Source organism: Sus scrofa, chromosome 18 (genome assembly GCF_000003025.6).
Source record: "Sus scrofa isolate TJ Tabasco breed Duroc chromosome 18, Sscrofa11.1, whole genome shotgun sequence".
Lineage (NCBI taxonomy): Eukaryota > Metazoa > Chordata > Mammalia > Artiodactyla > Suidae > Sus > Sus scrofa.
The window spans coordinates 16,051,059-17,007,911 of record NC_010460.4 but is presented as its reverse complement, the minus strand read 5'-3'; the positions used below and the strand labels follow the sequence as shown (position 1 = coordinate 17,007,911).

The 956,853-nt window shown below is 47.3% G+C and overlaps 3 protein-coding genes and 2 long non-coding RNA genes across 16 annotated transcripts; 3 read left to right on the top strand and 2 right to left on the bottom strand.

Annotated features, from left to right (window-relative positions):
- PLXNA4 (plexin A4) lies at positions 30,091-532,662 on the bottom strand. Of its 5 annotated transcripts, none has more exons than XM_021078938.1 (34): positions 491,928-492,470; positions 488,316-488,448; positions 488,138-488,208; positions 422,906-424,163; positions 402,116-402,298; positions 196,612-196,743; positions 146,996-147,096; positions 137,447-137,570; positions 136,652-136,805; positions 135,313-135,412; positions 132,658-132,772; positions 119,388-119,588; positions 113,122-113,218; positions 112,553-112,743; positions 108,047-108,198; positions 103,282-103,399; positions 96,977-97,113; positions 94,821-94,985; positions 91,968-92,061; positions 91,273-91,512; positions 87,435-87,581; positions 86,778-87,012; positions 83,519-83,661; positions 76,015-76,283; positions 73,179-73,245; positions 72,715-72,861; positions 67,816-67,975; positions 55,628-55,731; positions 54,985-55,084; positions 53,382-53,572; positions 52,022-52,191; positions 47,398-47,610; positions 39,442-39,592; positions 30,091-37,052 (listed from the first exon to the last, which is right to left on the bottom strand). In XM_021078938.1, exons 4-34 carry the CDS (start codon positions 424,088-424,090, stop codon positions 36,957-36,959), a joined length of 5,682 nt encoding a protein of 1,893 aa, XP_020934597.1. In that variant the 5' UTR covers positions 424,091-424,163; positions 488,138-488,208; positions 488,316-488,448; positions 491,928-492,470; the 3' UTR covers positions 30,091-36,956. The 5 variants fall into 5 exon arrangements, with proteins under 5 accessions (XP_020934597.1, XP_020934598.1, XP_020934599.1 ...); XM_021078939.1 differs by lacking the exon at positions 491,928-492,470 and adding an exon at positions 488,676-491,910; XM_021078940.1 differs by lacking the exon at positions 488,316-488,448.
- Positions 39,615-48,375, top strand: LOC110257574. 2 transcript variants are annotated; one of them, XR_002340374.1, is made up of 4 exons: positions 39,615-43,854; positions 45,815-45,890; positions 46,678-46,776; positions 47,936-48,375. It is a non-coding gene; the product is annotated as an uncharacterized LOC110257574 (long non-coding RNA). The 2 variants fall into 2 exon arrangements; XR_002340373.1 differs by having other exon boundaries at positions 45,815-46,776.
- On the top strand, positions 55,753-60,858 carry LOC110257573. Its single transcript, XM_021078942.1, has 2 exons — positions 55,753-58,158; positions 59,052-60,858. The coding sequence occupies exon 1, from the start codon at positions 56,770-56,772 to the stop codon at positions 57,673-57,675; it is 906 nt and encodes a 301-aa protein (XP_020934601.1). The 5' UTR covers positions 55,753-56,769; the 3' UTR covers positions 57,676-58,158; positions 59,052-60,858.
- On the top strand, positions 498,929-502,592 carry LOC110257575. The gene is made up of 2 exons (XR_002340375.1): positions 498,929-501,049; positions 501,496-502,592. It is a non-coding gene; the product is annotated as an uncharacterized LOC110257575 (long non-coding RNA).
- Positions 658,914-955,301, bottom strand: CHCHD3 (coiled-coil-helix-coiled-coil-helix domain containing 3). 7 transcript variants are annotated; one of them, XM_021078528.1, is made up of 9 exons: positions 955,029-955,280; positions 942,027-942,114; positions 892,767-892,848; positions 852,128-852,245; positions 773,496-773,510; positions 772,135-772,218; positions 736,836-736,906; positions 694,004-694,139; positions 658,914-658,955 (listed from the first exon to the last, which is right to left on the bottom strand). In XM_021078528.1, the coding sequence occupies exons 1-9, from the start codon at positions 955,107-955,109 to the stop codon at positions 658,929-658,931; spliced, it is 702 nt and encodes a 233-aa protein (XP_020934187.1). In that variant the 5' UTR covers positions 955,110-955,280; the 3' UTR covers positions 658,914-658,928.

Genomic DNA, 956,853 nt, shown 5'->3' with positions numbered 1-956,853 from the left:
CTGGCTTCCATCCATTCTGCCTTCTTGCTTAGGCTGCCTTTCTGCCGGTGTGCTCGCCTCTCTGTTCCTCCTCGGTCTGTGTGGAAGAGTAGAGAGTGTGGCAGTGAGCTGGAGAAATCCAGAAGGAGGGCCCGGGGAGAAAAGAGGGATCTGGGCCTTTCCAGGCCTCTTCGTTTTCTTCTGAAATCTCCCTTGGATTCACTACCCAAGTTCTGTGTGGTTTTAGACGGCCGCTTGGCTTTCACCCGAGCAAACCTGCACAGCCTCCATTCCCGAGCCCTGTCATCGTAAGAGTTCAGCCACGTGAGTGGCTTTTCCTGACACAGCAGGACCTTTCCTTACACAGTGTGATGGAGGTGAGGAGAAGCCACCGATGTAGGAGGCAGGGCACCGGGGCTGGAGCATCATGCACCCAACATCTGCTTCCCTTTTCCTGCCAACGGTCCCTTCCTCTGAAGATGCAGGAGTCGCCTAGGTGATTCCTGAGGTCCCTCCATCCCCAGTATTTCTGGATTTTTGAACTTCCTCAAGACTTGTATCGTAACCCTTGCATTTATTTGGCTTATATCTCATGACGCTCCAGGGCTGTGGCCATGTTTTGGGAATTCAGCTAGCAGCACTTCTGAACTACACACGGGCAAACCGGCATCCTGAAAATTCCCATGGACACTTTAAATTGTGTTTCCTTTGAATTGACATTGTTCCTCAAGTGCCCCCCCCCCGCCATTGATTCAACCTTCTATAATCTGTTCCTCTCTCCTTGTCACCTGGCAAATGGCTGTCTGTCCACCTCCAGGTACTGCTGCCATCATTGATATATCCAAGTCCAGCAAAGCCAGCGACTTTTTACCTGCTGATCCAATCCAATTCGATTCAATAGGCATCAAGCACCTGCAGGTGCAGTTTTCTCTGGATTGGGCTCCAGAGTTTTCACAGAGCTCACGGTCCCTGCCTTGAGGAGCTGACCATCCTCTGGGGATTGGATGGTGGCCTTGGCCATGGCCATGTGTGGGAGGGAGTCAGGCAAATGCACAGATGACTTTGATTCTAGGGTGTCAGGTTCTCTCTTTTCCACCATTCTCGTGAGTCATGCTCCCACTGGCTCTGCTGGCTGTGAGGATGGATTTTTCTGGGGACTGAGAGGGTGTGCGGATGTGACCGCTAGGACCCTCTGTCCAGAGGAGAACAGAGAAAGCTCTTCCCTCTCTTAGGGTTGGAGGCATGACTCGTCTGCCTTTTCCACTTGTCACATTGAGGGGGGCTCTGCCACCATATTTGACCGGAGCAAAACTCTGCACTGTGACCCGCCTGTGTGCTGTTGGGGAAGTGGCACCAAATGGGACGTCCAGAGGCCAGTCCCCATCCAGCCCGTGTACTCGTAACCTTCAAGCCCTGACCCCTCGGGCCGGGGGTCCTCATCTGTCGTGGAGTGGCTGGAAGAGCACATTTCTGAGGTCCCCTCTGATCTGCTGCTATGGTTCCCCAAATCCACACCCAGAGCTCCCTGTCTTCACAGACAAGGGGAGAGCCCTCCGTGAGCACCCAGGAAATCCTTCACCTGGGGGCTTGTCCTGGTCCCAGGGCGGCTCCCTGCCCTCCCTGCATACGTGTGCATGCACTCCCCTTCCCCAAACTGCATCCCCACACCACTGTGCCTCAGGGAACCAAAATTTATGTCCATGTGAAGTAAAGCATCTGCTACCAATTCCCCAGCCCTCTTTACAATCCAATTAGCTTGGGGTTTTTTTTTTGGGGGGGGTGGTGTTCTTTTTGGGACTGGATCTCCATTTGCTCCGTTAGGCTCACTCCCACTGGACTTGCTCGGGCACTGAGTTCCCAAGGTAGTGCCCAGTCATGGACTCTCTGAAAGCATCCTCCATAGACAGGTGACATTGACCAGGACAAGCAAATAGACACGTTCACTCAGACATGGTCGCACACTGAAATATTACAAATAAGTTCTTTTGTAGCTTTTTATTGGGCAGTTATCTTTTTGTGAACTGTCTCAGGTAGTGAAGCATGACTGCAGGTAATGGGACCTGTTAGGACAGTAGAACCTGGGGTGTGTGTTGGGGAATGGGGGGGTTGGAAAGGAGCTGGTTGGTTAGGGGTTCAAATGCTTGGAAGGAGGGGGAGATTTTACCTTAGCCTCCAGGCTTCTAGAAAGGCCTATGAGAAAGCATCAGCTCCCCCATTATCCCTTCTTTGGAGCTGGCCCCTCAGCATCCCCAGATGGGGGCCCCTTGTTTCCAGCCCTGGAGGCTCTGCCCTCCTGTGAGTGGCAATCTCCCTGGAGACTTAATTGGCAATGCTTCACTGAGCACAGAAACCTGGGATATGACAGTTCTTGCTCTTTAAATTGTCAAGGAAAGCAAGGTGCTTTGAACTGCACCGGCTGGGAGGGCAGGGGGACCCCGCTCAGTGTCACCTCTGCCTCCATGAATGTTCAGGGAGCATGAAATAGTGACAGAGAGACAAACAGGTAGATGGAGCAGGGTGACCAACATGAGCCTGACAGGCCATTTGATAGGCCAGGAGGCTGTGTCATCTGGGACCAGCACTTGCCAAGCTGAGGCAGGAGACCCCCTGTGGGCACCGGGGGGGCTGAGCCCTTGCTTAGCCCGCCCATTTCCCACCACTCTGCCCCTTGGGGCATGTGGCTGTGCCACCTGGCGATGCGAGCTTTGATGACTCTGGGCTCTTGCTAGGGTGGGACGCCCGCCACAGGGGTAGCTGGACAGCTGTCCCGCGGCCGGGATGGCAGGGAGTCAGGAGGTGTCCCCACTATAAAGAAATGCCTGGAGGTGCCCTGTGGGGACTTCTCCAGGCTGTCCCTGAGCTTGGGGAAGAGGTGGCCCAGGAGGAGGGAGAGTCCTGGACAAGCCTGGGGAAGGGAAGCAGTGTGATCAGGGGGCAGGTGGAGCCAGCGGAGAGGCCGTGGGAGACTTGGACCTGAGTGAGGAAAGGTGGAAACAGCTGGGGTAAGGGTGAGTCAGTTCTTAAGAAGGTTTTTCTGGAGGTTTTTCAATTTTGATGTACACTGTGGAATGCTGGGACCAGTTCTTGGCTTTGGCATTTGCTATTGGAACATGGTCCCCAACTTAGTTCCTTAGTTCCCAACTCAGATGCTACATCTGAAAAACTTTCCATTCCTCCAGTTAGTTTCATAGCCTGACCCTCGAGAGGAAGTTCCTCGAAGATGGTAACCATGTGTATTTTATTATATATCCAGAGCACCAGAAGCAGGGTGATCTCATTCTGCTTTCTCCTTCCTTGGCCTTACTTCTAAAATATTCAGGTCCCTTCTCTTTCCTATTCTTGTGTCAAGGGGTGGGGGGAAGAAATGAAGCAAGTGAGGAAGGGGGTAAACTGCTGTCCCTGAGTCAGATCATGAGCAAGAAGGACAAAGTCCTTTCTGATACAGGGACGAGGGGCCTTGTATGTTGGTGGAATGAAGCTTCCAAGGAGAACCATGGCTCAAAATTGGGATTCACATTCAGGAAGATAGAGAGAAAAATGTCTTTCTTGCTTTCCCACTGGCCCCGAGCCCCCAGGTAAAGTTGCTGGTGTTTCCTCAAAGTGCCACCTGCTGTGGACCTGTTTCACTCGCTGGCTGGGAGCTCAGACTCCGAGCCTCCCCAGCCCATTCTGAGAAGCGGGGGATTTAACGGTCTGGTTCATGCCTCCAGGACATGTGGTCCTCTAGCTTTCATGTATACCAACCCAGGACATTCCTCAGTGCATCCTGGATAATCAATTGGGCCCTAATTACCTCCATTAGCATTCCATTAGGTCCAAGCCAGAAACTCTGAACCCATGGACCCTCCCCTTTAGCCATCTCTGCACCTGCGGCCCTATTAAGGCAGGAGGATGTGGGTCATTATATGTGTGAACACTAGACTAATTCCTATTAGTCATGCCAAGGAGAGGGGATCCCTCCTCTTCTTCCTTTTCCTCCTCCTTCACTGACCACGTGGATTGACATTTACTCTTCTGTGGGTTAGCTCTGCAGAATCCTGCTGTGATTATCCAGGCTCCCCCCCCCCAAAAAAAAAACATAGGCAGAGGAAGTTCGAAAGAATCCCCACTTTACAGCCTCATTTTATATCATCACCACCACCATCATCCCATTTCCCACCTGGGCCATCCCTGTGTTCAGCACCGGACACACCGCAGCACAGTGCCGGCGCCCGAGAGAGTCATGGAAAAGCTCCCTGTGCCCGGAAGCCATGTGACTGAGGCTGATACTCTTCTGAATCTGAGTCAGAGCATCCCGCCCTGATGCGCCTGTGAGGGCTTGACACGACCGTCTGGATGCCTCTTCCCTCTCTCTAATGCTGTCATCTAGGCTAGCTGATTAGTTCCTTCCGCTCTGTTGCATCCGACGATCTCTCGCTGCAAAAACATTTCAGAGGACAGATTGCGCTGATGAGCGCATTTCAGAATTTGGTCTGTTTACTTCCCTCTGCTTCCTCTTTTGTGCTGGCGGGTGGTCTTACACCACAGGCGATGCGGATAGCTCCTTCTTTTGGCGGCTCCCTCCCAGAGAGAGCACGAGGAAAACAAGACATTTCTCCCTCGTCGCAAATTCTGCAGAGCCCTCGCAGCTTAGCTCCGATTCCAGGATCCAAGAAAGGATGTTTGCAATGACCTGTGTCAAAGAAATGAGGCATGTCAGACCAGGCTGGGTTCAGAAGGGATTGTACAGCCTGACTCCCAACTTGGGCACCCCTGCAGCCCAGCAGTCCCTTGAAGCTCCGGAAGATCCAGATGCTATAGAAGCTTCGTGAATGTTTCCCACGAGTGAGTGAAGGGCTCAGGAATCCACCCCAAGCCTCACTCAGTCTATAGAGAGCCTGTGTTGTCATGGGTCACTCCAGGTCTTGACAGTTCTGCTAAATCACTTCATCGTATGTGCAGCCATCCTCCAGCATGAGAACCGATGAGCCACAGAATCCTTGTCTTTATAAGAAATGAGCAAGGTCCCTATTTTCTACACACGTGCAAGGAAAAAATATCCAAGTTTCCCGACACTGAAGGAACTAGAGGTTAATTTATTTTGCGATTAGGGTGAAAGGGAGAATACTGCACATTTTTCATGTATATGAAGCTCTGGAACAGACTCAGCTAATCTATGGCAGAAAAAAGTCAGGATTGTTGTTGCCTTGAGGGGCCGAAGTGAGGCAGTTGATGAGGAAGGGGCATTAGTGAATTTTCTGGGGTGAAGGCACAGTTCATGCCTTGATATGGGTTAGGGTTACAGTAGGTGTATGCTTTTGTCAAAACTTGGCAAATCTTACACCTAAGATTTGTGCCTTTCCTTGTGTGTAAATTTTACCTCCAAATAAATCTAACAGATCCTGAAATCTAGTTAATGACATCCATGCTGAAGCATTTAGCATGTATTGAAGTCTGCAGTTTACTCTGAACTGCATCAAAAATAGGATAAATTAGAAGTTATTCTACAGTTGCACTTGCAAAATAAGACTTATGCTATCAGGCCTTGTGGGTTGTTTTTTTTTTTCAGTGTTTCTATTTTCTTTTTTTATCTTTTTAAAGCCTGTCATACAAAATTTCGAGTAAATTTTTGTAGGTGGTATAAGGTAGAGTAGAGGTTCGGTTTCATTTTTCTGCAAATGGTTATCCGGGTTTTCCGTCACCATTTGTTGGAGACTATCCTTTCCCTGTTGAGTTATTCTTCATTCTCTTGATGGGGATGTAAATTGTTCCAGCCACTATGGAAAACAAAAAAATTTTAAAAATGAACTACCATATGATCTAGCAAATTTATGTCTGTGTATATACCCAAAAGAAATAAATACGGGATATTGACTAGCTCTCTGTACTCCCATGTTCACTGCAGCATTATTTACCAGACCCAAGACATGGAAACAACCAAATGTCTGTTAATGGAAGAATGATAATGAAGATACAGTAATGAAGCTACATATGTGTACACAATGGAATAGTATTCAGCCATGAGAAGAAAGGAAATCCTGCCATTTGCAACAACTCGGGTAGAGCGTGTAGGCACAATGCAAAGTGAGGTAAGTCAGACAGACAAAGACAGGTACTGGATGGTATCACTTACATGTGGAATCTAAAGAAGAAAAAAAAAACTGATATAAACATCGAGTAAAAAGGTGGTTCCCAAGGGCTGGGGGCTGGGGGGGATTGGGGAGATGTTGTTTAAGGTACAGGCTTGCTACTAATAGATAAATAAGTTCTGGAAAGCTAATGCATAGCCTAGTGATTGTAGGCAGCAATATTATATTCTGAACTTCAAAGTTGCTAAGAGACTAGATCTTAAAAATATTCCCGCCACCAAGAAGAAATGATAATTACGTGATGTGATGGCGTGTTAACTAGGGTGGTAATTATATTGCAATATAAAAAATACTGAATCAAAACATTGTACACTTTAAACTGACACAGTATATCCATTATATCTCAATAAAAACAGAATAAAGGTATGTAGTAAAATAAAAAATAAGGTGGGTGGGTGGACGAACAGAGGGATGGATAGATGGACAGAAAATGGCAGTCATGTAAAATGTTAATGGAAGGATTTAATTAGCAGGGTATATATGTGTTCACTGTAAAATCCTGGCACCTTTGTATTGTGTGTGACTTTTTATTAACAAATGTTGGGGAGCTCCCATTGTGGCTCAGCAGTAATGAACCTGACTAATATCCATGAGAATGAAGGTTCCATCCCTGGCCTCGCTCAGTGGGTTAATAAGCATCCGGCATTGCCGTGAGCTGTAGTGTATGTAGGTCACAGACGTGGCTCAGATCTGGTGTTGCCGTGGCTGTGGCGTAGACCAGCAGCTGCAGTTCTGATTTGACCCCTAGCCTGGGAACTTCCATGTGCCACAGGTTCGGCCCTAAAAAAAAAAAAAACTTTCCCAAGGCAGGGAAACTTGAGGTAAGAGAGAAGTCCTTTTCTATTTTTTATTTTTGTATCTTGTGGCTGAAATTGTTTTCATTATAATTTTTTTATAATTTTAATTATTATTTTTTGGGCTGTGCCTACAGCATGTGAAAATTCCCAGGCCAGGGGTCAAACCAGCGCCACAGCAGTGACAACACCAGATCCATAACTCACTAGGCCATCAGGGAACTTCTGAAACTGTCTTTAATACATAATTATCCCATCTTTACTGGATTCAAAAGGGTCAGATACCATAATTTTATTTTAAAACATCAAGTACCAACAATAGACTCTGAAGACAAAAACTGCATCTTCATCTTCTTAAGGAATGACGGTATCCCCAGCCAGAATAAACCCCAAGGCCCCATGTGTTCATTCAGCGCAGCCTCGAAGTCAGAGGAATCAGGAAGATGATGATGCAGCCAGCGTCACCATTTGCAGGTGAATGGAGGGTTTGGGACAAAAAAAAAAGGAGTTCCCGTCGTGGCGCAGTGGTTAACGAATCCGACTAGAAACCATGAGGTTGCGGGTTCGGTCCCTGCCCTTGCTCAGTGGGTTAACGATCCCGTGTTGCCGTGAGCTGTGGTGTAGGTTGCAGACGCGGCTTGGATCCCGCGTTGCTGTGGCTCTGGTGTAGGCCGGTGGCTACAGCTCCGATTCCACCCCTAGCCTGGGAACCTCCATATGCCGCGGGAGCGGCCCAAAGAAATAGCAAAAAGACAAAAAAAAAAAAAAAAGAAGGACTCTGAGGTTCTGTGCTGGGGAAGAGGTGGGGCTAATTAGCAGGGTCTGCGTCAATGGATGACAGAGGGGCACCGGGATGGATGCTAGGTGTTTGCCAGCTCCGGCCTTTCTCTGAGGTGAGGAAGTCCCATCCCATAATCCACGTGTGCCCCGCGCGCTGTCTCAAGTCCCATACCTTAGTGGCCAGCAGGCGCGTCAGGTAGATTTCAGACACCATCTTGCTCCCCCGGTCGCCCTCCTTCTGGTCCCCGTGCTCGTGGTTCTTCACCAGGTGCCACATCTTGACTCCGCTCTCCAGGTCGGGGGTGATCATGGGTGTGCGCGAGCGGAGGCTGTCGGGGCTCCCCGTGTACCGGATCATGTTTTCTGCCAATGAAGGGATAAGTCCAGCCCACTTCCAACCCATGACTCACAACACACCTCCAGCCAAGGCCAACTCTGATCCTTCCTGCATTTGCAGGCCTGGCCACCCTGCCTCGGTTCAGTCTGAGTCCCCAAACCAGGCTGCCTTTGCCACCAACTCCGGGAAACTCTCTGGGGCTTCTCCACCCACTCAGATTCCCTTCCCTCCTAAAAGTATCAAGTGCTCACTGAACGTCTGCCTGGTACACATCACTGCTCAGGTTCCCTAGGGCTGCAAAGATACACAAGCGGGAGTGTGCGGTCCAGAGGCTGTGCGTGAGAAGGACTCGAAGGAGAATGCAGGCTTTGTTTTGCATGCACACGCTTTCCCTGGTGAGAGGTCACAGGACAGACTGGAGCAGACAGTAGGACCAAAGCAGAGGCCCAGGGGTGAGGACACACATCATTGGCCGAGCAGAAAACTGACAGCCACTCAAGCTTATGCTTCATGGAGAAGATCCTTCTAGCTATGAACTTGTAAGGTCCTTGAGGACAAAGACCCTGAAAGACTTCTGTACCCACCCTCTTATTCCTCCTGACCTTGAGAGTTAACGCATAGCAGCCAGGACAAACCACCCTGTTATCTATAAGAGGCCAGCAGGTCTGTCATATTTCATACTTTGGAGAGGCCATACGGTCTGTCACAACGACACAATTTTCCTGGGGATGGTAAAAGCGGCCATAGATGAGATGTGAATGAATGGGTGTGACTGGGTTCCAATAAAATTTTACTGACAAAAGCAGCAGTTAGGAGTTCCCGTCATGGCTCAGTGGTTAACGAATCCGACTAGGAACCATGAGGTTGCGGGTTCGGTCCCTGCCCTTGCTCAGTGGGTTAAGGATCCGGCGTTGCCGTGAGCTGTGGTGTAGGTTGCAGACGTGGCTCGGATCCCGCGTTGCTGTGGCTCTGGCGTAGGCCAGTGGCTACAGCTCCGATTCAACCCCTAGCCTGGGAACCTCCATATGCCGCGGGAGCAGCCCAAGAAATAGCAACAACAACAACAAAAGACAAAAGACAAAAAAAAAAAATCCATGATGAAACTGAGAAATTCATCTTTATTCCACCCTCAATAAATTCACTTTCCTAAGAAACTGGAATTATTTGAGAGCAGCGATCGGTGTCAGTGCCTGATCAGTGGAGAATCATTCCGGGCCACTACTCTGCCCATCGGGTTAACCCCTGACCTACCTAATCCTCTTCTCAGGGTGACTCTGGTAGCTGAGCAGGCAGGGAGGGGTCGTGCTCTGTGCTCTTTTTTTCAAGCCGTAGGATAGTTATTTGAGGGTCCGTTGAATTTTGCACCTTAGGTTCAAACTGAGTCTTGACATATACACCAAATAATCTTGTGGACCCTCATAGCTCAGTCTTTGTATGGAATTGTATTTAAAGAGGTAAGGTAGAGAGAGTTCCCATTGTGCCTCATCAGAAATGAATCCGAGTAGTATCCATGAGGATACGGGTTCGATCCCTGGCCTCGATCAGTGGGTTAAGGATCTGGCATTGCCGAGAGCTGTGGTGTAGGTTGTAGATGCAGCTCGGATCCCACATTGCTGTGGCTGTGGTGTGGGCTGACAGCTACAGAGCTCTGATTTGACCCCTAGCCTGGGAACTTCCTTGTGCCTTGGGTGTGGCCCTAAAAAGCAAAAAAAAAAAATTTAAATAAAGAGGTACAGGTAGAAATAGTCAGATGGCAAGAACTTACTGTGTAGCACGGGGCACTATATTCAATAGCTTGTAATAACGTGTGTGTGTGTGTGTGTGTATTCAGATATGTAACTGAATCATTTTGCTGTACCCCTGAAACTAGCACAATATTGTAAATCAACTATATGCCAATTTTTAAAAAAAGAGGAAATTCCTCTTATGGCTCAGCAGTAATGAGCCCAACTAGTACCCATGAGGATTTGGGTTCGATCCCTGACTTCACTCAGTACATTAAGGATCCAGTGTGTAGATCAAAGACGTGGCTTAGATCCCAGGCTGCCATGGCTGTGGTGTGGCTGTGTTGTAGGCTGGCAGCTGCAGCTCCCATTTGACTCCTAGCCAGGGAACTTCCATATGCTGCAGGTACAGCCCTAAAAAGCCGAGAAAGAGAGAGAGAGAGATCAGCCAAATGGCAACGGAAAAGGAATTCCAAACTGTACCTGCAAGTCTTGAAGAACACTAAAGAAAATGCAGTCCCAACCCCCTTGCAGCCCTTGGGAGCTCTTCTTCCTCTTCTACCCGTTCCCTTCTATCCCCTGCTTCTCCAGAACCCGCCCACGATCCACCTCTTTCTCATGAACAATCTGCGGAGCTCCTTTGGACTTTGCTCACTCACTCTGGGTTGTCCCTTCTTTTCCATTTTTTTTTTTTTAATTGCTATATGATCTTAGTCTTTTGGACTAAACCATCCTGCTTTCCCTCTGCATCCAGCCTCTTTGAGTCTAACCACCCATTCTCCTTATCACATCAAAAGGCCTGAGAATCTTTTTTTAACTTCAGTTTTTTAATTAAAGCATAGTTGATTTACAGTGTTCTGTCAATTTCTGCTGTATAGCAACGTGACCCAGTCATACATACATATATATATATATTCTTTTTCTCATGCTGTCTTCCATCATGTTCTATCCCAAGAGATAGGATGTAGTTCCCTGTGCTGTGCAGTGGGACCTCATTGCTTATCCATTCTATGGATAGTTACTAGCCATTGAATAGAATGCATATTTACTGTATTTACTACGTACTAACCCTAAACTTCCCATCCATCCCACTCCCTCTCCCTCCCCTTTGGCAACGACGCGTCTGGTCTCTATGAGACCTGAGAACCTTGATGGAAATTTCTCCTTCAGAGTTTATGTGTGTTCATGGGAGGTGGGAGGGATAAACAGAGGCAAGTCTAGATGACTGGAAGGTTGCGGGTCGAGAGAGGTGGTAAATTGGTATCCTAATATGTTTTGTTCCTATTATATTATAAATGGCCTTCCAGTGCCTTGTCCAGGGTAAACACTCAGTTGCTGCGCCTTCTTCCAGCTTCTTTCCTTGCTTCCCCTTGTTTTAGGGTGACTCTTTCTCCTAGAGTAGAGTAACCATCCCTTTTCTAGAGATCTTTTTGTTCCTTGGCTCTCCTGGGACCTTACCCTCCATCAGAACTCCTGGAGCCAGACCAGCGTGACTACAGGCACTCAGGAATCTCTCCTCCTTTTCCTAAGAAACTTCAGTCGGGAGCACAAACGTGGCTTTAGGAGAAGAGCGTCTCTCTCTGCCAGCTGTGAGCTCATCAGAGTGAGAGTAAAATTTGTTGCAAAAAAGGAAGCATTGATTTGGCTGTCAGGTAGCGAGCAAGATTAAAAAAAGAAAAAAAAAAAAGGCTACTGATTTGAGAGCCCGCCATTCTTTTGATCAGGGCTGAAATTTCCTCCATGGACCTTCCGTTCCCAGACTCAACATTCAGCACCTTCCAGCTGATGAAATAGGAAAGAGGTGGGTGGTAGGTGATGGGCAAAGCCTCTCCTTGTTTGTTCTGAGTCAAACTGTGGGCCTTAGTCTGAACGATGGTGTTCAATCTTTGGGGAAGAAAATGAAAGACCTCAGCAGCCGGGAAAAGACAAGACATTGAATGCAAATCACTAGAGTCCTGTGTTCTTCATATTGTATTTCTTTCTCATTTGCCTCTCGGCACCAGCCTCCCATCACCCATTTGCAACCCAGAGTCGTTTTGCTTTCCTTGCAGCAGAGATAGTTCATAGCTCGTTGCTGCAATGAGATAACTTAGTGCTTGAGAGGCCAAGGTAGTAGGGGTGGCAAAAATCCTCTTCCCACTCCTAAATCTAGGCAACCTGAGTCTGCATGGGACAAGGCGCCAAAGCACCGTGCTTGGTGTCAAAAAGACCATCCACATTGAAAAGACAGACATGCAGCTTGGCAGCGAACACTAAAACAGGCTGCAGTGTACCTGACAAAATACAGAGGCTTCAAGAATGGCAGATCAGGAGTTCCTGTTGTAGCTCAGTGGTAACAAACCCAACTAGCATTCATGAGAACACAGGTTCGATCCCTGGCCTCACTCTGTGAGTCAGGGATCCAGAGTTGCCATGAGCTGTGGTGTCCGTCTCAGACATGGCTCAGATCTGGTGTGGCTGTGGCTTGGGCGTAGGCCGGCAGCTGTAGTTCCGATTTGACCCCTAGCCTATAAACTTCCATATGCTGTGGGTGCGGCCATAAAAAGACAGAAAAAAAAAAAAAGAGAGAGAGAGAGAAAAAAAAATGACAGATGAGGCTAACACATCAAGCGTGTAGGTGCAATCCAGAGGCATCACTCTTTGGGGTTGGACGGATGCAAAAAGCAAAATTGTAGCCAGTGGGGCAGACTTGGAGTTCAGACAAAGGATTTCTTTTCCTCTGGAAATAGAAGAATCTTGAGGGAGAGGTTCACAGGGGTGGAGGGAAGTAGAAAAAGTAAATTGGGAAGGGGAAATGGTAAATGGCAGTAAAATCCAATTTATATGGTAATCCACGCCAGGCTAATGTGGGCACAAGCTTGGGCTGGGACCCCTGATTTACTGGTGTACAGTGCGTGTCCTGACAGCTCTACACCTGCCCTCAGAGGATGTGCCGCTGTCCAGACTGTCCCTCAGCAGAGGGCCTGAGGACGGTGTTAAGTTTTTCGAGCAAAAAGTTTTGACTGCACACGTGGAAGAACTAGAAAGTTATGGTAACCTGGAGAGAGGCGTCGGGGGGCTGCTGGGGTCTAGTTGACTCGTCTTGTTGATGAGTCTTTACCCATCAACAGCTCTCTTTATGCATGAGTGGGGTGTGGCATCTAAGGTCCCTGCCCTGCTCTGCCTTCTCTGTCTGGGTCCGAGAGTCAAGGATGCCTTGGGTGTCGAGCACCTCAGTGCCCCTCTGCCCAGGTTTTGGGGTGTCCTCGTGAAGCCTCTAGGTTAGCAGAGGTCATCAGCACCTCCTGAGTGCTGGCGCTTGGGATCTCGCTTGTGAGCCCGTGGGAGGGGCGGCTGTGAGCAAGTTTTTTTTTCTCCCTGTATATCAGGGCCCTTTTATTTTTAATAACTTGTGTCGCAAACTGTCCCCCAGAGAACCCCAGTTCCCTGTCAAGATCCCTGAGGTCAGGGTCCTGTGTGTCCCTGCGGGGCTGCAGATTTTTTGGCTCCTGGCTACCCCAGTAGCAGGAGGCTCCCCCGCCCGCACTGGTGACCCAGCTGCTCTGGCAGTGCTAGCCTGCCTCCCTGGCTTTCCCAGAGCAGGGTCCTTCCCTCTGCCTCCGGGAGGGGTTGCCCTGGGAGACGGAAGAGGGGGCGAACAGCCACCAGTGGTCCTCACCGAGCTTGGTGGAGCTTGGCTCTTCAATATTTATAAGCATCAGCTCTAATGGAGGGAGAGGAGGAAACATTCGCAGCAATTTTCTTCTGTGTCTTTGGATTTTTTTTTTTTCCTGAAAGTGAGGGGGACTGAGAAGAAAAAGGGAACAGCAAAAATAGTTTCTGCCTCTTAGCTGTGGGCAAGTGAGAAGAAGGGGAGGGCTGAGGCGCCATCAGATGGCCAAGAGGAATGGGGAGGGAAGACCCCAGATGCTCATCCTAGGGCTTTGCTAAAACCCCCGCCTGCCACCACCTCCAGGATGGCAGCCTGCCTGCCATTGCCTCTCGGGCTCCTGCAGAGGGTGGGTGACGGAGCACAACAGGCAAATGCGGGCACCCTTGGGGCACACCCAGGGAACTGGAAGGTCTACTACCTGGCCTGCGCCGACTGTTGACGTTGGGCAAGGTCTCGACTTCTCCCAGGTGCCAGGACCTGATCGTATATGGGTGGGCAGGGATGGCTTCTCTGAGCCCTGGGGCAACCGCTGATTTTCTCTGATGTGGCTCAGTCACCTTCCTCTCTTCTGTTCGCGCTGTATCCACCTGAGGGGCGGCTCAAATCTCAGCTCCTCTGAAAAGCCTTTGCTGTCAGCAGCTCCGTCCGTGGAGTTCCTGTGGTGATTAGACTTTTCCTGCTCATTTACCAATGAGTCATGAACTGTCCTCCAGCATTTCTTTCTGCCATCATCAAAGCATGGTGAAGTCATCTATTCAACTCTCTTTATGGTCTGTTTAGTTGTACTGTAAGCTCTGAAGGGCAAAGACCAGGCCTTCCATGGTTTAGAATTCTGCTCTGTGCCCAGAGCAGTGACGCCGGTTTAGTTTATGCAAAGGCTCAGCAGCGGCTGAGCCTGCCCTGGCATTGCCTCCTCAGAGAATTCCAGGCGGGAGGGGCGGGGCCAGGGGCAAACCTCCCCTCTGCGGAGTGGACCACCGGCGGTAGCGCTGGGAGCAAGATGCCCTTTCGTGGATGTCTCTAATGTCACAGGCTTTGTGAGGCGCATGTCCAGGACCGGCAGCACACGCAGGGCTGGCCTGAATCAGCCCGTCCACATGCACCTCTTGTGCCCCGTCCCCAGTTTGCACGCTTCTCTGCGACAAAACCTGGGAGGGCTGCTTCTCTCCAAATGTTCCCTGGCTTCCACGTATCCGATAATTGGAAAGGTGGCTTTCTCTGTGTCTCCCTCCCACCCCCACGCTGCCCCCATGCAGATTTTGTCTTGGTCCCAGAAGGCAGGGCTCCCCTCTCAATGAAACCATGTGGAAAGAGATTCTTGCCTATACAATAATTACATTTCAAAACTGAAGAAACTCTCAGACAAATCCAGGGTTTCCAGGAGCATGGTGTGAACAGGTAAGCGCCTCAGCAGAGAGGGAGAAGAGCCACTGAAACAGCAGAGGAGGCCCAGGCCTGAGCCCTGAGCAGGTGGCTTTCATGCATTGCCAGCCAAGGCTAGGCTGGTCCCCAGGAACCAGTGGAGCACTTAGAATCTGGAACCCTGATGCAGCGCACTGGGCAGATGGATCGCTTTATGACCCTACAGGCTCTCTCTTCCTTTCATTCCCACTCTCTGGTCTTATTTCTCTCTTTTCCCATGGTCCTGTCATTCTTTCCTTTGAGAAAATACCCACCCCACCCCCACCCTTAGAAGAAACCTCAAAACCCCTGCTTCTGGAGCTTGGACATGTGGCTAGATAGGCTTTATCTTTTTTTTTTTTTTTTTTTTTTTGGTCTTTTTGGGGCTGCACCTGAGCCATATGGAAGTTCCCAGGCTAGGGGTCAAATCAGAGCTACAGCTGCCCCCCATACCTACACCATAACCACATGGGATCTGAGCCATGTCTGAGAGCTCTACCACTGCTCGTGGCAATGCCGGATCCTTAACCCACCGAGTGGGGCCAGGGATCGAACCTGCGCCCTCATGGATGCTAGTCAGATTCGTTTCCGCTGAGCCATGACAGGGAACTTCTAGATAGGCTTCAGATACTCATGCCATTGTTTACTGAGTTCAAGCCTGTGTTCTTAGCAACCGTCAGACTGAATAACTGTATCGCAAAGTATGCACGGGCCGTTTCTGGGGAGATGGACAGAGACGCGCTGCTCCTGGGGAGGAAAGTGAGGGCTGGGGAACATGGGAAGGATGGAAGCTGTTTGGTGTCTCTTGAATTAGGTGTCATGAACATGTCTTGCCTTTTAACGACAATAATCAAAAACCAGTGGCGTCACCCCAAAAGTATGGTACAGATCAGGGCCAAGAGGGAGGTGCAGTCCTGTCTCAGCAGGAAGGCTGGGCGTGGGGCTCTCCTCCTGGGTCATCCCCAGCTCCATCATGGCCCTGAGTCAGCTCATCCCAGTGGGTCCCCCATGTCTATCTTGGCTATATATTCAGAGGTCCTGTGTTCCCTTTGCTGAGAGAGCCTCTGAGTGCAAGCCAGCCACATCCCATCTGTGAAAACATGGAAACCAATGGCAGTAATACGACGACCCCGAAATATCTGAGAAAGTTCCTATAAGAAAACGAAGAGTATCTCCATGACCTTGGAGATATGTAAACATTTCTTCAACAGTTCACAGAAACACTAGCCATAGAAGAGAACTTTTTAATTATTTTTATATCTGCTATGACAGTCGGGGAGCAGCGATCTTCAATGCTACTTTTGCAAAAAGACTATGACTTGCCGAAGGCTCAGGTGATGGTTAACATTTGTTAGCAATACAGTATTTTGATATTTATTTATTTGTTTATTTACTTTTTCTTTTTAGGGCCGCACTCGCAGCATATGGAGTTTCCCAGGCTAGGGCTCGAGTTGGAGCTGGAGTTGCCGACCTACACCACAGTCACAGCAACGCCAGATGCCAGCCACATCTGTGACCTACACCACAGCTCACAGCACTGCCAGATCCTTAACCCACTGAGCAAGACCAGGGATGGAACCCGTGTCCTCATGGATGCTAGTCAGATTCGTTTACCCTGAGCCACATTGGGAACTCCGCAATATGGTATTTTTAATTAAGGTGTGGACGTTGTGTTTTTAGACCTAATGCTACTGTGAACTTAATAGGTGGTATAAAATAAACAACTTTCATATGCCGTAGGAAACCAGAAAATGTGTGTGGCTCACTTTATTGTCATGGTCTAGAGCCAAAGCCACATTATCTCTGACATAGGCCTTTACCTATGTACCTATGATTTAAAATATGATTTTTTTAAAGAGGGTGAAAGATTAACATGTGTTTTACAAAAGAGGATATCTCGATGGCCAATAATCTTATGGAAAGGTCCTCAACACCATTATTCACTGGACAGATGCAAATTCAAACTACAATGAGACCCCATTACACACCCACCAGAATGGCTAACGTGAAAAGGGTGACAAAACCACATCTTTCAACAATGTGGAGCAACCTGAATTCTCAGGCATTTCTGATGGAGGTAAGAATTTGTTCAGTCACTTTGGAAAATGACTTGGCAGTGTCTACTGAAAATCCTGAACACCTACCTGCTCTGTGACCCAGCAATTACCCTATAAATATGTATCTGAAAACAATGAAATGTACGTGCACAGGAAAGCTGTACAAGAACGTTCGCAGCATCAAGGGAATACAATACAGCGATGAAAAAGAAGGCAATGATGCCAGGCCCCAGCGTGGATGACTCTCACAGGCATTTGAGTGAAAGGGGTAAAAAACTAAAACAGACACTTGTTTGATCCCATTTATATTAGATTCATGTAAAACTAATCTATGGTGATGAGAATTAGAATAGTAGTTAGCTCAAGAGTGTGGGGGAATGTTAGTATTTCCTAAGAAGGGGCATGAGGGAACTGTTGGGGGAGATGAATGTGTTCTAGATGCTGATCTGGTTGGTATATAAATATTCCTAGCTGTACTCTTAATATCTGTGTGCTTTACTGTATAAAAAGTATAAAAAGTGTGCCTCAATTTTTTTTCAAGGAGAAAGAAGCTCCGAGGTCATGTAGCCATGCAAACAGTAATCTCCATTCCAGTAGAAAGCAAGAAGAAAGTGCTGGGGTTTTTTGGTGAACCATAAAGCAGTGCCATATCAGTCAGATCTCTGAGTGACCCCAGGACTGTGCCATCAGATCCCCCAAGCTGGAATCCAGGGTGATGGAAAACACCCCTTGGCTGGTTAATTAAGCCCCAGTTCCTGGCTTTGAGAGAGCACTTCCTGGCATGGCAAGGCCATTGCAGCTGCTTCTCTTACCTTGCTCAAGTTCAAGGGCACACATTTCCCTGGGTTGTCGGTGTTCCTAATGAAGCCCCACCTTCCACCCTGAGGCATCCTTGGGGTAAGCTGGACGGGGTCAGCAGGCTTGGTCAGAGATGCGTCTGGACTCGGGCGGGACCCTGGGTGGCATTCTGGGCCATCTTCCTGGCGGTCCAGGCCAGGGCTGTTCCAAGAGTGGTCCGTGACTGGAGCGTGTCCACACACTGATGCGTGCCCAGGATGATATAGAATGGAAATGGAGCATGAGCACTGAGAAAATTGTATAGCAATTAGAAAGAGTACTCTTACGTCTATTGAATTTACCATTATAAAGTGGGGGCTTGTCTGTGGTATATCTTTTTTTTTTTTTTGTCTTTTCATTTTTCTAATTTGTTTTCATTGTATTTTACAAAAACATGGGACTGCAATGAAATTTTTACCAAAAAAAAAAAAAAAAAAACCCTGATCTTTCATCTCAGGTAGCTGGGGGAGCATTTTTGTAAATGCTCGGAGGGTGTGTCCCCAAAGAACATATGGAAGAGCCCGGGCAGGGTCTCTGATAACTCAGAGGCTGTTGCTGCCTGCACTTGGCAATTTTTAGAGACACTGAGCAAAACAGCCTAATTGTAGTTTCCATAGTTACCAGCCACCACCGAGGAGAACATGAGCAGATTTTAAAGAGAAAAGCCAGGCTCAGGGAGAAGTCAGGCACGCAGAGCCCCAGAAAGAATCTGGGCCAGAGAGGGTGGCCATTCCACTCCATAGCTGGGGCCATTACTTATTGTCTTGATCCCAGAGGCAGTGTCCTGGGGACCCAGTGATGGCACATTCCCCTTGTGGCTGCCTGAGTCAGGCAGGTCGACAAGAAGTCATCACAACAGCAGGCTGGAGGAGCCCTCAGGGCTCCTGCTCTCTGGCCCTGTCCCAGTGGCAGCTCCAGGACCGTCACCCTCTCTCTCCACCATGCAAAATGGACCTATGGACCTCCGCCCAAAGCAAAGTTAGCAATAAGGAGAAGAGGGGAAGCAGGGTCCTGTACCAGCCCCACCAGCCTTCGTGCTCCCTCTTGGGGCTGGGACTTAAGTCATCGATTGGGGTCAGTGCTGTAGGCAGCCAGCCGCCACGCATGTGCAATGGTTTGCTCATTCCTTCACTCATGCTTCACTCAACAAACACGTCTGGAGCACTTGCTTAGTGCCGGGCACTGTCCCAGATGCTGGAGTTACAGCACAGCCCGAACAGAGGAAGTTCTTGCCTTCACGGAGCGCCTGTTCTCCTGGGAGAGACAGATAATGAAAGCATAAACTCCAGTGCGAGGTCCTGGTGCAATGCCGTTGGCCTCCGGGTGGTGTCTTGAGCCAGAAGGAGGCTGGGATGATGGTGCATTTACACTCAGTCTTTAGTATTTGCAGGGGTGTGAAGGGCCAAAAAAACAACCACAGAAGGAAGGCTTGGCTTGGCAAAGTGACTCCTAGGGTCTGTAGAGAGTGCCACAGGAGCTGGGGCTCAATAAATGTTTGTCACCTGAATCTGTGGAGCCGCAGAATCAACGCTTTGTAAACCCCTCTTACATCTGCGTGTCCCTGAGTCCCAGAGAGGCCCTGCATTATCCACTGGGTTCCAGGCAGGACTCAGGTTTCCACAAACTCCGGAAATGTCACCCAGGAGCCCTCCTGGGCCTCCAGCCACCAGAGGGCGCTGCTGCTGCTCCTTGGCTTTGAGGCAGGCAGCTTGGAAGCCCAGAAAAGGACTGATGTGGCTTTAGGAACATATTTGGATTATGTGAAATAAGAAGCAGTCCCTCCTCAGCGTTACAGGCTTGTAAATCACTCTGGGGAGAAGAAGGGCCAGGGGGACGGGGAGACGCGGGATGTGAGTTTACGATCTCTCCAGAAGCCCTTGATGGAATTACAGCCTCATAACTCACTGGGGCCCGCTCTTTCCTCCAGCCTGGCCTTAGCTCTTACTCAGGGCCCCCCGGGAAGGTTGATCAGGGTGCCAACAATGAGAGACGTGCTTGGCAGAGGCTTTAAGTGGGCCCCTCGCGGCTCTCTGGGGAGCTTGAGGGGAGGTGGTCCTCATGACTGTTTATGCATTGGGTGCTTGCTGGCAGCAGGGCCTCAGCTCGGAGACTTTGTGGAGCTGTGTGCATGTGAGTTCCAAAGGATGGCGATGGAAGAGGCCAGCTGAGCTGCAGGACCAAACACCAGTGGAAGGAGCTCTGGGGGGCTCCAGGGGAGGCAGCCACCTCCTGCAAGATCCCCGTGGACCCACACACGAGAATACTGGATGTCTCTTTGGATGAGGTGGTGTGGCACAAGGGTGCCCTGCTGCTTCTCCCTGTCCGTGCCGTGTCTCCAGTTGGCCCTTTAACAGAATGGCCACCCCTAGCCTCTTACAGAGGAGCACAGCAGAAAAATGTGCTGAGGGAGCTGGCACTGACCTTCCTCCAGCTAGGAAGATGTACCCACGGGAGGGGGTGGGGGGTGGCTGACACCATGCCTACTGTCCCCCATCTCCAGCTGTGGCCTCTGTCACATTCAGCGTTTTGTTTTTTTTTTTTTTTTTTTTAAAGGCCACGGAAAGTATGTTTCCAATGGCAAGTCAGTGATGCACTATTAAAAATAGCTACCTTTTGAAACCCTAAAGACTCCACCAAAAAACTATTAGAAATAATAAATGAGTTTGGCAGAGTGGCAGGGTACAAAATCGATATACAGAAATCTGTTGCATTTCTATATGCTAATGAAGCTAGCAGAAAGAAAAACTAAGACGACAGTCCCGTTTACACCTGCAAGTAAAAGAATAAACTACCCAGGGATACATTTAACCAAGGAGGTGAAAGACCCGAACACAAAAAACTATAAGACCTTGTTGAAAGAAATTGAAGAAGACACAAATAAATGGAAGAATATTCTATGCTCATGACTGGAAGAATGAACATTGTCAAAATGCCCATATTACTGAAAGCAAGCTATAGATTCAGTGTGATCCCTATCAAAATCTCAAGGACATTTTTTGCAGAAATAGAATTCAAAAAAAATTCTAAAATTTATATGAAACTACAAAAGACCTCAAATAGTCAATGCAATCCTAAGAAAATACGAACAAAACTGGAGGCCTCATTGCCTGGCTTCAAACTATTTTTTAAAGCCATAGTCATCAAAACGGTTTGGTATGGGCAGAAAAGCAGATGAATAGATCAATGGAACAGAATTGAGAGTCCAGAAATAAAACCATGCATATATGGACAATTTATTTATGACAAAGGAACAAAGGAGCAAAGAACTTATACCAGAGAAAGGATTGTTTCTTCAATAAATGGTGCTGGGAAAACGGGACAGCCACATGCAAACAAAATCAAACTAGACCACTCTCTCATAGCATACACAAAAATAAACCTAAAATGGATCAAAGACTTGAATGTAAGACCTGGAACCATAAAACTTCTAGAAAAATAGTATGTTCTCTGACATCAGTCTTGGCAATATCTTTCTCATCAGGCAATGGAAACCAAACCCTGTATGTTATCACTTAAATATGGAATCTAAAAAATAATACAAATGAATGTATGTGCAAAATAAAAACAGACTCACAGGTATAGAGAACAAACTAGTGGAGTTCCCTTCATGGCTCAGTGGTTAATGAACCTGACTAGGATCCATGAGGTTGTGGGTTCGATCCCTGGCCTTGCTCAGTGGGTTAAGGATCTGGTATTGCCATGAGCTGTGGTGTAGGTCACAGATGTGGCTTGGATCTTGCATTGCTGTGGCTGTGATGTAGGCCTCAGCCGTACGTCCTATCTAGCCCCTAGCCTGGGAACTTCCGTGTGCTGCCGGTGCGGCCCTAAAAAGCCAAAACTGAAAAAAAAAGAAAAGAAAGAAAACAAACTAGTGGCTATTAAAGGGGAAAGGGAAGGGGGAGGAGCAAATAAGAATATGAGGTCAAGTGATACAAACTACTATAAAATAGATAAGTGATATGGACATGTTGTATAGCACAGGAAACTACAGCCATTGTCTTCTAATAACTTTTCTTTGACAGGGGCTCACAGGCAGAATATCGAAGGTCCCAGGCTAGGTGTTGAACTGGAGCCATATCTGGGACCCAAGCCACAGCTCACAGCAATGCTGGATGCTTAACCCACTGAGTGAGGCTGGGATCAAACCTGTATCCTCACGGATACTCGTCAGATTCTTAACATGCTGAGCCACAATGGGAACTCCTAAATAACATTTAAGAGCATAGAAGATGTAAATTATATACTATGAATCACTATGCTGTACACCTGAAGCCTAGAAACAATGTACCTCAACTGTACTTCCAAGTAAAAATACCTAATAAACACAAAAAACAAAAGAAATGAACAAACCAAACCAAACCAAACATGCAGCTGCAGAGAACAGAGCAGTGGTTATCAGAGGGGAAGGGGCAGGAGGGAGGGGGATGAATGGAAATGAAACGTTTGATGGTGAGCACATTGTAGGGTATAGGGAAGCAGAATTATAATGTGGTACACATGCAACTTATAGAAGGTTGCAGATCAATGTTGCCTCAATTTAAAAAATAGCTACAGAGTTCCCATCATGGCGCACTGGAAAGGAATCCGACTAGGAACCATGAGATTTCAGGTTCAATCCCTGGTCTCGCTCACTGGGTTAAGGATCCAGTGTTGCCATGAGCTGCGTTATAGGTCACAGATGCAGCCTGGATCTGGCATTGCTGTGGCTGTGGTGTAGGCCGGCAGCTGCAGCTCCAGTTAGACCCTTAGCCTGGGAACCTCCATGCACTGTGGGTATGGCCCTAAAAAGATGAAAAGACCCAAAAAAAAAAAAAAAAAAACCAAAACAAACCAAAAAAAAAGGCTATGGAGTTCCCATCGTGGCTCAGCAGTTAATGAACCCAACTAGCATCCATGAGGACACAGGTTCAATTCCTGGCCTTGCTCAGTGGGTTAAGGATCCAGTGTTGCCATGGGCTGTGGTGTAGGTTGCAGATGCGGCTAAGATCTAATGTGGCTGTGGCTGTGGTGTAGGACGGCAGCGGCAGCTCCAATTTGACCCCTAGCCTGGGAACCTCCATATGCCATGGGTGCGGCCCTAAAAAGACAAAAAAAAAAAAAAAAAAAAAAAAAAAAAAGCTACCTTTCTTGAGCTATGCTTACTGTGTAGCAGATAGTAAGCACATCGCATACGTAGTCATATTTTCTCACAAATTCTCTTGATTTTCTCATAAATGATTTCCATTTCACAGGTGAGGCAGGGAACATCAGTTTGTCTAAGCCACACACAGACAGCTAAGGAGGGTGTGGAAGGTTAGAGCCCAGATCCCTCTGTCCCTCTGGTGCATCCCACAGGGAGCCTGCCAGCCTCTCATCCCTGTGAATGTCATTCCCTAAATCATTTGGCTAGGTTCTCATTCAGTTGCTACTCTTTTTAGTTCACCATTGCGATCCAGCGCCTGTCCTTTCTCTTCTTCTCCGCAATGTCCTTGGCATTTCCAATGCTATGGTGACAATCAAGCCACCATCAAGAGGGAGACAGAGAGAGAGAGAAAGGCACTTTGTTCAGTGTTTGTTGTAATACAGCTCAATCAAAAGCATAAACTTTTTTTTTTTTTGGTCTTTTTAGGGCTGCCCCCTCGGCATATGGAGGTGCCCAGGCTAGGGGTCAAATTGGAAGCGGTAGCCACCGGCCTACGCCACAGCCACAGCAACGCGGGATCCGAGCTGCATCTGTGACCCACACCACAGCTCACACCAACACTGGATCCTTAACCCACTGAGCAAGGCCAGGGATTGAACCCTCATCCTCATGGATACTAAGTAGTTGGGTTCGTTAACCACTGAGCCACAATGGGAACTCCCAAAAACATAAACTTTAGAATCGGAGACACCTAGGCTCACTTTCTAGTTCCATCATCTCTATCACTTGTCATTGGTGGGACTGGAGTTGTTATTGCTTTGAGCCTCAATGTCCTTATCCATAAAATGGGTGTCGTGGGGACAACGACTGCGTGAGGCTGGATCCCACGAATTGAATGAGGTCGTGTATGTGAGTGATGTAAAGACGTCAACGCCATTTATGAAATCACCTCTTTGAGGAGGTTCTTTGGGAGCTGATGACCCTCTGTCACAGAGCATCACATCGAGGCTACGGTCCTACGCTACCCTCGTGCCCTATACTTGTATTCTGTCTTCATCTCCTCCCTGGGTTTATCAGTGCCCTATATTATGAAGGCATCTTTTTTTTTTTTTTAAATTGATGGGATAAAAACCCACTAAGATCATTTAGAAAAATCTTGTCTTCGGGATTAGTTTGGTCTCATTACACGGTCTCCTTTGGGTACCTGATCTTGTGGTCCAGTGCTTTAGAGAAAACAGTGGGCATTCCTCTCATTACTGGGTACCCAGCACTGAGTTCAGAATAACAGAAATATTAACACCCAGTCTATTACTGAGTTGAGACAGGACATAAAGCAGGTGAAATTATTAGGGAATAAAATTATCATGTGCATATCAGCATTGATTCTGTTAAAGTGCCGAGGGCTGTATTACAGGCGATTAGAGGCTGTGGCCATTCGGGAGAAGGTGCTAATTGTGCAGCGAAGGAGAGAAAGGAGGAGGTGCCCTGAAGCCCTGAAGGTGGAATAGCAACAAGTCCCTCTGAGAAGTCACCTGTGAATGTGATGAGTCACAGAGCCAGGGGGCGAATCCAACCCTCACCAGCGTCCAGCTGTCGGTGTCGCTTTGATGTCCTTGTCTCACTATGTCCAGGGTGGAACAAAAACTTGGTTTGATGATGAATAATGGAGCGGAGGATGGTGAAGGCAGAAATGTGAAGGTGAAGAGGTAGAAGAGAACAGACGGCTCTTGCCAAGACAAGACTTTGTGAAATGACTTTAATCTCGCTCGAATAGCAGTAGTAAGCGTTTTAAAGGATTATGTATTGTGCTGTGTCCTTTGTGCCCCATCTCCTACCCACCTGACCCCCCCTTTCAACCCCAGCTGTTGCTGTAGCAACCGGGTGGCCTGCATGTAGCCTGGCAGCATCTGCTTTAGGGACAGACCCTATATTCCCTTTGCCTCTGCCCCACGTACCGCTGAGGTCGCTGGGGGGGGGGAGCCACCTAGCCATTCCCATGTGCTCGCAACCTAGACGTCTGAAGGATTCGGTAGCTACTGGGCAGCCTTTGAACACTGAGGGATGGATGGGAGCCAGTGGACACATTCTGAGATGCAGGTTTCTAGAGGGTGGAAGCGGGGTTGACTCCTGCTGCCCACAGTGGAGACCAGCTTGATAGCACACCCCTGAGTTGGCTTGTCTTTCCTCCCTGAACCCCACTCCTGTTCCTCAGGGCTGTCTCCCCAAATAAACCCCCTCCTTGCTCACAAGGTGAGCTGCTTTGGGGGGAGACTCGGGCACTTGCCATTATCAGTTATCCATTTCTATACTTTCTCGGGAAGCTATGATCTATACTTGCGTTTCAGAGATTCTCGCATTGACTTGTCTTCATTCACTTAACAGACATTTTTCGAGCAACTCCTCTATGCTGGCTACTGGCCCATGATCTAGGCCCAGAGAGATAACATATGAGGTTTTTCCTTCAGGAGCCTGACATGCAATACTAAAGCCACCATCCCCTAAAAGCCTACAAGGGGTCAGTACCCGCTCTCAGTCCTGGGAAAGCCTTTTGCCACTAGATCCCCTCAACAACCCCCGGGAGGAAGGCCTCATTCGATTTGGAGACTGTGAGGAATTTGCCCCGAGGTGACAGGGCTGGACCGTGATGGGTAAGGCCTTCACCACTGCTTCTACCTGGAGAATGTGCTCAGGTCACAGAAAGGGGACCAAAGTCACAGCTGTCTGGACTGCTGAGGGGGTCTCACAGTTCACATCTGGGGCGCATCCTGCCCGTGCTGCCCACGGGAATTCACGCAGCTCGAGGGAAACCACAGAGGAAGATGGAGTGAGAAGGGCAGGCGGGATGGGGAGCAGTGCAGGCGGGCACGTGAGGCGGGCACCTTGATCTGGCCCTTTTAGTTGATGTGCTTCTAGTGAATGGGGCTGAGAGCACATCCCTGATACCTGCCGGCTTCCCCTCCCTGACAGCTTCTCGTCTTCTTGTCCCGTCTGCCACTGGAGTTGGCTGGGCTTAATCAGAGACAGTCGGGGAACTTAGCTGGTGGAGACGCAGCAGCCCGGGTCTGCGCCCCAATGTGCCACAGGGGTAAGAAGCGCCCCCCTCCCCCACCACCCGCTCTTGGGACACGAGCTCCTCCGCTGCTTGTATTTCAGAGGGATTGTCAGGCCTTTATTAGGATCAGAGAGCAGTAGGTGCTGCTGAGAGCAGCCAGCCCATGTGTGTGGACTGGCCTTTCTAGGCATCAAGAGGAGCTGTCATTTACAGCCTCCTCCGGGTGGCTGAGGACCTGGAGAGGCAGCGCCCCCAGGTCTGTGCCCTGGTAAGGATGGGTTCTCTGCCTTCCTGTTAAATTGATCACTGATCAAAATCTGTATAGGAAGCTATGGGCTTTTTAAAAAAATCTTTTTTTTTTTTTTGGTCTTTTTAGGGCTGCACCCTTGGCATAGGGGGTTTGCAGACTAGGGGTCGAATTGGAGCTGTAGCCGCCAGCCTACCCCACAGCCACAGCAACGCCGGCCTACACCACCGCTCACAGCAATGCCAGATCCTTAACCCACTGAGCAAGGCCGGGAATCGAACCTACATCCTCATGGATACTAGTTGGGTTCGTTAGCCACTGAGCCATGACAGGAACTCCTGTAGGCTCTGTTTTAAATCTCCTTGGTTGTGTTCATCTCTAGATGGTCCATTTAGCCTCTCCTGAGGGTGCTGTGGGATGTGAATACTCTGACTGCCACGTGGGGCTACACACGCTTCACCAGGGCAGGCAGCCTGTGCCAATACCTGGCAGAGAGCCTCCCGCACAGAACTGGCAAAAGACGCTGGCTTCCCCTAAGGTGCTGCTCCTACTTTCTCTCCTGACCCTTCCCCTCCCCTCCCCCTCCTTCTTTCCACTTCTCTGTGGATTTGCTGCTTCTTTGTCTGAGTCTTCCCCTTCCTCCCTCATCTGTCCAAAATCCCACTCAGGAAAACTAGGTACATTGAGTGTAAATAGGCAATAATGTCTTTTTTTTTTTAAAATGAAAGATTTAGATTAAAAGAATAATTCTCTGTAAGTGAAAGATGAGCGTCCACTCATCCACCTATCAACTAAGAGGCTATTGATCGGTCAGCTTAAAATTAACTTCTTCTACCTTGTCACAGTCAGGATAGTCTAGGTTATGCTGCAGTAACAAACAGCCCTCACACCTCAGGGACTTCAAACAACAAAGAATTATTTTCTACTCATGCTGTATGACTATTAGGGTCACCTGGTGGCTCTGCTCTGTGTCATCGTGGTCCAGGCTGAGGGAGCATTGCAGGGGACCTGCATGACTAGTGTGCAGATTTCATCGGCCTAGAGCAAGGCTTGGCCAGTCTGCCTTTATTAGGTGAGGAACTGTCATGCTCATTCAGGGAGGGAAAGTGGGTGGTGTTGACAGTGACACTCCATTTGAGGACCCAGCCCCATACACCTGCCTTCAGCTTTAGCAGACACTCCCAGCAGCCCCGCAGGCTCGGGGTCAGCATTCAAGGTGGGAGTTTGGTTTGGAGAAGGTGACAAGGTGGTGGTGATCTGCCCTCCTCGGCCAGGAGCAGCTCTACCAATCAGGGAGGGGCTCTGACCACAACGCCTGCTCTCCTCACCTGCCGGCATCACCCCCAGCCACGACTCAAGGAATTCCGTTCCTGAAGAAGAAACTTTCATGGCAGGGGCTGTGCGGCCAAATGTGAAAAATAATGGAGATCAGGAGTTCCCGTTGTGGCTCAGTGGTAACAAACCTGACTAGTGCCCATGAGGACATGGGTTCGATCCCTGGCCTCACTCAGTGGGTTGAGGATCCGGCGTTCCCATGAGCTGTGGTGTAGGTCGCAGATGTGACTTGGATCTTGCATTGCTGAGGCTAGGCTATAGGCCGGCAGCTGTAGCTCTGATTCGACCCCTAGCTGGGAACTTCCATATGCTGTGGGTGCGGCCCTAAAAAGATAAAATAATAATAACAATAATGATAATAGAGATTAGGTTAGTCACAGTTGGGGAGATAATCCAGGGACCAGCTTCGTCGCTTCCCCCAGTCCTACGGCCCTCGTCCTTTCCTCCATCCATTCGTCATTTACTGGGATTTACTCTGTACTGGACACTGTTAAACTTGGGTTCAACTGAGGTAGGGTCTCTACTTTCAGTAATTTCACAGTCTAACGATCAAAAATACACATATTTCATAGGTTTACGCTTTTGCAATGATAAATAAGGCATCTGCTATGGACTGACTTCTGTCCTTCCAAAATTCCTATGTGGAAGTTCTCACCCTCCATGTGACTGAATTCGGAGACAGGACCTTTAAGGAGGTAATTAAGGTTAAGTGAGCTCCTAAGACAGGGGCTCTCGTCTGATAGGACTGGTGTCCTTACGAGAAGAGACAGCAAAGACCTCTTTCCAGGCACACATACAGAGGAAAGACCACGTGGGGACCCAGAAGACAGCTGTTTGAAAGCCAGGAAGAAAAGTCTCACCAGAAGCCAACCCTGGCCCCTTGACCTTGGACTTTCAGCCTTCAGAAAGGTGAGAAGATAAATGTTTGAGCCACCCAGTCTGATCTTCTGTTGTGGCAGCCCGAGCTGACGAATGCAGCATCCACTCTAAGTTTGTTATTGAGGCCCAAGCCCAACCCACTCTTTTGCCTGTGCAGTAGCACTCCTATGACTATTAATAGTACCGCATGCAGGTAGGGCCCTTCCTAATGCCCTGGGTCCTTTGCGCTTTAGTTACAGGAATCCACCCTCTCCACAGTCTCCTGGGTTTCCCAGAGCAGTTAGACCTGTCCGTGGTTTGCGGATAAGGAAACAAAATCACAGAGATGTGTTCTTCTCAAGGTCACAGTGGCTGGTTATGGTAACGTACGAGACCCTATAGATAAATCTAAAGACAGGGCAGGAACTGGGTCATGGGTGGAACCCGAATCTGAACTTTCCACGGAAGCCCACCTCGCATCTCCCTATTGTTCATGAAGTATAGTTTCTGTGTGTCTTAACTACCCCCAAAAAACCAAAACCAGTCCACGAAACATCTGGTTGATGTGAGTTCTTTGGGTTTGTGCTCGATCTTGAGGTTACTCATGCCCAGGAGCCTCAGGTTTGGTGGTTGGGATACGGCAGAGAGATAGAGGAGTTTCAGATTCCTGAAGGTTCATCTGTCTGCTTGCTTCCTTTTCGATTCTCTTTTCTCATGATTTTCAATTTGAATAATAATAACATTGGGGGAGTTCCCGTTGTGGCTTAGCGGTAATGAACCTGATGAGTGTCCATGGGGTTGCGGGGTCAAGCTCTGGCCTTTCTCAGTGGCTTAAGGATCTGGTGTTGCTGTGAGCTGTGGTGTAGGTGGCAGATGCGGCTCAGATCTGGTATTGTGGTGGCTGTGGCGTAGGCTGGAAGCTACAGCTCTGATTCGACTCCTAGCCTGGGAACTTCCATATGCTGCAAGTGTGGCGCTAAAAAGCAAAAAGAAAGAAAGGGAAGGAAGGAAGGAAGGAAGAAAAGAAAGAAAGAAAGGAAGAAAAGAAAAGAAAGAAAATTGGAATTTCATGGTGACATCCAGCCCAACCCCTTCCATCCGCTGACCTGAGATTTAGGGCAGCAGAGGACACAGACTTCCTGGACCCAGGCTGGTACTTATGCTGCACCACCTGCATCTCCTTCCCTTTCCCCTCACCCACCTCTGAGCCACGGCATGGACCATAGAAGGATGTGAGCGCAGGTGGACGGGTTGTTTTCTTCCCTTCCCCCACCTCCACCGCCACCCTCTTCATTTTCTTCTCCATATACCCCATTTCTATCCCAGAGGTCCAACGGGGTTCAAGGTCTCCTCCTTCTATCAAAATGGGGGGAAGGGGACCGGTAAGATCATTTGCGCTTGGGAGTAGCTTGCCGAGAAGACTCGAAGCAGGGGAGGTAATCCTCGCCTTCCCTCCGGAGCGTGTGCCTGGAGGGCTGTGTTGAGAGAGATTCGGAGGCCGATCCGCTCTGCACTAAAGTGGTGTCTGCGGACGGCATTGACTGGGAGTGTTTGCTTTCCCCCGCTTTGCAGGGTTATCGCCTCCTGCGACCCCTGCTTTGTAGCTGAGGACAGAGCCTTTCGTAAAAGGCTGTCTCTGGTGGTGGAGTTCAGACAGCATGTAGCTGGAGGAAAAAAGTGCTTTATTTCTACACCACAGAGGCTGCCGCCGCCACCACCACCTGCTTCTGGCCCAGCCTCCCCCTCCCTGATCCCAGCCAGACACGTAAAGACTCAAATCCCAAACCTCATTTTTATTATTTTTTAATAAACTTTATTCTATATTACAAATAGGTTTTTTTTTTGTTCTGAACTGCAAAATAGGAATGCCTTATATTTACATACACAGGTATACAATTAATTATAACAAAGGTACAGAAGCTTGCCTTTACCAAGTTACAACTGGGCTCCAATTTAAACAGCATAGGTTTCCTTTTTAAAAACTTTTTTTAATCTTTTTTTTTTAAACTCTTACTCAGATACTCTTCTTTAAAAATCAAAACCAGACGACCCTCTTCCTCTCCTAGATTTCATCCACTATCTTTGAGGCTCCTTATAACACTGTTGTCTAAAGATATGGTTTGCTTTGTTTCTATCAAAGGGTCATGTTCAAGGTGGGAATGTTATGGAAACAGGAAGTGGGCGGGGGCTGGGAGTGGGTGACAGGCGCAAGAATGACCGCTCTGCCGCCTTCAGTGGCCTCTCTCTAAGACTCAGAGGCCCCTGCCTGTTCCTTAAGCCACCTATTGATCCTTTCCTGTCCCTCCTCTCCTCTCTAAGTGTTTGAGACTTAACTCTGGGTCATCTGACCCGGCCAGACTCCTCTCCCCCCACCCCTGGGCTCACTGAGCCATTATCTGTTGTGGTACCCTGGAGTTGCTGGTTGCTATGGTAACTTGGCAGGACCTTGCTGAAAGAGATAGGCTGGTCTCTACAAGCTAAAGTGGGGAGGAGGGCGGAGGCCTCCAATCCTTCCTTCCCATCTCAGGGCCTGGGGTTCTCGTTCTTGGTCAGCGCAGCCAAAACACGACTAAACCAGGGCCTCCGGCCTCAAGGACGCCAGGCCCAGGCAGGGTGTGATGAAGGAGGGCCTAAAACACAACGTCATGGTTTCCAAATGGAAACACGATTCTTTGAGGTATACTAGCTTTTCTGTTGAAAGAACGGAAGGTTTAACGAGCCAACAAGCTGGCGGGAACATCAGGGCAAGAAGAGGGAAGGAGGAGACACGAGGACGCGGACACCGTCTTGGTCAGGCTCCTGTACTGCAGTCAACAGTCCTGTGTGGTCAAGTGGCCGGGGCGTGGGGGGGGGGCTCAGTTTCTTAAGTGTCCTTTGCCTTGCTCTTCAACTGTGTCTTCTGTTCTGAATTTTACTCTTGTCAGGGAGCTTGAGTTGTAAGATCAAAGATAACCAACAAAAGTTCTCATTCCAGAGAAAGAAACTGGTGCAAGATGGGTTGCATGGACCTATGTGCCACGAGTGGCTGCCTTCTCAAGAGAGGGGCCCTCGGTGAAAAATCCCTAACGGGGTCTCCCCGCTGCCTCTAGGGGGAGGCTGTAGGATTCAGCGACCCCAGGGGCGGCCTGGGGAGACTGTGAAAGGGGGTAGAGTGGAGGGCAGGTGGGCTGGTCTGACCAAGGTCCACGGCCCTCCCCCACCTCCAGCCTACCTACAGAAGTCTTTTCATTCATAGGGATTTTGCTTGGTTTGGTTTGGTTTTGATTTAGAGTAGCCACTGGTCTATGCGAGGAATTTAAATGGGACTCTAATGAGCGTGTGTTACTTGCACAGCCAAACATCCTCTACATTTGTAAAGGTGGCTCCTCACCTTAATAAAAAATAATTTTATTGGGGAGCAAAGATTTGCAGTTGAATAGGAAGGTCGCTCCTGAATGTCTGAAATTTTTCTGCAGAGATTCTTTTCCGAATGGGAGGATGGGTCAGCGTTTCAGCACCAGGAGAAGGGGCTCCACAGCCTCGGCCTCCCCCAGGAGCAGCCTCTTCAGTCACCTCGGCCTCCCACTCTGTGAGATGACTGCTTGCTACGCAGTGGGGGTGGGGGTGGGGGTGTGAGGGGGGGGCGAAGGATGCGGGGGGGAGCTGGGGTAGCGCCCTGGGCTCCAGCCAGCAAAGGTGCAAAGGAAGCGCCCGGAATACTAGCAGCCACAGAGGGTGCTGCCCCAGCAGGGGAAGGTCACACCGAGGGTTGTCCTGACCCCTTTTTTAACAATTGGAGGACCCCCCCCCCCATCCCTCGGCCTCCAGTTTCTCCTCATCCCCTTGAAAGTCGCAGGTAAAGGGTTTCCCGCCCACCGTCCCCGCGTATTTGGACTTTACATGCCCCCCTCCACCCGGGGCTCCCTCCTCCGAACTCTTCAAATGCAAAAACAAAAAATAGCCAACTACAAACTCCAAATAAACAGCCCACCTACAGTTTAAAGACTAAGGGCAGGGCTGAGGGGACAGGGGCCCTTAGTGGTCTGTCCTAAGAGCTGATGGGGGCGGGGAGCTGACGGAAGCGTCTTGAGGACAGGAACGAGAGGGCAGGATGCCAAGTCAAATAGAGGGAAGAGGAAAGGCCAGGAAGGAGCTGGGATCTGCCTGGGGCGGGGTCCGCTGGGGTCACAGCGGGGGACGCGGGTACCTGGAGGTTTTCATCCGCGGAAACGCCTCTCAGAGACCCGCGCTGGGATTCTCGAGGGGGCGGCCCCTTCCCGGAAGGGCCGCGGTCCAGGGCCAAGAAACGAGTGTCCACAGGCCTTCTGCCGGGGGAGGGCCCCCACGGCCGCTTGCCTTCCAGGGACCTCCTCGGCTCTCTGAGGCAGGAACGTTTGTTCTTGATGAACAGTGATTAACCTTAACCTTCACTAGGTTAAGTATTTGACTTGGCATCCTGGGAAGCCAAAGGCAGCGCCCCTTGGTCCTAAGAGAGGAGACAGATGGAGAGCGGGCTTTCTTTCCCTTTAAGGTCGGAGCCAGGGGTTGTTCAGGATTCTGGAAACATCATCAAGACTTGCCTGGTAGACTGGAGGTCATTTGGGAAACGACTGCTTGTGGCTTCTCTGATGCGGGGGACCCTCCCCCCCCAGGCCCTGGAGGGACCAGGGACCCCTGAGCACTCAGCAAGACAGCTTTGGCGAGCGGGAGGGGGCGAGGGGTGGTCCAGGGCGGGACTGAGCAGCTCCTGAATTCTAGCGGATACATGGCCTTGGGGCAGAGGCTACACGTGCAGGAGGTGGGCAAGAGGGACCAGGGGTGCTTGTCCCCACTCCGCTCTGCTGGGGGAGGGGCACACTCAGGAGCCAGACATGCAAAGAGGACAAGAGCCTGAGGGCCTGGGCGTGGGAAAGGGGGTTCAGTGCTGGGATAGACGGCACATGGACATTCACCCCGGACTGGGAGGGGGCAGCAGGGACCTCACCCTTGGGCACAGTCCTGGACAGCCTGTCTCAAACGCTGGGATTTGCTTGGATTGACTTCTCTCTCAAGCATCTCTGGCCTCCTTCCCCAGCCTGCAGGCTCACGAGAAGGAAGCTCCAGGGCTGGCTCTGGGTGTGAGCCTCTGGGATACCGAGGTCATCCTGGGTCCCCAATTTCAAAACCACATTAAAACAAGAAGGCAAGAAAAAAATACTGTCCTGAGGAAGTAACCGACACGTAGCCATCGTCACTTCATGGAGCTATGTGCAGCTACCGAGAAATGTCAGCGTCTCCATGGAAGGACCAGGAATGGCAAAGCCCATTCCTGGGGAGATGTGTGCTCCTCAGGAGAGATGACCCGTCTGCAGCTCACTTCCCCAGCATCTCTCTACCCAGTCCCTTAAATCCGGGACGTTGCAAAGTTCTCCCTGCCTCTGGCCACCTCTGGCGTCGTCCCATCATCTCCTTCCAACTTTCAAGCTCCCTGCCCAGCCCAGGGCAGTTATTTGGACGATGTGATCTCCTGGTACCATTTTGGACCCACATGGCCTTGAGGGGCGAAGAGTGGAAGAGAGGGGGTGAAAGGGAGGTTGAGAAGAGAGGGCCTTTTCGCCCCTGCTCTCTGCCTAGGACTCAAGGAGTCAGATAAAGGTCCCACCTTCAACAGAACCATGACCCTGCACATGAACCGTGACCCTGCACATGAACCGTGACAGGGAGGGGTTTGCAGAGACCGCCCTCCCGCAGGACACAGCCTGCCCAGGGCCCTTCTCTGGCACATGCTGGCCAGCCTGGGTCTCTGGCCTGCCAGGAGGAGGCTGGGGACTCCAAGGAGAGGTTTGGAAAGAAGAGCTGGGGGAAAGAGCGGCTTTTTGACAATGCTGCTTTGTCTTTACTCTGAAACATTATCACACAGGCACCAAGAATCCAAAGCAAAGAAACAGAAAACAAACAGTTAAAGGAGAGACGGCTCTTATGGGGCAAATTGGGTTGGGGCTCTGGTGTGACCCTATCCCGTTTCTCCATTTCCCAGGGGCCACAGCAAAGTCCAGCCCCAACAATTAATATAAAGCCAGCCCCCCACGAGAAATGAGGAGGGCATGGAAACATCTCCAGCCTCCTCCCCTCTTTCTTCCTGACATTTCTGAGGTGTTTGACGTTTCTCTTACAACAAAAACATGGGGGGGGGGGGTAGTTTTGTACCGACAAAGAAAACAATAACAATAATAATAATACGGTAAAAAAAAAAGAAAAGTTTCAGCAGAACCGTGATGTCTTTTTCTTTTTTCTGCTCGTTCATTTTTTTCCCTCTAACTGTGCAAAACTTAAAAAATAAATCAAGACGCACTTACACACACAGCTTCCATTCAGCACATCTGTGTTAAATATGTTTGTGTCTTTCTCCTCCCCAACCCCTCACATGTGCAAAAATATTTTCACGGCCAAGGTGCCTCCACAGCCCGCCTCCCGGCCACGTGCTTCCTTCCCGGCCGGCAGGGCTTGTGGCTTCTGGGGAGAAAAGCAAACGATCCAGGGTAGAAGGTCCGTGCTTCTCCACCTGGCGCTTCGTCTGCCCAAACCTTTGGTTATGTTTTCCCCCCTGACACGCATCTTTCTCATGCTTCTCTTCCAGTTGTTGGGGTTTCTCCTCGAGGCCACCTCACGCCCTGCCCTGTGTCACCAACCGCCCAGCGCAGGCTTCCCTTGGCCAGTGACCACCCTGATTTCCTATGGACGGTGACCTCACCCCCGGCGCTCAGCACAGGAAACAAGAGTTGAAATGTCGCAAAGGTGCCGAAGGAATGGTGAGCGGGGCACAGGAGGGAGACGCTGCACATCCCTCTAGTAGGACGAGAAATCTTTCTGAGCTCTCTGCCTACTCCTGGGGCAGCAGATACACACACACAAAAACGCACCCACTCACGCACACACATGCACACACACAGGTGTGTGCACATGAGCTCACATGCACGCACGCACAGCTATGCCTATCCGACGCGGCGAGCATTCTTTGAGTTCAGGATGCTGGAAATTCTGTGCTTCCTTCCTCTTTCCACGCGGGGTCCCTTCTGAGCGGGTGGCAGGGAGGAGGTCTCGTACTTGGGGAGTGAAGGCAAGACTGTGGAACCCTCCTTCCTAGCCCCGCCTCAGACAATGCCCAAGTCGACACCGGGGCTGTCAGGAGCGAGTCTTTGGTGGAGACTGGACCACGGAGGGAGGTGGCATCTAAGGTCCCTTCAAGGTTTCAGGTTTCCGTGGCTGTCCATCGGACCATCTCTCACCAGAGCCCCTGCTCACCTAGGACGCATGTGTGAGCACACATTTGCCCGGCTGGCGAAAACGACACAGCCATAGATGGACTGATGGAGAGACAGATGCCAGGGCCAAGGTCAGTTGTATGTCCCTCTTCCCTTTCTGGCCAGGTCCTTCCTCTTGATTCTTCAGTCCTGCTCGAACATGACGAACCAGGGGCTGAGTTTGGCTGGCATTTTGGTTTGTTTCTGCGAGGCTGGGCTCGTGTGTGTGTTTCTTTCACGGACGACGGCCAAAGAGGTTAGGGAGGAGAGTGACAGGAGACAGCTGCGACGTTGATGAAATAATTCCTCTCAAGGAGGTTTGAACCGTCCAGTGACAAAGTTGTCTGCATAGCCACAGCACCAGACACTGCAGGGAGCTAGGGGCGAGGCTTCGATAGCGCCCTCAGCAAGGACGGCAGGGGTGGGGCCACGGAGACAGCTGGAGGTAGAATCTCCTGGACGCGCTCTGCATGTTACCTTGACCCCGATGAGCGAGGACTAAGGATGGAGCTGTGGCACGTGGCACTTGGGGATCTGCGATGGATCAGACCTCTGCCCGTGGCCGTGATTCGTTTGCATGTGGGGCTGCATGGAAAGCTACCAATTCTGCCTCCAGAGTGGATGCAGCTCCCTTCTCTTTTCTCCCCCTCCGGGTTACACTTCTGCCACCAGGAGCCAGACTGGGAGGTTGGGATGTAACTGCCCTTCTTTCCGTCTGGTCATTCTTTCGGTCTGGTCTTCTGCAGGCGGGAAGGAGACCGGGTAGGCTGGGCCCACTGGGCACTTGGAAGGGCTCCATGAAGATGGGAAGGGGACAAGGAGGCCTCTGGATGCCCACCCATCAAGTGAGAGGTGGCTCCACGCCTCACACCCCCACTCCAGCCACGAGCAGGAGACTTTCTTCTCCTGGCTGCAAAGGGACCAGGCCCCCAGCAGCGGAACCATGGGCCAGGCGACGTTGTCCCAGTGAAGGTGAGGCTGAGCCCCCTGCCTCTTCCCAGGCCATGGTTCAGACCAGTGTGGGGCCGTCAGCAAGCGGCAGGTGACGTAGCAGCACAGAAACGTCCTTCGTCCAGGGCTCCGGATTCAGCCCCACTGCGGATGCGCAGGGTCCGCTGGGAAAGAGCGCCCTCTGTTGTCTCCCGGCCAGGTCCCTCACTAACGGCACTTACTGAGGGTCGGTGGCTTGGTTCAATCCCGTTGGCAGAGCAACTGAAAGAGAGGGGATCCAGAAAGCAGGGGGGAGCCAGAAACAGGCGGCGGGGGGTGGGAGACAGCGCTGCTCAGGGGGGCTCCTGACGCCAGTCGGAACTTGCACTTGGTAAAGATGATAATCTAGACTGAGGCACGGCTTGGTGTGTCCCTCCCTCCAGGGGACCCTGGAAGGACGGTTCTCAGCTGTCTAAGCTCATGAGGGTTATGACTTGTTCTAGTTTGTAGGCCAGTTTCTGCTTCCCACACTGGTCATCGTGGTCCAGGGGTCCGAGGATCTGTTTGAAGAGCCAAGAATGCGGCGGTTACGAGCTTGCGGGCAAGGTCTGTGTTCTTAGGGGCCACAGAGGCGGGGGGTGTGGTCAGAGGTTTGGGGAGACGTGTGCAGGTGAGGCTGTCCATTGCTAGGGAGGTAGGCGGCCTGGGTGATGGGGCGGGGGTTCTCGGGCGTGGGGAACAAACTTGTGGGTGCCCAGGTGTCAGTGAGCCCAGGATGCCAGCCCACCCATTGGTGTGTTTGAACACACGTGTCCATTCCACTGCCCACGTAACACAGCTGAGAGTGGACGGAGCATCCCTGGGCCAAGATGCTGCAGTCACCTACAGGTGAAACGGCAGGCAGGTCCACTCCCATTGGAAAGCATGATGCTCAGTGTCTCAGGGTGAGTGGGACTTCATGATGTCAAGACATCCCACCCCACCCCCTTGTGAAAAAGGCACATTTCCCCCATCCGCAACCCAAGGCCTGAAAGTCCACATTTAGAAAGTGTTTTGGCTTTGTTTTGCCAGTTAAAAAATAAATAACCCTCGAAGAGTTATGTCTAAGCTTTATGGTCACGGGACACCTAACAACAGGGTTGACCACAGCCTCCGCGGAGATTGGCAGGTGGCTGGCAGAGGACAACGGCAGGGAGCGACTGTGGGCCCATGAAGACAAGTGTGCTGGAATTTGGCTCAGCCTCAGGAGTTGGAGGATTGAATTATGGCTCCCCCAGTTTCTAGCTGGGTGATGGGGGGCAAACATGGAAGCTCTCTGAACGCTCTCTTCCTCATCTATAAAGTGTGGGCACCATGACCCCTCCCTGGGCCGCTCCAGGAGAGGATAAAGGTGCTTATCACACGTGCGTGCTCATCACACAGTGCTTGCTCCAGGCGGGGAGGTTGAGAGACGGGGTGGTATCTGCAGGTGCTGGGGTGTCAGGGAGCAGGGAGGGGAGGGCAGGAAAGAAGAGCAGGCTGAAGGCTTGAGGAGTGGCTCCCAGAGCTTTTGGGTTTCCTGGCCCAGTTAATCTATTTTTAACTGGGTAGACCAAGATAGAGTTACTAACTTTTTTCTTTTTCTTTTTTATAGCATGTGGATGTTCCCAGGCTAGGGGTCGAGTCAGAGCTGCAGCTGCCAGCCTACACCACAGCCACAGCAACTCGGGATCCTAGCCGCATCTGTGACCTACGTTGTATCTTGAAGCCACGCCAGATCCTTAATCTACTGATTGAGGCCAGGGATCAAACCTGCATCCTCAAGGAGACAACAGTGGGTCCCCACCGCTGAGCCACAATGGGAATTCCCTAGAGTTGCTAACTTCTTAGCTGGCCAAGAACCACCAATTACCAGCCCCAGTATTCCATAAAGATGGGACATTTAAATGTCAACAGTAGATCAGTATATTTGCAGACTAAGGGACAGTCCTTTCCAAGATGAGACAGTGGCATGCAGACAATGGCCTGCTCTACGTCCTCTTTACTGCTCACGTGGCCACGGACAGATGGAAGATGCCCTGGACCAGCACTGGCCTGCAGGTGAGCTTCGGGGTCCCTCCCTTAAAGGACCCACCGCTTATTTTCCCTTCCCTGAGGTTCACAGCATCATGCTGATCACGGCTTGTGAACCCCAGTCCCCAGGGCCTGCTGGGGCTCCTTCCTTACCTTGGGGTTCCTGGACACTCCCTGGGCACAAGGCTGGGAAGAAGCTGAGGACCCAGGGCACTGGCTTCAGCTCCTGTTACTAGATGCCACTCACAGAGGGTGGCTGTGCTGCTGCTCAGACATGAGGAGTCTGGATTCTGAACCCACTTGGTCTATACCAGGATGACCAAGAAGACTCCCACAGGCACCTTTGTGCTGGCCGGAAAGAAGGCAGCGTCTGCAGGGGCAATGACCCCGGTGAGGTTTCTTAACTAGGGAAGGAAGGCAGCAACTAAAACAGGCTCCATTCTACTCTGATCTGTATTTATTCTGTCCTGATTGATTCTATCCTATCCTATCCTATCCTATCCTTATTCTGTTCTACTCCATTCCATTCCATTCCTTAGGACCTGTCTATCAGAATGGGGAGCTGCTTATTTAAAGAGAATTAGATCAGAGAGAGAAATGGAAAAAATAAAGGAGAGAGAACTGCAAGAAAGAAAAAAAAGAAAAAAGAAAGAGATACCTCATCTATGTATCTGAAAAAAACCGGGATTGATGCAGAATTTATAGACTGGCACATTTCTAGTGCCCGAGTCTTTGGAGCACAGCCCTCGAGTCCTGGGTGGTCATGAGTTTCCCTGGCGGGGGGGGGGGGGGGGGGTGTCCGGAGTGGTGCTCTTGGCACAGGGGCTGCTGTGGGCAGGGGTTTCTGGGTCTCCGGCCAGTTCCTTGCAGCGGGCCCCCGAGCAGGGCAGGGCTCACCTCCTCGCTGTACTTGCCCACGTAGGAGAAGATCTCGGAGAGCGCGCTCATGGTGTTGAACTCATTCATGTGCATCCGGGACTGCTCAGCCAGGTACGCGTTCATGTCCTGGTCGCTGATGGCCGGCATCTTCCCGATGTCTGAGTAGTACCTGCCAAAGGATGGGGGGGGGGGGGAGCCGTGTGTGTGGAGCAGGCAAGAGGCGGAACCTCCAAGCACTGGGTCTGGGCCAGCGGATGCGTGTGCGTGACCCCCTGGGGACCACGGCAGGCTCTCTCCAGGCTGGGCTTCTGGGTCCGGCCCTGGGAGCGCCTCCTGACCCAGCTACAGGAGGAAGGAGGGGCTGTGCCCTGTCCTGGTTTTGCTCCTGGCTTCCCGCAAAAGTGGTCCGGTCTGCCTCTCGCGTCCTTCTAACACCTGCTTCCACAGATGCAAGAAGTCCCCTCCACGGGGCCCGAAGGCTCTCCTAAGCACTTGCTCTGCCCTCTCTGAGGGTTCACCAGGAGCAGGGTGGGGCCGGGGGCCGCTTGCGGGGAGAGGCTGGCAGAAGGCAATCAGTCACTGTCACTTGCAGCTGTGCACTCCTGTCAACTGGCTAATGAGATGCCAACATTTACATTTTTAATTTCTGCTATTTGACATTTTATGCAGCACACCCCAGCTCCCCCACCAGAGGGGAGTTGTGTCGTTTCCTAATGAGGAACCGAAGGGCCCCCGTGTCCCTGAAGACAGCCACTCTCTCCCAGGCGTTTTAGGCTGTGGGTTACATGAAAGAGACCAGGGGAACATCAGGCCGTTAAGCAGCACGCCCAGGAGCCTTTGCGGTGTCCCAGCTCAGCCCACACTGAATGCTTGTGGCATCAATGCTGGGGAGAGCGAGCCTGATGACTTAGAATGGACGACAGTGGTGGGGACAGTCGCCAGGGTGGGGACTGGGGTGAGGCAGCTGGGGCACAAAGTTCTAGGAGAGCCACTCACTCACTCTCACCTGCACAAATGCAGGTGACAATGACAGGCTCTGGGTTTGCAGAACTCAAGGCTCGATCAGGTAAGCACAGGGGGCATTCTCAGAGGCTCTGTTTCTCACCCTGGACCCTGGCCCCGTGCCTCTCCCACCAGCACCCCTCACTGCACCAACCATGAATCCATCAGTCCTATGCCCGTTGCCCCACCTCCACCTCTCCCCACCAGTGCCCAGGAGTTGGGTGACAGGTTAGCCGACGTGGCACCTGTGTGCCTCTCCAGCCATCGCACTCAAGGGCCTGCATTGGAATGAGCTTTCAGTTTGTGCCAGATGTTCAGAGCATCTGTCCAGGCTGGCAGGGGCTGGGCTGGCTTCCCTGCTCGAGCCACAGCGAGCGCTGCGCAGAGGCCGTGCCACCCCCGCTCTCATTTGATCCGCCTTCCTTCGCAACCTTCTTTCCATGCGTGGTCCTCCCCCCTCCCCCACCTCCAGAGCCCTCAGGCCCCTCAGCTCCTTGTCCTGTTTCATGCTGGCGCCTTTGCTCCATCCCAGGAGAGCCCCTCTCTTCCAGGCCGGGATCCCACCCCAGATGTCCTGAGGCTCCTCGGGGTTCTGGGGAACGACATTCCCGATACAAAAGTTCCAGTGAGAGATTCGATTCCTGGCCACTCTTTCTGGAAGGGAGTAAGTGCAGTGTCCCATTGACAGTGGAGACCCAGGGGTGCTATCGGCGGCCCTGTCCTTGCTGCTCCCAGGGAGATTTGTGCCATTGTCCCCTCTCAAGCCCAGGCCTATGGAGCAGAATACACTCGTCAGGTAAAGGGTTATGTTCACAAGTCATAGAGGGAAAAAATGAACCAATGACCCCCCTCGCTGCCCATGACCAGCAGCCAGACAGTCCCACTCTGTCACCACGGGGGGTCAGAGCCCCTGACGGGGAGGAAAACCCCAGGCTCCCCCTGATAGGACATGATTTGTCTTCCGAAGCAGAAGCTCCTGCTGTTTCCATTAGCCACTCATAGAGCTTCACAGGTAGGTAGACGGCTCCGCCAGGCTATTTGCAGATAGCATCAGGGCTCCTACTGTGACCCTTACGGTCCCTGAGGCACCCGAAGGCCCAGGCTAGGACCCCTGTCTCCCCCCAAACAGCAGATGCCCAGCCCTCTGTCCTGGAGCAGGGCATTAAAAGCCCAGTCCATTCTGCCAAAGAGGATAGACTTTCTAGTGAGTCTGTGTGTGAGAAGGAGGAGGGGGTGGCGTGGGGCTGAGAGTGGAGTGGGACGGGCAGGGGTCTCGCCTCTCACCTCTCGTAATGGCGGTGGGTGGTCCGCCTGGATGTTCTCTGTCTGCGTTGGCCCCTCTCACAATGAGGTCAGATCCCCACCAGGCAGCCTGTCTCCCCTCTGCTGTCTGTGTGCAGAGGGAGCCAGATGGGACGGGTACACAGTGCCACTCATGAGCCCACGGGTGGCTCCACCACACGTCCTCATCTTCAGCAAGTTCTAAATGGCTGAGCTGAGTGGCCTTGGACAACTCAACCTCCTGCCTGAGTGGGGGGCTTGAGGTCTGGCTGACCTTCAGCTTGTCCTCATCCCCAGCCCTGCCCGGGACTAAGTGGGTCCGTCCTCTCTGTTGTCCTTGCTTTGACCTCTTCTCGCTCCTCTCCAGGGCTCTGTGCAACCCCTCACCCCTGTGGGACCCCTTGAGCCTGACAGGGGTCCCTGCTCTGGCATCTCTGCGCTGTGCGCCCACCTGCTTTCTCCTGAGCTCCTGGTCTGCTGGGCTTGGCACTGGGCTCTGCCGCTGAGCAGCCGCAGTGACTGTGAAGAATGCAATTACACCCCATCAGTGAACTTCACACAAGTGTTCTTATCAGCTGGCTGTGCGGTGAGGAAGGGAAAGGTCAGCCTGGGCTCCTGTACTTGAACTTGCTCCCATGGGATACCTTCCTACAGGTGAGTCCTGCTCCAGAAGGGACTAGTGCTCTGAAAGTCCATTCTGACCCACCTCGACCTGACCAAGGCCTGGCCCACTGAGGTCTGGGTCCCACCATTGGCCTCACCCAGCTGTCTTTGCTGTGCTTGCTCAGGTGGGGTGCCAGCACCACTGCGGTCCTGACACTGGTCCCCAGGAGCTGCTCTAAAGGGAAGGGCCCCCAAGGGCTGGATTCTCTGCTGCTGATCGGTCTGCGGTGTTTTACCGTCATGGGGCTTCCATGAGGTGGGCCCAGTGTGTGACGGTGAGCACCCCAGCTCTGCCTTCAGGATGGCCCTAGTGATCGAGAAGGGAGCCTCTCATGCCCTGAGCCTTCGAGAAGAACGAGGTCCTGTCGTCCCTTCGAGCACCTCAAGGATGAAGGTGCAGACATGAAAGACATCAAGAGCCTGATGCTCTGATGTGCAGATACTGGCCCTTCCAGGCCCTGCACCAAAGTCTCCTCTGTGCATCCTTCACTGACCTCCCAAGGCCCAGCAGAACCAGGCCCTCCCTCTCTGAGCTCCCCCTGGTACAGCTGATGGGCTTGCTGAGGGCCCGTCTGTGCGTCCTCCTCAGCCACGAGAGCCACAAGGGAGGGTCAAGTGTGCAGTGTGCCATGATGGACACCATAAATGCTTGGCCAATGGATTAAAGATTTTTTTCTTTTGCTTTTTTAGGACCAGACCCATAGCATATGGAGCTTCCCAGGCTAGGGGTCAAATCAGAGCTACAGCTGCCAGTCTATACCACAGCAACAGCAATGCCAGATCCGAGCCACGTCTGTGACCTACACCACAGCTCATGGCAACACCGGATCCTTAACCCACTGAGCAAGGCCAGGGATCGAATCTTTGTCCTCATGGATACTAGTCTGGTCCGTTCGTTTCCGCTGAGCCACAACAGGAGCTCCGGATTAATGAATATGTTAATGAAATGTCCAGATTTCGCCTCCAGTGTTGTTCCCGAGGTGAATTGCTACAGTTTTATATTTTGAATAGATGGCTTCCTTAGGAGGTTTTTAAAAAATATTTAAAATTCTTAACCTTTTTCATGTGTGATATGTGTGATAAATGGCATCCCAACATGTGGCATGCCCTGGTCTGATTCCCAGGGGCGCAGCTTCACTCACTCTTTCTGGAAAGCCTGTGACTGCGAGTGAGGGAGCCTAATGGTGCCATAGGGTTAATTCCAACTGAAAGGAAGCCACTACCTAAGATGAAAATGTTACTACTATTGGCAACGAAGTAGAAATGACTGCTGATCATTCCATGCAAGTCTGGTGACAACACTGTCGTGACACACCGGTCTGGTGACAACACTTGAGTTCTGCTCTATAAGGTGAGTTGGTTACTACTGGGGAACCAAGAGGTTCTCCCTCCTTTCTCTAGAGGTGGCCATGAGCAAGTGCTCTAATACTTGGATGGAGGCGGTAAAGACCAGACAGTGGGGCCACCGACTACTGGCATTGCAAGGTATTTGGAGGCAGGAATGGGATGGGAGGCTGGATGAGAGGACAAGGAGAAGGAAGGGAGGGAGGATGCATGAGAGAATGGGCGGGGGGATGGTGGGGGATGAGAAGGGGCTGGGGATGGGAGGGGGATGGTGGGGGATGAGAGGGGGCTGGGGGATGGTGGGGGATGAGAGGGGGCTGGGGGATGGTGGGGGATGAGAGGGGGCTGGGAGGGAGAGGGATGGGGATGGGAGGGGGATGGTGGGGGATGAGGGGGGGCTTGGGGATGGTGGGGGATGAGAGGGGGCTGGGAGAGAGGGTGATGGGGATGGGAGGGGGATGGTGGGGGATGAGAGGGGACTGGGAGGGAGGGGGTGGGGGATGGGAGGGGGCTGGGAGGGAGGAGGGTGGGGAATGGGAGTGGGTATGGTGGGGGATGAGAGAGGCTGGGAGGGAAGATGGTGGGGGATGAGGGGGCTGGGAGGGAGGGTGTGTGCGGGATGGGAGGGGGATGGGGGATGAGAGGGGGCTGGGAGGGAGAGGGGTGGATGGGGATGAGAGGGGGCTGGAAGAAAGGGGGGTAGGAGGGGGGATGGTGGGGGATGAGAGGGGGCTGGGGGATGGGAAGGGGGATGGTAGGGGATGAGGGTGCTGGGAGGGAAGGGGTGGGGGATGGGAGGGTGGATAGTGGGGGATGAGGGTGCTGGGAGGGAGAGGGTGGGGGATGAGAGGGGGGATGGTGGGAGATGAGAGGGGGCTGGGAGGGAGGATGGGTGGGGCATGGGTAGATGAAGAACTTCTAGGAGCTACAAGCCAGCATAGTTGTGACAACAACTTGGGCTGCTCAACCAACAACAGTTAGTGAGGCCTCCCATCCACATGCTTCCCACCCCCCTACAGAGCAGGCCAGCCAGGGGAAACCCAGTTTCTCAGCTGCGAGGACAGAAGGCCCTTCTCAGATGTGTGCAGAAGGCACTCTACAGCAGGGAGGCACAAGCTGGAGCCCTGCAGGGGCCCTCTGCATGCTCACAGCAGCCAGACAGCAAAATCAGAAGTGGGCAAGCTCTGGGAGTTCCCGTTGTGGTTCAGCAGTAATGAACCCGACTAGTATCTATGAAGATGTGGGTTGGATCCCTGGCCTCGCTCAGTGGGTTAAGGATCCGGTGTTGCTATGAACTGCAGTGTAGGTTGCAGATGTGGCTCGGATCCTGTGTGGCTGGGGCATAGGCCGGTAGCTGTAGCTCTGATTCAACCCCTAGCCTGGGAACCTCCATAAGTGCAGCACTTAAAAAAAAAAAAAAAAAAAAAAAAGTGGGCAAGCTCTGGTCACGAGAAAGGGGCGTTCTATCATTGTTCTTCTGAACTGGAGGCTGTGAGGGCCCCGGGCAGGCTGAGCTGGGAGAACAGGCTGGCCGGCGTCCCGAGCAAGTTCCGTGCTGCTGGGCTTCACTTCCCAGCAGCCAGATGAGCTGGGAGGCCAGCCTCCTCAGGGAAGGAGAGTAGAACTGATCACTCTGGGCTTGCGCTTCAGACCTGCCAAGCTCCCTCCCAGCCCCTCTGCCTTTGCGCCCACGTCCCAGAAGGCGAGGAGAAAGGAAGTGGGACTCAAGCAGGTGAAAGGACTTCCTGAGAATGCCACTGGTTGCTAAGAGACCGGTGGGCTAAGGAATGGAAGCCATCAAGGCTCTGCTAGCAATAACCACATGGACTGGGGTTACTCGTGACCTGCAGCAGCTGCATGGCACAAATCTCATTTAGCACCAAGTGAAAGGGAGACCATTAGCCTGGCAGTGCCTTACTCTCACCTCCGACTAACCGGGCTGTTCGGGGGCGTGTCCTCCATGCAGATGTTTCATACACACTCCCAGCCCCTCACATGCCTGCTTTCTCCCTCCCTGCCCGAGGTCCCTTCGCAGGGACACGGTGCCAGTGCAGGGGTCCCCAGTAGCCCAGCTGCTGCCTTTCTTCTCTCTTTGCTAAAGATCCAGCTGACCACATAGGAGAGCTGGCCACTAGCAGCTCTGTTGTCTGAATGAGCCACTGTCAACGCAGAGGGAGGTAAGACCTTCTTTGGTGACTCTGACATGATCGGATCCAGAGACAGAAGAGTTAGCGTTCTCTCTGACAGCCAAGGCTGGATGCCCACCATGTGCGCCAGCAAGAAGGGGTGGGGAGAGACCAAAGAACAGGGCAAGAAGAAAAACAAAATGCAACCCTTTTAGCAGAACCACGTTACTGACATGGCTGGGATCCCACCCCCTCTTGGTTATGCCACCTGTACAAGGGAAGGCAATTTTCAAGTCAAAAGATGGAGACTCTCTCTCTGCCATGAGCAAAACAATATTGTTCATTCTGTCTCAGTCACCAAATACAAAACAATTTCTGGTCTCTATGACTCTTCCAAAAGGCACCAAATCTGAGCTCGTATCCAAGTTTCTTAGCTTTAAGCTACTTGGAAAGAGAAAGGGCTTCTAAAATCAAGACTGCCATGGACGCTTGTGCAGGTTGTTCACTGCACAGAGGTGTTTGGTCAAGAGGGTGAATTGAGGCTGATAACCAGCCTGTCACTCAACAAACCATGCACTCTGGCTTGGGGCCACATCCCCTGGTAGGAAGGGACACCTTCCTTAATTCGCACGGACACTATATGGGTTGGCAGAGGCCCTCTCTAAAAGTATCATCAATAATAGAAAAGGGATTTTGGGAGTCAGCTGAATTGGGGGCTCTACTTTCCTTTTAGCCACTTAAGTCATCTTGGACTGATTACCCAGCCATTCTGTATGTATACTTCTTTCCCTACATGGGCACAAAATGAGGTTATAAATCCTGTCCTCTTATATTCCAGAGCTACTGTGACACATAAGCAGAGCTTCAGCTGGCTCTTCCACTCAGGTGCTTGGCGTATGGAGCTGCTGCGGTCCAGACAGACCATGACTTCTTTACCGTGAGTCAGCCTTGTACTCAGATGAACCCAGCTCTGCAGGGCACAGGTGGCCCTCCTGTCACAGGTGCTCTGTGAGCGACTGCAATTAGATCAGGGCCACCATGGCCGAGAAGACACCAAGGCCTGGGGCGGCAAGAGCGCATCATGTGAGAGTCAGGAGACTGGGACAGTGAGAAGCCATTCAGGGTGACAATGACATCCCCACAGGACCCTGGAAGAACTGCCAGATGGACAGGGGCAGATGGGGACAGGCCTCCAGCCTGTCTGTGGCAAGATGTCATTGGGTCCCTTGAAGGCTTTTTTCCCCTCTTTTTCTTCTTCTTTTTTTTTTTTGGTGGGCATTGGAGCAGGGACTGTATTTCCTTCCTGGGCCTAGAAAGTAACTCGGTCACTCAGATCCAGGCCCTCTATGCAGGGGAGCAGAGGGCAGAGGTGACTTCTAGCCACGTCCCATTCTTCTTTCAGCTGACAATACCGGGTCGGCAGGCTATGGGGGGTGGGCGTTGTCCAGGACTCGTGTGCAAGCCCCACCCACTTTGGACCCATGTACAGGCCCCCCCATACACACCCACAAGGGAAGCTGCCTGCTGCAGCAAGGGGCCTGCCTGGCCCGGCACCCACCTCTCCACCCAGTTCTTGTAGCTGGGGATGTCCTTGGCGTAGAGCAGCTTGTTAGAAGGGGAGTCCTTGCCCAGCCGGTGCTCGGACGTGGAGCACGAGTCCATGAAGGTCTGGGCCACCACGGAGAGGCAGGCGTCGGTGATGCTGTTCTTGTGGATGTCGAACACGAACTGGGGGTTCTTGATCATGTTCACCCAAAACCGCAGGGGTAGGCTGTGTGGAGGCAAGAGGCAGACGGTCAGAGGAGAGGCGGAGGGGTCTCTGGAGGAAGACAGAAGGCAAGGGGTCTGGAGGGCTTTCCCTCTGCCATCAGTTCACGTTCTGGGGAACCCCAGATCAGCAAGGATGAAGGGTCCGTTTGGACGTGCACGCTGGTGGGCCCTGGACAGAGCCAGACCGGGCTGCAGGCAGGGCTCATCCTTTGCCCTGACAGCACCAGGCTTTGGGGTCCGGGGCAGCCATGACCAGTGCGGGAAAGGGGAATTTCTTTCTTTTTCTTTTAGTGGTTTTTATTTTTTCTGTTATAATTGATTTACAGGAAAGGGGGATGTCTGATCCTGCATGCCGCTGGCTGCCCCCCTTGTGCCAGATACACAGCACATCCAGTCGGCAAACCTTAAAGAAGAGCCTGGAACCTTGGCCTCGTGTCTTCGTCTCTGCCCTCCACTGTGACCTGGAAGAATCACGCCCTTCCTCCCTGCCTGTTCGTACTGGCTTATTGCACATGGCGAGGGCCCTGGCGCTGAACAGTTCAAGTGGCGCTGCCTGATTCCCATCTCCAAGCTCGTGTGCACAACACTCCCGGCCTCTCATCTGCCCGCTGGGCTCCTCCTTCGCCTTCCTTCCAGGTAGCACCTCCTGGGTACCAGGAGCTACACTAGCAACTAGGGGTACGGTGTGAATAAGACCTTTCCTCTTCCCTTTGTAAGAAACCTGCCTTCTGGGAGTTCCTGTCGTGGGTCAGCGGTAACGAACCTGACTAGGATCCATGAGGACGCAGGGTGGATCCCTAGGGTTGATCCCTGGCCTCGCTCAGTGGGGTTAAGGGTCCGCTGTTGCCGTGAGCTCTGGTGCAGCTCACAGATGTGACTCGGATCCCGAGGTGTTGTGGCTGTGGTGTAGGCGGAAAGCTGCAGCTCTGATTTGACCCCTAGCCTGGGAACTTCCATATGCCATGGGTGTGGCCCTAAAAAGCACCCCCCCCAAAAGTCTACGCAGAGGGCCATGTCTGAAAAGTCTTCATGGGGGAAACAATGCTTAACGGCCTCAGGTTTAAAGATGCATCATTATTTCCTGGGTGGATAAGGCCTGGAGGGAGAAGCAGAGGAGGGTCCCGCCAAAGAGGAATCAGCTAAACAAAGATGTGGAGGAGACCAAAGTGCAGGGTGGTTTGGGAACCCTAAGTCATCTGTCTGTGGCTAGAAAGGGTTCCAGGGCATCGGGCGAAAGCTGCCCACCTGCCCCTTGGCTCTGTACTCCGCTGGCTCTCGGATTCTGTGGCTTCCCTCCTCCAGCCGGTGGAGATGCAGAGCAGGAAGCGGGCGGCACCCAGCAAGGGATCCTCTATTTCTCCCCCTCTGCCCTCCTGCCCTGTGCCCTGATGTGTTACTGCTGTTTTGGTTGCTGTCTCACTGTTTCTGATCGCTATAATGTACGTCCATATTTGGCTTGCCTCTGAGAACATAAGCTCTTTTGAATTACATTATCAATCCAGCAAGAACAAGATCTGTACATGAGCTGTATCTCCCAGCAGCCAGTACTTCCACACAACAAAAGCTAACGTGCAGGAAGACCTCATATTCCAGACTGCCAGTCAATCAACAAGTATTTATTAAGTTCCTACGAAGTGATCCGCACAGGCAGCACCGAGGTCTGACAATGTAAATTGTCTCATCCTGGGAAATCCAGAAGGAGGAATAAAGGGCTGGAGCAGGGAGCTGTGACCCTCCAGGGAAAGTCAAGGTCACTGCAGCTGCCCAGGGGCGACCAGGACCGCTGGGCTCCGAGCCCCGGATGAAGGACCCCCCAACCACACTGCCCAGCCGAGGCCCTCTCCAGCCCACATCTCCCTGTTTCCGGAAGTCCCACCCAGAGAGGGAAGGTGCAAGCCCATATTTGCTGCAAGGAGGTTTCTCCCCAACACTCCCCTTCCTCCAACCAGTTGTGCTGACAGGCAAATCAACCCGGGAAACCACAGCAGCTCCTGCCTAATGAAATATTAGCATATTATTAACATTAGTGGTGGCACTAATCTCCGGTTGATTGCAGCCACTCAGGCTAAATGAGCAGGAGGATTATTTAAAAGAGAAAAGGCAGGGGCGTGGGGAGGAAGGGGGTAGGGAGAGGGTGTTACCACTTTGGCCAGGAATAAAGAAACAATTTCTTTACAATCAGGGACCATTAACTCTAAGTCAATACGCAGCTCTCATAATTCCCAGACTAACTGCTTCTGGCACAGGTGGCCTTGAGCGGGTCGGGTCGGGGTGGGGGGGTGTGCTTGGGTGAGGGACCCTGAGTGGGTAGTGCTGTCTGCTGCCTAACTCCCAGCTCTCCTTCACTGGGACTGGAGGTTTTTTGGTTTTGGGTTGGGTGTTTTTTTTTTGTCTTTTTAGGGCCACACCCACGGCATGTGGAAGTCCCCAGGCTTCGGGCTGAATTGGAGCTGCAGCTGCTAGCTTACACCACAGCCATAGCAATGCCAGATCTAAGCCACATCTGCAGCGTACACCACAGCTCACGGCAACGCTGGATCCTCAACCCACTGAGTAGGGCCAGGGATCAAAGCCACGTTCTCAGGGATACTAGTCAGGTTTGTTGCCACTGAGCCACAAGGGGAACTCCGGGACTGGGGTTCTTTACCATAACACCTGGTACTTGGAAGAGCTGGTGGGAAGGAAGGTTGTGCCCTCACCCCGAGGACATGATGACATCCATGGAGGTGGCCTTACCCCAGCGGGAGGGATAGCTGAAAGCAAACGGTTTAGATCCCATTTCAGGGGATGTACCTATCAAAGGCCACCAGGGCACAGAGGGGTGTTTTGGAAATCTCAGCTCTCCCCTGCGGGACAAGGATAAGTTCTGGGCAGGGCATTCCTTGTATTCTGAAGGCTGCTGACCTTCAGCTGGGGTGAAGCGAGACTCACTGGCATAGAGAAGCAGATTGGGTAGGTCAGAGACATGCCCTCAGAAAAGTTCTGAAGAGTCATGCTCAAACAATGGGCAGAATTCAATGCACTTTTACTTAGAGGTGGGCCCTGGGAGAGACCCAGGTCCCAGGAGGGAACAGGCTTCACCTCCGGTTGCTGTGCTAGAAGGGGAATTGGGGGGTCTAAGAGTCTTGTTACACAAAAGTTGCAAGAACACCACGATGCAAGGATGTAAGATCTTCTCTTACCCAGAAAGCCTGTGGGAGCAAACCCCCCTCTCCAGCTCTGTGGTCCAAAGCGCCGTCCCTGCCTGATCTCCCAGGGTTGGTAGAGACGGCACTATTCTTCCGGTGAAAGAGAGAAGCCAGGGCATCCTGCTTTCGCTAGCGTTTCAGTGCCACAGGCTGACTTCTGCCTAAATCTGTGTTTTGGTTTGAGGCTCAGGGCTGAAGGTCAGGGAGCCTGGATGATCCCCAGCGCCGGGTCAGTCCTGGGCGCTGGCAGATGCCGGGCAGCAGCTCCCGCTACCTTGGAAGCATGATCTGGGGAAGAACACCCCGAGACAAAGGGACTGTGGAAAAGCTCCTGGGAGGCAATTCTGGAACTGAAGGGACTAAATGTAAGGCAGCTTTGCCTGCGGTAGCACTCTCAAATAGAGGCCATCTTGGCCCTGCATCTTCATCAATATTTATGGAGTCCCAGCTTTGTGCAAGACTCCGTCACAAGAGCTGCATACTGATGCCTGACCTTGCAGTCTCCCGCTGAAACACAACGCACACACAAACGAGGGGGAGGGATGACATCTGCTAGAGGAGACAGGGGACCATGGTGACACACCTGGAGTGTCAGGTAGGACTTACTCTGTGGTCTCAAAAGCGCACTAGTTATGGGAAAGTCTCTTCCCCAAAGGGAGTTTGGGAAAGGAGTTGGCAGAAAGGGAAGACCACCTCTTCTCAGAAACACTCCTTGTTCGCCTAGATGACTCCTTGGTGGGCTTCAAATTCCGCTTAAGAGCGGCTGTGAGATGCTGCCCCCTATGATCGAGCTGCACACATGCGTGTACCTCTCTGTCCAAACAGCTGCCCTTCTGTCTCGGGTCTCTGACTGGCAGCCCAGGGAGGCAGAAGCCACACCTGATGGTCTTTGTAACCTCAGTGTCTAGCAGAATGACCTGGAAGGGACAGCGATCTGGCTACGACATCTGGCACATTCGTTTTCCTTCATTTAGTTGGTACGAGGTTGAACGTTTGTTGACTGACTGATTGTTAGGAAAGAAGGATGACTGGACGGACCGGAGGGTAGAGAGGAAGGGAGCACACCAAGAGTAGGGGACAAGGCAGGGCCCAGAGAGAGCGCCTGTGCGCTGCCCTGGCGGGGAAGGTGGACCCTCCGCCCTCCAAGGCCTGAGCTGCTCACCCCAAGCCCATGGCCTCCCAGCTGGCCTCCCCTGACGCATCCTCTGCTCGCCCCTCACTCACCAGTTGCTCTTCCAGGTGTGGCGGACGTGGGGGTCATGGATGCCGTGCTTGTCAGCCTGCTCGTCCAGAAAGTCGAACATGTACTTGATGGCCAAGGGCAAGGCGGAGCCCCGGTGCGCCGTGCTGAAGATGGTCTCAAAAAGGTCATCCACGAACTTCTGCAGCGTGCCCTGCGGAGGGGGCACAAGCGCAGACGCGGCTCTGAGGACGGGTTTTAAGCACGGCCTCCCGGTTGGGGGAGGGGAGGCCAGCAGGGGGCCGGGCCTGCCTGCCGGGGTGAAGTGGGGTGACAGCAGGTCTGAAGCCGGCACGCGCCCCCGCCCGATGTCATGGATCTCCCACAGCTTTGCGTTTCCCCTGCACGTGGAAAAGAGAGCCAGCACCGATGACTGGACCTAAGTAAGCCTTCCCCTGCCAGCAACGAACGAGGTTTGGTTTCACACCCTTTGGCGGTGTTATTTTAGCACTTTTCGCAAATGCTAACCAACAACGCCCTCGGTCAGAGCAGACAAACACAATCTGCTGGTTCTGCTTAGGCATTATTCACGCCGGCTAATGAACGGTGACTCATCTGGCTCCACAGAGAGCAGAGCCCAGGCCAGGCTCAGGAAGGAGGGACTGACTGCAGGCACAAAAGGTCCCCGGAACCAGGATCGGAAATGGTGCCCAAAAATCACCGATGGAGCCCCAATTTCCACCCCTGGAGACTCCATAGTCATCCCAGAGAAAGTCATTTTTCCTGAAGGCAAAGGCAGAAGAACACGGTACATGCGGCCAGTGTCTCTAGCTAAGCAAGAGAGAAGGGATGGAATCAGGACTTCAGGCTGCATGCCGCCCCTCCTGTCTGGGTGGGGTATGCTGGGACATCGGGTTAAGAAGGACTCTGAGGGGAGTTCCCGTCATGGCGCAGTGGTTAACGAATCTGACTAGGAACCATGAGGTTGCGGGTTCGGTCCCTGCCCTTGCTCAGTGGGTTAACGATCCGGCGTTGCCGTGAGCTGTGGTGTAGGTTGCAGATGCGGCTCGGATCCCGCGTTGCTGTGGCTCCGGCGGAGGCCGGTGGCTACAGCTCCGATTCCACCCCTAGCCTGGGAACCTCCATATGCCGCGGGAGCGGCCCAAAGAAATAGCAAAAAGACAAAAAAAAAAAAAAAAAAAAAAAAAAAAAAAAAAAAAAAGAAGGACTCTGAGGTTCTGTGCTGGGGAAGAGGTGGGGCTAATTAGCAGGGTCTGCGTCAATGGATGACAGAGGGGCACCGGGATGGATGCTAGGTGTTTGCCAGCTCCGGCCTTTCTCTGAGGTGAGGAAGTCCCATCCCATAATCCACGTGTGCCCCGCACGCTGTCTCAAGTCCCATACCTTAGTGGCCAGCAGGCGCGTCAGGTAGATTTCAGACACCATCTTGCTCCCCCGGTCGCCCTCCTTCTGGTCCCCGTGCTCGTGGTTCTTCACCAGGTGCCACATCTTGACTCCGCTCTCCAGGTCGGGGGTGATCATGGGTGTGCGCGAGCGGAGGCTGTCGGGGCTCCCCGTGTACCGGATCATGTTTTCTGCCAATGCAGGGACCCCCCGTGGATAAGTCCACCCCACTTCCAACCCATGACTCACAACACACCTCCAGCCAAGGCCACCTCTGACCCTTCCTGCATTTGCAGGCCTGGCCACCCTGCCTCGGTTCAGTCCGAGTCCCCAAACCAGGCTGCCTTTGCCACCAACTCCGGGAAACTCTCTGGGGCTTCTCCACCCACTCAGATTCCCTTCCCTCCTGTACCTGCATCTCTCCAGCCCTTACTGCTCCATTCGTAAAAATAAAAGCTTGGAGTTCCCTGGTGGCCTAGGGGATTAAGGATTTAGCATTATCACTGCTGCAGCTCGGGTTCAATCCCTGGCCCTGGAATTTTGCATGCCACGGGCGTGGCCAAAAACAAAACAAAACCTACCAGCAAAACAGGGATAGAAAAAACTACCTTCTTCCTAGCAAAACAGGGAATGAAAAAACTATGAACTTCATGGGATCATTCTGGAAAATAAATATTAGACAACATAAAATGATACCCATGCACAGAGGGACTTTCCTCTTTTATATACATGTGTGTGTGTGTATACACATACATACATATATATATATATATATGCTCGTCCATTTTGACAGTCTTCCTTGTAAGAGATCTCAAGTATCAGGATGTGTTCTGTGTGGCCAATTAAGTAACCGAGAGAGCAGGGAGCCTGTCTCCCCTAATGACAGCTGACCAGCTGAGTGATCACCTTGTCGCTTGTGTACCTGCATCCTCCCTCTCGCCTGGACAAATTCTTCCCACTTCTTAGCTGAGATGTAAAGTGTGGTGAGATGAGAGTAGAGCAGGAAAAGAAAATGAACGTCCCTCTGTGCGTGGGCACCATTCTACCTTGTCTTATAATTTATTTTCCAGAACGATCCCATGAAGTGGGTAGTTTTTGCAGACCCTGTGCTGCTGGTAAGAAGCCCACCTCTGCACCCTTTCCCCCGCCCCCAAGGAGCAGAGACCCGGCTCTGCACCTTCCCTCAACTGCTTCCTGATGGGTGACCTTTACACGTCATGTAGCCTCTGTGCAACGGAGGTATAATTTGCTAATCTGCATAATAGGGGGAAATAATAATTATTTAATTCACTGATTATTATGAACCTGACGTTCAATAATGAGTATCACAAACGTGAAAGCACCTTACAGACTGTAGGATGCTCAGAAAGGTTAGACTTTTTTCTCGTTTTGGGGGGATGAAGGTCCTGCTCCTGCATCAGAGCCCCGCCCAGAACGAGGAGCTTCCTTTCTGGTCCAGCATTCCTCCCCGGTGGCTGGCCTGACTCCCCACGACCCTCCCCACTCCCCGTCCTGGGCATCCACCGCCTTCCAGCAGTGCTGCCATCATGACAAGAGCTGCTCAGGGCACCCTCTGTTCCCCAGAAGGATTCAGTGAACTCACCATATTTACTGGCCGAGGTTCTGGAGACGGTGGAGTTGTTCACTGCATTGTAGGCTGTCACCTGCTTGGACACTAAAGCCACCACAGAACCATCTGGCACCTGCAGGGAAATAGCGGGTAAGAGGCCAGGCAGGGAAACTGCCAACCCAGGGAAAAGGACAAGCCAGGATGAACGTGGTCCTCAGGGGCAATCCCTGCCCCACCAGGGGACCGAGGAGGCTGTCAACTTTCCTTTGATGAAACAGGACACGTCTAAAGACAGAATCGTGGTCTATGTCAGGACTCACTCTTCAAGAGACCCTTGCAACAGCTTCTCATTGGCACCCTCTGGTCTTATGCTTCCCTGGGAGAGCACCCAGCCTGACGCTCCAGGGATGGTCCAGGAAAGGGTTTTTCTCAGGACCTTGGCCCAAGCCCCACAGGAAGCATGTGCTGAGTGGGCATCAGATCTCCGAGGAGGCCAGGGAGTCCTGGCTGAACTTTCCCTGGTTGCTAAGGGCCCACAAAGCGCCGGTGAAGAAGTGGATTTGGGGCTTGGTAACAGCCTCAAAGCGACCCCATTATTCAAGGACTGAGACTCCCAGGCACCTGGTGCCCCCGTCAGCCAGCGCGCCCCCCCCCCCTGCTTCTACCATCACCTCACCTGGTAGTGTGCCAGGGTATTCAGTCTCTTCCAGTCGTTCTCAATCTTGGTGGTGATGTCCTCATCCTGCAGGATCATCCTCGCCCCGCTTCCCTGTCGCCACTCTGTAGGGAGAGCAGCTGCATCTCAGAGAGGTCCTCGGGCCCCTGAATGGGATGCTGAGGATGCCCAGCGCAGGCACCCACACGGTACCACTCAGGGGTGCACTGCAGACAGACAGGTGCGGGTGGATGCTCCCAGAGGAGGGGTGCAGAAGCTCTCAGCATAGGGGGATCCTGAATGCCCCTGCCGCTTCTCATTCCAGCAAACTATGTGACAGAAGTAGGAATGACATCCCCTCCGCCAGCCACCTGTCCCTGGTGAGTGGCCACATCTGCAGAAAGTAGATTATTAGCTGACAGACCAAGGCAGGCGAAGGCACCTGAGAGAATGCTAACCAAACGCAAGGTACTCCTGGGCACTCTTGGCTTGGTTGTAAGGTCTGGGAGCTAATGAGAGCAAGGCTGCAGGTTCACGCACTACGTGCCCTATTCCTATTCCAGGAGCGTGTCTTGCACCCGAAAGCTGGCAGGTGGGTCACCTTGGCAGGGAGATTGAGCACAAGTGTACAGAGAGACCAGCAAAACCTATTCTCGTGCCCAAGAACAGCCCAACGCCCCCAACGCTGATGTGGATAACAGCATCCTGGTGACCCATCCAACACCTAATCATCTGATGCCTCAGGTGTGCGTTTACAACCCCTGTTCTCCCCAAGGGCCTGGAGGCCCACAGCACCCGGGCTGCCTGATGGATCCCACATGGGGAAACGGGACTGTTTCTCATCCACCAAATCCTCATCGCCTCGCGTGGGACCAAGAGACACGCACATTCCGGTTTTGACATGTTCGCACATGGAGACCCAGGTGCACGCCAGACAAAGACTAGCTCTCGTGCGCCAGTGTGGGCACATCCACACATGCACACAGGCTCTCTCTCTCTCTCACACACACACCAGAAAGGAAAAACGGCCTTTTCAATTCAAATGCAACATGTGTTCCTGCCAGGAAGCCAGGAATCTGGTTTCCAGGCAGCCACGGTCCCTTGCCACGCCTCACAGATGCTAAAAATCCGAAACAGGCTGGAGCACTGGGTTTAGGCAGCGCATGGTTGGGGGCTGGAATGAGGGACCCGCCGTCCTTGCCGAACCCCACCTTGGACTCTTCCTACGGACCACGGATATACTTTTCAGATTCCCTCCCTCTGTTCCCCTCCTGCCAAGGTCGAGCTGGGCATCCCTGACTGGTTCCTCCCTGCCTCACGCCCTGGGCATGGCTGGTGCTATAGATGAAAATCAGGCCCAGGAAGGGAGCTGCTTGCCCTTGGGAGGAGCAGAGATGCTCCTCATAGCCAAGTCCCTGCCTCTACTCCTGGGCTTGTCTGCTGCCTGGTCGAGGGCTTCTGAGAGGGCTGGGATATCCCAGGAACGACAACACAAGGATGCCTCTGTGGTCACTGGAGTGGAGGAGCCTCAAGAGGACGCTGGGGACCGTCCATCACTTAGTGCTGGTGATGCATGGCTGGAACAGATCACGGAGATGAGGCCTCAGGGCCAGTGGGGAAGTAGACAGAAGAGGAAATGCCCTACCAGGGCACCAGGGCAGCAGTGTTTTATGCGTTGCTGCGTTGTTTTAATTGTGTTTTTGTTTTTAGTTTTAGGTAGGTTATGTGTGGATGCATGCACTTTTGAGTGGCTGGTGCAAGATAAGGGGAATATCCCCCAGCTGGTGAGGCAGCGGATGGAGGGTACAGTTGGACTCTGGCAAAGACCAGCTTGGGCCAAGGATACGGCAGTGATACGCTTTGTCCTGGTCACACAGCAGGTCCTGAGAGCTAAGGTCTCATGGGTCTCCCCTGCTTGCCTGCTCAATGGCAACAGGGCCATGAAGGCAGAGGCTGCATGGCTGCATGGTTGGGGGTCGGGGGGACGACACAGAAGACAGTCAGTGTCCTGCATTCCTTTCAAGGAAGCCAGAGAGGAAAGAGGGGACACGCTCTGGACACTAAGATAACTGGCTGGGCCCCCAAAAGAGAAGGTGTCTCCTATACTGATGAGGCCATGTGGCTTCTCAGGATTAGATGGGGAAGGTGCCAGCAAGGCCCAGCTTTCTGGTTTAGCAGCTGCACTGGCACCCTTGCTGATGGTGTTGTAACACCTCTCAGGGAGATCTGAACAAGCCATGCAGCCCGGTGGTCTGAGCAATGACAGCTAGCTGGAGCCAGATGCAGGGCTTCCCTGTTACACAAGTGCCCTGAAATTGTGCAGTGCGCAGCCTGGGCAGCCCTATTCAGCAGCCCTGGCTCTGAATCATGTCCAGTAGTTATGTAAGCAAGTGAAAGTCAGTCTGCCTCCCTGCCCCTAACAGAGAAAAAGTAGGGCAGAGTGTGGCCATGCTCCCCGCAGGGCAGTCAAGGAATGAGGACTTGTCCTTGGGAGTTTGAAAATGATGCTGCTAGATGCCTCCCAGCAGGACTGGCCCAGCATGTGGGACACAGTAAGTACTTGATGATATTTATAACATGAATAGCACATAAATGAATGAGTGAATAAATGAAGGAAGGGGAAGCCTAAGTGAGTGAGTAATGGTTCATTCCTCTAAGCAGTGGAATGATTTTCTATCGGTATGTCCATGCTCCACGGTGGGCAGGCAGGAGCTACAGTGAGAGGTGAAGTGTGAGCCGTGCTGTTTGAACCTGGGACAAAGGAAGATGTGAACTCCAGACACATCTGTTGCATTGAAGCGAAAGCTCTTGAAATTACTACTGCTCATTCTTCCAGTTTTATAACCGGGAAATGAAAGAAACAGGTTGGGAAGACAGACCTGGAGGTCATGACCACTCAGAGCTCGGCAGCACGGCACCCACCCAAGTGCCAGGAGCACGGGGGACCATGATGGCTGGACTAGAACCTGAGCTGTGGCCACACAGTGATGCTGGAAGGGAGCTGCCTCCCCCCACCTTCATCCTGTGAGCGCCAGGAATCCACGGGCGACATAGCATCTCCCCGTCCACAAAATCAAGTTGTGCCCATGGTGTGGTTGCATGCTCTTCCCCTCTGGCTGAGCTTTGCGGGCAGCGATGCTATGAGGGGGCAGCGGGACAGTCAAGGGCAGCAGGAAGCCTGCCCTCCACTGATGTCAGTGCTCAGTCACACGTTCGGGGACTGTGAGGTGTTCCAAGCCTCCAGCCCCTGCAGCCAAGCCCCTGCCTCTGATGGGGAGCCAGCGGGGCCGCAGGGAAGCAGCGACTATGGTCTTTTTGGCAATTATCTCAAAAAGCAAAGAATGTTCCTTCAAATACGAATGGGAGGTTAGCGAGCTGGTTTTAGAGCTACTCAGCCCTGCTTTTAGAGCTCTCAAGTCTGTTGTTTTTGTTTCTTCTTCTACAGAAAAATTGCTATGTGCTTCGTTTCTGAAATATCAGAAAGGAAGAAAAACATCCCATCCCTAAACCAGACTTGATGAACGAACCCTTGAGAGATGGGAGTCTGGTGTTGGCGGCTCCGTCCCCAGGACCTACTGGAAAGGTGCACGGCCGTGGGTAGCTGCCCAGTGGTCCCAGAATGGAAGCTTACGGGCGCAACCTCAGGCAAGGGACTCCCCGCACGGCGTGGTTGAAGTGGACTGATGTGGACGTGCATCCCTGCACCTCACTCTTCTCTTCTTGGGCTCCCTGAGCTCACCTGTGGCCGGAACACACTTCACTTCCCTGTCATGCCCTTTCCTTCCTTCCCGAGAACCCTCATCCAGACCAGCCGGGGCTTCTCTTTTCCCCATACTCATTGTGGGATGTCTCAAGAAAACCAGAATAGGGGTGTGGGCTCAGCTTTCTGGAGTGTTCTTCACGACCTTGACAGAGGTATGAGTCAGGGAGCGCAAGGTGGGACCACGAAAAGCCAAGGTCAAAGACCAAAATGGCTGCCTCATAACAGTTCCCCCCCCCCCACCAAATCACGGGGTTGGCTTCACGAACCCCCATCCCCACCCAGCAGTAAAGAACCAAAGCAGGTTGGCCCCAAGAAGGCGGGCCTGCCACCTTCAGATCTTGGTGCCCTTGGCAGTGATCTGGTGCCCTTGGCAGTGCGTGCAGCTGGTTAGGTCATGACGCCTCCGAGCGAGAACACATCTAATTCTGTGTTCTGGGTCTTGCTGCACATTCAACATATGCTTAGTTTTCATAACAGTAATGAAAATCAATAGAGCCCAGGTCTCCCCATCCCAAGTTCAGCATTCTCTTTACCAGATAGACTCCTTCTGCCTTGCCTATAAAAACAGCCCTAAAAATATCTCTCTATTGTGTCCACACCTCACTATGTATGAGGTGACCCTGTTAGAACAGCTGAGGGGCAATGTGACAGCTCAGCCGATGGCCAGCCTCCTCCTCCTCTGGATGCACACCCAGCCTCGGGATGCCTTGCCTGCACAGTGAGAGCCTGGAAAATGCCTCAACGCACTGAGCTCAGTGAGGGCCCCGGTGAATCCCGAGACAGAGTGACGCCGCACCACAGCCGCGGGGATCAGGACATCCGCCCTCTCTGGGTCAGGACGCAAAGAGGGGCATCTCCTACCACTGCCATGTTGAAAATCCAGACCCAGAAAGACTCAGAGCTCCATTCTCACTCCCTCAAAACTGTTTCTTGGACTGGATGAGCAAGGAACTGCTGTGTAGCCCAAGGAACTCTATCTGATCGCTTGTGATGGAACAGGATGGAGGATAAAGTGAAAAAAAGAACGTATGTATCTGTATAACTGGGTCACTTTGCTGTACAGCAGAAATGGACAGAACATTGTACATCAACGATAATAAAAAAATTAAAAAAAAAACCCTGTTTCCCAAGTGCCTACAGTGTGCCCAGCACTGTGCCAGCGGGCCATTAAATAGTTAAACAGGAAATAATGAAATAAAACAAAAGCCCTGCCCCTGAAGGGCTCTCGGTGGGGAAGCTCCACAGGAGAACCCAGGTTCCCAGGCCCAGGTGATCAGAGCTGGAAGAAGGAGCCGGGGAGGTGGAGGAGCAGCGGGGAGCCCTTCTGTGACACTCCAGGGATCTGTGGGGCGGTGTCCTTGAGGGAGACAGTGCAAAGGAGGCTGGTGAGGCACAGGCAGGTCAGGAAGTGAGTTAAGGAAGGTCTGGAATACCACACTACGGCAACCGGGTCCACCTGAGAGGCACCTAGGATGGGAGGGGTGGGGTGTGGAACAGGGGTGAGAAGGGGAGGGGGTGCCCCTCCCAAAGACGGCTGCCCCTGGCCAAGGCAGAAGGGAGGTGGGGGAGGTGGGGGGCGGGCAGGGGAGTGGGTTTCAGGGGTGTTCAGACCACAGGATGCTGCTCTGAGATTCTTGGGGCAAAGGAGGTGGGAGCACCTTGTTTGTGATGTGTCTGGGGAGATAGTGGGAAGCTGGGGTGTAGAGGAGGGAGGGGCTTATCTGCAGGCCAACCCGGGAAGGAGACACTGGCACCCAGCACATTGCTGGCCCGGCTCCTGGAAGGTCCCCTACCCGCCAGCAGGTGCCACGTGGAGAGGCAGTCCCTACCAGGAAACGACCCCTCACTAGCTCTGGCCCTCCTGCTGTGTGCATGCAGGAAGGTTGGTGCAGGGCACACACACCCGTACACACACCCATACACGCTCACACAAGTACCTCATTTCACCCCAGGCCGAGGAGCTTAAGGCATTGCAACAGCCGCCCCCTCCCCGCCGCCTCACTCTAGTCCGTCTATCAACATCTCACAGAAGATTCAGGAGGGGCTGACCTGGAGGGGGGCAAGGAAGAGCCCACCTGGCTAGTTAGAACTGGCTGAGTCAACCCTTCTGATGCACAAGCAACCAAGTTCACAGCCAGCTGTGCGTTCCCAGCCCAAGCAGCCTGTCCTCCCTGCGGGGTACTGAGCTGGTTCACACCAGGAGCACGCGCCAGCCTGCAGCCAGTCTCCCAAACCAGGGGCCAAGCAGAAGGCTGATAGGGGAGATAGGACTCTACCGCTACTCACCTGTCCGCAGGTGAGCCCCAAGGAGACACCTGGCAGACAGCCCAGATACCATGGGCACCCAGCCCCTCCCAAAGAGGAGCAGGTGGGAGAAGGGCTGGGAGAGGCCAGGACAGAATCAGTATCACAGCAAACGAGGTTAGGAAACTGACTTGGGGGCTTGGAGCACGAGTAGGGATCATCTAACTATGATTCATCTTTATTTTATTTTATTTGCTTTTTAGGGCCACACCCATGGCATATGGAGGTTCCTAGGCTAGGGGTCGAATTGGAGCTATAGCCACCAGCCTACACTACAGCCACAGCAATGCCAGATCTGAGTCATATCTGCTATCTACACCACAGCTCACGGCAACGCTGGATCCTTAACCCACTGAGAGAGGCCAGGGATTGAACCTGCGTCCCAATGGATGCTAGTCAGATTCCATCCCACTAAGCCACGACAGGACCTCCTGATTTGTCTTTTTTTTTAAAAAAAAAAGGGGGGGGGAGTAATTTATTGTGAGAGTAAGGGCTAAAATAGAACATAATTGAATTAGGAAATGCGGTATTTAAAAGAACATTCCTAAGTTGAACCGTGCTGTCTGCTTTTAAGGCGTGAGGTCTTTGCAAACTGTAAAGAGCTGTGAACCGGCTGGCTGTCGCTCTTGGGGCCAGTCTGGAGAGCTGAAGGAAAGAGCAGAAGGTGTTCTGCTGTTTGATTTAAGAAAGGTGAGCTAGCGCTTAGTGGATATTCTTGAATAAGGACCCCGGAGGCTCCAGTGGCGCTCCAGGGCTGTGTGCTGTGTCAAAGAGGAGTTTAAGAGGCAGGGGGCTGGGCAGTGGGAAGGAGGGAAGGTGACCCAGGTATTCATGTATGCAAGGCACCTGGGGGAAATTGCTGGCTCTGACCTCTCCGCAGCTCCGCCCTGTGCCCTGCTCCAGGCTCCAAGTACAAAGGACAGACACACTCACAATCCAATTTGTTACACTTCCACCTTCCAGGGAGAGAAGGAGGTGGAATAAGAAAGAAAAAAAATCCCATTATCTTTATCTGTCCTTCCCATCAGGTGCAGCGGAAAATGCAAACGGGGGCGACAGCCGCTGTGAACCCTTTATATTTCACTCAGAAGATAGTGTATCTTTTTATTGCATACAGGAATTACTTATTTGAAAAAATATACCCTTTCAGACAGAAAGGATGGCGGACTTCCAGGGCTATTGATGGGGCATTTGCATTAAACCAGAGGAATCTCTGGAGGTCGTGGACTGCGGAGGCGGCTGTGCCAGAAAGAAATGGGTGTTCTCGCCACCTCCCTGCTGTGTGACCAGGGCCCAGGCTCTGTGCCTCTCTGAGCTGCGGTCTCCTTCTGTGCAGTGAAACAGAAGGGATTCAGCTATATTTCCTCCGGGGAGTAAAGAGCAGAGGCAAATAGTCCTTTGACTCAGAAAGAAAAGTGTTCAGGAGCTCCCACTGTGGTGCCACAGGATTGGTGGCCTCTTAGGAGTGCTGGGATGCAGGTTTGATCCCCAGCCTGGCGCAGTGGGTTAAGGATCTGGTATGGCTGCAGCTGTGGCTTAGGCTGCAACTGTGGCTCAGATCTGATCCCTGGCCCAGGAGCTCCATATGCTGCAGGGCAGCCAAAAATGAAAAAATAAAAAGAGAGAACTGTTCAACCTTCTGCTACTGCACAAAGAAAGGAGGGACGCCTAGTCACGTTGGTCCCCCTGAGCCTGGCAGAGAGAGTGCCCTGAAGCAGGCTCTTATGATCTGTTGAAGTGTGGTGGTGCAAGGGGGTACCTATCCCCAATACCTGTGGGTGGAAAGGGACATCAACTTGGCAAGGACAGCCTGGCATGTAGCAAGAATGGGGAGCCCCTGGCACTGCGCTTCAAAAGTTCCCAAGGCCCACCTGTCCTGACACAGTCCCCAACTCCTGCCTGAGGTATTATCCTCTCTTCCCTAGATTCCAACAGATGGCAATAAAGGCAGGTTCTGGATCCCTCACTGTGGCTCTTGAAATGTTAATTTTATGTGTCAACGTGTCCGGGCCACAGCGCTGTGTCAAATGTTATTCTGCATGCTTCTGTGGGAGTTGTTTTTGGAGGAGATTAATGCTTAAATCGGTGGGCTTTGAGTTAAGCAAACTGCCCTCTGTAATGTAGGTGGGCCTCGTCTCATTAGGTGAAGGCCCGAAGAGAACAAAAGATTGATCTCCCCTGAGCAAGAGGGAATTCTGCAACATGGCTCTTCCCTGGGACTCCAACCTGCTGGCCTAGCCTAGAGATTTTGGACCTGCCAGCCTCCATGCTAGACAATGAACCTCTGTCTCCCCCCCAAAATTCATATGTTGAATCCTAGCCCCTACTGTAATGGCATGTGGAGGTGGCCTTTGGGTGGTAATTAGGTCATGAGGGTGGAGCCCTCATGAATGGGATTAGTGCCCTTATAAAAAGGGCCCCAGGGAGCTCCCTTGCCCTCTTTTCTGCCATAGGAGTTCCCAGCAGGAGGATGGCCATCTAAGAACCAGGAAGTGGGCTCTCACCAAGCACTGAATCTGCCGACACCTTGACCTTGGACTTCTCAGCCTCCAGAACTGGGAGAAATTAGTTTCTGTTGTTTATAAGCCGACCAGCCTCTGTTATGCAAGCCCAGACAGATTCCCCCTACTCCACTGTTAACGAAGTCCTCCGTGAATGCATAAGCCAATTCCTTCAAATACATCTTCTCTACATAAACATATCCTATGGTTCTGTTTCTCTGGAGAACCCTGAATAATACAGCTCCCCATCCTGGTTCCTTAATGCCTGGAACGGCTGGCAAAGGGGGGCAGGGGACAGTTCAGTCTGAGGAGCAATGAACAGAAGTGTCAGGAATGAGGGGCTGGGCCAGGCCGGGTGCTACAGGGATGGTGAAAGCAGGAGGAGGGGGTCGGGGCTGGGTTTACTTGGGGCAATTACAGGGGTGGCTTAAAATGTCTTTGCTTCCTACTGAGCTGACCTGGGACAGACGTCCCTGCCTTGTCAAGGGCTGGGCATCAGGAGGGGGTAGGCAGTCTTTGCCCAGGGCCCTCAGCTATGGGGGAGGGGAAGTGGAGGGGGATGCCTGGCTGTCTCGCCTCTGTCCAACGCACGTGGCTCAGGTCTTGCCCGTGCCTATGGGTGAAATGTCCCTTTGGCATGGATTAATTTTTGATAATAATCACACCTGGGGCTTGTAAACTGCTTTCAGGCTTTCAAAGCACTTCCACTCACATGATGGCAAGAACGCCTTGTCTCCCCCTGGGGGCCACGCGGCTGGGGTGAATCAGTCCAGAGGAAGAAGCGTTTGGGTGTCTGAGGAAGTCCCTTTTGCTTTGCTACGCAATCCGACATGGGTAGAAAGAAGACCAGAGCTGTGGGGGCAGCACCAGACTCTAGACTTGATAGAAAGAAGGAAATTCCTCAGAAGAGCACCCAGCATGGGAGGCCTTGGTGGTGAGAAGTCCAGTACCATCCCCTTCCCCAGGGGGACGGGCCCGAGGCTCAAACCTCCTCCTTTCTGTGGCTTCTCCCTTTTATCCTCCCTGCAAAGGTAGATTCTTTGCTCTCCTGGGACCCGGCTAGCCATGTGACACTGGAGAGCAGCCCCTTCTAGGAAGCAGGAAGCCTTCCCCAGGGGTCTAAGGAGCCTCCAGCTTGAGAGAGTGGCAGCTCTGGGGCGGGTCCTGGTTGCTGCACAGCCCTTAAGCTCCCTTCACTTGTGGTGGATGCCCGAAGTGGCCCTGGGGTCTTTGGAGGCCACTGCCCCCTCCACGCCAGCTGCTTGACTTCCCTCCATTAATGATCTGAGTTGCTGGGCTCGCTCCCAGCAAACGTGCAAAAGTTAAAAAGCAGCCTCTTCCCCTCCCAAGCTCGGGTGGGTGGACTCCAGGTGGGAGGGCTGGTCCTGAGCAGCACCCACCAGCCATGACATGGTCTCTCTCCCGCAGGGGAGGTCACCCCATTCCCAACCACCAGAAGCACACGGCTCTACAGGCACCTGCACCCATGAGCTCGTCCCGTGTTCTGCGTTCTGGTACAACCCTTCCAAACTCCCCTTTCTGCACGAAGATACAGGTTCTTTGTCCCTTCTTCCTCTTCTTTTTAGGGCTGCACCTGCAGCATATGGAAGTTCCCAGGCTAGGGTAGGGGTCGAATCGGAGCTACAGCTGCCAGCCTATGCCATAGCCACAGCCACAGCAACCCGGGATCCTAGCGACCTACACCACAGCAATGCCAGATCCTTAACACACTGAGAAATGCCAGGAATCAAACCCACACCCTCATGGATACCAGTCAGATTCGTTTCTGCTGTACCACAGGGGAGCTCCCAAGAGGTTTTATGAGCGCTCCTTCTCTTGGGCCCGCCAGCCGGGGGCTCTCTTCCCACCCATTTTGCAGATAAAGACTTTGAGAAGCCAAGGGTGGAGCCTGCATGATTCCCACAGATGAAAGAAAGGCACAGTGAGTGCTAGCTGGTTATCCTTGTGAACCCAGCTCTCCCTGGGAGACCCTCTAGGGAGGAGCCCACTTATTTACTTGGGGTAGGGAACCCAGGGGTCTCCCTTCCCTGGAGCCGTTTTCTCTCCCACTGGTTCTGTGTCAGACTCCCTCTCTTCACCAGTCCGTGGGATCACTCTTCATGGCAGCAGAATCACCCACTTGCACACACGGACGCCCACTCTGACTCAAGGGTCCAGTGCCCGCGACACACGTGGACATACTCACCCAGAACCCCCCACCCTGCAGACTCTCACACATGCTTCTTCCTTGTCCCACAAACGACACACCCAGCAACACCTCCAAAGCCAAGGGGAGCACATGCTTGCCCCCCTCCCCCAGTCCTACCCCTGGGCCGCAGAGCTCCAGGCACGGGGCCAAACCCATCCTGCCAAGAGACAACCAAGAGGCGATGGGGCGAAGGGAAGCAGTAAGAATTCAGGGGAGTGAGCAGAACTTCTGATCTCTGGGCATTAGGCTTTGGGAGGAGGTGGGGCGAGGCAGTAGGAGAGGATGAAAAATCCCTGTGGATTTTAGAACATAGCAGAGATGCCATTTGTCTTGGTTGGCTTAGCTGAAGCCAGCTTAGAGGCCAGATGGAGGGATTAGGGGCCTCTGCAGGTCCTCCCACCTCTGTGTCACCACGCATCTCCAGAGCCAACCACATACACACCTAAACACCTTCCCCTCCATGCCCAGGATCAACAAAAAGACATCTACCAGTACCATCTCCATAATTAGTAGTAGCAGCAGCCAGTACTTACTGAGTATGTACTATGGGCCCTCAGCGCATTTAAGGCTTTTACACGCATCATCTCATTTCATTCCTACAATGGGGCAGGCACTGTTGTTTACCTGTTTTATTTTATGTATCTCTCCCCCACTGGGCCACCCGGGAACTCCCTAGCTCCATTTCATCGGCAAGGCAACGAAGGCGAGAAAGGGTAAGTAACTAGAGACCAAGGTCACACGGCTAGGACCTGCTGCCACGAGGACTCCAACCCAGGCATGTCTGACAACGATCCATGATGCCACCCGGCCTCTCCTCAGCCCTGGCCTTTTTGGAGCCTCGGGCTCCCCACTAGGATTTCCCCAGGACGGTATCTTATGAAACACGCAGGCAGCCATCCCTGGATCTCGGTACAGCTGGCCCTAGGTGGCATGCCCTTGCTTATATAGGCTATGCGATCTATTCGTGGAACATTGAAATGAAATGTCATCCTGCTTCCCAGTAGGCTGTCATATCTCATTTTTCTCTCTTCTTTCTCTCCACCCTCCATCACTGCCCCAGATCCCTCTGGCCTTCGGTAGTCAGCAGAAATTACAAGCACGGAACACAGGCAAAAGGAAGGGCCTGGGGGCACAAGGAGGGTGGTGGCAAGACCTTGGGCCACACAGATTCAGACGAAATCCCCCTCGCTGCAGATGGGACACCTCTGTTCCTACCCATCAGCTACTCAAGAGACCCCAGAGGCAATCAGATCACCAGCAGGCCATGTCCCCTCTCTGCTTATCGCTCACGAAGTGCCCATGAAGGCACGCACCCCCTCCCCGGGCTCCCGGGGGCTGTGCAGGTCTGCCCCCTGCATCCTGGCTCCCGTGGTTGGAAAGAGGGGCTTCTGACCCACCACAGGACAGCCCTCTGGCTGGGCAGCCTACTCACCCAGGTCCATGTCTGCAGCCTTGGGCCGGTGGGAGCAGGGCACGTTCTTGAAGATGGCGTCCAGAATCTTCTCTTTGACCTGAGTGATGGTGTCGCAGTTGAGGATCTTCACTGGGACCTCGGGGCTGTTGGCACTGTCTGGGCTGACACAACTCAGGACCTGGGGGAGCGGGGAGAGGAGGTGAGTGCGGGGCGCAGTGTGGAGAGCCCGGGGACCACCGGCAGCATCCCAGGGTCCCATCCTGACCCGCTCTGCCTCTGCTGCTTGGACCGCAGAGGGACGGGGTGACCCCAGCCTGGACGTGTCCCTGCCAAGCCCTCTGCCCTTCCTGTCCCCACAAGCAGCAGGAAGGTGCCTTGGCTTCAGCATCACTGCAGCAGGAGAAGCTGTGCATTTACTGCCTCTTCAGAATAGACTCCATTAGGATCCTGGCATTTCAAAGGGAAGTATGTCGGGGCAGTCTGGCTGAGAATGGACACTACGGCACGCCCCTGCCCACACACACTGGGTACCCTCTCAGCAGCACAGCCTCACCCGCCTCTAAGACCGCCCCCCCATCCCTGGGCATTGGTCTGTCTTTCTCGTCACTCTGTCTCATACACACAGCCACATGGGAATCTGGCTCCTTTCTCCAAAGGTTTCCTATGCTTCAATTTCTGTGAGGCTTCTGGGCTGATCTGAGATTGGAGAATCTGTGAGAAGCTTCCTACGCGTGTGCTTTTTTCTTGCTTGTTTGTTGAAGGGCTGCACTCGAGGCATATGGACGTTCCTGTGGCAACACCAGATCCTTAACCCACTGTGAGGGCTGGGGATTGCACCTGAGGCCTCCACAGTGACATGAACTGCTGCAGTTAGATTCTTAACCCACTGCTCCACAGTGGGAACTACTAATGGGTTCTTTAAAAATAAAAAGGTGCCCTTTAAAAATTGCAGGTTCAGGCCATTTAAAGCCCTTCCTGGCTTCCAACCAGATATCCGGGTTTTGTGGATAGAGGCCACTGGCTCAGGACCCGCACTTCTTGTTTTGGAATGAGTCGGATAAGACTCTGCTTCAAGCCCCAAACTATATTTTTTCTTTTAAAAAGTTCGGGGCCGTTTCTAAAAGCTTGTCTTCTCTTGCTGTTCTCCGGGTGGGCTCTCTCTACGTGGATGAGACCATGGCATCCTTGAGTGGACCAGAGTGGGTCGGGGTGGGTGCTGTGGGTCACAGGTGCTGCCGAGGGAGCATGGCATCCTGGGCTCCTGAGGCCTCCGTCTGACCCCATCGCCCGAGGCTTCAGTGCGCTTTCTTCTGGGGACTTTCACTGCACAGGCCACCCCCCGCCAACCACTTCCCAACGGCACGTCTGGTCTGCAGATTCAGACCACGGGCTTCCTTCCACCCCCACCTCCTCCTGCTCCATGTGGTGACAATCAGAACGTGGGCCCCTGGAAGCCTGCCTTTCATTAGTGACCAGACGGCTGTGAGCTCACACGAGAACATGCTTCTTTCATTAAGAAGAAAATCTCCTAAATCTATAAAACCAAACTCTCAGCCTCACAATGTCCTAAACTGAAAACAATGGTGGGGCCAACTCTGGCCCACGTGCCCCCCACCCCGGCCCTCCCCCAGCCACTCCCTTCCAAGAGCCTTCGGGGACCCCTTCCCGGCCCCTCGGTGGCCAAGCACAGCCTGGGGCTCTGTGCCACTCTGTGCTGCCCTGCTATCCGACGTTCTGGGGCAGTGGCAGCGAGGAGACTCAGCCTCCCCCAGGCAGCATCAATCACAGCGTTCTGTGGGCTGAGAGACCATGAGGCAGAAGCTCCCCTGAGTTCACCGCCCCCAGTTCTGCTTGCTCCATGACAGCAGCTTTGCGGGGTGCTGCAGGACATCCAGAGAAGTGGCAGAGGCCCTGCTGAGGGACAAGGTTCCCTGGACACTGGCCAAGCCACCCCTCCACCCAGAAGTACCCTTCCTCAGCCAGCCCCAGGCCCATGCCCCTGGGTCATTTCAGAGCCAGCTGCCTGGCGTTTGTTCTGCCAGGTTCCTGCTTCTCAAGCTTTCACATGAACAGAATCTAACAAAACTAAAATGCGGATTCTGACTCAGGAGGTCCAGGATGGGACCTGAGAGTCTGCATTCAGGCAGGCTCCCCTGTTATGCATTGGCCACTCCCAGCGGCAGGGCCCCAGGCCACGCCAGTCCAAGTTCACTCACCACAGAGGAGGTACATCTGACTGTCAAGTGATGCTGGCCGAGCCTCTGGGCACCTGCCTCACGCTTTGTGGTCACCCTTCCTGCCTAGCACAAGGTCACCAGCAGTTAGCCGGAGCGCCCTGGGCTCCTCCAGCCAGTGCCCAATTCCATGCCACCCTGTCTTTGATCTGACCCCTTCACCTTGAAGTGTCCCTTCAGCCAGGTCTGCTGCCAACACGCGTCTTCCTTGCCCCTCCTTACCAACCACCGGGCTGCTCCCCCTTCCACAGAAATGGCCCTGCAGCCATTTCTTCTCTGGGCAGGACGACTGCGACTCCTTCCCCCTTTCCTCCCGGCGCACCTCTTCCCCAAGTGTTTGCACCTCAAAGGACACGCTTCCCTGACCCACTCCAATTTCCTCACAGTCTCTTGAAGTCAAGTCATCTGCAACCAGGCTGGGGGTGCTAACAATAGTTTGGCCTCTGGAATAAAGGATGCTGCAATTTAGGGACAGAGCGTTATTATAACTCACTGTGTTGGATTCAATATCGGGGAGCCGCTGATGAGACAGGAAAGAAAGCGAGCGGAGAGGGAGAGACCAGGCAGGAGACGGGACGGCAGTTCTAGCTCATTAAGAAATCTATTCAGGTCTCTATTTTTGGAAGAGCTTTTTTCCCCCCTTTCCCATTTTAATCAGAGCCTCTGACTCTCTCCCCTGGAGCCGACCCCGACTGCAAGGAAGCCCGGCCTACACTCACACGCTGCTGCCTGGAAGCCTCGTTAACTGAGCCAATCTGCTGAGATGCCTACCGGGACTCCTGGGGCCCTTGGAGGATGGAGTGGGACAGGTGCATCACGGTCACATCCCCCCAGCCAGCAGGACTGGCTTTGTTAAGAGTGGCAGGGATGTCTCCCCAGCTGGCCTCGGGGTCTGGGATCCATCCTCGGCTCAAGACTCCTGCCTGGGCTGATGGGATTGGGATGGCAGAGCAGAAGGATGAAGCTCGCCTTCTCTCATAAAAGCAAGAAAATTACAACCAACTGCTGAACAATCTTCAACCAAATAGACTGCAAACTATCAAAAAAGATATCCTACTCCAGAAGACAAAGAGGAGGCCACATCAAGATGAAATTGGCTAGACTTGGGAAGAGGGTAAAAATGGAGAAATGACAAGCTAGCAAAAGGTATTGTATTAATATCCCCTTCTTTATTAAATCATCTCGTTCACTTAAAAAAAAATCTTTATTATTAACTGAAACATCTTCTGTGGGTATTGTTTCCTTAATGCAAATTCCTTGAGAAAAGCCACCTTATAAAAATAAAAACCAGATTTTTTTTTTTTTTTTTTTTTTTTTTTTGTCTTTTTGCTGTTTCTTGGGCCGCTCCCGCGGCACATGGAGGTTCCCAGGCTAGGGGTCGAATCGGAGCTGTAGCCACCGGCCTACGCCAGAGCCACAGCAACACGGGATCTGAGCTGTGTCTGCAACCTACACCACAGCTCACGGCAACGCCGGATCGTTAACCCACTGAGCAAGGGCAGGGACCGAACCCGCAACCTCATGGTTCCTAGTCGGATTCGTTAACCACTGCGCCACGACAGGAACTCCTAAAAACCAGATTTTATGTTAAAAAAAAAAAAAAAGGCTCCTGCCCGGCTCTGCCGCGCCTTGGCTTGCCACATCCTTCCCCTCGCAATAAGCGCGTTTGAAATCCCATCTATCCTCGGCCCTCTTTATTGTTTTCGCTGACCTCCTGCCTCCATTCTTGGCTCCACCCATGCACCACCCCCAAGACCGATCTTTTACCGTATTTTCTCACTCCTTTCTTCTACCTCCTCTCCTCCTTCCTGGAAAAGGTCTGGTGGGAGATCACAACTCTCTCCCAAAAAAAGCCCTAGGGTGAGCTCCCTGACCTGGAGTCATGGTGGGCACCGCTGGACAGTCACGGCGGAAAAGAAGAGGCAGCGCCCACGTAAGCCAGCCTCAGGGAGCACTAATCCCACTCCCATCTTCTGGACCACTCTGGGCGGTACACACGGTCATCATCCCTGTTTTTTTCAGGTTAAGAACCCCCAGACTCAGAGAGTTTAAGAGACCTGCCCCAAGTCCCCCCCGCTGTTGGGAGTCAGGGCTCCACTCTGGTCCACCTGCTTCCAGCCTTGTGATCTTAAAGGCTGAGCTTTGCTGCCTCCCAGGATGACTTTCTAGCAGGAAAGAGAGTCTGGCCCTGACCAAGGGGATCCTCTTGTTTACTGGACAAACATCTCCAACCGCCAGGCGGCCCTTGCTCCCCATCCTACAGCCGGGGTCATGCAGCTGCGGGCATCGGGACCACGAACAACTCTTTCTGGCTGCCCCTCTTTCATGGTCTGCCCACTACCTGCTTGTGACCCTTCAGCAAAGTGTGGGTGTTGAGAAGGAGTTCATTCTCTAGGGTCAGTCAACCAGCAGCTGGCAAGGGGTTAGCACCCCACAACCTGGTGCCCTGGCCTGGAACCACATTCGCATCTGTTGCTGTTGCTCAGCCACTGGTCCCCAAACCCAGATGCCCTGGTGTCGTGGTGCAGAGGAAGTCAGGGCGACCGGCACAGGAGCAACCTGGAGTAGGGACTTGGAGAGGTGGCTTGTCAGCATTGCCCCCGTCTGCTCAGCTGGGAAGGGGCTGCAGAGGACCAGAGTCCACCCACCAGAGCCATGAGGACGAGCGGGGAGGTTGGCTTACCAGGGTTTTGTAGTCGATCTGCTGGCGGATGAGCTTGTCCTCGCTCAGGGAGTAGCGGGCCTCTCCTGTGATGGCATCGATGGGCCCCTTCTCCATCTGCTGCTTGATGGCACAGAACAGGGAGAAGAGAGGCTCCCCCGCACACTCCTGCATGCAGAGAAGCACCATGTGGGACCGACTCTGGACCACAGGGGTGCGGAGCCTCCCGCTGCCTGTCTCTCAAACGGCTGCTTACTGCTCCTCTGTTTAAAGTCTCCTCTCCTACTCCCATCCTGCTCTTTTCCCGCCACCATTCTAGAGGCCCCGGAGCTCTGGCTTCATCATCCCTGCCCCTCCCGCCCCTGCCCTGTCCCACGCCCACTCCACCCTGCTCTCCCTGCAGCCCCATCCGGAGACAGATGTCAGTCTTTGAAGGTTCACACCCAGGCTGGGGGGAGACAGGGGTGCACCGCACGCAGGTGTACCTTGAGGAACTTGTAGAGCAGGAAAGTGAACCAATTGGTCAACATCTTCTCAGCCACCGACTCAGTCCTGGCACCAGTCGCGGGGGACCCAGCAGAGCAAGACAAAGACAGAGGTAGCCGGTCAGACCTCCAGGGCTGGGAGGGCAGGGTGTCTGGCTGCTTAAAGTGCTCAGGCCAGATTTTGAGACCCTAAGGGACAGGTGAGTTCTGGGGACTCCGAGACATGCCATCATGAGACAATCTGTGCCTACCAAGCTGGGAGAGGACCTTCTGGGCACCAGCTCCCGGCTGAGTTTCTATGAGAACATGTTAGAGCATCACCGTCCAAAGGTCCGAGTCCAACAGGCCTTCTGTGCTGTCCGATACGGGAGCCAACGGCCGTGGTGCCCACTGAGCACTGCAAACGCGGGCGGCTAGTGTGTCTGAGGAGCTGAATTTTTTCTTTTATTTAACTTAGATTCAAATAGAGCTGAATTTTTTATTTTATTTACTTTAACTCAGATTCAACTAGTCACATGTGACTCATAGCTATCACATTGGATAGTGTAGCCTTGGAGAACCGCTCAGGATAGGTTTTCCTTGGAGATAAAGAAAGAAAAGGGGGAAGAAAAATCTAGGCGATACTAACTTGGCAGGGAATAGGCAAGAAGGTGGCTGGGGAAGTGGAGCATGGAAAAAGGCCAGACAGACTAGAGAGAGCACATCCCTTAAGCTAAAGACTCTCAGGGCGGGTAGCAACACAGAGCTGGATACCCAGCTCATTCCAACAGACGCCCAAATTGTTATTTATTTATTTATTTTTAGGGCTGTGCCTGTGGCACATGGGCTTTCCCTGGTCAGGATCGAATCAGAGCTGCAGCCACAGGTCAACGCCACAGCCACAGCCACACACGACCTGAGCCGCATCTGTGACCTACGCTGCAGCTCATGGCAACACCAGCTCCTTACCCCACTGAGTGAGGCCAGGGATCGAACCTGTATCCTCAGGGACACTGTGTTCTTAACCCACTGAGCTACAACAGGAGCTGCAAATTGTCCTTCATTCAAAAGGCTTCCATGTACTTTTGAACTTCCCCTGAGAACCTTCTTAGTGCTTTATCTACAATGCCAGGAAGTTCATTCTTGAGTCTAATTTGCATCTTTCATGCTGCTACCCAAACCCATTTATTCGTTTCCTTTGAAAGTGAAGACACTGCAGTAGGGCTGCCAGGCAAAGGACACCTTTGGTTGCATCTATTTAGGGAAAAACGGCATTCAAACTTGCAGTAAGTGTGTGACCAGCTCCAGAGAGACAGCGGCCCATCCAGGTATGTTTGGATAGAGTTGAAAGCGGCAGTTGCCAGAAGATACTAATAACTGAAATCCCAAGGCAGCTGAGCAGCTGCCAGCACAAAATGAAGCTGAGAAGAGAAAAGAGGGAAGACTATTGAAAGGAGCGGGGGCAGCCAAGGGCAAGAAGCAGAAGAGACAGAGGAGAGCAGAGGGAGAGAGGCCCCTGGGAGAGAGGGCGTGGAAGACGGGAGACACGGATTCTGAGCGAGACCACGCCGGGACTGGTCAGTGGGAGCTCTGGCAGGCGGTGGCAACCCTAGAGTTATGCCAGTGGGGAACCGTGTGGGGGAAGTAAAATAAACATCAAAATGCTGTACCTTGCTGTACCCAGAGTGGTACGATTGCTCCTCTATGGAGCAACCTTTTGCTGCGGTGCAGCCGAAAGCCCACTGCACCAAGAAGACACCTGAAGTAAACCCTTCTGCAAGCCAAATCCATCGCCTGGACCACACGGGAGGCCCTGCCTCGGACCCAGTGACCAGAGATGGAAAGCAGGGGACAGGCAGAGGCAGCCAGCAAATGAGACGGCCCAGGCAGAAGGCTGGAAGTAATGGCCTGATGGGGGCGTTTTCCAGCTTCAACTACATGAAGGCTCAAGACAGTGGAACAACAGCCTGGAGGGGAAACAGCCTTCACGTGCGTGGACAGTTGGAATGGCAGCAGAGAGAGAGGCAGAGTGTCTCCGCTTCCGATAAGACATATGGTTACGTCTTCACTTGTGACCAGGCAGGTGTCAACAGTGTTGAGAACGGAGCACCTCACAGTGTGGAGAGCTGGACCCTGGACCCGGGCAGCGCCCATAGCGAGCGCCAGGACATACCGGCTGTGTTGCATCAGGCAAGTCGCCACTCATGACCTCTAATTCAAACACACTCTGCACCCGGGCTTCTCAAACTCTCAAGCACATTCGGATCTCCCAGGTTTCTCGCTAAAATGCTGGTTCTGACCCAGTCGGTGTGGGGTGGGACCTGAGATTCTGCATTTCTAACAAGCTCCCGGGTGATGCTTCTGCTGCTGATCGTGAACAGCAGTGAGGGTTGTCGGGGGCTAAAGGTTCCCAACTTGAGACGATGAGGTGGATTCCCAGAGAGGCCCTGCAGTATCTCTCCTAACTCAAGTTCTGACTTAGGTGAGGCCTGGGGATGGGAAAAAATGACCTCTGAAGAGTCTACAAGAGAAGACCTCCGGTAGAGAGGGTTCAAATCAGGGGAGCGTAAGGGTGGAGGGAGGAGAATGGAGAGCCGACACGGGGCCGAGAAAACCACGGGGTGAGCAGATGTAGTGTGGTGAGTGACAGGCACCAGCACGACGGAGAGGTTCTTTTAAGAGGGCGTGGGATGCACCTGAGCCTCTGGCCAGGTCAGGGCCTAACCTCGGGGGCCTAGGCTGCTCTGGGGAGCTCCACCCTGGTCTCCCTGGGGGCGGGAGGGCCAGGTGGGTACCCTGGGCTGGATGGGGTCTGTGTGGCCTGAGCTGCCCGCACCCCCCCGGGCCGCGTCCCTACCTCCTGAGCAGCAGCTTGGGGTGGTTCTTGCTCTCCAGGTTCTTGTCGATGAGGTCGGCCAGCAGCTGCTTCAGCACGTCGGTGGCGTACTCCAGCTTGCTCTGCAGCACCGTCATGATGAGCGAGGCCACGTTGCCGCGGTCGCGCATGGAGAAGCTGCGCTGAGACTCCAGCGTGCGGATGAAGGAGAGCAGGAACACCTTGTTGTTGATGAGCTGGGCGAAGAGCTTCAGGCCTTTCTCCACGCGTTCCTGCCGGTAGCCCGGCACCTGAGCAGGAGACCCGGGGGGCGGGCGTCTTGACAGTGGCCCGTGAGAGGCGAGGCTGGCGTGGGCTGCGCTCGCTGCTGGCCCTCCCACTCCCCCACCATCCGCCGCCTAGCTAATGCCATCAAGCCCTTATCGAGAGCCAGGCCCCACGCTTGGTGTCCACCTACGGCAGGTCCCTGTCTCTAGGGTCAGGGAGAACATCAGTGTGAGTGCGGAGCTGAGGAGGGGCCCGGCAGACACCATCACAGCCACAGGTAGGGGACTCCAGGACCTCAGGGCAGCTGAGGGGTGACAGCAAGGCCGGGGGATCACCAAACCCGGGCCTCCGATCAACCTCATGCTGACCCGTCTCTGGCTCTGGGGACCCTGTTGGCAGAGCAGTGGTCTCGGCCTTGGGACTTCTGGGTCCCTGTGGGCTCTGACACTCCCACACCATATAACCTTGGACCGGTCCTTGACTTCTCTGCGGGCCCAAGTTCATTCACCTCAAAAAAGGGAACGCTTAAATCCAAGAGTCTCTCAGATGCTCCCTAACTCTAGCATCTGATGTTTTCTCAGGGACTCCTTCTGAGACCCTGTACCACGCGGGGCCGGAGGAGGAAGAAGGTTTTATCTTCCTGCCTGCGTCTCTGTTCATCAGGAGATTTGCGCAAGGTACAGGGGTGTACCATCCACTCAGCAAACGGGAGCAGGGGAACGAGCTAAGCATGGCCGCTGCATCTCTGAGCTGCATGAGGATGGCACAGCGGCACCTTGCGTCCTGTCCCAAACCTTGCCACTCACAGTAACAGGGGTGAATCTTGCAAACATATTTAAAGAAAAGAAGGTGTGAAAGAGCATACTGTATTATACCATTTCAATTAAGATTAAAAAAACTATTAGGGAATTCCCTGGTGGTCTTGCAGTTAGAGATCCAGCAGGGTCACTGCTGCGGCTCTGGTTCGATTCCTGGCCTGGGAACTTCTGCATGCTACGGGAGAGGCCAAAAAAAAACAACCCCCAAACAAACAGAAAAGAATTCATGATGGCAGAAAAAGGATCTTCTGGAGGGTGGCTGTGACTGGAACGGGGGCCAAGGGGAAGTGTGGAGACTGGTTCTGCTTCTCAGTCGGGTGCTGGCTTGGCAGCTGTGTTCACTCGGGCAAAATGCTCCGAGTGGTGTCCTGATGTGCTGTGTGTTGCTCTGTCTGTGAACTTCCATTAAAACACAAAGTTCACTGATAACATGCAGCACAGCCTCTGCCCTGGCTGGGGGCAAGGACCTCTGTGAACACAGAGCAGGGCATGTGGCTGGAGTGGAGCAGGAGGGAGCAGGCACAGCCAAAGGAGGTGCGCTGGAAGCTCATCTCTAGGGATGTGTCTCCCCGCCTCCTCCCCCGCTCCCCGCCCAGCGTGGGGAGGGCAGAGGCGCCAGGTCCTTGGCAAGGAGTGTCATGTACGGAGCAGTAAAGAACACGGTTTCAGAGACTTGCATTAACTCCATCACAGTCATTTATGAGCTGCAGGACCTTAAGGGCCTAGTTTCTCCATCAAAGACATGAAGGTACGGCAGCTAATACACTTACAGACCTTACTCTACGCCAAGCACGGCTGCGCGTGCTTTAGAAACACTGACCCGGGTAATCCACACGACAGCCTAGGAGGTACGTGCCATTAGCACCCCAGGGCCCCAGGAGGATAAGGACCTTCCCCTAGATCCCAAGGCTGAGAAGTGTCAGAGCCGGACCTTGAAACCCCGGCAGCCAGCATGCTTCCCGCCCCTTCCTGAGCACAGAACCGGACGTGTGAAAAGCCTCAGCATGGTCGCAATCCAGTTATGGAACCGCAGCCGTTTCATCCTGCTTCACCCTGGCGATTTTAAACTGGGGAAGACGGAGGCGGCCAGAGAAACCCTGTTTGCCCTGGTTGCTGGGAACTTTATGCCACTTCTTTACGCCCCCGCCCCCCCTCTGTGTTCTGGGCTCAGGCAAGGCCCTGGCTGGAGCACAGTCCAGTCAGACCCAGGCCCTGCCTCTGGAAGGTCAGCCAGGGGTCATGGGTCCCCTTCAGCGGGGCGACCCCTGTGAATCCACCCCTGAATGCTGCAGAGATGTGCCTGCCAGTCAGGTCCACGTGCATTTCCTTTGCCTTGGTGCTGGTACCTCTCCAGGGGGTTCTCGAGGGAAGGATGGGGACTCGCCAGAGCCAGGGTGGCAGTGGCTACACCCCGCTGTGTCTTATCCTGGCTCTCAGCATAGTCCTCCTGGTGACCCCCTCGCCATCTAAGGTCCCCAGCCTCTAAGATCCTCACGCCTGGCCCCCCGTTCCCGACTCCACGGGGCTCTTGAGGGAAGGACGAGGGAGATGTGACTGCCTCCCTGTGCCACCAGGTGGGGCTTCAAGCTGCCCAGCTGTCTGGCCCCTAGGACCTCCCTCTCGACTCTGTGACAGCCCCTCAGATGCATGAGCACAACTTTTACCTCCTCTGTCTTTCCAATCCCTCAGCACAGCATCTCATTTGTCCTGCTAATAAGAGTTCACGCCACTTCTTGGGCATCCGCCATGTTGGAAGCATGGCCCTGGCACATGGTACCCATCCTTCCAGCTAAGCCTTCTCATGACCTTGCAAGGGTGAGGCATGACCTCCCTTTACCAGCCTCTCAGGGAAGCTACTGTGGTTTCCCAAGGCCAGCCGGCTGGTGGAGGGCGGGGCTGGATTGCCGAACCCCAGCTTGCTTAGCTCCCGAGAGCCCCAGGCCACTGTGGCCGGATCTGTCCCACCCCTGGACCCGGGAGGTGACAGAAAGTCAACAGCCTCTGGTGCAGGGTCCCCTGGAGCTCAGGTGGCCGTCGAGGGCAGGGGAGCCACGTGCAGGTTTGGCACTGTGGCACGTAGAGAGGATGACAAGGACGGGCTCAGACTCCCGCCCTGGCTGCGCGTGCTTTCCGGGCAGCAAGGCCCGGGGGCCCTGGGAAGGGAGGTTCAGCAAAGCTTCCTGCAGGGAAAGAGCGCCCCGTCAGCAGCACGGGATTTGGAATCTGAGAAACTCACAGACTTGGACATGGAGGAAAGCTCTGTCACCCCCGGGCTCCCTCGCCTCATCTGTAGAATGAGAACCTGAGTGCCTATGTCATAATGTTTTATGAACATTAAATGAGATAATGTATGTAAAGTGCTTGGCACACACAGAACGCACTTCAACAGCAGCCGTTTTACTACCTGCTTCTCCTCCACTGGCTGTTTTCACTGATCCCCTTGCCCCGGAGTTTCCAAGATGCCTAATGCATTGGCACAGGGTCCGGGGGCAAAAGGTAGGCATTTTCTTCCCATTTTATGAAGGGGAGATGGAAGTGAAGTATCCTGGTAAAGCATATCCAGAACAATTCCCCTTTGTAAGTGGCCATCCCCACCCCCTGAGCGAATGGCGCTCTGAAACAAGACTTGTTTCGTTCACCAGATGGTTCGATCATTTAGCTGGTCTGTGAGTATAAAACTGCATAGTAAATTTTAATTGTAACCCAATAGGTTAGTGTTTAGGAGGCAAAGATAGGTTGAAACCGAGGTGTGTGGTTACCGTTTGCTCTCTGTTTTGAAAGGACTGCTGTGTGACCAGGCCCTGGGCAACCCCTTACCCAAACGCCTCGACGGCACTCAGATGGTCACAACAGAGAGTGCTTGGTGACTTACTCTCCAGGACAGGCTGAAGCCAGGGGACCCCAGCTTCTTCTTTTTTTAAAAAAAAATTCATTAAAAATTATTTATTTCTGTCCTTTCTTTTTTATTTAATTTTAATTTTCTATTGGAGTAGAGTTGATTTGCAATGATGGGTTAGTTTCAGGGGGTAGAACAACGTGATTGGGTTATATAGCTACACATAGCCATTCTTTTCAGATTCTTTTCCCAGGAAGGTTTTTATGAAATACTGAGTAGAGGTTCCTGTGCTCTACAGCAGGAAGAGAACCCCATCTTCTTCACAGGCACCTACCATCATGCCTATCCCAGCGCCCGAAAAGCTGGAAACATGGCTTTAGATTCGCCAATGGCTTCCCTGGGTATGTTTCCATACCTGGAAAACCAACAGAGAGAAACTCTGCCAGAGGCAGGGCGGGGCTGGAAACAGGTAAGAACGATCCACACACCTCGGGCTCTGGTCTAGGAGGCTGGATCTCACACAGCCCCAAGCTAATGGGAAACAGTAAAAGTCGATTTCTGTCAGCAAGCAATTAATTAACAAGCTCGATGGACATGAAAAAGTCCTATGCTCTGGGTATATACCCAAAAGATGGAAGCAGGAGCTCAAACAGCTATCTGTACCCCCGTGTTCACAGCAGCAATATTCTCAGTTGCCAAAAAGGTGGAAGAAACCCAAGAGTCCATTGACAGATGAACGGATGAACAAAATGTGGTTTATCTACATGACAGGCTATTGTTCAGCCTTAAAAGGAAAGGAATTCTGTGACATGCTACGACCTGGATGAATCTTAAAACATTCTGCAAAATGAAATAAACCAGTAATAAAAGGACAAATACTAGGTGATGCCACTCGCACGAGGTACCCAGAATAGCCAAGTTCATAGAGACTGAAAGTAGAAGGGTGGCTGCCAGGGGCTGGGGCGGTAGGGCGGGGGAGAGAAATGGGAGTTACCGTGCATCGGGTGCAGAGTTTCCATGGTTGAAGGTGAAAAAGTTCTAGAGATGGACGGTAGGGATGGTTGCACAATAATATGAGTGAAGGTAATGCCACTGAAATTAAAAGTGGTTGAAATGGCAGGGCTTCCAGGCTGCGTACCTTGCTGAGGATTAAGGCCAGGAGTTGGGCAGAAGCTTCTCTCAGAAAACTAGCCCTGGGGGAAAGGCCCAGGGTGGTGCCGCTGGGTAGGGGCGCTGGCAGCTTTCAGCAAGGAGACCGACAGAGTTCAGAAAGGCAATAGAGGTAAACAGTAGGATTCTGGTCCTGGGTGAACAGGGCTGCCATAGACAGTGAGGCAGGTTGTGCACTGCACAACTCCAAGAAGCGCCACAGATGATTGGTCCCATCTGGAACAGTGCCAAGTTCAACCTACACCCCCTGCCCCCAGCATCCGGTGGGAGAATGAGCCCTATCGAGTCTTCTCTATCACCCTGGGCAGCTCTTGGGAGCCTACCGCCCTTGGATGTATGCTATACCAGTGCCAAGCCAGGCCTGAGAATCTAAACATCCATGGACATGCAAGGGTGCGCAGGAAAGCTGTAAATGGGTTCAAATGAGGAGTAAGACCCTCTGACTGGATGGGGCATGATGTATCAGCTGGGCCACAGGAATGGTTGGGAAAGTCTGTGTGTCCAGCAAGGGAACCATGTGTGGAGAAGGCTGTCCGCCAGCCCGCTCTGAAGTATTCAGGCTGCCCTACAGGGATGCCAGCTTGGAAATGGCCTCAGAAAATCTGATTTAAAAGTTAAACACTTAAAGGGAATCCACGTGGAATTTTGAGCTAGTGAAAAAGAGAGCCTAACTTTATATACTCATCCTAGTTGAATTCTTATTTTGATGATTCTCCATCCTGCACACAGAGGCGTGTGGGGACGTTCAAACACAACTCCCCTCCTTAAACCCACCCTAATTCAGACATACATTCATTTATCCAAATGATTCAACACTCCCTGTGTCTCCCTGTGTGCCTACTATGCGCCAAGCACTCTGCTGGAAGCCAGAATGATAAAGACAAGCTATGGGCACAGTCTATACAGAAATCTCTCTCTCTCCCCACACACACATACACACACGCACGCATGCACGCACGAATGCGTGCTCACGCACTTCATCCCACAATCAAACTGGAGAAACACGTGTGGGCCCCAAGGGCTGGGGACCGAATTCCTTTCCTGCAGAGGGGCACAGCCTCTCGGGCCCCATGGATGCCCCATGCAGGCATTCCCATGGGGCCCAGTACCTGCTCAGCTGTGCAACTCTGGAGCCACAGGTCTGTTTCTATGTTAGGGACAATAGAAATTTGGAATTAGTCTTATTTTCTGTGGGTGCTTGGGCTCAAGATTTTCAATCCATTCAAAGAGGTGTCCAGAGCCGTAAAGCGTGATGCGGACACAGCACCTCAGAAACCACACGCATGACCTTGGGAGTCCACACCCTGGAGTCTAACTGTTGGACTCAAATCCAGGCCCCACTGCCTCCCAGCTGTGTGGCCTTAGTTTTAGCACCTGCGAAATGGGTGGCCCTGCTTCAGAGGGCTCTTGAGAGGTTAAATCAATGCAACCATATGAAGAACAGAAACTCGGATGGGGCCATTGGTCAGCTGTTCACGCAGCGTGATTATTCCGCATGGTTACTGTTTCGCCCTGGTTGCCTCATTTATAGTTTTTGCTTTTCTCTGTTATTTATCTTTATAAGTCATTCCAAATCCCTTTCAGAACAAAGTGCCATATGAATACATGCATAAGCCAGACACGACGCTAGACAGTAAGCGGGATAAAATGTTCGAAAGATGAAGATGAGGTCCCTGCTGGTACAAAGGCAGTTCTGTTCTTATCACTCCAGTTCCCACCTCCCTTCTGAGCACAGGACTTCGCTTTTCCACATTTACTTACTGAGCACCAACTAAGTGGTGCCGGCCCTTATTTTGTGATTTCTTTTATTTTTTTTTTTAATTTTTTTGTCCTTTTGCCTTTTCTGGGGCCGCTCCCGCGGCATATGGAGGTTCCCAGGCTAGGGGTTGAATCGGAGCTGTAGCCACCGGCCTACGCCAGAGCCACAGCAACATGGGATCCGAGCCGCATCTGCAACCCACACCACAGCTCACGGCAACGCCGGATCCTTAACCCACTGAGCAAGGCCAGGGACCGAACCCGCAACCTCATGGTTTCTAGTTGGATTTGTTAACCACTGAGCCACGACGGGAACTCCCTATTTTGAGGTTTCTTAACCAAGGGTCTGTGAACTCCCTACACTGTTGGCCAGATTCCCTGTTTCCGTGACTATGGACAGTTTTTCTGGGGAGAGGGTCTTCAGCTTGCATCCAGCTCTCAAGGTATCCATGACCCCCTAAGACCCAAAGCCCTCTGCCCACCTCTGCTCTGAGTTTCCTATCCTCCCTGGGGTCAGGCTGACACCAACAAGTTGGGGTGGGGGGACATCTTGAGAAAGTCTCGTCCCCTCCCTGGCCTCAGCCGACTCTCCTCCGCAGCTGGACGCGGTCACACGTGTCCCTGTCCTAACACTGTGATGTGAAAGGCCTTTTTAGCCCCCAGAACTGCCCCTCACCTCGAGGTCCCGGAGGACCGGGTGGTCTTCAATGCCCGGGAACAGCACCCGCATGGTGTAGGTTCTATAGTCCAGGAAGGGAATCCCGGCTCCGTCCAGGTCACTGGTCAGCTCGTGGATGTCCGTCTGCAGCTCAGCAAAGGCTGGAACAAAGAGAAGCCCACGAGACTGCTGGATGGGGCCGGCCCGAGAGTTACCTGCTTCAGAACACTCAGAACCCTCTCCCAGGCCCTTGGAGACATGCGCAGTGGACCACAGCAGTGCAGGACTAAGGAGAGGGGTGTTTTAAGTAACTGAGGTGAAGGCTATAAGAATGGGAGAAAAATGGAGTTCCTGTGGTGACTCAGTGGTAACGAACCCAACTCATATCCATGAGGACACAGGTTCGATCTCTAGTCTCGCTCAATGGGTTAAGGAACCAGCGTTGCCAAGAGCTGTGGTGTAGGCCGAAGATGCTGCTTGGATCCCTCGTTGCTGTGGCTGTGGTGTAGGCTGGCAGCTGTAGCTCTGATTGACCCCTAGCCTGGGAACTTCCACATGCCATGGGTGTGGCCCTAAAAAGACAAAAAAAAAAAAAAGAATGGGAGAAAGATGCACCACGAGGAAGCTTGTCTTGAGCCAAATTCTTTCCAAAGCATGAACGCAAGGCAGGCTGGCACGGATCTGAGCTGCTGCTAGAGCCAGGAGGGCTTCCGCCTCTGAGAGGAGGGGTTTGATTTGCAAATATGCTGGGGGATTGGTAGAATGCAGGACAGGGCAGTGAAGGTGGGGGGTTCCAGTGATGGAGGGTCTGTTCCGGATTCTGGGCTTCACATTGGGCTTCCTTAAGGGAGTTTAGAACAATTTCTTCTGAAGCCTCAGGTCTGGGCCATGCAGCTTACAGGAGCCATGAAACCAGCAAACGGAGCCAGATGAAGGCTCTGCCAAACTGCTCTATCCCTCTGGATAAAGATGCAGGGTGGACCTTGGTCCTTCCTTCCTCACGCTGATGCTGCCCAATGGAGTATGTGATCTGCATATGGGCACCATGCTCTGTGGAGGCAGCCCAGCCTCCGGATGGTCACGGAGCTGCCAGCCCACAGCCCCCAAGGCGGTTCTCCATGTGGCCCCAGGTCATTACACAGCTGTGTGATCTCACTCTGGCCTGGGCACAGCCTTCCTCCTGGGCTGCCCTCCGCCCCGGGAGGTGCCAGAGGTGCTGTGTTTGGCCCTTCCCTCCTTCACCTTTTCCCTCAGCACGTGCACATGTACACACATGCATGCACGCACAGCTGAGATGGGTTAACACGCGCCTGCAAAGAACAGTGGATGGTGGTTAAACACTTCTTTCCATTTACAGAGACAGAGACAGGGAAAAAAATACTCAGTGGGCTCACAAGGGAATCACAAGCCCAATGTGGTTCCAGGGCCCTTGAAAAGCCAGCCCTGTGCCCAGGGGGCTCTGCTAATGACTGGACCACAACACAGCCGCCCCAGGCGCTGTCAGGGAGGCCCCACTGCACCCAGCAGTGCTGACTCCTGGCCTGCAGACCCTGGCTTCCCCGGCCTTGAGGTTATCAACGTTTCTAGTTTGATAGAACAACAGGGGTGCCACCGGGACCCCTGGAGGGGGGGCTGCAGACCCCTCCATGAGGCTCTCTTTATGCACGCCCAGTCATGCTGACATGGGGTGAGGGGGGCTTGTCAAGGAAAGTGACTCTTAAGGAAGAGCAACCTTAACACATCTGAGTGGAACTTCCACCAATATGTGTGCACATGTGTGTGAAAGGGAGTCAGTAAGCCTTCTTTTAGCAGGTACTATCACCAAAATCCCTGATGAGCACTCGTGTGCGTGTGTGTGTGTGTTGAGGAACACAGGTGTGTGTGTGTGTGTGTTAGTGAGTGTGAGAGCATGAGTGACCACCTGGGTGTGAGTCGGTGAGAGTCTGCGAGTATGTGTGCACACGTCTGTGTGCTTATACATCTACAGGTCAGGGCTGTGAGGGGCCCAGGCTGGGACTCTTCTGAGTTTGCACGTGGGTGGTGGCCTGGCTCACAGTCGAGCCTTCAGGAAGTCACCTCCCCTGGACCCAAGCTGTCCTCTCGATGTTCAGGAGCCAGCCCTGGGCACCCCTGGAAAATCCTTTCAAGGCTAATCCTACATGTCCTTTGCCCTCCATCTCTTTCCTACCCATGCAGACAGCCCTCTCCCAGAGTCCCCAAGTCAGGACTCCCTGTCTGACTGCTAATTCCTCCCTCTCCAGAACATTCCGAGAGGAATCTGGCTCCACGATCCGCCCCGCCGATGCCCGCTCCCAGTTGGGGTGCTCAGCTGGTGGGGAGGAGGCAGAGGGAGTTGGCTTTTTATAGGTCTGCAGCTTTCCTTCAAATCACTGAGCGCCTCCGACATTCAAAGCCTCGCGCCTGGCACACATAAAAGAGATTCTAATCACTACACCTAATTAGAGGGAAGAGTACATTGTGGAGAAAAAAAATTAAGCAGCGTAAATATAATAAAAGGCAGTAATTAACAGTCCCACAAGGCGGATGCTGTGTTGACAGCTGAGGACATGGAGAGGGGATGCAAGGGACCCGCTTTCCCATCAGAGATCGCGGGCTCTCTGGTGGGAATTCGAGAGCCCCAGGTACAGGTCCGTTGCTCTCCGAGTGGGAACCTGCACAAAGGGCCAGCTGAGACCTTCCCGGGCGACTCGCCGATATTCTCCTGGGGGTCACAAGGCTCTGACTGCTAAGTTTCCTTCTTGGATTTAGTGCAGCGGATTTCACCTCATGGCGGTGTGGATGATTTTTAAAAATGCAAGCTGCGAAACACTCTTCTTTCTAAATCTCAGGTCTGCCCTCCAGCCTCACCTTCTTTCTGAAGCCAGGGAGCGGCAGACGTGCCTGTGTGTGTCACGGCAAGACGCCTCCAGGACTCCCGGAGCGGGGCGTGCAGAACCCACCTGGCCAGGATCCTGGGCTGGAAACTGCTCTGGTGAGGTCTAAGATGATCCCGGGCTGAGTCGGGGGAGGAGGGGAGGGGACATTTGAAGAAGAAGGAGGGGAGGCCTCAGCCTCAGGTGGCCTTGTCCGAATAGAGCCTGGAGGTGTGGGCTTGGCCTGGGCTCAGGCTCAGAGACCAGAGGTAGAGGTTCTGAAGGCAGGAGAGGCAGGCCCAGCAGTGCCCACTGCTGCTTGTATGTGAGATGCACGTGCTTGCATATGAGCACACACACATACCTGCACACCCACACGCACACATACCCCAGCCACCCCGTACCTTCTTTGCACTCCAGGGCCACACGGGACTCCAGGTTGTCCATCTGCATCTGCAAGCGCTTCAGCGTGAGGTCGCTTTCTCGGGACTTGCGCTTGTAGGCAATGAGCACGGCCACGATGAAGATGATGAGGAGGCCGCCGGCCACAGCGATGCTGACGATGGCGGGCAGGCTGAGCGGGCTGTCCGGGGCGATGTACACCATCCCCGGGGAGTACTCCATGCCACCGACGCGGGCCTGGGGGGGTCACACCAGGGGAGAGGGAGCTGGCTGGAGGCTCAGAGCATCCCAGGCAACAGCCCCAGGCCACCGGTAGGTACCCTGGGGACCGGGGCCACAGGAAGGAAAGGCACGGGAAGCTCTATTACATCCTGTCTGGGTCAACAACGGTCCTCCCTGGAAGGGCCTCTCGCCTGTGAGAGGTGATTTGGCACTGAATGCTCTTTCTCCCCGCCCCTACTGCAGCCCCAGGCAGTATGGAGAAAATGACCACAAAGAAGAAAGAAGTCAGAAGCAGGGTGGGGAGAAAGAACTGGGGGTGTTCCTTGGCCAGAACCCCTTTCCCCAAAGCCCTGGTGGCCCAGGATGGCGCCGGACTGCTCACCCTGCAGCATCCCTCGAGCCCGCCCCATCCAGGCTTGGGGTCCCGTCGTCCTCACCATCACTTTGTGCCTGCCAATAAGGTTGGGGGACTCGCAGAGCAGCTGTACGTCCGACACCGTCACCGTGCACGGCTTCTCCCCGACCAGCACGGTGTAGTTCAGCTTTACGTTACCCCCGGCCACGGGTGGGATCAGGTTCTTGCCCTGCATGGACAGGAAAGCCCAAGTTCCCAGCCCATGGTCAGGAGCACAGCTCCGGTCGGCTGCCAGGTCCTCCCACCGCCCCCGCCAGAGGTCCCATCCTTCTGGGGAGTTGGGAGAAAGGCCACCTTCTCTAGTAAGCCTCCCAAATTGGCAACACATACAGTACTAGTCCCCCTTCCTCAGTGGGAAATCAATAATTGAGGCGCTCTGTTCAGCTTATTCCAATGCAGCCTGAGACTCCTTCTCAACACAGAGCTGTAGTCACTATCAGTTAATTCAAATTGTCATATGGGGCAGGAGTTTCGGTCACAGCTTAGCAATAACGAATCCAACTAGTATCCGTGAGGACAGGGGTTTGATCACTGGCCTCGCTCAGTGGCTCAGTGGGTTAAGGATCCTGCGTTGCTGTGAGCTGTGGTGTAGGTCGCAGATGCAGCTTGGGTGTGGCATTGCACTGGCTATGGTGTAGTCCAGCAGCTGTAGCTCCAATTTGACCCTTAGCCTGGGAACTTCCATGAGCCGTGGTATGGCCCTAAAAACAAGCAAACAAACAAAAAAATTGTCATATACCATGCTCATGGATTGGAAGAGTTAATATTATCAAAATGACTATACTACCTAAGGCAATCTACAGATTCAATGCAATCCCTATTAAATTACCAAGGACATTTTTCACAGAACTTGAACAAAATATTTTAAAGTTTGTTTGGAAGCACCAAAGACCCAGAATAGCCAAAGATATCCTGAAAAAGAAAAATGGAGCTAGAGGAATCAGGCTCCCGGACTTTAGACTATACTACAAAGCAACAATCATCAAAAATGTATGGTACTGGCACAAAGACAGAAATACAGATCAGTGGAACAGGAAAGTCCAGAATTCAACCCACGCACCTATGGCCAATTCATCTATGACAAAGGAGGCAAGAACATGCAATGGAGAAAGGACAGCTTGTTCAGTAAGTGGTGCTGGGAAAACTGGACAGCCACATGGAAAAGAATGAAATTAGAACACTCCCTAACACTGTACACAAAAATAAACTCCAAATGGATTAAAGACCTAGATATAAGACCAGACACTATAAACCTCTTAGAGGAAAATATAGGCCAAACACTCTCTGACATAAACAACAACATCTTCTCGGATCCACCTCTTAGAGTATTGACAACAAAAACAAAAATGAACAAATGGGACCTAACCAAACTTCAAAGTTTCTGCACAGCAAAGGAAACCCTAAACAACACAAAAAGACAACCCACAGAATGGGAGAAAATCTTTGCAAGTGAGTCAACTGACAAGGGATTAATCTCCAAAATTTACAAACACCTTCTGTAGCTCCATACCAAAAAAACCAAACAACCCCATCCAAAAATGGGCAGAAGATCTAAACAGACAGTTCTCCAAAGAAGACATACAGATGGCCAAAAAACACATGAAAAGATGTTCAACATCACTCTTGATTAGAGAAATGCAAATCAAAACCACTGTGAGGTACCACTTTACACCAGCCAGAATGGCCATCATCCAAAAGTCTACAAACAATAAGTGCTGGAGAAGGTGTGGAGAAAAAGGAACCCTAGTACACTGTTGGTGGGACTGTAAATTGGTGCAACCACTGTGGAAAGCAGTATGGAGATTCCTCAGAAAACTAAACATAGAACTACCATTTGATCCAGCAATCCCACTCCTGGGCATCCACCCAGAGAAAACCACGACTCTCAAAGACACATGTACTCCAGTGTTCATTGCAGCACTATTTGCAATAGCCAAGACATGGAAACAACCTCAATGTCCATTGACAGAGGAGTGGATCAAGAAGATGTGGTACATATACACAATGGAATAGTACTCAGCCATTCAAAAGAACGAAACACCAGCATTTTTAGCAACATGGATGGACCTAGAAATTATCATGCTAAGTGAAGTCAGCCATACAATGAGACACCAACATCCAATGCTTTCACTGACATGTGGAATCTGAAAAAAGGACAGACGGAACTTCTTTGCAGAACAGATGCTGACTCACAGACACTGAAAAACTTATGATCTCTGGAGGAGACAGTTTGGGGGGTGGGGGGATGTGCTTGGGCTGTGGGATGGAAATCCTGAGAAATCAGATTGTTATGATCATTATACAACTACAGATGTGAAAAAAAATGTTAACAACTAAGCAATTAAAAAAAAAAAAAGAATGTTAACAGGGGAAAAAAAAAAAAAAGCGGTATCCAGTACCACTTCACGCCAGTCAGAATGGCCATCCTTGAGAACTGTACAAAGGGTAAATGCTGGAGAGCGTGGGCAAAAGAGGGCCTCCTCCTACATTGTTGGTGGGCATGTAAACTGATGCAGCCATTATGGAAAACACTATGGAGGTGCCTTAAAAAACTAAAAAGAGTTGCTGTAAGACCCCTTAATCCCACTCCTGGGCTTATATCCAGAGAAAAATCTGAATCAAAAACATGCACGTTTCATAACAGCACTATTGACAATAGCCAAGAAGACATAGAGGCAGCCTCAACATTCATCACACAGGACTGGATAAAGAAGATGTGGTAGAGAGTTCCCATTACAGCTCAGCGGGTTATGAACCTGACTAGTATCCATGAGGATGCGGGTTGGATCCCTGGCCTCGTTCAGTGGGTTGGGTGTCTAGCATTGCTGCAAGCTGTGGCATAGGTTGAAGATGTGGCTTGGATGCAGCATTGCTGTGGCTGTGGCATAGGCTGGCAGCTGCAGCTCTGATGCCACCCCCTCACTTGGAACTTCTATATGCCACAGGTGCGGCCCTAAAAAGCGAAAAAAGGGGAAAAAGAAGAAGATGTGGTAGATATACACAATAGAGTATTACTCAGTCATAAAAAAAGAATGAAATAACACCATTTACAGCAACATGGAGGAACCTAGAGATTATCATATTAAGTGAAGTAAGTCAGATGAAGACAAATATCATAAAATATCACTTACAGGTGGAATATAAAAAATGATGTAAATGAATTTATTTACAAAACAGAGATAGGCCCCCAGACTTAAAAAAACAAACTTATGGTTACCAAATACTGGGGTGAAGGAGATAAATTAAGAGTTTGGGATATAGTTCCCTGTGTTATCCCTACTGTATAGCCCTGCTGTATAGCACAGGAAACTATATTCAATATTTTGTAATAACCTATAAGGGAAAAGAATCTGAAAAAGAATATATATATATGTGTTTGTGTGTGTGTGTGCGCATATGTATATGTAGAACTGAATCATTTTGCTGCACTCTTGAAACTACAACATTGTAAATCAACTGTACGTCAATAAAAAAAAATGATTTAAAAAATCAGTAAAAAAAAAAAAAAGAATTAAAATTAATTTGCTATCCATACTCCAAAGAAGCCCTCTAGGGTGGTTTGCAAAGGATTGCTCAGGAGGAAGCAGTATGAGTCTTTGACCTCCCAGGTCCTGGCTCAGGGGACAATGCTGGGAGTCAGATGGCCTGGGTGGGTCTGGCTTCCCTGTGGCCCAGAATGAGCGCATCTCTCAGAACAGACTCAAGGAGAGCAGAGACCAGAGTCTGGGCTCTCATGCCACCTCTGCTGGCTAGTGATGCCGGTCTTGAGATCTGGCAGAAGCCCAGGACTCCGGGCCCCCTTCTGTGACTCAGAAAGCCCCCCTTGCAGGCAGCAGCCCCCTCCCCCCACCCGACTCTACCTTTAGGATGATGGGTGTGCCAGGCTTGAGCTCCAGGATTCCTGAGGGACCGAAGGCCTCAAACACAGGGTTGGGGTAGTAGGTGAAGTTGGTCTTGTTGAGGATGAGCAGGGACTGGACATTGTCCAGGATGAAGCCGAACTCCTCGGGCCTCTCTGTCAGGTCGGACTGGTGGTCGGGTCCCAGAGCCAGGGCTGGAGCCTGGCAGGTCATCTCAGTAGCACTCAGAACCTCACAAAGCTGCAGGGAAGGTGAACAGGGAGGCTGTGCAGCAGGGCTCTGCACACGCGCAGCCTCACCCACCCACCGCATCTCCCTGGGCGCTGCAGGACAGCGTGGTGTGGACATGATGGCTCCGCGGACCAGCTCTGCAGCTGGCACCTACCCGGGCTCAGCCCAGAGCGGGTGTGGCAGGGGCTGTGGGACCTCTAAGCTAGGGAGGGGCCCTGGGGGCTGGTCAGAAGGATGGAAGAAGAAGGGTCTGAAACCTTAGAAACCCAGAAGCTATGGCTTCTCCATGCCTGTACCCCAGGGTGTGGAAGTGGCCTCGGGCCTGCTCCCCGATCCTGCCATCCCCGTGTCCAGTGGCATCACGCATGGTGGCTCATCAGTGTCTGGGGTGGGCCAGCCCGAGCCCTCGGAGAGCCCGCCCCCTTTAGGGAAGCCCCCAGCCGAGTGGGCAGCCCCGGACTCACATTGATGTGCTCCTTCCCTGCGTGCTTGGCACGGACCTGGGGGTTCTGTATGAGGTCCAGGTGCGTCCCCCACACGGCGATGGGCGTGTTCCCACTGATCAGGAAGAAAAGAGGAGGCGTGTAAACACGGGGAGGGGATGAGGATAATCAATCAGGGCTCGCGGCACTGAAGACAATGATAACGGGGGCGCGATAATGTCCGCAGGGACGATGACAAGCTAACCGCATAATAATAAGGGTGAGCTCTCAGCCGCCGAGCAGAAGACAGTGATGACCAGATGTCTGCGGCCACCCTGCGCCGAGCTCATTCGGAGCTTGGACACCCCACGGAGGCGGGGGCCTGCAGCATGGCCCTCTTGGCCGCCTGAGGCCCCCTGGCCTGAGCCAGCTGCTTCTCTGCAACCCCCGTGGCATCTCTTTCCCCGCCCCTACCCCCTCCCACCACCACCACCACCACCACCAGCCTCGGGGAATTTCCTCCACACTGGCCTTGGCCTAAGGGAAGCCTCACTCCAGACCGTCCTCCACCAGACCCTCCAAAGTCGGGGCCCCCTCCCCAGGACAATCGGACCACAAATTTCCACCTAGAGGTCTCAGTTGGCTGAGACCTGACAGGCTGAGACTCAGACACTGGGGAACCTCCTGTAAGAAGGCAAACAGGCAACGTTCTGGGACCTTCGCGCCCTGGGGTGTCAGCAGGAGGAGTGCTGATGCTGAGTGATGAGGAAATTCATCTCTGGGTAGCTTTTCAGTGGAAACCTGGACGCCACTGTCTCAAGACCACTGAGAAGCCGATGTGGGATGGCGGCTATCTTCCCTGGTGGCTACTCCAAGGGAAGTGACCAGTCACTTTATCTACAGGCAAGGGAGCATCTTCGAGAGGAATCTAAGACAGCTAAGTCGTCAGAAGCTTGTGGATAAAGCGTCCTTGACCCCCGCATCCTCTCTACCCCTCCGCCCATTTCCCCACCTATACACGGTGTTACCGTCTTAAATTCCTACGTGACCCAGACAGGCTCTCTGGCCCTGGCAGTGTGGGCAAATGAGCTTCTGGTGTCCGGCCATCTCCTGATCTTCTCAATCATCACTTCACCACATGCGTACCCAGTGTCCCTAGCATCGTGCATCAGTAACCCAGTCTGTCCTGAGCGGGGTAAAGCCACGTGTTCGGCAGAGCCCATCCCATCCCAGACGACACTAACTGCAGCGAAACCGCTGGAGCCCCGCCCACCTCGGAACGTGCCGCCAGCCTCGGTGTGCCCATGACTGGGAGCGGCTGTCAAGTGGCAGGAAGGACAACCCCGCTACTGCTGTGACAGTGACACGAGGAAGAACGGAATTAAACCAGGCCATGAACGTCTTCAGTATCCGCAGAGTTTGCTGAGAATAAGGGGCCGTGCCAACTTCCTAGACTCACCAGGCCCCGGGGACAAATCCTGGAATAGCTTTTTTTTTTTTTTTTTTTTTTTGTCTTTTTGCCATTTCTAGGGCTGCTCCCGCGGCATATGGAGGTTCCCAGGCTAGGGGTCGAATCGGAGCTGGAGCCACCAGCCTACGCCAGAGCCACAGCAACGCAGGATCTGAGCCACGTCTGCAACCTACACCACAGCTCACAGCAACACTGGATCCTTAACCCACTGAGCAAGGGCAGGGATGGAACCTGCAACGTCATGGTTCCTAGTCGGATTCATTAACCACTGAGCCACGACGAGAACTCCAAATCCTCGAATAGCTTTTACAGGCTCTTTGGCCCCCTTGGCACCTTATGGTCCACTTTCAGACCACGGCTAAAGCTTGGAAGGCTGGAGCCTTAGAGAGTAACTGCCAAGGACAACCGAGGGCATCTCCTAAAGGCTGCCTTTCATTTGGGTGTGAGGCCAGGTGGCGAACTCTTTCTGTAAATGGCCGGAGAGTGAATATTTTAGGCTTCTGGGGCCACGTGGTCTGTCTCGATTACTCGCCTCTGCTGCTGTGGTGAGAAAGCAGCTGCAGACAAAACATACGATGGAGCACGGCTGTGTTCCAATAAAACTTTATTGTTGAAAGCAGGCAGTCAGCCAGATTTGGCCCCCAGGCTGGCGTTCGCTGACCCTAATTTAAAAGATTGTTCTCTGGGAGTTCCCATCGTGGCGCAGCGGAAACAAATCCGACTAGGCTGTGGTGCAGGCTGGCAACTGTACTGATTTGACCCTTAGCCTGGGAACCTCCATATGCCAGGGGTGCGGCCCTAAAAAGACCAAAAAAAAAGATTGTTCTCTGGACTGGACTCATCTCTGACCCTGTCTCAGCTTGTGGAAACTATATCTTCATGCTCTGCCCCCTCTCCTGACCCCAGAGGTCCTCCAGAGCTGACAGAGAGGAGGGCTGGGGACAGGTTAGGGAGGCCAGCAGGGGTTTGGACCTCACGTCATCCTCTCAGTGTCCTGGGAGGGACTTGGCTGCTGAGAAACCCTGGACCCAGGGAGGCTAAACAACCTTTCAGGTCACTTGGCTGCTAAGCAGTGGAGTTGGGCTGCACCCACTCCTGCTGACCCCACGTCCATTCCCTCCATGGCCCCTGATACGGCAGCATCCCAATGGTCACCGGGGCCCTGCCATCAGATGCCCTTGGCAGCACCTTCTGCCTGCCAAATCAGGGGCTGTTGGCTCTTGCTGGTCAGAGCTTGGCCTGCAAGGGCCGGGTCCCGTCAGAGATGCTCTCTGTGGAAGGAGGGAGCCCCGGCAGGAAGGTCTGAGTTGGGGGGGCCCTCAGAACGCCGCTGCCAGGTGCATCAGATCCACAGCAGGACTGGGCCGCAGAACTGGGCTTCTGAGAGTTGAAGGGGGGGACCCCGAGGTCAGGGCAGCCCCTACCTGACGATGCTCCACTCGGGCTCAATCCGCACGATGGTGGGGTCCTCCACGTACTGGAAGAACAGGTCCTGGTGGATCTTGGCCCTGTCCACCTGCACCATCACCTTCATTTCCAGCACCTCATCTGAGGACGTGGTGTTGCAGACGATGTAGGACGGAGAACGCCTGGAGGGAAGGGAGATGGGGAGCTGGGCTCCTGGGTATCGGTGGTCCCGAGTCAGGGCGCTCTCACTCCCCTCGATGTTTATCAGGCTTCTCAGAGGCAGCGGGTAGTGCTGCCCTGGATACAAAGCCTGACAACTACTGACAAAGACCCCTCCCCCTTGACTGAACTCTAGAGGGTTCCTCTGAGTCCCTTTTGTGACTAGGCTGCTTCCTGCACCCTGTCTTGGGCTTGCCCAACCCCATTTTTAGCAAGCATTCTCCTAACTTAGTTTAGCAAGAGTCCCAGCCCCAGCCGCCACCCACACACAACATACACACGCCTTGATATCTGAGGACTTGATATTTCCTCCAGTTCCTCATCCCTCACTGTTGATCACCCCATCTGCCTGCAGCAAGAGCCTCGTGCAGCCAGTTTAGCCAGAATCCTCCTAACCTCGTTTCCTCTTAGTAATTTCCCATCCACTGCCTCCCTGGCTCTGTGCCTCGGCTGTACGTCCCCAGCTGTCTGCTGTCCTGGGAGTCAAGCCATCTCGTTCCCCGTTGTGACAGTCCTGACACTATTGTGATAGTCCTGAGCACCTTTATCCCTGCGACTTGAGCAAGTGTCAGAACCAGTTTTTTCTTGAACACTCACGCAAGGCCTGGCCTGACTTCACACCCGTCCCTGCCCTCAGCACGGCTGTCTCCCAGGCAAGCGTCCCTCTGCAGAACCTTGGCTGCAGAGAGAGCAGCCCCTACATCACAGGATGCTCTGCCCGCCTCCCTCCTTACCCCCAGCCCCGCCCCCAGGTTCCTGGCTCGTGGAAAGCGTGCCCTTCTAGGAATGGATGGTGGAATCGGGGGAGGGAAAGTGGGCTGCCCCTGGAGGTTCAACCTGGGCCAGCACTCAGCAGTCCCCGTAGGCTCTGCAGCAACTGGCCAGGAGCGAACCTGAAGGAAGGGGCCCTAGGTTTCAAAGTGTGCCCTATGGGACCCTAAGGTTGGCACAGTGGGTAGTTTAAAAGGTTGTTCTCTGGGCTGGACTCATCTCTGACCCTTGTCTCAGCTTGTGGGAACCACATCTTCATGCTCTGCCCCTTCTCTTGAGCTGAGAGGTCCTCCAGAGCTGAAGTTTAACTCGTGTTAAACTGCTAGATGTGGTATATACACACAGTGGACTACAACGCAACCATAAAAGGGAACAAAATAATGCTATTTGCAGCAACACGGATGGAACTAGGGATTTTCACACTAAGTGAAGTTAGTCCGAAAGAGGACAGATACCGGAGTTCCTATCACAGCTCAGCAGAAACAAATCTGACTAGCATCCATGAGGAAACAGGTTCAATCCCTGGCCTTGCTCAGTGGGTTAAGGATCTGGTGTTGCCGTGAGCTGTGGTGTAGGTCACAGATGTGGCTTGGATCCCGCATTGCTGTGGCTCTGGCGTAGGTCAGCAGCTACAGCTCTGATTCGACCCCTAGCCTGGGAACCTCCATGTGCCGTGGGTGCCACCCTAAAAAGACAAAGAAAGAAAGAAAGAAAGAAAGAAAGAAAGAAAGAAAGAAAGAGGACAGATACCACATGATATCACTTATATGTGGAATCTAAAATATGGCACGAATGAACCTGTCCCCAGAACAGAGACAGAACATGGACATGGAGAATGGATTGTGGTGGCCGGGGGTGGGGGGGAAGGGGAGGGAGTGGGATGGACTGCAAGTTTGGGGTTGGTAGATGCCACCTACTGCATTCGGAGTGGATGGACAATGAGGTCCTGCTTCGTAGCACAGGAACTATGTGGAACATGATGGGGGAGAATGTGAAAAAAAGAATGTGCACATACAGTCACTTTCCATACAGGTCCCGGGCTAAACCCAACATCCACAGCCAAGGTGGGCCAGAGAGCCGTCTCCCAAAGAGAAGGGCCACCTTCTCAGAGCGGACGATGGTCCTGCGAAGCCCCCACCCCCGGCCCCTCTGCCGGAACCCTGGAGCCCCTAGGGCGAGTTACCTGTGGAAGAGGCAGGGCTGCTTCCCGAACGTCACCACCACGTTGCTGCCCGCGTTCAGGTTGGTGCCTGTGATGGTCACCTGTGTGCCCCCCGACATGGGCCCCCGGCTGGGCTTCAGGTCTGAGAGAGTCAGCGTCTGTGTGGGAAAGAATCTGGCCTGAGGAGGCAGCGCCCCCGTCTAAAAACTGCCTTCTACAACACTTAGGCACGGTGGCCTCCCGGAGAGCAGGGACAGTCTACTGAGGCTTGTGGGGACAGGCTAGCCTTGGCACCTCCATACCAGCAGCGGTCAAAATAACAATAGCTAAACACCTTTTAATGACGGGTTTATACCTTCATCTATCATGATATATCTATGTCTATATCCATGTCTATATCTATATCTCTCAATCCATTCTACAAGGTAGGCATGATTACCCATCTTACAGAGAAAATTCAGAGATGTTAAGTAAAGTTTCCAAGGTCACACAGCAAAAAAGTGGCCTAAGAGGTGACTCCAGAGCTGGAGTTCTCCACCACCTCTCCAGTCTCCAGGGCTGGCTGCTTTCAGAAAGGTGAGTGGCCCCTTCCACAGGCCTCTCCAAGAGCTGCCCCGAAGCACCAGCAGCCAGAGCCTCGGGGTGGGATGTGTGGGCCCCAGGGAAATAAAGGCAGGGAAAGAGGGTCTGGGGAGGAGCAGGGAAGGAGGGTCGGAGGACTGAGTGAGGAGGCAGACGGGGGATGGAGCGACCCTGCGAGCTGAGGATTTGGAGTCTCAGTTTGTACTTTCATTAGCATTTTAATGGAAAAAACTTTCTTCAGTCCCAGGTGAGAAGCCTGTATCTGCATTTAAATGAAGATTTCTCTTCCCTCAACTCCCTTGAAGAATTCTGCACCGAAAGTTGAACCCACTCAGCTCCTCGGAGCAGGCAGGCAAACTCCCCTTGGAGAGGCCTTGATCGATAACAGGAGGAGAAGAGAAGCTCCGGCAAAGCTTGCAACCTGGGTCCCCGCACCGGGCATGCGCGCGAGGACACTCAGGGACACCTGCCTACCGCTGCCCCTGGTGTCTGCCCCGTGCAGGCGTGCTCGAGGGGCCTATCCACAGATCTGGAGCCTGGCAGCCCGGTGGCACCCACCAAGATGAGGAGCGGCTTATCCTGGCTCTGGTACTGGCTCATCCCAAGGCCTGCCCGAGGGTGGGATGAGGCTGTGGAAAGAGCCTTCCTTTCTCAGCTCTGGCTAGATCATGCTGTGTGACTTGGCACAAATCTCTTACCCTCTCTGATCACAAAGAATCAAAAAGTGGCCCTCAGAGGTGCCTGAACGTTTTCTGGTTCTCACTTCCCAAAGATGGTGCCTTTGCCCTATCGTCCGGAAAGGGAGAGCTTTCAGACCTGGCTCTTGCTGACCTCCCCAGGGAGGTGAGGGAAGGTGCACAAGAGTGTGGGTGTGTGTGTGTGTGTACACACAGGGGCTTCAAGGCAGAGCAGTCTTGGAGATAAAGTCATAGCCAAGGACTTTAAGGAGTTCCCTTTGTGGCTCAGCTGTAAGGAATCTGGCTAGTATCCCTGGCTTCACTCAATGGCTTAATGATCTGGTGCTGCCATGAGCTGTGGTGTAGGTCCCAGAGGCTGCTCTAATCCAGCATTGCTGTGGCTGTGGCATATATAGCCCGTTTGACCCTAGTCTGGGAACTTCAATACGCACTGAGTGCAGCTGTAAAAAAGACTTAAAAAACAAAACAAAACAAAGCAAAACAGTTAAGATACAGATACAAAGGGGATGGAGGTGGGGCAAGGTGAAAAGGAGAAGAGGTTCCCTGGCAGCCTGGGGGTGGGGGTCCCTGAGGGGTGAGCAATCCTGCTGGCTTGGCAGTGGCACCTCTCTGTGGGGCTGCTGGGTATGGAGTTATTCTGGGGGCCGGGGGTGGGGGGGTGGTAAGGAGACGTGTTTTAAAGTTGTGAGAAACTATTAACTGTTCAAGGCTTGCTTCACGGGTCTGCGTGGGAAACCCAAGTCTGCATTACGTGCCACCACCTCATCCCCTGGCTCCGTGGATGGAGGCTGAGAGGGAAACGCGTTCCCTCCACGGAGACCTCTAGGGACAGAACTAGTGACAGTCCCAAGAGTGCTGATCTGGGCTCTATCTACTGGCCTTAGAAGCAGGGTTTTGGGCGAATACACCTCCCCATCAGAATGTGGCCTACATTGTGGAGGGAAACTGAAGCAGATTCCAACCGTGCCCCGACCTCGGCCCTGGGAGGGCCTCCCCAGCATCCCCAGGCCCTGAGAGGCAGCCCTGAAAAGGGGCCCCCCAACATGTCCCAGGTCCCCAAAGGAGCCAGGAAGGGGCTTCCTAGCTGAGTCAGGACTCCAGGGGAGCCAGGGCCTCCCGTGGGGGCACCCCCCGCAGTGCTGCCTGCAAGCTGTCCCGCCGAGTGGGAAGGCAGTGAGAGATCTGAGGTGCTGGGGGGCTTGAGAGAGGGGCTTCTGTCCTTCCTGCCTTCCTGGTGTGGCTCTCAGAGGGGATCTCTGCCCTTCATTCCCGCCCTGAGCCCCTGGGAGCTCGGGGGCGTGTGTGTGGGGGGTGGTGCTCAGAGACCAAGTGCTCAAATGAGAACTGGGGTCTGGGGAGGAGACTAGGGGCGCTGGCAGCATTCCCCCTCCCCGAAGGTCTTCCCAAGCGGACGTGTGTGGCACCAGGACAGGTCCTCAGACAGTAAAACACCACCAGTCTGAATCCCAGGACCTGTTAAACCAATGTTGTGTGTGTGTGTGTATTTTTATTTTTTGCTTTTTTAGGGCTGTACCTGCAGCATATGGAGGTTCCCAAGCTAGGGGTCAAATTGGAGCTACAGCTGCTGGCCTACACCACAGCCACAGCAACTTGGGATCCAAGCTGCATCTGCAACCTATACCCCAGCTCACAGCAACGCTGGGTCCTTAACCCACTGAGTAGGGCTGGGAATTGAACCCACGTCCTCATGGATCCGCGTCAGGTTCGTTTCTGCTGAGCCACAATGGGAACCCCCAGGCCAATTCGTTTTTGTCTTGCGGCAATGACTCACATCTTCTCTGCCCTTCTGCTCCAATCTCTCCTCCTCCCCATCAACCCCCATCTCTCCACTGCCTTGTACTCCTGTCTTTTGGTGCCTTTCCACGGTGCACCTTATGCCAGGAACAGCCTCCTGCCTCTCCAAATCCATATGGAAAACCATATTCTGCTTTAGATCCTGTCTTTCCTTCTGGTTCGTCCCATGAAGCCTTCCCTTAAAATCCTACATCCAAGTACATCCTGCTCCGGGGTAGAAATGATCATGCAGGCAAGACAGACCTTCCCTGAGAGCAGAAGGAGCTTTGGACTGTCTACCACCTACATGTGTTACGGGAATGCAGCCCAAGAGCAGAGAGCATCAGGCACATGGTTGCTGCTCAATAAACGGTGTTAGCCCAGGCTGTGGACAGAATGGCCCTGAAAGCTTTGTGTGCCACCTACAGAGTGTGATTTAGCTTTGGGGGGATGGGGGGACAGGCAGAGTATTTTGTTTAAAGCCCCTCGGGAGACAGGTGCCCTGCTGGGGCTAGCAGAGATGCTAACGCGGGCTTTATCTCCAAGGATGCGCTGGTCTGACAGAGGAGCGGGGGTACCAAGAGGCAACGCCAAGTGCAGTGCGGGAAGATGCTATGGAATCCCCAGTGAGCGTGAGCAGGGCCACTGTGGGCACTGAGTGGGGTGTATTCAGAGAAGGCTGAGGAGTGGGTTGGGGCGGGGAAGAGTGAGGAGGCACCAGCTTGGGGCAACGTGGGGAAGGAGATGGAGAGGGGAAGGGAGTGAGGCCACTCAAAGGCGTGAGGAAGGACTGGATGGGGCGCGGGGGTGGGTGGTGGGTGGCGTGCAGAACAGACCAGGGAACTTGGACAAAGTCTAGAGGCAGGGGCTACCCCGGGCTCTTCTTGAGCTGGGTGCTGTAAAGAGGAAGATGGTATTCCACAGTGTGGCTGGTTTAGAATGGGCTCAGATCAAAGGCAGGATTTAAGGGGCGCACTGCACTAGCCAAGGGGATGGGAAAGAAAGACTCTAGGACATGGTGATGGAGGGACGTACCCAGGAATTAGGCGAAGCCAAGCCACAGGCCACTGAGACTGTGGCCCGGGTGACAGGCCACTGACAGCAATGGGGAAGTGAGGGGGACGCACGGTTTGCAAGAGTTGACAGCTTGGGTGGATCATGGGAGGTGATGGCAGGACATCCAGGGGGCGGCAGCCTTTGAGTGAGTCGCAAAGGCCAGAAGCCCAGCTAGAGACACGGCAGAGACAGCTGAGGCCCCAGGGAAACATCAGCTTCATGAGGCAGCGGCTGTTCCCAGTTCTGTTCACTTTGTCACAGCCAAGAGGCCACAGGATAAAAACGGTTCCAGGTAGTTGACTGGCCAAGGAGGTCCAGCGCTTGCTTTGGCCATGCAGCAGTGTCCTCCCTTTTGCCCCAGCTGCCAGGTCATTGCAGAGCCAGATTTCATGCCCAGTTTTAGCATGCCATGCCACACCTCTCAAACATTGGTCCGCCTCTGTCTCAACCTCTCTCTCCTTCTCATTAGCTCAGCTCTGCTAGAATAACAGTACATGCACATATAAATGTATATAGCATACTATATGCATGTACATACCGTGTAAATATGCATAAACTCATCACTAATTGTCTTAAGGGGTATCGGGTTTAACTTGCAAGTTGTCCTGCTCTCTCCTAGACTGTGGGTCTCTTGAGGGAGGGGCTGTGTGGGGTCCGATTCACCACTCTAACCCCTGCAAGCCAGGCCCATCCAATTCTATCATACGGTTCCACCAATTAAGCAAATATGTATCAAATAATCTAGGACGAGGTATTGTGCAAGATGATACGGTGGCTGTCAGCTGAAGAGAGGAGGAAGAAAGGGGAGGAAGGCAGAGGAAAGAAGAGAGAAGAAGGAAGGAGGGAGGGAAGGAAGGGAGGAAGGGGAAAGAGAGGGGGCAGGGAGGAGAAAAATGGGCTCCTGTGACACATTTCAGGGCATTTGATGCCCAGGCATAAAATCCATCACTTCAGGCTTCCAGCTTCCAAAAGCAGCCCAGAATCATGAAAAAACCACCCCATCACATCTGTCATTAACTTGAGAATGGTAAAACAGTTTGGGACAGGATGTGATGACGTGGTCCTGTCTCCAGAGTCCCTGTAGTCACAAGGCTGGGAGGGTCCCAAGTCCCCTGCGTACAGAACCCTTGACCAGGGGCTGCAGGAACTGGCCAGGCAGCCCAGGGGTGGGGTGGGGGGAGGCGTCCAGGCTGGAGGGATGTGCAGATGGGGGTGAGAACTGCAGAGGCAGAAGGCCTGGGATAGGGAGGGGGATGTCGGGGGAAGGGTGTTGGGGTGGGAGGGGGTGAAAGGGGGCAGAGGAAGGTGGGGTGTGGGTGAAGGGAGGTAAAGAGGTGGGTTAAGGACGGAGTTCCCGTCGTGGCTCAGCAGAAACAAATCTGACTAGCATCCGTGAGGACGTGGGTTGGATCCCTGGCCTCGCTTAGTGGGTTAAGGATCTGGTGTTGCCGTGAGCTGTGGTATAGGTCCCAGACGTGGCCTGGATCTGGTGCTGCTGTGGCTGTGATGTAGGCCGGAAGCTGTAGCTCTGATTAGATCCCTAGCCTGGGAGCCTCCATATGCCTCAGGTATGGCAAAAAAAAAAAAAAAAAAAAAGAAAAGAAAAGAAAACACAAGAGGTGGGTTAAAGAGATCATGGGATGGGAGAAGGTGGGGTGAGTGGGGATGATGGGATGGAAACGGTGGGGTGCCCGCCCCCAGGGAAAGGGCAGGCACAGTAGTCATGGTGACAATCCCAGGAATCATAAAACCAATGACACTAGAGGTGATACATCTATTTTATCCAATTTTCACAGTACCATGGGGTAGATCCACTATTATCATGCCCAAGCTATAAACGAGACACTGAGGCCCAGAAAGCTCAAACAATTTGCCCACGTTCACCCAGGTAGTAAGTGGCAGACCCAAGGGCTCAAATCCCAGGAGTCCCGATGCACAGCCCACACTTACCCAGCGTGTCACACTGACACAGCCAGAAAGGGGCACTGGGGCCCGAGAGCCGAAACAACTCCCCGGAGCCGCAGCCCAGGCGCAGCCCAGTCAGGGTGTGAATCCAGGTCTTCCAGACTCCCGGGGCTGAGCTCTCGGGCAGGTCGGGACGTCATGGCCTTGCCCTGGGTTTGCCCACAGAGGTCTAGAAGGGCCCAGCAATCATGGAAAAGAGGTCTGGGCCGGCCACCGGGGGCAAGGACTCACCATGAAGTAGTAGAGCTGCGAGGACCTGGCCATGAACTCGGGCCGACACACAGCCACACAGATCTCCACGAAGCCGGCGTGCTGGCTGGGCTTGGCCTCCCCCATCTCACACACGATCCTGCAGGAGGGAGAGCACCGAGCCCGCGGGTCACAGGAGGGCCACCGGCCTCCCTGCCATGACCCCTGCGCCCCACACCTACCCAGGGCCCTTTCCTGCAGCAGGATCCCAGGGACAGGCTGGGCAGAAGGAGGGAAAAGACAACCCTATTCCTGGGGTGCCCCCTGGTTCTCAGGAAACAGGGGCCTGTGACCTACAGGGGTCTCCCTGGCGGGGCCGGGGGAGGGGGTGTGGGGGCAGCCAGACAGCCCCTAATTCATGCGCTGTCCACCCAACTGTGAATTAGAGGGCAGGGAAGGTTCCAGCCAAAGAACTTAGGGAATACAGCTGGCAGGGCTCAGAGAGGTATAGTGATTTACCCAAAGGGCACACAGCCATCAGACAGGGACCTGAGATTTTCAAATCCTCACCTGGGGGCTTTTTTCCCCCCAAGGCAAGGATGGCCTCAGGCAGTGCTTTCTGCGCCCAGTCCCAGCAGGGGGCCCGGCAGGGGAGGAGGCGGTCAGGCTGGGGGGAGGGGGAGGAGTCCTACATTTTTCCCTTGAAAGACTTTGTGTTCTTTCACTTACAAAACTGGTTTATACTCTGAAAATGAGATAGAACCGAAGTGTGACTGTAAACAGTCAAAGCCCCTTTCTTCACTTTTAATCTTTCTCAAGTTTGGAATATAAATCCTTGCAGACCTTTTTCTAGACCTATGCAAATATATATAAAATATATATTTATAATATATAAATATATATATCTCTCCATTCACAAATGAAGAAACCGAGGCACAGAAAAGTTAGGCAACTTGCCCAAATATATATATATTTGCACATATACACACATATGTCTCTACATATTTGTCTGACATTATGCACACACATAAACATACACATACACACACACACGTAAAGAAACGTACACTTGATTTTACAGTCAAAAGGGAAACTTAACCACCCATTATTTTGAACTGCTCCCTTTTTACTCAACAAAACACAGACGCGCCTGCCTGTTCCAGTGTTCACAGCTCCGCTTTATTCTTTTCAACAGCTTCATGCTATTTCATACCATGCCTGTGTCATCACTTATTTACATCTCTCTGTTGTTAGGCTTTTAACTTACCCGGAGTTTTCTCCTATTCCAAATAATCCTGCAAAAGGAAGCAACTGCATGCATCCTTAAGCAGTGTATACTTATTAAAATAGATGAGAAGGACTGTTGGTGCTTTTAATGTTTGACAGGAGAAGGAAATAATGGCCCAGAAGGTCCTGTGTCTATTTGTCCTTCCATCAATAGCCACCGAGTGAGATTACTTCACTCTTTGTCCGACACTAGATACTATCAGTCCCTTGAAAGCGTTGTTCTAATATAAGAGGAAAAAAATGATCTCATTTTGATTTTTATTTCCCTGATTACTACTGAGGCTGCATGTATGTGTGTGTGTGTGCGCGTGTGTGTTTAAATCTTGGATAGCCTTTCTGTGACTTGTCTAAAGCTCTCTTCATTTTGCTGATGGATTGTCTTTCTCTTGGAGCATCTGAATTACTTTTGTCTGTAATAAATCTTGCAATTATTTTCTCCCAGTTGGTCACTTGTCCTTCGACTTGGTTGATATTGTTTTTGCCACTTGAAAGTTTAAAACTATCTGTGTGTTTCAATGGTTCATTCTCTTACTTTATGACTTCCGGGTTCTGTGTTTATTTACTTATTTGTCTTTTTAGGACAGCACCCATGGCATATGGAGGTTCCCAGGCTAGAGGTCCAATCCGAGATATAGCTGCTGGCCTATGCCACAGCCACAGCAACGGGGGATCCGAGCCACATCTGTGACCTACACCACAGCTCATGGCAACGCTGGATTCTTAACCCACTGAGTGAGGCCAAGGATTGAACCCGTGTCCTCATGGATGCTGGTTGGGTTCATTGACCACTGGACTATGACAGGAACTCCCTTGGTTTTTGTTAGAAAGAACTTCTGAATGAGAGTCTTGCAAAAAGATATGCTTTTGGAGTTCCTGTCGTGGCTCAGTGGAAAAGAATCTGACTAGGAACCATGAGGTTGTGGGTTCGATCCCTGGCCTTGCTCAGTGGGTTAAGGATCCGATGTTGGCGTGAGCTGTGGTGTGGGTCGCAGATGTGGCTCGGATCCCATGTTGCTGTGGCTCTGGAGTAGGCCGGCAGCTACAGCTCTGATTCAACCCCTAGCCTGGGAACCTCCATATGCCACAGGTGCAGCTCTAAAATGACAAAAGGCAGATATATATATATATATATATATATATATATATATATAGGTCTAGATAACATAATTAATACATGTTAATTTTTTTTTTTTAAAGTACATAAAAAGCACTTGCCCATACATATACTCTCCCAGCCCAAATGCGCCACCCAGAAATATCCATTGTCAACATCTTGGTGTACATGTTTCCAGTCTTGCTTTTCTTTTCCAAAATCAATGACTAAACTCTGTATTCTGCTTGGTAACCTGTGTTCTCATTTAATATACCTTGAGTTTATGCCTGGTCATGATTCTCTTTCAATATCAAATTTAATGGCTGGGTAGTTTACTGTCCCACGTATATACAGTAATTTTTTAAATTTACGATTTCTCTATTTTTAGGCATACAATTTTTCACAGCTACAAATAAGGCCAAAAGTAAGCATCCTTGCAAATAAACATTTGTGCATCCTATTTAGGGAATGTTCTGGAAGTATTATGGCCAGACAAAAGACGTTTGACCTACATTTTCCAAATTGCCTTCCAGAAAGGTCATCCCAATTTACCCTCCTGACACGAATGTATGAATGTGCTGTTTCTTCTGCTTCTCATCTACACTGGGCATTAATTATAAAAAATTGTTCCCCGTTGTTTTCGTTTGCATTTCATTGGTTACTACTCATGTTAAGCATTTTTTACATGACTTTAGTTCTTTGTCTTGTGAATTGCACATTCTCTTCGCTCATTTTGCGATATTTGCCTTTTATCTATAGAACCTCTTCAGGTGTTAAGGAAAAGCATACTGTAATAGGGCAGAGCCATAGTATCAGCTTATCATTCATATCTTTACTTTGCTCATAATGATTTTTGGTGCACAAGTTTGAAGTCTTAAGTACTCAAATCTCCCCATCTTTTCCTTTATAGTTTTTTCTCTTGCAGTGGTACCTAGAACACCTTCCCTTTCTTGACATCAAATAAATTCTTACCTGCATTTTCTTCTAATCCTTCCACAGTTTCATTTTTTACCTTTAACTGTTTAATTCATCTGGAATTTATTTTGGCATATAATGTGAAATAAGGGTATGATATTATACTTTTTCCAGGGAGTGAAACTGTACCACTTACTGAGCAGACTTTGCTTTTCTTGCTGATTTGAAATGTCCCTTTTATCACGTACTAGATTCTTACATATCAAGATCCTTTTCTGTGTGTATTCTATCCCATTCCACAGATATAACTAATACAATAATATTTTAATCATATGGCTTTCTAGGGGTTTTTTTTTTTTGGCTGCATCCACAGAATGTGGGAGTTCCTGGGTCAGGGATTGAACCCGTGCCACAGTTGTGACCTGCACCACAGCTGTGGCAATGCTGGACCCTTAGCGCCCTGCATCACAAAAGAACTTCCTTTATGGTGGTTTTTTTGTTTTTTTGTTTTTTTTTTTTTAATATTCGACTCTTTAAGTCCAGAGTAGGGCATTTAAAATTTCCCTATCACAATATATCAGTAGCAGCGTGCTTTGGTTTTGGTTTAGGAAGGACTTGAAAAGTAGAAGGAGCCACAGAAAGGTCTGGGTAAGTAAGCGATGATGCACCAGGATGAATGCCACCAAACCTGGAGACTTCAATCATCTGACCCACTCTGAGCACCCTGGGAAGACCCGGATGGGGGTCAGGAGGAATTCGGGATGGCAGGACTGAGGGTTCCAGAATCATGAAATCCAGGTAAGACACAGCCAGCGCACAAGACCTTAGAAAGGGTCAATAACGTACGTGCCCGGGGACAAGTGGAAGGTTTCACTCCAGGCGGGGCAGCGAACAGGGTATAGAACATAGATTCTACTGTGCTGGTGAACTTTCACCGCATGCTCATGTTTGCTGGGCTGGAAAACCTGTATCCGCTTATTTACAAGGTGGTACATGACTCACAAACCTCCCCTGCCAGGTAGGTTAGAGGTCAAGGTCACTCCCTGAATGGCCCTCTTGGTGGACTTTGCAGGGAGAAAAACAGTGCAATTCCCACCGGTCTGAGAGTGGGTGTGAAGGTTCATTCTACCCCCACAGAGAGCAGCAGAGGATCAGCTTCTTTCCTAATTGGGGTGAGGACAGAAGTAAGGAGTTAGGGACAGGGGAGGGTGTCAGGGTAAAGAATTGACTCACCTTCTTCTGTAGGTTTTAACTTTGCTTTGTCTGGCTCCTACGCATCACTATAGCCCAAGGAGGTAAGAATCTCTTTCCCCTTCTCGCCCAGCCATCTCTCCTTCCTCTTTCTATATTTCTCCCAATATGGCAGTTAGTTAGTTCAGGGGCTGGGGGGTTGTAGGAGTTCCCCCACACCCTAGAACATGTTGCCCAGCAAAGACGAGTCACCACGGACCGTCTGTTTTTACGGACTTCTCTTCCCTGCACCTGCCCATGTCTCAGATGGCCTCTGCTTACTGTTCCGCAGGGATGTAGCCGTCCACCAACGGGCTGCACTCCACGCCGGCCACCTTGACATGGGAGGCAATGTCCCGGAATTCCAGGCCCAGGTTCTCCCCTCGGATGGTGACCTTGGTGCCCCCTTCCCGGGGGCCTGTCACGGGGATGATCTGCAAGGGGGGAGCACAGTCATCAGACACCAAGACAGAGCCATCACCCGTCTGCTGATGGGGCGAGGAGAGGTGGTGGGCTCCTTCCCGTCTCCACCCCGTTGGCCAAGTGGAGTCCAAGTCCACGAGGACCCCCCCCCACTTCCACCCCCACCCCCGCCCAGGGCTGGGACTGTCAAAGGCAGGAGCTTCTGGTAGAATAGTCTGTGCTTGGATGTGGCTTTTTGGAGTAGGGTCCAAAGCCCCTTGTTCCTCTTCCCATTTCACAGAAGAGGAGATAGAAAGTAATCTGCCACATTACTGGGTAATCCACAGAAAATTGGGATGGAAGCCTTCCATTAATTGCTTGTGTGGGTTCTATTCTCAGAGAAACCGAACCAGCTTCCTATCAACCACAGCCCTGCACACGATGGCACCCACCCACCTTTCAGGAGCCTTGTCAAATATCACTTCCCCATAACCAGACGCTCTCTAGGTCTCTCTCCATTGAAATTCCAAGACGCTTTCTTTGTGCTCTTTTCATGGTAACATTTGTGTCTGATCACCCATCCTGCCGCCCCTCACCCCTCCTCTTCCCACCCTGAGCCTCCGGGAGCAGGGACAGTGGCGCTTTACTGTTCCATGTGGACTTTCCAGGGACAGCACCACGTTTACTTCCTGAGTTGTGACTGTCCTGAAAACCAGCTAGCCAAGCATCTTCCTAGAGATGGAAATGCATTTGTCACAGCCCCTCCACCTTCATTGTCTGGCTTCGTTTCTAAGGAGATGGGTTTAATTTAGACTTTACCCTTACACATTTGGCCAAAATGACTGGCCTTCCCCCCTAAGACATTCCTGTTCATGTTAAAAACCCATGATTGGAACATCAGGATCCAACAGCCCAGGGCCTGCTTTGAGGTGGGGGCAGTCTGATTATGATGTCCCACAGTGGTGACCTGAGTGGCAGAAGACCTTCTGCGCCAGCCTCCCTTGGCACTTGACAGACCAGAAAAGGGCCCATATAATTCCTGGCGCCTCGGAACACTGGTGCCTGCACCTTGGTCAACGTCAGTGGGATCCTAACCGGGGGGAAACCAGATAGGCCACCTCTTAATATTTCCTACTCTTTGCATGCTGTCAGGATTACAAGCGGGGATTCCATGCTGGGGGGAGGGTGAAATATGGGGAAGGCAGTGACAGCTTTGCCGGGGAGGCTCTTCACCCACAAAGGTCAAGATACTTCCTGCCTCCTGTGGATGCAGGTGTGCACGTCTGTGAGTAAGCGTGCATGAGTGTAGGGCTTTACCCGTACACATTCCACTGCAGTGGAAAAAACAAAACAAAACAAAACAAAAAAAACGCAGGTTCTTTGGAGACACAGGCTGGTTTCTGGGTGAGGGAGGAAGAAAGATAAAGGGGTAGCAGACACGGGGAGTCCCTGTGCTCGCAGATGCCCACCCAGCTGGTCCCCAGAGCACCACTGGCACCTGGGAGTAGCATCTACATGACATTGCAGCCCCAGCTTGTGGTCCTGAAGAAAGAGCTTTATCTCTGGCCCAGGCCTTGGTTTCCCAGAAGTCCCCCAGAGCTGATGCCAGCATGGAGCCAGTCAATAGGCTCCGTTACATGGAGATGTGTTTAATTTGCCATCTCCTTGTGATTTTCATGGTCTCGGGCCAAGAAGAAAGCAAGTCCCACCATTTTCACCAGAAACACCATTAGCAGTCCTGCTTGGAGCCCCCCGGGGATGGTTTCTTGCTACGGGCTCAGGGTGGGGGGGCGGTTATGGGAAAGGAGGGGAGCATCCAGGTGTGGGGCCAGGGGCAACCACCTGCCCTCCTTCTCCAGATAATTCTGCAGGTGAAATGCAGGAGCATCTTTCCCCAGTTTGAGGACCACTGTTGAGATTCTCAAGGCAGGAGACTGAACTTGGGGCTGAATGAAACTCCCAACATCTGGAAGACCGGGAATGTGGAGGGCACAGGGCCGGGGGGTGGTGGGGGTGCATCTAGAGGGTCAGATCCAAGAGGCTGCTTTGCTGGTCGAAGCTGTTCACTCACAAGTCAAGCTCCTTCCTGCTGTTCCACACTCCTGGTGTGCTTGCATCATTTGTGAGGAGGAGCGAGGGAAGGTAAGGAGGGGCTGTCTGTGCGGGAGAAGAAAACATCCATCCAGGAGTCAGGAGCCCTGGCTTCAGGGTCCCTCTGACTTACACTTTGGTCAGAGTCAACCTGAGCATCGGTCTATTGACGCGGGAAAGGGTGATAACAGCCGTGGGCTTGGCAGGCATCGTGGGTCTAATCGTGTCCCCCTAAATCCATATGCAGAAGCCCTAGACCCCAATGGCTCAGGATTGTGACCTTCTTTGGAAAAAAGGTCAAGTCAGAGTGAGGTCATTCACGTGGGTCCTAAACCAACATGACGGTGTCCTCATAAAAAGAGGAAATTGCGGAGTTCCCATCATGGCGCAGTGGAAAAGAATCTGACTAAGAACCATGATGTTGCAGGTTCGATCCCTGGCTTCGCTCAGTGGGTTAAGGATCTGGCATTGCTGTGGCTGTGGCATAGTATCTCCGATTTGACCCCTAGCCTGGGAACCTCCATATGCTGCAGGTGAGGCCCTAAAAAAGCAAAAAAAGCGGGGAAAAAAAAAAAGAAGAAGACATTTTCCCAGAGACACGTACAGAAGGAAGACACAGGAAGAAGACGGCCACCTACAAGCCAAGGGGAGGGGACTGGACCAGACCCTTCCCCCTCAGTCCTTACAGGGAACCAACGCGCAACACCCTGATGTCAACTTCCAGCCTCCAGAACCCAGAGAGAACACGCCTTTTTGTTGTTTAAGACACTCTGTTGCAGCAGGCCTAGGAATCCACACAGCAGGATGTTGTGAGGCCGGATGACGTGAGGGATATGCAGCTATTTCACAAACTCTAAAGCACCACACAGACATTCAGCCGTTGTTCGGGTTGCAGAGGCGGGGGGTGTGTGCAACTGCACAGAGCTGGAGGCCCAGTCCACGCTCACTGCGGCCGGCAGACGGAGCTTCCTCTCCTCTGCGTGCCCCTGTCCCCCTCTGCGGCATTATTATCATCAGCACCAGCCACAGCAAAGACGCACTGAGCACCTACTATGTGCTAAGCACTGGGCCACAGGTACAGACATCATCCTGCTGCTGAGACATGCATGTCTCTTACTTACCTCTCTTACTTATTTCATGAGAGGAGCAAGGGATTCTAGCCATGGTGGTGGCGGGGGCAGGGGGTACCTTAGGGGGTCTGTCTGTCAGGAGAAGGGAGGTGAAGACACCCGGGCAGTGATGGGCTTAGATGTGCGATTTAACAGTGATTTTTTTTTTTTTTTTGCTTTTTAGGGCATATGGAAGTCCCCAGGCTAGGGGTCGAATCAGAGCTGTAGCTGCCAGCCTACACCCCAGCCACAGCAACGAGGGATTTGAACTGGGTCTGTGACCTATACCACAGCTCACAGTCACCTTGGATCCTTAACCCACTGAGCAAGGCCAGGGATCAAACCTGTGTCTTCATGGATACTAGCCGGGTATGTTACTGCTGAGCCACAGCAGGAGCTCCCAGTTTCACAACGATTGTGACAATGTGGATGATGAACGAGGAGGAGGAGGAGGAAGGTGGTGAGACCCTGGGCTGGGGTACAGCCAAGCGTTTTGCACGGATTCGCTCATATAACCCCTGTACGGCCCCCTGAGGTGGATGCTTAGACCCATGGCACAGGTGAGGAGGCTGAGGCTCAGAGACAGAGAGGAAGTAGCCCCAGGGTGCCCAGCAAGCAGTTGGGATTAGCAAATGGAGCTGGGGTTCAAACGCTCTTCTCCGTGGATGCAGCATCTGCACGTTTAGCTGTGCCCTGCCCTTCCCTGCTCCTGGCTCCATGGCCTGTGCTCCCTCCCTCCTCCTGAATGGTGCTCCTGGTCCCTCTCTGCCGTCTTGCAGCTCAGGTTGTGCTTTGTGTGAGCCTGAGGCTCTGTGTTCTTGAGCCCCACCTTGCCTCTGCTCCTGTGGGGCCTGCTTAATGAGGCTGCCACCAATGCAGCTTCATGGCCTTGTCACCGAGACTCCTGGGGACAGGGAAGAGGTGCGAGGACTTGGAGTCCTTTCCGATACAGATCACCCAGAGACCCCAACAAGGCAGCCGAGCTCTGTCTGCTCTCAACCTCCCTCAGTAAAGGAAGGGCCTCCAAACTGAGCTGACGGCATCTGCGGACTTGCAGGAACATCCAGCTGGGGCACCTGGTGGTCACTGGGGTGACAGACACCATGCCAGGCACGGCTCTCAGGGCCCAGCCCATGGCAGGGCAGGGCTCAGCAGCCCAGAGAGGGCCCAGTGGACCCTGGCTCACCTCTGTGATGCGGGGGTTCGTGCACTTGCTGTTGGCACCTGACAGCTCCAGCCACTGGCTCTCGTGGATGGGGCAGTGCTGCCGCAGGGTGCACTGCCCTTGGCCTTGGCACCAGCCGCACTCGAAGTCCGGATCCGCCTTGAGGCACAGCCCGCAGCTCTCTCGCCTGGCACCGCACTTATAGAGGTGAACTGCAGGCAAAGGGCAAGAGGGTCTTGGGGGTGGGGCCAGCGGGCTGGGAAGGGCCCCCGGGTGTGGACCAGGAGTGCAGTCCCAGTCTCAACAACAGGACACCAAGCAGGTTGTCCCCTCAGTCCTTTGGATGCAGCCAAGGCCTGAGCAGAAGAACTTGCGTGGGAGGTAGGTTCCCCCCCAGGCCCAGAGGACAGCCCTGTTCCCTCTGCTGCACGCCTGGGAGCCGCCCGAGCAGCCAGCGGTCACAGAGCAATGGGGATGCTGGAGTGGCGTGGAGGGCGGGGTTGGCTTGGGTGGGGGACCGAATGGCCCTGCCCGTAAATGGGAGCTGCCCCCTCCTTCCTCTGCCACCCGAGAGCTCGCTCCTGCTTCACCTTCGTTCTGCGCTGGGTTGTCGATGTTGAAGTGCCCGTTCCACACGACCGTCAGCTCCACCGGCAGGTTGTTGATCTCCATGCCTTCGTAGGAATACTGCAGCCGGGGGAAAGGAGGGAGCGGGCTCGCTGGGATTTCCAGGGAGGGCCCATGCCTGGCCGGGTGCCCACAAGAGTGCACAGGGCTGAGGCCAGGCCAAGACTGTGTGCGTGTGTCTCTCTCTGTGTGTGAGTGATGCACACACACACAGAGACACACGCACACAGTCTTGGCCTGGCCTCAGCCGTGTGCACTCCACCCTGTGCATCACTCACACACACACACACACACACACCTCCCCGCAGGTGGACAGGGTGGGGAAGCACATCTCAGGGGACTGGAGCAGAAGGTCAAGAAGCTAAGGCAGGAAGGGGCCGGGCCTGTGGGACACCCACTTGGAATGCGGGGTCATGGAGCAGATGTGAGTAAGTGGCTTGGCCACCTTCTCCGGACGCCTGTTCCCACCAGCCGGGCTTTCCCCCAGATGTTTCACAGAGGGAGGAGCCTCCCTTCTCCTCGGCTGCCCAGAGGACGGCCAGCCTTTAGGCTCCGCCAGGCCCCCCGAGTGATTTGTGGACTTGAATTTCCACGACATGATCGGGGAAGGTGGGTGCTTTGCCAGAGGTCTGATCGACTCGCAGGCAGGGGAGAAACGAAGGGAGTGCACCCTTCAGGGGATGAGTGTCTGCGGGTTAACCGAGAAGAGGACTGGGTGGGGCTCAGAGGTGGGGTGGGAAATCCCGTAGGGCACAGACCTGAGAATCTGGGTCAAGACCTCAAAGGCTCCAAGACCGAGGCTTGGCTCCCACGGGGGAGCTGCCTCCAGGCCTCTGGGTCCTGCTCCCCTGCCCAGCTCTCCTCAGAGTCTGATACCCCACTTACACCTGGCTGGGTCCGTCCCACGGGACTGTGATGCTAAGGGGGGCTGCTGAAGTGGGGGGCCACTTGGACCGTCTCCCAGCGTGCCAGCCCCCATCTGCCTTCTGAGAGCAGGTGCTTCTCCATCCCCAGAGATGGAGGGCAGGTGGCAAGAATGCGGAGCCTGCCCTGGGCAGCATTTCCAAGCCCTACCTGGTGATTTTCTCATTATTCCACTGGATTCTGCCCACCACGGGGGGTGGGTTAGAGGATCAGAGCTGAGACAGGTTTTCTGCAGAGGAGGGGCTGAGGGCGGGCAGTTTGCTGGAAGAGTTCAGTGCAGGGCCCTTGGCTGGAAGCTGCGTTTGCAGAGCCAGTGGGCTTTTTAAACATAGAATTTGTTTGGAGGTCCTGGGCCGTGGGATGCTCGTGGATACTGTGGCAGATGGCTGATGCCCCTCCCTCACAGGGGAAAGGACAGCACAGAAAATGCGCCAGCTGGGGAGGGTCCCAGTGCCTCTGCCTCTGTAGCTCATCCATAGCGGCTTCTAAAGGAGATGTTTGCACCCTAACCTGGGAAATGGCCCTGTGTCCCTGAGTTACAGAATGCGCTCCCTGGTGAACACGCCGTGACATGGTCCTCATGCAGAAACGTAAGTAGGATATGTGTCTAGTCGTCTTCACTCCAAAAAAATGTCACCAACTCCCTGGTGATGGCACCCTGGCCATCCCCACTCATACGATCTCCCTCGAGACTAAGGACCCCTCGGCCAGGGCCAGGGTCCAGGCTCAGCAGAATAAAGCAAAGCTCCCTACCCCTGCAGAAACAATATAGGAGAACATCTTTTTTTGACCACCCACAACTCAGCTCGTGACTCAGAAGCCTTTCGCCATGTAGCCCAGTAACCCGTTCCCCAGAGATTAAGTGGGGCATTCCAAGCCATCCTGTGTTTTCTCAAAAAAACCTCTTTTGTTCTAGACTGTGGGTCTCAGCGTGGTCTTTGGACCACCTTCACCAGATCATGGTGGTGGGCAGTTCCCGTCATGGCACAGTGGAAATGAATCCGACTAATAACCATAAGGATGTGGGTTTGCTCCCTGGCTTCATTGCCCAGTGGGTCGGGGATCCAGCATTGCGGTGAGCTGTGGTGTAGGTCAGCGACACGGCTTGGATCCTGCATGGCTGTGGCTGTGGCGTAGGCTGGCAGCTGTAGCTCTGATTCAACCTCTAGCCTGGGAACCTCCATATGCCGTGAGTTTGGCCCTAAAAAGCAAAAAAAAAAAAAAAAAAAAAATCATGCTGGGGTCGGGGTGGGGATAAGGGATGAGGTCTACTACCTGCAGATTCCAGGGCCCCCCCCAGACCTGCTGAATTAGAGTCTCCAGAGACAGGAGCATTTCAATGAGGTGCCCTCATGAGTCTGGTTGCTGCCGAAGTTAGAGATTCGCTGTTCTTTGCTGTCTGCTAACAGCAGGGAGACAGAGCACCTGCCTGGGGGGGGAGTGTGCAGGAGCAGAGGAGAGGGGGAGGGAGAGAACACTTTCCAGACCGTGCCCCCCCCCATTTCCTCCTCTAGCCAAGCTCCCACTGCCCACCCACCCCAGTCCCTCCTCAAGGCCCCAGCGAGGGAAAGGGGGTGAGGGTCAATGTCAGGCTTCTCTGGCCTCTAGAAGGGATACTGGCGGTGCCTAAATCACCAACCAGCCAGGGCCCTGCCTCGCAGGCCTGGGTCTGGCCAGGACCCAAAGTGGAAGGAAGAGGCAGCCACCAGGGGTGCGTGGGCCGAAGATGAATAGAACCTTCAAGCCCCGCTCAGGAAGGACCTGGAATCCCCCAGAGAGCAAGGCCTGTGCATGCACGGGAGGGCTTCATGCACGAGTGTGTGCAACGGGTGTTGATGTGAGAAGGGGGCTGTGCACACCTCCGCAGTATCTATGCCTTCAGACATGCGTGTGCACGCGAGCATACACGGGCACGCACGAGTACTGCCATCAAGCGGCTCCGCAGTCACCGGCTGTGCAAATGTGGGCAGACAGTCCGGGTCTCAGAATCCCCGTGTGTCGAGGGGGCATGACACACAGTGCGCACCTCGAGGGATTGCTGGGAGGGTTCGCGATAACCAGCCGATGCTCTGAGCACGGTGCCTGTCGCAGAGAATGAGCACCCAAATATTATTGTGTATTTGAATCTCTGTGTGTACACTTGGGGATGCTGCACAAAAATACACTTGTGTTCCCTGTGTTTATGTTTATAGGGAATAATAATAGCAGCACGTATTGAGTGTTTATGCACCAGACACTTGGCGCATATGGAGGTGCACGCGTACGAGAACACTCATGTGTTCAGATGTACATGTGTGTGTCTGCTTGCATTTTCTTCTTGAAGAAAATAAAAATAAAACAGGCTTTAAGGACCACATATGCTGGGCCATGCTTCCTCTTTCTCCTCCCCATTCCTGAGACCTCGATTCTGCAGAAAACATGAACCCTGGGGGTCCCCACCAGCTCCTTGGTCTCTAGGGAAGTCACTCTCCTTTCTGGAAATGCCCTCTCCCCCAGTGACCTACATCCTGCAGGAAGAGGGCAGGCAGACAGCTGGGGAGCCTGGACCAGGGGAGGGCTCCCATCCCCCATGCCTCCCCACCTCTGCTCCACTTAGCATTTATATAGCTCTCTGTAATCAGTGGGCAGTTAATCTGCACAAAGCCCAGAGCAGAGGGAAGAGTGTTTCAGGCTCCCAGGGGCCAGGAGGTTAAGTGTCTCAATCAAGGTCTGGTCCATCGGGGCCCAGCTTGTGGAGGATGCAGCGCATCCCCTGTGGAAGTGTAAACTCAGTTTCTCCACTTTCTAAAGCAAAGAGAAGCCCTCTGTATAATTTGGACATTCTTTTCTCCAACCATTCCCTTGTCTGAGCTATTTTGCTGGAAAGTTCCATCATTCTCTCATCCACATAAGAAGCCTGTGTAGGCTGTGTTCCTCTGCTGGACCCCTTCCCAGCAGTGCTCTAGTAAAACAAGAAGGGGGAAAAGGTGGGAGTTCCCTTTGTGGCTCAGTGGTTAACGAACCCAACTAGGATCCATGAGGATGCGGGTTCGACCCCTGGCTTTGCTCAGTGAGTTAAAGATCCGGCATTGCCGCAGGTGGGCTGCAGCTCCAATTCAACCCCTAGCCTGGAAACCTCCATATGCCGTCTCGGTGTGGGCCTAAAATGCAAAAAAAAAAAGAAAAAAGAAGAAGAAGGGGAAAAGGTACCTCCCCCATTGGTCTCCCCATTTTGTTTTGCACCTTTGTAAACTGGGCACCACGAAAAACTGCGAGGTCCCCTAGGTTGGGAGAAGCTGGGCCTTCGCCCCAGGGCCTCACAGTCAGGCCCATGCTGGGGGGCAGCAGCACCTTTCCTTGTTCCACAGGTACCGACCAGGGTGCCAGCACCAGGTACCCCGAGGGGGTGCCGCAGAAGAGACCTGGCCCCCTCCTGCCCCGCTGTCACCAGAAGTGTCTCCCTCTATTCAACAGTCAGCCGAAGCCCAGCACCCCTGAGGCCCAGTCTTGCGACATCCGCATCCCGCTGCTGGAGGAACCCAGAGGCCACAGACTGGGTCCTCCCCCCTGATACCTCTGGGGCCTGGAAACCTGGGGCAGCTTCTCTGAGGAAACGAGGCTGTTTTCTCCAAGGCCCCAAATCCCTACAAGTTTGCTGCTTTGCCTCACTCTCCTCATGAGACTGACTTATCTGGGGGAGAATCATTTGAGCCAGACCCCGGGCTGGTCTGCATGGCCTCAGGATTTCCCAGGAAGCAGGAGGTGTTGAATAGCCCTTTTGCTTGCAGTTTTAACCTGGGGAGCTCCAGAATCTGCACCACAGCCTGGCTGTCCGGGGAGGAGGAAGACGTGTACTTGGGAGAAGTGGGGACACATCTGGGGTTTCAGAGGTTGGGAGGTTCAGCCCCAGTTCAGTTCCTGTAATGCTGAGCAGCCCTGGACTGGTGTATGAGCCTCTCTGAGCTCCAATTACCCCTAGACTGCTTCCTGCAGGAAGAGTGGGGTGCTCCGAGGACAAGCTTTATCCGGGACCCTCCTGGTCCCACATCATGGCCCCCAACATGGTCACTGCCTATAAGTTACCCATGAGCAATGACAGGGATGAATGGCAGGCAGCCCCAGATCCAGGCCTGGCCCTGCCTGCGTGACCTTGAGCACATCACTCACCCTCTGAGTAAGAGTGGGTTACCCCAAAGCGAGTGGAGCCTCGGGGTCAGTTTCAGGGCACTCTGCACTCACCTGCACAGCCTCTCCTAAGGCCTGCCTCCTGCATATCTCATTTGCACTGATGTACTTTATTCTTTTTTTTTATTTTTGTCTTTTTAGGGCAGCACCCATGGCATATGGAGGTTCCCAGGCTAGGGGTCGAATCAGAGCTACAGCTGCCAGCCTACACCATAGTCACGGCAATGTGGGATCCAAGCCATGTCTGCGACCTACACCACAGCTCACAGCAACGCTGGATCCTTAACCCACTGAGCAGGGCCAAGGATCAAACCCACGTCGTCATGGATACTAGTCAGGTTCATTACCACTTAGCCACGACAGGACTCCAGATGTGCTTCATTCTTAAAGAAGGTCCCCTGGTTGTGTAACTCTCAGCCCCACAAACCAAGATCCGCCCTTGCTTCCGGGCCTCCAGTTTCTCTTCTGTACCACGAAGAAGAATGTACGGCTTGAAAGTGTTACAAGTCTGTAAGACTCATGTTTGTCCCTGAGCATCTGGGTGTGCAGAAGGCGCCCAGAAAGGGAGAATGGGGGAGAGCAGAGCTGGGAAGGCCAGCAGGGGGGCAGGCACTTGGTGGTGCACAGTTAGGGGTCAGGCGAAGGCCCCTGGCAGCAGGAGGCCACTGACCCATCATTGGTCCAGCATGGACCGTGCAGATTTCTAAGTCCTGAGCAGGGTTTGTGTGGATCTACGCAGTTCACCCCTGGCTACCTCCCTCCTGTTCGCAGGTGCTGGTTTGTCTCAGAAGCTGTGTGTGCTGGGAAACAGCCTTTGTGTGGGTGTGCAGGCCACGGTGGGCCTTTGAGGTCTCAGGTGAGGCCCTGGAGTCAGCCCTGGTGGGAAGGCAAGGCCCGGGGCTTGCAGAGCTGCTCTGGGGAAGGTGGGTGGGCACACCTTGCAAATATATCTGCTCACGACAGTGCTCGGTGGCCCCACGGCTCGCATCACGGCCCCTGCTGGGTCACCATGACAATGCCACACAACGGGCAGACCCTTGGTGGGCTGAGCTGGCTGGTGAGCTGGGCCGGGGGAAGGGGCTGGCAGGGAGCAGAGCTACTGGAGCAGGGAGAGCCCTGGGGGATGCGGGGTGGCACTCACAGAGCTGTTCTGGCACTGCACGCGGGAGCTGTTGAAGCGCAGGGCTGGCACCCTCTGCTCGCTGCCCTGGATGCGGAGGACGCACTCGTACCCACGCTGCCCCGACTGCGGCTGCGGGAGGTTCTTGGCCTTCAGGGTGATGGGCTTGATCACCTCCACGGGCACCAGGATCTTGTCCACTCGCAGCAGCTGGGGGCAGTCCTGGGGACAGACAGCGAGGCTCAGGCTGGGGAGCAGGAAGCCGAAGGTGCAGGAGCCCCAGATGTCACCCGGATGTTCACCGGCTCCACCCTCCCAGCGGCTCACCACGCGCAGCCTCAGGCACGGCTGCCCACCCCGCCGTCGTGGGGGAGGAGGGGGACCGAGGAATCCTGGGTCCCGGCATTGCCACCTTGAGGCCACTCTTTGTGGAGGTCGATCCCTGCCGTCTTCGGCTTCCCTATGGACCAGGAGATCCCCGTGGTCCAGACTCCTGGCGGTCCCCTCTCAGCACCCCTCCCTCCAACCCCGGAAGACTGACCCCACTGGCTGGGTGGCCCAGGTCCCACTTTGCACTGACAACCCCTTTGCTTCGGTTCTTGGCTGTCAAGAGCTGAGATGGAGGCTGGGGGTGGGGGTGGGGGTGGGGGGGCCCATGCAAGCAGCTCTGCAGGGATGCAAAGCCCTGGGCCAAGGCTCTGGAATGTGAGTCTGGACCATCGCAGGAAGGCAGGGGGAGGACCTTCCACAGGTGGGCTGATCTGTCCCTTGGGAATGTTCTGGAATGAGCCCCAGAGACTTTTTATAGCCAGGATCTTCTGACTGAGCTCTGGGGATAATCTGACTCTAAGAAAATGCCTCTCAGAGCAGATCCACACGGAGCCCCTCCTGATGGGTTCCTCCCCCAGCCAAGGGGCCCCAAGCACATTTGGGGATGGAGGAAATGAATAACTGGGATGTTTTGGGACAATCAGCTCCGTCCCGGGAGGAGTGGCAGGAGAATGAGGTCAAATGAGGAGCATGGTACTCTGCCCAGCTGAGAGGTGGGAGGTGGGGTAGCTGCTAGCTTCTCCGGAGTTAGGAGGAAGCGACCTTGGCCTGGGCAGGAGTGAGGGTCTGGGTCAGGCATGTACCTCCTCTGGGTTCCTCCCTCTGTGGCACTGTTCGGGGCATGGCGACAGAGACAGATGGCTGCTGGGCAGGGTGGCTGTCCGAAGCATGGATTATACATTCTTTGTGAAGATGCTGCCTTAAGGGCTCACTGCTGACTCTTGGGCCCCCCAGCCCCAGCCTACTAACCCAGCAAAGTAAAGCAGAAAGGAAGCAGAGGGAAGGGCAGGTGGGAGGGGCCCCAGAAAACCAGGCACCTGGCAGCTGTCCCTCCTGGGTCAGAAAACAAGCATGAGCCCGTCTGTCACTGAGAGCTGCCAGATAGGAATCAAGCACCTCACACACACATCCCCACTTTGAGACGCAACTTTTTATCCATCAATTGGGTGGGATCAAAATGAGACAGGAGGGAAGAGAGCAGGGCACAGCCCTTAAAGAATGACACAGCCCTGGAGGATACGACAAACACTGGTTGGAACCAACTAGGTCCGAGATGGCGGATGATTAACTTCCCGTGGACCCTGAGCTTCACTAGACGCTCACTGGGACACCTCGGCCGAATGACACGCCCACAGGCACCAGGAGGAGCATCAAACGCCCAGCAATGGGTGGTGGCCCAATTCTTGGAAACCCCCACCCCTTCCCTGAAATAGTTGGAATAATCCTCCTACTCATTAGCCTGTGAAATTGCCCAGCCCATGAAAACCCACCACTCCCTATCCTGCAGCCTCTGGACGTTCACCCGACTGAGAGTGGAGTGTGTTTCTCCCAGGGCCACTCTCGCCTTCTGAGACGGCGCACACTTTGTCTGTCTCTCAAGAAATCTACTTCTTACCTAGCACTTTGCCTCTCGCTGAATCCTTTCCATGCTGAGACATAAAGAACCTGAATTTCAGCCAGACTGGGACCAGGTGTGTGATTTGAATAAAAAAAGACAGTGGGTTCAAGTTCCAGTCTGGGTTTTGGCCAGGTTTGCATCCCAGCCCGTGGGTTCAGGTCCCATTCTGAGTCCTGCCCGGGTTTGAGTCCCAGCAGGTGGATTCGAGTCCCAGTCCGAGGTGTACAGTTTCATAAGGAGGCATTCGGTTCTAACTAGGGCTGATTCCATGATGTGTGTGGTCTCACTTCTGCTCTTCCTGATTATCCCATAGCCTTGTTTTAAGGGACCACTCGAGACCCACTAAATGAATCCCCTTTTCTCTTCTGGGCTGCCTACTCCTTTACCCTGAAGAGCAGCTAGACGAGGAGCAGCAGACCCAGCAATCCCACTTATGGGGCTGCATCCAAAGGAACTGAAAGCAGGGTCTCGAGGAGATCCTTGATGCCCACGCTCATGGCAGCATCCCTCGCAACAGCCAAAAGGCGGAGGCAACCGAGGTACCATCACGGATGGATACGCAAAACATGATCTCTGCAGACAATGGAATATGATCCAGCCTTTAAAAAGGAGGGGATTCTAACACACGATACATCACAGATGAATCCTGAAAATAATGGACTGAAATAAACACATGTGAAATAAGCCAGTCACTGGAGGACAAACACTACACAATTCCACCCACATGAGGTACCTGGGGTTGACAACTTCATCGAGACAGAAGGTAGAAGGCTGATTTCTGGGGGAGTTAGTGTTTAATAGGTACAGAGTTGCAGTTGGGCAAGACAAATTGAGCTCTGGAGGTGGATGGTGGGGATGGTTGTACAACAACACGCAGGTAGGTAATGCCACTAAGCTTACACATAAATTGGCAAAGATGGTAAGAGACATGTCTTTGGTCACAGTTTAAAACAAACAAATAAACAAATAAATAAAACAAAGAGGAGCAGGAGGAGGGGAGAAGGGACAGAGGCCACAGCCTGGACCCTGCCTGTGGCCTGGAGGCTCCAGAGCCCATGGGTCTCCAGGGACCTTGAGGTCCCGCATGGAGAGAGTCTTAGCGCTCCATCCTGTGCCCTTGCCTTTGCTGCCATCTCAGCCCCCTGCCCGGGCAAGATGGGGGCATGGGTCACAAAGAAGACAAGAGCGATTTGGTGGAGAAGATGAAGCTCGGGCCGGAGTGGGAGGCACGTGAGGCTGGAGACGCAGGAGAGAAGATCAAGGTCAAGTGCACGGCGGTGAGCCGGAGGGGCCAGGCCAGTCCGCGCTCCACTCCTCCCTCCACCCGAGGCCCTGGCAGCTCTCCTTCTCCTCAGTCAAGCCCAAGCCTGACCCTGCCTACATCCACATCTGCAGCGGGGAGCTGGGGCTAGGGCTGTGTTTAAAGAAAGAACGCAAGAGCTGGAATCTCTTATCTCCAAGTCCTACAGGAAAATATGGCAGCTCCTGAATGGTTCCCTGGGAGGGTGTGAATCTGAGAGTCCTCTGAACCAATCTAAGGATCCCTTCTCCTTGGCAAAGGAGAAGGCAAGGCTGGGAGGAGAAAACTAATGGGTCGGTGCCACCAGATGTGCTATCAGCTGGAGAACTCAGATGCCAACCCACCATCTTTCCTGCCCTTAATGAAGGAGGTGAGTTTCTACAGACAGGATGGGATGGTGGGTCAGAAGGGTCTCCCAGAGAGGAGCAGGACCACCTCCCGTGGTGGGCTGGAGCCTTGCCTGGGGGCTGGCCCGGTCTGGCTGGGAATCTGGAAGCGGAGCCCCTCTTCCCCTGTAAGATTCCCACTGAGGCTTGTTACCAGTGAGTTCTCTAATGAATCCTGATTGCCAGTGGCCCCATAAAGGCCTAGTTTACATATAAAAAGGTTGGTGGCTCTGAGACTAAGTTCATTAATAATAATTGCAGAGGCCCACGGCTGGGCCGGGCCCATTTTCCTCTGGTGAGGCTGCTGATTGACTCCAGTGTCCCTCCTAATTGAAATGTGAAATGGCAATTTTCCCCTCGGCAACAGGGCACGAAGGGCCCACTGCCACCGTGGGCTGCCTCCGCCTTCCATCCCAGCTCCCTAGACCCTGCCTGGCCTCATGCTGAGATCCCAGGTACGAAAGCACCTGTGAGTGGGATGCTCGTGGGGAATTTCAGAGCAGTGTCCTCATTTCTCTGTGACTCGTGGCTGACGCCGTTTCCCAGCACTTTGGCCGTGGCCCTCACGGCGGCCCTCTCTAAACTGGTTTAGGAACCCCGTAAGTATAAGTCCATCTTCACCTGCTAATTTCCGTCTTGAACGGGCTCTAAACATTGCTCGGCTTCACTAGAAATGAGATGATTAAAAGCTCGTCCTCCACAGGGTCATCGGCAAGGAGCCCACAAACTACCATGTATCATGTGCCAGGCGTGGAGGGAGCACACACTCAACTAGTTTGCTCCCTCCTCACCCTTTCAAGGCAGAATAACTGAGGCAGGCGGTGCAGGAGCGTGGGCTTCGCTGCGTTTTTTGATATGGCTATTGATTAACACGTGTGGCTTAAGGGCTCCAGGGAGTAACATCCCCACCAGCCCTGTTTCTTGCAGGGAGGGTACCTACACCCAGATGGACATTCATCTCTAACCCACTCCTCATCTGATAGAAAAGCAATGAGAGCAATGGTGACTCTGTCTACGGGAAGAGAAGGGCAAAGAAACCATGAGACTTACGGGACACTGCCACCCCTAAACCCCCTATTGGACAAGGACTGATGTAGCCAACTGGGCAATGGGAGAAAACCGCAATTTCTGGACCCCATGTTGGTACCCCCTACCCCTGTCTTTAAGGGATAAAACCCCCTATAGGACAACAGAAGGGGGGACTCTTCTTCCGCCTCCCAGCTGTCCTGGGAGCTGTTCACTTTCCTGTAATAAAGTCTTTGCTTGCTTGTTGCCTGTGTGTTCGAGAAGTTCATTTGGCTCTGTGAACAACAACCCAGATTCCGGTAGCATCTCGCTGGCATCACTTCCCCCTCAGCTCAGGCTGCATCTGGTCCCTTGATTACTCCCTTTTCCTACCTCTTCTCCCAAGGCTCCATCTCCCCTGCTGCCATCTCTGTGAGCTTTTCCATAAACACACATCACCTCCCACCATCCAGCTTATCCACCCTTCTAGGTCTCAGAGGCTGACAATTTCCACAGCTCTGAGTGCTCCAAACACAAGGGTGACAGGTAGGGAGGTCCTAGTTCTGTCCACTTTTCACCAATCTCCTTTCCTGGAAGGTTCCCTGTGCTCTGAGACGGGACCTCTGCCACCCAACCACATGGCAAGTCCCCAGACCCTCCTCATCCATGAAATGAAAAGGCTGGTTTGGATTCAGTGAATTTTCTGGCCCCGGTTCTATTATGAACCCAGTCGATGCCCTGGGACATCTCCTTACATAATCTTTCAGAAGCTCGGTTTCCCTGTCTCTAAAACGGGAGTAGCAAATGCCTGCTCAACTAGCTCAAAGCATGGTGTGCCAAGTGCCAACTACTACGTGCTGGGGGTGGGCTGGGGTGGGGGACTTTGTGGGGGAGGCTGGTCTCCTGGAAGGGCCATTTACCTACCAGGAGGAAAGCATTTTAATATTTGAATAACTGGCATATTGCAACCTGGTCGAGCCATACAGGTGGGTACAGCTCTGATGAGCAGTGTGTGCCACTTGTTCTAGCTAACACAATGAGCTTGACACGAGGGGGACGAGGATTGAACCCAGTCACATCCCACCACCTCCATCACCTTACACACGTTTGGCCTTCTGCTATCTTGTTTCATGACACAACACATAGGATCACCCCCCATCCATGAGAAAGAATTAAGGACATCAGCCCCCTCACTCAGTCCCCACCAGGATGATGGGCAAGACCCTGTCACCATTGTCTTCCGGACTTTGGTCCCCAGATGATGATCTAGCCCGCTTACAGAATTCCTCAAAAACATACTATCTTTCTCTTTTCGAGGAAGATATTTCTCTGAACAATCATGTGAAAGGGCCAGCTCTTGGAGGGTGGAAAACACCTGCATTTGACCAGACTGTTTGGAGACAAATGGACGCATAAGAACCAGATCCCCTCGGAGGCTGTTTTGCCCATGGCTCTGCAGCAGTGAGAAAGGACTGAGGGTGGGGAAAGGGGTGGCCTGAGGTGTGAGAAGATCTTTAACATCTTGGCTTTCAGGAAGGAGCTCCAGTGGGCTCCAGATCCACCATCTAGCCCTGTGCATATTTTGGTTTCCACTGAAATGCCCGCAGAAGTAGAGATGGCACCGCTCAGCCATCTCTGAGCTTACAGGGGGAACATGAATGCCAAGCCCCCCATATGGGAGCAAGAAAGATGCCTCTCCATCTACCATGTCCAGCGTGTCAGTGGCTGCTTTATACAGAGGTTTCATTGCATATTTAAATAATTGAACAAGGACATAAAGAATGCTGCCCCGCTGGGAGAGGAAAAGCTACCTTCAGGGCTGGTGCAGCCTGAGGAGGGGGTGGTAGGCTGTGGATTTACAGCCCCTGGTGTGTTTACAAGATGAGGGCTCTAATTCTCTCTGTTGTTAGACTGGGGGGCTGGGGGAGGTGAAGCTCTGGTGGGGAGCTGGGTGGGGGGCAGCAGAGGGGCAGCTAAGGAATAAGTAATTTGCCGGTCACCCCTCCCCCCATGTCACCTCAGCCCCCATCAATTCCAAAGACAAGTCAGCCCCAGTCCCAGCCCACCCCCTAAATTTATTTATACTCCCCTTCTCAGACCCATAGTGCCCAATCCAAAAATGCAATGCACCATATATTTTCCTTGCTGTTCCCCAAGTTTATAATGCCATTAGCGTGATCTACGAGGGGCTGGTTTATGGAGAGCGCGAAGTAATAATACAAAGAGGAAATACCCATAACCTTCAGCGGGGGAGGGGCAGAGGAGGTTGCTGGAGAGCGCAGGTGGGTGGAGGAATGGCAGCCCAGTGATGGAATGCCTGCAGTGGGGGTGGCGCATGGTGGAAGCACGTTCTTCAGCTGGGTTTGCCTTTGTTTGCTCCCAGGAGGGTGAAGGGCATGGCAAGGATGCTTTTGCTCCCTGGGGTTGGGTCCCAGGAATGGCTCTTCCGGAAGAAGGAGAGTTGAATGGCTAAGGTGGGCTGGCCTGATCTCCTTCAAGTCCCACTGTGGGGAAATACCCTTGGCCTGCCCTGTCTCTGGGTGTGGGGCTTATTTCAGCCGCTGCCCAGGGCCTGGACCTTCCCTGCCTTGCCAGCTTTTCAGTCCCGGGGTAGGACTGACCTTGGGATCAGCAGATTTCTAATACCCATCCTGGCTACGGATTCCTCTCAGGGGTACCGAGGTGGGAAGGGATCTGGGGAGAACCTTTCAAGTAGGTCTTGGGAAATCAAATAGAACTGCTTTGGCCTCTTCTGATCCTACAACTGTTCTCTGAAGTGGACGCTCGGGTTGAACTTCAAGAAGAAAGGGACCTTCTGCAGGAAGCTGAGCCTGTCCATGGCGGGCCAGATGTGCCTCACCTTCCTGGCAAAGCCCATCCAGGCTAAAGCCTCAAGGATGGAGCTTCAGCAGCAGCTCATTTTGTGTCTCAGTTTATTCTTATTAAAATTAAAAAAATTAAAGTATAGTCAATTTACAATGTGGGGTGCCAATTTCTGCTGAAGAGCAAAGTGTCGGAGTTACACATACACATACACTCGTTGTAATATTCTTTTCCACCAAGGTCTATCCCAGCAGCTGGGCTGAGTTCCCTGCTCTACACAGTAGCACCTTGCTGTTCATCCTTTCTAAATGTAACAGTTTGCAACTACTAACCCCAAACTCCTGGGGAGGGAGAGGGATGGATTGGGAGGTTGGGGTGGGTAGATAGTAGATGCTTTTCAGTTTAGATGAGAAGTCCCAGTGAAATAGACCATCGAGGATAAATTCTTGCTGGTGGATTTGCTTTACCACGGAAGTTCACCTCTGTTCCCCAAGAATCATTGCTATTAAGTGTGTGGGTTTGATGGGGGGCTCAGGCCACCCAGCAGAGGAGCGGGTGGTGGGGGTTCCAGAGCCATGGGGAGACCAGCGGCCCCTCCTACTTGGTGGAGATGAGGGCACGGCCATGTTCAGGGCTGCCCTCGGGAAAGGCCATCCCAGTGGGAATCAAGGAGTCCCCACTGATGCTGGGAGGGCAGGATGGAGCAGGAAGACTCTGCGGTCCCACTTTAGCTTTCCCTCGCCTTCCTCTCCCTCTTCTCTTTGGTACCCAGGGTCTGGCAGCTGATCTAAAGACCCAGGGTTGGTATCACAATGCCTTCATTAGCTGAAACAAAATCATTCCCTGTAACTGGAATATAGTGACTATAACTGACATATGTTATTGGGCGTTCTATTTCTAATAATTGTAGTTATGCGAGAATACTTGCCATTAATATCATAACAACAATGATCGACCAGTTCTCTGTTCCAGACCAATAACTTCACCTGAATGCACTCTTTGTTCAGAAAAAAAAAAAAAAAGGTAATTCAACATGCCTGGTGACAGTCAACAAAGCCAGTGTTGAAACTGGAAGACGGATGGATGAAAGCTTTTCTAGGGATACAGGATGCTGCTGGGGTGTTGAGGGGCCACCTGGCAGCCCCCTTCTTGGCTAACAAAAGGCCCCTGTCCACATCCCTACACTCAAAGGTTGAAAGCAAATGAAATTCTTCCAGAAGAGTCACTGGGCCTTTCGTTCCCAGGATGGGTCTGAGCCTGGAAGTCCAGGGCAGCTGCCAGCCTGAGGCTGTATGTGAACCCCCCTGTTGGGCTGAACTGGGGGACCTAGGCCACCCTTGGACACTCAGCCACTTCTTGAGTGTGGATTTCTCTTTGGTGCTTTCCGGATTATTTCCACTGACAGTCACAGAACTTCAGAGGTCATATGGACCAAGGGTCCCATTTCACACAACTCTAAATACAGTTACAGATCTCTCATGCACTTTTAAACCTTCCATAATGCCTCGCGTGTGGGAAATGCTGGGGAAGTGGGTAACAGGATGAGAGGTGAGCCACAGCAATGCTTCAGAGGGTCTTGCTATGAATGAGCTTTTCCCCTGGCCTGGAGAAGGATGCTTGTGGCTGGGGGCGTCTATAAAACCATCTTTCCCCTTTTTTTTTTTTTTGGTTTTTTGCATTTTCTTGGGCTGCTCCCATGGCATATGGAGGTTCCCAGGCTAGGGGTCGAATCGGAGCTGTAGCCGCCAGCCTACACCATAGCCACAGCACCTCGGGATCTGAGCTGCGTCTGCAACCTACATGACAACTCACGATCCTTAACCCAGTGAGCAAGGCCAGGAACCGAACCCACAACCTCAAGGTTCCTAGTCGGATTCGTTAATCACTGTGCCACAATGGGAACTCCCTAAAACCATCTCTCCTTATCAGCCCTTATTCCTGCTACCAGCCCTTTCCGGAAACAAAAGTATAGAAAACAAAGCTACATGAAAAAAACCCATCATATTGCCACTAGCAGCCTGGGCTTTTTTTAAAGCTCTGACTTTAATGACCCCCTTCCACGGGCCTAAAAACGGCTGCAATTGGCCAGTAGTCCACAAAATATTTAAATAAATATTTTCTCCCTTGGCACCGTCTCCAGGAAGATGCTGCTACAACAACCACCGTGAGGAGGTCAACTCTGGCCCCTCCTCTGCGTCATGTTCAAAATGGTCCATTACTGAGCTGCAACCTCCAAGCTAGGACCCAAAGCACAGCTTCAAAACTTCCTTCTCTTTGCATGGAAGAGCACCCAAGAAAAGAAAAGGCACAGTGAGCTCCATTCAGGGATGTGACGAGGGAGGCACGGGGATTCCGAGTTAGCTGGGAGCCTGCCCCTGTGATGGTTTGCCAGGCTCATCATAAAACAGCTCACATAAAATGGAAAGAGCTGGGGCCACAAAGGTGGGTTAGTCCTTTTCCATATGTCACATTCCTCCAGGCTTCTCCCTCTTCCGAGGACCCTGACACCAAATCCTCTGAGGTCCCGTAAGTCCCCAGAGACTTTTGCCACCACCAGGTACAGATGGCTGCTTGAAGACATGATACTTTCATGAAGACCCCTGAACTGCCCTGGGAAATGCAGTGGGCTCTTGCTTTATTCTTTTCTAGGTTTTTTTTTTTCCTTTTTCTGAGCAGCAGATCCCAGCTCCTTTTGTGTATTTAAAAGAAAAAAAAAAAAAAAAACTTGGGAAAAAAGGAGCAAATAAGAAAGAAAAAGCAGAAATTTGAAAAGCTCCTTCAAGGTAATTAAATGATTAGGGGACTTTAAAATCCACCAGATACCTCAATTGTCTCTGTTTCCACTTTATTCTTGGGTCTCTCCCCACATGAAATCCCTGCCAGATGCAGCAGCCCTGAAAGTCAGAGAGAGCCTGCAAACCTCTCTGTCTCTGCTCCCATCAAATGACTTGGAGGTTTCCGGATGACAGAAGAAGAGGGGGTTCCCCGGCTCTCAGCCCCTGGTTTGGGGGGCCAACCAGCCCTACTTCTGCTCCTGATCCCACACCCCCACGACAAGGGCCCAGGATTGAGGAGGCCGTACAGTCTTCCATCAGGGGCTTCCTGCCAAAGTGTGCCCCTTGGCTGTCAGACCCGTCTGGCCTATTAGCTTTTAGCTTCTTATTGTCTTAACGAAAAGCAGAGAATTGACACATAGAAATTAGATTCATATTCCGACTTAAAGTCATGAGGGAACCTCTTTTTTTCACTTTCCCTCTGAAGGTCTGGGTCGCTTTTCCACATTCTGAATTCACAGCAGCCATTTCCAGCTGTGGCAGACCCCGTCGGAAAAGGAGAAGGGCCGTCTCTGGAGACTTCTACGGCCTCTTCTTCTTACTTACGTACTGACTTACATTTATGTATGTATGTACGTATTTGCCACACTACCTACGTATGGAAGTTCCTGGGCCAGGGATTGAATCTGAGCCACAGCTGTGGCAACACCAGATCCTTTAACCCACTATGCTGGGCCAGGGGTCGAACCCGAGCCTCCCTCTGTAGCAAACAGCTGTGGCAGTTGTATTCTATTTTTTTTTCTTTCTTTTCTTAGGGCTGCACCCCGGCATATGGAAGTTCCCAGGTCAAAATGGAGCTGCAGCTCCCAGCTTATGCCATGGCCTCAGCAACGGGGGACCTAAGCCATGTCTGCGACCTACACCCCAGCTCACAGCAATGCCGGATCCTTAACCCACTGAGCAAGGCCAGGGATCGACCCCATGTCTTCATGGAGACTAGTTAGGTTTGTTACCACTGAGCCACAATGGGAACTCTGGCAGCTGGATTCTTAACCCACTGGGCCACAGCGGGAACTCCCACAGCCTCTTTTTGTTCTGGTCTGAAGCCTGCAGGTTACTTGATGGAAGCGGAGAAGAAGTTTGCAGGCTCTCTCCAGCTCTCCGGACTGTGTAATGGACAGGGGGGGTTCATGTGTGGAGAGGCCCAAGCATAAAATGCAAGCAGAGACAACTGAGCTGCCTGGTGGATTTCAAAGGCCCCCAATTGTTCCTTACCTTGAAGGAGCTTTTCGAAGTTCTGCTTTTCTGGTCTTGTTTGCTCTATTTGTCCCTCTGTGCAATCGGCTCGTTCTCTCCCCCGACAACCTCAGCATCCCTTGCCTTTCCCTCCATGATGAATTGTGCTGCTCACTCTCTGCCTGAAGAATCCCTGCTCAGACACCAGAGCCTGGAAAAATGGGCTCGGAGGCTCGGGCTTCCTCGACACTGGGCACAATTCAGGCATTTTTCCTGGGTGAGGAGAGCCCCACACAGCAGGTGCTGGTGCGGGGTGTCCGTCACCCCTCCCTTCCAGAGGCAGGACCGCTTCCCTCCTGCCACTGTGGGACTGGCCTAAGTCAGCGTTTTCAGTGGGGTGGGAGTCTAGGGGGCTGGGGCGCATGCACCGTGATGGGCCTCTCTGTTCCCACCACGTCTCTCCTTCCCCCACGCACTCCTTATACGCCCACACCTGGGCAGTTCCTTGCTCTCAGGGCGATGGGTTTGCCACATGGTCACGGTGCCTGTGTGGGTGCGTGAAGGGAGCCAGAAGGTACCCCGAGACTCGGGGGTAGGGAGACGTCGGAGCCTAAGTCCACTGCTGGCTGAGAGAGGGCCCTGTCCCCACATGCGGTGGGGTCCCCCCAGCACCATACGTATAGCACCTCCCTATATAAAGCAACCACTCTGTTGCCCATTGCTCATTGGCCCAATGTTTAGAGTCCCACAAGCACCACACTGTTTGAACAACAGACCTTTCCAAAGTGTTTTTATACCCATTATCCACGGGGTCTTTGCCCACCAACTTAGACTCTCAGAGAGGAAACAACATAGCCATAGGGTATTTCTATTACCGCGTTGAAGAGTTTTCAAAGATCAGACTAAAGATGAGGAGGGAATAGAAACAGCATCTTAGCCGTGGAGCCTGACTCCCCGCAAAATCACACAGTGCTGCCTTCACTCTGAGGCTCTCATCTGGCTGGACCAGCGGGAGACCCTGGATCTCTAACAGGTTCCCATGTCATGCTGCTAGTGCTGGTCTGGGGACCACATTTTTAAGAACCACTGCTCTGGCAGGTGAGTGAGCGACCATCCACTCATTCTTTTTTTTTTTTTTTTTCTTTTAGGACTGCACCTGCAGCATATGGAGGTTCCCAGGTGAGGGGCTGAATCAGAGCTGTAGCTGCTGGCCCACACCACAGCCACAGCAAAGCTGGATCCACGTGGCATCTGAGAGCTACACCACAGCTCATGGCAACACCGGATCCTTAACCCACTGAGCAAGATCAGGGATCGAACCTCCGTCCTCATGGATACTAGCCAGGTTCATTATCCCTGAGCCACCACAGGAACTCCATATTTTTATTCTTAAACTTCTCTCCCTGTCACTCAACTTGATCTCTTTGATCTCAGTTCTGCTCTGTGGATGGTGTTCTGAGGGACAGCTGAGGAGTCGCTACACAGTCTATTGTGTGCTTTTGATTATTTCCAGGACGCGTGCGTGCACACACACACACCCCTAATTTCTCTGGAACTGTTCTAGAACTCACCTAGTGTGTGGAGGGTCCTCCAGGCTGGAATGATCTGGAATGCATCTTTGTCTGTAACTGAGCCCCCAGGACTGACCCAGAGAGCAGAGTTCCGCTTGTTTAGTGCTTTCTCGAAATGGTGCCCTCAGAGTCAGCGTGGTGAGGAGGGCGTAGTCCTGTGGGATGTGCCCTTGCTGTCTCTCTAAAGGGAAGAAGGCCTACCCGTGGGTCCCATGCTCACAGCAAACAGCACCCACTGTGGGACCTACCTCAGGCAGCTTTACCCGGCCTTCCTGGAAGGAGCAAGTCTTGGGATCGTGGGTGCAGACGTGCCGATATTTACACCAGTGGCAGCGGTATGGGCTCTCCACGCAAGACAGGCACCTGGGCACAGAGGAGGAAGAGACACACTTCATAGAACCTGCATGAATCCAAAGCAGAAAGCCTGACTCTAGGGCCTAGCAAAACATGTTCTTAGTAGGAGGAGCAGATCTTATAAAAATCCACCTCTTTCCTCTCCAAGTCCTCAGGAAGCCAGGAGTCTCTGGCCTCCACCCCTTCACCCAGGAAGTTGACAGCCCCATCCTCCAAATTCTCATCAAACACCCTCCAAGTTTACAGGATGGCGCCCTCTTTTGGGCGCCCTCATCGGGGAAACAATGAGGTCCAGGACAGAGCAACTCATCCAGAGACCCCACAGCAGTCAGGGAAAACAGTGAAACTGACTTTTAATTCACATTGACTCCAGGGTCTTGGCTGACTGGGACCCACCCTGGCAGAGGAAGGCTGCTCCCACAGTGTGATGGGCTCTTGTAGAGTTGGCAACCCAACCTCCCCTCAATATTCCCAGGAAGCACAGGCAACTTTATAAAAGCTTCTTCTTGCTTAAAACTCAGCATGGGTCCCTTCTTCCAAAAGGTCAAACCCACACGCCTTGCCATGCAGGCTAAGCCCTCCACGGCGGCCAGGTGCACTGTTCCCATGTGTGTCTGGTGCTTCGGCCAAGAACAGGCCCTTCTCCCCACATGCTGTCCTTCCACCTGGAGTTCACTTTCCTCTACCTTTTTTGGCCAGTGGAGAGTTGGTCTCCTTGGGGCCTTTATTCCCCCAAACCCCTTGTTTACATCTCTGGGACAGTATGGTTGCATTACAGTTTACTTGTTTACCGTCCTGTTCATCCACTAGTCCACTAGGCCATGATTCTTGGAGAGTAGGAATTGAGTATTTCTTTTCTTTTTTCTTTTTTTCTTTTTTTTTTGTCTTTTTGCCATTTCTTGGGCTGCTCCTGTGGCATATGGAGGTTCCCAGGCTAGGGGTCTAATCGGAGCTGTAGCTGCCAGCCTACGCCAGAGCCACAGCAACATGGGATCCGAGCCGCGTCTGCAACCTACACCACAGCTCACAGCAAAGCCGGATCGTTAACCCACTGAGCAAGGGCAGGGATCGAACCCGCAACCTCATGATTCCTAGTCGGATTCGTTAACCACCGCGCCACGACGGGAACTCCCTGCATCTTATTCATTTCTGATCCTCTCTGTCTAATGAGTAACATCCTGTCTTGCACCAAAGATGCCTAAAATCATTTTATGGACTGAACGGAAACGTTGAGCGTGGTTTCATCTACCTGCTCTACTTTCCTAGGGGGCAGAAGGCGGGCGAGGGATTGGGCCATCAAGTGGTAAAGCCATGGGAAGCTCTGTGGGAAGAAGCAGGAGAAGAATTCCAAAGTTGAAGCAATTTGGCTGGGAGGACCGGCTGGCTCTGGACTCCCAGCTGTCATAACCAGACAGAGCCCACTGGCCTGGAGCCCCAAATATCTTTGGTTTTGTTCACTAACTTGTCCTATACGGACAGGAAAACAAAGCATTATATTAAAACAAGCAAAGCTCTTTGAGAGCTATGGTTTTCAAACTGTGCTCTGTGGAACGCTGGGGGTTCCGTGGAGCATCTTTGGAGACTGTGTGGCATGTGAGGGGTTCCAGGTCCCCTTATCCCTCAAGCATCTCCCACTTCTATCTATTCTGTATATTGGGCTTTCACACCTAAGGGTGGTGGGAGAAAGGTTTCTGTGGTGAACGAAAGGTTTGTGCCTTCTCACTGTGCTCCAAGTCCATCATTTCAGAGAGGAAATAATAATATAATAACAGAAATAGTACAGTGACTAAACTGTGGGCCAGACGTGGCTCTAACTGCTATTCTTGGTGTGGCTCGTCTGGCCCTCGGAGCCTCCTGTGGGCTGAGCAGGGCTGATGACCAGGGGCAGCAACCAGCGATGTCCCAGCCAACGGACCGTGCCCTTGCCATGGCATGGCAGCTGTTAAATATTTGGGCAACAGCCCCAGGAGGCGGACTGCTATTTCCTCATTCACAGAGGACACAGGGGCACAGAATGGCTATGTTCCCTAGCTGGTCTGCCTCCATCCTCCACACCTTCCCTTGGAAGTAGAAGCTTCAAACAGCGCCAGAGCTGGAGCCAGAGCCCCCCAGGCTGAAGCCTGCCTCTGCCCCTCGCCAGGCTGAGTCCTGACCCAGCCTCCAGCAGAACCGAGTGTTCAGATGACTCTGTGGACCATCTCCCGCCCCGCCCCCCAGATCCCTCCTCTCGCCTGGGGGGCTGGCTGCTCTGCTCTTCAGGTGATAAGCACCCCCTCCTCAACAGATGGTGGAAAGTGAATCAGGTGAGACAGATTTATGCCAGAGAAGATGTATGGCCGAGGGACTCGGAGCACCCCACCCCACGGGTTCTCACTCTGCTCATTCTGGCCTCTTCCCATTAACCCTGTCGGTGCCAGAGGAGGGCGCCCGTCTCCTTCTGGGCAGAGTCTCTAGATGGTAACTCCTTAGGAACAGGTGTGGGGTCTTCTATCTTGGGATGAACTTTGACCCCAGGAACAGGGAGCTGAATGAGGCTGGGGGGCACTTACGAATTATGGACGCTGCAGTTGTAGAAGACGAAACTGGTGCTGGCAAAGGTCATGCCTGTCTCCTTGGACTTGAGCTGCAGCTGGACGACGTGGTGGTCCCCTGTGGGCAGAGCCAGCCATGAGGTCATGGGGGCCGCCATGGCCCCATGTTGGGGTTCCACCGAAAGAAATGTGCTACAGAGGGGAGCCCACTCCCCAAGGGGTTCTCTCAGTTCTAAAGGGGGTGATTCAGCTGGCCCAAGCCCAGGACAACCTCAAGAACAGAACAGCTGCAGAGGTTCGGGCCTATTGCTCCTTCTGTACCATATACCTGGCACCCACCTCTCATATGCTCACCAGGTCCTCTCATGTCCACACACACACACACACACACTGACAGGTATTCAGAAGTGTGGCAACATGCAGGATGTCCATGCTGGCCACATAGAATTCCAAACACATTGATTCGCTAGCAGGAGAAACACGTAGACTTTTGGTGATGCTGCCACAAACTACACAAGAGGTTCTGCACACACGTGTGTGTGCACACACCAACTCATTCCCCATCTCTGTAAGGAGAGATCCTGTGCTGACACCCCCTCCTCCAGTGGGCTTGGGGCTCTGTTCGGGCGGGCGTCCCTGGAATCCTCAGCTGGCGCCAGGGAGGAGCTGGAGCCCATGTTTAATTCACAGCCCTGACCCCAGGCCCCCTGTTCTGTGCCTTCCCCAAGAGCCTCATTAATCAATCAGCTCGGAACAAATGTGACAAGCCCGAATGGGAGGGCCGACATGAAATCAGGCTGCCTAGGAGGCTTGTCCCTCCCCAGCGCTGGGCCTCTGTCCAGCCCATCCTTTCCAGTGAGCTGGCCACAAACGGGCAGCCCTGGGGAGGCGGGGGGGCAGGGGTGGAGGGCTGTGATCCAGGGTCAGAGACCAGCAGTGCAGGCAGGGGTTAAAGAGCCAGATGACCCCCGCACCCCATCCTTGCTCCTGACCAGCCTCCCCTCCTCCCGCGCCCCTTCCGGCCAGCCCTCCCACGCTCCAGCATGATCTCTGACCTTGACCGGCATGCTCTGATGCTGCGCTGGCCTTTCCCTCTCCCACCCTCTCTGCAGCTGCTGTCCTCACCTAGGGCGAGGCGGACTCCTGGATGCTCACCTGGTTTCAATTTCAAAGGCGGTGGAGGGACCCACCAACACACACCCCCTCCTCCGACCGCGACGCGACCCGACCCTCTGTGTGCTCTCTCGACTCCCCTTCCCCACCCCCCACCGCCGCCCCGTGTCTGTCCTGAGTTCTCATCATCTAGGCAGCAGGAGGAAGGCCTCGCCACCCAGCTCTGCCTCCGGGGACTGCTCACCGTTCTCCGTGATGATCCGGGGCACCTCCTTGGCTGCTGGGGAGTAGCACTGGATCTGATTGCCTACCACCAGCCCATCCATCTCTGACAGGTCCTCAAAGGTGCAGTTGACGCCCGCTGACAGCTCCGGGACATTGTATGTCTCCAGGACCAGCTGTGAACAGCCCGGCAGTGGGCGAAGGAGCAGGAGAGTGAAATGGGGAAAAAGGAGGGTATGCAAGAGAGGAGGAACGAGGGAGAGCAAGAGAGAGCAGCGAGAAGGAGAAGAGAGAGAAGCATGAGGCCATACGGACACAAAAGAGAGACCCAGTTCATCACGGGAGCAGATGGAGAGGGTGGTGGGACGTTAGGAGACAGAGACGAAAGAGACGAGAATCTGAATGGATTTGGCCCCAGGAAATGGAGTGCTTAGGGAACTGGTGGGTCCATCCCCCACTTTGGAAAATGGCAACGCCAACTACCATGTGCCCGGCAAGAACACCGAAGCCGTCTCCCTTTCCCGCCTCTGCGCGGACAGCGCCTCCATCTCACAGACAAGGACAGGGTTCACCCTCCCCTGGTCACTCTTCCGGTGGTTTTTGGTGTCTCAGTTTTCCCTGTCTTTCTATCCATGATGCATAGAGCCTCTTCCCCAATATGCATGCGCAGGTTCCCCTCCTCCTTCTCCAGGGACACCTTCTTCAACACCCCTGCCCTGCTTTGGACCAGAGCGGCTTTGAGGGGTGTTGGGCTGTGGCCCTTTTTGGAGGGGACAGAGCTCTGCCCAGGTCCCAGGATCCCGTCCCACCGCCTTACCAAGACATTGTACTGAGAAACGGAGATGTTGCTTGGATGGACGGTCAGCCGGACGCACTGCTTCATCTCGGAGGCAAACCGGCGGGGCTCCTTGGACCGTTCACAGCGCTCCTTCCGGGTGCACCTGGGAAGGACAGACAGACCGACGAGGGACTCAGGAGAAGGCCACCAGTCCAATGAGGGCCCCCGCACCAGGGGGTCAGGCATTGCCAGCAGCTCCTAGGATGTGTCCGAACTCAGCATGGCCAGGACTAAGCTTTTAGTTTCCTTCTTCCAGCCTGGTCCTCCCTCATCACGTCCGAATCAGAAGAAGATGGTCATTCTAATCACTTGTCCTTGTCACCAGTGCAAAACTCAGAGTCATCCTAAAGTGCCCCCAGGGCCCCCTCTTTCAGAAAGAGTTGAAAGTCCTGTCTTTTTCCCCTCCCCACTCCTCCTCAGCCACTCTCCCCGTAGTAACCTAGACTGTTCTTTCCACACGGCTACTCTTTCAGATTTCCTCGACTTTGCACATGCCAGTTCTTGGGTCTGGACAGCCCGCTGGCCACATCACCACCATCCAACTTCCACCACCCTTCTAGGCGGGCTCCTACTCTGATGCATCTGCTGCGGTGCCCCTCCCCGAGAAACCCACTCCCACCCCAGGCAAAGCTACGAGCACGGTGGCATTTCCCACCATCTAGAACTTCTATAGCACCAGCATTAGGCTAAGTGCAGCCATCTCCTGTCTAGTGTGAGCTTCTCAAAAGAAGAAACTACATGACTTAGTTTGGAATCCCTTACAGACCTCCTGCCCAGCAGACACAAGGTAAATGCAGGAACGAGAGGAGGGAGAGGAGGGAGAGAGGAGGGAGGGAGGAATCACGGTTGCAGGGTGTAGTGGTGGTTCAGAGCTTGCTCTGGAGCCAGGCTGCTCTGGATCCAATCCCAGCCCCGTGGCCCAGGGTTACTGCTCTAAAAGCTTTGCCATTAGTCCTCAGTGTTCTGTGCTGTTCAAAAGTGTCCCGTGTCACAGGCAGATCACATCCAGGTGACCTGCGATCTTACAGGATGGGGGCTTGTGAAAGATGCACAGAAGAGTCATGGTAGTCACCCACGTGGATGCGTCACACGCAGGGACAGGCACTTAAGCTCTTCTCTGGGGCCGGGGCCAGCCCCGCCTTCCAGTGGGAGCTTAGTGCTGGGAGGTGTCCAACCTTCAAGAAACAGTATTCAACCCAAGGATGAGCCTTGTGAACATGGAACTTTGCCGAGTGCCTATAACTTGGAATGTCTAGGCTGCTGGTTCTGCCGGGGTCCTCAGAGTGACACACTGAGATGAGATGGGACTGCAGGGAAGTCAGTCCTGAGCACTGATCTCTTCTGGTTACAGGGAAGAGACTCCACAGAGGAAGGAGGATGTCAGAGGCTGCTGCAGGCAGGAGGGAGCGCCAGGCAAGGAGTAGGGAGTGGAACAGCCAGGGAGGTGGACTCTGCGGGCAGGGGCAGGTGCTGGGAGGGAACTTCTGCCTCCAGAAGCAGCTGGGTGAGGGGTGGGATAAAAGAGGAGGGGAGAGAGGCACCTGTGAATCCTGAGCTGCTCTTAGGGTGACTCTTGGGCACAGAGGAAAGCTGTGGGGGCCTCTCTTCCCAGCCTCGGGGAAGAAAGGCACCTTGGCCTCTTTGTAGGAAGGATGACCTAATAGTGGAGGGTCTGGAGGAGAAGTTCGCTGAGAAACCTCACTGAGGGCATGGACTGAAGGAAGAAAGGGGAGGAATTCCCGCCGTAGCTCCGCAGGTTAAGAACCCGACTAGTATTCTCAAGGATGCACGTTCGATTCCCGGCCTCTCTCAGCCGTTAAGGATCCAGTGGAGCTATGGTACACCACAGCTTGTGGTACACTGTGTCAAAGAAGTGTCTTGGATCCGGTGTTGCTGTGGCTGCGGTGTATGCTGGCAGCTGCAGCTTGGATTTGCCCCCTAGCCTGGAAATTTCCATGTGCCATGGAAGCCAAAAAAAAAAAAAAAAAGGAAGAAAGGGGAGATTCAGACAAGAAGGATGACCTTGGAGTAAGCTGGATGTGCAACGCAGAAATAAAACACAGTTCTGAAAAAGATCATCACAGCTGCGAGTCACTGAGCTCTATTAGGCACTGTGATGGGGGCTTAACCGTTTACGCCGCGGAAGTCTCTCAACGATGCCAAGAGGTAGGTGCCACTGTAAACCCCACCTTACAGATCAGGAAACTGCAGAGGCATTCAGTGACTTACTCAAGGTCACTCGCTCATTAGAGAGAGTCTGTATTTGAACACAGATGAACTCTGGAGCCGTCATTCTCACCCACTGTACTCTACCTCCCAGAAGCTCCTAGCCTAAACCCACTTTCCTGCCATCCTGATGTCTCCTTATGTGCTTAGGGCAATTTTAAAATGTCCTCTTAATCTTCTTCTCTAGGCTAATCGCTGTGTGGCTGCCACTGGAAGCACTCTGAGTATTACTGAGACTTGTGGATTCTCCGGGACCCTTTTAGGAATCTCATCCCAAGAGTGAAAGGTCAGATATGAGTATGGTCGTCTCCCAGGCACCCCCGGGCTGCTCTAGCAGACCCATGGCAACAAGGGCATCTGCCTAAAAGTCTGGGGAGTTAATTTACCAGGCTAGCTCCTCTGCGAGGACTTCATTACCTCCAGCCATTAAGCTAATGTTATGGACTTTCCCAGGGTGTCTGCACTGACATCGCTATTAATAGTGCTATTACTCCCATTAACAGCAGACCCAGAGAGCTGGTACGGGCTTCAATTATTCACCGACTCCCCAACTTTGAAGTTCCTGTTTCCAAGAGCAATCAGTAGATCTGAAAAATGTCTTTGATTAAATTATGAAGAGGGGGAAAAGGAAGCTGCTTTCAGACCAAACATCACCTGGAATTACCAAATAGAGTCCAGATAGAAAAGAGGTGACTCCCTCTCTCCTCCACGGGGTACAAAGGAACTTGGCTGGGGGACCTCAAGGCAAGTTTGATCTGCATGGGTTGCTGCTTCCGGAGTTCATGAGACGACATCTTTCCATGGCTCCTGAGAGCCCACAGCTAACCTCATGTCCTCTCCCCCCAGATTTAGGTCTCACCAGGGAAGCCACCTAACACTTACAATTACATATATATATATATATCTACACACACTCACACACATATGTAAAATCTCCTTTTATTTATTTTTTTTCTTTTTACGGCCGCACCTGCAGCATATGGAAATTCCCAGGCTAGGGGTCAAATTGGAGCTGCAGGTGCCAACCTACACCACAGCCCCAGCAACTCGGGATCTGAGCTGCCTCTGTGACTTACCCTGCAGCTTGCGGCAATGCCTGATCCTTAACCCACTGAGCAAGGTCAGGGATCAAACCAGAATCCTCATGGATACTGGCCGGGTTCTTAACTCACTGAGCCACAGCAGGAACTCCATAATGCTTATGGTTTTAAACCTCCCATCTAACTAAATAACCTTGGGCAAATTAGTTAACTGTTGCCTCAGTTTTCTCATCTCTAAAATGGGAGCAAAATAATACTTACCTAATAGGGTTATCATGGGGGTTAAAAGATGATGCAAGCAAATCATTTAGAATAGGGCACAGCTTGTACATAATGAGCCCTCCATAGAAGCTAGTCTTCCTCTCCCATCCCTTCTCTGCCTTCCCCATTCAACCCCCCCCAACTGCAGCTGACCCAGGAGCACACATCTCCTCCCAGACTGGCCCATGGGGCAAATCAAAGACAAAAAGGCAGGGATGGCTGCCGTAGTTTTCCTCTTAATGATGGAGCGGGAGCCCCAGAGGGCAGGAGGGAGCAAAGAGGAAAAGAGTGGTCTGAGCTGTAGCTCTGCTTTCTTCCTAGCTGTCAAAGAGTATTGAGAACTTGGCTCTCTTTGTGGCAAGTCAAGTTTCAGGTCAGTGTCAGGGATGTTTTGACATTTCTACCATCCCTCAGGGTCCATGAGGATGGAAACTGCGAATGTCCAAAAGCACAGACGATTGACCTTCGACGTGATAGAAAAATGGAAGGGAAGGATGGATTCCTTCCGAGTTCTGAGAGGGTCTGGCAGGGCAATGGCTCTTGCTCTTCTGAGGCTGTGATTTCCCTTTAGCTCAGGCAAGAGCCAGGAAAGGCGCAAGGGGTTAATTCATGATCCCTGGGGGGCAGGGGGGTGGGGGCGGAGGCTGGCTTCGATGGTCCCTTCAAAGGAGCTCCAGGTACTTTCCTAAAGTATTTCCTTCACTTCCACTGTGGGGGCCCCTTGGACATGGAGGAAGACCCTGCTTCCTCCATGCTCCAGGGCTAGGCATGCTATCCAGCGCTGAGTTTCCAGACATTTGTCGTTGCTGCTGCCACTGCCACACCCTCCGAACCTGGACCTGAGGGTGGCCAGCAGGAAGCAGGCCCCCGGAAGATGCCCCTGCCCTGGAATTGGAGTCTGGCCCTGCTAAGCCCCACTTACTTTCCCGCCTCTCTCCACTTTCTCTGCGGTGGCTGGTCCTCCAGCCCCGGTTTGGAGGTGCTAAGAGCCCTGGGGACAAAGGCCCTGGCCCCTGGAGGGGTTATTATTCAAGTCAGTGGTTCCAATGAGATTATCCTCTCTAATGAAGCAGCTACCACCGCCTCCCCTAAGCCTGAACTTTCACTGCTGGGAAATTCCCAGCCAAGTGGAAAATTAGAAGGGAGAGGAATGGAGAAGGGAAGGGGGTGCGGGAGAGGGAAAGAGGTGGTGATTAAGTTCTAGAAATTAATTCCTAAATACAGTGAGAGAAATACTAACTCTCGGTGCCGCTGGTTGGGCAAGCACATTTCGGTTTGGAAGTGGGGCTTCCTGTGAGTCCGGCCTGGGTGAGCCTCCGAACTGCAGTGGCGGGGTGGGGGAGTCCCTGCCGGGCCGTCTCCCCAGGCCCTCCAGTATGGGTCTACCTGCCTTGGATCAGTACTGGCTCTGTGCTTCTCCCCACAGGGGACCCCCAATACTTAACATTTCATATGGGTCATGGCCTGTGCTTGAAATGCAACGTTTGGGGAATGTGCCTTTAGAACACGAGGAGGCAGGGGGAAAAATGGCGTTGGGGTCGGGCTCCCCAAAAGAGCTTTATAGGAAAGTTAAGGGGAACCTTAGCCACATTGGAGATCACGGGGGCTCTCCGATCATTGTCGCCACATCTGGGAACCCTGATGAGGGAGGAGGTTGGGTTTCTAACATCATCACGCTTGCCCTCTTCAGGAAGGGCCAGGGAAACGGGCAGGTGCATGGGGCTTGGAGGAAGGCAGACCAGATAGTAAACGGAACCTTTCTAGGAAGCTGGGTGTGTAAGGGTTTCTTATGTGAAAGGCATGGACCAGATGAGTCCTTTCAGTGCCGTGACTCTGGGACCCAGTGGCTGCCCATGGTCTCCTGCAAGTCTAAGCATTTAGGTGTGTTCTTGCATAAACCCTGAGACAGGAAGATCATGGCTGTACTATAATGTTCCCCCGCCACCGGCTGCTGGCAACTGAACCCATCACCCCTTTACCATCTCTGAAGATGAAAAGCCAACCTGAGCAGCAGATGTTGGATTTACGGTGTCTCCCGGGCCTCACGCAATGGGCGAGGTCAGGAAGCAGGAGGAGAACACGGGACTTAAAGGGAACCAGCAGGTACATGAGTCTAGTGGAGGCCCGAGAACATCTCTGGGCTGATGCAGCAGCCACGTGGTCCTGTCCCAGCACGACTGGCTCAAACACTGGCCCCGCTGCAGGCACTGAGAAGCCACGCTCTGTCCTGGCTCCAAGGCTGGAGTCTTGCCTTGGCTTTCTTTCGGCCCCTCCCCAAAGGAATGACCCAGGTGGCAGTGACAGGGACGAGGAGCGGCTCCCGCTTTCCGAGAAGAGAGGGTACATTCAGCAGTCGCCACTGAGAAGGTGGTGGGGCTGTCTCTCCTGCTCTTCGTCAGTGGGCAGTGCTGTGTGGGGACCAGTTTGTTTCTATGTGGTTGAGGAGAGGTTAGGAAAGAAAACGTGGAGAGAAGAGAAAAGGAAGAGGACAGGAGGGAGGACAAGAGAAGGAGAAAGAGGAGGAGGAGAGAGCCAGGGCGCATCACTGCAGGCTAATCCCTCCTCTTTCCAATCAAGTCAGTTACAGGAGGAGGCTGGAGACACATTCAACAATTACTCCAATTGTTTCTAATCGGCCTTCACACTACATGTCATCCAACCTCCTGGAGCTTTCACTTCCGTTAGTGTCACCAGGTCAGCAGGTTTGGTGCGGTGGAGCCACCTGCTTTGTGCAAGCTGGGCCACTCCACACAGAGTGTGCAAATGCCAGTCTATGGGGTGCATGTCTGGATTTCGAGCCTCAGAAGTAGCCCAACAACGCAGGCCTTCCCCAGGAAGCTAAGTCATTGGACTGAGGGGGACATTCAGAGCTTGCATGGACCAAAACTTTTCCTAATTCGTATAAGAAGACGCTACTGTGGATTTACCAATGCTGTGCTCATGAAGGCATGTGCTGTACATAGTGAGTATGGAGGGGGCGGGCAGAAGGCAGTGGTTAAGATGAGAAAACGCAAGTTCCTTAACCCAGCCAATCCTTGAGCAACTTTGGGGTCCACTTATACATGAGCTGTTCTTTTCAATAAATACTACAGCACTATATGACCCAAAGTTAGCTGAGTCTGTAGACCTGGAACCTCAGATAAAGTTTGTTGACTATAGCACTTGACATTCACAGATTTTGGTACCTGCCATGGGTCCTGGGACCAATTCCCCACAGATACCAAGGAACAGCCATATCTGCTGAGATGTGGAGAGAAAAAATTCAAATACACCAGTATCTCATCTGGGACTCTTTCTTCTGGACTAGAGGCTGATAAACTTCGGGCAGAGTCTGGGAAGACCATAGCATAGACTGCAAAGAGTTTGCTGGGCAGAAGTGGAAACTAACAATTCCTCATTATTGGGTAGACAGCCTGCAAACAGCCCGAGGAGAGACCATCCGCTTAGCATGAGAGTATTCAGTAACTCTTGGGTACAGGTCTAAAAAAAAGTAAAAAATAAAACCAGGCTATGGGATACGCTAAGAAGCAGCACAAAAGGACCTGCACTTGGGAATCAGTTTGCACTGGATTAAGGGGACATTTAGCATGGCCATGGGACAGACTGCTCTTTTTGCTCTTTCCCAGGTAGCCCTTGGGCAGCCACACACATGGCTGGCGAAGACTCTAAAGGGCATGGCTGGTTGGGTTGCTCAAAGCAGGAAGACTTTCCAGTGGTAGGTTTGTCCCAACCACCCAGCCACAGCCCTCAGTCCTAGGAAGGACAGAAAGGGGAAGGGGACCATGGAAATGGCTCTGGGCCTGACCCATGGCCTCTGCTTCCACAGCCACTGAAGTCAGAGCTACCTCCGGGCCCCCAGGGGGCAGCATGCATATCCGCACAGCCTCTCCCTTAATTTTCTTTTTTAATTAATTTTTTTTTTTTTCCCCTAGCAGCATCTGTGGCATATGGAAATTCCCAGGCTAGCGGTCGAATGGGAGCTGCAGCTGAGGGCTATGCCACAGCCACAGCAGCACGGGACCCGAGCTGCATCTGCATTTGCGACCTGTGCTTGTGTCAACGCTGGATCCTTAACCCACTGAGTGAGGCCAGGGATCGAACCTGTATCCTCACAGAGACAACATCGGGTCCTTAACCCATTGAGCCACAATAGGAACTCCCCTCTCCCTTAATTTTCCAGGTGAGGCTGTGTGATGGCTCTTTTCACTGCCATTTCATAGCTGAGGAACCTGAGACCAGAGCTGGTCTGTCCAGAGACAGGTTCTCAGTTTTAAGCCATCCCTTCTGCTCTGGGTCACTGCATTTTTCCTTGCCTCTCCTTCCCTTCTCTTCCTTTCCTCGCTTTTCCTTCTCTCCATCTTGGCAGAAACTATATGAAGTGGATCCTCAACAGTAACCCTTGCCAACCCATCCCAGGGAGGGCATTCTTCCAAGAGAAGAAATCTGCAAAGAGCCAGGGTCCCCAAGGGGAGAAAGAAGAGACTTTATAGAAGCTGATCTTATCTTCCCCTGTCAATGTCCTGGGTTACATGAGCCTCCCAGGAGCGAAGCTGATGACCCTTCTGAAGAAAGGGAACGTCTGGGCCAATCGATGGGGCTGGGTCTGTGGGGGATCCCGTTACCTGCTGGGACCCATAGGCTCCCTGGCCGGGGAGGGAAAGACAGAGTGGGCTAGGGACCTGGTCTTGGAGGGGTCTTTCCAGGCCCAGGACAGGTGAAGGCGGGCTGGGCTGCAGGTTTCCTTTCCTTCACCCAAGTCAGAACAGGGATTTTCGGGCCCAAGGTGGAGGCCCTGCAAACAGAGGCTTAAGATCATGGACAAAGAAATACCCGCTTTGTGGAAGCTGTTGTTGCCATTAGAAACCAGCAGGCCCGCCTGTGGGCTGGGGCCCGGGGTTGCAAGGGACGGCAACAGGGTGACCCTCCGTGCTCCTGGGTTGGCAGGTCTGTGCTTTGGGACAATTGCGGGTGAGTGACAGGAGGGAGGGTTTCAATTACACGAGCATTTCTTAAGCCTGTTCGGTCTGCAACCCACCTGTGCCTTTGCTGGTACAAACAGCCCTTTCAGCCACCTGAGCCACCTGTTCATGGGGGCTCCGCCTTGAACTGCATGCATAATCTCCTCTCTTCCCTCCCATGTCTCCTCGACCCCCCCTTACACACACACACACACACACACACACACACAACTTCTGTTGTCGTCTTCCTACAAAGCTTCCCACCCTCTGACTCCCTACAACTATGGGAAAAGTCAGCAAAAGTGACAGAGAAATGGGTGTATCCTGACACAACCAGGAACCCTCTGGTTTTCCCGGTCCTGTTGGCTGGCCAGGCAGCACTTAGCACAGGGTCTTGCCCATGGTGCAAACCTGACAAACGTGCTGATTTGAGTCCAGACTGCAACCCTCATCCCTCCCTGGACCGGAGGTCTGATTCCCAAGAACTTGCTTTAGGCCAGAATGTAGGCCCCTTGTGTGCCCTGAGCTTAGCATGTGCCCGCTATAGCAGTAACCGGAGCCCCAGCAGTGACAACGCCTAGTCCTTAACTGCTAGGCCACCAGGAAACTCCTGGTAAGTGGCTCTGAATCACTAAATGGTCAGTGGATATCTCACTTGTGATTTAGAGGCCCACAGGAGCCTGCGGAAAATAGTCCACGGCCTTTTGCAGGCTGTTTGGCCCTGCAAGGTCGGTCTGCAGTCAAATTTTGGGCAGAAATGCCCAGGGGTTGCCCTCCAGCCCTCCAGTATGGACTCATCCAGGGTGATTCCATTTCCTGACCCAGCATCATTCCCATGCTGACATTTCCATATATGTAGACGGGAATTTGACAAAATGAAGTTGGAACACAAGGAAGGAGGTAAGATTTGCAAAGGAGCCAGGGAAGGAAGAACAAGAAAAGAGAGTGAGAGAAGAAAGAGGTCAATGGGAAGAAGATGAGGACGGAGGGACTAACGGGGGGGGGGGGGGGGGAGGCAGGAGGGAGCTGCCCGTGGTACTCACGTGTTGTGGAGCACACACCAGCCACAGTGCGGATCGCCCGAGCCAAGGCACTCGCCGCAGCTCTGATACTGACCGCAGGACTCCACGGGGACTCTGGTGAGCTAGGACAGGATCACAAGGGAGACGGAGGTCAAGATCACGCACAACACCCAGCGTCTCACCAGGCAGCGGAGCTGTCCTGTCAGGTGCATCACCTAAAACCGTGTGGAAGCAGGAAGTGGCCTAGAGCCCCAGAACCAAAAGGGACCCGGAGTGGTATTGGAACAGGTGGCCACCTAAACCCCGGGGGAGACAACTAAGACTGTCATTTTCTTAGAAGTCCCTGGGAATAGGCTCCACAGAATTCTATCACGTTGTTATCAAAGATATTTCTACCATGTACATTTAAATCTTCCCACCACCACAACCCCCAAGGATCTCTACAAACGTGCAACTCATCCCATATTTGTCTCTTATCAGTGTAATAAACGCAAATGTGTCTTCTCTCTCCGTTGTTTCTCTTTTGCCTTAAAGGGTTTCACCCCCTTCCCCGTCCTCCTCCATCAGGTTGCATCAGCGGAGGTGCCAGGGAGCCTCCAACCCTAGTCCAAGACCTTTCTCTTCCTCTTTCACGGGGTGTAATCAACGCGCCTCGTGGCTGTTACTTGCCCACGCTCTCTCTCTCTCATCATGTTGGCCAACTGGCTCGGAAAGTTGTTCACTCTGGTGCTTTCAAAGAGCAGCTGTTGCTATTTCTCTCCCTACCCACACTCTTTTCATGACTAGAAGCTTCCTCTCCAACCCCAAAACTTTATCTTAGCTTTCACCAGCCGCTTGCAAGCGTAAAATGTTCTGCATGACATTTCTGCTTGGCCCAAATGCTTCCATTTCCCACACACTCCTCAAGATCTTTGGAATTTCTTTGTCCTCCGATGTCACTTTGCCCCGATGTCTTTTGACATGATTCCTCACGATGTGATACACAGAAGGTACTGAATAAGGACACACAGGAGCAAATGGAATTTTAATTTTCCTCCTATAGCCTTGGTCTCTCTTCTCCACTTTTGCCAGTTTCCTCTTTAAAATTTTTTTTTTTTTTTGGTCTTTTTTAGGGCTGCACCTGCGGCAGGCTAGAGGTGGAATCAGAGTTGCAGCTGCCGGCCTAAGCCATAGTCACAGCAATGCGGGATTCGAGCCGTGTCAGCAACCTACACCACAGCTCACGGCAACGCCGGATCCTTAACCCCCTGAGCAAGGCCAGGGATCGAACCCACATCCTCATGGACACTAGTCAGGTTCTTTATTGCTGAGCCACAATGGGAACTCCAATTTTATTTTCTAATATTCTTTTCCATTCGGGATACTTTTTTTTTTTCCTCTCCAGTGAAAGACTTCTTACTTAATCTTTCAGCTTGAGCTAAGAGAATGTGATGTGGCCGTCCTTTTTAATTTCTTGCCATCACACGATAGACCCGGAGACGTATAAATCACGCTGACCTGCCTGAGCCTCCGTGCTTCATGAGCAAGTGCAGAGGCTCTGTTTTCCCTGCTGCTTCATAGGGCATCTGCCTCCATAAAATCATGTACCACTTGGCAGGGGCTACTTGTAACTCATGCGCACAGGCGAACTGGCACCAGAGTCTGCTCAATTAATCTCAAAACTCTCTTGCAGAATTAATTAATAATTATTTTTTTAAAGCCCACATGATTTCTTTTTTCCTTTCTACCTTAATTTTCTTCTTCCCTTTATGCATCTTTTGGTTGGTTTGTTTTCTCAAGCGTATCTCGAGCAATCTTCACGACCACCCTGCACTTCCCCTTCTTCCGAGGTCCCTCTTAGCTTCCTATAGCTTTGCCCTTGGCCTGGGTGGCCCTTTCGCCACTTCCTCAGATGTCTTTTTGCACATTTGGAATTTTATCTTTCCTTTTACTACCACTCATGCAAGCAGCCTGGGCCATGCCTCGGCTCAGCCTACATACGACCTGCCCATTTTCATAATTGATCCTGCCCATCAGTTTCTTACAAATGACCTCCCTGACTCCACACACAGCAGGGAACCACCTCCCTTCCTGTTGCCTCTTTCGTGTCCTTCCTTCACCCTAAACAGGCACAGACACACATGTCACATAAGCACAGGACCAAAGGTGCCCAACCCAAAGTACCTAGATTCCTAGGAATTCCTGAATGGTAACAAGGCCCATGGCTATTTTCAATATTTCCAAAAGCCTAATGGAAATTGGATTGTTGCTGGTTTCTGCTTGTGTGCATACTCAGTGATGCATTTCCCATATTAAAAATAGGAAATATATTATGACTTAGTAAATGCAGTTTGTTTAGCAGGCAAAAATCTTACAAAATCTGATGCCTAGAGAAGAAAAAAAAGTAATAAAAGGGGCCATAGATGGTGAAAGTTGGTAGCATAAGAACATAATACTGTTTTCATAAGTTCCAGCTGCTTGTCTAGCACTCCATATTTTGCATGGGCTTAAAGAGGAAATCATGGCTTGTTCAATCAAAAGCATTTTCTTGGCCTAAACTTAATTAATATCCTCCTCTGTTTCTCCCAGTGACATGTTCTATAATCTGTCACTGACTGTGCCGTGGGGTTCTGGGGTGTACTACATAAAGAGCCAGCTGCCTTGGCCAAGCCGATCTTCTCCAAAGCCTTGGCATTCACATCTCCAAAAATACCTTGCAATTGGCATTTCATAAGGTCAGTACCTGGAACTGTAAGGCCCTTCCTCTTTCCATTTGAGACGAGTCATTTGCCTTGGGTTGGAAAGAGCGTAGGAGCCTTGCAGAGTTAAGGTCAAATTCTGGCTTTGCCGTTTTACTGGCAATGAGATCCTATTGTCTCTGCGTCCCATTTTTTCTCATCTTTCAACACGGAGATTAAATCCCCTCCGGCCCCCTCCTACCAACTCAGGGAGTTTCCCAAAGCTCAGATGACCCAAGAAGTATGAAACTGGTAAATGATCAAGTGCATTGCAAGTGACAGTTATTATTGCTGCCATCTTTGTCATGAATACCCATTCTTCACTGTACAGCCGCTTAACCTCTGCCCTTCGTTACCCCAAACTGCTCTGACAGCCTCTCTACTTGGTCAGGAGTTTAATGCCTAGAGGAACTTTTTCTTCTTTAGTATCTGGATCACATCGTTTCTTCTTTGAACTATGCTGTCTGCCCCTAAACCATTCACGGCTGCATCTTGATCCAGTTTCCCGGACTTATTCAAGGCTTTTACCACCTCCCGTAACAGAAATGTACTTTGCTTTTCACCAGGATGGATCCCTAAGGGACAAGGACATAAATCCCGGGAAGTTATGCTACTCAGCTTCCTTCATCTTTTCTTATAGGATCTAGCTGTACTTGCAGTCATTCTTTATGACTCTTCTGAACTTTGGCTAGGTTTTCTCCATTCTTTTAAAAGGGGGGATGGGAAAGCTGGGGAGCCACCAGGATTCTGACAGTCCATGTAGAAGGACTGCCGTCATTTGAGAGCTGAGTGTCACCCTTTCCAGGACTTTCCAAAGAAGGCCAGACCCAGCGAAATGTCCAAAGTGCCATCATCAGGCATTGCCATGCTCTCCCGGACTGACTCCATATCTTCTAATCCACATAACCGCTTTGCCTCATGCCACGTGTAATTCTGGGAAGCATCAGAAATTCTGACACTTTATTTATTTATTTATTTAGGGCTACACCTGTAGCATATGGAAGTTCCCAGGCTAGGGGTTGAATCGGAGCTGCAGCCGCCGGTCTACACCACAGCCACGGCAACACAGGATCCCAGCCACATCTGCGATCTACACCACAGCTCACAGCACAGTGGGATCCTTAATCTGCTGAGCAAGGCCAGGGATCAAACCCGCATCCTCATGTTTCCTGGCTGGGTTTGCAACTCGCTGAGCCATAATGGGAACTCTCCTCCTGACAGTTTGAATCACTTCTGAAAATTAGATTCAGTCCACCATTTATCTGGGTGCAATTCTGTACCCTAATGGCTCTGGCCCCCACCTTGCTAGTAAGCTGCACAGGTGGCCAGATGGCTCGGCCCTATGATTCTCCTTCCCCAGACATCTAGATTCTCCAGCACACCTTACACCAAACAAAGCCGTCCCTCCCATCCCCCCATCTCCGGCTCCTCTCTTGACCCTGGAACACAAACCACTCCAGATGCAGAGCCACAGGATTAATTAAAACCACCCCACGCTGATTAAAGTCTTCAGCTACAATGCCAGGCATGCTAATTAACTGAGTGAGGGAATTCAGACCACAGGAAGAGGTGAAAAAAGAAAGTCACCGAGGCGGCTTCTGCTTAGAGAACAAGTCAGACGTCACGTGACCTACCTGGAGAGGAATGTGTCCTAGTGATGGGTGGTCTCAGAGACCCCAAACAAGTGATCGATGTGGCTGCAATAGCTCCCTCACTGCTTTTAGAGGCAGGAGTCCCACCTCTGACCTCCATGTGCACCTACACTGTGCTGGGGGGCATGGGGCAACTTGGGTGGAGGGATGAGAGTATGGTAGTCTTCTTGGCACATTCTGTCGGTTTTGTACAGAAATCTACTGGGCATTTTGGCAGCTCTTCAAAAAGTTAAACTTAGCATTAACCATATGATCCAGTACTTCCACTTCTGAGTACCTACCCCACAGACCTGGAGGCAGGGACTTGAACTTGTACACCCAGGCTCATGGCAACATTATTCACAATAACCCAAAGGTACAAGCAACCCAGATGTCCAGGGACAGAGGAGTGGATGAATAAAATATGGGATATGCGTACGATTGAATATTACTCAGCCTTAAAAAGGAGGACGATTCTGACACGAATGGCAACACGGATGAACCTTGAAAACATCATGCTAAGTGAGATAAGCCAGTCTCGAGAAGACAGCCATGGCATGAGTCCACTTGCATGAGATACAGGACAGTCATACTCCTAGAGACAGGAAGTAGAAAGGGGCTGCTGGGAGCTGGGGGAGAGGGAATGGAGAGCTGGTGTTGAAGGGGACAGGGTGTCAGTCTGGGAAGAAGGAAAGAGATCTTGGGAAGGATGGTGGGATGGTCGCAGCACCGTGTAATGTACTTAATGCCACTGAACACCTGAAACAACTCCAATGGCAAATCCTATGGTCCGTGGATTTTACCATCATCATCATCAGAATGATACAGAAATTATTGGGCAGACGTAGGAACACCTATTCTCTGCTCAGCAGCCTAGGTCAAGGGGGAGGAGCTTTCTGTTGGTAGACTGACAATAAACCCACGTGTATGAAATATCCTGAGGTCCTCGAGTGAGTCAGTTTAATCTCAAACGGACAAAAGGGTTGGGGGTGAACGTCTCTCACTGTGTATTGTTATGTAAGTGGATCTGTCACTCTCAAGCTCTGCACCTCCATTCCCTGATTTGGAAACGTAACATCAGAGCCTTGTTCTACCCAGAACCGCTTCTCATCTCCCACCCCTTCCAAGAGGCACAGGAGAGGGACGTGGAGTTTGCACGCTTCCTGCAAGGGCAAAGGGCCCCTGGAATCAGATTCACCTATTACTGCTCAGCCCCTGCCTCGGCATTGCTCATCCCCGGTTACGACCAGGAACGCCCGTGTGGCCTTCTCCATCCACCTCTCTCCCCTTCCACTACCTTTCTGGGAACTGCACTGGTGTGCTTGGTCTTTTTGCCACCAAGGCAAACGTCCCTAAACCATACAATGTAGTTTTGTCTGGTTTTGACCTATTGCCAATAGAATCTTTGCCTCTGTTCCCTCACGCGTCCAGCCCCATAACCAAGACCATGTCGTTACAAAACAATGACCTGGGACAGGAAGACGAGGAGCGATGGACCACAGAGAAAAGGGGGCCACATGGGAGGCCTCGCAGTCCTGGTCTTGGCCCTTATAAGCTTCTGCACTTTGACTGACAGAATCCACTCCCTGGAGGGCCTGGATGCATGCACAGCAGCTGGAGGCATGTTCGACGGTTCCTTGGGTCCCGGCCCCGCCTGTCTAGTTTCCCTGATACTCTGAGGGATGCTTTCCTGCGGCAGTAGGGTCCCACTCTGCCTGTTGCTGTTAGCGTTCCAAAGGGTGTCCGCCGCTCTGCTGATTACATTCAGAAATGTCCCGTAGATGTAACGTCCAGTCTCTGTGTGTATCTCTAATTTGTTTAAGTATTTGACATTCTGGTCGAAATGCGAGTTATTACTCCATCTCTCCTCTTATAATTGGATGCTAATGCTGCCGTGGATTCACTGAGCCTGATGGTGGCAGTTAATTTAAATGTCCAAAAGGCTTCTTAAGTACCCAATTTCCTTCAAAATTGTCAAAAAAAGAAGAAAGAAAGAGGCAAGATGACGCATTTGGAAACTCCTAGAGGCGGCTGCGGAGCTGTCAAGCTGTGTGGATGCTGTGCCTGGTGTCCACCGTCCTACCCATCTCCTGTCCCCCAGCAAAGGAAGCAGAGTTGGGGAAAGTCAGTCCTAGTCTAGAAAATGATGAACCCGGCAACACACATGGATCTTAGCATCGTGATCTTGAGAAGCCTCTCAAAGCCCTGCCAGGGCCTTTCTTTCCTTAGGTGGCCTCTGGTTGCCTTTCCAGGCCTCATTTCTCCTGACCTGGGGGCCACACAGGGGTTTTGTGGAGCCCTGTCTCCCGTGATGGCCTCTAAGTCCCATGCTGCCAGAACCTGAGCTTGTGGTAGCTGAGTGCTGGTTCAGGAAGCTGTGTTTATTTCACGTCACTCCAGGTGCCTGGGACACGGTCATTCACATCCTTTGCTCAGAGGAGGTGGGTATTCCTGAACTTGGCAGACTGGCAAAAGAGGTTGAGGCCAGAAGGCTGGTCACAGGCTGGGGCAGACTGCAATGAGGCCCAACTCTTCACTACCCTAAAGCAGCCTCTTACTTTTCCATGGCCATTCCCACTCAGCCTTATGATGAACGGAGAGGTGGAGGGTACCTCCCACACCCCGACCTTGGGCTTGGCCTCAGGACTGGGTCTGGTCCATGGGATGGCAGCAAGCACAGGGCCAAGCTTTAAGATGGGTGTAAGTGCTTGGCCTTGCCCTCTGTGCTTCTGCCACTGCACAAAGATAGCTTCCCTAGGTAGCTGCTTCCTCTTCAGCCACATGAGCCCATGTGGAACAGACCTGAGCCCAACCCACAGAGAGGAGACGAACCCACTGGCACAGCAGCTTAAAGCAGAATTCTCCCTACCCCCACCCAGCCAAGCTTAACCCAGATCAGCTGACACACAATGGATCTGCAGGTCCACGAGAAGGAGAAGCAATACTTTTTACTATATGCTACTGAGTTTTGAGGTGGTTTGTTACACAGCATTTGGGGGACAATAGCTAACGAATGCACAGGTCCTGGGCAAAAGCCATATCTGGGTACAAAGGTCCTGGAAGAGGAAGGAGAGAGGCTGGACGAGGAGGGGTTGGGTTACAGTGGTGAAGTTTCTACGCTGAGGCCAAAACAGGTCTAGAAAAACACTCAGGTTCTATGTATCTGGTACCATGTTGGGGAGACTATGGAAAACCGGGTCTAACCTGACAAACGAACCTTCCTAGTATCTCCCGTGCTGACCAAACGCTCTATGACGATCGATCTCTAGATGTGAGGGAGGCCCAGGCCCTGAGCAAAGTACCAGAAAAGACTCTGGAAAGAGCCTATGGCTCTTCAGATGCAGAGAGTTAACTAGAAACGTGGATGCTCCTAGGATCCTCTGTCCTGACCTCCTGGCTGCCCCAGTGCCAGGAACATGATTTTGTCTACTTGGCAGCAATAGAAGCTCCTCAGCAATGATTTGCCTTGAACTTTGCAATTTCTCCTACTTGTGCTCTGGCCAGGGGGCTCATACAGCAGAGGTCTCCCTTGAGAGCAGATTCAAGCACAGGGGCAAGGACAGCAGCAATGCTGTCATCACTGTCCCCACCTTCTGGGGTCAAGCTGGTCGATACTGAACAGCAAGGACAGCAGCTCCAGAGCAGACGGTTTGGGAAGCTGAAGGCCTGAGCTCTAATCCATTCCGGGGGTCTAGGTGACCTTGAGCAGCTCTCTCTCCACCCTAGGCCTCCTCGGACTCCTTTTCAGATTGGAGGACTCAGACCTCCTCTGCCTGGGAGAAATTGATCACAAAATACTACTGATACAAATGGGCTGGGAAGCTCTTCGCAAATAAAAAGGAGCAGATGTTGCGGAGGGCTGCAATTTGCTGCTATTAATAAGTATAAATGCCTAATAGGAAGCCAGTTTTGCTCTGGGAACTCGGACAGCCAAGGAGTAAGCCTGACGCCGGAATCATCAACATATGTTGCTCCTCATTAGCAGGGGGCGGTAGCTGGGCCAGGAGCTCTCAGCGCAATTTCTGCAGCCTGGAGAAATCGCCCCAGCCTCACACCTCCCCGTGTGGGCTTCGCCGCCATGGCCTGCGTTCCAGTCCGCCAGACCCTCTTGCCAAGCAAGGAACAAGCCGCTTCCCTGCTGCACAGATGGAAAAGCCACAACCCAGAGAGGCTGAGCAGCTTGCCCAAGGTCACACAGCAGGGCGGTGGCAAAGGCGGAAACTGAAATGAAGCCAGGGCTGCAGCCTGCACATGGGCCAGGGGATTGAGAAACCTCTGGTCCCTCCTCCGAACCCAGGTTCCCGGGCTGAAAATTCCACAGCCTTGGAGGCTGCTTACTGTCAACCAGGAAGGTTTGGCTGAGCTCAGGGGCTGAGAGGGGTCCCTTCAGGGGCCCAAGTGGTCCATCACTGAGTAGAAGCCCTAAGGAGAGGCTGACAGCAGGTGTCAGAGAGCCCTCCTCTTCCAGGGAGACCCCCTGGCTCCCTCAAGCATGGTTGGGGTGGCAAAAAGAGTTTGGAATAGTTTCATCTCAGAGTCAGGTAGAAGCAGAGATTTTGGGGGAAAGACTTGGGTTTGAATCCCGGATCTGTGACTTCCTGTGTGACTTGGACAACTTACTTAACCGCTCTGGGCCTCCTTTCTGTTATCTAAGGATGACAGTAACTACCCTGAAGGGTCATTCTGGGGATGCCCTGAGATGGCACAGATGAACGTGTTAATGCAATGCCAAGAACAACTCTTCGTCATTCCAGCATCTTTCTCAGATGAAATGCCCTCCCCGCCCCCATGAGGGGTGGTGTGAAGCCATCTTTATCCCACCATACTTGGCACTCGGCTGAGGCACAGCAAATGGGGATTAATGAGCAAGAGAGTGAATGCTTGCATGAATGAATGAATGAATTTGGTTCCTGCCCAGCTCCTACATATTCCAAGGACCCCGTGGAGATAATCGATTTGACAGTCTTGGCTTTCCCCCCAAATCTATAACTTCTGGATTACTGCCACAAGTTCACTTCTTAGTGTAAAGGTCCCATTTTCTCCTCTCTCTGGGCTCTCGAGACCCTGCAAGGTGGGCATCTGAGAGAGGAGATGGGCAGCATGGCCACGTCCTGCCCAGAGATCCGGCAGCCCACACGTGGCTGAGCAGGAGCCCGGGACAGGAGGACTGTTCTGGCTTTCACAGAGTTAACAGCAGGAAGTGGCCTTGGAAACAGCCTGGTGGCCGGATCCCTCATTTTTCAGGATAAGCTCGGCTGCTGCAGGGTCTGTTCAAGGCCACATGGCTACTAACACTATTCTTTTGATACCTGATCCCTAGTTACAGATTCCTGCCTAAGAAGTCCGCTCGGGACCCAGCCCTAGGGTCAGGGATGAAGGAGGAGGCAGAGCCTGGGGACCCACATCCAAGGGAGATGTGAGCTCTCCCCCAACCTGAGAGCCCAGGCAGGTGGGAAAGGAGCCTTTGTCCTGGGGATCAAAGAGCTGCTCCCAGTCCAGCCGCTTTTATGGTGCGGCTGACAGATCACGGCCCCATCCAAGCTGGGACTGGGGACCTGCTAGTGTGAGTTTCCCAAACTCAGTCTGCTCAAGGGGGGCCTTTGTTCCAGCAGCCAAGAAGCGGGTGGAGGGGGGGCTGGCACAGTGACACTTCTTCCCCGGACCCAGCAGCAGAGCGAAGCCAGTTCCGAGGCATATGCCGAGACCCTCTGGCTCGCTGGCACGGCTCTTTGTGGGAAGTGGCAGGGCTGGTCTTCTCCACCCAGCGCCTGATCTTGGTCCTGACTGCCTCTGTCAAGAGCACTGCGGGCAGTGGCCCCAGCGATGGGCTGACTGTTCAAACCTAAGAGTGCTTGTGTGCAAACAGCGCACGGACATGAATGAGTGCACATTGGCCGGAAGGGGTGTGCCCAGACACGTGTGCCCAGTTACAGGGCTGGTGTCTGCCCATCTATGCGCAGAGGTGCTCTGGGCCATGGGAGCAGGTTTGCCAATCCACATGGCTTTGCTTGCAGACGTCGCTGTCTGGGGGAGGCTCCTTTGGCTGGCAGACAAGCATCTGCCCTCAGAAAGGAACCTAACCCTGGGAAAAAGCATGGTGCCCAAATACACAGAAATCGATATCCCTCCACAGGGAGCCTTCTAGATCCCACCAACACGGGGATCTACGGGCCCCCTTCTCAGGCTGCTGGCTTAGGAAGAAGAGGGACCACGGATGCCCTGAGGAAGCCCACATCCTCTTCCTCCGCCCTCGCCCTCTGCCTCAACGTAGCCAACTAACTCTCCTCTTTGGGGTCAGGGGTCAGCCTGCTGCTGGGGGAAGCACAGAGGGGTCCTCTGATGCCCGAGTCATGCTTGGATGTGGGCCATCTTTGCCCAGACGAGCAAATATGACCTTTTCATTAAGAGATGCTGCCCTGAGGGTGTTTTCCAGAGTTCTTCAAATATGAAAGGACAACATTGAAAAGGTAGCATTTTAGAAGGTTTTTTAATGCTTTAACCACTGTAGGTGGGGGTTGAGATCAGCACAACCTTTTTGAGGAGTAATTTTGTAGTTATTATTGAAATCGAAAATGACCCAGCACGTCTTCCTCTTAGACTCTTTCTTATAGAAATACTGGCACCTGGGTACAGGTGCTCGGCTGTGGATAATCACTGTCACTTTGTATGTGCTAATGGCTACTTGGAAATAGAGTGTCCCTCCTTAGGGAACTGGCTAAATAAATTGTGTGACATCTATACACTGAGATAAAGCATATCTGCATCAGTGACACGGAAAGATATTCACGACCCATTGTTGAGCTAAAAAAGGCAAGTCACATAAACAACGAGGATTTACTGTATAGCACAGGGAACTATATTCAGAATCTTATAATAAACTATAATGGAAAAGAATGGAAAAGAAATATAGACATATACATATACATGCATAACTGAATCACTGTGCTGTATACCTGAAACTAACACACTATTATAAATCAATTATACTTCAGTTTTTTAAAAAAGCAAGTTGCCAAAAAAGTATATTGACTCAATTTTTATTTTTTAAAAATCTTTTAAGGGCCGCGCCCACTGCATATGGAGGTTCCCAGGCGAGGGGTCGAATCAGAGCTGTAGCCACCGTCCTACACCACAGTCATAGCAACGCAGGATCTGAGCTGCATCTGTGACCTACACCACAGCTCACGGCAATGCCGGATCCTTAACCCACTGAGCAAGGCCAGGGACTGAACCTGTGTCCTCATGGATGCTAGTCAGATTCGTTTCCGCTGAGCCACAATGGGAACGCCTCAGTTTTTATGTTTTAAAAGACAACTCTGTAGTTACGTATTCATAATACACAGGCATAATTTTGTGCAAAGAATAACATCCGGAGTGACAGTAAAACTGCTAACAGTGGTCAACTCTGGGGAGTCTGAATTTTTTCACAGACAAGGTATAATTAAAAATAGTATTTTTTTTTGACTTGGGAAAGTAAAATAATTTTCAAAAGCTGCTTTAAACTTTAGTCCTTTCAACCAAATGAACTAGTCAGTTCCAAATATATTTTAGGGTCAAAGTTTTGAGTTTTCTTTATCCCCTAGTGATTTCTGACATCTGGGAACTGTGAAAAGGATCCACGACGGATCAGTCTGCCCATTTTGGCTGCCTGGGGATGACCAGCATCCTGGAAGCACATGTACCCTGAGGCACAGCAGAGCTTCCTGGTGGGAAAGTTCACTAGCCCAGATTGAGTGTAGGGAGGCTTTGTTCGAGAAGGTAACTGATCACACCCACTCAGAAGACCCCACAGGACAACTTCCTCATGCCACCCAGCACAGAGAGGACGCCATCCTTCCACGGGCGTACTGAGCCTTTGCTGGTGTACAGGGCTGGGGCATCTGCCCATCTATGGGCAGAGGTGCTCTGGGCCATGGGAGCAGGTTTGCCAATCAACATAGCTTTCCTTGCAGATGTCACTGTCTGGAGGGGAGGCTCCTTTGGCTGGCAGACAAACATCTGCCCTCAAAAAGGACCTGGGCCCTCGTCCTAGACCTGCCCCGAACTTGCTCCGAGACCATGGCCAAGGGTCCTCATTTCTCAGGCTCTCAGTTTTCAGACATAGCTTGATCTCTATTGTCTTTTCTAGCTGGAAGATTCCAGTGTAATTAACGGTCTAAAGGCTAGAAAAGGCTCCAGGCATTTCTTTCCAGGATTCTCCCCTGTCTTATTTCATCTTGGTGACTTAATCTGTCCGTGTAAGAGGGAGGTTTGGGGCTGCCCCTCCCCTCATTTTGGTGATCTTGAAAAAGTTAGTCCATATCACCCCCAAATATACTTGGAATTACTACAAGAAAGGAGATGACCACAGCCTGTGATCATCAACTACAAAACCACCAGTGTTTATTATTACATAGTATATAGTTTATTATTATATAGTAATAATTAACACTGGAGTGAGCAGGGGACGGCAACACTCAGGAGTGGTGGCTGCACTGAGCCCAGCCTGACGGGACAGCAAAAGCACAGGCTTTGGAATTCTGTCTTGGGTTCAAATCCTGACTCAGTCACCTGGCAAGTGTGTGACTGGAGACTGTTACTTTACACCTTTGTGCATAATGGAAATAAAAAAGGTATTTCGCTGTTAGGTGACAAACAGATCTCGGCCCATAGTAGGTGTTCTGCAATGTCCATCCTTACCAGGCCTCATGCTTTCCAGGCGGCAGAGCCGAGGAGCTAAGGGGGTGGGGGAAGGGGGTCTCCCACTCCCATCTGCCAGGGGCTGACCCCACTGGACGGCAGCCGTGGGTCAGTTGGTTTCCATTAGGAAGTTCATGGTCAAGGGGCGAGTCGGGATGGTGGGAGTAGCTCATTCATTTCAGACTGTGTGCAGCTGGGGAATCTGATCTCCATCAGCTAAGACTTGAGGAGATTTCCCCTTCTCAGAAAGCGGCTGCCCAGCCCTATATTTAGATGGGGACTCAGCGAGGTCAGATAAAATTGCCGGCCGGGGACAGGGATAGGGAAGAGGAGGCGTCTGATCCTGGCCCCTGTGTGCCCCATTCTCAGAGGACCTGCGTGGGGTGGCTGGGGGCCTTAGCTACCCTCTGCCTCTGTTGCGACGCTCAGGTCTCTGTGACAGCAACCAGCAGCCCCTAACATCAAAAGGTCATTGCCAACGACAGACAAGCTCAGCAGATGGAGAAGCTGGGAGAGCAGTCTCGGGGAAGAGAGGTCAAGGAGGGGGAGGGTCACCAGGGGACACGGTGGCCCTTAGGACCTGGGCTTCGCCATCTGACGGGCTGCCATTCAGTCTCCAGCTCTGCCACTTATCAGCTTGGTCAGGCACTTAACATTTTCCGCCTCCAAAAGGTTATGCAGATTAAATAGTATAATGCAAGCAAAACACTCCACACAGTTCCTGAAGGCTCCACACCCGAGAAGTGGCAGCTGTCATTACCATGACAAGACAATCACCCCGCTCACCGGTTTGGTTTGCTTCTCCTTCGGGGACACAGAACATTCTCCTCAATGAAAAGTTCAGCTTTAATGTAAAGTTCAACATAAAAGTTTCCAGAGGTGACCCCCCACCTCAGTGCTGGCTGGACACAAATGCCATTGGTTCCTTCATAAGCAGTGCTGGCAAAGGAGTTGGAACTTGGGCAAATGGTGCTGGGGTCTCATGATCTTTCTGATTCCTGATACCCTCCCAACTTCACTGAGTGACCCTCTGGTCCCCAGTCCCACAGCCCCTCCATATTAATATGAGTTTGGTTCTATAGCCAACACAGACTTTTTTTTTTTTTTTGTCTTTTTAGGGCCATACCTGCAGCTTATGGAAGTTCCCAGGCTAAGGGTTGAATCGGAGCTGCAGTTGCCGGCTTACACCACAGCCACAGCAACGCCAGATCTGACACACATCAGCGACCTACACCACAGGTCGCAACAATGCCAGATCCTTAACCCACGGAGCGAGGCCAGGGATGGACCCTGCATCCTCATGCATTACTAGTCAGATTCATTTCCGCTGAGCCACAATGGGAACTCCCGGCCCAGACTCTTCCAACCAGTTCCCTGCCTCCTCCTCTCCCAGCTCCGGCTTTTCTGACAGCCTTCCCCCGGCCTTTGAATAGCAGAGAGCAGGAAGAGGAGGGAAAGGGCCAGTGAACAAACTTTATTGCCCACAGCATCCAGGAAAGTGAGGCGAAGCCAGGGAGCCATTCTAACCACGAGACGAGAGGGGCGAGGCTCTGCGGCCTGCGTGTGTTCAGCGTCTCCCCCCGACCTCTGCACACCGGCCTCATCAAAACTTGGCTGCAGGTCTGGGATGGGAAAGCATGCTGGCTCCCGGCCAAACCCAAGCGGCCGTGCTGTGTGCTGGCATGTGGGTACACTGGTTGGCATGGCAGGTCTGGCAGGCCAGGGTCAGGCAGCAAGGCCCAGCGTGGTGGTGTTGGCACAGAGTCCAGCAGCCCCTGCCGTGACAGGGACACGAGAACGCAGCCTCCAGACATGAGCCAACACAGGGCGTTTGCTGAGTTTGCAAACAAACCTGCACGACACGGGACTGACACAGCAGCAAGGCAACAAAATGTGACAACTTGGGCAGGTACCACGCCAGAGGCGGAATTCATTTACAAAAGCTTTTCTCCTCTGTTAAACCTGCCTGGGATGCTGCTGTGAAGATGGCCAGACCTGGATGGGAGTCTGGGGGTGGGTGCCGGGGGCTGCTTTGCATTGTCTGACTCCTTTTGCAAGCCCCCTCCACCATGTCACCACTTGCTGAATGCGAACTACTCTCCAGAAAACCCTATAACTCAAGGGGAGAATCAGGGTGCCCAGGAAGTGCTCAGGAAGTGCTCAGGACGACGGGCAGGGAGGGAAGTGGGGTCCAGGCCAAGGGGTTCAAACTTAGCTGCACATCAGAATCAACCGTAGAGCTTTAAGAAAATGCTGATGCCCAGGCCACATCCAGACGAGCAAAATCAACATTTCTAGGAGCTGGGCATCTGTATTTTCTCTAAGCACTGTACTCCTCCCCTTATCCCCCACTGATGACCCTGACGATGGGCTTGGTTTGGGACAACTAGCTTTGGTCCTGGGAGAAGAGGAGTTGGGACCTAAGGATGCTGTATTTCTACCGTGGAGTCTGAGAGATGCAGAAGGTCAAAGGCAGAGCACAGAGACAGGTGGAACAGGCATCACGTGATACCAGACCCCTGCACTTGGCTTCACAATTCATAAAGCAATTCCACAGCCATGATTGCATGTGACCCCCACCACAACCTGGTGAGGGAGCCAGGTCAGGACTGACAGTCTCCATTTTACAGCCAAGGACCCAGGTTGGAAGAGGTTAAGTCACTTGCTCAAGGTCACGCAGCCAGCAAATGGCAGAGCCAGGCTCTTCTGAGTCCACGACCTCCAATGGCTCCAGGGCTGGTCCAGCTTCCCCTTTCCACAGGAATCCTCTTTCTTGCAGGGGCCGAGTGGCCATAACTCCCCCAGTGAGGAGCAGCAGCAACGGTCTGAACCAGCTCCAAACATCATGGAAATTGATGAAGGCAGAATTGGGTTGGAAGGTCTCATTTAAATATCTCTTAGAATCGTTCTTGGGCCAGCTCGTTTCCATGGCAAGATCTGTCTCAACGTACACCACTCACATCTCCAAATAAGGCTTCTATCATCTCAGGCTGGGCAGGATGGGAGAGCATCGTTCAGTATGGTACGATGTCACCCTGGCAGGGGCGGGGAGGGTATGGTGTGCTTGGCTTCAGGAGACTTTACCAAGTATGGAATTGTTTCACTGGCTCCAGGGGCTGCAGGCTTCAGAACTGGCCCGTGTCCTGGGGCAACGGCTCCCCGGGGGCTCAGTTCTGAATCTATGTCCTGTCTTAGGGCCTGAGGGTATGGTCTGGGGGCATGGAGCAGCCTGAGCCCACAGACTGGCCAACACATCTCGACAACTTGAACTTTGTACTGCCCGAAGCATGCTAGGACTGAGTGGGCAGCCCATTCTGACCCAGAGTCACTCTTGGTTGCTCAGCTGCGGCCCTAGAGATCTGAGGGAGTACCGTGGACTGGTTTTCCAAGAGGCTGTGCTCTGAGTGGTCTGCCTGGCTGTGCCAAGGAGCAAATCTGGCCCTGCAGGCTTTCTGTAGATGGTGAGGTCTGGGAGGGAGGGTCCATCTGGGCTTCTGTGCTGTTCAGTTGGTCCAGTCAACTCAGCTTCCCCAACAGAGGGCAGACCCAGCAAAACCACAGATACCCGCAGGCATCCTGGCCAGCACAGGCTACATCAGTCCACCTCTTTGGGGTGGAGGATACAGTTGGAGAGGAGGGCGTTTAAGGAAGAAGAGCTGAAGAGAAAGCTCCCCCATGGAGTCCTGCATAGTCTCTGCAAGAGCCCTAGTCCTCACATTCTGCTCACTTAGACTCAACAAAGCCTGGACCCCCCACCCTGGTGCTTCTCTGTCCTTGGCTTCTTCAAGGAGTGAAGGGAAAATGCAAACGGTGCAAACCAGCGCGCCACGTCAGAAAAAGGAAGGCGGGGGTTGGGTGGGGGGGCGGAGGAGGGTTGGCACCAGTAACGCCCCAGGGGACAAGGGTCAGTTCCTCCCTGTTGGCTCTTCCCACCTTAACACCCCCCACCCCATTTGATTCTCCCTCCTCTTCTCCCTTCCACTTTCAGCGAGTTTCTCAGAAACTCACTCATCCTTGGGCATGAATGAGCTTGCCCTGGTGGTGGCTGCTAAAGGCTTGGTCCTGGGAGCAGAGGGGGCACAGCAGTGAGAGCCCTGTGTTCCAACAACCTCAGGAGTGGGGACCCTGCCTGACCACAGCCTCGAAGGGAACCCACTCTTGTCCTTTTTCTCCCATCTCCTCCTCCCTTCCCCCTGTGACCAGTTTCCTGGTGGCTCTCGTGTGCATGACATGAAGTTTTGATTTCTTGAGACACTTGGAACAAGGACCCACACTCTCCCAAAGCACCCAGAGCACTCACTCCATGGAGAGAAGAGAAGGCTAACCATAAAAGCATGGCTCGGCTGCTCAAACCTAAATCAAGGAGCCAGAGTTCCATCGTTGGGCAAGCCCCTCAGGCCACCTAACCCTGCCTCTACCAGATGCAAGCACTCATCTCAGCCAATTACTCAGTGTGTTTGCCAGTTATACCCAATTCCAAGAGCAAATGATAAGAGTTGTACACATCATTAAATGTAATCAGACGTGACCTCTGAAAGAGTTTGATGCAGCATTCAATGGTGCTTAGCTGCACCCGTGCCCTAATTTGTTGCTCGTGTACTGTGATCATCTACGCATGATTACAAAGGCAAGGGACTGGGAGCATTCCAGACATTAATTGGTGCCTTAGCCTTTTAAAGGGCCCCTCCCCCATCACTAACACACAGACGTTGAGCCCCTCTTGAGTGCAGAGCGCAGGCTGGACACCTGCGGGATGAGGTGAGTTCTCCCAAGGTCCTTCTGCCAACCTGGACTTGCTGAAGTCTTTGCAACCAGGGTCCTGGGTCTTCTGCCTACAGTGGGGAGTCGTCCTGCTGGGCAGATGAAAACCTAGACCTGCCCCATGGATGTTTGCAGCAGCTTTATTCGTAATTGTTGACACTTGGAAACAACCATTCAGTAGGTGAATGGATGAAGAAGCTGTGCTAATCCAGATGATGGACCATTCAGCACTCAAAAGAAATGCGCCATCAAGCCATGAAAAGACATGGAGGAGACTTAAATGTATTTTAAGGGTATTTAAGTACGAAGTGAAAGAAGCCAGTCTGAAAAGTCTACATAGGGTCTGAATCCAACTCTCTGGCATTCTGGGAGAGGCAAAACTATGGGGGGATTAAAAAGATCAGTAGTTGCCAGGAGTTGGTGAGGGAAGAGGGATGAAGAGCTAGAGCACAGGGCATCTTTAGCGCAGTGAAAATACTTTGGATATTATACTGGTGGTTACAGGTCTTTCTACATCTGCCAAAACCTACAGAATGTACGAGAGTGAACCCTAATGTAAACTCTGGAATATGATGTGCTCTGATAATGATGTGCTAATGTAGGTTCCTTGTTGGTGGGGGATGTTGCCAGTGGGGGAGGCTGTCTGGAGGGAGTGGAGAGCAGAAGATATAAGGGAACACTCTGTTCTTTCTGCTCAGTTTTGCTGTGAACTTAGAATTGCTCTAAAAAATAGTCTATTTAAAAAAACAGACAAAACTAGGAAAAGAGGCAATATACTTCAATATTGTCTTTTTTTTTTTTTTTTTCTTTTTGGTATTTTCAGGGCCACGCCTCTGGCATATGGAAGTTCCCAGGCTAGGGGTCAAATCAGAGCGGTAGCTGCTAGCCTACGCCACAGCAATGCCAGATCTGAGCCATGTTTGCGACCTACACCACAGTTCAGGGCAACTCCGGATCCTTAACCCACTAAGTGAGGCCAGGGATGGAACCTGCATCCTCATAGGTACTAGTTGGGTTCATTACTGCTGAGTTGCAACAGGAACTCCCAATCTTCTATCATTTTAAAAAGACTATGCCTATATCTAGGTATCTGTCCCCGCCTTGCTCTCTTACACAGGCAAATATGACCTGCCAAGGGGACATGGGAGGGGGGGAACAGCAGGAGAAGTGCTGCCACCCACTCAAGCCTTGGGGAAGCCACACTGGCTGGGGGACCTGGTACTAAAAGCCAGGGAAGGGGCAGGACTCAGAGTCCTTGACTGGGATGCCCCGTGATGAGCTGGAATAGAAGACCTGTGCTAAATGGACTCTGACAATGGACATGGACTCACCTTCTCCCTCTCAATAGGCTTCACTGCAGGGGGCGGTCAGGAGTGGTGGGCACATGCAGCAATGCCAGCAGTGCCAGCCAAGACTTCCAGATGTGCCAGGTGTGTCTGTTCCTAGAGGCACCAGCCATAAATGAGTTTCTGCCATCCCCAGTGTCCCAAATTCCCTGCTGATGGATTATACTGGGCTGGACACACAGCAGCCCAGTGTGTCTCCACTCTACATCAGGGCCCTTGAGTTTTTCAATAAATAGCCCCAGTGCAGCCTCTGGGCACTGGACTGTGAGGTGAGGATCAGGTGGGCACAGCCCCAGAGGATCCAGGCAGCTGCTGGCTGGCAAGAACTGACCCCTAAGGAAGGAGTCCCAGTTGGCACCTCAATGCATCCTCTGGGTAGCAGCAGCCCTGTCCTGGTACAGGAGACATGACTGGCTTTCCATGATTCCATGACAAATACCCTCAGTTATGTGTCCTTGTGCAGTGAACAACCTACATCACGGTGCCTCCTGGTTTGAGAGAGCATACACAAACAGCCCCAGGAATGTACCTCAGGGATCTAGGACATCCAGGCTGAATCCCAGCTCTGCCTTATCTCACCATCTGAGACCGGCCAAATAGGTCAACCTCCCAGGGCGGCTGTTCTCTCACCTTCAAAAGGAGAGGTTCCTTCCTGTTCTAACAATCTAAGACCGAGGGGAAATTGAGAGCACATTTCCCATCCTCTCCCTAGATTGCTCCCCCGCCCCTTCTCCCCCTTGAACTTGACCGGTTCCTTCCAGACCAGGCTAAAACCAAAAATCAATTTTAATTATAAAAATCTGTTTACTGTACCGATCAATCATCCCGGCCCCGGCTTGGTTGTGGGAAGAAGGTTACACCTGGAGCAGGGCTAATAAGTCACTCTCTCCCTCCGCCTCACTGCACCCGGCCGCCCCCCTGTTCCTGCTCCCATATTCATCTCCGTCATTAGGCTGTGGATTATTAATGACGCCCCGGGCCGATGGATGGGAGCTGAGATGCTCTGCAACACATGGTGTTGGTTGTAACTTGATTTCTAGCCGACCGCTGACAGGGGACCCTGATGGGCTTTCTTCCCCTCCCCAGTGGGGGGTGATGCATAATGAGGGGTGGGACCATCTTTTGGGGTGGCACCACATCTGGGGTCCAAAGAGGCGGTGACATAGACAAAGCGGGAGAGACGGCACAGCGTTGTCTCTATATCAAATTCCCAGGGCCATGAGTCTTTTATATTAATTAACTGATCAATTACTATTGCCGTCAGGGTTATCTCTCATGGGCTTTAAGGAGAGAGGGACCACTTGCTTCAGACGGCCACTTGGGGGCAAGGGAGAGAGCCTCCCACCCCCATCCTGCCAAACTGACATGAACTCTATGACACACCTGAAGAGGAAGGTAAAAAGTTGCTGGGTATAAAGAAGGAGGTCAAAACATCAGGGGGCTGCTGAGCCCTAGAGGTCACTTGTCATCTGTGACTCCCTGGCTAAAGTCAAGGGTTCAAGTCCATATACCTCTCTGTGACACTGCCACCTGAGCTTGGGCAGAGATAGGGAGGGCAGCCAACAAAGAGCAGGTGGCTTTTGGAACCAAGTCCTTTCCGGAGTGGGACCAGAACCTCACCTCCTTCACGGAGAGTGGCTCATCTCCAGCCCCGGGTTCTGAGACTTCCATTCACACAACCTGCACAAGAGAACTGGTGAAAACGGTGTGTCCAGATGGGAGGGGGAGGATCTCCCCTGGGCACCCAGGGCTACTGTGTCCTCCCTGCTATATATCCAGACAATAGAAATATAAAAGAGGTAGCCAGCATGGAAGGGAAGTTCTTGTATCTGACCCACCCTCTGAGGGGCAGAGCCGTGAGAGGTTCTTAGGATGGGACCACAGGACGGACTGGGGCAAATTCACGGCCATTCTGGCACAGGTCCTCTAGGAAGTGGGCACCTATATTGTTTTCAACTGGCCAGGCGAGCAGCCACCCATCACATCACAGTGAATGGGCTGGAGCTGTTCTACCCACTGCTTACAAGATCTGTGCCCTTGGGAAAGTCCCTTAGTATTTCTGAGTCTCAGTTTCTTCACTGTAAAATGGGGGTTCTAGTCTTTGCCTTGGTTGTTACGAGAGCACTTCACATGGTAGGTCTGGTTTGGAATATTTAATCACCCATCAGCATCTCTTCCTGAAGATGGAAGGAGATAACACGTAAGACCTACCGAATTGGCCACTTGCTTGCATTGACTTTTGTGGTAGGGAAAATTAAGAGGGACTCCCAAGTGAGGATTTAAAATTGTTTATAGAATCATTGCAGAGGTATGAGATTTATAATTTTAAACTGGGTTTGAGAGTAACCGTGCCACATATCAGCTGTGTGACTTTTGAGAAGTCATTTAACCTTTCTCATCTGTTACGTAAGATAATGATGGCAACTTCAAAGCCGTGCTGGGCAGGTTCAATGAGGTGTTGTGTGGGAAGGCACTTGGGAGGTGGTAAGTACTAAACAGATCCATGATAGCATTTCATTTGCTACACTGTCCCATTAGCAAAGATAATTTAGAGTTCGCCTGTATCAAGCTTTCTAGGGAGCATAAATGATAGTAACTATTAACTTCTTGATTCAGTTCTTTCACTCCCTTCCATTAAGGCACCAGGAGAGAAGCCATTTTTCTTTTTTCATCCACTCATCATCATTTCAGACATCCTGCTATACCAAGATGCAAGGAGAGGAGACGAGAACATTATAAAAAAGAAAGAACCAAAATGAAAGAAGAAGAAAAAGCAACAAAGCTCAGACATAGATCCCCAAGCTGAAGAACTGGTTAATTAAATGGGAAGGTCTGGTGCTTGTGGTAATTGTTATTAAGGAATCTATATCCCATCAGAAGCTTCTCCCCTGAAATCTGCTTCCTGTACTTTCTATCAGTCACTAAAATTGCTTCTATCTTTGGGCGGATGCAGCCACAGAGCCCAGAGATCATTGTGGGGGTGACTGTTTAGTGTGGGGCTTGGGCTGTAGCAGTGAACAACTTTGTCCAAAACCTGACCTGGTCCTTGAATTTCTCTGACTTGGACCTCACTCTTTTCTTCTGTGAAAGGGCAGCATGTGCCCGCTGTCTCTTAGGGCCAGTTATTAGGGACACACAAAGTAGGCAATGCTTGCTTCTACGGCTCTGCTGTCGGCAAGGGGGTTGGGTGCCCAACACCACCCAAACCACTGGCCCTACCGGGATCCTGATGTCCCTGAGCCACTACCAGCAGTTTCTTGGGCACCAGTTGGCTATAAGAAATACATGGTCTGTCTGTCCCTTTCGATGACACTACAGCAGCTAGAAGTAAATACAACAGCAACTTTTAAATGATGCTTAAAACACCAAAAAATAAATAACAAGCAATCAGTGGGCGCAGCAGGGGACAGTTTAGTAAAATGGAAAAATCCCTGGAGAATTGGGTTTGGGGCCCAACTATATCATTTCAGCTTTCTAGGTTTATAACTTTGGAAAGGCCTGGGTGTTGATTCTGAATCGTGCTAGGAGTCAGCTGAGTCCTGCCTAATTCAGGCATACATACATATACATGTATATATTCTAAAGCATCTGGATCAAAATAGATGGCTGATTCCATATACTTAAAATCATATTTTGCCTATTAATTATCAAGCATTTGTTAAGTGTCCATCCCAGGCTAAGTCGTCTGCTATAATTGGTCAGGTCAGGCAAGAAGGCATCTTAAAAGTCAAGGAGAAGCCTTTGGAACCATTATTCATTCTTGGATGGTCAACTCCTCATGAATTGGGCACTTGAGAACTGAGTGGCAATATATAGGGTGCTATGGAGGAAGGATCGAATAGCTGGAAAGGAGCAATAAGCCAGGATTGGGGCCATTTTCCATTTGGAGCAAAGAAGTGACCCAGGACAGGGCGGATGAGATCCACGTGGTCCTCACTAAGAAGGTATGCACCTCGCACCCCCCAGGGTAAACATCCTGCATGGCTGCAGCAAATGTACACAGGTCCTGGCAGAGACACGTGAGCTGGACGGTCCCTAAAGAACAGGACATAGTTCCAAGTGCTGTGCACTGTGCCCCTGACAGGCCACTCACAGGGCCATGAATGTCCTGAGCAGCCATCAAAAGGCAGCGAGTCAGAGCAAGACAGGAGGCCCCAAGAGCTTGGGAAATCCATAGCTACAGGCTCATACCCTTGACAGTGAAGAGCAGGGTACATGGAGGTGTAGAGGTGTCCTGACTATAGCATGGAAAGGGATGAAGTGAGAATAAGAAAAAAAATTCCTTACAAAGAGAGGAGGTCTTGAATAGTTCAAAGTTAAGAATGACCTGATTCAGTATCAACATGGGGCTCAGTAGACCTCAAATGCCATGTGGAAGCCCTGCTTCCCAAAGTTCCCTGGGCTGGAACCCAAACTGAATCCAGCTCAAGGGAAAGAGTGTGTATGGGTGTGTGTATGTGTGTATTGGGGGGGGGGGCGCTAGATGTTTAAATTCCATCACAACCAACTATCACAACTATGTCCATTTTTTCCAGCCTGCCAGACAGGGTTAAAAACCTGTGTGCATTTGATTATCTCCAACCTTTGAAAACATTACCACGAAGTTGAAAGTTTCTGGTGTCTTTTGATTAAACATTGTGCTAGGTAATGACTGTTTTCCTTCTTATTCTTTTCGCCCCTTTAAATGACTGATTGTTGTCTGACATTAGGGCCCCATTTGCTCTTATTAAATTAGCGAGCCTGCAAAACTCTTAATGAATTGAAACCCATCAAATGCTTGGAAATGACTTAAAGTTGTTTTCTTCCGAATGTACCTCTGTGTGAAACATCTCACTTTTCCCATATACTCACTCAGGTTCAGACAGCTACATTTAGAGAATCAGGTTCTGATTTTCAGCTCATTTGAAGCAGCAGGGAGTCAGGTGCCCAATGGAAGCACAAGAACTTGTGTGCTTGAGTGGTTCCTCCAATGGGCAACATGCTGTCCTTCTGTGTAACCACTGGCTTCCTGGCTGCACCAAGTGACTCCTACTCTCCTTCTGAGGATGCCCTGGGAACTTTGACGTGTTTGAAAAGACTAGGATGCAATCTGTGGTCGTCAAATAGATTTAATTCCCTTTTTAGGTCAACCTGACTGGTCTGCAAAGGGGTTAAACTTCTATTTGGGCTATGCTGCCTGTTAGCTCATTGTGAACTGATAGGCTAGGGATCCTGGAACCCAGTGTCCCATCTTCTCTGGCCTCTTTTTTTTCTTTTCTGATGCCACCCTCATCTAGAAGCAGAGAGAGGTTCCAATTAAGATCCTCAGCTTTGCAAAGATTCCTGAAACTGTCACAGGGGTCCAGCGAATAGCATAACCCTCAATAAGGGACCATCCAGGGGCAAACTCTGTACTGACTCTTGTTCTACAAGTCAGAAAAAATAATCAGATAACTGGGCAATGATGCTCAAATTTCAGTCATCTGGTTTACCTTGGGAAATGGGGCTGCTATAAGAGTTCCACGTGTGCCTCTAGGAGGACCCTGAAGAAGGCGAAGGCATAATGAACACAGCCCTCTGGAAACACTTCCCTTTCTGGCCACCAATTACACCCTAGCTAGCCTTGGACCACCACACAGCCTCAAAGCCAGGTATCCCTGGACAGGTATGAATGGGGCAAAGAGGTAGGTCTGACTCACTGAGGCTTTGCCCTGAGAACATCTCTGCTCTTGACTCACTGTGGGTCCCACCTGCTCATGGGTCCAGAAACACAACCCAGAATGTCCCTGGCAGAGGCTTTGCAGGTTGTTCTACCTGCAGTTAGGACTACTCAGTGTAGCTAGGAACCACTTGACAGTTCTGGGGAACACAGCAAGACACTTTGTGCTGTTGTTCTATGAGCCAGTCTTCTTACTATTTAGAGCTCTGCCATTGGCTTGTTAAAGGATATAGGCATCTTAGATATCTAATATACAGGATGAGGAGAATGGCTCCTTCTATGTACCTGGAAAACAAATACGCATTGCAGAATAAAAAACACATTAATCCAAAAGGAGGCTGCTACAAATCGTCACTGTAATTGGGCAAAGGAAAGAATCTACAGGGGTTTCTGCCATGTCTGAAAGCTGAATCCTGGTCTCCCTGCTCCTGCCTACTTCTCAGCAGCACAACCCTGACCATCAAGAGTTAACTCCATCTGACTCTAAAGCGTGGACTGCCACCCCCAAGAAGGAACTGGGCAACGGAGAATCCTGCCAGGACCAGTATTGATCGGCTTGTGTGGTTAGTTGGTTAACTGAATATCACTGCTTTCTAATATAATTAAAACAAGATAAATACTAGGGCTTCGTCCCATAAGCAAGTGCCATTAGTGATCGTAGAGCACACCCTGATTAAAAATGCAATCGACTGAGAGGATAATTTATGAACTGGCCAGCTTCTAGTGCCACTCCATAGCTTGCAGGGCTTCAAGATAGGATGAGGCTGGCATGGACATTCCTAACCTGTTGTAGTTGCCCTGTTCGCTTGGGAAAAAAAATATTACACAGGGAAAAATAAGAGATGGTTTCTCCTCGCAGGTAGCACTCCTCGGTTTTTGTCATGAGCTGCGTTGTAAAGCATCAGAGAGGGATACTTACAGCACCATGGGACAATCATGACCATTTCCCCCTCATTTTCCTCAATCCCAGACACAATACTGGTTCCCAGGCCACTCTCCGTAATCTTTTGTTTGATCCTCATCAGGTTCATCATGAGTTTGAAACTATCTGAACATGAAATACTTATGAAAAATTACTTGAAGCAAAGCAAATGTGGTTAGTGAGAGGGGCACAAGACTTATTTACTTGAGGGCTGAAGGGATCCATCTACAGGCTGCTAAGAGAAGACACTAAATGTATAGAGCTTTGGCTTCATAGGCACAGTACAGGTGCCCAGGGACTAACCCACCCCAGGGGACGTCTCAGACAGCAGGTGCCTCCAGGAGAAGGCAGGCTGTCAGAATGAGCGGAGCACGGGACTCAGCCTTCGTCTCTTGGATGTCACCTGCTGCTTCCTCAGTCGACTGAGGCGTAAGTTTTGGCGTGTCAACTGCCGGCCTGGCTGGCCAATGTGTGGTAGAGGAGGGTCGTGTCCCCTTTCCTGAGTCACTCCCGTTGGTATCGCAACTGCCTCTGCTTACCACAAAGGGAGAAACCCTTCACTGAGAGTGGATGGGGGTCTCGATGAGATGCAAATGGTAAAGCACGTGGAGTACTCTACAAATACAAGGTGTCATTACCCCATTAGCTTATGTTCTTAATTTTTGAAATGTGTCCAGATGTGCTGACTGGGGAGCAAACATCACAGATTGGAAGGAGCTGAAGAATTCTGCGGCTGATGCCCAGAGCAGAATGGAACATCACCGCAGCTCTGCCTCGGTACTGGGTAGTGTTCTGATGAGGAATTAGATGTGCCTGGAAAAGCCAGGAAGATCTTACAGTGCAGATGCAGCCCTATTGTAGAAATACAAAAAGCTGACCTGGTGACGTGGCTCTGACACCTTTTTTTCTTTTTTCCTGCCCCCTTCAAGGCTTCCTCCCCCCAACTATTGTTCTTCCAAAAGCATGTCCCTTTAGTGGCTTTATTTTATTTTTATTTTTTTCTGAGAGAGTGATTTCATCTTATTGTCCTTTTCTTCTCCCTGAGATGCTGGCAGGTTTGGATGAACAGGGATGCACTGCTGGGATGTCTAATATTTCTATCACTCGAGAAAAGAGAAAAGAATGAGGCAAATAGGGAGGCCTGCAGAGGGTACTAGGAGCTGACCTTAACACATGATAGGAAGTCAGGGCTGAGTTCCACACCTTTAATGGGAATCACAAAGAACGTGCCTGAGGGGTTGACAGGAATAATCCAGAACGTCAGCACGCTCAGAGATCCATTCTGTACACTCTTAGGTTTTTCTAAAAGCTGAAATCATCTTCCTGAATGCTTATTTGGAGAAAAAACACTACACATAAAGAGATATGTATATACAGAGGAATGAGGACATATCTCTACCTACAGTTTCATTATTACCTTGCTATAAAATAAATGCTTATTAACTTCCACACCACATATGGAGGGAGCTGCCATATGTGAATTTCTTTCATCAGTAATTGCTGTGCCTGAGACTCCTTAAGTTATATGTATCACAGGGATGGCTTCCAAATAAGAGCCTGGAGAGAGGGACAGATTCACAGATGATAGCAAAAACGTCTAGAAATTATAGACCGATTGAGGTCAGCAAGAAACAAGTTATTCAATATATCCCCTGGGGTTAGAGCCAGACTTTTCCCCATGGCTCCAAAATTGCTTGGCAGTTTCATTAGGGTGAAAGGTAGAACAGCCTCAGAAGTGCAGAGTGGAGGCTGTCACTTCAAATGTAAATGGACTTGTCAACCAAACACTTAGAGGATGGCATTTGGATGGTCTGTTCTTTCCTGCTCATCAAAGAAGTTGCTCAAATTTGTGGCATAGATGAATGGGAATAAGGGGGATTTTAACTGCAATATTTGACTTTGTATATGTCTATATCTATATAAAAATTCAGGAAATCAGTACTACTGAGAAACCTGATGTCCAGGCAGAATCAATTACCATGTGAGGGAGCTGTCCTCAATATCCGGTGCTGAAATATAGACACCAATTTTATCATTTGATGTGCCTCCACAATATGAAGGAGTGTTTTCCCCTGGTTCTGAGTAGAGCTGCTGCTCAGCCAGTCATGACCAATGTAAAGCTAAGAGAGTACTTCTCCCTTAGCTAGAGGATGACGCTTTAGAGAATATTATGGAAAAATAGTCTTTGGACTTTTTTGATGCAGTAGAAATCAGTAGTTCTACTTTCCTTCCTAGGCACCTAAAAACTGAGCTTTCCAGCTTCCTTGCAGTTATGTGGGCCCATGTGACTAATTCTGGCAAGTGGGGTATGAGTCGACGTGATATATATATCTGCTGTGATAAAACAATTAAGGTGTGTAACCATCAAGCTCCCTCTTCCTTCTGCAGCAACAATGATATAGACCTTAACACATGATAGGAAGTGTGTTATTTTATATATATATATATATATAAATCATCTGATATAGCTGAGGCAAGATGGAATCAGCCTCAATCCACGAATTTCCATTTGGAAGGGATCTTCTCTGGAGAGCTGCTGGCCCCATAGTAAACTTCAAATGAATGAAAAATAAAATGTCATACATCTAATTAAGCCTCTGAAATTCTGAAGCTTATCCTGTTCTACTCTATTCCATCTTAATTGATACAGTTGGTTAATCATTTTGGTGTCCTAAAATCAAGACTGTCACAATAAACTTTATGCTAAGATAGCAAATAAATATACAGAGAAGAAAAGAAGTTTGTTCAATTGGAAGAAAAATAAGATATACTTGCCAGTATCCCCACAGTGATGATTTGTATGTTGGTTTGTTTGGGAAAGCTATGAAAAAAAAATATATCCAAAGACCGAAGTTTCTATTTGGCATAGAAGTCTATTTCTGAGCTTCCTTTTAAAATGGTGAAAGAATCTATGTTGGATTTATGATGGTCAGAGTTCTACAATGTATGAAGAAACCAAGGTCAACACACCACACTGCCGTGAAATGATGGATATAGTCAAGCAGAGGTCAAAGAGGATGAGAACTGAACAGAGACCATGGGATTTGGTCAAGAGGTGGTCACAGGCTACCTTTTTAAAAGAGTGGTTTCACTGGAAAAGTCAGCTTGCCAAAGGGTGAGAAAAGAGATTGCAGTGACAAAAATGAAAACAGAAAGTCTAAACCACAAACTCTAAGTATTTGGTAGCAAAGGAAGGAAACAGGGCTGTAGTTAAAAAGAGAAAAGCAAAACTTGAGTTTGAAGTTGGAGGTACAAGAACAACATGACAGGAAGAAACAGAAGATTAAAAACATGTAAACAGAAAATCCCTTGTATGTTTGAAGAAGGTATGACTCAGAGCACAAGCAGAAGGCGCTTATTACAAAGAAAGGGAAGACATGAGCATTTGGGAAGGTTTTCCTCCTGCATTTCTTTTCTTTTCTTTTTTTTTTTTTTTTTTTTTTTTTTTGTCTTTTTGCCTTTTCTAGGGCCGCTCCCGTGGCATATGGAGGTTCCCAGGCTAGGGGGTCTAATTGGATCTGTAGCCGCCAGCCTATGCCAGACCCATAGCAATGCCAGATCCAAGCTGCATCTGTGACCTACACCACAGCTCACAGCAACGCTGGATCCTTAACCCACTGAGCAAGGCCAGGGATTGAACCCGAAACCTCATGGTTCCTAGTCAGATTCGTTAACCACTGTGCCACGTCGGGAACTCCCCTCCTCCTGCATTTCTTATTTCTTATCTGAGTCCATGGCATCATCCTATAACTAGTTCCTGGGAACTAGCTGGTTGAGAACCCCAGGAAGCATCTTAAACTTCTTTATCTCCTTCAGTCTCCCCCACATGCTGTTATTACCAAGGCTGTTTAACCTCCCAAGCATTCCTAATTTAGATGGAACTATCCTAATCACAGCTTTACCCCTTACTAGCTGGGTGTGACCTCAGGTAAATTACAAACCTTTCAATTTCTCATCTGTAAAAGAAAAATAAAAACAACTTCTTTGTAGTACTGATGTGAAGATTAAATTAAATAAATACCTGGCACTGTAATAGCACATACTTTTTCGTTGGTCTCACTACCTCTGGATCTCCCATTTTTAAACACTTGTTCATGATGTTGCCATCAGAATAACATGTTTAACTTTTAAGTCTGTCACTGTTTCACCTGCTTAAATCATGTCAATGAACCACTACTGTTCATGGGGTAAAATCCAAGTTTATTTGCTTGTGTTTTCTTTTTTTTTTTTTTTGGTATGGCACTTAAGATGCAGTATGAGCTCATCCTTGCCGAACTCTTCAGCTTTCATCAATCTCCCATCTCTAATGATGTTCCAATAACATTAAGCTCCTTAAAACCTCCCCTAAGGCATCATAATGTGTCAAAGTCTTCCTTGACTTTGCAGTGCTATTCCTTCCTGCCTGGGATGTCCTTTTTCTCTCGGCAAATTCCTCTTTAGCATTGAAACCCAGCTCATATATGTCCTCCTTTATCACTCCCTTCTCCACACTCACTCTCTACAATGTAGTCACTTCTGCTGTCACAATTAACTCATCGAATTGTCACTTGTGTGTTTACCTGCTGGCGTGCAATACATCAGGAACTTGGCTGCGGTGGTTTCTCCACTGTCAAGTTACTATTTTCCCCTCTGTAGTTAATAAACATCTGGAACTTCAGACTATGCAACTATGTTGTTTTTCATCCAACTTTTGCCCACTAAATTTTGTATCCAACTGTGGATCTTCTCTGCAACAATGATGACTGTAGTGTAATTAAAATTGTTGTTCTCTTTCTACATACAAAATTTCTGATTTTGCTTTTTAATTCAAATTTTTTTTTGGAAATAAATACAAGTTCATGAGAAGTTGCAAAGATAGTACAGAGAGGTCACAGGTATCCCTTACCCTGTTTCCCCGGATGATTACATCTTAACAAAACTGGCATATCAAAACCAAGAAAATGACATTGCTGTAAAGTGTGCAAATATTTCTGTCATTTTATCACATGCATAGATTCACATGACCACGTCGGCAAACAGGATACAAACTATTCCCTCACCGCCCTCTAACTGCACTTGAAAAGGTAATTTTATGTTAATTATTCCTCAATAAAGCTGACAAAATGCAAAGCGCCCCCCCAATACATTAAATAACATTAAATTGTATGTAACTCCTAGCTTTCATTACTGTTGTTGTTTTATCAAAGACCATCTCCAGCCTGTTCTAGAAGATACCCAAGCAAAAGCCAGTCCAGGTAATCAAGAGAGGACAGAAGAGACCTCTCCCTTTTTTGCACAATTCACTGACTGCTGCTCTACTAGATAAGTCAGATCAAAATTAGTCACGGCCGCCTGGGGCTAGTGCTGCCTCAGCCCTGCTGGAGAGCCCAAAGTTGTCTCCTACCATCTGCCCCTGTCTCCCCTCTCCATAGTGACTACCTTTCTATTATTTGACTAGGTCAGGTGCATCCTGCTTCAGGTCTTTGCACTTGCTGTTCCCTCTGTCTAGACTGCTCGCCTCAGATATTCTGGGTCCAGCGCACATGGCATCTATTCAGAAAGAGCTTCCTGGGCCACCTGGCTGAAACTTGCCCCCATCACTCGTTCCAGCTCTTCTCTATCACATGACTCTGTTTAACTTCCACTGCAGCGCTTATCACTAGAAGAAATCTTCTTGGTTGCTTATTTGCTGTCCTGTTCATAGTCTATGCCCATCGCCTCTGGAATGTAAACTACAGAAAAGAATGGGTGTCTCCTGTTTTATCTACCACTGTATCTTTACTATTTGCCAAGTAACTAGGGTCACCCCCACCCCCACCGGCCCCAGAAGAGTTTTCCTGCCGCCTTCCTTCTCATTCTCCTTTCTTCTCTTTCCTTATTTATTTATTTATTTTCATTTTTGCTTTTTAGGCCCACACCCATGGCATATGGAAGTTCCCAGGCTAGGGGATGAATTGGAGCTGTAGCGGCCAGCCGACAGCACAGCCACAGCAACACCAGCTCTGAGCCGCATCTGCGACCTACAGCACAGCTCATGGCAATGCTGGATCCTTAACCCTCTGAGCGAGGCCAGGGATTGACCCTGCATCCTCATGGATACAGGTTGGGTTCGTTACTGCTGAGCCACAATGGGAACTCTTTTTTCTTTCCTTTAACTCTCTTTATGGCCCCTCCCCATTCCAACACATATCCATTAGATAAAAATGAAATACAAAGTATGCTATTACATTAGAGGAACCACAACGAATCCTGCAATGATTTCCTCCAGTCTTTTCTGCAGTGACTCCCTCGTTCCCAACCCTTTTCCTTGGTTCCCTGGCTGTCCTTGATGGATGCTTGCAGGAGGAATATCCTGAAAGGAGGACTTTCGCTAAATTGTCTCCAGGCTGTTTACTCGTGAACTGCATTTAAGCTAATAAGAAAGGCTTCCCAGGAAATCCGCAGGCTCCTCACCATTTTCACTCTTGCCCTTTGCCCCACTTCAGTCTAGTTAGCTCTGCTATCATTATTTCTGTGGAATGGCATATATCTGTGCCATTAACTCTACATCTTTCTAGGGGAGAAGAGATTGAGAGGAAGAAAAGACTGATTATTTATCAAATAAAAGACATTTCTCCTCCGAGTGGACAGCCAGGAGGATCTTCTGAACTCATTTCTACCCTGGAAATGGGGTAGCTGCTTCTGAAATGAGTCCCCTGTATTGGGGGTGGGCTCTGTTTTTACGGCCAGTGGGTAATAGCATTTCCTGATTTATGAATTGGCATCTAGGGGAGGTGCTGAGCCCCTGGATGGATTCATCATGGGAAGAACAGTCATATAAATAACCCTGTCACATAAAATTATTGTTCTCATTTTGATTTTTTAAAAAATTCCTTTTGTGTGGTGGTGGGATTTCAAAGACGTTAGTGGAAAAGCAGGAGAGGAATACATTATTTGGCCCCTTTTTTTCTATACGACAACAACAAAAATATACAAAAGATATTCTCTAGAAACAGTGACTTGTATAGAAGACAATCACCAACATGGATAATTAATAGGGAACCCTTGGCACTTAGCTTAAAGCCAATGCCAAGGTCTTGGCCTGAGATGACATGTAGGGAGTTTCATCTCATGAGTGTGGCTTAGGCCCTACTTGGGATATTTTTAAAAACTGGTAAAGAGAAAATCATTGCATGTAGGTGTCCCTCATCTTCTCCAAATCAGTGTGAGGATTCATCTAAAGTATCAAGTGCTCACTGAACGTCTGCCTGGTACACATCACTGCTCAGGTTCCCTAGGGCTGCAAAGATACACAAGCGGGAGTGTGCGGTCCAAAGGCTGTGCGTGAGAAAGACTCAAAGGAGAATGCAGGCTTTGTTTTGCATGCACACGCTTTCCCTGGTGAGAGGTCACAGGACAGACTGGAGCAGACAGTAGGACCAAAGCAGAGGCCCAGGGGTGAGGACACACATCATTGGCCGAGCAGAAAACTGACAGCCACTCAAGCTTATGCTTCATGGAGAAGATCCTTCTAGCTATGAACTTGTAAGGTCCTTGAGGACAAAGACCCTGAAAGACTTCTGTACCCACCTTCTTATTCCTCCTGACCTTGAGAGTTAACGCATAGCAGCCAGGACAAACCACCCTGTTATCTATAAGAGGCCAGCAGGTCTGTCATATTTCATACTTTGGAGAGGCCATACGGTCTGTCACAACGACACAATTTTCCTGGGGATGGTAAAAGCGGCCATAGATGAGATGTGAATGAATGGGTGTGACTGGGTTCCAATAAAATTTTACTGACAAAAGCAGCAGTTAGGAGTTCCCGTCATGGCTCAGTGGTTAACGAATCCAACTAGGAACCATGAGGTTGCGGGTTCGATCCCTGGCCTTGCTCAGTGGGTTAAGGATCCGGTGTTGCCATGAGCTGTGGTGTAGGTCGCAGACGCGGCTCGGATCCTGCGTTGCTGTGGCTCTGGTGTAGGCCGGTGGTTACGGCTCCGATTCGACCCCTAGCCTGGGAACCTCCATATGTTGAGGAAGCGGCAGAAGAAATGGCAAAAAGACCAAACCAAACCAAACCAAACCAAACAAAAAAGCAGCAGTCGATCAAATTTGAATTGTAGTTTGCCAACTCCTCTAGTAGGCTAATAATAAGTGCTTGTTGAATTGAGTCGAAAGGACATCATTTGATAACATGTGCATCTCACTTAAAAAAAAAAAACTTGAAGTTCCCGTCATGGCTCAGCAGTTTACAAACCTGACTAGGATCCATGAGGATGTAGGTTTGATCCCTGGCCTCGCTCAGTGGGTTAAGGATCTGGTGTTACTGTGAGCTGTAGTGTAGGTCGCAGAGGCAGCTCGGATGGCATCTGGTGTTGCTGTGGCTGTGGTGTCGGCTGGCAGTTGTAGCTCCAGTGGGATGCCTAGCCTGGGAACCTCCATGTGCCGCAGGTGCGGCCCTAAAAAGCAAAACACAAACAATAACAAAAAAACCCTCAAATGTGACCTGACAAAGTAAATAACTGCTGAACATGTTAAAAGAGTTATTTTCTATGCAGAAAGATTTCCATGGTACTCTTAACATACAATCTGTTATAGAAGCATATTTTAAAGAAGGGTCCCTTGCATAAAACCAGAATTTCTGTATCTTCTCCAATAAGCAAGATACTGCAGAGACACCATCTCTTTCCATGGCACCAGGCTCCAGAGGGCGCTAAAGGGGACAGAAATCTCTCTCTTCCTTTCACTGGTCTAGAGAAGAAGAGTGCCAGGAATCTGGAGGTGAGAACCAAGAGGACGGGGGGCAGGATTCTTTTGTTGGATGTGGCCTTGGGAGGGGACCAGCAGTGGCTGTTGAGCTGGCTCTAACCAGTGCGTCTAACCATGGAGGCCTCTGTTCATTGCTCTAATTTACTTCTTTGTTTTCATGGCAGAATAAACTCCAAATTCCAGGGGTCAACTAAGCGCCTGCCACTAGCTCCTGCGCGGCCAAAAAAAAGCTTGGTGTCATCAGTCAATGCCAACTAGTTAATAATGACCAGCCTCCTTGCTAATGGCCCGAGGCAGGGGTCCTTGGGCAGCAAAGGCTCTAGCAGAGAGACTTACAGGCAGCTGCATGGGAAGAATGGTTTGCAAGAAGCATTTCTGCTGGCCACGTTCAAGGGCGGATCCGCTCTGCTCAGCTTTTGAAGAAGGTAGTAATTAGTTTGATTCTCTTCGGTGCACATGGTGAATGCAGCAGAATCTGGCATTTGGAGGGCCACTGGAGGCTGTCCCTGTCCTCTTGACTTGCTTCAGGTTTATGTCTATAACTAAGAAATATCAAGACTGCAAGGCATTTCGGGGGGTCGTGTTCCACTCCCCCTGGGAGCAAAGAAACTTTCAAGTGTCAGGACTCCAGACAAAAAGAGGCCACCGTAGAGGAGAGCTGATAAGAATCCAGCTAGCGCTGGATCACACAGTGTCTCTTGCAAACTGCAGGTGGTGAGGACAACCACTAAACAGGAAGCTTCTGGAAGGCATCAATGTCATGCATCTTTGTATTTTCCCAGCATGGGGACCTACACACAGAGTTGCAGGGACAAAAATTTCCAGGCCTGTTTGTATGTGGTGGGCAGCGCTTCCCAACTGGTTAAATGCTGACATGCAGTGATGCTGTGGATGGGCCACAGGTGTGCTACCATTGATCCTTTCGGCCCTTGGGGCAGCCGGGAAATGCCTGGAGAAGATGTGCTTCCAGAGCCTGGTCCCCTCTGGTCAAGAAGGGACCTCCATTACCCCAGTGAGCAGAACAAATGCATTCATTTTCCATGTGTGCCTGAACAAAGTAACAAGTGAGAAAGCTTTGATCTGGGACACAAACCGAGAAAACAGCCTCAAAAGTCTGGATCTCACAACAAGCCGAGACTTGACTCCAGTTACTCTGTGTCCGGCGTCTCCCTGCCACCCTACAGCTATCACACTATACTGTCAACAAACAGCCACTGAAGCCAAATTGTTGTGATGGAGAAATCACCTGACTAAAAACTAGTGGAGAGTCAGAGGGTGTTGTCAGCACGGCTTGACAGGTGAGTGGGATGCTCAAAGCTGAAGTCACCTTAATGCCAGCAAACATAAGACGTTACCCCTAGAGCAGTGGTGTTCGTTCTGACCAGGACGTGCGGCAGGAGATATGTTTGACAGCGCAACCCAAGGCACACACGCGTGCTCATAGATAGTTTCACAGACAGTACTTATCCTTACTGTGTTTGATGGACACTGTTCGATTCGATTTTATTCTGTTCCATTAAAAAAAAAATTCTGGTCATGACCCTTTAAATTGATTTTGTGACCCACTAAATTGATTTCTCGACCCACTAATGTGTCATGACCGGCAGTTTGAAAAACACTGGCCTGACCCCATTCCAGCTCCCTCTCGCTCTGCGGAGAGGGGAACACGGAAGGTGAAGGTGAGATAAAAGAGTGGGATAAAAGCGCGGGGGACAGCGGGAGGAATGCCAAAAAGTGGACCAAGGAGTGAATGGGAGTGGAATGAGACAAAGGAGACATGGATGTCTGCGGAGTGGCTCTCAAGCTCCACATTGGCCATAGTTAGACAAGGAGCTTGCCCACCGGCTTTCATGGCCACAGCTGTGGTTACGCTAGCTGCTGGTCTGAAGATTTTCTCATCTGTCAGCACCATCTCAAATTCCTCACCATTGCTCCCACAGGGAATTTTTCACCTGCTGTTCAGGGATCTGGGCCCCAGAAAGATCTAGAAGCCATTGGGTAAATCACCCAGGAATAAAGAAACTCTCTGCAATGACTCTGCCTTTGCTGATGAACCAACACACAGTGGGCTCCATGGGCTTCTGAGCTGGGTCTAAACAAACTCTTGAGGACAAAAGAGGTGATTTCAGAAAGCATCAGGAAGGTGGAAATCGGAGATAGGAGTGAGAATAATTTATTTATTGATTTGTCTTTTTAGGGCCGCACCCACAGCATATGGAAAGTCCCAGGCTACGGGCTGAATCAGAGCTGTAGCTGCCGGCCTGCACCGCAGCCACAGCACCAGATCTGAACTGCATCTACGACCTACACCACAGCTCACAGCAACGCCAGATCCTTAACCCACTGAGCAAGGCCAGGGATCAAACCTGCATCCTCATGGATGCTGGTCAGATTCGTTTCTGCTGAGCCACGAAGGGAACTCCTGAGATGAGAATAATTTATGAAGCAGCTGCAAATTTGCACACTCCTAAGGCTAGCGGCTCTCTAAATAGTTTTGACTGCACCCCTGGTAGTGAAAATCAGTTTTTGAGCGTGCCCTACAAGCCTCGCATTTGCCAACAAAGAATATATGTGTTCTCCTTATTAACACCACTCCAGGATCAAATATATTCACAGTTAGGAAATAATGAAGATAAAGATAAAATACCATCTTAATTTTTATTTTCTATTATTTTATTATATATTACTTCTATTTTTCATTATTTATTTATTATTTTATTTTCTATTATTCATGAGTGATACAAACATTTTAGTATCACCAAGAAAATTATTATTAATGATGGAGACTATTGTATTAGGATTGGCTTCATTATTTTGGAAAATTCTTGTTTAGCAGTGAGTGATACGGGGTTCTGAGGCCTAGGGTTCAATTTATTTCAATACTTTGTTTAATGGCTGTCATAACAGGAAAAGACACCTCAGGTAGGCACAGAGAGGCAAAAAGCACACTGTTGGCTATGCTGACTAAATCAAGATATATTTTTTTTTTGGCTTCATGCACCAATTATGCGAAGATTGTTAAAATTTAGCTAGTAGATTTCCACCTTCTCTGATGTCAGTCAGGTGTTCCTTCAACTAATAAGTAGGTGCTGATTTTTTTATATTTTTTAACAAATGGGTAAAAACTCTCTGAAACTGTTTATTTCGAAGATTTTTACGCAAGGAGAAGATTCCGTTTCCAAATTTTCACAGTTTGGAGGTATGAGTTTTTGAAGTGTCACATTTCCTTATTATCAAATCTCCTAAAAGTGAAAATATTTCCAAACATCCTTTTTTTATTTCCCCAGAATGGTCTTCCCATGTTATAAATTCTCTCTGAAAGTAGTTAGTTTCTAACTCATCGTTAATACATTACCTTTATATGGAGGGGGCAGTTGAAATGTTTAATTTTTCAAAGTTATCAGCAAGGTGTCATAGTTCTGACAGCTGCTTGTCAGAACGGAAAAGGTCAGCAAATGAGGAACATTTTGCTTCTTTTTAAAGAAAAATCTTTATGTTCCCATAACCAGAAGACCTCTGTGTTGTATAAAGTTTTCATGCTCACTCCCATCTCATTACAAAATATTGTAAAGATTCTATTTAAAGGATTGTTTTTTTAAAGCAATATTGATAATACCAGTTGCATATAGATTGCAGATCTGCTGTTGTAGACTAAAGCTGAATCATCCAGCGAGCCCACTACTGTCTACGACCTGGGGACGTGGCCTTCTGCCCATGCCCTTCCTGACACCTAGATGGCTGATGTATAGACCAAGGCAGGAAAACAGTACCCAGTACCCACTGTATAGGAAACATGAGTGAAGTCTAATTTCTTCTTCCTCCCTCCCTTCTCCTTCTCTCTTTCTCTCTCTTTCTTTCTTTCCTTTGTTCCCTCCCTCCCTTCCTTCCTCCCCCCCCCCCATTCTTTCTCTTTCTGCTTTTTAGGGCCACACCTGCAGCACATGAAAGTTCCCAGGCTAGGGGGTCAAATCTGAGCTGCAGCTGCGGGCCTGCACCACAGCCACAGCAACTTGGGATCCAAGTCACATCTGCTCCCTACACCACAGCTCACAGCAATGCCAGATCCTTAACCACTGAGTGGGGCCAGGGAACGAAGCCACTTCCTCAGGCTTACTAGTCGAGTTTGCTACCACTGAACCACAACTGGAACTCTGTAATTTCTTTTTTAAAAAGAAAAAGAAATAGATGTTCTAACCACCTCTTCCCCTGCCCCATCTGATCATTCTTAATGTCAGTTAGTACTAAAAATGCATGTTAGGACCGCTGTGCTTGAGAAGCAAAAAAGGGTGCCAAGTGTCTAGAGTTTGTTCTTTGGAGATCTGGAGCAACATGATACACAAATGAATTGCCTCTTCTAAATCATTGTGCATTTAGGAATATTGGGTTATCAGCATTCATTTAATTGTTGAAGCTAGAGTAATGAAGATCTGAGAATAAACGAGGGTTTCTACATTAAGAATTAACCCGAGCAGATGCAAAGTGCTATAAGCCGTGAATCCCAGGTGAGAACCACATACATCTGAAGTGTGATGGTAGGTGAGAGGCAGAGGGTCAATGATTTTAATGAAATTAGTGACTTTCAGAGAAGGACAATGAATCGTAGATTAAGGCTGGGGCTAAGCTCAGAGCTGAAGAGGGCTCCACGTGCCTAGGAAGGATGAGAGACGGTCCTGGGAGCGAATAGGAGCTGAGCAAGCCTGAGGGCAGTGAGCTGGAGGGAGAGAACCTTGGCCCCAAAGTCCAGCTGTGACCTTGAGGCTCAGATCAAAAGAAGCCTCCTTTCCCCATCTCAGAAGCGTTGAGACCAAGAATTCAGTCTGTGCCTAGAGATGAAGCACTGAAGAAGAAACCAGGGTCAGTCTTAGAGCCAGGGAGAGCAGCTCGAGAAAAGGGAGAGAAGCTGGAAAAGCTGGCAAAGGATAAAAATGAAGTCTTTCTCAGTGGACATTGTGCTCTGGATGCTCCTGGCACAATGAATTCCATGGTCAAATGAGTCTGGGAGACATGACCTCCTAAATTTGCCACTGCACCCCCAGAGTAATCATAGGTATTAGTTAGTACACTGATGCTCTAAGAAATGCTGCTCGAGGTAACTGCTTAACTCAGATTTCCATTTCTCCAAGTACATGTGACCAAAGAAAGCCTTTTTTTTTTTTTTTTTTAATATCCTGCAAAATTTTGACTCTGAGAATCAGACCTGGCCTAACTGATGTTTAGAATGGTGCCGAGGCATACCAAGTGATTTCAATCAGACAGAAAAAGAGAAATATCATGTGATGTCACTTATAGGTGGAATCTAATTTTAAAAATGTTACAATGAACTTATTTACAAAACAGAAAGAGACTCATAGATTTCAAAAACAAATTTATGGTTACCAAAGGGGAAACGCAGGGAGAGGGAGGGATAAATTAGGGGCTTGGGATTAACGTACATACTCTGTTCTACGTAAAACAGATAACCGACAAGGACCTACGGCAGAGCACAGGGAACTCTACTCGATATTCCACAATAACCTCTAAGGGAAAAGAATCTGAAAAAGAGAGAATATGTGTACATATAACTGAAACACTTTGCTGTACACCTGAAACGAACACAACAGTGTAAATCAACTGCACTCCAACAACTTTTTTTTAAAGTGCTGTGGAGGCAGCAAGGGACACGTGGGCGGTCTCGGGTACACGTCACACTTCACATGTGTGCTTTTCGTGTCCAGAGACGTCCCCACCTTAATGAAAGTGAACATGCATCGCTACGTCCTGGGGTTTAAAGGGGGCTGCAAAGGAGTGGGGTTTTCCTTGAGGGGGTCTCTCCTTCAACCCCGAAGGTACCTACAGGTGTTCGTGGTGACTGCCTCCCAATGGAGGTATCTCAAGGGAGCGAATTGAGCACAAACAGTCCATTAGGACAGCCTCAGTGACCTTGGACTCAGGCTGGAAGGAGTCGCTGAGTGGGGAGTGTGGACTGTGGGAGCCGCCTGGGTTTGCTCTTGGCCCCAAATAACGGCCTGCCGGGTGCTGGAGGAGACAAGAGTGAGTGCATGAATGATGGAAGTAAAACTATTGTAGGTGGATTTTTTTTTCAATAAAATATAGGCACCCTTTAATAGACCAGCATACTAAAAATAATAAAGATGAACGCTAAGAGTCGTTGAGCCCTTGTTAAGTGCCGGGCACTACACTAAGAATTGTATATACATTTTCTAACTTACTCATTGTAACCGTTCAGGCAGTCAGCACCAGCCTATCCCCATGTTACTGTTGAGAAAACTTAAGTACTCAGAGATTAAATAATTTGCTCCAAGTCCTATAGGTTGAAAGTGGCAGAGCCAAGACCAGAAGCCAGGGCTGGTGGTTTCAGCTCATGCTGTGAACCCCCTCAAGTCACCCAGCAGATATTGATGCCTTCAGCACCAGCTCTGAGTCCTTTTCGAGGAGGATACACCTATTTCTATACCTGCTTCTCCACTCCTTCATTATTTTGCACAACTTTCTTTAAATATCCAGTCTCCCCCTCCACCAGCATGTACTCCCTTGTAATGATCACATTCTCTCTGAGTCAGTTTCAAATTCATGTCTCCATTGCCTACACGTAATATCTGAGATGCACTTAAGAGACTCAGATCAGATATAATTCTGCCATTTGTAATTTCTACTTTTATACCTATATTGTGTTTAGCAAAGTCATGTGACATCACTCATACCAACCAGTCATCCTGAACAATGGCACAAATTAACACACATCTATTTACTGTTGAAAACATCTCATCAATATTCAAACTGAGTACACAATTTACTTAAGCATCCAGGATTTGTCCTTTTCTGCACAACCTCAAGCACAAGACAGCCCATGGAACTTAACCACTTCCGTTCAGATGCCATCCCTGAAGGAAGGGGAGAGGGCTGGGATTGTAGGAGTTTAGCTTCTGTCCACACCCACCCTGTGTAAGGGGATGGGAAGCGCACAGAGTTGAGGCTTGTCTTGGGAAGCACCCCAAGAGCTCTGGCCTCTAGACCAGAGTCCTGGTGATATGAACCCCAACCCACGAGGAGAGTGTGCCCTTTGGACCAGCATTTGCCTTAACTGCACAAGGAGGTTGGGGTTCCAGGATAATCCCACTCTCTTTTCACTATCTTTAGACTGGAGTTTGTACCCACCTCACTCCTCCAGCTTCCAGAACTGCCTTCCTCTGCTCTTATCCATTCTGCACAGTGCCCCGCCCTGTGCTGGCCATACAGTGCGCACTTAATAAACACTCTTGGGAGGGGCCTGAAAGGTAGCAGAGACACAACCCTCCCACCCCTGCCCTCTCTGCCCGCCCTGTGGAGTCTCCGCGTGGGCTTCCATGTGCACTGTTACAGGTGGTTGTCTTTATACAGGTACTTCAAGTGCCATGAAAGTATTGCGAGACCCTGGCACCCAGTGGAGAGGAGATCTGACTGCCAGGGCAACTGTGGGAGACAGAGGCTCAGTGGACTCAGGGTCAGAAAGCTGCCTAGATGTTTCCCTAATCACCTGGCCCTTGGATTTTCTGTCTTTCCTCCCGCTCTTCCCCCGACCCCACCCTGCCTTTACGTACGAGCTTTTCTTCTCTTGTTCAGGGCACAGAGAAGAACAAGCCATTTTCCTGTTTGCCCTGGAAGTCCTGACAGGTGGGGAGCCAGAAGCTATTCAGGTGCCCAGTCTGTGATAACCTCAAGCCTAAACTAACTTCCTTCCCCAGAGCGGAAGAAGAGCTACAAAGAAACCCCACCAAGCCCTGCAGAGGGGCCCACAGCTCTGTCTGACCGGGGTCCAGCCCTCAGTCTCCTGGACTCGGCACTAACAGGTGTGAACACTCAGCCTTTTCTGGGGGATCTTGAAATGGACTGGGGGTGCCAGGGAATCCTGGGGAGCTGGAGGCCAGAGCTGAACTGGCCCTTAGCCCCCTAACAAACAGTGGTTTGTCCAGGCATCCCTACCCCGGCAGCAATCACTCCCTAAGAGAGGTGGTAGTGAGATAGTAATGATGATGCCGCCTGCACAGGGTCCTTTGCATGCACTGCCTTCAATCCTAAAAGCCCTGAGCACAGGTTATCAGCATTTGCATTTTCCACATGAAGAAACCAAAGCCTCAACTGCCTGAGTGACTTGCTCTGGGAGTCAGAGCTGGTGAGCGCCAAGGGCCGAGATGAAATCCCAAGTTCACGGCCTATTAATGACCATCCTGTAGTCTCCATTCTACTCACATTTCTGCCTCCCAGTCACTCCCATGATCGTCTGAGAAAAGTCAGGCCACTGTCACTTTTTTTTTCCTCTTCAGGAGGCTCTGAACTCGACCCCATTCAGATGTTAGAATGGTGCCTCTATGAGTGACCCTTAGAAGTCTGTTGGAGGCGTGTGGGGGTGGTGGGGTGCCTCTCTGCCTATTCCCTTTATGGGGTATCCTGGCTATGCCTGGAGTCCCATGTACCCCAAGATGTTCTAGGACAGAAGGGGGCTCTTGTCCCAACTTGCATCAGGCTGGAACTTAGGAAGAACAAGCAAAGGGCCCTCCTTCATGGGGCAGTGGGGCAATTCTGAATTCTTGTCACCCCGTTCAGCCCAGCCCACCCCACCCCCATCAAGTCCTTTCCATGCCTAAGGCTCGTTTTTGTGGCGGAGGATTGCGGTACAGACTGTCCTGCTGGGAAGACGCAGAGATGAAGCGCATCGCTCGGTCCCACGGTCCTCGCTGGAAAAGAGTCTGGAGCAGACCTTGCAGTAGGAGCCAAGCCAGTTCTGACTTGGCTCCTCTGCCAACCTGCTGTGTGACTCTGGACAAGCCAGTTACCTCTCTGAGCTTCAGTCTGCTCATCAGTCGCAGCGGGTAAAAGAGAGCAGGAGAGAATTGGGCCTGATACGCCTTGAGGACTTTCCGAGCTCTTAGGTCTTTGACGCTATGGAGAACCAGGTCCCAGCACGAAAGTGTGTAGGAAACTGGAGCAGGACCTCTTTTCCCCTATCCGAGTCCCTCCTGGGGACGACCTGCCTCTGTGAGGAGGAAGGGGAAGGGGAACGCCTCTGTCCTGACACCCAGGAACCTTCAGGATCAGCTCCAGGCACATGGGAAGGCTCCCGCCTAGGTGAAATTGGGTGAAGCGCGGCAACAGCTTTTCTCTCTTTGCGAATGCCTGAGGTGGCTTGTGTGCTGTCATTCACTCTCAGGCCTTCGCTTCAAGTCCCCTCTCCCAGGAGCTATCAGAAACAGCCCCGTCTGGTGCCGAGAGCAAATGTCCAAGTGGGCTTGTCACAGTGTCAGCCATCCGGATGGAAACTGGAACAGACAGCTGGGCTGCAGGCTGCAGGGGCTGCAGGAACGACAGGTGCTTGGGGACCCAGTGACAAGGGGGTAGAATTGTTCCTACGGGAGCCCAAACCCTTGGGCAGCAGGAACCATCTCCACGACTGCAACTCAAATGAGACCTGTGCCCACGGATCTCTGAGATGGTCAGACCTGACCCTGGCTAAACTCGGAACATCCTGGGAGGCAGGCAGGGCAGGGAGGGACGCTGAGGCACAGAGGAAAAATCTCTGTCCCCTTATCATATGGAGGGTCCTTGGCAGAGGCACCATCTAGGGAGGAGTCCAAGTTCCCAGGCACGTGAGCCTGTCTGCCTTGAACCCCAATACCACCTTCTCCTGAATTGTGATTCCCCTGAAACTCACAACGTGGTACAAATCACTCTCAAAGCATCCTCTCACTAATCCCTCCTACCCACCATGCAGACTTAGCCACGTCTCAATTTCACAACCCCAGGCAAAGAGCTTGCAAAGAATACAAGGGACAAGGAACATGCCTCTTCCCTTTGACCGCTCTGTTCAAAATTTCAAGCCTTTTCTCTTTCTTTCTCTTCCTTCCTTCAAAGGCTGCACCTGTGGCATAGGTTAGGGGTCAAATCAGAGCCATCGCCACTGGCCTATGCCACAGCCACAGCCACGCCAGATCCCAGCCATGTCAGCGACCTACACCACAGCTCAGGGCAACACCAGATCCTTAACCCACTGAGCGAGGCCAGGGATCCTCATGCACACAATGTCGGGTTCTTAACCCACTAAGCCACAATAGGAACTCCCTTTCACCCAGACCAGTTTTCCCAGTCCCCCACTACTGGCTCCATAGCATTTATCACCAGCTAACCTCCTACAGGACTTATTGAGCAGACTGCTCTTCTTGGCTGCTTCCTCTTGCTGAAACTGCAAGCTCCGAAAGCTGAGATATTTATGTTTCTTCACTGTTGAAACCCCAGTGCCTCGGCTGGTGATTGACACACAGTAGGTGCTTAGTGAATATCTGTTGCGTGAATGAATGAATTGGGCTTGGGTGATTCCTTATACAGTAAAAGGGCCCTCGTTACTTCGCTGCCGGATTAGGCTGGAGAGCCAAGCAGAGCTGCCGCTGCCTGGCCCCACTTTCCTCGGTAATGCCCACCACAGGCCTGGGAGAGACCTGTGTCCTGGTTCACAGTTGAGACTAGAGTGCCACTAGCTCATGCAGGGCACGTAAGCTATGACATCCCCAGGTAACTGGGAGCTGACCCACTTCAACATACAGCGCAGGAGAGATGGCTTTGGCCCAGACGCAATGGCAAGTCTATCTCCAAAGCAGGAATTCGTGTTTAAGGCCTCTGGCTCCTAGGCAGGGGGGAGCTGCTGCGTGGGATGCAGGGATGCTGAAAGTCACTGAGAAAGCCGCCACGTGCTCTGGGGCCTCTCAAAGAAGAGACTGGCCTTGTGGGAGGAACAGCTGCTTCTCCTACCCCCCATAGGGGGTCGCTCCAGGGCACCTGAGGACGGCCCAGGCTCTGCCGCATCATCTCATCTGTCTGCCTCGCTGACATTTCCTCTCACTTCCCTCCCATCAGTTTGGCAGGTTTTTATCACACTGGTTTCAGTGCGTATAAACCTTCCCTTGGGAGAACTGCAGTTGTAGTAAATACACACCACATACACACACGCAGATGCGAACCAAGCAAGGAACGGATGGAGACACAGACAGAGACAGACACAGGGGAAGGCATGTGAGAGTGTATGTGCGTGCTAACACGCACGCATGCATGTGTGTACACACACACACACACACTCCCTAGGGGAGATGTCCAGAGCCATGCAGAGGAAAGGAAAAGACAGAAACATAATCCGGCGCTGCAAGACACAGGCAGACCCTGATGAAATGACACTGATACCTAGCAGGGCGCCCTCAGCCACTCTGCGAAAAAGTGTACATGGGAAGCAAGCCTGCTGGATGAGAAACAGAGAGGAACTCACACAGCCACACCAACAGAAACAATATCCCACCTAGAGCATTACTCAGCTGGCCAATAATTGTACCATAGCTCCCATGGCTCTTATGACTCAGGACCTTCCTAGGATTGTGGTCGTTCTGTGCCAGAACCGAGGACGAAGGCCAAACATTTATTCTTATTATAAATCACAATATCACACCTAGGGCTATGACACATGACCAGCACATCATGTGTATGGTAGTATGAATAAGAGAGGCAAAGTGGGCTCTTTAAGGGTAACCAGCGAGTTTACATATATGAAAACACAAAGCAAAAAACAGTTCAGGACAGGGCGAATGTCACGGCGGTGCCGAACAGATGCCTGACGTTGGGGGAACACTTTCTTTTTGTAATCTTTTAATTATGTGAGTTCGGACTTGGGAAATTAAGAGAAGCAATACATCGTGTGTATCAGCCTTTCCGATTCCAATTCTGGTTCCGTGAAGACACGGGGGATGCATTCATTCACGCATCAAATGATGACCAAGGGCTTTAAGGTGAGGTTGAGGCGGGCAAAGAAGACACAGGGCTGATGACAGTCTAACTGGAGGACAAGACAAGAAAGTCATCACAACTTGGACTGAGAAGAGCCACCACAGAGGTGGAAGGAAGAGCTCCCTTTAAGGGAGAAGAAAACATTAGCCAGCTGAGAAGGTGCAGCGCCTTTCAGGCAGAGCCAACATCATTGCTGAGCGTGGACCCTCGGCCTGAAGTCTCCGCCTGCAAAGTGTTCGGATCTGTCTTGGCTGGGACTGAGCCACCAGCAGACGGGAGGATGGCAGGGGCTGGTCCTGGGTCTGGTATCTCCACATATATTTACCAGCCAGCTCTTGCCCAGGCAGAATGGCAGGCTGTGGGGTTTTGATTAGCTCTCCACTGGGACCGGATCCCTAAGGAGCCTGCTTCAGCCTTGACCTGGACTCCTGAACGCCACCCAGATAGGTCACCCAGAATCTTGATGCCACCACCTGCCCCACTCCACACGCAGCCAGTTCCAGACACTCCTGTCGCAACGTCATAAGCCTAGGAGCCTCCATTTATCAAGCCCTTGGTCTGTGCCAGGCTTTGGTCATGCCAATTACAAGCATTAGGTCACTGGAGCCTCGGAACAACACTGCTGGATTTTATGATAAACTCCATGGGCCACTTGAGACCAAAGAATCTTAAACAGGTTAGGAGCGTCCCAAGATCTCACTTAGTAAGTGGTAGAACCGAGGTTCGTGCTCAGATACCCCGACACTGAGGCCTGTTCGCTTACCCAACATGCCATATCAACACTCCCCACAAATAACCGGCATCCCAGTGGATGCCCTTGCTCGCCCAGATGTCGGGGCCTGGCACTGTGACTTGGGGGGCCGGCCACCCCTCCTCTGTGAGGAGCAGCCCCACAGTGGGTGAAGGCCCTGACTCTATCCCCTCCTGCCTCCCTCTCGACCCCCATGGGCCTGCAATCCAGCGCTCCCAGCATGCCCACTGCCACACCGGAGCAGGTCCTGACCACTGATGCTCTCAGGGAGGTGGGACACTGAGGTCAAGGTGCTCAGAATCCCAGCTCAGCTGTTAGAGGGGGCTCCCCGGAGCTTTGATACTTTCCTCTTTGGAAAGTCCCAGCTTCAGAAATTCTGGCTTTCAGGTCTCTTAAGAAATCTTGAAACCTGCAATGCCTGTGGAGGGGTCTTCTCCAAAGGATGCGTTCCACTAAGGAAAGCTGCTTCCCCTCAGCCTCTAGGGCCTTGGAGGTGGGCGGAGGGAGCGGGGAGAGGGGGGCCCCCCTGCAAAGGAATAAGAAATGAAGGCACAGGAGCTGCTTCATTCCAGTCCTGACTCCCGGCATAAATGCCCCCCTCTCGGCCCCACAGCAGGCCGTTCCCAAGTATGGCAGCCTCGACGGGGGTACCACAATGAGTCCCAGTGTGGCCGAATGGGGGGTCCCACCCCACGAGAAGATGTCATCAAGCTCTGGGGAGGGTGGGGCTGCTGCAGGCTGCCAAGACATAATGCACAAGCCCTGTGGGTGGCATAATGTGGTATTTATCTCCCCCACTATGCAGAGAGGGGGACAGGCGGAACAATCCAGACTCTGTCAGCAAGGTCCTCTGGGGAGTTCAGGCCACGCTAATGAAGATGAATAAGACCAGGGAATCTGCCTTGGCTGCTCAGAGCGAACGTATACATATTCATGGGCTGGAGGGACAGCTTCCAGAATGACCCGTCCTTCACAGAGCTGACGGACAGGGGCAGAGGTATGGCAGTGCTAAGCCACGCCTGGGGTGGGGTGTGTCTTGCAGGCTGTGAATTAGGGCACCCCACAAAATACCCTTAAATATATGGAGAGAACGCTACCCAATATTCTGTGATCATCTATGTAGGACAAGAACCTGAGAAAAAGAATGTATATGTGTATGTGCGACTGGGTCACCCTGCTGTACAGTAGAAAATTGACAACACTGTAAACCAACTATCATGGACAAAATAAAAAACATTTTAAAAAAAGAATCTTAAGGAGAACGGACACATGTACATGTATGACCGAGTCACCCTGCGGTACAGTAGCAATGATCTCAACCTTGTAAATCTACGATACTTCAACAAAACTGAAAAAATTAGAGAGTTCCTGTTGTAGCTCAGAGGGTTTACGAACCCAACTAGCATCCATGAGGATGAAGGTTCGAACCGGGGCCTCAGTCAGGGGGTTAAGGATCTGGCGTTGCTGTGAGCTGTGGGGTAGGTTGAAGATGTGGCTTGGATCTGGCATTGCAGTGGCTGTGGCAAAGGCTGGCAGTTGCAGCTCTGATTCGACCCCTAGCCTGGAAACTTCCTTATGCTGCATGTGTGGCCCTAAAACTCTAAACAAAAACAAAAACATTTTAAATGTATGACATTTCCAAGGTGAAATGTTTTCCTTTGCCTGTTGCAAACACAAGTCCTGGTCTGAACTTAGGAGCCCCCGAAGAACTTAGTTCTCAGCCGAGTTCCAGAAGCAAACGCAACCTTGCTACCTCCTACTTCACATCGGCTCACAGCAATCCCCACAGCCACCGTCTGGGTTCTGGCTGCCGTCGCCTCGTGGGATTTGCTGGGGGTCCCATGTTAGAGCACACGTGAATTCTCAGGACACACGCTACAGCTTCTCACCTCACGCATGTGGACCCTGTTGTCTTATCTTTTTTTTTTTTTTTTTTTTTTTAGGCTGCACCCACGGCATATGGAGGGTCCCAGGCTAGGGGTCAAATCGGAGCTATAGCCATTGGCTATACCACAGCCACAGCAACATGGGATCCGAGCCATGTATGTGACCTACACCACAGTTCACGGCAACCCCAGATCCTTAACCCATTGAATGAGCCCAGGGATCACACCTGCGTCCTCATGGATACTAGTCGGGTTCATTACTGCCGAGCCACAGTGGGAACTCCGACCCTGTTTTCTGGATTTCCATCCATCTGACTCTTCCTTCAACTAAGTTTTTTAGGCAACAAATCCTTTCCCACCATAGACGTCCAGGGTCCGGGCAGGTGATCTTGGTAGATTACACGGGGCGTAAGGAAATCTGGGCCATGGGCATCTGTACCACGTTTCTTCAAAAGAGCAACTGCTGGCCCCACACTAGACACACTGTCATCTGAAGTTAGTGGATTTGTTCTCGGCTCACAGACCTTTTGCTCTTTGCAATGTTTCATTCCCCGTTTCAGCGGGCTCAGCCTCCGTTCCCAGGCAGCAAATTGGGAAGGATGCACACGGAGCCAAATAAATCACATGCCTTCTCTGCGGCCGGCCTCCCGTAGGTTTCCGGAGCCACCGGCCAGTCTTCGGCTGCAAGACGAAGGTGCAGCAGAACTTGGGGAGCCTTACCTGCCTTTCCGACATGATGTAGAGCTGCTCGTGGTCCTTGGAGAAGGCCATGTCCCGGAGGACTGGGCCGGGCTCCACCACCTGCACCGTCTCATACTGCAGGGCGTTGCCCCTGGGCCCGTCTACTCGGATCTGTAGAGAAGAGGAAGAAGAGAGCCAGGGTGAGTTCAGACGGTGCTCTGCCCGCAGTCCCGCTTCAGCCCAGAGCCCTCGCGGTGGGCAAGGGAGAGGCAGCAAGCTCTGCTGCCACGGAGCCCAGACGCCAGGCCCAAAGGAGCAGGGGTGGGACATGCCCACTGTGGGGATGGCAAAGGGGCACGGTGGGGAGACCAAAGCTGGCTGCGCTGAGAATGTGGTGTTCTTCTCCTGACCCACGGTGTCTCAGGCTGGCGGCTTTGAGGCCTTGCTTGTACACCTTAGGAGAGGAGGACGGGGCTGATGTCGTGGAGAGGCATCGGGATCAGGAGCAGGGGGTAAGTGGATAAGCCTCAGGTCAGAGCATCGTCTTGTAAGAGCAAGGCCATGTGATCTTACATGTTTGTCAGCAGAAACGCATCTGGATGTGAGGATGCGGGCTGATTCTCTGAAACCGCAGCCCAGTAAGGCTGCTGCACCTTGGGGGGACTTGTCCAGGATCCAACCCCAGAAATTTCACACCAAGTGGGCTTGTTCTGACCATTAACCCAACCCACGGGCTTATGTCTCCGATTTTGGCATGGTCGTAGGGTCCTCAAACCTCCTAGAATTTCGATTCACGTCCCCAGGGGAAGGGGAGGTGGGTATTTCAGGAAAAGGTGTCTGGGGCATGAGTTATTCTCAGTCTTCCAAGGACACTTAGCAGCCTAGGTCGTCCCTGGGCCATTTATCAGTCCTTCCTTCATAGAACTGCCCGGACAATGTGGAGACAATCGGCAAAGACTTTAGTCCACACGCCCCAAGACTGAGGACGTATCTAGAAGAGACGGCGCCTTCCCAGGCCCACGTGATGCTTGTCTGGCCCTGGGGGTTGGCTCATCACGAGTCTGAGCTAGATTTGCCACGAGCACGGCGCAATGCTAATAACACCGTCCATCCAAGTCAGGCGCAAACATTACCAAGGGTGGAGAGTGAGGACAACGCCAGAGGGAGACGGGAGGAGGCACAGCCAGGGGATCGCCAGCCCTGATTGGATGTCAGTGGTATGAATGTCTGTAAGATACTGCAGTGTCATTTTAGCGATTTTAATATCAAAACTAAGGGGAAAAAAGACATATACCAAATATTCCTATTATATACTCATTTTTAATTTTCATATTTATGAGATCAGGGAGAATAGCAGAGTGATTCAGAGGAACTCAGTTATAGAAGGGAAACTGTTTTTTTTTTTTTTTTTTTTTTCTTTTTTTAGGCTGTACCTGTGGCATATGGAGGTTCCCAGGCTAGGGGTCGAATTGGAGCTTTAGCTGTCGGCCTCCACCACAGCCACAGCAACGCCGGATCTGAGCCGTGTCTGCGACCCACACCACAGCTCAGGGCAATGCCAGACCCTTAACCCACTGAGTGAGGCCAGGGATCAAACCCGAATCCTCATACACACTAGTGGGATTTGTTTCCCCCGCTCCACAGCGGGAACTCCCAGGGAGGCCACACTAATGACATGACTTTATCCGGGAAGTCTGCTGCCCCTTGTTTCTGTTGAACTCACCACACTCTGACACCAGGGGAGTTTGTGACTTCTATGTTTGATTTTAGGTTTGTGCCAGCCTGTTTGCTGGCCCTCCTCTTCAGCATGGTTTTGCAGCCCTTCCTAGATGTCAGATACTAGGAGATAATTTTGCACATAATTGCTTATTGCCATAGCCCTCTCAATCCTATGGGTTTCGAGTCATTTGTCCTGGCTGGCACAGCCCCTCCAGCACTCATTCCACCCTCTCTCACCTTTTGGGTGGGATTGGACCTACCCTCTGCTTCCTGGGGTGGTCTTCCACAGGCAGAAAGCCAATCAGTTTAATCTCACTTTCTTGAGATGGAGAGCGATGGAGAGAAAGCAGACCCAGAGAAACAGGTAGCTCTAAGAACTGTAGGCAGCCTTCATGTCATAGGGGGTGAGGTGGGGGAGGGGAGCTGGAGCCACAGAGATGGAAAAACGTTGGTCACTGGTGATGTCCCTGAGCCAAGGAATCAAAATAACCCCGAAATCTGCTACGTGTCGGGAGTTTCTAGGTATTCAGGATATTTCCTTGTTGTTAAAGCAATAAAAGGGATTTCTGCAACATCAAAAGCCCTAACTGATAGACTGAGAGACAGATGAGGAAAATGGGATGCAGTACATTAAACAAGAGGCCTGCGCTATAAAATCTGTAGACAGAATGAGAATCCAGCTGACTCTGAAATCCATGTCTTTCCAACCACTCGTTGCACGAGGGGACCGTGTTCCTTGATGGGTTTCATGGCTACCCCTTGGGGGTGCCACCGAAAGGTGGGGGGTGGGGTGGGGGGCTGAGTCGGTGTGTGCAAGCAGCCATTCCTGATTCTGAAGCTGAAACCCTTGAGCTTGACAAACGGTTATTTTAAAAATGAAGAAATAAATCAATGAAGTTCAAACTCTTCTTTGTGGATTTTCCATTAAGCTCCGGAAAACAACAACAGCAACAAAAGGAATTAAAAGGAGATATGTTTAGCCTTGAAAATCAAAATGCCTTGGATTCCAATAGCCCTCCTCCTTCTGTCCCCACCCCCAAGCCACCAGATGTCCACCCTGGCCAGGGCCCTCCTTAATCAGAATGAAACGGCAGCTCATGCAAAAACCAATTGGGATTACCACCCAAGTCTGACCGCGCGGTGATGGCCTTGGCCCCCAGCCCAGCTGGGCTTCATCCCCAGCTGTGAATCACCCCTGGAGCAGCAGCATGAGAGTGACACCATGCAGCCTGGCTGGTTTCCAGTCCCTTAAGGCCGCTGGCTGGAGCAGGCACCCCTGGGGAATCCTAGAAGACAGACCCCAATCAGTGCCCTATGGTCTGGTCCCCAGGGGAAACTGCATTCACTGCCTGGATATTCACCTTGATCATTTGGCTCCAATGTCCCTGCTCTTTAGGATGAAGTGATGTGCTGGATGCAGGTGGACCTCAAAGGAAACTTGGCAAAGTGGGCAGGGACAGAGGAGTGGACCAGGGAGCACCGACAGGGTATGTTTACCCCGGCCGGGGAGGCAGGATGGGGTGAAGGCCCCTATCCTGCCCACTCCACCAGGGCGGGAAATCAGTAACTGAATCAGTAAATGATCACCCCATCCCACCCCAATCCACCACTTGTTCCAGAAAACAGAAAGGAAAGCATCCATTCATCCACCTGCTGAAAGAATCTCACACAAGACAGAAGGAGCTCGTGGTGGGATGTGCTGTATGATGGACAGTCATAATGTTGAGGTAGGCTGGACCAGCCTCTGGCTCTCAGACCATCACACAAACAACAGCCACAAGAACTATTAGTGATTGAGTGGCTGCTGTGTGACACTGAGCAGCTGCTATGTGACAGGTGTGATGCTAGACATTCTACATGTATTTGCCTTCTAATTTAAATCCGATAACTCCTTAATATTATCCCATTTACAGGCGAGGCACAGAGAGGTGTAATACCTTGTTCATGGTCACACATCTAGCGATCGGCATGGTCTTGACCCTTACCGGGGTCTGACCACTTCCAGCGTCCGCTCTTCAGTGTACTTACTACATCGGTGCCTGCTGAGCCAGGTCCTACTGGTTATAGAAACCTGCATCTCTTCAAGGAGTGAAAGTAGTTAATGTTAAACAAGCACCACCCCGGGAGCCTGGAGGAACCATGTCTCTATCTACCGAGTCCTTCTGGGAAAGAATCATGCATATGAATGAAAAAGATGCTGTTGTAAATTTTCAAAATAACGATCCCTTATATTTTTGTTTTATACCTTGCTGAGAATGTTATTGTTAAATAACATTGTCTCATCTGATGGCTGTAAAATTTTTACGATGTTGACTGCCAGCGTGATGATTCTCACTTTACCAATGAAAAAGCTGAGATAGGAGCTGTTCAGTGCCTCGTCGAAAGTTGCGTGATAAACCAATGACAGGACTAGAACCCAGGTCTGATCCCGAGCTCAGAGCTTGCCGCTATTTAAATTTGCCAAGAAGCTTTTTGACAAGGCTCTACATGAAAAGGTATTAAAAATAATGAGTCTCCATGGGACTTTGGGCAGTTTGGCCATGGACAGAGAGCCAGCTTGGAGACAGAAAAAGACACACTTCTGCATGAAGTGGGAACAGGAGGACTCCCCAGGCACTAGTGTTAGGACTAGTCTTATTTAACATTTTTTATAAATGGTCTGGAGGTAGGAGCAGGAACATCTGCAGCTGATTCTAAGCTCTTCAGAACAGCAAGAAGACCAATGACGACAAGGAACTACAGAAAGACAGCACACCCTGTGTGGGGCAGAGAGTGGGAGAGGGGCTATAGGTGGGCAAATAGACCCCCAACTTCAAGTCTACTGGTGGCAGAGTCCATGCCTCTTGCATCCAGTGCTGTAGCCCCAAGGCCTGGCACAGTACCCAAAACATGGTTTGTGCTCCGTAGGTAGTTACCGACAAATGTTGGTGAGCGTATGGAGAAAAGGGACCCCTTGTATGGTACTGGTGGGATGTAAATTGGTACTGCCACGAAGGAAAACAGTAGGGTGGTTTTCCAAACAATTAAAAGTAGAACTGCCGTATGATCTAGCAATTCCACGCCTGGGTGTGGAACCCAAGGAAATAAAATCAGCAGCTCAAAAAGATTTCTGCATTCCCATCTCCATTGCAGCACTATTCGCAATAGCCAAGATATGGAAACAACCTAAATATCGATGGATGAATGGATAAAAAAAAAAGTGAGATATATATATAATTCAGCCTTAAAAAAGAAAGAAATCCTGCCATTTTCAACAACATGAATGAATCTGAGAACATTATGCTAATGAAATAAGACAAACACAGAAAGATAAGTACTGCATGATCTCGCTTACATGTGGAATCCAAAATAGTCAAACTCCTAGAAGCAGAGAGTAGAATGGTGGTTTCCAGGGGCCAGCGGGAGGGGAAAAGGGGGGAGATTTTGGTCAAGGGATATAAGGTTATTAGATGAATAAGTCCTAAAGACCTCATGTACCACAATGTGACTATAAAAATAACAACGATACAATACTGTATACTTGAAATTTGCTAAGAGGGCAGATTTCAAGTGTTCTGACCACATATACATGCAAAAAATGAAAATAGTAACTATGTGAGGTGATGGGTATGTGAATTATCTGATTGTAGTGATTATTTCACCACATGCATAAATCAAAATATCAAGCTGTATACCTTAAATATAGATACTTTTTGTCAGTTACACCTCACTCAAGATGGGAAAAGTAAGCACTTCCTAAATATATGATCAACTCTCTCTAAAGAAAACAACCCGTCTTCTACCGATCAGATAGCAGACTCAAGGTAAGATCAAGGTAAGAGGCAGGATCAAAAAAAGAGCTTGGTGTCACCATTTACTGCCCCCAATATTCTGCGGCAGCCGGAAAGGCCAACAAAATACCAGGCAGCATTCAAATGAAATTCCAGGGAAAAACAGGCAAACAGAAGCCACTCTCCCAGCCAAATTCACCTGGACACAGAAAATCACATTCAGTCCACCCCTGATAGAACAACCAGACGCCTGCCACTCGAGGACAGCCAAGAAAGTGTGCCCCAGGCCACAAGGACACAGGTGAGATGAAAGGAGACACGTCGGCCAGTGGCTGTGGTTCAGTCACCATCACAGGGGCCACCCTGAAGCTGGGGAGGTGACAGAACAAACAAGATTGATGATTTTATACAGCATAGATGATACTTGTGGATCACTGAAGCAGCGAGAAAGAATGAAAGTAGACACCGATTTTTTTTTTTTTTTTAAGGTAGAAAATACAAAGAAGCCCCTAGGTAAATTTGGGTGTTCAGAAGACGTTCCTCCCTGAGGCTGACACTGAGGAGGAAACCCCATTCTAACCCCTTGACACTTCTCACCCCCCCTGCTTTCCTGGGATGCACACGGACTGCTAGGCTCAGAGGTGGCTTCTAGAGAAGAATGGTGAGCCCCAGCCCTGCCCTCCAGGACGCCAGTCTGATAACGGGCTCAGAATTCACATAAATAAGGCCAAGTGACAAGTGCCACAGCAGAGGCATGTACAAAGCCCTCTTTTCCTTCTTCCCATTGTAGCACAGCAGAAACGAAACCGACCAGTACCCATGAGGATGCAGGTATGAGCCCTGGCCTTGCTCAATGGGTCGGGGATCCAGTGTTGCCATGAGCGGTGGAGTACGATGCAGACTTGGCTTGGATCCCACGTTGCTGTGGCTGTGGCTGTGGCAACAATGGTGTAGGCTGGCAGCTGTAGCTCCAATTCGACCCCTAGCTGGAACTTCCATATGCCACGGGTACAGTCCCCTCACTCCCAGAAAAGGCTAATGCAGGGCATCACCAGTCATGAGAATTTGATTAACAAAACACATAGTAGATAATATCAGATGTATTCAAACACCTCCTTCAGAGGCAAAATATCAAGTCAGTAGGAAGACTGATCTGAAGTAGCAAAATTAGTGGCCCCAAGAGATTTTATAAAGCTATGCTGGCAGAAGAGGGTAAGAGCTAAAATATGAATAAGGGGGTCAGAAGGGGGAAAAAGTGCTCGTTTTCCTGCAGCACCACGCCAAGGAGGGAGGCCCACTATGTTCTCTGAGACCCGAAGCCTTGCCCTAGGCCCCATGGAATGTTCTTCTGGACAGCACCAAATTCATTCATTCATTCATTCAATGAAAATAGAATGCTGGCCACAAATGTGGGCCACGAGGGCCATTTAAAATTTGGGGGTAGTGATTATATTAAAGAAGAAACAGCTAAAGTTAACTTCAATCATCTATTTTTACTAAGTCCATGTCCCCCAAATATTAGCATGTTAGTGTGTATATAGTGTGAAAATTTTTCATGAGATAGTGTCTATTTCTTTTGGCACACTGTGTCTTTAAAACCTAATGTGTATTCTACACTTACAGCAGAACTCAGCTTGGAGCAGCCACACTGCAGGTGCCTAACAGCCCTGTGTGGCCAGCGGCTACCACACCTGGCAGTTCATCTCTAACGTCCAGATTATTGTCATCCTTGCGTTCTGACCCTGCCCTCACCAAGTGACGCTGCTAATAACAATAAGTCGGCTTGGTGACCGTCCTCCTAGGGGAACGGGGGCTCAGTAAATGTTCTGGACTTAATGAAATGTACATGGACAATTTCTGATGTTCTTTCCTCCAATTTTCACCTGTTGAAGAGAGAAGGGGATGGCTTCGTTATGCACCCACTGGGCCCCTCAGTTCTATTCGGTCTCAGCTGAGATCCTGCCCACTGCCTCCCCTGCACAGCACCCTGTGTTGACCAGAACCTTAGATTTATAGCAAAACGAGTGTGCCGTGTCCTCTTCACTTTTTTGGAGCTCACAGGCTGGAAGCTCCAACCAGTTGTGTGGTCCCCGTGGGCCCAAGCAAGTCAAACGTGCAGCTGTGGGAGCCCAAGCTGAGCTGGGCCAGCTCTCAGCAGGCGCCTTGGACATACTCATGCTGACTCTTAGCACACCCAGGCCTCAGGCACTCTGGGTGCCTCTCTTGGGTGGCAGGGACCGCCTGCATCCTGGGTGACCGTCAAAACAACTGCTAGATGGGGAGGACCAACCAACCAGAAGAGCCACTGTGGGGGTCAGGTGGTCTTAGAGGTTCCCACCTACACCAGGTAAGCCCACTGGGGGCGAAGGGGGACCTGATGGTGTGGGGGCTCAGGGGCCTGGGGCACAGCTAACTGCAAATCACAGAGAAGTATTTCAATATTCAAATTTCAATATTGAACAACTGCTGAGTTATTTGCAAGAGCCAAGGCTTGGAAGCACCCTGAATGTCTGTTGACGGCAGCATGGATAAAGAAAATGAGACGTATATCTGACATAGTATTATACACACACACACACACACACACACACACACACACACACACAGACTGCATTTACAGATAGATATATACATACAACACACAATATGGATGAAGCCGGAGGACATCATGCTAAGTGAAAGAAGGTGGAAACAGACAGACAAATACTATGTGATCTCATTTATGTGTGGAATCTAAAATCGTCAAACTTACAGAAACAGAGCTTAGAATGGTGGTTTCAGGAACGGGGGAGGGTGAGGAGCTCGATGGGCACAAAGTTTCAGATGTGCAGGATGAGTGTGTCCTGGAGACCTAATGCACAGCAATGTGAGCAGTAATGTACACTTGAACTTTGTGAAGAGGGTGGTGTTATCACACACACACAGGAGAGAGAAAGAACACGGTAACGACGTGAAGCCATGGACACATTAATTAGCTTGACCACAGTGGCTATTTCACAATGTAGCTGTGTATCCCAACAAGTCATCCATCTCCAATACATACAGTTTTTATTGGTAGTGACATCTCAACAGGATGAGAAAAGCAACAACTGGCGAGGTCATGTCAGGACATAACAGTCTAGCAGCAGTCCTGCCTGGACCCCGCGGGACCCTCCGTCACAGTGCCCGGCCTGCAGGGCGCCATCCCCTTCACGGCTTAGCTGGCACAGGTACGCAGGTCTCCCCAGACACTAGTCTCCAGCCCGGGGTCATCCTAGGTAGCATGGGCCCCCCTCCTCTCCAGCCCATCCACCAGGCACCACTGCCACCTCTTCCATCCTTGGCACCGTGAGTGCTGGCGCTGCCAGGCAGACTGCTATTAAAACATCAGCAGGGTGGCCTCCACAAAGGTCAGCCATCCAGGGAGCTCCTGGCAGCTGCTTGTTTGTTTATTGGAACATTATCTGGGCCGGGCTGTTTATTTACATCCATTGAAGGATTGAACAATAAATATCGTCTCCCAGTAGCAGGCAGATGCTTGCACTAGAGCGTTCTGGCTGCCGTCTTGCTTGAAATAATCTCCCTAATGAGCAAACAGTGCTATTCATCCTTAAAGATGCAGGCTCCCCACCCCCCCGATTCCCCTTCTCTCCTTTCACATCCTCCCCAACCTTCCTGGTCAAGGTCTACACCGGCCAGACCTCCGGGTCAGTATGAGAAGATGAGAGTGGGTCTCACCGGGCAGGCGGGGACACGCAGCTGGCCCTGGAGAGGCGAGGGGAGCTGACGAAACCTGGAGACCAGTGTCCCAGGACACCCTCAATTCTCTACCTGGACGCTCGCACCTCCAACCCAGAGGCGAGGGGACCCAGGCTCTGCTTCTCCCCTCAGGAGCCTAGAGCTCACGTCATTGGTGCTTGTAGGTGTCCTGGCCTTGACCTGACTCCCTCAGAGGCAGAAACAGAATAGCACTGAGGATGCCCGGTGGGGAATGAGGACCTAGTCACAGAGGCTCTCAGGAGGGAAAAATAATGAACTTTTCGGATCTTAATTATGCGGTTTATTCAGCTGGTTCCCAAAGGCTCGAAATAGTGCAACCCTGGTCACTGTCACTCAGCATCTTGCCACTCAGGTGGGAAGGGGGGAATGAGCACACAGCAGCATGTCTGTCTGCATCAGGTGCATAGTCGGTCTAGCGCCTCAGTTGAATGAATGAATGAATGACTTAAGAAAGTAACTCTGGGAGTTCCCATTTCAACACAGCGGAAATGAATCTGACCAGTATCTGTGGGTTTGATCCCTGGCCTCACTCAGCGGGATGGGGATCCAGTGCTGCCAGTGGTGTTGGTCGCAGATGTGGCTTGGATCCCACATTGCTGTGGCTGTGGTGTAGGCCTCAGCAGTAGCTCTTCTTAGACCCATGGCCTGGGAACTTCCATATGTCCCATAGCCTGGGAACTTCCATATGCCTCGGCCCTAAAGAGTAAAACAAACAAACAAAAAAACCGAAAAAGAAACAAAAAGAAAAAAGGAAAAAACCCTAACTCTGGACCTAAGCTGCAGTAGTTGAGCCCTTTCGACCTGCAGACACACTCACAAACACGAACACACACGCTCTCCCTCTCTGAAGATGAGGCCACATCTCCACTCAAACACAACCTCGAGAACCTTCCATTTCAAATTCTACCGCCGAGTGATGGAGGAGGGGGAACTGGAAAGGTATGGTGGCAGCAGGAAAACAGACACAGGTGTGAGGCCTGGGTATCTTGGCCATTTGCTGGTGGGGGGCCAGCTCTCCTTAGGACGCGGGGACCCTTACGGCCTCTGCGTCCCCGAGGAAGAGCAACCCAGGTCTCAGGGTGGTAGACGGGAGGACCGCTGGGTTTCTGCCAGACTCCCAGGGACCGCAGGTCTCTCCCCTGCCAAGGGCCGCTCCCTCGGCCCCAGGCGCTCACTTATTTGTCAATATTCCTATAATACCAAACCAAGGACATCTGAAGCACAACTTACTCACAATGTCACATGAATGGTCCCCAGTGCTTTCATTCTTAAAATCATGCCCCACCCGCTCTTCTCATGCTTTCCCCACGTCTTCTCCTTGTCACCTTCTCACAAACCATACAGCTTATTCCTTTCTGATGCTTATCATTGACCTCCAGGGCTGGAAGGTAAGCTCCGCAGAGCAGAAGGCCTTATCTCTTGTGCTCACCTACATCTCCCAACCCTGGGAAACACGCCCCCTAGCAGGTGCTCAATAAATACCTGTTGGCTAAATGAATGAATGGAAACACTCCACTACTCTCCAACATCTTCATTCATCCTCATGGCGCACATTTCTCCCTGATTTTGTGTCAAGGGGACCAAACGGTTGGGGATGTCCTCCCTGGGAAGTTTGGCAGCAGGCGAGGAGCTGGAACCCAGACCCAAGGAGCCTGCGGTGCCCGTTCCGCCAGCAGAGTGGAGTCGGCCACGCACTGCACCCGCCTCCGTGCCTTGAATCCCACGCCTTGGAAAACGCCAGCAGAGCCTCAGCTTCTGCCTTCGCCCTGTCTAAGCCTTCCCCAGAAGAGCACAGTGAGGGCGTTTTGTTTTATTTTCCTGATTCCAGCCTGGACAAAGAGCATGCCGAGGGACCTGAGAGGGTGTAAACGGCAATTAATTAGACAGGCCCTGTGTGCGCACGCACCCTCCCCGGGGTGTGGAACTCTAGCCCCTTGGGTCTCTCTTCACACACACAGCACGGAATGATGAGGTCAGGTTGCCACGAAGCCTTCTTGCCCTGCATGGTCCAAATCAGAGAAGGTGGGGACCTGCCTGGGTGGTGACTCAGAGAACAGGATACAACTCCAGGAGGAAAAAAAATGCTGAATCAAAAGGAAAGACACTATGGTTGATATGGAGGAAATACCAGAAAAAGGTTCAATCCAGCATATTTCAAATGCAAAATATTTAAAATCGGCCTATCTTGCTGCATCTTTCCCAAGAGTCTCATTGGCGGGAAGGGCCTGAAAGAGTTAGTGGTTCGGAACCTTGGAGGCTCAGCTGGACTGTGACCCTAGAGTAGCCTACACCCCCACATCTTGGACGGCTTTTACCCATGTGCCTCTGGCCACTAAGGAGCCTGGGCAGACGGCTGCTGCTCCTGGAAAAAGAGAAGAGACTGTTGATCTTCGTCTGCCACTTCCTGCCGATACACCTGCTCGTTCCCTGTCTCAGACCAGAGCGCACTGGCTCCTGGGAGGCGGTGTGCAGGCAGGGGGCCAGGGGCGAGCCGACGGGCAGACAGCATGAATCCTAGCTCTGCCCTTAGGAACTGGGTGGCCTTGGACAACCTACCAAAATGTTGCACTTTGCTTTCCCCAGAAGAAAAACATTAACGCTAATGACAATACTTGTTTGTTATTCCCTTTTTTTTTTTTTTTTTTGGCCGCACCCTCAGCCTATGGAGGTTCCCAAGCTAGGGGTTGAATTGGAGCTGCAGCTGCCGGCCTACACTACAGCCACAGCAACACGGGATCCGAGCTGCATCTGTGACCTACACCACAGCTCATGGCAACGCCAGATGCTTAACCCACTGACTGAGGCCAGGGATCGAACCTGCATCCCCATGGATACTAGTAGGGTTCATCAACCACTCAGCCACAGTGATTATTCTTGGTTGGTATTCTTATTGTGGGAGTCTGATCATGTCCCAAGCCTGAAGAATACTTAGCAGAGTGAGGGGTCATAGTTAAGTTTCAATACCTGTTCAGTAAGTTTCAGTAATCACATTGATTGCCATGAAGCAGTGAATCGATCCCTGTGATCTCCCCTCATCCCCAAGGGGAGCATCGACCTTATGCGCCACAGAAGGAGAGGTTCGAGGATACGACCCAGAGATTGGTCTCCCAGATCCTGACAAGGTCACCCAAGGGCTGGAAAGAGAGGGCTTAGCCCTGGACCAACTGAGAAGTCTAGAAAATGTGCATCGCTGGACAGAGGGCAGGGAACCAGGCCTAGGGGAGTCTGTGCCCAGGATGCCAGCTAGGATGGGCATCCCGCCATTGTGGTCCAGAGACTGTCACACAGATGCCTGAAGCTGGAGGAACTGTCCAGGAAACCCCAAGCCCGGTTCAACTCAGGCATGATCCACAAAGCCAGCAACTTTATGGAGGAAGATAAAAGCAGCTTCTTGTATATGGTTTGGGCAAGCCACAGGAGGGGAAGTGGGGTACCACAGCCTGGCTCACAGAGAGAAGAGCATCTCTGAGGACCCATCAAGGGCAGGAAGCGGAGGCAGGGCCGGCAGGATGCTGAAGAGAGGCAGGGCCCGTTTCCTAAAGATGAAGCAGTGGCCCTACGTGGTATGGGGACAGAGTCACGGACCCAGAATCAGGACCCCGGTTCCTCGTCTACACTCCCCTCCTGCCTCTTCCACGACTTCGACAAGTCACTCTTTGCCCTGCTTCCCACTGTATTCCCTGGGGGCAGTGTGCCCTCCTTCCAAATGCGGGGGAGGCTATGCCCTCTCTTCCGTGCCCCCCAAAACTATTGCCATCACCAACAGGTTAATGGATGGAGGCGTATTGTGATGGCCAGGGGCTGATGCTGTCAGCATTTCTCTCCTGCTGGAAGTCAAGCCTCCTCTGGAGTGGGATCCAGCAGCTGCTTGATGCAGCTGGATCCGAACCAGGAGAAAACCCCTATCCAGCTGGAGCGCCCAAAGAAACCAAAGGGGAGCGAAGGCTGGATGGATGGCCTCTCATGAGCTGTTAGAGGAGTTCCAGGAGTTTCAGGAGGCCTGACTGGTCAGGTCCTAACTCAGAGGATGGGAATTTCTAGCACAGAGCATGGCCCAGGATAAAGACTCAGTAATTAAGTGTCGAAGAGTGAGGAAAGGGGGCTTTGTCTAGGTTTTCTCCCAGGCTCAGAAGTAGCTGCACCTCCCCCCACACCTTCATATATCGGATTTCACTGGGCCCTACACGCCTCACTCTTCCAGCTCTGGTCCCAGCCCTCCTCACATCTGGGGGTCAAGACCTGTGGTCCTCTAGCAACTTTCTCTCCTGATCCCAACTGTCTCCATCTTCAGACTGTCCTCTGCATACTGTCATACTGTCATTTTCGCCCTAGACCAGCGCCGAAGCCCCCACCCATCACCCTCCCCAACTTTAGGACCACCTCCCCATCTTCCTCCTCGTCACCTAGCAACCACCATCATTGACCGCCCATGGCACCTGTGGGTGCAGCTTTCCAGATCTGGTGCTTTCTTGTTCCCCTGAGGAATCGAGCCCATCCTCTCCCAGAGCCCTGTTCATAGCATTTCCCTCAGTTTCCTCTCTGCTTCCTTTCAACCAACCCGCACACATCGATCCCTCTGAATCTAGTCTAGGATGCTCCTCCAAAGGCTTCCTCCATAGTACCTGCCCCACTGCGATGGCCTCTTCTCACCACATCACCCTTGGCCACAGGTGCACAGCCTCCTAAGCCTGTCTCCTGCTTCAGCCCATGTGGAAGTCTATCCTTCCTTGCTCTCATGCTTTGAGTGTGTTCATTTCAGCCATGAGAGTGTCAGCACCTCGAGGGCAGGTCTGCAGCATCGGGCTTAAGCTCAGGGCTGTGTAGCCAGCTAAGCTGGCATCCTAATTCTGCCTGTTCTTAGCATTTGCAACTTCAGACAGAATTTTCAAGATCTGTTTTAACATCCTCAGCTGAATTATGGGGCTTCGAATTCTGAGCTCAAGGTTGCCAGGATTTCATCAGGTGGATTATGAGATGCTCTGACTAAGGTGCCTGGTGTGTTGGAAGTAAGGAAGGTGTGTGACTGCTAGCTGTGGGTAGTGAGTACTTACTTGGGCTCAGGGACTGAGTGTGAAGATGGAGATACGCTGGAGTTCCCATCGTGGCTCAGTGGTTAACGAACTTGACTAGCACCCATGAAGATGCAGGTTCGATCCCTGGCCTCGATCAGTGGGCTAAGGATCTGGTGCTGCAGTGGCTGTGGCTGTGGCCGGCAGCAACAGCTCCAATTTGACCCCTAGCCTGGGCACCTCCATATGCTGTGGGTGCTGCCCTAAAAAAAAAAAAAGAGAGAGAGAGAGAGACAAAGAAAAAAAGCAATAAAAAAAAAATGCAAGATGGAGATGAGCTAATACCATGATGGCGACGACACAGCAGAGCACCGCCCCCGGGCCCCCTACAGCTCCGAGAACACCAGAGGTGCTTAATAGATGTTTAGTAAATGAACAAATGAACGCATGAGTTCCAAAAACAGGGAAAAAGATCAAAAGGGTCCCAAGCGTCCTCAGAGACTCTCTCGAGTATCCATCTCTTAGACTCCCTGCCTCCAAAGCACCAGCAGTCCTCCGTCTGACAGTGAGGGCGGCATGGCAGCCAGGCCTAGATGGTTGCCCCTTGCCAGACCCCGTTCTGAGCTGTCTGCCAGAAGCCCCCTGAGACTGTGTGGCTCAACCCCTAGGCACTGTTCGGCAATTTCCTTGGCAAATAAATAACCAGAGAGCATCAGACGAGCGCATATCACCGCGACATCTGCTCTCTAATGAGCTCACTCTGGGTTCCTTCCCTGCAGCCTCGCCAGGCTTCTGGGGCATCAGCCCTTTCGCAGGGCACCATCCACGGACAGCTGTGTGTGTTTTTGTGAGTCTAAGAACAGCCTGTGTTTCTTTAGTGCACAGGGCCAAGGTGCCAGGTTTCTCGAAGGTGGAGAACACAGCTCCTCGGGCAGGGACTAGCACCCCCATCGCACGCTCACCCCACGAACCACATGCTGCCTCCCCCTGGGAGGCCCGTTGGTCAGTGGCACCACCTGGTTCCCAGCTGAACGGCTGAGGCTTCCTCTCAAATGTCAGTGGACTTGAAAAGCCCTGAAACAGGCAGAGATTCAAATTTTGCAGACTTGGGATCCATACCTGGGATCCATACCAGGATTTCAAAGCGGTCCCGGCTCCCAGGCCGCCGAGGATTATTCTTATTATTTTTGAGTGTGTGTGTGGTGAAAATGAGGGCCAGAAGTAAGTGTGTTTACTTGAGACTCAGTTCAGCCTCACTCTCCCTGACTTCTCCCCACGGTCGCCCAGGACAGATTCCTTGTGCCCCCTGCTTGTGCTCCTCTGGGCTTGTCTGGACCACAGCCCTTGGAGCATCTCACCATGGGGGGGTCCTTATGGGCACCCATCTTTTCTTTTCACCTGCCTGCGTGCTTCCTGAGCGCAGGGCTATGCCTTGTTCATCTTAGCTAAGGTCACAAAGCCAGGGAGTGGAGCCCCGGACTGGAGTTCACATTTCTGGCTCCAGATCTATGCTAGGCAACCACCGACATAAACGCAGGTGTGGCCGTGTACCACAGCGACAGTGTCATCTCTGCCTCGTACAGCATCTCTAGACCCTCTGTCAAGAGTGGACTTGAGCGCACTCTACTGCCTCGCGGACACCAAGTATGGCTGAATGCTCGCCCCCTCGCTCCCCACACATCGCCCCTGCCAGGCACGGTCTGCATTTTACATTTTTTTTTTTTTTTTTTTAACAGCAGCTACTCTGCAAATGAAACACTTGGAACTATTTCAAATGAGAACCCAGGAATTCACGAGGCCTGGGTGGGGCCTGTGAACGTTCTGAGTCAGAACGTCTGCTCTCAAAGACGCTGTGGGCAACGGCGGTCCCTAGGCCCAGAATCCTGGAGCAGAGAAGGGCGTCCCTGTGTGAGGGTGACATCAGCGGACAGGGCTGGAATGCACAGATGCGGGGAGCTGAGGGGCCTGGGGCCAGGCGGGCGTGCGGCTGTCCCCTCACAAAGGGTCTTTTGACCACCCTTCATCCCGGAGAAACCACCGAGCCCCTGCTTCCAGCCGCCCCCGCGCTCGGTGGAGGGGCCGAAGACACTCTCCTCAAATCCGACGGGTGACCTCTGATCCCCGTGAGGGAGAGCCTGGAAAAGGCAGAGCTGAAGGGCCTCGAAGAACAAAAAAATAATAATAATCAGTGCCTGTGTGGGATCCACATTCCACCAAAAGCCCATGGAGTTAATTGCAGAGAAATGCATTTTAAAATAAGATATTGGAAAACCATCCTCTCTGTCACCGGCCGCCGTTATTACAATTATTTATACGACATCACCACGGCCCGTGTGTTTCACAGCAATTAAACTATTGATCTCGCAGCTCTGAGGCACCGAGCAAAACCCACGGCCACACTCCTGCTCCCGAGGGGGGTCGTCTGTCCCCATGCTCGGACGGGAAAACTGAGACCAAGGAGAGGGTGGAAGAGCCAGCGGGTGGAACGGTAAGGATCAATATATGGCTATAATGTGCTCATGTTACATTCACATATCAACAGTAATAGGTTCATGTCTCCATCTGGCCAGTATTGAGTCTGTCATGACATTATTTTCCAGGCTTGCCTGAGAAATTATACCGTGTAGTGACGGGGTGATTCAGTGCACGGGCTCCAGACCCGGCCCAGCCCCACCGTGAGCTACAGAACCCGGGGGAGATGAGTCAAGGTCTCCAACCTCTAGTGTCCTCCTTGGTAAGGCCTGAATAACGGTACCTACCGCATCCGGCTGAGGTGAAGAACACACGAGTTAGGAGATGAAGCACATTTAGGACACGGGCTGGAACACACTCGGGACTGAAGTCGAGTTTCCCGGTATCATCCCAGCAGGCCCCAGGGTGCTCATTCCCTCAGGACACACCTCTCAGGACCCACGTTTCACAGTCTCATCCCTGGCGAGGGACAGAGGGCAGGTTTGGTCTTGACACTGAGATGTGGAGTAAGATGAGTGACCCGCATCCTTTATTACTATTGCTATTATTCTTTTTCGATGGTCTTGAGGCAGGAGCTGGACCTGAGCTCCCTTTATGGCCGACCCCCTGGGTGGAGTGGGACCGGTCCTTGGCCTTCCGCTCTCCACCCCAGGAACAGGCCGTCGCTTTTCTTCAAGCCTGGAGTCAAGATTAGCTCCTGACGGTTACACAAAGTCTTATCTATGAAATGCACTGGATGTATTATTTAATGGATTTTGAAGATTTGTTAGGGGATAAAATATATTGAATGATGGGAGTCTGGGAACACAGGGAATTCACTCCACGGCATAAACCTTCTTGTTATAGGAAGGGGCATGTTCTTAGACCAACATCCCTCATATTGGATGGTGTGCATGTGGAGAGACGAGAAACAGAGTGACGTTCATGCTGGTCCAGCCGCCAGGCCGCGGGAATCAAGGAGAGAGATGACAGGAGGAGATGACGGAGCTTGTGGATCAGTGACAGCTCTGGGTTGTCATGCCTGATGACCAAGGGGATGACGGCAGGACCAAGGGGCAAGTTAGGAGGAAAACCTGGCATGAGTGGGAAGTGAAGAGTAAGTCTGAGATCATTCCCAGAGCCAGAAGTTGGGCCGATATGCCAGGCTGCGTGTCTCTCACCTTCTCCCTGAGGCTCAAGTCTGGCACACTCCATGGATTACAGCATATAGATTGGAAAGTCAGTGGTGGAAAGGAAAACAAAGGCACACGTCCCACTTCCCTTCTTATTGCCCCGAAGCAACCACAATGGGCTCCCTCAGGTGAGCAATGGCAACATTCTCCCATTTCCCAGGCCCGTCACTTCCAGAGGCCCCATGCCTTCACCTACAGATACTTACAAATAAATGGCAGTCACACGGAGGAAGACACTGAAAGACACGCCTACCCCAGCATCTTCTCTACACAGTCACCACATCCTTGTTTTGTTTTTTTGCCATAGGTGCTACATATAGAAGTTCCCAAATTAGAGGTCGAACTGGAACTGCAGCTGCTGGCCTATCCCACAGCCACAGCAACGCCAGATCCCAGCCATGTCTGGGACCTCACGGCAATGCTGGGTCCTTAATCCACTGAGTGAGGCCAGGGATCAAACCGGCATCCTCTTGGATCCTACTTGGGTTTGTTTCTGTTAAGCCACAACGGGAACTCCTGCACCACCATCCTTGCATTCCAGCCCTGGAGGAATTTTTCTTTGCATGAAGCATCTTTTATGATATAAATATTGTGATGAAGGAGGGGAAGGTACTTTGGGGAGGGGCAGGGGAGGTAAAGGGGAAGGTTCTGGCCTGGAGGGGAGGCCAGGTCTCCCATCCCTAGGGCACCCCCAGCAGGATGGTGAGTTCAGATGCTCTCTGAGGTCCAGGTTATGCAATTACATAGGCCACATAGATATATTTTGTTCTCTCCAATTTTTCCATGACAGGAGAGAAGGGTGCCCAGTGAAAGGTTAACAAGGGGACAGCATAAACCCAGATGGCTCATCATGGAGAAATGGCAGGTTGTGGCGGGGGGGGGAATTTTGGGGGAACTAAAGAGAAATCCCATTTTGTACCACAGTTTCCACAGTTGTGTTTGGGGCTGGTTCAGGAATTCCTCTCCAAAGTCTATGTCATTTTCAAAAGCTGAATTTATCTATCATTACAAAATTAAAAACGCTCATGGTTCACCTTTTGCTCTGATGTAAGACTTGAAACCACGTGAAGTACCCTGAGGCCTGAGCCCTCTCTCCACGGAGACCCAATCCTTTGGTCGCCCTTGGTCCCCTTTGGTCAGCCTCATGCCAGTGCCCTCCAGCAGGGGTCGCTGGACCCTTCTGCTCCTTGGGGACTTTCTGCTTGTGTCCCAATTAGCAGGGAGGGGAAAGAGAGGCCATGGGAGAGGAGGGGAAGGGTCGGGGACCTGCGGGCTGGGAATTCTCGGGGAAGGAGAAGGAGACCATCCAGCTGTTACTCTCTGGGCTCCAAGAGAGGCCCCAGGGACCACCCCCACCTCACAAGGCCCCAGGGGCCTCGATCCGAAGGTCCCAACATCCTGAGTCTCCACACTGGAGTCCAGTGACTGGACTTCTGGTCGTGGTCACTGGGCAGCAAGCTTTATTTCCCATCCCTCTCAAGCTGGACCAGGGAAAAGTGGGATGGAGACAGGGCTTTGTTTCCCATTAGCCAGCAAGACTCTGCGCCGGTCAGCTTGCAGGGTTGCTCCAGCAAAAGAGAAAGCGACGGAAGCCAGCAATGAAATGGTCTCCATCACTTAATTTCCTCCTAGATTTCTAAGCAGGCAATTACGTCCTCAGCCTCCAATGGACTTGCAAGCGCTTTGGGGAGACGTTTATAATTATTATTATTATTACAGACACTGCATAAACAAAGGTGTCAGATAATTAAAAATAATCTTCTCCCCCACTCCACCCCCGAGCGTTTCCTTTATGCAGTGGAAACCCAGGCTCTTCCCCTCCCTGAGCTTTTCCTTTGGGACCTAAGGCGGCAGCTCAGAGGATCCGGGAGCAGGTGGGAACAGGGGAGATGGTTCTGTGACTGAGGCCTAGGAGACAGAGGACGTGAGCCCTCTCACACTGGCCTGCTAGGTGCGCCCTCTGGGAGTCCCTGGTTCAAGTCTGCTGTGTGATATCCCGCTGCAGAAGACTCAAAGGGAATCTTGCAAAGGAGCCAAAGGGAATCTGGCAGCCTCCCCTCCTCAAGGGCGCCTTGTCAAACAACTAAGAAGCCAAACACAATTTAGAAAGCCATTTCACATTTCGTTTCTGATTTCATTCACGCCGCACAGAGTACGTGCACAAGAAACATTTGTTGATTTAATAAATGAGCTACAGTTCCGGGGAGGTGAGGACAGCAGTTGCTTCAGTCCCATTGCGTGTGTAAATAAACTGACTCAGAGAGGACACAGCTAAAGTCAGAGAGAGCTAACAAGGGGTAGCGTCAGAATCTTCTACCGGCCAACACGACCCCACCTCTCCTGGACACCAAGCCCCTCCTGGGGGAAGTGCATGCCGGGAACAGGCTCTGTGTGGCCATGGAAAGGAAGGGCTGGCCAGGCAGGGGAGGGCTCTTCACAGAAGAGTGACAGTTGGAGCTGACTTTTAAAGGAGGAATATGGTTGCAATAGCAGGTGCTGCAAGGAAGCCCATGTCTTGGGTCAGGCTGGCATGAGGGGTGGACGCAAGGGTCAGTGTGTGCGATGGGGAGGGGCCAGCTCTGGCCAGGCCGCGTGACTGCAGAGGACACAGTGGATGCAGGTACAAGAGAAACCTGGAGGGCTCTTCAAAGCACTAGGCGTTCACCTGTAGGCAAAGGGGAAGTGTTGTGTGTTGCAGAGATGGCAACCGATACAAGCTGACTTTCGTAAAATGAAGATAATAAACCTTCCTCCACGTTCCTAACTTGGAGAATCTCTCTTGAAGAGGAGCTTTTTCATTCCTTTAACAAAGGTGAGAACCTACGTATTGGCTAAACAGCTAAATACAAAATCCTCCTCCATCACAACGGGCAGCCTCCGAGGAGCTGGGAGCGGCCTGTGTTGAATCACCCACATCCTCAGCTCGCCTCTGGCCACTTCTCGGGTTCGGGTTAAGGGAACGACGCATTTCTTTACGCCAAGCTCTTTTACTGGGGTTTTGGAAAACTTCAATATTCTCAGTATAAGTTGAATCAGCCGATGTAGAGGCGCAGAAAGTGGAGGACTTAGTCACAGCACTTCCCCAAGGGCAGAGACCCTGATCCTCCCAGGCCTCCAGGGGACAACTTGACAAAACAGATGTCACTTGTCCATAACACAGTTACTCAACTAACAACAGCTTTGGTTCAAACTTTGAAAAGGGATTTTGTGACTGTTATTTCCATGCATCCTACATGAGTGCAGTGAGCTGGGCTGGTAGGGTGGACTCAGGCCCCGCCCTCTGACAGATGGGGAGTGAGTGCCCAGGTGGTCCATGGCACTCTAGCTCACAGCGCCAGGGCAATTCCACTGGGTCTCTTCCGTCCTGAGCCCCTTGCCCTCGCCAAGCTGCCCTGGTGTCCACTTCCTTTCAACAATCCTTTGAAAGGAGGGAGGGGTGACCAGAAGAGTCCACTGCTTAGGCCCCCACCTCCCCAGTTCCATCAATGCAGAGCAAGATGAGTAAACAGAGACCTATAAAGCCACCTGTTGTTCAGGCTTAGTTATTTTATTGTGTTGTTTTGTGTCATGTTGTGTTGTTTTGTGTCATGTTTTATTGGGTTGCAGTGTGTTGGACTGGATTGTGTTGTGTTCAGTGGTATCGGTTTGGGATGTATTGTGTTGTGTTCTATTGGGTTGGGTCGTACTGTGTTGTGTTGGATTGTGCTGTGTTGTATTGCATTGGGTTGTGTTGGTGTTGTGTTGGGTTCTGTTGGGTTTGGGTTGGGTTGGTTGTGTTGTGTTATATACTGTTTTGTGTTGTGTTGGATTAGGTTGTATTGGATTGGATTGTACTGGGTTGTGTTGGATTGAGTTGGATTGAGTTGGTTGCTTTGTGTTGGTGCTGTTAGGCTGGATTGGGTTGGACTTACTGGTCTGTGATTCAGTGAAACAAGGTCCAAAGTTTGCCCGGATGCACACGACCTGTGGTAAGTGATGTCTCTCTGCTGGCCCTGCCAGGCCACAGTGGCTTCACCATGACCAAGTCCAAAGTCATGCGCAACAGAGCAAAGTGGGCACCACAAGCAGAAGTCAGCACCCACAGCCCGGACACCAGCTCCAGGGGCCTCCCAGCCTGTTCCCTCCTCAGCTGGCCCAGGTGGCAGCCAGCCAGGCAGCTTCAGAAAGGGGTAGGAAGGAAGCCAAGAGCAGGGGTGGAGGACAAGAGCTGGCAGAGAGAAGGCGGGCAGGGCAGAGTGTGCAGCAGAGAGCTTTCTGACTGGGGAGGAGCACAGAAAACTTGACTTCCTGCCAGGGCTGGGATTGGGAACTCTCTTTTCCCTGAGGGAACCCGGTCAATGAAACGCAACCTGAGTGGTTTTGACATAAGGTCATGGCCCCCAAACAAGGCAAGGTCAGAAGGTCATTCCCAAACACAGGTGGGCCCATCGGTGGTTGGACAGAAGGGCAGGTAGGCAGGGGTCAGCCCTCCTCTGAGTGGTTCCAGGGGTTCGAGAGCCAACCTAGCCATCCTGCCCTTCTGAGCCCTGGAGAGGGTCCGATGGGGCTGGGCTGAGAAGGCAGAGTATATCATTCATGCCGTAAAAGAGGAAACGGAGGGAGAAAAGACCTCAGCGCTGGCCGCAGTCAGAGCCCCAGGGAAGGCCGAGTTAGCTGCCTGTGTGCACACTAGCTCTGGATCCTGGCTCAGTGCTCACAGCCTTTGGGCTCAGTCCCTCCCACCCCGCCTGCCCTGCCCTTGCCTTGGGCTTGGAGCCTTCCCCTCCCCGACGCCTGCATCTTCCCCTCCTGTGTCCTGGAAAACAGGAAGGAAGAGGAGGAAGTCTTTTCAGAGCCTCTGCTTATCAGCCTGTACTCTGTCCTTTTCCCTTCTCTCCCCCTCCAAGCTCATCCATGTCTGAACGGAGAGATCAAATGCATCTGTACTTATGCCGACAGGTGAACCAACAGATCATGGGCCAGCGGGAGCCAGAGGGGCCCTGGTGGGTGGTGTACGAGTGTGTATGTGCGTGTGCTGTATGTGTTTTCTGAAGCTGCTCTTTAACCAGGGTGATCGCTGTGTTGAATTCTGCACCTCCTCTTACAGCCAGTAGGTGGCAGAGCTGCAACAGGCCGGTGTTTCCAGTCCTGTGGCAGCTGGCCCCGCAACACTGGTCAGAACTGGTCCAACTGTGGGAGGAAGTTGTGTCCACTGACACACCAGGATGACCGACGCAGAGGTTCTGGGAAAGGTGATTTGGGGCACAGGCTATCTAAAAATTCTTCTGAAACCCTCTCCCCTCCTCTCCTCTCTTGCATTCCTCTGTAGTTCCCCACAATTTTATCTAGAAAGGGGAGAGTCTGTTGACATTGACAAAGAATCTGCAGCAATGTTTTCCAGATTTTGTGGGAGTATGTGAAAATGCAGGCTCCCCTGTCCACTCAGGATCTGACCCAGAATGGCTGAGGCGGAGCCCACGACTTGCATTTCAAATAGGTACCACTGGTGATTCCTGCGCAGGGGCCAGGGAACCTTAAACTGGGCAACAGAAAACTAGGACACCCCAGTATCGTAAGGAGGCTTCATTCTACGATCTGTTCTCAGGCTCACGTACTTCTTCATTCTTTCCACCTGTTACTTACTCTTCAAACATATTGCTACTGCCCTTCTCCGCCATGAAATTTAAGCTCCACGTTTTTAAGAGACCGCTTTTCTTGTTCCTTATGCTAATTTCCTGGTGCTCTAAGACCATGGGACCTCTTGTTCCTTAAGAAGGTTTTCTCGGACCGCCTAGCTCTCATCCTAACCTTTGTTTCATTCTGTCTGACGTCCTGGAAAGCCTTGCGCCTTCCCCTGCCTCGATGGTCAGGGGCTCTGCTGGAATTTGTAGGACAACAGCCACACTCCATCCTTCTCCCACTCCACCACCCAACTGGATTTTCCTGGGTGACAGTTCCATTCCTTGGTGTCCTCTGAGCGGGGCTTCCAATCAAGCAACCCGAAGCCGACCAAGGATGTGCTCGAGCAACAGAGCATCTCCCGCAAGTCAGCAGACGGAAGACCCCTCACCACCAAAGCGCTCGTGCTCATGCTCCTACGTCAACACACCATCAAACGCTCCAGAGACCCCGTGGAGTCGTTTGCTAGGGCTGCCGTAAGAATTACCGCAAGCTTTTAGCTGAAAGCAGCACCCTTGTTCTCTCACAGTTCTGAGGTTAGACGTCTATCAAGGTGTGGGTGGGCCATGCTCTCTCCCGGGACTCTAGCGGGGGATCCTTCTTTGCTTCTTATGGTTGCTGGCAGAGCTTGGCATTCCTTAGCTATGGCAGCATAAGCGCAGTCTCTGCCTCTGACTTCACATGGCACCCTTCCCTGGGTCTCTCTGTCTCTGCATCCAAGTCTCCCACTCCTTTCCCTTATAAAGACACCAGTCATTGGATTTAGGGCCCACCCTAATCCAGCACGACTTGGGTTACATCTGAATAACTTCATTACGGCTGCAAGGAGGACTCTGTTTCCAAATAAGGTCGCATCGCAGGTCCTGGTGTTTAGGACTTCGACGCTTCTTTGGGGGGCATACAGTTCGAGCTACCACACCCCCTACACGGAAAGCGCTCCTTAACATGGCTTACCTTCTGATGGAAAGAGGAGAGCAGGTTTAGGGGTCCAGATCCCCCTAGCATCGCACATGTATTTCTTTGGTGGACACCGTATGAAAGCCCAGTTAACACGGCCCTTGTGACTTCCTGGGTTAGAAGCATTTAAAACCTGTCAGCTTTGGGGGTTCCCTGGTGCCATGGTTCTCGGAGTGAGGGGGGACCCCTGACTAGCAGCATCCGGGAGCTTGTTAGGAATGCAAATTCTCCAGCATCCCCGCAGGTCTCTGGAATCAGAAACTCTGAGGGCGAGGCCAGCAAACTGCATATAACAAGGCCTCTGGGGGATCTTGGTGCTCAGGAAAGGTTGAGAACAAATATGATGACTTAAGCAGAGGGGGCATGTGGCGGCCCCAGGGAGTGCCAGCAACTGGCCGTATTGCTTTTGGCCCCAGATGTCCGTGTTCCTCTGCCCTCTGGTTCTTGGCAATGCCCACCCCCGGCCGCCCAGACGCCCCACCTCCATCCTTGAGCCGTGCTGCAGGATGCCCGCACATCAACTCCTCCACACCCACTGGCCGGCACTTCCCTCCGTGTTTCCCTCTCGCCGTCTTGCCTCCCTGGCTCTCCGGCCGCCCCCTCACATGCACTCATAATGTCCTCACTTTCCTCTGGCTCTTTCTCTTGACAAAGAGAAGAACTTGGCAGGGGTTGGTTAAGTTAACTCTGATCACACACACAACAAACTGTTATTTTTCCATCTGCCAAGCTGCCGAAGACAAGCATGTCAACCCAGGATCTGCGTGAAAGTCAGACCTACAGTTACCCCAGGGAGCCTGTGTTCTAGGCAAGCCTTTTCCTTTTTTTTTTTTTTTTTTTTTTTTAAGAAAAACTATCATGGTCTAATTCCCAGTGAGATACTGGTGACAACCTCTTGGATGTTCACGGCACTGGCTGTGACAGTCACCGTACACATTCCCCGACCCCGGGAAGGAGCAACTCCCATAAACAGCAGTGGTGGGTCATCTCTGACATCTGCTCCCACATTGCTGATGCCTGGTAAGGTTTGTTCAGAGTGACGACGCACAGCTGAAGTGCTCGTGCACCACGCGTGTTTGCTGTGTCGGCCAGCTCTAGCGACAGACCTGAAGGCAGGCAGACAGGTGGCGGGGGTTGGGGGGAAGGTGTTGGAGTCTGGCGAGTGTTCAAGATGAGATTTTAAAGATACTTCTGTGGGTTGGGGGTGGGGAGGTACGGAAAGCACGTTGGCGAGAGCTAGGGTGCCAAGTCCAAGCGGAGGCCTGTGTGCAGGTGATCGACCTCCCAGCACAGTCCCGAGTCTCTGGAGAGACTGCCCAGTGGAGCACCAGGGAGGAAGGGAAGCCAGTGCCGGGGGCAAGGAGGACGCCTCAGAGCCTCACCCCAGAAGAAGGTGGCAACAAGCAGAGACTGCTATATCTGCCCATCTAGCCAAGTGTGTTGATGTCTGGGCAAATTAGCATCCGGTTTCCATGCCATTTTTCCCCCAAAGAGCCAAACTGGGCACAGTTAGAGTAGAATCGTAGTAAGGGAGGAAAAAAAAAAAATCCATGCAATCAAAATGCATACGGCAAGGGAAAGGGTTTGCAAAAGAAACATGGCAGAGAAATCTGGAAATCTTAGCAGGCAGGACCTCTAAGTGATTGGATATAGTTCCCTGTGCTACACAGCAGGATCTCATTGCTTATCCACTCCAAATACTATAGTTTGCATTTACTGAGACAGAATTTGCATTGAGGCTGGAAACCAGATAAGACCAAGGATTGAGTTCAAATCCCCCCAATGGCTGCTTTCTTCTTTCTCCTAGATGGAGCATCAGCATCCAAGAAGCTGTGGCCCCAATCTTTCTGTCCTATGACAAGAAGGCAGCATGGCAGAGTGTCAGGAACCACAGCTCTGTCCCCAGCAAGTGAGTCTGATGTGATTTCAACCTTCTGGGGCTGTTCTCCAGCCTCCAACCCCGAATGGTGCCCGGACATTTCCAAGTTGACCGCTCTCTGATTATTGCTCATTTAGTTTCAAACACTCCTCCCCTCTTGTTAAGCACATCAATTGTCATATGCATTTTTAAACTATTATGACTTATTTTGCTTTGGGGATTTAGGAGATCACTGTCACTCTTCAAAACAATCAGAGGCATCCAGGAAGAAAGGGATGTCCCAAACTAAGCTTGGTTATCGCTGTCCTGGGGCTCAACTTCCTGTGACTTATAGACGCACTCAGGCTTTAAACAGGACAGTTGATCTGTCACCTCTCGGGGGTCCCCTTTGGACAGTGTAAGCCAGAGGGTCCTTAAGGTGAGAAAGACAAGGGTCAGGGAGGGGGCATATTTATATCCATGAATTCTCCTCTGGGATCGATGAAATATACCAGGTGACATAATGGAAATTCAGGGAGGAAAGAGACCTATGGCAGGAGAGACTCATAACTCAGGTGGCCACTGAGCTGTGGTCCCCATGAGTTCACCTTGTCCATCCTGTCTTTCCGCCCGCCCGCACACCTGGCTGTAAATCTCCAGTGTGTGTACACTGCTAAGGGCTGGTGGGTGATGCATGAACCCCAACAGACTGCTGCCCTGGTGGGAACAGGACAGTGAGGGGTGGAGGAGTGCGAGGAGGAGATCCTGGGATTCTCGCACCAGAGTCTGCATGACGCCTGTCCACATGCCTCCATGCCACTGGCTCCAGAGCCTAATGAGCTGTCTTTTCAGGCTCCCGCTGCTGTGCTCAGGTGGCCTAGACTCTTGTTCTTCCAGAAGATGCATTAGCATCTCTTCCCTCTTGCCATCCAACCCTCCCGTCTCTGCCCCCTCCCTGTTCCTGTCTCAACATTTCCTTCTCTCTCATCACTCTGCCCCTGGAGTACGGAATTGCCTTAGAGTACCTATGCTGGAGGAGAAGGGGTTGGTGGTGGAAATAATTCATTCTTCTGCAGACGCAGCACTGAGGGGGTGTATTGACTATAGCAAGAAACACCATGGTACCAAGAGGTCCGCTTAGGTTCTAGCTTTACAAACTGGACTATACCTGTAGCATCTCAGCCCAGCCTCATCATGCTCTGAGGAGTCGCGTATCAGTGGCCTCAAGGTCTATGAGGGGTCAGCAAAAGCAAAGCCTTCACCCAGAGGCCTGACTACATCTGTCCGAAATCTCTTGGGACAATGCCAGGCAGGTCTTCCCTCCAGAGTAGTTCCGTCAGATCCTCCCTTCAGGCAGGGCTCTGCTGGGCGGGGGTCCCTGTACCAGGGACTCCTCTGGGCCATGGCAGGGGTTGCTGCTAGGGCACTAAGGCATGGGCCAGCCTCAGCCTCTGCCCAAAGTTCTGAACCCAGATGGAGGACTGGTCATTGCATGTATAGACACGTCCCTTTTTGGAAGACATGTAGGTTCCTTTTTTTTTTTTTTTGCCAGTTCAATATCTGGGTGGCTGTAGGAAAGACATGTCACCTTCCATGCCTCAGCTCTGTCATGTGGAAGCAAAGGCCTCCTGTCTCTCCGGTTCCTCCAAGCATAAGATGCTACGATTCTATAAGAGGTGCAAACTAATTCAGCTGCAAATAATCACAACATATGCCTGAGGACTGAGATGGAGCCGGGCTGTGCCGAGCCACGCTGGGACAATCAGAGACAGGCAAATGATGTGCCACGCGGACCCCGGAGAGATTTACGTACAAAAACCAGGCTCTCCCTCCAAAGTTACTAGGGAGCGGAGGACAAAGGCGTCAACCTGTCCCCACGCCAGGACTCCCAGATCCTCCCACGAGCAGAGTGAAGGAACGGATGGGAAGAGACAAGGGGGAAAAAAGCAGAAAGGAGAGAAAGGAGAATGGGTGAGAAAAAGATCTGCCAGGGTTGACACTAACATGAAAATGCCCTAGCAGATCTGCATTTCCTGTTAACAATCACTTCTGTTTTTATTTATTCTGGCCCAGTTTGCATGTCATGTAATCACTGTTTTAGTTCATTTCCCTCCAATGATAGATGGTGATAAGTCAAGTTGGTTGTTAATAATGCTACAATTTACCTAACAAATTTTGAGCTTGTAGTACAGCTTCATTAATATGTTTAATTTATCGTTACAATTCCTTCAGGTTAATGGTTTGAGAGTATGTTGGAGTTTAATCTGAGCAGTTATTATAAAGCGCTTGTTTCTCGTTAAAATGTAAAACTGAGATACCCAAGATTTACTTGGGATAAACTGGCCAGAATAAATCTCTTCTTTACACAGGGAAAGGAATGAGCACCGGCTATTAAGTGTTCGGCATTGGAGAGCCCTTCTGATAATTTTAAAGTCATTTTGCAGATTAAGCTGCCTTTCTCCAGGGCTAATGGAAGAGAGGCCCGAACCCGGAATTCATTCCGGCAGGATTCTCTCTGGCTGCTGCAGGGTGGCAGAGGCATCAGAAAACGGATGACAACGGAATTTTGCCCAAATATCAGCACTGTGGATCCCGTGTTCCAGGGCTGGGTAATGGTGACAAGAAACAGAGTCCAACTTCTGAGCTCTTCTTGTGTCCTCAGGAAAAAAGATGACCATCAAGAAGGCAAGCCCTCTGCAGAGAACAAAACAGGACGGCAGCCTTCTCATCGCCAGCTGCCATTCTGCTGGGGTCCTCGGCCTGGCAAGTCGCCCAAAGCGCTGTTTGGGCAGCTCGGACACCTGCCCCACCCATCTTCACGTCCAGGGCTCCCCAAACTCGTCCATGCTTCTGGATGACTTTTAGCTCAGCCCAGGAGAAGGAAAACAAAACAAAACAAAAACAAAACCATCACTCTGCCTCCTCTCTTTAACCACCCAACTTCCCTGAGAAGCTTCTGAGGTCCTAAGACTTGCCCTGGATTTGAGGTGTGGGCAAGGGTGCCCCAGAGCTTCATAAGATGCTGGCCATCCACAGTCAGGGGACTTGCGGGTGACTGAAAGCTGGCAGTGGAATTCTTGCAACTTTAATAATCTGGGCCCCTCCGAACATGTCTCTAGCTGCCCTGGAAGCTCAGGAAGACAGACCGGTTATAGGTTGAATTACGTCCTCCCGCAAAGCTACGTGAAGGTCCTGACTCCCAATATCTGTGAATGCGGTTTTATCAGGAGATAGGGGCTGTGCAGAGGTAAGCTAGATAAGACGAGGTTGTGAGCATGGGCCTTACCCCAGTATTACTGGGGTCCGTGGGAGAGAGGAAAATGCCATGGGAAGATGCGGGCAGTGATGGGAGCGAGGCGGCTGCAAGGCAAGGATGAAGGGCCACCAGCAGAAGCTGGGAAGAGGCAACCGGGGGCTCCAGCCAGAGTCTCAGAGAGAGCACGGCGCTGCCGACCCCTTCATTTTAGTTATTTTGATTTTTGATTTTTAATTTTTATAATTTTTATCATTGTTGATTTACTACGTTCTGTCAGTTTCTGCTGTACAGCAAAGTGACCCCGTCATATACATATACATACGTTCTTTTTCTCACACGATCCTCCATCCTGTGCCATCACAAGTGATTGGATAGAGTTCCCTGTGCTGCACAGCAGGACCTCATTGCTTATCCACTCCAAGGACTATAGTTTGCATCTACTAACCCCACACTCCCAGTCCGTCCCTCCAACACCTTGATTTTAGACGGCAAGCCTCCAGAACCATGAGACAATGAGTTTTTATTTCAAACGACCCAGTGTGTGGTATTTCATTAGAGCAGCCCCCAGAAATGAAGACAAGTGAGACCGGATGTTAAAGAGAGCCACAGCGACGGGAGAGACATGGGTGGGCAGAGCCCCAGGGCCTGGGCCCAACTGCCTAGACATGGCGGCCCTTCCCATCACCCTCCCCAGCCTCTCATCTCATCCACAGACCTTGTATCAAGTCCCCTTACGTGATGTTAACTTTATGAGTCAAGCTGGCTGGGTCACAGGGTCTCCACATGTTTGGTTAACCCTCTGGGTGAGTCTGTGAGGGTGTTACACCAACATCCTGCTGGGAGCCCAGCTTGCTGATGGCAGACCTTGGGCCCGCTCTGGGCCTCTGGGAGAATTTCAGGGGCCAGCTTAGGACACCTTAGGAGACAATGGCAGTCAGCCACTCATTCAAAACTCAGCCTTCAGGGCATGCTGGGCTCCAGGTCTCCAGGACACCGTGCGTCTCTGTGCGAGGAAGGTACCATCTTAACTCTGTAGGATTTATTCATCAAATTATACTAAATTTAAATCCTTTTGAAATAATGTTCATTAACACATTAACTTTTTTTTTTTTTTTTTTTTTTTTTTTTGCATTTTAGGGCCATACCCATGGCATATGGAGGTTCCCAGGCTGGGGGTCAAATCAGAGCTACTACATGACAGCCACAGCAACGCCAGATCAGAGCCTCGTCTGCAACCTACACGACAGCTCACAGCAACGCCGGATCCTTAACCCACTGAGCGAGGCCAGGGATCAAACCTGTGTCCTCATGGATGCTAGTCAGATTCATTTCCACTACGCCACAAGGGGAATCCCCAAGTTGACAAATATTAAAAAAAAAAAAAAAAAAGATTAGAGCACACGGTCCGTTTTGGCTTGCCTGTAAGGAAGGGACTAAAGTCAGTCCCTGATATGGAGAACCTCCCAGCAAGAGGGTTGCCAGAAGGGGACCAGGCTCCTCGCCCACCTGTTGGATGGGGAGAAGGTCCATTCTTCCTGTCAGGCTCTGAGCACAGGGAGACCCGTCCCTGCTGGGGACACAGGTGAGATGTCTTACCCATCTGGAAGGAAAGCAGCAGTGGGGGCAGAGACTCCCAGTCCCCGGGGAAGGGACAGGGGTGGGCAGATGGCTTCCCAGCCAGGCGCCTGGCCCTGCTGGTTGGGGTTGGGCTTCCCGTCCCCGTCTCCACGTTAAGCGAAGGGTCACTGGGGTCGGGCAGGCGCTGGCTTCTCTTCCTCCTGACAGATCCATAATTAGAAGGAGACAGAGCATTCAAAGAGGAGTGTTTGGCTCCAGGCACATCCTTGTCAGCCTGTCAAGCAGAAGCCTGTTCTCCATGAGCTATTTTGAGCCACCTTCTCAGCTGCCTTTCTGATCCTCTTGGCCCATGACACCCTCTTCCCTCAGTCTCCCTCCCCGCCGAGTCTCCGTCATGACATCACCGAGCCTTGTAGGTCTGGGGGAGGGCCGGACAAAAGGAGCATTTTGTGCAAGACGCCTGAGAATGTGCAGCACTGGGGCGGCCGCCTGGCCCTGCCCCACGCCTTCTACCTCTGGCCCAGAAGGCTGTGCGCTGGGACCTTGATCCTGGGAGCAATTGCTACCAGGAGCCATGAGGTTCAACAGAATCCTAGCCTTGGAGAGAGTAAAGGGTGACAGTTCCTTAGAGAGCACGTCACAGGAGCCAAACCAGGACGAAGAACAAGAGAGGGTGTGTCCTTTGCCCAGAATGGCCCCGTGGGATACCCAAGGATGCATCGTCCCTGAGTCCTCAGCACCTCATCAGCCAGAAGAACACCCCCGAAAAGAACAGCTCCCCTCCTCAGCCCTGAGGGGAAGCTACTCTCTCCTGGGAAGGCTGACGAGTCAGCTTGCAGGAGACGGCCATCAGGTCCCCAGGTGTCTGCCACGTGTAGCTCATCAGCGCTGGTCCCCAAATTCCCATCCATGTCACACTCCTGTCAACCTGCACCTCCAGCTCACCCAGTACAGACCATATGGGCCCCCTGCAGAGGCCCTTGGTGTGCACTCCAGGCACTCTGCGAGCAAGCTGTGGGGGAGACAGCGAGCCCCTGAGGCTGGGTTTGGGGAGGGGGTGGCCTGCAGGGACAAGGGAGCCAGCTCACAAAGAGGCACGAGCGGAGTTAAGAAGCGAAGGCTGGATGCTGAGCTCCAGGAGCGGCAGCCTCGGCCTTAGCGGGAAGACCCAACCACCTGACAACCACCCGAGTGTGGGATGAATACAGCACTTCACTCTCTTAGTCATCCAGCTGGCAGCAGCTATTGTGGGAAGGGGCCCTCAGCCCCTGCTTTCAGTGTAATAAAGCCCCTGGTGCTGCATCCCGGGGGAAGGAGGGTGCCGGATGGCTGGGGCAGAGGGCACAGCCTCTGGGGCAGAACGGCTTTCCATGGAGGGGATGCTGCCACTCTGAGAGGGCCTGGGTGGAGACACCACCTGCTCTCCTGGGCCACCCGCTGCCCATTCTTATGAGATGACTGACTCAAGTGAGGGGAGAAGAGCACGGGTCAGGACTAGGTCTTCTCTGAACAGCCAACTGACCATCTCGAATGAGCTGTGCGAGCTGATGCAGGTGATGGTCACAGGAATTACTACATGCGTGACTTCGTGTCAAGTTCACGGCAACTCTAAGAGGTGGAGACCACTGCAGATGAGGAGAGGTTGTCTTTTTTTTTTTTTTTTTTTTTTTTTGCTTTTTAGGGCTGTACCCATGGCCTATGGAGGTTGAATGCAGGATCTGAGCTGCATCTGCGACCTACACTGCAGATCACAGCAATGCCGGATCCTTAACCCATTGAGTGGGGCCAGGGATTGAACTTGCGTCCTCACGGATACTAGTGAGGTTCATTACCACTGAGCCATGATGGGAACTCCGAGGAGAGGTTGTGTTTAAGCGAGACCCAATCACAGAGGATGCCACCTTTGGCTGGAGAGTCTCCTGTCTTGTTTCCAGGGGAAGTTTGGTTTGGTTTCTCTAAGGCCATGGTTCTCCATGGGTGGTCCTGGGGCCAGCAGCTTCAGCATCACTTGGTTTATTCAAAATGCAAATTCTTGGGGTCCCCTCCCAACCAGAATCAAAAACTCTGGGGTGGAGCCAGCAAGGAGCTAGGACAAGTCCTCCAGGTGATGCTGAGGCTCGCTCAAGTCTGGGAACATCACTCAAAGGATGCCTTGCTTGTCAACCCATACAAGAAGCCTCCAGCTAGAGTCGAAATGCCCCCCTCTGCCCTCTGTGTAGGTGGAGTCGGTCCCTTGACTCTAGCTCCAACCTTACCCTTCTAACACTCACCCTAAACCCACCCTGGGGTCTCCCCTGAAATCTTCGGAAACACCACCACCATCATTTCCTGACCCCGCGCCTGACACGGACTCGTGGTGTGTTTTGAAGTTTCTGTGTGTTTCCCCTTTTGTACAAGGAAATGGTGAGCTCCTCCTGTTGGCGTCCCTACCAGATTCTGCCCAAGGGAGCTCAGCCCCTTGCCTGCCTGCCCCCTGCTGTGGGCCCCATGCCCCAAGGATCCAGTGACTGTCACACACCGCCTTGCTGGAAACCAGGGAGAATGGGTTAAGCACAAGCCTTGATCACGGCCTTACCACCTGGGAGCCTGGAGCCGACTCCAGCCGCTTCACCTGGTTTGCATTCCTGGCCCTCAGCTAGGCGGGGGTTTTAATTACCAAAATAATGACAATTCAAAACCTTTGCACCAGCCATTCTCAAAGGATGGCAGGACATGGAGATAAACCTGGGGTGGCTCCTGGCCTCTGGATGCACTCTGGAAATCTGCTGGATACGGACAGATGCATGGGGTCCCACCCAGGAACCAGATTGCCCAGGTTCCAGTCCTGCTGCCCTTGAATCTTTATTCAGTGACCTTGACCCAGCTGCTCTGAGCCTTGTGATGAAGATTTTCTGTTATCAGAATAGGGAGGAGTCCATCATTCATGGAATAGATGTTTTCTGACCTTATAGGAAGCTGGGAGCTGTCTTGGGCACTGAGTACAAATAACACATAAATGAGACCTAACTAACCCTTTCCAGGAGTGCTTTGCTTTGTGTGTTGAGAGCTATAGAGGAAACCTAGACAGGGGTTACGTGGGGAGGCAAGGGATGGATCACAGAGCAAAAGCCCTGAGCCGATTCTTAAGGAATGAGCAGGCCTTCTGCAGATGGAGAGAGGGAACAGTCTAGTTTAGGGAACAGCATATGCAAAGACAAGAGGTGGGAAGGACCTGCAGTGTTTGGGGGACAGTGTAACTGAGCAGGGGATGTTTGAGGGGGTGGTGGAAAAAAAAGGAAGGTGGGTGCAGGGGGAGGTCTCAGCAGTCCTTGCCACCTCCCATGGCGGGGGAGGGCGGGGGGATGCCCGCAGGGATTTAATCAATTGTTTCACAGTGACAGAGTAACCACAAGAACAAGCTGTCATGACTTTGCAGGAATCGCCACTCAGAGTGAAATAGAACCCGCTTACAGTGAATGCTTCAGAGGGGACAGGAACCGAGAAAGGGGAGAAAGGCCGGCAGTCCTTAAAAATAAAACACGCTGTCTGCACTGTGCAGTCCTGGGTATTTCTACAGCACACGTCCAAACGGCGAGGGTGAGGAAATTGGTAAGCCGGGGAGTCCACTGGGGGTCTTTTCCATTCCAAATTGTGCTCATGTGTGGGTATGAGGTGAGTGGCCCAAACTGTGCCCCTTTAGGTGAAGGACATAGGGGGTCGGGGGGTGAGCCGCTGAGTTGAGCTGAGGATTTGATCTGGGTCACGCAGCCACGGATGGATTCGTCCGAGGCCACGTGGCACCATGAACTCTGGCAGTCACCTTGCCAGAGACCTGGTGCATGAGGCCTCCCGACTCATCAGAAAAACAGCCCAAGACATCTGTCGTAGGGGTTGCAGGTGGTACATAAGACTGTGCGAAAGAAATTTTAAATAAAGGGGAAGGGCAATGAAGGGCAGTGACAGAGCAAAGCTCCCTTTCTTGTGATCCCCTGGCCCACAGTCCCTCTGACTTTCAAATCGCTGCCTGGGTCTCAGGATCCGTCAGTCATTTTCCAAGGTTCAAGGCTCCATGCACGTCAAGACGGAGCCGAGATGGGGATGGGATGGGGCGGGGGAGGGGAACCAACCCGGGCTGGAGCAGCAACTTCCTGGCCATGTTAATGAGAAGCTTTGTTCTGCATCACCTGGCCGTATAATAACAGCAGGAATTAATGTGGCCACAAATTAATAGCACAGAAGAGCAACCGGGAGACAGAGATACATTCCTAATGGACTCAGCTGAGAGTGCAAAGAAGATGGATATGGCAGCCTCTCCAGGCCCCGGGCCCTGATCTGGCTGCAGGGCCGTAACAACCCCGCACACACCTCCCCTTGGCCCAGGACGGCGCCTGCTTGCCTCTGCTAAGAGTCCTCAGCGGCGCAGCCTCCTGCTCCCAGCCCTCACCCCTCCCGCTCCGAGTCCCCAGGAAGGGACGAGAGGCACTGCTCAGCTGCTCGGGCACCTGGGCCATCCGTGTCCAAGCCTTGCACGTGTCACTCCCCAGAGAAGGTGAGCTCATTCCTTGCAATCACCTTCCCCAGATCCTGCGGTTATGGAGAGCTGTCAAGAGCAATTTTCTATTAGGGCCAAGCGAACTGCTCACTCAGCCATTAAATCTAATAATAACAATGATAAAAGGAATAACCTCGAGTTTACAGTATCTCTCTCATCATAATCATGCAAGACCGTCGCTCACAGGCTCTCCTTCCCAGCCTCCCTTCGGGGGCCCAAAGCACCAGCCCTTGATCCCCTCTGTCCCAGACCGTCAATGGAAGAGGTGATGGCAAAACCAGGAGGCAGCCACGTGCCTCAGACAATGCACGGCTAGGGTCCCATGGGGCCAGGAGCATTGCCTACAGGAGAAAGGGCAGTGCCACAAGGGCTGGGAGTGATGGTCAAGGAGCCTTGGGAGAGTGGGAGGAGCTCTGGGTTCCAGACTCTGCTCAGCCCGGGTTTGCAAGGCACTGAAGGGCAATGGGCAGTGGTATCTTCTATGTAAATCGACACAGACGATTCGTAACTTCCCTCCAAGTGCTCACATTTTGCTAATGATAATTTTTTTTTTTTTTTTTTTTTTTGGTCTTTTCAGGGCTGTACCCACGGCGTATAGATGTTCCCAGGCTAAGGGTCAAATCGGAGCTATAACGGCCGGCCTACACCACAGCCACAGCAACGCGGGATCCAAGCTACGTCTGCGACCTACACCACAGCTCACAGCAACACCAGATCCTTAACCCACTGAGCAAGGCCAGAGATCGAACTTGCTTCCTCATGGATACTAGCCAGGAAGGCCAACAGGAAGAGGAGACATTGTCTATGGTAAGTGTGGCCCATTTCTCATCTGAAGAGCTGAGATTTCCACACCAGAAGAATTTAGTCACAGATTATTACATGAAGGGCCATCAGATTTCTATAACCAAGTAAGAGGAATGGTGTCCACTTGTATTCAGACAGGACTGCAGGGAAGAACCTGCTAAAAGGGAGATGTGTTCAGGAAAACAAGTCAGGCTTACCGCAGCAGTCAGGTGTTTCCTCACACCAAATCTTTTCACCTGGATGGTTCCCACTGGAGGAAAATCCGAGCCGAAGGGGTGAGGCTAAGCTACCGTTGCCCTTTCTCCAGCTGCTTCTTTGAGGCGCCAGGTCCGAAACACATTTCCATCCAGGGCACACATGCTTACAGACGACGGAAGGAAAAGTTCCATTTATATAACATGCAGGCTGATATTTTCCCGTTTTTAAAAGTAAAATGCTGGCACGACTCACTAAATTGCCTTCATGACACATTAACGGGTAGCTCACCACAACGTAAAAGTCATTGGATTCAATCATCTCAAAAACACAGGACTGGTTTCCACTCCAGGTTCGAAACCAGGAAGGACAGATGTCCTCATCTGCTTGTTCCTCCCGGACCACCTTCCCTGGGCCGCGCATGGCGGGTGGGGGGCCTGTGGGGAGGGGTCTTGTTACGCGGATTCCCGGCCTGATGCTCATTAGCCAATGTGCGTGCAGAGTGCTAATGGGTTCCCCCAGCTCCTCCCCATCCTGCACCTGCTCCCAGCCCAGAGCTGGTCCTCGCCTGGATCCTCAGCGAGGAGGAAGAAGAGGGAAACCGGGGAGGCAGGAAGGTAGCGCCAAGCAGCCGCAGGGTAACCTAGGCAAGGGCAGCACCAAGGGAGGCTGTGAAGGGGAGGCGTCGGACACCCCCCCAACTCCGCGCTGGCTCCTGCTGCTAACAGCCCCACAGGGAGAGCAGGTGCGGCTGGAGCGGCACTGGGCTGTCTAATTGTGCCTGCTACTCAGCTGCGGGAGGGCCATGTCTGCGATGGAGGGGGCAGTCCTCGAAGAGGTGTCCAGGCCTGGAGGGGTGCTCCCCACCCCAGGGCGGGACTGCCCAGAAGGGAGAGGCACTGGAGGGGGCGGGGACCCTGGGAGAAAGTGCTCAGCAAAACATAACCATTATGTTTTGATGATTAATGCTTGGGATGGTTCCTCTAGCAATGCCAAAATCCTGACTGCTTCCAGGTAACTTTTTTTTTTTTAATGTTATATTCAACGTAGTTTTATTGTAAAGGAAAACGTGTTGCTTCTTTTGACTCTTTTGAAAAGTCATCACCCCTTGCCCCAGATTTGTATTTCAGTGACTCACATATTTCAAAACCCCAACCTTATTCCCTGAGCACAATCTTCGTAAAGCAGCAGTTCTCTCCAGCACCCCCACAGTGACCGTGAGCTTTATCAGCATTTAGGACTGGGGACGACACACACTAGGAATGTTTCCAGTCTGATGGGAGAACACTGCATAAACAGTGTTCCCATTTCTATAATAAGGGGGTTGGTTTACTGATGGCTAAAATCGCCCAAATCTCATTATTCTCGGATGCTGTGACTCAGACGCCCGCATTCTCCTCCGAAGGGTGTTGTTCGCTCCCAAGTCCCAGCCCCCTCTCCCCAACGGCCCAAAGCACTTGAGCTAATTCTCCTTAAATGAGTCAGCCTTATTGGGTGGTTTTCAAATACTTTCATTCTGGGGCTTCCTGGGTCAAAATAGAAACTTTTTTTTTTTTTTTTTTTTTTTTTTAAGCATTAAAGCTCAAGGCCACCCTATATTACACTGTAAATTGATGAGTTCTGACAGAATCCATGAAATGATGAGTTTCGACTCAAGAAACAACGATCTCATTGTTCTCCTCTCATCCAAACCATCAGAGAATATGAGTGTGTGGCAGCTCCACGCGCCCAGAGCTTTTCTAAGACAAGACAGGGCAAGGAGGCGTCCAGAAAACACGCTCCCAGAGGGGAGAGATGCAATCCGCGGAGGAAGGAAACTGCTGACCCTGGGAGTTTCTGCTGTGGCTCAGCCGTAATGAACCTGACTAGCATCCATGAGGATGCTGGCTCGATCCCTGGCCTCGCTCCGTGGGTTAAGGATCCGGCGTTGCTGTGAGCTGTGGTGTAAGTCACAGATGCCGCTTGGATCCCGAGTGGCTGTGGCTGTGGTGTAGGCCGGCGGTGGCAGCCCCCATTTGACCCCTAGCCCGGGAACTTCCCTATGCTGCGGGTATGGCCCTGAAAAAACCAAAACGACAACAACAACCAGAACAAAAACAAACTGCTGACCCAAACACCAGGATTGGTCAGTCTTTATCTGTGTGGTCTCCTTCTCTCAAGACTTTCCCCTCAATTCTAGGAGGGGTCAGGGGCTGCTGGTGGCATGTTCTATGCAGCACATGCTGCTTGGCAAGACCGATGGGAGTTGCCGGGCTCCTGTCTGCTGAGAACAAAGGAGTCACTGGAAGAGAGATAAACAGCCTCCCAGGCTGGGGAAGAAGTTGCCAGACCTTGGAGGAATGAGAGTGGGGCTGGCATATTCTTTGTCATCTGCTTGCCCTACCATTGGTGGCGGGATCCAAGGACCCAGCTGAGAAGAATAACAAGGAAAGCCATATTCTTGTGAAAAGCACTTCTGCTCTCCAAGTTTTCTGGTCCACACCAACTCTGTTTCGGATCTAAGATTTAATTAGCTTCATTAGTAGTATAAATAAGAATGCTAATAGCTTTGCTTCACTCAGAGTGACTGATGGCATACCTCCCAGTGAGCCAATGGCTTTCGTCATGTTCCCACCCTAGGTGCTCAGCCTCCGATCCAGGCGGCACCTATGTTTGCTGTGGAATGTCCTTTCAAAGTTCTCAGGTCGTGTGCTCTGATTTGGGGGTTCGAAGAGCACCGTGTATTCTTAATCCCTTCCCCTTTGGTACTCGGTCTGATTTCAAAACCCCAACGGCGCTGGCTTTCTCTTGTCTCCAGAGATTCTGGAACAGAGAGACTTCCTTAGCAAGAGGGGAGAAGAAGGAACATTTCCTGAGCACCTGCTAAGTTCCAGGAGCTCCTGTCCCAGGAACCCCAGAGGGTCGCCATTGCTATCCCACTTCTCAGATGAAGAAACTGAGGTCAGAGATGCAGGAGCCAGTAACTGGCAAAGCTGAGAATCGGACATCAAACATTCAGGCTGTAACGCTCTCTTCACCAAAACAGGTTTGCTTTCCATCCAAAGAGTTGAGCTCCTGGTTGTTTTCTTAGTGTTCGGTGAACTCGCCTTTTGATTCCCAGCCCAAGATACATACTCTTTGAGGGCAGCAGACAAGCCTCTGTTGACCCATTAACTAATTGCAATAAGTTATGAAAGTTAAAAGCCAATTAGAGCAGCCGCTTTGCTTCTGCGAGGACTCGGTTTCCAACCACTGCTAGCTCCCTGCTTTGACTCCCATCACACCCAGGAAATTTGGGATGTTGGCGCCAACAAAAGCTGCCTCTCTCAATCCACTCTGCTGTTGTAATAACAAACCATAAAATTAACTAAATTTCACCATGGTGTAATGTGCAGCATAAAAGCGGTGGCAATGTGTCTGCCGGGCAAGGGAACATTCCATTGAAATCGGCTTCTCTTTACTGCATTGCCAACAATGAACAATTTCTCCCCCCAAAGCAAGGGGAATAGCACGAGCTAGGAGAACGGACGTTGGCGAATGTGCTGCAGATACCTGCATGTGTATGCAGCCGTGGGTGACATGGAAAGAGAAGCCGACGAGGGTCACGTGCACATGTTCACACACACACCACCCACGCATATGCTTTCCATGTCCACACATGTCCCACACGTATGACGGTGCAATGAATACCCAGATGCATGAGGAGAAATACACAGCTGAAACAGGGCACATTCACCTGGGATGTAAACATCCCATGTGCCCAATGCACAGGTACAAGCGGATCGTCATATGCAGAGGGGTGTGTTCTATTCTCTTTTCAAAAGGTCACCAGTCACCACCTTGCAGTGTGCTGCCATCAGCGGCACCCCGGTGGTAGCAAGTTCAGCCCATTCCCGAGTAACAGCGATTAAAAGCTGGAACACTGTCTTCCCTGACCTACTGCTAAGAAAAGACAGCCAAGGCAGCTTCCATGGTTTCGGTAGGCTTGGCTTGATCCAAAATGACCCGACCAGAGCTGTTTAGCAAAGAGCAGAAAACAATGAGCCTAGGGGATACAAGCTCTGCTTAGAACGCATTTCCAGGCTGGGTAAACGTGCCTCGCCCACTAAGGGGGCTGCTCTGCTCTCGCACTCTGGGAGAAAAGAGAAAGCACTGCCAGCGGAGGTGTGAGTCGGCGGCTGATAGCATCTGCCTTTGATGAGTTCCCAGAGCCAGAGCCAGGAAGTTCTCCTGACTATCTGCCCTTAAGTCCTTCCTGGAGCAATTTAAGTCCATTTCCTCTCATGAGGAAGGAAAACAGCTGCTCATCACGCTTCCTTTTTTATTATTTTTTGAGGGCCACACCCGCTGCATATGGAAGGTCCCAGGCTAGGGGTCGAATCAGAGCCTACACCACAGCCATACCAATGCCCGATCCTTAACCCACTGAGCAGGGCCAGGGATCGAACCTGCATCCTCATGGATACCGGTCGGGTTTGTTACCTTTGAGCCACAATGGAAACTCCCCTGCTCATCACACTTCCACGTATACACTGTAGACACCTGTTATTTCTCCATCTCCCAAACGGCGGGGAGTCCTCTCTCAAATTCGCTAACACCGGCCTCCACCCATCTCCCATCCCAGCTGTGCACTGTGGGGAGGGCACGTTCTTCAAACTTCCATTATCTGCAAAGGCTGCAGGATTGAAGGCCACTGAGTATCTTGAACAAAGAGCACTGGCCTGGGAGTCAGGAAAGCAGGCTCCACGTCAGTTCTGCCACCAGCCCAGGGACCCTGACGGGTTCAAATTCCTCTCAGCCTCTAAACGAGGCAGTGACACTTCAGTGGGTCAGGAAGGCCCTCCACACACTATAATCGCTCCCAAATGTTTTGAAATTCACTTGCGCAAGGCAGATGTCAACCTCTCCTTTATGGAAAAAGAGAAAGAGAGAGAATACCTCCTGATAGTGTCAAAGCCAGCCAGCTATTAAGTCTGGATAAAGTGCAACTGGTGAGAACAACTTGCTCCATGCTTTCAGGACAAAGCGTCTTAAAAATGCTGCCGGTGCAGTAATTACTCAGATATTTACACAGTGATTAACATCTGCACCCTCGAATCACACGAGGATGTTCTATAGACAGCCACATATCCTTTCGGTCTAGCTGTGGAATGTCTTATAATGCTCAGCATTCAACAAATAATTCCTAGTGACCACACTGTAAATAGTGGGGTGCGGGGGCCGGTCAGCCTGGGAACGTAACACGAACAAGATCAGCTCTCAGATAATAACTGTGGAAATTGATGACCCCAGCCACCCACTCCCCTCGTCTGACACCCAGTCCCCATCCTCCAGACAAGAAAAGAGTCCTCTTCGTGACTATTTTCTGAGCCCCCAACAGCATCCAAAAGTGACACCTGGATGCTGGGCTGTCCATGTGCCCGATGACAGAGGAAAGACAGCGCCCATCACTGCTCTCCAGATGACACTGACCACACATCGCTGCTTGCCATGCCAGGCCCCTTCAGGGGAGGTGGTGCTTGAAGAGGCAGAATGGAAACCCAGCGATTCTTCCAGGATGAGCTGCAGCTTCTCCCAGAATGTCAAGAAGCCCCAGAAAGAAAAAGGACCCACATGGGCTCTGTTCCGGTGCAGATGATGGCTCAGCTAGTCCATACAGGGCGAGCGCCATCCTCGCCATTTCACAGACCAGACAAACTGAGACCCAGGGTGAGAAAGCAGTTAACAGCTGGAGTCACAGAACATTAGCGCTAAATTCTGATCCCCAACCTGAAGTTTTCTCCCACACCCGCCTCCAAACAACGTGAACACTTATCTCATGAGAAATAGTTTGTCAGCTTACAGTTAATACCAGCTCCCAATCATGTTCTCCACAGATCAACTTGCCATGTTTTGTCCCATGAAAAGATTTTTTTTTTTTTTTCATCTTTGGCCGCCCCGCAGCATGTGGAACCCCCGAGCCAGGAATCAGATCTGAGCCACACTCTTGACCTAAGCCAAAGCTGCAGCAATGCTGGCTCCTTAACCCAACTGTACTAGGCTGGGGATTGAACCTGTGTCCCAGCGCCCCCAAGATGCTGCCAATCCTGTTGTGCCATGGTGGGAGCACCAAGATTTGTTGTAATAGAACCACTGAACTAGAGATTCCTTCCATTCTTTCTTTCACACAAATTTATTATTTGTGAAATATTATATTGTGTATATATCATATGAGAGGCACTGATACAACTTGTGAAAAGCAGCAGTTATGAATGTATTTGCTCACACATAACGAACTAAACCTTAATACTAGAGCTCTCCTCTGCCCCTCTCTCTCCCCTCCACCCCACCCCCTTTTCAAATACAATAATTGGAATTGATGAGACCTGAGTTTTCCATTTTTTAGGTTAGGACAGAATATTCACGGGCCCCTACACTTGGTTTAGAAGCTAAATATGTATCAGGCTTGCCTTTAGGACCTATTGTGACAAGACTATAGGAAACTAGATTTTTACTGGAAGCTTCTTTGGAAGCATTGAAAAAGCCTCCAACCATTCTTATCTGAAAGGACCTAGAACAGCAGCTGAACGTTATAATAAGGACTTTCACCAACGACTCTGTAAGGTACATCCACAGCCTATGTGATAAGTAATATAGATCAGGATGGGAGATACTCAGCTTCTCTGCCTGGCAATCACAGGGGAATGGTGACAGAATGGAATTCTGGATCCCAGAGATCCCAAGTGGACTTTGTCACTTTCTAGGTCTGGTCCACAACCTTTGCCCTTAACCAGCCCCACAGTGAGTCTGTAGAATAGCCAAGACTGAGAACTCAGTTGATTCCAATCAGAGCTTTTAGTGGCCTGGTGGAGCTTGAGGCGTTGGGTACCCAAGGAACATCATATCACACGTTGCTCTCTCCTATCCGCCCCTATATGACTAACTCAAAATTAGATAAAAATGAACTTCATGGACTGGTCTGAAGGGAAGCAAGGAGAAGGAGAGGTGATGCTGAGGAGCCCGTGTGGAAAGAGCAGAGGGCCCGGTTGCTAGGCACTCAGCCTGGTCCCCAGACAGGGGTGGGGCTTGTGTCATCAGGATGTAGATGAACCTCAGTTCTGAGCATCCGCTGGTTCTTCTTCACCCTCTGTCTCCCTGTCCCTGACCCTGCAACAGGTGACCCCCTGGCCAACTATACTCCAAGGACAGCTCCGCTCAATGGAGAGAGGCAGAAAAGGGCATAAAGAAGCCTGAGAGGAGTCAGAAGAGTTGGAAGGCACAGAGGAATTGAGACATTGAAAGCAATAAAAGATCACTCCCTTAGCATCACCCCTTCAGTCCAGTGTTCTGCCCAGGTTCTTAACTCGTTCTGCAGAATCCACAGTGGTTGCAGCCAGATCCGGTCTGGGAGGAAGTAGAAGAACTTTTAAGGAGCATGAGGACAATCCATCTGTGCAAGGGATAAGACAGCAGGTGTCTGAGTGTGGGGTCTAAGTCATCTTCGGAACATAACGCACCTTTTCTCAGCAGTTTTGCTGCCTTGCCTGCACTTCTGATTGTCCACATGTGGCTCTTTGAAGAAAGACAATTCACATCAAGTGGGGACCCAACCCCAGCCAGGGCCCCTCCAACTGAGACAATGGCTGGTAAGAGTTGGGAGGACGAGCATCCTTCATCAGCACTGAATTACATCTGAGCACAATTGGGCATTTATTTACCAGCACTGAACAAGTCCCTGGAATGGAAAGGAAACAATAGCAACACGAAGCTTTCTCCAATCAGGCCTTGGGTCCTGCAGCCTTTATCACAACATATTTCATTTAATCTGAGGCACCAATTGTACAGTACACTATAATTTTGTGTACTACTAAGAAAGGAAAAAAGGCTGGCAATTAACCATGACAACGCATTGATTGTAAGATGTATTTGGTTCGGAGATGTTAAAATGGGAAGGAAAATGTGTGTCTTAGAATTGTTAAAATACAGTAACATCTAAGGCCCTTAAGATGGCATTCAAGCCCTTCCCAGAATGGTCCCCGTCAACAGTCCAGTCCCAGACTCTGCCGCCCTTGGAGGACCAGTGCCCCAGCCACAGCCTCCTTCATTCATTCACGCCCCCGCCCCTGCTGGGCTCTGGGCCCTCTGGAGGCTGCTGCCCTTGCCTGGGAGGCAGCGTCCCCGCCCAGCCTCCCCTCCCTGCCTCGCCAGGCTCACACTTAGATTCAGTCTCATCATGGCTTTGACCCCACCCCTCAGAGCAGTTTGCGTATTCCACGGTCTAGTCCTTTCTGTGGGTTATGAGCTCCCGGAGGAAGATAAACCAACCACGGTTAACACTTACTCAGTATTTCCTATGTGCCAGATCATAGAAGCGCTCACTCTATTTTATATGCAAGTGGGTACCATTGTTATCTAACGAAAGAGACGAGATATAAGCAGTAACTCTGCTAAAAGCACACAAGCTATCAACTGAATATATGACTTAGTCAAAACGGGATTCTATGAACCCAGATCTAGATGACACCATTGCCCCATTTTTAACCATTTTGGATCTTAATGGTCTAAACACCAGCATCAGGTGAGGCATGAAGTCAACCCTGCAGGAATGTGACGTCAAGGAATGCATCCATCATCGATTTTTCCCTTGGGCATTGGTGGGGCCTGGAAGACACCAGCCACTTTTTTTTTTTTTTTTTTTTTTTTCCCCGCTTTTTAGGGCCACACCTGTGGCATACGGACGTTCCCAGGCTAGGTGTCAAATTTATAGCTGCCGGCCTATGCCACAGCCACAGCAACGCAGGATCCGAGCAGCATCTGTGAACTAAACCACAGCTCATGGCAACACTGGAGCCCCGACTCACTGAGTAAGGCCAGGGATTGAACCCGCATCCTCAAGGATTCTAGTCGGATTCGTTTCCGCTGCGCCACAACGGGAACTCCGAGACCAGCTCGTTGTGCTCTGTCTCTTCCTATCCTTCTTCCCCCAAACATCAGAAAAATTATTCCTGCCATTAAGGAATTTATGATTCTAAATAAAACAAAGCCTTTAAGACGTTCCTGAAAATGGAAGAAAAAGGCAACTCGATAAAAATAATAACATGGATAAAGGTATGAATAACAATGCCGATAATAACAAGAGAATTCACAAGCCATCATAATATACTTAGGCAAAGAAAGGTTCTGTGAATATAATGTTACAAACAGATTCATCTTGGCTACAAAATAAGAAGCTTCTGTGATTGTTGATGTTATTATAAATTAAGCCCGGCTTTAAAATTCCATGCTACCATAAATGTCTTTTAATACACTTGGAAGCTCAACTCAATCCAAGAGACCCGCCTCCCGTTTCTTGGGCGCAAGGATGTGGGGGCTCAGATTGAGGCCAGCATTCCTGTCACCTCACACAACCTAGTGCCCAAGACCTGTGACTTCTGTACGTTGGCTCAAGGAAAGGGGAGCCTGGTTGAGCCTGACTGGTGCGGGCTCTGTTTTCCGTCAGAGGTTTATGAGAGCACTGAGGGAACCTGGCCTCACTCAGTGGGTTAAGGATCCGGCATTGTCACAAGCTGCGGTGTAGGTCACAGATGCGGCTTGGATCCTATATTGCTGTGGCTGTGGTGTACACCGAAGCTGAAGCTCTGACTGGACCCCTAACCTGGGAACCTTCATATGCCGAGGGTATGGCCTTTAAAAGGAAAAACAAACAAACAAACAAACAAAACGACTCTTTGGAGTCTCAGCTCCTGGACAACAAGGACTGTGCTTTGCCTCCTTTGGGAACCTGGAAATACTCAGCACTGGCCCCAGCGAGTGAGGGTCAGAGGGCAGACCCCTGACCCTCTCGCTCACTGGCAGTCCTTTTTTCCCCCTCTTTTTTTCTTTCTAGGGTCACACCCATGGCATATGGAGTTTCTCAGGCTAGGGGTCCCATCGGAGCTGCAGCTACTGGCTCACACCTTTGCAGCCACAGCAATACCAGATCTTTAACCCACGGAGGGAGGCCAGGGATCAAACCTGAATCCTCATGGATCCTAGTTGGGCTCATTAACTGCGGAGCCACCGCGGCAATGCCTCACTGCGGTCTCTAGCGTTCTCCTTCCCCTTCTCCCCTTAATGTCTTCCATCATCTACGTGATGGGTTTGATGCAGATTCCCAACAGCTGTTCATGAGATCATCTTACGTTTCCACCTCTGCCTTCAACGTGTTGTCACTTTCTATATTACAGCTTAATTATGCTTCAAGGGAGGGTGGAGATGAGAAGAACTCGCTTTTCACTGGAACTCGGGGAGGAGGATTTCTCCAAAGCATGCAAGGATCCTGGTTCTAAATACAAAACACAGTGGGGGGACCCTTCCCCTAATAAGAGAAATGAGGGACACCGTGGACTGGATGTGCCCTCGGAACATCGGACCTCAGCTTTCTCACTGGAAATGCGTGCGTGAGAAATACTTCCCCCAACAGAAGAGGTACTAGCAACGGATAAATGTTGGTGAAATGAACGAATGGAAATGCATACATAGGTCTGGATGGATCTTAGATCTTCAAAATGACTCCTTTTGGAAATGAGTGTAGGTGCGAATGTAGGTAATCCCATGGTCGAGCAGAATGTTTAATAATCAGCAAAATGGGCATTAGAGTCCAGACTCTTAACACATGAAGACTGGTTACTCTGACTAATACGCGAGGTCTAAGGGCACAGACGAACATTTGGCGTTGGTTCAGTAACTTTTCTGCCAGTTCGACACTCTGAAAGATCATCACTTATCTCTGTAAATGAACAACACCCAAGAGTTATCTGGACAGGAGCTCCTGTCCTGGCTTAGTGGAAATGAATCTGACCAGCATCCATGAGGACACAGGTTCGATCCCTGGCCTCGCTCAGTGGGTTAAGGATCTGGCCATGCCATGAGCTGTAGTGTAGGCTGCAGATGCGGCTCAGATCTGACGTGGCTGTGGCTGTGGTGTAGGCCAGCAGCTGTAGCTCCTATTTTATCCCTAGCCTGGGAACCTCCATATGCCGTGGGTGCAGCCCTAAAAAGTATTAAAAAAAAAAAAAGAGTTAGACAATGGCGAACTGTAATAATTTGTGCATCCATGGGTGCTTGTTATGTAAGCATTACAGATAAATACTTTGCTCGTGCTTATCTCTCGAGGGCAAAAAAGCTCAAATTTACCCAGTATGTTGAGCTGCCCTGTAGAAACACATGCTCGATCTCCAGTGATAACAACTACCTAGCTTGCTGTTGAATGAATGAATGAAAGAATGAGTGAACGAATGGAGGGAGTCAAGAAGCAATCTGTCAAAACTCGTGGGGAAGGAAATGATGTAACCCATGCTTCTAACACACGTGAGTTCAGGTCAGCTGGTTGCTCTGAAAACCCCACAGAGTCGTGTCCTGCAAATCTGGGCTCTGCCGGCCCCCTCCATCCGGGAACAGCCCGCCCATAACCATGACTACGCTATGCTCCTGGCAGGGCCCCAGGGACTCCAGTGTCTCACCACAAGACTAACCCTCCAGGCAGTGCCAGAACAGCCCTGGCCTTGCGAAAGAGCCCAGCTGGACCATAAATTGTCGAGACAAAGATAAAGACACACATTTTCTCTGGGCTCAAAGGCCCTCAGCATGGCACACCGCCCTCCCCTCTCCCAGGCCAGCCCGGGTGTTCACGTGGCTTCCTCTACTTTTTCTCCTCCGTACTGTCCCTTTCCCCTCTTTCCCCACAAGCCTCCTCTGCTTCCTGGTCTCTGGAGCTGCATATCATCCCCAAGCTGGTACAGCGGGCTATTTGTTGGGATGACCTTGAAATGACCCTCTCTCTGGGCTGGAGTCTCAGCACTGGTTTAACCTCCTTCCCACAGACAGCTGTGGGCTGATGAAAGGCCCTCACGTTGGCGTCAGCAGATCCTGGTCCAGGCACTGCCGCTTGCTACCTGGGTGACTCTGAGCAAGTCGTCTGATTGCTCTGGTCCTTCAACAATAATGCCAGCCTCACAGGTTGGTCCTGAGCACCAAAGGGGGTGTCTCATAGCTTTAATGAAACTTAGCATTTCTAGCACGCCTTGAAGGCAGCAAAGTATCTTCACATCTTTGGATCACCTAGAGGGAGGGAGGGAGGTATTTTAACTCAGTTTTTCAGGGGGAAAAATGTTACAAAAACAGAGTTCAAAAATATTAGGTGACTCGGACAAGTCTGCAGTGGAGGAAGCAGGATTAAAACCCAGGTTATCGAGTCCCCCATCCAGTGCTAATCCCACCCTACCCCACCTTTTTTTTTATTGTTTTTTTAGGCCCACACCTGTTGCATATGGAAGTTTCCAGGCTAGAGGTTGAATAGGAGCTACAGCTGCCAGCCTACACCACAGCCACAGTAACACAGGATCTGAGCCACATCTGTGACCTACACCACAACTCACGGCGATGCTGGATCCTTAACCCACTGAGCAAGGCCAGGGATCAGAACCTGTGTCCTCATGGATTCTAGTCAGGTTCATTCACGGCTGAGCCATGATGGGAACTCCCCCACCCCCTCTCTTTAAAGTGAGCCTTGTGGTGAGAATTTTTGCAGTAGGCCTATTTTCCAAACACAGCGGCAAGGCTACAGAACAATCAGGAAACCTAGATTGTTTTCCCTTGGGGGTCAACTGGATTTCCACATGGTTTATTCCCTGGACTCTCGGAAAAGACATGCCATCTCTGCTTTACCTTTCGTATGTCAGTTTCCCTCTCCTACTAAAAGGGGTTAGGTTATAGAAGGTACTGGCTAAAGTCCTTTGAGATGCTTAGAGATCAGTTCTGGATAAATTACACACACACATACACACTTTACTAGAATATCTGGACCAATCTAAGCTCCTGGTGGAAGTGCCCTTGCAGAGGTGAAGGTAGATATTATTGATGAGCTGTCTATTCAGAACCGTGAATGAGAAGGGGAGGTATTTTTGATGGTGATATCAATAGGTGGCAAGATTTGCTCAGCAGTAAGATGACATTAAGTGAAGGGTCAGAGGAAGAAATGAAGCTGCATCCCTCTGCTGACCTTGCCAAAGATGATAAAATATAGATAACATGGACGTTACTCGGATTCCGTTTTTTTTTTTTTTTTTTTTCCTTTTTTTTCTGATCACTGCTTGGGATAATTAGCTAACATAACAAGGCAAATAGAAAACCTCCTGGATTTTTTGCCAGCCGTTGCCCTCTCCCCGGTGGAAAGACTCGGATTAGGTAGCATCAAAGCACTCTCGGCTGAATGCCCTCCCTGCCAAGAAAGAGAAACAGAGGGCAACGCCAGATCTTTCTTTTCTAGCCCAGAAAGGTTGCTGGGAAGAGCTCAAGGGCCGATGTGGGGTGGGAAGCTGGGATGCGTCTCCATGGCAACCACCCAGGCCCAAGGCCAGTTTCATCACCTGGAAACTAAGCAAGATGCAGACAGAGGGAGTATCTGTCAGGAAGTTTGGATTCTCCTAAGCATGAGCCTGTTTGTACTCGGGGCCTGTTTGTTTGAGGGCATGTATGTGTGTGCGAGTGCTGGTGGTGAGCAGCGGGAAGAAGGGGGACAAAAGATTCAAGAGAGGGACTGATAGCAAGATCACTGGGACAAAATCAATGTCAGTCTAGTGAGGAGGTATTTCTGGAGAAAAGTTTTGATGCCTAAGAAAGAGCCATTGAGGATGGCCAAGCAGGCAGTGCTGGGCGGGTTATGGAAGGGGAGGTGGTCTGAAGGCCTAGTGTTGAGCACGTCACCCAGGGGGCAGGGGGCTCCTAGAAGAGTCTGCCAACCACGTCTGAGTTCCAGAAGGGAAGGCAGCTGCCCAGGATCACACAGGGAGCGGCCAAGCCCAGACGCCACGCCAAGCTTCCAACTCCCTGGCTGGGATCGTTTTTTCCATTGGCTTCACCCTCTCCTTCTCCCCCTTTCAGTGTCAGGCAGCATTGGACTTTCCGAGGCACTTCAATGCCACCAATGTGTTCATTTGAACCAGATTTCCCCTGCACAGAAGCGCGGACAGACGACAGACAGACACTATGATTTGGGTGCCTTCCCAGGCGTGGCTCTTCTGGGGCAGCCGTGGGAGAAAGCACGACGGGGAAAGAGGTGGAAGTTTCATTTGCCGCATGGTTCTTCCTGCAGCTGGTGCTGGAGAAGTGGTTTCTGGGCAGAAGGTGTCAGCTGTAAACCTGACCTTTCTCCCCCACCTGCCCATCACTCAGCTGGAAAGACGAGGGTGGAAGAGTGAAACTCGGGTCCTGCCACTGCTAACCGAGTCAGCCTGCCCAGGTGACCGCTGTGCCTCAGTTTCCCAATCTTGAGCACAGTCACGATGCCCATGCAGGCCAAAAATGTTCCCACCTGCCCTCCCACCTTTCCTCGAGGGAAGCTCAGCCTGAGGACACAGGTGACAAATCCAGGAGTCCGTGACAGAGGGGATAAAGGAATGCCTGTCTCCTGTTCTCATCCAAAGCTCTCTCTTCAGCAAAGAGTTTCCCAACCTTTTCGCATCATGATGCCTGCAGAAAAGTCATACCTGTCAAATATGTTGAGGTAAGCTGGAGGGCTGCTCACAGGAGCAGGAAGATGGACCAGGGGTTCTGGCTGCCCCAGGCCCCTCCTGGTGGCTCCCAGGGCTCTGTGTGTGTGTGTGGTGGGGGGAGTGTCTAGGTGCACTGGGGCCAAGAAAAGGCAAAGAAAGCACGGACCCCCAACTATGGGGGGTGGAGGGATGGAGGGGGGGCAGGAGAATTCTGGGCCCTTATTGGTTTAGGACTATCTGGACCCAACTCTGAGACAAGGCAGATAGTCTGACCCTGATAAGCTCAGGCCAGTGGGAGTCCACCTATGGTCCTGCAGGGTGGGGACAATCCTCCATCTCCTGGTCACTCTGTGGGAGGAAGGCCGGTTGATCACGGCGGAAGCCAGGACTGTGCGGGAATCCTAATGCGAGCAGCACCCAAGGGAGATGTTTCCTCTGTGATCCTAATGCTATGCCTTTCTCAAGATGCACTTTAAAAAAAAATCTACCATTTCTCATTTATTAACATGCATGTTTTTGTTCTGTTCTTTTTAGGGCCACACCTGTGGCATATGGAAGTTCCCAGGCTAGGGGTCGAATCAGAACCACAGCTGCTGGCCTATGCTCCCACCACAGCCAACACCGGATCTGAGCCGCGTCTGTGACCTATGCTGCAGCTCAGGGCAACGCCAGATCCTTAAGCCCCTGAGCGAGGCCAGGGGTCAAACCCGCATCCTCATGGATACTAGTCAGGTTCTTAACCCACTGAGCCCCCACCAGGAACTCCCCAAAAGGTACTTTGATTTGCTCATCCTTAAAACAGAAGTAGCTAGCCAAGTTCCCAAACCCAAAAGATCTGCCAACGACAATAGTGGCCACAGTGAGCCATCAATTAAAGGACCAAACATTTGAGCTTGTCTTGAAAGAGTGTGTGTGTGTGTGTGCGTGTGCGTGTGCGTGTGTGTGTGTGTTTAAATAAAAGGGTTATTTAGCTCTTTTTCTCTCTCTCTCTTAAAAGCACCATTCAACCCAGGAGCTGCCAAAGAAGTTATAAGCTGGGACTATGTATAGAAACCACATCACTCACTACTGAAGCAGAGTGAGCAGCGACTCCCCCGCAATTTAGGGCGAGAGAGCAGGCAGATTCAGCCCAAACAGGGTGGGGGAAGGGGGAAGGGAGGGAGGGGTGTTGGGGCCAGTGGCAGAAGGCCCTCACAGCACTACCCCTGCATGTGGACAGGGAAGGCGACCAAGGGTGGGCGCTGCCAGGAATGGCGGTGCTTTTGTGAGGGAAGGAAGGACCTGCCTCAGGGCATCTCATTCCTGCTCCCCCCGATGCAGTTTTTCATCCTTGGAAAAGCCTTTGGGACAGGAAATTTGATAAATTCCCATTCCAATGTTTCACGACCCTGACAGCAAAGGCGCTCCTCCTAATAACTAAGCTACAGGCTGCATCGCACAGTTGAAACGCATTTTGCCTTCTGATGGCCTTAGCGGAGATGGAGAACAGCTGGTCACCATTTGCACGTAATAACCTCTCTCTTATTGAAGATGGTTATTGTGTTACTCCTCACCTCTTGATTCTCCTTGTTAAAAAAAAAAAACAAAACAACAAAACCTTCAATTTCTTTATCTTGGCATCAAACCTTCTTTTTCTTTGTCCCAGCTCAATCCATCATCACCCTCTTTCCCTTTTTAAAGCTACAGTCTTCCTCCTGACCCTGCTGTAAAATTGGTGAATCGTGTCTAAACATCCCGCCCAGGTACCCACATGCGAGTGGACACATCCGTGTCAGGAGTGGGGGAAGGGAAGGAGCAGGTGTTGTGCTTTTTGAAGTTGGCTGCCTCCCCTCATTCTCTGTGAGTCTTCACGACCTGAGGAGGGACCTGAACCTCAAATTCACGGATCTGGAAGCTGAGATTCAGAGACACCGCTGGCTGTTGGAGATTATCTGGTTAATAAGCACCACAGCTGAGGTTTGCATTCATCACTCAAAGACCAATTTAGACCAAGAGTCCATTAAACCCCTTCAGGAAAATGCAAATCAGAGCCCCGGTGAGCTACCACTTCACCCCTGCTGGGGTGAATGTAATAAAAGACAGGCAAGAACAAGTATTGGCAAGGATGTGGAGAAATTGGAACCCTCATACATCGCTGGTGGAGATGCTCAGGATGCAGCCACCGTGGAAAACAGGCTGACAGTTCCTTACGTGGATTGCAGAGATTGACTATCCAAATCCTAAAATTCCAATCTTAGGTACATATCCAAGAGAAGTGAAGACATATACCCATGCAAAAACCTGGACACACATGTTCACAGCAACATTATTCATAATAGCCAAAGAGTGGAAGCAACCCAAAAGTCCATCACATGAGGAATGGATAAAAAAAAAAAACCTCATCTAATGGAATATAATTCAGCCATAAAAAAGGATGAGGAATCGACACATGCTCTAACATGAATGAACCTTATAATAAACACTATGCTGAGTGAAAGAAGTCAGTTGCAAAGGGCTACGTATTGGATGATTCCATTTATGGGAAACGTCTAGAAGAGGCAGAGCTGTAGAAATGAAAAGTAGCTGAGAGGTTTTCTAAGGCTGCAGGCATGGGGGTCATGGAGGGTGATGGCTAAGGGTTGTGGAGTTTCTTTTCAGAATAATAAAAATGTTCTAAAATTGATTGTGGCGATGGTTACTCAACTCTGTAATTATACTAAAAGCCGTTGAATTGTGCTTTTTAAATGGGTGAATTGTATGGAATGTGAATTATATCTCATTAAAGCTGTAAAAAAACAACAACAAAAAAAACCATGTACACTAAATCCCCAAACTCTGCCTTTTCAATGTTTAGGCATCTTTTGCTTTCCCAAGACCTGCAGCACGCTTCTACAAGGCGGGTCCTTGAATCAATTTCATGAGACGTGTCCGAAGTTACCCACCCCCATCAGTTCCAGCACTGAGGGGGCATGTGAGAATGGCCACTGGCTGTGCTGTCCTGGGAGGGAGACCCCAGGCCTGAGAAAGGAGCGATGAGGCCCCTCTCGTTACTTCGAGGAACCCCGCTTCCATCTCCCCCCCTGCCAATGGAAGGCAGCAAAGCAAAAAAGCAAGCACACCCAGGGCTGAAATGAGTCAAGCCCAGGATGGAGGAGCTGGAGACCCCGCCTGGTACCGGAACCATCTTCCATCAGGAGCAGGACCAGGAGCCTCGTGGCCAGAAGCTCTGATGGGAAGAAGCGCCCACCTCCCCCGGCCCCTGTCTGGCCCTGTCATTCCACAGAGCTCCAGAGAAAGAGAAAGAGGAGACCAAGAAAGAAGGGAAGAAAAGAGCATGCAGAGACCAGTTGGAAAATAAAAAGGGGCCAATTCCCTCTTATTAAGCCTGTTATTAGGCTGCGAATCAAATTAAACCACAGGGCTTTCCACGTACGGAGTGCTATTTTAAGGCTTATTAGACTATATTAGGATTGGCATACATTTCCACTGACATAATATCGGTCTTTAATTGGATTTAAGGGCGAGGAGGCTGCTTTCAGCTGGAGTGGGCCCTGCGAGGAGAAACTTGGCATTCTGCTCACAGCTTCCCCACTTCCCCTGCTGGCGGCCATCCGAGGGCCGAGCGGGCCTGTAACCCATTCAGACCCCAAACACAGCTGTCCCCCTCCTCCTCCGCCGCCCTCTCCTGCTCCTTTGATAAACGGCCCAGAGGCCACCGCAGGCCCCTCTGGTGCATCTCTGTGCCCATCACTGACTGGGCCTCCGGGCGTTTCAGACATGGAGTGAGCCCCAGGGAGGGAGTGGCCTCACCCTTCCCGACTCCAGGCAACCACGGACGCAAAGGCTGACCTGACCGGCGGTGGCAGGTGCTGGGGCGCTTTGTGGGTGCTGGCAAAGGGGGGCATTTGGGGCTGGAAGCCATGTTGGCCTTGGTCTTTGAATCTGCCCCAGCCCCTCCCCACTGGCTATGCTCTGGGAAACAATCCCCCCCCTCCTCCCCGGTCAAGGTCAATCCTTGGCCACCCCTTGGGCCGGTGCAGCTGGGAAGGGGAAAGTTCAGGAAGATTCACTGGGGTGGGGGTGGGGGGTCCCCACAGGAACACCTTCTTTTCTCCCCCACAGTTTCCACGAAGAGGTGTATCGAAGTAGTGAGTGTCAAGGTCAAGCCCTTGGCTTCTGGAATCAAAGCCCGTCTCTGGCACCTGGCCATGGGGGCGACATTCCGAGCTGCAGGGTCCTCCTTGGTAAAATGAGGACTGGGAGTGATACGGCTGGAGGAGGCGCAGGGGCTCGTGGAAGTTCAATGGGGGATCACAGATACAGAGGGAAACCTGGGCGACGCTGGGAGACCGTGCTAAGTTCAAGAAGACCCTCAGAACAAGGCAGCCTTGCTTACCTAGCGGAGCATTGTCTCAGGTCATCAGGCGGGGGCTGGGATGAGGCCTGCATTCAGATTCAGACCAAGGGCAGGAGTCCGAAGACCACCCTGCAGCTGATCTGAATACACAGTTTACCGGATACTGAGGAGGAGCTGCTGCTCCCAGAAAGGAAGAGGCGGGCCTTTCCGACCACCCGCGCCTCTTGGATGGTGAAACCGTGGCCCACAGGGTCCTCGGGCAGAGCTTCCTCGCCTGCCCGCATGCATCTCTTCCAGGCGTCCCATCCTCATGAATCTGTTTCTCCTCTACCGCTTTGTCTCTGGCTGAATTCCTTCTGCGCGGAGGCATAGAGAACCTAAGTGCAATCTGGTTTTTGGTTGGGTTCGAGTCCCGGCTCGTGGGTTGGAGCCCCAATCTGGGTTCTGGCTGGGTTTGTGTCCTGGCACGTGAGTTCGAGTCCAAGCCTGAGGTTCTGGGTAGGTTCGAGTCCCGGCCTGGGTTAGGGCTGTTAGTGCTGCCCGTTACAGAAACTCTTCCCTCTGGTCAGGACTATTTTGAGAAATTAATTGAGACCCTGCAGGTACACAGTGAATAAAAGGCTTAATAACACGATTTTCTTCTCCCCTTTCCTGGGCTTTAAACATTTCAAACACTTCTACTAAAAGGCATCATAACGGAAACAGACCTCACCAGTCAAGTACGTTACAAAATAACACTGGGAAGAGAAATATCTTGGTACAGGGACAAGTATGTATGAAATACCACTTCCCAAAATATTGCTCAAACATGAAAAAAGAATCCCCAATTCCTTAAGGTTTTCCACTCATACATGTGAACATCTCCTGCTCCCACTTGCCAAGATACTTCTTGGCTTTACTTTGATGTCTTCGATTTCCACACTTGTTTTCAGCTCTTCTGCCAGAGCCATGTGCTTGTTTATTTTTACTACATTTTTATGACGTTTCTGCTATAGCAATAAGTTTTGCATTATTAGTTTTATCAAATAACAGAATGTCTGGTTGGCTGGCAAAGATGATTGGCCTGGTTTTTATGGCTCCTTCCCAGAACACTTTTTGTGATTCCTTTCGAAGTTGTTCTTAGAGCCATTCTTAAACACGTGTTTATACCCTTATTAATTCACATTTAAGGGCTAATTGTTAGAGCATAAACTTAGCATCAGCGTGATGCCAATTGCTATCATCTTGCTGTTACAACTTAATCACATGTTGGTGTACTCAATTCTGTGCAAGAAGATGTATGTCAGGAAAGTTGCTTGTAAATCTCAGGGTTACAAACGGAATCTCTTTATATTCATTAGGAAGCTTCCCCCTCTCCCGCATATTATTACACCTTAACATATCTATTTGACAAGCTCAGTGTATGTGGGATATTGAATTTCCTGAAACTGGAGGGTAGCACTATTATAAATAAAGAGAAACAGAGAAGCAGCATCTTATCTCTGCAGTGTGTAGCTTCCTCTACTGTTCTTATTTGACCGAATAAGTCTGTGGGCGGCCTGGCTCTAGCTTTGAGAAGCAGAGAAATCACATACCCCCTCCGCTGATCAAGGGGGGGAGACAGGCAGGAGGACCGAGGGTTTCTTGCCTGGTCTGGCAGTGGGGTCCCAGCTGTCTTGTTCTCTGTGGGGGAGGCCCTCTGGCCTGGCATTAACCGAGTCTGCTGGGCTTCCTGAGGGCTTTGCACCTCCTGAACGTCTGTGCTTTCTTCACACCAGATCTGTTTCCCTTATGGAGTCCGAGCCCAGGTTTTTTTTTTTTTTCCTTCTTCTTTTCTCCACCCCCAACATATGTCCTTGTTGCTCACTGGCCCCCAGAGAGCTCCACATCATAAGAGAGGGGACCTCCTGGAATGTTCCCCCAAGGGAACATCAAAGGAGCAACTGTCCTGGTGGGATTGGATTAATGGCATCCGAATTATTACAGCCAGAATTGTGCATGCCTGTGAGCTGGCAGCACTGGCAGTGTGTGTGTGTGTGTGTGTGTGTGTGTGCATGCATGCGTGTGTATTGTGTACACTGAGCTTGTGCTTTAACAAGGAGTTTAAATCAGGGATGAGCTGAAATTCACAAACACCCATGACATGATTGTGGCTGCCTGGCCTGCACAATTAAGGCAGAAAGAATTTTTATTTGAAACTCACTGGGACCTCAAATCTTTTTAGGGCTTGGTTATCTGGAGTAGAAGTGCTTTATATTCACATTTTTAAACTGTTGTGCCTTTACGGCGCTTCTTTCCCCATCAGGGAATAGAATATTCTCATTGTGGAGGGTTGGTAGGCTAGTGTCTTTCATAAAGCTAACTTTTATCAGAATACACTGTCATTATCACTAGCGCTCTTTGGCTCTAAGATGTGTAGGTTACTGATGGAGGGGCAGGCTGCTCAGTGCATGGCTCCGTGGGTGTGTTTGTTTGCACACATACGTGCGTGTTCCTAATGCACCCCTGCTCTGCAGATGGTTCTAATTAATCTGGGCAAGGACAGCTCTTGGAGAGGGATTCTTTTCCTTCAAAAAGGAAGATGCTCTAGCTCCTCCCTCTGCTTAGCAACCAGCACGTACAGATGCAGCAAAGGCAGAGAATTAGAAAAATGGTCTCAAGTTCCACAAAGGCCTCCTGGGAGGCAACTTGCTGACAGCCCCAGGAAAACGTGGATAAGATGCCGGAGTTCCTTTTCAGCACCGGTGTGGCTCTAGGGTAAATGAGGCTTTGAGTGGCTTTGATTCCATGATTGGTAAAAGACCAGGCAAATGCTTGCCTTTCTCCACTGGGAAAGTAGTCTAGGATCCAGACAGCCCCTCCTTGTTGAATGCCCCTCCCCTCCATTCAGGGAGGGTTGGTGGCAGGTTAAGACCAAGTGCCTTGGCAGTTGGGGCCCTGGGCTGGTCAACCAGAGTCTTGCTTCCAAGACTTTGGATCTCCAGCAGGCAGTACACAGGAAGGATGGTTAGAGATTGTTGAGGACGGCAGTGGTGAGTCACGGCAGGGACAGCATATCCTGCAGACTGTTCTTGCTAGAAGGTGGCTGTCACACTTCCAGCAGCCAGAGTGGCCCGATTCTTGCACCTCATCCAAGCCTGCTCCTCCAGCTTCCCATCAATCTGGGAGGCCCTGATAGCCTTCCCTATAAATTCTCTTTTTGATTAAGATAACCCGAGTCAGTCTCTGTTAGTTGCAACTGAAACATCCTAACTGATAAATCCCTGAGACAGTTGACGTCAGATTTCATTAGCTGAAGGGCGAGTCCCACTGGCTATGAATGAGCAAGAAATGCACCCAACAGCAATCTCCATTTAACATCCAGACAAATGAGACCATCAAGGGCTCGGCAGACTGTTTCATTCATTCATTCGGTTAGCAGTTATCTAGCACGAACCATGTGCCTGGCACTGTTCTAGGCATAAGAGATACAGCAATGAATAAGAGAAAATCTCTGTTGTCATGTGCTTTATATCCTGGTGGCAGGGAAGACAAGCCATCACAAATAGGCAGATTAATACCTCCCATGTCAAGTGTTCATAAGTGCCATGAAAAAGAAGAAGCCTGGGAAAGGAGGGTAGACCGTTCCAAAGATGGGGGTATGGCTGCTTTACAGAGCAGGGTAAAGTGACAGCAGGACTTAAAGGAGGAAAGGAGCTAGTTAGGTTGCCACGTGGGAGAAAAGAATTCCAGGAAGGAGGAATCAAAGGTGCAGAGACTACAGGGTGGGAGTCTCTGGGGTGCCTTGGAAATAGCAAGGAGGCCAAATGTGGCTGGAGACTCACGAGCAAGGGGGTGAGTTTGGAGAGAGAGCAGGAGGCCAGCTGGTGAAGGACCTCAAGGACCACTGAGTTTTACACTGAGCGAGATGGGAAGCCACTGGAAGATTCTGAGCACAGGAGGGACATGATCCACTGATGTTTTAAAAGGTCTCCTCTGGGGGTCATACTGAGAATAGACTTTGGGGATGAAGCAAGGAAACCAGTGAGGAGACTACTGCAATAGTCTAGCGAGAGAATATTGTGAGTTGGGCTAAAGTCCCAACAGTAGAGAGGGTGAGAAGTGGTCAGAGCTGCACATATTTGGAAGACAGATCCAGGAGGCCTTTATAGGCAATTGAATATACAGTGTGAGAGAAAGAGGAGTCAAGGTAGCCCAAGTATGGCCTAAGCAACATGAGTGGAATTGCCATAAACTTACTGGAGAAGACTGGGGGCGGGTCAGGATTTTACAGAGAAATTGAGAGTTTGACTTGGGGCATGTTAAGACTGAGATCTTTATTAGGCTTCCAAGCACAAATGCAGAGCAGGCATGCAGGTATATGAGTGGAATTCAAGAGAAAGGTCTGAGTCTAGCGATGTGATTTTGTAAATCACAATGTCTAGATGGTGTTTGCAGGCAAGGAACTCAAGAGACCCCATCTCCCCACCCAGGTAGTGAGTTAGAGAAAAGAAGAGGTGTAAGGATATTGGGCCATGGCATTCTAGCTGAGGGGTATGAGAAAGAGCAACAGTGAGGCAGACAGGGAGAGAGGGAGGGAGGAAAGGAGAGAAAAAGAGAGAGGAGGAATGGGGGAGGGGGTGCCAGGATGGTTCAACATACAAAAATCCATCAATGCGACACGTCACATTAACAGCATGAAGGATTAAAATCTCAGGATTATCTCAGTAGATTCAGAAAAAGTATGTGACAAAACTCAACATTTTATCATGATAAAAACACTCCACAAACAAAGAATAGGAGGAAATTGACTCGATATAGTGGAGGTCAATATATGAACAGTCCACAGCTGACACCATATTCAACAATGCAAATCTGAAAGCTTTTCTGCTAAGATCAGGAATGAGGCAAGGATGACCACTCCTGCTATTTCTACTCAACATAGTACTAGAAGTTCTACCTAGAACAATTAGGCAAGAAGAGGAAATAAAAGGCACCCAAATTAGAAAGGATGTCAGCAGATGACACTGTCTTTTATGTAGAAAACCCTTAAGATGCCACAAAAAAAGGTTTCAACTAGTAAACAAATTGAACAAAGTTGCAGGATACAAATTAATATACCAAAATCACTTGTGTTTCTAGATTCTAAAAACAAACTGTCTGGAAGGGAATTGAAGAGAACAAGCCCATTTAGAATAGCATCCAAAAAGAATAAAATACTTTGGGATAAATGTAACCAAGGAGGCAAAAGACTTGCAAACTGAAAACTACAAAACAATCTTGGAAGAAATTGTAGAAGACCCAAATAGATAGACATTCGTGCTCATAGGCTGGAAAATTTAATAGTGCTAACATGTCCATACAACCCAAAGTGATCTACAATTTCAGTGCAACCCCTATCAAAATCCCAATGATAATTTTTTTGGAAATAGAAAAATCAATCCTAAAATTCTCATGAAAATACAAAAAACCCCAAATAGCCAAACAAGAACAAAGCTAGAGGCATTATACTGCCTGACTCTTTTTTTTCCCCATTACAAAACAACAGTAGTTTGTAATAACCTATATGGGGGGAAAAAGAATGGATATATTTATATGTATGACTGAGTCACTCTGCTGTGCACCTGAAACTAAATTTAAAAAAACTGTATGGTACTAGCATATAAACAGACATACAGAACAAAATAAAGATTCCAGAAATAAACCCTTGCATACATGTATATGGTCAAAGGATCTTCAATGGTGTGGTGCGAGACAATTCAATGGGAAAAGGACAGTCTCTTAATCAAATGGTGTGGGTGACACTGGATCTCCACATGCCAAAGGAGTAAACTAGGCCCTTGTCTTATACTACATATACAAAAATCAACAAAAAATGGATTAAAGACTTATAATACCTGAAATTATAAAACTCTAGAAGAAAACATAAGGGAAAATCTCCATTGATGTTGGCAATGATTTCCTGGATATGACACCAAAGCACAGGAAACAAAAGCAAAAATTGACAAGTAGGACTATATCAAACCAAAGGCTTCTGTGCAGCAAAGGAAACAATCAACAAAGTGAAAAGGCAATCTTACGGTTTGCAAAAACTTTTGTCATACTTATGTCTGATAAGGGATTGATATACAAGGAACTTATACAAAATACACAAGGGACCCAATAACAGAAAAACCCCCAAATAATCCAATTTAAAAATAGGCAAAGGACTTGAATAGATAATTTCTTTAAAAAAGGACATATAAATGGCCAACCAGCATATGAAAAGATGCTCAACATCACTTGCCATCAGGGAAATGCAAATCAAACCACAATGAGAAAGTCGCCTCATACCCGTTAGAAGGGCCACCATAAAATAAACTAAACAGAACAAAATAAAAAAACCCAGAAAATAACAAGTGTTGGTGAATACATGGAGAAACTGGAACCCTCGTGCTATGTTGGTAGGAATGTCAAATGGTGTAGCCACTACTGAAAACAGCATGGAGGTCACACATTAAAAAGAGAGCAACCCTAGAGTTCCCATTGTGGCTCAGTGGAAACGAATCTGACTAGCATTCATGAGGATGCAGGTTCTATCCCTGGTCTCCCTCAGTGGATTAAGGATCTGGCATTGCCATGAGCTATGGTGTACATCGCAGACACAGCTCTGATCCTGCATTGCTGTGGTGCAGGCTAGCAGCTACAACTCAGATTCAACCCCTAGCCTGGGAACCTCCATGTGCCGTGGATGCAGCCCTAAAAAGACCAAAAAAAAAAAAAAAAGCAACCCTATAATCCCGCAATCCCTCTTCTGGGTGCTTATCCAAAAGAATTAAAAGTAATATCTTGAGATGTTTTCACTCCCATGTTCACTGCACAATTATTCACAGTTTAGGCAGAATCAACCAAAGAACAGACCTAAATGTCTATCAATAGATGATAAAGAAAATGTGATGTATACACAGAATGGAATATTCAGCTTAAAAAAAAAAAAAGGAGGAAATCCTATGATATGCTACAACATGGATGAAACTTGGGGACATTATGCTAAGTGAAATAAACCAATTACAGGACAAAGGCCGCATGATTCTATGTATATGAGGTAGTGAAACGCATAAAAACAGAAAGCAGAATGGTGGTTGCCGGAAGCAAGGAGGAGGGGAAAATGGGCAGTTGCTGTTCACTGGGGATAGAATTTGGGGGGGGGGGGTTCATTTTTTTAAAAAATTCTTTTAATTAAAGCGTAGTTAATTTACAATGTTGTGAGGATTTCTGCTACCCAGCATACTGACCCAGGCATACCCAGCCATACATTCTTTTTCTCATGCTGTCTTCCATCATGTTCTATCCCAAGAGATTGGATCTAGTTCCCTGTGCGGTACAGCCAGGACCTCATTGCTCATCCATTCTAAATAGCTTGCCTCTGCTAACCCCAAACTCCCCTTCCATCCAGGCACAGAGTTTCAGTTGTGCCGATGAAAAAGTTCTAGAGCGCTGCTGGACAACACGGGGCTTATAGTTAACAGCACGGTACTCTACACTTAGAAATTTTGTTAATAGGGTCCATTTCATGGCAGGTCGTTTTTAACACACACAATTTTTTTTAAAAGGAGATAATCGTTGTGTTAAGTGGTAGAAGAGCAGAGGGGGGCACTAGGATAAGAACGGCGAAATGACCAAAACTCAGCAGCAGACAGCTGATGCAGAGGTTGACAGGAGAAGGAAGGCGAGGTTCACGGCTAAGAGAGCACGGAGGGAGGTGTTTGCCATCTGCACTAACAGAACCAGGAGGGCCAGTTCTCAAAGGACTGCCTTCGGAAGGTGCAAGCCCCTTCCCCACAGCGAGAGAAGGTATCTGGAGCTGGATCTCCTTAGACGCCCTGACAGGCAGGTGAGAACCCGGTTTTCCCTTATCCTTCCTGCCTGTGTCTCCCAGAGGGCCCGCTTTCCTGCCCCGCTGCTCCAGTGTGAACACTGACAGCTCAGAAGCGGCTGTTTGCGTAAATGGTGAAGGTAGGTTTACAGCAATTTAATCAGCAGCATTAATAATGTCACCTAAGCTTAATGATACCAATTACAACCACGGTAAACATTGCCGAACAGCTTATAAACAGTGATATGAAAGATGAACTTCCTGCATTCGGTCACTGCTGTTTTAAAAACACAAAAGTAGAGGGGTTGGCGTTTTAAATATTCCTATATTCTCACTTCTCCTCTGAACTAAGAAAGGACCTAAAGGCTGTTCCTTGCAAGGCAGCAGCCCTGTGCTTTTCCTTATCCCCCAGTGCTATTTGGGTGGTTTGGTGCGGACAGATCTAAGTCTATCGCTGTTGGCCACCGTCGCGGGAGGGAGACCCAGGTGGGGGATTACAGGACGAGTCCTTTAGGAACAAGGACGTGGCTGGGTGATTATTCTGGCCCACGAAATATTGGTTTCGTATCCTCAGCAAGTCCTGAGAAGTCCAGAGGCAAGCAGAGGGGATTTTTAAAGGTCAAACTGAGAACCTATCAAAGCTTTAACCCAAACGAAAAATTGGAGGCAGGACTGAAAGGGGACTGCTTTTCTGCACATGAGGCTCTCTGAGGAATCATGGTGACCAACTTAGTTCTTCCTCCGAACGCGTGCTAAAAAGTCAACACTGCCCCAGAGGGATTCACACTGGAGAGCAAAGAAGAGACTCAGGGAAAGAGTCCCCAGGAGAGGCTGTGCATCCACCTGTTTCCAGGGGTTTCAACACCACAGGTGACATCCCTGCTTACAGGGGATGGGCACAGCCTCCAACTGGACAGACAGGTGGCAGGGAAGGGATATTTCTCAGCCAGAAGCCCCTTCCAGACAGAAGAGCCTTGAAAGTTTACTCGTGTCCAGCCCTCCCCCCATTTTTTTTGGCCGGGTCCTGGAGCATGAGGAAGTTCCCAGGCCAGAGATCAAACCCGAGCCACAGCAGTGACAACACAGGTTCCCTTCCCCAACGCTTTTTGTTTTATGTTTTTTTTTTTTTTTTTTTTTTTCTTCTGGCTGCCCTACAGCATATGGAGTTCCTGGGCCAGGGATCAGATGCTAGCTGCATCTTTCAACTTGTAGGTTGAATCACAGCTGTGGCAATGCCAAATCCTTAACCCACTGTGCAGGACCAGGGATCGAACCTTTGCCCTAGCACTCCAGACACGCCACTGATCCCATGTCCCACAGCAGGAACTCCCCAACCCTTTTTAACACAGCCACAGGAAATGATGATCTTTGCAGAGCCCATGGTGGTACAGAGAGGAGGTGGCTGGTGAGCCGGACATGCGGGGCCAAGAGCGCCGTCAGCGAGCCGGTGATCCACCGCGGTGTGCTGGGTGCGAAGCTCATGCCCTGCACCCCTCCTCTTCTCTTCTCCACATCCTCTCACCTTTGGGATGCCCCGCTGCAAGGGCCTTCCTTCACCTTCTGGTGGTCGGGAGCAGGTGACTCAAGGAGATGGCTCTTATCCAGGATCCCGGCCAAATGGGAGCCCCCAGGCCACTGTGTGGCCTACCTCTTGGGGACACAAATCATACGTTCTTTGTAAATGACATCCCCAGGAGTTGGGTAAGAGGTTGGCTCTGAATTCACGTCCACTTTGGGGGAATGTTAAGATACCAAGGCACCAAAAGTCACGTGTGTCTCCTCCAGGTTGCTGTGTGTATGTGTGTGTGTGTGTGTGATAGTTCATCTCAGGCAGGTGGGGGAGGCTCTGGACATTTCCCAAGAAAGAATCGAGGGCTTCACATCTCCCTCTTCATTCAATTCGTAGAAAGCCGGCCTTCTCTTCGCCTCCAACACAAACCTTTTTAGTCTGAGATCCCCAGTGATGGCAGGTTCTTCGGGGGGAGTTTACTGCAGTGTTTGGAAATTGCATGGTGTGTTTTTATAGATGTGTGCATAGGCCCGGTGGTCTTAGAACTCCGCAGGCAACGCCAATAAATAAATAAGCGTGCTGGGCTGAGTTAGAGTGAAGGATTTTGTGAGGAATTACAGGGACATCTCTGCCAGAAAGTAGGAGGATGGACACACAGCACCACGTACACACACACACACACACACACACACACACACACACACACACTTATGTATACATAGAGGACAACTATATATTTATTTTCCCAGTCAGTGCACCTCAGCGCAGATCAAGATTTGTGAACAAGCTTCAAATTCTCCTGCTACACTAACTTATTTTTTAGCTATCCTAACTTATTTTTTAGACTCTGAAACAAAGTCTTTCTGTGGCATCAACCATCTGGAAAGGAATAGAGAATTTTATTTAATTATCCAGATATTCTGAAATACACAAATCCTTTTCTTTTTCCACTTCCAATGTACCCCAGATGTTCATCATCTGTAGAGAGCGTCTGCCACTCAGGTTTCTCATCTGAAAACCAGGAGGGTTTCAAGCCCAGCTGCTCCAAAGGAATGTCCTTTATGGGAACACGTGATCCCGAAGCAAGGTACCCACACGCTTGGGGCAAGAACAAAACTTGAAGAATGGGTACTGTCGGTCTAACTTGATAGAGACGGGGTCTCTAAATGCAGTAGCAATTGGCTAAAGAAATTGGAGGAAGAGTGTTGGTGGAGAAGAAAACGGAGTGAGGAAATGATTGCATTTTATTAAATTCTCTGGAAGTAATTAGCTGTACAGGATCTTCAGGGACGGTGATTTCAGAGGTTTCAGGCCATTATTTATTCACAGTTAATTCCTCAACGCACAAGTTCATTCAACAAATATTAATTCGAGGCTTGCTGTGTGACAGGAACTCTGGCAGGTGCTAGAGATAAAGGGGTAAAACAGGTTCCCCTCCCTTTACTTTTGCAAATGAGTTGTTACAACTATGGCAAGTACTGTGACAAAAACGTGAAAGGAGTTATGACAAGGGGTACTGATGGCATGTCCTCATTGGTGTGGCTAAGGCAGAGTCCTCCAGGGCACAGCAGGTAAGCCGCAGTGCAAAGAAGGCAGCGGAAGAGGCCAGGAAGGAGTGTTTGGTTTCATCATGCATGTAACTCGAATCCACTGAAGGGCTGAGCATCATACAGAGGACAAAAACACCAGAATCAGAAGAACTGGGCTGTACGCTCACTCAGGTCGACACCTTACCTAGCCGGGCAGTCCTGAGAAACTCAGTCCTCGCATCTGTAAAAGGTACTACAAAGAGACTAGAGCTGGAAGGCACCTGAGAGTTTCGTTTTGTGTTAGTCCAGCTCTCTCCTAGTTCAGAAGGAAAAAAAAAAGCAAGGCTTCCAAATATCCATTCAGTCGGCTTCATGTGCTTGTGTCCGTGATCAAAAGAAATAATGCCTGTAAATAGCTTTTGTAAAAGAAAGTGTCATATGTACCCAAGGTAGTAGGAGTATAAGTTCTGATCTCTTCCCCTCTGGCCACAGATCCACACGTCTCCGTGTCCCTAGGTGTTAAGACAGAGAAAAATGGAGTCACGCCTGCATATGTGTCTGTCTGTGTCTGTGCACCTGTGTCTTTATCTTATTATCTGGATCTAGAGAGAAAGGACGAGAGAGAATTGGGAGACGACTGCAGCTCTGTGGCATTATTTACAGGGAGGGGGGCAATCCTGAAAACCGCCGTGTCCCCTTGAGAGCAGTGACCTAATCAAGATGTATAATTATCTGCCTTATCCAAATGAAAGCATCATTTGAAAAACAGTAATGGGCCTCGGTGTGACTTCAATTGCTATATAGTTCTCAATTGCTATTGAGTTCTCATCTGCCATGGAGTTCAGCTGCTGAAGGGTAATTATAATGTTTAACAAATATATTCCCTTTAGGGACTTGATGTTAAAGACGCAACGTCCCTTTTCTCATTTTACCGAATTACGCAGCTCCCAGGACCCCAGAAGCATGGAGGCCTTCTCCTCCTAAGCTCACCTTTCTGCCGGTTCAGCTGCTCAGAACCACAGGGTGTCGGGGGCAGGAGAGAATCAAGACTAGGACTTCTGGGTGGCTCTGCCCCTCACCTCCAAAGAGCTGTGAGAGCTCCCACTATCCCACAGGCCTTTCTAATGAACTCCAAGAAGGCTTGGAAGATGTTCTGTCAATTCTTTATCCCCCTTCCCCAGGAGCCAGGCACTGTCTCTTCCCCACTACACGAGACCCTGAAGGTCAGAGCAAAGGAGGGGGCTCACCCTAAAAAGACGAGGCAAAGATACCCAGGTACTCTGAGGACTATAAGAAGACCAGAAAAATAAGGGCCCTGATATTTCCTTTCTTTAGCAGGCACAGTGTATATTCTTTTCCCTTCCTTCCTTCTTTGTCTTTTTAGGCCACAGGGGTGGCATATGGAAGTTCCCAGGCTAGGGGTCGAATCGGAGCTACAGCCACCAGCCTATGCCACCGCAACAGGGGATCCTTAACCCACTGAGCAAGGCCAGGGATCGAACCCATGTCCTCGTGGATACTAGTCGGGTTCTTAATCCATTGAGTCATGATGGGAACTCCCACATTGGATATTCTTTACAGGCTTAGCTTTCAGAGCTGAGCAATGCACCTCTCGGTAACACATGCACACATGTACACACACATACACACGCACATACACACAGAGATCTGGAAGAGGAAACCCAAACCCAGGACTGCTGCGGAGTGGCCAGCGCCTCTGTCCACACTGGAGCTTAAACTGCAGCACAGAGGTCTGCTTAGAGAGCCAGGCAGTGGGTGCGGCCCTCCCTGTCTGGCTGATTAGCATTCACAGGCCTGGCCCCCCACCGTGTCCAGCCCCCATGTCAGTCCACTGAAGGCATACGGCTTGAAGACAGAGGCCACACCTGCCATAGTCACCTTTTATCCCTGGTGGCTGGCCCTGTTCTTAAGCCTGCATAGGTGCTCAGTAAGTTTGCGGGATGAATGCAAAATGGAGCACAGAGATGAGTAAAAAGTATTACTTCAAGCTGCCTGACAGCCTGTTTCAAGATGCTAGCCTTGGCGTTCGCTTGGCTTATCAGGTTAAGGACTCAGCATTGTCTCTATGAGGATGCAGATTCGAACCCTGGCCTGGCCAGTGGGTTAAGGATCCAGCATCGCCGCAGAGGCAGATGTGGCTGGGATCTGGCATCGCTGTGGCTGTGGAGTAGGCAGCAGCTGCTCCAATTTGACCCCTAGTCTGGGAACTTCCATATGCTGCAGGTGCGGCCCTAAAAAGACTAAAACAAAAAGGATATTGGTCTTTTTTTTTTTTTTGTATTTTTGCTATTTCTTTGGGCCGCTTCCGCGGCATATGGAGGTTCCCAGGCTAGGGGTCCAATCGGAGCTGTAGCCACTGGCCTACGCCAGAGCCACAGCAACACAGGATCCGAGCCGCGTCTGCAACCTACACCACAGCTCATGGCAACGCCAGATCGTTAACCCACTGAGCAAGGGCAAGGACCGAACCCGAAACCTCATGGTTCCTAGTCGGATTCGTTAACCACTGTGCCACGACGGGAACTCCGATATTGGTCTTGATATGGATGGTTCTCAATGCCATTCCCTCTCCCCCGGAGTCAGCTGTGAGGAGCCCAGGGGCAGGGATAGGCTGCTGCTACACTAGACGTGAACTCACAGAGCACTTTCCAGGGAAGACTGGGGGCAGCTGGGGGAGAGGGGAGTATCGCAAGCAGGCATGAGGCAGAGAAGACAACCAAGGGGGCCCATGGGGGCCGTTCACTGGGTCCTCATGGGATAGAAACCAGCCCTCCAAAGGCCCCTGCAGGCCTGAGATGCCTGGTGTGCGACTCACAGCAACTCACTGTGTGGTCACTGTAGGGGCCTCGTGAGCTCCTGGAAAATGATGGATTGATTGATTTGTTTATTGGGCCTTTTATTTATTTTGCCCAGAGTGATGGATGAATTCAGTAGAGAGGGAAGGAGAGAAGGGACAATTGGGTTTGCAGGATGGTCTGTCAGTGCAGAGTGGCTGAGCCAGCAGCCCGTTATTAGCTCGGAAAATAACATTTCTCTCCGGGCCTCACTTAATCCTTCGTTGGAAGAATATTTTTTTCCAACCCACATTAATAAAAAACAATAACGAAAAATGTGGAAGGAGGAAGGGTTAGAGTAGGAAGCGTGAGTGAGGCACGGGATTCGTTTAACGGAATCATTTCTGTGCCCCTTGAACACTTTGATTAAAGCCATGGGACCTAAATCAAAGCCACTGAGAGGAAAAATAAAAAGATGTCTGAGAACAATTTCGTTTGCTGGAATTTTCCCTCCTGTATTATATTATGATCGGGCAGGGGGTGTAAAAAAAGTTCTATTTGGCCCTCCTTTGATCTTTCAAAGTAAAGAAGAACGTTAGAAAAAGAAGAATAGAAATTGACACCAATCTTGTTTTCTTGCTTTTCTTGTATTAATAACTCAACTGGATTTGAAGTGAGGCCCGACCAGCTATGGAGCCCAGGACAGGCACAAATAAAAACCAGGAGCCTGTAACCAGAGGGAGTTCAAAAAGCCACGAGGTCACCAAGGACCCTGTCTCAATCACAGGTGGTCTTCCCTCGGCTGGTCTCCACATAAGGCAGGAGACAATTTAGACAAGGTCAAGTCAGATCAAGATGAGGCGGGGAGGGGTTAAGAGGCCTTCAATTCGTGTTTCTATCCTGAGGGGATTTTCTGCGGAGCCACTTGTAGGAAGGGGTTTCCTCTATGAGACAGGGCTGCTATACCAACCTCGCAGAGGTGATGGAAGGTGGCAACATCCAAATGAGGCAAGGCTTGAAGCACTCGGCTCACTTCTGGGTCAGGAATCTGTATAACTAGCCCCATTGTTCTCCAAAGAAGGTCATGCCCCTTCTACACCAGTCTCATGCATCTTTGAAATTTCATGCAGAAATAGTAATAAATCAGGAGCAGCTATACCAAGAAACTGAAGCAAATGCAGCGTGCAGAGCGGCGAAGTAAGCTGCACCTTGCATGCTAACTCTGACTGGTTGATAGTGACTACCTGTGTTAAGAATGATTCTGAGGATGTGTTTGAATTTCATCAGAAAAAAGACAGTGATGTCTGCTTTAAGGGTATGAAGAAAGGGACCAAATGTCATGCATGTGTCATATCTGGTAATTAGAAAGAGCACTGGAGATGGAGTCAAAAGACCATGCTCTATGATCTTAGAAAAGATGAAACGTTTCTGAGTGACAGGTGCCCTATCATTAGGACTAACACTAAAAACAGGAAAATTGATATATGTAATGTATGTAAATGGACTTTGCAGTTTGTGAGACATGTTCATGCTTGTTATTTTTTTTAAGTTGTAAAATTTAAAATTAAAAACGTATGTCATAAAATTGACCATGTTAACAAAAATTTAAGGGTACAGTTTGGTGGCATTAAGTACATTCACACTGATATGCAACCATCCCCACCATTCATCTCTAGAAAATGTTCATCCTCCCAAACTGAAATTTTGCATCCATGAAACAGTAACTTCCCATTCTCCCCTCCTTGGGCCCATGGAGACCACCGCTGCACTTTTTCTGTCTCTAGGAATTTGTGGAATCATACAGTATTTAACTCTCCTGTGTCTGACTTATTTCATGTAGCCTGTCTCCAGGGTTCATCCATGTTGTAGCCGATACCAGAATTTTCTTTCTTTTTTCTTCTCTTTTCTTTCCTCTTGCTTGCTTGCTCAATCGCTCACTCACTCGCTTGCTTGCTTTTTAGGACTGCAAGTGTGGCATGTGGACGCCCCCAGTCTAGGTGTTGCATCAGAGCTACAGCTGCTGGTCAGAGCCACAGCAACTCCAGATCCAGCCTTGTCTGTGATCTATGCCGCAACTCACGGCTACGCTGGATCTTTAACCCACTGAGCGGGGTGAAGGACTGAACCTGCATCCTCATGGATACTAGTCAGGTTGTTACCACTGAGCCACAAAGGGAACTACCTCTTTTTTAGGGCTGAATAATATTCCATTATCTGTACAGACCACATTTGGTTGATCCATTCATCTGTCAATAGACATGTGGATTGTTTCCAAGTTTGGGCTCCTGTGACTAGAACTGCTGCGAACCTGAGTGAGCAAGTATCTGTTCAAGTCCCTGTTTTACATTCTTTTGGGCATATATCCCAGAGGAGGAGTTGCTGAATCATATGATAGTTCTATGTGTAATCTTTTGAGGAACCACCCTACTGGTGCCATCTCTTTTTAAATTTCAACTTGTATTGTCTGCTTGGAAAGCTTCATGGAGAAGCTAAAGGATCACAAAGAGATAAAGGTTGATGAGACTCAAACTGAAGTCAGCGTGGGCCTGGCCACGAGCAGGTGGGACCCTCCCTCCTTGGCTGCTGCCCTGGCTGTGGTTGGCTGCCATCTTGCTCCAGCGGGACACCAGGCTGGAGGAGCAACAGCTTGAGCCTGTCTGTCCTGCCACCCGCTGGTGTGCAGGGAGCACATGGTCGCTGGGCCAGGCCCAGCTCTCTCTTGGGAAAGAACATCCACCATGGGAAGCAATGTTTCCCTTGGCAGGGGGACGGCTCAGATGCCGCCTCCTGGAGCGCAGAGCCCTCTGTGGGAGGGGCGAGGGGGAGGGCAAGATGGAGAAGGATGGACAGCCAGGGTGGGGGAGGCCATTAGCATTTGGGTTGTGACATATTTATGCTTTGGCTTTGTCATGTGGAGCAAATAACAGGCCATTCTGATAGAGGCTCAGCTTTCAAATGACGGGCTGAAAAGAAAGAGATGCACTGGCTTTCTTTGTTCCACAAAGGCCTGGCAGCTGGCAAGATCTGAGCTAGCCTGCCGGGGCACAAAGCTCTGGAGTTCTTGTCCTCCCTATGATGGGGCAGGGGTCTAACGCCAGCTCAGAGCCATTAAGTGGCTGAGCTGCCTGGATGCATCCCATGCCAAGGCACCGTTGGCATCTGGGAGTGGCAACTTGCCCAATGGGCCTTTTTTTCCGCCATAAAGTTGTCTTGGAGTCATTGGACGTGAGAGGGCCCGCAGAGGGCCATTCAGCCCACACTCCTGCCCGGAGTGGACACCAGCAAAACCATTCCAGGAATTTGTCTTGCTACCAAAATTCTTGTTCTGCAGCCTGGCTCTGGGGATGTGGAGAATGGTGGTCCTTTTTCCACACTGTCTTCACAGTCAAACCCTATAGTTGAACAGAGATCCGACAAACCCCGGCTGACTCCCAGGGCTCACGTTTATCAGTTCATGAGTTTGAGGAAATGATTCCAATCCCTACATTGCTCAATCCTGACATTCCTCATTTGTAAGCCGGAGATAAACAAGAATGCCTGTGTTATCTCATAGAATGACACACAGTCCCTGGCACCAAGGAGCACAATGTCAGCCATTAGCGCTACCTCTCTCCCCTCGGAAGGGTCCCCCTTGCGGAATATACCCAAAGCCATTCGGGGGATGTCCATCTGCATGGATGCCCTCCCACCAGTGCCCCCAAGAGCTGGATTTGGGCATTTGCAGGATGGCAATGGCTTTCTCGCCAAACTTGAGGGTCTAGGAATCAAACCAGAAGCTTCATCTCACCCGATGTCCACAGAAACAGCAGAGAGAAGAAAGGGCAAAGGGCATCAGCAGGAGCTGAACGGCCACTAGGACCCAGGCCCTTTGACCGAATTGACTTGAGCCCTCACAACAGACTCAGTCTGTGTCAAGTGAGAAAGCTGACAACCGGAAGGCTGAAGAGCTGGGCTGAGGTCCCCCAGCGGTCAGCAGTGGAACTGCAGTCCCCACCCACATCTGCTGGTCTAAGCCCTCTTCCCACTGGGTCACCCTTCTCTTAATACCTCCAGACAGAAGAGAGAGATCACAGGAGGGGTGCAGCAAAGAGTTTTCTGTGATCATAGAAAAGACACACCCAGAGCAAGGAGGGCGGACCAGAAGGGAGGATGCCTTGGAAATGGGCTGTAGGGCGGGGTGTTGACCAGGCATGAGCAAAGGTGGGGTCAGGTCTCCTTGAGAGGCAGCGAGTGGAACAGGAGCATTTTCGAAGCAAAGAGATAATAGTGTCGGGTGGAAACCATAGAGGGGAGGGGAGGAGGAAGAGACAGGGCGGGGTCCACATAGCCTCGCTCCCCTATCACTCTCCTTCCTGCCAGCAGCTCTGTGGGCCTGTCAGGCATCCAGAGGAGCAGCTGTGTGAGCCCAAGTCCAGCTGGGAGGACGCCCCACTGACCTGGGGACCAGAGGAAGAGCCAGGGCCCAGCTCTCTCCTGTTGGCCCTGCCCCTGCTCCAGCTGGCACGTGGAGGGGTCCAGGGCTGGACCCTCAGCAGCTCCTGCCTGGCCACAGGGGCAAAGACACCTGTGTACAGGTGTGACTTACCCTGCCTGGCTCAAGGACGGCTCACTCTGCCCTGGGCACGATGCCCAGCTCAGCCACTAGCTGCAGACAAGGCCCAGGCTCGGGGGAGCTGACACACAAGCATCACCGATGCACAGCTCTGAAGGATCTCAGCCCAGCTCCTCAAACAGCATGGTCGCCAGAGTGGAATTTACAGTCAGGCCCTCGAGCCATGTTGGTGACATTGGATTTCAAGCACTGACCTTGGCCCCACCCCCACTCCAGCTCCCATCTGCAGTGGGCATCTGCATTTACCTCTCATCTGCCCTGTGACTGTCTGCAGCTCACAGCACCACCTGAGGGGCTTTGCGGGCAGTCCATTCCAGGCCCTAATTCAGATCATTCTGCTGCTCCATCCCGAGTCCCCGGCTCCTATTTGAGTGACCTGGTTGGATCTGCTGGGGCCTGATGATCCCGGCTGCTCAGGGGCGCCTGAAGGCACACCCCCCCCCCATCTCCGTGCTTTAACATGACGCCAGACCCCCAGTGCCTCTGCCATGTGACCAAGAGAGCCCCTTTCAACTCTGTCTTCCCCTCAGGCAAAATCAGCAGCAAAGACAGCACTAAGCTGAGTGGCCTAAGCCCCTTCCTTTGATTTTCAGGCCCCAAGAGCCACCCAGGCGCCAGCAACCAGCTAAGAAGCAGAACCAGACCCCTTGCCAATATCATACACGCTTTCCCCCTTCTCAGCAAGACTGACAGGATGAGGCTTCCAGCCGGAGGTGAGCAGAGAGCTTCCTGACCTGGTGGGTCCAGAGCAGCTCGGGTCAACGGCCCCAGCTTCGCAGCCACATCCCGAGGAAGCCGCCAAGGGGCTCGGGTTAATGGGCCCACTGCCTCCGCTACTGGCAGAAGCCCTGGTGGGTACGACATCCACCACCGAGACAGAGCACCCACGTCAGTGCCAATGGAGAAAAACACACCACCAAAGCCTCAGCCGGAAAGCAGGCACTTCATGTCTGCCCGAAACCATTGCTTTGAACAATGAGCTCATCAAAGAAAGGGAATTTTTATGGACTCCCTGTCAAGGAATGATTTTGATGCCTAGTCTGTCTATTGTGGCCCCCTGGGAAGAAAGTACAAAGGGGCTTCTGCAGCGTGGCCGGAACAGCAAGTTTGTGGCATGGCTTCCTTGCAAGAGGGCCTGGGCTTTTTCATTTAAAAAATTTTTTTATTAGTTATTTTTAATGATTTTTATTTTTTCCATTATAGCTGGTTTACAGTGTTCTGTCAATTTTATACTGTACAGCAAGGTGACCCAGTCACACATACATATATACATTCTTTTTTCTCACATTATCATGCTCCATCGTGAGTGACTAGATATAGTTTCCAGTGCTACAGAGCAGGATCTCATTGCTAATCCATTCCAAAGGCAATAGTCTGCATCTATTAACCCGAAGTTCCCAATCCATCCCACTCCCTCCCCCGCCCCTTGGCAACCACAAGTCTGTTCTCCATTGTCAATGATTTTCTTTTCTGTGGAAAGGTTCATTGGCACCATGTATTAGATTCCAGATATAAATGATATCATATGTTATTAGTCTTTCTCTTTCTGACTTACTTCACTCAGGATGAAAGTCTCTAGTTCCATCCATGTTGCTGCAAATGGCATTATTTTGTTCTTTTTATGGCTGAGTTGTATTTCATTGCATGTGTGTGTGTGTGGGGGGGGTCTTTTTAGGGCTGCACCTGCAGCATATGAAGTTCCCAGACTAGGGGTTGAATCGGAGCTGTAGCTGCTGGCCTATACCACAGCCAGAGCAATGCCTGATCCTTAACCCACTAAGCAGGGCCAGGAATCCTCATGGATACTAGTTGGGTTTATTACCGCTGAGCACAACAGGAACTCCAAGAGAGCCCAGGCCTTTTTTTTTTTTTTTAATTGTTATTTCCCCAATATAATTTTTTTTCTACTGTGCAGCATGGTGACCCAGTTACACATACATGCATACATTCTTTTTTTTCACATGATCATGCTCCACCATAAGTGACTAGACATAGTTCCCAGTGCTACAGAGCAGGATCTCATTGCTAATCCATTCCAAAGGCAATAGTCTGCATCTATTAACCCCAAGTTCCCAATCCATCACATTCCCTCCCCTTCCCCCTTGGCAACCACAAGTCTATTCTCCAAGTTCACGATGTTCTTTTCTGTGGAAAGGTTCATTTGTGCCCTATATTAGATTCCAGATATAAGTGATAGCATATGGTATTTGTCTTTCTGACTTACTTCACTCAGGATGAAAGTCTCTAGTTTCATCCATGTTGCTGCAAACGGCATTATTTCATTCTCTTTAATGGCTGAGTTGTATTCCATTGTGTATGTATACCACATCTTCTTAATCCAACCATCTGTTGATGGACATTTGGGTTGTTTCCATGTCTTGGTTATTGTGAATAGTGCTGCAATGAACATGTGGCTGCATGTATCTTTTTTAAGGAAAGTTTTGTCTGGGTATATGTCCAAGAGTGGGGTTGCTGGGTCCTATGGTAGTTCTATGCATAGATTTCTAAGGTACCTCCTTACTGTTTTCCTTGGTGGTTGTACCAGCTTACATTCCCACCAACAGTGCAGAAGCGTTCCCTTTTCTCCACACCCCCTCCAGCATTTATTTGTGGACTTATTAATGATGGCCTTTCTGATTGGTGTGAGGTGGTATCTCATGGTAGTTTTGATTTGCATTTCTCTAATAATCAGTGATGTTGAGCATTTTTTCATGTGCCTGTTGGCCATCTATATATCTTCATTGGAGAAATGTCTATTCAGGTCTTTTGCCTATTTTTCAATTAGGTTGTTGGCTTTGTTGCTGTTGAGTTGTATAAGTTGCTTGTATATTTTAGAGATTAAGCCCTCGTCAGTTGCATCATTTGAAACTATTTTCTCCCATTCTGTAAGTTGTCTTTTTGTTTTCTTTTTGATTTACTTTGCTGTACAAAAGCTTGTCAGTTTGATTAGGTCCCTTTGTTGTTGTTTTTTTTTTTGCTTTTATTTCTGTTGCTTTGGGAGACTGACCTGAGAAAACATTTGTAAGGTTGATGTCAGAGAATGTTTTGCTTATGTTCTCTTCCAGGAGTTTGATGGTGTCTTGTCTTATATTTAAGTATTTAAGCCATTTCGAGTTTATTTTCATGCATGGTGTGAAGGTGTGTTCTACTTTCATTGATTTGCATGCAGCTGCTCAGATTTCCCAGCAATTCTTGCTGAATAGACGTTCCTTTTCCCATTTTATGTTCTTGTCTCCTTTGTCAAAGATTAGTTGACCATAGGTGTCAGGGTTTATTTCTGGGTTCTCTATTCTGTTCCATTGGTCTGTATGTGTTTTGGTACCAGTACCACACTGTCTTGATGACTGTGGGTTTGTAATATTGCCTGAAGTCTGGGAGAGTTATGCCTCCTGCTTGGTTTTTGTTCCTCAGAATTGCTTTGGCAATTGGGTCTTTTGTGGCTCCATATAAATATTTGGATTGTTTGTTCTAGTTCTGTGAAAAATGTCATGGGTAATTTGATAGGGATTACACTGAATCTGTAGATAGCTTTGGGTAGTGTGGCCATTTTTACAATATTAATTTTTCCAATCCAGGAGCATGGGATATCTTTCCATTTCTTTACATCTTCTTTAACTTCTTTGATTAATGTTTTATAGTTCTGGGCATATAAGTCTTTCACCTCCTTGGTCAGGTGGATTCCCAGGTATTTGATTTTTGGGGGTGCCATTTTAAAAGGCATTGTGTCTTTACTCCTTTTCTAACATTTCATTGTTAGTATTCAGAAATGCGACTGATTTCTGAATGTTAATCTTATATCCTGCTACTTTGCTGAATTTGTTGATCAGTTCAAGTAGTTTTTGTGTGGAGTCTTAGGGTTTTCTTTTTTTTTTTTAATAGTATTATATAATTAATTTTGGTGTCCACCAAGTTCATTGTTAGTACAACTTTTTTTTTTTTACATTTATCTTATATTCTGTGACACTTTGTTGAACTCTATTTGTTTATTTTAGTCAATTGTTATTTATTTATCTATTACTCAAATGAATTTATCACATCTATAGTTGTATAATGATCATCACAATCCAGTTTCACAGGATTTCCATCCCACAACCCAAGCACATCCCCCCACTCCCCAAACTGTCTCCTCCAGAGACCATAAGTTTTCAGAGTCTGTGAGTCAGCATCTGTTCTAAAAAGAAGTTCAGTCTGTCCTTTTTTCAGATTCCACGTGTCAGTGAAAGCATTTGATGTTGGTGTCTCATTGTATGGCTGACTTCACTTAGCACGATAATTTCTAGGTCCATCCATGTTGCTAAAAATGCTGGTGTTTCATTCTTTTTGATGGCTGAGTAATATTCCATTGTGTATATGTACCACATCTTCTGGATCCACTCCTCTGTCGATGGGCATTGAGGTTGTTTCCATGTCTTGGCTATTGCAAATAGTGCTGCAGTGAACATTGGAGTACATGTGTCTTTGTGAGTCATGGTTTTCTCTGGATAGATGCCCAGGAGTGGAATTGCTGGGTCAAATGGTAGTTCTATGTTTAGTTTTCTGAGGAATCTCCATACTGCTTTCCACAGTGGTTGCACCAATTTACAGTCCCACCACCAGTGTACTAGGGTTCCTTTTTCTCCACACCTTCTCCAGCACTTATTGTTTGTAGACTTTTGGATGATGGCCATTCTGGCTGGTGTAAAGTGGTACCTCACAGTGGTTTTGATTTGCATTTCTCTAATCAAGAGTGATGTTGAACATCTTTTCATGTGTTTTTTGGCCATCTGTATGTCTTCTTTGGAGAACTGTCTGTTTAGATCTTCTGCCCATTTTTGGATGGGGTTGTTTGGTTTTTTTGGTATGGAGCTACAGAAGGTGTTTGTAAATTTTGGAGATTAATCCCTTGTCAGTTGACTCACTTGCAAAGATTTTCTCCCATTCTGTGGGTTGTCTTTTTGTGTTGTTTAGGGTTTCCTTTGCTGTGCAGAAACTTTGAAGTTTGGTTAGGTCCCATTTGTTTATTTTTCTTTTTGTTGTCAATACTCTGAGAGGTGGATCTGAGAAGATGTCGTTTATGTCAGAGAGTGTTTGGCCTGTTTTCCTCTAGGAATTTTATAGTGTCTGGTCTTATATCTAGGTTTTTCATCCATTTGGAGTTTACTTTTCTGTATGGTGTTAGGGAGTGTTCTAATTTCATTCTTTTCCATGTGGCTGTCCAGTTTTCCCAGCACCACTTATGGAACAAGCTGTCCTCTCTCCATTGTATATCCTTGCCTCCTTCGTCATAGATGAGTTGGCTGTAGGTGCATGGGTCTAATTCTGGGCTTTCTACCCTGTTCCACTGATTTATATTTCTGTCTTTGTGCCAGTACCATGCGGTTTTGATGACTGTTGCTTTGTAGTATAGCCTGAAGTCTGGGAGCCTGATTCCTCTAGCTCCATTTTTCTTTTTCAGGATGTCTTTGGCTATTCTGGGTCTTTTGTGCTTCCAAACAAACTTTAAAATATTTTGTTCAAGTTCTGTGAAAAATGTCCTTGGTAATTTGATAGGGATTGCATTGAATTTGTAGATTGCCTTAGGTAGTATAGTCATTTTGATAATATTAACTCTTCCGATCCAGGAGCATGGTATATCTTTCCATCTATTGGTGTCATCTTTGATTTCTTTCATCCATGTCTTATAGTTCTCAGAGTACAGGTCTTTTGTCTCTTTAGGTAGGTTTACTCCTAGGTATTTCATTCTTTTGGAGCTCTTTCTGCTCTTTCATTGTTAGTGTATAGAAATGCCATTGATTTCTGTGTATTAATTTTGTATCTTGTGACTTTGCCAAATTCATGATGAGCTCTAACAATTTTCTGGTAGAGTCTTTAGGATTATCTAGGTATAGTATCATGTCATCTGCAAATAGGGATAGTTTTACTTCTTCCTTTCCAATTTGGATTCCTTTTATTTCTTTTATTTCTCTGATTGCTATGGCTAGGGCTTCCAGAACTATGTTGAGGAGTAGTGGAGAGAGCAGACATCCTTGTCGTGTTCCTGATCTCAGCGGGAATTCCTTCAGCTTTTCACCATTGAGAATGATGTTTGCTGTGGGTTTGTCATATATGGCCTCTATTATGTTGAGGTAGGTCCCTGCTATGCCCACTTTCTGAAGGGTTTTTATCAGAAATGGGTGTCGGATTTTGTCAAAGGCTTTTTCCGTGTCTATTGAGAGCATCATATGGTTTTTATTCTTCAGTTTGTTAATGTGGTGTATCATACTGATGGATTTGCGGATATTGAAGAACCCTTGCATCACTGGGATAAATCCCACTCAATCATGATGTACAATCTTTTTAATGTATTGTTGGATGCAGTTTGCTAGTATTTTGTTGAGGATTTTTGCATCAATGTTCATCAGTGACATTGCCCTGTAGTTTTCTTTTTTTGTGGAGTCTTTGTCTGTTTTTGGTATCAGGGTGATGGTGGCCTCAAACAATGAGTTTGGGAGTATCCCTTCCTATGCAATTTTTTGAAATAGTTTCAGAAGGATAGGTGTTAGCTCTTCTCTAAATGTTTCGTAGAATTCACCTGTGAAGCCATCTGGTCCTGGACTTTTGTTTGTTGGAAGTTTTTTAATCACAGTTTCAATTTCAGTTCTTGTGATGGGTCCATTCATCTTTTCTATTTCATCTTGGTTTAGTCTTGGAAGATTACTTTTCTAAGAATTTGTCCATTTCTTCTAGGTTTTCCATTTTATTGGCGTATAGTTGCATATAGTAGTCTCTTATGATCCTTTGTATTTCTGTGGTGTCCGTTGTTACTTATCCTTTTTCATTTTTAATTTCATTGATTTTAGTCCTCTCTCTTTTTTGCTTGTTAAGTCTGGCTAGGGGTTTATCATATCAATTTTGTTGATCTTTTCAAAGAACCAGCTTTTCGTTTCATTGATCTTTTCTATAGTTTTCTTTGTTTCTACTTCATTGATTTCTGCTCTGATCTTTATGATTTCTTTCCTTCTACTAACTTTAGGCCTTGTCTCTTATTTTTTCTCCAGCTGCTTTAGATATAAAGTTAGCTTGTTTGAGCTTTTTCTTGATTCCTGAGGTGGGTTTGTACCGCTATAAACTTTCCTCTTAGAATGGCTTCTGCTGCATCCCATAGGTTTTGGAGTGTTGTATCTTCATTGTCATTTGCTTCTAGGTATTTTTTAATTTCCTCTTTGATTTCTTCAGTGATCCATTGGTTGTTTAGTAGCATGTTGTTTAGTCTCCATGTGTTTGTGTTTTTTTGCAGATTTTTTTCTTTTTGTTGATTTCCAGTCTCATAGCATTGTGGTCGGAAAAGATGCTTGATATGATTTCAATTTTCTTAAAGTTACCAAGGTTGGATTTGTAGCCCAGGATGTTTTCAATCTTAGAGAATGTTCCATGTGCACTTGAGAAGAATGTGTATTCTGTTGCTTTTGGATGGAATGTCCTATAAATATCTATTAAGTCCCTCTGGTTTAATGCATCATCCAGGGCCTGTGGTGCCTTATTGATTTTCTGTGTGGTTGATCTGTCCATTGCTGTTAGTGGGGTTTTAAAGTCCCCCACTATTATTGTGTTATCCTTGATTTGTCTTTTTAAGGTTGTTAGCAGTTGCCTTATATATTGTGGTGAACCTATGTTGGGTGCATAGATATTTAAAACTGTTATATCTTTTTCTTGGATTGATCCTTTGATCATTATGTAATGACCTTCTTTGTTTCTTAAAATATTCTTCATTTTTAAAGTCTATTTTGTCTGATATGAGTATTGCTACTCCAGTTTATTTTGATCCCTGTTTGCATGAAATATTTTCTTCCACCCTCTCACTTTCAATTTGTATGTGTCCCTAGAAGTGAAGTGGGTCTCTTGAAGACAGCATATATATGGGTCTTGTTTTTGTATCCATTCAGCCAGTCTGTCTTTTGGTTGGGATGTTTAGTCCATTAACATTTAAGGTAATTATTGATATGTATGTTCTTATTGCCATTTTATTGATTGCTTTGGATTTGTTTCTGTTGCTCTTTTCTCTCCCCTTCTTCTCTTGTTCTCTCCTCTTCTGGTTTGATGACTATCTTTAGTGTTGTAGTTGAGTTGATTTATCTTTGTGTATCAATCGTAGATTTTTGGTTTGCAGTTATTGTGAAGTTTTGATATAAGAGTCTATATGTATATGAGATTGCTTTAAGTTGTTCTCTTAATTGTAAGTTCATCTCCAGTGTTCTGCATTTGTACCCACCTCTTCTTATAATTTCTGATTTTGGTGGTATAATTGTGCATGGATGATTTTTGTATCATTACTGGATATATACCTTTACTGGTGAGCCTTGTCATTTGTGGTATTTTTGTTTCCTGTTGCTGTCTTTTCTTTTCTGCCTAGAGAAGTTCCTTTAGTATTTATTGCAAGGCTGGTTTTGTGTTGCTGAATCCTCTCAGCTTTTGCTTATCTGTGAAGGTTTTGATTTCTCCTTCAAATCTGAATGAAAGCCTTTCTGGGTAAAGTCATCTTGGTTGGAGGTTTTTTCCTTTCATCACGTTGAGTATATCATACCACTCCCTTCTGGCCTGCAGAGTTTCTGTTGAAAAATCTGCCAATAACCTTATTGGGGTTCCCTTGTATGTTACTTGTTTCTTCTCCCTAGCTGCTTTCAAGATTTTCTCTTTGTCTTTAATTTTGGTCAGTTTGATTAATATGTGTCTCGTATTCCTCCTTGAGTTTATTTTATATGGTACTTGTGCTTCCTGGATTTGAGTGAGTGATTCCTTCCCCATGTTAGGGAAGTTTTCAGCTATTATCTCTTGGAATATTTTTTCTGTCCCCTTCTCTCGCTCTTCTCCTTCTGGCACTCCTATAATATGGATGTTGGTGCGTTTAACGTTGTCCCAGAGTTCTCTGAGACTCTCTTCTAATTTGTTTTCAATCTTTTTTCTCTTTTCGGTTCTGCATCCGTAATTTCTTCTCATCTGTCCTCCACCTTGCTTACTCATTCTTCTGCCCCCTGTATTCTGCTGTTAGCTGCTTCTAATGAATTTTTTATTTCAGTTGTTGTATTTCACATCTCTTCTTGTTTACATTTTATATCTTGTATCTCTTTGCTCAGTGTTTCCTGTAAGTTATCCATCTTTGCCTCCAGTTTATTTCCAATGTTTTGCATCATCTTCAGCATCAACAAATAGTCTTCTTCCTGGAGGCTGACAATCTCCTCATCACTTAGCTGATTTTCTGGGGTTTTCCCTTTCTTCCTCATCTGAGTTATAGTCCTCTGTCTTTTCATTTTTATAGGTTTTTGGTGTGGTGACCTATTTATAGATAATAGAGATGTAGCCTCTCTTACTTCTGGTGTCTGCCCCCCTTGTGGCTGAAGTCAGTATGGGGGCTTGCTGTAGGCTTCCTGATGGGAGGGGCTAATGCCTGCCCACTGGTAGGTGGAGCTGATTCTAGTCCCTATGTGGGTGGGGCTTAGTCTCTGGATGGGATTAGAGGCAGCTGTGTGCCTGAGGGGTCTTTAGGTAGCCTGTTTACTGAGGGGTGGGGCTGTGATCCCACCTGGATTGGTGTTTGCCCTGGGGCTTCTCAGTGGCTGGCTGACGGGTGGGGCCACATTTTCCCAAAATGGCCACTTCCAGAGAAAGGCAGCTGCTGAATATTCCCGAGAGCTTTGCCTTCAATATCCTTCCTCCACAACAAGCCACATTCACCCCTGTTTTCCCAGGACGTCCTCCAAGAACTGCAGTCAGGTTTGACCCAGATTCCTATGGAGACTTTGCTTTGCCCTGGGACCCAGTGCATGTGAAAGTCTGTGTGCACCTTTTAAGAATGGGGTCTCTGCCCTCGCCAAAGTGGGTATAGAGGGAACATTCCTGAATATAATCAAAGCCATTTATGATAAACCCACAGCAAATATAATCCTCAATGGGGAAAAACTGAAAGCCTTCTCACTCAAATCTGGAACAAGACAGGGATGCCCACTCTCACCACTGCTCTTCAACATAGTTTTGGAAGTCTTAGCCACAGCAATTAGACAAACAAAAAAAATAAAAGGCATCCATATAGGAAGAGAAGAGATCAAACTGTCACTGTATGCAGATGATATGATACTATACCTAGAAAACCCTAAGTACTCAACCCCAAAACTCCTTGAACTGATTAATAAATTCAGCAAAGTGGCAGGATATAAGATTAACATTCAGAAGTCAGTTGCATTTCTGTATACCAGCAATGAAACATTAGAAAAGGAATACAAAAAAATGATACCTTTTAAAATTGTACCTCACAAAATCAAATACCTCGGAATACACCTGACCAAAGAGGTAAAGGACCTATATGCCGAGAACTATAAGACTTTAATCAAAGAAATCAAAGAAGATGTAAAGAAATGGAAAGATATTCCATGTTCCTGGATTGGAAAAATCAATATTGTGAAAATGGCCATCCTACCCAAAGCAATCTACAGATTTAATGCAATCCCTATCAAATTACCCATGACATTGTTCACAGAACTAGAACAAACAATCCAAACATTTATATGGAACCACAAAAGACCCAGAATCGTCAAAGCAATCCTGAGAAACAAAAACCAAGCAGGAGGCATAACTCTCCCAGACTTCAAGAAATACTACAAAGCCACAGTCATCAAAACAGTGTGGTACTGGTATCAAAACAGACAGACAGACCAATGGAACAGAATAGAGAATCCGGAAATAAACCCTGACACCTATGGTCAATTAATCTTTGACAAGGGAGGCAGGAACATCAAATGGGAAAAGGAAAGTCTATTCAGCAAGCATTGCTGGGAAACCTGGACAGCTGCATGCAAAGCAATGAAACTAGAACACACCCTCACACCATGCACAAAAATAAACTCAAAATGGCTGAAAGACTTAAATATACGACAGGACACCATCAAACTCCTAGAAGAAAACATAGGCAAAACACTCTCTGACATCAACATCATGAATATTTTCTCAGGTCAGTCTCCCAAAGCAATAGAAATTAGAGCAAAAATAAACCCATGGGACCTCATCAAACTGAAAAGCTTTTGCACAGCAAAGGAAACCAAAAAGAAAACAAAAAGACAACTTACAGAATGGGAGAAAATAGTTTCAAATGATGCAACTGACAAGGGCTTAATCTCTAGAATATACAAGCAACTTATACAACTCAACAGCAAAAAAGCCAATCAATCAATGGAAAAATGGGCAAAAGACCTGAATAGACATTTCTCCAAGGAAGATATACAGATGGCCAACAAACACATGAAAAAATGCTCAACATCGCTGATTATAAGAGAAATGCCAATCAAAACTACCATGAGATACCACCTCACACCAGTCAGAATGGCCATCATGAATAAATCCACAAATAACAAGTGCTGGAGGGGCTGTGGAGAAAAGGGAACCCTCCTGCACTGCTGGTGGGAATGTAAACTGGTACAGCCACTATGGAGAACAGTTTGGAGATACCTTAGAAATCTATACATAGAACTTCCATATGACCCTGCAATCCCACTCTTGGGCATCTATCCGGACAAAGCTCTACTTAAAAGAGACACATGCACCCGCATGTTCATTGCAGCCCTATTCACAATAGCCAGGACATGGAAACAATCCAAATGTCCATCGACAGATGATTGGATTCGGAAGATGTGGTATATATACACAATAGAATACTACTCAGCCATAAAAAAGGATGACATCATGCCATTTGCAGCAACATGGATGGAACTAGAGAATCTCATACTGAGTGAAATGAGCCAGAAAGACAAAGACAAATACCATATGATATCACTTATAACTGGAATCTAATATCCAGCACAAATGAACATCTCCTCAGAAAAGAAAATCATGGACTTGGAGAAGAGACTTGTGGTTGCCTGATGGGAGGGGGAGGAAGTGGGAGGGATCGGGAGCTTGGGCTTATCAGACACAACCTAGAATAGATTTACAAGGAGATCCTGCTGAATAGCATTGAGAACTATGTCTAGATACTCATGTCGCAACAGAAGAAAGGGTGGGGGAAAAAACTGTAACTGCAATGTATACATCTAAGGATGACCTGACCCCCTTGCTGTACAGTGGGAAAATAATAATTAAAAAAAAAAAAAAAAGAATGGGGTCTCTGTTTCCCCCAGACCCGTGGAGATCCTGCACACAAGCCCCACTGGCTTTCAATGCCAGATGCTCCAGGGGCTCTTTCTCCCAGTGCCAGATCCCCACATGTGAGAGTTTGATGTGGGGCTCAGAACTCTCACTCCTGTAGGTGTGTCTCTGTGAATCAGTTTCCAATCTGCGGGGCTTCCCACCTGGGAGGTATGGGGTTGTTTATATTGTGAAATCGCCCCTCCTACCTCTTGATGTGTCCTCCTATTTTTCTTCTAGAGTAGGATATCTTTTTTAAGGTTTCTGGTCCATTTGGGTGAAGATTGCTCAGGCTTTAGTTGTTAATTTTGTTGTTTTTAGGAGAGAAGTTGAGCTCCAGTCCTTCTATTCTGCCATCTTAATCCCATCTGAGGGTTTTCTATATATAGTATCATGTCACCTGCATACAGCCAGCAGTTTTACCTCTTCTCTTCCTATGTGGATGCCTTTCATTTCTTTTGTTTGTCTGACTGCTGTAGCTAGTACTTCCAATGCTATGTTGAAAACAATGGTGAGAGTAGACATCCCTGTCTTGTTCCAGATTTTAGTGGGAAGGCTTTCAGATTTTCTCCATTGAGTATTATATTTGCTGTGGGTTTGTCAAATGACTTTTATTTTGTTAGGGTATGTTCCCTCTATACCCACCTTGGTAAGAGTTTTGATCATGAATGGATGTTGGACTTTGTCAAATGTTTTTTCTGCATCTATTGAGATGACTATGTGGTTTTTGACTTTTCTTTCGTTAATGTGGTGTATGATGTTGATTGATTTGTGCATGTGGAACCATCCTTGTGCACCTGGGATGAATCCCACCTGGTTGTGGTGTACGATCTTTGTGATATGTTGTTGGATTCGGTTAGCTAAAATTTTGTTAAGAATTTTAACGTCTATATTCATCAAAGATATTGGACTATACTTTTCTTTTTGGTGGTATCTTTTTCTGGTTTTGGTACTAGGGTGATGGTGGTGTCGTAGAATGTCTTTAGGAATGTTCCTTCTTCTTTAAACTTTTGGAAAAGTTTAAGGAGGATGGGTATAAATTCCTCTTCATATATTTGGACAATTCACCTGTGAAATCATCTGGTCCTGGACTTTAATTTGTAGGGGATGTTTTTGTTACATACTCAATTTCACTTCTAGTGATTGGTCTGTTCAGTTGATCTGTTTCTTCTTGATTCATTTTTGGCAGGCTGTAAGTCTCTAGAAAGTTGTCCATTTCTTCTAGGTTGTCAAATTTGTTCGCATACAATTGTTCATAGCATTCTCTCATGGTTTTTGTATTTCTATAGTATCAATTGTGATTTCCCCTTTTTCATTTCTTATTTTGTTCATTTGGGTTTTTTCTCTCCTCTTTTTGGAGAGTCTATCCAGAGGTTTGTCAATTTTGTTTACCTTTTCAAAGAACCAGCTCTTGGTTTTATTGATTTTTTTTCTATTTTATTGATTTCCTCTTTGATCTTTATGATTTCCTTCCTTCTGCTGACTTTAGGTTTTGTTTCTTCTTCTTTTTCTAATTCATTTAGGTGGTGGGTTAAGTTGTTGATTTGAGATTTTTCTTCTTCTTCTTCTCTCTCTCTTTTTTTTTTTTTTTTTTTTTTTTTTTTTTTTTTTTTGTCTTATTGCTATTTCTTTGGGCCGCTCCCGCAGCATATGGAGGTTCCCAAGCTAGGGGTCTGATCGGAGCTGTAGCTGCCAGCCTACGCCAGAGCCACAGCAATGCAGGATCCGAGCAGCATCTGCAACCTACACCACAGCTCACGGCAACGCTGGATCATTAACCCACTGAGCAAGGGCAGGGACTGAACCTACAACCTCATGGTTCCTAGTCGGATTCATTAACCACTGCACCACGACAGGAGCTCCTTTTTCTTCTTTTTTTGAGGAAGGCCTGTATTGCTATGAATTTCCCTCTAAGCACTGCTTTTTTTTTTTTTTTTTTTTTTTTTTTGTCTTTTAGGGCCGCATCAGTGGCATATGGAGGTTCCCAGGCTAGGGGTCGAATCAGAGCTGTAGCCTCTGACCTATGCCAGAACCACAAGAACGTAGGATCTGCACCACATCTGCGACCTACACCACAGCTCATGGCAACACTAGATCCATAACCCATGAGCAAGGCCAGGGATTGAACCCAAGTCCTCATGGATGCTAGTCGGGTTCGTTAACCACTGAGCCATGAAGGAAACTCCATCTGAGCACTGCTTTTGCAGCATCCCATAGATTTTGAGTGGTTGTGTCTTCATTATCATTTGTCTCAAGGTATTTTTTAATTTCCCTCTTGATTTCCTCATTGACCCATGGGTTTTTTTAGTAGCATGTTGTTTAGTCTCCGTGTAGTAAGATTTTTCTCATTTCTTTTCTGTGGTTGATTTCTAGTTTCATGCCATTGTGGTCAGAGAAGATACTTGAAATAATTTCTATACTCTTTAAATTTGATGAGGTTAGCTTTGTGCCCCAGTATGTGATTGATTCTTGAGAATGTTCCACGTACACTTGAAAAGAATGTATATTCTGATTTTTTTTTCTTGGATGTAATGTCCTGAAAATGTTGATTAAGTCCAACTTTTCTAGTGTGTCCTTTAGGATCTCTGTTGCCTTATTGATTTTCTTTCTAGAGGATCTGTCCATTGATGTGAATGGGTGTTAAAGTTTCGTACTATGATTGTATTCACATCAATTTCTCCTTTTGTGTCTGTTAGTATTTGTTGGAGGTATCTGGGGGCTCCTATATTAGGGGCATATATATTGATGATTGTAATATCCTCTTCTTGAATGGATCCTTTAACCATGAAATAGTGTCTGTCTTTGTCTTTCTTTACGGCCTTCGTTTTAAAGTCTATTTTGTCTGATATGAGTATTGCAACTCCCGCTTTCCTGTCTTGTCCATTGACATGAAATCTCTTTTCCCATCCCCTCACTTTTAATCTATATGTGTCCTTTGCCCTAAGGTGAGTTTCTTATGGATAGCAGATTGAAGGTTTTTGCTTTTTAATCCAATCTGCCACTCTGTGTCTTTTGATTGGAGCATTTATTCCATTGACATTTAAAGTGATTATTGATAGATATGTATTTATTGCCATTTTAAACCTTGTTTTCCAGTTGAGTCTATGTTTCTCTTTTTTTGGTTGGATGGTTTCCATTTATTTTATGCTTTAGTACTTTTCAGTTTTTGTGAATGTAATGTTCGGTTTTGATTGCTGGTTGCCCTGTTTTTTAAGTACATTAACCTCTTCCTATATCTGCTTGCTTTTGCTTGATAGTCATATTGGTTCAAACACATCATTAAAATAAAAAAAGAATCTCTATTTTCTTACTTTTATTCCCCACATTGTATGATTTTGATGTCTTTTTTTTTTAACATCTTCATGTTTTGATCTGTAGGCTGGCTTATTTAGGTGACTGCTTTCCAAATGTGGTTTCCTCCATCCTAATTCTTCTTTATTTCTCTAAATTAGAAAAATTCTTTCAGTATTTCTTTTATAATGGGTTTAGTATTGCTGTACTCTTTTAACTTTTGTTTGTTGGAGAAATTCTTTATTTTCTCTTCTATTTTAAATGGTATTCTTGCTGGATAGAGTATTCTAGGTTGCAAATTTTTTCCTTTCAGGACTTTAAATATATCTTGCCACTCCCTTCTGGCCTGTAGTGTTTCTGTAGAGAAATCAGCTGATAGCCTTATGGGGGTTCCCTTATAACTAATGCTTTGCTTTTCTCTTGCTGCCTTTAGAATCCTCTCTTTATCTTTAACTTTTGCCATTTTTATTATAATATGTCTTGGTGTGGGCCTATTTGGGTTCAACTTGTTTGGGGCCCTCTGATCTTCCTGTATCTTGATATCAGTATCCTTTAGATTTGGGAAGTTTTCAGACATAATTTCTTCAAATATATTTTCAATCCCCTTTTCTTTTCCTTCTGGAATTCCTATTATGTGTAGATTGGCCCACTTTATATTATCCCATAGGTCTCTTATATTGTTTTCATGTTTTTTCATTTGGTTTTCTGTCTGCTGTCCTGACTGGGTGATTTCCATTATTCTATCTTCCATGTCACTAATTTGTTCCTCTGCATTATTCATTCTGCTCTTTATTGCCTTTAGCTCAGTTTGTATATCTGCAAATGAATTTTCTAGGTTTTTTTTTTTTTGGCTCCTCCTTATATTTTCTAGTTCCTTTCTAAAGGAATTACTGTTCATATTCTTAATTCCTTCAGCATTTTCTCTGTCTCCCTTTTAAACTCAATGTCTGTCAGACTGCAGAGATCTGTTTCATTGTTGACTGCTTTAGGTGAATTCTCCTGTTCCTTTAACTGAGAATGTTTTCTGAGCTTCTTCATCTTGATTGTGTTTTTCTTTTTCTGTGAGTTTGGGGAAGCCAAACTGTAGTCTTGTAAGGCTACTTCTATGCAAGAATACCCTTTTGTATTTTTTTGGGGGGGGGTTACTATTTATTTTTGGTGTGGGAGTTTGAATATTTGCTGTCTCTTTGTTTGGTGTAAGCAGGCTGTTATTCCCAGGATGCTCAGTGTGTTTTCAGGGAGAGGGAGGCAATGGGTAGGGCCAGCAGTCAGTGCCTGGTCATTGGGCTCTCAACAGCAGCAAGGATTTCCAGGAAGGTGGCACAGGTTACTCCTAGTTGTTGAGGCCTCCGGAGCCTGAGTCTCAGCACCCAGCCCCCACCAAACATCTCAGGCTGTGGTGTCCGGGCCGATGGTTCAGATGATCTGTGCAGCTCCCACTCTGCTTTGCTGTTCTCAGTCCAGCTGCTGTGCTTTTCTCAGCAACTTTGAGGTCCTGCCGACTCGGCTGATCTTTCTGTCAATTAGGGGGCTTCCCAGGATGTGGGTTCCTTTTCCTTCATAGCTCCCTCTCGAGAATGCTAGTCCCGTCCTGATTCCTTTTCTCTTTTTTTCTTTTGTTCTACCCAGTTATGTCGAGAGTTTCTTGCCCTTTTTGAAGGTTTAAGTTCTTCTGCCAGCATTCAGTGGATGTTCTGTGCGAGTCGTTTTGCATGTAGATGTATTTTTTTGATGTGCTTGTAGGAGAAGGTGAGTGCAACCTCTTACTCCTCTACCATCGTGCTCTGCCTCCAGTTCTGGTCAGCCCAGACTTTTAATACTGAACCCACAAGGGTCAACCTGGGTGTCTTCACTTCCCAATCTCAACCCTGTCTGGGAACTTCAGTATAGAAAAATCCAGACACATTCTGCCCAAAGTGCCCTTTGAGTGGGTGGCACATTGTTCTGCCCTGGTGTGAGACACCACGGACCTATCAGACAGCCAGCAAGAGGGGGATTTGCCCAAGACCCACAGGCCTCCGAGGCCAGAGACACCCCAGTGCTCAGTTTACAGGTGGCCTCTCAAATGCTGGGGGACATGCAGCCAAGGCCTTCAGTGATGCCCCCTGGCCTCACTGAGACTTCTTAACCCTTGAAAATAACTTTCATAAAATCACCATTTTTTTTAAAGTCTGTATTTAAAAAATAAAACAACTTGCCCTGCCTGTATTTGGCAGTGCCAACTTTCCTGGACTGTGTGTGTGTGTGTGTGTTGCCTATTTCTTTCCCTTTCATATCGCTAATACAAGAGAACATAAATAAATGAGCCTATAGGAAGCAAATTCACTCTATGGAGCCATTAACAAGTGATTTTCTTGGGTTATGTTGACTCATTTTTATTATTATTTTTTTAATTTTATTTTATTTTGCTTTTTAGGGCCATGCCCGTGGCATATGGAGGTTCCCAGGCTAGGGGTAGAATCAGAGCTACAGCTGTCGGCCTACACCACAGCCGCAGCAACTGGGAATCTGAGCCATGTCTGTGGCCTACACCACAGCTCACAGCAACGCCAGATCCTTAACCAACTGAACAAGGCCTGGGGTCGAACCCACAACCTCATGGTTCCTGGTCAGAATCGTTTCTGCTATGCCATGATGGGAACCCCTGTTGGCTCATTTTTAGATCCTTTCTCCCCATCTGCTCCAGTCCCTGGGTGCTATGACTGAGCTAGGCCATCCCCTGAATTTAGGGAGAACTGTATTCCCCAAAGGGCAAAACTGCCCCAGGAGCTGATGGCCCCAGTGAGGATGCACAGTACCCATGACAGGAAGCAAGAGCTGGAGGCCAGTGGGTAGGGCACCTGAATGAGTGTCGGGTATGGGTGGATGGCCACATGGGTGATCAGGAGAGTGGAGAGGAAGTCCCAAGGGAGCCTAACATGGGGTGAGGGAGGGCCCACCTTGGGGTTCAGATCAGCCTGCAAAGGAATGTGCCTCTGGGGTGGAGGAAAGGCAGGCTGGGGTGCAGAAAGAGCTGGAGGCTGGGGGAGAGGGGATACAAATTAGCTTGTGTGTTCTTTGGCTCCGTGGTATGTATTTAGTAGGTGCAAAGATGAGGGAAAGGAGGGATGCAGGGAAGACAAGAGAAGGAAAGGACGAGGTTAAGACAAAGGCCATTTGAAGGGATGAGAAAAACGTTTATTGGAAACTGCCTAAGAGCCCCTCGGGGATGGCCTGGGACCCTCCAGGGAGAGGTGGCCTCGCCATCTTCAGCTGCTGGTCGCTAACTGGTAGGGTCTGGAATCACTTCTTGTGACATGTCTCTCTGACAACCTCAGGACCTCGCAGATGTGAGAGCCTATTTCTGAACAAGGCTCTGTCTGAGCACTGGGATGTGTCAATTAGTCCATCTTGAGGGTTTCATAAAACCACAGAGTTCCTTCCTGTCGTGGCTCAGTGGAAACGAGTCTGAGTAGCATCCATGAGGATGCAGGTTCTATCCCTGGCCTCACTCAGTGGGTTAAGGATCCGGTGTTGCCATGAGCTGTTGTGCAGGTCACAGATGTGGTTTGGATCTGGTGTTGAGGCTAGCGGCTACAGCTCCAATTCGACTCCCAAAAAGAAAAAAACAAAAAAAACAAACAAAAAAACCCCCAAAACAACCCAATGCACTAAGAGGTCTGAAGGCTAAAACCAAAAAGGCAGTGAGGGAGAGGGGAACAGATCCCCCAGCAGGGAGCTTCAGATTTGGCGGGGGGGGGGGGGGGGCGGTAAGAGAGCATCAGAGTGGTCTGTGAAATGGATGAATCAGGAGTTCCCGTCATGGCTCACCATGAGATTGTGGGTTTGATCCCTGGCCTTACTCAGTGGGTTAAGGATCCCACATTGCCGTGAGCTGTGGTGTAGGTTGCAGATGCGGCTCGGATCCCGTGTTGGCTGTGGCTGTGGTGTAGGCTGGTGGCTACAGCTCCGATTGGACCCCTAGCCTGGGAACCTCCATATGCGGTGAGTGCGGCCCTTAAAAAAAAAAAAAAAGGAAGAAAAAGGAAATGGATGAATCAATGAGAAAGCACCAGGGAAGGTGGCACCTTATCACCGCCCATGGTTGGGGCCTCCTGATCTGTCCCTTCCAGCTCCCCACAACTCATACAGAGCCTAGGACACACTCAGCCACCTAAGGGCTGGAGTGAGTGCATCTAAACAGCCTGGGAAATAACCCTGGGGAGACCTGATTGACGAGAACTTCAACTTGGAGCAAAACCCTGCTACCTGTGCATTCCAGAGCCAAAAAGACACCCTCTCTTGATTATCTGCGTCACCACTCTGTTGAATCACTGCTTCTAGACGGAACTCATATGACTTTTCCCCCAGCGTGGTTCTTACTACCTCCTCTCAATCAACTCACAGGGACCCAGTGTGATCAGGCACACACAACCACTTTGGAAAAATACCCACATCCATGAGCCATGCTGCATGGACCACGTTAGGGATTGCAGGGCCAGGTGTTAAACAAAGACACATTTTCTGCCATCAAAGAGCCTAACTTTTCCCCAAAAGAAGCAGAAAGGAGTGGCTGAGTTAGGCTGGATGACCTCAAGGGGTTCTGCCATTTTGATTTTTGAGTTTCCCTGGAACAAACTGTGTGGAATCAGTGTCACCACACTGATCACACAGGGTATGGTCTGTGTCTGTTTCCTTGAGCAGTTTCTTCTTTGAAGGAGTCTCTTGACACCTGTGAGGCTCCTCTTCCATTAGGACTTGTGGATGCTACTCTTCTTAAAAAGGTGAGACAGGCCTGTGGCAGATCGCTCCTTCCGAGGACATCAGCTCAGCTCCTGTACCCCTACCTTCAGCAGAAGCAGAAGCTTCTAAGCCAACCTGCATGTCTTCCCTACCTTTCAATGTGGCATCATCACCTCTCAGGTTTCAAAGACCAGAAACGAGCATGATGAGCAGGAAAGACAGAGGCTTTCAGAATCAAGCCCACAAAGGTTCCAGTCTGAGAGCCTAGAATGGTGTCTGCACACAGCAGGCACTTGATAAATGCCTGATAAATGAAATTCTGGTTCTGCCGCTCACCAAGAGTACATTTTGTGTAAGTTTTTTTTGGTTTTGGTTTTGGTTGTGGTTTTTGCTTTTCAGGGCTGAGCTCTCAGCATGTGGAAGTTCCCAGGCAAGAGGTTAAATTGGAGCAACAGCCGACACCACAGCCACAGTAACATGGTATCAGAGCCACATCTGTGACCTATCCCACAGCTCACAGCAATGCTGGATCCTCAACCCTCTGAGCAAGGCCTAGGATCGAACGCACATCCTCATGGATACTAGTCGGATTTATTTTTGTTGTGCCACAACGGGAGCTCCCCATTTTGTGGAAGTTCTTGAAGGCTCAACTTTCCTCCCCTAGAACTAGGGCAAGTTGAGAGTTTTAAAGAGGCTTAAAGTTGGGAGGCTTAAATCATTATTCCCATTTTGCCCAGGTGACCATCATTCCAAGTTTTATAAGTGGCTGGAGTCTGATGGTGGAAGTACAGAGAAAACCTATGGGGCAGGTGGACCAGCCTGGCTGCCCAGAAGCCCTGCCTGAGCCCCACTGCGGACTTCATCCCCAGTCCCAGCAAGCAGTGACCCAGTCCCTGGCCAGGTCCAGGCTTAGAAGGTCCTCCCCAAGGTCAGAAGGACAAGCCCAGAAGATGGGAAAGAAAAGGCAACCATTCCTCACACACTAAGATTCTCTGACTGCAGCCAGGCTACCAAGTTGTAGACGCACTTAGAGTGTGTGCACTGGGAGTTGCTGAGACCACGGTGGCAGTTTTGGAGTGTTTGGCTCCTGGACACCTCTGGGCGCAGGAGCCCCAGGTGCACAGACACTTTGCTGGCGTGTCTCACTTTCCCCTGGATGGAAATCCAGACCACAATATTGCTCTGAAACCCAGGGAGCCTTTTGAAGTCATTGTGTTCCGACTTCAGACCACGTACACACAAAACCGCTGGCCTTCATTAGGGGGAGAAAAAGCTGTTGGATGGTTTGGCTACTAACTGCTTTTTTGGCATTTTCGCAATGGCTTTCAATAACGAGGCACCCATGGAAAGGCAGGGGTGGTGGAGGGGCGATACAGCAGCAACAAAAGGGAGGGATCTGGAAAAATGGGAAACTTCCATCTGCGATAAGAAACCCTTATGGCTCTTATTAGGCTTTCTGCTCAGGCAGGGAGGTCCCCTGGCTTTAATAAAATCTCATTTTCCCCTTAAACTCTCCCATGTGGTAGGCGCCCAGAGTTTAATGGGGACAGAAGAGATGATTCCAACCTGCGGCTCAGGTGGCCGGGGGGCCCCCCCACCTCCAGGCCCGCAGCCGGGATTGATTGCAGAGCGGCGGGGCCAGCGACACGCAAGCTGCAGCGCATCAGAGAATAATCACCCGCCGTTTGATGCTGACCCGGGCCAAACGAAGATGGCAGCCTGGCTCCCGCGCGTCCCCGCTCCGAGGAGGGAGCAGCTCATCCCCGTCTCTATTAAGAGTGGACCCAAGGAGTAGGTCGACCAGCTCCAACATGTGATTTATTAGGGGGCATCTGCATTTGAAAGGCTCTGTGGCTTTCATCTCTGCCTGATTCCTGAAGGTTCCCACCAGCATTGGGGGATTGTGTTCATTAGGACCCGTGAGTGGGGGTGAAGGCATCTCCCCCGTCACATGCACTTCTGTCCAGGGGTCTCACTCCCAGTTCTGAGGGGCTGATCCACGAAGCCTAATACCGTCCGACAGACTCCTTCAGAAGACAAGCCGGATGTCAGCGGCGAAGCTGTTGGGAGATGCCAAGCCAGAGCCAGCAGAGGCTGGAGGGAGGGAGAGCGGGAACAGCCGGTAATTAAAGTCGCGGGTGGGTACCAGAATGCATCCATCAGAAATCCACAGAGATGAACATAGCCCGTGACGGGAGCTGCAGTTGGTTCTGGGGTTTTTTGGTTTGTTTTTGGCTGCACTCATGGCGTACGGATGTTCCCAGGCTGGGGGCTGAACTTACACCTGAGACCTGACAATGCCAGGTCCTTAACCCCCGAGCCACCAGGGAACTCTTGGCTCTGGGATTTTAATTCCACTATTGCAAAAGGAGCCCCACTTATTAAGCTCTTGAGCCCTAGCCCGAGGACAGTCAGAAACGTCTCGACTAGCAACACGATTTCGACTTCTAGACAAATCTGCGTGAAGCGCTTGCACCAACAGGGAGCATATCACTTGCATCTGGCAATTGTATTATCAATTCCAACAGGCACGCTTGCTCTTAAATCCACAAAAATGTTCCGGCTTCCTCCAGGGAACAAAACACTGGAGGTGGTAAGGCACGCGAGAGTCAGTTCCGGCCATCACCTGACAAGTTAATTTCTGCCCAGGATGAGCTCTCCATCTCTTTCAAGGTGTCAGAGAGCTCCTCTGATCAACAGCAGGCTCCAGTGTGCACGGGAAAAGACGGACAGAGGCAAGACTGCCCTCCCATTTCCGTCCTGGAGAGCGCGGGCTGACATTGGCAAGGCCTCTGATGGGGACGCCCACCCTGTCTGTGCTCCTTATCCCAAAGCAAAGAGTGGAGCTGGGATTTTGGGTCCTGGTGGAGGCCTGGGCAGGGCCAAGGTAGGAAAGGAGCCCGGTCAAACCCAGACTTCCTGGGGCAGGTGTTAACCAGACAAACTTATCTAGAAGCATGGCATCTTGGCCGCCGTCTTGGAGGTTCTCCAGAGACTGAAACCGCTTGCTCACTCGGACCTGGCCCAGCCCTTAGAAAGATTTAGGACAACATCATAAAACTCAGAGACATCTTCCTAAGGGTCCAGACGTCTGGCTGTTCCTCCCCGAGAAGTGGAAGTGTCTCTCGAGGCTCAAGGAAAATGCCACGTGGCAGGGGTCCCCTCAACTCCGTTCACCGAAAACACATGCTGCGTGCCCTCTGGTTGAATGCCACTGGGGACCAAAGACGGTGTCGATGGCCCTGGCCCACACAGCCTCACAGAGGGCCCAGGAGGCAAAGCAAACACTTGATCAAATGATCACAACCCAGCTCTGCTCAACATGGGAATGAAGAGGGGCCCAGCAGCTGTCTATGAAAGCAGGGGATTTGTTCTGCTCCCAGGTAGGGAGGGAGGGACAGATCAGAGACAACGTTCTAGAGGAGGTGACATCTGAGCTGGGAAGGAGGTCCTAGAACCATCAAAAGGGTGGGAAAGAGGCTGTGTGCAGCAGGGAGGTGGGAAACAACAAGGTACAGCTCTGAGCTGCTGGAGGATAGGGCCTGGGGGACCCTGCTTGCAATTTAGAGGAGCCAAAAGTTAACAGGGACCAAGAGAGGCAGGAGGCAATATTTCCTTACAGTTCGTGGACAGCAGGTCTGTGGGTGTGACCTCAGACAGACGCCTGAAACTTAGAGAACTTCAGTTTCCTCATTGGTGAGAGGGGCCTGGACACTTGCCCTGCCTGCACAGTGTCTCCCTGAGAATCAGATCCAGGTAAGATCTGAATGGCGTTACTCTTGCTGCTTTGTAGAAATGCAGAGAGGGGTCATTACTCAGCACTGAGTGTGCCGGCATCTGCCCAGATACTGTTCAAAGTTGCTGGAAAAATCCTTGGGCTTTGCAGCCAGGGAGGAAAAGTTTCTATTGCACAACCAGCCATGGACTTGGGGCGGCGGAGGCAGAGCACCCCAGACTCTGCGGCTGCTCCACACAGAGTCCCGTACCCGCTGCATCCCGATGAAGTGGCTATTTCTCCTCATTTACACGCCACTCTCCCAAATGCCTTCCTTTACAGGTGCTATTTTGAAGGCCCTTCAAACCCTTTGTCTATAAACAGCAATATCAGCCAAGGCACTTTCAGCAAGAAGCAACCACAAGGAAACGGAATTGCGGCTGTGAAATCTCGGCTCGCAGGAAGCGGTTTGCTCAGTGATAACCGTTTGTCAGGAGCCCTGATCAATCCCGGTTCAGGCGGGAGAGACGGCCTCCCAGCGTCTCCATCCTGCTGCAGTGAAGGCAGCAGCGCCCCTCACCTCAAATTTTAGCTGGTGGGCCCCACCCAAGACTTCGGTTGGGGTTTGGGATCAGAAGACCTTGTCCCTGTGATTGTCCTAGAAAGGACACAAGCTGACTGTCACCCTAACCAAGCCCCACCTGGGGCCCTAGGGCTTCATGGCACCTCTGTCTTCCCAGGTCAGCCTTTGGCTTTGGGATGTGAATCAGGGTTAATCCTCTCTCTTCTTTCAAAGGGAAGAGCCAATCCCGCCCTGGGCAATGTTTGTGATGGGGAAACTTACCTTGCCTGCCTGCAGAGCTCTCTGTTCATCAAACATGAATGCCTGCAAAAACTCCTCTCCCAGCCTCATGAATTTTGTAAAAAACAAAACACAGGGAAAAAAAAAAAAAAAACCCCAAAAAACCCACAACAACAACCTACACCGTATTCCCCAGATTTTCTCTATGAGACAATGAGAGACCTCTCTCTCTCCCTCCCTCTCTGTTTCTTTCTCTGTCTCTGTCTCTCTCTCCCTCTCCCAGCTAGGAGAGGCTATGTAGGAAGAGCTGGTGAATCCGAGATGTTTCTGTTAGTGAGCTGTGCCCAGTAGCCTTGTTTACTGGGACCCACTTGGAAAAGAGCCAGGTCTCAAAATACATATGTTTTTCTCCTCTTACCAGAATCATTTCCAACGATTTCAGTCCTAAAGATCCCTTTTCCGAGTTAAAAGCCCTCTGCTCCTGTTTACAGCCTCTCACAGGATGGCCCTTAAAGAATGTGTTTCTCTGATAAGCACAGAGCTTTTCCAGATACAGGTTCTTTCAAACCTAACATTTCTTTTTTTTTCCTGTCTTTTTGTCTTTTTCCCTTTTCTAGGGCCACTCCCACGGCACCTGGAGGTTCCCAGGATAGGGGTCCATTCGGAGCTGTAACCACCGGCCTACACACAGGCACAGCAATGCGGGATCCGAGCCGCATCTGCGACCTACACCACAGCTCACGACAATGCCAGATCCTTAACCCACTGAGCAAGGGCAGGGATCGAACCTGAAACCTCATGGTTCCTAGTCGGATTCGTTAACCACTGCGCCACAACGGGAACTCCTAAACCCAACATTTCTTAAAAAGAGGAAAGGAAAAGGGCAGAGGCAAGAGGAGCTGCGATGACCACCTCGGCGCTGGGAGGAAAACTGAGGTGCAGGATGGGACTCCTCCCCACCTGTGGTACCCACACAGCGCAGAAGATGGATGGGGTGCCAGGCTCCCCACCTGAGGCCCAGAACTTCATCCTCAAGGCGTCTAGAGACCCAGCCTTCGTCCTCTTCCTGCCCCTTGCCCACCTCGAAGCTTTGCTGCTTGAAGAGACTTTAATTTCCTCGTGCCCTTCTGTGGCCACCAGCACAGAAATAGCAGAGTAGGTTCTACTTTCTCCTGGAAAATCACTTTGTTTCCGGGAGACGTCTGTGAGCAGGAAGATGTGGCGGGCGGTGATGATGGGAACTCGAGAGACCCAGGCTGAGGATCGGGAAGGGCTGAAGTAGCTGGTGTGACAGAAGCGCTCTTTCTGCCAACACTCGGAAGAGAGGAAAGGGAGAGATGCTCGGGCTTCGGGACAGTTCGGCTGGCTGCTGAGAGGAGGGAGCTGAGACCTGGCAAGGGGCCTACAGAGCAGCCCACCAACTTCTGCCATTACAGCTCTGCTTCCTCGAAAGGGCGGCCCCCCCGGGTGACCCATCCCGGGCCCCATCATCACGTTCTCCCGGTAAAATCATCTATGCTGTGACTAAGGTTCTCCAATTATCTTGTTTCTGTCAGAAGCACCTAAGGCATTCTCAGGAGTCACGTGGTACCTGCACGAAGGCACTGACGGTCACAGCTCAGCATCTTCCATCGCAGAAGCGATTTTTGTCTCATGTGCCAGAGGTCTCAGGCTCTCAAGCCATGAGAATAGTTATTCTTCCCAGGTAGGATTGGAGATGTGTTGAAGAGCAAAGAGGAGGGGTGTTTAACGTGGAGTTCCAGATTCTTACCACCTCTGGCAACTGGTTGGCACATGGCATGTTCTGGGTGGTTATGTCTGACTTTGTGGTTGAGGCAAACCCTCTCTAATACAGTGCAGCCGCTGGAGACCTGGGGGGCGGGGGGTGGTTGTTTGAGCAGGAGGCATGAAGCAGTCTGTCCTGACTCCCCTACAGTGGCATATCTCTGCACACTCTGCCCAGTCCTGACTACCAGAGGCCAGAGAAGTGCCCTTATCAGCTCCTCATTCCTCCAAAAACTTCTGGGCATTCCAAGAAGCTTCATGGATAGCTGCCATGGCAAATTGCAATCTTAGACCAGTCATTTCACTTCCCTGGGTCCCAGATCTCTCATTTGTAAAACGGGGCTTAAAGAAAGAATGAGAATGACTTAGAATATTCAAAAGCCCCTCCCACCTCTGATTTTCTTGGAGCCACTGATAGGGGCACTTCCACTGCAGACTCTCAGGACATACCTGCTGTGGGACTCAGTCTCCTTTCAACCAAGAGGGCAGCCAACACAACTCTGAAATGGGCATCTGTCCTCTTGTTGAAAGGTTCTGAAATGGCCATTAGTTCCATAAAACTTGGTGCAGATGTTCAAGTGAAGGTTGGACAGAACCTTGGTGGAGTGGTTGTGCACCAGCAAGGGTGAGTGTGTTCTGTGGGAAGGGTATGGAAGCAGCCAGAGGTGGTTTAACTAGGCAGCTTCTCATTCCCTTCTCACGCTGGGAGCCCGTGACACGCAAGAGAGAACAAGGACCGCCCTGATGAGACCCGGTATTTACAAAAATCCCTGGAGGAGAGGAGGAAATGGAGGTAGCATCTCAAGGCTTTGTCAGAGAAGTCTTCCTTTATCCAAAGCATCTGTGGCCTGGTCCTCTTCCTTCCCACTGGGCACTGTGAGTACCTCTATGGAAGCCTGGGCTCTGTATTCTTCCTCCCATGGTGGGCTTTTTTTTTTTTTTTTTTTTTTAGGGTCACACCCATGGCACATGGAAGTTCCTGGGCTAGGGGTTGAATTTAAGCTGCAGCTGCCAGCCTACAGCCACAGCAACACCAGATCCAAACCACGTCTGCAACCGACACCGCACCTTACGGCAACATCGGGTCCTTAACCTACTGGGTGAGGTCAGGGATAGAACCTGCATCCTCAGAGACACTACGTCGGGTTCTTAACCTGCTGAACCACAATGGGAACTCCTGGGCTGTTTTTAAACAAGTGGGTGCTTGACTCTTTGACCAGCCTAGTGCCAAGAGCATAATCGATGTTAATCAAATGTGGAAGGAAAGAATAAAAGAATGAATGAAGAAACCATCTTGCTCAAGGTCACAAACCATCAATGACAGAGTCAATATCAGAACCCCGGCTTCCTGAAGTCGAGGGGACAGCACTTCATATTAACTCTGCCAATTTTCCAAGCAATGAAAGATAGGGACTTGGAGAATAGACTTGTGGCTGCCCAACAGGAGAGAGAGGGAGTGGGAGGGATCGGGAGCTTGGGGTTATCAGACACAACTTAGAATAGATTTACAAGGAGATCCTGCTGAGTAGCATTGAGAACTATGTCTAGATACTCATGTTGCAAGAGAACAAAGGGTGGGGGAAAAAATGTATACATGTAAGAATAACTTGATCCCCATGCTGTACAGTGGGGCAGGGGGGAAGATAGCTTCTGATGGATTGCTCTTCTTAGTCTACACACCATCTTTAGAGTTCAAGGCTTTGTGGTGGAGACCAGTTTTTCAATTAATTCACGCCCGACCTTTGCTATCTGTACACATGATCTTGGAGCCAATCACTACCATCTCCTCTACGCACACCCACGCCTCCCCCAAGGTAGGCTCTCCACATAATTTAAAAGTGTTGACTTAACTTATGGCTTAAGAACTGGTTGAGAGCTGTTGAAATCCCATCTGGGATTCCAGAAGTAGAAGCAGCCCCTCCCCTTGGAGCTTTTGGGAACCACAGACAACTTTTTTAATGAACCAAAATACCAAAGAAATAACTCTCCGGACAGTTGTTATCTATTGCCCAACTCCCCGCAGAGAGCAGCCTGTGGAATTTGCAGCGATGCAGTCACGTGCAAAGGGCAGCAGCGGGCCCTGTGGTAATAACCAGGAGGCAGCGTTGGCCAGCTTTTCTCCCCTGAGAGCTTGTTTTTCCTCCTCTGCAATACTGCAGCCCTCTTGACTCAACCGACCTAGTCCCTGGCAGGAACGCGGCACTGGAAGCAGATGGATGGACCTGAGAACCTGCCCAGAGACACAGGGAGACGTGGAGGTGGCAGATGAGGTGATATGGCCCTGTATCCCTTAGTGTGTTGCCTAAGCATGGAGGGTGGCCAGCCTTGAAGAATTGCCTAATCCTAGTTTTAAGAAACCTGCCAACATTCCAAGAATCCAGGAAATAGCCATCCTTTGTGGAGAGCCTGCAAAGGAGCTAGGACAGATTTAAAGCATCGGGAAAAGGGCCATGGGGGACGGAGCCCTGATGGTTCTTGGCAAAGTCAAGAGAGACAGTCCCTTAAGGCAATGTCTTTCAAACCTTAGCGAGCCACAACATCACCTGGAGAACTTGCTACAAGCCCGATGGCTAGATTCCCCAACCCCAGACTCCCTCTCTCTGTAAGCCTGGGTCTGGAATGTGCATGTCTAACAAGTTCCCAGGTGATGCGATGCTGCTGGTCCAGGAGCCACGGCCTCAGGGGCATTCATTCCAACTGGAGTGAACTAGGCGGGCCACCTGGAAGAACTACCTGTCATGAAGGTTCAGACTAAGGTTCAGATCAGGTTACTGAGGACAGTGAGGAAAGCTCTTGGGCCGGATACTCGTATTTCCACAACAGATCTGAATCAGTTTTGCTTAGCTGCAAGGTAATTTTATCTACCACCAGCTATATTTATATTCCAATATGAGATGATAGAGTCTCCTACCTTCCAAGCATAATCACATATAGTACATACATCAGTACATGAAACTGGTGTGGAGGGTGGCTGGTTGGTTGGTTTTTATCCCTGTTTTAGATGAGGAAAGTGAGGCTCAGAGACTCCTGCAAAGTCTCTCAGCTGGTATGAGGTAGAAACAGGATTCAAACTCACATCTCCAGTCTCACCATGTCTTTAGGAAGGAGGGGAGGGAAGGGCTGCAGGTACCAGTATTTTCCTAAATTGTATACTATGAATCAGTGGGGTTTTTTTGGTTTGTTTTGTTTTCTTTAGGAGCCCTTATTCTGCTTTGCACACACTCACACACTGGGGTAAACATGCAGACCACGCCTGGTGTGATCCAAATTGGATTAGAACACAGAAGAACTTTCCCAAAACTCGCCCCTCTTGTCCAATGCACAGCCCTCTGTCCAAGGACCCAGCCCCAGCCAGGCGGTCACAGGGCTCTGTGCCCCCCCCCCAACCCCGCAGCACCTCCAGGCCTGGTTGTCATTCAGATCTCCTCCCCTTGCACCTTTCCAGGCTTCCTGAGCCAGAGAGTCCAACCAGAGCTGTTAGTCACTGCAGCATCTCACAATCAATTATTCATACTACTATCTCTGCTTGCTTTGAGGGAGAAAAAGGAAAAAAAAAAAAAAAAGGGTTCGAAAAGACAAGGGAGAGGGAAGCCGGGGTCTCTTTTCTGTGCAGGGTATAGGGATTAGAGCCTTAGGTGCGTTTTCTAAGGAGGTGCCTGCCTTTGCTCTCTTGGATGAGCAAAAAAGGTGGGAGGTACCTTCTTTCCCTGAAGCCTCAAGAAGAGGAAGCCGGAGGAGCGCATAGACCGCAGCCGGATTTCAGGGGTCAGAACAAGGCTGGCCTTGGCTTGAACCAGAGTCTCTCGGTGGTGGTTTGCCTTGTCTGCCTGGGTAATATTTGACCAGCTGAGGGGTACAGCACAGAAGCAAAATCGCATTGCTGCTGACTCCCATCTGTCACGCAGCCGGCTCTATGCTCTGTGCCTTCCTCAGGAAAACAAAGAGAGCTGTTCCAACCCACCTGGCGGGATCCAGGTGAGCATCAGGAACCAGACACCTGTGGCAGGGTTCCCCAAGCCTGCCAGGAGCCTTTCGCACGAAGCAGGCCTCGTTGATTCTGGTGAAATGATCAAGATTTTTAAATTGCTATGTGTGGCATTTTGCAAATGGAGAGCACTACGGCATCAACTCATTAATAAGAGAGGCGAGTGTGGGCCTGGTCTGCAATCATTGTCATTGCAATTGAAATGCTCTACGATGAAAAGCCATTCTTTGTATTCAAAGACAATACTACTAACAGCACAATAAGTGCTTATTTTCCATTGCACAATTACCGTATATTGTCTGAGCTACCAATATATTTGAGTGTTCGCAGAATGTGTCTGTGTGAATGTGCATATGTGTGTGTATACTTATATACACATATACCCACACACAAATATATACACAAATCTAGTTATAAGTAGTATCTGTCCAAAAACGTACTGACGTTCCTGAACGGTTTTATGTGTATAAAAGTCTTAGGAGTGTTTTATCTCTTAAGTAAGAATGCAGGTTCTCTTGGGCAACATTTTCCCTTTGACCTTCTATATCATTCTTAGTTCAAAACAGGATGCATCCTTCACAGGGAGCCCTTAATACATTCTGATTGGCTACTGGGTTGTGCGATGACTCACAGGTCATCTCTCCGAGGCCTCCTCACTGCACGTGTCAAGAGATGGTCCAGCCACCCAGCAAAGCCATGGACAGGCTCAGAGAAAGACCCCCCTTTACCACTGAGTTAACTGGCTGGCTGGCTAAAGACCTTGGGGTTGGCCATTGATAATGTTAAAATCTCTCTGCTCTCAAATCTTGATGCTATTCGAACAATTCTCTGAGGTTCTAATTTTTACATTTAATTTTTCCCATGGAAAGCAATAAATGCTCATAGACAAATTTTAGAAAGAGGTATATAAACAGAAAAAAAAAATGACGTCTTATCCCATTTTCCAGCATGGCTGTTATTAGCATTTGGGTGGATTTATTTCTAGTTTTTTATTTTACGCATTGTAAAAACTTTCAACTGTATCCTGCCTTTCCACTTAATGTTGTTGCACAAGAACTGGTTATAATATTGGTCTTTATAAACTAAATTTTAAGTGGCTGCATAACATGCCAAACATACCTAACCATTCCCCTACAAATGGGTATTTAGATCAATTCCAATTCAGCTAAATAATGCTGAAATATGTATCTTGGTGATTAGCATCACTTTTAAAAGTTTGAATTGATTTCTATAAAAATCATCACTAGTTCAAAGGACCTGAATCTTTTAGAGGCTCTTGCTAAATATTTACAAATTGTCTTCCAACAGTGTTGTACTGGTTAGAATTCCCAGCAGCCAGGCTTCAAATGCAAACAGAGCCAGTTTCATATGGCACCCGTGGGACTCATTTCTAAAGAACTGTTTACAATGCATTTCCACTCCTTCAGCATCCCTGTTTACCTGTCCCCGTGCAGGCTCAGAGGGCCTGTTACGCACCTCTACCCCCAGATACAGACAGTCTAGTACAAAGGCGGTGTGCCCTTCAGTGAAATCTCCAGTTTGGGAACGTATTTCCAGCCCCAAGTCTGGAGCAGCTCCCGAACCCATCGGCTCCCTTGGGACAAGAACCTACAGACAAGAGTGGTGCAGTGGAAATGGATCCAACTAGTATCCATGAGGATGCAGGTTCAATACCTGGCCCCGCTCAGCGGGTTAAGGATCCGGTGTTGCCGTGTGTTGTGGTGTAGGTTGCAGATGTGGCTCAGATCCTGTGTGGCTGTGGTTGTGGCGTAGGCTGGCAGCTGCAGCTCCGATTCTACCCCTAGCCTGGGAACTTCCATATGCTGCAGGTGCAGCCCTGAACAACAACAAAAAGAACCTATGGCCAGCCTTAACAAGAATGCGGCACTGATGTGCATCCCATCAGAATCACTTGGGGTGTCCTGGGGCTCTGAGCAACAGCATTTTCACTCACTCAAATAATCGGGTTATGGCATCATCAGTCTCTAACCTTAAGACTTTTGCCGCCACGCAGTCTCCACCACATTTTATGTCCCAGTGAACTAGGAGAAACGACGGGAGCATACAGCACCAAGTGTTCTCACCTCCTACCCCACTCTCCTCCAACTCCCGAGCTTTCCTGATTGGGTGTCATGGAATCGTACGGGATGCTGGTCATGCAGGAGATACAGCCGTACCCAGTCATGGCCCATCGTGTTAATCAGAGAAGCAAGGACGACACTAACTTTTCTTTGGGGCCCTCCTGCTCCAGGAGCTAACAGGGCTTTAGCATTTAGGATCAAGCACAGCCAGCACGTCCAGGTTATCCTTTCTTTCCTACTGCAGAGGCTGGTGTGGGTCTAAGCAGAGTTAATCACTTAAAGGTACAAAGAAAGTGGGCTCCAACCTCTCTCTCTCTCCTCTCTCTCTCTCACACACACAGTGTGTCCAGGGGACTCTGGCTACAGAAGTGGATAAATGAGCATGAGATGATCACGTTTTTTTCAGGGAAGATACAAACCAGGTCTAAGAGACAACTGAGTTCTGACTGGAGAGTCCATTTTGCTGAACTTCACAAGGGATAACTCAAGAATGGACCTTCCCTGAAATCCAGTGTCCGGGAGTGCCTGCAGGGTACCAGAGGCAGGGGAAAAAAGACCAATTACCCAACTGCTGAGTGGGGAGGCATTCTTTGAAGTCTTTTTGTCCCCAGGCGCTTGGGATGGTCCACTCTGAGCTCTGACATCTGGCTGGGTCCCACCAAGTAGATGCTGACTCCTCTGTTTCCATTTTCCAACATCCAAGGCACACACTATGCTAAACAAGTCGCTGCCGCTCTGAAATTTGTCTTGGTCTGGCTGTAGCTGGAGAGCAGAACTGCAGAGTAACTGTGGCTCTGGGGAATCTGGGGGCCCCCCTGCAGCTGGAGGGTAGGGAAGAAGCTAGTACCAGGCATCTAAACAAGGTGAATCCTTTTAGCGTCTAATAGATTTGGACCACGGTACACATCCCGTTTTCAGTAAACACCTGTACTAAAGTTCGGCTTCACAAAATGTGTTAAGAGGCCCAACAACTAAGGAACAGGGCTAACCAGAGCACAGTCATGGAGCCAAATGCTGGATCCACCAAATATCTTTGCTCTGGCTCCTTGGCCAGAGACACTAACCCCGGCCCTGAACATCTGTCTCAAGAAGGCACGAGGTGGCATCTGTTTTAGACAGCAAGGGAGAGCAACCAGAGCAGGTTGGTGCATTTCTGTACCTGGAAGAACAACTCAGAAGTCCCACCTGATTAAGCAGCCCCTTTTATACAAAGGTGAGCGAGCACACATGTATAGACATTCTCAATGACAAGTCCTCCTGCAGCCAAACTAGGACCTCGTTCATGAAACACCCCAGTTGAGAGGTAAAGCAGCTTCAGGTCATCCAATCAATGCCAGGCCCAAATCAAAATCTACCCTCTCAATTAAATCTGGCTTAGCTGAAATCATATCCTTTTTGAACATTGGAGTGGCTGATTTCCAAAGGATGCATGAAGATCATTCCACACGTGGTTATTCAATAGCAACCTCTTTTCTGTGTGACTTTCCAACCAAATTAGCACTCAGTAAAGACGGCAAGGTGTTCCACGGAGCTTCTATCGTTACGGATTACTTGAGCTCAGAATAAGGGAGCATATAGCACCAACCCGTGAAAAGGCACTGATGGAAGGGGGCCCACAGGTACCCAGTGTTGGACCAGGTGCCAAGGGCGGGGGGTAGAAGAAAGAAAGCAAGATTTGAAAGGGGTCCTGCAGCTCTGCCATCCCCACCAGCCCTGTCCAGGATGTGTGACAACCCACAGCGGGCCAAGGACAACAGAGACTGCCAAGGCAGGGAGAGAGCTGGACCTGTTTACATTTCTGACCACTTCCCCTGCAGTCTGGTTTCTGCCAAATGACCGAGGTCAAACGTGGGCGGGCTCCAGCTGGCCCCCTTCTTGTTGTGACAGCGCTGGGTTCATTAACACCCAGCCCTGCCCCATGGGCATGGGAGGCAGGAAGCCTTCTCACTTGGCCTGTTTTCCAGCCTGGCTTATTCTTTCTCACAAGTGGGGCAGGTGGTTGCCACAGTGGAGTCAAATCCTGCTCAGGGACAGAGGGAGCGGGCTGTCCAGACCCGGTGTGGGTGCCTTGGGCATGCTCAGAGCCTTGCCGGCTGCAATCTCTGTTAGCTGGCACTTCCTGGAATCGGCAGAGGCTGAACTCCCCTGAGACATTCAACCTTTGTCTGAAATACCCAGAGTGCCGCCTGGGAAAGAAAACACTGAACTGAGCTTGGAAAACAGGCGACGCGAGGAAATGCCAAGGACATGGCCTGGATCCTCCGCAGGGATCGCAAGCCACCAGGGTTTGTCCTCCGAGGACAGGCCACCTCTGTACATGAGCTGCTGCCGAGAATCGGGGCGTCTCAGAGCCTGCAGGGCAGGGCAGAAGTCCTCTAGTCCCTGGCATCTCACACGACCCATGGCAAAGGGCCATTCTATAAAATTCTTTATCCATTGTAGATGGACGCTTTGGTCCAATACCATAAAAACAAATGACTAGAAAAGTGAAATTTAAAAAGAGAAAATGCGAATTCACCAACCAGGCTCTAGGATGTTGCAGAATTGCTATGCAAATTTCTAACTCATTCTTGCTGTCTCTCTGTATCTCTTACAGATAATTTGCAGACCACGTTTTGAACAGCACTGACCTAGACCTCTGCTACTCAAACTGTGATTCAAGGACCAAGAGTATCCGCTTCACCGGGGAGCTCATTAGAAACGCAGGCCATCAGGCCCCTCCCCAGACCTCTTGAATTGCAACCTGTATTTGCATAAAATCCTCAAATGACTTATGTGCCCGTTCATGTCGGAGAAGCTCTCGGGCAGACCAGATGCACATTAATATATCACAAATGTTTTCTTCACACTCAGCCTGTACAACGCCTCTGAAAAAAGGAGATACTCCTGTTGAAGCATCTTGACTAAGTCAGAGAGTGGGCGGGGCATGTAAAACTGAGCAGAGGCGGGGCAGGCCAGACACGTCCTGGGCACCGGGCCACACAGCCCATCTGTGGCTGGACAGCTCGATAGCTTGGGAGTCACCTGAAGATGGTGGTACAGAGTCGTCAGATCTCAAATGAGCCTAGGAATTCCCATTGTGACTCGGCGGTAGGGAACCTGACTGGTCTCCATGAGGACACGGCTTTGATCCCTGGTCTCGCTCAGTGGGTTAAGGATCCAGCATTGCCATGAGCTGTGGTGTAGGTCGCAGACACAGCTCGGATTCTGAGTTGCTGTGGCTGTGGTGCAGGCCAGCAGCTGCAGCTCCAATTCGACACCTAGCCTGGGAACTTCCATTTGCCGTGGGTGCGGCCCCCAAAAGACAAAAAATAAAAATAAATAAATAAATAAATACACAAATAAATAAATACACAAAACAAGCCCAGAGGAGTGAGCACACAGGATGAGAGATGTTTGTGAATCTGATGTTGGGAAATCTGGCCCTTCACCAGGGTCAAGTACAGAGTCCAAGGTCAAGCTGCTGGAGCAGACAACCTGATTCCACCACCGAGAGGGGGGCCCGCCCGACTGGAGACAGAAGCGTGTTTATTTAGATCTTGTCTGCTTAGCTGCTTGACTGGCGGCAAGGAGTTTGATTATCATTCTCCGGGGCTCTGTGCCCTCGGCCGGAACCGTGTTCCTAATCTGCCTGGCCATTAAGGGCTCTCTGCAGCCCCGCTGTCTCCCGCACAGGGCTGGCGAGGCTGGCAGCCCCGGGGGCCTGCTCTCTGGACCCCTCCTCCTGGGTCTATGCTTCTGTCTGGGGCTGCAGAGCCCCTTCCATCAATTCTCCCTCAGGGGCAGCCTGGGTCCTTAATTCATAAAACAGTGAGCCTGCACGCGAGGGGGGGAGAAGCCACAGCCCTATTAGTCCGGCCCAAGGAAATGGCGAGGGATGTGCAGTGACGCCCCAGCGACCCCACCTCTGGGCACAGACTGAGTGCCACCCCACCCCTTTGTGTCACCTGCACTGTGACTCCACTCCAGCCTGACCCTCATAAGTCCCCTCCTCCTCCACCAAAACTCATCAATTCATGGAGCTGGGAGACCCTCAAAACCGAGGTCCTCAGTGGCTCAGTGTCTCATCCAGCGTTACCCAGCTAGTTTGTGAAGCTGCCTAAGCTGATGTAAGCAAGTCAGTGATTTGTGAGTCAATCACTCATATGAATCCCCCAGATATTCCACCACTGTGACAATTTTTGCACTCCATATTATGTCGTAATAATCCACCCTACTCTCAGTTTGGGTTCAGAAAAAGTGGTCACCTTATTAGCAAATTTCCTCTAGTCCTGACCTTGTATTTTTCACCTACTCAACTAAAAGGTCCAGCCATCCAGCCCTCTGAAGGACAAGTCATGAGGGGTCCCACCCTATTACTTTCCAAGGGGAGCCCAGAGGCCTCAGGGCCCCAGCAGGGGTTGCGCTGGCTTCAAGGGTGGCCAAGGCAGGAATGGTGTTGACCCCTGGGTTGTGGGATACAGGATCCGCTCAAGCCAGGGATCGTCAGATCACCCCCTTTTCTCATCCCCTCCAGATCTGGGAGAGTCTGGGAAGCGCAAGTCTCAGTACTCCATGCTTCAAAGGCAGCCTTCTTTCTGTCAAGTCCTGTAACACAGGAGAAGGACTAGAGTCACTGAAGCAGCGACAAGCAGCTTGGAGCAGAGGTAATGGCCTTCCCGGAGCTCGGCTGCAAGTGACAGTGTTCTCAGAAGGAAAGGCCAGCTGCCAACACAGCTATCATGGACTGCCCCTGTCAACAGAGGGAGCCCCAGCAGGACCCCAGCATGATGGCCCTGTGCGTTGTCACCCCCTTTCCCGCTAGTGACACCCCATCCTCAGCGTCTTCTGAGAAATGCCCTCCACACCCAGCATTTCAGCCTGTGCCTGGGATTCCTTGAAAGTTCAATTCAGCTTTTACTTCCTCATAATAGTTGGGCAGGAGATGGGCACAGCTCTCCCTTTCTCCTTTTATGCTCTTAATCTTGGAAAGCGATGCCTATAGTAAGAAGGGAAATTCTTTTCTGGCAACCTAGAAGCCAGGGAACAGAGAAGACTGTGCAGGAGGGGGGAATGCGGAGCGTGAGGCCGAGCTGATCCTCCCCAGAACCACCGGTCAGTCTTCGGGTATCTCCCTCCAGCCCTCCTCCGCCTGAGCCAGGCAAAGGGAGGCCAGATCTTGCTCCTGCTCCCCGCCCGGGAGCCAGCATCATGGACAGCTGAGTCTGTCCCAAGCCAGGAATGCAGAAGGTTTCCCTTTTCTGCCCCTGTCTCCTGCCACCGCTCCTCATTGTCCCACTCAAATGGAAGTGGGAGGCAAGGGCACCAGAGTGTCCCCAGTTTAAAGAGAAGGCAGAGGATCTGGAGCACAAACAAAGGATGGTACGGGAGCACATCTCAGGACATGGGAGAACGACTTGTGTACATTTCTGCCTTCCTTCTCAACCACAAGTTTCTTAAGGGTGGGGTCTAACTGCCCAGGGCACAAAGGACACTCAACTTATTGCATGAACAAGTGGATGGATGAAGGCGGGAAGGAACGGTACCAAGAGCAGAAACACACCTAGCTAGCTACGAGTGAAGCTGGTTATCTTTGGGCAGTAGCTGTCTCTCGGGTTCACCGTTTAGTATTAGGATGAAGCTGGTGCTCGAAGCTTGTCCTCTGCCTCCTCCCACGAAGACCACAGCCCCAACCTCCCAGCTCTCGCGCATCTGAGTCCTGAGCTGGAAAGAGCGTCACCTGGGAAGCCGACCCTCCGGACAGGCAGCAGGTGCCCCAGAGGCCCTGGCAGCCCCCGTGTGGCCTTGGCACCCTTCTGTGGGGAGGTGGGGAGCCAGGCAGCGCATGTTGCCATGTGCCCTGCTCGCAGTTACTGTGGCAACAGCCAGCATTCAGCCTCCTCTAGACGGTCCCACGGAGCCCTGCTGTCAGAGGCTGCGGCGATCCTGTCAACCAGGGTCGTCCTGGTCACGGCACGGTTCCAGCTGCCTCAAACCAGGGTGTGGACACAGACGCTAGCGTCCTGCTGAGCCTGGGGTGGGTCAGCAGACAAGACTCGCTTGTTCCCTCAAAACCCCACAGCCTGGGATACGCTGCATCTGTCTGAGCTCCCAGCCCAGCGGTCACGTCCAGGGAAGGTGCTCTTCCCGGGTTGCCATGGAGCCACTTCCCAAGCCCCTCTCCAGCCAGGCCCTGACCCACCCCTCCTCAGCCTCTGCTCCAGCCGAAGAAACCACTGCAAGTTCTCGTACAGGCTATCAATTCACTCCTCCGATTCGGCTTGGGCTGTTCCCCACCTTCTTCATTTGGAAGGTTTCGCTTACCCTCCCGGGTCAGCTCACTGCCCCCTTTCCATCAGCACCCCTTTCTACCACCTCTGACCCCAGAGCCAAACCCAGCCCCCTCTCCCCGTCCTGAGCTCCCACAGCAGGTGGTGAACCCCTCCACCTGGAGCTTTGTGGTTTCTGTGTTGTACTCCCTGCCAGACTGTGATCCTCTCAAGGTCAAGGAAACCATCCCTTTCATCTTAGCATCAGCCCAGCACCTAAGACAGCGCCTGGCACTTTTGAATGGGCTTTATTTAGTCTCAAGGGCCTACAAGTCAGAGGTGGTGTATTTGGCTTTGATCTGGATTTCAGACCAACATACGGAGAGCAAACGGTACCACATAACAGCTTTGGGTGGGACTGACTGTTGCTAGAAGCACCAACCAGCTCTTCTCTCAGGTCCTGATTTTCTCAGCCAGGCATTCGTTCATCCATTCATTCATTCATTCATTCATCTGAGAAGCATTTCCTGTGCATCTGCTGTGTGTGTGTGTGCTCAGCACTGGGAACTCAGAGGGGAACAAGGTACGTACGGCCTTGATTCTCTGCAGTCCTGAGACTCGGGGAGAATCAGGACAGGAATCAGACATGGTAAGGGATGCAGGGGGCTGAGGGATGCACAGAAGAGGCTCCTGGGCGCCCCTGGGAGCAGAGAGAGCCTAGAGGCATTAGCGGCTACAGCAAGCCCAGCCCGGAGGAGTCTGGGAGGGCGGGTGGACGCTGAGCCATACTGTCTTCAGGGTGCGGCAGTGCAGGAAGCCTTGCCTCAGAAGGAGGGCTGTGTTAGAATCCGGGGTCCCCAGCCAACTTGCCGGGCGGCCTGTTACAGATTCCAGGCACAGAGCTGTTGAGACGCAGGCCACTAATTTACACCCTCCTTTTTTTTCCTCCTTCATGCTAACTGGCATCCCTGTCTGACCTTCCCCAATCCCCTGACAACCTGGGTGTCTGCCTGGCCAGCAGCCATCCAGAATTTATTTTTTTCCAAGCCCTGGCTGAGACCCACAACACATGGGCGGGCGGGGGAGGAGGGGGACGTGAGCGGTTTGTGCTTGTGCAAAGCCAGCTCTTCCATTCAGCCCGTGTGCCGGGATGGGGCCCGCTTCCCTCTGAAGTGTTGCCCAGGCGCCAGGGCTGCCTCTGTCCTACCCCCTTGAGACACCCAGGCCGATTTCAGTGCAGATGGCACCAGCAGATGCCAGTCCCTGGGAAGACCCCTCCCCTCTAGCTAATGAGGGGAGCAGGTGAAGAGACCGGTGGAAGTGATCGGAGTGGGAAGTGGAACAGACCCTGGATTAAGGATGAGGAAACCCAGGTTCTAGCCCCAGCTCTGCTACTAATGAGCTGTGTGACTCTGGGCAAGTGGCTTGACCTCTCTGAGGCTGGGTGTGCCTGGTGGCTGAGTCAGGGATTCTAGGCGGCACAGGACAGCATATGCTGTTTTGAAAGAAAAGAGAACTGGGTCCTCACTTCTCGTCCACTGTGAATCTCCTGTGTGACACCGGGAGAATTCCCTCACCTCTCTGTGCCTGAGTTAGTCATGTTTTATAAGTCATACAGCGTGGGATTTAAACTGCGTTGCCATAAAACAAGGTCGCACTGAGCCTAGGAAGAAAACCATGCACATCTTTGAAGCTCTTTTGTCTACTTTCTTCCACTGCCCCTGCCCGGGCTTCCAGTCACAAGGGAGGGGTCAGTCCCCTAGCTGCATTTTCAACCCTTCTCTGAGCTCCTGCCCGTACAAATCTCCTTTCGCTTAGCCAGAGTCCTCTGCGGCCAACCCTGCCTCAGATCCGCCAGCCCCAGGGAGCTCTGGGACCAGCTCTGGGAATTCTTGCCCCGAGGGACCCAAGTCCCCATGGCATGCAAACAGAGCCCTGCCTTTCAGGGGCGGGTGAGGCCAGCTGCATCCTCGGTAGAGGTGAGGCTGGGCCTGTCCACAGCCCACAGCACACGGGTAACCACCACAGGCACTGATAAGTAGCCGCAGGGGCTATTGATCAGATAACCCCACTTTTTGCTCCTGGAAGTAGCAGAGAAACACCTAGTCAGGCATTCAGGTCTGGACTTGAGTGTAGGCTGGCCATAGCCGCCCCCCCCAGCCTCTTAGAAAATGCACAGGCGTGTCAGCTGCAAGAGGACCAGGCAGTGGGGCTCACAGAGGCCAGCTGGACTGGCTAAGGACCTGAGGACCCATCAGACTGGTGGGTGGCCAACCAGGCAGGGAGGAGGATGGGCCAGGGAGAGGGTGGGGGCAAGATGGATGGGAAATTTCTTTAGACGTTGAGGCCCTATGAGAAGAGGAAATAAATGAAAACCTTGGAGGAGAAGATCCAAACAGAGTCCCGCTGATGAGGGGTGCTGGCCACGAAAAATCTGAGGGATGCAGCAGTTGGCTGGGGCCACTGAGTCACTTACAAAGTATTGCAGGCAGTCAGGAACTTCCAACCTACATTGTTCATGTCTGGTGATGTGGCCCCTGATGTGCCCACTGGGGCAGAACCAGAATGCTTTCAAATCTGGGGATCCCATAAAAGAATGGGGAGACCCAAGAGTTACCTAGATAGCCCATGGAAATTTCTGGAATAATCATGATAACCATCATTTACGAAGCACTCACATATGTTAACTCTAGTTTTCAGAACAGCACTCTAAGATAAGCACTATATATTTTTCACATTTTACGCATCAGGGAAGGAAGGCACAGAGAGGTTAAGTAACACGCCCAAAGCTAAACAGCGAATTGGTGCCAGAGCCAGACTTTGAATCACAGGAGTCTCCTTGCAAAGCCTGTGTTCTTAGCTGCTATGCAGCTAAGTGAAGTGGGATGCTGCCTTCTTGAGGGCAGGGCCCTGCCTCTATGGGGGTGAACCCACTAGAAGGGCTGGAGACTCCAGGGCTGGCCTCGGCCCACACCAGCCCAGGCCTGGGCAGGGGGATCAGCCCCCAAACCCAGTTCTAGGCACCTGTCCCTCTGGCAGCTGGCTGGGGCGGCGGTGGCGGCGGCGGCGGCGGGGGGGAATGTGCTGGGACTTCACAGCACCGCCTTCTCCACAGGGCAACCCAGCCATTGGTTTTAGGCTGAAACTCCCCTCTGCAGCCCAACCTTCCTGAAAATTTTACAAATACTGAAAGATAAAAGCGCAGGGACCAGTATGAATGGGGTGGGTTTTTAAGAGACAGTGTTTAACATCCAGATCCCTCTGATGTGAGTAATTTGAATTCTGATGCATCTCTGGATTGTTTGTTGAATTATGCATCAGCAGCTTCTGGTGCCGGTAAAAAAAAAAAAAAAAAAAAAAAAAAGCCACCATCATGTGGTGGCTCAGAAACCTGCAGCAATGGAGAGGGTTGGGGGTCACAGTTTGGGTATGGAGACCCGCCTTTGATGGTCATGCAGCCGCACAAAGAGAGCGAGGCCAGGAGAAGGGGCGATGAGGTAGCAGGAAGGACCGGGGGAGTGAGGCGAGCTGCCTCCCCTCCACGTGCAGGAAAGCCCACTGCGAGGGAGAGACCCAGAGAGAAGGTGGGCAGACGTGAGCTTCCTGGAAGCCCAGCCACGTCACAGGACACGAAGAGACGGAAGTCCCCGAGCCAGGAATTCACCCATCATCTCTGCCACCGAAATGCGCTGCTCTCCTCCAAGTGGGAGCTCCCGCGGGAGGGGCTTCCTGCTTGGCCGAGAGGGTTACTGCTGCCGTTATTCATTTTTCCTAAGTCTTTTCTCATGTTTTGCCTCCTGGGACCCTTATTTAAAAACAGCAGCTAATGACAGTGTGCCCATTTGGCTGAGGGCGCAGAGCAAGGAGGTAACACACTTAACGTCACTTAGTGGCTGCAGTGAAGTTGGAATCCCTGTTTCTGGCCTCTCAGCCACCTTGCCTTCCATCAGCCTGGGCTTCCTGTCTCACGGTGGGGGCTCCCAGCATCTCTGACACCCACCGCTCCCACTGCTCAGGCTGGCAATGCCAAGTTCCTTGCCCGGGCCAGCAGAAAGCAGAGGCACCAAATCCCTGAGCCAGACCGCCTGGCCCAGAGCTGAGCTCTGCCTCTACTGAGGGATGTCGTTGAGCAGGTTATTTAACCTTCTGGACCTCACTTTCCTCATCTGTAAAATAGGCCTGATAATTGTTTTCACACCTCAGTGAATGAGACCACACGTTTGAAGAGTTTAGCTCAATGCCAAGGGGAGAGTAAGCCGTCAAAACACATTACACGCTGCTTTCATTATTGTTATTCTCCTGCAAACCTGCTGTGATCCCAAAGTTGGCCTGCGTAGAGCCTGACAAGTCCCCTGCCCTCCCGAGGGTACAAGGGCAGGTTCTGTTGAGTTTCTCAGACAAGGACCCTCGTGTCCAAGGTTGGCCAAGCCAGGAGGTCCCCAGGGTGTGCTGGAATCTCCTCTGCTGGTCTGGCAGGAACCTCATCCTTGCATTGGTCCTTTTCAAGAAGCCAGTGAGCCCAAACCCCCTTCCCAGACTGACCTAGCTTGAGAGTTTGGGCTCCAGGGACTCAGGGGGGCCCTCAGCCCAATTATAAATCAATCTAGCAGCCCTTGCCAAGCCCACTGCCATAAATGGCTCTAAAAGCTCAGCCTCGTCCGCCCTCCAGGCTCAGGGCTCCAGGATTAATGAGCATCAGCTGCAGGCAGGCTGCTGGGGACAGATGCCGACCTAATAATGAGCAGGGTGGCCCAGCCCTTGCAAACTCCAGGTGGGCGGGGCTGATGAGCAGGTGTCATTGTCATGCTGCCCCTTTGCTGAGTGTCACTTTGAAAGGCAGAGCTGTTGTCGTCAAGTGGCATCTCGTTACCCCCCGCCCTTGGGGTGCCATGGGAGTCTCAAGAGACCATCCACGAAGACCAGGGACTCTGAGGCCACACCCTCAAATCCTTGGCTGTACTGGGGACAAGGCTTTTCTCAAGGTCCCTCACCCTTGGGGCTGGAGAGAGGTTTGAGAATGTCCTCCTTCCCCATGCCACCCGGTTGTTGCATCCAAGTGCAGATGTCTCTGCTAGAATGTTCCTCAGCCATGACTCTGGTATAGTCAGGTTTCCCAAATACCTGGGCTTAGAGTTTGCCTGGAGTTTACCCACATCTGAGCAGACTTCGACAAGCACAAGCATCCAGCCTCATGCTGACCATCAACGGGCCATAATCCAGCCCCAGTCGTACCTGTCTGTCAATCAAGGACACGAGTCCCAGGGAGATGGTTCAGAAGCACCTACTACAACAACAGCGACAAGGGTGCTCATTTTCTGAGAATCTATTATGTGCCAGGCATGGACGAACCTAGTAGATAAAAATGAAGGACCCTGAGTAATCAAGTGTCAAATTACATTGAAGCAGTCAGTGCAGGTGAAGCAGAAACAGGAGAGGTCACTGGACTGGCCGGAAAGATGGAGAGAGACTTCACGGGGAGGCAGAACCAACCTGGCCCTGCTGGAGTGTGGGAGGAAGGTCCCAGAGGCAGCTGCAGGCACACTAGGGCCAGGGCAGAGTGAGTCCCTGAAGGGCAAGTGCCCAGGCTCTGGAGGCAGAGGCTTGGGGCCACCACGTGCGGCGGGCTCCCACCTCTAAAAATGTGGTTAGGCACCCCCCGAGGGAAAATAAAAGAAAAAATAAAAATAAAAAAATGAAAAAAAAATGTGGTTAGGATGAAATTTCAAAATCAGGGTTTGATTTCTGATGAAAATTATCTTCTCTAACGGTGGCTGCACATGCCCCCTTTTGCTTTCTTTTCAGAATGTGATTTTTTTTTTTAAGGTAAAATTTACGCACAGGGACATGTACAGATTTTAAGTGAGATTTTGACAAACACATTCACCTGTGTAACCAACACCCCACTCAGGAGCTAGACCCTCCCATGGGGCCTGAAGAATAAGGAAAGTGACTTAAAATCGGATTGTTCTCGCCCTACCTCTTCTGGGTAGCTGTGCATTGGAGTAACTCAAAATGATCAACTTTCTCTCTCACTCAACTCTGATCCACCCTCCCAACCCAGGAGAAAAAAATAAAATTATGCCACATCTGGTGAGCATTTGTGTTTCTCATTTTCACGTCTCTAGAACCAAGCCCACTACCTGGCACAGAGCAAATGACCCATTCATGTCTCCCCCAACCCCGCTCTTTTTTGGTCTTTTTAGGGCGGCACCTGCAGCATATGGAAGTTCTCAGGCTAGGGGTCGAGTCGGAGCTACAGCTGCTGGCCTACACCACAGCCACAGCAATGCTAGACCCTTAACCCACCAAGCGAGGCCAGGGATCGAACCTGCAACCTCATGGTTCCTAGTCGAGTTCATTACTCACTCAGCCACGATGGAAACTCCCCATTCATTGTGTCTTAAGAGAGGAAAAGAACGAATGTCCTCAGGGGAACGCCTCAGGGAAACAATTCTGCTTTCTCCACCCCCCATATGACTCTGACAATCAGGAAAGCATCCTGTCCCCTCTCTTGGGGCTGGAGGGGAGTCCCCAGCATGATGCAAACAAGCATTTTCCTGTCACCCGCGCCCCCAGCCCTGAGCTTGACTGTGCTTTCCAGGCCTCTCAGGCCTCAAATTCCAGGATCTTGAGAAAAGCAGACTTGGGGCATAAGGAATGCTCATCTGACCTCTAAGCTATGCCGTGGACAACGTCTGAGACAAAAACGTTTCCCCCCCAGACTCCTTAACCTTTTTTGTCCAGCTCCTTCCCCGTGTGGAAGCGCCAGACCACGCCCTAATAGATTTCAGGCAAAAGCATGACACGGCATCCAGGGCAAAGAGAAGCTTCAGGAAGGACCATCCTCATGCACGGGGCCCATTTACTTCCTGGCCTACTGAGCACCTGGATGGGGCCCGGAGCCCACTACTCGCCAAGGTGCTCAGCTCCCCATCCGAGGCCCTGGGAGAGCTCCGTCTGCACAGCCTGCTGGAGCCCATGGGCTCATAAACAGCATAAGCCAGCATTCCAATCAGATTATTTCTCACTTGCAGTATTGCACAAAGAGAAAAAAAAATAATGCTGAACATTCTGTTCATGGGAGAAAAAATAGCAGCAGAAAACTGTCACATTGTTTGGTCTATTTTCAATTTCATTCTGCAGCCCTAGAATAGCTATCTGTGCACACAGGCCAGAGGCAGACTCGGGCAACCTGACACGCGGGTCCCAGCTCAGGGTCTTGGCGCTGAGGACAAGGGGGGCACTACAGCTGAGAGGGTGGGAGCAGCCTGATGAGCCATGGAGGGTCAGGTGCATCAGCTGGTGTAGAAGAAACACCGAATCAGAAAAGATGTACAGAGTATTGACCCATGGGCACTGGCGGATGCAAATGGAGTGGAGCCCACAGGGCCCACCTCGGTCACACGCTGAGATCATCACCGGGGAGTTTTGAAAAATAATGCTCTCCAAAGGTAGTTACGCGCACCTCTGCACGTGACGAGACTGCAAAGAACTAAATACGTGCACACACATAAACACACACGCGAGCGTACGTAAGAACTGGCAATATCTGAATGGGTAATTCTGATGGACTGCACCAATGTCGATTTTCTGCTTGCGATGGGTGTACCAGTGTCACGTAAAGTTGTTATCGTAGGGGGGAAATGAATGGGGGCGGGGAGCATAAGGCCCTTTCCGTACAGTTTCTTGCAACTGCATGCAAACCCACAATTATTTCAAAATAGAAAGTTTAAAAAAAAAGTGCTCCTGGGGTCTGATTTAATGAGTCTGGGGTGCGGCCTCTGCACTAGAGGTCTCAGAGCTCTCCAGGTGAGGCTACGTGTGGCCAAGGTGGAGAACCACTGCTCCGGAGGTGGAGAGGCTGATTGAGAAGTGAGAAGAACAGATGAAACTGGGACACACCCTCATATGCTTTGGTACCCAAGGCTTCACTGATACCCACTGAAGAAGTAAATGAGCTGCTCAACAGCTGCATCAGGTGTCCCAGGCGTTCAGAGAGAGGGGAAGGCTTTGCGGAGGACATGGGATTTAACCAGGATTTGAGAGAGATGGAGAATGCAGGTAGAGTCGTCGGGAAAGGGTACTGCAGGTCAGCGGAGAATTGTGGCTGTCATGGGGAGAGGAAGAAAGAGGAGGAGGGGGAGGAGGGAGAGGAGGAGGAGGGAGAGTGCCAGGAGAGAGCAGACGTGGCCTGAGAATGGCTAAAATAGAAATCTCAGTGCCCACATACCACAGCCAATGCACTTGATACGGCAGGCCCCTGGAGTACTCACTCAATGCCTCTTTATTCTTATTTTACACACACGTCTAATAAGCTTGATGATCTCTTTCCAAGGGCACAGCAAATTCCAAAACAAAATTAAATGAGGGACACATGAGACACCATCACTGACAACAGCCATAAGGGAGAGATGACAGACAGCTCAACGGCAGAGGGAAAACAGAAATTTATATAAAATAACCCAGGGTGCTCATTTGACAGAGGAAGGCGACCTGAGCCAGCCTGAGGGGCTTTCCTGCAGAGGTAGAGAAAGAGCTTTAAGATGCCCACGTCCAAGATCTAAAAGACTTGCAAGACGCTCCTTCCTTTTCTCTTGTGCCCATTATCCGGGGCGGGTGGCCGTGTCCTGCTGCAGGCTGCCAGGGGCTGAGGGGCAGCTGGCTAGCCTTTCTGATTCTGCCAAAAACATGCGTGCCCATCTCAAAGCTTGCCTTCTTCCCTTGTAGCCCCCACCATGGCCCTCCCAGGACATGCCGAGCAAAGGGCAGGCGGCTGTCAAATGGCTTGGTCTGTTAGGTCAATCGGGTATAACAAGAGGGCATCCCAGGACCAGTAAAAGCACCTGTCACATCCGGACCATAGAACCATCACTTTGTACAAAATAGGTCTGGCTGTGAACGCCAGTACCAGCTAGGGCAGAAACACTATTCAGCCTCGACCGAGCTTCTTCCTTTCTCGTGCTGAGCACCTCCACACACCGACCCACCACCCACCCGGGAGCTAGTAGAGAGGAGCTCATTAGCAAAACACAAAGCAGACGGCTGACCCAAGGCCACCACGCCAGTGTGCAGTACCCCAGAACTCTGCCCCCCTTGGTGCTGATGCTGAGTATCTCCCACAGCTGCATCACCTTTGCTCCCCACGGGCTTCAAAGCCAGAGAGGGCAGCCCTGCCCCCACCCGGGGCCAGGCAGGCTGGGTGCTCCCCCCTCCACATCCTAGGACGCACTGCTTGGAGCGGAGGCAAAAGAGAAGAGGGGTCTCTCCTGCTCAACAGTCCCCAGATCCCTGTCCTGGACTCAGCCTGGACACGCGCACGCAGCCCTGAGTGTGGCGAAGAAGAGGAACAGAGACCCCAGAGCCAGGCATCCTGGTGATGGCCATGCCCTGTCCTCCTCCAGAGCCCGGCCCCCAATCACGAATTCTCTCAGATGTCATGCTCTGCTTTCATCCAAACGTGAAAGTTGAGAAAGAGGAGTTGAGAAAGAGGAGTTCCCAATGTGGCTCAGCAGTAACAAACCTGACCAGTCTCCAGAAGGACGCAGGTTCGATCTCTGGCCTTGCTGTGAGCTGTGCTGAGGGTCACAGACGTGGCTCAGATCCCGTGTTGCTGTGGCTGTGGTGTAGACTGGCAGCTGTAGCTTCAATTTGACCCCTAGCCTGAGAACTTCCATATGCCACAGGTGCGGCCCTAAAAAGAAAGAAAAAAGAAAGTTGAGAAAGAGAAATCAAGCAGGGAAGAGAGGCTCTGAGAAGTGCCGGTGCACAGGTGCACAGGGGATTAGATGAAAATATTAGCCTAAAACCAGGCAGGCAGGGAAGGGGAGGGGGCCCAGGCACCATCTCCAGCTCTAATTGCTGCTAAAGATCGCCAGGCAGCCTGGGTGACACCTGGAAGTCTTCTGTGGGTCCTCGGGCACAAAACATAAATCATCCCCTTGCACTTGTTACTAATCTTGCTTTCCTGCTGTGTCAGCCGATTCCCGCATCGGCCTGGATTTAAATGGGGACTTTTGTTCCCTTCTAGCTCTTTCTGTTCTTTCTCTCTGACCTCTTCCCCACCCCCATCCCCAGAAAGTGATGGCCCAGGACACCAAACTCCAAAAGGTAGGTCTGAGGTTTCACTCTGTGGGGGGAGGGCGGGGAGCGGGCGGGGAGAGAAGGAAGAGGGTGTTTGGACCCCGATGTGGGGGGACAGAACCTGAGCAACCGGGATGACGAAGGTGACTGCCTGGACCCACCCTGCAGCCTGTGTGTGGTGTCCCATCCAAGGCCATCCCTTTGTCAGTGCCCAGGGCAGCCCAGTGAGCGTGCAGCAGACTGGGCTACTTTCCCGTGGGGCTTTCTCGAAGCCCACATCCCATCGAGGGGAACAGCTCAGCTCACCCTGCTGAGCTGGGGGAGTGGCCTGGCGAGAGAAAGGTTTCTTTCACTTCTTTTTTCACTTCTTTTGTTTCCACCGGTCCCCAAGCACCTCCGTGAAGTGACGCAATATGGGTCCCATCCCCTTGAGGAATTCACCTGGAGGCTTGACCCTAAATAGCTCCCTGCCAATCGAAGTCAAAGTCACACCTTATGTAACCCTCCCTCTGGCTGATGAGGCCAAGAGTGATGCCACAGCCCTATCTGGTCAACCTCCCAGGAACTATCCCCAAAACTTTTTAAAAAGATTCTCCCTTGAGCCACGGGACACTCACCCCAGTGACCTGGCCACTGAACCCCCAGGGGACAGGGTGCTTGCCCCCCCGTCTCTCACCATGTGCTACATACTCGCTCTTGCAGGCCCCAAGCCGGGGAGGCACTGTGCATCGGCCAGGAGACAGAACCAGAAGGCTGTCGGGCCAGAGTGGCTTGTGGAGCTCGTGTGTCAGTTGCGGCTGCTCAGGCCTCAGCACACTGTACCCGGCCGTGACCCAGGCAACGGGGAGGCCCCATGGTACAGGTCATGCAGATGGGGCTGCCAAGCCATTCTGGGCAGTTGGGATCCAATGAGCTGTGAGACAATGACTTCTTAGCTTTCCCGTGCCTCGTCTTGTCTACTGCTAGAAGGGGTGAGCACAAAAGCACCCCTAGGGTACAAGACTAACTGAGATAATTCACGTGAAGTGCTTGGAAGAGCGCCAAGCCCGGGTAGGTGCCTGGTGTAGGCTGTGACTACTATTCTGATCTCTGCGATTGTTGCTGTTATTCTTTAGTATTATTTTTTTATTATTATCATTCTCTCGTGAAGGAGGGTGGGATGAAGGGGCTACAGGTCTGCACGAGGGAGCAATGCAGACAGAAGGATGCTGACGGCATTCTTGCCACCCCCAACCTCCCCTGCTGGCTACCCTCGGGGTGGTCCTGCTTGTTGGAGTGGGACCTCATTCTGCCAGCCTGTCCTGAGAACCTCAGGGGACCGGCTGTTTCTGGAGAAGGTAAGAGTGGGTCAGTGGGAGGTGCACGTGTGTGTGTGTGTGTGTGTGTGTGTGTGTGTGTGTGTGTGTGTTGAGGGGTGTGATTCACATTCCCCAATGAGGGATGTATAGTTACCCCAAAGCTCTCAAAAGCCACGTGTTAACATGAGGAGCTTCCAGCCAGGATGAGGACAGCACACGGAGGGGATGGCGTGTGAAAACCTGGGTTTTAAACCGCCTACTGCACGCTGCCTGCCCACAACTCCACCGAGTATTGGGTTCCTTGAAAAATGACAGGCAGGAACAGGCTGTCTCTTCAGCTCCTTCTAGTTGCTAAATTCCAGGAACTGCGACTCCCTTCCTGCCACATTTGACTCCCCATGAGATGCTCGGCTCACTCCTTTTTCTCTCTGATTTTACTCCCCCTTGATGCAACCTCTGTAGTCTTGAAAGCAGCCAGAGTAGCAGGGACAAAGGGAGATGGAGAGTTATCTGCCAGCCTGAAAGGACTGGTGACAGGTATGTGTCCTCCCAGGGGAGGGGGCAGGTCTCCAGGGTCTGGAGCTCAGGCCACAAAGCCAGGAGCCAGTGGGCTTAGGGGACACACCAGGGGCCCCAGCCGGCTCATCACCAGCACATTCGGGGTGGGATTTCTGGTTCTCACCACACCTGGCATGAAGGATACACTCTGGGAGGTCAGAGGCCCCTGGCATCCTTATTCCTCAGTCTCCGCAGCCTTCGGAACAGTTTTACCTGTTTTGACTGGGACCTCCCGGGGAGATCTCACTCACATGACAACTCAGGTGAAAAGGAAGCTTTTCAGGAAAACAAGTCTTACCCTTGCTTCTTGCAACGCATTCTGATTCTTCCTTCCTTCCTTCCTTCCTCCCTCCCTCCTTCCCTTCCTTCCTTCCTTCTTTTGTCTTTTTAGTGCCACACCTGTGGCATATGGAGGTTCCCAGGCTAGGGGTTGAATCGGAGCTGTAGCTGCCAGCCTACGCCAAAGCCACAGCAACACGGGATCCGAGCCGCGTCTGCAACCTACACCACAGCTCACGGCAACACTGGATTCTTAACCCACTGAGCAAGGCCAGGGATTGAACCTGCGTCCTCATGGATACTAGTCAGATTCGTTTCCGCTGCAGCACGTCGGGAACTTTTCTTATTCTATTCCATTTAAAATAACATTGGTCACAGCCCACGCGACTGACTTAATGGCCCACTAAGAGGTTGTGACCCTGGTTTGGAAAGCACCGTTTGAGAGGCAGGGAAGGGACAATGACTCCGCATGGCTGCAATGTAGGCAGAGACCCCATCTTCCGGAGGGGCGGGCTGCCTGACAAACTGAGAGACTGAATGTCCCCTGTGCTAACTGCAGGGTGACGAGGATCTCCCAGAGGCCCGGGGCACTTTGGAGAAGGACTTCCGAGTCACTCTAAGGATTAGCGCTCAGACCTCCGCTGGCACATCTCCTCTTGCCACGGACACCACGCGTCGTCCTCACCGACCAGGAATGAAGCTGCATTAGGTGACTCACGGGCTCTCCAAGAACCTTTTAGAAACTGCAGTTACCAAACCTTTCCGATTGAGGAGCTCCCGTCGTGGCTCAGCAGAAATGAATCTGACTAGTGTCCATGAGGACGCAGGTTCAATCCCTGGCCCTGATCAGTGGGTTAAGGATCCAGCATTGCTGTGAGCTGTGGTGTAGGTCGCACACGCGGCTCGGATCCCACGTTGCTGTGGCTGTGGTGTCAGCTGGCAGCTGTAGCTCTGATTCAACTCCTAGCCTGGGAACCTCCATACGCCATGGGTGCGGCCATAAAAAGACAAAAATTAAATTAAAAACATAAACCTCTCCGATTGAGGTCTTCCCTCACTTCTGAGATTTTTAGGAATGCAGTGATCCAGGTCCGCTCTAATGTATCCGCTATTCACCTTTAATTCTTCTCCCTGCCTTTGGATGCTGAGGTACCCCCAGGAGCCACCTGACCATCTGAGACAGAGGGAAAGGACCTCCTCTGCCCTCTTAGATTCACAGCAGCTGCTTCCTACTTGCCCGGAAGTCACTTAGTTGGGCATACTTGACTTTTGAATCATATTACAAGCTTATAAAACTTAAAAAAAAAAAAAGCCCCGTGTTCACCTAATCCTGACTCCTAATTTTGGGTGAGAAGACTGTGACCCAGGGAGGTTGGTGACTTGCCTGGAGCTGCATGGATGACTGGAGTCAGAGCTAGAATTCAGAGGCTCTGTCTCCCTGGCCCCAGCCTCCCACACGACACTCCACACTCAAGTCTCTGATACCCTTGGGTTTACCCTCTGATGTATTAAGGGAGAAGGCCGGGGGTGTCCCAAGAGAGCTGAAATAAAGTAGGTGATGGTTTTGAGGGGGAAAACCCAAACTTCCAGGGCTCATTCTTCCCCTTTTCTAAAGAGAAGGAAAGCAAGCCCAAGCGGGATATCTGCTTCTATAAGGACCCGTCATCTCCGCATCCTCATGTTCTGTGTGACGGTGTGGGGGGTGGGGGGCATTAGTGATACCTCTGCTAGCAGTCCTGGGTTTGTGGATCTGGAGAGGCAGATATTCTTTTCTCTTTTCTTTTCTTTCTTTTTTTTTTTTAGGGCTGCACCTGCAGCATATGGGGGTTCCTGGGCTAGGGGTTGAATCAGAGCTATAGCTGCCAGCCTACGTCACAGCCATAGCAACACTGGATCTGAGATGCATCTATGACCTATGCCCTGGCTTGCGGCAAAGCCAGATCCTTAACCCACTGAGCAAGGCCAGGGATGGCCTGCATCCTCATGGACACTGTGTCAGGTTCTTAACCCGCTGAGCCACAGTGGGAACTCCGGAAAGACAGATATTGACACACTCATTTGTTCCGAGTGGTCCCCGCCTGCCAGACCTCCCTGTGATGGGCAGGAGCTCATTATCTCAGCTGGCCTTCACCCTGAGCCTGACCGAGATGGCCTGACCCTTGCTGGGACAGCCCACCCCCAGGCCTGGACCATCCTCTGAACAGCAGGGCTGAGATGCACTGACTTGGATCGTCGCAGATGCCAAAGAGCCACCCTGGTGATTTTCACAGGACGGTGCATCAATCCCATTCTCTATTGTGAGACATGTGTTTATGAGTCCATTGATCCAGCTCTCTGGTTCCTCCAGGGATGGAAGTTTTTTGGGGGGCACGTGTGCACACACACACACACACACACACACACACACACACGCAACCAGGCACATGGGCTGTTCAGGTCCTACATCCCAGCATGTACCCAGGGCCAATTTAATTTTTAAAAATTCCTGGAGTGGAGTTCCTGTCATGGCTCAGTGGAAACGAATCTGACTTGTATCCATGAAGACACAGGTTCAATCCCTGGCCTCGCTCCGTGGGTTAAGGATCTGGCGTTGTCATGAGCTGTGGTGTAGGCTGCAGACATGGCTCGGACCCCGTGTTGCTGTGGCTGTGGCATAAGCTGGCAGCTGCAGCTCTGATTCAACCCCTAACCTGGGAACTTCCATGTGCCACAGGTGCGGCCCTAAAAAGACCAAAAAAAAAAAAAATTAAAAAAAAATTTCTGGGGCTATGTCAATACCTCTTACATGGTCTGGGGTTAGGGCATCAGTTTGTGGGGCTGGCCTCACCAACTGAGCTAAATGGGGCCAATTTATTGTTTTCTAGGGTGGATCCCGGGCTTGGTTAAATTTTCAAAATTGTTCCATGAAGCAGTTTATTCATATCATGATCCCTGGCTGCCTCACAGCCACACTTGAACTTAGAACACTGAGATTTTTCACATCAGAAATGAGGACCGTCTACCACATTAGCAAAGATTTAATAAAATTTCATAGTTTTCTACTGGGAACATAAATTGGAACAATACTTTGAGGAAATAATTTCATAATAGATAGCCACACTTGAACGTGTTTATACCCTCTGACCTAGAAACACCACTGCTGGGAATCCAGCCAAAGGAAATAGTCTGAAATACAGAGATTTTAAAAAAGAAGAAAAGCAAAACCTAATACACAATCATTTTCATATTAGCATTATTTATCATTTGAAAATGAGAAGTAACTTAAATATAAAACAGTAAGGGTGTGGCTAAGTAACTTATGACACAGCACATGATAGAATATTAAGCACATGTTTAAAATTACGTTTACGAAGAGTTTATAAGTGGGGAAATTACTTGAGTTACAAGGTTTCCTACCTGTATAGATATATGATCTTCCTTCCAGCCCATCCAACGAAAATGCACACACACACACACACACACACACACGTGTGCGTGTGCAAATAGCACGTGGACTGTTCCGGTCTTACATTCCTATTAAATATATCTACATATATATATTATTATCTACATGTAATCTCAACTATGGAAAATAATTAACATAAAAATTTTAAAGGAAATATTAACAACCATTGTGGGGCGTTGGCACTCTGGGTACCTACTTTTATCGTATTCATTTCTGTATTTTCCAAATACAATTAAAATTTTTCATTTGGGGGAGGCCATGCCCATGGCATGTGGAGGTTCCAGGGCCAGGGATCGAACCTGTGCTACAGCAGCAACCCAAGGTGCTGCAGTGACAACACGGGATCCTCAATTCACTGTGCCCCAAGAGAACTCCTAAAATTTTTCATTTTAAATTCATTTTGTTAAACTTTGGACCAAAAAAAGTATGTTAGGGGAGAGGGGAAGGGCCAGTCACATCTCTGCCGCCGCCGCGTCGGCAGGTGCCCTCAGGGAAGTGATGTGACCTTTCTGTGTCCCCCTCTCCCCACCCAGCACCCTTCCCCCATCTCCGTAATGAGTATAGAGGATCACATGATCCCTACCGTCCATTCTGCTCGCAGTCTGTGTCTCAAAATATCATCCCACTGTGTTTGAGAATGGAATCTCAAAAAGGGGCCCAAGAGGCGTAAACAACTTACGAGTAAAATACTATAATCATCCTAACAAGCCATGGCTTGGAAGGGCCTTCTAGAAGATGCAGCTGTTCTTTTACAGTCAGCGGAGGAACATGCTGACATGATGTCCTTGGGTTTGGACATCTGGAGCCAAAGAACAGAAAGAAGGGGGTCGCTGGCAGCTGTGCTGTGAAGCCAGGAATGGTGGCTGGAGGCGGGGGGGGCACTCAGCCCTGCATCTCCATCCCTCCAACCACCAGCCCGGCTGTTGCTAATCTCCCAGGTCCAGGGCAGACGGCATGATGACCCACGCTGGGCGAGCAGGACACATCTCATATCCTGCAACTTCCTCTGGCGGCTCCAGCCCCCAGCACCCTCCCCTGGACCAAAGCCCAGGGACGTCTTTATCTGTTTTGAGCCTGGGGGCCCCTCCTCACACACTAGGATGGTCTCAGGTCTCTGAGTCCCATTTCCTCAGTGGCATCATCTGGCACCCCTTGACGTCTGCCCCTCTCTGGACAAGCCCACAGCACCTGGGTGGTCCACAGAGGGGGAGAAATGAGGAGAAACCACATACTGAACTAGCTCCTCACCCTGCACCACAGGATGAATGGCTCTCAGGTCTCTTCCAAGGTGGGATTCTACAACTGGACCATCTCACGTGATCGTGTAGTGATCTCTTGGGATGTGCAGGGGGATTGGTTCCGGGACCCTGTGGGTACCAAAATCCATGGATGCTCAAGTCCCTTACATGCAATGGCACAGTACAGCCGACCTCCTGTAGCCCCAGGTCCTGCATCCGCAGATACAGAGGGCCGACGGCATCTCTCCTCTGGACCTTGACCATCTGTCCAAAGGCTCAGAGAAAACAGGACTTGCTTCTAGTCCTGCTATTTGGCTGGCGCGCACCAGGAAGGATGGAAGTTAAAACAGTAACATATCTCCACAGGGGTTGGTAAATGGCCACTGCCTTCTGACCCTTCCCTGGCTGCCTCAGCAGCCCAGGCTCTTCCGCCAGGACACTGCCCAAGGACCTCCCTAAGATCTGTCACCGAAAGGGTTAAAAATGCCCCGCCCTGCAGGGGACCTTCAGGATCTTGGCGCAGCATTAGGATTTCTGCCCTTGGTGGCGAAAGGCCTGGAGTCTCACCTCTCCTGCTCCCTCTTCCTGAATTGAGTCCATTGGGTTGAGAGGAGCTGAGATTGTAAATCTCTGCCAGGAGAGTGGACTGAGCTCACCAGGGTGGTTTAGAAGGGGTTGGGACTGGCGTGTGCACACTCTGGTGTCTGGAATGGATGGCCAACGAGGACCTGCTCTAGAGCACAGGGAACTCTACTCACTATTCTGTGAGAACCCACATGGGGAAAGAATCTGAAAAAGACAGGACGTGTGTATGCGAATAACAGAATCGCTCTGCTGCACAGCAGAAATCATCACAACACTGCACCTGTCTCCACGTCAGGAAAACGTCTAGAAATCAAAGACACAAGAGTAATAAGGACAAAGGTTGGTTTGGATCACCCTGATGGGGTGGGGGAGACGGCAAGGAATGGGCAAACGGGTAGAGAAAAGGGGGCTGTGACCATCTGCTCCGTGCCCCTGCTTTGTTTGCACGCCTCACATCTCCTTGAGCTGGGTTGAAAGTCCTACTGAGTGAGCCAAGACCACAGTATCACACGGCATCACGGTGCTTCCTTCCGGGCTCTTCAAGCAGCTACTGAGCAGTGATGGGGTCTCCCACCTGGCCTCTTCAGAAGGCAGAAGGAAGCGGAGACACTTTTCCTGGCTCCAGGCAGAGGGAAACACAGAGACGCTGAGCAGGTAGCTTCGGGTCACCTCGTCTATCACATGTGCAACGGGGCACAGACCCCAGCCTCGCCTGTTCCCCTCGCTAGGAGAATCAGAGAGTTACTGCCTCCCTTCCCCTCGGCAGAGGAGGGCTCTGGCAGGAATGCATTTTATTCTTTGTAGGTTTATGAGATGGGGGCCAGAGAGAGACTGGTTTCAGGGAGGCAGGAGGGTCAAAACGCTGCCCTTCGAGAATACAGCCTTTGTCTTTCTGGGCTGCCCACCCCTAGGAGCCACCCTGCCCCCAGGTCGTGGTGGGAACGGCCACCAGCATGTTACACTTCCCCATACTCTCCACCAAGAGGTGTAGAAGATGCCAAGGACCTCTCTGAGCTCCAGGTCTTGCCCCTTCGGACTGTCCGTCCATCCATCTGTCCATGCCCCTCCCTGTAGGCTGGCATCCCTCCTGGGCAGGGACTCCACTGAGAGCCCTGGGAAAGAACAGCCCAGGAGGCAAACCCCAGTCCTTAGCAGTGTCTTGCAGAAAAAGTTCTGGTGCCTTGGCCGTCATCCCAATTCTGTTTGCCTGGGATATGATCTGGCTGTCACAGATTAAAGGAACTCAGGGGATTTTAACGCAAAGAAATGTTTAGAAACAGAGAGAATGAAGGAACGAGCCTGCGCTCATATGTTTTCACTCGAATATACTCTGATCTGGCAGAGAAAGGAGGACGTTTAACTTCTAATTAATGAGTTCTCCATTTGTCCAAACAACTCTCCCATCGCTCCCCTCCCTGAAGACGAAGGCCCCCCAGACTCCTGGAGCGGGTGATGCTCTCTGCATGGGTTCTATTTACCTGGTCTCTGATAAGCAACTGCCACCAATTGGATTAGGCGCTGGCACCTCTCCGCCCTCCTTGGACCTCAGCCCTGAAATCCCTCATCAACAACTAGTTCTGATGCATAATTGACAAGACCGTAACCTGTGAAGGACATTTTATGAGCTTGGCTCTTGCCACCAGATCTATCTGAAATTGAAACCGCTTGCAATTTACTGACACCAAAGGGCCCAGAAGGTAAGAATGGGCTGTGATTGCCATTGTTACTTTCATGGCTGCTTTTTGAAATCTGGGTCTGGTTCACTCATCACAAGGCTTTAGCGAGGCCCTGATGTCTAGTTCTCTTCCAATCTAAGCAGGAGCTACAGGGGTCGAGATGCCCTGTTTACAGTGACTTCGTCTTTATAAACACAGAGGAACAGAAGCTGCTCTTCATCGAAGGGTGAGCCGACAGGGAGACCCGGAAGTTCTGGGACCCAGCCCGCTGCCCGGCCCCCCTCGTTCACAGCACCCCCCTCACCACCTCCACCTCTCGTGTCCACGGCCCAGCCCTTCCGGGAGCCTTGTCTCTGGGTCGCATGGATCTATATGCTTGGAGAATGAGAAACTCCAAATGCCATCCACCAACCACGTCTCTGAGGGTCTCGTCCACCCCCAAACATTTCTGACATGGCCCATCCCCCCCTACCTCCCCAAACACAATAAACACTCCCTTTGACAGAGTTCTATCCTCAGGGGGCCTCTCCCAGGCCCTCAACGGTGCTGAGCTTTCCCACCGAATAACCCCAACACGACCGCCCCCTCTGCTTACAAACCTCCTCCCTCTGCTCTGCTCAGGGCTGGCTGCTTGCCCTCCTCCCGTGCTCAGGGTGGATATTTCTGTCTTCCTCTCAAAGTGGACTCTCCCCCCATGCCTGATTATCCTGTTTCAACACCCTATTTGCGTCTTTCAAAGCCCTTATTATAAAACAATAACATGTCATTATTTTATCTACTGTTGGGTTTTCGTCTTGTCTCCCCTTCTAGACCTTGGCTCCATTTATTGAATGACTGCATGAACGAGCTGGATGGATGGATGAAACTGCACGCTTGCTGTGGCATGCCAGGCATTCTTCTTACACTGGCGATGCCACATTCAATGAGACAGATGCCCTCACGGAGCTTATCATCTTGCAGACAGAGGCCCTAAAGGAAACTGAAACTGCGAGAGGCTTATGCAAACACCGAGGGGCTGAGACAGAGGCCAAAGGAAGGGAATGCCATCGGCATCTCGTAAGCCAAAAGCCAAATCCGGGATACCTATCACAGAAAATCTATTAGTGTTACCAGCTTGGAGGGCAATTGCTTTTTAATATAATAAGATCTTCCTTGGAGGCGATTATGAGGCCCTGATAAGGATCAGGTGACATGTTGAGGTTTTGCAGATGGATTCATTTCTGTTTACATCTAGTTGCTTGCAGCCCAGGGAGTTCTTGGTTTTCAGGGAGAAGGAGGGAGAGTGGGCCCCTGGAGAAAGCCACCTGCGCAGAATCCTTTTAGGTGTTATTCTAGGGAACACACGGCCTGCTGTTGGTCACAGCACAGGCCGGAGAGAAAACCAGAGATCTCCGCTCGGAAAACACTGGTCAAGATCTGGGTGCATCTCCCCTTCCCTTCCCTGCCCCCAAACCTCAGGGGCACTGTGGTTGAGGTAGAGGAACTCCAGGGAACAAAGGGCTGGGGTTTGAGAGGCAAAGTCACCTGACACAAAAGAATCGCAGGGAAAGAAGGAGGGAGGGAAACAGGAAAAGGTGTGATTGTGCAGCTCATCTTAAACCCTGTCTCCACCATCAGTACCCTTGTTAGCAGATACTGTTCTTCCCCTAGTTTCACGCAGAGGTAAACCGAGGCCCGGGCAGACTCAAGGGCAGACCCGAACACTGCGCACACACAGCAAACCCTCGGACTGTTGACTCAAGATTCCCCCACAGGGGCTGGTTCACTTTCCCCCAGAGCAGTGAGGCTGCAACCCATGGCCTCAGGGCCATGCTTCCCATCTGGAGTGAACTGGGGCTCCCGGTGTGGGTGCCCAAGTCCCCCGGGTGTCAAGACCTGAGCCATGTCGCCAGGACATGTCTGAAACGGGAGCAGGGAGCCTGGGAAGGGTCCATGGGGCTGCTCTTTCCACCAGGGGGGCAGTAATCCGGGCAGACCCCAGCGGTGACGGTGCCACTAAGAGGCAACTCTGCCCAGGCCTCTAAATTCCAGCTCGGACACAATCCCCTCAGTGTAAACTCACTCTCAATATAAACTCGAACACAATGGAAGACACATCTAAGCAAGTCACTGGTGGCTTACAGGGGGAGTTACCACACACCTCTGGTAGTCTGGAACAATCCTGGCTGATGTGAGTGGCCTAGGCAACACAGTAATAATGCCCCCTTTAGGATGTTCCCATTGTGGTTCAGCAGTCGTGAACCTGACTGGTATCCATGAGGATGTGAGTTCGATCCCTGGCTTCGCTCAGCAGGTTAAGGATCCGGTGTTGCCGTGAGCTGTGGTGTAGGTTCCCAGGCTAGGGGTCTAATTGGATCTGGCGTTGCTATGGCTGTGGTATAGGCTGGCAGCTACAGCTCCAATTAAACCCCTAGCCTGGTAACCTCCATGTGCCATGGGTGTGGCCCTAAAAAACCCAAAATAATAATAATAATAATAATAATAATAATAATGCCCCCTTGAACTTTTAAAACTCTTGTTTTGGACAGTAAATTCTAGGGTCTTCCTACTTCTCATAAACCTGGAAACCCACATGTTATAGAATCCCCACAGAGACAATGCTATTTTATTTTATTATTATTATTATTTTTAAGGGCCGCACCTGTGGCAAATGGAGGTTCCCAGGCTAGGAGTTGAATCGGAGCTGTAGCTGCTGGTCTACACCACAGCCACAGCAATGCAGGATCCGAGCCGCATCTGCAACCTATACCACCACTCACGGCAACCCCGGATCCTTAACCCACTGAGTGAGGCCAGGGGTTGAACCTGCATCCTCAAGGATACTAGTCAGATTTGTTTCGGCTGAGCCACGACAGGAACTCCGAGATGATGCTATTTTAAAGCAGGTACACCCACTACCATTAACATGCCTCACTCCCACCGTCACATGGACCACCCACCAAATGAAACCCTTACGACCCCATACACAACTCATGGCCATCCATCCATGACGGCTGCATTGCACATATACATAAATATTATGCACACATAATAATATGCATCCAGCCACCATTTATATTTCTAATCCGAGCAGACTCTGCTTTCTTCCTTCCACTCTTCTGGCCTAGACACACCCGCACATGTCCCATAATCTGGGGGAGCACCAGAGCAATGCACCCCTGGACATCCATCCTAGTCAATGAAGCCTTCAGGGATTCGAAACCTAAAGACCCTGGTTCCTCTAACGGCTACAACCTTGTAAGGACAGGAGTCCAAGTTCATTAAGAAGCTCCGTGCAGATGAACCCTGTTGCTGTTGCGATTAATAATCGTAATAGACAGTCAGCTGGAGGGCTTCCCAGCTGCGCCTCCCAGGGCCCGGCTCTGGGATCCCCTCTCCATCCACCAGTGAGTAATGGTTTGGTTTATTGGAGACTCTCTTTTCATTTTTTATGGCTTCAATTAAGTGATGGAGGGAATCTATCATGTCACCTTCTTGTTGCACGGCTAAAGACTTCCAGAGGGGGAAATATTTATCAAACCCCAAACCATCAGAGGAAGGACTGCGGTCAACCTGAGGGGAAGCTGGGAGAGCAGGGAGGTGACCAAGGTGGTGGGGAAAGGGGAAGAAAGGAGCCACACAGAGGTTTCCTGCCTGGACAAGAGCCACACGGTCTGCGAAATACCTGCTCGGTTCACGAACATCAGGCTGCTTTTCCCTCCTCACCTCAAATCCCAGGCCCCCAGGAAGGTCCCACCAAATACCCCAGCTGTGTGGACTCCTGGAGCCCAACAGGTCAAGGTGGCCCCAAGGACAGAGATCTTTGGTGAGAGGTGGTGCTTATCGTGAGGGGCACAGCATGCTCAGGCAATGGGCAGTCCCTGGCCTTACACCATCCACGGAAGTATGTCACCCACGTGGAAAACTGTCACACTCCTCGCGAAACCCACAGCCCCTGGACTGAGAGGAAGGCCAAAGGCCCCATTTTCTAATTGTAACTACAAATTCTTCCCATCACCGCCACCAACAAATCCTCTCCCAGATCAAGTCGCTAGAACCCACACCCTCCTCTCCTCGGCCCAGAGGTGGCCCTCTCCCTCCCCTGACCTCTGCCCAGGCAGTCCTGTTGGTAAGCGGAGCTGGCTCTTTTTCTGCCCTTTAAATTATTCACACCCCAATCTTGGCCACTGGCATTAATCTTTCATTTGCTATTTAGACATCTGATTCCTGAGGCAGGATTGAGAAATGTCACGTGGGAGGTCAAGTTGGCCAGAGGGGAGGCCCAAAGGGAGTCGGGGACCTGCAGAGCAATGAGGGCCTGCTTGGAATTAATGGGGTCACCGCCCTATTCCCCATCACCCAGAGGAGGAGGCACGAGGGAACGGAGGCTCAGATGTGTCTGAAGGCATGAAATCCAGGTCCGTCTGCTCTGTGTGTGTGTGTGTGTGTGTGTGTGTGTGTGTGTGTGAGAGAGAGAGAGAGAGAGAGAGAAAGAGAGAGAGAGAGAGGGCAGGGTGATAGTCACTCAGCTCACATCAGGGTGGGCACTGAAGGAGGCTTGTACCTGCCCTGGAGCAGAGCACAGAGGTACCTGGGTATCTGCACAGGAGAGTGGGTAGCTGGGCAAAGAGAACAGAAATCAAATACAAAGGACACCTGTGTGAGCCCTGGAGACAGTGTTGCCTCCACATGCTAAGCAGTAATAACCAGAGGTTACATGGTCTTAGACCCCAAGACTTCCCCCTAAGAGAAAAGAGAAAACATGAAATATATCCCCTCCCTCCTTCTCCTCCTCCTCCTCTCCCTCCCCCTCTCCCTTCTCCTCCTCCTCCTCTCCCTTTTCCTCCTCCTCCTCTCCCTCCTCCTCTCTCTCCTCCTCTTCCTCCTCTTCCCTCTTCTCCTCCTCCTTCTCCTCCTTCTCTCCCTCCTCTTTCCATCTTCTTCTCCCCACTTCCTCATTCTTAGCTAACAGTTCCAAAGTCAGGCACTATGCTAAAGGCTCTTCATTCATTATCTTGGTTAATACTTTCAACAATCCTAGGAGGTAGGACTATTAGTACCCTCATTTTACAGGTAAGGAAATTGAAGCTTGGAAAGGTCCCTTGTCTCATGAGTGGTCATGCAGAACTCAAGGTAAGGAAGTCTGGCTACAGATACCAAGCTCGCAACCAGTGACTGAAGAAGAAATAAATAAACACAATAATGGCCGAAGAGCATTGGGAAAAGAGGGTGGAACTATGCTGTCCAATAAGGTACTTACCAGATGCATGTGTTTAGTTAAAATTAAATAAAATTGAAGCCCAGTTCCTCAATCACAAAAACCGCATTTCAAGTGCTCAGTAGTCACCGTGTCTAGTGGCTACCATGATGACCAGTATGGTATGACTGCTGCCATCATCACTGAAAGTTCTATTGGACAAGAGTGGGTTAGATGTTGGCAACAATGGACTGTCCTTCAGGAAAAACATCTGGAGGAAGGATTGCATTGACTTGAGAGCTGGTCACGTCTAGAAAGGACAAGAAATGGGGCAACAGGAAGGAAGAGAGCAGAGGGAGCAAGACTGAGATCAATAGACTTCACTCAATATCATGGAAGAAAGGGATCTTTAGGACTCACACATCCATCCCCTTCCCAATACAAATGAGGCCAGTGACCACCAGGGAAGCCACTTGCCCTGGGTTGCTGTCAATTAAGTACAAGGCTCTTCCCATCCCATCCAGCCTGACAGGCCTGGTCCTTTCCACTGTTCTCATTCTCGATCCCTCTTGAGATGTGTATTTAAGAGGTGACTGTCACCTCACCTCACATGATTCTGACTCCCAACAGGTAAGTTCTGCTCGGGAACAGTAACTGCCATTAACCCTATTGCTGCATTTTTCCTTCTTGTGATGAACAAGGCTGTTCAAGAATGAAACGCTGGGTCTTTGTGAAAGAGAAGCCATTTGGAAAGATAAATGCCAAGTCTGGGGCTTGGGAAGCTGCCAGGTAGGGCTCTGTTCTCTCCTCTGCCCTCAGGGCATGGATGAGGGTACATTGTAAGAAGTCAGTAGACACTTCGCAAGTAAACCAGCGGACGGCTGGTCGGGTGGCTGGCTGGCTGGCTGGATGACACCTGTCTAAAAGTCCTTTATCCACTTTAAAGACTGGTGTCACCACCCTCCCGCCCCCACCCACACTGCTATTCACACAAGCACGAGAGCGTCGCCACGAGCCACAGAGATGGGAAAATGTCTCTGAATGTAGAACAAATGCAGCCGCAGTTCAGAGCCCACTATTAGAGTGGGTGTAAACCTGCTGATGCTATCAGGACAAAGAGGTTTACGTCCCTGCAAAGAAACGCTGCCAACTGCCATGCCGCCTGCACTGGAAGTCCACAGACTGTCTCTTAGGCCAAGTTCATGACCCCTCTGCAGGGACCCCTGCTTCCCTCCTGGCCTCAAAGATCATTGCTCAGCTCATTGTGCGAGGCCAGTCCATCTTCCTCACAGCTCACTTACCCACCAGGGCTGTGGGGGAGCCTCTGACAGAGATGAGATGGCAGAAGGGGCCCCTCGTCTGAAGGCTCCGGGGCGCTATTTTCTCCTGAGAGATCGGGGTTTGCTCCCCTCCTCACAGGCCTGAGCTTGGGATCAGGGCTGCCTCCTTTGCTTCTCCCTAGACCCACGTTCCATGATGTTCCCTCAAACTACATATTCGGCCGTTTGAATGATGAAACTGTTTTGAGACAAAATGAGAAATCTCAGGATATAGACTTTGTCTGGTAGCTGAGGAATGAGGTAATGGGTTAGCTCACAAATTCCTCGAGGGCAGAGATTTTATTTCTGTATCTTTTAAATCTGAATTCCCAATGTGCAGAAAGAGGCTTGGCATAAAATAAAACCACCGATGTAATGGATGAATGAATAAGTGAGAGAGAGGGAGAGAGACCCCATCAGCACTAAGCCTGGTGGCTCTGGCTGGGACCCGGTCAGCTATTACTTCACTCCCAGGAAGGATGGCCAAGCTCCTTGGTCCTTGGGTCCCTTCTCTTTCTTACTGGGTCCCCTACCTACCTCTTCAGTTCTGTGGTGACACTGCTTTCTCTACAACTTCCTCATAGTCCATCCTCTAAAGTTGCTTTTCCTGGGTCATTTTGGTTTACTTGGATCAAATTCCCCTAATCCAGTGTTTCTTGAGCTTAAGACTTTTTGAGCTGCTTTAGAAGGAGAGATTCAGGGCACGGAGTCTTAGTGATAATCCACAGCCAAGCACCCAGCCAAACTCTGCCCTCTGGGTGACTGGCTCCTCCTGGACTTCTCTGCAGTCCCATAACCCACACCAAGCCATCCTGCTCTGCTGTCAGTTTTATTTTATTTTATTTTACTTTATTTTATTAAAGCAACATCATACAGATGTGATAAATTCATTTGAGAAATAATAAAAAAAAAAAAGGAAAAAAAAAGAAACATCACACTTGGGAGTTCCCATTGTGGCTCAGTGGTAATGAGCCCGACTAGTATCCATGAGGTTGCAAGATTTGATCCCTGGCCCCACTCAGTGGGTTAAGGATCTGGCGTTGCCGAGAGCTGTGGTGTAGGTGTTAGACACAGCTCGGATCTGGCATTGCTGTGGCTGCGGTGTAGGCCAGCAGCTGTAGCTCTGATTCAACCCCTAACCTGGGAACCTCCATATGCCGCAGGTGTGCCCTAAAAAAAAGAAACAGCACACCCTTTCTCAAGTCTTCAAGTGACCTGAACCTAAGAAAGATCCTCCTCACTGCTTATCACGATTCATTCATTCTGCCCCAAGGTTCTTCATCTGAGACATCTGCCCCAGTCCGCTGGACAGCAATGGCATATTCAACGTCAAGTTCTTGGAAGCTTTACCCACTGACTGCTCTTCCTTATAAGACGGCAAATCTGTTCTCTACGATGATATGAGAGTCAAAGCCTCCTGTGGAACATGCCCCCTTGGACTCCCAAAGTTTTGGAACCAAGAAACCCAGCTCAGCTCTTAAGGCCTGGAAGAGTCTGCTTCCAACAAAACATACTGCATTGTCATGGCTTTTGTTATCTGGTTGTTGAAGGCCGTCATGGAGGATCCCGACGATAAACAGCTTTGAGAATATGAAGCTTGGCTCAGCACTTGCTCATAGACTCACTATCTGAAAGTCAACAGACATGCCGGGCGCAGGTGGGAGAAGAGAAGGGGAAAACAGGTAGCCCTGTTCAATTCTGCCTCTGAGACCAAGGCACATGCTCTTGAACAAATCAATGCTTTTCCTCCACCTGCATGAGGAGAAATCGGCAGGGATGAGCGGGTGGAGGAGCGGAGGGAAAGGAAAAAACGAGAACGAGCAAGGTCAGAACGGGGAGGGGAGAAGTATCGGCGAGGGTCCCTTCTCCCTTGGCTTCCACCCTGTCTGATTCCTGTTCTTTTTTAATGGCTGGGCCTGGTGATTTGTTCTCATCGATTGCTATTGATGTTTTTTAATTCTATCTGTGACACTTTGGCAATATGTTTGTAAACACCGAGTCTTCCCGGTCCTGCCTCTTGTCACCTTGCACGAGAGTCGTCCTCTGTCACTCTGAATCAGCTGTCGATGGAAGGGGTCGGGAAGGGAGCTCTGTATCCTTGGTCCGGGGCCTCGCTTGTTTTCCTCTCTCTGCCCAAGAGCAAACACTCCTCCTTCACTGCTCTCTGGGAAAATGGAAAGCTCCCTCTTCAAGTGGGAGAAAACTGCGCGGAAACAAGGATCCAGCATCACATCGAGGCCGTCCTGGACCAAGGTGCTCTGGGAGAGGGAGATGTTTCAGAGAATCCTGCACCCACCTTGCTGGAGCCTGGGCTCCGGGAACAGACAACCACACTCTGAACAGACATGGCTAAGAGGCACGCATCCCAACAACTCTGTCCCCGACATCCAAGTGGACAACAGTAGATCCCCCAGGTTCCCCTAGACGGGCTGCTTTCTTACGTTTGGAACCAAGACCCATAAATAAGAGAGAGTCCCCACCATGGCTGAGTGTACACATGCCTACTTAACTGAAATAAAAGCTTAAGGAAAGAAAAAAAAGTTTAAAGAGAAAAATCGCCTTACCGTAGGTGGTGGTGTACTCTATTTTTTGTCCATTCATACACACACACACACACACACACACACACACACACACATATTTAATGCCAATCAATCATGTTTCAATAAGTTGATTCACGACTGACTTTCGGGTTGTGACCCGCACTTGGAAAAAACCATCAGACTAGACTGGGGTCAGTAAACTTTTCGGTAAAGGCCAGGTTGAAAAATCTCTTCAGCTTTGCAGGCCATGTTATCTGTCACAACGGCTCAGTTTTGCTGTTGCGGCAGGAAAGCAGCCACAGACGATGAGTAAACAAACAAGGATGGCCGTGTTCCAGGTCGACTTTCCTTATAGACACCACAATTCAAAGCTTTTAGAAATCTCATGCGTCATGAAATTTCACTCTCTTTATTTCTTTAAACCATTAAATCATGTAAAAACCATTCTCAGCTTGTGGGCGGTACAAAATTGGGGGTGGTCCAGATTTGGTCTGCCAGCGCCCCCTACCCCTGCCCATGCAGTGTCAACCAGTGCTTGGGACATGCCCGCCAATCCTCTCTCCAAGGGTTATGGCATCTGCAAACAGGCTGGGGTGTGGGGAGCCCCAGCAGCCCCTGCCACAGCTGCCCAAAGTCAGGGTCAAGCCCAGGTTGCTCTTGGGCCTCCGTGTTAGAATCTGAGTTCCAACATATCCAATGAACTGTTTCCTCGGAGAGCGGGTTTTCTCTGCCATGGGTTTCTTGCACAGCCTTGAAATACCTCTTTGCTGGCTTATCTTCTCTGTGAGACTGTGAGCCAGTAGATTCCAGAAGCTGCTGGTCCAGAGGAGGGCGGGAGGGTCTCTGCCCCTTCCAGGCCTTTTCTTGGCTCCTGCATTCAGTCTACCCAGGGACTCATTTCCAGGCTCTCCTATCTCGGGCTTCGGCTGACCACCTCCCCACCAGACAGCCTAGAGCCGCGGGATCCGGAAACCACTATTCTAGCTTCTGTTGCTGGGGACTGACTATGCTAGTAGCCGTCATAGGAGTGGAATCATCCAGTATTTGTCCTTTTGCGACTGGCTTATTTCACTTGGCATGAGGTGCTCAAAGTTCATCCATGTCATAGCATGTGTCAGAGCTTCCTTCCTTCTTAAAGTTGAATAAGAGAATATTTTCTTTGAAAAAGGTAAGTCCCCAAATTTTCCTAGGAAGTGAAAGCACAACTGGGCCTTTCCCGGAATGAATACAAATTTTAAAAGACACTCTCTTCATATCCCCCCAACCACCACCCCCAGAAATACTGAGGCTGGATCCCTCTCCATCTCTGCGTCATTACTCTGTTCTCAGAACATTCCCCAGGGCAGTTTGCCCTCTCACTCCTATTTAGTGTGGCATCAGGGAGACGTCAGGGAGAGGGAGCAGGCTTTATTGGGGCTGACATTCCTGAACTTAAATCTTAGCTGTTTCTTCATTGTCTTAGCTAAAGGTTTGGACCAGAACTTCATCTATAAAATGGAAACATCCACCTTATATATAAATGATGTTGTAAAAAATAAAGTGACACCGGGAGTTCCGGTGGTGGCTCAGTGGTAACCCACCCGACAGGTATCCATGAGGAGGCAGGTTCAATTCCTGGCCCCGCTCAGTGGGTTAAGGATCTGGTGTTGCCTTGAGCTGTGGCGTAGGTCTCAGACACAGCTTGGATCTGGCACTGCTATGGCTGTGGCGGAGGCCAGCAGGTACAGCTCCAAATCGACCCCTGGCCCGGGAACTTCCAAATGCCGTGGGTGTGGCCCTAAAAAATAAAATAATAAAATAAAATAAAAATAAAGTCACGTGAAAAGCAAATTATCTAACGCCGAAGCTTAGAGCTTAGGGCTCGCAATCATCATCATAATAATTATTATTGTTTTTTGGCCAATTACTAATTTTCAGCGTCACTGTCTGGTTCCTAGTATTTCAAATGAACCCTGGAGATCCCCCAGAAAAAAATCCCAGAACCTCTTTCTTAAGATGCCAATTGAGTTACTATAAAAAGTACCACAATCAGAGCCTGGGACTCAGATGTTCAATACGCCACTGCTCTCCTGTGACCTGGGCAAGCCATCCTCTTTCTCTATCCCCCAGCCTCCTCCTCTGTGAAACTCATCAAATAATGTCTCTGAAGGTCTTGCTCACAATGGGGCAATGTCTTCAAAGGGCACTGAGCTTTTCACGGGGAAGTCATTGTCAAGTGTACACCTGTGGTTACACAAATGCTAATACTCTGGCAACTAATTGGCAACTTCTTGGTCCCTGAATGCTTTCAGTCTTCCATCTATGCTGAGACTCCTCTAAGGGGCTGGGGAGCAAGGATGAACTAGTGACCCCAGGACCCACCGCCACGCATGGTTGTGCAAACTGTGATCCAGAGACTTTGGCTTACGGAGAACAATGGGTGTCTTATTCAGACCAAACCCAACACCCACCTCAGAGAGGAGGAAGGGGAGAGAGTTAACATCTGTCAGGGACCTACTGTGTGCTACCAGGTATTCAACACCTGCAGTAACATTTAAGCCCTCCCATATATGAGCACATAGGAAGAAGCACAGTGAGGATATGCAATTAGCCCAGAGTCACACAGCTGGTATCTCATAAAGCTGAGATTGAAAATAGGTTTGTCTGCCTCCCAAATCTATAAAGTTTCCACTCTTCCAAGCAGCCATTCTAATAAGGACCCCATCTTAAATGTCCATCATAAATCCATATAAATCCATCCACAGATGGATTCGCATTGGTCCTATTTAATGGCCTGGCTCTTGTTCCCTTTCTGCCTCCTTTATGGTTCAAGCTAATTAGTGATGTGCTTAGTCCAACATCCAGTTGTCAATTTATTGGCCACTGTTTTGCAGAGGGAAGGGAGGGGAGTGGAATTCACTGAGTGCTTTCCAAGACCCCAGCCCTGTTCCAGGAACTCCTGGCTATGCATTAACCCTCTCAATGTTCAGAATAACCCTGTCACCCTCAGCAACATGGAGGAGGAATTACCCAAGAAAGGTTAGGTTTTTTTTGTTTTTTTTTTTTTTGGCTTTTGAGGCTCATACCTGCGGCATATGGAAGTTCCCAGACTAGGGGCTGAACTGGAGCTGCAGCTGCCTGTCTGTGCCATAGCTGCAGCAATGCCAGATCCGAGCCGTATCTGCGACCTATATCAAACCTCATGGCCATGCCCGATCCTTAACCCACCGAGCGAGGTCAGGGATTGAACCTGCGTCCTCATGGATACTAGTCAGGTTTGCAACCCACTGAGCCCAAATGGGAGCTCCCAAGAAAGATTATTCTTAAGGTAGAAGCCGCCCTCCAGAGAGCCACACGTTTCCAGCTCCATGCCTGATACTTTGCATCCACCATCTCAGTTCACTTTTGTGTTAACAATTGTATCAAGGCTCTATTTCCACTTTGCACAATTTGAGCATTATTTCATTTGATTCATTCCCAATAGACCAAAGCTTAGGAAGTCAAGTGATGCTCCCAAGCTCACCCAGCTGGGAAGGGCAGAGCCAGGATTCAGACCCCGCTCCACCCGCCCTAATCCATCTGTCCTCGGCCAATTCTGGGGCAGCCTCCCCTCCTAGTTGACTGATGGGTAAACTGAGTCCATGAGCAGAGCAGGGCCGTGGTTGCAGACTCGGGGCTAGAGTAGAATCTGGTTTTCCTCGAGAGGGCAATGGAGCCAAAGAGAGGAGGTGAGCTGGGAGAGATGCATAAAACAAGCTAATGTTGAAAAATAAAACTGAGGAATCTGTTCAATTGTCCATCACTCCTCCCTTCTACAACAGCCCAGGATTTAAAGAATTCCACTCCTCCCCGAAATGATCCAATAACAAAATATCTGTTTGTGACTGGTCCTCCCTCCCACTCCCCCTGCTGCAGAATGTTTTCCGTTTATTCCTGTGCTGTGTCTTCGTAATTGTGTTATTCGCATAGCAACGCACGGGGATGGATGGCAGGACGAGAGCCACGAGTGCCTGCACCCAGGGGAAAACGTGACATTCCTCCAGAAGAAGGCACTGCTCACTGCCCCCCACCACCACCCCACCAGCCCATGCTGGGTGGTGCAACCCTGGGGCAGCATGGTCTGGATGCCCCAGACCATCTCCCGAGCAAGCCCTTTAGCCAAGGAGTCAAGAGTTTGTGAGGACACCACACACCATGGCCTCTGCCCCTTTGAGAAAGTTCGATTTGGAATTGTTCTTGGAATAAACAGCCTCCCCTAAAGTGCATATTCTGCCTACTTGGGGTTTAGCAGCCCTCAAGATCTGTGCTAGTCTTGCTAGGGGTCAGCTCTCCAGGCACCCTCCCCTCCCTTCCATCCTTCCTGGAAGCCACTGTGAAGGCATCTGTCTGGGCCCCACTGCACCAGGTGGGTGAACCACTGTGGCCCTGCCCTTCCCCGGTAGCCCTCCGCAGATGCTCTGTGCCACACCCCCTTCCCAAGGAAGCCGCCTGGAACACGGAAAACCTTTCTCCCTGACCCCCTCCTTGCTGCCAAAGCCATAAAAGGCCGGCGCCGGGCCCCTGGCCTTGGAGGCTGCAGACCACTCGGGCTGGGCTGGTCCCTCCCATGCCTCCTCAGCGCTGAGATAATAAAGGGGGAAAGTTCCCCTCCTTCCAGAGTGCAGACCAATTAGCATTTTAAAAATTGCTATTGGAGAAATACACCTAATTAGCCACTTTAAAGGAAAGCTTTAAAAGAAAAAAAAAAGAAAAAGTCATAAATTTCTAACTGGCCACAGCTTGGAGACACGTTTAAAGCTAATTGTGTGTTTCTGGTACTAGCGGGGAAATTGGTAAAAGTTAGAAGTGGATTTTATGACCTTGATGGGAAAGGGAAGGGACGCGGTGGGCTGACCTGGGCGGTGGGGGGAGGGGCTAATTTCCATTTATTGGGCCCCTCTTCGCCCCCCGTCCCCCCACGCCTCCTCCTCCCATCCCCACCTCAAGCCCTGCCTTGGTTGGGGGTACCTGCCTTTCAGCCCAATCAGAGGCAGGCCAGCGGGCGGACACCCAGCCAGGCACGGACTCAAGGAGGAAGGAAGGGAAGAGAAAAAGAGGGAGGAGCGAGACGCTGGAGGAAAGAGAAGCCATGGCCAGACTCCAGGAGCCTGTTTCTCATTTGTGCCGCCCATGAAGCTATGCATCAGGTGACCGGGTGGGACCCTGGGTGACTTGCTTGTTCCTCTCTGGAGGCCTCCGGGGGCTTCTGCAGCCCTTCTGCTTCCCCCAGGCTCACCCTATCCAGTGGCCCTAAAGCTGAGAACACACTTCATGGAGTGCAGGCCAGAGGCTCCCCGCTCAGAAGGAAGGCAGTCCAGTGGGGTTTTGGTCCCTGGAGAAGGAGCAAGAAGACCTTCCCGGCAGAGGGAAACCCGTGCTCAAACAGGGCTGCAGAAAGAAGGGAGGCCAAGGAGAAGACGACAGAGGGGCCGCACAGTCCCCTGATTCTCCTGCAAACCCCACCCACCAGCGCAGCCCATCCCCAGCCTTCCACTGTCCCACAGTGACAACCGAAGAGCTGCCAGCCATGGGGGTGAGAGCAAGGCTCCGCCCACTGGGGCACCCCTCCTCTGGCTGGGAGGTGAGGGTGCTAAGGGAAGAATAGGGCCTTGACCCCTGACCCCACTGTGAGGCCCACGCGTGTGGCCAGTATCAGGCGTGCATGACCCTAGGGGTGGCCTCCTGGTTGGTTGAGGGAGCAGAAGCAGGTTCTGAGTTTTATAAATGGAAAAAGTGAGGCTCAGACATGGAGAACCATTTGCTCCAGCAGCAGATTTAGTGCCAAATTTGTGTGTCTGACTCGGTCCTTGAAACCGTGTTCTTCATTCGCGAAGACCCTTGTTTTTATGTGTTAAAGGAGACTACAGAGAAATGGTACCTAATTTGGAAACAAGTTCTGGAAAGCCAACGGCATGCATTCTCAAGGGGGCAACAGCGCCCCCAAGAGGGCAAAAAAGGAGGGCAACCCCCTCTTGGTTATTACAGCCTCTGTGACCTTCCAAAACTCAAATTCTCATACCTTGGCTACCTCCTCACTCAAAAAATCTCAATTTAGTTGACTTTTCCTCCTAGTGGAGAAAAGTGATAATGAGGAAAAGGCTGAGAAATGCTGGGCCCCAGAGTCCCCTCCAGGGCCACACAGGCTGGATCTACTGACACCTACTGCCTGGAGACCGACCTCCCTGACGGAACAGGAAATGGGGCACAGGAGCGGGCTCTGCCGTGAAATGGGTCAGTGACCCCTAGATGTCCCAACCAAGGCAATGCTAAGCTGTAGAGGTGGCGGGAGGTTCCAGCAATCTTGGGAGAGGGCTGGACTTTGGGTCCCCAACATGCCACAGGCACCCCTCACACTCTCGTCCAGCAGCTGGGAAACAAGAAGAGGGAGAGAGTGGTACCCAGCCAGATGGACACCTGTGCCCCGTGCCCCGCCACACCCCAGTGATGGTTCCTCGCTCCCCCCCCCCCCAATACACAAAGGGACCCTGGGCTGAGGTCCTCCAAGCAAATAACGCGGAGTCTGCTTAACCCGTCTCTGCCTCGACGGGCAGCTTCAGTCTGATGGAAGGAGCTGGGAGGCAGACACATGGCTTCACCATCATGGCAGCCTGGAGGGTCAGGTCCGTCTGCTTCTACCTCCTGTGTCCAGCGCCTTCTCTAGTCCCTGTCACACACGGGGTGCTTCGCCTGTGTCTGTGGAATCGTTCAACCCTTCTTTTCCCCATTGAAGAATGGGCCTCCCGTCTCCCCTCCCTCAGAGGGGGTTTGTGAATTTAACAGAGACGATGCTGACGACAGGTGGGGGGGGCATTAAGCGCCCCGCACGGTGGGCGTCTCCTCCCTGTCCCAGCTCATCTGCCCTTTCTAGGAAACTCGGCATTTTCTTCTCTCTTTAGGGCCCTACTTGCAGCATATGGTCCAGGCTAGGGGTTAAAATTGGAGCTGCAGCTGCCGGCCAACACCAGGGCCACAGCAACACGGGATCCGAGCCACGTCTGCGACCTACACCACAGCTCACGGCAACGCTGGATTCTTCACTCACTGAGCAGGGCCAGGGATCAAACCCTCATCCTCATGGATACTAATCAGGTTCATTACCGATGAGCCAGGATAGGAATGCTGGACCCTTGGCACTTTTATTGGGAGTCGTCTCACAAGGTTTCTGCAGGCAGGTGAGGAGAGGAATGGGTGAGGGGGGGGATGTCATGGTCACAGACAAGGAGCTGAGGCTCACCTTAAGGAAGAGCAGGAGGAAGAGATGGGTGCCCCCGACCAAGTGCCAGCATGTGCTGTCCTCTGCCTGGCCCCAGCGGCGCAGAGCACTGTGCAGCCAGGGGCCACGTTTCCCACAGCAGGGTCCTGCAGGGAACATGTGGGTCCCTTTCCTGGGGTTCTGGCCCACGGAAAGTAGCACCTTGGCTGCCCTTCCCGGGAGACATGACCCAGAGAGTCCCTTTTCTCCCGCTCTGACCCGAAGTGGCAGGAGGTCCCACCTCGTCCCTCTCCTTGCCCTCCCTGGCTTTCGGCGGGGGGTGATGGATGGCTCAAGAGTTGCAATTTTTTTCTGTCAAGAAAGCACAAACAATTCAGAGCCAGGAGGGAAGGGCGCTGCTCCCTGTTGGCCCGGGGCAGAATCCCTAGGGAGTTGTACCAGCGTCACAGAAGCCGCCAAGAAAGGGAAAACAGCCGGCCTGTGGGGAGGGAGGGTTGTTATTTGCGAATGATTAAACCGAGCCTCGCTGAGGGTTTCTTCTTGTCCCCCCCACTGCCCAGATGCAAGGAACCGTGGGCGGTCACCCTCTCCGTCCCCACCCTGCGCCCACCCCCTCAGACAGGGCCTCCAGCAGACAGCCTGGTCCTGGCCGGCCGCCAGGTCCTTGCCTACTTCCCACTCCATTCCCTGCCTGCAATTGTTTCCAATCAGTTTAGGAAACAGCTCTGAGAACAATTAGAAAAGATAACAAGGACGAATTACATAATTACAGTCCGCCTAGACCTGGGGTGCTTCAAAAATTAGCTGAACTGAGTCCAAACACAGATCGATGAGGGGAAAGAGATGGTGGTCCTGGTGAGCGGTGGGGGAGCCAAGGGGCTCCTGGTGGGGCAGCCAAGGGGCTCCTGTGTCCACCAGTGGGCCAAGCTGGGACCCTGATGGGTCCCCAGGCCGAAGCCCCGGAGCCATCCTTCTGCAATACACACCCTGTAGACCAGAGCAGCACACCCACCTGTGAGGGAGATGGGGCCTTAGAGACCACGCAGCCCAAACTGATGACCCAGCGAGGAAAAGGTCTCACCCCAAACCACACAGAAACTCAGGATACCAAACCCCAAGCCAAGGCTTTGTCCATTTGCAGGCCCCTGAACATGTGCCTTTGATCCTGGGCCTCTAGCTGACTGGCCCTGCACGCTGGGGATCCTTTATTCTTGACCAAAAGGGATGGATCTAGAAAGAACTTCACCCCATAGAGGGCCAGAGAATAAATATTTAGGCTTCGTGGGCATTGCGAACTCTGTCGTAACTCCTCAGCGCTGCTGTTGTGGCGCCTAAGCAACCACGGGCGAGATGGAAACAAACGAGCAGGGCTGTGTTCCAGCACAACTTTATTTATGGATGTGGCAATTTGAATTTCATATCATTTTCACTTGCCATGAAATACTCTCCTTCTTTTGATATTTTCCCCCATGCGTTCAAACATGCCAGAACCATTCTCTGTTTGTGGGCTGGACACACACAGGGGGCAGGCCAGACTCTGGCCCGTGGACTGGGGTTTGCTGACCCCTGCTCTAGAACTTTCTATAAAACTTGGTGTTTCTCTCTTTCCTCCACACCCAGAGATTAAACGTGACTCCGTGGACTCAGCACAGCATTTGGAAAGTCTTGGTGGACAGGTGGACAGTCTTGGTTCACTTGCAAGGTCAGGCTGCCCCCAACCACAGGAAGCCCTCAGGACAATCATAAACCCTGCTAGTCTTGCTCACGACATCCTGGCCATTTGTGAGCACCTGGCCCCCAGGAGCAAGCCAGGCACGTAGAGGGGAGGTGTCTGAGCCAGAAGAGCAGGCCATCCTCAGAAGAGGATGAAAGAGGGGCTGTTTCAATTTGCTCCTTTCTAGACAAGTCAGAAGGTCTGCTGGCATAGACGGCGATAAAGGACCAACCACCCAGCTTTCTACACAGCACATCCAACTCATCACTGGGTCCCCCTCCAGACCTCCTTTTAACATCAGGGAGTATCGAGTGCTTTCACTCATTCAAAACAGACATATCCTGGCCCACACTGGTATCAAGTCTCCATGCAGTTAGTACTCTCAGGGCTGGGACCTATGTCTATATGCAGCACTGCATGCAAGAGGCTCAGAACATGTTGAATGGCTGACCACATGTATGTATGCATGATATGGAAGTGGTTAGTGGCCTAAGACAGTTTGAATCCTATGCAAGGAGAGAGAAGGGAGAATTTGGGCCCAGCTGAGGAAATCAAGAAAGGCCCAATGCCAATGGAGGCAGCTGAGCGAAGCCCGACGAGATGGGCAAGATCTGGGCATGTGCAGTTGGGGCCTAGAATGAGAGGAGAGGAGAAATTCCAGCCAGAAGGCACAACCAGCAAGGGCCTCAGGCATGAGGGCATCTGTAAGAACACTGAGAGTCTAGCCTGCTGATTTCGTGCAAGCAGCCAGAGGAATGGCGGTGAGGGCCAGGAGCCCAGAGGCGAGCTTTAGCTGGATCAGAGGAACCAGAGTGGCAGGCAAAGGAATTGAAGCTTGTACAGGTGGTGGTGGGGCGGTGATGAGATTAGGAAAATCAATATGGCAGCCAAGTACATAAGCAGGGGGAGTCAACCAGAAGGACAGAGGCAGGCAGCTTGAGCCACTTCCCGGGGAGGAACAGAAGCATGGCCTGGGACTCACAAAGGACTCGTGATTAGCACAGACTCTGGAGTCGGATAAGCTGGGCTCAAGTCCAGCTCCAGCACTTACTCACTGTAAATGGCCATTCCTCACTGGCACCCAACTTCTCCATCAGGAAAATGGAATAAAATGGAGCAATCACCTTGCAGGGTCGTTGCGAAGTTTAGATGAGGTTACACATACAAAGTGCTTATTTATACATGCTCGATGCACATTAGCTGTCATTGGGATTTTTTTTTTTTTTTTGGCCTTTTAGGGCATGTGGCATGTGGAAGTTCCTAGGCTAGGGGTCGAATTGGAGCTACAGCCTCCAGCCTACGCCACAGCCACAGCAACGTGGGATCTGAGCCACGTTTGCGACCTACACTACAGCTCATGGCAACGCTGGATCCTTCACCCACTGAGTGAGCCCAGGGATCAACCCCGCATCCTCATGGTTCCTAGTCAGGTTGGTTAACTGCTGGGCCACGAAGGGAACTCCTCATTATGCCTTTGACACCAGAATAATTCCATAATATGAGGTAATTCCATAACTCATAAAAATGCTCTTTAAAGGGTTCCTTGGTGGTGCAGCGGGTTAAGGATCTGGCATTGTCACTGCTGTGGTGCGGGTTCCATCTCTGGCCTGGGAATTTCTGCCCATGGTGGGCGTGGCCTAAAAAAATGCTCTTTGAGTGCTGCGGTAAATACTATATATTTCTACATGACCAGTTCGGAAGTCACATTTGGGCCGGGGCAGATGCTTTTCGGTAGCGAGGTGGGTAGCTGACAGCATTCTACAGTCCCCACTGGCCTCGTGTCTCACCTTCCAAACCCTGGATGATGGGGCTCTCACTACAGCCTCAGGAAGCAGACACACACCCCCAGTCACCCCCTAGAGTCAGCTAGTGGCAGCCAACCACCAGCAATGTGTGGTCTCACACGGGATCTTTGTCAAGAAAGTCACTGTGCTGGACAGAAAGCTCACAGCCCCCAGCACGGCGGGAGGGAGGGAGTCCTGACCCACAGGCTAAATGCCTTCGGTCTCAGGACACAGAGGGATGTGAGCCAAGGCCTCTGGCCAGCAGGCAAGTCTAGGGACTCTCCAATATGCCAAGCCTGTCTTTTGGGATCCCTCACGCTCAAGATCCGTGATCAGCTACTTGTCAGGCCTCTGACCTGCCGGGAAAATGATCAGCATCGCGGCAGACAGAGCACAGGCTGTGGATGATGCTGGTGGCTACAGCCCTGAGTTCTGATCTGGATGTCACCACTCCCTGGCCGTGTGCAACTGCGTAAACAAGGACAGAAGTTACATGAGGGTCCCTGACGTAGTGCATGGCTGGCACGCACGGTGGCCCAGCACCGGGACCTGTGGTGTAAAGGCAGAGGACTCTGGAATTCAGTGCCGTGGCTGAGGTTTGGTCACCGCCCGAGATGAGGATGAGGCCTCGTCTCCTTTCATCAAGATCCACCTCAGACCTGGGAGGATCAGACCAGGGCCTCTACCCCACCCCCCTCAGGCTGCCCCCCTCTCCTCTTGGGGGTTCTGTGTTTCTCCACACGGTCCAGTCTCTCCTCTGCCCTGGTCCAGTTTCCGTCCAGCGCCCTCCCTGCCAACTAGCGGGTTTTTCCATCTCTGCACTCGAAGGAACCATGACTCTGGAGGAAGACTCACCAGCCACTCGGGAACCGTCACCGAAGACGCCCCCAGTCAACTCCCTTGGCCACTCTCTCCAAACCCCATTTACAACTGACCACGTCGCCTAAGAGCAGGAATGCCAGACCCAGGGAGCAGGAATGGGGATTTTTTAAAAAAAGAGAAGAAAAGAGACGTCCTTCGGTTCCCAGGGCACCTTTCAACACACCACAGCGAGGCTCCTCCTCCTGTATCACCATCTGGTTGCTATTGGCAACCAGGCAATCATATTTTTCTGGTCCCAGATATAGTCATCATAATCAATATAGGGTATTTATCCCACTCCTTGGTTTCAAGGAACTCAAAGGTTTTCGCATCTATTTTCTTTCCTCACGAACATGGGTGGGGGGTGTACGCTGGGAGGAAGCAAGCGTGCGGGGGTCGCAGGCGGTGGGGGGGGACTGAATCTCTGCCTCTATTTCACAGATGGAAAAACTGAGGGAAGGGCTCAGGAAGGGAGATGTAACGAACTGCCCGTGAGGAGAGGGCATTGTTAACAGTGACGGGCAGGCGACCCGGTGCTTTCACTTACATTTTCCATTTATTTCTCAACCCTGGGAGGCAGGCTCATCGCATCCTCTTTCAGATGAGCCCCGGAAGATTAAGTGATTTGTCCAAAGTCATACAGCTAGAAACGGCATCGTTAAAACTTGAATTGGGGCTATTGAGTTCCATGTCAGGTTTTTTTTTTTATTCCCCATAACATTTCTGCAAAGAATTCTAATACGCTCTTAGAGTTATCATGTCTCTTCTAGGAGGTGCCATCTTACCACTGTAAATGCTAATCACTCTACTCGCTCTTAGGTATGTAATTCTTCTCTCCAGTTCTGGTTGATACCAGTATTTGATCGGCAACAGGGACAAAGTGACAAGATGAAAGCATTCCACTGGGCTGACAAATTTAGGAGCTATATATTGAATCTCCAAAATTCTATGGATATCCCCTTGCCAGAGTAAATTTTTGGAAAAAGAATCTTTTTGATTGTGAAAATCATTCATCCCCTTTGACAACTACGTGATGGTACCTGTTGCTACAGCAACTAGTTTAATGTCACCCCTTTATCGCTGCAACCAAAGTGACGCTGGAAACATGCCTTTGGGGTCCCTGACGTGGACGAGGCACGTCCTTCCATCCTGCACACCTTCCATCCTAAAATAAACACCAGCAAGGTCTTCAGGGCCCACCTTGCGAGTTAGTGCTAAACAGGCAGCTGGGGGTGAAAGGACAGCAAGTCAAACACACCTGAGAGAGGTCACATGTGACCACGGGCAGAACTGCTCTAAAGAGGATGTTTCTCTGGGTTTTATGCGTAGCACGAACACCAGGGAAAGAAGAGAGTGGCTGGCTTGCGTCTGCAGCTTCCTCTTTATTCTCAGAACAGAGAGCTAGGCAGACGCCCCCTGAGCCTTTCCCCGTCTTCCTAACATAGAGTGAAGCGTGTTTTACTGCTTGCATACCCTAGACCTCTTGAGAAATGACAGCAAGGGACTCAGGCCATCCTTTGCCCTCCTCGCATCTCCTCTAGCATCTCCCCGGATTCTGGAAAAAGCTGCCACCTTGGGCAATTCCCCCCATACCCTCATCATACTCAGTTGAGTAGGCAGAAGCGGCAAATTAGAAACAAAGTGCCCCTCTTGCCAGAACCCAGGCTAAGGACACAGAGAGAAACACTGACAATCCAGATCCCCAGGGCTTGGTGACCCGTGTCAACCCACGGGCGAAGGCTTGCTCAGCACCTCTTAGTGCAATGATTCCATAACTGGCTCTTAACCCAGGCTGGCCGCCCACCACACAGCCCGTCCCGACTCCAGGACCCTGCCTTTGGTCTCCCCTCCCCTCCTGTGCCCATGTCTCCTCAGCTCCCAACATTCCATTCCGGTCTCCAGCTCCCCATCCCCAGCTCCCTTGGTGCATTGCATTTTTCCCCCCAACATTGAATTTTGATGCTCCCTCTGACCACAGTTTGGACCCAACTCCCAGCTGCACAGTTTTCTGACCACACTGGGTACCACCTTCCTTGTAGCTGGGGCCCAGCCCACACCGGCCAGCCTGTTGGCGTCTCTGCCATGCCCACCTCACTGCCCACAGAGGGGAGGCAAAAAGGGAGGAAAGGTGGGTGAACGCGCTGTAGGCATATGCAGCGTCTCTCCCAGAAATTTAGCAAGACGCAAAATTCGACATGCAGGTTCTCCAAGACAAAGGCCAGTTGGGGGCTCTTCCTAAGTCCCGCTGATCCCAGTCTGTCTCACGGCAGATTCCCAACAATGATGACTCCTCTCCTTTGTATAAGACCTGTTCCCTTCCAAAAAGCTTGCTGTCTGCTGTCTCTTTTCAGCCTGATACCAGCCTTGGGATGGATGCTGTCAGATGTGTTTTGCTGTCTGGGGACACGGGGGCACACAGCCAGGCATAATGCTGTGCTGAGTCAGAAGGTCACACTCTGCTTGGATCTCACTGCCCATGTGACATGGGCACGACCCTAACTAGGTGTTGGTGCGGAGGAGATAGAGGACGATCCCCCCGTGCAGGTGGACGCACAAGCCATGATGGAATTCCGACCCTGCAGGTGGTAATAACCAAAGCCCACTCTGGTTCTTCGCCTGTAATGAGGACCCCGAGTCTGCCTCCTCCCAGCTGCTCTGCTCTGCGGCCATCATGGGAGCAGGCGGAGCTGGGGTCTGGCCCAACCCACCCCTCTCCTGCACCTCTCCATGCACAGAGGCACATCTCAGGACCTCAGACCCTGTTTCCAGGACCAGACACACGGGTTTTATCTTCAGGATCAGAGCAGGCTTCCTGCCCAGGCAGGGCCACGTCCCCACTTATAAGGGCGGCTGCGTGGCAAAAGCTGCCTGAGATCCATGGCCTCGCTCTCGGTTGTGGGCCCTCAAACTCCTGTCAAATCTGTAGCAATCGCCTCGGGCAGAAAAACAAGGGAGGAAGGAAAATAACCAAGGTGGGGAGAGGGGAGAGATGCTGAAATCTGGACAACATCAAGAGCCGGTTTCCGTGACAACCCTCCCTATTACTGCAGCCTGTTCTAATCAGTGCTGTCAATGGAGCCTTCGATCCCATCGGTGGAGCCCCACCCTCAGGAGGGCCATCGCACCCCCCCATCACCCCCATTTCCTATCAGGGGACAGCTTACGGGGTGAGACTTGTTGGGGAGAAAAGGAAGATGAGGAAAGTGGCAGGGAGACAGAGCCACAGCCTGACAGACCTGTGGGAATCACCTGTGTCTGCGTGTGCCAGGGACCCCGGTCAGAGATGCGCTCATGTCCCGCAGGACCTGGGACGGCACTGGCCAGCACGCCAACGTGGCTGCCTGTGGACACATCAGCTCAGCCTCTGCACGCCTCCCTCCCCCTTTCCGATGCCCTGGGATGTTCTCTCTTCTGTCTCATCTCCTGCAAAGCTCTAAGCTCAAGTCGGTGCCCAGCAGGAAACAGGCACCATGGCCTCCAACCTGAGCTCAGTGAGCTGGGGATGGAGAGAGCAGTGGCCCGACAATCTCCAGAGTTACACTGCAGTGAAGGGTTTATGGCTTAGGGACTCCGCACAGACTCCAGACTCCTCAAGTTCCCAGAAATGATTGCTGACTTACGGGTCCCCCCCCAAACCCCGATCCACAGATGGGGTCTCAGAGGCAAACAACGCATCAAAGTCACCTGCTGGGTCTGGTGTCCCCAGCAAACCAAGCTCCCTTCCCTCCACACACTCCCAGCCGCCCTCTCCCTCCTCCTGTGCCCATCTGGCAAACACCCAGACATGCTGCAAATCAGGGGACATATGACACGCTGTACTCCGTCCTGAGCCGAAGGGAGTCGGACCAGGGGGACAGGGGATCTGGTTTACATTTTCAGCAGCTAGAGTGAAAAACAGGGGACCGATGAGGTAAGGCCATGGCAATGAACACCGCACAGCTGTCCGGGATAATTACGTCGCCTCGCCATCCTGGAGCCAGGGAGAGGGGCGCAGGGGAAGGGCTGCCCTGTGGATTATGAGCATGGGGACAGAGCCGGTCGATCCAGGAATGCCAGCTCTCCACCTGCACCCTAGAGGCTAGGGCTGCCGCCGCCACTGCTGGGAAACAACAGAAGGAGCCAGAGGAGTGGGAGGTTCTGGTCCAGGCAAGGCTGTCTTCCCTTCAACTTCCAACCCTTGGAGATTCCCAGAGAAAAGTCCCCATTCCAACCCCTCTCCAGGTCTCTCCATGAAGAATCGAGGCCCTGCATTTCAGCTAACGGCTGACCGCCTGCCCCCCCACAAGACACTGGGAGACCTAAACTCAGCACAGGACAGCGGGGAGTGAGAAGGTCACTGAGGAGGAGAGGGAAGGGAGAGGCTAAAGGGTGTCTGTCACGTGCTAGCAATGACCACCCCCTCCTCGAGCCGCATGTGCCTCTATGCAGTGGCTTCCCAGCTGCCGAACCTGCCAACGGAGACGGGCCATTCAGGGCTGAGGACACTTGGTATTGTCACTGCTGCGGCACGGGTTCAATCCCTGACCTGAGAACTTCCGCATGCCATGGGCATGGCCAAAAAAAAAAAAAAAAGAATGATAGGCTATTTTGCTGGGTCTGAACCTCTCTGAACCAAGAGATCCTCAGTCCTTTTGCTCTAGTTGATTCTTCCAGCTCCTCTTCCTGTCACCTCTCCCAGTGCGAAGTAAGCAGAGATCCCCTTCATTTCTCCCTCCCCACTCCCCACGTTGACCCAAGCCACAGAGTGTTCACACCCTCAAAATACAGGAAGAAGCAGAGGTAGTGACTGCAATGGGGGGGGGGCACACAGTCACCGAGCAGTGTTAGCAGGATAAAGATGGGAGTGAGAAGCGGCGATGACAGGAGCCAAGAGAAAGCCAAGGGCTCTGCAGAGGGAAGGCTGGAGGCCAGCTTGGGGGAAGTGGCGGAAGCCACCTGCAGCACAAGGTTGGGCTCATGGGAGGGTGCTTCTCATCTCCTGAGTCGGCCCTGTCGGGGGGGCCCTCTGTGGGGGACCGGCCTTGCTTTCAAGAAGCTTGTCTTTGCTACACTTGCTGCAGGCAAGTCTCGCAGCACAATTTACTGATATGAAAGCAGGTGGGTTTGCACACAACACGCCCAAAACACACGCTAAGAACCTGGCGTTAAAGAGTGGTTAAGACCACAGATTCTGGTTAAAATGTCACCCCTTGGAGCTCCCATTTCCTCATCCATGAGATGTAGGTAATATTAAGTGACCGTTTGGTTGCTTTTATGACATAATCCACTGGATACAGCACCTGGCATGTAGCAGGTGCTCAATAAACACTTATTTTTTTATTGTTATTTTCCAGCCCTCCATCATCAGGTCTGAAATGACATAGCAAAAATGAAGGCGTGTTAGAGATATAAGATTATTTACGGCACAGCTGCTGTTCACATACCCTGGCGTGGAACGGCGCGCTTCCTAATCACCCAGTGAATATTAGCATAAGATGATAATTCTCGCCAGATAATCTCAATATTAGTCTAACATACATTTAAAAGTGTCAGACAGCATAAAGTAAAGCAGGGACTCTGATATTAGACTGTGGCAGCATCACATATTTACCGCTTGCTAGCAACTGTCCTGGCTTATCCCAAGGCCTGGCACCTACTAACAGCCCAAGAGAGGTATAAAAAATCCAATTCGGTATAGTTTTAGATGTGTTTTATATTGGCAATTCTATTCTTAGTCTCTTGGAGTTTTTTTCAGTCTCCTTTATAACTGTCAGCATATCGAAACAGAAAGTTTTGTTTCAAATCAGCCAGCTACTGCTGGATAGTAAGTCATTAAAAGACTCTTACAGGATGGTGTTGGAGGTTTAACAGGCCACGACTCTGCAAAGCACATGGATGTATTAACTCTTCGCCCAGCAAGGACACAAACTGTCACATCCCTTTTAAACTCTCTGTCCCAGGCAGCGAGAATTAACTCACAATTATCACTGCGTATAACATATAATGTGCTTCACCATCAGCCAGAATGCTAACCATCCCCGGTTCATTCACCAACTGCACTTCTCATTTTATCTCTGGCCTGGAGGGAATTGAGAAAGAGGAAAGAGTCTCCACCAGACCTGGCTGCCCCGACACTTGCATCTCAGCTGGCAGGTGCCTGAGCTTCAGACACATGGACCACCAATGCAGCAGCCCACCATGGCCGGACCTGGTGGTCCCGGAGGCCAGCCCCCGAGAAAGGAATCACCTCTGAGAGCCCCACAAGATCCTCCAGGCTGTCTGCAGACAGGTCTCCCAGCAGGGGTGACCATCCACAGTTTAGAACACGTGACCAAGTACTGCCTTTGGTTATCCAGATGCGAACACACACACACATCCACACACATAGGAATGTATACACGTGTACAACGTGTATACATACATAGGTGCAAAATCCACGCATATGCATATATCAACATGCGACGATACTTCCTACTCGTCTCGGGTGACACGTTTGCTAGGGATGTTTGTGGGAGACGGAAGGGCATTTTCTGTGACTCAAATGCTTCTGGAACCAAAAAATGTTTGCAAACCACTGGTTAAGGGGGCGAGCCCTGAATTCTGAGCATGCGATAGATAATCACCCAAAGTCCCTGGCGGTCATTCTTTCTGTTCTCTCCTCCTTCCCCTTGCCCTAAAGCCACTAGCAAATATTTTAATACAGTTGCCTCTTGACCTGTGTCCTCCAGGCCCTGCTGGCTGGGGGATTACCAGGGTGAAAAGCATCTGGTTCCTGGCCCCAGAAAATGTCCTAAAACCAGGGAAATAGCCCGTACTTTCTGAAGCCTTACGGGATTGGGATAACACACTCTGGCTAGCTAACTGGAAAATTGTGTGTGTGTGTGTGTGTGTGTGTGTGTTTATGCACGCGTGTATACGCTTGCATGTGTGTGGGTCTGAGTGCGGTTGTGTGCTGCTGCCACAGAAACACTTATTTTTACAGGAGTCCGTTACATCCTCCCCTTGCCCCACAGCAAGGTTAGCATAAAAGTGTTGAGCTTCAACCTGCAGGAAAATGCCAGGATCCCTGTGTTTAAAAAGGGAGCCTGGGTTTACCTTCTCCACTGCCTTCCACAGACGTAAGGAGCACAAACACCTGGCAGGCAGTTTGCGAGTCTTTGAGGTTCTGCCTCTCACGCGCAGCTGTCACATCGCACCAGATCAACGTGACACAGCAAATAACACTATGACACGCAAACGGCAACTTTTGAAAGTACGGTCTCCCCACCCCGAGCCCCGCCTGCCTTCCCCGGCGTGTGCTGCTGTCTTCAAACTAACCATCCTGAAACTGCTTAAAAGAGCCTGACAGGTAATTTATTCTGCGGCAGAGGATAGCAATTTCACTGTCCAGAGGCAAGATACCCAACTGCATCAGAAAATCCATCCACTCATGGAACACAGGTTTAATATGATAACAATTCCAAGGGTGTGTGGTCATAATTCTCTCTGCTCCTGCCTCCCCGTCCCCGAAGCTGCCCGTAAATGTTGTTCCACAGCTTCCTCTTCGAGAGCCCCCTCCAACAAGCCTCCATCGCATACATCAAATATTTCACCATGAAGGGTGATTATCAGGCACTTGCTTGTGGAAAGAGCCAACTCTACAGAGGTCAGAGCCAGAGGCTGCTAAGGGATTTGTGCCATAAGTAGAATGTTTTTTAAAATTATATCTGACTCTCTTTGCTGCAACTGTGCTGGGCTCCACGGGGTTTCACTAAGGCACCCGGAAGAAAAGGGAAAGAAAGGCAAAGAAGGGTGATAAGCAGGACGACGCTTGCTTCTGGAGGCAGAATCAAGATGCTTCATGGACTTCTTATTTTTCCTAGGTATTCTGACAGCTGTTCTCATGTTTTATTTCCTAAAATCCATGTCAAGTAAGGAAGGTTGGCATCCCGTTATCATTTCTATTCAGGAAGTCTCTGGAAAGACCTAAGGCTTGGCATGGTAAAGGCTCATTCTGCCTCCTTAACCATATCATAGGAATAGTGGCCCCTGGGTTCCTTCCAGGGTAAACCGCAGCACTGTGGCTTGTCTACCGTCACATGGGAGTTCCCATCAGGGACAGAGCTAGGGCCTGCGTCTCCGGACTTGGTCCCAGATGAGCTCCCCAGCTACAGAGATTGACTGCATCTCGCCAGCATTGCAACAAAATGCAGATTCTGAAAGTGATTTTGGAACTTGGCTTTGTCCCTGAACTTGCCATGAGGCCCTGGACAAGATGCTTCCCTTTACCATATTTTGGAAGACCGAGCTGTAAGTGGGGCTGGGAGCACGTCGGGCTGGGGGTCTGCCGTGTCCAGCACAGGGCCTGGCCTGTGTCCTCCACCTGCTCCTCAAACTGAACTGAGGATAACAGAACTTGCTCACCCTCTGCTGACCTCAGAACATGTGCAAGGAACATGTGCTTGGAAGCCCAGGACACTGACTACGGATCCCAGGGCTGCAGAACAGCCACATGAACAGTGCTCATTCCACTAAGCTCTGCTTCTTAGTAATGAATGGAGTTATGTTTCAAGATTAATATATATACATATATCTTGAATCTACTACATTGAAAATCTTACTCAGTCATACAATAATCTTATTGCTAGGCCACCTGTCAGGTCTCTCAAAGAATGACTGCCCCAGGCCAGCAACGGCTGAATGTCAGAGACTGAGTTCCCAAAGGCAGACCCAGCCTAATGAGGCCAGAGGTGTAATCGGGCTGCACTTGGAAAGGGGCCCTTCAGGGCAAGCAGTTCCACTTGTTTCACCAAGTAGTGTGTCACCAACATTTTCCGTGGAAATCTCATGCAAGAGGGACATCCCTGGTCCCAAGTCACCCTTCTGTCGGCAGCAGTGGTAAAAGGAGGCCACAGATCTGGAGGCTGGGGCTCCGTCAGCAACTCCTATCCGAAGAGGAGCGCCAGCCCTAAACGGTCACCCATGCCTTCGGGGCTGGCCTGGGAGACCCAGGGCCAAAAGCAAGGTCAGGTCTGAAGGGGCAGAGAAATGTTATGTGTTGGGAGCAAAGGCTTGGAGATGAAAGGAACGTGTTTGGGGTCACCAACCCGAATTTCAGGGCTCAGGGCCACAGAGGCCCCAGACGCCCGCAGCTGGAGTGGGCCTGCAGACTGTGTGTAAGATTGCAGGTAAGTGAGCAGAGAAAAAGGCAACGAAGGGGGAAAAGCCTGGAAAGATCAAACTGAGGCAACTCCCAGCACCCAACTCAATTTCAGCAGTGGGAGCAGATGTCCTTCCCGCTCCCCTGCCCCCCTCCGCGGGAGCGCCTTTCCGCCCCCTCTCCGAGAGGTGCCTCAAAACTCCCCTGCTCTCCAGCGAGCAGCTTTCCCCGCTACCTACGCTTGTTGTCTGGATTCCAATCTGCTGCTCCTCCGTAGGATTCTTCCTGTTCTTTTTCTCTTTTCTTTTTGATGCTGACCTTTGTTCTCCCCAAGTGGTCGGCAGAGAAGTCCCCTCCACAAGCTCATCTCATGCATGTGGTTAGCGCTCACTGAGCTGTGCCCCAGGCCCTGGACGAAGCACCAGGCATGTGTGGAACAGCGGCTGAGACAAAAACGGTCCCTCGAAAGAGGGTGTTAAACAAGGAACCACTCACACACCCACTTTAGACTGTCATGTGAGTGAGAAATAAACTTATTCTTTGTGTTTTAAAAAAAACAAAACAAAACAAGAAACTGGGCTGCCCCCAGAAGCAATGCCTTCTGCCTCCTGATTCTCTGGCATGGCTTCTTTTTGGAGCCCCCCTGCCTACCTTTGCCCTGATCTGATAGATTCAGGTTGTGGATTCTTGGGACTGGCCCAGCTTTGAGATGGCTCTACGTGCCCAAGGCTGGTGACACTGAGCAGGGTGGCACTAGTAGGATCTGATGGGTTATTTGCAAGCAGCGTCAGTTCTGACTGGCAGGGCCTGTGCGGTCCCTGCTGTGCATCTGACTGCCACCCTAGGTCTCATCACAGAGGAGGCCGAGGTCCTGAGGAGAGCAGGCCTCTCCAGCGCATCTCCACCCGCAGCGCCCCCCGGGGCCCAGGGCCCTCAGGTTCTGTGCGGGAACAGGACACGTTGCCCAAATGGAAGCTATTCCTTCGCCAGCACTCAAGCCCCTCGTCTCCTTGGAGTCTTCTTCCTAGAGAGAAAGCATCACCAGTGCCATCACCTTTCCCCCACGTTGTTCTCTTTGGGGGCAGATGCCCGTTTCTGGGCTGCTCCTAATCACGTCTTAAAGTCCTAGGACTTCAGAAGGAGGAGATGTGCTCCGGGAAGTTAAAGCCAACCGAGCCATTTTCTTCCAGGACCCAGTTTCCCCCACATCCCGGGAACTGTCCCTTCCCTCTGATGGCTAAGACAAAGTATGGTTTCATGATCCTGCCTTCCATGCCCTCTCGGCCCGGATGTTTCTAGAGTTAACCTGCAGCTGCCCGTGGGCCCGCGGTCAGTTTCCCTGCACGAGCTCAGTCAATAGGAATCAAGGGCAGCGGCGATGCGCCGGCGGGTGGTCACGGCCGCGTTCCCCCTGGATGACTCTCTGCTCAGCCTTCCTTTAGATACATCCCTCTTAATTAACCTCATGTCTGCATCCTTTCTTTATTACATGGAAGGAAAATATTGTCACTGAAGGACTCGGCAGAGAAAATTTCCGAAGACCAGCATCTCCAGGGTTCCCTTTCATTTTCTAAATTGGCACTTCTCTCAAATTAAAATGTCTCTGGCATAGCTTCTTTTTTAAAAATGTGTGCTTCCAATCCAGGAAACATAATAACAGGCTGATCCTATCAACGAGCAGAGAGAGGACCACAGACCCATCGGCTTCAGTACCAATCAATGTACTGAAACAGGTGCCAGCCGGGGACCCCTCCATGACCTTGGGGGGACCCCTCCTTTGTTCTTTCTCTCCAAAGGTCCTGCTTACAAACTGGGCCAGATCGAAAACATTCAAGCGAACCTGAGAGCATCGACTTGCTAAATTTCAGCCTTCGTTAATATTCTTTTCTAGAATCCGACAGTTTTGTTTTGAAATCCTCTCCCACGCTTCCTTTTCTCCTTCCAATTAAGGAACCAAACCAAACACGCACCTTCTCACCCCTGCGCAATGCCTTTTTCTTAGGGGTCGTCACCAGGAATCATCTCTTTTCCGGACAAAGAGGACCAGGTGGTGACTAAAGGGACCTAAGTTCCAGGACACCCCACCACCACCACCCCCAAGGGGCAGCCTGGGGCACAGCTGTGCTAAGGCTGGTGGGACTGCAGCCCCAGCCACACACATTCTCTGTCTTCCCCACATTGAGGACTTGGCTCCACCTGTAGCCCGGCCATGCGACACCGTTTTTGTAAAAGTGCAGAAGAGGCTGATGGCTGCCATTGCCACTCCCACAGAGTGAACCACAGCACTATGGGCCCTTCAAGGGGCATCTCCTTTTTTTTTTTTTTTTTGTCTTTTTAGGGCTGTACCTGCAGTATATGGAGGTTCCCAGGCTAGGGGTCAAATTAGAGGTGTAGCCACTGGCCTGTGCCACAACCATAGCAACATCAGATCTGAACTGTGTCTGCAATCTATACCACAGCTCATGGCAACACCGGATCCTTAACCCACTGAGCGAGGCCAAGGATCAAACCTGTGTCCTCATGGATGCTAGTCAGATTCGTTTCCACTGAGCCACCACAGGAACTCCTCAAGGGGCATCTTCTTGACCGTGGTTCTCACCACCTTCCTGATCCAGCCAACCCCACCATCACCCCCCCAACCCTTACACCTGCAGCTACTTTCCTTCACCTGCCACCTGCTTCTTCCTCCATGTTCTCTACGAAGCAGGTGAGAAGACCTCTGTCTGGGGTGACTCGCATCCATACCATCTTGACTTTCTCACACCTTCACAGCCTTCTCCTCACTGGAGCTGGGTAGGTGTACCCGCCTGGGTGTCAGTTATTCAGCCCTCATCTGTGCCCCTGTGGGTGGCGCCCACAGAACGCACCTCACAGACGCCTCTGGTGGAGAAGTGACCAGAAATTAGCGTGTTATCTTAGCCCGTCTGGGCTGCTGTAACAGAATGCCAGCGTCCGAGTGCTTCTAGACAACAGAAACGTCTCTCTCGCCGTTCTGGAGGCTGGGAAGTCCAAGATCAAGGTGCTGGTAGATTCCGTGTCTGGTGAGGGCCCCCTTCCTGGTTCAGAGAGAGCCGTCTTACCACTGTGTCCTCACTTGGCAGACGGGGAAGGGAGCCCTCTGGGGTCTTTTATAAGCACATCAATCCCATTCATGAGGACTCCACCCTCATGACCTAAGCGGCTCCCAAAGGCCCCACCTCCAGACACCATCACACTGGGGCTTAGGTTTCCATATGTGAATTTGGGGGGGACACAGACCTTCCGTCTATACCACACGGTCACCCCTGCACGACTGTGACACACACTTCTGAATGGATAACGGCATTTTTCACACCTACATTTTCGCAGCCTCTCAGGCTCACACGACAGGGCGATAAAATCAAGGCTACAGTTAAAGGGTAAAACTCACAAGCTCTTGATGAAGGGGGCCGTCTGCCCCGCTCTGAAAGCTGACGGGCATCTCCCTGACAGGTCCAACTCAGCTCCGCGTCACGTGAGCGAGGGCACACCAGCTAAGACGGAGGAAAAGAAGGCCAGAGGCTGAGGCAGCGGCCAGCGCCAGGGGGCCAAGGCCAAGGACGCCGGGTGTGGTCTTGGGCAGAACCAGTCAGACTGACTTCCCTTCTCCCAGAGCCGTAAATGAATAACCATATTAGGTGCTTACTGTTGTTTGTGGTTAAATGAGATACTACGAGTAGCATCCTTAGATCAGAGACAGCACTTCATGCACAGAAGGAAAGGTGAGGCGAGAACAAGCAACACCCCCATAATCCCTTGCATTTCAACCTCCCGGCAACTCAGTCTGCGAGGCACCATCACCATCACTCTACACGGGAGCAGGGACAGACCCCGTGCCATTAAAATCCGCCCCACATCACACAGTCAGAAAAAGATTTGGAGACAGAATTAGAGAGGAGTGGGATGGGTTGGTTCCGCCTGAGGAGGCTGGAGAGGAGATCTGGTGAAGGCCTTCAAACTGCCCCCAGAGGAAGAGGAAATTAACTTTAGGCCCAGTCACTACAATACTTGTTTAGTTAATTTTTAAACGTTTTATGGAAGTATAGTTAATTTATAATGTTGTGTTAAATTTCTGCTATACAGCAAAGTGAATCAGACATATATATATATACATAATCTTTTCCACTATGGGTTATCATAGGATACTGAATATAGTTCCCTGGGTTCTACAGTAGGGCCTTGTTTGTTTTTCTTTCTTTCTTTTTTTTTTTTGTCTCTTTGCCATTTCTTGGGCTGCTCCCGCGGCATAGGGAGGTTCCCAGGCTAGGGGTCCAATCGGAGCTGTAGCCACCGGCCACAACAATGCGGAATCCGAGCCTCGTCTGCAACCTACACCACAGCTCACGGCAACGCTGGATCCTTAACCCACTGAGCAAGGGCAGGGATCGAACCCGCAATCTCGTGGTTCCTAGTCGGATTCGCTAACCACTGCGCCACGAAGGGAACTCCAGTAGGGCCTTGTTTATCCATCCTACATATAACAGTCTGCTTCTGCTAATCCCACACTCCCAGTCCTTCCCTCCCCCTGCCCCTTTGGCAACCACAAGTCTGTGCTCTTTGTCTATGAGTTCATACGTGTTCTCAGCAAGAAAATAAAATAATAGCTATTTTCATATATCAGGCATCACCAGTCCCAGCTACCTTATCGTATCCTCCCAAAGCCCCTACCTGGTCTGTATTTTTATAGAAATGTTGGAGCAGGAAGGTGAGGTAACGGGTCCATGGCCACACAATGTGTAAGGGGCAGATTTAGGATCCCAGTCCAAGGCTAGCTGGCCTGGGTGCCCTTGCCCTTGACAGCAGGACTGCAGCGGACACAAAAGCCTTTAACATCCCCGGCAGGCCCCGTGCCTGCACCTTCCATCCCTCGCCTCCTCTCTCCCCCCGCCCACATCCATCATGTGCATTTTCATTAGGCATCTTTGCCCAGTGATCTGTTGATTTGTTATATTAGAATTGCAAACAAATGCTCTCATTCTATCCTCTCGTTCCCCCTCTCCTGCCCTCCTGGCGTCTGGAATTCAGCCTTGGTTTTTCTGGCCCCGCTCCACTGCTTGACTGACATTTCTGGTTGATTTCGCCTTCGAGACCTTCTGCGGGCTTGTCAGGCTCCCACCGGAGCACATCACCTGGGGAAGCTGAACCAGACTATTTGTCTCCTTCCCTGCTCACAGGCACCAAGACTCAGTGCCCCCTGGACTCCGTTCCCATCCTCCCCTCCTCAGCCCCTCGGGATCTCAGCATGGAGGGAAGACAGGGGAATTGTCTGGAGTGGATACCCTTAGGTGGTGGGACCAGGTAAGCCTTGACCTCTTAAGTACTGCTGTTTTCAACCTGACCCGGGGTAATCTGACATCTTGTAGATGACGAAGGGGATTACCCTGGAGCAAAGCGGACTGGAAGGTACGAGGAAGATGGGCTCAGTGAAAGGAGCGGAAAGGTGATGGAATATCATCTTGAAAACAGAGGGGTCCCGATCCCTCGCCCATTAGAAGCTTCATACACATTTTCTAAAAATGGATTTAATAATCTTCAGAGGTCATCTAAGCCGGTCTACTGTCCAGGCCATGCGGCATATCTTCAAAAATACAGCTTTCTCTCCTAAGTTTAAGAACTCAAACAACCACGCAGACCCTCTTTTGCTCAGCTTTCAGTTTCTGATCATTCTGTTGGGATACTAGGTACCCAGTGGAGCTACATTTTCTTCCCTGAACTTCCCATTCCTACTGGATGTTGCCCAGTGGGTACCTAAGCTGGTATATCATAGAAGACACCACTCTGCCAATAAGATGTGGACCCAAGGCTCTGTAAAGGGGTGGGTGATGACCAGCTCAACAGGGAGGGGACTCACAGTGATGCGCCAGCTCAGGACAGCTGCGTGTAGAATTGTAGGAATTCTGTGATTTGGTTGTTATACCATTGGTAGCTTGATTTCACCATGGTGGAAACATTTACACCACAGAAACTGGCATATGCTCTAAATCAAGGCTTTTTTCCCCTGGAGAACCAAGGGTTTATTAAAGAGAGTGTCAGTCATGTGGTCAGCCTGGGGAGAGGCAGAAGGCAGAGAAAGGGTGGAGCAAGATGGAAGGGGGGTGGGTCAAGCCAAGGAACCCACACTCTTAGATCTCTTGGAAAGAACAACCTTTAATCTAACTATCATCCATCTCTCCTTATCTCCTAACCAGGAACAGCCTCATTCCCTCTGCATGTCTGTTACCTCTTCCCTGGAAAACAATCATGAGTCATGCTCTCAGACCTAAAATGGGAAAAGTTGAAGAGGCAGATGAGACTTTGCAATCTACCATTTCTCAGAAGCTTCGAGCTGGAGATATAAAAACCAGCAAAGAGTGCTTGACCAGAGACTGAATTCTAGATGCACATTTATACGAAGCCTAGCTGTGGTTCTCCCCAGCTACTCCTTGCACAAATGTTTATTCCACCCAGCGAACGGATGAGCTCATTGAAAGCAGAGCCCATGCCTTTTATTTCTTATACATCCTTAGCAGTGCCTGGTAAGGGATTCAAGACACAACAGGTAACTCAGAAACATTTGGTTTATTAATTGAATTGCTTTGAAATGAACTGCATCAGTGATAAACAACACACTGGCTTATTATCAGTGATCAAGCCCTTTCAAAGCTCTTTTTTCTAATGAGGTGAAACATTAGCTGCTGGCTAAACAAACAGACACTAGGTCACATGGGGTCTTGACCTTGCAACTCCACTTGAGTTCATGCCTGTGGCTTCACCTCACTTCCATTTCCCCAGTTCCCCAGGTTCCCGGCCTCTTGGGAAGAGGCATTCAGTGTGACATTGTGGTTCTCAGCAGCCTGCCAACCTGGCCCCTGATACTGTTCACCTGTGGATGGGAACGCCCCGACATAAGAACAACCCGGAGTCCAGTCAGGCCAAGAGAACCAGGTGGGGGCTGCCAGGTCCACATCCAAAGTGGTTCCGAAACTACAGGAGCCATCTCCCCCAAAGCTGCAGCCTGACCAGGGCTTTTCCCATCTGATCCCCGTCAGGGAAACCAGTGCCTAGAGATCTGAAGGGACAGGTTCCGGTCTCAGAGCCGCAGCTCTGCTCCACAAAGGGGTGAGGAGGCAGCTGCACCTGCTTGGAAATCTGTCCTTCTCTGACCCCCCTGCACATGTGACAGCCTCCATGTCCCATGCTTCTCTGCCTTCCCCAAAGGCTTCACCAGGGTCAGGGGCGAGGTGCCCTCCGTCCCCTGGACAAGAGGCCAAGTTTCTGATCAAGATGCTGCGTCTAAGGGGAGGCCCAGCCTCCCCAACCTAGTGGCTGTTCTCACCCGAAGCTGCCAGTATGTGTCCACCTTGGAGGTGCCAAGACTCTGAGCATCTTCTCAAAGACTCCCAAGAGAACTCACTCACCCACTGCTTTTACAGATGACTCAGAGGGTTCATAACCTCCAAGCATGCAGCTGGGGGCCTCAGGCCAGTGACTCCAGATTGAGGACACCAGACAAAATGCCTCGCTTAGTCACATTGTCTGTTTCCTGCCTGGACACCGGCTCCTATCTTTCATCTCTTGGATCCCTTCCCTCCAGGAAGGAAGAGGACTATTCCGTGGGATCCCTCCACATTACAGAGGAACAAACTGACAGCACAGGGCTGTGTGAGAGGCTGGGGCTCACACGGGGAGTCGCTAAGAGAGATGGGATTGGGATGCAGGTCCGGGAGGCGCTCTCTGGCACTCAAAGCTGCCACATGCCGCTGCTACGTGATGCGATTTCCACAGATCTCAGAAACAACCACATCCAAACCCCGGTCTTCTACTTCTGCTCGGAGAGGAGGCCCACCGAAAGGTCTCAGAAAGGAAGGAAGTGCCTTTCCTGGGGAGCAGGTAGGTCTCCCCACAGACTAGGCAGGACTGGAGTGCAGCTCTGTCTGTCCCGGGCTGCTGCCTAAAGGATGGATACCGGAAATGCCTCTGACAGGCCATGGACTCTGATGTTAGTGGCGGAGCAATAAGAGCCCATTTGCTTCCATCTTGTTCCATCAGCAGCAAGTAGGCATGCTCACCTCACTTCCCTTCCCCAACTCCTCCAACCACTTGGTTCCCGAGGAGAGTCTTTATGCATAAGCCTCTTTAGGGCTGCAGGGGCCAGAAAGGCCAGGACCCTCCCCTCCCCTCCCTGCAGGGCCCTCAGGGCTGGAGGAACCTACTCAGCCTGCTGTAGAGACAAAGGCCAAAGAGGCAGCCATGGTGTCCTGTGGACCCATGACTCCCACCGAGGGTCTCTTGGGCCCTCTCCCTGCACTCCCACGAGTGAGGACTGTTCCACTCTGACCCAGAACAAGCTGGAGGCCCAGAGAGGCCCAAGAGGATTCGTCCGTTCACAGGCCTCCCGGACCCCAGGCAGGGGCCAAATCTTTGAGGCCTCGGAAAGAAGACACTCTAAGCCTGAGGACAATTCCAGGATGGCACACTCTTCTGTATCCACCCCTCCAAACGAGGGCCGTACAAACTCAAGGGTCAGGACTCTGCTATTTCAGGGCAGGCCCTCCGGTGCCAAAACCCATACCCTCTCTTTTAAGTGGCGATTGGCCCCTATGCCTGCAGAAGACCACGTGCTGAAGGAAAGAGAGATGCCAGGTGGCGCAAGCCCAGCCCACAGGGAATCAGGGCGCATCCTTCATATCCACGCCTTATCCACGCCGGCCCAGAAGCACACACCTGGTGAGCAGTGGAAAGGACAGCTGTTTTCCGCCTCCACATCCTTCTGGCTGAGGTCTTCCTTCGGGCAACCTCGCCACCTGAGGCTTCCGGGAGTGGGAGGCGGCAGCCAGCACCTTCCCAATCAGCGCCACCCCTGCCAACATGAACAGCTGAGGGGGCGGTTGGGATGGGAAGCCTGAAAGGGCAGGCAGTTCTGCTCCTCAGGCCATTGGGAAGTTTACCAACACATGGGAATAGACAGAAACACAAACATTAAGCAACACGGAAGCCTCCTCTCAACTCGGAATTTTAAGGAGGGCTCTCTTGCCCTGATTTCCAGCACGCAAAGGACTTTTCCTTGGCAGGGCCCCTTGCATTCTGTGGTCAGCTGTGCCCGATGTGCCCCGGGGTGGGGAGTTGGGGGGAGAGCAGCAGTGTGTGAGGGTCAAGGACACGTTTTTGTCTTTGGGGAGTTTTTGAGAAGAAGGCGGTAAGAGCTTGGTTTCTGGGCTCCGTGGGATGCCGGGAAGGGAAGGCCATGCCAGGCGCCCTCCGAGAGAGCAAGATCGCACCCTGCAGCTGCCTCAGTGGCCCAGAACGGACATCGCGGCTGGGCTCGGCCCCAACACGGGGGCGGGACGTGCGGGCTGCGCAGACTGATCGCAGCGGTGATCTTCCTGGAGGTGACAGCCAACGAGCCTCCTTTTCTTAAATCAAGAAAACGTCTGCTTCCCTCAGGGTCAGAGTAGACATTCTTCCAAAACGAGACTCCAGGCATCAGATACCAAGACACTACATCACATTTACTGCCCTCTTTCTTCCCCAACCGTCCCCTCCCCATTCCAAAAAGGCGGGCAGGAAGGATACAGAGCGGCTGGATAGCTCTCTCTTGGGGTGGTCATGGGATTATTTTTGTCTCAAATCTAGCTAAGCTTTAGGAGTCAGAGTAAAGGCAAGAAGATGCTTTCCTCCCCTGCTTTGACCAGGAGGACTATTTCCAGAAGAAGTCCGAGGCAGTTATCCGCCAGCATCTCGCTCACCAAAGCATCCTGGAACCATGCATCAGTCCAGCAGCGAGAGATGGAAGAAAGAGGGATAAAAAGCAAGGCTTCTGTTAGGGGCCCACCCACCATGGCACAGTCCAAGCCCTTCAGTTCTTTGCAACCCAGGGAGCTCACCCTGGTGCAGCCCCAGCAAGTACAAATTACCAGGGCTCCAGCAGGCAGGGGGAAAGGTCGTAAGGCGGTCTGACACGGGGAAAGCAACGTGGTGCTGAGGAGTCCAAAAGACATCATAGGGCGCGAGTCTCTAGTCTGAAATGCCTCCTGGAAATGGTCATTACAGAGCACTCACACACAAGGAGGCGCAGTCGGAGAGGTGCGAGTGCCGTGTTCCCAGCTCCCGGGAGAGGATGCTCTGCCCGCTCCCTCCGCGTGGGGCAGGGCGCAAAGGAAGGCCACACCGGCACCTGCTCATGGGCAACGCTGCCCCAACCCGAGCTCCCAGAAGGGGACGGGTTGGAGGGATGTGAGCGCCGGCGCAGGGGACCGGAGGAACGAGGATCAGCTGGAAGACAGCTCCCGAGGTGGTCGGAAATGAAGGCCCTAATTACCTTCCTCCATTGGCTATGACCTGGGGTCACCACACGGCGGCAATTATACACCCTGGCAAAGTGATCAGGGAATTGGGGATGGGGAATTGGGGTGTTGGGGGTAGAGGCACGTGGAGGTACAGAAGATGAGGATGGCGACGGGAAAGATGCTTTTTTTTGCATCTGACTCCTCCTAATTGGGGTCAACACGGGCCTCAGTGAGGGAGCTGTCTACTCTTCGGTCTTGGTGAAGTAGCTGGAAGCTCAAATATGTAAAAAGAGTGAAAGAAAGAAGGGAGTTCCTGTTGTGGCTCATTGGGTTAAGAACCCGACTAGTATCCATGAGGATGTGGGTTCAATCCCATGCCTCGCTCAGTGGGTTAAGGATCTGGTGTTGCCATGAGCTGCAGCGTAGGTCACAGACACGGCTTGGATCTGTCATTGCTGTGGCTGTGGTGTAGGTCAGCAGCTGCAGCTCCAATTTAACCCCTAGTCTGGGAACTTCCATGTGCCATGTGTGTGGCCCTAAAAAGGCAAGAGAGAGAGAGAGAGAGAGAGAAAAGAAGGCCAAAGAAACAGTCACCCACTAACAGTGAAAATCCTATGTAAATCGGGGAGAGGATAGAACAGTTTCAATCAACCTGCCCTACCCTCATGATGAGAGCAGAAAAATCAGATCAAGCATCAGTACTACCTGGGAACTTGTGAGAAATGCAACTTTTCTGGCCCCACTCTGGGTCTAGGGAATCAGAGGCTGGGGGTGGAGCCCAGCAGTCTGTGGACTGACCAGGCCCCTGGGGTGATTCTGAATCAAGTTTGAGAACCATCCCTCTTGGGAAAAGGGATTCCAGTTTTGGGTTGCATCTTTTGCCCCCAATCAGTCTTTTCAAACTTTATGTTCAAAGAGTCCCTTGAGACTGGTTATTGCTTTCAATAAAAATATAACCATTTTATATAGAGAGAGTTTGTCTTTGAGCACATCAACAGAAATGACATTCAAGTGTGGTTTATTCACAAGCAACAGAATTCAGTTTGCTCCAAGCGCTCAGCACACCCTTGTCCCACCCCCCTTGTGTGCACAGCAGGTATGTGACAAGTAGCCCACTGGGGGCAGTGTGTCTGTCGTCACCACACAGTCCAGTCTGCAGGGTGGTAGCGGCCTCGGTACCAAAATGGAAGGGAAAGGAAGCGGTGTGGAGCACCTACTGTGTGCCAGGCGCTGCTCTGGGCATTTCACCCAGCTAATCCCACTTGATCCTCACAACAGCCCTGTCGTGTGATAGGAAAACATGCAGAGGGAAGAAGTATTATGTTTGAACCCACACAACTATCACCTCCTCCCAAAGCTCCTGTTTGTGCCACTATGCTGCACTGCCGTCTCCTTTTCCAAACGTATTAAAAGAATAGCCCCCAACCCTCCATTTTCTTTGCAGCTAATCTGCAAGCTCCAAAACCAAAGGCTGCCTCACCAGCCATGCAGGAGAAAGGGCTAGGGTTCTGCAGGGGGGCCCGTCCCCGACTCTGGCCAGAAGCTGGCCGGGAAATGGCCCTATAGACAGCAGGCGGTTGTTATGGGCTGAACTGTGTCCCCAAAACTCGTATGCTGAAGTCGCTACCACAGGACCTCAGAATGTGACTGCATTAGGGGATGGGGTCTTTAAAAGAGGTCATTAGGTTAAAATGAGGTCATGAGGGTGGACCTTAATCCAATACGGCTGACATCCTGATAAGAAGAGGAAACGTGAACACAGCCCAGTGCAGCGGGAAGACCCTGCGAGGACACAGAGAGTAGACAGGCATCTACAAACCAAGGAGACGAATCTTGAGAGGATCCAATGCCGCCAACACCTTGGTCTTGGACTTCCAGCCTTCAGAATGATGAGACAATAAGCATCTGTTTAAGCCACCGGGTTTGTGATGCTCTGTTATAGCAGCCCCCTTCCTGTCCCCATAGCGCCTGCTATGCTCCACTGGGCTTGATCCTGGCCAGCAATGCTGCGCAGGGGCTAGAGGCTGCTGAGGTGCCAGGGTCATGGGGAGACAGGCAGCTCTGAGGGGGAGCACTGCCCACCCGCCTCCAGCCTCACCTGGGCTCCATCTGCACACACACGGCAGGTACCTACTCCAGCCATTCTGGTGTTTGCCTCGTGCCTGGCAGGTGCCTCAAGAGACAGCATGAAGCAGAGGAAGGAGAACTGCAGAGAAAGATGCAGATTCACAGAGAACAGGGTTACCTTCAGGGCCCGGGAGGGGCAGCTGGCTGCCAAGATGGTGCAGAGGGAAAGAGAGGGAGGCAGACCCAGCTGTGTGGCAACGCAGACATGAAAAGAAAGCAGAAAGGGCAAGTTCACCGTCAAGTGTGCCGGTGTACACACCACACACGCACACACACACTCACACACAGCTGGAGAGGGGCTGTTTGCCTTTATACTTACAGACACAGCAAATCCCAACACACTCACACGTACACATGCACACGCGCCAAGCACAGTCTATACGTCTTTTGGGAGCACCTGCCAGCTAGCTGCTGAGGGTTCCTCCTTTGCATTCTCCACAGACTCCCTCTTTCTGGGCTTCGAGACTGCATCAAGCACACAGCTGTGAAAAGAGTTACACAATCACAGAAGCCTGCCAGGACATTCCATGGAGACTGGTGGAGGGGAGGGGAATGTGGCCCAGATATTCCGCAGCCAGTGTGGGGTGTTGGGTGCATGGCTCCCAGGAAGCCACTAGAAGCCTCTGCGCCCCTGCCCCATCTGGGGAGATCAAGAACCCGTGTGTCAGGAGAACCGAGGTAAGGGCAGCCTTGGCAGCCTACAGCACCCCCTCTCCTGCTTCTGACTGTGCTGGGCCAGAAATAGGTCTACTTGGGGGCAGGAAGGAGGCTGAGCCATTTGTATCTAATTATTGTAGAAATACTTGGTGGTACTAGTTTGCTTCTTCTCTGCTCTCTTTTTATAGGGCCAAGAGCTCTCTCTGAACTCCTATCTCTACCAATTTCCTCCGAAGAGGCTGGAGGTGCAGAGCCAAGCCAAAACAACCAGAGGGGCTAATCAACCGGGTCTGGACGGTGATGGGATTACAGGCAGTGACAAATTTTATTAGGAAGCGCTAACCGTGCCCAGATAAGTGTGTGACGGGAAGATAACAACTCAGCTGCGAGGCAGCTGGCCACTGGGGAGCCCTTAGAGGGAGCTCGTGATGGGGTCAGGAAGAGATGAGAGGAGGGGCGGGCAGGAGGGCAGGGGAGGAGCTGATGAATCAATCAGAGATGGGGTTGGGGGGGCAGTGGGACTCCCTCTCCATTTACACCCAGGGCCACCCTCAGCTCGGCTCCAGCTCTCCTGGGGGCCTTGGGTGGGACAGGAGGCGACCTGTATGCTCCCACCACCAACATAACCAACACCATCTCATTTGTCTCACACGCTGCCAATCTCCATTTATACTTCAATGATTATATTTGTTTCAAACCTCATCGTCACCGTTTGGATCTCATTTCATTCCACCAACAGTGGACCGTGTCTCCCATGTCAGAGAGACAGATGACATCTGGAGCTTTCCACCGGTACCCGAGTGCTTCTGCATTTTTTTTAAACCTTCTACCTTGAAGCAATTCTAGATTTAAGAAGACATATATGGAGTTCCATCATGGCTCAGCCAAAATGTATCTGATTAGCATCCATGAGGATGCAGGTTCGATCCCTGGCTTCACTCAGCAGGTTAAGGATCCAGCGTTGCCGTGAGCTGTGGTGTAGGTCACAGTCAGGCTCAGATCTGATGTTGCTGTGGCTGTGGCAAAGGCTGGCAGCTACAGCTCTAATTCAACCCCTAGCCTGGGAACCTCCACATGCTGTGGGTGCAGCCCTAAAAAGACCAAAAAAAAAAAAAAAGAGACAAAGAAAAGAAAAGAATACAGACTGTCATTTAAAACAGTAGACACTCTGGAGTTCCCACTATGGTTCAGCAAATTAAGGACTCAGTGTAGTCTCCATGAGGATGCGGGTTTGGTCCCTGGCCTTGCTCAGTGGGCTAAGGATTCAGCATTGCTTCAAGCTACAGTGTAGATCACAGATGTGGCTTGGATCTGGTGTTGCCATGGCTGTATATAGGCTGGCAGTTGCAGCTCCAATCTGACTTCTAGCCCAGGAACTTCCATATGCCGCAGGTGCAGCCCTAAAAAATGAAAAAAAAAAAACAAACAAACAACGACAAAAAAAAAAAAAAAAAAAAAAGAAAGAAAGAAAGGAAAGCATTTGACATTCAATACACACTGGTTGAGCTGATATAGCCAGGTCTATCTCCCTCCAAAACTACTACACTGTGCCGTCTGAAAAGGAAAGCTACCTCCTTTCTTTTATTTTCTGGAGGACGTTAACCAGCCTCCCACAACTAAAAAGCCCTTTAAAAATATCTAGTCTATATTTGGCAGTATCTACTAAAGCTGAATTTGTACATGGACTGACCCAGCAATTTCCCTCCTAGGTAGAAAGTGTGGATATGTGGTCTCTGGAAGACATCCACGAGCGTTTAAGAACAGCACTGTTCAAAAAAGGCAAAAATGGGAAACCATTCAAATGCTCGACAATGATAAAACCGAAAAATAAGTTCTAGCATAGCCACACAATGGAATGCCATACAGACGCAAGAATGAATTAACGGAGTTCCCGTCATGCTGTAGTGGAACGAATACAACTAGGAACCATGAGGTTGCGGGTTCGATCCCTGGCCTCGCTCAGTGGGCTAAGGATCCGGCGTTGCCATGAGCTGTGGTGTGGGTCAAAGACGTGGTTCAGATCTGGTGTGGCTGTGGCTGGGGTGTAGGCTGGCAGCTACAGCTCCGATTGGATCCCCTAGCCTGGGGACCTCCATATGCCGTGGGTGTGGCCCTAAAAAGGGCAAGTAAATAAATAAATAAATAAATAAATAAAACGCTGCAAGAATGAACAAATGACAAGCCCACGCAGTGATATGGATCAATCTCATAAACATAAAGGAGAGCAAGAGGATAGACGCGAGACGGTCTGCCTGTGTGCTACGTGATTGCATTAGTATAAAGTACAAAACCGGAGAACCCGATCTGTGAGTGGCCAGGCGGGTGGCTGCCCTTGGGAGGGCGGGGGTAGTGACTAGAATGGGGCTGGGAGGCGGGGGTCCTGGTGGGGAACAAGGACTGTTCTGTTTCTCGATGTGGGTACAGGTTCCATGGAGGAATCCTGCACGTGAAAACTCACCGAGGGCTACACTTGGGACATCCACGCTTTCATGTTTAAATATGACAGCTCAGTAAGAAATCACCCAAGAAACCTAAGCCGGGAAATGGTTTCTCCTCCAAGCCCATCCACTCCCAAAGCTGCTGCAGGGGCAAGCTGGGCTAAGTGCCGAACGGGACAAACACTGCAAACAAGGTCTGCCTATTACCATAATTACATCTCTGGGAACGTGCAAAGCCCTCATTTTCCTTTCATGTCTATAATGTTGTGGGGATACGGGATGCAATTACAGCCCTGAAGTATGCAGCTTAGTAAGCATAAGTGCATACATCTCCACGGGCCTGGGTGAGGCTTACACACTCACACAACATGACCAAACCAGAGCACGGTCCAGCCTCTCCTGGCCTCCTCCATCCAGCCATTGGGCTGCTCGTTGGAACAAAGATGGCAATTCTGGAGGCAAATTCCCAGTTTTCTGGGACAGAATCCCTAATTTTAAAATTGCATGGAAATTCCCATTGTGGTGCAGCGGAAACGAATCCAACTAGGAACCATGAGGTTGTGGGTTCGATCCCTGGCCTCGCTCAGTGGGTAAAGGATCCGGCATTGCTGTGAGCTGTGGTGTAGGTTGCAGACGTGGCTTGGATCCCTTGTTACTGTGGCTGTGGTGTAGGCCAGCAGCTGTAGCTCTGATTTGACCCCCAGACTGGGAACCTCCATATGCCACAGGTGTGGCCCTAAAAAGCAAAAAAATAAAAATAAAAAAATAAAATAAAATAAAAATTGCATGGGAGAGCACAAGGCAAGAATTTAAGTAAGATATTATTTTTAAGACCAAGAAGATTTTTTGTTTAGGAAAAGATTCCCCATCTTCTTCTCTTGTTTGAAATTCAACCTCCTCGGTCATAATCTATCATTCAAGAGTCGCTGAGAACAAATTGAATGGCAGCAAATGTGAAGTGGAACAATCATATTTCCTTGGCAGTGAGGAAAGCCAGGGACAGAGCAAAGAGCAGGAAGTGGACTGGAGTAAATTTGATTTTGTAAGATTCTTTCAGGTGGAGCACAAAAGGGTGACAGAGGTGCCAGGGAAGAAGACAGATGGGGGTCCAGTCCTGAGGTTTTGTGTGGGCTTCTTCCCCTTGGGAATTTTCCATTCATAGTCCCGCTCCCCTAGACACTGAGGCAGACAGTCGGTGAGTCGGAGGATCTGGGCTTGTTTTACCACCAGCCCAACTGAGCACAGACCACAGACCAGAGAGGAAACCCGTGGGGTGTGGGGGATGGGGAGCCTAATGAGAATTGGGAGGCTCCTCTGCATTTAATACGAACTATCTCAGAACAAAGTGGAAAGCATGTTTTAAATATCTGCTGGTCTCAATTATCCGCATTGCATCTCCCTTCCAAAAGGACAGATAATTGGAGCTGACTAAATTGCAAATAGGTCTGGTTTGCAAATTCACGTTTGTACGGAAAAGTGTGCCCACATCCTGCCCTTTTTCTGTCCCCTTCCCCCTCCGAGGATCACACTTACACACGAGCAGGCAAAGCAGTCACCCTGCCGCCTGTGAGGAAATGCATGACGGAGGGGATACCACTTTCAGACAATGTTTTATGTCCAGTTAAAAGCACAGCAAACATACCCGGCTGGTAAACATTCTCACCTTCTGCTTCTGAAAGTCCAGGGGTGGGAACTACAAGACGGCAGGCAATGGCAAGAAGACATATGGCCATGCACGACTTGTGCCCAGCATAAAAAGAATTCAGATCATGTATTCTCTGAATATTTTCAAAAATAGCTGTGTGGCCTCCCTCGTCTATCAGGTTTACCCCCGGAAGGACAGCAGGGTAGCCTTCAAGAGCTTCAGATGTCAAAGGGCCCTGGGTCAGATCTCGCCAAGGTGGAACCGAATCAAGTCAGGACCATTGGAAGTGGGCTGCCAGCTGAGACGTGGACCAGGGGCTTCAGGGCAAGAAGGCAGGGTTTCAACTCAAAGTTGTGTCTATATTGTCACAGCCTCTCTGTGCCTCGGTTTCCCTCTTTCCTTCCTTTATGGCATAAAATGGAAAGAATGAATCCTACCCTCTGCTGATCTCACATATCACTCACTGTGAGGGTGAATTTGGTTTTTCAGTGAAATACACACACACACACACACACAGAGTGAGAACGAGAGAGAGAGAGAGAGAGAGAGAGAGAGACAGAGAGAGACAGAGACAGAGAGAGAGAGGGAGAGAGAGGGAGAGAGAGACTGGAAATCTAAACATTTCAGACCCATCCTACCTCCCCACACAACCTCTCTTTGGACAAACAGCAAAAAATAAACAGAAAGGGTATTAAAAAATAAGAATAAAAAAGATGACCCATAAGAAATATCTCCCTATGGGACAGATTTACTAGGACACAAGAAAGAGAAAGTGACTCCTTTGGGAAATGTTCGTATTTGATACTCGGTAAGATTCAAGAGGACTTTGGTCGGAAAAAAATCACAGTAAAGAGTATCTAGAGCAGAGGTCAGCAGGCTTTTCCTTTAAAAGACCAGAGAGTTAATATTAGCAGCTTTGAGGCCACGTGGTCTCTTTGGCAACCACTGAACTTTTGCAACTACTCAACTCGGCTCCCCGGAGGAAGCGGTAGACGTGTGCAGGGGATGCGTGGGAACAGGTGTGGGCTTCAGCTGCAGTCTGTCCTCCACATCTGGTCTAGAAGGGAAGAGCCAAAGCCAGGGAAGCTGAGATGAAGGGCCAAAGTTAAAACCTCACTGGAAGTAGTAAGCGGCAGAAAGCATGCCGCAAACATCAAGTGCAAGAAGTAAAGATACACTTGAAAAGCTTTCCCCGGACTGAGATGATGGTGAAGGGGGAAAAAATGAGACCTGGGGACAAAATTAGGGGACCTAACATACGTCTACATACAATCATCATCGTCATCTTTCCCGAGGTGAACATCCGAGGATGCAGATTGAAAGAACACATTAAAGAACTGCCTGCGCGGCTCAGCAGTTAATGAATGCGACTAGGATCCATGAGCATGAGGGTTCGATCCCTGGTCTTCCTCAGTGGGTTCAGGATCCAGTGTTGCCTCAAGCTGTGGTGTAGGTCACAGATTCGGCTCAGATCCCGAGTTGCTGTGGTTGTGGCTGTGGCTGACAGCTGTAGCTCTGATTCAACTCCTAGCCTGGGAACTTCCATATGCCGCAGGTATGGGTCTAAAAAGCAAAAAAAAAGAACATATTAAATGTAGTGCAAAACAATGTGATGAAATCAACATGTATACGCATCCGGAACCACTTCTTTGGTATCTAGAGAACATCCTATAAACCTGCAGGCAGGTGAAAAGAAAAGGCAGCCTTCAAAGAAATCAAAACCCTGCTGGCCTTGGGCTTCTCTCCTGTATTCATCACTCAGAGACAATGAAGTAATTTCAACAACTTTGAGGAATGAAAAATACTCAACCAAGTTGCCGTTTGATGGAAGTTCAACAGAAGGACACTCTCAGACATTCGAAGGCTTAAAATCACACTACCTGTATTCCCATCATGAAAAAGAAAATGTCTTAAAGGTGAATGCTGATCAACCAAAAGACCAATCAAAATTAAGAACCCATAGGTGGGGAATTTGCAGGCGACAGACCCATGAGCAGTGATAAGCTGTGCGAGTTATCTAAATTTTCTTCTTCTTATTAAAGTTAGTAGAGTTGCAATATTTCTCCAAATTCTGTTGTACAGCCAAGTGCCCCAATCACACACATTTGCCTGTGCTGTACGGTCCCCTTGCCCATCCATTCCGGATATAACATCAACTCCCCCACAAACGTCCATCCATCCCACTCCCTCACCTTTCCCCCCTGGAAACCCCAAGTCTGCTCTGCTTGGCCATGATCTGTTCCTGTTTTTTTCAGATGGAATCATCTGGTCCATATCTTAGATTCCACAAATCAGTGATATCATTTGGTATTTGTCTTTCTCTTTCTGACTTACTTCACTTAGTATGAGAATCTCTAGTTCCATCCATGTTGCTGCAAATGGCTTTAGTTTGTCTTTTTATGGCTGAGTAATACTCCACTGTATATATGTACCACATCTTTTTAATCTATTCATCTGTCAATGGACATTTAGGTTGTTTCTATGTTTCTGCTACAGTGACTAGTGAGCAATGAACATATAATTTCAATGAAAAAATAGTGGAAATGTCAAAAGCAATGTTTGAAAGTGATAAATGAATCCCGGAATGATCATAATGTAAAAATAATAGTGTAAGTCTCAAAACCTAGGTCACATTAACAAAAATTGGAAAGTTGGGGGAGGGGAAGGACATAAAACCAGACTGTTTCATTCCTAACTTTGATGCTTATGGGTTTAAATATGCTTTTCAAAAACTTAAGGGTAATCACTATTAAGTTCAAATAGGGTGAGTATCTTTCAGATCACCAGAGGGAAGAAAGGCAGATTTTTTCCAATCCACAGAGTAGAAATTAACAGATAGAAAGGAAATAGGAAATAAATGCATTTAAAAGGAAGACAGAAGGCTTAAAGATACAGAACAGAAGAGCAAGGATTGCATTATAAAATATGGAGCTGTCATTAAAAAATGACGTGAGGGATACTTAATCACATAAGGATATGTTCACAATGAGAAGTGCGGAAAAGGAAGGATATAAAAATATGTATATATTATATAGGTCATATTATCTCAACTATGTATACGTTTAAAGTAACGCTCATAGAAAAAAACACACAGGAATATACTCCTGTGTCAGCAGTCATTTTCTGAAGGCGGTAGGATTTCAGGTAATTTTTCATTTTCTTGTCAATTCTTTTTCTACGCTTTCCACAAACAGTATGTATTACTAGGATAATTTTCAAAAGACAGTAAGCACTATAAAAATAAGTTTTAGGGTGCCATGAAATCAACCTGATTATTCTCACCGTAGAGAAGTGGGGGTGGGGTGGGGAAACCAAGAGGATTTGGAAGATTTGATCCACGAGGGTTGGGTTCAAGCAATCAGCAGGCACTACCAGGCTGGAAGCTGGATTTTCCATCGCCTGCTGCCTCCTGCCCTCTTAGCCCTCACGAGTCCCGGGGAAAAATATTCACCATGAGAGCTTTACTTTTCAGGGTCCTTACTACCTGCTTTGTGCCCTGTGCTTTCATCCTCACAGCAGCCCAGAGGTGTAGATTCTACTAGCCCCCATTTACAGATGAGGAAACTGAGGCCAGAGAGGAGGAGAGACTTGCTCGAGCTCACGAGGCTGGGAAGGAATGCTGTCTGGATGTGACCCCTGTGGACAGCCTGTTTGGGGGATCCCTCCTTTTCTTCCTTCTGGAAGTTCAGCAAAACTTGTTCTGACTCTGTTGCTATTCTTTTCTAATCTGTTCCTCCTTGGCTCTGGCTTAGGAGGACACAACTGCGGGGGTTGCTATCTCTCCCTCTCAGCTGGACTCTTAATACAAATGCCCCAGATTCTTGCACAAAGACCCTGCGAGGCGCATCCCACAAGAGCTTCCTCAGCAGACAGACTCTCTCCCTCCAGTCTAGTTCTGGGGGACAAAACAGAACCAAATGCATCACAACGCCACCCACCCCCGCATCCTCCCCTCATAATATGAACCACGGAGGGCTGGCCCGGCAGCCTGGCCAATACACGTCAGAGTCCCGAGTGCGGCTCCCTCCCGCAGGCTCAGCGCCAGCCACAGAAACCTTGCTGGCTGTCAGCCAAATGAATAAAACCCCTCTCTTCGCCCGAAAAGGCAGGGGAGGGGAGGGGAGAGCTTACCTCTGAATTGCAGTGTTACTAGGACACAGTTTGCTGTAATAATACCAATTAACATTTCTCCCCACTCCCAGCGTTTCTAGTACAGGATAAAAATAGCAATCCACGCGGTGCCGGGATGTGGAAACTCACAATGGGGATGGGCTCTGGAAGAGCCCTGCTCCCTCACCTGGGAAGGCGGGGGAGGCAAGCAGGAATGTGAGGCGACTGCAGAGAACCTGCCCAAAGCCCTTAAGTCACCTTGCCTTTCTCCCTCTCGCTTGTCTTCAGGCCTGAGCCGCCACGTGTGCCCACCGAGGGCACCTGTGGAAGACAATGGCATTGGACTTGGGATCGGAGATTTGAGGGTGCAGTTCTCACCCGGACACTAACTCGTTTTGTGACCTTGCTTGTGACAGGGAACCTCTCTGAGCTGATCCCTTACCTGTAAAATGAGAACGGGAAATGGTGGCACCGACTTCACAGGTGGGTGTGCCACTTAAACAGGGTAACATGCAAAAGGGCTTTGCCAACTCTGACGTGGGACTCAAATGTTAGAGGAGCTCCCTAGGTATCGGGCGACAGTAGTGATGCAGCTGACACCTGCCAAGGCAATGTCTGTTGACTAGCAAGATGAAGAGCATCCTGAGTCAGCCCCCACCCTTCTCAGCAGGATTAAAAGGACTCTAGCAGCTCAGGTACTTTGTTGCACAAGCTCAGTAGATGCCATTCCTAACCTGGCACATGGGCCAGCACCTGTCTTCAAGGATGGAAACATCTTGTCCTCAGGACAAAGGTGGCCTGGCCAACAGCCATTGTCCTCGTAGCCCTGAGATATTTGGCTAAGAGAGAGGATGCCTGATTACACTCAAGACATTTCCTGAGGGCTGGCTTCCCTTTAAGAACCATCGCTCAGAGCCTGATGCAGCCCCGGGGAGCCCAGGTGTCATCTACTGGGAAGGTGCCACGGTGAATCAATGGACAGTCCCCTCCTTCTTGTCATCCCCTTACACACATGCTGCCCCCGCCCAGTCCCCAGAGCTCTGTCCAGAGGACACAGGACACATCCCATACACCAGCCACAAGGCAACTATGTACGGTCGGGGCTCCCTGTTGCGCTCCACAGGGCTTCCTCCAATCCGTGAAATGTCCTAGGAATCTTGGGGACCATCGGAAAGACAGATGTGGAAGCTCTAAACCCACATCCCTCTTCCCCTCACCTACCCCACCAACTCCAACCTGATCTGACTTTCATTTTTTATGTTTTACCTCCTTATAAGGTTTTATTTGAAGACAAAGTTCTCTTAAAACCTTCAAAACCTTCACTCTAGAGGCTCATGGACGTCTAGGGAAGGAGGATTCTGGTCCTTGGACTGGCGTGCAGTCACCTAAGGGCCTCGTCCCCCAGCCAAGTAATGACAGCATGTCCTAAATGAGGAACTGTGGTTCCAACAGGAACACGATCCAGAGTTTCTCTGCACCTCTGGTGACTGCGCCTGAGGACAAGGGATTGTCTCCTGCCCAGAGAAAGCCCTTCTTCCTCTCTCATGTGCTGCAGTGCGACCGTGGGGACCAGTGGTGTCAGCTCAGGCTGGATGAGCTCAAATGAGCAAAGTGCTCTCATAGACTTGGAAAGGGACATGGACAGAAGGTTTGGGGGAAGGAAAGAAAGCACAAGGATCAAGAGGAGAACACTCCCTGTGGAGCTGGAGGAGAGAGGGGCTGGAAGAGCACCCATGAGCCCATCTGCTTCGTTTGAAATGCACATTTCTGGAAAAAGAGGAGGAGGCTCGAGGAAGCAGAGATGCCAGCTTAGAGCCGGAGAGCATCCTTTCAAAGGGAGTAGAAAGCACATGAGCAGTGACAGGCCACCCTCCCTGGGGGCTGGGTCTCAACTTGGGAAACATCGGGAGGTCAGCCGGTGGGAGCCACCTGGCCCAGCTCCCCCCCCATGGCCATGGAAAGATCGAGGCCATCCAACAGAAGGCAGGGAGGAGTCATCCATCACTGCGTGGCTACCACGGAGGACGCCTGTTTCAGACAGAGCAACAAATATGAAGCAGAGGGCAATATCCATCAGATATTTGGGGGCGGCTGCAGGCTTCATGGCTGACCACAGCGTGCTTAGCCTGAGAGCAGCAAAGCATGACGGGCACAGGCACGGGCTCTGAGGACCCTGCGTTGGGACCTGCCTCCACGGCTTTAATCCTGTCTTCTTGGGTTAGCTACTTCACCTCTCGGGGCCTCGGTTTCCTCAGGCGTCCTCGGCAATAACAGGCGTATCTACCCTGCAGGGCAGTTCTGAGGATTGAATGAATTGACAGCTGCATCTCACCCAGAGCAGCGTCGACGTTCAGCAAGCATGCGCTAAATGTTGACCAGAGATGTCCTGAATAAACCTCCACTGCCCCAGGATGAGCCCCACTAACGGAGGAGCACAAGGTGGGTCACTCAGGCTCCCGAAGTGGCAGCGGGATCTGAAGAGCACCCCAACAGCAATACTTTCTGGGCGCAACTCTGTCCCATGGGGCATTCACCCCATTTCCATCTCTTCCATCTTTTCCTCTCCCCGACCCCTCTATTGCCCTCTTTGGCTAGTTTTGTAAACGTTTTCTAAGTCCCCCTCTGAGCTCTTTTCATAGAGTCAAATTGCCAAGCCAACTATCAAGAATCCTAAATGAATATGGCCCTGGATGTGGTTGCCTAGTCTCAAATTCTCTGCTTTCTGAGTAGGAGACTTTGGAGGGGGTGCCACCTGTCTGAAATATGCCGTAGCTTCTTAGATAAAATTCCACTGTCATCCCCTCTTAGCTGGCCATCGTAGTTATTAGCAACTCCCTAAACAGCCCTTTCAGGTAATATCACCCAGCACTTGTTTCACACATGGGAAAGCTGCAGGACAGCCTGAGAAGTTCCTGGTGGGGAAGAGGCTGAAATCCCACAGGATTTTCCTACTTGCTTGCTTGTCTCTGGATTCATCAAGTAACCAAGCAAGAAAAGCGGCTCCCAGCTCCCTTCCCTGGAGTCATCCCCCTAGTTTTGCAGAGTAGTTAGTCTTGGGCCAAAAGAGATGCAAAGCTTACTGCCTACAGGAGTGGGGGCGGGAGGCGGGAGCATAGGGCTTGCATTAGTTTTCCAGAGCTGCATCAGTCACACACTCTTGTGGTCAAGGTGACCCGTGAGGCAAAAGCTCAGGATTCTGCCTGAGGCCACCCGCCAGAGTTGTTGCTGTCCCCCTGCATGGGGGCATGTGAAAGACTTTGGCCTCATTCCTACCCTGCTTCAGCCAACTTGGCCCACCAATCCTAGGCGCTGAAAACTGGTCCACTCCCAGGCTGCTCTCATCCAAGGCTTCCTCAAAGGTCAGCTTCACAAGCCCGTTTGCTGGCTTTCAATGGACAATGGGGAAATCAACACACAGAGAGGCCAAGGATACTGCCCACGTTCATAAAATGTAAAGGCGGTGAAGCAGGGACCAGACTTTCAGTCTACTCCTATGATGGCCCACGAGAGCATTCCCGTAGGTGGTGTGGGAGTACAGCGCTTCAGCATCTTTCTAATATTTTAGATAAGCTCATCATTCAGGACTGCGGTGCCCAAGTGGTAAAAGACGCCATCCCGGGATGACAGCGCTGCTGAGAAATACAGCTTCTTGGCGGTGGGCTCCTTGCTAGCTCACATTGTCATGCCAGCCTCCCACCATGGTGTAGTTCAAATGTTCCAAATCTCGCAAACTTAATGAAACACCTGTCCCCTCTCACGCCATCAGAAGTAATTACACATGGCTTTCACACGCTCATACACACCCAGACTCCAACTGGCTCACTGGCGGCTTCCCCGAGGATACCTGGGTGCGCTCCACGCTCAATCTTGGCATCACTGATTTGGAAGAGTCCCTCCTTCTTAACTCTCTGGAAGAACTGGCACAAAATTCTGCAGTTGGGGATCAACGGGGCTTAGATAAGTTTGAAGCAGTTATGATGGAGTTAGGAAAATCTTGATTTTTAAACTGTCAGACTTTACATGACTGAGACCCCCATACATAGGGCATCCTTCCACAATTCATATTAAGAGGACTCCGTTTAGAAATTGTCCCCACTGGTCATTTTGTACACGAATGTTTATACACACACCGCACATGTTCTGCAGAAAATAATTTCTCCTAACAGTGCTACTAGTTGGCACACTCAAGCCCAGTGAACTGCGAAGGGAAAAAAGTTCTCATCTTAGGAATCAAAGATCTGAGGTCTGACGGGGAAGTCTCGGGCTCGTGCTGAGAAAGTAGAAAAGGCAGTTCCAGGCCCACACAGTGGTCTAGTGTTGTTTTCTACACCTGCTGCCCTATGACATCTCTCCCTCTTCCAGCAGGACCAGGAGAAGCAGGAGATGAGAAGAAAGGCAGACAAAGCTTTAGAGTAAGTCATCAAAAATGGCAAATGGGTCCCCTTCGGCTTTTCCAGGAACAGCCCTCCCCCCTCCCCCGCACACACACGCTATATTTATGTACATACTGTTACACACACATTTGAAGAGAAAAGGAATTATATAACACATCAGCTGTTCATTTTCACAAGCCCGGTTGAGATCAACCCCGCAGTAGAGAAGCCTGTGGTGAGAGTCCAGGGATTTCTACAGGCAGGGAGAGAAAAGGGCCCCTCTCTCTGAGGCTCGGAACACAGGCATGGGGAGCTACCCAAAAATGTGAGCACTGAGTGTTTCCTTCAGGAGCCTTAAGCCCCCCAGGTGCCCCCAATTTCACCCCTACATGAAGCTGGATATTTGGTGGAGAAGCCAAATTGAGTTCGAAAACGTACATAGGCAAAAGGAGCAAAGGTGGACATGGCACAATTTATTATAAGGGCGTGGGTTTTGGAGACTATGCCAATTAGCATTCTACCTCTCTGGAGAGGAGTTTCTTCCTGGGTAAAATTGCAGTCAAAATCCTCACCAGGCACAGTTGCAATGAGGGCCCTAGACTGACCCCTCTGAGTTATGGGTAGCAAAAACATAGCACATAGTAGCTGCTGACTTTGTTCTCATCTTCGAGCCTCTCCTCCCTCTTCCCCCCTCCCCTAACCCTGATTGATGAATCAGGGGTTTTGACCTTTGCAGCAGAACTAGCTTTCAACAGACCATTCACCCAGTGGCTGCAAGTTAGTTTTATTTCTTACAGCTGGGATTGAAGATGGACTAATCCATAAACCCTAACTTGCTCTGCCCACCTAAAATCACCAAGGACATAAGGCCATTTTTTTTCTCTTGTTTGGTCATCTCACAATGCCTAAAGCTGTATCTTGCTCATCAATAAACTTCAATAGAAGCTGGCAGTGGTGCTGGGAATTATAGGAAGAAAATAAAAACCAACACACAAACATGAGCCTGACCAATCATGGCTTCCCTTGACCAGTAAATAATCAAAGTCCATGGTGACTCCCCTTAGGGGGAGGGGACACTGTCTGCAGCTGTGGCAACTAGCCCAACCTGCTGACAGGTTTCGTTCCAGATCTTTTCATTGGGCTTTGGTAGCTGCTGCACCTGCCAAAGGAACCGGTATCTTCTTTGTCTTGTAAAATTAAGACAAAGATGAACTTTACAAAAGCTTTCTTTTTGTTTGTTTCCCAAAAGCTCTTCTGAAACCAAAGAAAAGCAAACCCACAGGTAAAAACGAAACCCCAAATCAAGTCGTTGAAACCGGGAATGCACAGAGGGGCCCCTCTTGTTCCAATGACCAAGAGGGGAAAGGTCAGTGTGGCCTTGACCAGGGAGCTTCCTGGGCTCAGAGACTTGGGGGATGGTCCTCAGCCCATGTGGCTGGGATGATGGAAGGAGCTGGAGCCCTCGGCCTGGGAGCCGTGGCAAAGTCTGGTGGGCTTTTCGGTCTTTTTAAACCCTTTCCTTGTCTTTGGCTGTGGACCTCCCATTGGTCCTATCTGGTCCCCAAATGCCTCCCCCAATGTCCAACCTCACCCTTCTTCCCCACCAGTCTTGCAGGCTGTTAGAGAGGGCTCTGCTGCGGCAGACAGAACAGTGCCCCCTCCAAAGACATCCACAGCTTAATCTCCAGAACTGGAGAAAACGCTACTTCCCGTGGCAAAGGGGATCTGGCAGGTCTCGTGAGGTTAAGGATCTTGAAAGGGGGAGGTTGTTCTGCAGGGAACATCAGCCATCGGTGCTGGCCATGCAAGACAGGTGTCCACAAGCGAGGACAAGCAGAGCAATGGCCTGTCATTTCTCCGAGTCTGGGCACACTCTCTAAGCTGGCTCTTTCAGCCGAGCTGCCAGGACTAAGGTAGCATCGTGGGCACAAAAGCCCATCTTTAGAACGGGGAACCTGGGAGGCAGACAGCCCAGGTGAGAACTGTCAGAGGAGAGGGCAGCCTCTTTCACCAGACAGCAGTAGTGGCAGGCGCTGGGGCACATGTGGGACTCGGCCCCAGCCTCCCGAGCCTGCCAGAGGCCCTGGAACCCAGTTCTGGGCTGTCAGCAAAGACAAATTTAGCACCGATGATCTCATCTTGCAGAACAGCCCCGGGGCCTCCGAGCGCTCTGGGAAACATCACTTCGACAAGTTGGCAAGTGGACGTCACTGTCACGCCCGTAACGTAGGCAGAGGGTGCAGGGGTCCCTCCCTCGGCTCACCCAGGAGGAGCAGGTGCGGGTGATGCCAGGGCAACGGAGCAGGTGGCAGACTGGGTGAGGCCTGGGGTGCCGTCACCCTGAGCCCCCTCAGCCTGAAGAGCCCAGGTACTGTGAGCTGGCGCTTTAAGGCGAGACCGCAGACACCAACACACTTTGCCCGAGACCAGCGGCGGGCGAGCAGGAACATTCTCACTGTGAGGTGGTGGCTCACGTCCCTGCGACCCCGCCCCACCTCGTGCTTATATCAGGACGCGCTGTGAGAGATTATTTATAAAGGCAGTGGCGGTGGCAGAAGGTGGGGGAGGGTGGGAGCTCACTCCCTCTGCCGTTTATCACAAAGACCAGAGCACTGCAAAGATGACGATGGGGGGGTGGGAGTGGGAGGACTGTCCCTTGTCCCCCTACATGAGTCGGCGGCGGCGGCGGAAAAGGATGAACATTTGTCACCAAATGCAAACCCCAATTCCTCCCGTTGGCCCAGGCCACCTCTTGGTGTCCCTGCAGTTGATTTTCTGGCTTATGGTAGCTAGGGATTTTGCTGGTCAGTTCTCCCGAGGTTTTTCAGTGTGTTTTGTGGGCAGAAAACTCTCTGGAGTAAAGAGGCCACAGTGGCTCCCCCAGTGCTGCCCCAAAGTCCCAGGAGGGCAAGTGGCAGGTGAGTCCTTCATTGACAGGAGGTCCCCTGGCTCCTGCTTCCGCAGCCAATGGAGGGGACTCTGCAACGCTTCCTGGTGGAGGGAGGTGTGAAAATACTAAGAGAACGGACTTGATTCCTCTGCAATAGAGAGAAATACATTTCTAAATATCAAATAAACACAGGTACTTCTAGAAGGCAGGACAGAGAAAAGAGTGGTCCCTATCACACTGCTAAAGGTGATGGATAGTGACGGAGAATAAAAGTTGTCACATAAGAAAGGCCAGGTTTATATCCAAGCCCACCAGGGGTCAGTTCCATGTCAGATTCAGTCATATTACAGAAGATCAACTCCCGGAGAAGAAGGGCTGTGAGTCTGATAAATTCCATACCGGGAAGTGCCGATGGGATGTAACGAGGGGCTGTCAGAGAAATAAATCAAAATATACCGAGAATTTGGGGTGACCACCCATATAAAATCTCTTCTGCCAAAGACGCACGGACATGACCGTGGCTTAAGGAAGGAAAGCTCTGCCAGCAACTGGGAATGGAACTGACAGCATCTCTTCAAGTAAAGATGTCAGAAAAAAACGGCAAAGAGAAATTGGGATACGGGGCAAGAAGCGAGCATTAGCGCTACACGGTAGGACCAGGGGGATGCAGGCACGTCAGCCACGGGAGCAAAGTATCCTTGGAGCAGGTCTGACCCAGAGCTCTAGGCACATCCCATCACCCTATCACACACATGTATGCATGCACACACACACACACACACACACACACACACACGTGCACACACACACACACGCACACTGCTGCAGCACGGGAGCATTTGGAGAAGAAATAAAATTCGTTCAGACTGTGAACCATTTATCCTGTAGAGGCAAAATGAGATTTTTTTTTTCTGCTGTTCTTTTAATTAAAAGTTAGCTCATAAATCAAAGACCTTGTTTCCAGGCTGCAGGAGGTGGGAGGAGGAATCCCAAGCTTTTCAGGGCTGGGCACACCCTTTGCCCCCACCCCTCACCCACATTATTCACCCCATTTAGAGCCTCACATGTAGTAGCAGCCCAGGGAGAGGCCAAGGGTGGCTTCCTGAAGTTCTTCCAAAGAGTTCTTGTGTGTGTGCTCAAGTGTGCACGTGCATGTGTGCACACACACACACGATCCCACAGGGACTGGTTAGTGCATCTATTTGGAGCATCTGAGGTTTTCCCTGGTGACAGTCCACTCTCTGCTTCTCTGCCCTGCCTGGGCTCACACAGGTGTTTACATCCATGGAGTGTGAAGACTCTCCTTAGAAGTCGATCCAGCAAGAAAAGCATCTGATCCTCACCACCTTCTTAAGTTTTTTTTTTTTTTTTTTTTTTTTGCTTTTTCTTAGGGCTGCACCCACGGCATATGGAGGTTCCCAGGCTAGGGGTCAAATTGGAGCTACAGCTGCCGGCCTACGCTAGAGCCACAACAACTCGGGATCCAAGCTGCATTTGCAACCTACACCACAGCTCATGGCAACACCGGATCCTTAATTCAGTGAGCAAGGCCATGGATTGAACCCGCAACCTCATAGTTTCTAGTCAGATTCACTTCCACTGCGCCGAGACAGGAACTCCACCATCTTCTTAATTTTAATTCGGTTTTCTTCCTCCCACTGAATCAAGAGATGCCCTACAGACGTGAAGTTCTATTATCCTCAGCTCATTCAAAAGAGAGACGGAGGGTGCATGCATCAATCTGCTCGCTGCTCAACAGGTGAAATAGAAGTAGATAAACAGTTTGTCCAAAATCAGGAGCATCGCCAACAACAAAGTTGAGATTTCCCAGCTGTTGGTTGTGACTCTTCATGTAACACGTAGGTCTGGTTTGAACCCTTTAGAGGCACGAGCTACCTGTGACACAGCCCTGGGCAGACCCTTGGGCAGGAGGACGGTGGGGGTGGGGGGTGGTGGCCAGGAGCAGATGTGGGAAGCAGCAGGGTGACCTCCAGTGGCTCCCTTCGCTCCTTCTTGCCTTCCTCTGGCTTAAGGGAGCGGTTGCCACAACCGCCAAGGAAGCACAGTATTTTCCCCTTTTCAAGCCACTCCTCACCAGAGCATCTTAAAGTGCCCGTGTGCCCTCACTGACATGCCTTCATATTTTGGGGGAGAAATGAGGACAAAGAAATGGAACCGCCTATAAAAAAGGGAAGGCAGACAGAGCTTCCCATGATGCCATGAGCCTCCCTCTCCCTTTTTCCCCTCACCAACCCAGCTATTTTTCTCCGATGCTGCCCCAGTCAGAGAAAGAGTCCAGACAAAAACAAAGGTCAGGCAAGGAGCAAAGTTCCCTTTCCCATGTCCCCAGACCCACGTCCCTCAAAAACAATCAAATTTAAAGCGGAGAGATTAAATTATCACTAAGCTAATTATGGGAATCACACTTAGGCTGGCTGCCGGGAAGAGGGGTCAGCAGGCAAGAGGCATTAAAATTACAGGCAGATGCATGAAGCACTTAAAAAAGCAACTGGGAGACTCATTACCGTCCTCCCCCCCGCCGACCCACCACCCACAGGGGAGAGAGAAACCACTCTGGTGTCTGAGGCGCTGTCCATCTGGGCAATAGTCAGAGCATTTGACAGCTAAATAGCTCCGCTCTGTCATCATCTTAAAGCCAAAGTGGGCAAGACAGAGGTAAACTGATTAGATGGGGTGCTGCTAATTTCCCAGAGAGAACCGAGGGAGGTGGGTGGGGCTCAGTCCAAGAGGCAGAGCACAGGGAGGACCAGCCCCAGGCTTGAGTGCAAAGAGAAGGGTCTGGTTCCTGAGTGTGCATGCATGCGTAGGCATCAGCGTGGGCGGGTGCCCCAGGTATGCATGGGAATTAGGTACGCGGGCATGTTTCTGATATGAATATGTGTGACTGTGTGGGCAAGGTATATCTCTTATCCACCTGAAAGTAGAAGGTGAGAGCTTGGAAAGGACCAGAAGGCTCCTCCTAGCCACTCTGCAACCGAGAACGCCTTACGAGCTTTCTATGATGGCCAAGGCCCACCCAGTCACTGCCACTAGCTCAGCCATGAAGAAACCTATCATTTTACCCCATTATGGGTGCTCAGTGACTCCCCTGGCATCGTCAATATGATGTCAATCTAAAACGTGTCAGCTAGAAAACTGGCAATCTATAGAATGAGTTTGAGGGCTAAAAATCAATGTTTTTCAACCCAATCGGCAGGATGGCTTCCTCCATTCAGGATTCTAGCTTTGCCTTTTCCAGGGAGGAGCAGATGGTGGGGAACCCTGACAAGGAGGTCTGCGAGCTGGTCCTGAGGCAGTAGCCAGCTTTGGAACCAGAACTCCCAGATAGGCTTCCTTTCCTAGAAGATGGATTTCAAGGGCCAGTGGTCCTGCCTGTGTCCAGAGTGAATTTAGGGAATGTACAGTCAGAAAAGCAGAGTTCAGAAGGGAAGTGGGAGACTCTTTAGGGGTTAAATGACATAGGGGAAATTAATCTGAAAGGCTCCACTGAGTTGTAGTTAAGAGACATGATTTAATAAATTTGGCTAATTTAATTATCCCAAGAGACATCTGCTGAGCACGATTTAATCTGTGTATTTAAGTAGAAAAGTGCCCTCACTCTTAAGGAAAACTAGATGCAGGGAAATAGAAACATCAGAGGCTGACTGCTGGAAGGAACTGAACAATTCTAGTTGCAGTTCTAGAAGAAAAAGAAAATCACAGGAAAAGAAGCTGATAAGAGGATTTTGTTTTTAAAAAATCTCCAACACTATGTGTGGGTGGATGATATAAACTCAGTCATATCTTATGTTTTTCATATACCTTTTCCAATATTAAGCAAGAAGGGACCATGAGCTCTTCAATTCAAGAAACACCTAGCACGTTACAGATAGGCTAATTAGATATGTCTTTTTTTTTTTTTTTTTTTTTGGTCTTTTTAGGGCCACACCCACCTCATATGGAGGTTCCCAGGATAGGGGTCCAGTTGGAGCTGTAGCCACCTGCCGATGCCACAGCCAAAGCAAAGCAGGATCTGAGCCGCATCTGGGACCTATACCACAGCTCACAGCAATGCCAGATCCTTAACCCACTGAGCAAGGCCAAGGATCAAACCTGTGTCCTCATGGATGCTAGTTGGGTTTGTTAACCATTGAGCCATGATGCGAACTCCCTAATTAGAAATGTCTTGACTCAGTGTGTTCACAATAATATTCCTTAGAGTAGATTGAAGTCTACTCAATATTCTGTGATAATCTATATGGAAATGGAAATACGTATAACTGAATCACTTTGTTATACTGCAGAAATTAACACAATATTGTAAATCAAAAATACTTCAATAGAATTTTTTAAAAATAATAATCTTTAGTGTAAGCTGTATTATTGACAAAATACTCTCTGCCCCTCGCTTCCACCCCCTACACATATACACACCAGGCCTCTTCCTGTGGCCAGGTTATATTTCCCACATTATTCCCTTTGGCTTAGCCAATAAACTGTGAAGAGCAATAGCATGTGCCACTTCCAAGCAGTGGTGTTAACAGCCATTTCTCATTTCTTTCTGCCAGGGGCTGGCATGTCTTCAGCCTCTGTCCCAAACAAATGACATGGAGTGTAGCTGCTGCCCAACCAGGGTACACATTCACATGAGCTGAAAATGAACTCATGCTACTGTTGTAGCCACTTAAATTGGGGGTTATTTGTTACTGCAACATAACTTAGCCTAAGGTAGCTGATACATTCTCACACACACACACACACACACACACACACACACACACACACACACACTATAAGACCCAAAGCGCCAACAATCAATCTTTAAATACATTTTTTACTTAGCACTTGTTACTTTCAGAAAGCACTGTGCTGGGCACTCACATTTAACCGGGGAATGTCTAGACACGCAGGGGAAAAGATCCAGATGTATTAATAAACTATTTTTTTATGTAAAGAAAATGAACACAGTCCTCTCAGGAAAAATTCTCAGCAACTGATTTTGAAAGCTTCTATTGCCTGTGATTTCTGGGTAATCAAAATGTAATGGAATAAAAACTCAAGGTGGTAAAATAGATACATTCTGAGGCTATTAATTTTAGAAAAGGATTCTTCAGTTTAAAAGAGGATTCACTAGTTCCTTTGATGAACTCTTAGCCCATGACCTTTCCATCAGGTGAAGAAGCCCACAGCCTAGTTGAGGCAATGAGGCAGTCAGTCCACTAGCATCAAGGTGACCTTGACCCTGCCCAGCTCATGGAGGAGTCTCACATCCCAGCTGCCCAGTGTTCCTTAAGGCCAACAGTGTGCAAGTTCAGATCCACAAAGGTTCAAAGCTGATCCTTCCTGATTAAACCTCATGAGATCTAAGAAAAATGGATCCCCCAAGAGTGAGATTTAGTTCGTATTTTCTCCTCCCCTGCCTGCTATGTCTGGGGGAGGGCCCAGAAGAGCTTTAATCATAAACATTAAATAAGACATTCTATGTATGCTCATCCAGAGCATTTAAAATATGGTGAGAAGTGCATACAATTTCTCAAAAAGCCTGTACACCCATAGTGAGAAATAGCTATAAAGGGATCCTGTTTCTTATAGAAAAGCCCAGATAAATGCTATGCTCTTAAGGGAAGGTAGGACAAAAGGGAAGGAGTGGAATGATCACTGGCAGGGGGTGGGGATAGCTGGTAAGTCAGCAGAAAGATCAGGTAAAGAATTTATCCACTTAGAGATCTTTAAGAATGAGCAGTATCTGCCCATCTTCCCTGTTATCGGAAACCACAAAGCATGGAAGATACTCAGGTGATCTAATACACAGGTATAATCTTGCCTGAAACAACCCTTGGCATCTGAGATTCCCACTGGGAAGACCTGGAAAGCAGCAGGGTTTGCTGTAACTTGTGGATGCAGTGAAAAGAGTGAGTCCTAAGGTGGCCTTGCCATCATTCTGGCCCCTCAGGTCCAATCATCCCAGGCCACACTCAAATCCCTCTCCCCCACCCTCAGCAGACTCTCAGTTTGGTGGGAGTTGTCAGTGGTTGAGCAGAAAGGCAATCTACCTCCCTGGCAAGAGCGGGAATGGGGAGTCTCTTCCTGTGCACTTTCCCTTCCACCCTCTTGCTCCCAAGGCTTCAGGAACCCTTGGCGGGGGGGGGGAACCTTCTGGAAGGGGACTCAGAGGAGGTCTCAGCAAAAAACCTGGGGTGAGAGGAGGCACTGGGGATGCCAGAGAGTGACCCCAAGGAAGGGAGAGCCTTTGGTGGGGTGGGAAGACTGCTGAGCCAATACCCATCGATCCAGTCATAGATCCATTCGTTGGCCCACTTTTCCTAATGAGACTCATATGAGCACCAACAGGGCAAGGCAGGTCAACAAAGGAAACCATCTGATCACACTGTCCCTCAAGCCACGACATCTATAAAGAAATCGTGGAGCCAGAGCTGCTTTGGGACTTACTGCGGCATGTCAGCCTGGACGATTGGTCAAGATAACATCATGAGCAGATCTTCCTGCCTTAAGAGCACAATGCTGCTCAAGGACAGGCAGGAAAGAGCAAGAGCTGACCTGACTGGCAGCAGGAAAAGTCATCAGGCACCACTATGCACAGTCCCACAGGTTGTTTGCAGAGAGGATTCTGCTGTGACGCCAAAGGCCAAACATCCTGAGTGGGTCCTGGGTGGCAGGTCAGTGGTGAGTAGAAAAGCACAGCCTGTTGGCGCCTCCCCAGGGCCACCGCCCACTCTGCCACAGGACGGGCTCCAGCAAAACTGCTCCTGGAAACGGAAGTGGGCTGTGGAGGGAGCCTGGTGATGCGGGAGCTGCTGTGTAGGTGGGAACCCCACTGTCTCCCAGGCGGGTGCCTCTTCCTTGGCATTTAAATTTAGCCGGAATCCTTGAGACTCAAAATGTGAGGCGCCGGGCAGCGTGCCAGGGCTGAAGGGCTGAGCTGGAGGACCCGTGTCCTTGGGGTGGCTGGGCCATGACACACAGGCAGCCTACGGGCAGTGGGGGCCACAGAAGCGTGTATGAGAAGACAGATACATATATATATATTTAAACTAGGAAAGTGAGAGGATTGGAGCTGTTTCAGATAGATGAGTCTGGTACAATTAAAGAAGGGAGCACTCTGCCATGGGGACTTCAGTTACAGCAGCCACACTGGACCCCTGGGCCTCTGAGCTAGCACAGGGCCAGAGGGAAGGAAAGGAAGGTTCTGGCCAACAGGTGTGCTGGCCCAGTGTGGGGGAGGCCCAGCTCTCAGGGTTGTGGAGTAAGGTTCACCACAGCCCAAGAGCAGAGCCACAGGTCAAGTCCATGATAAGGCCACATCAGGGAAGACAGACCTTAGATCAAATTGTACACCCCGCAGGTGAGTCACGAGTCACTTCACCTGTGTGAAATGGAGGTCGTAGCCTTGACCCTGAATGGAAACCTGGAGAATGACATGAGATGATCAATGCACGTAACACAAGGGAAACACCCAGAAGAGTGCCTGGCACCTACAAGGTGTACCGAACACAGCGGTTCCCTTCCCAACCTCTCTCCTGCCAGCTCTAATCCACAGGGAAATGACCCCTTCCTAAAAGCCCGTCGATCCCCAAAAGAGGCCAGTCTCTGGGGGGGCAGGGCGCAGACCCCCTCCATGGACAGAGCGCTCATCAGGTACCGACCTGAAACAGAAGTCTCGCTCACCCCCCATCATAAACCACCGCTGTTTCCCCAAGACGAGCAGCGTCCCTGGGACCACCTCCACGTGCTCCCAGACCTCCCGCTGGGGGCGGCAGCACCCTCTGACCCTCTGGGTGGGACAGGCACTTAGCCCCTTCCTATTCCTCCTCCGGATTCTCTGATATGCCAATCAGAACCTCAGGGCGCCAGAAGACAGGGGGCTCCTGAGCAGGGCTGTTGTGCCCCTTCCTGTACCACTAAAAGTTAACTTGGACTTTAAAAGTATTGGTTCCTACGCCCTCAGTGGCCAGCTTCTAAGCGCTCATGTGGCAGGCAGCTTCTAAAAGGATCTCAGTGACCCCTGCCTCCTCGTATTCACACCTCTGTGGAAGCCCCTCCCCTGAGAGTGGGCTGGACCATGTGAGTGGCTTCTAGGGAACAGCATGTGGCGAAGGTGATGGGCTGTTACTCCTGAAATGAGGTTCTGAAAGGACCGGCTCGCTGTCTCTTGTTGGCCCTCTCTCTCAGCTGCCGTATTGTACGAGAGGCTGTCATGGAGAGGTCACGTGGCCAGGGACTAATGTCTCCAGGGAGGACCTGAGGCCTTGCACCTACCACGGGCATGACCTTGGAAGAGGAACCCCCCCCATTCTGGCCTTGAGCATGGAGAGGACGGCTGCCCCCAGCCAACACCCTGACTACAGTCTGTGAGCAACTCTGAGCCAGAGGGTCCAGCTAAGCTGGGCCTGCATTCCTGCTCCACAGACACTGTGAGACAAATGTTGTTTCAAGCCTCTAGGTTTTGGGGTCATTGTTGCACAGCAGCCCATAACCGATACATCTGCATCCCCTGGGAGCGTGATGAAGGGGGGAGACTTGAGGGAGCTCTTGGAGAAGCCGTGGCCAATGCCTCTATGAGAAACCAGAGCTGCTGGGAGAAGCACTGTGCCACCACCAGGAAGCAAGCCCAGTGGCCACATTCACAGGAAGTCACTTGGGAACAGGGGGAACTATAAGCAGACCCTCAAGCAGAGCTTCCGCTGGGGGGCTCTGAGTCAGTCTGGCTCCCACTGCCTTTCCCATCCCTGGTCCTGTTCTTGGTGAGAGCTTTTGCCAGCATCTCCATCGAGATTCTATTCTCTTCCCATCTAGAGTCTATCAGCTACGAACCCAGCAGGAAGGGGGCCATTCACAGCTGGGGGCCCACCACCTCCTCTTGCCTTCTGCCTCCTTCCTCTTCCTCTGGTACATCATGTCTTTCATCCTTTCCCATCTATGTTGTCTTGGTTACAAAGCCAGACTCCTGATATGCTGCTAGTTTTCATTTTAATGATACGTTCTTGTAAAGCACAATATTTTACTTCAATTGCATGTGTCACTGGCTAAATTCCTCCAGCGTGTCTGGCATTTGAGCATCAGCTGACTGAGTGTGCTCTATGATTTGGGGTGTTTCTGCAGCACTTTCTTCAATTTTAATGTCTGCATTTTAATTTATGATCAGGATCATTCCACAGAAATGTATATCCACACACACAGACACGTATGATTCAAAAAACATGGCACACATGTATCAATAAATCTTGACTTGGCAAAACTCATTTAAAGCCATCTCCTTAAATCATATGCACCAGCAATGATCATTTGGAAAATAGGATATGACAAATGTTCCTGGGGTAGTGTTTTCTGGGGATCTCCAAGCGTGTTTTAAGAAAGTGCTAGGCGGAGAGTGAGTCTAAGTGTTGAGCTGCTTTGAGGGGCTGTGAGATGCCCTACTGCAAGGACACTGCCCCATCCCGCTCAGGGCAGCGCTGAGTGACCTCTTGGGATCCACCAGGGACATGCAGGGACAGGGGGTGAACCTCAGGGCCAAGTGGTGAAAAGCAGGAAAAGAGAAGAAAACAGTGCCTAGGGGACACACTGCTGTGAAAAGGATGGTTGAGTGGGGAATTGATATTGTTCCAGAGTATAAGACATGCCCACGAGGACACTGCCCGGCTTAGCTGGTTTCCGTATCTCCAGGGTACAACATGGTCAAAAAGGCTTAGAAGCCAGCCAAGGAGATTGAGACGAGGTAGGGAAACACCATGAGAAGTGGACAGGTTGGCACGAGGTAAAGCCGGTCTGAAGGCCAGTCCCAGGAAGCTGGGTTTGAAGGATGGATGATCGAACAGCCATTAATCTGTCCCTGCTTAGATGTGAACCAAGTGGAAAGAGGGGGGGCCCCTGGAACATCTACTGTGTTCTTCTGTCTGCAGAACCCTCAGCCTCGGCCTCCCCTTCCCTTAACCACAGGGTAAGATCTGTACAGGCTTAATACTCAGCAAAACCAGGGGTGGGAAATGCAAAACCAACATGATGAAAATAAGCCCCAAAAAAGCCAAAAAAAAAAAGGCTTTGAAGGACTTTTCCAGGCATGGAAGTTGGCCAGCATGGATTCTTCCATATTTCTTTTATCTTCTGCTTAGGTGTCTAGCCACATGCAAACCAGCCAGCAGCTCTGGTTTGAGAAACCTGTATCACAGAAGCAAGTGCCCAAACCCTACACTAAGTACACTCAGCCTCTGCTCTGATCACCAGGTACCCGGCAAGCTGGAGTTCTAACTGTGTCTCCATTGGATGTGGTGATGCCTCCAGCCACCTGGAGAGCATTCCGAGGCATGAATTTCTCTGTAGTTAAAGTTGATTTAAACTTCCAGGTGACTGTGAAGAATTCTCAGGTGCACTAAGGAAGCTGCAAGGCAGGGGCTGCACATCTCTGTTAACAGACTCCAGCGCTATAGAAACACACATGCGGCATCCATTCCTGGGAACTTATGTTCAGAATGACACAGCCTCAGGTGGGCTCCCTCCACCTCGGGCTGGCTGCCCTTCTGGACGCATGGTCAGGGCCGAGAGAACACAAGCAAATCAATTTCAAACAGGCTCAGAGAGAGAGACGACAAATACCATATGATATTGCTTATATGTGGAATCAAAAAAGTACAAATGAACATATAGACAAAACAGAAACAGACCCACAGACATAGAAAACAAACTTATGGTTACCAGAGGGGAAAAGGGGAAGGGGGAGGGATAAATGAGGAGTTTGGGATTAACTCTAAACACACCACGGTACATAACACACTTAACCAACAAGGACCTACTGCAGAGCTACAGGCAACCACACTCAATATTTTATAATAACCTATAAGGGACAAGCATCTGAAAAAGAAAAGATGTGTGTGTGTGTGTGTATGTGTATATGCGTGTATACATATATGTGTTATTTATATTATGTATGTGAGTATATATATATATATAAATGGATCATTTTATTGTACAGTTAAAACTAACACAACATTGTCAATAAAATACACTTCAATGAAATAAATTATTATAAAATTTCAAACAGGCTCAAGAAAAAAGAAGTTAGGAAGACTGAATTAATCTGCATGACAGTCCCCAATAAGAATGACGGCATGTTATCTACTCCCATTGACTCTCCATGCTGACACACACCCAACTCCTATCCAGAGAGGCTGGCGGTATGGTGTGGTTTGCACGTGCACACACACAGACACACACAGACACACACACACACACACACATCCTACCACAAGCCAATAGCAGGGCCAGGCAAGGTTCTGCTTAACCAACACCCACCAAGTGCTCTGCCCCTTTGTGTGAGCAGTTTAACCTAACACCCAGGAAACACACCACCACAAAATGAAAGGAGCAACCAGGGAGTTCCCGCTGTAGCATAGTGGGTTAAGGATCTGATGTTGCCACAGCGGTGGTGGCGGCTGTGGCTCAGATTTGATCCCTGGCCCGGGAACGTCCATATGCCACTGGTGTAGCCAAAAAAAAAAAAAAAAGGAGCAATCACACCTCAAGTGGAAGTTTATGATGTTTTGGTTCACAATGAACATTAGTCTCTCCCACTAATGTCAGGCAGTAATTCACTGCCGAACAGTAGCCATAAAATACGATCTCTCAGTAGTAAAAATGCAAGAGGCAGAGACAGTGGGGCTGGACTTCTGGGTGGACTATTTAGGCGGAGATCTTGTCCTTCTGAGGCAACACTGACCTTGTTACCCCAACTTGGGTCAAAGGTTTTCAGATTTATACGGACACCTAAAAACCAATCAGGATGCTGTGTGCCTTCGGAGTTTTACACGCAGTTGAAACGGTAACAGCCTGTGGCTTCCTCTTAAATTCCTCAGCATCTGCTAATGACTGGAGCATCTATATGCCACATCTCCTAACAGCGCACGGAGAAGGACGCCAGGGCCAGAAGACATGAAAGACATCCAAATTGGTACTTTCCTCACCTCCTTTCCCTCTGCCTCATGTGATGTGTGCACTAAAGGAGTGAAATTACGGTCATCAGAGACAAGGCTGCAAATGATGGGGAGCCACAGCGCTCAAACAAAACGAAAAGTCCATAATTTTGAGGGCAGCCCATGGATAGCTACAGTCTAGCTCCTGGACCCCTGAAACTCACAGAAAACCCCCTTCCTCTTAGCAAAGCCCCCAGCCCCTCCCACCTCGAGTGCCTTGTCAGATTGCAAAGAACGCTGCGAGGCCCTGATGCACACAGGAGATTATTACCGGGCTCAGAGAAGCCCACTCTGTAATTACGGCTACCGTATGATTTCCATTATGCTCACCCCCGGTCTCAGCAGCGCACGAAACTTCCCACAAAGCCCTCCTGGAGCCCCAGAGCTTTCCGTGGCTGGGCCTCTGCCCAAAAGGTGAACGGGGTCCTGATAACCCCTGAGAAAAGCAAGACAGAGTTATTACAAGGAAAGGGGAGCGGTGCTCAGTGAGCAGGGCAGCGGGGGGGAGGGGGGAATTCTATTGTTCAGAAAAAAATAAATACACCGGCCAGTTTCGCTTTTTATTATTTCAAACAACAGACTCGGCGGTCCGGCCTTCCTTTCCCAACTCGAACTGTCCCCCTGGGCTGGCTGTGCTGAGTCTGCAGAGCGATAGCTGGGCTTCAGCAAAGCTATTAAAAAGGCTGCCTCTCTGAGCTTGTGGAGCAGAAAGTCTGGCTGCCCCCGTGGCCCGGCATTCCCGAGGAGGGCCGCAGGCTCATTCCTCTCCTGTGACCCTCTGCTCTTACCCCTCAAATGTTTACACGTCACCAGTCCCCCTCCAGGTCTGGAAAGTAAATGTAAGAGCCCAGGTGGCGGCAACAGAACTGTTCTTAGGCACCCCCCTCCCCGACAGTAAGAGATGAGAAGTGCCAGCCCACTGTTTATAAAGCCCCAAGGCTCCTGATCAGGTGTGACCTGTTACGGGGACACCTCAAGACCAGGCTCTGCCCGGGGCCTGTCCCCTGAGGGATGTCCTCAGCCCACCCCCGTGGAGATGGGCTGTGCTCTGTCCTCCCCTCAGGGGACCGGCTTCCCGGGTGACAGAGGGCCAGCCCCGTCAGCCTCCCTCCACCCTCTGACCAAGAGCACACATTTGCAAGTCAACAGTCTTCGGTTTATGATGCAGCCATGGCCAGGAAACACCTTTTATTTTCCCCCCAAGAGAAAATAACTTTCTGTTCTGTTCGGTGCACTGAATTCTCAAGGTTTGTTTCACTGACACCACATTCCAACCAGCTCAGACCCAGCATCTAAGTAAAGGATCCTCTGGCACCTGGTAGGAAGTTGACAGGGGGCTTCAGGGTGGGACTCCTCCAGCGCATTAGAGGAAGTCACCTCTCCTTTGCACTGGGATCAGGCTCAGGAGAGACAGGAGCAAAAGCACCCCAAATTCCCTTGCTAACTTATTTACCCTCAACAGTGCTTATTCCCCCATCGGAGCAGGCAAAGCCAGGTCAACAGACGTCTATCTCACGGGTGACCTGTCGATGGAAATGCCCTTGGTGTTTGGAGTTCACTTTGCCAGCAAACGGAACACGCTGAATCCCAGTGAGGAATGAAGTCCTCTGAGCAACCAGCGGAAACGTCCCCGAGGTCCTGCCCTAAAGCTGGTGCACTTCCCTCCTCAGGCTAAACTGAGGCTTATCAGACACAATTTCAGCAAGTGTGGTTATCTGATTTCCTAGCTCCCTGAAAGCTGAAAGCCGCAGACGGAGGGAGGAGGAGGGTCGCTGCTGTGGACCAGGACTTTTGGCAGCATCTGGAAGTGACGAGTGACAAGGTGCATTAGAGGAAGAGCCGGAAAGGCTGCAACGAACAGACATGGGAGTCACTCCACCTCCCAGCATCGTCCCTGGGCATCCATGCACTCACTTCAACACGTGAGGAGTCACAACAACAGGAAGGCCAGGGCAGCAAAAAACACTTGTGTTTAATATATTCTTTGCAGAAAGGCAGAAGACGCAGACTTTGAAACAATTCTTAAGGCTCTATGGACAGCGGTTAAATCATTTGTTAATTATCACTCAGGGCAGAACAGCACAATGAGGTGGGCAATGCCAGATGCGTGGAGCGCTGCCCTCATCATCCTTGCAGCGTGCTACGGCATTTCAGCAACGTAGGTTTCCAGCTGCTACCCACGTAGCTGCTCCACACGTATCCCTGATTCACCCACCCTCTGCTCCCTGCCTCTCTGAGCTTGTGGAGCAGAAAGTCTGGCTGCCCCCGTGGCCCGGCATTCCCCAGGAGGGCCGCAGGCTCGTTCCTCTCCTGTGACCCTCTGCTCTTACCCCTCAAATGTTTATGCGTCACCAGTCCCCCTCCAGGTCTGGAAAACAAGTGAAAGGGCCCAGGAGGCGGCAACAGAACTGTTCTTATGCACCCCCCTCCCCGACAGTAAGAGATGAGAAGTGCCAGCCCCACTCTGGCATGCCAGCCCCAGTGCTTGTTCCACAGAGATGCACAATCTAGAGAGAGAAACAACGGCTGAAATGGGCCGTCACCCAGCAGAATGGGAGAACAGGCAGAGTCTCGTGATTCACAGCTCAAATGAAAGACAACCCTTGACCAAACTAATACCCAGAAACACAGCAGAGAGAAAAGGAAGCATCAAAGCTCGGCCTCAGATGAAGCAGTGCCACTTTCTCCATCTGAATCACTCCATGTTCAGAAAATTCCAAGGGAAGCTTCATTAAAACAAGCAGGAGCACCACATGGAGTCATCAGTATTTCCCCGGGAAAAGACTCAAGTGTGACTATCAGCCAACAGAAAAACCAAACCAACTGCCTACAGTCTTAGGAAGGCTTTTAAGCAAGGGGGCCTCCCTCTGGGGCCAGCTCCAACCCACTGCGATGAGACGCCCAGCCAAGGTGGGTGAGAGAATAGTTCGAGATGGGGGGGGGGGCCCAACACGGTGGATGGGCCAAGGTCACCCAGTGGCCCCCGCAGGCAGCAAGCTTCTACAGGACAAGGAGACCACACCCCAGACTCCACCTGATGGGATTTCTGTGCTTCCCACACATCTATGGTGTCCTCGTCCCACCACTTGGCTCTCAGCCCCGACAGCAGCTCCAGCAGCTCCTGCACCCTCCTCCATCTGTTTCCCTGAATGGCTGCCAAAGGGATGCACCAGCCAGAAGGGCTGACGTGGGAGAAACAGGCACATCTGCTGCCCCGTCCCCTCTCCCCACCCGCCCAGGCCTAGGGAAGTTGGACAGAGGACACCATTCAGAAAGGCCTGGGTGGCCTGAGACGCACACCTCTCAGGAGCACACCGGCCGGTGGAACAGGCGGACCCACAGGCTCACCCGGTGTGGTTCCCACAACGACCCTCCGTAAGACGGCGGAGAAGGAAGGGTTTTAATCCAAGCAAGGGGCCCCAGTGGCGACACAGCGCCTCCCCTAAAACCTGTATCACTGGCCAGTCAGGCCCAAGGGTGTCAGAGAAGGCAAGAAAGCACCCACGCCGGTGGGGACAGGCCGTGTCCACAATGACGGGCGACCGCCCTCGTCCTACCTTCTTGAGCTTGCCGCTTTTGGTGCCCACGAAGGCCAGGGAGTGATTCTTGTAGACGTAGGCGATGACGGACGTCATGCGGTCCCTGTCCTCCGTGAAGACCGGGATGCCGCGCACCATCTCCGACACGCCCAGGGGCGCGTTCATATCCAGGCCGCAGAAGTTGTCGTCGATGGTTAAGAGCTGAAAACAAAGGAGGAGACGAATGAGGGGCGAGCACCGGGGCAACTGGCGAGGTGCGGAGTCAGGGAACCCTAGAGCTAGAAGAATCCTGACAGGTGGATCATCTGGCACAAAACCCTCCTTTGTGACATGAAAAACTCGGCTCCAGAGAAACCACGTTGCCAGGCATCTCAGTAGGTTGCAGGACCACGGGAAAAAAATTTTCAGAAGCTTAGAGCCTCTTTGCACTACTCTGGGGTCTCTCTGGCCCGCTTCCAAACCCTCCAGCGCCACCGTGGTCACTTAGGTGGCCCACCACCGTCATCCCTTGGGAAAGCCCTGGGCCAGCGCCATAAGCATGGGCTCCAGGCAGCTGTGCCCGGGAGTGAGAGGGTGCAGCTCCGCATCCACACACTTGCTGCCGATCAGACACACAGATGAGGCCCCAAACACGTGGAACAGAGAACTAGAAACCTTAGTACATGGAGGACCACACCCCGGCAGAGACAGGTATGGACAACGGGCTGCCGAGAGGAGGAACGGGAGGAGTGAAGGCTTGTGGATGAACGCAGCAAGCCACGGTGGTGCCTCACTGTGTCCCGTCTCAGGCTCCCCACTTCTTTGATTCAGTAATTAATAATTATTCGTGTATTTATTTACGTAATAGATGTATAGTGATTTACAGTGTTGTATTCATTTCTGCTGTACAGCAAAGTGATTCGGTTGTGCAAGAACTAAATATACATATACATACACGATCTTTTTAAAGATATTCTTTTCTATTTTTATTTATTTAATTGAAGTATAGCTGATTTACGATGCTGTATTAAAATCTGCTGTATAGCAAAGTGACTCAGTTATACACATAACTATATATACATATTTATATATACACAGTCTTTTTAAAAATATTCTTTTCCTTATTTTTTTAATTGACGTATAGTGATTTACAATGTTGTATTAATTCCTGCTGTACAGAAAAGTGATTCAGCTATACAATAAATATATATATGTATAGATACATGATCTTTTTTAAAAATGTTCCTTTCCATTTTTATTTATCTATTTAATCGAAGTATAGTTGATTTACAATGCTGTATTAATCTCTGCTGTATAGCAAAGGGACTCGGTTATACACATATATACATATTTATATAGGCACACAGTCTTTTTAAAAATATTTTCTTCCTTCTTTCTTTTCGCCACACTTACAGCATACGGAAGTACCCAGGCCAGGGATGAAATCTGAGCTGCAGCTGTGACCTATGCTGTCTGCTATCTGCAGAAATAGCAGCTCCTTAACCCACGCCCCCACAGAGACAATGCTGATCCTGAATCTGCTGCGCCACAGCAGGAACTCCCTCCATCATGGTTTATCACAGGACACTGAGGATGCTTCTATGCTCCACAGTAGGATCTTGTTGATTATCCTTCCATGTATCATAGCTTATATCTGCTAACCCCAACCTCCCACTCCATCCCTCCCCCCAACCCCTTCCTCCCTCTTGGCTCTCAAGCGTCTGTCTGCTGGTCTGTGCTTCCATGTCTTGGCTACTGTGAATAATGCTGCTATGAACACAGGCGTGCACGTATCTAATTTTGTCTGGACATACATCCAGGAGCGGGATTGCTGGATCATATGGTAACTCTATCTGCTTCTTTTAGGCCCTGGAGAAGAAGGGCAGCCCTGACCTTGCCATACCTTCAGCAGCATTTTCCAAAGTGTCCTCCACAGCACCCAAGTCCCATAAGATGTTCTACCAGAAAGGGCTCCTTGGGCAAGTGCCTTTGGGAAACAGGCTAAAACATGGTGCATTCTTGGAGTTCTCGTCGTGGCGCAGTCGTTAGCGAATCCGACTAGGAACCATGAAGTTGCGGGTTCGGTCCCTGGTCTTGCTCAGTGGGTTAAGGATCCCGCGTTGCTGTGGCTCTGGCGTAGGCCAGCGTCTACAGCTCCAATTCGACCCCTATCCTGGGAACCTCCATATGCTGCGGGAGCGGCCCAAGAAATGGCAAAAAGACAAGAAAAACAAAACAAAACATGGTGCGTTCCAACTCCATGTAAGAGGTCCCTGATGATTAGTTCCAAGAAAGGTCTGAAAAGTCTTTTTAGGAAGAAATATCTTTCAAATTCTCTCCGCCTTTTCCAAACATTGTATTCCCTAAACCATTTTTTTTTGGACTGGAACACCTATTAGCATCCCTTAAAGAGACTATTCCCTGGATTCCCAGGTACCCTGTGGGACACACCGACCCAGCTTTTGCTCCTGATTCTGGGACAGTCTCAGGAGCCAGGGAACCAATAAGAAACGTCTTCAGCCCATTTCCCACCCCACCCCCAGTGTTTCAGCTGACTCTCCCTGTTTTATTCCAGGCTCCTGGGTCCCCATGTGAGCAGAAGGTCCCAGCTAGGGAGTCCTCCTGAGGGGGGGACCTTGACAGTGGCTGGTGCAGCCTTCAGGCCTCCCACTGAGCAGCTTTGGGTTGGCACAGACCTCCCCTATGCTTTAGGGTCCTACGCTGGATCCCCCTTTTTTCTCAGAAGCACTGTGTGCTCTAAGAAGAGTCATTCCATCTCCCTGGGCTTTTATTTTCCACTCTATAAAGATGAAGGAAGCAACCTCTGCTTTTTGATGGGCTTCCATAAAGCTATAGCACTCACGCCTGTAAACGTCTTTGGACTTTTCAGAGAAAGGAGTGAAATAAAATACAAGGTGTCATTTTTTTTCTTTTACGGCTTCAATCCAGCCGAAGGAAAAGGCATCTGGAGAATCGGTAGGCAGGCTCCTGCCAGGGGAGCTGTGTGGAAGTGGCTAAGCCTGAGCTTTCCAGAGATTCGGGGTGCCCCTGGGCTCCCTCCCCAAAGGGGGGAACAGCCCCTGCCCATCTCAGAGAGGGCCACATGCTGGGCATCCAGATCCTCCTTGGACCCCTTCACTCCCTGTTATTAGTGATGGGGGCAGCCAGGGTGGGGACGGGGACAGCGTGGGCAGGCTCGGCAGCCCCGGGCAGCGCAGGTGTCCACGCCACACCTTTCACTGCCTCCGGCCTCTCTGGCACAGTCTGGACCAACAGCCCAGAGCAAACACAACCCCTTCCTCCTTCTCCCTCCCCGCAAAAAGCAACAATGGGAGTCAAAGGCAGGAGGACGCTTTTGAGCTCTGTTCTGATCCTCAGGGTTGTTTCTTACAATGAGGACATGGGGGAGGGGACAGAGAGGGTGGAGCGGGAACGAGATGGACAGAAAAGAGGGGAGAAAAATCCAGATAAAGGGCAGGTGATGCCTTCCCCCTTGCTGGACATCATCACAGGAACCCGCCCAGCCTTCCGAGGGCAGTTAAGGAATCTCCACGGCCTTGCACGTTCCTGCCTGTGGTTCGGAAGGAGTCCTGATCCTGGACTTTCTGAGCCCTGACCTGTGTTGCCCAGCCCTCTGCCATCGGCAAAGGTACCTCCGCCATCAGGACCCATCTTTCAGGCAGATGCGTCTGAAGGACTGTCCGCTCCGCACAAGGGGAAACAGAGGCGGGGAGCCAGGGAGTCCACGGTCCCCACCGCCCCGGCACAAACTCACGCTTCATTGACCTGAAGGCTTAGGCCGCTCAGCCTCCAGAACTTCACTTCCGAGTGGTCAGTTACCAAATACGATTCTTCCTCCCTGGGCAGAACCCAAGCGAAAAACCAACCACGCCCAAAAAGAGTTTAATTCAGCCAACTGTGGCAGTAAATCCTTGCTTGCTCAGACTCAGAAAGTCAGGTACCTGCTAGTCTCTGTCACTGTGGCACCTTGCACGGCAAGGGGCTGGGTGAGGAATGTTTTCCTCGGAAGGAGGAGAAGACAGCTCAGCCTAGGCGCCTGGTGGCCAGGACTCTGCCGGTCTCAGTTCCTGACAGCTCCTTGCAAGGTCTTACCTGGAGGTAGATATAACCTCACATGGCATACCTCATTGAATTGCCAACAGATTCGCTTGTGGCAAAGGCTACAACTGAGGCTCCTATGGTGGCACAAGGATTCTGGGAACAAAGATGGCTTCTTGGGAGTTCCAACTGTGGCACAGCAGAAATGAATCCAACTAGGAACCATGAGGTTGCAGGTTCGATCCCTGGCCTTGCTCAGGATCTGGCATTGCCATAAGCTGTGGTGTAAGTCACAGACACAGCTCAGATCCCACGTTGCTGTAGCTCTGCCGTAGGCTGGAGGCTACAGCTCCAATTCAACCCTGCAAACCTCCATGTGCCATGGGTGCGGCCCTAGACAAACAAACAAACAAACAAAGTCCATATGTGGACCCACACTAACCTGGCCAACTGATATTTAAAAAAAAAAAAAAAAAAAAAAAAAAAAAAAAAAGACGGCTTCTTGCCTAGGCTCCCCTATGCTTTGGTTCCTCCCTCTGAACAGGCCACAGGTGATGGATCTGTGATGGAGGCCTCAGATCAGGAGTCGCCCAGGCCTGCGTGGATGCTGAGGTCCCCCAGCTGTGGCACAAGGGGGACTTACTCTCTGTTTCCTCAAAGCTGGGGGTGATGGAGGAAGGATTTTTGACATTGAAGTAGCAGAAAAAACCCAGGACTTGGATTCACATGGCACCCAGCTGCTTCCCAACTATTCAATTTGGCAGACGCCTCCTGTTCTCTGGGTCCCACTTTCCTAAACCGACGAGACAGGCCCATCCCAAGGACTAGGGGAGCTGCCAGGTGTGAAGGCACTGGAGAAACTGGAGCGGTGGGGTTGTATTTCCTGTTAATTCTCCTCATGGAAATCCTGCTCAGAACAGAGGCGGGAAGGCTGCAGGGAGTGGCCTTTGCATACCCCTGGCCACAGCACAGGTCTCTCAGGACACCACCCGCCGAGCCTGAGCGGAGACCGAAGAGTAATTACAGCAGTGGGAAGAGAGAGGAGGGAGGGTCCCGTAGGGCCCACAGACCCCGGGATGTGGGGGTGCAGAGAGCAGATGCCAGGGCAGTGTGGGCCCCGGAAGGGAAGGCTAATTGGCAAAAGCCTTCCACAGGTAAGGGCTGGCGTGGATTCCTGAGCACCCTGGGCAATGGGGAAGAGAGTGTCTGTCCTGGCCCTGGCCCAGCCCTCCCCTGGGCCCCATTAACAGCAAGATTAGAGCCGCAGCCAGAGGAGCCAGGAAGGGGCTGGACTCCGCTGTAATCAGGAGCCCAGTGCGCCTGCAGGCCCGGGTCGCGCCTCTCCCCTGCCTTTCCACAAATACCCACGGATGAGCTATGGCCACCAGGACAGGGCTTACTCATTAGACAGCAGCTTCATTCTTCCCAAGGGAAGAAATGAGGGTCTGCTGCGTGGTGTGTGTGTGGCAGGCAACGCGGTGAACAGACCTTGAAGCCTCAGATGAGGTCATCCCTTCCGGGGGGGTCCCTTCTTTCCATCAGGAAGATACCAAATCTGCTCGCCACAAATGCCTTCATAGCGTACCTGGCTTATAAATTAAGATGGGTGACCCACTGGATTCCCGGGACTATGAGCTCAAGAACAGGATCTTGTTGTATGCATGTTTGTACCCTTAGCTTGGTTCCTGGTTCCTGGTAGGTTAAGACGTATATGTTAAATAGATGGTGGATGGATGGGTGGATGGATGGAAGGACGGATGGATGGATGGACGGACAGACGGATGGGTAGATAAATGGATGGGTGGATGGATGGATGCATGCATACATGCATGGATGGATGGATGGGTAGATGAATGGGTAGATGGATGGATGGATGGATGGGCAGATGGATGGATGGGTAGGTGAATGGGTAGATGGATGGATGGGTGGATGGATGGATGGATGGATGGATGGGTAGATGGATGGATGGATGGATGGATGGGTAGATGGATGGATGGGTAGATGGATGGATGGGTAGATGGATGGATGGATGATGGACAGATGGATGGATGGGTAGATGAATGGGTGAATGGATGGATGGATGGATGGGTGGATGGGTAGATGAATGGGTAGACGGATGGATGGATGATGGGCAGATGGATGGATGGGTAGATGAATGAGTGAATGGATGGATGGATGGATGGATGGGTGGATGGGTGGATGGATGGGTAGATGGATGGATAAATAGATGAATGGGTGAATGGATGGATGGGTAGATGGATGACTAAATGAAAGCCTGAGTCTCACAATGGCTAACTAACACTGTGGGACTAGAGACAGAATGCCTAGGTTTGAATCCCAGCTCTACCACTTAATGTTGCGTGACCTTAAGCAAGTTATTTAACCTCGCTGTGCCCCAGTTTATCATGGGTAGTTTAGGGACAATAATCATAGCATATACTTCCCAGTGCCGTGGTGAGGATTAAATGACTGACACATGCAGAACAATGTCTGGCACTTAGTAAGCGCTATGAGAGTGTTAGTTCTCCTTACTCTTGGTCAGCCTTAGACAATTCAGAGAACCTTTGTGAGTCTTCGCGTCTTTGGGGAAATTCATGATATCTAGGCCTGAGAGGCATCATCAAGATGAAATAGCAAGGGTGGTACTTCCTAAAGATCTATCAGGCCAATGAGGCCGAATGAAGGAGCAGAGAAAGAGTCTACGATCCAGAAGAGTTAACGCTATTCACTGGAAATGCAAATTCTCAGGCCCCACCCCAGATCTGCTGGATCAGACTCTCTGGAAGCAGGGCTCAGAGATCTGTATCTTAACACCTTCTGGACTGAGTCATTCCCTAGGTTTGAGAAGCATTGCTTTAGTCCACCATGGGGGTCCCTTCCTTGACGAGGGTGCCGTTGACGGGGCCGAGGAGAGAAAGGCATGTGACAAGCTTAACCACTGAGGCAGGACCCACTGGACCTGAAGGCAGAGGGGCCCCAAGGCGGCCACCCCGGGGAGAGCAGCGGTGGCGGAGGTGGCATGGGGAGCCGGAGCTGACACTCCGAATTACAATCTAATAGCTCACCACGCTTCCCTCGCGCACAGCGGCAAAGGTTACCGTGCAATTACGTGTCGCTACATACAAATGACAGAGCAGTTACGGTTACTTTACCAATTACAGGGAAATTGCTCCCACTCTGCAGAGAGACTGGCACTCTGAAAAGCTCTATCATCTGCACGGAAAGGGGATTTTAAATGCTGCCAGCATCCTTCCTCTGCAGTCTCCCAGGCTCCAGGGCAAAGCTGCAAAGCAGCCACCTGAGGACTCCATCAGTGTCTGGGGTGGGGGGGTGTCTCTCAGGAGACCCTTGGAGAAGGGCTGAAGAAGGGGCCAGACTGGGGGACAGTGGGGACATTACCCTCCCACCCCACCCCCTGGTGACACACTCATATGCAACCACCCTCACCCTGACACCTGTACCAATCCACCTTGAAGGCCTGGGGTGATGAGCTGATCCCAAAATCAGCCCTCATGCCACCTAGCATGACCCCCACCTGGTTCCTGATGCACCCCCATTGCCAGGTAGAGCTGTTTCAGCCCCACTCTTCGTTGCCCCACCTTTGCAGGAACCCCACACTGACTCCTTGTTATGGAAAGGTCAGCACGAGGCCAGAGCTCCGTGGTCCAAAAGCAGTGCTAATGAGATAAAGGTCACCAGGTCTGTCCCCCTGGGGGCCAATTAGCTCTGCTCTGGGACACGGTCTCCTCTACAGCCACAGGCTGCCCCTCTTACCCCAGGCACCCGCTGTTTACAAATATCCTGGAATGATCCGAAGGAGGCTGACCAGGTGAGCCCGCAGGGATGGACCTGACAGTGCAGCAGCCCACTGCTCTGGGCCGACAGCTGCGGTCTCTGAGTCCGGCACGGAAATACAGTCAGACCTGGTCCTCCCTTTGCTCGTGGGGAGCTCCTGATCCAGCAGAGAGAGGAGTCCTTCCCTCTGGGAGTAAATCAGCTCTCCAGCCCTCCCCAAAGGCAAAAGTTGCATCTAGCCTCATGCAGGGGAGTCCTGAGCCACCCTGCACCCACCCCCAGAGCTGGGAGGCCAGTCACTATGGAGGGAGAAGGCATCAGAGACTACCCCAAGCTCACCCACCGTGGAGCCTTCCGATGGGGCTTTTTCCATCAAACTTTGGGTCTCCTGGGCTATCGGAATTCTGTTTCCATTGAGTAAAATGGAGGCACTAAATAAAGGCAACGCTGTGACACCACCACTGTTCCTCACTGAGGAGGTCGTTCCCATTGCGGCTCAGCAGGTTAAGAACCCAACTGGTACCCAAGAGCATGTGGGTTCAATCCCTGGCCTCACTCAATGGGTTAAGGATCTGGTATTACCATGAGCTGTAGCATAGGTCGTAGACATGGCTTGGATCTGACATTGGTGTGGCTGTGGTGTAGACCGGCAGCTATAGCTCTGATTTGACCCCTAGCCTGGGAATTTCCATATGCAGAAGACTCAGCCCTAAAAAGCAAAAAAAAAAAAAAAAAAAAAGACCGTTTAGGAGGACCTACTAGATACTAAGCCTAAGTACCAGGTGAAGACTCAACAATATAAAGACTAAAACAGCTCCATTTTTGCCCTTTTCTTAGTGGGGGAGACCTGACTAGACAAGGCACGTTAGCTTCAGTTATCTGCCCGGGCTGGGGGGACGCGGGCAAGGTCACAACTGCCCTGGGGAGAACAGCAGGGTTTGGAGGAAGAGGCGATGTTTGGGCTGGATTCCAGGTCCTCTGTCCAGGACAGCGTCCGGCCATGCTTCACACATGGCGCTACTTCAGAGGAACTGGACGCAGATCTTAGAATTCAACAGCCCCGTTTCACAGAAGAGAAAAATTGAGGCTTAGAGAGTGAAATGACCCCCGTCATGACCTACCAAGTTACTGAGAAAATAGTTACTAGAACCTGAGCTTCCCAGTCCAGAGGGGAAAATACTGGTATTACATGGCGACTTTCTCCAGGGGCTCAAGAATGGCCCCAAAGGAACTGATTCTAGGACCAGGGACCACATGGGAACAGCCTGGCTTCCCTTTCTGCTGTGCAGGAGGAGTGCTCTGCCCTCTGTGATGTCTGGAAAGGACCAGCTCTCCCAACCTGAGGAGGCCCTGGGCCCATCATCAGAGCGGGCACCCCCCTTTTCTGGGCCCACCTGTCCAAAGGAAAGTGAAAGCTGAGGTTTTAAAAAGAAGAACAAGTTAGGAGAAAAAGTGGACAGACACCCATGAGGTGCTGCTGCTGTAAAAGAAAAGGCCTCTAGCCTCTTCTTGCTGAGCAGCCCCAAACGTCTTTCCACTAATTAATTACACTTACACACACACACACACACACACACACACACACACACACACACCCCGGGAGCTGACCAGAGCAGACCTCTGCTGGAAATGGGGAATCAGTGAAATACGCATGTGGGATTTCTTTTTAAAGGGAGATATTGATCAGGTAAGCGTAGCAGCTCATGCCTAAATACAGACTGCAGCTGTAAATCTCCACAGCACAGGAAGATAATGATCCCCCACTTATTGGGGCCAGATCTCAAATAGGACTGCTGACCCCAAGGTGTTCATAAATGCCCATCGTATATCTACCCCTGGAAGTGACTCTGGGTGCCCTCGAATGGCGGGGCCGGGGGTAAGCAGAGCGAGTGCTCCGGGAGGCAGAAACCTCGTGGGGAGGCTCCGTCTGGTTCGCTTAAGTTTACTCTCATCAGAAAGCTTGTTGCTCCATAAAACATCCCCGGGTGCGGAGCGCTGGTTTCTGTAACAGAGAAAGCGATCCAAACCCTCGGACGGACGATACCACCCTCTGATTGCTTTGCTGTTCTGCATAAACCTTCTCTCTCCTATGATTTCTAACCCTCACGGAAGCTCTGCCAGAGCCGTGCTGACCCCAGGCGGTCCAACTCAGAGCCGGAGAAACCCTGAAAGAGGTGAGGGTGGGCCTTGCACCTTGGCTGGGAGCCCAGGAGGCAGGAGAGGAGTGGGAAGGAGGCCTCGCGAGCTTAGTGACGAAGGCGTTATCTCAGAATGGGTCTTTATTGGGTCCCTTTCAATGAGATCGGAGGGGAAGTGAATGTGTAGAGAAAGGGAGGGGAAGCCTGCAAACTGCAGCCACAGAAACCTAGTTACACAGACACGTTCCTGGAGGCGCTTCATGGAAAGTGTCTCGGGGTTGGAAAAAGAACCCCCAAAATTGCACCAAGATTCCCAAGAGCCATGTGCCCTGTTCCAGGCATCTTAAACAGGGGAGAGGGGGAGGGTACCAAATACAAGATAGAAGGTCATTGTGTTTTGGGAGCTGTGTGTGTGTGTGTGTGTGTGTGTGTGTGTGTGTGTGTATGCAGTTTCTGATGCAAATATTCATGGAATTACAGTAGTTACCCCTTGTCTGTGGTTTCAATTTCCCATGATCAGAAAATGCTAAATGGAAAATTCCGTAAGTAAACAATTCGTAGGCTTCACATTGTGTACCATTCAGAGTGGTGTGATGAAATCTCATGCTTTCCTGCTCCAACTCCACCAAGATCCCTGACCATCATCATCTGCTCCTGGAGCTCCTGTCGTGGCTCATCGGAAACGAATCCGACTAGTATCCATGAGGACACAGGTTCGATCCCTGGCCCCGCTCCACGGGTTAAAGGATCCGGCGTTGCCATGAGTTCTGGTGTAGGTCACAGACATGGCTCAGATCCTGTGTGCTGTGGCTGTGGTGTAGGCTGGCAGCTACAGCTCCTATATGACCTCTAGCCTGGGAACCTCCATATGCTGCAGGTGCGGCCCACCTCCCCCCCAAAAAAAGAACAAGAAAAATTAAAAAAATCATCTGCTCCTGACATCCAACCATCGACAGTGCCCTGAATGCATGATCCAGCATCACCTGAAGCAGACGATTCGCCTTCCAACATATCTTCAGAAGGTCAATAGTTGCCCAATGATACATCACAATGCCAACGTCATTGACCTCACTTCATCTCATCACATGGGCATTTTATCATCTCACATCATCCCAAGAAAGATGCGTACAGGACGCCAAGATAGTCCAAGAGAGACCGTATTCGCATAACTCCTATTACAGTATATTTTTAAAATTGTTTTGCTTTATTGTCAGTTATTGTTGTTAACCTCTTACCATGCCTAACATAAACTTTATCACAGGGAGTTCCTGCTGTGGCTCAGCGATTACGAACCTGACTAGTGTCCATGAGGAGGAAGGTTCGATCCCTGGCCTCGCTCAGTGGGTTAAGGATCTGGCATTGCCGTGAGCTGTGGTGTAGGTCACAGATGTGGCTTGGATTCTACGTTGCTGTGGCTGCGGTGTAGACCGGCAGCTATAGCTCTGATTCGACCCCTAGCCTGGGACCTTCCATATGCTGCAGGTGTGGCCCTTCAAAAAAAAAGATTAGAAAAACCTTTATCACAGGTATGTATGTATAGAAAAAAAAAAAAAAAAAACATGGTGTATTTACGGTTCTGTACTACCAGCAGCTTCGGGCATCTGCCCGGGGCCTTGGCACGTATCCCCCATAGATAAGGAGGGACTATTGTAATGCACTTGACTGACTGTGGAACCACGAAAGCAATTTGCTAAAAGCAAGCCTTCTTGTTGTACTCATTTTGATGTTTCTACTGTGTTTCGAGTCTGTCTGTGGCCCCGCCCCACCAGATATCCCAGTGGTCAATTACTCCTCATGACCACATGCTATCCTTCGAAGAGGAAACTCACGTCACAGATCCGAGCTGTCTGCCCAGCACGAAGCCCAGCATCTCTCTGTGGGCCTGGCTGTAACCAATGAGCCATAGCGACGCACCCTTGCTAGGCGTCGCTGAGCATAGTGGGCGAAGAGCAGCTTCAAGTCAGGATCCTGGGGGCCGAACCCCTGATCTTCTCCTCAGTAGCTCAGCTGCTGAAGTCCTGGCTTCCTCCCTCTGAGAGGCAGAGAGCCATGACACCATGACCAGACACAGGTCGGCAGAGCAGCAGCAACAGGAACAAAACCCCACCAGCCCAGTTCTGCCGATGGCCACGGGGATGGCTAGTCCTGAAGCCCAACCTGGGTGCCTGGGAAAGACCAGGGGAGGCCTTGGAATGGTACCAAGCAAAGGGCCCTTGGGTGCTGTCCCAGTCCCTGTGTACCTTCAGCTTCAGAAGTCCCCAGCGGCTACCTGTCACGGGCAAAGAAATCCCACCCTGCCTGTCAATCTCACATTCCCGCTTCTCTCCCTGTCTGCTGCAGACAACCTCGGCCACCACCAGGACTGTAATTGGAGCAGGGCGCACCGCAATGATTAAGTTTGTGCATTTTCTGGCAGGCGCTGGGAAGCAGTGGCCCCACTCACCAGGCTGAATTATGGGGCAGGTCATTCGCTTGTTAGAGGGAATAAATTTTATTAGCCCCACTCTTGTTCCTGTGCGTCTTCCCCTCCTGCTCCTCGGGCCCGAGTGTGGGTCTGGATAATGTTGCCTGCATGCAGGATAAATCAGCCGAACAAATCCCATTATATTTTGGAACACTGACAGAGACGCCGTAATGACACCGCGTCGGGGAAGAGATGGGGGCTTTCTTCTCTCCCGCTGATCCCGTTTCATATGTGGGGGCAGCATGTGGGGCCCGATCCACCAGGAAGAAAATGCAAATATAGAGGCTGAACGGAGAGCTCCGTTAGCTGTCTGTTTTTCCTTCTCCCCACTCACTTTGTTAATGAAATGAAGCAAGCTCTGCATGCCAGCATGAAGCCATTCCCTTCTGCCTCACAAAACTAAGGGACACACGAAGGTGACAGCAGGGAGGGTCTGGCTGGAAACGCATCCTCTCCTTCAAATGCCTTAACTCAGGATTCCTGACCTGTGCCAGATGGAAGGGGAGGCGGCTGGAGCCTGCTCCAGGCCTGGGATTCGGATCACAACATCTGGGTGAGGCAGAGACCAAATCTCTCAAAAGCAGATAGTGGTAGAGAAAAGAGATAAGCAGGAAATCACAGCAATATTAGGGAGTCACTTTCTGTCCCATCGGGTGGATCCTGTTCACCAGAGGACAAGGTACGGAATGTGCTATGAGATGGTTCATTGTTCTACAAATATTAGGTGCTCTGTGTCTATCATCCTTTATTAACGCCTGTGTATCGCTCTTTGCCTAGGAGTCTCGGCCCACTTTATTAAAGGGATATTGTTTTATCTTCTCCTCCTAGAAGATGAAATGTATAATTTAAAGCAAAAAGGAAACCGCTCACCAGCCCAATGATCTCTCATGAGCCGGGACTGGCTGAGACCCAAAGGTCCAAGCTCCCAGGTCAGCATCCCGGCCAAGAGGCCACCCTTCGAGGATGGCAGGAACGGAAGGAAAGGCCCAGGAATGCAGACCTGGATGGTGAAGTCAGGCTGGGCTGTGTGCTGACAGATTGAGAGGCTCGGCTGCCGGCTTTGGCTGGAGCGTCACACTCCGTTGCAGTGGCATGTGCGTGCATGTACGCATGTCATACGCATGTCACGGGAGAGAAATCACGCTGTGAAGCTGCTGTGTGTAGCGTGTGGGTGTGAGGGAGGATGAATCACAGTAAGAGGGAGACACAGGGAGCCCAAGGGATGACCGTGCACAGAGTGGGAGTGTGAGTGAGAGAGTGAAACACAGAAGAGAGTGTGACAGAAATGAGGGGCACTGGATACCATCAGAAGGTGGGTGAGACATCCAGGGCAGAGAGCATGCGTGAGCAGTGTGCACAGGAGGGTGTGTACAGGGGTGCAGGCAAGAAATACCTGTGGGATTTCTTTCTTCCTTTTTTTTTTTTTTCTTTTTAGGGCCGTACCCACAGCATATGGAGGTTCCCAGGCTAGGAGTCAAATCGGAGCTGTAGCTGCGGGCCTACACCACAGCCACAGCAATGCCTCATCCGAGCCATGTCTGCGACCTACACCACAGCTCATGGCAACGCCAGATCGCCAGATCCTTAACCCACTGAGCAAGACCAGGGATCAAATCCACATCCCAGGGATACCAGTCAAGTTCTTAACTTTCTGAGCCACAATGGGAACTCCACGTGCGGGCCTTCTTGAAGTCGGTATCTCTGTGTTGGGACTCGGCATCGCCAGCCCACATCCTAATCTCCCACTTGGGAAGCCCTACCTGAGGTTGTGGCAGTCGTCCAGGTTAAGAGTCTGCAGATGTGACTCCTGGGTCCTGTCACCCTCCCTGTTGGCCTGAGGGGCTCCAAGGTGGCATCCAGGGAGGTCATGCTGAGCCTAGGAGGCCAGCCTCAAGCCCCTTCCTCTCGCCAGGCCCATCACCCCACCCAGGGCTCAGCCACCATCCTGGACCCCAAAGCACCAAGAGTACTGGGCTGGGATGCAACTCTCATTGCAAATTCTGCTGGCCAAAAAGGAGGTGACTTTCACCTGAATCCCCGGAACAGAAGCCTGGGGAGGAGGGAAATTTGAATCTGGAAAGAGCGGGGTTGTGATATGGCAGCCCCCCCAGCGCTAAACCACAAGTCTGGAGTGGCGCAGGGGCTGTGGGGGGTGAGGGCTCGGGCTGATGTGGGAGGAGATTTGTGATGCGTGTGCTGTCACTGGGACCTGAGAGTGGTATACGGGGTGAGTGCGGACCCTGGGGGGGGTGTGAAATGCAGTGAACTGAGAAAGGGGGGACGGGAGCAGGAAAGCGGAGGCATTCCGGGTCTGAGGGAGGACTGCGGCTGAGCAGAAAGAAAAGCTTGCCTCGTGCCATCAACAACAGGATACACCCACCTAGTCAGAGCCGCACTTCCTGCCGACAGGGAAAGAAAACACCCCGCACAGACGGGCAGAAACCAGCACCGGGGCCGCGGAGGCTGCCCGGCCGTTCCGGATACGCACTCCGGTGGAGTTTCAGGATCCCAGGCGCCAGACGAAACGGAGGGACCATCCAGGCCGGGATGGGAGGCCAGCCCGAGTCCAGGGGGTGACCCTGCCCCTCCCGGGGCTGCCCTGCTGGAGAGCTGGACAAGCGACAGCACATAGGAAAGGGCTTCTCCCTTCCCACCCCTGCTGCTGGACAGGAAGTGAAACAAAAAGCTCGGTCCCCTGGGCCTCTCGGAACCTTGTGGGGCTGAGCAGGGCTGGCGAGGAAGCCCTGAAGTTAGACAGGCACCTGGTCTGGCCACAGCCCTCCATCGGGGCTTCTGGAAACGGGAGGGCTTTTCTAGTTCCTTCCGTGACTGGGGAGCCCTGTGGGAACTCAGTGCTCTAGGACCCAGCAGCGTCAATCCCTGAAATGCCCGGCGGACCCTGCACCATGAATCGTCCCAGCCCGGCGCCACTACTGCACCCCTGAGAGACACCAGTGAGGAAAGCGCTGAGCTGAGAATTAGGCTGTATGGAAGGTTCTAGTCTACCAAGGACATGACCTTCAGTGAAGCACTTGACTCTTCTGGTCCTCTGCTTCCTCCACGAGACAGGACGCCTGCCTTTTCTACTATCCAACGGTACAGCTGAGGGAAGAGGGGCAGTGGTGAAGCCCTTTGGAAACCGTCAGGCACCGCGGGACCCTTACGGCGAGATTATCAGGCACAGCCCTGAGAGCACCGCGCTCTGCTCCCGCTGCGGAGACTGGGCAGGTGCGAGGTCGCCGTTCTGGATACAAGGTCTGTGACCTCCGTGTGCTGTCGGAAGGTCACTCTAAGTTCACGCCTAGAGGGGAAGATGAAGAAGCTGATTTTTACCCCACCCAGCCTTCTCAGCACTAAAGCCGAGTCTGCCTGACTCCTGTGTCCAGTTGAGTCCAAACTTAGGGAAGATTGAAGTGGTGTGAGGGATGGTCCGTGTCATGACCACAGCCATTGTTCCCATCGCACAGTAATGACCTGTTTGAGTGCTTTGCTCTCCAGACTCCTAGGCTCCTGGAGACTGATGTCATTTCAGGATTCTTGGCATCGACCAGGAGAGAGTACATGGCCCAGGGCCTCCTAAATGTTTCATCCATTCATTTGGAGGCTTAGAAGGGCTAGTGTTCTGTGAGGTTACCCCGGAAGGCTCAAGAAAGGTTGAGTAGGTAGAGAGAGCCGTGCCTGGGGGGCTCCGGGATGCCGGGCCACTGGGCCCACGTAGAACACAGGAGCCTTGGCCCTCGGCAGCACACTCTCCAGCCTGGCTGTCCCATTCCAGGGGGCTGGGAGCGGGGCTGGGAGCTGTCACCTTGGCCTGCTCAGGGCCATGGCACATAGCAAGAGCCTCAGGCTATAACCTTCTCATCCCAGTTGTTACTACTCTGCAGAGAGAGAGTCTAGGGAGCCCAGGCAGTTGCCTTCAAAGGGACCAAAGAATGAGACCATCTCAGTGCTGAGCAGCAGAACCAGAGACATTACACCATTACCCTTAACCAACTCTGGATGCTCCTCAGCCAGGGGCCTTGGGTTGGCCTATGGTCCCCCAAATCCTAAGACCCACTGGGAGGAGCCCTGGCTGATCCCCCTAGGAACCTCCTTCTGCCCAGGTCCTCCTGAGGTCCTTAGGGCAATCTTCAGATGCCAGCCCATTTATACTTGGATATACCTCTGTCCATCCAGGCTGAGAATAAGCAGGACACAAGGAAGAATGGCCCAGAAGGCAAAGGCAGAAGCTGCTTCCACCTCCTGCTGATCACCCCCAGCACCAGCAAACACCCAAGCTGCTTCCCCCGCCTCTGTACCCAGTGACCATTGGGGGATCTGCATTTGCAACATGCACTGGTGCTCACAGGGACACACTCCTGTGAGAAAGCCACTCCTGGCTGGCTGGCCCTCATCTCTGACCTGGCTCAGCCAGCCTTCCCTGATTCTTCTGGAATGAACACAACAGGGTGCCCCCTGGGCCTGCAGATCAAGGCTCCAGCTTCCCGGTCCAACGCCTCTCCCTCCACGTGGTCACCAGGCTGTGGGCCACCACTTGGCTCCACCGATGCCAGCGTGGATGACAGGCCTGCCCCACCCCATCTTCTCTGAACACAGCCGAACACAGCTAGGACCTAGTGAGGGGTTGGGGCCTCAGAGCTCATACTGCTCCTTGCTCTGAGTCCTGGAGGCACGAGTTCAGAGAAGGAATGAGGGTCCCAGGAAATGGAAGGGATGGAGTTTCCATCATGGTGCAGCGGAAACGAATCCGACCAGGAACCATGAGGTTGCGGGTTTGATCCCTGGCCTCGCTCAGCAGGTTAAGGATCCAGCGTTGCACATGAGCTGTGGTGTAGGTCACAGATGCAGCTCGGATCTGGCGTTGCTGTGGCTGTGGCGTAGGATGGCAGCTACAGCTCAGATTAGACCCCTAGCCTGGGAACCTCCATATGCCACAGGTGAGGCCCTAAAAAGACAAAAAAAAAAAAAAAAAAAAAAGAAAAGAAATAGAAGAGACCAGAATAGCCTGAAGAGCACCATGGGATGAGTATTCTAGCCTAGGGTATTAGGACAAGAGGACCATAAAAATGAGTCACTCGTCAAAAAGTACAAACTTCTGCTTATAAGTCCCCAGGATGTAGTGTACAGCATGGCGCTATAGGTAATAATACTGCACTGCATATCTGAAAGTTGCTAAGAGTAGCTCTTATAAGTTTTTACAAGAAAAAAATGTGTAACCATATCTGGTGATGGATATTAACTAGACTCTTGTGGTGATCATTTTGCAATAGAAACAACTATGGAATCGTTATGCTGTACACCTCAAGCTAACACGATGTTACGTGTCAATTATATCTCAATTAAAAAGGAACCACCAGTCAAGCGCTTTAGTTGTAACTATGACAAAACCCACCAGGGACCCCCTACTCTACCAAAAATAAGTCCTAAAGTCAGCCTCCTGGGCCTTAGCTTCCCTCCTCCGCTTTCCTGCAGCTGAAACGCCACAGGACAGAGCTCATCTGAGATCCGGTTCCCCTTTCCAGGCTTCAAGGGAATCCTGGACTCAGGGGCAAAAACAACTCTAGATTTTATCTCATCCCTCCCCGCCTCCAGGTAAGAAGGAGAAGGATGCAATGGCCTTGTGAATGAATGAGTGGAGGAAAGGCTGGGTTTGCAAACACCGTGTCTGCGAGGAGCCACTCAGGAGCCCGGCCTGGCTGACGGTGTGTGAATCATGTGTGGTCTGAGCTGAGGCCAAAAGAACCATCGCTGAGCCCTGGAGCGAAGTAACTCGAGTGTCGGCTGAATCAAAGGAAACCGATGCTGTGCTTTAAAAGCCGGTGTGGCCTTTTCGACTGGCTGGGGAGACAGCCCCAGCCCTGTGCAGGGGTTCTGGCCTCCTCCTTTCTGCTCTCAACTCCAAACTTGCCTCTAATGTGAAAGGGCTAATTAAAGCCCAAAGAAAAAATCAAAAACTTCGTATCTGGCTTCTTGACTCCCAGTCCGGCGTGAGCCTGTCTTGCGAAGCTGCTCCCCTCTGTTCCGTCCAAGGCCACCAGGTGCATGTTAGGACCTGCAGCCCTCCAGACGCCCTCGATGAACTTTGCTCTCTGCGTTGTGGCAGGAGCAAGGGCGGGACAAGCACTTGCTCATGGGTAGCCAGGCTGATTGCTGCAGCTGATTTTACTCCCCAAAGCATTGCCGCAAGAGACAGGATTGGAGCAAGTTTTCTGCAGAAAAGAATAGCCAACCCCTCTGATCTCAAAAGAACTAGAAGCTTAGTGCACACGAAGCAGAAACTTGTTATTCTAACATAGGGTGCATATGTGCATGCTTCTGGGGGTATTTCTCGTGCACGTGCACATGCATGTGTGCAGGTGTGTATGTGTGTGCGCACGCGTGCGCGCGCGCGCGCGCGTGTGTGTGTGTGTGTGTGTGTGTGTGTGTATCTGTGTGCAAGTGAGGTGATGAGAAGCAAGAAAGAAGGTTCTCCTTAAATGTGGTCTCTGCCATTCATGCACAAGGTACATGACCTAGGGCAACTCATTCACATTGCTGAGTCTCAGAATGAGGGTGCAGACCGGGCATCTCTGGGCGCCTTCTCCACGCTGACACTCTCGGGGCACTTCCCCAGAGACTTGCATCTGAGTGTAACATACACCCCACAGCATGGCATGTGGCCTGTCATTCATGGTCTCCATGTGGGAGCAGTCCACCGCCCCCCAAGTTCATCAACCTGTCTCATAGATTCTCTTGAGTGGATCATCTACTCCCCAAACCAAAGCTTCCCAAAATGCCACCTGCCCGGGCTCATCAGATACAGGCGCATCCCCTCAATTCTCTGGCCTGGCAACATGGCAAAATGTGTCATTTCCTTCTTTGGCCCATGGTGCCTCTCCCATTTCTTTTGTGACACTAGGGTCTTTGAGCTTTTCAGAACCTCCAAGAAGAAATGGCATCTTTTAGTTTCAGCCCAGGGACCTGGAAAACTCGTCACTAAAAAACAGCCTGAACCAAAATGCCAGGGCGCCAAAGACAAACTCTGGGTCACAAGTGAGTTCCTCCTTTCTCCTCCCTCTCCCTTGCCCGCACCCCAAATCCCAATGCCCTGAGGAATGGCCTCCTCACATGCTGGGGGCAGGGGTGGGGCTGGGGTACCAGTGCCCTCTGAGCTCCGCTTGGCAGCCAGCCACACTTGGTGGAGGGCAACTTGCATCTCTTAGATCAATCCAAATACATTCTCCTACCATGGCATTCCTCCGAGGTTTGACTAGGAGTCAAGAATCACATCCATGCAAATGCAAATTGCTACCTGATGCCTAAAGTGTCCTTTCTTCTCCCTACATTAAGATGAACGGATAGATTTCCTCAACCAAGGCTCATAATTTTTCAAAAGGACAACAACAAAGAAAAAGGGAAAGGAGAGTGACATAGGCCATAGAAGATGCCAACAGCTCGACCTTCCAAGTCACGTGAAGAATGATCCAGAAGAAAAAACACCGTAAAGATGAACAGAAGTCAAGCCACAGAAAGGCAGATGCTTTTCATGATGGGTCACAAGTGACTGAGGCTGGGTCACCCGGGCCACCTGCGGTCGCCCAGCAGCCCGAGGTCCACTCTGTCCCTCAGGCCCCCTGGGCAAGTCTCCTAAACCAACCCTTCCTCCACCCCTTCCTCCGGCTCTTTCCAGCCCTTCTGTCACCCAGCACTCAGCTGCGTCTGGACACTGTGACACGTCTCTCCCATGGAACTGTACACACAGAAGATGCTTTATAAATACAGTTTTCTAAGCAAGCTCTATTTTCCCCTCTATATTCACTGGACTCTCACCCGACTACTTTTGATCTTCTTTTGCCATTCCGTAAAGATACACAAGAGGTTAAAAACATACCTTTCCTAAAGCTTTTCGTCTACCCTAAATATGGAATGATTTTCCTCGTTATTCTCAGTAGTGGGTTTACTCTAAGCTCCCAGGAAAGTGATTTGCAGGCATGGTCAGTAAGAAGGTGGGGACCCGTCTCACACCTCAGCCCATGACAATGCAGCTTGAACAAGGCCTGGTGCCCGCAGCATCTATGGCACCCAATGCCCGCCTATTCCAGCCCCTCCTCTTCCAGCCCGTGAGCCCATCAGAATAGAGAAAAGTGCACACAGGCAATCGACCCCTGGCTCCCGCTCTGACTCTGACAGGCTCCGGGCCATAATCACAGTGGGCTTGAGCTCATGATGATCTGAATCCAGCAAGACCCCAGAGGTGGGATATTCTTATCTCATCTGCAAACCAGAAGGGCTGATTCACACCCCATGGCGGCCACGGGTGAGGCCTGCACCCTGCCCCATCCCCCACCCCCCCACCCCCGGCCCCGGCCCCAGGCCCGCCCGCCCCGGACTCACCGCGCTGCTGCAGGGAATGTCCTTCACCTTGAGCCAGGCCAGGTCCAGCGTGCCCTCGCCCCGGTAGCAGGACTGCAGCCGCTCCTTGATGCGGTCGTTGATCTGCTTCAGGATGAAGATGCACAGGGCCGACTCGTCCAGGGATTTCATTTTCCGCTTCTGGCCTTTGGAGAAGACGGTGAAGAGGAGGTCGTCCTCTGGGCGGACGCCGAGGGTCTGGGCCAGCACGGCCCCGGCTTTGGACAGGTAGGCGGCCTGCAGCAGGCGGTACTCCACCCCGCCGCGCTCGCAGCCGATGGGCACCTCCACGTACGAGTTGAAGGCCGTGTCCTCCTTGCAAAGCCTCACGAGCTTGGACGTATACACCTGCTCCTTGGTGGTGGAGCCGGGGGGAGACACCATCTCGGGCTGCAGGGTCAAAAAGTAGACAAAGTTGCCGCTGCTGAAGCCGTAGACGTAGTAGATATCGAAGTCGGGGATGACGGTGAAGGTGTCGGACGGGATCTTGATCATCGAGGCCACAAACTCATCGTGGAAGACGTACGCGAACATGCCGTCCGCCTCGGAGTTCTTGGTCAGCTTCCGGCTGGAGATGGTGGGGAAGTACTCGGGCTTCCCGTCCACGGCCGTGGCAATGAAGAGCTTGTCGTCCAGGTTGCTGTAGGAGACGATCACCCCAAAGACGGAGCCACTCTCGTTGACCCCCGACAGGTAGTGCTCCTTCTTGTGGAAGGGCTCCCCCAGCTTGAACAGGTCCTCCAGCCTCAGGAGCTTGCAGATGCCCTGATACAGGCTGCCACACGCGATCAGCCTGTTCTCCTTGTAGTCAATGAGGAGCATCTTGTTGACATTGTTGGTGGTCGTCAGGGGCTCGTTGCACGTCTGGACAATGCGGGGCGGGTAGCACTTGGGGTTGTCCTCGTCCGGCCCTGTCTGGTGGGTCACCAGGACCTTCAGGTCGCTGGAGAGCTTATAGATCCGGTTGACGGCCCCCACGTAAATGTGCCCTGTCCTCTCGTCCACCACCAAGTGGTTGAAGCTCTCGGCGGGCTCCCCGCGGAACGTGACAAAAGACCGCTTCTGGGGCAGCGGGGGCGGCTGCCGGGGCAGCAGAGTGGAGGAGCCCATTCCCAGCATCAGAAGATGGGACAGCAGGCAAGTCCAGTTCCAAGGCATGGCTTTCATTTCAGAGACGTGGCCTTGGGGCACGGTGGCACTTGGCACAGGCACAGAGTGTCCCGGGAGGAGTGCAGGCTCTCTACGGGAGAAAGGAAAGAGGTGACCTGGGGTGACAACAACGGCAGAGGCTTAGTTTCACCCCCTAGCTAGGCAGGTTGGGCCCTCAAAGCACGCTGCACACAAGGAAACAGAACGACACTGGGGGAAACCGGGCCAAGGGACCCGCTCCCCAGTGAGGGGGCGGGGGCAGGGTGGATCAGGCCGAGCTGGGTGGCAGCAGCCGCAGGAGGGCGCCTGGTAATAGCAACTAATAACAATACCAGCAACAGTAGCCACAACGGTAACAGCCGTGATGACGGTAAACAGCCAATGACCGCAGAATGCCTGCCTTTGTTCAGCCGCCGTCCAGCACCTTCCAGAGACCCTCATTTCACCTGAACAAACTCTTCAGTGCTGGGGATCTTCCATCTGCCCCTCCAGATGCGCCCTCTGCCCCTCTCTGGGCCCAGAAGGCTGACCTGGATGGGCTGTATGTCTGTGGGCTCCTGCCTCTGAGCCTGTTAGGAGCAGCCAGTGGAGAATCAGCAGAAGGCTGGCGGTAGGAGGAGGGCGGCCCCTGTGGGCTGCATGTAGAGGGCCTCCCACCCCCATCTTCTTTGACGCACCTCCTGCCTGCCTCCTTGGGTCCTGGGGGGTAACAGAGCCTTAGTGTTCCTACCCAAACACTGCCCTGCCTCTGAGGAGGCTGACCTGGTCTCAAGAGCCTCTCCCTTAACCTTTGTGCAAATGGCCCAATTTGCATGTGCGACATTTCCTGCTGGGGCCCTAACTAGCTGCCTTCTAGGAAGTCAGGATTATTGGCATATCCACCTTGACATTGAGGGGAGTTGTCCAAGTTGCACAGAGAAAAGCCATAGGGAAGGACTTGAACTAGAGCCGTCCAAGTCCATGACAGGCTCTCACGCCAGACCGCTAAACCATCTCAGTTTACCCCAGCCAGGCAGAGACGACGGGGACGCCCACTGGTGACTGTTTATACACAGCAGACTAGTTCAAACAACCCTGTCTCGGGGGTTGAGGGGGGCAGCATCCGCTACAGCCCCAGCACCCCGGGTCTGCACCAATTGCAGAGGAAATTCCTCCTTGGCACCTCCCCTCTGCCGGACGGTGCATGAGGCCAAATTAACAACCCGCATCCTGGATCCCTTCACACGCGGCCAGCGGCCAGGTCCTCTGGGTACCCTGCCCGGCTCTGAGGCCTGACGTCACTTTAATGAGGCAGATCTTGGCTGCGAGGCCTCCTCGAAGAGGTTTTCATTAAAGGCAGAAAACAAATGCTTTCAGAAGTGGTCAAGTAAATAAATAAATAACTCCCCATGGCACAAAATAGCTTTCCATCCTAATGGTCTCATTCATTTCTATTCAAGCTGCTTTTCTGGGTGTGTTTCCAGACGACGGTTTCGTATTTCTTGCAGTTCGGGAGAAATCTGGGCAGGAATGGCCTATGTCTTCTTGGGGGGCATCTCAGTTCTGTGGGGTTGCCCTCGTTTCCCACTGAGCAATTCAGAAACGAGGTGCCTGGAAGGGGTGGATGGCTGAGCCACAAAACCCCACCCCCACCGCCCCAAGCAGGGAGCAGGCCAGGTTAGACGGAAACCAAGAGGAAAGAAGAAAGCCGGGAGTTCCCGTCGTGGCGCAGTGGTTAACGAATCTGACTAGGAACCATGAGGTTGCGGGTTCGGTCCCTGCCCTTGCTCAGTGGGTTAATGATCCGGCGTTGCCGTGAGCTGTGGTGTAGGTTCCAGACGCAGCTCGGATCCCGCGTTGCTGTGGCTCTGGCGTAGGCTGGTGGCTACAGCTCTGATTCAACCCCTAGCCTGGGAACCTCCATATGCCTCAGGAGCGGCCCAAGAAATACCAACAACAACAACAACAACAAAAAAGACAAAAAAAAAAAAAAAAAAAGAAGAAAGCCGAGCAGAGACTCAACACTGCTGGCTCAAGTCCCAGGGGAAACCCCAGGTCTTCCTAAGAAAACATCAGAGGAGAGAAACTCCGGCAGACAGCGTGCCCATGACTGCAGCGGTCCTCTCAATCGAGAGCCGTCATCTCTTCCCCCTCGTGGCCAACATATGCTCAGGGGACACTCCAAACAGGATCCAAGGATGGCTCAGGCTGGACCAGGCCCTCCAAGAACCCCGAGTCGGGGGCAGACACCCCGTCAGAAGCCAGTCACTCGGATGGGGAAATGTTACATGAGAGACTTTGGGAGCTCAGGCAAGGACAGCTGACCTCTACCCTGGGGTGAAGGGGCAAGGAGAGGGCTGCGGAGGCCTTGGGGAGCTGAGGGCATTTGGGGTGAGCCATGACTTTGAGAGGACATGCAGGGCTGGAAGGGAAGGGCCTCAGTGGGAGGGGTCCACGGAGCCACAGCAAGGCCGTTTCAACCAGGGTGCAGGCCCGGAGGAGTCAGTCCAGAGGGCACGGCTCCTGAGGGTCAGGAGGAGACGGGGCCAGAAGGGAGCCAGGACCTTGTCAGGACGTCCCTGGGAGACTGAAATTAAAATACGCTGTGCTGGAGTTCCCGTCGTAGCTCAGCGGTAATGAACCTGACTAGAATCCATGAAGACACGGGTTTGATTCCTGGCCTCACTCAGTGGGTTAAGAATCCAGCATTGCCATGAGCTGTGGTGTAGGCCAGCAGCTGTGGGGTAGGCCGGCAGCTGCAGCTCCCATTGAACCCCTAGCCTAGGAACCTCCATATGCCGTGGGCGCAGCCCTGAAAAGACAAAAAAAATTAAATAAATAAATAAAATAAAATAAAATAATAAAATAAAATAAAGTGCATGGTACTGAAGGCAGAAACTTCAAGGAGGAGAGTTCAGTCCCCACTCCCAGAGAGGAGCCTCTGTGCTCCTGTGAAATCAGCCTTTGCCGAAAGAACTGACTTTAGAACCAAGGCCTGGGGCTCCGTGCTTATGGTGTAGACCCACACCTGGCCACGGAGTGGAGTCTCAAAAACTCTTTTCTGACTGGCAGGAAGAGGGGCTGGAGACAAGGACGAGGGGCAGCAGTGTCTGTGCACCGTTTACTGTACCCCAGGCCCCAGAGCCATTACTCACTCATCAGACTGCTATTCGCTGGGGTCGGGAGGGTTTGACCTGCTTTTCAGGTGAGGAAACCAGCTCTGCAAGAGCTTATGGCTCCTAAGTGGCAGAAACCCAGACTCGCATCGCTGCAAAACTCGCCCTCTTTCACACACATTCCAGAGCCCTTGGGAGCCCGTTTTAATCCTGGTAAATCCTCACACACAGAAATCCCAGGACAGCGCCCAGCGGTACCACCATCAGCTCCATAGGAGGAAAGCAGAGCCCCTGGGACCCCCCAGGGCACAACCTGGCAGGGAATGCTCATCAGGTGAATATAACTATTTACCCCTAAGAGCATTCCTGATGGAAAAGTGCCCGGCACAGGTCCTCTCCTAGCCCAGAGTAAGCGCCTCTTAAATGAGAGTTGGGAAAAAAGAGATGCTGTGGTTGACAAGACTGACATAAGATCAAAAGGATTAGGATAGAAAGGCACGTGATGGCACCATCTCTGGTAGCCCTAAGAGGGCTCAGGTCGGTTCATCGTGAATTGCCTGTGCATGCACATCTAAATATCAGAGAAGAATCTAGAAGTTTTCGATCTGAAAGAGACGATCCATTTCGACGATTCCCAATCCCTGATTTTAGAGACAAGGAGCTGTGATCACAGAAGTTAAATGACTTGCAGGCGGTCACACGGTGAGTTCAAAGCGAGGGTGGGAGTAGGCTCAAATCTCAGGACTTCCGGTCCACCTGAGGCTCAGCCTCTGCCTTTACCTGGACTTCAGCATCGGCTCCCTGGCCTTCGTCTGGAGGCACCTACTCCTTGGGGATCAGATGTTCTGCTGGCTGACTCAGCTCTCAGAACATCGAGGCCAAGCACCCGATTTCAGCAGGTCTGGTCATCCTCATTCCAGACAGGCAGGTGCAAGTCAGGTCTCAGCCACCGACGCTTGGGAGGAACTTCCCGCAGGCCTTGGATTAGAACCTGCTTTCGAGGACCAGGAAAGTGTGCCTGCCACACCCCTGTCTTACTGTACACACTCACGGGACCCACAAGCCCATCAATGGCTCTCTTGTCTGCAAGAAGCGAGACGAGGAAGTCTGTAATTATAAATTTACTGAGCAGAAAGGTGGCAGGGCTCATCCTCTGTCTTCTATTAGGCACTGAAATGAGACACAGTTATGCATCTCAAACACTTGTCACCCTCATCTGGGGACGGTGAAATTACCTCGCCTGGAGAGGCGGGAGCCTGTAGAAAACAATAACGTGTGATAGGAATAAGCAGTCTCTCATTTTACAAACCACGAAAGGGACTGATTAGAAAACATCTCAGAGAAATGGAAGGAAAGGGGAACTAGCAAGGGTGTGGGCTCTGGCTTGCCTTTCCAGGGACCCCACGGGGCACCACGGGGGTGAGCCAACTGCAGCCCTCCCACCCCAGACCCACGGGTGGGCAAGTTGCTCATGCTGCCCCCAGGGCTGCCTGAGGCTGTTCGGTCCTGGCCAAGCTGGACTTGCCCAGTGGTTTCTGCTCCAGGATATCAATCCTCATAAGTGAGGCCTCAAACTGGGAAACCCTCATCGCTATTCCAGGCCCCAGCCCCCATTTCTCTCTGGGGCCATCTTTTAGCCGGTTTTAAAACCACGCATTGCAGGTAGCCTTCCACCCACCTCTGACTCTTCAGGACAAGTAATGTGACGGAGTCACCCCGAGAGGGCCCTGAAGGACTCCCTGAACGAGCTCGGGTGGGACAGGGGCCAGAAAACAGAACTGAAAGGCTCTGAATCACACCCAAACACACTGCCGTTTCCCCTTCTTGGAAATCAAATTTTAATTCACAGTCGTCTCCGGGGAGATGGGACTCATTTTTAGAAGCTGATCATCATTTCGATGAAAGAAATTGAGGCTTTGTTTGACGTGGCGAGCGGTGAAGAGCTCACACTAATTTTCAAGAAATAGCATCATCCTCTCAGATTGCTGAGTGGCAGAGAAGAAAGTTAGTACAGAGGAGTTTAAAATAGCAGCTACCTCACAAAGCGACTTTAGCCTTGACAGAGTGTTTTCATGTGCATCACCTCGCTCTGACTGTACAGCGCCCGGCACCCTTTCAGGGAGGAGAGGTGTTTGTAAGTCTACGTCCTCTATGGAGGCATGAGCAGGTACAGGTCCTGGCTAGGGTCCCCCTCACTCACGGTGGGACTTGGAAATCTCTTCGGGACCCTCTTCAGGCACCGGTACCTTCCCTGGCCCTCTGCACAGACACCTGCTTCTGAGGACCTGTGCTAGGGGATAACAGAACATCCAGAAAATGATGCTTCAAAAGACAAGTCACAGCCCATCATGAGTCTATAAACCAACTGAGCAGGTCGGTCCCATGTGCTTTTTTTTTTTTTTTTTTTTTTGTCTTTTTAGGGCCGCACCCATGGCATAGGAGGTTCCCAAGCTAGGGGTCAAGCCGAAGCTACAGCTGCCAGCCTACACCACAGCCCCAGCAAAAAGGGATCCAAGCCGTGTCTGAAACTACACCACAGCTCACGGCAACGCCGGATCCTTACCCCAGGGAGCAAGGCCAGGGATCGAACCCACATCCTTATGGGTATTAGTCAGGTTTGTTACCATTAAGCCACGACAGGAACTCCCCATGTGCTTTTTTTTTTTTTTTTTAATGAAATAAAATAGAAGAGAAAAATAAGACTATGTAGGAAGGAGGAGACTTTAGGGAGGCTTTTGTTTCAGCCACATATTTGTATGCCTGACACACTTCTTACTGTCAGTCAGTGTGATGGTACAGTGCCATCACACTCCCTGCACGGTGCCCAGCTCTGTGCTCAAACATTATTCTGGACGTTTCTGTGGGAGTGTTTTGGGAGGAGATTAACATTTAGATCAGGGGAGGACTTCAAGTGAAGCAGACTCTTCCCCCCCACCCCCCCGATAAGGTAAGTGTGAGGCCATGTAATCAGTGGAAAACTCAACACAACAAAAGCCTGGCCTCCTGGAGAGTGAATTCTGCAGCAGATGCCTTTGGACTGAAAACTATGACACGGGCTCTCCTCTGAGTTTCCAGTCTGCGGACCTGCCCTGCTGATTTTGGACTTGGGGCCTCCATAATTGCATGACCTAATTCCTTAGAATAAATCTGTTTCTCTAGCTCTCTCTCTCTCTCCCCATGTTTCTGTTATATATGTGTATGTGTGTGTATACACATATAAATTTTCTTATATGTATACTTATATATATTATATGTATATATTTCTCTGGTATGTATACACATCCATATATATATGTGTGTGTGTGTGTGTGCGTGTAAGTGTGTGTGATGTTGTTTCTGTTTCTCTGGAGAACCTTAACAGTCAGGGTTTTTTAAAATTGAAAGACATAGTTAGAGAGAGTAGACACCTGTTGTTTGTGGTACCATTTATTTATCCTCTGGGGATCCACCCCTTCACCCCCTCTCAGCCCAAAAGCTTCTGGGGAAATTGGCTCCATCCCTGGATCAAGGGAGGGCACATGACCCAGACCCAAACCAATCAGCACAGGGCAGGGGCAAGACGCAGTGACTGGTTCAGAGAAGGGTTCTCTGAATTTCCATTGGATATGGGCTTCAAGAGAGCTGGGTTTAGGAACCGCAGGCCCCGTCTTATAATGGGCGGAGGCGGGGGCCTGAAGCAAAGGAAGCCAAGTATTAGGAGCGCAGAGCTGAGTCCCAGGTCCTGGTGACATCACAGAGATGTCCAGATCACATGCACTGAGGCCACCTCTATGCTTACACTTTCCAGGTACATGAGCCAGAAATACGCGCCTTCTGCATACGCCCGTGAAGGGGGAAGAAGTGTGATGATGTCCCTTCCACACCAAAGCAGGTAGGAACTAGACGTGTTTTCTCTCCAGATTCTTTCACCAGCTGGACAAAGAGGGTTCTGGGGCCCTGCAAGACGGTGGGGACCTATCCACCAACCAGAGACATCCAGGACAGACAAGAAATAAACCACCACTGGAACAAGGCTCTGAAAGGGGGGACTTGCATGCACCAGCAGCGCCACCACCAAAACGAACAGAAGCAGAGACACAGCCAGCACGCTGTGTACAGAACCAGATTCCAACCCGAGCTGGGCACCTGGGGGCCCCGTTCCTCATACCACATCAGGCACACCCCAGCAAAAGTCCTCTTTAGGTGTCAGTACTCCCCTTGTTCCCAAAGCCAGACGGCAGGTCACCCAGAGACATGGGAGGTGGCCGTGCCAGCATCGATGGGGAGAAAAACCCTCATGTTCCTCAGCGGTCCTTTCGAAGCAGCTAAGGGCAACGCGGAGACCAGGCACGCAGCACGGGTCTCCTTTCTGTTTCATCCAAGAAACACCAGCCAGCCATTGATCCAAGTCAGCAAAATGGACAAAGGGCTTTTTTTAGATTCCTCCTCCAATCCGTAATCTGTGCATTCAGAACATCCCCAGCCAGTAACCGGTATTTTTTTCCTGTCTGCATTTCTCACTTTAAACTCTGGGTTTCCAGGAGTAGGAGCCATGGATTGTGGTTTTCTTTCTTTTCCTGGAGAATTATCTTTACACGGAACATCTGTGCCTGCCTCCTGAAACCACGAGGGGCATGCAGCCCCCGGTGGGTTTCACCGCCAGGTCCTGCCCTGCGCTGCCACTCCGCCTTCTGGCCGATGTCTCCAAAACGAGGGCCCCATTCATAAGAGGAACACGTCCCCGGGGGTGTGGGTGTCGTAGTGCAATCCACCACAAGCACTCGGGGAAAGATCAAGTCGAAGTAAGTGTCCTCCCAGGAGGAGGTCACAGTGCTGTCCTTGGCCAGTCCCAAGTGCAGAAGGTGAGCCTGGCCACACCCCAGCACAAGACGAGGAGGCAGCCACAGCCGGGCCAGGTCACCAGCCCAGGAGCCAATCCCTCCATTCTACTTTCCCTCTGCTTCTGTTCTTTCGAGTAATGAGAAATGCGACATCAGTGGTCAGGGAAAGGGGCTGGAGAAGGGCATAAACGATGGGGACGGGGACGAGGGAGCCACGGGGAGCCAGGCACAAGCTCAGAGTCCAGCCGCCAGGCAACCAGTCGAGTCCCCGGGAAATTCAGCACCAAGTGCAGCTACGCAGGGCTCTTAATCCTCACTTCCCCATTTAGAGGGCCGGGGAATGCCATCACCATGGACAGAGCCTTTGCAACCAGCCTGGAAGAAGCTTCTGCAGGAGGGTGAGCCAGCCAGCCCTCCCCATTCAGAGATTAGGTCTGCGCTGGACCCCTGAGGCCCCCGTCTATGGTTTCCCCTCCCCCAGGCCTCCCCGTCCTTGGCCTTGAGGGAGCCCCCCAGGGTGCAGAACCACCTTTCCCTGGCCTAGTCTGGCATTCCCGGCAGAGCCGAGTGGGAGCTCTAGCCCAGGCAGCCCTAGATGGAAGGCCATTATTACAGCGCGGCAGCCCTTTATATTCCAGGCCTGTGCTCGGGCGGGGGAGTCGCTAAGCAATGACTCTCTTTACTCCGAGTCTGGCTGTGAGGCTTTAAAAACACAGCACTCTCAATAGCAGCGTCTCATTTAAAGAAACAGGCGGGCCTCAGTGGGGACTGAGGGTCAGACGCCTTGGATGACCTGGCGTCCCTGTGGTCACTCTCTCCCACCCCAGCCCTTGGCCCAGCCCACGAGAAATGCCCTGTCTCGGGTGACTGGCTCCAGTTTCTCCTGACGGTCCCACTGGCCTCTGGATGCACAGAGACAAAGGCACAATCATGAGAAGGTGCTCAAGACACACCAAAGCTGTGGCATATGGAACATCCATTGTCAATTTTGCTCCTCCAAGACCTGGGTGGACATTCGAGTCACAGAGAAGGGGCCTGGGGTCCACCATACGCTGGCAGCGTATGTAATCCTGTCTCGGGCATATGGCCTGGGGCAAAGCGGGTTGAAGGATTGCTTTTGCAGACTGATCTTCATCTGGAAAGGAGGCTCATGGACAAAAAAGAAGGTTTTGCTTTTCAGGGCCACACCTCTGGCATATGGAGGTTCCCAGGCTAGCACTTCAACCGGAGCTACAGCTGCCAGCCTACACCACAGCCACAGCAACGCCAGATCCTTACTAACCCACGGTATAAAAAAAAAATTGTATATATATGTGTGACTGGGTCACTTTGCCGTACAGCAGAAATGGAAGGAACACTGTAGGTCATCTACACTTTAATAAAGAATTTAAAAAGAAAAATGCAAAAAAAAGGGAGGCACTCGGCTGCCCTCCCAGCCACCTGCTCCCCCCGTGTCCTGAACCTCACCGCTTTCTCTCCCTGGACACCCAGCCTGGCATCACGTGGCTTTCATGCTAACAAGCGCCTCTCTCTGAAGGCCCTTCTCTCCTGCCATGGCTGAGTGAAGAGGCGGGATAGTCTTAGTTCTTAGTTCATAGCGGCTGACATGGTAGCCCAGCCAAAGGCACCCATAAGAGCCTCCTCTCTCTGAATCACAGAGGATGCTTCAGAGTCAGGAATGGTCCCCCTCACTGACCACGGTCCTGCATCCTCGATGCTTCGGTGTCCCCGTCTGTAAAATGGTGTTTTTGGAAATAGGGTGGTGAGTCAAGGGAAATCATCATGTTTCTTCTTGGGCTTAAATCTGGGGGAAGCGAGAGTGAAGCGAGCTGGGCTTCACAGAATACCGGCTGTCGCGGACGTGGGGAGGGCGCCGCAAATGGCCTTTGCGGCAGAGCCAGGAAACGGTGCGGGTCACAGCCCAGTGGTGGTGTTCGCTGCGAAGCAAAAGGCTGGGGCTGAAGTCTCTCGCTCGAGTCTTTTTGCATCTTTGCTTAAATTGGCTTTTTGGTGGCCAGAATCTAGATGGCGAGGTGCCTTGGGAGAGCCCAGTGCGGCCAAGTCCCCCCGCCTGCCCCCAGAGAATGCGGGACCTCTGCTGGGAAACCAGCCTCCCGCACACTCCTGGGACCTATTTTTTCTCTCCCTCGATAAGGACTGTGGGAGCAGGACACACTTTGTCAGCTCAGGCATTGACCCATTCACTGAGTCAGATCCTAGGGGCCAAGTGAACCCTTCCAGGAGGGGCCCTCACTGCTTGCAGCCTCGGAGGACCCCGACTTTAGATAGCTGAGTGAAGAATCAGCAGGAGGCCCCCAATCCCTGAAGCTCCCCCACCCACTGGAGGGCTCAAGCGACATCCCACGAGGAGGGGATCTCGCCCATTTCATTGCCTATCTTTAGCGAGAGAAGAAATTTGAAAAGCAATGGCAATTTCCTTCTTTAGTCTGCCAGAAATCTCTAACTACGCTTTTCTAACAAAAAAATTAAAAAGTCGATAGGTTTGGAAGGGCTGCTAGGTGCAGGGTGCCGGGGGACCCAGCTGGGAGTCCACTGGGCTCATGTCCTTGCTCTCAGCATCTCCCCCAGATACCACTCTGCTCCCCAAATAGCACCCCCCAGCCCCCATCACTGGCATCAGAGCAGACCTGCTTCCCGCAGCCAGCCTCCCACCTTCCAGCCCACAGAGTCTTCAGGCAGGGAAGCCGGTGATTCCATCAAACAGCAAACAGTGAGGGAGCTGGCTAGGTGGGGCACATTTGGGCCCAGTGACAGCACCTCGGATGTCATCTAGTGTCTAGTGGGAGGGCTCTCTCCCCAGTCCCTCCCTTGTCCTTCAACCTCCTCCCTTTCTCTTTCAATTACCAGGAAAATCAGGAAGTGAACAGTTGTCTCCCTTGCTGGTCTATATTCATGTAATTAGTGCTATTTAATTCCACGATGAGCCAAAGCTCATAAAATACAAAACATATTTCAGCTGCATGTCGCAAATCTTGGCAGAAATCTCCCCTGCAGCCGGAAGCCGAATGGAGCTATATTCACTCTTTAAAAAAAAAATGTTCAGGGAGTTCTCTTGTGGTGCAGCGGGATAAGGCATTGTCACTGCGGCGGCTTGGGTTGCTGCTGTGGTGTAGATTCAGTCCCTGGACTGGGAATATTCATATGCTGCGGGTGCAGCCAAAAAAAATTAGGTGCAGAATTGACTGCAACAAAGTCTGGGCACTATTACCTGCAATATGTAAGGGGGTAGCAGAATAGGGTATGTTATATCTTTTTTTTTTTCTGTCTTTTTGCTATTTCTTGGGCCGCTCCCACGGCATATGGAGGTTCCCAGGCTAGGGGTCTAATCGGAGCTGCAGCCCCCGGCCTATGCCAGAGCCACAGCAACTCTGGATCCGAGCCGCGTCTGCAACCTACACCGCAGCTCACAGCAACGCCGGATCGTTAACCCACTGAGTGGGGCCAGGGATCGAACCCGCAACCTCATGGTTCCTAGTCGGATTCGTTAACCACTGCGCCACGACGGGAACTCCATGGGTATGTTATATCTTAAAGTTTGGAAATAACTTCCATCACCATGACAACACTGAATTTTAAAAATATTTAGTATTGATCAAGTAACACTAGTATAATACATCGTTCTCCCTAAGGAGGTGGTTCTCAACCCACCTCCTTCTTATTCCCATGTGTTTAAGTGTTTGGGTCCCTAGCAGTGGGGACCTGTGCCAGCCTGTCATCCTGCCTCTTCCACCTGCTGGGCACATGCCTTGGAATCAAAGGACCAAGGAGACTGAAGTTTCCAGCAATGATTCTCAGTTAACTAACACAGGCCTATTTCCCAACTCCGTCGCCCCTGCCCCTTCCACTCCACTCTGCTGAGACCTCGCTCTATTCTGTACTTACACCAGCAACATACGAGCAAGACATGGTAAGTCTGAACCCCCATCCTGCCACCCGTTCTCAAATGAGGCACAGAATGGTGATGACCATCCACGACCATTTTCCCCGGTGCCCATCACTGTAAAGGGGCCACACAGCGTGGTCCTCAATGAGTCCACCTCTGCCCCCACCTCAACGCCGGCCCTCTCGCCAGCACTCCTGATGGGACTGGGTCCCTCCCATTGCTCCCCATGGCTTGGTCGTGCCCTCCTTCTTCTCCAAGTGACAAGAACACAGAAGGGGAATGGTCGTGCAGGGCCAGGAGCAAGGCCAGGTAGAGGGAGGAGCCGTTTTGTTTTGTTTTGCTTTGCTTTTCAGGGCTGCACCTGTGGCATATGGAGGTTCCCAGGCTAGGGGTCGTATCGGGAGCTACAGCTCCTGGCCTACACCACAGCCACAGCCATGCCAGATCCGAGCCCAATCTGCGATCTACACTATAGCTCAAGACAACACCGGGTCCTTAACCCACTGAGCAAGGCCAGGGATTGAACCGTGTCCTCATGGATACTAGACTGGTTCATTACCACTGAGCCATAATGGGAACTCCAAGGAATTATTTTGGATGCTGCTGACACCTCCTTTCAGGACCTTCCCAGAAGTGGTGTCACTGGGAGCACAAGAGTCTAGGAGATGGACCCAAGATGTGACAGAGGGTTGGATCCACTGTACAACCCAGGAGGCCCTGACATAGACTTGGCAGCTCTTCTGAGTCTGCTCTGTGCATCACTCAGTGGATGGAAACACGCAATGCTCCACGCAGAGAGGAAAACGCCTGCCAACTCCGGTGCTTCCTCCTCTTACACAGCCTGAAGTTCCACTGCCACCACCTCTCATCTGTGTGTTACACCTTGCCTTCCACAGGCTCCTTCCTATGCAATCAACACTCAAGACTCCAAAACTAATCTCCACCCCCACCCAACCCATGATGGTTATCATCCAGATGGGGACACCGAGACTCAGAGAATTTCAGTAAGTTGCCCAAAGCTCTGCTCTTCATGTGTCCACAACTCATCCTCTGACAGATCCAGCACCTCCCAGTAAACAAGGCCACCTATCAGATGCATCACTGAAGATTATACATCAAAAGCTGGAGGAGAGAAAAGTCTAGAAGACCCCAAGACCAATGCATACTGGTTCACTGGGAGGAGAGGAAGGCCCCCTAGCCATTTATTTATTGTCTTTTTTTTTTTAAGGGCCACACCCACGGCATATGGAGGTTCCCAGGCTAGGGGGTAAATTGGAGCTGCAGCCACCAGCCTACACCACAGCCACAGCCACTTGGGATCCAAGCCGCTTCTGCAACCTACACCAGAGGTCACGGCAACAGTGGATCCTTAATCCACTGAGTGAGGCCAGGGATTGAACCTGTGTGCTCCTGGTTACTAGTCAGATTCGTTTCCACAGAGCCACGATGGGAACTATCCCCCTAGCCCTTTAGAGTATAAAAACTAACTATTTTGCACCGTCATCACCTCCAAAGGCCTTGAGAGCCTGCATGTGACAGAGGACACTTTCCTTCAACCCAAGGAAGACACAACTGGACAAGTTCTCGATGGCCAAGAAATGATATAAGGGGCCAAGTAACAAGCAGAGGGGGTAACCCAGGTCATTCCTGTGTTCACTAAGCAACACTTATTCAGCTTCTGCTTCATACCAGGAACCCAGGTTTCAAGGGCGCACAGTGAATAAGACAAAAAGATCTTTTTTGTCCCAGACCTTACATTTCACAGGGAGAAGACAGACAATGAAATAGTTATTTTCAGATAGAGTAAGTCCTTAAAAAGAAGAAGAAGAAGGATAGTCATTTACTACCGAGTAGATGCGGGGCGGGGTGTTCCCTAGCTGGAGTCCAGGGGAGGTGTCTCTGGGGTGATGCTTGCAGGGGGCCTAAACAAATGACAAGGATGAGCCAGCTCTGCAATGCTGTGGGGAAAGAGCATTCTAGGCCTAAGGCAGAGTAAGTGCAGAGACTCTGAGGAGGGGGCAGACTCGGCAACGAAGAGGCAGAAGGCTGAGTGGCCGGAAGGCACGGGGTGAGCAGAGGTGTGTGAGCAATGGGGTCCGAGGGAAAGGCAGGGGACAGATGACAGAGGACATTCAAATCCATGGGATGGAATGGGAATTTCATGCTAAATAGTATGGAAAGCCATGAAAAGGTTTAAAGCAAGGAAGTGACATGGTCAGGTTTGTCACTGACAAACTCAGTCTGGCTCTGGGTGGAGAATTGTTTGTAGGTGGAACAGGAGACCTGCAGAGAGTCCTTGTGGGGTGATGCTGGCTGGACCAGGTGATGAGGGTGAAAGCAGGGGCCTCACTGCTCCAATAGGGCTTCCTGGTGAATATGGAAACAAGAGTGGAGCCAGGGAGGAGAATTTCTAATACCTCCCCGAGTTTGGCTTGAGCACCTGGATGGATGGTGGTGCCATTTTACTGATATGGGAAGAGGAGGGAGGAACAGGGCAGGGAGCAAAGACGTCAAGAGCTCAGGTGGGGGCAGCAAGGGTCAAGGCTGGGTGCACAGCCAGCTGGGCTGAGGCAGAAAGCAATGGGAGCAGGGAGTAGCTTTCACAGAAGCCAGCTATGTGGTCTGCAACAAGCATCTCATGTGAATGCTCCAAGAGGGGCTAATGGTCTTCTTCCCTTCCACATAAGCCACTGGTTCTCAATACCTAATATGAAGGGAGGCTAAGATCTGAACCTAAGCCTGAAGAAAGCCCCTGAGGCATCCGGGCCCTGGCTTGAGGCTGCACCAAGGGACCTCGGCTGGAAGAAGGTGATGCCAATGAAAATATTTTCCTAAGGGACCTAGCGTTTTACGCTTATTTTTTTTTGTGAAAGAAAAACTAGCACATCAAAGTTTCAGTTTTACTAAAGGGAAATTGCAAATGCCTGGGAAGTGCGGACTACTTTGTAAACCTCATAAATTTATAGCCAAAATTAATACCATTAAAAGAGTGGAAATGGCAAGGGATATTCAGCTCCAGTCATACATGTTACACAAGTTATAAACGGCACCCTGGGCACCCTCTTGTGCAAACCAGTGAAGGGCTGAAAGAAATCAGACTGAAGTTAAAAGAACGCAGACTAAGAACAAAGCTTTTTAATATTAACTTTAAAAAAATATATGGTACAAGCTACAAAACATAAAAATGTACCAAGTTAACCATTCTGTCCTTTTTAAAATTGAACTATGGTTGGTTGGCAGTGTTGTGTTAGTTTCAGGTGTACAGCAAAGTTATATATGTGTATGTATTTATATTTCTTTTCCATCATGGTTTATTATAAGTTTCGAAGTGTAGTTTCCCGTGCTGTACAGTAGGTCCTTGCTGTTTATCTATTTTATATACAGTGTGGGTATCTGCTAATCCCAAACTCCTAATTTATCAGCCCCCCCCTTCCCCTTTGGTAGCCATAAGTCTATTTTGTTTGTCTGTGAGTCTATTTCTGTTCTGTAAATAAATTCATTGCATTATTCTTTAGACTCTACCTAAAAGGGACATAACCATTTCAATCACTGTGGGTTCAGTGCCATTAAGCATATTCATATTGTTGTGCAACCATTGCTGCCGTCCGTCTCCAAACCTTTTCCATCATCCCAAACTGAAACTCTGTACCCATTAAACACTAATTCCCCAAACCTCTCTCCCCCTAGATCCCTGGCAATGAACATTCTACTTTCTGTCTCTATGACTCTGACTACTCCAGGCACCTCATATAAGTGGAATCACACAGGACTTGTCCTGTGTGTCTACCTTATTCCACTCCGCGTGTCATCATGGCATCAGCCACCCAGGTAACAGGTGGCTCCCCCAGTGGGTTGACTGATGACACACCTTCCCAGCAGGAGAGGGGGAAGCCCATTCCTCTCTGGGCCTCAGTCTTTAAGCCTAAATGTTAGAGGGTCTCTAAGGTCTAGCCAGGAGTCAAAAAAGGACAGTGGTCATGGTAGCACAGTAGGTATTAAACCGGGGCTTCATCTACTAACGAAGTGAAATAAACCCTAACTTGGAAAGCACATTGGCTTGTTTCAGTAACTCTATTTCTTTTCCTTTTATGACCCCCAGGCCCCAGGCAATGTCCTGTTAAAATGTCCAGCCTTGTCTCAACTGTGCTATTAGATATTAATGGGCAGTTGTAAATCCATTCTTGGGCTGAGCTTCTAAGGAAGATGCATCCCATCCTCGGGAGCCAATGTGGCTGAAACTGCCATGATTAGCTAGAGAAATCCCAAAGTCTGGGCAAGAGCTGAGACTGCAGGACCTCACGGCCCTCCCCCCCGTGGAGATCCCTCCCCCAAGGCCAAGTCGGAGCAAGGCCACTGTTCCCTGACTGAGCCAATCTTGCCGCCACCTCTCAGGAGCGACTCTCCCAGATACACACCTGCCTGCCCAACTTCTAGATGCTCTGGGCAGGAATTATCCCTCTATTTAACAGATGAGGAAATAGAGGCTCAGGGAGGCTAAAGGCCTTTGCAAAGGTCAGAGACTGTCCCCGGAAAGGGCTGATCAGCATCCACCACAAGGAAGGATAATGCCATGTGGTAAAGTGTCAAACAGGCCCAGAAAAAAATGAATTGAAAAGAAATGAAGCAATCTCTAAGTGAAAGATGAACAAGATTCAGTCGGCAGTGAAAAATCAATGAGGCAAAATGCGCAGCCTGTGAAGATCGATGAGGCAACCGACCAATGACCCGTATTCCCACCTGAATTGACACCCGACCACATCACGGTCATGTTTGTGTTTGCCCAAACCAACCCCCATGCCAGCATATTGCCCAGGTACCACATTCAACCTCCGCCCAGGTGCCCCCTCGGTGCTGATCTGAACAGCATCTTCAAACAGCCCTGGGAGGTAGCTGATGGAGTCTGTGCACACAGGCTATAAAAAGAAGCCCCTGCAACAAGAAGATAAGGTTGCTTTCTGAGAACTAATTGAGTAACAATCAAGACGTCCTCATGGAAGTGCCAGATATCTGCAGAAGCCACCTTATGGCGGAAAGGTGTTCCCAAATCACTGCTAAAAGGGCAGGGGACCAAAGCCCACTCAGGGTGACATGGTTTCTTCCCGTAGACGAGGAGATAAGTCAAGACGGCAGAAACCTCAACCGTCTGAATAAAAAAGGCATTAGCCAACTCGGGGTGGTCAGCCTGGAGTGCAGAGCCAAACAGCAAGAGCTGCTGGGTTTTCATTTCATACCAACCAGGGAGAGGAGAGCGAGCGGTGGAGACCGCCGGACACATGTGCGGGGCTCACCCTCCGGGAGGCGCGCTCTGCAGAGGGACAGCAGTTGGTTCTCAGGCATCTTCACGGCACAGGTGACCTGGTTCTCAAAAACACCAGCCTCCTTGTTCCAAATCCACGTTCTCCCAATGAGCAAGCTGACCCCCCCCAAAAAAAACGCTTTCTTGATGGTATAGCCCCCAACTTTATTCAGGGGCACACCCTCCCCATGCAGCCCCACCTCAGAAGGAGGCCACTCTCGACCGGAAGAAGCCGGTGATTCCCAGCCCCACCGGTAACCATGACTGGATGAAGCCAATCGTGGAGGTCTCCCTCCTCCTGCCAGTGATGAGTTTTGGAACAGCCGCGAGACTCAAACCTGGCCCATTGGACCAAATGGGAAGCCTCTGGGGACGTCCCTTGGAGCAGCGGCCCCTTCCTCCTTATCTTCCCACCACACTCGGTGCCGTCAATGGCTGCAGGCCTCTCCTGACCGAGGGGGGCCATCACCCCTATACCCGCCATGGCTGAGCAGAGAGAAGAAAGCACCCGGGGGACGATGATGTTGAGCCGACAAAAGACCCAAGTCCGGAGGCACCGACTTGCGGTCTTCTCATGTGAGATGATCATTCACTTATCCTTCACCCCAGCATTGGATTCCGTTCACAAAAACTGAAAGCCTCTCGCTGATTCGTCCAGTAAACCTTCAGGTGGCAGACGTGCTCTCCATGATACCTGGCTTCCATGAAGGCCAAGACAGGTGCCAAGGAGAGCAACTGATGCTTCCATGAACTAGCTAGCAACAGACTCCACTGCAATGAATAAGGTGGTATTCTACCTTAAAGATCAATGTCCCAGAGAATTAGAGTGAATTAGTGCTGAGAATCTGTCTGTCTCTGGATATGCTGGCAAAGGCAGACCCTGGTCCATGGTATCCCACCCTGGGAGCCACCGGCTCCCTGTGCGTTGATGTCACCTTGTTCAACAGCAGTTGCGGGGAATATGGGAAACACAAGCTTTCTCCCAGTCCCCCTCTACCTTAAACCCACTCAGGTCCCTTATCCACTCTAGAGATTTGAACAAGGTCCATTTTTCTTACCTACCTCATGGTGTTTTTGAGCGTGAAATGAAATCAATATGAAAAATACAAATTGATATGCAAACCATGGAATTTTGGATAAGAAGTCTGTATTGGAAATCTTCTCAACATCCTGTGCATCAGAATCATTGGGGGAGCTTTTCAAAAAGCACAGACACCTGGATCCTACCCCTGGAAACCCTCACTCAAAAGATGTAGGATAGACACCAGTATTTTTTTAAAGCAATAATTATTCAAAATTAATTGTAAAATAATTATTCAAATGTTGCTTTTTTAAAAAAGGAATAATCACGTGCAGCCAGAGTAGATGAGAACCGCCAACAGCCCATGCCGCTGGGCTGGGACACCAGCATTCACCAACCATAGAGCCAGAACACTAGGAGTCTGGGCTCCTGAGTCCCAGTTTATGCATCGGCCCTTTATGCTTTAGTATCAACACCAGGGTATTTAGAGCATTGCTTTTAACAGAGAGAATAAAGGCAGGAAGAAGGAATTACAAAGGGTCATTAGGAAACTTTCGAAGGTGATGGCTATGTATATTACCTTATTTGTGGTGATTGTTTCACAGGTGTTTACACATGGCAAAACTCTGAACTGCATAAGTAGGCAATTTATGCTCTATCAATTATACCTCAATAAACTGAATTCCTCAAAAATAAACTAAAAAGGACAACCTATGGAATGGGAAGAAAACATACTCAATTATCATACATCTAATAAGGTCTGGTACCAAGAAAATACCAAGACCTACAACTCAGCAACAACAAGACAAACAACCCAGTTTTAAAGATGGACAAATGACTTGACAAGACATCTCACCAAAGAAGCTCTACCAATGATCCATAAGCCCATGTTCCCTCTGCCTGAGAGTCCCTTCTCTTCCTTCCTCTCTGTCTCTACACTTACAATTTGACCTTGGACAAATTACTTATTCCCTTTAGGCCTCGGTTTCCTCAACCATGAAATAGGGATGAGAGTAGGATGTGTCCTCTAGATTGCAGTGAGGTCGCAACGAGGCAGCCTGAGTAACTGGTGACCGCCAGCGCAAATCCCTCCTAACCTCCAAGCCAAAGGAAACTCTCTCCTTCCCTGAATTTCCAAAGCGAATATGAGAGCTTATCACTTTCTACTTTGCACCTGCCATGATGTTTATCCTTGTAGTCACTTGGCACCATAAGCCCTTCAGAGGTGAAGATATGCTTCTCATGTAGAGTCCAATGCACAGTACACGGCACTCAGCAGAGTGCACGTGCCTAAGAGGAGTTGGAAGGACATAAGGTCCGTTTCATGCAACCTTAAATGGACCCTAGAATGTCCCTCCGAGTGCTCTCAGCCCCATCAAAGGTAACCAAATCCTAACACAGGACATAAATTCAGGAACCAGATGGGTGCAAGGCCTCCAACATGAAAAGATTTAACTTGTCCTGTAAGCCAGTCGCTGAGCTTTTGAGGAGGGTCTCCAGGCACCTCTGTTCAAAGCGTTCCCCCAAATCCACAGAGGCCGGCCTCAGCCCAGTTTTCCACCCCCAAAGCATCTTCCAATAATTCAAAGATTCCCTTCCACATCAGGGGTCCCTTGTGCTTACTTAAAACAAAAAACCTTGGCTTCACAAGAAAACTATTTTTCTCTCATTTGATGCCTCTGGGCCTCTGTTCTCCTTGCGTTCTGCAGTCTATGAAGCTGCAGCCGCCCTGCCCACCTCGGGGGGTTCAGACTCAGTGGTGTCCAGGGGCTTCTCCCACACACGGGCTGCAGGCTCCCTTCCCCATCTGCTGCCAGCACCTCCCCTCCCCTCCACTCACTGCCCGCCTCTGGCAGCCTCGGTGCCACCACCCCAGACCAACCCAACAGCATGGACAAGGCCACATCATCTTGGGACCCCAGAACTCTGGTTTGGGCCCAGTGCCTGCAGAACCAGACCCCTGTGAGGCTGTTCTAAAGGACAGATTAAGGGGCTTTATTTGTTTGCTTGCTTTGGCAAATCACCCAGCAACAGAAGCATCAAAGGAACCTTCCTTGATGGGGGGGGGGGGGGGAGAGCGCAGTGAAGAAAGAGGCTGGGAAACAGAATGGCTGCTCTGCGATGACTCCCAGGACTGACCCTGCTTAGAAGAAAATGCCAGTAAAGAGGAAGCTACAGCATGATGCAATGCTACTCTCTGCTTCTTGGCTGGGACGGGGAAACCCAGCAAGATCCACCGGCAGTTCTAGCTCTGCCCTGACCCTTATCCAGGGCTCCCCAACTAACCTGCCACAGGCCACCTGGCCAACTACTTCCTCCCACCATGAGACTCACTTCTGCAGCAGGAGTCCCCGTAAAGAAGGAGCATCTCCTCTTCCAGGAGAGAGAAGCATGGCCTATGCCTGCATCCCCACCACAGCACAGAGGCGAGAGCCTGGCTGCGAGGGACATCCCCATGGAAATACATATGAGTGTGCATGTGTGTGTGCAGACACAGCAGTGGGGAAAGGGGATGCGGAGAGGACAAAGGAAGAAAGATGGGTGTTCAGAGTGAGAACAGCCAGGAGTCACAGCAAATGGGACAGATACTGGGTTGGCTGGCATGGAAGATCTTTTATTTTAGTGGTCTCCAAATTAAGGAAATGTGGAACAAAAATACTAGAATTTCTATTTATCTATGTTTTTCTCTCAAAGGAATGAAAGATAATGGCTCTACTAATATTCGAGACATAGAACCGGCATGCCTATGGGCTGATATGTCTGTGTCCTGCAGGGGACAGCAGGTGTCCACAGGGCAGAGTAGGGCTCTTACGATACCCAGAAACTGATGTGGTCCCCTCACACCTTAATTAGCCAGCAGTATTTGCAAGATATTGCTGCATATCTGTGGCGACTAAGATTTGTGACTTGCAGCATTATTTTAGTTTAACAATCTGGTGTTTTCAAAAATGGGCAAGTGGTTTTAAAAGATTCCTATAAGAAGAGTATGGCCAGAAAGCACTACAAATCAAGCAAGCTCTAGCAATCAAGGAAATGAAGACATGATCCTTCTATTCTCGGCACAAACTCTTCATCATCCACATTACAAGCCGTGGGGCTAACTAACCCGACCAAAAATCACTCCCTTCTACCAAAACAAACAAACACAAAATCAAAATGATTAGGAAGACTATTTTGAGAGTTGGGTTTATGTTCACCATCACAAATGCATCATGCATTCATGCTAACCCTCCCCATAAAGGCTGATATACTTTGCCCCATGGTGGCAGTGCATGCTGGAACATGGCAGACCACGGTCCAGGCCCCACTCTGCCAAGGGTTGCCCTGGGTGGGTCAGGGCAGGGTGGGCTGGTAATCTGGCTGGTGGGCTTCAGTGGGAAAACAAGGAAGGAGTAAGCTTACTCTCTCAGATCTCCAGATCCAGCTCTTCATAAAGGTCTGTGGCTGACTTATTTCTTCTCCTACCCTCCTTCTCACATCAGCAGCAGATCTGGTCCCTTCCTATCAAGCATTTCACTCTTCTTAGTTGCCTTCAGAGCAGCCACCCCATGGCCCACACCCCACTGTCCCACCAGCTCACCCAAGAAAGAAAAAAAAAAAACACACAAAACAAACCAAAACAGTGATGTTGAGAATGAGGACCCAGGTTCCTTTGCTCCCTGATTCTTGCTCTGTTCCTTGATGGACAGCCTCGTGGCAGGCCCCACAGCCAGGATACCTACTCTGTGACTGAAAGTCAAGGCATTTTCCCCTTCATAAAAAGAGCTAATTACCGAGACCGTGCCATATGCCCAGCACTGAGCTGTGAACTGGACCCCATCATCTCCGTTAATCCCGGCCATAACGCCATAAGGAAGGTCTTACTCTTGCCCTTGGACAAGGGGAGAAACCAGGGTTCACAGAGGGCCGTTTTCAGTGCTGGAGTCCCGGCTCCATCCCAGGCTCAGAACCTCTGCTTCCCACCTGGCCCCTGCCTCTCAAGGTCATCGGGAGAAGGGAGCCTGGAGGAAAACTTGCATCCGTGTTGGGGCCTTGGACGAGCTGCTCTCCTAACCTCGGTCTCCTGAGTATAAAATGGGGTCGTTGTAGCTCATGTCACACCGGGCTTTAGTGAGGATTAAATGAGCGAATAGGTGTAACCGCTTCAAACAGTGCTGGACACGTATCAGGGTTCGCCATTATCCCTGCCATCACTCACGTGTTATATTGCTCCCCCAGAAAGCTCAGCCCCTCCTCCGTTTATTCCCGATGACAGACGAGTTCGTATCATTTTATCCTGATGCTGACTCTTGCTCCAGACCCGGGGAGAAGCTGCAGATGGCAGAGGGGAAAGACCAAGTCCCCTCCCGCTACAACCTTCACCCTTCGCACACCCCCTGCCACAGCCAGGTCTCGCCCAGGGAACCAGGATGTGAACAGAGCAGAAGAAAGAAGAAGAAGGCTTCTGGGTCCAAGGCCTCCTTCAGCCCCTGCAGGGCCCCCACCTGGCACAGCCAGCCTTCTCCTCTGAGGAAGTCTGCCCAATATAGGCAGCTCCGCCGGGGCTCCAGACACCTGGAGACTAATTAGGCAGCCAGTCCTTGGGCATATCAGCCCAGAGGACCCAGCAGGAGGCAGCGGCTGCGAGAGGCTGGAAGGCTGCAATCCCAGAGCCGTTCCATGGAACTGCCTGGGCCAGCAGCTGTGGTGGTGACAGCAGCACTCATAACACCCCCCAGGTGTTACAGAGATGGCTGGCCTTGACTAGTCGGAGGTCCTATTCATGACAGGGGTATTTCAGAAGAAAAGCGTATTTTTTGAGAATGAACTGCTGAGTTCCGACTCTCTGTGTCTCCGACTCCGCTTCTTGCAAAGGAGAGCTACTGACTTGACCGTACTCTCAGAGGCATCGGGCTGGCTAAAAAGATGAAAAGGAAAGCAAGCAGCTACAGAGGACCAAGACGTCTTGAAGGGACTGGGGATGTTTAAGCCGAACTTGGGGGCTGCCACTGGGAGGACTGAGTGAGCTTTCAGGACGGCTCCAAAAGGCAGCAAGAGGGCCTGCGAGCGGAGGTCACAAGGACAATTGCTCGGAGTCCAGTGGGCCAGTCCAGCAATACCCAGGCAGCCCCAGACATACCCAGGCAGAAGCCAAGTGTCCATTTGGCCAGGATGCTGTGCACAAAAGTGGGAGGTCGGACCGCGGTTTGCTGAAAGCAGTGCTTAGCAACGCCCAGCACCCACTAAGCACTCAGCCTATGAGAGCTTTTGTGGTGATTATTAACCCAGTGATAAGATACCGTGGTTCCTTTCTGGCCAAAAATAATAAATCCAGCCTTTTTGGAAGGAGGTCTTAATCCTTTAAGTCTCACTCATTGCCCTGAATGAGATCATTTTCAACACCCAAAGTACTATTTCAAGAAAGTTAAGACCCTTTTTAAGGACTTTGGCTGAGATTCTGTAGCTTGGGACACACGACCTGAAACAGGACATCAGGGTACCCCGGGACCAAGGGTCATGGGCCCCAGTGGTGGAAGGGGGCCTCACTGTAATAGGTCTCCAGCTTGTGCTGTGTAGGAAAGAGGGAGGGGGAGGCACAGAGGGGAAGAAAGGAATGCTGGCCCAAGGCCCTCTGAGAGGGAGGTGTCAAGTCCACAACAGCAGGAAAACTTCACGTAATAATGGGAGCTTTAAAAAAAAAAAAAAGGAGTCTTTTTCTGGATCAATTTCCTTTCAAGCCAGGAGTTTCTGTTGTCAATTTCATGGGCAGGTGCAGGGGCCGTGGGGGCCGTGGGGGCCAGCACAATCCACAGGCTTGGCCCAGACACCCAGCCTGGGATCATTCATCAAATAAGCAGAGGGGACAATTCCCAGCACAGAGCAGCTCTGTGGGATGCAGAGCATTGCTGATCCTGCTCTGCCACTAGACCTGCTTGCATTTCAATTCCTCCTAGAAAAGACATCAGATAGACTCGTTCCCACTCACTTCCCATCTCTAGCTCCCCTGGTGCAGCTGCCCATGTTGAGAGGGAGGCAGGTGTGGGGGAGGCCTGCAGACACCAAGGGTGGCAGCCAGAGTCCCTGTGACAGCCACACACACACACACACACACACACACACACACACACACACACGTGTGCACAGCTGTGTGTGGAGGCCACCACCACCACCACCCTCCCTCCCAGGATCCACACAGCAGCCCTGGGAGAGAGGCGACGGGTCCTGGGGCTCACAGAGGGGAGACACCCAGGCCCATGAAGCTGCAGGACCAGCTCAGGTTCATGGGCAGGATCTTGGGCAGAACCTGGTCTGAAGCCTGGGCCGTCATCAGCTCCCCAAGCCTTAGTGCGTGCCTGCTTCTGGGTAAGGAGAGTGAGACTAGGGTCCCTGCAGTGAGAAACGTCTTCCCTAATTCAGACGAAGCAGCTGTCAAGGTTTGAAAGAGTTAAGGGCCTGGGCTTTACTTCGGGCAGCCGTACGCCCCAGGTCTCGCTCTGTTGCTGGCTCATTACATGAACCTGAGCCAATTTCTGCATCTCCAAACTTTCTTCATCCATACAATGGAGCTGAAAATAGGAGCCAAGCCCACAACTATTACCAAGTGCTTAGCATAAGCCATGGCACACAAGAAACAATTAATAACTCTAGGCGGTGGTTAGAATATTATTACTGGAAGTGTCTCCAAGTGGGGAGGGCAGCTGGACCAAGCAAGCCTGGCTGCTGTTGGCAGCTGTCCCAGGTCTACTCTTCTGGTTTCCCTCGCTTTGCCATGACCAGCCACTGGGAGACATTGCTCCCCTCCCAAGACCCTGGCCTGAGTGTGTCAGAAAGAAAATCCCCTTCCTTGACTCCTCTGTGCACAGGTTGATGCTGTCACAAGAGGAGAACAGAAATCCCACAGTCACAGAAAACACAAGCACAAGAGAAGTAACGGCGTTTCCCGAGCACAGGTCTTAGAAGCTCACGTTTCGGAGGCTTCTCAAGTTCCCAGCCCCCACCTGTCTCCCTATGGCTGCTGCCACCCACCCTGTCACCCACCTTCTCCCCGTCTCTCCTACTACAAGGCTCAAGGAGCTCACTAGGGCCTTCCAAGGACCCTGCGTCTCCACCCAGGGCTCAGGGACTTGTAGAGCCTCAGTAGATGGACAGTGAAGATTCAACCCAAGTGACACTCTGTGCCCTGCCCCAGGGACTGAGCCCCGCCCAGGGTCACGTCGAATACATAAAATCCTTAGATGTGTGTGTTACACGTGCATGGGGGTGGGGGGAAACACTCTACACTCACCTTGTCTGAGCTCATAGTATGTCGCAAAGCATTGGGAGATACACACTCAAAAACTCCAAATGCTCTCCGAAGCAGCTGCACTCGCAGCTCCTGGGAACTATCAGCAATGCAGCGCCTAGGGCCCATCCTGCACCTACTAAATCAGAAACTCTGCTGATGGGTTGCCACTATCTGTGGTTTTCTTTTTCTTTTCTTTTTTTTTTGTCTTTTTAGGGCTACACCCATGGCATATGGAGGTTCCCAGGCTAGGGGTCCAACTGAAGCTGAAGCCACCAGCCTATGCCACAGACACAGACACAGCAATGTGGGATCCAAGCCGCATCTGAGACCTACACCACAGCTCACAGCAATGCTGGATCCTTAATCCACTGAGTGAGGCCAGGGATCAAACCCATGTCCTCATGGATGCTAGTTAAGTTCACGACCTGCTGAGCCACGACGGAAACGCCCATCTGTGGTTTTCACAAGGTCTCCAGGAGATTCCCAAGAGGCTGAGGCTAGAGGACCACTGACCAAATGCATAGTCCACCTTGCTGCCTACTCTTGAGTCTCTGCATCCATAAACCAAAACTAAACACTGTTTCATCATCTGTAAAATGGGGATAATAATGGGACCCATTTCACTGGGTGGTTGGTTATGAAGCTTGGATGGGATCCTGCATGTAACAAGCTTGGCAAACTGCCTAGGACATTGCAAGCACACATGAACATTCCCTAATACCAACCTTCCTCCCAAATCTAAGAGATGGATTCCATCACTATCACCCTGAAGGCTCAGTGAGTTTTTGAAGTGACTGGTTCAAGGTCACTCAGCTGGCAAAGTTATCTCCAGAGGCCAGCTCTCCCTAGGCAGAGGCACAGGTGTTGAGGGCAGGCATGGTATGAATCAGGCTCTTTTTCCCCTCAGACCTGCAGAAGTTCTCAGGCTGGGGCAGCTCCCCATCCCCAGGGGCATCCAGGAACGTGCAGAGGCTTTTCTGGTTGCCTGAGTGTTCCTGGCTTTTAGCTCTCAGCGGGGCAGGATGCTCCCCTACATTTTGCAAGATGGCCCCACTTAATGAAGAACCACCCTGCCCAAAAGGCCCAGTGGCACCTCCACCGAGAAACACCGGCTGCCCCAGAGGTTCGGAGCTGCTCAGAGCAGGGCTCCATGTCAGAGGTTGCCTGGAGACCCCAGCCATCACATCATGGTAATTACAGTGAAGGGCTGGAAGTTTCAAGGGACATAATTCCTGCCAGAGTCCCCAGAACGCCCACATCGGGTGTGGCGAGAACTCGCTTTCACTCTTGACATTTTCTTCTCACTTTAACACACAGTGATCGGGAAGTCCCCTTGTGGCTCATCAGAAACGAATCGGACTAGTATCCATGAGAATGCAGGTTCCATCCCTGCTCGATCAGTGGGTTAAGGATCTGATGTTGTCGTGAGCTGTGGTGTAGGTCACAGATGCAGCTCGGATCTGGCATTGCTGTGGGTCTGGCATAGGCCAGTGGCTACAGCTCTGATTCGACCCCTAGCCTGGGAACCTCCATAAGCCGTGGGTGCGGCCCTTAAAAAAAAGTGCAATGATCAGAGCCTCCCACCAAACCTACATGAGGCCTCTGCCTCCGTGACCCAGGCAAACCCTGTCCATCGCTGTAGTACTGAGGGCCCCCTCCCCCATTCTCCAGAAGCTCAGGCCAGAAACAGATGCTGGGTCCAGACACTGGACGGTGCGGTGGTGACTTTTGCCGTAACAACCTTGTGCTGATTATTCTTTGCTGCTAAGGGTGGGAGAGGGTGGAGAGAAAGGAGGTCGAATGTCAGCGTTGTTCAGAAAGTAAAAAAGCCTAGCTGTCAAAAATGCAAGCAGTGGGTTGAATCAGTAGAATCAATAAAGGTGTACTCCAAAGGATGCGCAGTGAAAAGGTGCCCAGACGGCCTGGCAGGAAAAGGCGGCAGCAGCAGCAACAGCAGCAGCAGCAGCAGCAGCGCATGCCAATCACTGCTTCACCTGTCTCGGGGACAGTGTGTGGCCCTGATGACGTTGGCCGTTCCCCTAACTTAACACCTCTTTTCCCACGCACCACCCCTGTCCCCTAGAGACTTCCCCGGCGCTTTCGCCAGTTACTCCTCCCCACAAGGGGTAAAGACCGACTGTGCTAAAATGCTCCTTCTCCCGCAAACCATTAAGCTGTCAAGCTGAGGTGGCGGACACATCCAGAGAGGCCCAGAGCTGGAATGCTAATAGCAAACACTGCAATTACTCTTTCTGCTCCGGACAATTCCTGCTTCAACTTTCCTGGCCCTGGGTCATATTTTGTGATCTTTGGACGCTGATGGAAGAGATAGGATTTGATGTAGAAAATCACTAGGGAGATGATGTCTTGACAGAGATGGAGGAGAGGCATCTGGGGGCTTTCTGTCCCTGTTTTCCTTTTGAAATCCACATACGTGTCCTATAATGGCTTCTGGTTACAAACCTCCCCATCCAAAGGAAAAACAACCTCTCCATAAATACTTTGCCCACGTCAGTGAAATAGCTGTGTTACACACTTGAGTACCATTTTCGAGGACACTTTAAATAGAGCATCGGTCGCTGCTTTCAATTTAACGTGTGAACGGCAGCCGCTGAGGCAGGCAGCGATGATAAGTTGTGGGGATGGGCTCACAGCTTCCTCTGGTGCATCTGCTCAGACTTTTAGCAGATCCACAGGCACTTAAGGTATTTTGGGGACAAGCCCCATGCAAGACTCATTCAACAAATGAATGGGCACCTGCTCCACATCTGCAAAGCTCGGTGCCAGGCACAGTGGGAGACACACCAAGAGGGGGAAGGCCTCCCCTAGATGACAAGGGCTCTGCATACAGAGGAAAAACGGTGCAAATGGCGCAAAGGTCAAATGCTCCAAGTTCAGAGGCGCGCTGGGGGCCCTCAGCTTTTTCTTGTGTAGAAACCCCTGGTGAGTTTCAGGAGGATTAAGTAAGATCACGTGTAATGGGCATCAAGACAGTGCCTGGAACTAATGCAAATGTCCCATAATGATAGCAGCCATCAAAGAAGGAGAACTGATATTGCTGATGTCAAATGATTTTTTTTCTTTTTTTTTTTTTTGGTCTTTTTAAGGCCACATCCGCAGCATATGGAGGCTCCCAGGCCAGGGGTCGAGTCAGAGCTGTAGCTGCCGGCCTACACCACAGCCACAGCAATCCAAGCCGCATCTGCGACCTACACCACAGCCCATGTCAATGCCAGATCCTTAACCCACTGAGCAAGCCCAAGGATCAAACCTGAATCCTCATGGATAATAGTCAGATTTGATTCTGCTAAGCCACAACGGAACTCCTAAGTGATTTTTTAAAAATTACTTTAAGTATAAATCTGGTGGGTGGTAAGAACAGGAGGACCATCAGACAAAGCTTGATACATAATAGCTTACATTTGGACAGACAAGGCTGAAGGAGTGGGAGCAGCATAGGCAAAGAAACTGGGGGCTTGGGAAACACAAATGTGTCTTCAACATTCTGCAGCTATACTAAGACATGTCTGGGTGTGGATTTCTTTTTTTTCATGCTTCTTGGAGTTTTAGGCCTCCTTGAATTGGTGTTTTGGTGTTTTTCCTCAGCTTTAGAAAATGCACAGACATGACTTCAAATGATACTTCTTCCCCATTCTCTCTCTCTTTGTAGAAAGCCAGCTAAATAGATAAGACTGTATCCATTATGCCACCTCCCCTTTTAATGTATGTTTTAAAATCATAGTTGATTTACTATGTTGTGCTAAAATCTGCTGTACAGCAAAGTGATTTAGCTATACATGTACACACACACACACACACACACACTCTCTCTCTCTCTCTCTCTCTCTCTCCCCTTTTTTTTTTTTTTTTTTTTAATATTCCTCTCCCTATGGCTTATTTGGGAGACTGGATATAGTTTCTGTGCTGTACAGCAGGACCTCGTTGCTTATCCTTCCTAAATGTAACAGTTTGCATCTCCTAACCCCAAGCTCCCCGACCATCCCCCCCCCCAACCCTTTGGCAACCCCAAGTCTGTTCTCTGTGTCTGTGAGTCTGTTTCTGTTCTGTAGAAAGGTTCGTCTGTGCCATATTTTAGATTCCACACATAACTGATATCATCGGTATTTGTCTTTCTGACTCCACTTAGCATGAGAATCTCTAGTTGCCTTCGGATGATGCAAATGGCATTATTTTGTTCTTTGTAATAACTGAGTAGGACCATTATACATACGTACCACACCTTTTTAATCCATTCATTTATCAATGGACATTTACGTTGTTTCCAAGTCTTGGCTGTTGTGAAGAGTGCTACAATGAACATTGGGGTGCATGTATCCCTTTGAATCATTGCTTTGTCCAGGTGTATATCCAGGAGGGGGACTGCTGGCTCATATGGTGATTCTATTTCTAGTATTTTGAAAAACCTCCACAGTTTTCCATAGTGGCTGCACTGACTTACATTCCCACCAACACTGTGGGCGGGCTCCCTTTTCTTCACCCTCTCTTCGACATTTGCTATTTGTAGACTTTTTCTTTTTTTTTTTTCTTTTTAGGGCCTCACTCACACCATACAGAGGTTCCCAGGCTAGGGGTGGAATCGGAGCTACAGCTGCTGCCACAGCCACAGCCACAGCAACACAAGATCCAAGCTGCGAGTGCAACCTACACTGCAGCTCACGGCAATGACGGATCCCTGACATACTGAGCAAGGCCAGGGATAGAACCCACATTCCTCATGGATACTAGACAGATTCGTTTCCCCTGCTCCACAACGGGAACCCCTGTAGACTTTTTTTTTGTCTTTTTGCCTTTTCTAGGGCCACTCCCACGGCATATGGAGGTTCCCGGGCTAGGGGTCTCATCAGAGCTGTAGCCGCCGGCCTACGCCACAGCCACAGCAACGCGGGATCCAAGCAACATCTGTGACCTACACCACAGCTCACGGCAATGCTGGATCCTTAACCCACTGAGCAAGGGCAGGGATCGAACCCGCAACCTCATGGTTCCTAGTCGGATTCGTTAACCACTGCGCCACGACGGGAACTCCTCCTATAGACCTTTTTAATGATGGCCAATCTGACCGATGTGAGGTGATACTGCACTGCAGTTGTGATTTGCATTTCTCTAATAATTAGTGATGCTGAGCATCTTTTCATGTACCTACTGACCATCTATCCCTTTTCTTATTTTTTATCCTTCATTTTGGATGCTTTCTTTTGCCCTGTCCCCTACTTTGTTAATTACCCCTTTGGCTATGTCTAAATTCTTTTAAAATCCATCCATTGAGTTCTTAATTTCAGTTGTATTTTTCAGTTGTGGTGTATCTTTCTGGTTCTTGTTTCAAATCTACTATAGAGTCTTTACAGTTTCGAACTTGCTGCCAGGTTTTTTAATCTTGTCTTATTTCTACTTGAAAATAGTAAGCAAGGTTATTTTAAAGCTAGTGCCTGATAACTGCAGTATCCAGAAAACCTGCAACTCTATCGTTTCTGCTGGTTCTTGTTCATGTTTAACTGTTTCCTTGTGTGCTAACTTCCCTTTGATTGTATGCTGGACATTGCATTCAAAGATTTGTGTATAGGAATAGTTTTCTAACTAGGATAATGTAATCCTCCTCCGGACGGTTTTCTAATGCTTCAGCCAGGGGACTATCTTGCAAAATACGGTGTAACATTAGTTCCATTTCAGGAACTGAGATTGTTCTTAGTTACATGGTTCAAAGCTGAACTTCAGAACTTGCAAAGGTGGGTATACTTATAAGTCTCAACCCATTCCGACAGCCTTTGAACCACAGCTTTTGTCTCCTAACCACATGAGGCTATGAAATATAATTCTTACACCCTCAGCTGCCTCTCTAGAAACCAGCAAAAAGTCCCACCCCCTCTAGTAACTTATTTCCTGATTTCCTTCTTCTTCTAAAATTGGCCCTATGGTGCAATGGGATTGGGGGTGTCCTGGAAGCACTGGGATGCAGGTTCAGTCCCCAACCAGGCAGAGTGGGTTAAGGATCCAGCATTGCTGCAGCTACCACTTAGGTTGCAACTGCAGTTCGGATCTGATCCCTGGCGCAGGAATTCCATATGCCACTGGGCAGCCAAAATAAAGAGTAAATAAAAATAGAATAAAATAAAATAGGTCCTGTAAAAATTCACCACTTGGAGTTCTCTTGTGTGCAGCGGGTCAGGGATCTGGTGGTGTCGCTGGGGTGGTTTGGGTCACTGCTGTGGCAAGGGTTCAATCTCCGGTCCTGGACCTTCTACATGCCACAGGTGCGGCAAAAACCAAACAAACACAACACCATTTTGTTAGCTTTCATACGTCTTCAAGAATACTTTTGCAAATAACTTTCCTCCTTTCCAATTTTCCTCAGAAGGGGGGTCAGTCTGAATTACCTAGTCTGCCATTACCAGAAGCAGAGGCTCATAAATCGTATGGGATTTGATTGCAATGCTGGATTTACATTAGGGTGAAAGTCAAAGATATAGCCAATTATAGGCTGATTCCAAAACATGGATAACTTTGAATGCCAGGTTTAAGCGGAAAGATGGTCCATAATCTGTGGGGAGCCATTGAAGATTCTTGAGCAAGAGAGCGGTAACCTGAAAGCTATACTTGAAGGAGATGAATTGGGCACTTCAGTGCCAAACACACTGGAGGGAATGAGACCAAAAGCGGGAAAGAAAGTGAACAGGTGTTATCAGACTCGCGGAGAAGAGGTAAACACATCTGAACAGGGCTGAGGCGGTGAGATGAAGAAGGCAGGGCAGGCGGGAAGTGGGGTGCACCCCCGACCGGAAGCCACAGACAGGAAGTAGAACACGGGGAGAAAACCAGACGAAGGAGGGGGTTCCCTCCATGGCACAGTGGAAACGAATCCGACCAGGAACCATGAAGTTGTGGCTTTGATCCCGGCCTCTCACAGTGGGTTAAGGATCCGGCGTTACTGTGAGCTGTGGTGTAGGTTGCAGACGCGGCTCGGATCCCGCGTTGCTGTGGCTGTGGCAGAGGCCGATGAGACCTCTAGCCTGGGAGCCTCCAGATGCCACGGATGTGACCCTAAGAAGACCAAAAAAAAAAAAAAAAAAAAAGAACAAATGAGGAGGAAAGTACAGTATGTTTGGTCAGTAACTGAGTCGGGATGAAGGAGAAGGAAGAACCAAAGATGACACTGGAGTTTTGTTTAGATCTGTTTTTTTCTTTTTAGGGACATACCTGTGGCACATGCGAGGTCCCAGGCTAGGGGTTGAATTAGAGCTGCAGCTGCCAGCCTACAGCACAGCCACAGCAACACAGGGATCCGAGCCACATCTGTGACCTACACCACAGCTTGCAGCAACAGCTGATCCTTAACCCGCTAAGCAAGGCCAAGGATTGAACCCCCATCCGCAGACACTACCAGCTGAGCCACAGCGGGAACTCTGACGCTGTTGTTTTGAACAAAGGAACCCAAACATAGAGGGACAGAGACTCGTGGGTCTAAGCCACAACCGGCACCTCCTCCCGGTAGCCCTGAGACCCGCTCCAAGAAAGGCCTCGGTGTGAAGTCAGTGATGGTGGCCCCTCCAACCCAGAAGACTCCCAGAGGAGAGAGAACTTCGGGGGAGAATACAGAACCTGCCACTGGACTAATCCACTCAGGGCAGCACGTGATTCAGCAGGGGGACAAGCTCCCGGGCAGAGGGAGGTCACCCCATGCTGTGACATCAGAGATTCTCCAAGTGATGTGGGCTGGCAGCACCAACTTTGCTTGGGGCACGGAGAGAGCGCGCCGCGTCCTTTGTTCATAACCATCGATCCTGGGGCCTCAGACCACAAGCCAGGAAGTTCCGCAGCAAATAAAGAGCACGGAGGTGGATGTAAGCGCGCAGAGGGCCAGAGGCGTCCAGCCCTCCCCCTGTGACCGGTGGTCCTCGGGACTCAGGACTGTCACCGTTGGTTCCACGGAGTGAAAAAAAGGGCCTGCGAGGGTTAACGTCCCAGGTTTCCAGGTCGAGACTGAATCCAATGGAGACAGAAACCCTTAAACTATCATCACGCCTTAGCCTCTGGTTCGGCCACGTACTAGGGGTATTTTCCCCCATTCTCCCTTCCATTTATATGAATGAGTGTCAAAAGGCTGTTACCTGTGAGGAAATAACTTCTGCTTTCACTGTGGGGATCTGGGAGATGAAATAAAATAAAAGTAAAATGTTACTTGAGGAAGGGCTATATAATTTCATAAATAAATTACCGAGCTTGGCATCGATCTGAGCTGAACTTGTGCCGTAGATGGAGGAGAAGAGCACGGGCGCATCAGGCAAAGCTCACCACGCATGCAGAGCCTGTCTGCTCCTGCTTTCTTCCCCTTAATTGGCTGCACCAAATCAGTGAGGTCTGCAAAAAAAGCAAATGCACCTGCCTCTTCCTGTCTCGGCCCAAGACTCTTTCTCTCTTAAACCTGGGGTTTAAGAGCATGCGCACCCCTCTCCCAATACCCTCTGGCCTCCAAAAAAATCCTACCAATTCTCTCCCCAAAGGACCCCACCTCGTGCGGACAGCTGGCATTGAACCCAATGAAAGTAAGAATGGAGAGGGACTAGAGGGTTTGGAAACCCATTGGGCAGAATGACGCCCGAGCAAAGATGTCCCAAGGATGGACTATTAGCTCCCTGAGGGTGGGGCCATATTTGCTGACCCCACTGAACCCAGGGCCCCGGCCCCATACCCGGCTTACAAGAGACACTCAATAAACACCAGAATTGTGGAAATGAGATTGCTGGGATGAGGAAAGCAAGCCAGGCATCACTCCTCTTCAAATAACTTAAACATCTTGTCCACTGAGAGCAAGGGCATGACACGATGTCTTTCTAACTCTTTCATTCCCCAGCCCCAGAGCAGGTCCCCCTCCCTCTATAAATGTGTTCCAACTTTTTACCCCTCAAAGCCTCAATTCCATAAAAAAGCAAAATAGCAGCTGGATTTCCAGACTCCTAAGAAAGGGAGGGTTGCATGACTTTCCTGTGTTTTTTGCAGGAAAGGGAAGAGGTGAGGATGAGATTAAGTTGGAATGAAGGTGTTAAGAAGGGTAACAGGAGAGATGAGGCTAAGAAAAGTCAAGAGTGTTGCTGGGGTGGGGAAGCGCTGGCTGATTGGCTGACACCATCCACCGCAAAGCTATCAGCACCTGGGGGGGGGGGGGGGCGGTGAGGACCCAGCAGGAGGTGGCTGTGCATATTCCTGCTGGCTGATGGGACAACTCTGCCTATTTGGAACTTTGGTGGAGACATGAGAATGGGACCACCAGTAACCCACCAACTCTGGAAACTGAACAGTGTGGAGTGGCCAATCATCTCTGATAACCGCAGTCATCACTAGCTAGTCCGACTGTGGCTTTAACCACTGTTCCCAGTGGACAAGGCACTCCATAACGGGGGGTACCTGGCTGAGCCAGAACTGGGTCCAGTTTCCCTCTGCCACAGTCTGGCCACCACCAAGGACCTGGGGTCCTGTCCCCTAGCTACATCTTTAGGGATAGTACCTTGCCTACTCCCAAAGCGGATCTTTCTTTGCAATGGCCACACTGCAAAGGAAAGGTGCAAAGGGAAATTCATGTGGAAATGGATGCTTCCAGGACCACAAAAAAGTATAGCATCCAAGAGCCCCACAGTGTGGTTTATTCCCTTAGTTCCTGCCATCTCTGGGCCGTGAAGGGTCTGCGTTCGCTCTAGCTTCATCCATCTACTCCAGACACACTTTGGCCAGTGAAGGATCCATGTGTTGTTCAGCCCACCATTGCTTGCTTCTGGCCCACTGGCTAGTCTGGGATTCACCTCTCCAACTCTTTAGAAATCTCTCTCCAGGAGTTCCCATTGTGGCGCAGCAGAAACAAATCCGACTAAGAACCATAAGGTTGCAGATTTGATCCCTGGCCTCGCTCAGTGGGTTGAGGATCCGGCATTGCCATGAGCTGTGGTGTAGGTCGCAGATGTGGCTTGGATCCTGTGTTGCTGTGGCTGCAGTGTCGGCTGGCGGCTACAGCTCCAATTGGACCCCTAGCCTGGGAACCTCCATATGCCGCAGGAGTGGCCCTAAAAAGCAAAAAAAAAAAAAAAAAAAAAAAAAAAAAAGAAACAAAAAACAAAAACAAAAACAAAAAAAAGAAACAAAAAACAAAACAAAAAAAAAAGAAACAAAAAACAAAAAAACAAAAAGAAAAAGAAATCTCTCTCCAGCTGCCAACTGGGCCATGAAGCTGGGCTTCTATTTTGAACAGTGACTGGGAATGAGTGGCCAATCTGCCTCTCCTAGAAGCCTCGGTAAGGCTCGTTTTGTTCACTAAGTGGAGCCACAAAGAAGGCGGCCCATCTCAAGCCCACCCCTACAGGTGCAAAAACAGAACATCTGTGGGACAGGTGTTCCGTCCCCACCCAAGACCCCTGGCTCCAGGGGAGAAAAAGGAATGAAACGCCTTTGCATCTGCTTCTACGCCTGAACCGATGGGGAGCTTTGAGGCCACTCTCCTTGGTGGAATTTGCCTGAATTCCACCTCTTTGTGGGCCCGCACTCACCCACGCGGGAAACTGTGCCTTGAACTCTAGGCCGATATTTCTCCAAGTGTAGTTTCCTGCAGCAGGATCGCACTCACGGAATCAGAACCTCTGAGGGCACAGGAGCAGAAATCTAGATGATAGATCTTTAGGTGGTTTTCAGGGCTCTGGCAAGACTCCCAAACTCAGGCAACAACCCAGGGCCCCAGGCAAGGAGGGCAAATAACATAAAGAATGCAGCGAGCTGGGCAGAGGGCCTGCAGCTGTGCAGTCTGGAGTGTGTCCTGCAGGCAGCAGCCTCCAGCTGTCTACCGCAGCTGCCACGTGGGAAGAGAGGCTCCACGTTCTCAGCCATGCCTCTGTCTCTACAGATGTGTAGAAGCCCTGTTGGACATGAAATCTCTTGATCATTAAATGTTGGCCACAGCAAAACACCCTATGCACCTAAATGCAACACAAATGGGACTCCGCTCAGTGGTTTCCCGCTATGAGTCTCGTTGAGAACCACGGGCTTAGAACAATTTAAGCATCACTCAACTATGGAACTGGAGACTCTCATACTGAGTGAAGTCAGTCAGAAAGAGAAAGACAAATACCATATGATATCACTTATAACTGGAATCTAATATATGGCACAAAGGAAACTTTCCACAGAAAAGAAAATCATGGACTTGGAGAATAGACTTGTGGTTGCCAAGGGGAAGGGGGAGGGAGCGGGATGGACGGGGACTTTGGGGTTAATAGATGCAGACTCTCGCCTTTGGAATGGATAAGCAATGAGATCCTGCTGTATAGCACTGAGAACTGTATCTAGTCACTTATGATGGGGCATGGTACTGTGAGAAAAAAGAATGTATGCATGTATGGTGACTGGGTCGCCTTGCTGTACAGTGGAGAATTGACAGAACACTGTAAACCAGCTATAATGGAAAAAATAAAAATCATCATTAAAAAAAAAAGAATCACTAAACTTCAGGGTGTTTCTCAGTCACGCCCAGAAAGACCCTCTCCTTCCTATCTTAGAAGAGCATCATCGACCCTCAGATGCAAAAGGAGTCATGGCCTCCTAGACTGCCCCAGGGGAGCCCTCTGGCTCCCCCGGCAGGGAGGAAGACTGCCCTTCCAAGACCCTTCAGGAGGATGCAGCCACCCACCCACCATCAGGCCAGGCAGACGCCCGCAGCTCCCGTCACGCTCATTGCCTCACCGGGGCCCTCCCTGATCTGCCAGAGGTCTTAAAGATTCTTGGAAATTCACACATTTGAGGCCCCCGGGTTCCTCCCTTGAGTTCCCAGAATCTACAAGAGGCATACAACTGCCATGATTCCGAAATAGGGTCCCTCACAACCTCTCAGACCTATCCTTGAGAAGCTGAAAAGGAAATCGGAACAGAATAAGCTAGTATATTTCCTAAAGTCTGCCCCCCGCCACCCCGCAGTGGCTCTTCCAGACATCAGCGAAACCCTCCAGAAGTGTCTTCTGGGAGGATCAGCAGAGGGCAGTTGCTTGGGCTTGAGCTGGAGCCCTGAGAGTTAGTCTTTTCCATCCAGGCAGAAGAATGAAGAGGAGGCGAGGAAGGGTCCGAGTGGGGTGCCCACACCCAACCCTGTGCTTTTCTTCCTCTTCCCGTCACACCTGCCCAGGGCCACAGCTGAGGGTGGCAGTAGGGGCCCACAGGAGGTCTGAAGTCAGAGAGGGAGGGAAGAGGCAAAAGGACACCACGCTGCCATGGATTTGCTCAAGGTGCTCCTGATCTTTCCGCCCCCTCAGCTGGCCTCAGGGGGCTCGCCGTGCTACGCTGCTGGGGGCAGGAACCGACCCAGGAAGGACAGATCCAAAAGTCCACACCAGAGGTGAATGTCATTCACAACAGCCAAGACATGGAAACAACCTAAATGTCCACCCACAGATGAATGGATTAAGAAGATGTGGAATATATACACAATGGAATACGACTCAGCCATTAAAAAAACCAAAATAATGCCATTCACAGCAACATGGATGGAACTAGAGACTCTCATACTAAGTGAAATCAGTCAGAAAGAGAAAGACAAATACCATATGATATCACTTACTTCTGGAATCTAATACACAGCACAAATGAACCTATCTACAGAAAAGAAACAAACTCTGGGCATGGAGAACAGACTTGTGGTTGCCAAGGGGGAGGCATGGGAAGTGGGATGGCCTGGGAGTGTGGGGTCAGTAGATGCAGACTATCGATTTAGAGTGGATAAGCAATGAGGTCTTGCTGTAGAGCCCAAAGAACTGTATGTGATCACTTGTGATGGAACCTGATGGAGGATAATGTGAGCAAAAAATGTATATATATGTATGTGTGTATATATATATATATATATATATGTATGTGTGTATATATATATATGTGTATGTGTATATATATATATGTATGTGTGTGTGTATATATATATATATGTATGTGTGTATATATATATATATATATATGCATAATGGTCACTTTACAGCAGAAATTCTAAATCAACTATAATAAAACAATTTTTAAAAACGAAGAGTATCACCTCCCTTCACAACAACAATGAAAGAAAGAAAAAGAAAGAGAGAAAGAAAGAAAGAAAGAAAGAAAGAAAGAAAGAAAGAAAGAAAGTCTAATGTCATCGGAGGCCATTTGTAAGCTTATCCCCAGAATACCGTATCACCAAGGCCCAAAAGGGTTGCCAATAATTCAGGACCAGACACTCATCTGGACTGAGGAACAGAGGCGGGTGGACACTGATAGCCCCTTGGTGCCGAGCTTTTCGAGGAGCCCCTGGAGAACAGAGGCGAGAGGGAAGGCCACGCATGGGAATGCTGGAGCGCTGGAGCGTGTTCCCCTCCAGCGCCCTGGGCTCTAGGACAGCATCTCGCCTTGAGCTTCCTAAACTGATCACCAGCTCCTCCTCGAAACCCTCTCCAGAAGGTTCTCCATCCTCATTCCCCACTCCCAACACCTTTGGAGGCTCAGATCCAATCAGCCTGGGATTAGGTCAGGGAATCTATCATTTTCCAAAACTCCTTAGGTGAATCCTAGGAGAAGCAGGACTTGGGAACGGTGGGGTCAACCCAGGAGATTCACAAAATGAAAACAGGCAGGTCAAATACCAAACCAGCCCATCCGGTTCTACACTCCCAGGAAAAGGAGCCAACTCTTTACAAGTGGCCTGAAAAATATATTTATTTTTCAAATACTTCCTCTCTTCAAAGAGGAAGCTGAATTACATCAGGCTAGTTTCATGGTGATTGTTTTCCCCCTGATTCAAGTTTACAGAAATCATTTAAAGCCAAAAATCCTTTCCAAAAGGGAGATACACTAGGCCGCAGTCTTCGGTAATGCTTGCTCTGGGCCACTTTCCCTGCATCGCCTCACTTAACCCTCTAAGGAAATTATCGTGATCCCATTCTACAGATGAAGAAGTAGCATCACAGAGGTTTAAGTCACTTGCAGGGAAGTGGTAAGCCAGAACTGCACCTACCTCTGACCCCAGAGCGTTTACCTGTAAGCCTGCTGCATGTTCCCTCCTTAATCCTGCCCACGCCTACATCTCTGCTTGTTCTGAAGTCTCCGAATGCCACTTAACAATGTTCCCCCTCCATGCCAACACAGTTCCTTCTGCCCCTTTGCAAGGGCCCTCCTGAAGGCATATGGGCATGGCTGAGGGTGCAGCGGGTGGCAGAGGTCAAGAGGGAGGCTGGGAGCTATATATTGGGCTCCTCCTGGGATTTGTTTGATGAGCTTTTCCAGGGAATTTTCTTTTTCTTTTTTTAGGGCCACACCTGCAGCATATAGAAGTTCCCAGGTTAGGGGTCAAGGGGAGCTGTGTCTGCGACCTACACCAAAGCTCATGGCAACGCCCACTAAGCGAGGCCAGGGATTGAACCCACATCCTCGTGAATACTAGTTGGGTTCTTAACCTGCAGAGCTACAACGGGAACTCTATCCAGGGATTTTTGACTCATGTTTCTACCATGTAGAAGAACCAAAGGACAGGCAGGCATTCCAGAACCACGGAGAAGACAGGGAAGGGGCAAAAGCCATCAGGACTCCACGAATATCCACCAGGAAAAGCAAGTCGGGGTGCAGATGACAAGAGAGCGTCTTGGTCACCGGGATTTCTGTTCTTCGGGCTGCTCCGTATTTCAGCCTCCGCAGCAGCTTGACAATGAGCGCTGGGCAAGATGAGAAACTAGAGAGCATCTCTCTGCAGCCACAACTACAGATCCCAAGATTGCCATGACCAAATTAGGACAGAGAGCCCTCGCTGACGCACACACGGGCCCCAGGGAGTCTGAGTGTGAGCACGTCTAATGCTGTCGAACAAAACGTGAAACTGAAGAAAGCACCCAGCCAAACAGAGCCCTTTGAAATGGTGGCTGGGCTCCAGGGCCGCGGATGGGGCGAGCGTAAAGACAGACAAAGCCTCGCTTTGGAAAGGCTCAAAAGAGTTTCTAGGAATGCCACGTCCCAAATCCGGTGGGGTTTGTGGGGGGTTTGGAGAGCCCTGGGGCGTTGAACAGCGCTTCGTTGTCACAGTAGGAAGTGGAGGTCTAGGCTCGCCCGGCCCTCGTCTTTCATGGAATTAAATTCTAATGCAAAATTAATGCAGAGGAGAGTGTGAGTCTAACTTCAAGATGACTGTGAAAGGACTTTTATGTGAAAAGCTGATGCGACTTATTTCAAGTGCTTGGGAAGTTCTTATTTGTTTCTGTAATGTCCCATTATTTTGTACCCTTTGGGGGTTTTGCTTGATGGGGAGAGGGGGCACCGATGTGGGAATAGACTATGCTGGCAAGGGTGGGAGGGCCTGCAGCTGAAGGATGCCCAGCGGTCCGGATTCTGTTCCCATCCCCCCTCCCAGAAACACCTATTCCCACTCAAAGCTGGGCGTGTTCTCGCCAAACACCAAGACAGAGAATTCTAGGGCGCTTTCCAAGAAATACCCAACCTCGCTTTGTTCAAAGCTAGAAATGGGACGCAAAACGCCCATCTGTTTTTCCCTAATTTGCATCAGTAAAATGCACCCTCATTACCGCCACCCCTTGGAAAAGCGGAATCCCAGAAAACCTAAGCTTCCCTTTCATAAGGTTTTATTAACTACTCAGCAGTCCCTCTGCGGTGTCTCCGGCAGAGCAGAACTGCTTACTTCAGCACTGAAAATGGTTCTGAACTTAGCTGCATGTGAGCATCACCAGGGGGACCTTAAAACCTGGGATGCCTGGGCCCCAACGCCAGCGACTTTGGAACATTTGGTCCCTCCTAAGTTTCTGAAACCTGGAACGAAGGTCTCTTCAAAAAATCTTAAAAGTGAGCGGACACTAAAATACCCCAGGGAGCCAATTTCCTTGATTCTGGGAGGATTGGCCTGAACCAATACCCTCTCAGGTGTTAGGAAGACGGTAAGGCCTGCAGACTGCTGTTTGGGAGTTCTCTTGCGTCTAGCGGTGCAGCGAGTTAAGGATCCAGTGCAGTGGCTCGAGTCACTGCGATGGTGTGGGTTTTATCCCTGGCCCAGGAACTTCCAGGTGCCTTGGGCACAGCAAAATAAACAAACAAACAAACAAACAAAAACAAAACCAAAAAACCCTGCTATTTGGGTTAAGCTACTGCTACATCTTTAAAATGCCCTGGTTTTCTGTTTGTTTGGGGAGCAGCATGGGGACGGGGCTGGGATTTAATGACTGTTGAATGCCCAGCTCTCGTTCACGGAGGAGCGTTCGAGATACAGTTTGAACACTAATAGGGGGAGGGGGACAGGTGGGTCCACGTTCACCAGGAAGCAGGAAGGAGGCTGGAGCTGGATCCAGAGGCGGTTTGAAGCCCTGACCTAGACTCTGGGAAGCAGACCGATGCTGGAGAGCCCTGGTCACCTCCTGTTGTCCTGTCGGTGCTAAGGCCACACCCGCCCTTGTACCCGAGGAGGGTGTTCCCTCCCGATAGGAAGAAAATAATGGCTAGAATGTGGGTCTTCCACTGCAGCTCAGAGTGACCCCCCCCAACCCCTCCCCCCCACTCAGCGCGAGGAGAGCCTGCCCTTCTCCTGGGGGGGTGGTCGGACCGCCCGCCCTTCCACTGAGAAAGAGTGTAAGTTCCTCTTTGGGTTACCCTCCTGTTCCTGCCATTAACCTTGACCTATCAGACAAAGTTTGGTTCAGAGTTCTGGCCCCATCTCTCTTGCTGGGCGGGATGGGGGACGGGCCGCTTCGAGGCGGGGTTCACGGGGCCACAGCACTGAGGAGTCCGTGCCTGTTTCTGGAGGCAATTAGTGGACACTGAAAGGAGCTCTGGGTGCAGCCCACTGGTTTCAAAAATCATCGCAATTTGGGTTTTAACCAAAACCTGACTTTATTTTGTGTGTGGAAGGCACTGAGTTGGGCTGGACACAACTCCCTCCTCCTGGCCCGAGGTTTCCGTCTGAGAGACTCGCTGGGAGAAGGGAGATGGGACCCGGCAGCCCCCAAGCCCCCGCCCCAGGCCCACAGCACACACTCCCGCTCGGCCGTGAGGACCGCGTCTCTGCCTCCAGCCCTCATTCCGTCTCTCTTCTGGACCTCGGTCTATTGCAAGCTGCTCGCACATCACCCCCTGTACGTCTCTGTTCCGTGTAGCATCAGACCTCAAACTCAGCTCATCAAAAACCAGCCCCTCCCTCTCTCCTGCACCTGCTCCTTCTCCCGCCTTTGTTGGAGCGGCACCATCCAGGGGGTCTTCCAAGGCCGTCAGCTGTCCCACCTAATTACCATCGAGGTCTGCTCATTAACCTCTGACCCACTTCTGGACCCTCCCTCCCATCCATCCCACTGACGCTCAGCCCCGTGACCTCATCACCCTCCCCCCAGCCGGCAGAAACAGCCCCCTAGCTGACTGCCTGATTCCAGATTCATCCTCCGGCAGGCCTCCCACTATACCCCCAAGACTGATCTTTCTAAAAAGTAAAGTGAGGAGTTCCCGTCGTTGCTCAGTGGTTAACGAATCTGACGAGGAACCATGAGGTTGCGGGTTCGATTTCTGGCCTCGCTCAGTGGGTTAAGGATCTGGCGTTGCCATGAGCTGTGGTGTAGGTTGCAGAAGCAGCTCAGATCCCGCGTTGCTGTGGCTCTGGCGTAGGCCGGCAGCAACAGCTCCGATTAGACCCCTAGCCTGGGAACCTCCATATGCCGCGAGAGCAGCCCAAGAAATGGCAAAAAGACAAAAAAAAAAAAAAAAGTAAAGTGAATTAGGCTTCTTCCCTGTCCAACCCCTTCCACAGCTACCCAGGTCCTGTGGAAGCAGGAAAGAAGCCTAAACTCAGAAGTTATGCTGGTCCCCCCTCCCGGGTCCCCGGGTCTCCCACCTCCCTTCTCCAGGAGAATGCTGACACCCAAGTATTCCTGCATGTGTTTCTCCACTCTCCAGACACAAACACTCTCAGAGCCGAATGATGCATGCGTTTTTCCCTCCCTTGGAAGGCCTGCAAGTCACCTGGATTAGCGGTGATTTTTACTTTGGGATGGCCGCATGCGGTGCTGTACCATGACTTATGCGGCTAATCCCCTACCACTGGGCATTCTCTTTGGCCCTCCGCCCCCCAACACACACACTTTTGGCACAAAGACTGATGTCATTATAAACCTCCGCATACATACATCCTTACCTACCAGTACTACTATTTTCAAGAGGGATATTTTTGGAAGCAGGGACTGGTTTTTGTTTTAGTAGATGTTGTGTGTGTGTGCAGCCTTCTTCATGGAAGTCCAGATGACTCCCAGCACAATTAGTGCCACCTTCCTAAGTGGCCTTAGCCCTTGACAGTGGTCCAGTAGGCACGCCCTCTTACTAAGGGAGCTATCAGACAGCAGACAGGGTGTATACGGACACATGACCTGGGCGTGAGACAGAGGATGCCAGAACTACACACTGAGCTGCCATGAGCTGTGGGGGCAGCAGAAGGCCAAGGCCATTGGAGAAAAGCAGGAGGGTGGGCCCCCAGGCCATCATCGTAATAACAACGGTCCCCTCGGCTAAGACTCACTCCTTAACATCAGGGGCATGAACGACGAATAATGCCGAATTTTCTCAAATTCCTCTTTCCAAACCTATCCAACCCATGGTAACAACGTCTGCCAGCAGCTCCCAGCATCTCATACACATCACTCTGCTCTCCTCTCAGTGACATAAAGGCACCCATTAGCCCAATGCAAGGAGCCCAGCCCCTGCCAACAAAGGGGAATGTGCCCCTGGAATCCCTGAAACATGGATCGACTCCCTCTGGGATCTCATGAGCTTCTCTTCCACCCGCTTTATTTTTTATTTTTTATTGCCTTTTTGCTTTTTCTTGAGCCGCTCCCTCGGCATATGGAGGTTCCCAGGCTAGGGGTCCAATCGGAGCTGTAGCCACCGGCCTACACCAGAGCCACAGCAACGCGGGATCCGAGCCGCATCTGCAACCTACACCACAGCTCACGGCAATGCTGGATCCTTAACCCACTGAGCGAGGCCAGGGATTGAACCCGTGTCCTCATGGATACTAGTCAGGCTCATTAACTGCTGAGCCATGATGGTTAATCCTCACAGACCTTTCAGGACAAAATTCCAGACAGCCCTGCAGGCTGGGCGGTGAGGGTACCTCACCACTGTATACGAGGATGCGCCAGCCACAAGCAGAGCCTCTTGCGAAGGACCGCGCACAGCCGGCCCCGCACCCCCTCGGCCACCCTACCGAGTAGCAGAGATGGCCTGTGATCACCAAAGGAAAATGCAATATGATTCTAGGTGTCACCTTTCAAAGACTGTCAGCAAAAGTGACGGAGGCCCTGGAAAAAGCCCTGTGTCCTTTTAACATCCAACACGAATCCTCTTCACACCAGACATTGACGCTAGATAAACAGAAATTTCCATTAACCTGCACCTCTGTACATTTATTTTTAAAAAGCAGTGTCACTCTCCCTTAAATGAACATACTAATTAGTGTATTAATAAATAGCTGAATGGAATCAATGAGACATGTAATCAAGGTCTGACCAGGAGTCGGGCCAGGTTGAAGGGGGTGGAGGGAGGGAGCGGGAGGGAGAAGAATCTTATTAGCAGGTTGGCTGGGGGGGGGAATGTGTAAAATCAATGCCCCACACGCAACCGAGATGCAGCCCAAGTGGCTGGAGTGTGTAAAAGCTAAATGCTCCCCCCCCCTTGGACAGGAAAGCTCCTGGTGCGAGTTAATGGGACCAGCAGGGTGGACGTTAATTGGGGCTGGAAAAGCCATTCAGAGATCATGTCCAGATCACAGCTGGCAAAGTTACCCGGAACCTCGGGGCTGGAGATCTGACTCCCAGACCCTTATTTAAAACACTGCAAAATAACAAGCCAGGAGGGTTGATTCTGTTCTCCGCAAACACTTGCTCTAAAGAAGAAGCCACGGTGGGAGTTATTTGTTTGAGGTTCTTTGTTAGTCTTACTTCCTTCAAAATTCCAGGTCTATAAAGAGTAGCCAGAAGTACTTTCTCAGCGCCCCCGGAGGGCAAGGGGCTGGAGGGCTGGAGACAGCCTTGGGGATGTGAATGGCGCAGCCCCTGCCCCTGCATCGCCAGCAATTTCCTGTAGCACACCTCCTAGCAGGAAGGCTCAGCAAGGTGAGAAGAGGAAATGCTTTTGCAGGTCGGGTTTCCAGCTGGAGGGGTGATCTGATGACCTGCAAACCCAGCAGCAGCCTCACCCCCTTTGTTGGAGCTCAGGTCAGCAGAGACACCCTAGTTGCCTTTCCTCCATCTGGAGACACACCCCATTGGGCCCCCAAACACTGAACTAAAGATACCTGGGTTTTCATTTCCCTGGAGATTCATATCAGGGTCACACCTTTCTGTACAAAATCAATTTGGTGCCTGAGCCCCTTGCCCAACGCCAGCTAACGAGGTGACATGGAAACTGTATTCAGATGAAAGACTCAAGAAAGAAATTTTGCCTTGGGTCTGGCAAGAGCCAGGGTGGAGTGTGTGTCCCAGGCTTCTGGGTGCTACAGGGCCCCCCATGCGTGAAGATGAGGATATTGCCAATTCCGGTTCCTGAGTACCTCGCAGGCAGAAATCCTGCTGCTCTACCTTTGTCTAGCACCTACATCCACACCGGATGATCTAGAAGCAGAGTCTATATCCTGAGGTCTGTTTCCGCCAGCCCCAGGTGTGGCTTGTGACCCCTCACCCTGAGGTCAGGAGTGACAGTGAGGAGACAGATAAAAGGAAGTGGGGGGAGGCCGCTCTCAGCCGCCCTTGAGCTAGTTTCCACATGACTACTAATGGTGTTTTGCCCCAGGAGGCTCCTAACATTGTTGAAAGAATCTCCTCCCATCAGAAAAGCCAAAGGGTGACAGCCATCAGCTCAGGGGCAGAGCTTCCTGAAGGTCCCTGACATAAAATGCAGAAGGAGGGGCCAGACCCCAAGGTCCGAGGGCCCAATCTGAAACGCAGACGCCTCCAGCCGGCAGTCAGAGGCCTCCCTGTCTGGCTTAAGAAGTTCAATAAAGTCTCCCAGTATCAGTTAGCATCGTTTCCCATCCACTGCAATGCTTGAAATGCCACCATCGGAACCCTGTGTCTGTGGGTCAAGCACCACATTCTTTCCTCCAACAACCCACGCTCTACTGCGGCTCCTCCATTGCTTCTCTTTCCCTGTGGCCAAGGGGACTCGGGACTAGGCAGAAGAGGAGAGTGAAAAGGGTTCAAACAAGAGCACCCCGCGGGTCTCCAAGGGTACTTGGTAAGAAGGGGAAAGCATCCTTTCTGGTTGGCCAAAGCTTGGTGGGCAGAGGCATGTTGGTGGAAGAAAAAGAGACGTCTTTCCTCAGCAAGGGGATGTGACAAAACTGAGCCAACGGAGCATGGGCAGAACGGCAGCTCGCACTCATCCCTGGGTCATGGGTACACAAACTAGAGCCCCGGAGGCCCTGTCTAAAGAAAAGGAGGGGCAGAAAGGAAGTAACTTCCGAACAGAGTGCTTCGGGAAGAAATCCAGGTACTTCCCAGTTTTGTCCAAGGATACCCTTTGGAGATATAAGTAAAGAGATAACTAGACACATGTATAAATGGTGTCTATTCTATATTTCTACGTATAGATATATCTATATCCTATATCTATATCTGTGTCTATATAGTGACTAATTTCAAACCCAAAATACCAGGACACATGCTCTGGCAACAGCACAGCATATCTGAAGTGAAGGCTCTTCTAGGAAACCCAGGGCCTGTGGTCACTACGGATAAGATGAGGAGTGGAGGGTGGCTGTGACAAGGATCCTGGGGGTGCGAGTGTGCCAGTGAGCGCCTCCTTTCCTTCAGGGGACAGAGGAAGAGTGACAGGTCTCTCCACAGCGTGCTTGCAGTAGAAGAACTGTCTCATTTGGAGCTACCCAACCTCTGTTCACAGAGGCCTTACCATCGTCAAAACCCACCAATGCCCTGGAAGTTCCCAGACTCCCCAAGATTTTGTTCCCCTAACACAGTGGGTGACCACCTTTCTCCAAGGCCATCTGGTGATTCCTTCCTCCCTCAGCCAGAGCATTGCTGGGAATGACCCCATGTTTCAAGTTTAGTTTGTCATCAGGCAGAGATTGTGCTGCTTTCGGAGCTGAGGGGTGGGGAGGAATGTGGGGGCTCCACAACCAGGGTGCCTCAGGCCAAAGGAAGCTGATCGGACAACTGGATTCACATAGTGAAAACCATGCAGGAAAATCTCAAAAGTCCTGACTATCAAGTTGAAGGTTATCTTACCAGGAAAATCAGGGCCTGGAACTGGAGACAGCAGAGATGGGATGTTTTCATAAGTATCTCCTGTTGGATGCAGGGGAGCATGTATCTAGGTATGTCAATGTCATGCACAAGGGACCCACCCCTCTGGTCTCTGATGGACCATGTCTATCAGCTTTACGACTTTGGAGCAGACAAACAGCAGCACCCTCATCCCGCAGTGCTTGACACAATTATCAAGTAGGCTCCAGGTAATGATGGCCCACAAATGGTTAGTCCCTGGCTTGAGTTAAAGCCAAGGGTCTCCTGCTTGCTCTCCCTTAAACCACATCTCAGGGCCTGGGGGGTAAACCTGCAAAAAAAAAAAACCAGTGACCATCGCCACCGCCTGGCAAGAAAAACACATTATCTAAGATATCACAGAAGGTGAAACATACATAAAGACAATATATGTTTACAGGTGTGTATTGGCAAAATGGATGGCTGAATTGAGCACAAACTGAATATATAAACATGGTGGTCAAACTTTAACTCCAGGCAAATGCTGGATCTTCCAAAAATGCAGGAATCCCTACACATATTTTAAATCTTTTTTTAAGAGGTCATACTAAGAAGAAGGACCAGGATCCACGGCACCAGCCACCTGCCCCTCTTGTCCTCCCATGTGCATGTAGAAGCACCTCCAGGCGGTAGCCCCACCAAAGCCCCGTGTTAGAAGCAGACGGGATTGAACATAAACCAAGAAAACCAAAGTGCTTTAATTCAGCACTAAGTAGCAAGAAGCATAACTAACAAGTTTTAAGTATCTGAAGAGCAGGCAGTAATTGCCAGCAATACTATAAGCATTTAATATGTGCCCAGCAGTGTGCATTATGTCACTTGATTGTCCCAGGAATCCTCTCATATAAGGATTATTTGACCTTTTTAATGATAAGAAACCTGAACCTCCAAGAGGATAGATTGGTAACACGCCCAACGTCACACAGCTAAGGAGTCAGGGTCTGATGACGTCTGTAACCTACTTCCAAACACGTCCACGTGAACAGTGCAGGAGAACGTGTGTACATTGGTTTTAATCTACACCAAGGATGGTTCATTAACATTTGAAGTATGGACATCAAAAATTCACACACTCTGCACGGTTGCAGAGTTGTCTTTTGAAAGACCCACTGAGTCTTTCAACTATACTGTCTTGGTCAGCACTACTTCTTCATTGGACTCACTAAGAAGCATGAGAGACATCAGAAATCTTTTTTTTTTTTTGTCTTTTTGCCACTTCTTGGGCCACTCCCGCGGCATATGGAGGTTCCCAGGCTAGGGGTTGAATCGGAGCTGTAGTGCCGGCCTACGCCAGAGCCACAGCAACGCGGGATCTGAGCCGCGTCTGCAACCTACACCACAGCTCACGGCAACGCCGGATCGTTAACCCACTGAGCAAGGGCAGGGATTGAACCCGCAACCTCATGGTTCCTAGTCGGATTCGTTAACCACTGCGCCACGACAGGAACTCCCTAGAAATCATTTTTCAGTGGAAATTAAGTGGCATGAAAGACAGATGATGCCTTAGAAATACCATCCAGGCACCTCTGCCCCGTGGACACAAGAACTTGGCAAGCCCAGAGCATTTTCGTCTTGGCTCAGGGCTCCCATTAGATCTGTGTGTCACCTTTCAGAAGCTCCTCTCCTCTGACCCCATGCGAAGGGGAGCTGAAACCTATAACCAAAAGATTGTTGCACCTGCCTCAAGTAAACCTGCCCTCAAATAAACCTCTCAGAGTCATGTTAAAGACTAAAGGTGTCCTCCCCAAACTCCTCTGTTGAAATCCTAATCCCCAGTATGAAGGTGTGAGGAGGTGGGGCCTTTGCAAGGTAATCTGGTCATGAGGGCGGGGCCCTCTTTAACAGGATTAGTGTCCTTACAAAAGGAGAACCAGGTTTTCTCTCGCTTTCTCCCTTTCTCTCTCTTTCTCTCTGACTCATATACAAGACAGTCATCTGTAAACCAGAAGGAGAATCTTCACCAACAGCTGAACCACGCTGACACCCTAATTTTGGACTTGCAGTTTGCAGAACTATGAGAACTGTTTGCTCTTAAAGCCACCCTGTCTATGGCATTCTGTTACAGCAGCCTAAACTGACCAAGACAATCCCTAAATTGCTGTTTCCCAAACTTTCTCACTTCCTGAACACACAGAAAATGATAATATCTGTACTATACCCTGGAGCTAGAGAGGGCTGGCCTGGGGGCTCTGCTGGCTACATGCCCCATGTGCCCCCAGGCAGGGTTGAGGGAACTTGCTGTCCTGGCACACAAGCTGGGAAAGAAGGCAGGGTCTTCAGAGAGCTTCAGGAACAGGGGTGGGACTGCATCTGTGTCTGCTTTCTAATGAAGGTGGGGGTGGTGTGGTGGAATCCAGTCTGATGCTTGCTTTGTTGGGAAGGTTGTGGGGAGGAGGCCTCTCATCTGTAATCACTGGAAACTGGGCCCCCAAGTAATCTGTTCATTGGAGACGGCCAAGTTGGCATCAGTCAGGTTGCAATGCCAGATCTGTCTGTCTGCAAAGTCTTTGCTGGGTCCTCAAGGCTCCATTGCTTCATGGGCCCAAAGAAGATTAATCAATGGTTATTTGTCAAACCTACAAGGGACGGTCTCCTGGAAATGCCACACCAAAGGGTTCCACCCTTCGTGCTCTGCAGTTTCCATTTTTATCAGTCATTTGAATGAAGACACTTATCCAATTTGCAGATAATAAACTCTAGGACGTGTGAAGGTCAAATGAGAGACTATGAGAGAAGTCCTGTTGGTATTACTATAAGGCTTCCCCTACTGGTGATGATGACACATAATTCAAAACTATCTTAGCAGGGTCCAAACTGGATCCAAAATGAAATGGAATGTGATAAACATAAGTTCAAAATTTAGGTTTCAGAAAACCATAAATGGATAAAGTACCAGATGGCAGAAGTTAGCATATTTATACACACACACACACACACACACACACACACACACACACACACACGAGGGCAGAAGGAGTTTAGAGACGCACAGGTCATGAACCAGCAGTGGGATGGGGCTGCCCCTAGACCTTAAGGAGGCCTGTGCCAAACAACCCTGACACAGGTGAATTCTAACACTGGGGTCTGGCGCCCCACCTCCCATAGACACTGACCTTCTCCTCACACCAGCCTCAAAGTTAGACGTGGAGGCAGCCCAGCCACACATGGGTAGCAAAGAGCTCTCAACCCATGTGGAAGGATCGTTAGAAGAGAAAGAACCGGCTGTGTTCTACCAAAATGGGGCTCTTTGCATCCCACTCCCCAAAGATGCCCAACTTGCCAGCACAGCCCAGGTGTGTAGCTCAGAGAAGAAAGTGGAAAGAGAGTTGATAAAACAAAAAACAAAAAACCAAAAACTCCCCAGAATTTAAGATTTTCTTCACAGAAGATGGAAGGAAAACATAAAAGCAGGCAATGAACTACCAAGGGGCAACCATTTGTGCCCTGAAATAAAAATCTCTTTATTTCCTTGAATTTCACTTTGAATGTTACCCTTTTTATCTTTTCACCCTTGTGAAGCCAGAGGAAGACAGCCTAGTTTAAAGGAGTTTTCATTTTGGAAAGGAAGGAGCAGCGGTTCCTACATCCTCCCAGGCAATAGGGTGAGTCTGTGGTCAAGACTCCAACTCAGCAGATGCTCCATATTCACAGTCACCGAGCAATAAGCATTAAACAGATGACCACTCACTAGCACACAGCCACCACTGAGTGCTGACTTTCCTAGGAAGCTACTTCCTGCTTCCTGTGGACTTGCAGTTCTTTCATTATGTGTGATGCCCTCAACTGCCCAACCGTTCCAGCACCCCTCTTTTTAAGCCAGAAAACCAAGAAGAAAACCAAACCACTGATTATTGGAGCCAAACCACTCTATTAATTGGAACAGCAAGTGGGTATGAGACAGTTACCTGCTTTCAAGAAGCGTACAATTCAGGGGTAATATGAGAGGTAAACGCTAAGGATACAAGTCAATAAATCGTCTATTACAAATAAAGTCTTGGCAGCTTGAATTTGCAGAGTTTCCAGCTATACCACTGCTTTCTGGACACAAAAGTTCCTGGGCCTGGCTCACATCTGGAGCATGAATAAGGCTACTTGCAAAATTTGTTAGCTGGTAAAAACTCTTCCAGGCCTAAAGATTTTTTAAGATTTGCAAATATAAATGCCATTCTTTCAAAACAATATGCGCTGGGGGAATGTTGCTTGATATTTTTAGGAGTTACTTTTCTCTCTTCGGCCACGTGATATCCCTCAAGCTTTTCACTCAAGCTCTCTGGAACTCTCCAAACATGAGAGTCTTCCAATTAAAGCAAGAGAACTTCTATTACATCCCCAATCCTGGATGCCAAGAAAATACCATTTCACCCAGTAATGGCAGCCACACAGACAGACAGGTTTTGGAAAATATTTACGTCATTTGTTTTGCGGTATTTGTCCTGAAGCATTGGGTCTTGCTGGGAATCAAGCCCTGAAAGGAGAAGTGGAAGAGGGCAGAGTGAGCAGCCACAACCTTTCTTGTGACGTCAAGCGTGGTTTTAGCAAAGGCTGCTCTCTCCCGCCACCCCCAACACCCAGCCCAGGGCCCATCAACAGCCCAGACCATCTGTCCAGTCAGACACCACACACATGGTGGGCAGCTCGAGCACCTGCATCTTCCTTGGGTCTTCTCATGTGACCACAGAAGCAGAAGCCCTTTGAGGGGATCTGATAAGGGCAGGGCAGAGGGAGGTCCCTACAGTGGAGCAAAATAAGGAGGCAGTGATAGAAAAGCAGGAGCGAAGTTCCCATTGTGGCTCAGTGGTAACAAACCCGACTAGTATCCACGAGGACGTGTGTTTGATCCCTGGCCTCTCACAGTGGGTTGAGGATCCAGCATTGCCATGAGCTGTGGTGTAGGTCACATATGTGGCTCGGATCTGGCGTTGCTGTGGCTGTGGTGTACGCCGGTAGCTGCAGCTCCTCCAATTCGACCCCTAGCCTGGAAGCCTCCATATGCCATGAGTATGGCCCTAAAAAGACAAATAAATAAATAAAGATAAAAAGAAAAGCAGGAGCAGTGGGGATTCCCTGTCTCCGTCCCAGACTCTGAGGCAGCCTTTGCGAGAACTCAGCTCACTAATCCTGAAGCCACCCCCATCCCTCCCCACCGGCCCCCACTGCGCCCCTGCACAGAGGATGCCACAGGCACAGCCGGGCGGCGTCACTGCTCTATTTCAGTCCTAACCATACATCACTGTGGTTAAATCACTTCCCTTCTTAGGACCCCAGGCCCTGCCCTCTGCCCCCTACAAGGGAACAAGTTGCCACCAGCCAAAGCGGGGAAAACTGCTGAGTTCCCTGCAGTGTAGCTACATAAATATATTATGTGCTGAGCGCAGCTGGTAACACAGACAAGGGCTGGGGACAGAGGCAGGGGGCGTGGGGTGGGAAGAACGGAACCCTGTCATCTCTGGGGGGCTGTTTGAAGGTTAGAGCTCAAAAATACCCACCCTGCCCCCGTTTCCTCCCCACGAGGAAGACCACAGTACAAGCCATTTTGATGAGCAGCTCTGAGAGACCCAGAGGCGATCCAGAGAAGAGACTGGACCCATTGTTTCACTTGAAATTGCACCGCAATTCGGCCGCTGAAGACACTCTCTGGGGCTGAACCCCCCGGATCCCTCACTCTAGAGCCTGGACCGCACTGCAGCCGTGCTCGCCGGGCAGCTGAACTCGGAGGAGGACCTCGGGCCCCACTCAAGCCCGGTGACCTTCCGCAGCACGACAGAGGGAGCTGGGGGTCGAAGCGGCCTGGGTGAACTTGCAGGAGGTGGATATTTTTCTCTCCACACTCTGCTCAAACCAAATGGCCTGTTTTCTACAGTTTCCGTGGCAGAAGCACAGAGCGCCTAAAAATGTTGCCACCAGCCACTTGTACAACCTCTGGGCTTACTTAGCCAGGGCCACTGAAGGACAAAGCATCCCTGAAGAATGCAAAGCACTTGACATTGAGACAGAAACTCATTTTTTTTCCCCACATGTTGCAAAGAGGGAGGAAAGAACCCTGCCTGAGTACCTAAAAGAGATATAAGGCTGCTGGTATTTTAATTCAAATACACCATAGACGTGTGAAGCAGAGGAGTGACCATTGGGAGTGGAACCTGTGGTCCTCTGAAGAGGGACTGTCCCATCTAATGTCCCATCGTGTCAAATCACACCTCTTTTTCTTTTTCTTTTCTTCTTTCTTTCTTTTTTTTTTTTCCCCCTTTGTCTTTTAGGGCCACGCTTGTGGCATATGGACATTTCTAGGCTAGGGGTTGAATCCAAGGTGTAGCTGCTGGCCCACACCAAGGCCACAGCAATGCAGGATCTGAGCCACGTCTGTGACCTACACCACAGCTCGCGGCAACACTGGATCCTTAACCCACTGAGTGAGGTCAGGGATGGAACCCAAGTGGATCCTCGTCAGGTTCGTTAACCGTGAGCCACAAGGGGAACTCCACACCTATTTTTCTTGAACACTCTTTGGGCCAAGCGAAACCTCACTAGTGGACAGATCCTACGGGCAGGCCTGGATTGTACAGACTGGCTCTTCCAGCCAGGAAACAAAATGAGACAAATAAGGCATCGTATTTTTAAAGGGCAATGTCAAGATTTTCATCCCCATCTCTCAGCTCAGGGTGGAGCTCACTTCACCAGACTACGCTGTTGTGAGCACGTGCACGTTGACAATGGGGAGAAAGCACCAAGAAAGAGAACAAGCTAATGCCTGGACAAAAGCCTGGTGCTTCTCCTTTGCTGAATTCTCATTTTAATTAGAATCTTAATCTCACTCTGCCTTTAGTCTGAGTTTGCTCCCTAATCATCTGCCCAGGACGCAACCTTCCGGGGCCATTTTTTTCCACCAGAAAATAAAGACATCTCCTAAGGCAAGGGCAATGTCTTGATGTTTTCTGAACAATCTCAAGCAAGATGTTCAAGATACTTAGTTTAATTCGAAACATGAACCACCTGAAGAATGTAAAAATCTGTATGTGGGTTCCCTTGCTTCTTTTCCAAGCTTCTGCCAGATCCCAAGATGAATGCCTAAGTCTACAAATGGGACCAGGAGGAAGAAGCATGGTAAGCACGGAGGTGGTGCTGCCAGTAACACAAGAACCACATACCCACTGTCCTCCCGGGCACCTCCACCCCCAAGTCCCACATGTTCCTCGATTCACCACATCCAGAAAAGAAGACGTCTTCCACCTCTAACCCGAACCTTGGACTAGAAATCTGTAACTCAGTGACGGTGTCACCTTCTACCAGCTTCCCAAGCAGGACACCTGCAAGACGTCCCCAATTCCCCCACTCCACCCTCCCACCACCTCCGCCGCCATCTCCAGCGCCTGTCAGCTCTAGCTCCTGCGTACCTGTCAAACCTGTCCCTTTTTCTCCTTTGCCACCGCCTTGGGGCAGCTTTTGCCGTGTCTCATCTTCGGGATTCCCACAGCAGCCTTCCTGCTGATTCTTCCTCCACCCAGCTTTCCACGACGCTAAGCTGGTCTTGTTGAGCCTCTCGCTTGGAGGTCCCCAAGGCCTTGCCGTTGCCTACTGGATAAAACCCTTGTCTGGACACCCACCCTGGCCCCAGTCCTGCCTCCCTCCCCCACCCCCACCCATGTTTGCCTCTGGCCCCACTTCCCACCTCTGCCGTGGGCTCCCATCTCTCCAAACCCTGTGCAGGGTGCTACCTCTTCCTCGCATGTTCTCAAGGCCAGTCCCGCTCACCCTTCAAAACACCCTTCAAAGCTCCACTGGATGCCCCTCCCACCCACCCCGTCTCCAGAAGACCTCTGCCATGTCCTGCCTCTCATGGCTGGGCAGTTGCCCCTCTCCATCGTTGCAAGAGGCCCTCTGCGCGCGCAGCTCAGGCCTTACCACCCTGCGTTTAACTGTCTATTCCCATGCGTGCTGGGGCCACGCCCAGCTGTGGGCTCTCTGAGATGGCAGGAACGGGGTCCTTCATCTCTGTACTTGCCATGTGCCTCTCACACAGCAGGCGCTCAATAAACAATGACTGGCTGAGTCATTATAATGTAACGATGACTGATATATAATAATATGTAACAATATTGAGTCAAACGATGACTGACTGAGTCAAAATAACATAACAGTGACAGATCAGTCAATATAAACATTCAAATATGGATTGAATATGTAATTCGGTCAAATATCCCTTAGTCTCACATCTACCTAAAATAGGTAACTACGTATGTAAATATAAATATATATGTGTGTGTGTATATAGCAAGCAGAACAGTATATACATATATACATGCATGTGTGTGTGTGTATATACATATATAGTGAAGAGAACTGTATCTACGTGTATCTATATACACATATATATATGCATGTATGTAAATATATATATAGAGAGAGAGAGCAAAGCGAAGAGAACAGTATATACGTGTATGTGTGTGTAAATGTATATACAGCAAAGATTACAGTAGGTGTGAATGGAAATCACGACCTTTTTCCTTTCTCCGAAGTTCCCAATTAACCCGCTACTGCCATGATCGGGACACCCCCCTTCTCCCAAGCTTCTGGACTCCTGCCTAAGCACCCCTCCCGCGGGCCCCTGCTGTCCCGTGTGCACTCTCCTTTCTGACCCTCTGCAAGCTGCTTTGATCACCGCTAACTCTCCACTAGATCAGCAAACACACAAGAGCGAGTAAAGGTGCCATGATGAGAGGCCTAAGCTTAGACATCTCTCTTGATTTCCTCTAACCTCACATGTAAATAGAACCTTTCTTCAGAGGCTCACCTCGCCTGGTCTTTTTTTTTTTTTTTGGCTGTGTCCAAACCACATGGGCGTTCCTGGACCAGGAATCAATGTTGTGCCACAGCAGTGACAACGCCAGATCCTTAACCTGCTGAGCCACCAGGGAACTCCCCACTTGGTCTTTTAATATGCCTGGCCATGTTCATCCTCACTTCCTGGGCTTCAAGTCAGGAACAGCAAGGGCTAATTCTGGCTTGAAAGAAAGAGAAATCAAGGCCTGGTCCAGAGACGGAACTCGCTGAAAGAAATTCAGCAAACCCAGGATTAGACGCTGGGTCTCCCAATTCCCTGGCTGGAACATAATAATTCTTCTCTCACTCTGCAAATAGAAAACTCAGGATTATTTTGCAGGAGGGAAAAAAAATAAGCCTCAGGAAGCTGGAGCCACATTTCTGACAAGCCCCACTCAGAGGGCACCGTAACTTACATAAGTGATTTCCTAGTACACCGCAATTGTCACTGCAACATGACAGTCCTGCAGCCTCCTTGAAGTGCTCTCTTTGTTGTTCTTCAGTACAGATCCCCAGAAAGAAGAATCAAATATGGTCTGAGCAGAGAAACAAATCACACAGCACCAGCAGAGTGAGATGTCCCTTCTTCATGACTCCTCCTGAGAAGGACCGAAAAGAAGGCTCTGAACGGTCCCCCTGGGCCTGAGCCCTCGCCCACCTGCCCTGCTCCCAGAACTCTGCTGCGTCCCTGCAAATAGGACTCCTTTAAAAAAAAAAAAAATGAAGTCCACCAGCTTATGAAGAAGAAATGAAGGGCCATTTCCCAGCATGGCTGGGAATCAATACAAGCCGTCGTCAGGTTTTCCTTTCAAAGGGTGCCCGCCACCCTTCCCCAAAGTCAACAGTGACAGAGCTTCAGCGCTTGACTTACAACTGTTTCATCACAGCAACATTTTTTTAATTTAAAACCCAATGCAGTTGGGTTCGAACTCAGCTGGGACTTGATTTACTGCTTATTCATTTCTCCGATTCCTATAATTCTAAACTCGGTCGCCAAACAGTTTAATGCTGCTAGAATCACCGGTGCTGGGCTTTATGAATGGGCGTCGGGGGAATTTTGTTAGTAAGTGTGTGTTAGCAACTGTTACTCACTTTGGAAAGGAGCACGGTGCTTGGGCAAAGCATGGCAAGGCCCTATAATTGGGCACGTGGGTTATCTGTCAGTGTCCCCAGGTGACCCAAACCCAAGGGCCACTGGGACGATGCCCCACCCCCACTTCGAGACACACACACACACACACACACACACACACACACACACACCTACAAATGAATACTGGGCGGTAAAATGCTTCTCCTGGGAAATATCTAACTTTACTCCCTGGGTCACTACCCAATGCTAGAAACCATGGATTTACTGTCTAATTAGAATCTGTCAGCCTCTCTAGGGTAGCGAAGTTCCTTCCCTGAGAGGAAAATCTGTTTCATGAATCCAAAATTTAGGGAGTTCTATCTCAATAACTCAAGCCTTCTTCGTTAATTCAGAACGTTTATCTCCACCAGTTACACTGAAGCCTCTGATTCAATAAGTGTAGCTGAAAAAAAATTTACTGAGGAGGCGAACGTCATTACTCACGCATTGTGCAAACATCCGTCTTGATCTATTACGTGCAACCGAAAAGTGCTACTTGTTGGAAACGTTTCCACAAAACCTGTCAGAACTGCCATCACCCTCCTTAAAACAGTCCCGTTAGAAAACGTACATCTAAAGACACCAGGGTCACCAACGTCTCAGAACATTCTGCGGCCATCGCTGAGGTTCCCAAAAGCAAAGGACAAGGACAAGAGGAGGTCGGCTTCCCTGGATGCTGGCCCTGACCAGTCCCTGTTTTAAGATCAGAGTAATGTTATTTTTCTCCCCCAGACTAAACTCAAACCTGAAAACTTCCAGATGAAGGCCAGCGTCTCCCAAAATGCTTTCTGGGGAACACTTGTTCCAAGAAACGTCAACAGGTTTAAATACACCCACACAAAGGGATCCCTCCACTGCAAAATGGGCGGCTCAGAATAATTCACCAGGCTCCTCAACAGCCAAACTCCTTTGCCTTTAATGTGCATCTTGAATCTCCAAGAGGAGGATGCAGCATAAAATATTTGCAAGACTTACTTGGCCACAAATGCTTTTTCCACAGAGGGCCCAGTCTCTGAAATGCCCTGGGAAATGCAGGGCCCAATCTACGCGTATCTAAACCCATAGTGAGTTTTACATGAAGAGCGAGCATCAAAGTGAAGAGACCACGGCCCCTACCTGCCCCCAACCCCCAGGACACGCTAGGGAGGGTGATGGGTGGGATCAGCCGACGCTCGTTTCAGTTCATCTTAAACGTGGGGAACAGCCACCAGCTTTGGTGTGGTTCCACCCCAGCCCCTGCCAGAGAGCAGGCACCTGCCAGGGCAGCTGGTTCACACTTTGCTAGTGGTGCCCTTTAGCTGTTGCTTGCCACTCCTCCTCCTCCACCCATCTGTTCTCTTTCCTCTGCAAATACCTATCGATTGCTTCCAACAAGACGGGCCCTAGGTAGGGTGCTGAGTATACTACAGAAGTAAGAAAAGGTCCCTGTCATCTAAAGACATAAGGAATTAAGTAATTTCTTTTTAGGGCTGCACCTGCAGCATATGGAAGTTTCTGGGCTAGGGGTTGAGTTGGAGCTGCAGCTGCCCGCCTACACCACAGCCACAGCCACACTGGACCCAAGCCGCACCTGTGACCTCCGCTACAGCTTACAGCAATGCTGGATCCTTAACCCACTGAGCAAGGTTAAGGATCGAACCCACATCCTCAGGGAGACAGTATCAGGTTCTTCACTAGATGAGCTGCAATAGGAACTCCAGAAATAAGTAATTTCATTGTTACTGCCGTCATTGCTTCTTTGCCACCATTAAAAAGTATGAATTAAGTTTCTGATGACACAGAGACTCCTTCAAGCAAGGGCTGGTTCTGACCCACTGGGAGCTGGATGTGCTAACACAGACATACCTTGGAGTCAGTGAGCTGCGTGCACCAATCAGCGGTTAAGGGCAAGTGCATTTACGGGAGAAAGACAAGGATCAGTATCTAACGGCGAAGAGAGCAGGGAAGAGGGTCACAAGCACGGCGTGACCATCCGTCCTTTGTGCCAGATGACCCCAGAGGAGCAGCGAAGCTTAAGAGCTGTTTAAGAAAAAAACTGGCTAGAGGCAATGACTTACAGGAAATATTTTATGCAGAAATCCCCCCCCGCCACGTTGCATTACGATGATCACAAAATTATTTAAAACTAGGAGAGAGGCAGAGATCAGATGCCTCTGTCCCCAGTGTCCCGGTGGCCTCGCTCCTCTGCCATCACAAACACAAGCGTCTGAGATAGTCACGTGGCACCACGTGGAAGGCACTCCTTTGGTCAATGAGCCCTAAAAGTTAGGAAAGCGTCCCGAAACCTGACTGGAATGCATTCTCCACATGGTTCCTCTGGGGTTCCAATCGGGTCATCCACAGTGTGGTCAGCGGTCTCGGCCAGAGTCACGACTGTGGGGGCCTGAATGCCGCCTCACTGGAGCAGCCTGCTGAGGTTCACTGACTCTGTTCTGAAGAAGCGCATCGTCCTTACACGGAGCCCGTCATCCCAGACCCTCAACTGACGCTCCTGCACAGATGGCTCAGCCCCACCTAACTCCCCACCTCCACCCCCAATTCCGGACTTCAACCCCCCTTGCCCTGCTCCCTGCCAGAGCGGCCGCAGGGATGCCTCACCCCATTTCTCTGCTCCTAAAGGCCCTGCTCCTTTTCACCCTTCGGGGGGGAAGGGCAGACTCCTGCAGGTGTAACACCTTCACACGCATGGTGGGGGAGCCACGGAAGCCCCAGCCCCACCCCTCGGGCTTGACCTCACAGGCCCCAGTTTGACCAAGCATCACGACCCAAGGGAAGGCAGAGTTCCCCCCTCCTGGGGTGAACCGTGCCCGGGAAGCTGCAGCAGGAAGGACCAGGCAAGTGGAGGGAGGCTGGCTGTGCCTGGCTTCCAGACTCTTCTGAGACCATGCTCCCACCAGGCTTTTCTGGGGCCACCAGCTGTGTCACCTCGGGAAGGTGAGGCCGGCCTGGTCTTAACGTCATTCTTTGTACATCCCCCCCCCCCCTTCTTCCTTCGGTCTTGCTGCCCTGGGAATCCACATCTCAGCAAAGAGTCCCCACATCAGTTTTGGCCTCTGGCTCTGCTTTCTAGGGAACCCAGGCCAAGACCAGAGATGAAGAGACAGGGCAAGGGTACCAGGCTCTGGGCTCTTCCATTCCGTTCCCAAGAGTCCATCCTGTGTCTGTTCTGTGCAATGGAACTCCACATAAAACTGCCTATTTAAAAATGTTTATTTTTTTCTCTTTCTTCTTGCGTTTTAGGGCCGCACCTATGATAAATGGAGGTTCTCAGGCTAGGGGTCGAATCGGAGCTATAGCTGCCAGCCTATGCCACAGCCACAGCAACACCAGATCCAAGCCACATCTGCGACCTACACCACAGCTCACGGCATCGCCGGATCCTTAACCCACTGAGAGAGGCCAGGGATCGAACCTGCATCCTTATGGATGCTAGTCAGATTCATTTCCTCTGAGCCATGACGGGAACTCCAAAACTGCATTTTGAAGAGGGAACGCCCCTGCATACATATTAAAATATTTTAAAAATCACTAATCTAGGCCAATTCCCTCATGTTATAAATGGTGTTTCCCAAGACCCCTTAGCTGGTAAGCGACAGAGCTGGGATCATCTACATCTGCCTCCGAAAGCCAGCTCTTCCCACAACACCAGTGCTTTTTAACCAGGGGGACAAACCAGCATCGTCCAGGAACCTAAGAAAATACCCACTTGCCTGGATCTCAGTCCTGTCTGAGAACCTCTTGGCTGCCTTAGAAGGACAAGGGCAAACACTGAGTCTGGAGTTGCGCTGTCTGCCCACCTGGTAACATTCTGCTTGAAACCCCAGTATCCATGTAATCACCAGAACCTTGTCCTTTGTGTGAAAGTTTGGCTGAAACTTCTATTGCAGAGTCCACCTCTTCATTCACAGTGGAGAGAAGGCAAATGAAAGTGCTTGTTTTAGTCCAGTGTTTCTCGGGGGATTCCCAGAGCCACTACACAGTATACCTACTTTTGTGGTTTTTAATCCGTCCGTGGTCGTGTGCTTAAAGGCTCTGAGAAGTCCTGCAACAAAGACCCTCTCCTGATTTGCTGTACACTCAGGGTTTCTCAAACTTCTCAGCGGTAGAAACTTTGCGTCGGGGTAACACCTCTTCACAGAATATGCTCTGTGAGATGCTGCTCTATTTTAGGTGTTACCTTCACGAAGCAGGTCTGAGATGGAGAGGAAGAAAAATCCACTCTAACCACCTCTGCCAAGTGAGCTGATATTCCACGCGGGCTGTTTCCATGGCACATCCTGGGAGCTGCCGCCCCGCCAGGCCCTCCTCTCGTCGTCCGTTCCCTCCACCAGAGGGACACTCGTGCCCCTCACTCGGCTTCCCGTCTCGCCTCTTGACCACTGGGCCAAAGCCAAGGAGTGGTGTGTTCGTCCTCTGGCTCCTGACCCCACACTACCCAGACGGGAACACAGCCGGGCAGACAAATTCAATGTCAAATGGGAATCTGACCACAAGTTAAGACCAGGGGAGCCTTTGGGCAGCTACGGTTTCCCCATCTATACTGCCACTGACCTCTTCCGCCACGGCTCCTCTCCTCGTGCTTCCCAGGGAAAATCCGCTTCCCTGGAAGACCTCGGGGATTGATTCAGCTCGTCTGTGTTCAGCACATCGACTGCGGAGACGATATCCTCTTAGCTAGTGATCTGTTTTGTGTTGGAGTGACAAAACATACCAAAATCCAATTTGCCGTTGCGAATCCTGGTTGATGGGGAAGGCGCCGTCGAGAGGGCGGGGGACAGCCAAGCTCGGCCGGCGGCTCGAGGATGCCTGAGGTCTCACCGACACCTGCGGCCATGGGTCCTCGCGGGCCAGGGATGGCCGCCACTCCTGACGCTGCCCCGAGGGGAGGCGAGGAAGTCCAAGTGTGTCCTTCCAGCCGCCTCGAGTCTGGCGGAAGCTTCACTCGCTTCAGTGCAGAGAAGTCAATAAGTAATGTATAGAATAAAAGTCTGTCTTTTGGAGAAAAAAAAATACAAACTAACCACAAGAGGATCACTTGTGGATGGTCCCCAAAATGTTCAGGCCAGAGAGACTGAGTCCGGCAGTTGAGGCCTGACTTTGGGGCAGGCCAGCACCCAGCCAGGTGCATGGCTCCACTAGGGCCTCACTGCCCACACCTCTCAGAACCCGGATGTAACGCCCAAGGGCGACACTTACACTAGGTCTGCACAATGACCTTCCCCCGAAAGAGCCCATTTGTCCCAATTTCCAATGCATCTCTACTTCAACGCCATATGGTCCAGGCCCCCAGCACCGCATGACACTCACGAGCAAAGATTCCTTCCCTGCCTCTGGCTTCCAAAATCTGCAACCCTAGGGCTAGTCGGTGAATGAGTGAGCAAGGATCAGCACCTACAGGGAGCATCTTCCCCCAAGAGTGTAAAGACTATGCACCAGGTTGCAGCCTGGGGCCTTGGGCATTCACGCCATCAGAGTTCCCAGACCATCAGAAGGAGAATAAACGATCCCCACTTTACAGGGTGATTTGAAGGGTTCAATGAAAGAGCGTCATTTCCTCAACGCCAGCAGCCTTGAAGCAGCCACTGGGAGAGCTAGATTCCTACCAGCACAAGACTCAGAGCCTCAGAGAATCAAAGGCAGAGATCAGGGCTGCACGAGTTCACGCCTCCATTTTTTTCCCAGGATGAGTTGGGAGCTGCCAGGCGAGGCACGAGTCACCCTCAGGAACTGAGCTCTCTGCTAGAATGACCCTTGAAATTTCACACCCAACCACAGTCAAGGGTAAGGCTCAGCCTCATTTGACAAATGGGAAAGTCAAGGCTTAAAGCATGATTAGATTTGCCTGAGGTCACAGAGGTGGTCCAGGGGAGAAACCAGATAAAGTTGGGCCCAGCATACTCTCCCACACACCTCCCACAGGCTTGCTATGGATGCAAACAGCACAGGAACCAGGACAGGGGTGGGGGTGGGGGTCGGTCTGGCACCGCCCCCTTTGAGCTGCGAGATCTCCCCCATCTCAGTCTCCTCATGGAAGAGGTGGGGATGGTGACAGTGACTGCCCCTCTGGAGGAAATGGCCAACCTGCACACACTCTTCCGTGATGCCACAGCCAAGGGAGCACTCACTCAGTGTGAACCGCCATGGCCATCGTTAATCATTATTATTTCCCGGTCCATTATTTTCACAAGGACATACTAATGTCCTCCCAGCCGCTTCCCTGGGGAGCCTGATGCCACCTCATCACATGCACAGGAGCCTGGGGCTCACACAGGCTCACAATGGGACTCAGGGCGCTTTTCTTCCAAACTGCTTCCTATCAGGGAGGGAAGCAGCCTTCTCCTGGAGCGAAGTCTCTGCTCTAGCAGTGACGACCCCCTGCCTGCCTCCGCTTTTAAGATCCATCTCTTACCACTTAGCAGCAGAGCCCCCTTCCGTCTCCCGGCCGACTCCACGTTCCTGCCACAACTGGAAGGCTGCAGCCTGGGCAGGGAGGAGGGAGGAAGGAAGAGGGGGTCAAGTCCTGATGAAGGGAGGCAGCAGTCGGGGGGGGGTGCAGGGTAGGGAGCAGTGGGTTCACAGCTACTTACAGACAAAGCCTCTACAGGGCTCCATGTGGACCAAGTCTTGCTCAATAGAACCCATAGGGCAATTACCCTAATCATGTGCATCTCCCAAACAGCCGTTTGATTTATTAGTGCGCCGTCTTTTCAAAATGCCGCTCTTAAATATAAATAACACTTAATCATCCAGCTGTCATTAAATTCATGTCGTATTGATTTCTTGGAGTGCCACAAATTTGAGGGCGACGGGGCTGGCGGATGTGTGCCCAAAGCCAAGAGGTGGATTAGCAGGGGGGATGGGAGGAATTGGGGGTGGGGGGTAGAAGGGGGTGTCAAAGGGAGCAAAAGAGCCCTGCTCAAGGGCTGGAGGGTCTGGGCTGGTTTCACCTTGGGTAGCGCTGGACACGAATGAAGAGAGGAGAGCAGAGCCTAGAAAGACTGGCACATCTGTTGCACAGACTCATCACAGCCTGGATCCCTGGCCGGTTTCCTGTAGGGCTGCCGTGCTATCGCTGTCCCTGGCTGAGCCACCCAACAGGTCTCCAAGGTGAGGTGGCATTGTCTGTGCAGTGCCTTCTCTGGGTGAGGATGGGGAGAAAACGACTGAAAAATGCCCCCTAGCTGGCTAGGAGGAGAGAGATTGGCGGCGATTTCTTTGCATCAAAGCCCGGTGATAACTAGGAGCTAAGAGCCGGTAATTTCCCCGCCCCCGTAGCTCGCCCACCGCTGCAGGACGGCTGCCTCCCTCGAAAGCCCCCACTTCATTCCCATCAGCCCTCATTGTGATGAAAAGGATCAGGAGGCCAAGTGTAGGCAGACTCTGCCGTGCAGATTTCCGTCTGCAGGGAGCAGGGAGCAGCGGCAGCGGGGCGAGGGAGAGGGGGCAGAGGAGGAGAAAGGAAACAAGTTGGAGGCCTCGGATTCCTCTGGAAATGTTTGCAGAGGGTCGGGGGGCATCCAGAATGAAGTGCTGGCCGGACAGAGGCGAGGCCGGGAGGACCGGATCCAGCAAGAAGGAACAGTTCATGGGCAACCCGCGCCGCGTGCTCGCAGCAGAGCCGCCCAGACCACAGCCGGGCGGCGGCGAGGATCTGCCCCCAAAAGAAGCATTCACGGTTGGGGTTTTTCGAGTGCGACTCCCTGTCGAGCGAGGAAGACCCCAGAGAACTTGAAAGGAAGGCCACAGAGGAGTGGTGGAGAATGAGAGTGACAACGTGACATGCTCCAGGGCTGGGCAAGCGAGCCAGGAAAAAATGAGATGTACAGCCAGCTCCACACAGATGTTAATTAATGCCTGCTTTGTCCTAGAAACCAAATTGGTACCTCACACTAAGTTCGGAAAGTGTGGGGATTTTTTTGAACCCACGTTAAAAAATGTTTAGCTTATCACCCGCATAATGACTGCTGGCTTAGCGTGACTATGATGGAGCCTGAGGCTTGCAAATATCTGAGAAAGGAAGAGGGGAGGAAAGGAAGCAGAGGAAGGAGCACAGGCCTACTTGGGAGACACAGCAACATTTCAGGAAGCTCTGGACCCCACCACTTGGCCCCTTCAAGGTCCCACGAGGGGATGTGTACCTGGGAGCCACCCACTGTCGCTGGAGTTCACTATTTCTGTAGAAAGCCATGTGCTACGCTACGCATACGGGGGACCTCCCTGTCCATGCACCCAAAGGGCATGCGCGGGAAACGTGTCGGTGCTGCCACAGCCCGGAAAGCAGAGGCGGGTCCCGTTGTCAACCAGTGTCACACGTGCTTGGCCGTGCTGCCCAGGTAATAACTAGGCTCTTGGAGAAGGCGTGAGTGTATCTGGGTGTGTGTGCAACACACCCACCATTCTTACAAGAATGTCTCTTCCCCCAGACAGGAGTCTCCCCCTTGTGAGAGCGTTGCTCTATTCCATCTCCCCTTCGCAGTCAATCAAAGGGCAGCTCAGAGCACACAGCAGGAATGCCACCTCCTTCTGGGGTGCTTGCCCCTCTCCTCCCCAGCCTAGCCAGAGTCCTTTGCGGGAGCTGAAAAAAGTCTGAAGAGAGCAGAGGACAGGGCCCTTCAGCTCAGCACCCATCTTCAGGATTTACAGAAGCAACCAAACCCTGTGCCCAGCACTGAGGCCCACTTGTTCGAAAGAATGTTGCTTCCTTTCCCCTAATGTTCTGGAAAACTCCCAACATATTTTTTCCCACTGGTGGGTTTGTAGGACACTCTGAATACATGATCTTGTATAGAGTACAAACTCATTCCATTTCTTGCCAAGTTGCCCAACAAGCTATGCCAAAAGGGACGGTTATAGAAACACAGAACCCTGCTACATCTATATTCAACTCCAAGATAATGTTGTATCTGAGAGCGCACATTCTTCTCCCTGCAACTGAGCCCTGAGTGAGCTGGTCTTTGACTCCCAAACGGGAAGTGTGAAAAAGCCCTTTTGGAACCCAACCACCACTCCCCGCTCCCCCCCTTGACCTCCCCCAGAAAAAGTTCTAAAATGAGCAGTCTGTGAAACTCCAACCCCAGGAGAAAGGCAAAGGACAAGCTTTAGGGAAACAGAACCTTGAACCACAGGCTTCTGGAGAGTGACTCTACAGGTCAGGAGGCACCCGGCTCTGGGAGCTGCTGCCAGACCCAAGAATGCCTGGCTTCCTTGAAGGGTGGGCACTGCCCAGGCGGTCAGGAGTGGGAGGACCCTTCTCCCTTCCTGCACTGACCCCCCGCCATTCCCCCTTCTAGTTCTATTTCTCAGACACACACCTCAAAGGCATGTGGCAGGTGTTAGGCTCAGGCACAGAGGGAGAAGCAGCGCCGCCGTGCTTTCCCTAACAGTGCTGGGGGAAGGCTAGGGAGACCCCAGTGTATGCAGGCTTGCTATTGCTCATAGAGCAGAGAGATGAGCAGGGCAGACCTTTTATGAAGGATCCGAACCCACACACTCGCCCTAGACAAGCAACACACCCAAAGCGATGCTGCCCTTCCTGCCTGCCTGAAATCCCGGCGCATTCCCGGGAAAGCAGTGCCATGCTTCAGAAAGGCGTTTGTGCTGCCTCTTACTGGGGAAACGCAGTGTCTGTTCCATATGCACCGCCCTACAGAACTGCAGCCCCATCCGCCTCTGTGGCCTCCTCCCCGCGCTCTGGGCCACCACGCTCTCCAAAGGTCTGTCTGACTCTCTGTCAGTCTGTCTCCCATTAAAATGCCAGGGTGCGCAGAGACCACGGAGTAGAGATCACACTGGGCGGGTCTCCCAAGACCATTACTTCTCCGGATTTTGCAACCAGCTAGGGATGCCAGGGGCTGGGAACTGAAAAATCGGTGGCTCAGCCTAGCGGGGTGGGAGGGAGAGACAGTAATACACAGAATCCCACCCCGAAAGTGCTGGGTAGGAGAAGTCTGAGTCTGGGAGCATCAGAGGAGAAGGAACATGGGAAATACCTGCTCCGGCCGCGCGGCACCTACGCGGGTGTCCAGGTGCGACGTGGGCAGGTGCGTGTGCGCGGCGTGTGCCCGTGTGCCTGTGTGTGTGTGTGTGCGCGCGTATGTGTGTACGTGCGTGCAGCGGGCTGGCTCCGGGGCAGCCGAGGACTTTGGACCGAGCCGGTATCTCCGCCCGCGCTGCCCTCGCCTGCCCGCCCGGCTCCTTACCTGCAAGGGCCGCTTTGCCTGCTTCAGCGGGAGCGCCGCATTGACACTGCGGATGGTGCCGGTGCCGCTGCCTCTGGCCCTCCTCTGAACGTGTGCGTGTGCGCGCGTGTGGCTGCCTCCTCCAGCCCCAGCCCCGAACGCGAATACTCCACCGAGGCACGGGGAACCCGGGGGGAGGCCAGGAGAGCGGAGGGCGAAATCAGAGCCCGCGGGGCTTGACAGCTCCTCTGGCGGCGTCCAAGGTGGGCGGAATGTCCAACAAAAAGGTCGGGCAATGCAGCTCGCTTCCAAGCACCCCTTTGCCCACCTAGCCCCGGAGCCCGAGCAGCAGCGGCTGCTCTCGGGGGCTGCGGTGGCGACGCGGGGCCGCCCCCCTTCGTCCCCACCCCCGCGGGCTGAATGTCCTTGATGCCAAGCGGGCACGGCGGCGTCACTCCGCGCCGCCCATGCTCGCCCGGTCGGGCAGCTGCCCGGGCGCGGCGAGTGCGCGGGGGACCCGCCGGGGAGCGCTCTAGGCGCCTCCGCGCGCCTCCCTGGGCAGAGGCGGCCGCCCCCCGGCCACCCGCGGCCGGCCGCGCCGCGGCTGCCCCGGCCCCCGCCGAGGGACCGGCCGGGCCGGGCCGAGGGGCCGGGGCTGGGGGGCCGCGGGAGCCGCCGGCTGCTCCCCGGGGAGCCGCGGGGCGGCGGCGGCCGCAGGCGCTGCGGCGGCGAAGAGCGCGGCCGCGGGCCGAGCCGGGCCTCCCGGGCGCGCCCCCGGCCCCCCGGGCGGGCTGCTAGCAAAGTTTGCAGGGGGCAGGGAGCAGGGCCGCCTCTGGCTCGGCCGCCGCCGGAGCTCCCGGGCTGCCTGCTGCCGCCGCGGCTCGCTGCTGCTGTGCATTGAAGCCCGGCCAAGCGCTGCAAAAACTCCAGCTGCCTGGCGCTCTCTGGGTCCTCCTCTCCTCCCTCCCGCCCTCCCCGCTTCCCTGCCTCCCTCCCTCGCCTCGCCCCCGCCCCTCCCCGCCGCCCGCCGCCCGCCGCCGCTCCCTCCCTGGCTCGCGCTGGCTGGCTCGGAGCTCGGCTGACAGCTAGACCGCCCGAGAGCGGCCGGCAGAGGGGGTAGGGGGCGCCTCCCCGCACCCCGCGCCCGCCCGGCCCGGCCGGCCCGCGCTCCCCGCTCCCACGTTTGCGGACACCAGCCTGGTCCCCACGGCCGGCACCGAGCGACCCTGCCGGCGGCGATGTGGGGCAGAGGGACGCGTACTGGTGACACTGGCGCCGGGCGCGCACTGAGGATGAGGCACACTCAGCCGCCTCGGAAGGTGCCGAGGTGGCCGCTGACGGCCGGAGGGACCCCCATGCGCCCAGAGGCGGAAACCGGCACAGGCACCCGTGCCCGATCGGGCCCGCGCCCCAGCACCCCTCACCGGGACCTGAGGACTGGAGGCCTGGGTGAGAGAGCCTGGGTGGACGAGGGCCCTAGAGCTCGCCTGGTAACCTGACTTATCCAGCGTTCATATTATTAAGAAGCCGACCTGACTCGTCTCATCTTGAAAACCCCAGACCCTAGACTACAGCAAAAACAGACAATGCCAATGTCAGGGCAGCTTCCGAAGTCCAAGGAAGAGAGGACAGTGCTGCTCCGGTTTAGACAGCGGCCTGGCAGATCACGAATATGTGAGGGTGGCGAGTGGGCAGCACAACCTCTGAAACCTCTGCCTCATCCTCCCAGGATCACACCCCGGCCGCCAAGAGACAGTGAAGGGACGGATCCTCACACTTACAGCCCCGGACACCTTCCTCACCCCCCAACAGCACAGTCCCCCAAAAGTGGCACCATCCCTTGTGCCCACCAAGGACCTCCTCACGTGGGCAATGGGCAAGGATGACCCTCTAAAGGAGCCCAAGGCTTCCTCCCTCAGGCCTGGTCTTCAACTTCCCTTTTCCCCACAGCCGGCAACTTCCCGCCCATCACGGTCCCTCCCAGCAACACATCTTCACGGAACCTTCCCGTTAGGTGGAGAGGACTGACAGAGCACGCATTTCTCCACCTTCCTGTAGGGGTTCTCTTTCCACGGAGATCAGAGTTATAAACCGGGGAAACTGAAACCAGCGGCAAGCTCACGGGCTCTACAGGCCCCAGGGCGGGCGGTGCCCTCAGGTCAGGCCTGGCCCGCCCAGAGGGGCCACCTCGCTGAAGCTTTGCCCTGGTGAGGTGGCTGCCTGGATCAGAAGGCAGAGTCAGGCCAGAGTGCAGTGGAAACCAGACGTTGGGTTGTTTGGTGAAAGGGTGTCCAGGAGACAGAGTGGAGCCCTGAGAGCCTCTGGTCCTCCGCTGAGCATCGCAGGGCCCAGAGAACAGCAGGGAGTTATCTTATTAGCTTGAGTTAATACACGGGTCTGGCTCCTCTCTTCTCAGACGCCCTGGATCCCAGACTCTAGATAAAGCCCATGCTATCAGGTTAGTTTCCGAAGTCCAGAGAAACATAACAAAGTAACTCAAGGGTGCTGCTTCTTGGACCTCCATCTGGATTTGAGGACGCCCAGGGCCAAGTGTCTCTCCAGGCAGGGCTGAGACTAGGGAGAGACAAGCCAGGCGTCCAGGAGGCCACTGGATTTTAGGAGTCGCTCACACGCAGGCTTCCTCCTGTCAGGCTGTCCTCACTCTGGTCCAGGGCCCACGGCGAGGTATCCTCTCTAAAATTGTACCCTGGGCCCATCACAGGCCTTTCCCCAGGGCTACAGCCCGTGCAGGCCCACAGAGAACCCTAATGGCTTACTTATGGAATATGGTTCTATAAAAGCGGGAGGGGGGGAGGGATCCTTTCAAATGTCTCTTTGCCACTCAGCTTTCAGGGGATGCCATAAAAATGCTGAAAGGGAGGGGGGGGAGTGAGAAAAACAGCTCGGCTTCCATTCTCAGCCATCTAGCATGTATTTTTAATACAACTTGATTTTTTTTGCTTATAGCTTGTGTGTGCACATGCACGTGTGTGTGTGTGTGTGTGTGTGTGTGTGTGTGTGTATGAGTGAGTGAATATTGCTGGTAAGCCCCAGGTTCAATTTGGGATGGATGGTTAGGAAATCAAAGACCTTTTTTGTAAGAGGTAGTAAAAGAAAAAAAAGGTATTTATTATTTTTTATCTCCTGCCTCGTGTGTGGCATCATTTATTTTCATTCAGAGAAATGAACGCCATGTGGTGCCTGAAGAGGAATAACAGGCAAATGACAGAGAAGAAGTGAGGCAAACAGCTGCCCAACAAGGGGCAGGCGAGGGGCTCCAGCCCATTCTCCTGTTGTCAGTGGGGCCCCATGACCAATGGTCTTTTCCTTCCTTCCTCTTCCATTGAACGACCCAGGTGACAGGTGTGCAGTTACAATGTCCTTGGAAGGAAGAACACAAAGGGTCAAACTAGCAACAGCGTGCGACGTGATTTTGTTCTAAATGATGATGGGCCCTTGGATTTGCTCTCTCGAGGCCGGAGATGGGTTGGGATGAGTGGGGCGCTAGCCCGGAAGTTAGAAGACCTGGGTCCTCGCCCTGGCTCTGTCCCCCACCTACTCTGCAAGCTGGGGTAGATCAGACCTTCTCGAGGACTCTTTGTCTTCTCACCTGCCCCATTTTTACCCCTTGGAGATAGTGACGTTCAAGGAAGACACTATCTACTCATGCACTTGGGAGCTGAGGTGAGGGCAGCACACACAAGGGTTGGCTCTGGCGTTTCGGAAGAACACGCCTCTTTTTCAACAGCACCACAGTGGGGGCCGGAAGGTCCTCCGTTGTCCTGCCCCGCCTCTGTGCGCACACACACTGGGACAGGCAGCCTCTGTTGTCCTTCAAAGTGGGTTTTTGCATGAGGTACAAACCCTCCCTTCTCCCACGTGGCCCCTTCCCCCTGCCAGCTGGGAGGGGCCAAGAGCTTTCTCCTGCCACAGGAGGTCTGGAAGTCACCCCCTCCTGCCACAGGAGGTCATTGCCTGGCTTACCGCCACAAGAGGGAGAAGCTAAATGGCATATGGCCGCATAAAGTCCTGTTTTCTCAGGAGGCTATTTTTGTGGCAACTTGGTTGTGGTTTATTGCGGGGTTTGAGGAGAAGAGCACAGGCTCATCTCTCAGGCTGAATAAAAGGGCAGATTTAATAGGAGAGGGGAGAAGAAATCCTTACGTTTCCCTTCACTTAGCTACCACCATTTTATTCGTCTAGGAACAGAACTGCTATTTAAGTTGATAAAAGCCAGATTTGCTCGTTAAATAAATCACCAGAGCCTGGTGGTGCTATTGAGAAATTTTTTCCCCCAATAGCTGGCCCCATGGCTGGGTTTCAGACGGTGCGCGGTGCGCTTGATGAAAAACCGCCGCAGACAGCGGCTTAAAAACCTAAATTGTGGCGCCACCTGCAGGACAGTGAAAATAGCAACATTATCCCAACTCTTCGCAGAGACTGGGAGGAAGAGCCTTCTGGGGTGATGCTGTGCTGGAGACTGGAGGCCAGGGCTCCCAAGGGAAAGGAAGGCCCCAACTCCCCCACTGATCCCTGATGTCCAGGTGTGTCACAGATGTCCACCACTCACCCCAGCAGGCTTCATTCTGCATCCTCCTGAAAGGGGCCATTTCAAGGTATCCACAGCTGCTCTCAAGATTCTCAGTCCATTGAAACAAACTTATTCATTCCTGTTTCCTAAGGGATTAAGTCAGCCGCTAACCCAAGGGTTCTATTTCCAAGACTCCAGCACATAAAAGAGTAAAGACGGGGCAGAGAAATGACTGCCCTTGGAGGAGGGTGGGGGAGGAGCATCCCTGTGTCACCGGGGTTCCCAGTAGTACTTGGTGGCTGGGTATTGTTAGTAGACCCCAACTGTCCCAGGCTTCTCCAGCCTGTGGGATCCCGAGGACACAGTGATGTTCACACTGAGTCTCATCTCCTAGCCTTCTCCTGAGCATGCAGACTTGACCTTCGCCGACAGCCACCTCCCTATCTCCGTCCAGGATGTCAGAGACGCCCCAGGGCGGCAGTGCTGAGGAACAAGTGCGATTACATCATTCTGCGCAGATCCTGTCGTGGCAGTCCACTGCCACAAGCCAGTGGCTGGAAGGACACCTCTGCATCGCCTCTACCCACCAATACTGCTAGACAAGGCCAGCCCTGCCGCTCTGCTGTGGCTTCCCAGGACATACAGGGCTCTGGTGCCAAGGCGGGGAGGATGCCCAGGCCCTCCCCGCATTCAGACGCTATGTGGACCGTGGTCATCCCAGCCCTGAAGCAGCTCCCATGGCCCAAGTCTTTAATCTCCTTCATCCGCCACCTCTCTCCAGGATTCTTCCTTCTCTTCCAGATGAGGAAGCACACTTGTCTTTTCAACTGCAGGAGGCAGAAGTTGGAGGAGGCAGGGGATGGTGAGATGTGACTTAACTGGCCAGAAAGAGCAGACAGCTCCATACCTTGCTACAACAAGAAAATATAAATGTAAACATTTCTCTGTGACTTTGCTTGGGGGTTCAGTCCCAGGAGACATGGGGTCCTGTAGCATGCCTAAATTCCAAGAACCAGTTGCCACTCATGGCATCCACATGAAGGTTCATTTTCTTTTCTTTTCTTTTTTCCAGCCACACCTGCGACACAGGGAAGTTACCAGGCTGGGGATCAAATCCGAGCCATAGCTGTGACCTATGCCACAGCTTCAGCAACACTGCATCCTTCTTACCCACTGTGCGGGGCTAGGATGGGACCTGCACAGAGACGAACCAGATCATTAACCCACTGCACCCCAGCGGGAATTCCATGAAGGCTCCATCTTGCCTCTGCCTTGTTCACCTGCCAAGTAGCTTGAGTCACTCGGCCCTTCTGATTGGGGTACAAAGAGCACAAAGGCCTCAGTTGTTTTCTGTGTAATGAAGATGGGTTTGTGCTAATAGGTTGACTATCCAATCTGGTAACACACATTTCCAGGAGGACTGCCAGGTGGTCTGAGCACAATCGGCCGAGAGACTGAGATTAACCAGCCTCTGAAGCGGCCCTGGCGATCCTCGCCAGCTGGTAGTGGCGCCCTCCCAGTCCTCTCACCCCCTGCATCAGCGCTGCCTTAGGTGACCAAGAAGAGAGGACTGCAGAAGGGACAGTGGGTGACTTCCGCTTCCGCAGGGCATCAAGGAGAGCCATGGTCCATGTTAACAGAAGGCACAGCAAGAAGAGACTGGAAACGGATAGCCCCCTCTCCCCTCCACGGCGTCCTGGAGGACTTGTTCACATCGCCCTGTCACCAACTTTGAGGAATCTCCTTAACCCCCAGCAGCCTCTGGAGACCTGGCAGTGCCTAAAGGTTGTTGGGGGCCACGGCACCCACGAGGGGTAGGAGGAAAGTGGGGGGAATAGGAAGGGTGCCTACTACTGAGCCAGCGCAGAAAGAAAGCCACAGACAGCGCCTCGGCAGGTTTCTGGGGATAGTGCACGGACCCCAGGTGGCTTCTTTCCTCCTCAACATCTCCTTCCTCTGTTTTGTTTGTTTGTTTGTTTGTTTGCTTTTTTTAAAGGGCCGCATTCATGGCACATGGAGGTTCCCAGGCTAGGAGTCTAATCGGAGCTACAGCTGCCAGCCTACACCACAGCCACAGCAGCGCGGGATCTGAGCCATGTCTGTGACCCACACCACAGCTCACGGCAATGCCGGATCCTTAATCCGCTGAGCGAGGCCAGGGATCAAACCTGCATCCTCATGGATCCTAGTCCATGAGGATCCATGTTTGTTAATGGCTGAGCCACAAAGGGAAATCATTCCTACCTCTGTTTTTAAAGGGCTTCATGGGAATTCCCTGTTGTGGCTCAGTGGAAACGGATCCAACTAGTATCCATAAGGATGCGGATTCAATCCCTGGCCTTGCTCAGGGGGTCAGGGATCTGGCGTTGCTGTGAGCTGTGGTGCAGGTCGCAGACGTGGCACAGATCCCGAGTTGTTGTGACTGTGGTGTAGGCCGGCAGCTGCAGCTCCAATTCGACCTCTAGCCTGGGAACTTCCATCTGCTGCAGGTGCGGCCCTAAAAAGCAAAATAAATAAATAACTTCGTCCCAAAGCACTCCTGTCTGTGGGCTTTGCAAATTGCTAGGCGTCCCTTACAGAGTCCCCAAGGTCACAGCCCCAAGGCTACCGTGGTGTGTGGTAGGTAAGAGCCAGGAGAGCCAACTGTGTGCATCTGTCTCCAACCCTGCATTCAGTGACACCATACTGACAGCGGAAATCAGCCATGCTGGAAATATTTACACCACGGGGATCAGCACACGCTGCAAACCAGGGCTTTTGGTTTCGTGGGGAGCCAGCTGCTAAACCTTTCCCAGCTCAGGAATGGGCAGAGCCAGTGATGGGCCAAATCAGCTCCTGGCTGACTGTGCATAGGTTCCCAGCAAACACAGCACCCACCTCAGCCCAATGTACCATCTCTATGGCCAGAGTGAGGGTTCCCTTCTGCCCATGCCTCACCTCTAGATGATGAGAAAATGTTAACACATACCCTTTCTAGCAGCTGTTTTCCCCCAATCCTGCATTTGAGGATATTTGTTGCATATTTTTGGTGCTAGATTCAAGAAGGAGAGTGACTTCCTTTCCCTGCTAGGCACACTGAGGCAAGGGAGGTTGAAGTGACTTTTCTCAGGTCACCCAGGAATCTGAGATGGAAACCTGTTAACACCTGTCAATTTGCTCTCTGCACTTCAAATTTAAGATTAATACCTTGGGTTTGGCAACAATTCTATTTTCATCCCCTCAAAGCACTGCTGTTAAAATTATGGTCCCCCCGTACCCATGCAGTAGAACACAGTGTCTATCTTAAACAAGTGAAGTAAATCTGGGTAATCTATGCTCTCAAAAAACCCCAACAAAACACAGAAAGGTACTTGTATATACATGGCCATATTTTTGAATATGGAGAATACTGCATACATATCTATATAGTTTGATATGTATATAGAACATTTTGGAAGAAAAACACTTACCGCCAGAAGCCTCAGAGTGGGAGCCAGGGTGATACATATTTTATTGCTTCATTGTATATCTTTTGTTCTTTTTGACATTTTACCCTGTGCAAGTATTACATTCTCCATTTTTTTTAAAAAAGCTAGTCAAAAGGAACAAAAAAATACTGCTGCTAAAAGCATCTTCATCACACCACTCTCTTCCCAAATCCAGCCAACCACTCCTCCACCCCATCTGTAGCATATTCAAGCTTGCCTTTGTTCTACTTTGCCACTGTCTGCTCCATCTTGCTCCTCTTCTGGGGGCGGCAGGAGGTCACAGAGCAGCCCATGGGGTTGGCATCCCTGAGAAGTGCTCGTCTCTCATTTCCTAAAGACCAGCCAGTGTCCTACTTGGCCCGAGGACTTCTGTCTGGCTCTGATTCGAGGGGGATTCCAGGAATGACCCAGAACATCCTTTCCATGCTAAAGCAAGTAACTCTAGACCAAGTCAGAGGCAGGAGGCTTTTCCACTGGGGTCAGTAAACCCATGGGCACGAATACCCAGAAATGGTACAGGCTAAACCGATGATGACGCCAGGTGGCATGCAGATGTTAGCAAGTAAAAGCTCCCAGTTGAGTTGTTGATCTCATCGGGAACTGGGTAGAAGCAGGTGAAGGACTAGAGACCGGACAACTTCATTCCAGTTTTGCAAAAGAAGAAAGTAAGGTAAGCTCTGAAAACTACAAACAAATGCGCTGGGCCCAGAGACTGGCTCAGTAAAGGGCAGACACGTGATTATTTAGGAAAGGAAAAAAAAAAATGATATGGTGAGCACTAGGAATGGGCCTGGGATTACCAGGAACCAACCCTACCAGGCTGGTCTTGTTCCCTAATTCAATAAGGTGGTGAGGTTCTCACATCAAGGAAATGTAAGAAGGAATGTCTGCCTGTCATCAAAGACTTTTTAATAAGACCCTCGAACAGGGGGGAGGCGGGGCTGGATGGCTCAACGGACTGGATGGTGAAACCCCAGAGACAGTTCTCGATTCCTTAATACAGCAGGGAGGAAGGTTTTGGGGGATCTGCATCCGAGCTCTGCTCTCAAACGAATCCTGTCCAACAGTGTCACGAAGAACGTGGATAACGATGAAGAGGACAGCTGTCATCACTTTCGTCTGTGACAGCAATAAAAATACTCGATGTAAGTATTTACAGTCTTTCTCTCCTCTAAGGGGGAAGAAACCTTGGTTTAACATTGGGCACTTCTGGTGTTAATAAGGCATTTTGATGTTGATCTGGGCACCATGCTGAGGAAGGGAAAAGTGAGAGAAGCTGAACTGACCTACATTTGAACATACATGGAGCTCTCCAGAAAGAAAAAAGATCCAGCGAGGGGGAAAGGCTCGAGCAGCAGCCTGGGAGGGGAGGCGGGGGTGAGGATGGGTGGGAGGAAGGCCGAGAGGATGGGGACCCTGCAGGGACATGAGCATCAGTCATCTAAAAGAGGGGGGTTTTAGGAAGACTTTCAGAGCGTATGATGTAATTCCTTCTTTTGATGGCTCCTCAAGAGACCAGCAGGATAAAACTTTATAAGGTTTGAATGCTTTGAAAAGGTTGATTTTGCATTTCTTTTGGATCTACCATCAGGTTGGGATGGCTCTTAAGGCAGAATCAAGAAGACCCTGTTTCATTCAGGCTACAAGCGCACGATCAAAGCCTGGCAACATAAAACAGACTTTCCGAATCCAAATATAGTTTTGCATGCTGAAATGATGGGGACATTTCTGACACAATGAAATGTAATGTGGGTGCCACAAAGGTCCTGAACGTGGGTATAGAAAACAACTTTGCAAACACAGGATCAGGGCGACGTGACCACATTTTTTTTTTTTTTTAAAGTATAAGCTAAAGTTGACAATTATCTATGTGAATCAACGGTGCGAGGCTGCCAAAGTCAACGGGCTCGCAAGCTATGTTGTTAGAGAATGGAGTCCCAAAGTACAGCCCGGCTCCACTGCAAGGTGACAGACCATGCCTGGATTACTGCAAATGGTCCCAGGCCCCATGCTTTAAGAGCGGCCAAGCCCAGAAGGCACTTCAAATCCTGTTATATTTGGAACAATCAAAGGAGCTGGTGATATCCAGCTTCAGGAAAGTAAGAATCCAGGGAATGTGACAGTTTCAAATATTCGAAGAGCCACCAAGGAGAAGAGTTGTTGAATTAGCTCTCTAACTTCAAGATATCAAAGGAGGATCAATGAAGAGAATTGATCTTATGTAGAGGTATTTCGGTCCAATATAAAGAATGTCTTTCTAACAGAGCTCTCTAAAGACAGAATAGTCTTTCTTGGGTAGGATCAAGTTTTCCACCACTTGATGTGTTCAGACAGGAAGGAGGTGATGCTTAGGGAAAGACTGAGGTTGGGGTGAAATGACCTCCGGTGTCTCATAGGGTCTGCGAATTTGGTTGTTTTGTGTTCCTTGTCACATCCTTCACAGTGCCGTGGACTTTGCTTTGACTCAGGAAATGTTTATGGAATTAAATTAGAAGCTTTGGTCAGAAAGACAGTCAGGTCCCAGAGTGAGATGCAGGCCGTGGGCAGACACAGAGCTCAGCTAAACCCCGCCTCTTCCTTGCTCTGCTCTGTACACGTCATTCACCAGACACCCCATCCTCTGCCCAGTGCTGGCCTGTATGGAACCTTTTTCCTTATCACTCACTCATTAAACGCTCAGACAATCCAGAGCTTTGAATTTTTTTTCCCCCCTTTGGCTTCCATGCCATCCTCCCTCCGTTTCTGGCTCCCCAAGTCCCCAGTCTTTTTGGAGGGGTGCCCCGATTGCTTTTCTCTCCCTCTCCCCTAGTCCCTTCCTACTCCATCAGGGGATCCCTGTTATTCCTCTATTCCTACCCCTTTAACCTCAGAGGTTTCTATAGCTACTAAGGCCCTGGCGACCAGGCCAGGGATCCTAGTGTCTCAGCAAAGCTGCAGGTAGTGGGCTCAAGGTCAACCTGTGTCAGCTCGTCCCATGGACTGTAAACCTGAGAGCTGCACAGGCTTTTGTCCAACATCTGACTACACTGCGGTCACTTGAAGACTATACATAATGACTGCTCGGTCACCTCCTGGTCTGTCTTAAATGACCTGAACAATGGCATTCTCATCCTCCCATTGGGGGAAATTAGTCCGTCATCAAATGCACCTCTCTGTGGAGTTCCCGTCGTGGCACAGCGGAAACGAATCTGACTAGGAACCATGAGGTTGCGGGTTCGATCCCTGGCCTCGCTCAGTGGGCTAAGGATCCGGCATTACCATGAGCTGTGGTGTGGGTTGCAGACGAGGCTCGGATCTGGCATTGCTGTGGCTGCGGTGTAGGCCTGCAGCTGTAGCTCTGATTAGACCCCTAGCCTGGGAACCTCCATATACTGCGGGTGTGGCTCTAAAAAGCAAAAAACAAACAAGCAAACAAACAAGCACATCAAATGGACCTCTCTGTAAAGAAGTTCAAATTTTCAGTTTGTCCCTTTGTCATTCCTAATTATGCTTCCTCCCATATTAACAGTATTATGGACACTTCATCATTTTCTTCTGTAAACAAAACTAAAGCATCCTATCTCTTCCTCTCCAGTGATTTCATCAACACCTTTCAGGCCTGGTCATCATTTCCCTTCCTGATTTGTCATGCTTATCCAGGCATAAAACAGCAGAAAGAAAGGATACATTTTAAGAATGAAAGGAAGAGTGAAGTGATAACGATGGTCACAGAGCTTTTCTTCCAAAGACAGAGACCAGGCAGCACAGATCTTCATGAGACAGAAAGGAGTTTTTCAAAATTTCATTGTAATTGTCGGGTGAAACATGCCACGGGATACTCTGTAACTCATATCATGTTTAGGATCATCCATTCAAAAAACACTTATGAAGTGCCTGCCATATGTCACTGTGCTGTGGATCAAAGCTGTTACAGGCATGGTCCCTACCTTAGGGCTTTCAGGTGAATGGGGACAATACAGTAAACAAGTAAGTGCAGCAAACACTAAGTTACGGATGCTACGATACAAGTATTCGCCAATAGGGGATTTAAAGAGGAGAGCAGCAATTCAGAAAGCAATGCTTCTTGATTCTGATCCTAACACCATATTCAAATTATAACTATTCCTTTTGTTATTCACAGTGTCTCTGCTGCGACAATATTTTTAAAATAAGACTCATCGGGGTGAGCGGTGATAACCACATTAATATATGGTCTTCTAAGTTAGAATTCTAAATGAGAGAAATTTGATGATGGTACAGTATTTACCCAGCAGTGGCATGGAACTGCTGATCACTTTGCCCTTTAGTATCCCTGCTTCATAAATATGGAAATCTTCCCAGGAATAAAACCAAGGACTCATGTGAGCAGGTAGTTCCTATCCATTCGTTCTCTTTTTTTAATGTTGAAGGTCTTACTGGCTTTGTTCTGTGATTCATTGAATCAGACAGCATCCAATCTAACAGATAAAAAGGAGCTCCCCATATATTTTTTCTTTTATTCAACTGTTACAGGAATATATGCAGAGCTCCTCCTCCGAGCCAAGTTCTAGGTTCTGGGGATAAGGTGGCACTCAAGACAGGAGGTCCCTGCTCTTGTGCAATACGTCCTGTGGATGAAGGCAAGGATGAACAAGTTAAATGAAAGAACATGATACTTTCAGGCAGTGGTTTGTTCTAGATATAATATTAGAATATGGTGTTGTCAGGGCTTTACACATGGGTTAGGAAAGGCTTCCTTGACATGATAACATCTAAGCTGAGGCTTGAAGGACAAGAAGGAACCAGCCAGGGGCAGACATGGGAAGAGGTAGGAGCCAGGACAAGGGCCCTGATGTGGAATGAAGAAGAAGAAGAAGGCAAGCTTTGGGAACCACAAAAGGGTCAGTGTGGGTAGAACTTTGCAAGGGAAAGAAATGGTACAAGCCCTTAGAAACACACATAGCACAACGGGAGATACAACCCCCAGCCTGGGAACTTCCATAGGCCGAAGGTGCCGCCCTGAAAAGCAAAAATAGAAGAAGAAGGAGGAGGAGGAGGCGGATGATTAAGGAATAGTGGGTCAGAGGAGTGCAGAGCCATTCACTGGGGTCTGTGTCAGGGTAAGAGGGGAGAAGGAGGGAATGCAGAGTAATGGAGAGACCCCAGATCTGGAATCAGAAGCCACGGGTTACAATCCCAGCTCTGGGAAAATTACCAAAACAATCTCAGCCTGAGTTTCTTCATCTATAAAATGAAGTGACAGTACCACCTCCCTGACAGGTAGGCTGTGAGGAGCAGAAACTGTCAGAGTATAAGCACTTAGCATATTCCCAAGATGCTATGGGGATGCAGGGAGAGAGTTTTATAGTAACGTCTATTTATTTTTCTGTCTTTAAAAATATATACAGTTGTGCATTTATTACAACATACATAATACATTACAATAGCCTATAAGTTATGCCTAAATAAATGTACATAGGTTGGGAGTGCTCAAAAAATTTACTGATAAGTCTCCAGGTTTTTAAAATAAATAGTTTGGAAACACTTTAAAGAACACAATGTGTTTAAAGTACTTAGCCCAGGATTGGGCAGGTATGGAGCCCTCAAAAAAGGATGGTCCCTAGCCACCTTGCAGATGTAGCAGGATTGCAATTTTTAACGGCACAAGCAGGCATCTGTCACAGTCTCTCTCAACTCCACTCTCAAAATGCTGCATATCATGTGCTCTTTTGCCACCTCAAATCCTTCTCCCAGAAAACAGGATTACAAGCAGCGCGCCACGCCAGCAGCTCCCAGGAGCCATCTTCACATAGCTTCCCTAACCCCTGGCATCTTCTTCTCTTTGGGCAGGTGGGCACTGCTCTGGAGGGTTGAGCCAAGGCAAGGGGGAGGGGAAGCCAAGCCAGCCTGGGATGAGAACTGCCGGAAGTCAAGGGCCCCTGGGAGAGGGGAGGGTTAAAACTCAAATGGGGTTTGGGTCTGTTCCGCGCAGTTCTCTCCCCCTGGCGAGACCTGCCTCCCATTAGCAGGGCCAAATGCGAAGTGCCCATATCTCCTCTTCGTCCACCCTCCTCTTCCTCCGCAGGCCCCGGGGCACTCGGGAAGAGCATTTCTCCTGCCCTGAGCATCACCCCCGCGGCAGGCACAGGTAGAGAAACAGTCACAAGGTCACTTAGCGGTTCGGCTAGAAGACACCCAGGAGTCCTGACACTGGATCAAAATCACTCTTCTCATTAAAAGCACAGAGATTAAAGCCTCCTTTATAAATATGAAGTCCTTAAATATTATCTGTTGCCATCAGCTCTGCTGGCTGGCTGTGCAGGCCTTGTTCATTTATTTAATTTAACCTTGTCTCCCACCAAAAGCTTTTGGGTTTGCCTTTAAAAACCCACACTAAATTCTCACTTAACGATTTGACCGGCTCCCCTTTAGCTCCCTTTAAACGAGCTGCCGATAAAGGAATAAACTTGCTGAAGAAATAAGAAAATAAGCCTCCTGAACACTGTAGCCCTTTATGCTGAGGCTGGCCAGGCTGAAGGCCCTCTCAAATGAATTGAGAGATAATGCTAATGGAATTACACATTGGGACTGGATCAGGGGCTGCCATAGGAAGATAAATACCAAAGCAAGGCTAAGGCATTTAATCAAAAATAAACCCCCTACATGCCCTTTTTTTCCCCTTCAGAGGAAAAAAAAAAAAAAAAGAGACCCACAAAAACCCAAGACCTTGGTTTGCCACCTATATGACTTCGCTCCCTTGATGCTATTATTCCAAATTATTTGGTTTCTGGGCGGCCCCACATTCACACACATTTGGATGCAAATTAAATTAGGAAAAGTGACCCACCACACATATGTTTACAATGATGCAAATGACACCACGGCAAACCTCTTAGAAGATAAACTGTACGGGGATTAATTCGTGGAGATGATATAGGACTTATCTGTTTTGTTTAGGCTCAATTTTAAACAAGATAAAATTGTTGGGCCCTGTGATCTGCCTGGTGAAGCTGTTTACCGCACAATTGACATGCGGTGGGGGCTGTGATGGAATAGAGATGAGCAAGTGGCAGCGGCTGGCGGTCGCCTCCTTCCCGCTCACTCCTGCTCCACCCGGGTGGTTGCATCAGGGACACGCACAGAGAGGGCCTGGGTCTGAGGCCCCAGCTTGGACTTGGGTCCCACCCCCCGCCCCCGCCCAAAAAAAAGGATCCACATAATGGTAATCTGTCATCTTTAGGGTCTCTGCTGTGTCCTGATTCGTTCTAAAATTAAAATGAACTGAGCAATACCTCTCCAGGTGACCCGTGACATCCCGGTGTACCAGAGCAGCTTTCACTAAGTCACAGAAATGGATTCTGCTTCTCTTAACCAAAAACAGGGAAGACCATCCGTGATGCACGGCAGTGGCTGCCAGGGGATGAGAAGGGTGACCACGAAGAGGTCCACCAAGGCCGGCCTGCAGGGGAAGTGTCGCCATGGCCTCCCCATCACGCGGCATCACTTACTCAGGGGACAGGGCCTGAGACAATGGGTGTGACGGGCTGAGTCTAAATAAAGCGTGTGTCCATCTGGCTCAGGGAAGTTAGAAGGGTCTGCCCTTTCAGCTCTGAGAATGGAAAACACATACTCTGCCCAGCAAGCACCACACAACAGGAGACCCTCCTGGCAGGACAGGTGCTAATAAAAGAGATGGAATGAGGGGCACCTCCAAACTGGCAAATGACTCCCACACTCGGGCGAAGGGAAGCACGCTCGGGAGCCCTCGTCTAGCCTGACGTCAAGTAGGAGACAGCTTACAGGAATAAAAAGAGCACTTAACAATGAATTAGGAGACCCAGACTTGGGCTTGGGTGTTAAGGCAGATCTATTTGAGCTGAGGGAGGTTCATTTCCCTCCAGCTCACAATTGCTGGTTGAATTACGTCCCATCCCCCCCACAATTCATAAGTTAAAATCCCAACCACTGGTACCTTAGAACAGGATCTTAATTGAAAACAGGGTCATTGCAGGTGTCATTCATTAAAAAGAGATTATACTGCAGTAGAGCAGGTCCCCAATTTATAATAATTTATACAAAGGGGAAATTTGGACACAGACACATGGGGAAAGTGCCATGGCCTCTATAATTGGAGTTATGTTGCCACAAGCCAGGGAACTACCAAAAGCTAAGAGAAAAGCCTGGAATAGATCTTTCTCTAGTCCCTTAGAGGGAGCGTGGCTCCACTGACATCCCGTCTCAGACTTCTAGCCTCCAGAACTCTGAGACAATATACTTCTGTTAAACCACGCAGTTTGTGGTCCTTTGTTTTGGCGGCCCTTAGGGAGCTAACACATTCACTCTCTATAAAGGGACTGGGTTGGACTTAGGTCTGTGACTTTCAAACGGAGTCTTGACTTGAGTTTGAACTTCCTCAGAGACCTAGAAGCTCCTGGCAACACCCTCTGACAACCAGGAGGCCTGGGGATCGTCAAGCCCCCTCCCGCACTCTCTAAATGAAAGCCCTGTGCAGGTTTTTTTGCTTGTTTGTTTTTTGTTTTTGTTTTTGTTTAGGGTCGCACCCACGGCATATGGACGTTCCTAGACTAGGAGTCGAACCAGAACTGTAGCTACTGGCCTACACCATAGCCACAGCAATGCCAGATCTGAGCCACAAAATTCTGGAAAGGCTGTTCCAGGGACATGTGCATCTCTAGGTGTGCGGTTAGGCTGGGCCTTTCACGGGTCCCGAGCCAGTCTCCACAGCACACACACTCACCCGGCTTCATCAGCCGCTGAGCCCCAGGAGAACTCCATGCAGTTTGCGGACTTCTTGGTCTAGTCCCGAGGCAGTTCCACTCAGACACACGCGTCTTTACTGGGCTTGGATCCTGGAGACGCCGCCTCATCTGAGACCCTGGTCATCACCTCAAGTTCCACAGCGGATCCAGCCGGGGGAAAGCTTCTGTGACCTCCGACCTCTTCACATTTCTTCCTCGCCCCCCAGCAGCCAGGGGCTGTGTCCAAGGGCCTCAGAGAGCAACAGACATCACTTTGCGAGGAACGTGTTGTCTTTGTTTCTATCTTTAAACAGAGAACGATCATGATGTCACAAATACGTGGGGGGTACCAGGCACCACGCCAGGCCTGATCGCATACTGTCAGAAGCTTCTACGCGAAATCATGATGCCGAGGGGAGGTGATGTATCTGTCTCCCAGGCTGGACCGAGAGCTCCATGCAAACGGCAGCCACCGGGTCCCTCGGGTTTGCATCCTCAGATCCAGGTGAACAAACCATAAGTGCTACAGGCAAAGACCCAAAGAGCTGCCTCCTTCCTGAAGCCCGTATCATTCTAAAACCTGGGACGGGGTGCCTTCACGACAGGCAGACTCATGTCTCAGCAGAGAGGAAGACTCATGCAGCTCTGCTTGCCCAGGCTGATTTTCCTCCCATGGCAGTGGACGTGGCAGTGCCACGCAGAGGGACAAGGGAGCAGGGGCTGCCACCTCTCTCCCTACAAGTCTTGTTACAAAACTGTCTCATACGCACACAGTTTAACAATTACTAAAAGGTGGAGTTCCCGCTATGGCTCAGCAGGAACGAATGCGACTAGTATCCATGAGGGTTTGGGTTCAATCCCTGGCCTCAATCAGTAGATTAAGGATCCAGCATTGCCGTGAGCTGTGGTGTAGGTGGCAGACGCGGCTTGGATCCCACAGTTGTTGTGGCTGTGGTGTAGACTGGCAGCGGCAACTCTGATTCAATCCCTAGCCTGAGAACCTCCGCACGCCGCGGGAGTGGCCCTAAAAACAACAGCAAAAATTTCTAAAAGGAACACAGGGATACCCTCCGTTCTCTGACCCATCGTTGTCACCTTTCAGGCACATCGTGAAATGTCACTTCAAGATACTTCAGCACAAGGCTAATAAAGTGTTATTTCACTGAACTGCCACACCATTATTGCACATAATAAAATTAATAATAATTCCATAATATTATCAAATGTCAAGTCCGTATTCAATTTTGTCCATCATCCTACGGGATGTCTTCCACAGTTTGTTTCTAATCAGGATCCGTTCACACATTGCGTTTGGATGTTGCCTCTCCTTTAACGCAGCTTGGTCCTCCAACGCCTCTCATTCCCGACACTGACTTTTTGAGGAACCCAGGCTGATGGCTTTAGAGAATGTTTTCCGTTCTCAGACTGTCTGGTTGTTTCCTCCTGGTGTTGCGTGACCTGTCCCTCTATCCCCTAGAGGCAGCTGCCATCCTGACCTACCCAAACCTGTGAGTGTCGAGCTAAATCAGGAGAGAAACAGGGCAGAATGCTCTGTCGCCAAGTGCCCTGATCTCTCTCTCCACCAAGTTCAGGCTCCATGCCAGCATCTCTGCCATAGCACTGCCACCAAATGCTTGGTCCTGCCAAGCCACTGCTCCAGGGCCCTGCACAGCAGCACTGTCCCTCTCCACAGTCCACTGCCTCTGACGCTGGTGTGGACACAGCTAGAAACATGTCTGCAGTGTCACAAAAGATGACGAAGATTTAAAGGTTTCTCGGTGATTTATGTCTCTTTAATTAAGGGCTTTTATGCTTTAATTAAAAAGTTATAGAAGTTGTCTTTTACTTTGGAAAAAATGCATTCATGGTTGACTGCCTGAGTGAATTAAACAGAGTCAGATCCCCGCACTGGCTCCAAGCTAGACGCCGAGGGCTCATTTTCAGGGGAAGGGGAAGAAGGTCAGTGAGAAACACCATTAAGAAGAGAGGCTGTGACAACTTTCATTACTTTTTGATGATCATGCAATAATTTTTCATGATAAATCATCCTATTATATCTGCAAATTTGGAGGCAGTCTCTAAATGCCATGGTCCTGGGGGGGAAAAAAATGAAAAAAGAAAAAGCACTGGGACTTCCTGGGGGAGACAAAAAAGAAAAAGCATTGGGACCTGGTTTAAAGGGATTCACCTCCTAGTTAAGGAAGCGGAGTCAAAGTTTATGTTTTATTCCTCACTGTTCGATTAGTTCTCAGGTCACACTAATTACGTGTGGTGTATGATTATGCAGAGTTTTAATCTGGGCTCCATAGATAATCTGAAGCCAAAATCAGAATCCACTACTGAGCCCATATGGAGCCCTAGACTGGCAGACTTCTAAGCCATTTGTCCATTCTGTAGGCTCAGCTCAGGTATCAAGATACATTCTTCTGTTCCCTAAACAGGATCATCACTGCCTTGTCTTTGCATTTCCACTGATTTATTTTTAATATTCACTCTCAATTTTTTTCTCTATTACCCTTTGAGGTGTATCAGTCACTCCATGCCCATCTCCCCCACGAGTGTGCCACTGGCTCCTCTATAGCCTTGTCTCCGCCGCCTCCACCCAGTCAGAAGTTACAACACAGTGATCTGTGTCCCCACGCCACCACACAAGCAGAATTGTTCCCAAATGTCTTAAGCGGGAGTTCCCACTGTGGCGCAGCGGAACGAATCCAATGAGGAACCGTGAGGTTGTGGGTTCAATCCCTGGCCGTGATCAGTGGGTTAAGGATCCGGCGTTGCCATGAGCTGTGTTGTAGGTCACAGATGAGGCTCGGATCTGGCATTGCTGTGGCTGTGGTGTAGGCTGGCAGCAGCTGCAGCTCCGATTCAACTCCTAGCCTGGGAACCTCCATATGCCGAGGGTGCAGCCCTGAAAAGACAAAAGACAAAAAAAAAAAAAAAAAATCTTAATCATGTTATTCCACTTTTCAAATGAAATATGTCTGTCTCCTTCTACTAAACTGTAAGCCCTAATGATCATAATTTCATCATCTTCTTTCTCTATTCTACTAGATCTTAGGTCAGAGAGTTGGATCAACCATACGCCTCGTTCATGACACATTTGCTCGTGTATGGCCTCTCTCCATTCACTCACTCATTCATTCTCACATTCGTTTATTCCCTTCATCCGCCTTTCCCCATCCTGTTACCTTGATCACTGACTACCATTCTAATGAAGTTCTTCAGTTTTACGCATTCGTATTAAATGTGTACGTCCTTATCTACTTGGAATTTCAATTTATGTAAGTATATAATGTCATATGCCTTGTGTTGTTTTCTAGAATAATATATCTACGTATGTGTGTGGCAGGAATTCACTGTTCTTTATAAGTTTGACGGAGTGAAACTTTAAAACAACCTGAGCCCGGATTTTGCGGGGATAAGTGGTCTTTGGTCATGATTCCAATTTCTTTAATATTTATGTTTAACTATGTCCACTAAATTTCTTTTTGTACCAATTTTGGCATTTATATTTCTGGGAAATGTATCAATTACATCTATTATTACATCTAGTACTATTCATAATATGCTTATTATTCTAATCTCTGCTGTGTCTACAGTTATTTCTCTTTTCATTCTACATTTTATTTGTATCTTCTTTTGTCTTCAATCAGTGTTTTCAGAGGTCTATGTAACTAATGATACCAAAGAATTATCTTTTTTTTTTTTTTTTTTGTCTTTTTGGGGCATATCTGCAGCATATGAAGTTCCCAGGCTAGGAGTCAAATTGGAGCTGCAGCTGCTAGCCTATGTCATAGCCACAGCACAGGATCTAAGCCACATCTGCGACCTACACCACAGCTCACGGCAACGCCAGATCCTTAACCCACCGAGCAAGGTCAGGGATCAAACCCACATCCTCATGGATACCAGTCGGGTTCTTAACCCACCAAGCCACAACGGAAACTCCTCAATTTTAAATTTCTTCTATATTTATTATTTCATTTCCTCTTGTTTCTTTAGGTTAGCTTCATACTTCTTTTTTTCTTTATATCTCCAGAAGTGAGCACATACTTAATACATAGAGGCTTGTAATCAAATGTTTATTGAATAATGAACTATAAATACCTTGAGATCAGATAATATGTCTTATTATCCAACCTCATAGTCCTCAAAGCACCTACTACATCACCCAGCAGGCAGGAGACCTTGGTAAGCACTGAGAGAATATTTACTGAGGGAAATTTTTTTTTTTTTTTTTTTTTGTCTTTTTAGGGCCGCACCCACAGCATATAGAGGTTCCCAGGCTAGGGGTGAATCGGAGCTACAGCTGCTGGCCTACACCACAGCCACAGCAACAGAGGATCCGAGCTGTGTCTGCGACCCACACCACAGCTCATAGCAACACTAGATCCTTAGCCCATTGAGTGAGGCCAGGGATGGAACCTGTGTCCTCATGGATGCTAGTCAGATTCGTTTCTACTGAGTCACAATGGGATATACAGGAATTGCTAATATAAAGAAATACACTCCTCCTTTAAAGGAACCTCTGGAGGTCATCTAACTGAGCCTTTTGATTAAAAAAGACAACCATTAGGGACACAAGTGTCCCTCTGTTCTTTTCTTCTTCTTTGGTGATAGAACATCCCATTTGAGCTAGGCACACAGTCGACTGGAATAAAGAGCCAGTGATGAAGGCCTGGCCAAAGGGACACAAGGGAAAACGATAGACATGACTTGAGAAGGTATATTTCCAGGGAGGAGATGTGTCTTTCTCCTTGCCCTCGCTTCCCAGAACATGGATACAATGGTTGGGTTTTGAGGGGCTATAGTGGATCAGGAGATGACCTTGGGAACGGAAGTCTAGGTGACAGAGAGACGAGATAAAGTGTCTGGGCTCCTCACTCCAGGAAGCTTCCATGGGAGCCACAGACGAATGCTCTTGCTTGTCTTTATAAGGGAGAGAACTCCTATCTTGTTTAAAAGGCCGTTTGGGGTCTTTTCTTGATGGAGGGTTGGAGAAACTGCTTAGAATAGAATTCGATTCGTAACTGATTCAGTGGGGTACATGTCAGTCCTTTTCTGAAGCATGTCTCTCCTCATACAACACAGACCTCAGAAAGAAGGGGGATGATAAAAATCCCCATTTCCCACATGGGAAAAACAACGAGGGAGCTGAGACTTAAACTCACCTCTCTCTCTTACTCAGATCTCCATTTACGGGTGAAATGCACCCGCTAGAAGAAGGCTGGTTCCAAAGGCTTTAAGCACAGAAGCATCAAGGGTTTCTCATGCAAACTCCCAATAATTTTTGCAGCCCCAGACATTACCTGGGTAAACTCCAGTTAAACCTCAAAAGTTTCAGGAGTTCCCATCGTGGCTCAGCAGTAACAAACCGGATCCTTAGGCCAGCATCTGCAACTCTGATTTGACCCCTGGCCTGGGAACCTCCATATGCCTCAGGTACAGCCCCAAAAAGCCAGAAAAAGAAAAAGCCAAACAAACAAACAAAAACCCTCAAATTTTCAGACTTGACTCTCTGGCTTACCAGGTAGTCAGGTTCCCAGTTCCTTTCACAATGGTTAAACACAACTGAATCCAAATATGAAAGCCTTAATGCCTCCAGGTTGCTAATGACCTTGACTCCCAGAGGGCTGATCTGCCTGTTTCTCTGTAAGTGGTGGTTTGGGTGCACACCCAGCTTTGCACCCTGCAGAACAAGCTGTGTGGATGACACCTACAGGCTCTATAATCTATAAAATCAAATGGCCATGTTGCCTCAGTCTCACTACCAGCTTCCTGATGCCCCTATGGTCTCTATCCTGTGACCATGGGATTCTTGGAGGGGTTTCTCTGACGGGGCATCATTATCAATGGCCACCATCAACACCAGCCTCGGATCGATGCCAGGATTCTACAGAAAAGAAACAGAGGGTTTCTAGGGCCAGACAAGGGGTTATATCTCCCAGACACCAGGGCCTGGGTATGTTGGGCCAAGAATCCAAAGTCTTAGCTGAACTATGCCTTTGGGGATGGACAGGGAAGAGGGGAGGTCAAAGGACTTAGGATGGCTTTATGCTCCCAAAGGTGAGCTGGATCCAGAGCAGCCTCAGACCCAGACATCTCACCAGCAACGAGGAAAGAAAACACAATACTGACTGAGAGTACTCTGTGTACCAGGCACTGCAGCAGGCATTTTCAGATTCATCTTCCACTGAATCTCCTGTTCAGATGAAGGGCAGCAGGGTGCAATGGTTAACATAATCACCAGCTATGTGATTTTGGGTCAGTTGCTAACGTCTCTGAGATTCATGTACAAAGGAGGTAAAATAATTCTTACCTCATAAGGTTGATACAATCAAGGCATTAAGAACAGTGCCTATCACATAATAAGCTCCCAAGAACAGCTTGTGGGCTATTACTGTTAATCATCCCAGTGACACTTTGAAATGGGTTTTATTACAACCCTAATAAAGTCACAGAATGAAGCTACAGACTATTAGAGTCAGACCCTTAAAACAACTTTCCCAAGTTCAACTGCTAATAAGTGGAGGAACCAGGATTCAAATCCAGGTTCATCAAATTCCAAGCTCCTTGCTCTTTGCCCCAGACATTTTTCAGAAAGCCAATCCGTCCCTAGAGGATTGTTCTAGACACAGCTTAGCAATCTTCATGGAAAAGTACATAGTATCCGGGTCACTAATAGAGTTAGTAGTTGGGGCATGAAATGAAAATGGACTATCGTCCTTTAAGGAGGGGACTGCTGATCATGAACCTGCCTTCAAAATCAGCTGGGTGGACAAGCATTGAGATCCTGCTGCATAGCACAGGGAGCTATATCCAGTCACTTGTGATGGAACATGATGGAGGATAATGAGAGAAAAAGAATATATATACAGATGTACAAATACACACATATACATACATACATATATATATATGTGTGTATATATATATGGTTGGGTCACTTTGCTGTACAGTAGAAATTGACAGAACACTGTAAGTCAACTATAATGGAAAAACTAAAATCATAAGCAAAATCAGCTGAGATATAGAGTTACACAGGAGTGCGATAGAAATAAAAATATTGGGAATGGTGTTACTGGTAAAAGTAGAGGACACAGTTGAGAACCAAGGCCAAACCAAGCCTCCTTCTCTTTCTTCCCAAGCCGCCACCTTGGTGCTCACACACGGGGGAGGTCTGAGTAGACAGGACAGACAGGTACCAGCACCTGGATGGTGACCATGGACACCTAGGGCTGCTCTCATCCTTGCCAGGGAAGCGAGTCCAAGAGAGACCAGAGGTGTGGGAACTGGTCTCAGATGCAGGTCCTGCCCCCTGGGGACACAGGGACAAAAAATGCCAGACCCTCATCATCTCACCTATCAGGGGAAGCTCCCTCCACCCTTGGGGGAGTTGGTGGGAAACAGAAAGAAGGTTCTTCCTGATACTTAAGTTGGGACAATTCTACGAACTGAAAGAAACATGGAAAAATAATCTCTTCCTTTACCATAACCTCAAATTCTTGATACATACGCCCACCAACCAACTTCATCAATCAAAAACGGAAAAAAGGGATTTCCCATGGTGGCTCAGGGGGTTATGAACCCGATTAGTATCCATGAGGATGAGGGTTCGATCCCTGGCCTCGCTCAGTGGGTTAAGGATCTGACGTTGCCATGAGCTGTGGTGTAGGTCACAGACGTGGCTTGGATCCCTCGGCTACAGGTCGGCAGCTGTAGCTCCAATTCGACCCCTAGCCTGGGGATATCCATATGCTGCAGGTGCGGCTCTAAAAAGCAAAATAAGTAAATAAATAAATAAATAAATCCCACAAGCACCCAGAAAAAAGCCTTGCAACAAAAGTATTAACATTTTCCCCTTTTTTTTAGTGTCAAATTTTCATTCTTCTCACAGCTGGTTTGCTGATTTCATTCCTCCGAGTGGCTCCCACACTAATGCAATTGGTAGTTTAAATGTCTCAAAGAAACAGCACAGACCACTGGGATCTCTATTCTCTTTCTTGAAAAAAAAAAAAATAATAACAATCAAATGGACCGCAGAGAGTTCAGCAGCATTATTTCCTCCCTGGGCAGGGAGAAGCGGCTTCAGTCTTGGTTTATAAGGTCACCAGAATCCCTTGTCGAGAATGATTCCTCTGTAAATCACTTCTGCCCAGCTACTCCGCGGCCCTGAGTAGCAGATAATCCAGACGGTAATTGTGTCTGGTCTCCGGGCAAAGCTTCCCTGACCTCCCCAAAGAGGATTCTGGTACCAGCTTTGGCTGCAGGACGCAGTGGGGAAGCCCAGCCCCAACACACGCCAGCACTGAGACCATCTTCAAGTCGCCGTTCAGCCTTGCAGGTCACCATCTTGGACAGAGAAGCCCCTGCTGAAAGCACAGCCTCTGCTAGAGGAGAGGCCCCCACCCCCAGGGCCCAGCTCATACAGCAGGCAGGAGGCCAGGGCCTGAATTTGAACTTGGGAGCTGTGGGAGCCAACTGGCCCCAAGTACACTAGACTCGTAGCTGTGAGGCTGGTGTCTCTTTGTATGTTTTTCTTGGGTGTGGGTTTGTATGTTTTAGAATATATCACACCACTTAGTCCATCTTTGGCTACCAATGAATTCTGGCCTTGGGCAAATCACTTGCTTTTGAGCCTCAGTTTCACACAGATTTAAATTAAAACCCCGCATCCACTACATACTGATGATGACTTGAGCAAATTACATAATTACGCCGAGGCTCAGTTTCATGTCTTTCCTATTCTTTTCTCTTTCTTTCTTTCTTTTTTGCTTTTTAGGGCCACACCCACGGCATATGAAAGTTCTCAGGCTAGGGGTTGAATTAGAGCTTTAGCTGCTGGCCTACTTCACAGCCACAGAGACACAGGATCTGAGCTGCATCTTTGACCTACACCACAGCTCATGGCAACGCCGGATCCTTAACCCACAGAGCAAGGCAAGGGATTGGACCCACTTCCTCATGGATACTAGTCAGGTTCATTGCCGCTGAACCACAATGGGAACTCCCGAGCCTCAGTTTCTACACCAGTATACTGGGAATGTCAATGGATATTTTGTGATGTTGTGATGGGGACTTAAAAGATAACATATTGCTTATATGTGGCATCTAAAATATGACACACATGAACTTATTTACAAAACAGAACCAGACTCACAAACACAGGGAACAGACTTTGCCATGAGATAGCGGATGGGTGGCAGAGGGAAGGATTGGGAGTTTGGGGTTAGCAGATGCAAACTGGTATATACAGGATGGATAAACAAGGTCCTACTGTGTGGCACAGGGAACTATATTCAGTATCCTATGATAAACCATAATGGAAAACAATGTGAAAATGAATATATATGTGTGTGTATAACTGAATCATTTTGCTGTGCACCAGAAATTAACACAACATTGTAAATCAACTATATTTCAATAAAATTTTTAAAAAATGCTTAATAACACAGACGAAGTGCACAGCAGACTCTCTGATTGTACAAGGCTCTGGATGGGCTACCTGCCCAGCTGTGTCCATCACTGGGTGCTGCCCTCTTTAAAGTTCCCCCTGGGTCTCCAGGCTGCGAGTTCCCAGGGATGGGTGTCAGGGTACCTGTGGTTCAGAGTGGGCACCTAACCCCAGGCAGGCCCCCCCGCCCCCCGAGTCTGTTCCCCCTTGGAGAGGGACTAAGATAGAGAGAGGGGACCATGGGCGCCCATGAGCTCAGGAGCCGATGGGGACATGGTACTGCCACAGTGTCTGGCCCAGCCGGAGAAGCTAGTCTTCAGATGGAAAGGGAGAAGGACACAAACACAGAGAGGAGAAGAGAGACAATGCAGGAAACACTCCAGTCCCTGCCTCTGGTTCACCTCTGCCCTTGGGCTCCAAGAAATTCACACCCCTGTGTCCTCATAATAAATGTCTTCTCTTGTGAAGTTCGCTTGAGCTGGTTCTTGTTATATGCAACAGAGAAGAGTCCTAATAATCTGGTAAAACAGTTGTTATTCCATAAACAGTAAATGCCCACCTAACAGAAAATGACAGAATTGGCTAAATGATGTCATATTCTCTCCCCCACTCTCCTGGCCCCCACCCTCCCACCCCCCACTCTCCCACTCTTGACGTGAAATAATTCTCTACTGGGAGCCCCACCCTTTCTATAGCTCCTTCTATAAATACATTGACCCATCACTTATCATCATTCAATAAGTTATTCATTTGAGAAGCTGTTTCTCCACACAGGAGCAGGGCCCATGACCTACCACTCTCTCCATGTGCAAATGGCCGCATCTCTCATCCCCGCCCCTTGGACATGACCTTGTTCACATCAGACTCTGCCCATCCCCCAAGCTGCCCAGCCACAGTGACTTCCTGGGACCTCGCCCATGGTGGTCCTACCGTTCCCCCCTGTCCCGGCCCTCGATGGCCTTTCCTTTGTTGACTCCAGTCCTGGCAGTGCCCAGCAACCTCGGCACCAGCTGAGAAAGAGGCACTTTTAAAAGGCAAGCATCCCTGTCCTCACAATAAAAATAGCTGATGTGCAGTGTCCACACTGAGCGCTCCACAGGCATCACCTCATTTAATTCCCACAATGGTCCGTGAGAGTGGCACTGTTATTAGCAACAACGTGATGACACAGAAGCTGAGGCACAGAGAGGAGGAGTAATTTACTCAAGGTCGCACAATCAGGAAGTGGCAGAGCTAAATTCAAATCTGCACTGTGTCACCAAGGTCCACGCACTTTACCCCTTAACGGTACGAGGCTAGAACTTTCAAATGAGGCTTTGATTTTTTGTTGAATGGACTACACAGATAATACTGTCTGAGTGATGGCTGCAAGAATTCAGAGAAGGAATTCAGTCTGGACTGAAAGGGTGAGGGAATCATCAGAGAGGATTTGGGGACAAGGCACTGGATCTGGCCTTGGAGAATGGGGAGGGGACATAACAGATGGTGGAAAGGTCAAAGGCCCAGAGGTGGGACTGGGTATGGAGGGCTTGTTGGGAAGAAGGCAGGTGACACTGGCAGATGTGGGTTAGTTCTGGTGACACAAGAAGCCAAGCAGAGGGTTGGTGCTAGGTTTGGCCATTGCTGGTAGGGCGAATTGCAGCCCAACCCAAAAGATATGTTCAAGTACTTGGTGAATGTTTGACTTTATTTGGAAACAAGGTCTTTGCAGATGTACTCAAGTTAAGATGAGGTCATCCTTGACTAGAGTGGCCCTAAGCCAATATGACTGGTGTCCTTATAAGAAGAAGGACATGGGGACAGAGAGACACACGGGAAGAATGCCATGTGGGGATGGAGGCAGGGATTGGAATGAGGCAGCTGCAAGTCAAGGAACACCAAGGTCTGCTGGTCACCCCCAGAAGCAGGACGAGGAAGGAAGGATCCTTGTCTGAAGCCTCCAGAGGGAACCTGGCCCTGCTGACACCTTGATTTCTAACTCCTCGCCTCTAGAACTGGGAGACAATACCTTTCTGCAGTTTGAAGCCACCTAGTTGGTGAAGCTTCGTAACATCAGCTTATGAAATAATAGAAAAATACAGATTGATCTCTGCCCCTGGTTCCGGGCACAGAGCTCTAAAACTCTTGTAATTTTCTAAGTGATAGGCCATCTGGGACTATTTTTTGTTCTCATATTCGGTCTCTGACTCCACTTCCTGACATGGAGTTCCTAAATCTGGTGGCATTTCCTGGGTGATAAGATGATAAGCGCCTTTGGTTCTAACAAGGTGACTCTTGGTAGGCTCCTGGGTAGGATGGAGGTCATCAGAAAGACCAGGTCGTGATTGCATGCTTGCAACTTTCAGCCAGACTCCTCATCCTTCAGGAAGGGGCCAGGGACTGGAGCCTGAGTCAATGATCCCTCCTGCCTGTGTGATGCAGCTTCCATAAAAATCCCCAAAGGATAAGGTTCATGGAGCTTTGGGATTGCTGACCACATGGAGGTGCTGAAAGGGTGACACACCCAGACGTGTAGGGGAGTGTCCTGCCCCTTCCCCATACCTCACTCTATGCATCTCTCCACCTGGCTGCTCATCTGCATCCTCTATTCTAGTCTTTATAATACACTGGTAGGTGTACGTAAGCATTTCCCTGAGTCCTCTGAGCCATTCGACAAAATTTGGGGACCCAAGGAGGGGTCATGGGAACTTGGATGTATAATGGGTTGGTTGGAATACAAGCAACAAATGGGACTTGCGCTTGGCGCCTGAAGTGGGGGCACTTGTGGGACTCGGTGCTTAACTTGGAGGATCTGATACAACCTCCGGGTAGACGGTGTCAGACATGAACTGAATTGCAGGACACCCAGCTGGTGTCGGAGAATTGCCTGATGTGTAGAAAACCCACCCATCTGGTGTCAGAAGTGAAGTGTACTGTGAGAGTCAAGGAAAATGCGTTGGGTTTTTCCCAGACACGGCCCCGGGAACCTAACACAGTCATCATCAGAGAAACCTCCCAGGTCCTTGAACAAGATTGGGGGTAACAGGAGGGAAGCCATGTTTTAGGAAGATCAAGTGTCAACAGAAGAAACTGCTCAGAAGGAGACAAAGAAACTGGACTTTGAAGTAAAATTAGACTCAGCCCAGTCCTCTCTATACGTCCTACCTCTCCCTGTAGACCAGGGAACTAACTCCATTCTCCCCACCCTCCCGCTACCTCCCCTATGCCTCCTGAAGGCTCCGAGCCACTCAGCCTTTCTTTCTTTAGCTCAGTTTCTTCACCTGCAGAATGGAGATGGCAGTGCTGCTGTGCCCTGCTCCATGCCCCCTCCGATGTCCCTTCTGTTCCCCCTGTCCCGAATACCGCCCCCCACTGCTGTCTCCACAGCAACTCACTACCCCAGGGCCAAGGGTACGCTGGTTTGTTGGCACGCTGTCTCTCGCTCTCCATTAGAAGCTCAGCTCCTGGAAGGCAGCACTGTGCTCTGTCCGCTGATATAACCCCACATCCAGACTGGCCGGAGTTCAATATGGAAACAGTATGGAGGGAAGATGAAGTGAGATGATCTATACAGCGCATCTGTGCCATAGGAAAGACTTAGTATGTGCTAGTTCTGCCCCTTATTCCATCAAGTAGCTTCATGCATGGTGCTTATTCCACAAAGTAATTTCATGCATAACTCTATAACTGGGGGGCAGGGGGGGGGACACGATGACGTGTGTTCTGTTCTCCAGATACCACAAAGGAAAAAAAAGCTGAAGTGATACCACCTTATACATCCATTTTAAAATTTGACTCAGTTTTCCATTTCTGTAAAGTGGAAGCTATCCTGAGACTTCTAGAAATGTTCTTTATAAGTTAGGTACCTTGGGTGAGCAATCAAAGTGGCCTGTGGTAAGGAGCTCGAATGTCATTTGCATATTTAATAAGGTCCCTTCTCTCCAAGAAAACACTGCCTTCCTTTCCCAGCTGGTTAGACTGAGGTTCAGAGCCCCCCATTTACAGCCAGTTTTGCTATAACGTAACATACGAGTTCCTAAAAATCACTACCAAGTGCAAAATGGCTCGATTAAAAAAACCACAGGGCTCATCGGAAAATGAGGTTAGAGGCACAACATTCAAATACTTCATCAATGACATATTTAAAAAAGAAGAAGAAGGGGAGTTCCCATCGCTGCTCGGTGGTAAGCAACCCGACTAGTATTCACGAGGACGCAGGTTCAATCCCATGAGGATGCAGGTTCAATCCCTGGCCTCACTCAGTGGGTTAAAGGATCTGGCATTGCCATGAGCTGTTGTGTTGGTTGCAGATGTGGTTCAGATCCTGCATTGCTGTGGCTGTGGTGTAGGCAGCTACAGCTCTGATTTGACTCCTAGCTGGGACCTTCTATATGCCGTGGGTGTGGCCCCAAAAAGCAAAAAAAAAAAAAAAAAAGAACAAGAAAAAGAAGAGGAATCTAATAAAAATGGTAGCACACTTGGACACATGCAAAATGATTACGAAATCCATAAATACTACAATAAATACGGTACTTTATCCTGCAAAGGTTCTGATGTTTGCTTATGGAAATGGGCACTGGAAAGCCTGCAGCTTGTGAGTTATTACACCATGAGGTCAACAGAGAGTTGTAAGGACAGCTGTGGGTGGGTGTGGCTTGTAAGGTGCGGTGAACTGAGGCGGCCAGCAAACGTTTGAGGCTGCTGCGTGCCCTCACACTTTCTCACGCTCCTCAGCTCAGCTGTGTGCACTTTTCTACGGTTGCCTAGTATTTCTCACAGGCTGAATGGCACATAAGTAAATGTGAAATGTGTATTCTGCTCAAATTGCTCCCTAAGCCATCAATCGCCATGGAACAAATCTGCGTTTCCCAATCAAGCGTTATAGCAGGACTCACTACATAGCCAAGTTCACGCAGGGAGTTCGCAACAGGGCCGGGCACAGTTTATAAGCTATCCTGACCTGGCAGGGCCACATCTCACTTTGGGCCTGAGAGAAGATAGGGAGATACCTGGCAAGACTTTCATTAACCAGAAAGCAACACAAACCCTCATATATTGAGAATTATCTATCTTCAACTTTCAGGAGATGCCAATCATGAGAAACAAACCGACGTCTAGAAGTCAGCCAAGTAAAATCAAGACTGTGGCCCAGGATCACCCAGTCCCTGTACCTGTGTGTGTGTGTGTGTGTGTGTGTGTGTGTGTGTGTGTGTGTGTCTGTGTGTAACAAAAACTGGCATTTCAGCACGGGGATTCTGAGTCATGATCGGAAGTAAACAGTATTCAGTGTTCAAACAGCTTAAGGAAGGAAAATGGACTGAAGTTTAAATGGACCTCTCTACCAAAGAGAGACTCACAAACGTAGAGAACAGACTTATGGTTGCCGAGGGGGAGGGGGAGGGAGTGGGGTGGACGGGGAGTTTGGGGTTGAAAGATGCAAATTATTACATTTAAAATGGATAAGCACCTCCTGTACAGCACTGGGAACTATAGCTAGTCACCTGTGATGGAGCACGATGGAGGATAATGTGAGAAAAAGAATGTATATATGTAGGTGTGACTGGGTCGCTTTGCTGTACAGGAGAAAATTGACAGGACACTGTAAACCAACTATAATGGACAAAATAAAAAATCCTTTAAAATAAAATGGATCAGCAATGAGGTCCTACTGTACAGCACAGGGAACTATATCCAATCTCTTGGGATAGACCATGATGGAAGATAACATGAGAAAAAGAATGGGTCACTGGGTCACTATGCCGTACTGCAGAAATTGACGCCACACTGTAAATCAACTATAATGAAAATAAAATTTAAAAAAGGAGGTTTAGAAGGCTAACCAAAACAAGGGTTTTTGTTTTGTTTTTGCTTTTTTTAACCATCCTCAGTTCACCAGAAAAGCCATGGTCTAAGCATTCCTGTTCACAGAGACGGCGCTGCACAGGCCCACCAGAGACATGCCCTCTGAGCACATAAGATGCATCACAGCTCAGGATGCTGGGGAAAGTACAGACACCCAGTTGTCTCGGGTGAAGCTGCCTCTCACCTCCCCGCCTCCTCCACCAAGCCTTGATCTCTTCCGGCTTCACCTGGGAGCTCCCCCCACCAGCCAGCAGCAGCCCAGAGCACAGCCGAAGAGCAGCTGCAAATCTATATTGAGCAGATGAGGAATCAAGGGAAATTTTTATAGATGGAGAGACGGATAGTTCTGAAGTGTAATAAGCAGGCTAAGGGGATTGGAGTTTTATCTTCCTTTGATAGAAGAGCCTTAACCGGGCCCCTTGCAAGCTATGAGCGCAGTGATCGCTGTGTAATGGAAACCTTCCCTGAGCCTGTGGTTTCTTCCAGCCAAGAAGTTCCGATCAGGACACTTTGCTCACATTAATTAATTAGGCCTCCTGTGTCCCCCAGAGAAGCTGAGAAGCACTAGGTCTGGAAAGGGGCAGGTGAGCAAAGTGACGGCATCACCATCGTCACTAGCATCATCCCCAGCCCATCCTCATCATCACCCCACGGGGTTGGACAGGCATCTGTGAGGGCCCACGCTGGGAGCCGCAATAGGCCAGCTGGACACCCGCTCTCGCAGCAGGGGTGTGCAGTACAGGCAGAATGAACAGTTCACTCACTCATTCATTCATTCATCAGCACATTAATTCTGTGGTTATGGGGCTTCTCTTCTGTATTAGCACGAGAGGTACAACTGGAATGAATAAGACTTCGCATCTGCATTCCAGGAACTTGTGGTCAAAGAACAATGGAGGAAAAAACTGCAGGCAGTACAACTGAAGTGCCATAGAGAAAGCTGGCCCCCAATTCTAATTACCCAAGAAGGCAGTAGATCATCCTCAACCTCCTGTCTCTCATTCTGCTCGTCCAGTTCATCACCATGGCTGCCAGTCTCTCTTCTCACCGCCCCTCTGCCACCACCTTGGCTCTGGCCCTCCGGGCTCTTGCAATAGTCCCCAAACGAGCCTCCCTGCCTCCATGTTTGCTCTCATGGTCCACCGTCCCCAGCGCAGCCAAACAGACCTTCCCAAAGGCAAACCCGAAGGTGTCACTTACTCCGCTAACTAGGCCTCCCTCATCTCCAGGCTCACGTTCAGGGTGGGACTGGGCTTCACTCGGCAGCTCACATCCTATACCCTTGGGCGGTCTTGACACTTGTCACCCTTGTCACACTGCAGTGCTCCTGAGAGAGCCAGGCCCATGTCCCAAAGCCTCACTCAGATGCTGTTACTTCTGCCCCCTTGGCTACCTGCCAAAATCCCCAACCTCCCTAAAGATGCAGCTCTGTGTCTGCATGGGCGACCTCTCCCAGCCTCCTCTGCCCCCTCCTCATGCCAAGTCGGATCATGATCCCGTGAGTACAGCATTTTTAAAGTCATATTGTAATTACTTGTTTGACTACCTCTCTTCTCTCCTAGATTCTGACTTCTCTGAGGTCAGGGCCAGTCTCCCAGTGCCAGGTCAGGGCCTGACATAGAGGAGGGGGACTCAGTAATAGGTGGGAGAAGGGGTGGTGACAGACAAATTGCCTGTTTTGAAACTGCCAGTGGCTCCCTTCCAAGTACAGGAGATGCTCTGTCATAAGATCAGAAGCCCTGGGGTAAGGATAAAGCCCCCATCCTGTTGTCACAGAAGGCTGATGACAAGAATGCGTGGTCTGAGGGTGTGTCTTGGGGTGACAGGGAATCTGCCCTGGGCCAAACACGCTCCTTGGTCCCCTGAGCTACTATTCATGCGTCCACTGTCATGCACAGGTGAGGACTAGCTGGGGTCAGAGCGTGGTCTGGGGCCACTGCTGATGGGCTGTCACAGTAGAAGGCCTACTACCTACTTTTATTTGTTTCATTGGATGAATGGGTGTTATCATTCCAATTTTACAGGTGAGCCAACAGCCTCTCTGGAGTTAAGCCGCCCAAGGCCAAGTGGCTATGGTAAGTACCAGAGCAGGGATTTGAACCTATGCCTGTCTGACCCCACAGTCTGAGTTCTTTCCATCCCTCCAGGCCGCCTGGGACACGGGGAACATGGGGCCGAGAGCAGGGCGGCTCAGATAACACAGCTTCTGCATCTGTAGGGCCAACACTCTGTGAGCACTGGTTTTTATTTACCTTATATGGTGAAAAGAGAGATGCCCATTTTTTTTCCCCCTGGTTCTGCAGACTAACAGACGGGTGCTAATTTGGTAAGTGCAAATTGTCTGGCTTCGGTTCTATCCACCATCTGCCTGCTTGAACTAGTGAAACCGGGTGACTTGTCATTATGCCCAGTTCTCTTCACAAGGTCCTTCCATCCCTTCAGAGGAGCGTATCCTTTTCCTATTTTAAGAAAGAGCTTCACATAGCGGGGCATTCATGGAACACATCCAAGCAACAGCGTAGAAAGTGATATTATGAAGCCAAAGCAATCGCATAGACAAAACCCTTCAAGGAGATGCCGGGGGACCTGCTGGGCAATGGGAGACAAGCCACTGCAGCTCTCTGGGCCTCAGTGTCTCGCCCAGAGCACAGGCATCCAGAGCCCTCGAGAGGAGGAAGCAGAGCTGTGCCGTTTGCGTGGCAGGCCTGCCCCTGCTGCTGCCTGGCCTGGCGCTTCAGGTGGGTGTTCGGAGGGACGGTCCCAACCTTCTCATCCTCAGTTCTAGAAACAGCTCCTCAGACCCTGCATCAGAGTGTCCCTGCCTCCTTCCACCTGCTAAAAATAAAAGGCTGAATTTTCTCTTCTTCAGCCCACAGCTAGGACGGATCCAGCTGCTGGAAGCTCCACTTCCCTGCACTCGGCAACTACCTCTCCCAACATCCAGCCCCTGCCGTGTTTTAGGAAGGAAAGTGGGCAGGAAGGATAAGGGGGTCCGAAGGCCAAGAGAAGCACGTTCCCAGCCCAAAGCACACCATTTCAAGCCCGGGTGTGGTTCATTCTAATCCGAAGCAATTCTTCCCATGCATTTACCCAAGGCTCTCTTCTCCCGCCAGCTTCCTCTTTCTTGCAAGGTGGGGCTTTCAGGAGACAGCCACCCACAGGGCGGAGGGGTGGCTTTCCCCTTCAGTGTGTTGATACCAGTCTTAGAAGAGCAGAGGTGTGCTGCTTGAGAGGCGGCTGAGCAAGGGCGCGTATGGCTGGTGGCGGTGGTTCCCTGCTCGGCCCACGAGGGTGGGAGGCATCTCTGTGCATCCAGGCACCTCCCTCTCCCTCACCTCCTCCCGTCGCTCCTCTCCCAACCCCCATCCCGTGGCCACCTCATCCTCCATCCCCGAGGCTGGCAAATGAGCCAGCCCCGCCGCCCGCAGCCAAGTGAATTTTTTGAAAGTCTCTTCGACAAAACTAAGAGGGGAAAGTTGGCTGTTTAATTTGGTGGTTTTCTTTAGCAACGCTGAAATGTCTAACATCTCAATGTGTGGTGGTTGCGAACTTAAATATGTTGCCTCTGGACCAGCCATTCCTCCAGGAACATCTGCTCCCCAGAGGATCCGAAGTGAGAAGCCGCAGAGCTGCCTCGCTTATCTTTCCCTGAAGAAATGAAAGGTGTTTTTCTCCCCCTCAAAGTAACAGCTATTTCTCCACTCCACATCAAAACTCCAGCCTTTGGCAAACACGCCTTAGCACTTCCACATCCAAGCTTCGGCACAGAACTGCAGACTTCAAAAGGGACGGTGCGGGGCCGGGCCCGGGCGCAGCCCTCGGTACCCGGCTCGCTCACTGCGGCGCATCTTGCATAAGGGATCACAGGACGAGGCGGCTGCGGCACTGAGCCCAACACCGCAAGGCACACGCAAAGGTGGGGAATCCCTCGAGCCACGTGGGGGCCATCCTGGAAGATGGGCTACATGCACATCTCTCCACAGGGAGAGGCTGGTACACGACCTATATGCCCTATATGACAGGCGACTCCAAATAAGAGATCTGAACACACAGAGTCATTGGTTCATGTGAGTCATATCTGGAGCGGGGAGTCCAGGGGCTCCATGCAGCCACTGGAGAGCAAGCCTCCTTCTGTCTTTGCGCTCTGCCATCTCCAAGGTCCCCTCCAGGCCACTTCCTGGCTTCCATACTCAAAGCCTTTGGCATCCAAATGGCTGGCTGAGTTCCTGCAGTCACACTATGTTCTACGCAGCAGAAAGAAGGAAAACAAGAGCGAATGTCCCCACGACCACGGCAAGCCATGTCAATTCGTTTTTAGCCAGCTTCCCATAGGATGTGACATTTCTGCTGACATCTCAGTGGTCAGGACTTAGTCACAGGGCCACACTTAACTGCATGAGACACTGGGAAATGGCGCCCCTTCAACTGGCTGCTTCATGATCTGGAAAAAAAATGAGCGGCTTCTGCTGAAACAGAGGGAACCTGAGTGAGGGGGCAAGTGGCAGCCTCTGCCACAGACAGAGCTTTCCGTCGCTCAGAAGAATACGTCTCTCCTGACTTTATTCACAGCAGAATATCTCAACCTCAGCACTCTTGACATTTGAGCCAGTACTTCTTTGTTGTGGGAGGCTGTCCAGCACTTTATAAGATGTTTGCAACTTTCCTGACCTCTAGTCACTAGATGCCAAGAGCACTACCCCCGGCCCCAGCGGTTGTGATCCCCAGAAATGTCTTCAGACGCCGCCAAAGGTCCCCAAGGGGACGAGAATCACCCCTGGGGAAGAAGCACTGATGTACATTAAAAGGGCACTACAATGAGACAATAGGCACGGTTTTCTGACAGAGTATGGACTCTATTCCTGTTCTCCTAGGGGTAACACTGTGAGAAGAAATGGAATGAATCGTTATTTTGTTGAAAAACATCTTGCGAGACTTTAAGCGTCAAAGAGGACGCTCCGAGGCTCACTAAGTTTCAGAGAGTAAACGCAGAGCCCAGAGAGGAACCTGACCTACCAGGGATGCCTCTCGCCATCCAGAACTTGGACCACGGAGATGATGGCCTTTGGCCTCAGGCTATGCTTCTCCTCCACGCCTGGGTCTTCCCACGCCAGATTCCCTCTGCCTAGGCTCCTCCTGCTGCTCTGAAGGCAGCTGCCTCCTCTGCTTAAACATCACTGCCTTCAGTGGACCAGGAGTCGAAATCAACCTGCCCTCCCCATGGGCTGGTTCCTCTTCTGAATCCCCCATAGCACCGTCCCTAAGGACACACTTACTCACTTTCATCGCTTTCCCTGCTAGACTGTACCTTCCACTAAGGCAGGGACCATGTCTTTCTATTCACCTGTATTTACCAGCACCTGGTGCAGTAAAGTGCCATTAAATACTTGAGGAATAAATGAATGATTGAATGAAGATGGTGATGGAGGTGAGAGAGAGTGCAGGTGTGCTGTGTGAGGGAGGAGGAGGGAGAGATGGGGAGAAATGGGACACAGGCCAGGACAAAAGCCTCACCTGAGCCCACAATAACCCACCTGCAGCAAGAGCGATTTTCTTTCAGATTTTGTATGTCCAGTCAGTTACAGGTGCTTATTGGGTGTGGACAATAAATGAAGCATGGTCACAAGGACCTACAATGGAATATAGGAGATAACACGCACATACTAATAATTATAATAAAGGCAAAAGGTGCCAAAAGTGTATTTCAAAATACCAAAAAAAAAAAAAAGTACAAGAAGAAGAAAAAAAGAATTCAACAGTTCTGAAGGTAAATAGCTACAGACAGAAATATCTATAGACATGGAGCTTCACAGGGCAGCAATGGAAGGAGGTTTTGCAGTATGTGTAGGAGCTGGGTAGTGGGAAAGGAAAAACAGCTTGAATAAAGGCAGCAAGTGAGAAAGCCCGGGCCCTTCCTGAGACTGTGGTTTAGCCCAGCCCTATCCTGCAGAAATGAAATGTGAGTCACAAAGGGAAGCTTCAATCTTCTCGAAACCACCTCAAAAAAGTGAAAAACAAACAAGTGAAATTAATTTTAATGTTACATTTTACCTAACTCAGTATATCTGCAATATTACCCTTCCAACGCGATGAATATAAACAATTATTATCATTACTTTTTACCTTTTTAGGGCTGCACCCGTGGCATATGGAAATTCCCAGGCTAGAGGTCGAATCGGAGCTGCAACTGCCACCCTACACCACAGCCAGAGCAATGCTGAATCCTTAACCCACTGAACGGAAGCCAGAGATCGAACCCGCGTCCTCATGGATGCTAGTCAGATTCGTTTCTGCTGTGCCACGATGGGAACTCCGTGATAAACAATTATTAATGAGCTATTTCACATTCTTTTTTCCCTAAGTGTTAAAAATCGAGGGTGTCTTTGCCACCTAACTGCTCATCTCAATTAGGACTGGCCAGATTTCGAGGGCTCAGTGGCCACGGCCTAGGTACTGGACAGGTCTAGCGCCCTTAGGTGGGAAGAAAAGAGGCTGTGGCAGACTGAGGGCGACGTTTGAACAGGCATACTCAGTACTACGGTTTTCATAAAATGAGTTACCACAATACGCTGGAAAGCAGGAGGTGCAGAAGACTGCAGGAGCCTGGTCCAGAGCAGAGGTTATAAAGGTAAGATCCCCACAGGGCACTATGTCCCATCACTTGGGATGGACCGTGATGGAAGATAATATGAGAAAGGGAATGTATGTATATGTATGACCGGGTCACTTTGCTGTACAGCAGAAACTGGCGCAATACTGTCAATCAACTATACTCACATTTTCAAAAGTCAGCCAAAAAAAAAAAAAAAATGTTGAGATCCACAGGGACAGAAGTGAGACAAGGCTGGAGGTCGCAGACGTGGCCACAACTGTACCTAATGACCCGACTTCCTGGACTCACCCACAAGACAGAGGCTCTTGGCCCGACTTGCCTGATGAGTCTAGTTACTGCACCGCATCTCCTGAACGGAGGAGGGGAAGACCCAGGAGCCTCGGGAGGCACCTCCCACTGTGAGCTGAGCAGCAGAGAAAGGCAAGCTGAGGAGAAAGAGGAGGGTGGCAGATGTGCAGACAGAGATGGCATCAAGTGGCTGTGAGAAGGCCACCTGGGTCCCACTGGCTGTCAGGTTCCAGCTTCCAGATTCTTCCGGGCCTTCCCTGCAATCCTGCCCCCAGCATGTCCCTTACTCTTAAGCGAAAATCTCTCTCTTCTGTTTGCCTTTCTTTCTCATAGAATGCTGGTCTCTCTTCCATGCAACTAAAGCTCTAGAAGTCCTGGTGTTCCTGTTGTGGCACAGCGGAAATGGATCCACTAGGAACCATAAGGTTTCGGGTTCGATCCCTGGCCTTGCTCAGTGGGTTAAGGACCTGGCTTTGCCGTGAGCTGTGGTGTAGGTCGCAGACGCGGCTTGGATTCTGTGTTGCTGTGGCTGTGGTGTAGGCCGGCAGCTGTAGTTTTGATTAGACCCCTAGGTTGGGAACCTCCATATGCTGTGGGTGCGGTCCTGAAAAGACAAAAACCAAAACAAAACAAAAGCTTAGGAAGTCCTAAGAAATACTATTTAGTACAAGGGGGTCCTTTTTGTTTTTGTTTTGGCTGCAGTGTGCAGCGGCTTGAGGTGGGATCTTAGTTCCTAGACCCAGAGACTGAATCTGGGCTGCAGTGGTGAAAGTGCAGAGTCCTAACCACTGGACCCCCAGGGGACCCTCCCAGTACAGGGATTTACAACATGCAATGTTTTTTGTTCTCCTGACCTGGGGAGGAGGCACAGGGAGGAAGAGGACAGGGATCCAGACAAGGGGCGAATTGTCAGGAGCAACAACTGACTGAGTGAGGAGCGGGTGTCAGGGAGATGCAGAGGCATTGAGCCTGGACCACTGGAAAATTGATGGTGTCCTTCACACAGGTGGGAGCTGGGAGGCGGAGCAGGGCTCCAAGGGGAGAAGATGCTGCATTATACACACACACACCGAGGTCTCAGCCTCTCCGCCCTGGCTCCGCCTGTGGAGACATCGGGCAGCCCATGCCCCCCGCTGAGTGGGAGCCACAGGGGCTGGGGCTGCTCCTGCCCAGCGGCCGGCAGTCAGGAGCCCTCTGGTCTGAACGGTCTCCTAAGGCCTCTGGATTATAGGCTTTCATCTCCCAGAGCGCTGACGGCTTCAGCTACAACAAATAGTCATTTCTGCTGTTTACTTTCAGATCTGTCTTCCGACACTTTCTCTCCACACCTCTCCCCCCGGCACCTGCCTCTCATTCCCTGTGCCAATCGCCCCTCTGCAGTCTTTCTTCCCTTTTTCTCATGTCCCAGGGCTGAGAGACCCTGTTTGAACCAGAGGAAGAAAAACTCACAGACATACAAACACACACTCACATGCACACACACACACACACACACACACACACACACACACACACACACATACAAACACAAACATGTGCATGCGTTTATGTTCTCTCCTTTTCTCTCTGCATCAGCCAGACTTTTTATCCCAGAGCTTCCCCCAGAGCGACTCTTTCAAAGATTTTCGGCCTCTCCAGGGAGAGCATTGGCAGATAATGGCCGGGGTCCCTCATTACTCCCACCACCACCCTCGGCACGGCTCTCCTGACCGAGGCAGCACTTTCTGCCTGACAGCAAACACCAGCACTCACCCAATGTGCTCACGCCAGGCACGGTGCACCCCGATCCGTCCTGAATGCACATTTGCAATCCTTCTGCAAAGCACTGCAGCTGCCTTCGTGTTTGCTGGCTACAGGCAGGAGAAGTGAAAAAGGTATTCAACCTAATTCTAACCCTGTCTCAGCCTCTGTTCCTTAAGAACCTTTTAGGTATCAATCCTAGAGGCTTCTGAAAAGGGAATCATGATCGGAATGTCACAGCCACGGAAACTGAGTCACATTGGGGTTAAGGGCTCCGGGTCCTATTTTCAAGGAGCCTTCAGCACTCACAGCCTAGGGTTTTTGTGTTTTATTCTCTGGCCTCGTGGTCACCAAACACATTTGATTGCTTGCTCCATCCACAGAACTTTTTTGGGCATCCACCCCCAGTGTATGCATATTTATTTACTTATAAATTATCATCATGTACCTCTACATATACATTATGCATCTTATAAATAGACATACTCGTTATAACAAGTATAATAGACATACTCAAAAAATAGACATTTGAAAAGGAGGCTATAAAGGATAAATATAACTGGAAGTTCCACTGTTCTTCCTTCACCCAGGGCATCATCTTGTGTACCTCCTGGGGCGCATGCCTGCTTTGCAGACTCCCTGTTCACCCATCACCCTCTCACAGCGTGATCCTATGGTGGCTGCTGCTGCTGCTCATATATTTCCAGTTCTCCTTCCCTTCCAGACACACATGGGAAGACTGCACTCCCCAGTCCTTGAAGGTAGGAGTGACTACATGACTTGTATGTCCAATAAATGTCTCCCCTCTGCTTGGAGGCATCAAATCCCACAATACCCATGTCCTCTCTTCTCTTGCCCCCACAAAGCCCGAAACCTCGTGTTGAAATGTGGTGTCGTGGATGCTCATCCAGGAAGCCTTAAGTGGTTAAATTACAGATGCTACTGAGCCATACTGGATTTGAGGTTTGGGAGACTGTTACTGCAGCACAACCTAACTTAACCTGACTGATACTCTCTCTAGAGAACCAGATGCTACCAGGGTCCTGTTTGTCTCTGCAGCCTGGTCTCTCCCAGCTTGAACTGCTGCGAGGGTGCTCCTTGGTAGTGTCAACCAGCTGTAGTGCCATGGAGGAAGGAAGAACAGGGAACTGGGTAAAGAAGGGGTCAAGACATAAGACATGACCCGGAGTGTGATAAGCAAGCCTGGAGACCAAGAAGGTGCCATCTGAGCAGACCTGCTCAGGAATTGAGGGCAGTCTACACTCTGACCCCAAATCCCTCCTGCAACTCTGGCCTGCAGATCTCCAAGCCAGAGCGAAAATGACTCTGTGTTCCTGGTTTCTGCATGTCTTACGTCTCCCCAACAGAAAAGAGTTCAAGTTGGGGCCAAATACATAAATCCTTCTTTTTACTCTTTCAGCTCCTAAGGCAGTGGATCTTTGTTTTTATTTTTTATTTTTTGGCTGCCCCATGGCACCTGGAGTTCCTGGGCCAGGGATCAGGTCCAAACCACAGTTGCGACCTGAGCTGCAGCTGCAGCAACACCAGATCCTTAACCCACTGTGCCCAGCTGGGAATCAAACCTGTATCCCCAGAGCTCCCAAGACACCACTGATCTGGTTGCACCACAGAAGGAACTCCAGTGGATCTTTGTTTTCAAGAAAATTTCAGGGGAATTAAATTGGAAAAGTACTTCTATCACTGAAGCTACCTCTCCATTGGATCTCAACAGCCCATTTCCCACATCAGCTGTTGCAAGGGCTGCTCTTAAATTACACCATAGGATCCCACGTGGTTAAGGAGAGGATTAGGAATTTGGAACTCTTTTAAACCTTAGAAACTTTTAAACCTGATACATGGCTTGCTGTATTGGTCCAGCTGCTCTAACAGAGACTAAGCAACAGTAACTTACAGCAGAAGTAATTTTAAAATTCTTGCCCACATAATAGTCAACAGGTTTTGAGCTGCTAGGGCAACTCTGCTGCCCAGCATTGTTTCCAGCTCTTTTTACTTTTCTTCTCTGCCACCCTTACTGCTGAGCTTCCATCTCATGGTCTAAGACGGCTGCTCCAGTTACCACCCCTTTTTAGACAATAATATGAGAAGGAAGGCACATCCTTCATCTTAGGGCCAGAAACCGAAAGTACACTCATTACTTCTGCTCAGATGTCATGACCTGAATTTAGTCACACGGCTGAACTTAGCTGCAAGGAACCCTGGGAAAGATAATCTCTAGCCAGGCAGACATTGACCAGCTACCCAGCATGCTTTGGACATACTATTATTAAAGGAAGAAGAGGAGGAATATTAGGGGACAACTAGCAGGGTCTGGCTTCTTGGTGTGCTATGTGGCCTTCTTAGGAAGCATTCCCTCCTACTTCTGTCTGAGCCCACGAACTCCCATAGCACCCTGTTCAGCCGGCCACAGCCCTCGTCCTAAAGTGCGGCAAAGGCCCACTCATTCTTCACTGTGTCTTACCAGGCAAAGCTTCATGAAAGCAGAGGCTGTGTTCTTTCAGTTTATCCTCACATCCCCTGGTTCTGGCACTTAGGTGGTGCTTAACACATATGCTTTGCTAAGTAAATAAACAGGTGATTGTGTGACAGGACGGTAATTATTAAGCTAAGACTGTTCTCAGCCGTTCCCTCCCTCCCGCCCTCTAGTTCTGCCTACCTTGGCCCGCCACCTGGTCTTTCCCCCTCTCCTCTAGGCCAGGCTCACTCTGGCCAGTACTCTGAGGATGCACATGCTTTTGTGATACGCAATTGTGAGGACTGGAGGAGGAGGGGGCAAAGAAGCAGAAGGCTAAGGTTGGGAGGACAGGTTTTGAGGAACTGTCCTACCCGAGCAGAGGGGCCAGGAAAGAAAGTGTATTTAGGGAGTATCACTGCAGGCATCACAGCATTAAGAAAGACAAGGACACGATAGAAACTATTTGGAAAATTTTAAAAATTTGTTAGACTGTTTCTATGACCCAGACACTGCCTGGTGACTAGGCAAGATGTGGCTCAGAAGGAAATGACTCAGAACACCAGGAAAATGTCAGGGAAGTGTAAATCCCAGAAAGCCTTCTTCACAGCACTTTCTGCCTGCTTTGGATCCTTAGGAAAGATAAACAACTCCGCAAAAGATCCAAGCGTATGTCAGTGGTCTTCACACGTTTTCAGGTATTACCAAGTCTAGACATCATGATGCTCTCTGTATAACTCCCTAAGATATTTATATTTTCAATTTCATTTTACAAGTCAACAATTTTAGCAGGAGACAATACGATTATATCATGTGTATGAAATATAACAGCACATCCAGGCATGCATGTCCAACAAGATGAGTTGTCAAATTAAACATTAAAAAACGATTTCTGCATTTCCCCGTTAATATTCATTTGCTACTGGTTCATCTTTATTGCAATTGTCTGTGCTTGCTGGTAACAAGCAATATCAAAAACCAAAGGGAAAATTTATGGGAGAAAAACTGAAAATGGAGAAAAGTCTCTGCATGAATGGAATCTGTAAATGAGGAGGACATCTCTAGACGGTAAACTCCCCACGGGAAGTGACAGTGACAGTCTTATTTGTTGCTCTGTTTCAGTTCCTAGGACAGTGTCTGACATATTCTAGAAACGAAATGAAAATGTGTGACCAGCTCTTTCATCTCAGCTGTGGGACCTCTCACTCCAACCGGAGCCTAATTTGACAACTGCTGGACAAAACAGCAACACCGCTTGTCACCGGGTTTTCTTGATAAGCTCTTTTTCTTTGGTAAATGTGTTCGAGGCTCCAGGGCCACATTCATGCCCGCCGGTCCTAAAAAGTTGCTTAACACGCTAGTATGCATGAGGTCTTCATCCCAGGAACTCCTGTGATTTTGGAAGTGACCCTGCTTCTGAGGCTTTTGTGAGAGGATTCTTGTTTTGGCTAGTTTTTGTTTCTTTGTACAAGATCTTCAACCATTATGACAACCATACAAAATATAATAAATAACACTGTTATTCATATTTGCAAAATCCAGCACAGTTAGATTTTTTTAATCTGGTTTCTTAGTTTACATATTCATTTCCATTTTTTTTTTTTTTTCGTTTTTTAGGGCCCCACCTGCGGCATTTGGAAGTTCCCAGGCTAGGGGTGGAATCGGAGCTACAGCTGCCAGCCTATGCCACAGCCACAGAAATGCCAGACCTGAGCCACGTACACCACAGCTCACAGCAACAGTGGATCCTTAACCCACTGAGCGAGGCCAGGGATCAAACCTGCAATCTCATGGATATTAGTCAGATTTGTTTCTGCTGAGCCACAACAGGAACTCCTCATTTCCTTATTTTTATTAATTTATTTTTAATCTCATAAGGAGTACATTAATGATGCTTTATGACGATTAAAATCCCAACAATAAAAACCAAAATCCCCTTGATTAGCACCTCAAATCCACCCGAAAAGCAACAACTTTCCTCGTTTTTATCCTTGTAGATTATTTTCTATACTTTTACATATAAGTGTATAGGAATCTAGAGACATTTAGTTTTATCTTGTTCTTGTTTTTATTTCTATAAATGGTATAATTTGTTATGTATGCTCTACTACTTACTTTTTTCTTTTGGAATATGTCTTAAAGCCCCCATGTCCATCCATATAAATCTACCTTATATTTTTAAGCATTCATGGTATCCTAGAACAAAATACACCACAGTTCACTTGTCTTGTCCCCTGCTGCTGGATATTTACATGGTTTTCAGTCTCTTAGTTTGGGTACATATGCTGGCAATTGGCATCTTATTTACACTTACGAGAGTCCTACTCTGGCAAAGACATGGGAAGTCGAATTGCTTGGTCAAAGGGCATGAACACTTAAATTTTCACAAACACTGACAAATAATTCTCCAAAGCGGTTGCACCAATTTACTCTCCCACAAGTATTATATGAGAGAACCCACTTCCGTAAACTCCTGCCATCACCATCAAGCTTTAAAATGACTGCCGACCAGATGAGTACAAATAATTTCCCACTGTTGTTTTATTTTGCTCCATAGTATTTTGAATGTGGAAGGTCAACTATGTTGCTCCTATTTAAGACAGGTTGACTTGCTCTGCTTTATTTCTTGCCCCCCAATAAACACGGAGACATAACCTCAGCAGATGGCAGTGACACAGACTGCTAGCTATCTATCAAGTCTCCGCTTTGGGGCATGCGGATAGACTACATTTCCCAGACTGCTTTGCAGTTAGGTGGAGCATCATTACGGGTTTTAGCCATGAAAACATAAGTGGAGGGACAAGTTCCACTTCCTAGACTGGCCTATAAAGACTTCCCTCATACTATCTTCCAGGCTCTTTTCCCCTGCACTGGCTTGATGCAAATAAGCCTGGTGAGCCTCAAAGTACTGAAGATGCCAGAACCACAAAAGCAAAGATGCCTGGTCCTTGAATAATCACTTGGAGAAGAGATACCTACCAATCCAAACCTGGTTTGGATTTAGTGTGAATGGGAAATGAATTTCTAGCATATTCGAGCATTTGGGGGTTTATCACAGCATCAATAGGCTAATACAATGTAGTGAGGACTGAGTAATTAAAATGATTGTGGGCTATATATATATGTCACTCGCTGGGCAGACCAGGCTTGGAGTTTGAATTGGTTTCCAGGTCATGAAGTCAACTCTTCACCCTGTGTTCTCCATGCCCCTGGAGGTCCCTGGCATGAACACCTAGGAGGACTGTTTGGTGTGGGATCTGCGATCCGTGCTCGTGGAGCAGGCATTACCTTTCTCAGAGTAAAGAAAGAAGCTGCCGTCAAGTGAGCTAACCAGCAGGCTTGTGCTTATGGTCACGGACAGGAGTCTTTATGTGCTACATATCAGGGAACACTTCCCAGGACACAGGGCTATCCCCTAGGGCAGAAGAGTCCTTCTTGGAAAATCTCTAAATAATTAGGAGCTAGCTGAAGGAAAAAACACCCTGGAATATTTCACAGTTGGGCTAGGAAAAGGACTTCATCCATTTTTCTGGTTCCCACTGTAGCCTGAGAAGGACCACTTACTGGACAAACTGGTTGTTGGTCAGCACTTGGCCTTGGGGTCTCTGTTTCCTTAAAATGTCCTGTCAGCTATCAGGGTCAATCACTGCAGAGAGTCTAGACACTGCAGAATCATTTCATCCAAGGTCAAAGACTACCTAGAATGCCATTTGCTGCTAGATGACACTCATGAGCTAGAGACCAGGGGTGAAGCCAGCACAGGATGACCAGGTTACCTGTTAAGGACGCCTGTCTTCGGAGAAGAGAAATTGCCTTAGGTAGAGGCAGACCCAGCCTTGCTTGGGAAGCAGAGCAGCCCCAGCTGGGTGGCTGTCAAAGCTATTTAGGCAGACTGTTGTCCTATGGCTCTGAAAGGAAGCCAACCCACCCATCCAGGTGACGTGTCACCCACCCAGCCCCTTTCCCATTCCATATAACTATTAAGATTAACGTCATTGTGCGCTGGTTACAGTGCAGTAATGGCAACCAGCAGTCTCTGTCTCTGGCTACCACTGGGAGAGGAAGAAAGAGACTTCGAAAGAGGCTCACCCATAAGTCAGATGTAAAAGTTAGAAAAAGTCAAGGAGCCAAGCTATCCAAATCCTTCCACCAAAGGAGCAGTTTTCAAACAACGCAATAAAGCAGGAAAGAAAAAGAAAAAAAAAAAAAAAAAAAGCAAGCCTGGCTGAAGGCAGGGAGGAGGGCTCAAAGACCCTCCTGATGGCTCTGCCCCTCACCCCTGTGATTTCTCCCTGGCACCCTTGGGCTCCCAGAGCACAGTTTGAAAAGCTCCCCTCTGAAGGCCCTTCCAGATGGCCCAGCCAAAGGTCTAGTAGGAAGCAAGCCCAGAGTGTGCAGCCGCCCAGCATTTCTGGATGTGGGAACTGTAACATCAGGCCATAGGGATATGAGGTTGGACACTTCGTTGCTTTTTGCCCGCTGTATTCCCAGTACCCGGCTTAGCCTCAGACACGTAACAGGCACTTAATAGCAAGAGAATGAACGAGTAAAGGAAGTTTGATCTTCACACTGCAAAAAGCAAGAGTTACAGCATATTGGTCGTAGCCATTTACAGTTTACAAAGCACTTTCCCTTATACTGTCTCATTTAATCCTCAGAGCTCACTGTGATGTCATCAAGACAGTGATTCTCATTCTTTCAATAAAAACTGAATTTCAGAGAAGTCAGGTGACATGCTCAAGGTCACACAGGCAGTCAAGGGCAGCTGCAGGATTAGAACCACATCTTCAGGCTCCAAGTGCTGATATTCTTTTTACCACCCTCACCACTAAGATTCTTAGATGCTCCCATCGTAATGACAGTAACCCCTGGGGTGATGATGGTGGAATATTCCTTATGATCACAGAAATATGCCAAGCACATAAAGACTCCTATCCCTGATCATAAGCACAAGCCTGCTGATTAGCTCTTTACTCTGAGAAAGGCAATGCCTGCTCCATGAGCACGGATCACAGACCCCACACCAAATAGTCCTCCTAGATGTTCAGGCCAGGGACCTCCAGGGGCATGAAGAACACAGGGTGAAGAGTTGACTTCATGACCTGGAAACCAATTCAGACTCCAAGCCTCGTTTGCACAGGAAGTCACATCTGGGAGTTAATCTTAGTAAAGGACCTATGAGTCTGGAAACTACAGTTCCTCTGTCCTGGTATAAGTCATGAGCTTGATCCTTATAATTCACAGGTTGCTGATTTGGTGCTAGGTGACACAAAGATTGACTACCAGTCCCCACCAGCAAACTGTTGAAGGCTACTCTATTTCGGCTCTCCAAACCTGTCCACTACTCTGAGCAACACCTTCATCATAAAACCGTCAGAAGTTCCCCTACCTCCAAGCCCACGAGTAGTAAGCCTGCATGCAGGAGAATCTGAGCAAGAGAGGAACAGACAGCCCAAACCAAGAACTTCCTTCTACTTCCGGGTCACCCAATTTATTCTCCTTGCACAAAATGGTAAAATAACACCTTGCCATGAACGGTTAAAGCTATGAATGCATTTTCACCTGCAGAAAACTAAGCCCCGACAATAAAGCAGGTTTTTGGCCTTCAAGATCTTTTCTTCTTTTGTTCTTCAAGTTCCTTCTCTACCGACTTTTCCATCTCAAAAGTGGGGGCTCGGCAATTTGCATGAACCTGATGGTTGAATGACTGAAGCCCAGGAGACGTGGAAGGTGCTGAGCCAAGCTTTCCTGGGTTGATGGTTATACAATCACATAATAAAAGACCTCCCCTTCTGCCTCCCCACTCAGCCCAGTACAAGGCTAAAGCTTGAGGAAGCAGAGTTTTGGTGACCAGGGGGTTCAACTCTACCCTTCTGATTTTTGTGGATGGCCCTAAAAAAATCACCTCCCTGTCCTGCTAATACATAGGATCAGAGCACCCTCCAATAAAACTGGCTACCTCTGCAATATTTGAAATGGATTTCCCCCCTTTTACTGGACATCATCTTTTCACATCATTCACATGGAGCCTGCCATATGCAAGCACCAAAGAGACCATCACAAAAGATGGGAACAGGTTGGGAGGCAGGGTGAGGTGTGTGGAGTCCTAGACAGAGACCTGAGATCCCCTTGGCCATGCATCAATTAGATGTATTTGGCGTGTGTGTGCTCTGTGCCCAGCACTATGCTGAGTGCTGTGGGGTGGAGAGAAGTTAAATAATTTGTGATCTCAGGCAGCAAAAAGTTTAAACTCTCACTGAGGCTGTGAGACACGGACAATCACAGGAACAGAACACTGGGTCAATAGCAAATATCTACATACGTTGCATCCTCAATACCGAGGTCTGCTCTAGGTACTGGGATACAGACCAAAAACCTGCTTTCATGAAGTAGATCCTCTGGTAGGAAATGCAATTCAGGGTTTGATTGTGGAGGTCAGAAAATACAAGTCCTCTGTAATTAAGAAAAGAAATCTGCATAGTGGAGGTAGAAGCTTCAAGGAGGCCGTCTCCCTACAGGACTCACTATTCAGCTTATCCCAAACTGAATTTCTCATCTTTCCTCTTATATAAGAGGCCCTCGCTCTGTGAACCTAGTCATCATCACAATCCGCCCAGCAAGAAACCTGGAGGTATACCAGATGGTCCTAATTCACTTCTCCTTCCTTTCCCTCATCGTAACGAGTCTGTCAGTGTGTCATGCAGATTCTACCTCCTAATTACCTCTGAAATCTGTTCCCTCCTCCACAGTCCCACTGCCACATCCTAGTTGAGTCTTCGTCATTTCTAACCTTCTGGAGACAGGTAACTAATGGACACTGTCAGGCACGGTCCAGATTCTCTTTCTATGAAGGCCAAGTGGCCCCAGCTCTGAGAACACTGTTGATGCCCAGCCCTCAGCTATCCACCCCGACCCCAGGAGCTGCTTTCACTGCAGAAAGCTATCTCATCCAAGGCTCATCTATCTCAGCCCAACCCAGGACAACTCCAAGGAGCTATGCTTGCTCCAGAGCTCCCTGCGGGGTCAGCTGAAGCTGCTGCTGGGCTGGCATCACAGAATGATATTTTCCCCGGCTTTCCCCTCCCTTCCACAGGGTCCTCCTCAATGAACAGCCTCATGCCAGAACCCTACCTGTGATGCTCAGAGAACTGCAGCGGCTCCTGACCTCCTTCCACTTAAGCCTTCACCAATCTCATCTCTGAGTATCTACAAAAGTGGTATTTCTGCTGTTTCAAATTTGACTCTAATTTTATCAAAGCACTACAAAGTTTACAAAAATCAAATGTTTCTCAAGCCTTGTAATGAGGAATAATATTCTTTTTCGCTACCCATCACATCACCTTCTGGCATTTACTTTCATATTCTAACTAATCTGTTTATGCTATTTGTTCATGATTTTGATTTTCAGATATTTACTGACTTCCTACCATAGATGATGAGGATTTAAGTCTTACACACACACACACACACACACACACACACACACACACACACACACTTCATTCCCCTAAGATTGTTACATCTCATTTTTTATTGTTTTTGTTATTTTTTACTCTATAATACTATTCACAGCTGACCCGTGTCATATAGTATGATTACATTTCTTTTCTAGTACAGGTTTTTGGTTTTTCCTGGAATAACTCATTGCCATATTTTCTTATTTGCTTAGTTTTTTATGTACCCCTTACTAACTGTCTCTAAACTCTCTACTAGACTATCTCTTCTTGAGATGTGTGAACACATCTGGTAATCAATCCACTTCATATTTTTCTTCTAGGAGACTTTCCTCTTGAAACTCCCCCTCCTCTTTTCTAATATGGACTGAAGCTCTCTAACCCTGCTCAGCTATCCTCATCCTGATGGAACACTTTTTCTAGCAGCTTCCTGATAAAGAGTACACAGGAAGTAATTTTTTAAGACTTGCATTTCTAAAAATGTGTTCTATCTTATATTAGTCAGGGTTATCCAGAGAATCAGAACCAATAGGAGATATAAATAAATACATACATATGTACATACATACATAAATAAATGTGTGTATGTGTGTATATATATATATATTATATATATATATTTATATATAATATATTATATATAAATAATGAAAGACTGGGTCACAAGATTATGGAAGCTGAGAAAACCCATGATCTTCTCTCTGCAAGCTGGATTCCCACGGAAGCCAGTGGTGTAATTTTAGTCCAAACTTGAAAGCCCAGGAACCTGGAGTGCTGTTGGTCTGAGATCGGAATAGATGGATGTCCCAGCTCAAGAAAGAGAGGAAACCACCCTTCCTCTAACCCCTTCATGGATTGAATGATGCCCACCTGCACTGGTGAGGGTGACGTTTACTCAGTCTGTGATTCAAATGCTAATCTCTTCTGGAGGCACCCTCACATACACACCTTGAAACAATGTTTTACCAGCTTTCTAAGCATCACTTAGTTCAGTCAAGCGGACACATAAAACTAACCATCCCATAGCCTCATACTAGAGGTAGTTTGGCTAGGTATAGAATTCTAGTTTCGAGAACAATTTCCCTCAGATCCTGAAGTCATGGCTCTATAGTCTCTAACCTCTAATGTTGTTGATGAGAAGACTCCACATCATGTGGACTCCTGTCTCCCTAACTCTCTGTCTTTCTCGGCTCTTAGGCTTTGTTCTATGGCATTTTGAAAATTCATTATGTTTCTTGGTGTGTCTTAGCCCAGGCTGCCATAAGAACATACCACAGATGGGGTGGCTTAAACAAAAGAAACATAGTTTCCCACAGTTCTGAAAGCCAGAAGTCCCAGTTCATGGTTCCTGATGAAGCCTCTCTTCCCAGCTTGCACATGGCCCCCTTTTCATCATGTGTCTCTCACATGGCCTTTCTTCCGGGTGCCTGAGGGAGTCAGGCATGGAAGCGGGGGTGGGGACTGAGGAGAAGTGGGGAGAATGTGGACTCTCTGGTACTTCTTCTTATAAGGAATCTAATCCTATCAGAGCATGGTCCCACCCTTACAGCCTCAACTAATCTTTTTTTTTCCTATTTGGGACAAGTTTTTATTATATACTTGGCTTAAGCATTTGTTTTGTTTGCTTGCTTTTCTTTTTTTTTTTTCTTAGTGTTTTTAAAAAAGTTTTATATTATAGTTGATTTACATTGTTCTGTCAATTTCTGCTATACAACAAAGTAACTCAGTCATCAATTAATCTTAATTACCTCCTAAAGGCCATATGTCAAAGTACATTTACATTGGGGCCAGGGTTTCCACACATGAAACCCAAAGCACAATCTCTGTCCCAGAGGATTTCAGAGGAAGTCATTACCCCTGGTTCCTGGTTCCTTCTGCAAACCAAAGGCTTGTAGAAATTCTGGGGCCAGGGATTGAACCTGCACCACTACAGTGACCCAAGCCACAGGAGCAACAACACTGTATCCTTAACCCCTTGAGCCCAGAGGGAATTTGCTTCCCTAACTCTCTGTGGTCATTTTAGTGGGGTTTTTGGAGGAAGTACAAATAAATGCAAGTATTTGACCTGTACGTATACCCCATATCCTTTGAAAGTGACATTTCTAAGTTGCAACCTTTATTATGACTCTTCCCTAACTAAAACCCTTCAACTCTCCCCCAAGACACACAGTAAGGACTTTGAAACTTTGCAGTCAACATACACATAGTGGCAGAAGAGAATTAACATGTGTACTCCCCAGTTTCTGGGATGTAGTCCAAATAAGTCAACCACTTACAGGCAGTTTTTTTTGAAATCTCAAGTTTTATTTTTTAAATATATGTAAATTTTGCCCCTATTCCATAATAGATCTGTTCATTTTAATATAAGAATATTATTACAAATTATTGGCATTTAAATGGTCTTACTTTACTTTCTTTCCCCAATCTTTCCCCAAAACTGACGCTTTGCAAAGCATCATGTTTATCTCATTGCTTTGTGTATCTGTGAGATACATACCTCAATTTCAGAGGCCCAGTTCTTATTCTTACTGTGTCTCCAATTCCCAGCATAGTATCTGGCTCCTAGAGGATACTTGACAAGTGTTTGATGAATGAATTGAACTGAATGATCTTGAAGGAAGAGTATCATTTGGATGGGGAGTCAGGAGGGGGCCATATGGCAACTCAAGTAGACCATTTAGCTAAGCCAAGTTCTAGAGGGAGGAATGAATACCATCTAGTGAGTATGCTCTGAGTAGTACCCCAGGCTGGGAGCTTTTCCAAGTCTTCTAATAGCTGATCTTTTGCCCTGAGATCCCAAGATCGCTGTGTCCCTGGATGAGCCTTGTCACTGATGTGTCTCTACTCTGACATATAACTCCATCCAACCTCTCCCTGCCCCATGCTCTCATCTGCTCCTCTCACCCCTCCTCATAGCTCCTGGCAAGAATGAATCTGTGCCACATGGCCAAGCCAATTCCAGAAGCTATACTCTTGGAAGCAGGGCTGGTCTTCCACTGAGGGGCATGGACAGACCCTTCAATCTTAAGTTCCCCCTGGATAGTCCCCCACTTAAGCAATCTCCCACGGAAGTCAAATACTTCCCCTGAGTCACTGCCCACTCACTGCACAAAGGTGCCATGGGGAGTCTGTAACATCCCAGAATGATGAGATGTACCAGCAGCTACCTATTTTCTAAGAGTAACAAGAGACGTTAGAGGCCACTGAGGAGGAGAAATTCATTCTTACTAGAGTTAATTTAGACTTTTTCTTTTTTTTTTTTTTTTTTTTTTTTTTTTTTTTGTCTTTTTGCCATTTCTTGGGCCGATCCCATGGCATATGGAGGTTCCCAGGCTAGGGGTCGAATCGGAGCTGTAGCCACCAGCCTACACCAAAACCACAGCAACGCGGGATCCGAGCCGCGTCTGCGACCTACACCACAGCTCATGGCAACGCCGGTTCATTAACCTACTGAGCAAGGGCAGGGATTGAACCCGCAACCTCATGGTTCCTAGTCGGATTCGTTAACCACTGCGCCATGACGAGAACTCCAATTTAGACTTTTTCAACTTTGCAATATAGCCAAGAGCCAGGTCTAGTACCAAAAAAAAAAAAAAAAAAAGGTGCTAAACAGCTTCTTGTTTGTCCTTTGGTTCTCCTTTCTGAATCTTTTGGCCCCATAACTTTATTTTTTATTTTATTTTTAATGGTATTTTGATATTATTTTAAGTGATATGCCTGCACATGGTAAAAAATCAAATAAAATGAAAAATCAAAACAACTGAAGGCCAGACCCCTGTGTCTGAGCCTCCCAGGTCTCTTCTTTTCCACTAGAGGCAGTCCTTCCAGAGACATATCTGCATGGACAAGAATAATGTATATATTTTCTGATAAAGACAAAAGCAAATGTTAGCATACTAATCATCTTCTTCTTATCCTTTGTTTCCTGGTCCAGGGATCGAACCCAAGTCACAGCAGCAACTCAAGCTGCTGCAGTGACAACGCTGGATCCTTAACTCCCTGCGCCACGGGAGAACTCGGTTTAACAAGAACTTTTGGTGGACATTCAATTGTTTCCAGTATTTTGCTACTGTAACAATAAATGATTCAATAAATGTACTTGTTCATGTATCTTTAAGCATATATATACAAGTTTATCCACAGGATAATTTCCAAGAAGTGAACTGCTAGGTGAAGTGGGAAGTAAATGGTTTTGGTAGATATTGCCAGACCGTCTTTCAAAAAAGGTTTCTTTGTTGGCTCCATAACTTACAAAGTCCATGCAAATGCCTCCAGAACAGCCTCTGGCCTTTCTCTCCTTTCCATCTCTTTTTCTTTTTGCCCCTTTCCTTCATCAACGCCCTAAATGGCAAAGGAGTATGAGAGAGATGGGACTAATCAGCTGGGGGAAACACTCCAAGTCTTCCGGGAAGAATTTCTGGAATCACAGCTCTTGGTAGACAAGGAAATCATATCTTTAACAGAAATCTTTAGAAGGAATAATACCAGAGAACATATAAACTCACTGAATCCTCACAGCGCTATAAGGCAGGTACCATATGATCCTCATTGCACGGATCAAGAACTTGGAGCCCAGCGGTCACAGGGCCAAGTAAATGCAGGAGCCTCGTGTAAGCCTAGACTGTCTGGTTCCAGAGTGAGCTTGAGGGGAGGGAAATATCTTTCTCTTCTCTACTCAGCTTAGGATCATAGCTGGGTCTCTGTCCGAGTAACAAGAAAAAATATGCACCGTTATTCGATATAAATGTTACCTGGCACGGGACACTTTATAAGGAAGTGAAGACCCAAAGAAGTGGTGAAACTTGAATGTTGTCACGCTAGGTTTGAGGAAGAGGAAAGTCCTGGGAAAATCTGATATGACAAAGGGTATGAGCCAAGGGTAGGAAACTGGGGGGAACTTAGCAAGGCCTGTTCACTCGGATTCTTCTCTGTATCCCCCTGACTTTGCAGGTAAGGATGTTCTTATCTGGAAGATAAGAATCTTCCAGACACAGGGAGGGTACCTCTCACCACAGGGTCTATGACCTGCTTCAGGGGGAAGTCAAAGAGTCCTTCCTACACCTGCTTTTTCTTCATTTCTTCAGCTGGAAGTGTTCGTGGTGCCGAGGCGCCCTCTTTGGGGGTGGCGTGTCCTGAGCCCCATCGGCCCTTACTTGTTATCCCAGCTCCCAGACTCTGATTTTTCTCATGCCAAGAAAAGTTTGTAATAATTTGGGGGAGGGTGGATCCACAGAGGATTGCCAACCTCATATTTTGCCAAATAAGCACATTAAAAATAAATCTTATCACCACTATCATTTCATTTTAAAAAAAATGACTTGTTAACATCACAAATTAGGAAGAACATAACCTCAGGATAAAAGCAGAAATCTAAACCAAGTAAAATTAGACTAAGAAAAATGCTTCACACCCCTTGTTTTCTCCATTTTTGCTGAAGTCCAGTAAAAACTACTGGGGACCGCAGTGACCCTTCTACAGGCCTCGGAGCCCAAGGTCAGCTCGCCAGGATGCCCCTGTCTTGGGATTCAGAGCTGGTGTCCAGGCCCACCAGGCGTGGGGCTCTGCGGGGACACAGACCCTCAGCGTCAAGCCTGGGAACATGTCAGGAAGGAAAGCCTGTGCCTGGTCTAATTCAAGGCTCCCTCCATCCGAAGCAGACTTTCCGGGCCCCGTTCAACCCCAGATAGTCCTGGGCCAGGGTCCTGAGTGGGCTGCTGAGACTAAAGGTCTCCAAATGAAAGGGGTAGCTAACAGCCCCAGACAGAGGAGGACAAACTCGATCTGCTCTGGGTGACTGAGCAACAGGGGCCCTGATGTTCCCATCCTGTGCTCACTCGTCCTTCCCCGTCTGGGACGCCATCAGCAAATATTCACTCCATAACTGAGTCCCTAAAGGTGAGGTTCTGGTCCTGGGGGTTCACCCCCTAAGTATTCTTCACATTTCCTCAGGGGCTTCCCTGGCCCAAGCCCGTCATCTCTTTGGTCAGCCGTGGCAATAGCCTTGCCCACGTTCCCGCAGCCCATCCCTCTCCCTCCAGACCCGGCTTTTTCTGAGACGCCAAACGACCGTATCGGTCCCTGTCTTTACCCCTCCCTGAAACATCAGCTCATCTGCCACCGACAGAATCAGGTCAGAACTTCCGAGCACAGCACACACAGCAATTCCATCCCCTGCCACCAACACAAAGCAACAGTGTCCCAACACACCCACACCAGCAACCATGCTCCAACACATACACACTCAACAGTGCCCCAACACACAAACCTACACACACCCAGCAGTGTCCCAACACACACACGACACCAACAGCAGTGTCCCAACACACAGACCCATGAACAACAGGAGTGTGCCAACACACGTACACATCAACAGCAACAGTGCCCCAACACACACACACAACAATGTCCTAATACACACATACACTACCAACAGCAACAGTGCCCTAACACACAGATACACATAACCCAACAACAACACCTGTGTCCCAACACACAGACACCCAATCATCCATGACATCCTAGGCCACACCCTACCCCATATTCAGTCCTTCAGGAATATGGACTTTCCTTCATTTGCCAGACAAGACAGTCTGGGCCTTTGCTCAGGATGCTCCATCTGGATCACCTAGCTGGATTGCTCCCAAATGCCTGTGGACCCTTTAAGACCTTGCTGAGGTCTCGGCCTCTCCGGGAACCACTCTGGGATCCACCTGGCCACCCTCACACCTGGGCTGGCTGGGCCCTGTGGATGTGTGTGTCTGGCGCAATCACGGGGGTCAAGCTGCTTCTCAGAAACCACGTTTCCATCGCTCCCCCCGAGGGTGCAGGTCATGTCATCCCTCCCTTTGCACTTCTGATGCTAACACAGTGCGTGGTGTGGAACAGGAACTCAAAAGAGGCTTTTTGAACCATACATTTGTGCACACAGGGCCAGATGTTCCCTGTGCCAAGGGCTGCTAAGGTAGCTGGGGAGACGTTACAGCCCAGGCATGAGCATCGTAAGACAAGACAGAGGCCCGGATGCAAACCCAAGAGCTAGAACATATGGTGTAGTAAGTACATCCCCAGCGACTGGAAAAAGAAAACAATGTGTGTCGACATTGCCAAGAAAGTTTTCATGGGGGACCGAGGAGGAAGCCATGCCCAGGCAATTCCTCAGCACCCAGGGACCAGCTCTTTCCGACCCTCTGGCCTCGCCCCTGGCTGGCCCCGTATCCTCCACCAACTCAGGAGGCCACAAAACCAAACCACAGTGACAGTATCCGAAGCCTCCAGCATTTACACCTGACAGCACAAGAATTTTGTGAGTACCAGGTTACTGAACTTGAAACAAATAAATGAAAGAGTTGTTGAATGTCTGTTTCTGGCAACTTTTTTTTTTTTTTTTTTTTTGCTGCACCCACGGCATGCAAAGTTCCCCGGACCAGAGATGGAATGCGAGCCACAGCAGTGACAACACTGGGTCCTTAACCTCTAGTCCATCAGGGAAGTCCTCTGGCAACTTTTAAAGAGAAGAAGGGCACATATTTACCTGCAGGTAGCGAGACTGTGCTGCAATTCTGCCCGGAGGCTGGGGGAGAAGGAGGGGACTCCAAGGTTCTAAGCAACCTTCCTGGCAGGACTCAGGGGGAGGAGCTCTGAGTAGAGGGAGGGTGAGGGAGAAGAGCCACCAATCTCTTCCATAAGGATGGGAAACGAGGGCCGCAAACCTCTCCAGCTCAGAGCCTCTGATCCAAGGCCCAGGCTGGCTCAGCCTTGCTCAAGAACTCCAAGCACATTGGGCTCAGCCAGGGAGCTCTTGAGAAACACTGCCTGGAGCTGTAAGCTGAGAGGCTTTGTGAGTGCAGGGGCCTGGGTGCTGGGGGAGCAGGAGAAACAGAGCCAGGGCAGAGGAGAAAAGGGGCCCCCAAAGTCAGGGAGGGAGGCCGAGGTGCTGGCAGCCTGGACTCCCGGCTCCATGGGTTGGGAGAGGTTCCCCTTGTGTCCAGTATTCTAGGTGGGGGACCTCTGGGGAATGGCTCTTCCAGGAACTTGGGAGCTTCAGAGACCCTACCAAGCAAGTGCAGCCCGGAGATGACAGAACTTTGCAGCAGTGACCACCGTCCCCACACCCTCGCCTCCATCTCCATCCTACGGTTGCTGCGCAAACATCCACCTGCCCTGGTGTACCTGGGCTCCACAGCAAGGCGATCGCAGCCCAGGGAGCAGCAGCAGCTCACCTGCCGAAGTCCTCCTGGATTCAGGTGTCCCATGGCTGCCACCCACATCCCTCCCCCACCGCACCCAACGAGGTGACCTTCAGTGAGCCGAGAAAAGACGTCTCAGCTGGTAGCTCCCTGTGACTCATGCTCTTCCCAAAATGCACCTGGTCTCAGGCGTTGAATCATTCGGGTCTCCCGTGGGGGCACCCACGCCAGCCCTCACCTTTGGTATCCGAATAAGGTTGCAAAAACCATGGCCCACTGAACCCTGAGGATGGAGGGGGTGGGAGGGTGGGAGGAATTCTGCTCCACCCTGCAGCCCCAAGGCTCACCTCCAGCCTCCCAGGAAGCAGCGGCCTCAGGCCTTCTTGGCGTTGTTTGAGGTACAGACAGTCCGTAGTGGAAATGCCTGGCACGACGGGGAGAGTGGGAGAGGGTACAGAGAAGGATGCTTCTACGAATCCATCCCCTAAGAGCCTCTGATGGTTCCCCTGTCTCTTGGCTCCCGCGTCCTTTCTTGCTCTCTGTCCCTGTCTCTCCTTCCCCCACTCCCTCCCTCTCTCTCTTTCCCTCCCTCTTTTCTCCCCTGCTCTCAGGCCAAGGCCACAATCTGTATGCACAATCCTCCCTCGGCCTGCGGGTGTGTAAAAAGGATGAATTACCTCCTTGATCTGGACGTGATGGCCCCTGTCCGAGCACCCCCTCACCTGCTGGGCACATAATTGAAGTGTGGTCTCTGAGTCTGCAGCTGTCACGGAGGAATTGACAAAGAGTCGCAAAGAGGGCCCCCTGCGCAAGCCGTGCTCTCCCTGGCCGCCTTGAGCACACGAGAATGCAATTTTCCACACCGTGCACAAGCGGAAGGCCATCCAAAGTTCTGAGACACTGGAAGTGCCCTTTAACTAGGAAGAGAAAATTAGCACAGACGCCCCCTGGACTTGCTCTCTGCTGCCACTCACCCTCCACTCCTGCTTCTGCCTGAGAAGATTCTGGAAGGCTGATAAACAGAGATCGGGCTTGTCTTCCAAGTCTGGGAGAAACCCTTGGCAGAATGAGCACAGGCCTGCCCTGTACCTCAGTTTCCCCACCCTTGCTGTGTTGTAATTACTCCGGCAACAAATACACAAACAAGCAAATACATGGTAATAGAGAAGGTCCCCACACTGTGAGTGCCAGGCCTTCCCTCAGTCCCCTGCCTCCGCCTTCTCTCTCCAGGCTGAGTACTGCCCCCCAACCCCACCCCAGCCCCTTGCCCAGATCCCAAACCAATGCCAACCCAGACAGGACGCTTACAGTGGCCCCATCTCATTTCTCTCACTGTAAGGTTTTCTACCTTGGTCCCTGCTCCTCGATCCAAAAATGGTACTAAGCAGGGGTTCCCTGGGCCTCCTGGGGTCCTGGCATCTGCCCGGAGCCCCAAGGGCCAGCTGGGCTTCACCCTCCTCCACAGCAGCGCTGCCTGAGTGACGCGGTCCAACCTCGGCAGAGACCGCATCTCAGCTCCCCCACCTCTGGCCCTCGAGGAGGGGCGCTCTTGAGCTCGGCACAGCCCTGTCCACCTTCCCGCCTGCCCCAGGGTGTCCCTGGCAGATCACAAGCACCATGGCAAGTCTGGGCCCAGGGCAGCTGGAAGCTACATGAGACGATCTGGGTAAAAATTATATAAAAGAAGATGCTGGGCGGGCATCAGTCCCCATGGTTACTGAGCTATCACAGCTCCTGTCTCTATTACCCTGATAATATGAAAGGAAAAAAATAAATAAAAGGAAAAAAAAAATAAAATAAATGATGTTAGTGAAGCATTTTGAGCGAGGAGGAAGCTAGAGGCGCTCTGGTGTGTGTGCAGGGGGACAGTCTCAGCCCGCGGGGACCAATGCTCAGTGACATTCAGTGCACAAGGAGCAGGGCCTCGGAGTCCCGCCTGCTTGACAAGCTGGTCATCTCATCTTTTCCAAGCTGCCGGCAATCCCTGAGGCCCTGGGGAACCGCATCTGCGCCCTTCTCAGCTCCAAGGGGCTGCCCTCCCGTGAGTTCCACGGCACTGGCCTCCCCGCCGGCAACGCTGCTGCAGCTCAGCAAAGGTCCCCTCCATGGACGGTGAGGTCAGAATTGAGGGCAGCAGGTGGCCCTGTCCTGGGAACCCCGGACGTGACCTCAAGGTTGGTAAAAACCAGAAGAGCACCTCTTTGCTGAGACCCAACCTCCATCCTGGGCGCCGAGGGCAGGCCACCTGCTTCTGAATGGGCAGCGATGGTTCTGCTGGTCCTGAGGCCTGCTGTGTCCATTTTCGATGGGAGGACAGCCTGTGCCTCAGTTTCCATTTCCGACCCAAGGTGAAGATCAAACCTCATGTCCTGGAGTCTCCTCTCTGGGCCGTTTTCCTGACAAAAACCCTAGACTGCCCCCACCTCCTGCGTGAAGGCTGACGTCATTCACTTGCATAAGAAAACACCGGAACTCGAGTCGAGTAAAGACAACGTTTGCCTTTCAGCCTCCCCCTGTCATTAGCTGCTGTCCCCCAAACCCTACACCCCAATCACCAGCAGGAAAATGTTCCTACACAGGAACGCTTATCTTTTCAGGCTTTAAGTCTGAATGAAGTCAACACTGCCTCCAGCCACCCCCGCCCCCGCCCAGTGTCCCCAGCAAGAGTGGCTGCTGCTCCACAGAGCTCAAGGGCCCCTCAGGAGGTCCTGCAGAACACAAGACTAATCTGCCCAAATGGAAAATTAGTTTTCACCTCCTGCTTAAAACAAACAAACAAAACACAAAACTGCATGTAATTTTCCAGTGACAAATTTCCTGTCTTCCATGCATCGACCTGCAATAGTCTTAGGGCCAAGGGACCCAGTTTCATGTGACACTTGTGAATGTCCAGGCTGATGATCAGACTCAGGAGGTGGGAAAGGCGCTGCAGAGGAGTCCTGAGCTCCCACCCTGCCCTGCCTCTCACTAGCTTGGGTGAGGATTTTGCTCAGTTTCCTCATCTATGATTTAAGAGGAGTTGGCTGGATTTTGAAGGATTGCCAAGCTCTGACGTTCGAGCGCTCACTGACATTCATGATGGGTAATTACGACGGCCAGGAGCTCGTCTTGACATGGGTATCTGAAGCAAGAATGGGAGACCTCTTCTTTCCCAAAGCAGAAACATGCTCAGTTTCTAGAGAGGATCACAGGAAGCCTTCAGTGAGGCCACACACATTCAGGGAGCATTTATGAAGGTCAGAGCATGTGCCAGGTGCTGATGCACAATGGTGATCAGAAAACAGTCATCAGGAACCAGATCGGAAAAAGTCATGGTCCTCAGATGGGAAAATACGAATTTTCTTCAAGTCTAAAAAGAACAAAATCACGGGGGTTCCTGTTGTGGCGCAGCGGAAACGAATCCAACGAGGAACCATGAGGTTTCTGGTTCGATCCCTGGCCTTGCTCAGTGGGTTAAGGATCTGGCGCCGCCGTGAGCTGTGGTGTAGGTTGCAGATGCGGCTCGGATCTGGCATGGCTGTGGCTGTGGTGTAGGCCAGCAGCTGTAGCTCCGATTCGACCCCTAGCCTGGGAACTTCCATATGCCGCAGGTGTGGCTCTAAAAAGACCCCCAAAAAAAGACAAAATAAAAATAAAAAATTTTTTAAAAACAAAATCAAAACAAGGTTAAATGAAGTCATAAAGGTGGGCCCTGATCTGCTTCTTGTAAGAAGAGGAAGAGAGAGATTTTCTCTCCTCCCCCCCGGGCACACAGGAAAGGCCATGTGAAGACACAGCAAGAAGCCTGCAAGCCAGGAAAAAAAGCCTCTCTAGCAACTAAACTTCGGGTACCTTGATCATGGCTTTTAGCCTCCAGAACTGTGAAAAATTAAACCTCTGCTGTTTAAGCTACCCAGTCTGTGGTATTTTGTTATAGCATATTTCATCAAATCGAGGAGCCATTGACTTTGTGACACTCCATTCTTTTATGTAACACTAGAAAATAAAAACCACTGCCAATTAAATACAACGTTTTAGTATCACATGCAACATTTACACTTACTGGAAGACTTTTAGAATCCCTCAGATTTTTGTTGTTGTTGGTCTTATGCAGACAAAAAGGGAAGTATAATCAAGATAAATAGTTCCAGTGTTCCTGAAACTTCTTTTTCAGAGTCCAAGTCCTGTGAATCACTTTTCCACTCAGAGTTGAAAATGGTGCCATAGATAGATGCTGGATAAGACAGCATTTCTTAAAAGTATACTCCACTGTTGTCTGCAGGGCCTTTTATTTTTATTTTTATTTATTTATTTATTTATTTTGTCTTTTTGCCATTTCTTGGGCCGATCCCACGGCATATGGAGATTCCCAGGCTAGGGGTCGAATCAGAGCTGTAGCCACCGGCCTACGCCAGAGCCACAGCAACACGGGATCTGAGCCACGTCTACAACCCACACCACAGCTCACGGCAACGCCGGATCCTTAACTCACTGAGCAAGGCCAGGGATCGAACCCGCAACCTCATGGTTCCTAGTTGGATTCGTTAACCACTGAGTCAGGACGGGGTCTCCTGCAGGGCCTTTTAAAGCCCTGACACCCATTCTGCAAAACGGATGTTGGGTGTTTCATGCTTGCCCTGTGACAGACAACTCTTTCACACTAATATCAGCAACAAAACGTAACACAGCTTCATCTGCTTGTCTTTCTTACTTAGGTCCTCTTAGTTTGCTAGGGCTGCCATAACAAAATACCATCAGTGGGTGACCTAAACAACAGAATTTTCTTTTCTCACAGTTCTGGAGACTGGAAGTCCAAGATCAAGGGACTGGCAGGGTTGGTGTCTCCTGTGACCTCTCTGCAGCTTGCAGATGACCGTCTTCCTGCTGTGTCCCCACCAGGTCTTTTCTCTGTGCACATGCACCCCTGGTATCTTTTCTTCTCCTCCTAAGGACGCCGTCACACTGGATTAGGGCCCCACCCGTAGGACCTCATTTAACTTTAGTTACTTTTCCAAAGGCCCTATTTCCTCCACATTGGAGGTTAGGGCTTCAACACAATAAATTTTGGAGGGACACAATTCAGCCCATAACAGTCTTGTAAAGCATTTGGTTGTCACACTGCCAGAATATACTAAATTACCTTTCCAATGATAAAAATTTGCTTTGCTAATATAAAATTGACAACCTGCTGTGCTGTTTCCTTGCTTCTCTGCATAAACTGTTTGCTTCGGTCCCACATCAGAATGTGATCTTTTTGAAGATATTTTAAATATAAATTAAACTCAAAACATGTAATATCCATAATGTGCCTAACTCAACTGCCGTGATGGTGGTATGAACAACCATGACCAAGTCTGCGCTTGCCTAGACAATGACGACAGCATCAACAGCTGCCTGGTCCACAACACGGCAAGACCGTATTCCTAGGAAGACATACTCCAATTTCAGAAACGTTAAGTGTGTTCAAAAGCACACATATGTTAGAGGAAATATGGTAAAAGGAATTTAATTAGGATATCCATAGAGTTCTTGTGCAGCTTGAGTTTTTAATAAATTCACCTCTACATAGCATGTAAACAATTCACAAAACGTAACAGAGAAGGAATTTTCTCAAGAGTTCAATGAAAATTTTAATGATTCATTTGTTCTAATTTTCTTTCGTTAATTTTCTAGGTAATACACTCTACACTATACGGAATGGCTATATCAGAGATTACCTAAAGTGACGTTAGGTATATCGAAAGCCAACAATTCTGTCATTAAGTATCGTAAGTGATGATGAAACTCCCTCTCTCTGTTTTATCTTGCAGATTGTTTATAGCACATGTAGAAGTGGATTTATTAAAATTCCAACCTGAGTGAGGACTTTAAGGCCATTCAGAAGAGGATCAAGTGATTGATTACAGAGCTGCCCTGAGAAAGTACGTCTCAAGCTGACTCGGAAGGTGAGTTGGGTGGCAGGGGAGAAGGGAGTACATATTCCAAGGAGAAGGAGCAGCACGCAGAGGCTTAGAGGTTGGAGAGAACAACCAAGAAGGTGACTGACAGAGCTGAGAGCGGGAGCAAGGGCGGCCACGGCAGGACACAAAGGTGGAGGTGGAGGTCCTGTGTGTCCCACCTTGTCGGACCACATCCAGACACATAACCAAGTGTAAGGAGGTCATTCATTGCCTCATTATTCAGCATGGCAAAAGGTTAGACACAATCTCCATGTTTCATCAACACGGGACTGGTTAAATAAATCATGGTCCATATAAACCAGAATTTCTAGAGAGTAGCAAAAAAAAAAAAAAAAAGGCAGCAGAACTCTTTATTGATATGCAGCAATCTCCAACATATAGATGCAAGACAGTGATTATGATATGATATAATTTGAGTTTTTTAAATTAATTTATACTGGTATAGGTATGAGGCTATTTCTAGGAGGATACACAAGAAACTAGAAAAGTTGGTTAAAGAGTTCCCGTCATGGTTCGGTGGAAACAAATCTGACTAGTATCCAAGAGGACTCAGGTCCGATCCCTGACCTTACTCAGTGGGTTAAGGATCCAGCGTTACCATGAGCTGTGGTGTAGGTCACAGATTCGGCTCGGATCTGGTGTGGCTGTGGCTGTGGCCAGCAGCTACAGCTCTGATTCCACCCCTAGCCTGGGAATCTCCATATACCACAGATGCAGCCGTAAAAAAGACCAAAAAGAAAAAAAGAAAGAAAAGCTTGTTACCTACAGATGGGGAATTAGGTGTCCAAGGGCAGAGATGGAGGGAGAATTATAATGGCCTGGCCTTTGGACACTTAGAAGTCTTGAATCTTACAAATGTAGTGTTTATTAAGAAGGAGGAGGGGGGAAGTAAGATGTTTTAAGTGTAAGGGCAGCGCCTTTGGGTCTGTGGCTCTGATTTTGCAAAAGCTGGGGTGTGGACAAGTAATGGTGGAGGACCTGCAGATTCCTTCAGGGTTCTCTCTGTCTGGTATTGTTCTTTAGTCATTTCACGTGGGGCTTCTCCTTGAGGAAGATTATAAAGTCCTCCAGGACAGGAACCTGGATGTGCAGGTTCAGAAACTCCAGAGCCCAGCACCAGGCTTGATCCAGCAGAGGGGCTCTTAATTCTAGCCACCAGATTTTCTGGCTCCTCTCCCACCCCTTCAGAAGGGGCCCTGACATCTCCCCAAACCAGTGCAGCAAGAACAAGCTCAGGAGCTGCTCTTCTCCTAGTTACGCAGACGGGTCTCAAGGCCAGAGATACACGCCTCTACTAGAATTGCTCTTCGTGGCTAAAATTACGCTCACAGGCACCAAGAAAAGGCATCTACAAACTGAGGATTCACAATTCATCAGTGAGTTGTGAATCAATTTAATGGGTCCAGCTAGCCTTTAAAAAAAAAAAAAAGAATAACATAGAATTTAAAAAAAAAAAAGTCAGAATGCATCACACACTAGTAAGGGTAAATATTGCTTTTGAAATTTTTACATTTCACATACGTATATGCATGGGATAAAGTACACTTCTTATTTTGAGTTGCAGCCCAAAGTGTTTGAAAACCACAAGGACTCTGAAGTCAAGCAAAGTATGGTTCACACACCACCTCTAGGACTTCTGGTCCCCCAGATGCTCACTCAACCTTCTCTCGTGGGGAACGCATGGAGAGCAGCAATGCATCATGGGATTACTGTAAGGCGCTTAGGGCAAAGGTCAACATTCAGAAATTGCTATCATGCAAGAATATTACTATCACTACAAGAAATACTCCCTTCGTCTTGTCAACCTCCTGGCCCACCAGCAGACCACAAACTTGGCCGTGGTCTGGGCTGAGATGAGATCATGTGGTGGCCTGTGTTCTGAGGAAGCACCACCTTCCTGGCTGCCTTCAGACAGCTCCTGACTGGCAGCTTCTCCTCAGCTTCCCTGCCTGGGCCACCCAGGCCGAAGCAGGCTCCCCAGCTCCCTGCTTCTTGACCATCAAAGAGCTGGGTGACAGCAAAGGCATGTCTCAATTCAGCAGAGGACATTACTTTGCTCTAATGGGACATTTGTTATCCTGGCCCCCTTTCAGCCTTGGTGCCAAGAAAATAGATGGTCCCCAGCCACTACTATAATTCCTTCCTGGGAGATTTAAAGAGGAAGACGACGAAGAGAAAGATGGCAGTTGATTTGCGGCTTGAAAGAATATATGACATGCGTGTCCCCGTCCAAAATTAAAGCTGATGAATCAATGCCTGAGAGTGAAAGAAAGCGTTTTATATTGGAGCCTTTGATGATAAGACTGTCCTTCTTCCGGTTCCCAGTTTCATGGGCAGGGTTTGCTCTGAGTCCCTTCTTCTGGTGAAAATCCCAAAGCCTACTTCCAAACCAGCTGCCCACACTGTGTGCCCACCCAGGGCACAGGGAAGGAGGTGGGGTTGCAGCAGCTGAGAGCCTACAGATGTGGGGAAACCACTAGATGTTTCCTGTTGAGTCAGGACCACATCCAACGCCTGAGGACCAAGAAGGACCAAGATGCCCTCTCAGCTATGGGTGTCTGAGCTTGCAGAGTTGCATGTGGCCCTCAAGGGTGACCCACCTGTTGCTAAGGATGCCCACAAGGGTCCAGGCCATCCTCAGGTCCCATATACGCCCTGCATCGCATCCAGCACTCAATACGCCTTGGAGATCACTGTACATCAGTAGATAGAGTTCCACCTTCTTTTCTGTAACCCTCTAGAAATTCTTATTTGCATGGACCATCGTGTACTTAACCAGCCCCTTACTGACGATGCTTCCTTTGCTCTCACTTCATGTCTCCAGTCTCTGCATGAAGGAAGGAAGCATCAGAAAGAGAGTCCTCATGGGCCCAGGTCTTGTGAGCTGAACAGACTCTGGAGGGAGGAGGAGCCGGGTCGGTCCGGCCCATCAGTGACACGTTCATGTCACTCAGCCTTCGAGAGTTTCTTCCAGGGAGAGAAGCACCAAGGAGCTGAGAGAGGGGAGATGACTGTGCTCTCTGAAGCCTGTCACCTTAATGGCCTGATGAGAGGAGGGTGACAGAGATAGATCAAGATAATGTCGCAGATTACTTACCGGATTGCCATCATCATTAACAGCCTTAATTAGTCTATAATATACTGCACCTCGGCAGCAAGGGCCACAGTTGGCAGGGAAATGGGGCCAGCCACTCGAAGACAGGCGCAGGGCAGACCCACGCAGAATGCTTTTCTGACCTTGGAATCAAGGCACTGACTCAAGTACAGAATTCAGACTTGAGGTTTTAATCAAGCCTGTGCTTCTAGTTGCTCGTCCTCTTCTTGGTCCCTGTTTTCTCTTCCTCACCTTTCTGACCAGTCACTGCTCTCTCTGGCTCCTCTCCCCTCCCTGGATGATAACCCCGTCCTGCATGGGCATGGAAATTCACATTTTCCCCAGGCGTGTTTACATGTATTTCTTCCTCACAGGAACTCTGTGCGGTCGGCAGGGGCAGGGATTCTTAGCCTCATCTCGGGGGTGGAAGAGGTTGAGCTATAGAGTTATGGAATAAAATCCTACTAGGATGAAGACCAATCTCAGTGCTAATTTCCAACCCATTTCCAGGTCCACAGCCTCTCACACACACAGAGTCACACGGACATATACACACACAGTCATACACACACTCTCGTATACACTCACACTCACACACTATTACTCACAACACACCATGACCGTCCTTCCGCACAAAGCTTCCATTTCCACCAGCATCAAGTAATTCCTAACGATTACACAGTGACTCACAGACCCTTCCCTTTATCCGTCTCGCCCCGATTTTTCAGTGACATAGACTATAGAATCTGGCTGTTGCCCACAGGGCCTTGGCCGAGGTCTCAGGGACTTTATTAAGAGCTGCTTCTCAGGCATTCCCTCAGCCTTCGCGCTCTCGGCAAGAACCCTGCTCAAGGCTCCGGTGATTCTTGATGAGGGGCAGCCTCCACACAATCCTTTGCATACTTTTGGGGTGGATTAAAGCAGAAGCAAGTTTTTGGCTAAGGAAATACTGGTCTGGCTCCTCGTGGGCTAGGCCCCAGCGCATAAATGATTGGCCCAGGCAGTCTGCTTCCCCCAATCCCATAACCTCGGTCTAATCAAGAGCAAACATCAGACAGGCCCAAACTCAGGGCGGTTCTCCAGATTATGTGACCAGTACTCTTCTGAAGCGGGAAGTTCACCAAAAACAAGGGAGGACTAAAAACGTGTCACAGAGCAGAGGTGCCTAAGGAAGCATGGCAACCCGATGCCACACGGGATCCTGGCCTGACTCCCAGAGCAGGAAAGGACAGCAGGGGAAGGCCTGGTAACATCTGAGCTGTGTCTGTAAGTCAGCTCACAGCAACGTAGGAGGATGATGTGAGGGAAGCTGGGTGAAGGGTTCATGGGAACTCCTGGCACTATCTTGGCAAGTTATCTGCAAATCTAAAATCATTCCAAAATAAAGTGTTTGGGAGTTACTGCTGTGGCTCAGTGGAAAGGAACCTGACTAGCATCCATGAGGATGCAGGTTCGATCCCTGGCCTTGCTCAGTGGGTTAAGGATCCAGCGTTGCCATGAGCTGTGGTGTAGGTTGCAGATGCAGCTCTGATTTGACCCCTAACCTGGGAACTTCCATATACTGCAGGCACGGCCCTAAAAAGCAAAAGTAAAAAAATAAACATAAAGTGTGTGTTAAATAAAAGGCATGTCCAGCTCAGGTTACCACAGAGCAGCTTGTTGTATGTTCACCCAGACGTGTACAGCTGATGGTTATACAGACAAGAGCATGCCTAGAACACATGTGTCTAGGGCTCGCCTGGCGGTTAATTGCTCGTGGAAGGTATGTGCTACAGTGATGTACTCACCGGCATGATTTATTGGGTGTAGACATGCCAAGGCCTGAATTTTAAACAAATCAGTGCAGAATTACAACCTTCCAAACCAATGGCATGTTAAAAAATAGATACATATACATTTACATATGCACGCACACACATACACACAGATGGCAAAAATATCTCTATTCTAAGGTCTGTGCAATATGAGTTAGCCCAGCAAAACAAATTAACATTATCAGTTTTAATATGTTGATATTTGGCATATAACCCACTAGAGTTGTATTTTTCTAGCACAGCTATAAAAATAGTTTTTGAATAAAATTCAAACTGCTTCTGCAGACAGACACCTGGGGTCCCACAGGACAGTTTGAGAATCCTGGGGCCATTCTTGGATTTTATAGATGTTGCCCTGACAGGCTCACCCAAGGTCACCCAGCAAGCTGGAGTAGGAACCCAGGACTCCTGGCTTGCTGGGCTCTCTGTACTGCACACAGTCAAGGGCAGGCCTAGTGATGGAGCCCTGGGTACACAGACAGCCTGGACCATGAGCTGGAAGAAACAGTGGGCAGCTCTGAAGAAGGAGTGCTGGGCAGACAGCTTCCTAAGAAGGTCATCGCAGCCAGCAGGAAGGCATCAGATGGTAGGCGACAGGCTGTGAGACTCCTGTGAGTGAAAGGCCACCTGTGAGAGTGTGGAAGACAACTCCAGCCCTCCCTGGGACAAGGGACCAGAGGTGCTGACAGCCGAGCCCAGCTGCTCCGCTGATGGGCCCTTGCTGAAGGACTGAGTGTTAGCTCCGCAGAGAAAGGGGAGAGCATGGATGCCGGGTTTTCAGGGAGCTTCAGAGGCCGTGGGAGGATGGCCCTGACATTGTAAGGGGATAGTCAGGGAGAGGCGGACACAAGGGAACCACACGCCAAATTCTATAAACAATTGAACAATCCCTTGATAAATATTCCAATCAATCCAAACAAACCCTCTGGAAGAGATAAGAATGATATATAGCACACACAGGCATCCAAAATCCACATCCACAGAAGCTTGAATACTTCTCTTCCTGTGGCCCCAAGCCCTCCTGGCAGACGAGCTAGTCAGCCTCAGAGCTTCCTGCTACGACATCCAGCCACACGGAGTGCCAGGCTGCAGACTGCCAGCCAAGGAAGGATGCTGGATGTAGCACGTGGGTGCTTAAAGATCGCTGGGCCTGGGACGGGGGGCCCAGTTCCACGGTCTCTGCTGCTTTTTAGCTGACTCTCAGTCTGAGTCTTTCGAGGTCCCCACAGCCGTCTCCTCGTCTTTTGAGGAAGACCATCACTTTCCAATTCTAAGCCATGACACGCCACTTCCCTGTTTCAAAACCTCCAATGGATTCCCGTTCAATTAAACTGAAACCCAAGCTTCTGACTGTGGCCTGTATGTCCCCGAAGGATCTGGCTATTCTCTATCTTCTTAACCTCATCTTTATACTGCTCCTCCCTCTAGTCATCCTCCAGCCTCCCAAGTCTTCTCAAGCCCCCACACAGCACCTCGAGGCTGTGCACTAGCTTGTCCAGAACTGGAGTATGATCCCCCCAGATCTTCCGATGGCTGCTCCTTCCTGCCGCTCATACCTCCTCAGAGAATCCTTCCCTCGGTACCGAGCAGTTTCCAAGATGAGCGTCATGCATATCTAACATCATCTTGTCTACTTATTTATGTGTATTATTCCCCCCCCCCCCATGAGGATGGCAGCCCCGCATCTGTCCTGTTCAGGGCTGTATCTCCAGCACTCAGAACAGTGCCTGGTATATAGCAGGTGCCCAGCAACTAGTAACCGTATGGATAAGCGAATGGATTCTTCCCTTGACAGACATGTCTCCGACCTTGGATTTTCCTACATCAGAGATGATGCCTAGATGCCTCTTAGAGTCTGTTTGTCCAGAAGCAGAGGCTTTGGTGAAAGCGCTTTGCTGAGTATGTCGGGAAGGGTGTTTCTGCTCCATTTCTCCCCCTCATGCGTGACAAGCACAAACCGCAGTCTACAGCCCATCCTGAGACCACGCCACTTCCCTCCCGGGACTCTCACATCCAGGGCATCTGGTTTACAAGCCAAACACTGATATTCTTTCTGCCTTTGGGTTAAACTCTAACATTCATGTCAGATTGTTCTTCTGTCTTAGGAATGTCAGACTTAGAAGGATACTGAAAGGATAGCCCAAGGCTAAAAGAGATTGAGAATTTCCTACATTGAACACAGGGACCTCAGCATTACAGACAGAAGTTTTTGGCTTAGTCTACTCATGGAGTTCCCATCGTGGCTCAGGGGAAACAAATCTGACTAGTATGCATGAGGATGCAGGTTCAATCCCTGGCCTTGCTCAGTGGATAAGGGTCCAGCGTTGTCATGAGCTGAAATGTAGCTCTCAGAGCAGCTCCGATCTGGTGTTGCTGTGGCTGTAGCACAGGTCATTTCTATAGCTCAGATTAGACCCATCGCCTGGGAACCTCCATATGCTGTGGGTGTGGCCCTACAAAGACAAAAAAAAAAAAAAAATCTGGCTTAGTCTACCCAGTGCGGCCCTCTTAAGCAAGCATTACACACACACCGTCGTGTTCCTAGTCCCTGGTATTTATGACCTAGGACATCAGCATCACCACCTTTCCTCAGAATGAGAGAAAAACACCTCCTAAAAAGAAGAATAAGGTAGAGGGACTTGCCTTACCAGAACTCAAGATTTATTATGCAAATCCATATCCGTGACACAGAAGTAGCTTTTCAGGTCACTGGAAAAAGAATGAATGTACAAAAACTGTTGCCAGGTCAAGTGACTACCCAAGATAGGGAAGGGGAGAAAGAGGGAGAGATATGAATTCTTCCTCCCATCCCAAATAAAAAATCAATTCCAGGTGGATCAAAGACTCAAATATGAAAGACAAGCCTTGAAACATTTAGAAGATAATATAGGTGAGTATTTTTATAAACTCAAGATAAGGAACAGTTTCTTAAGAAATAAGAATAGAGTTCCCATCATGGCTCAGGGGTTAAAGAACCCAACTAGTATCCATGAGGATGCAGGTTCGATCCCTAGCCTCTCTCAGTGGTTAAGGATCTGACGTTGTTATGAGCTGTGGTATAGATTGCAGATGCGGCTCAGATCCTGAGTTGCCATAGCTGTGGTGTAGGCCGGCAGCAACAGCTCTGATTAGACCCCTAGCCTGGGAACCTCCATGTGCCACGGGTGTGGCCCTAAAAAGACAAAAGACCAAAAAACAAAACAAAACAAAACAAAGCAAAAGAGAGAATGAAAAGAAACAAAAATAAAGGACTGATAAATGTTGGCAACTCTTAAATCAAGAACTTCTGTTCAAGAATAACAAAGAATTTTGAGTTATCAAAAGGTACCATTAAATGGGTAAGCAGCAACTGGGAGAAAACATTTGAAAGATATTTAATCAGCCAAGGATGAGAATGCAGAACACAAAAGTAAGTCCTATAGGTCTATTTAGAAAAAGACAATAACCCAAAGGGACAGAGCAAAGGATGTGAACAGAAATGTCACTAAAGGGGAAATAAGGAAAAGACAAAACACATGAGAAGATGATCAGCCTCATTAGTGATCAGGAGCACGTAGATGAGAAGCACAGTGAGGTACCGCACAGTACCAGCCTGTACCTACCGCACAAGCACCAGATCGGCAAAAGTGAACAAACCTGCGGATAACAGGAGGGCATGTGAATGGGGTGCAACGGGGAAACTGCTGGAGGAGTACACATTAACACAATCGGTTTGCAAAATGATACGGAAACATCTTGAAAGTTAAAATTCCGCCCTTCTGGGCACACGCTCTAGAGAAATTCTTGCACGTGTATCAGGTGTACAAGGTGCTCACAACCAAAATCAAATGCCTGAAACAACGCAAATGTCCAGTAGCAAGAAAGTGAATACATAAATCCTGGTCAATTCGCACAGACGGAATATTAAGCAGCAGCCACAAATGGATGTCACTCATCTCCTCACAGCCCTAAGGATAATGTGAGAAACATAACACTGAGTAAAAGGCAAGTCTTAAAGGACTACAATCAATGGGTTTTTTTTTTTTTTTTTTTTTAACTCGGAAGTAAACAGAAAGAGACATATTGTTTAAGGATTCATACAGATGAGGAGGCAAAACTAGATTTGAAAAGACCAGGGAATGTTAACATAAAATTGAGAATAGCAGTTATCCTGTGGGCCAGCCGGGCCATGCACTCCCAGGGGAGAGTAAAGGTACAGCGTCCAAGGTCTTGGGAAAACTTTGGTTCTTCATTTTGGTGGCAGCTTCCCCAGTGTGTATTTCAATGGCATGCTTTATTTATTACTTTACAACGTTGGGTTTTTTTTAGGGCCATACCCTAAAAAGGGAGGCATATGGAGGTTCCCAGACTAGGGGTCGAATCAGAGCTGTAGCTGCCGGCCTACACCCCAGCCACAGCAACATGGGATCTGAGCCTCGTCTGTGACCTACACCAGAGCTCACGGCAATGCCAGCGCCTGAGCAAGGCTAGGGATTGAACCTGCACCCTCATGGATGCTAGTCAGATTCACTTCCGCTGAGCCACGATGGGAACACCCACATATTTTTAGATACATTAAATAGCTATAATAAAAAAATTAAAATATTAGGAAAGAAGGCAAGGAAAAGCCATGCGTGGTCCCAAGTCACATGTATTTGTCCTTTGGGGGCAGATGGAGACTAGTTAAGGTCAGACGAATTTGAGTGGTAAAATGACTATTCCTTATTCATTCAACAGATACTGAGCCTACCCTAGGCCTGCCCAGGGGAAGGTCCCTGAGCAAGATCAGTGTGGACCTTGCTCTTGTTCTTCTGGGCCTAAGAGTCTAGTGGCCACTTGGACGCCTGCGGAGGTGAGCGGTCGCATTTTCTCCCCACCGAGCTAATGTCTTCTGCGAAGAGGCGGTGGACAGGAGTGAGGGTCGGTGCTGGGAGAGGTCCTTAGCACAGTCTCTTCTGGGGTCTAGAATCTGCCTCCCAAATAAATATTAGTTTGTAACAAGACCTTCTTTGGCCACCAGGCTGTCTCCCAAAGTTATTAAAGCCTGCAGGCCTTTCTATACAGCTGGCTGGTGTCATATGGATGCTGGTGCTACCACTGAAACGTGAGTGTAAATGGCTGGGAGCTGTGTTTTGACCAGCACTGCTGTGCATCTCGAGTCCCAAGCCCCGCGCCTCTCCATCACCCGGTATGTTTTAGCAGCGCACCCTACACACCTGGTCTCCTTGATGCATCAGGACTCTCAGCCCCTGCCCGCCTGCCAGTCACTGAGTCCAACGACACAGAGCTGGTCCTACAGGAAGGGGAAGGAAGGCTGACGGCGTCGCTCTACCCCAGCGCTGCTGTCACACCTGCCCCAGGTGCACTGACAGGACGGTCCCTCCCCTGTGCTGAGGAGAAAGAGTTCAGCCAGTGTTCTAGCCATTGCTTCCTCTTCAGCTCGGGTTTCCACTCCCCAACAGTTCCCACTGGGTCTCAAGATTTCCAGGAGTAACACCAGCAAAGCTTATTTGTGTATTTATCATTCCGGTCTCTGGATAAATTCTGACGCATCCAGAAAGAAGAAGCACCTGCTCCAAGCTCCACCATTGCCTGCAAAGATCAGTTATTAATCAGGCTAAGAGAAGGCTAAAATGTGGGCATGCCCAAGAAGATCATGGGTAGAGGCTTAACACCCACACCCTGCTCTGCACCCACACTCTGCTCGGGGGGGAGGGGCTTGAAGGGGGGAGCAAACCCAGGGAGACCCCATGACAAGGGAACCAGGCATGAGGGGCCTGGGGTGCTCTTTCTCTAGTGCTGTCCTAGAGCCCTTTCTGTGACCATGGAAGAGTTCTGTGACTTCACATCCAATATGGTAGCCATGAGCCACTGGCTTTCTTTCAAGAAAGGTAGCTGGTGTGACCAAGAAACTGAATTTCTAATTTTATTTTATTTTCAATAATTTAAATTTGAAGAGCCACATGTAGTTAGTGGCTATGTATCAATGCATTAGACAACAAAGCTCTGAAAACATACTGCACTAAACTACACAATTTTTTTTTTAATCTAAAAAGATGAGGTTTGTTGGAAGGAGACCATCACTACCACCAGGGGCTTCCAGCAGGTGCTGAGCCAAGTTCAGGGACTCTCTATGCGCAGAGCATCAGCAGGCTATGAGAATGGGAGTTTCTACCCGACACTAAGGAAAAAAAGCATATCAACCTCTAAAAAAACATCCTTCATTTCTAGGTACCAAGAGACAGAAGGTTAAAGACAGATCTAAAGCAAACCATCACTGCGTTGTTTACAATAACCAACACATTGGAAATAACAGTAGCTCCCAGTGAATAAAGACTGGGGGACACATACAATGGAATAAAATCATTAAAATCATGATTTAAATCATGATTTTAGACATTAAAATCATGATTTAAAACAATTCTAATAAGGTAGATGAAAAAGCAGAACATAAAAAACTATATACATGCATGACCGAAATTTCATGAAGGAAAATATAGTAAATATATTTCATATATATGTATGTATGTATGTGTATATATACACAGTGTGTGTATGCTAAGACAAAAGCTTAGGATGAAATATACTAAAATATCAAGAGGATCGGAATTCCCATCGAGGCTCGGTGGTTAACGAACCCAATGAGTATCCATGAGGACATGGGTTCAATCCCTGGCCTCGCTCAGTGGATTAAGAATCCGGTATTGCCACGAGCTGTGGTGTAGGTCTCAAACACAGCTTGGGTCCTGTGTTGCTGTGGCTGTGGTGTAGGCCAGCGGCTACAGTTCCAATTGAACCCTGAGCCTGGGAACCTCCATATGCCATGGGTGTGGCCCTAAAAAGACAAAAGACAAAAAAATTTTTTTAAATTAAAAAAAGGATCAAGAGGAATCCTTTTCTGGGTGGTGAAATTATGAGAATTCTTACTTACACTTTTTGTATTTTTCCAAATTTTCTATAATGGTCATTTATTATTTTATACCAAAAAAAAAGCCTTTCTCAAAACATACACTAAGGAGCTCTTAATAATGTGGAAAATGTACTTTAGAAATAAGTAAAAAAAGCAAGATACAATATAGTACATATAATTCTACTATAACTATATAAACCACACGTATGGAAGACTAGAATGGTGACAGCACGCTGGTGAAAATACATATTCTTCTATTATATTACTCTTCTCTGTGGCTATCTTTTCTGCAATTATACGTATATTATTTTCTAAAATGGGGGGAATCTAAACCATCTGGAGGAGACTCCAAACCGAAACACTGAAACAAGCATCTTCGGGCGTTTCCTCCCAACCCTGGGTAGACCTGAGTGATTCCCCCGCTCCAGGTCCCACAGGGGACACAGTGAGCAGGTTCCAGCCCAGCGACCTCAGTGGCCTGGTGGCTCTCCCACTGCCACAGTGGATGGCCACTCATTCACCCTTAGAGGCTGACCCTTTCTCCTCCATTCCCCTCCCACCTCATTACCACAGAGGTTCATTGAAGGTGATCAATAAATATGAAAAACAATTGATCGTCTCCCCCCCCCAACTCTCTCTCTGAGAGATGCTGTCTGCCGCGCTTGATGGAAATCACACCACAAAGGAAGCAGTGCAGCTTCCCTGTGGGGACACGGGGCTCCCTCGCCTCTCCACCCCCTCCTTCTGTGCTTCCAGCGTTTTTAGGATCCAGGGCAGTGCTCTTTATCAGCTTGGCAGGTGCTGTTGCCTCTTCTGCCTGGCTCGCCTGCATCCCGTGCTGGGCTCCCCCTGTCTGCTGCATGCCCCCTGCTAAGATCCCAAAGCCAGCATCCCTCTCAGAGCCAGCCAAGGCTCCAGCTGCAGCTGCACTGCTCTGTCCCAGGAGGACGGGAAACCATAGCAGCCAGCTCACCAGCCTCCATGGTGCAGCCCAGAGCCTTCTGCAAGGAGAATTCTCAGCTAGATCCCATCGCAGTGAAGGACCTCCTCCCCTTCATCTCAAAACAGAGCAGCTCAGAGCTTTCAATGGACCTGAGTCCAGTGGGAACCCCACTAAAGCAGCCCATGGGGAAGCCTACTTTCATCCCAAAGACAGAGCCTTGGCATTTAGAGATTTAACCTTCACTATTTTGACCAGGAAGCTCATCATCCCATGTGACTTACAATTTTATTAAGGCTTGAATTTGAATTGTTTGTGCTATATGCTTGATATGGCCAAATAAAACTGAAATAAAAAATTGAATACTCAATTACAAGGGAAACTAAGGTATCAAGTGATAAAGGTATCAGTCCAATAAGCCCTTAAAGGGTCTGATTTCAGAATCGCAGAGGAGTACTCAGCATGGTTGGAACAGAAGCCAATATGGATTTATAAAAAGCTTGGGTTCTTGATAGAGCAGCCTCTCCCATCGATTTGGAAAACACACACACAATTTATTTATACACTTAAACTATACCGCTTGCCTTTAACACTCTCCACTCAGTCATCACTGCAGTCTGCGAAATTTAGATTATTCCCATCTGGAGTTCCCGCTGTGGCTCAACAGGATGGGTGGTGTCTCTGGAGCACTGGGACATAAGTTTGTTCCCCAGCCCAGCACTGTGGGTTAAACTGGCCTTGCCGCAGCTGCGGGATAAGTTACAACTGCAGCTGGGGTCTGATCCCTGGCCTGGGAACTCCCTATGCCACAGGGTGGCCACAAAAGAAAAAGTAAATAAATTATTTCCATTGCGTCCTAATCACCTGCTCCCAGACCATGAAAATGGAAACCCTCTAGGCGACCCTGCCTCTGGTGGACATCTGCAAATGTCTGGCGACATCTAACCACTGTGGCCAGGGGACCCCTCCTCATCCTGTTAAAACGTCCTCTCTTTCTCCTTATTCCCATCCACTTCAATCCAGTCCCATACTGTCCTTAACCCTTCTTTCTCAAATTTCCTACCACGCTGTGCGTCTGTCTGTGACACTAATGATCACTAATCACATTTCAAGGAGGAAGCCCATGCCTCTGTGTCCAAAGCACAACCCACTTATTCAAAGAGCAGACTCAGGTGCGATCCAGAGGAGGAACCCCTCACAATTTGCATGAACTCAGGTCCATTGAAAGCTCTGAGCTGCTCTGTTTTGAGATGAAGGGGAGGAGGTCCTTCACCGCGATGGGCTCTAGCTGAGAATTCTCCTTGCGGAAGGCTCTGGGCTGCACCATGGAGGCTGGCGAGCTGGCTGCTATGGTTTCCCGTCCTCCTGGGACAGAGCAGTGCAGCTGCAGCTGGAGCCTTGGCTGGCTCTGAGAAGGCGCCAGCCTTCTGGAAGCGGAGACACTTTCATTGAGTAAAACGCCAACTCAGTGCATGTGGGCTTGGGACTAGACCCCTCGATGCTTGGCTCACCAGCCAGGGAGGAGCAGGGAGGAAACTGGAGGCAAGGACAAGTCATGCCCAGGTGTATGAAGGAGAATCGAGTCAAGAAGGAAAAGGGCAGATGTCTGGGGAAGAAGCAGGAATTGCCTGGTGAGAGTCACTGTGATATGCCTTTCAGGGCGCTGATCCTTTGGCTGACGGTCTTAATTCCATCCCTGCGAGGTCAGTCCCGCAGGCCAAGGTTTAAATCTGTTAAGTCACCGTGGTCTTGTTAACAATTTAAAGAGAGGTTGGTGTTTTACTCAGCTATGAAGGTGTCTCCACTTCCAGGAGGCTGGTTTTGACCTGGGACGGGAGAGCGGAAGGCACCCTGGGTGAGGGGAGAAGCTGAAGAGCACGATGGAAGAAAAAGGCCCAGCAGTGAGGAAGGCAGCTGAGAATCCAACATGCACCAGCCACGACCTCCCCAGGGTCAACCTCAACCAATTCCTCTTTGCTTTGTTTTGATTTCCTTTTCCCTCCTCACTTCTCCTGCGCTGCACCCTTTCCGTTTGCCATGGATTAGTCCCTACTTTGTCACAGTGGTTACAGGTTTTCCACGTTGTCTGCCTCATACGTTAACCTGGGCCTGTGTCCCAAGGGCTGCACTGGACCATTTTCAAATGATGCTCTTTTCCCAGCCTCCATGCAGCAAATTGACTTTCTTCCCTCCCTCCCTCCTTCCTTCTTTCCTTCCACCCTTCCTCCTTTCTCTCCAGTATCCCTCCCTCCATTCTTCTTTCCTTCTGCAATTATTAGGCACCTGTTTATGTATTAGGCACTGGGACAATAAAGATAAATAACACACAAACTAAAACCCTTCTCCCCTCATTCAAAATACACTTCAAAACCAAGCCCACACTTCTTAAAATTTTTATTTTTTATTTTTATAAAGCATAGTTGACTTGTTGATGTTCTGTCAATTATTTTTTTAATGTTAATTTTTATTATAGTTGATTTATACTGTTATGTCAATTTCTAATGTACAGCATAGTGACCCAGTCACAACAACATATATACATTCTTTTTCCCATCCTATCTTCCATCATGTTCTACCCCAAGAGATTAGACATAGTTCCCTGTGCTGTACATTACGACCCCACTGCTTATCCAGTCTAAATGTAATAATTTGCATCTGCCAACCCCAAACTCCATGTCCATACCACTTCCTCCACCCGTGCCCTGGCAACCACAAGTCTGTTCTCCCTGTCCATGGCCTGTTTCAGTCTTGAGGATAGAATCATTTATGCCATATTTTAGATTCCAAATGTAAGGGATATCATATGGTATTATGTCTTTCTCTTTCTGACTTACTTCACTCAGTATGAGACTCTCTAGGTGCACCCATATTGCTGCAAATGGCATTCTTTTGTCCTTTTTATGGCTGTGTAGTATTCCATTGTATATATGTACCACCTCTTCTTAATTCATTCATCTGTCAATGGACATTTAGGTAGTTTCCATGTCTTGACTATTGTGAACGGTGTTGCAATGGACATAGGGGTGCATGTATCTTTTTGAATGAAAGTTTTGTCCAGATATATGCCCAAGGAGTAGGATTGCTGGACCATATGGTAGTTCTATATTTAGTTTTCTGAGGCATCTCCACAGTGTTTTTCATAATGGTTGTATCAATTTACACTCCCACAAACAGTGTAGGAGGGTTCCTTTTTCTCCACACCCCCTCTAGCATTTGTTATTTGTTGGCCTATTAAAGATGGCCATTCTGACCAGTGTGAGGTGGTACCTTGTTATAGTTTTGATTTGCATTTCTCTGGTAATTAGTGATGTTGAGCATTTTTTCATGTGCGTGTGAGTTATCACACTCTTTTTTATTGAAGTATAGTTGATTTACAATGCTGTGTTACTTTCGGGTTACAGAGAAGTAATATATATAATTTTTCATATTCTTTTCTATTATAGGTTATTAAAAGGTTTTGAATATAGTTCCCTGAGCTATATAGTAGGTATAGGCTTATATATTTTATATATAGTAGTCTGTACCTGTTAATCCTAAACTCCTAATTTATCCCTCCCCCCTTCTCTTTTGGTAACCATAAGATTACTTTCTATGTCTGTGAGTCTGTATTGTAAGTAAGCCCACTTGTATCATTTTGACTCCATATATAAGTAATATCATCTGACATTTGCCTTTGTCTGACTTACTTCACTTACTATGATAATCACCAGGTCCATCCATGTTGCTACAAATGGCATTATTTCATTATTTTTTTACATAAACCCACACTTGGAGAGCAGCAAACATGAGTTTTCAATCTACTGCTTCTCCTGACCCCACCTCTCCCTCCCCTCACAGTGAATCTTGAGCAATTAAATGAGCTCAATGCCTTGGTTTCTCTATTGATAAAACAGAGACAGTGTAAATAGAAAATCCTTTTCTTTCCCCTCACAACCTTGAATAGAAGCATCATCATTTGTCTATGGTACAATTATTTGCATCCCTCTAGGAATGAATAGAAAACAGAGTGGTATTATTAAACACACTAGTGAAATATATTTCAAAATTTAGAGAATGTCATTCTTCCTAATTCTTTAGAGAATGTATTTTGTATATTAATGCTTTGGTAAATCTGCCCTAGGGACTGCATTATAATATCTCATTTTAGAGTAAACTGAATCCATTATTCTAGTTTAACATAACAGAGTATTCAGATATACGTGTGATTTTTTGCTTTCTCTAACTGAGCTTTCAATAAGAAATGCCCCCCCCAAAAAAAGTTGCTTATTTTTCAGATGGAGAGACATAACATGCTCTTGAGTTGGAAAAATCTACATTGTCAAAATGACCATACTACCCAAGGCAATCTATAGATTCAGCACATCCCTATCAAATTCTGTGTTTTTCACAGAACTAGAATAAAAAAAAATTTAAATCTGTATGGAAACACAAAGACCCCAAGTAGCCAAAGCAATTTTGAAAAATAAAACAGCTGGAGGAACCAATCGCCTCAACTTCAGACTTTTTACTACAAAGCTACCATCATCAAAGCAGTATGGTACTGGCACAAAACCAATTGGAACAGCATAGAAAGCTCAGAAACAAACCTACACACATATGGTCAATTAATCTACAAAGGAGGCAAGAACGTACAATGGAGAAAAGACAGCCTCGTCAGTAAGTGGTCCTAGGAAAACCCTATAGCTACATGTAAAAGAATGAAATTAGAATGCTCTCTAACACCCTACACAAAAATAAACTCAAAATGGATTAAAGACCTAAATGTAAGGCTGGATACTATAAAACTCTTAGAGGAAAACATAGGCAGAACATTCTTTGACATAAATAATAGCAATACCTTTTTGACCCATATCCTAGAGTGACAAAAATAAAAACAAAAACAAACAAATCGGACCTAATTAAGCTTATAAGCTTTTGCACAGCAAAGAAAACCATTAACAAAATGGAAAGACAACCCACGGAATGGGAGAAAATCACTGCAAATGAAGTGACTGACAAGGGATTAATCTCCCAAATTTACAAATATCTCATACATCTTTATACCAAAAAAGAAAAACAACAAAAACCAAACAACCCCATTAAAAAATGATCAGAAGATCTGAACAGACATTTCTCCAAAGAAGACAGATGGCCAAAAAGCACATGAAAAGATGCTCAACATCACTGTGCAAATCAAAACTACAACAAGGTATCACCTCACACCAGTCAGAATAGCCATCCTCAAAAAGCATACAAACAATAAATGCTGGAGAAGGTGTGGAGAAAAGGGAACCCTCCTACACTCTTGTTGGGAATTTAGTGCAACCACTCTGGATGGAGGTTCCTTAAAAAACTAAATATAGAACTACCATATGATCCAGCAATCCCACTCCTAGGCATATATCCAGAGAAAACCAAAATTCAAAAAAATACATGCACCCCAATGTATATCCGCAGCACAATTTACAATAGCCAAGACGTGGAAGCAACCTAAATGTCCATCAACAGAGGACTGCATAAAGAAGATGTGGTACACATATACAATGGAATGTTACTCAGCCATAAAAATGACTGAAATAATGCTATTTGCAGCAACATGGATGGACCTGGAAATTATCATACTAAGTGAAGTAAGCCAGACAGAGAAAGACAAATATTGTACAAGATCACAAATATGTGGAATCTAACAAAAATGATACAAAAGAACTTAGAAAACAAAAACAGACAAAGATTTTGAAACCAAATTTATGGTTACCAAAGGGGAAATGTGAAGGTAGGGGAGGAATAAATTAGAGGGTTGGGACTGACATATATACCACTACATATAAAACAGATACGTAACAAGGACCTACTGGATGGCACAGGGCCATCTACCCAGTAATGTGTAATAACCTATATGGGAAAAGAATCTGAAAAGGAATGGATCTATGTATACGTACAACTGACTTACTTTGCTGTCCACCTAAACTAATACAATTTTGTAAGTCAACTATACACCAATAAAACTGATTAAAAGATGGCAAAAAGTTGCTTTTTTTCCTAGAATTTCTACTGCCTAAAATTATCATATTACTCAAAGCATGAGTTACACCAAGGACTTACAGACCATTTTTTGAGTCACAGCATGTTGTACGAGAAAGAGCATTAGAATCAAAGTTCCAAGCCCTAAGCGTCAAGGCCAATATTGCTATTTCCTAATCCTGTGTCTCTTTTAGTTAAAGTTCTTTCAGTTGCCAGCCCAGAAATCAACTCTAAATGATCTTTCTATTTTTTAGGAAGAATTCATTGGAAGGCCATCGGGGTATCTCATGCAACTGAAGGAAGAAGTAAACATCAAGACAGATGAAGAGAAGGCAGGAGGGTGGCGCCGGGCACACAACATTAGGAGAAGGTAGGATTCCTTCCCTCATGTTACTCTTCATGGACTTAAATTCAAGAACCCTCAGGTTCTGTTTCAAATTCCAGACTTTGAAGCAAGAGACTGAAAAGCTCAGCTTTAGACCATGATTGAGAGCTAACTCAGGAGGGACCCATCAGAATAGGATAACAGGCCAGATGTGGCCCTGGGGCCTTCCCCTACAGCACAGCCATTCCCAGAAAAAGAGGGACATCAGTAGAGCGGGGAGTCACTCCCAGGGGCCTCTGCCAGAGTCTTTGGGCAAGAGACCCAATTCCTGGGCCTCTGTTGCTCCTACAAAGTTGGACTTTATTATTCCTAAGATCCCTTTTGCTTCTTTTTTTGTTTGTTTCTAAAGCTGTTTTTATTTTATTTTATTTTGGTCCCACTTGCAGCACATGGAAGTTCCCAGGCCAGGAACCGAGTCTGAGCCACAGCTGCAACCTACACCACAGCTGTGGCAACACTGGATCTTCAACCCACTGAGCTGGGCTGGGGATTGAAATTGCTGCCACAGAGGTAATACCCACAGAGACAATACCCACGGATCCTTATCCCACTGTGCCACAGTGGGAACTCCCCCTTCTGCTTCTTTACCCTGTATTTAACAATGGTGGTTCCTAGTGCTTCTGGAAAATAGCCATGAGAAGCTTTAGACTATTTTTAACATTTCCAAAAATGTAATAGAATTTATTTGTTGCAGATAAGTATGTCCGGATGCCCTACAAATAGCATGCTTCAATTTATGGTGTAGAATTATTTCAACAAATGGGATAGCAATAGTCATACACAGATAGAAGCCTGATTGGCAGTTAATTTTGATTAATACAAGGTGGGAAAATAATCATCCTTTAATCAATGTAAAAGTTGATTGAGAAAATGTCCTGTGTGCTTCCTTAGAAGTGAAAAGCATCAGCACCCTTAATATGTGTTGTAAGAGGAAACTTCATTTATTTATTCAGATTTTTGTTGTTCTTTTTTTGTCTTTTTAGGGCTGAACCCCTGGCATATGGAGGTTCCCAGGCTAGGGGTAGAATTGAAGCTGTAGCCACCGACTTAAGCCACAGCACAGCAATGCCAGATCTTAGCTGCATCTGTGACCTACACCACATGGCAACACCGGATTCTTAACCCACTGAGCAAGTCTGGGGATTGAGCCTGCATCCTCATGGAAGCTAGTCAGATTCGTTTCCACTGAGCCATGACAGGAACTCCCTATTTTGGATGAGTTGGAATAAATTTTATCACTCACATCACAGGCACCTGCAAGAAAACTTTGGAAAATAGAGATCTTATGGCTGCCCCTACTTATTAGCCCCCAGAAGAAAAGCTGTTGGTGTCAACACCCAAAGTAAGGAACACAGTGAACTGAGCAGGAGGCCTCTAAAAGAAGAACTCGATGTTTCATCTCAGAAAAGCAATCATAAATGCACTTACCCTCTTTTAAGGAACTCAGAGGGAGAACTTGAAACCTAATAGACTTGTAACTACTTCTCAGTGTGGGCATTAACCATTAATACACATTAAAATATTCTACAGCAAAAATTGGCACAGCATTGCAAATCAACTATAATTTTTAAAAAAGGGGGAAAAAGGTTAAAATAATGGGCAAGCATGATAATGTGAGAAAAAAATGTAAACATGTATACCTTGCTGTACAGTAGAAAATTGACAGAACATGGTAAACCAGTTATAATGGAAAAAAATAAAAATTATTTATTAAAAAAAAATAATGGGCAATCATAATATACTCTTTTTTTCTTTTTTCTTTTTAGGGCTGCACCTGCAGCATACTGGAAGTCCCCAGGCTAGGGGTCAAAACAGATCTGTAGCCACTGGCCTACACCACAGCCACAGCAGCACAGGATCTGAACCACTTCTGTGACCTACACCACAGCTCATGGCAACGCCAGATCTTTAACCCACTGAGAGAGGCCAGGGATCGCCCCTCATTCTCATGGATATTAGTCAGATTTGTTTCCACTGTGCCACGATAGGAGCTCCTCCTATTTCTTAAATATTCTGGATGAATTTTGTCATAGAAAATTACACCTTTATTTGGGAAACTAAACAACAGAAAAGAAGTTGATCTCCACATAGTACCAACGTGGATGTTGGGAGACCTGGCTTCTGATTAGTCCTACTCTTCCTATCACAAGTTTTGTGTTTATGGATCCGTCCCCTCTCCCTCCGACCGTCAGGTTCCTCCTCTGCAGACTGAAATGTTCACTACAAGGCTCTCTGAGACTCTTTCTAGCTTTCATTTTCTGTGTTATTGGAACAACACATTGAGCTTCTTCTATGTGATTAATATGTATTATGCTCTTTAATTCCCAAAAACATACCATTTCCCTTTCAGTTTTATAAAAGAGGGAACTGATACATAGAGAGGTCAAGCCAGGGAGGAACAGGGTCAGAGGTCTATACAGAAAGACACTCGTAGGCTTTCCTGTGCAGTCTAAATTTCTCCACGTCCCATTCCTCCAATTTCTGTAATACAATCTGAGCAGACGCTTGCATGTGCAGTTCTTTTCATTCTTTCCCCCGACATCACCCCTAATCACCTAAGTTACTTGTCTCTAAATTGCCTGCAATTTGTCTTCATCTTTCTAGAACTGAAGAGATGACGGTAATATGTCTTCCAGGTGCAGTTTCCTTGGAGCCCCCCAGACAAGGAAATAAACTTCTTTCATGGAAGTCCCCAGGAAGTCCCCTACAGCAGACTATCAGCTCTGTCTAGATGGTGCTGCCCCAGAAGCTGGAAAAACACAGAACTCAAAGGCAGCCAGAGCCCCTAGGGGGGATAACTGCCTAACAACTGAGGAGATCGGGAGGAAGAACACAAGCCAAAAAGTTCGAGAAACTGGAATTTGCTCACCTAATTGTAATGATTCCAACAAATACTGGGAAGCAATTCTCTGGGGCTCCCCAATTTTGAACGTCTTACAAGCAGGGTACAGACTGGTTTTTGTTCCAGACCACCTTTTCAAGAATGTGTGCATAGCAAAGAGAGCTTGAAGATAGAGGGTCTTGGTTCAGAGCAAAGGGCAGGCATGTTTATTGCCAGTTATAAAAGATTTGGGTTCCCTCTGTTCAGGGTTCCTCTTTGCTAACGGAACTCCCTGTGCCTATAGGCATCATCTGACCATCTTCATTCCCACTTATGGGAATCAGGGTTCACGGAGCCAACACAATCATGCTGACAATATGGCTACTGCTTTTGCTGTAAGTAATCAAGTCTTTCATCTCTGACCCAGGACTCTCATGTCTTCTGCCAACTTGAAAGAAAAACAGGCTAACATGTTGCCAGTAGAGTAAAATCTCAGACCTTCCACCGTATTTGACATTAATACCCTTAAGTACGAGTTTCAATAAAAAGAACAGTGTGTCTTCAAAGGGAGGTCAACAAACTTTATTTTTCTCTTTCTAAGAGCCAAAGACTATTCTCTTGAATTGTAGGGGAAAAAAATGCATCCAGGATTTTAGGTAGTTGAACCTTCTATTACCTATATGGTTTCCTTAGGGGAACTTTGGACTCTCCTCTTTCAGAAGACTTTAAAGCATAGTCTAGATATCTATCCATGTAATAGAGTCAGGCCTATACACACCTAAGTGCAAAGGCACAGGCAGGCATCAGCATGGCCTTTGTAAAGGACAGAAGGGCTTATAAAGCCACTCTGTTCATGCACAGACCCTCAGTCTGGTTCTTTTTCCATATGCAATATCTACAGCATATGAAGCTTTTACCAGTGAATAAGCTCAGAGTTGGTCAACCCTAGTACAAAGTCCCCATGATTCCCAATACTCAGGACCCATGACCCAGTTTTCAGGATTCAGTTCTTAAGAAAGTGGATACCCTCACTATAGCTTTAGGCCTGCGCGGGGAGACTGTTGGTGAATTCAGAAGATCACCAAGGTGGGGAGGTGACCTCCAGAAACCAGAAGCTTGGATGGTTCTTCTCTTCCTCCCTCACTTTATTCTCCTTTCTCCTGTCCTCCCTAAAATTTCCTCCATGTGGACAGCTTGAGCAATAACTAGATAAAGTTGTGGGCATCTCTAAGGATTCATTGTTTCTAAGATACCACTGGAGCATCAAAAGGATGATAATGAGCGCACAGAGCCCTGAGCACCATAGAAGATCTAACATCTATCACTCCCTTGCGAGACACAGAGCTTCCCATGACCACAGGCTTATGAACATCCTTTCTGATGAAGAATTCCAACACTTCATGTGAAATTTCCTACATGTGTCCACACCGTTAGCACTACTTTGCCTTTGTATGAGACTTTCCTTTCAGAGCATTGTTACCTCATTTGATTCAAAGAAAACCCCATTATCACGGTAAATATTTTAAAACTTACCTTAAAGATGGAGAAATTGAAGTTTACAGAAGTTCAAAGTGTTGCCTGTGGCCACAAGGTAGTTCTGAGGCAGAGCTGGAAACGGAGCCCTGCTGCCTGACTACAGGTCGATGATCCTTTCTGCTCAGCCATGCAGGAAGGCAATGCAGGTGGCAGCCTGAGGGGAGATAATGTTCCCATTTCACAGAAAGACAAGAATCAAGGGACTTATCCAACATCACACATCATATGAGTTGCAATGGAACTAGAACTAGATACAAGGTCTCCAGAATCCATGGTCTCAGCTCTTTCCCAAGGACCACTCGGCCTTGCCAGAATGCACAGGAACTCATCTTTAAAAGAAAAGTCATTTTGAAAAGCTGAGCACGTGGGTCAGTGAGTGCCCCAAGTCTGGATATCAGGGATCTACGGAGGGATAATTGTCCTTGGTCTCTTGCAATGCAGGTTCCCATCTTCGCTACCCTGTAGTGACCAAGGCATGAGCTTTGGACTCAGATTCACTAGAGTTCCAATCCTACCCCTGCTATTTGATCCTGTGACTTAACATTTCCTGGTCCTCCATATCCTCTTCTATACGATGGGATAATAACAAAGAGCATCTCATAGAGGTACCGTGAAGACAGCAATCATGTACAGAGAGCAGTAAGTAAACTGGAGTTGGTATTATCAATTGTGAGGTGGGGAGCTGGCAGGTGGCGAGAAGTTCCAACAGAAAAGGAGAAGGAAGGCAAGTAAAATTGAAGACACAGACAAAGCAGCCTGCCTTAAGAGTCCTGAGCCCCAGTGCCTAGCATTCTACTGAGAGTGGGGAACAAGAATGCCATCCTCAGCTCTCTGGCCAGCCCTTGCTCCCAACTTAACAGATAGATATGGCTCAGCTTCCAGGAAACATACTGCTCTGGGGAAGAGCTATGAGTCCACTTGGTCTCTCCCCTGCCTTTGACCATGGAGTAGGATTCAGATGTGCAGTACTGCCCAGCACTATCTGGTAAGCTGCAGGGCTCCAAGCCTGCTCCAGCTTCCATCACTAGAAGAAAGCTGCATTGCTCTGTCAGCAGAGACTGTGGGCTGAGCCCAGGAGAGACAGAAAGATGAGCCTACTGCAGTGGACACTCTTCTTGTCAGAAGCATCCAACCATGTCAAAGAAGGTTAGGGGAAAATGTTTTCACAGACACAGAAAATACAGTCTTGATCCTCCAAATCACTCCAGCGCCTGCATCTAATGCGCCATTTCTCTGACATGAGGAGCAAAAGAGCAGTGGAAAATATTAGTTGTCGGATCCTTCTATTAGAAAAGGCTGACTTGGAACTGACAAGGCTTTACTGTCTATCTGCGGTCCTTAGACAGGTTTCCTCTCCCACTGGCTGCCCAGATGAGGGCGGGGGAACTCTGCAAAACTCAGGGGTCTCCAGATGATCTGGACAGTCTTGAATGACTTCCTTCAAACATGGGCAGCTGGCATACGAGGTTGGGACGTGGATGCTATGAACAGCACTGTGGAAGTGGGCTGCGCCTTCTAGAAGAACAAAAAGAAGATTTACACTAACCCAGAATGCTTGGGCCTGACCACGCTGCACACACATACCACGCAGCAGCCTCCCAACTCAGCACCTTGGTTTTCCCATCCTCGCTTTCTCTCAGTTGTGTCACTGGAGCCCCATCTGCCCACCCTCCTTTGGCAACACTGTCCCGAATCACCAGTGTCCCTTATCCCACATCACTCATCACCCAGTCGGCACCTTGCTCTCTTAGTCTTCCTCTACAAGGGATCTCAGTCACAAATGCCAGAACTAGAGAGGATTTTAGGATTCGTTTGCTCTGATTTCCTCATTGTATAGACAGAGACACTTGAGACCCATAGAGGCAGAGTGACCTGTCAATGGTTCTCCAGCTAGACTAGAGACATCTGGACCTAGAACCCAAACATCCTGGATTCAAAGAGTATTCTTTCCACCATAGCCCCTCGTCCTTTGGGAAGTGCCCCCTTCACGAAGCTAAAATGGGGGAACTGGCTTTTGAAAACCCACACTTCCACCAAACCCATTCCCTCTGCCCTGTCCTTAAGAAAAAAGTGAAGTATGATGAATATTTGCCATCCTAAGATTCTAGAAGGAAATCTTGAGAGAATAAGAATACCTCTTTAAAGTATTTAGCTCAGCCCCCAGAACTGCATGGGCCATTAGAAATGGAAGCTCACCACCCATATTTTTAAAGTCTTGCCAAGAAATTGGACAGGATCTCTTTATTCATATGCATAAAAGGCAATGAAGCCGAGCTGAGGAGAGCTGAGGAAAGAAAGTCTTTCCTAACTGTGGTTTTCTCCAAATAGAGGCCCAGGAGTGGGATTGCTGGATCATATGGCAGTTCTATTTTTAGTTTTTTGAGGAACCTTTGTACTGTTTTCCAAGTGGTAAAACGATGCAAGCACCTCAATATTCACTGCAGCGCAATTTAGAATAGCCAAGACGTGGAAGCAACCTAAATGCCCATCGACAGAAGAATGGATAAAGAAGATCTGATACATATATACAATGGAATATTACTCAGCCATAAAAAGAATGAAATAATGCCATTTGCAGCAACATGGACAGACCTAGAGATTATTGTACCAAGTAAAGTTAGAAAGTGAAAGACAAACATCATATGATATCAACTATGTGTGGAATCTTTTTAAAAAAAAGGATACAAATGAACTTATTAGCAGAATAGAAACAGACTCACAGACTTTGAAAAAACTTACTCTTACCAAAGGGAACAAGGGGAAAGGACTAGGGGCTTTGGGACTGGCATACACGCACTGAGGTATATGGAATGATCAGGCAGCAGGGACCTGCTGTAGAGCACAGGGAACTCTACCCAATATTCTGTGATAATCTAGTTGGGGAAAGAATCAGAAAGAGAATGGAGGTGTGTACATGTATACTGAATCACTTTATTGTACAGCAGAAACTATCACAACATTATAAATCACCTATACTTCAATAAAACTTAAAAGAATGAAAAAAATGTAAGTTATAAAAAAAGATAGGAAACCTTTCTGACCCTTATATTTCATGGTTCTATGACTCTTGGAATTGGGATGTCTTGGCCTAGAGAATGGGCCAAGGGAGGTAAACTAAGACTCCAAGATGATCAAGAGTCATGGACAGAGATGGCCAGGTGAAGACGAACCCAAAAGAAACAGGCTTCTGTTAGACAAGGAAGATTCAGATCAGATATCCCTGAGAACTTCCAAACATTAAAATCAGTAAGGCAGGAAGTCAAGGAAGAACCCAGAGCAGAGAAATCAGTTGCTGTGACCTCAGAGGCTTGCTTTCAGCCCAAGGGCACTAGGATGAGCTGATCTATGAGAACAGTGCTAATGATAAGAGGAGAAAAACATGATTAATGCTTTAGGGTCATTGTGCAGTTGACTCTGCAGTCCTGTTCAGATGACCTCAGTGGGACCATGTCTCCCCTGACCAAGCTCCTCCAGCTCCTCCCTGGAGAGATAAAAAGATGGTCAGATAGAGCGTCTCCTCTCAAGCATGAATTTGCTGGAGGGAAGGACAGGTTTAGTGCTTCTTCCCATCATGAACCCCATTAAGTCATTCATTTAATGTGGGTGACTGGTCTAGACCAATCATATCCAGGGTCTCAGCAGAAGATTCAGGCACCTGGAGTAGCCTGTTTTCTATACTGTGGGTGTGTGTGTGTGGGTGTGTGTGTGTGTGTGTGTGTGTGTGTGTGTGTGTACAGAGAAGCTGGTGGGGGGCATAGCAGGGGGTGAGAAACAGAAAACTCTGGAAACAAAGTCTTCCCTTTTCTTCTTTTCTCTCCTTCTCTTCCTGCTCAGTGTCCACGCTAATGAAAATAAGCCCGCACAGCTTCTTCTGCAGCCCAAGAATTCGTTCAGAGCAATTTGGAGCCAATTGAATGAACAGGAATAAACGAGCAGATATTGCACTTTATGGCTGGCTGCTCCGAGGCCCCAGGCAGTGATTAGAGGCCCATGGTCCTTTTTCTGCCCACAGCAAGAGGGAGGGTGAAATTTGGTCCAGCTAAGGGTTCTAAAGAGGAGGTGTGGTGGGGAAGAATAGGATGGGTAATTTTACTCTGGGTTAAAACCAGGGCAGTGGCCATGCCACCCAGACCTGAGAAATAATTAAATGATTAAGTAGAAGATTGAAACAGGGAGAGGCAGGGGTTGCACTGTTAGGCCCGTGGATGGACAGGGGTGAAGTGTCCTCCTGGGAGGGAAAGCCTGCTGCTACTTGTCTGCTGCTGGACTCTGTCCCAACACTGATTTACTCTAAGCTGTAGGGAAAACAAGTGTGTGTCACACACAGACACACACTCCGTCCCCCCTCCTCCACCCCCATTGCTAGGAAGGAGGCAGTGACACTGAGGGCCTCCCTGGAGTTTGGCGTGCGTCCTCCCCAGCAGAAAGGACAGGTCTGCACTGACCCTTCCACGATCTTCACTACCTCTTCCTCGTGGTAAGGAGACAGATCTCCAAGACAGCTGTCCAATGTCACGGGAACATTTGTGGCTCTGGAATAGAAGTCGTTCCCTTTGGAGAGTGGAGTCCACTCCAAAGCACACAACCTGTTGAGCAGATCTGGTTGACCTTGACTGACCTTGACCCGGAGTTGGAGCATTTAGGAAAAGACCCCTGGGAGCAGTATGAACAAAGCACTCCATCTTTACTAGAATATCCTACCTACCACTATGCTGAGAATAAAACCAAAGACGGTGTTTTCTCTAAAACCCACACTTTTTTACAGCTTTGTAGTAGAGGCACCAAAGCTATTAAAATGACTAAGATGTGGTTCCTGATCTCGAGAACTTCAGGTCTTATGATGGAGGTAGACATGTAAACAGCATGTTGGAGGAAGGTATGCGATCTACACAAACAAGGCAGAGTGCCACCTCGTCCAGTCACAGGACAGGTAGGGGAGTCACTGTGCCATGTTAGCTGAGACAAGATCCAGGAATCAGCCAAGATAAAAACACTTCTCTGGTTGTTCTAGGCAGAGAAAACAATGCTAGCAAAAGCATGGAAGTGGAAAACTGTATGGCTCATTCGGAGAATTACTGTTGACCCAGTATTATTAAAATATAAGGTACAGGGCAGATATATTCAAAAGATAAGAGTCAGCAGCTGCGAGGCACCATGCTGGAAAACACAGACTTCATCCAGTGAATAATGACTTATCACTCAAGGGTTTCAAACTGGGGTCACTGGGGAGGGAAGGGAGAGGTGAAATGTAGCCAAGTTTTTAAATTTTTGGAGAACAGATTGGAGGGAGAAAGACTGGGGGCAAAGGGACCAGTTACAAAGTGATGGCAAAATTCCAGTCCAGAGGAGATGTGATGGGGGGTCTGACCCGGGGAGGTGGCAGACTCCAGGGTGGAGAGAAGGAGAGGGCTCAGGCGGGGCGAGGGGTGCCTCGGGAGAGTAAGTGGGTGCTTGGCTAGATGCAGGTCATGGCGGAGTCACAAACACAGGGGAGGCTGCCAGATTCCTGGCCTGGGGGACACTGGGTGGGCAGGACCAGGTGGAAGACAGTCTTGGGAGAGAAGATGGGCTCCATGTGGCCATGTAAAGCCCAAGGGCTTGAGGGGAGGGGTGTCCTTGCAGAGAAATGTCCAGGAAAAGTTAAGTCTAAGCCCCGGCTCTCTGTCACCATGGAACTCAGTCATTTCAGCCTAAAGTGACTGGATCACTCACTGCCTTCAACTCACCTTCTGAAAACAGACTGTGAAGGCCAAAGAGGAACATGTAGCTCAGGCGCTTTAGAAATAAAGCTGCTGTATAAATATATAGGGCCATCCCCTGCCAACAGAATGGCTTCTCCAATCTGCCCCGTGAAGGACGTCATCTCTGCTTGTTCATGACGTAACACCAGCACCGGGCTCTTGCCCACAGAGCCTTCTCCCAGTGAGGGCCTGGAAGGGTGTCACCGAACAGCGGGGAACAGCTGTTCCCACGGTGAAGCCATTTCAGATGCAACTTGACCAAGTCCTGCTGACCATGCTCCGCCCGCCCAGGTCACGTGATCCAGTGGATTTTCTCCGACTTCCCCGTGGTGGCAGGGGGCGCGGGAAAACGGCAGCTCCCAGCCCCCTGGCTGTCTCTCGTCTCCCACTTCTGACCACTGAGCGCTGGCTCCCTCATTGGTCGGCCCCCTCCCCATCCACAGGCCTTTGTTACAGTAACTATGGAGTCAGTCTTCTGACAAGAAGGAAAAGAGCAATTAGAGGCTTTTGTCTCCGCTGGGCAGCCCGGCTGACATCATCTGCATCCCCCACAGACCAGGCTCCTGGTTCACCCCCCTCTCTCCCTGCTGCCTGCTGGTCAGGGAGTCAAGCCAGGATCACAGAGAGAGACAGCGTAATATGAGGTGCAGCCCCCATGTCCTGAGAGGTCGGGGCTCAGGGCCCACTGCAAGAGAGCGGGACAGCCCAGAATCTAGAGAGGCTGGGAGACTTGCCGTGGTCACTGGGGCAGCTCCCACACCTCCTCTGCCAGGCCCGGCTCTAGGGCCATCGGCTTGCCTGGATTCTAGCACAGTGGAGAAGACTGCAGGGCTGGGGCCAGTGGCCGCTGCTGCTCTCTGCTGGCCCAGCCCCATGGCACAGCCCCCACGGAACCCACCCAGCCCAGTCCAAGGCCTGCTTAGTGCTGAGAGGACAGGCAAGATGGAAAACCCAATGGGTTGAGCTGTTCTCACGGCTCCAAGACAATCACTGGATCTTAAAGATGTCATTAGTCCTGTTATGGAGTGCCTACTGTGTGCTGGGCAGGGAGGATAGAGCAGAATCCTGTCCCTGTCCCTGTCCCCATCCCCAGGGAGCCGCCATTACAAGGGTGTCCTGGGTTCCCACGAAGAGAACAGGAGGCCAGGAGATGCACTAGAAGGCACAGCTAACCCAGTGTCGAGAACCAGAGACAGCTTCCTGCAGAAAGTGAGGTTTGGGCTGAAACCAGAAAGATGGGCAAAAGTTAGCTATGGAAAGTGGGTGATGGGATTGATGTGTGAAAAGGCCTTGGACTGGGAAAGAAGACACCCTGTTTGAGGAACTTCCAAGGGCCCAGCAAGGCTAGGAGGTAGCCAATGAGGCCAAAGCACAGAGGCTGTGCCATCCGACCCACCTTGCCCCAGCCGCTTCACAGGTACCAACGGAGAAGCCCTTGTGGTGTGTCGCAAGAGACTGCCAACCAGCTTCTGTTAAAACACTCCCAGTGAGGGAAGCGCACTGGGTCCGCTTATACGCAGTTGCCATGGTAGAAACTTCTCCCTTAACTTAAGGTGAAATCTGCATCAGGTGGGAAACGGGAAAGAGCATGGGGCTATGAATTCAGAGAGATGAGATTCAGATCCTGTCTTAGCCACCTGCCAGCATTACGAGCACATCCAAGATACAGGAACCTCTCCACACCTGTGGTCCCTCATCCGTGAAATGGGAACTACCATTTATTGGGAGTGTACAGTGCCTCGCCCAGGGCTCCGTGAACAACAAACACCTTTCCTTAGCCACGGGTCCTCCCTCTCGGTCTGCAACGTGTGGCATTCATTCAAGGGGAGGCCTCTTCATATGTTTTGAGCTTCCCTAAACCTCAGCATCCCTAGCTCCTTGGACCATGTGCCATATCATATGGTTTCTAAGCCCTTTACTATGGGGTTGCATATAGGAGGTGCAGGAAGAGGCTATCGAAGCCAATTAGCACAGAGCTCAGGAGAACTGCATCCTTAAATGTCAGCCGCATGAGGGCAGGGTTTGTCTGTCTTGTTCATGTTCCCTCCCCAGCACGCAGCACAATGCCCAGCACACAGTAAGCACTCAATATACACCTGCTAGTGAATGACTGAGGTCTGGGCATGATGCTTCTAACCGTACAGCCTAAGGGGGGGGGCCTCATCTTTAAAGAATCTGTGTATGCTCTTGACCCCCATCAGGTTAACAGACAACGAGAACCTGAGGACTTCCACACGCAAGCGGTTATGCCTTGTGCCTCCCTCACCCTGTCTTCCTTCAGTTCATCGCTGAACTAAAGGCAGGGCTTTGATTTATCCCTACTTTTTATCTCGTTAGCTCCAGCCCATTGTTCTGGCCTGCCCAGACCCTTTTTTAATCTTCACTCCATCATCCAACATATTAGCCCTCCCATCTAGTGCTGCTCCATCTATCAATTTCCTAATCATGCCTCCTATGTCTTCATGGATCTAAGGATAAAATGTCAAAGCAGACAGACACATTGTATGGTTCTCCAGGGGAATGGACAGGCCTCCCATGAGCCAGCACCTGGGGACTTCCCAGTTGACATGGGTTCATTCATTAATCAACACATCTTGTGGACAACTGTTCAACCAGGAAGGAAGCTTCCATCCATCCCACGTTACTCTATTTTGTTCAGGATGACACTCTAGGAGATGCTGTCAAATCCCTGGCCCCCGTTAAATCCTGGCTATATCAGTAACCATCATGCTGAGGGCAGGGTTAGCAAGTGCCAAGCCTACTGCCTGCTATCTTATTGAACCCTCACAGCAACGCCACAAGGCAGTGCTGTGCAGGGCAGGGTAGTGGCTGAGCAAACCCGGCTGCCTGGGTTGGAGCCCTGACTACACCGGATGGCCAGGCAATCTCAGACAGTGGATTAGCCAGGGAGGGTCATCTGCTACAATGAATGACTTCAATGGCTTCACACAATAAAGGTTTAGTTCCTACTCACATCATAGACCAATCCCATAGGTGGCCTTCCATGAGACAGTGTGGGGACTCAGGCTCCCGGCATCTGGTGGTTCCCCCTCGGGGGCCTCCACTGGGTCTTCTCCATTCAGCAGCCAAAGCACAAAGAAAAGGCAGGAAATTCCAAAGCAGCCACTGCCCACACTCTAGTCACATGACTAGACTGGATCCTGGATCCTGGTCATGAAGCCAACAATGATACAGCCAAAATCACTGACTCATCTTGAACTCGTTTTTCCCTCTGAAACATGGGTCTAATTTCCACTGGTCCATCCAGCTATGTATTACTCAGTTCCAATGTCTGTCTCTGAAAATGCTTTAAAAACCATACAGCACTGTACAAAAGTGCAGCATTCACCAGCTTACCGGTTTGAGGAAAGGGCTCAAGGTACCTCCCATCCAACAAGCCTCTCTCCCCCACCACACCCCAGCTGGTAAAGACCTCGGCAGTGATGCCCACAGACACGGTTTGCACAGCACCCAAGCCTGTGAATGCAGGTCACATATGGTTCCATCCTGGTCACCAGGCACTTCAGCCAAATGAAAGAAATTGGAGGAGCGAGGCTTCAATTTATGCCCACTGTGGTGGGCAAAAGGATGCCCTCTTGCCAAAGATGTCCATGTGTTCACCCCTGGAACCTGTGAATACATCCCCTCACCTGGCAAAAGAGACTTGTGATTTAGAGGAAGGCCCTTGGGATGGGGACTGTATCCCAAATCATCCAGGTGGACCCAACCTAACCAGACAAGTCCTTAAAAGTGGGGAACATTTCCTGGCCGTGGTCAGAAGGAGATGTGACCAGGTAATAAGGGTCAGAGAGATGCGATGATGTCAGCTTTGAAGACGGAGGAAGAGGGCCAAGAGCCGAGCAATGGGGCTGCCTCTAGAAGCTGGGAAGACAAGGAATTAGATCCTCCGCCTCTGGAGTCTCCAGAAAGGAATGCGGCCCTGCGCACACCTTGATCTCAGCCTGGGGAGACCCACGTAAATTCGTGTACTGTTAAGCCACTAAGTGTGCAGTCATTTGTTATAGCAGCAAAAGGAAACTAGTACACCTGCCAAGAGGAAGAGGGAAGCAGCAGCTCGTGTGACCTGGAGTAAAGGTTGGTCGAGGAGTGAATAAAATGAGAAGCCCGGACAAGCCCTTTGCCTGCCTCTTTCCCCCTCTCCTTTAAGTCATTACTATCCAGTACTGAAGAATCAAGGAAGGTGTGGGGGCAGGGAGTGATGGGAACATAGTTTCCAGATCAGAATTTAGAATGTCTACCCACATCTGGGTGGACCTACCTACCTTCATGATGTCCATATGTTTCTGGGGTTTTGTGTGTAAACGAGGAAGGAGGCTATGAAAGTCTATGAACACATCCATCCTTATACTAGGAAGAGAGCCTTCCACCTTCGCCTCCTCCTTCCTCCCTCCTCCTAGCATCCACCCAGGGACTGCCCCATCAGCACGGCCTCTCCCCACTGCCTCCTTCCCAGCCCAGCCAGAGCCGGCAGCCATCCGTTCTCAGCTCTTAGTCATCGCCTTACAGCAGCGAACGCCATCATTAGGAGCCTTTCATTATCAGCGGCTTGCACGCAGCTGATGTTGATTTGATAGAATCCAATTTAGCATCCCACTCTGGGCTCTGCTCCATAAGCATTTGGGTTTAGCATGTACAGGCAGTTTGATGCTGTCTTGATGGCCTTTTAAGCGGCTGAGAAAATTGCTGGCATGGCAATTTGGTGGCAGGCAGGCTCCTGGCGGGTGGGGCTGGAGGAAGGGGGGGAAGGAGCAGGAGACCAAGGGGGCATTCCAGCCCATATCTGTAAAAGGCAGCTAAGTGTCTGGGAATCATGCATTTAATGTGAAGAGAGAGCAGACAAAACCACCAGCATGTCTGAGGTTCTCTGCCGGGTGAGGTTTCACCATGGCGCCTCCTTTGATGGGCACAGCGCTGTTCTCCAAATCAGCCACAATGCTCGTCACCTTCCCTGGTGACAGCACACCGCCCTTCACAGAACGCCTTCCTATGTCATCTCCTGTTTATGTGGACCCCACCAGACAGTCAGGCTAACTTTTGAGGATGCCAGTAACCCTGTCCTGCAGATACCAATCCAAGGCTCAGTGCAAATGCCTGAGATGGGAGCTGAGGGGCTGGCGGCTGAAAGAGACCAGGGCTCAAGGTACAGTGGAAATTACTGCAAAAGGGTGAGAGTGGGCAGCAGTGTCCATGACTCTCCATTCCACGATTCCCTCGGTGACAGGCTGAAGCTCATCTCTCCGCCTTGACACAAATAAGAACACTTCATTGCTTCCTTTCTTAGAGGCCACCCAAGGGTGAATGGGAGGTCAGGAGCTGCCAGATCCTTGCAGAATGGCTAAGTTCCTAGAGTGCAGTGGTGTGTGGGTAAGGGCCTAACCCCTGGCTCGCCGAAGAAGAGCACAGCCCTGAGTCAGAGCATAGCCCTGAGTCACGGCTATCAATACTCACAGCATGCCAATTTCAGGATGTCAAACACAAGACGGGGTGTCCTCCATGGGCTCCATGGGTGTGAATGGGCTCAGCCACACCAGTGCCAGTGACTCATGATGTTATTCTGAATTTGTGCCCATTTTATAGCTGAACACACTGAGACCCAGTAGTTCTGAGATGAATGCCTTGCCCACCCGTCAATGGGCCACGGAAGGCCAAGGATGCCTCCCTCGTGTAGAAAGTCATGCTGGGCAGCCCTAGAGTCTAACAAAGGCTGTAGCCTGGAGCTTGGAAGACAGGCAGCCACAGCCACCATCCACGGGCCACATTTAAAGTGTCTTCTGGAGTTTCCATCCTGCCACAGCAGAAATGAATCCGACTAGGAACCATGAGGTTGTGGGTTCGATCCCTGGCCTCGCTCAGTGGGTTAAGGATCCAGCATTGCCATGAGCTGTGGTGTAGGTTGCAGACATGGCTTGGATCTGATGTTACTGTGGCTGTGGTGTAGGCCAGTGGCTACGGCTCTGATTGGAACCCTAGCCTGGGAACCTCCATATGACACCGGTGTGGCCCTAAAAAGCAAAAATAAATAAATAAATAAAGTGTCTTCTCCTAGGGAAGAGTGTGAGGGCCAGGCCTGCTGCCCTGGGAAGAGGGGAGGAAAGTTCCTTCCAGGGAGGTCAGGTTCTGGGTCAGGAGGCTGAGAGCCCATGGAGGCTTTCTCTCTGCCCTCCCACCCGGCTCTCCTCTCCCCTCCTAGATGGAGACCTCAGAAAACCACGGCCTGGAAACCTTCCACCCAAGGTGCTGTCCGTCTCAGAGCCTGGCTCTTCTTTCCAGTGGTGGATGCTAGGCTCTTCACCCCGAGGCCATGAGTGGCTCAGGCCGATGCAGCACAAGCCTGTGCCCCATGTCACATGCTGGGTCCTCCTCTGATTCCAGCCCCCACTGCAGGGGAGAGTTCAGGGTGAGCTCGGCCTCACCTCACTCTGACCCATCCTACGTCAGGGCCATGGTCCAGCCGCCTCCTTCTGACCCCAGGGCCTTCTCTGTCACCAAGGGTTTGACCTGCAGCAGCAGCGGCCTGAAGCCCAGGGGAGTTTCTGTCCCTGGGGCAACTCTCAACCAGACGGACAAGAGCAGGGAGAATGCCCCAGCCTCCCAGCCCTCAGCAGACCACTCCAGAGGCTGCACAAAGCTGCTCAGGAGGCCCCGGCGGCCCAGAACCCCAGCGCCTTCCTTCTCTCGGCTGCCTCCTCCTGCTCCCAGGGATCACCTCCCAAAGGACCAGCTGGCACCCCACTCCTGCCCTAAGATAGAAACACAAACCCTCTGAGGTGGGTACCATTTACACCCCCATTTTGCAGATGAGGAAACGGAGCCCGTCCCCGCCTGATTGGGCTGGATGAATCCAAGAATGACTGTCTACCATGCAGACTGCTCGCGAGGATGGTTGTTCTTGGGGATACAGCACACGTTCACTGAGACGGCCGGGCCAGGCCCCTGCCTGCGAGCTGGACTGCCATCTGGCCCAAGAAGGGCACCTTGGCCAGAGAGAGCACCCCATGGGCAGTGGTTCTCTCCCTTTAGATCTGAACCACTCTCTTAGGCAAGAAAACCTCTCAATGTTTGATCTCGTTTCCCTTTTGCTTTTGTGTACATCTATAGATGCATATCTTTATATACATGTATATAAATACATGTAAATATATGTGTGTATAAGTGTTAAACATAGATATATACATATGTGTATAATGTGTGTGTGTATATATATTTTATATATATATATATATATATATATATAGTATACATCACACTCAAAAAGTTGGAAAGAAATTCACCAAAATCAGTAGTTATTCCTAGATGAGGCATATTTTTTTTTTCTTTTTCTTTGTTTTAGGGCCATACCTGCAGCATAGGGAGGTTCCCAGGCTAGGGTTCTTATCAGAGCTGTAGCTGCCGGCCCACACCAAGTCACAGCAATGCCAGATCCAAGCCATGTCTGTGACCTACACCACAGCTCATGGCAATGCCGGATCCTTAACCCACTGAGCGAGGCCAGGGCTCGAACCCGCATCCTCATGGATCCTAGTCGAGTTTGTTACTCAACTAGTAATGAGTAACTCCAGATATTTCTATCTTACGTGTGCTTTTCTGTCTTGTCTAATTTTTTTCCTCAATGAAATATTGTGCAAAGAGGCAAAAGCATCAATTTTTTTTTTTTAAAAAGATCAAACCTCTCTGAAGGAATTTATCATTAACTTGAGACACTGACTGATAACAAAACCCCAGGAAGACAGGGAAAACTCCATTTCTAGCTGCAAAATCTGTCACTTCCCAGAAACCCAAAGAGTTCAGACGGCCAAAGGCAGAGAAGATGCAAAAGGTGAAAGTGGAGGAAGGGAGGATTTAAAAGTCAGACACACGAGTTCCCATCGTGGCTCCGACTAGTATCCATGAAGATGTGGATTCGATCCTGGCCTCGCTCAGGGGGTTACGGATCCAGTGTTGCCATGAGCTGTGGTGTAGGTCACAGACGTGGCTCAGATCTGCTGTGGCTGTGGCTGTGGTGTAGGCCGGCAGCTGTAGCTCCGATTCGACCCCTAGCGTGGGAACCTCCATATGCCACCCCTGCCACCCCTAAAAAGACAAAAATAAGAATAAATAAATAAAAGTTGGACACAGTAAGATGCCCTGGGGTGGGGAAGGGGGCTAGTTCGAGGGATGGGGACCCCGCTTCTGGTACTTAGCAGGGGCAGTGGACACCAGTCGTGCGACATGATGATTTGAGGATGGAAAGGATTTAAATGAGATTCTGATAAAGGGCTCTGGAGGGGATGGGGGAGATCTTAGCCTTCACCCACAACAGTAAACACACGAGACAACATTCATCAGCATCCCATTTTGGGGGGTTTGCCATTCCCCTCGGAAGGTTGAGAAAAGAAGCATTTGTCCCAAGTCAGCCAACTGCCCCTCATTCATTCACTCCACAAATTCGGACTGAGCGCCCCTGTTGCGGCCATCATGCTCGCTATAGGCTCCATGCAGCGGCCTTCCCACCTTCCCATCGCTGTCAGCACAGGGACTGGGAGGCACCCAGTAAAAGGACTGAACGACCACCTGCCATGCCCCTCACACCAGAAGAGGCTACTGGGCTGGATGGAAAGAAAATTTGTCTTGACACCTGAGTCTCTCTCTCTGCCCTTCCAGTCACCTATTTACTTCTGATTCAATTCCCCCTAAATTGGAAGCTCTGACCCAGAAAGAATATCCAGAGATAAATAACACATTATCATATAGTCTTTATTCCTTGGGATAAAGAACGGGCAGAACGGAGGGCATAAATCAGTCCTGTCCTCGATCCTAAGGGGTCGGCCACGGGGTCCACCAGGACCCTCCTCAGATGCGAGGACCCCGGCAGCGGTGCTGGGGGCTGGGAAGACGCTCCGGTGGGTGTGGAGCTTTCTGTTCTCTTTAGTGTCCTCCCTTTGGGACCATGCTGTCTTAATGGAGGCTCCATTAGCTAATCTAGTGATTCAATTAGTTCTAAATGCTCTCGGCCTGAGCAGAGGGATGGCAAGGTGGGGTTTGTTGACTCCTATTTGCCGGAAAGGGTTTCCCAAGACAATGGAGCTGCGATTTGAACGCCCCAGCCTCCCCGCCCCCTCCATTCAGGAGCCCAGAGTCAGCAACCCAGTGAGATCACGCTGCGAAAGCACTTTGTAAACTATTTTTATGACTCATCCCCCCGCCCCGACTGCCTTCTCCAGCCACCCACCCCCTGTCCCAGACCTAAGGGGGCTGCCCTGGGACAGAGGGACCAAGAAGTGGTCAAGGGCAGGCCGCAGGCCTAACCCCGAGGAGTCCCAGGCCGGTGGTTTGTCAGACCTCAAAGCGTGGAAATGACATTGAGACCCTTTGCAGGAAGAACTATTCTTCCTCTAGTGACAGTTCTGGGCCACTCCGCTCATGTGAGGACATGAGCACACACCACCCCTACGATCCTCTTGTCTCCTCAGAGACATTCAACGTGGGGACAAGAACCACATCTTAGGCGTCAGATCCTAGGCAGCACAGCTCAGCTTGGCAGGAAGGGAGAGAAAAACAAGAAATACAGGGGAATCAAGGACCGCAAAAAAGAAGACAAAATAGCACAGGAGTGAGTCTGGAGGCTGGGGTGGGCAGATGCAGACTATCCCATTTGGAGTGGCTAAGCAGTGGGGCCCAGCTGCACAGCACAGGGAACTACGTCCAATCACTTGCGAGAGAACATGATGGAAGGCAGCCTGAGAAAAAGAATGGATAGGTAGGAACAATGGGTCACACTGCTGTACAGCCGAAATTGACACAGCACTGTCCATCAACCACACTCTTAATTTTAAAAATACTTCAAAAAAAAAAAAAAAAAAGTCTCTGCTGTTTGGAGGTCCTTTTTCACTCCAGAACAAGAGGTGCTTTTTCTAAAGTCCAGGAATGGCTACCAACTCCCTGGGGACTGTTGGACTTGGGAGAGTCACCTGACCTCTTTGACCTCTACGCGTCCTGTGTGAAATGGAAGCGCCGGATTCGCACAGTTCTCCATCTTGGGCTGCACGTTGGAAGCAACCTGGGAAGCTTGAAAAAGCTTCAAGTCTTGGAGCCAAACCCAGAGACTCTAGTTTAATCAGCTGGGTGTGCAGTCTAGACACTAATTTTCTTTCTCTAGGCAGTGGCTTGCTGGTAAACCACCTCTAGACCAAAATCTCGGATGGGTAGCATTTTCTAATTTCTATGGTGTAAAGGCTCTCACTGCAGCGTAATGTGGGCAGCCAGTGGGGTGACAGCTGTCTCCAGGACACCACTGCCTCCGGTGATTCTAAGCTGCCGCTAACATGGATCCCCTGCAGCAGCCCCACGAGGAGGGGCGTTGACAGAGCCAGGTTGCTCCCGGTCCCCAGCACAGGGGCAAGAGGGAGGGTCTGGCCATCAGTTACACAGAGACACCCCCACTTGCCCGCCTTTTTCCCCCCGCCTTGGAGGCCATCCTTGCACCCCTTTCTCCCACCAAAGGCGCTCTGCAGGGGTCTGTGGAGATAAGCAACACAGGGGGAAAGAAAGTTCCGGTGGCTTCCAAATGCTGCTGGGCCCCTTGCAGGAGGAAACGGCTCAATCGTTCATGTCCTCCTTTTCCATCAGGAACATGCCTTTAAGGGCTGCAAGCAGCCAGCCAGGCATCTGGGGGGTGATTTTCAGGACATTACCCACTTTCTCTGACCATAGACCAAAGACTCTCCCCAGGAGACACCCAGGAGCCAGGGTGGGGGAAGGCGGGAGAAAGGGAGACACCTCTTTCTCCGGAGGGTGGTGGGGTCTCAGGCGCGGTGGTGGGGGCCGTGTCTTGGCCACTCTGCCTCCCTTCTGGAGGATGAGCACCTTGGACTCAGCTAAAATTAAGCAGCAGGGAGTAGGCTCAGGAACTCAGCTCTGTACTCACCTTTTTGAGTGGAAAATACTGTCCTTTGAGGCCCTTACCTAATAGGAGAGTCAAAATTCAAAGAGGACACAAGCTTAGGAACTGCAAGTCATGTGTAAACTAGCATAAGAGATCTGGGCACAGGCTCCACGTGGGAGCGCTGGTGGAGTTCAGAGTATGTTTTATAAGTGTTGTGCGTGTGTGTGTGTGTGTGTGTGTGTGTGTTTATCCCACCAATTTCCAAAAAGGAATAGAAAGCCCAAGACAAGAAAAGGGCAAAGGCCAGGGCAGGCCTAAATTGGAAATGCATGGGACAGGGAGATGGGACGTGATATGCAGCCATCTGGCAGTCTCCCTGGCAAGGGCATGCCCAGGTCTGCTGGCCTCTGGGAAGCGAGAGGCCCCGGCTGCCTCAGCAGTGACAAGACGGTGGATGGTCTTTGGTTTGGGAAAACATCCTGTGATCTGTCGTGAACAAGGGTAGGGCCGCTTCCATTCAGAGGGGACACCTTTTCTAATTTGCTAAAAAAAAATCCAACTGGCCAGCAAGAGACCCAGAATGGGTCCATTGTGCCGGCATCACAGGGCCCAGCTCTGCCTCACCCACGGTCAATCAGGTCTGAGCCTGAGTTCTGTCTGCCCGCTGCAATGCGCGAGCTGAGTGAGCTTGGGCCAGTTGCTCCACTTCCAAGATTCAAGGAAGCCAGTGGGGGGCATAAGCTTGGATCATAAATAAAAGAATCAATAAACACTTAACATTTGGGTCTTTGCTCACTGCTGTCTCAGATTCTTCTTAGGTTCAGGCCACTAAGCCCACGCTGACCCAGGGGAGTCACCATGACACATGAAAGTGAATAGATACGAAGTCTTTCTACATAGGTAGTCATGAATTGATTATTTTCCCATGAATTACAACAGTGTGATGGGAGTTCTGTTTGTCGCTCAGCAGTAACGAACCTGACTAGGATGTATGAGGATGTGGGTTCGATCCCTGGCCTCGGTCAGTGGGTTAAGGATCTGGCATTGCCGTGAGCTGTAGTGTAGGTCACAGACACAGCTCGGATCCCACGTTGCTGTGGCTGTGGTGTAGGCCAGAGGCTACAGCTCCAATTCAACTCCTAGACTGGGAACTTCCAGATGCTGCAGGTGCTGAAAAGCAAAAAATAAAAAATAAAATAAAATAAAATAGAGTGAATATGTGACAACAGCCCAGACTCCCAAACCATAGAATCAACTAATATTAACACTACAGGGGAGCTCAGATGTGATCAGATGATCTAATTTTACAGACCAAGACCTGTGAAGTAAGCAGTCTTTTAGAGACGGACCTTTACCCTGGTGTGTCTGAGGGGGGCTCGGCACGGGCAATCACCCCCATTCACAGACCCAGCGCTGTGCCTGAAAGGGTACAAAGGGAAGAAAAGACTGAATTACAAAAGAAATATGGAAACAGACAGTGATACTGATGCAATTCAGTGGCAGGTTCGGGTTGGGAGAGGAAAAAATAGATTTTAGAATTAGGAGAGGGCCAGATCAGTCAAGGGTGAAAAGAGAATTCTGAATGAAAGGTGGACAGGGCACAGAGCCACGGAGGAAGATGAAATAAGTGAAGTATGAAATCACCCTCCTTAGGGCCGTACTTTGCTTGAAACATGCCCGTCACTGGCAGGTGGAGGGGAGGTAGGGTCGGCAGTGTCGGGTGGCGGTAGGGATGGCATCCTGTGTCTGACTAGCACGCAGCGGAGCATCTGCGGGATGAGGGCTTTCTGGAAGGAGCAGGGCTCCTGGGACTTAGGTGTGAAGCCCAGCTGGGTGGACAAGTCAAGTCTCTTCTCCTCCAGCCAGGATGGGGCAACGCCTGCCCTTTTCCATCCTCTGCTGAGCCTCTTTCAGCCACGCCCTGTGTCCTTCCTCTGACATGGCTCTTGCCCCTTGAGTCCTGGGTTCAAGAAGCCAGTGCAGAGTTCCTGCTGTGGCACAGTGGGTTAAGGATCCAGTGTTGCCTCTGCAGCACCGTGAGTTCAATCCCTGGCCTGGAGCTGTAGGTTAAGGATGTGGTGTTGCTGCAGCTGTGGAATAGGTCATAGCTGCGTCTTGGAGTGATCTTTGGCCCAGGAACTTCCATACGCTGCAGGTGCAGCCAAAAAAAAGAAGAGGAAGAAGGAGGAGGAAAAGGAGAAGAGGGGGAGGAGGAAGTGAAAGAAGAGGAAGAGGGAGGAGGAGGAGAAGGAGAAGGAGAGGAAGAAGCAGCAGAAGAGGAGGAAGAACCAGTGCAAAAATCCACCTCCTCTCCACCCGCGTTCTGATTCCACACAGAGACGTGGACCCACAGGCCTGAGGATCCCAGCTGCTTCGGGATGGGGTCCTAGGGATGCTCCAGAGATACAAACCTCCAGGGCTCACCCCCCCCCCGCCCCCCACATTTCTCTGTCTGAGAATAGAGAGCCTCCTTTAAGCTGAATCTTTACTTCGAGGAAGCAGGATGCCCCACATTGAGAGTCGAGGTGTCCACTTCGGGGCATTTTCAGAAACTGAAGTCTCACCCACCTCTGCGTCTTGAGCTACACAGCCACACACAGCCTCAGCCTTAGAAGGCACAGACCTGATGAAAACTAGCATTACAACTCACAAAGCCTGAGAGACAAAACCAGCCAGGCCTCGCTCAGTGGATCACATCCCTCTCCTGACTGTGGGGGTGAGGCTCAGAAACGCAGAGAGCTCCAGGGACGCCACACAGCAAGCCTGAGGCTGTCTTGGGCCCACTCAGTGTTCTCCAAGTCAGCACGCCAGCCCCCAGGAAGAGGCTTAGTGAGCCTCTAAAAGAGGAGAGCCAAGTGGGGCTGACTCGCTTCTGATCTGTCAACCTGACGGAAAAGCAGGGGATCGATGGGGAGCCAAGCCTGGCCGCCTGCAAAAAGCAGACAAACGAACACGAAGAGCCACTCACTCCCTTCCGCCCTCCTTTACCAAGTGCCAAGAAGGGAAGCGGGGCTCACCCCTGGGTGGAAAGAGCAGCAAAAGCCCGGGTCCAAGAACCACCCAGGGGCAAGCTAAGAGGGCAAGAGCCTGGGCACCTCCGGATTCTAGGTCGGTAGGTCTGGGCCGAGCCATCTGTGTTCTAACAAGCACCCCTGCCCCCCATCATCTCTGATGAGGCCGGTTCTTCCCTCTGAAGAAACACGGCAAGAGTATTTAAGGGAATCCCAGAAGGCAAACTTGTTGGGAAGCATGAGGGAGCTAAAATGTAACCGTTTCTCTCAGCACCTACATTCTTTCATTTTGATAACAGCGATGCTTCAGTTTCCAAGGCACTTTGCCGCTGATCTGCCTTGATCTTCCTAAGGATGCAGTCCGAATGGATGCTAATTACCCTGGTCCTTTGAAGAGGAAACTGAGGTGCTGAAAGAAGTGCAGTGGTTACGTGGGACTATGTATTTAGCTAAACAGCAGTGGGGACTCAAAACCAGGACCAATCCATCTCTCTTCTGAATTTACCAGAGGCCTTCCAAAATGGCCAGGTGGGCACACAGATGCAGATGCAGGCAAACTTACAGATGACAGTATCCCATGTGTCCTCAGAGGCCACAACCAGCCACCACCCCTTACACCCCCTGCGCGGAGGTGTTGCCCCTCCAGGCCGGAGGACCTGCCTCTGCCCTTAGCTTCTGCTGTGACACCATGCTGCCCTGCCTGGTGTCACGGCAGAACCTGGACCGAGTCTCAGGTTAGTGTCAGAGTCACCAAGGGCCCTGGGGGCGAGGGCAAGGGTGGCAGATAAAAGGAACAACTAAATTTAAAGGCACTTTGCTACAACTTAATCCTGCCGTGACCTTGACTGAGGATTTAACCTCTCCCAGCCTCACTTTCTCCATCAGCTCCAGGGGGATTATAATACAGACCTCTCAGGTTTATTCTGAAGAGCACAAGTGACAATGACCACCCACCTATCCCGAAATAAGCGTCATATTCCTTTCCTGTTCCTAACGCCTCCAAAAGACAGAGTGGAGGATTTCTTGTTGTTTCTATAAAACCGGGTCTGGTGCTGCCCCACGAAAGCACTGGGAGCTGCTATGCTGCCCGTGCTGATTCGCAGAGGGGCCATCAGCCCAAGAAGGCTCCCTCCCCACTCACCCCCTGACTCCTGCCGCCCCATCACCACCAGACAGGAGGACTGGGAATCTGTGCCACAGGATGCTGGCTCAGCAGAGGCCCCATATATAAAAATTATTCTTGATGGCTTCGATGGAGTTTGCACTGTCCGGGTCCAAATGAAATATGAAGATTGGGTGGTGAAGGATGACTGGGTGACACTGGGAGCAGTGATTGAATACAGCCCATGAGTTACATTCAATACTTATTGAAGTTTAAAGATGAGGTTATGTGCCGATGGGTTATTTCTCCGAAGGTTTTCCAGATATTGTCATATTATGCCGCCTTTTTTCTCTGCCCACTCCTTCCCGCCCCAGGCCTGAAATAAGCTTAAAGCTTCTGGAGGAATAAGAATCTCCTTCCAGCTCTTGGGCCTGGCTGGCTGGATTCTCCTGCATGTGGCTGGGACAGGGCTGCGGGGGAAGGGAGGTGATCTGGGTCCCCCTGCCTGTCCGCTGGGACCCCAGGCAAGTCCTTGAGCCTGAGGCCTCTGTTTTCTCACCTACAAAATAAGAATATGACCACTGGTTCCATCGAAGACCCAGAAATGACCGTTTCTCAGTTCTGCTGATGGAGAAAAAGTTTCCTGAGACACCTGGAAACGATGAACTGGTCCCACAATGGTCCATCTGGTGGCTCTGGAAAGAGCCAGTCATAGTGACAGGGGCAGGGCCTAGCAGGATTTTCCAAGAGGGAGCCCCTTTCGACTCAGGGCACTGTGGGAATGTTAAAAAGAAAAGGGACTCTTGGCCGCTCCTGCCTAGTGACAGATCAGAGGCGAGGACCATTAATTTTGGAGGCTTTGTTCAAAAATGAGAAGGCTTTTTGCCTAATGAAGAACTCTTAATAGGTGTTGTTTTTCCTAAATTATCATATTAACCACAGATAATTAACAAGCGTATCCTTAATGCCGCAGGATACTGACAAACCCACTGAACGCATCTCGCTGCCTATAAATCACCCAGCCATCCTTCAAGACAGCTGTTTAATTACTCCTGCGTTGGGGAGGAGCAATATTGAGGCGCTCTCTAAATTTGGTTGCCAGTGAAAATAAAGTCAGCAACATTTCCGCTTTTCATCAACACTGCCCCATCTTAAGATGCTGCTGCCGGCCGTGTTTCTAGCGGTCAAAGACTGGAAACAACCCAAAAGTCCGGCCATCGGGGAACAGCTTGCCTAAACAAATTAAAGGGTATCAATTTAATAGGATGTTATTCAGCTACCTAAACCCAAGACGGAAACTATGTCAATACACAGAAAACATGTATTCTAAATCATGTTAAGTGGGAAAGCAACATAAAACACTCTGTACACAGTGATTACAACTACATAAAAAGGTATATAATTATTGACACATCAGGGACGAAAACTGAGAGGGATATAAAGGGGTGTGTTTAATGCTTGTTTTCTATTCTGAAGTGGATTAAGTTCATTTTTAAAAACAAAATAAAACACTGCTGGTGGCAGCTGCCCCCCGCCCCCCCGCCGCTGTTCCGACTCCAGCCCGTCCCTGACACCTGGAGAAAGGATGGGTCAGCCCCAATCTTCCCCCCACGCCTGATGCAGGCTCCAGTTTCTGAAATGCGTCCGATCTTTGCAGCGTCCGGGATGTCTGGATGGCATGCTCAGGGCAGAAATCAGCTGAATGTGTTTTTCATGCCTCATTGTCCAGGAAACCATAGACAGAAGGAACCTGGCTCCCGGCAGGAACATCTATCCTGCTCTTTGGCCAGAACCTGTGTCAGGAGCTCGGCTGCAGGTTCCAAATGCTCAGCTCTCAAGCCCAGCAGAGGCCTCGGCCTGAGGTCTGGCTCTGGGTGGCACGAAGACATGGGGAGCAAGGGGGAAAAGAAGGGCATCCCTGTGCTTGCCACCAAAATAGCCAGCAAAGCATGAGCTGGGGGCTTGGCCGAGGGCTGGAGGGGCAGGAGACATGCTTGCTCAGCCTCTGAATCTGGTGGAGTCCCTCCTTCCTGAAGTTTACAGGAACCGAGACTGTCCTTTAAAACGACCATTCACTGCACCTGGGTTTTGTGTTTTGTTTTTCTTCTTATGGCTGCACCTGCAGCACATGCAAGTTCCCAGACCTGGAACTGAGTCAGACCTGCAGCTGCGACCTATGCCACAGCTCGCAGCAATGCCAGATCCTTAACCCACTGAGCGAGGCAAGGGATCAAACCCGCATTCTCACAGAGACCACACTGGGTCCTTAACCCACTGAGCCACAAGGGGAACTTCTGGGTTGTGTCTTATTTTGCTTTCCCGCCATCCTGGGGTGGCAAGAAGTCACACTTAGGTTAAAACCTGGACTCTAGGCAACACTAGTGCCCAGAGGATCTGCTCATTGGCCAGCTTCGACTCGCAGCCAGCTCATTCTCCATGCCCATACACAGGCTCTTTGGGCATCGGAGTGAGGCCACAGGAACATGCAAGGGGAAAAGAAAGAGATACATAACCCAGCCCAGGGGGCCAGGTCCCCAAGCCATGGTGCTCTGGTTCCCCTCTTCCCGGCAGGATTTAACTGCAAAAGGAAGAAGGAAGCTCCAACCCCAGCCCCACAAAGCCAGAAACGCATTTTATCAGCAGGGCAGATGGAGAGGTGGGGGACGTGCCTTCTCCCTCCCACCACCCCTGGAGAGGTCTCCCACTCACATCTGCCTGTAGCCCATTATCTCACTGGCCCTAAGCACTGCTTGCCACCTCCTACTGCTGGTTGCAAGTCTATTTCTGGTTCTCATTAACACATTTAAGAAGAGTTAGGGATGGAGTCCTGAGGTGACCCGAATCACTGCCTCGTGGTCACTTCTGTCCCTTACGGTACCTGTGGAAAGCATTTTAAACCAAGGCTCTGGGATGAGCTCCTTCCACCGGGAGTTCCCGTCAGCACCCCTACACAGAGGAGAGCCAGCCGCGATCTGCACATCGCCTGAGTCTGAAAAGCGATGCGGATGGAAGAGGATGGGGAAACCAACGCGAGGGACACTCCCTGTGAGTATGAACCGAAGCTGAGAAGATAAAGGTATGCTTACGGCACCCATGTAAGACGGGAACATTCGTCTCCTCCTCTTACACAGGAAGAAACAGGCGCTCAGAGAAGTCAAACAACGTCTCCAAGGTCACACAGCTGGTAGGTGAGGAGCCAGGAAGTGAAGCCAGGTAGACGCCCGACGGACGCCCAGCTCTCAGAGGGACGGGTTCTGCCGCATTGCTGACCGTCCAGAAAGGAGTAAAGGGGGAATGAAGGACATGGAAGAAGGAACAATTCACATTCAACGACCGGGTTCGGGGGGGAAACACCGAAGTGTTAAGACAGGAAACCTCCCTCAGCAGAGAATCTAGGAAATTATTTTCTAATACCATTTGCTCTTTTCTGTGTCCCTGTCAAACAAGCTTCCGAGCTATCTCGGGTTTGGGGAAAGGACTTATTTACTAGGGAAGCGATGCCTGGAGCAAATCTCCCAGCAGGTTCTCAGGCAAGCATCCTTCATCCACTTCACGTCCTGGTTGGCAGTGCAGCCTCCTGGGGCTTTCAGGGGAGTGAAGCATGTGCCCCTCTTCTGACCATCAGGGACTCTGCCCAAGAGAACAGGCCCCAGGGACACTCCAAGGTACAGCAGAGCATGTGGCCAGCCCGAGGTCCCTTAACTAGCTCCAGGGAGGCAGCGGTGAGCTGAGTCAGCACTGTCCTTGTGATGGAGCGGCAGGAGAACGGAGGCCATTCATGGCTTTTATTATTACCATTATTAAAGTATAGTTGATTTATTTATTTATTTATTTATTTATTTATTTATTTATTTTTGTCTTTTTAGGGCTGCACCATGGCATACGGAGGTTCTCAGGCTAGGGGTCAAATTGTAGCTGCAGCTGTCGGTCTACACCACAGCCACAGAAACGTGGGATCTAAGCCATGTCTGTGACCTATGTCACAGCTCACGGCAACGCCGGATCCTTAACCCACTGAGCAAGGCCAGGGATTGAACCCAAGTCTTCATGGATACTACTTGGGTTCCTTAATAGCTGAGCCATGACAGGAACTCCCGATTTTTAAAATTACAGTTGATTTTTTTAATTAAAGTAGAGTGGACCCTTCACTGCTTCACAGAATTCTTCAACTTTGCTCTCTTAACCACCTCCTTGTCTCCCCATCTTAACCTACATCTTGACTCAAACTCTATCAAGAACTTAATATTCTGGAGTTCCCATTATGGCCCAGTGGTAATAAACCCAACTACTATCCACAAGGCCGTGGGTTTGATCCCTGGCCTCGCTTAGTGGGTTAAGGATCCGGCGTTGCCGTGAGCTGTGGCATAGGTCGCAGGCATGGCTCAGATCCCACATTTCTGTGGCTGTGGTGTAGACCGACAGCTGTAGCTACGATTTGACCCCTAGCCTGAGAACCTCCATATGCCATGGTGCGGCCCTAAAAAACAAACAAACACACAGAAATTATTCTACAACATCCCCATGCTTCCCCTCCAGTCAGAGAATGGCCAGACGACTCCTTTCCACCCTCCAAACAGTTCCCCAATTCCGTCCCCCTGCCAGCCGCGCAAAGGAACGCGGTGTGAACAGTACGAGGGGGATGCATGTCTACAGTTACCAATGAGAAGCTGTTCCACAAAGGAAAAATAGGACGCAAAACAGAGCAAGGGGAGAAAATAACAGGAAAGCATGTTCAGCATAATGGGATCCCATTTGTGTAAAACTTCTCATTATATGGGAATATATGCCTAGAAGGAGGACTGGAACTGTGGTTGCCTGGAGCGGGGCAGGGGCGGGGGGGGGGGGGGGATTTCAGAGTGGTTTTTTCTTTTTATACCTCTCTGCATTGTTTGAATGGGCCATAACGCACATACATGACCTCTCTAAACATAAAATATATAAGAAGCTGTATGTTTAAATGAAAACCTCCTCTCCCTGACAAAGCTTTCTCAGATTGGCCCCGGGAGGACCCCCGACTTGCAAAGAAGCAGTTATTTCCATCCCGCTGAGGCTATTTCTCTTATCCTCCCCTCCCACAAACCAGTCCTTCACTCTTGGAAATCTAAGTGGGTCAAGGCCAGCGGGGAGGGGGAACACCCTTCCCTGGACCGGCCAGCACTGCTCCTCCAGGGGCCTCCTGGGGCTGCCCTTATTTAGAGTTGCTCAGATCCAAGGGGCAGACTGTCTTCAGACTGCTAACTTGCTCTAAGGAGGAAGTTAGGTGTGTTTTCTAGAAGTTTTATTTTCTTTTAATTTTTTTATTACTCAATGAATTTATTACATTTATAGCTGTACAAGGATCATCACAATCCAATTTTATAAGATTTCCAACCCACAACCCCAGCGCATCGAATTTTAATTAGCCTAATAGTTCATCTTTGCATTAGTTTCCTCTCCCTCTTAGCAGTCTCGAAAATACCCACAGGTCCTGTTCGTCCCTATCAGCTCTACAGAAGAAAGGCAAGAAGACACTTCTTCACCTGGCCCTGCTATGCCCTGATAATGGCATTTCTCTTCACCAAAGCTGAGCATGACCAGCACTCTGAGCTCTGAACTGGACTCCTCAAAAGGTACACACTTATATCCCCATATCTATTGGTGACCCCAAATTTCCTCACACAAAAGCCCACCATTCTGGCATATGGTTCTTCTGCCTTCCACTCAATTTCCAAAAGGACAGGACAACCAGAAACATCTTCCATTAAAAGTAAGAGCAAACCTGACTCGGAATGGTTTAAACAAACAGGGTTTTATTTTTCTTAAACAGCAAAAGGTGTGAAGGTAGGTAGCTGATGACATTGACTCAGCAGTTTAATGACGTCAGGGAGATTGGCTTCTGTAATGCTATTGACTGCTGCTTTCATGGGCCCAAAATGGCTGCCCCAGCTCCAGACATCACATCTGCAGTCAAGGCAGGAAGATGGGGAATTGGGGGTGCTCGACCATGCTATCCCTTTCACTTGGCAAGCCCAAAAGCTTTCCCAGAACACTCAAAGCAAACTGCCTTTTATGTCGTATTGGCCAGAGTGTATCATGTGGCCGTTCCCGGATGCAGGGAGAGTGGGAAAACAAATATTTTGCTTTTCCAGCCTCAAAGAAGCATATTGGGAGGATGCATAGAGTTGGCAAACCAACAACCTCTGTCACAGAGGCCAAACCCTAAGAAGCTTAACAAAGAGAATAATGATAGCGGCAAACCTTCACTGAGCACTCACTCTGCGCCAGGTCCTCTGCTAAGTATTTCCTTTACACCTGCTGTCTCAAGAAAGCCTCCTAACAGCCCCATGATGCAACCGTGACTAGTATTTCCACTTTATAGACGGGAAACCTGTGGTTTAAGAAGGCTGGAAACTGGCCCAAGGTCACACAGTCTGTAGGTGTTAAAATTAGGATTTAAACCCCGTTTAGCCAGGGGTCGACAAACTCTGTAAAGTGCCAGATAATAAATATTTTAGGGTTTGTGGGTCACAGAGTCTCTGTCACTGCTCTGCAATTATAGTGCAAAAACAGCCACAGCCAATATGTAGGCAAATCAGCTGTGTTCCAATTAAACTTACAGACACTAAAATTGGAATTGCATATTATTTTCACCTATCACAAAATACTATTCTTCTTTTGATTTTTTTTCCCCATCTATTTAAAAATGGAGAAACCACGCTTCCAACACCAGGCCTCGAGTCAGACGTGGCCTATGGGACACATTTTGCCAGTTCCTGCTGTTAAGCCACCAGTGTTGTAAACATTTCGGATTCTAAGTATACGGAGGATTTAATGCATGTGCTCTACCTCTGCTTGCCACATGCTCCTGCTTTGGCTTAGAACTTGACATTCTGCTGCCTTCTGCTCCTACACCCTAGTGCCTGGATCTGTGAGGACAACAAAACAGCACCGCCCCCCCACCACTTCCCATCAGAACCACAGGATACACCCTTGGCTGTTGGCATTGACATGGCACTGCCTTTCATCACAAGATAATTGGCACTGCCAGACACCTGTCCTGTCAGACTTCAAGCAAGTACCAGAGCAATGACAGGGCGGTTGGTTTTGTCCTGTTTGAGAGCTTGGGTGATATTTTTCTACCCTTAACAGCAGGCACTCCACAAGCTCTCAGGAAAGGAGAAAAACAGGAATAAAAGCCCAGACTGCTTTTCTTTGATTGTCTAAGTAATTTTAGATCTCTTTTTGTTTTTCTTTTTAGGGCCACACCTGAGGCACACAGAAGTCCCCAGGCTAGGGGTCGAATCAGAGCTGCAGCTGCCAGCTTACACCACAGCCACAGCAACACCAGATCTGAGCCACATCCATGACCTACGCTGAAGCTTTTGGCAAAACTGGATCCTTAACCTAGAGTGAGGCCAGGGATCAAACCCACAGGTATGCTAGTCGGGTTCTTAAGCCGCTGAGCCACAACGGGAATTCCTAGATCTCTTTTTTTAAACTGGATACTTAAGGGCGTAGAGAGGGAGAGAGAACAGCATGGCATCTCCTTGATCCGTTTTCCTCCTTCCTCTCCTGCCCAGATCACCCCCACCAAGACTCCTGGGAATTTCCTCCAGGGTTTATGGTGACTCCTCCATAGAAGGTGCATTTGTCCACAAAAGCTGCTGCTGCTCTGAGCTGAACAGCAAATGCCTCCCTTCTCTCCGGCTCCTCTGCCCGTGGCAGGGATGGGCCTGCTCAGTGAAAATTTCCAGAAGGTTCCAATGACCAAGAAGAACATAAATGCTAGGAACAGTTTCCCTGCCTGTGGATGTCTCCTCCTCTCCTACCCCTGAAGGCACTGCTCATTCCCTCGGTGTTGTTAAAGAAAGAATTACTCTCGACAGGCATGAAAGAACAGGAAGTGTGGCGATGCTTAGGGACTGCTGCGATGGAGCTTTGCATCGGAGAGGGGCTCAATTCCCAGTAGGACAAGGCAAAGTGGGAATGTACAGCCAAGGGGCGGGTCTGTGGGTGGAAACCTCAGGGGTAGGGGGGGTTCTGCCTGGACTGACCCAACAGGATTCTTGCCGAGGGCAGGCCGGGGGATCAGACATTGCCTGGGGGTTGGTGGAGGATGAGGAAACTGAACAGATTTTAGGGTGATCAGATATCAAGGGAAGGTTCTGGCTAAACTGGCCTAGGAGGATTCTTCCTAAAACTGGACAATGCAGAGATAAACACAGAAACTCAAAGTCAGGGCCAAGTTGCAAAGAGAGGAGCCAGAAGAGAGTTTGTCCAGGGAGACACTCTATCAGGGTGATTCCCAAAATAGTGTAGTGGGTTTTTTGTTTTTTTTTTTTTAAATTAACACCAACTTTGTGTGGTCAGTGACCATCCTGCGGTGCCCCGGAGGGATTCAGTGCCGTGTCTGGCCTCCTCTGTAAAAACGATGGTTATGGGAGTTCTCCTCATGGCTCAGTGGTTAATGAACCTAACTAGGACCCATGAGGATGCAGGTTTGATCCCTGGCCTCACTCAGTGGGTTAAGGATCCGGCATTGCCGTGAGCTGTGGTGTAGGTTGCAGATGTGGCTCAGATCTGGCATTGCTGTGGCTGTGGTGTGAGCCGGCAGCTATAACTCCAACTGGACCCTAGCCTGGGAACTTCCATATGTCATGAATGTGGCACTAAAAAAACCTTTTTTTTTTTTTAATAAAATAATAAAATGACAGTGAGGAGCTCTGCTGCGAAGGGTGACTGTGGAATAAACAAGATCATGCCTATGAGGACACCTGCTGCAGCCAGGGCAGAGCAGGTGCGCCCACAATGGCATACGCCTTCCTGCTCCGAAGCCCTCGACTGTCTAATCAAAAAAACTCTCCAGACTCTGTGTGTGACGCCCCCATGGGCACCTTAGATTGGTTCCCGTCCATGGCTCCCTGCCCTCCAGCCACGAGGGCAGCTGGGCGAGAGGGCAGGGCGACCAGTGTCATCAGCCTCTCCACAAGGTATATAGCTCAGGGAGTGCACAGGGCCCACTGACGGTCACCTGGCTGTGACAGGGAAAACGGCAGCTTTAGTCACAGGCTTTGGGGAAGGCTGGATCCCTGGCCCTGCCATCATGACTGGTTCCCACCTGGCTCATAGCCCTACCTGAGGGGGCAGGTCTCCTCTAAGAGAGAGAGCAAAGACTTCAGGGGCCCTGACGCCCTCTGAAGAAGGTGCTGGCCTCAAGCCCGGAGGCTGCTCCATACAGAGTCGCGAAGAGGAGCAGCATGGAAACGAGAGGGTTGAAGAGGGCAGACCAAGGGCTCCACCACTTCCTCTGGGTGGTCAGAGTCTTGCAGTTGAGGAAGGGCATTAACCACAAGGGCATTTCTAAGATTTCGGCCCCATCCCAGCAACCTCTCAGCCACATTTTCAGGCAGCCCGAGCAGTGACCAGGCTTCAGAGGGCACCCTTGCTCCTGGAGGTGAGCCAAGCCCAGCCAGCTCTGCGGCTCGGAAGAGCAGCTCTGGATGGGGTGCCTGAAAAGAGCTAGGTCCTCTCGGCCTCGGAGATAAGAAAGGACAGGGACAGACTTATCTTGAAGCCTAGACAGCTTGGGTGTCATTGTTCATTCACTCCAGCCAGGGCACGGGGCGGGCGGGGCTGTCTGCTGGGCAGAGGCCACAGTTCCCAAGACCCTGTGGTTTGGGAGGGGGGCGTGGTCGCCTTCGGGGGATCAGATTCCTGCTCTCAAAGGACAGGCTCACAACAAGCCCGGGCAGAGCTAAGAGGAAACATCCCTGTTCCCCTCCCCCTAAGGCCCCCTCTGTGAATGAATGCTGGCCTTTGAGGGGAGTCTCCAGCCTCCATGTTTAACCCCTCAGTGCCTGGGTTTGGACCCCCACACGCCAGCCATCATAGCTTTCTGCTATCCCAAAGGGGGTGAAGGGAAAATCTTCTTTAAAAGCAACTGGGGGAGTTCCCGTTATGGCTCAGTGGGTTAAGAATTCTATGTAGTGTTCATGAAGATGCAGGTTCGATCCCTGGCCTCACTCAGTGGGTTAAGGATCCAGCATTGCTACACGCTGCCTCACAGGTTGCAGATGTGGCTCGGATCCTGTGTGGCTGTGGCAGTGGTGGAGGCTGGCAGCTGCAGCTCCGATTCAACCCCTAGCCTGGGAACATCCATATGCTGCAGGTGAGCCCTTAAAAAGAAAAAAAAAAAAACAAATTTTTAAAGCAGTTTTGTGTGTGTGTGTGTGTGTGTGTGAGTGCACACCCATGTACGCACATGTGTGACAAAATATGTAAGAACAAATTAGACTGGGTGTTTATCACTCTCCTGCGTGTTCGAATGACTCAGTGTTTATCACTTCCTGAGAGTGGCCTCCTCACAAGCATTAGCAGAATCTGAAAGAAGTTTATGAGGTTGTCTGGGCTGAACTGTGTCCCAGGCAAAATTCATAGGTTCAAGTCTTCACCTCCGGTCCCTCAGAACGTGGCCCGATTCGAAAACCGGGTTGTTGCTGATGTCATCAGTTAAGATGAGGTCATACTGGAGTAGAGTGGGCCCTGAATCCAGTGACAGCGACATGCACAGAGATATGTGCAGAGACACAGGACAAAAGCGATCATCTACAAATCTGCGGCTACCGGGAGCTGCAGGACAGGTCTGGGTCAGGTCCTTCCTTCCCCAGCGCCTTCCAAGACGCCTGGCTTCCAGCACTTCCAGACAGCATGTTTCAGCTGCTCTAAGCCACCGGGTTTGTGGGACTTGCTAAGCGGCTCTAAGAAACCAATACGTGGTCAGCGGATAAGAGTGGCTGTGGGCCGTACAGAGGGGTAGAAGCCTCCACACTCAGCCCCTGGGATGACAGAGGATAATGTTTCATAGCCTGAGGCTCCAGTGCTAAAGTCACTTCTGCATCAGCCCATGAAGCCCTTGGCATTCAAGGGCTTGGCCTTCATGGCTTTAACTATTCATGAATGATCCCATAATTTATGATGTGTGATGGGAGTCGTTAGTCATTTTGCTAAGGCACAGACCTGAATCACCCACTCTGGGCCTGGGTACTCTCAGGGCACTTGGCTGGGGGCTTTGTTCTCCTCCGTGTGTCATCTGGAGACAGGACCACGTGGGGAGGTGACAAAGCCTGTGGGGCTTTGTGGGAAACTGGGACTCAAAAGAAAGGCAGCGGTGAGCATGGGGGAGGAGAGAGAAGACGGCTATCATGCGATGGTCCAGGCCTCTTTGTAAATGACCTGAGTCCCATGTTTACGGCACTTTCGTGGATCTGAAAGGGGCTCTAGATTTATCAATTATACTTTATTACCCTGTGAGGGTAGGAATTCTACAACTTCGTATCATTCTCAAGTTTAATGATTCACTAAGGCGTGAGGCCATATCGAAAGAATGCCAAGGGCCTAGCGTATAACAACAAGGCGCCACTGTATTTTCCAAACCTCCTTTTTCCTTTAGGTACCAGCTCTCTGCAGACTGTAACTGCTGCCATATCCTTAAACCGGCAGAGTAAAGGTCACTTGTGTGGTATGCTTTGGAGAGATGCTGAAAAGAGGCTTACACTAAATCACCAATTCCTCAGGGCCTCCCCCACCACAGCGCATACCTGAGGCCTAAAACCCTGCTATTCTCTGACTCTTCCCGTGGGGGGAAGGCATTGCCTCAACTTTAAAAAGCATCAATAGTGGGGAGAGGGCACTCTCCAATCACTGATAATCACAGTCCTCAATGTGAATGAGATGAGCAGAGTCTTTTATTTTATTTTATTTTTTATTTTCAGAGCCGCACCTTTGGCATACAGAAGTTTCCAGGCTAGGGGTCAAACTGGAGCTATAGCTGCTGGCCTATGTCACAGCCACAGCAACATGGGATCCGAGCTGCATCCACAGCTCATGGCAATGCTGGATCCTTGACCCACTGAGCAAGGCCAGGGATGGAACCTACATCCTCATGGATACTAGTCGGGTTCATTACCGCTGAGCCACAAGGGAAACTCTGAGCAGAGCCCTTTAAACTAGGCTGACCACCACTGTTGAGAAAGGAGGTGGGAAAGAACACCCTGGCAGGAGGATGCGAGAGAATCTTCTAGATGTTGCCAAGGTCAGCCCTGGTGGTACCCTAGTGAGTAAGGACAGGATGAGCAAAGGCTTAGCTGCCAACTGGAAGTGTCTGATCCTCTGTGAAATGAATGTGGTGCAAAGAACGTCAGAATTTCTCCAGTGACATCCAATCATTGGAGCTGTGAGTTTGTTTTTCTTTTTTCTTTCTTTTCTTTTTTTTTTCAAATAAAGTCTCACAACCACACACATTAGCTGTAAGGTAATCATCCACTGTGAAGGGAAAAAAAAAAAAAAAGACACCAGCTATCTCTAAGTCTTGACTTCCCAGATAAAGCCCATGTGTAATGATGGGTCACTAGAGCACTTATTTTGATGCCCCTCATTTTCCTCTTGGGTTCCTTTCTCCTTTTAGAGTCCCCTCCTTCCCTCCCATTTCTGGAAAGCTTTTAAGATAAGTCTAAAATAATGAAGCAATAAAAGCAAGGAACATTACACTATTCCGTTAACTGACAACCATATTGCTCTTTCCTAAGATGGCTACAAAAACCATTTTTGAAACATTCTTGGGTTTGTGAAAATAAGATGGATTAAGTTCAACACCAAATAGACAAGCAGATGTATATAGTATGAGCAATGTCGTGGAGCTGGCTGGTCTGGCACGCCACAGGCAGCACACCCTAAAAATGCAGAGCTTCTTGTCTGTCTGTATCTTCAAAGAGGTTTTCTTCTGTTATGCATTTGTGATGACTCCAGAATCTACATCCTTTTCTAGAATCACCAGCACAACTTTGACACTCATCCTACAACATGGGACTCTTTGACCCACTGGCATCGTCGTCATCATTATACACATTATAGCAGCCAACACAGACCAGGACCTAATTACAGGCCAGGTACCAGGCTGAGGAAGGAGGTACAGTATTACCTCCACTTTATGGCTGAGAAAACTGAAGCTGAAAGAAGAAAAGGGATGGAAGGTAAGCGGGGGAGCTTCGGTAGAACATAGTTCTGTCGAGCTTTGGAGCGGAACTGAATATACATGGAAGCCACTAAGGAGACTGTCTCCAAAGGAATAGGGCTGGAGTTTGAGCAGGACAGAGAGCCAAACACTGGTGGTGAAGATGCACTGAGAAGGTATAAAACACTGAAAGCTAAGTTCATATGCCTTGTGGTCTGAATAGGGTGTTAGCACAGGTTTTTTGGAAAAAGAGGGATAAGACCATTCTGCTACTGAGGAGGATATGTTTGGTCTGGAGAGGGCCTCTTTGTCTAAGGCTCTTCTCTTTTGCTCCAAGTGGAGATCATATCCAGTTCGAAAAGCGGATCCCCCCACCCCCCACCCCGGGACAACCCCTCCACCATCACAGCTTCACAGAGTCCTCTCGGCAGAGCCTGGTGGCCCCCGTTCTCCCAAAGAAATCCGTATCAACATTCTTTTCATTGTTATTAATGTACAGTTATTTACATGTTGTGCCAATGCCTGCTGTACAGCAGAGTGGCTCACTCATACATATATACACACACATTCTTTTTTAAATATTCTATTCCATCATGGTCTATCCCAGGAGACTGGATATAGTTCCCTGTGTTGTACAATAAGATCTTACTGTTTACCCATCCTAAGTGCAATAGTTCATAGCAACATTCTTGAAGGTCACTGGTTCCTGGGCTGTCTGGGGTCCCATGGCCATCTGTCTCTCTTCTTGGCTCCCCTCTGAGGGGCAGGCAGGGTCCTAAAGGGGCAGAGCCACGGAGACCTGGCCATAGTTCAAGTACAAAGTAGAAGTGACCTAGACAGGGCATTGCTGTGTCTTTTCCCACTAAGTTGTGTTTCGAAAGTATAAACTTGAATATTAAGATAGTTCATGAGAATTTAGGAGACAAGGGGCCCCAAAGGTCTCTATGAGACAGATGTCTTTTCAAGCTGTACCCAAGCCTACTGGGCCCAAAGTTTCCTAAAAGGACAACCCAGCTGTTACAGCTCCTTTCTCTTAGGGACTCCTGGTACAAAGCATCCAAATTGGCCAGGGTCCCAAAATGTTATGAGCACCCCCACCCCCTGCCGCCCCAACCATGTGTAATTCAAAAGCAAAATACTGCTAAACCGTAAGGGTAAGGAAGTTCGATCTGGTTCGGATTTTTGCCCAGGACAACTACTTCATACTATCAAATCTCTACACGTTTTGTAAGAGTTTCTGGGTGGTATGTGTATGTGTACACATGGCCATGCTCATACTTAGTCGGCCTTGTGGATTACCCAGCACCGAAGCTGAGAGCTGATCTCCCACCGGCCAAGGCTTGGCTGTGAGGGTGTGTCCTTTATCTCAGAGTTCCCAGGAGTGCCAAGTTTTCATGGCACACTGCAATGACGCTCGGGGCAACAGTCCGTTTAGTCAAAGGAGAAACACTCCCAGGAAGAGCTGCTCCCTTAGGCCTACAGGAAATGAGAGAAAGCCCCATTAACATCCTCAGCTCTCGAAGACCCAGAGAAGCAGCTGAGGACCAGACACGGCCATCTTCAGGGGCCAGGTAACTATAAAGCCTCCATCCTCCCGCATTTCCGCCCTGTTAGAGGGGTGCGGCTTCCACCAACTTGACCCTGGGTCATTAACCTACTGACAACTTGCCTTGGGACAAGACAGTCCCCCATGATCTTTGGGGCTACCTTAGTTCTTGCGTGAAGGAGGCCCTGGCCCCCAAGACTGCTATCCAGCATGCTCTGCGATGGGCCGAGAACCCTGCAGGCAATGACCCCATTCCTCAGCCTCTCCCCCCCGCTTCACATACTAGATGCCTGCAATTCCACACTGCAGATTCTCTCTCCCTCCCTCCTTCAAGGAAGACATATTGCATCTGACAAGAGCCCTTTCTTCTCACTCCTTAAGCCCTGAAGGCTTTGGTCTACGACATCCTTTCCACGCCTTTTCCTATCAGCATCTAATTTCCACGGCAAGCCCCTGAGGAGGGTCCCAGGAGAGATGCTGGGTTTGGCATGTGAGTGCTGGAACCCCACCAGCTAATAATGAAACTCCCTCTCCTCCCGTCAGACATCTCTGCACACACATGTGCACACTCCCTCTCTCCTCTCTCTCTCTCTCACACACACACACACACTCTATACCCCACTCCAGAGGGAGCATTCATTTACTCCATAACGCTCTCCCATTGTGAGTGGTGATGGGCGATAGAGATGATGTAATAATAATTTTATCAGATCAATATATCATTTAGAAAATAAAAGCTCTCCCCTTCATCGGGTGATGACCAAGAGGGGAAACGCCTGAGTCTGGTCAGTAATTTATGTCTGTCAAGCAGAATGGATGAGATCTCCCACTCAAAGCACTTGCATCTTTGTGTTTTACTGTATCCCGTTTTTAGCGGTGCCCATAAAACATCCCTCAGAAATGCCCTTCTTTGAGCACGAAGCACTTCTTCCCCCCAAGGGTTTAGACCTCAGTTGGGGAGGGGGCGGAGCCAGCCTTGCGGTGGCTTTCAGTTTCTTTGTGTGATGGATGATGAGGTCAGTTTGAATAGGCTAGAGTTTGTCAGGATACTCTTTTGCCTTCCCCAGTAGACAAATATTAGAAGCCACACTTTCCAGAGGGGGAAACACAGGACCAAAAGAGTAAAGCTTTTCCTTCAGCTCACAGGGATCAAAAAAAAAAAAAAAAAAAAAAAAAAGATTCATCTTCAACTGTAATAAAGTGCTATCAAGCCCTTCTACAACTCTGTGGGTTGGATCAGAACAGGAGACTGCGGGGAGGGAACTGTGTCCCTTCATGGTGACAGCTGCATCCAAGTCAGGACGATGGAGCAGCCTGGCTTTTCTCTGCCTTCCCAAAGCCCTTTCTGCTCTTGCTTCTTCATCCTGACCCATGGCCTGCCCTGCCTCTGAGCCCCTCTTCTCTCTGATGACTAGGAACCAGGTCCCAGTGGTGACAGAAACTTTGGAGCTGACCTCAGGTAACCCTCAAACACCTGCGTCCTATCGCTGGGTCTGAGTGACTGCGCTCTTTGCTTTGGTTCAAGCCAGCTCCTTGCATAATCAAATCAGAATGCTGGAGGTGAGGTAGGAAGAAAGGACAATAGGCAGGGAAACATTTGATCAACTGTGGCTTACTGAGAAAAACAGAAACACGAGTAGGAAGAAAACCATCATTTAATGTGTTGAGCCCTACCACATTGGAACATTAAAACACAGAAACAAAAACCCCAAAGAAAATTCATTTTGTTGAAGTGATAGTGAAAATAGGATGGATGCTGCCTCTCTCTTAATACGTAGCATTGTGACTCCTCTGCTCTCTGAATGTGCTGGAGAAGCTGTACCCACGGCGCAGAGGGGTTTGGGCTAAAGCTCCCACCGTCTCCCAGCAAATGCTCACCTCTGAACATGGGGTATTCACTCGCCCGTCTTTTCATTCAGTCAGCTTTTGGGGGGAAAGAGAGGGGATGGATGGACCATATGTTTTATGTGTTCAGGGCCAAATCGTTTATCTGAGAAATAAATTTATTAGTGAATCATTTGTTGGCATCTCTTATTTCATTTATTTATTTATTGCTACATCTGCAGCACATCGAAGTTCCCAGGCTAGGGTTCCAACTGGAGCTGGAGCTGCTGGCCTACGCCACAGCAATGCAGGATGAGCTGCATTTGCAACCTACGCCACACAACAGCCGGACCGTTATTCCACTGAGTGAGGGCAGGATCAAACCTGCAACCTCATGGCTGCTCGCTGGGTTTGTTACCCATTGAGCTACAATGGGAATTCCCACCACTTATTTCAGCATATAGTATAAATTACTTTTCTATTGAGCAATGCTTGTTTTGTTGTTTGTTTGTTTGTTTGTTTGTTTTTTTGAGCACTAGCTGTGTACTCTGTCCTGAGGACAATGGGTTGAAGGATCCATGAGATTGCGGGTCTGGACCCTGGCCTCGCTTGGGGGTGAAAGATCCCAGTTCCCATAAGCTGTGCTGTAGGTCGCAGACTCGGCTTAGATCCCACGTTGCGGTGGCTGTGGTACAGGCCAGAAGCTCCAATGTGACCCGTAGCCTGGGAACCTCCGTATGCCGCAGGTGCAGCCCTAAAAAAATGCAAAAAAAAAAAAAAAAAAAAAAAGAAGAAGAAGAAAAAATAGAAAAAAAGAAAGTCTGGTCACTTTAGAAGTCCCCACGCTGGGACTTTGGCAAAGAACTCCTTCCACAGGCAGGCAAAGGTGGGGAGGTGTGGAGAACAGGCAGATGCCTGAGTTGTAAAAAAAATCACAGATTTCCTTTGATAAGTGGTAATTAAGCTCCACGAAACACAGATCTTCTCTCTTCAGTCACTCAGAATGTATTTTGCCTCCAATCATTTGTTTACCTTCTTAGCCTCAGTACCTGGGACTGTGCCTATCATATGCTAAAAATTCAATAAATGATTTTTTACAGTTTTAATTTTTCTCAAAAGAACACGCATACATAAACAGCTAGTGCCAGTGGTACAAATATAACCAAGGAATTACGAGGGCGGGAACACTTACAAGTCAAAGCAACAGCAGAGCCCGTGGTTCCCTGGGCTCCCATCCCCTGCAAAGAGGTGGCTGAAGCCAGGCCTGGCCCGACTGGACACTCCTGGGGGCAGGAACTGAGCTCCAAGGCCCATCTCACTGGCTGCACTGAATGACCTGACCCCTCCACTTTCTCCCGTTTCCCTTCCCAGAGGCAATCTCTTAGACGGATCTATTATCCGCTCTTTTGGTGGCTTATTACCTTTTATTTTCTTTTAATGCTGTCAAACTTTAATAAAGACAAACTGCAGCATCAATTAAGTAACAGCAGCTAAACTAAGAAGGGGTAAATCCAGATTTCTTTAACGGAGAAAACACAGGTAAACGTCTTGCTGGGTCAGCGGCTCTGGAAGTTGAATGGAACCTGCCTGAACCCCGAGACTGCTGAGCCCCCACCGCTTCACTGTCCTCTCTCCTGGGGGAATCTGAAAACCCAGAGGGGCCCCTGACCCTCCTGGCCCCCATGGGCTGCATGGAGGACATCCTAAGCAAAAGAGCCCTTTGGGAAAGGCCGGATCTTCAACTCGAAGGCGTTAGCCCATATTGGCTGTGAGCGTTTTCTTTTCTTAGCTCGCTAAGCCTGCCCTGCCGGCAGAGCCACCATCCAACTTGCTGGAGCACTTTCTCATAGAAGAGAATCTGGCTGGAAAGAAGGAAGTGATCCTCCCCGATGCTTGGCTGAGGTCCTCGGCCACGTTCCCACAGAGGGGACCCTTCTGATGCGTGTAGTTCGTGTTTCTATACACTTTAAGCCCTTTCTTCTCCATTTCTAGCCAGTCTATTTCCTCTTTGATTGTGCACGGCATGTTCTTGACCTGCTGCAAGATTCAGCTGCAGCTTCTGAATCTCGCTTTCAAGATGTGCAGGCTGCAGAGGTGCTTGCTGAGTTTGGAGACTTTCCTTTCGTCCTGAAAGGCCTTCATCGAAATTTGGTTCTCTTCGCGTGGCTCTCTGGATAGGTTCTGCTTTTCTCCAAGCCTCTTTAAGGACACTTTTAAGTTCACAGATCAGTGAGCCTTCAAATCCGCCTCTGCCTGAGACACGGGGTGGTCCCCGTTTCCCGCTTCCCTCTTTTTCTCTGATCTCACGTCGCCGTCTCGACCTGCCATCATCAGCACAGCCTCTCCTCAGCCAGGACCCGCTCCCTCCATGCCTTCATGTTCTCAAGTATTTTTTGGTTGTTGTTTCGTTCTGTTTTCTGATCTGTGGTTCCCACACTCTTTGCTTTTCTTGGGCAAGCAGTGCTAGATTTTCTTGAAGATGAGTGTTTTCATTCAAATCAGCTGTTATTTTCTCCTGAGGTTGTTCTCCATTGTTCTGGGGTGCTTTTTAAGTGTTTTGTTTTTGCTTCAGTCACTTGGGGTTGAAGGGATTCTGAGGCATCTTCAAGGGACCATGTCCTCCTTGGAAGGTGTGCCATCCTCAACCCATGAAGTGAAAGTTCATTGTGCTCACTTTTCTGCCTTTTTTCCGAGAAAGTCTACTGTGTCCTCAGGTGAAGACCTGTTCCGATTTGCAGTAAGTGCTGCCAAGCAGCAGGGCCTGTAATTTCAAAGGATGGGTTCCTGGCATAGGCGATGGGAGAGCTTCATTAGGCTGATTTTCTCACTGACTCTTCAATACACTATTTTTTTAATTTATTTTATTTTTTGCTTTTTAGGGCTGCACCCACGGCATAAGGAGGTTCCCAGGCTAGGGCTCCAATCGGAGCTGTAGCTGCTGGCCTATGCCATAGTCACAGCAACATTAGATCCAAGCTGCATCTGCGACCTACACCACAGCTCACGGCAACACCGGATCCTTAACCCACTGAGCAAGGCCGGGGATCAAACTTGAGTCCTCACAGATGCTAGTCAGATTTGTTTTCACTGAGCAACGACAGGAACACCCAAAACACTTTAGTTCTTTCCCCTCCTTAAAGTATGTAGGCCCTTTACTACAAGAACCACTGCAGCAGCAGAAACCAAGATCTCCCAGGGAGACCCACAGAGACCTGGGCCCCGCTCAAGCCCTAGACCTCACAGCAGAACACTGCACAGTGGCTCCGAAACTGGCTGGGAAGATGTTTCTGTGACACTCGGCAAGCCCTCCCTGGCTCTGAAGAGCCCCACAACCTTGTTCTGATGGCCTATATCCTGCAGGCCACAACCGACAGTGCGGAGCCCTGTGGGCTGTTCCAGCTCCAGCGCAAACACAGGTGGGAACCAGGACAGATGGTGAACCGAGATGGGAAGGCGCAGGGCCCGCCAGGTTCACACACAGCGCTCCCTAACTCGGCTCTGCCGACGTACACCCAGAAAGCGCTATGACTCCCACAGGGCACTTGGGGACATGGAAAGGGCTGACTGAGCCCCAGAGCAGCCAGAAGCTGGGTCACCCAAGGTCCCACCTGACTCCACAGCAGACCCAGAGGATCCAACGGTGTCTGCTGGTGGCTACTGTCTTCACCCCACTGGTGTTCATAACCCTTCGGCTGGTTTACTGACTCTAAACAATATCCATGGACTCCTGGCCGTTAAATACAGGGATGTGAATGCTCCTTCAGCTGCCCTCCTTTCAGACCCAGCTCAAGGTGAGTGGCTCCACGTTACATCTTAGAGAATGTTGGGTTCCTTCCATAACACTCGATAACATATGTCCTGGGCCTCCCTTTATTGTTCCAGCAACTTCGGTCAATGTTTTGACTCCCTTTTGTGTGAGATGGGAACACAGATGCCCCAGCCTTTTCCTCTCCCTTCTGTCTTCACTCCCTGGGATGAAGGATCACTTAAATTGACAGGGTTGGAGTGCCCGTCGTGGCTCAGCGGAAACGAATCCGACTAGCATGCCTGAGGACACAGGTTCAATCCCTGGCTTCACTCAGTGGGTTAAGGATCCGGCGTTGCCGTGAGCTGTGGTGTAGGTCACAGACGTTGCTCGGATCCTGCGTGGCTGTGGCTGTGGCTGTGGTATAGGCCGGTAGCTACAGCTCGGATTAGACCCCTAGCCTGGGAACCTCCATATGCCGACGGTGAGGCCCTAAAAAGACCAGGTTAACATTTCCCCCATCTTCCAAGCTTCCACAGTTCGCCTCTAAATGTTGATTTCTGACAAGGTTTACATTATCTTCGCCGTATAAATATGGCTCACAGCCCAAACAAGGAGGGCTAGGGTATCAAATCCCCTCCCGCAACCTGAGACCACAGTCCCCAGGCCACTCACCAAGAATGGTCCCAGCAGAGTCATGTGCAATGAATTCCCTTTCTCAGATTCCAGCAGTTGCTTAAAATCATGACACAGTTTTCCTTCTATCTGGATAATGACTTTCCGTACAGCTTCTTGTTCCTCCAGGAGTTTCTGAATACACTACTTTTCTCCTCGAATAATTTCAAACCCCAGGATTTTCCATCCTCTCCACGATATTCCCTATCGCAAGCCGTCACTTTTTATCTCAGACCCTCTCCCAGTCAGAGTGCTCCTGCAGAACTGGTTGTGCTCCAGACTGGCCAGCTGCTGGTTACTTTGGGATCCCCGAGTTCCCCTTGATGGGCTGATCTCTGTCTCCTGGATTCCGTATCTTTCTCTTCCTTTGTTACTTCCCGGTGCTGCCGGGTTACATCCTCCAATAACTTCCTAAAAAGGGTAAAAGGGAATTAATTGCCCTTATTCTGCCCAACTAACAGTTGGGCTTGGTAAAAAAAAAAAAAAAAAAAAAAAAAATAGATGAAAATTTTAAAAAATCATGTCTTATCCTCTTGGAACTTTGAAGGCATTATTATTTGAATATTGTCTTGTGGCACTGAGGATTGTAGATGAAAAATCAGTGGTGAGTTTGAATTCAGTTCCCTTACGGTGACCTACTTGATCTCTCTGGAAGATTTTAGGATCTACGAATTATCTTTGGTGCTCTCGAGGTTTGCAGGAAAGTGTCAAAGTGTTGGATTTTTTTGTTGTTGAGTCATGTGCAATGAATACTGGATACTCTGAGCCGTTAAAAATTAAGGTTGTTTTCAACCCTGAGGCATTTTCTTCCACTGTTTCTCTGCAAATTTCCATTTTCTCTATTCTCTCTTAATTCTTTTCCCTTTTATGTTTGACTTCAAGATGCATTCTCACATCTTTAGTATTTTTCTCCAACATTTTACTTCTCCTTATATTTCTTTTCCATATTTGGAGAGATTTCCTTGACTTTGTATTCATTCCAAGATCGTTTTGAAATTTTTATTTTGATAATCAAAAACTTTTAATCATAAGATCTGTCTCATTCTTTCTGGTCCTCTTTTATCCTTACCTTGTTTTGTGGATACAATACACTCTTGAAGAATTTAAGTGTATAAATTCTAAGATTATTTTTTTCTGAATTAACTCAGATTTCCACTGGGGTAAGTCTATCCTGGTTTGTCTCTTTGAGGTTCTGGGTTCTTCTCAAATTCTTGTGACCTTTGGTTGTCATTCTGCAAGTTATAAAGAACTAGCCAGCTGATGTGGGTGTTTTGGCACTGTGTTGGAACCAAAGAGATCTATTTTTCAATAGGTCTGCACCCTGAAGCTCAGATCAGAAGCTCTCAGTGGGGTGTGAAATGTTGCCTGGTTTGCATGCTGGTTGGCAGGTTTGGCCTTACGGGTGAGTGGATAAGGGGCTGACCATATCCCCACGGGCATTTGGGGACTCCCCAAATTTCAGAAGGTTGAGGCTCTATGCTAGAGTACCAAAATCTGCTAGACGCCTTAGGCTTCCCCAGAAGGGTGATTTAAATGTAAAGATAGACCCTATACATGTTGTCTTGGAGTAGACACCAGGTTAACCTGAAGCAGAGTGTGGCAGGTGGACCAAACCAACTCAACTGCCCCGCCTCTGTGAACCCCATTTCTTACTCCTGCCTCCAATTGTGCATGCAAATTCTGAGTCCAGAACCCTTTGGGTTTCTAACAGATTTATTGGTTCCCATTCACTGCAGTCCCCTTCTCTTCCAAGCAATGCCCCTTGCCTGCTGCATACATCACACACCCCATTCACTCCATCTTCCAGGAAAATGTTGAACTTTCTTGCTCGGTGGCAATCTTCCTCCCCAATCTCTTTACCAGGATAGACATTATTTATCATTTTATTCCAGTGAAATCTAAGATGTGACAAAGATAAAACCTGGTCAAGCCACCATCTTCAACCAGAAGTTCTCATCAAAAATTTGTCTGAATTCTGCCATGAACTGGAACTATGAGTCTAGTCACCTCTATGGGAAGCACTGTTTTGTTTGTTTGTTTGTTTGTTTGTTTGTTTGCTTTAAGGGCCACACTCATGGCACATGGAGATTCCCAGGCTAGGGGTTGAATCAGAGCTGTAGCTACTGGCTCACATCACAGCCACAGCAACCCCAGATCCAAGCTGCATCTGCAGCCTACACCACAGCTCACAGCAATGCCGGATCCTTAACCCACTGAGCACGGCCAGAGATCAAACCTGTGTCCTCATGGATGATGGTCAGATTCATTTCCGCTGCACCAAGACGGGAATTCCCAAACACCGTGTTTGATGTTAACAGGCTGCTGGTGTGAGAAGTGTTGAACTCAAGATTACATTTGAGTCTGTTTTTATTAAAAAGTTACAAAAGGAAATTTAAGGTAGACTTGAGAGAAATGTTTCAAGGTGTTCAAGGGCAGAAAGGCCAGGGTTGGAAGCTTCTGGCATTTCCTCTGCCTGCAGCTGCTGTGGCACACAAGGTTTGGAGGGCACTCTGGCTCTTGCCAGGAGGACGCAGCGGCTGTTGGTCAAGAGCAAGAGGCCATGTACTGGGGTCTGATCCGGGGCTTCTCACCAGCAACGTTTTCTCTGCGTCAGCACAGCTGCCAACCTTTGTGCACTCCTGCTTCTGCCGCTGCGCCCAGGAGAGGCCCAGCAGCTCAGGAGAAAGGATGGAGGGAAGACAGGATCTGTTTGGTTTTTTTTAAATGATTTTTATTTTTTCCATTATAGCTGGTTTACAGTGTTCTGTCAATTTTCTACTGTAAAGCAAAGTGACACAGTCACACATAGATATATATATTCTTTTTCTCACCTTATCCTCCATCGTGCTTCATCGTAAGTGACTACACATAGTTCCCAGTGCTACACAGCAGGATCTCATTGCTTATCCATTCCAAAAGCAATATTTTGCATTTATTAACCCCAGACTCCCAGTCCATCCCACTCCCTCCCCGTCCCCCTTGGCAACCACAAATCTATTCTCCAAGTCCACTGGTTTCTTTTCTGTGGAAAGATTCGTATTGTATATTAGATTCCAGATATAAGTAATATCATATGGTGTTTGTCTTTCTCTTTCTGACTTACTTCACTCAGTATGAGAGTTTCTAGTTCTATCCATGTTGTTGCAAATGGCATTATTATTGTTCTTTTTTATGGCTGAGTCATATTCCATTGTGTATATATACCACGTCTTCTTAATCCAATCATCTGTCCGTGGACATCTAGGTTATTTTCATGTCTTGGCTATTGTGAACAGTGCTGCAATGAACATGCGGGTGCATGCGTCTTTTTCTTTTCTTTTCTTTTCTTTTTTGTCTGTCTTTTTGCCATTTCTTGGGCCACTCCCATGGCATATGGGAGGTTCCGAGGCTAGGGGTCTAATCAGAGCTGTAGCTGCCAGCCTACGCCAGAGCCACAGCAATGCGGGATCCGAGCCGCGTCTGTGATCTACACCACAGCTCACAGCAATGCCGGATCCTTAACCCACTGAGCAAGGCCAGGGATCGAACCCGCATCCTCATGGTTCCTAGTCGGATTCGTTAACCACTACGCCACGACAGGAACTACCGCATGTGTCTTTTTCAAGGAAAGTTTTGTCCAGATCTATGCCCAAGAGTGGGATTGTGGGGTCATATGGTAATCTATATTTAGTTTTCTGAGGTACCTCCAGACTGTTTTCCATAGTGGTTGTACCAACTTACATTCCCACCAGCAGTGCAAGAAGGTTCCCTTTTCTCCACACCCTCTCCAGCATTTGCTATTTATGGACTTATTAAAGATGGCCATTCTGACAGGTGTGAGGTGGTACCTCCTAGTAGTTTTGATTTGAATTTCCCTAATAATCAGTGATGTTGAGCATTTTTTCATGTGCCTGTTGGCCATCTGTATATCTTCTTTGGAGAAATGTCTATTCAGGGAAGACGAGGTCTCTTGACTAAGCTCTGAAGTGCTGGTCCACCACCGATGCATGCAAGAGGCAGGGAGCTTATCCAGAGTATTTGTTGGGAATCCTAGCTGCTGAAACTTGAGACTCAATTTGAGCTAGCTTAAGCAAAGAAGATGATTTTATCATAAGGGTCTGCAAGAAAGTCATGAAACCCAGCAGTCTTAGAAGGAGACAGAGCTGGAGTTGCAGAGGCTAGCGTGATGTGTCCCCTTCTCCAGGCCTCTCTGCTTCCCGTTTCTCTCTCTGCAGAGTGGCTTTCTCTTCTCCCCAGCCTACCTGGCAGAGTGTGGGGGTTCTCACCCCCTGGCCCAGCCACTCACAGAGACTAACTGACCTCCTTTCCACCAAGGGTCGGCAGACTTCCTCAGGAAAGGCCAGATGGAGAATATTTTCAGCTCTGTGAGCCTTACGGTCTCTGGCACAACTACTCAACTCTACCATCTTGGAAGCAGCCCTAGCCTATGTGTAAATGAATGGGGACCTGCCTACATTTCAATAGAACTTAATTTACAAAAACAAGCGGACAGCAGGGTTTGGCTGAATGGCGGACCCTGTCTCAGACATAAACCCAAAGTATTAGAAGAATCTGAATGGTTTCAGGGTGGGTCAGGGTGAATCCCTGAGTCAGGTACCAGGCAGATGGGGAAACCCGAGCCGGGAGGAGGGGTGTGAGTTCCCAGGGAAGGGAGTCTGAGAGGGCAGCCCAGCCAGGGTCCACCATGCTGCCTCCCATCAGGGCAGCCACACGTTGGGAACATCAGCTCTCGCATCTTCCCACTGCCAGGTGATGCCATGGAACCGAGCAGCAAAACAGTCCTTGCGGATTCTCAGAAAAAAATTCTGTTTAGAATGAGACATTATCAAATTTCGCATCATAAAAGAAGAGGAACAAATAAAGAGCATGAGGCAACTAGCCCTACACAGAACGTACAACTAGAAAATCGTATTCAAAACATCTATTGTCTTTTGCGTGGACATTTAGGGGACATTTTTTTTTACATTTAAACCCAAGGTGCTGAAATTGAACAAAAGTAATTTTGAGCTACAGCTGGCTGACGAATTCCCCAGCTCCCTGCCTGCCCCCCGCCCCAGCCCAGGGCTCGCGAGTGTGCAGCTGTGTGGTTGAGGGCTGAATTATGTGCCCGGCGTGGCTATAACTCAGTCTGCATCCCTGCCTCCTGCGGTGGCCCTCGAGCTTCCAGTCATGGAAAATGACGGGTGGCTGGTGCCGGGGGTGTAAAATGGTGCAGCCGCTGTGGAAGGCAGTGTGGTCGTTCCTCACACAATTAAAAGCAGAATTACTGGATGATCTAGCAATGGCACTTCTGGGTAAATACCAAAAGAACTGAAAGCAGGGTTAAGGAGATAATAGCCAAAAAGTGGAAGCACCCCAAATGTGCATCTACAAACAGATAAACAAAACGTAGTTCATACACACAGCGGAATGTTAGGCAGCCTTAAAAAGGAAGGGAATTCTGGTACCTGCTGCATGGATATTATGCTAAGTGAAATAAGCCAGACACAAAAAGGCAAATAATAATTTGTACCACTGAGAAGAGGTGCCCAGCGCAAACTCATGGAGACAGGAGGAAGAAGGGTGGTTTCCAGGGGCTGCGGGAGGAGGGAACCAGGGCTGTTGCTTCGTGGCTACAGAGTTTCAGTTTTGCAAGATGAAAAGAATTCTGGAAACCGGTTGCACACATGACTGAACTATACACTTAGAAATGGTTAAGATGGGAAATTTGGTGTGATGTGTGTTTGCTTCAATTAAAAAAACAGTCTGTGGTGGGACAGGCCTGGGCCTCCAGGGGCCCCGCCAGGTAAAGGCTCTGCCACTGCTCCCAAACTTTCCCAGGATGAGCTTCAGCCTCCGCTTTCTGTGTATCTGTGAGAATCAGAATCTTTCTTTCTTTCTGACCACAGAAACCAGGGAACAGGTATTTAGAATCCCCCTTTGCTGCTCCCTCTTCTGTGAACCATTCTGGGGGCTTTGCCTCCGAAGGGAATCTGGATGTCCCCGGCCTTCCCAGCAGCCCCCAGGGCCCAGGTGCTGGAACAACTGGTGCATCGAGACAGCACCAAGAAGGCAGATGTGGACTTTCACGTGGTTGTCGTTCTCAGAGGGCCAGACCCCATGCGATCCGCTGCAGACGCAGGGTGCCCTCCCCAACTGGGGCCGGCAGGCAACCCTTAGCTCCTCGAAAAAGCCAAAAGTTTCTTACCCACCGCCTAGGGCACTCCTGGCCTCTGGTCTTGTCCCCTCCAAGCCCCGCTCCACACAGCCTCCTACTGTCCTCTGAGCACATACCTAATAGGTTGCGGCTGCACACCGACCTTCAGGGGCTCCCTACTGCCCGCAGGACCAAACGCCCCAGCATGATGCTCAGCCCATATGCCCTGCTCCCTGCCTTCCTCTCCAGCCACATCCCCCACAGCCTCCCATCTCTGTGCTCCCCATCCCTGTGCAGTCCTGCGCTGGGATGGACCACTTTGGAATCCCAATCAACAAGTGAGTCCCTTTTCCCCAGTATACACACTGTTGGATGGTTCTCAGTGTGGCCCAGCCATGCCATGTGCTGCTCCCTCTCCTCCAGGGGGCCTCCAGTTTGTCCACATCCTCCGTCCAGCTGGACACCCACCCGTGACCACACATTGCAGAGGTGATCCAAACCAGCACAGACAACAGCCTACAGGTTTAGGGAATGGCTTCGCAGGTTCGAGACATCAGAACACAACACAGGAGTTCCTGTCGTGGCGCAGTGGTTAACGAATCTAACTAGGAACCATGTGGTTGCGGGTTCGATCCCTGCCCTTGCTCAGTGGGTTAAGGATCCGGCCTTGCCGTGAGCTGTGGTGTAGGTTGCAGACACGGCTCGGAACCCAAGTTGCTGTGGCTCTGGCGTAGGCCAGCAGCTACAGCTCTGATTTGACCCCTAGCCTGGGAACCTCCATATGCTGCGGAAATGGCCCAAGAAATGGCAAAAAGACAAAAAAATAACAAAAAACAAACAAACAAAAAAAACCACAACACAAACCAACCAAAGATCAAGGATCAAAATTACAGAGGAGGGATTTATTTATCTATTTAAACTTTTTTTTTTTAGGGCCACACCCACAGCATATGTAAGTTCCCAGGTTAGGGATCGAATTGCAGCTGCAGCAGCCAGCCTACACCAAAGCCACAGCAACACAGGATCTGAACCACATCTGCGACCTAAGCCACAGCTCACAGCAATGCTGGATCCTTAACCCATCAAATGAGGCCAGGGATCAACCTGCATCCTCATGGTTCTTAACCTGTTGAGCCACGATGGGAACTCCAGAAGAAGGGATTGAGAATGAACCTCTAAGCAAGGGCTTTGAAAGTCCAGGATGAGCTCCAGAAGAAGGCCATCTTCTTTCCTTCTCTGGAAATACCTGAGGGTGAGCCGGGAGCAGACCTAGCTGGGCCGGTGCGGATACAGCCTCCGGGCGGGGGATGGGTGAGGCCTCCTATGGGGGGTCTACCCCCGTGAGTTACATGAACGCTTTGTTGGGGGCTCTCCAATCCTTCCTCCTATTCTGGAGGAGGATTACTCTGGAGGAGGGTTATTCTGGATGTTGGATTATTCTTTCAGTTTGAAGTCATAGCAGGGAAATTCTTTAAAAGTAACCATCTTTTACTCCGGCCAAATTTCTGGCCTATTAAGGTTCAGAGGCTAATGCCAGTGCCTGCTGGTACCTCTGCCCTATGGCCAGCACCCACGATGAGGTCAGAAACTGTAATAATACATGTAAAAGATGGAGTTGCTAACCCTTCCCTAGAGCCTCCATACAAGCTAGGACGAATAGTCTCCTTGCCAGAGGCCAGCTTCTGCACTCAAGGCTTTGAGAAATGCAACACAAATACAATTCCACTTTTCTACCAGAATGTTCCCTTCCGGCAGCCTGGTCACAGTGTTTAACCTCTCCGAGCTTCAGCTCCTCTCTGGTTAAAATGGAGATGAAACTACCAAACATGCACATGGAAGGACTTTGCAAGCTGCATGGCCTGCTATAAATGTTATGTTTATTCACCTCCTACACCAGTTAAGAAATTTCTAGATTAAATAGGCTGACTGAAAGTTAAGACATTGATTTTAATAGAAGAAATAGACCGTTATTATTCAGAGAATGAAGAAAGAAGAGGAAAAAAAAAAGACAGAAAGAAATGAGTCACCCCAGATGGGCAGAGGTTAAGAGGAAGAAGGCTGGTGACAGTTGAGGATCACCCCACGTTACTGCAGCATTACTGACAAGAGCCAAGACACGGAAACACCTAGTTTCCATCAACAGATGAATGCATAAGATATTGGGGCACGTACATACAGTGGAATACGATACAGCCCTAAAAAAGAGATCCTGCCACTTTTAACAAGAGGGATGAACCTGAAGGACATTATTACGCTGAGTGAAATAAGCCAGACACAGAAAGACAAGTCCTGTAGGATCTATCCCACTTATACGTGGAATCTGAAAAAGTCACATACCTGAAGCAGAGAGTAGAATGGTGGTGTCCAGCAGGGAGATGGGGGAGACGGGGAGATGGTGGTCAAAGGGTACAAAGTGGCCATTACTTGGGACAAATAAGTCTACAGCTCTTATGTCAGCATGATGACTACAGTGTATAATACTCTACTAAATACTCAACACTGGCTAAGAAAGTAGACTCCAGGTATTCTCAACACACACACACACACACACACACACACACACACGAAAAGTAATATATAAGGTGACGGATGTGCTAATCAGCTTGGCTATAGTTATCACTTCACTACGTATATGTACATCAAGGTGTTGTATACCTTAAATATATATAATTTCTATTGAAAATAAAGACACATATATTAAACCCACACATATGAGAAATGAAGTGTTAGCTTATCCCTAGTCACAGGTCCCCATGCTGCTGGGCTCTTAGTCACCTTGAGTTGAGACCAATTTTTTTTCCCTTGGCTGTGTCCGTGGCACATGGAAGTTCTGGGGCCAGGGGTCAAACCAGCACCACAGCAGTGACCTGAGCCACCACAGTGACAACACCAGATCCCTAACCCACTGGGCCACAAGGGAACTGAGACCAATGCCTTTGCATCATCCCCAGCACAAGGCCTGGAGCTAGCCCCTGCCTCAGGGCCCCATTACAATGGCCACCCCAAAGGTTGGGTCCCTCCATGAGTGGCCAGTGGGGGGGATGAAGGAACTCTCTCCCATGTACCCACTTCATGCCATACTGGGGTCCCTGCTCAGAAGGGAGATGCTGGATCAAGCTGTCAGTTCCCAGAGACAGAGTTTCCTTCCCCAGGGCCTTGGGGACTCGGGCAATTGCCAAACTCCATGGCCCCCTCTCCCCCTTAAGTGTGATGGATGGGCTGAGTTTTCCTGGTGGTTTAAACACTTTGCATTGATTTGTGTATTAGTTTGTATATTGTTTTGTGAGACCAATTTCAAGACAGGCTTTGCCTGTCGTCCATCAAAGCTCATCGGTGCTTTATCTTCATTCCGAGTTGGCTGCTCATCAGACTCCAGGCAGGCTGCTGCCAAAAGATCCTGCTGCCTGGGACCTCCATCCATCCATCACGGCGCAGGCATCACTCTGCCGCAGGTGTGTTAAAACTCAGCTGGAGACACTGGCCGCTGGGCAACAACACTCCACACTTGGCTCCACACTGGAGAAGAGCTGGGCAGCTGGTCTTTGGGTCTCTTAAAGATTCCCAGAGACGAAGACGCCACTGGGGTGCAATGGAATCAGCGGCATCCAGGGAGCGAGCACTGGGATGAAGGTTCGATGCCTAGCCCAGCACAAGGGGTTGAAGATCTGGCATTGCAACCTGTGGCTTAGGTCACCAATGCAGCCTGGATCTGATCCCTGGCCCAGGAACTCCATATGCCATGGGGAGGCCAAAGAGAGAGAGAGAGAGAGGAAGGGAGGAAGAAAGGGAGGGACGGAGGGAGGGAGGGAGGAAGAAAAATAAAATGTTCCCAGAGATGAAAATGCTCTTCCACAAGCATTTTACAGACGTGGAAACTGAGTCAAGCATCAGGGAACAGAAACAGGTATAAACCACAGCTGCATCTTAAGAGGGTTTTGAAAAGGACCGAGTAGAAACCACCCCAGAGAAGGGGGCTCTCTTCCTCTTACTTGCCAGGCATCTGTGCCTACGGCTGCAACCGGGTACAGCTTTGGTGCAGCGACATGGGTATGAGTGAGGCCAATCGCCATTCTGGCAGCATCTTGCTCCCACAAGGGGACTGGCTCCTGCCCTTTATCCAGGCCCCCGGAGGGTCCAGTTCCTTGTCTTCCAGGAGTGTGATGTCTTGGGTGGGTAGGTGGGGTCTACTCCCAGGGACAGCTCATTCTCTCAGCCCTGGTGGCCAGGAGTGCTTCCCACACTCTGGCAGGAAGAGACAAAAACCCCAAGTCCTCCAGCCCCGAACCATGCTGCTTCTGATGCCTGTCAGCAAAACCCATATCCTGGAACGGGGGCCTGGACAGAAATGAATCTGCACCCACCGGGGCTGAGAGCAAACACCAGCCCCTGGAACGGCCTCACGGTCTTTCTCTCCCTCTCTCTCCCTCCTCTTCCCGCTCTTTCAAGCACTGGAGCCTTTGCTGATTATTCTTCTCCTTTCTCGGATAGGCACCCAAGGGCAGGCCCCCGGGACAGCTGCACCCTCCACTCTCGACAGTGAGGCAGGGACAGGAGCTGGGTGAGGCCAGGGGCCAGGGCTCTCCTTGACCTGGAATTTCCATTGTCCAAAGGGCATCAGAACACAGTGATCGGCAAAACACGGCAGCCGGGCTCTCAGCGCTGGGCCTTGGCAGGGTCACTTCAGCTCCCCCAGAAAGCCCTTCTGGGAGGACCTGCCAGGGACCTGAGATGTCCTGACTCCAGAGTTTGCCCCACTCACTCAGAGGGTCACTGTGGACCTGGGGGCGGGCAGCAGGTGAGGAAAACCCTAGTAAGAGTGTGTGTCTCTGACCCTTCGCGTCCCCGTTTGCAGTATCCCCCCAGCCCTCCTCCTGCCTTTCCTAAAGAGGACCAAGTTCTGGCCCCTGCCATTCGCCTTCGCTCAGAACTGACCCATGCAAGACAGAAATGGCTCTCCAATCCAGGGGGCCATGCTCAGCCTCACGCAGAATAAAGTACAAATTAAAACTACTCGGAGAGGCCATTTATCACCATCAAAGTGGCTGAAGGCCAAAGGCTCAATGACACCCTGGACTGCAATGCGGTGGAGACACAGACACCCTCATTCACTGGTGGGAGGAATCGAGACGTAAACTGACACATTAGGTATTTTGATCAGCTTTCTGTGGCATAAAAAGAACAGATTCGGTCTTTGGCCCTGGTCTCTAGCACGGAGCTCCTAAAACCCTGGGACGTCTTCAAGTGACGGGAGCATCTCTAGTGACTCTTAAGGAGGCCCATCAACCAGCTAGGTTTAGGCTAATGATGTGACGTGGGGAGGGGCCCCTGGACAGCTTGAGGAGGGGGCTGGTTGTCAAAATCACCCACCTCCTGGTGAACAGAGGGTGGGAACTTTCAGCCTCACTCTCGGACCTCTGGGGAGGGTGGCAGGTGGGAACCAGAGATAAGGTTATTAAAAACTTGAACAAAATCCTAAGAGCTTCCAGGTTGGTGAACACATCAACGACAATGCTAGGCACTTAGAGAGGGGATGGGAGATCGCACGCGTGCGCACACAAACGCACACACACGCGCGCGCACACACACACTGGCCCTCCCATTTGGCTGCTTCTGAACTGTGTCCTTTATGATGAGCCAGTAGTAGCAGTAAAGCACTTTACTGAGTTCTGTGAGTCATTCTAATGAATTACTGAATGGGGGGGGGGTGTCGTGGAAGCCCCCAGATTTGTAGTTAGCAGGCACCCTATTTGCAGCTTCGTCTGAAGTGGGGGCAGTGTTGGGAGACTGAGCCCTCAGCCCTGTGAAGTCTGACACTAACACTAGGTAAACAGTGTCGGAATTGAGTTGAATGGTCAGAGAATCAGAGAACTGGTGTCAGAAAAAAAGACAACGCACTCTCAACATCACAATATGTGTGTCTTTGACCCACCCAGAAACTCTGCTTCTAGGAATTATCTTACTGATAACACTCAGCAGCTTGCCAAAAGGATGTAAATACAAACAGGTCAGTGCTGCTTGAAATAGCACAAGAATAGAAGTGGCCAAATTGCCACCTACATGGGACCTGTCTAAACTGTTGAGCACGCATACAATGGGATTCTATGCAGCTATTTAAAAAAATAGACTGAAGAAGATCTTTCTGTACTGATGTGAAAAGATCTCCAAGATATTTTGTGAATTAGAAAAAAAGAAAAGTGCAGGACAGGGTCGATGGCGCGCTATGTCCTGTATTAAGTGAAAGAGGGATATAAAGACTGCAGACTTCCACTGGCTGGTGCAAACAGTCTTTAAAATCTCTGAAAAGATAAGCAAGGAACTAACACCAGCCGTGACCAGCATGAGCAAGAAGACAGATCTGGGCCCGCACGGGATGAGGATGGAAGAAAATTTTCCATTTGAACCAAGTGACTGTGACACCTATTCCACTCACGCAAGCCCCGCCCCGATCCTATTCCACCCTCTCCCTACTTCGCAGGTAAAAATGTGGAAACTGTGGCCCAAAGGGACTCCCTGGCTCCCAGCTCTAGACCCAGGGGATGGTTGGTTCAAGAAGCCAGAGCCCTAAGCCCCGGTCCAGGTCTCTCTCAGAGACCCCGCGTGACTTGGTGCCCATCTTGGGGAGGGCACAGCAGGGCACAGGCCCATCTTTGAATCACTGGAACCTAACAGAACACTGGCACAAGCTCGCTATTGAGTGCAAGTTTTCTGAATGAATGAATGCTATGTAGTATTTCTTGTGAGCCCCACTTGAATCTCTGAGTAAGCTGATTAGTTAATTAATCATGGCAAGTGACAAAATTTACATCACCCAACCACAAAAGAGTCACATTTTTTCAGGGTCCACCAATGGTGGGACATCCGGTACCTCAGCAGAGGGAACACGCCTGTGGAGGGGGCCTTTGTCCCCCTCATTTCGCCCCTCACGTCAAGTGTCGTAAGGAACTGCCCACATTGTAACTTTTTGCAGAATCACCCTATGTGCAGAATAAGAAGAGGAAGAAAATGACAAATAAATATAGCAAACCTTTGGTTTACGTAATCTAGCACTCAGGACAAGAGGAGTTATTATTTGCACGTAGATTGTCCTTTAAAGCCAGTGCCTGTGGAGCATGTCCTTTGAACTGTGTAGGCTGGAGTTCTCACTGTGGCTCAGCAGTTACAAACCCGACAAGCATCCATGAGGTTGCGGGTTCTATCCCTGGCCTCGCTCAGTGGGTTAAGGATCCGGCATTGCCGTGAGCTGTGGTGTAGGTTGAAGACATGACTTGGATCTGGCGTTGCTGTGGCTGTAGCGTAGGCTGGCAGCTACGGCTCTGATTCATCTTCAGACCCCTAGCCTGGGAACGTCCATAGACTGCAGATGTGGCCCTAAAAAAAAAAAAAAAAAAGTACTGTGTAGGTTGGACTGGTGATTCGGGGGATTGCATCATACGCACCCTCCTTCCAGGCCAACTTATTAATGAAGCTCCAAACACTGTCACAAGGTAGATGGCAGACGTGCCTTCATTCAAAACCTGTGGTGAGAGGCTTGCTAGCCTCATCCTCTAACTGACTCCTACCCCGCCAGACAGACAGGGCGCTCACACTAGCCAGGGGTGGGAATGCAGAACCCTCCAGAACATAGCCATTCATCATCCATAATGTGTGACAAATCCAAGTTGTGTCAACAGGCTGGGAAGGTTCTGAGGGAGATAAGCTAATAAGTAAGACGATAAACACCTTGGGAGAGCAGATTGAGTAAGGCCATTGATGATGGATGAATGTTTGGTAAATCAAAGAGATCTGGGCTTGCAAGGAGAGCCCTGTTGGAGAGCTTTTGGTCACAAATTAGAGGCATGTTTGGCTCCTTAGACTCAGCTGGGCTGGCTGCTGCATAGGGAGCAAGGCTATCGAAGCCGCCAGAGGGAGAATGGGTAAGTGAGATGAATGGAGATCAAATCCCATTATAACCAAGTCCATTACAAAGAAAATTTCACCTTAACAAAAATATATCCAAGCCCCAGGCATCGGCCCATAATAATCGTATATTGTTCAAATAACCCATTGTGAAGCATGCTGTTCTTGAGGCCTTCCGGGTAATAGTCTCTAGTTATAACAACATCCTGGCACATCCCCACTTACCACATGATAAATTATTTGTGGTACATGACAATACCCGTGCTCTTTTCCAACCCTCTGACTGTGGGGGATGCTTTTGAGAGGCTCTATCGGAGGTCGATGTTTTGAAAAATTGCAAGGAATGGGTCTTAAGATTCTTTACCTCATCTCTTAGTTTCCCATCAGACCAGCTACCTGGGTCTAATATCATTAGGAAGATTATTGAAAATGTTAGAGGATCACCTCTAAACATGCAGCACAAAAATATTTGCTACAACTCAACACCCATGCAATTTTTTTTTAAATCATAGTAAAATAAGAATAGTAAGTTCCTCAATCTAATAAGTAACATCTGTCAAGAATCTACAGTATCCTACCCAGCACTGAAAATGTTTAAATCATTCCCTTAAAAATCTGGAACCAGGGGTTCCTATTGTGGTACAGCAGAAACAAATCCGACTAGGAACATGAGATTGCGGGTTCAATCCCTGGCCTCGCTCTATGGGTTAAGGATCCAGTATTGCCATGAGCTGTGGTGTAGGTCGCAGATGCGGCTCAGATCTGGCGTTGGGGTGGCTGTGGTGTAGGCTGGCAGCTGTAGCTCAGATTCCACCCCTAGCCTGAGAATCTCCATATGCCATGAGTGCGGCCCAAAAAAGCTAAAAAAAAAAAAAAAAAAAAACTGGAACCAGATTAAATGCTAACTATATCAGAAATTGGCAAAAGCTAAAGGCCTGGAAAAATACTGTGTGTGGACAAGGATTTGGAAAAATAAGAACTCTCCTATGCCGACAGGAGTATAAATTAGCATGACCCCTTTAAGAGCATCTTGGCAATAACACATAAAGCTGAAGACACACATATTCTTTCATCCTGCAACTCCATGTGCTCAAGGAGACATGCACAAAATGTGTATTGTTACTTTGCTTTCAATAGAAAAAGGATCAGAAACAACATATATGTCTATCAACAGACATAGAAATAGAGACAGTCTTACAGTGGAAAAGGATATAGTAGTGAAAATGAATCAACTACAGCTACATGTATCAACATGGATCCAAGGCAGGGGCGGGGGGGGGGCAAGTTCCAGAAAGATACATGCATGATGGTATCTTATAAAGTTTGAAAAGCATGTTGGAGGGGAGAAGATTCAGCTTCTCCAAGCGAATGGGAACCCCACAAACATTTGTTCTCCAAACTGAGTGACCTGGGGGGATCACTCCAGCCCTGCCCTGGGGCTGAAACAGCTTCACGTTCCATGTCTCGGCTAATACCAGCATCTTCATCAGCCCAAACTGCTATGACAGATGCCCCTGATGGTGTAGCTGAAATAATAACCATGTATTCCTCAGCATTCTAGAGGCTGGCTGGATGCCAGTATGGTTGGCTTCTTGGTAGAGGCATCTCTTCCTGGCTTACACATGGTCACCTTCTCATTTCATCAACAAATGACGGGGCGAGAAAGGGCCAGCTCTCTTCTTATAAGGACATTAATCCCATCATGGGGACTTCATTCTCATGACTTAATCACCTCCTCAAAAGCCCAACTCCAAATACCATCCCAATAGGGCTTCAATATCCAAATTTGGGGACATTGAAGGCATTCTGTCCATAGCCACCAGCATCCACCCTCGACCCCTTGGGAATGACCAGAAATCTATGGTTAGACCAGGAAAACAACACTATAAAGGGAAACACAAGAGCATCCCTTTTTCCTCTTTTTTTCCCATTTGCACTTTCTGGTTTCTGACTCCTTTTTATCATCTGTTACATATGTATCTTTTAGACATCCAGAGAGCTATCCCAGAATAGTTCCTCTCTTCTTACAACTTCTCAAGATCAACAGAAATACTAGGAGAGTAAGAAAAAAATTGTAAATTGTCACATAATCTCACCGCCCTCAGCAGAACCTTGGCGCTTTAAAGAAATTAACTTGAAGATGATTCACTTCAACTGGCTTCCTCCCTGAGGTCCAGGGGGGTACTACGGCTTGACAAGTTCTTGCCACTAGTTAGGGAACGAGCAAGACTCCAGTCACCAAGCACGGTGCTGTTTTCCCCATCTCCACCGGCCCAAACCGGCCCAGCCGGGGCCAGAGTCGGGGAGTGGGCAGGGGCTTGATGAGAAATCAAAGCGTTTCCTCAATAGCAGGGGCAGCTCGCGGTGAACACGCTGGATTCAAACTTCTTGCGCAGCCTCAGTGTCTAAAAGAGCTCTTGGAATGTGGTCCTCTCTCAAGACCTTCTAAAGTAGGCTAATACTAAATGCGGACTCTAGAAAAAGTCTTAGGTGTTCTGTCTGCATAGTGAAGCTCCTTTTGAAGCACAAAAGTTTTGGAGAAACTTTGGTTAAGCACAGGCCAATCACTGTGGCCTTAGGATACAGGATTCTGCTGGTGCTCCAGGCCTTCCATGGAGTCTGGGAGCATTCCCCTGTGCTCTGTAGGACTTCTGGAGCCCACGTGGAGGCCCACCTGATCCACAGGAAAAAAAAAAAAAAAAAAACAGGAGACACAGAATGGTTCTCCAAAGCAAATTTAGTGTCTTCCTCTCAGAAGGTGCTGGGCAGAATCTGTTTACTGATCTTTTTGAGCATCTGTTTACTGAAAATAGAATTGTTAAGTCAGAAAATATCCCTTTCCGGTTTAATTAAGAAGTAGCCTTGGAGATAAACTCAAAGTTTGAGCTGGAATGAACGTTCAAAGATGAAGAAAAGAAAAAGGAATGTGACTATGCCTTTCCTTGCAGGTCGATTGCGTCCTCTGAAACGTACGTCCCATGAAGGCAGGTGATAGTCTGCTTTGTTGTCTTGTTTGTGATTGGAACCCTGATGCCAATGCAATGTCTGTCGCTTAGTAGGTAGTCAATAAATATTTGCTACCTTAAATTTTCAAAAATACCTTAAAAAAAAGAATGGTGTTATTTCTACTGTTCCGCAGAAGTCCACAGAGTAGGTTCATTATGTAAAATACGCACAACATTAGCCTGAGTTCTCCTGTCCCTGTTGGGGTTCTAAAAATATCAGGGCGTGGTAAATGCAACTGTCGAGCTCAAGGAGGATCATTTCCCGAATGCCCTCCTCCTCGAGGTCAGAGTCACACACCATCGCGGGCCGGGAGGGCGCCCAGGCACGCACAGTTGTGCATGCAGAATGACGGCCTCCACATTTAGCCAATGACTCACCACTCTGAATGTCACTGGGCCTGGAACAACTTGAAAGGGAAGGCAGGAAAGCTAGTGACGCCGAAATCTCGGTGGAGTGTGCTGACGAAGACATGCTCCTGCTGATGAAAGGCTCAAATGGATGTTTCCACTCCTGCCCTCACTGGCTAATACCAATTATCTGTAAGAATCTGGTGGCCAAGAATTGTTTTAACAAGGGAAGGACTAAGCTACGAATGTAGAAAAATACCTACAAACATCATAAACTTGATTGTTTATAGGGTGATCTTGTTTTGTGAAGATCAGCGACAAATGCAAATCAGATGTAGAAAGCGGTTGGCAGTTGGCATGAATGATAAAACTTCCACACTGATCAGTGCTGCAAAGCTGGGAGGAATCTTCAGTCCCTACACTCTCCAAACTTAGAATCTGAAGACTCAAAATCAAGACACGGGACAGAGTCAAGACATCTATAGAGAAACATACCAGAAAATGGCATTTAACTTATAAAGCACACCATTTTCTTCTGGCATTGGAGAAAAACCATCAGGATGACACAAGTGGGATGGGTTCATCAAGAAGGACTTCCTGAGGAAATGTGAGGTTTGTGCCATGGGATTCGGGAAGAAGGAAAGGCCCAATGGTGAGAAGGAAGGAGGCAGACACCCAAGGCAGGTGAATGGCTTCTGCATTAGGCCCAGAGGAGGAGATACAGTGATGGGGGCAAGAGTCTACATCAGCAAGACCAGGCTGTTACGGTCACTCATTTCTCTGGAGACAGGGACCTCAGAAAAGAGGTAAGGCAGGGACCCTCCATCTACAGAGGGGAAAACATGCTTGGTAGACTAAGTGGCTCACAGCCACCAGGCGGTAGAGCTCAGTCTTGAAGTCTGGACTTTGGACTCCAACCAAAGAGCATTTTCAGGTTCCTTTAATGATCATGATAGTCAGAAATAGAAACAAACATGAGGACAGCTTTTAAAAGAGCCCTGTCAGGTGCAGGAATAGGGTGAGGGAATGTGCTGTATCTTTCCAAAGGACTCAACAGTTACGAATTTGATCTGTTTGATTTGTTGGTCAAGAGTCATGGAAAATGGATTAGTGAGACCAAGGTCACGGTGTCAGTGTCCCGGGAAGCAGGGTTGAGAACACAGCTGCAGGCCGTTGTTCTCTTGGCTCACTCAGGTACACCAGTCTGCAAAAGCTTGGGGTAAGAGGGGTAGCAAATGGGAGCCGAGACGTTAGAAAATGGATCTCTCATCATGCACATCCCCACAGACAGAAAATACCTCCAACACATACTCAGCAGTGGATTGTCCCAAGATCTTTTGCACACAAAGACCAGCGCGTTATTACTGGCGCTGACGTTAGACTAGACGCTCACTCTTTTCCCCTGTAGCCTGACTTCAGGAGCTCCCCGCTGAAATCCAGCCACATCTCTGCACAGAATTATCCACACTTAAAGAGTGACAGGTCCACATTTGCTTAATTTCAACTTTTCAACTTAATTAAAAAGACCAGGGGAATAGTTGGTAAATACTTTGGGTCTAAATAAGTCTGATTGTATCACGAAATGGAATCAGTGTATTTTGAAATTTAAAAGTGATCCTATGCCCTTCATCAGCCACAGATGAGAGTCCTTTGCATGTGGTGGGTACAAACTGTTCTCACCAGCTGGTCAACCACAAAAGAAACCAATTCTTGGGCACTGCCAAAGATGCCTTAACTTTCTCCCTCTGCAATGCCATCATCCTCTACCCTCTCATACCCGCAAGGGTTCTGGACTCTTTTTCCTTCCCCTTTGGCATTTTGTCAGTGGTTTTCAACCTCCTGTTCTCATTGAAATCACTGGGGAACTTCAAAAATCTAATGGTTGGGTGCCATGTCCAGAGATATTGATTTAGTTGATCTGGAGAATGCCCTGGTGGCAAAAAAATCTTGAAAGCTTCCCAGGTGATTCTAAGAGACAGCTAAGGTTGAGAAGAACTGCAACCAAGTGATCCCACCCACTGCCCAGGTCTTAATTCCCATCTATAGGCTACGACTTGTAAATTTAATCTCCTGTCTTGAGCTCTCTCCCAAGTTCCAAGAACCATTCATTAAAATTTCTTACGTGGCATGTCCACTTGGTTATTTAAAAGGTTTGCATAAGTTGAAAGGAGCACATTTGAGTTCCCCTTGCTTCCAACATGCATCTCTTTTAATAGTTCTCATTGTAGTTACTCAGACCAAAAGCCTGGAAGCCATCCTTGTTTTCCTCATATCAAATTTATCAGCAAAGTCATGTTTGTTCTCCACCTGAAGTAGATCTCATGTGCACTGGGACAGGCAGCTTCCAAGGTGGTCCCCAATGTTTCCCACTTCCTGTATTCACACCCTTGTGTCGTCCCCTCCCACATTGTACCCAGGTTGGTCTGTATGACCAAGAGTATAAGGAAGAACTGATGATATGTTACTTCAGAGATTGGGATGTAAAAAGACTGTGACTTTCACCTTGGTCTCCCAACCAGCACCTGCACACAGGGGGAAGCAAGCTGCAAGCTGCCATGCTGTGACCAGCCCTTGGTGAGGTCCATGTGGCAGAGAACAGAAGCCTCTGGCCATCAGGCAGCAAGGAACTAAGCCTTTCAGCAATCACATGAATGAGCCTGAATGTGGATTCTCCAGCCCCATCAAGCCTTGAGATGACTACAGCCCCAGACAAGAGTATTTATCCTGAGCCAGAACCACCCACTTAAGCTGCTCCTAGATGCCCAGCCCTCAGAAACAGTGTGATACAAGTATTGATTGTTTTAAGGTGCTAAATTTTGGAGTATTTCACTATACAACAATAGATACTATACTTATGCGCATTTTTGCATCTCCTGGCTACCATGCTACTCCAAGCTACTTCCACTTCTTAAATGCAGTACTGCAATAGCCTGCTAGCAGGTCTCCCTTTCCCCAATTCAGCCTTCCAACAATCTGTCATCCTCATTTATATCCTTTAAATAAAATGAGTTCAGATCTCTTTCCTGTTTAACACCCTTCAGTGACTTCCTATTTGATTTAGAACAAAACCCAGTTCCCCTCAATAGTCCTTCATGATCTGATTCCAATCTCTATCTCCAACTTATTCTCATGCCTCTTTTTCCATGTCTTCACTGTGTTCCAGCCACATAGGCTCTTCATTTTATATGAAGACCTTTGCTTTTCTTTTATGGTTAGATGGTCTGGGGGAAAGAGGGGCATTTTTAATATCAAGAGAACAAGACTCCAGTAACATTGCTCAAAACAGAAATGACTTTTTGCTACATCTCTGACAAGTGTTCGTCAAGCTTAGAGGTTGAGTACTGTAGCGTGGAAAAAGAATAGGTGCCTTTGCTTCTGGCAATATGTTGGGGTAAACGCAGAGAGAATACCTTCCCAGTGAAGAACAACTAAAAATCCAGGATAAAACACATTTTAAAGTGTGGCTGAGGTAGCAGGAGAATAAGGAACACCAGCAGAGGAAATAAAGATAGGAAGTACCATGCAATGGTGATAATTAAGCTACTGAGCCATTTTCCTTCTGGGAATCTGTGGAGTTCCTGGTCTAGAGCCATACATATAAGAGAGTAGAGAAAGAAAAAAAGCAGGTCCCAAGAAAAATGGGACTTTTATTAGCTGGGAATCCTATAGGGTGAAGCCTCCGTGTTCCCATCAAAGGAGATTTATCTGGCTTAGCCTTAACTCTTAGCAATAGGAAGAAAAAAGTTTTCCCTAATCTTTCCTATTATAATCTAATATTTATGAGAATTTAAGGCTGAAATTCACACAAGCTGTGAGGCCAGAAGGACCAAATAAAGAGAGAATGCCAAACTTAAAGTTGTCTTGATTGACAAGGCTCCAAACACCTGGTAGAGGAAACGAATTCTGAAAAAACAAAAAACAAAACAAAACAAAAGAAACAAAACAAAACCCTCTGAAAATTCAACTTTGGCCTGTTTTTATTTTCAGAAATGATAAGCAAAATCACTAAAGGCATGGAGTACAAGCCAATATTAGTAGGAGTCAACAGAAACAGTAAATTGCAGAGTCAGACCCATGGAGCCTACAGTATTGAATTACCAGAGAAAGATGTTTAATACGTAGGTTTAACATGATTAGAGGAATTTATAGGAATGCAAAGGAGCAACAAACCTATTGTGAGGAAATAAATATAAGTTCATGAAATGAATATTATGACATATGAAATTTAAAACTCATTGGATGAATTAAACAGCAGATTAGACACAGGAAACATGTACCTATTAGACTGGAGGATATAGATAAAAAATTATCCAGAATGCATCAGCCAAAAAATGCAAAAAATATAAATAAGAAGATGCATGAATGAGAGAATAAAAGATACAACTTAAGTATAATTGGGGTTCCAGGAGATATAAAAGGGGGAGAAAAAGAAGAAATATTTGAAAAGATAAAGGCTTAGAATTTCCCCAAGTTGAAGCCACTTCTCAGTTTCAGGGAACCTAACCAATTTCAAGCAGAATATATTTTAATAAAGCTGTAGCAAACCAAAATCAGAAAGAAGATCTTAGAAGTAGCCAAGCGGCCAGGTGGGGTGGGAAAGCACTATTGAAGGAACAATGATTAGACGGACAGCTGACCTCAACAGCATCAATGAAAGCTAGAAGTCCGTAGAATAATATCTTTAAAACGCTGAGAGGAAATCACTGTCAATTCAGAATTGTATTGAATATATGCACTGAAAGTGTACTCAGTAGAACAAGAGGAAATAAGTCATTTTCAGTTATATGAAATCGGAGTTCATTCAGTATAATAGACCTTCATTAAAGGACTGTCTGAAATAAAGGATGTGCATTAGGAAGAAGGAAAATAATACCAGACAAAAAAGACAAAAAGAAACACTACTGAGCAATAAGAAACAGTAAGCTTGTGTGCAAATCAAAATGACAGTATGAAACATAAGGATCTGATATGTGGGATTAAAATAAAATCAAGCTAAGAATTGAAAAAAAAAAAAGAAAAAAATCTTGCACTCATGGAGTTAACTTTCTAAAGGGGAGAAACTGAAAACTAGCACTTAGCAAAGTTCAAAGGAAAAAAAAGATAGATCATCCAAAGAGTGATGAATGCCACACAAAGAATTTAAATAGGATGTTGTGAACACCTAAGACTTGGGGGCCATTTCAGATCACGTGGTGATCAGAGAAGGTGACATTTAATCTGAGATCTGAATGACAGGAAGGAGCCGGACACATAAAGTCACAACCAGCATTCCAGCCAGAGGGAAGAGTTATGCAAAAGTCCTATATCTTTCTGACTTGACTTCTCTGAGCCTCAATTTCTTTATCATTAAAATGGGGATGATCTTTTCCTCATATTAGTTGTGAGGCTTTAATGAGCTTTGGTATACAATGCACTCTCAAATATTTGAATTATAATATACATGGCAATTTTGTTGAGGCAGTCTAGTTTCCAGCAAAGGGTACAAATTTTGGACCAGCCAAACCAAGACTTAAATTCTTGGCCTGATAATTCCTGTGTGAAACACAGTGAATCCAGTGTCCTTATTTGTTAAATGGGAATGGTGCAATTGCCATAAGGATTAAAGGAGAAACATTCACATAGAGCCCAGGACTGTGCCTGGTGCAGAGAACTCCATAATCATTAATTTCCTTCCTTTCCTACTGCTAAAATGTTTTCTGTAAAGGCTTCAATGGCCTCCTCATCTTCCACACCCTGACTCCAGCCAGAAGTTCTCTCTCTTCTCTGCTTTCCCACTGTTCTTTATCTGTCAGTATCTCTCAATGACTCTAATTTTGTTTTTCCATTTTTTCCCAGGGGTCTGTAAAAGTCATTCCATAGACCTTACTTTATCCATCTTTTACTTAGGGTCTCACACATCATAGGCATTTAATAAAATGTTTAAATGAGTGGAAGAATGAACATATGAATTAAGAGTTGGACCATCTCCAACACCAGGGAGCCAGCTATTTCACAAAGCAGCTAATTGCATGACTACTGCTGTTTAAAACTCAAGTTCTAAACATATTAGATCAAAATCTGCCAGTGGTAGATCTTCATGCAAAAGGTTCCTAATGAATCATACTTCTGGCATCTATACACTGATACTATCCCCTCCCACCCTGATTTTGGACCATACAGCACACTTTGGCCAGTGGGGCCAACATGATGCAAGCAGAGGCTTGATAAGTCATTGGGCCTTGGACTTGCCCTCTTGGATCATTGTCATCAACATTTTGCCTCCTTGAGGATGAAAGACCATATGGTCTAAAGAACCCAGATGAACCCAGAGCCTTGCCAATCCACAGTAGCACTATGGGCATATCAGTGAAGGCAAAAACCAGCAGAAGAACCACCCAACCAACCCACAAAATTTCCAGCAATAATAAATCCCTATATTAAACCAGAACTTTGGGGGGGCTGGGGGGCTGTTAAACAGAAATAGATACCAAAACACTTCCCCTCTTTGTAACTTCTTCCCTGAATCCGTAAAAGCAGGTACAATCCCCATCCCACCAGACAGTGGTTCAAATGGCTAAAGCCCTCCTGAGCTGTCTCCAAGCTGAACATCTTTAGTTCTTCAACAAATTTTCACTATTGTGAACATTTCCCTAAAGGCCCTCTGGTTCATTCTTCTCTTTTACAAGTGTGGGGCTCAGTAAAGAAGCATGTTCATTCATATCCCTGGCATGGCACCTCTCAGAGAGACTGCAATCCCACAGGTCTAGTTTGCTCCACTTCCATATCCAGGTGGCAAAGTTGGTTCCATGTGGCTTTTCTGATGGCTTGTCTCCATCAGGTGGCAGTTAGTGTGGCACTGAGGGTCAAAAATCCCAGGCCTTTTCTCATGAACTGTCGTGAAACCACGCCTTCCAAATCCTGTACATGAAAACCTGATACATTAGAACCTATGTGTGGTTTCCTACTACTATAATCATGATAATTTGGAGCTGTTGGAAGCAATTTTAATCTGAATTTTACAAAGCAATGGACCTCTCTATTGTTAACTCCCATGATCGAGTCTTCGTCTTTACCTTACTGATGTATAAGCAGCATCTGACCTGGTTCATCACTCTCTCCCTCTGGGGATGCTTTCTTTCCTTGGCCTCATAGGAATCCCTCTCTCTTGGTTTTCATCCTGTACCCTTGAGTGCTCCTCCATCTTTGCTAGGTCCTTGGATTTCTTCCCTTTTTTATCGACCCTCAACCCTTAAAGCCATCCATAGACTGAACAATTTCCAACCTTATTTCTCCAGTCCTGATTTCTCCCCTGTATTTCAGACTCCAACCTCCTACTAAGCATCTCTAATTACATAACGGGTATCTTAAATTTAATTGATCCAAAATAGAACACTTGGCTTTCTACCTCCACCTCTTCCTAAACTCCTTCTCCTCATCTCCATAAATAGTGACTTCATTCTCAATGCTCCTGACTGCTCAGTCCAAAATCTTCGGGATCATTGACTCCCCTCTTATATTCCACATCCAATTTTTTTTTTTTTGTCTTTTTGTCTTTTGTTGTTGTTGTTGTTGTTGTTGCTATTTCTTGGGCCGCTCCCGCGGCATATGGAGGTTCCCAGGCTAGGGGTCGAATCGGAGCTGTAGCCACCGGCCTACGCCAAAGCCACAGCAATGCAGGATCCGAGCCGCGTCTGCAACCTACACCACAGCTCACGGCAACACCGGATCGTTAACCCACTGAGCAAGGGCAGGGACCGAACCCGCAACCTCATGGTTCCTAGTCGGATTCGTTAACCACTGCGCCACGACGGGAACTCCTCCACATCCAATTTATTGGCAGATCCTTACAACCCAACCTTCAAAGTATCTGCAGAATCCTATCATTTTTACTACCTCCACCACTCATACCCTAGTCTAAAACACCACTGTCCCTAACCTAGACTATTAGAATAAACTCTTATTAATCTCTGGTCTCCCAGCTTCCCCCCTTGATGCCCCACAGGAGCCTGTTCTGCATATGGCAACCAGAGTAATCACTTAAGACATAAGTATTCATACTTCTCATCTGCTCAAGATCTTTCAGTGGCTTCCCATGTCCTAGAGTAAAAGCCCACACAGGTCAGAATGCTCTATAAGATCTGGCCTTAGTTACCTCTGACCTCACCTCCTACAATCCTCGCCTCTACTCTCTCCACAACTGGCCTTTTTGCTGCTTCTGCACATACTCTCAAAGCATACTCCTGCCTCAGAGTCTTTGCTTCTGTTCTTCCCACTGCCTGAAAAATACCATTCTTCCAAATCTTAGCTGGTCCTCTTTTCTGCTCAAAAGGCACTTTAGAGAAACTCCTCTCTGAGGCCAGTAACCACGTCCATCACAAGCCTCCTGGTATCTCTTCTCACCCCATCTGACACTTTGGTCCATTTCCCTCACTAGCATGCAAGCTCCAAGCAGCAGAGGCTTTGTTTTGCCCTGCTGTGTCCTCAGTGCGAGAACCAAACCTAGCCTAGCCAAGGTGCTCAGTATTAGGTGAATAAAGGAATTCACTATCTCTTCTAGCTTTGAACCATCTGCCAACTATATACTTATCCAAGAAATGTGTATTTTTATACAGTCTAAAGGATACGACCAGAAAATAAGCTCTGTGATGTACGTAGTGGAGGTCAGAGCCTTCAAGATGAATAATACTAAGTCTGGACTATGGAAGACCTTGAATGACCAGCCAGAATCTGGTTTATCAGAGGCAATGGGATTCCTTTTAAAAGTTTTTGAGTGGAAAATGATAGACTCTGTCTTATAAATAACTTTCACTGGGGACATTTAAAAAATCCAACTTAGATCAATTTGGAAGCAACTTGACATTTTCCTTTTTTATTAACTGGCTTTTAGAATGTGTTGCCAAGTATGCTTCAGTCCTAAGTAATGCTCTGGACCGGGGCGGGGACCACGGGGTCATTTGCGAACAGACGCATGTGGCTACGAACAAACAGATGAATGCGTCTGGGTCTTCTGATCACATTTTACACTTGAACACGTATACTTCTTATCTAACACCTGTACACAACTATATACAGCATACGAGAAAGTGTTTTCATATCATACGTGTAGGTTCTTGCCAGAGCTTTCTTCTGAGCCAGGGAGTCTGAGAAAAAAGCTGAGGGAACAGAGTGGAAGTTGTACCACGCACAGCAGACTCCAATGAGCTCGCATGTGTAAGAAATACACCACCCAACAGCCGCCTGCCTGGAAAGCTCAGGGGCGGGGGGCCACCAAGACAACAGGAGGATGTGCGGGGGGTGGGGGTGGGGACAGGCTCGTGGTTGAGAAGGGAGCAGTTGAGGCGGTTCGAGCATTTGTTCATTAACTTCTTCAAAGTCAACTGGAAAATAGTGGTGGTTGGACCAGAGGCCCTGAAAAGCCGTCACTGGTTTCTCCAGCACCATGGTCAGCACCCCGAGGGGCTGGTGGGCACCAGCTCCAGGGCTTGGAAGGGGCCTCTGGAGGGAAAAGCATCAGAGTGGCTCTTCCTTACTGCTCCCCACATAGCAGGCCCCAGGCAGCCACCCACCCTGGAGGCCCTGGTGCTCAGGAGCTGAAACCAGAATCCTTTCCTTGATGCAACCAAAGGTATGACTTACACTCAGTTTTCCCCGAATTAAATCATCCTGTTCTTGCCTCTAGTTTTCTCACCTCTTTTCTACAGCAGCACCGACTCCTTCCTAACTTGACAGGTGCTCACTCTCTTCCTCCCTTTTTTTTTTCTTTCTCTCTCTTTTTTTTTTTTTTTTTTTTTTTTTTTTTTTTTTGGTCTTTTTAGGGCTGCACTTGCAGCATATGGAGGTTCCCAGGCTAGGGGTCCAGTCAGAGCTGCAGCTGCCGGCCTACACCACAGCCACAGCAACACCAGATCCAAGCTATGTCTGCAACCTACACCACAGCTCAAGACGATGCCGGATGCTTAACCCACCGAGCTAGGCCAGGAATTGAACCAGCATCCTCACGGATGCTAGTCAACTTCATTAACCGTTTCGCCTCCATCTTCCTCCCTTTCTGAGTGCCCATCTCCCCTCCCTCTCTCTTCCCCTCTGTCCTCCCCTCCCCACTCTCTCCCCTGCCCCTCCCCTCCCCTCTCCTTTGGCTACCTGGCTTCTCTGCCTCTGAGATCCTCTTTCCTTGCTTATTTATTCCTTATACCTGACTGCAGATCTCTGGCCACACCAGCAATTTCTTCCTGCACTACTGGTGCCCGGTTATATATGTGGTTTATCACAGAAACAGTTTCCACTAAGGCTCACCGTTCTGTTGATGTGCAGCTATTTGAAGCTGAGAAACCCTAAGAGGACTTACATGTATGATACCCGTCAGGACTGACAAACATGCTGAAGGAATTCAGAGAAGGGAGAGAGCCCTGAGGGGGCAATCTCTGAGGGCTCCTCAGAGCAGGCGGGCTTTGATACTGATGACAGACTGAGTGGCACAAGGAGGCTGGTTCTGGCATGGGACAAGCTTATAGCGCTGTACAGCGTCTGGGTGCCGGGCCCCTCCTCTGAATCGCATTCAGGCCGGGGGGCTGCAGGATGATTTGCGGGAACTTGCTCACATCCTCATGTCACTGCCGGTATTTGTCCCCTCCCATCAGAAAAGACAAGAGGCCAAAGGGGGAGAAATCAACAGGTCTGGAGCTGCGCATGGTTCGGGGTTGCCATGGCAACCCCCTTTCTGCTGGACCCCCTGCCTCCTCACCAAATGCTGATCCCAGAGACACTTTGGAGGCATGGAAGAAGCCCTCAGACCCTGCCTGGCCTGGGAATACTGCCTTCCTTCCCTGCCCACGCCCGTCTGGCCGCAGCCAGGGCCCGTGGAGGGAGGAAGGGACCGCACCAAGCTTCAGTGCCAGGCGGAACTGGAGATGACCTTTCAGCTACGATTTCCCCAGTTTCCTTCGCCTGAACAGCTGGTACGAGGGGTGGCCACAGGGAGCTGTGATTTCAGGAAGTTGGAAAGAACAGGAAGCAATAAAACCCATATATTTTATTTTATTTTTTGCTTTTTAGGGCTGCACCTGTGGCATATGGAGGCTCCCAGGCTAGGGGTGGAATCAGAGCTGTAGCTGCTGGCCTACACCACAGCCACAGCAATGTGGGATCTGTGCCACGTCTGTGACCTACACTACAGCTCACAGCAACTCCGGATCCTTAACCCACTGAGCGAGGCCAGGAATCAAACCCACATACTCATGGATCCTAGTCAGGTTCATTACCGCTGAGCCACAGCGGGAACCCCAAAATCCATATATTTTAAAATTTACACATTTTACAGATTAAGAAAACTGAGGTCCTGACAGAAGTAGAGGCAGAATATGAACTAAAACCATATTTATCCATAGCTTATTTTAATTCTTAACCATTAAGTAATTTTTTAAAAAGGCTCAGTTAAAGACATTCTTTAGTTAGAGGGAAGTGGATGTAAGCAGCTTTTTGGATAGGACCAGGGATGTGAGCTTTAAAACAGTTACTGAAAAGATGCCTGAGAAAGACTGTCCTTGATCTTCATGTGCAAAAACCTAGCCTCTGGCAGCCCATTCGAGTTCTTTCTCTATTCCAGGTCACTTTTATTTCACAGCCTACATGGATTGATACACCTGATGTTTCTCTCCATCAGGACAGCTTTAAAATCACTGGTGGAGGAACTAAAATGCCCTTCATTGGTAAAATACATGTTTTACTTATTTTCCTACATTTCAGGGTAGTCCTAACATAGTTCTAGTTACAACTTTGAGCCCAAAGGAAGCAATTCTGAGAACAATGACTTACCCGTGACATCACAGGTAAATGGACAACAAAGTCTGCCCCTGCGCCTTTCCAATCATGGGACAATTTTACCTAATTAACTCATAGTCCTCAGCATAAGGCATTTTCCCAAGGGGAATGAGAGTCATTTAGACATGAGAAGAGTTTTTAAGTTCATTGATGTAACGTTTCCTCTGCTGCGTTCTTCCCCCATTAATGAAAGTTTAATTATTAGCATCTGGCATTTAAAAAGAAGCCAGTCCTGTATAAATGATACTCTCCGTTTCCACTCATTTTTTTCTTCTCTTTGGAGAAGCTCGCCATCGAATTTCAGCTCAGACCTCTCATTAGCATTTTTTTCCGAGCTTCTGGAGATTTTTACAGGTGGTAAATGGATAAAGTTCTTAAACCTTTTGGCAAATAAGTGCTCAGAAGGCATGTGATGTTTAGTCACTACCATGCTGACAATTACGTCAACTCAATCATTTTCCTGGGATCAGGGGAAGCTTGGGCATTCAGTGGCTACAGGGAACAAGCAAAAACTTAGAGCTAGGGTTTCACAGTATCAAAAGCACTTCCCAAACATTTGCTCATCTTATCATAATCTTCTCAAGATCAGCTAGACAGAGTGACTCAGATAGGTCTGTGTCTTGGCCATATTCCACCCCTGGTCCTTACCATGATGCCTGGTATGTCATAAATATTTAATAGATTTAGTTGAATGAACGGATGGCTTCCCTGAACTATTCAGTGGAGATTCAAACTTAGAGGCGAAGAAGTTGCAAATATGTATCAGAGTCTAGACACAAGGACAAATCTTTGAGGGTTGGTAAGCTTTCCCGGCTCCTACTAGACCATCACATCACCTCGTTAGAAGAAAAAACGTGTGTTGGGGGTGGTTAGCACGAGCAGCTCCTTCGGGGGTAGGAAGAGTAGGAAAAATGGAATCTGCTATTTGGTTAACAAAGGTTTAAATGGGGAAGATCTCAGGGATTATGTATAAGCTGCAGCATGGTATTGTACGACTATGGAGTTAGAAATACGCTAGGCCCAGCCCAGAACTGTTCTTTACCATTGCTGCCTACTTTGTGTTGTTGCTGTGAGCATTAAATGAAAATGCACAATGGTCTGGAGTTCTCTTATGGCACAGCATGTTAGGGATCTGGTGGTGTTGCTGCAGCAGCTTGGGTTGCTGCTGTGGATGGCTTCAATCCCTGGCTGGTGAAATTCCACATGCTGTGGGTGCAGCCAAAAAAAAACACATGGTGGTTACTTTTATGTGTCAACTTGGCTAGGCCATAGTGTCCATTCATTAGGCAAACATCAGTTTAGATGTTGCTTAAAAGGTATTTTTTAAGATGCAATTAATATTCAATTCAGTGGACTTTGACTAAAGCAGATTATTCTCCCTGTGTGGGTGGGCCTCACCTAATCTGCTGAAGTCCTTATGACCAAAGACAATGATTTTCTGAAGAAGGGATTCTCTTCAAGACTGCAACACAGAAAATGTGCCTGAGTTTTCCAACCTGCTGAGGAACTCAGACTCAAGACTGCAACATCAGCTCTTCCCTGAGTTTCCAGCCTGCTGGCCTGCCCTACAGATTTCAGATTTGCTAGCCCGCCTAATCACATGAGCCAGTTTCTTAAAATTGCTCTCTCTCCCTATCTGTTAAGATAGCTATAGATACACATATGAAATGTGTGTGTGTATCACTGGTTGTTGCTATGAAGATTCCTGATTAATATAGTAAGTCAAGCCCCCATACTGCCCCTGACAGAGAAAGTACCCAAATGTTCATTCTCTTCCATTATTGTCCCTGAATCTAACCCCATCATCCCATCAAATATATGAATGCCTACCTGCAAGAAGCCAAATGAGGCAATGATCCAGCATCATCAATGACCTTCCCAAGGACATGACGGGTCTTTAATATTAGGAACCAAATCCCTATCTTCTGACTCGTCATCTGTTTCTTCTTCTTCTTTCTATTACCAAGCTACCTTTCCATCCCTAATCTACCCAGATGCTATGCTTTTTTAACCCTAAAAATCATAGCTCCCCTCCAGCAAGGATGTACCACAGTCACGGGGCCATAATTACTCTTGGATATTTACTTGGGATTTCCCTTCATTGTGGCAGCAGAAAGCATTTCAGTGAGAGCCCAGCTATCTCAGTTTGTATCCACACTTGAAGCCATCATGCAGTGAGCTGGGCCCATAGCCCAGTGTTACCGCTATGACATCTGCCTCTAAGAGCCTGTGTCTCTAGCACTTTTTTTCCTGATTTTTTCTCTTGTTTACATTCAACCTGTCTGTGGTCAGTTAGCTTGGTCACATAGCCAACATTAAAAAGACTAATATAGGAGTTCCCATCGTGGCTCAGTGGTTAACGAACCCAACTAGTATCCATGAGGATTCAGGTTCAATGCCTGGCCTCGCTCACTGGGTTAAGGATCCGGCGATGCCATGAGCTGTGATGTAGGCTCAGATCTAACATTTCTGTGGCTGTGGCACAGGCTGGCAGCTACAGCTCCAATTTTATCCCTAGCCTGGGAACCTCCATATGCTACAGATGCAACCCTAAAAAAAAAAAAAAAAAAAAAAAAAAGGCTCATATAGTAAAGGATTCTACCCTACTTCATAATTACCAACTGTCAAGTCTGGGGCTAAGGGGGCCTAAAGACCACCCTCAGGTTCAGTAACTCAGTAGGATAATAAAGAGAATGATTCCCAGAACTCACTGAAAGCTGTTATACTCACAGTTATGGTTTATTACAGCTGAAGAATGTAGATTAAAATCAGCCAAGGGAAAAGGTGCATAGGGCAGAGTCCAGAAAAGTTCTACACACAGAGCTCTCATGGAGCCATGACCAACATTAACTCCTCCCAGAAAAGATGGGTGACATATGCACAGAGCATCGCCAACCAACCAGGGACACTCACATGAGCACTGGTGTGCAGTTTCTGTTGTGGCTCTTGGCTGACGGCCATCATGGTGGACCCCTCTGAAGGTAGAGTGGATACCCTGTGGCCCAAAGCCCCCATCATAAACCACATTGTCCTGTGTGGCTCATGGTCACCAGGTAAAAGAAAGACACTCATCAAGGGGGACATTCCAAGGGCCCTGAAATCACTTCACAGTAGCTGAGGACAAAAGCGAGATCTTTCTTTGGGTAAGCTTAATTTATTTACTATACACCTTCCTATGGTGTGCTGGGGGCAGGGGAAGGCATGCAACTCTGGAGTATTCCACAGCCAAGCCACCTACCACATTCCTAACTCTGACCTGTCCTTTTATCTTTTGTTTTTATTTTTTGGCCATACCTATGGCACGCAAAAGTTCCTAGGCCAGGGATTGAACCTGAGTCTTTGCAATTACCCACAGCAGTGACAATGATGAGCCTTTAACAACTAGTCCACCAGGGAACCCCTGACTGTCCTTTTGGAAAGGCAAGTTTCTTATCTCAGGGGACTGAGAGAGGGACTGGGGATGACTCCACACTTGCGGTCCCCCTGCTGACATTCGGTGAGGTGGCAAGTCAATGTGAGGTCCATTAGGGGGTGCTGTGGCTGGTCCCTGGGCCTTCTCCACTGGAACACTCATCTGGGGATGAGCCCCAATTCTGGGGATAACCAGAACCCTCCCTGTCCCAGTGCACTAGCCAACTCATTCCTTTCTGCCTATCATACTCCAGCTCAACAGACAATGGCACCTTCACTCATTTAAAAATGCCTCTTCTTTCACTGCCTAGCTTTCCACATTTGTGATGTCAAAAGTAATTTCACCAAATTTGTAAAATCTATAGATTAATGACTGTAGACACCTAAGTGGCAAAACTGCTTACATTTTACAAATGAAGACCCCAGAACACCTTGGGGACTCAAGACATGCACCTCTTTTCCCACAGGTAAGGCACAGAATCCAGACCAGGGACACGGCTGAAGGGATGAGGATTTCAGTCACATGACAAAAGCCAGAGTTGATGGTTGAGACAGGTGTGGCAAGGGAGGCCAGTGGGTAGCAGAGGTGTGGGGTTCCTGCCTAACAGGCCCCAGGCGCAGGGATGAATAAGCAGGTGCAAACACCCTGGCAGCATCCTGTACCATGCATTACTGACAAGCTGTGTGGGCTCTTGCAGCCCCGGCTAAACACCTGCCCAGCGTCCTCAGGCCAAGGTTCATTGTCCCTGAAGCATTTAGGTGAGACCACCTTCCTGGTTCCCTCGCTCCCTCTCACAACCAAACAGGACCTGCCCCAAGTCCTGCCCCGCAGGGCCCTGGTAGGGTGGGAGAGAATCTGTTTTGCTAAATGGAACCAGGGTGTTACAACCAATAACAATATCAAATAGCATTTTCCCTTTACAAAAGCCCCAACGCCTTCACTCAAAAGACACCAGCAGCAGAAGAGACATTTTCACTTTCATAAGCAGTTTCCTTAGCCTAAGGCCAATCCTGCCCATAGAAGCAGAGACTCAAGATATTGTGTGATGAGCACATTCTCTTGAAGCCAGCTAACGACCCCCCAAAAATCATGCAGACGTAAAATACACGAGAGAGATTCTGTAAGGACCTGGCTTTGCCACATTTCAGATGTAGCAGGATCTAATTCCAGAAGCCTGCAGAGGCCAGCTTAGCCCTGCCTCACCCTAGCTGTATCCCTCTGCGGTGAATCAGGTCTGTCCTCCCTTTGTGTTCCCACTGAGCGCTGCTTGAGCAGACCCAGCCCTTGTGTCCCTCTGCCTGGCATTACCCAGTGACATTTGGGGCAGGGCAGAGACCTTGTCTTTTTCATCTTTGCATCCAATTCCAATTCAAAACAGAATTACCGGCTCACCAGGGGGCTGCACCAGCCCTGGTTCTGATTCCTGAGCTAGAGGAAAAGAGGGCAGCCGTGTTCTCCCCTCCTGACCAGGTCGGGCACACTTCCACTCGCCTGAAGAGTGGGGAGAGCACATGGGTGACCTGGGGAAAGGCCAGGTGCGGAGCCCCTGCACATAAAATGCCAGCTGTGACAAGGTGCTAAGACTGGACCTTCAAGACTGAAATCTCACCTTCCCAAATACTGAAGGGGCCAGCTGACCAGAGACACCTGGGTGCCCTGACAGCTGCACTCAACACTGTCTCCCCCCTGTTATCATGAAGGTGGCAACAACTGACATTTACGATCAGAAGCACGTGGCACAGGACTGGAAGGTACTTTGCACAGATGATTACTTCTCAAACGGTCCTATTAATCATCGTAACAAAAACAAGCAGTAGACAAGAGGTCCATGCCTGTTCCTTTATCCCAGGGGCCAAGAACTCCATCCTCCTCCGCAGCCCCATCTCCAGGTCCAAGCACCAAGGCTAGACCCGCTCGCCGCTAAGACATGCCTTCCACATTTTCATCTCCACTCCACCGCCAACTTTCTGTAACCTTGAGCAGCCTAACCTCTTCCCCTCTGATTACTTCTCTCTAAAAGGGGAATAAACAAACTCCCCAGTGACGTCTCGTGGAGAAGCGAGGTGACACATGCCAAGAAGAGCCAGACACACCTGCAGATGTAGCAAGCACTATTTTTATATCTTACCTGAAAGGAACAGTCTCTCCAAGGAGTCTGCTGTGTTGGCTTTTCTGCCCATAATATTTGTGGTCGGATCATGTCTGTATTTAAACCAAACACAGTATTTAAGCCACCAGAAATAAGAAAACAAAGAGGGGAAAATTCCATCACATACTTTTTGGGTTATTTTTTTTTTTTACTCTATTCATCCAGATGGTGATCATTAGTGGGATCGCCTGTCTGCACCTGCTACTGTTTATGTACACATTCCACCTAGAGGAATGTGCTTGGAACATTCTGGATGAGTCTAACAAGAGATACTATGGGATTGGACACAACTTATCGCTGTGGGAATCACCCTTTGGCTCTTTGGTGGTGACCAAGATAGAGCCCTTGGTGCTACAGGGACAAGCGAAGTCAATGACGGTTTGGCCTGAAAGCCTCAGGGTCTCACATCCTTGCCTTCAATAAATCTGCATTTTATAGTGAAAGCAGCCCTGTCAGTCACTTGGTGTTTCCTGAAAATCTCCATACCAGGGCTCCACCCTAGACCTATTTGAATTCTTTGCAGTAGTGTCTGCTAAAACATCTCTTTCTTTCTTTCTTTTTCTTTTTTTTCTTTTTTTTTTCTTTTGTCTCTTTATGGCTGCATCCTCAGCATATGGAAGTTCCCAGGCCAGGGGTTTAATCGGATCTACAGCTGCCAGCCTCTGCCACAGCCACAGCAACACCAGATCCAAGCTGCATGTTCAACCTACACCACAGCTCACGGCAATGCCAGATCCTTAATCCACTGAGTGGGGGAGTGGGGCCCGGGATCGAACCCATGTCCTCATGGATTCATTGGATTCATTACCACTGAGCCACGATGGGCACTCCTAAACATCTATTTCAAACATCCAAGTGATTCTGACACTGGGTTAAGTCTGGGGTCTTCCGGGCTAAAACATGCTCAAAGCTGAGTGGAGACCATGCATGCGGTCCAGGTGTGGCAATAACTTCCCGTCCTTCCTAGGCAACTTAGGGCAAGTCACTGTCTTTGGGGCTTGCATATCTCTCAAATAAGGATGCTGGACTAAAATAAGTGAATGCCTGCCTGTGCTTCAGGAGCTCTAGGGTTTCCTTGGAGGCTTCAGAAGTTTCTAAGCAGAAAGTGATAGAAATGGAGTAATTTGGACTCCAGGTTCGCTGCCTTGAGAGTTAATCATGCAGCTGCTAAAAAAATCTACTGGCAATGCTCTAACATTAAGCAAGATCAACTGGGAACATCTGCCTGGGATGCAGGAAACATACAGTCCTAGAAAGGGTCAAGGTGGCTTAAAGGGGCCAGGTTATTCCAGAAGTCACATTTTAAAGATGTGAATCCCTGAGAAAGTCAAGGATTTGGGCTGAGAGCTTGTGAGCAGTATCACTTCCTTTCTGGGAGCTGGGATTTCCTCATCCTTTCAAGGAAGGGGTAAAACTAGACTCTATTTAGAGGACTCGCCTGCTGCCATCCAGGGGTTAGCACGGTCTGCACTGACTCCACCTCCACCTGGAAGCAGAACCTGGCAGGATGCTGCCTCTGCCTAGAACGAGGGTGAGTCAGCTGGCCTCCTGGGGAAGCAAGGCACAGACCTGACCTCATTACCATTTGCTCTGGAATGAACTGTGTCTTCCCAAATTCATACGCTGAAGCCCTAGCATCAAGGTAACTGTACTTGGAGTTAATTAATGGGAAGTTAGGTCATAAGGGTAGGGGTCTAACCTGATGGGCTGGGTGGCAGTGGACGAAAAGACACCAGAGGGCTCTCTCTCCAGACGCGTGTGCACCCAGGAAGGCCACGTGAAGACACAGTGAGAAGGTGGCCGTCCGTGAGCCAAGGAGGGAGTCCTCAGCAGACCCCACCCACGCTGGCAGCCTGATCTCCAACTTCCAGCCTCCAGAGCTGTGAGAGATAAAGGTCTGTTATTTAAGCCCCCCAGTTTGGGGAATTTCATCACAGGCACCCGAGCGGAGACACCCGCACACCGGGAGCAGCCGGGTCCTCGGCCACGGTCAGCGGAGGCAGCCCGCAGCTGTGTGTGGGACACTCTGCATCATGGCAGCTACTTCATCACAAGAAAGTCAGCTGTTCTTATTCAGAGTGTGCATCTTGTCTCCCACACTCAAACGCAAGCCCCCTCAGAGCTGGGGGTTTGCCATCCTTTCTCTCATTTCTGCAAAACTCTCAGGAGGTCAGCCTGCCAGATGATTTACCAGATGAAGAAACAGAGCCTCTGAAGCTGGAGGTTTGTGCCAGTCCTACCACATGGAGAGAGGCCCCTTGGCAGGAGGAGAACCTCCAGTTTCCAGCTCTGGGGGTTTGCTATTGTGTTCTTTTCTTTTGGGACTTAAGCTCAGCAAAGACCTATTGGTGGGGTGGGGGTGCAGAGGAGAGGAATGGTTTCCTGGTGCCCAGCTGCCTCTTACCATCCAGGACAGAAGGAGCACAGGGCTCAGGGCCCAGGAGGTGGGCATCCTGGTGAAGCAGGACTTGCAGCATGAATGGAGTGGGTCCCCACGGTGGGCCGGAGAAGGGCCAGGCCCAGCAGAGCAGGTGCATCTCTATGTCTTTCCACGAGGTCCTGTAGAGCGAGGATGCTGTCTGCCAGGCTAGAGAGGCCTGTGGATTCTGGAGCACTAGGCATGAGCCAAGTTGATAAAACACAATATTAACAAGGTTACAATTTTTGGGTTTGTTCCTACACTAATAAACACCTTAAAATTACTTGTCTAGAGCATTTACATTTAACTAAGCACTTTCAAAAACAATGTCATGGATTCTTTACAACAACCTGGGGAGGTAGATCTCAACCCCAGTTTGTAGGCAGGGAAACAGCCTTGGCTGTGATTAATCAAATTTACATAGTTTTTGAGTGGCCACATCAAGACGTGAAGCCCCGTGTTCCAGTCCACGTCCAGCGTCCTATTTCATCCTAGGTTTGCTTCACACAGCCATCGGGCTTAGCTACAAGCTACTTCTCAACTCAGCCCATGCCTTGGCAGCCTCTGCTACTGGCTTCAGGGTATGACGTGAACTAGGCTTGATGTATAATGGTGCTTCCCAAATGGGGTTCCAAGGAAATGGAACTCCTAGCAAGATGTTAAAACAGCCTTTTTTCCAAAGTGTAGGGCGGTTCTACAGTCAAGTTTGGACAATGCTATGTACAGTCTTTCCTAGGAAATTATGTTGGCAATTACAGGCTCTGAAAAGCCCTGGAATAAGGGAGCTGTGTAAATTTAATTCAGCATCTGACAACACAACTAATTTTTCTAGCGGCATCTTCATCTAGAGAGAAACTGATGCAGAAAAAGAAATGCCAGCGGCTAAGAGAACAGTGGACATTTGCTCTATATGCCAGACATAAAGAATATTGCACTGATAGGAATTAAAAGCACAATCACTATCACATAAGCACATTCAAATCCTCTCTTAAAACTTGTCACTAAAAATACTTTAGCTAAGTCTCTTTAAAGCATTACCTCATGGCATTGTTCATGTGTGTGTTTGCACTTATAGGATTAGGAAACAATACATCAATTGCTTTTGTTTTTATTTTATCTCATATTTTCTGTACTTTCTGAGTTTATAAATAGGTATCACTTATAAATTAATTCAAAACAAATAATTTAAAATAACACGCCACCCAACAGTTAAAAATTTCGGAAGAAGAGCGGACAGTGGCGGACCCAAGGTACAGAGTTGGGGAAGGTCAAGGTGTGGTCCTCCAGGGTCAGAGAGGACACAGTAGCAGATTTTCAAAAGCCTGGATGAGAGAGTGATTGTGTAGGACGTTAATGCAGGTTTCAGAGACGCAGAGCTCTGGGTGGAGAAGCACGGAGGCCCCATCCCTGGCCTCTGTGAGTCCCCAAAGGAGGGCAGAGACCAGGGAGTCCAAGGGGACACAGAACAAGCTCAGGACTCAGGTCACAAAGCAAGACCTGGGAGCAGGGCAGCAGCGGGGTTTGAGTCTGTCCCACCTCCAGGGCAGCCGGGGAGAGGTGTGTGCGGGACCAGCCCGAAACAGCCAGAGGAGTGCAGAGTGGGCACAGGGGTCCAGGCTCAAGCCCTGCCCTGTGCCAGGCACTGTTCAAAGAGCTCTGTGACTGACTCGTTCATTCTCACAGCAAGCCTGGGAGGGAAGCTCTACATCCCCATGATACACATGGGGAAACTGAGGCAAAACCGGCTAAAGAGCCTGCCCGAGTTCGCAGAGCGAGTGGACGTCTCCCCTGAGAGCTGTGCAAGGGCATGCCCCCCTGCAAGGCAGCCCTCCTGGCCCTGCCAGGGAGGAGGAGCAGGCCACAGGGAGGGCCTGAGGGAGGAGGAGCCTGGCTGTGGACTCCGTGTGGGCCCAGAGGAGTCAGTGTGCCTGGGAGAGGGGTGTGGGTGAGGGCGGGGTGGGGAGAGGGGTCTAATCCAACCCCTCAGGTCACGAAGTCGGGGTGTGTGTGTGTTGGTCACGCCCAGGGCACACAGGCGGTTCCTAACTCAGCTGCAGCCCTCGGTCCCGCCCCTTAGTCAGGGCTCCCTCTGTTTCTCAAGGTTGGGGCAGACCAGTAATGAAGACAGAGAGTGGGGCGCCTGGGGAAGATCCACTGCTCTGAGGCAAGGAGCCTGGCTGAGCCCCTCTTGGGGTCAAAGGCCAGGTGCTGAGACAGAAAGTCCACTGCAGGCTGGAGCAACAGGGAAAACAAATGCTTAGCCACCGCCTCCCCCAGCCAACAAGGGGCCAGGCCCTGAGGTCTGACAAACAGAAAGGCAAAGAAATCCTCTGCTTGGGGTCACCCGGAGCGGCAGGTCAGGCAGTCAGATCACACCAGCAGTGACCCTGGGGGCCTCCCAGGAGGACTGGAGCCGAGCAGCATGGGTGCCCACGGCATGGGACCCTCCCTGGGCAGCAGCAGCTCAGAGCAGCACCGGGAGAAAGGGGGGCAGAGAAATGAGATGAGAAAGACATCAAGGTGGACCCCCTGCAGCAGGCGCATATGCACGTGAGCACACACACACACAAACACACACACACACACACACACACACACACACACACAGCCTCAGGGCAGCCCTGGAGGAGAAGCCCCCCCACCCCTGACCCCAGCACAGATGTGTGTGGGTGTCGAGCTGATGCCAAGAGGAGGAGGGGACAGGTGCAGCGCTCGCCTGGGACCTTCTCTTCCTCCACCTCCACTTTGCGCCAAAGGTCTCCTTCACTCCAACATTCTCTTCCCACACTTGCCTTCTTCCCCTGCGGGACTTCCCTGCTCTCTCCACCCCTCCCTTGCTGCCCACCCTTCCTCCCAGAACACTGTGGGCATCAACACCAGCCAGCAGCACAGAACGGGGCTAGTGCTGGTGCCCAGAGCCTTGGGCTGCTAAAGCAATGCTCGAAGGTCCCCTGGGCTCACAGCTTCACTCACTGGAGTGAATGCGGGTAAAACACCCAGAAGGGTGCCTGGACTTGGTGAGCACTGGGCCTTAGCTCCTCCAGGCAGCACTATGCCACGGGCAGGAACCCTGAGGACCACTTAACGTTCAGTAATTTTCAAAAGCCTCAGGTGTCCCCCAGGGTATCATGGGTCCCAATGTAATGAGCAGGAGAGGAGTGGGCAGCTGCAAAGAGAGATGCTGCCAGTTTCAATCCAAAGCTGGTCCCTTGGTCTGTTGGTCCTTTAGCTTCATGCAAGGCTTCAAACTTTCCATGTTCATCTTCCCCAAATGGCACTCCAGGTACCACTTCATTAATCCCCAGGTGCCCTGGGAGGTGAGGACGGGCAGCATGTGGGTTCGGCCTGACAGTACAAGGCTAGAAAAGGGGCTCTGAGTTGTTTTCGTTCTTTAAAAAAAAAAAATCACATCTGTATGAGAATACACACCCCATATATAAAAGTTAACTTAACATGGACCATAGACCTAAATATAAAAGCTAAAACTATAAAACTCTTAGAAGAAAACATGGAAGTAAGTTTTCAGGACCTTGACATAGGCCATAGTACCTCAGATGTGACACCCAAACCACAAGCAACAAAAGGAAAAAACTGATTTAGAAATACATTGGACTTCATCAAAATTAAAAGTGTTTGTGCTGCAAAGGACACAGAGAGTCAGTGAAAAGACGACCCACGGGATGAGAGAGAATATGCACAAATCATGCATCTTTTAAGGGCCCTGTTTCCAAAATATGTAAAGAACTCTTCCAACAATAAGAAGGAACCCAGTTTTTAAATGGACAAAGAATCTGAACAGACATTTCTCTAAGGAAGATTAAAATAAGCATACAAAAAGATCCTATTGGTCACCAAGGAAATGCAAATCATAAATCATAGCTTCATACCTCTTCCCACTGGCTAGGATGGCTATGCTCAAAAAGACAGTAAGAAGTGATGAGGATATGGGGAAATTAGAACCCTGATGGACAGCTGGTGGGGATGTAAAACAGCGCACCCACTTTGGCAAACAGTGTGGCAGTTCCTCCCAATTTTGAGCGTAGGTACCCTATGACCCAACAATTCCACTCCTAAGTGTACACTCAAGAGGAATAAAAACAAAAGTCTGGAGTTCCCTTCATGGCTTGGCAGTTAACAAACTGGACTAGGATCCATGAGGATTCGGGTTCATTTCCTGACCTCACTCAGTGGGTTAAGGATCCGGCATTGCCGTTAGCTGTGGTGTAGGTCGCAGGCGAGGCTCAGATCCTGCGTTGCTATGGCTGTGGTGCAGGCTGGCAGCTGTGGCTCTGATTGGACCCCTAGCCTGGGACCTTCCATATACCTCGGGTGCAACCCTAAGAAGCAAAAAAAAAAAAAAAAAAAAAAAAAAGTCTGCACAAAAACCTACACACCAAAGTTCATAGCAGTATTAGTGTTAAAAACAACCCAAATCTTCATCAACAAAATGTGGTATATTCATACAATGCAGTACTGTTTGATAATAAAAAGGAACGAAGTTCTGACACAGGCTACAACATGGGTGAAACTTGAAGATGGTGTTGGATGAAGCCAAAAAACTCCGTGGTGCATGATTCCATTTACGTGAAATATCCAGAATAAGCAAATCTATAGACAGAAAGGAAACTAATGGTTGCCTGGGGCTAAGGATTGGCGGTTGGAGGAGGCAGACAGGGAGTAATTGCTAATGGCCATAGGGTTTCTTTCCGCTGTGATGAAAATGCTCAAAAATTAGATTGCGGTGATGGTTGCACGACCCTGTGAAGATACTAAGAGACCCTGAAATGTGCACTTGTGAGGGATGAGTTGTATGGTATGTGAATTCTATTTCACTAAAGCTGTATTTTTTTAAAAATTAATGAAATGGGGGTATCTCCATTTTGGAAATTGAATAGGCCCACAGAAATGTCAAAAAAGTCTTGCTTCGGAGTGGACTCCCTCAGTTGGGCAATAATGATGGTCTCGTTGATAGCAGAACTAGATACTCTTCACCCAAACATCCGAATATTTAGCTGCTGCCAGACCCTAAGGACATCAGTGAAATAAAGTAATAAAGAAATGGGTTTGAATGCAGGTGGTTGGCTAGATGACTCCTGGGCCATGATAAAGGCATAATGGATTGAAAAAGCTCCTAGCTGCGTGGGAGCCTTTGGACCAAGAAGAGAGCCAGGCCATGTGGCCTCTGGCCTCACTGCCAGGAGCATGGGGTGTTTTGATGCCTCTGAGCCCCCAGCTCAGGCCTGGGGAAAGCATCCCAGCTCCAGAGAAAGCATCCTGGCTCCCTGGGTATCCTCTGTTGTCACCCACCGCTGACTCTGTAATCTCCCAACCAGCGTCTAAGAAGTAGCCTGAGATTTTCTTCTTCTAGACACATGCTGGCTCCATCTTAGCAAAGACCTATAGCTCCTGGCACTGGGGGCTGCTCCCCTTGGAGTTCACGGCAGCTCTGCTCTCTCCTGCCATGATGGGGAGCATCTTACACTTCCAGGCCTGTTAACGAGCCAGGAGAAGCAGGGGAAACAGTGTGCAATGAAATTCACAGATGCTGCTCATTTGGGAGGTGCAGGAAACACCAGCTCTGGGAGAGAAAGCAAACAATCTGCAGAGGGAGGGGTTAGAAAGCCAGCAAGCGAGCACCCAGCGAGGAGTGCTGGCAAACAATGCCTGTTAACCAACACCCAGCAGAGGAAAGAAGCCATGTCCTTGAGGCCGAGGAGGCACACGTGCTGACGTGGGCTCCTGCTGATAATCTATAGCAAATGAGATGGGCTTGTGCCAGTGCGAAAGGCTGTGCAGTGTGGAGCCATTGGCTCGGCCAGTCAAAGCGGAGCACGCCAACACTTCTAGCAAAGACTCCTACCACGACCAGAGAGAGAAGAGATCTTTTTCAAAGATATTTCTATGTCTGCTGGCATTCTCCTGGGTGAGACCATAAAGATGTGCCAGGACCGACGCGAGGCTCTATAATGTTGCCAACCGCACCTTTACAGGTGATGATCTGGTTCAGCCGAGCGGGACGGAGACCACGCAGATGACCACCATCCTGTGTGATGAAGAAAAGCTGGCCTCGGCTGTGAGGGGGCCGTGCAGTCAAGGACACTCACAGGAGGAGGCAGAAGCAGAAGCAGAAAGGCAGATTCCTGGCAGGTATAGTTGGGAGGTTGGAAGCATCAAGGGTACGTGCTGGTGAGCTGGGGCGGGGTGAGAAAGGCCAGGTGCCTCAGACTGAATTGTGCCCCCCCCATTCATATGCTGAAGTCCTAACCCCCATTGTGACAATAATTGGAGACGGGGCCTTTGGAAGGGGAGGGCATGAGGGTGGGGCCCTTATCGGGAGATTAGTGGCTTTTTGGAAGGCGACATAGCTGTGAGGACACAGCAAGAAATCAGCTGTCCTCAAGCCAGGAAGTTTTCTCACTAGAAACTGAATCAACACCTTGGTCTTGGACATCCCAGTCTCCAGAACCGTGAGAAATAAATATCTGTGTTCAAGCCAAACAGTCTATGATATTTTGTTACAGAAGCCAGGCCAACTAAGACACCAGGTGTCTATAAGCAGGCAAATGGCATCGTTCATTTTATGACAAGAGATTCAGGGAACAGTAATGTGCAATAATTGCTGAAAAACTCTGTATCTCTCATGCACTCAACAAATAATTAAGAGCCACTCACTACCCTCTAGATACTGACGACACAGCATGGAGCTGAAAACAGAGCCTTACTCTCACAGGGTTTATATGCCCTGTGGCTAGCAGTCCAATAAAGGCACTTCTGAGTGCCCTTGAGCTAATGTCCTTCCAATACAGTGTCTTTCTCAGACGTAAACTGATATAAAGCTGGACTTGCAAATACATCAACAACATGCCACTCAGATGAAAGCTTATAAGGCACCGAACACTGTATGAAGCCCTCAGGTTTTGGAAACTTACTACAGAGCCCACTGAAAATGATGTTCTTATCCCCGTTTCACAGACGATAAAACAGACGTGAAGAGGTTTAAGTAACTTTCTAGCACTGACCCAGCTTTCAGGTTAACAGAGCCAGGGGTCAAGATAAGGTATGTCTGACTCTAAAACTGTGAATGACTCTGTATTCATCATATGTTGTGTTGCGATGTATGAAACACTCAGTATCCTGCATTCAAATAAACACCTTCCACTAGTCAGGAACCATTACGCTGCAGGACAGAAGACTCCTTCAATCCCTTGGTTCCCAAACTTTACAATCTCTGGGGAGCTGGCCACCCTAGAACTTACTCACAGAGAGTCTAATCTATAGGTCTCAGATGAGGCCAGGGAATCTATCATTTAAGCACCCCGGACCATCTTTTTTAGATGCATGCAAATCACTTTTACTATTATTCTAGAGAGGAACTGTTTTTGCCGGTACTGTTACTTTTTAACAGATGAATGGGAGTGATTCCAATTCTTATAAATTCAAAAAGCAAAAACGACCTAATTGGATTTCTTTTTAAAACATCTTTATTGAGATATAATTCACATACCATAAAATTCACTCATTGAAAGTGCACAATTCAGTGGTTTTTAGTCTATTCAGAGTTGAGCAACTATTATCATAATCTAATCTTCCGACATCTTCACACCTTCTAGCAGTCACTCCTCATCTTCCCTAACACCCGGCTTCTGACAACCACCACTTCATTTTCTGTCTTTCGGAATTTGCCTGTTCTGGACACTCCATATAAACAGAATCACACAATACGTCTCTTTGTGTGTGACCGACTTCTTTCACTCTGAATAATATTTTCCAGGCTCATCCAAATGGTAGCAAGCATCAGAATTTCACTCCTGTTATTAAATAATAATCCATTATACGGATATGCCACATTTTTTTGTTGTTTGTTCATTCATCAGTTGATGGGCATTTGGGTTGTTTCTCCTCTTTGGCTATTATGAACATGCTCTGAACATTCATGTCCAAGTGTTTGTGGGGTGGGAGGAGTGTACGTTTTATTTTTCTTAGGTATATTCTTAGGGAAGGAGTTGCTGGGCCATAAAGCAAATCTAGTTTACCCATTTGAGGAACCACCAGACTCTTCCAAAGCAAGTGCACATTTCACTCCTACCAGCAGGATGTGAGCGGTCTAACTACTCCACAACCTCACCAATACTTGTTAATGGCATTCTTTTTGATCACAGCCTTCCCAGTGGGTGTGAAGTGGTGTCTCACTGCAGTTTTGATTGGCATTTCTGAAATGATTAGCTTTGTTGAGTGTCTTTTCATTTGTTTATTGGCCACGTATATATCTTCTTAGGAGAAAGGTCTTTCCAGAGTCTTTGCCTACTTCCCCTGTGATTTTTGATGGATCTGAATGGGGATTTAACACTGTTCTATTCGACAGCTAGAGCCTAAAAGTCTAACCCTGACCCAGCATTTGATGAGGAGGAGACTCAGGGGATGGACTATAAGTATCTCATTAAAAACCCAACCCCTGCTCAGAAGAAAGCGAGCCTGGAATTAATGCCCTAACAATGGAAGCGGAAGAGAAGACTGCATCTTTGGCAAACACGGATGGATCAGTTAGGAGCTTCTCAGCCTCAAGTAACAGCAAACCCAATTTAACCACATGTATGAAAAACAGAGGTACACCAGCTCGTGTAACAAAAAGTCCAAGGACAGAAGTTCAGCTGATACTTGGGCTCTGCTGGTCTTTTGCTTCTGCTACACCCAAACCATGTCTTGGCTTCCGTCCTCAGGCCTGTCACTCCACCACACGAGGTGGGCACCAAAGTGCCAGGCTTTGTTCACTCACAGAGCAACACCAAAGGCCATTGGGGATCACAGGACCAGCCTCAGGCGTGTTGCTATTTAACTTTCCCAGCAGCACCAAGGAAAATCCCTCACATCTCATTGGTCAGAATGATATCACACGTCCATTCCTAAACCAATCACCAGCAAGGAAAGTGGAGTAATACTAGACTGCCTTAGGTTAATCAAGCTTCACCCCTGTGGAGCTGCGGTGGTCATGGCTCAGTGGAAACAAATCTGACTAGGATCCATGAGGATGAGGGTTAAGGATCAGTGGGTTAAGGATCCGGTTGCCGTGAGTTGTGGTGTAGGTTGCAGATGTGGCTTGGATCTGGCCTTGCTGTGGTGTAGGTCGGCAGCTGTAGCTCCTATCCGACCCCCAGCCTGGGAACCTCCATGTGCTGTGGGTGCGGCCCTAAAAAAACAAACAAACAAACAAAAATTCATCTGTGTGAGTGGGTAGGGGATGCTATTTCCCCTGAGAGGCAGACACTTGAGCAAACTCAAGGTTCTATCAGTAGAGAAGAGTATTAACACTCAGGTAGGCCACAGCAAATATCCTTTACTACACTCCAGGGTGAGAGATTATGGGTAAAAAGCACTGGGAGTGACCTTGACCCTCCTACATCACCTTCCACAGATTTGTAGAGATTTTCCTGGAGACTATTAAGACCACCTGTAACCTTTTTAGTGCCTAGTAAGCCTCACTCTAAGAACACTATTTATGTGGCTCCAAGCTATCTATAAAACAGGATTGGCCCCAGTTCTCCAGCTCTAAACGACAGTCCGGTCCAAATGGATGGTACTCGTGAGCAGGCAGGCAGGGAGCAGGGTGGATGAAGAAGGAGTCCAGGGACCCCTAGACTTCAGGTCCCAGTCACAGGAACATTAGCTGGGGTGGGTGGGTGGGTGGGGGACAAAAGCCAGGAAGAGGAGCCAGTTTGGGAGAGGTGAGGGGTTGGTGGGGGAATTGTAACTAATTAGCTATTTTGGACAACTCAAGACTCTGGTCAAAATCATCCAGGAAAACAGGTGTAAATTTCTCAAACTCTGATTTCTTTTTCTTTTCTTTTATTATTATTATTATTTTTGCTGTTGTTTATTTTTAATCTTCCAGCACCAGGATAAGGACACACTGGGAAGGCAGGTGGCAGAGGCGGAGCTGGTGATATATCCTGGAGCTCCATGCAGCTGCTTTGTACACGACTGCACCCATGAGCTGCTCCAGTGTCAAAGCCAGTGACAAACTGCCATTGAACAGGACCTGAAAGTTCCAGAGCAGCAGCTCCTCTCCTTCCCAAGTCTTTCTGCCCCAGAAGACCTTGGGAAGCCAGCAGCAACATGGGCCTAGGAGTTGTATTTAGAATGGCGGGCTCTGCACTTGGCACCCTTCTGGCCCACCTGGGGCCTGCAGAATGGCTGCACCTGGGACCCCTTCCCGAGGCAGAAGCAGCAGGTATGCACCCAGCCTGGCTGCGTCTCCATCTCCTCTTCCTGGGTGGCAGGCCAAGGAAGGGAACGCCATGCAGTTAGGCAGATGTCTAGGAGCTCAGAGAAAGTAGAAAAGGAAGTAGGGAATTTGTCTGACAAACCCCAGACAGCAAAACTAGCATCAGCCACAAGCAGGAGGCTTTCCGGTTCTTCTTCCTCTGCCTGAACGCTCAGAAACTTCGCCCAGCCAAGGAAACCTTGCACTACCACACCAGTGCAGGAGAGGAAGCGATGAAAAGAATGGGGCTATTCATTATTCACTGAACACTGAGCAAAGGCTTATACTGTACACCTGCAGTGGAAGAGATGCCCTGTGGGACTTGGCGATGGCCCCAAAGATGCAGCAGCAAGATGATGTGAATGCAGAGAGGACACTTGGCAGTTAAGAGCCAGACGGCCGAGGAGGATCGGACCTGGCTGCCATTTACCAGCTGTACGACCCTTGGCATGTTACTGAACCTTTCCAAGCCTCAGTTTCCTTATTTGTAAAATGGGGATGATAAAAGTGCCTAATTTATAGGATTTTTGCAATCAGAGATAGTGTATGTGTACATATAACACTCAATACAGTGCATGGCTCAGAATACACCTCAACAAACGCCAGTTACTAGTAGGTATTATCAAGCGACCAGAAATGACTCTGCCCAGGGGATAAGCTTGCACCTATTTAAATTTATATCAAACCCTCTTATCTATTTATTCATTTATCTTTGCCTTTTTTGGGGCGGCCGCACTTGTGTCACATGGAGGGTCCCAGGCTAGGGGTTGAATTGGAGCTGCAGCTGCTGGCCTACACCACAGCCACGGCAATGCGGGATCCGAGCCGCATCTGGGACTTACAACACAGCTCACGGCAATGCCAGATCCTTAATCCATTGGGCAAGGCCAGGGATCGAACCTGCAACCTCATGGTTCCTAGTCTGATTCATTTCTGCTGCACCACAACAGGAGCTCCTCGAATCTTTTTATTATAAAGTATAAGATGGCGAAGTACCCAAAAATGTAGAGCTCAGTGAGTTAAATTAAGTAGATCTCATCCATAACCCCTGTGACCCCCTGAAACATGATTGCTATCCATTTATGACAACTTGTCTTTACTTTTCCATATAGTTTTACCACATGCTCATCCATCCATAAACACTATCATTTATTTAGCCACATTAAGAATTTTATAGGAATGAAATTCGACATGTGTTTTTGTAGTCAGTCCTTGATTTCTTTTGTTCAAAGTTTATTAGAATCATCAATTTTTACATGGATCCATAACTCATCGCATTACTGTATAATATTCCATATGCCTCAATGTGTTTATTGTTTTCTTTATGATGCACTTTTGTTTGTTCCTACTTTGTAGCTATCATGAATGCTACTGAACATTCTCTACGTATGTACACAGGAATGGCAGTGCTCAGTCATCAGATATGGATCAGTGCTACAGACAGAAGAAGGTTTGTGTGCTTCCCGGCCCACCCCAAATTCATATGTTGAAACCTAATCCCCCATGGAGTTCCCATCATGGTTCAGTAGAATCGAATCTGACTAGCATCCATGAGGACGCAGGTTTGATCCCTGGCCTCGCTCAGTGGGTTAAAGATCCAGTGTTGCCCTGAACTGTGGTGCAGGTCACAGATGCAGCATGGATCTGGCATTGCTGTGGCTGGGGCACAGGCCGGCAGCTACAGCTCCGACATGACCCTTAACCTGGGAACCTCCATATGCCGCAAGTGCAGCCCTAAAAAGACAAAAAGAAAAAGAAAAAGAAAAAAGAAAGCTAATCCCCAATGTGATGGTATTTGGAGGTGAGCCTCTGGGAGATGACTAGGTCATGAGGGTAGATCCGTCATAAATGGAATTAGTGCCCTTATAAAAGAGACCCTAGAGAGCTCCCTCACCCCTGTCATGAGAGGGTATAGGGAGAAGACGGCTATCTCCAAAATGGAAGCAGGCACACATCCGACACCAAATCTGCCAGCACTTTGATCTTGCACGTCCCAGCCTCCAGAACTGTGAGAAATACACTTCTGTCGTTTTTAAGCCACTCAGTCACCTACAGTAATTGTATTATACCAAAGAAAATATGTTATGGCCTTGATAGATAATGCCAGATCATCTCCCAAAGTGGGTGTAGGAATCTGCCCTCTTCCCAGCAACAGATTAGAAGCTAGTTGCTTCACGTCCTTGTCAACACTCAGTATTTTCCATCTTTTTAATTTTTGCCATTCTAGCGGATAAATGGTGGCATCTCACTGTGAATTTAATTTGCATTTCCCTAATCAGTAATGTTGTTGAGTACACTTCGTATGTTTATTGGCCATTTACTTTCTGTGAAGTGCTTATTTCAGTCTCTCGCCCATTCTTCTGTTCAGTTGCCTTTTGCTTACTGATGTGCAGTTCTTTAGAGCCCGGATGTGAGCCCTCTGTCAGCTTATACTTCACAAATATCTCTTAAGACTTGCCTTTTTGCTCTCTTCATGGTGTCTTGATGAACAGAAATTTTTAATTAAGTAACCCAATTGAGCAACATTTCCCCTGTGGTTACTGTTTCTGTATCCTGTTTAAGAAATATTTTCTTCTGCTGAGGTCAAGAAGCCATTCTTCTACAGTGTATTCTAGAAGCACCAGTGTTTTACTCACTCCTATAAATGACATTCCAATTAAAATGGACTTCTGAGTAAGGACTGAGGTAGGGTCCAGCTGTCCCAGCACTACACATGTATTTTTAAAAACTGAGATATATGACATTATAGTTTCAGGTGTACAATATGGTTCAATATTTATATATATTGTGAAATGATCACAATAAGTCTAGTTAATATCCCTCACCATGTGACACAGTGACAAAATCTTTTTCTTGTGATGAGAACTTTTAGGATCTACACTCTCAGAAACTTTCAAAAATTGAACACAGCACTATTAACTCTAGTCGCCAAGCAGCACATCGTATCCCTTATCGCTTACTTATTTTACTGCTTGTTTATTTTATGTTTACTTATTTTACAGCTGGGACTTATTTTATAACTGGGAGTCTGCACCTTTCGACTCTCTTTACCCATTTCACCCACTCCCCCACTCCCTGCCTCTGGTAACCACCAACCTGTTCTCTGAATCCATGAATTCATTTTTTTTGTTGTTGTTAAGAGTCGATGTATGGTATCTGAGATCATACGGTTGTCTTTCTGTGACTTACTTCAATTAGCTTAATGCCCTTAAGGTGCATCCATGTCTCCCAAAATAGTATCTGGGGCAGAGGTAAGCTCTGTTGATGAATTAATGTATGAATGACTCAGGCAAGGCCGCTGTGACTTGGGATCATGGCTGAAAACCACCTCTCCCAGGTAGGAGAATATGTGGGCATGGTGAGCTAAGTGGTTGATCATAAGGTGATGAATAAGCCGCTCCTACACTGAGGAAGAAGTTGAAAGTGGTCGTAAAAACTCAGGGCTGTAACTTCTCATGTTCCTGAGACAGCAGCATCCTAGCAGTGATTCACAATACCTATTCTGCTTCTATACAGTAACATCTAACATCCCTGATAAATTCATCGCCAATGGAGGAAAAGCACCTTCTGCCTTAGTTACTGAGACTTCCAAGTTCTGTGTTAAGCACCCGAGGGTAAGGAGTGTGGGCTCTTTTATTTTGGGTTCACATTTAAAATGTGGCTGCTGCAAAGGCATTTTAAGAACACTGAGGTAACTCAAAATAAACTCCCACAGCAGGTTAGCCGACATCCTGCTCACTCTCTGTTAAAGAAGAGTCCCCAGCTTCTGCTCTGCAGCGGGCCTTCTAAGCTCAAGATAAAATGACATTGTCACTTCAACTCTGTTGAGTAGTATTTTCAATGACTGTGGTCATGCTTCTGAGCCCAGGGTGCACATTACCTTAGGGAGATGCGAAGCAAAGCTAAAATTTGTAGGCTGGCGTTGCGTTTCTGGTTTGATGCTGACTGAGAAACATGGCCTGTGGCTAGGAAATGAAGAAAATGGTTTTACCCTTGTCTCTTGAACTGCACAGGCAGCAGATAATAGGTAATTGGCCCCAGTCATCTGGCCCTCAACCCCGATTGTATATATTTTCTGGGGAGAGGGAGAAAGGGAGCAAGCACGGGCTTTCAACTTATGCTGTGGGCACTGACGAGGGCCCAGCAGCAGCCTGGCCAGTGGGCAGACCCAACAGAGAAGGGCACTGCAGGTGGCCCTCTACATATGGGCACTGGGGGTCCAGTCCAGGCAGGCCACTCCCTGTGCCAGGGATGAAGTGGAGAAAGGAAAGGCACAGCTAGAGCTGAGCGGTCCCTGCAACTTGGCCACTGACCTCTGGCCAAGCCATTGAAAAGCCATATGGAAATGTAATTGACTTGGAAGAGTTCTGTTCAAAGCAGACTGCCCTCTCAGCGAAGAGACAGGGGCCACAGCCCAGTAAGGATCCTTGCAGGAGAGGCAGAGGGACCCTAGGTAGGGGGACAGAGAGGTGAGGGAGGCCAAGCCTTCCAGCCTGGGAAAATCTTTGAAGTGTGTGGAAGCCTCACCTACTCAAACTCACTTCAAGAGGTTTCGAAGCAAACTGTTAAATTGAAACACAACTGTTTTCCATTTAGAGTTGACTTGGTTTGAGCGCATTTCAGGGACTGAACTTGAGAGTTTCAATTTTTAGTGTCCAACTTCCTTAACTGAAGGTCATAAATACGGTGACCACACTGCCTGAATCCAAATCGGGCTTAACAGTGGCCTGTCCCCTAACACGGGGACAGGCATGTTATCATGGTCTGGAGAAGGCTGGGCATCTCTCTGGAAGGTTCTAGACAACCGGGAGGAAAAATGGAAGACACTTTGGATTTGGATGATGACTTTTGCTTTCTCCCCTAAAAATCCAACTCTTTTTACAGGGGTTCTGCCAATAATACTGAGGCTGGAGGCACAAATAAAGATGACACAAGATGAAAAGTAAAATTTCATCATCTTCATTCAAACATCAGCCTGGAGACAGGAGAATTAATTTGGCAATTGGTCATTTTTCTCCCAATGATTTTAGGTTTTGGAAGGTAATGGAATTGAAAGTTCCTGAAGCTATCAGATACTGGGCCGAAATTCTTAGTGTCAAGCGCGGTGATCTCAATCTGGAAATGGGAGAACTAGTTCACTTCTTCCTTGGTGCTTTTCAAAGCATCCATCATTCACCAAGCAACGCACTGCAAGGCACATCAGACAGGACTCAATCTCCTCGGGATACAAGGGCAGCCTTAGAGTTTCCTATTTCACTCAACCTGAAAAATCCCTGGGTCATGCGCAGGCTGGAGATGACAGTCAAATGCATATAGCTCTAGCTCATCTAAACTGCAGTAACTAAAAATGACTTTTCACATTTCAGTGGCTTTGGAGTGACAGAGGCTACAGAATGAAAAAGACTTTATGGGAATCATGTCCAGCCCCTTTCCACACAGCCTGGATCTCCGAGAACCAGTGTTCCATCTCATGGAGACCAAGTATGTCCTTGTCCCCTCCCTTGAATTCCCTGTGCATGGTTTCAGTCACTGGTGGCACCTCCGACACCAAGCAGGGTAGTAGGGAAGGAAAGAGTGAAAACGGAAACATTCTGCCTTCTTTTTTTCTTTTTTCTGGCTGCACGTGTGGTATACAGAAGTTCCCGGGCCAGGGTCGAATCAGAGCTGCAGCTGTGACCTATGCCACGTACTTGTGGCAATGCTGGATCTGTAACCATTAGCGAGGACAGGGATTGAATCTGAATCCTCACAGAGCTGCCAGGTCCTTAACCTGCTGAGTCACAATAGAAACTCCACATTCTGCAATTTTTTAAGCGCTCAGAAAGACAAAAGGCAAAAACAAATGTCCAGCACAAATTTAAACAGACACTGTGGACTTGAATTAACCAGCGTCCGTGTTGCTCAGACCAAGGCAGGCATCAGAGCACCACCGTCATGGTCCCCTGCTCTCAGGGTGTATGGACTGTGGGTTTCGTTGGCATGAACTGGCTACCAGTCCAAGGGAGCCCTTTCGGAACGTCAGACACAGCCCGCCCACTCAGCAGATCCCCTGGGAAAAGTGACAGGAAACTATTTCTCTAATGAATGAGTTCTCTAACGGATATCATAAGCCAGAGGAAAAAAGATAAAGACCATGGAGAACTAAATGAAAACTTAGGTTTTTTGCTTTTTATTTTCAGAGAATTAAAAAAGTTCCGGGAGTTACCGTTGTGGCTCAGTGGTTAACGAATCCGACTAGGAACCATGAGGTTCCGGGTTCAATCCCTAGCCTTGATCAGTGGGTTAAGGATCTGGCATAGCTGAGGGCTGTGATACAGGTCCCAGACATGGCTCGGATCCTGTATTGCTGTGGCTGTGGTGTAGGCCAGCAGCTGTAGCTCCGATTAGACCCCTAGCCTGGGAACCTCCATATGCCGTGGGTGTGGCCCTAAGAAGACCAAAAAAAAAAAAAAAAAAGTTCCATTTACCAGGTCAATAAATTAAGAACTACAAATATAAACAAATACTAAAAGCGAGCTGCTATGTGGCTCGGATCACTGCTCTGGCGCAGGTTCCATCCCTGGCCCAGCAATTTCCACACACCGTGGGTGTTACCCGAGAAAACCAAAAATAAAACCAAATGATAAGAAGTACTAAATATATAACTAGTTTAAGAACTAGGAGGCTGGGGAAGAGAAGGAAGCATCACAAATCACTTGTTAAGAAGCAGCATAGGTGGCCACTGGGCAGAGAGGAAGCTGAGGAGAAGGGACTTGTTCCAAGGCGCAACCTCGCAGAACTCAGAGCCCAGGGCTCTACACCCAAGATGATGCCACATGATGTCTCCGGAGGTGGGCCTGAAAGGCCAGGAAGGGTGAGAAAAGTTTAGATGCCCATAAGAGGCTAGCGGAGATGGGACAGATGGAGTGACTGAGGGGGAAGATGGGAAATGGATCAAAACCTGGGGAAGGAGCAGTGACAGAGATCGAAGGTAAGTATTAACTTGGTCAATCTAAGGATCAGCTTTTCAAGAACTATAACTCAAAACAGATTCATCACAGTTAAGCTACTGTTACTCTTTCAACTGTTCAACTGCTCTAGTTCTTAAATCTTGAAAGGGTAAGCTCCTCTAGCTCCTGGAAATAGGGGAAAGAGAATTATCCTGGGGGATTCTGGAGAAGGCAATTACACCTGTGGGCTAAAGGATTTCAAGCAAAGAACCACAGCTTCCCAACTAAGCCAGAGAAGCTGAGGACGTCTGGCCTCTTGTTTAGTCTGAAGCAAAATTATCACCAGCCTAGAGCTGCTACAGAGGCGTCTCACTGGTTGACCAGCAGGCCAAATGAGGTCTGTTAACCTGGATGTTAACAGACCACATTCACTATTAATAAGGATGAGTCAATAATTTTTTAAACCATTGCTTGTGGGCATATTTTCTGTAATAAGTTATTGACTTTTCAAAGAGAGAACTTTATACTGATTCGACCTTGCCGTCTTCTAGAAGTTCACCAGACATTTGTGTGATAACATCTGACCAGTTTTCAAGATACTTTTTATTTTTTTGCTTTTTAGGGCCATACTTGGGGCATACGGAAGTTCCCAGGCTAGGGGTCGAATGGAGCTGTAGCTGCTGGCCTACACCACAGCCACAGCAATGCAGGACCTGGGCCGCATCTGTGACCTGTACTACAACCCACAGCAACGCCGGATCCTTAACCCACTGATCAAGGCTAGGGATTGAACCTGCGTCCTCATGGATACTAGTCGGGTTCGTTAACTGCTGAGTCACGAAGGGGACTCCAAGATACTTTATTTCTTCTCGGCTTCATGAGCTCCACTATGGTGGATCAAGGTGTGTTCTACTCAGTGGAGGTACTGCCTGGAGTGTGTCACTCCCATGAGCCTGATACAGATCACGACCTTCTCTCCCAGCAGCTACCCGGAGGTTAGCAGTGACCTGTACGGAGTTGTAGTGCAATTAACAAGGTCGTCTGCAAGGCGCGAGAAAAGGCATCGTTTTCACCCTTTTATTTCTCAAGGTTGGTCTTTGGCCCTTGTACCCATCATGTTCATCAGAGTGAGAAGTTAATGCCAGGTGCTGGGAGAGAGGTGTCCTGACAAACCATCTTCGTTTTCACGGATTTAACCAGCTTTAAATGGCTGCCTCCTCAGTGCTCTATTCCTCTGCCAGCAAGGAGACGGGCAGCCTGGAATGTGCCAAGTTCCTGGCTCTAAATTGCAGAACAAAACAGTACAGGAGAGAATTTGTGAGTTAGCTGATCTATAAAGACTACAGCCAGTCACCGTGTACACATCTGTTTTTGTGCACCTATCACTTCTCCCAGGCAGTTATCTGGCTACCTTCCTCCCAGGGCCGAAGTGTGCTGCTCCTCAAGTGACCAATGCTTCCTCGTTCACACATCAATGAATGCAGCTGATTGTGTATCATTTACACAAAAACTTTTCATGAAACAACCATAGTGTCTCTCAGTAATCACAGGAGGAGTGTCCGCAATGTCATTCAGAGTCAGTATCAAGTTCACAGATGTGTCCACAAATGTCCACGAAGATAACATTCAAGTGGAGCCAACATGGGAATTTAGAGGAGTAAGAAGCCACGCTGACACGTAGGGGGTTGATTGCAATGTTTCCAACACAAGTTACATTCATCCTGACTCCAAGTAAAAGGCGTGTGGAGGTTCGTTCTATGCCCCCATAACCAAATACCAGTTTACTGAAAACTTGCATTCCAATGACCACAGAACTGACCAAAGATAAGGAGAAAGTGTTTTGGCTCTTCCCCATAAGCCTGTAAGGCAGGTTCTTCCATTTCCCCTCAATTTACAGTTGAGGCATCCAAGGCTTAGTATGGTGGGGTGACAATTAGGTCCCAAAGGTGGCAGCTAGCAGAGCCATAATCTCAACAGATACACCTCATTCCAGAGCTTGTTTTCTTAATTACGTTGTCAAACTATCTCCTTCTGCAACAAAATAAACAATAAAAATTCTCCATGACAAAAGATATTCAGAAGACATCACAGGGCTCTGGCCTTCACTTCTCCGTCTATTTCCAGGAAAGATCTTTCCATGCAGTGTGCATGCGCAGTCCCAACTTCCTGTGTGGAAGCAGCAAGCCTCGGGTAAAAAAGTAGTGAGAGTTATCATCAGGAAGTCTGAATGAAATTAGAAAGAGGAAAAACTCTCAGGGTTAATTTTTTTTCCCCCCTTTTTTACATTTTCCTGGTACTGCAGGGTCAGAACTTCCTAGTGCGTGCCTCAGGCAGGATGATTTCAGTCACCCCAAAGAAGGGAAGGTTCCTGCAGTTTATAAAGATCTTACTGAATCCTACCTACCGGGAGAGGCAAGCTGCAAGCATCTCTTGCCTGGCTGAGGCTCTGTGGAATGTGCTGGAGCTTTACAGAGGGAAGGCAAACGCAAATTAACAATACTGTAAATCAGTTCAGTTCCTGTAAGTATAATCATCTAACCCGGCAAACAAGCAAAGAAACAAACAACACATGAGGCCCCAGACTACAAAGCCAGTCTTCATCAGAAAATAGATTTATTATTGATGGTGGGTGAAGATGTCAGTATTCATGACAGAGGAGAGGGTGGGGGAAGCCAAGTTGCCTTCATATTGATAAAAAGATGCCTTATTTCACGTTTAACCAGAAACATTATTCCAGTAAGAGAGGTACATTTTCTTGCCTTTCGTCTTCTTACATGATCACCATGAGTTAAAATAAAGAAGCTCTTACATAGTCAAAGGAAAAAAGAAAAAGAGCACCCCACCATGCCCCAGCCTAGCCAATTCCGCCTGGTGCAGCTGGCCTGAAATGGAAGGTTTTCCCCACTCCAAAGACCTTAGCCCTCGACGCCAACCCCCAGCTTAGTGGGACGGAAGGGTCACCAAATGATGGGGCCTGGTTAGGAGAGGAAGCTGAATAGAAAGCACAGAAGGTGGAGAGGGCGACCTTTCTTTTTAATCATCATAAATGAGGTTTATTAACACTGCAGCACGTCCTTGATGGCTCATCCCTGACGGAGGCCTTGGCTTTTCAAACTGTTGCTGATCAAACTGTGATATGCTTCTGATGAATCTGCTCTCTGATGCTTCTCTTTAACGGTCTTCTCTTTAAATGGGTTACTTTCTTACTAGGAAAAAAAAAATGTTCCACCTCTGGAATTAACGTTGAGGGAATTTTGCTTGTTCTAAAAGTTGCTTTTATCCTCCCTTTTCAAGCATGCTCTGCAAGAAAAATAGAACACGTAAGATTTACCACCAGAAGGAGGGGACCAGGACACAGATGTTAATTATTTAGTAATGTTCTGTAATGCTTTTCGAAGACCTACCTCAAAAGACACATAAAGCAAGGAATATGCTTTCTGGTCTCGAAATACCTTTCATGAACATCATTGTGGATCATGCCTAACCTCCAAATGAACCCTACCAGTGAGCACGGCCTGGCCCGGGGGGGGAGGAGGAGGAGGAGGTGGGGAGTGTGTGTGCCATCCTACCACCCCGGACATTTGGAAACGTGTGGGAGAGTTTCTGGTGCCCATGGAGACTGAGAACAGATACTGTCAAGGGGGCCAGGGTCGGGTGAAGTGGGCAGAGAGGAAATCTCTCAATTGAAGATGGGATCCTTTCTCGGAAACCTCTGCTCACTCTAGTCAGAAGGCAGATGTTCACGAACTCGTAACACTGGGTGGATCTACATGGATCTAAACACGTATTCCCAAGTGACAGAAATGGCCCCTGCATTCTATTTATTTATGTGGGTGGGGATGAGGAGCAGTAGACAGGAAGATTTTTTTTTTTTCATTTTATTGAGAATTAATTGACATATATATATCACTGCACAAGGTTTAAGGTTTACAGCAGGATGGCTGGATTTACACATATTCTGAAAATGATGGCCACAATAGGTTAACATGCATCATCTCACACAGACAGAATAAAAAGACACTGCACATTATTACATCCCTTGTACTTATTTGTTCCTCTTCCTCCTGCCCCCTCTTGTAACCACAACTTTTATCTTTTTCCATAAGCTTAGTTTTCATTTATTTTTAGAGTTGACATATACATGAGATCATACAGGACTTGTCTTTCTCTGTCAGATTTATTTCACTTGGCCAAAAGCCTTCAAGGTCTACCCACATGGTAGTAAATGGCAGGATGTCATTGGGTTTTTTTATGGCTGAATAATATTCCACTGTATACATGTACCACAACTTCTTCATCCATTCATCTATTGATAGACACGGGTTGTTCCCATGTTCTGACTACTGCAAATAATGCTATGAACATGGGGGTGCAGACATATTTCTGAGTTAGTGTTTTTGCTCATTTGGATATCCCCAGGAGTGGAATTCCTGGATCATAGAGTAGTTATATTTTTAATTATTTTAGGATCCTCCACACTGTTTTCCACAGTGGCTACACCAATTTACAACCCCACCAATAGTACACAAGAGATTCCTTTTCTCCATATCTGTGCTCGCATTTGTTATCTCTTGTCTCTCTGATGACGGCCATTCTAACAGGCATGAGGAGATATCTCATTGTGGCTTTAACGTACATTTACCTAATGATCAGTGATGCTGAGCATCTTTTCATACACCTGTTGGCCATTTGTGAATCTTGGAAAAAATGTCATTCAGAATCCTTAGCACAGTTTTTCATTGCTTTGTTTCTACTGAAGTGTATGAATTATTTATACATTTTGGATATTAATCCCTTAACAGAAACATGGTTTGCAAATTTTTTCTCCCATTTTGTAGGTTGTCTTTTCATTCTGTTGCTTTCTTTTGCTTTGCACAAGCTTTTTAGATGATGTAGTCCCACTTTTTCATTTTTATTTTGTTGCTTATGTTTTAGGTATGATTTCCAAAAAATAATTACCAAGACCCACATCATGGAGCTTTTTCCCCTATGTTTTCTTCTAAGAGTTTGATGATTTCGGGTCTTACATTTAAGTCTTTAATCTATTTTCAGTTACTTTTTGTGAGCGGTATATGATAGAAGTCTAGTCCCCACTCCCCTGGTTTATTTTGTTTTTATTTTGTTTTTGGCTTCTTGTCTTTTTAGGGACGCACCCATGGCATACATATGGAGGTTCCCAGGCTAGGGGTCTAATCAGAGCTGTAGCTGCCGGCTCACACCAGAGCCACAGCAACTCGGGATCCAAGCTGCATCTGCGATCTACACCACAGCTCATGGCAATGAACCATCCTTAACCCAGTGAGTGAGGTCAGGGATCAAACCAGCATCCTCATGGATGCTAGTTGGGTTTGTTAACCGCAGAACCACAACAGGAACTCATGCTTTTTGTTTTCTTTTTTGGCTGCCCTGTGGCATATGGAGTTCCTGGGCCTACCTATGCCACAGTTGAGGTAACACTGGATTTGTAAACCACTGTGCTGGGCCAGGGATCGAACCTGAGTGACAGTGCTGCAGAGACACCACTGATACCATTGCACCACACTGGGAACTCTGATAAAGGTCTAGTTTTATTGTTTGATATGTACACATCCAATTTTTACAGTACCATTTATTAAATTTATTGAAGAGACTATCTTTTCTCCATTGAGTATTTTTGGCTGCCTTGTCAAATATCAGTTGACTGTATATGCTTAGGTTTATTTCTAGGCTCTCAATTCTGTTCCATTGGTCTACCCATGTTTTAATGCCAGTACCATATTGTTTTTGTTTTTGTTTTTTTTTTTGTCTTTTGTCTTTTTGTCTTTTGTTGTTGTTGTTGTTGTTGCTATTTCTTGGGCCGCTCCTGCGGCATATGGAGGTTCCCAGGCTAGGGGTTGAATCGGAGCTGTAGCCACCGGCCTATGCCAGAGCCACAGCAACGCAGGATCCGAGCCGCGTCTGCAACCTACACCACAGCTCACGGCAACGCCGGATCGTTAACCCACTGAGCAAGGGCAGGGACCGAACCCGCCACCTCATGGTTCCTAGTCGGATTCGTTAACCACTGCGCCACGACGGGAACTCCCATATTGTTTTAATTACTATAGCTCTATAGCATTGTTTTGAGACCAGAAGTATGATGCTTCCTGCTTTGTTGTTCCTTCTCAGGATTTCTTTGGCTACTCAGGGGCTTTCATGGTTTCAAATAAATTTAAGGAGGGTTTTTCCTATTTCTATTGTTAAAAATACCATTGGAATCTTGATAGGCATTGCAATGAATCTATAGGTGGCATTTGGTTGTACTGATATTTTAACAATATTAACTCCTCCAATCCATGGATATAGAATACCTTTCCATTTATTTGTATCTTCTTCAATTTCCTTCATCAATGTCTTCTAGCTTTCAGAATAGAGATCTCTGACTTCCTTGGTTAAATTTATTCCTAGGTATTTTATTGTTTTTGGTGTTACTATAAATGGGATCAATCTCTTTTCCAGAAAATTTATTGTTAGTGTATAGAAACACTACTGATTTTTATATTCTGCAATGTTACTGCATTTGTTGATTAATTCTAACAGCTGTTTTTCTGTTGTTGTTTTGGTTTTTTGGTTGAGATTTTAGCATTTTTTACATATAGAATCCTAGACAGGAAGAATCTTAACTATTAGATTAAAACTCTAGCTTGGGCAGGGGATAAACTGTCGTCATTCTTAGGAAACTTCAAGAAGTCAAAACTTATCCTTTCCCCTTCAGTTTTGAAATTACTCAGGAAGAAGAGGGTAGGTCAGGCCCAAGACTGCCTCTAATTTCTTCATAGCTTTCTCTTTCCATCCCTCATCCTTCCAGCCACTTAGTCAACCAGCTCTTAACCAAGCTGCTACTAGGTATTCAGTGTTCTGAATTAGATGACAGAGGGAAACCAATGCAAACGCTCCTGGAAAATTAAGGCATAATACAGAGTGGTAAATTCCTATTTTTTTAAAGTACATTTGCTAAATATACATTAAAATTTTATTTTACTGAATAAGTAATACATGCACACAGTATAAGATACAAGAAAAACAAAAGGATAGGACAAAGTAATTTTTTCTCTTCTTCCTATTTCCTATTTTTTGGTATACTCTTCCAGAGAAAGTATCCGTTCAAAAGCACAGTGGTGCTACCTATTTCCGAAGAGGGGAACTCTGCAGCTGGAGTGACCCAGGAAGGCTCCTCAGATGATCTCTCACTATGGGCAGAATATAAACAGAGGATTGGGGTAGGGGTGGAGAGGGATGAGGGTGGAAAGCACTAGTAAGATTCAGAGGTGGGAACAAGCCAAAACGTATGAACGGAAGACTGGAGGAGAAAGACAAGCCTAGCTAGAGGAAAGCGAAGGCACTCAGGATGTCAAGGAAAAGAGTTATAAGAAGAGCCCATTGTGAACTTCACGCTGAAATACTTGCTTTTTGGTACTGAAAAAACGTGGGTATCTGATGAATGTCTTTCCTAGGAGCATGTCACTTAGGAAGGTTACCTTGACATCCTTAGCACAACGGATCCAATGGAGAAGTCTGGAGACAGGAAGACCACGGAGGAGGCAGATTAGAAATGAAGCTAGGGTTGGGAGTTCCCGTTGTAGCACAGCAGAAATGAATCCAAGTAGTATCCACGTGGATGTGGGTTCGATCCCTGGCCTCACTCAGTACGCTGGGGATCCAGTGTGGTTGTGGCTGTGGTGTAGGCTGGCAGCTGTAGCTCTGATTCAACCTCTAGCCTGGGAACTTCCATATGCTGTGGGTGCAGCCCTAAAAAGAAAAAAAAAGCTAGGTTGTCATAAAAAGACAAGAGAAAAGGAGCTCCTGCGGTGGTGCAATGGGTTCAATGGTGTCTCTGGAGCATTGGGGTGCAGGTTCTATACCTGGCCAGGCACAATGGGTTAAGCATCTAGCATTGCCACAGCTGCAGCTCAGATCTGATCCCTGGCCTGGGAACTCCATATGCTGTGGGGCAGCCGAAGAGAGAAGAAGAAAAAGAGAGGAGGAAGAAAAGGAAGAGGAGGAGGAAGAAGAATAGGAAGAGGAAGATGAAGAAGGAAGAAGAAAGAAGAAAAAGACACGGGAAGAAAAAAAAGAAAAAGATATGAAATCCAAGGTATGGTGGCTCCTTAGTGACAGGGAGAACGGTGATGTGACCAAGAGAAACAGAGAAGGCAGCTGGAGGAGCCTTCTTGGGAATGAGGAAGATGACTTAAACTTGGGGTTTGAGAGTCTGGGATGATGATGACACATCCAAGAAGTAAATGTCTACAGAGAAGTTGTAGGCTTGGGAAAGAGGTCAAAGGTTTTTTAGATAAAGGTTTAATTTAGGGTTAGAGATGAAGAAAGGAGATTGAAATAAAGGGTCAGAAAAAAAAAAGAGGAGGGGCACATCAGCACATTGGGTCACAGAAGCACAGGACGAATAGCTTATCCTAGAGATTACTATTAAAGCATCCATGATGACAGGCTTCTAAGAAGTCTATGTCCACAGGGCACCAAAGAAGAACAGAGATAAAAGATATAATAGATATAAAAGCAAGGCAGTTTGTAGAGGTTACACAATGAAATGGTCAGAAAAAAATGATGCAGTCAAGGGAGAAATGAATTAGAAAAGCTAGATGCATCTAGAAAAAACTGGAAAGACAGAGCAGATTAAATGGAAGACTCCTCTCAGGAGAGGTGTCCTATAGAACTAACACCAGAATGTGAGGCTCCTCTCAAACCCACCATTCATATGAGCTCTGTATTTGCTGGAAATCTTAAAAATTGAGCACTTACCATGTAAGAGTTAGACCAGGCACTGTCTCAGTATCATTTATCCTCATATCCTTGTGACTTGATCTGTGAAAGTTTCTACAACTATACAGATGGGAAGCTCTATAAACTCCAGATACATAGACAACCCTGCCACAACATTATTTATTAATACAAAACCGAAGTCAGTATAAAGCAGATCTACAATGAGCCCATGTAAAGGCTTCTAGTTACTAAAGAAAATGATCACTTTCTGAGTGATGCCACTTCGTAGATTACAGACTCACTATTTTCTTCAATATACCAATGGGAACTTTAAGCTATTACCTGTGGGTCAAAACTAGATGGCTGTGCCTCAACGCTGCAATTTAGTTAGGTCTTACGGTTATAGTGACTGCCATGTGACAGTGCACCTCTCTTCAAAGGTTGCAAAATAATCTGCTGTGACCACAACATAATTAAAAGCATCAGTTAAAGTGTTTACAAGAGTCTAGGGAATCTTTTTAAACTATTTTCCTGCAACCTCAATCAAACACAGAAGAGTAATTTTTCAGCCACGTCAGTAATGCTAAGAATGTCAGATTCACTTAAGAAAGATGAGCTGGGCTCTGGCTGGTTCGAAAACCATGGGTCAGTCTAAGGTGAAGACATTAAAAAGGAACAATTTTGAGCAAATATAAAACACAAAGTAACCACATTCACAAAATACCTTGCTATGCACATTAAAAATCACATCCTCAAAGAGAGCACAGCAGTTCACTTGATTCACCGGTGACTCCTTGAGGACACAGGAGGCTCCTTGAAGACACAGGGGGCAAGATTGGGTCTTCCAGGGCTGTCTACACACATGCCGTCAAAATGCACTCAGTTGCCACCAATGGGTGGCAGAGGTGGTACAAAACTACCTCATTTCTTTCAGAGACAATAACAAACACAATGTCAAGCTGAAATTTTTTTTAAACAAATTAAGTGTGTTTTTACTATATCACAACTACGAAATAAAACCTGCCCAAACCCAGGCCCAAGGACCTTTGGCTGGAGGAATCTTGAGGCCTGGCAGGGTCAGCGTCAGTCAGCTCCACCTCTGGGTCCTCCCACCACCTCTGTCTTGGGTCTGTAAGTCGCTGCTGTTGGGCTGAATTTCAAAACTGCATAAATTTAACGCTGCATAAATTAACATAGGAAATTCCCTGAAGAATGAGGGAGAAGATTTGCAAGTTATAAAAAATTGCTTCCTTCATTTAAGGAACTGCTAACACTTAATCTTAATGTGGGGAAAGAAATTCCTTGCATTTGCTCATCATTCACGTATTGGGGCCTGCAGGAAGGCCTTTTATGCACAGCTGGGTGAACCACCAAGAGGAGAGAACAGTCAGGCACCCACTCTGCTCTTTTCCCAAGTCTGTCTCTGATTCCAGCCACCAAGGAAGGCAGCCCTCACTGAAGAGAGGAGGAGCAGTGACCCTGGCAGCTGAAAGCTGCGTGTCATTTCCATTGATTAAGATGATCTTAACTCTTTTCCTCAAATATTTTTGTTACACAGTACTCTTGTCAATTGATTTTTGAATTACAGCTTTCTTGGAGGGGTTGACTGTGGTAGTAGCAGTGTGTCAGCTACAGGCTGTTTCAATATATTTAAGAGGAATTATGGCAACCCTGGACTGTATACAACAACCACAAGAGAACAAAAATAGTTTCGTCTTTTTTTAAAAAAAAAAGATACCACTCAGAATGCTTGTCTCTGACTGCGCATACTCAGCATCTTACTAAGATTTCAAACAACCTAGTAAAGCTGGATGTAGAAAAAGGAAGGCTTACAGGGGAAAGGTTTAGGGGAGAAACTAAAATGGGAATGGGGGAGTTCCGTTGTGGTTCAGTGGTCATGAACCCAACGAGTATCCATGAGCATGTGGGTTCGATGCCTGACCTTGCTCAGTGGGTTAAGAATCCGGCATTGCCGAGAGCTGTGGTGTAGGTCACAGAAGCGGCTCGGCTCTAGCATTGCTGGGGTGTAGGCCAGCAGCTGTAGCTCCAATTCAAGCCCTTGTCTGGGAACCTCCGTATGCCACAGGTGCAACTCTAAAAATCCACAGCCCCTAAAATAGCTTAAAAAAAAAAAAAAAAAGGAACGGGTCCTGGACATACATGAGTTTTCACTAAGGAGGGATAAGAAAACTGGGGAGGGGAAGAGAATGGAGCTCCAAGGAGGAATCGGGACTAAGTGAGAGTGTAAGTGAGAAAGAAGAAAAAGCAATCAATAAATTCAATTTATGAGATGCACAAGGCACACTTGGCCTCTGCACCACGTACTACCCTGGGCCACCTGAAAATCTGTTTAGCTAACTTGTTTTCAGCACCTGCCTCTCCTCCCCCGGCAAGTGCTGTTCTTTATTCTTCCTGATTTGGAGAAAACACAGGTTAACTTTTTTATGGCTAGGTCTAGTTTCATCTCTTCCCACGATAAATGCTCTGTGTGATATTCAAATTAAGTTACAAGTAATTAACTGTTTATACAACTTGCAGTAATAACAGACAAAACACTAACATATTGCACTTCTAACTCTTGAAGGATACGCACTAGGAAAGAAGTGCCATAAAGAAAAATGAAAGTCTATTACCACAATAACATTTTTTCTATTAAATCCAGATTTTAAAAAAACAGAAAATGTCACAAAGCAGCTATTACTCTCAACAAGCGGTTTCGGAAAGGATTGCTACAATGGGAGAGACTGGGGCAACAACTGTAAACTTTGGAATTTAGCTGGCTTTGATGTGACCTTGAATTTGAAGGGCAGCCCCACGGAAGGATGGGAAAGCGCTTGCGGAAGGCCCATGCGTCTTCCTGAGGGTGAGTGGCCCAGGGGCGATTCATAAATGTCACCAGCCTTCTGATACAATAAACACACGCTCCCGTAAGTCTCCCCGGTGTGAACTGGAGACTGGCACCTGCCATCTGCCTCGACCGGGATTGACTCACGAGCCCCCCTGCGGCTGCTGACCCTCGGCACCCCCTGCAAGGAGCTCAGGGTGGAGCTCAGCCGTGAGGCCCTCTGTGCTCGGGGAAAACTGGCAGAACAGATCTTCAGATAGTTAGCTATCTTCAGGAGAAGAGTTTAGGCGCCCAATTCTCGCATCTCTCGTATCTAGAAAAGCACTAAAATCCTTCCTGGTGACGTCTGCTGCTGGTGACTAGAAGTAGCCTTCGTGAGACAGCAGCTACCTTCTGTAAGATGTGTGCCTGGCTGCCTGGACCTCTCCTGGCACCAAAATCACATATACGTTGACACTCCCCCCAGCTCTCGGGAGCGGTATTTCAGAGCTATTGGCAAGGCTGCCTCCGGGAATACAGTCCACATTTTGCCCACATAAAACTTAACTCTCGACTACTTTTTAAGTCAACACCGGAGAGTCAACCTTTTGAATTTATCTTTGTGCCCCCTGAAGGTGGGCATCTGTGTGCATCAGAGGCAACTACTGAAGGAGGGAGAGCAGCCTCGGGGGTGAGTTAGGGGAGGGCGTAGGGTGACGAGGAGCTGCAGAGCCAAGGGAGGGTCCAGTCACAATCATGAGCTGCCCAGGGGACTGTGTCCTCAGCCGGCGCCTACTTCCTCCCTCCTGCCCAGGAAAGCTGAGCGTGGTTCCTTATCTGGCAGCACCGACAGCTTCGACGGGGCAAGAGGACAGGAGAGGGGAACTTCTTTTTCAGAGGCTCCTGCCTTCTGTCCAAGACACCTTCTGATTTGCTCCTGAGGCCAAGGAAGGCGCTCATCAGCCTGATCAGACCTCCGCAGACGGCTCAGACACGGCAGGCAGCAAGGAGCGGGGGCAGCTTCACACCTCCTGAGAAGTGGACTCAAAGACTGGGCAGGGCCTCGGGGAGGCTGAAGGCCCCTCATGCACTTCTGACTAGGGGGCCCTAGAGCTGTGCTTCTCAGCGGCTGTGGACAGAGTCACCTGGGGGATCTGCTGGACGTTCATGTTCAGGTCCCACCTCAGACCTTCTGAATCAGAACACTGAGGTTGGGTCAGGCACAAGAATTTTTTTTTTTTTTTTTCCTTTGTAGAGCTGCACCCACAGCATATGGAAGTTCCCAGGCTAGGGGTCAAATGGGAGCTGCACCTGCTGGCCTACGTCACAGCCATTGCCACATAGGATCTGAGCTGCGGCTGTGACCTATACTATAGCCTGCGGCAATGCCGGATCCCTGACCCACCGAGCGAGGCGAGAGATTGAACCCACATCCTCATGGATACTAGTTGGATTCATTTCCACTGAGCCACGATGGGAACTCCCAGGCAGGTGCATTTTAAATAAACTTCCCAGATGATTCTGATCACCCACATTTGCGACCTGATGTCACAGGGCACAGAAAACTAGGGCTGGCACCAGACAGTTCTGGCCTGGACTCCGCCCCATCTACAGGTCACTGACTCTCTGGATGCTAATTTTTCCAAGTGAAAAGATACAATCAGGTTACATGATCTCTATGTCCTTCTAGCTCTAACAGCGTATGAGTCTATTAAATCATCTACACGTAATTAATAGTTCATCTGAAAACAATAATAAAATACAGCTTGCTCTGGCACTAGGTTTTTCTTTCAAGAATTCTGATTTCTAAAGTGACAGCTACTACCATGTTTTCAGGTGCTCTTCACACTCCAATACTGGGGATGTTTGGGAGGCCTAGTCTAACATAAATCCAAGAGCCAGAGGAGGAGGCAAAACACACTGTTCTCAGGACTGCTGACGCGTTCTGCTGGGTAAGCACCTCTACAGGCTCTCATCTTGGGCTCTTCTCTTTTGGTGGCTAACCACAGTCTGGACGTATCATTTACACTTTGGAAATGAAGAACTGAGTACATTAGTTTGGGAGTGGAGTAACTTCACATTAGGATCTGGCCTCATACATCAGGGTCTTGACCCCATGTCCCCTGCTGCAGTCGGGTGACATCTTGATCTCCTCAAGAGATCAGCAGGATGCACATGGGCCCAAGTGGGAGCTGACACTTACCAGAGGTTCTCATTTCGGTCCTTCCTTCCGCTACGCTGCTTGCTTTGTTACCTGCCCACTGCTTGATTTTAAACCCTGGCTACAGTTTATCAGTTCCTGACTGGACTCGATCGTTGGACTCTAGCCTCCAGACTCAGTCTACTCCTTGGGCCCTTGGGCCTCTCCTGGTCTGGTCCTTACTTTTAGCCCTGGTCTTTCCTTCCGATCCGGCCTCCTGCTCCGTCTCCATCACGGTCCCTTACCACGTCCCGCAAGGTGAATGCCAGTGCAGTACAGAGTGGCCCAGGGCGGCTGAGGGCACCAGCCTGCATTCTCCAGTGCAGCTTCCTAGCCAGCAGGCTCCGTTCTGCCAGGCACCAGTGAAAGAGCCCTTTTCCACTTCACTGACTCTGGAGAAACTGTGAGACTCTTTTTACCCCCTCCCAGTTCCTCCTCGGGGCTGTCAAGAGTAGGAGCTTTGAGGAAAGATCAGGCAGCAGAAGTGCAGCTGTTCTCCTAGAGGGAAAGGGCTGACAGCAAAATATAAGAAGCAGAGGCACAAGAGCTGCAGGTCCCCAAAGCAGAGATGGTGTGGTGCCCAAGAGCCCGTGTCTTTTAATGCGAATGTGCTCAGGAACCTGCGTGCTCGTGCGGCCTGCCACTATGAGAAGAAAGACATGCAAGTGGAATCTGCTCTAAATAACAGCTGGAAGGCCCTAGTGGATCACCTCGTTCAAACCCTTAATTTACCAAAGAAACTGCAGCCCAGGTCCCCAGGACTAATATGAGGATGTGAGCAAAGGCATCGCCCACACACTCTCCCCTTCACTGAACACATAATGTTCAAGAGTCTAGCCAGCTTCTGTACCTTTCTGCCAATAGCAGAGGGCTGAGAAAAGAGCTAGAACGCTTAGAATTACTACCCCTAAGCAGCTGGATTCTGCAAATAAACTGAGGGGTCAGGGGCTGTCCCAGGAAGCAGAGGCAGTGCAGATCTTCGAGCAAGCGCTTTCTACACACTGTCCTTTTATAAACAGAACTTGAGCACAGTTTGGTCCACCAGTGGGCCAATACCACTGGCTTCCCATTTCTGCCTCCCTTCCCTTCTCCTGCAAGGATGTGAAGCAAGACCGAATGGGGATCAGGTTTTAATAGGAAGAACAGTTCGGTAAGTCACTCTTGGGGAGTTTACAGAAGCTAAGAGGCTAAGCAGATATGAGAAATAAAAGACACAAGTCTATCAGTCAATGTCCTCCTATACTTTTAAACTCTGTATCTCATACAACTAGCCAGTAGCCTTAAAGTCTTAGAATAGTTACAGCAACTGACTATCTCTTTGCCATTATGAAGAATATATAACGCAATACACTGGAAGTAAGAGTCTAAATGTCTCATGTTGACCCGTGAGGAATTAAGCCTAGCTGAAGAAAGACTGATGTGAATAAGTGGATGATTAAGAAACAAAAAGTAAGGCTAAGGAATATCCGGAAATTTTCCTATCGGTAAAATCTATTAGTCCACAGAACAATGCCCCAAGGGAACCAGTGAAAGCTCAATCTTATGAGTCATTTAAACATGGAGTGGATTTGGCTACTGGAATTATTCCCAGGGGGAAACTCGTGCACTACGCCGGAAATGGACAGCAGGACCAAATGGGCTGTTGTTGTGTTTAGTATCTTATGTCCAGCTTGTTGTTTGGATTTAACAAGGAAACATAAGAAGGGGTGCTAACTGGTCAGGAACTGCTGCCATCAATGATCAGGACCACGTATCCTGCCAAAGCCTCTTCCAACAACGGGGACAGAAGAGCTGGGGTCACAACATTAGACAAACTTTGTAACAAGAAAAAGGAAAACACGGCGTCAGTGTCAAAGCGGCTACTCAAGAAACACTGATACCACCCCAAGCGGCCACTCTGGCGTGGTCTTAAAATGCAGCAGTGCTAAGCTGCGCCTCTGCTCATGCGCCGGGGGCTTTATAATCCCACTCCCCTGTTGGCTGCTTTCAGTCTCAATCACTACCTCATTTGGTCTTCAAGTTTTTTCTCTTCACTTTGTGATTATAACGCACACCCTCCTTCAGTGCCTTTCCGAAATAATAGATAATGGATGTCCCTTCACACACCCAACTCAAATCCCAAACACTATTTTTAAATCCGCTGTTTTTATAACAAAGTATATCTTGGTCTAGTTGTTAAACTTACCACCAGGACTTCCCTGGGCTTCAATTCTCTCAACTATAAAATGGGGAAAATAAAACCATCTCTATTTACATCTCGGGTTGTCATAAAAAACAAGTAAGAGAATGGATGTGAAATGACCTTGAAATCTAAAGTACTACAGAAATACGAGATGTTATTGTTTCTTGGTTATTGCCCATTTCAATGCTGCCCATCTTAGGTTTAAAAGGTTTTTGTGGACATATCTTTTTAACCTGGTGTTATACATCCTAATTCTCATACTTGAATATAAACATTGTAAAAACAATAGGCACCTGAGACATATTTATTGAAAATAGTATTAAATTATACAGCAGATGGGGAGCAGGAGAAGGAGAGTTCCTTTGGAATCACTAGTAATAAATAATTTGATGCTTCTGGCCAATTTGTTTAAGTTGGTTTCGGCATGGAATAATACAACTGAGGAAAGAAAGGAGGGAAAAAATTAAGACTTATTGAATACTCGGTAAAAATGGAGTCCTCACAATACATTACTTCCCTTCGCTGATGAGAAAAATCAAGGTCACAGGGTCAGTAAAGACAGGGCTTAGATACAAACTCAGATCTGCCCAATTCAAACTCTCTGTTGCTCCATGTGGCATATTTGATTTTGTCACAAGTTACCTCTGTTTTATTCTGTAAATGCACACTGTTGATCTCATGGGGCTACGTAGAGATAGGTCAACACACTTGACAATCAGGATGGAGTCCACTCCAGACACCACTACAGGTGCTCCTGCAGTAATGTTAGCAGTCACGCTGGAGACACAGGCACCTACGTTACCAGACACTAGCGCTGGACACACACTTAGTCACCACCATTCTGTGCACTGACCACCTCCCCCACTCAAGAGAGCACTAACATCACACGGTCAAAGTCCTCACGGTTCCACATGCTTCAGTTACTGTCAATACTGAAGGCTGGAGGTGGTCAAGAGCAAATCAGAAGCTGTTTTTGAAAATTAAAATGTACTAACTTAACATTAGCAACATTACTTTTACCAAAGGCCTCAGAAGAGCGGAATCCCTGGCATACCACTAAGTTATGTAGGTGTTGTATAAGCAAGAAACAGAAAAAAGCCTCAAGCCACAAGGCTTTTAAAGACAACACAAGCCTTTACTCTATTTTGGTTTTAGTTTTTTCTACCAGTGTCGCTGTTATTTTCCAGCTATCTAGACAATACTGACCCTCCCACTAGATATTTATGGTGATAGAAATTTATATTAAGCGGCATTCTCATAACTACAGCAAATTAGACCACAGGAAGGCATGCTGTGCAACTCAAACACTAAATTCAGTTGGGTTGGAAGGTCAACTATAGGGAGTTTGTCAGCACAAAGAACCAAGGTTTCCAACAATTTCCATCTCTCAGAAAAACCTATATCCAACTGTTACAATCAGTTAAATGATAGGCAATTATGTGACCTGCCAAATGGATATTTTGCTTCAGGGTTTATCATTAGCTTTCTGAAGTACATAAATTACAGAAAAATACATGTCCCATGATCATCATATTACTCTGACAGGAAGGATCATAAGAATATATCCATGGTACACAGAAGCGACGGATATCGCTTCCTAAATCCATCTCCGGCCTCTCTTTCCCTGCCCAACTGACTGGACTCCACCAATTAGTAAAAGACTGAATGATGCTAGCATGGTGGGCTTTTGTTTTAGTTTGAGTGTTTGCCTTTTGTTTGTTTTAAAACAGGCTCTAGCTGTCTCTAGATCTGAAGCTGCTGGCCCAGTATGGGGCAATGACCTTGAGGACACAATTACTGAGTAGAGGACAAAAGTTCAGAGCAACTGGAAAAGGCATTATTTACAGATTTTTAAAAATTTATTTACTTATTTATTTATTTACTTATTTGTTTCTGGGAGTAAGTTGAACACAAGGAGACTGTGGGCTCTTTCTACAACTACCCAAATGAAAGTTGGTTAGGACCTAACCAAGTCTTGATAGCAACCCTTGAAGGTGACAACTAGTTTGGCTTTTAAAGCTTTTCCATACATATTAGCCTAGTGCGCCCTTCCGAGTGCCCTTGGGCTTTCTGTTCCTCTGACGCCCAGTGAGCCTGGCTTGCACACCTACCTGTTTGGCCTGATTGACACAGCGCATGTACTCGCTGGCCAGAGCGGAGCAGCTGAGGGTCTGCTGGGTGTTCTGGCGGTAACACTGGAGAATCTGGGCCTGCAGGTCGGCACAGACGGGATGGCATTCATACCGCCTGAAAACAAAAACACAGACCACTGAGACAACCGGTCTTCAACCAGAATAAAGATAAAGACCAAAGAAGAGACAAAACAGTAAATGGATATAAATGTTGCAAATGCCACAAAAAAGTTTAAGAGAAATCGTTTTCTTCAACTTTTTTTTTTTAATTCGGCCGTGCCCACAGCACATAGAAGTTCCTGGGCCAGGGATCCAACTCACTGCGACCCAAGCTGCTGCAGGGACAAGGCCAGATCCTTAACCTGCTGCGCCACAAGGGCATACCTCTTCAACTTTTAGATGATTTCTGTGAAATCAGTTCTATTAATCGATGCCACCAAGAGACTCTGGATAGTGTCAACATCCCTACCTGACCTGAAACGTAACCATGTGCATTCAGCCCAGCCAGCCAGATCAGCGAGTGGGAGCGCCAAGGTGCTCCTCCATTCCCACTCCAGTTGGTCAGGAAGCTTGAGAACCTGCAGTCCAGTCCTCTTTCACGTATTCATTGTCATCACATTAATTCCGAATCACTTATATCCTGGATTCAAGCCATGACCTCCACAGGTCTCTCTGTCTCTAAGCTTTCACCATCTATTCCTGCCCCCCAGAAGGTTCTTTGTAATATATCAATCTGAGATAGTACCTGCTTTCTAAGTAAAATACAAGATCAACAAGCAGGTCCTTCTGGATCCATTTCTGCCTACTCTTTCACCTCAGTGCACCACCCTGCACGGGCTACAGCCCAGCCAGACCCTGTTCAGGGTTTGGTTCTTACATGTCCCTTTGCACCTTTGATATACTCCTCTTGAGTTTGGAAGTGCTCTGCACCCAAACCCTCACCCATTTCTAGGTATCTCAATACCTGAGCTAAGTACTAGAGTGTCACTTCCTCCCTAGAACTCTCACTAGCTCTCCCCATCCACAGTAGAGTCCCCTTTATGGTGATCCTATGAACTCCTTTCACCATGCACTTAGCACTCACTACATTACAGTCCAGTGCAATTTACTAGCATGCCAATCCCAGGTAGTAAGGACTGCAATTTGTTTTTTGTTTCTGGTCCTTTCAGGGCTGCACTCGCGGCATATGGAGGTTCCCAGGCTAGGGGTCTAATGGGAGCTGTTGCCACCAGCCTACGCCAGAGCCATAGCAACACCAGATCCGAGCTGCGCCTGAGACCTACACTGCAGCTCACGGCAACGCCGGATCCTTAACCCAGGAACTTCTATGTGCTGTGGGCATGGCCAGGAATCGAACCCGCATTCTCATGGATCCTAGTCGGGTAGTTAACCGTTGAACCATGAAGGGAACTCCATGCATCTTATTTGTGATCTCAGCTATCAACACAGATACCTCTAATAAATGTCATGCAATAAATCGTTGAGAATACCAATGGGTGTAGAGAGTATTTTTTTTTAGTTCCCTGAGCTAAAATTTTACTAATTATACTTACAGATCTCAAGATTTTAGTTAGATAGCTTTCAGTGAATATGCAGTACTGGACAAAAATGCTTCCAAAAAGCTGATAATGTACACTTAAAAAATGATAATAAACCAAATGCATTATACAAACAAAAATGAAATATTCTTGTGAAAATGGTAGAAGAACTTTGATTAGAAGGACTAAATACCCAGGAAAAAAATGTTATTATCAGCACTTTAATCTAGATTTCATAATTTTCAAATTAGTTTTGTTTAATGAAGTGGTTTCAGCCTTTCTTATCACTTTTTTGAAACTTAAATTTGTTATTTCCACAGTAATCTTGAAAATAGCATTATTTTAAATTCGATGGGCTCTTAAAAACCCCTAGAGAACACAGGAGAAATATTTCACATCAATAAGGAAACCCCTGGGTGACGATTTGTCTCCTCATTACTTTTATCCAACACACTAAGCTAATATATATATTTTGCTAGAATAGAAAACTGAAATGCAAACCATGTTACTGGCCCCTAAGGGAATTTATTTCCTACTACCCTCTAAAAAAGAAGCCGACAGAGAGAGAGAAAAATATAATCCCACAAGTTTTATACAACATTGCTTGCACTTTTTCACTCATTACCTTACTGTTTTGCCAAATACCTACTACCAGAATTTAAATCCAATCCCAGGAGTTTCAACGCACTTTAAAATTCTGAAGTTCAGATTTCTATGAATTCCTCCAGACATGGATTTCCCTAATACCCTACCATGAACACCAGCATCTGTGCTTCGAGGGGTAGAAGCATAGACGTGACACTAAGTGACTGATTACCGCAAGATGCACATCTGCACAAATACTGAATAAAACAGGATTATGCACCAGGTCAGCTGATCCTAGCACATATAGGACTAATAATGTCTGTAAGAGTTCATAAGGAAGCAGGGGTATATTCTATCTCATTCCCCCCAATATAACTTAGATTTAAAGCAGGGGAAAGGAGATGAGAGAGAAGGCGAGAACCATCCCGACCAGATACGCAGCCCCTCCCCACTAACACACAGGAAAAAACTGTAAAGAATGAGCCTCCACACGCTGCTCATCACAAAGAAGACACTGTGTGGTTTCTTGGTTTTTTTTTTCCCCTCCTGAAAAGACTATTCACAGGGGGTTCACTCATCTAATACTATGAACTCCTTAGAACGAGGTAATTTAAGTTACATGTAAGCATTTACCCTGGGTTGAGCGATGAGTCATGCAAGTTAAAGTCCATGAGTTATTTATGATTTGAAATGTGTCAAAATATACTTTTATCACCACAAATCAATACGACTCACTTCCAGGACCCGTGATTTCCTGTATGGTAATCTGTTCTGTGTGAGTGTGTGTGTGTGTGTGCGCGTGCTTGTGCACGCGAGCAGACATCTTCTGAAATCCTTTTTGTACACATCTCAGCTATACGGATGATTAGATGGTAGGATGGGGGAAGAAGTGTGGAAATCAACATTAACTGCCTTCCAGTTCCTGGACTAGACTCTGGTACATTTTGCTTGGATTAATCTGTTAGGGCAAAGCCCTGCCTCTGTATTGATCTGCAGTGCTTGTTATGCTGCCCTAATGCATGGTTTTCACTTTGGGAAAATGCTAAATGAGATTACCATCTAACATTAGAAGGCCATAAAACCCCAAGCCTCGCACCTTCCATTCAGGAAAAGGGTTTCAAAGACATTTCCAATATGCATTATGGTAAACCCTCCATATAGTCATTGAGTCAGCAATTGATTTTTATTGACTGCTTTCATTCCTGCTGATGGAAAAAGCCACTATTAGGTAAAAATAACAAAAGGCAGAATTTCAAGATACCCAAGAAGGAAAATTAAATCTTAGCTACAAGAGACATTTAAAGAACTTAATTTCTCTGTATGGAAAGATTTTGAAAAAGAAATGGTAAATGACAAATGTTAGGAAAAAGATGAAATACTTGGAGAACTCTAAACCATAATAAAGCAGTGAGAGGTGGAGTAGCTTTCCAAAAACATATTTACCAAATGGGAATTGGTGGAACAAAGTTGATACATGGAAATAACATTTTGCTCAAAAATAAGAAAAAATCCAGGTTAGTGAACGTGGAGTTGTTGAGGACTTCTGATGGATCCCACCCCCTGTACATCTGTCTCTCCTCCTTTTTCTTCTTCTTGTAGTCTTTACTCTGTTTCCTGTCTCTTCCCTTCTTCCCACCAGCATGAGAAGCTGGCCCTGCGCCCTCCCCGCCCCAAGCTCACCTCACCCACAGTGGCACTCCAGGCCAAGGAGGCTGCTGACACTACTCAACAGCACAACTGGAGACCAAAGATCCAGACAGAGAACAAAACCCCCAAAAAGCCCTCCTGGTAGGTATTCTGTGACTAGTAACACAGTTTTTGCTAATGTTTAATGCTTTCTAATGTTGCTAATGTTTAATGCTTTCTCTTAAAAGACAGCTAAGAAAATATACCCAAGTGCTTTTCTCATGACACTGACGGGTCCACTGTAGAAAATTTAGGGGGAAAAGAAACCAAAAAAGAATAAAGATACGCATTTAGACTGTTTCTAATTCTTAAGTGCTTAGAACACTATGGAGTTCCTACTGTGGAACAACGGGATTAGCAGCGTCTCTGCAGTGCTAGGACACAGGTTCGATCCCTAGTCTGGCACAGCGGGTTAAAGGAACCGCTCGCTGTTGCCAGAGCTGCACTGCAGGTCACAACTGTGGCTCAGATCTGATTCCTGGGCCGGGAGCTCCATATGCCCCGGAGTGGCCAAAAAGGAACCCCCCCCCCCCAAAAAAGCCCTCCAAAACCCCACCTCTAAGGTAATGGAAATAAATTATCACTACTGCTTCTGATGATTTCCCTCGTATAATTTCCTGTAAGTTGAATTAATTGGTCAAAGAGAAATGAAGACATTTTAGTAAAAATAAAGCTTAGATAAATCAGCAGTATTCAGAACTCTCTTCTTAAGACTCCAGGTTAATACATTTATACCTGCTTATCTGTTTCAGAGCCATCTGTTGGTTTAGCTGCTGCCTCTCCTACTTTCATGTCTTAGGAACTTCTTGGATGTGAGTCTGAGCTTTACATTTCAAGCATACTACTGACCCAATTTTTATTTAGTTCTAATATCAATGGCAAAGATAATGAGGTAATTTCAGAGGAGAAAAAAAAAAAAAAATCTGGAGCTAGCCCTCCTCATACCACTTGGAAGGCTCAAGAAGTCATGTAATGACAATCAACGAGCAGCCATGATTCCTGAAGCTTTCAGGAACACTGTTCATTCTGAGTGCAGGGTGGATGCGAGAATGGTTGGTGCTAGAAGGGGAGTTCTGATTGTTTGGCAAGTTGTGGTGATACATCTTTCCTGGGATCTAGCAGTCTCATAAGACAAGAGGTACCACATTAAAAGCACCACCACAGGCTGAAATCTTGAGCTCAAACTCCTATGGAATAAGCAAATGCTCTGTATTCTCTACTAAATGTTTCATTAGATTGTTAAGTCCAATGGCCAGGATTTCTGCTTTTCTCTTACAATACAAGCTAAAGCTACCAAGCCTATTTCTAACATTTAATAATTCACTCATTTCTCTTATCAAGTACGATAAAGCTATAATAAAATGCAATATAAAGGAAGTATTTATCTCAAATGTATTCATTATCTTCTATTAAATTTTTTCATTTTTCATTTTATTTTAAATTACAGTATCTTAATATTAGTTTTCAGAATAAAATGTAAACAGCTTCTTTCTAACAATGCTAGGGCTGAAAAACAACTCAATTTCAAGCTTTTCTGACATTCTTAATAACTGCTAACCATCTTTATTAATGATGCCTCTATCTGAGCTGTAATCAAATTTCCACAATTATACTTTGGAGGCTAAAAATCTCCAAAAGCTGTCTGCTTTCTTTGTTTCAATTTGTCTTCATATACATTTTGCTATAAAATCTTAAAAAGTAAAATAAAGAAGACCTTTTAAAAAACATTTTATTCGCTAAAATGATGAACACTAGCTATGACGGTGTCTATCATCTCAACACAAAAAAAATGCCAAGACACCTCCAGTGTTACCCAGAGGAGGGGACTCCGACCTTGACCTTGACTTTACCGGGTCCTGCACTTAGTTTGATAAACCAATCAGGCTACGTCTGATAGCAGATTGTTTCCATTAATGAGCGCCACACCATTTAGATTCAACTTGGGCATTGTGAAAGGAAAACTCAGCTCTGGCCTGAGATACGACAGAGTATACACAATTCTATCCTACAGACAAACCCAAGGCTTGAAAGAATAGCACCTATTTGAAAATATTTTAATACTTGAATTTTAACCTAGTACTGACTTGGTGATACTAAGTATCACAACTCAGTACTCTGAATCCATAGGAGGGGGTGATATGCAAGGAGGGAGGGGAAGGCATTGCAGCCTGCCTACCCCCAGATTTTAGGACCCTGAGTAAAAGTTCTAAAAACAAGGAATTCTCCAAGCTAGGACCTCTGGTCATATACCCCAGATGAATAAATAATCCAGCTCTACACAGACAGGTACACTGCTCTGGACCATCAGGCCTCACGTACCCTAAACGTACAAGCACAGATATACCAGATTTGGAAGTGAAGGAAAAATCTTCCAGCTTTGCAGTACACTTTTCTCCCTTATTCACTAATATTGGGTAGCTGGGAATGATGGGGCAAACCTAGGGAGAATGGGAACCTAGTTCACGTGTGACCACATGAAGCTGGTGGTGGCTGGCTGGCTGTGCCTTCTTGCTCAGTGGACAATATACTCCAACACCACAGGACCCTCCAGGGTCTAGTTTCCTTTCCTGAGGAGGTAGCTCTTCCCCTACTCTCCCCAGAGAGCCCGCATGGCATCTTGCCAACTTCCCCATGCCCTGGGTGGGATCCTGCCACCTGGGTTCACCCCATCAAGTGTCTGGACTTAGGAAAATGGGGCTATGTAATAGTGCATCTCCAAAGGACAAAGGCTCCACCTGTTTTTTTGTTTCATTAACACTTTTTTTTTTGTTGTTTGGTCTTTTTGCCTTTTTCAAGGGCCGCTTCCCACAGCATATGGAGGTTCCCAGGCTAGGGTTAGGGGTCAAATCGGAGCTGCAGTCATCAGCCTTCGCCAGAGCCACAGCAACGCGGGATCAGAGCTGCGTCTACGACCTACACCACAGCTCATGGCAACGCCGGATCCCCAACCTACTGAGCAAGGCCCAGGATCGAACCCACAACCTCATGGTTCCTAGTTGGATTCGTCAACCACTGCGCCAAAGTCCTATTAATACTTTCTTAAAATCTCATGACCTTTAGAGGCTGGATAATTTTCACCTTCCACCACATCATGGTACCCTTTCCATATTTGGGCTAGGTGCAGCAAGGTTTATATCTCTAGAAAGGGAAGTAAAATAATTGTTAGTTACATAAAAGATATCTGGAATAAGTAGCAATAACTACGGAGTCTGGGGATATAGAACAGAATTGATGTCAACATTAACTCAACCTGAAAGAACTTCAAATCAACTTCCAGTCACATTTACTTTAGGACAAAACCAAGTACTCATGAGATGTTATTTTCTCAAGCTCACACCAAGTTCTCTTTCTAGGCCAAATTCTACAGCTACCACATTGCACTTTAGGCTGGGTGAGCCTTAATTTAGACAAGCATAAGCTATCCTTCCCTTTTCCTTTCTTCCTTAGCAATGCCTGGTATATTGCTATTGCTCAATAAATGTCAAGGAATAATGCTGTAATAAAAATGGGCTCTAGTTGGTTAACAACGCAACTCTTTGCTTTAAAGGTGTCTGAGAAACAGCAGCAGTTTATATAAAGTATCACTTCCCGCCATGCACACAGTAGGAACAAAATTAAATCACAGTTCACAGAAGTGGCCCTTGGTTATAAGAACTGCAATATGGGGAGAAGCATTTTTTTTTTTTTTTGGTCCTATCCAAAGACCTACAAGCCACAGAATGAAGATACGTCCAGAGTCAAGGGTTAAATCTGAATCTCCAAAGGCTGTATCAGCGTGTGAATAAGACCAAGTCACTTGAGAAGACACCAAATTATTTTTATTTGAAATATGACAGTAAGGCTTCGAGGCCAAAAAAAAAAAGCGCTGTTATTATAATTATTATTTTTAAAGACAAATGGCATTACTCTCACCTGCCTTTGTAATTTCAATTAGACAAGTTGGAAAATGTTAATCTTGAACGCACACAATGCATTGCCCTTGAATTTCTTTTAAATATGTGTATCTATATAATATGTTCAACTTATGCTGACACAAATTAAGTTATTTTAAGCTATTTTACTAGGAGGTTTTGTGAGTTATTTCCATTTCCCCTATCCTGCTAGCCTATAATGTTCACTAAAACTGGTCTAAGGTCAGAACATAAGAGTGTTGGCTGGGTCATTCCTTCATCTATTCAGTTAGTCCAACAGCAAATACTATTAAGCCACAAACATTTATTAAACATTCATTACATGGCATTCACTATAGTAAGTGCTGAATAAGATGTGACCCTTGCCTTCAGCTGGCTCACAGTCCAGGGCTGGGAGGCAGAGGTACACACAAAGTCTTGGGAGGAGATCACTAAGTTGCAAAGAAAGTGCTAAACAGAGCTCTGGTTTTGACATGGACAGAACCTCAATACACAGTGTTCCAAACAGGAGGACATCCATCACTAGGGAACAGGAATGGAAGACCGGCCTCGGGAGACCCTCAAAGTTCAAACTACTGGGGAGATTGGTCCATTTCATCTAGACTATAGAGATAGACTCAGAGATGGGGAGCCCTCCTCAGACCTTGGGGATATGAATACACCCACAACCTGCAACTCCAAGCCTTCTAAAGCCCTCTGCTTTCTCTCAGAGCAAAGTTTAGTGCCTGTATTCAAGACACTTGCCAACACAGGCTTGGTCTGGAGAGGTGGGAGCAGCTGTATACAGTTAGAGCTTATAAATCCTCTGAGTCAAGTAGGGGATCTACAGGAAATAACCAGAGGCCATAAGCCCAGTTTCAGACCTGTCAGTAGTAAACGAACGCTGAGACAGATTTCGGGGTGCTCTGTGTTCTTTTTCCCTACTTAGGAATGCCTTCTGTAACCACTCTACTGCTTTGGCCTTCTGTGGACAAGAAGAAAACTGGGTAATGTTTTCCTAGGTTTGGAAGTGGGAGGGAGACAAAAGGACAAGGGATTAAGATGGGGAAGGTAGAAAGATCCTGGGAAGCAGAAGAACCTACTAGAATTAGAGGGGACTCCTGGAGCAGAAAAGGAAGGCACAGCAGGCTGGTCCAGATGGAGAGAAAGCAGAGGGAGTGGTGAGCACCAACCCTGCCCTGAGTGGAGACAGGAGACAGTGGGGGGGGGGGGGGGCCTGAAGCGAAGAGCGGCCTTTGTTTCCAGACTCTGGAAGGACTCTTACTCCCTTCACCTCCCATTCTTCCTGCTCAAGTCCTCAGGCTCAAGAGAGCAAGAGCAGGATAGAGCCACCTTGGGTGTCCCCCACACAGCCGAGGGGAGGGCACCAGTCCTGGCAATTTCGCAGGCTTTTCCTGACAGAGGACACCTGTAATGAACTTATGCCATTCCCAGCAAAATTTAGCAGAACACTGGACCCAACCTCCCAGATCTGGAACAATACTACACCATTTTCATCAATGAAACTTGACTACTGTAGCAGCAGAGAATCATAGCATCTGCCAGCAAAGTAGTGTGGTAGCAGCAGCCTGTGTAGAAATGTGGCCAAGCACATACTTTCATGTTAAGCTCCTAGGTTTAGGTGCTTACAATTTTTCAAAAAGAATTACCCTTTCAGATGAATCTGCTATGCTCCTTCTAAGCCGAGGGATGACTTGGGGGTGAGCTGTTTGGTGCAATTCCATTTCGTCAACCAAGCATAAACATACATTCCAGTACCCCCAGCTCTTCTGAGCAGTGATCAAATTTGAGAGAGTGCTTTTAATACTAAGATAAGTTAAGAACAGCTTAATTTAAAACATTTCAAAACTGCCACACATCTCAGTGAGGACTGTGACACATTCTAAAAAACTAGGTTAAGATCACATTTTAAGCCTGTAGTCAGAGAGCGTGTTAGGTTATGTTAGGTGATACTTTTTTTCCACTACATTTTGAAAGCAAGATCCAAATATCAGATACACCCAGGAAGGAATGTGTCTAGCTTTCTTAAATGAAAGAATTGCAAAAAATGTATTTATTTAAATGACAAGTAAAGGAAAAAAACCTCTGTACTCATCTGCCCTTCAGTGTCAGAGTGCTAACAATGAGGAGTGGCGAGAGGGCCCGAGCTGGGCCTTTTGTCTGCTTCCTGTCCCTTTGATGCTTGAAGGGGAGGATGCTTAAGCTACCCCTGCCAGAGGGAAACCCCCAAATGGGTGCACCAGGCCAGGCCAGCAAGGCTTCAGGGTCTGCCAGGCAGAAAAACGCCCCCCTGGACATCGCAGCCCTAGGTGTAGGTGGCCCTCAGAGGTGAAGGAGGAGTAAAGGCGTGGAGCGACACCGGAAGGAAGAAACACACATACTTGTGCAGCAAGCACCCTGGAAAAGGTCAGAGGTAGGGCGAGGCGGCAGGACAGGGTGTCGGGGAGACAGTACAGCAGTGAGAGCGACAGCTGTTCTGAGGAGGGGTGATCTTCCTTGTGGGAGGTAGCCTGGGGGTCCACAGAGGAGAGATGGGATTTTGCAAGACCCCCGAGTGAAAGGTTGGACTGTAAGAGGCAGAGAGGACACAGTGGAGGGTCCATGTGCACCAAGGCCCAGGCTCAGTCAAGGTGGGCACATTCAGGGGACTCCGGCGATGGGTGGCCGGCAGAGGGGAGAGCTGAGAGGCAGCTCAGGAAACGGAGGCACTGGGATGTAGAGAGTCTCCCAACAAGACAGAGGGTGCTTCGATTCTGGCCTACAGGTGATGACACGCCATCAGCCTTTCCAAATGAGAGAAGCTGCCATTTCAGAAAGCTGATCCGAGGTGAATAAAATGGATGGAAGCAGGAACCATTTAGTCTGGAGGCCAGAGCAGCTGTGTCCAGCTATTAAAAACAGGCAAGAATGGAGGCCCTGGAAAGCCAGGATGGAAGGATGCAGTAACCGATGCGTGTGGCCACCGTGAAGAAGAGGGAGGACCCGGCCAGACACACAGGGCTTAGGCCTGCGGCCTCAAAGGATGGAAGTGCTCGAGATATGTCAGGAACCCTAAGTGCAAACAACCCACTCAGCATGGGCCAGGGCCACAATCATGGACTGGGCATCCCCCTAAGATGGGGAGGGCAGAGACAGAAGGCGGGGGGACAGCTGAGCCCTAGGGAGCAGCCCTGTGTGTGGTGGTGGGGCGACAGGGAAGGAAGATGGAGCAGTCAGAGAACTGGGAGTGGAGAGAAGAACCTGTATGATGCGGCAGCACAAGTTCAGGAAACCAGAGCTTCGTGAAAGAGAAGACAGTCAAGAAGCATATAAACGGAGAAAAGGCCGTGGAATTCAATCCCTAGCAACTTAAGAGAAATAGTTTCAGTACAGCGCATAAGGCAGAAGCCAGACGGCAGGAATTGGTAAATAAGAAAATGGGCAGGAAAGAGATGGAGGCAGTGGGATTAGGTCAGTTCGCTATCCTGCATGGAGTATGGAGAGTGTGAGTGTGAGTGTGTGTGTGAGTGTGTGTGAGAGAGAGAGAGAAAGTGTGTGTGTGTGTAAGAATTTCAATAGTCTTAAAGAACAGGAAGGGCTTAGCTGGTTGGAGAGAACAGGAAGGCACTCTAAATACAAAGGTAGAAGAAGCAAAGCACACTAATGGACTGGTTTTTAAAGAAGATTGATATTGAAATTTACAAAGAGATCAGAAAGCCAAACTGCTTTCAGCAAGGATATGCTTTACAGGCAGATAAAGGAATTTCTAGGAAGCATAGTAATGAGTAGAGGTGAGCTCCGAAGTTGGGTAAATAGGGAAGGTTGTGTGAAGAAAGTTTTCCAGTCTTTAAAGAAGACATACGAGAAGGGCAGAAAGGAGCATGTGGTCCAGGCAAACATGGTGTGACGTCTTGGTTAGAGCAGAAGTCCAGAGTGGCCCAGTGGCCAGGCACTCAGGTTATTTGAGAAGACTTAGTGGCCTCATCCCCAGAGACGCCAACGCTGGGACAAGACAGTCCAAAGGCCCTCCTCGCCCCCCCCCCCCCCCCCGTCGCTCTTCCCATGACAGCCGCAATGGGTGAATAAAGTGAATGGATTTAAGGCAGGGACACATTCATGCAATGACCTCATCCTCACACCTTGTCTGGTGTGCTCAGATTAAGCCCCTTCTTGCTCTTCAAAATAGACGTGTACTGAAATTATTGGTTGATTAATGGTTAATGGAAAATGGAGAAAGCTTGGCATTAGATATATTTGAAAAACAGATAAGTTTATGGATTTGGTCCACTATAATCACTTATTCTACTTAAGTTCATGATGTACTCAATTTGATTTTTAAATCATTTAACATGTATATGCTGATATATGCATAAAATGTATCTGAAAAAAATATACAACAATTGGTAACAGCAGTGCTTCTGAGGGAACTCGGATAAGAGGTCACAGAGTCAAGGAGATTTACTTTTGCACAGGATATTTAAATCTTCTATCATGGGGAGTTCCCGTAGCGGCCTACCAGAAACCAATCTGACCTAGCATCCATGAGGATGCAGGTTCGACCCCTGGCCTCGCTCAGTGGCTCAAGTATCTGGCATTGCTGTGAGCTGTGGTGTAGATCGCAGATGTGGCTCAGATCCTGCATTGCTGTGGCTGTGGTGCAGGCCAGGGGCTACATCTCCGATTCGACCCCTAGCCTGGGAACCCCCATGTGCCATGGGTGTGGCCCTAAAAAGACAAAAATATTTTTTTTCTATCATGGGCATACGTTGCTTACAAAAATTTTCACTTTAAAGATCATAATTCCATATTATTTGCATATATTTTGCATGCCCTGAGAAATTGCTGTAAGAAAGTTCGCTTTTCTTTCAGATCCCTACACACCAGACCCAGTTCAATGGGTTCCGAGGCACTACAGAGAAGACTGTTTGAAAACTTAGGACGACGCTAAGATACCAGGTATGAAGTCCCACATGCAAACACTACAAAAAGACAAAAAAGTAAGTTGGGAAATAATTCAGGATGTCTTCATGCACGTCAGCCTTAAGCACAAGCCCTTGTGATTTCCTATCTCCTCGACCTTGTGAGAAAAAAGACAAAGAAAGCACCCAGTGATTTTAAGTCACAGGGCAAGCCACTGGGAGTAAAATGTCACATGAGTATTTGAAAAGCCTGGAAGCTTTCTCCATCCATGAGATTCTTTCCGGTCTGTCAGAGAACGTGGTCCCCCCTCTGTCTTTTTCGCTGCTTTCTCCCCGCCTCCCTCCCTCACATAATGGCCAATCATCTCCAAAGCTCAGGTCTTTGTCCCTGATATTCTTTGCTCCTGGTGAAGTTATTCTTTCCTAGCTTCTACTGCTTTGTGTGTGATGAAACGGGTTTTCTAGTTGCTCTCCATCAGGTAGTAACGTGTGATCTTAGGTTTCTCCGGGCTTCGGTTCTTTATAAAACAGACAGACAGTAATCTTACCCACCCAAAGGCAGGGACCAGATCTGATGGTCCTCTTATATTCTTGCTAACTCTAAGAACCCCAGACTAAGTAAGCAACAACAGACTATGTCCAACTTATCTGATTTCCACTTTCTTATCCAGACAAGATTTTCCTTCCATTTTTCACTATACTATACTAGCAATATTGTGAGCTCAGCATCATGCATTCAATTTTGGCTCTTTTCATCTTATTTAATACCTTATATTCAAGAAGTCATTGAGATTGTTAGTTCTCAGAAAAGTCACTTTTGACCCTTCCCCAGTTCCCCACTCACACGGCCCTGGGTTAAGCTATCAGGGCAGGCATTAGACTACGACTCTTATTAGCCTCAAATAGCCTCTGCCCTCAGCTGCCTCCTTTTCAAGCTCATCAACATGAGTTCTACAAAATGAGTACCCTGCAAAATGCCAACCTTTCTGAGGGGTCAGTCGGGACTCTTCCTTCTCCCTCTCCACCTCCCATGCCTAATTTTACTTTTAAAATTTCCCATTTCCCTTACCTCCTCACCAGCTACGACTCGTGGCATTAGGGGAAAGAGAACCCATTGAACCCTCTACTAAACCACTATTTACCTATTCTGGCTTCAAAGTGAAGGACAGATGGTGACATTTGCAAGGCTGTTTTTGAACACAATCTAATATATAAGAGCCAAAGAGCACAACTACACATACTCCTAATGTCTACTTCCCAAGCCATGTTATAAAATTATAAAATCATTCTCTGAATTGATTTTATTTTTCACTCGTGGGTAAGGGCACTATCTACAACAGCAGTAAGTTTCCATAGGAACTAAATTCATTTCAAAAGATTGGAACATTGGGGTTTTTAAAACGTGCTCAAACAACATGATCTTGTACACAGTGCCTTGCATTTTTGAAACTCAGAGAGTATTATAAATATTGACCTCTAATTCCCTAAGAGGCCTTGGAAAAGAGGAGGGGGTTAAAAAAAAAAAAAAAAAAAAAAAAAAAGACTCTTTGCATTTGGAACACATTTAAGGTAACTGGTAGGGAAAGGAATTTAGGAGGTGAGTTGCTAATTCATACTGTGTTTCATCTCTAGCATTAAGTACAACTGATCACACATGGTAACACCATTTACCAGTGTTTGGAAGACAAGCACAATAAAATTTCCCTACCTAATACCTCATACATGAGGGATCCACTTCCCAAGAACTGTATAACTGACACAAGGGACGTGTTTCTATGTGATGCACATAATCACACTCAACTACATGTGCATCAATGGAACATCCACATGACTAGTCTTTTGTTTACAAATTCTAAAATGACTTTTGTTTACAAATTCTAAATTTTTGTTTACAAATTTTTGTTTACAAAATTTTTGTTTACAAATTCTAAAATTTTGTTTACAAATTCTAAAATTTCTTTTTTTGGTTCTGATTAAGGTATTTGGCACTGATGCCATAAGAAGGCATTACACTCTAACCCATCATACAGTCTCAAGCTCTTAGGTTACATAAATGGATTTAAGCATTTTTCAGAGGACAGGCAAGATTTGGCAAATTGGCTTAATATTCTAAGCTGAGACTGAAATTAACAAAACTAACCGTGAAAGTAGAGAAAACAACCACCTCCCGCACAAATTCTTCAAATGATTATGATGGGCCTCACACATGAGTATTTCAGCGGCGGAATCCCAACGATTCCTGTGTAAGGGATAGTGATGTCTTACCGCAGGACCAAACAACGCATTTCTCAATTTGTGTCCTGGACTGGATTCCCCATACTGAGTCCCAGTAGTTTCCCATCTTCCTAAGGGTTCCAATCAGCAGTATTAATCTAAACCTTTACACACAGCCCCAATCCATGAACGTCTGCTGTACAAAGGCCCTCTAATACAGCTCTCCAGGGGAGTGTTTCTGGGGGAAAATCATACAACTAGGGAAATTCTAACTGTTGCAAATTCACAGGGAGATACTAAATTCTGCCTACCACGTTTTTACACGGCATGTTTTCTGTGGTAAATTCACTCTCACTCTCTTTCCAATGATGACTTTATTCCATCTCCACTCCCCTGTGACTTTTGGCCATTTTTCTAGCTTTCTTTGAGAAAAACTGAAACCAAGAGAGAACTCCCTCATCTTCCCATCATAAAATCTGGATGTGCACCTTTTCTATCATTACTTGGGAGGAAGAGCGCCAGACCATGTCCATGAGCTCTCCCACCTTCTACAGAGGAAGTCCATCCAAGAGAACTTCTTCCAGTGGTGGAAACGGTCTACATCTACGCAGCCCAACAGAAGGGTCAAGTCCAAGCACTGCTACGGAGCACCTGAGCTGTAATGATGCAACAGAGGTAATGCATTTTAAATTGCACTTAACTTTAGTAAATTTAAGTCTAAACAGTCAACCATGGCTAGTGGCTATCAAATATAGTTGGAAGCACAGCTCTAACAAATACCATTCCTTCTTTTTTTTTTTTTGGCTTTTTAGGGCCGCACCTGTGGCATATGGAGGTTCCCAGGCTAAGGGTCAAATTGGAACCGCAGCTACCAGCCTACGCCACAGCCACAGCAATGCCAGATCCTTAACCCACTGAGCAAGGCCAGGGATTGAACCCGCATCCTCATGGATTCTAATCGCTGAGTGACAATGGGAACTCCTGCAAATACTATTCTTACAACAGCTACCTCTACTTCCTACCGTCCACCCATTCTCTTTCATCCACACCCAAGTGGCCAAAACCAACGCCTCATAGGACCTGTTTGAGGAAATTACTCCCTCTCTTGAAAGGCGCTTCTTGGCTTCTATAAACACCGAGCGTCCTTCCCTGCTTCTCCTCTGAATCATCTTCTAGCTGATCTCTAGATGTCGGAGTTCCTCGGGGTCCAGATCTCTCTGCTCCATATTCTCTTCACCATCACGTCATATCTCCACCATCCTCATGGCTTTGCTATCACTTGTGTGCTGACAGCTATCACATCTGCACCTCTAGCCCTGCCTTCCAGGTGACTGCCTACTGCTAGTCACACTGAAGGTTTTATAGGTGCCACATGTTTCAAATCGGACTCTTACTTCCTCTACCCCCAATTTGTTCCCTCTTCCCCATTGTAGTCAACAGACACTCCAAATCACGGAATGGGCCTTGACACCTCCTTCTCTCATTCCCAATAGCCAGTCTGTCACCAAGTCTTGTCAATTAAACCAAAATAGATCTGGAATTGACCTATTTCTCTCCATCTCCACTGTCATTATTCTAGACCAAGTCACTAACACAACCACCTGAAATACTTCAAGAATCTCCTAAGAAGTCTCCTGGTTTCCATTCTGAGTCTTCCAGTCTCATCTCTACGGCAATTCATTATCAACACAATGATATCTTCTAACGTCCCACTGATCTAGGGAAAAAATTCAAAATACTAATTACGGCCTAGTAGGATGTGGCCCCTGCCTCCATCTTTGGCCTCAATGCTCGGCATTATGTGTGGGCATTATGTATTAGGTGGATGGTGAAGAGTGCCCAAAGCACTATGCCGGGGAGACAAGTGCTCCCTTCATCCCAAATGAAATCCAGAGGCGTGTTCTTCTAATAAAGTGGTATGGCCGAAGTTGGTCAGCTTCCATAACACAGCCCCTGCTTATACTTGAGGGGTCTGCCATGATGGTTAGCACGGGATCTGGCATCTAAAACACCTATGTCAAAATGGGGACTCCACCTTTCACTTGCTATGGAAGCGGGTGCAAGTTGCTTCATCTCTCCAAAGTGCAACTTTTTCATGGGTTCCTACCACTGAAGGTTGTTGTAAAGATCAGTAAGATGATGCATAAGCTCTCAACACAGTAAGCTTTTAACAAATACAAGCTGCTCTTAGTACTATTATTGTGATTTCAACTAATGAACTTCGGCAGGTTGTTCTGGGAAGCTACTAGTTATTACCTTATTTATAAAGGAAAATGGATTTCCACTTTCAAACAGCCAACTTAAAACCAAGTTTTAGAAGACAATTTGTTTGACAGCTGGTGACTGTTCAGGTAACCTGAAGGTATCTACAAAGTGTTCAGGTGGTGGCAAAAGAAGGTTCCTTTGTGCATGTGCTTTTGCTACAGGGATTTAAAAGCCGCACTCATGTTAAAATCAAACTTTCAACGTGGGGGATATAATTAACATAAACCTATACACCTTTTCTTCTCTCAACTACATTCTCATGGGGAGCAGTGATTTTCCCTATGAACAAATCGAATGGCATCTGAAGTAATTACTCTTGGCACAGACTGGCCCACTGCTGGTGGCAGGGCTGCTACTTGTGACTAGGCACTCAGGGGGAACTCAACAGAATTGATGGCAAACTGCTTTAATTTTCTTTAATAGTCACAAAATCCTGTCTAAACCAAGATGGACATTTCAAGGATAATCAACACCACACAAAGTTCTATTGCCATTGAACCAGTATTCAAACAAGCCGGAAACCAGTTTTCAGCCTCTTTCCGTGAATTTCTATATCTTTAGTGTCATAAATGTCATTTTGTGAAGTCAAGCTGGCAGTCCTCAGCAGGAGGCCCAGAAGTGCCAGTGTTAATTAACAATGTTGGATAACTTTTCAGTTCGTTCACGCTGTGAGATCCGTTCCCTCTACCGCACCCTCGAAAAACTTTAACCACCAAAGGACAGTGAGGAACGGGGAGAAATAGGAGAGGACTAAGAATAGCTTCATTTTCATATGATCTGACATAGACAGGCAACAACAGCATGGACTGTGATGGCCTTGCAGCCGATCCACAGCAGGGACAAGGGGAAAGCCTGAGCTAGGAGCCTTCTCTGTTCTTGAACACTGATGCAAAATTAAAGATGGTCTCCCGGTGCCTGAGTGAGTAGCCTTGTGACGGATAAATGACAACCTAGAACCCTGCACACATTAAAAGCACAACAGATATTTGCAGACTGATTAGCTCAGAAGTTAACTGCACATGACTAAGATGATGTCAAAAGCTTGTAAACTTTGGAGTTTTACTATATACATATCATTTCATATCATGGTAAGAGGTACATAATGGCTGTGGCTATACAGCATATCATGAAGTAGAAATTTCAGACTCATCGGCCTAATGTGACGGATGTAAACCATCAACAACTGGCCCAGCAACTCACCTGACGTATCATTAAGAATGAGATGTCTTCAAAGAGGAAGATCTTAAAGTACTGCTCAGGACTGCAACTTCAGTTAAAGGTCTGAATAACTAGTTTGGCTATCTCAACTGGATGAATTAATGAGAGAACTTTTATCACAGCCATACATAGTGAAATAAAAGCACCAATGGCTTTTATTAAAACTTTTCAAAATGATGGAGTCATTTATAATACTAATTTCTACCAAATACTATTAATTTTTTTTACCACTTTTAGATCTCCAATATAGACTATAAGTGCCAATATTTAGACCAAAGGAAGAATCACTTAACGGATGGAGCTTTACTATTTCCAGTATTTAGGAAAGAGGTCATTAGACTGCAGTCTTATTTTGCTGCTTGTAAACTAAGGCTTCTGCCCATGAGACGCTATTTCAGAAATGCACTGAAGGTTAATATCTTTGCATGCATTACAAATGCTAATCCAAGTGCAATGTTAATATATTCCCTTATTCATTACAAAGAAAATGGCAGATATGACTGCACATTAAAGACATTTTGCCAACAGTATTTTCTATCCTGAGTAATTTTTTGGTCCCTGCAAATGCCAGTCACGATTTCACTGGTGCTCAGGTGGCCTTAAGTGAGGAAAAAGAAATAGGCTCTCCTACTAGGAGCCACACAGGACAAGAGGTAACAAAATATAAAATGTCCTGTTTTGTGGTTATTTCATTTTCTCAAACCTGCTGGTAGGAGAAAAAGCAGAGAGAGAACAGAGAAAAGATTAAAACTGTACCACACAGACTTTCCTCCCTTCTCTTTCCATCCCCCCATGTCTGGTTTCGGCACTATCAGTTAAGGGGGGACAGTGACGTTTATTACATACGTATCCAAAGCGAGGGTAGCAAACCAAAGGAAAAATGCCAACTCCCTCAAAGCTCCTGCCCAAGGGAGACACCACTAATCCCTCAGAGCACTCTAGATTCCTTTGCCTTCCCTTGTACTAGTTTCCACAGGGTGCTGCCGTCGCCTTGGGTTTGACCCTCTTGGTTCTATACTTTCTTGTGGTCCTTTAGTTAAGGCTGAATATTTTGTGATGCTGACATTCACAAAAGGCCTAGCTTCCTTCCACAAAGCACTCTGCCTTACAAAATCCAACGCTTCTGAAAGTAAGAAAGAAACCATACAATGCACCTTTATGACTCAATCCATGATCCTCCAAAAGACTAACTAGCAAAGCCAGGAAAAATTATCTGGGCTTAGCAGTCTATTTCTTTACTGCCTATAGAAAAAGAGCGGGGAGCAAAAGAGTAGGCCCCTATGACGGTTTAGGCCTTGATCTTAACTATGTCTGTTTTTAAAGCTGATTTGTGGTTCGGGTTCAGCATTTACCCTTTTAACAAGTCTGTGTTTAAAGGAAAGTTTCCTAACAGTCACTAGAGCCTGCACAGGCATTTCAGGAGTACCATCCCCATACATTAACAGAGCTGTTCATTTGGCTCTGAATTTAATTGCTCTCCCCAGAAAGCCCTTAATGACACTGTCTCTCATCCAGCCTTCATAATTTGGCTCCCCCACCTCAGAGAGCGGGATTCCTGGGCACTGTCTTCCCGCCTGCCGTGGGAGACCAAATGTGACTCTCCCCAGCTGCTGCTGTGCATCATGCTTTATGACAAGGGCCAGCCTGATCACTCCAAGTCGTGCCAAGCACACAGCCTTCCAGGCAACAACAAACTACTAGATGCAACCTGCTTGGGCCAGCCAGGGCCACCTTCTGCTCCCAAGCATCACTCCTCTATGCATCCTCCTGCTTTCATTCTATTGCTTGAGAGAGGACCATCTTCCACGCTTCCACAAAGGACCTCCACAGAAGATCAGAGAAGGTCCAAACCATGCCAGAGTTTAATTCGATCAATGGCATGTAAAAGTCTCAAAAATAATTGGGAACATCAAATGGAGATAGGTTCAACTATGATTAGAAATGCGGCTGCCTGAAAAATAGTCACAGACCAGAAGAGCTACTGGGACAGCTCTGTGTATACCTGAGAGTGGAAAGGAAGGTGGCGGTCTCCCCCATGCACCTGTTTGTCCCTAGCTCCCCAGCTGCTGGCTTTCAGGAAAATGCTGGTTGCAGGAGGCACCACATAAAGGGCAGCACTTCTCTGCTCTATAGAGAGCTGAAAAGATTTACGTAATTTTTCTGGGGTCCCAAGCTTTTCCTTTTCTTTCTTTCTTTTCTTTTTTTTTTTTTTTTTTTTTTTTTTTTTTTTTTTTTTTTGCATTACCCATACTGTATTTGTCCATGGGATAAACAGAGACGCCTTCCCCTACAATTACATTTGCTTAAAGGAAAACACAGCTGTCTTTCTTGCATATTAAGATGCAACTGGAACCAGAGAGACCAAACAAAGATTTCAAAGGGAAGGAAAGTTTTTACAGTATAAAAGATACTCCACCAAACCAACGTGCATTGAAACTAAAGAACTGAGGCAAAGTAATGACTATTCTCCTTGGGGACAAAAGTCCTATTGAGCAAGAAGCTATAGGTGCCATTTTCCCACAAGAGCCACCTGCCACTTCTTGGAGCTATTGCAGATATTCAAGAGCCAGAATTTCATAGTCCTTCCATCTTCGGGTTTGTGTAAGAGGGTGTGCACACAAGTGTGCCGGGAGGCAAAACCAATAGGTCATTACTGGATGCTGTCACTGGGATGAGGGACCCATCAAGTAGACTACTTAATGATGCCCGCTCAGCCAGCCAGCATCACACTGCTAGCTGCTGTTTAGAGGAAACCCATGAGAAGCACGCTAGCCTGCACGAGAGCAAGTGAAGGACCCATTCCTTTGGGAAGATGCTGTGTCGCTAAGACGGCCCGCCCCATCAAAAGTACAGAATGGAGCAAGAGAGGATAATGAGCCTAATTAGAGTTAGTTATTATTTGCTATACTTACAACTGCATCTAATAATACTGCTGCCAGCCGTGCTGTTTTATGTGATGTCTTCTTCATGTGGCAACCTTTTCATAAATCAAAGCAAACGCCAATACTAGACAGTTTCTTGTTCAGCCTGCCTGACAATAAAAGTTAACACTGAACCTTAGCTGTTATCAATCTTCATAAATGTGTCCATGATGTGGCAAGACGGCTCCACATTACAGAGGGGGCTGCCGCTAATGCATGCAAGGTAGTGACCCACTAGGTTAATGGGACTTGACAATCAGCACAGTTTTAATTGAGCCAGAAAAAGAAATGGCCCTCTTATCCTTGCCTTAAAGTACATAGTTTTTTCCTTGGTTCCATCCAGTGCCTTACTCAGAAAATGTCTACAATCAAGTTTAATACAGACTCATAAAGCGGACAATAGAGACCTCATGGGAGAAGCAGGTAAGTCAGCTTCCATATGAAGATAACTTGTTTTAAAGTTTTAATTGGCTTTCTTGGTTGAGAGCCACCTGACTTGAAGATGTCATGTTTCCAAATTCAAGCAGAAAATGTTAATGAGACACTCTTCTGTTCTAGAAAATACATAAACATGTCCACATTAACAAAGTAAAAAATAGTCCTCAGAAACAGCAAAGGTCAAGAAATTTTCACGTACTAAGAACCCTTCTCTAACAAAAATTCACATAATACAGACATCTAAACTGAAAGAATTCCCAATTAATGACCAATGTTAACCTAATAAACAATATTCCATTACATTTTGAATCTTGCTATCACCTTAAATTCCCTAATGATACTATGAGGAGGAGAGCTGCCTTCTCTAAGACACCTATTAGAGATAAACTCGGACAATTAGCTAATAATGTCGAATAAAAGTCAGCTCTCTATTAAGAGCCTATAAATGAAGACCAGAAAGAGCGAAATATATCAAACCATTAGGCTAGACACAGAGAAGTCCCAAAGCAAGCCCCTTAATTTGCTGAATTTATTTCAGCCTGTATTTACTAAGTGCAGAATATGTGCAAGGTGCTGGGGAGATCTGGAAACTATACAATTCCTGCCCTCAGTAAGGTTTCATTTCAACCGAGAATGAGAGTCACACACTGGAACTTGCAATACAACCTTGATAAGGCTCCTTCAAACTCCTAAGAGTCTGTAACTCTCACTTAACTTTTTAGGCAACAGTTTCCTCTACTGTAAATTCAAAGTCACTTCTAGAGTGACCACATTCTGAGAGTAGAAGAAGGGGAAAAGCAGGAAAAAGTTTTATAAGAGTTTAATTCAACTGAGACAATAACAATACTGATACTGACTGAAAGCCTCCTTAAGAGTATTAATGCTATAGTACTAACGATGGCCAGGACGCAGCTCCCGCCCAAAGGGGCTCTCGCTTTAGAAAGGACATTACACAGGCAACTGTAATACAAACTGGGCTGTTACCTGAGCAGATGGGGGCGGGGGGCAACTGCGTCCTGTGGGGACTGGGGAACGGGAAGGGAAGTGTCAAGGAAGACTTCAGACACCAGTCTTGGCAGATGGATCATCAACTAGGAGGAAATGGTGAAGGTGCGTGACGTTATGGCCGCTCAAGAGCAAAGCTACAGAAGCACAAGCTAAAGGCAGGGTCTCGCCTTTAGGACTGAACCCTGGGGTCCATGCAAGCCCTGGCAAGAGATGAGGCTGCAGAGGTGTCAAAGGTTATTTTCATAGTGTGCTTGAATATTCTAAGTTTGGGGTGTTTGTCCCAACTTCTAAATAATGATTTATTAGATAATGTCAATTATTCAGCGTTGAAGCAGAAACTTATTTTGTTTTTAATCACATGGATCAGACTGATGGATGAGTATCTTGAGATTGCATGGCAAGCTGTTAAAAAAAAAACCAACTATTATCAGTTGCCACTACTTATCACTGCAAATCAGGATTATCACAACACTATGCCACCAAATAAATAGATGTGGGTGCTGAGGCTGAGGGAGGACTGCAGCCATCATCCTGAGCCCCTAAGCCTTAAATGCTGGATTCATGAAAACAAGCATCACTGTTTTCTTGATAATAAGCACAGGCTGTAAATAAGCTTACTAACTACAGTTACATAAATAACATAGCAAATTATCAGTTGTGTGAGGATTCCACTCACTGTTTTTAAAAAAAAAAAAAAAAATGGAACTACTGGAGGGACTGGGAAAATGAGAGGGAGTTGGTCCTTTCCTAGATGGATGTATTCCCTTTTCACTCTCTATAGGAATCTACATTTTTCTCACAGAAACAAGGTTATATGGTTATGATTATGGCTAGCTTAAAAAATTCGGAATGTTGCTGAAACACACACAGAGGTGAATGCACTATTTTTTTTTTTCTTTTTGCTTCCTCCTGACCCCATGTTATCAAACCTTCAGTTTTTCATTCTTCACTGCAAACATACAGGAGTTAAATAGGTTTCTGCCGAGTAACCGAGGCATTTAACCACAAGCGCCATTTTTATTTCTGAGAAAAATTATGATCCCAATGCTGAGCAACTGACTTCAGAACCAATTTTATGGAGAATTTTGTTTGTTTATCATGGACTACTAACCTATAATTGCCTACAATCTCAAATTTATAAAAATATTTTAAAGTATGACAAGCAATTAGATTAGGTCTGCACCACACTCTAACAATAGCTGCATTTAACCTGGCACAGCCTCCCATGTGCACTTCTAACTAAATGACGTACTTCCTAGCCTGTTAAAATATAATTATTATTTTGAGTAGTGTTGCTAACCATTGGCTAATGATTTGAAAGAAAACATGTGTCTTTAAACATGTTTTTAGAGCCGTGGTATATTCTCAACTGCAATTTTACAGATTCGGGGATTATCCCCTAGAGAAACATATATATTGGATTATATGATGGGCATCAATGTAAAAACACACACAAAATTCACTCAGCAGAAACCTGAACTATTGATGACTGTAATCATTAGCTAACTATTGACTACTTGGAGTGTGCCAAGAGCATGATGGGCCTCCTTTAATTTCTAGCTAACATCTCTAATTATCAGAGGGCTAAGGTAGGGGTGAGGAAGAAAGGAAGGAACTTGCTAGCAAGCCTACTGCACTATGTGAAGTGAGATCTATCACGATCACACCCAGTAAAAATTTTGCTCATGTGGATATTTACTATTTCGTTATAGCTCCACTGATACTATGGATAGGAAAATTAAAAGAAGTTGGAATAAACTTTCAAAAAATCAGGAAGATTAAGAACCACAAACAAGAGAAGTAAGTACATTTTCTTGGTAGCTGTCATAGCAGAATCAGTAACATATTAAACATTACCTTTTTCTTAAACCTACTTCCTGATACTATATCATAAAAAGAAAAAATTTTATGGCATGAAGTATAAATAGATGTAACATTAATAAGAATGGATCAGCTTTCTGAAGAATGCGGCCAAAAGCTTAGCACTCAAATCTTTTAAAGATCCAGCCTTAATGCACTCTCTCTAGCAACCATGCTATTTTCTTTGCATCATCAAGTTCTGAGAGTATATTTTTCCTTTGTCTTCTCATCAGTTATAAAAGGCAAAGATGTGTATACATTTTGGTTTTCAATTCTCCTATTAAGTCAGCTTCTCAGTGCTTCAGCTTCCAAATGCTCCAAAGGAGGTATGGATTGACATTTCTGCCAAAGGACAATTTTTTGCTCTGTAGTTTTTCCCAGAGTTAATGGAAAAAGTTCTACCACTAATCTTCTCAATTCACCTCTAGGGAATTACAAACTAGCAGCAAAAACTGCAAAGGGTGTGCCAAAACTTAATGTTTTTAAATTGCACAAGTCAAAAAAAAGGTGAAAAATTTCACAAAATGGGATCTTTTTTTCTTGAAAGAGAGAGAGAGACGCAGGCTTGAGAGGTCAGATGTAGATTCACTGTAATAAAACCTTTAAGGCTAAGTCACCTGGGCCCTGGCAACTCTAGGTCCATAAGGATGTCACTCCTGTATGGGGTTGAGTGCCTACTACATGCCGGGAATTTCACCTACAACATTCACCTTATAACAACTCCCTAAGCTATTATACATACATTTCCTCCATCGGCAAAAAAGAAGCACAAGGGGTTTAACAGCCCAATATCACACAGTTAGGACTGGTCACAACTCAAACTCAATTCACATTATGGAAACACAAGTACCAGTTCCTAAGGATTTATGTACAAATTTAACTCACTGAAGCCTAAAGAAAAACCTCATCAAAAAAAAATTTTTTGGAAACACAATCTGAGTCCCTGTCATTAGGGGATGGACTCAAATTATCATGGTAGAACAATGCCATGGAATACTATGCAGGTATTGAAAAGAATGAGAGTTACATGTGCTGTCCAGGGGACATACACCCATAATAAATTTAAGTTAAAGAACACAGGGTTCCCATTGTGGCTCAGCAGGTTAAGAATTTGACATAGTGTCTGTGAGGATGTGGGTTCGATCCCTGGACTCACTCAGTGGGTTAAGCATCCAGTGTTGCTGTGTCTGTGGCAAAGGCCTGCAGATGTAGCTCCACCTCCAGCCGGGGAACTTTCATATGTTGCAGGTACAGTTGCAAAACAAAAAAAGAAAAAAGATTAAAAAATATATGTATGGGCGGAGTTCCCGTCGTGGCGCAGTGGTTAAGGAATCCGACTAGGAACCATGAGGTTGCGGGTTCGGTCCCTGCCCTTGCTCAGTGGGTTAACGATCTGGCGTTGCCGTGAGCTGTGGTGTGGGTTGCAGATGCGGCTCGGATCCTGCGTTGCTGTGGCTCTGGCGTAGGCCGGTGGCTACAGCTCCGATTCAACCCCTAGCCTGGGAACCTCCATATGCCGCGGGAGCGGCCCAAGAAATAGCAACAACAACAAAAGACAAAAGACAAAAGACAAAAAAAAATATATATATATATATGTATGGGGAGAGAGACAGAATAATCTCATTTTGGGGAAAAATAAAACAATCTATATAAATGTTTCTATGGATAGAAATAAATATGGAAGGATGACTGTCAAACTAGAACTTCACACACTTTACTTTTAAGGGGTTGATCAAGAAGGAAAGGAAAAAATTACAACTGCCTTGTTTAAGAAAAAGGGGGGTACTATATTGATAATTTTAAAAAATCCAATAGCTTTTATTAATGCCACATGCGTCTCACTTCACTAAGCATCCAGGAAGGAGATCAAAAGGCAAAAGCTTATCACAAAACGCAGCGAGAAGGAAAAAGAATTCTTAAAAGGTTCATTTACTAATACTAGGATCTTGAAAGGAAATAGCAATCTAAGAGCTAATTTTATATACCTTGGGTGCATATAATCAGTTATAGACATAAACCAAGAATTGTCCATCCAGACAACCATATCTAAATAAACCACATACAATTTAATTTGCTTGTAATGCATTCTTTCCAACGACATGTAGAATTTGGCACCATGTGTATTTTTAGATACCATGGATAAAGAGATCATGGGCTAAGAGTATTTTTTTTTTTTAAGTTCATCATCATACCATTTCAATTAAAAGATGATCCCATATCATGGACTGCAGGGATAGCGCTAAAATGTGGAATCAGAATATTGGGTTTTGGAGTCCCTCAATCTCCTAAGGCTCTTTCTCTGCAAAAAATGCCCTTAAAAAAGAGTTCCCATTACGGCAAAGTGGGTTAAGACTGCAGCTGCTTGGGTCACTGCAAAGGCATGGGTTTGTTCCCTTGCTTGGTGCAGTGGATTAAAGGATCCAGTGTTGCTGCAGCTACAGGGCAGGTAACAGGTGAGGCTCGGGTTCAATCCCTGGCCTGAATGAGAACTTCCATATGCTGTGGGTGTGGCCATTAAATAAAAATGCCCTAAGATATCCCCAGATAGCATCCCATGAACCAAACCTTTCCCGAATTTTTTCCATCTTTTCAATCAAAACTACTTTTTCTTATGTTCCATTCTCTCAGGGGCCTGAACTTTGCTAAGAGACAACGAATATGGTAAGCTAATATGAGCTTATTTTAACGCATATTAACATGTTTATAAGTCATTAATACGATATGCCAAATTATGATTATTATAACAAATATGCACACACATACGTATGCACCCAGTATCATATCCGTATATTTGACTGAAGTCTTCTTGAAAAAATTACCAACTCAAGAGGCATAATTCTCACGGTGTGAATGATGGGCACCAGGGACAGTGACTCAAAAAAATATTCCCAAGTAGGTAGAATTTGGGTTGAATTATCACATCCTATTAACTCTGCCTTTCAAAACACAGTTAAGGTCCCACAAAGTCTGACTCTAATCTTCATTTACAGCCTCATTCCTTCACCCCCCCCTTCCCCATTCATTCTAACCATTGCCAGCATTTGATTTTCTCCTCATGGAAAAGTCATTCTTTCTCTTTTTACTTTCTGAAACTCTCAAGGTGAGAAGACCCAGCTTCAACCTGGCACCTCTTCCTGCCATCCAGGGCTTCCTCCTTCCCTCTACACCACCTTGCTCGTGCCTTTATTTTAGCATTCACCACACTCCTCATTCCTGTCTCCCCATGTACCCTGCAAGGGTTCTGAGGCAGGGATCAAGCCTTCCTTATCTCTGGATTTCCAATTTATAAAAACCACCTGAAATGTAGGAGATACTCAACGATTTTTCTGGCATTTTTCTGTTGAAATTATAACTCCTGTATCAGGTTTTGACACCTCTCCAGGAGAGAAAATTATTCCAAGTATCAGACCTCTGAGGACAGGGACTCAAACTTGTATTTCTGTATCTCCAGTGCCCACAGAGCATGGAGCACCAAACAGACCCCTGGTGGACGGCTGTGTTGTTGATACTGATAAAAAGCTGTCACACTGCTACCCTTCAAAATAAATATATGTCACTGAGCTCTTCACTGGAGGAAGAAACCAAACAAATGCAAACAGTGTATCAGAATCCACTTATTGAAAAGAATTCCCAGGACAGGGGAGCTGATGAAATAGGTCTGCTGGAAAAATCCAGTATCTCAAATTCAAAGACTTCAAAAGTACCTACAAACCCATACCCAACTAACCACACCAAAACCACAAATGACAAAGTAGTGACAAAATGTTTGATCCCTGCTTCTTCTCAACTAACCAGGATGTCAGAAAGAGGCATTCTACACCCAGTGATGTTATTCTCTTTATATTAAGGTCTTTTGTATTGGAGAAACTCTATCGCGGGGAAAAAAAAAAAAAAAGAACTGGTTAATTGTGAGGAGTACCAAATGAGCTGTAATGGAGGTGTTATGAATGTAAATCAGTGAAGCCTGATGCAGAAAACAGCAGCATCTGGGCGTGCAGCTTGCAAAGTAATGAGACTGTGATGATGTGCTGGCGCCCGGCTTTGATCACTTCATCTTGTTCAAGAGCTCTGCTGGGGAAACAAAGGTGAGAGGCACTGACCTCCCTCCCCTCAGCTTTGCACAAGCACACAAAACAGTAAGGGATCAAGGACGGACCCTCTTGTCTCTTCTCCTCCTAGCCAACACACCCCTTTTCAGAACTGACGGTTTCATAGTGGGGAGCTCAGCATAAAGCAGGCTGAGCAAGCTTCTACCATATGAAGTGTCATGTCTGAACATGTCTGCAGTAATTGGCAATTCATTTTTCATCCTAAAAGCAGAAACAGGTGTACGCTACCTTCAAAACCCTGAGCATAAACCACTCAGAACGTGCCTCTCACACAGGCAGCTTTGCAGGGATCTATACCAGTAGCAGCCTGGTGGACATCAAGTCTCCATAGATGGATCTGTCTCACAAATAGGTATTTGTGTAATCTCAGAAGTCCAAGAGAACAAAATGAAGAGCAAATGGCAGCACATTAAAAAAAAAAAAAAAGTAAAACCCTACCGCACAACAGCAGCCCTTGGTCTTTATGTTAATACTGTAACTGGCAAGTACCTGACTTCTTTGTGCTAAGATCCCTCCAAAGCGTATTTAACATACTGAAAAAGGAGGGTTTAGTCCTTGAAAGGGAGTATAAAGCCAGATGTATCACTGCACAGTACTTCTTGCCAGCTTCATCCAGAAACGGTAGCTGAGGTGACTTGTGAAAGGAGCCAAGAGCGAGAACTCCCCTTAATGAGCACATCTATCAATTTCCAAGGGACGCAGTTGATTACCAGCAGTTAGACACACACACTCACTAAAGGAACATGGCAATTTGACTGTTGGCCACTGAATGAGAAAGCACATAAAATAGCTTAAGGCAGCCATGTGAGCAAGTTGGGGATGCTTGGCGACACTTTACCATGGGAACATGTGTGCTTTCATTTCAACATGTAGGGAAGGGCCAAGATGCAAGCTTTTACAAGTTTTCAAGCATTTTGCCAGGACTCAATACATAGTATGAACAAATTGCTGCCTGAGATTATTATATTAAAAAGTATCAGTGTTCCTCTATAAATGTTTCATGTACAGATACTGCCTTTAAAACCCCTTTACAAAAAATTACTTCCAAAACTTAACCAGGACTACCTACAACAGTCCAGACTAACAAGGACAAGGGTATAATAGGCAAATGCAAATTAATAAAGAAAAAAAAGACTTATTCTTAAGAAAATAAATGAAATAAAGTTTACTCCTGTATCTGTAGAGATCCAGCACACCGAATAAATAATAAAGCATGAATATATGAATAACTGTGTCATAAAGCACAGCCCTGACTCTGAGATAAAGTACGATTATGGATGATAAAGTATGATTATAGATGGGATTAGAAATTACAAGTTTCCTAAGACTGTGATTAAACTGAAGAAACATTTTACCTAGGACAAATGACAATATTTTTCTAATTAAAATAACAAATTTGGGGTAAAGTATAATCGAAATTTGTGGTAAAAACTGTATAGACACCTGCATAACCATTGCCCAGAACACAAATATTCTCAATACCTCAGAAAATTCACGTGTCCATTTTCAATCAAGTCCCTCTCTATCCCCAACAACTTTTGATTTCTATCAGTACAGACTAATTTTTCCTGTTTTCGAACTTTGCATGAATGGAATCATGGAATCACACTGTTTTGTGTATGGCTTCTTTTTGCATAACACAATGTTTCTGAGATTAATCCATGTTGTTACATGAATTAATATTTCAATTTTTTTAAATTGCTGAGCAGTATACCCATTCCCTCAGTGATGACTATATGGGTTGTTTCTAGTTTTTGACAACTATGAATGAATCTGATATGAGCAAGTATATAAATCTTTTTGTGGATGTATATTTTCTTTGCTCTTGGGTAAAACACTTAGAACTGTGTCATAAAGCAAACGTATGTTTAAATTTATAAGAAACTGTCAAACTTCTTCAAAAGTGACTTTGCTCTTTTATACCCCCCGCCCCCAGCAAAGCAGGAGAATTCTGGTTTCTTCCCATCCTTTCAGACAAGTAGTATTGTCAGTCTTTTTGATCTTCACCATTCCAATGGTTTTAATTTGCAATTTGCTGATAACTAATAATGTTATTAGCACTTTTCATGTGCTATATGGCCATTCTTAAATCTTCCTCTGAAGTGTCTGTTCAAGTCTTCTGCCCACTTTTAAAATCTTCTAAATGGTGTCTTAAGATGAATAGAGGGTTCCCTTTCCTCCACATCCTCTGCAGCATTAATTCTTTGTTGACTTGTTAATATGGCCACTCTAACTGGTGTGAGGTGGTACCTCACTATAGTTTTCATTTGCATTTCTCTAATAATTACAGATGTTGAGCATTTTTTCATGTGCCTGCTGGACATCTGTATGTCTTCTCTGGTGAAATATCTATTTAGGTCTTCTGCCCATTTTTCAATTGGGTTGTTTTTTTCTTTGCTGTTGAGTTGTATGAGTTATTCGTATATTTTAGAGATTAAACCCTGGTTGGTTGAGTCATTTACAAAAATATTCTCCCATTCTGTGGATTTTCCTTTCATTTTTTAATGGTTTCCTTTGCTGTGCAGAAGCTTTGAGTTTAATTAGGTCCCATTGGCTTATGTATCTTTATTCTAGGAGGTGTATCAAATAAGATGTTGCTATGGATTTATGTCAAAGAGTGTTCTGCCTATTTTCCTCAAGGAGTTTTACAGTGTCTTGCCTTACATTTAGGTCTTTAATTCATTTTGAGTTTATTTTTGTGTATGGTGTTAGAGAATGTTCTAATATGGTTCTCTTACATGCTGTGGTCCAGTTTTCCCAGCACCAATTATTGAAGAGACTATCTTTCCTTCATTGCATGTTTTTGCCTCCTTTATCATAGATTAATTGACCATAGGTGTTTGGGTTTATTTCTGGGCTTTCTATTCTGTTCCATTGATCTATATTTCTGTTTTTGTGCCAATACGATACCATTTTGATGACTGTAGCCTTGTAGTATTGTCTGGAGTCAGGGAGCCTGATTTCTCCAGTTCTATTTTTTTTCTTTTCAATATTGTTTTGACTATTCAAGGTCTTTTGTGTTTCCATACAAATTTTAAAATATTTTGTTCTATTTCTGTAAAGAATGTCTTTGGTAATTTGATAGGGATGGCACTGAATCTAGATTGCCTTAGGTAGCATTGTCATTTTGACTATATTGATTCTTCCAATTCAAGAGCATGGTATATCTTTCCATCTATTTCTGTCTTTGATTTCTTTCATCAGTGTCTTGCAGTTTTCACAGTAGAGGTCTTTTGTCTCTTTAGGTAGATTTATTCCTAGGTATTTTATTCTTTTTGATGCAATGGTAAATGGGACTATTTCCCTAATTTCTCTTTCTGATCTTCCATTGTTAGTATATAGAAATGCAATTGATTTCTGTGTATTAATTTTGTATCCTGCAATTTTACCAAATTCACTGATGAGCTCTAATAGTTTTCTGGTAGTGTTTTTAAGATTTTCTAGGTATAGAATCATGTCATCTGCAAATAGTGATAGTTCTACTTCTTCTTTTCCAATCTGGATTCCTTTTATTTCTTTTTCATCTCTGACTGCCACGACTAGGACTTCCAAGACTATGTTGAATAACATTGTTGAAAGAGGACATCCTTGTCTTGTTCCTGATCATAGTGGAAATGCTTTCAGGTTTTCACCATTAGGAATGATGTTGGTGGGAATGTAAACTGGTACAACCACTATGGAAAATACTATGGAGATACCTCAGAAAACTAAATACAGAACTACCATATGACCCAGCAATCCCACTGCTGGACATATATCCAGACAAAAATTTCACTGAAAAAGATACATGCATCTGTATGTTCATCACAGCACTATTCACAATAGCCAAGACATGGAAACAACCTAAATGCCCATCAACAGATGAATGGATTAGGAAGGTGTGATACATACATACAATGGAATACTACTCAGCCATTAAAAAAATAATAATAATACCACTTGCAGCAACCTGGATGGAACTAGAGACTCTCATACTGAGTGAAGTAAGTCAGAAAGAGAAAGACAAACGCCATATGATATCACTTATATGTGGAATCTAAATCATGGCACAAATGATCTACAAAACAGATAAAAATGTAAGACAGACTCATATTTGCCAGGCAGCAGTTAAAGGAAGTGGGATGGAATGGAAGATTGGAGTTAGTAGATGAAAACTCTTGCATTTAGAGCGGATGGGCAACGAGATCCTGCTGTATAGCACGGGGAACTATACACCTAATCACTTGTGATGAAACATGATGGAGAATAATGTGAGAAAAATAATGCATATATATACATACGTATATAAGTATATATATGGATGGGTCATTTTGCTATATAGCAGAAATTGACAGAACATTGTAAATCAATCGGTAAATTTTTTTTTAAAAAGATGAATAGAACTTTTTAATCACAAGGTCCAAATTTATCATTTTTGTATTTTGTTTGCTTACATCTTAAGCAAAGTGAAAAGAAGCAGAAATAGGTATCCTTGATAGACTGACACCTTGAGAGGTGACTTGGAAATTGACATTCAAATGAGCAAATACATGTTCGCGTACGACTATTCTGAAAGTTCTGGTATAAGCTCTAGTACCACGGTTTTAGCCTAGGCATAGTGAATGGGCAACCGTAAGTTGATTACCTGGTTGAGAGCAGGGAGGGTCAACAGTGTTTGGACAGGCTTCCCAAATAGTGGAGCGATAATTAGATACCTCAATGCAGCTGAGCCTATACAACTTTCCAGAGAGACTATCTTGAGAGCTATACATATATAACTTCCTTGATATAATTTTTAACCATATTCATGGCTAAACTTTTTGAATTTGACAAAAGAATTAAAAATCTACACGTCTTCCTGGACATTTTAAAATGTGGCAGGTCAGCTAGACAGTAATTAACTCTAATTGACCCCCCATAAGCTTCTCTACTTCCTACCTGTAGCTGAGTGGCACTCAAAAAGCGAAATAACTTTTTCTCACTTTCGAAAGCATCAAAGGAAAAAATTTTTAAATGATTTCCAACTGGATCTTTTAAAAAGTAAATGAACTCTCGCTGGAATCAGCAAGAGGAAAAAACTTAGTAATCCCAGTTAGAAATATCTTTTGGGAACTATGAGCTATGTAGCTAATTACTCAAATAAGCAAGGATCAATAAATTCTAAAATACCATGCACCCTAGAATTCAAAATGCTCTCATTTAAATATTATGATACAAAGAAAGAAACAAGCTATCATTTTGGCAGACTCTTCATTTATCTAACTAACAGTGTGCAATTAATATTTCATATAACTGTGTAGGGTAACACTAGATTCTTAATGGATTATATTGATTAAGGAAGAAAGTTCAATGCTAATGTTCCTGTCGAGGAAAACAGAATGATTTGTTATCTCACACAGAACAAATGATGAATTCAGGAGCTTATGGCCACTAACATAAGGGCTGCAACAAGACTGGTTTTGATAATTTACGTCTAACACATAAACAGATTATATTAAAGAAAAAAAGGTGCCCAGCGTAACCCAAACAAACCCTGGCTGCCCTGGCTGAGACAGGAAAGAGAATTCCAGGTCATGGATTTAGGGTTGGATGTGGCCAATTTGGCTCCAGCAGTTTGTATCACCACTTACTTGAGGTTCCCTCATATTCTGCAGAAGGGATGAGGAAGTTCCCAAAGTGACCCTCTTGACCTTGAGAACAACTGCACACACATGTTCATGCAATGGCTACAGTCTGAGCTCTCTTTTGTGAAGTAGATAATAGTCTAAACAGCTTATAAGTCCTGCTCTTTTAGTCCTATATCCCAATCAACTTTGCTATCCTGCCCCGTATCCTTCTGCAGACACCTCTAGACTGAGTGGAATGTGTGAGGAAGGTCAAAAGCCAACAGTCCATGCTGTTTTCCAAGATGACTGCACCACCTGCATTCCCAACCACAGTGTGCTGGGATTCCCTTTTCTCCACACCTTCTCCAGAATTTGTTATTTGTGGACATTTTGATGGTGGCCATACTGGCCAGTGTGGGGAGATGCCTCACTGTGGTTTTGAGGTGCATTTCTCTGATGGTTGGTGATGTTGAGCATCTGCACCAACCTGTTGGCCATCTGGGTATCTTTTTCGGAGAGGTGCATCTGGGTCTTCTGCCCGTTTTTTAATTGGGTTGGTTCTTTTTGTTCTGGGGCTGTACGAGCTGGTTGTGTGTTTTGGAGATTGGGCCCATGTTGTTCACAATGTTTGCACGTGTTTTCTTCCAGTTCCCGTGTTACCTCTTCATTTTGCTTGTGGTTTCCTTGCTGGGCAGGGGCTTGTGGGTTTGATTAGGTCCCATTTGTTTGTTTTTGCTTTTGATTCTATTGCCTTGGGAGACTGACCTAGGAAAGTGCTGCTGCAATTTATGTCATAGGGGATTTTGCCTATGTTCTGTTCTAGAAGTTTTATGGTGTCGTGTCTTAATATAACATAAACAACAAACAATCCTCTACTTCTAAATAGGCAATTATAAGCACGTATATGCAGAAATGATGCAAGTGGAAGTCTAACTCCCAAGTGCTGTTAATGTTTCTTGGCATTTATACCTTAGAGAATAAGTGCGTAGCCTAAGGACACAGCTCCAACTTAAAGGAATAAAGAGAAACTAATTAACCAACTAAACAGATCTGATTAGGAGGCTCCAACATTAAAGGGGAGGAAACTGGCATCAATCGCCTAAGCTTTTCTGAGAAACTGAACCCATCTTACACGCCCATCGTAAGAGACACCGTCAAATATCGGTGGATTCCCAAGCATGTCTCACTTTCCTTGGAACTAATTTGTTGCTTGGGGGTTGTGGACGAAGAGAAGGACACATACGGCTTCTTAGCTTGAGAGGAGGCGGGCTATTCTCCATACGTCCCCTGACAATGTACAGAAGGGGCTGCTACAACATCCAGAACAAAACTAAAACGGCAGCCCATGACCTACAACTAAATAAAACAACACCTCAGTCCATTTTTCAGATGAGGAGCAATGACAACTTTTTTCTCCTTTTCAACTTTTAAACCTTCTCAGCTTGAATGCTCTAAAGAAATGGAAGCTAAAGTTTACATTTTACAGATGGAAGAGATAAGTCAAAGACGTAATAAATAACCTGCCTGGGGAATTGTGTGTTCTAAATATTCAAGGCTATGTTTCACCAAATGGTATTTGCCATTGGCTTTATACACAAAATATCCTCCTAAGCTCATAAACATTGTTCTTCAATTTCAGAATTGAAAACTTTCCCCAGCAATACACAGACAAATTCTAGTAGGTGAGCTGATGTTTAAAAAAACAAAAACAGGAGTTCCCGTTGCGGCGCAGCGGAAACGAATCCAACTAGGAACCATGAGGTTGCAGGTTTGATCCCCAGCCTCACTCAGTGGGTTAAGGATCCAGCATTGCTGTGAGCTGTGGTGTAGGTTGCAGACCGAGGCTCAGATCTGGCATTGTTGTGGCTGTGGTGTAGGCTTGGCAGCTACAGCTCTGATTAGACCCCTAGCCTGGGAACCTCCATATGCCGCGGATGCAACTCTAAAAAGACAAAAAGACAAAAAAATAAAAAATAAAAACGACAAACAACCTGCTATACTTTTAACTGGGCAATTATAACCAAGTGTATGTACAAAGAGTACAGGTATATTTACTTTTTCTAGAATTTAGCCTCTTCAATGACTAAGTCTTTTACTGAAAAATCAAGGCGTCGCCTGGCTCCAAGGACCTTAGGGAATAAAATGTCACCACTGCAGCTGCTATATTTCCTGCTCACAGCCCTTCAAATTAAAAAAGGAGAAAAACGGCCCAATACAAATGCAGAATTTAATTAGTTAGTAAAAGCCCAAATCCTTGCCTGAAGCCCTGTTCTTCCTGTAATATCGCATTCTTTTCTTCTTGTGTAAACTTTTCATTATGGAGGAGACATCTTTATAATACAATAACTCTGGTTATATTGTAACTGCTGGTAACATAACTCTTACATTAGAAAAGCCAGCATGTTCAAGTAATGTTGTTTTAATACAATTTGTGTTCAGCAGAAACCAAGTCAACTTGGTCATTTAGAATTTGATCAATGTGAATTAGTGTCTTACTGAGATAAACCATTTGATCATTTAGAAATTGATCAATGAGAATCACAGAGAAAACATTTATCATGTACATTTGGTATATCAGAGCCATTCACGCAGCACTAAAGTAGGTTATAAGCAGACATCGATAAGTGTTAGAGACAAAATGCAGGGTAACTGTCAGCTGCAGATACAAATATATGTCAGACGGTATATAATTTTAATTCTCTTGATAAGGCAAGTTACTCAGTAAGGCAGCTGGAGTCACTGAAAAATTACAGGAGCTCAACTTTGGAAAAACTGGAAAGAAGTACAGCAAAACTGAACATCGCAGACTTTTGGAAATAAGTTTTAATTAAAAGCTTAAGCAGAATGCTAAGTAACAGAAATTTACTTGACTAAACTTCTAGAAGAGTTTTAAGACTATTAATCAGAGTAAACTTTGTACCTGCAGTACAATTAGTTCTATTAATCTAATATTTCCAAATTGAAGTCACATTGACATTCAAGTGCACTGGTGTATGCATCTAACAGAATTATAAATTTGCCAGTCAAAACCTTATTTAATTATTTTACAGCCAATTAAGCAGGATCTTTAAACACCATTGCTTAAAACTGTCCATGAGCCACACGTGTAATTACGGAGAACAGGAGAAACACCTGCTGGTACCGTTGGCGTGTCATCCTCAGCTTCACTTACTCATTCGCAGTGCAGCTATTAAAATCACACACCCCAAAGAGAAACTAAAGAGTACTGCCAGTCAAAGTGAAACCTTAATAAAGCCAAGGACATTTTAAAGTGAAAGAACTTTACACTCAAGAAATCTCTGACTATTCAGGAGTACTTACAAAAGCCCATTTTATCTGTAAGAGTTGTCCAACGCCTTCTGCAGATACGCTACAATCTCCTCCCCTTTTTCCATGGGGTAACTCATCTTTTAACACATTACAAGGATAACCCAGGCTTCTTTCATGAGCCCAAATTTATAAGTCAGGTTTCAACAACTTCATTCAAGGATAAACGTGAAAACCTCTTCCAAAGCCTGGCACACAAAGGAGCATTTCCAGGACTCACATCCCATTTCAGAGAATCACACTCCTTCACAGTATCTTTCGAAGACACGTAAGCTGAAAAGTTATGTTAGACCTCTAATGAAATCAGTACAAAAATATCTTCAATACATCTACGTCACTCCCACATACACATTTTTATGGAAGTCAGAAACTGGCTACTTCGGTCTCTAAAGAAAAACGTGCGACTGAAATATCCACCGTCTTTACAATGCCTTTCGTTTGATGTTGCATTGTCCTCACAAGGGTTACACTGCCACTACAGTATTATACAGTTCTCTGATATTTGCTTTACGCCTGCTTGATATTTGCGTTAACATTTTAAAAACAATTTGTATGTATGTAACACTATGGTAACATCTCCTTTCTGTAGCTGTGGTACATCAACTCCGACCCACTCGCAGCAACCGGATTCGGATGCTGACCCCGGGATAGAGCCCTTGCAGCACTCTGTCCGCACGCCCCTCACTCTGTACATCCAGACAGCGCTGACACATCCCTTATTGGACTGACCTGTCACAGAGCTTTAAACGCTGTCTCCTGGCTGGAAGGGGAGCTCCCCAAGGGTAAGAACTCTAATGATCTTTTGGGAGGTTTTCACATCATCTGGATTTACTTTGGAACTAGATACAGAAATTTCTCCTGTGGTGCATAGCTTCATAACTTGAGTTGAACATAACAATAAATAAAAATATAATAATATTATAATACACAATAAAAAACAAAAGATAATGTTTATTGAGCATTTACTTGGTGCTAGACCTGTGCTAAGCACTATCAATGTAATATTTAATACAATATTTTGCTTAATTAATCACCTATAAGGTAGATTATAAGGATTAAATTAGAACAAATTCTCAGTAAGCTGAGCTATAACATGGTACTAGTGCCGGATAACTAACTAGGCACTTACACCGTAACTTGCTCTATTTAACAGGTAATAACACAGGGTGATAAAGGTGATATGAAGTGCTCATAACGACTGTTTTAGTTAGTGGGAAAAGGAAAGGTGTATCTTTTGAATAAAAGCTAGATATAAAAAGCATATTTATCCAGTGATTGGGATTTTATAGCTAAAATTTTAAAGCTTTGTTGGATGAAATAAACAGGACACATTCTTTTTTCATGTTTTTAACATTTTGGGGGGCCAGGGATGGAATGTGCACCACAACAGCAAGCTGAGCCACGGCAATGACCATGTCAGATCTTTAACCCGCTAGGCCTCCAAGTATTCCAGCAGCACACATTCTTGATCCCAAATTAATTTCCATTGAAAAAATACTAATTTTAATAACTTTAATTTTTAGTAACTTGGTATTTATTTAGGACGAAATTATCTCATCACAGTAGAACTCACTTGGGATTTCTAAAAAGCTCTATTTTAAAATTCTGTCCTCCTATTCCCCCCTGAGGAGCTCTAAGTTCCACACTGCTAGAACCCCACCTGACTCCTGCATAGCTGTATAGTCAGAACTCGCAGGGGGCGTGGTGCCTAGGCACCCTAGGAATGAATGATGTGTTGATAAAACAGGGGGGGCAAATTCCATTAAATCTAAAGTGTTTTAATGGTTTACTGCCAAACTATAAAGTGAGGGGCTGAAGTGTGAGTTAATATTTAAGTATCCCTAAAATAATTCCATTAGCTATCCTGGCAGGATGCATCAGGGTAACTGCTGGGCATTCTTTCTCTTGATAGTGATTTTGTGTGACCCCCTAGCAGGTTTATAATACGGCCCTTGAAACTGCAATTTTAAAAGCTTCCATCTTCTGTGACCAAGATGTAACCAAATGAATCCTTCCATCAGATAAAATTAACTTAATTTTCCTCAAAGTTCTTCAGAGCTTACTAAGAGGGGCTGCTAAGTTCGGCTCTGACAGGAAACAAAAACAATCAAATACACGGCCTTGCAAAAGACCGGAGACGTCATGATTATCGGAGATGCCCACGTTTCTAAGGAGAAACAAAATTCCACTGAGGAATCGCTGTGCCTTCAAAGATGGCAAGCATCTCTTACAGCCAAAGCACGATCACATCCTTGGTGTGAAGCTAATGAACTCACTGTAAATCAAAATACGATATTCTAGGAAGCTCAGTCTAGCAGACAGTAGCTAAAAAAATGATATAATGAAAGCCACTTTCTCAAAAACGAGCTCTTGAAATTCGTTCACAGTGTATAAAACCTGGGTTTTTGTTTGTACTGGAGTTAGCCAAACTGCGAAGTCTGAGGCAGAGTCCCCTGGCTGTTCTCACTTCTGACATCATTTGCAAGTTCAAGGGGTTCCCAAGCCACCCTAAGCTTTGATGGTCTGATAAAAGGACTCACAGAACTCACTAAAGCTATTAAACTCAGAGTTATGGCTTATTATGGGAAATGATACAGAGAATCAACCAAAGGAAGAAATGCACAGGACAAAGTTGAGAGAAGGTCCCAAGTGCAACATCCCTGTCTTCAGGATGCACTACACTGCTCGAATCGGTATGTGACAAAATGCAAAGAATAATCAAGCCCACCACAACGTCAATGTCCAGAGCGTCACTGGGCCTCATCACATAGGCTTGCTTGACGGACCGCCATGCAGCTGAAGCCAGTCTTCGGCACCGGACTGATACCACATGGCCCAATGGGCCCATCATGAAGAAGACATTTCTTTCACCTGGGCAATTCTGAGGGTTACCCCCAGGAGCTGGGTACAAAGGCCAGAGCTCGCTTTGGGAGAGGCCAAACTGTTTACTACACCAGATGAGAGTAGGAGCTAATAAAAAAATAACACCTTATAAAGATAAGAGAGAATGATGCTGCCGAGGCTCTGCTGAACACAGGTCCATGCCGTCTGGGAAAAGGTAAGTCATCATGACTTTTATGTTTGTGCCCCAGGCAGCCTCTCACTCGGCAGTAGGCTAGTGCAGGTGGAATGAAACGGCAGCTGGGCATGGCCTCAGAAGAGAGATTCTTTCATCTAAAACCAGACTTATCTCTCTGTGTGAAATTCATAGCTTCTACCAAACTCATATTTCCGGTTCTCCTTTTACCCCTTCTATCCAAGTGTCATGGACTGAACTGTGTGTGTGTCTCCCCAAAATTCCTGGGTTGAAGTCCTATTGCCTGATACTTCAGAAAATGAAAAATTCGGACAAAGAGATAGGTTAAAATGAAGTCACCCAATGTGATTTACAAGCGAAGATTAGGCCACAGATGCAGAGAGGGAAGACCACGTAAAGACAGTCTTCGGAAAGCCAAGGAGAAAGGTCTCCAGAAAAACCAACCCTGCTTACACCTTGATCTTGAACTCCCAGCCTCTGGAATCGCGAGAAAATAAAGCTCTGTTGTTTAAACCACTCAGTCTGTGGCGGCCGTAGTAAACTAGCACACCAATTAATCATTAATTCATGCCTAATCTTTCAATGACCTCACATCCATCTCCTTTTCTCCTTCATTTACAGAGACCTCTCAGCTGGTATTTCTGGCTCTTTCTCCCCCCACCCCTACACCTCCAATCAACTGTCAGACTAATATTCATAAAGGAACACAGGAATCAATCGGGGTATTCACCTGGTCCAACATCTTCCAATGACTTCTGGCTAAATAAAGACCAACTTCTTAGCCCAACAGCTAACGAATGACCCTACTGACCTTGCCAGCTGCATCCTGCTGAGTCACACCATTGATTTTAACTAGTTTGCCACCCACTAACTATTGAGCATGATGTTCCTTTTGAATACCTTTCCTTTCTGCCCACTCAAAACTCTTCTTAGAGCCTCAACTAAAGTATCATCTTTACGATGACTTCATAGATCATTCAGTCAGAACTGATCTCCTTTGTTTTATCTCAATTTTTTAGTTCTTTCTACAGCTATCATCTTACAAGGAAGACAGACCCAGGGTGCCAAGTCAGAGACAAAAGGTTTAAAAACACTGCTTTATCAATTAGAGAGAAGATAAAAACATAACTTTAAAAATACCTATGTAGAGGGCCTTCTAAAAACCAATCTATCCAATTCCATATCTAAATCCTGAAGACAGCACAATAACCTCAAGAGGGAGATCTATGGCCCATTTAGAGAAGGTCTTTCCTGGCTGCCCCAAAGAGATAATTCACTAAGGAAGACTGGAGGGTTTTGTCTGTTTAAATATACCTCAAACCATCTTAAAAAATACATATATACATATAAATATATTTTTAAATCAACATTAAAATAACACTGATATCCATTACCACACAAACTGTGCTAGAGCAGAAAGTAATAACATTCCACCTTAGGGTTTAATCATTTTATCAAATGCTTGTAAACATGCGCAAGGAAGGAGGTCAGAGCCCAATGCAATCTTTCAACTAAACCTGTCAAAACACCTTTTTGTGTTTCACTAATTTGCACATGTGTGACTAACAGGGCTTATACAACAGAACCATTTATACACTCAGAAAAATTCTGAATGAGGTCTTCTTACGTAATGTGAGCACTGGCAGCAAAGGGAGAGTACAGGGCTACAGGTCATGGACACTCTGATCCATCAAGTACAGAACATTCATTTAAACCTTCCAAGGATTACCACAGGTAGCAATTGAACATCACCTTCATAATCAAGGGCAAGGTAAAGTCTGTGATTTAAATGCTTTCCACGCACATGTGAAGAAAGGAAAACAGCTTATGTGTGAGAAAGGCAGATACTCAAATTTGGACAGGCCCATCATTCTATTACACAAAATGAATGGTTTCTGTGTTTCTGTGAATAGAGGTAGCAATTTAACATCATCTTCATCATCAACAGCATCCCACCCTATATAATAATCCAAATGAAAAGTCTATCATCATTGGTTTCAACTTCCTGAGTTGATAAAATTAAGTTGCAACACGCTTTCGACAAAGACCCTTTCTTTGCATTTGAATTCCACGACAGCAACCTGGATCCAAACACACGTCCACGTATTTCGGAGGGCTAACATACCAGATGATATTCTGCTCAAGGAGCAATAAAGATGTACTTTCATCTTGTCAAGAAGAGTAAATACCGGTAAGACACTAAAAGCTTACTTGAACTTTGCTTCCACCTCTTCAGCGGCTTTCTGGTACTGCTCAGTGGTGACTTTGTAGAACTCTGAGCTCTGTGAATACAGATTGACAGCAGGGTTTTCACTATCCAAGAGGACAAAATGTGGACAAGACTTAAGATTTCAAAAAATACATTAAAATCTTGTTTCAGGCACTTAGCAGTAGGAAAAACATTTCTTGCATAGTGGCATGCATATTGACAAAGATACATGTAAAGTTAACCATTTAATAACAGTACAGTTGTTGGTATTCAGGTTGTAAATACAGAGTAAATGTTTACAGTTATAATTCATTGTTATTTGAGCCTCCTGAGAAAATTCCTAATGTATTTTTGAGAGATTATTTTGATCCCCTTTATTTGGAATCTCCCTGATTGGATCCTGTAAGATGACTCGAGTTTGAATATGAAATTCACACATATCACATTTACATTATTATTCCAGTGTTCCACCTAGGACATTAAGGGTCATTTCTTTTTATACAGTAGTTTTGTCTTCAAGATGGAGTAGAATTTGTTCTATCATCTCCATATGACCATAAGAGCATCAACATTTATAGCCAATTAAAGCAAGGGGGGAGATTTAGATAACCTATTTTTAAAGATGTTTCCACTATTACATGAATGAATACATAAGCAACAAATCAAGTTGTAAGAGCAAAGTAATGCCTTTCCTCAGGCAGCAAAATTAATGGTCCATTCTGGCTAGTTCCTGTGAAACCTATCTTACTGCAGGGTGTGGCTTACAGGACCCTATGAGTCTTTGGACTCCATGAAATATCCTGCAAAATGCATCGCAGCACAATGGAACACAATGCAATATGGTGGTCTATTGTGTCCCTTCCTCCCCTAATCACTCAGGTTTCACATGCATGACTTGGGGTAGTTTATTTTTTAATAAATCATTGTTGGTTGGTAAGAAAATGAAAATGAAATCCTCTTCACACCAGTGACCCCTCTGCATTTAACAATCTAGGTTGCCCAATGACAGTCACATCCAGGTTTGTAGATGTAGATAAAATCAATAGGTATGTGATTAGACAGCAGACTCGGGATGGCTGGAGCAATGGACAGGTCACCATTTGGGATGACGAATGGCTCTCTATCAACCTAGAGTCCCCTACGATGCTAACATTTACTATAATCTTATTTGAGCTGCGATTTATCTTTCTTGCACCTGATCAATAAAGATGAACAGAACAGTTGTAAGGATCGATTGTAATTTTTTATCATTTTCAAGCATGAAACTGCATTTCTGACATGAAGACAATATTCTAGCATACCGCTTCTGCATTTTAAAAAACTACCATGTGAGCGATCAGCTGTGCCAGTCTATATGCTGAGAGATTTTAATTCATCTGTGGGCCTCAAGTGATCAAAAATCCATTTGTTTCTCAGATATTTTAACTTTAGGTTGTGTCACTCCTTCCTATCAGTTCCACTTACAAGGCTTTTCTCTTTTTAAAAATACACACACCAATCATGACATGTTCTTCTGCAATGTTTGCTTTCAGTTTTTCTTTGAACCCTTCTAATAAGAGGGCAGCAAAGAGGCAGTTACCAATGGAACACCAACAATGATGAGAAATTCCCCGCATTACCATGATGAACTGTCAAATGGCCATTATGTTACTGAATCATCTATTAAAGTGCTGGCAAAACAAAACCATTTTGATTAATATTTTTGCTTATTTTAAGCACTGAAACTGTAATACCTGGACAGAACCAGGACCAGTTTGAAAGATCTGGTTTCTGGTCCTGTTCTGTGATCTTGAGCAAGTCCTCCAACCTCCCCCAGCTTCCCAGCCCATGTCCTTAATCTGGAAAATATGGATGATACTAGCTCTGCTTACCTTGGCCAAAGCTGCTGTAGAAATCAAATAAGACAAGCAAGAGACCTGTGAAACCTATTCAGTGTTTCTGAAGGGTAAGATTAACATCCAAATAAAAGAATTTTGGAGGAAGAGAACTAATTTGGGTAATTCCATCCTGAGTACAGATTCAAAATTAAATATTAACTTTCTAACAAAAACATACAGAAAAGCAAGAGTTCTGCCATAATATAAATTAGTGAGATCCCTTCTGCTTGTAATGCCAAAAGCAGACAAAGTTGCTGATTTTGTTAAACTTTCTCCTTCAACATTAAACACATACACACACACACACACACACACACACACACACACACACACACAACCTGTGTATCTGTGTTGCCCGCAAGCCTAGCATAGAATTTCTTAAAGTTTTAGGTTTTAATTTATGCTCCATATTTCTAGCTCAGTGACCAGTTTCTGACACTGCATAAATCTTTCTAACAAAGCAAAGTCTTAAAAAGTCAACACCACACAACAACTAAGAAAATAAACACAAACACGCACAACATCTATAAGAAGATAGCACTAGATCCATTTAAGTATTCACTTATTCATTTACCAAAAGCAAATTCTTATTATCCCAATAATGTCCATCTTGGAGAATCAGATCCTCAGGAAGCTTTCCATGTGCTACAGGAGAACTGAAAAATAATTACAATGGAAGGGTAAGTGCTAAGCTAAAAGTGGATGATATTGTTATTGGAGTTCAGAAAAAGTAGAGATCTCCTTTGACCTCAGGAAATACTTTAAAAAGTAAACTATGCAAAAATAAATAAATAAATAACAAAAACATTCCCAATATGTCAGTCAGCAGAAGAAAGGATGAATATATATTGGGTATTCCTAAAGTGGAAATCTATATAGTGATGAAAAAGAATGAACTGGACACACATATGGGGCAAAAATAGCAAGTTGTAGATATGATATGATGCAATTTAGTTTGGAAAAGTGCAATTTAGTTTGGAAAAGTGCAAAAGTGATATGATGCAATTTAGTTTGGAAAAGTGCAAAAAGACAGGATCAGTAAATAGCAAATCCTATTGATTATCTCTAAATGGTGGCACTTATGTGTGGGTGGTAGAAGGCAACAAGAGGGGCAGAATGCCATAAAAGGGAACAGAGAGATTTCACTGCACTGCCATATTTAAAAAAAAAAAAAAAAAAGGTGTGGGTACAGAGCCAGTTGTTACAATGGCTAAACGTACAAAAAAATGTACTACTCCCCTCTCATTCCCCAAAGGAGCTATCAACAACAACAACAACAACTGATTCAGTATAGCTAGAACATGTAAGTATGTCAAGCAGATATATGCGGAAGTGCTTGGCTAAGTGGAGATAGATATATTCTTGAATGCTAAACTACTGTAGAGTCTTTACACATCACTTAAAAAAGACATCTTTTTTGGTATGCTCATAGGTTAGACATGCCCCTAATTTTGTTTACTAATTGTAAATGACTGTCACTTTAATGTCATCCTTATAACTACGTTTGCTGTTATTTAACTAACCCTTAACCAAATAACATCACTTTTAGGAGTTTGTACTAGTACACACGTACATCAATTGTATGTTTTTGTCTGATCCTTTTCAAATAGCCAAATTTTAAGACCTATGTGGTCTGTGCTTCAAATAAGTAACATCCACATTGCTATTTCCAGAGATGGAGATACATGAAGCTGTATATTTACATACTTGTGTACATACACACGGCCGTACGCAAAGCAATTGTATGTGTGTGTGAACATGAAAGAAACATATATACCCCCTTCCAAACTGTGTTGTATTGTTGACAAGTCCTCATACTGTATGAGGTATGAGAGGAACAACTGGTGAGATGACCCTAAAAAGAGAATCAAAAACAAGAGGGAGAGAGGAAGGTGCCCATGACCTGATGGGGGCAGGGGCATTCAAAGAACGATCACTGCTTGGGTCCCATTGTTTCTATGCCTGCGAGGTCCTTTTCAACCTAAAGTCTAAAAATTCTTCATTCAGATTCATTCTGCATAGTTTGCTGCTCCATCGACAGCAGGAGAAATACTTGACATGATTTGTCCAGCAGTAATAGGGATTTGTGGCAGGTAAATGTGATTTAAATCAAATATTAAAAGCCTAATTTATTAGTTTCTTCCTTTAAAAGATGCATTTTTGTTTGACGCAAGCATAGAACATGTTTTCCATACCAAGACTCTTTTTGAGAAGGCAGATCTTTCAAATTCAAAGTGGACTGACAGTATCTTTTAGATGTTTTAGCACTATCAAAAAACCTGATAAGGGCTTATCTTTTTTTTTTTTTTTTGGTCGAAGAAGAGTGAAAGGAGTTTGAAGGAGGTGAACTATCTCCAAAATAACAACTTGTTTTATAATATAGGTGACAGAAACATCTCCCTTCTGTCACCCATATTACAAAACAAGGCATCACTGGAAACAACAGGCATTTTTTCCTTCTACATTAAAACTTTATTTTATTATAGTAAAATATATTAAAATTTTCTATATTAAAACTTCCTCCAAGCTAAGGCATCAGGGACCAGCTACTAAATACACAGGCAACAAACTGAGCTGGGGAGACTGACGCTCCACTGAACACAACTTTTAATACATTTAAAAACACATTAAGATGCCATTCACGGCATTCTGCACTTAGGTGAGCAATTCTTAGCAGAACAGTGTGGTGGTGAAGGGCGTGCGCTTCGGAGCCAGACTGACAGGCAATGGCTCCACACTTGTGGAATGAAGCACAAGAACTGTCTCTCATCTGTGAAGCAGGGAAGGTAACAGTAACAGCTTAATGGGACTCTATGGGGGAGTGAATGTGATAGCTCCTGTAAAGCTATTTGAATAGTATCTAGATCTACATAGAGTGATCATTACATGAATGCTAGCTGCTATTAATCACAGGCGTTACCGTCATGGCTCAGTGGTAACAACCTGACTAGGATCCACCAGGATGCAGGTTCGATCCCTGGTCTAACTCAGTAGGTTAAGGATCCAGCATTGCCGTGAGCTGTGGTGCAGGTCACAGACACAGCTCGGATCTGGTGTTGCTGTGGCTGTGCTGTAGGCCAGCGGCTGGAGCTCTAATGCTCCAAAGATAAGAAACAAGTAGAAATTGAAGATTTGGAAAATGATTCTAGAACTGATGGTGAGTGATGGTATCATTTTAATTAAGTGCTAATAAAAAAGAGCACGCTATTATTTCACGTTTTAAAAATCTGAGATAAAGTCCTTCAAGAAAATTATTGCTGATCTCTTCCCTGCGGCAGATTGCAAAAACGGTCACCATTCTTTACTCTTTTGTATATTCGTGTCCTTTGCATACCTTGCAGCTTCCCTCACCATAAAAGGGTAGGGTCTATTTCCCACCACTTTAATCTGTGGCCAACGGAATGTGACGGAAGTGATGGAGTGCCAGTTCCAAACATAGGACTCTCTTGGAACCCTGCCCAGGTGCCATGTCAAGAAGCCAAGCTAGCCTGCTGGAGGAGAGACTACAAGTCTTCCTGGCTGAGAACATCCCAGACCAGCCAAAACTCAGCCAGCTCCACATGAGTGAGCCCAGCCAAGACCAGAAGAATTGCCCAGCTGACGGCAGCCCAAATTGGTGACCCACCTGCAGAATCATGAGATAAATAAATGGCGCTGTCTTTATAATGGTGCTTTATAAATAAATGGCGATTTAAGCCAGTAAGTTTGGGGTGGTTTCCTATACAGCAAAATCTAACTGACCGATGCCCTTTCTCCGTATTCTTACAGACTTTTACCAAAGCACTTGCCACACTGCACCAGCAATACGTGTCTACGTGTGGTCTGTCCAACTAGCCCAAAAGTTCTCTTGTCCCTTTTATCATTATACCTACGTGACACACAAAACTTACTGAAATACTTGTTAGAGTGACACTATTCATTCTAAACTGCATTCCACCTTTTGCTCTTTTTAAAACGGGATGGTTTAGAGACAAGTCTAAAGTAAATGAAATAACACGGAGAAGGTGCAGACTACATTTGTTATTTGTCTCCTACAAACCAACAATCTCCTCAGTCTGCTATGCTTTGCAAAAAGGAAATGGATATTGCTGAGGATTGCGTTGAAATGCAAAAACAGAACATTCAGAGTTGAAGCTACAGACAGTAGCTTAAGCGAGTAAAGGAGTTACTTCTCTCATGTAAGAAGTAGTCCCAAGGTTGGACGCCCAGGGCTCATGCAGGTGCCAAGGACATTAGCAAATAACAAGGCCCTTTCCTGTATTCCCTTCTCGGGCACTCTTAGCATTTGGCATTTGTCCTCAGAGTCTCAAGACTACTAGACCTCCAGTCATCCTGCCCATATTCTGGGGAAGGTAAATAAGGGAAGAGAAGGCCTCTCCAGAGATTTCCACTCACATCTCTTTGGCCAGAATTATATATCACACAACTCTGGCTGCAAAAGAGGCTGAGAAATTGAGTAATTTTATTTTCTCACTTCTAGAGTAAAGAAAGAGAAGGAAGGAACTTGAAATTGGTGTTTATTGAGCCAATTTATCATACCTGCCACAGATAGCTGAAGCGACAGCACAAAATCATGCACAAAACAGTGTGGATGATTTTTTAGATGCAAGTATTCTAATATTTCTTTCCAATCTCCCTTAAAATTCTAATTTAGGGTGTGGGGGGATTTACCCATCTGGTATTCTGAGGCCCGAGAACAAAGTTTTTCGAGAGTGTAGGAAGGAAATGGGAATCAACAAGAGCGGGCATCATTCCCAAGTTTCTTTGGGCTGGCTGCGGCCCAGGTTTTGGAATGTGTGACATACTGCCATTTTCCATTTCCAGAGTCTCCCTTTAAAAGTATATTTTAAAATGCACATGCACAGACACACACTATTGCTAGAGTCAAAAAGCATCTTTTCAAGTTCTAAATTAGATTAAAAGAAAACATGCACACAAAAGTCGTGCAGTGTTTCTCAGGTTCTGAATCTTAATTCTGTTCTATTGCAACGAATATGAGAATACCTGTATCATATAAGAACAAATCAAAAAGACCCTAAGAAAAATGTGTTAACTAGCTCTTGTCAATTCTTTTATAAGATGCTACATAACACATCACGCCAAGGTACAATTCAAATCCTGCTGGCCTGACCCGCTTTGTCAGAGGGGATTAACACTCCTGTGCACTGTCCATTCAAAGAGGGTGGCAATCCTGCTGATGTTCAGAGGAGCCAATGGGTGAAGAAGCAAGTCTGGGCCTGGATGTGAGCAGAGGGACTGAAGGTGTGCACCTCCTCTTTCCCGGCTGATCTATAATTACCATTAACAACCATGTGAACGCAAGTGTTGCCCTACCTGGCTAGCTCTTTCAAACAAAGGTCTAGGTGTACAAACACCAAGAAAAGCCTTCCTGGTGCCAGTGTCAATAAGAACATTGCTCTTGTTAAGTAGCTGGATTCAAAACTGATTTATTTACACTTTTTGCTATATTACTCGTGCAGGCGCAATGTTATAACCTGTAAGCAGCTGGAGGCAAGTAAGGATGTTTCCCTCGATATAAGCACTAGGCAGCTGAGGACACAATTTAATACTGCAAATGCAGCATTGATATGATTCCAGGCATAGAAGCCCTGAGACAGTTATTTACTGAATGGCGTTGGGTGGCCAAAAAAAGTTTATGCTTCTTCAACTATCCTGTCTTTTTACAGAATTACACAGAATCAAACTGACTTTGTTTTACCACAATTTAAAGAGCTATAGATTTTTTTCTTTTAAATCACTAATTGTCTAAGTTTAGTTGATCAAGCAGGTTCAGCATCTCTCCCAACAAACCTTCTATCAGCCAGCCTACCGGCAGGTGTGAGTTCTGCCTTCCCTGTCTCCCTGTACACGCTGAAGACTATCACAGGCTGGCAGAAAAGCAGTGGAAGGGATCACTTTCAGGTCCCCCTTTTCTAGTGGCCTCTGAATAGAGGAGCTGGCATCTTGAAGAATCTTCCATTATTGGCACTCCTCACACCCGTGGCCTTGATTCCACTGTCGGGACTCTTTCCTTCTATCCACTTCCCCCTAACCCCTTGGGGGCTCAGGAGAAATCTATCTATAAGACAGTCAAGTCAAAGCCAGTATTTAAATAGCTTGCAAACTGCCAGCACTGGCACAGATGCATGGTATATCAGATGCAGTATTCTGTTTCTAAAAGGTACACCAAGGAATGGTTTGAGTTATTTAAACTGAGTCTCACTTTTTAACACACAAAACGAGGACCTTATCTTCCAAGGTGATTGCATCAACGGGACAATGTAAGTTCAGTCCTTGGCAGAGAGCCTGGCTTCCCCTTGTGGAAGACAGCGGTTCTCAACACAATACTACTCCTGCCAACACCCCCTGGCTCCCCAGCCAATCCATCAGAGCCTGGATCCCCATTAATTTACCGACACAACTATGCACCAGCCTGAAGAATGATCATCAGGTAGATGGATCTGAACTTCATCTCTATGTTTCTAACAATGAATAATGCTTTGTTTTGTGTAAGCTGTGTGTTTGTTTTGGGTAACCAATAAACTTAAAAGGTTAGGTATTTATCCTGAGTATCCCTAAATTTCTGCTTAGAACCATCTGTGTACATCTATAATTGTATCTTAATTTTTCTCAGCCCTACTTTTTTTTTTTTTTTCAAATCCATACCACCAGTCATCAATAACAAATGACAAATTTAGCAGTTTCTAACAAATCAAAAACGCTATTATGTTCTGTGGTAAAGACCAATGAAGATTCCCTGTGGAAAAGACAGTAGCAGAAGCTCATCCCAACATCTCATCCTCCTCCCTTAAAAAACTCCGGATTTCAGCGGGGTATCCGGTCAACCCTCCCTGAAATTCTTCTACTTAGGCTGAGCTTTAACTGTTGTATGGGACTTCTGGGTAAGCTGCCTAAAGAGAGCCGAACTCAGCTAGCTGGGACTCTTTCCTGCCCTTCTGGCTTTTCTCCTTCCTCTAGTCTGCAATGTAGATCTGATGACCAAAGCTCCGGCAGCCACCCAGGAACATGGGACGACCTTAAAGAGGGGAAAGCCTGTGCTCGGATGCAGGGGTGAAACCTACGGTGCCTGTGGCTCTGATGACACTGAAGCTACGATGCCAGCCCTAGACTGCGTACTTCTAGACACTTATTAAATAAGGAGGAAAGGAAAAAAAAAAAAAAAAAAAAAAAAAAAAACTTCCTAACTTAAGTTATTCGATTTTTAGGATACAGACGCCAATCAATGAGGAACAGCCCTTCCGTCCACCCTGCTATGTTTGCCTTTGTGGTACACCTCATGAATAATCCTAACAAAGTCAAATGCAATGACCTAGGAGGAACAGCTTTTTCCTTTCCTTCGTGGCATACTCTGCCTCCACTTGCTAGAAATCTGTTTCCTTCTGCCTCTCTCTTTTTCTGACAAAGAGCAGAAAAAATTAAAAATTGCTAAAGCTATGTTTAACTCTAGCATCAAACCATTCCAACTCTAAGAAGCTACATTTCATGAGAACCCCACTGTCGCCTGGGCACCTTGGCAAAAATTAATAAACTGCTTTTGTAATTACCCTTCCATTCCATCTTTACTATTTCTCATATAAAGAAACAGAGCTATTCAGAGCTTCTTCTGGCACTTCTAGGTTTATTCCAGGCACTAATTAGAGCCTGAGGGTTTTTTTTTCTTTTCTTGATTTAGTTTTCTAATTAGAATAGGAATCCTAGATTCATGGACAGCTTTGTCATTGCATAAACTATATTAATTATACATTAGTTACATTATCTCATGCCTCAGTTTCTTCATCTGAGCAATTTAAATAGACATCTGTACCAAACACTCATTTGGCACCCTAAGTTTCCTATTATTTGTTCACTTCTTCATTCTACAAATACTGAAGGTCTGTGCCAGATACTAGGCCAAGAATTTGGAATGTAATGATGAGCAAACAAGATACTTGGCCCTACTTTTATGGAGCTTAGAGTGTACTGGAGAAGACAGATAAATTTAAAAGAAACACAAATAAATGTATAATTAATAATTACAGTGCCATAGGACCACGGCCACACAATAAAAGTGTGATCTTTTATTTATTTCTAGGAAGTCATTTTTCTAATGAGTCTCTAAAGCCCTATATTTCTCTGAAGTGCCTAACTATCCTTCAGAGCCAGTTCTTAAGTTGATTGTTTTAACTTCCTTTTAATTTCTCTAGCTTCTCCTGTCACACAATTCCAACTTCTTAACAGAAGTCTCTTCACTTAACAAAACTTTATTCCAGCCCCTTGAGAAATAAAGGAGATCCACTATTTGTACTGATATGGATGGAAAGAGGCCCCAGTGGTAAGAAAAACAAAGTTGTAAAACAATTTGATTGGCGTATCTTCTAAAATGATAAATACACACACACACACACACACACACACACACACACACACCCAGAAATATTCTTCAATGAAAATGTGTTATGCCTGGAAAGGTGACATGAGGAGGAGATACTTTCCTTCTTAAATAATAGCCCTCTGTAACAATTTCAGTATTTACCTTGGGCTTGTATCATTTTTATAAGAAAATTAATGAGGCCTCAATTTCCAAGAGCATTATGCCTAAACTGGTATCATGCAAGAAAGGTAACTTACTAGAAATTACTGGGGAAGGAACTGCCTGACCCTCTCCCACCCATAGCTGCCATTAACCTTGCTCATACAGAGAGTTCTCATTTACCCAAATCAGATTCCTTTTTCTCACTTTTTCTTTTCTATAATAATGTCAATAAAAGGTCTTAAATCTTCCGACTGTCTATAGCTCTTCTACCTGAAATAAAACAGTTCTACCTTTCTACACTCACCTTTCCAACTTCTATATTATCTACCTAAGACCTTTCAGCTCTTGACACAGTTGTGCATCTCACTGCTTTTCTACAGAGGTGAGACAGAGCAATTTCACAGTCATCAGGAGGGTTAGCACATGATGTCTTGCAAGACCTGCACAGAAACTTTGAAATTACTGCATGTTACCAGCGCAGGAAGCGCTCTTTCTCAGGCCGTGTTAACATGACACAGTCATTCTCGAGGTCGTCAGTCTTACCTGTGCAAGACTCAGCGAGGTGATGCCATAGTGTACACGCTTAAGAGCACACCACCGGATGGCTCTATCCAAAATGTGTCACGGTTGTATTGCATGAACAGTTCAGGCCTGCGCTTCATCTCGCCCTAGCTGGTCTCCTGTCACCACGAAAGGAACACTATAAATCTAACACACAAACTCTCCTGTACGTGCCCAGCACAGGCAAGGGCATGCATTCATGCACACGGGGTCCTCTTCAACACCATGGGCTAAAAGGAAAGCTGTAAACAATAATCCCTATTGTAGAGAAGCAGGGGGATGTGAGCTTCTTTATCATTAACTCTGTCTAGCTCTTCACTCTTTCACAACGTTATACTAATAGATCTGAAGCATTTACAACAGATGCTCTCCTGGATGATCTGTCTTACCCATTACACCTTCTTTGCCAGCCCTCTGACCAGCCAACCTCAAATTCACTCATTCAAAGAGCGTCTTGAAGAACTAGCAGGGGCCAGGCCAGGGATGGGAGGGTGAAGACATCTTTAAAGGCTAAATGGAGAGAGAAATAGAAACAACGAATCCATTTTTTCAAGTACACAAAGATAAAGGCCTTCAGTTTTGTCGTCCTTTCTGCCTCCAAGAGCGCCATGTTACAGTGCAAAGTCCACGGAGGGCTTGTAAGTCCTATCATGCAGCCTAGCATTGCTCAAATACATAAGGTCCCTCGTAGTGACTGAGTATTTGGTTATACTAATCATGGACATAATCAGTGAAATGATGGAAGAGAAAAGTTTCTCATAGAGATTGAAGACCTGAGATTATTTCCTCAGAATCCAGGGTGAGAAATTCCAGGCTAATCCATTTACTGCCCTTTAGCTTACTGTCAGTTAACTTCCTAATAGGGACACATAACCAAATAGTTAGGAGCAAGACTAATGCTTTGCAAGGCAAAAGTAGGAGTGTAGAGTAACATGTGACTTCCAGGGAGGAAGGAGAGGTGTCAGTCAGGAAGGGAGCCTGAAAGGAGAGGACGGAGAGGCAAAAACAAAGCTTGCCTTCTTCTCACTCTTGCCTAGAACCTGTGGCCAACGCCAATAACTCACTGCAAGCCAGAAAATCTACCTTAAGAAAAACTTTCCTGAAAATTGAACAGACCTTTGAACTCGTTCACAGATAATATATAGTTTCTTTGCTCCTCAGCACCAACCACAAATTGAATCCAATCTGTTTGTTCGAAGGTAATACGTTTCTAACCCTACAGAAAACAAGAAGCTCATATAAGCAGAGAGTACCACAGACAAGCTGAGAATCTGTGCACATTTCTCTCTCCCAGCGAATTAGATGGTGAAAAATTCTGATCTCACCAGAGTTACGTGCTAAGAGCCTTGATGAGCGGTGCTCTGAAGATGCAGATAGGGCAAAGCATTCAGCTTCAAAACAATGTCATCACTATGCTTTCACAGTTATGTGCATCACCTCTGAGATGCACTCATCAAGAGCTGGGATGCTCACCCCTGCAGTGCAAACAATGAATATCTATATTCAATAGAGCCATGGCTTAGTGCAGGTAAGGGGCACTGCTATTCACAACAGCTTCTCACGTGCAGAGCTACTCCTGTTCCTAGCATCGTGCACTCTCCAAGGTCTAGCAAAATGTGTAAAATCCAACCCATGCCAAAATTTGAAAATAATTTCATCTCTTTATTATTTAAAACTGTCAACAGCATTCTTCAACAACTCCTGACTGAAGAAAAGGTCGAGGGCGCGGGTCTCTGACACATACACGTCCATGAAAGTAGCATTTGACAGGTCACAGAAAAATCTGAGACAAAGATTGGTAAAATCATTCTACCGTACACTTATCAGGCTGGCTATCTTCTTTCGATGAATGCATGAGAAAATGGGCTCCTCTCATAATTTCCTAGTAAGAGCATAAATTGGTACAATTTATATGGCAAGATGTCTCAAATGCCTTTGACCCAGTTTCATTTCTAGAAATATGTGAAATAATTATGGATGTTTAGAAAAATTTAGTAAAAATTTTTTTCAGAGTTTATAACAATGAAAAACGAAAAGCAACTTAAACAGTCAAGTTGTCACAGACTGCTAAAATTAAGTAACAGATGACCCATCCAATGCACAACAGGAGTTGTTTTTAGCCTTTTTTTCCCCTTGAGGAAGGAAAAGAAGAAATAAAATAAAAACAACAAACTGGCATTTTCCAAAACTACAAATGCACCCACTCACAAGGCCAATATACAGATGAGACAGTGCATATTACTTTTTATAAGAGGAGCGGAAAATGGCTTTAAGTTATGATGGTTAAAACCCTCTTTTTTCCTGGTGTATCTGCAGTTCTTCTGCCATTTGTTCAATGAGTCATTGTTCACTTCGATATTTACCAACAACCTTTTCCTAAGAGCAAGGTACTAGTAGCTGAGGGGGATATCTAAAAAAAAAATTTTTTTTTAAGTAATTATGTGATTCCTTCGCTCACAATCTACAGGGATGTGACATTCCTATGAAAAAAAAAGTCCCTGGAAGAGCAGAGGATCTAGAGATACCATGTTTACAAAAGAACACTATTCCATTACAGCAAGAGCTAAACTGTTCGAGAGGCTTGTGGAGACCTGGACTCCCAACAGCTAATATGACGAGGGAGCAATCATTTACCTCAACTGATTATATGGTAAAAACCAGTTAGAGAGAAAGTAAAGTTAGAGGCTACAGCCTTCATTGCACCTGTGAGGAATGGTATGCTTAGCCACCAGGACACATGTGCTTATTGGCCCAAAGGCAGTAAGTGCTATAACCAAATCAGCCCACGTCTGACACGCTATATCCAGGGCTCTAAGGCCGTAGGTCTTGAGATTTTAAAAATATTGTAGTTTCACGGGATGGAAATCCTGTGAAATTGGATTGTTCTGATCATTACCTAACTATAGATGTGATAAATTCATTTGAGTAATAAAAATAAAACTATTGTAGTTTCTTTAAGACCAAGCAAAAGATGGTATTCAGTAAGTACTTGACAAATTCATGATTTTCTTTAACCATGAAGGTTATCGTATTTATTTAACAGTCACATAACAATGAACTGCAATACACAAGCAAAGTAAGATCTAACGCAGGGGGAACACCTATCTCAAGTTTTAATTTCCTTTCATCGATTTCGTGCCCAAACTCAGATGTTAGTAATGACTGTGACAGTGATTCTCTTAAGTGCTGGCAATGCACATAAAGCTACTCAGGTGAGCAGAAAAGTCAGTCTTAATTTAAGGGTTAAAAAAAAATCTCAGATATGAAATGGAGAAAGATTTCAAAAAAGGTGGCAAAGGGATCACCTATCCATTTCAAAGACATGTTTATCTTTTTGTATTTCAAAGGAAAGGCCTTTTGAAAGATCAGGCATAGAAATATGCATGTGAATAGAAGCACACTGAAAAGTCTTAGCTTTCAGGTATAATGGCTCTCCCTTAGAAAGGACTGTGCAGGATTCCTGAATATCTAAGGCACATTTCACAGGCTGCCAAGTACACCAAGGGCCCCGCAGTATCACCTCTGTCCAGCTTTTATCTGGGGACTCATTAACATTTTCCTGCATTGTGGCCCTAAACCCTACTACTGGTTAAAAGTTTCACTTCTGAAATGCAGAAATGCATTCATTCATGTGGTATTAAAACATACATGCCTTATTTGTATTTAAAAACAATAACAACAGGGGGTGGGGGGAAGGAGTGGAATGGGGATGAAAAGATAATTATGGAAGACCCGTCATCTCCTAGAAATATTCATGAAAATCTGTCCCCGAAAACTGCTGCTGTTTGGTAGCCAATCTTTGCCACATACTTTTCTGAAAAATGTTCTTAGAAAGATCCCACAAAGCGGTGATAATAAAATGCACTTCATCAAATGATTTTTGGATCTGGCAGGGACTCTCTCTCCCTTGCTCACATCTTCCATGTGGATTCCAACTCTTCTTCCAAAGCCTATCCCATTTACTCCACTGTGCCTTCTGTCTAGTGCGAGTCCTTCCAAAACAAGGCCCATAAGCAGGAACGCAGCCTTCCACGCGGGACAAAGCATATGGTATTCCGCGGGTTTCCATGAAGGCAGGCCCTGGGGAGTGAGAGGTGACGTCCGCCCGCAAATGTGCTTTAAAGCATAACACCTTCACCCCATCGGGAAGAAGTGCTTGTGAAACCCCTTGTGATCTGAACACACCTAGAGGGAGCGAGACTGGATCTTTACTTTTTAAAAAGGTCTTTATTAAAAAGATACATGTGAAATATAAATGAAATCTGGGGTAAGCAGTGTGACTCAGGCCCTGAAATGATTCCTTTCCCCAGCACACATTCACAGAAACTACAGAGCAAAGAGAGTCCGCCATAACCAGGCTGGGCTTGATTTGCAGCCTAGTGCTCAGTGGGACCCAAATGGAACCAGACGAAAGCCATCAGCAGCCAGATGTAAATGGCCTTGTGCTGGGCTTAGTTTCAACAGGCATCCTCTTTGCCTGGTGAAAGCCCTCTCTCCAACCAGAGGACAAGTTATTAAGAAATTGTTTGTCATCTTAGATTGGACGGATCATTTGTTTCCCTGAATTCTTTTTCTCATCATTTACTCATTACACGCCTCCTCCTGATGGAAGCAGACATTTATTAGCTTCTGCATTTATTGCATTGGCAAACAGAAACATTCTGCTGCATTTCCTGGGGGCTTCGGTCATTTATCTATTGGATAAGAGACTGAAGTTTTCTACAGGGCAGAAAAATTAAAATATCAGTCAGGTTGACAGCTGGGAAAATGAGGGTCTCTTGGCAACAAGAAGTTTCCTCAAGCTTTTGGTTTAGTGAGATGCTGCAATGGTATTTCATCAAACTACCACTGCATATGTAACTAAAACTGTGGGCTATTAGCCAGAGAACTAATACTTCAAATGAATGATACACATGGTCCACTGTGAAGTAGCTAAGATGCAAGGCTAATTGTTATTTTAATAGAAAACATAGTAAAATGTTTTCAAATATCCGTTTCTGTAAGGAGTTAGACAGCCAGGGAGAGAACACTGTCTTATTAAACCAGTGAAACCAGAGCTAGACTCATAGAATTTAAAGCTGTAAGGGACCTCACAGGATATTGAAGCCTTTTGCAAGAATCTTCTTCGCAACATTCCTGACGACATCCCTGATCACTCTCATTTTGCCTAAAGCACTGATGGTGACAGGGAGACTGACGTGTCCCACAAGAGAGCTTATTCCAGAACAGAAGACTTCTGCTTGACAGGGGTCACTTCCCAAGGGTGACCTAATTGCTTATAAGTTTGGGCAAGCTGTTCAACCTTTCGGGGCCTCGGAGTCCTTGTGTAAAAATTAGGCCACTCTTGGAATTCCCATCGTGGCTAAATGGAAACAAATCTGACTAGCATCCATGAGGATGCAGGTTCGATCCCTGGCCTCGCTCAGTGGGTTAAGGACCTGGCGTTGCCATGAGCTGTGGTGTAGAGAGCAGATACGGCTCGGATCTGGCGTTGCTGTGGCTGTGGTGTAGGCCAGTGGCTACAGCTGTGATTTGACCCCTAGCCTGGGAACCTCTATATGCCATAGGTGTGGCCCTCAAAATGATTAAAAAATAATAATAATAAAAATTAGGCCACTCTGAGGTTCAAAGAACTGATGACCTCAACCCAGCCAAAAGATTCTTTGGCCCAGTGGTCATGGACACCTCACTGCCCTCTGCAGCAGCCACTCCACAGCTAGAGCTTGTCTCTCATTCTCTACACTGAAACATAGGTCATTCCAACCCAGAAGCTGTCTTCAACTCTTTTTCAGTTCTTTCTTCAATTCTTTTTTTCTCTTTCCTCTTTGGTCTCACTTCCCTTGAACCAACATTTTTGTTATACACCTTTCATTCATGACAAAAAGCAGAGGCAATCACGCAATGGAGCATTCTGTAGCCCTTCAAGCAGCTGGCCTATCTCAGTCCAGTCCTGATCTTCCTAATTCTCTGATACCAACGTTCTGGGATTTAGCTCTCAGTTCAACAAAGCATCATCAGCCTAGTATTGTGTCAGCAACTGTTATATAAAGAAAAATCGATTTTCAGTCTTTTGCCCACTTAGAGTTTGTGTTATCAGGGAACCTCAACGTCCCTGATAATATTGCTTAAAATATCACTGACGTCTCATTAAATCATTTTGGGGAAAAGAAAGAATATAAACACTAGCAAGAACATCATCTTTACAAATCAGTAACATCTTTTAGCTAAGTGTTCGTAGAGACATTTTTTTTTTCTTAATAGCTCTTAAATCTGATCTGAGAGCACCCCAGGCAGCCATTCTGTTCTATACACTGACGGTTAGCTCAACAATTATCAGAGTTCCGCTGCTACCTTGGAGCCTCAGTTTACCACCCGGACGAGATCCTCTTTCATGAGCACCTCCGTCGCAGCTGGTGAACTCAATGGAGGGAAGTCAGACAGCAGTGTACTTGATAACGACGCGAAAAGCTCCCTTCAAGGTGGAGCCTTGAAGTCCGAGCCTTTACAAGTCTGTGAAAAATAGCAACACAACTTTGCAAAGATTAATCCATGTGCTCCCTTCCCAATACTGTTAATGTCAGCCTAAAGTCAGAGGATGGACACACACACACACACACACACACACACTGCTAGAGTTTTCCATATTTGTCTTATCTTTTATAAAACCAGCATGGATAAAAAGCAATATAGAGTCTTTTTTTTTTTTTTTTTTTTTTTTTTGGCTTTTTGGGATCACACCTGTGGCATATGGAAGTTCCCAGGCCAGGGGTCTAATCAGAGCCGCAGCCAGCCTACACCACAGCCGCAGCAGGGCAGGATCTGAGCCTCGTTTGTGACCTAGATCACAGCTCACACCAACACCAGATTCTTAACCCACTGAGAGAGGCCAGGGATCAAACCCACATCCTCATGGATACCAGTCAGGTTCATAACCTGCTGAGCCACAACGGGGACTCCCAGCAGTATAGATTCTTTAGGGATGATACACAGGTTAACAATTCCTATGGATTCTATTATAAAACACAAAAAGATAAATAACATTTTTCAATGTAGTTTCATCACATTTTAACGTTAGAGGAAGGTAACAGTTTGGGATTTTATTCTAAGGAAAATAGGGAAGCAATGAAGGCTGTCTACACAAAGAAATTATATCATCTGACTCAAGTTCTTAAAAGATTCCGGTAGCTCCTGCTTGGAGAACAGACAGTGGTGGTGAGGGGGGCAGAAAAATGGAGGTGGGGAGACAATCAAGTGACCTCAAGAGTTTAGGTGACAGACGGTGGGGGCGTGGTCTATGTTGGTAACAGAATGAAGAAAAATTAGAAAGTGAGCTATGTTTTAGAAGTAGAATCAAAAGAACTTCCTGATGGAAGGAGAAATGAAGGAATGTGAGAAAAACATGGATTTTTAGCTCCATCCACTGAATAACAGTGTCATTTCCAAAGAAGGGAGAAAGCTGGAGGAAGATGGCTACAACGCGGCTGGGCCCCTGCACCTGTGGGTCCAATGTGTGTGACAGAGACGGAGGCGCTCCTTGCTGGCCTCTGCCCCCGACACTCACACTTCTCTACAGACCATTCTTCTTCCTCCTCTAAGTGTTTCATTCTCAGACTCCCCATCTAAAACGATGCCTCTCTAATCCATTTTCTCACACAGTATTCATGTCTCTTTAATTGTACTTTTCATAATCTGATTTTGGTTCATTGTTTTCTTCACCGTCTCTCACCAGACCGTGAGCTCCACGAGGGTTAGGACCTGTCCTTCATGTTCATTCCTGCTTCCTGTTTGCCCAGGACAGGGCCTGGCACACAAGTGGAACTCAGTGCATGCTTGCTCAATGATTTGGCCTCAGCAATTTCTACGGGGGGCGGGGAAAGCACCTAAAGAAGGGTTGACAGGAGTTCCCTTGTGGCGCAGCAGGTTAAGGTTCCAGCATTGTCACTGCTCCAGCATGGGTTCAAACTCTGGCCCAGGAACCTCCACATGCCACAGGTGTGGGGAAAAAAAAAAAAGAGAGAGAGAGAGAAGGGTTTCCACAAAGGGAAAGACAATAAATAGTTTAAGCTTTGCAGGCCATACCACCTTTCGCAAAGACACCACTCTGTTGTGTCCCGAAAGTAGCCCTGGTGGATATGCAAACAAATGAGTGACTGTGCTGCAATAAAAACTATTTATGGAGACCAAAATTTGAATTTCCTTTTCGTCTAATAATTTCGTTGTCAAATTATTCTTTTGATTTCTTTCCAACCCTTCAAAAATATAAAAACCACTCTTAACGTGTGGGCCAGAGGTGCTGACGCCAGTCTTTCCAAAACTCAACCATCAGCTCTCGAGGAACAGGAGGGTCAGGAAATGTTAAACCAGAAGACTGGTACGATGTTCATCAAAGAGTTTATCACAGAGTCAAAGAATCTTTGTATTTCCACATCTGCTTCAGCTGTATCTGGCTCCTTAAGAAAAGGGAACCATATCCATGAATCTTGGCGCCTTAGTACTGAGTATGTGTTGACTAAGCAGGGACGGAATAGAAATATATCAAGTCAGAAACAAAGATAAAGCTTATTTTCTCTGATTCTCATATTATCTGGCCATACTAAGAAAGCTACCCATTTTAAAAGATGTGTGGCAAACTGATAAACCCCAATTTCAAACTACAAGAATGACTCAGCTAACTGAAAGATCTTAAAACAAATGTAAGATGTTCTGAAACACTTACATTCGCTATCTATCCAATAGCTCATCCTGCTCAAAACAAACACTCTTTTCAAACACGATGTCAGAACTATCCCTACTAATTACAAGGATGTATTCAACCATATAGCTCTGTCATTAAAACTGCATTTCTATCATCAGAAATAGTAAGACAGTTAAAATAAATTTTTATTTATCAGCTAAAGAAGGTTATGATACAAAGATACATTTAAAATGAAATTACGCCAAATGTATTGGAAAGAAAAATCATATAACTGAGTGTCTCAAAGAAATTTACAGGGAGGAGGAAAAAGAGCGGTAAGCCGTGCTAAGAGTGAGTGATGAACACGCGTCCCAGAGCTCCAAAACAGTCACTGCAACATTTAGTCGTGCCCAACTGCCGCAGCTTCAGCAGACTGTCCACAGTGGAGAGACCTCCAGGGAATCCAGTCTTTTTCTACTTGAATGATGAGGGGAGGTGAGAGAGCAGTGGGGGCCCTGGGAATCTAAGATCGGGAAGGCGAATTCCCTCAAAGCGAGAGGAGAAGAAGAAAAGGAAAAACAACCCAAGAGCAGAGACTCCGAACAAAGATAACAGGTGCCAAGAGGAGCTCTTCAGCCTTTTAGGTTTGGCTCAGTGGAAACAGCAAAGGGAATGTGGAGGTGATGACAGAAGATCTGTCTGCCTTGTGAACAGGTTAACCACAACCAATCTATAGGCATAGCTGGGGAAGAACTTTTTGCCCAGCCATTATTACCACACACATGTCTAGCTTTGGAAGGGACAGCTTGAGTCAAAGCAGCCTCCTTAGCTTCTCTGAGCCGAATTCAATCTCATCCCAACTCCAACATCCCGGAAGTTTGTGCAGTGAGCGCGGAGGGTAACAATGTGGGCTTCAATGTCCAGGGTTCAAATGCTAGCTCTATCTCTTGCTATGTCTGAGACCTTGGATAAAGTGCACACCATTCACTACCCTGCCTCACCTCCTCATCCGTAAAACGAGGAAAACCATCCTCAAGAGCCTCAAAGGGTAAATGAAATAACACACATAAAGCGCACAGCAGAGTGCTGGTAAACCGGAAACTCACAGTAAATGGGGCCAGCTGACCTCTCAAAAATCTAGGTAGGAAGGATTATTCACAGTGACTTGGATTGTGGGGTCAGGGGAGGCTTAAGAGAGGAGTACAAGGTCACGAGGAGGCATGGGCACATTTTTACTTCATGAGGAAGTTTTAAAAACACTTCAGTATTCGTCTACCAGATCCATAGTGCCTATTTGCTATTCTTCTAGGAGAACAGGAATTAGAATCACTCTTGAAACCAGAGTGCCATTTGAACTCAACATAGAACTGATCTGCTAACAAAGTACAGACCAAAATAAGCACCGTCTGCCAGGCTTGGCAAGACAGATACTATAGTATTTGAAAAGCAAACCTGGCACTTTCTGAAAAGATAGCAAAGAATACACTAGAGCAATAAATGGCATAGAATCAAGGCAAGAGATTTGGGCAACTGGTGTGCAACAGTACTTTCCAGAAGTCTCTTCCTCCATACACATGGCTCAGCCTGGCGTTTGATCCTTAAGCGGCACCTAATCAGAGCCCTGTCCACATAAACCAGCATCTCTCTGCATGCTGTCACCGTCTCTTCCTTTATTATGAGTTACTTTTCTTCATATAACTCATCACTATTTGATATAAAATATATTTGTTACTGGCTGTCTTATTTTAACAGAGTTCTAACCATATGAAAACGGGACTTATTTTCTGCTTTTTGCTGCTTTATCCAAGAGCCTAAAACGGAGCTTTACACACTGTTCACTCTAAATAAATATTAAACGAATGCCTGAGCCTGGTGAACAGCTCATGGTGACAAAGACACTGAAAAAACCTTCAGCAAAAATTCTAAATTGTTATTAAAGTAAAAGAGTACTAAACTGCTTATTTTAAAAATTAATACAAATATTGTTAGTTAAAGTAATAATTACTTTCCAAATGTTTAAAAAAATCCAAGTAAATTATCTGAAAGTATTTTAAATCACAGGGGGACCAAGAAATTGAAGGACAGTCATTCCTGAAATAACAAGGAATACACAAGGTAGGTTTAAGAAAATACCTGTTTTAAAATTTATATTTCACTTGTCAACTGAAATCAAAAAACACTTCTCTCTCCCTGAAAAGGTTCACAGATAAAGTTAGTACTAGAAATGTGTTAAATAAAAGTCAGGTATTTCAGCTTCTTAAAAATACTTAACCATGAGCATACACTATGTTATTTCCATTACTGATTTTAGGATAAAAGACTAATGACAGCTATAAAGCATAAAGAATGTCTACCAATATCTTACATTTATATGTGGATAAACTTGAAGAGCCGTAATTTTCTTTCTCAAAAGAAAAATGGTTTTTATGTGGGGGTTTTTTTTGGATAACAGGATGATCCAGAAGGTATATTATATAAAATAGGCTATGGGATACTTTTTAAGCTGCAGTGTGGGTGCTCAAGGTGGTGAGTTAGCATATATTTTACCACATACTCTGCACCACAGAGAAAGGAGGAAGAAGAAACAATTTACAGGAGATGCTTATGCCTTTATCCTGGAACTGCAGCACACGCAAATAAAAAGACATTCACCCACGACTGAGAAACTGGGCTTCATTCTTATAATGCCTGTCACTTGTAACCAAATAAGCATTAAAATAGACTATGATTCAAGAGATCAAAAATATGAAGATTGCAGACATAAAAGACACTTTAAGGGGACTAAAACAGTTGGGGTTTTGGTTTGTTTTGTGAGACAGAAGCAGTAAAGAGAAAAGGAAGTCGTGGGAAATACATGAACACAAATTTACATGAGAAAGATATTAGAGGTTTAAACCGATAAATCTTTTTGAAAGGTTACTGTTTGGTGACTGTTTTTTAGACTGAAGTATTCAGTCATTTAACTTTATGAAAATTCTCAAATCTCAATAGGCCTTTTGAGGAATCTGGTCCAAAAAGGTACACTTTTAACGAAGAGAGCACAGTCTACTGTGATTATTCTCCAAGCGGGACAACAATATGCTGAGACTCTTCATTTTATAATTAAAAGGACTTCAGTAATTTTGCTCTTTGGTAATAAGCACTTTTAATAGATCCTGTATACACCACACAAAATGATAAGACATATCAGAATTAAGCCTGACCTAGTACATTTTTCTGTAGAAATGAAATCTACAATATTGATATCAACATCCCCTGTCATTTTCCTGAAGCCATGACCCCATCAGAGATGGTTTCTGTCTCTCAGGAATACAATCCAAAATAAAAGACTCATTTTTCAAGAAAAAGACTCTTGTAACCAGGAATGTTCCTAACTGTGAAACCCATGCCAAGAGCAGTATCTGTCAAGGGATCGGCCCTCTGTGATTCTTGCCACTTGACTCCTTTCTGTGGCCCCATCACAACCTTCAACCTTCTGACCTCACCCAGGCTTTCATACTTTCTCCTTGTCATCCATTCCATTTTAATGGGAAATAGAAATTTTCTTACTTATTAAATAAAAAAACTCTACAAGACTGACCCAAAAATCACAATGAAGAAGTGAATCCTTGTTCTGCATTAATATCCGAGGTCAGAGACTTCCAATGGAAGACTAAAACAAAAAGCAAATATTAAAACAAACAAAAAAACCAACCTAGATGTGTGCTATATACTATTTCCTCTGGATTCTACAGCCTCCTCTGACTCTATGTTCCCCATTCCCCAGCACCTTCCTTAAAGCTGGTACCCCCAGATGTTATAACCACAGTCTCTGGAACCTGATCTCTTTGCCTTGGCGCAGCCAGTCTTGAGGAGCTAGATTCCAATACTGTAAAATCACAGGGTTTAGTAAGTGTCATTTTGAAGCTAAAAAAGTGAAAGCTCAACTAGCTTAGGGGTGTTGTTTTAATTTCTCACCCACTGGTTGGGCTCATACACATGGAACTAAATGGACAAAGATTCACATCACCCTTTCCAAAAAAGATGGAGGATGACAGAAAAGTTTAGGTACCTAAGTACCCCCAAGTATCCAGACTACCGTCTCTGAGACATACAGGCTGCCAAATTTTAAGGCAAACACATACAAGAAAAACCCTTTTTTACCAAATAAAATGAAGTACATTAAAGAGCTCTGAAAATCAAAAAAAGATTACATAGGCCTAAATTGTAGGTTTTTTTTAAATTATATCTATTTTACAAAATAGTTCTACAATTGAGCCAATGATTCTATTTCTTCTGGCAAAATTTACTTTAACATTTCAACATGACAAAATAATAGATATTTCTTCTAGGGTCTTTTTCCTTCAACAAGTTACCTCAAACAGCATACAATTATCAATCTCCTAAGATACTGGATACTAATGTTGATGATATCTAATGTGATCCTAATATTCATATAAATGCACCTATAATATTTTCTTTCCTCTCGACAGCCTCCATTGCATAAACGAGGGCTCTTGAAGGTCAAACATGTCCCTTGGAGTTTCCAAGGATAGGTCTAGCATTTGAATCCACAGCCACTTGTCTTTGATGCCATTATATTTAGATGCCATTATAAAAGTCCTTTGAGGGAGGACCAAGGCTTTGATGCATTCCAGAATCATCTAAAACCGTCTCCCTAACATTCTGAGGTCTGAGGTTATAATTAAATAGCTCAGGTACTAACCAAAACACGTTTGTGGGTATACGAAAATTAGCAACTAGAGCAAATGAGCAAGTTAGCTGTCCTTTCCTCTGATACAATAAATCTGGTGAATTCTACTGAAATTAAAAACTATTGCAAGGCTGCTTTGTACCATGATATCAACAAAGCTAGTGAAATTTTATGTTTGTTTAAGCTTCATAAAACCTAAGGAATGGTTCCCAAATATTCGTAATATTTCAGTCACCTGTGCAGTATTTGAGATGGCCACCCCAACACAGATCAATTCTAGGGACCTAAATAAACAAACATGATAGAAAATCAGCAAAGACCTACTGTATATCCCAGGGAATCCTACTCAATATTCTGCAATAACCAATATGGGGAAAGAATCTGAAAAAGAATGGATATCTGTAGATGTGCAACAGAATCACTTTGCTGTACACCTGAAACTAACACAACACTGTAAATCAAGTATACTCCAATATAAAATAAAAATTGAGAAAAATTTTTTAAGTTAAAAACCTTAAAAAAATACACATTCACTAACTCACAACTTATTTGATGAGACAGTAATAGTGACTAGGTCAACACCACCAACACTCCCTTCCCCAACCACATAAAAACCAATTATTAAACCTCCAGGTTTCTGTTTCCTTACCTGAGAAAAGATACTTCTGTACTAGATGAATACAAAGTTGCAAGAAACAGTAAACATTTATGTGTCTAGAAAATATTCCACTTCATTAATATACCATCCACGCTGTATTAATACCGGTTTTAACTGTCAGTCAACATAGGTTTAAAACAACGGCAATCATGCTTTGGTGCCTGGAAAGGCTTAAAATTTAGAATTGCATCATAATCCCTGCTTCCATTTGGCTGTGTGTAAAGTAATATTCATTCAGAAACTATCTTTTGCATAATCACTCTTAAATAGCTAGGGTATAACTGACATTTCTGTAAATGTAGTTACTTTATGTAACCTGTGCCTCTATTTAAACTAAAATATTTACCCTTTTGTCTTTCTGGCATTATTCTTTTTAGAACTGAGTTCAAGGTCAAATCCAAACAATATATAATTTTTTAATGTACCCCAAAGAGAAATGGCAGTCTCTGTCTTTAATTACATGCTATTGAATTTTGACAAACAGTTCTAGGAATGTCTGCCAAATTTCTGCCGTTTACAGCAACTACATCATGAGAGAATAGATGACTTACAATTTATTACGTATTATTTTTCTGGAACTAAAGAAGCACTCGGAGTTCTACGGACATTTTCATTGTGATGACAGTTAAACAAAAATACAAAGTCTTCTCAATCTATAGACTGCCTACCCAAGATCTTAACTGTCAGCCTTGAACGACTTTTCTCTCCCTTCTGTTTTCATTCGCCACCTCACATCATTCACAGTTCATCAAGGCAACGTAGAGACAACATTACAATTAAGTTACAGAAATACTAATGGGAAGAAGAAACGACAGTCAAGGAGGCGAGAGAAGATAGCAGAGCTACGCTGTCTGATTCTGTCATCCCATGTATCCCAAGACCTACAACGCACGACACCTGGCACACAGTCAGTGCTCCCATTCCCCAGGGGATGTCTAACACGGGGCAGAGCAGTGTACCTAGAGAGCAAGCCTGGGGACTTCCTAGTGAACCACACTGAAGCAGCAGAGGGAAAACCATCGCGGAGGTTAAACATAGGAATGGCTTCAGGGTAGCTGACTGAGTGGTGTATTTTCTGAGATTTATTTAATTACCTGGGTTAATTCTGAGGCAGAGCGTAGGAAAGTCCCTGAGATGCAGTTTAAATAGCTCTAAGACAGAAGCAACATCTCTGACCTTCAACTAGACAGAGAAAATAGGAAACTCCTATTTTGTGACTCTAATCTAAGTTTGGAAGGAAGTTTATGTTCCACGATCCCACACGTATACAACCTAAACAGCAACTAAGCGGGCTGGACTGCTGTGGACATGGGGGTTCAAGGGCCACATGAGAGATGAGAAAGAAATGATTTGCAAAACAGGCCGTGGCAAAGGAGGACGGTGGGGCTGAAGTGCCCAGGTGGCAGTGGAGCGAGAAGAAGATCATTGGTGGAGCCTCCACTGCCTTCTTCCCTTGTTGCTATCACACTACATCTCACTGCCATTACCTGGGCTGATTCATCGGGGCCTCTCATTTTGACTTCTGGTTATTTCTCCCTCTAGTGTTCCCAGGACCACCACCTTCTCTCTCCGCCCCTCAAGAGCGTGAGGCCCAATCCACAGACCCTTTACCGTTTCCTCACTGCCAGCATCTCTCCCATCAGTTTAGTCTATGTACCAAAGCCACACTAATTGTATCCAGCATCTGTTCATGCCCTATCACGAATCCGGTTTAGTATCTCTCAAGTGTGGAACATGACCCACTATTACATAAGACCAGCACATCGCAGGCTGTAAAAGAAGCCAGGTACAAATGTTGCTAAGGAAACATGGCCGAGAATCTGTTACTTAAGGCTACTCACTCCAAACAAAAAAAAATGTCATGTCACAGCCACCAAAATTCTTATAATCTAGGAAAGGGCAGTGGAATAGCATAATACATACATGGCCAGAAAGGTTTTTGGGGACACAGAGTCTAGCCCTGGTCATCCAGAAGGGAAGGCAGGCAGTGAGCAGACACACAGAAGCTGTCTGTTGGTTGTTCCCAGCTAGGAAACTTTAGAGCAAGTTACTTGATGTCTCTGAGCCTCAAGAACAAAACTGATGAGTGATTGGGTGGTGAAGAAAGAAAATACCTTCCCCTAGAGAGGTCTGATCTGGGGTTAAAATGATGGTGTTAAATCATTCTGTGTACTTCCTCGTTTATAATAATCCCTCAGTAGATGTAGCTGTGTTAATATGAGGCTGATGATACTGATACTCCATTTCTTGGCCAATAGCCCTGGAACAGCAAGGATGTCCACAGCCTAAAGCACCCAGGAACATTTTCACCAAGAGCCAAGTTTCAGGATAATACATGAAGTTGGATGTTCTATTTAGGACAGTGGATAAAGCTGATTACCCCTGCCCTAAGTCGCATAAAAGTAGTGGATAAGAATGTCCCTTAGGCAATAGGATTTAATTTACGTCCAAGGTTGGCCCACATAGTAGCATCTGCACCGACTGTTTAATTTTCTGTAAATAAGATATGCATTTCCACAACTATCAGTAGCAGAAGGCATGGCTGGAGCAGGAGGACCCTCATCTGAATCTCTGGGATAACCTGCAGGATGAGGTGTAACTTGAGGTGAAGCGCACAAGTCACCTGGAGATGCATACCTAAATTACCTGGGCCGTTTCTGAGATTAAAGCCTTGCTGAAAACACCTTTATTTGTTTGCTTAACAAAAGTATGTCTAGCATGTACTACACGCCAGCCGCTGTCCCAGGGGCTGGGGACAGAACAGTGAGCAGACAGGGCTCCTGCTCTGCTAGATCGTCAGTGAAAACTACAGATAGTGAGGGCAAGACTGTGGCCACACCACTCTTCCTGAACTCTTGGGCTGAACTGCCTCCGAAGGGAAATGAGATTGCAGAACACAGGATTATCGACCTTCATCCAAGTGACTAGGCTACAAAGACTGCACTTTCTGACTGAGGCAAGCAAACCTTAATCACTTCCCCACCAAAGAGCCAGTCCTATAAACTCTTTCTCAAGGATCACAGAAAACTTGAGGTTCATGCATCTTTTGCTTTGTTTCTCCACCTCTAGATCTTGGCAAACACAACTGAGTTAAAGACCCACAGTGTTAATTAAATACTTATGAAATCTGATTACCCTCCTACTTCATTTTATGAAAAAGAAGAAAATTCCTATTGGGACCCTGGCTCCTTCGTGGCATTCTGCTGAGCTTCCACATCCAATTCTTGAGAGAAAGACGGTACGTACGACTCTTGGGTTCATGGGCATGACTCTGTGTCCTGTGGTAGGAAGGCCCTGAAGAAACCCTGCTACCCACTGCTCCCACTTCGAAGGCCCCTGAGCTGGGAATGCGAATATAAAGACAAAATGAGCTATCACAGGTATAGTTCTCCCAAAGAGGCTTGGAGAGACTGGACAGTGTGAAGAGAATTAAGAATCAGAACACAGCCATCCAGAGGAACCTTAGAATCCCTCAGCTTCTTTCATTTTGCAACACAGTGCAAACGCAGGTAATTCCAGGATGGCTGCAGGTCCTCAGAAGCCTCAAACTGGGAACTCCATCCATGAAATTCTACGGCTTCTTGACTTACACATTCTAGGATACAGATCAGGAAGGACTCAAAAATGTAAGTACTGGAAGGGCACAAGAAATCCCAGATGGGAGTTCCCATTGTGGCTCAGTGGTTAACGAATCCGACTAGGAACTATGAGGTTGAGGGTTCAGTCCCTGGCCTTGCTCAGTGAGTTGGGGATCTGGCGTTGCGGTGAGTGTGGTGTAGGTCGCAGACGCGGCTCGGATCCCGCGTTGCTGTGGCTCTGGCATATGCTGGCAGCTGCAGCTCCGATTAGACCCCTAGCCTGGGAACCTCCATATGCCGAGGGAGCAGCCCAAAAAATAGCAAAAAGACCCCCCCAAAAAAAAAGAAAGACAGAAAGAAATCCCTGATGGTGTGTTGGGATAAGTTAATGAGCGTTTCCTTTTTTTTTTTTTTTTTTTTTTTTTGTTAACCACTGCGCCACGACAGGAACTCCCTAATGAGTGTTTCTTGGAAAAACGATTCTAAGGCTTGGGTATAATGCTAAAACACGGCATGCAGTATCCTAGGCTTGGGAGCTCTGAAGGTATATAAACTCTGAGAAGGCCCGCAGTAAAGAAATCTGTTCCCCTTAGTTAAGCCTAACATTCCTCAAAATTATTTGGCCATGGGACCCATCCTACTTCCTAACACATTAATTTGAAGAAGTTACCTAGTAGTTATTATGTGCCAGGCACTTACCATGGTGATCAAAAGGAAGATAGTTCTGGTCTTCATGGAATTTACGTATTTTACATTTCTTTTCAAAGATAGCTATTTAAGGCAACGAGTTCACTGGGTCTTTTTATCTGAGCCTTTAACCTGCTGGATTTCTCCAAACCAACACACTGCTCTAAATTGCATGATCTTTCAACTTCTAAGGGACAAAAGTAGCAGCTACGTCTCGTAAAATATTTCTGCTCTGGAAAACAGCAGTCTGGCATAGCTTCCATGGATTCACTATGGCAATTAGTGAACCAGATGCCAACTAGCATTTGTGCCATTTGTGCATGTCAATAGCTATATCTCCGTACAGAGCCTGGGTCACTGGAGGAGTTTAACAAAGCGCATGAATGAATGCTGAATGCTGAGGACTTCCTCTAGCCCCTCAAAATTCGGTAAGCATGACCCAAGTCAAATTCCTATCTTAGCCTCCAGAGCCAAGCTGGATTTAGATTCCCTTCATTAAGCACTGACCTTACTGTGCCAACCTGCTTTAAATGCCAAGTTCAGATGTAGGCATTTCTTTTTCTTTTTTTTTATTAATTTTTTTTTTGTCTTTTTGTTGTTGTTGTTGTTGTTGCTATTTCTTGGGCCGCTCCCGCAGCATATGGAGGTTCCCAGGCTAGGGGTCGAATCGGAGCTGTAGCCATTGGCCTACGCCAGAGCCACAGCAACGCGGGATCCGAGCCGCGTCTGCAACCTACACCACAGCTCACGGCAATGCCGGATCGTTAACCCACTGAGCAAGGGCAGGGACCGAACCCGCAACCTCATGGTTCCTAGTCGGATTCGTTAACCGCTGCGCCACGACGGGAACTCCGGCATTTCTTATTTCATGATGATATAAGCTAATGTTATTTGTAAATGTTTTAATGACCAAATACATCTGTCTTAATGAAGCTCATGTGTTGAAACATAATCCCTTATGGAGGCACAGCTGGCTCATGGCCTGAACATAAAACTGGAATTCAAGAGTATTTTCTAACACAAGCCCTGCAATTTCCTTTAAAAAATTAACATTTATGTTAATAACTGGTAATATTAATTTTTCAGTCGGCAAAAGAAGGAAATAAGCATTGGCTGGTCTGCCTAAATGGAGTACATTTGAAATTTATAAGTAAACAAGATATTAAAAAGCAAAACCATCACTAATTATGAAGCTGGATACAAAGAAAATTCAAGAGATTTAGCTTGTTTTCAATCACATACACAGGAGATAGAGAGGCAAAACAGAAGGACTTCCTGACTGCAGTACTCTTATCAATAACAAGAAAAGATTCCAGTGAAAGGAGTACTAACTGTATGTTAAATAAAACGGCCTATTGAGTCTTCTAAGACAAAATGAACAAGACTCCTTTTAAAAAGTGGAATTATGTTCGCTGGATTTCCTAACACTTTTTTTCTTACCTTGTTGTTACACATTCGAGTGACATTTAAAAAACTGTCACAGTGAACAGAATTCATTTTACTGTACAGTCTTTCACCAGGTAAAGGCAATGCGAAGAGCTGAGAAAGTGTGCCACCCATACTACGGGCGCCTTAGCACTTAGGACCAATATATGCACTGACAAAAAGGCAATACTGGGCTTTAAAGCTCAACTGTATATTATCTCTTTCTCAGAGCCCTGGGGCTATCGCTGCAAAGCACAGTGGTCCGTTCTAAGCCCTGAATAGAGAAAACGAAGAGATCATTAAATTATAATTTCCATGCACAATTGGTACAAGTATTTCCTACCAACAGGATTAATATAAAAGCAAGATCCCAGCATAAAGCTGCTCAGCAGAGAGGATGGCAGTTTAGTGTCTTGTAAATTTGATTTCACTGAAAGCCCTGACACATCATAATAGTGAAATCCTATTTACTGCAGCAAGCAGGACGGATAATGCTATTTAATACTTGGTATACTCTGTGCCATCAGCGCATAGCTTTGTACTCCGTGTTCTCATCTTACCTTAAGGTTAATACTTCTTGACAGCCTACATGGTAAATAGAGCCCCAAATTAAGTTCTGATCCCACGATTTGCAAATCTTTCCTCTAAAGTTAGGCATAGAAAAACTGGCTCCAGCTAAAGGGATAATTTGAACAGCATGCACTTTTCACAGCTCATCCCGGAGGAAAAAAGTCTCATATCCCTAAAGTGAGATTAAAAACGCATTTCAAGGTTACCCAAACTACATTTCCCACTAGAAAATTCAGAGAGGTTAACAGAAAAGCCAAGGTGTTTGGAGGACTTGTTGAAGAGTGAATTAAGGATAAGACCCCCACATCCACTATACTGTATCATTTTCTTTTGCCCCCGAGCACAAAATAGAAAAAAGCCCACCCTGCTTGCAACTTCTAGAATATTTGCAATAATAAACTTTCTTTAGGGAGTCGCCAAGAGTGAAAAGGGGCTGCCTCTGAACCTACGGTACAGATGACTATTTCAATTATATTAACAAAGGATATGGGGCTCCTGGGCTTTATTACTTTCTCTACCTAACAATTAACACCTAAGTCCATTTATTTGAACTATCATTTATTTGTTAGTGATTTAAAAAATTCAGAGCATCTCAAGATACATGCTGAAACCACTTCACTGAAACCTGTCATTTGTAATGGCATTATGATAACAAGTGGCATCAGCTTCTACTGCCTTCAATGTCCAAACTCCTGGACCAGAGAACCTGACCTGTTTCAGCAACTATCAGTAACGGAAGCCGGAGAAAATTCCTTGATTTCAAGATGAATAAGGAAACCTGTACAAAATTTCCAGGTGTCAAAGGAATAATCTCTTTCTCTAGGTTGACAAATGGAAGCTAGTTACCAAGGCATATCTACCACAAAGTTATGCTTTTAACTATGGCATTAAATTTGCTATATCACAGTGCACAGTCAAAACATACACATAATTTAGTGTATATGAGCTAATAATATGACCTAGAATCATTGACAACTGTTTAGAAAGCACTTGAGGGGTAAAGTATCAACAGATTTTTTTAACCCATAAATTGAGTTTAAGCAATCATCTCCTTACCCTCCAAAAGGACTGTTTAGGTTTTAGGATTTCAGATGTCAGTGGTCTAACTGAATTCTATTCTGTATTAATCCCTTGAAATGACTGATCCAGCTCTACTCAATGAAATATTTTTACAATGACAGACTTCATCTTACAGTAAAAATGCATAATAATTTCTTTGCATAAGGAGAACACTGGGCTGGCAATAATCTGTTCTGTTGTCATTTCTCTTTATTATCACTGTTGGCATATTTTCCCCCAAGCTTTGCACAGAGGAACACAGAAACAAAGGTATTGACAAAGAAGAAGTCAAGCAATCAAAAAAGCCAATTAATCATCCAGATGAGCCCCACACTTTATGACGCAATAGAAGATAGGCCACCCACTACAAGTAAAAGGCTTTTAAAAATTGCTCATTTGATGTAAGCGTCACCTTAGAATTTAATTAGTAACTCTCTCCACAGGTGACGAACTAGTAAAGTACTTCCCTTCCTAATGACAATTTATTTTTCACCATTCTCTTTGCATTGCTTTCTTTTGCTCAGCTTGTACAACTCCCTCTCCTTCTTAATTGTATGGGGTTGACTGCAGTGCGTATGCAAATAGCTGCTGAAATCCAGAGAAGCCTGTAAGTAAAAGCGATATATATCCCACCACTCTGTTGACCTGAACATTGTAACAGTATCCAACTACGCTCTCTGATCTCCCTTAGCTTCTCAAGCCACCAGGGCTTTTATAGCTCTTCAGGCTGGGCCAAACCACACGGTTCTTAGGAATGCCAAGAGCAAAGTAGAATCAGTGGAGTGAAATCAATTCAAGTTCATAAATGAGAACTTAGACATGCAAGACACACTAATCACCAGAGAACTCAGGTCTCTGAGATGTCCTGGGGAGGGAGGAGTCCTTCGTCCTAGAAGATCCTGGGAGAGTCTGGACTCTGCCTTGTTACAACAGGGCCTTGGTCCCGCCTCTCATTCCTTTCCAGAGGGCCAATAGACTAGGGGAAACTACGTATTTTCCTAGAGAACATAGGAGGGCAATGGATGTTCCAGAAGCAGGCAATCTAGAGGCTAATGAAATAACCATCAAAAGAGTTGATAAAACAGAGAAAAGGTTTGTTTTCTTTCTAGAGAAGGAATGTGAGGACTATTATGAACATAGGAATAAATGCCTCAAAAACACTTCTAAACTGCTTGAATGACTATGAATTTCTCACTTCAATGTAAAAGCAGCACAACTTGATATTAAAATAACTCCTGGGAGGGAATTACCGCGCTGCAGTCACTAGGTAATAAGACCTTGTTTATTTCCTCTTGGTCAAATTTTCTCGGAGCTACAGCTGCCGGCCTACGCCACAGCCAAAGCGATGGAGGATCTAGGATATGGTAAGTCTGGGATACTGCTTGAGACACAGCCATATATTAACAGTCTCCCCCTATGGAAAAATCCATGCTTCCAGCTATAAAAGCCACAGACTCAGAATTTCTTTGAGTTCTTTCCCTCATGTACAAAACCATCAGCCAATCTGGTCAGTTCTGCCTCTGAGATACCCAACCACATTTCATTCCCTCCACTGCTAGTACCCTGGGCCGTGCCATCAGCACCCCATTTCTGAATGACTGCTATTACCGCTTACTAAGCCTCTCCTGCTTCAGCTCTTGCCCAAGACAGCAGCTAGAACACTCCTCTGCTCACACCCTCTCTAGCTTTTTCAAACATACCAAGCACACCCTACTTCAGGGTTGCGGCTGGCTTGCTTCTCCAATGCTACAGACCTCTTTCCGAATAGGGTCCTAGTGGACGACCCCTCTCCACCTGACCCCACACCGACACCTGGGACTCCTTTTCCCCGTGTTACTGTCTGCCATAGTATCACAATCTGCCATTCCATGTGTTAACGGGGTTTTAACCGAATTTAAGCTCCACAATGACAGACATTTGGTTCATTTTCTTTATTAGTGTATCTCTGGCACTACCAGGGCCTGACATATTTGGTAGATACCGGCTTAAAGAATGAGAAAACAGTCCCTATATTCAAGAAACACTCAGTCCAATGACACACAGAGACAGATGAAAACATTTAACACATAAATATCTGCACTGAATTGGGCTTTATAATCTCTTATTTTTCCCTGCTTTCTTATTAAACATTCTATTCTAAACCAATCAAATTTTGGGGGTCTTGCCCTCAGATTACAGGACAGTGGGATGATCAGAGCCTGAACTTGAGGCTATTGCTGCCAGGATCATGGGGGAAGGGGCTCTGCTCTCATCTTTCAATAAAGCAGTTGGTCCAATCAAAAAAAAAAAGGGGGGGGGGGAGGGAAGGTGTCTCAATCAAAAAGAAGCAAAAGCTAGCTTTGAAACCCCATAGTCTACGTATGAAATTATTTTAGACAACAAATACACTTCACTGAACAGGGGCCCTGGATGCTGCAACTCACATTCTAAGCCCATTGCCTTCTTTTGTTTCAGCCTAACTTCCTCCTTTGCATCTCCCTCAAGTTCTAGGGCCATGAAGACTGAAGGTACTATCTCCACTCCTCTTAATTCTTCTCCTGAGTCCTACTATTCAGCTCACGTCCACCAGTTTTGAAAGGTACATACATTTTTTAGCCACAATGCAGTGAAACTGAGCTTTCACAAAGACAATTCATCCTTTAAAGCACTACCATTTCTAGGAACGTGTTCAAGTTCAGTCAATGTCTGGGACAGCTAAGAGTAGCACTCTACTACTGGACCTGGAGACAATGCAGGGAAAATAGCTGGGCGAGTTCCTGAGTGGTAAAAAGCATCAATGAACCAATAATAGAACCGTATGCAAAACTACCGAAGTCGAAGTAGCATTATCTTCGAGAATGATCTATCTGCTTGGCCTTTTCAGTTCCTGGCCACTTTGTAACTAGGAAAAGCAGTTACAGTTCTAGCGTATTGATTTTTAAGTAAGTATATGAGAACGCTGCAGATGTGGTAAGAGAAGAGAATCAGTAACAAGGAATAGTCATACCCTCTCCTCCAGTCTAGCCAGCTGCTCTTTGTAGAATGCATCCTGCTTCTTTATCACCCGATCTTTTTCTTCCAGCTGCTTAGCCTAAAAAAAGAAATGAAGAATATACTATATCAAGAAAAAGCAGCAACAGCAAAGCAAAAGTCAAGTATAAATCGCATTAGAAATAAGCATACGAAGCTGAAGATTTTTGCAATCTATTAGGGCTCTGCCATAGAAAAACATTAATAAGACGATGATTGCTGTATTTAAATGTAAAGAATGAGTCTGCATTGTTTTGGTTTTTTTGTAACAGCTGTGTCCTACTTTGTCCAAATGTATTTGGAAATGTCAGAATACAGCACAGACAGTTTTATTTAACTTCTCTTTCGAAGAGTAATTTCAAGGATTAATATTTTGCACAATAAAACTTTGATTATATTCCAGGCATAAGACACATGGTTATTAACCTTCTTTCTTGAACAACAACAAAAATGCCTATAACATTTTGTTCATCGGGAGTTCCCGTCGTGGCGCAGTGGTTAACGAATCCGACTAGGAACCATGAGGTTGCGGGTTCGGTCCCTGCCCTTGCTCAGTGGGTTAACGATCCGGCGTTGCCGTGAGCTGTGGTGTAGGTTGCAGACGCGGCTCGGATCCCGTGTTGCTGTGGCTCTGGCGTAGGCCGGTGGCTACAGCTCCGATTAGACCCCTAGCCTGGGAACCTCCATATGCCGCGGGAGCGGCCCAAGAAATAGCAACAATAACAACAACAACAACAACAACAAAAAAAAAAAAGACAAAAAAAAAAAAAAAAAAAAAAAACATTTTGTTCATCAACCTTATGCTTGTGAGCCTTAAATTACCCAGTGAAACCTTCGTACAGACATGTATTATTCTATTTCCTTTTTAATCAAGTAACTGTATCCTAATTTATAAGATTTCTTTGTACAAAATTAAAAATCAAGTAATAAAATACTGATTCTTGAAAAAAATGACAATGGATTTTTTCAAGATAAATTTAAAAATTCATTTCTTAAACTGTTTCTACCTTTATTATGTTTAAGTGAGCTTTACCTGAAAAGAGACCCTCCTACATGACCCCATGTTAGAAAAGTTAACATAATGTTTGTTCAATGAATGCTGAATACGTGACTGACTAGGAATTTTAAGAAATTAGCAAAGCGTATGTTTTGATTTTCCCACTCTTATGCCGTATTTTTTTTGCGTCATGATCAAGTGTTACCTGGCCTCAACCAGTGTGGAAGTAACTGTCACTATCAGCTTAATTTAGGAGAATCCATTTGCATATTTGTTGTAGCTCATTGTTTTCTACTTATTCATAAGAATAAATTTCATACTTCATATTTATTCATACTTACTTTGACTTCAATATCCTGCAGCATGTTAAAAACAAAGAAACCATTATTTAACAGCAGAAGTACCTTTTCCCCCCTAATGTCAACTGAGAAATCTGATGGATAAAATCCATCTAAAAAGTAAACCAAAGTAGGCAACTGGGAGAAAACTTAGAGGGCTTGCATAACTTGGGACATACTTAGATGTCAATGTGCTATTACAGTTTGGGTAGAAGTCAATGAAAAGTTTGTGCTGCATGCTTATGAATAAATAAAAACAAAATATTGACATTAGATAAAAATGCACAAAAATACATGCAAGTACATAATCTATGCTCCTTGATACACCACAGTAAAAACCTTACCAGTCTGTCAGGAATATAAGAAAAAAATAAAAAGTAAACGAAGAAAGAATTTTTAATAAAGCCAAGTGTGAATAAAATACACATGATAATATGATCGAAAGTGAAAAGAGTGGTACATATGTACAATGGAATACTATTCAGCCATAAAAAATGACAAAATAATGTCATTTGCAGCAACATGGATGGAACTAGAGACTCTCACACTAAGTGAAGTAAGTTACAAAGAGGATAAACACCATAGGATATCACTTACATGTAGAGTCTAAAATATGGCACAAATGACCTATCTACAAAACAGTTCATGGACACAGAGGGCAGACTCATGTTTGCCAAGGGGGAGGGGAGGGGGAGGGTGATGGGGAATTTGCGGATGGTAGCTGCAGACTGTTTCATTTAGAACGGATGGGTGGTAGGGCCCCGTTGTACAGCACAGGGAACTGTACCTAGTCTATTGGATAAAAACCTGATTGGAAAAAAAAAAAATGGGTGTCTATGGACGGCTGGGTCACACTGCTGCACAGGAGAAAGTAAAGGAACACTGTGAATCAACTATACTTTAATTTGAAAAAAAAGAAGTAAAACAAAAAAAGTGAAAAGACCTTTCTAACTAAATTCAACACATACCCAAAATATAACTAAAGGAAATGCAAGAGAATAGATTTATGAGAATTCCCATAAAATAAAAAACATTAAACAAAACGAATAAGCAAAGAAATACCATCCCCGATCTGTGAGAATAGTGTTACTAACATTAGAGCACTTGAAAAAAATAAGGCCTCTACCCAAACCCAACCCCAAAAATAGCCAAGAAAAAAAAAAAAAGGCAAATGACATAAACTAGCAAGTCACACAAAAATATAAACACATTTTAACAACACCAACCCCCCCCGAGAAATCATAAAATGAGTTAAAATAAAAAATTCTATAATTCATCTATCAAACTGAAAAAACATATAAAATAATAATAATATTGCCAAGATACAGGAAAACATGCGCTTCAAGAAGCTGCTAGTCAGAATGTAAACTGGGACAACCACTTTTAAAATCAATTTAACAAAATGTAAATAAATTTTAAAATTGTACATATGCACTGATCTAAACACTCTTCTTTTAGGACTTAAGTAATTACGGCAACATGCCAAGATAGTCATAATAAGGTTATTTAGAAATACAGAGACAAAAAAAAAACAAACAAACAAACAATCTAGCAGTTATTACTGAAATATGCTCAAAATACACGAAGAAAAAAAAAAAAAAAAGGACTATAATCTTTTCTTTTTTGTGTGTGTGTAGGGAAGAAGAGAAAAAAAGACCAGAAGGATACTCAACAAAATGTCAACAGAGGTTGTAACAGGGTGGTAGACTTATGGGTGGCTTCTAATTATTTTTCTTTCTTTCTATTTTCCAAATGAAAAATAAATATACTTTATAGTCAAAATACAAAGGAGGGAATTATTTAATTCTGCTTCTTGATTATGGTAGTAGTTATACAACTGCATGCATTTCTCAAAAACTCATAGAACTGTTTACCACAAAGAATGAATTTACAGAAAATTTTAAGTGGATCCAAATACAGCATATTACAATTTATGAAAATAGCTATATAAATATAGGGATATATGTGTGTGTATAGCTTTACTTATGTTAATCTACTTATCAGTTAGCCAATTTTATGTCTAGATATTTAATTCTAGGAAATAATATTAAGAAAAACACACAAAACTTGATATCTAAGAAAATGCAGCCAACTTTTTTTTTTTTTTGGTCTTTTTTAGGGCAGCACCCGTGGTATATGGAAGTTCCCAGGTTAGGGGTTGAACTGGAGCTACAGCTGCTGGTCCTACACCACAGCCACAGCAGTGCTAGATCCGAGCCACATCTGCAACCTACACCACAGCTCAGAGCAACACAGCATCCTTAACCCACTGAGAGAGGCAAAGGATTGAACCTGTGTCTGCATGAATGCTAGTCACAGTCATTCTGCTGAGCCATGACAGGAACTCCCCAACATTCATTAAAGCAACAAAAAAGTATGAACAACAGAAGTTTGTGTAAATGAGACATGGTCCAACAATAGGATATTTATTATAAAGATTTCAGTCTGGCCACAATGATCTAACATTGACAGTTATTAAAAATAATGTTTGAATAGAATAATTGATATTTTTAAACTCAAATTATTAAGTGGGGGGGAAATGGTCACAAATTACCATGTACACTAAGTTCTTAATTTGGTTAAGAAATAGCGGTGGGGAACAGAAAGGATGGGCAGAGAAGGTTAAGCACATGCTTATACAGACAAAGACAATGTAAATGCATATTAAGATGGTAACAGTGTATATGGTATGCAAAGTAGGACATTTTTTCTCACTTGGACTATTTTCTATTTTCCAAAATTTCTACAATGAAGTTGTAGTTTTTTTAATAAAAAAATATTTTTAAACATCAATATCAATATATATTTATCCTTGACTATCAGATGGAAACATAACATGATTCAAAAGCTAAAAACAGTGAGCTATTAAGTCATTGTTAACAGCCAAATTGATACTTTATCAACTTCAACAGGTATTTATAGCATGGAAATTAGTTTATTTACTAAATCCTTAATGTATTAGCATTTGATTCTCTCTCCCATTCAATGTACGATTCCCCCCATCATGGTTCTTAAAACATTTTCACTAAATGACGTTTCTTTTGTTTACATTTAGTTGCACAGTGCGATTTTTTTAAAGCAGAGAAAATGTAACGGACATTCTGTTATGGCTATTTAGAAAACACTAAGAATTCAGTCCTACAAGTATACTGCTTTAGCCTAAAATGGACTAGCCGACAACCAAATTTTGAGAGGTCGATTACAATGCAAATAAAAGAAATATTCGCATTCATTTTTCTAAGCTGTAATCTCTGCAATGTTTTAAAGCAATATGCCAAAGGTCAGGTATGCACACAAAAGAGGACTACCTCCAAAGACCTCACAACATCCAGCCACAGGCTAAGATCACAAATCTCTCCCTAGACTAACAGAATCGATAGTGTGAGATCCACTGGGGAGAATATTAGAGCAAAAAACATGGCCACAGCACTTCAGTAGCACATTGCTTTGAAACAGTTAATGTGATGCTGGGAGGAAAAGTCACACAACGTGAATCCTGAAACTTAAATAAGCCTGGAATACACTGACTAAACTAATAGCTCCAGTAGATGGAGAGTCACATGCAACTTAAGAAAAAACAGTAAACTGACTGCAAGGAATAAAACTTCTATGTTTAACTCTCTAACAGATATGGAATCACTGTAAACGAACACTGAAAACAAGGAGGATTACAACAATATTCACTGTTACAGCAGAATTGTTTCTTAGGGAGAGAAAATGAATGTAAAACATTTCCCCCGTCTCCTGTTTGCTATTCCTCCTTGAAAAGAAATGTGTACTGCTTAGTTTTCAAATCCTGTAAGATTTGGGATAACATGATTGGGCTTGAAAACATGCTGGAAAGTGCCTAAGTGGATCATTATGGAAAACGAGAGCGTCCCACATACAAGAGCGAGAAAATAAGGAAATCAAGATACACGAAACCCAACGAGTAAACATTTTGATGTTTTAACTCAGTGTTGGTAGCCAGATTCAAAATGAAGTATACATGTATTTATTTCCTTAAAGACTTGCCTCTTTTCAGAAGAGACCTGAAGGTGTTTACAACAAAGGATATAATAAAGGCAACAGAAATAAAAACGGGGATTGTATCCATGATGTAAAGGGAGCTTTCCACATACCTTTCTGCGCACATTCCTAGAGAAATCCTCGTAGCAAAAACCTAGCATCGTAGCTCAGCGCTCTTAGGCCTGGCTACTCCCGGGGACTGAGATGGGGCACAGGCTGCACGTGTGGAGAACGCAGTGACATCACAGCCACTGAGCTCAGAGGCAGCACTGTTACTTCACACATCGAGAACAAGGCCTGTAAGGGAAGGTTCTGTGCCATGGGAAAGCTTTTCAAAGTTCCTTAAAAAGTCAGTGTTCAATTTTAATAGCTCAAGGAAGAAAACAAAGCAGGTACCAGCTCAATTTTCCATGGGGTGACATCATGAAGCCAAAAATTACCAGGGTTGAGAAAAGGCAACAACGCTAAATCAATCTCAATAGGAAATCCCTGTAACTACATTTCTTACCATTCTAAATCTCGAAATAAGTCTGAAACATACATATAATGAACTGAGAAAGATACAATTTTTACAATCATATGGAGACTCTGTGGTAGGTAAAATTACTCTACACATCTATCAACTCACACACACAAATCAGAGCAGGGAAAAGAGTTTGATTCCACATCAGAACTACATGTAAAGCAGAGCATACAGGAACCTAATAAAATTATACGCTGACATATAGCAGACAGAAAGACTGGAAATATCCAGAGGGGCTGAACCATAAACGTATAAGGTAACACTACACTGAGAAGCCGTAGAACATGATCACTGTGAATAGCAATCAGCCGTTACAAAATAATTAAAGTGGCCATGTACTCAATTAGCCGAATCCTAGACTTCCGTTACAAATGAGAAATTACATAGGGTTCACTGAGCCTTTTATCAAGTGGCATTAATAAACAAAGAGTTAAGACACAAAGCACCGTATTCCAAACCACACCAGAAGGTGGCCTTCAAATGGGTAATTCATTTACATGAACCTGAAAGATGCGCAGCCTATTACCAACTTTAGCATACTTTTCAATGACTACTTAGAGGCATTAAACCTAAGCTCTGAGCAAACCCCAGACAGAAATGATATGTCCACTAACACAGTAATAAGACCAGACATAAGTTGAATATAGACCAAGAAATGAAAGACAAAGCCCATTCTTCCAAGAGACTTCTTGATCTGAAGTCTGAAATTCACACACCAAGATTTGATCAAATCCATTTGTTTCTTCCCCAAAAGAGCTTAGAGACCTTGGTCTCCATGTCAGCTTCTTCATACTAATAATGTGCTAGAAAGAGCCTACTGAGTACGTCCCCCGCCATTTGGGGGCATATCTGCCTCTGCTTTTGAAAAAAGAGAGCACAGGCAAAGATGAGTGGTTTTTAAAATTAAAAAGTAAACCAACAATGAAGTGAGGAGGTTGTTAGGTACAATAAATTGAGAACAGAAAGCGACCTACTGGCACTTTGCTTTAAAATTTTTTCAGTAGTTCTCTCATAACATTTCTGCAGATCATGCTACTTGACAAAAGCAGCAAAATTAAGTGCTAGATGGAAATCAGAAACAATACAAAAGCTTTCTTCTACAACTCTGGAGAGAACATTTTTAAACCACACAAATACTTCTGCAGCGTTCTAGTGTAATTCAGAACTTACCGGAGCTATGACATACTAAGAAATCCACTTGGTGGGGAGTTGGAAGACTCAGATGCCCATTTAACTCTGCTAAATTACGTGACCATGCACAGACCCAGTCCAGACCCCTATCCATGCCCCAAACTCCTGAATATTCTTCTTTCATGTGGCCTTTGCCATGTCATACCCTTGCCTCTCACACTCTGGCACCTCACAGAGCTTTCCAACATGTCTCTTAGGGTAACTGTCTTTGACTCAGCCTTGTATTATACATGTTTACATTCCCACTATCCCTGTGTTCAACTTCAGGCTAAGACAGGAAAAGGGATTTACCCCTATCTTCCCCAAAGGAAACACTCAGAGGACACGATAGCTGAAATGAAACTAAGTGCACTCAGGAGAAGAGTTTGTAGGAGGGAAACAGAGAGAGCTTCTGGGAGACAAATCTGCCACAGCACCTGAGACTGACTTCAAAGTACCAGAGCATACACAGTGTGAGATTATGTGTCCATATTACTCAGATGAGGCTCTAGACTAGGTGCTGCCAGCTTGTTAGTCTAGAATCCACCATCCAGAAGTGATCGCCAAGTATGCTTACTGAAAACTCAAATTTGGAAGTTCACCAAGTAGAGGTGGCTATGACCAGGGCTTCACTCACCCATGGTTGATCAACAGTGATGTTTTGCTAGCAGAGTGACGGCTGGAAATGAGATTTAAATACTGACATTGGTTCATTAACCAGCAGGACAAATGTTAGATCTTCTTACTAGTAAAATGAAAACTATCAAAAAGATAGAAGGGGTAGCTATCATTTTATAAAGCTACTCCTACACCCGTTGTGTGAACAAGTTATGAGACCATGTGAGGTTATGAGAACAAGGCCGGTGACTAATTTTAGGGACAGTGCCTCGGGCTTGATCTCTAACAGTCCTGTGTCCAGCCATTCCCTTAGGAAAGAGATTCTCACGGTCAGCAGCACTACTGACCTTTGGGGCTAGATGACTTCTTGCTGGGGAACCTGTCTTGTGCACTGCAGAACGTTTAGTAGCACACCTGGCTTCTATGATGCCAGTAACACTACCAGCTCCCTGAGCTATGAAAACCGAACATGTTTCCAGACACTGCCAAATGCCCCTGGGAGGCCTAATTTAAGAGAATTACTGCTTGTCCGAGGCCAACTATAAGCAGCCTCACCTGCCTCAGATGGGCCTTTCCTGCAAAGGGCACTTAGAGGAACCAACGGCGGGGACTTGAATGAGCTTTCCAGCACAAGTTGTGAACCACTTTGTACTGCCTGCTACTACCTTTTCGCTGAGTAAATGTCTGTATGTACCGCAGACCAGGGCTAAAGACCTGGTCACACTGTAACCTGCTTGTAGGGTTGGCCTGCAAATGATAATGTAGAAAAGCAACCAGACTGCTTACGTGTATGTGGTTAATCACATCCCAGTGAGAGAAGAAACTGGAAATTTTAATTTATTCTTTTTGAACTAAGTAGGAAAAGCATAAAACAAGTTCCTAAGTCCTATCCTTTGTACAGCTCCCTGTAAAAACAGAATCAATGCCTAAATAACATGTAAGATTCGAATCCAGGTAACTGATGTCTGCTTCAGGCAGAACTCACAGGCACTGGTACTGGCTGTTTACCATTTGTTCTGCGTGGGCCGTGACGGTGCCAGTCCTGTTGTTAAATATTTTACGGATCATTCCTAAGAACAGGCATATTATGATTCCATTATGATTTACAAGTTGCATGTTACAAAGCAACGTGATATTTCAACATGAAAGGTGCTGAAACATATCACCTCATCAACTCAGCGTCATAAATTCTGTGCTCCTCTCCCAACAGCCTTTTTAAAAAAGAATGCCCATCACAATGCCCAGCACATAAGAAACAGTAAATAAACGCTGAGGCAAGTGACATGTACTGTTTGGGTTTTAGAATTCTCAAATACACAGTTTGTATCTTCTCTAATGACACTAGGTTTAGCTCCTTTGTGACCACAGACTATCCAGGACCAGGTGAATGTAAACATGCATCAAGTCTAAATGACCGTGTATCCTTACACTTAGCAACTACATAGAAACCAAAGTTTCAGAAGCCCAAGTTCTATAACATAAATAAGGACTCATGTCACAGAGTCATTAGGAAGATCAGGAACTTCAAGGGTACAATTTATAATTGAAAGAGGAAAACGTGGTGAAAAAAAAGGAAAAAAAAAAGGCCAAAATCAATAAAACTACTGTGTGAGTGTAAGAACTTAGAACAGGAAGGAGCTTTGGAGCTTTTATTAGAAAATTCAGCTACAGAACAGACGAAACCCTTGAATGTTACCATTACATGTGAAGGTGGAGTGGTCTCCACTCTGGACCACAGCGGAGAGAGCAGAGAGGCATTATGTAACCTAAGCTGCAATTATACTGCAACGCCTCTATCTTCTTATTCCATCATGTGGAGAATAATACTTCCATTTCCAGGCACGTACACAGAATCTTGTTTTACCACGGAGATTACACATCTCAGAAGCACTCTAACACAGAGTTAAGAGTTAAAATATACTATACTAGCTAAACTGTACTTTTGGTGCCAAGGTATTTTGGTGTCACTAATCTGACAAATAAATTGGACAACAACAGGGAGACAATTACTGCAATGACTTCTCAATTCCTTTTCTTTGTATTAACTTGTATTTGTTCAGTTTAAATTTAGATTTAATGTTCACATTAGTGAAACCAATTGGCCAGAGTCAATCTTTTTTCTCTTGCAATCTATTTCACATCCAAAGCGCAGGGGGGGGGGGGCCCAAAAAATAAAAACCATCTAGAGATGATCTAGCTCATTTTAGAGTAAATAAAAAGCTCTGGGTTTCTTTATGACCGAGGGGCAGAGGGAATTTGCGGGGGCGGGGGGGGGGTGATTTGTTTTGTTTTGTTTTTCCCCACACCCACAGCATATGGAAGTTCCCAGGCCAGGGATCAAATTCAAGTCACAGCTGCAACCTACACCACAGCTGTGGCAACACCAGATCCTTAACCCACTGTGCCACACAGCAGGAACTCTGAGGGAGTTCTCAAAGGTCAGGGAGAAAGGTGGCTCTGGGAACCCTGCCTCTTGACAGCAGTGCACTTAGCATCACTCCCTGATCATAGTTCATGCCTGTTTGACTTTAAGGGAAGACAATGTAAAAATGACTAACCAAACATGTATAGTTACTTTCAACTGCTCAACACAGCAAGATTTTTACAAGATATCCTGTAAGAGTTAATGCAGAATATCCTTAAAATGTCTTCCAATCTACCCAGGTAGCCTATCCGTTCAAGTCCTCTGGGATGAAGATGCTGAGATAGAATCAGAAGTACAGGAGATTTATCAGCAGGAAGGATAAGGGAGAGAGGGAGCAGAAGACAGGGACTGCCTTCCACGAGGCTGTGGGCCTGACACCTGCGATGGGAGGACAGGGAGATGAGGGAGGGAGGGAGGAAACCACGGTGCTACTCTGAGAAAACCCTGGCCAGGCCTATGGGGAGGCCCAGAGCAGAGACCACACACGAGATGACTCTGTGTCAAGCAGAACGGCCCTGCTCTAGAACCCAAGCCTCACTCTGTCAGTCACCACTGCAGGAGATCCCAACACTGCCATACCTTCCACGGCAGGTTCTCCCTAAAAGAGAGAGCTGAAGGGCACATGGCCATGTCATCCTCTTTGCCACATAACACAAAACAAAGAAGGACAACAAGGAACTTTGAGCAGGTCTTGAATTTCAGCTTCTAGTTCAAAGAGAAAGTAAACCAACAAAGAAAAATGAGATTGTATCTATTGGCGTGTGACAGTTCCCTTTAGAACTGCTTCGCCTGTGTGGGCCAGGCAGAGTAAACCCCAATGGAATACAATTTGATCCAGAAATTCTATACAGTAGAAAAAGCTACAAAACAGCCATCAGACAATTAAAGCTTTAATTCTAGATTGGCTGCTAACTCATGATCTTGGGCAAGTCAACCTTTGGAGTGTTCTTCTTTGAAACTGTAAAGGGATGGGCTAAAAAACACCTAAGAGCCCTTCAACACTTGCATTTTAGGCATTACATTTACCAGGACACTTCTTCTATTCTTCATTTTTGAATCGACTCGTCAGCTAGGCCAGAGGAAATTCAACAAACACATATGTTCTGCTGCCAAATCGCTAGGCTGCTGCAAGCACACATTAAACAACACTTGGAAATAACCATGTGTACATGACACCTGGTTGCCAGGGGCAGACACTGTGCAGAAACAGCAAGGCTCCCTCTCTGCCTAACTTGGCACCACTGGTGGGTTTGCAAATATTGGTGAAGCGACAGGGACTTCACCTGCTCTTTGAGGCTCAGCGCTGTTCGCCGGGCTGCTTCTAATACTGCCTGGCTGATTCAAAAAGGTCAAGCTCAAGGGTGACTTGGGGCACGTCCTGAGTTCAACTCACTGCTGCTAACCAAATCACACTATCTTCAGAAAACTGGGCATCCTCATCTCAGTTATGGTGCTTTAAACAGAACAGTACAGTAGAACTACATCATATGCACACTAAGCTTACACCACTCCAACTACTCAGGTTAAAGAGGTGAGAGAGAAAAATTTAAGTAGTGTGCAGGTTCCCACCCATCCACAGGAAGCCTGGTCAGCCTGGCCAGCTCGACTCTCTGCCTGCCTCATCCCCTACGTGCCCCAACTCTTCCCAGTGAATGAAATGCTAGTGACTCCAGATAGTTTCCGTTCACAAAACCCTTACATGAACACCAGCATTTCATCTACTGCTCAACCAAAGAAACCAACTGACCCAATAAGGGCAGAAAAATAGCAATGCTGGACTCTTAAGAGCAAATCTGAACAAAGAGAATCTGCTTCACAAGCAGATTTTTTTTTAAATTAGTCTTATTAAGGTATAACTTGCAAATAAAATTCACGGGTTGATGTTAAAACCAAATCCTTAAGTCAGATGTCACTCTACTGTAAACCAAGAAAATCTGACACTGGAAAAGAAGGATAAAAATTATATTTTAAAACATCCTCATCAATGGCCACTGGTAATTTTAAAAGTATGCAGGAGTGCCTGGCTCTCACGAGACATCCCATCTTTCCCCAAACTTAACTATCAGGGATTTTAAAAACTCTTTATCTAGGAATTCACACTATGGCTCAGCAGAAATGAATCCAACTAGTATCCATGAGGATGCAGGTTTGATCCCTGGCCCCACTTATAGTGGATCGGGGATGCAGTTGTGCTGTGAGCTGTGGTGTAGGTTGCAGACACAGCTCAGATCCTGCATTGCTGTAGCTGTGGCAGAGACTGGTAGCTGCAGCTCCAAATCGACCCCTAGCCTTGGAACTTCCACAGATGAGGCCTTAAAAAGCAAAAAACAAAAATCTTTAGCCTCTGTATGAAGCCTCCAGCTTACTATTCCAAGGAAAAAAAGGTTAAGAGATGAGATCATGGGACTAACTAATGATAAACTGAAGTGTGAACAAAGCTAGAAGGGAAGAAGTCCTAGAAAGGAATTGAGAGAAGAGAGTAAACCCAAACCAAGAATCATCCAGCTGGAAAGCAGCAGAGTACACAGGACAAGATGTAAATAAGCCACTTTAGTTCTGGGATTGAGCTGGCTGGAGAGGGATGAAAAGACAGCCCTGACTGTCCATCACAGAGGCCAAGCTCAATCAGACCTCTCTGACTCACTCACTGAGCCTGAGCGGCATCGACCTAGCTTTGTTCTCATCACTATTTGTACCGTGGTGTGGAAGGACCATATGAGACAGAGAATTCTGGAATCACAAATTTCAGAATCCCTAAGCACCCTTTTATCAGAAGTTTACTGACAAGAAACTCAAAAATGGACATAACCAAAATGTCAACTTATGATTTGCAACGCCCTTTATCCCTTTTAAAGACGTAAAACTACATAGTCAGAATAGGAAAATCTCACGACACAGCAATGAAATCACATGAGAAAGCCTCACTGTGCCCACTTTGTTTACTTGCTTACTTACCGATCCATTTTTCACAGTTAAGGAAACAACTGCAGATAAGGAACTTTCCTGAAATTTACAACTGGACGAGTTGTGTTGTGAAAACAGTTTCTGCCTCTTCTCACTAGAGCTCATGAAGCTGACCCCACTGTAGGTTTGAACCCAAGAAATAAAAAGCAACCTTCTGATGTTGATTCGGTTCTGCCTGCTGGGAAGTCAGAATATTATTAACAATTTGACATGATTCCCTGCCTGCTTTACGGTTATGGCTATCATCTTAATTATATGTATTATCTTTCTGGCTTAAGAATCCTCCTCCTGTGGGTATGATTTTCATTCATCCATCATTTGATCAGACACTAGCAAGCGCCTAGCAACAGTTCGGACTGAGAAGCTAAGTGATCAGACTCCAGCTCAGAGGAAAGTGACCTCTACCCCAAACACCTCGTTAACCAAGTGCAAATACAATGCATGTAAAATGATGATCTTAATGACAAACCGTGAAAGCTATGTGATGCCATATTTACCAGCTACCAAAAACACTAAGACAAAAGGAGAAGAAAAAAAATCATACACTTTTGAATGTACCTTATAAACTAAGGTCTTCAGATGTTAAAGATGTAATTCCGGGAGAGCTATACTCTCATAAGATGACTAGTTAGTCATGAGTTAAGAATAGAATATAGGCTATCTTGACTCACATTTTAATGTTGGCATACTAAACAGTATCTCAGATATCCTTAAAAACCTGCTTGTGATAAGAAAAATGAATCCAAAAATAAAAATTACTATTATTCCAAACCTAATACCCCAACTCCTCCCTCAAAATGTACACTGAAAACCATACATCTGCTTGGGTGATCATCTGCAGAGCTTCTGAGATGCAGTTCCCTTCCAAGGGCATTTACTCTCTGAAAGGAGCACTGCAGAAGTGGACAAAGACATTAGAGCTCACAAACCAGAAGAGCTGCACGAAAACACATACACGGAAAGTAACCGATGCATAGGTTAAGCAAAAACATCAAGATGTGCAACTTGTTTAGGATGTAAAAGAAATATTTTACTGAAAGCTCTGGCTTGGTCCTTTAAAAATTGATATTAGCCACCTTTTCTATTTTTTAAAGTGTTTTGTGATCCTTGCCATTTGTCACCTTGCACAGAATATTCCCGGCTACAGTAAAGAATCTGTGCTTTTTTTCTAACTGAACTAAAAAGACAGCCTGTTTGCTTTGAAAAATGGCTACCACCTGCTATTAATCTGAAACTGAAAACAAGCAGTGTAATGACATTTAGCAAGTTAACACTCCTCTCGACTATTTTCCTGAAAGAAGAGCATAAGCGACATTTCATAATCTTCTCAAAAATAAAAAAAGTTCTGAGAAATAGGTTTATATTTTACTAATAATAAGCTATAAATGACATATGAGATTATTAAAACCAGACACTGTGCCCCTGCAGTGTGACGAGCCTGGTTTAAGCACTGAAGGAACTCCCTCCCCAGTCCTCCTATCTTTTCTCTTTATTCTTTTTGTCTGGTGTCAGATGAATACAAGCAGAAATGATGACACAATTGAGGAAGAAATGATAACTGGCTGCATTAGGTGTAAAAAGACCATTTAGCTGGTCTTTGTAACAAGCTATCTTTTGTCCTACTGGAGCTTTTCGTCACTTGAGGTAGGCTGCATCCTCAAGAGATGAAATGCAACATAAAATTTTTAATTGAACTATTCTCCAAAGAGTTCCTGAAACACTTTGGAGAACTCTTCCAATTTGTTTGACAGAAGGATCTGGCCATGAACTTGCTCAGCTCTAAGTACACAGCATTATCTAAGCAGACTCACTACCATAAACGCCCCTGGAGCCATCTGAATAAACCAAACCCTATGTTCGGCTAAATGCTAAAATAATTTGCCAATCTGAAGGACAAAATAAACTTTTATTTATGTATGTATTCTTTTATCCAACAAGCACTCAATGAGACCTATTTTATGAAGATCCTCCAGACACTACACTAGACAGAGTAGGATACTAGCCAATTGCTTCTCATTCAATGACCATAAACCACAATCCTAAAGCTCCGGTTTACATGCAGAGCCATAAAACTAGCAACCATCCACTCCTGTCTACAAGTGCTATGTTTTTCAAGAACTTACAAAAAGGGGTGGAAGGCAGCGCACAGGCTGTACAAACAAACAATCATAGTAAAAGATAATGTATGATAAGGACAGAGAATGCTGCAAGGGAAATAAAAGACCTGAGCAGCTGGCCTGGGCCTTGAAAGCTGGATGAGTAGGATTTAGATGGGCGGAGAGTGAGTCAAAGGTCACCGCAAAAAAGGGGAACAACAAACAGAGGTCCAGGGGAGAGAAGACAGGAGGGCTCGGCCAGTCTCTCAGTTGAAGAGGAAATTACAGTAAGAGGGCCAGAAAGTGAGTGGGAGCTGGGCTGCAGGAAGACTTAACTGTCTGGCTACAAGGTCTGGACTTCATCCTGAAGGCCATCGGGGGGCCTCTAAAGGTTTTTGAGTGCAATGAAAACAGTATTTTAGGAAGATTAATCTTGGTGTATAGGATGGATTAGAAAGAGGGGAGACTGCCAGTGGGGAAACCATTAAGGGGGCTACTGACAGGATCCAGGTGTGAATAATAGAGGTCTACATGTGCTGAATGGCAGTTATGTTTCCACCAGCACTTTCTAAATATCATCTAAAGTAAATGCACAAATAGTAGTGAACTGCAAAAATGAAAAAACAAATCATATTCTAAAACATAGAAGAGATGTGCAAGAATTAACACAATGCATACTGTTAGCCATGCATGGAAAATCTCTGAGAAGAAACAACCACTGAAACTACGTAATGTGGAGCTGTATTTAGGATGTGACTCTATTCTAAAATAAAAGAGGAAAATATTATCAATGAAAGATGAGGAAAACTGGGATACACATTAGATATTAGGAATTCTCACCTTTTTATAGAGGTATAATTGACATATAACATTGTATTAGTTGCAGATGCATAAAATAATGATTCAATATTTGTATTTATTGCAAAAATGATCACAATAAGTCTAGTTGACATCCTTCATACACCTGGTTACAAAATTTTTTCCACGTGATGATAACTTTTTAGGAACTATTCTCTTAGCAACTTTTTTTTTTTTAATGTTTCATTAGAGTTGATTTACAATGTTCTGTCAATTTCTGCTATACGAAAAAGTGACCCAAACATACATATACATTCTTTTGCTCATGTTACCCTCCATCGTGTTCCATCACAAGGGACTGTATACAGTTCCCTGTGCCAGACAGCAGGATCTCACTGCTTATCTACTCCAAATGCCATAGTTTACACATCTACTAACCCCAAACTCCCAATCCATTCTACTCTCTCCCCCTCACCCTTGGGAACCACGAGTCTGTTCTCCAAATCCTTAAGTTTGTTTCTCTTCTGTAGATAGGTTCATTTGTGCTGAATTATTATTATTAGGTTCCAGATATAAGTCATCTCATCTGGTATTTGTCTTTCTCTTTCTGACTTCCTTCACTTAGTGTGAGAATCTCTAGTTCCATCCATGATGCTGCAAAGGGATTTATTTTGTTCTTTTTTATGGCTGAGTAACATTCCATTGTGTATGTGCACCACATCTTCTTAATTCATTCATCTGTCAATGGACATTTAGGTTGTTTCCATGTCTTGGCTATTGTGAATAGTGCTGCTATGAACATAGGGGTGCATGTGTCTTTTTCAATGAAAAGACTGGTCTGGATATATGCCCAGGAATGGGATTGCTGGGTCATATAGTAGTTCTATACTTGGTTTCCTGAGGCACCCCCATACTGTTTTCCATAGTGGTTGTACCAATTTACATTCCCACCAACAGTGAAAGGAGGGTACCCTTTTCTCCACACCCTCTCCAGCATTTGTTATTTGGTGACTTGTAAATGACGGCCATTTTCTAATAATTAGTGATATTGAGCATTTTTTCAATTGGCCGGCTGTATGTCTTCTTTGGAGAAATGTCTATTCAGGTCTCCTATCCATTTTTCAAATGGGTTATTGGTTTTTTTGTTGTTGTATAAGTTGTTTGTATATTTTAGAGATTAAGCAACTTTTAAATAAGCAATAAACTATCAACTATATTCACCACAGAAATTATTTTCTTTAACTATCAGTGTCAGTCTATGGTTGAAATTCTGGTATTTAAGAGAACTGTGCTGCTATCACATGGGAAAATATAACTGGGAGTATTATGTTCAGTACCAATGTCTTTTCATCAAAAAATTCACATTTGCTACAGTCTAACATTGCTTAAGTCCTTTACCCTAAATAAAAGACTGCTATATACAATCCCCAACCTTAGAAAAATCATTATGTAAATCTTATATATACAAATTTTTAAATATTTTAATGTTTGTTCAGATATTTCACTGAGATGTTGTTTAGTATGCCACCATTAAAATGTTCTCTGATTCGACCCCTAGCCTGGGAACTTCCATATGCCACAGGCGCAACCTCAAAAAAAATAAAAACAGAATAAAATGTGGAACAAAGTAAACTGTATTCCATCATTCCCTTGTGATTTAGCTAGCTTTCCTATCTTAAAAACATCCTTTAGCATCTAAGAACTTTGGATTCTAAGCTATGGTTGAAAAGTTAAAATTCCAGACTCTCCTACAATGATGAGATCAATCGTTTCAGCAGATGACTAAGATGTCCCAGGAAACAGGTCAGAAGCATAAACCCTTGTCTTGGATGCTGGATCCAGGCCAGGCTGCCTGCTTTAGGCTTCTACAGACAATTCAACAAGACGGAAGACAGACCAAAGGGATAGTAGTTCTCTGAATTCAGGGGTTTGGGGAAAGCTGTTTTTAAAAGGAAAAACTAATAAACAATAATAGTTGTCTAGCACTTAAGAGAGTTTATAAAGTTCTTTCACATTATAATATCGCTTAATTCTCAAAACAGCATCAGGACTAAATAAAATCCTCAAAACACTGCATAGTACAGACAGAAAGAGTAAAACAAGAAAACCCTGTCAAAATTATCACCCCTAATTATTTCAGTAGACAATTCTAAGGGGCATATGAGTGAAACGAATTGGCTAAATCATACAGCCAATAAATGGTCAAGACGGTTTTTTATCAACCATTCCTTCATTAGTACACAACGACCTTGATCATCTTCTCTGCAAAGCCATGCCAGGCTGCGCTGACCATTCCCTTCTATAAACTCTCATGACCCCAGCAGCCTACAGCACACAGCCCTCAGCAACAGCTTTGGAGAAACTCCCATGTATGAGGCATTATAAAGAACTGTACAGAATGGTGTTGCTTAGGGGTGTGGTAGTCTGGATTCTCCAGAAAAACAGAACCAATAGGATATATAGACACATCTGTATAGGAGATTTATTACTGGAATTGGCTCGCACAGCTATGCAAGCCAAGAAGTCCTACAGTGTGCCATCTGCAAACTAGAGGACTGGGAAAGTCAGTGGGGAAACTCAGCCCCAGTCTGAAGGCCTGAGAACCAGGGGAGCTGATGGTGTAACTCCTAGTCTAAGGCCAAAGGTATGAGAACACAGAGAGCGGCACCGGTGTAAGAGCTGGAGGCTGAAGGCCCAAAGACCAGGAGCTTCAATGTTTGAGGCCAAGAGAAACGGACATCCCAAATCAACAAGACAAAATGCGCCCTTCCTTCGCTTTTTTGTTCCACTCAGGACCCCACCAGTGGGCGCAGATCTCCTTCCTCCGTGTACCGAAGCCACCGTGCTCATCCCTCCTGGAAACACCCTCACAGATACACTCCAAAGTCACGTCTGACTAGCTATCCTTTAGTCCAGTCAAGCTGACACATAAAATTAATCCATCGCAGGATGGAGACAAGAAGGAGAAAATAATCAGACGCAGATTTTACTGAACAAAATTGTATCAAGAAATAACAGAAGCATAAAATCAAAGTATTATATGTAGACTGAACCCCTCTAAGGCAGGGTGTATGTCTTCTGATCACCATTTGGCCAAAGCCTGGCAAGTTATCATAGACGTTCCGTACAGGTTTGGTAGATGGATGGATAGATGGACAGATGGATGGATGGACAGAACTAAGATTTCCTCTGACTCCTACATTGTCTAGGTTCCTGACAGACACAGGGAGGTTAAACTAAAGCATACTCTTCATTCTTCAACTTTTTATTCTTATGAACTATCAGGATTTCAAGGACTGAATTTCTGACAGAGAAAGGCAAGAAAAAAGCATTATTTCTGAAATCCCTTTCTGTAGTTTTGTCTCCTCATTTAATATTACACATTTCTACGTGTCATTTTCTCCATCTCTCTTGTTCCCAGACACGGATCTAAGCAGGCAGCTTACTATTTCCATTTCTCTTGTTCCAACCTGACCCCTCTACTTTATCACAGGGAGTGTTAACAGCGCCTTCTGGATCAGTAAAAGGCTAGCAATTACATATGTCCAAGACACTTCTACAGGATGGCAGACAGAAGCAAATGTGTCACCATCCCTGAGTCCTGTACCCATGGCAGAGTTCACTCAGCCATCAATGCCCTTTGCTCACGGAGTCTGAATGGGGCTACACAATCCCCCCAACACAGTGCTCTTGAGGCAAGCACTGCCGATCAACTGGAGCTGGCTGACAGTCTGCCAGACCCCTATCAAGGCTGTCAGACACACCATGGGTGAAAGAAGACCGACTCAAGGAGAAGAAACAGAAACTAAGAGAAGCAGAAGGAATAATCAAAGGGCTGCATGTGCAATCCTAGAGTCAGCCCACAAAGCAGCACAGACGAATCTGAGCCATGACGAATCCAGAGTGAAAAGGGCATGGAGAAAATGACAGGAAAGCTGGGGTAAACGGGAAGTCCACAAACACAGCAGAGACTTGGCAGTCCCAAGAGGCATGCCTGGTGTCCACAGGAACACACCACAGTGGAAGCTGGTAGAGAGAAAGCAGCCCGCACTCTGGGAATCAGGGACTGACTGGGACAACATGAGGGAAGGGGTATCAGCCCAGGGAGTAGCGAGAAGAGGACTTGCCACCGGGCCCAAAGAGAACCAGGGGCTACCCCAGAGCATCATGGAGTACCAGGCAAGGTCACTCGAGGCACAGTTCAGCAAAGACTAATGTCAGAAATCACTTACACAGATTTACAAGGCTATTTACATAGTGTCCTCCTCTGCCCAGCAGCTATCATAATGCATGTGAGTCAGGGCAGATACTGACACGGGTCCACAAGATGAACCACAGAATCCAAAGGTGAAGCAGTGCAAATCATGTTCATTTTCCTTCTTGCCATAAAAGTCCTTTGAGAAACCAAGTTTGTTGTCAAAGGGCCTAAACAGTGATGTAGGAAACTACAAGTCATGTGTGACATTGGGTATTAAACCTATCTTGTCTCGACCTAACTTCAGCCTTCCTGCACCTTCCAGACAAACCTGTTGCCCCCCTCCCCCTGAGTTATTGCCTTGGAACTGACTCCACCAGACTGATTGCTGGCTCTGCATAATCCTTCTTTTCTAAACTGCCCCTATGCCCACTGGCCCAAGCAGGTTAGGTGCTTAAAACTTTAAACTGCCCTGCAGAACACTTCCTGCATGAGTGAGTTGGCTCACAAACCCAATGTGACCAAAGGAATCAAACATACATGCAATGTCAGTCAACCGATAATGGAAAATTAAATTTCCTCTTTTAATTCTCTCTTCTCCTCTTAGTTGCTACTGACTTTTTTATCTTCAGAGTCTCTCTCTTTGCTAATAAAATAAATGTCAATTACATCAGCCAAACTAGAAACTCACCTGTAACTCTTCCTCATCCTCTATATGCAACTCATCACAACACCCTATCAATTCCCACTTCATGTACCACCTTCAGGACTTTTGTTATGTTAGTTTACCACCATTAAAGACCTCCTGCAGGAGTTCCCGTTGTGGCTCAGCAGTAACGAAACTGACCAGTGGCCACGAGGATGCAGGTTTGATTCCTGGCCTTGCTCAATGGGTTAAGGAACCAGCGTTGCCGTGAGCTGTGGTGTAGGTTATAGACTCCGCTCAGATCTGACATTGCTGTGGCTGTGGTGTAGACTGGCAGATGCAGCTCCAATTCGACCCCTAGTCTGGGAACTTCCATATGCTGGGGCTGTGGCCCTAAAACAATAAATAAATAAGTAAATAAATAAATACCTCCTGCTATATACTTAATATTTTTCTTTAAATCACCTAGCTTTTGAAAGTTGAATTCTAAGTCAAAGCTTTACATAACTACCATAACTGGAAAAGCATAAATAAAAGATAATGGGGAAAACACAAGCGAAATTATCTCTAGTTGGAAACTGTTGCCTGACCAAGGGTATGAGTGAGAGGTGCTCCACTTCTCTTTGCTCAAAAGGTAAGAGTAGGAGTTCCCATTGTGGCTCAGAGTGCGAAGGACCTCCCATCATCTCTCTGAGGATATGGGTCCAATCCCTGGCCTTACCTAGAGGGTTAAGGATCCAACATTGCCACAAGCTGCAATGTAGGTTGTAGATACAGCTCAGATCTGGTGTTGCCGTGGCTGTGGCGTAGGCCTCAGCTGCAGCTCCAATTCCCTTAGCCCAGGAATTCCCATGTGCCACAGGTGCAGCCCTAACAAGAAAATTAAAAAAAAAAAAAAGAGGTACAGTAACAATGCTGGCAGTTAAGGACAAAAGGCATTACCAACAATGTTGGCAATAAAGTGCAGGGGCTAATTACATGTCATCTCTAGGAGGAACTCTCGATTTGGCACTTGAGCACCTCTATCTACTAGCTCTGTAATACTGGGCTACTTCAACCTCTTCGTGCATTAGTTTCCTCATCCATAAAATAGGAGTATTAACAGTACCTCGCTCATAAGGTTATGAGATTACATGGCTTAACAGTTGCAGAACACATAAGTCTTTATATATGTTTTGGGTTTTTTAAAAATAAATAAATAAATAAATAATGAGTATCATAAGCACAGTAACAACTCAGGATCACAACAAATGACACTGTCCACTATGTGACGAAAATTCCAGATCGGTGATAGATTAAGACCACAGTGAGGTCAAGGTCACATGACAAAGGAGGCAATGAACAAATGAAAATGCTGAGCTTCCAAATGAATGGAAGAAGAGAGAGCATTTCCTCTGCTTTGACCAGGCCAGAGATTTGGCCACTCCCCAAGTTCAACAACCTTTGCTAACTACTCGGTATGCCAATGATGACAAAACCCTACCTTCAAGGATATGGAAATCTAACAGATAAAATAAATCTAACAGGAACAGATAATTTTAAAAATCACAACATAATACAATGATAAAGGTGGCATGGAACTTCAGAGAAGGGGGAAATTATGTCTATGGAGTAAAAAGATTTACCAAGGGAGGTCAATTTTGAGATGGACTCTAGAGGCTAAGTAGCCATTCACGCGTCAGGCCAGAGAAAGAGCACTCCAGGCTCAGGAAAGAGAATGCAAAGCCCTCAAGGCCAGAGAGCAGGAAGCAGTCAAGGAAGGACAGGCAACACACAGGAGTACCTTCTACAACGTCCACGATAAGAGAACAATCACCAAGTGTGCAAGTCCTTGCATGGAGAGGTCTGCAGCTGCTAACACGGTGCTTTCCGCTGCATCATGCCCTGCCGAACAGGTGCAGAGGACGAACGACAGCAGGATCTGCAGAGGGGCACCCCGGTAGGTGAGGCCAAGTGGCCAATAGCACAGGGAAGGGAAGGAAGTCTTTAAAGATAGCCTGGAAGATAACTGAGAACAAGATGACAATGGCTGTGACCCACTTGGAAGCAACTGCAGAGCGAGATCATGCTGGCGGAGTGCCAAACCCAGCCAAATAGGTGTTTCTGAACAATGTATTTTGAAGGGCATTTGGATAAACACCAGGGCTGTAAAGAGTAAAAAGCTGTCTAACTTCTGGTTAATCTAGGATATAACATCCAACCAAAAATAGGGTTTATGCTAGGCAGTTTACCTGCAGAGGGATCTCTACTCATGTTTCAGATATCCAGAAATGATATGACAACCTCAGTCATCTAGGCCTGGGCACATAATTGCATTCATCAAAGTGCTCCCCAAATAAGTACTACTATGTATGTAATCAAGAGGAAATATATTTTCCCACAAAACAGGAAAAACAATTATTAAACTTAAAAAGTATGATCTAGTTTACATGTTGTATTAGACACATCCCTCGATTTCAATGAAATATAAAGACTCCTTTTCCAGACGACGAGCTTTAACCACTAAAAGCCTGAAAGTAAGATAAAGGGGGGCTGCCACACCAACCCCACTACACCTCACCTGACACAGATGTGTAAGTAAGTGCTGGGGTAGGACAACTGAGATCCTAAAAGGATACAGAATCAGATTACTTAAATACCTCCCTTTAGAAACAACCAAGTCAAACACTTCAGTGATGAAGCTAAAACTGAGAGGAGAAAGAGTTGTTCCACAAAGACACTCCGAAGTCCTGTGCTGGGTGCACAAGCTTTCGAGGTCATCGACTGGGAGAACACAGCAGGGAACCACAGCTGAAATTAGGAGGCATGAGCTCCAGCTAAGTCAGGTGGCTGCTCTGTCGCTGGGAAACACCGGGTTGGAAAAGGATGACTGGGACTAACCTTCAAGCAGGTGGAGCCACCTCACAGGACAGACACATGGCCAGGAAGCCTAAGAAAATGCTGGAACTTCTATGGCTCCTTTGTTCTTTATCCCTGGGTATTTTTGGGGGGGACTTTTTGCCATATTCTTTCCCTCCCTTATCTATCTTTCCATTTAGCAGGAATTTCTTTCCATCTTTCTTTTTGTTCATTTCTTAATTTTTACCTCCGCACTTTTTAATCTTGCTCTCAATTAAAAACATATGTGATGCCTAAGAGGGCTTTTTTTTTTTGGAAGTTCAAAAGAGGTCAAGTTAAGTATTTCCTATTTCTGACTCTAAAAATTCCTAAGCATTCGTCTCATCCCCACCACCTTACTGGTGGTCGGATTTCCTTTTGTTCCCTCCAGATAATTAGCAGCACTTTAGAGAAAGAAAAAAAAATTGCCTATTCCTGATTTAGCAAATGCATTCTTAGTTTTCTTAATAGTTGCTCATATTGCTGCCGCCTCATCAATTTTTTAATTAATTCTCAGATTTCTGATTTTGTGAGCATGGGGAATAAAAAGTTCTAAGATCACATTTACAGTTGGCACACATAAAATTATGATGCTTTGCGGTGAGATGTAAAAAACCAATTTTTCCCAGAAAGTAAAATGTTCTCTGATAAGTCAAAATTAGCCATGTCATTCTAGAATCTCACACTGAAGAATTAACACACATGAGTAACAGTCCAGTGAATTTCTGAATCTCCCTCTGAAAGCAGATTTCTAAATCTCTTGTCTGATCATCAATTTTTCTAATTATTTCCCAATGATCTAGTTAAACAGTACTTCTTATCCATGAGTTTCACATACTTCTAAGTTTGAAATCCATTATCTCCTCTTCCGCTCTGCATCCTAACGAATTTACTGCTGTCTGGGGTCCACCATTAAAATGTCCTTTTGGAGAATTACGAATATAACTCAATCACTCAGTAGGAAAGGATATAAACTGGTAGAAGTGAAACTTGGTTGAGAAGTCTCACTCTACCTAAATACATTGTTTCCTATCATCATTCTTTATTTGTCCTATAGAATGAAAAGGACACAGTAGGAAATTATTTACAATAAAGTCTAAGGATATGATTTATTTTCAGGGAATTCGAATGCTACAGGCTACATCCAATTGTGTGAATCCACTGTTGTTTAAAAAAAGAGAGAGAATAAAATCAATATACGTAACTGTAGAACTTTGCACTTGGTTGGCTAGTTTATTATTCTAAATCTGGACAGAATCTAAAACTGTTCTATACAATCCCACAGGGAAGATTAACCAAGAGACTTTCCTTCTTACCAGAACTAGTTCCCATCTTTCAACTAAATCCCTGCTGCTGAAATTGAATCCTTTAAAAAAAAAAAAAATTTAATCCCATACTCAGACATAGCTAGAAAAGCGCCCGTAGTAATCCTCCATATCATACTTCTCCACATAGTAAGAGAAGGTAATCCCTCAACCTTCTCTGCTTTTAACTAAATATCTGAATTATACAGGAAAATATCTCTTTATCCAACTTTTCAACTGCAATGTGAATCCTTTCTATATGCTATTCAAACTCTACATCCCTCTGGGCTCATTTAAGTAGTATGAACCTTAGTTTCTTCATCTCAAAGAATGGAGCTAGTCATACCTGTCCTATCACTTCTCTTAAGAATCAAATTACGTTCACTGACAATGCCAAATCCTTAACCAGTAGGCTACCACAAACTCCTAAAAGCAATTTCTAAGAGAAACAATATACTCATTCTAAGTACGTATATGAGCAACACACTGAGAAAAGAGGGCTGGAATGCAAAAAAGACACAAGGACAATACAGTTAGCATTTAAGTCAACTTTTATCTATATTTCCTGCACTAACTAAAGCTGTCACTCTGTGACACCCTCAAGATTTGCTTCTTATTAATAGAGACTGACTTAGCGATTCATAAGATCTTACCAACTACCATATTTAAAAAAAAAAATCTTATCGCATTAAAAAAATCTCGAGTTGACTGTGAGCAGGAAGATGGTATATTGGGGGAGACAAGGACAGTGCATCTCAAATCTGTACTAGTTCAGGGACCTGGGGAAAGTTACACAAACTCTCTAAGCTTTAGATTTCTCCATCATTAAAATGAAGATAATAAGTGGGCCATCCTCAAAAGGGCTGCTCTAAGGATATATAAGAGGTTTTATGCAAAGCTCTGGCACAATTAGGGAAGCACTCTATCAGGAACAGTACATCATACATTTAAAACACACAGTGATAACCTGACCCCCTTGCTGTACAGTGGGAAAAAAAAAAAAAAAAAAAAAAAAAAACACAGTGAAAAATTGTGTATATATGTATTTTAGACAATGAGTTAGTTGTAATAATATATTAAATATGAACTATTTGCCAATTGTCTGATAATAAGAATAAGCCCTTGGTGTGGGGCTCTGTTGAGTTTCCTGTAATCTTCATACTAGATTATCTACAATTTCAACTGGTTTCCTTAAAGGTGAGTGAGAACGTAAAGATCCTTATAGAGCAATCAGTGTGTGGGATCCAGCTAGATCTTCCCCCATCCACCCCTTATCTCCCACCATTCTCCTGCCCATACCCATAACCATGCCTAAGTAAGTCAAACGCAAATTTTTAGTAAGTCACCCTTGAGTCCAAGTTTTCTGAATGACCAAATGTACAAGGAAAAGCAGCGCATTCTCTCAACTTATTATTCTTGTTAAACACAAGAATAAGTGTCATAAGTAGAGAGGATGTCATTTCCTAACTTGCGCTTTACTCCTTTTTGTTTTCTTGTTTGTTGTCAGGAAAAAGAGAAGAAAAAATTGTTATCGAGATCCAGGATGCTGACAGAACACTCCTGCGCATTTCAGAGGCAAGCTGCTTTTGTGCCCAATAGGGCTGGCCCAACAGATGGCCATCCACTCCACCAAGTTCAAGTGGTTAGCACGTCAATTAGAATGGTAGTCTTGCTACGTAGAAAATTAGATGCAATCATTGCTCACGTAATTGTTTCACTGTTTTAATACATCAGTGTATTTCAAATGTACTTGGTTTTAAGAATTCATTCATAGATTACCTTTTTTAAAATCCTGCCCCATAGCTTATAACAAAAACTGCTTTGCAAACCTACTCCCCATTATAGCTCAGTTTCTCTCCTGAAGACTTGTAAGAAAGACAATTTTTTATGGATGAGTAATATTCCCTTGTGTATATGTACCACATCTTTTTATTTCATTCATCTGTAGATGGACATTTAGGTTGTTTCCATGTCTTGGCTACTGTGAATAGTGCTGCTATGAACATCGGGGTGTGTGTGTCTTTTTCAGTGAGGTATCTGCCCAGCAGAGGAATTGCTGGGTCAGTGGTAGTTCTCTATTTAGTTCTCTGAGCTACCTCCATATGATTTTCATAGTGGTTGTACCAATTTACATTCCCACCAACAGTGGAGGAGGGTACCTTTTTCTCCACACCCTCTCCAGCATTTGTTATTTGTTGACTTGTTAAGGATGGCCACTCTGATTGGTGTGAGGTGGTACTTCATTGCAGTTTTGATTTGCATTTCTTTAATAATCAGTAATATTGAGTATTTTTTCATACGCCTGTTGGCCATCCATAAGTCTTTGGAGAAATGTCTATTCAGGTCTTCTGCCTATTTTTCAATTGGGTTTTTTGGTATTTTGTTGATGACTTATATGAGTTGTTTGTATATTTTGGAGATTAGGCCCTTGTCTGTTGCATCATTAGCAATGTAAAGCCATTTGCAGCATCATGGATGGATCTAGAGACTCTCATACTAAGTGAAGTAAGCCTGAAAGAAAAAGACAAACACCACATGATATCACTTATTTGTGGAATCTAATTTGGAACAGATGATCCTATACAAAAAAAAAAAACAAACAAGAAAACAAAAAACAGAAACAGATCATGGGCAGGAACAGCAGACTTGGGGTTTGGAGGTGGGGGAAAGGGGAGGGAGTGGGGTGAATGGGCATTTTGGGGGTTTTTTAGATGCAAACCGTTATATTTGAAATGGATGGGCAAAAGGATCCTACCGTACAGCACAGGGAAACGTGTGCGATTGGGTCACTTGGTTGTACAGTGGAACTTGACAAGACACTGTAAATCAACTATACTTTAATAATAGAAAAAAGAAAGATAATTCTAAACATCATTTCTTTTATGCTTTCTTACTGGCCGGGGAACAAGTACAGTAACAGGCACTACTTAGGCGAAAAGAGCAACTGTGTCAAATCCTCCCCGGGATCCTTGGATAGAAGTTGTTTCCCAGCTATCACTCCCAGTTTCTCAAGACAAATCACCACCACAGAGAAGCAAAAACCACAGAATGTTATTAAATGTAGGACAAGTCGAGGGAAATAGTCATAAATGTAAACTGAACAATATTTAAGCTTTCATGCTATCATATTTGAGTAAATTATGACTCTAGTTTTCAAAAGATTGGAGCATCCACATAAACACAAGCAAAAAACTAGACTCCACTCATAATGATACTCTAATTTTATAAAATTCTTTTCTACCAAAGAATTCAAGCCCATTATACATTCCTGAAACACACTAACACCACTACTACCTCCAGGCTCTGAAATTTCATTTATGAAATGTAATAAAAACAAATAAATTCCAAGTACTAGGGCAAGTTTCAGTACTCACCCTTGGAAATAGTTCTTTTCTGAAGTAATAAAGATTAATAATCTAACACATCTCTGCATATTAGACTCATCCTAAAAGTAAACAGTAAATAAACCCAATACTTGCTTGAAGGAGGTGTCAAGAATCTCAATTTATAAATAAATAAACTGAAATTAAGAAGAGCTGGAGACCTTTACTAAACAACACAGAAAAATAAGACACACAAACAAAAAGCACAAAAGAGGTTTATCTAAGTCATCATCCACAGGCTACATTCTAAGGCAATTGTTCGGAATTCTGAACGTATTTTTCCTTTAGAAAATGGTCCTAAGGCAGTGGAAAAAACCTCTCAGAGGCTGATGACACCAGTAATGAAAGGTCTAATTTCCCACTGAACATACAACTTTCAGACACACGAGTTTTACAGTTTCAAAGGACTGTAAAGGAAGGAAGGAAGTTCCTTTAAGCCACATCTCTGTTCAGAGGAGGAAACAAAGGTCAGCAGGAGTAAATGACTGCCCGAGGACCCCCAGCCAGAAGGAGCACATAAGCAGGAAGGGCAAAGAAATGCCACCTCACTCGGGCATCTTCTCCTTGACTGAGGTGCGCTGGATTGGCTTCACAAGGAGAATGTACGGAGCAAAGGAGAAACCTGGTCTCAACCTGGTAGGCAAGACTTAATTAGGACAGCAGGAAAAAAAGGAAAGGGCTTAAGGTGAGCACAGGCAGGCAAAAGAAACCGCCTGAGACATCATCACGAATGCCAAGATCAGGGTGGGGACGGGGCAAGCGCTATACCCTTAAGAAGGCAAAGGGATTGCTCAAATCTCTCCTGACTCAAAAGTCTGTTCATGGGCATTGTACATGACCTCTGCCAAGCAAAATGACTAATATTACCACTAAGTGCCTCTGCTCATTAATCATCAGTATTCAGTTCACCTCCTCCAAAGCCAAAATACCAAAGAGAAGGCCACAGAGTTTGAGAAAACTGCAATGTCCCATTCACAGATGAGAGTCCATGCCAGGTCTCGCTCGCTAAAAAATCAACACTGTAGCCCTGCCTCTCTCCCCCTCAATACTAAAAACAAACAAACAAACAAACTTATCAGCAGATACTACTAAGATACTAGAATTCTGTTCATTCAAATGTCTGTTACAACTCTGAAATGTGTGTCATATTTTTCCCTTCATTACGAAATTATTCTGATTGGTATCTGGTTCTGATTATTTGAGTCCAAGTGGCCTCACCATTTTTTGCAGAGCTGTATTCACTTTCAGGGTTTTAGCCACAACTGAGACTCCCAACATTAACTTAGGTCTAAACAACCTAATTTATTACAAACAGCTCCTCGTATTTCAGGTATGGGGCAATCTATCCGTAGGGCAACTACTTTTCCTAGATCATACTTGCTGGCCAGTAACGAGGAAATATCATTCCAAATGGTCTTGTTTTGTCAAATCTACACCATCCATGGTGGTGCTGAGTGTTCCTGGATAAACATACTAAAACGGAATTCACAGGTAAACCTCTACAGGAAAACTGACTCATTCCCACACAAGGCAGAATTCCAAAATGGTCAAAAAGGAAAACCATAATGAAAGTGCCATTTACAGTATGAATTCAAGGAGTTCCTGTCGTGGCGCAGTGGTTAACCAATCCGACTAGGAACCATGAGGTTGCGGGTTCGATCCCTGGCCTTGCTCAGTGGGTTATGGATCTGGTATGAGCTGTGGTGTAGGTCGCAGACGCGGCTTGGATCTGGCATTGCTGTGGCTCTGGCGCAGGCTAGCGTCTGCAGCTCCGATTAGACCCCTAGCCTGGGAACCTCCATGTGCCATTAGAGGTGGCCCTAGAAAAGGCAAAAAGACAGACAAAAAAAAAAAAAAAAAAAAAAAAGAAAGAATATGAATTCAAGATAATCAGAATAATGTCTTGCTCAAATGAGAACAAAACATCTATCTTTCAAACATGTCATGAGACATTATAATAATGTCATAACAAATATTCAAATTCTAACATATCAACAGAATATTCTAATGTATTTGTTGTTTTATTTATCAAAAATTGTACCTTAATAATCTTTTTCAAAAGTTTAGTTGATATTTTAGTTGGTTTTAAATGTCTATGTGTTTCAACATAGTTGGCCAGAGTCTGGCTACTCATTTATAGACAGATTTATGTGTGACTAAACACTCCAAATGCATATGGATAAAACAGATAAGATTAGAAGACATAGAAATAAGTTCAAAATAGTCACAGATAAGAAAAAAAATTTAATTATTCTATTTATGCAATGGCCAGACTTCTGACAAGGGCACCCAGCTCTAGCTGGGAAGTGACTAGAGTTTTTTTTTTTTTTTTTTATTCTTAGCAACAGGGATAGCAGGGTCTGTACACTTGAGTGTACCTGAGGGTTTTATGTATCATCAGATCCTCATCCACAAAACTATATGTAAAATAAGATAAATATCAGGACCAAGTTCTACATCCAAATAAATGTATTTTTTTTTTCAAATAGGTCTTGAAGCGGGAGATAGACTAGAAAATGGAACCCTCTCAGCAACTAGCACTGTTGATGGCCTTTAGAGCCTGAAATCCTATTTAAATATTTTGCCATCCAAAGATTTAAAAAAAAAAAAAATTGAATATATGGGAAGTTTAATGTGATTTAGGGAAGGAGCAGAAATTATTAAGTACAAAATACATAGATGCATTGTATAAGTATTTATTAATTGTAAGCAATAAATAGAAAGGGTATTAGACTTATGAGGACTACTGCGATCCCTGGCAGACAACACTGATTAAACTATGTAATTCATCAGAACTATAAAATAACATTTGGCTTATAAATCTTAGAGTTAATATTCAATGCAACTGGAAGAAGAATGGGACTTGGACCACATTGGAAAAATAAGGAATGGGAGCAAAAGAAATGTTGGCATTTAGATGTAAGCAAGATCAGTGGTAAGGATAGATTAGGTGACAATGATGAGACTAGGAGAAAGAGGCCTGGTTTTGGTGAAATATGCAGTACACCAAATGGTACTTTTTGTTTTGTTTTGTTTTTTTCTCTTGTTACAGTTCCACCTGCAGCATATGGAAGTTCCCAAGCTAGGGGTTGAATCAGAGCTGCAGCTGCTGATCTATGCCACAGCTACACTGGATCCAAGCTGCATCTGTGACCTACGCTGCAGCTTGAGGCAACGCCGGATACTTTACCCACTGCATGAGGTCAGGGATCAAACCTGCATCCTCACAGACACAATGTTGGATTCTTAACCCACTGAGGCACAACAGGACCTCCTGGAAGTTTTGAAGACTGGGAATGGTCAGACAGTAAGTCTACAGAATGATACTTGTTTTGGTTTAACATTGCCCAGTATAATAATGGTCTTACAATAACATCACAACATAAGTACATGAATCACAGAATGGAGTGCAAAGCACGGTATTCAAAAATAGCTCAATTGTGTTTAATTTATAAATCTGTGGATGCCTCAGCTATTTAAGTGCAATGCATTGTCTTGGTTTTAAATAAGCTAAGGATTGATCTCTCCTCATCTCACCCCACCTATACTCCAAATTCAGATGAGAAACTGAGTCATCATTTCAAAGCGTCATACTGCTTCTGGTCATTTTAAGGAACTGACTTTTTTTCTTTAAACTTCTTTAAAAAAATAAGCCAAGCAAGTATGGAATACAAAAAATTCATATGACACCAGAATTCAAACTGTGGAGTGAAAATTTTTAAATGGGGATGTTTAAAGGACTCTCAACTTGGCTTAAATATAAACAAGTAATATTTCAAGTACTAAATACATTCCTTTGAGATGTGCATCTTTGGGATATGAATTGGAAAACATATGAAATAACAAATTTCCTGCTCTCTCCCTTTCTTAAAACACACACACACACACACACACACACAGCATGCAGCAATAGCCAGCCGTCTGAGTGCCACATGCCTGAGAGAGATCTAAAGCTGCTACAAATTAAACTAGATCCTATTTCTTTAAGGTCCAGCACAGAAAAGAACTGCTGAACACTAGCGGCGAACCTATATCCCTTTGATCTCCATTGTAACAAAAAGCAAGGTGACATGCTCAAATGAAAAATCATTTTTAATGGATGAAAGAAAAGCTATTCTTTCTTTGAATTTATCTGAGAGGGGGAAAAGGAGGGGGAGTTTGAGGGAGAACAATTCTCAAAACAAAACACAATCCTTGTGAGATAACATCAATAATGGCTGGGGGGGGGGGCGGCAGAATAGAAAACGGATGTGGGAACATCATCGAGGTCTCCATCGGGAAGGGAAGAGATCCTAATCGTCTAAAAAACGGTTAAGAGACAATTTCACATGTAAGGAAGACTAATTTTTAAAGACCCTGATTAGACTGCAAAGTTACAAGTATAAGCCACGGAACATTGTGAATTAACACTACATTATTGTGACTCTGGAAGTCATTTCAAAATGACTGAATTTCATTACTGCTTTCCAGCTGCAATTTAGTACTTCATAAGATATAAATATTGGGAGTAATAAATTTGTCTAGTTATTGCCTTTAAACATTAAAAATGAACTTAATAAAACGCATTATGCACAGGGGACATGGTTCCCTTGGCTACACTCTCAGGATAGTAAGGTGAGGTTTTTACTGAGTTTGGCTTACATATAGAAATTTCCAAAAAACTCCATGGTCGATATTTTTCACCTATGGCATAGCCTATCAACTTCCAGCCATACTAACAAGCTGTTTTAACATCACATCAATACTATATATATTTTTTAAGCCAAAGAGTTGATAATGCAAAGGTTTGGTTAGGTATTTTTTTAAAAAGGAGCACAAACAAAAACAGAAGTTCCAGGATAGAAGGATTTTGGACCTGATGTGAATTTCAGTGGATGCTAACTCTGTAACACTGAAGAAGTCACTTAGTTATTTATTCAGCATTTGAGCAGGCTCAGACCTGTGAAATGTTTACAAACATCTACTGCATACATGTGTGCCCCTGATATGATACAAGAGAAACAAATGGCCACCATATTGCCCTTGTCTTCTAAGACTTCTCCATCCACTGGGAAGCGGAGCAAGAACAGAAAGGAAGGATAACAAACTTCACATGGATGGAAAATGTGGACAAAAGTGTTTCCTAAAGATGGGGCTCAAGAAAGAGTTCCAGGGTAAAGCTGTAGACGGATATGCACAGGCTAAGGTGTTTGAGCATGGAGGGATGGCACCCTGAGAGAGCGCAGCAGGTTCAGCAGCCTGCCAATGGTTCAGGGCGGTGGAGTTTAAGATGCACTTAGAAAGACGGCCAGAGAAAAGGCAACAGCAAGCACAGGCAGAGTATGAAGCTAGGTCCTCAGCACCATAGTACAGCTCCTGCTTTACATGAAGACAGTGGCAGGCCACAGTAGGATTTCCTGCATGGGAGTGAACTATCAGAGTTTCACGTGAGATAATCCACTCTGGAGGCAATGTGGACCCAGGTGCAAGCAGGGATCTGCTTGAAGAAACACAGGCTTAACTTCAGGAAGGCTGGGCAAGGTCTGTGGCAGCAGGTTTGAAGGAGTTACATGGAACTGCCATCAGTAGAGTATGGGAATGAGGTGAGGGGTGGCAAGGAGTACCACTGAATTTCTGATGGGGACCATGGTCTTGCCCACTGAGAAAGAGAACACGAGGTTATCATCAAGTTGGCAGGTGGGAAGAAAAGGATTGGTTAAATGCTCCATGTTGAAAAATACAGCCTCGGCTAGATTCTAGGGTTGCTGGTTCACAGTTGATGGCTAGAAGCATCAGTGTGGATGAGATGGTCTATGGAGAGCAGAGGATGAAAAGGAAGTATGTCTATTTCAGAGGACTCTGAATGAGATGAGCAAATACAAGCAAAGGAGATGTATGTGAACGTATTCTGTAAGCTCCACCTTTGATACATACATAGGTACTTTTGTTTTAATAAGACATCAGTGTCTGTCCTGCTTATCAAGAATCTCTATTGATCTGTCTATGTGAGCAGCTCTGTATATTATGGAATATGGGTGCAAACATCAGAATCCAAAGTATGATGGAACTTTAGGAAGTACAGGTTATTGAAACATGTCTTCACAAGATGACACATAAACCCATAACCTCTGGATCAGAACCATATACAGTTCAGAACCCACTATAACCAAGCCTCTGAAACACATGTTAGTTCATTCCCTAAAATGCAGCATCAGGAGTTCCCGTCATGGTGCAGCAGAAATGGATCCAACTAGGAACCATGGGGTTGCAGGTTCAAACCCTGGCCTCACTCAGTGGGTTAAGGATCTGTCATTGCCATGAGCTGTGGTATAGGTTGCAGACGTGGCTAGGATCCCCTGTTGCTATGGCTGTGGTGTAGACCAGTGGCTGCAGCTCTGATGAGATCCCTAGCCTGGGAACCTCCGTATGCCATGAGTGCGACCCTAAAAAAGACAAAAGACAAAAATAAAAATAAATAAATAAAATGCAGCATCAACAGTAGTTACACAAAAAACCATTTTCTGCAAACTACTGATGCTTGTGGGCCTTTCCATCAGCTGCCTTCATTAACCACAATGAAAAGAAATGGAAGAACTCCTTCGCTTTGAATACACACATTAAATTTCTAGAACCTCTCTATTCATTTCTAACTTCTCACCGGCCATCAACCAGCTCTGCTCCCAATCCAGAGAGGTAGATATGAAACAACCTACACATGTCTGCAAACATAGGAAAAGCTGGTGATTTGATAAAAAACGTAACCAACTTCAGACCCTCCAAGATTACAACAGTGAATCTTGCCCAGGCCATTTAGAACAGTCTGATAGCTGTCGCCAAGTTACATGGGGGCAACTGGCTTCAGACAGTTTGAATTTCTAAAACAAGTGTTATTTTTCAAAAACTGAAAGACACTGTTGAAACAGAACTACCGCTACCACATCTCCATTACACTGTTTAAAATTGACCGTCTTTAATTTAAGGCTAGTCTTGGAACTGGCTGTCCATTTCTACTGTCAGAAAGTCAGAACAGACTTCAGAAGCACTGGAGGAACACAACCTTAAGTGACATTCAAAAGGATGACTCAGCGAGAAAAACTAATCCGATGGAAAACAAATCTGTCAGACATCTTTAGGACTTCATTCTATTTTTTTTTTAAGGCTCTATCTTCCTCAAGCAGTATCTGAATCTACCCCACATCCTGAGGGACCCTCTAACTAATATATTCATGTATTCATCTAACAAATGCACCGACTGATACAGTTGAAAAGGTGCCCAAATGGCATCCTTAGCCTCACTCACTCTTAGCTGCATAGAACCCAGTCAGGTTCCACAAGAGGCCTCCCGAGTCCTCTTCGAGAAGACGAGGCCGGGGTCTTAGGCCTAAGTAGGAAGGAGTCCTGCTAAGGGAGGAGGGCAGGTCAGGCAAGAAGGAAGATCTGAAACATGAAGGAAATGAAAGCAGGGATAACAAGGAGACCTGGAGAAGCCCAGTGGACCTGGGCGAAAGCTCAAGTTAGGGCAGACGTGCCAGGAAGGGGGCAGTCAGGGCGGGTGAGAGGTGTCAACATCTAATTAGCCTCGGGATGCTCCTGCTCGGGACACAGGACTGGGGATTCCACCACGTCTTCTTATCCGACCTTACTCACCTTGGGGTGCCTCAGTCTCTGAGCCTAAAGAATACGCGGACTCCACATTTTCACAGAAGAGTGCAGAAACTCAGGAAAGCCTGTGACTGAGAAAAACCCCTAGGAAACATCCCTCCCGTTATCCTTCTCTCACCCTGAAGAGACAGGGTCCCTCCCACCTTCCAAAGATTCATTTCCACCCTCAAAATAGTTCCTTCCAAAATTGAGATTTTGCTCAACCAGTTTACTACCACCTCTTTCTTGTGTTTTCAATCCTTCTCCTTCCACTGGATTCTTGCCCTCAACACTCAAACACATTAATTTCTTTAATGAAAACCTCCTAATAAACTGCTGCTTCTTCATATTCTTTATCACCTTTCTTTCAAAGATTAAAGTTTTGAAAGAATAATAACCACCTCGACATTTCCCTTCTCTTCCCTTCTTTAAATGTGAAAGCCGGGTTCTGATTCCAATGCTCCTTTTTTTTTTTTTGCTTTTTAGGGCCGCACCCGCAGCATATGGAGGTTCCCAAGCTAGGAGTCAAGTCAGAGCAGCAGCTGCCAGCCACAGCCACAGCCACAGCGATGCGGGGTCCAAGCCACGTCTGTGACCTACACCCCAACTCATGACAACACTGGATCCTTAACCCACTGATCAAAGCCAGGGATCGAACTCACATCCTCATGGATCCTAGTCAGCTTCGTTACCACTGAGCCACAACAGGAACTCCCCCAACCCTCGTTTTGATAATGCACATGATGTAAGGCAGCTACTGATCAATAACTGCTGAAGCAACGGCCTCCAGCAATTACTGATCGGTAGTATCAATAATCCTGCTCCTCTTCATCCACCAGCCCTCTCTAGAAACTCTGCCTCTGATAGACCACCCCACTTTCAGAAACTCTCTCTTCTGCTGGCTGCCTCATTCTCGCCTCGCCTAGCTGATGGCTCCTCACAACTTCTCCTCCACCTGCTTATAAGTGGGGATTGGCCCAAAGCCTGCCTCTAGCCCTCTCTTCTTTTCTCTCCACATTCTATTCCTTGGAGATCACACCCTTCCCAGCCGCTTATCTCTGAGAAGGATCCCTAGAACTCTCTCCACCCTTGTTCGTCCTCCCCTGAGCCAGCCCAGTGTTTCCAATTCACTGAATCAATAGATCCGCGGAGATGCCCTGGCAGTCCTTCAAACTTAGCCATCTGAAACACTTATTGTCAGTAACCCAATCTAAATGAGTTTCATACTGCGGTAACCTTTTACTCCCTGACACAGGTCATGGCCAGGTGTGGGCCCAGTTAGATAGTAAGAAAGTGAACACAAGACAAGGGCAGAAAGGCTTTCTTCTTGTCCCATCAGGTAGACGCTTGAGTGCTGAGTGAGTGCCCTCCTCAGCTTCCTACAGCAAATTCAGAGAAGCTCTGATTCTGACTGCCACTAGCATGGCAATGGCAGAGTACTTCCTCCATGACAGCTGCAATGACCAAAGAACCCTGGACTTGCTCTGTCAAGAACTAACAAGGTGAGAGGAAGCCTCATGCAGTGACTTGGGCCCTTAGCTCACTGCATACTCTTATTACAATTGTTGGTTCACTGGTTCAGTAATAAAACAAAGTTTATTAGATTGCAATGTGATTCTTGCCAGTCTTCAAAGCCAGAGTAATTTCTATGGGGTGGCCCAGCTCACTTCTCCTTTCCAACCTGCTACTTCTTGTCTTACTCTACCCTCAGGCATGTCTACCCCTCTGAATGCCAATGAACAGTCCCCTATTTCAAACTGCTTCCCCTCGCTGGGAAGGCTGCACCACATTCCTAACAGAGTCACCCTTTTTCTCTTTAACCCTTTAATTCACCTTCACCATGGTCACAAAAGTGGCAGTGTGGCTGCTCTCTGCCTTCCAAGTCTTCAAACCATTATTAGCCCCTCCTTACCCAGCATCCTAAGTTTGAACTACATTCATTGACTCAACATCCTGAAAGAGAACCTTTGTTCTTCTCTATCTCTGGACATCTTTGTCCCGGCTCCTCTTAGTTTGGCTGCCAAATGCCTTTCCAATCCCTGTGCCCCTCCCTTGTTAAAGTTCCAGCTCAGGTATTTTAAAAACCCACGGCAGGTTCCCTCCTCCTCACCTCTCTGGCCCAACCCCATCTCCAGAGCCTGAATTACTCTTTCTGCCCTTTGTCACTCTGTGTCTGTCTGCACATATGTCAATCTTGCACCTAGAATTTAAGACCGAGAGAACCAGAGCCATCTTTGTAACCCATGGAGCACTAAAACTGCACAGAGAGGGCAGTATATTATTGTGAAAAGACAAAAGACCTGGAGTCACAAGGACTGGCTCATGTCATGCATCAGTCACATATGTGGTAGTAGTGACTTCCATCAAGTTATGTGACTTTTTGATTCTCAGTTCTTTCAACCACAAAATGTAAAATAATAATTCTTAACTTTGGGATATTCAAAAGACCAAGTGAGATGATACATATGAAAATTCTTTGGAAAACCAATATAATGCAAACAAATGTAAGACAATATTATTACTGTGACATTTTACACAATGTGTATTGACAAAGAACAACTCAAACTTATCTTTTCCCAAAAGAAAGGCTGCTATAAATGATTTTATACTGGCTACAGGAATTAGATGGTGCTGGGAGATCCCGGGGTGGCGCAGTGGAAACAAATCCAACCAGTATCCATGAGCATGCAGGTTCAATCCCTAGCCTCGCTCAGTAGGTCGGGACTCTGGTGTCGAAGTGAGCTGTGGTATAGGCTGCAGATGTGGCTCAGATCCCGTGTTACTGTGGCTGTGCTGTAGGTCAGTGGCTGGAGCTCTGATTCAATCCCTAGCCTGGGAACTTTCATATGCCACAGGTGTGGCCCTAAAAAGCAAAAGAAAAAAAAAAAAGAAATTAGATGACACAAAAATATCAAAGAGGGTTTGCTCACTGGTAATATCTGATCTAAGATCAACTACACTGTTTTGTTGTACTGGAATATAATATGCTAATCAAAGTATTAAAACTAGATTTTAAAATGCAGCATTTTCTGCAAATCAGAACTACCATGAGATACCACCTCACACCAGTAAGAATGGCCATTATTCATAAGTCCACAAATAACAAGGCTGGAGGGGTTGTGGGGAAAGGGAAACCTCCTGCACTATTGGTGGGAATGTTAGCTGGTACAGCCACTATGGAGAACAGTATGGAGGTACCTTAGAAATCTATACATAGAACTACCATATGACCCAGCAATCCCACTCTTGGACATATATCCAGACAAAACTTTCCTTAAAAAAGACACATGCACCCACATGCTCATTGCAGCTCTATTCACAATAGCCAAGAAATGGAAACAACCCAAATGTCTATCACAGACAACTGGATTAGGAAGATGTGGTCTATATACACAATGGAATACTACTCAGCCATAAAAAAGAACGACATAATGCCATTTGCAGCAACATGGATGGAACTAGAGACTCTCATACTGAGTGAAATCAGTCAGAAAGAGAAAGACAAATACCATATGATATCATTTATAACTAGAATCTAATATACAGCACAAATGAACATTTCCACAGAAAAGAAAACTATAGACTTGGAAAATGGACTTGTGGCTGGGGAGGAGTGGAAGGGATCAGGAGCTTGGGGTTAATGGATGCAAAGTATTGCTCTTGGAATGGATTTACAATGAGATCCTGCTGTGTAGCTTTGAGAGCTATGTCTAGATACATACATCCTAACACAACAATGGGAGGAAAAAATATGTATACATGTATGTGTAACTTGGTCCCCATGCTGTACAGCGGAAAAAATAAATAAAAAAATAAATAAATAAAATGCAGCATTTTCAGCATTAATATGGGTAAATGGTCATTATATTATTCTCATATGCCTAAATATTCAGTTATATCTTCAACATAAATGTCAATTAAATGAATGGCTTTTGAAAAAGAACTTGTACATTTTGTTCTTATTCAAAGATTCATCTTTAACATAACAATACCTTCCCACTAACTGATGTAAATGAGCTTGTAAATTTGAAGTTCTGTAAGAAGGGTGTCTTCAGTGCCACCTCCTATCCTCACTGCAAACACACACACATTTAACACCATGTCTGTATTACTTCTGCAAAGAAGAAACCCACTGTGCAGCAGGCGGTGTGAAATACAATGCAGCTTTACACTGCATTATGAAAGCAAGGAAACAGCCAGCTGGGAGTTAGAAAGAGAACAAAATTTTGGGTTGCAAACCCATGGGACCTTCAGGTAACATTGCAAGTGCTCCTTAATGACGAATAGCTGATTTTGTTTCAGACCCACTATGAACACCGTAGGATATACTTAACATTTTAATTTTTAGTTTCAAAAGCAATAAACCTGTTGGTCAGACAGAAGCTTGACAGTCACAGCAGCCAATCTACCAATCAATCCAGCATGGCCGGGCTCCACCAGCACCCCTGACACCAATTAGGAAACGGAAAGAGCGGGCTGCTGCTACCAGGTTACAGTTTTGCCAATTAGAGCACATCCTGGGTGAGATCGACCAATGAACACTGGAACCCAGGGTCAGGAGAGAGAGGTGAAAAGCACCTCCTGTAATGTGACATGAAAAGGAAAGATTGCGGGAGGAACACAGCAAAGAAGCAAGACAGTCTGGAATCAAACGTACATTTTATTGTTTGCTTGTCAAAGACATGCAGACACTAAGACAAAGAACAAGCAAGGCGCTCCCCTGGGTCTCTACCCTAGGGAGCAACTGCTCATTGGCCCACAGAACTTGGGAGCCAACTGCTGTTAGGCAGGACCACTGAACCCGCCACCTCCAGCTGTTCCCTTTTAGTCAGGACTCGCAAGTTAAGCCAGCTCATACAGGGTCTGAACGTCAAAGACAGACCACCAATAGACACATATCAAAGTGCCAGGAGGAGGATATTTCAAATCAGCCTCACAATTAGCAAACTTTTTCTGCTACAATTTCTCTTTTTTCCATCCTACAAAATTTTAGGGACCTCCTTTCAATTTTTCCACCTGGGCTTCTCTTCCAAACCATAGCTTATAGCCCTGGTTTATCAAACTTTGCAAAATCTAAGGGCCTCAAAATCTTTCCCTTTGAGTCCCTTCATCTAATTACCATTTCCTGCCTCAGAATACCTTCTCTAATTCCACTTAATCTTCTGGCTTTGAGGGACTCCCAGCTGATCCCTGCTGTTCTATCTCATCTGGAAAAGCTAAAGGCAAAAGCAAGGTAGACACAAAAATCTTCCAGAGTGTGGAAGTCTGGACTATAGGTGTCACCTTCAGAATCAGGTATAAACCTACGTCTTGATGAGTCTCATAAAGGTTAAGCAGGTCTGAATTAGATGACAATGATGGACAAAAACGTCCTAAACTTTAAAAGAAACCCTTATTTTCCAAGTGCAAAAAAATGCTATTATTCATTTATCAACTGAGTCACATTTGCTGTAACATCTTTTCCAAAGGATCTATCACTGCGGTGACTGAAATTCAACTCTGTTTTGCTGCTGTCAGTTCTGCCAGTTTTCTAAGAATGAGATCAGGCAATTCCAAAGGTGTAGTCAGCATGCTATACACACCCCCATCTGCATGAGAAAGGTACAGTCAATGATGGACATTTAAAACATCAGCATTTATCATAAGTAGCTTCTAAAATGTTCTAGGTCCCTAACAATATAAAGGCTCTTTTCCCTCTGGAGTGGAGGTCGTCAATCTTGGCTGCCCTTTGCAATCACCTGGAAGCTTTAAAAAATGCTGTGGCCTAGAAAATGCTAGGCCTCACTCTGCAGAGATGCTGATTTCATTGGTTTGGAGTGATGTCTGAGAATGGAGATTTCCACCCCCCACCCCTTTTAACGACCCGGTTTGACTCTGCCCACCTTTACATCTGCAGTTCCTGCTCTCAAAAATTCCTGGAAGAGGGAGTTCCCGTCGTGGCGCAGTGGTTAACGAATCCGACTAGGAACCATGAGGTTGCGGGTTAGATCCCTGCCCTTGCTCAGTGGGTTAATGATCCGGCGTTGCCATGAGCTGTGGTATAGGTTGCAGACGCGGCTCGGGTCCCGCGTTGCTGTGGCTCTGGCGGAGGCCGGTGGCTACAGCTCCGATTGGACCCCTAGCCTGGGAACCTCCATATGCCGAGGGAGCGGCCCAAGAAATAGCAAAAAGACAAAAAAAAAAAAAAAAAAAAAAAAAAAAAAATTCCTGGAAGTAAAAACACAGCACAGCTGAGCTAGTGATCACAAGTGATTCAAAGGTCTATTACACATTCAGGCGCAGGCATGGCAAGGGGAGTACCTGGCCTGGGGGCCCCAAGCCAAAGGGCCCTCATGTCCAGGTGGAAAGAAACCAAACAGTCTGGTGCTGGGGACACACATGCAGGACTGGAACATGCCAGAGGGATTTCTGAATAAAGCTGGAAGAGGACTACCCTCAGGTGGTCTGTTGCGGTTGAAAGGAGGCAGATGACAGGTGTCAAAAGAGCAGGCCAGGTTGTTCAGCACAGCCGGAGTGGAAATAGCAGAAGTGAGCAAAGCCAGGGCACGTGATGATGTCAACCCTGGCAGATGCTGGAAGGTTTGGCCGAAGGTCATTTCCCTGGGAGTGACTTAGCGTGTCCAACTCTACTCCTTCGCGGTAGCCAAGTGGAGAGCCTCTACTCTAGCCGTACTTCTCACACCCAGGGAGCCAGTTCAAACGCAGATTCTGCTTCAGCAGGTCCAAGCTGGACCAGAGGCTGCACTTTCCACAAGCTTCCAAGTAACATCAATGCCACTGTCCCACAGACAGCACCGGACCTCCTCCTCTTGAGTTACAGGCCTCTCACAAATGAAGATCCTATGGCCTTGGTTCACACATTCCGATCTCTCTAGAGGCTCCGTAGGTCCTGAGGAAACTAATAACCCTCGGTGTGGGCCCAGATGGGTGAAGAAAAGCTGCAGTCACAACTCTCTAATATCTTCCTCTGAATTGCTGTCCTCATACACTTCACTGCATTTAGGAAATAAATGTATGTTTATACATCTATTTGCTATTTATGGCCTGCCACCCCACTAGAAAATGCACTCAAAAAGTGTAACCCTAAAGCCTTCCGGCACAGAGCAGGCACTCAAATTTGCTGCCTCCAGGAGGGACCGCCTGAGATGATGTGGACACCTATGTCCAGAGGGTGCTGGGCAGCCCCAGTCCTGTGCTACCAATTGGTTCTGGGCAAAGACAGTGGGGCAATAACCTCCATCAAGCCTGCTGGCCAATGCTCAGGAAGCTCTGCCTGACAAAGAATGCAAGACGATGAAGCTAAGAGACTATTCTATATCTTCTCAACTTTATTTCGGATCCACCTCCTAGAATAATAAAGACAAAAAAATAAACCAATGGGACCTAATTTAACTCAAAAGGTTTTGCACAGCAAAGGAAAAGAAAAGACAATCCAGAGAATGGGAGAAAATCTTTGCAAAGGCCTTTTTTTTAGGGCCGTGCCTGGAGCATATGAAGGTTCCCAGGCTAGGGGTCAAATTACTGCTACAGCTGCCAGCCTACACCACAGCCACAGCAACAAAGGATCTGAACCATGTCTGCAACCTACACCACAGCTCACAGCAATGCCAGATTCCCGACCCACTGTGTGAGGCCAGGGATCAAACCCATATCCTCATGGATACTTGTTGGATTCGCTTCTGCTGCGCCACAATGGGAACTCTCCCAACAAAGGCTTAATCTCCAAAATATACAAACAACTCCTCATACAACTCAACAAAAAAACAACCCAATGGAGAAATGGGCAGAAGAACTAAACATACATTTCTCCAAGGAAGACATAAAGACGGCCAGCAGGCACATGAAAAAAATATTCAACATCGTTAATTACTAGAGAAATGCAAATCAAAACTACCATGAAGTACCACCTCACATCAGTTAGAATGGCCATCATTAACAAGTCAACAAACAACAAATGCTGGAGAGGATGTGGAGAAAAGGGAACCCTCCTACACTGTTGGTGGGAATGTAAACTGCTATGCCCACTATGGAAGGCAGTATGGAGGTTCCTCAGAAAACCAAATATAGAACTACCACATGATCCAGCAACCCCACTCCTGGGCATATATCCAGACAAAACTTTCCTTGAAAAAGATACATGCACCCCTATGTTCACAGCAGCACTATTCACAATTGCCAAGACATGGAAATGGCCCAAATATCCATCGACAGGTGAATGGCTTACAAAGATGTGGTATGTGTATATATATATATATATATATACACACACTATGCAGCCATGAAAAAGGACAACATAATGCTATTTGCAGCAACATGGATGGAACTAGAGATCTTCCTACTAAGTGAAGGAAGCAGAAAAAGAAAGACAAATACCGTATGATATCACTTATATGTGGAGTCTAAAATCTGGTACAGATGATCTATCTACAAAACAGAAACAGATCACAGACTTAGAGATTAGATTGGTGTTTGCCAGGGGGGGAGGGGGAAGAGAAGGGGACAAAGAGTTTGGGGTTGGTAGATGCAAACATTTAGAACAGGTAAGTAATGGGGCCCTACTGTACAGCACAGGGAACTGTGCCCAGTGTCTTGGGCTAGAACATGACAAAGACAGTGTAAAAAAAAAAAAAAAAAAAAAAGAATGTGTGTGTATGTGTGACTGGATCACTCTGCTGTACAGCAGAAATTGAAGGAACACTGTAAATCAACCATACTTTAATAAAAATTTTTTAAAAATACATCCGGAATATAGTCTCCTGCATGACATGAGACAGAATGGAAGAGAACTGGGGAGAGAACATTTTTCTACTTCCGCTTCCTTCAACTGCCATAATGAATTTGCCTGCACAGAAGTACTACAGCAAGAAAAGGAGGCAGTATCTGGAAAGTCAAATTCGGAGTAAAACCCTGTAATCTAAACTGCACGGGACCCCCAAAGGACCATGATAAAATGGCAAAGGAGAAACTCTCTATGCCTCAGGAAAGGTATTAATCCATCGTGAGAATTCAATCATTCACAAATGCCTACTGGCAAAACTACTCAAGGTCTCACAAAATTATAAAACTAACAAAATTAGAAGTGCAAGTACCTGAGCCAGCATCCTAGCAAGAGTAAAACTAGTGGAACAGATTCCATTGGCCAGCACAAACCCCACACAGCTTGAACTGATTCTCAATGATTTTCAAACCATAGGTTGCCACCTATTAGTGGACTGTGAAATCATCTTAGTGGGTCACAACCAGCATTTTTAAAAATGAAAACAGAGTAAAATAAAACAGAAAATATGAGAGCAGAAAATAGTAGAATGAATCACAAGTATGATATATTTCAATTAATACATGTGGGCGCACCGGGTCATAGTGAAAAATGTATTCATGTGGGTTATAATTTAAACAGAATTTTTAAAACACACCAAGAAAGTGCATATTTCATATAATGTCTCACCTGAAAAAGTAATGCTCACATTTAAACTAAGAGTACATATTTATACTACAGAAGTGGTAGGCCACAGCAGCCTAGAGCATGGGTCTGGAGCCAAACTGTCCACCGAGCGATGCCAGGTAAATTATTTAATGTCTCTAAGCCCCGGTTATTCCTATCACAGGGATAATAATATTACCATCTCATGCTGTAACAATACAATATATGTGGAGTTCTTGGCTTAGTGCCTGGCATGAAGAAACACTCAATAAGACACTGGGCATTCTTAACACTGCTTAAATGTGGTCTGACCTATTTCTTTTCTATCATTTCAGGGGCAAAATACTAAAGAAGAGAGTTGAGATAACTCTCATGTGAGCAAAAGATTGTGGCTGCTACATGAATAAAAACTGAGGAATCATCTAATTTTGGAAAAATCCATTTGAAATAAAGACCCTGCCACTACAAAAGGACAAGATGGAAGAGCAGTGTCCTTATGGAAACGCCATGGTGTTAAGACACACTGAAGAAAAGAAGCACAGGTCAATAAAGGCACAAATCACATTTTTCCACCAGGACACATGAATCTCTGCCTATCTCTGCTCTTCTTTTTAAAGTGCCACCAGTACTTTGGCCCATAAAAGTATGGAGGACCTTGAGCTTGCCCTGTTCCCAAGTCTTATTCAAATTCATGCTGTGTCCTTAACAACAAATTATTAATTAGAAGCTCCAGAAAGCTGGACAGCATTCACTATGATTAAATCCAGTATCAAAAAGGGATGTGGATAATTCCTATATTTGCTTCTCCCACTAGTCTTGATGAAACACGCTCAAGTTATTCTTGACCCAAGTGGCACCGTCGGTAAAAATGCTCAGTTTGCTGGCATCTCATCAATGGCACACTTCAAACTATTGCTTGCTGTTAAACTAACAGTTTATATTAGACTAAACACAGTTTGGTAGCCATTGTCAAGAAAATTGGAGTTGCTCAGGCATGGCAGCAGTTACTGATGTTATTTGTTTGGAAGCCTTGTGATTTCGTGAATCACTAGCAATTGTTAAGCAAGTAATTAAACTATAAAGCCAAGACCTGTGATTTTCAGTCTTTTCAAAGCAATAATCATCAAAATTCCAAGTACCATTTAACTGATTCCCTTCTAAACATGCTGGCAACATTTACATTGTTGTCATTCATCTGGCTGTACAGTTTATAAAACTAGATTATGGCCTTCATAGAAATTATATGCTGCTCAACTACTTTGCTAAATATAAGATGTTTAAAGGAAAACTCACAAAAATTATTTAATGAGAACTGGACATAGAAAGATTTGGATTTGCTCAGTGCATGGTTATCTTCAGTTTAATAACAATTCAAAAAGTCCTATTTTTAGGACTGAAATACTAAAATAACTGGACTATTGTTCTTATAACCTTTTACAAACATAAGAATGCATTATATAAACTTCAAGATTCCTTTAAGTGCCTTTAAAATTACAAGCAATTTAGTCTATGACTCATGTACCATACTGGCTGCATGCAATTTTTTTTACTTCTCCTCTCAATTATATCTTAATATTATGGGGGCTGAAATGCATTAAATAAATCATATTTCACAGATTCCTGGTAAAGTAATACTTACATGCATTTTAGAAGAAATTGGCCTGCATTTTAAATGTATTCATAATGACATTACCTGCCTTTCCACACTGACTGAAATATTAGGCAGCAGTGCCTAATTCAAGCTACTGATGAAAGCTTTTAGCAACCCTATGCTTATTCTGTGGCTAGCAATATGTTGTGTTAGTTACTATAATCCAACATTTACAAATAGCGATTTAACCAATATAAACCAGCTCTTGTAATTAGTGAACATTGTCACTGATTAAGATTTAATATGGTGCCTGGTATTTCTGCACTGTGTTACATAAAGAGACTGATCTTTCATCTGTCAAAGGATTACTGCCTTATCGAAGTACTTTATCACTGTAAGGTGTTTTATTTACAAACATACTGCCATTAGGAAATTAATTCATTTAAAAATCTGTATTTCTTAAAAACAATACATCAGTGGTGTTACAAGATGGCAGAAGTACCCAAAAATCCTAGAAAATCCCTTCAACAACTTAAAATTTGTATTTTAGAGACCTGCAAAATACAACTATTTTCTGTTTTTCCTATTAAATGTTAAATAATTCTCTTTTGCTTACATCTCTTCCTAACAACTTAAATGCACATGCAGGTACATTATCTCATACAATGTTCCCAATTATTCTGTGAAACAGGTATCATGGCTATTAATCATCTCCATTTAACGGGGAGAAATACTAAGGCTCATGGAAGTTAAATCACTTGCTCAAGAATATAAAACTATTAATAAGAGCAGGGATCCACTCGCATTTCTTGATTCTAACATCAACATTTTTTCCTCTCTGCTACACTGCATACTTGCTCCAGCTATTTCCAGAGCCTGAGTCAACCAGTGGAGTCAGAAATATAGACAGTACACAGTTTGGAAATGAGCTGCTCCCAACAATCATTTGGAATTTAGTTTGGGGAAATTAACATATTAAGTCCCAAACCAGCCCAGACAAGTTTTTAGTGAATCCATAACAGAGGTGACCTACACCGCCGTGACAATCTCCATGACGTGGTCCTAGGTGACCCAGCCCACTCTTCAGAGGAAACCCGCACGGCAACTGGACACTGGAATGCCAGGAAGCTGTCCTCCAGCCAGAGGGACAGGGCCCTGCCAATCTTCTCACACAAGTGTTTCCAATGGGTCCCTGGGAGAAGGCTCTCCAGGCAGAAAGCTCACATCTCTGAGAAAAGTAACCCCCAAAGGAGGTGGAGCTGTGAGCACCACACAGACACTGTTCCAAGGGGTGTGTGAGGGGGTCAATGAGTGTGAATGGGAGGAAGTGTGTGTGTGTGTGTCCATGTGAGCACGCTGTGGAGCTTCAAGAAGCCAAGCAGCACACAATCACAATTCCCTCTGGATGCAGAGCGTGTGGCGGGGGCGGAGGTTGTCAATGGGAATGCGAGTGTAAAGAAAGCACGTCGTGGGGAGGTGCAGATGTCAGGCAGCTATAGACAGTCCCTGAGCAGATCCCATTCTGGATCTCTCACACGAAAAAAGAAAAAAGAAGGAAAAAGGGGGGCGAGGGGTCAGGGGGCGGGGAGACAGAGTATTTTCCAAGGTGCTTGTGAGAGAATACAATAATCAACCATATCAGCCCGTGAAGAGATATGTACTCACAAAAAGGAGATGGCTTTACATGGTTTTAAATACTAAGAACTGCTGAGTCATTCTCTTAAACACTAAGGAGTCCTTTGAACAAACAGGAGGATTTGAGAAACAGGAAACTGAAGACGGGCTATTCAAGCATCAAAGCCAAAAGTCTAGGGCAAAACGCTTGAAATCTCATAATAAACAGAGGGGGGAAAGCCTAAAAGATGTAAAGGAACCATTGTGTGTGTGTGATATTCCATTTACATTAATTGTCATCATAAGTTCATCTATCGTTCAACTGATTAGTTCAAAGTTATTTTCCCCTATGGACATACTCTCTTTTGAGGAAACTAAAACACAGAGCTCCGCAGATGTATCACATGGAAAATTACCTTCTCCAAGGAACTAGCTAACTAAAAGATGAAAGTGATAGGCAAAAACATGACACATTTGTCACTCGCATTAGCAATATTAGTGCTAATGAGAAAGTACATGAACAAGAACACACACCTCTTAATTTGAATGTGTTACAAATAAAGACTAGATTAGTCACAGCTACTCGGATTAAATTTTAGCACTTAACGCTGAAATACTACATCAGGCAATGCTTATAGTGATTTTGCAGCACCATTTCAGCTATTTAATTACAGTTTTCAAACCATTTAACACCTCTCAGCACATACAAACTAGATGCGTATGCATGAGCGTTAAATGGGTCAAGATTTTAGGTGTAACTCAATTATCTGGCGTCCCTGGGAAATCAAGTGCTCCATCTAAGTGCATTTTCCATATAACCGAGGCTTAATCCTTCATGCATCCTAAATCTCTGATTAAATTTGTGGCCATCTGTAAGGGAAATCTTTCCTCAGAGTATTTCATTTCCCTATTTCCTTATAGGCAAGTGGATGCGAAGTGGTGAAGTGCTTCCGAGTTTGGGGTTTTGTTTTACGGATAAATCAAGACCATGGTTAGGAACACTCATCACTGGAGCACTTCAATACAGTTCCTGCTTTTTATGTTTTGTCTTCTCCTTCTACGTCAGGCTCTTAGCAGTCACTTCTTCCACGACTGCAGTGATGACCTCTAAGAGTCACAGACTCCAAAATTTACTTCGGTTTCAGAGTTTGTGACATCTTCCGTGGACTACTGAGGGGGTGGGGGAAGAACCAAACTTGTTAAGAAATATATTCAATGGTGTCGATAAGGCGAGGAACAGAGGAGACAAAGAGAGAAAAACACACGGTATTATTCTTCTTATTACTCAGCAGTGGAAAGACCAAAGTATTGCCGCATTCGCCCCGTCAGTTTCCATTCTTAGTGGAAGAGATTAGGGGAAAATCTTAGACCCCAGGCTCTAGAACCAAGATCCAAGTTCCAGTAAAACTAAAGAAGCCTCGTTCTCAACGGCAATGTCTTTTCAAATTACTTCAATGCTGCTGGTTCCCAATCTTACAGGTGCCTTACTTTAAGGCGTACCTGTTTTCATTCATTCTTACATGATTCCAACTGCTCAAGCACTGTGATCTGCACACTTATACCAAAAAAGGTTATGACTGGGCAGCAGTTCTCTGAATTCTGTCCTCAAATTTGTGAATATATCCAATATAAGTAGTGGCTAAGGTCACTGCTTACAACAATTCTCAGATTCGTAGTCATTCTGAAGACTGTACTTCTGCACTGTTTTTCTTATAGCTTCATGCAAGGCAAGCTCTCTGAAAGGCTGCAGCTTCCACCTGGGCATCCACACCTCCACTCAGCTCTGCTAGGACTCTCCCTGCTGTCCGGCATGACGGGACTTCATCTCTTGATCATGGCTTTCCTTTCCTCTTCCAAACACCCAGCCTCAAAACCATCACCCACTCACTGTCATAGCTACCCCTAGGCTGCAGGACTGCGGCCTACGCTCTACTGCACAGATTTCAAACTTGAGAGATCCCGCCTCTTTAACCACAACGTCCTTATTTCCTATCTTCTACTATCCTCTTTCACAACCTATATATAATCCTCAAACCTTCCACCATTACCACTCGACTCCCCACTGCCGGGAAGAGTTGGGTCCCCTATGCTGCTGAGGACACCAAAACTTAGGAACTCAATCCTGTTCTTTGCAATGCCATCGTCTCCCCTACTTTTCTAACTATTCTTCCGCCAAACTCTTGGAATAGGCGCATGACCAGAGAGGGCAGGAATCTACCCTGGGGAGCATGAGATGTTTATGAAAAGTACACGCCAGGGAGAGAGATCACTCAGAACAGCTCTTGGCTTCTCACATGCAACTGTGGAATCTGTGCCAATCCTTGCTAAATTCTCAAAAGTGACTACAGGACAGTTAACTATAGGGACTTAATATGATTACAGCAATCACAGCTTACAAAGCACTTTCACGTCTCTCTTTGAATTCTCAAAAGACCACCTGAGGTGCCTATGTTTGACTGAATGATGAGGAGACAGAGAAAGACTAGATTTGACCAAAGTTATATATTTAGTGAGCAGGGGCACCAAGGAGGCAAAATCATCCCGAGTCACCTGATGTCCTGAAGTGTCCTCAGTGGATCCCTAACACAATTCCAGGCCTGGCTGGGACCACGCAGGAAGCATACACTTCTTTCTAATGAGGAAGAGAGGCTGGGAGAAGGAAAGGCAGGAGAAGAGGGGAATGCTATTACATTTATTTTAAAAATCCTTATAGTCACTAGTTTATCACCCTTGATACAGATGGGAACAAGGCTGATATAAATTATTTATGATGTGTAACAGTTTAATGGAGTATAAAATAGATTCCTTTTTTCATAGTTAGTAAAAGTGGCAGTGTTCTTAATGTTGTCATATCCAGACTGAGCCTGGATCCTACTTATCTAGACTTTTGACAGAAGCATCAATTTTCTAAATTGTTCTCTAACAACTACAAAGCTAAAAGAAAAGAAAATTACTCACAATGTTAATAATTGCAATTCTCTGAAGATACTAAAGAACCCACTATAATTTCACATCACTGAATCCTGTGGCTTTAGACATCTGAAAACTCTAAGAGTTTTCAGACAGTTTCTCCTATGTGTTTTTAATACTAAAAGAAGGTATCTATATGAAATACACTGAAGAGCTAAAAATGGTATGATGGGATCTAGACCAGTATCGTTGTCTTGGAAGTGCTATATAACAACATCCATAAAACGTGGAAAGAAAAATGTATGACTTAAATGAACTCTGAAGTTCACAGGTGAACTTCAATAAATAACAAACTCACTTATTAAGAGCAAAATCCACATTACATGTGCTATCTACCACTAGGCATCTGACTGGCTGCAAGGGTTACAAAGCATCCAACCGTGCAAGGGTAATAAGGGATTTGATAACAAATAGAGGGAAAGGGACTCAAGCAAACAATGAGAAAAAGAGAAAAGATAAGGTTTAAGCATGAATAGATGGCTTTAAAGAATAAACTACATGGTATCTGAAGTAATACCAGAAGCACAAAAACTTCTGTTTTTACATACATTGCAAATACTGTATAAAGATAATGCAGTTCTCAAAGAACAACCAAAGGGCTTGAGTATTAAACCGCTTAATGAAAAGAGACTAATGTTCATCTTGAAGAATAGATGTAAAATACCAGTAAATAAGTTTTGAAGATCATTGGAGAATTGCCTTAACAAATATTTTTTTAAACTATAAATCTACAATAATTTAAATAGTGTGGTACTGGTTCAAGAACTGGTAAACATACTAAATGAACAGAATTCACATACCAGAAACAGCCTTAATTCTACATCAGAACTTGCCAAAAAAAAAAAAAAACAAAAACCAAACCAAGATACCTCTAAGGAGAATGAATGATTTAAAAAACTGATATTGGCAAAACTTTCTAGAAAAACCTAGTGCACAATCATACACCAAAATAAATGTAAGATTGAATAAAAACTTCATAGTTGAAAAGTTAAAACACAAAAAGTAGAAATAAAACTATTTAAATACATCTTACAAACCTTTCTAAGCATATAATTACTACAAAAAGACTGACAGATTTGACAATCTACAAATTAAAACATAACAATATTTTAAAATATTAGAAAATGAAAAAAGGTTATGAATGAGCCATTCAAATTAATAGTGTATGTCTGTCTGTCCGTGTTTCTTTCTTCCCATCTAAAAACAATAAATATAGGCAGTTACCACAAATGAATTCTCTTAGTGTGTACAAATTTGCCATTGATTTTCTCAGTTTTCTAGGTACCGAGTATGCAAATAATGGAAATTTTACCTCCTCCTTTCCATGTTTTTCCTTCCATTTGTTTCCTTTACACAGTATCTTGCTTAAAACCTCCAGAACAATATAAATAATGAACATCCTACTCTGTTTCTGACTTTAATGGAAATACTTCTTCTAAATTACCTTTAAGAATCATGATTGCTTCTTGAGCTTTCTTTTCCTTTTTTTGTCTTTTGTCCTTTTTAGGGCCACACCCACAGCATGTGGAAGTTCCCAGGCTAGGGGTCTAATCAGAGCTGTAGCCACTGGCCCACACCACAGCCACTGCAACGCCAAATTCGAGCCGTGTCTGCGACCTCCACCACAGCCGGATCCTTAACCCACTGAGTGAGGCCAGGGATCAAACCTGCAATCTCATGGTTCCTAGTTGGATTCGTTAACCACCAAGCCACGATGGGAACTCCTATAATCTTTTTAAAAAATTCTTTTAAAACAAAATTTTATTAATGCAAAAAAATAAATAAATAAAAATAAATAAAAAGACTCTATTTAGATAAATACTGAAGATCAACTAAAATGTAAACCACTGACACTAGGCACACAGAAGTATGTGTAAGATTTTCTGAATCGTTTGAAAACACCACCACAATCTACACCAAGGAACACCGGTTAGCAGTTATACTAATAACACTGGCATAGTCTTTAGAGAGCAGATTTACAAAGGTCATACAAACATTTTTAGGGAAAATGATAAACAGAACCATCTGCACGCATATACTGTCCAAACATCCTTTAATAAATAAAAACTGGATGAGAACTAGATACATTATTAGTACATCTAATATTTTTTTTAAAGTAGGCTGATGATTACTATATTTGGTCTTGGTAGGATATGCTCAGTTAGCCATAGGGGAATAATTTAACTAGAATCTTTACTGGCCTTTTTGTCTATTTGTTTCTATTTTGGAAGAGATCATTTCCAGAGTATTTAAATAGTGCCTGGCACAGAAAAGGCACTTATTAAACACCTATAGAATAAATAGAAGTCCGTTTCAGACCCAAAGGGCTGCAACATCGCTTAGAGCTCTTCTTGCGACCTTGCTCGGTTTGGCTGAGTGGCTAAACTATTGAAAATGGAATCTCAGGTCACAGGGGTTTCACTCAATTGGGAATGACAAGTATTCAATCCTTTTTTGTTACTGTTCATTGAGAGTTAACTGCAGGAATTTTTATCCAAAAATGATTAGTCACATATTTCTATTTTACAGATATACACGCTGAGTAAAAGCTGGTATATATTAGACTGAGTTCCGAAGTGACAGAATTCTATTTTAATGCAAACCTCCATCTCTAATACTGGGTATAGCCCAATACATATATATTTATCAAAAGAATGGATGAATGAGTAAATTCCCGCTATAATGTCCTTACTGAAAATATCCAAATTTTATATATATATATATATATATATATATATATATATACACACACACACAAATGTTCAATTCACAGTAACTTTTATAGCATCCTAAAAATTTTGCTAAGCCACTGAGTTTTATCAGTTGTCTGTTCTACCAAAAAATGTACATGAATCAGCATTCTTTTTTTGCTAAACCCGAGTATAACTTTTACTCCTTCTTAAGACATGAACTAATGAGTATTTATTTATAAGACAGATCATTCTGTTTAACACTAGAAAATCTACCGAATATTGTTGCTTTTTATATGAAATAAATATGCTTTCTTAAAGTAAGCAGACATAAGGATATCCTAATGAAATGACTTTCTAATATGTATGGAAAATCACTACAATGAGTGCTTTAAACTTACTATGTATTATAATAGTAGAAGGCATTATTTCATTCATCAAAAATTAAATGAAATAAACCATGCAGCACAAATAAACAGACACAAAAGGTACTTAACATCTAAGCACACTTTTTTGGCTTTTGTAACTAATTTACTTCCTGCCTGCCTGCTTGTCTTCCAAAACAAATTCAGTAATACTTCATTTTCTTTTAAAACTTTACACAAGAAGTTCAGGGAAAGAAAACAAAACTTCTAATGGCAGTAAGAATGCAAAACAGAAATTTTCTAAATTATATCCTTAAACAACGAGATACTGCTCAAGTTCAAAAGAAATACAGAAATGAAAACCACCGATATTTTTCAACTTTAATAGATGTCATTAAATTTTATATTTAACAGCTATAGACTCAAACGCTTATAGTGTAATAGCTGAACACTTCATTTTTGAAAGTTATATTTTCAAGCAATGTAAGTTAACAATGCACTAAATATACCACTTGATATTATAATAATATCAATGCATTTGATAATACGGATCTACATGATGGTATATGTAAGTATAAAAACCCTGCTGCCAATTTTCAAAATTAAACTGCAAAAGAAAAAAATATCAGGTAGCCAAATTACATAATTAAACAATTTTGATTTCCTCCTATATATGTCAGTTTAATTACTATATTTCAAACATGATACACAGATGTAAGTAAAAACTCCGAAAAGACCATCATGATAAAAGTAAAATGTGACAACGATCCCAGAGGCAGATACAGATACAAAACACAGCCACTGGGAAAAACAGCTAAAAGCAAATACAAAAATAAGTGAATAAATACATAATACACAAGTTGTGTATCATCCTTATCAAATAATAATACTCTTTTCTTTTTTCTTTTTTTTTAAACAAACATACACATCAGACTGAGAGCTCCCATTTTGGAACTTCCCTCTTAGCCTTCCAAAAACGCAAAAAAAAAACAAACCAAAAAAATCCTTGTATCCCATTTAAAATGTTATTATAGTTTTCATCACTTAACAGCCTTGACTGCAAATGACTTCTGGCTGTTCCCAAAAATCAAGTCTATTCTCAGCTGATGAAGATTTATCACCTTGGAGGACATTCAAAGAAATGTGACTTTTAAAGCAATTCTTAAAAGAAAGAAAAGAAAGAGGGGAAGAAAGAGGCAGGGGAAGAGGGAGAAACAAAGGCAGAGAGACTGAGAAAGGGCAGTTCTAGCAGAATAAACACGATGGCTTCCCAAGAAGATTCCTTTTGAAGGAAGAACTTCAGCTGTGACTGTGTTTTACTTCTGAACAGCTCTCACTAAAGAACAGTCATACTTCTGCAGGCATGAATTGATTAACAGTGGAGATTCTTTTGTGTTTATGTGACCAATAAGGATACCAAATGCAAGGAGAAAACTTTTCTATGGAAAATCATCCACTAATGTTCAAATAACATGTACGTCTACTCAACACAATATACAAATGGCTTTTCGGTGTAAGATTTTTTTTTTTTTCTCCTCCATTACACGACAATTGACTTTCTCCCAGCTAAAACTTTTAAATGGCAAAACAGATTTTGAAGGCATTTTCTGTAATTAAAAATCGGCTGCTTAGACACTGAGGGGGAATTTCTTCAGGATAATGTTGCTTTTCACTTTTCTCTTAAAAGATTCAAATGAAAGAGAAATGTGTTGAAATCAAGTAATTAGAATTCCATTTGGTCCATCACCCTTTTTCAAAATTTATTTAAAGATTCTAGATTCTACTGACAACTTTTTATCACCGTAATTATCAGGAAAAGAATAGTTTTTGGTGTTTTCAAATGAATATATGTAATCAAGGAGTCAATATGATTTATAACCGCAAAGAAATTGTCAAGAAATGTTAAGTATCTAAATACTTTTTAAATTGGCTTTGCATCAGAAAACTCAAATATCAGTTTTGAAGACCATGTAATTTTGGCAGATTGATAACTCCTCATAATACCTATCTCACCATTACCTGTAAGGGTTCTGATGTTTGTTTTATAGCAGGGCTCACTACCATCCTAGGAGGGGAAGAGAGACATTTCCTAGCTTCCCTTGATGCTGGTGCAGACATGTAACTAAGATTTGACCAAGAGAATACGAGGAGAGGTGCTAAGCACACCTGCAAGGAATCATCCTAAAGAGAGAGGATAAATCCCTACTTCTCCTCTCCCCCCATTCTGTCCTGTTGTCTGGAATAAGGATGTGAAAGTAGGCTTTTGTGGGCCCTGTGGATGAGAACTAACCATAAACAAATATTAATGCAAAGTTTAAAGCTAAAACTTCCATCTTTGAACAAGCCTATATTTATGTAAGCAGTGAAGGAATTACTGCTACAGAATGCAAAAATATAAGAAATGTCTTCCTGAAATGGATAATACTCTTCCCTAATGCTGTCAACTGACTCCAAATTTTAAATAGTCCAATTAAAAAAAAAAAACTATAACAATGAACAAATGATCTCATAGAATGTCAGTATTTCGAACTTAAAAAAAAAAAAAAAAAAACTCAGATACTAACTAGGTTTAATCAGATAAATCTTTAAGACTTTAAAAATCAAACTACTTGATTCTTAAGCACCAAGAAAAGGATATGGAAAAGTTTCCCATAAAAAGTTGTTAGAAGGGTTGTGTGGAGATTTTAATATTGGTAAAGCCACAAAAATCATCCCAAAGGAGCAGAGACTAGCTAGAGCAACACTTGATAAAAGAGGCTAAAGACACAAATCAGAATCAACTGTTGTCAGCTGTATATACTGATCCATATCCAACCTCCTAGAGGTTCTCAATGTGGTTTAGGGAAAAGGGTTTATATATACCACATGAATTTACAGTGCTGTTATAGACATTTAAGTATGAAAAAATACTTTTAAAAAAATAATGGAAAAAGATATGAAAAAATAGATCTAAAAAAAAGAGGAGGATCAGAGTTCCCATTGTGGCTCAGCAGGTAATGAACCCAACTAGTTTCCAAGAGGATGAAGGTTCAATCCCTGATCTTGCTCAGTGGGTTAACAAACCTTGCAGTGGGATATGGCATAGACTGCAGACACAGCTAGGACTGCATGTTGCTGTGGCTGTGGAGTAGGCCTGCAGCTCCAGCTCCGATTCAATCCCTAGCCTGGGAACCTCCATATGTTCTAAGTGCTGCCCTAAAAAGCAAGAAAATTAACTAAGTAAATAAATAAATAAGGGTTGTTTACAAATATAAGGTACTATTATTCAAACAGCTATGTACACATGCTAAAATAATTTCATGTTTAAAAAGAAAGTAATTTTGTTTTTTAAAAATGTCATCGTAGGAGTTCCCGTCATGGCTCAGTGGTTAACGAATCTGACTAGGAACCAGGAGGTTGCGGGTTCGATCCGTGGCCCTGCTCAGTGGGTTAAAGGCCCGGCGTTGCCGTGAGCTGTGGTGTAGGTTGCAGACTCGGCTTGGATCCGGCATTGCTGTGGCTCTGGCGTAGGCCAGCAGCTACAGCTCCAATTTGACCCCTAGCCTGGAACCTCCATATGCCACGGAAGTGGCCCAAGAAACGGGGGGAAAAAAAAGTCATTGTAAAAGCATATATATTTAAAAATCTAATAAAGATCCCTTCTCACCTGCCCTTGATATTTCAGAGAAAAGACGGCTTAATTTGTTTCTCTGAAGATTTTCCCCTCACAACTAAATAGATAGCAAACTTAGTATTTACCAGTATTATGTAAAAGTGACTTATACCTGACAAAACATTTTTCATCTTATGAGAAAAACATTGATTCCACAACTGATCATAAAACAGAGTGGGAAAAACAACCAATGGACAGTCCAAACACACACCAGGAGAAGGCCTATGGTGGGGTCGACTGTGCCAAGAAACTCCATAATTTTTTCCACTAAGATTTTATTAAATGAGTTTATTTAATTTTTTCCACTAAGATTTTATTAAATGAGTTTATTTATTTTTTAAACGCCTGAAAAATAATTCCCAGGTAGTCCATTAGATACTGTCAATTGTGTTATTCAGTATAGTATATTGCTATGTGGTTTCTCAATTTTTATCAAAATTACATCTAAGAGAATGAAAACCATTTGTCTACATTTAAAATGCCTCGTCTCTACAACTCAATATTTTTCCTTGATGCATTCTAAATGCCCTAGTAGAAATTATTTTGAAAAGAAACCATTAAAGGTATGCTAATGACTCTGAATTGTGACAGATGCTGTGGAAACAGGCCTGTTGGCTGCGGCACAGCACCATTAACTATCTATCATAAAGTCCTCTGGACTTGCTCGTTTATTACTGCTGCGTTGCTCAAGGGGGGAGAAAAACAGCAAGAGTTTCTCTTTCTGAGGCAAAAATCGTAAGCCACTCACTTATTCTAATGTCATGATCCCCACTGTTTATCTACATGATAATTAAGAAAAACAGAAGCAGTGAAATATTGTTTTAACAACGTGACTGGAATTAAACTGTTGAAAAGGCCAAGGAGAAAGTTTCACAAGCTCATTGACTGGTGGGTCTCCAACAAGAAGACACTAACTGCAGGGGAAACAAGTCCTGCTTCCGAGGAATCAATCAAGGGATGGAATTCCCAGCTCACAGAACAGTGCAGAGGGGAGAAGAGAATTTAGAAAGAGGGATGGAAACACATCATTACTCTGAGAATCTTCTGTCTATGGCCTGTTAGGAATATATGCTGACAACCCACTTTATGGAGAAACACTGATCTGGCCCCATGGGAATCAAAAACTACAGCATTACACGGTTACAAAGGGACTGCACACACACTAGCTCACCGGATCCCACCAAGAGAGTTGTAAGAAACCTATCGTGTTGATTCTGGAAGTGAGGAAGCTGAAGTCCAGATAAAAGTGAGGTGACTGGCTGAATGTCAAGACCTCATTAGTTGAAGCACCCCGAAGTCAGGTGTTCTATCGCTAAAGCCAGTGCTCTTTTCTCAAAGGCCAAATAAGAATGAAGTGGCTTTAAGAGGGAAGGGACGAGAAGAAAGAAGGGCAGGATACTTTCTTTGAATCCTAACAAAAATATGAAGACTATGACTGCAGCATAACACGTTTAATACACATTTTATAATCATGCAACATGGAACAAGTGTCAAAATGCATACAGGCACCGAGGCCTTGGCACACCAGTGACAGCCTTCCTATTACTTATACCAAAGCTATTCCAACCACAGGGCTGCCAAGCCCCAGTAAGAGGAGAGGAGGAGGATGCCTTCTTTTCTCATGCCCTCCATCAGCTATGCACCATGAGGGGTGAGCCACAGAACCGTGTATTTTAAAAACGCACATGCCCCTCGCCACCCTCCCTGAAGTCCCAGTCCTCCTGGGCATTTGTACTGACAGAGGACTCCAGCAGGCTTGGTGACCACCATCCTAGGATCACAGGTCTTCCTCTGTACCCACAAGTGATAGAAAAAATTCACGGCTTTACAAGTCATCAACAGATTTTATAAGAGCAAGTGAAGGACAAGAAATGTAGCAAAGAATTAAACAATAAACAATCCTGTCCAGGAAGGTAGGATCAAGCCTAAAGGATTTTTACCTACAGAAGGAAACCATTCCAGACGATCCTAGGTGGATGGTCACAGAAAATACAATAAACTCATGCCATGTAGTTTGCCGAGCACAGGTGTCTGACAAAAAGTGTTACAATACCCTAAGCTCCAAAGTTTGTACTAACAATTAGCCACTGCAGTCCAAATCACAGGATGTAGTAAAACTAAATACTCATTATTCACAGAAAGATTCTAAATGTCCACCTCTTCAATGGGAGGTGGCCCGTAGGCACTAACGAATAATGATTAACAGAGGAGGTGGCAGTAAAGTACTAACCCTTAAAAGAGACCTTTGAAATGTTCTAAAGAGGTCTCTTATAGCGTCTATAAAGCAGAAGTCAATGGACCCATTATTTATTTACTTTAGAACCATGTGGTAATAAACTCAACCTCATATCCAACGCCTCACTCCATTATGCTAATGCTGCCTCCTCTGGTCAGTGAAAAGGACTATTTAAATTACAAGAGCTTCATCTTATGTAAAAGCCCATGAATTTACCCCATGACTCCATGAAGGAAATTTGTCAGCAATAGCGAGTCTAGCGTCCTCTACTCTGAGTCACCTTTAGCAGGCTTACGACGTGATTACAATCTTCTCAAATGCTTTCAGTTTACTATGTTGCCAGGAAGCGGTCAGGGTTAATGCAGTCTCTCAAGAGACCAGCCACAGCATGTGTCTGCTAGGTTCCTCTGTCCACTTAGATGGATCGCCCAGGAACCCCAACTCTGCCACCCCTGAATGCTCTGCTGGGGCACTCCCCACGGTCTTGCTCCACCTCACAGCACAGCTTTGTCATTCGGTTGAGAGCCCTGAATGAACCCAAACTGCCGTTATACCAAGATCTGGACTACTGGCCACTCCAAAGGAGCCCCTTCACAGCCGGTCTCCCCGGCGCCGACGCTGCCTATTCACACCGACTGTCTTCTGACAGTTATTCGGGAGGCTCCAGCAGACCTGCTTGGCTTTGACAGCTCTTGTGGACAGCATGGAATGCAACGTTCAGTGAGCATTACTGAGCTCCGACTCGGTGTAAAGCCCTGTGTGGAAATGCAAGCGTAAACGACACAGCCCTTCTCTGCCTCTCCCAGCCCTACAATGGAATTCACCTTCTAAGATGGGAGATGACCACACACGCGACCAGACTGTACTTTCCTCAAACAGGCTGTAGAGGTTGTATCTAGGGTGACCCTATGTCCTGGTTTCCTCGAATGTCCCAGTTTACATGGGCGGTCCTGTTTTAATTAATTAATAATGGTACTTCCTTTCACCTTCTTCTCTGGATGATAAATTACAGGGTCACCCTAGTCATAAAGAGAGTTATGAACAAAGGGTTTTGGAAATATGGAAAGGTTGTGATCATTCTGAATTAGCAAAGCAGGAAGGCTTTACAAAGAAGACGTTTATGCTGGGCTTTGAAATGAAAGACAAAATTTAAGTGAGGGGCTGAGAGGCACGTGGAGAAGTAAAGGGTGGCCCTCAGGCAGAAGGACCAGCATAAGGAGGGCAAAGCGGCAGGACACGGGCGCTGTCTGCTCCGGAAGCACTGGCCAGATTAACTACCTTATTTTTTGTCAGTGGCAGTCTATATTATGACCACTGTAAGATTCTTGAGAGCAAGGACGCTGTTCAATCTTGCATTTCCCTGGCTCCTAACATAGAACCTGGCACAGAAGACGCGCATAAAACCTACGGGTTAAAAGTGTTGTTATACAACTGATGAATCAGAGCAAGCAATAGCATGTCACCTATGTCATGTTAGACAGCTCTGCTGTTTCAGGAGGAAGATTAGGGCCATGATACCAGCACTTTTCACCGTCCCCACAGTTCAGGAGAACGTATAAGAGACAGGCAGAGTCAGAAGAGGCTGTACCTCTACAGACAGGATCAGAGAGTTTGGTGAGACAAGCACCCAGAGACAAATTATGGAGAAGTGGTTGAGAGGTGAGAGCCAGGGACAGTGCCAACATGGTACCACTGTAGCCCTCATCTGTGCCAGCTCTGGCATCTCAACAAGATGCTTAGAAACCAGAGGGACCTAAAGCTCTAAACCCAAATGCTCATAGCTCCCAACATACCACAAAGTCCTGCCCAGAAAAACCACAAGGGCAGGAGTTGTTTAGAAAAAAGACTGAGATCTTCAGGCTGCCACATCAGCTCTTCTCTGGCTTTCAGCCTGCCCCTCCCTGAGGACTTCTGATGTGTCAGCCTCACAGTCACATGAGCCACCTCCCTAAAATAAAGCAATCTTTATGTGTGGGTATACATACATGCTATCTTTCTCTCTCTCTCTCGCCCTCTCTCTCACACACACACACAAAACCCCTACTGGTTCTGTTTCTCTGGAAAACCCTAATACAGATTTATCTTATATTAAGCCCAATATTTATATATTTGTTATGCAGTTTTAAAATGCTTCAAAAACTCTGTCATCTGATCAAAATTTTTCTAACTCAAATAAAGAAGTAAAAATACCCTAAATAGTTAGAAAGCACTCTGTAAGGTAGCACACATACATTAAAAAAAAAAAAAAAAAAAAAATCAAGAGGTTGAATTAGAGCATTAAATACTGAGTTAACTATTTCTATTATTTTAGGGTTAACTCTCTTTCTCCCTAATTTATAATTATTTCATACATCACCATTAGGCATGATAAACACCAATTCCTGCTAACAAATGTAAACTCCATTAGGACAAGGTTTGTGGGTTTTTTTGTTTTTTTTTTAATGTTTTGATGTATTCCCAGCATACAGAACACAGTGCCTAGCATAGAGTAGATTTGAAATAAATAATTCCTAAACACAAATGCAAATGAAATACATACATACGTACACAAACACACACATACATATCCATGAGGGAAGAGCAAGAAGAGAAAGTTCACTCTTGCTAAATAAATAGACGTAAGTTATGATGGGCAAGCTATGTTTTAAATTATAAGAGCTGTGTTATAATCCATATAAGTAAACAATAATCTCATAACCATACAATGAGGTCTATCAATGATCACTATTCACTGTATTCAAAGACCATATTTCTGCCTCTCAGTTTCAAGGCAAGAACACAGAGAAGTCAGGGACATTCACTCACTCCCTCAGGAGTCATGACAGTGGCCGTGAAGATAACTGACAAATAAATGGGCCCTCCCCTCATTACTTAAAGGGAATTATGGCACAGACACTGGTTTTACAGTCTAGGAAGTTACAGCATTGATCTTTGCCTGGCTTCTTAAGGCTCTTAGACAAGGAGATGGGAAAGTGGTAGAAAGGGCAGCTGAGAAAAGTGCAACATATAAATGGGAGACAGAAGATAATCATGCATCCACATCGCCCTGCTAAAGAGCCATCTACCCCCAGTGCCCTCCGAGGGCCTGGCATACGCAGCACAGAGGCTGCCCATCCTTGATGGAGCTTCTAAGCCCAAGCCAGTCCAAACTTACAGAAAGATCGCTGATCTTTTTGTTCTCTGGCTTGCAATCCTTGGAGGCTCTCTGGAAATCACCACTGAGGAAGATGCGCAGCAGCCTAGACGGAGACGTCAGTGCTGCTGGTCACTGTGTCCCTCTCTCCAAAGGGCCCCGGGCCTCCTCCCTCACACGGAGGAGGAGGGACACAGGTGGTTCCCATCGCCTGGTCAAGGTCTGCCCAGAAGCCCAGGGATCATGCAGGATGAGTTCCCCTCCATCTGCACCAAGGCGCACTGGCCTTGAGAAAGGAGCTCAAGCCCCAGCAGCAGGCTCTGGGCCAAAGTAAGAAACAGCTGTAGCACTCAGGCGGGGGGAGGCTCTCAGGTCGCCCGTTGTGGGGCGCGACCTCTGAAACACACCCTTCTCAATTCTCTCAAGTGTTGGAGAAGAGAGGCCCAACCCAGCACACGACACAGGGCTGTCACTGAACACAGCTTCGAGCTACCTGTCAAAAGGCCGCAGTGAGGAATTATTTTGGTGACCTTAGGACTACACATTGAGCAGCCTAGTTTGCTAACAGGCTCAGAAGTTTATAGAGACTTAGGAACCAACTAAAAGGTCAAATTATCACTTTAAAATAAGAATCACATCTTCAAAGAACAGGCATGTGGGACCTCCAGCTGAGCCATGTGCTTCCTGCAGGCCATCTATGTGGAAACCCAACCATAACTGGAGGGTTATATGATGCTCTGTGTGACCTGAAAGTATGCTGGCCTGAAACGAAGACAGTTTGCTGTAAGGATCTGCCCACAGGGCAGGCATCCATCCACCAAGGCCAGACAATTGTCAGAGCAAGGGTGAGGTCAGATGGATGCAAGAACTGCCTATCTTCTTTAATTTCTTCTTCCACTCTCTCTATAAAACTCTAAAATATTAATAATGACAGTGTCTTTTTTATAATACATAAGTAAATAAATCAGGTAAACATAGAAAATGTTTTAAAAACATAAGTGAAAAGATAAAGAAAAAATCTCCATGTGCAAATACACAGATGCAAAGGAACATGCTGATTTTTATTCTACTAAACATCATATTGTAAACAAGTCCCATGATATTAAATAATCTTTTTAAAACTTTAAAGACTGAAGAAGAATCAAGATTGACATATTCTTTCTTTAGACGTGTTAATATATTCAATCAGTGACAGGCAAGTCTTGTTCTGATGTCACTCAGAATATGTTTTGAACTTTATCTAAGACAACTGCTTCCCCCTTGTTTCTAAGTTACTGAAAAGAAGACTCTTCAGACTCTTCCTGAAGTCTGAAAACTCAGGTACGCCCTCCCAAAGCGGAAGCACCCTGTCCAGTTAGAACCTTTAGGCCTTTTGAAGCCTCCACAGTAAGCAGGCGGCATCTGACGCACCAAGACCTCATATCATGGTAACTGGGAGAGGAGGAAAACATCCTCCCATGTCAACTAGCATCCTTTGTGCCCAGGCAACAAATGCCTCTATCAACTGTGGTCAGATTGAACACCCAGCACTTCCCCCCTTAATTCTGTCTTGAGAGACAGAGAATTAAGAATGTCAGGTCAAGAGTCCTTGCCGTGGCTCAGTGGTTAAAGAACCCGACTAGTATCCATGAGGATGCGGGTTCGATCCCTGGCCTTGCTCAGGGGGTGAAGGATCCAGCTCTGCTGTGAGCTGTGGTGTAGGGTGCAGACGTGGCTTGGATCCCTCATTGCTGTGGCTGTGGTGTAGGCTGGTGGCTACAGCTCCAATTCAACCCCTAGCCTGGGAACCCCCACATGCCGTGGGTGCAGTCCTAAAAAGACAAGACGACAAAAAATAAAATAAAAATAAGAATGTCAGGTCAAACTGAGACAACTGTGAGGTCACGGCAAATCAGCAAAAGGTTTATTTAGGGGAGGGTATAACCTGGCAACCCCATCAAATCACAGCATTACTCTGCTGATGTGCAGGACAGGCTCTAAACCCCCAAACCAGGCTATGCTCACATGACAGAAGCTTTTTTCAACCTCCTGCAATGTCTACAAAGCTGGCAAATAGCTCCCAAAGCCTTATATCAAACTGTGATGCTTTAAGAATATCCCCTTAATACATAGCGCCCAGTTACTTGCTCGCGACCCGTCTTCAGTGATGCGGGGACAGGGAAGTCTTTTGCACAGCTTCTCTAGGATGACAGACATTAATAGCAATGCATGGATGGATTTACAGCTGGCATCAATCAATTTGTAGTTATTTTACAAGTATTGATTAGGGAACTCAAACAGGCTTTGCTACTTGCCAGACATAAAGCTAAACCCACCTCCCTTTCATAAATCCCCCCAAAAAAAGCCAAAGAACCATGAAAACTGATGTATTCTAGAAACAAAGCATGCCAAGGCAAGATTATAACCAACTCAAAGCTGAGAATCAAGTAACAAACGTATCTCCAGAACAGCCCTCGAAAAACTTGCAGTCTTGTTAAGTCACCCTCACTGGCAGCAGAGTAACCTTTGCTGCAATCGGAATTGACGGGAAGCCTTTTCGCTTCAAGTAAAAGATTTCTGTCAGGGTGAACATATTTTAATCCACCGCATGCATTGTGCCATGTCACTTACAAGGACAAAACCTGACTACTTCAAGAACCTGCTTTTGTTGTGTCCTTCTACAGGCCTGTGTACATGTTCCCAAGGCTCACAGGAGAAAAATACTCAGAGGAGACAGGAGACGCGTAGAGGAAGCAACGACAGAACATGCATGCAGGGCATATGCAGAGCTGTAGATATAACTTGGAAACGGTGGTCTCCAAGATGGAGACACACGGTGACAAGATGCTGCGTTCTAGAGGAGATGTTATGATACACTGAGTTCTGCAAGGAGTTAAATGAAGAAGTTGAAGCTCCAATATATGTCCCATCCTATCATGCACAAAAGAGAATGGGGACCACTCCAAAAATGCTGCGGGCTGTGGGCCACAAATGCAACATGTGGGGTGATGTTAGAAAAGGAAGAAAAACTATGAAACATATGGGCATGGTCACATTAAAAATTAACAGGGGTGGAGTTCCCGTCGTGGCTCAGTGGTTAACAAATCCAACTAGGAACCACGAGGTTGCAGGTTCGATCCCTGGCTTTCCTCAGTCGGTTAAGGATCTGTCCTTGCCTTGAGCTGTGGTGTAGGTTGCAGACGCGGCTCGGATCCCGCGTTGCTGTGGCTCTGGCGTAGGCCGGAGACTACAGCTCCGATTCGACCCCTAGCCTGGGAACCTCCATATGCCACGGGAGCGGCGCAAGAAATGGCAAAAAGACAAATAAATAAATAAATAAAAATTAACAAATGATTTCTAGTGAGTTGAAGAAATAAATGGGAAATAAAGGGAAAATAAAGTAAGCATTTAAAAAGATGAATCTCAGAGTTCCCGTCGTGGCGCAGTGGTTAACGAATCCGACTAGGAACCATGAGGTTGCGGGTTCGGTCCCTGCCCTTGCTCAGTGGGTTAACGATCCGACGTTGCCGTGAGCTGTGGTGTAGGTTGCAGACGCGGCTCGGATCCCGCGTTGCTGTGGCTCTGGCGGAGGCCGGTGGCTACAGCTCCGATTCGACCCCTGGCCTGGGAACCTCCATATGCTGCGGGAGCGGCCCAAGAAATAGCAACAACAACAACAACAAAAGACAAAAGACAAAAAGACAAAAAAAAAAACAACAAAAAAAGATGAATCTCATGGAGTTCCCACTGTGGCACAGCGGAAACGAATCCAACTAGAAACCATGAGGTTGCGGGTTTGATCCCTGGTCTCACTCAGTGGGTTAAGGATCTAGCGTTTCCGTGAACTGCAGTGTAGGTTGCAGACACGGCTTGGATCTGGCATTGCTGTGGTTGTGATTCTACTCCTAGCCTGGGAACCTCCATATGCCATGGGTGCGGCCCTAAAAAGGAAAAAACAAAAAAGTTTAAAAAAAAATAAAATGATGAATCTTTGAACTTGGAGAGAGGGCACTATAATACAGAAATTTATGGCATTTAACACTTTTTAAAGGTATAAACTAAACCAACTTCTGGGTCATTTAATTTGTATGTATTTTAAATGATATCAATTTGAGTTTATTTTGCTCACAAAGGTCTGAGTTTTCATTCTAAGCCAATAAACATATATTAGCAAAAAGAGCCCATCCTCTTACATCCAAGAAAAGGACCCCTCCCATTGGAAGCCTTTCAATAACAGTACTGCTAACAGCATGTGTACTGTGCCCATGACTAAATCACTTCTATGAATCCAAATAAGTTTGCAATAACAAAAATCCAATTTAACCAAGAAAATAGAGGCTTTCAACTTTTTCTTTTTTTAAATGGACTATTTTTAACAACTAAAGAAAATTAAAATAGACATGATTCTTAGAATTGGTAACCTATTCATAAAACAAAATTACTTTATGAAAAGTCATTTATAAATATACAGAACTTTGCATTCTCTAAGAACTCCTGTATTTATATATTTATTCATCAAGGTAACAGACTTGAAAGAAAAGTACATGAACAGCCTTGTCCTCATTTTAAATAGATGGAAACAAAGGGCATAAAGGGGGAAATAAAGCAATTTGTCTAAAATTACATGGAGCAGTACCTGGGTGCAGGAGTAGGGAGTAAGTAGTAGGGTGTGGAGACAAGGCTATTTCAGATAAAATTGTTGTTCAAAAAGCTCTGTAGAAAAAAGGGAGAGTTTACTATCTAATAATTTCTAATGATACAACTGGATGCCTGCTTCATTTCAAAGACATGGAACCTACACAGATGTTGGTGAAAGCATTTTAGTTTTAGTTTTAGGTCATAAAAAGAAAATATCCAAAACAAATGTTTCTTCACCCACAACACAGAGTATCAGTCTGTACGTCCACATGAAACTCTTCACCTCCTTCATCTATCCTACCTTGTCTTTCTACAACTCTACCAGTGACAGCAAGAATTCATAAACTGAGGTTAACAGTATCTATCTTGATCCTGTTGTTTGCAAATCATGTTTAAAATGTTTTAAAACGTGACAGCTCTGTAACTGCAACATATGACCCCAGAATGTATCCTGTTTGAGAAGGGAAAACTGTTATGAGGAACGTTATTGGAATCCTGATTAAAAATTAAAATGTTGCGTTGATGCTAAATCTCTTGATTTTGACAACTGTACTTAGTTAACGCAAGAAACATACACTAATTTTTGAGGGGCAGAAATATTAAGGGGCAAGTTGACATGATGTCTGCAACCAACGCAGAAAGTGTGTACGTGGGTGTGTGTCGAGAGAGACAGAATGATAAAGCAAGTGTGGCAGACGTTTAAAAATAGATGAATCGAAGTCAAACTCCTTGTTTTAATAACTTTTCCATAAGCTAAACATTCAAAGTAAAAATTTAAGAAATGAATTTTAAAATTCTAATTTTATAATGTCTAAAAAAAAATTGGCTACCATATGCAACAGAAAGTGTATACACATACACACACATACCTAACCTAGCACTGTTTACACTCAGTGTTTATGTGCAACAGTGGACTTAGAGTAAAAAAAAAAAAATCAGTTACCAGCTCCCTTATCACTGTCCCAGAGCTATGAGGAGAGAGCTTATTTTTTAAGAAATAAACTATGTTTTCTATTGCATTAATTAGACTGCTGTCAATAAGAATTATTCTTGGGATTACTGAAGGAAATTGAAAAATATATTAACAGCTATATAACTGTATCTCAAATTTGTTTCATTTTTATTAACTTAAATCTCCAAAATTGTCAAGGACATATTTTCAATTCTCTTCAGAGCTTATAAGAAAAACCTGTGGAATACCTTCACTCTGAATTTCTTCCAAAGTTCCATGAAAACGCAAAACACAAAATTGATCAAATCCACTGCAGAGTAGACACTGTTCACATGTATTATATTCACATTTACAAATAATCCATTGCATCAAGCCTATCTCTATTCTCCTCGAGCAGCATCTTGCCAGATTAATGCATCTTAATTATCCAAAGCACAAAAATAATCATCTCTTACCTCCTCTGCACGTAAAAAGTTCACACTGCACGTTAAAAAAAGGAAAGTTTCTGCCTTTATAGACAGGTGTCCTTCTCAGGGCAAGGGAATGAATAACTGCTACAAATCAGACTCATCCGTATCAATGCCAAGTACCTCTCTCAAAATAGAACAGACCACACCAACATTTTTTAATAAGTCCACTCAAAAGAGACTTTATAAAAAGTATACAGTAACACTTCATTCAACCAAATATTCTTTGCAATGTAGGGATTCACATTTTTTTGGAATACTGAAATATACCTGAAGTGCCAAAACCTTTTTCAATTCAAAAGAGTTCAGATGGAAACTTTGGTTCTAGTACGTATTACTCCACTCCTTGCTCTTACCCTCATCCCCGGTGGTCTTACCATCAGGAGGACATCACTTCACTAAGCAGTCACACACAAGGCCGATGCGAGTGGTCAGGGCTGCCTGCCTCTATGCTGAGCAGGCCCACCTCACTCCGATGCTGTTTACTTCCTTTGTGTGCTCATCACAGGTATGATTTCTGGGCGCCTTTTTTTGTTAATGTCTGTGGTAATTTCTACTTTTTCCATATGCCCATCCCTAGAAGTCCCCTCATCCATTTCAATACAGTGGGTCCAACCTACTACAGGTTAAAAATACAGTAATATAGCCAATTTGGCTAAACTGTGTCCCAAATTAGATTACCTAGGCAGTGGGGATCCACTCTGGAGCCCTGGCTCTATCTTCATGCAACCTTCTGGTTTACGATCTCTTTAAACCTTTTTTTCAGCATCCAAAACAGGAGTGATAGACATCCTGCCCAAATCCAGCATTTATTAGCACCAAATAAGATGCTAGACTTGAAAGCTCTTGGTTAAATGAAGAATACTAGAAACAAATATCAAATACTAAAAACAAATATCAAATGATGCTGGTTATTAATAAAAGTCCTAAGCATTACAGCACTAACCTAGAAACACAGTGTGATTCATTTTGGTTCTGGAGTTATGGTTCCAAGCGATCAGCTAGCCATGTTCCTGAAAATCAGACAAGCTAAGGAAACTGTAAAAGGATTAATGTTTAATGTCTGAGCAGAAAATGTTTGTAAGTAGGTTTATACTCTCCAATGAAACTGGCCCTGTGACACTGTCTGGTATTCTTTCTCATCAAGAGAATATGAAACACCAATCTGGAATTAAATTTACAGGCAGTGTTTTAGACAGGCAGCGGATATTTAGACACACAGCTAAGTATGGAACTTTGCAGCAATTCTTCATAAAAGATGGAAGAAAGGGGGAGAAGTTAGCTAGAAATCTCCTCTAAACTTTTAATCTCATCAACAAATGTCTACGACATGAAGACATCTGATAAGTTTACCACAAGTAATCATAAATTATTGGTGCTGATCATTCCATTTTATTTTTTTGAAAATAGCTTGGTAGCTGAGTAAATCATATTCTGCCTGGAGCTATGTAGCTTACCTCGTATTATTTCAGAATCATCTAAAATGACTCATTTTTCTATTAAAATGATGAATGAGCTAAATGAGGTATGTAATAAATACTGCAGGTTTGTAAACAGATTCCTGCTCTCTAGAGAATGGAGGCCTTACTTCATTTGGTAATTCTGCCCCTTGGTATTTTCAGGAGAAGTCATCCTTAAAATACAGTCAGTAAAGAAAAGAGTAGCAAGAGTCACATTGGAACCAAATGTTGAATGTCTTTATGGTTAAGGGAATAACCCCCGACTAAATGAGAAGAGGACCCCCCTCACCCGCCACAGCAGGCCACAGTTCAAAACATCAAGGAACACAGCAAGAACATAACTCAGTCCCATTTAGGAATCCTATCTAAGCAATAAAAGCAAGGATACATAAAAGAAATAAATATAGGGCTGCCCAGGAACATTCAGCATTGTGAAGAATCTAATGTCTAATAAAAATGGAGCAGATCTCACTGCACGTGGTATGTCACCTAGTAAACGTTACTGCCATTCAATGCACCTACAGAATTCACTAAGCCAGGGGTCCACACCACACAGGCTGAAAGCAACTCTCCAAGGCCGTATCCGAACTGACAGTGTGGAGACTGGCCAGGGAGACACACTGGAAAGACGGCCACTGAACAAAAAGGAGCACATCTGCCTTAGAGTCCCGTTCCAAACATAATGCGCAAGAACTTTTCTTTGGGATTCAGAGGACTGACAGGCTTCATTATGCTTCTGTTAAACTTTTAATCGGCTACAGGTTAAAGCAAACACTGAGGGCCATGTTTCTCACCTCTTCAGTAGGAAATGACATTATGATGTCAGATCAATAAAATTCCAAGGCCCTAATGACAGTTCCTCTCAGACCAGGCAGTGAAGCAAATAGGTTAACAATAAACGCCAGGTCATTATGAAGACATGGAATTATAACCAGCCTTTGCGCCTTCCTTGCCTATGGACTTTTACTCAGTGCTTTCCATACCCCACCCGACACCCCTAACGGCCCAAGTGATGGCATGTCAATAAGCTATCATGGCTGAGCTACCACACGGGACACAACTAACCAAGAGTTGCCCTGAGCCAACCGGTTTGTAATAACTTGATGAATTTTTTAAAGTGCATTTGGAATGACAATACGACGGCACATTCTAAGCAGGGTTGTTCAATACGATGGCTCGTCAGCAAGAATATCAACAGCATTATATTCAACTCCTCTAATTACTCTGTCAACAGGTCACACAGAATGAGACTATGGCTTGGGGAAAAAAAAAAAAGCAACACCAGCGAAATGTAGTCACCTCTGCATTGTGTTCACTGGACAGACTCTCCAATAGACAGTGAGATTTACTTTCCACTCTCAGAGGAATGCCCAGCTATTCTCTCCTCTGGGCCCCTCAGCATCTGCTCAGCATGACACCAGGCTTCGCACGGGCTATTTGGTAATGTAAGACCCTAGGCATTCCTGCAAATCTTGAGAAGGATGGGGGGTTAGACTATGTACGTTTGAGAAGTATTCTTCATCTGGTTATGATTTCGGGATACAAACAAGCACTACTGACATCTGTAAGAGCAGTCCTAGTTTTTCTCTGGGCTCTAGACATCAAGACCAGGTTGGCATACTTCGACAAAGCACAGATTTCTCTTTTCCTACTACCATAGCCAACAAACATCCCAGAAGCTGCCTTGCCACTCCAAGAATATCTGATTAACAACCTCTTCACAGGGCTCTGCGCATTCCAGCTGACAAGGATGATGCTGCCTTAACACACACAGGAGATAAAGACCACACAAGAGAACAAAGAACAAAAGGGAGAGCCCGGGATAGGGATGGTTAGTCCTGGAAGCCATGAAGGGCTGCTGAATCCAAACATTTACATAGGTGGCACCTCAGCTCCCACCTGTCATGAGGGCCCCTGTCCTTTAAATTTCCCGGTAAGATAGGAACTGAGCAAGAGGCAGGAAGTAGGGGTGTGCAGATGAATCCCAGGTCCCACTCTCATCAGTAACATTGAGGAAAATGTCTTATGCCTAGGTGGCTTAAATCTCTCAGACATAAAGTAGAAATTCTATATTTAAATAGTCCACAAAAGCAAAAGTTCAAAGCCATTAACTTCATTTTTGGCATTCAAAGCAAACATGCCCTGCATGTCAAAACAATTGGTCCTTAGTGTCTACACCAAGAAAACCAGCCCTGGGCGCACATAACCAGAGAGAGTGCATTATAATCAAAGTACTAAATTGCACCCTCAAAACCAGCAAACATTTTTTAAAAGTATTTTTTAAGTGCCCAACAAAAGAACCCAGGATAACCATTGCTGCACTACAACTTCATTCACCTGGTTAATTTTAATGATACTGAAAGCCCAAAGTGATCACTCTTACTGTTCTTAAACACAGAACTTCTGAGCATGAACCATGCTGATCATTTCAAAATCACAACCCCCAAGTGTATCCTTTGCCCTTGGCCAAAATCACACTTATAGCTGGGCAACAGTGGTGTTCTTACCTACTTCCTCTAATTTAGTCATTTTCCTCCAAATCCCAAATTCAAAACCTTTTTCTCTTTTACCATGAAATTTCAACTGTCACAGTTTGAAGCACAAACAAAACACAGAACTGAAAAGCACACAGCACAAAATTAATCAATTCTTCTTCTTGATTGCTTCACTGGTGCACTTCAGACAAAAGGGAAACTGGGGATGAAAAGTGACATTTTGGTGAAACAGTTGCTTAAATTTGCGCTTACCCTAATTTTTGTGTGTGTGTTTTTCTCCTACAGATAGGAGGTTTAACAAATTCAAATATAAGGTAGGAAAAAAAAAAAAACAACACCCGAGGTAAGAATCATCTTCCCCACACACCCTATATTTGACTGGAGATGGAAACTCAGGAAAAGCAACCACATCTAATGCATCCCCAGCAATGATGGTTCCCAGCACGTAGTGGGTGTTCAGCACCTGTGTGATGGAGGGACACAGAAAAGGATGATCTCTCTGCTCCCATTTGTTTCCTCCTCTACGCCATCCTTCACACTTCACTAGTGAGAGCTATCAAAATGCCACCTAATCTTTTCATTTCAAAACTCTGCGTGTATAAAGTGCAGGGTTCTTTGGGTTGCACACATGCTCATGATCTTAGCCCTGCCATCTTCCTCTGCTTTACCCCTCAACACTCCATGCCCTGTACTTCCCACTTAGCAATTCCTTGTAGCGTCCCAGTGTCCCCCGGCTTCCTTGCTTTTGCCTCAGTACTGGAGGCTGGGCCACCCCTACTCCTCAACCATACGCACAACTCCTGCTCATAGAGCAAGATTCTGCTCAGGAACCACTTCTTAGGAAATCTTTTCATGACCTCCCCACTTCCTCGCCTCCCATTTCCACAACCTAAGTAGATTCCATTCTTCGTTCACTAAATCAACAAGCATTTATTGACTATTTACTCTCTGCCAGGCCCTGGTATATATATTAGGCACTCAAATGAGCGTGAACAAGTGCAGATACAGCAATGGGTTAAAAGAAGTTCCTGCTTTCACTTAAGCCAGAATTCTCACATGAATATAAGTAGCATGGCCCTATTATAGACTTAGCACTTTTTAACACTATTTTTCATGTAGCTATCTCCCACATTACACTGTGAGTTCCTTAAGGATTTTTGTCTTTTTCATTTATATATCCTTAGTATCTAGCACTGTGTTTTTCATACAGTAGGCACTGAATAAAACATCGTCCAAAAACTGAAGGAAACTATTTTACATTTAGTTTTATAAGCTCCAGAATATTTAAGTAAATATTTCCTTAAGTAAACTGTGGCTTCTTTTCAGGTTTAGAATGAAAAAGAAACAAGAAAATACCACAAACTTCTGTAGTGATAAAAAAAAAAAAAACAAACTAACGTTAAACCAGCATAGTTTAATAAGACAGAAAGTCAATCAACATTGTAATTGGCATTTTAAAAAGAAATCAAACAGACTGCAAAGGCAAATAAACACAACTCTCTATTCTTTAATTTTAAAAACTCCTATGACACAACAAATATTGAATTTAGATGTATGAGACCTCAAAGATACACAAATGTCAAGACACATATACAGGCTTCCTCTTCCTGCTCCTAAGAAGCATTCCTTTAATGTGAATTTTACTGAACATTTTCGTGTGGATAATATATCATCGGTGAACTGCCTCTGCAAAACCTCTGCGTAGAATCAGAGGTACAAGTCAGCGAGAGTAGAGGAAGGGCTGGAATCCTCTCCTTGAATCTAGAGTGGGCCTTCACTGCTTCTCTAGCCACAGCAATCCTTCCAAAGGAGGAAACTTTCATATGATCCTATTTTAAAATTTCAACAACAGGGCCACCATGACTTTGCCCTTAAAAGAGCTTCAATAAAGTTAGCTGCTACAACAGCTGTGGGAAGAAAAGCCTGGACTCGCATCTAAGGAGACAGCAATCTAAATGTCAACTGCTCGTGGGCGGAGGATGGGGAGGGGAAGGAGGAGTCAGTTTTATTTCACAGAACCAATATCACAACTGTTTGGGGTTTTTTTCCCCCTTAGTTCTTCTGAAAGACAGCTTTTCAGTTTCTTCAAAGGTGTGAAATCCAAACTTTACTTTCTTGCTGGCTGCAATATTTGGGTTCTAAATAAAGAGGAACAATTCAATGTTTGGCCATCACTCAAAAAAAAGGTTAAGAATGACAGCCAAGGGGTCCCAGCACCCACAGCAGAACAGCCTTGGGGCGACTCTCACACGAGATGGGTTCTGAGGACGCCCACTTTCCCAGCTGGGCATTAAGGCTTTCACTTTACACTGTTAGGACAGCACAGGCTTGAAGTCATGTTTTCACAACACGTGATTTACAGGACAGTGGGATGAGGAATCTGAACTCTGGACTGTATACCGTGGGGAGGGGGGGCACAGCAGAAAGAACTTTCTACCCCCTAAACATTGACTGTTTCCTCAGAACTATTTTATGTTTAACATGACATAAAATTTACTATCTTAACCATTTAGAAGTGTACAGTTCCAGAGTATAAAATACATGCCCGCTGTTGCACAACCAATCTCCAGAACTCTTTTCATCTTGCAAAACCAAAACTCCACACCCATTAGAAAGCTCCATTCCTACCTGTGCTCAGCCCCTCGCAACCCCTGATGCCTTCTGTCTCCAAACCTGACTACTCTAGGTACCTCATGTAAGTGGAATCAAACAGTGTTTATCTTTTTGGAACTGTCTTATTTCAATTAGCGTAATGTCCCCAAGGCTCATCTATGATGTCATAATTTCCTTCCTTTTTAAGACTGAATAACACTCCACTGTATGCAGACAACACATTTTTACTTATGTGTTCAACCACAAATGGACACTCTGTTGCTTCCACCTTTTGGCTACTATGAACAATACTGCTATGGACATGGGTGTACAAATATCTCTTCAAGATCCTGCTTTCAATTCTTTTGGATAAAGACCCAGAAGTGTGGATTGCTGAATCAGTGATTCGAGTTTTAATTTTTTTGAGGAACTGCCATTCTCTTTTCCAGAGTGGCTATACCATTTTACCACCCCAGAACATCCCTACCAATCCCTGTTATTGCCTGTTTGGTTTTTTTTTATTAATATTAGCCATCCTAAGGCGTATAAAGTGGTTCTTTAGTAACTTTCACATTTTCCAAGTTTTCTATAATATCCCTGTATTATTTTAATAATTAAAGGAAAATTCAGTAAAATACACTCAACCATTAAAAGTGATCATGAAAAGATGTACTTACTGGTATAGAAAGACCTTTATCATATAGTCTAAACTTTTTTTTTTTTTTGGTCTTTTTGCCATTTCTTGGGCCGCTCCTGTGGCATATAGAGGTTCCCAGGCTAGGGCTCCAATCGGAGTTGTAGCCACTGGTCTACGCCAGGGTCACAGCAACGCAGGATCTGAGCCGTGTCTGCAACCTACACCACAGCTCATGGCAATGCTGGATCCTTAACCCACTGAGCAAGGGCAGGGATTGAACCCGCAACCTCATGGTTCCTAGTCAGATTCGTTAACCTCTGCGCCACGACGGGAACTCCTAAAATTTTTTTTAAATGTGAAGCTTCCTCTAAGAATTACATAAGATGCTGTAGACTACCATCTGTGTTTGGGGAAATACAATTACACATATTAATATCAATGTTTTATACAGACTCAGTGTAATGTGAGAAGAAATATAAAACAATAAACCAGAACATAAACAGGAATTATCTCTGGATAGTGGTAACCTAACTGATTTTAGTTTTTTTGTATTTATTTTCTGATCTTTACCTAATGAATACGCATGTCTTCTACGAAAGCGAATAACAATAATAAAGGGAGTGATTTGGCAAATAAGTTGGGAGTTTCAAAATTGCTGTAGGCAGCCATGTTGCCATGGCCATGAACTTAATTGTCTGAGCCAGGATCCCCTGAATGTTCGAGCCAGGCCAGGATCCCCTGAATCAGCTCTAATCCTGTTGTTTAAATTCTACTTTTAGCCCCTAAATGCTTTGAGGGCTTGGTTTGGCTATTATTATGACAGATGCTAAAAATCAGGAGTTGTGAATACAGTAATTTGCCGCCTTTACCTTGCAACTGCAGAATCGGTAAAGAAGAGATATACAAAACAGAATATACAATGCCAATTTCTTTTCCTATTATTTTTCTTTTCATGGCCAAACCTACAGCATATGGAAGTTCCCAGGCTAGGGGACGAATCGGAGCTGGAGCTGCAGCTGCCGGCCTACACCACAGCAATGCAGGATCCAAGCCTTGTCTGCAACCTATGCCAAAGTTTGCAGCAACACCAGATCCTGAAGCCACTGGGTGAGGACAGGGATCAAATCCACATTCTCACAGACACTTTGTCAGTTCTTAACCTACTGAGCCACAATGGGAACTCCAACAATGCCAATTTTGTAAAGCTTAACCCGAAGTCAAAAATATATACACGACAAGAAATAAATAGGATTTATAAGGTACAAGGGGGAAAAATGGGCTGAAGATACACTGTTCCAACCAAGCTGCATTACATAAGGAGTTAATATTAAGAAAATTTTTAATACTTTCACATTTCTTATGAAAACTCTCCCTTTTTATGCCTTCTCATATGCATGCGTCTTTAATGAGTTTTTTGAAAAATCCCAATCTTGCTTCTCTCCCTGCACCAAGAGAACAAGACAACACATCCAAATTTAGGCAAAGAGAAGTCGAGAAAGGAGTGCTTCACAGCCAAGAGGCAAAGCTGGGGCACAAAGAAAAATGCCAAGCAAGGACTGTTCTGCTCACTAGACTCGGAGAAGCTTTTTCCCGCACCATCCTCAACCACGAGCACATTAACCCTCTCCACTCCATCCCTGGCCTTGAAACTGGGAGGCGGTAACAGCTGTGGAAATGACCCTTCAGCACACTGGCCTGACATGTTTTTAACTTCCTCAAAAACACCCTCCAACTCAGGAGCGCAGCAGATGTCATGATTAAATCACTCAACACTTAACAGCTTCAATTCAAAATTATCCCTCATTCACAACACATGACTTGCCTTCCACAGCTCGTGGCCTCGGTTCCACTCAAGGTCTGCGTGCTTGTGAGGCACCAGCCTGTCCCTTGACTTTCCTTTCTTAGTCCATCGCTTCTGTTCTGGCTTCACTGTCTACCCGTCTCATCTAGCCGGGATCCTGGATTAGTCACTGAAGAAATGGAGTCACTACACACTGGCTTCCTCATATGTTCTCTGTTGGTGTCTGGTCATGGGTTAGTCTCTCCAAGAAAGAAGCAAGGGGAAGAAGAGAAGAGGACAGAAACTGATCTTTTCTTATACATGTTTAATGATTCCCAGCTGCCTGCTGACCAAGGGACATCACCCTGAGTTCTGCATTCAAAGTTCCCCACTACATAGTCACATTTTACCTCTCCAGTGAGTCCCAGCCTCATTCCAATGAGCATTAAAGCTTCTGAAAAGTTAGAAAAGCGACATGCTGGCTTCTAGAAAGGCAAAACTAAGAGTTGAGTAGTCAGGACCCAAGGCTTCACCCAGAGCAGCTCCACTTTTATTTAGCAATGGGAAATCATTCAATCTACCATGTTGCATGCAGAAGACACCACTGTTCACCCATTAAAAACTACCTTTTGGAGCTATAAATGTTCATGATGCTAACCACTATAGACAGCACTATCCAAAGTCCTAAATAGGTGACAGACCTAGGAATAAGAATTTTTTAGAAGGAAACCCATAAACCACGGTTATGTGAGAATGACAGATTTATGGGTGCCTTTCAAATTTTCTTCTATTAGTAATCATTTCACACATGGTTATGTATCCTTTTCTTTTAATGTTTTAAAAATATTTTATACGAAAAAATTATTCCTTTTCTTATAAAAGATGGTCGCCCAAGCCCGTGCTTTACATGTTCCTTTTTCTGAAGCCCAGAAAGTGACTGATCAAACCTCACTCACCTTTGCTGAAGACTTCCCGGGCTAACATCTAGCAGTTGCCAGCAAGGACAGACACAAGCTAGGCTGCTGGCCCTAGAGGTTTCAAATAAAGTGAAACCAAAAGCAAGGGGAATGGGAGCAACCAAACAATATCCCTTCGGGCAAGATGCACATGCCTGAGCCTCCGTGTTGATCTTTTCTTCAATAATTCCCGTTACACCTTCCTTAAAGTCCTTGGTGGTTAATCTTACCCAGTTCTCAGCCCCTCGTAAAAGTAAAAACAGGGAAGCTCTCAACAAAGAGAACATGAATGTTACCCACACTGAAAGTTGGCTAGCATTTCCCAAACATCAGAGATTTCCTTGTAGACAAGACCTTTCGACTAAATCTTTAATACTCACCAGGTGCTTAGCCTTAGCCCGCTCCTCCTCATTTGCTATCCTCTCGCGAAGAATGGCTCTGGTTAACTGCTCGTTGGCAAAAGCCTTCTCTCGGTCCAGTTCTTTGTCTTGCTTTAGTCTAAAAAGACAACAAAGGTCTAACTTAGGGGGAGGGAAAGATTTTAGCAGTTGACATCATTTTTTAAATGAATACTTAAATTAAAAGATAGAAACAGCCACAGAGTTAGTAGCTGCAACCATCTCGGCCTAGTATTTAACGAAAGGAGACATATTTTCTAGTAAATCCCCAGGCAATCCCTACCTAACAATTTAAAATAACAAAATTCAAATACATCAAGAAGCAAATCAATTTGACTGCTGAACTAGTTTTACAAAGTTCCTCTTATGTCAAATGGATATCTGCCCCCCTCAAATATACCATTCCTGGGGCCTCCATCTGCCCCTGGAGAAAGAAGTAATACATCTCTAATTAACAAGCCACCCACAAGACAAATATTTGAAGGTCACCATCATCTTCCCATCAAAACTGACTCAACTGTTGACTGAATACACACCAGGCACCGTGCAAGGCATTGATGACACAGTGCTGAACAAAGACCAGTCCCTGTCCTTGTGGACCTGACATTGCGGAGAGAACTAAAAACATAATTAAGATATCTTTCCTCCCAATGAACGGCTCATTTTCCAACAATCCTTATCTGCAAAAATGGCTAGACCTTTCAACAGCAGGACTCTTCACTTGTGGAATGACTCCAATTTATCCCTCAACTCCAAAATAAATGTAACTCTGCAGAAATGGTCCAACAAGATAAGGCAGCAGAGCGTCACCTCCCAGGACTCCCACGAAATGCTAATCCTACTAATGAGCATCCGATTGCATTCAGTCTATCAGTAACCTCGTCTCACAATTAGATCATAGTAAGTTACAATCTGCTAAAACCCCTCCACTGTGCATGACAAGGATAAATTACTTTGGCACCGATCTTTGCCATAATGCCTGGCACTTAAAGGTATTCAGTAATCACTGAATGAGAGTGCATTTTAGTTTAATTTCATGGACAAAGATTTTCTGATTGCCTTTTCTTCTTTGAGAGAATAACCCCTGTATACCATCATATCCCCAAAGGCATAAGCAATGCTTTAAAAAAGAAAAATTCTGAGTGCAATCTACTTCATAAGAGGGAATGATGAGCCCCAGACTGAACTCAATACTAGTTTATCAAATTTCAGTTTTAAAAAAGATGCTTGTAAAGAAATAACAAACATTTTAGTTACTATTTTTAAAATTGCTACATCATGCTGATACCCTGAAATTCTAAGAAATCAATTGTAACAGATAAAATCACTTTGTAAACTACATTCCAAAGTTATAGTGCTTTCCCCCCTAAATATTAAACGTGTATGGTTTTGTGTCTTGAATAAAGACAAATAATAGAAACAAATATACTTTTACCCAAATAAATCCCGGAGTTACATAAAAGGAAAGCAACTCCAAAAACAAGTGGTCTAAAGAAGGACATTTCAAGAACATATAAGCACGCAACACATTAGGTAAGTAGCAGAAATGGTAACAGTGGGGTCAGGAATACAGAGGAAATAGTGATTTTCTGAAAAGAAGAAAATCTCCAAATTTACTAAATATACCATGACCACAGATAGCTATGTCTTCTTCATCTTTTTTCCCAAATTTTTCACCAATAAGTTCTGTTTTACTTTTATGATCAAGGACTCCTAGAATGTAAACTGCCTCTCATGACTCTAGCAGCCCTATCCTTGCCCATGCTCCCTTCTTTCTTTCCCACTTGTCTCTAAGCTCCACCAAGACAAGGACCTGGTCTGTTTTTGTTTTTTCACTGTCGTATCCCCCGGGCTTCAAACAGTGCCTACCATATAGTCAAGGGCTCAAAAAATACTTGAGCGTGCACATGACTGAAGGACTGGCACATTTCCACCCACAGACAAACATGGAAAACAGGCTACAGAAAATAGAATGCTGAGGGACTTAAGAAACTGCAAACACAAATTAAGCCCGACAAGGGCTGAGCCATCATGATGTTAAATGTCACAAGTATGATGGTCCCAGGGTACACGAACCTAAACAAAAGGGTGACTTACAGTTCACCTTTCAGAGCTTGTGAAATGGCAACACCCTATTATGCTTGATGCTTGACTGAAGAGAGATTGGGAGTGGCACAAATTGACCAAAAAGAAACTGTCCTTTTTTAACTCTTACTTTTATTTATCTCTACAAATAGACCTGTACAAGTTTTCACATAGTTTAAAGGAACATCTGCAAATAAAATGAAGAAAAGAAAGGTCTGTGTTTATAAAACAAAACTTTAAGAAGCCTGGGAGTTCCCATAGTGGCTCAGTGGGCTAAGAACCTGACATTGTCTCCGTGAGGATGCAGGTTCAATCCCTGGCCTCGCTCAGTGGGTTAAGGATCCAGGGCTGCTGCCAGCCACAGCACAGGTCACGGATATGGCTTGGATGCAGTGTTGCCGAGGCTGTGGCGTGGGGCTCAGCTGCAGCTCCTATTTGACCCCTTGCCTGGGAACTTCCACATGCTACAGGTGCCCAGTCGTAAAAAGAAAAACAAAACAAACAAAAAAACCCAAACACGAAAAAGCAAACAAACAAAAAATCTGAGAGTTCCCTGGTGGCCTAATGATTAGGATTTGGTGCTTTCACTGCTGTGGCTGCAAGTTAAAACCCTGTCTAGGAATTCCTACAGGTGTAAGCATGGTCAAAAAAAAGAGAAGAAGTCTGATGGTAGGACCATGAACAAATTCTCATTGCCTACCTGCATCTCAGTGGTACAATCCAAAAAAACTTCAGTTTTCTCAGCTTTTAAAATTTGAAGGTTGAGATTTACTGCCTTAAGGTTCCTTGCGGTTAAAAGTTTTACAAACATCGTACATTAAATATATTACTCTCCATTCCAAAAATCTCTTGAGAAAAGTAGTGGCAGGGGATAAAGGAAACAAAGGAGTATTATCTCCGGATTTCATAATTTTTATTCAATGGGCACTTATATTTCTAGTCTCACCCTTAGCGTTTCCTACCACTTGATAAAAACTGTACACTAGGTAAGAGTAAATGGGATCCACAAATTCACTCAGTATATAATTTGTGGAGACAGGCATTATTTTGATACTGTAAATGAAACGGTGAGCAAAGCAGACACAGTCCCTACTCTCATGAAGTTTCAACTCTGACAAAGCCATTATTTTTCAAAGTGAGGGAGGTCCCTGGTGGCCTGGTGGTTAAGTATCTGGCACTGGCACTGCTGGTGCTCAGGTCCTATCCCTGGCCTAGGAAATTCTGTGTGCCACAGTCACAGCCAAAAACAAAACAAAACCAAAAAAAAAAATCAGAATAAAAATATAAACTAAGGCTGCTATGAAACTATATGGGTGGGAACGGATATCTGAATTGAAATCTAAGGGACATAAAATGAGCAATATTGGGAAAGGAAAAGTGTCTTAGAGGAAACACCCGTCAGGTCCAGCGGCACAAGAAATTACTTTCTGTAGTTAAACTTCTGTACTGCCTTTTCAGATACCAAAGCTGGATGATCTAGGTCACTAAGAGCCCCCGCCCCACCCCACCCCCACACACACACTTATCGATAAAAATTAGCACGAGGCTTTGGAAGCTTAAAATTGCCTTTGCAATTGTAGGGGGGAAAATCAGAAAATTTTAGAAGAAGGTTTTGCTTTCTTCCAGATTATTTTGGAGTACAGAGTTTCAGGGAAATGGTGTAATTAATCGAGCTTTCATTTAGTTCAGTGCCCTTAGAAATAAAGGCAATAGACTAGAAATTTCTAAACTGTACTATTACTCATTTTTCCACCTCTCCCCTCCACATAATTCATTTATAACAATATTTCCTTCGAATAAGCTTCCTCTTTTACAGATTCATTTAGATCATTTAATGATCTACAAAAACTGCTTGTATTCTCTGAAGCTCCAGGCTCTTTCCAAAGCTTCCTCTCAGTGCCCTTGCTTTCATATTCCATCAGGCTAGTCTAGTCCATGGCCATCTATGAGAGGTAGATGTCTGTGTGATCAACCAATTTTTCTCTTATTCTGAACCCAATGCAAAGACTCTGTTTTCTGGGCCTGAGTGCTACTGGCCCCCTTGAGTATACATCCAAAGCCAGGTTGTTCTGTAAACACTCCTCAAGGGAAAAAGTGAAGCATTCATTGACAACAGAAGATGGGACTTTACTCTCAAGTCTCTGGGAAAGGGGAGGGGGGAGGAAGGCAGGCATGAGACAAAGGCTTTCATTATTGACTTGGGTTTCCAAAGCTTTAAGAACTATCTCAAAAGAAAACGAAACACACCAAGTATCTTGGAGAATACATTCTCTTTTTTTATTTACTGGCATTTCCCACTTATTACTTCAGATCTCCTGGTCTAATATTATTCTACATTAAGCCCCTGATTTAAGTTTCATTTAAATTTCCTTCTTTTAAATACATATCTCTCCTCATTTAAATTCTCTAGAGTTTTAAGCAAAGAAGTAGGAGTTTAGTGTAAACTTTTCTTATTTGCATTAAGTAATTGGATAGCTTGCCTAAGCTTAATGAAACAAATAACAGTCAGCTTGGCTCTGCCTTTATACCTCAAGCCCTGGCAACTTAGCTCTTGCTCTCAGTATATTCTCAATCAGCTAAAAGATTTAAGATACACCAGCAAAATGAATTTCTAAAACCCAGCCAAATCTCCTATAATGAATATTATTACATGTTCTTTAAATGAAAAAAAAAAAAATAAGTAATAAACTACTCATATATATTCAATTCTCCTATCTGGTGTATAAAATCTAATTCTATATATTTCAGTTTCTACGTAAAAACCAGCCAATATTATTTTATTCCAAAGAATCTAAAGGTTTTAATAAAGTGGGAAGGAGCATCTTAAAGATAACTTTAGCTGGGCAATTTTTATATATTCAACTGCGTCGTCCTCCATGAAGGCGGCATTACTATCTTCCTTTTTTTTTTTTTAACATGAGAAAAAATACGTGCAAAAGCACACAGGAGACAGGAAATGACCTGATCTGGTTTCCAAAGTCCTGCTTCTTAAACCTCCTGAAGAGTGACACACCCCTCCCCCAAAAGGAATCAGTTTCCATTACATTATTCACCTTTGTGGTCATATAAGAATGTTTTTCAAAAAACATATTATTCATAATTATTTTAAAAGAAGCTCATTTTTTATTTCTTCTCATTATATTAAGTCGGAGTTTGCCGGAGTCAAAATTATTATCAGGCCTTTCCAAAAGTGGCTTGGCTTTCAATGGCCCTAAAATGTTTCTTTGAACCTGTGCACTGTTCATTTAGCCATTCACAAATACTCAGATTTATCTTCATGTAGGTTGACACATAAGTAATATTATACAATTCTAGCTTAGAAAATTACTTTATAATTTAATATATAAAGCCATAATATTACTGAGGGAAAGCTGATAGGAACCTCAGATAATGGGTGAGAATAAATGGGAAACTCAGATTGTTCCAGATAAAGCAATTTGAGGAAATGATTTATCTAAAATTGAACTATGACCATTACACACAGACAACATCTGCATAGTACTGCAATGTACTTGACTCAGGCTGTTTCAAACAGTAGAAGAAAAAAATGAGCGACTACAACCTCAAAGGTCATTTTTAATTCTAATGATGAATTTTACTTTAATGCATCATATTTTGTCAGAACATGCTGAACTAGCATTCAAAATACTGTTTACTGCTCATTTTTTTAAACAGAAAAGCTGAGGTGGCAATCCAACGAACTAATTATTAGACTATTAAAAATAATGACAGAACTATACAGCTTCCTATTAATAAAGCTTTAGAAAAATAAAAGTACCTAGCAAGCTTAATATTCTCAGCTCAAACTATTTCAAATCCTGGAAGGAAATGTACATGCACTGAGATTCCAAAATAAACACCTGAAGATGAATGTACATTAACAGAGCCATGCTATATTCACATATAATATGTATCTATATGTAACATCTGTGTGTGTGTTTGTATATATAATATCTATGTGTATAACAGAGAAGAGTTAGCATTTATTTACTTTGTACCAGGTACAATTCTAAGCACTTGACAAGCATAACTCATTTGAATCTCAGAGCAACACTATCAAAGCGATTATTCTACCTCATATGAAGAAGCTGAGGCACAGAGAAGTTATGTACACCTAAGGCTTACAGAAGTTATAATAATTTGCCCTCAGTCATGAAGCCAATGAGAAGTGTAGCCAGGCAGGCTGACTTCAGAGCCTGCATTCTTACAGAAGGTGCACCCATGGACATACACACACTACACACACACACACCATACACACAAATATATATGCCATTAGAATGTAAGCCAAGCAGGGTTAGAACTTTGTCGTATGCATTACTATAACTTAGACACTAAATAGTGGCTGCCTCTTGGCAGGCATTCGATAAATATTTTTGAAAGAAATGAATATAGTACAGCATAGTTTAATACGATGGAACATAGGTACTCTTTATAAAATGGTAATTTACCCAGAAATGGCACTGTCTTGGAACGTTGAATGACTGCAATCTAGCAAATCATACAGTAAATCAGTACTACTTAACCAGCATGATGACCTGGTTCCAAATACAACCAAGAGGTTATTTTTTTTTGGTCACCAATGTTTCTGCGTATATATCATTTAAAATGTCATTCAGAATTTAACAATTAAGGCTTCCTTCCTCTTCACAAGAACATTTTTAAAAAGAGGTTTTTTTAAAAAAATTTAGTCAAAATCTGGACATTTTCCCGCGTAGCTTCAAATGATGCCAGAGGAAGAAAAACCTCAGCCCGCAAGCGGAAGCCTACAGCTATGCCCGGGGATCACCCATAGCTGTAATCCTACATGACACTCACCTCCCTCCGCCAGACCACCGCCTTCCGTCATACACCGCATATTCCTTTGCGCCTTGAGTCCCTATTTCAAGTCTCACTTGAGGACAAGTTCTAGCTGTCCTGGAATTTCTGGGACTATTATCAAACATATTCTCTTACTGCACTGAAAAACACTTTTTTATTTGAAAAGAATTCTGGTTTTAGTTCACAAGTTCATGTCACCATATCCATGGCTCCCACACCCCCCTCCCTCAGGAATTCACAACTAAATTCCCACGGAGGAGGTTACACCACACCCCCAAAGCGCTCTTGTCCTGCAGCTCTTGTCCTGCATCTTCGAGAAGGACCTATGGCCTCTTTTTTATCTGGCTTAAATTGAATGTTTTCAGGCACGTTAACTACAATAATCATCTTTCCATCATAAAGTACACATCAACTGTCATAATAATCAAAACACAACTGAACAATGGTGAGAGTGGGGAGGTAGAGGCACACACCACTGAATAGCACCCTATCAGCGGGGCTTGAAAATACACTCTCTTATACAAGTAGTGGGAGGAAACGCCCATGCATGACCTATCCCTACTGAAGACTTGTTTTGAAAGTATCTACATCATTTTCCCTTGTGAACAGACACCAGCTGGGTGCTGCAGGGGTTAATTTACTAAGACGCTGGAGGGAGACCAGAGAGTCCCTGAAGGAAAAAGGACCTGGAGGTCAAATGCAGGTATCTTTGAGGTAAATCCCAGTCATCAGCCCATGATGGGCAAGACAGACAGCATCTCCTCCGGCAAGCACTGGCCTCATCCCGGATGGCCTTGAGCCAAGGACAGGTGACAGTATGAGATGGCAGTTTCCTGAGGACAGGAAACCAGGACAATAATCCTGGTTCAGTGCCCTGAGAGACATGAGTGGGTTCTGGGCTATGAAAAAATGATACCATTTTAGTGTCCTCACTCATACAGAACGTACATCTAGCCTTTTACAGTGTTTTGCACTTATCTTTCTTTTTGTTAAAAGACATTTTTGCCAGGACCCATATTTTGAAATTATCCCTGTTAAGTCTTGGTAACTTGGAGACTTTTGGCCAAAGAGAGAAAAGATGCTACCATTTTCCCTAATAATAATCTATACGGGAAAATAATCCATTATTTTCTTCTTTTCTATTTCAAAGGACTTTCAAGTTTGAACCAAACTGCAACCTCTCACCCTCCACCTGCATTATGCCTCTCTAACATACACAGATACACACAGCATCTAACTCACCCTATCATTTTTTATGGTAGATGCTTTAACATAAAAGCTTGGCAGATTCCTCCATCAATTCCAGAGTAAACATTTTTAAAGAAAGAATAATCACACAAAGTCCTTTGTTATTTTTTAAATAAGTTGTCTTTGAATTTCTAATTGTTTTTGATTCCCATATTGAGCAGCTAATTTGATTGATGCAAAAAGGTTAATGACTGTTGTCATATCTTTGCTTGTTATCGTTATATAACTGTGCTTTTATATTCTGTTTGGTGCTTAAAACCTTCATTTGTACCTTTTTCATATCTCTTTGTTTGGTACAGCTTTGCTAACCCATTAATTTTAACTTTTATTAAGATTAATACAAATTATTTTTTTAAAATGTATGTCACAAAAATAACACATAGCTCTTGGGGTGTGTATGTGTGTTATCTGGCAGCCTTGCTCTTTAAATGGGTAATTGTGGCCAGTCACAATTATTAACAGTGTAGAAACTGATACACTTAACTTTATTTCTTTCATTTTATGTTATGTTTACCGATATTTACTTTATTGTTATTTCTTTTCCCTTTCTTTATTTTCCCAATTATATCAAGTTACTAAAAGATTTTTGGTATTTTTCTATGTGATTAGTGGTCATTCTGTTCCTAAACATTTACAAACACCTTTTCTTCCCTAGTATTGTTTAAGAGCAAAATTACGGAGTTTCTGTTGTAGCTCAGTGAGTTAAGAACCCACTAGTATCCATGAGAATGAAAGTTCAATCCCTGGCCCTGCTCAGTGACTTAAGGATCCCACGTTGCCTCAAGCTGTGGTATAGGCCAGCAACTGCAGCTCTGATTCGACCCCTAGCCCAAGAACTTTCATACGCCACAGTGTGGTCCTAAACAGCAAAGGAATAAAAATAAAAATAAAATAATGAAAACAAAATTCCTACTCTTATCTCAACCACCATGCTCTGCAAACTCAATACGATGAAATCATCTGAGTACTCCTGACTCTCCACCCCCAAATCCTAACTAAGAGTTCAGTGCTTTTAAATTCATACAGTGCTTGGTTTTCTCATTCTCTTTATTCTCAAGAATCCTTATTAGTAGTCTACTATATGCTCCCAGTCTATCAGCCACATACATAGCGCAAAGGCTGATTCTCACAGGTTCTGCTTCTCTACTCCACCTTTCCCTATGTAAGATCTCTGTTGTAATTTGGTTAGAATCTTCCTAAGTTGAACCAGTGTGTCAGATATTTAGCTATGACTCAGCTTCACACACACACCCCCGCCCCCGCTTCCATCTATCTGCTTTATGAGGTGAGAGCCAGGAGTCTCTGAACCCCACTTCAGCTAAGCAGCTGGGTCTCTGTTAGGTTCTGCCAACAGAGGGCGCCAGAGGGAGACTACTGGCAGGTAGAGGCACAGGCCTCACTGCTTCAGGCCAGCAACCCCTAGGGTTCCTGCAGCAGCAGTTCAATCCAGCAGCAGCCCACACCTGCAAAATCCACCTCACTCTGGAAATACCAACCCTGCCTCCCAATAGGCTCCTCAAAAACCTGAGTGCCCAGATCCACCAGCGGCTCAAGGCTCGGAGGGGAGTACCGCCCTCCTCAGAGGTCTGAGATACAATTCCACAGTGCCCCTGCCAAGCTCCAAAGTTTTAACTCCTACCGCTTCCTGCCAGTGCCACCTCTGGGATTGCTTAGAGCTCCCATGCCCACTACAGCCTATATGAGCCACACGTGCTATTGAGCCCATGAAATGTGGCTTGTCCAAACTAAGACGTGCTGTCAGTATAAAATACATACCAGATTCTTAATACTGAGTATGAAAATAAGAATTTAGTATGTCTCACTAATACATTTTATATTGATTTTATTTTAAAATGATAATATTTTAAATATACTGGGGAAAATAAAATCTCTCTGAACTATTTTCATCTATTTTTTTTAATGTAGCTACCAGAAAAATTTCAATTACATAGGTGGCTCACATTACACTTCTATTAAACGGTAGTGCCTTGTGTTGTTGTTTTGCCTTTTCAGTTCTTAAATACCTCATTAACAATTCTTACATTAAATTCTCTCTGTAAAACTAACTAATGAGTTTTGTCTCCTTAGTGGATTCCAGCTGCTAGCTGTTAACATAACACATTCTCTAAATCTTTGCGTATCTGTCTCCTTTTCACCTTGACAGGTAAATGAGAGCTCAACACAGCATTTGGGGGTTTCAGTCCTTTCTCAGGAATCCCTAGATGTCATTCTACCTTCTAGCTTCCAATTTGGCAAAAAAAAAAAAAAAGCCTACACCCAGGCTGATCCTATTTTTTTTTTTTTTTAATAAATTAGTGGTTCATTCTGCCAGGAAGATTGTAAGATTTTTCACTTTATCCTTAGAGTCCAGGCATTTTAGTCATCTGTGACCAGGTGTGCATCTTTTCTCATCAATTCCCCCAAGAACAAAGAGAAGCCTTTCAATTTGCAGACTCCAATCTTCTTCAGCTTAGTGAAATGTTTTATATCATTCAATTATCACTGTTCCTCTTTCTCTTCCCTTTATTTCCATCTAGAATTTCATCTATTTCATCAAATATAATATGCTAGGGGTTATTTGCCCCCATCCTTCAATATCTACGCAATTAAGATGCATCTTAAAACCAATGTCTTACAATCAAGTGGCAAGAGACGCCAATGCTACAAACATCAAAAGCACCACTGAAATAGTCCAACGGTTCTTACTAGCAGCACCTTTCTGAGTATCTTTCTCCCTGGCTGAGGCTGTTGCTTTTCATCTCCTACCCTCCAGGGCTCAGGCCCAGTGGCTATGGGCTGAGACCTTCTCAACCTCCAGGCAAGGGAACCAAGATAAAGTCTCCCTCCCTGTTCCCATCTCCCACCCTCTATCCAGCCAGACCAGGTGACAGAGAATCCAAAATGTTCTCAGGAACATTCCGAGACAGAGGCCAACATTCCGTGCTACACCAAAACTAACCTAGTTCACACCCGTCCATCAGATGCTAAGAAAAGGCAGCTGGAAGTCGGACTGAAAGTGCAATGAATGAGAAGACAGTGAAGATGCTTTTAAGCCTCCAACTCCTAAGAATCCCCTCCATTTTTAAAACTTCTCTTATATACTTTTTTTTCCCTTTAACATTAAAAGAGTTTTGAGGCAGAGTTAAGAGATGAAAAGTGCTGGAAAGGACAATCTCAGGTACAGCACATTAATTCCTATGGAAATAATCTCCCTGTATCTTGTTTTCACTGTAAGCTGCATTTTCCTAAAAAGAAACTTTGAGGTGTAACACAGCATGCCCTGTACTACAAGCACTATGAAGTCTTTCTAGATCTACACAGCAGAGAAAACTACTACCACCAAAACACAATCAAAATAAGAGCAATTTTGCATGGGGACACAACAACATGATCCAGTTTTGCAGCTCACGGATAATAATCAGGCCTAATTGCAGGACAGGTCTTAGAGAATCAATGGATAGAAGACAGACCACCTATACTGCAGAGGGTTGCTTTGATTAAGTATCACACAGCAGTAAGCTGAAGATTGGCTGAGCAGTTGCGGGCCACCTGCTCAGCCAATTGCCATAAAGGTCAGCCTAGCTGAGAGAAGGGGCATCCACTTTGGAAAACGAAGAGCAAGTGAAGTTGTATGCTTAACAGAGGGACAATCCACTTCCAAAGACTGTATGCTGCAAAAGCAATTTTGTTCCCAAAACACTGTTTGAAACCTACTCCAACAAAAGGATAGTCAAATTTTGAATCACTGACCACAGCCACAATTATTACTATTAGCTAGTTAAGCACAGGCTTGAGCAAAGAATCTCCATCAGTTTCACTTCTGAATAAAGACAGCCCTGTATTTTTTACCTCAGCTACTCCGTAACCTCAAAAGAAATATTCAGAGTTGAAGGGGCCTTCTCTGCGAGACCAGACTCATCTTTCTGTCTAACGTCGCCTTGGTCCACACAGGAAGTGGGAGTCCGCCTCAGCACCTGCCACGCCCAACCCACAACATCTTCTCCCAGATGACAGCCATTTTCATGCTCCTCTGACACTGTTCATCAGCTAAAAATTCACTCCTTGGCAGATGTTTTATTTCTAGTATTCCCTATGAAATCATGCTAAAGACAAACTCCAATAAAAACACATTGATCTGAAAGCCACACTAAGCAATACATTGAATTTCCTTTTATTTTCATTTTCATCTTAAATATAAAATGAGATAGCAGAAACACGTATTAAAAGAGCAAATGATGGGAAATTCTGTATGATTTTCCTTAGTGCCATCCTAGGGTAATTCCTATTCATTCCCTTACGTGGTATTTGCCATCTCTGACTCACAAGTTAAATCACAGACATAATTTAAGACATAAGAATTAGCATTCGGAATTCACAACAAAAACAAAACAAACGGAGTTTCCCGAAATGAAAATGCATAAAAAGTTCTTTCATGATTTAATATGTAAACCACAGCGGGAGAACAAGGACCCAGCCCACAGGAGACACAGCAGAACGTCTAGGCCTTGCTCTGGAGGAGGCTGCTGCAACAGTTCCAACGCCTTCTACAAAAGACCCATGCGGCCCTTTTCACTCCACTCCGTTTCATTCTGTTATTTTTAGTACTCAAGATCTTAACATATAACTCAAGCCGTTTAAATGAAAAAAACGTGTAATATTCAACTAATAACATTATAACAGCTACCATTTATGGAGTATTTCCTTATGCCAGGTATTTTAACCATACATTATTTTATATACATTATTTCATTTAATGCTCACAAAAATCCCACAGAGTAGTTGTTACCTTTCTGAGCTGAAGAAACCAAAGCTGAGAGAAGTTAGGTAAATTGCTCAAAATCACGTAGGGAAATATGCGGTGGTGTCTGTATCCCAGACTCGGGACTCCAAAAACCAGGTGCTAGTTAGTCACTGTACCACTTGGTCTGGACTGGGTGGACTAAAATGCCTAGCCAGGAGTTCTCCTGCGGCACAGTGGGTTAAGGAACCAGCATTATCAGTGCCGGGGCTCGGATCACTGCTGTGGCTTGGGTTTGATCCCTGGCCTGGGAACGTTTGCATGCCACGAGCACAGGCCAAAAAAAAATTTAAAAATTAAACATTTAAAAATACAATGCTTAGCCAGAGCTCCTCAACATATAACACTCCATGCTTGGATTCAACTATTAATAACGCACGTCTAGTTTTCCTCTCTCTTTTGACAAAGCCCTTTCTTCCTTCATCCATCTGTGCAGACATAACTCAATTGGCCCTAGTGCAACTGCAAAAGCAAGCACAGGTACCAATATCCCACGGCAAGTGGCTGACAGACAATCCAGAATGTGCTTCCACACTTTTCTTTTTCCACTCAAGGACTCCTGGGGCTGAGAAGCACTGCTCTAGTGTTATTCCAAACGTCCAAATCTGTAGATAAAATTACACCAAGTGGGAGTTCCTGCAGTGGCACAGCAGAAACGAATCTGACTAGGAACTATGAGGATTCGGGTTCAATCCCTGGCCTTGCTCAGTGGGTTAAGGATCCAGCATGGCCATGAGCTGTGGTGTAGGTCGCAGATGCGGCTCGGATCCTGCGCTGCTGTGGTTCTGGTGTAGCGGGCAGCTGTAGCTCCGAATAGATCCCTAACCTGGGAACCTAACCTCCATATGCGGCAGGTGTGGCCTTAAAAAAAAAAAAGCAAAAAAATAAAAAAAATTACGCTAAGTGAAGAAGCACGAACTGAAAACTGTAGTCACACCAACTCTGACTACAAAACACCGTGTATAAATTATACAAATATTAAAAGAGGTTTGGGTTAGGTCTTTTTCCCTTCAGAGTTACTAAGGCTGAGAAGGTAATAAATTAACGTTTAAGTCCCTTTGCAGAGGTACAGATGCCCCCCAATTTATCAGTTACAGAGGTGGAGACCCTCCCAATCCTGGTCCCAAATCTGCAGTGTAATTCTAAGTGAGAAGGAAAAGGAAGTGCAATGATGGAATGAGGAAGACTTGTCCTCAACCAGGCTTTTGAAATGAACCATTTACTACAGAAGAAAAACACGGTGGCCTGGGAACAGAACTGCAAGATTAACCACAGCTAAGCACAGCCTGGGCCCGCGGGCTCCGTGTTACACCCATGTTCAACAAAGAAAAACTTCTAAAGGACGACTTACACAAAGAAAACTATTCCACGATGTTAACAACCATTTCTAAATTTCAACTCTATTACAGGCCTGAGGAGCTGAGGCTGTTTAATTATGCAATATTAGTCACTGACATAGTGCTCCAATCCCACACAGCACGAACCATGTTAGCTAAACTAACAAAATGAATAATTTAACTTTCAGCCAGCAGGAATTCACTATACCCCTCACAATACTCCTTTACCTCACAACACCCCTTTCTCGCACTTTTGAAATAACAGCTACTTACAGGCTTTTTGATCCACATATCATAGGACAATTAATTCATCCTCCGTTCAAAAAAATCTAGGTAATCAAGGATGAAACATCAAGCTTCACTCTTACTGATCTTCCTCATTAAATTCTAACTCTCTAAATGTCAATAATCACTAATGTACAACACAATCAATACAGCCATACTTCAGATAAAGCTCCTAAGCTATGTTAATGCCACTGCACAAAAACAACCGAAGTATCTTCTCAGCAATTGTATATTCTCACACCTTTTGCTACTTGAATTTTCATTGTTGCACCAAAAAAAAAGGATTTATTTTCTGTTTTTAAAAAGGAACAATTTTAGACACAAAAGTGCTTCTATCATTTTTCTTCCTGGGAAGAATTTTATGGCTTCTCACTGTGACTAACAGGGTTGTGAAAAGCAGCAAGAAACCAGATGTGTTCACGGCAATCCAGAACAAATTCTGTCACAGAGACCATGGCTTGAACTCAATCACTCTCTTAACACTCAGCCGCATATCAAAAGTTTCCCAGTTCCGCCACAGTTCACAGGAGGCCTCTCTAGCTTCGATTTTGCAGAGATGGTAACAATCAGGGAGATGTGAAGAGCGGTCGCGGAATCAGACACTGCAGTCGTATATAAGCATCTAGGATTGCGCTAACTCATGTTCAACTCCTACTTCAAAGAGTTCTGAAGACAAATAAATACTGTCGGGGAAGAAAAATTTCAGGGATAACTATAAATTTCATTAAGATATATAGCAGATGTTTACATGGAAGATGAATATTCATTCCATCTGGCTTCTACTGCAATCCATTGTATCTTTACAGTGATCTCCAAATATCCCAACTCAAAATGCTTACATTGTACAAAAATTCAATGACAACACGTTTGTGGTGCAAACAGTTTGTCATTTTTTGCTTAGTTCAACATGACTAAGTTTGTTAATGTATTTTGACAGACTTGCATAACATCCTAAAATGTTTTGAACAATGCAGTTTAGGCCGCAATGCAATATTAATGAGTGAATAATGTTCTGGAATATAAGGTTTAATATTTAATGATTCAGAGTGCTGCCTGGATCTGATGCAGAAGAAAAATGTGGTTTGGAATCACTGCATTTATCAGGGGACCAGTGGAAAAAGACTATGGACTCCAGGCAAACCTTTAACCTAAACTTTGAGCTTGGGTCTCAGGTGCGAAACTAATGCTTGTCAACTGAATTTCTAGTGCGTATCAGCATTCACAGTATCACACCATTTATCAAGTGTCATTCACCAGTATTTTTAAATTACTAAGAACTCACATGTCTGTGCCAAGACGTAGGGGGGAGGGAGATTAGTGTAATAATAACATTGTGTGGTCTACGTTCAAATACATTTAGGAATCAAATCTGCCAGTTGCAATAACATGTCAATTTGAGTATTCCTCTTTTTAAAAATATATCAAACTAATAAAGTAGCAAATTCAGATCAAATAACAAGTTATCTCCATCTTCTATAAAGAGAAGATCCTAATCTAAAGAATCTTGCAAAGATGTTCTATGTGTCGATCTAATCCAACAAATGGATAATCTGCACACAGTACTAGACGTGCTTCATTTGCAAATACCAGGTCTTAAAAATAAGCATAAAAAAAAAAAGCAACAAGAGCAGGATTCACTTAGATCAGTTTAGTAATAATGCCCAAAACCACAGAGCTGTGAGGAAAAGACTGGAAAGCACTCTTAACTAGAATGCTAATAGTACTGTGCTTTTAAAACAAAGCGCTAGTCAGAGGATGAAAATAAAGCCCAATTTCCAATATTCATCTTCATTGACAGTTTATAACAGCCATGTCACTAATCACTAAAACACAACCTCGACTCAGAGTGTCCAGGGTTAAGGCCTGACTCTGCCACATACTGAATTTCTCCACATAACCTCACTAAGCTACTGGTTTTCCCACAGGAAGATGGGCATGGCAACACCCTATGTCACATGATTGTTGCAAAATCGAATTAAATAATATTGGTAAGCACTAGATCAGACAAAAAGCATTAAATACCAGTTTGAGTAAACAAAACACTGGGTAACATTTCCCGAGCACCTGCAACACCCTCGGAAAGGGCCTGCAGAGAACGCCTCACTGACAGGTTCACAAAGAACAGGCAGAGGCGCTTTTTATGTTGCCTCACTCAGTTTCTACCATCAAGGAGAGAAAATAAGCACAAAATAACTGAATTAATACAAATAGACATGTGAAGTATTTTCTCATCTAAAGTTCCATTAGTGTCATATTTTAATCATTTACAAAGTATCTTCATTTGGAAAAAGAAAAATTATCAGTGATACTCAGTGCTTATTAACCAACTTGACATAACATGTTTTAATCCTTGATTCAAGTATTTACTGATCATTTATCATGTGCTTAGTGTACAAAGCATTACGTTATAAAAAGAGTGATTCTAACATTAACCACAGTAGCATCCCTTCCTTTATATCATGACATTTAAATAATGCGATTAGTTAAGTTTGCTCTATTTCATTTTTACCAGATCAGCAATTATATCAACAATTATTTCAAAAGGAAAACTGTTTTCAAATGTAAACTGTAGGGAATTTGAAAAGTTTGTCAATGAAAGAGAACACTCTTAGGATCTTAATTACCACTACTGTCAAAGAGAGTCCATTTTTTCTATTAAACCATTCTAAAGAACTGATGCTACGAATTCAATGAAAATTCATTAATTTCTCCTAAGCACCAGTCCTGATGCTCCTGCAGGTAAGGATGGTGTCTCTTTAAGGGAGCACAGATTCAGTAATTAGACTTTCCTCAAGTATGAATAACTGAGACAAAAAAGGTAGGAATTCACTTGCTACTTTTTTACACACCCCAACACAAAAGCATAATTAAAGCATACATCAGCTTTTATGATGATTCTCTAATTTACAATTTCCTTAAGGGCAGAACAGAATGCTTAGGAAAATGATAGGAAGAATACACAAAAAATTGTCAATGATGGTACCAGTGGGGAGTGAGATGGGGTACCAGGCTTAGCTTTTAACACACTTCTGTGAGGTTGACATTTTTATGCAAATGTATTTTGTTTAAATAAAATGTTAGAGCAGCACTGGCTATGAGTAATATAACGCCAACTGAAAACTAAAATTTTAAATTTTCTAAAAGCCACATCAAAAAAAAAAAAGATCAAATTCATTTTAACAGTGTATTTTATTTAGCCCAATAAATCCAAAATACTACCAGTGCACATGTAATCAATACAAAGCATTAAAGAGATATTTAATATTTTTCTCATATTGAGTCTTTGAAATCTGGTAGATATTTTACTTTTAGAGCATATACAAATTTGTACCAAACATACTTCAAGTGCTTAACACAACAGGGCTACAAAAAGTTTTAAAGGTTTCCTAAATTTCAAAGCAATAGAGATGCTCATTAAGAACTCCTTTCTGGAGTTCCCGTCGTGGCGCAGTGGTTAACGAATCCAACTAGGAACCATGAGGTTGCAGGTTCGGTCCCTGCCCTTGCTCAGTGGGTTAACGATCTGGCGTTGCCGTGAGCTGTGGTGTAGGTTGCAGATGCAGCTCAGATCCTGCATTGCTGTGGCTCTGGCGTAGGCCGGAGACTTACGGCTCCGATTCGACCCCTAGCCTGGGAACCTCCATATGCCTCGGGAGCGGCCCAAAGAAATAGCAAAAAGACCAAAAAAAAAAAAAAAGAACGCCTTTCTCATGCTCATGGCATGCTACTGTTTCACTGTTGACTTCTAAGATCCTTATCCAATCCTTGCATGTTACTTACCTTCTTGGTACATAAATCAGAATTCGTGAAATCACATACTTCATGTGCAATGCCTCTGACAGTCTTCATTTCAAGGGCTAGAAGTAGTAGCTACTACTAATCACTCGGATCTCCTTTCAGAATCTCTTTAAAAAGCCCAATGTGACTGTATCCATTTCCCCTACACTGCAACATTTAAGCGGCAAGAGACCCATGGATTTTACAGGAGGTCTGGTCTCCTAACCCTTGAAAATGATTTTCTGAGCAAGACAAAAAAAAAAAAAAAAAAAAAGTGAAGGTACCAGTACATAAGGACAACTATTTAGCACCAATATCAATATTAGAACATATATTAACTAAAAGGAATATTTTTCACACAAAAAATTTTGTTGATTTTTTTCTTAAATCACTTGTTAATCTGAAAAGAAAAAAGTTCTCATTTCTCCCACTTAGCACTTTTGGAACTAGATCTGGACACACCCTTGGAAAAAAGACAATAACTCGTGCAAAAAAGAACAAGTTCACCTACCTTTGTTTATTAGCTTTTCTTTCATTTTCAACAATATAGAGATTTTCTATACTTCTTAGAAAGGATAAAGGCAAGAGGAAGTGCAAAAGAGCATCATTTAAAGAAAACACTGTACAACTAGAGAAAAACTAATTCTCTAGGATGGATGGAAGGATGGATGGATGGATAAGAGAGACAATTACATTTATGAAGCATTTACTATGATTTCTGTGTGGCACTGCGCCAAGAAATTTACATGGGATATCCCATTTAATCCTCAAAATAGCCATGAAAATAACCCAAGGTGGATGTTAATTACTGTCCTATAGCAAACAGATGAGGAAACTGACTCTTGAAGAGGAACTACGTGTTCTCTAAACCAGTAGCTGGTAAAGCTGGAATTCAAATCCAAGCCTTCTGACCTTTGAGATCACAGTCCTAACTATCACAGTCTACTGTTCTTCAGTTCAAAGAAAGAAAGGAATACTCTAAGAATAAAAAGCACTTCGTATTGAAAGTTTAATGTGTGCCAGGCACTCTACATACACTACCTTATTTAATCTTCATTTAAAAACAAGCTTATTAACTCAATTTCATAACCAAGGAGACTGAGACGTAGGAGGGTGAGTACTCAGGATCACAGATCACTAAGAAGCAAAGCTAGCATTCAGATCAGATCTCTACTCCAGGAAGATATTATTTGATCCCTAATTTCTTCCCTCATAATTTAGGTGGATTTGTAATTAGTATAATGGTAGAAATCCCATAATAATTAGGCTTTCCGGAGTTCTCTTCATGGCGCAGTGGTTAACGAATCCGACCAGGAACCATGAGGTTGCAGGTTCGATCCCTGGCCCCATTCAGTGGGTTAAGATCCGGCATTGCGTGAGCTGTGGTGTAGATCGCAGACGTGGCTCAGATCTGGTGTTGCTGTGGCTGTGGTGTAGGCTGGCAGCTACAGCTCCGATTAGACCCCTAGCCTGGGAACGCCCATGTGCCGCAGGAGCAGCCCTAGAAAAGATAAAAAGACAAACAATAATAGTAATAATAATAATAATAATAATAATTAGGCTTTCCTACTATGAGAATAATTTGTAGTACATAACAGTTCACAAAAAGCGTTCTTCATAGAAAGATAACCTGGATGATATAAGCTCTACCAAAAAAAGACCATTCATATAAGAAAACTATTAGAGGCTACAACACTACTGTAATTTTTAATTCACTTTTAGCTGGCTTTAATAGAATTAAAGAGAGTACAGAATGGGAGTACTATTTAAATGGGGACCAATTTACAAATTTTTCAAGTATCTATAGAATTGTCATTAAAACTGCTTTCAGGAGTTCCTGCTACAGCTCAGTGGTAATGAATTCAACTAGTATCCACGAGGACATGAGTTCAATCCCTGGCCTTGCTAGATGGGTTAAGGATCTGGCATTGCCAGAAGCTGCAGCACAGGTCACAGATGCAGCTTGGATACCACATTGCTATGACTGTGATATAGGCCGGCGGCTACAGCTCCAATTCCACCCCTAGCCTGGGAACTTCCATATGCCACAGGTGCAGCCCTAAAAAAAAAAAAAAAAATGCTCTTTCATTTAATATCACTTAACAACAACACCTCTCAAAATCTTCATGTACAATGCATTCACACTGGCAATTAATGCTGCAATGATATTAATGTATCACTCATTTAAATAGTGACTGAGCAAGAATAAAACAAAAATGAGTAGCATTGTTACAAGTTTCATTATGATTTCTAGGATGAGATGAAATGGCTAAGTCACCAGAAAAAAAAAAAAAAAAAAAAAACACATATTTGAATTTCTGCAAGTTGCAGTATGTATATGTGTCTAGGAATGAGGTGAAAAAAGAAGTAGCCAAGGAGACCAATTCAGAGAATTTTTGAAAAAAAATCCTAAAAGCACTAAGGATCTATATATTAAAAGTAACCAAGATAAACCTCAGAAAGTAGATTCTCTTACTTGAACAAGACAGTACCCAGCTTTGAGATGAGGTTGACCTATCTCTTGGCAGAATGTGAATCATGATATATGGCCAATAAGAGAATGATTATAAGACAACATCTGTGAAAGAGGAATAGCTTCTAGACCAGGGGTAGGAAATAGAAAGGGGCAAAAAAGAAACTTTTTTTAAAACTAGCACAATACTCGGCAATAAAGAAAAGTTTCAAATGCAGATACTTTTTCTGGTTCAGGGATCTAAACAATCAACCTTCAGTTTGCTAGAAGACGACAGTCGGTTGGGTTCTGCTAGCTTAATATGTGTATCAAACTTCCACGGTCATATTTGTAACAAGAAGGGAGTTTATTCAAGATATGTTATAGTAGAAGTAGTCCTGGTAATAATCATCACCTATATTATTAATAAAGATACATTGTAAAAATGTATAGGGTCAGTGTTACATGGTGTAAGAGTGAAGTGCATGCATGTCTCGAGGCTCACTCTCTCCAGGGTGAACTTGAATAATGAACTAATTCTGTGCACCTTTTAGTGTGGAATCTAGAAAATTCCAGGAAAAACATTTACTTATATATTTAGAATAACGAGGTGAACAATTAAAACTGTGCTAACTGCACATTTAAAATTAGGTCATTACAGAGAATCAAGAAACAAGAAGTAAAAGAGTAATAAGCTAGGTCAGTTTTTTAAGCCGAGTTGTCACACACATCACGTGCCAAAGATTTTTCATTCCAATCTTCAAATTTATCTGATTTTCCTTTTCTTTCTTTTTTTGTTGCATGCAAAAAGCAAACACCGTGCTATCCATCACAAGAAGAAAGTTTGGTCATATTCAACAATCAACAAATACTTATTTAATGCATACTGTGTGCAGGGCACTGCTCATAAAGCTGGAAATATCTCAAAGCTGCTTTATTTCTTCTACTGACACCTGATCTTATGACACAATCATACATTCATAAATGCAGGGTGGTGTTGACCAGTTAACTAAATCACACTGAGGCCAGATTTGCTGTGGCAATTTTAGAAATATCACCGAGTTCCCTCCAGGGCAATTGCAGTCTCCTACCCACACACTGCCTAAAACTGTTATCTGTCTGTTGTTGAGACCTGTATACAGCTGATGTATATAAGTCTCAGTGATAGGTTTTTTATTCATAGACAGCTAACAAGAGAACAGTGTTAATACTAAGTTACAGTTTCAATTGAGTCTTCTAAACCATGTCGACTTAACAATAATCCAAAATGATCTGACAAGTATTTACTGGGTACCTAAAACTCTCATGACACTCCCTCAGTAATAGCAAGACTACACACTCCATCCCAACAACCACCGCCTGTCTAAAATTCATGAAAACATTAGCCAAATAATCAGACATAAGGCATGGTCAGGTGGGCATAATGCAACACAGCACTGGTTTTATTACTACAGTCCCAAAAGTTACAACAATGAGACAAAAGCAGAGACCCATATGAGTAGTGAAGTAACTAGCACAATTTCTTGAAGGCAAGTTGGCAACAATAATATTCTGTATAACCTTTGACCTAATAACTCCACTTATAAAAATTTACCCTAAGGAAATAATACTGGAGATGTGTGAATTTAATAACAAGGATATTCAAAGGAGTGTGTTCATAATAGCGAAATATTTTGAACCATTTATTTGGAAGCCTACATGGTGTACAGTAAACTACCACAAAATTAGCTATTGATAAAAACATGTCAGGAGTTCCCGTCATGGGGCAGCAGAAATGAATCTGACTAGAAACCATGAGGTTGAGGGTTCAATCCCTGGCCTTGCGCAGTGGGTGAAGGATCTGGCGTTGCCATAAGCAGTGGTATAGGTCACAGATGCAGCTCAGGTCCTACGTTGCTGTGGCTGTAGCGTAGGCCAGCAGGTGCAGCTCTGATTGGACCCCTAGCCTGGGAACCTCCATATGCTGCAGGTGTGGCTCTAAAAAGCGGGAAAAAAAAAAAAAAATCATATCCATGGGACATGTTAACATGATAAAAAGGGAACCCTCCTACACTGTGGGTGGGAACGTATTAGTACAACCACTGTGAAAAATGGTATGGAGGATCCGCAGCACACTAAATATAGAACTACCATGTAATCCAGCAATCCCACTTCTGGGCATATGTCTGGAGTCACTGAAAAAGATACGACCACCCCTATGTTCACTGCAGCACTATTCACAACAGCCAAGACATGAAAACAACCCAAATGCCCACTGACAGGTGAATGGATTAAGAAGATGTGGTATACTTACACAACAGAACACTACTCAGTCATAAACAAGAATGAAATAATGCCACTGGATGCAACCAGAGATTCTCATACTATGTGAAGTCAGAAAGAGAAAGACAAATACCAGACAGTATCACTTATACGTGGAATCTAAAATATGTTAACAAATGAACCTATCTACAAAACAGAAACAGATTCAAAGACATAGAAAATAGACTTACGGATGCCAAGGGGGAGGAGGGGGGACTGGGATGGATGGGGAGTTTGGGGTTAGTAGATGCAAACCATTACATTTTGAATGGATAAGCAATGAGGTCCTACTAGATAGCACATGGGATGGAACATAATATGAGAAAGAGAAAGTGTGTGAGTGTGCACACATCAGTCACTTTGCCGTACAGCAGAAACTGGCAGCACAACACTGTAAATCAACTATAATAAAAAAGTAATTTTTTAAAAAGGGAATCAACCATGGGACAAGGTAAGAGAAAAAAGCAGAGACAAATTCTAGAGGTAGTCAGGACAGGATTGGTGATCAGAAACCAGTTCCCCTTAGGCACATCCTGCGGGGCCACAGCAAGAGGGCCGCTCCATGGCTGCTGCAGACTCCAGACCCCTGCAGCACTGAAGGACTCAAAGGTACAGGAAACCAGTAACCCTGTGGACCCCGGGCTGTGTTTTTGCTGCGCCCTCTCCCTGCAATGCTACAATACGTATCTCCCAATCTTCTGATTCTTTTAGCTTCTTGATTAATTTATTTGCCCTTTCGAAATGTCCTGTAATTCATTACAGCCTTCCTGGAATTGCTGTCTGGCTTCTCAACATGTAATATCAGATGTCCCATAAACAACAGGACTATTATATTAAAACCATGAATTAGATCCAAGCATCCTATTTCTCCCCAAGCCTATTAACTTGATGTTCTACAGGCAGAATCTCACTCAATTTGCCATTTACAGGATAACCTTTCCAGGTGTATCTTTCAAGTCCTTCCTGCTGTTCTGGATACCTCTTAATATCTGTATGTTGGGGAAGAATCATCAGGATGAGGTAAGAAAATTAATCCTGTTTTCTTCCTAATGGACAAAAACTGGAGGAGATGAGCACACAGTGCCATCAATTCACGACTGGACGACACTCTTAAGAGGACGGACTGCCTTTCTAAGTGACGTACAAATGGCCCCTCACCATGACAAGCAATGAATATTTCTGTCTTCGAAATGACAAGACTGAGTGATCAAAAGGATCAGGTGGGGAGATTTCCTGTTCTTCAACATTTTTGCCATTAGTTACACCGTAAAAGACAGCTGTCTTTATGCACAGAACTGTCACCGAACGTTCCCAGACTCGACAGTTTAGACTACCAATGGTTTTCAGGATTAGGGGGGGAAAAGCCCTCAAAATGAAGACTCTTCTGTCTCCCACACACATGCAGAAAAGCAAGAAAGAATGATATATGTTAAATACATGAAGACAACACCAGTCAGACATAAAAAATGCCCGAGACAAATTTTAGTGGCCGTCGTAATAGAGAACTTGCTCTTTTCTTTTTGTATTCTCCCCAGGCTTATGTCAGTAAACTAGAATAAACATGTTATTAAAAGAGAATCAATAGAAGGCTTTAAAATATACACTACCACAAAAGGTCAAGCCCCGGGATCGATTTTAATATAACATTTTTTGTGCAGCTTCCCACAGGGTTCTTTTCTAATATCGCTCTTCATTTTTCTCTCACTTTGTGCCCTGACTGGTGAACGTGCTGTTCTCGTCTGCGAAAGGCCATCTAAGGCTCAGTTTGCTGCGTGTGCGTCACTCCCATGACAAGCTGCTCAAAAGTGAAAACAACAACAACAACAACAAACCCACAAAACACATTTAAAGGCAGTGAGAGGACAGACACAAGAGAGCATGAAGCACAGGCAATGTTCAACTCACAAAAGGTACAGGAAGACTGAGCCTCCCAGCGACTATCCATCACAGGCCACCTTGGGCTTCGGCCTCTCCCGGGGTCTTGAGCGGGCGCTGATTCCTGGGAGGCGGGAAGGCTGAGGGGGGAGGAATGAGGGACAAGACGGTCCCTCGGGTTTCGACCAAAATCTCTCGCCACACCGACCAGAGGCAGATTTTCAGGATACAAATCCACGCGACTCTGGGCTCATTCCTGAACGTAAAGCACCAAATGTTCAAAGGAAAACCAGACAGGGTTCATGGGAACTAATCTGAGGTCCACAGCCAGAGCCACAGGCTTCCTGACTTGTGTTCCAACTTTCAAGGCTCAAAGACAGACAAACCACATGCTGGGTCAGTCTCTTACCAGTGTGAACACATGACAGTTTCTATCTTACGTGTTCGCAGCTACAAATTTTGAGTATGTTTTTGGTTGCCAATGAAAATAGTCCAAAGCCCAAACTATATTCTAATAATGTCAGTTTTTCACTTTTAAACAATGTTTTGTTTTCGGGGTTTTGTTTTTTTTTTTGGGGGGGGGGCTTTTTGCCTTTTCTAGGGCTGCTCCCCACAGCACATGGAGGTTCCCAGGCTAGGGGTCCAATCGGAGCTGTAGCTGCCGGCCTACACCACAGCCACAGCAACGCAGAATCTGAGCCACATCTGCAACCTACACCACAGCTCATGGCAACACCGGATCCTTAACCCACTGAGCAAGGCCAGGGATCAAACCCACAACCTCATGGTTCCTAGTCGGATTGTTAACCACTGAGCCACGAAAAGAACTCCTAGACAATGTCAATAACTAAACAACTGTCTCAGGACAGGATGGGAAAGTAGATTATTTTTGCCTAAGTCACTTGAAACCAAAGAAATTGTTGCCTACGGTGTTAGAAATCATCAGTCCCCAGATCGAAAAATGGAAGCCACCGAAGCCTCCTGGAAGGGAAGACATGAACTGCAGTTGTTCCCTAAGAACTGAGAACACTTGAGGACGTGCTGGCAAGGAGGCTTGGACTTGGAGTAAGAGAACTGGGCCTCAATCCTGAGGCTGGCTTTTGTCTGTAACACGGTCCTGGGCAAAAACTGAGCCTTTCCCAGTTACATTCTGACTGTAAAATAAACCCTAGTGAGCTGTGCTACCACATCCTTTGGTCCGTACTTTGGGGGTGGTGGCAGGGGTGGGGGGGTCCTCTCAGCTTTGAATCCTGGGGCAATGTGAGGGGCATACCACACAGGCTAGGCAGGCCTCATCAGAAGGCTCCTGGCAAGTCTGGAGCTAATGTTTACAAACACGCCCGCACAGCTGCCTTGTAAACAGTAGGCAGCCATTCAATGGTAGAAGGTGCAGTCATATGATGATGGTCCTCCCTCTTCATCCTTTTGCACCAACTGTATCCCATTTTAATCTCTTTAGAACAACCATAAAATATTGTTGTAATTTAGTAATGCACTCTTGTTGACACTTACTACAGGACAATGAGCTCTGCCCTCATAGACCTTTGAGACAGTCAATTAACAGATAAAGGGCTATGAAGAAATGAAGCAAAGAAAGGACAGCTACAGTGACAAAACAGGAAGGGAATAATTAGATAAAGCAATCGGGAAAAGCCTATCTGTGGGGTGGGATTGAGAAGAACCCTAAATAGTAAGAGGGAGCCAGCCATGCAAAATATGGGACACAGCATTCCAGGTAGAGAGCGGCACATGGGCACAGGCAGGTCTGGAGGCTGCTATAGCTGAATTGTTCAATGGGACGGTGGTAAGAGATGAGGCCTGAGTGTAGAAATACAAAGGGCAGCAAAAGATCAGTAGATCAAGCCAAAGATCAGGATTTTAGGCTAAGTCTAATGAAAAGCCATTAAAGAATTTTACGCAAAAAAAAACTGCCGTGGTTCCAAAGGTACTTTTTAAAGCAAACTAACACTGCTCTGTGGAGAGTAGGATCTGGGAGAAGGACTGGCTGCCTGCATGAAGCCTCTGTAATAACCCAAGGGAGAAATGATAATGCGTAGACCAGGGTTTCTCAACCTCAGCACTACTGACACTTGTATCAAACAATTCTTTGTTGGAGAGGGCTGTCCTATGTGTGGCAGGATGTTTAATAGCATCCCTGACCTCTACCCACTAGATGCCAACAGCAACCTCCAGGTTGTGACCTTAAAGGCCTCCAGATGTGGCCAACTGGCCCATGAGGCAAGAGTGGGGGTGGGGTAAAATCTCCCTCAACTGAGAACCAATGGCCTAGACTAAGAAGGGTGGGAATGGTGAAAGCAGTGAATCTGCAGAATATCTTAAAAGCAGGGACGTAAAGGTAAGAAGGAGGAAGCAAAAATAGTCAATGATCAAAATTCTGATGTTACCCTCAATTTGTGAGACTAACATCCAAGTTTTCAGGAGTTTGAGGAAAGTGCTTTCCAAGTCAACTCTACCCGGGCCTGTACAAACAAATTACAGAAACTCACGTGGACAATAGTTTGGGCTCCTTTTCTCAAAGTCTATAAAAACTGAATTGTACAGCTGACAGGTATATTCACAAAGAAATACACAATTTTCAACATTTTACAGAATCTACATCTCAACAGAATCTACAGAAATATTAATTTTCACCTACTATTTGACAGTATTTTGACAATTTTATTTCAAAATACAGTCATGTGAATTAAAAATATATATATATCCCCTAAGTCCCTTCATTGTGAATTCTTTTCAAAACTAAATTCCTTATTTAATGAGTTTCACAATCAAGGCAAAATTGACTGTACTGAAACCTGAAAAACATAAATCTTTAGTAAACCACATCAAAAAAGCCTCAGACAGAAAATTCAGACTAACACATAATAGGTAACATCACTGGGGCACGAGAAAACAATTTAGCCTCTGAGATATAATCTAGCAGAGGGATGACAGCGGCCTCAAATTCCAGACTGCCTAGGGTCAAATCCCAACTCCTCAAGTTTCTGGATATGTACCTGAAGGCAAGTATGAACCCTCACCTCTGAAGGGAGGGGACCAGCAGACCAGCTCTTGCTTCATAGGGTGGCCGTGAGGAATGATCATTATGTGCAAAGTGCCTGGACAAAGGGTTCAAAAACTGTGAGCTAATACTACTACCTATTATTGCTTACTCTTTTGTGTTACTACTGTTAGCATTACTTTCCTGAGGGCAAGTCTTCTTAAACGGTGTACACCACCAGATTTTAAGTCTACTCAACAGCTGCATAGACTGCATACAGAAAGAGGACCACAATATATGACTGGCTGAGAGGGGAAAAAAGTAAGTTAAATAACATTATTACTTAAATCTCATTTTGTTTAAAAAACAAACTATATAAAAACACTGTTAAGAATAAATTTCTCCCAGGATAAAAGTGTGTGAATGATTTTATGGGAGAAAGAGCAGAAGAATGGAGGGGAGGGGGAAAGATGGCTAACTTGTTATGCTTACGTATTATATGAATTTCTTCAACAGATATGTATTTCCTTTAGTTTTGTTTGTTTGTTTTCTGTGGGGGTTTTTTTGTGGTCTTTTTAGGGCCGCAACAATGGCACATGGACGTTCCCAAGCTAGGGGTCTAATCGGAGCTGTAGCTGTTTGCCTACACTACAGCCAAAGCAATGCGGGATCCAAGATGAATCTGACCTACACCACAGCTCACAGCGAGGCCAGGGATCGAACCCCGCATCCTCATAGATGCTAGTCGGGTTCATTAACCACTGAGCCACAATGGAAACTCCTACTTCCTTTCTAAATTTTTACCAAATTAACATTATCCATATTTTCAGTAGTTTGAAGAATGACTTTTTAGTAAGTCAAACCTACTACTGCTACGTTCTGTAGCAATAACAAAAATTGTAGAAACTGCAAGGTGACGGTTTTTAAATTAATAGACATTTCCCATTTTAAATTAGTGGTTTCAACTGACTTTTTTTGGTCTTGGTTTGATTTGGTTTTAATCCATCAACTTATCGGGAAAGCAAAACTCTATCTATGGATTTGTAAGGGGTTTTTCTTTTACTATATTCATCATTCACAAAAGGGCACCAGGAAATGAAGAATTTAAGAGGTCTGTTCTAAGACATTGTGAAGAAACTCAAATTGAAATGATTAAGTGAAAATTTACATGGTTAACCTCTATTTTTATACTTAGCGCCAAAAATCACACGAAAATAATTTTAGTGGAACAACCTGAAACTTTTTCCAAACGAAATGCTTTAAGCCTGAAGGAGCTACACAGTGCATGTGTAAGAAAGCAAGTGTAAGTAGTACATAACTAATAAAGTGCCCTTATGTGAGCTGCACGTTATTCAGTGGAGAAACTCCATATCGGAGTTCCAAAGACAGACTGCCCCAGTAGCTAGATTTTTAACTGATTTAAGTTTGAAGACAAAATGTGATGCCTTGCCAAAATACTCTATCACACAAAAAGCAAATAAATACTACAAACCAAAACCCAAAACATCAAACACAACCAATACTAAGTAAGACAGAAAGTAAATTCTTTTTCAAAAAAGCCTAAGGATGAACGCCGGAGAAATGCAAAATGATTTTCACTTCACAATCGTCTCTTAGATAAAGTAAGCGCTGTGCCACTACTATTGCCCACACAGGGAAAAGGCCCTCCTGGTCCATCGAACCCTGCAGAAGGCTCCTGGGCACGGATGCGCCTCACTGGCCGGAAGCCGCCACTAGATTCTCAAGTTCATGAGGCAGGACATCATCTGCTTCCACACAACCCGGCCCTGCTATTCTACTAAGAAAAATGTCCCCCTCTAAGGGAACAAGAAGTTCAAACTGCCATCATCACTGAAAAAGTGCACACACACAAGAATTTCATAGGAAGTTACAGCCTCCGTGAATAAAGAACATTAACTTTAAACACAAATTTTCAAGGGATTTTGGTCCTATGATAAAGGAAGTCTTAAAAATATCATATCCAGAGCAGCTGCACAGATCTAATAAACAGCAGCACACACAGAGGTCATTTCCAAGAGCTCTTTTATTTACTAACAGTTTAGAGGTGAAAGCCCAGCTAATACTCGTTATTTCTTCCCACACTTTAACAGAGTATTCCCTGGAGTTCCTGTCGTGGCACAGCGGAAATGAATCCGACTAGGAACCATGAGGTTGCGGGTTCAATCCCTGGCCTTGCTCAGTGGGTTAAGGATCCAGCGTTGCCCCAAGCTGTGGTGTAGGTTCCAGACGCGGCTCGGATCTCGCGTGGCTGTGGCTGTGGTGTAGGCCAGTGGCTACAGCTCCGATTGGACCTCTAGCCTGGGAACCTCCATATGCTGCAGGTGTGGCCCTAGAAAAGACAAAAGACCAAAAAAAAAAAAAAAAGAGAGAGAGAGAGAGAGAGAGAGAATATTCCCCTGAACACACGGAAAGGTAGTTACTACAAGATGGTTTAGTGTGTGAACTTGACCAGAGACTTGGGTTCAAATCCCAAACCTGCCACTTACCAGAGAAATGACCTTGGGCAATTTTCCTTCTCTCTGTTTCCTCGTTTATAAAGCAAAGTAACAGAGGTGTTGTGAGGATGAGATGAGTTAAAATAAGTAAATACAGTAAATAAAAAAAACCAACACCTTTTTTTTTTTTTTTTTTTACTATTTTCATTTCACTTGGGCACATAGGTCCTGAATCTGAAATGGTTTTCATAACGCAATGTGACCCCAGTGTATGTATTCTACGTATGTGCATCTATGAACTGTGAGGCAAGTTTCCATCAAAGACAAATGATATCTGCTCTGGTAAGAATGGGATGCAAAAGATTATGGGTTCTCTCAATAAAATATTTATCAAAAGCTTAGGATGAGCTACTTTCTTTTTTTAACAGTTACCTCTGACCAGGAAAAGGGAAGGGGGTGGGGGGTTATTACTTAAACATGGAAAGGGGCTGATGTTTAAAAACACTGCAACGCTGAGAAAAAATTTACATCTGCTTTACAACTATGTTGACTGCCCTCCTTTTCAGCCGGAGGCTCTGCTGGCAAAGCTGCTGAGGTCAGGAGAGGCAGGGGAGAGCCTCCTGTGTTCTCCACAGGCGACCCACCCTAACGGCTCCCATCCTGCCACTCTTCTCACATGGCATCAGTCCCAGCAGGGTCAGCAGCGGCTTCCTGAAGGCCCAGAACGGAGCACTCAGCCAGGACGAGGCCCAGGCCACGTGGACCACGGTCCAGAAGTCTGGACTTCTGGACTCAAGGAAATGGACATCAGGCCACTGCCCACTCACCTTCTAAAACGGAAACAGAACCGAGTCTATCCAGCAAATGCTGTTTGGAAAAGTATACTTCTGACACACAAAGTGTCCTGATCCGAAAGAAAATTATCCTGATGTTTGTCAGTCGAAGTCCTAATTAGCCTCAGGGCCTCTAAGAATGATTCCCAGGTTTCCGGGAAGGGCTGACAGAGCTCTCCAGCCCTTGCTCTCCAGCCCTGGTCCTAGCTCTGAGCAGCTGCCCTTGAGTCAGCTTTGTCTCCTTTGCATAAACGTCACAGGGTGAGGAGAGGCCAGATGACTCTATCACCCTCAGCAAGGGAGTGCAGGGCTGGGGACCAGTCCAACTCAAGTCCTGCTTCCAGGGCTGACGGAAAACTGATTACATGCGTCTACACGAGTCATCTGTTTTTATAAAACCCTGATAACACTGACAAGAAACATTAATAGTTTATGCAAAGAATAATAAATGATTTATAGAGTACATGACAACCCCTGCTCCCCTGAGATTATTCTGGGTAATGGAAAAACTTCAATGAGAACTACTCCAACTACAGGACACTCAGAAACTATTTTCTCGAAACTTCCAAATGCAGAAACCAACTTTGGCACAAATTACTTCAAACACTTGCTTCATGAGAGAAAACACTGTAATTACTGTCAAAAGAATCATTTGAACAAGAAGTGGTTGAACATCATGGCTGCTTTACACCAATAAATTAAAAAAAAAGTTACAGATTTCTATGGCATGCTTGACTGACTCTGGTTTTCCAATTTTAATGTTCCTACCATGTAACAATAGCTTCTCAAAGAGAATTCAGTAGGAGTCGATAACAGCATAATGTCAATAGAAAAGAAAACTGGATTTGGAAAAAGAAGTAAAGAGATGTGAATAAAACACAGACTGAATAATCCAACCTCCTGTAATTGCTGGGTGTAGAAAGCAGTTGTCTCTATTTAAAAAAAAAAAAAAAAAAAAAAAAAAAAAAAAGGGTGCCACTTGAAGAAAAGAAAGTAGCAGATGGTAGAAGAATCCAATACCTAGAAAAATACACAGCACTTCCAATCATCTTCCAGAGAAAAGCACTGGTGGCCAGGAGGTGATCTTCTATTACATTCAGAGTGAGTTAGGGCTTTACATTTAAGCAGAATGGAATAGAAAAGTATAGGAATAAAACCACAGCATCACAATATGAATTTTTTAAAAAGTTTCAATGAGGTTAATAAGAAAATTAATCTAAAATACTGGGATTTTTGTACTACAGAAGGCTCTCTTAAATGTCAGAGCACATAAAGAAATATTTTGCAGATAATGCCAACCAAAAGTCCACTACCCCTACCAGAGCCAGACACTGCAAAATACACTCCTATCACAGCAGGGTGGTACCAGTTACACCAGGACATCAAGCGTGTGCCACCAAGGAGTTATAATTCAAACTCTATGATCACGTTCCTTGCACATAAGTGAGATTCATTGCTGGTGAGAGTAGTGAAGTGCCATGAGAAAATATCGACTGCTAACTGAGCATTTAAAATCGCTTAAAAACTACATACTTGGAGTTTCCACGTGATGCAGTGGGCTAACAATCCGATGTTGTCTTTGTGGTGGCACAGGTTCGATCCCCGGCTGGGCACAGTGAGTTAAAGATCTGGCATTGCTGCAGATGTGGTATAAATCACAACTGTGGCTCAGATTCAATCTCTGGCCCAGGGAACTTCCATATGCCATGGGTGCAGCTGAAAAAGATTAAAAAAAAAAAAAAAAAAAAAAAAAACAAGAGGCGTTCCCATCATGGCTCAGGGGTTAACGAATCCTACTAGAACCATGAGGTTGCAGGTTCGATCCCTGGCCGTGCTCAGTGGGTCAAAGATCCGGCGTTGCCGTGAGCTGTGGTGTAGGTCACAGACGCAGCTCAGATCCTGCATTGCTGTGTTGCTCTGGCGTAGGCCGGCAGCTACAGCTCCCATTTGACCCCTAGCCTAGGAACCTCCATATGCCACGGGAGTAGCCCAAGAAACGGCAAAAAGACAAAAAAAATAAAATAAAAATAAAATAAATAAATAAACAAACAAACAAACTACGTTTCTGTGCACAGTGTGTTACGGATCTGGTGTTGTCAGTGCAGTGGCTCAGCTCACTACTGTGGTGGGGGTTTGATCCCCTGGCCAAGGAACTTCCACATGCCACAGGCACAGCCAAAAAAAAAAGAAAACACCACACAAGTACATTTTTATGATAAAAGCCATTGGTAAACATCAGAGATCAATGAAACCTGTTCCCTGTACATTTTTCTTTAGTTACTATATACTTAGAGAGTACATGCAAGTTGAAGGCATGTAATTTCATAACCACTATATAATCTGTGTCTATGACTGAAAAACAGTGTTTGATACTACACTGATTTAAAACAAATACCTAGTATCTATGATCCCTGATTAATGTCTGATTTTTAAAAGCATAATATTTTTGTTTTTAACACAGTGTAGAATGTATAGAGAGAGCGAGCAGACTGCCATTCCTACAAGACTGGCAAAACTGTTCCAGTCCTGATGATCCAGTCACTCACTCAATGGAATAAATGTCTGTGAGAGCTGACTATGTGAAAGATACCACTCCAGGCAGATGATGTCTTACACTGCATATGTTCAATGTGATGCTAATCCCCAAAACAGTTTTTTTCTCTATTAGATTCTTTCCTCCTTCCTTTTTTGGCTCTTTCCTCCAAAGGCAAGTAACATCTAATAATAAAATTACAATACATACTTACATATAATAGACTTAAACAGGAGGTGCCATCCCTATAAATTTCACCCCACTCTGGGAAACAAAAAAGGACAAACAAGGTTTAGGCCTTTATTTCGTGACATAAGGCCTCATTTGATGCGACAGATGTAAAACTAAATGGACTGTGCTATACGCTCACTCACCCACACAGCTGATAAAATTTATGAGTAATTTTTTAAACCACCTATTAAAAAAAAAACACATATTAAACCAAATTAATTCCTCTGAGTCTCACAAATCTAATGTAATTTTCCAAGTAATTAAGAACTGGGTAAAATCTCAACAAATGTTCATCTAAAAACAGCAAGCAGGTAATCTTGGTTGATGTACAGCTGGTTACAACATCTAGTAGCTATTCCCTTTCTTCTTGGTTTCTTGAAAAAGATTACTAAAACGAACACACACTCACTTGCCTTTATAGGTATAAAGGTGAAATTCAAATGCCAAAGGTCACAGGTCAAAAGTAGTCACATTTTTCTTGCTGTCAGAGACTGACTTTTGGAGGTAGGACACAGAAGAGAGGTAAATCGCATTTTAAAAGTCTACATTCAATCTGTAGCATATTACATCCATGCCGTATTGGCCTGCTAGAGTGACAACACATTATGGTCAGCTATAATCCCAATGGACCAACAGAGTATCAGAGCAAAAGCAGACTGCTGACATGGGCATTTAATTTGCTCTTCACTCCCAACACATCAAACAACGATTCCATCCATTAGATGCTGTGATAAGCAAAACTGTAATTCCAAACTAGACCCAACAATTTTAGTGTATGTACTAACATTATGACAGTATTTGGGGGGGCATCAAATCAGTCAAGATTCTCATAAAACAGGATCAGATCTGAGATAAACGGAGTTGAGATTCCATGGTTAAAAGTTTTTTAGAAAGGAGAATATCACACGTACAATCACAGTGCTGCATCATCACTGTGGAAACACATACAATTGTAGTGCTTACAATTAGCTGCATCACCACTGTGGAAACTAGTAGAAACTACTAGTAGAAACTGTCTCCTCGGAAGTTACTTTAATTGGGCCATATCTACATATTAGATTTAGGAAGCAGAAACAAAGGAGTTCAGGTAAATTTTAAATGACCTTATGAAATTCTTCAGTTTACATGATTTCTGAATGGGTTCAAAACGTGTGTGACATGACCAGTCAGAGATGCTGTAAGAGGGCTTCTGCATTAGGTGGGAGATGAAGCCGACACTCAAGAAGTCACGTCCAAGAGAGGTTATGGTCCAGTGTGTACACAGACAGTATTGACGAAATACAGGTCCAGGACCCTCTTTGTCCTCGTTTCCACATACCTGAAACCATCTCACTCTTGATATCTGCCAGGCAGCAGTCCTGCAGTCCTGCATACCTGTCATAGCTTGCACATAAACATCAAAATTTGCAAAACTGGTGTCAAAAGTCTGGATAAATCCCAGGAACAGCACCTGGAATTAAGCATTAAGGAATGCTGTGTCGCCAAAGTTCTGATGGCACAGAGTATACACTATGTGGAAAAACACAGACATCAAGATCCTGAGTCACAGGGCAATGTAGAAAAATCAGACTCAATATCAACAGGTTTTGAGAGTCCCTTAACCCTGGTTTCTGACTATCAACACTACTGACATTTTGGCCCAGATAATTCTTCGTGGGGGGTGAGGGGGGTGCTATCCAGTGCATTACAAAATGTTTAGCAGCACCCCTGGCCTCTACCCACTAGATGCCAATAACACCCAACAAGTTGAGACAGCCAAAAATGTCTCCAGACATTGCTGTATGTCCCCTGGAAACCAAAATCTCCCCAGCTGACATGAGTGCCTTAACCTATTCATTTTACATACATTTTCCTTTCTATGAACACACAAGTGATACAATTTAAAAATTCAGTCAATCTTAATGAGCTCTTTCAATAAGAAAATTCTAAGAGGTAAACTATTCTGTTATTACTTGCAGCATTTTTTTTCTTAGTGGTACATCAAATACAATGCGTACACGATGGCATGCTCAATTTGACAAAATTCAGCCACCAGCCATCCTTTCCCCTTGATCATGGAACTGAAGTCCTGAAGATGACTGCCTCCCCACTGTGTAACGTTTTAATCGTATCCAGTTCTTCCCCACCTCGTGGTTCTCTAGTCCTTCTTTGGATTCTTTTTGAACTAATATGCTTCTAAAAAATTCCTTGCTTTCCAAGTAGGCCAGAGTTAAGTTCCAGTCTTTCAACCAAAAAAACCTACCTAATCTGAAAGAAGATATTTCAGAATATTTACCTGCCATGAAATTCACTGACCTATTAAAAATGCTAGTGCTTCTGACAACTCGGCAGATAGGTAGAATGAACAGGGTATAGATGAAATAAGAACTGTTGAAACACTGATAGGTCATGGGGATTCACTGGATTCTTCTCGATTTCTGAATGTGCTTTAAAATAAGTCCATAATAAAAAGGTTAAAAATGACAAACATCCTATAAAAAAAAAAAATCACAATCGAAATGATTTCCAAAGTCCCTTCTGCACAAGTTGGACTCCTTACCTGTGCATAAGCCTAGGCCCCAATCTTAGGTGCTTAAGAAATAACCATAATTATGCATGCATTTAGGGTGAAAAGAGAAGATGTGTAAGTAGGGCATGTACAGGTGACAGTACCACAGCACAAGGGACCATTTTCTAACTGTTTACAAGGCTTTACTCAATTAAGGCAACGATACAGTCATCTATGAACGCTTTGTTTCTCCATAAAGTTGCTTTTAAAAGACTGCACAGGAGTTCCCATCCTGGCACAGCGGAAACAAATCTGACTTGGAGCTATGAGGTTGCAGGTTCGATTCCTGGCCTCACTCAGTGGGTTAAGGATCTGGCATTGCTGTGAGCTGTGGTGTAGGTCGCAGATGAAGCTCAGATCCTGCATTGCCATGGCTGTGGTGTAGACTGGCAGCTGTAGCTCCAATTCGACCCCTAGCCTGGGACCCTCCATATGCTGCTGGTACAGCCCTAGAATACATGCATGCATGCATGCATGTGTGCATAAATAATTGACTGCACAAAAAACTTCCATAATATTTTTTTCTAAAGTTTCTTCTCTGGTTGAAAAAAAAATAGAAAAAAAAGTAAAAATAGCTATTGATTCTTCTAAGAACTATCATAGAGATAAACACACACTTTTTGCCAAGATTTGACAGCTGGAAGTTTTCATGAAGAAGGCTTCAAACAAAACATTTTTTTAAAAGAAAAAAACAATAAAGAAAGGCTGTACCACCCTCTGCTCTCCTTACGGGTGTCAGAAAATACATTCTTTATCAATAATCATTTGTCCCAGGTTACGGCGAGGCTGCCAACCCCAGTTCACATGAGAAATGAAATTGGCTCACTGGCACCTTTTATTCATCTCATCTGCCCTTTAGCTTTCACAGAGCAGGGGAGAACACATGGGAGCTGAGTAACGAAGGAGGGGAAAGAAAATCCCACCATAGTGAGAATTACTGTAACAAAAGGAAGACAAAAAAAATGCTACGTGAAATATAATAAGCAAAGTAAACATGATAGTCTAACAAAAAGAATCCTTATTAAAATAAAATTCAATTAAAAATAATAAAATTTCAAAGACAAGGAATTCTACCATAACATATTGATTTTCTTCGCTTCTTAATGAAAATGGTCTGAATTTTTTTTGAATATTTAAACTTTACTATCTAATTATATACTCCATCAACCTAACCCAATTAAATAATTATAAAGTGCTGTGTGGGAAACTATTGAACTATGCGTAGACCCTTTTAGCAGTACTAATTACATCGTGATTTTAAAACCCTAAGCCATGAGCTCTTAAAGACTTAAACATAAGACATGACACCATAAAATTCCTAGAAGAGAACATGGGCAAAATATTCTCGACATCACCATACAAATGTTTTCTTAGGTCAGTCTTCTAAGGCAACAGAAATAAAAACAAAAATAAATAAATGGGACCTAAATGAACTCACCAGTTTCTGCGCAGCAAAAGAAACCATGAAAGTAGTTGCCAACGATGCGACCAAAAAGGGCTTAATCTCCAAAATATACAAACAACTCGAACAACTCAACAGCAAAAAAACAAACAACCCAATTGAAAAATGGGCAGAAGAACTAAATTGACATTTCTCCAAAGACATACAGATGACCAGCAGGCACATAAAAAAATATTCAACATCACTAATCATTAGAGAAATGCAAATCAAAACTATAATGAGGTACCACCTCACACCAGTCAAAATGGCTGTCACCAGTAAGTCTACAAATAACAAATGCCAGAGAGGGTGTGGAGAAAAGGGAACCCTCCTTCACTGTTGGTGGGAATGTAAAAAACTGGTATGACCACTATGGAAAACAGTATGGAGGTTTCTCAGAAAAGTAAACACAGAATTACCACATGATCCAGCAATGCCACTCCTGGGCACATACTTGGACAAAACTTTCATTCAAAAAGACACATGCACCCCCATGTTCTTTGCAGCACTATTCACAATACCGAGATAATGAAACAACCTAAATGTCCACCAACAGATGAATAGATTAAGGTGTGGTACATATACACAATGGAATACTCAGCCATAAAAAAGAGTGAAATAATGGCACTGAGAGTAACACGGATTCATACTAAGTGAAGTCGGTCAGAAAGAGAAAGGCAAATACCCTATGGTATCACTTACATGTGGAATCTAAAATTTGGCACAAATGAACCTCTCTACAAAGCAGAAACGGACTCACAGACATAGAGAGCAGGCTTGTGGTTGCCAAGGGGGAGGGTGGAGGGAGTGGGATGGACTGGGAGTTTGGGGTGAGTAGATGCAAACTGTTACATTTAGAATGGATAAGCAATGACCTCCTACTGTATAGTACAGGAAACTATATCCAGTCTCTTGGGATGGACCAGGAAGGAAGATAATATAAGAAAGGGAATATATACATATGTATGACTTGGTCACTTTACTGTACAACAGAAACTGATACAACATTGTAAATCAAGTATATTTTAATAATTTTTTAATTTGAAATAAGTAGAAATGTATAACTGTAAAATCAACACTTAAATTTAAAAAAAAATATATATATATATATAAAACTCTATGCCATGGGCTTTCTCTCATTTCCTCAGAAAATGGTGGTCTTAACCTAAAACTCATGCCCTGTTCCCAATGTTTCAGGCAAGATGGACCTAGCTTATCGCTTCATCGAAAGAGAAAAAATATTGCAGAACATTATAAAACCTCCCACTTTAGAGATGAAATATTTACGGCCCAAAGAGGTTAAACTATATGCTGAAGGTCCTATAGCCAATGAAGAGTAGAATCCAATTCAAGGATTCTTTACATTTAGCTCTCTCTCAAACAAACCAGTTAAGCAGTCCCTCACACACACACACACACACACTCACACAGCACCTACTGGGGTCAGTCACTGTGCCTGTGAAAGATATTCACATGATCATACAATGATAAAGCTTTGTGCTACAGCACAGATGGGAAACATAGGACCATCTTGTATTAAAATGTATTCCCATATTTTTATAAATGAGCTTATAGTCTTTAAAAAGCAGTACTTTTACCCCCCAAAGAATTATCTATGCTGTTTGAATGTTTCTTTTTTTTTCAGTTGATAGCTTTCCAGCATCATTTTGAATCAGCACATAAGGATCTACTTGACTCTCTAATACTACATTGTAGGCGAGTACCATAATTGAATATTCATCCAGCCCCCCACGATGGGCATTTGGAGTGCTTCTAGCTTTCTATTACACAAACATTTCAATGAGAATTCTTTTAGCTATAATGTTTGTAGAAGTAGAAATAACGACAATAGTAGGTACATAGATTGGAGTTCCCATCGTGGCTCAGTGGAAACAAATCTGACTAGTAACCATGAGGACACAAGTTCGATCCCTGGCCTTGCTCAGTGGGTTAAGGATCCGGCATTGCTGTGAGCTGTGGTGTAGGTCACAGCCTCGGCTCGGATCCCAAATTGCTGTGGATATGGCGCAGGCCAGCAGCTACAGCTCCAATTCCACCCCTAGCCTGGGAACCTCCTTATGCAGCAGGTGCAGCCCTAAAAAGACAAAAAAAAAAAAAAAAAAAAAAAAAGTAGGTACATAGAAAAAAAATCTAGAGAAATAAAATGTTCAAGAGTGGGTATCTCTGTAGGATGAAATTATGGATTTTGTTTTTTTCAGTCTTATAAATGTCTGTAATGTCTTTGTTTTTAGTGAGCATATTATATTAAATGACATTACTTACTAACATGGGCACTGTGCATAACGTGACATTCATTATTAACTACAATACTGTTAACCTTAATATCCATAGTCGATAATGTAATTTCCAACCATAAATACATTCATTAAAAGAAACTAGCCTGAGAAATGCCTGGAGAACTACCTCTCACACACTGAGCAAACAGGGCTCAGTTACTCATCCAAATAAGAACAACTTTTCAAGAGAAAAAATGGTGACAATTGCATTTGGGAAGGGGGTAACCTAGGGCTTTAACAAGCACAACCCAAAACCAAAACCAGACATGTTCACCAAAATATGTCTCAAACATCATGAAACTCACCGTTTCTGATTTTCAGATTCCTTCTTGGCCTGCTCCAATGCCAGCTCCTCAGCCACTCTTCTTTTCAATTCTTCCTCAGAAACTAAACAATAAAGAAGGGAAGGAGAAAAAATCAGTGACTTTAAAACAAAAGTATGAAAATACTCAGGAAATCAAAGCTGAAACTAGATCTTCATGGGCAAAGTCCTACCAGCTGGTCAGTGTCCTCTGGAACTACCTCAACACTGCGAAAAAGACCAATTAGTGCACTTTGGGAGTAATTTAATCAAGAGGTCTCTGACAACCTAGATACTTCCACACCTGCCAAAAGTTGTAATAAACTCAACGAGCTGCTTCCTGCTCAGTGGGGACTGAGCCATTAAGTACAAATTCTTTAAAACGATGACAATTGCGTAGAGGCGGAGGAAAGGCTGTAAGGAAGGAAGTTCTGGGAGGAGAATGACATCAAAACATTCCCACTCTGATAAGTAAGCGTTTTTAAAAATCACTTACTACACAAGGAAAATCATTTGTATTTACATTCATTTTTCCATGACTTATGAAAAAAGGGAACTTATGACGCATGAAAATTTTAAAACCATATTTTTTGGAAAACCTGTCATTCAAATTCAAGTGCCAACAATTGGAGAGAGAAACACAGAACAGTGCTGAGAACACGGCTGGAGCTTTCTAAATACCTGGTGACTTGATTTGAAACATCTGGTCTTTCCAATTAGAAGATTTTGTACAATATGTTTTGTAAGATTCTTAGAGCTATGATAGCAAATAAAATAGACAAATTTTACATACCCCTTAAAAGCCCTTCATAAGAAATAAGCAGAGGCTATTTCCTCTCCACTAGAAACCCACTACCCAAAATACACGACCAAGAAAGCACCAGAAACACTTAAGATCTAGGAGTACAGTGGACCTAACCAGTATTTCATATGGTTAAGCCTATTAGATGGAAACTAGACAGTTCTGCCTCTGCTCTTCGATGATACTTTATTTGATAAGCTTCACATTATAAGCGCCTTGCCTCAGGGAATATGCAAGAAATGAATTACAGCAAGATACCCAAAAACTTCAAAATTTAGCGGACATCAGGCAATGACAAAGTAAGTATACGAAAGGTCCTAAGATGTTTTCTCTAAATTGTGAACTCTCAGAAAACAACACTAGCATCAAAGGACACCATCAAGAAGGCAAAAAGACAATCCACAGAATGGGAGAAAATACTGGCAAATCATACAGCTGACAAGGGGCTTGTATCCAGAATATACAAAAAATTCTTACAACAAAATAACATGACAGTAAAAACAACAGAATTTTAAAATGGCAGAGGACATAAATAAGCATTTCTCTGAAGATATATAAATGGCCAACTGGAGTTCCTGTTATGGCTCAGAGGGTTAAGAACCCCGCTAGAATCCATGAGGATGGGGGCTGGATCCCTGGCCTTGCTCAGTGGGTTAAGGATCCAGCATTGCCACAAGCTGCAGCGTATGTCGGAGATGGAGGCTGGGATCCTGGTGTTGCTGTGGTGAAGGCCGGCAGCTGAAGCGCCAATTCAACCCCTAGCCCAGGTCTTTCATATGCCACAGGAGTAGCCATAAAAAGAAGAAAAAATTAAAAAAATAAAATAAATGACCAATAATTACATGAAAAACTGTTCAAGAGCGTTCATCATTAGGAAAATGCAAATCAAAACCACATGAATTTACCAATTCAAACCCATTATAAAAAAAAAAAGAACAAGTGCTGGTGAGAATGTGGAGAAATTCAAACTTTCATACATTGCTGGTGGGAATATAAAATGATGCAGTCACTATACAAATAGTTCGGCAATTTCTCAAAATGCTAAACATTTACGATCTTTTTTTTTTTTGTCTCTTTGTCTCTTTAGGGGCGCACTCAAGAACCAGATCCAAGCCGTGTCTGCGACCTACACCACAGCTCACAGCAACACCAGATCCTTAACCCACTGAGCAAGGCCAGGGAACCTCGTGGTTCCTAGTCAGCTTCGTTTCCACTGCGCCACAACGGGAACTCCCCTGTATGATCTATTAATTCCAATGGCAGGTACTGTATTTATTCAGAATTGAAAACATGTCTACATAAAAATTTGTATAGGAATATTTATGGCAGCATTTTTTGATATCCCAAAAGTGAAGACAACCTAAATGCCCATCAACTGATACACAAATCAACAAAATGTAGCATATATCCATTCAGTGTGATATTATTCAGCCATAAATAGTCATGAAGTATTAATATATACTATAACGTGGATGAATCTTGAAAACATTATGCTAAGTGAAAGAAGCCAGACACAAAAAGTCCCATGTTGTATGCATCCACTGATATGAAATGTCTGGAAAAGGCAAATCCAAGCACAGAGGAAGTAAATTAGTGGTTGCCTGGGGCAGGAGGAAGTGGGGAAAGAAGAGTGACAGCTAAGGGTACAGGATTTCTTTGCGTTCGGCAGGGGTAATAGTGAAAATGTTCCAAAACTGGATCGCAATCTGATGGTGGCACAACTCTGTAAATACTAAAAAACCTACTGCACTGGAGTTCCCGTCATGGCTCAGCAGAAATGACTCTGACTGGTATCCTTGAGGACTCGGGTTCAATCTCTGGCCTTGCTAAGTGGGTTAAGGATCCTGCGTTGCCATGAGCTGTGGTATGGAGCTCAGATCCCAAGTTGCTGTGGCTGTGGCACAGGCCGACAGCAACAGCTCTGATTAGAGCCCCAGCCCAGGAACCTCCACATGCCTCGGGCGCAGCCTTACAAAGACCAAATTTAAAAAAAAAAAAAAAAAAACCCTACTCAACTGTACACTTTAGATGAGGTTATTTTATGGTATATTAAATGTATCTCAAAAAGCTGGAAGAAAAAGACGATGATATAAAGAGAAAGAATTTGGGCAAGGAATCAAAGAAAAGGAAAACTAGCTAAGGTCTGATCCCAGCTTGGCATCAACAATCTGGCAGACCTAAGGGAAGTTACTAGCCTCTCTGGGCAGCCGTCTTCTCAAAAGGCTGTTCTTAAATGGATGTTCTCCAGGGTCCCTTTGAACTACACACTACGCTGCCCGTGTGCCCTCTCTCCTACTTCACAGTCTACAGTAGGAGAAACACCAGTCTCTGCTTTGAAAAGGTCACACAAAATTTTAAAATATTTTTAAAAAAAAACTGGAACAGAAGTTCTCATTGTGGCTCAGCATAAACAAGTGTGACTGGTATCCATGAGGAAGCAGGTTCGGTCCTTGGCCTCGCTCAGCGGGTTAAGGATCCGACGTTGCCATGAACTGTGGTGAAGGTCACAGACGAGGCTCAGATCAGGTGTTGCTGTGGCTGTGGTGGAGGCCAGCAGCTACAGCTCCAATTTGACCCCTAGCCTGGGAACCTCCATATGCCTCAAGTGAGGCCCTAAAAAGACAAAAAACAAAACAAAGAAAACCGGAACAGGGAATTGTTTGCATTTAGGCAAATCTTAAGACTTTTTTTCAGCATTAAAAGTTTAAAACAACACAAATCCCAGCAGAGAAATTACAGACAGTAATAGCTAAGCAAGGAGTCTGGATACAGTCTTTGTTTTTCTATTAGCTCTACTTTAGATAAATCAGTTAATCTACCCGAGCTTTAATTTATTCATCCAAAAACAAGACCGGGCAGGTCACTCAGGTGTCAGCTGGCTATGAAGTTCTAGGCTATGCACTCCACAAAGTGATGATTTTCACATTTTCACCTCCTTCTCATAAACAAGCAAAACAACGTGGCACTACAATCAGGTTGTTCATGGCTGGTAGCTCTATTAGCAGCAAGAATGGAGACAAATACTTAACCCAATTAGTACAATCTCATTAAACCACACTCTGAGGTGTAACATACCAGTTAGCATCAGCACATAGTCAGGCTGTGTGTAAAATCACACCCATCCCCCTGAATTGCTTCCAATTATCACAGCAAAATTCTTCCCAGGCAAAAATCGAATTCTCAATCACAACTGAACTGAATTCCATTCAATAAAAACTAGGCTTTGGTAACACCTTGGTATACCAGGTCTAAGCATGAAGCAACAAGATCAGTTTTCTGAGCTGATGTGACATATCTTCAATAGTGAGTGCATAGTATGCCTCTTCATAGGGCTGCCCATCAGGGAAAAAGCCAAAATCAGCAGTGAGTTTTTCATGATGACATGATAAACCTGAAGGGAATGGTAAGGACCCCCTTTCCAAATGGTCACCAGCTGGGAGACTGGGAAGGCAGCCATGCAGGAGAGACCACAAAGAAAGTGCACCTCTAAGACTCTTCCTTCTCTCACCCACCTGCCTCTCAGATCAGCCAAGCCACGTTCCCTGGGGCGAGGTGATAAATCGGTGGAGATAATGGTGGTCTCACCCAGGTGGGCCCCCAGGGGAGGGAGAAAGGTGAGAGGAGGAAAGTGGCAGAGAAGCAAAGGACAGGAAGCGCCTGGGGCCACTGAAGAAGACACACCCAAGGGACTGGCTGGTCAGTCAAAGAACTGCTGTCTTTCCAAGGCCCTGGCTCTTTCTGGAACAGAAACACACACACATGCCCCCACCCTTTTGGGTCTCATGCCCAAGGTCACAGCTGAGAAAACAGCTACAATGGAGCTACAATCAAGACTTTAAAATAACAAAAGATAAAGCATGACCTAGCATAAAGAGTTTAAAATCTAAAAGAGCAATTCAAAGCCCAGGCAGGAATATAAACCAGTGTGGTAATGGGTCTTGAGCAAATCTAAGTTTCATGTTATTTGTTTTTAAATCAATAGAATACAGAAAGGAACAAGCTATTTCTCCTGATAGATCTGATCCAAAGTGCATAAGGGAAAAAGATACACCATTTGGAGACCACTATTTAAAATGGCCTTTCTGAAAACACTTTCCAGCTCTCAGGATCTGAACATTTTCTCAAATAAAACTGTTATTAAACTAAAAGGTCAGTGTTTCAGGATGGGCTACTTTAAGAGAAGCACAGGAAAGGCCAACTTTGCCTATTAGCACACTGAGTTTCCAAGCAGATCTTCAGGGACTGGCAAAGTTTGTGAAATGAGAAAAAGTTAAACGAGAAATTTTCAAGCCATATAAATCAGATTGGCCACGGAAATCTGCAAAACTCGTTCAGGCTCAGTAGGTATGGTTCCACTGCTCTCACATACAGACAACTTTCCTTTCAAAGCGTATTAAGACAAAGAGATGCTTTCTTCACATACTTGCACTCTGTAAAATATTCTCAGCAACCACTTTAATATTTTTTCTCAATGGCAGATTATCTTAATGAACACAAACACTGGCATTTTTGTCACTTGGGTATAGATGATATAACACTGACCATAAAACACGTGAGAAAAAAGCAAGCATTACAATTGCTTGGTTACAGCAAATCTGCCCTGAACCTTTTACTTGAAACCACTGAAAATAAGAAATATTTTTATTTAAAGCCACTCATGATTCCTAACAAATTTTTCTGTTTGGTTTTAGAAAACAACAGTCTAAAGAACTATTTGGTTAGTCCAAAGAGTCTTCTTTACTGCCTCCCTAGCAATCTTCTGCCCCTCTTAGCCATATATTCTAAATTTCTAAGTTAAATTCTTAAGAAACTCTAAGAATTTCTAACTTCTAGTTTGGGTTCAGTATCAAACAACAAATTCCTAAGCTTTACTATCTGGTTCTTAGTATTCCTAGGAACTGAGAATGCCGTGGTCTCATCTTCAGAGCAAACACAGCATGAATTCATTACACCTCACCCCTCTCCTCTGCTACATGACTTCTGTCCAAATTCTGTTTTCAGAAACTGGCTAAACAAGAAAAGACAGGGAAGAAGGGAAGGAGACACAATAACATATTAACAACACTTCCTTGAAGGATGAACAGAAATGACTCCAAAAGATGAGATGACTGTATGAATGCCTCACCTTCTACGAAAAAAACGAAAGACTGAAAATGCGACCATGATCTGAGACATGCACAGACTCCCTGGACCTCAAGGGATATACCAATTTCCTTTATCGCTTTTTCCACTACGACGTTCACTCTCCCTCATTTTCTTGGCATAATCCTTACAATATAATTCCCTCCCCAATTACAGTATTTCTCAAACAATCTCGATAAGTTACTTAATAAAAATTACAGCTTGCCTCTTAGAAAAATGTCAGGTCCTCTGGGATTTTCCCTTTATTCTATTTCTCTTTCTGGTTTTACCATTTGCATATCACGTCCAATTTTATGAAGCCTATTATTTTCATTTGCTAGTTTAAAAACACCAAAGAAAACTATAAGATCTACTCTCAGAAGAAAATTAATGTATGTAATTGCATAACACAAGCAGATTTTAGATAAACACTGACTCTGCCAGGATTGAGATGACTGAGCCAAACACATACCCTATGATATAGCCAAATTAAATTTTCAGCTCTACAGAAATAACCATAAATCTTATAATTTCGATAAATTCATTAATACAAGAAGAACACTGATGGTTTAAAAAACAATAATGGAAGCATCCATGCACTCAGTGAAATACAACACACACTCTATCAGAAGTAAATGATTCACAGCATGAGTTGCAGGATAAATCGTGTCCTGCTCCTTATCTTACAAAAGGTACAGGGTTTGATTAGGACAAGAGTCAAAAGATGATTAGAATAAATCTCAGGGGTTAGAAACGTGTTATAGCTTACCACGACCCCTTTGTGGCACCACCTAGTTAGCAGACAAATGTGATTTAAACACACACACACAATATAAGGATGCCAATATTAGGCTGAGAATTACATTCACGATCACCTTAAGGATAACATGTAATAAGACTGCCTTCAAAAAAATGCCATCTGTCTAGATACCTGGCAGGGTAACAGAGACTACTTACATATTAAAGCTAATGATGATGTTAGAATGAAAACCCTTAACTGCACATTCATAACCATAAATATCGAATCAGAAGGCACAGTGTTACAAAGAATTTGGCAACCTAAACATTAACTGCATCAAGTTAATGGGCTTTTGGGTGGTATTATTGCTCCATCAGGATTTATATACCTTCGTAAATTTCTAATTTGAATGGCATGATATGCAAATAATGTCCATTTTACTGTTTGCTTCACAACAAGTACTCCTAGAAACCAGCTCCACGTTCCATTCCACGTGAAAACAAACATTAATACCGGGCTGCAGAGGCTGTATAGCAACAGACAAGCTCATCATTCATATTCTACAGTTTCCACATTTTTAAGTAGACAATTCATAAAACTAGTATTGAAAATCAGATACACCTAGTATTTCATGTCTTAATATCCTGAATAATAGTTGTAAGACCTCACAAAGCCTCTAGGAAAATAAGATCTATAATTTAAATTAAAAAATAATAATTACCTCTGGATATTGCTTTTTGATGCATAGCTTAATTTTTTTGTTTCGCAAATGGATGTATTTTGCTCACTGGAGATAAAACTATAAATTCAACAGCATTAAGTCTCGAACTCCAAATGAAGTACCAAAGCCACTCAGACCTGTTTCTCTTTCTTTCCAATAGTCTTGAGTGTAACCTCACTGAAAGGCTTCTCCACAAAGACTCATGACACACAAAGACCAAGCTGGAAGTCAAAGGAGTTCCCACCCAGTCCTGGTTTCACATACAATTCGTTTTTGTGATGTTGCTCAAAAGCGCATCACTGCTTTAGGCTGTGGCTGTCTCCTCTGTAAAACAAGAGCCCAAACTAGAAACTAACAGCTGTCCCCTTACACCACTGTGTTAAACGGGGGCCTCCACTTTCCCGACAAGTCCGCTAACATGAAGGTGAAGGAATAATACGATCTATCACTTTTTTTTTTTCTTTTTTGGTCTTTTCAGGGGCACACTCGTGGCATATGGAGGTTCCCAGGCTAGGGGTCTAATCGGAGCTACAGCTGCCGGCCTACTCCAGAGCCACAGCAACTCAGGATCCGAGCCGCATCTGCAACCTACACCACACACAGTTCACGGCAACACCGGATCCTTAGCCCACTGAGCAGGGCCGGGGATCAAACCCACAACCTCATGGTTCCTAGTCGGATTCATTTCTCCAGTGCCATGACAGGAACCCCGATTCGATCTATCATTGACACACATGCTGACAGTTTTCTCCCTTGAAGCGACATTTTGCTCATCTGGAAAAACTGTCCATCAAATACTGACCCTGAGAACTACCAAACACAGGCTCTAGGCTTTATAGACAAAGCAAGAATAAGGGGGAGGGAAGGAAGGGCAGGGTGGCCCAGGGAGCAACACTGTGCAGCCTTCATTAGGCACAGAGCAGATGTTCAATAAAAGCATGTTTAATTGTTGGTGGAGTCCAACATCATCAGTCACTGGGTGAAATAAGTCATCAACTTGGGGATGACTTTCTTCTTCTAAAGCATAACACACACACTGCAAAATTACACACAAGTTAAGTCGAAAGTGCAGACTGCCACTCAAAAAAGACCTCAAGGAGTTCCAGTCGTGGCTTGGTAGCAACGAACTATCTACAGGGATGCAGGATGGGTCCCTGGCCTCGCTCAGTGGGCTAAGGATCCAGCATTGCCATGAGCTGCAGTGTAGGTCGCAGATGTGGCCCAGATGCCAAGTTGCTGTGGCTGTGGTGCAGGCTAGCAGCTGCAGCTCTGATTTTGACCCCTAGCCTGGGAACCTCCATATGCCACAGCTGGGGCCCCAAAAAGACCAAAAAAAAAGAGCAGGAACTCCAGACGTGTACCTGCCTTCTACCCACCTCTCCAGGCCACTGCCACCACCAGCACCAGGTTTCTACTCCTAGACACTCTGGAACAGAAAAGTGAACAACCACTACCCAAAGTGTATTATTTATAAAAGACAGAAGGGTGTGAATTCATCATAAGCTTGACTACACTGACTGTTAAGATTCGCTAATGTTTAAGCTCAGTTTTCTGTTCTCTGGTCGATCAAATGAAGTTACTTTTATTTTTGTTTGTTTAATTAATTTCTCCTAAATCAAGTCACCTCCAGGAATATCCAAACTAAGGAAATAATCCATTCCCAAGGTAGTAAATCCACACTGACTTAACCCTATGCTAGGCTTTATACAAGATGAAGACATACAGTCCCCACCATTAAGGAAATTATAGTCTGAGTTAGTAAAATTGTGCTTTGGGGGTTTAGTTTTAACAAAAGTTAACACAGTGGGCTGTAGTCATGGAATATTTCAAAAAGGAGGTGGAGGAGGAGCAAGGACCTACATCAGAAAGATGGAAAAGAAGCCAAAACAAAGCTCGTTTGTAAGAAAAAAAGAAACAGAAGGGTAAATTATTCTCAGTTGTTGAGGAACTCTGGAAATTAGGCAGGAGTTTGGATAAGAACTGTTAAGAGCTAGGGCACCATGGACAGCTGTTACAAAATGAAAATAAGGAGTTGCCATCATGGCTCAGCAGCAAACGAATCTGACTAGGAACCATGAGGTTGCAGGTTCGATCTCTGGCCTCGCTCAGTGGGTTAAGGATCTGGCGTTGCCATAAGCTGTGGTGTAGGTCACAGACACGGCTCGGATCTGGCGTTGCTGTGGCTCTGGCATAAGCTGGCAGCTGTAGTAGCTCTGATTAGACTCCTAGCCTGGGAATCTCCATATGCCACGGGTGCAGCCCTCGAAAAGACAAGAGACGAAAAAATTTTTTAAAAAAAATGAAAAAAATGCAACGAAATACGGTATTATAGGAAGTAATATCTGGCAAAGATGTGCAGATGAGCTGGAGGGAAAGGGCAAAGTAGTGAGCAGATCTCAAAGTGCAGCGTCATTCTCTGCCCCCGCCCCCCTGCAGAATCACCCGAAACTTGTTAGAGATGCAAATGTTTCAGCCCCACTCCAGATCTACAAATCAGAAACCCTGGGTCTGGGGCCAACAATCTGTGTGCTAACAAGCCCACCAGGTTTGGGATGCTGGCTCAAATTTGAGAGACGCTGGCATAAGGTGATGAGGACCGGAACTAGGACACCGGCCATAAACACGGAGTCTAAGACACATGGGCCTTCATGGGAAAAACTGATCATCTGTGACCCACTGAGAGACAAAAGAGAAAGAAGTCAAAGGTGTACCCAGATGCCAGAAAATTAATACCCACGATGGTCAATTAAAGAAAGAAGGAGAAGCTGTTTGGGGAAGAAAAATAATGAGTTCAGTTTCAGACATACTCATTTGAAAGTAATGGCAGAATCACCACATGGAATTGAGGGAATTAGATATTTGAACCTGAAATTCAGATTTGATTTGAGACTTGGCTGGAAATGCTGATTTGGGATTGACTGTTACAGATCTGAGTCAGTGAATTCTCCTGGGAGGGGAAAAAGTATAAAGAGGAAAAAGTAGAAGGCTAAGGAATAGGCCTTAAAAATTCGTCAAATGACAGAGGGGCGTGAGGAAGAACATCATTAGGAACAAAGACAAAACGGAATGGAAAGGAAGAAACGAACCAAGGTACCATGTGCGGATAAACAGAAATGATAAACAGAGTTCATCTCAGGTGTCCATTCTGATCAGCTGGCAGCAGCGGCCGGGGTGCTGTGTGTAGGACTCCAAGGCCTAGTCCAGGTTCAGTGAATTAACGTCTACCCTGGGCCCGGGACGAAGATTTGGCAGCATGGTTTACAATGACCTATGGAGTGCACGGAAATCAGATTGTCTGGGCATCAGAAATCAGTGGGAAAAGAACAACAGGCAGCAATTACAGGCCTCTCTTCACCAAGTTTAGAAATGAAACAAAAAGGAACAAGGTGGAAAAATTATAAATAAAAGATGATTTTGCAAATGGTGGCGATCCGTGCATATTTGAACGGGCAGTCATAATCAATAATCTGCAACTAAATTATAAAGGATGGATGAATGCCAGTTGTTGTTGCTCAAAAGTAATTCAGAGAACATAAAGTATACATTACTCACAAAGATCTGGCTGTACAGTACTATGGACCAATTAACATTTACATATCATATTCTAGTCCCCACTCCTAATTACCACGCTGAGGCAAGCAAAGTTCAGAGCATATTTTTTTAAACATACATTTTATAACAGTGAAACAGAGTGGACAAGCCTACTTTCATGTGCTAAAAAAAGCTTTAACCAATGTCCTTACCTAAATAATTTGCTTTGGTAAATAGAAAGTCAAACACCACTCCAATACTTAGAGTCATAAATCATTCCTCCTTCTTCCTATTGTTATAAACGAGTGTGTGCTTTTCAGCAATAAAAGCTGTATTTTATCCAAAAATCCATTAATCACTAATAAAAATTCCTAAATTCAACTAAAATATTTAGCACCTCAAACTCTGACCAACACTATTTTCGAAGGGAGACTTGAAAGGCATTTTTGCACATAAAGTCCAAGGAAAGCAAAAGACTCAAAAGTCTGAAAATAAAATCTATCTTCTCGTCTACCTAACTTTCTACAGCCCTGGGAAATGTCAACTAACCAAAAATCTCAGGACTTTTCTTCTTTTCAATGAAAACAGAAGTTCTGACCCAATTATGGCCCTTTTTATATGGAAAAAAACACTAGAGTCCTATTCTAGATACTGGCTCACTATTAAGCAGAGGATCACACACAGTCAGACCCCTGGGCTTCATTTAGAGCCCACTAAGGCTGAGATGACAAAAAGGACCTATTTAACTCAGGAGATAATCATTGCAGAATACCCTCTCCTGGGAAGTTTTAAACAAAGCAATTCAGATTTTACACCCATGCTTCATTCATATTTTATTTATGGTCATTCAAATATATTAAAACTATGAGACAGCATAATACATACTGGTATAATATTTTTCATTGAACTACAGTGCAATACCTTGAGCTTTGTACTTTTTAATTAATTCACATGTGATAATTAAGTCAGCTTTTTTTTTTTTTTTTTTTTTTTGCTTTTTAAGGCCTCACCTGCAGCATATGGAGGCTCCCAAGATAGGGGTCAATTCAGAGCTGCAGCTGCCAGCCTACACAACAGCCTCAGCAATGCAGGATCCGAGCCACGTCTGCGATCTACACCACAGCTCATAGCAACCTGCCTGGATCCTTAACCCACTGAAGGAGGCCAGGGATCAAACTTGCATCCTCATGGATCCTAGTTAAGTTCGTTACTGCTGAGCCGCAATGGGAACTCCAAGTCAGCTTGGAGTCAAAGTGTATCTGCAGCCCTGTTATTTTTTCCTTCACCTAATAAATATTCACCTATTTTCATAAAACACTATTTCAATACAGTTGTAAGTGGTCATTATCTCTAATAAAACAAAAATAATTGTCTGTGAAGAACTGTGGAAGCTCTGTGAATTCACTGATCACAGATGACTTTGCCACCTTCAAGACACATGACTGTGCAAAAGAATTTCCAGAACAGAAGTTCTCATCATGGCTCAGAGGTAACGAACCCTACCAGTATTCATGAGGACTCGGGTTGGATCCCTGGCCGAGCTCAGCGGGTAAGGATCTGGCATTGCCGTGAGCTGTGGTGTAGGTCGCAGACATGGCTCAGAGCCCAGGCTGCTGTGGCCATGGTGTAGGCCAGCACCAATGCAACCCCTAGCCTGGGAACTTGCATTAAAAAAAAAAAAATTCAAGAACAGGAGTTCCCGTCGTGGCGCAGTGGTTAACGAATCCGACTAGGAACCATGAGGTTGCGGGTTCGGTCCCTGCCCTTGCTCAGTGGGTTAACGATCCGGCGTTGCCGTGAGCTGTGGTGTAGGTTGCAGACGCGGCTCGGATCCCTCGTTGCTGTGGCTCTGGCGTAGGCCGGTGGCTACAGCTCCGATTCGACCCCTAGCCTGGGAACCTCCATATGCCGCGGGAGCGGCCCAAGAAATAGCAACAAGAACAACAAAAGACAAAAGACAAAAAGACAAAAAAAAATAAAAAATAAAAATTCAAGAACAAAGGCCTGTCCTTTGCTGAATTTAAATGCAAAACTGTATTTAACCTTGTTTCTGAAAGTAAAATAAATCACCCACCATCCAGTTAGGCTGAAGAGAAGGTAACAGTAAAGACGTTTATTAGGACTACATTCCTAACGACCCCCACATTTCCTTCATACCAGTGGTACACAGGGACCGGTGTGGAGGGCCACTTTCTTTCAGAAGCAATTCCTTTGTGTCACCTACACCACATGCTATGTGAGGCCTCAGGATGAAGTCCTTCAGAACACCTGGGACGACATAAAAGCTGCTGGCTCAGACCAATGTTTTTCAACCGTCTCAGACCCAATGCTGCCGTTTTCTAGCAATTACATTTTTTTGAAATACTTCCTTTACTGTGCTAATAAACGGATGATAATACGAACACAAGATTTAATCACTGTAATACCCTAAATATAATATTTTTAAAAATAAATAAACTATATAATGAATAATGGCATTTCACTATATAAATGCTTAAACCTGCACTGGAAGATGTAATAAAACAGTCTGACTCTTTAGCTTATGCGTTAAACTACCACAAATGCAACTGCTATAGCTCTTCCTACACAGCAATTGCATTCCTGGAAAATTCATTCCTAGGAAATTAAAACCACGCAAAACATATTCTCTGCTTATATATAAAACACTTAAGTTCTGGGGTGGAAAAGCATGTTTTGAGCTGCATCAATTTCTGAAGAGACATTTAAAAATGGAGGACACATGACAATTCTTCAAGAGGCGAAACCATCCGAGGCACTGCAAGACGTCTAGATCCCTGCTCAACCCACTAAACATCAGTAGCTCCCCAACAAATTTCTAAAATGCCTTCCAAGAAGCAGTAGTGCCCCACCAATAAGCAACACTGTTTCAGACTGGGATAAATTTTCACCTAATAAAAGATACACATGGGAAACCTAGCTACTTTATGGTTGTATGACCACTGAGGTCCCAAATAATGCACTAACAGTAACATGAACTTTTCCAACGCAAATAAAACTCTGCAGATGAAAGCAAAGGGCCTTCCCCCAGTGTGATCTCTGCCTTGAGGTATCCAAGTATTAGTAAATTCTTCATTCTCCATACTCACCACAATCAATTTGCCCAGTTCCATTCATACAGATCATCTTGATTTTCCTTAGGGTATCCAAAGCCACTTTCTACTAATCATCATATTTTTTTCCTCTCCTGATGCCTCAAGATACATCATACAGGGACAAGGACTCCATTAGGAATTCAATGGAAGTGGAAAGTAGGTACAAATTACAGCCTAAAGACCCCAGCTTGCTGTTATCATACCACAAGAATGCAGACAGACCCAGGGTGACACCCATCTAACCAAACTACACAAATGTATTAAGCATTCACAAATATTTTCAGATTGATGCCTTTAAGAGAACCATTTCCTAAGCACAGATTTATTTAAAGCTGTCACACTTCCCATCAAAACCAACTACATCAGATAGCTTTTGGCCAATTAAAACTGTATGTTTCATACATGACAATATCAGAATTAACATTGAACAAACAGTTCAATAAGGCATATAATTTTTATACTCAAAGAAAATGAGAAAAGGACTTAAAGATATTCACTCTAAATTAACTTATAATAATTCACAGAGATTCTATTTTGAAATTAAGGAAGTGAAGGGTTTAATAAGGAATAATTTCTCTATAAACACCAAAAATAAATTAGCTTTCACTACAGCATTGAATATGAAACTACTGAAAATAAATGGTTTAGGAGGAATGCAAGAATGAGTACAATCTAAAGATATGATCATTTAAAAGAAATGCATCTTTTTTTTTTTTTTTTTTTTCTTTTTGCTATTTCTTTGGGCTGCTCTCGCGGCATATGGAGGTTCCCAGGCTAGGGGTCCAGTCGGAGCTGCAGCCACCGGCCTACGCCAGAGCCACAGCAACGCGGGATCTGAGCTGCATCTGCGACCTACACCACAGCTCACAGCAACGCTGGATCGTTTACCCACTGAGCAAAGCCAGGGATTGAACCCGCAACCTCATGGTTCCTAGTCGGATTCGCTAACCAGAGCCACGACAGGAACGCCAATGTTATTTTTAAGTCTTTTAAAAAGTGCTACCAAGTAGAGATCCTCAGTAACTATTTTAATGAAACTAATAATTAGAACATCAACTTGTTATCTGTGAATAGTAACTTCGAATGTATACTTTGATTTCATAAAATAATCTACTAAATAATTTGAGATTTCCTCTTGGAATTTTCTTACCAAACCCTCCCTCTCCTCTACCCTACTGCCCATCCCCCACCCTGTTAATGTAAGTAAATATAAATTCTAATTTCATGACAAATTGTAAATTAAATGAATCCAAATTAATAAGATTTTACTGTGTGCTTTAACACTTCTAAATGGCTTCAACATATTTGATCTCAGTTACATAATTTATAGATAATTTAAAAGAAAGTAACCTAATAAGACATTCATATATAATATAAAAATATCTTTAATAGTACAAAACATTCAGATATAAGCTGACATGTATCTGAAAAATGGCCATAAAATGATTACAATGGTGTAACATGCCACACATGAAAGATTTTCATTTCTTAATCACAACCATGGGGCAGACAGGTGTGTACGGTGTGTGTGTGTGTGTGTGTGTGTGTGTACGCGTGCGTGTACATCACACATCTTAAGACTGTGAAATAGGAAGCATTGCATTTTTGGTATCTCTTAAATGGACATTAAAAACAGAGCTCAATGAACAGAAGAAAACATTTTTAATTAAAGAATCAAATTTAACTCTACCCTCTGTGACTTAAATTCTTATCTGTAAATTGCAATGAGGTTTCTCTTGAAGATGAAATGAAGTGAACTGAGGGGGTATTTTAAGGCCAAAGATGAGCGTCATTGTGACAGGAAAAGGAAATTCCCATCAACTGAAGAACCACCAACATTTCACTTTAAAAATCCTGACTGATGCTGTATAACATTTCATTGAGCCAATGCTATATTTTGCAAGAGGCTATTTTAAGCCATATAGTCTTCAGAACGTCAACATGGTAGGATTTACAATTTTTTCAACCTACACAAAGATTACATAACAAAAGAATTTGTGGTGCATCTTTCAAGAGGATTTAGGATCTGGCTTAATGTCCATGTCCAATTACCTAAGTATTTTAGCTTCTGATCTCCAAGGTTCACAAATCTACTGTAAATGAATTTGATCTGACAGTAACAAGAATTCATTTGAACCTCTTTCATTGTCTTTGAACACTGCTAAAGTCAAAGATTATGACGAATGTGAGGAGACTAAAGGGTAAAGCAAAATTGATGCTGATCACGTATTGTCTAAAAAGTCATTTTCAGGGCCAGTTTAAATGACTATTAATTCTTCCTCATTGAAGGATGAAAGTTGGTAGCAAAGAGAAAGATTTAGACAATGAGGAAGAGCAATGTATATTTTATACATAAAACAATGAAAAACTAGAAGAAAACTAAATATCCAAAGACAGAAAAATGGTCAAACAGTAATACTGAACAGCCATACTATGCTAATATTAGGAAACACACATTAAAGAATATTAATCCCAGGAAAATATTCCCACACGTAAGTGAAAAGGACAAGATACTAAACTGAAAACAGTTTGCTTTCCATTTTGTTTTGCATCTTAAATGTCCAGCTCTGGGAAAAGCACAAGGGAACCACCACAAAGAAATATATACACATATATGGACTGGAGTGATAGACACAAAATGATCAGGATTATCTTTGAATTTGGGGAGAATGAAATTTTTCTTTCTCTCTTTATTCTTACTGGTATTTTTAACCCAAAACACATTTTTACATTGATAATCATTTAAAAATTTTTGAGTGAGGCACGAATAGACAATAAATTCCAATTTTTTTAAAGAAAATCCCTTTACCAATTTAGTCATGAAGAACAAATGTAGAAATTATATTAGTTTAGCTAACGCAAGTTCAAACCACACTTACACCAAATGAGAGGTGGCTGAGATTCAAGTACCTAAAAATGAGCATCACAAGATTCAAGAAATCAAAACTGGTTTTATTTCCTTTTATCCCACAGCCAGCCTGCCTATACCCCATTACAACAGACGACATACTCTTAAAAGGCAAATTACTCAAAGAAAGTACAAGCACATACCATTATTGTAATAAAATCTGGGGGAGCATTATTTATAGCACGCAGTTTCTCATAATGCTATCTGGAGGCATACCCCACAATGGCTACTTGTTCTGGACTGAAAATGATGAGATTCAGAAAAAAAGCTTTTTGGTGGCCATATAAAACACAGGTAGGAAAAAAAGAGGGTGGAGAATCTCAGACAAAATACTCTCTTCTCACTTCAGTTTTTCAAGTAGTATTTAATTTTTTGGCTTCCATTTAGAGTTTTCGATTGATAACACCAACAGTCCTAGCATGATGAATGATATATGTTACCAAGCACAGCCGATGAAAACTTCTTAGTCACTGACTTAAGCAATCAGCTGAAAGATAACCACTGCTAGGATTTCTCCATCAGCAACAAATTTCCCCCAACACTGTGACATGACACTCCATGGAGATACACTTCCACATGTAGCAGTCACTGCTACAAAGAGTCACTATATTTTGGGGTGTTCTAGAAAATCACTCTATAAACTGTCCATTTGGCCTGTGAAATATACACAGAGGTCTATTTATTTTATTCCATACAGGCATAGGCCAAAAGAAAATACAACTTCCACTATAAATTCTAACTATATAATATGTATCATTACATTCTTTGCTGCCACTAGCAAAATAGAACATTTAATGTATTTTGCTTGCTGATTAGATTTATGTTTCAGAAACATATCAAAATCTAGCCTTGTTTCCTTCAGATGGAATCTGACAACTCCTCACTGGGGTTTCATGGCCTGAAGCATCTCCAGTAAAAGTTATTATTCAATGTACCAAATTTTCCATTTTCTTAAATTGCTTAAGAAATATGTTCTTAAGAACATGTACACACCATAATCACTGGCTAAGACAAAAAGGTTTTAAATACCTATTTGTGGGAACTGTATCTTAATAACAAATATCAAAACCATCACTTTTCACAAAGCTTTCAAGACAGGGTAGCAACAACAAATGACTGGACAGAGTTCCCATCATGGCTCAGTGGTTAATGAACCCGAATAATATCCATGAGGTTCAATCCCTGGCCTCGTTCAGTGGGTTGGGGATCTGGCATTGCTTCGAGCTGTGGTGTAGGTCACAGACGGGTCTCAGATCCCGAGTCGCTGCGGCTGTGGTGTAGGGCGACGGCTGTAGCTCTGCTTCGACCCCTAGCCTGGGAACTTCCATATGCCATGGGTGTGGCCCTATAAAAGACAAAAAGACAAAAAAAAAAAAAAAAACAAATGACAGGACACTATAAGAGACACTACAGCTTTATCTTGACTTTCATCTTATTTATTTGGGTTTAAAGGAAAATCAAACTAAATTATTCATTCCTTACAGTGGTAGAGGAATGCTTAGATGCTGTTTATGCAGTGTGGATATAAACTAAAAATATCAAGTCTTTTCAATTTTTCATCCATGCTGATAAATCAGTAGTAACCAAAATCCAAAGAGGAGTTCAGACATGTGGGAAAGTGAAGTGTTTATAACCAAAATATTCCAAGGTAACTCAGCTCTATTTTGACAAGAACTTGTGCCTCATGGTTACCAATATTTTCAGCACATACAGTCTTCACTTTATCCTTTGCCACTCTCACCTGAGCATTCGAAGAAAATTATGAACGACTAACACAGCACAGACCGCCACACGGAATAGTTCATGGCTAGGCACACGACTAGTCAGAATAAAGACAATATTTCCAGCCTCGCTAGCAGTCATGCAGCCTCAGGACCTCATTTTGGCCAAATACCATGTGAGGAGATGTAGTGTGTGGCCTGTGGGTTATTCCCCATGGCACAGGCTAGAGGACAGCTGAGAGCCATTGTGGACCATACAGATAAGGGGTGCAGAGCAATAGGACAGAAGGAGCCTGGGTCCCCAGATTAAGGAATCAGCAAATTATCCAAAATGTTCTATGAGAGAAAAGTGAAATTCCAACTTTTCAGGTCACTGCTATTTGGGGTCTCCATTAGACAGTGGAACCTGCCTACCTTCAACCCCATATATCCTGATAAAACATGGCAAAAAATCAAAGTTCTAACTTACGTTTTCTCAGACCTAGAAGAAAAAAAGACAGTCTCAAAAACATGCACATATACAAGAAGCTAGGAATTCTCTGGTGGTGCAATGGGTGAATGGTGAATGACCCTGCAATGTCACTGCAGCAGCTTAGGTCACTACTCTGGCACAGGTTCGATGCCTGGCCCAGGCACTTCCAAATGCCGTGGGCCCAGACAAAAAAAAAAAGAGAGAAGCAGCTAAAAAAATCAGCTATGCTCCGTATACTTGAAAGAAGTGGAAGAAACTTGAGGGCAGACGTCTATACTTGCTGCAGGACAAGTTTCCTCATCCAGATATACATGATAAAAAGAAACGGGAAAATTACTGGGGTGCTTTGTCCAAACCAGGGTAAGTCATTTAAGCAAATGATTCGATCTCTTTAGAAGAGACTCCGTTTCATGACTTCTAAAATGAGAGGTGTGAATCAGATCCCCTCTAATGTTCCTCTCAGTTAACACAATTCTCAAGCTCTGATTTTATACCCGTAACATCGCAGACCAGCACCTAAGAATGTCAGCTCTGGAATCAGACTGCCTAGATCTAAAACTACTCCGCCATTCATTATGTTGGCATCTTCAGTCATTACCTTTCCTGTGGCTCAGTTTCTTACCTGTAAAGTGGGTATAATAAAAGTAATCATGTAATAAAATTGTTGTGAAAGTCGTATCTCCTTCTGACATACACCAATACCTCATTAGATTACATGTTAGCTCCTGTAAACGTACTTTACCTAAAACCCCACGCAAGTAATTGCCAAATTTCAAATAACCTGAAATTTATAGACTGATTCCTCACTAAAATGACTACACCTTCTACCCTGGTAATTCTTCAAGGTTCTATCCAACCATCTACTGCGTATTTAATATCAGTCTAACATAATCATACTACCTGCAGACAAAGAGTTCACTCACTGTCCAACTTCCTGGCAAGCTAAACCTTTGTGATAAACTGTTTCGGCCATCCCAAAGTTTGCTGAGAACCTGAGCTCTTAACTTTTCTTCCTCACCTCTGAGAAGAGCAAAGCATTCTGTGTAACAGCAGCAAGGATACAACATAAATGGTACTAAATCTCCCCCTCCTTTTTTACCAGATTTTCTTTTATTGCAAACTCACTAAGCAGAATTTGAGAAAGACTGCTTAAATCACAAGTTCATTCTCCCCACCTTCACCCCACTCCAAACATATGTACCAAATGCAATGTGAAAATGCTGTCCTGGATGTTCCAGAGAGGGGCTCCACTTGCTCTGCACTCTGTCCGCTGTTAAACTTCAGGAACCCTTAAATCCCACAACAAACAACCGCACTACTTTAATACTCTCTTTGATATGCTAACAGTCCCTAAGAGAACTTCAGCTAACAGCTGAAAGGTAAACATTAGTTTAGATCTAAAACAGTCTGCTTGGGAATAAGTTAGGTAAAATACTAATACATTAGAGCTGCCGGTAATTTTTTTTTTTTTTTTGCATTAACGTTAAAATTCTGTAAGGAAATTATTTTAAGCATGCCATGACAGATTTGCTGCATTCTTAAGAAATGCAAATTATATCTAGGGGCCCTTTTTTTCCATTATAGCATGTCCAATTTTGTAAAAGATATAAATGGAGAACTATAATCCACTTAAACCTATTCACTTAACAGTAAGCTTGGGTGAAACACTTTTTTTTAATGAGCAATATTTGTATTTCACAATCTTAAAAATGCTTCTCTTCCTCACACTGCACTAATATTTCTGCATTTCCTTAAGATTCGCTCAAACTACCTGAGGTTTCCCTTTGAGAATCCGCAACTACTGTAGCTTTAAACATCCGCGCAGCACAAGACCGTCAAAGGCTTAACACCAAGAGAACGCCCTCAGAGGGAGTCCTTACTCAGCAAGCCCTTTTACTCACACCATCCTTACCCCAGCAAGAAGTAGGGATCTTGCCATCCCTGTTGAATGATCCTCATCAGTGCAGTCAACTGGGCAATAACCAAGCCCTGTGAGAGCAAAGGGCCAGCCAGGATGCTGCTGAAGTCATTCCAAGCTGGCCACAGTCTGTGCTAATGCGTACACATTTCCAGACAGTCTCCTCTTTGCAGAAATTGGGAAGATATTTCATTTTCTTTCCCAAAGCTCTTTTCCCTGCTACACATTCCAATGGATGACTGCATTTCTCAACATTTTAAGTGCAAATCCTCCCATAACAATGCAACCTTAAGAAACCCAAGGTAATTTTTTAAAGAATCTGTAATTTGTATATGACATGACAAAGTAGCTTCAGGTTTAAAACATTTGATTTTTATGTATTCTTCTACTTTTTTTTCTTTTTTTTTTTGTCTTTTTAGGGCTGCACCCACAGCATATGGAGGTTCCCAGGATAGGGGAACCAGAGCTGTAGCCACCAGCCTACACCACAACCACAGCAACAGGGGATCCAAGCCACATCTTCGATCTACAACACAGCTCACGGCAATGCCGGATCCTTAACCCATTGAACAAGGCCAGGGATCGACCCCAACATCCTCATGGATACTATCTGTGTTCAATAACCAATGAGCCACGACAGGAACTCCCTAAAATGTTTGATTTTAAATTACTAATATTATTAAGATCATGCCAAAGTTTAGTATAATACATTATAGCTTTCTCAGTATATCAAGATAAAATTCAATATGCCTTAGCCTTTTCGTATGCAAAAAGAAAATTCAAAATGACAGAATATTATGTTTGGTTGAGGGACTAATAGTATTTTAAAATATAGAATCAAAAATAGTCAAAAACCGCTTTCATTACCTAATGTTCAAAATGATTACATTTTGCACTTAAGTAAATTAAGTGGTTTAATTTTGGACCTTTTTTTGTTTTATCTCTAAATGACAGGAGAGAAGATCTCAGGGTGCTATTTGTAAATGTAAATACATTTGGTGGAGGTTTTTGTTTCCAACAAATTAAAATCAAAACCAAAACAGGATATAATAATTACATTTCTCTTTTAAGTACTAAAATATAAGAACATTTCAATTACTGCATGAGAATTTATATAAATGAGCACATCTTACTAATAATGTAGTGAAAAGCATCCTAAGGCTAATTTTTCAGATCTATCATTTTTATGACGTTCATTAACCTGCTTTTTGTCATCAGAGTTCTGTGTATCTTTAGTCTTTAACCACTAATCCATTGTAAACATAAATTAAATACTGCATGATTACAAATAAAAATTTTAGGAGTTCCCACTGTGGCTCAGTGGTAATGAATTTGACTAGTATACATGAAGATGAGGGGTCGATCCCTGGCCTCGCTCAGTGGGCTAAAGATCTGGCGTTGCTGTGAGCTGACGAATAAGTCGCAGACCTAGCTCAGATCTGGCATTGGTATGGCTGTGGTGTAGAATGGCAGCTGCAGCTCCAATTCAACCCCCAGCCTGGGAGTGTCCATATGCTGCAGATGCAGTCCTAAAAAAAATTTTTAAATAAAAAAATTAAACAACATAAATTCCTAATCACCATGGCAGATAGGAATGTATGTATGTGATAAACCAGCTGTGTGATAAAGCTAGTCAGGGACTGAAGCCCTTTGACCTGATCTCCACTGACAATTATAAAACTCATTAGAGGAGTTCCCCTGGTGGCACAGCAGAAACAAATCCAACTAGGAACCATAAGGTTGCGGGTCTGATCCCTGGCCCTGCTCAGCAGGTTAAGGATCCAGCATTGCTGTGAGCTGTGGTATAGGTCGCAGACATGGCTCGGATTTGGCATTGCTGTGGCTGTGGTGTAGACCGCAGCTACAGCTCTGATTAGACCCCTGGTCTGGGTACCTCCATGTGCCCTGGGTGCAGCCCTAAAAAGACAAAAGACAAAAAAATAAAAATAAAAAATAAATAAAACTCATCAGACACGCAAAGAAAATATTTAAATAACTGTTTTCTTGGTAGATTTGGTAAAAGAATTCAAAAGAGCCTCCCTTAGAGCTTTTAGCAGCAATGTGCTCTCCAGAATACTGACACTGAAGTCCCCAATTGGGAAACACTGCTTTAGAATGATACAAAATATCAACCTAAATAGACATGGATTTTTTCAAGGTTTCCCTATAAATGGATAAATGCCTATGTTTTTAGGTTTCTGAAGTTTCCTAATGGGATTCAGCAAAATAAAAGTTAATGAGGGAAGGAGGACAGTTACATAAAAAATGTTATAAAAGAGGTACTAGAAGAAAAAAAAAAAAAAAAGGAACTATTCAACCTATATGCCAAATTCACGTTTTGTCCTCAGATAATCAGAAGAAAATAGTATCCTCCAGCCCTACTATGAGCAAAAATTATATAAAATTTCAAGCCTGAAGCTTTTGCAAACTACTTGCATCAAGTACAAAAGGTTAGACTCTAAGTGCTGGTAATGATTAGCAAAATAACAAATTAGAGGTTGGGGAGAGCTGGGGGAAAGAACGTATGTGGCAGAAGAGAAGTTCAGAAGGTGGTTTTGCAGGGTCAACCTGGGAGGAGGAATCAAGAGGCTGAGTGAAGCGCTCACTCTGGAAGCATCCTCCTTGAGAGGAGAGGTGGCTGAGGAGCAGGACTGGGTCAGAGGGGCTCCCAAGTTTACTGCTCTGACCCACAAAGCTGGCCTGTGAAGAGCAAAGCCACGTATGTCTTGAAAACTGGGGGCCGCAATCCCATCGTCGGTGAATGTGCTACGGGGCTTTTTTCCCCAGCACCTAAAGCTCTTCCTGTCAACACCATCCATGTTACTCAGCATATCTGGAGCTACAGACTGCATCGGACAGAGGGGCCTTTAACAGTTAAGAAGAAACAACCCACCTGTTCCTCATCTAAGAGAGGAAAGAAAATGTTTTTAAGTGGTTACCTCCTAAACGAACAAAAGAACGAGTAGAATTAGATTTTAGCTAAGGACAGAAGCAACTACATTTAAGCTGTCAAGTCTGACACCTGATGAAGAGGTTCAGACTCACGAGGTAAAAAGGGATAAAACAAACCTCTTCAGGCTTCCATCACACGCAGGAGAGCCACATCCTTTCCAGGCACTTCGCCCTTCCATCTCAGGTTCCACCTGCGCCCTGTACCAGTCATCACTGATGGGGAACTAACTGAAAGGCCTGATGACAGGCAGCTACCCTCATTAAGACAAATGGCCCATAAAAAGCAGAAATACATAAGGCCACAGCTTTTTAATGAAGAAAATACATAATCCTTTCACAGTTAGGGGATAGTATGCAGAGAACTGACTAGAATCGTAAGAAAAAATTTTTTAACAATTATAGGTTGTAATAATTTCAAATTAAATGAACTTCAATTTTTACCCTCAAGAGGCTTGCAACACATAGATGTCAATTATTCTTCCTTTTTTATGAGGTATTATACCATTAGCATATATTTTGGCCTCTGTAATTTGTTTATTCAACCTTCATTAAGTGCCTAATATATGCCAAGACCAGCAAGTAGCACACTGTGTACTAGCATGAGAGACAACATGGTCCAATGAAGGAGTTCCTAACCTGGGAAGGCAAGAGGTTTATAAACTCGAAAATGAGAAAAAGAAATGCATCTTTATTTTTACTAACTTCTAAATGAAAGTTAGCATTTCCTCCAATTATGCATGATGACCTCAAATCAAGCAGAGTTAGCCACAGTTCCTGTGGCTCTGTCCCCAAAAGAAATTACATTCTTTCATAACATGTTACAATAGTTTCAGACACCTCAAAATATTATATACCCAACACCAGATCTTTTTATTTAATGTGCTAATAAGTGACCATATTACCACATTACAAATTCGGGTTTTTTAGTATTCTGAAAATGCTATAATTAGTTTCCTTCGGAACGCTAATTATGTTATGTATTTAAAAACATTGTTCTGAGGATGAACCCATAGGCTTTACCACATGCCAAAAACACAGAATAGGTTAAAAACTTCTGATCCAGCAGAGCATATGGATCTGCCATGAAGACCCAAGATTAAATGCCGGTGTTAGTAGCTGTGGCCTAGAGTAAGTCATGTAAGGCCCTCAGAGCCTCCGGCTCCTCATTTGTGGATACTGCTGAGGGTTGTTGGGATGTGATAATGTATGAAAAACCGGGAATCAAATTTTAGATGATGCCAGACTATGGTAAATATGCCAGAGTTAAGAGTTATCTGGGTCAGCATGACTTCTATAAAGGATTTAACCCCAAAAATGTTTCAGAGTAAAAAACAAAGGTACAAGAGGACATTTTGCAGTTGGTAAGCCAAACCGTATAAAACATCTTGTCCTCAGGTAATTTCTGAAAGACAAGCTAGAAAAATCAAAATGACAATTAAGATAGAACCAAACTCAAAAAGCCACAGCTCATTATTTTACATAATGATCTAAGTTTTTGTCACACAAGAGAAGTTACTTTACCTGAGTTGCAGCAACAAGAGAATTAACAGTTATGCTTACTGCAAATGTGGTTTATCATCAAGCAAAAGTCAGTCTCATCACTTTATCTTTACCAGAGTATAAATGAATTTTGAATTTTTTCTTCAAATATGCTTTATACATTTTAACAATCACAGACCTAATTATATTTTAAAAATCCAGTTAATTTGTGATGTCTGAATTTAAAATAGCAAATCCATCGGCTAAATCATGTAAATATTATCTCAACCAATGCAGGCAAACAGAAAAATTTTAACCCTTAGACACCAGATGTTACAAGGAAGAGAAGAGAGATACTGATAATCCCAAAAGTCAAAGCCAGTAGGTTTAGTTTTGAATCCAGTAAGAGATACCCACTCAGAATCAACTAGTGAACAACCACCTTATCAGGATAGCAGCCAAGAGCCATGGGAATAAATTCAGAGGGAAAAAAGCAATTTGTACCTGCCAGTATTCTGACATTACACAGAGGAAACAGTTACGTACACATACCTTTAAAGGACCACAAAGCAAAAATAATTTTAATCCAGCATTGAGGCAGAATAAAACAATAAAATAACTGAGTGTAGTAAATGCTAATTACGAAGTGACTACAGATTTAACACAACATCGTGAGTCAACTATATTCCAGTGAGGTTTTTAAAAGAAAAACAAAAAGTGACTAGAGTTCCATAGAGAGTATGAGGGAACACTTCCTAGAAGAAGCAGAATTTTACTGGTTTTAAAGAGGAATCTGGCCTAATGGGGAGTGACAAGTAAGTGATAAGGGAAGAGTAAAGAAGTCAAAAGGGATCACAAGAGCTGGTTTAGAAACCGCCTTTTTGAATTAAATCATCAAAATCATTAGTCACAGACCATGGGGAATTCAGTATCATATAATAAGTGCAGGGAACAGTCACCAAAAAGATCACTTAAAACCTCTCTGACACAGTATTGACAGAGTACTTAGATAATGGCAATAATATGAAAACCTATGCTTAAATAATCCTAAACTGGCCTCAAAATATACACACACATAAATGTATGTATATAAATTCACGAAGTGACAGCACTTCTGGATGTCTGAAAGCAGGTAACTAGAGTGAGGACATTTTGCAAGTTTCTGTCAAGAGAGTGAAATTTTTTTTAAATATACATATATCTGACCCAAAGCCACATAAATGTGTTGATTTAAAGTATTATATACCTGAAATTTTTCAACAGCTTTTCAATTTCATAATTTTTTTAAAAAAATCATTTCAAATTTACAAGAGCTACAAGAATACTACAAAAAATCCACATGTACCCTTTACCCGGATTTCCCAATTAACATTTACCAGATATATTTGATCATTTTCTTTCTACTCAGACACACACACACAGATATTATTTTCTTTTGAAACATGTGAAAGGTGCAGACATGATAACCTTTATCCCTAAATATTCCCAGGAGATTTCTAAAACACAAGGACAATCTCTTATGTAACTACAATTTGATCAAAATTAAGAAATTAGCAGTCATACATTCAACACTATAATCTATAGGCCTTACTGACTCAGATCCAATCCAGGATCATATACATTGAGTGGTATCTCTTTAAGACACATCATTTTTTAAATTTATGTAAGGCAAACAAACTTAATAAATCCCGGGGAAATAGCGCCTAGCAATTTTTTCCTACTTCAGGTCTATTTATATGCTCCGTTACAGTAGCTGTCTATGCTCAAAAAAAAAAAACTGGAGAAGCTTACTTAAGTATACGAAGCACAGTAAACGCTTTGTCACCCTTAATGAGACCCCAAGACTCTGCTATCCTAATCGGTTACGTTTACTCTTACTTCCCACTGAATCGCCAATACCTTGGGAGCAACAAGCCTCCCTCATCTTTGTATCCCTCAAAGTGTACACAAAACTATGAATGTGTGAAGCGCAAAGTTAGTTTGATATTTGAAAGATGCTGCAAAAGGACACACAGAGAATACAGGACTGTCTTTTCAGGTTAAGATTAATCTCCATTATGACTGTCCATGAGAGAGAAAAGGAAATTGTACATTAAAATGATCAGAGAATAACACTGTGTGTGAAACAATATCCCTAACTGTTAACCATTAAAATAAAGAAGGGAGTTCCCATCATGGCTCAGTGGTAACAAACCCGATTAGTATCCATGAGGACATGTGTTTGATCCCTGGCCTCGCTCAGTGGGTTAAGGATCCAGTGTTGCCGTGAGCTGTGGTGTAGGCTGCAGACGGGCTCAGATCTGGCACTGCTGTAGCTGTGGTACAGGCTGGCAGCTACAGCTCCAATTCGAACCCCTAGCCTGGGAACTTCCATATGCCGCAGGCACAGGCTTAAAAAGAAAAAAAATAATAAAGAAAGAAAAATACCCACATTCCAAACCTTCGCTATTAATACCGACCCCTTGGTCCAGTTCCTTCCACACCTAGTGCACTGATGCCATATTCCATTAACTCTAAGAGTCACAATTATTCAACATTTCAACAGCTTTGATATTAATGGCAACTTACTGTTACAGTGGGCCAAGTGGCAGTCATAACATAGTTCATGACACTATCTATTTAAGATCAAGAAAGCAGTAGCATCAAACCATGCCAAATGAGCGTCAGCAGCTTGGGAGAAAACTCCAGAGTGGATAGTGCAGCACTCTTTTAAGAAACACTACATCACAAGCGCTCTTGAAGGCACAGCAGGGAAGAGTGTGCAGAAATACACTGACATGACAACTTAAGAGTCAGAGAGTAAATCAAAAACATGGACTCTGAACATAAATAAAATTCAAGAGTACCATAACCAATGCATTTCACTTCAATTTTCCTTTTTAATCTATGTGCCTCCAAAAAAATGTGAAATGAACATTCTAAAGGATAAGAAAGCATTTTATCACAGCTTAATTGTCAAGGTTATTTTTCAGTGGAACATAAAATAATGGTTTATCTTATAATTAATGGCATCTCAGATTCAACAGAACACAGTATTTCCAGCATAGAGGAGAAAGCTGTGCTCCACTCTTGAAGAGCTCTTTCAGAAAAACAACCACAGCCAAGCCAAAAAGCCCAACCTGCCAGCTTTCAACTTTTCCAGACACTGACAAGGTTCTTGCAGGCCAGCACTACAACATTCAAGGAGCCACTTCTTGGGGCCCAATTTCAGAAGGCAGTATCTCTACCTGCACTCTAACAGGCCCTGGCTCAAACCAGGGCAGACAGCATGACACACAAATCTCTACAAACCAACACACAGCTGGAATGCTAAATTCAGACCTACCAACCTTGACAGAACCGTTTTAATTACTATTTTTTTCCCTAATTCTCTAGTGAATTAAAAAAAAAAAAAAAATCTGGAAGCTGGGAGTTCCTGTTGCGGCTCACCAGTAACAAATCCAGCTACTAACCATGGAGATGCAGGTTCGAACCCTGACCCTGCTCAGTAGGTTAAGGATCCAGTGTTGCCGGGAGCCATAGTGTAGGTCACAGATGCAGCTCAGATCCCGAGCTGCTGTGGCTGTGGTGTAGGCTGGCAGCTACAGCTCCAATTTGACCCCCATCCTGGGAACTTACATACGCCACAGGTGCGGCCCTAAAAAAAAAAAAAGAAAAAAAACCTGGAAGCTGCCAACAGCATTTTTTTGTTGTTGGCCAAGTTATTCTGAGTAAAATAATGTAACATAAATATAGTAAAATAATGTAACATAAATATATTATTTTAAAGCAAAAGATCTTTAAAAATGCATATTCTTGCACCTTGATCATTTCAATGTATTTTTGCTTGATTTTAAAATTTTATACATTAGCTCTAGGCAGACACATACATATGAATTACATTAGCTCTAAGCATACACACATACGTATGAATGAACTTTTAGAGACAAAAGTATATCTCAGCTTGCTTGGGGGACAAATTCCAAAAAGTGACATAATTTCCACTTATCAATGTTCAGAGACATATACAAATAATCTCGAAATTACTACATATAACTATATACATGCCACTTGAGTGGCAAAATATACATGCCTGCAATCTCAATCATTGATCACAAAATTTTGCCCAGGTAATAGCTTTGGTATACAAAGATTAATGAAAATTGTCCTTATCAAAAGAGCTCACAATCTATCCAAGGAATCTGAGAGATAAGAGCCCATTCCACCAGTTGACAGATGAGAACACTAGGCTCACGGAAATAAACCTGTCCAGAGTAAAGGAACTAGTCGGTAATAAGGTAGAGGTAAAAATCAGATTTCATTTCCAATCAGCAATCCAGCAACATAGGAATTTAAATAGTCTCTATTTATTGAGCAATGCTCTGGGCATCGGGTTACCTCTCAGGTAATTTAGTCCCCCAATCCTAGAGATGAGGAAACCAATGTCACCATGGTGACTCAGAACTGCCAGGTCCCAAAGCATGAGCTCCCCTCCCTGCACCACACTGCCTGTCTTTGCAACAGACATTTACAGGCTCTGATCCTCTCTGAAAAATGGCCTGACACAGCATGAAATTAGTTCCATGTACCTGTGCTAAATTCCTCCTCCTGCTTAAATGTTACTGGGAAGAAATATGAGAGTTTTACTTTTTTTTTTTTTTTTTGCTTTTTAGGCCCACATCCACAGCATATGAAAGTTCCCAGGCTAGGGGTCAAATCGGAGCTACAGCTGCTGACCTATACCACAGCCACAGCAACACAGGATCCAACCTGAGTCTGCGACCTACACCACAGCTCATGGCAACGCGGGATCCTTAACCCACTGAGCAAGGCTCGGAATCAAACCTGCATCCTCATGGATCCTAGTTCGGTTCATTAACCCCTGAGCCATGAAGGGAACTCCCAAGAGTTATAACTCTTTTTTTTTTTTTTTTTTTTAAGATCAATAGAGACTTTATTTTTTTTGTTTGTTTGTTTTTTTGTTTTGTTTTGTTTTGCTTTATCTAGGGCCGCTCCCACGGCATGTGGAGGTTCCCAGGTTAGAGGTCGAATCGGAGCTGTAGCCACCGGCCTACACCAGAGCCACAGCAACGTAGGATCCGAACCATGTCTGCAGCCTACACCACAGCTCAGGGCAACGCCAGATCCTTTAACCCACTGAGCAAGGCCAGGGATCGAACCTGCAAGCTCATGGTTCCTAGTCAGATTCGTTAACCACTGCGCCACGAAGGGAACTCCTTAACTCTTGAAATAGAAAAAAAAAACAAAAAACCACCTCTATCACACCTGGAAAAACAGATTAACAAAAGCCAAAAACCAAAATTATATTAACTATTATAAAAGTAAATTAACAACCCCTTCACCTGACTGTCCAACCACACCAGCCTTGTGCACAATAGCAAATGTAAACATTAGTTTACATTTACTTCAAGAAACCTTCAGTAACTACTAATAAAACTGTTAAAAAATGTCTACACTAATGTATATGGTTAACATGTTATTTTCATTTACACAAGTTTGTGTGTATATGTGTATACAAATATCTGTTTCTATGTCTCACAACTACATAGAGACAATACCTGAACCCAAATATTGGAATCCAAAGTGAGGCATTTCAAGCCGTCTCACAAGCCATAAAGAAACCTTGATGGCAAGCTATGGATAGGTGCCAACACCTGAGTAGCAGCAAAGTTCACTGTAAATTTATCATTAAAAGGTCAAATGGCGAAGTTCCCTGGTGGTGTCACTGCTGTGACAACTGTTGTTGTTTGTTGTTGTCACTGCTCTGGTTCGGGTTCAATCCCTCGCCCAGGGAATTTCCATGTGCCATGCAGGCATGGCCAAAAAAAAACGTCAAATGGTATTTGGGTTTCCACATTAATCCAAAAATCCATTATAAGCCTGAAGAAACATTATTAAAACATTGTTTCCAGCTGCATCCATTCTTTCTTTGGGAAGAGGCATTGAGTTCCATATTCCAATAATCAGAGACTGCCTAAGAAAGAACAATGACGATAGCCCCTGTCACTCTTGGGCATCACAAATTAGGGAAAGTTGAGGTTCAGAGAAGACCACCACACTGCCCTCAGGTCATACATAGTAAGAGGCAAAGCTGAATACCCACGCCTGCTCATGTCAGGACCTCAAGATCTACCTGTCAACACCTGTGCTCCTTCCACCAAAGCATAGTGCTGGGCATTTATTTAACAGTTAACCTGAGCGACTTCTTGGACGATGCATAGGAGGGGCCGGGGGTCCACCGGAAACAATTAGGAAAATATCCTTTCAAATCCCTCGGCCTCTGGCTCTCTCAGATCTAGTGAGCCCTCCCATTCATACTTGGAAAAACCTCCTGATCCAGCCCCAAGCTGAAGCACTGGCTAACACTCTGCTAGTTGTAGGATAAGTGAAGAGAAATCAAACACAATGCTTTTGCTCTAGAGAGTCTCTGAAGAAACCCTAATAATAATCAGATCCGTGGGGAAGAACCACCCACTGCCACTATTCAAGCTAAATCAAGGTCAAGTAGATGACATCAGCCTCCTCAAAACAGCAATCTGAAGCATCCCATTTTTAAAGACAGTTGGCAATCACACGAAAAAGCAAAGTGCACACATAATAATGGCAAATGTCCTGAATGATTACATTCGGTGATTTAGCGTCAGGAAATAACTGTTTTATTAAGTTTTCTGCGGATGATTTCATTCAAGATTTCTTGTGGATAGACTATATGATGAAACCTTGTGGTTATGATCTTTGTTCATTTTTCAAGAGGGCTAAATTTTGCATGAAGAAGCACACCAGAATAGGTGCTCCCTGCTGTTTCATCAACACAGAAACTACTAGTTCCTACAATGTGGGAGACAAAGGAAAACCACATTACACCCTTTATCTGAGGGCACATGTTTTATTAATATATGGTTTCATCAATGCTCTAGTACAAAACAGCCTTTAAAAACAAAGTATGGGAGTTCCCATCGTGGCTCAGTGGAAATGAACCTGACTAGCATCCATGAGGACGCAGGTTCTATCCCTGGCCTCACTCAGTGAGTTAAGGATCTGGCACTGCCATGAGCTGTGCTGTAGGTTACAGGCACAGCTAGGATCTCATGTTCCTGTGGCTGTGGTGTAGGCCAGTGGCTACAGCTCCAATTCGACCCCTAGCCTGGGAACCTCCACATGCCACAGGTATGGCCCTAAAAATACCAAAAAAAAAAAAAAAAAAAGTATGGAGAGGAGTTCCCATTGTGGTTCAGGGGTGACAAACCTGACTAGTATCCATGAAGACATGGGTTTGATCCCTGGCCCCACTCAGTGAGCTGCGGTGTAGGTCATAGACATAGCTCAGATTCTGAGTTGCTGTGGCGCAGGCAGGCAGCTACAGCTCCGATTCAGCCAATAGCCTGGAACTTTCATATGCTGCAGATGCAGGCCTAAAAAAAGAAGAAAAAAAAAAAAAAATGAAGTATAGAGTTCCCGTTGTGGCTCAGAGAGTTAAGAATCCAACATAGTGTCTGAGAGGATGCACGTTCAATCCTCAGCCTCGCTCAATGGGTTATGGATCCAGTGCTGCTGTGGCTATGGCGTAGGCCAGCAGCTGCAGCTCCAATTTGACCTGTAGCCTGGAAACGTCCATATGCCAAAGGAGCAGCCATAAAAAGAAAAAAATTTTAAATGAGGTATCCGTTAATGAGAAATACAAGATCAACAGGCTGAAAAACAAACTATATCTCCCTCTCTTACTCCAAAGATGATAGAAAAAGAGCACCATTCTTTCTCCTTCTGCAAATGCTGTATTTCTTTTTATTGAGACAGAGCAATGCAGAACTCCCTAAAGACAAACCTCTTCAAAAATGTGAAAAATAAAAACATGCTGTTCACATACATCCAACAATATGCTACTCTGCTGATACTAAAATACCCGGCTGCTGGTGCTGCTGTCAGAGAAAGAGGTCACTGCATAGGCTCCTCAGAAGGGTCCTCTCACATGCCCGAGCCTCTCTGAAAGGAGTTCATATTCCCAAAGCTGTACTTTACCTACCTTCTACTGAGTCAAGTCAAAATTTTAAAACAGAATAATAAATAGCATAATGCAAGTCCCTAAGTGTATATATACTGCAAGCACGGCAACAGAGAAGAATATTCATTTGAATATGCTCTTTTTTAAATGTGACAAGACTTCAAGAGTATTTTAACAGCTTCACTGAGATAAAAACTTATATACCATAAAATTCACCCATACAGATCAATGGATTAAGGTACAGCTCAAGGTACTTGCAGTGCTGTGCAACCATCAGCAGTACTGCTAATGGCTGTGATGCACCCCCTCCCCAACACCTTGAGCCCTAGGCAACCACTCATCTTTCTGTGTCCATAGATTTGCTTGTACTGGACATTTCATAAAATTGGAATCATACCATACCTCATCTTTTGTAACTGGCTTCTTTCATTGACCACAATGTTTCTGAGGTCAAAGGTGTTTTGAAGAAGCTGGGGATGCTCTCGGGTCCTTCTACTCATTCATTTCATTGTCAAGTGTTTCTTGAACATCTTCCACATGTGAGACAGATGTGATATGGGTCACAATGGGACCTCTAGGCTTTCAGGGATGGATTCTGCCCTCAAGCTTATTACTGCAGAGTAAAGATGCTACCACAGCTACAAATAAATAACTATACTTCTTAATGTAGAAAGTAGTGACTTCCAAGAGAAAAACACAAATAAAATACTATGTAAGTTTGGAGGAAGAGAAGGCAAATAGGATCAAGAAAAGTTCTGACAGGCAACCTCTGAGGTGATTACACATACACAGATACAGAGACACACACACACAAACACACCCCCTACACGAGTAAATAAAATCAAATAAAATAACATAGGGATGGAGGTATTTCCTACTGGAACAAATCCATACGCCTTAGCTCAGTTATTCCATCCATACTTACTCCGTGTACTCAGATCTCCCACTCAGTCCCTGCATTCCAAATCAATATAAATAGTTGTAATTTCCAGAAATCACTAAGCCCTTTGTGAGCCATCATTTCTTCCCCCAAGAAATGCTATTCCTCCTTTCCACGATCCCTTCCATCAATGCCATCATGTCTGATTGGTGAACTCCTATTCATCCTTCCATATGCAGCTCAAACACCACCATCTCTTTCATGAAGTCTCCCCTGACCTCCCCCAGTAGAGTTAGTCCTTGATTCTTTATGATGCATGAATATCTCCACTATCTTCATTTGCATTGTTCTGCTCTGTTTATCTCTGAAATCTCAGTGCTTAGTACAGCATCAGGAACACAGCTGATACTAAATAAAAGTTTGCTGGAACAAGGGCACAGAACACCAAGTGAAAGGCAAAGAGTGTGACAGAAAGGTTGGACAGAGTCACCCGAGAAGGTGTGAAAGAGGGCAGTGAGGAGCTCTGGACTATGCAGAAGGAAAAAAAAGAGAAGGATATCTATCGATTACCTGCTATATTTCAGCACCAGTACATTATCTCTTTTAGTCTCCATGACAACCATGTGAAATTAAGTCTCTCCATCTTATCCTGGAGGAATCTGAGATAACTTACACAAGATGACACAATTATTAAGTGGCAAAAGCTCTTTGAGCACTAAATGTACGCTCTGTTCTTCTATTCAGAGGTAATTCAGCTACAGCCTTTCTATTTCCTATTTGAAGAAACCGGGGTTCATTTCCTTTGCAACCCCATTTCTGAAAGCAGACAATCACACGACATCACTGCCAGCAAAGCAAAGGTGGTAGTTTCAGTCGGCCTTTGTACCCTTCATCCTGGGTCTAGCTAATCCAGTACAAATCATGCTTCCTGAGGAACTTCAAAAATAATATTGCAGGCTTGAGCACCACAGAAGCCTCTGTGCTGTTCAACTAAAAGAATTTTACTTAGAGTAGGAGAAGGTAGTTCTCAATCAAAAGGTTCAGGGTAGAAGTTCCCGTTGTGGCTCAGTGGTAACAACCCAACTAGCATCCATAAAAGCATGGGTTTGATCCCTGGCCTCGCTCAGTGGGTTAAGGATACAGCATTGCCGTGAGCTGTGGTGTAGGTCGCAGACACGGCTCTTATCCTGAGTTGCTGCGTCTGTGGTATAGGCTGGCAGCTGCAGTTCCAATTTGACCCCTAGTCTGGGAACTTCCATATGCCATGGGCACGGCCCTAAAAAAAAAAAAAAAAAAAAAGTTCAAAGTCCTACAAGCAACAATCAACAACAACAAAAAACCAAAAAAGCAATTTTAAAAATTACTGCTTTTTAAAGTTTTACTTTGCCATTTTTGCAGAAAGATGACGACGGTTGATGTAATAATGGCTAAATCAGCAGAGGTATAATGTTTAACGGCACAAGAAAGAATTAAAGGAAGGAATTTATCATTTGTATGTTTATAAGACTTGATAAAAATTGTTTTTTAATTACACAGGCCTATTTTTAAGATTTTTTTATTAATAAACCAATAAAGTATGTCAAAGGTCAAAGAATAATCATTAGAAGAGAATTACAACCTCCCATAATCTTATAATAATCACTCTAAGAAGTTTCTGAGAAAAAATATTAAAGCATCCTTTTTAGAAAAGTTGAGTAAAATTGTCACAAGTATAGTTTATGGGCTCAACTGCATAAAATTCCCAGAGAAGTCAATATGCGATTTAGAAAAGTTAAAGAAAACATTATGGGAGTTCCCGCCGTGGCTCAGTGGTCAGCAAATCCAACTAGGAACCATGAGGTTGCGGGTTCAATCCCTGGCCTTGCTCAGTGGGTTAAGGATCTGGCGTTGCTGTGAGCTGTGGTGTGGGTCGAAGACATGGCTCGGATCTGGCGTTGCTGTGGCTGTGGTGTAGGCCAGTAGCTACAGTTCCAACTGACCCCTAGCCTGGGAACCTCCATATGCCACCAGGGCGGCCCTGGAAAAGACAAAAAGATCAAAAAAAAAAAAAGAAAGAAAGAAAGAAAAAAAAAACACTTTATGTCCAATAGATATCTATGTTGTCCTACAAAATTAAACAAAAGCTGCTCAGCCAGTCTCATTTTTCCTACCACAGAAAAAGACCAAATTGATTGGCCTTAATATCTGCAGGTGTGTGTACTGTACACACACAGTTAAAGCCATCTCTTCTTGTTAAAAGGACAAGTTTTAAGAAGGAAAACGAAATAAATGCTCTTGGAGAGTTTTAACAACTCTTATTTTGTTAAATTAATTTCCTTCAATAATTATAAGGATACTATTTAGAATCCATAATCTAGCTGGTTGCGTTAATAAAACAGTAAAAATGTTTTGGGTAAACTGTCAATCTCAAATACTGCTTTAATATTTTTAATTAAATCAAATCTATCCTGATTACAGCAAGTGACTGTCATATCATTCCTCGGGTTCTTCCTCAAAAGTGACATACAGCAATTAATATTTTACCTTATTTTTTAAAGTCATGATGGTCATAATGACCATTATGTCACCATTGTGACTAATTACATCTGAAGGATTTGGTGGAACTACCAAGTAAGGTGTAGAGCACATCTGATACAGGTATACATGAACTATCGTCACTCTAGCACACGGCCATAAGGAGAACACAAGATGCATGTGGGAAATGCCCACATAAGCCAAGCCAAATTCTTGATTTTTCTTCTATCACTGTTAGTTAACACTTAGCTATTTATGTGTTTGAACATACAGGGGAGCCAGCTGCCTGATGGCCCAGTCCTCCCCTAAGGGGATGCAGGCAGTGGGTCTTCCTTCCAATCCTCATGCAGAAGCCAAACCAATCCTCAACATTCCTGAATTTCCAGGCGCCAAACCCCCAGGTTTCATACCGCTGGCCGCAGGGCCTTGAGGAAGTGAATGACAGCAGGAAGATCATCCTCTGAGAAAGAAAAGGTATGATGTTGAGTCAGAAGTTGAGATGAGGAGTTCCCGTTGTGGCTCAGTAGTTAACGAACCCAACTAGGAACCATCAGGTTGCAGGTTCAATCCCTGGCCTCGCTCAGTGGGTTAAGGATCCAGCATTGCCGTGAGCTGTGGTGTGGGTCGCAGATGTGGCTCGGATCCCTCGTTGCTGTGGCTGTGGTGTAGGCCAGCGGCTACAGCTCTGATTAGACCCTTAGACCCCTAGCCTGGAACCTCCATGTGCTACAGGGGTGGCCCTAAAAAGACAAAAAAAAAATAAGTTGAGATGAAGCCAAATGTAAGAAGAGAGAGTGAAGAGGAGCTCTTGAAGGAAGAGAAATCCCCTCAACCATCTGAGATTTTCTTTCATCCCATTTTGCCTAATTATCTGCCTAATTATCTGCCCTCAACTGGTTCACCTACAGCAAAGAAGTAATTGCTTTTCAACTCAGCAAAGAGAAGTCCACACCAAGGCAAGGGGAAGTGCAGGAAAAAAGCGTCATAAAAGGAGGTCCTGAGAGGACAGGTGAGTAAATGAAAGCTGTGGAATCTCAGGGAGAGGGGTCATAAGTCACAATCACAGCAGCACGTGCTGGGCGCTATGACAGGCAAGCACACACGAGCTGCTGTGTGACCCCACAGGAGGCACTTCTGACCCAGACTTGGAGTCAGAAAAAACTCCCCAAGTGATTTCTAGGCGGATATCTGAACAATGAGGAAGAGTTGGCCAGACAAGTCAGGTAGGAGGTGAGGTGGTGGGCTGGGGCTGGGGTAGATAGTTCGAGGAACAGTGGTCGGACAGAAGAGACAACACAGTCAAAGACCAAAAAAGACAAGTCCAAGGACCCAAGAACCTTCCACAGGGCTCAGCAGAGAGTTCAACATGACAGAGGGAGGTCCGGGAGATGACGCAGGACACTCAAGTGGAAACGGCTTGTTGGTTACATAAAAGAAATCCTGACTTCACTCCCCCTAGGGGAAGGGGAACCTCTCAAGCTTTAAACAGAAGGATGATCTGATTGGTTTTACACTGTGGAAGGATTACTAGGGCAGCAGGGAGAATAGACTATCGAATCCGAGACTGAAGGCTAGGACCTCAAGCAAGAGACAGAACAGGCAGGATGGTGCTAGACTAGGACAACGACACCAGGGATGGGAGAAACTGTACTAAAACCTGAAACCAGAAAAAGGAAACTGCAACACCAGGTTCTGCTGCTACTCATCAGATGTGGGTATCCCCTGAAGGACTATAACAACAATGGGGGTGAACAAGCAATAAATAAATAAAACAAAGCAACTAAGTCCCACAAACAACGTCAATAGATAGGGGCTCTCAGCAGCCATCAGCTCCCCACCATACCATCTGCAAGATGTCCTAGTCACATCAGGCCTTTAAGTAAAGGAGAGGGTTATTGCTACTACCCTGAAATTTCCAACTCCAATTATTTGATGCTGGCTAATTAAAACCCATATTTCAATTTAACCACTCAAGTCAGGGGTGCCAGGGCACACAGAACCAGCACACTGTCTTAAGCATGTCACAGCAATTCTGTGAAAAAGTTTGAAAAGTCTTACTGTAATGATCCACATGGGTTCCCAACGCCTTTCAAAATACACTCAGGTACAGTGACAGCTGTCAACCAGGTGTCAAGTAGCCCTGGGGGGAGAACAGGTTTAAAAAGAGGACTTACAAGCACTTACTGTTTCCTGGTAGCACTGAGCTGGCCTAATACAGAGCACTGGATGTGTAACTCTGAATAAACCAGGGAGACAGGAAAGGGTCAAGGGAAGACATGAAATGCTGGGTCAGTCGTTACTTTTTAAAAACGTTTACAAGGAAAAACATCTTCACCAACAATAATAACCTACTATTTGGTTGACAGGTGAAAGGGTCAATGGGTTGATTTTGAATACCTCTACGTGTAGCATGAAAATATTCAAAATTCTCTTGGGCAATTTATTTGAAGAGATCTGGACCGTGCAGGTCATGTGCTCAAAGTCCAGCAAATTTCAAGAAAGGCAAAAATACTGTAAACCAAGAGTTCAGGAGTCCCCACTGTGGCTCAGCAGGTTAAGAACATGTTAGTCTCTGTGAGGATGCCAGTTCGATCCCTGACCTCACTCAGTGGGTTAAGGATCCAGCGTTACCCCAAACCGTGGCACAGGTTGCAGATGCAGCTTGGATCTGGTGTTGCTGTGGCTGTGGTGTAGGCTGGCAGCGGGAGTTCCAATTTGACCCCTAACCTGGGAACTTTCATATGCCACAAGTGAGGCCATAAAAAGAAAAAAATAAAAAAAGAGTTCCCACTGTGGTGCAACAGGATCGGTGGCATCTCTGGAGTGCTGGGACACAGTGGGTTAAGGGTCTGGCATTGCCACAGCTGCAGTGTAGGTCACAACTGTAGCTCAGATCTGATCCCTGGCCCGGGAACTCCATATGCCATGGGGTGGCCAAAAAATGAAGAGTTCACTTTACAACTGGCATATTAAATCTAAATCAAAAATAGTGGGGTTCTATGTATTGTATGCCCTATACTTTATAATCCACTAGAGCTGCTTATATAACCAATGTCCGATATTTTATAAACCTTGAAGCATGATTATAAAACTTATACTTTAGAGCTGTTTTCTCTTTGTGGTTTATGATATATTATGAGTGATATCCATGATTTACTCGATTGTTATACCCAATAACAACACTTGTTCAATCAGAAAATATAATCCACTATCCCATAATTCAAAATGCACAGCAGCAAATGGGGGGGGGGTGTCTAAAACAGCTTATCTCTTCTCCCCTAATCACTGAAGTTACTTCCTTCCAGCTTCTGAGCACTATGATTCCATGGTATAACTATATTTCTGAAATATAGTAGCAACATGCCTAACAAAAGGGCTGCTTATTTCCAGTAACTTAGGAATAGGTAGGGAATTTCTGGCCCACTTGATTTCATACCACTTGGAAGCACTAATGCAAAGCAAATTATACCACAGCAGTTGCAGGGCAGGGGGCCTCTGACAATTTAATAAAAGGCACCTGAGGTCAGTGGTCAATCAGTTAACTAAGAAATCAAAGGGCAGAAGTCCCAAGTCACAGAAAACTACTGGAAGGAGTGACTTGCTGACATTTCAGGACCTACTAAGCTTCTCTGTCTATAATTCCTTTCCTCTTCTGCTGCAGCTTTTGCTTTCCTGTATGACGCCCCTTTTAACCATCCCAAAATACCATGGGATATACACTATATTGTCATAATTTATTCCATTTTTCTTAGTTTTCTATGCTCTCTCAGTTTGAAAATAGAATGAATTTAAATTTGTGCTGGTTTCTTAATATAACACAAAGACTGATGAATCAAGTGGCACTGGGGAAAGTACCTTAGACCAGGGGCGAAATGGCAGAAGTGTGAATTTGCCACTAAGCAGCCATGTGGCCTTGCTCCACAAATCCACCCAAACCCTCTTCTACCTCAAGCATGTGGTGGCTCTCTTCCCACTCCCCAATTTCCAACTTTTGCTACATTATCCTTCCAAGAATCCACCTGTACCATTTCAACTTCCCTGCTCAGAAAGCTTCTGTTTTACACCTTCCATGGTTTCAAGTAGCTGAGGACAACTTTTTTTTAAGGCCAGTTAAGGACAAATAAAAATGCTTATGAGGCTGCTTGTTTTTTCACGAAAATAATTTTCCTCAGGACTATGGTGGAAAACATGTATTCTTACTATTTAGATTTGGTTGTTAAATATAAAAATATCAATGAGAAAATCAGCACTTCATTTTCAGCCATAAAAATATTATTAATATCTGAGTATATGTGAAAAGTAGCAACTAAAACAACTTTCTGAACCTGGCATCCTAAAATTAAATGAAACAGCTCAGTAGCCACTAAGCCCTACATGCTAAGATTAACCTCCTTAACTTCGCCAGCCTTCCCACCCATGAAACCCCTATTTGAACCCTTTACCTGGTCTGTGTACTGACTCTGCCAGTCGCCTTCAACACCAACAACTTCTTATCCTCAAGGTCTGGCTCAGGTCCACTCCCCATAGGGCCTGCCTGCTAAGCTCTTGACCTTCATTCTCTGAAATCCTAAAACATTTTCTAGACCACTTATATATGCTATCTCAATACATATTCATTCGTATGCTTCAAAATATTGTATTTTTTATTTATTTACTTTTTGTCTTTTTAGGGCCACAGCCATAGCATATGCAAGTTCCCAGGCTAGGGGTCAAATTAGAGCTGCAGCTGCCAGCCTACACCATAGCCACAGCCACGCCAGATCTGAGCTGCATCTGCGACCCACACCACAGCTCATGGCAACACAGGATCCTTAACCCGCTGAGCGAGGCCAGGGAACCAACCCGCGTCTTCACGGATGCTAGTCAGGTTCATTACCACCGAGCCATGGCGGGACTTCCCATCTACTCCAAAATATTAGCTGAGCAGGTGGAGGGTACTACATTAGCACTTATTCACTACACTATAATGTTAAAGATGCTTTGACCAAACTGATAGCTCCCTGAAGTCAAAGATTACTGCCATGCTGTGATCCATCACCTGTTGACTGATGGAACTTTAACAACAGGAGTTCAACTATCCATTAAATCTAGACTGTTTAGTACCACCTCACACCAGTCAGAATGGCTATAATTAACAAGCCTACAAATAACAAATGCCAAAGAGGGTGTGAAGAAAAGAGAACCCTCATACACTGTTGGTGGGAATGTAAACTGGTACAACCTCTGTGGAAAACAGTATGGAGGTTCCTCAGAAAACTAAATATATAACCACCATATGATCCAGCAATCCCACTCCTAGGCATACATCTGGATAAAACTTTCCTTCAAAAAGATACATGCACCCCTATGTTCACTGCAGCACTATTCACAACACCCAAGACATGGAATGAATTAAGAAGATGCAGTACATATATACAATGGAATACTACTCAACCATTAAAAAAAAAATGCCATTTGCAGCAACACGGATGGAACTAGAGATTCTCATAAGTGAAATAAGTCAGAAAGAGAAAGACAAATACCATATGATATCACTTATATCTGGAATCTAATATATGGCACAAATGAACCTACCTATAGAAGAGAAACAAACTCATGGACATGGAGAACAGTGTGGCTGCCAAGCAGGAGGGGGAATGGAGTGAGATGGACTACGAGTTTGGGTTTAGCAGATGCAGACTACTGCATTTGGAATGGATAAGCAATGAGATCCTGCTGTGTAGCACAGGAACTATATCCAATCACTTGTGATGGAACATGATGGAAGACAATGTGAGAAAAAGAATATATATACTTGTAAAACTGGATCACTTTGCTGTACAGCAGAAATTGACAGAACACTGCAAATCAACTATAATAAAAAATAAAAGAATGTCTAGTTTAAAAAATGTAAAGTGTTTATGGACTTCTTTTCTTACTCTTTTTTTTCCTTTTTAGGGCTCAACCCAAGGCATATTGAAGTTTAATCAGAGCTACAGCTGCTGGCCTACGCCACAGCCACAGTTATGTGGGATCTGAACCACGTCTTCGATACCACCAGCTCACGGCAATGCCAGATCCCTATCCCACTAAGCAAGGCCAGGGCGTGAACAAGCACCCTCATGGATACCAGTCGGATTCATTTCCGCTGTGCCACAAAGGGATCTCCCATGGATTTCTTCTTAAGAACAGAATTTCCTGACTAGACAATCTGATTTAGATCAAACCTTTAAATCAATAGTGTATGCATTTCTTCCTTTGGAAGTATCAAGCAAACTACAGCACAAGCAAAACAAAAAATATTAAGTGCAAAGTTGCATCAACAGTTTCACATGTTAAAAGTTGGAAACTGGGATACTGCACCTCCTTTCAGTTCATGTAATTCAAGTCAAAGGAACAAGTGCAGCTTGTTACTGCGAACTCTCCCTACAATGTCAGACCTAAATGAGCCTTAAAGAGCTGTTTAAAAATAACTAGGAGGGCCAGATTCTGGGAGAAAAATACATAGAATATATAGATGAATCTGTTTCCCTAAATTGGCTGTTTAGTTTGGGCTGTGCTATTTCCTGCTTAAATTGGTTTCCTGTAATTTGTTAAGGTTGCCAAAGACTTAGATCTCAGTGATATACTTAACGCAAATCAGCAAATCTTTATTATTTTTCCCAATGACAAGAAATGTACAAAGAAACTTGCACAGTGAGGATAATAATAAAAATGAGTTCGTTTGTCCTTTTCAGATTCATCATTTTCATCTGGTTGCTAGCGGCTCAGGAAACCAACAAACAGCCTCCTAATATCATTCCTGTCTGGTTCTTCATATTGATCTGGGGACAGTTTCCCCAGCATTAGGTAGGCTCAAACACCAGAGGTCTGACCTCACTATAAGCCAGAAAAACTAAAGGATCAAGGTGGAAAGGAAAAAAAAAAAAAAATCAACTCCAACACTGATTTTTAAAATCAAAAAATGTAAGATGTTAATGAAAATATAAGTTTATAACTCTGTGCAAGGTATCCCCTTATGTCAACCTGGGAGGAAAAAAAAAATTCCCACAGTTCCCACTACGGCACAGTAGGTTAATGATCTGGCTTGTCTCTGGTGGCCCAGCACAGTGGGGTAGGGATCCAGCACTGCTGCAGCTGTGGGGTAGGTCGAAGCTCCAGCTCAGATTCGAACCCTGGCCCAGGAACTTCCATACGCCACGACTGGCCAAAAAAGGAAAAAAAAAAAAAAAAAAAAAAAAATTCCCCTGATGAAAAAGCAAACCAATATAGTTGAAGCACATAACACAGCAAAGAATTTGAGGCAGCAAGGACACAGTTAAGTTCTTTAGAGCATGTTCATTTATTAAAGTGGCATTACAATCTGCTGTGTGTCACACAGTATATTATTTTGCCTGAAAAGCTTTACATGCAAATACTTACTGCAACGAGTCATTGATCTGGTTCAAGGTTTGGCAAAAAACAGTTTCAGCAAAGTCTTTAAAAGAAATCACTTTCTTAAAGCATAAATTACATTCTCAAAACAATATATATATGACAAAACTCAGTTCCTATAAAGAAATCCTAGAACTCTTAGTCCATCAGCTAAATTCACACATATGAATAGCCTAAGGCTGCAATGAATGAAAACCCCGCAAGAAAGAAAGCATTTTAACAAATATTAAAAATTCAACTCATATTTAATATGTAATTTACTTGACATGGAAAATGTAGAAAAGGTTGATAACATTTTTATCAATATTATTTTTGCAGACTTGAAAAATTATTTCATTACACATCTAAATTATAAATCTTAAAAAAAATCGGATTTCCCGTCGTGGCGCAGTGGTTAACGAATCCGACTAGGAACCATGAGGTTGCGGGTTCGGTCCCTGCCCTTGCTCGGTGGGTTGGCGATCCGGCGTTGCCGTGAGCTGTGGTGTAGGTTGCAGACGTGGCTCGGATCCTGCGTTGCTGTGGCTCTGGCGTAGGCCGGTGGCTACAGCTCTGACTCGACCCCTAGCCTGGGAACCTCCATATGCCGCGGGAGCGGCCCAAGAAATAGCAACAACAACAACAAAAAAAAGACAAAAGATAAAAAAAAAAAAAAAATCTATTATTGGGTACTAACTAAAACCCCAAATGCTGAAGAAAACAAACTTTGAGCCTTTCTACTTTTATAAACATATTTTTTAAATTTTAAGAAGCATAAATCTTTGTTAATTTGCACATAGTCTAGTTACATTCTTAAGCTAAAGGCAAGATCATTTCAAAATAGTACATCAAATCTTAGTTCCTTCTGCGGGTTGGTTTGGAATGAGTAAGGGAAATATACTTCAAGAGCCTGCACTGATAGCTTTGTTGAGTTTTTTCCACAGTTGCAGAGAGAAAAACCAAGTATCTGCATGACATGAGGGCATACAGGTGTTCACCAGCTACTCTGAGTTGAGGAAACCAGTTCCTCCAATACACTCCTAACACAGTGGTCAGGAAGCTGTGCTAAAGACTGAGGTGAAAACAGCAAACCTCAGGGAAATATTCCCTGAAGTGCCCACTTACCTACACCCAAGGGAGCCCAGATGTGGAAACGGCAGGAAACAAGATTCACAAAGAGAGACATTAAGCTCCTTACCTCAGCCACCACATCATTAAAATCACCTGAAAAAGCTCACAAGGCCAAGCATTGATAAATTCTAGACTAAAGCTGTGTAACAGAATGTTCTGCAATGATGAAAATGTCCTAGATAGGAGTTCCCGTCTTGGTGCAGCGGAAATGAATCTGACTGGGAACCATGAGGTTGCGGGTTCGATCCCTGGCCTCGCTCAGTGGGTTAAGGATCCAGCGTTGCCATGAGCTGTGGTGTAGGTCACAGATGCGGCTCGGATCTGGCGTTGCTGTGGCTGTGGTGTAGGCTGACGGCTACAGCTCTAATTAGACCCTTAGCCTGGGAACCTCCATATGCCATGGGTGTGGCCCTAAAAAGACAAAAGACAAAAGAGAAAAAAAAGGAAAGAAAAGAAAATGTCCTAGATGTCCAAAATGTCCAACAGGCCACTGTCCAACATGACGGCCACAAGCCACAGGTGGTTACCGAGCACTGGAATGTGACTCATGTGACAGAGGAGCTGATATTTTTATTTCATTTCATTTTACTTAGTTTTAATTTAAATCATAATATGGCTACCATTTAGACAGTGAAGTTCTAACCCAACCAACAAAACATAAGGTGGCATTCAAAGAGTCTTTAGTGCCCAGGCTTGGTCATGGACCAAAGAGTTCATCAGTCATGTCAAACCTAGAAATGAGAAGGGACGGATTCCTCAGAACAGCCAGAACCTTTCACAATGTCAGTGTCATGCTCTGGAGGCCACACCACGAGCATTTATAAAAAGCATCCCCACCCACACCCACTCTCTCCAAGGATCAGTTTAAGCAACTAACCCAAGAGGGAAAATACTTCCTTTCCTCCGACTCACTGCTGTATGAAAGCCAAGATGGAAAAATACGAGAAGAACCAACAATCATTTATAGAAAGAAGGTACCTTCCAAACTCAAGCAGAATATCACTAAAAAGGCAGCTCTTTTTCTCCAACTAATTTGTCACATCCTTTCTACAAATGAAGCAAAGTGTTATTCAAATTATAATAAAAGAGAACAGTTTACATCATTTGCTCTGGAGTCAAACAGACTTGAATTCAACTATCACCTCCACTGCTCACCAGCAGTGTGACTTTGGGCAAGACAATCACTGCAAGTCTCAATTGCCTTTCATTTAAAATGGCTTAACACAGTACCTTCCTCAAAGAGTTACACAAATTACACAAGATAAGACATAAAGAATTTAGCAGAGTAACTGGCGCATAATAAACATTATTTAAGTGTTATTTAAACACTATTTCTTGATCATTTTATCCCCTTAACAAAACAGGTAGAAAAGAAATCTAAGATATTAAGATAAAATTCCAATTTTAAAATATCCATATATCAGAAGATGATGTTGGAAAAGCAAAGAGAGAGCAGTCATGGTGTACCTCAGAAGCCAAAAAATTCAAATACATTCCAAATACCATGGAGACCTACCGCCAGGATGTGACATAAACTGATTCATTTCTTTAAAGATGCTGAGGCCTCTGTGTACATGGCAAAGCATAGAGGGAGGACAAGAGTACAAGCAGGGAGCCGCTTAAGAGGCTTCTGCAAAAGACAAGGTAAGAGATGGTAGTTATCTCAACCGGAGCTGCAACAGTGAAGATGGACATGCAAAGAGCATATCCACACATATTTTGGAGATGGAGCTCACAAGACCAGCCTAAGGCCTAATATAAGAATTAAGAAAAAGAAAACAACAATGAATCCCAGTGCCATGTGCTGGGAAAGATGGAGAAGAGAAGCAACCCTGAAGAAGAAGAAAAGGTTTAAGTTGAAGAAAACTAAGTGGAAAGGTCAGGGCTAGAGATATACTTTTGGGAGTCACGGGAACCTACATAATGATTCGAAAGGCATACAATTTGATAAGATTAGTTAGTGGAAATCAGTAAAGATGACTATACTGAGGATGCAAGTAAGGTAGGAGGAAAACCAACAGTGTGGCCCAGAAGCCAAAGAATGGGTCCCAGAGAGGACAGAATGGTCACTTTCTATTCCACTTTAATGAACTACAAACCCTTCTTAAGGAGGCTACTAAACAGTAAGTTTCAAAAGGACAAGAACTATCTCTTAATCATCTTGGCACCTTCTCCTCTAAACACATCAGAAGCTCAACGCATGGTTACTGACTTAATGATTAGTAAGAGGGTTACACTGTCCCCAAGTGAATGGCATTTGGGCAGCAACTTATGTTTCTCAAAGTATTTGAGTTTGTAGCCAGATTTACCACATAATGTCCCTTTCTAATAGATAACGAAAATCCTCACTTAATCCAAGATCAATCATTCCAACTATTTTCTCATTGTCATTTCACCAAGAAACGGTATGTCCATCCATACAGCAGCAACAAGAACAGTGCCCAATGCATAGGAGGGGCTCAGTAAATAATAGTTGGATGAATAGATGACTGGGGTAGGAGAGAGGAGAGGGAAAAGAAATAGTCTCTTATCCTGCAGGATCCACAGATAAAATGAGACAATAACTCTCTATGGATTTCATTTAACACATTTTCATCAATAATTAAGACTATGAAGGAATAAACTTTATAAATTGAGAGGAAATTTATTAGAATATAAACTCATTAGAGATTTGCCACCATTTGGAAACAATGAATCACTATTATCTAAGTTCATTTTTTTGTTTAATAAATATTTACTCCTAAAACTTTAATATCCCTATAAGCAACCCACGTCACATAAAAAGACATATGAAATAAACTTCCAAAGCCTAATAAAGGATTCAGGAGCTGGAAGAGGAAAAAAAAAAAAAAAATCCCAAAGACTAAAAGTAGATTCATTCTATATTTAGTGCAAAGCATTGTATTTATGTATTTATTTATTTGCTTCTTCTTTTTTTTTTTTTTTTTTTTAGGGCCACACCTGCGGCACATGGAAGTTCCCAGGCTAGGGGTTGAACTGGAGCTGTAGCCACCAGCCTACACCACAGCCACAGCAACACCAGAACCGAGCCATGTCTGCGACCTACACCACACCTCACAGCAACACCGGATCCTTAACCCACTGAGTGATGCCAGGGATCGAACGTGTGTCTTCATAGATACTAGTCAGATTCACTTCCACTGAACCCCGATGGGAACTCCCTGGTGCAAAGCATTTTAAAAGAAACCCCAGTGTATAGCACAGGAAACTGTACCCAATATTCTGTGATAATCTATATGGGAAAATCATCTGAAAAAGAATGAATGTGTGTATATGTATAATTTAATCACCTTGTTGTTACAGCTGAAACTATCACAATATTGTAAATCAACTATACGTCAATAAAACTTTTAAAAAATGAAAGAGAAAAGAGAGGAAAAGAATCCCCAGTAATGATCACTAGTACAGTTGGCCCTCCATATCCACAGACTCAACCAACCAGATTGAAAACATTCAGGAAAAAATAAAAACTCCAGAATATCCCAAAAGCAAAATCTGAATTTGCCACGCAGGCAAGTATTTATATAGCATTTACACTGTATTTAAAACAATTCACAGGGCATTTACAGTATATTAGTTATCATAAATAATTTAAGAAATGATTTAAAATATAAGAGAGGATGTACATAGGTTATAGGCAACTACTACCCACTTTATATAAGGGACTGATTCTGCTATCCAAGGGGGCCCGGGAACCAATACCCATGGTTGGTTACCGAAGAAAGACAACTATAAAAAGCTCAACATCCAAATAACAAGTCAGACATACAGAAGAACCTGACTATTGAGTGAACTTTTACCACTTGTAAATTTTTCTACTAAAAATTCAGAAATTAAAATTCCAAAGTACCTGAGGCACCGTAAGCACCAGAATACCGCTGAGACTTCGGGCCAGATGGAGAGGTTTCCTTCATACGATCAATCACATTTTCCGAAAGCTGAAAAGCAACACCAAAATAAAATCCATTATAGAAGAACAAGGAAACAGCACAATGGCATCCAAGTAATTCAGCCATCCATAGCAATATATATAAAACAAACGGCCTGGAGAAATTAGACTAAATCTAACAGCTATAAAACTAAAAGCAAGTTAAGAAGTTTTAAGATTTCAAGATGCACCCCACAGCACCACTTTTTTACTTCTTCTAATGCACTGCTAATTGCTCATTATAAATACCTCTTTTCCTCATTTTATACTGTGCACTAAATTGTAATCGCTGAGAAAATGTAAGTCATCAGAACTCCTTCAACTTTCCCCTTCATCCTACAAATTAATTTCCACAAGCAGCAGGCCTTAGCTCCTTCCCTCCCTCCAGTCCCAAGGAAATAATGTCCCTCCCTCCGTCCTGTTCAAGGCTAACCACAAACAATCCCTCTTTCAAATTTCATCCTGCACCAACTTTGGGCCATGAACAGACTAGACTTCAGGTATTCAACGTCATCAAGCTGCTTCAAGGGGAGAAGAAGAAGTAAACCATCATGAATTTAAGTATGATATGAAGGATGTTCCTTGGGTCAGTTGGCCTGTAATGGAAGGACAGACGGCATAACGGGCAGGTGGGCAGGGCATCTGGCCAGGCTTTGGGAAGGGGGCTGGACGGGCAGCCGAGGAGGAGGAAGAGTGGTTAGGAAGAGAAGGAGCAGGATGAGAGTACTCTAAGGGGGTACAGCGTAAAGGGACAGTTAAACAGCACTTCCCACCATTAGACAGCAAGTGGAGATATCAAGCAGGCTCTGAGAACACTCACTCCAGATGTGAGAGTCCCTCCCCCCATTATTATCATATCATCCTTTTTTATTTTCTTTTTAGCACTTACCACTCTCTGACACTTTCTTGTTTACTGCCTGCCTTCCTCACTAGGAAGAAAGCTCCTGGAAAGCAAGGATTTGGCTGTCCTATTATTATATCCCCAGAGCCTCAATAAGCCTGGTTAATTGAAAGAATGTTTAAATAAATCAAACAATATGATTTTAAAAAAAGAATGGCTGAAGCAGGAAGCTAGGGGAGGGAGCTTCGTGATAGAGAAGGTCAAAAGAAGGAAATAAATTTTAGATTTTGAAAACTCAATGAATCCTCAAGTTAGGGGGTTTGAACTTGATCCTGAGGGCAACTGGGCACTACTGAAGGATTTTACACAGGGTAATGGCACAATCAGACTTACATTTTAGAAACATCACTCTAGCTATAGAGTGGAAAACAGATTGGAGGAGGACAAGAACAAAAGCAGAAGGACCCCTGAGGGAGGCTAAAGGACCAATTACGAAGCTATGAAGCGTATGTCTCAACAAAAACTTGCATGAGAATGTTCAGAGCAGCATTATTCATAATAGCAAGAGTGGAAACAAATACCCACCTACTGGCAAATGGATAAACAAAACATTATATATCCATGCAATGGACTACAATTAATTCACAATAAAAAGAAGTTCTGATATATGCTATGACATGGGTAGACCTAAAAAACAATTAAGTAAAGGAAGCCAGACACAAAAGGCCACATATTGTGCAATTCCATTTATATGAAATGCCCAGAAAAGGGATCTCTACACAAAAAGAAAACAGATAAGTGGTTGCCTAAGGCTGAGATGGGAATGGAAATTAACTAGAAATGGGCATCGGAGATTTTATTGGAGTGATGAAAATGTTCTAAAACTGGACTGAGGTTATGGCTGCATAATTTTATAAATTTATTAGAAAGTGCTCTACACAGAAAACAGATGAATGTATTATATGCAAATTACACAAGTTTTTTTTTTAAATGTTCCAGGGAGAACACATTCAAAAGATATTTAGGATTCAAAGTAGCTAACCTTCACCGAGTGCTGATTCTGTGCCAGGCATTTACACTCAACTAAGCAAGCACTTTACTTATTTCACCCTCAACAATCCTGTAAGATACTTTTATCATCTCCACTGTATAGGTAAGGAAACTGAAGCAAAGCCAGATTAAATAACGTGGGCCGGATTTTACATGTGATAAATTATGCAGCCAGGATTCAAACCCAGGAAGTCTGAGTCAGGCACCTGCCTTCACAGCTAGACAGGGTCTGACTAGATGGGGGCGGAAGCAGAAATCATTAGGGAGGTTTCCAGGTCAAGTAACAGGGTGACCCCCTTCTACATCCTCAAGGACCGTCTTCCAGTTTCCCCTGCTAACCCGATGCAGCAGAAAAAGTCTTCCAGTACAAGTCGCCAACCACCAAATAAATCACCTTTTCTATTACATAAATAACTTTTATACTGATATAGAGAAAGCACCTAATTGACCTGACTTCAGCATCTAACACCTCTGGCCACTCCCCTCTCCTGGAAACCTGGAAACCGCTGTCTTGGCTCTTCCAAAGTCCCCTGTCCTGGTTGTCCTAGGACTCTGGTTGAGTTTTACCTCTTTTGCAGGCCTCCCCTCCCCCACCCACCCTCAAAAGCTAGAGGTCTCCAGATTCTGTTCTTTGCCTTTACTTTCGTCCCTATGTGCTCTTGTTGGTACCCTCATTCACTCCCTTGATTTTTCACTGCTCTTGATAAATTAATGAATTTTAAATCTAATATCCCCACTCTAAGACCTGTACCCCAAAAACCATACCTAAACACTTAACTGCCTAAAAGACACCTCCCTGGGATAGACCACAAGCACCTCAAAACCGACTTGTCCCAAACTGAATTCATACTTGCCAAAAATCTCTTCCTCCTCCTGTTTTCTTTATCTCATTAACACCACCTCCGTCCAGCCTCTAAATCAGGACAGAACTTGTCCTCGACTCTTCTCCATCCCTCATTCTCTTAGCCATGACGTCTTCAAACCCTAAATTGTTAATGAATTTATCATTTCTTCTCCCATCCCACTTCCCCTGTCGTATTTCGTGGCACCACTGACATTCCTTCTAAAATGCAAATCTGACTATGGTAACTGCTTCAAGTCCTTCAAAAGCTATCTGTGTTGACATAAAAGCCCAAATTTGTTTGTGTGGCATTCAAGACTCCTCTTCATTTGTTTATGACCTAACTCTCTGACCTCAACGTCCATAGCTTCTTCCTTAACACATCATGGCCTGTTCTACACCCACACTGGCTACCTGTTGCCAATTCTTTGCCTTTATATACACACCTACACTGCTGTCTCCCCTGGCCCATGGGAGAGAACTGCCTTTAAAACTCCAGTTCACACATCATAAAGCCTTCTCTGACCAAATGAGCTCCCTACTCCATTCCAACTCTGCCTACCCAATGTGACCTTTCTTGTGCCCCCCGGGTGCCTTACACAAATTTCCAATGCAGCACTCCAGTGATGGAACAAGCTTTTGCCTTTCCACATTTCCACAGAATTGTGAGCTCCTACATGTTTGTGGGCCATTCAGCAAAAGTTTACTAGGCCAAGCACTAATTGAGGCCCTTGCGATATATCAGTTTATACCTAAACTTGCATTTCAGGACCCAAACCAGCAAGAAGATGAGATAGTAAGCGGAATGTCTACTGCTCAAAAGTTGTGATCTTGGAAGGAAAAACTGACTCCTTTCTTGGAAGAGAAGTTAGGAAGGAGAGTGCAAGGGGACTTTCTATTTGAAGACGCCACAGCCAGCTGCAACTTTTCTAACAACTGACAGGCACCAAGACTGCTGCTGAAACTCACCTGCAAAGCTGAGTCACATCTTCGGAAAACCCCTTAAGATTGACTCCAATCCTCTCAATTCACAGGTGGGAAGAAAAGAGATCCTGAGCAATGTCCAGCTACTGGCAGCATCAGGACCACAACCAGGAGCCCCCATCCCCTAGTCCCATGCTTTGTCTACTATTAAACGATACACTCCTTCCTCCTATACAGTTAGGTAAAAATGTATCACCTCCTCTTAAAGAAATAAAATGAGACTTATTAGGTTTTGGAATCTTAAAGCTATTTTAATTGATACGTAACATAAAGTTTACTCGATATATAAGGTAATATACTACATAATATATACCTAATGTACCATATTAACATAGTATGCTATATTATGCATATTTTATATTACATATCATATATACCATATATTATGCCATCGTATAAACATACACTGCTACATATGTAATGTGTTTAAAGCTAATACACATAAACCTAATTTGACATATATAATTTTATATTTTAGTTTATATTTCTGTAAGTCAGAGAACTACAACTCCATTAAAGGTCTATTTTATCTAATCAGAGGTGCTAAAAATCAACTATTAGCTATAAACTTTCACCTATATCAGAGACAGGCCACCCTAACTTCTAAATACAGCTTCATCAACTTCACATCAAAATTCATGCCTTGCCATTATCTATTGCTACTTTTTTTTTTTTGTCTTTTTGCCATTTCTAGAGCCACTCCCACAGCATATGCAGATTCCCAGGCTAGGGGTTGAATCGGAGCTGGAGCTGCAGGCCTACTCCACAGCCACAGCAACACGGGATCCGAGCCACGTCTGCGACCTACACCACAGCTCACAGCAACGCAGGATCCTTAACCCACTGAGCAAGGCCAGGGATCAAACCCGCACCCTCATGGTTCCTAGTCGGATTCGTTAACCACTGTGCCACGATGGAAACTGCCTCTATTGCTACGTTCGAAATGAATATAACAAAAGGTCCTTCCAATCCTTAAAGCAGCCTCAAAAGTTTCATTCTTGGAGAGTAAACAGAAAGCTGGCCCAGAACAGAGGAAAAAGCACTACCTACTACCTACTACCTACTACCTACATAACCATACCTACCTACATAACCATAGGGACCTCACCTCAGTGGGCCTCACCTCCGCATCTGAAACTGAAAATAAAACCTACCCTTAGAGTTACAGAGGAAGAATTCCAGATGCTCTTAGACTATAACATGCAACACAAGTATCAAGTGGAGTTATTACTAAAACAGCTCCAGCCTTCGGCTGACTCCCATCAGCTCTGCCTGAGTTTGTACTGGGCTTGTCTCTATGTGGTGTGTGAAGACAAGGCCTACACTTACTGCCAGAAGCGGCTGCAGAGGTCCTGGTCTGAGCACATAAGCTGCCCATTTATCTCTATCTATGCTCTTTGCACAGTAAAAGTACAATGCATCTTTCAATCAAATCACTATTTCTTGTTAACTTTTTAACTGTGTGTTTTATCTGATGGCTCAAAACTTGCTACTAATACCAAATTCTAACATAAATTCAAAACATTTCCCAATAAAGTCTTTGGTTATAGTTCAGTAAATTTACAGTATGTTGTCCAAAGGAACACAATTCATTTTTTTAAGTTTATAAAGAGGTTGCAGGGTTGTCTTGAGAGTCAACATCTTTTTTTGTTTGTCTCTTTTGTTTTTACAAAACATGCACAAGTGTATCCCCAGGCCCTTCCAAAAGAAGGCAGCCTAGAGTTGCGTCCAGTCACAACTATGTTGCTCGCAGGCAACAGGCAGACTATCCTTTGTATCTCAGGCTAACACCAGCTGAGCTGACCTCTCAGCTGCAGTAGTAAGTTGAGGTCTGCACTCACCAGACCTCCTCTGTGAGCTGGGGGACTCCCTTGTGAAGCAGCTGACAAGATTTAGCAATGCTGGCCTGGGTTAAACACACAATCTATAGCTGGAGAACAACAGTTCTCTGAGATGCAAAATGACCCAAAAGTAAAACAAGCTTCCGCATCGACAAGCAGCCTCCATGTAAGTGGCAACCTCTTTAGAAAACATCTTTCCTTAAACAGGATACTTCTTTTTAAAAAGTTTGGGTTTTTTTTTGTTGTTGTTGTTGTTGTTTTTGGATCAGCAGTGTCTCTGAAGCCCTGGGACACAGGTTTGATCCCCTGCCGGGCACAGCGGGTTAGGGATCAGGTGTTGCCACGGCTTCGGCGTATGTCTAAACTGCAGCTAGGAGCTGATCCCTGGCCCAGGAACTTCATATTCCAAGGGGTGGACAAAAAATAGGCGAAGAAAAAAAAAAAAAAAAGCTTTTTTTCAACTTAAGGATCTATAGCTATTACACCTGGTTTCCAGACATCTCTAGAATCTCCATTACGGCAAATACCAAGTTCGATCTACAGAAATTTTTTGTAGCAAAGGGTGAAATGACCCAAACACACAATAATGCTGGAATTATGCCCTGAGGTCCATAGATTCATGAATCTATGGATTAATTCCTCAACCGTATGCAAAGTTTCCTGCAAACTGCCTTGTTCTGGGCAGAGTCCATAGCTTAGAGACTTGGAGCAGTCAGTGAACTAAGAGTTAAGAACCACTGTTCCAACATGAGGGAGAACCAAGAGAAGGGGGCCTGTCTACAGAGCAGAATTCGGTTCACTGTCTTGGATCATCCACCCTACTCTCTACTGCTCCTAAAGAGCTTCAATGAGTGGGGCTTGCCAATGTGGGGTCTGCACTAGTGCCCACACTGCCGTGTGCCCCAGAGAAGCGGACACGTGTGTCACCTTCCTTCTGCAATCTTCCTAAGCATCTCTTCCCACCCACATTGGTCTTACCTAAAAATCAGCACAGATAAACACCACTCACCCACCTGGAATCCAGCATTTTCTCAGAAACAAGAGACTGGGCAAGATGAAATATTTCTACTTCCGAAGAATGGAGTAAAAGGAAGAGAAGAACCCCTTTTAAGTTGCCCATCTCTAAGAGGTAGAGTTAGGAACCACATGAGACAGAAACAAATATCTTCACCGCCAGAATCGTCTTTCTCAACTTCTTCGAGGTGTTTCTTATCAAACCAATTAAAGGACTCGGACCCTTTTTCTCACCTGGTCTTCTTTCCATGCAGCATAGGTCCTTTTGTTTTCAACTACCAGTTCAAGACATAGGCTTCAAAAACTGCTACTCTTATTTGGAAGAAATCACTTCCAAATACTAACAGAGGGTGGGGGAATACCATCTATCTATATGTACAGGGATCCAAAATGTAATTTTTAGCTTAAGCCTGTCGTTTATCACTTGTACTCTCTGCATTTGTTATTAGTGGAAACCATGAACTTCTGTCTGCATAAAATCCTAGAAAGTTTAACATGGTAACACATAGCCAAGAGACTCACGGAATCTAAAGTACAAAGGGACCAATCATCTACCTCGACAACATTCCTCAACACTCCCAATGACTGACTGAATTTGTAGCCTCAGCTAATGTACCCTCTCCTGGCTCCTTAACCACATCCCACATTTGTAAAAAAAAAAAAAACTCTTCATTTAGGGGCTCTCAACTGCCAACACTTCCCAAAGCACTCGCTGTGTTCCACGTAAGAATCCTTACTACCACACTGGCTCCTGCGAATTTCGGCTTGCAACTTCAAGGGCAGTTGCAAAGATTAGTTTATGCCTGGAAAGCATGATAAATATTACTTTGAAAATGCTACTTATTGAAGTTGACATTTGCTCTGGAAGAGTTCACTCACAGCTTTGATGTTTCAGATAAACTTGTGAAAGACTGAGAGCAAGGCACACTCGCTAAGCAGACACAGCAGGTGCTCAGAAAAAGCCTATTAAGCACATGTAATACGAGTCATCAAAATGCTTGGTCTTTCTATCACAAGAAACTTATTTTACACTTGGAGAGGAGGGCAGGGCAAGAGCATGGCCTTTGATCCAACCCATGGAATCAGAGTCAAAGTTGGAATCAGGTGTTAGAATGCAGGTTATTTTGTGGAAAGGGGAGAGCTGTCAATAGCTAAGGATAAAGGAGGGAGGGACACCAAGCATCATCATAAAACTGCTCCCTCCTTTGTCTCCTTGGGGGAGGAGCTTTGTAAAGGAACAAATAATTCATTTATCCCATTCTAATTTTTCACAGTCTAAGGTAGCGCTTTGGTGTCCAGAGTCTGCTGAAAATGCAAATCCCAATTTCTGATGAGGTAGAACTGGGTGTGGCCCAAGGATCCATCTTTCTAGTGAGCAAAGATGGAAGGAGGCAGCCCAGCTTCATTCCCACCAGTCCAATGTGTCACTAATTTCTGGCAACAGATTTGCATGGTGGAGAGGCATTTCCCAGTGAGAATTTCAGGTCAGGGTGGGTAAGATATTTTGAGCAGAAAGGCCTTGTTTTTTTCTTTCCTCCTGCTATCATAAAGGTCATTCTTGGGTGTAGATTTATAGAGATTTTAAAGCAAAGGTCTTTTAAATATTCTTCTCTTAAAGAATAGATCTTTTTTTAAAAAAGAACAAAAACAAAACCTTGGGTTTGCTATCAACTTATTAAATAATGATCTCTCTCTTTTTGATCATCAAATATATATGCATTACATACATGAAATAAACAGTATTGGAGTTCATCCTTTCTTTTAATCTGGCTTTTTTCCCCACTGCTCCAAAAGATGTATCTTCAGGAGTATTGTAGAGTTTTTAAAGACATACTTTCTTTACTAATGCCCTAAAAAATATATTCTGAAATATTTGAACATTTTTCTATATATTTTCATGTAGTTTATCCCAATAATATTCAACATGAAAAAGCGGAAAGCTCTAATGATTAAAAAATATAGATAGTGGAGAAAATAAAGGATTAAGATTTTTATTTTTTCTATTATAGTTGATTTAGAGTGTTCTGTCAAATTCTATTACATAGCAAAGCGACAGTCATACACATAAATATATATATATACTCTTTTTCTCACATTATCCTCCATCATGTTCTATCACAAGTGATTAAATATAGTTCCTTGTGCTATACAGCAGGATCTCATTGCTTATAAGGATTAATTCTTAATGCTAATAGAAATTTGAACATAAAGCATTCTGGACTGTTAGACATCATACAAAGGCTGAAGAGACCCACCCCAAGGAGAGTTAACAGTTGACAAGGAAAAATGTAATATCATAAATAAATTAAGCTACAACAAAAAAAAAGGAGGGGGGACAGCAGTCCCCTTATAAATGACACCTGGTAAGTGAGAAGAAACTTTAAACTTAAAAGTGTAAGTAGGTCCTTTAATTGCTACCTGTTTGAGGACCTGGGCCAAAAACATCAGAAAACATGATCTATTAATAAACACAACCTAGTTACTTAAAGCCTTATGTTGCTTACTAAATGTCACTCTTCATATATTAACATAAATGAAGATGAAATTATTATCCTTATCAGTGGAAGACAAAATTGATTTTCCAGCAGTGACTGAATCTACCGCATTGCTGGCACACGCTTACTCTTATGAGTGACGGCATGAATGTTAGACAACTGGGTAAATCTGGAACACTTTCCTCAGCCAAGTTCAACAAACCTATCTGCAATTCAACACCGAAATCGGGCCTCAACAGCACGGTGATTCAATCAACTGAGCTAAAAACTGTGGCTCACTTATGATACTAAGATTGCTTCTTATCCTTCCCCAAGCTACAAGAGAAACAAGAGGACTTTTTTGACCTAAGAAAAATATAAAGGTCAGCTTAAAAACATCTGCAAAGGAGTTCCCGTCGTGGCGCAGTGGTTAACGAATCCGACTAGGAACCATGAGGTTGCAGGTTCCGTCCCTGCCCTTGCTCAGTGGGTTAACGATCCGGCGTTGCCGTGAGCTGTGGTGTAGGTTGCAGACTCGGCTTGGATCCCGCGTTGCTGTGGCTCTGACGTAGGCTGGTGGCTGCAGCTCCGATTCAACCCCTAGCCTGGGAACCTCCATATGCCGCAGGAGCCGCCCAAGAAATAGCAAAAAAGACCAAAAAAAAAAAAAAAAAATCTGCAAAGTACACAGACAAAAAAAAAAGTCACACAGGCAATCGTTTGCAGAACTCAGGGCTCCCCTTCCCCAGTCCACACCCCCTTAGGTACACATGTAGGAACACAATATGCTCTTATTTTTATTATTTTCAGTTCATGTAAGGTTAGGTATCTATCCCCTTGACCAGCTCCAATAACAGCTACTACTCATTTAAGTACTAATCACTGTGGAAATGCTTACATAGCAAGTCCTCACAAGCGGTACTTGATACAAAAGTATCAAAAGTTTGTTGCATTATCCACATATCCAACAGGGAAACACAATGAAAGTGACTTGTCCCAGGCCACAAGCTAGTGAGAGGCAAAGCTAGGGTCAAACTAAGGTCTGCCTGGCTCCAAAGTTCATGCTCTTTCCACCACAGTACACAGCACATCCAAAGAATCTTAGAACATCAGGTGTGGGAGGAATTCCATCATATTAATAACAGCTGCCTTTTGTTAAAACTCAATGTGGAGTTCCTGTTGTGGCTCAGCGTGTTAAGAAGCTGACATGGTCTCTGTAAGGATGCAGGTTCGATCCCTGGCCTTGCTCAGTGGGTTAAGGATCCGCCATTGCCACAAGCTGCAGCAAAGGTCTCAGATGTGGCTCAAAGCCGCTATTGGTGTGGTTGTGGCATAGGCCTCAGCTACAGCTGATTCAACCCCTAGCACAGAGTTTCCATATGCTACAGATGCAGCCATTAAAAAAAAGGGAGGACGGGAGGGAGGAAGGGAGGAGGGAGAAAAAGAAAAAAAAAATCTCCAAGTGCCAAGTGCTTTAAATACCTTACTTCATCTTACCACAATCAAGAGAAGAGATGACATTCCCCTTTGGGATAAGGAAATATAACCAAAGAAGTGCAGGCTAGTTAAATGCCTAATGTGAGATTTAACTGAGTTCTGTTTAACTCTAAATTGATGTTCTTTTGACCATGACCTCAAAGAAATCAGAATGACCCCTGAGTACTCAACAATTCAAGAGCATGTTATTTTTAGGGGAAAGTGCAAGAGGCTGAGTGTGGCTACAAGAAACTTAAGAGTGCCACCAGACTGACAGAATTTCAGAAGTGGAAGAGATCAGAGCTCTCAGAGATAGACTCAAACCCTTTGCAGGTAAGAAGACTGAAGCTCAGAGATTGAAAATCATCCTTGAAAAAGGATCTGAAGCAACAGGGAAAACGATGCAAGGGCATTCCAGGTGAAAGGTATAACTGAAGAAGAGCAAAGCATGGAGGTCAAAATCAGCATGGTGTGTGCCTGAATTTCAAAAATATAAAATGTGTTCTATGAGAAAGAAAAACCACCAAGTTCGGTGGCCAAAGCTTCTTTTCTTTTTAAAAAAATTTTTTAAGTTTTTTAAAAGGGGTTTTGAGCCAATCGCTTTTTTTTGGGGGGGGGGGTCTTTTTAGGGCCACACCCGCAGCATATGGAGGTTCCCAGGCTACGAGTCTAATTGGAGCTGTAGCCACCGGCCTCCGCCAGAGCCACAGCAATGCCAGATCCGAGCCACATCTGCGACCTACACCACAGCTCATGGCAACACCAGATCCTTAACCCACTGAGCAAGGCCAGGGATCAAACCCGCAACCTCATGGTTCCTAGTTGGATTTGTTTCTGGTGCGCCATGACGGGAACTCCCAATCTCTTCATTTAATCTATTATCAACCCTTTTTCGCACTTATCTTATTTAACTTTATCTAATACCTGATATAAATCTCTGTGCTGTGGCCCATATCTCTTTTAGTTTGCTGTCATCACTGTGCCTGTACTAGAGCAATGAGAACATGGATTTCCACATTTTTCTAGTCAATGTCTTCTCACCCAAAATTTATTTTTCTTTTATCTTTTATTTCTTTTCCACCCTCTGGTGTGGAACTTTCAAAGCCTAAAAGCAAGATTAAACAAATCTCTGCACAAACCAAGAATTTACAGAAATGTTTATTTTACTCCAAAGAGTACCAACTAAACCACACAACACAAAGAATGCAGTCTCAGATATTCTACTACAAGCCATGGTACCACCCATCATCAATTAATATAAGAAAATGCTGGTCAAAGACCAAAAATTGAGTTCAAAAGCCTGAGTTTCTAGAAAAAACTTAAATTCTTCTCAAGTTAACAGTTCCAAAGTAAGAAGTTTTTTAACACCTTAAATATTTAAGAAGTTTTAATTCCTAGTAACCAATGCAAAAAATAATTTACTCATTTACTTATGCGAGATGTGTAATACCAGAGGGAAAAAAAAACAGAAAACAGTATAAAACTTCCTTAAGTCAAATTGCTTTATTTACAAGGCTCAGGTATCCTACTTCCAAAAATGTGACGCTCCCAATTCTGGCGCTGCGGAAGCCCGTGTTAATGAAGTTAGTGCTGGTATACTGACATCCTAGAGAAAAATCAAGTTTTCAGTTTATGGATCAGGCATACGCAAGGGCATTTAAAAATGTTCTCCAATGTCTCAGTGAGACCTGACTGTACTACTTCTAGTGGTATGGAAACTTGCAATCCTATCTCAAGTCCTATCGGGCTGGCGGACGCTACTCTTGAAGCAACTGGGCCCAGTCCAAAACTTAGGCATGGCAGGCTAACAGAGAAGGCGCCTGGGAAAGACAAGATGTCAAGTGCAAGGAGGGAGAAACCAGAATTCACCCAAGCCAGGGCAGAAAATCTAAGGTGTGTGTTAAGGGACTGAGTGCCGTCCCCCGTCAGTGGGAGTACTAAATGAGAGACAGCAGTTGAAGGGTTCATTAAAACGCCAATTCAACCACAGAGAAGTGATGTGGGCAATGCAAAAGCAGGGTGTGTGTCCTGAACCCAGGAGAAGTAAGACAAGCCCCATTTCACAGATGAGTACAGTAAGGCAGGGGTTCAAATAAAGTTCCACAACTACTAAGCAATACAGTCTAGACTGGACTCTGAGCCCCTGGAGGGTCTAGGTCAATCTAGCATCCCCCCAGCCGCTCCAGCACAGTGCCCAGCACTTGGCACACAACGAGGAAATATCTCTGAATGAATGTCCCAAGTCTTGAAAAACTTCAAACTTCTTCGCAAGCAACTCGGCTTCGGGCATGAAAAGACTAGGGATGCCAGACGGGGAAAACCAGGCTGAGCGGGACCCAAAGAAGGCAGAGGTAAGGGGTCCGAGTCCAAGGGCCGGCCCTCCGCCCGCCCACTGTCACTCACCCGGATGCCCTTCACCACGGTGATGTTCTCATTCTCGTCCGCCTCGAAGGTGACCCGACGAGTGCTAGCCGTCCCGCCCATAGCTTCTGCTTCTGCCCCCAGAGAGACCTAGCGCGGACCCACGAACTCTAAAGGTCCCACGCGCACACACGCGCGTGGACGCGCCCGGACTCTCGCCTTGCACAGCGGGAGCAAGGCCACGACCCCAAGAAGCAAGGAGAAGGCGCCGGTCCTGAGCTCCCGCCTCCTCCGGTCACGCGCCAAAACAAAAATGCCTCTTATTGGCCGAAAATACAAACGGCCCGCCTCTACTGGACAAGGACTCTCGGATTGGTTGGTGCAGACCCGGATGCTATGGCAACAGGTGGTGTTCGACAGATTTCCGGAGCCCCTGGCTATAGTGGGAATTGTAGTCTCCATCTGGCGCGATGGGTGCTGGGATTTTCTCGCCTTTATTCGGTGAGCGCCGTAAGAACATGGCTTTCTGGGAGTTGTGGTCTTGCCGCAGAAGAGACATCTAACTTAGCAACTTACAAGGAAGTTTAAGAAAGCACACTTTGAAGGTAGTATTCTAGGAGTTGAAAGATACAACCTCGTTCCTAAAGGAACTCACAGTTCCTTAAGGGAGGTGCACTCTCCTAATGCAACCATTCCTAGATCCCTGTGAACAAATCCCTGAGGCAAAGTGTAGTCTTTATTTTAGTTTTGCAAGTAACCACAGAACAAAACGCCGTTGTATTTGGCCTATAGCTTTATTTCGTGAGCTATGCATTTTTTTCTTTTTCGTAAAATAAAATTTTAAATACTATGGTTTTCAAATCTCCATGTGAGAAAGCAGAAAAAATTAATTATTTGCATGCAATGCATTCACTTTTCTGTGTCTCCTTCCACTTCGATTACATTAGCTTATATTAGACCGTAAGAGGAGGAGGTAGAGGAAAGTGATTGACAAATACAGCATTAATTAGTGGAGGAATTGAAACTACAACAAAGTTGAGGAGTTTTATTTCTAGGTCAGTATTTCACCTCTACAAGTTACATAAATAATGCTTAAATTATCTACATATGTATTTTCAAAATTTTATTGCTAAATACTCTCTGACATGTAAGTTTACCCATATGACCTTAGTCTTACAGAGGCATATGTACTCTCTTTAGGATTTACGTTAGCGATGATATTATCCTCAGAGAGTCCTTTTCAACATTAAAGGCAGCCAGCCACAAAACAGCATGGCAAAGGTATACACAAAAATGTATTAACATTTTTGAACTCCAATTATTTGCTGATTTTTTCCTGTAGAAATTTGTAGGGCACAGACTATGTCTTTTTCACCTCTAACTCTGGTCAGTGGCAGAGTATTGAATTTATTACTTCCCACTATTACTATTATTACTATTATTAATACTTAGTAATTACTATTATTAATACTTCCCACTGGGCCACGATGGAAACTCCTAACTGCAATTTTTATAACGTCAAGTTCAATCAAAACTCCTGGTCTTCCTGAAGCACAGCTGTGTCTTGTTTCCCAGGTTCTAGGGCATCTTACCAAGGAATCGTCCTATTCATGTGAGACCTACTCCAGTATATACAAGAACACAACAGAATATTCTCTGCAGTCTCAGGCCAAGAAGCCAGCACTCTAAGTAAAAACATTGGATGTCAATGGTCTACTTGGATGTAGAGTGGAGAACTGAGCAGTGGTTTAATTCTTCACCAATCCTAGCTTAGGCATCAAGCAATATCACCTTCCAATTCCTTCATCCTGAGTGACTTCTCATCTTCCCACCATGTCACATCTTTTGGAATTAAAGCTGCAAATAA

Excerpts from the sequence above, each read along its gene's own strand:
- LOC110257573 (XM_021078942.1), top strand. The coding sequence starts at position 56,770 with ATGGTTGGGGGCTGGAATGAGGGACCCGCCGTCCTTGCCGAACCCCAC.
- PLXNA4 (XM_021078941.1), bottom strand. The coding sequence starts at position 424,090 with ATGAAAGCCATGCCTTGGAACTGGACTTGCCTGCTGTCCCATCTTCTG. Across the intron at positions 112,744-113,121 it reads CAACCCAGCGCAGAACGAAG|TTCACCTCTATAAGTGCGGT; the intron begins GTGAAGCAGGAG and ends CTTTGCCTGCAG. Across the intron at positions 87,013-87,434 it reads TTGGCAGGCACAAAGTGATG|GCCCGCGTCGGTGGCATGGA; the intron begins GTGAGGACGACG and ends TGACCCCCCCAG.
- CHCHD3 (XM_021078525.1), bottom strand. The coding sequence starts at position 955,109 with ATGGGCGGGACGGCTAGCACTCGTCGGGTCACCTTCGAGGCGGACGAG. Across the intron at positions 892,849-942,026 it reads TGGTGCTTACGGTGCCTCAG|TTTCTGAGGAAGAATTGAAA; the intron begins GTACTTTGGAAT and ends TTTATTGTTTAG. Across the intron at positions 736,907-772,134 it reads TGGCTAGACTGGAGGAGAGG|AGCTCAGAGTTCTACAAAGT; the intron begins GTATGACTATTC and ends CTGTATTCACAG.